Source organism: Phyllobates terribilis, unplaced genomic scaffold, assembly GCF_046119375.1.
Source record: "Phyllobates terribilis strain yellow unplaced genomic scaffold, ASM4611937v1 Scaffold_10__3_contigs__length_209671492, whole genome shotgun sequence".
Lineage (NCBI taxonomy): Eukaryota > Metazoa > Chordata > Amphibia > Anura > Dendrobatidae > Phyllobates > Phyllobates terribilis.
In genome coordinates this window covers 122,997,147-124,150,579 of record NW_027362770.1, presented here as the reverse complement: position 1 = coordinate 124,150,579, position 1,153,433 = coordinate 122,997,147, and the positions used below count along the sequence as shown (strand labels likewise).

General features: G+C 47.7%; 2 long non-coding RNA genes across 2 annotated transcripts; both read left to right on the top strand.

The window, feature by feature from the left end:
* The first annotated feature begins 550,984 nt into the window (after positions 1 to 550,984).
* LOC141164147 (uncharacterized) lies at positions 550,985 to 558,935 on the top strand. The gene is made up of 3 exons (XR_012250849.1): positions 550,985 to 551,074; positions 552,727 to 552,802; positions 557,520 to 558,935. It is a non-coding gene; the product is annotated as an uncharacterized lncRNA (long non-coding RNA).
* Positions 558,936 to 593,708: 34,773 nt separating this feature from the next.
* LOC141164146 (uncharacterized) lies at positions 593,709 to 596,969 on the top strand. The gene is made up of 3 exons (XR_012250848.1): positions 593,709 to 593,752; positions 595,317 to 595,453; positions 595,638 to 596,969. It is a non-coding gene; the product is annotated as an uncharacterized lncRNA (long non-coding RNA).
* Positions 596,970 to 1,153,433: the final 556,464 nt, after the last annotated feature.

Below are 1,153,433 nucleotides of genomic sequence, written 5' to 3'. Positions count from 1 at the left end.
GGGCAGATAGGGGGAGTACTCTGGGTAAAGCTAGGAGCTCATTGGGTGCTAGTCACCTGGGCTCACACATAGAGGGAGTATATATGGTGGGCACCATCTTAGGACAGGGTCTTTTTAGCAGAGGAGCTCAGCCAGGAGGGCTGACAGGGAGCTGTGGCTCCGGCTGGGCCCAGCTCCAGGGCGAAGCCTGCATTGAAGAGAGAGAGGAGGAAGAAAGGCCCAGAGAAGCAGAGTCAGAAGGAACCCTAAGAACCCAGAATCAGACCAAAAAGGGTGAAGGGTTGGCGGACACGGGTACCGGAACCCGAACTGGTGGAGGCCACTTATCCTCAGCCAGGAACCGGAGGTCGTGGTCAAGATTTGCCACGACCCTCACCAAATCCACCAGAAAGGCACACCAAGCATAGGGTCAGGGAACCCAGAGGAGGTTTGACCACCAAGAGACCCGAGGGAGCCGGCCAAAGGTGGATCCCTGGTGGGAATGGCCAGAGACAGAGAGAGAGAAAGGGAGCTCAGGACCACGCTCCAGAACTGCCTGGGGGTTAGCCGAGTCCAGGACCTGGTGGACGCAGCACGGCTCGGGTGGTCACTCAAGGCCAGAGTGACTGAGAGAACAACCGTGAGTAAAAACCCTGAAACTGCACCTCAAGTCTCTGACTCTCCTTTCTACAACATAACTACACCCATCATCCACACCTGCTGCCCTGAGGCCATACCCCTCCCATTGGGGGTTATACCATCACTGCTGCACATATACCACCGGCCTCAGCGGACTGCTCTGCAGCGGCGGCTTCAAAGCCGCACTCAACGGGTGGCGTAGTCGATCAAATTAACATCTACTGCCATAGACTGCCACTTAGTTTGACACCCTGGGCACGGACCGGGTCACCGCCACAAGGACTACTACCCCCATCGAGATCCGGCTCCGGGTATCCCTTGCACATGGCCCAGGGGGCGCGTCATACTCAATGTCAGGGAGCAGCTGCAAAAGCAAACAAGATTTTAGGATGTATATAAAGAGAAATAAAATCCCGCGATCCCAATGTACTGTTGCCCCTTTATAAATCACTGGTGAGGCCACATCTAGAATATGGGATCCAGTTTTGGGCTCCACTTTTTAAAAAGGATATTCAGAAGTTAGTCGGTGGCAACTAGATTATTACAAGGGATGAAGGCCTCTCATATGATGAGAGGTTGAAAAAGTTGAGATTGTTTAGCTTAGAAAAAAGACGCCTCAGAGGAGATCTCATTTACATGTATAAATATATGTGGGGTCAGTACAAAGGACTGGCACATGACATATTCCTTCCAAAGACCATACTACGGACCAGGGGGCACTCATTATGGGTGGAAGAAAGGCGATTATGGCACCTAAACAGGAAAGGGTTCTTTACAGTCAGAGCAGTCGGACTGTGGAATGCCGACCACAAGAGGTAGTGATGGCAGACACTATAGCTATGTTCACACACACATCTTGTTTTTTTTTCAGCGTTTTTTCACTACCCATTACTTCCAATGGGTGAAAAACGCTGAAAAAATGCTGAAAAAACGCTGAAAGAAATTACATGCTCTATTTTCCAAAAAAACATGCACGGCACAAAATCCTGAACAAAAAAAAACCATGATGTGTGAACAAAGAATTCTGGTTTCTCATAGACTTTGCTGGTACTACAAAAGAAAAAAATGAAAATTTGCATAAAAAAATGCATAAAAAAACGCTGACAAAACCATGATGTGTGAACATAGCCTATAACAGGGCTGGATGATTTCCACAGTGCACATAACATTGTGGTTTATAGTTAATTTAATTCTAATTTACTTAGATAATAACTTTAGTGTTTTTATTGGCTGTAAGCCATAATCATCAACATTAACAGAAATAAACACGTGAAATAGATCACTATTTGTAATGACTCTATATAATATAGGAGTTTCACTTTTTGTATTGATGAACTGAAATAAATTAAGTTTTTGATGATATTCTAATTTTGTGAGATGCGCCTGTATTTCCCTCCCCACAGGCATACAATTGTGAAATTAAACGCGTCCCCATGTAGGTATATGTGCAAACATCACAGCGATACTGTGCTCAACTGAACTACACGACTACTTGGTTGGTGTAAGGTTTAATACCGAACTGCAGATAGAAGAATACTTACATTTATGATAACTTTATTATTTTCATCACCAGCCTTAGTTTGTTTTTCCTGATAAATATTTAAACTAGACCTTCCGAAAGTTAATATTAAGTCGGGATTTTGGGAGCCATGAAAAATATGGATTATTTCCAAAGTATTCTGCAGGAAATATATTATTCGTGTTCTGCGCACACAATAGAAGACTCCAGCCACATTCTGACTTCCTATTGTCTTTTACTGTGAAGAGCAAGTACAATACAGACCATTATACCCCAGAGTTCTCTATTCTGTTGGTGCAGCAGGAGTTTCGAAACGATCAGATAATCACCTCCTCAGGTGCCATTCAACCATCTTTAAATAAGCCACTTTTTTTCTTCCAAACTGAGAGCAGAAAACCTGTAGGAAAGAAATAATCTGTTGCGTTTAATGGGCTTTTCTGATGTGAAAGGTATTAAAAGAAATTGCTAGAGTTTAGCCTCTAAAAATGAGAAATGAAAATCGATTTTTAGACCAAATTTACAGGCATGCTATTAAACGTGCACTTCCAATTGCTCAAAATGTTGTGTTTTTGTTATATGTAGACAGAATCTTTAACTTTTAAGTCTTCTTTGTTATTTCCAGGGATTGTTTTAAATGGCTGGTTATTTTAAAGGGAACCTGTCAGTGAGTTCATGCTGCTCAAACCACAGGCAGCATGAATCAGAGCCGGGCTGCTGCCAGGTATATTATTCTCTGAAACGCTCCAGTGTTTCACAGAAAATATATTTTGAAGATACGGCTGGGAACCATAGTGGGAGAAGAGAATAGTCCAGCTTCTTCCTGCACTGCAGCATGATTGGCAGGTCTCTCCCTCGTGTGTACATATGGAGTGACCTGTCAATCATCTGTAGCAGCACTGCTGGATCTGCAGGGGGGCAGTTCTTCAAAAATTTTGGAGCATTTCAGAAAATATTATACCTGACTGCAATCAGGCAGCCAAGCTGCAATTTGGGGAGCATGAATCACCTGACAAGTTCCCTTTAACGCCTTTATGACCTTGCGATTTTCCGTTTTTGCGCTTTCATTTTTTCCTCCCCTTCCTCCAACGTTTTTATTTTTCCATCAATATAGCCGTATGAGGGCTTGTTTTTGGCAGGACAAGTTGTACTTTTGAATCAAACCATTGATTTTACCATATAGATTACTAGGACATGGAAAAAGAATCGAAGTGTGGCGAAATTGCAAAAAAAAGTGCAATTGTGCAATTATTTTTTGAGTTTTTGTTTACCATGTTCACTATACAGTGAAACTGACCTTGCAATATGATTCTCCAGGTCAGTACGAGTATAGAGATACCAAACATGTATAGGTTTTATTCTTATTTAAGTGGTGAAAAAATGGCTTATGTCGCCATTTTCCAAGACCTGTAAGGCTATGTGCCCACGATGCAGAAATGAAGCAGAAAATTTCTGCAGCATTTCTGAATCTCCCTGGCAGAAAAAACGCATGCAGATCGTGCAAGCATTTTTCCTGCCAAATACATGCGGATGTGAAGCGTTCTTCACATGCATTTCCTCACGCGGGTTGTCAAGCGCTTTCCAAGCGATTTTAGCATCACTTGGAAAGTGCTTGACAACTTGGTCACACTATATAAATCCATGCAACTGGCATGGATTTATAGTAGTGTGACCAAGTTAGTTAAAAAAAAAAGAATAAGAATGGTAAAAAATAAAAAATAAAGTTTATACTCACCTTCCAATGTCCTCCCGGTGTTTTGTCTGCTCCGTCCGGTCTCTTGCAATGCTCGAGGTGGTGTGAAGGACCTGCAGTGATGTCATTGAGCCATGTGATGGGTCACATGACTCAATGACGTCATGGCAGGTCCTTCACAACAGCGCGAGCATTGCAAGAGACCGGACGGAGCAGACAAAACACCGGGAGGACATTGGAAGGTGAGTATAAACTTTATTTTTTATTTTAAAATCTTTTTTTTACAGTTTCTATGGTACCCAGATCTGGATGAGAATCTCCTCTCCTCCAGACTTGGGTACCATCTGCACATAGAAACGCATAATATCCGTGTGTACAAATGTACTGACACGCATATTATGCGTTTCAATGCAAGTCAATGGCGGCGATTACGCTGCGTGTCCGCAAAATTAATGGACATGCTGCGGATTTTTGAACGCAGCACAAATGCTGCGGAAAAATCCGCAGCATGGGCATTGACATTGCGGCTTGTCATTGGGGACCATGGGGGGCGGATTACCAAGCGTTTCCCAAGCATTTATGCTGCAGGAATTCCGCAGCATAAACGCTTGGAAAACGCATAGTAGGCACACAACCTAACACTTTTATTTTTTGGGATCTGGGTGATGGCTCATTTTTACGGCTTGAGCTAATGTTTTTATTGATACCATTTTTGGGTATATACAATGTTTTGATCTCTTATTGCATTTTATTGCAGTGTTGCGGTGAAGAAATGATAATCCATGAGCACCTGGCTCCTGGGAGATTAACAATGACAGGGGGTGTCAACAGCAGACCCCCGGCTGACATGACTCCGCTCCACCTGTGCCTGTTACAGTCACTTGATGGCTGATTAAATCAGCCATGGAGCCCACATCAAAGGCAGGGCACAACCTTTGAAGAAAATATACTGTATGTCAAAGGTCGTGAAGGGGTTACAGGAGCCATGGTTTACATTTCATATATATAGTATAAAGATATATATATATATATATATATATATATATATATACAGTACAGACCAAAAGTTTGGACACACCTTCTCATTTAAAGATTTTTCTGTATTTTCATGACTATGAAAATTGTACATTCACACTGAAGGCATCAAAACTATGAATTAACACATGTGGAATTATATACTTAACAAAAAAGTGTGAAACAACTGAAAATATGTCTTATATTATAGGTTCTCCAAAGTAGCCACCTTTTGCTTTGATGACTGCTTTGCACACTCTTGGCATTCTCTTGATGAGCTTCAAGAGGTAGTCACAAGAAATGGTCTTCCAACAATTTTGAAGGAGTTCCCAGAGATGCTTAGCAGTTGTTGGCCCTTTTGCCTTCACTTTGTGGTCCAGCTCACCCCAAACCATCTCCATTGGGTTCAGGTCTGGTGACTGTGGAGGCCAGGTCATCTGGCGTAGCACCCCATCACTCTCCCTCTTGGTCAAATAGCCCTTACACAGCCTGGAGGTGTGTTTGGGGTCATTGTCCTGTTGAAAAATAAATGATGGTCCAACTAAACGCAAACCGGATGGAATAGCATGACGCTGCAAGATGCTGTGGTAGCCATGCTGGTTTAGTATGCCTTCAATTTTGAATAAATCCCCAACAGTGTCAACAGCAAAGCACCCTCACACCATCACACCTCCTCCTCCATGCTTCACGGTGGGAACCAGGCATGTAGAGTCCATCTGTTCACCTTTTCTGTGTCGCACAAAGACACGGTGGTTGGAACCAAAGATCTCAAATTTGGACTCATCAGACCAAAGCAGATTTCCACTGGTCTAATGTCCATTCCTTGTGTTCTTTAGCCCAAACAAGTCTCTTCTGCTTGTTGCCTGTCCTTAGCAGTGGTTTCCTAGCAGCTATTTTACCATGAAGGCCTGCTGCACAAAGTCTCCTCTTAACAGTCGTTGAAGAGATGTGTCTGCTGCTAGAACTCTGTGTGGCATTGACCTGGTCTCTAATCTGAGCTGCTGTTAACCTGCGATTTCTGAGGCTGGTGACTCGGATAAACTTATCCTCAGAAGCAGAGGTGACTCTTGGTCTTCCTTTCCTGGGGCGGTCTTCATGTGAGCCAGTTTCTTTGTAGCGCTTGATGGTTTTTGCAACTGCACTTGGGGACACTTTCAAAGTTTGCTCAATTTTTCGGACTGACTGACCTTCATTTCTTAAAGTAATGATGGCCACTTGTTTTTCTTTAATTAGCTGCTTTTTTCTTGCCATAATACAAATTCTAACAGTCTATTCAGTAGGACTATCAGCTGTGTATCCACCAGACTTCTGCACAACACAACTGATGGTCCCAACCCAATTTATAAGGCAAGAAATCCCACTTATTAAACCTGACAGGGCACACCTGTGAAGTACTGTATATATATATATATATACAGTACAGACCAAAAGTTTGGACACACTTTCTCATTTAAAGATTTTTATGTATTTTCATGTCTATGAAAATTGTACATTCACACTGAAGGCATCAAAACTATGAATTAACACATGTGGAATTATATAGTTAACAAAAAAGTGTGAAACAACTGAAAATATGTCTTATATTCTAGATTCTTCAAAGTAGCCACCTTTTGCTTTGATGACTGCTTTGCGCACTCTTGGCATTCTCTTGATGAGCTTCAAGAGGTAGTCAACGGAAATGATTTTCACTTCACAGGTGTGCCCTGTCAGGTTTAATAAGTGGGATTTCTTGCCTTATAAATTGGGTTGGGACCATCAGTTGTGTTGTGCAGAAGTCTGGTGGATACACAGCTGATAGTCCTACTGAATAGACTGTTAGAATTTGTATTATGGCAAGAAAAAAAGCAGCTAAGTAAAGAAATACGAGTGGCCACCAATACTTTAAGAAATGAAGGTCAGTCAGTCCAAAAAATTGGGAAAACCTTGAAAGTGTCCCCAAGTGCAGTTGCAAAAACCATCAAGCGCTACAATGAAACTGGCTCACATGAGGACCACCCCAGAAAAGGAAGACCAAGAGTCACCTCTGCTTCAGAGGATAAGTTTATCTGAGTCACCAGCCTCAGAAATCGCAGGTTAACAGCAGCTCAGTTTAGAGACCAGGTCAATGCCACACAGAGTTCTAGCAGCAGACACATCTCTACAACAACTGTTAAGAGGAGACTTTGTGCAGCAGGCCTTCATGGTAAAATAGCTGCTAGGAAACCACTGCTAAGGACAGGCAACAAGCAGAAGAGACTTGTTTGGGCCAAAGAACGCAAGGAATGGACATTAGACCAGTGGAAATCTGTGCTTTGGTCTGATGAGTCCAAATTTGAGATCTTTGGTTCCAACATCCGTGTCTTTGTGCGACGCAGAAAAGGTGAACGGATGGACTCTACATGCCTGGTTCCCACCGTGAAGCATGGAGGAGGAGGTGTGATGGTGTGGGGGTGCTTTGCTGGTGACACTGTTGGGGATTTATTCAAAATTGAAGGCATACTGAACCAGCATGGCTACCACAGCATCTTGTAGCGGCATGCTATTCCATCCGGTTTGCGTTTAGTTGGACCGTCATTTATTTTTCAACAGGACAATGACCCCAAACACACCTCCAGGCTGTGTAAGGGCTATTGACCAAGAAGGAGAGTGATGGGGTGCTACGCCAGATGACCTGGCCTCCACAGTCACCAGACCTGAACCCAATCCAGATGGTTTGGGATGAGCTGGACCGCAGAGTGAAGGCAAAAGGGCCAACAAGTGCTAAGCATCTCTGGGAACTACTTCAAGATTGTTGGAAGACCATTTCCGGTGACTACCTCTTGAAGCTCATCAAGAGAATGCCAAGAGTGTGCAAAGCAGTCATCAAAGCAAAAGGTGGCTACTTTGAAGAACCTAGAATATAAGACATATTTTCAGTTGTTTCACACTTTTTTGTTAACTATATAATTCCACATGTGTTAATTCATAGTTTTGATTCCTTCAGTGTGAATGTACAATTTTCATAGTCATGAAAATACAGAAAAATCTTTAAATGAGAAGGTGTGTCCAAACTTTTGGTCTGTACTGTATTTTGTGACAAGGTCACTGGTAAAGTACTGGTTGGGAGATAAGTTAACACAATCACAGGAGACAGGAAGTGGTTTGCTTCAGAAGCATCCAGCAACTAGAGGGGTTAACACAGTCACAGGAGACAGGAAGTGGTTAGCAGAGCCCCAGGGGGATTGTGGGGAACTTGTTTACTATTCTGGTAGCAGCTGAAGGGATAAGTCCTGTGTGATCTGTATCTCACAGAAGTTCAGGCAAGTGAAGCATAGTTGAACAGGATTCTAGTAAAAGAGCGAAGCTGGGCTAAGGTCAGAACCCCCTTTGTACTGCTGGTAGAGAAAGTCTATCATCGAGCAGGAAGATAAGCACTGGGAGGAATTGTGTCACAAGAATCATCTCCCTCAGCAACCCCCCCCCCCTCCATCTCACTGTGCTATAAAGAATGCTGTGTATTACTGTGCCTGTTATGGATCCGGGTGGTGGAACCTCTGTGCTGTGGTGCAAGGAGGGACCAGAGGGCCATGACTAAGTACCTACTCGGCCTGACCAAGGTTGCGCGGCGGCTCAATCGACTCTGTGAACCAGGGAGGGACCGAGCAGGGGGACCAGGTGCCACTCTGGGACCGACCTTGTATGAGAGCAGGTGACTCCCACGGGTCAGATGGCAGGAACTGGCGGGCACAACAGGTAACAGACAGGTGCTTCCAGGTAAGCAGGCTGGCGGGCACAGCAGGTAAGAGGCAGGTGCTTCTGACGCGCCCCTGGGCCTGTGTCGCGCTGCGTTGCGCACGCGGGAGCTTACCCGGAGCCGGATCTCTTGAGGGTTGTAGTCTCATGGCGGTGACCCGGTCCGTGCCCAGGGAGTCAAACTGAGTGGCGATGTAACAGCGGTAGATGTAGGACGACTACGCCACCCGTTGAATGCAGCTATGGAGCTGCCGCTGCAAGACAGTCCGCTGAGGCCGGTGGATGGATGGTGCAGCGTAGATGGTATAACCCCCAACGGGAGGGGTACGGCCTCAGGGCAGCAGATGTGAATGATGGGGGTAGCAGGAACCACTCAGAGACGGTGTGGTGTAATTCAGGGTCTTTACTGGTAACAACGATAGACCCTCCCGGAGTACTTGCTAGTGAACGGGGCCTGGTCAGTCCTTGAGCAGATGGGATCTCCCCTGGCCAGGCGGAGTTGTAGGCCTCCCAAACTGACTGTACTCTTCTGGCTACCTTGCTAGAAGCGGTTATAAGTAGCCCACGTCCCTGAGTGTACCGTGTGGTGCTCACCCGTATGGCCGGTGACTCGGGGCCTTCTAATGGCTTCCGCTCCACGATGGCGGTGCTGGTCCCACGCGTGTGACCGTGCCTTCGGGTTTCTGGGCCTGAGGACCTGAAATCCCCTGCCGGTCGGCTTCTCCTGCTGGGTAAGAGTTAGTCCCCACAGCCTCGGACGCCGGGTCCGGTAAGAAAGCTTCTCAGTCAGGGCGAGCTCTGCAGCTGCCAGCCCCTGACTTGTAGTAGTATTGCTCCCACTGAGCTTCTGCTGTTTCTTCCTGTGACTGTTTCTTGTCTCTACTCTCCTTGACTGACTAACCCTGCCTCAGCCCAGGGTTTATACAGGGGAAGTTCTTCCCCTCCCAAGACTGGGCAGGAGGTGTGGCATGCACAGGATCCCTGACCAAAGGACCTCCCACCTGCTCTCAGACATAACATTACATTACTGTGGAAAACCAGACCCCTGGGGTGCCACATTCCCCCCTAGTGAAATTTAGTACTCCGGGACTAAACATATTTTAGAAAAAACATAACAAGATATAACAACAATAATAGTACAATAAGAAGAAACACATAAAGGTGGTCACGGCATGTCCGTAACCGGGTGTAGTCTTTGAAGAAAGCAAGGTGTCCATTTCACCAAAACAGGGAGACGTAACCAGGTAGGGGTCTGTCCTACCCCGAGTCCTTAACAGTCTCTAGTCCATCCTGGGTTACGCTCCAACTATGTACAAGGATTCCCGGTAAATCCACCAAGGATTCCTAAAAATAACTGGAAACACAAAATTATACACAAGCAACAATACACAGATAAACATAAATAAAACAATTTATACACTTCAAATCCTCCAGCGTGCGGGTAACTGGCCTCTAGTAGCCCTAGTGGACCTACGGAGCTGACTGTCTGGCCCTGAACTACAGGGTGTAGGAGCTGTCAAGGGTAAACTGGGCAGCTGTCTACCGGCTCTTTGTCTCACTAGGGGTACAGCAGGCTCACTATAAGCAGAGGGTTGATCCTCCTGTTCTGCTTGTGTGGAGTCTTCTGCCTCCTGGACCGGCTGTTCTTCCAGCTCTACCTGTTGCTCCGTAGGTGCTTGGGATGCTGGTTGGAGGAAGGTGAGTACGGGTACCACAACTGCACCATTGACTTGAGTCCAAGACCGAGGGAAGTCCCCGAGCACAGTACTAACCATATCTTCCCTTTCCTCTACGGGTCGATGGTCTTCTTGTTCCTCTTCAGGGTTCCTCAGTTGTTCGGGACACTTCTTCAGGTGGTCCCGGGATACAATGGCTGTGGTTTCCCCTCCGTCTTTACTGATGGTACAAACCTTCGGGTTCTCGTGGCTTGAGGGCAGTACGGTGTACGGGTCCTTCTCCCACTGGTCGTCCAACTTGTGGAGCCGTCTCTTCCTCTTCAAGACCTGCTCTCCGGGTACCAGGGGAACAGCGGGAGCATACTGGTTGTAAGTTTTCTCTTGTCTTTCCCTAGCCTGACAGAGACTTCGCTCCACGCTCTCCTGTACTCTCCGGTACTGCTGCTGCCTCTCTGTGTCCCAGTCTGTTTCTGGTGAAGTGTCCTCGGGTGTCAGGACTCCCATTTCCAGGTCAACAGGTAACTTACCAGGTCTCGCCCTCATTAGGTAAGCCGGGGTACAGTTGGTGGAACCTACTGGGATGTGGTTGTATAGGTCCACCAGATCGGGCAACTTCTCAGGCCACAGACTGCGTTCTTCCAGGGGCAACGTTTTTAGAAGATCCATTACCACCTGGTTCATTTTCTCACAAAGTCCATTAGTTTGCGGATGGTAGGGTGTCGTCCTTATCTTCCGGCAGCCATACAGATTGCAGAATTCCTGGAAGACCTCCGCTTCAAAGGCAGGTCCCTGGTCCGTCAGCACTTGGTCCGGGTACCCGTGTGGACGGCAAAAGTGCTGCTGGAAGGCTCTAGCTGCTGTTTGAGCCGTTAAGTCCTTGACGGGGACGACAACCAGAAACCGGGAGTAATGATCCACGATGGTTAACGCGTAGACGTAGCCACTTCTGCTTGGGGTCAGTTTTACATGATCCAAGGCTACCAGTTCCAACGGTTGCCGGGTGACGATGGACTGCAGGGGAGTCTTCTGGCTGGCACGGTCCTTCCTTCTCAGGTTGCACGGGCCACAGTCTCTGCACCACTTCTCGATGGTTCCCCTCATGCCTACCCAGTGGAACCGCTCGCGCAGCAGGAACTCCAGCTTCTTCCACCCGAAATGTCCAGCTCCGTCGTGGTATGCCTCCATCACCATGGCTGCGTCTCTTCGTGGCACCACTACTTGCCAGAGTAATTCATGCGTGCGGGAGTTAACCATTCTGCGGCACAACTTCCCTTTGTAAAGGAACAGTCGACTCTTCTCTGCCCATAGTTGTTTGGCTTCCTCCGGAGCGTCTGGTTCAAGGCGAGCCTCCGGCCGAGTCAGCATCTCTTTCACCAGTCGGACGGCAGGGTCGCTGTCTTGCGTTTCCGCCCAGTTGTAGTGGGGTAAGGGGTTCAACGTAGCAGCCTGCTTACTCCTTACCCGGTGGGAATACTGGATAGTCCCATGACGGTGGAACGCAGGGAGTTCAACTTCTTCCAGTCCCTCCGGATCTTCTCCTCCGTCCGGCAGGTTGGGCATCCTGGACAGGGCGTCCGCGTTGGTATTGGAGCGTCCTGCCCGGTATTTGATTGTGAACTCGTAGTTGGACAGACGGGCCATCCACCTCTGCTCCAGGGCACCGAGTCTTGCCGTGTCCAGGTGTGTCAACGGGTTGTTATCCGTGTACACGGTGAACCGGGAAGAAGCGAGGTAATGCTTAAAGCGCTCGGTGACTGCCCATACTACGGCCAGGAACTCTAACTTAAATGAGCTGTAATTCTCGGGGTTCCTTTCGGTGGGTCGCAGTTTTCGGCTGGCGTAGGCGATTACTCGTTCCTTCCCCTGCTGGATCTGGGACAGTACGGCTCCTAGCCCGATGTTACTGGCGTCGGTGTAGAGGATAAAGGGCTGGCTATAATCCGGGTACGCCAGGATTTCGTCCCCCGTGAGGGCCATCTTCAGCTGGCGGAAGGACTCTTCTTCCAGCTCCTCCCATTTGAAGGGCGGCTTCTGGTTCCTGGCCTTCCGGGACTGGCCTATCAGGAGGTCCTGCATAGGTGCTGCCTTTTTGGTGAAACCGGGAATAAACCTTCGGTAGTAGCCTACCAACCCGAGGAACTGCCGCACTTCTTTTACGCTGGAGGGGCTTGGCCATTCCTTAATTGCGGTGATCTTATCAGGGTCGGGAGCCACTCCGTCAGCGCTCACCACGTGTCCCAGGTACTGCACCTTTGGTTTCAGGAGGTGACACTTGGAGGGTTTCACCTTTAGGCCGTAGTTTGCCAGAGCTTCGAACACTTCCGCCAGGTGTTTCAGGTGGTCCTCATACGTCTTAGAATATACGATGACATCGTCCAGGTATAACAGGACCGTCTCGAAGTTTCTGTGGCCCAGACAACACTCCATTAGTCGTTGGAAGGTTCCCGGTGCGTTGCAGAGTCCGAACGGCATGCAGGTGAACTCGCTAAGTCCCATCGGGGTGGTGAATGCGGTCTTCTCCCGGTCCGCCTCTGCTACAGGAACCTGCCAGTACCCGCTAGTGAGATCCAAGGTAGAGAAGAAGTTAGCAGATCTTAAAGCAGCCAATGACTCCTCTATCCTTGGTAAGGGGTACGCATCCTTGTGTGTGATACGATTGATTTTCCGGTAATCTACACACATCCTCATGGTGTTGTCTTTCTTCCGGACTAAGACTAGTGGAGCTGCCCAGGGGCTACAGCTATCCCTGATCACCCCAGCCTCCTTCATGTCTCTAAGCATCCCCTTGGCGTGTTGGTAGTGGGCAGGGGGTACGGGTCGATACCTCTCTTTTATAGGAGGATGGTCTCCCGTGGGGATGTGGTGTTCTACCCCCTTGACTCGCCCGAAGTCTAACGGGTGTTTACTGAACACTCTCTCGTACTCCTGAACCACCCGATAGACTCCTTGTTTCTGGTGTGCGGGAGTGGAGTCAGTACCCAGATGTAGTTGCTGACACCAGTCCTCCATGTTTTTCTTAGAGCCGTTACCTTCCTCCGGGTGAGATGGAGGCAAGGGTTCCACAGATTGTATAGAATTTTGGTTAATGGTATATAATTTGGCTAGCGTGGCATACCGGGGCAGGTACACTTCCCTCTCCCCGATATTTATTATGCGAACGGGCACCCTCCCATGGCGTACATCAACCACCCCCCGTGCTGTCAAAATGGTGGGCCTACTGTCCGAGTAAACTGGTTCTACCATTGCCTGGTAATCTCTACCTCTCAGACCAATAGCTGCCCGGCACCAAATCATCATTTCACTTTTTGGGGGCATGGCAATAGGAAAAGGGTCACACATTCTTACGCTACCAATCTCACCGCCGGAGAGTTCCACCTGTTGCCGTCGCATCAGTGCCCGGATCTCTTTCTGGAGCACCCGCTGCTCGCCGGAGCTGGCGTTCTTGGCAACCTGCTGTAAAAGGAAAATCACCTCTGCAAGACAATTTTCAATTACATTAGTTCCTAGAGTTATTTTTGGGTGACTCTCATGTTTGTCAATATCTACAATGATCAGTCCCTGTGCTGCCAGTTCGACTCTACCGATTTTGATGGTCACCTCTTTAAATCCGATCTGTGGCACGGGCTGGCCATTGCTGGCGATGATACTCAAGTCATCGTCAGGGTAGCGGGTAATATCCGAGTCATTCCAGTACTGCTTAAAGAGCACGTACGGGATGGTGGTGACCTGTGACCCGGTGTCCAGTAGGGCACTCATGGGAATGCCATCCAGTACCACAGGCAAGACTGGACGTACTCCCACATATCTGTCGCGCCAGTTCGATGGGCCTGGTGATCTTTTTCCTGGGGGTTGGCCCTCTACCCCAGGTTGTGCCCGTTTAAAGAACAGTACCTTGCCATATGTCCAGGTTGATTGCAGCGGCGGCAGATGGGTCGTCCGTCCTCGCTGTATCGGTCACTGGGTCTTCCTCTGGCCGGTGGGGTCCTCCTTGGTCGACGCCACGGGATGTCCTCCGGTCCGGATGCCAGCTGGATCTTCCCTGGGGTGGAAGCCTGTAAAGACTGCACAGTTCGGGTTAGCGCAGCAACGCTCTTAGCTAGCTCTTGGACCTGATGGTGTAGGTCTGGAGCCGGGTCATTGTCCAAAGCCTGCGCATCAGCTCCCACAGGCCCTGCCGACAAGGGCGCCGCCTCCTGGTGGTAAGTGATAGCAGGGCGCTTGTGGGTCACAACGCCACCCGGTGCCGGTTCTCGGAGCACCCGGATGGCTCTGTCCTTGAACTGTGCAAAGCCCAGATGGGGATCCTGTAAGGCCATTGCCCGCAACTGGGTTCGGTGGGTATTACAATACAGTCCCTCTATAAACTGTTCGGTCAACAGCCTGTCCTCGTTTCCCACTCCATCAGGGTCGGTCTGCTTAATGGCCCTCAGGGCCTCTTGTAGGTTTAGTGCATAGTCCCTTATACTCTCATGCGCTCGCTGCTTGCACCCGTAGAATCTAAGCTTAATCTCGGCTGAGGTGCGGGTATCAAAGGTGTCCTTCAGCCGGGTTAGTATCCCTGCGACAGTCTTCCTCCCAGGTGGCCAGGATTTTACTTCCCTTTTGGCTGCCCCGGTTAGTTGGGCCACCAGGATGCTCACTTTTTGCTCTTCTGTGAGGGGGTACACCTGGAAGAGGCTATCCAGCTTTTCTCTAAAGTCATGCAGGGTATGTGACTCCCCTGAGTACTGGGGTAGCCAAGCTGCTCCCGGGATATAGGGCATGGTGAAGGGCATAACTACAGCAGCGGTAGCGCTGGCGGGGGTTGAGGCAGTGAAGCTCTCCTCCGTATCCGACATCTTCCTCCCCCCTAGTGGACCGTGGCCTACCTTGCGATGATCCTGTTCCGTAGGCCGCGGCTCCGCAGTGGATCGTCAGGGTTGATGACCTTCCGTCGCGCTCCTGTGACGTCGGCGTCTGCTGGGCTCCTTCCAGGACCTTACGCAACGTCCAGACGTGAGGCGGGGCTTCAGTTCTCGCGCGCTTTCGGAGTCCACGCCCCTCTTCTTCCCGCGCGGCGTCCTCAAGATGGCGTCCAATGGCGGGAAAACTCCACGGATGGCGGGAAGAAGGCAGAAGATGGCGCCGGATGGCGGGAAACTTCACCGATGGGGGGAAGAAGGCTGAAGATGGCGCCGGATGGCGGGAATCTTCACCACAGGTAAGTTTGAAAAGTCTCTTTTTCAGGCACGCAGCACCCGGTGGTTGCGGGCACGAAATCCTGCCGACTACGCCAAAGTTGACGCGCCCCTGGGCCTGTGTCGCGCTGCGTTGCGCACGCGGGAGCTTACTCGGAGCCGGATCTCTTGAGGGTTGTAGTCTCGTGGCGGTTACCCGGTCCGTGCCCAGGGAGTCAAACTGAGCGGCGATGTAACAGCGGTAGATGTAGGACGACTACGCCACCCGTTGAATGCAGCTATGGAGCTGCCGCTGCAAGACAGTCCGCTGAGGCCGGTGGATGGATGGTGCAGCGTAGATGGTATAACCCCCAACGGGAGGGGTACGGCCTCAGGGCAGTAGATGTGGATGATGGGGGTAGCAGGAACCACTCAGAGACGGTGTGGTGTAATTCAGGGTCTTTACTGGTAACAACGATAGACCCTCCCGGAGTACTTGCTAGTGAACGGGGCCTGGTCAGTCCTTGAGCAGATGGGATCTCCCCTGGCCAGGCAGAGTTGTAGGCCTCCCAAACTGACTGTACTCTTCTGGCTACCTTGCTAGAAGCGGATATAAGTAGCCCACGTCCCTGAGTGTACCGTGTGGTGCTCACCCGTATGGCCGGTGACTCGGGGCCTTCTAATGGCTTCCGCTCCATGATGGCGGTGCTGGTCCCACGCGTGTGACCGTGCCTTCGGGTTTCTGGGCCTGAGGACCTGAAATCCCCTGCCGGTCGGCTTCTGCTGCTGGGTAAGAGTTAGTCCCCACAGCCTCGGATGCCGGGTCCGGTAAGAAAGCTTCTCAGTCAGGGCGAGCTCTGCAGCTGCCAGCCCCTGACTTGTAGTAGTATTGCTCCCACTGAGCTTCTGCTGTTTGTTCCTGTGACTGTTTCTTGTCTCTACTCTCCTTGACTGACTAACCCTGCCTCAGCCCAGGGTTTATACAGGGGAAGTTCTTCCCCTCCCAAGACTGGGCAGGAGGTGTGGCATGCACAGGATCTCTGACCAAAGGACCTCCCACCTGCTCTCAGACATAACATTACATTACTGTGGAAAACCAGACCCCTGGGGTGCCACACTTCCAGGTAAACAGGCGGGCAGAGCCCATAGACAGACTGGCCGACTGGACTGTAGACAGACTGTCGGGCCGATAGTAGTCAGACTGGCGGGCTGGACTGAAGAACAGACTGGCGGACAGGACTAACTTGCAGAGGGACCTGAGGGCTGAAGCAACAGTAAGAATCACAGAGCAACAACCTTGAACGGGCACCTCCATATTGGAGGAGGTGCTTTAAATAGGGAAAGTCCTCCGGCCAGTGGCAGGGGACTTTTTAGGATGGCGCGCGCGGCCCCTTTAAGAGGGAGGGAGCGCGTGCCCTAATCACAGTTCCAGGAAGCTGTGTGCACCAGCAGCAGCAGGGAGGCCGAAAGACACCAGACCAGGAGCGCAGCGGTAAGGGAGACAACGTCTCTGCCTGGCAGGGGGCAGAAATGCCGATGCTACAATACCCCCCACCCCCTTTACGCCCCCTCTTTTTTAGGCCTGCAAGAAATTCTTTAAGAAGAAGGGGGGCATGGATGTTCTCCCTGGGTTCCCAAGGCCTCTCCTCCGGGCCAAACCCCTTCCAATCCACCAGAAAAAAGGTTTTTCCTCTTACCCTTTTGGTGGCCAAAATGTTCTCTACCTCATAGACGTCCTAAGTGGAGACTGAAGCTGGAGTGGTACCTGGATCGTCAGAAAAAGAATTAAGAACAACTGGTTTGAGGAGAGATACGTGGAAGGAGTTGGGAATCCGTAAGGTGGCCGGGAGTTTTAGCTTGTAAGCCACGGGATTGATTTGATTGAGAACCTCAAATGGACCGATGAACCGCAGACCCAACTTATACGATGGTATTTTGAGACGAACATGTTTGGAGGAGAGCCAGATCTTGTCTCCCGGACGGAATTGAGGCGGATCCAGACGTCTCTTATCAGCATGTTTCTTCATCCGCTCAGAGGACTGAAGAAGTGCGGATCTAGTGTCTTCCCAAATAATAGAAAATTCGCCGACCAGAGACTCCGCGGCAGGATTGTCCACTGAAGAGGAGACGGGAAACGGAATCCGGGGGTGTTGACAATAGACGACAAAGAACGGGGATTTGGAAGAAGACTGGCTCTCATGGTTGTTATAGGAGAACTCGGCCCAAGGTGGGAGCTCAACCCAATCGTTATGGTGAGCGTTGACAAAGTGCCGGAGAAAGCTGGTAAGGACCTGGTTGATACGTTCCACTTGACCATTGGTCTGAGGATGATAAGCAGAGGAGAAATCCAAGGAGACATCCAGTAGCTTACACTTAGCTATCCAGAAGTGGAAAGTTAATTGGACCCCGCGATCAGACACAATGTGGAGGGGTAGGCCGTGGAGACGAAAGATGTGAAGGATGAAGTCCTTAGCCAGCACAGATGCAGATGGGAGACCAGGCAGAGGGATGAAGTGGGCCATTTTAGAAAAGCGGTCAGCAACCACCCAAATGACAGTACAACTGTCAGGAACAGGGAGATCCGTAATAAAGTCCATAGCAATGTGTTGCCACGGAGCGGAAGGTACGGGAAGAGGAAGGAGACGGCCGGCTGGAAGATGCCTGGGAACCTTGTTATGGGCACAGGAGCAACAAGCCGTGACGAACTCCGCAACATCCTTGCGTAGGGAAGGCCACCAATAATGCCGGGCGATGAGCAGGAAGGTCATCCTCTGGCCAGCATGGCCGGCTAGTTTGGATGAATGGCCCCAGAGAAGAACCTTCTTATGATCCGGAACCGCTACAAAAGTCTTACTGGGTGGAAGACGAGACAGGTCAAACGGAGCCACAGTCATTACTTTGGAGGGTCGATGATATGCAGAGGCTCCTCCTCTTGGTCAGAAGACAGGAATGAGCGGGATAAAGCATCGGATTTAATGTTCTTGTCCGCAGGGCCGTAATGTAGAGTAAAGCAGAATCGGGCAAAGAACAGAGACCACCGGGCCTGACGTGGGTTGAGTCTTTGGGCGTTTTGTAAATAGGCCAGGTTTTTGTGGTCAGTGTAGATGACCACCAGGTGCAGAGCCCCTTCCAGCAGGTAGCGCCACTCTTCCAGCACCAATTAGATGGCAAGCAGCTCACGATCTCCAATGGAGTAGTTGCGCTCGGACGAGGAGAAGAGCTTGGAGAAGAAGCCGCAGGTTGCCATTCTCCCGGATGGGGATTTCTGGGTGAGCACCGCTCCGGCTCCGGAGGAGGATGCATCAACCTCCAGGAAGAACTGCTTCTTGCAATCCGGACGGTGCAGCACGGGAGCGGAGGAGAAAGCTTGTTTTAGGAAGACGAAGGCCTCCTCCGCTTCGGAAGTCCATTCCCTGGGATTTGCTCCCTTACGGGTAAGTGCGGAGATGGGACCGGTCCAGGAGGAGAAATGAGGGATGAAGAGGCGATAATAATTTGCGAAGCCCAGGAATCGCTGAATCGCCTTCAACCCCTTCGGTCGAGGCCACTTTAAGACGGCAGAGACCTTCTTAGGGTCCATCCGCAGACCAGTCTCAGAAATAATATAGCCCAGGAATGGAAGGGAGGACTGCTCGAAGATGCATTTCTCAAATTTTGCGTGTAGGCAATTCTGCCGGAGCCTAAGCAGAACCTGACGAACATCCCTTGTGTGTGGACAGATCCAGAGAGAAGACCAAGATGTCGTCCAGGTACACCACAATGCAAGAATACAGGAGATCACGGAAGATGTTGTTAACCAGCTCCTGGAAGATGGCTGGGGCATTACAGAGACAAAAGGGCATCACACGGCATTCATAGTGACCATCCCGGGTGTTGAATGCCGTCTTCCACTCATCTCCCTGGCGAATCCGGACAAAATTGTACGCCCCACGAAGATCGAGCTTGTTGAAGATCTTCGCGCCTTTAAGGCAGTCAAACAGCTCAGAGATGAGCGGCAGGGGGTACTTATTTTTGATGGTGATCTGGTTAAGGCCTCTGTAATCGATACAGGGACGTAGTGAGCTATCTTTCTTCTTCATGAAGAAGAATCCTGCTCCAGCCAGGGAGGTAGATTTCTGGATGAATCCCCTAGCAAGATTTTCTTCAATGTACTCAGACATGGCCCGAGTCTCGGCCAGCGACAAGGGGTAGATACGCCCACGGGGTGGAGAAGCACCAGGTCGATGGGGCAATTATACGGCCTATGAGGTGGTAGTGTCTCTGCCTCCTTTTTGTCGAAGACGTCTGCATAGGATCAGTAAGGTGCCGGCAGACCAGGTAGATTAGCCGGAGTAGACGGAGGTCGAGCTGGACGGACCGGAACCAGACAGGACTCATGGCATACCTGTCCCAACAGAGTACTTCACCAGATCTCCAATTCAGGACAGGCTCATGTCTTTGTAACCAGGGTAGACCAAGCAGGAGGGGGTGAGAGAGACCGGACAGCACATGAAAGGAGATTTTCTCCGAGAGCAGCATTCCCACCTGAAGGGTTACAGGTTCTGTGACGTGCAGGATGTTCTCCAGAAGAAGCCTCCCATCCACAGAGGCGACCGCCAACGGTTCAGCCAGACATATGGTAGGAATCTGATACCGCACCACTACAGTCTGTGAAATGAGGTTCCCAGCGGCTCCGGAATCCAGGTAGGCAGTCTCAAAGAAGCGGGTCTCGCCACAGGAAATAGAAACAGATAGAGTCAAGGACGGAGAGGATTTACTTTTGCCTAGGACGACCTCTCCGAGTGGTCCTAGACACTGGAGTTTCCTGACTTCACCGGGCAGGAACGGATCAGATGCTCTTTACTGCCACAGTAAAAGCAACTCCCCTCAGCTCGGCACGTCTCCAGGCGAGACTTGACCATCTTGGTTTGGTCAATTTGCATAGGCTCTGGGGAACGAGACTGAGGTGCTGCTGGTTGCGAAGATGGGCTTTGGAATACAGGTGCGAGACAAGGAAATCTTCTCTCCCGGGTAGTCTCCTTAGCACGTTCTGAAAAACGGATATCAATCCGGGTAGCTAAAGACACCAGGTCGTCCTGGGTGGTATGAATGTCACGACCGGCTAGCTCGTCCTTGATCCATCCGGAAAGACCCTCCCAGAAGGTGGACACCAGGGCCTCGTTGTTCCAGGCAAGCTCAAATGCGAGGGTTCGGAAACGTATGGCATACTGGCCCACGGTGAGACTCCCTTGGCGGAGGCGGAGAAGTGAGGAGGCAGCAGAAGATTTTCGTCCGGGCTCATCGAAGACCTTCTGGAAGGCAGCGAGGAAGGCCGGAACATCAGACACCAGGGGGTCCCCTCTTTCCCACAGAGGGTTAAGCCATGCCAAGGCCTCCCCGGTGAGGTGAGACATGATGAACGCCACCTTGGCACAATTGGAGGGGAACTGATGTACCAGGAGTTCAAAGTGCATTGTGCACTGGTCCAGGAAGCCCCGACATAAGACGGGGTCACCACCAAAATGTGGGAGCGCAGAGAGCCGGGGTCCAGAGCCGGGTGCCATAGCGCCATAGCGCCAGTGAGTTGAGGCGTTGCCGGAGCGGGTGCCGCTCGGCTGGAGACGGACACAGACGGGGTGGACAGCGTGTCCAGACGGGAGTTGACAGTCCGCAGGTAGGACAAGATAGTCTCCTGTTGGGACCTCTGACGTGAGACCTCCTGGTACAGGTCAGAGAGCAAAGGAGCCTGGGGGCCACCGAGTTCCATGGCCCGTGCAAACTGTTACGGATCCAGGTGGTGGAACCTCTGTGCTGCGGTGCAAGGAGGGACCAGAGGGGCGTGACTAAGTACCTACTCGGCCTGACCAAGATTGCACGGCGGCTCAATCGACTCCGTGAACCAGGGAGGGACCAAGGAGGGGGACCAGGTGCCACTCTGGGACCGACCTTGTATGAGAGCAGGTGACTCCCACGGGTCAGATGGCAGGAACTGACCGGTACAGCGGAAGAGCACAGCAGGCAGGCTGACGGGTGGTCCGGGTAGACAAGCAGGCTGATTCGGCTGATAGCCAGACGGGTGCTCCAGGTAAGCAGGTTGGCGGGCACAACAGGTAACAGACAGGTGCTTCCCGGTAAGCAGGCTGGCGGGCACAGCAGGTAACAGGCAGGTGCTTCCAGGTAAGCAGGCGGGCAGAGCCCATAGACAGACTGGCCGACTGGACTGTAGACAGACTGTCGGGCTGGATAGTAGTCAGACTGGTGGGCTGGACTGAAGAATAGACTGGCGGACAGGACTGACTTGCAGAGGGACCTGAGGGCTGAAGCAACAGTAAGAATCACAGAGCAACAACCTTGCACGGGCACCTCCATATTGGAGGAGGTGCTTTAAATAGGGAAAGTTTTTAGGACGGCACGCGCGACCCCTTTAAGAGGGAGGGAGCGCGCGCACACCCTAAGCACAGTGCCCGGGAAGCTGTGTGCACCAGCAGTAGCAGCAGCAGCAGGGAGGCCAGAAGATGCCGGACCAGGAGCGCGGCGGTAAGGGGGACGGCTTCTCTGCCTGGCAGGGGGCAGAGACGCCAATGCTATGATGTGGAATAAGGGAAATCCTATTGCTTTAAAAGACTTGATTTGTACTGGCCGTGCTTCTACATTAAATTCTACTGTTCACCTGTTCATGAGGACTCTGTCAAGTGTGTCTGTGCCAGCAAGTGAATACATCTTATGCCTGAGAAAGCTGAAATATATGGTCACCCTGAATAATGGTTCCCCCAGGATTCCAATAATTCATGAAACCTGTCTTGCCCCTATCTAAACCTAGCGGCGTACTTGTAACATTGTTAGCTTTAGTGATATAGAAAAATGCTCAAGTACGCTAGGTGCTGAGAGGGGTTAATCAGCCATTTTAAGGCTAAATTTTTATGTGAACGGTTGAAGAGCAGGTGGGAGGTTGTTCACCATTTCTCCACCCCAGTGTGGGGTTTAGAAGATAAATAGTAAGCCTTCTGAGTGTTCAGTGTGCCTGAAGGCAAGAGCTCTAGTGCTCTGTTTATAGTATAGGCTAATTACTGAACCCTGTTGTTTTTCCTGAGTGGGCGGATCCCCACAACCATATGGACTGTGCTATATGTTATCTTTTGTTTTCCCGTTATGCCAGAAAGGCCAATTTTATTTTGTTGAATCCTGCACTGGTTTATGCCGAATATTTTAATAAACCAGCAGAAGAAACGTTTCTGTGTCCACAGAGCAGCAGTATGAGCCAATCTACCGCAATATACATATAAACACTCATATATATATATTGTGTATATAAAGTAATGTTAAATAATAGCAGTCCAACATGACTAACCAGATTAATCACTGTTTTTGGTATAAATTATATTATCACATGTCAAACAATTTACCAGTTGGTGCAGTAGATTCTAAGAAAACCAACACTCAGCATTCATGATCTGCAGGTTTTTGAGTCTGTGAATTTGAATAATTAATTGAAAGGGGATGCATTCAAAATAATAGCAGTGTGGAGTTCAATTAGTGAGGTCAATCATTCTGTGAAGAAACAGGTGTGAATCAGGTGGCCCTTATTTAAGGGTGAAGCCAGCACATGTTGTACATTCATTTCTCCTTGAAAGCCTGAGAAATATGGGTCGTTCGAGACATGGTTCAGAATAACAGCATACTTTGATTAAAAAGTTGATTGGAGAGGGTAAAACTTATAAAGAAGTGCAGACAATGATGATAGGCTGTTCAGCTAAAATGACCTCCAATGCTTTAAAATGGACAGCAAAACCAGAGAGACGTGGAAGAAAACAGAAGATTGGCATTCAAATGGATCTAAGAATAGCCAGAATGGGAAAGGCTCAGCCAATGATCAGCTCCAGGATGATCAAAGACAGTCTCAAGTTACCTGTGAGTACTGTGACAGTTAAAAGACGCATGTGTGAAGCTAATCTCTTAGCAAGAAGTCCCTGCAAAGTCCTACTGTTAAAAAAAACACGTGTACTGAAGTGGATTCAATTTGCCAAAAAACACATCAACTAGCCTAAAGAGAAATTTAGAAACATTTTGTGGACTGATAAAAGTAAAATTGTTCTTTTTGGGTCCAAAGTCCGCAGACAGTTCAGCAGACGACCCCCAAACTCTGCATTGAATCCACAGTACACTCTGAAGTCAGTGAAGCATGGTGTTGCAACCATCATGATATGGGCATGTTTCTCTTACTATGGTGCCGGACCTATTTACCTCGTACCAGGGATCATGTACCAGGTTGCATATATTAAAATACTTGAAGAGGTCATGTTGCCTTATGCTGAAGAGGATATGCCCTTGAAATGGGTGTTTCAACAAGACAACGACCCTAAACACACCAGTAAATGAACAAACTCTTGGATCCAGTCCAACAAAATTGAGGTTATGGAGTGGCCAGCCCAATCCCCGGACCTTAATCCGATAGAACACTTGTGGGGTGACATCAAAAATGCAGTTTCTGAGGCAAAGCCAACAAATGCCAAAAAATTGGGGGATGTAGTCAAAGCATCCTGGGATGGAATAACAGATGACAGGTGCCAGAAGTTGGTTGACTCTATGCAACATAGATGTGAAGCAGTTCTAAAAAACTGTGGGTATACAGCTAAATTTTAGGTTAGTGATTCACAGGAATGCCGAATTGTCAAAAAAAGAGTACATATTGTGAGTTTGTAAATGACTCGCCCCCTGGGCCGTGGGGCACTCGGATCCGGGCAATAGGGGAACGATGGGGGTAGTAGTGGCAACCCGGTTCCGTGGCTCAGGGTGGTCAGGCCAGTGGTAGTCTGTTATGTGCTGATGATTATGTCCGACTACGCCACCCGTGGATTTGCGGTCATTAGGAACCGCCGCTGCAAGGCAGACGGCTGGGGCTGATGATGTACGTAGCTGGGATGGTGTGACTCCCCACGGGAAGAGTGTGGCCCCAGGGCAGTGTAGTGGATGTTGGGAGTGATGGTAGTGAGAGTCCCAGTGCTGATAGTGCTGGAGGAGCAAGGAGCACGCAGACAACAGGTTGCAGTCCAGGGTCTTTACTAGAACAGGTAAATTGACCCACAAACAGTCCCAGCTAGGAGGGGACCTGGATGTCTGAGAGCAACGGGGAAATTGGCCCTGGTCAGGGTGAGGGTGTAGGCCTACCGTGCTTTCTGTGCTCCTTCTGGCTATCTCCTCGTTATAGGGTAACAGCCCATGTTTCCGAGCTTTCCGTGTATTCTCGCCTGTATGGCCTGCGACGTGGGTTCCTTTCTGCTCCCAGCCTTGTACGGCTTTGCTGGTCCCTTCTGTTGTGGCAGGGCCTCCAGGCTTCTTAGGCCAAGGAATATACAGTCCCCTGCGGACTGGTTATCTGCTGGGGGATGTGGAATCCTCCCAGCCTCAGACACCAAAGTCTGGTAAATTAAGTCCGTTATCTGCCAAGACAGGCTCTCTTCACCTCTTGTCTCTGGCTTGTGGCTCTCCTCCTGCCACACTTCCTCTTAGGTGCAATACAACTTTCTGTCCCTGCTCTGCTCCGGGACACGTCTCAGTGCTGAGACAGGCCATCCAGTTCTCCCTAACCCTGCCCCCAGCACCAGCTTTTATAGGGGCAGCCTGCTCCCCCTACTGGCCTGAGACAGGAGGTACTGCATGCTAATGTTCCCCTGACTAGAGAACCTCCCCCTTGCTCTCAGACACAGCTTTATTACATTTTGTGGCATCCAGGCCAGGGTGACACATAAAGACAAATGGAGACACTGCTTTTTTTTTAGAACAGCCCAATGTTCATTTTTTGTTATTTTCTGTAAAGTAGTTAAAAATTATATACATTTCTTTTCATGTTTTCAATTAAAAAACAGTGTGCAATGTTCCCAATGCATGGAAATAAAAACTAGTATAAAGATTTTGTGCTTAACTCATGTTTTTGAACACACTGCTATTATTTTGAACACTACTGTATACTGGCAAAGTGATTTAATTTTAGATTTTCATACTGTGGACTTTCGTGGACATGCCGATACCAAATCCGTTTCTTTTTTTTATTCTTTTTTGCTTGCATTTGCAAAACGGGGTGATTAGAACATTTATGTTTAATATTTTGCAAAACTTTTTTTCAGTCTCTGTAGGGAACCTGAGATTGCTTGTACTATAGACTGCAATACTTCAGCATTGCAGTACATAGTGAAATTAATGTTCTCTTTTGAAGTATAGTCAAAGGCTAGGCTTCATAGGAGTACAAAGATGGAGTCAATGGGGACCTTTTAACAGGCGCATGACTGCCATAGCAACCCATCGGTTTCCCGTGATCACAATACAGGGAATGGGGGTGGGTGGATTGATTGGCTTCAGATAGAGTTTGAACTGAACATACAGTAAGTCTTTTCTGGCAAATGTTGGCCAGTCTAGCAGTAGGGAGCATGAATCATACCACTTTTAACAGTATACTGTCAACAGCTGTTGTGAAGCAGAAAGCCATCGGCTCCCTACTCCACCACTCACTTTGGCAGGTTGCAGGCTCTTATTATGTATAGGGAGGCTATAGGAAATCATATTATGTATAGGGGGTTATGGTTAATCACATTCTGTATAGAGGGGCTATGGGATATCATACTGTCTATGTGGGAATGTATTGTGGGGGCCAGCATACAGATCATACAGTATATTGGAGCCTGTAGGGGCTGTCATGCTGTGTATTGGGGAGCTGTATGGGCATGAAACTGTGTATGAGGAATGTACTGTGGGGGCATACTATTGTGAATAAGAGGCTGCAGTGACCATCATACTGTATGTGGGGGCCATAGGATCATCTTGCTGGGTATGGGGGCTGTAGGGCATCTATACTGTGTAGGGAGTTTTCTGGGCCACACTAGGCATGGAGAACATAAAAGAGGAGAACCAAAATTGTTGAAAAATATCAATAATCTCAGGGTTACAAGTCCATCTCCGGAGATCTTGATGTTCCACGGTGTGCAATATATTCAAGAAGTTTACAACCAATGACACTTTAGCTAATCTCCCTGGCAGAAAAAAATTGATGAAAGGTTGCAACGCAGGATAGTCCAGATGGTGGATAAGTGCCCCAATCAAGTTCCAAAGAAATTCAAGCTGTCCTGGAGGTTCAGGGTCCATCAGTGTCAGCGAGAACTATCCGTCGTCATTTGAATGAAATTAAACACTATGGCAGGAGACCCAGGAGGACCCCACTGCTGACACAGACATAAAAAAGCTAGACTGCAGTTTGCCAAAATGTATGTGAGTAAGTCAAAGTCCTTCTGGGAAAGCGTCTTGTGGACAGATGAGGCCAAGATAGAGCTGTTTGGTAAAGCACATCATTCTACTGTTTACCAAAAATGTAATGAAGCCTACAAAAGAAAAGAACACAGTACCTACAGTCAAATATGGTGGAGGTTCAAAGATGTTTTGGGGTTGCTTTGCTGCCTCTGGCACTGGGTGCCTTGACTGTGTGCAAGGCATAATAAAATCTGAAGATTACCAATGGATTTTGGGTCTCAATGTAGTGCCCAGTGTCAGAAAGCTGGGTTTGCGTCCTAGGTCATGGGTCTTCCAGCAGGACAATGACCCAAAACATAATTCAAGAAGCACCCAGAAATGGATGGAAGCAAAGCACTGGAGAGTTCTGATGTGACAAGCAATGAGTCTGGATCTAAATCCAATTGGACACTTGTGGAGAGATCTTAAAACTGCTGTTGGGAGAAGGTGCCTTCAAATATGAGACATGGAGCAGTTTACAAAAGAAGAGTCGTCCAAAATTCCAATGGAGAGGTGAAAGAAGCTTGTTGATGGTTATAGGAAGCGATTGATTGCAGTTATTTATTTCAAAGGGTATGCAGCCAAATATTGAGTTGAGGGTGCCAACAATTTTGTCCGGCCCATTTTTGGGGTTTTGTGTGAAATTATGCCTTTCTTCCTGTTTTTTATGTTATTCCAGTACACACAAAGGAAATAAACATGTGTATAACAAAACATGTGTAATTGCAATAATTTTCTGGATAAAATACTTATAAATATATTTTATACTGCAGTAATGCAGTTTACTTTTTACATATTCAATGTTTGCAACTATCTTACCGCACACAGTGAGTGCTGTTGTATCTCTTGGTTCGTGCCTCCTTCTCCCGACCCCCTGGTTCACTCCACCGTGCTTTGTTCGTCTTCTCCTCCATTCTCCCCAGGGTGTTTGGTGCTGCTTAAATTTCATGTTATTTCCTTTATGTTGAGTAATTTGATGCCATCTGTGTTAGAACAAAGTTGTTGGCAATGTCACTGTCCTCCTCTAGTTTATTATACAGATTGCAGGTTGGAGGACACAGTTGAGAAGATAACGGTACAGTGCCCAAAGCATCTCTTACAAACCTCTGACCTAAAAGAAAATGTGTGCCTGTCTATAAAGAAATCATAGGAAGACCTTAAATAAAGGACATAGTTTAGGTTAGGATTGAATATATAGGATGGAATATATACATGATCAGCCATAATATTAAAACCTAATATTATGCAGGTCGTCTTACACAATGTGATGTATTGTATGTTCTGCCATCTTTCTATTACAGCCAGCATCAACCTTTTCAGCAATTTGTGCTACAGCAGCTCTTCTGAGACATTGGACTAAGCAGGCTAACCTTAACACCTTATGCGCATTAAAGGGAATCTGTCAGCAGATTTTTGGTAAATCATCTGAGAGCAGCCTGATGTAGGGGAAGAGAAGCTGAATCCAACAATGTATCACTCAGTTTACTGGGTGCAGCCGTTTTGACACAATCAGTGATTTTAGATTTAGCAATGAAGCAGAGCTGAGGAAGCTAACCCCGCCCACACCAGGCTCTGTATATACAATGTCCAAAGTCAGTGAGCTGCTATCACAGGAGGGGGCGTGTCAGACTAGCATGCAGGCGCTGCTGTGTCCCAGCAATGATAAGCTACTGGTTTCTAAAACAATCACTGCAAGCAAACAAAACCTCACAGCTTAATAAGAGCGGTATTGCTGAAATCTGTGTTTTAACCCCTACCTCATGCTGTCTTCAGCTTACATAGCAAAAACCTGCTGACAGATTCTCTTTAATAAGCCTTGAGGTATAACTCACATCTTTGAAAGACAGGAAAGAGGAACTCGTACAAGAGCTCGCGCAAGCGCAGCAGGTGTTTTGTTTGTAAAACCAGACTCATAACTCGGCCAATTCTTTTTTTGTGTAACCTACAAGAATCAATACAAAGGAGCACTGAATTCAATAATAAAAGATAGAACTTTTATTAAAGTCCATAATTTACATGAAACAACAATGAAAACACTGAATATAAGGAGGCTAAATTAAAGAAGATCATGATAATCTCCAAAATTATGCAGGTGTGTATGGTGGGTAAGTATGAAGTGAATAAACAATCTGATGCTGTAAAATGGTCTGTTAGAGAGTCATAGACAAAGGGATGACTGTAATAATAAAGGTGGACTTTGCATCAAGTATAGGTCACAAGAAGACTTAATCTCTTTAACCACTATTCAAACTTCCACCCTCTTCATGATCCAAACAAACAAGACAGTATTAATAGTAACAACAACTATATACATAGCTTACCCATAATGAGAGAGTGCTGCAAAATTCCAGAGAAAGGACCCCTGACACGCGTTTCGTGTTAGCTTTTTCAAAGCTCATAACTTGGTCAATTCTTTTTTGTGCACCAAATAAAAATAAAGCCCCTAGTGAAGCCCCTTAGTATTGTCATCCCATACAGTATAATCTCGTCTCACATAGTATGACACCCCATAATGCTCCTCCACACAGTATGATGCTCTCACAGTAATCCCGCCACACACAATATAAGGCACCCTCTATGCCCACAGGGGCATTTCTTTACAAATTATGATGCCCCCACAATTCCCCCAAAAAATATTATGATGCCCCTACAGTGCACATCATACATTATGATGCCAACACAGTGACTCTCACATATTATGATGCCTCCACATTAGGATATCCGCAAAGTACCCCTCACACATTATGTCTCTATAGTACCCCCACAGTAGGATATCCCCATAATGCCCCTCCACACAGTATGATGCCCCTCAGTAATAGCACCCCACACAGCCCCCTCTGTGCTTCTCACACATTGTGATGCCCCCAAGGGCTATTTCTTCAAAAAGCTTGATGCCCCACCATTCAACCCCAAAACGTTATGATGCCCCTACAGTGCCCCAAATACATTATGATGCCCACACAGAGACTCTCTTACATACTGATGCCCCCACAGTGGCCCTCATACATTACAATTCTTCCAGACTTGTAGTCTAATAGGTGCTTCACGCATTTTTAAATGTTCATGCTGGTGATGTTAGTTAGTATTGTAGGGATTACTGCTGTTGAAAAAGTATCTCCACCCAAAAGAGAAGGGTAAGGGGACCGATGTCATATGCTTCAGATATTTAAATTAGAAACACGTGTCCCGACCACTATGGATATTAAATCTCAATCTAAGTTTATTGTTACTGGGATACTGCGACAGCGAGGGCCCAGAAGAATGCAACGTTTGGTTACGCAAACTCCTGCATTGGTTAGAACTGCTTCACGATCATGCGAAACATTGCAGGATTTCTTTGCTCTGGCATTGCTAGGGTTAATCAGTTCAGTTGATCTCCTGGAGCTCTCCATAAGGGATTGCTTCAGCTGTTCTGTGTTGGACACTCCCCTCTTCTATATATGCTTGCCACTGACATTTAGGAATTGCCAGTGATAGTTTTTACTGCCTGATTTGGAGTTGGAGGTGTTGTTCTGTGTTTGGAATTGGCGGTTGGAGAGTCGTTCTGAAGATTTCTGCGTGGAGTTTGTTTGCGTGTTCATCTTCATCCTCTCTTATTTGGTTTCACCTACCTTACCCTCCTCTGTGTTCTACTCTGTTGTTTGGTGAGTGTATTTTGTATAATTGGAGTTTTCATTTATCCCTGTCTGTCTTCCCTTGTCTGTCTGGTTAGTGTAATCCTATTCACTTCGGCCTCACATCTTACTGGGTGGGGGTGGGACAGATAAGGGTAAGACAGGAGCATAGAAAGGCATGTGACCCCGGTGTCTCCACCTTCCAGGGTAATCCGGGGTCAGGGATAGAATAAGGCTCTAGGGCTCCCCCTAGTGTGAGGGATCGGGAAGGAGCCCCTTGCCATGAGAAATCCTCCAACAGTACTGTGACACTTATCTTTCTTATGTCATTTTTTAAATGTACCGTAATTCTGTCAGTGATGTGCATACTATAGACTACATTTGTATTCTATTGTTGATGAACATTGTAACTGATGTGTTTTACATCACATCCTGAGGAAGTAAGAATCTTTCCACTCGAAACATGTAGGAAAGTTCTCAGGAAAAAAATGTTATACCTATGTATTATGTCTCTATCATCAAAATGAAATATATTAGATTAAATATTTTTGCTTTGGACATGATTCTGGACCACTTTTCAAAAATTATGATACCCTTACAATATGATGCCCCCACCCAGAAGGAGCTAAAAAAATACTCATATAACCCCGTTGACATGATGAGTTAAGCGGAACAATTCATGCTGTGTGAGCGAAGCAGGCCTTCTAGTTTTACCACCGCTCTTCCTGAGCCAAGCCTTAGATGACACAAAGGGCATGTAAAGACTGGAAGGTGGAGCAGGGAGCTGCCGGGACATTCCCCCCATACTACCCGGGACCGGGCAGAGACCTTGATTCCAGCTATATGTGACTTACTAGGCTGCTTGCTGTATTTTTTTTTCATAAAATCACTATTTTATCTTCTGCAGATCTAGCAGTTCTCTGAATGCTGATCCCTGTATAACCCCACCCACAACACTGATTGCCAACTTTCTGTGTACACTGCATAGACAGAAAGTGGTGGGGGTTATACAGAGCTCATGAATATGGAGGACTACATGGCAGAAGGTTTATAACCAAAGAAGAAAAAAATATTTTCTGGCTCTTCCATCCATAAAATTCATATTTTTATTAGAAATTCATTTAAAAGCAAGGAGTATCCATCATGTGGATAAAACCTTACGCATTTCTGGCATACATTTATGGCAGAAGGTTTACTGGTCTTTTAATGATAATCTCCTGATGATTAAAAAGTAATTTTTTAAATCAAAACTGCAGCAAGCAGCTCGGTAAGTGACACATCAGAGTCTTTGTCTCTACGTTATGTTGCTCTCAGATGAGGTAGCAGAAACCTGGTGAAAGATTCCCTTTAAAGGGAATCTGTCACCAGGTTTTGCTACCTCATCTGAGGGCAGCATAATGTGGGAAAAGAGCCCCTGATTTCAGCGATGTATCACTTAGTTTACTAGGTGCAGCAGTTGTGATACAGAGTTTTCAGATGTAGCAGAGCTCAGAAAGCTAACCCCACCCACACCACAGATTTCTGTGTACATTGTCTATTGACAATGAACTGCTGATCAGAGGGGGGGGGGGGCGTGGTCAGACCAGGGCTCCCATGCCCTGTAGTCCAGGCAGTGATAATCTCCTGGTGATAAAACATTCATTGTATGTAAACAACAGCACACAGCCTAACAAGTTTCACATCACTGAAATCTGTGTATAAGCTCCTACCTGATGCTGTCCTTGGGTTTCATAGCAAAAACCTGCTGACAGATTCCCTTTAAGGATATATCATGTATTAGCATGCTTGTTTTCTTATGTTTTGCTCTCAATCACAGGCACGTCAGACTAACTTAATAAGGAGCTAAAATGAATGTTATTATTAATATAATAAAAAAGAGAAAATGACATTATTGCCTTACATGTATTGGGAAACCGTTTAGCATTTACAGTAATAATCTTCCCAAACATCATATTTCCGTTTTGCAAGTGCTGCTAATATCTCTCACTAGGGGGCACTGTTAACTCAGGATTGAAAAATTGCATCGAAATGAGTCACTTATTCAACGTTCTCTCTCTTTTTTTTTCTTTTAAAGCTGAAAATCAGTGCTGTTCTTTTCCATCCTTTAACAATTATTTCCACACATATTCAGAACTAGAGGGTGGTCATCCTGAACGTTACATGCTTGGCTGCTGTTCTGTAAAACCCACCTGTTCTTGCTTGTACTAATGACAGGTGAAAAAAAAAATCACTACTGTTAAGAACAGGCTTAGGGATCCATTGCTGTCAGAGAGGAGACCGATCTAACTGTGGAAGGACCTTCATTAAGTATAAAAAACAAAAGACATATGAAATGTGGACATTTGGAATTGCACCAATACGGAGCAAAGACTATGTTCTGGTACCAACAGATATGTTCATTCCAAAGGGATTGACCTCGCTTTTAGCAAATGGGTATAAACTTCAAATGTAGATAATCCCTTCACTGTCCCGAAATATTTCAGGATCACTACTGTGTGGGGTAAGGCCGGGGAGCGGTGCTTCTATACATATCACTTGTCTACTAGGCTTTGGATACATCCAGAATTTATGAATAGCTGCTACGTGATCATCCATGTCTGCAGAATGTATCGAATTTGCCTGTTTTCACGTTTTGTACCTGGGAAATTTGATGAAATTTAATGACCCTTATTATGGTCCAGGGTCTCAACATATCCCAGAGCATAATAAAGCATGCGAAGAACCACCCCAGGCCTCATCAGAGCTGGAAATCAGATTCGATTTCAGCTCTAGTGTCGTGGATCAGAAGATGCAACCAGAACTGGATGGGTGATGATGAGGACCAGAAGGGCCGGAGAGGTGAACGGGGAGATGAGAATATGGATTTTTTTCATTCTTTTAAACCTTTTGATGGCACTTTAAGGCTCAGAAAAATGGCAATTTTTCTGAATCCATGCAAAAGCGAATTTCTAAAAATCTAAATTTTGGTGAAATCAGATATTTGTTAAATTCAAGTAGAATTCAATCCACTCAAATTTATTAACCGAGGCTCCCGGTTAAAGGAGGGACCTACAAGACACCCAGAAGAGTTGACAAACCTACAGGGTGCTGCCAAGATCTCCTGGAATTTCCTGTCAGTATACAAAATCTGAGCGTCCAAACTAACTTTCATATTGGTGGAAGAGGCGTGGAGGGCTATGTATGAAAGTAGGAGCATGACTATGGGGGGAAAGTCTTCTTTTAGATCTCCTCCTGGAAGGACATCTTGAAAAATTGGCAAGTGAGTAATAGCACCCAGAAAAGTTGACAAACCTCCAGGGTGCATCCAAGATCTCCTGGAATGTCCTGTCAGTATACAAAGTCTGGGCATCCAAACTAACTCTAAACTGGTAGACGTGACATGGAAGGGTATGTATGAAAATAGGAGCATGACTATGGGGGAAAAGTCTTCTTGTAGATCTCCTACTGGAAGGACATTTAGAGAGTAATGGCATGATAGAAGATGAAAGACTCTGGAAACTCACATACTACCTACGGAGACATTCATTGTCATGGACCTTTTATGTCAATTGGGCCTTAGCATCTGCTCGTGTTTCCCTAGTCCTAACACTATGTGTAATATGGCATGAGGGTTGGCTTTACCCCAATTTCAGGCATATCTTTATAGGTTTCCTAATAACTAATAGATAGTACCAATGTCCAAAAGCCATAGTTTCCTATAAACAGTGAGCCAATCTCTCCTCCACTGCAGAATAGCCCGTATTCTTCTGAAGGACACAAGCCCTGTTCTTACTTGCCAACATTCAAAATTGTAAAACCGTTTATAGAGGGCCTGCCACCAGGTGAAAAGTGGCCATATTTTGCTCTTATTTTATTCCCTCTGCTACCTTGAATTTTCAGCTATTATCTCTTGCAAGATACAGTTTCAGAGATATGGATCTTTTTATTTAGTGTAAATTTATATGGACTTTGACAAGGGGGTGTAGCTCACAGGATTCTCTGGGGGCATGTCTACAGGCTTCTCTGCATAATTAACCTGTAAGCCATGCCACTCTTGATAAAGAAATGCATGGCGGATTTAAGAAAAAAACGTGGCTTACTCAGGGAAGCAGTGGGAATAAAGTAAGAGCAAAAACTGGTCACTTTTGTCCTGGTGACAGGTCCTCACCCATTAGCTGGGCCCAAAAATTCCAGAGGGAATACATGGACCAATTACCTATTTATGCTGGATATACATGTAGGGGGGTAGATGAAGACGTCGTGTCAAGAAGGAGCTAATGGGAATAGTGTTATATGAAAATGTGTTATGTTATATGTTTGATAAAGAATGTTGAATATTATCCTTATGGCCAGTTTGTGTCTCGGTTTCCTAGAGGTTCTACCTCAAGGCTGTCCCCAGGGAATGGGGAGGGCTGTCCACTAGGGGAACCATTACAAAGTATAGGGATGTAGTTTGCATCACACAGGGTAGTATACAGGTGACAGATTGAGATTAACCAACTAGTTAGGAGGGGTTAGATCTGATAAGAAGGGAAGCACTTCCTTCTTTAGACAGTTGAGTAATGTGGAGTCTAGGAGAGTCAAGTTCATTGTCAAGTGTGTGAGTGGAGTTCAGAGGAAGTGCTAGATAGTGACAGTGCTCTACAGGTTCCAAGATGGTGGATGCAGCAGAGGCGAAAAGGTTCTGTCAATACAAGCCTCTACACGGTATGAGGACAAATCAGAAATCTCATGAGGGTCCGGGGGCAGTCTTGGACCTAGTGCCCAGAAGATTCATTGAGTGTCATGTGTCTTTCTCCCCTGTGATAAAGATGCCGGTCGGGTCGCAGGGGAAGTTGGTGGGCCTCAGGAAAGCTGTTATGATGGATAGAAGGTCCTTGGTACTGTGGCAAGACGACTCACTTGGCCGCTTCCGGAAGTAGACTCAGGAACCTGGGTTTACTCTGCAGGCTTCATTGTATGGCATAAAGCCTTGCAGCTCCAGCAAAATAAACACGGCCTTACTGGCAAAACAACAAACAAAAGATAAACGATAGCACAGTCCATACGTGTGTGTGCGGTTCGCCCACACAAGTTATAGTCCAGCCTTTAGCTCCTTCCTGCGCTATGGCTGTCTATTCTGGAGACCTTGCCTCTCCAAACACAACAACAGAAAAAAAAATTGTGACTGTGCATTTAAACCTTGCTGAGACACCCTGAGGTGGAGGTACGGGGAATGACTTCGCTCCCATCTCTACATCATTCCCATAAAACCACACATTTAAGTGAGTTAACCCCTCAGCATATAACATGCTGGCAGAAAGTTTATTGGTTTCAGTTCACACAGGCTAGCAACCTGTGTGACACATACCTCCCCTTATAAATCATACCAGTGACTCTGTCACAGTACCAACAGAAGTTGTTGAGTAGGGGTTGGTCAGGCAGAACACAGGCAAGGACTGATAGTACACTGGACAAAGAGAACTTCATCTGGAGGGGATTCTATCTCACTCTGTGTTCCACAACTGCATGTATCTGAATTCCACAGTAAAGTTGAACCTGTTGAATCGGACCTAAGGTCTCCTGTCACATCTGTAGTTGTATCCAGTCCCATGGAAGGGGAGGTAACAAGGACTCCTGAACGACAAGTGAGTACAGAACAAACCTCACAGCACATCACACACAAGTTAGATTCCTGTTTACAAGAGGGTCTCAGGGCAAAAAGAACTCGGTTCCAGCGCACAGCAACCGCCCTTTGACCCCCTTTATACACATTAGATAGCTGTCAGTCAAGCAATGGTTCAGCTGACAGCTCTCTGTAATCTATCTATCAACTCCCCCATACCCAAGCCAAGAATACTTGGCTTAGCCAAGTGCCCCTGTGTTCTCTATGAGAGGGCTGCTGCGAATATTTTCTGGCAGCGACTTAAACCTCCACCAATGAAAATAATCGGCTGTTTAAATCACATCAGCTGAAAACTTCTATCCACTGACATGATCTGTCGAAGGAGAGTCGAGTGGCCTCATATACATCAAATGGTTGGCCAATATCGGCAGGTTAAGTCAACTTTTTTTCAATTGTGTATGGGGGCCTTAAACCTCTGTTCACACCTGCGTTTTGAGCTCTGTTTTTCTGTTCCATTTTAGGAAAGGGAAAACTAAACTCTATTGGAAAATGGATCCAATACAGAATAAAGGCAAATTGTAGAAAGGCCCTGTTGACTATAATGGAGTAAAACAATTTCATGTTCCCCCATAAGTTCCCCTGAAAATGTCTCAGTTGTTATGGTTCTAGAGACATTATGCGATGCTTCTTTAATATAAATTATTTTATATATATTTTTTTACCTTTTACATATTTTTTTTTATCCCCTAAAGGGTTTAGTTTCAAATCTTTCTTTTTAAGCTACAATGCAGTAATATACTAGTAAGTGAAGCATATGAATATTTCAATGCACAGGGATTTATTAGTGCACGCCTAAAGTAAATCTTTACAGGACAGTCTTAGGTTTTTTTTCTTCCTGTAGAGCCTGAATAAAAAATTACATCATCATATAGTAAAAAAGTTTGAAAAAAAGAGGAAGGTCCATCAAAAGCAACCTATAATCCTACTGTGTTTATATGGAGAAATGCAAAACCCTTATAGGGTAGTTGTTCATTGCTTAATTTTAATGCGAAATTTCTTACTTAATCCAAATATAGCAATAACAATACGTGTAAATCTCTGAATCATTGTCACATATCTAGAAAATTAACACGTACAACTTAAAGGGGTTGTCCACTACTAGGACAGCCCCTTCTCATTCCCCATATTTGGCACCAATAAAATAAAAACACTTATACTCACCTCCTGTGGTGGCGCCGTTCCGGCGTCGTCTACACTCACGTTCCCGACACTCGCGTGCGGTTGTTATGACGCGTGAGTCCGGTGCCCAATCAACAGTGGCATCACCATCTCCTCCTTCGGACGTATACGTAATCAAAAGTGGGATCTGCAGCTGGACATTCACTTCCTCGTCTTCATTACTATGAAGGAGTATAAGAAAACTGGCACTCACCTGATCCTTTTGTGGCTTAAAGTCCTTTATTCCGACCGGTTTGGACATTAATTCGGTGGCATGCAGGTGAGCAGGGGCGTTAAGCAGAGGGAAGGTCTGCATCCCACCAAATTAATGTCCAAACCAGTTGGAATAAAGGACTTTTAGCCACAAAAGGATGGGGTGAGTGCTATTTCTCTTGTAGTCCTTCATAGTGATTATACAAGTCTCAAGCTGTGCACCACCAGTATATATCCTCAAGAAGTTGACGTTGTCATTCATCATTGTCTACAGCGCAAGAATTTGGTGCCTAGTTACTTCTATTCTACGTTCCTCTTCATTACATACATCTGAAGGAAGAGACAGCAAAACCAGCGGTGATTGGGCACAGGGCGCAGGTGCCATAACAACTGCTCGAGAGACCCGGGAACACAAGTGCCGACGCCACTTGGCACGGGAGGTGAGTATAAGCTTTTTTACTTTAATGAGGCCAAACATGGGGAATGAGAGAGGGTTGTCCAAGTAGTTAATATATTTCAATAATGGTACCCAGGCCCTCCTTGACATCTTCTTGATGAATCAACCATCACATCATAGTGTAGCAGAGAGTTCTATAGTCTCACTACTCTTAGTGTAATAACCAAAGAAATGAGCAGGAGCATAAGTTGCTATATGTGCATTGTGTAAGAGCACGTGTAGCACCCTGAGGATTCGGCTGCTACAGGGGTATTGCACCTCAACCCAGAGGTGTGATATTCCACTCCCGGGTAAGGATGGAGTGTGGAACTGAGCTCAGTTAGCTGCATACACTACATACATCCCATTTCCGGGGGACAGATCGACGGTACTCCCACCAGTTTATGTGCAGGTACGACAGTGTCTGTCCCTGGCTGGAGTGGGAGGGGGGTGGAACATCCCAGTAGTGTAGGGGCAGATAGGGGGAGCAGTCTGGGTAATGCTAGGAGCTCATTGGGTGCTGGTCACCTGAGCTCACACATAGAGGGAGTATATAAGGTGGGAACCATCTTAGATCAGGGTCAGTCTTCTGTAGAGGGTTAGTCAGTCCTGAGAGAGGTCCAGGAGCGCCTGCAGAGAGAAGAGAGAGAGGAGAAGAGAAGGACCCAGAGGGGGAGAAGAAGGAACCCCAAGAACCCAGTATACAACCAGAAGGGTGAAGGGTTGGCACGCAAGGGAACCGGATCCCAAATTAGTGGAGGAGAGAAACAACCCTCAGCTAAGAACCGGAGGCTGCGACATTACATGTGGAGCAGCCCCTCACTAAGTCCACTAAGAAGGCACACCAGGTACAGGGTCAGGGAACCCCGAAGAGGTGCACCCACCAAGAGGCCCGAGGGAGCCGGATATAAGTGGACCCCTGGTGAGAAAGGCCAGTAGAAAGGACAGTCAGAAAGGGAGCTCAGGACCACGCTCCAGAATTGCTTGGGGGTTGGCCGAGTCCAGGACCTGGTGGACGCAGCACGGCTCGGGCGGTCACTCAAGGCCAGAGTGACCAACAGAACAGCAGTAAGTAAAAACCCTGAACTGCACAGCCCGACTCTGAGTCTTCTTACCATCCACACTGCACCACCACTACCACCATCCTCTACACCTGACCCCCTGAGGCTATACCCCTCCCGTTGGGGGTTATACTACCCGAAGCTGCACACATACCACCAGCCTCAGCGGACCCTGCTGCAGCGGCGGCCGTATTGACCGCAAATCAACGGGTGGCGTAGTCGACACTAAGAACTAATAACATCTGTAAAGACTGCCACACACTGAGCTTGACACCCTGGGCACGGACCGGGTCACCGCCACTCGGAGACTACTACCCCCATCTGATCCGGCTCCGGGTATCCCCCAAACAACAGTGGCCCAGGGGGCGCGTCAACTTTGGCGTAGTCGGCAGGATAACGTGCCCGCAACAACCGGGTACTGCGTGCCTGAAGGAAAGTTCACCGTTACCTCAAAAAGAAGTCTCCTGACGGTTCCGGAGGGTCCCCGCCAACGGACCCCATCACAGGTCGTTTCCCGCCGGTTGTCCGCCATTTGCAGCTTTTTCCCGCCATCCATGGAGTTTCCCGCCACTGGGAGACGATTCCCGCCATTTCCAAAGATTTCCCGCCTTGGAAGAGCGGACGCCATTATGGGCGTGCCAGAGGGTGGCAAAAGGCCACCTCCCATCGTGGGCCAGGTCGAAGAATGGCGCCAAAAGCGGAAACCGCGCCCACCAACAGAGACTGTGATGCTGGAAGTGTCCATCAGCGTGAGAGAACTGCCCCTGGAACTGACAATCACTAAGTTGCCCCGGGACCACCCTCAATGTGGGCGGAGACAGAACAAAGGAGCGAAGATGGGTGCAGCCTGGAGGAGTCTAGAGGGAGCGCACCCGGAGACAAGAAGTCTGGAGAGGAGTCCAGAGAAAGCGTACCCGGAGATGGAGGGAGAGACAGGCAGCACCGACCCAGTGGTCAGGAGCCTGCTGCAAGCAACAACCCCACTAGGCTTAGTGGAGATCCTAGCACAGCTCCCCCGAGACCGGGAGTGTGCACAGACCGCGCTGGAGGGCCTCGCATGGAGGATGGCCCAGGTGCAGCAAGACACGCTGACGGAGTGGAGCCGTGAGATGGCCCAGCAGACCGGAACCCGTCAGCGGAGCACGCCGCCCGAGACGAGGAGACAGACCGCCTCTGAGGATGGCGCAGGAGGAATGAAGGCCGGAGACGGCGCCGAGAAGGGAGCTGAACGGACGGAGGCAGGTAAAGGGGACGTCTCTACCCCGAGCCGAGAAACCGTGTACCTGTCCCAGCTCCCCGTCGCAGAGCCCGAAATTCCCCCTGCCGTGCCCGTCGCTGCATCGTCACCGTGCCAGACTAGGCCTCAAGCAGAAGCCGCGGCCGCGACCCCTGTGACGTCACGCGCCTCAACCCTGAGCGCGGCGAAGCAGGAAATACCACCGGCCTGGTCGCAAGGTCTAGTACCCCTGGGCGCCGCAGTACCAACAGCGCCCTTTACCTCCACTGAGCCACCGGCCTGGTCGCTGGGCCAAGTAACCCCGGGCGCCGCCGTCTTCACGGTGCCCTTTACGTTCAGGGTACCCCAGGCCTGGTCGCAAGGCCTGGCGAACCCGGGCGCCGCTTCCACCACCGCGCCCTCAACATCTAGAGTACCGCACCTGGGTGAAGACTTGTTTGCCCAGCACACTTGCCCGGATGGGCAGCCCTTTATATGGCCACCGGAGTACTATCAGCTGGAACTCCAAAAAGCAAGGCCCCTGTGCGAGCCCCTGATTCCGGTTCCGAAGCCCGTTAAGAGGACCCCGCTCCCGCTGGAAGAAGCGCAGTTCGAGTGGGACCCCACCGGAGGAGACCTCATGGGGTTCACTCAAGAAACGCGGGCAGCCGCAGCTGAACGTGCGTAGTGCTGCCGGCAGCAGTTAGAGGTCTTCGACCGGGAGAGGAGAGAGAGGCGGGTCCGAGAGCAGCGGCTGCAGGAACAGAGCGCAGAGCAGAAGAGCCGGACCAGGAGGAACCCCCGTGCAGCCCACGGTCCCCGTGCCACCGGGACTGTAATTAAATTCAACCTGCAGCATGGGTGGGGCTTCATAAGAGACCATCATACCCCCGGCGACGTCTTTGTTACCCGCAGAGACGTTGAAAGTCATCTGCCGGAGGGACACAGAGGTCGTGACCTGTATGTAGGGGATGAGGTCACATTCACCCGGCACAAGTGTGCCAAAGGACCCTACGCCCTCCATGTGCATCGCCTGACGGAGGAGGAGCTGCGGTGTGAGGAGGAGCAAGAGGACCCGGACGGGTCTGAAGAAGGAGCAGGAGGACGCCGTCATTAAAGTACGGTAAAGAGACTGTACATAGTTACCCGTCGGGGTACAGTGAACTGTTACTGCTGCTAGTTAAAATATAGTCCCCGTTGGGACCAGCAAATTGAACTGAAACCCGTGTGTCCCTATTCCCACTGACCGAGGACTTAGAGCGGTCATTCCTTTCCTAATACCTGGCCGAGGACTGAGAGCGGCCATATCTCCCCTTGTACATAGTTGCGCTTTTTAAGGCGCCCCCTACCGGTTTTATAGGAAACTGTTGTTTTTCTACCAGAGACTGTGGCACTTTACCCGGTCACAAGTTGCACCGTGGCCGGAGGAACAAGAAAATTAACAAGAAAGTTTTATATAAAAAGTTTTTGCTGATAATATATATATTGTTTTATATGTTTATGATGTTTATGAAAAAAAAAAATTTGTATGTTTGTGGATGTTTTGTTTTCTTACAGCCCGAGGACGTGCTGTGATTTACCAGGGGGGAATGTAGCACCCTGAGGATTCGGCTGCTACAGGGGTATTGCACCTCAACCCAGAGGTGTGATATTCCACTCCCGGGTAAGGATGGAGTGTGGAACTGAGCTCAGTTAGCTGCATACACTACATACATCCCATTTCCGGGGGACAGATCGACGGTACTCCCACCAGTTTATGTGCAGGTACGACAGTGTCTGTCCCTGGCTGGAGTGGGAGGGGGGTGGAACATCCCAGTAGTGTAGGGGCAGATAGGGGGAGCAGTCTGGGTAATGCTAGGAGCTCATTGGGTGCTGGTCACCTGAGCTCACACATAGAGGGAGTATATAAGGTGGGAACCATCTTAGATCAGGGTCAGTCTTCTGTAGAGGGTTAGTCAGTCCTGAGAGAGGTCCAGGAGCGCCTGCAGAGAGAAGAGAGAGAGGAGAAGAGAAGGACCCAGAGGGGGAGAAGAAGGAACCCCAAGAACCCAGTATACAACCAGAAGGGTGAAGGGTTGGCACGCAAGGGAACCGGATCCCAAATTAGTGGAGGAGAGAAACAACCCTCAGCTAAGAACCGGAGGCTGCGACATTACATGTGGAGCAGCCCCTCACTAAGTCCACTAAGAAGGCACACCAGGTACAGGGTCAGGGAACCCCGAAGAGGTGCACCCACCAAGAGGCCCGAGGGAGCCGGATATAAGTGGACCCCTGGTGAGAAAGGCCAGTAGAAAGGACAGTCAGAAAGGGAGCTCAGGACCACGCTCCAGAATTGCTTGGGGGTTGGCCGAGTCCAGGACCTGGTGGACGCAGCACGGCTCGGGCGGTCACTCAAGGCCAGAGTGACCAACAGAACAGCAGTAAGTAAAAACCCTGAACTGCACAGCCCGACTCTGAGTCTTCTTACCATCCACACTGCACCACCACTACCACCATCCTCTACACCTGACCCCCTGAGGCTATACCCCTCCCGTTGGGGGTTATACTACCCGAAGCTGCACACATACCACCAGCCTCAGCGGACCCTGCTGCAGCGGCGGCCGTACTGACCGCAAATCAACGGGTGGCGTAGTCGACACTAAGAACTAATAACATCTGTAAAGACTGCCACACACTGAGCTTGACACCCTGGGCACGGACCGGGTCACCGCCACTCGGAGACTACTACCCCCATCTGATCCGGCTCCGGGTATCCCCCAAACAACACTGGCCCAGGGGGCGCGTCACACGTTCACACTGTGGCCATTTCACAGAAAATAAACAAGAAAAAAAAGCAAAATGAGCATATGCCTTGTAGCAACTAAATAAGTACATAGTAATAGTATATGTAAATAACATAGGGTACTAAGTTAACACTATTTTGATCAAAAAAGTGTAAAAGCCATCCCATCGCGACAAGGTGTACCCAATCGGGACGGTCCAATCCTGTTTCTAAAACCTTACCCTTTATCAGCCGACCTCAACATACGAGGATAAGGGCAGAGGAGGCAGGGACCCGATTGTTCAGACATCTTCCCCTAAGAACCAATATAGATGAAATGCCTAGCTCAAAAGGGGGAGCTATGCCTCGGTTTGTACAAAGTACAAGAAACTACAGAAAAACCAAAGAAATGAGCCGGAGCATAAGTTGGTAAACGTGCAATGTGTAAGAGCACGTTCACACTGTGGCCATTTCACAGAGAAAACCAAAGAAAAAAACAAACTATTGCCCTGTACTATGCCCTGTAGTAAGTATAGAACCGTCCCAATAGGCAGGGCTGTATTTGCATCACCATAAAGACAGACTTAGATTTTGTTTTTTTCTTTATTTCCCCCTTCTTTTTACCTCCACTGGATGGCGTATGAAAAGCACTATCCTTATTGGGGGGGGGAGGAGTGTGCATGGGCAGAGGGGCACCGATCAGCTCTCTGCCCCGAAGGAGGAAGATAAGTGATAGCGGTGAAGAACCTGTGATGGCGCCATGCCCATGTGACTCTTATGGGCGGAGCCATGCAGCAGCTTGCAAGTGAGATGTTTTGCCAGGCAGGAAGAGCAGAAGAGGCACTGGTGACAGGTAATTAAGGAACAGGGGTACATGGGATGCAGTAAAGTGGGAGTACATATAGGAGGTGCTGGAGATATGTGGGGGTACATATATGTGGGAGAAGGCTACATATGAGGGTACATATAGGGTTGCAGGCTATATGTGGGGGTATATATAGGGGTGCAAGCTATATGTGAGAGTACATATGGGGTGCAGGCTATATGTGGGGGTATATATAGGGGTGTAAGCTATATGTGAGAGTACATATGGGGTGCAGGCTATATGTGGGGGTATATATAGGGGTGCAAGCTATATGTGAGAGTACATATAGGGTTGCAGGCTATATGTGGGGGTATATATAGGGGTGCAAGCTATATGTGAGAGTACATATGGGGTGCAAGCTATATGTGGGGGTATATATAGGGGTGCAAGCTATATGTGAGAGTACATATGGGGTGCAGGCTATATGTGGGGGTATATATAGGGGTGCAAGCTATATGTGAGAGTACATATGGGGTGCAGGCTATATGTGGGGGTATATATAGGGGTGCAAGCTATATGTGAGAGTACATATGGGGTGCAGGCTATATGTGGGGGTATATATAGGGGTGCAAGCTATATGTGAGAGTACATATGGGGTGCAGGCTATATGTGGGGGTATATATAGGGGTGCAAGCTATATGTGAGAGTACATATGGGGTGCAGGCTATATGTGGGGGTATATATAGGGGTGCAAGCTATATGTGAGAGTACATATGGGGTGCAGGCTATATGTGGGGGTATATATAGGGGTGCAAGCTATATGTGAGAGTCTGACTTATCAGTAGGGGGCATCCCGATTTAGAATGCCTAGGGCAGCATGAACGCCAAATACGACCCTGCCGATTGGGTACTTATTGTCGCAATGGGATGGCTTTTACGCTTTTTTGATCAAAATAGTTTCAACTAAGTACCCTATTATTATTTACGTGTACTATTCCTGTTTAATTATTCACTTACTACACGGTATCTGTTCATTTTGTTTTTTTCTTGGGTTTTGTCATGAGCAGAATTATCTGCATGTAAGCTTTGACGAGGACCATATCCAGTCTGGCCAGCAACAGACTATTGACTACTGAGAATAAATGCTGGGTAATGTACATATAAAGAAGATCTCATTGCTCGTTCTCACACCGGTCTTTATGTCTTGTGTCCAGTGGCCTGAAATTACTGACCTGGCTAATGGTCCAGGTTGTGCAAATCGATTTGTGCCAACTCTAATTCTGACTGTACGTTACTGAGCTACAAGCGAAGGGTGAACATCGCAGTTGCTTGCATTGCCTACATCATCCAGATAATCGCACACTAATGTCTTCTAATTGTGCACTTTACAACAATGACAGAGACAGAGAATGAGCGAGTGAAAACACCGTATTATGTATGACTGTTGCCGTAGTGATATCAGCTATACGGATACAAAGGCTATCTCTACTAATGTGCGTCCAGGGAAAACAAAACACATCGGTGTTTACGGTAAACAGGGTGACCACCCGGCGTCTGTATGTGTAAGGCTTAGTGCCCACGATGCAGAAATGAAGCAGAAATTTTCCTGAGCATTTCTGCATCTCCTTGGCAGAAAAACGCATGCGGTTTTTACATGCGTTTCTGACGCGTATTTGCATGCGTATTTGCCATGCGTTTTTCCAATGCATTGTATAGGCAAATACACATGCAGAAACGCACAAGAATTGGTCATGTCCGTATTTTTTCAGCGAGTAAAATCTGCGCAGAAAAAATACGGACCATGTGCACAGAACTTGCAGAATGTCATAGGAAGTCATGGGATAAGGTATGCAATGCATTTCTGGAGCGTTTACGCGCTGCAAATACGCACCAAAATACGCACCAAAAACGCATCGTGGGCACACAGCCTTACCGGTTCTTTGGAGAAATTGCTATTTCACACCATTGGTCTTAGGATCATCCAAAACACAAACAGGTGTCATATCAAAGCTTCCGAGTCTTTTACCGAAACTGTTCCACCTAAACCACATGTGAGTCATAGTTATAATATCAAAAATTCAGAAAGATGAGGATCTACTTTGCTAGAATTGTGCTGTATATAGCTACATACCTATTCAAAGCATTATGAAAGGGAACAAAACATGTTCCAACTACATTTACTTTACCGTAAAAAAAAATGAAAAAAATATATAATTTAGTAAAATTGCAGCAATTTGCTTAAAGAGGGGTAGATTTGGTTTTGCTGCTGTTTAAATGCAAATTACACCCTTTTTTAGTTGTAAGGTTTTTAGCTAGTAGGGATGCAGGGGTGGAGAGGATGATGAGGCACCTCTCTGGGGATCCCTGTTGTTTTAAACGTATGAAAATGTACTGTATTGTGTGTGTTAGCCTCTGGGAGGCTGCAGTTCCCATTAGTCATGGGTGACAAGGTTAACTGTAGGGCTGGCTCATAGTTGGGGAGGAGGATTGGGACATGTGTGTCAGTTCCTGCTTTGGTAGTGAGTAGTTAGTAAGACAGAAACAATAAAGGACACCCTGAGAGGAAGGTTATCATCATTGTGTGTGTATGTGAGAGAAGAAACCAGAGAAAAAGGGAGCAGGTTTCATCAAGAGGTGGTGGCAGCGGTCTTCCTTAAGCAGGCAAGTTGTGGTACCTACAGCAAGAGACTTTGAGGAACATTTTTAGGAGACTTTTGGGAACATCTTTAGTGTTGGCCAGACTGTGAAGCTGCTGTCAGTGAGGCAGTGTCAGCAGGGCTGGGGCATGTTTAGTAAGGTGACAGCTGGCGGAGCTTCTTTACGTTGTTCTCAGGAAGTGTAGTTGGAGTGTAGTGGTCACAGCGAAACACATCGACCCATGTGGCGCTACACTGGGATGATGCTTAACCTGCAGTTCTACAGTAATGTTCATCTCAATTACTGTGTCACTGTCCGTAACCATCGGGAATGTGCCTCTGTATTGTGCAGAACAAAACAACAAGTTTATTTTCCATTAAGTCTCATTGGCAGTAACAAGAACTTCACTTTTACCAGCTGGTTTGGTTTCTTCATCGTGGGAATAAAGGGGTCCAGCACTGCACAAATGGTGGCAGAGCTGAACCTGAAGGTTTCCGCAACTGCAACACAACTACACACACCCAGGCAGGACCTTGTATTCCTGTAGTGTGTTGGGGTGTGGAAGATGAGTACCTTGCCCATGGCTTCTGCCTCACACCACGTTACATTTGGCGTAGTTGGCAGGATAATTTTTTTGGGGAGAAGACCCGTGGTGCAAACGACATGGTGCCTGAAGATAGATGGCTCAAGATGGCGGCCAGAAGCATGGACTTTCAAATGGTGACAGCTGCTGTGAAGAGAAGAGGGAGGACCGCCTTTCGTGGGAATGGATGGTGCCCAAGAGCATGAAAATGTGCCCAGCCCAATGGAATGTCGTCCTAGAAGAGGGTATGCCCTGCAGCCAGGACTAAGGAGGTGCGCGCTGGAGGAGGGCGAGGAGCAAAATTAAGTGCGGCCCATTGGGTGGGGAACGGCGAGCGCAGAAGGTGTGACTGAAGGAGGAGCTGATGAAAATGATGTGTGATGTGTGGAGCGCGTCAGAAGACCAGCCCCGGAAGAGGCAGGGCCGAACGAACAAAAAGCACGCAGTGAGTCACAAACCGGCACAATTTTACCACCGGAGTTCGAAGAGAGAGGAGTGCGTGGTGTGTCCAAGAGTCAGAGGCAAGAATATGGTGGCCGAAAGCTCAGCATTCCAGAGGGTGATGGCAGCCATGGAGGAATTAGACATGGGCAGTGCAGGGGGACGCGATAGAGGCTGGAGCTGACAGCCTTCCGCACATCATCACCCCCACAGTGAGGGCCTTGGAAAAGGAAGGCCGCAAGAGAGGCGAAAGGAAACTGGACCAGGTACTCGTCCAATGAACCGAGGTCCCACAGCTGGAGATGGGTATGGTGATGAAAGAGTTGCGGATGTCATTCCGCGCCAGCCAAGCAGTGGAAAGCCAGCTGACGCAGCGGCCCCACCACCACATGAGGGCGCTACCCCAGCCAGGGCAAAGGGTTCATCACTGATACTGATACTGCGGCTGGCACAGCAACTACAACTCACAAGGCTACCATTGGAGTCTTCACCACGACAGCTGTAACCGACATAGCTAATTGCTCACAACTTTCTGGAGCTGAAAACCAGAAGACGTCCAGCGGAGGGAGCCCATCCAAGTGGCACCTGCCACTCAATGAGGTGGACCTGTACCGGATGTTCCTGTCCCTGCTGCCACCGGGTAAAGAAGTGCATATCTTTGAGAGGGCCGAATATTGGGAGGAGAAGGTGGTAGAGGACAGAAAAAGGGGCTATACATTGGCCCGGCAGTGGCTGTTGGGGACCCGTCGATTTGAGGTAGAGGAAGAGTGTTCTCGAGGAAAAGTGATCTGTTTTGAAATTGATTGGGAATTCGGCTTCCTAGAGGAGTTTGGCATAGGTCACGAGGTATATATAAATAGGAGTGTTGTGAAACACAAATGTAAGGTGCCCCAGTGAGGTAGTCGTGGGCGAGCTGTGGCCCATGCTCGCTCTGACACCCTACAGACGAAGTGTGTTCTCCCTGTGATGTGCTGCGGTGTATGTGGTGCTTTCCACTTACTTCTGATCAGCCGGTCTCTTCTGTCCCCAGGGATTTCTCTTCTGGAACTAGGGCCGCAACAAACTCAGAGGACACTAGGTTCATTACAATAACTGAGACAGGCAGATATAATGGATAAGGCCCAATGGGTTGTCATCTTTCCCACTGGTACTTGACATAACTTCAGCCCTGGTTCCCAATTTAGGTGAAGCATCTGTGTTGCCTTATTCTCTAGCCCTAGAGAATCTTCCTCCCCAATGACAGTATATCCGGATCCTAATTCTCCCCACATCTTAGGTTTGAGTCCTAATTTCTTCTGCAGCCTGCAGACAGAATGTGCCCCCGGGTCCTCAATGACTCTCTTGAGTTTCCCAGGCCGGCTAAGGGGACTCTTGTGGAGGGATTCTTCTCTCTGGTGATCCGCTGTCTGAGATACGGGGCCCACGTTTACCCTATCAGCCAGTCAGGTCAGTCATCAGGACATTACTGTCCTTACTGCTGTATGGGGCTCGGTGACCAGAAGCAAAAAGGGGGGGCCATGCCAGCTCTGTTCCCAAGCCCACGGTCCGGGGCCCCCTCTCTTTGCCTCTGCATACTCTGGGACAGCAGCTCGGCGCATGATGCACCCGGCAGATGGAAATGAGCGCTGTAAATTTAATCCGCGGCCGGATGCATCATGGTCCTGGTCATGTGACACATTGCACGCTCATCTTCAATCTGGTGCTGAGCATCAGCGTGCCACATGTGTTGCGGGGACGGCTGTGGGCGGTAAGTGTAAGTGTGTGTGGGGTCCCCTGGGGAGGAGGACTGGGGTGCAGGGAGGGAGCACGGAGGCTGCAGACACAAGGAGAAAAGTTTTGGAGTACAGAACTCACCGATCAGACCCCCGACTAGGAGTGCCAACACTTGGAAGACAAACATGCCTTCAGGCACAGCTTCTTGGTGCTCATGCTCTCTATGATGGCCCCCGCCATGGCTGCTCTCAGAATGTAATTTCCTGGGGTGCCTGGACTCGCATACAGCGCTCTGCAGCCTCCAGATTTATCATACGAAGCTGCTGTAGCCTACAGGTCATGTCATGGGGCTCTGCACCTCCCCTGCCTGCTCTGCTACAGCTGCACTGTCCCTCAGTGACCAGACCAGTGACCAGCAGCCTCTCATCTGTGCTGCCATAATGTCCTGCACCCTCTCATTTACACTACATCTAATGAACACTGCACATACTGATTAATGTGTGTTGCGCTGGGCTCTTGAAGGAGGGGAGACTGCTGAGGGAGGGGAGTCTGCTGTGGGAGGGAAGGCTGCTGAGGGAGGAGAGGCTGCTGAGGGAGGGGAGGCTGCTGAGGGAGGGGATGCTGCTGAGTGGATGCTGGTGAGGGAGGGGAGGCTGCTGAGGGGCAGCTACTGGAGCAGGGGAGGCTGCTGAGGTAGGGGAGGCTGCTGAAGGAGGGGAGGCTGCTGAGGGGATGCTGATGAGGGAGGGGAGGCTGCTGCAGGGATGCTGGTGAGGGAGGGGAGGGTGCTGAAGGAGAGGAAGCTGCTGAAGGAAGGGATGCTGCTGAGGGAAGGGAGGCTGGTGAGGGAGGGGAGCCTGGTGAGGGAGAGGAGGGTGCTGAAGGAGAGGAGGCTGCTGAGGGAGGGGATGCTGCTGAGGGAGGGGAGGCTGCTGAGGGAGGGGGGGCTGCTGAGGGAGGGGAGGCGGTTGAGGGAGGGGAGCCTGGTGAGGGGGAGGCTGCTGAGGGGATGCAGGTGAGGGGAGGTTGCTGAGTGGAGGCTGTCGAGTGGCTGCGGAGTCGGGGCACCAATTTTGTTTCAAGAGGGTGCCAAGCTCCGCAGACAGGTAGGGATGAATAATTGCTAAATGGGGTGGCCCCCCTCCCCTGTCTACTCTTGACTGCTTGATAATTTTTTTATATTATCACTTTGAGTTATGTTTTGAGGTGTATTTATATTTATATTCTAGAATTTATAGGTTTTTAATGAATACCAATAAAGATATTTTTAGTAGTGTATAATCTGTGAATATATATGCAATAATATACCCTGTTTACATTTATTAATTCAGTGATTGCAGACTGCAGCCGTGGGCAGGCTGAAGCGGTGGCGGTGAGCAGGTGGCGGCGGTGGGCAAGCTAAGGCGATCATTAAATTCTTCTTGACTAGGCGCCGGGCGCAGCGGTGCCACTGGCTATGTGAGTAGCTAACTTGAGTCCATGTATTAATTTGTCCACCATTTCAGTATGTGATTGTATGATGCAATCATTCCCTCCCCTTCCACCTTCCAACCCCCAACCAAAACTTATAAGCTGCTGGATGATCCTGAGTGATCCTGCAAAACCAAATGCCGATTTACAGCATCAGGCGGCAGCGCTCAATATTCTCCAGTAGTTTATACATTTTGGTTGGGGAGGGAAGGGAATGATTGATGGAATCTGCAATCAGAAAATCAGAAATACAGATTATAAAAAAAATTCACAATCTGGTTACAATTAGTTTAAAAAAATGTATGTGACACATTCCTGTTCGGAAATGGCACCAGAGGGACCCCACAGAATCCCATCCAATGTGATGAAAAGGCAGCAGAGAGACCCCGCAGAATCTCGCTGTTGCCACCACTTGTGATGGATCCACACCCCGCCACCCGCCTGATGTCACAATTATGTCAGACGGAGCACGTGGTACGGACCTACATGATGTTCCGCACCCTCCTCGACGCGTAAGGTCAGATTGGTACCGTTCTGCACAGACACCCCCTGCCCACACGGGTGCAAGCAGGCACCAGGGAGTGAGAAGAGGAGGTGCACTTCATCATTGAGGTGGCACCACACTCGCTCACACCCGTGACAGGCTGAGAGGCTCTTTCACTAGCTCCAGTGAAGCAGAGCCTGGTCGGCCTGGGAGAGCTGCCACCAGTTTCTATTTGATATAACTGACTTGGGCTAGAAACCAGCCTGGTAGCGTGTTCATTGGACCGAACAATGGATGTAAGGTTTGTGGATCGAGATAAAAAAACAGCTCAAGGTTAAATTATATATTTAATCGCCTTAGGGGCACACTAAACAATACACTATGTACATAAGGGTTATACATACACAGTGGTCAGAGTTACAAACATGAAAGTATGGGTACAAAAGATATAAAGCAGTTATTACTAGTCAGTTACCGGTTAGATGGACGATCTGGCTTTCGGGGGAAGGGCTGCCACATGGGAGGTTTGTGGGCCTTCTCTTTGTTGTTGCAGGACTTTTCCCACACTACTTGACGTCACTACCTCCCCAGGAAAAAGACAATGGAGCCAGGGCTGCTGGAGTTCTTAACCCCTCTGGATCACTCCCACTCCTGACTCCTGGCTGCACCCAAATCTCCTCCCCTGGCCTCTCCCAGCTACTGATTCCCAAAAACTAAAAGAGACTACATCTCCTTACTGGACGCTCCTAGGGAGCCAGTTCTGGTGTCATCGGACCCAGCCGGGCCCCTGCTACATGTGGATACCAAGCACCAGGGTCCCTTTCTGTTCATGCTAGACTCTGTTGAGAGTTTGGGTGACATTCTCCCAGTTCGTGCGTTTCCAAAAATCTAGTTTGTTTATCACTGGGACGTATCGTATTCCCATAACTCGGTGTTGAATTATAGTACCTTACACAAAGAAGCACATGGCGTGGGGGAAGGGACATCCTGTGCAGCTTGCAGCTGCTGTGGGATTTGTCACCCCCTGCTTCTCAGCCCTCTCCCTTCTGCTTGCTGCAAAAAGTATTCAAAAGAGTCGGATTACACTGTGCATTGAAGATCTCTATAAAACCCGCCAAACAGTGCACAGTGATTGACATGCAATTATCTTGAATATTCTTCACAATTCCCTTAAAAAAAAAAAAAAAAAATATATATATATATATATATATATATACCTCAAAAAAGAGTATTGGATATTTTTAAGAAATGTTTAATAGGTTAGAGTAGAGTAGGGTTCGGCAAGAAGAGTACCTTGTCCTGGTGGTGGCTTAAAAAATCTTTTGCCAAAATAAAATCTGCTGGTTATGTATGTGATTTGGTGTTTGATGGGAACTGTTAATGTGTGATTGGTGAGGACATGCTGCAGAAGTGGAGTTTTTCCAAGAGTGGGCGGTGGGACTGTGGAAGGTTCAAGGGGTAGAGGCGGAGCTGGGATGGTGCCTGGGTGGAGTCTCAAGGGGGCCCGGAAATTTTGAGAGAATGGGGCTCTGAAATTTCTAGTGGCAGCCCTGCAGCCAGTTATACGAAACCTGTCTCTCCTGTCCCAGGAGCTACACACTACTGGCCTGCACTTCCTGCTTCTGGGAACTAACCAGAGATTTCCTAAAGTGCCCACCCTCTATGGGCTGTCCTAACACACAGTTAACTCTCTCACTGTCCTAAATGCCTGTAATGCTACTGGCAAATTTCCCCTACCATCTGCATTCTAGACAGTGGCATCTTGTGGTTGGTTACCAACATTACAGCCCACAAGGAAGCATATTAGAAACAAAGCCTTATTCAAATTATATGCTCAACCATAGCACTGGGTTCCCCTTTCCTCTACTGGGCTGGATTATCACAGCTAACCCCTTAACTGGACCTAACTGCAGCCCAGAGAGATCTGTCGGGAACATTCTCTTTAACCTTTTTAGTGCCAGAGGGAAGCTACTTCCTTCCCAAACACTACACAAATAACTGCCACCTTGCCTTCACAATCTCTGAGTGGGAGAAATAGTGCAGTTCCTGAAGATGAAGTGCTACCTGGGGTGGTATGCAGCTGGGGTGACTTGACCGACAGCCGCCGCTGACATGAAAGAGTAGGCTCAGGCGACAGCTTGGATTTGTGAGGAGATGGAAAGGTCCGGAGAGGAGCAGCTGGGGATACTAGGCTGGAGCAAGGATGTGATGGGGAAGAAGGGGATTCTGGCCCAGCAGCGCCACAGTGGCATCGAAGCCAGTGGAACACCGGCTACCACCTGGGACCATGGGAAGTGTCCCGGCCCAAACATAAGCTGGTTAGGTGCACCAGAATACCCGGGATTTCAACAATCGGTACAGCCATGGTGAACCTGGCAAGTCCAGCCCAGGCAACGGATGACCCAAGGCAGACCTGTCACCCAGATCAGCCCTGGTGGTGGAGGAGAATACCTTCCCCGAACATGTAGAAGAGCCACTTTGCAGACTTGAAGAAAAACTCTTAGGGGCTGAAAAGGAGGATACATTGTCCACCGTCTGAATTCTCGTTGTGGCCTAAATATGCCTTGTTACTTTAGACACGGGTGCAGTTGTGAGGGTCTGATACCCTCAATAAAAGAGAATTTGATATTTATGGACTCTCTCACGTGTTCCAAGGTGCTTACCTAGAAGGACCGGGTCCAGTGAGTTTCAAAAACTGTGGACATTGTGCGTGACTATGTTTTATATTCGTCCAGGGTCCTTAAGTGAGAAGGATTGGATGCCATGGAAGACTTCGGCAACTAACTGTGAAAAAGACGTCTTGAAACAGCAAGACTTCAGTTCTGAGTGTATTATTGTGTAAGAACTAACACCTTTCTTATATGTCCTGGATGGCCGTGGACCGCTATCGTTAAAGAGGGGGAGAATGTAGGGGTGGAGAAGATGACGTGGCACCTCTCTGGAGACTCCTGTTGTTTTAAATGTATGAAAATATACTGTATTGTATGTGCTATCCTCTGGGAGGCTGCAGTAAAGTAAAAAAGTTAAAAAAAAGGTTTAAAAAATTGTAACAATATTTCAAAACAAATCACAAAATAAAAAATATTAATACATACAGTACAGACCAAAAGTTTGGACACACCTTCTAATTTAAAAATGTTTCTGTATTTTCATGACTATGAAAATTGTACATTCACACTGAAGGCATCAAAACTATGAATTAACATGTGGAATTATATGCTTAACAAAAAAGTGTGAAACAACTGAAAATATGTCTTATATTCTAGGTTCTTCAAAGTAGCCACCTTTTGCTTTGATGACTGTTTTGCACACTCTTGGCATTCTCTTGATGAGCTTCAAGAGGTAGTCACTGGAAATGGTTTTCACTTCACAGGTGTGGCCTGTCAGGTTTAATAAGTGGGATTTATTGCCTTATAAATGGGGTTGGGACCATCAGTTGTGTTGTGCAGAAGTCAGATGGATACACAGCTGATAGTCCTACTGAATAGACTGTTGGAATTTGTATTATGGCAAGAAAAAAGCAGCTAAGTAAGAAAAACGAGTGGCCATCATTACTTTAAGAAATGAAGGTCAGTCAGTCTGAAAAATTGGGAAAACTTTGAAAGTGTCCACAAGTGCAGTTGCAAAAATCATCAAGTGCTACAAAGAAACTGGCTCACATGAGGACCGCTCCATGAAAGGAAGACCAAGAGTCTCCTCGGCTTCTGACGATAAGTTAATCAGAGTCACCAGCCTCAGAAATCGCAGGTTAACAGCAGCTCAGATTAGAGACCAGGTCAATGCCACACAGAGTTCTAGCAGCAGACACATCTCTTCAACAACTGTTAAGAGGAGACTTTGTGCAGCAGGCCTTCATGGTAAAATAGCTGCTAGGAAACCACTGCTAAGGACAGGCAACAAGCAGAAGAGACTTGTTTGGGCTAAAGAACACAAGGAATGGACATTAGACCAGTGGAAATCTGTGCTTTGGTCTGATGAGTCCAAATTTGAGATCTTTGGTTCCAACCACCGTGTCTTTGTGCGACGCAGAAAAGGTGAACGGATGGACTCTACATGCCTGGCTCCCACCGTGAAGCATGGAGGAGGAGGTGTGATGGTGTGGGGGTGCTTTGCTGGTGACACTGTTGGGGATTTATTCAAAATTGAAGGCATACTGGACACAGGACAATGACCCCAAACACACCTACAGGCTGTGTAAGGGCTATTTGACCAAGAAGGAGAGTGATGGGGTGCTACGCCAGATGACCTGGCCTCCACAGTCACCAGACCTGAACCTAATTGAGATGGTTTGGGGTGAGCTGGACCGCAGAGTGAAGGCAAAAGGGCCAACAAGTGCTAAGCATCTCTGGGAACTCCTTCAAGATTGTTGGAAGACCATTTCCGGTGACTACCTCTTGAAGCTCATCAAGAGAATTCTAAGAGTGTGCAAAGCAGTCATCAAAGCAAAAGGTGGCTACTTTGAAGAACCTAGAATATAAGACATATTTTCAGTTGTTTCACACTTTTTTGTTAAGTATATAATTCCACATGTGTTAATTCATAGTTTTGATGCCTTCAGTGTGAATGTACAATTTTCATAGTCATGAAAATACAGAAAAATCTTAAAATGAGAAGGTGTGTCCAAACTTTTGGTCTGTACTGTATATTTATGTAAAACAAAAATAAACGAAAAAGTACACATATTTGGTATTGTCACGTTCATAACGACCTGAACCATAAAACTGTCACACTAGTTAACCTCTTCAGTAAAAAATAAATAAAAAACGAGGTAAAAACAATGATTTTTCGTGATATGACTGAACAAATAGTGGAATAAAACGTGATAAAAAAGTTGAGTTTTAAAAAAAATTATATAGCAGAAAACGCCATCTTGTCCCGCAAAAAACAAGCTGCTATACAGCTCCGTCAACGGAGAAATAAAAAAGTTATAGCTCTGAAAATATAGTGATGCAAAAACAATTCTTTTTTCTTAAAAAATGTTTTTATTATGTAAAAGCACCAAAACATAAAAAATTATGTACATGTGGTATCGCTGTAATCGTACTGACCTGAGCAATAACGCTGCCTTATCAATTTTACCTCACAGAGAATGGCATAAAAAAAAGCAAAAAAAACCCAAATTCCTGAATTTGTTTTTTTAGTTCATTCTGTATTTCAAAACTTGGTATAGAAAGCAATCAAAAAATATTATGCGCCAGAAAATGGTACCAATAAAAACGACAACTAATCCCGCAAAAAACAAGACCCCGTCTGACTCTGCCGGCAGAAATATAGGAAAAATTATAGCTCTCAGTATATGGCGATGCAAAAACTTGTTTTTGTAAAAAGAAAAGTATATTTTTGTGTGTTACAATAGCCAAACATAAAAAAAAATGTAAATTTGATATCACTGTAATCGCAACAACCTGAAAAATAAATTTGTCTAATCACTTATATCGCAAGAGCAAATGTTTTAAAAAAATAAATAAAACCAATTCTTCACCTGCTGTTTATTTGTTTATTCTGCCTCCCAAAAATAGCAGTGAGCCCCTGCTCACATTTATCCTGTGCTCTATGCTGAGCGCTAACAACGGTGTTTCCATGTAAATCTCTGAAATATGTAATTCGGGAGAAACCTGGCACGAAATAGGAATAATGTACTGAGCACTGCAATGTGCGGGCACTACAATGTATGAGCACTACAAGGTTTGTGTACTACACTGGCAGATTTGCAATTTTCACTCAGCAAGATCCAAAGGGGTATGTTTTCCAAAATGGGGTCACTTGAGGGGGTGGATTCTGCTCTTCTGGCACTTATGGACTTTGTATATGGAGTGCGCAAACTATTCTACAAAATTTTGTTCTCCAAGAGTCAAATAGCGCTCCTTCATTGTTCCCAAACACTAAGTCACTGTCCTTCTTGACCAGCCAAAGAAACACATACATTCAAAGGGCAACACAAACACAATGCTGTATTTCTCTTGGCTTAACAAATCTAGATGTCCGGCTGATTAAGATTAGAAGCTGTTTCATTACATTATTTATTTACTATGTTGCGTGATATAACTACCTGAAATTTTCACAATTTTCGCCAAAATTCCGATATTTTCACAAATAAACCCCAAAATTTTTAACCTAAATTTACCACTAACATAAAGTACAATCTGTAATGAAAAAAACTATCTCAGAATCCTGACATTTGTTGAAGCATTCCAGCATTATCATCACATAAATTGACACTGGTCAGAGTTGTAAAAATTGGCCTGGTCAGGAAAGTGAAAACAGGGCAGGGGTGAAGGGGTTAAACAACAGCAAATTAATCACAGTAGATGGTGGCATGAAAGCTTGTTGGTTACAGTATAATTATCACAGAGACACATTTTTTAAAGCAGGTTCCAATAACAGCAGCAGAATCAAGCATACTGGGAATAAGTGGGAATGCAGTAGAGTATGTTCCAGGACAGTCCGCAGGATCTGCTTGTCAACCTGGAAGACTAAACTAAACACTTATTTTAAAATGCAGCAACGGGGATAATAGAAACAACTACACAAAAGTAGATATAGATACCAGCAGGTGTAGTTCTATAGAAACTTAAAACTTAACGTTTAATACCATTAGATAAAATATATGCCAAATGCAAGGACCTAAAAACACACAGTTTGACTGCCTGTGGTATATAATAACCAAGAGAACTTCCATATATTGTTACTTCCAGAGATATAAATATATGTCATATAAGCATATTACATCTCTAACACAAACCAGGGAAGGAATGGCAAATAGGAAAAAAGATAATGAAGCCCACAGTACACTATATCGACTTATTGTACCCCAATATATGGGAACATGAAGACATTCACCCTGAGATATGGGAACATGAAAACACTCGCCCCATCAATGGTGACCATTTAACTCTGCTATATAGAAATGGAACATCCTCACCAATTTTGATGACTGTCCATGCTCTCGGATCCCAGAGGGGGCTCCATATGATGGTGGTGAACCGAAATTCATAAGGTCACCAACCAAATACCGCTCCCCAGATGCCGCTCCCGACGCGTTTCTTAGCCTTAGCTATTCATCAGGGGAAAGAAAAAAGAGGACATGCGGTATGCACGCTGCCCAAAGTCGCGCAGCTCATTCACCAGACAGCGCTACTTCATGCTCTATTAGATCCTCTTTTGAATCCTAATCGCGCTCTGTTCATAATCGTGTCACTTCCGGTTCCGGTCACCTGACATCCGGTATGTGGAACGCAGACGCCGGCCGTGACACGCAGACGTCACTTCCGGTATGCGCGTCATAGACAAGGAAAATTCGCACATAACGGAGCGATAGCTAGGGGACACGCAGGATCACCAGCCGGCATCCTGCTTTGGATGTCACCATAAAAGGAGTCTCATCCATGAATATCCCAAGCCATGGAAAGTGTCCAGAACATATAATAACTGGCACTTATCCTGGCAACATACCATATGTACCGCGGTATATATAAAACACGCGTTCATTTTACCCCAGTGGTTAGAAAGCTGGAAATGCTTCATAGGTCCAGAATCGCACAGTGAAGCTACGGCCCAGCCCCAGGAGCGCACTTTAAACCCAAAATAGTGATGAAAGAAAAATAACAAAAACAGAAACAAAAAAATATATAAAAATAGGAAGGAGAGGGGTATGAAGGGATATGAGGGAACATAAGGGAAGGATGGAGAGGGACCGCACCTCATAGAGTTGGAGAGTTAGAGGAATGTATGTAGGGAACCAGGGGACCTATAAACATCCCTATTCAGCACCTGAAGTATTATCCCTACCTGACAGTGGAGGTTGGCACCCTATAAACCTGCGCAAATGGCGCCCCCACTCCTCGACGGCTGTCCCTACACTCCTCTCCCTAATTCACCCTATATCTATAGGAACGGCCTGTAAGACAGCTGCTCATTGAGGCCGTAGGGAGCCGTTGTCCGCATTCTGAAGATCCACTTCGTCTCTCTTTGCAGGATCAGTTTGTCCCAGTCGCCCCCTCTTGGTGGGGCCGTAACTTTATCAATTCCCATGTAGCGTATTATATCCCTACTGTTCGGATGTACGTTATTCACGTGTTTTGCCAGGGGGGTATCTCTTTTCAGGGCGATATCTCTTTGGTGCTCTCCTACTCTTCTTCTCAATTCTCTCTTTGTCTTCCCTATATATTCCATTCCGCAGACACATTTAGCCATATAGATAATTCCCTTCGATCTACAATTAATGAAATGTTTGACAACAAATGTTTTTCCGGTGACATTACTTATGAAGTCTTTCCCTTGCGTAATAACTTTACATGATACGCATCCACTACATCTAAAACAGCCAGTTATGGAGCTTTTCAGCTTTTTGTTCCCCATATGGCCCATATAGTGACTGTGGACCAATCTGTCCCTAAGGGATCTGCCCTTTTTATATGTAATCATAGGTCTTGAGTCGACCATGTTACCAATATCCTCGTCCATTAATAGAATCGGCCAATGTTTTTGTAATATCCTACGGACTGTATACGACTGATTAGTGAAAGTAGTGATGAGTCTGCAGAAGGTGTTGTCCTTATCCACATTTGGGGATGGGTGTAAAAAGGAGGAGCGGTCCCTGGCCAGAGTCCCCCCATAGGCCTCAGCTATCACCTTCTTTGGGTAACCCCTCTCATGAAATCTCTGACAGAGATCGGTGGCCTGGGCTCTAAAAGTGGCATCGTCCGAGCAGTTCCTCCGGACCCTCATGAATTGCCCCTTCGGTATGCCCCTCTTAAGGGGGGCTGGATGGTTACTTTCCCACCTGAGGAGAGAATTCGAGGCAGTTTTTTTCCTATATGTACTGGTCTCTATCTCCCCATCCTTTCCTATCCGTATCAAGATGTCCAGAAAGGGCAACTCCTGGGGGCCAAACTCAAAAGTGAAGTGTAGGTTAAGGTCATTATGATTAAGCCTTTCTACAAGGTTTCCAAAGGATGTTTTGTCCCCATTCCACAGAACTAGGACGTCGTCGATATATCGAACCCATAGCAAAATATTTTCACCACCTTCAATAGGGATGTCTCCAAAAACCACGGTTTCCTCCCACCAACCCAGGTATAAATTGGCATATGATGGGGCGCATGGGCTCCCCATCGCAGTACCCCTGAGCTGGTGGAAGTACTTCCCACCGAAGAGAAATACATTTTTTGTCAGGCAAAACTGAAGGGCCTTCATCACAAAGTGATTATGTCGCTCAAATTGTTTGCCTCTCCCCATAAGGAAAAAACGTATCGCCTCCAGACCCCTATCATGGGGAATTGAGGAGTATAATGACTCCACATCAATGCTAGCCAAAGTCACGTCTTTGTCAACTGTCATACCTTCTAGTTTTCGAAGCAGGTCATTGGTGTCACCGACAAATGAGTTCAAGCTTACAACAAAGGGTTTAAGTACCTTCTCCAAATATATTCCCAAATTTTGCGTTAGATTGTTAATTCCCGATATTATGGGTCGTCCTTTCAGTGGATTCAGGCCCTTATGTACCTTTGGGAGACTATAGAAGGTAGACATAACTGGATGGATTGGACAGATAAAGTCTCTCTCCTGTTTATTTAGGGTACCATCCCTCATGGCCTCATTTGCCAGTTCCTCCAACTCTTGGGAGAATCTTTTCGTGGGATCCGCCTTTAATGTGCTATAACACTCCTTAACGTTGAGTATAGCACTGCACATCAGATAGTACTCACTGGTATCCATGATCACCACGTTACCCCCTTTATCTGAAGGTTTTATGGTGATATGTTCATCATTTTCTAGTGACCTCAATGCCTGCATCTCACAACGAGTGAAATTGTGTCTAAAGTATCTGGAATCATTTTCCAGGTCCCTCAAATCTTTAGTCACCATGTTCAAAAATACATCAATAGGGCTCAAATCACTCTGTGGAGGTGGCATTTTGGTACTTTTCAGTTTCAAATTGGTGAATGGGCCATTCCCCTCAAGGTTAGGATCCACATCACCAAGGTGAAAAAGGGTTCTAATATCAGGTAGAAGTTCTTCACGAACCCCCAGATCCGCGCATGCCTGTTTATCAATCTTAATATAGTGCTTGCGCCACTTCAACTTGCGCACAAATAAATTTACGTCTTTTATGATCTCAAAAGAATTGTAGTCTGTTGTCGGTACAAAAGTCAGACCCCTATTCAAAACCTCCAGTTCTACAGAGGTGAGGCTTCTCGATGATAAGTTTATGATTTGGGGATTCATAATGTCGGTGTGGGGGTACTCAGATTGAGGCGATTGCGTAATGGATAACCCTCCTCTAAAAAAAGCCCAGAGGGGGATCTCCTATTACTAATGTTTCTGCCACGAATCCTACCGCCACCTCTTCCCCTCTGTCTACCACGATATGGTTTGGGTCTGACCTCTGACTCTGAAAAGTCAGTGTCAGTGGACGAAATATCTGTATCCGGGTATCTTGGGCTCCTGTTAGAGAGGAAATTATAAGCCTTATTTTCCTTGAACTCTTGTAGATCTTTAATGAAAAATTTGTGCTTCCGTTCCTTCAGATGGTATTGAAATCTTTCTATTGTGTTCTGAAGTAACGTTTCCTTAGCGTTAAATTCAGGTTCCATCCTTCCCTTATGTTCCCTCATATCCCTTCATACCCCTCTCCTTCCTATTTTTATATATTTTTTTGTTTCTGTTTTTGTTATTTTTCTTTCATCACTATTTTGGGTTTAAAGTGCGCTCCTGGGGCTGGGCCGTAGCTTCACTGTGCGATTCTGGACCTATGAAGCATTTCCAGCTTTCTAACCACTGGGGTAAAATGAACGCGTGTTTTATATATACCGCGGTACATATGGTATGTTGCCAGGATAAGTGCCAGTTATTATATGTTCTGGACACTTTCCATGGCTTGGGATATTCATGGATGAGACTCCTTTTATGGTGACATCCAAAGCAGGATGCCGGCTGGTGATCCTGCGTGTCCCCTAGCTATCGCTCCGTTATGTGCGAATTTTCCTTGTCTATGACGCGCATACCGGAAGTGACGTCTGCGTGTCACGGCCGGCGTCTGCGTTCCACATACCGGATGTCAGGTGACCGGAACCGGAAGTGACACGATTATGAACAGAGCGCGATTAGGATTCAAAAGAGGATCTAATAGAGCATGAAGTAGCGCTGTCTGGTGAATGAGCTGCGCGACTTTGGGCAGCGTGCATACCGCATGTCCTCTTTTTTCTTTCCCCTGATGAATAGCTAAGGCTAAGAAACGCGTCGGGAGCGGCATCTGGGGAGCGGTATTTGGTTGGTGACCTTATGAATTTCGGTTCACCACCATCATATGGAGCCCCCTCTGGGATCCGAGAGCATGGACAGTCATCAAAATTGGTGAGGATGTTCCATTTCTATATAGCAGAGTTAAATGGTCACCATTGATGGGGCGAGTGTTTTCATGTTCCCATATCTCAGGGTGAATGTCTTCATGTTCCCATATATTGGGGTACAATAAGTCGATATAGTGTACTGTGGGCTTCATTATCTTTTTTCCTATTTGCCATTCCTTCCCTGGTTTGTGTTAGAGATGTAATATGCTTATATGACATATATTTATATCTCTGGAAGTAACAATATATGGAAGTTCTCTTGGTTATTATATACCACAGGCAGTCAAACTGTGTGTTTTTAGGTCCTTGCATTTGGCATATATTTTATCTAATGGTATTAAACGTTAAGTTTTAAGTTTCTATAGAACTACACCTGCTGGTATCTATAAACACTTATTTTACCAAATATCTTCCACTCTATATGACGTTGCAACAACCCATGGGCCTCCAGATCCAAATACCCTTTATGGTATTACATATACAACCCCTGGCAAAAATCACTGGGCTCGGAGGATGTTAATTCAGTTGTTTAATGTTGTTGAAAAAGAGCAGATCACAGACATGGCACAAAACTGAAGTCATTTCAAATGGCAACTTTAGGGCTTTAAGAAACACTAAAAGAAATCAAGATTAAAAATGTGGTACTCAGTAAGGGTAATTTTTTTCAGACCAAGCAGAGGAAAAAAATTATGGAATCACTCATTTCTGAGGAAAAAAATATGGAATCATGAAAAACAAACACACAAAAGAACACTCCAATACATCACTAGTATTTTGTTGCACCACCTCTGGCTTCAATAACAGCTTGCAGTCTCTGATGCATGTGACTCGCCCCCTGGGCCGTGGGGCACGCGAGACCGGGCAATAGGGGGACGCTGGGAGTAGTAGTGGCAACCCGGTCCCGCAGCTCAGGGTGGTCAGGCCAATGGTAGTCTGCTACGTGATGTTGATAATGTCCGACTACGCCACCCGTGGATTGCGGTTATTAGGAACCGCCGCTGCAAGGCAGTCCGCTGGGGCTGATTATGAATGCAGCTGGGATGGTGTGACTCCCCACAGGAAGAGTGCGGCCCCAGGGCAGTGTAGTGGATGGTGGGAGTGATGGTGGTGAGAGTCCCAGTACCGGTAGTGCTAGAGGCGCGAAGGAGCACACAGACAACAAGTCACAGTCCAGGGTCTTTACTCACAGTTCATTTGTTCCGGGTCACTTCTGTACAGGTAGTGACCGCCCGAGCCGTGCTGCGTCCACCAGGTGTGGGGCTCGGTCAACTCCCAGGCAGTTCAGAGCATGGCACAGGACCCCCTTTAATCCTTTCTCTGGCCTGCCTCACCAGTGACCCACTTTTGTCCAGCTGCCGCGGACTTGTGCGGTTAAACGTGGGCCCCGTCCTCCGCTGTCCTATATGGTGCCTTCCTAGCAGGTTTGATGAGGTGTCGCACCAATAGATGATCACGACGACTGGTCTTTGGCTAAGGGTTGTTTCTCCTCCACCAACTTGGGATCCGGTACCCTTAATCTGCCTGACCCTGCATCCTGGATTCTCGTGGGTTCTTAGGGTCCCTTCCACCTTCTTGTTCCTGAGCCCTTCTGTTTCTCTGTCTCTCCTTCTCTTTCTCTGTTCCTTTCTGTTCCTTTCTGTTCCGTTCTCTTGGAGCTGAGATGAGCCAAAATCCCAGCTCCCCTTCACCTCCTCCTCGGCCTCTCACTAGGCCCTCCTGGAGGAGAGCTCCTACAGAGCCTCTACTCCCTGTCTTCTCCTCTGGCTGAACTGACTCAGAACTAAGATGGTGCCCACCTTTTATACCTCCCTCTGACCATGAGCCCAGGTGACCAGCAACCAATGGGCTCCTTCCTACACTCAGGAACCAACCCCTATCTGCCCCTACAGCACTGGGTGTTCCACCCCCCTCCCCACTCCAGACAGGGACATAGTCGGTCGTGCCTGCACTTCTGTCTAGTGGGAGCACCGTTGAGCTGTCCCTCGGAAATGGGGTGTGTGTGCTGTATGCAGCTAACTGAGCCCTGGTCCACACTCCATCCTTACCTGGGAGTGGAATACCACACCTCTGGCAGAGGTGCAATACCCCTGTACCGGCCGAGCCCTCGGGGCGCTACACATGGACTTAATGAGTGACAAACAGTACTCTTCATCAATCTGGCTCCAACTTTCTCTGATTGCTGTTGCCAGATCAGCTTTGCAGGTTGGAGCCATGGACCATTTTCTTCAACTTCCACCAAAGATTTTCAATTGGATTGAGATCCGGACTATTTGCAGGCCATGACATTGTGTCTTCTTTCAAGGAATGTTTTCACAGTTTTTGCTCTATGGTAGGATGCATTATCATCTTGAAAAATGATGTCATCATCCCCAAACATCCTTTCAATTGATGGGATAAGAAAACTGTCCAAAATATCAATGTAAACTTGGGCATTTATTGAAGACTAGATGGTGGCCCGATTCAAACGCATCGGGTATTCTAGAATATGTATGCGGTACACCGGGCGCAATCAGCAAAGCGGTGTTTAAATTTGGCGCCAATATCGCTGATTGGTCGTGGCCGGAGGCTGCGACCAATCAGGCACAGCGGTTTTTAATTTTGGCGCCAATATCGCTGATTGGTCGTGGCCGGCGGCCGCGACCAATCAGGCACAACGGTTTTTAAATTTGGCGCCAATATCGCTGATTGGTTGTGGCCGCGACCAATCAGCGAATTGTATTAGTGAGGACCTCCCTTCACACTTGCCATCGGGAGATCAGCGGCCCTAGCCGCTGATCTCCTGACGGTAGCCGCATGGAGGTCAGCGGCGCCGCCGGTCGCGACCTATCAGCAGAGCGGTGTTTAAACTTGGCGACTGCGACCAATCAGCGAATCGTATTTCTGAGGACCGGGTAGCGGCGTTGCCTGTGCGGGTACTTCCGCTGCGAAGAGCCGGGAGATGGTCGGCTGCTCGCAGCTGAAGTATCCCGACCGGCGGCGCCGCTCACCGGTCCTCCCTTCACACTTGCCGTCGGGCCAAGCCGCTGATCTCCCGACGGTAGCCGCATGGAGGTCAGCGGCGCCGCTTGTCGGGGTACTTGTGCTGCCAGCTAGCGCCGCTCATCTCCCGGCTGCATCGCCGCTGACCTCCGTCCGGCAGATGAGCCGCTAACGGCCGCCATCTTTTTCTGAAATCCCACGTCGCTGATTGGCTGAGGCCAGACCAATCAGCGACGCGTGATTTCCGGAGAGACGGACAGACAGACAGACAGACAGATAGACGGGATAAGACGATTATATATATTAGATGTAATGACAGCCATCTCCCCAGTGCCTTTACCTGACATGCAGCCCCATATCATCAATGACTGTGGAAATTTGAATGTTCTCTTCATGCAGTCATCTTTAGAAATCTCATTGGAACGGCACCAAACAAAAGTTCCAGCATCATCACCTTGCCCAATGCAGATTTGCGATTTATCACTGAATATGACTTTCATCCAGTCATCCACAGTCCACGATTGCTTTTGCTTAGCCCATTGTAAACTTGTTTTTTTCTGTTTAAGTGTTAATGATTAGTGTTGAGCCACCCCCGTAGTGTTCGAGTTCGGTTCGGTTCGTCGAACACCCGTGTGTTCGCCGAACTGTTCGTCGAACTGTTCGTCGAACACCTTCGAACACCGATAAAACCAATGGCAGGCAAACAAAAACACATAGAAACACATAGAAAACACCTTCAAAGGTGTCCAAAAGCTGACAAACTGCTCAGAAGACATAACTAACACATGGAAAAGTGACAAGTACATATAGTCATGCGAAAATAAAAGAGGTGGAGGAGTAAAAGGAGGGGGAGACACAGATATAGGCATGTCATGCCCTTCTAAAATCCAAAAAGTGAGAAGCCGACACGGCCAGTCCGCTCCTGCCCGTGCCACCTCCGTGTCGCCGGGTTTGTGCCAGAGCCGCGGTGAACCCTGACGGCCAGCCCCCCTCTCCCAATACTGGTGCCTGTCCGCTGGTGGGTCGAGCGAGCCCCCCTGTGGTGGAGGCAGCTCTAAGCTTTTTAATTTAAATTGTCTCTCTAATTTGAATGAATACACTTTAAATCCATTTACAAGGATCTATTGGAGGGCAAGTCTCATGCCAGCAGCCGCGTAATTCCAGCTCCAGTAGCGTCCACTAAAGCTGCTGCAGTTAAAAAGCTTTTATAAGGATCGAGCTCGGCTGTCCACCGCAAGGCATCCTACTGCCAGTCCCAGCCCCTATGCCTTGGGGTGCCTCCTGATGCTCTTCACTAAGTATCCCATGGTCCCGAAGCATTTCCTTTGAAAAAATTAAGTGTCTAAACTACAGGTGGTGCAGCTTGCTTAACAGCCGGGATAATCCGCTGACTAGCAGACACTGCTACTAGGCACAAAGTATTTCCTGGGCTAGATGCAGTTAAAAATTTGTAATTAGATACTCTCGTTGGATGCTGAGAAAGCATTCCATAGAGTCTCCTGGCACGCCATATATGATTCTCTTAAAAAGCTTGGGGTAGGGGTCTAGGGGACCCTTTTATAGCCAAAATCACGGCCCTGTATCACAATACGTCACCTAGGCTGAAGATAAATGGAACTGTAGCACCCTGAGGGCTCGGTTGCTACAGACGTATTGCACCTCACCCAGAGGTGTGATATCTCACTCTCAGGTAAGGATGGAGTGTGGATCAGGACCCGACACCTGCATGCATTACACCACATTGCCGTGGGGCAGGGCGACCAATATGCCCCTGAGATGGGCACGACAGTCCCTGTCCCTGGCTGGAGTGGGGGGAGGGAACACTGAGGAAGGGGAACCCTGTAGTGCAGGAGCAGGGAGGAAGCAGTTCCTGGGTGCATTGAGAAGGGAGTATAAAAGGTGGGCACCATCTTAGTTCAGTGCAGAGAAGTCTGAGCAGAAGTGGCAGGGAGCAGGGGCTCTGCATGAGCTCTGCTCCGGAGGCGGGCCTAGTAACAGAGGCCCAGGCCTGGAAGAGGGAGAAGGAAGGAAGAGGAGCGGAGAAGGCTCCAGGAATGAGGAATGAAGGGATCCCAGGGGTGCGGACGGGCGAGTCGCCACCGCACGCCCGAATCCACCTGCATGGAGGGGTCAGGCCAAAGGGGGAGACCGGTCCCCGAACTAGTGAAGGCAGGAAACGACCCTCAGCTAGAAACCGGAGGCTCTGACATTTTATGTGGCGCAGCCCCTCGCTACACCCGCTAGGAAGGCACCACATAGGGTCAGGGAAACTGGCGCCAAGTTTACCAAGAGGAGGCCCGAGGCAGCCGGACAGAAGTGTTGGTAAGAAAGGCCAGACAAAGGACACACAAAGGGGGTCCTGTGAAGTGCTCCAAAGTTATCTGGGAGTTGTCTGAGCCCCTCACCTGGTGAGCACAGTACGACGTGGGCAGCCGTTACCTGCAGACGTGGTCTGGATAATAAGAACTGTGAGTAAAGGCCCTGAACTGCATCACTGACTCCGTGTCGTTACTGCTGCTGCCCTGCACCATCACCCCCATCCTCCGCATACACTGCCCTGAGGCTATACTCCTCCCGTGGGGAGTTATGCTACGCTCTGCTGCACCCACAACACCAGCCTCAGCGGTCTGCCCTGTAGCGGCGGTTCACTCTGACCGCAATCCACGGGTGGCGTAGTCGGACATTTAAACATCAAAACCACATAAATAGTTCCGCCACTGGTTTGACCGCCCTGAGCCACGGAACCGGGTTGTCGCCACGAAGACTACAACCACCAGCATCCACCAAAAAGGGTCCGGCTCCGGGTGTCCCAAGGCCCAGGGGGTGCGTCAGAACATTTTCATCACCTTTCACAATCACCAATGGGACAAGGCAGTGATGTCCTCTGTCCCCTCTCTTATACATCCTAGTGACGGAGCACCTGCTCTCATCAATTCGCCATAACCCCAATATTAGGTGGATTGAGGTGGGAGGCACCGAGTACAAGTGCTCTCTATTTGCTGATGATGTCCTAGTATATATCACTCAATCACATATATCCATCCATGCTGTTATGGCTGAAATAGATCACTTTGTTACATGGTAAAATTTTAAAATCAATGCAGCGAAGTCTGAGGCCCTCGATGTCTCCCTCCCCAAATCCATATAGGATTCCATCCAGTCCAACTTTCCCTTTGCCTGGCCCTCACAGGGTATCAAATACTTAGGAATTCCTATTCATAGAGACCTCTCCCATCTATGTTATCTTAATTTTGGGCCCTTTATTGAACAACTCCATACAGACCACGGTTGGCAAGTTAGAACTGTAAGATTCACTACGTGAACCACTGGTGTTTTGTGGAAAAGCACATGTACACTGCGTTCCAAATTATTATGCAAAAAGTGTTTAGGAGTGATAAGGGAAGAATTTGTTTGTTTGTCAGTTAAACTCATTGATGGTGATGTGTGTCAGGGCTCTTTATATCACTGTAAGCAATTGCAGACACCTGTGCTAATTAGTTTGGCAGGTGTGTCCAATGAAAGGCAAGACTACTTAAGAAGGCTCTCTCACATTATTAAGCAGCCTACATTTTCTGCCAAAATGGGAAAGAAAAAGGATGTGTCGGCTGCTGAGAAGTAACAAATTGTGGAGTGTTTAGGTCAAGGCATGACTACAATCAACATTGTGCGATGATCAGGATGAAGTGTCTTGGCAATCAAGAAGTATGTAGCTGATTCACAGTACACACGTGTGCGTGCTGATAAGGGCAAATTGAGGACTCTTTCCTACAGGCAATTACGTCAGGTTGAAAGAGCAGCGGCAAAAAAGCCTTGTCATAGCAGCGGACAAGTTTTTGAACCTGCTTGTGCCTCCAACGTCCCCCGAACAACAAGATGCAGGGTCCTTCAGAGGTTTGCAGCTGTGCATGCGCCATCCTGTCGACCTCCTCTATCCACTTCACACAAGCAGAAACGGCTCCAGTGGGCCAAACATTACATGAAGACTGATTTCAAAACTGTTTTGTTCACGGATGAGTGCCGTGCAGCGCTCGATGGTCCAGATGGATGGAGTGGAGGATGGCTGGTTGATGGACACCCCACGCAAACACGGCTACAGCGCCAACAAGGAGGAGGTGGAGTAATGTTTTGGGCTGGAATCATGGGGAGAGAGATTGTTGGCCCCTTTAGGATCCCTGAAGGCGCTAAAGATGAACTCCATAATGTATGTGGATTTTCTCAAACAGCACTTCCTGCCATGGTTCAAGAAGAAGAACCGTGTATTTCACAGCAAGATCATTTTTCTGCATGATAATGCACCATCTCATGCTGCACATAAAACATCTGCATCTCTGGCTGATATGGGCATAAAAGGGGACAAACTTATGGTGTGACCCCCATGCTCCCCTGACCTCTACCCCATTCAGAACCTTTGGAGCATCATTAAAAGGAGTGTCTATGATGGCGGGAGGCAGTTCACATCTAAGCAACAGCTCTGGGAGGGTATTCTGTCCTCATGCAAAACAATTGAAGCAGAAACCATCCAAAACCTGACAAATTCAATGGACGAGAGAGTTCAGAAGCTCCTTTCGAACAAGGGGTCCTATGTGAAAATGAAACATCACCTAGAATAAAGTTTTGAGTTGAAAACTGTTTGATTTCAGTTTCTAACAACCTGCTAATGCTTATAATTTCAAAAATGACCATTTTTTTGGTCTTTATTAAAATGAAAAGGTTGATCGAAAAGTTTGGGGGATCTAAGAGTGTGGCAACCCAGTAGTCATGATTACTTCGAATTCTGACAATATGAGGGTCATGCTGCAGGTAGTGCAGCAAGAAGGCACTTATGTGTCTTGCGCATCTCGGAGCCCCAAAATTATTTTCCGGGCTAGATTTAATTTTAAATCTGGTGAAGCTTTAGTATAGATGGCCTAATAGGATCAGTGCTGCACACTGCTACAAAGCCCAAATTATTTTCCAGTCAAGATACAGATAAACATGATTAGTAATTTGAAAGCTTAAAACGGTTGGTAGGGTGATTTTAACTAATCATCAAGCTTTTACTCTCCCCAGGATGACACAGGGGTAGAAAAGTCGTTTCGGATCCATGATTTGTTCATCTTTATGAACGTGAGTCTGTCTACATTATCAGTGGAGAGCCGCGTGCGCTTATCTGTCAGCACACCACCAGCAGCGCTGAACACACGTTCAGACACAACGCTGGCTGCGGGGCATGACAAGATCTCCAAGGCGTAAGTGGCTAGCTCCGGCCATTTATCCAGATTGGAAGCCCAAAAAGAGCAAGGGTCCAGTGACACAGTCGTGGCTTCAATGTTTACTTGGAGATACTCCTGTACCATCGTCTCTAGGCGTTGACTATGTGTCAGACTTCTTGTCTCCTGTGGCCTTGCAAAGGATGGGCTAAAAAAGTGGTGAAATGATTCCGCAAAATTGATGTTACCAGCAGATACTGTGGTTCTGTTACGGTTTGAGTGCTGAACACTTGACGGTCCCACGGTTGGCAAGTTGGAACTGTGAGATTCACTACGTGCACCACTGGTATTTTGTGGAAAAGCACATGTAAGATTCTGCAGCAGTCTCTGCTGATACTCCTGCATGCGTGCATCCCTTTCTATGGCAGGAATAATTTCTGCAAATTTACTTTTGTACCGGGGATCTAACAGTGTGGCAACCCAGTAGTCAGGATTATTTCTAATTCTCACAATTCGAGGGTCATGTTGCAGGTAGTGCAGCAAGAAGGCACTCATGTGTGTTGCGCATCCAGGAGCACTAAGTCCCTGTTGTGTTGGTGGCGAGGTAACAATCATGCTTCCTTCCTCTGTCCTCTCCCCCCAACCTCGCACAACAGAAATGTGATCAAGGTCTCCCTCATCTGATGAGTCTTCCATCAGTTCGTCCTCCACTCCTTCCTGGGCTCCTGCACCTTCCTCACTAGTTTGGCTGCTACCATGCGCCCTGGTAAAACCATCTCCCCCACCCTCACATGCCTGCCGCCTTGGTGCTGCCGACCGTCTGGACCTTGCAGATGTTAGCCCTTCCGCATACAACTCCTCCTCCTCTACTTCCTCCACCTCCTCTTGTGCCACCACCTGACTCCGAATTCTGTTTAACATGTGCTCCAGCATGTAAATCACCGGAATAGTCATGCTGATAATGGCATCGTCAGCACTAAACATCTTCATCGCCATTTCAAAACTGTGCAGAAGGGTGCATAGGTCCCTGATCTGAGACCACTCCTCCAGCGTGATTTGCCCCACCTCTGAATCTCGTTGGCCCAGGCTATACGTCAGAACGTATTGCACCAGGGCTTGTCGGTGCTGCCACAGTCGCTGCAACATGTGCAGAGTTGAATTCCACCGGGTAGGCACATCGCATTTTAGCCGGTGAAGTGGCAGGCCCAACGACTTCTGTAGAGATGTAAGTCGCTGAGCTGCGGGATGCGAACGGCGGAAGTGAGCACACAGCGACCGTGCCCTCTGCAGAAGGCCATCTAGTCTGGGATAGTGGGCTAAAAATTGCTGGACAACCAGGTTCAACACGTGAGCCATACAAGGCACGTGTGTGACATTGCCCCGGCGAAGGGCCGCACCCAGGTTTGCAGCATTGTCGCACACGGCCTTCCCTGGTTTCAGGTCCAGTGGAGACAACCATTCATGAAATTGGTTCTCCAGAGCTTACCACAACTCCTCAGCTGTGTGACTCACATTTCCCAGACATTTCAATGTAAAAACCGCCTGATGACGTTGAGCCCTACTGCCAGCATAGTAAGGAGGTGTGCAGGATCCCTTCTGCGCAGTTAGAAAGCTTGTGGCATGACCAGACAGGCTTTGGGTGCAGGTGGAAGACCGAGAGGAGGTTGAGGAGGCAGAAGCAGTGGAGGAACTTTGACATAAAGAGGATTGACGCACAACTTGTGGGGACGGCAAGACTTGGACCGCAGCCCCTTGTCCTGCTGTCACCATAGTTACCCAGTGCCCAGTCAGCGACATGTAACGCCCCTGTCCATGCCTACTCGTCCAAGTGTCTGTGGTGAAATGCACCCTGTCACACACAGAGTTTCTCAAAGAAGCGGTGATGTTATGTGCGACATGCTGGTGGAGCGCAGGCACACCTTTCTTTGAGAAGTAGTGCCGACTGGGCATCTGGTACTGGGGCACTGCGACGGACATAAGGTCTCGAAAATCCTCTGTGTCCACCAGGCGGAAAGGCAGCATTTCTGTAGCCAAGAGCTTGCAGATGGTGAAATTCAACCTCTTAGCTTTCTCATGGCTAGGAGGAAATGGTCTTTTACTTGTCCACATCTGAGGGACCGAGGGCTGGCTATTGTGCTTAGACGGGGTTGATAAGGGTGTCCCCGACAAACTGCCGGTCTGTGAGGAAGATGCAGGCGGACATGTTAGGTTGCCTTGATCCAAAGGTGGTGCTATCGATGTCGGACAGCGCTCAACACCAGCTGGTGTTACCACCTCCAAAGAAAATGATGACCTGCCAATCACGCTGGCTGTTGCGGGTAAAGAGGTGGCAGGTCTGCGCCCCAAAACAGGTGTGACTGCTGTCCCCCCAGTCACAGAGGATGAAGAGGCCGCGGATGCACAAGATATGGCAGACGGTGGTTGGCCCGGCCGGCTAGGCCGCATTGTAGCACACTGAGCTTCCCACTGCAACTTATGCTTCATGTCCATGTGCCGGTTCATGCATGAAGTACTCAAACTATGTATTTTTTGGCCTCTACTTAGCTTTTGCTGACAAATGTTACAGATAACACGAGTTGGGTCATCTTTATCGATCTGAAAAAATGCCCAGGCTATGCAAGGCTTAGCACCCTTGCGACCTGAAGAGCCACCATGACTTGTGGTGAGAGGCAGAGTTGTGTTTGAGGATGCAGTTGTTGACGTGCTTCCAGTACTACGTCTCTGTCCAGGAAGGCGCAACCTGACCTCGTCGTCACTAGCATCTTCCTCCACCTCCTCTGCTGACCTCATCTCTTGGCTGACTGTGGGTTGACAGTAAGTGGGATCTCCGACCTCATCATCATCACCCTGTGCGTTATCACACCCGTCGTCCTCAGAGCCAACCTGTTCCTGCCCTGACAAAAAACTAAAGTTGTCGCTCCAATCAGGTATTTGAGTCTTATCATCGTCTTCCTCATTGTCTCCACCAACAGGAGTTACAGTTTGGGAATGAGGGTCTACATTATGGTCAGAACCTTCTGCGTCTGGTCCTGGATCCGACTCATAAAGATTCTGGGCATCAGTGCAGATCATTTCCTCGTCTGGATTCACAGAAGCGCTGGAGTCGACCTCTGATTCCCAGGCTATAGTATGAGTAAACACAGGGGCGGACACAGACTGTAGTGGGCCCCTGTGCAAGAAATTTTTGGGGGCCCCCCCTGCGCTTCATAAGGCAACAAAGTTATGTAAACATAACCCCCCCATGTGCAGCTCTCATCCCCCCCATGTGCAGCTCACCCCCCCGATGCATCTCTCATCCTCCCCCCATGTGCATCTCTCATCCTCCCCCCATGTGCATCTCTCATCCTCCCCCCATGTGCATCTCTCATCCTCCCCCCATGTGCATCTCTCACCCCCCCATGTGCATCTCTCACCCCCCCATGTGCATCTCTCACCCACCCCATGTGCATCTCTCACCCCCCCATGTGCATCTCTCACCCCCCCATGTGCATCTCTCACCCCCCCATGTGCATCTCTCACCCCCCCCCATGTGCATCTCTCACCCCCCCCCATGTGCATCTCTCACCCCCCCCATGTGCATCTCTCACCCCCCCCATGTGCATCTCTCACCCCCCCCATGTGCATCTCTCATCCCCCCCATGTGCATCTCTCACCCCCCCATGTGCATCTCTCACCCCCCCATGTGCATCTCTCATCCCCCCCATGTGCATCTCTCATCCCCCCCATGTGCATCTCTCATCCCCCCCATGTGCATCTCTCATCCCCCCCACTCCTAGTTAATTAATTGTATTTAAGAAAAATAAAACTTGTTATACTTACCCCCATGCGATCCCTGCAGAATCTTGGCGCTCGTCCACGTCGCTGCCACCAGGCTCTCCTGACGTTCGGCCATGTGACGGTGCCACATACATAGCCAACAGCTTTTGTTTTGGCCAAAAGATTTTTAAAGCCGCCACCACGATAAGGTAGACTCTTCTGGCCGGGCCCTACTCTAACCTATTAAAATTTTCTTAAAATATCCAATACTCTTTTTAGAAATATTTTTATTTAGTTTTCTTTAAGGGAATGTGTCATATAAATTTTTTTTTAAAATGACCAATAATACCACATACAGGGAATACCGCCACACCATGACCAGACCACATATTACCACAACATAGTGACCGAATAATACCACACAGAAGGGAGAAAAACTGCGACACCATGACCAGACCACATATTACCACCACATTACTAATATTACCACCACATTACTAATATTACCATAAGTGTCATTATACACGGGAGCTCTATACATGGTATGTATAATGTAAGTGTCCAGGTAATCTAGTGATCACCAGTGACATTATACACAGGAGCTCTGTATATAGTGTCAGTGTACAGGTAATACAGTGATCACCAGTGACATTATACACAGGAGCTCTGTATATAGTGTACAGGTAATACAGGGATCACCAGTGACATTATACACAGGAGCTCTGTATATAGTGTACAGGTAATACAGGGATCACCAGTGACATTATACACAGGAGCTCTGTATATATTGTCAGTGTACAGGTAATACAGTGATCACCAGTGACATTATACACAGGAGCTCTGTATATATTGTCAGTGTACAGGTAATACAGTGATCACCAGTGACATTATACACAGGAGCTCTGTATATAGTGTACAGGTAATACAGTGATCACCAGTGACATTATACACAGGAGCCCGGTACATAGTATATAGTGTAAGTGTACATGTAATGCACTGACTCACTGGTGACGTCTCTAGGTGAAGTCCTTCAGCTACGCTTTTCTCCTTCATCCAGCACAGACCGCCATCACGTCTTCCAGCCAGGACTCGTCTCTGCATAAAATAACACAGTTATCTAGAGCACATTCCCCAACTTCTACATTACGCAGCTGAATACAGACGTGCATCCACCATCAATATATGGTTAGTTATTATGCAACCTACCATTCCAAATATAAATTGTAATCCACCACGGTGCCCCCATTAACTGTAAATAGGCACTTAATATATAATTTAATTAGAACCTCTACTCTATACTTCCTGCTCCCCGCATTCATTATTTACATGCACCCCCTGCCCCAATTCATTATATCATGTCCGTGCTCTCCCCACCCCATCGTCATTTATCATTTACTCTCCCCCACCCCACATTCATTATGTGCAGCTCATTATCCCCCTACTCCTAATTCCCCCATGTGCAGCTCATTTTCTCCCAATTCCCCCATGTGCAGCTCATTTTCTCCCAATTCCCCCATGAGCAGCTCTCACCACCCCCCATGTGCCCCTCTCTCATCCCCCTCCCCCACATGTGCAGCTCTCACCACCCCCCATGTGCCCCTCTCTCATCCCCCTCCCCCACATGTGCAGCTCTCACCACCCCCCATGTGCACATCTCTCATCCCCCTCCCCCCCATGTGCCCCTCTCTCATCCCCCTCCCCCCCATGTGCCCCTCTCTCATCCCCCCCATGGGCATCTCTCATCCCCCCCACATGTGCACATCTCTCATCCCCCTCCCCCACATGTGCACCTCTCTCATCCCCCCCATGTGCATCTCTTATCCCCCTCCCCCATGTGCATCTCTTATCCCCCTCCCCCATGTGCATCTCTTATCCCCCTCCCCCATGTGCATCTCTTATCCCCCTCCCCCATGTGCATCTCTTATCTCCCCCCCCCCATGTGCATCTCTTATCTCCCCCCCATGTGCATCTCTTATCTCCCCCCCATGTGCATCTCTTATCTCCCCCCCCATGTGCATCTCTTATCCCCCTCCCCCATGTGCATCTCTTATCCCCCTCCCCCATGTGCATCTCTTATCTCCCCCCCATGTGCATCTCTTATCCCCCCCCACCCCATGTGCATCTTTTATCATCCCCCTCCCCCCACGTGCACCTCTCTCATCCCCCTCCCCCCACATGTGCATCTTTTATCATCTCCCCCCACCCCATGTGCATCTCTTATCTCTCACACACACACACACACACACACACCCCTCCCATTTCCCCCACTCCTAGTAAATTGTATTTTGAAAAAAACAAAACTTGTTATACTTACCCCCATGCGATCCCTGCAGAATCCTGGCGCTCGTCCAAATCGTTGACACTAGGTTCTCCTGACTTCCGGCCATGTGACGGCGCTGTCACATGACCGGAAATCAGGGGAATCATGAAGGCGCTGCCGCAGGAGCGCAGCGCAGCGCTGAGATGTCCCGGACCCGGCGCTTGGCATGGGGCCGGGGGCCCCATGAGGAGAGAGACTCACAAGAGGGGGCCCCCAACGGGGCTCCAAGGGGGCCCCTACCGGCTGGGCCCCACACTGGAGTCAGGGCAGACATGCCCTGATGGCGGCCCTGCTGGAGGGGCCCCCTCTCCCTCGGGGCCCCCGTTCAATGAACCGGCTGCACGGGCGGTAGTTCCGCCCCTGAGTAAACAGCTCTGCAGACTCAACCATCTGTTCTACCTCATACTCAGACGGGCAGCTGGAGATTTGGGAGCTGTGAGGAAGCAAGTGCGATTTGGGTGACACCTTTGAGGACTGGAGTATTTGTGATGTTGAAGTTGATGTGGAGGAGAGCCCACTTAAAGGAGCACTTGATATCCGTTGAAGCACCTGCTGTTTTTGTGCCTCATCTGGAATTTGTAGCGATTGGCGTGGCTGTAAGAAAGGGATCTTATCACATTGTCCGCTAAAAAAAGTAGACATTTTAGTTTGGCTGGAAGATGGTCTTTCTTCTGCAGATGTTACTGTTGCTTTAACACCTACCCCACGGACACAACCTTTTTTCCCCTTCCCAACACGCCTATTCCCCTTTCCACCAGCAGCAGGCCTTTTTCCACTCATTTTGGTGGTTAACTAATTCACAACTCTGGAGTTGTTTGCACAAAAAAACAATGGATGGTAACCGAGCAGAGCTGAGTGGCCAAACTGTGGTATTAGGCCAAAACTATTGGCTGGGTTAGATGCAGAAAAAAATTATTTTGAATTTGCAACCTGATGGAGGTCAGTATAGATGGATTAATAGAACAAGACCCACACACAGCTAGAAGCCCAATATTTTTTCAGAGGTAGATGCAGGAAAAAAATATATTCAGTTTGCAACCTGATGGAGGTCAGTATAGATGGACTAATACAACAAGTCCCACACACAGCTAGAAGCCCAAATATTGTTTCAGAGGTACTGTAGATGCAGATAAAAATTAGTTTTAATTTGCAACCTGATGGAGGTCAGTATAGATGGACTAATAGAGAAAGTCCGACACACTACTAGAAGGCCAAATATTTTTTCAGAGGTAGATGCAGAAAAAAATATATTCAGTTTGCAACCTGATGGAGGTCAGCATAGATGGACTAATAGAGAAAGTCCGACACACTACTAGAAGGCCAAATATTTTTTCAGAGCTAGATGCAGAAAAAAATTATATTCAGTTTGCAACCTGATGGAGGTCAGTATAGATGGATTAATAGAACAAGACCCACACACAGCTAGAAGCCCAATATTTTTTCAGAGGTAGATGCAGAAAAAAATATATTCAGTTTGCAACCTGATGGAGGTCAGTATAGATGGACTAATACAACAAGTCCCACACACAGCTAGAAGCCCAATATTTTTTCAGAGGTAGATGCAGAAAAAAATATATTCAGTTTGCAACCTGATGGAGGTCAGTATAGATGGACTAATACAACAAGTCCCACACACAGCTAGAAGCCCAAATATTTTTTCAGAGGTACTGTAGATGCAGATAAAAATTAGTTTTAATTTGCAACCTGATGGAGGTCAGTATAGATGGACTAATAGAGAAAGTCCGACACACTACTAGAAGGCCAAATATTTTTTCAGAGCTAGATGCAGAAAAAAATTATTTTCAGTTTGCAACCTGATGGAGGTCAGTATAGATGGATTAATAGAACAAGACCCACACACAGCTAGAAGCCCAATATTTTTTCAGAGGTAGATGCAGAAAAAAATATATTCAGTTTGCAACCTGATGGAGGTCAGTATAGATGGACTAATACAACAAGTCCCACACACAGCTAGGAGCCCAATATTTTTTCAGAGGTAGATGCAGAAAAAAATATATTCAGTTTGCAACCTGATGGAGGTCAGTATAGATGGACTAATACAACAAGTCCCACACACAGCTAGAAGCCCAAATATTTTTTCAGAGGTACTGTAGATGCAGATAAAAATTAGTTTTAATTTGCAACCTGATGGAGGTCAGTATAGATGGACTAATAGAGAAAGTCCGACACACTACTAGAAGGCCAAATATTTTTTCAGAGCTAGATGCAGAAAAAAATTATATTCAGTTTGCAACCTGATGGAGGTCAGTATAGATGGATTAATAGAACAAGACCCACACACAGCTAGAAGCCCAATATTTTTTCAGAGGTAGATGCAGAAAAAAATATATTCAGTTTGCAACCTGATGGAGGTCAGTATAGATGGACTAATACAACAAGTCCCACACACAGCTAGAAGCCCAATATTTTTTCAGAGGTAGATGCAGAAAAAAATATATTCAGTTTGCAACCTGATGGAGGTCAGTATAGATGGACTAATACAACAAGTCCCACACACAGCTAGAAGCCCAAATATTTTTTCAGAGGTACTGTAGATGCAGATAAAAATTAGTTTTAATTTGCAACCTGATGGAGGTCAGTATAGATGGACTAATAGAGAAAGTCCGACACACTACTAGAAGGCCAAATATTTTTTCAGAGCTAGATGCAGAAAAAAATTATATTCAGTTTGCAACCTGATGGAGGTCAGTATAGATGGACTAATAGAGAAAGTCCGACACACTACTAGAAGGCCAAATATTTTTTCAGAGCTAGATGCAGAAAAAAATTATATTCAGTTTGCAACCTGATGGAGGTCAGTATAGATGGATTAATAGAACAAGACCCACACACAGCTAGAAGCCCAATATTTTTTCAGAGGTAGATGTAGGAAAAAAATATATTCAGTTTGCAACCTGATGGAGGTCAGCATAGATGGACTAATACAACAAGTCCCACACACAGGTAGAAGCCCAAATATTTTTTCAGAGGTACTGTAGATGCAGATAAAAATTAGTTTTAATTTGCAACCTGATGGAGGTCAGTATAGATGGACTAATAGAATGATGCTATGCCCAAAAGATTTTACTTCACTAGGTGCAGTAAAAATATTGGTATTCTATACACAGGTGGTATATCTTGCAACACAGATAGGCTACTCCACTGACTAACACACTCTGCAATAGGCCAAAAAGGATTAGCTTTGCTAGATTCAGCCAAATGCTGTGAAAAAAACTTGCACAGCACTGGCACAGACCTGCCTGGCAAAAACTGATAGGAACTGATGTAACCTAGTCCTGAAAAGGACTCCAATTACAATTAGTCTTTACTCCCACAACCTATCTATTTAAGAGCACAGACCTCCCTGATAAAAGTCGTAGGAAATGCTGTAACCTAGTCCTTAAAAGGACTGCAATCACAACTATTCCCTACTCCCAAGCTATCTGTATATTTGTGCGAAAATTGGCTTGAAATTAACAAGGTATAGCGCACACAGCAACAGCGGTGCCGTCTAACACGCAGCTGCAGCAGTGAGAAAATGGTGGCGACGGGGAAAATGGCTTGGTCTTATAGGGCAAGAACATGTGACATACACTGCCAATGACACATGCCCTTGCTTGTGTGAAAAAAAGCACTTCGCTCCGTGTGTGCGCTGCTGATAGGCTGACAGATTGCACCTCCCCACTGTAAATGCGGGAAAGAGAAAAAAAAATGGAGATCTTCATTGTTCCTGCAGAGATCCATCCCCTGCCCCTCCCCCCACCCCGCTGTACACTCAAACTGCGTATTAACATTAATTTTCATCATTACTGAGAAAAAATCCAGTTATGATTTTGGTGCACGAACAGTTATCGAACATAACCTCAAACAGCCGAATTTTTCTCAAATTGTTCGTGTTCGCCGAACGGCTCGAACACCGCCCAAAACAGCTCGAATTTGAGATTGGCGAACAGTTCGAGTAGAACAACGCTCATCTCTATTAATGATGGCTTTTGTTTAGCTTTTCTGTATGTAAATCCCATTTCCTTTAGGCGGTTTCTTACAGTTCGGTCACAGACATTAACTCCAGTTTCCTCCCATTCGTTCCTCATTTGTTTTGTTGTGCATTTCCTGTTTTGGAGACATATTGCTTTAAGTTTCCGGTCTAGATGCTTTGATGTCTTCCTTGGTCTACCAGTATGTTTGCCTTTAACAACCTTCCCATGTTGTTTGCATTTGGTCCAGATTTTAGACACAGCTGACTGTGAACAACCAACATCTTTTGCAACATTGCGTGATGATTTACCTTCTTTTAAGAGTTTGATAATCCTCTCCTTTGTTTCAATTGACATCTCTCGTGTTGGAGCCATGATTCATGTCAGTACACTTGGTGCAACAGCTCTCCAAGTTGTGATCACTCCTTTTTAGATGCAGACTAACGAGCAGATCTAATTTGATGCAGGTGTTAGTTTTGGAAATGAAAATTTACAGGGTGATTCCATAATTTTTTCCTCAGAATTGAGTGAGTCCATAATTTTTTCCCTCTGCTTGGTCTGTAAAAAATTACCCTTACTGAGTACCACATTTTTAATCTTGATTTCTTTTACTGTTTCTTAAAGCCCTAAAGTTGCCATTTGAAATGACTTTAGTTTTGTGCCATGTCTGTGATCTGCTTTTTTTCAATAACATTAAACAACTGAATGAACATCCTCCGAGCCCCGTGATTCCATAATTTTTGCCACGGGTTGTAGGTTCGTAATCAGTCTCATTATCTGTTCCTTTGCCTTCCTGACCTAACCACAGGGGCTTCTCTGAATCCTCGAATTCTGCAAAGCTGTGCATCTGTTTACCAGGGCACTCCTCCTCTTTGAGGCATAACTGTGCTACATTTTTATCATATAGTTCTGCTGTGTCGACCTACTGGAACAGGAGAGACAGCTACCCATGCCGGCGTCGTTCCAGTGATGTCTACACTCACTCTTCTGGGGCTTGCATGAGATTGTTAAGTCATGTGAGTCCTGTGCCCAATCAGCGCTGGCTTAATTCTCCCCGCCTTTGGACATATTAGACATCAAGAGGAAGTGAGTGACCAGCCGCAGCTCTTACTTCTTCTTGATTACTTATACGTCAGAAGGCAGGGACAGTGACCCAGGGCTCACATGACATAACAATCTCACGTGACCCTGGGAACGCAAGTGCCGAAACAGCTGGAACAGCGCCTGCATGGGAGATGAGTATAGGTGCTTTTATTTTAAAGGGGGGGAAACATTCAAAGTGAGAAAGGGGTTGTCCTAATAGTGGACAACCCCTTTAATGATTAAAGGGGAATTCAACAGTATATGACATATGCAAAACATTCATTTAATCCTCAACTTTGGGGCATTACATATTGACTGAAAACCAAAAAAGTTATAGATCTTAGGCGAGGAGGAAAAATTGAAACCATAGAGGATCCCACTGGGACTCTTTGGAAACACCACTGAATGGAAGATTACCTATGTATGGTGCCGATCTGCTCCTTCACTAGATGGAGACCCTTCCGCTATTAAAGGGGTGGGAAGGGAGGGATGAAAAAATGTTGAGATTATTGGAAATTTTCAGCACTGCGTCACACTCCAGGTTTTCTCGCATCACTTCTTCTAAAAGTTACCAAGTTTGGATTGGATGCGTACGTGTTGAGCATTTTTAGGTTGTCCTGCAGACATAGTATTATTGTTTTCTTGGGAAAAGCCCTTTAATTAAAAATCATAATAGAAAACTCTGTTTTCCAGTCTCATAACTTATTAGCCGATACTGTGCTTATAAGATTAGATATATACATTTTCCATTTCGTTTTTGACTGAATTTGCAAGAATGATGTGCGATGCATTCACGCTAAGCTCTGTGGTCTGGCAATTAGGCCTAAAACGTGTGAAAGGTTTAATTAGCCGGATTTTAGATCGAGGCTCTCACATTTAATATATGATATTTCTACAACTGTAATCTCTTCAATTCATTCTGATTAAAGTACATACTGAACAAAACTAAACCCACATCGCCTCCCACCCTAACCTCCGTGCGCATGGTCACAACATAAATGCAACATGCCAAGTGACACCCCTCTCGGGTGACATTTATTCATTTCGAAGCCATCACTCATCACCCCGGCATTGGCCTCATTAACTTTGTGAAGCATCACTCTAAAATGAGGGCAATGCTTCATTATAATGCCATTTTTAGCCTAAATTACCTAAATGTCACTCATATTGGTCCAAGGACCTTGGCAGTGAAGACAGATTTTTGAAACTCAGCAAGCAAAGCAAAATATTTTTACTTTTGTCAGGTATCGGGAGAATCTCGCACTGTCCTATATTTGCCTTTGCAGGCTCATTTAGTAGTAATGAAATAAAATCACTTATACATGGAATTTGACGGGCAGATAAGTAGCTCTAGCTCACCCACTCATCCACTATTCCTATAGGCTATTCCGGATCAATTACAGTTAATTGAAGGGGAATTGTAAGTGCCTAAACTTTTTCTTCCTATATATTCATACAGAATTCTGGTGTAAAAGCTTTTAAAAGTCAAAAAATTTAGAAGGAGTTGTGCCCACATTTAGAGTTTTCTTTGTGTTGTCCAGTTTCTACTATATTTACAAAGCTGGGGCAAGACAGGGGGCAGGTGTGACGCCACAGCCCATCTAATTCATGACGAGCTGTGGTGCTCCATTCATCAGAAATCTCACTCCAGTGCCTAACTGGAGTGAGATTTCTGGCGTACAATCGTCAGACACTCCAAATTCATGATGAGGCATGCACCTCTTCATGAATCCAAAGCGTTTGACTCCAGCATGTCCCCTCATCATAACCATCGTGAACAACGCCAGTCTTGATAAATCAGGCCCATAGGGTCTACATATGGCAATGACAATCAGCTTTAAAAACTCAAGCTTTGCTTCCAGTTTTGGCAAAATTCTGAGTGAACAGTGAGGGATATGGATTCCTAAAAAAATAAGAGGCAGTATTTTATTCCATTGGGCAGTGAGGAAAAAATAATTACATTTTTACGGCAAAAATTTTGTTTTAGCCCCAGATTTGACATTTTCACACTGGGATAGTAAATAAAAATGGCACCAAAATTTGTCCCATAATTTCTGCTGAATGTGGCAATACCTCATATGTGGCTGTACAGCACTGCTTACCCACACGACACTCGGAAGGGACGGAGTGCTATTTGACTCCTGGAGCACAGATTTTCCTAGAATAGTTTGCGGACTCCATATACAGAGCCCCTAAATGCTAGAAGAGCAGAATCCCCCCTCAAGTGACCCATTTTGGAAATAATACCCTGCAAAACATGTGGACACTAAATGTGGTTTAGACACACTGCGGTGCTCAGTAGGTAGGGGGGATTTGGATTTGGGAACGCAGAATTTGCTGAATTTCTTTTGGGAGGGCGAGGAGCAATTTAGCTTTTCCAGAGCCTTTGCACTACCTGTACCATAGAAGCCCCTTATATTTCCATTACCACATGACAGACCTGAGTGGGGGCTTTTATGTGAAGCTTTTATGAACATTTTACATAACATTTTAGATCACATATATCCGGCGCTCTACGCTGAGCACTTACTTTGGGGTTTCCATCTAAATCTCCGAATGACATGATTCAGATGAAACCCCATTCACTATAATGAGATGAGGCAGCAGAGTTACTCTGGACTCTATCTGGCCTCTGTTCAGCACTATCCTTTTTTCCAGAGGTGCACAAAACTGTGGCTGACCGCGCTTTTAATTACGCCTAAATGGATGGACACCGCCGGATCATAGGTCAGACGGCGTCCACAGTGGCCTCCATCTGTCTCATTACAGGGAATCTTCCGTCAGGGGTTCCGTCTGAATCACGTATTTCAGAGATTTACACGGAAACCCCGGTGTAAGCGCTCAGCGCAGAGCGCAGGATAAATGGGAGCCGAGACTTACTGCGATCTTTGAGAGGCAGAATAAACAAATCTGCAGCAGGTGAGGAATTGGTTTTATTTATTTATTACGCCGTTCCTCGTGCAGCATAAATGTTATTAGGCGACTTTATTCTTCGGGTCGGTGCGATTACAGCGATGCCAGATTCATATCGGGTGTTTATGATTGACAGCTGTTACTCACTAAAAGACACATTTTTTTGTAAAAGCTAGTTTTTGCATCGCCATATTTAGAGAGCTATAATTTTTCCAGATTTTGGCCTACAGAGTCATGTGATGGCTTGTTTTTTGCGGGACGAGTTGACCTTTTTATTGGTACCATTTTCGGGCAAGTTACATTTTTTGATCTCTTTCTATTCTGATTTTTGGGAGGCAGAATGAACAAAAAACAACAATTCAGGATTTTTTTTTTGTTGTTACTTGTGTGGTAAAATTGATAAGGCAGCTTTATTCTTCAGGTCAGTACGTTTACAGCGGTACCACATTTATGTAATTTTTTTATGTTTTTGCGCTTTTACATAATAAAATTTTTATAGAAAAAATAATTATCTTTGCATCGCATTATTCTGAGCGCTGTAACTTTTTAATTTTTCGGCTGATGGAGGTTTATGGCGGCTTGATTTTTGCGGGACAAGATGATGTTTTCAGCGGTACCATTTTTATTTTCATCCGTCTTTATGATCGCATTTTATTCCACTTTTTTCCAGCGGTATGATGAAAAGTCATAGTTTCTCATGTTTTTTTTTTTTTTACGCTGTTCACTGAAAGGGTTAACTAGTGTGACATGTTTATAGATCGGGTCGTTCCGGAGGCGGAAATAGCAAATATGTGTACTTTTTTGTTTATTTAATTTTTTTTTACCTATAAATCTGTATTTATTAGTGTAATACTTTTTTTTTTTTTTTTTTTTTTAGATTTTTACAATTTTTTTAAATTTTTTTTTTAAACTTTTTTACTTAGTCCCGCTATGGAACTTTCACTTTTTTCATAGGTATAATGTATTGCAATGCACTAGCTGTGCATTGGTCTCTGGAGCTTTCCGTAGCTTGGTGACCTGGGGGTTGTCATGACGACTACTGGTCACCACGGCAATGGTCGGGCCCCCGCGATGACGTCACGGGGGCGCCGACTTGAAGGCAGAGGGAGCTCCCAACCCTCTGCCGGTCTCTTGAATTCTGCGATCGTGCTTGATCGTGCAGTGTTCAGGGAGTTAACAGCCAGGGGCGGCACTGACACCGCTCCTGGCTGTTTAGTGCCGGAGCTCAGCCACTGGCAGCGCTGAGCTCCGGCACTGATAGAGCAGCAGACGCTGAAATTTCAGCGTCTCCTGCTCCATCATGTTGTGATCGGTCAGTCAGATTGACTGACCGATCGCAGCGATCTGGGTGCAGGGACCGCCGGCATGGGTCCCTGCACCCCTTCTCGTGCCGCTCAGCTGTCACGGACAGCTGTCGGCACTGAACTGTCACTGCGTGTTTACACGCTGTGCCAGTTCAAAGCTATGACCGACACTGCACGGCAATGAGCAGTAACTTACACCCGCTCATGCCGTGCAGTGTCCGTCATTGAGCGCTATGGGGTTAAAGGGAATTTGTCACCAGGTTTTTGCTACCTATCTGAGAGCAGCATAATGTAGGGGCAGAGGCACTGATTCCAGGAATATATCACTTACTGGGCTGCTTGCTAAAGTTTTGACAAAAGCACTGTTTTATCAGCAGGATGTTATCACTAGAGGACTAGTAAACTTCCTCCCAGGTAGTCCAACCACAACTCCACCACAGCTTTCTGCCTATGCACAGTGTACACAGAAACCCGCCAATCAGTGGTGTGGGCGGGGTTATGCAGAGCTCAGTCAGCACTCAGAGAGTTGCTAGATCTACAAATCAGTTTTTAATCAATATGGCAGCACCCAGTAAAATAAATTACATATCGCAGGAAACAAGATGACGCGCCCCCTGGGCCTGTGCTGTGCAGGGGGATACCCGGAGCCGGATCGCTGGGATGCTGGGGGTTGTAGTTCTCCGTGGCGGTGACCCGGTCCGTGCCCAGGGCGGTCAAACCAGTGGCAGTCTTAAATACTAACAATGTCCGACTACGCCACCCGTGGATTGCGGTCAGTGGGGACCGCCGCTGCGCTGCCGACCGCTGAGGCTGATGTTGTTTGCGCAGCCGAGTATGGGATAACTCCCCACGGGAGAAGTATTGCCTCAGGGCAGCTAATGTGGATGATGGGAGTGATGGTGTGAGTGTCCCAGTACTGATGGTGCTGGTGCGGCGATGAAACACAGAGACTTGTAATTGCAGTTTCCAAAGCTTTACTCACGGTTGTTATTCTGGTCACTTGTGCACATGAGGGCCCGCCTGAGCCGTGCTGCGTTCACCAGGCAAGGGACTCGACCAACTCCCAGGCAATTCCAGAGCGTGACACAGGGCTCCCTTCCTTTCCTTTCTCTGGCCGTCCCCACCAGTGACCCACCTTTGTCCAGCTCCCTCGGGCCTTCTCTGGGCACGCTGATCTCTGCGTCCCTGACCCTATATGGTATGCCTTCCTGGTGGATGTAGTGAGGGGTTGCACCAAGATGTGGTAACAACCTCCGGTCTTTGGCTGAGGAATCTGTTGCCTCCACCAATTTGGGTTCCGGTACCCTGTTCTGCCAACCCTTCACCCTGTATCTCCTGGGCATATGGGGTTCCTTCTGCCTTCGTGTCTCTGGGCCTTTCTCTGTGTTCCTTGCTTCCTCTCTCCTCTGTTCTAGTTCCTTTCTTACTTTCCTTTCCGTTCCTTCTCCTCTCTCTTTCTGCTGTTTCTGGCCTCCACTCCAGGCCTGCCTCTGGAGCTGGGCCCAGACTGAGCCACAGCTCCCTGTCAGCCCTCTCTGGCTGAACTCCTGACTGAACTGAACACTGTCCTAAGATGGTGCCCACCTTAAATACCTCCCTCTATGTGTGAGCCCAGGTGACTAGCAACCAATGGGCTCCTACCTATGCCCAAAGACCCACCCCTATCTGCTCCTACACCACTGGGTATTCCACCCCCCGCCCCACTCCAGCCAGGGACAGATGCTGTCGTCCCTGCACTTCTATCTTGTGGGAGCACCGTTGAGCTGTCCCTCGGAAATGGGGTGTGTGTGGTGCATGCAGCCTACCGAGTCCTGGTCCACACTCCATCCTTACCCGGGAGTGGAATATCACACCTCTGGTCTGAGGTGCAATACCCCTGTAGCAGCCGAGCCCTCGGGGTGCTACAAAGATCTCTGCCCTTGCATCATGCTAGGGTAGAAAAAAACTGGCCAAAGGCCCCCTTTTAAGTTTCACCACCAATAACCGATGGCTCTGATGTTTGTTTCCTACTTTACCACCATTCCGCAAACCATGGGCCAATTCCCCATCTCGTTGGTTGCAGTCCCCTATCGTTCTTGCCACATAATAGCAAAGGGCATGGGACCAACCTAGACCAGACCCGTCTCTTCAAGAGTCTCATAGTACCAGTATCATCTGTCTCTATGGCCTTTGCTTATAAATTCGCACAATTTCTTTGGGTCAATTTCATGGAAAGTGTTACACGCACGCCGCCTAAGTTCAGATAGGGGCGAGACCGGTTACATGAATTGATTGGAATCCTGGGGGACCGTTACTCAGGATGACCATAGGCTGCAGCTTCTCTCAGGCACAAGATAGATTCAGTTGCTGACCAGACACATCTGACAAGAGTCTTCATAAATGGTAGAACAGTAACATTTAATGAGGCACGGCCAGTGCAATGTAAATGTCTCTTTGAGCAACAGGCTCTAGTAATAACAGTACAGTCTCCTTTGCAGCACAGCAGTACACAGTCTATTATCCTGTAGCACAGTAAAGCACAGTTTTAATGCATACAGAACCACAGGCTTTTCCTTCACAAGAAATCAATAGTACACAGCATTCTTTATCCTGCATGAAGATGGAGGGGAGAAGGGGAGAAGGGTATGATGAGGGAGATGATTTCTGTGACAGGCTTCCTTTCAGTCCTTATCTTCCTGGCCGATAACACTCCACACTGTTAACTCAGAGTCTAACTGACCTTTGTTTAGCTTGCCTCCTGACCTGAATTCTGTTCCCTTGCCTTCTGTGAGATACAGAACACACACACCACCTTTCTCTTCGGCTCGGCCAGACAGTAAACAACTTCCCCACAGCCCTTTAGCTCTGCTAAAACACTCCACTTCTCCTGTGACTGTGTTAACTCCTCTAGTTACTGGATGCTTCTGGAGCACAACACTTCCTGTCTCCTGTGCTTGTGTTACTTCTAATAGTTGCTGAATGCTTTTAAAGCAACAGCACTACTTCTGCATCTCACAAAAGTCCATGTTTTTTGGTTTCCTACAGATTTTTCCCTAGTTAAAACCTTGAACCCCAGTCCTAAAAGCAATGTCCTAGTAATGTTCCCACATACATTCCAGTACCACCACTAATGATATGTATACTTCCAGAAAACGTATTTTTTCTTAGTTCGAGCTGAAAATATTTTCTCTAAAAAGCTGCTTTTCAAGGTAAATGATGACTATAAAATGTTATGTATTTATTTCCGGTGCTTTGCTTACAACATAATATTTAATATTGAATACATCAGGCTTTTCTTTGTGTGCTCCTTTATTACATTTTTTTTTTTTAATATTATTATTATTTACACGTTATTCTGGTTTTCTTTTTTGTGGCATTGTTATTGAAAACTTACATTTTAAATTATAGTTTTCAATCTTTCTGCGCATTGAATGATTTCTTATGAGCAATCCTCCAGCCTTTTATAAGCTGATTCGAGAACTTGCAATAGCTGACAAATGTTTTGCTTGTTTTAATGGTTTACTGAAGCTCATTTAACCCTCTCCTATTCATTGACTAGAAGGTGATGGAGGAATCCTGCATTAGGATTTGGACATATTTTGATTTCCCCCATTTCCTTTGAATATTCTAGTTGTTTTGTAGTGCTCTGGTGATTTTCTCCTCTCGTAGATCCAGCACACCGAGCTCAGTTCTCCCTCTGCAACCCCTGACTCCTTCTGATCCTCTGAAAAAAAGCCCCAAAAAACGGACAGCAGTAGAATGTATTAGATGGATGTGTGAAAGTAGCCTTACTCAGATCCACTTTCTTCAATAAGTTACAACAGCACCATCTCTGCTACATTTTAGTTACGGTAATAACATAGTCGGTACACCAGGTGCTCTCTGCTAATAAAAGGAATCCGTCACCTGGATTTTGCTACCTCATCTGAGAGCAGCATAATTTAGGGGCAGAGACCCTGATTCCAGCGATGTATCACTTAGTTTACTGGGTGCAGCAGTTGTGATGCAATCAGAGTTCTTAGATTTAGTATGTAGCAGAGCTCAAAAGCTAACCCCGCCCACACCAGGCTCTGTAAGTAAAATGTCTATTGACAGTGAGCTGCTTATCACAGGAGGAACGTGGTCAGATGATTTGTCATGAGGCAGCTAGTGATGGCAATATTAATGTCCTGCTTATAAAACCTTAATTGTAAGTAAACAGCACACAGCCTGATAAGTGAAACATCATTGAATTCAGTGCTTTAATCACTACCTCATGCTGTCCTCAGATTACATAGCCAAATCTGCTGACAGATTCCCTTTAATTAGACTTCTCTGCAGCTGCTTGGAATCCGATCATTTATGCACCTCCTTATTGCCTGTCCAGTTCTTTTAGTCTTGGCTCCTGAGAAGTGTTCCTGTTATGTCGAAGCAAAATTAGATCCAGCTCACCGTAGGAGACATCTTGGAGATGTTTGGAGCCCGGAAATGCCGCATCAAGGTGTCACTCATTTATTCAGCCTGAGAATTCAGGATGTAGACGTGCCCATTTCTATTTTTCTGTACCATAGGGGCAGTCCTGCCAGCTCTGAATTGTAGCTCATGACAAACTCAGCTCTGCTGTACCTCCCTACCACCACTGAAAAGGAATTTATGTCAAACTCAGCTCTGCTCCTGGATTAACTTTGGCCCTGCCGTCTCAGAACAAGGACTAGTGACAAACACAACTCCACCGCTGAGTCAACACTCCTATTCAGCTCTGCTGATGAGTAGACTCAGTTATGCCACCCTGCCAGTTCAGCATTGGGATTCACAGACTAAATCAGCTCTGCTGCTGTATCAACTCTGCAATACCAATGTTTCAGGTCCGCATTGAATACCATTGCAAACTCAGCTCAACTACTTTGCCGAGTCTAACCTACTACTTTCTACATTAGAATTCTGCTTTATCTGTGACCATTGCTACAACTCTCCTTCATTAGTTCCAGCTCAGCTCCTTATTTTGCCATCCAGCCGCTACAGCTTCTATTGATCCCTCTGTATCATCCTGCTGCACCAACAACACCTGTTGCATAACAGCTGCTCTTCCAGCTGCGAAGTTATCCCCTACCACTAGGATACTTGTTTTTTTGGAATCACTCTTATACTCAGATGCAGTTTCTTTAGTAAGTTATAACAGCACTGTCTCTGCTACATTTCAGGTAATAATACAGTTGGTACACCAGGTGCTGTCTGCTACAAACCAGTCGTCTCTGCAGCTGCTTGGAATCGGTTTACTTGCACAATTTCTTATAACCTGTCTGGGTCTTGTAGTCTTAGCTCCTGAGACCCAAACCTTGGTGATCAACGTCTCAGTGTTGATACAACCAGAGTTCTGTCACCTTGGTTCCCTTGCTTGCTTCTCTTCCCAGTTCTATGCCAGACCTCTCTCTACTTCTGTCAGGCTCACCAGTTGAGGTGGATCCTCTAAGCCCCAGGTCCGGTTGGAGGCATGGACCCCAGAAGTTTGTACAACAAGCTGAAAGGCACGTGGGCAGTGAGGGCTTAGTTTACTCAGGAATCTCAGGAGCAACAGGACGGATGAAGTGGAACCCATCAGTGATGGAAGCAAGAAAAAGCAAGTAAAGCACAGTATGCACAGAAGGTGGAGTGCACCAATCATAAAGGTCTAGAAACTCAATCCCAACACACAGGTACGTATGTGTATCAATGGGCTTTAAATAGGGCTAAAGAGATGATGTCAATGATCCTTGCCAGGCAATCTGCAAAACCGGACGTGGAGCACAACAGAGGGCAGCTGACCAAGGGGAAGGGAGCGAAGCCTGGGATACCCGGGAGAGGTGTGTTGCAATTTGAAATGATTGCCCTACATATACTTTACTCTTCCACCTTCCAGAATCCCTTGAAGCTTTTCATTTGTGAACCTGTTTCTTCCTAGTAACCAAGTTCTTCACCTCACAGTTCAACTTTAGCATTGCGAATTTGCATCAAAATTTATGACAAATACACACGTAACGTTTTAATTTTTTTTATTGGCATTGCGCTCTGAACAGATCCTGTATTTGGCCCAATCTTTCTAGAAAAGCTGGCCGGACATACACTATATATAGCATTTTCTGGCATTATTTATTACAGCAGCCAATTGCGTTTTTGCCTGTTGTATATGACATATCTTGACAAAACTAAATCAATTAAAATGTCATATTAAAATTGCTTTGCCCGGGCACATTCTCTCCAGTTTCTTGGCAGTCTCACGACAGGAGACCACCAGGAGGCACTTGGGAAGTTGCGAGTGAACAGAAAATAATAATTCCTCATATCACAGCGAACAGCATGCCCAACTTTTCTGCTAACGGTTTTATGTCCACTTTTATTAAACCAATGGATATTAAACTATATATATTTTCAACAAAGCCTCTTGCACTAGCATAAGCCAGGGAAAGGCAAGGGGATATTAATTTCCATGTGTTACAGTTTTACTGGATCTTGCTCTGTGGGACTGGCCTTTAATGGACTTTAAAAATGTCACATTTGCACAAGAATTAAATTGCATTCCACGTGGACGTGCATTCTACCCTTCGATCTAAACCCTGGAAATTTGGACTGGAGCCGAATTGTCAGAGAGGTACATTGGCTTCCAGAGGTCTGTCTGCTGAGGCATCAATCCTGGAGAGCTATAGATCGCTGTCATACTTAAGTGTGTTTTATACAGCAGTCAGGCAAACTCGTGCTTCTGCAATGACAGGTTTCTTAAGACTCTTTCCTGAGCCTTGTGTCTATGGCCTGAGAGCTGTCACATCATGTTAGGCCTCGGAGCTCTGTACAGGACAGAATGTTACAGCCAATCACATAGTGTGTCACACATGAATATTTTATCAAGGCAAATCACTGACTATTGCAGTCTGCAATTGAGAGGACAGCAATACGGTGAGATGGGTCCTCCGGGGAGAGGGGTGAGGGAGCACGTTCTTCATAGCAGCACAGGGAGATCACCTGCAGGTTAGCACAGACAGATTTAGCTGACTCTCGCTGGGGTCCAAGCCCCTCACGCTTGCAAATACATGCCTGATTGTTTAAGTCTACCGTGCCTGTGCCGCACGCTGCACTTTATATAATTGAAGCTCGGAGGTGACCTCATGCCTATCAGGTGGGAAAGAGTTGGTTGTCTGACTGTGACATATTGAATAAAATTGCGCTATAACTACTTCCAACGTTTGTCTTCATTTTTTTTCGTGACGGTTTGGTGGATGACATTTTCTGTAGAACTCCTCTTCCTAAAATCACCAGCAGATATAGGTTACATATTTAAGTATGTTTGTCCGCTTCTACGAAACCTAATACATTTCCCATAGGTTAAATCCGTGTGTGTAGAAGATGTATGGTGGCTCATGAAGTCCCTGCAGCGCCTTAAAGGGAATCTGGCAGCAGGTTTTTGCTGTGTAATCTGAGAACAGCAAGAGGTAGCAGCTGAGACACTGACTTCAACGATGTGTCACTTATTAAGCTGTGTGCTGTTGTTTACTTATAGTGAAGGTTTTATCAGCAGGAGATTATCAATGCTTGGACTACAGTGCACATGAGCCCTGGTCCGACCACACCCCCCCTCCTCTGATAAGCAGCTCACTGTCAACATACAATGTACATAACGAGCCTGATGTGGGCTGGGTAGAATTCTGAGCCCTGCTTTATTCTACATCTACAAACTCTGCTGCACCCAGTAAACTAAGTGACATATCATTGGAATCCAGCTCACTTGTCCTATATTATGCTATTATGCTACTCTAAGATTAAATAGCAAAAACTTGCTGACAGATCCCCTTAAAGCACTCTAAGTGGCACAAAAAAGACTCCACAAAATACTCCTTATGCCCTTGTATAAAATCATTGGTTAGGAAAGTATGGACATATTTGCAAGTGTAAAAATGCTACATTTTTAAAGCTGTTTTTTTACTTCCGGTTTCCACACTGAAATAGGCAAAAAGCAGTCTGCTCTGATTATTGTGTTTTTGCTGCATTTTATAAGCAATTTCCCTTTTTTTCATGCATTTTTGGTGAACATTTGATGCAGATTTTTTTTAAAAGGAAATTCTGCACCACTCCAGCATTTTTTTTATTTCAGCGCTGGAGTGGTGCCCCTAGTGACGCGCCTCCTAGGACCGTGGGGTACTCGCCACTGGGTCGGTCGGTTCCTTCTGATAGTCACGGGGGCGTGACCCGATCCGGGGCCCTGGGCGATCAATAAAAAGGACAGTTTATTTAGGGGAAAAGTTTAGTGACGCCACCAGTGGTATGTGGCTATTGGTGGCCGCCGCTGCTGAAAGAGACCACTGGGGCCATTGGTCACGCAGCTGGGATGGATTTGCTCCCCACAGGTAGAGCGGGGTCCCAGGGCTACCGGTATGGTTTATGTAGGGGATTGTGGATGTTGGGGTGCAGGACTGAGGGTGCAGATAATGACCAGACAACACAGGAATGGTGATTTCCTCTACCTTTACTTGATGTTTGATGGTGCAGACCGGGTACTGGTAACAGAAGGTAATAGCGATAAGGGCAGCCTAAAAGCAATTTGGGATCCACCTCGCCAGGTGGGGTTGTAGACCTTCCTTCTGTGCTGTCCTCCTTGGCTCTGCTGCCTAAAGCTATGCTGTGGCCCTCTTTCCTGAGTGATCGTTAAATCCTAGCCCATATGGCAGGCAGCTCGAGCCTTTTACAGGTGTCGCTCCTTCGTGGTGGCTCCAGGCTCTAGTATGCTGCTGAGCCGCCGGGTGTTTGGTGGGGCCAGGAGACCTGCAGTCTCCTGCCCTCCGGATTTAGCTGCCGGGACTTCAGTACCCGAGCAACCACGGACTCCGGTGTACGGTTTCTGGCGCTTTTCTCTGGGGCGAGCTTGGTCACAGCTCCCCTCCCCAGGTTCTCCCTCGTCTTTCACCCACTCTCCTCCATCTCCAACTGACTCTCCTCCGTATCCAACTAACTCTCCTAACCCCCAATTTAAAGATTTAATGAGGAAGCTCCCCTGAAACCGGGTTAGAGCTCCATCATCTGGTCTGGAGCCAGGAAAAGTGTTGGATGCTGGTGTTACTGTGGCGCCCCTGCGGGTCCAATTGCCACAGAGGTAATGCATCTCAGCCAGAGGTGTGGTACCCCACTCTCAAGTAAGGAGGGTGCACTACCCGGTACCCATGCACTCACATTCAACGCTACACCACTCCTGAGAGAAGGTCCAGATAGCTCCTAAGGGAGAGCACAGACCCGGTCCCTGTCAGGAGGGTGGAACTAAGTAGAGGAGGTGGGTGGAGGAAGTAGTTCAGGGGAGCACTGAAAGAAGAGTATAAAAGGAAGGGCGGAAACATCTAGAAGAGGGTTCTGAGGAGTGAAATCAGTGAGTGAGGACCGTGTGGAGTACGGTCCTGACGGCGAAGGGGCCCAGTCAAAGGGGCCCAGCAGGAGGAGAGTTAGGAGAGAAGACGGGAGCAGTGGGAAAGGCTCCAGAGATAGAGGGGATTCTGGGGGCACGGCGAGTGCGGGATGTCACCTGTGCACCCGAGTTCACGCTGATCGTGGAGGGATCAAGGCCGCAGTAGGGGACCGACCCCAGACTAGTGGAGTACTTTAAGGCTCAGCTAGCAAACCGGAGGTTGCGGTATCTTCATGTGCCGTAGCCAAAATCCACACATAATCGCTGAAAAGGTGGCCATATAGGACCAAGGGGACAGACCGGATGTTGCCCGACAAGGCCCGCGGCCACTGCCTCGGGACACTGTGTGTGAGGCGCAGGGCAGGAGGGCGAGAGCCAGCGCAGAGAGAGAGACGACCTGGAGAGGTACACAGAAAGGGGTCCTGTTCAAGTGCACCCAAATTAACTGAGAGTTTGCCGGATCACTTCCCCGGAGGACACAGGATGATGTGGGCGATTATAATCTGGCCATTGTAACCTGGAGCAGCTTGACAACTGTGAGTAAATACTTGAAGACTGCACCCTTGCCTGATTGCTGCGCCACCTGCGTTGCACTACACAAGCAACATCTACCTCATCAATCTTATATACTGCCCTGGGGCTTAGCTCTGCCTGTGGAGAGCTGCACTATCTCTACTGCGTTATTACAATCAGAGCCAGTGGATCTGCACCGCAGCGGCGGCCCCCTATAGCCGCATACCATGGGTGGCGTCACAAACTTTATTCCCCAAACTGACTTTTCACTTTACATTGATTGACTGCCCTGGGCCACGGACCGGGTCATTGCCACCGTGACATCCCCAGCACCGACCGGCCCGGCTACTGAGTACCCCACGGCCCCAGGGGGCGCGTCATTACCTGTTAAGGGGATCCCTCCTTGCTTCCAGGCATGGCATCACCCCCTGTGAGGGAGGCAATGCCAATGTGGCAACCGGACTCCTGGGGTGCCACACTAGCAATATACTTACCAGCCACTGTCTTCAGCTGTTCCTGCGCCGCTTCAGTCCCAATCGGCCATCATGTTATCGCCATTTCTGACTGTCCAGAAGTCTGAGGTAATGGTTACAAGCTCCCAGTGTAAGTCTATGAATGCATTGTTCTGGCCTCGTTCTGGCTCTCATAGACTTACACTGAGTTGTGACTTCCGGATCTCCCAGCAAACTCTGGGTCGACCCGGCCGGTCACAAACTGTAGAAGACGACCGAAGCGGCGCCGATAACAGATAAAGACGGCGGCTAATAAGTATTATACTAGGTGCAAGGAACTTAGATTAGGGGCACCACTCCAGTGGTAAAATAAAAAAAACACTGGAGTGATTCTTTACAAACATTATAGCGGTTTTTACAGTACATGCATTTTTAAATAGATAAAAGGCACCAAAAAGTGTACAATTCGACAGCGTCTTTAAATGAAAATCAGTTTTCATGAAATCTCATTGACTTTGCTTGAACTGTTAAATGCAGCACATATCCTGCACAAGAAACTGCGGAAAGAAAACCTGAGTATTTACACTACGAGGGAACTTGGCTTCAGAGAGGTCTTATATGAGTTGTATTACAGCAAATTAATGCCATCATTTTATATTTATTGATTTTGTATTATGCTATATGTATTTCCTAGTCCTTAGGACACATGGCATCTTATAGTGCCACCACGAGGTGCCATATTTTCCTAATGAACATCTTGACATACTTGGAATTTCCAGGAGGCTCCTAGAAAAGGAAAAGTCCTCCTGGAGTCCTGAAAAAGTTGCCAATTGTCCCAGGTGTTACAAAACCCACTGAAAGGCACCCAGAACATTTAGACAGTAGAAGCTACTATTCATGGGTCCTGCTGGTATGATAGTCTTGACCACTATAGTGCACACAGGATCCTCCTCATGTGCCCTAATATTGGCCAGTGTGACCAGCATCAGGTCAGCGATCTGTGCTAGCTAAGATGACGTTGCCTGTATCTCACTCCTAGGCCCTTGGCTCTTCCTTCCTTCTTTTTCCCATTGATGACCCAAAACCCACCTGACTAAGCAAGTTGGCAATTGTAGAAGAAATGCTTCTAAGGGGATAATGCTTAACGCTGTAATAAGGCATATGATAGTTCCACATTTAAGTATATAATCCATGAATGCTACAAATGTGGCAACCAAAATAAGTGTCCATAAATTTTCTACTGGGGCTGTATCCATGTGGCATGGGTCCATAATGATTTTGCCACTCAACCCTCTATGAGCAGGTCTGTTTAATCATGCTCTACATATTAGATAAAAGTCATAAAAAATCTAATGTGTTTTATAGCAGCCCTCCTGTGCCCTGGCATACAGTACCGGCCAAGAATGCAATGGAATGTGCACATTGTATATTTACACTGATGGCAGAATCACTAAAGAACATATATGAAAACAAGGAGTAAAGAAACGTGTGAAAGAAACCAAAATATGTGTTCAACTTTAGATTCTTTATAGTGCCCCCCTTTTACTCTGATGACAGTTTTCCACCTCCTTGTTATTCTAAAAGCAGCTTCATCAGGTAGTCACCTGGATAAACTTTCAATAGACCGGTATGACAAGAACCACTCAACTAAGTAAAAAGAAAAGTCATTGCATCATTAGTCTAAGACATAATAGTCAGTCAATTTTGAAAATTGCCAGAAAGTTGAAGGTATCTTCAAGCACAGTCATAAAATTCTAAATTAATAATAAAACTGGGTCTCATTAGGACTGCCACAGGAAAGGAAGACCAAGAATTACATCTGCTGCAGAGGATAAGTTCATCAGGGTTGCCTGCCACAGAAGCCGCAAATTGACAGCACCTTAGAGAACAGTCGTCATAAATAATGCACAGACATCAAGTAGCAGGCACATCTCAACATCAACTGTTCATAGGAGACAGCAAGAAGCAGTCCATGATGGTCAAATTTCTGGAAATTAGCCACTAAATTTGAGATTTTTGTGACCAACCACCATGTCTTTATGAGATGCAGATTAGGTGAGCGGATGGTTTCTACATGTGTGGTGCCAACAATAAAGCATGGAGGGGGTGATTTGCTGGTGATTTTACAAATTCAAAGCACACTTGCCCAGCATGACTACCACAGCATTCTTCAATGACATACCATCCCATCTGGTTTTCCCTTAATGGGACCATCATATGTTGTAACAGAACAGCGGCCCAAAACATTTCTCCAGGCTGTGTAAGGGCTATGTGACCCAGAAGGTGAGAGGTGGAGTGCTGTGTCAGATAACATGGCCTCCACAATCACCCAACCTCAAACTAATTGAGACATTTTGAGATGAGTTGGATGCAGAGTGAAGGCAAAGCAACCAACATATATTCAGCACCTTTTGGAACCACTTTAAAACTGTTGGAAAGCCCTTACGAAGCTTCTTAAAAGAATGACAAGTTGGTGTAAAGCTGTAATGAGAGAAAAAAGGGTACTTTAATTATTATTTAAGAGGTCCTGTCTCTTGCCATAAGTATTTAATCTTTTTTTCTCTTGTTTTCCCTATGACCTCCATTCCTGAGCTATAGCCTCCCCTTTCTTGTATGTAAATCTAGTCTTCTTAGCTAAGTGTCCTGTTTTCAACTTTTCTGGATGGCAGTGTTCTTGTGGACAACGCCCATTTGGCTAAACTACTAAACTTCTATACAGAAAGGAAGGGGTAATATCTCAGGAATGGAAAGGAGCAGGAGCGAATGAAAAATAACGCCAGATTCAGAATAACAGCAGCATTTGAACCAGAACATATTTGGCAAGTGACAGGTCCTTTTTAATTCCACTTTATTGATGAAGGAAAGTTATCGTCATTTATTTATTTCGGAATTAAGAGTATTTCCCTTTTAATCCATTAAAAACAGCAGAGCTGGATTATTACCTCACTTGTGACCTGGGGTTATTAGCTCCAATCAGCAACCATTTTAATTTTCAGTTGCACTAGCAAATAATGGTAACATGTGCTGCTAATCAGACATCTTTTGCTAATAAGCAATCAGCAGATCTCTAGGGATCTCTGGTGAGATTGAAAAGTGGAAAAATTGGATTGCTACATTAATGGTGCAATCAGCAAGGGCAACACAAAAAAGTAAACTTAGTTTTGTAAATAAAACAACAATTTAATTAGCTTCCTTATGCAAATGTAAGCGCAGGAAAAAGTAAACATTTCCTCTTTGTCTTTGCGTTAATTAATTATATCTTTACAAGTTGAGTAAAGGGATATTTAATGAACACGTTCTTTTGACATGCAAAATCATGTCACCTTATTCTCAGAAGGCGTCTGGTGGAGAACTCTTGGAAAAGGAACATTCAAGTAGAATTATACAACTTGTACCCTGAACTTGCTAGCTTTTTATGGCTGTTTGTCATGTGTCTGGGTTTGAACCCTTGAGCCTGTGTTTTGTGGTTGGCTTCTCTGTCCACCGATACACCTTTTCCCTGGATGTTTATTGTCTGGTATCCTTGCTTCAGTCTTTTTAGGATAATAGGTGTTTCATTTACTCATTTGTCTGCCCTATCACCTTTTGGGTGTGGCTTTATATACTTTCCCCCTGCTGGTATTTCCTGCTGGTGATAGTCTCATTTAGATGACCAGTCATACTTCTTTAGTTTAAGCCAGTCAGTGAAAGACCAGCTAGAGTTTATCTCTCTGCTGTTTATGTTCTTTACCCTGCACCAATCTTTTGTTTCTTTTTTAGGAAATAGGCAGCATATTCTCCTATAGTATGTACTTAATCCTTTAGTTTTTATTTTGTGGTTTGTTTTACTCACTCTGGGATCTCTTTCTATTTCAGCACACTTTCCCTTCTGTAGGTAGTTTATACTCTGCTCTGCCCCCTGGTTGTTTATGAGGAACGTGAAGAGCTCAACGGCCTTTCAGGCAACATATGTCCGAGGTGCCATTGTTTAGTCTGTGGTTAGGGCTATCTTAACTCACTCAGGAACCACTAGGGACTACAGGACAGGATCTCTAGTCTGTACAGGAAGCGGCAGTTTCAGTTTTTAGTGTGTTACCTATTTTCCTATCATAACACTGTTGTTGGGGTGTAAGGGGAGTGCAATTTTTTTTTTGTAGTCACAGAACTTTTCTCATCAGACCCTTATCGCATTCCACCACACCTTAGCCATGACCATCAAAGGTCCATTAAGGTGCTGCCGAAACCTCCCTAAACTTACTTCTGCGAGGCTTCAGAAGGTTTTGGTCGAGCCTGGGAAATATGCCAACTCCTCTGGGGGTCTGGGCGGTCTCCCCTTATTCCACGAGCCTTTCAAACAGTTCAAAAGAGTTTGCTAGTATTCCTATAAGTCTCCATACTCCAACTAGTAGTCTCCACCAGGACAAAATAGAGTCCCCCTATAACTGCAAACTAAGGTTCTATTCATAGAGCCATGCAAAATGGATCTATATTACAGCGCTCATAGCTGGCTATTTTACAATAAAGGTCTGATTCTACGGGCCAATATGGGACACTAAACCACTGCCGATCAGCTGCTTGTTTACTGATCAGACATTATTTAGGCCTGCTTAGATAGGCTGACCCAGCTGCAAAGCTGACGTCAATAAAGCGAACTCAGTGGCTCACCGCTGTTGACATAATATCAGTGATGCAAACAATATCAGACACTGGGAGCAGTATCAGAAACTCTGTGATGGACCAGGGGAGGGTGAGTAAAGAAATTTTGTTTTTTAAAAGTCAGAGTTAGTTTTAAGTCCTATGTAGGACAATGCAGAGGGGCGACAGATGAGGAGCATCACATAGGCATTATGCCGCATTCACACATCCGTATGTCAAGGTTTGAGCAAGGACTATGATGTACGGACTGTACACGGGTCTCCTGACCTAAGCTTGGCTTTATAGACGTATAAGAGGCTGTCAAGTTTGGGTCAGGAGTGCCGCGGACAGTCTGTACATCATAGTCCGTGCTGAAACCTTGACATACAAATGGGTGAATGCGGCATTAGTTGTCCAAAATTATTTGATAAGGCAGGTCATAAAACGTAGCCCATTACATGGCTATTTGATTTCGGTCTAGATTGTATAATGTTTTATTTGTCCTACAGGAAAATGGAACACTTGTTTTTTGGTTCCCTCCAAGACCACTTTTGAACATTTTTGGCCTACCAGCAGAAAATATTGCTTCACCATTTGCATCAGATTGGATTATGACTAGTGTTGATGCTCGGCGAGCACCGAGCATTTTCGGGTTACTCGGGCGGGAGCTCGGGTCTCCGCCCTGCATGTTTGGTGCTCTTTACAGAGCCAATGAACATGCAGGGATTGCCAGCCAGTCACTGTAATGCCGCAGCCATGTTGGTTGTGGGCATTACAGTTATTGGCTGGCCGCACAGCGTCACCTCGAGTATTTAAAACCGGGCGCCGCCATCTTGGACACAGTCACTCCGGATCAGACAGTGTAGGAAGAGTGCTGCTGAGCTAGGGAGAGATTTATACTGCGAAATAGGTAGTGTAGGGTCTCTAAAGGCTGCCAAATCAAACAAACAGTCCTTCTGAGGACTAATACCCATCCCAGATAGACAAGGACTTGCTCATCTTGATGCCGTCACAGCCAGACACTGAGGAGCTTCACTGAGGAGCTTCTCAGTGTCTGCGGCATGGCAAGCTGGATGGCACGTTCTGCTGCGGTCCAGCCTGTCATGTGAATGTAGCAGAGCTGGAGCCGTCGTGGGAACCATGGAAAGGTAAGGATGAGGTTGCTTTATTATTTTACTTTTATTGCAGAAGACATTGGCTTCAGCTGGTATGGGCGTGACGGTAAGTAGAGTTTAATTTAGAACATTAAAGTATTGTGTCTTTATTTCAATTAAAGGATTTTATTCTGGGTGTTTGTGTTTTTTTTTAACTTTCACTATGGGGTTAGTAATGGGGGTGTCTTATAGACGCCCCTCCATTACTAACCTGGGCTTGATGTCAGCTGGCATTATAAGCTGACATCAACCCCAGCCCTATTACCCCACTGCCACCGCTACAGGGCAGTGGGAAGAGCGAGGCTAAATGCCAGAATTGGCACATCCTATGGATTGCCAGCCAGTCACTGTAATGCCGCAGCCATGTTGGTTGTGGGTATTACAGTGATTGGCTGTCCGCACAGCGTCACCTCGAGTATTTAAAACCGGGCGCCGCCATCTTGGACACAGTCACTCCGGATCAGACAGTGTAGGGCAGGGGTCTCAAACACATGGCCCGCGGGCCGCATGTGGTCCCTCCGGCTGCTTCATGCAGCCCGCAGGCAATATCAATGGCAGCCGTTGGCCTATCAGAGGCCAGCAGCTGATATCTGCGTCCCAGCGCAGCGGCGTATGCCATTGGTATTGCTGTGCAGAGAGTCGGTCTCTGCGCGGCAATACACTGCACTACAGCGCTGATGTCAGCGGCTCCTGAACCGGGCCGCGATCATCAAGGGGTCTATGTGCCCGCAGTATGGGGGGGAGGGAACTTGTGCGCAGTATTGGGTGGGTGACCTGTGCGCAGTATGGGGGGGAGGCACTGTGCGCAGTATGGGGGGGAGGGAACTTGTGCGCAGTATTGGGTGGGTGACCTGTGCGCAGTATTGGGTGGGTGACCTGCGTGCTGTATTGGGTGGGTGACCTGTGCGCTGTATTGGGTGGGTGACCTGTGCGCTGTATTGGGTGGGTGACCTGTGCGCAGTATTGGGAGGGTGACTTGTGCGCAATATTGGGTGAGTGACCTGTGCGCAGTATGGGGGGGGGGGGGCACTGTTCGCTGTATGTGGGGGAGGTAACTTATGCGCAGTATTGGGTGGGTGACCTGCGCGCAGTATTGGAGGGTGACCTGAGCGCAGTATTGGGTGGGTGGCCTGTGCGCAGTATTGGGTGGGTGACCTGTGCACAGTATTGGGTGGGTGACCTGTGCGCAGTATTGGGAGGGTGACCTGTGCGCAGTATTGGGTGGGTGACTTGTGCGCTGTATTGGGTAGGAAAAAAAATGGTATCACTAAAAATGTCACTTTGTCCTGCAAATAATGCGGCCCCCAAAATTAAATGTTTTTCCGTGTGCAGCCCATATACCCAGCTGAGTTTAAGACCCGTGGTGTAGGGAGAGTACTGCTGAGCTAGGGAGAGATTTATACTGCGAAATAGTTAGTGTAGGGTCTCTAAAGCCTGCAAAATCAAACAAACAGTCCTTCTAAGGACTAATATCCATCCCAGATAGACAAGGACTTGCATGGGGATAGTTGCAAATCTGCATCTTCTGATTCGGCAAGGATCACTTCTGATGGGCACACTTTTAGGCAGTGACCTGGGAGTCAGAGATGCTTCCAGGGGTCTTCCCCTTGCTGTTCCCATGTCTTTTCAGCACTGTATGCATGTGTCACACAGCACATGGCCAGATAAGATTGTAAAATGTTAAAATGACATTTCTCGGTGAATGCATTTGTCACGGTTGAAAGCAATACAAAAGTGCAAAAACACATAAAAAATGCTACTTGTGAACATAGCCCAAGGTGTGGAGGAGTATTTTTGTTTTTGGTTATTTATTTTACCTTATACACAAGTCTTTACCCTGGAAAGGATGTTCCTTAACACATTTCACAGGAAAGCAGTTTCAGTTTCGTTTTTGAACGTTTTATTGTGAGCCCGTAAAAGTGGCTTAATACCTCTGACCACGTTGTTGACAGCAGTGACCTGGGGGTCAGAAATGCTTCCTGGGGTTATCCCCATGCTGTCCCCATGTCATTTGAGCACTGTCACTATTGTTTTGGGCACTTTTTAGGCTTTCTACAGACTGCTGGGGGTGCCGCCGCAAAAACGCTCGGGTCTCCCATAGACTAACATTGGGCTCGTTGCTCGGGTCGAGTACCCGAGTATCACGGTGAGCTCGGCCCGAGCTTCGAGCACCCGAGCATTTTAGTGCTCGCTCAACACTAATTATGACCAATGACTAACGCATTGTATGACAATAATTACAAAATTAACATGTAGACCTCTATGCTTTCTCTTCCATACTAAAAACAAAAATGGATCCCAAAACAGAGAGAAAAACAAAAATTCAAAAGGTTTTTCAATCTTGTCAAACAGTGTCCCACCAAAAAAACATCTAAGTGTTTAACTATGGTGGGGTCGTCACACTTGGGACCTAGAGCGTGAGAAGGCCCAAGAATTTCAGCTTAGATTTCCGTACAGTTCTGAAGCCTGGAAAAGGGATTCTGGTCATGTCATGCCTCTTTTTTGTTACAGACCATTGGGAATTCAAATGACCAAATACTACGATATTTAACCCAATGATGGCCAAACAGTAGATTGGGAATAACAGGTAGGCCTCAGTGTGTGGGTTCTATATTAAAGGGATTGTCTGGGTGGGGCTAACATATTGATGACCTATCTATAGGACAGGTCATCATTATAAGTTTGGTGGGGGCTGACACCCGACACCCCCACCGTTCAGCAGATATCTGCTTGATTAAAATATTAGTTCTTCGTAACTCATTCAAGCCACCAGGTTATTGACTTTAGTACAGAAGTAGAAAACTGCATCCGTGAAGATTTGTGCTTTTGTCATTTTTGTGCAGTCCTAAATCTGAGAATGAATAGCAATCTCAGAACCAAGTAGACCCTGGATTATGAAGTTTTTAAAATATTAGCTACCATCTAATCAAAGTAATAATTAAAAACATATTTAGACACTCTTGTCTACCTTGACACCCTACTGGTTTGCTTGCTTTGGTGAAATTTTGTTCGCAATGTCACAGTTTTGGACATGCCCCTTTTCCTAAGTCGTTTACCTTTCTAACTTTCCTTAGGTGAACAGCAAAAAGAACCTAAAACACTTGAAATGTAATTAACTGCTGTATTTTATTTTCTAAAATTCCCTGCAGATTAGTGGGATCCAGGTTCTAAGACCCCCATGGATTACTCAAAAGGCCGCTCAGGAGACAGAAGCAATCACCTCCTGGTTGAGCACAACGCACAGAGCGGAGTATGAGCTCAATAGATAGTTATTAGCCTGTACTTTGTTCAGTGTGCTTCTGCTTCATGGACTTTGCAATTCTGAGCAGTTTTTTGAGGGATCACTGGGAATCTCATGACCTGGACCCCCACTTATATCCCACCCTCTTAGCAAACCTGATGACACTATGGTAAAACAGCAATAATAGCTGACACCAGCTGGGGAAATACATGCATATTGCCCAAGATCCATGTGTGGTTTGAACCTCTCATTAGTCCTTCACCCAACAGTTCCATCAGTTTTTTCTCCTGGACTACCTAACAGTTGATTCTGGATACACCTGAACTATTGTTCTTGACATTTGGAATATATGGTATTATAATTTGAAGCTCTTATTGTTCTTTAACGGTCCTGATTCCAGCACTTGGCTCTGTTCTTTCTTTTGCCTATGGCTGTCTCTTTCTGTGATAGTCCACCCATGGTAAGTGTGGTAAGTCAGAATACTCTTTTGATGTTATCATCGAAGGACTTTTAAGGTCGGCTCAGGCAGCTACCTGCTGCATGAGTATTGAGTTAGTATATTACTCTATTTTCATGGGTTTAGCTTCGCCTTCCACTTGGCTCTGTGCCAGTCAGGTGTCTAATTATCTCCTTACCTACTCCTGACTAGAGATGAGCGTTGTTCTACTCGAACTGTTCGCCAATCTCAAATTCGAGCTGTTTTGGGCGGTGTTCGAGCCGTTCGGCGAACACGAACAATTTGATAAAAATTCGGCTGTTCGAGGTTATGTTCGATAACTGTTCGTGCACCAAAATCATAACTGGATTTTTTCTCAGTAATGATGAAAATTAATGTTAATACGCAGTTTGAGTGTACAGCGGGGCGGGGGGAGGGGCAGGGGATGGATCTCTGCAGGAACAATGAAGATCTCCATTTTTTTTTCTCTTTCCCGCATTTGCAGTGGGGAGGTGCAATCTGTCAGCCTATCAGCAGCGCACACACGGAGCGAAGTGCTTTTTTTCACACAAGCAAGGGCATGTGTCATTGGCAGTGTATGTCACATGTCCTTGCCCTATAAGACCAAGCCATTTTCCCCGTCGCCACCATTTTCTCACTGCTGCAGCTGCGTGTTAGACGGCACCGCTGTTGCTGTGTGCGCTATACCTTGTTAATTTCAAGCCAATTTTCGCACAAATATACAGATAGCTTGGGAGTAGGGAATAGTTGTGATTGCAGTCCTTTTAAGGACTAGGTTACAGCATTTCCTACGACTTTTATCAGGGAGGTCTGTGCTCTTAAATAGATAGATTGTGGGAGTAAAGACTAATTGTAATTGGAGTCCTTTTCAGGACTAGGTTACATCAGTTCCTATCAGTTTTTGCCAGGCAGGTCTGTGCCAGTGCTGTGCAAGTTTTTTTCACAGCATTTGGCTGAATCTAGCAAAGCTAATCCTTTTTGGCCTATTGCAGAGTGTGTTAGTCAGTGGAGTAGCCTATCTGTGTTGCAAGATATACCACCTGTGTATAGAATACCAATTTTTTTACTGCACCTAGTGAAGTAAAATCTTTTGGGCATAGCATCATTCTATTAGTCCATCTATACTGACCTCCATCAGGTTGCAAATTAAAACTAATTTTTATCTGCATCTACAGTACCTCTGAAAAAATATTTGGGCTTCTAGCTGTGTGTGGGACTTGTTGTATTAGTCCATCTATACTGACCTCCATCAGGTTGCAAACTGAATATATTTTTTTCTGCATCTACCTCTGAAAAAATATTGGGCTTCTAGCTGTGTGTGGGACTTGTTGTATTAGTCCATCTATACTGACCTCCATCAGGTTGCAAACTGAATATATTTTTTTCTGCATCTACCTCTGAAAAAATATTGGGCTTCTAGCTGTGTGTGGGTCTTGTTCTATTAATCCATCTATACTGACCTCCATCAGGTTGCAAACTGAATATAATTTTTTTCTGCATCTAGCTCTGAAAAAATATTTGGCCTTCTAGCAGTGTGTCGGACTTTCTCTATTAGTCCATCTCTACTGACCTCCATCAGGTTGCAAATTAAAACTAATTTTTATCTGCATCTACAGTACCTCTGAAAAAATATTTGGGCTTCTAGCTGTGTGTGGGACTTGTTGTATTAGTCCATCTATACTGACCTCCATCAGGTTGCAAATTAAAAATAATTTTTATCTGCATCTACAGTACCTCTGAAAAAATATTTGGGCTTCTAGCTGTGTGTGGGACTTGTTGTATTAGTCCATCTATACTGACCTCCATCAGGTTGCAAACTGAATATATTTTTTTCTGCATCTAACCCAGCCAATAGTTTTGGCCTAATACCACAGTTTGGCCACTCAGCTCTGCTCGGTTACCATCCATTGTTTTTTTGTGCAAACAACTCCAGAGTTGTGAATTAGTTAACCACCAAAATGAGTGGAAAAAGGCCTGCTGCTGGTGGAAAGGGGAATAGGCGTGTTGGGAAGGGGAAAAAAGGTTGTGTCCGTGGGGTAGGTGTTAAAGCAACAGTAACATCTGCAGAAGAAAGACCATCTTCCAGCCAAACTAAAATGTCTACTTCTTTTAGCGGACAATGTGATAAGATCCCTTTCTTACGGCCACGCCAATCGCTACAAATTCCAGATGAGGCACAAAAACAGCAGGTGCTTCAACGGATATCAAGTGCTCCTTTAAGTGGGCTCTCCTCCAGATCAACTTCAACATCACAAATACTCCAGTCCTCAAAGGTGTCACCCCAATCGCACTTGCTTCCTCACAGCTCCCAAATCTCCAGCTGCCCGTCTGAGTATGAGGTAGAACAGATGGTTGAGTCTGCAGAGCTGTTTACTCATACTATAGCCTGGGAATCAGAGGTCGACTCCAGCGCTTCTGTGAATCCAGACGAGGAAATGATCTGCACTGATGCCCAGAATCTTTATGAGTCGGATCCAGGACCAGACGCAGAAGGTTCTGACCATAATGTAGACCCTCATTCCCAAACTGTAACTCCTGTTGGTGGAGACAATGAGGAAGACGATGATAAGACTCAAATACCTGATTGGAGCGACAACTTTAGTTTTTTGTCAGGGCAGGAACAGGTTGGCTCTGAGGACGACGGGTGTGATAACACACAGGGTGATGATGATGAGGTTGGAGATCCCACTTACTGTCAACCCACAGTCAGCCAAGAGATGAGGTCAGCAGAGGAGGTGGAGGAAGATGCTAGTGACGACGAGGTCAGGTTGCGCCTTCCTGGACAGAGACGTAGTACTGGAAGCACGTCAACAAGTGCATCCTCAAACACAACTCTGCCTCTCACCACAAGTCGTGGTGGCTCTTCAGGTCGCATGGGTGCTAAGCCTTGCATAGCCTGGGCATTTTTTCAGATCGATAAAGATGACCCAACTCGTGTTATCTGTAACATTTGTCAGCAAAAGCTAAGTAGAGGCCAAAAAATACATAGTTTGAGTACTTCATGCATGAACCGTCACATGGACATGAAGCATAAGTTGCAGTGGGAAGCTCAGTGTGCTACAATGCGGCCTAGCCGGCCGGGCCAACCACCGTCTGCCATATCTTGTGCATCCGCGGCCTCTTCATCCTCTGTGACTGGGGGGACAGCAGTCACACCTGTTTTGGGGCGCAGACCTGCCACCTCTTTACCCGCAACAGCCAGCGTGATTGGCAGGTCATCATTTTCTTTGGAGGTGGTAACACCAGCTGGTGTTGAGCGCTGTCCGACATCGATAGCACCACCTTTGGATCAAGGCAACCTAACATGTCCGCCTGCATCTGTAGCACCCTGAGGATTCGGCTGCTACAGGGGTATTGCACCTCAACCCAGAGGTGTGATATTCCACTCCCGGGTAAGGATGGAGTGTGGAACTGAGCTAGTAGGCTGCATGCACTACACACATCCCATTTCCGGGGAACAGACCGATGGTACTCCCACTAGAGAAATGTGCAGGTACGACAGTGTCTGTTCCTGGCTGGAGTGGGAGGGGGGTGGAACATCCCAGTAGTGTAGGGGCAGATAGGGGGAGCAGCCTGGGTAAAGCTAGGAGCTCATTAGGTGCTGGTCACCTGAGCTCACACATAGAGGGAGTATTTAAGGTGGGCACCATCTTAGATCAGGGTCAGTCAGTCAGTCAGTCTGAGAACCTGAGAAGCAGAGCAGAGGAGAAGAGAGAGAGACCCAGAGGCGCAGAGGGGACCCCAAGAGCCCATAAGAGAGCTAATAGGGTGAAGGGTCGGCAACAGGGTACCGGATCCCAAGCTGGCAGAGGCTACAGCACACCTTAGCCAGGAACCGGAGGTCGTGGGCAGGATCTGCCACGATCACCCACTAAATCCACCCGGAAGGCAGACCAAGAATAGGGTCAGGGAGCCCAGAGGAGGCTTGACCAACAAGAGGCCCGAGGGAGCCGGACTTAGGTGGATCCCTGGTGGGAACGGCCAGAAGAAGGGAGAGACAGAAAGGAGCTCAGGACCACACTCCGGAGTTGCCTGGGAGTTGACCGAGTCCAGGACCTGGTGGACGCAGCACGGCTTGGGTGGTCACTGCTGTACACAGTGACCCGAGCAACACCAGTAAGTAAAACCCTGGAACTGCATTTTATGTCTCTGAGTCTCCTTGCTGCACCTTCACAACCACCATCCTCCACGGCTGACCCCCTGAGGCTATACCCCTCCCGTTGGGGGTTATACTACCTAAGCTGCACTCACATCATCAGCCTCAGTGGACTCTGCTGCAGCGGCGGCCGTATTGACCGCAAATCAACGGGTGACGTAGTCGACACAAAGAACTCTAATAACATCTGTAGGACTGCCACACACTGAGTTTGACACCCTGGGCACGGACCGGGTCACAGCCACTCGGAGACTACAACCCCCATCTGATCCGGCTCCGGGTATCCCTAACAGCACTGGCCCAGGGGGCGCGTCAACTTTGGCGTAGTCGGCAGGATAACGTGCCCGCAACAACCGGGTACTGCGTGCCTGAAGAAAAGTTCACCGTTACCTTAAAAAGAAGTCTCCCGCCGGTTCCGGAGGGTCCCCACCAACGGACCCCATCACAGGTCGTTTCCCGCCGGTTGTCCGCCATTTGCAGCTTTTTCCCGCCATCCATGGAGTTTCCCGCCACTGGGAGACGATTCCCGCCATTTCCAAAGATTTCCCGCCTTGGAAGAGCGGACGCCAATATGGGCGTGCCAGAGGGTGGTAAGAGGCCACCTCCCATCGTGGGCCAGGTCGAAGAATGGCGCCAAAAGCGGAAACCGCGCCCACTAACAGAGACTGTGATGCTGGAAGTGTCCATCAGCGTAAGAGAACTGCCCCTGGAACTGACAATCACAAAGTTGCCCCGGGACCACCCTCGATGTGGGCGGAGACGGAAGAAGAGAACAAAGATGGGTGTCGCCTGGAGCAGTCTGGAGAGAGCGCACCCGGAGACAAGACGTCTGGAAGAGAGTCCAGAGAGAGCCTACCCGGAGATGGAGGGAGAGGCAGGCAGCACCGACCCAGTGGTCAGGAGCCTGTTGCAGGTCGCCACTCCAGAAGGCCTGCTGGAGATCCTAGCACAGCTCCCCCGAGACCGGGAGTGTGCACAGACTGCGCTGGAGAGCCTCGCACGGAGGATGGCCCGGGTACAGCGAGAGACGTTGGCGGAGTGGAGCCGAGAGATAGCCCAGCAGACCGAAATCCGTCAGCGGAGCACGCCACCCGAGACGAGGAGACAGACCGCCTCTGAGGATGGCGCAGGAGGAATGAAGGCAGGAGACGGCGCCGAGAAGGGAGCTGAACGGACGGAGGCAGGTAAAGGGGACGTCTCTACCCCGAGCCGGGAAACCGCGTGCCTGCCCCAGCTCCCCGTCGCAGAGCCCGAAATTCCCCCTGCCGTGCCCGTCGTTGCATCGTCACCGCCGCCGACTAGGCCTCAACCGGAAACCGCGGCCGCGACCCCTGTGACGTCACACGCCTCGACCTCGAGTGTGGCCAAGCAGGAAATACCACCGGCCTGGTCGCAAGGCCTAGTACCCCCGGGCGCCGCAATACCAACAGCGCCCCCTACCTCCGCGGAGTCACTGGCCTGGCCGCAGGGCCGAGTAACCACGGGCGCCGCCGTTCTTACGGTGCCCTTTGCCTTTAGGGTGCCCCAAGCCTGGTCGCAAGGCCTGGTCAACCCGGGCGCCGCTACTACCACAGCGCCCATAGCACCTAAAGTACCGCACCTGGGTGAGGACCTTTTCGCCCAGCATACGTGCCCGGATGGGCAGCCCTTCATATGGCCACCGGAGTTTCACCATCCCCGACTCCGGAAAGAGAGACCCCTAGATGAACCCCTGATTCCGGTTCCGAAGCCCGCAAGGAGGACCTCGCCCCCGCTGGAGGAGGCACAGTTCGAGTGGGACCCCACTGGAGAAGACCTCATGGGGTTCACTCAGGAGACTCGGGCGGCCGCAGCGGAGCGTGCAGAGTGCTGCCGGCAGCAGCTCGAGGTCTTCGAGAGGGAGCGGAGAGAGAGGCGGGTCCGGGAACAGCAAGCGCAGATAAGGAGCGCGGAGCAGAAGAGCCGGACCAGGAGGAATCCCCGTGCAGCACATGGTCCCCCTTCCACCGGTACTGTGATAAAATTCAACATGCAGCACGGATGGGGCTTCATTAGAGACCATCAGACCCCCGGCGACGTCTTTGTAACCCGCAGAGACGTAGAAAGCCATCTGCCGGAGGGACACAGAGGTCGTGACCTGTATGTAGGGGACGAGGTCACCTTCACCCGGCACAAGTGTGCCAAAGGACCCTACGCCCTCCATGTGCATCGCCTGACGGAGGAGGAGCTGCGGTGTGAGGAGGAGCAAGAGGACCCGGACGGGTCTGAAGAATCTAAAGAAGGAGCAGGAGGACGCCGTCGTTGAAGTACGGTAGAGAGAGACTGTACATAGTTACCCGTCAGGGTATAAGAACTGTTCTAGTTAAAATATAGTCCCCGTTGGGACCAGCCAATTGAACTGTAAACCCGTGTGTCCCTATTCCCACTGACCGAGGACTGAGAGCGGTCATTCACCCCTAATACCTGGCCGAGGACTGAGAGCGGCCATATTTCCCTTGTATATAGTTGCGCTTCCTAAAGCGCCCCCTACCGGTTTTATAGGAAACTGTTTTCTTCAAGAGACTGTCGCACTTTACCCGGTCACAAGTTGCACCGTGACCGGAGGAACCAGAAACAAGAATGTTATTTATATGAAAAGTTTATTGCTGATGATATCTATATGATGTTTTCTATGTTTATGTTTATGAAAAAAATTGTATGTTTTGGATGTTTATATTTTACAGCCCGAGGACGTGCTGTGATTTACCAGGGGGGAATGTAGCACCCTGAGGATTCGGCTGCTACAGGGGTATTGCACCTCAACCCAGAGGTGTGATATTCCACTCCCGGGTAAGGATGGAGTGTGGAACTGAGCTAGTAGGCTGCATGCACTACACACATCCCATTTCCGGGGAACAGACCGATGGTACTCCCACTAGAGAAATGTGCAGGTACGACAGTGTCTGTTCCTGGCTGGAGTGGGAGGGGGGTGGAACATCCCAGTAGTGTAGGGGCAGATAGGGGGAGCAGCCTGGGTAAAGCTAGGAGCTCATTAGGTGCTGGTCACCTGAGCTCACACATAGAGGGAGTATTTAAGGTGGGCACCATCTTAGATCAGGGTCAGTCAGTCAGTCAGTCAGTCTGAGAACCTGAGAAGCAGAGCAGAGGAGAAGAGAGAGAGACCCAGAGGCGCAGAGGGGACCCCAAGAGCCCATAAGAGAGCTAATAGGGTGAAGGGTCGGCAACAGGGTACCGGATCCCAAGCTGGCAGAGGCTACAGCACACCTTAGCCAGGAACCGGAGGTCATGGGCAGGATCTGCCACGATCACCCACTAAATCCACCCGGAAGGCAGACCAAGAATAGGGTCAGGGAGCCCAGAGGAGGCTTGACCAACAAGAGGCCCGAGGGAGCCGGACTTAGGTGGATCCCTGGTGGGAACGGCCAGAAGAAGGGAGAGACAGAAAGGAGCTCAGGACCACACTCCGGAGTTGCCTGGGAGTTGACCGAGTCCAGGACCTGGTGGACGCAGCACGGCTTGGGTGGTCACTGCTGTACACAGTGACCCGAGCAACACCAGTAAGTAAAACCCTGGAACTGCATTTTATGTCTCTGAGTCTCCTTGCTGCACCTTCACAACCACCATCCTCCACGGCTGACCCCCTGAGGCTATACCCCTCCCGTTGGGGGTTATACTACCTAAGCTGCACTCACATCATCAGCCTCAGTGGACTCTGCTGCAGCGGCGGCCGTATTGACCGCAAATCAACGGGTGGCGTAGTCGACACAAAGAACTCTAATAACATCTGTAGGACTGCCACACACTGAGTTTGACACCCTGGGCACGGACCGGGTCACAGCCACTCGGAGACTACAACCCCCATCTGATCCGGCTCCGGGTATCCCTAACAGCACTGGCCCAGGGGGCGCGTCACATCTTCCTCACAGACCGGCAGTTTGCCGGGGACACCCTTATCAACCCCGTCTAAGCACAATAGCCAGCCCTCGGTCCCTCAGATGTGGACAAGTAAAAGACCATTTCCTCCTAGCCATGAGAAAGCTAAGAGGTTTAATTTCACCATCTGCAAGCTCTTGGCTACAGAAATGCTGCCTTTCCGCCTGGTGGACACAGAGGATTTTCGAGACCTTATGTCCGTCGCAGTGCCCCAGTACCAGATGCCCAGTCGGCACTACTTCTCAAAGAAAGGTGTGCCTGCGCTCCACCAGCATGTCGCACACAACATCACCGCTTCTTTGAGAAACTCTGTGTGTGACAGGGTGCATTTCACCATAGACACATGGACGAGTAGGCATGGACAGGGGCGTTACATGTCGCTGACTGGGCACTGGGTAACTATGGTGACAGCAGGACAAGGGGCTGCTGTCCAAGTCTTGCCGTCCCCACGAGTTGTGCGTCAATCCTCTTTATGTCAAAGTTCCTCCACTGCTTCTGCCTCCTCAACCTCCTCTCGGTCTTCCACCTGCACCCAAAGCCTGTCTGGTTATGCCACAAGCTTTCTAACTGCGCAGAAGGGATCCTGCACACCTCCTTACTATGCTGGCAGTAGGGCTCAACGTCATCAGGCGGTTTTTACTTTGAAATGTCTGGGAAATGTGAGTCACACAGCTGAGGAGTTGTGGTCAGCTCTGGAGAACCAATTTCATGAATGGTTGTCTCCACTGGACCTGAAACCAGGGAAGGCCGTGTGCGACAATGCTGCAAACCTGGGTGCGGCCCTTCGCCGGGGCAATGTCACACACGTGCCTTGTATGGCTCACGTGTTGAACCTGGTTGTCCAGCAATTTTTAGCCCACTATCCCAGACTAGATGGCCTTCTGCAGAGGGCACGGTCGCTGTGTGCTCACTTTCGCCGTTCGCATCCCGCAGCTCAGCGACTTACATCTCTACAGAAGTTGTTGGGCCTGCCACTTCACCGGCTAAAATGCGATGTGCCTACCCGGTGGAATTCAACTCTGCACATGTTGCAGCGACTGTGGCAGCACCGACAAGCCCTGGTGCAATACGTTCTGACGTATAGCCTGGGCCAACGAGATTCAGAGGTGGGGCAAATCACGCTGGAGGAGTGGTCTCAGATCAGGGACCTATGCACCCTTCTGCACAGTTTTGAAATGGCGACGAAGATGTTTAGTGCTGACGATGCCATTATCAGCATGACTATTCCGGTGATTTACATGCTGGAGCACATGTTAAACAGAATTCGGAGTCAGGTGGTGGCACAAGAGGAGGTGGAGGAAGTAGAGGAGGAGGAGTTGTATGCGGAAGGGCTAACATCTGCAAGGTCCAGACGGTCGGCAGCACCAAGGCGGCAGGCATGTGAGGGTGGGGGAGATGGTTTTACCAGGGCGCATGGTAGCAGCCAAACTAGTGAGGAAGGTGCAGGAGCCCAGGAAGAAGTGGAGGACGAACTGATGGAAGACTCATCAGATGAGGGAGACCTTGATCACATTTCTGTTGTGCGAGGTTGGGGGGAGAGGACAGAGGAAGGAAGCATGATTGTTACCTCGCCACCAACACAATAGGGACTTGGTGCTCCTGGATGCGCAACACACATGAGTGCCTTCTTGCTGCACTACCTGCAACATGACCCTCGAATTGTGAGAATTAGAAATAATCCTGACTACTGGGTTGCCACACTGTTAGATCCCCGGTACAAAAGTAAATTTGCAGAAATTATTCCTGCCATAGAAAGGGATGCATGCATGCAGGAGTATCAGCAGAGACTGTTGCAGAATCTTACATGTGCTTTTCCACAAAATACCAGTGGTGCACGTAGTGAATCTCACAGTTCCAACTTGCCAACCGTGGGACCGTCAAGTGTTCAGCACTCAAACCGTAACAGAACCACAGTATCTGCTGGTAACATAAATTTTGCGGAATCATTTCACCACTTTTTTAGCCCATCCTTTGCAAGGCCACAGGAGACAAGAAGTCTGACACATAGTCAACGCCTAGAGACGATGGTACAGGAGTATCTCCAAGTAAACATTGAAGCCACGACTGTGTCACTGGACCCTTGCTCTTTTTGGGCTTCCAATCTGGATAAATGGCCGGAGCTAGCCACTTACGCCTTGGAGATCTTGTCATGCCCCGCAGCCAGCGTTCTGTCTGAACGTGTGTTCAGCGCTGCTGGTGGTGTGCTGACAGATAAGCGCACGCGGCTCTCCACTGATAATGTAGACAGACTCACGTTCATAAAGATGAACAAATCATGGATCCGAAACGACTTTTCTACCCCTGTGTCATCCTGGGGAGAGTAAAAGCTTGATGATTGGTTAAAATCACCCTACCAACCGTTTTAAGCTTTCAAATTACTAATCATGTTTATCTGTATCTTGACTGGAAAATAATTTGGGCTTTGTAGCAGTGTGCAGCACTGATCCTATTAGGCCATCTATACTAAAGCTTCACCAGATTTAAAATTAAAAATAATTTTTAGCTGCATCTAGCCCGGAAAATAATTTGGGGCTCCGAGATGCGCAAGACACATAAGTGCCTTCTTGCTGCACTACCTGCAGCATGACCCTCATATTGTCAGAATTCGAAGTAATCATGACTACTGGGTTGCCACACTCTTAGATCCCCCAAACTTTTCGATCAACCTTTTCATTTTAATAAAGACCAAAAAAATGGTCATTTTTGAAATTATAAGCATTAGCAGGTTGTTAGAAACTGAAATCAAACAGTTTTCAACTCAAAACTTTATTCTAGGTGATGTTACATTTTCACATAGGACCCCTTGTTCGAAAGGAGCTTCTGAACTCTCTCGTCCATTGAATTTGTCAGGTTTTGGATGGTTTCTGCTTCAATTGTTTTGCATGAGGACAGAATACCCTCCCAGAGCTGTTGCTTAGATGTGAACTGCCTCCCGCCATCATAGACACTCCTTTTAATGATGCTCCAAAGGTTCTGAATGGGGTAGAGGTCAGGGGAGCATGGGGGTCACACCATAAGTTTGTCCCCTTTTATGCCCATATCAGCCAGAGATGCAGATGTTTTATGTGCAGCATGAGATGGTGCATTATCATGCAGAAAAATGATCTTGCTGTGAAATACACGGTTCTTCTTCTTGAACCATGGCAGGAAGTGCTGTTTGAGAAAATCCACATACATTATGGAGTTCATCTTTAGCGCCTTCAGGGATCCTAAAGGGGCCGACAATCTCTCTCCCCATGATTCCAGCCCAAAACATTACTCCACCTCCTCCTTGTTGGCGCTGTAGCCGTGTTTGCGTGGGGTGTCCATCAACCAGCCATCCTCCACTCCATCCATCTGGACCATCGAGCGCTGCACGGCACTCATCCGTGAACAAAACAGTTTTGAAATCAGTCTTCATGTAATGTTTGGCCCATTGGAGCCGTTTCTGCTTGTGTGAAGTGGATAGAGGAGGTCGACAGGATGGCGTATGCACAGCTGCAAACCTCTGAAGGACCCTGCATCTTGTTGTTCGGGGGACGTTGGAGGCACAAGCAGCTTCAAAAACTTGTCTGCTGCTATGACAAGGCTTTTTTGCCGCTGCTCTTTCAACCTGACGTAATTGCCTGTAGGAAAGAGTCCTCAATTTGCCCTTATCAGCACGCACACGTGTGTACTGTGAATCAGCTACATACTTCTTGATTGCCAAGACACTTCATCCTGATCATCGCACAATGTTGATTGTAGTCATGCCTTGACCTAAACACTCCACAATTTGTTGCTTCTCAGCAGCCGACACATCCTTTTTCTTTCCCATTCTGGCAGAAAATGTAGGCTGCTGAATAATGTGAGAGAGCCTTCTTAAGTAGTCTTGCCTTTCATTGGACACACCTGCCAAACTAATTAGCACAGGTGTCTGCAATTGCTTACAGTGATATAAAGAGCCCTGACACACATCACCATCAATGAGTTTAACTGACAAACAAACAAATTCTTCCCTTATCACTCCTAAACACTTTTTGCATAATAATTTGGAACACAGTGTACATGTGCTTTTCCACAAAACACCAGTGGTTCACGTAGTGAATCTTACAGTTCTAACTTGCCAACCGTGGTCTGTATGGAGTTGTTCAATAAAGGGCCCAAAATTAAGATAACATAGATGGGAGAGGGCTCTATGAATAGGAATTCCTAAGTATTTAATACCCTGTGAGGGCCAGGCAAAGGGAAAGTTGGACTGGATGGAATCCTATATGGATTTGGGGAGGGAGACATCGAGGGCCTCAGACTTCGCTGCATTGATTTTAAAATTTGACCATGTAACAAAGTGATCTATTTCAGCCATAACAGCATGGATGGATATATGTGATTGAGTGATATATACTAGGACATCATCAGCAAATAGAGAGCACTTGTACTCGGTGCCTCCCACCTCAATCCACCTAATATTGGGGTTATGGCGAATTGATGAGAGCAGGTGCTCCGTCACTAGGATGTATAAGAGAGGGGACAGAGAACATCCCTGCCTTGTCCCATTGGTGATTGTGAAAGGTGATGAAAATGTTCTGACGCGCCCCCTGGGCCTTGGGACACCCGGAGCCGGACCCTTTTTGGTGGATGCTGGTGGTTGTAGTCTCCGTGGCGGCAACCCGGTTCTGTGGCTCAGGGCGGTCAAACCAGTGGCGGAACTATTTATGTGGTTTTGATGTTTAAATGTCCGACTACGCCACCCGTGGATTGCGGTCAGAGTGAACCGCCGCTCCAGGGCAGACCGCTGAGGCTGGTGTTGTGGGTGCAGCAGAGCGTAGCATAACTCCCCACGGGAGGAGTATAGCCTCAGGGCAGTGTATGCGGAGGATGGGGGTGATGGTGCAGGGCAGCAGCAGTAATGACACGGAGTCAGTGATGCAGTCCAGGGCCTTTACTCACAGTTCTTATTATCCAGACCACGTCTGCAGGTAACGGCTGCCCACGTCGTACTGTGCTCACCAGGTGAGGGGCTCAGACAACTCCCAGATAACTTTGGAGTGCTTCACAGGACCCCCTTTGTGTGTCCTTTGTCTGGCCTTTCTTACCAACCCTTCTGTCCGGCTGCCTCGGGCCTCCTCTTGGTAAACTTGGCGCCAGTTTCCCTGACCCTATGTGGTGCCTTCCTAGCGGGTGTAGCGAGGGGCTGCGCCACATAAAATGTCACAGCCTCCTGTTTCTAGCTGAGGGTCGTTTCCTGCCTCCACTAGTTTCGGGGACCGGTCTCCCCCTTTGGCCTGACCCCTCCACGCAGGTGGATTCTGGCGTGCGGTGGCGACTCGCCCGTCCGCACCCCTGAGATCCCTTCGTTCCTCGTTCCTGGAGCCTTCTCCGCTCCTCTTCCTTCCTTCTCCCTCTTCCAGGCCTGGGCCTCTGTTACTAGGCCCGCCTCCGGAGCAGAGCTCATGCAGAGCCCCTGCTCCCTGCCACTTCTGCTCAGACTTCTCTGCACTGAACTAAGATGGTGCCCACCTTTTATACTCCCTTCTCAATGCACCCAGGAACTGCTTCCTCCCTGCTCCTGCACTACAGGGTTCCCCTTCCTCAGTGTTCCCTCCCCCCACTCCAGCCAGGGACAGGGACTGTCGTGCCCATCTCAGGGGCATATTGGTCGCCCTGCCCCACGGCAATGTGGTGTAATGCATGCAGGTGTCGGGTCCTGATCCACACTACATCCTTACCTGAGAGTGAGATATCACACCTCTGGGTGAGGTGCAATACCTCTGTAGCAACCGAGCCCTCAGGGTGCTACAGTTCCATTTATCTTCAGCCTAGGTGACGTACTGCGATACAGGGCCGTGATTTTGGCTATAAAAGGGTCCCCTAGACCCCTACCCCAAGCTTTTTAAGAGAATCATATATGGCGTGCCAGGAGACTCTATGGAATGCTTTCTCAGCATCCAACGAGAGTATCTAATTACAAATTTTTAACTGCATCTAGCCCAGGAAATACTTTGTGCCTAGTAGCAGGGTCTGCTAGTCAGCGGATTATCCCGGCTGTTAAGCAAGCTACACCACCTGTAGTTTGGACACTTCATTTTTTCAAAGGAAATGCTTCGGGACCACGGGATACTCAGTGAAGAGCATCAGGAGGCACCCCAAGGCATAGGGGCTCGGACTGGCAGTAGGATGTCTTGCGGTGGACAGCCGAGCTCGATCCTTATAAAAGCTTTTTAACTGCAGCAGCTTTAGTGGACGCTACTGGAGCTGGAATTACGCGGCTGCTGGCATGAGACTTGCCCTCCAATAGATCCTTGTAAATGGATTTAAAGTGTATTCATTCAAATTAGAGAGACAATTTAAATTAAAAAGCTTAGAGCTGCCTCCACCACAGGGGGGCTCGCTCGACCCACCAGCGGACAGGCACCAGTATTGGGAGAGGGGGGCTGGCCATCAGGGTTCACCGCGGCTCTGGCACAAACCCGGCGACACGGAGGTGGCACGGGCAGGAGCGGACTGGCCGTGTCGGCTTCTCACTTTTTGGATTTTAGAAGGGCATGACATGCCTATATCTGTGTCTCCCCCTCCTTTTACTCCTCCACCTCTTTTATTTTCGCATGACTATATGTACTTGTCACTTTTCCATGTGTTAGTTATGTCTTCTGAGCAGTTTGTCAGCTTTTGGACACCTTTGAAGGTGTTTTCTATGTGTTTCTATGTGTTTTTGTTTGCCTGCCATTGGTTTTAAGGTGTTCGAAGGTGTTCGATGAACAGTTCGACGAACAGTTCGGCGAACACACGGGTGTTCGACGAACCGAACCGAACTCGAACACTACGGGGGTGGCTCAACACTACTCCTGACTTCTAGCCAGCTACCAGCATTTATTAACAACCTCAGTCCACCTTGTTATCTATACCTACAAAATTTCTGGTAACCAACTCCTTCCTTAAAAAAATGCTGCAATAACGCAACATGTGAACATAGCCTTAGTCTGTTTCTACTGTTCTGATGCTGTCCACATCTTCATCTCAGCTGTGTCAAGTTTGTGGGTAACCAACTCTTCTCAGCTAATCTAGTGTAGCCCACACTTACAACTCTGCTCTTCATGTGTGTAACTGCCCTCCCCCTGCAAGATACCGGATTGCCTATACATTTCAGTTGTTCCTATGTATGTAACTGCACTCCTGCTGCAAGTTACCTGTTTGCATATACATCTCAGCTATTTCTGCACAATCCACACATCTGGCTCTGCTGCATCTAGTGCTTCCAGCTCCGTTTGCTCATCTGCTTTCCTGTATGATACCCTGCTGTATTGGTCCTCACAGATCCATGTGTTGTGTAACAAGTCCAGCTCAACTGCATCATCACCTCTGGTCCGTGCTGCTCTCCCAGACCTATAGCTTAGTGAATCCACCTCATCAGGTGAGCCATAACACTCATGCACAACAAGCATAGGATGGAATATAGGATCTACATGAGGGACATGCATTGAATTCTTGTCAAGTCGCCCATCATGATTATAGCATGTGGATTTGGAACAGGTTTGAATAACAGAAGAGTTAAGAGATACTCAGGTGGGGGGCTCAGCAGGTCTCAGCCTGAGTTCTATTAACACTCGGGAAGATTAATGACAGACAGTGTCTGATATAAGCAAACACTGAGGACATGAGCCCAGCATGCAGTCATTCTCAGATATGAGTGAGAAAAATAAAATACCGTACATGATCTATTTTATACAACAATTGGTGCCCGTCTCATACATTGCAAATAAGCATATGGTTGATTGCTGTTAAGGCCCTCACACCCCCCGTGTGCTGTCACTTCCAAAGTTGTATATTTCTTCTGTATATATTTCTGACAAGCTTCCAGTTGACTTAAAGTGGATCTGTCACCAGATTTCACAAAACAAAGTATACATTACTAAATAGATCTCCTAGGCTTGACGAGGCTGATGTACTTACTAAAATTCCATGCCAGAATAGCTGAATCATCTTCAGACTAAAATGAGTATTTTATGAATCCAGAGAGAGCTGCTAAATAAAATGCTATTTTTAATATTAAAAAGCAATTGTACAGCCATTCTTACATGGGTTTTCAAAGTAAGTACAGCAGCATCATCAGGTCTAATAGTTCAAAATAATAAGATATGTTTGTATTGTGAAATCTGGTGACGGATCCACTTTAAAAAAAGACCTGACCCATTTATTTCATGAATCTGTTCCACATAACGTATATCTGCATAGTCCCATAACAGACTTAGTGCAGAGCTGAGGCTGCAAGATGCCAAGGTTATGGCGAAGATTTTAGAGGTAAGTCTCTTCGCAGTCTCAATTGATCACTATGGGGAGGGAGGGGGAGGTCAGCATTCATATGGAACAGGGTGGCATTTACAGCAGGTAAAATAAAAATGACGTAAAGTTTTCATTGTAAGTGACAAGTCATAAAAGGGGTTGTCTGGCCTTGAGGTTCAAGTCTGTTGTCACTCTATGTGACTGCAGAGTTGTGAATCCTCACAGTGTGCGCACTGTGTGTGCTTTCAGGATGTGATTTGCATAGATGTAGTCACGTGCCAACTAGATGTGTGCAGCCTCGCTTGACACAAGTGAATTGAGCAAGGCTGGACAAGTCTAGTTGGAATGTGGCCAGTAGTACATACCCGTGACAAGCCTACAACCTGCAGTAACCACCGCTCCACCATACCGCTGCACGACCAGCTCTACCCTCACCTACTGTATCCTCACCCATCCCTTGTAGATTGTGAGCCCTCGCGGGCAGGGTCCTCGCTCCTCCTGTACCAGTCGCTGTCACATTGTGTGCAAGATTATTGTAATTGTTCTTGTATTATACCCCTTTTTCACATGTAAAGCACCATGGAATAAATGGCGCTATAATAATAAATAATAATAATAATAATAATAAATAATAATAATAGTATGCAAGTAACATACTTGCGGTCACACGACTGCCCGCTCCCGGCATCCTGACAGTGCACTTTAAAGTTGTTGTCCACCATATTTTTTTACTTAGATGCATGTATTTTGTATTAAAAATCATTTTGCAATTGGGTTTGATAACAAAATTTGCACCATTTGGGTTTAACAGGCCCTTTGTTTCCCTCTCACTCAGCTTTGATGTGGTCATAAATCATCTCAAAAAAAGGCTACATTCACATATCTGAGTATGGACCACGACCCATGGACTGGGCGCGGGTCTCCTAGCCTGAACTCGTCAGCCTCAGGCTTACATGTCAGGTTGGGGTCAGGATACTCATGGCCAGTCTGTGCATCTTGGTCCGTACTCCGAAAGCAACACATGGATGTGTGGCCAAAGTAACAAGAGCATCAGAATGAGCTCACTGACAGATTTGCAGATAACTCATTCTGCAGCCAACTATAGACTATATAAGGCAAACGGTGACGAATTTTTAATGAAACCCAATTGCAAAAATGATTTTTAGCCACAGATACATGCATTTAAGGAAGAAAAAAAGCTGTCTCTCAGAACCCCTTTAAGTGAACTGTTTAGTAAAACAAATGGAGCTACCTATAGTTTGTGTAGCTTTACAATAGGCCACTGTAAATTATATTGCACTTCCCAGACTTTACGCCATTGATTCATCATATTTTTTTCCCACATTTGTCAGCTGGAGTTATAATGTCTTTTTTTGCATCTCCGGGTCTGACGACAGCTTTCATTTAGCATTAACAGAGACTCAATGTCATATGTAAAATGACGGCTGCGGGAATAATTACACGGCTCGCGTGTCTGCTGATCTGACATCATGTGATCGTACGGTAGAAGCTGTCAGACCCGAGCGCAGCTCCGCGATCACATGGTGCGGTTTTGATGTGCACCTATCTTCTCCGACTATCACTCATGCCATATGCTGAGAGCATTGTACATGGATTTATCAAAACTTCTCGGCATTTGTTCCCGGCTGTCTTCCCCCATCCTCCTCTGTTCGCTCGGTGATTCTCTGTTATCCCTCGTTCATTGTCTGTATATTTATTGTCATCCGTCCTTGCCGCCTCCTCTCCCGAGTCTCTGTCTTTAATAACCTGAAGGTGATTAGCAGAAATCATATTTGATTTTGACACTCAACCTGCCAGTTAAATACAGGCTAACAAAACCATTCTGCCATCCAATCTGCGAGACGCTTTTCCCCCTTAATTAGGTAGATAAATACCGAGTTTCCATGGTAACATCTTCCTCTGTTTTGTAACCCAATGCAATTGAGTTTTATGGTTTTATGGATGTTATGGCATGTTATTGTTTAACCCCGTGCTGTCCAGAAACTCTTGATGAGTCTCAATTCCTTTTTCTTTTTCGGATATGAGGAACTTATTTGGATTTGTAAAATCACCCCTTGTTAACCCATTCCGCTGGTCTCCGCACTGATCGACAGAAGTTTTATCACCCGGCAGTGCACCGCTCCATTCATCCCCATGGGGCTGCCGAACGTTGCGCTAAGCTTTTTTCCGGTGGTCCTATAGAGAATTGGTGGAGCGGCAGTTGGGCGTCCCATCTACCGCTCCATTTTGTAACATGTTCTGCAGGTCCCAGCGCTCCGACACTGTCACGGGTGTGTCAAATATGACAGACAGTCATTCTGGATCTGGCTGTAGAAGGTCGCTGTGCTTGGCTTTGCAGACACCTTCTTGATCCTTTCACCATCCTTCCCTCTCTAGGACCCATTGGTGAGCTCCACTTTCTGCTGCTAATTAACACACCCTTGCTGGGCCTTTAAATAACACCCAGTCTCTCTAGAGAATCGCTGGTGATAGAAGCATTTTCCCCTGTTCAGGCCTGGAGTTCTAACAGTCAGCTAGTCTCTTCTTGGAGTTCCTTCATGATCACTCTGGTGTCTTCTCCAAGCTAAGTGTATCCCCTTATCTGTTTCCCTTGTTTTATCCTTAGTTGCAGTGAGGGCTGACTAGTGCTCACCCCTTCCCCTCCTTACCTGGGGCTAGCTGTAGGGTCAGTAAGGGATTAGGTATCCTGCGTGGCGATAGGTGAGGAACCTATTTAGGGATAATAGGGGAGTCAGGGTGTTGTAAGATCTATCTAGGGGTCTCCACTCTCTCTTTTCTTAGTTGCTGGGCTTCCCCCCCCTTTTCCCCTCGTCGTATGCTGGGTCCTTACCATACCGAGCATGACAGACACCCACCGATCGGCAAGTGTTCACCTATCCAGCTTGTTTTCACTGGACAACCCATAGGTTTGAATGTAAAATCCGTACTCAGGAGCTTATTTCCAGTACCGGGAGGCGGACACTAAACAGTCTGACCGTGTAGTGGTGATCCGTTCAATCAACTTTTACATCAGGCAGCTGTCGGAGCTGGTAACAGCTGATAAGTGTGGAGACCCTATGTTGGACTCCCACCGGCCTAATAGCCTAAGAAAAGACCATCAATCTAAAAGTAGTAGTCAGCATCTTTCAAGGCGATTGCTGTTTATGTGTTCAAACCATAACCATCTGGTATTGACAATCCTTCTTGCACTTTCCTGGCCAGAAACTGGTATTTCCAAGAAGATTGCAATATCAAGATTATAAGATTTAATTGCACCCTATTTAACTCAAGAGAAGCCCATTGATTTCAAGTAGTTAAAGATATGATTTTGCCTTCACTAGGCATAGTCTACTGTGGGGACTATGAGAAGACGGCCCCTGGTCAGGCTAGACTTCTACTCCTTCCCTAGGGGTCATATGAACAAGCACAAGACTCTCCATCTTCTCAGTCACAGCATATAGCTAGGAAGTGATAGAGACGTGGACGTAGGGTCAGTATTCCTTTATCTTCTACAAAGAATGCTTCCGGGATGAGAGGGTTTAGGAACAACAAGGGCTAAGCCCAACAGAGTGATTGGAGTCCAGGGCAAATTATGGACCTGGAACCCCCCACTAACAAAACCCAAACACACACATATACATATATACAGTGGTGTGAAAAAGTGTTTGACCCTTCCTCATTTCTTATTCTTTTGCATGTTTGTCACACATAGATGTTTCAGATCACAAAACAAATTTAAATATTTGACAAAGATAGCACAAGTAAACACAAAATGCAGTTTTTAAATGAAGGTCTTTATTATTAAGGGAAAAAGAAATCCAAACCTACAGTGTCCTGTGTGAAAAAGTAATTGCTCCCTAAACCTAACAACTGGTTGGGCCACTCTTAGCAGTAAGAACTGCAATCAAGCATTTGCGATAACTGAATGAGTCTTTTACAACGCTCTGGAGGAATTTTGGCCCATTTATCTTTGCAAAATTGTTGAAATTCAGCCATATTGGAGGGTTTCTTTCCGAGAATAAACTGCCTTTTTAAGGTCATGCCACAGCATCTCAATCGGACTAAGGTCAGGATTTTGACTAGGTCCCTCCAAAGTCTTGTTTTTGTTTTTCTTAAGCCATTCAGAGGTGGACTTGCTGCTGTGTTTTGGATCATTGTCCTGCTGCATAATCCAAGTGCGCTTCAGTTTGAGGTCACAAACAGATGGCCGGACATTCTTCTTCAGGACTTTCATGGATCCATTTACCACAGCAAGTCTTCCAGGTCTCGAAGCAGCAAAACAGCCCCAGATGATCACACTACCACCACCATATTTTACTGTTGGTATGATGTTCCTTTTCTGAAATGCTGTGTTACTTCTACGCCAGATTAATGGGACATACACCCTCCAAAAAGTTAAACTCTTGTCTCGTCAGTCCACAGAGTATTCTCCCAAAAGTCTTGGCGATCATCAAGATGTTTTCTGGCAAAACTGAGATAAGCCTTTATGTTCCTTTTGCTCAGCAGTGGTTTTCAACTTGGAACTTTGCCATTCATGCCATTTTTGCCCAGTCTCTTTCTTATGGAGTTGTCATGAACACTGACATTAACAGAGGCAAGTGAGGCCTGCAGCTCTTTGGATGTTTTTGTGGGGTCTTTTGTGATCTCTTGGATGAGTCATGGCTGCGCTCTTGGGGTAATTTTGGTTGGCTGGCCACTCCTGGGAAGGTTCACTACTGTTCCATGTTTTCGCCATTTTTGGATAATGGCTCTCACTGTGGCTCGTTGGAGTCCCAAAGCTTTAGAAATAGCTTTATAACCTTTTCCAGACTAATAGATCTCAATTACTTTGTTTCTCATTTGTTCCTGAATTTCTTTGGATCGCAGCATGATGTCTAGCTTTTGAGGATCTTTTGATCTACTTCACTTTGTCAGGCGGGTCCTATTTAAGTGATTTATTGATTGAGAACAGGTGTTGCAGTAATCAGACCTGTGTGTGGCTAGTGAAATTGTACTCAACTTCCCAAACATGTGATTAACCACAGTTAATTTATGTTTTAAGGAGGGAGACAATCACTATTTCACACAGGACCCTGTAGGTTTGGATTTCTTTTCCCCTTACTAATAAAGACCTTCATTTAAAAACTGCATCTTGTGTTTACTTGTGTTATCTTTGTCTTATATTTAAATTTGTTTTGTGATCTGAAACATTTAAAGGGAATCTGTCACCCCCCTGGGCGATATCAGACCACTACTATGGCCATACAGGTGATAGAAAAGTAAATCTATACTTACCCGTATGGCCAATAGCAGTGGTCTGATTCCAGAGAAATCTCCTTTTATAAAGTTTCTTCTCCAGAGGCAAACACCTCCTATCTGCTTATTATGCAGCTAAATCCCCGCCTCTGGGCTAAATTATCATCTCCCCCCCCTCCCCGACACATCACAGGGCCTTGTGACTGCCCTGTGACATGCCCTGCTGTCTCCCCTGACGCGCATGTGCACAGAGTCGCACCTAATACAAGGGCTGCGGCGCAGTGCGGGCCGGGGACAAACAAAGCGCGCTCCACTTTTCTATCACCTGTATGGCCATAGTAGTGATCTGATATCGCCCAGGGGGTCACAGATTCCCTTTAAGTGTGACAAACATGCAAAAGAATAAGAAATCAGGAAGGGAGCAAACACTTTTTCACACCACTGTATATACTATATATAGACTGCTGGGACGCCACCAATCCATTCCTGAGAAATGCGCTCTTCAATGTGAATGGAGCAGAAGTCAATCATGCACACTGCTGCTCCATTCATTCTTAATGAGACTGCCCAAGATAACCGAGCGCTGTGCTTGGCTGGTGACCGGCACTCCCGTAACAAAGCTCAAATTGGGTCTACTATAATGGCGCCAGGTTGGTTATCTCCCTCTCCTCATGTGCCATTTTCTCAGCTGACCCAATTAAGCAAAATGCCATTGATAAGTTGGGTTGATTGTTTGCCAACAATGCAGCTCCTCTGGAGAAGGGAGTCTGGTAAAGGTTCTCAGTACCTCATACAAAGATGATAGAGCCAATAGGGACTGGCCCATTTCTCTCCAACGGTCCCGTACTTAGTCATGTAGATCACCATGGCATAGTGTGTAGGTCTCTGGCCATTCTGGTTCATAATAGGACACTGCACATTACAGGTTCACACTGTCCATGTGAAAGATGGGACTAATAACATGCACCTCTTCCCCACGTCACCAAATTTGCTGGGGCTCACAGCTAAGTGAAGGATGGACAAAGCCCCCCATATGTATTACGACGCACTTGGTGATCACAGAGGTGAATTACTTTCTAATTTACCTTATTATCAAAATTTGTATTCACTACTAGTGTAAGAACTGCAGCTATTAATGTCTCAGATTCAGCATAAAAGTTCATGGTCCATACACATATTATTAATGTTTCCTCAAAGTGGTATAGAATACATCTTATCACCTCATTATTGCTCATGAATACATATAGCTATTTACATATTTCTATGATTCTCCATGTCCGCTGAGTAGACGTCTGCTGCTGATGTGCAGGGAGGGAGATTACCCAACGAAAACAAGTATCTAGGACGTGGACATTGTCGTTAAATATATTTACATATGTGTGTGTATACCATAATATGTATCTACAGACTAACTGTAGGCTTAAACCTATTACTTTTTAGGCTGAGTTCACACTGCTGTCAGAAGCCAAATCAGGACTCTTGGCACATTTTTGGATTTGTCTTGCAGGTATCAAAATAATGGAAACCATAATGGACCTCATAATGGGGTCCAATTGCCAACGATGATATCCATTGTGTGAAGGATTTAGTCATTCAGTACATTGTTGTTTCCATTTATAACGCAAAATGTGAACAGAGTCTTACTGAAGTCATCTCAAGTGTTGGAGATTGAGGGCATGGTGTCTTGTTAGTGTTTTGGCACCATTGACTGTGGGTTGAACACGTATTCCCATTCCAGTACCTGATAACATATTAATAGGATATGTCGTTATTGAATGATCACTGCGAGTTGGACCTCTGGAACCATCACTGATCCTGAATGAAAGGTGTCACAGCGCTGCTTAGGCACTGCGTCCTCTGCACAAGGCCATTCCCAGCCACCCATCAACTCAACTCAAGTAAATTGACCCGGCTACATTTCCCTGCACATCCATGCAGCCAGAAATGCCACTGTGCTGGGAAAACTTGTGACAGTGATGCAGTGATTAAACAGGGTGGTAGCCCCCACAGTCTCAGGATATTTGGGGGTGCCAGAGTGACCAATAAGTGATGGAAAATCCTAGTGGTGCCATCACTTTCCATGCTGGGAATTTCAACTCTAAACTACAGACTTCTGAATCGCAACAGTGTTTGGTGTGCAAACTGTCATGATTCACCGGTATTGCCTGTGCAAGCAGGCGACCACATGTCCCCATTTATTCGATTTACATACTTGTGGTCTTTCAATTCACTTCCATTGAGAGAAGTCAGATTAGTCTAGCCGACACGTGACCACAAGTATTATGTGACTGCCTGCTAGCACTTGCAATACCAGGGAATTGTGAGAGTGTTGCCACCACACACTGTTGCAACTCAAAAGTCTGTAGTCACATAGAATGACTACAGACTTTGCTCTCAGCCATGGACAACCCTTTTAAATGGAGACCTGACCAGGCTGGTGTACTTACTTTGTAAATCCATGACAAAGTGGCTGTATAACTCTGAAAATGAGCATTTTATGAGTCGAGCTGTAGATGGTCTCGTGAAATGTTCATTTGATGAATGATGTTAGGCAGGCCAACTTTCACAAAGATTTTACAGTCGTTTTTACACGAATGTACTAAATAACGACACCAGCTTCATCAGATCTAAGATCTATTTATAAATTCGTGCAGTTTGTAAAGTGAAATCTGGAAACAGATCTGCTTTAATCTCTGTACTGTGACACTAACATGGAGACTAGTAGGATGAGGGGTAGGCGAAAAGAACTTGAGGGTGGGAGGGTGAATTTATGGACTCAAAAAAAACAATCAGGGGCAGTTTCATCAGTCACAAAAATGATGTCAAAGCTTTAAAAATTCTCAAAATTTTGTGCAACTCAGTGTTGCGCAAAAAAAATTGCGACTTTTGGTATTTTCACGCTTTGGATCAGCTCCACTGAAATGGGCGGAGGTGGGAGGACCGGGGGCGAGGTGTGGGTGTAGCTACGTCCCCCATCAAATTTAACCAATCTGGTGGCATTTTCTTGACTGAGACGCATGTCACATACTAGAGGCGCCAAATTCATCAAGAGTCGTGTACCTTAATGAATCTGGTGCCTTGTACTCTGTCAAGAAAGACGTAGGGCGAGTTTGCACTACTCCAGTCTTGATGAATCAGCCCCAGTGTTTCTTTGAGTAAATATGTGATTAGCCTCTCCAGAGAGAAAGCGCCTCCTATTGGAAGTAGCAATCCTAAAAGTCAATATTGACCCTTTAATGTGCCTTGCCACATGACAAAGCTAAACCAGACAATCTATTTGCAGACACGTGTTTCGGGGTGTTTGCACCTCATCAGTGCAAAGCAGGAAGTCTGGTTTGGCTGGGTGAGTGGCCTCTGAATGTTTCTTCTTTTGGAGAGTGCCAAGCACTAAAGTTTTGTCAGCTTCCTCTCTGAAGAGGCTGTTTTATACTTCAATATCCCAGAAGAGCATTAATTGACAGGTCTCCTTTTGCCACCTTGGCATTCTCCCCTTAAAACCTCTGTGTATATAGAAACACCAGGGATTGGTGGGGAAAGGCGTATCGGGATAGTTTACCTATTTGACAACTATCATGGTGAACTTCACAGACGACGGTGGTGGAGAACATTCTAAAGCAGACATCTTTAGCACCAACGGAGCTTGTTTTGCCCCTGGAGACTACAAAAACTGTGACTCTATCGCCAAATATACCAAGACACATATCTAAGATTATGTGTCACTTGCTTGCAGCCATGCTGCACACTGTGGACTGTAATGACTCTTCCTGAGATAGCAGATGTGGTTGAGTTGCCTAATGAAACATTTCTCCGTCCCACCATGATAGCAGTATGCTTCTGAGATATCAACAGGGATTTTTTTTTTAAGAAAAAGACCCTATTTCTAGTATGTGAAGTGTGTTCTGATATCGAACAGTGTAAAATACTAATTAGGCAAAATCATTATAGAGTTCAGATGTAACATAATGCAACGCCATCTGGTGCTGTAGACATGATGGCACCTCCAAATCTGCACCCTGCAAAACAAACATGAATTTGCTGTTGGTTACTTTCATACAAACAGATACATTGGTTCTACTTTACATTTCTTATATATCATATAAGTGTGTTTAAGTGTGTACTGCAGGATGCAAGTGTTCCTATATCTTTGGGTGATTTCTGAACACAGTCATATTACTTGTTATAAGGATTCATAATACAATACCTATAGAGATCTGAGAACCTCTGACTGTATTTCTGATTTCATCCGGAGGTTCCTGTTGCAAGGTTCTTATTCTAAGAAAACAAAAATTGAAGAATGTTTTATAATTCAAACATTTCACTTCATCTCCAAGACTTTTCTTGTGCTGCACCAGCTCTCTGGAATGCACTACTCTAGACAATCAGGTTGATTTCCTGTGTACACAGTTTTAAGTGTGCCCTAGAAAAACATCAAGTGTGTCCTAAAAGCACATCTTTTTTAGGCAGGCCTATCATATCATAAGTCTAAAATTTCTTTGTCTCTCCTTTTCTACATTTTTTCTCCGAATCTGGTCCCTTCTTTCTTTACCGCCCCTGACTACTTACTGTAGAGAAATTCTACACCGCTCCATGAAAGAGAAGTGAAACTCCGACCAATCAGAAAGTTATTTCATAGCCAAAAGAGAAGGTAAAACTCCTTTAATCAAGGCATTACTGAATATTCTTCAATGTATTGAATTATTTTTTTATGTCCAAATCACATAAATGGATAACTAAATAGAGAACTTATGCACACATGCCTCCCAAACAGGACAGTCCTGGATTTGTTAGCTGACCCATTATCCTGGGAGGTAAGTGGTATGATCAGCTTTCAGAAAAAATAAATTTATATCCAGCTCACCCACTGTCCGTGAAGGTTCCTCCTGTAGTGCACGGACCAAAAATCTTGTGTCGGCAGCAAGGGAGTAGAAACAGGAAAAAGAAGTGCGTCCAGCACATAGATCCAGGGATGTTAGGTACGATTTAAAAACAACATTTCATTGAAAAATCCTTAAAAATTCATACTATTAAAAAAGCGCTGTGTCAGAGGCATGCACACTGATGCGTTTCAAACAAGCTGTTTTTAGTCTTAGTATTGCAATAAAAATAAAAATTATTATTATATTTCCTCATTTTTAGAACACAAACACAGTTAACTATAATGGTAGAGCAAGGAGCACTAGCTCCCCGCTCCATCATTCATATGTGCCTTCTGAGGCTCAGCACTACATCACCCCTGCTGCGCCACAAACAAACACAGCACAGAGCAAACATCTACTCTGCTCATCATATGAAGGGGCTAGTTGAATTTTTTTTTTTAAATTTGCCAGTGGAATGGTGGAATATCATACTTGGGGAAATGGGTACTGTGCGGGGAATCATACTGTGTGGTGTGGGATACTGTAGGTGTGATACTCTATGTGGGGGACATTGAGGGCATCCTACTGTGTGGTTGAATTGTGGGAGCATCATACTGTGTGGTGTGGGATACTGTAGGTGTGATACTCTATGTGGGGGACATTGAGGGCATCCTACTGTGTGATTGAACTGTGGGAGCATCATACTGTGTGGTTGGGAGATACTGGAGGTGTGATACTCTATGTGGGGGACATTGAGGGCATCCTACTGTGTGACTGAACTGTGGGTGCATCATGATGTGTGGTGGGGGATACTGGAGGTGTGATACTCTATGTGGGGGACAATGGGGGCATCCTACTGTGTGGTTGAACTGTGTGAGCATCATGTTTTGTGGTGGGGAGACACTGGGACACTGGAGGTGTCATACTGCGTGTGGAGGCATCCAATTGTATGTTGGGGAGTGTTTGTGGAAGCATCATGCTGTGTTGGGGGACTGTGGGAGAATCATACTGTGTAGGAGGCTCAAGGCAACATAATGTGTGTTAGGACATCTTAGTGTGTGTTGGGGCATCATACTGGATTTGGGGCTCTGTGTGACATAATGTGTGTAGTGACATTGTGGGGGCTCATAGTGTGTTTGTGTTTTGGGGGCTGTAGGGGCATTATACTGTGTTGGGTGCTCAGGATGACATAATGCATGTGGTGACACTGTGGGGACATCATAGTGTGTATTTGTGGGGGGGCTGTTGGGACATCGTACTGTGTAGGGTGCTCAGGAAGGAACTGTGGGGCTTCATAGTTTGTGGGGGAGAACTGTGAGGGCGTAATAATGTGGGTGGAAGAGGTCAATATGAGAGCATCGATATGTAAGGGAGACATCTTTGGAGCATCAGGCTGCGTGGAGACCATAAAAGGCATATTAAACTGTGTGGGAATACTACTAGGGGGCTTCATTGGGGGCACTAGTTTTGTGTTATTGCCCTTACACACTTCAGACGGTGTCCCTTTTTTCTACCCTTCAGAGATGGGTGGTTGAATACACATAAGCCCATGTGTATCCCATTAACGGGATCTAGACTGGTGTAAAATGAGAATGTTTCCATTTACTTACAGCAAGCGGAGATCTAGAAAATGGCAATGAATTGTAACAGTGCATATCGCAAAGCTTCGGATTATACAAAAGCTGTGGACTGAGCTCTATTCATATGCAAGAATTCTCCGAAAAATGGCAGTCATTTTAATGTGGTCTTATAATTAATCAGGTCGCCTCGGTAAAATTAGCATTGACAGACCCGATATGCTTACAGTATAAAGGGTGATATAGTACCGGTGCCAAATAAAGTGGCCTCTGGCATCGGACACAAGGAATAGCTCTAACCATCAGAATAAAAGACTCGGGTAGGCGCGACTGTCCACAAGCTTTTATTAAAAGGGGCTGCGCAGCCAATTTAGGTATTTAAAATCTCTGGTTTAAAAGTCGCCTTGGCTCAGGGTATAGATTTTACCTGAGCCCAGATTTCAACCTCACTGCCAATCAGCAGAAAAGGATAAAATATTTCATGGATCTTAGTCACAGAAGCCGGCGTGCAGGCAGCTTTTATTAAGGAGGAGATCCTCATGCTGCAATGCAGGAGGTTTGAGGAACGTTTGGGAAATGAAATATTAAAGAGCAATAGTTTTAATATAGCTGATTGTAATGTTGCAAGATTGTACGTGCATCTTCACAAAGTGGAACATCTAAGTTTATGGCATGTAAAATAAAAAAGAGGTTAATAGTTTTCTGATCTGGTAATATTGAGCAAAATTTGTGCTGCATTTCAATGCTGCAATCCATGTAATTCCACACTTGTCCACCAGATGTCAGTATAACACAAGTGACATAAAAAAAACTCCAAAATATCACAACCTGGAGCATCTGGACTTGTTTCTGGTTGTTATATGCTATTATTATTATTATTATTATTATTATCTGATGCAGTTCTCAATGTTATCTTTTTATACTTCAAAGCTGACATGTTTTATGTTACTAAATTCACATTATATTTGAGATACCACAATGGAATGTGGCAACATGACAGCATAAAAAATAACCCAAAATTTATAAGGTGGATACTTTAAAAAAAAATTGAAATGGTACAAGTTTTTCGATTATAATTGTGAATATTCATGATTTCCATATGTTTGTCTCTTTCTTTAATAATTGCATAGAGATTTTGAAGGCAGCAGGCATCTTTGCTGGATGAGGATTTCCATATCTCATCCCCCAGAGAAGCCTCCAGTTGGTGGTAGCTGCAAGGAGACACGGAGATGGGAGTCAGCAGATGGAATCAGAACCAAAAACCTTATAAAAAAATCTTATCAGCAATTGACAGGTGTCGACAGGTGGGAGAAGCCATAGAACCTGTCGCTGGAGCAGAATGAGAAATAGAAACAGGATTAGACAAGAACACAACTTTAAAGGGAATCTGTCAACAGCTTTTTTCTGCCTCATCTGAGAGCATCATAATGTGGAGAAAGAGACCCTGATTCCAGTAATGTATCACTTAGATTACTGGGTGCAGCAGATGTGACAACATCAGAGTTTTTAGATGTAGCAGCGCTCAGAAAGCTGCCCCTATCACAGATTTCTGTGTACATTGTATATAGACAGTGAGCTGCTTATCAGAGGAGGGGGCTTGGTCGCACCAGGGCTCACACGCCATGTAGTCCAGGCAGTGATAATCTCCTGGTGATAAAACATTCGTTATATGGAAACAAGAGAGCACAGCTTAATAAGTGACACTTTGCTGAAATCAGTGTCTCAGCCCCTACCTCATGCTGAGCTCAGATTACATAGAAAAACCTGCTTACAGATTCCATTTGAAGAGTACCTATCATTTTATTTGTCTTTAATATCTAGTGCCTTCATAATGTGCATCAGATCGGTGTCCTGAAATTCCCAGCAAGCACTCAAAAACCAGCTCTGCTCAACAGGCAGAAGTGCTGAGATCCTGTGTGAGCGTGCACACAGAGCAGTAAAAGGGTTTGATAGAAAGTCTATAGGGCCAATTCCTTAAGATTGGATTGCGCTACCCCAGTCATGCTGGAGGGCAAGGAGCTGATTTCATTAAAAGGCAGATGCTAAAAGCGGGGGCAGCACAAGTGCAAAATACAGTCATGGCCAAAAGTATTGAGAATGAGACAAATAGTAATTTTTCCAAAGTTTACTGCTTCATTTTTTGTAATGGCAATTTGCATATACTCCTGAATGTCAAAGAGTGATCAGCTTAACAGCAATTACTGTACTTGCAAAGTCAATATTTGCCCAGAAAATGAACTTTAACCCCCAAAACACATTTCAACATCATTGCAGTCCTGCCTTAAAAGGAGCAGCTAACATCGTTTTAGTGATTGATCCATTAACACAGGTGTGGGTGTTGATGAGGACAGGGCTGGCGATCAATCAGTCATGATTAAGTAAGAATGACATCACTGGACACTTTAAAAGGAGGCTGGTTCTTGGTATCATTGTTTCTCTTCAGTTAACCATGGTTATCTCTAAAGAAACACGTGCAGCCATCATTGCACTGCACAAAAATGGCCTAACAGGGAAGAGTATCGCAGCTACAAAGATTGCACCTCAGTCAACAATCTATCGCATCATCAAGAACTTCAAGGAGAGAGCTTCCATTGTTGTCAAAAAGGCTCCAGGGCGCCCAAGAAAGACCAGCAAGCGCCAGGACCGTATCTTAAAACTGTTTCAGCTGCGGGATGGGACTACCAGCAGTGCCGAGCTTGCTCAGGAATGGCAGCAGGCTGGTGTGAGTGCTTCTGCACGCACTGTGAGGCGGAGACTCTTTGAGCAAGGGCTGGTTTCAAGGAGGGCAGCAAAGAAGCCACTTCTCTCCAGAAAAAACATCAGGGACCGACTGATATTCTGCAAAAGGTACAGGGAGTGGACTGCTGAGGACTGGGGCAAAGTCATTTTCTCTGATGAATCCCCTTTTCGATTGTTTGGGACATCTGGAAAACAGCTTATTCGGAGAAGAAGAGGTGAGCGCTACCACCAGTCTTGTCTCATGCCAACTGTAAAGCATCCTGAAACCATTCATGTGTGGGTTTGCTTCTCAGCCAAGGGAATCGGCTCACTCACAGTCTTGCCTAAAAACACAGCCATGAATAAAGAATGGTACCAGAATGTCATAGTTACATAGTTTATAAGGCCGAAAAAAGACAAGCGTCCATCCAGTTCAGCCTATTTCTTGTGCACTGCAGCTATTCCGCTATTCCTATACCATGCGGTATAGGCCAATTTACATCATTGAGGAAAAATTCACTTCCCGACACCAATCTGGCAGTCAGATTAAATCCCTGGATTAATTAACTAAGCATAAGATGTAATTTTATTGTTCTCAAGAAAGGCGTCCAGGCCTCTCTTGAACTCATTAAGTGAGTTGGACATCACCACTTCCTCTCCCAGAGAGTTCCAGAGTCTCACGGCTCTGACCGTAAAGAATCCCCGTTTATGCTGGTGCAGGAACCTCCTTTCCTCCAGACGCATAGTGTGCCCCCTCGTCTTTGTCACCATCCTTGGTATAAACAGGTCATGGGAGAGATCTCTGTACTGCCCCCTGATGTATTTATACATGTTTATGAGGTCTCCCCTAAGCCTTCTCTTTTCCAACGTAAATAGGCCTAATTTTGCCAACCTCTCTGGGTATTCTAGTCCCTCCATTCCCTTTATTACCTTAGTCGCCCTCCTTTGTACCCTCTCTAGCTCCAATATGTCTTTCCTGAGCACCGGAGCCCAGAACTGTGCACAATATTCTAAGTGCGGCCTTACCAGCGCTTTATACAGAGGAAGAACAATGTTCTCATCATATGCCCCTATTCCTCTTCTGATGCATGCCATGACTCTATTTGCCTTCGCAGCTGCTGCCTGACACTGGGCACTCCAATTTAATTTGCTATTAACCAAGACGCCCAGGTCCTTCTCCATGTCAGATTTCCCCAACGGTTTCCCATTTAATATGTATGGGTGACTGCTGTTTTTCTTTCCCATGTGCATGACCTTACATTTATCGGCATTGAACCCCATTTGCCATTTTTTTGGCCCAACTCCCCAATTTATCTAAATCCTCCTGTAGCTGTGCCCTATCCTCATCTGTATTAACTACTTTACAAAGTTTAGTATCATCTGCAAATATTGCTATTTTACTATGCAACCCTTCCACTAGATCATTAATAAATATATTAAATAATATAGAGCCCAAGACAGACCCTTGAGGCACCCCGCTAGTAACCCTGACACACCCTGAGCTTACTCCATTGATAACCACCCTCTGCTTTCTATCACTCAGCCAGCTATTTACCCACTTGCACACATTATCCCCCAGACCAAGCATTCTCATTTTATATACCAACCTTTTGTGTGGCACGGCATCAAACGCTTTGGAGAAGTCAAGGTATACAACATCCACTGACTCTCCCCGGTCCAGCTGTGAGCTCACCTCCTCGTAGAAGGCCATCAGGTTTGTTTGGCAGGAGCGATCCCTCATGAATCCATGTTGATATGGAGTTAGACAGTTATTATCATTAAGATATTCTACAATAGCATCTCTAAGAAATCCTTCAAACAGTTTACCCACAACAGACGTTAAGCTGACTGGTCTATAGTTCCCAGGGTCACTTTTAGACCCCTTTTTGAATATTGGTACCACATTTGCTTGGCGCCAGTCTAGTGGGACAGTCCCTGTCCATAAAGAGTGCTTGAATATAAGATACAGCGGCCTGTCTATCACATTACTTAATTCTTTTAGTACCCGGGGGTGTATGCCATCTGGGCCTGGTGACTTGTCTATTTTGATATTATTTAGGCGTTTCTGAACTTCCTCCTGGGTTAGGTGGGTGATATTTAGTGGAGGGTTTACTTTATCACTCTGCATTTCCTCCGATAAATTGTTTTCTTTTGTGAAAACAGTGGAGAAGAAGCTATTGAGTAGGTTTGCTTTACCCTCATCGCCCTCTATGATTTTACCCAGGTTATTTTTCAATGGGCCAACTCCATCAGTTTTAATCCTTTTACTGTTTATATAGTTAAAGAACAGTTTGGGATTCGTTTTACTTTCCTTGGCAATTAGTCTCTCTGTCTCCTCTTTTGCTATTCTTATTTGTTTCTTACAGATTTTGTTTTTTTCCCTATAAGATATTAGCGCTTCCTCGCTGCCTTCTTGTTTAAGTTTACCGAAAGCCCTTTTTTTTGTTTTTTTTGTCCTCCAAGAGCAACTTCTCCCAACCGTCCAAGAGCAGTTTGGCGCCCAACAATGCCTTTTCCAGCATGATGGAGCACCTTGCCATAAAGCAAAGGTGATAACAAAATGGCTCATGGAACAAAACATAGAGATTTTGGGTCCATGGCCTGGAAACTCCCCAGATCTTAATCCCATTGAGAACTTGTGGTCAATCATCAAGAGACGGGTGGACAAACAAAAACCAACAAATTCTGGCAAAATGCAAGCATTGATTATGCAAGAATGGACTGCTATCAGTCAGGATTTGGTCCAAAAGTTGATTGAGAGCATGCCAGGGAGAATTACAGAGGTCTTGAAGAAGAAGGGGCAACACTGCAAATATTGACTTGCTGCATTAACTCATTCTAACTGTCAATATAACCTATTGGTACTCACAATATAATTGCAATTATATTTCTGTATGTGATATAAACATCAGACAAACACTAATAAAAACCAGAGGCCAGAAGATCATGTGAAAATATAATTTTGGTGTCATTCTCAAAACTTTTGGCCATGACTGTACTGATGAAACAACCACTCACAAACCTCCCAATTCATGGAGAGGTGGCTGCCTAGTATTAAAAATGCACACAGATGAGGCTTGCATAGGACGCCATTCACACAGGTACGTGAGAGGCACAGTGTTAACCAATACCTCATGTATTTCAAACATAATTTTTTATCTTTTTATTGCACTTTTTTCCATTTTCCTGCAGGATACCACCAGACCTTTTAGTGTTGGTTGGGTGAATTGAGGTGTCTGTTCTTGAGGGGTGCACTCATATAGTGCTGGGCAGCCAGCCTAATCTAATAGTATGGGCGTCATCAAAGAGCTGTAAGACAGACACTGTGCATAGCACGTACCTGTGTGACTAGCGTCCTATGCAATCCTCATATGTGTGCACTTTTCATACTACACAGCCATCCCCTCCAGGAATTAGTAGGTTTGTGAGTGGTTGCTCCATCAGTATTTTGCACCTGTGCTGTACCCGCCTTTATCATGGGGGGCTGCTGCATCCTGCTAGTACATTGGTAATTTGACCTGGTGTTGGTAAGGCTGGTTCTTTTTCAGTGAAATTACTCCTGATAAACACTTTGCAACCAGATTAAAGTTTCAGGGAGTGTCCCTCCCAGTAATACATGCTGGATATGAGCTCTGTGTATATTCTGGGCTTGGCTCTTTTCACTTATTTTTATTTATCAGCAAAGCTTCTATCCTTCAATCTGTTTTCTCTTCTCTCCATTAGACTTCAGATACTTTCACCCCTCTCCACTGCAGATCTGTTCACAACCCCCTTTACCAATAAGAGAAGGGAGGTGGAAAAACAGAGAATCTCCATGTACTATTATATTTTTTACGGCAAGTTGTCACTGGGGGAACGAGGGACTGACGGAAATTTTCCACAGCAAAGCAACTATTTCCAGAGCGAGAGGGGATTAGAAGCCAGGCCTGCAATGATCAACTGCTTGTTATGGACAGTCCATAAAAATAGGGCACTTTTTCCAATGTGCATATTAAAAAAAGCACTAAAACATGAAACGTTTGAAGAGATCAATTTGATTGTATTTATTATTAATTTGCATAAAACATTATTATTTTATATAGCTTTCCCATTTATTTGATGAGAAACCTTAATGTTCAATTTTACAGCAGGGAAAATTTTACATTACAGAATACCTGTTCAAATAAATGGATTTTCTATGTAATTCAGGACAGGTGGGTCCTCTGGAGCTCTACAGTATTGACTATGACGCACCTTGTACAGAGGACATTCTCAATCAAGAGGCTACATTAACGGGAATCTTTCAGCAGGTTTTTGCTATATAATTTCTAAAGGCAGTGCAAGGGTGTGACAGGGACTGTCATATACCTTCCCCAGCCCAGCATGGGAGGGGATGGTCAAGCAAGAAGGGGAATAATTTCCTTGTTTAGTCAGTCTGAGTTCAGTGTGCAGTGGGCTGGAGGCATGGGGAGTACATATCTTTCTAGCAGCATGAGGTTGTACCAAATTTCCTGTGGATATTCCTGTAATGTCCGGGGCCTACCGCCCGAACTAGGCACGGAAGAGTGTGCCTTAATTCCTTCCATACAGAGGAAGCTGGACGGGGAACCACGTGAGGGAAATATGTCAACATAAAATGCAATAAAACCGCATGTCAATATTCACACTACACAATTTGTTGTCTTCAGGGGCAGGTACATGACAGTCTCTGTCACACCCTTACACATGCTACATCTAAAAACACTGATTGTATCAAAACTGCTATGCCCAGTAAACTAAGGAATACATTGCAAAAATCAAGGTCTCTTTTCCTACATTATGCTGCTCTCAGATGAGGTAGCAAAAATCTGCTGACAGATTCCCTTTAAATGTTTTTTTTTAACCATTTTAATACAGTATTCTATTTCTTTTTCTATTACCTTTTGTTATATTTTAGTTTGCAGAGTATTGCAGGTATTTGAGAGCCGTGTGGGTTACTGTAGGAGTAAAATATTAATCCACAGTATATTTCTCTTGAGAAATCCTATCATCTGCTTATGATAAATAGGCAATGAAATATTTTTTCAAAAATGCTAGAAGACATGAATATTGTTTACCAAACAATAAGAGGGAGAGAAGAGAGCGCTCACTCTGTAATAATCCCTTTGTAGGTTTATTGCTGATACTTTCTGAAGGATCGTTCACTTTATATGGGCAATTCACATTCATTGTTATAATTCAAACTTTAAGACAAGACAATGATGAGAAAACAGGACGGCTGATCTCTTCAGGATCCCATAAAAGGTTCCGGAACTCGGAATGACTGGCAATGAGACTGTTACTTTATCAGCACATCTATGGATACTTTTTTGAAACTTCCATTTGCACATTTTTCACCGAACTTTTGCAATTGTGATGAAGCTGCAACATTTGACTCGATTGCCTAAAGTTACGAACGTTTTAAAACTAGGGTAAAAAAGTTCCCTAGGTCTACTTTTTAATAGTGCCAAATGCCATGTACCCCTCTACAGTGAAAGGTCCAGCAGAAGACTACTCAGATAACCATCAAGCTAATTACATTCCACTGATGACATGGGATTTAAAGGGAATCTGTCAGCAGGATTTTGCTATACAGTATAACAATGTAAGAGCAGAGATCCTGATTCTAGTGATGAATCACTTAATGGGCTGTGTTTTGCTGTTTCAATACAATCAGTGTTTTATCAGCAGGAGAGTATCATTAAAGTATTAGGTGTCTTGTGCCTCCTGGACCAACCATGCTCCCAGCACTGATTGGCAGCTTTCTGCCACTATACAGTGTACACAGGAAGCTGCCAATCAGTAGTGTGGGTGGGGATATACAGAGCTCAACATTGTGAGCTCTGCTATATCTGCAGTAGAGAAAACTGTGACTCTATCATAACTGCTGCGCTGAGTGAACTAAGTGATACATTGCTGAAATCAGGGTCTCTGTTCCCACATGATGCTGCTCTCATCCGACAGATTCCCTTTAAATGAGAGCAATATATACAGGGTGGTCCAAAAGTAGGTGGACAGAAAGTGTAATAAGGTTATGAAGGGGGGGGTTTATCAAACATGGTGTAAAGTAAGACTGGCTCAGTTGCACTTAGCAACCAATCAGATTCCACTTTTCATTCCTCACAGACTCTTTGGAAAATGAAAGGTGGAATCTGATTGGTTGCTAAGGGCAACCGAGCCAGTTTCACAGATCTAGTTTTCACAGATAGATCTCCCCCAAATCTGTTTTCTTTTCAGATAATTCGGATTATACATAAAGGTTTGTCGAAGCGTAAGAGGCGACTTCAAAGCTGTGCAAATTGTAATGGAAAACAGTTTGAGCACCTGCGTTGATAAAATTTAAGGGATTTTGTATTATTGTTCAGAATAAAATGTAATTGTCAATGTTATGCTTGTGTTAGTAAATATAATTTTATATATAAATCAAAATAAATGTTATTATTTTCTGTCCACCTACTTTTGGACCACCCTGTACATACAGAGTGCTGAGAAAAAGTTTTTGCCCCTTTCCCACAGTTTTAAAAGCATTTATAATCAGATTTTTGCCCCCCCCTGAGATCTGAGAAAAGGGTAATGTAGAGATAGAGACCCTGATTCTAGTGATGTATCACTTACTGGGCTGCTTGTTGCTGTTTTTATAAAATCACTATTTTAACAGCAGGAGATTATGGCTAGAGGACTAGTAAACCTGCTGCTATGTAGTCCCCTATATCCATGAGTTCTGTATAACCAAGCCCCCCACTGATTGGCAGCTTTCTGCCTATGCACAGTGTACACAGAAAGCTGCCAATCATTGGTGTGGGTGGAGTTATTAAAAAAACAGTGATATTATCAAAACTGCAGCAAACAGCCTTGTAAGTGATAAATCGCTGGAATCAGGGGCTCTGCCCTACATTATGCTCTTGTCAGATGGAGGATCAAACACCTAGTGACTGATTTCCTCCAAATATTTCAGATCATCAAACTACTTTTAATATTAAACATGACTCAAGTAATCAAAACGTGCTTTAACTTGATAATGACCAAGTGCTTGATCAAAAAGTGCTTGATAAGTTTTTTAAACTTGATATTGATCAAGTGCCTTAACCCCTTAACCTATTGCGAACTGAAAGCTCAGGGTTAAAGCTCCTATTCCCGCTTCTGTCTTTTATTTCACTGGTTACAAAGCACTCAATGAGCACTATGCCATAAAGAGAAGCATTGTTGATGCTCTTGTGGGACATGGAGGTCACCAGGTGTCTTTTCAGCATGGGGGTCCTAGTAGACCTAGATCAGTCCTGCAGTGACTTCTGTCACTTTTGTCGACTGTTTTCCATGACACTAGGACTCCTATAGATGACCCTTCATAAAAAAGAGCAATAAATGAACTTAAAATATGTTCCCCAGAGATCTTTTATGATCTCTTGGGGGACAAATTATGCAAAAAAGTACATTCATATATGAATCAATCTGAAAAAAATAAAGAATAATCCATTTTTTTTTCATTTAAAATATATTTTATTACATGTATAACAAAAAAAAAAAAACTACGCATATTAGATATCTCTACACGACTATAATAACCTGGATAATTCATTCAACAGGTTATTTAGCTTGAAAAGTGAACAGTAAAAAATATAAAAAAAAGCTTTTTTCTATATTCTTTATTATATAAATTACACAGAAGTTTATATGTACTCATATAAGCACTGAAAAATAATACAATTTGTCCCGCAAAATACAAAGGCTCATACAGTCACGTCAGTGAAAAAAGTCGATATTGATTTGCTGCATCTGTGACATGCATAAGCAGTGCTGTTGCTTCAAAAGCATTCAGCAAATATTAGAAGTAACACAAGCACATGAGACAGGAAGTGTTGTGCTCCAGAAGCATCCAGCAACTAGAGGGGTTAACACAGTCGCAGGAGACAGGGAGTGTTGTAGCAGAGCCCCAGGGGGATTGTGGGGAAGTTGTTTACTGTCTGGCTGGAGCCGAAGAGAAAGATGGTGTGTGATCTGTATCTCACAGAAGGCAACTGAACAGGATTCAGGTCAGGAGGGTAGCTAAACACAGGTCAGATAGACTTCTTGAGCTAACAGTGTGGAGTATTATTGGGCAGAAAGATAAGGACTGGAAGGAATCATGTCAGAGGGGTCATTTCCCTCATCAAACCACCCCCCCTCCATCTCCATGCAGGATAAAGAATGCTGTGTACTATTGAGTCCTTGTGAAGGAAAAGCCTGTGGTTGTGTTGCATAGAAGTGTGCTCCTAAGAGATCTAATCTATGCTGAATTATGCTACTGAAGAGATTTAATACTGTGCCTTGTGAAGAAAGTACTGTATTGTTACTGGAGCCGGTTGCTCAAGAAACTCAGACTGTACTGTAATGAAGATTGTTGCTATAATATCCCTGAATTGCACTGGCCGTGCTTCAGATTAAATTCCACCTTTAAACTGTGGAAAAAGACTCTTGTCAGATGTGTCTGTTCAGAATTTGAATTTATTGTGTGCCTGAGAGAAGCTGCAGCCTATGATCGTCGTGAGTAACGGTTCCCCCAGGATTCCAAAGAATTCATGAAACCCGTCTCACCTTATCTGAACACATTGGTGTCCCATACAGGGAATCTTGAGCAGGAATTTGCGTGTAGAGGGAGAAGAGGAAAAGTGTCTGGAAAAACACAGCAGCACAGCACCTCAATTCAGCTCTGCTACACCAGTTAAAGGGGACCAGCTGTAAAGAAAACTCACTAGCAGCAATGGATGTGGAAATACAAATGGACAGAATTAGTGAGCTGCTTCTTCAGTTAATATGTGAAGAATTGAGAACAGTAGCAGAACATATAAAGATGTCAGAAGAACAGATTTCTAAAGCACACAACCGCAGGCAACTGTTAGCAGCCATTAATGCAAAAATGGATGAGCTGGGGGAGAAAGAAGCTGAAGACGTCATGGAGACGTTCCTCCAGGAGCTAACACAGTTTCTAACCAGGTTGAAGTTGGAGGATGGAGGGGCGGCACCAATTACCAAAAGCAGGAATCTCTGTTCACAGATAGAACTACAGGAATTGAAAGAACAATTCAAAGCCCTAACAACAGCCCTGCAGGAATCGACCAAAACCTCTGAACGGGTGACAGACTCAGACAGGACCTTTACCCAACTCGGCTTAGATAAATTAGGAAGACAGTCCTCTCTAACACAACAAATCACCATAAGGAAAGAATTCAAGATCCGGGGACAGATTGGAGAGTGTGAACAGAAAAAGAAACTGTGTTATATGAACTTGTTGAACCAGATCGATGCAGGCTTACAGAAAGGCTACCAACCAGATGAGATCGTTGAGAGGGTGGTGAAAGCGATCAGCCCAGGACTGAACCTCCGGAGTATGCTAGAAATGAAGAGTCAATTGACCTTGCAACAGCTGAAGATGGTTTTAAAAGGGCACTGTAAAGAAGAGAGTACTTCAGAATTGTTCCACCGACAAATTAACCTCTCACAGAAAAATAATGAATCACCCCAAAGTTTCTTGTTCAGAGAAATTGAAATGAAGGATAGACTGTTGTTTGCATCCAGAGATGTAGAAGCGGAGGAGAAGTTTGATGCTGGACTAGTCCAGAAGAAGTTCTTGAGATCATTGGGAACGGGGTTAATCAGCAAAAACATCAAGTTGCAGCTGAAACAGTACCTAGAAGAGCCTGGCATTCTGGACGAAGTCCTAATTGAAAAAATGAATGAGGCAGCTAGTTTGGAGTCAGAGAGCAAACAGAAGTTAAAGAAAGGATCTGCTCCTAAAATCACTAAAATGAGTCAGCTGAAGTTGGAGACACCCGGTGGCCAGTCCAAAGATCATCACGGAGACCCTCCAGTGCCATCTCCGAGAGTGAACCTTAAATCACCAACAAAAGAGAGGACTGCCAGCGCTGACTTGGAGAAAGTAATTGGAGAACGGCGAGCTGAGTTAATTGAGGTGAAAAAGTTGATTTGTTCCAGGCCAGAACCTGTATCCCTAGACCCAGGAGTGGGTTCCAAAACAGAAGATACCCAGCTTGTGAAGCGTGCCGTTCATCAAATCAGAGTTTGGTGTGTGTCCACTGTCTAAAATGTGGTGAAGAAAGACATTATGCCAAGGAATGCCACGGTCATTTGGGTTAAAAGACAGGAGGTTGCCAGAGCAGGGCGATTGATAACCGCGACACGGAGGCCCCAGAAGCAAATACACACCTCACCAAACCTCAAAACGGCACATGAGGTAAAACGGCTGCATCAGTTATCTCTACTATAGCAAAGAGTTTGAGGTATAAACTGACAACAACCGTTTGACCTATGTCCTCACTACAGCCAAACTGAATGCAACGGGTCAGAGATGTGTCACTGAACTAGCTGACTTCAATTTCAGCATCAACTACAGGCCAGGAAAATGCAATGCACATGCTGATGGATTGTCAAGAATGCCACTAGAACCTGAGGAGTTCATGCAAGAATGCTCGGAGGAAGTCAGTCTGGAAGCAATTGAGAGCACTACTCAAGCAGTGCAAGCTTATCAAGAAGAAGACACACCATTGTGGTGTCCGCTGATAGTGGAAATCACCATAAAAGCGAGAGATCACCCCCTGTCCATTCAACAACTACCAAAAGGAAAAATCCATAGAGTACAACGGAAAGATCAGATAATTGGTAGAATACTACTTTATGTGGACCAAAATTGGTTTCCAAGTAAACGGGAGAGAGATAATGAGTCACCAGCAGTATCTGTTTTAGTTAAAAAATGGACGAAGCTCTACCTCAGTAAAGACGGTATCCTGTATCGTAAAGGAAGACAAAACCGGCAGTTGGTACTACCCAGATTATTCCGTAGGTTGGTCTTCAAAGAACTCCATGAAAACATGGGACACCAGGGAGTGGAAAGGACAACTAACTTGATCCGTGAATGTTTCTTCTGGCCGTACATACAGAGAGACATTGAGAGGTACGTGACCAGGCAGTGTGGGTGTCAGAAAGATAAATGTCCCAACACATCAACCCGGGCACCTATGGGCAACATCCAAACTACGTATCCGTTTGAAATGGGCTCAATAGACTTTCTACATCTCGAGACGTGCAAGGGTGGTTCCGAATACATATTGATGGTGATGGACCATTTTACTCGATTTGCCCAAGCATATGCCACCACCAATAAAGCTGGCCGAACAGCGGCAGAGAAGATCTTCAATAATTTTGCTTTGAGCTTTCAGAGATCCCACACAACGCTCTATCACCCAGGGGGTAATGGACAAGTGGAACGTTTTAACTGGACATTATTGTCGATGTTGTGCACTTTAACAGCTGATGAGAAGAAAGACTGGAAGAGTTCTCTGTCAAAAAGTTGTTTATGCCTATAACTGTACAAAGAGCGATGCAACGGGTTACTTACCCTTCTTCCTATTGTATGGACAATCGCCAAGACTGCCAATCGATATCATGTTCGATACTCCGGTGTCAGAGACTTACAGAACGTTTCCAGAGTACGTTCGGAAATGGAAGGAATGGATGGCAGAGGCATACAACATAGCGTCCAAAGTGGTTACGCAAGGACAGAGCAAGAGTAAGGAGTACTATGATCGAAAATGTTATGGAGCAGAATTGGCATCGGTAAGCCGGGTGCTAGTCATGAAAGTACGTGAGAAAGGTGGCCCAGGAAAACTTTGTTCGTACTGGGAAGACAAGGTGTATGTGGTAGTAAAGAGGAAAGCTGATGACTGTCCAGTATATGAAATCCAATTGGAAAGAGGGGACAAGAAAAACAGAATAGTCCATCGGAATTTATTACTACCCTGTGATTATCTCCCACCACAACAAGACTTCCCAGAAGCAAACCGACATTGACTGAGATCGACTAAGGGACCACCACAGATTGAAGCTCTGGTGGTAGATAGTGACCTTGAAAGTTCCGTTGAAGAAGAGCACACTGTTGTATTTCTCGGACTGGCAACGAAAGGGATGTACATTCCTCAGGAGAGTGAACTAAGTCCTGGGGCTCCAGAGTTTGTGCCAAGGAGTACAGATGAAGTCAAATTCAGATCTGATGATCGAACACCAGTCCCTGAAGAGACCGATCGACACTCAGGAGGAGCGGAATTACCAGGCAGTGCAGAAACAGGCGATTCAGGAGAAGTACAGGAACTTACAGAGGCAGCTCCAAGAGCATCTGAGGAAGCATGGAACATGAGTGCGGAGGAAGAAACTCCTGTGACTGAAGACCCTTGGTATCTGAGGAACAACCCATCAGGAGGATGTCGACTCGAGAAGTGAGGAGGCCCGTGATGTTGACGTATGAGACACTTGGTGAACCGAGTCTAGCGCCAAGGACTGTCGACTGGAAACAGGTATCTCTGCCTACAGACCAGGTAAGCCCACTGGAGTGGTATTAACCACTGAGAGGCAGTATGGAAGATGTTGTCTGGTGGAAAGACTTGTTTTCACGCTTTGATTTTCCTTAAAAGACTTTGTAGAAACAAAGAACTGTTAAATTCTAGTGAGAGAGAGCTGGTTGAAGACGTACGAAAAGCTCCAGCTGAAGAGATGCTGATTGTTTTAATTGTTTATTTCTTACAGGCGTCCTACAAGAAAAAGGTCTTAAGAATAGGTTGTTATCAATGTTTATGAACGTTATACCAATTTGACAATGCCAACTTGTATATAAAGTTATTCAACTTTCACCACTGTCTCAGAATTGGTCAGATTGACCAATTAAGACAAATGTTGAGGACGACATTCAAAAAAGAGGGAAGAGTGAGACATGCAGAAATAGTGCTATTGCTTCAAAAGCATCCAGCAACTATTAGAAGTAACACAAGCACATGAGACAGGAAGTGTTGTGCTCCAGAAATATCAAGCAACTAGAGGGGTTAACACAGTCACAGGAGACAGGGAGTGTTGTGCTGCCCCAGGCGGATTGTGGTTAAGTTGTTTACTGTTTGGCTGGAGCCGAAGAAAAAGGTGGTGTATGATCTGTATCTTACAGAAGGCAAGAAACAGAATTCATGTCAGGAGGGAAGCTAAACACAGGTCAGATAGACTCCCTGAGCTAACAGTGTGGAGTATTATTGGGCGGAAAGATAAGGACTGGAAGGAATCCTGTTATAGGGATCTTCTCCCTCATCAAACCCTCCCCCCTCCATCTCCATGCAGGATAAAGAATGCTGTGTCCTTGAGTCCTTGTGACGGAAAAGCCTGTGGTTGTGTATGCATAGAAGTATACTTCTAAAAGATGTAATTGACGCGCCCCCTGGGCCGTGTGTGTAGGGGAAATACCCGGAGCCGGGTCTCTGTATAATGTTGGGGGTTGTAGTCTCCGTGGTGGTGACCCGGTCCCGTGGCTCAGGGTGGTCAAACCGGTGGCAGTCTATTTATGTGTTTTTTATGATTAAATGTCCGACTATGCCACCCATGGATTGCGGTCACTGAGAACCGCCGCTGCGTGGCAGACCACTGAGGCTGGTGTGGTGTGCGCAGCAGAGGGTAGTATAACTCCCCACGGGAGGAGTATAGCCTCAGGGCAGCGTCTGTAGATGGTGAGGGTTGTGATGCGTGGGTTCAGCAGAAATGACTCAGAGTTCGTGCAGTGCAGTTCAGGGTCTTTACTGTTGGTAATAAAGAAGGCCCTGCCGGGAGTACTGGCTAACATTAGAGGCCTGGTCAGTCTGTGAGCGAACAAGAGTCCCCCTGGCCAGGTAGAGGTATAGGCCTTCCTGTCTGACTGCACTCTTCCTGGCTACCCTGCTGTAGTCGTGTAGTTGCCCACGTCCCAGAGTGTACTGTGTGGTGCTCACCCGTATGGCTGGTGACTTGGGGCCTTTGGTGCCTTCCGCTCCTCGATGGCGGTGCTGGTCCCTTGCGTGTGACTGAGCCTCCGGGCTTCTATGGCCAGAGGACCTGAAATCCCCTGCCAGGTGGTTTCTGCTGCTGGATGTAGATATCCACACAGCCTCGGACTCCGGTGTCCGTTTCTCTGCGTCTTCTGCCAGGACGAGCTCTGCTCAAGTCCCTGGTCTTCAGCTCCTGGCTCCTACAGAGCTCCTTGCTGCTTCTCTGTCCCTTCTCTCTGCTCTGACTCACTAACCCCGCCCCAGACCCAGTTTATAAAGGGCAGGTTCCACCCCTCCCTGGACTGGGGCAGGAGGTGTTGCATGCAAATGTGCTCCTGACCAGGAAAACCCATGCTCGCTCTCAGACATGGTATTTCTACCACTGTGGCAACCAGATCCCTGGGGTGCCACATAATCATGCTGAATTATGCTACAGAAGAGACTGTAAAACTGTGCCTTGTGAAGAAACTACTGTATTGTTACTGGAGCCTGTTGCTCAAGAAACTCAGACTGTATTGTAATGAAGATTGTTGGTCTAATATCCCTGAATTGCACTGGCTGTGCTTCAGATTAAATTCCACTGTTAAACTGTTGAAAAAGACTCTTGTCAGATGTGTCTGGTCAGCAATTGAATTTATCGTGTGCCTGAGAGAAGCTTCAGCCTATGGTCGCCCTGAGTAACGGTTCCCCCAGGATTCCAAAGAATTCATGAAACCAGTCTCGCCCTATCTGAACCTAGCGGTGTGCATGTAACATATCCAATAGGTGGCGTTAGAGTTTGAGTCTTCTTCTTTTCTGAAAACATTCATTGCATGGTCTATAAGTCTTCCTTATAGTGATGTTACTTCTTAGGTCCCAGGTCAGAAGCCTCTTACGCAGCCAAATCAGCTCTCCTGCTTTGCACTGATGAGGGGTAAACACCCCAAAAGACACTTCTTATCCTAAGTCAGGTGGCAAGGCATATTAAAGGATTGATATTAACTTTTAGGATCGCTGCTGCGAATAGGTGGCACTAAAGTCTCTGTCTTCTTCCTCTCTGAAAAGGCTGTTTGCATAGTGAAAAAATAGAATAGTTAAGGCTGCTGAAAAAGAGGAGAGGCAAAAACAGAAAAAAAGATAATTTTAGGAATGGTCATTAAGTGGTTGTGATTGTGATTTTATTTATTGATGTCACTTTTCTGGTGAGGTGCCCATACTTATGCACCTGTCAAATTTTGTTTGAATGCAGATTGCACATTTTCTGTTAGTACAATAAACCTCATTTCAAGGCAGAAACATTACTGTGTCCAACAGTTATTACATATATCAAACTGAAATAGCTGTTGCAAAAACACCAATTTTTATAAAACATTAAGCTTAAGATTAATAGGGGAGCCCAAACTTTTTCATATAACTGTATGTACAGGCGCGTTTGAGGCTGATGAAGTGCATATCTTAATGTGAGAAATCCATTTTGGCATGTCTCAGCAATTCATCTTATGCAAATGAGCTTCAAGTACTTTGCAGTGGGACATTGCACTTGCAGCTCTCCTGCCCTTACTCATTAATCGCCGCCCACAGCCCGCCCCCCTGTGTCAGACTGACAGGTCATTCTTGTTTCAGTCATCTGCCTCCACTGACCGAGATCTTTCACAAGCGCCATTCATGTCAATTGCAGATTGACTCACTGGCTAGGTACATCAAGAGGACTTTACTATGCATGTACCCTCCCAGAAACTAATGGTACTTGTGAGAGATCTCGGAGACGGGATGCAGGTCACTGAAGAAAGAGTCACCTTTCACGGGAGGCAAGCGGTGGGCGGGAAGTAATGAGAGAGGGCAGTAGAGCTGAAAGTGCAATGCCTAACCCCAAAGCACATAACTCATTTGCATAAGATTTCAATTCTGGATAGTTGAGAAATTCCAAAATGGATTTTTACAGGCAAGTTATAGATTCAATCTGCCTCAAAGCCCCAGTACATACATGTCATTAGTTTGAGGTATTAAATCCTCATGACAAGTTCCCTTTAAAGCTTTGGATTGCTCAAGTCACAATCCTGATTTTAATCCTAATGTGAAGACCTGTAATGGGCAATTCATCTTCATAAATGCTGCAATGTAGCTAAATTAAAAGAATTCTGCAAAATTCCACGATAATGAAGAGGAAAAGAAAAGACTTATTACAAGTCATAAGAAAAGTATTATTGCAGTTATGGTCTAACTGGTTATTAGCTTTAAGGGGACAATTATTTTTTCACATGGGGGATATAGGTTTTAAAGAAGCACTCCTCCTCCTCCTCCCATCAAAATTTTTATCCTCTTAACTAGTGTTGAGCGAGCATGCTCGACACTCGCCCGAGCATCTCACTACTCGGGTTGTTCGGCGAGCATTTTCGGGTTACTCGGCCGGGAGCTCTGGTCTCCGCCCTGCACGTTTTGCACTGTTTACAGAGCTAATGAACATGCAGGGATTGCCAGCCAGTCACTGTAATGCCGCAGCCATGTTGGTTGTGGGCATTACAGTGATTGGCTGGCCGCACAGCGTCACCTCGAGTATTTAAAACTGGGCGCCGCCATCTTGGACACAGTCGCTCCAGATCAGACAGTGTAGGGAGAGTGCTGCTGAGCTAGGGAGAGATTTATACTGTGAAATAGGTAGTATAGGGTCTCTAAAGCCTGCAAAATCAAACAAACAGTCCTTCTGAGGACTAATATCCATCCCAGATATCAGGCAGGTAGGCAGGCAGGCAGCCAGGCTGTGTAGGAGATGCAGTGGTTATACCAACAAACACTGCATTACAGTCCTGTGTGCTGCTTCTCAAATTGTTAGACTTAGCCCCAGGTCTCAGGGGCCAGGAAAAATCCTTTTTTTTATCTAAATCCTCTTTTTTTTTTTTCTCCTCAGTCAGACTGTACAAATACCCGTCTTATTAACCTTCTGGTATTCCCCCCCCCCCAAAAAAAAAAATTGAGTGTGTCTGTGAGTGTTCAGACACAAATATGTCTGTTTAAAAGAGTCCGGTTTCGGCCAGATAACTAGAACTGTGGTTTTGCAGTTCCACGGTTCAAATCTGGGTGTAATCAATAGAGATGAGCGGTGTTCGACTAGAACTGTTCGCCAATCTCAAATTCGAGCTGTTTTGGGCGGTGTTCGAGTTGTTCGACGAACCCGAACGATTTGCAAAAAATTCGGCTGTTCGAGGTTATGTTCGATAACTGTTCGTGCACCAAAAGCTTGTCCTGCATGTCTGGCGCTATTTAGAGCACCAATCATGCAGGGATTGTCTGCCACTCACTGTAATGCCACAGCCATGGTGGTTGTGGCATTACAGTGATTGCCCAAATCGATGGGAACAGTGCTCACAGTGAAACATGAAAAGCCGGCAATTCAGCAGCGGCATACACCGGTACCCGACAATTTAGAACCGAAAGAATAGAGCTTCACACATAGATTAGATAGATATAAACATGTCAGCCACATATATACGAAGTACAGTGAAAGTGCTGCTTACTGTACTTGTCATTTAGCGTAAAGGATTTATCAAAAAAAATAATAGTGTTTTCATGCACCGTCTCTTTAAAAAAGCCGGCCGGCAATTCAGCATCTGTACCCGACAATTTATAACAGACAGAATAGAGCTTCACACATAGATTAGATAGATAGAAACATGTCAGTCACATATATATGAAGTACAGTGATAGTGTTGGTTACTGTACTTGTCATTTAGTATTAAAATAAAGGATTTATTATTAAAAAAATTGGCGTGGGGTTCCCCTTAATTTTAGGCTCTAGCGGAGGTTAAGCAGACGGCTGGGGCAGATGTTTGAAGCCTGGGAAGGGGGTAATACCCACGGAGCTTCCCAGGCTACTAATATCAGCCCCCAGCTGAATACATAGCCTTTACTAGCTATTAAAATGGGGGACCCCCCAAAAAAAATGACGTGGGGTCCCCCCTAATTTAATAGCTAGCAAAGGCTAGGCAGACAGTTGGGGGCTGATATTAATAGCCCAGGAAGGGAGCCATGAATATTGGCCCCCTCCCAGGCTAGAAACACCAGCCGTCAGCCGCCCCAGAAATGGCGCATTCATAGGATGCGCCAATTCTGGCACTTAGCCTCGCTCTTCCACGCTGCCCTGGTGCGGTGGCAGGGGGTAATAGGGTTGGGGTTGATGTCAGCTTATAATGCCAGCTGACATCAAGCCCAGGTTAGTAATGGAGAGGCGTCTATAAGACACCCCCATTACTAACCCCATAGTCAAAGTTAAAAAAAACACAAACACCCAGAATAAAGTCCTTTAATTGAAATAAAGACACAATCCTTTATTGTTCTAAATTAAACCATACTTACCATCACGCCCATTCCAGCTGAAGCCAACGATCTCCTGCAATAAAAGAAAAATAATAAAGCAACCTCATCCTTACCTTTCCATGGTTCCCACGACAGCTTCAGCTCTGCTACATCGAGATGACAGGCTGGACCGCAGCAGAACGCTGCCATCCAGCCTCTCATCCCGCAGACACTGAGAAGCGCACATCCCGGTGTTCGACGAACCGAACCGAACCCGAACGGGGGTGGCTCAACACTAGTAATCAACCTTTTTGCCTTTTTTACATTAAAAAAAAACAGTTTGAGTGTCTCGCTGACTGTTCAGACACAAATATATCTGTTTAAAAGATTCTGGTGTAGGCCAGAGAACTAGAACTGTGGTTTTCCTCTTCCACGATTCAAATCTGGGTGTAATCCACCTTTTTGCCTTTTTTACATAAAAAAAACAGTTTGAGTGTCTCGCTGACTGTTCAGACACAAATATATCTGTTTAAAAGATTTTGGTGTAGGCCAGAGAACTAGAACTGTGGTTTTCCTCTTTCACGGTTCAAATCTGGGTGTAATCCACCTTTTTGCCTTTTTTACATAAAAAAAAACAGTTTGAGTGTGTCGCTGACTGTTCAGACACAAATATGTATTTTTAAAAGATTCTGGTGTAGGCCAGAGAACTAGAACTGTGGTTTTCCTCTTCCACGGTTCAAATCTGGGTGTAATCCACCTTTTTGCCTTTTTTACATAAAAAAACAGTTTGAGTGTCTCGCTGACTGTTCAGACACAAATATATCTGTTTAAAAGATTTTGGTGTAGGCCAGAGAACTAGAACTGTGGTTTTCCTCTTTCACAGTTCAAATCTGGGTGTAATCCACCTTTTTGCCTTTTTTACATAAAAAAAAACAGTTTGAGTGTGTCGCTGACTGTTCAGACACAAATATGTATTTTTAAAAGATTCTGGTGTAGGCCAGAGAACTAGAACTGTGGTTTTCCTCTTCCACGGTTCAAATCTGGGTGTAATCCACCTTTTTGCCTTTTTTACATAAAAAAACAGTTTGAGTGTCTCGCTGACTGTTCAGACACAAATATATCTGTTTAAAAGATTCTGGTGTAGTCCAGAGAACTAGAACTGTGGTTTTCCTCTTCCACGGTTCAAATCTGGGTGTAATGCACCTTTTTGCCTTTTTTACATAAAAAAAAGCAGTTTGAGTGTCTCGCTGACTGTTCAGACACAAATATATCTGTTTAAAAGATTCTGGTGTAGGCCAGAGAAATAGAACTGTGGTTTTCCTCTTCCACGGTTCAAATCTGGGTGTAATCCACCTTTTTGCCTTTTCGACATAAAAAAAAAAACAGTTTGAGTGTCTCGCTGACTGTTCAGACACAAATATATCTTTTTAAAAGATTCTGGTGTAGGCCAGAGAAATAGAACTGTGGTTTTCCTCTTCCACGATTCAAATCTGGGTGTAATGCACCTTTTTGCCTTTTTTACATAAAAAAAAACAGTTTGAGTGTCTCGCTGACTGTTCAGACACAAATATATCTGTTTAAAAGATTCTGGTGTAGGCCAGAGAAATAGAACTGTGATTTTCCTCTTCCACGGTTCAAATCTGGGTGTAATCCACCTTTTTGCCTTTTTTACATAAAAAAAACAGTTTGAGTGTCTCGCTGACTGTTCAGACACAAATATATCTGTTTAAAAGGTTTAAAAGATTCTGGTGTAGGCGAGAGAAATAGAACTGTGGTTTTCCTCTTCCACGGTTATAATCTCCTTTTTATTACCCTTTTGCCATTGATAGTGCGAGTGTAAGCAAGGCGCGTGGCAAGGGACGTGGAACTGGACGTTCTGGTAATGGTGCGTGCAGAGGACGGGGTCGTGGCCAAGGTGAAAATGTGCCACAACAAACAGCCACATCTTCTCGCTCCCAGTTCTTGAGCAAATTACTAGGGAAGCACACAACAACACCACTATTGCGAACTGATCAGTGTGAACAGGTTATTAATTGGATAGCAGATAATACTTCCAGTCACCTGAGCATCACCACCTCCGGTCTGTCTTCCACACGGTCAAGTCTTAGTAGCCGTGAGTCTCGACCGCATATTCCTCCTCACCCTGATGCTCCTTCCTCCCACCATGACGAGTGTCGTCAGACAGCAACTGATCCCACAGTTGGACACTCTGAAGAGCTGTTCACTGGTCCATTTCCATATTTGGGCCCCTCGCCTGCTCCGCTTGAAGTGGTGGAAGAGGAGACCCCATGTAGTGATGGCCAAATATTTGAACAGCCACGGCCAGAGGAAGGCGACGCTGGCAATTTGTCACAAGAGGTCGATGATGACGAGACACAATTGCCACGAAGTAAGGAGGAGGACCGTGGCACGGAAGTGGAAGAGGAGGAGGTGGTGGATGATCTAGTAACTGACCCAACGTGGCAGGAGGACATGCAGAGCGAGGCCAGCAGCACACAGGGGGAGGGAGGCAGAGTACCCCAACAGGCAGGAAGAAGCAGTGTGGTGGCCGCAGACAGAAGGCGGGCAACCGTTCCCCGTAATACCAACACGAGGAACGTTGCCAGTATAACTGGTAGGTCTTCCAGAGTCTGGAATATTTTTAAAGACTCTGTTGATAACCCAAAAAAGGCCATTTGTACCACCTGCCACGCCAGCATCAGCAGGGGTGACAAAACTACCAGCCTGACCACCACCAGCATGATCAGGCACATGGCAGAAAAGCACCCGACTTTGTGGGGCGAACCCCAGGGTCCACGACCAGTGTCAGCGGGTGTCACCACTGCTTCTTCCGCTGTTGTGCGTGTAAGAGAACCCCCTGTTGTGCGTGCAAGGCAATACCCTGTCCATACTGCATGCAAAGATGCCCCCTCCTCTCAGTCTTCACTTGTTATGGCAGTTTCTCAAGAAACAGCATCCACGTCCACGTCCCACCGCAGCGTTCAATTGTCCATATCCCAGACCTTTGAACGAAAGCGCAAATTCGCAGCCAACGCCCCACAGGTCACAGCCCTAAATTCGCACATTTCACGACTGCTTGCGTTGGAAATGTTGCCTTTTACGCTGGTGGAGATGGAATCCTTCCGCAACCTTAAGGCGATGGCCGTCCCTCGGTACTCGGTCCCCAGCCGACACTATTTTGCCCGGTGTGCCATCCCCGCACTACACAAGCACGTGTCCCAAAACATCTGCCGTGCCCTCAACAATGCAGTTACGGGGAGAGTCCACCTGACAACGGACACGTGGACAAGTGCTTGTGGCCAGGGATGGTACATCTCCCTGACGGCACACTGGGTAAACATAGTGGAAGCCGGGAGCCAGTCGGACCTTGGGATGGAACACATCCTCCCCACACCGAAGATTGCGGGCCCTATGTCAGTCAGAGTTGCCCCCACAGTGTACAGCTCCTGTGCATCATCCTCCTTCTCCTTCTCATGTACAGCCTTCATCTCAGATATCACCACATCAGTTACAAGCTGGAAGCACTGCAGTACTGCCTCAGCCAAGCGGCAACAGGCTGTGCTGAAACTCATAAGCTTAGGTGATAAACCTCACACTGCTTGTGAGTTGTGGACAGCTGTGAAAGAGCAGGCAGATCTGTGGCTGAGACCGCTGAACCAACATCCAGGCATGGTCGTGTGTGACAATGGCCGTAACCTGGTGGCGGCTCTGAGGCGAGGCGAGACGCACACGTACCATGCCTGGCTCATGTGCTTAACTTTGTGGTTCAGCAGTTTCTTAAATCGTAACCCGAGTTGCCAGATCTGCTCGTCAAAGTACGCCGCCTGTCAGCTCATTTTCGGAAGTCGGCTACAGCTTTCGCCGCCCTTGCTGTGTTGCAGCAGCGCTTGCATCGTCCGGCACACCGACTGGTGTGTGATGTCCCCACATGTTGGAACTCTACCCTCCACATGTTGCAAAGGATTTGTGAGCAGAAGAGAGCAGTTGTGGAGTACCAGCTGCAACAAGGCCGTCGATATTCAGGTCAGACTCCACACATAAGACCTCAGTAGTGGACCTGGATGTCTGACATATGTACCATCCTGACAAACTTTGAGGAGTCCACCAAGATGGTGAGTGGCGATGACGCCATCATTAGCATCAGCATCCCACTTGTCTGTCTTTTGCAACGCTCTCTGCAGAGAATTAAAGAGGAGGCATTGCAGCCAGAGTATGACGAGATGGATCAAGAAGCCGTAGCGGGCGATTACACACAGCCCAGCCTCATCTCATCCCAATGTGCATTGGGGGACAATGAGGGAGAGCAGAAGGAGGAGGAGGAAGAACAGGAGCTGGTATCATGCGCTGTAGTTGTAGTACCTGTACAACTGTCATACCGTTGGTTCAGCGTGGGTGGCCTGAGGACAGGGGGGAGGATGAGGATGAGGATGAGGATGAGGAGGAGAGCATGGTCAGTCATCATCTTGGTGAGGACACGGAAGTCTTGCCCGTTACCAGTCTGGCACGCAAGGCTGACTTTATGTTACGTTGCCTTAACCGTGACCCTCGCGTTGTCAAAATGTTGGGTGACAGTCATTACTGGTTGGTGACACTTTTAGACCTCCGCTACAAGGAGAACTTTCACTCTCTTATTCCTGAGGTGGAGAGGTCTACAAAAATGGGGCAGTACAAGAAGGCCCTTGCTGCAGAACTGTTAAAAAAATTCCCATCTGAACACGCTAGTGGCAGAGGTCACAGTTCGTTGACCAACCAAGGCGTACAGGCGAGAGAGATGCAACTCCAATACAGCAGAGGCAGGGGAACACTGTCAATGTTCTGGGACAGTTTTCTGAGACCCGCCCAGCTTACAGGCCCTGAAGCGCGGGGTACTCTCACAAGGAATGGAAAGTTTCAAAAGATGGTGAGGGAGTACCTTGCCGACCGTACCAGCGTCCTCCGTGATTCCTCTGTGCCTTTTAATTATTGGGTATCCAAGCTGGACACTTGGAATGAACTCGCTCTGTATGCCTTGGAGGTCCTGGCCTGCCCTGCCACTAGCGTGTTATCGGAGCGTGTTTTTAGTGCCGCTGGGGGAATTATAACTGATAAGCGCACTCGCCTGTCAACTGACAATGCTGACAAGCTGACCCTTATCAAAATGAACAAGGACTGGATTGGGCCAGACTTCTCATCACCACCAAATGACAGCAGAGTAACATAAAGTCAAATCCACTGTGTTATTTTGGGAGGTGTATTCCAATGCACCGCTTCACATCCACACATGGATATACGCTTCCTCATTTCGGCTGTTTTTTGCTCTTCTCCTTATCCTCAGCCTCCACGACCGCTATATCTCCAGGGTGACCATGGTCCGTGTTGCCAGCATTGCAAGTTCCTCCGTCCTAATTTTTGGCAGCTTTTGCTTGGAAGGCATGTGGGAGACCCACTCCCCAATAATGGGAATAATGTTTTTAATATGCTGTACTGCATGGCTCTTGTAAGGGGCATTGAAAGTTCCTCCGTCCTAATTTTTGACAGCTTTTGCTTGGAAGGCATAGGCAAAGACTACGGGAGACCCACTCCCCAATAATGGGAATAATGTTTGTAATATGCTGTACTGCATGGCTCTTGTACGGGGCATTAAAATCGTCTTGTTAAGCTACTGTGACCTCCACGTCTCTTCCAAGGGTCATTGATATTGTTTTTTTATTCCACTGCGACCTCCACCACTCTTCCAAGGGGCATTGATATTGTTTTTTTATTCCACTGCGACCTCCACCACTCTTCCAAGGGGCATTGATATTGTCTTTTTATTCCACTGGGACCTCCAAGTCTCTTCCAAGGGGCATTAAAACCGTCTTGTTAAGCTACTGTGACCTCCACGCCTCTTCCAAGGGGCATTAAAACCATCTTGCTAAACCACTCTGAACTCCACGTCTCTTCCAAGGGGCATTAAAATCGTCTTGTTAAGCTACTGTGACCTCCACGCGGGGCGTCGGGGGACTGAGTATGGATACCTGGCCGCCCCCTTGGTGGCTGGGGGCCAAGCGTGGACACCCGGCCGCCGGGAGGCTGGGGACTGAGTATGGATACCATGCAACCGGCGCAGCCATAACGTGGTGGCCAGATTCCACCTCCACATGCCTAAAAGGCCCAATTTCAAGTGCAAGCAAGCAAGCAGTATGGTATTGCAGCCTGGGGGTGGGTGGGTGTCAGGCTGCATACTTGCGCTTGCATTGCAAGGAATGCGGTGAGGTACAATTGAACACTGCCCTGGGACAAGGACTTGCACGGGTTAGTTGCAAGTCTGCATCTTCTGATGCGGCAAGGATCACTTCTGATGGGCACACTTTTAGGCAGTGACCTGGGTGTCAGAGATGCTTCCAGGGGTCTTCCCCATGCTGTTCCCATGTCTTTTCAGCACTGTATGCATGTGTCACACAGCACATGGCCAGATGAGGTTGTAAAATGTTAAAATGACATTTCCCGGTGAATGCATTTGTCACGGTTGAGAGCAATACAGAAGTGCAAAAACACAAAGCCCAAGGTGTGGAGGAGTATTTTTGTTTTTGGTTATTTATTTTACCTTATACACAAGTCTTTACCCTGGAAAGGATGCTTCTTAACTTATTTCACAGGAAAACAGTTTCAATTTCGTTTTTGAACGTTTTATTGTGAGCCCGTAAAAGTGGCTTAATACCTCTGACCACGTTGTTGACAGCAGTGACCTGGGGGTCAGAAATGCTTCCTGGGGCGATCCCCATGCTGTCCCCATGTCATTTGAGCACTGTCACTATCGTTTTGGGCACTTTTTAGGCTTTATACAGACTGCCGGGGGTGCCGCCGCAAAAATGCTCGGGTCTCCCATAGACTAACATTGGGCTCGTTGCTCGGGTCGAGCACCCGAGTATCACGGTGAGCTCGGCCTAAGCTTCGAGCACCCGAGCATTTTAGTGCCCGATCAACACTACTCTTAACATATTGCAGTCGTCATATTATATAGCACTGTGTCCTTACAAGAGCTAATTTTTCCCTTCTACCCAGTTAATTCTTCTGTTTTCCATTAAGTCGTCAGGTGATTAAAACTGACTAGCTGAATCCTTCTAAGCTCTATGCAGAAACAGGAAGTTTATTTTCCTTGCATGAGTTATCACTGCAAAAGTCCCTGGCAAGGGGAGGAGCAGAGCAGCTGGGTCAGGAGTTGAAGAAGGGGATGATTCCTGCAGGGAAAAGAGACTTCATGTCTCTACATAGTGCAGACAAAAAGAGAAAAGAGAAGAATTAACTGTGCAGAAAGGAAAATGTGCAGTTGTAAGTATTGTAATGCAGCGGTTTTCATGACAATGTGGTAATGAGGCAGTGACCCAAGTTAGTTCAACTTAAGCATCTTTATTTTGATAACTTACAAAATACTCAAACTTTATTCTCCAGTTCGCAGCCAGATTGTCCATAACAGTCAGTATCACATCCATTGCCATGGGTGACTGTACCACCGTATCACTCGTCGGTGCATCAGTGGCTTTGTTTTCTTTGGCTCTGGCCTGTGTTCAGTCTCACACAGACCTGCTCTGCTGCTTGCAAACCGAAAAATGACACACCCACACCTTAACTGAAAGCTTAAATGGGAATCGTGGACATGGGTCTCTCCCAAGATCCATAGTGGAGAGAGAGAGCCATCCCATTACCAACCTGCAGATCACTCCAAAAATAAAAGCCCATGTCAGGTTTTCCTAAGTTTGACTTGCTCAAATAGCTTGACCGAATCCACACTTACTTTTATTTTGCATTGCAACCACAGCTGTAGCTGTGATTACAATGCACTCCAGCGGGTTTAGTATGCTTCTATGCACATCCTAGGGGACATATAACAACCCTCGTACAGTGTCGTACAGTATGATGATTGCAATATGTTAAGAGGATAAAAACTGTGATGGAAGGAGGGCTTCTTTAAATAAATCTTTATCTTCATTAAAGGTATGAAAGCTGCATTTTGTGTTTCCCTCTGTCATCTTCTTACGAAATTAATTGGATAATCTTTATTTTTTTACTTCCTAATTGTACAAAATTAAAGAGCAGAAAAATTCTGCAATGTTCGATTACATGAAGTACTATGTAGGTACTCTACTCCAGAAGCGTTGTTTTATAGCGGAGAATTCAGTGTCCATAAAAGCTATTAATTGTATATAATATTAAATTATAGGAATTCTGTGTGTCAGTGTACATGGTCCTTACATATGACCACGTACACGGGGCCATATATACATCTCACTTTATGATCTGCTAAAAATACATCAAAAGCTTCGGCAAGCTGACCTGTATGAACCTGGCCCATGTCGTCTCTTTCTTGTGATGTCCCAGATAGCAGGATTAGTCATCTTAGTCTGGTGTACAGAGTAAAGCGTTCACACGCAGAGTATGTGGTTCACTGGCTAAATATAAATGTGGGTTTCAGACTTTGTGATGTCACATTTCTTAAAAAGCTTGTAAAATATATTCCGACTGGACAAATAGTGGCTGATTCTCATAGATATGGTACTTTAGTAATCTACAGAATATGATTTTCACCATCAAGTAGTACTTTATAGACATGTACAGTACAGACCAAAAGTTTGGACACACCTCATTTAAAGATTTTTCTGTATTTTCATGACTATAAAAATTGTACATTCACACTGAAGGCATCAAAACTATGAATTAGCACATGTGGAATTATATAGTTAACAAAAAAGTGTGAAACAACTGAAAATATGTCTTATATTCTAGGTTCTTCAAAGTAGCCACCTTTTGCTTTGATGACTGCTTTGCGCACACTTGGCATTCTCTTGATGAGCTTCAAGAGGTAGTCACCGGAAATGGTCTTCCAACAATCTTGAAGGAGTTCCCAGAGATGCTTAGCACTTGTTGGCCCTTTTGCCTTCACTCTGCGGTCCAGCTCACCCCAAACCATCTCGATTGGGTTCAGGTCTGGTGACTGTGGAGGCCAGGTCATCTGGTGTAACACCCCATCACTCTCCTTCTTGGTCAAATAGCCCTTACACAGCCTGGAGGTGTGTTTGAGGTCATTGTCCTGTTGAAAAATAAATGATGGTCCAACTAAACGCAAACCGGATGGAATAGCATGCCGCTGCAAGATGCTGTGGTAGCCATGCTGGTTCAGTATGCCTTCAATTTTGAATAAATCCCCAACAGTGTCACCAGTAAAGCACCCCCACACCATCACACTTCCTCTTCCATGCTTCACGGTGGGAACCAGGCATGTAGAGTCCATCCGTTCACCTTTTCTGCGTCGCCCAAAGACACTGTGGTTGGAACCAAAGATCTCAAATTTGGAGTCATCAGACCAAAGCAGATTTCCACTGGTCTAATGTCAATTCCTTGTGTTCTTTAGTCCAAACAAGTCTATTCTGCTTGTTGCCTGTCCTTAGCAGTGGTTTCCTAGCAGCTATTTTACCATGAAGGCCTGCTACACAAAGTCTCCTCTTAACAGTTGTTGAAGAGATGTGTCTGCTGCTAGAACTCTGTGTGGCATTGACCTGGTCTCTAATCTGAGCTGCTGTTAACCTGCAATTTCTGAGGCTGGTGACTCGGATAAACTTAGCCTCAGAAGCAGAGATGACTCTTGGTCTTCCTTTCCTGGGGCGGTCCTCATGTGAGCCAGTTTCTTTATAGCGCTTGATGGTTTTTGCAACTTCACTTGGGGACACTTTCAAAGTTTTCCCAATTTTTCGCACTGGATGACCTTCATTTCTTAAAGTAATGATGACCACTCATTTTTCTTTACTTAGAATTTGTATTATGGCAAGAAAAAAGCAGCTAACAGTCTATTCAGTAGGACTATCAGCTGTGTTTCCACCAGACTTCTGCACAACACAACTGATGGTCCCAACCCTATTTATAAGGCAAGAAATCCCACTTATTAAACCTGACAGGGCACACCTGTGAAGTGAAAGCCATTTCTGGTGACTACCTCTTGAAGCTCATCAAGAGAATGCCAAGAGTGTGCAAAGCAGTCATCAAAGCAAAAGGTGACTACTTTGAAGAACCTAGAATATAAGACATATTTTCAGTTGTTTCACACTTTTTTGTTAAGTATATAATTCCACATGTGTTAATTCATAGTTTTGATGCCTTCAGTGTGAATATACAATTTTCATAGTCATGAAAATGCAGAAAAATCTTTAAATGAGAAGGTGTGTCCAAACTTTTGGTCTGTACTGTAGGTGGGGAAATATCTTGGCACCTATATCACATATGACATATGCCACAGAACCCTCTGGGCCCTTGAAAGGAATCTATGGCACATTTTCTCTGGATATTGCCACAGATTATACTATACAGATTAATTCGCAGAGGATTTTATCTTTTGCATTGAAACGGTGAAAACCACAGAGAGATGATGCCACATTTCAACAACAATGAAAAGTAATTATTAGAGATGAGTGGATAGAGCGAGTTTGAGTCGAATATACTGAGATTTGCAGTTTAATTCAAATTCAAACATGTTGAGATTCGATTCGTTGTTTGCAAAAAAAAAAACTTGCCTGGCACCATTTCCCACACTACTTAAACATCAGAGAGTGGGCTAAGATCATTTTGCGTTGCCATGTGGGCTTCATAATACCCTGCAGCTATGACATTATACCATGTACAGCGGTGGTCAGTATGTGGGCCATCAAAAATCAGATAACCTCTCTCTCCTGATACTCTTATGGTCAGTGGGCTTCTCTCTCTCTCCTGTAGAGTGTAAGCTCTTATGGTTGGGGATCCTCTCTCTCCTGTAGGGTGTAAGCTCTTATGGTCAGGGGGGGAGCCTCTCTCTATCTCCTGTACAGTGTAAGCTCTTATGGTCAGGAGGGACCTCTCTCTCCTGTAGAGTGTAAGCTGTTATGGTTAGGGGGGACCTCTCTTTCTCCTGTAGAGTGTTACCTCTTATGGTCAGGGGGGACCTCTCTCTCTCCTGAAGAGTGTAAGCTCTTATGGTCAGGGGGGACCTCTCTTTCTCCTGTAGAGTGTTATTCCTTATGGTCAGGGGGTACCTCTCTCTCTCCTGTAGAGTGTAAGTGCTTTTGGTCAGGCTGGACCTCTCTCTCTCCTGAAGAGTGTAATCTCTTATGGTCAGGGGAGACCTCTCTTTTTCCTGTAAGAGTGTTACCTCTAATGGTCTAGGGGGGGACCTCACTTTCTCCTGTAGAGTGTAAGCTCTTATGGTCAGTGGGGTTCTCCCTCTCCTGTAGAATGTAAGCTCTGATGGTCAGTGGGGTCCTCTCTCTCTCCTGTAGAGTTTAAGCTCTGATGGTCAAAATAGCCTCCTTTCTCTCTCTTTCGCCTGTAGAGTACAAGCTGTTATGGTCAGCAAAGTTCTTTCTCTCTTTCTCCCTTAGAGTGTAAACTCTTATGGTCGTCAGGCTTTTTTCTCTTGCTCTCTCTTCTTTCCCTCATGTGCAAATCGAATTTTGGGGGGAAATTCGGTTAAATCGGGAATTCAAATTTCAAAAGATCCTCTCATCTCTAGTAAATAGATGTGACAATCCTTATGTTTTTTTCAAAAATGTTCTCACTACTTGTGGTTTTGAATCTGAATGGCCATCCATATAATACAGAACAGGGGGCACTCCTAAAGGGATTGGCCACTTTATCTTTAATTTAACAGTTGTGTTAAGAACATGATTTTGTGCATTGTACTAATATATAACTATTAAAGGCTCTCCTTCTGTTGGAATAATACATATTAATCTGTATGTGTATTGCAACAACTACTGTGTGCTGTTTCATATGTTGTGCATATTGTGAGGTTGTTAACAAAGTTGTGTTTTAAAAAAAAAAAAAAACTCACACAGACAGGATGCCCCCTCCTTCTCTTCCTGTATTGTTGTTATATGTTTTGTTTCTCCTCATGCTGCAGTAACACCAGACTCCATGCTGTGCCTATGCTGGATATGAATAAACCTACATTCTGTGTTCTAAACTCTGGATGTCACGCGGATTAATCCTCTGCTAACAGGTTATGGGCCCAGATGTACCAGAGTCCCAGAGTCACAGATCCCCAGAACACAGAGGAAAGAAAAGAAAGAAAGACAGCAAACTGAGAAGAAGCAAAGATGGCCACCAGCAGCAGCTCCATGAAATTTACAGTGCCAAGTCTCACTAACCAGAATTATCAATCCTGGAAATTCAAAGTGAAAATGCTGCTGATAAGAGAAGGTACGTGGAAATACACACAGGAGCCTAAACCTGACCCAGTGCCACAGGAGTGGACCGAGATGGATCAGAAAGCACAAAGTACCATATCACTCAGTATATATGATGACCAGATTGTGCATGTGTGTAAATGTAATACTGCAAAGGAAATGTGGGAGCAGTTGCAAAAGGTACATGAGAGGATAAATTTAAGCAATAAGCTGTATCTCATGAGAAAGCTGTACCAGTCTAAGCTACAGAAAGGCCAGGATATGCAGGATTACATAAGAAGTGTTCTGGAAGTTGTAGAATGCCTGAGAGGCATTGGGGAAGATCTAAAGGACTTTCATGTGGCCGCATTACTGCTTAGTGGCCTTCCAGAGGGCTATGATACGCTTGTAACCGCACTAGATGCGCGTCCAGATGATGAGCTTACACTGGAGTATGTCAGGGGAAAGCTCATAGATGAATATAAGCGAAAGGCAGAAGGTGTAAACAGTAGGACATGCAACACAGAATCTGCTTTACAGACACAAAACCTAACTGATAACAGGAAGCACATAAAAGAAACACGTGAATGTTTTGTTTGCAAGAAATCAGGACATTTGAAAGCTGACTGCAGAGTCTGGAAAGCTAGAATGAATCAGCTGAAAAAGCAAAGCAGTCATCAAAGGGTTAAAAGTGCTGTATCTGGAGAAAATGATTCTGTGAATACTGAAACTGCATTTACTGTCAGTGCAAATACATCAAAGCATGCATGGTGTATAGACTCTGGAGCAACTAGTCACATGACTAATAACAGAGACTTATTTTCTAAGCTTGACCAAAGTAAATCAGAGAAAGTGATTATGGCTAATGGTCAGTACATGACTTCAGAAGGCATAGGAGATGGTTATATTGATTGTCAAATCTCACCAACACAAAGCAGGAAGATCCCAGTAAAGGATGTGCTGTATGTGCCTAGTCTTGAAAGTAATCTACTATCTGTGAAGAAACTCACAAAACAAGGAAATGAAGTTACATTTAAGCATGATAGCTGCATCATCTCAAAGGAAGGTCACACACTAGCAGAGGGAAACATCACAGATGAACTTTATCAGCTGAAATGCAAAGAGTGTGTGTATACAGCGCAACAAGAAGAGCATAAAAACTGTATTCATGTGTGGCAGAGGCGTCTGGCACACAGAGACCCAGAAGTAATAAGAAAGTTAGTCCAAAAGCAACTAGCTGAGGATATTACAATTGATCTATGTAACCAGACAATGAAGTGTACTAGCTGCATCAAAGGGAAAATGTCTAGGAAAGCTTTTCCTAAGAGAATTAGTACAACAACAGCACAGCCACTAGATTTAATACACACAGATGTCTGTGGTCCAATGAGCACTCTGACTCCAGGGAAGAAGAGATATTTTCTCACATTTATTGATGATCATTCAAGATATACTGTACAGTTGTCCACCTGCTTCACAGCAAGAAGGAAGTTCCAGAGAAACTTGAAATATACCTAGCTGAAGTATATAATAAATTTGGAAGAATGCCAAAGATTCTACGTGCAGATAATGGGACTGAATATACAAGTAATGAGACACAGAGCATTTTAAAGAAAAATGGAATCCTATTTCAGACCACTGTACCGTACAACCCAGAGCAAAATGGTGTCGCGGAAAGAAGGAACCGAACACTATGTGAAAGTGGAAGAAGCATGTTATTTGATGCAAATCTGCCCACAGCATATTGGGGTGAAGCAATCATGACAGCTTGCTATCTTCAGAACAGACTACCAGGTAAAGCTACAGAGAAAACTCTATTTGAGCAATGGAATAGCAGAAAGCCAAAACTACATCACATAAGAATATTCGGAAGTAAAGCATTTGTACATGTTCCCAAAGAAAAGCGAACTAAGTGGGAATCTCACGCTAAGGAAGGAAGGTATCCTGGTAGGCTACAGCGAAACCCAGAAAGGTTATAGGATTCTACACCCAGAAACAAACAAGGTCACAATAAGTAGAGATGTAGTGATTGATGAAAACTTTGTATCACCTAAGTTTTGTGACATCACGCCAGTAGTCCAGCTGAAGTCACAATTACAAGACAGCAACAAAGAGGATGTAGAGGTCTGGCTGGATTCTTCAACTAATGAAGGAACAACAGAAAAATCAGGTGAATCTGAAATCAGGAGATCGTCAAGATCAAACAAAGGTATACCAGCTAAACGTCTATCCTACATTGTCAAGACACTACCTGAATCAGAGCCGCAGTCATGGGATGAAATGCAAGCACTACCTGTCCATGAAAGAACAAAGTGGATGGATGCCGCTAATGAGGAAATCAAATCGCTTCATCAACTCCAAACTTGGAAACTCACCAAGCTACCACAGGGCAAAAAGGCAATCAAGTGCAAGTGGGTCTTCAAAACCAAATATGACTCTGAAGGTAAAGTCCACAGATTCAAAGCAAGGTTGGTCGCAAAAGGATATTCTCAAAAGTATGGCGAAGATTACGATGCTACATTTGCTCCAGTCGCTAAACAGACCACGTTCAGAGCTTTGTTAGCTGTAGCTGCTGTACAAAAGATGTATGTCAGACATTTGGATATAAAAACTGCCTTTTTAAATGGTGACATTGAGGAGGACTTATACATGACTCAACCTGAAGGTTATGTAAAAGGAGGTGAAGAGAATCTTGTTTGCAAACTACAAAAATCTCTCTATGGTCTTAAGCAATCAGCAAGAGCATGGAACACCAAGATGAATAAAGTCTTGTTGGAAGAAGGATTTAAAAGAGGTCAAGCAGATCCGTGCTTATACACAAAATATACAGATGGAAAGTGGATGTATATTCTCTTATATGTGGACGACGTGATTGTTGTTCATCAAGACAACGCAGAAATTGGAAAAATGACTGAAATTCTGAATCAGCACTTTGAAACAAAAGACCTTGGAAGTGTGACATATTATCTAGGAATCCAAATCCAGAGAGAGGAAGATGGAAGTTTTCTTCTAAACCAAAGTGCAAAAAATAATTTGATTCTGAATCAGTTTAAAATGTCAGAGGCCAAGGGTATATCAACCCCAATGGAACCATCCTACCTGAAGCTGGAAGGAGAAGATGACCTGTTGCCTAACAATGAGAAATATCGTCAGGCAGTGGGGGCACTTCTATACATATCAACTATGACTCGACCGGATATCACAACAACAGTTGGAATCCTTTGCAGATATGTGGAAAAACCACGCCAAAGAGACTGGAATGCTGTTAAGAGACTTCTCCGATATTTGAAAGAAACGCAAGATGTAAATTTAAAACTATCTGCTGCAGGAGAACTAGAACTTACCGGCTATGTAGATGCGGATTGGGCTGGTGATTCACGTGATCGTAAATCCACAAGTGGATACTTGTTTAAAGTTGGAGAAAGTTCAATCTCCTGGTCTAGTAGGAAACAAGTGTCTGTTGCCTTGACATCTACAGAAGCGGAGTATGTGTCCGCAGCCTATGCAAGCCAGGAGGTTGTTTGGCTAAGACAATTGATGGACGATCTTGGCAAACTGTCAACTCAGCCGACGGTAATTTATGAGGACAACCAAGGATGCATTAAACTTGCATGCAGTGAAAAGATCAGTGCTAGAACCAAGCACATTGACGTCAGACATCATCATCTACGTGATTTGATAGATCGTGGCATAATTCAGTTTGTCTATTGTGAAACTGATAAGATGGTAGTGTTAGAACTCTCCTGTTAGGTTTTTTTTAGTTTGCTATTTAATCCAGCTCCGCCCTCCTGGTCTTGCTGGACTTCATTGTATTTACTACTCTTGAGCTAGCTTGGTGCTCTGTTGCCGTTCTCTGTTAGTTTTGCTAGGTCTTCTGACCTCTATGCTTTTTGTTGTGTGTTTGTCTTTGACTGCTACTATTTCTGCTAGGAGGTGTCCAACTTATCCCAGTCCCTAGTTCTTGTAGGGATCCCTCCCTCACATCTATAGGTCTTCGTTCAGACTAGCCGAGGACTTTAGCGGGTCTGATCGCAGGATCAGGTTCCCCGTTACATCGTAGGGATCTAGTTTAGTTCTATTGTAGGGACAGTTCTCCTGTCTTTCCTTAGTCCCTGTAGCAGATCATAACAGCAAGTCCAGCCCTAAAAGAAAAAAAAAAAATTTTCTCTAAGGAAAGACCTCCAGTTTTCCATCATGATCTCGGTTCAAGATTTGGCTCAACGCTTGCAGGGACTCTCTCTGGAGGTGGCCAAGCTCCAACAACACGTGAGTAGCTGTTCTGGAGCACATTTTGTGGAACCAAAGGTACGTCTGCCTGATTTATTTTTTGGCGAACAACAAGATTTTTTTTCTTTTAAAAATGCTTGTTTATTGTATTTTCGTTTGAGACCCGGATCCTCTGGTGATGAATCACAGCGCATAGGGTTCATAATGTCACTTTTGCGCAAAGATCCTCAGGGATGGGCCTTTTCTTTCCAACCTAGTGATCCGTGCTTTAGATCAGTGGATAGTTTTTTTTCTGCTTTGGGTTTGTTGTATGATGATCCTGATCGTGTCTCATCTGCTGAGTCTGAATTGAGACATTTGAGGCAGGGATCAGGTAATGTGGAAAAATATTGTTCTCACTTCCGTCGGTGGTCTGCCCAGGTGGGGTGGAACGATTCAGCTTTGAAAAGCTTGTTTCTTGCAGGGCTAGGTGAAAGGGTTAAGGATTTACTGATTGCTTATCCCACACCTGGAAACTTGCAGGAGGCTATGCAATTAGCTATATGGGTGGACAGGAGACTGCGTGCAAGGGTTAATGAGAGCAAATCCTCTGCTATGTCAGCTCCGAGTCTTGAGAGGGTCTGTGCTGACAATGGAGAGCCGATGGAGATTGGGGCGATGGCACCCCGCTCTCAGGAAAAAGATCGCAGGCTTTCTGAAGGCTTGTGCTTCTATTGCGGAAATTCTGGTCATTTTATTAAGAACTGTGTGCTTCGTATGAAGAAAGAAAAAAAAAAAGGTCAGTTATGCCCGTATTGCCTGTTTAAATTCTAAGAGAGTATTCCTATCTGCCACTACTGCTGCTCAGGATGAATTAATTGAATTTCGGGTATTTGTGGATTGTGGTTCTACTCTGAATGTGATTGATGGGGGATTCTTGGAAAAACTTAGATTAGAACCTAAAACTTTGTCATCCCTTATTGCTGTAGTTTCTGTTGATGGCTCTCCCTTGAAGAGTGTTACTCATAAGGTCTGTGAATTTCCCTTCACTATTAATGGTATTCACCAAGAAAATTTGGATTTGGTGGTATTGGATAATTTGCCTTCTCCAGTAATATTGGGGTTACCCTGGTTAAAATTGCACAATCCTGTACTGGATTGGTCTACCAATGAAATTAAGTTCTGGAGCCCTAAGTGTTATGACAAGTGTTGTAACGGACGTATTGCTGCTGTGGATAAAGGGGAATTGCCTGTACCTATTCAGGATCTTTGGAGAGTTTTTTCTGAGGAGGAGTCACAAATTTTGCCTCCCCATAGAGACTATGATTGTACCATTGAATTTGTCCCTGGAGCGACTCTTCCTAAAAGTCGTTTATTTAATCTTACTATTCCTGAGAGAAAGGCTTTGGAGGAATACATACAGACAAGCTTGGCCGCTGGTCACATTAGGCCTTCCAAGTCTCCTGTGGCTGTTGGATTTTTTTTTGTAAAAAAAAAAGATGGCGGTTTACGTCCTTGTCTGGACTTTCGTGAGATTAATAAAATTACTGTACGCAATCCTTACCCACTGCCATTGATTCCTGATTTATTTAACCAGTTAGTGGGGGAAGTGGTTCTCTAAAATTGATCTCCGGGGGGCATACAATTTGTTGCGCATGAAGGAGGGTGATGAATGGAAGACTGCTTTTAACACTCCTGTGGGTCATTTTGAGAATCTGGTTATGCCTTTTGGTCTTACCAATGCTCCAGCATTTTTTCAGAATCTTATTAATGACATCCTTAGACCTTTAATCGGCAAAAATGTGGTTGTGTATTTGGATGACATTCTGATTTATTCGCCTGATCTGGAGTCTCATTGGCGGAGCGTACGTGAGGTATTACAGTTATTAATGGACAATTCGCTTTTTGCTAAGCTAGAGAAATGTGAGTTCGCTGTACAGAGAATTAGTTTTTTGGGCTACATTATCTCCAGTGAAAGTTTTGAGATGGACCCGGTTAAAGTTCAAGCTGTGCAGGAATGGCCTAGGCCTATTGGTTTGAAATCGATACAGAGGTTTTTGGGTTTCGCCAATTATTACAGAAAATTCATAAAAATTTTTTCTATTATTGTCAAACCACTGACCGATCTCACCAGGAAAGGTGCTAATGCGGTTCAGTGGACTTCTGAGGCCATTGAAGCTTTTGTGTTTCTAAAGGAGAGGTTCACCTCTGCTCCCATCCTTATGCAGCCTGATGTGACTAAGCCGTTTTTGGTTGAGGTTGATGCTTCTTCGGTGGGGGTCGGTGCGGTGTTGTCTCAGGAAAACAAGATATGGAGTACATCCCTGTGCCTTTTTTTCAAAAAAATTTTCTGAGACTGAACTTAATTACGATATTGGTAATCGGGAATTGCTGGCGATTAAACTCGCATTTGAACACTGGCGTCACCTCTTGGAAGGTGCTGAATTTCCCATTCAGGTTTTCACTGATCATAAAAATCTGATCTATCTTGATGCTGCCAAGCGCTTGAATGCCCGTCAGGCTAGGTGGGCACTTTTTTTCTCGCGGTTTAATTTTTCCGTTACTTACATCCCGGGTACCAAGAATGTTAAAGCGGATGCTTTGTCTCGCAGCTTTTCTCCCATGGTCGGTGTTGAGGAGGAAGAGGAGAGCATTTTACAAGAAGGTGTTGTGATTGCTGCTTTGGACTCCGTTTTGGAGGATGAGATTCTTAAAGCTCAGGAGAATGCCCCATCTAACACTCCCCATGGGAGGTTGTTTGTGCCTAGGACCTTTAGGAGAGATTTGTTTGTTGAGTGTCATGAGTCTCGGTTGGCAGGTCATCCAGGAATTTCTGAGACCAAGAGACTTGTGGGTCGCAGTTTTTGGTGGCCTGGATGGCAGAAGGAAGTCATTAAGTGGGTGCGCCAATGTACTGTGTGTGCTAGATCCAAGTCTTCGCATGCTCCTGCTGCGGGGTTGCTTTGCCCTCTGGAGGTTCCTAGTGCACCTTGGACACATCTGGCTATGGACTTTATTACTGACCTTCCCCCCTCTGAAGGTTTCAAGGTCATCTGGGTGGTCGTGGACCGTTTTAGCAAGATGTGTCACTTGGTTCCCTTCATCAAACTGCCTTGCGCTAAGACACTCGCTAAGGCCTTTGTCAAGGAAATTGTCAGACTACATGGTGTTCCTACTGACATTGTTTCTGATAGGGGACCTCAGTTCGTGGCTTGTTTTTGGCGTGCCTTTTGTGACAGGTTGGGAGTTCATTTGTCGTTTTCATCTGGATATCATCCTGAGTCTAATGGCCAGACAGAAAGGAAGAACCAGGATGTTGAGCAGTTCTTGCGTTGTTTTGTGGCAGACAATCAAGAGGGGTGGTCTGAGTTTCTGCCACTTGCTGAATTTGCTCTTAACAACCATACATCCTCTTCTGCTGGGTGTTCGCCTTTTTTTTGTTGTTCTGGGAGACATCCGTCTTTTGGGTCATTTTCCAAATTGGTTTCGGCTGTGCCTGAGGAGGAGAGTTTTTCCGGTGATTTGGAGAGAGTTTGGACGGATGTGCGTGGTAATCTTCAGGAGGCTAACAAAAAATCTAAGAGGTACTTTGATAGGAAGCGGCAAGAGGTTTTGTTTGCTGTTGGTGACATGGTTTGGTTGTCCTCTAAGAATCTGCGATTGAGGATTCCTTCTAAAAAATTGGGTCCCAAGTTCGTAGGGCCCTTTAAGGTGCTTCAGATAGTTAACCAATCTGCTGTTAGGTTGGAGGTTCCTACGTCCTGGAAGATTAACCCGGTGTTTCATGTTTCTCTATTGAAAAAAGCTGATGTGTCTGATGGTGACGCCTCTGCCACTGTTCCTCCGGTGGTGGAGGACGGGGAATATGAAATTTCCCGCATCCTAAATTCTAGACGGTATAGAGGGAGTTTGCAGTATCTCGTCGCTTGGAAGGGTTTTGGACCTGAGGATAACTCATGGGTGAGGGCGGATGATGTTTCTGCTTCCAGACTTGTCAGAGCGTTTCACAGGAGGTTTCCTGGTAAGCCTGGGCCTAGGGGATCCGGAGGATCCTCTTAGAAGAGGGGGTACTGTTAGAACTCTCCTGTTAGGTTTTTTTTAGTTTGCTGGTCACATGACCATTTTTGCCTATTTAATCCGGCTCCACCCTCCTGGTCTTGCTGGACTTCATTGTATTTACTACTCTTGAGCTAGCTTGGTGCTCTGTTGCCGTTCTCTGTTAGTTTTGCTAGGTCTTCTGACCTCTATGCTTTTTGTTGTGTGTTTGTCTTTGACTGCTACTATTTCTGCTAGGAGGTGTCCAACTTATCCCAGTCCCTAGTTCTTGTAGGGATCCCTCCCTCACATCTATAGGTCTTCGTTCAGACTAGCCGAGGACTTTAGCGGGTCTGATCGCAGGATCAGGTTCCCCGTTACATCGTAGGGATCTAGTTTAGTTCTATTGTAGGGACAGTTCTCCTGTCTTTCCTTAGTCCCTGTAGCAGATCATAACAGGTAGCTGACATTATGACAAAGCCATTGCCACGAGCTAGGTTCCAAGAACTGAGAACCACAATGGGACTAAGAGGATAAGTAGTTGTTGAGTGGGGGTGTTGGAATAATACATATTAATCTGTATGTGTATTGCAACAACTACTGTGTGCTGTTTCATATGTTGTGCATATTGTGAGGTTGTTATCAAAGTTGTGTTTTAAAAAAAAAAAAAAAACTCCCACAGATAGGATGCCCCCTCCTTCTCTTCCTGTGTTGTTGTTATATATGTATTTGATTTCCTCATGCTGCAGTAACACCAGACTCCATGCTGTGCCTATGCTGGATATGAATAAACCTACATTCTGTGTTCTAAACTCTGGATGTCACGCGGATTAATCCTCTGCTAACACCTCCATTGTGAGAGCAGGAGAGCTGTGAAGTCTGTGAGGAAGGTGGCACTAACAAGTGCAGATGGAGAACCTATAATACTTATATACCAGTAAGTGACACAAAATTATGTCCCCAACACATTCACTAAAATAAAGTAGACCACCCCTTTATTGTGGACAAATGAGTGGTCCCCTTTCAAAAAAAGGAACAGGCATATGAACAAACAAGTTTCTTTGCTTTGACAGAGACCACACTCTGACTTTGTTAAATCAGACAGTCCGACACCTAACAGTTGTCAGGTGTCAGTCGCTTACACAGTTTCTAAGATCCAGTCTCTTCCACCCCTATCTCAAAAGTTTCAGTCTACAACGACTTGTTTCCTGCATCATGGCTCCCTGAGTCTCAATGGCTTTTGTCTCTATACCAATACTCCCTGTCCTTGGGTCACTACTTCCTGCATCTCAAGGGTTCAGTTTCCAAGAACTTTGCACTCATGCATTCAGATGACTCTTCATATTCTCTCTTCATACACCAACACACTTGCTCGGCAGCCTACACTCAGTCCCTGACTGTTTTAAAGGGCTCAACCAAGACCGTTCCTTTCACTGTTCACTCCCCAAAGTCAATCACAATTCAGGACTACTTCGCACATAGGTCCTCCCAGACTAGAGTCAATTGCTAGTTCACCATCCACTCCACGAATCTCTTATCAGGCCTCACTAAGTAGGACACTAGAACTGTCTTCAGATCAAAATCAGAACTTTTTCCAACAGGCAACCTCGTCCTGCTGCTCCTCACACGTCTTTCCATTATGTCGACGACCACTAGTTCAACACAAAAATTCAATTGTGATTCTGGAAACTGCAGTTCATCATCATCCGCATCATATGTACAATGAAACATACATGCAGAGTGTGGAGACAGGAAGGTCCGACTGCACGGGCCAAGGCTCATCCCACTGAATGCTTATACTCAGAAAACAGAGGGTGAGGATATTACACTCTGGTAAGAATTTATTGGGTCACCAATAGTTATAAACATATATTACATTCCCAGCAAGGACACAAGATGGTGCAAGTGGCAGAGTCTCACTCTTCCGTTGTCTCTCCGGGGATTAAGACCTCCATGGCTTCGTGGCATCCAGGGCCAACTACCCCAACCAGCAGCACCCCACTTTTGGCAGGCACCCACAGAAAGGAGGTAGCAGCAAGCTTAGGAAGCTGACCGAGCACAGCAAGGTGTGTGGCTAGGTGACCGGAATATCCCAACCTCGGTTATCCAAATTACTTTGTGGACTCAGTGTTGGGTAGTGGAGCAGTTCTGTACTCCATCAGCGGGAACCATGGTCCCTGGGATGATGTCCTGTGGAATCACGCCAGTGACAGGATCAAGGCCCGTTTATAACCTTCAGTATCCATTTCTGGGCATTGTCCCACAGGATTGGTGGGAGGTAGTCATGACTGTTCCCTCATTGTTCGATTGTTCGATTAGACTGCATAATTGTCCTCCAAGTGGTGCAGACTAGTATACTGCAGGGGCTGATGCTATCCGTAATCAGCAGCCATCCCACAAATTAATAAACAAAAAGGGTCATGGACAGTCTCACATGAATCAATGACTCATGTCCATTGACTTACTGAGCAAAGGAATAGTACAGTCATGGCCAAAAGTTTTGAGAATGACACCAAAATTATATTTTCACATGATCTGCTAGCCTCTGGTTTTTATTAGTGTTTGTCTGATGTTTATATCACATACAGAAATATAATTGCAATCATATTATGAGTACCAATAGGTTATATTGACAGTTAGAATGAGTTAATGCAGCAAGTCAATATTTGCAGTGTTGCCCCTTCTTCTTCAAGACCTCTTTAATTCTCCCTGGCATGCTCTCAATCAACTTTTGGACCAAATCCTGACTGATAGCAGTCCATTCTTGCATAATCAATGCTTGCATTTTGCCAGAATTTGTCGGTTTTTGTTTGTCCACCCGTCTCTTGATGATTGACCACAAGTTCTCAATGGGATTAAGATCTGGGGAGTTTCCAGGCCATGGACCCAAAATCTCTATGTTTTGTTCCATGAGCCATTTAGTTATCACCTTTGCTTTATGGCAAGGTGCTCCATCATGCTGGAAAAGGCATTGTTGGGCGCCAAACTGCTCTTGGACTGTTGGGAGAAGTTGCTCTTGGAGGACATTCTGGTACCATTCTTTATTCATGGCTGTGTTTTTAGGCAAGACTGTGAGTGAGCCGATTCCCTTGGCTGAGAAGCAACCCCACACATGAATGGTTTCAGGAAGCTTTACAGTTGGCATGAGACAAGACTGGTGGTAGCGCTCACCTCTTCTTCTCCGAATAAGCTGTTTTCCAGATGTCCCAAACAATCGAAAAGGGGATTCATCAGAGAAAATGACTTTGCCCTAGTCCTCAGCAGTCCACTCCCTGTACCTTTTGCAGAATATCAGTCGGTCCCTGATGTTTTTTCTGGAGAGAAGTGGCTTCTTTGCTGCCCTCCTTGAAACCAGCCCTTGCTCAAAGAGTCTCCGCCTCACAGTGCGTGCAGAAGCACTCACACCAGCCTGCTGCAATTCTTGAGCAAGCTCGGCACTGCTGGTAGTCCGATCCCGCAGCTGAAACAGTTTTAAGATACGGTCCTGGCGCTTGCTGGTCTTTCTTGGGCACCCTGGAGCCTTTTTGACAACAATGGAAGCTCTCTCCTTGAAGTTCTTGATGATGCGATAGATTGTTGACTGAGGTGCAATCTTTGTAGCTGCGATACTCTTCCCTGTTAGGCCATTTTTGTGCAGTGCAATGATGGCTGCACCTGTTTCTTTAGAGATAACCATGGTTAACTGAAGAGAAACAATGATACCAAGAACCAGCCACCTTTTAAAGTGTCCAGTGATGTCATTCTTACTTAATCATGACTGATTGATCGCCAGCCCTGTCCTCATCAACACCCACACCTGTGTTAATGGATCAATCACTAAAACGATGTTAGCTGCTCCTTTTAAGGCAGGACTGCAATGATGTTGAAATGTGTTTTGGGGGTTAAAGTTCATTTTCTGGGCAAATATTGACTTTGCAAGTACAGTAATTGCTGTTAAGCTGATCACTCTTTGACATTCAGTAGTATATGCAAATTGCCATTACAAAAAATGAAGCAGTAAACTTTGGAAAAATTACTATTTGTCTCATTCTCAATACTTTTGGCCATGACTGTATGTCTGGCATAATTAAGAATAATTTACCCCCGCACAAGTGGCCAGATTGATGCTGAGTCGTCTCACAGGGATGTACGCAATGCAAAGACTAGGCATCTGAGCAAAAGTAAGAGGGTTATTATTATTATTATTATTTATTATTAAAGCACCATTTATTCCATGGTGCTTTACATGTGATAGGGATACACATAGCAAAAACATTTACATAATCTTAACAAATCGAGTCAGCGACTAGTACAGGAGGAGAGAGGACCCTGCCCGCTAGGGCTCACAGTCTACAAGGGATGGGTGAGGATACAGTAGGTGGGGGTAGAGGAGGTCATGCAGTAATGTGGTGGGGCGGTGGTTACTGCAGGTTGTAGGCTTGTCGGAAGAGGTAGGTCTTCAGGTTTCTTTTGAAGGCTTCCATGGTAGGCGAGAGTCTGATATGTTGGGGTAGAGAGTTCCAGAGTAGGAGGAATGCGCGGGAGAAATCTTGTATGCGATTGTGGGAAGAGGAGATAAGAGGGGAGTAGTGAAGGAGATCTTGTGAGGATCGGAGGTTGCGTGCAGGTAAGTACCGGGAGACTAGATCACAGATGTACAGGGGAGACAGGTTGTGGATGGCTTTGTATGCCATGGTTAGGGTTTTGAACTTGAGTCTCTGGGCAATGGGGAGCCAGTGAAGGGATTGACAGAGGGGAGAGGCCGGGGAATAGCGGGGGGACAGGTGGATTAGTCGAGCAGCAGAGATTAGGATAGATTGGAGGGGCGCAAGAGTGTTGGAAGGGAGGCCACAGAGCAGGAGGTTGCAGTAGTCAAGGCTGGAGATGATGAGGGCATGCACTAGTTTTTTTGCAGAGTCTTTGCTGAGGAATGCACGGATCCGGGAGATATTTTTGAGTTGGAGTCGGCAGGAAGTGGAAAGGGCTTGGATATGTGGTTTGAAGGAGAGATCAGAGTGCAGAGTTACCCCAAGGCAGCGAGCTTGTGGGACTGGGGAGAGTGAACAGCCATTGAAGTTGATGGATAGGTCAGATGGGGGATATGAATGAGAGGGTGGAAAAATGTTGAACTCTATTTTATCCATGTTAAGTTTTAGAAATCTGGCAGAGAAGAAGGATGAGATGGCGGACAGACATTGTGGGATTTTGGTTAGTAGGGAGGAGATCTCGGGTCCAAAGAGGTAGATCTGTGTGTCATCAGCATAGAGGTGATACTGAAAGCCGTGAGACTCTATGAGCTGTCCCAGGCCAAAGGTGTTGATGGAGAAGAGCAGAGGTCCAAGAACTGAACCTTGGGGGACACCGACAGATAGGGGGCAAGATGAGGAGGTGGTGCGTGAGTGGTAGATGCTGAATGTCCTGTCTGTTAGGTATGAGGAGATCCAAGATAGGGCCAAGTCCGTGATGCCAAGAGATGAGAGAATCTGTAGTAAGAGGGAATGGTCAACTGTGTCGAAGGCAGATGACAGGTCCAGAAGGAGGAGGATGGAGTAATGTCGCTTGGATTTGGCAGTTAGTAGGTCGTTGGTGACTTTGGTCAGGGCAGTTTCAGTCCAGTGATGCGGCCGGAAGCCAGATTGTAGGCGGTCAAAGAGGGAGCAGGAGGAGAGGTGGGAGGACAATTCAAGGTGGACATGTTGTTCTAGTTGTTTTGAGGCATAAGGGAGAAGTGATATGGGGTGGTAGCTAGTCAGAGAGGATGGGTCAAGGGAGGGCTTTTTGAGGATGGGTGTGATTGAGGCATGTTTGAAACATGAGGAGAAGACACCGGTTGTTAGTGACAAGTTGAAGAGGTGGGTTAGGGTCGGGATGAAGACTGTGGTAAGGTTAGGGATGAGGTGGGATGGGATTGGGTCAAGTTCGCAGGTGGTGAGGTGTGATTTGGAGAGTAAAGAGGAGACTTGACCTTCTGTAATGGTGGAGAAGTGGGGTTTGGAGGAGGAAGGTTGAGTAGATATGAGGAGGGGTTGTGCGGACTTTAGGCAAAAGCTTTGTCTGATGGTGTCAATCTTCTGCTTGATGAATGAGGCAAAGTCTTCGGCTGAGATGAGAGCAGAGGGAGGAGGTGCTGGGGGACGCAGGAGAGAATTGAAAGTGTTAAATAGCTGTTTAGGGTTGTGGAACAGGGAAGATATGAGAGATGAGAAGTATGTTTGTTTTGCTGCAGTGAGTGTGGACTTGAAAATGGTGAGGGATTGTTTGAATGCGATGAAGTGCTCGATGGAATGAGACCTTTTCCATCTCCGCTCCGCAACCCTGGAGGCCTGTCGCAGTTCTTTAGTAAGTTTGGTTTGCCAGGGTTGCCTGTTGATTGTGCGAGCTTTGGTATGTGTGAGAGGGGATATCGAGTCGAGAGCTGCAGCTATTGTAGTGTTATATGAAGCGGCAGCAACATCTGCATTGTGTAAGGAATTTATGTCTGTAAGAGGGAGGAGGGATTCAGAGAGTGAGTCAAGGTGTTTGAGGTTTCTGCGAGCGTGTGTAAGTTTGTGGAGTGGGGATTGTGCACCTGGAGAGGAGAGGGTAGAGAATGTGAGGAGGTTATGGTCAGAGAGAGGGAGAGGTGAGTTAGAGAGGTTAGATAGGGAACAGAGGCGAGTGAAGATGAGGTCCAGTGTATGGCCATCTTTATGAGTAGTTGCAGAAGACCATTGAGCAAGGCCGAAGGAGGAAGTGAGGGATAGGAACTTTGAGACAGACGAGTGGGAAGTGTCAATGGGGATGTTGAAGTCACCCATTATGATAGTGGGGATGTCAGTGGAAAGGAAGTGAAGCAGCCAGGTGGTGAAGTGGTCTAAGAAAGTGGTGGCTAGCCCTGGGGGTCGATAAATGACGGCCAGTTGGAGGTCAGAGGGGAAATAGATGCGCGCACAGTGCACCTCAAAAGACGGGAGTGTAAAGGAGGGTGGCAGTGGGATTTGGGTGAAAGCGCAGGTATCTGACAGGAGAAAACCTACGACTCCACTATGTTTGCAGTTGGGGCGGGGGGTGTAGGAAAGGTGGAATCCACCATATGAAAGTGCAGCTGGGGAGGCTGTGTCAGAGGGGATGAGCCAGGTTTCGGTGATGGCGAGGAAGGAAAGTTTGTTAGTAATGAAAAGGTCGTGGATGTAGGAAAGTTTGTTGCAGACCGAGCGAGCGTTCCATAGAGCTCCTGTTAGTGCAGCTGAGGAAGTGGGGATTAGTTGGATGGGTATGAGGTTAGAAGGGTTGGGATAGTTTGTGACAAATCGTGGATAGGCGGTAGAAGTAACTGCGGGGATATGGCGAGGAAGACCAGGATTTGGAGAGATATCTCCAGCAGTGAGGAGGAGCAGAGAAAGTGTTAGCAGGTGGGAGCAGGAGAGAGCATGAGGTGGCTGTCTGTGTTTGGAGATCCAGGATTGAATGTTGAGGAATAATTCTGAGGAGGAGGTGAGATGAATGGGGACGATAGAGGGAGAGATGAACAGTTCCTTACTAGGTGTAGGGATTTGAGGGGTTGCAAGAAAGTGGAGGACTATAGGGCAAAAAGTGAGAGCTAACAGAAACATAATTAATAGAGAGTAAGTGGTCAAAGTGTGGGTTACCTGACTCCTGCCCTGACTAACTGCCTCTGAAATAACTGCCACTTATCTCCGAAGGCACTTTGCACAAGAAGACGCGTGCACCCCTTAAGGGATTGTCCTGTTAATGGCCATCTACCAGGTTTCGGTATGTTGCGCCTTTGAATTCTCGATGCTCTGGATAATATCTTTAGAGCTCACTCAAACTAGCGTATAACTCGGACAAGTGCTATCTGATGTTTTATCGCACAGCACTTGTCCCAATATTTTACTATGGAGCAGTGCAGATCTGCGTTTTTTTTTCTCATGCCGATTCGGCATGAGATAAAATAATCTCAGCATGCTGCGAGTGGATCCACAAATCAGACCACGCGCACCCATGCTAGTCTATGGTTGCGTGTGAAACATCGGACTGCACTCGGATGTCATCTGAGTGCAGTCTGATGTAAATGCACAGAGACAATGGAGAAGATGGAGAAATTAAGTTCTTTGTTTTCTCTGCACCTGTGCTGCGATTCTCTCATGCAAGAGAATCGGATCACAGTAAGATGACACTCGGATCAAACTCTTAGCATAATTGGCCTGATTCTCTCGCATGAGAAAATCTACACTAGTGTGAGCATATGTGACACAGGTATTTTAGATGCAGTGACACAGAGCAGCCAGTACAGGGTTAATAAACAGGGGGGGATTTATTGTAACAGGGTCAATCTCCACGCAGGGAGTAACGGAAAATATTGGGACAAAAAGGGACGTAGCAGGTAACAGGCTTTAACCGACAATCCACAGTTTGGCTAGATGTAGCAGAGTCGACAGTTGTAATCGGCAGTTTTACACTTAGCTGACTCTTGTTCCTCACAAGGCAGTTGCCGGCTGATGCCGGTGTTGTTTTCTTCTGGTTTCCCCGCCTAAACAATGCTCTGTCTTCTGGCGGCAGTGAGCCGTCTCCGGTTTGACCCGCTGAGCCCCTAGTCCATAACACTGCACCTCACTTGCTCGACTCCACGTCTCTTCTCCCTCTAGTCGTCTAGTCGGGCTTGACTCCAACTGTCAACTGCCTGCTTTCCCGCACAAACCTCCTTTTTCTCCCTCTTCCTAGACACACCCCCAGCTCCCCGGTCACCTGACTCCTGAGCTCTTGCTCTGGACACGCCCCCAGCTTCCCGGTCACCTGACTCCTGTGCTCGCAGTCTGTCTTTCCCCTGCAACGAGAGGCACAGCTCCGGTAGTTCCGGATCCCTTGTTCTGAAAGTACTTACACCCCGGTCTTCCCCCTTACACTGCCGCTCTCCTTTAACTCACCATTCCACGAGCGAGAGTTCCTTCACCAAACGTTCACATTCTTGGACTTCCTGGATGATACATTGCCATATAAATTGATATTGTTCGTAGCAGTGAGGAGGCACTCCAGCTGTTGTCTGTTCTGACCGGCGTAACTCAGCTTGACTGATGGGGGGTGCAGGGTCACTCGGATTCTCAATCTCCGCCTGCCCGGTGGCTTCAACCGATGGTGTTCCCTTGCCGCCTGCACTGGGAACTGCAGGTAATCGAGTGCTGGGGCTCGGAGGTAGAATCAACAATTCTTCTTCATCCACATTGTGGCTTGGGGCAACTGTGACAGGACCCTCTCTAGAAGCAGGTGATCCTTCTTCATCCTCGTCATCTTTAGACAGACAGGGCTGCAGCATACTATGATGAACCACTCTGGTAGGGGCTCCTTCAGCCCCCTCGTGTTGAACTTCATACACAAGTCCTTCAGCGCCAACCCTGCGCTTCACTCGGTGCGGGATCCGTTCCCACCACCTACTCAATTTGCCCCTGTCTCGAACCAACACCCGCTCCCCGGGCCTCAGAGCTGTCCCTCGAAAAGGCAATGTCTCATGATGTTTGAGCTCTCGAAACTTTTGCTGTACCAACTGTCGGAGGGTCTGCAGTCAATGCCGGTGTAACAGGCCGGATTAACCCCCCGCCCTGAATATACCCGGGGTTAAAGTGGCCTAGGCCAGATTATACTCCAGGTATATTCTGGCCTAGGCCAAACTATACCCCGGGGTATAAATTGGCCTAGGCCAGATTATATCCCTCTGGGCCAGAATATACTCCTTGAGTATATCACTCAATCCTGTGCGATGTCTGGGGCCCCTGTGCGACGTCAGGAGCCCCTGTGCAATGTCTGGGGCCCCTGTGCAACGTCTGGGGCCCCGTTCTTGAGTATATTAAAGATTAAAGTATATTAAAGATCAGATTTTTCACGTTTATGAGCACCATTGAGTAATATACTCAAGAATTACAAAATTAAAAAACTCTAAACACACAGACATTTTTTACTTCAACCAGAAAACCTTGATGGTTCATAAAAAACTTGACTGTTCAGGATATAATAAAAGTCATAACATTCTGAAACTTCAACTTATAAAACTACCTTTACATGGGGCGATTATTGGTTCCAGAGAAGCTTTTAGCCGATAATCGTACACATGGCTGGTGACAGCACACTACAATATAAGCGTTCAAAGGTAAACACTGATAACAACATTAAAATGATCATGCTTGTTTTCAAGATAAAGTGCATGTTCAATTGTTGACTGCTGTTATGATCTGCAACATGTACTAAGGAAATATGGGGAAAGCTGTCCCTACAGTAAGACTAAGCTGAATCCCTACGATGTAGCGGGCTGCCTGTTCCTAGTGAACAGACCCGCCTTAGTCCTCGGCTAGTCTGAACGAAGACCTATAGAATTAAGGGAGGGGTCCCTAAAAGAACTAAGGACTGGGACAAAAATGGGACACCTCTTAAACAGAGAAGTTGTTGCAGAACACAAAAAGACAAACTGACAAAAATGTACTAGAGGTCCCAGAGGACCAAGCGAACTGACAGAGAAAGGCACCAAAGCACCAGGCTAGAGAAACAGTCAAACACTGAAGTCCTGCACAGTCATAAAGGCGGAGCTGGAATATAAAGGCAGATGGTCACGTGACCGCAAAACACAAGATGGAAAAAACAAACAGGAGGGTTCTAACAGTACCCCCTCTTTTATGAGGATCCTCCAGGTCCAGGCCTATCCGGAAGCCTCCTGTGGAAAGCTTTAACAAGCCTAGGAACAGATACATCATCCGTCCTTACCCAGGAGTTGTCTTCGGGACCGAAACCCTTCCAGGAGGCAAGATATTGTAATCTCCCTCTATGCCATCTAGAACTCAAGATACGAGAAATTTCATATTCGCCGTCTTCCACCACAGGAGGAACTGTGACAGTGGCGTCCCTATCAGATACATCAGCCTTTTTCAACAAGGAAACATGAAACATAGGATTAATCTTCCAGGAAGTAGCGACATCCAACCTAACAGCAGATGGGATAACAACCTGAAACACTTTAAATGGACCCACAAACTTAGGACCCAGTTTTTTAGTGGGAATCCTCAACCGCAGGTTCTTCGAGGACAACCAAACCATGTCGCCCACAGTAAACAAAACCTCCTTACGTTTCCTGTCAAAATACTTCTTGGACTTCTTGTTAGCCTCTTGAAGGTTGCAACGTACATTAGTCCAAACTCTCTCCAAATCACCGGAAAAATTCTCCTCCTCCGGCACCGCCGACCCCAATTTGGAGAACGAACCAAAAGACGGATGTCTCCTAGTACAACAAAAAAAAAGGAGAACACCCAGCAGAGGAGGATGTATGATTGTTAAGAGCAAATTCTGCGAGAGGCAGAAACTCAGACCACACCTCTTGATTGTCCGCCACAAAACAACGCAAAAACTGTTCAACATCCTGGTTCTTTCTTTCAGTCTGTCCATTAGACTCAGGATGATAACCAGATGAAAATGACAAATGGACTCCCAACCTGTCACAAAAAGCACACCAAAAGCGAGCCACAAACTGAGGTCCTCTATCAGAAATGATATCCGTGGGAACGCCATGGAGCTTGACAATCTGCTTAACAAACGCCTTAGCGAGTGTCTTGGCGCAGGGCAACTTAATGAATGGAACCAAATGACACATCTTACTAAAACAGTCCACGACCACCCAGATGACAGTAAAACCCTCAGACACAGGAAGATCAATAATAAAATCCATTGTGAGATGCGTCCAAGGCGCACTAGAAAACTCCAGAGGGCAAAGCAACCCCGTAGCAGGAGTATGTGAAGCCTTTGACCTAGCACACACAGTACACTGAGGCACCCATTTGATGACTTCCTTCTGCCATCCAGGCCACCAAAAACTGCAACTGATAAGTCTCTTAGTCTCCGAAATTCCTGGATGACCTGCCAACCGAGACTCATGACACGCCACAAACAAATCTCTCCTAAAGGCACGAACAACCTCCCATGGGGAGTGTTAGATGGAGCATCATCTTGAGCTTTCAGAATCCCATTCTCCAAAACGGAGTCCAAACCCGCCACCACAACTGCTTTCTGTAAAATGCTCTCCTCCTCCTCGGCACCGACCGTAGGAGAGAAGCTGCGAGATAAAGCATCGGCTTTAACATTCTTAGTACCAGGGATATAGGTAACAGAAAAATGAAACCGAGAAAAAAAAGTGCCCATCTAGCTTGACGGGCATTCAAGAGCTTGGCAGCATCCAGATAGATCATATTCTTATGATCTGTGAAAACCTGAATAGGAAATCTAGCGCCTTCCAAAAAATGATGCCAATGTTCAAACGCAAGTTTAATAGCCAGCAACTCCCGATTTCCAACATCATAATTCAGTTCGGTTTCCTAATTTTTTTTCGAAAAGAAGGCACAAGTATGTACTCCTACCTTGTTCTCCTGAGACAAAACTGCTCCGACCCCCACCAATGAAACATCGACCTCTACCTCATCAGGCTGCATAAGGATAGGGGCCGAACTGAACCTCTCTTTGAGATACTCAAACGCTTCAATGGGCTCAGTAGTCCACTGGGCCGTATTCGCACCTTTCCTGGTGAAATCGGTTAGAGGTTTAACAATTACAGAAAAATTCTTAATGAATTTCCTGTAACAATTGGCAAAACCCAAAAATCTCTGTATAGATTTCAAACCAATAGGCCTAGGCCATTCCTGCACAGCCTGAACCTTCACAGAGTCCATCTCAAAGCCCTCGCTGGAGACAATGTAGCCCAAAAAACTAATTTTCTGCACAGCGAACTCTCATTTCTCCAGCTTAGCAAAGAGTGAAATATCACTCAATAACTGCAAAACTTCACGTACACTCTGCCAATGGGACTCTAGATCTGGTGAATAAATCAAAATGTCATCCAAATACACAACCACATTCTTACCAATCAAAGGTCTCAGGATGTCATTAATAAGGTTCTGAAAAAATGCAGGTGCATTGGTAAGACCAAAAGTCATCACCAGATTCTCAAAATGACCTACCGGAGTGTTAAAAGCAGTTTTCCATTCATCACCCTCCTTCACTCGTAACAAATCGTATGCCCCCCGGAGATCAATTTTGGAGAACCACTTGGCTCCCACTAACTGGTTAAACAAGTCAGGAATTAACGGCAATGGGTAGGAATTGCGTACGGTAATCTTATTAATTTCACGAAAATCCAGACATGGACGTAAACTGCCGTCCTTTTTTTAACAAAGAAGAATCCAACTGCCACAGGCGACTTAGAAGGTCTAATGTGACCAGCAGCCAGGCTAGTCTGTATGTACTCCTCCAAGGCCTTTCTTTCAGGGATAGTCAGATTAAACAAGCGACTTTTGGGAAGAGTAACACCCGGAACAAACTCAATGGCGCAATCATAATCCCTATGAGGAAGTAAAACTTGTGACTCCTCCTCCAAAAAAAACCCTCGAAAAATCTTGAATAGGTACCGGTAATTCCCCTTTTTCCACAGCCGCAATGCGACCATTACAACATTTATCATACCACTTCGGACTCCAAGACTTAATCACATTAGTAGACCAGTCCAGTAAAGGATTGTGCAGTTTTAAACAAGGCAAGCCTAGAACAACTGGAGAGGGTAAATTATCTAAAACAACGAAGTCCAAAATTTCTTGGTGAACTCTATTGATAGTGAGGGGAAATGCAGCAGTCTTGTGAGTAATACATTTCAAAGGAGTGTTATCAATTCCAATCACAGAAATAGGTGATGACAAAGGTTTGGATTTCAATTTAAGGTTTTCCAAAAACCCTTTATCAATCACATTAAGTGTTGAACCACAATCCACAAATACCTGAAATTCAATCAAATCTCCCTGCAAAGTAGTACTCCCAGAAAGAAATACTCCCGCAGAGCGTAAACAAGCTATACGGGCGTAACTGACCTTTTTTTTCTTCTTTACTTAAACGAAGCTCACAATACTTAATCAAATGGTCAGCTTTAGCACAATAAAGACACAATCCCTCGGTAAACTTCCGGTCTCTTTCCTGAGAGTGGAGTGACACCCCCCCAACCTCCATCGGTTCTCCGCCGTCAGAGCAGATTTTCTGGGGACTAGGACCGGACATTACAGGAGTCTTTACCTCATTAAGCCTGCACCTCAGTCTCTTGTCTATACGAACAGCTAACTGCATAGCATCCTGCAGAGTCTCAGGTGCAGGGAATGCAATTAGCTAATCCTTAACCCTTTCACTCAGACCAGCAAGAAATAAACATCTCAGCGCAGGATCATTCCACTTAACTTCTGAAGCCCATCTCTTGAAGTGTGTGCAATAATTTTCAACATCATCTGACCCCTGATTCAAACGTCTGAGTTCTGATTCAACAGATGAGATTCAATCAGGATCATCATATAATAGCCCCATAGCAGAAAAAAATTCTTCAACAGATTAAACACGGATCATTAGGCTGGAGAGAAAAGGCCCAACCCTGTGGTTCTTTGCACAAAAGTGACATAATAAAACCAATGCGCTGTGATTCATTCAAAGAGGACCTTGGTCTCAAACGAAAATATAACAAACAAGCATTTTTAAAGGAAAAAAAATCTTGCTGTTTAGCATAAAAAACATCAGGCAGTCCTTCCTTGGGTTCCACAAAATGAGCTCTAGAACAGCTACTCACGTGTTGCTGAAGCTCGGCCACCTCCAGAGACAATCTCTGCAGGCGTTGAGCCAATTCCTGGACGGAAACCATACTGATCCCCGAATTTCTTTCCTTTTAGTTTTTTGGGCTGGACTTACTGTTATGATCTGCAACATGTACTAAGGAAAGATGGGGAAAGCTGTCCCTACAGTAAGACTAAGCTGAATCCCTACGATGTAGCGGGCTGCCTGTTCCTAGTGAACAGACCTGCCTTAGTCCTCGGCTAGTCTGAACGAAGACCTATAGAATTAAGGGAGGGGTCCCTAAAAGAACTAAGGACTGGGACAAAAATAGGACACCTCCTAAGCAGAGAAGTTGTTGCAGAACACAAAAAGACAAACTGACAAAAATGTACTAGAGGTCCCAGAGGACCAAGCGAACTGACAGAGAAAGGCACCGAAGCACCAGGCTAGAGAAACAGTCAAACACTGAAGTCCAGCACAGCCATAAGGGCGGAGCGGGAATATAAAGGCAGATGGTCACGCAACACAAGATGGAAAAAACAAACAGGAGGGTTCTAACAACTGCAGATTGAAGCTTGCGTGATAGGACAACCCATGCATGGTGTCACCGACTTTTGTGTGGATGACGATGTCACAACTCAATAGATTTTCTGTGGCCATGATTTCTGCATCAGTTGCCCAGACTCCATCACGAGAGATGCCAGAGGTGTTCACATATTCATTCACATCTTGATCAAAGTAGCCCTGTAGTTTTTTTGGACAAGTCAGTTTTCATGTGGTGGATGACTTTAGCTCTGAGAAGGGAGTAGTTGTCCTCTGTTCCTGTCATGATATAGCTGATGACCCGAAAGTAGCAGTTCCCATCACCTTTGGTTTTATATGTACGCCGTGGTTGTCCAAGATCTCTTGTGCATCCAAAGTACACAACCTTACTAAACGTAAGGTCAAGAGTGGTGGCAAGATACCTCCTTCCTGAACTTGGTAGTGGGTTGAAAGTCTTGCTTTGCTTGTGTTTCTGTGTGGCAGAGTCACTGGGACAGTCATCAGGGGACTGGGGTGGTATAGAAGTTTCTTCATCCTGTTAAATCTTAAGGTTGCTGGCATGGCAGGTGTTGCTTAGCATCTTGCCAGTCTTATTGTTCTTATTGTTCTTAAGTTTTACTCGTCCCTTGGTTAAGGAATCCACAACTAAGTAGGGTCCAACCCAGCGTGGTTCCATCTTTGAACCCATGCGATGAATACGACATTGACTCTTGATATAAACAATGGTGCCAGCAGTGATTTCTTTGTTGCTGTTGTGTCAGCGATCAAAGGCACACTTTTGGTGTTCCTGAGCAGAATGAATGTTGGTACTTACTGTTGAGTGGATCCTGTTATGAACGGTTGTGAGTGTATTTAGCACATCAGGGTTGGCATCATCTGAAAGAGACATGACATCCAGAGTGTCATTTGCTAATGGATTGAGGTCAATAGGAAGCTTAGCCTTTCGTCCATACATGACCTCAAATGGAATGCACTTGGTTGAGGCATGCACAGATGTGTGATAGGCAACAAAACACCAGGGATGAACTGGTCCCAGTTGGTTCCTTGGTCATTGACAAGCTTGCTAAGAGATTCTTTGAGTGTTCAATTGTCACATTCCCGCTGGCCATTTGTTTGTGGGTGGTAGGCTGATGAAATGCGGTGATCTGTTTGAAAATAATCCATCAGGTTGTCTATGATCGAGTTCACAAACTCTCTTCCCTGGTCGCTAATCAAAGTGTCCATACAGCTTAAGCGGCAAATAATGGTGCACAAAAATTTTGCTACTGACATGGCACTCTTGTCTAGAACAGCTGTTGCTTCGGTACACTTGGAGAAATGATCAGTGATAGCAACTATATATTTGTTGCCATTTGATGTTTCCTGAAGAGGACCGATCATATCAATCCCAACTAAGCGCCATATTTTTCCAGGCACTGGTATACTGTTGAGTGGTAGAGCTTCTTTGCTGATTTTGAGACTTGTGACAAAACATTTTTGACAGGCTTTGACATGTTGATGAACATTGTTCTTCGTTCCCTACCAGTATTAACGGTCAGAAATTTTGGCAAATGTTTTATCTCTGCCAAAATGGCCACCAGCAGTTAGGTTGTCGTCACAGGCCTTCAGGATATTTGGCAGTCGGCTTTTAGTGAGAACCTCCTTTTTTCCATAGTAAATAATCCCTTTCTCTGCTCGATATGGCTTAGATGTTTTTCTAAACTGGGACTTGGCATTTGAACGTTTCTCTGGAGGTAGATCGTAGATCCACTGGGGGTACTTTTGCAGTGTAGAATCTCAAAAGCTGATCATACAGTTGGTCTTCCATTGTTGTCAAAATTGGAAAACTTATTTTTTGTTGAAGGTGTTCCAAGTTCACTTTATGTACCTTATCAGGATAGAATAGGAACTCACACTGGAGAACTTAAAGTGCAAATAGAGGGCAGGGAGAAACATACATAGTAAGTTACAAGTACAGCACATAACATTAGCTATGCATTGATGGAACTGCACCATCTACTGTCAGCTCAATGTAATGCCTCCAACACATGCTGGAAGTCTAATCCACCCGTTCCCATGCACTAGAATTGCTGCTGATTTTCCACAGGTAAAAAATCAGCAGCCAATCTGCATCAAAATCCGCATCCCAATGATGTGGATTTTTTGTACAGAATCTGCTGCAGACCGCATTAAAATCAAAATCTGACAAAAGCCGCATGAAATGGTATATGGTTTGTGTATGTGCATCTATAAATACTGTAGCACTACAGCAGCAAAAACACACTAATATTCTGCCCTAGAGGAGTATAGACCATGGGTATATTATAGCCTAGGCCAAACTATACCCCAGGGTATAAGTTGGCCTAGTATACTCCTCCGGGCCAGAATATACCCCTGCTGCTGTAGATCAGATTTTTCACGCTTATGAGAACCATTGAGTGATATACTCAAGAAAGGGGCCCAGAACGTCGCACAGGGGCCCCAGACGTCGCACAGGGGCTCCAGACATCGCACAGGGGGTCCCAGACATCGCACAGAGGGTCCCAGACAGTGCAGCATTCCAGGTATCTGCCGGTATCTCTTCCGCACTGGGGCAGCGCTCCTTGTTGGAATCTCATGAGCAATGGCTTCGGTGCAACCAAAATCATCCTCTTGGCGAGCAAAGACTTCCTGGTACCGCTCCAGTACCTCCTCAACCTGCTGCACCTGTCGAGGTGAAAGTCCCGTCAATTCAGCCCACATTTGTTCTAGGATTCTTCGTCCCCCCTTCGCACTAGCACGGTGGGATTCCGGCGGCACGGTGACCGCCAGAGTCCTGGGGTCTCCTCGTACAGCAGACAGCTGTACCACATCAGGTCGCACTAACTTCTCTGGCATTCCCAGAATCTGGGCTATTTCCGCCCTGGGAGGGAGTGTGAGATCACCTTCACCCAGATTAACTCACCGCACTATAACATTGCCACCCTGGACGGTAGCCAGTGTCCGAGCCACCAGGAGTCCGGGGGGTACTTTGTCCATCGATGTTGGTTCTATCTGAACTTCGACCCTCTCAAGAGGTGTGCAGGCCCGTGCGGGTAACGTGAGTACAGTTTGTCCTGGCGGTAAGGTGAGCGCCGTAGCTGCTGATACTATTATTTTCACAAGGACCTTCCCTTCACTCGATGTCTCCTGAGCCTTGGCGGCTCGGATTAATTGTTGAAAAACCGTCCTTTGGGTGGCTCGTGGGTCCCACCGGTCTAGAGGAATCTCCTTAGGCTCACTAATCAGGATTTGCCCGATGTCTTTTAGCACATTCATTCCAAAGGTCACCGAGGGTCCACTTCCGGTTCCCCCTGCGACCAAGACGACCCCCTTTTTTCCCACATCTTTTCCACACACTCGGATCTTCATCCATACCACCCCTGCGACCGGGATGGGTAATTGATTAGCTGCCGTGAGTCTAATTACTGGTCCCCATTCAGGCAGCGCTATCTCTGGAAAAAGCTGTTGAAAGTAGGCTTCCGTCATCGTAGTCACCTGTGATCCCGTGTCAATCAGGCAGTGAACAGCCCTACTGCTTATTTTGGCCCAGACAGTCGGGCTGGTGGAAACTAGGTCCTTTGGACTTCCTCTTTTTCTTTCCCCTTCCTTAGGCTCCGGGCTGTGTCCCCCAAACACGGAGCCCGTTAATTTAACGGCTGCCGCAACACGGGCCGCCCTCGGCTAGCACAGCCCCTGGCGTAATGTCCTGCGCCTCCGCACTTCCAGCAGGTCGTGTCTCTGTCTGTGTAGGGCAGCCTCCCTCCTCTATGGAACTCTCCTGCAGGGCGGGGCCTGAATTCAATTCTTTCCATAACTGGGGCAATCGATCCGGGTATCTCTGGTGTCGGTGCTGGGGTCTTCTTGAGACTGGACCATTCACCCCGCATCTCCTGTATCTCCTTTCGCATCTCTCAAGCCCATTCCGGTTCAGCTGCAGGCGGGGTGGGTACCTCGTTACTCCGGACCATCCCCACCAGCGCCGTCACCCCCATCTCCTGCTCTCTCACACGTGCCTCTGCACCCAGGAGGCAGCTCTAAGCTTTTTAATTTAAATTGTCTCTCTAATTTGAATAAATACACTTTAAATCCATTTACAAGGATCTATTGAAGGGCAAGTCTCATGCCAGCAGCCGCGTAATTCCAGCTCCAGTAGCGTCCACTAAAGCTGCTGCAGTTAAAAAGCTTTTATAAGGATCGAGCTCGGCTGTCCACCGCAAGGCATCCTACTGCCAGTCCGAGCCCCTATGCCTTAGGGTGCCTCCTGATGCTCTTCACTGAGTATCCCGTGGTCCCGAAGCATTTCCTTTGAAAAAATGAAGTGTCCAAACTACAGGTGGTGTAGCTTGCTTAACAGCCGGGATAATCCGCTGACTAGCAGACCCTGCTACTAGGCACAAAGTATTTCCTGGGCTAGATGCAGTTAAAAATTTGTAATTAGATACTCTCGTTGGATGCTGAGAAATCATTCCATAGAGTCTCCTGGCACGCCATATATGATTCTCTTAAAAAGCTTGGGGTAGGGGTCTAGGGGACCCTTTTATAGCCAAAATCATGGCCCTGTATCGCAATACGTCACCTAGGCTGAAGATAAATGGAACTGTAGCACCCTGAGGGCTCGGTTGCTACAGAGGTATTGCACCTCACCCAGAGGTGTGATATCTCACTCTCAGGCAAGGATGGAGTGTGGATCAGGACCCGACACCTGCATGCATTACAACACATTGCCGTGGGGCAGGGCGACCAATATGCCCCTGAGATGGGCACGACAGTCCCTGTCCCTGGCTGGAGTGGGGGGAGGGAACACTGAGGAAGGGGAACCCTGTAGTGCAGGAGCAGGGAGGAAGCAGTTCCTGGGTGCATTGAGAAGGGAGTATAAAAGGTGGGCACCATCTTAGTTCAGTGCAGAGAAGTCTGAGCAGAAGTGGCAGGGAGCAGGGGCTCTGCATGAGCTCTGCTCCGGAGGCGGGCCTAGTAACAGAGGCCCAGGCCTGGAAGAGGGAGAAGGAAGGAAGAGGAGCGGAGAAGGCTCCAGGAACGAGGAACGAAAGGATCTCAGGGGTGCGGACGGGCGAGTCGCCACCGCACGCCCGAATCCACCTGCGTGGAGGGGTCAGGCCAAAGGGGGAGACCGGTCCCCGAAACTAGTGGAGGCAGGAAACGACCCTCAGCTAGAAACAGGAGGCTGTGACATTTTATGTGGCGCAGCCCCTCGCTACACCCGCTAGGAAGGCACCACATAGGGTCAGGGAAACTGGCGCCAAGTTTACCAAGAGGAGGCCCGAGGCAGCCGGACAGAAGGGTTGGTAAGAAAGGCCAGACAAAGGACACACAAAGGGGGTCCTGTGAAGCACTCCAAAGTTATCTGGGAGTTGTCTGAGCCCCTCACCTGGTGAGCACAGTACGACGTGGGCAGCCGTTACCTGCAGACGTGGTCTGGATAATAAGAACTGTGAGTAAAGGCCCTGGACTGCATCACTGACTCCGTGTCATTACTGCTGCTGCCCTGCACCATCACCCCCATCCTCCGCATACACTGCCCTGAGGCTATACTCCTCCCGTGGGGAGTTATGCTACGCTCTGCTGCACCCACAACACCAGCCTCAGCGGTCTGCCCTGGAGCGGCGGTTCACTCTGACCGCAATCCACGGGTGGCGTAGTCGGACATTTAAACATCAAAACCACATAAATAGTTCCGCCACTGGTTTGACCGCCCTGAGCCACGGAACCGGGTTGCCGCCACGGAGACTACAACCACCAGCATCCACCAAAAAGGGTCCGGCTCCGGGTGTCCCAAGGCCCAGGGGGCGCGTCAGAACATTTTCATCACCTTTCACAATCACCAATGGGACAAGGCAGGGATGTTCTCTGTCCCCTCTCTTATACATCCTAGTGACGGAGCACCTGCTCTCATCAATTCGCCATAACCCCAATATTAGGTGGATTGAGGTGGGAGGCACCGAGTACAAGTGCTCTCTATTTGCTGATGATGTCCTAGTATATATCACTCAATCACATATATCCATCCATGCTGTTATGGCTGAAATAGATCACTTTGTTACATGGTCAAATTTTAAAATCAATGCAGCGAAGTCTGAGGCCCTTGATGTCTCCCTCCCCAAATCCATATAGGATTCCATCCAGTTCAACTTTCCCTTTGCCTGGCCCTCACAGGGTATCAAATACTTAGGAATTCCTATTCATAGAGACCTCTCCCATCTATGTTATCTTAATTTTGGGCCCTTTATTGAACAACCCCATACAGACCACGGTTGGCAAGTTAGAACTGTAAGATTCACTACGTGAACCACTGGTGTTTTGTGGAAAAGCACATGTACACTGTGTTCCAAATTATTATGCAAAAAGTGTTTAGGAGTGATAAGGGAAGAATTTGTATGTTTGTCAGTTAAACTCATTGATGGTGATGTGTGTCAGGGCTCTTTATATCACTGTAAGCAATTGCAGACACCTGTGCTAATTAGTTTGGCAGGTGTGTCCAATGAAAGGCAAGACTACTTAAGAAGGCTGTCTCACATTATTAAGCAGCCTACATTTTCTGCCAAAATGGGAAAGAAAAAGGATGTGTCGGCTGCTGAGAAGCAACAAATTGTGGAGTGTTTAGGTCAAGGCATGACTACAATCAACATTGTGCGATGATCAGGATGAAGTGTCTTGGCAATCAAGAAGTATGTAGCTGATTCACAGTACACACGTGTGCGTGCTGATAAGGGCAAATTGAGGACTCCTTCCTACAGGCAATTACGTCAGGTTGAAAGAGCAGCGGCAAAAAAGCCTTGTCATAGCAGCAGACAAGTTTTTGAAGCTGCTTGTGCCTCCAACGTCCCCCGAACAACAAGATGCAGGGTCCTTCAGAGGTTTGCAGCTGTCCATACGCCATCCTGTCGACCTCCTCTATCCACTTCACACAAGCAGAAACGGCTCCAGTGGGCCAAACATTACATGAAGACTGATTTCAAAACTGTTTTGTTCACGGATGAGTGCCGTGCAGCGCTCGATGGTCCAGATGGATGGAGTGGAGGATGGCTGGTTGATGGACACCCCACGCAAACACGGCTACAGCGCCAACAAGGAGGAGGTGGAGTAATGTTTTGGGCTGGAATCATGGGGAAAGAGATTGTCGGCCCCTTTAGGATCCCTGAAGGCGCTAAAGATGAACTCCATAATGTATGTGGATTTTCTCAAACAGCACTTCCTGCCATGGTTCAAGAAGAAGAACCGCGTATTTCACAGCAAGATCATTTTTCTGCATGATAATGCACCATCTCATGCTGCACATAAAACATCTGCATCTCTGGCTGATATGGGCATAAAAGGGGACAAACTTATGGTGTGACCCCCATGCTCCCCTGACCTCTACCCCATTCAGAACCTTTGGAGCATCATTAAAAGGAGTGTCTATGATGGCGGGAGGCAGTTCACATCTAAGCAACAGCTCTGGGAGGGTATTCTGTCCTCATGCAAAACAATTGAAGCAGAAACCATCCAAAACCTGACAAATTCAATGGACGAGAGAGTTCAGAAGCTCCTTTCGAACAAGGGGTCCTATGTGAAAATGTAACATCACCTAGAATAAAGTTTTGAGTTGAAAACTGTTTGATTTCAGTTTCTAACAACCTGCTAATGCTTATAATTTCAAAAATGACCATTTTTTTGGTCTTTATTAAAATGAAAAGGTTGATCGAAAAGTTTGGGGGATCTAAGAGTGTGGCAACCCAGTAGTCATGATTACTTCGAATTCTGACAATATGAGGGTCATGCTGCAGGTAGTGCAGCAAGAAGGCACTTATGTGTCTTGCGCATCTCGGAGCCCCAAAATTATTTTCCGGGCTAGATAAAGCTAAAAATTATTATTAATTTTAAATCTGGTGAAGCTTTAGTATAGATGGCCTAATAGGATCAGTGCTGCACACTGCTACAAAGCCCAAATTATTTTCCAGTCAAGATACAGATAAACATGATTAGTAATTTTAAATCTGGTGGAGCTTATTATAGATGGCCTAATAGAATCAGTGCTGCACACTGCTACAAAGCCCAAATTATTTTCCAGCCAAGATACAGATAAACATGATTAGTAATTTGAAAGCTTAAAACGGTTGGTAGGGTGATTTTAACCAATCATCAAGCTTTTACTCTCCCCAGGATGACACAGGGGTAGAAAAGTCGTTTCGGATCCATGATTTGTTCATCTTTATGAACGTGAGTCTGTCTACATTATCAGTGGAGAGCCGCGTGCGCTTATCTGTCAGCACACCACCAGCAGCGCTGAACACACGTTCAGACAGAACGCTGGCTGCGGGGCATGACAAGATCTCCAAGGCGTAAGTGGCTAGCTCCGGCCATTTATCCAGATTGGAAGCCCAAAAAGAGCAAGGGTCCAGTGACACAGTCGTGGCTTCAATGTTTACTTGGAGATACTCCTGTACCATCGTCTCTAGGCGTTGACTATGTGTCAGACTTCTTGTCTCCTGTGGCCTTGCAAAGGATGGGCTAAAAAAGTGGTGAAATGATTCCGCAAAATTGATGTTACCAGCAGATACTGTGGTTCTGTTACGGTTTGAGTGCTGAACACTTGACGGTCCCACGGTTGGCAAGTTGGAACTGTGAGATTCACTACGTGCACCACTGGTATTTTGTGGAAAAGCACATGTAAGATTCTGCAACAGTCTCTGCTGATACTCCTGCATGCGTGCATCCCTTTCTATGGCAGGAATAATTTCTGCAAATTTACTTTTGTACCGGGGATCTAACAGTGTGGCAACCCAGTAGTCAGGATTATTTCTAATTCTCACAATTCGAGGGTCATGTTGCAGGTAGTGCAGCAAGAAGGCACTCATGTGTGTTGCGCATCCAGGAGCACCAAGTCCCTGTTGTGTTGGTGGCGAGGTAACAATCATGCTTCCTTCCTCTGTCCTCTCCCCCCAACCTCGCACAACAGAAATGTGATCAAGGTCTCCCTCATCTGATGAGTCTTCCATCAGTTCGTCCTCCACTTCTTCCTGGGCTCCTGCACTTTCCTCACTAGTTTGGCTGCTACCATGCGCCCTGGTAAAACCATCTCCCCCACCCTCACATGCCTGCCACCTTGGTGCTGCCGACTGTCTGGACCTTGCAGATGTTAGCCCTTCCGCATACAACTCCTCCTCTACTTCCTCCACCTCCTCTTGTGCCACCACCTGACTCCGAATTCTGTTTAACATGTGCTCCAGCATGTAAATCACCGGAATAGTCATGCTGATAATGGCATCGTCAGCACTAAACATCTTCGTCGCCATTTCAAAACTGTGCAGAAGGGTGCATAGGTCCCTGATCTGAGACCACTCCTCCAGCGTGATTTGCCCCACCTCTGGATCTCGTTGGCCCAGGCTATACGTCAGAACGTATTGCACCAGGGCTTGTCGGTGCTGCCACAGTCGCTGCAACATGTGCAGAGTTGAATTCCACCGGGTAGGCACATCGCATTTTAGCCGGTGAAGTGGCAGGCCCAACGACTTCTGTAGAGATGTAAGTCGCTGAGCTGCGGGATGCGAACGGCGAAAGTGAGCACACAGCGACCGTGCCCTCTGCAGAAGGCCATCTAGTCTGGGATAGTGAGCTAAAAATTGCTGGACAACCAGGTTCAACACGTGAGCCATACAAGGCACGTGTGTGACATTGCCCCGGCGAAGGGCCGCACCCAGGTTTGCAGCATTGTCGCACACGGCCTTCCCTGGTTTCAGGTCCAGTGGAGACAACCATTCATGAAATTGGTTCTCCAGAGCTGACCACAACTCCTCAGCTGTGTGACTCACATTTCCCAGACATTTCAATGTAAAAACCGCCTGATGACGTTGAGCCCTACTGCCAGCATAGTAAGGAGGTGTGCAGGATCCCTTCTGCGCAGTTAGAAAGCTTGTGGCATGACCAGACAGGCTTTGGGTGCAGGTGGAAGACCGAGAGGAGGTTGAGGAGGCAGAAGCAGTGGAGGAACTTTGACATAAAGAGGATTGACGCACAACTCGTGGGGACGGCAAGACTTGGACAGCAGCCCCTTGTCCTGCTGTCACCATAGTTACCCAGTGCCCAGTCAGCGACATGTAACGCCCCTGTCCATGCCTACTCGTCCAAGTGTCTGTGGTGAAATGCACCCTGTCACACACAGAGTTTCTCAAAGAAGCGGTGATGTTGTGTGCGACATGCTGGTGGAGCGCAGGCACACCTTTCTTTGAGAAGTAGTGCCGACTGGGCATCTGGTACTGGGGCACTGCGACGGACATAAGGTCTCGAAAATCCTCTGTGTCCACCAGGCGGAAAGGCAGCATTTCTGTAGCCAAGAACTTGCAGATGGTGAAATTCAACCTCTTAGCTTTCTCATGGCTAGGAGGAAATGGTCTTTTACTTGTCCACATCTGAGGGACCGAGGGCTGGCTATTGTGCTTAGACGGGGTTGATAAGGGTGTCCCCGGCAAACTGCCGGTCTGTGAGGAAGATGCAGGCGGACATGTTAGGTTGCCTTGATCCAAAGGTGGTGCTATCGATGTCGGACAGCGCTCAACACCAGCTGGTGTTACCACCTCCAAAGAAAATGATGACCTGCCAATCACGCTGGCTGTTGCTGGTAAAGAGGTGGCAGGTCTGCGCCCCAAAACAGGTGTGACTGCTGTCCCCCCAGTCACAGAGGATGAAGAGGCCGCGGATGCACAAGATATGGCAGACGGTGGTTGGCCCGGCCGGCTAGGCCGCATTGTAGCACACTGAGCTTCCCACTGCAACTTATGCTTCATGTCCATGTGCCGGTTCATGCATGAAGTACTCAAACTATGTATTTTTTGGCCTCTACTTAGCTTTTGCTGACAAATGTTACAGATAACACGAGTTGGGTCATCTTTATCGATCTGAAAAAATGCCCAGGCTATGCAAGGCTTAGCACCCATGCGACCTGAAGAGCCACCACGACTTGTGGTGAGAGGCAGAGTTGTGTTTGAGGATGCAGTTGTTGACGTGCTTCCAGTACTACGTCTCTGTCCAGGAAGGCGCAACCTGACCTCGTCGTCACTAGCATCTTCCTCCACCTCCTCTGCTGACCTCATCTCTTGGCTGACTGTGGGTTGACAGTAAGTGGGATCTCCAACCTAATCATCATCACCCTGTGCGTTATCACACCCGTCGTCCTCAGAGCCAACCTGTTCCTGCCCTGACAAAAAACTAAAGTTGTCGCTCCAATCAGGTATTTGAGTCTTATCATCGTCTTCCTCATTGTCTGACAAAAACAGAAGTTACAGTTTGGGAATGAGGGTCTACATTATGGTCAGAACCTTCTGCGTCTGGTCCTGGATCCGACTCATAAAGATTCTGGGCATCAGTGCAGATCATTTCCTCGTCTGGATTCACAGAAGCGCTGGAGTCGACCTCTGATTCCCAGGCTATAGTATGAGTAAACAGCTCTGCAGACTCAACCATCTGTTCTACCTCATACTCAGACGGGCAGCTGGAGATTTGGGAGCTGTGAGGAAGCAAGTGCGATTGGGGTGACACCTTTGAGGACTGGAGTATTTGTGATGTTGAAGTTGATCTGGAGGAGAGCCCACTTAAAGGAGCACTTGATATCCGTTGAAGCACCTGCTGTTTTTGTGCCTCATCTGGAATTTGTAGCGATTGGCGTGGCCGTAAGAAAGGGATCTTATCACATTGTCCGCTAAAAGAAGTAGACATTTTAATTTGGCTGGAAGATGGTCTTTCTTCTGCAGATGTTACTGTTGCTTTAACACCTACCCCACGGACACAACCTTTTTTCCCCTTCCCAACACGCCTATTCCCCTTTCCACCAGCAGCAGGCCTTTTTCCACTCATTTTGGTGGTTAACTAATTAACAACTCTGGAGTTGTTTGCACAAAAAAACAATGGATGGGAACCGAGCAGAGCTGAGTGGCCAAACTGTGGTATTAGGCCAAAACTATTGGCTGGGTTAGATGCAGAAAAAAATTATATTCAATTTGCAACCTGATGGAGGTCAGTATAGATGGACTAATAGAGAAAGTCCCACACACTGCTAGAAGGCCAAATATTTTTTCAGAGCTAGATGCAGAAAAAAATATATTCAGTTTGCAACCTGATGGAGGTCTGTATAGATGGATTAATAGAACAAGTCCCACACACAGCTTGAAGCCCAATATTTTTTCAGAGGTAGATGCAGAAAAAAATATATTCAGTTTGCAACCTGATGGAGGTCAGTATAGATGGACTAATACAACAAGTCCCACACACAGCTAGAAGCCCAATATTTTTTCAGAGGTAGATGCAGAAAAAAATATATTCAGTTTGCAACCTGATGGAGGTCTGTATAGATGGATTAATAGAACAAGTCCCACACACAGCTTGAAGCCCAATATTTTTTCAGAGGTAGATGCAGAAAAAAATATATTCAGTTTGCAACCTGATGGAGGTCAGTATAGATGGACTAATACAACAAGTCCCACACACAGCTAGAAGCCCAATATTTTTTCAGAGGTAGATGCAGAAAAAAATATATTCAGTTTGCAACCTGATGGAGGTCTGTATAGATGGACTAATACAACAAGTCCCACACACAGCTAGAAGCCCAATATTTTTTCAGAGGTAGATGCAGAAAAAAATATATTCAGTTTGCAACCTGATGGAGGTCAGTATAGATGGACTAATACAAGTCCCACACACAGCTAGAAGCCCAATATTTTTTCAGAGGTAGATGCAGAAAAAAATATATTCAGTTTGCAACCTGATGGAGGTCTGTATAGATGGATTAATAGAACAAGTCCCACACACAGCTAGAAGCCCAATATTTTTTCAGAGGTAGATGCAGAAAAAAATATATTCAGTTTGCAACCCGATGGAGGTCTGTATAGATGGATTAATAGAACAAGTCCCACACACAGCTAGAAGCCCAATATTTTTTCAGAGGTAGATGCAGAAAAAAATATATTCAGTTTGCAACCTGATGGAGGTCTGTATAGATGGATTAATAGAACAAGTCCCACACACAGCTAGAAGCCCAATATTTTTTCAGAGGTAGATGCAGAAAAAAATATATTCAGTTTGCAACCCGATGGAGGTCTGTATAGATGGATTAATAGAACAAGTCCCACGCACAGCTAGAAGCCCAATATTTTTTCAGAGGTAGATGCAGAAAAAAATATATTCAGCTTGCAACCTGATGGAGGTCTGTATAGATGGATTAATAGAACAAGTCCCACACACAGCTAGAAGCCCAATATTTTTTCAGAGGTAGATGAAGAAAAAAATATATGCAGTTTGCAACCTGATGGAGGTCAGTATAGATGGACTAATACAACAAGTCCCACACACAACTAGAAGCCCAATATTTTTTCAGAGCTACATGCAGAAAAAAATGATATTCAATTTGCAACCTGATGGAGGTCAGTATAGATGGACTAATAGAATGATGCTATGCCCAAAAGATTTTACTTCACTAGGTGCAGTAAAAAAATTGGTATTCTATACACAGGTGGTATATCTTGCAACCAAGATAGGCTACTCCACTGACTAACACACTCTGCAATAGGCCAAAAAGGATTAGCTTTGCTAGATTCAGCCAAATGCTGTGAAAAAAACTTGCACAGCACTGGCACAGACCTGCCTGGCAAAAACTGATAGGAACTGATGTAACCTAGTCCTAAAAAGGACTCCAATTACAATTAGTCTTTACTCCCACAATCTATCTATTTAAAAGCACAGACCTGCCTGATAAAAGTCGTAGGAAATGCTGTAACCTAGTCCTTAAAAGGACTGCAATCACAACTATTCCCTACTCCCAAGCTATCTGTATATTTGTGCGAAAATTGGCTTGAAATTAACAAGGTATAGCGCACACAGCAACAGCGGTGCCGTCTAACACGCAGCTGCAGCAGTGAGAAAATGGTGGCGACGGGGAAAATGGCTTGGTCTTATAGGGCAAGGACATGTGACATACACTGCCAATGACACATGCCCTTGCTTGTGTGAAAAAAAGCACTTCGCTCCGTGTGTGCGCTGCTGATAGGCTGACAGATTGCACCTCCCCACTGCAAATGCGGGAAAGAGAAAAAAAAATGGAGATCTTCATTGTTCCTGCAGAGATCCATCCCCTGCCCCTCCCCCCACCCCGCTGTACACTCAAACTGCGTATTAACATTAATTTTCATCATTACTGAGAAAAAATCCAGTTATGATTTTGGTGCACGAACAGTTATCGAACATAACCTCGAACAGCCGAATTTTTCTCAAATTGTTCGTGTTCGCCGAACGGCTCGAACACCGCCCAAAACAGCTCGAATTTGAGATTGGCGAACAGTTCGAGTAGAACAACGCTCATCTCTAGTGGCAAGCTAGATCTAGGGGCTCCCAGGATGGACTGATCTGCAGTGTCTGGGTCTAAAGACTGCATCCTGCCGACTACGCCAAATGTGACACAGGTACTTTAGATGCAGTGACTCAGAGACACAGAGCAGCGAGTACAGGGTTAATAAACAGAGGGATTCATTGTAACAGGTCAATCACCACGCAGGGAGTAACAGGGGAAATATGGGGACAAAAAGGGAAGTAGCAGGTAACAGGCTATAACCGACAATCCACAGTTTGGCTAGATGTAGCAAAAACGGTTGTAATCGGCAGTTTTACACTTAGCTGACTCTTGTTCCCCACAAGGCAGTTGCCGGCGGATGCTGGTGTTGTTGTCTTCTGGCTTCCCCGCCTAAACAATGCTCCGTCTTCTGGAGGCAGCGGGCGGTCTCCGGTTAGACCCGCTGAGCCCCTAGTCCATAACACTGCATCTCACTTGCTCGACTCCACGGACCCTGCGTCTCTACTCCCTCTAGTCGGGCTTGACTCCAACTGTCAACTGCCTGCTTTCCCGCACAAACCTCCTTTCTCTCCCTCTTCCTAGCCACGCCCCCAGCTCCCCGGTCACCTGACCCCTGAGCTCTGACTCTGGACATGCCCCCAGCTTCCCGGTCACCTGACTCCTGTGCTTGCAGTCTGTCTTTCCCCTGCAACCAGAGGCACGGCCCTGGCAGTTCCGGATACCTTGTTCTGAAAGTACTTACACCCCGGTCTTCACCCTTACACATATACTTAAAGGAAATTTGTCGCACATTTTTTGCTACCCCATCTGAGTGCAACCTGTTGGGGTAGAGGCCCTGATTCCAGCGATGTGTCACGTACTGGGCTGCATGCTGTAGTTTTGATAAAATCACTGTTTTATCTGCTACAAATCAAAAAATTGTCTAAATGATGAGCTCTGTATAACTCCACCCACACAACTTATTGGCAGGTTTCTATGTACACTGTGCATAGGCAGAGAGATGCCAATCAGTGATGGGTGGGGGTGGGGTTATATAGAGCTCATGAATATGGAGGACTACAAAAGAGAAGGTTGATTAGTCCTCCAGTGATAATTTCTTACTGATAAAACTGTGATTCCATGAAAACTACAAGAAGCAGTCCAGTAAGTGACACATCGCTGGAATCAGGAGCTCTGTCTCTCCATCATGCTGCTCTCAGATTGGGTGGCAAAAACCTGGTGACAGATTCTCTTTTAAAAGAGAATCTGTCACCAGGTTTTTGCCACCCAATCTGATATGAACTTGCAATAACATTACATACATAATAGTCTGCAACAAATGGGGGTTTCATAGTTCATCCTCATTGCATTGCTCTCTGTTTGACTTATGGAGGGGTGTCTATAATAGGGCATATAGAAAGAGTTTTTCTTCACAAAACAATGTTTTCAGATTAGAGTTCTTTAAATATTTTTATAACTATTGTTATACATCCAATGTCCCTTAAAGGGTTTGTCTTATTGCAGACAACCCATTAATATGAGATCGATAGCTTCTGAAACTCCAGGCAAATACATTGGATATAAAAAAAAATGTCTGAACACCCCTGTTAAAATGAATTTTTTTTTGGCATGTAACAGAAAAATCGTCTCAAGAAAAATCATTTCAGAACTTTTTCCACCTTTAATGTCACCCATTTTTTTCTAAGGGAGGTCTTTGGAAGGGTTTCTCCCTCAATGACATTGATGTCCCTTACTAGGACCTATCCACAGGGGTTGTCCAGATAATCCAAATGGGAAAACCTCTCTAACAAGGTCAGGGAAATGACTGTTATTTCAACTTTTTGTTCTATTTATCCATCCCCATACAAAACTTTCTTTGTGGTAGACATTTGGCGCGTTGGCTTTGAGCAGACATTTTGATCAACGTGCCAGACAGTCATTTCAATCACGTTATTCACATAGATGTTCAGGGAAGTATAAAAAACGGTGGATAAAACACAAGTTCTGAACCTCTAGGTAAATGTAGTCATGGATTTGCTCCATGCATTAGGAAATCAACACAGTAATTTAACACAAAAACCACTTGGCCTTGAAATGACCAAACAGGTGCCAAGGACACGCTCAGCCAGTTGCAATTTGTATCCCTCTACTCCATGGAATTACCTTGGACTTGGAACTAGGCTATATGTAAATGGAAATACAGATGAGACAATAGTAAGGGCTAAATGTATTCTGACAACTGGGATCATATTTGCCAACACAATTTTCTAGCTTTTACAAACTGCATTAGTAGGATCTTTCCAAATGGCAGTTAGCAGCCCTAGCTAATTAGGTTAATGAAAACAGTGCATAATGTAGGAAACAAATCAACTCACCAAATGACCATAAGGCTATTTTATCAGTCTTTTCATGTAGCATTACTTTGGCGAAACAATGAAGAATCTGTTCTTCCTCTTGTGATGAATACTTTCATGAAAAAAACCATAGTGGGATAATATGAGTTCAATTTCAAAGGGTTTTCCACCACTTTTATATCGATAACCTATTCTTTGGATATAAGATGTGTATATGTTTTATTTATTTTACATGGAGTGTTTAAGTAAGGGTTTTCCTATAGTTGATAATCGCTTTAAAAGGGATTCTCCAAGAATGTGATAAAATGACTCTGTCACGTAATTCAAACTGCAGTCCTTCCTAGTTACATGTCAGGACTAGTGTTGAGCGAGCACTAAAATGCTCGGGTGCTCGAAGCTCGGGCCGAGCTCGCCGTGATACTCGGGTGCTCGACCAGAGCAACGAGCCCAATGTTAGTCTATGGGAGACTCGAGCATTTTTGAGGCGGCACCCCCGGCAGTCTTTTAAAAGCCTAACAAGTGCCCAAAACGATAGTGACAGTGCTCAAATGACATGGGGACAGCATGGGGATCGCCCCAGGAAGCATTTCTGACCCCCAGGTCACTGCTGTCAACAACGTGGTCAGAGGTATTAAGCCACTTTTACGGGCTCACAATAAAACGTTCAAAAACGAAAGTGAAACTTTTTTCCTGTGAAATATGTTAAGGAACATCCTTTCCAGGGAAAAGACTTGTGTATAAGTTAAAATAAATGACCAAAAACAAAAATACTCCTCCACACCTTCGGCCATGTTCACAAGTAGCATTTTTTATGCGTTTTTGCACTTTTGTATTGCTTTCAACTATGACAAATGCATTTGTGGCACCCCAGGGGTCTGGTTTTCCACAGTAATGTAATGTTATGTCTGAGAGCAGGTGGGAGGTCCTTTGGTCAGGGATCCTGTGCATGCCACACCTCCTGCCCAGTCTTGGGAGGGGAAGGACTTCCCCTGTATAAACCCTGGGCTGAGGCAGGGTTAGTCAGTCAAGGAGAGTAGAGACAAGAAACAGCAGAAGCAATACTACTACGAGTCAGGGGCTGGCAGCTGCAGAGCTCGCCCTGACTGAGAAGCTTTCTTACCGGACCCGGCGTCCGAGGCTGTGGGGACTAACTCTTACCCAGCAGCAGAAGGCGACCGGCAGGGGATTTCAGGTCCTCAGGCCCAGAAACCCGAAGGCACGGTCACACGCGTGGGACCAGCACCGCCATCGTGGAGCGGAAGCCATTAGAAGGCCCCGAGTCACCGGCCAAACGGGTGAGCACCACACGGTACACTCAGGGACGTGGGCTACTTATATCCGCTTCTAGCAAGGTAGCCAGAAGAGTACAGTCAGTTTGGGAGGCCTACAACTCCGCCTGGCCAGGGGAGATCCCATCTGCTCAAGGACTGACCAGGCCCCGTTCACTAGCAAGTACTCCGGGAGGGTCTATCGTTGTTACCAGTAAAGACCCTGAATTACACCGCACCGTCTCTGAGTGGTTCCTGCTACCCCCATCATCCACTTCTGCTGCCCTGAGGCCATACCCCTCCCGTTGGGGGTTATACCATCTATGCTGCACCATCCATCCACCGGCCTCAGCGGACTGTCCTGCAGCGGCAGCTCCATAGCTGCATTCAACGGGTGGCGTAGTCGTCCTACATCTACCGCTGTTACATCGCCGCTCAGTTTGACTCCCTGGGCACGGACCGGGTCACCGCCACGAGACTACAACCCTCAAGAGATCCGGCTCTGGGTAAGCTCCCGCGTGCGCAACGCAGCGCGACACAGGCCCAGGGGCGCGTCAACTTTGGCGTAGTCGGCAGGATTTCGTGCCCGCAACCACCGGGTACTGCGTGCCTGAAAAAGAGACTTTTCAAACTTACCTGTGGTGAAGATTCCCGCCATCCGGCGCCATCTTCAGCCTTCTTCCCGCCATCGGTGAAGTTTCCCGCCATCCGGCGCCATCTTCTGCCTTCTTCCCGCCATCCGTCGAGTTTTCCCGCCATTGGACGCCATCTTGAGGACGCCGCGCGGGAAGAAGAGGGGCGTGGACTCCGAAAGCGCGCGAGAACTGAAGCCCCGCCTCACGTCCGGACGTTGCGTAAGGTCCTGGAAGGAGCCCAGCAGACGCTGACGTCACCGGAGCGCGACGGAAGGTCCTCAACCCTGACGATCCACTGCGGAGCCGCGGCCTACGGAAGAGGATCATCGCAAGGTAGGCCACGGTCCACTAGGGGGGAGGAAGATGTCGGATACGGAGGAGAGCTTCACTGCCTCAACCCCCGCCAGCGCTACCGCTGCTGCAGTTATGCCCTTCACCATGCCCTATATCCCGGGAGCAGCTTGGCTACCCCAGTACTCAGGGGAGTCACATACCCTGCATGACTTTAGAGAAAAGCTGGATAGCCTCTTCCAGGTGTACCCCCTCACAGAAGAGCAAAAAGTGAGCATCCTGGTGGCCCAACTAACCGGGGCAGCCAAAAGGGAAGTAAAATCCTGGCCACCTGGGAGGAAGACTGTCGCAGGGATACTAACCCGGCTGAAGGACACCTTTGATACCCGCACCTCAGCCGAGATTAAGCTTAGATTCTACGGGTGCAAGCAGCGAGCGCATGAGAGTATAAGGGACTATGCACTAAACCTACAAGAGGCCCTGAGGGCCATTAAGCAGACCGACCCTGATGGAGTGGGAAACGAGGACAGGCTGTTGACTGAACAGTTTATAGAGGGACTGTATTGTAATACCCACCGAACCCAGTTGCGGGCAATGGCCTTACAGGATCCCCATCTGGGCTTTGCACAGTTCAAGGACAGAGCCATCCGGGTGCTCCGAGAACCGGCACCGGGTGGCGTGGTGACCCACAAGCGCCCTACTATCACTTACCACCAGGAGGCGGCGCCCTTGTCGGCAGGGCCTGTGGGAGCTGATGCGCAGGCTTTGGACAATGACCCGGCTCCAGACCTACACCATCAGGTCCAAGAGCTAGCTAAGAGCGTTGCTGCGCTAACCCGAACTGTGCAGTCTTTACAGGCTTCCACCCCAGGGAAGATCCAGCTGGCATCCGGACCGGAGGACATCCCGTGGCGTCGACCAAGGAGGACCCCACCGGCCAGAGGAAGACCCAGTGACCGATACAGCGAGGACGGACGACCCATCTGCCGCCGCTGCAATCAACCTGGACATATGGCAAGGTACTGTTCTTTAAACGGGCACAACCTGGGGTAGAGGGCCAACCCCCAGGAAAAAGATCACCAGGCCCATCGAACTGGCGCGACAGTTATGTGGGAGGACGTCCAGTCTTGCCTGTGGTACTGGATGGCATTCCCATGAGTGCCCTACTGGACACCGGGTCACAGGTCACCACCATCCCGTACGTGCTCTTTAAGCAGTACTGGAATGACTCGGATATTACCCGCTACCCTGACGACGACTTGAGTATCATCGCCAGCAATGGCCAGCCCGTGCCACAGATCGGATTTAAAGAGGTGACCATCAAAATCGGTAGAGTCGAACTGGCAGCACAGGGACTGATCATTGTAGATATTGACAAACATGAGAGTCACCCAAAAATAACTCTAGGAACTAATGTAATTGAAAATTGTCTTGCAGAGGTGATTTTCCTTTTACAGCAGGTTGCCAAGAACGCCAGCTCCGGCGAGCAGCGGGTGCTCCAGAAAGAGATCCGGGCACTGATGCGACGGCAACAGGTGGAACTCTCCGGCGGTGAGATTGGTAGCGTAAGAATGTGTGACCCTTTTCCTATTGCCATGCCCCCAAAAAGTGAAATGATGATTTGGTGCCGGGCAGCTATTGGTCTGAGAGGTAGAGATTACCAGGCAATGGTAGAACCAGTTTACTCAGACAGTAGGCCCACCATTTTGACAGCACGGGGGGTGGTCAATGTACGCCATGGGAGGGTGCCCGTTCGCATAATCAATATCGGGGAGAGGGAAGTGTACCTGCCCCGGTATGCCACGCTAGCCAAATTATATACCATTAACCAAAATGCTATACAATCTGTGGAACCCTTGCCTCCATCTCACCCGGAGGAAGGTAACGGCTCTAAGAAAACAAAGGAGGACTGGTGTCAGCAACTACATTTGGGTACTGACTCCACTCCCTCACATCAGAAACAGGGAGTCTATCGGGTGGTTCAAGAGTACGAGAGAGTGTTTAGTAAACACCCGTTAGACTTCGGGCGAGTCAAGGGGGTAGAACACCACATCCCCACGGGAGACCATCCTCCCATAAAAGAGAGGTATCGACCCGTACCCCCTGCACACTACCAACACGCCAAGGGGATGCTTAGAGACATGAAGGAGGCTGGGGTGATCAGGGATAGCTGTAGCCCCTGGGCAGCTCCACTAGTCTTAGTCCGAAAGAAAGACAACACCATGAGGATGTGTGTAGATTACCGGAAAATCAATCGTATCACACACAAGGATGCGTACCCCTTACCAAGGATAGAGGAGTCATTGGCTGCTTTAAGATCTGCTAACTTCTTCTCTACCTTGGATCTCACTAGCGGGTACTGGCAGGTTCCTGTAGCAGAGGCGGACCGGGAGAAGACCGCATTCACCACCCCGATGGGACTTAGCGAGTTCACCTGCATGCCGTTCGGACTCTGCAACGCACCGGGAACCTTCCAACGACTAATGGAGTGTTGTCTGGGCCACAGAAACTTCGAGACGGTCCTGTTGTACCTGGACGATGTCATCGTATATTCCAAGACGTATGAGGACCACCTGAAACACCTGGCGGAAGTGTTCGAAGCTCTGGCAAGTTACGGCCTAAAGGTGAAACCCTCCAAGTGTCACCTCCTGAAACCAAAGGTGCAGTACCTGGGACACGTGGTGAGCGCTGACGGAGTGGCTCCCGACCCTGATAAGATCACCGCAATTAAGGAATGGCCAAGCCCCTCCAGCGTAAAAGAAGTGCGGCAGTTCCTCGGGTTGGTAGGCTACTACCGAAGGTTTATTCCCGGTTTCACCAAAAAGGCAGCACCTATGCAGGACCTCCTGATAGGCCAGTCCCGGAAGGCCAAGAACCAGAAGCCGCCCTTCAAATGGGAGGAGCTGGAAGAAGAGTCCTTCCGCCAGCTGAAGATGGCCCTCACGGGGGACGAAATCCTGGCGTACCCGGATTATAGCCAGCCCTTTATCCTCTACACCGACGCCAGTAACATCGGGCTAGGAGCCGTACTGTCCCAGATCCATCAGGGGAAGGAACGAGTAATCGCCTACGCCAGCCGAAAACTGCGACCCACCGAAAGGAACCCCGAGAATTACAGCTCATTTAAGCTAGAGTTCCTGGCTGTAGTATGGGCAGTCACCGAGCGCTTTAAGCATTACCTCGCTTCTTCCCGGTTCACCATGTACACGGATAACAACCCGTTGACACACCTGGACACGGCAAGACTCGGTGCCCTGGAGCAGAGGTGGATGGCCCGTCTGTCCAACTACGAGTTCACAATCAAATACCGGGCAGGACGCTCCAATACCAACGCGGACGCCCTGTCCAGGATGCCCAACCTGCCGGACGGGGGAGAAGATCCGGAGGGACTGGAAGAAGTTGAACTCCCTGCGTTCCACCGTCATGGGACTATTCAGTATTCCCACCAGGTAAGGAGTAAGCAGACTGCTACGTTGAACCCCTTACCCCACTACAACTGGGCGGAAACGCAAGACAGCGACCCTGCCGTCCGACTGGTGAAGGAGATGCTGACTCGGCCGGAGGCTCGCCTTGAACCAGACGCTCCGGAGGAAGCCAAACAACTATGGGCAGAGAAGAGTCGACTGTTCCTTTACAAAGGGAAGTTGTGCCGCAGAATGGTTAACTCCCGGACGCATGAATTACTCTGGCAAGTAGTGGTGCCACGAAGAGACGCAGCCATGGTGATGGAGGCATACCACGACGGAGCTGGACACTTCGGGTGGAAGAAGCTGGAGTTCCTGCTGCGCGAGCGGTTCCACTGGGTAGGCATGAGGGGAACCATCGAGAAGTGGTGCAGAGACTGTGGCCCGTGCAATCTGAGAAGGAAGGACCGTGCCAGCCAGAAGACTCCCCTGCAGTCCATCGTCCCCCGGCAACCGTTGGAACTGGTAGCCTTGGATCATGTAAAACTGACCCCAAGCAGAAGTGGCTACGTCTACGCGTTAACCATCGTGGATCATTACTCCCGGTTTCTGGTTGTCATCCCCGTCAAGGACTTAACGGCTCAAACAGCAGCTAGAGCCTTCCAGCAGCACTTTTGCCGTCCACACGGGTACCCGGACCAAGTGCTGACGGACCAGGGACCTGCCTTTGAAGCGGAGGTCTTCCAGGAATTCTGCAATCTGTATGGCTGCCGGAAGATAAGGACGACACCCTACCATCCGCAAACTAATGGACTTTGTGAGAAAATGAACCAGGTGGTAATGGATCTTCTAAAAACGTTGCCCCTGGAAGAACGCAGTCTGTGGCCTGAGAAGTTGCCCGATCTGGTGGACCTATACAACCACATCCCGGTAGGTTCCACCAACTGTACCCCGGCTTACCTAATGAGGGCAAGACCTGGTAAGTTACCTGTTGACCTGGAAATGGGAGTCCTGACACCCGAGGACACTTCACCAGAAACAGACTGGGACACAGAGAGGCAGCAGCAGTACCGGAGAGTACAGGAGAGCGTGGAGCGAAGTCTCTGTCAGGCTAGGGAAAGACAAGAGAAAACTTACAACCAGTATGCTCCCGCTGTTCCCCTGGTACCCGGAGAGCAGGTCTTGAAGAGGAAGAGACGGCTCCACAAGTTGGATGACCAGTGGGAGAAGGACCCGTACACCGTACTGCCCTCAAGCCACGAGAACCCGAAGGTTTGTACCATCAGTAAAGACGGAGGGGAAACCACAGCCATTGTATCCCGGGACCACCTGAAGAAGTGTCCCGAACAACTGAGGAACCCTGAAGAGGAACAAGAAGACCATCGACCCGTAGAGGAAAGGGAAGATATGGTTAGTACTGTGCTCGGGGACTTCCCTCGGTCTTGGACTCAAGTCAATGGTGCAGTTGTGGTACCCGTACTCACCTTCCTCCAACCAGCATCCCAAGCACCTACGGAGCAACAGGTAGAGCTGGAAGAACAGCCGGTCCAGGAGGCAGAAGACTCCACACAAGCAGAACAGGAGGATCAACCCTCTGCTTATAGTGAGCCTGCCGTACCCCTAGTGAGACAAAGAGCCGGTAGACAGCTGCCCAGTTTACCCTTGACAGCTCCTACACCCTGTAGTTCAGGGCCAGACAGTCAGCTCCGTAGGTCCACTAGGGCCACTAGAGGCCAGTTACCCGCACGCTGGAGGATTTGAAGTGTATAAATTGTTTTATTTATGTTTATCTGTGTATTGTTGCTTGTGTATAATTTTGTGTTTCCAGTTATTTTTAGGAATCCTTGGTGGATTTACCGGGAATCCTTGTACATAGTTGGAGCGTAACCCAGGATGGACTAGAGACTGTTAAGGACTTGGGGTAGGACAGACCCCTACCTGGTTACGTCTCCCTGTTTTGGTGAAATGGACACCTTGCTTTCTTCAAAGACTACACCCGGTTATGGACATGCCGTGACCACCTTTATGTGTTTCTTCTTATTGTACTATTATTGTTGTTATATCTTGTTATGTTTTTTTTCTAAAATATGTTTAGTCCCGGAGTACTAAATTTCACTAGGGGGGAATGTGGCACCCCAGGGGTCTGGTTTTCCACAGTAATGTAATGTTATGTCTGAGAGCAGGTGGGAGGTCCTTTGGTCAGGGATCCTGTGCATGCCACACCTCCTGCCCAGTCTTGGGAGGGGAAGGACTTCCCCTGTATAAACCCTGGGCTGAGGCAGGGTTAGTCAGTCAAGGAGAGTAGAGACAAGAAACAGCAGAAGCAATACTACTACGAGTCAGGGGCTGGCAGCTGCAGAGCTCGCCCTGACTGAGAAGCTTTCTTACCGGACCCGGCGTCCGAGGCTGTGGGGACTAACTCTTACCCAGCAGCAGAAGCCGACCGGCAGGGGATTTCAGGTCCTCAGGCCCAGAAACCCGAAGGCACGGTCACACGCGTGGGACCAGCACCGCCATCGTGGAGCGGAAGCCATTAGAAGGCCCCGAGTCACCGGCCAAACGGGTGAGCACCACACGGTACACTCAGGGACGTGGGCTACTTATATCCGCTTCTAGCAAGGTAGCCAGAAGAGTACAGTCAGTTTGGGAGGCCTACAACTCCGCCTGGCCAGGGGAGATCCCATCTGCTCAAGGACTGACCAGGCCCCGTTCACTAGCAAGTACTCCGGGAGGGTCTATCGTTGTTACCAGTAAAGACCCTGAATTACACCGCACCGTCTCTGAGTGGTTCCTGCTACCCCCATCATCCACATCTGCTGCCCTGAGGCCATACCCCTCCCGTTGGGGGTTATACCATCTATGCTGCACCATCCATCCACCGGCCTCAGCGGACTGTCCTGCAGCGGCAGCTCCATAGCTGCATTCAACGGGTGGCGTAGTCGTCCTACATCTACCGCTGTTACATCGCCGCTCAGTTTGACTCCCTGGGCACGGACCGGGTCACCGCCACGAGACTACAACCCTCAAGAGATCCGGCTCCGGGTAAGCTCCCGCGTGCGCAACGCAGCGCGACACAGGCCCTGGGGCGCGTCACATTCACCGGGAAATGTCATTTTAACATTTTACAACCTTATCTGGCCATGTGCTGTGTGACACATGCATAAAGTGATGAAAAGACATGGGAACAGCATGGGGAAGACCCCTGGAACCATCTCTGACTCCCAGGTCACTGTCTAAAAGTGTGCCCATCATAAGTGATCCTTGCCGCATCAGAAGATGCAGACTTGCAACTATCCCCATGCAAATTCTAGTCCCAGGGCAGTGTTCAATTGTACCTCCCCCATTCCTTGTAATACAAGCGCAAGTATGCAGCCTGCCACCCACCCACCCCCAGGCTGCAATACCATACTGCTTGCTTGCTGGAACTTGAAATTGGGCCTTTTAGGCATGTGGAGGCGGAATCTGGCCACCACGTCATGGCTGTGTTGGCGGCCTGGAATCCATACTCAGTCCCCAGCCGCCCGGCAGCCGGGTGTCCATACTCGGTCCCCATCCGCCCTGCGGCCGGGTGTCCACACACGGTCCCCAGCCGCCTGGGGGCAGCCGGGTGTCCATAAACGGTCCCCAGCCACCCCTATTTCTCCTTGGAACATCCCCCCACACACTTTTCTTAGCCCGGCCTGCTTTGAGAGTGGAGTTGAGAGTGCCAAGGTGAGGAGCATGATGATGATGACAGAAGTTAGCATCTGCTATGTTTTCTTTTAATGCAAGTGTAAGTGTGCAGCCTGCCACCCACCCACCCCCAGACTGCAATTCCATACTGCTAGCTTGCACTTGAAATGGGGCCTTTTAGTTTGGAGGAGGCCGAAGCTGGCCACTACCTCATGGCTGCTTCGGCAGCGAGGTATCCATACTCAGTCCCCAGCTGCCCCTATTTGTCCTGGTGTGCCTTATACATAAGATTAAGCGCGTATACCAAAACATTACCTGTGCCCTCCCCAGTGCATTTAGTGGGAAGGAGAGCCTATTCCGCTGTAGTGTGTGCATGCCAAACCCCTGTTCATGGTACATGCGAAGATGCCTCCCACCTTGCAACTGTCATTGCAGACTTGCAACTATCCCCATTCAAGTCCTTGTGCCAGGGCAGTGTTCAATTGTACCTCTCCCATTCCTTGCAATGCAAGCGCAAGTATGCAGCCTGCCACCCACCCACCCCCAGGCTGCAATACCATACTGCTTGCTTGCTTGCATTTTAAATTGGGCCTTTTAGGCATTTGGAGGCGGAATCTGGCCACCACGCCATGGCTGTGTCGGCAGCCTGGTATCCATACTCAGTCCCCAGCCGCCTGGTGGCCGGGTGTCCCCGCTTGCTCCCCAGCCTCCAGGGGGTGGCCAGGTGTCCATACTCGGTCCCTAGCCACCCCTATTTGTCCAGGTAACCTTTCCCACACTTTTCTTAGCCTGGCCTGCTTTACGGCAGCATTGGCCGAGCCCACCGGACTATCAGACTCCTCCGGTGGGCCCTGGCTTCTCCATCAGGGGAGTTGAGAGTGCCAAGGTGAGGAGCATGATGAGGATGATAGAAGTTAGCATCTGCTTTGTTTTGTTGGAATGCAAGCGCATGTATGTAGTAGCGGCTAGGCCTGAGGTGGTCAGCGTTTTGGCGCATATCCTACCTCCTCCGAGGATTGCTGGATGTTTTCCTGCTACTATCCAAGTTCTATGACTCCCGTTAAAACAAAGCTTCAGGTGATAAATGATGGATGAGGTAGTGGCAAAGGAGAAAGAACAGGAGGAACAGGGACCATTCACATCAATATCAGGCCAGTCAACCAGATATGTCTTGTAGGATATGTTTCTGTAACAAAAGGATCGGTTCGGCTACACAGTTATAGGGCATACAGTGAGTGCAATGCCTACCAAAAATTTCGAGGCACTCCAATGCCCCTTGGAAATGACATGGAGGTCAGAGGGCGTTAACTAAACCTTTTTTTCCATTTATAGCAACTGGGTCTCCTGTGCACTGTTGGCCTAAGCAGTGAATGGAAGGCTTTCCAAAAATTATGAGGAACTGCAATGCCCCTTACAAGAGCCATGTGTGGCACCCCAGGGGTCTGGTCACCACAGTAATAGAGATATTACGTCGGAGAGCAAGTGGGAGGTTTCCTGGTCAGGATCCCTTAAACATGCAACATCCTCCTGCCCCAGTCCTGGGAGGGGAGAATTCTGCCCTTATAAACTGGACCTGGGGCGGGGTTGAGTGAGTCAGAGAACAGAGAACAGTCAGAGTCAGAGTGAGAGCAAGGGAAAGTAACAGCAAGGAGCTCTGTAGGAGCTAGGAGCTAAAGACCAGGGGCTGGAAGCTGAGCAGAGCTCGCCCTGGCAGAAGACAATAGGAACCGGACACAGGAGTCCGAGGCTGTGAGGACTTATATATCCAGCAGCAGAAACCAGCCGTCAGGGGATTTCAGGTCCTCTGGCCATAGAAGCCCGGAGGCTCAGTCACAAGCAAGGGACCAGCACCGCCGTCATGGAGCGGAGGCTAACAGAAGGCCCCAAGTCACCAGCCATACGGGTGAGCACTACACGGTACACTCAGGGACGTGGGCTACTTCTACCCGCTTACAGCAAGGTAGCCAGGAAGAGTGCAAACAGACAGGGAGGCTTACAACTCCACCTGGCCAGGGGAACTCCTGCTTGCTCACAGACTGACCAGGCCTCTTATGCTAGCCAGTACTCCCGGGAGGGTCTACCTTATAATCATCAGTAAAGACCCTGAACTGCACTGCAAAGACACTGACTCGTTCCTGCTGCACTCGTGCACCATCACCCCCATCATCCACACTCACTGCCCTGAGGCTATACTCCTCCCGTGGGGAGTTATCCCATTCTCTGCTGCGCACACAACACCAGCCTCAGCGGTCTGCCTCGCAGCGGTGGTACTCCCTGACCGCAATCCACGGGTGGCACAGTTGGACAATTAACCTCAAAACCTAAGAAGGACTGCCACTGGTTTGACCAGCCTGGGCCACGGGACCGGGTCACCGCCACGGAGACTACAGACCCCAGAGACCCGGCACCGGGTATCCCACACACGTGTACACACGGCCCAGGGGGCGCGTCACATGCAGTACAGCATATTACAAACATAAGTCCCATTATTGGGGAGTGGGTGTCCCATAGTATTTGCTTATGCCTTGCAAGCAAAAGCTGCCAAAAATTAGGACGGAGCAACTTGCAATGCCCCTTACAAGAGCCATGCAGTACAGCATATTACAAACATAAGTCCCATTATTGGGGAGTGGGTCTCCCATAGTATTTGCTTATGCCTTGCAAGCAAAAGCTGCCAAAAATTAGGATGGAGCAACTTGCAATGCCCCTTACAAGAGCCATGCAGTACAGCATATTACAAACATAAGTCCCATTATTGGGGAGTGGGTCTCCCATAGTATTTGCTTATGCTTTCCAAGCAAAAGCTGCCAAAAATTAGGACAGAGCAACTTGCAATGCCCCTTACAAGAGCCATGCAGTACAGCATATTGCAAACATAAGTCCCATTATTGGGGAGTGGGTGTCATAGTATTTGCTTATGCCTTGCAAGCAAAAGCTGCCAAAAATTAGGACGGAGCAACTTGCAATGCCCCTTACAAGAGCCATGCAGTACAGCATATTACAAACATAAGTCCCATTATTGGGGAGTGCGTGTTCCATAGTATTTGCTTATGCCTTGCAAGCAAAAGCTGCCAAAAATAAGGACGGAGGAAATTGCAATGCTGGCACCCTGGTGGTATAGTGGTGGTGGAGGCTGAGGATAAGGAGAAGAAGATAAAACAGCCGAAACGAGGAAGCTTATACCCATGTGTGGGTGTGAAGCGGTGCATGTGAATACACCTCCCGAAATAACACAGTGGATTTGACTTTATGTTACTCTGCTGTCATTTGGTGGTGATGAGAAGTCTGGCCCAATCCAGCCCTTGATCATTTTGATAAGGGTCAGCTTGTCAGCATTGTCAGTTGACAGGTGAGTGCGCTTATCAGTTATAATTCCCCCAGCGGCACTAAAAACACGCCCCGATAACACTCTAGCTGCAGGGCATGCCAGGACCTCCAAGGCGTATAGAGCGAGTTCATTCCAAGTGTCCAGCTTGGATACCCAATAATTAAAAGGCACAGAGGAATCACGGAGGACGCTGGTACGGTTGGCAAGGTACTCCCTCACCATCTTTTGAAACTTTCCACTCCTTGTGAGAGTACCCCGCGCCTCAGGGCCTGTAAGCTGGGCGGGTGTCAGAAAACTGTCCCAGAACGTTGACAGTGTTCCCCTGCCTCTGCTGGATTGGAGTTGCATCTCTCTCGCCTGTACGCCTTGGTTGGGCAACGAACTGTGACCTCTGCCGCTAGCGTGTTCAGATGGGAATTTTTTTAAGAGTTCTGCAGCAAGGGCCTTCTGGTACTGCCCCATTTTTGTAGACCTCTCCACCTCAGGAATAAGAGTGTGAAAGTTCTCCTTGTAGCGGGGGTCTACAAGTGTCACCAACCAGTAATCACTGTCACCCAACATTTTGACAACGCGAGGGTCACGGTTAAGGCAGCGTAACATAAAGTCAGCCATGCGTGCCAGACTGGTAACGGGCAAGATTTCCGTGTCCTCACCAAGATGACGACTGACCATGCTCTCCTCCTGCTCCTGCTCCTCTTCCTCCTCCCCCCTGTCCTCAGGCCACCCATGCTGAATCGACGGTATGACACTTGTACAGGTACTACCGTCTACAACGCATGATAGCAGCTCCTGTTCTTCCTCCTCCTCCTACTCCTCTCCCTCATTGTCCCCCAATGCACGTTGGGATGAGATGAGGCTGGGCTGTATGTAATCGCCCGCTACGGCTTCTTGATCCATCTCATCATACTCTGGCTGCAATGCCTCCTCTTTAATTCTCTGCAGAGAGCGTTGCAAAAGACAGACAAGTGGGATGCTGACAGTAATGATGGCATCATCGCCACTCACCATCTTGGTGGCCTCCTCAAAGTTTGTCAGGATGGTACATATGTCAGACATCCAGGTCCACTCCTAAGGTCTTATGTGTGGAGTCTGACCTGAACATCGACGGCCTTGTTGCAGCTGGTACTCCACAACTGCTCTCTTCTGCTCACAAATCCTTTGCAACATGTGGAGGGTAAAGTTCCAATGTGTGGGGACATCACACACCAGTCGGAGTGCCGGAAGCTGCAAACGCTACTGTAACACAGCAAGGGCGGCGGAAGCTGTAGCCGACTTACAAAAATGAGGTGACAGGCGGCGTACTTTCACGAGCAGATCTGGCAACTTGGGGTACGATTTAAGAAACCGCTGAACCACGAGGTTAAGCACATGAGCCATGCATGGTACGTGTGTGATCTCACCTCGCCTCAGAGCCGCCACCAGGTTACGGCCATTGTCACACACGACCATGCCGGGATGTAGGTTCAGCGGTCTCAGCCACAGATCTGCCTGCTCTTTCACAGCTGTCCACAACTCACAAGCAGTGTGAGGTTTATCACCTAAGCTTATGAGTTTCAGCACAGCCTGTTGCCGCTTGGCGGAGGCAGTACTGCAATGCTTCCAGCTTGTAACTGATGTGGTGATATCTGAGATGGAGGCTGAACATGAGGATGAGGAGGAGGAGGAGGAGGATGCGCAGGAGCTGTACACTGTGGGCGCAACTCTGACTGACATAGGGCCCGCAATCCTCGGTGTGGGGAGGATGTGTTCCGTCCCAAGGTCCGACTGGGTCCCGGCTTCCACTATGTTTACCCAGTGTGCCGTCAAAGAGATGTACCGTCCCTGGCCACAAGCACTTGTCCATGTTTCCGTTGTCAGGTGGACTCTCCCAGTATCTGCTTTGTTGAGGGCACTGCAGATGCTTTGGGACACGTGCTTGTTTAGTGCGGGGATGGCACACCGGGCAAAATAGTGTCGGCTGGGGACCGAGTACCGAGGGACGGCCACCGCCATAAGATTGCGGAAGGATTCCGTCTCCACCAGCCTAAAAGGCAGCATTTCCAACGTAAGCAGTCGTGAAATGTGCGAATTTAGGACTGTGGCCTGTGGGACGTTAGCTGCGAATTTCCGCTTTCGTTCAAAGGTCTGGGATATGGACAATTGAACGCTGCGGTGGGACGTGGACGTTAATGCTGTTTCTTGAGAAACTGCCATAACAAGTGAAGACTGAGAGGAGGGGGCATCTTTGCATGCAGTATGGACCGGGGATTACCTTGCACACACAACAGGGGGTTCTATTGCACACACAACAGTGGAAGAAGCAGTGGTGACACCCGCTGACACTGGTCGTGGACCCTGGGTTTCGCCCCACAAAGTCGGGTGCTTTGCTGCCATGTGCCTGATCATGCTGGTGGTGGTCAGGCTGGTAGTTTTGTCACCCCTGCTGATGCTGGCATGGCAGGTGGAACATAAGGCCTCTTTGGGGTTATCAGCAGAGTCTTTAAAAAAATTCCAGACTCTGGAAGACCTACCGCTTGTACTGGCAATGTCCCTCGTGTTGGTGTTACGGGGAACGGTTGCCTTCCTTCTGTCTGCGGCCACCACACTGCTTCTTCCTGCCTGTTGGGGTACTCTGCCTCCCTCCCCCTGTGTGCTGCTGGCCTCACTCTGCATGTCCTCCTTCCACGTTGGGTCAGTTACTAGATCATCCACCACCTCCTCCTCTTCCACTTGCGCACCACGATCCTCCTCCTCACTTCCTGGCAATTGTGTCTCGTCATCGTCCACCTCTTGTGACAGATTGCCAACGTCGACTTCCTGTGGCCGTGGCTGTTCAAATATTTGGGCATCGCAACATGGGATCTCCTCTTCCACCACTTCAAGCGTATCAGGCGAGTGGCCCAAATATGGAAATGGACCAGTGAACAGCTCTTCAGAGTGTCCAAGTGTGGGATCACTTGCTGTCTGACGACACTCGGCATGGTGGGAGGAAGGAGCATCAGGGTGAGGAGGAGTATGCGGTCGAGACTCACGGCTACTAAGAGTTGACCATGTGGAAGACAGACCGGAGGTGGTGGTGCCCAGGTAACTGGAAGTATTATCTGCTATCCAATTAATAACCTGTTCACACTGATCAGTTCTCAATACTGGTGTTGTTCTGTGCTTCCCTAGTAATTCGGTCAAGAAGTGGGAGCGAGAAGATGTGGCTGTTGGTTGTGGCACATTTTCACCTTGGCCACGGCCCCGTCCTCTGCACGAACCATCACCAGAACGTCCACTTCCACGTCCCTTGCCACGCGCCTTGCCCATTGTAAATGAAGTAAAATAGCTTATGTTACGGGTCCGGGAAGTGGAACCTCTGAGCTGCAATACAAGGGGGAAGTCCTTGTAAGGAAGCGGGTGACTCCCAGGGAGGGCAAGCAGGTAGTCACAGCAAGTGACGGGGACAGTCTCTGGGTAGACAGGCAGGTGGTCACGGCAAGTGATGGGGGCAGTCTCTGGGTAGATAGGCAGGAGGTCACGGCAAGTGACCGGGGCAGTCTCTGGGTAGATAGGCAGGTGGTCACGGCAAGTGACCGGGGCAGTCTCTGGGTAGATAGGCGAGGCGGGTACCTGACAGGTAGCTGGCGGGCGCTCCCAGGTGAGCAGGCAGACTGAGACAGCAGGAAACAGTCAGGTAACTGGTGGACGCTCCCAGGTGAGCAGTCTGACAGACGAGGCAGGAGACAAGCAGGTGACTGGTGGGCGCTCCCAGGTGAGCAGTCAGCAGACAAGGCAGGTAACAGGCAAGTAACTGGTGTACGCTCCCAGGTGAGCGGTCTGACAGACGAGGCAGGTAACAGGCAGGTAACTGAAGGACGCTCCCAGGTGAGCGGACTGGCAGACAAGGCAGGTAAGTAGAAGATGCTCCCAGGTGAGCGGTCTCACGGACTAGGCAAGTAACAGGCTGGCATGCAGGACGGGAAGTCAGGCTAGCAGCGGAACCTGAGGGCTGAAGCACAGGTGAGACACAGTGCAAACAACATAGCTCGGGCACCTCCATTTTGGAGGAGGTGCCTTATAAATGGGAGGTCCTCCGGCAATTGGCCGGGGACTCCTTAGGACGGCGCGCGCGGTCCCTTTAAGAGCGGGGGAGCGCGCGCGCGCGTGCCCTAAGCACACTGCCGGGGAAGGAGCGCGTGCCGGAAGCAGCGGGGAGAGAAGCGCTGGAGGACGCCGCGCCAGGAGTGGGGAGGTGAGAGGGACGGCGTCTCTGCCTAGCACGGGGCAGAGATGCCGATGCTACAGTACCCTCCCCTTTAGGCCCCCTCTTTTTTTGGCCAGAAAGAAATTTTTCAAGGAGAAGCGGGGCGTTGATGTTCTCCCTGGGCTCCCAAGTTCTCTCCTCAGGACCAAACCCCCTCCAATCTACCAGAAAAAAGGTCTTTCCGCTTACACTCTTGGAGGCCAGAATACTCTCTACCTCAAAGACGTCATCAGCGGAAACCGGAGCAGGAGGGGCACCTGGATTATTGGAAAAAGAGTTAAAGACAACGGGTTTGAGGAGAGACACATGGAAGGAGTTAGGAATCCGTAAGGTGGCCGAGAGTTTTAGTTTGTAGGCCACCGGATTTATTTGCCTGAGGATTTCGAATGGGCCGATGAAGCGAGGACCTAACTTGTAGGAGGGTATCTTGAGCCGTACATGTTTGGAGGAGAGCCAAACCTTGTCTCCCGAACAGAATTGAGGCGGATCCAGACGTCTCTTATCAGCATATCTCTTCATCCGCTCGGAGGACAGAAGAAGTGCGGATCTAGTACTCTCCCAAATGGTAGAAAACTCGCTGACAAGAGACTGCGCGGCAGGGTTGTCCACAGAGGCGGAGACGGGAAACGGAATCCGGGGGTGCTGGCCAAAGACAACAAAGAACGGGATTTGGAAGAGGACTCGCTCTCGTGGTTATTGTAAGAAAACTCGGCCCAAGGGAGGAGGTCCACCCAATCAGAATGGTGGGCATTAACAAAGGGCCGGAGATAGCTGGTAAGGATCTGATTGATCCGCTCCACTTGACCATTGGACTGAGGGTGGTAAGCGGAGGAGAAGTCCAGGGTGACGTCCAGCAGTTTACATGTGGCTCTCCAGAAGCGCGAGGTGAACTGAACTCCTCGATCCGACACGATGTGGAGGGGTAGGCCATGAAGACGGAAGATATGGCGGATAAAGTCCTTAGCCAGCTCAGGTGCAGATGGAAGACCAGGCAGGGGAATGAAGTGGGCCATTTTAGAAAAGCGGTCAGCGACCACCCAAATGACAGTACACCCGGCAGAGACAGGAAGATCGGTAATGAAGTCCATAGCGATGTGTTGCCACGGGGCAACAGGTATGGGAAGCGGCAGGAGATGACCAGCTGGTAAGTGTCTGGGAACCTTGTTGCGGCCACAAGATGAACATGCAGAGACGAAGTCTACCACATCCTTACGCAGGGTAGGCCACCAGTAATGCCGGGAAATGAGTAGGAAGGTCTTTTTTTGGCCGGCATGGCCAGCAAGTTTAGAAGAATGACCCCAGTGAAGAACCTTCTCACGGTCAGGAGGCGCCACGAACGTCTTGCCGGGTGGAAGACGAGTCAAATCCAAGGGGGCCACATTCATCACCTTGGAGGGGTCGATAATGTGCATAGGCTCCTCCTCTTGGTCGGAGGACAGGAAGGATCGGGACAAGGCATCAGCTTTGACATTCTTGTCCGCCGGGCGGAAATGAAGGATGAAATCGAAGCGGGCAAAAAACAAAGACCACCGGGCCTGACGTGGATTAAGTCTCTGGGCATTTTGGAGATATGCCAGGTTTTTGTGATCCGTATAGATGATCACCGGGTATAGAGCCCCTTCAAGCAGGTAACGCCACTCCTCCAGCGCCAATTTAACAGCTAACAGTTCTCGGTCTCCAATGGAGTAATTGCGCTCAGAGGAGGAGAAGATTTTAGAGAAGAAGCCGCAGGTTACCATTAGAGATGAGCGTTGTTCTACTCGAACTGTTCGCCAATTTCAAATTCGAGCTGTTTTGGGCGGTGTTCGAGCCGGTCGGCGAACACGAACAATTTGAGAAAAATTCGGCTGTTTGAGGTTATGTTCGATAACTGTTCGTGCACCAAAATCATAACTGGATTTTTTCTCAGTAATGATGAAAATTAATGTTAATACGCAGTTTGAGTGTACAGCGGGGTGGGGGGAGGGGCAGGGGATGGATCTCTGCAGGAACAATGAAGATCTCCATTTTTTTTTCTCTTTCCCGCATTTGCAGTGGGGAGGTGCAATCTGTCAGCCTATCAGCAGCGCACACACGGAGCGAAGTGCTTTTTTTCACACAAGCAAGGGCATGTGTGATTGGCAGTGTATGTCACATGTCCTTGCCCTATAAGACCAAGCCATTTTCCCCGTCGCCACCATTTTCTCACTGCTGCAGCTGCGTGTTAGACGGCACCGCTGTTGCTGTGTGCGCTATACCTTGTTAATTTCAAGCCAATTTTCGCACAAATATACAGATAGCTTGGGAGTAGGGAATAGTTGTGATTGCAGTCCTTTTAAGGACTAGGTTACAGCATTTCCTACGACTTTTATCAAGCAGGTCTGTGCTCTTAAATAGATAGATTGTGGGAGTAAAGACTAATTGTAATTGGAGTCCTTTTCAGGACTAGGTTACATCAGTTCCTATCAGTTTTTGCCAGGCAGGTCTGTGCCAGTGCTGTGCAAGTTTTTTTCACAGCATTTGGCTGAATCTAGCAAAGCTAATCCTTTTTGGCCTATTGCAGAGTGTGTTAGTCAGTGGAGTAGCCTATCTGTGTTGCAAGATATACCACCTGTGTATAGAATACCAATTTTTTTACTGCACCTAGTGAAGTAAAATCTTTTGGGCATAGCATCATTCTATTAGTCCATCTATACTGACCTCCATCAGGTTGCAAACTGAATATAATTTTTTTCTGCATCTAGCTCTGAAAAAATATTTGGGCTTCTAGCAGTGTGTGGGACTTGGTCTATTAGTCCATCTATACTGACCTCCATCAGGTTGCAAATTAAAAATAATTTTTTTCTTCATTTAGCTCTGAAAAAATATTTGGGCTTCTAGCAGTGTGTGGGACTTGTTCTATTAGTCCTTCTATACTGACCTCCAGCAGGTTGCAAATTGAATATAATTTTTTTCTGCATCTAGCTCTGAAAAAATATTTGGGCTTCTAGCGGTGTGTGGGACTTGGTCTATTAGTCCATCTATACTGACCTCCATCAGGTTGCAAATTAAAAATAATTTTTTTCTGCATCTAGCTCTGAAAAAATATTTGGGCTTCTAGCAGTGTGTGGGACTTGGTCTATTAGTCCATCTATACTGACCTCCATCAGGTTGCAAATTAAAAATAATTTTTTTCTTCATTTATCTCTGAAAAAATATTTGGGCTTCTAGCAGCGTGTGGGACTTGTTCTATTAGTCCATCTATACTGACCTCCATCAGGTTGCAAATTAAAAATAATTTTTTTCTGCATCTAGCTCTGAAAAAATATTTGGGCTTCTAGCAGTGTGTGGGACTTGGTCTATTAGTCCATCTATACTGACCTCCATCAGGTTGCAAATTAAAAATAATTTTTTTCTGCATCTAGCTCTGAAAAAATATTTGGGCTTCTAGCAGTGTGTGGGACTTGGTCTATTAGTCCATCTATACTGACCTCCATCAGGTTGCAAATTGAATAAAAAAATTTTCTGCATCTAGCTCTGAAAAAATATTTGGGCTTCTAGCGGTGTGTGGGACTTGGTCTATTAGTCCATCTATACTGACCTCCATCAGGTTGCAAATTAAAAATAATTTTTTCCTGCATCTAGCTCTGAAAAAATATTTGGGCTTCTAGCAGTGTGTGGGACTTGGTCTATTAGTCCATCTATACTGACCTCCATCAGGTTGCAAATTAAAAATAATTTTTTTCTTCATTTAGCTCTGAAAAAATATTTGGGCTTCTAGCAGTGTGTGGGACTTGTTCTATTAGTCCTTCTATACTGACCTCCAGCAGGTTGCAAATTGAATATAATTTTTTTCTGCATCTAGCTCTGAAAAAATATTTGGGCTTCTAGCGGTGTGTGGGACTTGGTCTATTAGTCCATCTATACTGACCTCCATCAGGTTGCAAATTAAAAATAATTTTTTCTGCATCTAGCTCTGAAAAAATATTTGGGCTTCTAGCAGTGTGTGGGACTTGGTCTATTAGTCCATCTATACTGACCTCCATCAGGTTGCAAATTAAAAATAATTTTTTTCTGCATCTAGCTCTGAAAAAATATCTGGGCTTCTAGCAGTGTGTGGGACTTGGTCTATTAGTCCATCTATACTGACCTCCATCAGGTTGCAAATTGAATAAAAAAATTTTCTGCATCTAGCTCTGAAAAAATATTTGGGCTTCTAGCGGTGTGTGGGACTTGGTCTATTAGTCCATCTATACTGACCTCCATCAGGTTGCAAATTAAAAATAATTTTTTTCTGCATCTAGCTCTGAAAAAATATTTGGGCTTCTAGCAGTGTGTGGGACTTGGTCTATTAGTCCATCTATACTGACCTCCATCAGGTTGCAAATTAAAAATAATTTTTTTCTTCATTTAGCTCTGAAAAAATATTTGGGCTTCTAGCAGTGTGTGGGACTTGTTCTATTAGTCCTTCTATACTGACCTCCAGCAGGTTGCAAATTGAATATAATTTTTTTCTGCATCTAGCTCTGAAAAAATATTTGGGCTTCTAGCGGTGTGTGGGACTTGGTCTATTAGTCCATCTATACTGACCTCCATCAGGTTGCAAATTAAAAATAATTTTTTTCTGCATCTAGCTCTGAAAAAATATTTGGGCTTCTAGCAGTGTGTGGGACTTGGTCTATTAGTCCATCTATACTGACCTCCATCAGGTTGCAAATTGAATAAAAAAATTTTCTGCATCTAGCTCTGAAAAAATATTTGGGCTTCTAGCGGTGTGTGGGACTTGGTCTATTAGTCCATCTATACTGACCTCCATCAGGTTGCAAATTAAAAATAATTTTTTCCTGCATCTAGCTCTGAAAAAATATTTGGGCTTCTAGCAGTGTGTGGGACTTGGTCTATTAGTCCATCTATACTGACCTCCATCAGGTTGCAAATTAAAAATAATTTTTTTCTTCATTTAGCTCTGAAAAAATATTTGGGCTTCTAGCAGTGTGTGGGACTTGTTCTATTAGTCCTTCTATACTGACCTCCAGCAGGTTGCAAATTGAATATAATTTTTTTCTGCATCTAGCTCTGAAAAAATATTTGGGCTTCTAGCGGTGTGTGGGACTTGGTCTATTAGTCCATCTATACTGACCTCCATCAGGTTGCAAATTAAAAATAATTTTTTCTGCATCTAGCTCTGAAAAAATATTTGGGCTTCTAGCAGTGTGTGGGACTTGGTCTATTAGTCCATCTATACTGACCTCCATCAGGTTGCAAATTAAAAATAATTTTTTTCTGCATCTAGCTCTGAAAAAATATCTGGGCTTCTAGCAGTGTGTGGGACTTGGTCTATTAGTCCATCTATACTGACCTCCATCAGGTTGCAAATTGAATAAAAAAATTTTCTGCATCTAGCTCTGAAAAAATATTTGGGCTTCTAGCGGTGTGTGGGACTTGGTCTATTAGTCCATCTATACTGACCTCCATCAGGTTGCAAATTAAAAATAATTTTTTTCTGCATCTAGCTCTGAAAAAATATTTGGGCTTCTAGCAGTGTGTGGGACTTGGTCTATTAGTCCATCTATACTGACCTCCATCAGGTTGCAAATTAAAAATAATTTTTTTCTTCATTTAGCTCTGAAAAAATATTTGGGCTTCTAGCAGTGTGTGGGACTTGTTCTATTAGTCCTTCTATACTGACCTCCAGCAGGTTGCAAATTGAATATAATTTTTTTCTGCATCTAGCTCTGAAAAAATATTTGGGCTTCTAGCGGTGTGTGGGACTTGGTCTATTAGTCCATCTATACTGACCTCCATCAGGTTGCAAATTAAAAATAATTTTTTTCTGCATCTAGCTCTGAAAAAATATTTGGGCTTCTAGCAGTGTGTGGGACTTGGTCTATTAGTCCATCTATACTGACCTCCATCAGGTTGCAAATTAAAAATAATTTTTTTCTTCATTTAGCTCTGAAAAAATATTTGGGCTTCTAGCAGTGTGTGGGACTTGTTCTATTAGTCCTTCTATACTGACCTCCAGCAGGTTGCAAATTGAATATAATTTTTTTCTGCATCTAGCTCTGAAAAAATATTTGGGCTTCTAGCAGTGTGTGGGACTTGGTCTATTAGTCCATCTATACTGACCTCCATCAGGTTGCAAATTAAAAATAATTTTTTTCTGCATCTAGCTCTGAAAAAATATTTGGGCTTCTAGCAGTGTGTGGGACTGGGTCTATTAGTCCATCTATACTGACCTCCATCAGGTTGCAAATTGAATAAAAAAATTTTCTGCATCTAGCTCTGAAAAAATATTTGGGCTTCTAGCGGTGTGTGGGACTTGGTCTATTAGTCCATCTATACTGACCTCCATCAGGTTGCAAATTAAAAATAATTTTTTTCTGCATCTAACCCAGCCAATAGTTTTGGCCTAATACCACAGTTTGGCCACTCAGCTCTGCTCGGTTACCATCCATTGTTTTTTTGTGCAAACAACTCCAGAGTTGTGAATTAGTTAACCACCAAAATGAGTGGAAAAAGGCCTGCTGCTGGTGGAAAGGGGAATAGGCGTGTTGGGAAGGGGAAAAAAGGTTGTGTCCGTGGGGTAGGTGCAGAAGAAAGACCATCTTCCAGCCAAACTAAAATGTCTACTTCTTTTAGCGGACAATGTGATAAGACACCTTTCTTACGGCCACGCCAATCGCTACAAATTCCAGATGAGGCACAAAAACAGCAGGTGCTTCAACGGATATCAAGTGCTCCTTTAAGTGGGCTCTCCTCCACATCAACTTCAACATCACAAATACTCCAGTCCTCAAAGGTGTCACCCAAATCGCACTTGCTTCCTCACAGCTCCCAAATCTCCAGCTGCCCGTCTGAGTATGAGGTAGAACAGATGGTTGAGTCTGCAGAGCTGTTTACTCATACTATAGCCTGGGAATCAGAGGTCGACTCCAGCGCTTCTGTGAATCCAGATGAGGAAATGATCTGCACTGATGCCCAGAATCTTTATGAGTCGGATCCAGGACCAGACGCAGAAGGTTCTGACCATAATGTAGACCCTCATTCCCAAACTGTAACTCCTGTTGGTGGAGACAATGAGGAAGACGATGATAAGACTCAAATACCTGATTGGAGCGACAACTTTAGTTTTTTGTCAGGGCAGGAACAGGTTGGCTCTGAGGACGACGGGTGTGATAACGCACAGGGTGATGATGATGAGGTCGGAGATCCCACTTACTGTCAACCCACAGTCAGCCAAGAGATGAGGTCAGCAGAGGAGGTGGAGGAAGATGCTAGTGACGACGAGGTCAGGTTGCGCCTTCCTGGACAGAGACGTAGTACTGGAAGCACGTCAACAACTGCATCCTCAAACACAACTCTGCCTCTCACCACAAGTCGTGGTGGCTCTTCAGGTCGCATGGGTGCTAAGCCTTGCATAGCCTGGGCATTTTTTCAGATCGATAAAGATGACCCAACTCGTGTTATCTGTAACATTTGTCAGCAAAAGCTAAGTAGAGGCCAAAAAATACATAGTTTGAGTACTTCATGCATGAACCGGCACATGGACATGAAGCATAAGTTGCAGTGGGAAGCTCAGTGTGCTACAATGCGGCCTAGCCGGCCGGGCCAACCACCGTCTGCCATATCTTGTGCATCCGCGGCCTCTTCATCCTCTGTGACTGGGGGGACAGCAGTCACACCTGTTTTGGGGCGCAGACCTGCCACCTCTTTACCCGCAACAGCCAGCGTGATTGGCAGGTCATCATTTTCTTTGGAGGTGGTAACACCAGCTGGTCTTGAGCGCTGTCCGACATCGATAGCACCACCTTTGGATCAAGGCAACCTAACATGTCCGCCTGCATCTTCCTCACAGACCGGCAGTTTGCCGGGGACACCCTTATCAACCCCGTCTAAGCACAATAGCCAGCCCTCGGTCCCTCAGATGTGGACAAGTAAAAGACCATTTCCTCCTAGCCATGAGAAAGCTAAGAGGTTGAATTTCACCATCTGCAAGCTCTTGGCTACAGAAATGCTGCCTTTCCGCCTGGTGGACACAGAGGATTTTCGAGACCTTATGTCCGTCGCAGTGCCCCAGTACCAGATGCCCAGTCGGCACTACTTCTCAAAGAAAGGTGTGCCTGCGCTCCACCAGCATGTCGCACACAACATCACCGCTTCTTTGAGAAACTCTGTGTGTGACAGGGTGCATTTCACCACAGACACTTGGACGAGTAGGCATGGACAGGGGCGTTACATGTCGCTGACTGGGCACTGGGTAACTATGGTGACAGCAGGACAAGGGGCTGCTGTCCAAGTCTTGCCGTCCCCACGAGTTGTGCGTCAATCCTCTTTATGTCAAAGTTCCTCCACTGCTTCTGCCTCCTCAACCTCCTCTCGGTCTTCCACCTGCACCCAAAGCCTGTCTGGTCATGCCACAAGCTTTCTAACTGCGCAGAAGGGATCCTGCACACCTCCTTACTATGCTGGCAGTAGGGCTCAACGTCATCAGGCGGTTTTTACATTGAAATGTCTGGGAAATGTGAGTCACACAGCTGAGGAGTTGTGGTCAGCTCTGGAGAACCAATTTCATGAATGGTTGTCTCCACTGGACCTGAAACCAGGGAAGGCCGTGTGCGACAATGCTGCAAACCTGGGTGCGGCCCTTCGCCGGGGCAATGTCACACACGTGCCTTGTATGGCTCACGTGTTGAACCTGGTTGTCCAGCAAATTTTAGCCCACTATCCCAGACTAGATGGCCTTCTGCAGAGGGCACGGTCGCTGTGTGCTCACTTCCGCCGTTCGCATCCCGCAGCTCAGCGACTTACATCTCTACAGAAGTCGTTGGGCCTGCCACTTCACCGGCTAAAATGCGATGTGCCTACCCGGTGGAATTCAACTCTGCACATGTTGCAGCGACTGTGGCAGCACCGACAAGCCCTGGTGCAATACGTTCTGACGTATAGCCTGGGCCAACGAGATTCAGAGGTGGGGCAAATCACGCTGGAGGAGTGGTCTCAGATCAGGGACCTATGCACCCTTCTGCACAGTTTTGAAATGGCGACGAAGATGTTTAGTGCTGACGATGCCATTATCAGCATGACTATTCCGGTGATTTACATGCTGGAGCACATGTTAAACAGAATTCGGAGTCAGGTGGTGGCACAAGAGGAGGTGGAGGAAGTAGAGGAGGAGGAGTTGTATGCGGAAGGGCTAACATCTGCAAGGTCCAGACGGTCGGCAGCACCAAGGCGGCAGGCATGTGAGGGTGGGGGAGATGATTTTACCAGGGCGCATGGTAGCAGCCAAACTAGTGAGGAAGGTGCAGGAGCCCAGGAAGAAGTGGAGGACGAACTGATGGAAGACTCATCAGATGAGGGAGACCTTGATCACATTTCTGTTGTGCGAGGTTGGGGGGAGAGGACAGAGGAAGGAAGCATGATTGTTACCTCGCCACCAACACAACAGGGACTTGGTGCTCCTGGATGCGCAACACACATGAGTGCCTTCTTGCTGCACTACCTGCAACATGACCCTCGAATTGTGAGAATTAGAAATAATCCTGACTACTGGGTTGCCACACTGTTAGATCCCCGGTACAAAAGTAAATTTGCAGAAATTATTCCTGCCATAGAAAGGGATGCACGCATGCAGGAGTATCAGCAGAGACTGTTGCAGAATCTTACATGTGCTTTTCCACAAAATACCAGTGGTGCACGTAGTGAATCTCACAGTTCCAACTTGCCAACCGTGGGACCGTCAAGTGTTCAGCACTCAAACCGTAACAGAACCACAGTATCTGCTGGTAACATCAATTTTGCGGAATCATTTCACCACTTTTTTAGCCCATCCTTTGCAAGGCCACAGGAGACAAGAAGTCTGACACATAGTCAACGCCTAGAGACGATGGTACAGGAGTATCTCCAAGTAAACATTGAAGCCACGACTGTGTCACTGGACCCTTGCTCTTTTTGGGCTTCCAATCTGGATAAATGGCCGGAGCTAGCCACTTACGCCTTGGAGATCTTGTCATGCCCCGCAGCCAGCGTTCTGTCTGAACGTGTGTTCAGCGCTGCTGGTGGTGTGCTGACAGATAAGCGCACGCGGCTCTCCACTGATAATGTAGACAGACTCACGTTCATAAAGATGAACAAATCATGGATCCGAAACGACTTTTCTACCCCTGTGTCATCCTGGGGAGAGTAAAAGCTTGATGATTGGTTAAAATCACCCTACCAACCGTTTTAAGCTTTCAAATTACTAATCATGTTTATTTGTATCTTGACTGGAAAATAATTTGGGCTTTGTAGCAGTGTGCAGCACTGATCCTATTAGGCCATCTATAATAAGCTTCACCAGATTTAAAATTAAAAATAATTTTTAGCTGCATCTAGCCCGGAAAATAATTTTGGGGCTCCGAGATGCGCAAGACACATAAGTGCCTTCTTGCTGCACTACCTGCAGCATGACCCTCATATTGTCAGAATTCGAAGTAATCATGACTACTGGGTTGCCACACTCTTAGATCCCCCAAACTTTTCGATCAACCTTTTCATTTTAATAAAGACCAAAAAAATGGTCATTTTTGAAATTATAAGCATTAGCAGGTTGTTAGAAACTGAAATCAAACAGTTTTCAACTCAAAACTTTATTCTAGGTGATGTTACATTTTCACATAGGACCCCTTGTTCGAAAGGAGCTTCTGAACTCTCTCGTCCATTGAATTTGTCAGGTTTTGGATGGTTTCTGCTTCAATTGTTTTGCATGAGGACAGAATACCCTCCCAGAGCTGTTGCTTAGATGTGAACTGCCTCCCGCCATCATAGACACTCCTTTTAATGATGCTCCAAAGGTTCTGAATGGGGTAGAGGTCAGGGGAGCATGGGGGTCACACCATAAGTTTGTCCCCTTTTATGCCCATATCAGCCAGAGATGCAGATGTTTTATGTGCAGCATGAGATGGTGCATTATCATGCAGAAAAATGATCTTGCTGTGAAATACACGGTTCTTCTTCTTGAACCATGGCAGGAAGTGCTGTTTGAGAAAATCCACATACATTATGGAGTTCATCTTTAGCGCCTTCAGGGATCCTAAAGGGGCCGACAATCTCTCTCCCCATGATTCCAGCCCAAAACATTACTCCACCTCCTCCTTGTTGGCGCTGTAGCCGTGTTTGCGTGGGGTGTCCATCAACCAGCCATCCTCCACTCCATTCATCTGGACCATCGAGCGCTGCACGGCACTCATCCGTGAACAAAACAGTTTTGAAATCAGTCTTCATGTAATGTTTGGCCCACTGGAGCCGTTTCTGCTTGTGTGAAGTGGATAGAGGAGGTCAACAGGATGGCGTATGCACAGCTGCAAACCTCTGAAGGACCCTGCATCTTGTTGTTCGGGGGACGTTGGAGGCACAAGCAGCTTCAAAAACTTGTCTGCTGCTATGACAAGGCTTTTTTGCCGCTGCTCTTTCAACCTGACGTAATTGCCTGTAGGAAAGAGTCCTCAATTTGCCCTTATCAGCACGCACACGTGTGTACTGTGAATCAGCTACATACTTCTTGATTGCCAAGACACTTCATCCTGATCATCGCACAATGTTGATTGTAGTCATGCCTTGACCTAAACACTCCACAATTTGTTGCTTCTCAGCAGCCGACACATCCTTTTTCTTTCCCATTTTGGCAGAAAATGTAGGCTGCTTAATAATGTGAGAGAGCCTTCTTAAGTAGTCTTGCCTTTCATTGGACACACCTGCCAAACTAATTAGCACAGGTGTCTGCAATTGCTTACAGTGATATAAAGAGCCCTGACACACATCACCATCAATGAGTTTAACTGACAAACAAACAAATTCTTCCCTTATCACTCCTAAACACTTTTTGCATAATAATTTGGAACGCGGTGTACATGTGCTTTTCCACAAAACACCAGTGGTTCACGTAGTGAATCTTACAGTTCTAACTTGCCAACCGTGGTCTGTATGGAATTGTTCAATAAAGGGCCCAAAATTAAGATAACATAGATGGGAGAGGTCTCTATGAATAGGAATTCCTAAGTATTTGATACCCTGTGAGGGCCAGGCAAAGGGAAAGTTGGACTGGATGGAATCCTATATGGATTTGGGGAGGGAGACATCGAGGGCCTCAGACTTCGCTGCATTGATTTTAAAATTTTACCATGTAACAAAGTGATCTATTTCAGCCATAACAGCAGGGATGGATATATGTGATTGAGTGATATATACTAGGACATCATCAGCAAATAGAGAGCACTTGTACTCGGTGCCTCCCACCTCAATCCACCTAATATTGGGGTTATGGCGAATTGATGAGAGCAGGTGCTCCGTCACTAGAATGTATAAGAGAGGGGACAGAGGACATCCCTGCCTTGTCCCATTGGTGATTGTGAAAGGTGATGAAAATGTTCTGACGCACCCCCTGGGCCTTGGGACACCCGGAGCCGGACCCTTTTTGGTGGATGCTGGTGGTTGTAGTCTTCGTGGCGGCGATCCGGTTCCGTGGCTCAGGGCGGTCAAACCAGTGGCGGAACTATTTATGTGGTTTTGATGTTTAAATGTCCGACTACGCCACCCGTGGATTGCGGTCAGAGTGAACCGCCGCTACAGGGCAGACCGCTAAGGCTGGTGTTGTGGGTGCAGCAGAGCGTAGCATAACTCCCCACGGGAGGAGTATAGCCTCAGGGCAGTGTATGCGGAGGATGGGGGTGATGGTGCAGGGCAGCAGCAGTAACGACACGGAGTCAGTGATGCAGTTCAGGGCCTTTACTCACAGTTCTTATTATCCAGACCACGTCTGCAGGTAATGGCTGCCCACGTCGTACTGTGCTCACCAGGTGAGGGGCTCAGACAACTCTCAGATAACTTTGGAGCGCTTCACAGGACCCCCTTTGTGTGTCCTTTGTCTGGCCTTTCTTACCAACACTTCTGTCCGGCTGCCTCGGGCCTCCTCTTGGTAAACTTGGCGCCAGTTTCCCTGACCCTATGTGGTGCCTTCCTAGCGGGTGGAGCAAGGGGCTGCGCCACATAAAATGTCAGAGCCTCCGGTTTCTAGCTGAGGGTCGTTTCCTGCCTCCACTAGTTCGGGGACCGGTCTCCCCCTTTGGCCTGACCCCTCCACGCAGGTGGATTCGGGCGTGCGGTGGCGACTCGCCCGTCCGCACCCCTGGGATCCCTTCATTCCTCGTTCCTGGAGCCTTCTCCGCTCCTCTTCCTTCCTTCTCCCTCTTCCAGGCCTGGGCCTCTGTTACTAGGCCCGCCTCCGGAGCAGAGCTCATGCAGAGCCCCTGCTCCCTGCCACTTCTGCTCAGACTTCTCTGCACTGAACTAAGATGGTGCCCACCTTTTATACTCCCTTCTCACCCAGGAACTGCTTCCTCCCTGCTCCTGCACTGCAGGGTTCCCCTTCCTCAGTGTTCCCTCACCCCACTCCAGCCAGGGACAGGGACTGTCGTGCCCATCTCAGGGGCATATTGGTCGCCCTGCCCCACGGCAATGTGGTGTAATGCATGCAGGTGTCGGGTCCTGATCCACACTCCATCCTTATCTGAGAGTGAGATATCACACCTCTGGGTGAGGTGCAATACGTCTGTAGCAACCGAGCCCTCGGTGCTACAGTTCCATTTATCTTCAGCCTAGGTGACGTATTGTGATACAGGGCCGTGATTTTGGCTATAAAAGGGTCCCCTAGACCCCTACCCCAAGCTTTTTAAGAGAATCATATATGGCGTGCCAGGAGACTCTATGGAATGCTTTCTCAGCATCCAACGAGAGTATCTACTTACAAATTTTTAACTGCATCTAGCCCAGGAAATACTTTGTGCCTAGTAGCAGTGTCTGCTAGTCAGCGGATTATCCCGGCTGTTAAGCAAGCTACACCACCTGTAGTTTGGACACTTAATTTTTTCAAAGGAAATGCTTCGGGACCACGGGATACTCAGTGAAGAGCATCAGGAGGCACCCCAAGGCATAGGGGCTGGGACTGGCACTAGGATGCCTTGTGGTGGACAGCCGAGCTCGATCCTTATAAAAGCTTTTTAACTGCAGCAGCTTTAGTGGACGCTACTGGAGCTGGAATTACGCGGCTGCTGGCATGAGACTTGCCCTCCAATAGATCCTTGTAAATGGATTTAAAGTGTATTCATTCAAATTAGAGGGACAATTTAAATTAAAAAGCTTAGAGCTGCCTCCACCACAGGGGGGCTCTCTCGACCCACCAGCGGACAGGCACCAGTATTGGGAGAGGGGGGCTGGCCGTCAGGGTTCATCGCGGCTCTGGCACAAACCCGGCGACACGGAGGTGGCACGGGCAGGAGCGGACTGGCCGTCTCGGCTTCTCACTTTTTGGATTTTAGAAGGGCATGACATGCCTATATCTGTGTCTCCCCCTCCTTTTACTCCTCCACCTCTTTTCTTTTCGCATGACTATATGTACTTGTCACTTTTCCATGTGTTAGTTGTGTCTTCTGAGCAGTTTGTCAGCTTTTGGACACCTTTGAAGGTGTTTTCTATGTGTTTCTATATGTTTTTGTTTGCCTGCCATTGGTTTTAACGGTGTTCGAAGGTGTTCGACGAACAGTTCGACGAACAGTTCGGCGAACACACGGGTGTTCGACGAACCGAACCGTACTCGAACACTACGGGGGTGGCTCAACACTAGTTACCATTCTCCCGGAAGAAGACTTTTGGGTGAGCACCGCTCCGGCTCCAGAGGAGGAAGCATCAACCTCCAGGTAGAACTGTTTGTTGCAGTCCGGACGGTGCAGCACAGGGGCAGAGGAGAAGGCTTGCTTCAGGGAAAGGAAGGCCTCCTCAGCTTCGGGTGGCCATACCTTGGGATTTGCTCCCTTACGGGTGAGCGCAGATATGGGCGCAGTCCGAGACGAGAAGTGAGGAATGAAGAGACGATAGTAATTAGCGAAGCCCAGGAATCGCTGTATCGCTTACAAGCCCTCCGGACGGGGCCACTTTAGGACAGCAGAGAGCTTCTCGGGATCCATTCGCAAACCCGTCTGGGAGATAACATAGCCCAGGAATGGAAGAGAGGTCTGCTCAAAAAGGCACTTCTCGTATTTAGCATAGAGGTGGTTCTGCCTGAGCCTCAGCAGGACCTGACGAACATCCCTCCGGTGTGAGGGAAGATCCGGAGAGAAGACCAAGATGTCGTCCAGGTATACCACCACGCAGGAGTAAAGAAGGTAACGGAAGATGTCGTTGACCAGTTCTTGGAAGACGACGGGAGCATTGCAGAGACCGAAGGGCATCACACGGTACTCATAGTGTCCGTCACGGGTATTAAATGCCGTTTTCCACTCGTCTCCCTGACGGATACGGACCAGGTTATACGCTCCACATAGATCCAGCTTGGAAAAGATCCTGGCGCCTTTAAGGCGATCAAATAACTCGGAGATGAGCGGAAGGGGGTATTTATTTTTAACCGTGATCTGATTGAGTCCTCTATAGTCAATACAGGGGCGTAGCGAGCCATCCTTTTTTTTGACAAAGAAGAATCCGGCTCCAGCCGGGGAAGTAGACTTCCGGATGAATCCCCTGGCCAGATTCTCCTCTATGTACTCAGACATGGCCCGGGTTTCGGCCGCAGACAACGGATAAATACGCCCACGGGGTGGAGTGGCGCCAGGAACCAGGTCAATCGGGCAATCATATGGCCTATGAGGTGGCAATGTCTCTGCTTCCTTCTTACCAAAGACGTCAGCATAGGTCCAGTAAGGAGCCGGAAGGCCGGGTAAATTAGCTGGGGTAGGTGGAGGACGAACCGGACGAACCGGAACCAGGCAGGTCTTATGGCAGTCCGGCCCCCACCGGAGTACTTCACCGGAATGCCAGTTCAACACGGGTTCGTGTGTTTGGAGCCAAGGTAGACCTAGCAATAGGGAGTGGGAGAGTCCGGGCAACACATGGAAGGAGATTACCTCAGAGTGCAGCATTCCCACCTGCAGGGTTATGGGTTCTGTGGCGAGCAGGATGGTCACCGGAAGGAGTCTTCCATCCACTGAGGCGACTGACAAGGGTTCAGCCAGAGACTTGGTGGGAATACGGTATTTCTCAACCAGGGACTGGGAGATGAGGTTTCCAGCGGATCCAGAATCCAGGTGGGCGAGTTCAAAGTGACGGGTCTCTCCCCAGGAGATAGATACAGACAAAGTCAGGGTTGGAGAGGATTTATTTTTGTCTAGGGCGACCTCTCCGAGCGGTCCTAGACACTGGAGTTTCCCGGCCTCTCCGGGCAGGAACGAATCAAGTGCTCCTTACTGCCACAATAGAAGCAGCTCCCCTCGGCTCGGCGAGACTCTTGGCGAGATTTGACCATCTTGGTCTGGTCGACCTGCATGGGCTCGGGTGAGTGTGCCCGGGGAGTGACAGAAGAGGAGACAGGTTTCTGGAAAGTAGGAGCTAGGCGGGGAAACCTTCTCTCACGGGTGGTCTCTTTGGTGCGTTCTTGAAACCGGATGTCAATCCGGGTAGCCAACGACACCAGGTCATCCAGGGTGGTAGGAATATCCTGACCGGCGAGCTCATCTTTAATCCGACCGGAAAGGCCCTCCCAGAAGACGGACACCAGGGCCTCATTATCCCAGGCAAGCTCAGAAGCGAGGGTGCGGAACCGTATGGCATATTGGCCCACGGTGAGACTCCCTTGACGGAGACGTAGCAAAGAGGAGGCAGATGAATTCTTTCGTCCCGGTTCATCGAAGACTCTCCGGAAAGCAATGAGGAAAGACGACAGGTCGGACACCAGGGGATCCCCTCTCTCCCACAGGGGGTTAAGCCATGCCAGTGCCTCCCCAGTGAGATGGGACATGATGAATGCCACTTTGGCCCGGCCGGAGATAAACTGGTGAGTCAAGAGTTCAAAGTGCAGGGTGCACTGGTTTATGAAGCCCCGAGCTTGAGCGGGGTCGCCTCCGAAGCGAGGAGGTGCAGACAGCCGGGGTCCGGGACAGGATGCCATGGTATTGGTGGGCAACGGTGCTGCCGGGGTGCGAGTCGTGACACTAGCGGTGGTTGCTGGTGGAGCAGACAGTGTGTCCAGGCGGGAGTTGACATTCCGCAGGTGGTTCAGGATGGACTCCTGCTGGGATCTCTGACGGGAGAGTTCATGGTATAGGTCAGAGAGCGAGGGAGCTTGGGTGCCACCGGGTTCCATGGCCCGAGCTAACTGTTACGGGTCCGGGAAGTGGAACCTCTGAGCTGCAATACAAGGGGGAAGTCCTTGTAAGGAAGCGGGTGACTCCCAGGGAGGGCAAGCAGGTAGTCACAGCAAGTGACGGGGACAGTCTCTGGGTAGACAGGCAGGTGGTCACGGCAAGTGATGGGGGCAGTCTCTGGGTAGATAGGCAGGAGGTCACGGCAAGTGACCGGGGCAGTCTCTGGGTAGATAGGCAGGTGGTCACGGCAAGTGACCGGGGCAGTCTCTGGGTAGATAGGCGAGGCAGGTACCTGACAGGTAGCTGGCAGGCGTTCCCAGGTGAGCGGGCAGACTGAGACAGCAGGAAACAGTCAGGTAACTGGTGGACGCTCCCAGGTGAGCAGTCTGACAGACGAGGCAGGAGACAGGCAGGTAACTGAAGGACGCTCCCAGGTGAGCAGTCAGCAGACAAGGCAGGTAACAGGCAAGTAACTGGTGTACGCTCCCAGGTGAGCGGTCTGATAGACGAGGCAGGTAACAGGCAGGTAACTGAAGGACGCTCCCAGGTGAGCGGACTGGCAGACAAGGCAGGTAAGTAGAAGATGCTCCCAGGTGAGCGGTCTGACGGACTAGGCAAGTAACAGGCTGGCATGCAGGACGGGAAGTCAGGCTAGCAGCGGAACCTGAGGGCTGAAGCACAGGTGAGACACAGTGCAAACAACATAGCTCGGGCACCTCCATTTTGGAGGAGGTGCCTTATAAATGGGAGGTCCTCCGGCAATTGGCCGGGGACTCCTTAGGACGGCGCGCGCAGTCCCTTTAAGAGCGGGGGAGCGCGCGCGCGCGTGCCCTAAGCACACTGCCGGGGAAGGAGCGCGTGCCGGAAGCAGCGGGGAGAGAAGCGCTGGAGGACGCCGCGCCAGGAGTGGGGAGGTGAGAGGGACGGCGTCTCTGCCTAGCACGGGGCAGAGATGCCGATGCTACAGCTTACACTTGCACTATCAATGGAAAAAGGGTACTAAAGAGTAGATTAGAACCGTGGAAGAGGAAAACCACAGTTATTGTTTACTGGGGTATACCACACTTTTTTAAATAGAGATATTTGCGGCTGAACAGTGAGCGACACACTCAAACTGCTTTTTTTTTAGATACCAAAGGCCCAAAACTGGATAGTACAGTGATTTGACCCATGGAACTGCGAAACCACACTGGGATGTCGGGCCTACACAAGACTATTTTAAACAGATATATTTTTGTGTCACAACAGTCAGGAGACACTACTGTTTTTCTTTACGGAAAAAACTACCAAAAGCTGAATAATAGAGATTTTTTTACCATGGGATGGCAAAACCACAGTTATTGTTTACTGGGGTATGCCACACTTTTTTAAATAGAGATATTTGCGTCTGAACAGTGAGCGACACACTCAAACTCCTTTTTTTTTAGATACCAAAGGCCCAAAACTGGATAGTACAGCGATTTGACCCGTGGAACTGCGAAACCACACTGGGATGTCGGGCCTACACAAGACTATTTTCAACAGATATATTTTTGTGTCACAACAGTCAGGAGACACTACTGTTTTTCTTTATGGAAAAAACTACCAAAAGCTGAATAATAGAGATTTTTTACCGTGGGATGGCAAAACCATAGTTATTGTTTACTGGGGTATACCACACTTTTTTAAATAGAGATATTTGCGGCTGAACAGTGAGCGACACACTCAAACTGCTTTTTTTTTAGATACCAAAGGCCCAAAACTGGATAGTACAGCGATTTGACCCGCGGAACTGCGAAACCACACTGGGATGTCGGGCCTACACAAGACTATTTTCAACAGATATATTTTTGTGTCACAACAGTCAGGAGACACTACTGTTTTTCTTTACGGAAAAAACTACCAAAAGCTGAATAATAGTGATTTTTTACCGTGGGATGACAAAACCACAGTTATTGTTTACTGGGGTATACCACACTTTTTTAAATAGAGATATTTGCGGCTAAACAGTGAGCGACACACTCAAACTGCTTTTTTTTTAGATACCAAAGGCCCAAAACTGGATAGTACAGCGATTTGACCCGTGGAACTGCGAAACCACACTGGGATGTCGGGCCTACACAAGACTATTTTCAACAGATATATTTTTGTGTCACAACAGTCAGGAGGCACTACTGTTTTTCTTTACGGAAAAAACTACCAAAAGCTGAATAATAGAGATTTTTTACCGTGGGATGGCAAAACCACAGTTATTGTTTACTGGGGTATACCACACTTTTTTAAATAGAGATATTTGCGGCTGAACAGTGAACGACACACTCAAACTGCTTTTTTTTTAGATACCAAAGGCCCAAAACTGGATAGTACAGCGATTTGACCCGTGGAACTGCGAAACCACACTGGGATGTCGGGCCTACACAAGACTATTTTCAACAAATATATTTTTGTGTCACAACAGTCAGGAGACACTACTGTTTTTCTTTTCGGAAAATATACCAAAACCTGAATAATAGAGATTTTTTACCGTGGGATGGCAAAACCACAGTTATTGTTTACTGGGGTATACCAGACTTTTTTAAATATATAGATTTGCAGCTGAACAGTGAGCGACACACTCAAACTGTTTTTTTTTTTTAGATACAAATGGCCCAAAATGGATAATACAGAGGTTTGAACCGTGGAAGTGCAAAAAACACTTCTGTTTCTCTAGCCTACACCAGACTATTTTCAACAGTTATATTTGTGTCTGAAAAATCAGAGACATGCTTTTTTTTTGGGGGGGGGGGGGACACACCAAAAGGTTATTAAGACAGGTATTTGTACAGTGTGAAGGAGGAAAAAAACGGAGGATTTAGATGAAAAAAAAAGGATTTTTCCTGGCCCCCGACACCTGGTGCTAAGTCCAGCAATTTCAGCAACAGGAGCACACAGGACTGTAATGCAGCATTTGCTGGTATAACCACTGTGTCTCCTATACAGCCTGCCTGCCTGGTATCTGGGATGGATATTAGTCCTGAAAAGGACTGTTTGTTTGTTCTGGCAGCCTTTACAGACCCTACACTAACTATTTCGCAGTTTATATCTCTCCCTAAATCAGCAGCGCTGTCCCTACACTGTCTAATCCGGAGCGACTGTGTCCAAGATGGCGGCGCCCGGTTTTAAATACTCGAGGTGACGCTGTGCGGCCAGCCAATCACTGTAATGCCCACAACCAACATGGCTGCAGCATTACAGTGACCTGCTGGCAATCCCTGCATGTTCATTGGCTCTGTAAAGAGCGCCAAACATGCAGGGCGGAGACCCGAGCTCCCGTCCGAGTAACCCGGAAATGCTCGGTGCTCGCCGAACATCCCGAGTAGCGTGATGCTCGGGCGAGTACCGAGCAGTGTCGAGCATGTTCGCTCAACTCTAGTCAGGACAGCTTCTGAGACCTGTGTCTCAACTGACATAGGAGCTGTATCGTAAGACTATACAGTATACCAGAGCTGCCATAGAGGTGCGTGTTCTAACACCTCGCACCCCAACACACCCGCAACTAGGAACTCCAGCAATGTCTAGTTATAAATGCTGTACTGGGCAAAACTGCACAGCTCCGTCACAGCGTGATCCAGCGACTCTGCTGATCAGTGATGTCAATAACATTTCTGCTCTTCAGAGTCGCCAGCTCTTGTGAAGCACAGCATGAGCCGGGAGTGGCAGCTGCTAATGCCTATGGAGCCTCAGAATGAGGCTCCATAGACTTTGGACGACAGATTTGGAAAACATCATAGAAAGTGGTGGACTACGTTGGACCGGCGTGAGAATTTTTCTTACAATAAATTGGTGAACGAGGGACAGTGTCTTGTTTCTAGTTCTCTCTTTTTATATTTTTCAGGTTTACATTGTGGACTACTTCGGATTCCCTGGGCATCGTTGGATTCCCTGGACTACGTCGGACCTACCTGTTTTTTTTTTATTACAAATAAATTGGTGAACCAGTGAAAGAGTCAGGAGTGTTTTTTAAATAAACTATTTTTGTATGCTTTTTTTTCTTTTTGTACTGGGTTAGTAATGGGGGTGTCTGTTAGACACCTCTCCATTACTAACACCAGGTGTCAGGATTTCACAGAGACCACACCGGGGAGATCACACAATATCTCACCGTTGCCGTCACTGTGTCCGGATTTCTTCAGGGGTTGGCGAGCACAAGAACCCGACTACTCACTATGGAGTATGCACTATGGCAAGCAAGCAGAAAGGGTATGGCATCACACCTCCGGATTCCAACGCATGGAATATGTGTATACGCCCCCGTACGGTTCATCCAGCTTCACGATAGCACAATTATTATTATTCGCTGCTACCATGGGCCGAGTTTGAAATATAATACAGACCTGGCTGGATGCCTGCGTTGTGGTAGCGTATATGGCTTCGGGGGAGGGAACGATTGCAGAGCAAAAGAAACAACTATTAAATTTTATATTTAATCGAAAAGGGAGGCAGTGTTTAGGAAAAAGATACAAAGATTTTACAAAAAGGGACATATGCAGTTACACAAAATAATAAGGGCCTTTCGCTCAGCAGCCTCTTGGTCAGCTTGGGCCCGTCGCTCCTCGCGGTCAGCTTGGGCCTGTCGCTCAGCAGCCTCTCGATTGGCTTGGGCCCGTTGCTCAGCTCGCTCCTAGAATTTCAGGATCAGCTGCTCCAAGACCATCTGCAGGTGGGGGGCCACACTACCCTGTCTGCGGGTCTGGCTGGCAATCACAGGTTGGACCCCTGCAGCAGCGCCATTGGGACCTTGGCTGGCCGCCCCATCATCAGGGCTCTGCTTTCGGACTGGCTCTGCGGCACCTTGCAACAGTTTTGCAATCATTTGGGCCTTGTTTTTGCCCATGGGGTAAATCTGTCTCAGCTCGCAGAGGGCAGTGAGAGTGGCCTTCGACTGCTGTGCATACAAGGGCTCTTCACGTGTAGCCATTATTGCCAAATAAAAGATAGGACAGAAAAACAAGAGAAGGGGAGGGGATACAACTGCTACATGTACAGTAATATCCCAGATAAAAAATATTAAAACACTGAGTCTGATTTCTTAAAACTTTGCACAGAATTCTCGCAAGAAGCATGCAAGTTTTCAATGACAGGAATGATTGATCAATCCAGTCATTGATGTTCTGTAATATCCCAACGTTTGCCACCAATTTGTCAGGGACATCACAGAGACGAAACTAGGGAGATCACACAATATTTCACCAATGAGGTCACTCTGTCCGGATTTCATCAGGGATTCGCGAGCACTACTCACTACGGAGCTATCGGCAAGCGAGCAGGAAGCATATGGCGTTACAACTCCGGATTCCAACGCATGGAATATGTGTATACACCCCCGTATGGCTCTACCAGCTTCACGATAGCATAATTATTATTATTCACTGGTACCACCGGCCGAGTTTGAACTATAATACAGGCCTGGTCGGATGCCTGCGTTCTGGTACTGTATATGGCTTCGGGGGAGGGAACGATTACAGAGCAAAAGAAACAGAACTATTAAATTTTATATTTAATCCAAAAGGGAGGCAGTGTTTAGGAAAAATATGCAAAGATTTTACAAAAAGGGACAATACAATACATATGCAGTTACACAAAATAATAAGGGTTAAAGGATTTTATATTTAATCGAAAAGGGAGGAAGTGTTTAGGAAGAAGATACAAAGATTTTACAAAAAGGGACAATACAATACATATGCAGCTACACAAAATAATAAGGATTAAAGCAGAAACTTACTATAAGATCGCTGAGACGATTCAATATAGGTGGAGGTGAGACACACCGCTTGATCAGACTGTTATCGAGCAGGATCCTTTGCTATAATAAATATATACTCCTGGCAATGAATACTACTACTGGACAAAACACAGCTGACATCAACCCCAACTACCATTATCCCAATTGCCAATACACCAGGGCAATCGGGAAGAGAGAAGGTGAAGCGCCAGACTTGGAGCATCTCATGTGATGCGCCAATTCCGGGGTGACTGCAGACTGGTATTTTTAGGTTGGGAAGGGCCCAATAACCATGGATAATATCAGCCCGCAGCTGTCTTTTACCTTTGCTAATTTCATAAAATAGGGAGGACCTTAAGTCATTTTTTTATTTATTTAGTTAAACAGGCAGAGTTCCTGAACTAGCAGTGCAGAGTATTGTCAAGCAGAAAAATAAGGACTGTAAGAAATGGTGTCACAGGGATCATCTCCCTCAGCAACCCCCCCCCCCCATCTCACTGTACTGTAAGGAATGCTGTGTTCATTAATGTGCCTTTGCATTAGAACTGTGCTGTCCTGTACTACTGGGAAGACTGTGAACTGCTGTGCTGCTAAGGAAACTGTACTGTTTGTCACTGGAGCCTGTTTCTCATAAGACTTAACTTGCACTGGCTGTGCGTCTTCTTATTAAATGCTACTGTTCTACAGTTTATGAGGACTGTTGTCAAGTGTGTCTGGTCAGCAAGTGAAACTACCTACGTGTCTGTGCCTGAGGGTCAATACCCCTGTCTGCCTGAGAGAAGCTGCAGAACATGGTCTATGGTCGCCGAGTAACGGTTCCCCCAGGATTCCAAAGAATTCATGTAACCTGTCTCGCCCCTATCTGAACCTAGCGGCGTGCATGTAACATTGGTGTCCCGTACGGGGAGTCCTGAGCGGGAATTAGCATGTAGAGGGAGAAGAGGAAAAGTGTCACAGCAGCACAGCACCTCAACTCAACTCTGCTACACCAGTTAAAGGGGACCAGCCCTAAAGAAAACTCACTAGCAGCAATGGATGTGGAAATACAAATAGACAGAATTAGTGAGCTGCTTCTTCAGTTAACCTGTGAAGAATTGAGAACAGTAGCAGAACATATAAAGATATCAGAAGAACAGATTTCTAAAGCACACAACCGCAGGCAACTGTTAGCAGCCATTAATGCAAAAATGGATGAGCTGGGGGAGAAAGAAGCTAAAGACATCATGGGGACATTCCTCCAGGAACTAACACAGTTTCTTACCAGGTTGAAGTTGGAGGATGGAGGGGCGGCACCAATTACCAAAAGCAGGAATCTCCATCCACAGATTAAGTACAGGAATTGAAAGAACAATTCAAAGCCCTAACAACAGCCCTGCAGGAATCGACCAAAACCTCTGAACAGGTGACAGACTCAGACAGGACCTTTAACCTGCTCAGGTTAGATAAATCAGGGAGACAGTTCTCTCTAACACCACAAATCACCATAAGGAAAGAATTCAAGATCCTGGGTCTCTAACACAACAAATCACCATAAGGAAAGAATTCAAGATCCTGGGACAGATTGGAGAGTGTGAACAGAAAGAGAGACTGTCTTATATGAACTTGTTGCACCAGATCGATGCAGGCTTACAGGAAGGCTACTAGCCAGATGAGATTGTTGACGGGGTGGTGAAAGCGATCAGCCCAAGACTGATACTCTGTAGTATGCTAGAAATGAAGAGTCAACTGACCTTGCAACAGCTGAAGATGATTTTAACAGGGCACTATAAAGAAGAGAGTAGTTCAGAATTGTTCCACCGACTCATTAACCTCTCACAGAAAAATAATGAATCACCCCAAAGTTTCTTGTTCAGAGCAATTGAACTGAAGGATAGACTGTTTTTTGCATCCAGAGATGTAGAAGCGGAAGAGAAGTTTGATGCTGGACTAGTCCAGAAGAAGTTCTTGAGATCATTGGGAATGGAGTTAATCAGCAAAGACATCAAGTTGCAGCTGAAAAAGTACCTAGAAGATCCTGTCATTTTGGATGGAGTCCTAATTGAAAAAATGAATGAGGCAGCTAGTTTGGAGTCAGAGAGTGAACAGAAGTTAAAGAAAGGCTGTGCTCCTAAAATCACCATAATGAGTCAGCTGAAGTAGGAGACCCCCAGTGGCTAATCCGAATATCATCATGGAGACCCTCCAGTGCTGCCTCTGAGAGGGAACCTTAAATCACCAACAAAAGAGAGGACCGCCAGCGCTCACTGGGAGGAAGTAATAGAAGAACTGCGAGCCGATTTGATTGAGGTGAAAAAGTTGAATCGTTCCAGTCCAGAACTTGTATCCCTCAGACCCAGGAGTGGGTTCCAAAACAGAAGATACCCGGCTTGTGAAGCGTGCCATTCATCAAATCAGAGTACGGTGTGTGTCCACTGTTTAAGATGTGGTGAGGAAGGACATTATGCCAAGGAATGCCAATGGTCACGATAGTTTGGGTTAAAAGACAGGAGGTTGCCAGTGTGGGGCGACTGGTAACTGCGACATGAAGAAGGCACCAGAAGCAAATCCAAATCTCACCAAACCCCAGAACGCGCATGAGGCAAAACGGCTGCATCAGTACTATCCGCAAGTGTGTTCCCGTCTACATCTGCAAGAGAGACAGGGGCATCAGTTACTTAATGCCCAGTGCGGAGGTCAAACGATGTACTCCTGGGAGGAGGATTCCTCGGTCAGTAAAGATAGCCTCATCAGCCTACTCGGTGAAAGGTGCTTTATACAGTGCCAACTAAATGGACTCCTGGTAAAATCACTGTGGGACACAGGAGCCCAAGCAAGCCTTTTAAATGAAGAATGGAGAAGGCGCTACCTGCCACATACCTGCCTTCAGTCACTAAAAGAACTTTTAGGACCAATGGAACTCCACAGCAAAGCTGTCAACCAGACCGAAATCCCTTTCATAGGCTGGGTGGAAGTGACTTTCCAACTGAGGGCCATGAAGAACAGCAACACCATTGAGCTTTTGGTACCTTTCCTCGTAACCAGTGATCAGAACGCAGCAGAGTATCCTATACGGGGTTATAATGTAATCAGTGAGGTCATCACGAAACACAAGTCAGGGACTCTGGTGGTGGATGCAATTGCAACATCACTTGCCATACCCAACTCAGTGGCAGAAAATGTGATTCATAGAGTAAATAAAGCACAGAATACAATGGACCTAAAAGAAGTCAAGATAGGCTGGCGCCCAGCCATCATCCTTGCAAACCAAATAGTGGGGGTGAGGTGTGGAGTCTGGGTAGAACCGGGAAGAAAAGTCCAGAAAAGACTGTTCGTACCAAAAGACTCCTCAAAACTTCCGGAAGGCCTAGTTCAAGGTGAGACTGTGCTTAGAAACCGTTAAAATAGTATATCCAGCCAGTGTGAGACCTGCCCAGGGGTCTACAGTGAATTCATTCTCCCCACCAAGGAACAGGAGTTGCCCAGGGGAAGAAATTGCACCACCCACCTGGATCTCCCAGTACCCCTGGAAAATTTGTGTGCTGAAGATTGAGCGGTAGTAAAACAGATGCTGAGAGAAGAGTGTCATGCATTCTCCAAAGATGACTCTGATATAGGCTGTATCCCGTCGTTGCAGTTGAAAATCAATTTGAAAGACACGACCCCAGAAACCAGAAGTCTGTGCCGAAACCATTACACCGTGAAGTGAAAAAGTATTTACAAGACCTAATCAACAGAGGTCGGGTCCAAAAGTCGAAGTCGTCTTATTCCTCTCCTATTGTTTGTGTTAGCAAGAAGGAGGGTACATTGAGACTCTGCTGTGATTACCGCGAACTAAACCGAAAGTCAGTACCTGATCGGCACCCAATACCAAAGATCCAAGATATGCTGGATAGCCTATCAGGAAGTACCTGGTTCACTGTCCTCGATCAGGGTAAGGCATACCACCAAGGGTTTGTCGAAGAGTCCAGTAGACCCTTGACAGCATTCATCACACCGTGGGTATTATATGAGTGCATCCGCATACAGTTTGGGCTCAGTTCAGCTCCAGCAGAATTCCAGAGGAGCATGGAGACATGTTTAGAAGGATTGAGGGACGATATCTGCCATCCGTACTTGGATGAAAATGTGGTACACAGCAAAACCTTCCGGGAGCATGTTGAACCTGTGAGAACCGTATTACAGCGGTATCAACAACACGGAGTTAAGTTGACCCCAAAGAAGTGTGAACTGTTCAAAAGGCAAGTCCGATTTCTAGGGAAAATTGTGTCCGGAGAAGGATATACCATGGACCCAGCAGAAATCGCCTTAAGGTACTGGCCTTAAAAGACAAGCGGCCCTCTACCGTCGGGGAGTTGAGGCAGATATTAGGATTCCTCTCCTACTATCATACTTACATTCAGAACTTCTCCAGGATGGCCGCCCAACTATACTTCCTCTTCGAGGGGGACGTCAGAGACGACAACACCCACGGAGAAAAAGTAAAACGCGGGTAGGACCAGGCTTAAAAGAAACAACGCTGTTTCGTTCCAACAGCCCATTCTCTGAACAGCAGACCACCAGGAGGTATTGGAAGAACTAGTAGACTACCTGGTAAAACCACCCATCTTGGGATATTCTGATTTCAATTTACTATTTGTTCTTCATTGTGACACTTCTCAAGTTGGACTGGGAGCTGCCCTGTATCAGCATCAAGATGGAAAATTAAGAGTCATCGGTTACGGTTCTAGAACATTGACAGATGCCGAGAAGAATTACCATCTACATTCCGGAAAATTGGAGTTCCTGGCACTGAAATGGGCTATCTGTGAACGATTTAGAGATTATCTCTACTACAGCAAAGAGTTTGAGGTATACACTGACAACAACCCTATGTCCTTAGTACAGCCAAACTGAATGCAACGGGTAAGAGATGGGTCGCTGAACTAGTTGACTTCAATTTAAGCATCAAGTACAGGCCAGGAAAATGCAATGCAGATGCTGACGGATTGTCAAGAATGCCACTAGAGCCTGAGGAGTTCATGCAAGAATGCTCAGAGGAAGTCAGTCTGGAAGCAATTGAGAGCACTACCCAAGCAGTACAAGCTTATCAGGAGGGAAACACACCATTGTGGTGTCCACTGATGGTGGAAACCACCATAAAAGCGAGAGAACAAGATCACCCCCTGTCTATTCAACAACTACCAAAAGGGAAAATCCATAGAGCACAACGGGAAGATCAGATAATTGGTAGAATACTACTTTATGTGGACCAAAATCGGTTTCCAAGTAAACAAGAGTGAGACAATGAGTCACCAGCAGTATCTGTTTTAATTAAAGAATGGACGAAGCTCTACCTCAGTGAAGACGGTATCCTGTATCATAAAGGAGGATGAAACCGGCAGTTGGTACTACCCAGAGTATTCCGTAGGCTGGTCTTCAAAGAACTCCATGAAAACACCTGGGAATGGAAAGGACAACCAACTTGATCCGTGAACGTTTCTTCTGCTCGTACATGCAGAGAGATATTGAGAGGTACGTGACCAGGGAGTGTGGGTGTCTGAAAGATAAACGTCCCAACACATCAACCCGGGCACCTATGGGCAACATCCAAACTACGTATCCGTTTGTGATGGTCTCAATAGACTTTCTAGATCTCGAGACATGCAAGGTTGATTACGAATACATCTTGGTGGTGATGGACCATTTCACTTGATTTGCTCAAGCATATGCCACCACCAATAAATCAGGTCGAACAGCAGCAAAGAAGATCTTCAATGATTTTGCTTTGAGGTTTGGGCTCCCTACGAGGTTACACCATGACCAAGGAAGAGAATTTGAGATCCAGCTCTTCGCCAAGCTAGGAAAGTACTGTAGAATTCAGAGATCCCACACCACGCCCTGTCACCCAGAGGGTAATGGACAAGTGGAATGTTTTAACCGGACATTATTGTCGTTTTTGTGCACTTTAACAGCTGATGAGAAGAAAGACTGGAAGAGTTCTTTGTCAAAAGTGGTACATGCCTATATCTGTACAAAGAGCGATACGATGGGTTACTCACCCTTTTTTCTATTGTATGGATGATCGCCAAGACTACCAATCGACATCATGTTCTATACTCCGGTATCAGAGACTTACAGAACGTATCCGGATTACGTTCGGAAATGGAAGGAACGGATGGCAGAGGCATACAACATAGCGTCCAAAGTGGTTATGCAAGGACAGAGCAAGAGTAAGGAGTACTGTGATTGAAAATGTTATGGAGCACAATTGGCACCGGGAAGCCGGGTGCTAGTCAAGAACTTACGTGAGAAAGGCGGTCCAGGAAAACTTTGTTCGTACTGGGAAGACAAGGTGTATGTGGTCGTAAGGAGGAAAGCTGATGACAGCCAAGTGTATGAAATCCGATTGGAAACGGGAGACAAGATAACCAGAATAGTCCATTGGAATTTACTACTGCCGTGTGATTATCTTCCACCACAACAAGACTTCCCAGAGTAGACCAACATCGTCCGAGATCGACTAAGGGACCACCACAGACTGAAGCTCCGGAGGTGGATAGTGACCTTGAAAGTTCCGATGGAGAGGAACACACCATTGTATTTCTTGGACCGGCAAGGAGAGGGATGTACCATCCTCAGGAGAGTGAACTAAATCCTGAGGCTCCAGAGTTCATACCAAGGAGTACAGATGAAGTCCAATTCAGATCTGATGATCGAACACCGGTCCTTGAAGAGACCGATCGACACTCAGGAGGAGCCGAATTACCAGACCGTGCAGAAACATTTGACTCAGGAGAAGTACATGTTCTTCCAAGAGCATCAGAGGAAGCACGGGAAATGAGTGCGGCGGATGAAACTCCTGTGACTGAAAAACCCATGGTATCTGAGGAACAACCCACCAGGAGGATGTCGACTCAAGAAGTGAGGAGGCCCATGATGCTGACGTATGAGACACTTGGTGAACCGAGTCAAGTGCAAAGGACTATCAACTGGAAACAGGTATCTCTGCCTGCTGACCAGGTAAGCCGACTTGAGTGGTATTCACCACCGAGGGGCAGTATGGAAGATGTTGCCTACTGGAAAGACTTTTTTTCATACTTTGATTTTTCTTAAATGACTTTGTAGAAACAAAGAACTGTTAAAGCATAGATAGAGAGAACTGGTTGAAGACGTACGAAAAGCTCCAGCTGAAGAGATGCTGATTGTTTGAATTGTGTTAATTGTTTATTTCTTACAGGCATCCTACAAGAAAAAGGTCGTAAGAATAAGCTGTTATCAATGTTTATGAACTATATACCAATTTGTCAATGCCAATTTATATATAAAGCTGTCCAACTTTCACCAATGTCTCAGAATTGGTCAGATTGACCAATTAAGACGAATGTCGAGGACGACGTTCAAAAAGGAGGGAAGAGTGTGACATGTAGAAGTAGTGCTGTTGCAAAGTGTGACTTGCAGAATTAGTGCTGTTACTTTAAAAGCATTCAGCAACTATTAGCAGTAACACAAGCACATGAGACAGGAAGTGTTGTGCTCCAGAAGCATCCAGCAACTAGACCGGTTAACACAGTCACAGGAGAAGGGGAATGTTTTAGCAGAGCTCCAGGGGGATTGTGTGGAAGTTGTTTACTGTCTGGCTGGAGCCAAAGAGAAAGGTGGTGTGTGTGTGTGTTCTGCATCTGACAGAAGCACCCCTGCAAGTGAAAAGGATTCAAAGTCAGGAGTGAAGCTAAGCACAGGTTAGGTAGAGTTCCTGAACTAGCAGTGCAGAGTATTGTCAAGCAGAAAGATAAGGACTGTAAGAAATGGTGTCACAGGGATCATGTCCCTCAGCAAACCCTCCCCCCTCCTCCATCTCACTGTGCTGTAAAGAATGCTGTGTTCATTAATGTGCCTTTGCATTAGAACTGTGCTGTCCTGTACTACTGGGAAGACTGGGAACTGCTGTGCTGCTAAGGAATTCTGTGCTGTACTGTTTGCCACTGGAGTCTGTTGCTCATAAGGCTTAACTTGCACTGGCTGTGCGTCTTCTTATTAAATGCTACTGTTCTACATTTTATGAGGACTGTTGTCAAGTGTGTCTGGTCAGCAAGTAAAACAACCTACTTGTCTGTGCCTGAGGATCAATACCCCTGTGTGCCTGAGAGAAGCTGAAGCACATGGTCTATGCTCGCCCTGAGTAACGGTTCTCCAAGGATTCCAAAGAATTCATGTAACCTGTCTCGCCCCTATCTGAACCTAGCGGTGTGCGTGTAGCACTTTATTATTTTAGACAACTTTATTTAAGTTACATAGAGCATTATAGTATAAAAGATGATGTTAAAAAATGCATAGCATACGGATGTCATACGAATGCTAGGTGAGGAAAATATCGCACACTCGTATAACACTCGCATGACATAGGGAATGGCATACGCTTGACACTAGTACAACTTCTCGAGATGAGCATAGGAGTGATTTTTTTATATGTAGATGTGAGCGAACCCTTTATCTAAATCTTGTATATGAATACTCGAAGGTTTTTGCCCAATCTTGACTTTTTCATTAATGCCCATCTATGTCACATCATTTTACATTGTTTTACTGCCTCAATTTCATAACATGCATTGTCAGAAATCGTCTAAAGATCACTTGTTTTACTTCATTACTTATTATTTTACACCCTTATTTTAGCTTTTTGCTACCAGCCTCATCAAAGCACGCCCACCTCTCCCATAGGCAGCAACTTGAAGGATCCTGGAATTTTCAGCAGTGGTTAAAGGGGTTAAACATTTTTTTCTTACCTCTATTTAATCTCTGAACACTATTTTCTCTGGACACAGAACCTTTAATACAATTCTGACCTTTAAAAGTATCCCCCCACCAGCCGTTCTGTGTTAGTCAGAGCCAGTCATGGAGCGGGAAGGGTGGGGGCTCGGGCCATGTAGGGCAGAATAATGTTGATGAGATGCAGCGCTCTCCCATGTTTGCTTTAATGGTGTTTATCATTTATTTAAGGCTGACATTTTCTGTGGTTAAATCATGTGGAAGTGCTGTTCGCCTGAACTCTGCCAGAAAACCTTCTTTGTCTATTAGTATTTTTGCAAATGATGGAGAAAATATTAACTTTTAGTTGCCTGAGAAAAGGTCAAAACCTATATTTGTTTTTTTCGATGTTGACGTGTATATAGTGTTAAAGGGAAAATCTAACTTTTTTGATTAAGCTGTTGAACTATATGTCTTTATTTCATTTTCATGTACTAAGTTTTAGACCACGTGGTTTGCTCACTCTGCATCTCTTTACAATGTTTTTTGAATCAGTTTGCTCAAACAAATGCTGGAAAAAGTTCTAACAAAATGATAAAAAGGAATGGTCCTATTAATTTGTATAATTTGTATAATAATATATAATAATAAATGATAATAATAATAATGGGAAAATGACTTGCTGCTCATGTGTTCAGGCTTTTGAAAGTCTTTAAAGGGAATATGTCAGTAAGATCAACCTCCCCCCAGCCATTTACACTGTATACAGACATGTTTATCTTTGAAATGTAAATCCATCGTCAATTTTTTATCTTCTTTCATGTTGCTGCAATTCCAAGTAATTAGCATTTTGGACCCCAAAATGTGTTGTGCAATTTCCCCTGAGCACGCAGATACCCCAAATGTGGGGAAAAAACACTGTTTGGGCGCATGGCAGGGCTCGGAAGGGAAGGAGCACATTTGACTTTTTGAATGTAAAATTTGCTTGAAAAAGCGGACGCCATGTTGCATTTGGAGAGCCCCTGATGTGCCTAAACCGTGGAAACACCCCACAAGTGACACCATTTTGGAAACTAGACCCCTCAGGGAACTTATCTATATGTGTGGTGACCACCCTCAATCCCCAAGTTTATAACATGGAGCCGTGAAAATAAAAAATCTAACTTTTTCCACAAAAATTATGTTTTAGCCCCAATATTTTTATTTTCACAAAGGTAAGAGGAGAAAATGGACCCCAAAAACTTTTGTGCACTTTCTCTTGAGTACGCCAATACCCCATATGTGGGGAAAATACAGTGTTTGGGCTCACGGCAGAGTTCAGAAGGGAAGGAGCACTGTGTGACTTTTTGAACTCAAAATTGGCTGGAATTGAGAGCAGACGCCATGTCGCGTTTGGAGAGCCCCTGATGTGCCTAAATAGTGGAAATCCCCCACAAGTGACCCCATTTTGGAAACTACACCCCTCAAGGATTTTATCAAGGGGTATAATGAACATTTTGAACCCAGAGGTACGACACAGAATTTGATAACATTAGGTCATCATATTGAATAAGTTGTCATTAGTCTTGAGCGCAAGTGCTCGCTACTTGAGTTTGCATCGGGTACTCAGGTATGCACCATGTATCGCGCGTGCTCAAGTGACATGCTCGAGTACCCGCCCGCATGTTTCACGGTTATTAGACACCCAAAAAAAACATGCGGGGATCACTCGTGCATGGCAGGCACTCCCCGCGAGGTTTTTATGGCCGCGAAGCATATGTGGCAGAGACACGAGCATGTCACTCAAGCACCTGTGAAACTTAGTGCATACCCGAGCACCCGATGCAAACTCAAATAGCGAACACTTGCGCTCAACACTAGTTGCCATATCGTCATCTTTTTTTTTTAACTTTTGAAAAAAATCCCTACCCTAACCCTAGCCCAACCTTAGCCCAACCCTAACCCTAGCCCAACCCTAACCCCAACCCTAACCCCAGCCCGACTCTAACCCTAGCCCAACCCTAACCCCAACACTAGCCCCAACACCAACCCTAACACTAGCCCAACCCTAACCCTAGCCCAACCCTAACCCTAGCCCAATCCTAACCCTAGCCCAACCCTAACTCTAACCCTAGCCCAACCCTAGCACAACCCCAACCCTAACCCTAGCCCAACCCTAACTCCAACCCTAACCCTAGCACAACCTTAAACCTAACCCGAGAGTTTATTTTTTATGCCGTTCCTCGTGCGGTATAAGTGATTAGACGACTTTATTCTTCGGGTTGGTGCGATTACAGCGATACCAGATTCATATCGGGTTTTTATGATTGACAGCTGTCACACACTAAAAGACGCATTTTTTTTGTAAAATCTAGTTTTTGCATCGCCATAATTTGAGAGCTATAATTTTTTCAGATTCAATATGATGACCTAATGTTATCAAATTCTGTGTTGTACCTCCGGGTTCAAAATGTTCATTATACCCCTTGATATAATCCTTGAGGGGTGTAGTTTCCAAAATGGGGTGACTGGTGTGGGTTTTTAACTATTTAGGCACATCAGGGGCTCTCCAAACGCGACATGGCGTCCGCTCTCGATTCCAGCAAATTTTGAGTTCAAAAAGTCACACAGTGCTCCTTCCCTTCTGAACTCTGCCGTGAGCCCAAACACTGTATTTTCCCCACATATGGGGTATTGGCGTACTCAGGAGAAATTGCACAAAAGTTTTTGGGGTCCATTTTCTCCTCTTACCCTTGTGAAAATAAAAAAATTGGAGCTGAAACATAATTTTTGTGGAAAAAGTTTGTTTTTTTTATTTTCACGGCTCCATGTTATAAACTTCTGTAAAGGACTTGGGGATTCAGGGTGCTCACCACACATATAGATAAGTTCCCTGAGGGGTCTAGTTTCCAAAATGGTGTCACTTGTGGGGGGTTTCCACTGTTTAGGCACATCAGGGGCACATCCGCTAATTATTCAAGCAAATTTTACATTCAAAAAGTCACACAGTGCTCCTTCCCTTCCGAACCCTGCTGTATGCCCAAACAGTGGTTTTCCCCCACATATGGGGTATCTGCTTACTCAGGAGAAATTGCACAACAAATTGCATGGTGCAATTTCTCCTGTTACCCTTATGAAAATTCAAAAGTGGGGGCCGAAAAACATTTTTGTGGGAAAAAATGTGAAAAATTTATTTTTATGGCTCAATGTTATAAACTTCTGTGAAGCACCTGGGGGTTCAAGGTGCTCTCCACACATCTAGATAAGTTCCCTGAGGGGTCTAGTTTCCAAATTGGTGTCACTTGTGGGTGGTTTCCATTGTTTAGGCACATCAGGAGCTCTCCAAACGCAACATGGCGTCCGCTAATTATTCAAGCAAATTTTACAATCAAAAAGTCAAATGGCGCTCTTTCCCTTCAGAACCCTGCCGTGCGCCCAAGCAGTGGTTTTCCCCCACATATTGGGTATCTGCATGACCAGGGGAAATTTCACAACAAATTTTGGGGTCTATTTTTTCCTGCTACCTTTGCAAAAATAAAAAAAATTGGGTCTAAAGTAACATTTTTGTGAAAAAAGTTAAATGTTCATTTTTTTCTTCCTCATTCCAAAAATTCCTGTGAAGCACCTGAAGGGTTAATAAAGTTCTTGAATGTGGTTTTGAGCACCTTGAGGGGTGCACTTTTTAGAATGGTGTCACTTTTTGGTATTTTCTGTCATAAAGACCCCTCAAAGTGACTTCAAATGTGATGTGGGCCCTAAAAAAATGGTTTTGTAAATTTTGTTGGAAAAATGAGAAATCGCTGGTCAACTTTTAACCCTTATAGCTCCCTAATAAAAAATAATTTTGGTACCAAAATTGTGCTGATGTAAAGTAGACATGTGGGAAATGTTATTTATTAACTATTTTGTGTGACATATCTCTCTGATTTAAGGGCATAAAAATTCAAATTTTGAAAATTGCTAATTTCCATTTTTTTCACAAATAAACGCAAGTGATATTGAAGAAATTTTACCACAGTCATGAAGTACAATATGTCACGAAAATCAGAATCAGGGGGATCCGTTGAAGCGTTCCAGAGTAATAACCTCATAAAATGACAATGGTCAGAATTGTAAAAATTGGCCTGGACATTAACGTGCAAACCACCTTGGGTTGTAAAGGGGTTAAAGCCCAGGGTGCAGACGCGTATTAATACGTCTTGGGCTTTAAAGGGGTTAAGATATGTGCAAATTACGCCATACATTTAGGCTTTGCTTCCAGTTCCACAAAAATTAACAATTAAGCAAAATAAAGAAATGAATTATTTTTTAGACTTTTATCCTATCAGTAGCGGTATTTGTAAGTAGCAATACTTATTATATTTATATATTAATTGTAATAAAACCAGGGTAGAATTCAACTCTTTTGCTTCCAGCCTGGTGATTGGTCTTGTTCAGAAATATCTCTATTCATTGTAATCTGTATTCTTATCAGCAGTCATGTCAGGGCTATCCCCACAATAAAGTAGGTCTCACTTAAATCAGGCATAATAGAGGGGTTTTCAAATTATGTCATTATCACGTCCACCCTCCTATTGCATGACACAGAAAATGCTGAAAATAACAGTTTGCAGTGGATGCTCATGCAATGCCTATGCATTCATTTTGCAACACAAAAGCGACATGTATGTAGTACTTCTATGGCCATTAATCAGATGTATTTTTTCACTAGGGTACAATAAGTCTGGATTATAGTATGGACAAAACGGTCAATTGACCTGAAGCATCTATCTACCAATGTAATGTTCCAAAGCTTTGGTGTTACTTTATATGTACACTATGACCCCGATTCAGCAAAGTGTTTTCACCAGACATCTGGTTTAAAATACTTTGAAAACTTGTAAAGTTTTTGTGCAACTTGAAGTTGGTTGGAGAATCGGTGGGACGGGGAAACCCCCACCTGGCACGTTTTTCAAATGTTACAATACTTTTGAGGAGTAACTTACAACAGAAATATACTCCGGTTCCTGACTAGAATAACATTTCTGGTAAAGCGCACATCAGTGATGAGATGAGCCTAACTCTTGAAGGGAATTTGTCAGCAGGTTTTTGCTGTGTAACCTGAGAACACCAAGAGGGAGAGGCTGATTTTAGTGATGTGTCACTTACTAGGCTGTGTGCTGTGGTTTCAATACTATCAGTGTTTTATCAGCAGGAGATTATCACTGCCGGACTAGCTGCCCTGTGACTCCTGGTCCAGCCATGCCCCCAACAACTGCTGCACCCAGTAAAGTAAGTGATAAATAGCTGAAATCAAGGTCTCTTTCCCTATATCATGGTGCTCTCAGAGGAGGTAGCAAAAACCTGGTGACAGATTCCCTTTAATGAATTATTCATTTCTTATTCCAATGCGTCCATCCATAAGACTAGTGTATGAAACATCAAGTCTTAATGAACCGGGGCCGATATGGCACTTGTATATGTAATCTGTGTCAGTTTTTGTGGGTAAAAAATAGTTCCAGTGTTTCATTAAAGTGTAACTAAACATCTTGATCACTCAAACCACAAAGCAGAGGCGCTCAAATCCTGCATGAGCAAATACACAGTGATATATGGACCCATAGACGCTAGATTGAGCTTGTGCAGAGCTAGGCACTTCTGCTCTGTGGTTTGAGTTATGAGTTCGAGCCTCAGGACCCTGCTCTCAACCGATCTACAGGCTTTTTAAGTGGCAACAATTTGTCAAAATATATTCAACCTATTAGTTCTGCTGAATGATATAGGTGACCAAATCGGTTTGAGGTGAATATATTTTGCTCCAAATTTTACAAAAAAATTGGATTCTCCAAAATCATTTTTTTTTGCCATTCAATTTGCATGGATTAAGCAAAATGTTGGCCGACGTCTATTTTGGTTGATTATAAAGGCCTAGGCCTAGATTATATAAATAAGGCCACAGCCCCACTATCAGTGTTTGGTCAGTATTCGGTCAGTATTTTTCCTCAGGAGTGGGAGCCAAAACCAGGAGTGGGTGATAAATGCAGAATTGGTGACTTGTTGCTATTATACCTTTTCTCTGATTGTTCCTCACCTGGTTTTGGCTCCCACTCCTGAGAAAAAATACTGACCGAATACTGACCAAATACTTATAGTGGGGCCGTGGACTAAAAGTTATACTCACCCAAACCCTCATCTGTTCTGCCATGCAGCCCCGCTCTGGTTGTCCAGTTTGGTACCGTCACTGGTGCAGTCTTCACTGAGTCAAATTTGGCATCTTTGTCATTTCCTGCACTGACTTTGGCTTGGAATCATGAAGTTGCACGTTGCTCACCATGTGACGACATAAAGTGGTGGCTTAGTTAGTGCAGGAGATGACAAAGATGCCGGAAGATGCTGAAGACGCAGGGCCCAGAGAGATGCTGAAGATGTCATGCTCCAGAAGAAACCAAAGATGAGCCTGTGAAATGACGAGAACAAAGAAGACAGCCTGACCAGAATGTGGCTTTGTGAGTGGATACTTCATTTAAATATATATTTTTTATATACTTTTATTATATACTTGAGCAAATTCGCTCATGACCACTGAATAAGATTGATATTTAGCAATTATTATGGCAGCATTACCCCTTATTAGTCTCCTTCCAAGGAGAGCATTTTTCCTAGGAATCGTAAGTTTTGTTAATCATGTCCTGGATTGAGCTCATATGACCCTAGTTTACCTTCTAAAATCTTCCAAATGATTTTGGTTCTTTGTCTTCTTAGTCTCCTTTGATTGTACTTACGCAAAAACTAAAACATAAACTCATTGCTGCATAATTTACTAGAACTTTAGGATTCTAAACCATCAGCCTGATGCAGCATTAGGAGGGTTAATTCCCAAGTTACTCAATAGCCCAACAGTCTCTTCTTCTTTCTGTACCTCCAGGGTTCTGTGTCTGCTTTTTAGTGCCTGCCAGCTGAGGCGTAAAGAAAAGCGTCCCATTTAAAAACCATTTTTTTAATGCTGACATTACCCAGCAGGGTGTGAGAAATGCTATCTGCTTCGGGGAACGAGTGCATTTTTAACCCCTCATGAAAACACTCAGTATCCACATGATGTGTAATTGCTACAGGACTTTGCAACTTTATTTTTAGAAATGATAAGGGACTTTGCAAAACACATCTGTCCCTATGTACAGTGACCATCATGTGACTAGATAATGAGGCACATCATCAAACCATCACGTTAATGTATCTTACCTTTCTAACCTGTAATTAAGAGTTGTTGTTTTTTTATAAAAAACGTTCTCACCCCAGGCTGCATTTTGTTTTTAAAAAAATGAACAAATTTTGCTTTACTCACCCTCCCCAGGTACAGTAGTGAGTCTCCACAACTGTCCCGGTGTCTATTATTGTCTGCATCGCTGATGTCTTGTTAATAGCTCTGCAGCCAATAACTGCTCTGCCCGAGTTGACGGCATGTGCCGCTAAGCTCATTGATCGTCTGCGGTGGTGTCAACGTGATATCAGCGCTGCAGACAATAACTCAAGACTCAACGCTGGACCTGGGGAAGGTGAGCAAGGAACAGTTGTTTTTTTTAAACCCTCTGCAGCTGGGGGACAGGGGCTTTCTGACTTAAACTCTACAGTATTGCAAAAATGTCTACATACATCTTGGGGAGGCGCCAAACCAGTGAACCTTTTATACCGCTCTTCGCCTATTTGGAGAGGCACACTAGCTTTATGGGGTCGTCCTTTCAATGTGTTTCCTAGTATTCTTTCTATTCAAATGGACCTTGATGTCCTCGTTTCAACACTCCTGTTCCTGTCCCAGAAGATCCACTGCCATGTTGAGTTTAACATAGGAGTGAGCTTTCTGTGTTTCAGTGACTGGCTCACTTCAGTAGGTAAGCCAGGACCCTTCTCTGTCTTGGCTGATGCTGAGACACAAAAGATGGCTGCAGGAGCATAACAGATGGGGGAAGTAGGAATGGATGTGTGTATGACCCCCACCTCCATTATGCCTCACCTTAATGTCAATGTACACATGCAAATTACTATTAGGTACAAATAAACACATGTATATACATTACACACACATTGACACATTACACACATAGTATGCACATTTTACACAGACATATATAGTACACACACATATACACTAGCATATAAATAAAATGTGCACATAAATTTTTATCTCTATATAAACATCTGTATGTGAGGTCTATTTTTTTGTGAATCAATCTGTAGGTTCTTTAGGCACCATTTTACAATACATATGTAGCACCCTGAGGATTCGGCTGCTACAGGGGTATTACACCTCAAGCCAGAGGTGTGGTATTCCACTCCCGGGTAAGGATGGATTGTGGAACTGAGCTCAGTAGGCTGCATGCACTACATACATCCCATTTCCGGGGGACAGACCAATGGTACTCCCACTAGAGGAATGTGCAGGTACGACAGCGTCTGTCCCTGGCTGGAGTGGGAGGGGGGTGGAACATCCCAGTAGTGTAGGGGCAGATAGGGGGAGCAGTCTGGGTAATGCTAGGAGCTCATTGGGTGCTGGTCACCTGAGCTCACACATAGAGGGAGTATATAAGGTGGGAACCATCTTAGAACAGGGTCTTTTGTAGAGGTTTGGTCAGACAAGCAGAGCAGCTCAGCAAGCTCCAAGGCCAAGAGAGTGAGAGAGAGGAGAAAAGAAGGACCCAGAGGGGGAGAAGAGGGAACTCCAAGAACCCAAAATTAGACCAGAGGGTGAAGAGTTGGCACAAGGGTACCGGATCCCAAGCTGGTGGAGGGCACTAATCCTTAGCCAGAGACCGGAGGTCGTGGGCAGGATCTGCCACGACCACCCACTAAATCCACCCGGAAGGCAAACCAAGAATAGGGTCAGGGAACCCAGAGACAAGGGTTTTACCAACAAGAGGCCCGAGGGAGCCGGACTTAGGTGGATCCCTGGTGGGGAAGGCCAGAGAGAAGGACAAGTCAGAAAGGGAGCTCAGGAACACGCTCCAGAATCACCTGGGGGTTGGCCGAGTCCAGGACCTGGTGGACGCAGCACGGCTCGGGTGGTCACTCAAGGCCGGAGTGACCAACACAAAAGCAGTAAGTAAAAACCCTGAACTGCACAGCCCGACTCTGAGTTTCATTACCATCCTCACTGCACCTCCACAACCACCATCCTCTGCAACTGACCCCCTGAGGCTATACCCCTCCCGTTGGGGGTTATACTACCTGAGCTGCACACACACCACCAGCCTCAGCGGACCCTGCTGCAGCGGCGGCCGTAGTGACCGCAAATCAACGGGTGGCGTAGTCGACACTAAAGAACATCCAGTAACATCTGTAGGACTGCCACACACTGAGCTTGACACCCTGGGCACGGACCGGGTCACCGCCACTCGGAGACTACAACCCCCATCTGATCCGGCTCCGGGTATCCCCCAAACAACACTGGCCCAGGGGGCGCGTCAACTTTGGCGTAGTCGGCAGGATAACGTGCCCGCAACAACCGGGTACTGCGTGCCTGAAGAAAAGTTCACCGTTACCTTAAAAAGAAGTCTCCCGCCGGTTCCGGAGGGTCCCCGCCAACGGACCCCATCACAGGTCGTTTCCCGCCGGTTGTCCGCCATTTGCAGCTTTTTCCCGCCATTTCCAAAGATTTCCCGCCTTGAAAGAGTGGACGCCATTATGGGCGTGCCAGAGGGTGGCAAGAGGTCACCTCCCATTGTGGGCCAGGTCGAAGAATGGCGCCAAAAGCGGAAACCGCGCCCACCAACAGAGACTGTGATGCTGGAAGTGTCCATCAGCGTGAGAGAACTGCCCCTGGAACTGACAATCACAAAGTTGCCCGGGGACCACCCTCAATGTGGGCGGAGACAGAACAAGAGAATGAAGATGGGTGTCGCCTGGAGGAGTCTGGAGAGAGTGCACCCGGAGACAAGAAGTCTGGAGAGGAGTCCAGAGAGAGCCTACCCGGAGATGGAGGGAGAGTCAGGCAGCACCGACCCAGTGGTCAGGAGCCTGCTACAAGCCACAACCCCACTAGGCCTAGTGGAGGTCCTGGCACAGCTCCCCCGAGACCGGGAGTGTGCACAGACTGCGCTGGAGGGCCTCGCACGGAGGATGGCCCGGGTGCAGCGAGAGACGTTGGCGGAGTGGAGCCGAGAGATGGCCCAGCGGACCGAAACCCGTCAGCGGAGCACGCCACCCGAGACGAGGAGACAGACCGCCTCTGAGGATGGTGCAGGAGGACTCAAGGCCGGAGACGGCGCCGAGAAGGGAGCTGAACGAATGGAGGCAGGTAAAGGGGACGTCTCTACCCCGAGCCGGGAATCCGCGTGCCTGCCCCAGCTCCCCGTCGCAGAGCCCGAAATTCCCCCTGCCGTGCCCGTCGCTGCATCGTCACCGCCGCAGACTAGGCCTCAACCGGAAACCGCGGCCGCGACCCCTGTGACGTCACGCGCTTCGACCCTGAGCGCGGCAAAGCAGGAAATACCATCGGCCTGGTCGCAAGGCCTAGTACACCCGGGCGCCGCCATTCCAACAGCGCCCCCTACCTCCGCGGAGCCACCAGCCTGGTCGCAGGGCCGAGTAACCACGGGCGCCGCCGTTCTTACGGTGCCCTTTTCCTTTAGCGTGCCCCAAGCCTGGTCGCAAGGCCTGGTCAACCCGGGCGCCGCTACCACCACAGCGCCCATAACACCCAAAGTACCGCACCTGGGTGAGGACCTGTTCGCCCAGCATACGTGCCCGGATGGGCAGCCCTTCATATGGCCCCAGGAGTACTACCAACTGGAACTCCAAAGGGCGAGGCCCCTGTGTGAGCCCCTGATTCCGGCTCCGAAGCCCGTCAGGAGGACCCAGCCCCCCGCTAGAGGAGGCACAATTTGAGTGGGACCCCACCGGAGGAGACCTCATGGGGTTCACTCAGGAGACTCGGGCGGCCGCAGCGGAGCGTGCAGAGTGCTGCCGCCAGCAGCTCGAGGTCTTCGAGAAGGAGCGGAGAGAGAGGCGGGTCCGGGAACAGCAAGCACAGATAAGGAGCGCGGAGCAGAAGAGCTGGACCAGGAGAGATCCCCGTGCAGCTCATGGTCCCCGTACCACCGGGACTGTGATTAAATTCAACCTGCAGCATGGGTGGGGCTTCGTAAGAGACCATCATACCCCCGGCGACGTCTTTGTCACCCGCAGAGACATAGAAAGCCATCTGCCGGAGGGACACAGAGGTCGTGACCTGTATGTAGGGGACGAGGTCACCTTCACCCGGCACAAGTGTGCCAAAGGACCCTACGCCCTCCATGTACATCGCCTGAAGGAGGAGGAGCTGCGGTGTGAGGAGGAGCAGGAGGACCCGGACGGGTCTGAATCCAAAGAAGGAGCAGGAGGACGCCGTCGTTAAAGTACGGTAAAGAGACTGTAAATAGTTACCCATCGGGGTACAGTGAACTGTTGCTGCTTTAAATATGTCCCCGTTGGGACAAGAGTGAACTGTTAACCCGTGTGTCCCTATTCCCATTATGTTATTTATGAAAAGTTTTATATGAAAAGTTTTATTGCTGATAATATATGTGATGTTTTATATGTTTATGTTTATGGAAAAAAAAAAATTGTATGTTTTGGATGTTTTTTATAACTTACAGCCCGAGGACGTGCTGTGATTTACCAGGGGGGAATGTAGCACCCTGAGGATTCGGCTGCTACAGGGGTATTACACCTCAAGCCAGAGGTGTGGTATTCCACTCCCGGGTAAGGATGGAGTGTGGAACTGAGCTCAGTAGGCTGCATGCACTACATACATCCCATTTCCGGGGGACAGACCAATGGTACTCCCACTAGAGGAATGTGCAGGTACGACAGCGTCTGTCCCTGGCTGGAGTGGGAGGGGGGTGGAACATCCCAGTAGTGTAGGGGCAGATAGGGGGAGCAGTCTGGGTAATGCTAGGAGCTCATTGGGTGCTGGTCACCTGAGCTCACACATAGAGGGAGTATATAAGGTGGGAACCATCTTAGAACAGGGTCTTTTGTAGAGGTTTTGTCAGACAAGCAGAGCAGCTCAGCCAGCTCCAAGGCCAAGAGAGTGAGAGAGAGGAGAAAAGAAGGACCCAGAGGGGGAGAAGAGGGAACTCCAAGAACCCAAAATTAGACCAGAGGGTGAAGAGTTGGCACAAGGGTACTGGATCCCAAGCTGGTGGAGGGCACTAATCCTTAGCCAGAGACCGGAGGTCGTGGGCAGGATCTGCCACGACCACCCACTAAATCCACCCGGAAGGCAAACCAAGAATAGGGTCAGGGAACCCAGAGACAAGGGTTTTACCAACAAGAGGCCCGAGGGAGCCGGACTTAGGTGGATCCCTGGTGGGGAAGGCCAGAGAGAAGGACAAGTCAGAAAGGGAGCTCAGGAACACGCTCCAGAATCACCTGGGGGTTGGCCGAGTCCAGGACCTGGTGGACGCAGCACGGCTCGGGTGGTCACTCAAGGCCGGAGTGACCAACACAAAAGCAGTAAGTAAAAACCCTGAACTGCACAGCCCGACTCTGAGTTTCATTACCATCCTCACTGCACCTCCACAACCACCATCCTCTGCAACTGACCCCCTGAGGCTATACCCCTCCCGTTGGGGGTTATACTACCTGAGCTGCACACACACCACCAGCCTCAGCGGACCCTGCTGCAGCGGCGGCCGTAGTGACCGCAAATCAACGGGTGGCGTAGTCGACACTAAAGAACATCCAGTAACATCTGTAGGACTGCCACACACTGAGCTTGACACCCTGGGCACGGACCGGGTCACCGCCACTCGGAGACTACAACCCCCATCTGATCCGGCTCCGGGTATCCCCCAAACAACACTGGCCCAGGGGGCGCGTCACATATATTAAGCTAACGTTTATATCAAATTTTATTACGGGTTAAATGCAGAAAAAAATAGTTACAAATAACTTTTGTTTGTGTCATTTAGTGTTTGCTTACTAGTGTATGGGGGTAGATGAAGACGTTGTGGCAAGAAGGAGTTAATGTGAATAAGTGTTATATGTGAATATATTATGGTTACACGCTTGATAAAGAGTGTTACATTTTATCCTTCTTGCTGGTTTGTAGTTAGAGGTTCTACCTTAAGGCCATCCCTTTGGATTGGGAAAGTCTGTCCAATAGGGCAACCATTACAAAGCATAAGGGATATAGTTTGCAGCACACAGGGTAGTATATAGTTAACAGCTTGGGATTAGCCCATACTCTGTAAGGGATTAGATCAGATAAGAGGGAAGTGTGGCGCCCTGCTATGCACAGGTGCCACAGAACCCAGTAGGGTGCATGGATGGACTTCTCCACAAGAGGCCCTCATTACATTCACACACCTCCACCCTACCACCTCAGACCACTAGAGGGAGCCCTGATAGGGATATAAATAGGGAGGGTGGAGGCAGGCATCTCAGTTAGTTTTTGTGCAGTGTTTAGTCTGAGAGCGTGCTGACGCTGAGAGCAGCGAAGACGCAGCTCATCTGCTGCTGCCGTAGTGAGGGCCCTGAGTGCGGCCGATGGCAAGGAGGAAAGGAGAGAGGAGTTGAGGGGGCAGAGGAGCGTACTAGGCTCACCCCGAAATATACACCGGACACCAGGTCCGCGCCTACAGGGACCCTTTATACCCAGTAGGGACCACCGGATACCTCGAGGACTACAAGTCCCAGGCCGACCAACGCTGACTACTGTACCAGGGCCAGGAGTCACGGAGGCCCCAGCGACAGGGAGAGTGATCTCCAAGAGAAGGCCCTACCACCAGGTCAGCAGGTGCAAGAGAGAGCGACAGTAATTAAGCCAGGCCTAGCTCCAGGCAGGTCAGAAGGTTAGCAAGTGGAAGCAACGGATCAGGAGGCCCTATACCCGCTCACTGGGGAGAGTCCAGAAGTGCACCCTGCCTACCGAGTACCCTGGACCATACCTGCATCTACACCATCTTCTTGGGAGTTGAGGAGTCTAGGAGTGTCAAGTTCAGCGTAAAGTGTGTGAGTGGAGTTCAGAGGAAGTGCTAGATAGCGACAGTGTTCAACGGGTTTCAAGAGAGTAGATGCAGCAGAGGAGAAAGGGTTTGGTCAGTGCCAAGTCTCCAAACAGTTTGAGGACACATCTGAAGTTTTTGAGGTCTAGGACCCAGAAGAGGGGTCATGTTTCTGTTTCTCTTGTGAGGAAGATGCGGGCCGGGTCTCAGCGACAGGGAAGGAGGGTGGGTCTCATAGAAGCTGTTATGCCAGAAAGAAGGTTCCCGATACCAACAAGAGATGTTGAGCTGGGGAAAATTAAGGCAGTATGGAGGCAAGTACTGACAATACACTGGACAAAGGGAACATCATCCAGAGGTGATTCTGTCTCACTCTGTGTGCTGCAACTGCATGTATCCAAATTGCACAGTAAAGCTGAACCTGTAGAACCGGACCTAAGATCTCCTGTCATTTCTGTAGCTGTAACCAGTCCCATGGATGGTGAGGTAACAAGGACTCCCGAATGACAAGTGAGTACAGAATGAACCCCCCAGCAGATCACACACCAGTCAGACTTCTGTCTAGAAGAGGGGTTTCGGGCAAAGAGAACTCAGTTCCAGTACACAGCAACTGGCCCTTAGCCCCCTTCACTTGGTTAATAGCTAAGTCTACAATTTACTGGTTTTTATTTAAAATGTATTAAGCATAATTCCCTTTGTGACAATATTTTTAAGCAAGTTTCTGGAGAGAAAAAGTGGACTTTTACTTTTTTTTTCACCCATACTGTATTGGTATATAGAGATGTATCTGTATACACCAGTACATAATGTCAATGTAAGAGTGGTGGACTGTACTAATGCATTCCTACCCTTGAAGTCACCAATCGCGTCATGTATATAGTGTTATCATGTATATAGTGTTATGAGTCTTTTGTATATCTTGTGTAATGTATTGTTATGTGATAATTAGTGTTGAGCGATACCTTCCGATATCGGGAAATATCGGATCGGATTGGATCGGACCGATACCGAAAAAGTATCGGATATCGCCGATTCCGATACCGGAAACCAATGCAAGTCAATGGGACAGAAATATCGGAATGAAAATAAACCCTTTCTTTCCTTGTAGGCTAATTCTACATGAAGGAAAATAACTAAGAATAATGTAGAATGTATTGGGGGAGGTGGGGGAGACAATAAAGGCATAGAGGTTTAGCCCAATCAAATGGAATAGCAGGAATTAATATTTTTTTTAAGACGTTCTGAGTTACGGAAATATTGACTATGTTAAGTATTTTTATATTTTGTCAGATATTTATGTTTCACTACTTCCATGCTCTTCACCTTCTTTTTTACTTCTCCCACACTTTCTCCTTCATCATCCTCAGCATCTTTTTCATCCTCTTCTTCTTCACCTTCTTCATCTTCTTCTTCTTCACCTTCTTCGTATTATTCTTTTTTTTACATTCTTCATGTTCTACTTCTTCATCTTCTTCATATTCTTCTTCTTCATCATATTCTTATTTGTGACAGGCATTCCTGTAGTTGTTATCTATAAAAGGTTGGACATTACACCTTTCGTTCTGCCCGTCACAAAAGATTTACAACAGGATTTGTCCGCGTTCAGTTTTCCAGGGGCACCACGAGGAGGAACGGACTCACCCCCATACACTGCTTAGTCATCTTCTGCTTATAATTTAGATATTATCTTTTGCTCTGATTTTTAGTCTTATGCTTAATGTTCTTCCGCTTTTTGTTCTGCAGCTTCTTGTATTTCTGCTTCTTGGTTTTCTGTCTCTTGTTCTTCTGTATCTTGGTGCTTGTCTTCGCTTCTTTGTCCTCTTGGTCAACTTCTTCAGGGTCATCTTCTTGGTCTTCTTCGGGGTGGTCTTCAGGGTCGTCGTCTTCGGGGGTCCTCGTCTTCGGGGTCCTCGTCTTCTTCAGGTTGGTCTTCTGGGTCCTCATCTTCGGGGTCCTCGTCTTCTTCGGGGTGGTCTTCAGGGTCCTCGTCTTCTTCGGGGTGGTCTTCAGGGTCCTCGTCTTCTTCGGGGTGGTCTTCAGGGTCCTCGTCTTCAGGGTCATTGTCTTCGGGGTCCTCGTCTTCTTAGGGTTGGTCTTCAGGGTCCTCGTCTTCAGGGTCCTCGTCAGGGAGATCCAGAGTGATTACCAAGAACCATTTCAAAAAGCTTGAACTTGGAAATGGAGCAGAAGGTACAAGAAAGCTGAGGAACTACCGAGAACCAGCTGACGGTACTGGAACCCGGATGGGTAGCAGAAGGTACAAGAGCCAATGGAACTGCCGAAGACCAGCTGACGGTACTGGAACTTGGTTACTAAGCAGGAAGTACCTGTGCCAGAAAGCACTACCAAGGACCAGCAGACGTTGGTGGAACTTGGATACCGAGAAGGAGGCACCTAATCCAAAGGCACTGCCGAGAACCAGCTGACGGTACTGGAACCCGGATGAGTAGCAGAAGGTACCCATGTAAAAAAAAGTTCAAGTCCGCGAGCCGGCCGCATTTACCAAAACCCACAGTCCTACAGGGGGTGCTTGTCTTATTGGCACTATGGAACCAGCCTTCATTGCCAGATCCCGCAGCCCACATAGGAGTCACCTAAACTGCAGGCACCATAGAGTCGGCTAACCCGACCGCAACACGACAGGACAACGCATTGGAGGCAAAGTGACGTTGACACTACCCGGAAACAGCTGGCGTGCTGGAACCAGGCTGGGCAGGAGGGAGTACCCGTGCCAAAGTCACTGCCGAGAACCAGCTGACGGTACTGGAACCCGGATGGGTAGTAGAAGGTACAAGAGCAAATGGAACTACCGAGGACCAGCTGACGGTACTAGAACCCGGATGGGTAGCAGAAGGTACAAGAGCCAATGGAACTGCCGAAGACCAGCTGACGGTACTGGAACTCGGTTACTAAGCAGGAGGTACCTGTGCCAGAAAGCACTACCAAGGACCAGCAGACTTTGGTGGAACTTGGATACCGAGAAGGAGGCACCTAATCCAAAGGCACTGCCGAGAACCAGCTGACGGTACTGGAACCCGGATGGGTAGCAGAAGGTACCCATGTAAAAAAAAGTTCAAGGCCGCGAGCCGGCCGCAGTTACCAAAACCCACAGTCCTACAGGGGGTGCTTGTCCTATTGGCACTATGGAACCAGCCTTCATTGCCTGATCCCGCAGCCCACATAGGAGTCACCTAAACTGCAGGCACCATAGAGTCGGCTAACCCGACCGCAACACGACAGGACAACGCATTGGAGGCAAAGTGACGTTGACACTACCCAGAAACAGCTGGCGTGCTGGAACCAGGCTGGGCAGGAGGGAGTACCCGTGCCAAAGACACTGCCGAGAACCAGCTGACGGTACTGGAACCCGGATGGGTAGTAGAAGGTACAAGAGCCAATGGAACTGCCGAAGACCAGCTGACAGTACTGGAACTCGGTTGCTAAGCAGGAGGTACCTGTGCCAGAAAGCACTACCAAGGACCAGCAGACGTTGGTGGAACTTGGATACCGAGAAGGAGGCACCTAATCCAAAGGCACTGCCGAGAACCAGCTGACAGTACTGGAACCCGGATGGGTAGCAGAAGGTACCCATGTAAAAAAAAGTTCAAGGCCGCGAGCCGGCCGCAGTTACCAAAACCCACAGTCCTACAGGGGGTGCTTGTCCTATTGGCACTATGGAACCAGCCTTCATTGCCAGATCCCGCAGCCCACATAGGAGTCACCTAAACTGCAGGCACCATAGAGTCGGCTAACCCGACCGCAACCCGACAGGACAACGCATTGGAGGCAAAGTGACGTTGACACTACCCGGAAACAGCTGGCGTGCTGGAACCAGGCTGGGCAGGAGGGAGTACCTGTGCCAAAGTCACTGCCGAGAACCAGCTGACGGTACTGGAACCCGGATGGGTAGTAGAAGGTACAAGAGCAAATTGAACTACCGAGGACCAGCTGACGGTACTGGAACCCGGATGGGTAGCAGAAGGTACAAGAGCCAATGGAACTGCCAAAGACCAGCTGACGGTACTGGAACTCGGTTACTAAGCAGGAGGTACCTGTGCCAGAAAGCACTACCAAGAACCAGCAGACGTTGGTGGAACTTGGATACCAAGAAGGAGGCACCTAATCCAAAGGCACTGCCGAGAACCAGCTGACGGTACTGGAACCCGGATGGGTAGTAGAAGGTACAAGAGCAAATGGAACTACCGAGAACCAGCTGGCGGTGCTGGAACCCAGGGTAAATACTAAAAACACAGTGGAGCCAGAGGTGTAATTGGAGCAAGTTTTAAATCAGTAGTACAGTGGATGTGGACAAAGCAGGAGAATTTGCCGGACACACAGCAGGGGAACAGCTGACGTTACTGAACCCCAATAACACTGGAGCAAGTGTTGACTGTGCAGATGGCACTTCTGAGCAGCAACTAGCGGTATTGGAGCCCAGGGTAAATACTAAAAACAGAGGAGCCAGAGGTGTATTTGGAGGAGGTTTTAAATCAGTAGTACAGTGGATGTGGACAAAGCAGGAGAAGTTGCCGTCCGCACAGCAGGGGAACAGCTGACGTTACCGAACCCCAATAACATGGCAGCAAGTGTTGACTGTGCAGACGGCACTTCCGAGTGCCAACTGGCGGTGTTGGAGCTCAGGGATAATACTGAAAACAGAGGAGCCAGAGGTGTATTTGGAGGAGGTTTTAAATCAGTAGTACAGTGGACGTGGACAGAGCAGGAGAAATTGCCGTCCGCACAGCAGGGGAACAGCTGACGTTACTGAACCTCAATAACACGGCAGCAAGTGTTGACTGTGCAGACGGCACTTCCGAGCGCCAACTGGCGGTGTTGGAGCTCAGGGATAATACTGAAAACAGAGGAGCCAGAGGTGTAATTGGAGCAACTTTAAAATCTGTAGTAGTGAGAATGTGGACAGAGCAGGAGAAATTGTCGTCCGCACAGCAGGGGAACAGCTGACGTTACTGAACCCCAATGACACGGCAGCAAGTGTTGACTGTGCAGACGGCACTTCCGAGCGCCAACTTGCGGTGTTGGAGCTCAGGGATAATACTGAAAACAGAGGAGCCAGAGGTGTAATTGGAGCAACTTTAAAATCTGTAGTAGTGAGAATGTGGACAGAGCAGGAGAAATTGCCGTCCGCACAGCAGGGGAACAGCTGACGTTACTGAACCCCAATAACATGGCAGCAAGTGTTGACTGTGCAGACGGCACTTCCGAGCGCCAACTGGCGATGTTGGAGCTCAGGGATAATACTGAAAACAGAGGAGCCAGAGGTGTATTTGGAGGAGGTTTTAAATCAGTAGTACAGTGGATGTGGACAGAGCAGGAGAAATTGCCATCCGCACAGCAGGGGAACAGCTGACGTTACTGAACCCCAATAACATGGCAGCAAGTGTTGACTGTGCAGACGGCACTTCCGAGCGCCAACTGGCGGTGTTGGAGCTCAGGGATAATACTGAAAACAGAGGAGCCAGAGGTGTAATTGGAGCAACTTTAAAATCTGTAGTAGTGAGAATGTGGACAGAGCAGGAGAAATTGCCGTCCGCACAGCAGGGGAACAGCTGACGTTACTGAACCCCAATGACACGGCAGCAAGTGATGACTGTGCAGACGGCACTTCCGAGCGCCAACTTGCGGTGTTGGAGCTCAGGGATAATACTGAAAACAGAGGAGCCAGAGGTGTAATTGGAGCAACTTTAAAATCTGTAGTAGTGAGAATGTGGACAGAGCAGGAGAAATTGCCGTCCGCACAGCAGGGGAACAGCTGACGTTACTGAACCCCAATAACATGGCAGCAAGTGTTGACTGTGCAGACGGCACTTCCGAGCGCCAACTGGCGGTGTTGGAGCTCAGGGATAATACTGAAAACAGAGGAGCCAGAGGTGTATGTGGAGGAGGTTTTAAATCAGTAGTACAGTGCATGTGGACAGAGCAGGAGAAAGTGCCGTCCGCACAGCAGGGGAACAGCTGACGTTACTGAACCCCAATAACACGGCAGCAAGTGTTGACTGTGCAGACGGCACTTCCGAGCGCCAACTGGCGGTGTTGGAGCTCAGGGATAATACTGAAAACAGAGGAGCCAGAGGTGTAATTGGAGCAACTTTAAAATCAGTAGTAGTGAGAATGTGGACAGAGCAGGAGAAATTGCCGTCCGCACAGCAGGGGAACAGCTGACGTTACTGAACCCCAATAACACGGCAGCAAGTGTTGACTGTGCAGACGGCACTTCCGAGCACCAACTGGCGGTGTTGGAGCTCAGGGATAATACTGAAAACAGAGGAGCCAGAGGTGTAATTGGAGCAACTTTAAAATCTGTAGTAGTGAGAATGTGGACAGAGCAGGAGAAATTGCTGTCCACACAGCAGGGGAACAGCTGACGTTACTGAACCCCAATGACATGGCAGCAAGTGTTGACTGTGCAGACGGCACTTCCGAGCGCCAACTGGCTGTGTTGGAGCTCAGGGATAATACTGAAAACAGAGGAGCCAGAGGTGTAATTGGAGCAACTTTAAAATCTGTAGTAGTGAGAATGTGGACAGAGCAGGAGAAATTGCCGTCCGCACAGCCGGGGAACAGCTGACATTACTGAACCCCAATGACACGGCAGCAAGTGTTGACTGTGCAGACGGCACTTCCGAGCGCCAACTGGCGGTGTTGGAGCTCAGGGATTACAGTTCAGGTGGTAGAAACATGAACAGAACAGGAGACCTGGATACTTTTGCCAACAATTATTTATTCTGGAAGAGGACTGGCAAATTCATGACAGATCCAGGCCTTGTTCATTTTGAGAAAAGTAAGCCGGTCAACGTTATCGGAGGATAGTCGCATGCGACGGTCTGTTAGTACACCACCTGCGGCACTAAAGACGCGTTCCGATAATACACTAGCAGCAGGGCAAGCTAGCACCTCCAATGCATACTGACTTAGCTCTGGCCATGTATATAGCTTACAGACCCAAAACTTAAAGGGAGAAGAGCCGTCTGGGAGTACACTAAGAGGGCAAGACATGTAGTCTGTCACCATCTGACGGAAACGTTGCCTCCTGCTGACTGGAGCCGTCTGTGATGGTGTAGACATTTGTGGCGGCGGGGACACAAAACTTTGCCACATTTCGGCCATACTGGTCTTGCCTTGTGCTGAGGCACTGCTTCTGCTCCCTCTTTGTGCAGAGCTTCCTCCACTGCCTCGACGCACTGAGCTGCTTTGTAAAGCACTAGCAGCACTGCTCTCGGTTGGAATGGAGAACATGATGGAATGCACCAGTGCGTCTTGGTACTCCCGCATTTTACGCTCCCGGTTCAACGGTGTTATGAGTCTTTGTAAGTTGTCCCGGTAGCGAGGATCTAGGAGGGTGGACACCCAATAATCAGCCGTGTTGAGAATGTGGGCGATGCGGCGGTCGTTTCTCAGGCACTGCAGCATGAAATCAACCATGTGCTGCAGACTGCCAACTGGTCAAGAAACGCTGTCCCCTGCTTGAGGCGTGATCTCTGCCTGCTCTGCATCACCCCACCCTTGCTCTAGATACTGACTACTAGAGCATTGTGTACCTCCCTCCTCTGGACAGATGTCTTCCTCATCCATTGACTCCTCCTCATCCTCCTCACAAAGTGTCCCCTGCCTAGGCCTTTGTGAGGAACCACGTTGCGCAGACTGTAGAGAAGCAGATGGCATTTGTGACTCCTCATCCTCCACCTCTTCCAAAACCTCGTCCCTTAGTGCTTGCAGTGTTTTTTCAAGCAGGCAGATAAGGGGGATAGTCATGCTGACTAGTGCATCATCTGCACTCGCCATCCGCGTTGAATAATCGAAGGCACGCAAAACGTGGCAAATGTCCTTCATAGAGGCCTACTCAGTGGTGGTGAAGTGTGAACGGCGCGCACTGCAACTTCTTTGCGCCTGCTGCAGCTGGTACTCCATTACTGCTGCCTGCTGCTCACACAACCTCTCCAACATATGTAACGTTGAATTCCACCTGGTGGGTAGGTCACATATGATGCGATGTTCCGGAAGACGTAATCGGCGCTGCAGAGCTGCAATGCGTGATCTTGAATTGCTGGAACGCCGCAAGTGAGTGCACTCTATGCGGACCTTGTGAAGCAGTGCATCAAGATCCGGATAGTCCCTCAAAAAACTCTGCACGACCAAGTTGAGCACATGTGCCAGACATGGGATGTGAGTGAGGTTGCCTAGGCCCAGAGCTGCCACCAGATTTTGGCCATTGTCACACACTACCATGCCTGGCTGGAGATTCGCTGGCACAAACCACACGTCGCTCTGCTGCTTGATGGCATTCCAGAGCTCCTGCGCTGTGTGGCTTCGATTCCCCAAAGAAATTAATTTTAATACGGCCTGTTGACGTTTGGCCACGGCTGTGCTCATATCGGTCATCATAACAGGTAACCGTTCACGGGCCGATGTGGAGGTAGACCGTGACGGCTCCTGCAGCGCTGATTCAGAGGAACTGGAGTATGAGGAGGAGTCAATGTGTACAGACAGGATTCCTGCAATCCTTGGAGTTGGCAGAGCACGTACAGCGCCACTCTCAAGATCTGTACCCGGCTCCACAACATTTACCCAATGGGCAGTGAGGGAAAGGTATCGTCCCTGTCCATGCTTACTGGTCCACGCATCGGTGGTCAGGTGGACCTTGCTACTGACGGCGTTTTGTAGCGCATGTTTAATTTTTCCCTCCACATGATGTTGCAGGGCAGGGACGGCTTGCCTGCTGAAATAAAATCGGCTGGGCACGTTGTATTGTGGGACTGCCAATGCCATAAAGTTACGGAATGTGTCAGTGTCCACCAGCCTGAATGATAGCATTTCAAGGGCCAGTAGTTTAGCAATGCCAGCATTCAGAGCCTGTGCTCGGGGGTGGTTTGCCGAGTATGGGCGCCTTTTCTCCCATGCCTGTGCTAACGATGGCTGTAGACTGGCCTGGGAGTGTGAGGATGACTGGGAAAGTGGTGCTGTGGGTGGAATTACACTGTGTCTCTGTACAACAGTGCCAGAGATTCTTCCATGGCGATCCTGTGAGGAAGCCGAACCAGCTGTGTGTGAGCTGGAGGAAGAGGCTACAACACGAGCTGAAGAGGTGGTAGGTGGCGCTGTAGGTTGGCCTAGGTCTTCAGTGTGTTTTTGTAACTCCACCACGTGCTTGGTCCGCACATGTTTCCACATATTTGTGGTATTGAGGTTGCTGACACTTTTCCCTCTTTTCACCTTCTGATTACACAGCTTGCATTTGACAAAGCAAATGTCATCTGCAACTGTGTCAAAAAAGGACCAGGCACTGCAAGTCTTGGGAGCGCCCGCTTTGGATTTTGGAAGAGCCATGCTCCTAATGGGTGCCGAAGTGGAGGCTACAGGCAACCAAGTCTGCCCCCTCCCTCTCCCTCCTTTTTGGGCTGTTCGGGGAATCTCTTCCTCAGAGCTGCTCCCACCACCTTCCTGTCCCTCACGCCATGATGGGTCAAGGACCTCATCATCTACACCACCCTCTTCAAACAACTGCTTCTCCTGGGTAGTCTCGACAGCACAGTACGCACCAGAAAGTGGCACCTGAGTCTCATCATCAGATGCGTACTGAGGTGTGCTGCTGACCATAGGCACTGGCCCACCCGCCTCTTCAGATTCAGAGAGACAAAACGGTTGCGCATCACTGCATACTACCTCTTCTTCAAATTCTCGAATTCTGCTTGGCTGGCCCCCTCTTTCCAAGCCAAAAGATTCAGAGAACAGAAGTAGAGATGGCTCCTGTCCAGGGCTCTCTGACTGCCTGGGAAATTTGGCAGGTGGTGAAGAGACAGATGGGTGCTCTTCAGTGCTCAGGACCTGAGAGGATCTGGAACTAATTGAAGTCGATGTGTTAGCTGCCATCCATCCGACAACGGCTTCAATTTGGTCCTCCCGCAGCAGTGGGGTACGGCTAGCTCCTACAAAGCTGCGCATAAAGGACTGTTCCCTGGTAAAACTGGGGGATGCTGAGTCACTGGTGCCCGCAGCAGGCACAGAATCCCCACGTCCTCTCCCTGCAGGGACAGAATCCTCACGTCCTCTCCCTGCAGAAACTCCACGCCCACGCCCACGCCCACATGCCTTACTCCCTGCCTTCTTCATCTTGGTAGACTGATAAAGATAGGCAGAAAAGTACTAAGGGCTTAGTGTGCTTATTCCTGAACAGCTGCTAACAGGTATAAGAAACACTAATTTTATAAAGTGTGGACTAGACTTTAATATGAGCTAATGTGGCCTACACAACTGTAAAGTGGAGTGTTTGGTGAACTTTATTTAGTTTTTTTTTGTCACAAAAAGACACTGGATGTGCCTAAAGATGTAATAATGATAGTATCACAAACTTTTTGTAGCTATTACAATGTATTAAGGTAACCTACAATGCAATAGATGAGGCTGCAAAAAATAGGCTAATACTAATCTGGCTGGGGCTGCAGGGCCCAATGCTGCAGAAAGGCTCCTCTAACTACTCCTATATAGTGTGTTTGGAACCAATTTAGCTGAATACGGATGGAACCACCACACTAATAGGAGATATCAGGAAAAATTATGAATTGGCAAAAAAGGACAATGTATGAGGCAGTGACACACACTGAGTGCACTACAACCAGACGTGGCTGAAGCACACACTACAGGGTGAGCTGCACTCACACACCAGACCTTGCAGACAGCGGTGAACAGTACAGATGCAGAGCACTGTGCACTAGCGCTGCAAGACCAAAAAAATGTCTCTATCTACTCCTATATAGTGTGTTTGGAACAAATTTAGCTGAATACGGATGGAACCACCACACTAATAGGAGATATCAGGAAAAATTATGAATTGGCAAAAAAGGACAATGTATGAGGCAGTGACACACACTGAGTGCACTATAACCAGACGTGGCTGAAGCACACACTACAGGGTGAGCTGCACTCACACACAGAGACCTTGCAGAAAGCGTTGAACAGCACAGAGAACTGTGCACTAGCACTGCAAGGCACATCGATTTATAAAGTAGCTTGGGTAAAGCAGAATAGACCAAATAGATAGCTAAAACTGTCCCTCAGAACAACAGCATCCTATCCCTAACTGAATTCACAGCAGAGTGAGCTCAAAATGGCGGCGGCGGCTTTTATAGTGCATCATGACATCATTTCAGCAGCCAATCACAGCCATGCCATTAGTTAAGATGCCTACATGCCTAACAGGATGTGCCCACACTTCTTAGGATCCTCATTGGCTGAATAAAATGAAAATGGCTCATTGCATTATGGGAACTTCCGATTCCGGTATACGATATTGCAAAAGTATCGGAATTAAGTATCGGAATTCCGATACCGCGAATATCGGCCGATACCCGATATTTCAGTATCGGAATGCTCAACACTAGTGATAATGTATATAGCATGACTAATGTAGAGATAATACATAAGTGTAACGTGTATACTGTGAATAGATTGTGTTATGGTAGGGTACCTCATAGTGTAACATATAGATTAGAATATAAGAGAAAGGCAATAGGCTAAGTACATACTGGTATAAGATAGTAACTGTAGTTAGCTGGGGGATATAGGATAAGGTATAGTTAATGTTTGGGACTAACCCACAATGGGATGGAATAATGCTGGCATAAAGCAGACTACATCCTGATATTTAGTCAGATAGGGAACTGCAGTAGCCAAGGTCAAGTTCAAGCGCAGTGGGCTGTTTGCGGCAGCAAAAAGCTATTTTTCATGGTAGAGGGAGGCCTTACTAGAATCCCTTGTGAACATTCCTGCAATGTCCATAGCTCAGGGCTCGGCATAGGTACTGGGAGGAGTGCCTTATCCCATGGCGTACAGGGGACTATGAACCATGAGAAGGGAAGAGAACAGATCCCGGGTGCATTGCGGGACTGAACAGGAAATTCCTGGGGCAGACAGGAAAAGCCAACATAGGGTTAGTCCAGGAGGAATGGATACTGGAAATGGACTGCGTAAAGGAAATGTACTGTGTCAAGGAAACAAGGAACAAGAAGTGCTGCACCTGATACTGCGTGCTACAATCTGATGAACTTGAACTGTCCAGTAAACTTTTGTTGATTAATACGAACTGTGTGTCCCCTGAGTTACTCGTATGTGTTATATGTGGTGGCTCCGGAAGATGGAGGCCTGAAAACAGAGGAGGCTTGTGGCCAACACGTGAGTGTGATGCACCCCACACAGGACAGCACATTGGGACCGGGACACGATTTTCCTGTAAAGTGCCAGGACGTAATGAGACAGCAGCTCGGTCATTGCTACCGCTCTCGATCACTTTACACTTGTAAAGAGAAAGAAAAATTCTATTTAGGTTTTTCGGTAGAGAAAATTCTCTCATACACAGCAGTGCAGTCTGTGGCTCACTGCTACAGTTTCTGCCTTTCATACCCGACATCTGATGAAAAGTAGCTCTCAGAAAATGTAAAATTAATTTGAAATATGAAGGCACCTACTCAGCACAGTTGTCAGAAAGTCAGATGCCAAAGGGTTCATTGCTATTTCCTTGGAGAATTTACCTTGGAAGATGAGAGCACAATAGAAACTACACAGGACCTACAATGTGACTGCCATGGACTAGTATATATAGATAGCAACATGAGTATTGACACAGATTGGCTTCTTACCTGGCCTCACTTTTCTTACAGCACCTATGTGGCTGAATCGACACTAACTATATTTTCGCACCTGGGTTGCAGGCTTAGCAGCGCATAGGATGCTACCAGAAGTGATGGCACCAACTTATTCCCCTATGCCTATTAAAATAAATTTACATGCTAGCCTGATCATGCATGTTTATGCTGGATTTGAGAGGTATGGCTGTTGGGCAAAAAAAAAAAGCTCTAATGTGTTCAATTGAAGGCATAATAAGTAAATTACCTGTAGTACAGGTGACAAATACACAGGATGCACGGCTGCTTGAATAATCACAACACTTGACTGTTTAGCTAATTAAAGTGCCCAGATACCTAGGCACTCAATATTAATCAACAATATTATGGGCACAGTGCCAGTTATATGTTAGAATTTTCATAACCTGGTGCAGATTGTGTATTGTTTTTATTGTATTTTACCTATTTCAGTCTAAAATCCCAAGACACAGGTGTGTGTCTAAATGGGCCTTAAATAGGTCTAGAGAGATGATGTCATTGATTCACTCTAGGCAACCAGCAAAACCCGATGTGGAGCACAAGTGAGGGCAGCGGACCCAGGAGAATGAGAGAGATTGCAAGAAACCTGGGACAGGTGTGTAACAGAGAATTTCAAAATAATAATATCTAGTTTAGAGTTTTGGGAACACAAGCATCTGTGCGACCCCAAAACATCAGGATATCCTGTCTGTGTCTTCTTAATACACAAACACATGGCTATTGAAGGACTGCTGCACAGAATGGATCAATAGATGCACTAGTCCACCAAGAAAAGATGGAAATGCTCTATCTGTTGGGATTTATAACAGTTGCAAAATGCTTAGCTGTTTCTGTTTTTAGATGGAAGTTTCACAAGTCTCAGATGTGATGCCATCTTTGAGAGTTGTGTAATCTGATAGTGTGGCCTTGGAACAAAAAGGGTTATGCACCATTCATCAAAATGACCATTTTCATAAAAACTTGTGCCATTTCGTCCCATTACAACTGCATAATCAATGTAATAATTGATACGTCCAAAAGAACAATTTAGATTTTTTTTAAAGGTGTTTTCTTGTACGGCAATGAGAATTGTTCTTAAGTTCCGCGAAACCGACCAAATCATCTTAACAGTCATAGGAGAATAGGAGAACAAAGGCAGGTGACATGTTGAAGGTAATAGCTACACAATAACGGGTGCTCTCAGCTGTCACTTCAGAAAGAAGATGCCATTTCCTTTGGATTCTAAGAAATACTTTATTCTTAGCGTACAACATTGGTCACCTCCGCACATGTTATGACTGTATTCTCTATGTAGCCTATTGTCAAGTGTCACTACAATGAATCCAGAGTTAGGCGCAGACCTTGGAAATTGTTTCATTTCTAAGCCTATAACAATGCTTCTGTCATTATTATTAAGGCCGGATAGCTTATGAACAACCATATCTGTCAATATAGGTCAGTACAAAAGTTAGCAATGTTGGAAAGTTTGATTACCATCATTCACATTTACAATGGAATTCTTACGGAATGTTCCGTGAAACAATACAACTCTTAATTCCAACCTTGAAAAGGTCATGGCATCTCACAATCTCTTTGTTAAGCTTTCAGGAATATTCACAAGCTATTCACTTAATTAATCTGCTACACAATGAGCTGCTTTACGTATTGAACTAATGTTGGTATACCACATCAACCTAGAGGAAAAAATGGAGGCCACAAAGGAAACCTGTAAATATTTCAGAATGCACCGTAGGATTGAAATTTTAGAGGAATATCTTTCTTTTCAAATATCGTTCTTTTATTTTTAGTTTTTTATTGAAACTGTGAAATGTTTATTTGTTTTCGTAAATGATTGTAATTTGGGATTTGTTTCCAACTCATAAAATGTGATTGAAAAGACATAACTTTTATTTTTGGAGCTCAAAACTGAGCTCTGGTTGGTTGTAATAGAAATAAAGTCCTTTTTTTTTTTACTTTCTCAGTTTGACTGGATGTGACGCGCCCCCTGGGCCTGTGCTGCTGCTGCTGTGCAGGGGGAATACCCGGAGCCGGATCGCTGGGGGTTGTAGTTCTCCGTGGCGGTGACCCGGTCCGTGCCCAGGGTGGTCAAACCAGTGGCAGTCTAAATGTTGTAATAAGTGTCCGACTAGGCCACCCGTGGATTGCGGTCAGTGGGGACCGTCGCTGCGCTGCAGACCGCTGAGGCTGATGTTGTTTGCGCAGCCGAGTATGGGATGACTCCCCACGGGAGAAGTATTGCCTCAGGGCAGCTAATGTGGAAGATGATGGGAGTGATGGTGTGAGGGTCCCAGTGCTAATGGTGCAGGAGCGGCAAGGAATCACAGAGACGGGAGGTGCAGTTTAGGGTCTTTACTGATGGTACAAGGCAGACCCTCCCGGGAGTACTGGCTAGTATAAGGGGCCTGGTCAGTCTGCGAGCAAGCAGGAGTTCCCCTGGCCAGGTGGAGTTGTAGGCCTCCCCGTTTATCTGCACTCTTCCTGGCTACCTTGCTGTCAGCGGTTACAAGTAGCCCACGTCCCTGAGTATACCGTGTGGTGCTCACCCGTATGGCTGGTGACTTGGGGCCTTCTGTTAGCCTCCGCTCCTGGATGGCGGCGCTGGTCCCTTCCTTGTGACTGAGCCTCCGGGCTTCTATGGCCAGAGGACCTGGAATCCCCTGCCGGCTGGTTTCTGCTGCTGGGTTTATATCAGTCCCCACAGCCTCGGACTCCTGTGTCCGGTTTTAGTGTCTTCGTCCAGGGCGAGCTCTGCTCAGCTCCAGCCCCTGGACTTCAACTACTGTTCCTACAGAGCTCCTGATCTCACTTTCCCTCTCCAGACTCTGACTCTGTCTGCAGCTTCACTCTCTAATCTCGCCCCAGACCCAGTTTATAAGGGCAGATTCCTCCCCTCCCAGGTCTGGGCGGACCGTGTTGCATGCTTAGGGCTCCTGACCAGAGAAACCTCCCATTTGCTCTCAGACATAATATCTCTATTACTGTGGCAACCAGACCCCTGGGGTGTCACATTCCCCCCTAGTAAATTTTAGTACTCCGGGACTAAACACATTTTTAAAGAAACATAAATACAAGGTATAACAATAACAAGACAACATATTTACAAGAAACTTTAGTCTGTAGAGGTCATGGCGTTTCCGTGACCGGGTGTCCATATCACCCAACAAAGCGAAGTCTTGGCACAGAATAGGGGACCTGTCCAAAGCAAACCCCTTGCGTTGTCCTTGGGCGTGGCTGCAAGGGTAGACTAACTACTTTGGGCCGCAAGAAGGCCACGCCAGACAGGTTTTCTCTTCCGCGGCCGTCTTCACAAGAGGCACCAAGGTGCAACTATCTACAAAACTGTTCCGGTTATCCAGCGTCCATAACCTGTTAGTCCAAATAAATCTGCAGGGTAACTGAGAAACATAATTAGTAACAGGCAACAAACATAAACCATAAACATTTTTCAATATACAGTCAACTTTACAGTGCATTGGTTTAGATTCTCCAGCGAGCGGGCATCTGACCTCTAGTGACTCTAGTGCAGTGGTCCCCAACCTTTTTTGCACCAGGGACCGGCTTGAAGCAAGATCATTTTTCCATGGCCCAGCAAGGAGGGGGTGGGGTGGGCGGGGCTTTGGTCATATGGGGGCGGGGTAATGGAGGGATTTGGAGTTTAGTGCATACTTATCATATAGTGTAGACCAGGTCCCCGCCAGGAGCTATGCCAGGAGCCCCACATAATGTGCTGTGCCAGGAGCCGCATCACTGAGGCCCCATCACGCCCTGCAGCAGGACAGGGCAGCTGTCCTGACAGCTGCTGTTCAGCTGCATTTACTTCATCACAGGGGCGGACACAGACTGTAGTGGGCCCCTGTGCAAGAAATTTTTGGGGGCCCCCCCCGCCCTTCATAAGGCAACAAAGTTATGTAAACATAACCCCCCCATGTGCATCTCTCACCCCCCCATGTGCAGCTCACCCCCGTGCATCTCTCATCCCCCTCCGTGCATCTCTCACCCCCCTCCGTGCATCTCTCATCCCCCTCCGTGCATCTCTCATCCACCCCCCGTGCATCTCTCATCCCCCCGTGCATCTCTCACCCCCCGTGCATCTCTCATCCACCCCCCGTGCATCTCTCATCCCCCCCGTGCATCTCTCACCCCCCCGTGCATCTCTCATTTCTCCCCTCCCTCCCATGTGCATCTCTCATCTCTCCCCTCCCCCCATGTGGATCTCTCATCTCTCCCCTCCCCCATGTGCATCTCTCATCTCTCCCCTCCCCCCCATGTGGATCTCTCATCTCTCCCCTCCCCCATGTGCATCTCTCATCTCTCCCCTCCCCCCATGTGCATCTCCCATTCCCCCCACTCCTAGTTAATTGTATTTAAAAAAAAATAAAACTTGTTATACTTACCCCCATGCGATCCCTGCAGAATCCTGGCGCTCGTCCAAATCGCTGACACCAGGTTCTCCTGACTTCCGGCCATGTGACGGCGCCGTCACATGACCGGAAGTCAGGGGAATCATGAAGGTGCTGCCGCAGCAGCGCAGCGCTAAGATGTCCCGGACCCGGCGCTTAGCATGCGGCCGGGGGCCCCATGAGGAGAGAGACGCACAAGAGGGGGGCTCCGAGGAGGCTCCTACCGGCCGGGCCCCATACTGGAGTCAGGGCAGTCATGCCCTGATGGCGGCCCTGCTGGAGGCTGGAGGGGCCCCCTCTCCCCGCGGACCGGCTGAAAAACCCCAACGGCCCGGTCCTGGTCCGCGGACCGGCGGTTGGGGACCTCTGCTCTAGTGGACCTACGGAGCTCACTAACTAGTCCTGCACTACAGGGTGTAGGAGGTGTTATGGGCAAGCTGGGCAGCTTTCTGCGCACTCTTTGGCACACTAGGGGCACAGCAGGCTCACTACTAGCAGAGGGTTGATCCTCCTGTACTGCTGGTGTGGACTCTTCTCAGCCCACAGTTGCTTGGTCTCCTCCGGAGCGTCTGGATCAAGGCGGGCATCTGGCTGAGTCAGCATCTCCTTCACTAGTCGGACGGCGGGGTCACTGTCTTGCGTTTCCGCCCAGTTGTAATGAGGTAAGGGGTTGAACGTAGTGGATTGCTTACCCCTTACACGGTGGGAATACTGGGTAGTCCCATGACGGTGAAACGCGGGGAGTTCAACTTCTTCCAATTCCTCTGGATCTTCCCCTACGTCCGGTAGGTTTGGCATTCTGGACAAGGCATCCGCGTTGGTATTGGAGCGTCCTGCCCGGTATTTGATCGTGAACTCATAGTTGGACAGGCGGGCCATCCATCTCTGCTCCAGGGCACCGAGTCTTGCAGTGTCCAGGTGTGTCAACGGGTTGTTATCCGTGTACACGGTGAACCGGGAAGAGGCGAGGTAGTGCTTAAAGCGTTCGGTGACTGCCCACACCACTGCCAGGAACTCTAGCTTGAATGAGCTGTAATTCTCAGGGTTTCTTTCGGTGGGTCGCAGTTTTCGGCTGGCGTAAGCAATTACCCGTTCTCTCCCCTGCTGGATCTGGGACAGTACGGCTCCTAGCCCGATGTTACTTGCGTCGGCGTAGAGGATAAAGGGCTGGCTGTAATCCGGGTACGCCAGGATTTCATCCCCCGTGAGGGCCATCTTCAGCTGGCGGAAGGACTCTTCTTCCAGCTTCTCCCATCTGAAGGGCGGCTTCTGGTTCTTGGCCTTCCTGGACTGGCATATCAGGAGGTCCTGCATAGGAGCTGCCTTTTTGGTGAAACCGGGAATGAATCTTCGGTAGTAGCCTACCAACCCGAGGAACTGCCGCACTTCCTTTACGCTGGAGGGTCTTGGCCATTCCTTAATCGCGGTGATCTTATCAGGGTCGGGGGCCACTCCGTCAGCACTCACCACGTGTCCCAGGTACTGCACTTTTGGTTTTAGCAGGTGACACTTCGACGGTTTCACCTTCAGACCGTAGTTTGCCAGGGCTTCAAACACCTCCGCCAGGTGTTTCAGGTGGTCCTCGTAGGTTTTGGAATAAACTATAACATCGTCCAGGTACAGCAGGACCGTCTCAAAGTTCCGGTGTCCCAGACAGCATTCCATCAATCGTTGGAAGGTTCCTGGTGCGTTGCAGAGTCCGAACGGCATGCAGGTAAACTCGCTAAGTCCCATCGGAGTGGTGAATGCGGTCTTCTCCCGGTCCGCCTCTGCTACAGGAACCTGCCAGTACCCGCTAGTGAGATCCAAAGTGGAGAAGAAGTTAGCAGATTTTAAAGCAGCCAAAGACTCCTCTATCCTTGGTAAGGGGTACGCATCTTTGTGTGTGATACGGTTGATTTTCCGGTAATCTACACACATTCTCATGGTGTTGTCTTTCTTTTTAACCAAGACTAGTGGAGCTGCCCAGGGGCTACAGCTATCCCTGATTACCCCAGCCTCCTTCATGTCTCTAAGCATCCCCTTGGCGTGTTGGTAGTGTGCAGGGGGTACGGGTCGGTATGTCTCCTTTATGGGAGGATGGTTTCCCGTGGGGATGTGGTGTTCTACCCCCTTTACTCGCCCGAAGTCTAGCGGGTGTTTACTAAACACTCTCTCGTACTCTCGAACCACCCGATAGACTCCCTGTTTCTGGTGTGAGGGAGTAGAGTCAGTACCCAAATGCAGTTGCTGACACCTTCCTCTGGATGAGATGGAGGCAAGGGTTCCACGGACTGTACAGAATTTTGGTTTATGGTATACAATTTGGCTAGCGTAGCATACCGGGGCAGGTACACTTCCCTCTTCCCGATATTTATTATGCGAACGGGCTCCCTCCCATGGCGTACATCAACCACCCCCTGTGCTGTCAAAATGGTGGGCCTACTGTCTGAGTAGACGGGTTCTACCATTGCTTGGTAGTCTCTACCTCTGAGACCAATAGCTGCCCGGCACCAAATCATCATCTCACTTTTTGGGGGCATGGCAATAGGGAACGGGTCACACATTCTCACGCTACCTATCTCACCACCGGAGAGTTCCACTTGTTGCCGTCGCATCAGTGCCCGGATCTCTTATTGGAGCACTCGCTGCTGACCGGAGCTGGCGTTCTTGCAACCTGCTGTAAAATGAGAATCACCTCTGCAAGACAATTTTCAATCACATTAGTTCCCAGAGTTATCTTTGGGTGACTCTCGCGCTTGTCAATGTCTACAATGATCAGTCCCTGTGCTGCCAGTTCGACTTTACCGATTTTAATGGTCATCTCTTTAAATCCGATCTGTGGCACGGGCTGACCATTGCTGGCGATGATACTCAAGTCGTCGTCTGGGTAGCGGGTTATATCCGAGTCATTCCAGTACTGCTTGAAGAGCACGTACGGGATGGTGGTGACCTGTGACCCGGTGTCAAGTAGGGCACTCATAGGAATGCCATCCAGTACCACAGGCAAGACTGGACGTCCTCCCACGTATTTGTCACGCCAGTTCGATGGGCCTGGTGATCTTATTCCTAGGGGTTGGCCCTCTACCCCAGGTTGTGCCAGTTTAAAGGACAGTACCTTGCCATATGTCCGGGTTGATTGCAGCGGCGGCAGATGGGTTGTCCGTCCTCGTTATATCGGTCGCTGGGTCTTCCTCTGGCCGGTGGGGTCCTCCTTGGTCGGCGCCACGGGATATCCTCCGGTCCGGATGCCAGCTGGATCTTCCCTGGAGTAGAAACCTGTAAAGACTGCACAGTTCGGGTTAGCGCGGCAACGCTTTTAGTTAGCTCTTGGACCTGATGGTGCAGGTCTGTAGCCGGGTCATTGTTTAAAGCCTGCGCATCAGCTCCCACAGGCCCTGCCGACAAGGGCGCCGTCTCCTGGTGGTAAATGGTAGCAGGGCGTTGTGGGTCACAGCGCCACCTGGTGCCGGTTCTCGGAGCACCCGGATGGCTCTGTCCTTGAACTGTGCAAAGTCCAGATGAGGGTCCTGTAAGGCCATTGCTCGCAACTGGGTTCGGTGGGCATTGCAATGTAGACCCTCTATAAATTGTTCAGTCAACAACTTGTCTTCGTTTCCCACGCCGTCAGGGTCGGCCTGCTTAATGGCTCTCAGGGCCTCTTGTAGGTTTAGCGCATAGTCTCTTATACTCTCATGTGCCCGCTGTTTACACCCGTAAAATCTGAGCTTTATTTCGGCTGAGGTGCGGGTATCAAATGTGTCTTTCAGCCGGGCTAGTATTTCTCTGACAGTCCTCTTCCTCCCAGGTGGCCAGGACTTTACCTCCCTTTGGGCTGCCCCGATTAATTGGGCCACCAGGATGCTCACTTTTTGCTCTTCTGTGAGGGGGTACACCTGGAAGAGGCTATCCAGTCTTTCTCTAAAGTCATTTAGAGTATGTGACTCCCCTGAGTACTGGGGTAGCCAGGTTGCCCCCGGGATATAGGGCATGGTGAATGGCATGACTGCTGCAGCGGTTGCGCTGGCGGTGGCTGTGGCAGTGGAGCTCCCCTCGGTATCCGGCATCCTCCTCCCCCCTAGTGGACCGTGGCCTACCTTGCGATGCTCTTCTTCCGTAGGCCGCGGCTCCGCAGTGGATCGTCAGGGTTGAGGACCTTCCGTCGCGCTCCTGTGACGTCGGCGTCTGCTGGGCTCCTTCCAGGACCTTACGCAACGTCCGGACGTGAGGCGGGGCTTCAGTTCTCGCGCGCTTTCGGAGTCCACGCCCCTCTTCTTCCCGCGCGGCGTCCTCAAGATGGCGTCCAATGGCGGGAAGACTCCACGGATGGCGGGAAGTAGGCAAAAGATGGCGTCGGATGGCGGGAAAACTCCACGGATGGCGGGAAGAAGGCAAAAGATGGCGTCGGATGGCGGGAATCTTCACCACAGGTAAGTTTAACAGTCTTTTTCAGGCACGCAGTACCCGGTGGTTGCGGGCACGAGATCCTGCCGACTACGCCAAAAGTTGACGCGCCCCCTGGGCCTGTGCTGCTGCTGCTGTGCAGGGGGAATACCCTGAGCCGGATCGCTGGGGGTTGTAGTTCTCCGTGGCGGTGACCCGGTCCGTGCCCAGGGTGGTCAAACCAGTGGCAGTCTAAATGTTGTAATAAGTGTCCGACTACGCCACCCGTGGATTGCGGTCAGTGGGGACCGCCGCTGCGCTGCAGACCGCTGAGGCTGATGTTGTTTGCGCAGCCGAGTATGGGATGACTCCCCACGGGAGAAGTATTGCCTCAGGGCAGCTAATGTGGAAGATGATGGGAGTGATGGTGTGAGGGTCCCAGTGCTAATGGTGCAGGAGCGGCAAGGAATCACAGAGACGGGAGGTGCAGTTTAGGGTCTTTACTGATGGTACAAGGCAGACCCTCCCGGGAGTACTGGCTAGTATAAGGGGCCTGGTCAGTCTGCGAGCAAGCAGGAGTTCCCCTGGCCAGGTGGAGTTGTAGGCCTCCCCGTTTATCTGCACTCTTCCTGGCTACCTTGCTTTCAGCGGTTACAAGTAGCCCACGTCCCTGAGTATACCGTGTGGTGCTCACCCGTATGGCTGGTGACTTGGGGCCTTCTGTTAGCCTCCGCTCCTGGATGGCGGCGCTGGTCCCTTCCTTGTGACTGAGCCTCCGGGCTTCTATGGCCAGAGGACCTGGAATCCCCTGCCAGCTGGTTTCTGCTGCTGGGTTTATATCAGTCCCCACAGCCTCGGACTCCTGTGTCCGGTTTTAGTGTCTTCGTCCAGGGCGAGCTCTGCTCAGCTCCAGCCCCTGGACTTCAGCTACTGTTCCTACAGAGCTCCTGATCTCACTTTCCCTCTCCAGACTCTGACTCTGTCTGCAGCTTCACTCTCTAATCCCGCCCCAGACCCAGTTTATAAGGGCAGATTCCTCCCCTCCCAGGTCTGGGCGGACCGTGTTGCATGCTTAGGGCTCCTGACCAGAGAAACCTCCCACTTGCTCTCAGACATAATATCTGCACAGCAGTCTTTAAATGTGGAGCCAAGATCCGTGATTGATCGCCGCCGATATTTAAATTTGGCGCCCAAATCGGTGATTGGTCGCGGGCAGCGCCTGCGACCAATTAGCGATTTTTAACACAAATGTCTGGATCTTTGTAACACCATGCTGATACTGTGGGGACATCAGCGGCTAGGGTGTGAAGGGAGGACTGGGGAGCGGCGTTGCGGGTCCGGATACTTCAGCTGCGAGCGCCCGGTCATGTCCCGGCTTCTCGGAGCGGAAGTATCCGCACAGGCAGCGCCGCTGACATCCATGCGGCTAGCGTGTGTAGGGAGGACCGGGGAGCGGCGCTGCGGGTCCGGATACTTCTGCTGCGAGCGCCCGCTCATGTCCCGGCTTCTCGGAGCGGAAGTAGCAGCACAGGCAGCCGCTCCCCGGTCCTCACCAATACGATACGCTGATTGGTCGCGCCCTCCCGACCCGACCAATCAGAGATTTGAACGCTGAATTCATACACACTGTCCGCTGCTTAGTAACACGGCACGCGACATTTAAAACCTGCTTCTATGATTGGTCGCGGACGCCGCCCGCGACCAATCACAGATTTCCGCGCCAAATTTAAACACGCTCTCCGGCCAATTACCGCAACATTTCAAATATCTATGCCACGTACGGGAGATAGCACGGCTAACTCCGCCCATGTGGTCATGTGACTCACAAAATGCTCATAACGTACTGAGGAGGTTTTCTCTGTCACACTGTGCGAGGGACTTCAGTCAGACTGTGCGAGGGACTTCAGTCACACTGTGCGAGGGACTTCAGTCACACTGTGCGAGGGACTTCTGTCACACTGTGCGAGGGACTTCTGTCACACTGTGCGAATGACTTCAGTCACACTGTGCGAGGGACTTCTGTCACACTGTGCGAGGGACTTCAGTCAGACTGTGCGAGGGACTTCAGTCACACTGTGCGAGGGACTTCAGTCACACTGTGCGAGTGACTTCAGTCACACTGTGCGAGGGACTTCAGTCACACTGTGCGAGGGACTTCTGTCACACTGTGCGAGGGACTTCTGTCACACTGTGCGAACGACTTCAGTCACACTGTGCGAACGACTTCAGTCACACTGTGCGAGGGACTTCTGTCACACTGTGCGAGGGACTTCTGTCACACTGTGCGAGGGACTTCTGACAGGTTTACTGAACACGTTCTGCCAGTGGCAGCGCGCTGAAGAGATACTTCTTTACGCTTCCTGTTTTATAATGGGTCGTAAGCGAAAATACGCCATGGAGGAAGACAGAAAAGCATCAGAAGCAGCAAGAAAATGACAACGTTGAGAGCAACAGACGCCACAACATACTGTCGCCAGACAAGCCCAGGATGCGGAAGCTCACAAAAAACGTCGGGAACAGGAGATACCGCAACACACTGCCGCCAGACAAGTCCAGGATGCGGAATCTCACAAAAAACGCCAGGAACAGCAGACACCGCAACACACTGCCGCCAGACAAGCCCAGGATGCGGAAACTCACCAAAAACGCCGGGAACAGGAGACACCGCAACACACTGCCGCCAGACAAGCCCAGGATGCGGAAGCTCAACAAAAACACCGGGAACAGGAGACACCGCAACAAACTGCCGCAAGACAAGCCCAGGATGCGGAAGCTCAGCAAAAACGCCGGGAACAGGAGACACCGCAACACACTGCCGCCAGACAAGCTCAGGATGCCGAATCTCATCAAAAACGCCGGGAACAGGAGACACCGCAACACACTGCCGCCAGACAAGCCCAGGATGCGGAATCTCACCCAAAACGCCGGAAACTGGAGACACCGCAACACACTGCCGCCAGACAAGTCCACGATGCAGAATCTCAACAAAAACACCGGGAACAGGAGACACCGCAACACACTGCCGTCAGACAAGCCAAGGATGCAGAATATCGCAAGAAACAACGGGTGCAGGACACACCGCAACACACTGCTGCCAGACAAGCCCAGGATGCGGAATCTCACCAAAAACGCCGGGAACAGGAGACACCACAACACACTGCCAGCAGACAAGCCCAGGATGCGGAAGCTCACAGATAATTTCGGAAGCAGGAGACAACACCACACACTGCCGCCAGACAAGCACAGGATGCGGAATCTCAACAAAAAAGCCGGGAACAAGAGACACCACAACACACTATCGCCAGACAAGCCCAGGATGCGGAATCTTAAGACAACGTCGGAAACAGGAGACAACACAACACACTGTCGCCAGACAAGCCCAGGATGCGGAATCTCACAGACAACGTCGGAAACAAGAGACACCACAAGACACTGCCGCCAGACAAGCACAGGATGCGGAATCTCACAGACAACGTCGGGAATGGGAAACACCGCAACACACTGCGGCTAGACACGAACATGATGCAGAATCCCATAGACAATGTAGTCTGAATGAATCTCCAGAATCCAGGACAAACCGAGAACAACACGATCGACAAATTTATCAAAAAAGAATGCTCTACCAACTAAGGCAAACCCAGCAGAACATTCAACAACTTGCACGTTACGTAACAGACAATGAAACTATCATTATTCAACACTACTGTGGGAAGATGAATGTAGTTTGTTCAAAATGCGAATCTATGAATTTTATCGAGGAAAAACCATCTGACAATCAGTTTACTCAATGCTGTCAAAAAGGAAAAGTGATGCTACCAAGATGTCACTACTCAGATCTGTATGAGCAGTTGATGAAAGGAACGCATGAACACAGTAGAAATTTTATGGAAAATATCAGAAGTATCAACAGTTCTCATGCGTTTGCTTCATTTGGTGCCAACATTGCACCGCCCCCTGGATTCAGACCGTATTGTTTTAAAATTCATGGCCAGATCTACCACCGTACTGGAACACTTCACCCAGAACTAGGACAACCACCAACATTTGCACAATTATACATCTTTGATCCAAATGAGGCTACAGAACAAAGGATGAACCGAAAAGAAAATGAAAAGTGTAATGCGGAACTGATGAACCTAATTGCCGTACATTTACAAACAAGCAGCCCGTTTGCTGCCGCATATCACATGCTAAAAGACGTTGAAGCTGAGGAGGAACAGAGAGCTATACAAAATGGGACGGAAATGCCTTCTATTATCATGGCCATTAAACAAGAACGTCAACAAGATCCCCGATGTTACAACAAACTACGTGTAAGTGAGGTCGCAGTTGTTTTTCAAAATGATGATGGAGAGCCTCCTTTTCAAAGAGATATATTAGTCCATCTTAAGCCAGACAAAAACAACCCTTTCGTTCCTAAAACACAACGGATTAGCATTTTGCACAGCAACCTTGATGCTCTTCTGTATCCGCTATTCTTTCCAAGCGGTGATCAAGGGTGGCATGAAAACCTACACCAGCTAGGAACTTCAAGAAGAATTACACAACTACAGTACTACAGTTTTCTTCTGTCTGTGCGAAAATACTTCAATCCTTTTTTAAACGGTGGGAAACTGACACAACAGTGCTTAGTAGACGCATACGTTAAAATTGAAGCAAATCGGCTCAATTTCATACGAAGAAATCAAAAACAACTTAAAGTTGAAGACTACTGCATTCTTCAAGAACATTTGCAAAAACAATCCATTCAAAAAGGAATTCCAATTGGAAAAACAGTAATTCTCCCATCGTCCTTTGAAGGTAGCCCCCGCAACATGCAACAGCGTTATCAAGATGCAATGGCAATAGTAACAAAGTATGGAAGACCTGACATTTTTTTAACAATGACCTGTAATCCTAAATGGCCGGAAATTACAGAAAATCTACAACCCTGGCAGCAAGTTGAACACAGGCCGGACTTAGTTGCACGCGTATTTCGACTAAAACTCAGCAGCCTTTTTGAAGACATCAAAAAAGGGCCTTTTGGAACAGTTGTAGCAATGGTACACGTCATAGAGTTTCAAAAACGAGGTCTCCCACATGCGCATGTACTAATTATTTTAGACGCGGATTCCAAGTTTCGCACGGAGGATGAAATTGACAACATAGTGTGGGCTGAAATTCCTAACCAAGAAAAGTATCCTGAATTGTATAATATTGTAATCTGCAATATGGTTCATGGCCCATGCGGTGTAGCAAATCCAAAAAGTCCATGCATGGAAAACGGAAAGTGTACAAAAGGGTTTCCAAAGCAGTTGAAACAGCACACTGTTAAAGATTTGGATGGCTACCCATCCTACCGGAGACAACTGATTGATTGATAACAACAAAAAACAGTCAATCACGATGAATCATCACGGTTTGTTGACTCAAGATATGCCAGTGCTCCAGAAGCTGCTTGGAGAATATTTGCATTTCCAATGCATTCACAGTCCCATGCCATTATACGTTTATCTATTCATTTACCAAATCAACAGCATCTTTATTTCTTTGAAAATGCTCAAGTCGAAGATGTCTCCAAAAATTTAAGCACAACGTCAACATTAATGGAATGGTTTTTTTCTGAACCAACGTGACGAAAACGCAAGGCAGTATTTGTATCGAGAGATTCCAGAGCATTACGTTTGGAATAAAACTTGGAAGCCAAGACAACGAGGACTTAGCAGAATAATTGGACGCATGTATACTGTTAGTGTCAAAGATCAAGAAAGATATTGCCTTCGGCTGTTACTACTGCATGTCAAAGGAGCTAGAAGTTACGAAGATTTGAAAACAGTTAATGGAGTATTGCACGATACATTTAAAGCTGCAGCTTTGGCTTTAGGACTTCTATTGGATGATACTATGTGGACACTTACTTTAGAAGACGCAGTTACTCTACATATGCCTAAGAAACTTCGTGAATTGTTTGCCTACATTTGTGTCTTTGGACCACCTACAAATCCGGCTCAACTTTGGACAAATTTCAAAGAACATATAATTGAAGATTACTGCTTACGTCTTCACAACAAAAGTGGAAATTGTCACAATTGCGAATCTTATGCCATGCAAGATGTCCAAAATATCCTACTACTGCATGGAAAAATGTTTTCAGACTTTAATTTGCCACAGCCTGCAAGTCAAGTTGCACAAATTCAAGAGTATGACGAAGCTTATGAATTGTTGTTGGCAACAGAGAAGAAAAACTTCTTAAATCAAGAACAACGGATTGCATATGACACTATTGTGAGCGCTGTAGAAAACCAAGCCGATCCAACGCCAAAATGTTTCTTTATTGACGGTCCTGGAGGCAGCGGTAAAACATACCTATATGAAGTTTTAATGCATCACGTTAGAGGGTTAGGAAAAGTCGTATTGCCATCGGCTACAACATGTATTGCAGCAAACCTTTTACGAGGAGGTCGCACTATGCATTCACTCTTTGGGATACCAGTTCCAGTCAATGAAATCTCCGTTTCCAGAATCAAACAAGACACATTTGCAGGAAAACAGTTGAGCAGTGCAAATCTTTTGATACTTGATGAGTGCACCATGGCGCCCAAATATGCTTTGAGCTTAATTGACAGACTTCTGCGTGAAGTTATGACTACAAATATTGCTGAAAAAAATGAAATTCCTTTTGGAGGTAAAGTTTTTGTCCTTGGCGGAGATTTTAGGCAATGCCTTCCAGTTGTACCGAATGGAACAAGAACAAATATTATCGAGTCAACCTTAAAAATGTCAGACCTTTGGAAAGAGTTTAATAAACTACAACTAATTAACAACATGCGATCTTCTGACCCAGAGTACAGCAACTGGCTTCTTAAACTTGGTAATGGTGAACTGAGCAATGAATATAACCTTGGAGAAGACATTATTGAAATACCAGAAGACATGTTGTGCACTGACTGCATCGTAAGTGATGTTTTTGGACAACGCGTTGAAACAGATGTGAACGACCAAAGCAGTGTTGAGAGGGCCTCTTCCTATGCAATTCTCTATCCCAAGAACGATGACGTAGCTCTGCTAAATTCCCGTGTGATGGATAGAATGCCTGGAGAGTATAAATTATACAAAAGTGATGATTCGGTGGATGTCGACAATAAAGATGAACGAGAGCATTATCCAGTTGAATTTTTAAATAGTGTTACGCCATCAGGAATTCCATCCCACAGACTACAACTTAAAGTTGGAGCAATCGTAATGTTGCTTCGGAATCTAAATACAAGAAATGGTCTATGTAATGGAACTCGCCTTATTGTTACTGGACTCCATTCCCACATAATTCAATCAAGAGTGATCACTGGATCTGCAAAAGGAGAGGAAGTGTTCATTCCACGCATTGATTTATGTCCTTCAGACACCGGTCTTCCATTTAGGCTTCGACGTCGACAGTTTCCAGTAAAACCAGTGTAGCACCCCGAGGGTTCGGTTGCTACAGAGGTATTGCATCTCACCCAGATGTGCGATATCTCACTTCCAGGTAAGGATGGAGTGTGGCTCAGGACCCTAACACCCACATGCACTACACCACATTTCCGGGGGACAGCTCGACGGTGCTCCCATTAGTTATGCAGGCACGAGTGAGCATGTCCCTGGCTGGAGTGGGGGGAGGGAACACCTAGAGAAGGGAACCCGGTAGTGTGTGCGTGGGGGAAGTAGATCCTGGGTGCACTCTGTACAGGAGTATAAAGGGAGGCACCATCTTGGAAAGGGAGTGAGTTGAGAGAAGAGAAGACAGGGAGCAGAGCTGCTTTATGGGCTCTGCTCCACAGGCAGGCCCTGTCAGGAGGCCTGAGCCTGGAGGAGGGAAGAAGGAGGAAGAGGAGCAGACTGGGCTCCAGGAAGGACAGAGGGGACCCCAGGGGTGTGGACTGGCTGGTAGCCACCACACGCCCGCCGCTACCTGAGTAGGGGGGTCAGGTCAAGAAGATGGGAACCGGATCCCAAATTAGTGGAGGAGAGAAACTACCCTCAACTAAGAACCAGAGGCTGCGACATTACATGTGGAGCAGCTCCTCACCACACCCGCTAGGAAGGCACCACATAGGACCTGGGAAACGCAGGCCAACGTTTGCCCACCAAGAAGGTCCGAGGCAGCTGGACATAAGCGTGGTCACTAGTGGGGTTGAAGACCAGAGACAGGGGACATAAAGGGGGTCCTGCAAAGCACTCCAGAAAGACCTGGGAGTTAACCGAGCCCCTCACCTGGTGAGCACAGCGCGACACAGGCGGCCACCTCTGCAGCGGTGGCCTGGAGCAGTAACCGAGTAACCGTGAGTAAAGACCCTGAACTGCACCACCAAGACTCCGAGTTGTCTTTGTTGCGCTCGTGTACCACCATCACCCCCATCATCTATCCCTGCTGCCCTGAGGCCATACCCCTCCCGTTGGGGGTTATACCACCACGCTGCACATCCTCATACACCTGGCCTCAGGGGACTGTTCTGCAGCGGCGGCTTCAAAGCCGCACTCAACGGGTGGCGTAGTCGATCAAGTTAACATCTACTGCCATAGACTGCCACTTAGTTTGACTCCCTGGGCACGGACCGGGTCACCGCCACGAGACTACAACCCTCAACAGATCCGGCTCCGGGTAAGCTCCCGCGTGCGCAACGCAGCGCGACACAGGCCCAGGGGCGCGTCACCTTTTGGCGTAGTCGGCAGGATTTCGTGCCCGCAACCACCGGGTACTGCGTGCCTGAAAAAGAGACTTTTAAAACTTACCATCCGTGAAGTTTTCCCGCCATCCGGCGCCATCTTCAGCCTTCTTCCCGCCATCCGTGAAGATTCCCGCCATCCGGCGCCATCTTCAGCCTTCTTCCCGCCATCTGTGGAGTTTTCCCGCCATTGGGCGCCATCTTGAGGACGCCGCGCGGGAAGAAAAGGGGCGTGGACTCCGAAAGCGCGCGAGAACTGAAGCCCCGCCTCACGTCCGGACGTTGCGTAAGGTCCTGGAAGGAGCCCAGCAGACGCCGACGTCACTGGAGCGCGACGGAAGGTCCTCGACCCTGATGATCAACTGTGGAGCCGCGGCCTACGGAAGAGGATCATCGCCAGGTAGGCCACGGTCCACCAGGGGGGAGGAGGACACCAGGAACGGACAGCAAGATGGCGGACCGGCAGCAGACTAAGCTGCCCAGCATCGGCAGCGCCCCAGCCGTCGCGGGCCCCGACCAGCACCAGGAGAAGACGCGTGACGCAGGAGCGGTCGCGGGAGCAGGTAAGAGGAGTCTCCCTGTCCCGGACGCTGGCAGCGTCAGCCTGCTCCCGGGCCACCCGGTGGAGCCGCCGATCCCGGGCGCTGCAGACGCAGACCTGCTCCGGACCCCGCAACAAGCCCTGCAGCCGAGCCCTCCAGACCTGGGCACTGCCACCACCAGCCCGCGCCCAGGCCCAAAGTCGCACCCCCTGACCCCGGGCGTCATTAACAGTACCACTCAGACCCCGAGTACCAAGAGGGCCCGGACGGGTCTGAACCTGAGAAAGAGAAAGGAGCGTGTGGAGCACACCGTTAATCGTAAACGGTAAAAGAGGAGATGTAAATAGTTACCCGACCGGGTATAAGGACTGTTGTGGGACTGTTTCCACTAAGAGTGTGGTGCCCGTTGGGACAGAAAGAGAACTGTTTCCCTTACCCCCTACCTGGCTGGGGACTGAGAACAGCCACCCCTTTTTCCCTCTAACTGGCCGGGGACTGAGAACAGCCACCCCTACCTGGCCGAGGACTGAGAGCGGCCATATCCTGTAAATAATTATGTGTTTCTAGTAATGTATAGGAGTCCTTGGTGGATTTACCGGGAATCCTTTGTACAGTTAGTGGAGCGTAACCCAGGATGGACTAAAAGACTGTTAAGGACTCGGGGCAGGACAGACCCCTACCTGGTTATGTCTCCCTGTTTTAGGAAAATGGACACCTGGTTGCAGAATAAACTGTGACCTGTTATAAAGAGACTTCTTCGTGGATCTGCTGCTAGAAATGTTTTATATGAAAAATTTATATGCTAGAATGTGTTACTATGAAAAAGAGTTCCAGAACAGTACATATGCACTTATACCGTTTAAGAGAGAGCCGTTCCCATAAAGGGAAACTGAATGTTGATACCTGTTATACTTGTTGTTTATGAAAAATTTGCATGTTCTAATGTATACCCTGTCTTTTGCTCAGTTCCAGCCCGCGGACGTGCTGGGTTTTGCCAGGGGGGAATGTAGCACCCCGAGGGTTCGGTTGCTACAGAGGTATTGCATCTCACCCAGATGTGCGATATCTCACTTCCAGGTAAGGATGGAGTGTGGCTCAGGACCCTAACACCCACATGCACTACACCACATTTCCGGGGGACAGCTCGACGGTGCTCCCATTAGTTATGCAGGCACGAGTGAGCATGTCCCTGGCTGGAGTGGGGGGAGGGAACACCTAGAGAAGGGAACCCGGTAGTGTGTGCGTGGGGGAAGTAGATCCTGGGTGCACTCTGTACAGGAGTATAAAGGGAGGCACCATCTTGGAAAGGGAGTGAGTTGAGAGAAGAGAAGACAGGGAGCAGAGCTGCTTTATGGGCTCTGCTCCACAGGCAGGCCCTGTCAGGAGGCCTGAGCCTGGAGGAGGGAAGAAGGAGGAAGAGGAGCAGACTGGGCTCCAGGAAGGACAGAGGGGACCCCAGGGGTGTGGACTGGCTGGTAGCCACCACACGCCCGCCGCTACCTGAGTAGGGGGGTCAGGTCAAGAAGATGGGAACCGGATCCCAAATTAGTGGAGGAGAGAAACTACCCTCAACTAAGAACCAGAGGCTGCGACATTACATGTGGAGCAGCTCCTCACCACACCCGCTAGGAAGGCACCACATAGGACCTGGGAAACGCAGGCCAACGTTTGCCCACCAAGAAGGTCCGAGGCAGCTGGACATAAGCGTGGTCACTAGTGGGGTTGAAGACCAGAGACAGGGGACATAAAGGGGGTCCTGCAAAGCACTCCAGAAAGACCTGGGAGTTAACCGAGCCCCTCACCTGGTGAGCACAGCGCGACACAGGCGGCCACCTCTGCAGCGGTGGCCTGGAGCAGTAACCGAGTAACCGTGAGTAAAGACCCTGAACTGCACCACCAAGACTCCGAGTTGTCTTTGTTGCGCTCGTGTACCACCATCACCCCCATCATCTATCCCTGCTGCCCTGAGGCCATACCCCTCCCGTTGGGGGTTATACCACCACGCTGCACATCCTCATACACCTGGCCTCAGGGGACTGTTCTGCAGCGGCGGCTTCAAAGCCGCACTCAACGGGTGGCGTAGTCGATCAAGTTAACATCTACTGCCATAGACTGCCACTTAGTTTGACTCCCTGGGCACGGACCGGGTCACCGCCACGATACTACAACCCTCAACAGATCCGGCTCCGGGTAAGCTCCCGCGTGCGCAACGCAGCGCGACACAGGCCCAGGGGCGCGTCACCAGCATTTGCCATGACAATAAACAAGTCACAAGGTCAAACTCTACAACGTGTTGCCATATATTTACCGGAGCCCGTGTTTGGACATGGACAACTCTATGTTGCATTTTCAAGAGTTAAAATGAGATCCAATGTCAAGGTGCAAGTTTTGGATACCCATTTACAAGGAAAGTTGCTTCCAGATAGTCCAAAAGTATTCACCAAAAATGTCGTGTACAAAAATATTTTAGGTTGATATTGTTAATAAATAAATTCTAGGGTCGTACTTCTTTTGTCCGATGATTTATTGTAAAATATTGTTACATATTCATGGAATGGTTTATATATTTTGATCATCTGTTTAATAATTTTGTTCAGTTGTATTAAGTTCTATAACCAATAATAGTTAATAATAAAGTATTATTCTGTGTATTCATTGTATTATTGTTAAATGTTCATAGCGACATCTGCAGCTTGTGCTACTAAAGTGAATGCAGATTTGTGCCTCTCCACGCACTTAGTCCCGGCGTGGAAAGCAGCGAATCTACAGACAGCAGCTAATCACAGCAGTATCTGAGAGCGCATGCTGTGCCTCCCATCCTGCGAGGAGCTGCTGAAAACAGGACAGACAGCGCTGGAGCAGAGAAAAGGAAACAAGGGGAGGATTAGGGTTTAGTTTTTGAACTGTGCTGTAGAGATGGGGGAATGAGTAGGTCATACAAAACCAGGATAAGCAGGCCATACAAGCTAAGATGAGGAAGGCGTACAATCCAAAATAAGTCAGCCATACAAACCAGGATTAGAGGAATGATGCGGCCATACAAACCACATTGACAGACTGCGCTGTGGATGCTGGATGTGACATGATGGGGGATAACCCCGGCCACAGCCCGTCATTCACTGTGGTACGCGGAACAGCAGACCCCTGGCTGCAGACGCAAATAGTCGTGATGTAAACGGAAGCAAGATCCGGCTGCAGGCGGGAGAATTACGTGCTGGCTGTGCGTCGTCAGCGATGTTGTCACAAGCAGGATTGACAAAGTAATGACAAAATTCATTAGGGGCACCGAGGGGATACATTGTGAAGTTAATTAAAAGTAGTGCACAACCCATTTAAACACTGCTTCGCTGCTTAGTGGCGCCCGGTCAGCAGCATGCATATTCTAGATTACCCGATGCATTAGAATCGGGCCACCATCTAGTATATATATATATATATATATATATATATATATATATACAGCCCACAGGAATGTTAGATTTAAGGATTTAAGATGGAGAAAAACATTGTGTAGATTTCTTACTAATTAGTTTTCTTTGGTGGAGAATTTGTATGATCTTGTGATATTTATCAAATTGAGTATTACAAGAATTTTAACATTGGTAGCTACTAGCCCATGGGAATTGACCTATCTCAGATAAGGTTTGCAGTACCCAGTGAATTTAATAGAAGCACTTATTTTTGGCTGCTTATAACAAATTGGACGTATGCAAATAATCTTAATATATACTTACCTTGTAATGTCTTCACATTCTGTTACGTCCAGATGTGTCTGGATCCCAGAATTCCAAGCGGCGGAATTTCGTCGACCGCCATATTGGGACACCCAAGTGATGGGTGTCTCAATATGGAAACCGCTGGTGGTATCAGCCTCTTGCGCGGTACCACCAGCAGAACACCGTCGCAACACGCCGTACACGCCGCCGCCGGGATCAGCCGAATGATTCACTGACCGCTGTATCTAATGTCAGGGATTCCTCAGGCAGAATTGCAGCAGACAACCTTTGTACTATAAGATCGATGAGACAGCAGGATTCCCTGTAGTCTTATGCAGTGACGTCACAGAACTAAATGACAAACTCAGCTCTGCACCTGTACAATTCAGAGCTTACTACCGCACCAGATCCTGATACAACATTGCCTCACTATACTGAATGATTGGTCTGAGAAGACGTGATACAGGAACAGGGAAAAGGAGCAGGGCAGAGCGGTGTCAAGCGGAATCAGCAGGCAGGGCAGCATGGCAGAGCGGTATGAGCAGGGACAGCACAGCAGAGCGGCATGAGCAGGCAGAGCAGCATGAGCAGGCAGAGCACAGTGGTATGAGCAGAGCGGCATGAGCAGGCAGAGCACGGCATGAGCAGGCAGAGTGCGGCAGAGCGCGACATCAGCAGACAGAGCGCGGCGTGAGCAGGCAGAGCGCGGCAGCGCGGCGTGACATTACCGCCCTCCGATGCCATCGGTCCTCCATCTAGTAGAAACTTAAATACACAACAAATAATAATAGAGCCCATTAACAGCCCTCTTCTTACACTTTCTGCACATGTCCCTGCATACCTTTCATTTCATTAGAAGTTTCTACATATTAAATATTTCTCTGCAACAATAACACATGCAGTGATTACACAGAAAAATAAGATGAAAAATACTTTATAAATCATATAAACTAACTTTACAAACTGAGGGTTTTTCAAGCTTAATGCTTTGATACATCAATAATCTTTATAGCTACAGTGGTGGCCAAAAGTATTGGCACCCCTGCAATTCTGTCAGATAATACTCAGTTTCTTCCTGAAAATGATTGCAATCACAAATTCTTTGGTCTTATTATCTTCATTTAATTTGCTTGCAAGGAAAAAACACAAAAGAGAATGAAGCAAAAATCAAATCATTGATCATTTCACACAAAACTCCAAAAATAGGCCAGACAAAAGTATTGGCACGCTCAGCCTAATACTTGGTTGCACAACCTTTAGCCAAAATAACTGCGAACAACCGCTTCCGGTAACCATCAATGAGTTTCTTACAATGCTCTGCTGGAATTGTAGACCATTCTTCTTTGGCAAACTGCTCCTGGTCCCTGATATTTGAAGGGTGCCTTCTCCAAACTGCCATTTTGAGATCTCTCCACAGGTGTTCTATGGGATTCAGGTCTGGACTCATTGCTGGCCACCTTAGAAGTCTCCAGTGCTTTCTCTCAAACCATTTTATAGTGCTTTTGGAAGTGTGTTTTGGGTCATTGTCCTTCTGGAAGACCCATGACCTCTGAGGGAGACCCAGCTTTCTCACACTGGGCCATACATTATGCTGCAAAATTTGTTGGTAGTCTTCAGACTTCATAATGCCATGCACATGGTCAAGCATTCCAGTGCCAGAGGCAGCAAAGCAACCCCATAACATCAGGGAACCTCTGCCATGTTTGACTGTAGGGACCGTGTTCTTTTCTTTGAATGCCTCTTTTTTTTTTCCTGTACACTCTATGTTGATGCTTTTTCCCAAAAAGCTCTACTTTTGTCTCATCTGACCAGAGAACATTCTTCCAAAACGTTTTAGGCTTTCTCAGGTAAGTTTTGGCAAACTCCAGCCTGGCTTTTTTATGTCTCGGGGTAAGAAGTGGGGTCTTCCTGGGTATCCTAACATACAGTCCCTTTTCATTCAGATGCCGACGGATAGTACGGGTTGACACTGTTGTACCCTCGGACTGCAGGGCAGCTTGAACTTGTTTGGATGTTAGTCGAGGTTCTTTATCCACCATCCGCACAATCTTGCGTTGAAATCTATCGTCAATTTTTCTTTTCCGTCCACATCTAGGGAGGTTAGCCACAGTGCCATGGGCTTTAAACTTCTTGATGACACTGCGCACGGAAGACACAGGAACATTCAGGTCTTTGGAGATGGACTTGTAGCCTTGAGATTGCTCATGCTTCCTCACAATTTGGTTTCTCAAGTCCTCAGACAGTTCTTTGGTCTTCTTTGTTTTCTCCATGCTCAATGTGGTACACACAAGGACACAGGACAGAGGTTGAGTCAACTTTAATCCATGTTAACTGGCTGCAAGTGTGATTTAGTTATTGCCAACACCTGTTAGGTGCCACAGGTAAGTTACAGGTGCTGTTAACTACACGAATTAGAGAAGCATCACATGATTTTTCAAACAGTGCCAATACTTTTGTCCACCCCCTTTTTTAGGTTTGGTGTGGAATTATATCCAATTTGGCTTTAGGACAATTCTTTTTGTGTTTTTTCATTGAAGACAAATTAAATGAAGAGAATAATACCAAAGAATTTGTGATTGCAATCATTTTCAGGAAGAAACTGAGTATTATCTGACAGAATTGCAGGGGTGCCAATACTTTTGGCCACCACTGTATATATTAACTGTATATATAAAAAGAGAAACCAGTTTTATGATTATCTCTCTCTATATCTATCTTTCTATCCCTCATCTATCTATCACTTATCTATCAATTTAGCTATCTATCTATTATTTCTCTATCTATCTACAGTCATGGCCAAAAGTATTGAGAATGAGACAAATAGTAATTTTTCCAAAGTTTACTGCTTCATTTTTTGTAATGGCAATTTGCATATACTCCTGAATGTCAAAGAGTGATCAGCTTAACAGCAATTACTGTACTTGCAAAGTAAATATTTGCCCAGAAAATGAACTTTAACCCCCAAAACACATTTCAACATCATTGCAGTCCTGCCTTAAAAGGAGCAGCTAACATCGTTTTAGTGATTGATCCATTAACACAGATGTGGGTGTTGATGAGGACAGGGCTGGCGATCAATCAGTCATGATTAAGTAAGAATGACATCAGTGGACACTTTAAAAGGAGGCTGGTTCTTGGTATCATTGTTTCTCTTCAGTTAACCATGGTTATCTCTAAAGAAACACGTGTAGCCATCATTGCACTGCACAAAAATGGCCTAACAGGGAAGAGTATCGCAGCTACAAAGATTGCACCTCGTTCAACAATCTATCGCATCATCAAGAACTTCAAGGAGAGAGCTTCCATTGTTGTCAAAAAGGCTCCAGGGCGCCCAAGAAAGACCAGCAAGCGCCAGGACCGTATCTTAAAACTGTTTCAGCTGCGGGATCGGACTACCAGCAGTGCCGAGCTTGCTCAGGATTGGCAGCAGGCTGGTGTGAGTGCTTCTGCACGCACTGTGAGGCGGAGACTCTTTGAGCAAGGGCTGGTTTCAAGGAGGGCAGCAAAGAAGCCACTTCTCTCCAGAAAAAACATCAGGGACCGACTGATATTCTGCAAAAGGTACAGGGAGTGGACTGCTGAGGACTGGGGCAAAGTCATTTTCTCTGATGAATCCCCTTTTCGATTGTTTAGGACATCTGGAAAACAGCTTATTTCGGAGAAGAAGAGGTGAGCGCTACCACCAGTCTTGTCTCATGCCAACTGTAAAGCATCCTGAAACCATTCATGTGTGGGGTTGCTTCTCAGCCAAGGGAATCGGCTCACTCACAGTCTTGCCTAAAAACACAGCCATGAATAAAGAATGGTACCAGAATGTCCTCCAAGAGCAACTTCTCCCAACCGTCCAAGAGCAGTTTGGCGCCCAACAATGCCTTTTCCAGCATGATGGAGCACCTTGCCATAAAGCAAAGGTGATAACTAAATGGCTCATGGAACAAAACATAGAGATTTGCGGTCCATGGCCTGGAGACTCCCCAGATCTTAATCCCATTGAGAACTTGTGGTCAATCATCAAGAGACGGATGGACAAACAAAAACCAACAAATTCTGGCAAAATGCAAGCATTGATTATGCAAGAATGGACTGCTATCAGTCAGGATTTGGTCCAAAAGTTGATTGAGAGCATGCCAGGGAGAATTACAGAGGTCTTGAAGAAGAAGGGGCAACACTGCAAATATTGACTTGCTGCATTAACTCATTCTAACTGTCAATATAACCTATTGGTACTCATAATATGATTGCAATTATATTTCTGTATGTGATATAAACATTAGACAAACACTAATAAAAACCAGAGGCCAGCAGTTCATGTGAAAATATAATTTTGGTGTCATTCTCAATACTTTTGGCCATGACTGTATATATCTATCTATTTATTATCTATCTATCTATCTATCTATCTATCTATCTATCTATCTATCTATCTATCTATCTATCTATCTATTATCTATCTATCTATTATCTATCTATCTATTTACATCTATAAACCTGTCTGTTCGCTGATTCAGTTTGGATCAATATCATCTGTGAGATTGTAAGATCACAGAAATATTTGATTTTGGACATAACTACATTTTGATAACAGAAAATATTCACAAGTAGCAAAAACCACAGTCACATCACACCTTCTGAGTCTGAGACATATTTTCCATTACATATTTTAAAGACATTTTGACAAAACCACATGTAAACCTTATGCCTTACAAGTAGTATTCTAGCAGTTTTCATCCTTAAGAGATGAACTGGAATTTAAGTTTGTATACATGCTGCATGTAAGCGCATGTTCACACTTACCACTAAACAGACAAAACTCAGGATAAAAACATAATAAGCAAATACCCTGCAGTAAATCAATAAACATCAGTACATGAAAATATTGTATTGTGCTTAGTTAACATAATTTTGTTAAAAAAATGTAAAGGCCATCCTACCACATTACGGTGACCCTATTCGGGACGGTCCTAACCTCTAGTATTAAAACCTTACCAATTGTCAAGTGACGTACATGTGGATAAGGGGTGAAAAGGACTGAGACACGGCTAATGGACAAGCACCCAATGTGAACTACATGAATGTAATGTCCAGCTCAAAGAAGGGAGAGACCACATCTTAATTTGCACAAAGTGCAAAAAAACAAACAAAACATCTAAAGAGATGAACTAGAATATAAGTTGGTGTGAATGCAGCGTGTATGCGCATGTTCATACTGGCCACTAAACAGACAAAACCCAAGATAAAAACATAGTATAAGCAAATACATTGCAGTAAATTAATAAACAGTAATAGTGCATGAAAATAATATAGGGTGCTTAGTTGACATAATTTTTTATCAATTAAATGTAAAAGCCATTACATTTACATTACATTGTTTATTATGTTTTTACTGTACACACTCACACATGGTTAATGGAAAAAGGGAGGTTCAACCACAGGGAGATGACACACCTACAGCCATCTGGTCCCTGTACAGACTAGAAAGGTTCTAGCCACACAGCTAAAAACATCACCTCGGACCTAACTCCCTAAAAGGCCTTCGATGGGTTTCTCCTTTCTACTGAGGAACCTTGGGGGAGGCCACAACACACTGTAAACATGGGAAGAGGAAAGTGTGAACTAAGATATGAAAACCGAGGGTGAAAAACGAAAACACGTTAATATTGGGTAGAGATGGAAAACTAAGGGGAACCAAAATAAAAGGAACAAGTAACTTCCCAGAAACCTAACAGTGGTGAAAGGAAAATATATTGGGAAAGAAGGCAAACAGGCTCACTGGACTACAACTGGAGTTTACCCAGCAACGGAACTCCTGAACACACATCCACCAAGCAGTATAGCCAGCAAGGAAGTGCAGTGAAGGGTGAACATATAAAACCCCACCCAGAATGTGATAAGGCAAACCAGAGAGAGAACATAAGAAACACCTGGAGAGGAGCAACCAAGAAGGGAAAACAAAGGCAATAGAAACCATAAGCATTTGGACAGGGAAGAAAAGACAATAGCTCAGCAGACAGAGGAACGGACCCTGCAGCAACAGGTCACATGATAAAATCTCCATGGGTATTAGGGTGATTTTACATACAAACAAACCCCTTGCCCTCTTTTATTTGCACGGTCATTCCTAAATAGACCAGCCCTGTAAATGTACAGCCCAGTAGTAACTCTCATCCATCCATGCCTCATTTTCCCCATGATCAGGGTTGCCAACTCTCTAGAAATTTCAAAGCAGTCAGTAAAAATTCCCCTGTCCAAAAAAAAAGTGTTTTTTTTAAACTGAAGAAACTCAAAATATGATCATTTTGTAATGCAGGTGCCGGAATGCAATGCACAAAGACACAAGGCGAGGACAGTCAGAGATGATTGTAAACAGTTTTATACAACAGGTATACTGAAACAAGGGATTAGCAACAAGGGTAATGAACAGTGGTTTGAAATATCAGAAAAATCTGAAATTTCTCAAAGTAAGGCGCAGTCTCTCAAACTAAGGCGCAGTCTCTCAAAGTAAGGCGATGCCCTCAATCATGGGAGACACCACGCAAGTTCTTTAACTGTGCATTTGGCCCTAGCGGGGGACAGCGGTTATTCCCGCTAGGCCGTGAGTCTCTTCCGGATAAATTCAATTAAATCACGTTGTGCTACTTTAGTCCCAACCGTTCCCCTCCCAACCTGAGTACCTAAACCCAATTGTCTCCGGTACCGTGGGTGAACAGTGGAAGTTACGGCCCTGCTCACGTATGCAGCTCCTCTCTGCTTGGCCGTTGGAGGCAGTCTCTCGAGCCTTGGATAGAGGGGTCCAGGCCTCGTCTGTCGGCGGGCGACGTCGGGTTCCGCGAACTCACTCAGCACCGTGCTCAAGTTCCTAGTCTCCTCAGCAGGCACAGCACTCGGGTCACAACTGTGAGGGATCCTGAGCTCTTTTACCGGTGCCCAGCTGGAGCACCTCTCAGGCCTCTGGATTTGGCCTGTCACGTGGGGTTTCTCAGGACGCAGGGAGCACGTCTGCTCCTTTCTCCTGCTTGGCGCCAAAGACCCCTCAGGTTTGGCGCGCTGGCCTCTTATCTCCCGGAACTCCTTCCTGGAAGTCACCTGATCGGGTCCAGCGTCTGAACCTGCTCTCCCTGCAACTTCCCTCGCATATTTTGGTTCCGCTTGACTGTATCTGGCCAGTAGATGGCAGTCTCGCTCCATCCTTGAAACGTCATGTTGAAGTTCTTTCACAAGCTTTCTTGCCTGTTCTACATTCCTCCCTCCTTTTTGCTCGCCAGTCCTCGGGCGAGTGGACTTCTCGCAGAATTGATGCCTCCTTCCAGGCAGTGCAAGCTCAGACAGGAGTTAGGCACACTCCTGCGTTTTCTGTTGGATTCGAGACCAGATAAACTCTTCCTGAGCATACCGGTTAGGAGGAATTCCAGCATTAGCCCGCTCAGTTCTGCGGGGCTCTTCTTGCGGAGGAGACTCCGGGAGATCCGAGGAATCAACTACTGGGGATTGCAAATCATTTCCCGACTCATTCTGAGTTCCACTCGGGAGTGGCACCAACGGTTCTGACGGGCCCAACTGCATTGTGGCCCATCCTTCTTCATCCCCCAAGGTTCCTGTATGTGGCACTTCAGCCAACACGTCTGAGGGCCCAACCCCGTTACAGACTTCTGCTTCAGAGGAGCAAGGTCGCAACATATTATGGTGCAACACCCTGGATGTCGCGGCGTCATGCCCTTCGGGCCTAACCTCGTAGACGGGGTTGTCTGGGTGAAGCTTCTTCACCACCCGATATGGTATTGCCTCCCAACGATGGTTCAGCTTACTCCCAAATCGTTTATCCCTCACCAGCACTCGGTCTCCTGTGGTCGGGGGCCGAACTGCATGCTCTACTTCCTGAAACTTCTGAGCAACCAGTCTTCTCACGGTATGGAGTCGACGCTGGTGTTCTCGAATCCAGGTACTTGGGCTACTGCCCGGGCCGGGGTCTTCTGAGTTTAGCTCCAGTTCGGTGATTTCTCTGCCACTTCTTCCAAACAGCAACATGTAGGGGGTGTAGCCGGTGGTTGCATGAACTCGATTATTATACACCCACATCAGCTCGGACACAAACTCGGGCCACTTCATCTTTTTGTCCACTTCCAGTGTTCGCAACATTTGCAACAGGGTTCGGTTGAAGCGCTCGCATGCACCGTTCCCTTGCGGGTGGTAGGGCGTTGTCCGGAAACGGTCGATCCCATAGATGCGGTATAGCTCATCCATCACTCGTCCTTGGAAGCAGGCTCCCTGGTCAGAATGTATTCGCTTCGGGCACCCATAAATACGGATGAAATCTTGACAGATGGCCTTGGCTGCGGCTTCTGCCGTCTGATCTTTAGTGGGCGTCACTACTGCGAACTTGGTGAAGTGATCAGTCATGACTAAACAGTGTCCATAACTGTTGTATGAAGTTCCTACCATCAGGTAGTCAATCATCAAGACTTCCAAGGGGGCAGAAGTTCGGATGGTCTGAATGGGAGCTCTTTGCTCCGGGAGCTTGTTCAACTCACACTGGCGACATGTTCGGCAGACCCCCTCGACTTCTTGCCGCAGTTGAGGCCAATACACCAGCCGTTGCAACCACCGGAAGGTCTTTTCTACTCCGAAGTGAGCACCTCTTCTATGAGCTTCTTGGGCTAGCTGTGTTACTAGCGCTCCTGGAACTACCACTTGCCAGATAACATCAAACTCTCGAGGCAGCTGGATTCTTCGGCATAGCAAGCCGTCCTTCAGGAGGAGCCTCTCCCACTGGCCTAGGATTTGTAGGGTAGTTGGAAGTGAAGCGGCTCTGGTTTCCTGGTCGGGTCTCTGATTAAGGGCGACCCATTCTCTCAACTTTGCTAGCTCCGGGTCGGATTGCTGCAGATGTATCCATTCGTCTCTTGAACGGCCCAGAATCTGAGTGGGCCTCGGCTCCTCTCTGGTCTCTTGGGCGTCGACCACAGCAGCGGCGAACTGGCTGAAATCCGGGATCTCGTCGCCTTCGAGCTCCTCATCTCTGTCCTTCTTCGGCTCCGCCTGAGTGACCCGGGACAGGGCATCTGCATGTGTGTTCAGGGCCTTGGACCGATAGATGATTTTATACTGGAATTTGGACATCCTTGTGACCCACCGCTGTTCTAATGCGCCCAGTTTGGCGTTCTCCAAGTGGGCCAAAAGGTTGTTATCTGTCCGCACTTGCACTTCTGACCCTGACAAGTACTCAGCAAATTTCTCGGTCATGGCCCACACCAGTGCCAGTAGCTCCAGCTTAAATGAACTGTAGTTGTCCGGATTCTTCTCCGTATCTCGGAGTGACCTGCTGGCATACGCGATCACTCGCTCTTTCCCTCCTTGTACTTGAGCCAGCACTGCTCCCAGCCCATGCAAGCTTCCATCAGTGTACAACATGAAAGGCTGCGAAAAGTCAGCGTAGGCCAGAATTGGGGCATCTGTTAGCGCCATTTTCAATGCTCGGAATGCCTCTTCTTGTCGTGGGTCCCACTGAATGGGATGCCGCTTGGCTCCCCCGGCTGTTCCTCTCAGCAATTCATTGAGCAGGATTGCAATCTTAGCGAAGTCTTTAATGAATCTGCGGTAGTATCCAGCAAGCCCCAGGAACGCCCTTAGTTCCCTTAGATTGGGCCACTTCTGCACGGCAGCTACTTTCTCCGCAGTGGGGTGCACCCCTGCACTGGACGCAGTGTGCCCCAGATATTCAATTTCTCGTTTGAAGAGACGACACTTACGAGGCTTCATTTTCAGGCCATGCCGTTGTAGCCGTTCTAACACTTGTTCCAATCGGCGGAGATGATCCTCAAACGTAGCGGAATAGATAATTATATCGTCCAGATATATTAAAGTGGCTTCAAAGTTGAGGTCCCCCAAGCATCTCTCCATCATCCGTTGGAAGGTTCCTGGCGCATTTGTTAGTCCGAACGGCATTCGATTGAACTCAAACAGGCCCATAGAGAGAACAAAAGCTGTCTTTGGGCGATCCTTCTCAGCTACTGGGACCTACCAATAGCCACTGGCCAGGTCGAGGGAGGAGAAGAATTTGGCGCTCCCTAGTGCAGATAGAGACTCTTCGATTCGGGGGAGTGGATAGGAGTCCCGTACTGTACAGGCATTCAGCTTTCGATAGTCTATGCAGAATCTCAGGGTACCATCCTTCTTTCGGACCAGCATGATCGGACCTGCCCAGGGGATCTGGCTTTCACGGATCAAACCGTTCCGCAACATGTGGGCCAACAGCTCTTTCACCTCCTGGTACATTTGAGGCGGGATCTGCCGATATCTCTCTCGGATGGGAGCAGTATTTCCGTTGGGTATTTCGTGCTGAATGTACCGAGTGCACCCGAAATCATCTTCATGCTGTGCAAACACTCCCTGATATCGCTGTAGAAGTTGTTCGATCTGCCTTACTTGTCCGGCAGAAAACTCAGTCAGGTTAGCCTCCATTTCTTCCAGGAGGTGGCGTCCAGCCAACGGTTCTCTTCCATGTTCCTGGCTATTGAGGGACACCTCTAGGTTCCATGGCTTTCCTTCCACAGGTGCCAGCCCTATAGCGTCAGCTCTAGTAAGGGCCTCTGGCATTATCCACACTCGAGCCACCTCTTGTCGGGGCAACAACTGTAAACTGGTGCCACTTAAATTGATGCAGCGCACGGGTACTCGACCATGCCGCACGGTGGCCAGAGTTCGAGCAATCAGGAGTCCAGAGGGCGCTTCTTCTCCCTCCATTGGTTCAATTTGAATGTCCATGCCCTCTAAGGACCCATGTGCCAGCACTGGCAAAGTGAGTACAGTCTGTCCCACCGGCAGTGTCATTGTGGCTTCGGGCGGTATCGATACCTTACCAAGGTACTGAGCGGTAGTGGGCAACTTTTGAATCTGACTGACCCACACGAGGTGCTGGAACACTCTCTTGTTAGCTGGGTCTCGAGTGCCGCGGGTCCAGTTGTTTTTGCTACAGCCCTCAGCCAGGAACTGTCCGATTTCTTTCAGCACATTCATGCCCAGGGTTACAATGGGCCCATCGCCTCCGGGCCCGGTGGTCAGTACGATCCCTTTTCGACCGAGATCCTTTCCACCTGCCCGCACGGACATCCATACTACTCTCACTACTGGGATAGGGAGTTGATTAGCCGCCACCAGATTGACAGTGGGTTCCCCGCAGGAACGAGCGACTTCAGGAAAGTGACTTTGGAAGTACATCTCAGGCATAGTGGTCACTTGAGACCCGGTGTCCATCAAACAGCGGATCCTCTGCCCATTAAATTCAGCCCAGATAATGGGCCTCTCGGAGACAATGTCTTCAGAGCTCCCTCTTCTACTCTCCGAAGCTCGAGACCCCACGGTATGCTCCACAACCGTGGGGCATTTTAGTTTAACGGCTGTCCCCTCCTCCTCCTTTCTCGGTTGGGACAGTCTTTGGAGATATGCCCCCTACCTCCGCAGGTCCAGCACTCCGGTCCTCGTTCTGCCTATAGGTCGGGTACATGTCGTGCTGGGGCCGGATAGGAACGTCTTTCTCGTTCTCGTCTCCGTCCACGTTGAGCAGTACGGTCCGTCGGCAAGGGGGCAGTAGGAGTCTTCCTAATAGCATTCAGCTCACCCCGAATGTCTCGAATTTCCTGACGTATTTCCTGTGCCCAATCAGGCTCTTGGTTGGTGAATTCAGGAGCAATTGCCTCATTAATTCTAACTGTGGCTTTGAGAACAGGAACTTCTCTCTTCAGGACTCTAGCTTCAGCCCCTACCTCCAGGAAGCCCATATCAGGGCTCAATCGCAGCCGCTCCTTGAGGATCTGCCTCAGGGAAGGGTCTTTCAAGCCAGCAATCAGTTGGTCATGCAACACCTCATCCAATGGTCCCAGTCCTCGGTTCCCATCTCGAGTTTTCTTGGTGATATGGGCCGTCACTTCCTGTAATGCATTAACATACTGATTTACTGTCTCATTTTCCCCTTGGACCCGCTGAAACAACCGTAAGCGTAAGTGTCCAAAATCTGTAGTGTCACCGTGCATGTCCTCTAGAATTTTTAGCACTTTATCCACGGTGTCACGGTCCCCAGGTGGGCGGTACATCACAGTCTGCCGGGCCTCTCCATCAAGGGTTAGGAGGGCCAGCTCCACCTGGGCTAGAGGGTCAAGGGGATACATATGTAGCATACTTCTCAGTCTTTCTGCCCAGTCCCACAGTGACATGCCATCCCCTGTAAACTTGGGAAGATGGCTGAGCATAGCCCCCAGGGGTATATGGCTCCGACCGGACCCAGTCACAGACTGATCCGCCATCTCTGCGTCTGAATGTTGCATCCTGCCGACTACGCCAAATGTAATGCAGGTGCCGGAATGCAACGCACAGAGACACAAGGCGAGAACAGTCAGAGATGATTGTAAACAGTTTTATACAACAGGTATACTGAAACAAGGGATTAGCAACAAGGGTAATGAACAGTGGTTTGAAATATCAGAAAAATACGAAATTTCTTAAAGTAAGGCGCAGTCTCTCAAACTAAGGTGCAGTCTCTCAAAGTAAGGCGATGCCCTCAATCATGGGAGATACCACGCAAGTTCTTTAACTGTGCATTTGGCCCTAGCGGGGGTCACCGGTTATTCCCACTAGGCCGTGAGTCTCTTCCGGATAAATTCAATTAAATCACGTTGTGCTACTTTAGCCCCAACCGTTCCCCTCCCAACCTGAGTACCTAAACCCAATTGTCCCCGGTACCGTGGGTGAACAGTGGAAGTGACGGCCCTGCTCACGTATGCAGCTCCTCTCTGCTTGGCCATTGGAGGCAGTCTCTCGAGCCTTGGATAGGGGGGTCCAGGCCTCGTCTGTCGGCGGGTGACGTCGGGTTCCGCGAACTTACTCAGCACCGTGCTCAGGTTCCTAGTCTCCTCAGCAGGCACAGCACTCGGGTCACAACTATGAGGGATCCGGAGCTCTTTTACCGGTGCCCGGCTGGAGCACCTCTCAGGCCTCTGGATTTGGCCTGTCACACCGGGTTTCTCAGGATGCAGGGAACACGTCTGCTCCTTTCGCTGCTTGGCGCCAAAGACCCCTCAGGTTTGGCGCGCTGGCTTCTTATCTCCCGGAACTCCTTCCTGGAAGTCACCTGATTGGGTCCAGCATCTGAACCTGCTCTCCCTGCAACTTCCCTTGCATATCTTGGTTCCACTTGACTGTATCTGGCCAGTGGATGGCAGTCTCGCTCCATCCTTGAAACGTCATGTTGAAGTTCTTTTACAAGCTTTCTTGCCTGTTCTACAATTTCACAGTGAATGCTGCTGATGTCTTCATATCAGAATTATAAGCTGTAGACATGGATCATTGATGATTTATTATGGTTTTCCACAATGTCGGTAAAAAATATTGTCTGTTCGTGATGTTTTGGTAAGCTGTCAAGAAAAAATAAAGAGTCAAGTTGGCAACCTTGCCCATGATATCAGAACTTTCTTTCCAACAATATTAATTCTAATTTCTCCATCTTGTTGGTGAGGCTTCTGGCGTTAGTGTACATGAACTATATGTATTTTTCTGTATTTCTTTTCTCTCCATATTAAATGTTCTTTTCTGTCCCCCATTCCACCCCCACTTTCAATACTTGGTACGAGGTCACTATCTAGAGTATTTCCCCTCGGATGTAAATAGAGAGTTGGATTTGTCTTTCTTCTGGTCCTTGAGTTTTGCTGACAAGGAATTTCGAGGCCTGTTTGTCGATGAGATTCTAAGATCACACAAAAGTCTGGTTTGCCTATAACTATATTTTGACATAAAATAACAGAAAATATTCACAAGTGGCAAAAATCCCAGCCATAGTACACCATCTGACTCATATTTTCCATCATATAATTTTTTTTAAAATAATTTTGTTAAAACCACATGAAAAGCTTGTGGTTTACCAGTTGTAAGCCTTATTGACTCAGCGGTGCTTGGTTCTTTTCATCTTCTTTACCAAAGAAATAGGTGTAAAATGAGAATTGGATTTGACCTTCTGTTGGCTTTTGTGCACAATGTCACAATTCCATGGCTGTTTGGTATTGGTCACTGGACACTGGTCGGAATTTAAGGAAGTTGGCCAAGATTAGAGCAGAAGTTTGCAGGACCTCTATGTGACTCCATGCAGGGCACACACTGTCATGATTCCCCAGTATTTCCCGTGTATACGGGTGGTCACATTACCATATTTATGTGTTTTGTATACCTCTGGTCATGTGCTGGCTAGACGTGTTTGACTTGTCTCAACAGAAATGAATTGACAGAAGCTGGATGAGACTAGCTGGCATGTGATCATAACTATGAAAAATGCATACATGTGGTCATACGTTCACCCACTTCCATTGGGGAACCATGACAGTATGCTCACTGCATGCTGTTTGATTTAGCGGTCTTCAGTCACAAAAAATGACAAACCCTTTAATATATGGAAAATACTTACCATGCTCACTGAAAAACAATCTAAACCACTCAGAAATTCCTAATAATACTAATTGCCTCTAACATGGTTATATTTTTTTCTTTACCTATACAAAGTACTGTGAAGAATCATGGAAGGAAGTGTTCAATTTTCCGATAGGGCCCCTATAGGAAAATTAAGTATTACATAAAGTCCATTGACCAATGGGATGTAAGAGAGTTGGGTCCTCCAGAGTAAGATATGTAGGTGTTGCTCACCTTGCTCATAGATGAATGTCCTAAGGAACTTGACATTTTTTCTTTTTTTCTATTTTTATATATTACTCTTGTTAGGGCACATTCATTTTTTTTTTTTAAAGAAACATTTCGAAACGCAATTTCACAATCGGGGCATATCTATATATTGATAGCCAATTTCCTGATGGCCTAGTGATTATCCTGGTAGTTATTAGACCCTGAGTATAGTTGATCCAAAGTGATTAACAAAAAAAATGACCTACTGCAGTCCCTATATAGACCAGTGTGGATGATTGCAGCTGGTCATGGACCATAGTACAATTTTACTGTTAAACTCAAAATGAGGAGACCTTTTTCCCCCTCCATGAAGTATATCCTCTAGAGATGAGTGGATGAGGCAAAATTCCCGTTAGTGCTGAGTTTCCCAGGAAATTTGATTTATTATTAGTTATTTGATTTATTTAGTTATTCTCCATGAATTAAATGTTTCTTATTATATTCTGGGGTCTTCCTAGACCTCAGTGCATAATAAACATAATATGTAAAAAAAATCTTCATACTCACCTTACCACTCACCTCTTCGGCCAATGCGTTCTTGACCAATGCCCGCTCAGTCCTCATTGCATCTACAGATCCCCACCACGAGTGCTGAAATGCCTGGGCCTCTCACACTGGGCTGGTATTTCAGGCTATTATGAGGTCATGATATGTGCCGTGATCTTGAACACGCATGTTCGGAATCATTCTGATCCTCATCAGAGCCGGACTACCTTGCTCAATTTGAGAGATCCGTGGATTTCAGCACGAGTGGTGGGGATCAGAAGTTGCAACAAGGACCAGATGGGTGAAGGTGAGGATTGTGGGGTCCAGACAGATGAGTGATAAGATGAATATGAAAGTTTTTTGCCATCTCTGTCACGCAAGGTGAGGGAAGGAATAAGTGTACAATGACGGGAAGAGGGGAAAAGAGCCCAACAACTAGGGAAAGGGGGAGTGGAGACCCCTAGGCATATCTAATATCACCCTGCCTACCCTATTGTCCCTATATTGGTTCTGCACTAATCGCAAAGCAGGAACCTAAGCCCTGAATGTCCCTAGAGCTAGGTCCTGGATAGGGAAGGGACGGGGTGAGCACTAGTCAGGCCCCACTACAAACTAAAGTAAAAAGGTAAACAAATAAAGGGGATACACTTAGCTTGAGCAGACACGAGAGAGATAACGCCAACTGTCCTCCTGTCTTCCAAGGGCACCAAAGACGAGACTAGTCGACTGCCAGTACTCCAAGTCTGCACAGAGGTACATAGAACTATCACCGGCGACTCTCTGGAGAAACTGAGAGTTTTTAACTACCAAGCAAGGGTGTGTCATTCAGCAGCAGAAGGTGGAGGTCGCTGCTAGGTCCTAAATGCAGAAGGATATAACTATACTAAAGAGATGAGAGGATCAAGAAGGTTTCTGCAATGCCAAGCGCAGTGACCTTCTACAGCCGGTTCTAGAGCGACTGTCACACCTGACACACCTGTGACAATCTCTTAACCTTTTATTGGCCCTTTACAGTTCAGAAAAATGTAAAAATGCTGAATCTGTGAGGAAGCAAATTACAAAAAATATTAGCATTTTGGAGAATGCTGATTTTTTTATAATTCGAGCAGAATTAAATTTACTCAAAATATATTCGCTCATCTGTAATATCCTGTCTTTCCTCAAACTCTTTCTTCTTTAAAGAATACCTGCCACTTGCAATATAGTATTTTTACCAGATGTAAATGCTGGTGTTCTCTTGAATCTGGCATTGTATATTTTTTGTTCCAGCAACTCTCTTTTCCTAAAATATGGCTCCCTCTGCCCTTTCGGTAAATCTAGTCTTTTTAACTAACTAGGTGTGGTCCTCAAGAGGACGCCCACAGAGAGTAGTTGGCTAAGAAGACTAGATACATAGAATCTCTGCTTTCTGCTTCCCTTCCTCGGCAGAGATGCCGAATCACTCACCTCCGCGGCCCTCGTCCCTCACTTCCTGCTCCAGCCTTGGATGCTGAGGTCCGGGGTACGTGCGCTGTGCGCAGATCCCCAGCACTGTTCTTAGGGCGCGCATGCTCCCTCCTTCTTAAAGGGTCCGCACACTCTGTCCTAAAGGGTCCCCAGCCACTGGCTGAGAGACAATCACTATTTAAGGCACCTCTACCTGCATGGAGGTGCCGTGTAATGTTGTAAGTCTGTTTCTAACACACTTATTAGTTCTCAGCTTCCAGTGCTCATAATCCTGCATACCTGACTGTCTATCACCCGTGCCCACCTGCCTGCCTGTACATCAGCCATGTCCGCCAACCTGCCTTCCTGTGTATCAGCTGTGCCCGCCTGCCTGTATATCAGGGTTTGACAGAAGCTGTCATATGCCTCTCCTTCTTTAAACTGTGTTTGTGCCAAGTGTATGGTTTTATTGTATTTTCATGACTGTTTTAATATGTGACAACAAAACCTCAGAACCAATGTATTAGACTGAGTTAAGAAGCGATCCATCAATTAAAACCATATTTTATTGAAATTAAATAAAACAAAACAATAAAAAAGCAGAATGCCATATAGGGGACGGTGAACTAAATTTCAATACTATTACAGTACAGATTGTAACATCCCTGGAGGTGTGCTGGCATGGCTTACCATCTCCCACCATGCAAGACCGCCAACTTACGTATCAGTCCTGGCTGCACACTTTGCTCCATTACTTGCTGTGTGCATGTCTCTTGTCTGATTGCTTAGGGCGGCGGCGCTGTTACTTCCTGATTCTTAAAGTTACAGTGTGCGCAGTCCTAATATGTGGCACCCCAGGGGTCACCCCAGTTGCCACAGTGGCATTGCCTCTCTCAAAAGAGGTAATGCCATGCCTGGAAGCAAGCAGGGGTCCCCTAGTCAGGTATACTAAACATGCAACACTTTGATGGCTCCAGACCAGCAAGGGGAGCACCTCCCCTTGGCAACTGGGATCTGGGGGCGGGGTTAGTTAGTCTTAGTGTGAGGAGTTGAAGCGAGGACGTTGAGGAGAGAGGAGCTGGGGAGTGACGCGCCAGCAAGGCCCGAGCTGCCTGCCATACGGGTGAGCACAGACACGCCGCACTCAGGGACGAGGGCCACCGCACCGCTACAAATAGCAGGGCCAAAGAGTTTAGTGGAAAGGGAAGGCCTCCAACTTCCCTTGGCAAGGAGGATTCTGTACTTGCTTCCAGGCTGCCCGGAATTCCACTTCTAGCCAGTACCCTAGTCCCGGCTTGTCTAATCAGCATCAGTAAAGACCCTGGGACTGCACTTCCTTGTCTCTGTATTTCTTGCTGCGCCATCAACCCTGCACTACAACGCCCAGCATAACCTGCAACATCCACAATGCCCTGGAGCTAGCTCTTCCTGTGGAGAGCCACACCATCCCTGCTGCAGTAACATCAGCTTCAGAGGACTGCTCCGCAGCGCCGACTCCCTTTAGCCGCATTCCACAGGTGGCATCACAAACTCTATGAAAACACTATAAATCCCCTATCCATAACTCATTTTATTGACCGCCCTGGGTCACGGACCGGGTCACCACCACTGTGACATTCCCCAGCATCCACCGGCCCGGCACCGGGTACCCCATATTTGGCGTCACGAACAGGATTCACGAAGCCCGGTATAACCGGGTCCTGTGTGCCATAGACTTTATTGAACGGTGTGGTCACGTGGTTTTCCGCCCGCTGAGAGGAAGAAAGAAGCCCCGATCCGGAACCGCCGGGTAAGAGATCCTTCCGCCTGCAGAGCAGCATACTGGTGCGTGAGGAGACGCCCAGGACCGGGCTGAGGTTCACTAGGGGGGAGGAAGATGCCCAACATGGAAGAGGGTTCAGCCGCAGGCGCGCCCGCTGCCACTGTAATGCCGTTATCAATGCCATATATACCGGGGGCGGCGTGGTTGCCCCAGTACTCAGGGGAGTCGCACACCCTGAATGACTTTGAGGAAAGATTGCGCAGTTTGTTTAAAGTATACCCCCTGTTTGAGGAGCAAAAAGTCAGCATCCTCATAGGACAGCTAATCGGTGCAGCCCAGAGAGAAGTGAAGTCCTGGCCAGGCAGAGACAAAGTCACTGTAAAAGAAATACTGGCCCGGTGGAAGGATACCTTTCACACCCGCACCGTAGCAGAAATTAAAATGAAGTTTTATGGGTGCAAACAAAGGGTGCAGGACAGTGTACAGGACTATGCTCTAAACCTGCAGGAGGCGCTGCGGGCCATCAAACAGGTTTACCCTGACAGTGTGCATGATGAGAACAGATTGCTGACTGAGCAGTTTATTGAGGGGCTCCTGTCCAGCGCTCACAGGACACAGCTGCACATTATGGCTCTGCAAAACCCTGATCTAGACTTTGCACAATTTAAAGACAGAGCCATCCGGGTGCTGCGAGAATAAACACCAGGCGGTGCTGCATCCCACCGGCGTTCAGCTATCACATACCACCAGGAGGTGGCATCCTTTTCCCCAGAACCTGTGGGGGCTGACGCGTAGACCCGAGATAATGATCCATCTGCAGACCTGCGACTTCAGGTCCAGGAGCTGACCAAAAGTGTGGCTGCGTTAACCAAAACCGTGCAGACCATTCAAGTGTCCCCCAAGGAAAAGATCCAGCTGGCTTCCAGTCCAGATGACGTCCCATGGCGATGACAGAATAGAATTCCACCGATCAGAGGGAGGAACAGCGATCGCTACAACCAGGACGGACAACCCATCTGCCGCCGCTGTCAACCCCCAGGAGTAAGATGAAAAGGCCCACAAAGCTGGCGAGACAAGTACGTGGGAGGACGCCCGGTCCTACCTGTCGTGCTTGATGGCATCCCAATGAACGCACTGCTGGACACTGGGTCCCAGGTGACCACGATGCCATATATCCTTTATAAGCAATACTGGACTGATTCAGACATTACCCGCCGTCCAGATGAACATCTTAGTATCTATGCCAGCAATGGTCAGCCCTTGCCTCAGGTGGGGTATAAAGAGGCGACCATAAAAGTTGGTAAAGTAGAACTGCCATCACAAGGAATGATTATTGTTGATATTGATCGCCGAGAAAGTCATCCCATGATAACCTTAGGCACTAATGTGATAGAAAATTGTCTTGGAGAAATTATTGTTTTGTTGCAACAGGTCGCAGAGACTGCCAGTTCCAGTCAGCAGCGAGTTCTGCAGAAGAAAATCAGAACCCTGATGAAAAGACAACAGGTAGAGCTGTCTGGAGGGGAAATTGGCAGTGTCAGGATGAGTGATCCATTCCCCATTGCAATGCCACCTAGGAGCGAAATGTTGATATGGTGTTGGGCAGCAATTGGTCTCAGAGGTCAAGATTATCAGGCCCTGGTAGAACCCGTATACTCTGACAGTAGGCCCACCATCTTGACAGCCAGGGGGGTAGTCGATGTCCGCAAGGGGAGAGTGCCGATCCGCATCCTGAATTGTGGGGAGAAAGAGGTCCATTTACCCCGGTATGATACCCTTGCTAAGTTATTCACTGTCAGTAACAACTCAATAAAGACAGTGGAACCCTTGCCTCCATCCAAACCGGCGGAGGATAATGATTCCAAGGGACAGATGGAGGATTGGTGTCAGAAATTACAAGTGGGCACTGACTCCACCCCTTTGCACCAAAAGCATGGAGCATACCGGGTGGTCCAAGAGTATGAGCGGGTCTTCAGTAAACACCCATTAGACTTTGGGCAGGTAAAAGGGGTTCAACATCATATCCCCACGGGAGATCATCCACCCATTAAAGAGAGGTACCGGCCTGTACCTCCAGCTCACTATAAATGTGCCAAAGGAATGTTACGGGAGATGAAGGAGGCTGGGGTGATCAGAGATAGTTGTAGCCCCAGGGCAGCTCCATTAGTTCTCGTGAGAAAGAAGGATGGTACAATGAGGATGTGTGTTGACTACAGGAAGATTAACCGCATTACACATAAGGATGCCTACCCATTACCCAGAATTGAGGAGTCACTAGCTGCATTAAGATCTGCTAATTATTTCTCCACTTTGGATCTCACCAGTGGGTACTGGCAGGTTCATGTGGCAGAGGCGGACAAAGAAAAGACCGCGTTTACAACACCAATCGGCCTCAGCGAGTTCAACTGCATGCCATTCGGGCTCTGCAACGCCCCAGGAACCTTCCAGCGGTTAATGGAGTGCTGCCTAGGACACAAGAACTTCGAAACTGTCCTGCTGTACCTGGACGACGTAATTGTCTACTCGAAGACATATGAAGACCACCTGGAGCACTTGGCCGAGGTGTTTGTAGCCCTATCTGGTTTTGGCCTGAAGGTAAAGCCGTCCAAATGCCACCTGTTGAAGCCTAAGGAGCAGTACCTAGGTCATGTGGTAAGCGCCGAAGGTGTAGCGCCAGACCCTGAAAAAGTCACCGTAATCAAGGACTGGCCAAGACCCTCCACTATTAAGGAAGTGCGGCAGTTCCTCGGGCTGGTAGGCTACTACAGAAGATTTATCAAGGGCTTCACCAAGATAGAAGCACCCATGCAGGATCTCCTGGTAGGCCAGTCCAAGAAGGCCAAGAACCCGAAACCTCCGTTCAAATGGGGTAAGCCAGAAGACGAATCTTTCACCCGACTGAAGATGGCCCTGACCGGAGACGAAGTCCTGGCCTACCCCGACTATGGCCAACCCTTTATACTCCATACAGATGCCAGCAACGTGGGATTGGGAGCGGTGCTGTCCCAGGTACAGCAAAGCAGAGAGCGAGTGATTGCATACGCCAGCAGGAAGCTCCGGCCCACGGAAAGGAACCCCGACAACTACAGTTCCTTCAAGTTGGAGTTTCTCACCATAGTCTGGGCTGTAACGGAGCGCTTCAAGCACTATCTCGCCTCCTGCAAATTTACAGTCTTCACAGAAACTAACCCTCTGACACACCTGGAGACTGCGAAGCTTGGTGCCCTAGAGCAACGATGGATGGCCCGACTGTCTAACTACCAGTTCACCATCAAGTATCGGGCGGGGCATAAAAATGCAAATGCTGATGCGATGTCCAGAATGCCCAACTTGCCAGATGGGGGAGAAGACCTGGAAGAGCTGGAGGAGACAGAGATACCCACTTTCCATCGTCATGGGGTGACCCAGTGCTCCCACTGTGTAAGGGACAAGTGCTCCGCCAACAGAGAAGCCACGTTCAACTCATTGCTCCACCATGGATGGGCAGAAACACAGGAGAGCGACCCGACTGTCCGCCTAGTCAAGGAGTTGCTGACATAAGCTGACTCGCACCCTTATCCAGATGCTCCACAGGAGACCCAACAGTTGTGGAAGGAGAAGGGCAAACTGTTCATCTACGAGAGAAAGCTGTGTCGAAGAAGCATCAACTCCCGGACACATGAACTGGTCTAGCAGGTGGTAGTCCCGAGGCGGGATGGGTCAATGGTCTTAGAAGCGTACCACGATGGAGCAGGACATTTCGGGTGGAAGAAGTTGGAAGTCCTGCTACGTGAGCGATTCTACTGGGCTGGCATGAGGAAAGCAATCGAGAGATGGTGTTGAGAATGTGGTCCATGCAACCTGAGACGAAAAGACCGTGACAGCCAGAGGGCTCCCCTGCAGCCCATCATCACCAAACAGCCACTAGAACTGGTAGCCTTGGACCACGTGAAGCTAGCCCCAAGCAGGTCAGGCTATGTCTAGGCTCTAACCATAGTAGACCACTACTCCCGGTTCCTGGTAGTAGTGCCAGTAAAAGACGAGATGGCTCAGACGGCAGCCAAAGCGTTTCAACAGCACTTTTGTCGCCTGCACGGTTACCCTGAACGGGTGCTTACCGACCAAGGTCCAGCCTTTGAAGCAGAGGTGTTCCAGGAATTCTGTAACTTGTACGGCTGCAAGAAAATCAGGATGACGCCGTATCATCCCCAGACCAACGGGTTGTGTGAAAAGATGAACCAGGTGGTGATAGACCTGTTGAAGACGTTGCCCCTTGAAGAACGTAGCCTGTGGCCGGAGAAGTTACCAGATTTGGTGGACCTATATAACCACATCCCGGTGAACTCCACCAACTGTACACCCGCTTACCTGATGAGAGCAATACCTGGTAAACTACCCATCGACTTGGACATGGGAGTCCTAACACCAGAGACGACTTCACCAGATGCGGATTGGGATACCGAGCGGCAGCAACAATACCACAAAGTGCAAGAGTGTGTTGAAAGTTTGTCCCAGGCAAGACAGAAGCAAGAGAAGACTTACAATCAGCACGCACCTGCCGTTCCCTTATCACCTGGAGAACAGGTCCTTAAGAGAAAGAGACGACTCCACAAATTAGATGACCAGTGGGAGGTTGAGCCATACACAGTCCTACCCTCGAACTATGATAACACTAAAGTGTGCCTCATCAGCAAAGATGGAGGGGAAACTTCAGCGGCAGTCTCAAGAGATCACTTGAAGATATGTCCTGAACAATTGAAACACACGGAGGAAGATCAAGACAACCCTCAACCCACAGAAGGAGTGGAGGAAGTGGTCCAAACAGTCCTCGGAGAATTTCCCCGGTCTTGGACGCAGGTGAACAGTGCAATTGTAGTACCGGTCCTTACCTTTCTCCAAGCGGCCTCACCGGAAGCTGCAGAAGTCCCAGAACAGCTGGAAGACCAGTTGGCCCCAGAGACAAAGGTTTCATCATCAGCAGACCAGGAGAATCTACCCTCTGCTAGCAGTGAACCTGTCGTACCCATGGTGAGCCAAAGAATTCATAGGAGATTACCCAGTCTACCAGTGTTACCTCAGACTACCCGTAGAGAAGGTCACACTGAGCCCACTACACCAGGGGTAGACACAAGGGACCAGGGTAGAGCAGTAACTACCAATGTACTACGTAGATCGACCAGGAGTACAAAAGGTCAGCTCCCTGCCCATTGGAGAAACTAAAATGTAAAGAATTAAAGTATAAGAGAACTAAAATGTATGCTATATATAGTTACCCGTAAGGGTAAAGCAGAAAAGTTGTGTCTTCAAAGTGAATTGCAAAAGTTGGTCATGTGTTCATTTAGTTTCCCGGTAAGGGTATAAAGATTTGTAGGTTATGGACGGTGAATAACCAAAGAACTTTCCATTGTAAATAGTTGCACTTATTAGAGTGCCCCCTATTGGTTTTATGGTTACAACAAATGACCTCAGAACAAAAACCTGTTTGGCGTGGCCGAAGACGTGGTCCAACACCTGGATCATCTATGCCCTGCAGCCATGCCCAGGGCCTACGTTGAGGGTTTTCGGACGAGTCCCTCATGTTGCTCAAAATTGCACCTGACTAAAGAAGAATATTATTAACAGTGTTTATAATGTTTTGATAACCAGTAACGTTCAAGAAATGTTAAATTCATAATCTTGTAATGTGAATTGTTATTGTTATTTGTTAATTTTGAAAAGTATCCTCAGTCCGGGAGTACTGAAATTAACTAGGGGGGAATGTTGCATTGCCTCCCTCAAAAGAGGTAATGCCATGCCTGGAAGCAAGCAGGGGTCCCCTAGTCAGGTATACTAAACATGCAACACTTTCCTGGCTCCAGACCAGCAAGGGGAGCACCTCCCCTTGGCAACTGGGATCTGGGGGCGGGGTTAGTTAGTCTTAGTGTGAGGAGTTGAAGCGAGGACGTTGAGGAGAGAGGAGCTGGGGACTGGTTCTGCTCTGCTCTGCTCCACTTGTCCTCCGCGCCTGCGGTTCTGCTCTGCTCCGCTTGTCCTCCGTGCCTGTGGTTCTGCTCTGCTCTGCTCCGCTTGTCCTCCGCGCCTGCGGCTCTGCTCTGCTTGTCCACCGCACCTGCGGCTCTGTTCCTGTATCCCAGTCTGTACTGGTCCCTATCCAGCCTGCTTTCCTACCTGCCAGTATCGGCCTGTCTGCATACCTGCCATGCCTGCCAGTACCCGCCAGTCTGCATGCCTGCCGTGCATGCTAATTCCCACCAGTCTGCATACCAACCGTGCCTGCCAGTACCCACCTGTCTGCATACCAGCCGTGCCTGCCAGTACCCACCTCTCTGCATACCAGCCTAACCTGCCCGTTCCTGCACTCCCCCGGTGTGGGGCAACAGCTGTGACCGGGGTCTGACCTGGAGTAGCACCTTGGCCACGTCCCATGTCCCTCCTCGGACCACAGAGTCGATTAAGTCGCCGTGTGTTCGTGGTCGGATTTGGCGAGGCCCCTAGTCACGCCCCTCCAGGCACTCCTCGGTTCGTGGCCCAGTGGGACCACTAACCATGCTCACGCCAGTCAGTCCGGGTGTGAGCGTAACACAGATGTATTATATAGGGGGGAACATCCTAGAATACCTGTACAGATAGTATAATTTCAGCCTTACAGATATGCCTCATGTTGTCGGCAACAAATTGATATATATCAATAGTAACCACAATTGGGTATCATCTAGTCAGCTGCCATCCACCCGAGGTCAGTCATGGTCTCACCTCCCTCATCTCTCCTCGGACCGCGGTAATGTCAGCTACTGTTCATCGAGGTCAGACTTGGTGAGGTACCTAGTCACGCTCCTCCAGGCTCTCCTCAGATCACGGCACAGTGGTTCCACCACCCAGTCCATTACAGCATATCTCATGAATGGAAAGACACATTAAGGCTCTGTTCACACTGAGTTTTTCAAGGAGTTTTTGGAGCAGTAACTTCTTGACCACTAAGCAGAAACTATCCAAATCTCAAATCTCCTCAAAAATTTTGAGTTTCTGCGCAGAACACTCTGAAAAAAGTCTCCGCGTACACATAGTGGAACAAAAGGAAAACAACATATGATTCAGTAGAATAGAGACTTTAACACCAGGTAATAAACCCACTTAGTTATGGCAAGTGGCCGGTTCTCTTTAACCAACCTTTGTATTCTGTTTCAGTAGACAGTAACCTAATGTTACACGCTGGCTACAAATATATCCCGCAAGCATTAATATTATATCATATTTAGAACATTAAATTTTTAAGTGATATATATACACATATATCTTGATTAAGAAGTGGCACCCTCCTGGAGCAAGAATTTCTCAATCAGCTACTTGAAAAAGGGTCAATTATTAGTTCTTAATGATAATTAACATTTAGAATCTCATGTGTGTTTGTGTGTTCTTTTGGAATCTGATTGAACCTGAAGAAGGCACTTTGTAATCAGACATGAGTGCTCCCCAGTGTTCCAAAGGCCAGGGGGACTCCTAACTCATATCAGCGAGATGCTGTATGACCCCAACATATTTTGATAAAGTTCAGTGATTATGAAAATTGTCTTCACCTGTCTTCTGTAATTTGACCTTGAAACACTGACAACTACTGAATTATTGGGAAAAAACAAGGAGATGTTTTTTGAGTCACATTTCTCCAGTTGTCCGGATCACTTAGGTCAATTGATTGTGTAAGAGTAGATGATATTAAGCTGGAAAATGATTGGTACAGATTAAAAAGTTTCCTCAAGATACATATAAAATATAAATAAAAATATTTATTGCCGACTCCAACTTAACAATATCTCCCAGATCCGCATATTCCTCAACGACGAATCTGCTAAAACAATAGTGCACGCCCTCATCATCTCCCGCATAGACTATTGCAACCCCCTGCTCTGTGGCCTCCCCTCCAGCACTCTCGCACCCCTCTAATCTATCCTAAACTCTGCTGCCCGACTAATCCACCTGTCCCCCCGCTATTCCCCAGCCTCTCCCCTCTGTCAATCCCTTCACTGGCTCCCCATTGCCCAGAGAATTTAGTTCAAAATCCTAACCATGACATACAAAGCCATTCACAACCTGTCTCCTCCATATATCTGTGACCTAGTCTCCTGTTACATACCCGCACGCAACCTCCGATCCTCACAAGATCTCCTTCTCTACTCCCTTCTTATCTCCTCTTCCCACAATCGCATACAAGATTTCTCCCGTGCATCCCCCCCTACTCTGGAACTCTCTACCCCAACACATCAGACTCTCGCCTACCGTGGAAACCTTCAAAAGGAACCTGAATACCCACCTCTTCCGACAAGCCGACAACCTGCAGTAACCTTCACTCCACCATACTGCTGCACGACCAGCTCTACCCTCACTTACTGTATCCTCACCCTTCCCTTGTAGACTGTGAGCCCTTGCGGGCAGGATCCTCGCTCCTCCTGTACCAGTCGCTGTCACGTTTTGTTAAAGATCTTTGTAATAGTTCATGTATGTATACCCCTTTTTCGCATGTAAAGCGCCATGGAATAAATGGCGCTATAATAATAAATAATAATAATATTTACTTAGTATCAGAATTATAATGTGTGGTGTCATCAAGGTCACACCTGGCCAAATGCCCTAACTGAAGTAAATGAACATCATACAGGGGACGTCACTCATGATGAGAATGTCACATTGTACTTGTTTTCCAATCTGTGAACAGCATGGTGTAGAGAGGGAGAAGCTGAGCAGATTGATATATAGGTTTGGGGGAAAATATTCTGTATAAGTTGTATTTTATTCATTGAAATCCCTGGTGTTTGTACATGAGTCCAGTGGGTGGTGCTATTAGTGACTGACAGCTATCTGTGCATGCACAATCCCACAGGAAAGACTGTCAGTCACTGAGTGGGACCACCCACTGGACTCATGTGCATAAAAACACCAGGGATTTCAATGATAAAATGCTAGTTTAACTGAAACATAATAATACATAATAATAATAATAATTCCCTGCAGTTTTCAGAGCGTGTGATTTGGGCATATGACCATCCTAGATTAGGGACCCTCGCTCAGAGTTTCACATTTTACTTTAAAAAAATGCTGCAAGCTAGTACTGCACATAAACTGTCATGTTACATGGTCAACGCATGATGCTTCTAAGTTGGGCATCTATGGCTTATTTATAGGATATGCCTTATATATGCAGGTACCACCTCACAGACACTAATTTATCAGGCTTTCCATTATTTAAGGGCACATTGGATGGCAGGATCGTCTCTCTTACTCACCGCAAAAGTTTTTCATTACAGTAGTTCAAGCTACATGGTTTACATTCTGAACCTATGTACTATCTAGAATCACCTCCTTAAACCTAAAATATGATCAAATTCCAGGGTCAACCTTAGGTCTTTGTTCCTCTTGGTGTACAACGCCAACTCCTCTTCAGTCTCTGGCTTTTGCAGGGCTATGCCCAAAGTGTGTCCTTCTTCAGCAGTGATGCTTTCTCCAGACCCTATAACCATCACCCAAACTCATCGTAAAGGGGTGATGATGGTGCACAGGACATGGTCTATGCCCTATGTTGTGAAGGTGCTAGCCTACCTTACTCTATGGGCCATCTCTCTCTGAAGGTCATCTGTCTCTGTAGGTCATTTCTCCTTTGCAGGTTGTCTCTTCTCCAGCATCACTTGGTGAGTTTTCATCTTCCACCAAATAGACCATCTGGTCTCCAACTAATAGGCAACTATCTGGGTCACCTATGGTCATCTCTGTGTTAAAAAGTGGAAATTGGTATCCGATTCTCATTCTTCTGACAAGTAAGTATCCCAGGTTTTTGACCCCCATCTATCAGTCATTTAAAGAGTATCCATGTGACAATCCATAAATGCCTGATGGGAATACCCTTTTAAAATGACAGCATGTCTCCTTCTGATTTCTTTTGTTTGTAGTGTGGAAACCTTGTGTCACCATCTTCATCAATGTCAGAATGGAGCCATATTCCCATTAGTATCTCTAAGTAGCTTCAGGCTATACGCTAGTAACTTCAAGTGATCACACCATAGAATGGAATAGTTTAACCCAATTTTTCACATCTCTAATACATTAGAAAAGGATTGATATAATTTTCTTGAAGTAGTTCCCCTGCGATCAAATTCCGTGAAGTCTTTTTCTCTCTCGTTGTGCGGTTGAATATATCACTTCGATATATGTGTAGAGCGAATATACTATAGCCTGAAATATTTTACGTGAGATGGGGAGAATTTGGAGGTTAAATAGCACATGAGGAGTAATCGTTAAATGAGAATATCCATTAAACACCATTGATGCATGTATTGCCGCACAATGTTATTCCCTCGGTGCCCTAGTTTAGACAAGCTGTGAACATTGTCCTTCTCCCATTCCAGCTACTGCGGTGAACTCGCTGTCACTGGAGGGCTAGAAATCTGATCTCAAGTCATCAAGGCCGTTGCATTAAGCTTCAGTCAGAGATCTGCTGTTCGACATAATGATTCTGTAATTCCTCTTAGCCGTGATGAGTTTTGACAGCGTATTTCAGAAGATGATGCCTGGGTAACCAAACACCTTAGCTCTTGATCTGTTTGCCACTTAGGCCTAATGGACTCCTTTTGCATGAACACAGCAAAACTTGACTTCAATTAAAGGCAACATCAATATCTAGGCCCCTTAGAGGGTCAACCAGCTAGAGAAAAAAAAAAAAGAGAAGGATGGAAAGGAAATAACATTGTGTTCAAGGGGAAAAGAATAATAGCAAAAACACAATAGAATTTCGAGAGACTGGTTTTTAATAGTATTCCGATTCACGAGGCATAAAAACGTAATGATAATGAAAAGAAAAGAACTTGCTGGGAAGGACAAGTACGGCACAACATTTTTATTCATATTTCTAGTACATCCAGCTAAAATCCTTGAAAAAAAAAGTTTTCAAAATGTGACTTGCCTTCAATCACAGGTATTTTTTGTATGTGGATTTGTATAAAAAATATTTCAGATTCCGATAAGATTTCTTTTTTATGGATGGTAACTGTCCCGCAGGGTGAGGGAAAGACTAAGTGCAGCATGAAGGGAAGAGGGGAAGGAAGCCCAAACACTAGGGAAAGAGGGAGTGGAGACCCCTAGGCAGATCTAATATCACCCTGCCTACCCTATCGTCCCTATATATGTTCCACACCTATCCCTGACCTGGAACCTAAGCCCTGAATGTCCCTAGAGCTAGGCCCTAGGTAGGGAGGGGACAGGGTGAGCACTAGTCAGGCCCCACTACAAACTAAAGACAACAAGGTAGACAAACAAAGGGGATACACTTAGCTTGAGCAGACACCAGAGAGATAATGCCAACTGTGCTAATAGGGCACCAGAGAAGAAACTAGCCAACTGCTAGTGCTCCAAGCCTGCACAGAGGTACATAGAACTATCACCGGCGACTCTCTGGAGAAACAGAGACTATTTAACTACCCAGCAAGAGTGTGTCAATCAGCATCAGAAGGTGGAGGTCGCTGCTGGGTCCTAAAGGAAGAAGTATATAACTATACTACAGAGATGAGGGAATAAAGAAGGCATCTGCAATGCCAAGCACAGTGACCTTTTAAAGCCGGCCCCAGAGCGACTGTCTGTCACACCTGTGACAGTAACAGGGTTTGCTTTTATGATGCTTATTTGAGCCCGACTTTGGTTTTAAGCTTTTGATTTACTTCTAAAAGCCTTCCATTGTACTCTGCAATGAGACAGATTATTAGTATCCCAAATCAGCTATTCATAAAGTTCTATATTTATTTTTAAAGAAAATAAAGTTTATTCAGAATGATAGAAGAAAGAAGAATGCGCATTGTAAATACAGAACGGAAACAGATTGGTCATGGGTATAATAGACATGAAACAATATATTCTACACATGTATGAAATCTTTTGTGTTACACTTACAAACAGGAGGCAAGCAGATGAAATTCAGCTTTGAAAATATACTTATGTATTTGATAATGCAACTACACATTACAAGAGAAAAGAGAGTATATAAAGTTTGCTGCTTGGGTAGAATATGTGAATCGAAATAAGTATTAGCAGAAGGAAGGGATAGTTAGATTATGGTCGATCGCCACTATATCCCCCTTGTACGGCCAACGTTGATGTTGGAAAGGTACTGGTGCTAAGGTTGAGCGTTGGAGGTTAGAAGAGAATTGGCATACATATTCCAAATTTTAGAAAACTTGTCTATATAAAGACCTTTTTTGAAAAAATAAGAGAAGGATCACTCCTAAATCCCAATCTAAAATGGTAAGTACTCTTTGAGACAACCAGTATCTAGCCACACATTTTCGGACAGTAAGCATGGTCTCGGTCAGAAATGTTTTACCTACAGTAACTGAGCGCTGTTCAGGGTCAATAAATGAAAAGCAGAAACTAGGATCTTTTGTAACAGGCACCACCATATTGTAGTACAGGAATTTGACTATCTGGGACCAGTTTTGGCTACTCTGCAATCTGTCCCATTATAGATGAAAGAAGGTCCCCGAGCCCACATGAGACTTGGGGCACACATCTATTGTCTGGCACTGGAACCTGTGTATACTGCTGTAGTGTGATACTGTATGTTTGGTGTAAAATATATAATTGTGTGACTCTTTCAGAGTAGCTGGGGGAGACCAGCCTTGGGGTCCGTAAAGCCAGCTCCCACTGCACAACAGACATAGCCCCCACATTTACCTTCCAACTGCTCCTGTCTTGTTTTGGACTGATTCCAGACTTTTATCAAGCAAGTTATTGTGTAAGAAAGAAATTAGTCCAGTCATGCCAACAGTAAATCATCGTCATTCCAATCATGTGTGGGGTTGCCTTTTTCATCCATGGAGTGGTCTCACCCACAAATTTGCCAAAGACCACTGCCAATAATAAAAAATGGTATCTAAAGATCCTTCAAGAGCAACTTCTCCCAACGATCCAGGAGCAATTTGGTGATGAACGATGCTTTTATAAGCATGATGGAGACCATGTCACAAGGCAAAAATGATAGCTAACAAAACAATAACATTTTGTGTTCATCACCAGGAAGCTCCCAGATCTTAACTCGTTTGAGAATCTATGGTTAATCCACAAAATGCAGGTTGAAAAACAAAAAAACTGAAATTATGATGAAATGCAAGCACTGATTTGTCATTAAAGGTTTAAAAACTTATGAAATACTTATAATTGCACTTTAGTTACCATTGAAACATCTGGCTAAAAGATCTAAAAGCACCAAAGCAGCAAACTTTGTGAAAAACAAAATTTGTATCAGCCTGAAAACTTTTGGCTGCATCTGTACATCTGAGACCGAAATAGGTAGGTACAGTAGTCATTGGAGGAATTTCTAGTTAGGGCAAGGCCTGACACCAGGGTGAGTTTATATGGGTGCGAGACCCATGGACTGGGTTGTGGCAAAACAAAGGGCTGATAGAGTGACAGACATCCATGAAACCATGTCACCTTTCCCAAAGGAGCATCCTGGGAGGCAGCAAGGCATGAAGGCTGGAAGCAGTCACTATTTCAGTCCAAGACACCATCCCCTGGCCCAGATGGTATTCATCCATGGATACGGAGGGAATTGAGCTCAGTAATTGACAGACCACTGTATCTCATATTCTTAAACTCTCTTGTAACAGGGTTGGTGCCACAGGATTGGAGGATAGCTGATGTGGTGCCGATATTTAAGAAAGGTAAGAAGGTGGATCCAGGTAACTACCGTCCGGTAAGTCTGACATCAGTAGTGTGCAAAGTTTTTGAGGGCATCATAAGAGATGACCTGCAGAGTTATATCGCAGATAATAATATAATAAATGATAATCAGCACGGATTCATGAAAAATAGGTCGTGTCTAACCAATATGTTTGGTTTCTATGAGGAGGTAAGTGCAAATCTGCATGTTGGTAATGCGGTGGATGTGATGTATCTGGACTTTGCAAAGGCATTTGATACTGTACCACATAACAGTCTTATACTGAAGCTACAGAAGCAAGGACTTGGGGGAAATATATGTAGATGGGTAAGGAACTGGCTAAATGATAGGAAGCAAAGAGTCATCATAAATGTTAAGTTCTCTAAATGGGACATAGTCAGCAGTGGGGGTCGAAGGGATCTATGCTAGTACCTATTCTTTTTAACCTCTTTATTAATGACCTTGGGGATGGGATTGAGAATAAAGTGTCCATCTTGGCTGACGACATCAAACTATGTAGTATATTAAAATCTGACCTTGATATTAAAATACTACAAAACGATCTGGATAAGATGACTGAATGGGCAAACACTTGGCAGATGAGGTTTAATGTAGATAAATGTAGAGTAATGCAGCTAGGACGGAGTAATCCTATTGCTGCGTATGCATTAAATGGCTGTATACATACAGATACAAGGGAGAGCTGGAGCTGCAAGGAGAGCTGACAGCATTCACAGAAACTGAGTGACAGGTCACGGTCAACTGTACAGCAAGTGTGGAACCCCAGGAGTCCGGTTGCCACAGTGGCATTGCCTACCTCACAGCGGGTGATGTCATGCCTGGAAGCAAGGAGGGGTCCCCTTATCAGGTTTACCAGCATACAACACTTTCCTGGCTCCAGACCACAAAGGGGAGCTCCTCCCCTTCAAACTGGAATCTGGAGGCGGGGTTAGTGTGAGTTAGTTGAGAGGAGTTGAAGACAGGACAGCGACGAGGAAGTTACTGGGGAAGGGAGCTGTGTACAAGCTCACCCCAGAGGAGAGAAGCGCAGAAGAACCGGACACCGGAGTCCGAGGTTGTGGGTCACTGAAGGCCCAGCAGCAGAAACTGGAGGGCAGGAGACTGCAGGTCTCCTGGCCCCATCAGACACCCAGCGACACAGCAGCACCATAGGGCCCAGCACCGCCATGTGGGAGCGACACTTAAGGAAGGCCCGAGCTGCCTGCCATACGGGTGAGGAAAAGATGTTTTACTCAGGGACGAAGGCCGCAGCATAGCTTCAAGCAGCAGGGTCAAAGAGAATAGCGCAGAGGGAAGGCCTACAACTTCACCTGGCGAGGTGGATCCCCAACTTGCTTCCAGGCCGCCCGGACCTCTATTACCAGCTAGTACCCGTGCTCCGGTCTGCTTAACAAACCGCAAGTAAAAATAAGAGGAAACCGCCATTAAGCTGTGGACTGGTTGTTATCTGCGCCATCACCTGCACTACACCGCACCAACATCTACCTCATAGCATCACTATATCCTGCCCTAGGGCTAAGCACTGCCTGTGGAGAGCTGAACCAACTCTGCTGCGTCACCATCAGCTCCAGAGGATCTGCACTGCAGCGGCGGCCCCATATAGCCGCATACTACAGGTGGCGTCACGAACATTATCTCTATAAAAACTTTATTCCCCTTTTACCTTTTCCTTCAATTGACCACCCTGGATCATGGACCAGGTCACTGCCACCGTGACATCCCCCAACATCGACCGGCCCAGCTACCGAGTACCCCACGGCCCAGGGGGCGCGTCACAAGAACTGCCCACCCCATCAGTTTTCAGGGAGAATGTCTTGATGTAATGCAGGTGCTGGAATACAACACACAGAGACACAAGGCGAGGACAGTCAGAGATGAATATAAACAGTTTATGTATAGATATAACAGGTATTCTGAACAAGGGAATGGCAACAGGGGTAATGAACGTAATTTGAAATATTAACAAAATGCGAAGTCTCTCAAGGTAGTGTGGTGCACCCAATCATGGGAGTCACCACGTCAGTTCTTTAACTCTGTATATGGCCCCAGCAGGGGTCACCGGTTATTCCCACTAGGCTGAAAGTCTTTTTCCGGACAAAGTCAATTGTACATTGTAGAAGGATCATCTTTATTCTCATTTGCACAAGGAAAGACTAGAAGCAATGGGATGAAACTAAATGGGAGGAGACACAGATTAGATATTAGAAAAAACTTTTTGACAGTTAGGGTGATTAATGAGTGGAACAGGCTGCCACGAGAGGTGGTGAGTTCCCCTTCAATGGACGTCTTCAAACAGAGGCTGGGGGCTGGACCAGATGACCCAGGAGGTCCCTTCCAACTCTACCATTCTATGATTCTATGATTCTATGATTCTATGAATTAAATCACGTTTAGCTTCTTCCACCCCAACCGTTCCCCTCCCAACCTGAGTACCTAAACCCAACTGGCCCCGGTACCATGAGTGAACAGTAGAAGTGACGGCCCTGTTCACGTATGCAGCTCCTCTGCTTTCACAGGCATGACTTTATGGCTCAGCCGTCTCCCAACTCCCCTCTTCCTGGCTGTTGGAGGCAGTATCTCAAGCCGTGGATAGGGGGGTCCAGACCTCGTCTGTGTCGGGTTCCGCGAACTCACTCAGCACTGCAAGCAGGTTCAGACTCTCCTCAGTAGGCACAGCACTCTGGGCAAATTTGTGAGGGATCCGGAGATCATCCACCTGTGTCTGGCTGTAGCACCTCGCAGACCTCTGGCTTAGGCCAGTCACGTGGGGCTTCTTAGCACGTAGGGAGCAAGTCTGCTCCTCTCTGCTGCTTATTGCCAAAAAACCCTCAGGCTTGGCGCACTGGCCTCTTATATCCATTAACTCCTTCCTGGAAGTCACCTGACTGGGTCCAGCGTCTAAATCTGCTCCCCCTTCAACTTCCCTTGTACATCTTGGTTCCGCTTGACTGTGCCTGACCAGCAGATGACAATCTCTCTCCATCTTTGAAGCATCCTGTAAGAAATCTCTTAAAGGCTCTCTTGCCTCCATTACATTGACATCACAGGAAGCAGCAGATTCTCAGCCAGAGATCATGTGACCAGATTCAGGTTACAGCTCAGGTTACAGCTCAATTCAAAGCTCAGGTTACAGCTCAGGTAACAGCTCAGGTCACAGCTTAGGTCATAGCTCAGATCACAGCTCAGGTTACAGCTCAGGTTACAGTTTAGGTCACAGCTCAGGTTTCAGCTCAGGTCATAGCTCAGGTTACAGTTCAGGTTACAGCTCATCTCACAGCTCAGTTTACACTTAAGGTCACATCTCAAGTTACAGCTAAGTTCACAGCTCAGGTGGCAGCTCAGGTTACAGCTCAGGTTACAGCTCAGGTCATAGCTTAGGTTACAGCTCAGGTTACAGCTCAGGTTGCAGCTCAGGTTACAGCTCAGGTTACAGCTCAGGTCATAATTCAGGTTGCAGCTCAGGTTACAGCTCAGGTTGCAGCTCAGGTCATAACTCAGGTTACAGCTCAGGTTACAGCTAAGTATAAAGCTCAGGTCATAGCTCAGGTTACAGCTCAGATTACAGCTCAGGTTACAGCTAAGGTTACAGATCATGTCATAGCTCAGGTTACAGCTCAAATTACAGCTCAGGTTACAGCTCAGGTCACAGCTCAGGTCATAGTCCAGGTCACAGCTTAAGTTACAGCTCAGGTCACAGCTCAGGTCACAGCTCAGATTACAGCTCAGGTTACAGCTCAGGTCACAGCTCAGGTTACAGCTCAGGTCACAGCTCAGGTCACAGCTCAGGTCACAGCTCAGGTTACAGCTCAGGTTACAGCTCAGGTCACAGCTCAGGCCTCAGCTCAGGTCATAGTTCAGGTCACAGCTTAAGTTACAGCTCAGGTTACAGCTCATTTCAAAGCTCAGGTTACAGCTCAGGTAACAGCTTAGGTCACAGATTAGGTCATAGCTCAGATCACAGCTCAGGTTACAGCTCAGGTTACAGTTTAGGTCACAGCTCAGGTTTCAGCTCAGGTCATAGCTCAGGTTACAGATCAGGTTACAGCTCAATCATCTCACAGCTCAGGTTACACTTAAGGTCACATCTCAAGTTACAGCTAAGGTCACAGCTCAGGTTGCAGCTCAGGTTACAGCTCAGGTCATAGCTTAGGTTACAGCTCAGGTTACAGCTCAGGTTGCAGCTCAGTTTACAGCTCAGGTTACAGCTCAGGTCATAATTCAGGTTACAGCTCAGGTTACAGCTCAGGTTACAGCTCAGGTTACAGCTCAGGTCATAGCTCAGGTTACAGTTCAGGCAATAGCTTAGGTTACAGCTCAGCTTACAGCTAAGTATAAAGCTCAAGTCATATCTCAGGTTACAGCTCAAATTACAGCTCAGGTTACAGCTAAGGTTACAGATCATGTCATAGCTCAGGTTACAGCTCAAATTACAGCTCAGGTTAGAGCTCAGATTACTGCTCAGGTCATAGCTCAGGTTACAGCTCAAATTGCAGCTCAGGTTACAGCTCAGGTTACAGCTAAGGTTACAGCTCAGGTTACAGCTCAGGTCACAGCTCAGGTCATGGATCAAGTCACAGCTCAGGTTACAGATTAGGTCACAGCTCAGGTCACAGCTCAGATCACAGCTAAGGTTACAGCTCAGATCACAGCTCAGTTTACAGCTCAGGTTACAGCTCAGGTCACAGCTTAAGTTACAGCTCAGCTCATAGCTCAGGTTACAGCTCCAGTTACAGCTCAGGTCACAGCTCAGGATACAGCTCAGGTCACAGCTCAGGTTACAGCTCAGGTTACAGCTCAGGTCACAGCTCAGGTCATAGTTCAGGTCACAGCTTAAGTTACAGCTCAGGTTACAGCTCAGGTTACAGCTCAAGTCACAGCTCAGGTTACAGTTTAGGTCACAGCTCAGGTTCCAGCTCAGGTCATAGCTCAGGTTACAGTTCAGGTTACAGCTCATCTCACAGCTCAGGTTACACTTAAGGTCACATCTCAAGTTACAGCTAAGGTCACTGCTCAGGTTGCAGCTCAGGTTGCAGCTCAGGTTACAGCTCAGGTTACAGCTCAGGTTACAGCTCAGGTCATAGCTTAGGTTACAGTTCAGGTTACAGCTCATCTCACAGCTCAGGTTACACTTAAGGTCACATCTCAAGTTACAGATAAGGTCACAGCTCAGGTTGCAGCTCAGGTTGTAGCTCAGATTACAGCTCAGGTTACAGCTCAGGTCATAGCTCAGGTTACAGTTCAGGCTACAGCTCATCTCACAGCTCAGGTTACACTTAAGGTCACATCTCAAGTTACAGCTAAGGTCACAGCTCAGGTTGCAGCTCAGGTTGCAGCTCAGGTTGCAGCTCAGGTCATAGCTTAGGTTACAGCTCAGGTTACAGCTCAGGTTGCAGCTCAGGTAACAGCTCAGGTTACAGCTCAGGCAATAGCTTAGGTTACAGCTCAGGTTACAGCTAAGTATAAAGCTCAAGTCATATCTCAGGTTACAGCTCAAATTACAGCTCAGGTTACAGCTAAGGTTACAGATCATGTCATAGCTCAGGTTACAGCTCAAATTACCACTCAGGTTACAGCTCAGATTACAGCTCAGGTCATAGCTCAGGTTACAGCTCAAATTGCAGCTCAGGTTACAGCTCAGGTTACAGCTAAGGTTACAGCTCAGGTTACAGCTCAGGTCACAGCTCAGGTCATGGATCAAGTCACAGCTCAGGTCACAGATTAGGTCACGGCTCAGGTCACAGCTCAGATCACAGCTAAGGATACAGCTCAGATTACAGCTCAGGTTACAGCTCAGGTTACAGCTCAGGTCACAGTTCAGGTCACAGCTTAAGTTACAGCTCAGCTCATAGCTCAGGTCACAGCTCCAGTTACAGCTCAGGTCACAGCTCAGGGTACAGCTCAGGTCACAGCTCAGGTTACAGCTCAGGTTACAGCTCAGGTCACGGCTCAGGTCATAGTTCAGGTCATAGCTTAAGTTACAGCTCAGGTTACAGCTCAGGTTACAGCTCAAGTCACAGCTCAGGTTACAGTTTAGGTCACAGCTCAGGTCATAGCTCTGGTTACAGTTCAGGTTACAGCTCATCTCACAGCTCAGGTTACACTTAAGGTCACATCTCAAGTTACAGCTAAGGTCACTGCTAAGGTTGCAGCTCAGGTTGCAGCTCAGGTTGCAGCTCAGGTTACAGCTCAGGTTACAGCTCAGGTTACAGCTCAGGTCATAATTCAGGTTACAGCTCAGGTTACAGCTCAGGTTACAGCTCAGGTCATAGCTCAGGTTACAGCTCAGGCAATAGCTTAGGTTACAGCTCAGGTTACAGCTAAGTATAAAGCTCAGGTCATAGCTCAGGTTACAGCTCAAATTACAGCTCAGGTTACAGCTAAGGTTACAGATCATGTCATAGCTCAGATTACAGCTCAAATTACAGCTCAGGTTACAGCTCAGATTACAGCTCAGGTTATAGCTCAGGTTACAGCTCAAATTGAAGCTCAGGTTACAGCTCAGGTTACAGCTAAGGTTACAGCTCAGGTTACAGCTCAGGTTACAGCTCAGGTCACAGCTCAGGTCATGGATCAAGTTACAGCTCAGGTCACAGATTAGGTCACAGCTCATGTCACAGCTCAGATCACAGCTAAGGTTACAGCTTAGATCACAACTCAGTTTACAGCTCAGGTTACAGCTCAGGTTACAGCTCAGGTCACAGTTCAGGTCACAGCTTGTTACAGCTCAGGTTACAGCTCAGGTCACAGCTCCAGTTACAGCTCAGGTCACAGCTCAGGGTACAGCTCAGGTCACAGCTCAGGTTACAGCTCAGGTTACAGCTCAGGTCACAGCTCAGGTCATAGTTCAGGTCACAGCTTAAGTTACAGCTCAGGTTACAGCTCAGGTTACAGCTCAAGTCACAGCTCAGGTTACAGCTCAGGTCACAGCTCAGGTCATAGTACAGGTCACAGCTTAAGTTACCGCTCAGGTCACAGCTCAGGTTACAGCTCAGGTTACAGCTCTGGTCGCAGCTCAGGTTACAGCTCAGGTTACAGCTCAGGTCACAGCTCAGGTCACAGCTCAGGTCATTGTTCAGGTCACAGCTTAAGTTACAGCTCAGGTTACAGCTCAGGTTACAGCTCAAGTCACAGCTCAGGTCACAGCTCAGGTCACAGCTCAGGTTACAGCTCAGGTCACAGAAAGATTTTGCAAAGCAAACTATTCAGTAAAGTGCTTATCTATGGGAGTTTGTTCACATGAAAGGGACTTGTAAAGTAGTGGCTGACCCCTTTGAGGCATGGGTTTGTTTTTTTTTCAACCTTTTGCTGGCCCTCTACTGCTCATCAAGATGGTAGCCACAGCTTTCTGCCTTTTGCTGAATTTCCATGTAACAAATTACAAAAAAAATCTGTAATCTACAACATGCAGATATTTGTGAAATTCGAGTAGAGTTCAATTCCCTTAAATTCATTTGCTCATCTGTAAAGTCTATGGCTGGGCCATAAAAGAAGGAACTTCTTGAAGAATTGCGTAAAAATTTACGCGTTGCAGATTTAAAAAAAATTCTTTGAAGTTACAAATCTTCAAGAAAAATATAAGCAGTATGTGCACAAGATTGAAAAAATGTCATTCTCTTTGCTGTAACTGTAAAATGCTGCATTTTTTTTCTTTGGCAAAAAAAGTGCAGAAAAGACAGAGGTCCTTACAATAAATGAGAGCGGACCTCTACTTCTGCTTTCCTTTCTGACAAACTGCTTACAAACATAAGTGTGGACTTTCAGATCAGGATAAGACATTGAAAGGAAAAGTGGGGGGAGAAGTCCCAGCACCTATAGTGCTGGTAGAATACTGAGAAAGAAATAGGTTCTTCTCAAAAGGAGTCAATTGGAAGCAGGAAAATTAAGATAGTGTCTGGACAAATTAGACTGGCATTTGCACCTGAACTTTTAGCTGACTGTGGGGAGTGAAGGCACTATGTTCTTCATGTTTTATGTGAAAGGACAAATGTGTTATAAAGTCCCCCTACCAGTGGGGTGGTATCACCCATCCGCCATCTAAAATAGTTTTCTTTTGCCTGAAATTTTCTTTAATATAATCTATTAACTACAATTTTCTTATTTTATGTCCGCGGAGAATGAGAAAATGTATTCCTTAAAAATGCATTCTTTATTTCTCAAATGTAGACGATGTACAGGAGAAATAAATTGTTTAAAAAAAGAGTCTAAAGTGAGTCTAAACACATTTGGCCTCATAGCTATTGAGAGGCTAGCAGTAAATGCAAATATTCCAGAACGAATGTAAAAGCAGACTTTGAATACAAATTAGCTGAAAGCACAAGGGATAAACCGGGAGCGCGTCTATGCTCATATAGGTAATTCAAATACAATTGGACCACTCGGCAAGATGAATTATATCATAGCAGAGAGTGATGAAGCTACAGGCAACTTATTAAACTTGTACATTTCATCAACTTCCATCCTCGCAAAGAATCACGGGAGACAACAAAGCAAGGACAAACTCAAGTAAAACCTGTTACTTTTATTATGGAATCATACATGTTGTAACACATATAAGGCATTTCGTATAATACGGTCTTTTATGGGAAGCGTTATGCGTCTCTGAGCGAGTTGTGAGGTCAGGTCATGTATGAATTCTCCTTCAAAAACTATAATTTTAATTGATATGATTTAAAATCCAAACCCCTATAAAAAAAAAAACAAGCAACACTATGCTTAGACAATAAGCAGATAAGAACAATTCTTTGATATTGCCTTGTCTGATAAAGGGCAATATTGGGCAGTATCAATTCTTTATTATAAATATACTTAGTATAAAGTTAAAGAAGCACTCCTCCTCCCATTCAAATTTTTATCCTCATAATATATTGCGGTCATCAAATTATATAGCACTGTGTCCTTACAATTGCTCATTTTGCCTTTCTACCCAGATAATTCTCCTGTTTCCCATTAGGTCTGTAACATCATGTGATTAAAAACTGATGAGCTGAATCCTGCTAACTTTCTAAGCTCTATTGTAGAAAAAGGAGGTAAATTTTTTCTGCACAAGTCGTGAGTCACTGCAAAAGTCTTTAGCAGGAAGGAGAAGAGGAGGAGTAGAAGGGAATTAGTCATGCAGGGAAAAGAGACTTCATGTTTCTACATAGAGCAGAGAAAAGAGAATAATTAACTGGGTAGAAGGTCAAAATGAGCAATTGTTAAGTATGACGCGCCCCTGGGCCTGTGTCGCGCTGCGGTGCGCACGCGGGAGCTTACCCGGAGCCGGATCCGTGGAGGGTTGTAATCTCGTGGCGGTGACCCGGTCCGTGCCCAGGGAGTCAAACTAGACGGCAGTCTATTAGTAGTAAATAGTTGATGACTACGCCACCCGTTGAGTGCAGCCAGGAAGCTGCTGCTGCAGGGCAGACCGCTGAGGCCGGTGGTAGGATTGTGCAGCGTGATAGTATAACCCCCAACGGGAGGGGTATGGCCTCAGGGCAGCCGACGTGGATGATGGGGGTAGCAGGAACCACTCAGAGACGGTACGGTGTAGTTCAGGGTCTTTACTGGTAACAACGACAGACCCTCCCGGAGTACTTGCTAGCAAACGGGGCCTGGTCAGTCTTTGAGCAGATGGGATCTCCCCTGGCCAGGCGTAGTTGTAGGCCTCCCAAACTGACTGTACTCTTCTGGCTACCTTGCTAGAAGCTGATGTAAGTAGCCCACGTCCCTGAGTGTACCGTGTGGTGCTCACCCGTATGGCCGGTGACTCGGGGCCTTCTAATGGCTTCCGCTCCACGATGGCGGTGCTGGTCCCACGCGTGTGACCGTGCCTTCAGGCTTCTGGGCCAGAGGACCTGAAATCCCCTGCCCGACGGATTCTGCCGCTGGGTAGGATTTAGTCCCCACAGCCTCGGACTCCGGGTCCGGTAAAGAATCTTCTTAGTCAGGGCGAGCTCTGTAGCTGCCAGCCCCTGACTCCTTGTAACTCTGCTGTTTCCTATGCTGCTTCTCTTCTCCACTCTCCTTGTCTGACTCACCCTGCCTCAGCCCCGGGTTTATACAGGGGAAGTTCTTCCCCTCCCAAGACTGGGCAGGAGGTGTGGCATGCACAGGATCCCTGACCAAAGGACCTCCCACCTGCTCTCAGACATAATATCTCTATCACTGTGGCAACCAGACCCCTGGGGTGTCACATTCCCCCCTAGTGAAATTTAGTACTCCGGGACTAAACACATTTAGAAAAACATAACAAAGTATAACAATAACAATACTATAAGAAAAACACATAAGATGGTTACGGCGTGTCCGCAACCGGATGCAGTCTTTGAAGAAAAGCAAAGGTGTCCATTTCACCAACACAGGGAGACGTAACCAGGTAGGGGTCTGTCCTACCCCGAGTCCTTAACAGTCTCTAGTCCATCCTGGGTTACGCTCCAACTATATACAAGGATTCCCGGTAAATCCACCAAGGTTTCCTAAAAATAACTAGAAACACAAAATTATACACAAGCAACAAGACACAGAAAAACATAGATAAAACAATTTATACACTTTAAATTCTCCAGCGTGCGGGTAACTGGCCTCTAGTGGCCCGAGTGGACCTACGGAGCTGACTGTCTGGCCCTGAACTACAGGGTGTAGGAGCTGTCAAGGGTAAACTGGGCAGCTGTCTACCGGCTCCTTGTCTCACTAGGGGTACGGCAGGCTCACTATAAGCAGAGGGTTGATTCTCCTGTTCTGCTTGTGTGGAGTCTTCTGCCTCCTGGACCGGCTGTTCTTCCAGCTCTACCCGTTGCTCCGTAGGTTCTTGGGATGATGGTTGGAGGAAGGTGAGTACGGGTACCACAACTGCACCATTGACTTGAGTCCAAGACTGAGGAAAGTCCCCGAGCACGGTACTAACCATATCTTCCCTTTCTTCCACGGGTCGATGGTCTTCTTGTTCCTCTTCAGGGTTCCTCAGTTGTTCGGGACACTTCTTCAGGTGGTCCCGGGATACAATGGCTGTGGTTTCCCCTCCGTCTTTACTGATGGTACAGACCTTCGGGTTCTCGTGGCTTGAGGGCAGTACGGTGTACGGGTCCTTCTCCCACTGGTCGTCCAACTTGTGGAGCCGTCTCTTCCTCTTCAAGACCTGCTCTCCGGGTACCAGGGGAACAGCGGGAGCATACTGGTTGTAAGTTTTCTCTTGTCTTTCCCTAGCCTGACAGAGACTTCGCTCCACGCTCTCCTGTACTCTCCGGTACTGCTGCTGCCTCTCTGTGTCCCAGTCTGTTTCTGGTGAAGTGTCCTCGGGGGTCAGGACTCCCATTTCCAGGTCAACAGGTAACTTACCAGGTCTTGCCCTCATTAGGTAAGCCGGGGTACAGTTGGTGGAACCTACCGGGATGTGGTTGTATAGGTCCACCAGATCAGGCAACTTTTCAGGCCACAGACTGCGTTCTTCCAGGGGCAACGTTTTTAGAAGATCCATTACCACCTGGTTCATTTTTTCACAAAGTCCATTAGTCTGCGGATGGTAGGGTGTCGTCCTTATCTTCCGGCAGCCATACAGATTGCAGAATTCCTGAAAGACCTCCGCTTCAAAGGCAGGTCCCTGGTCCGTCAGCACTTGGTCCGGGTACCCGTGTGGACGGCAGAAGTGCTGCTGGAAGGCTCTAGCTGCTGTTTGAGCCGTTAAGTCCTTGACGGGGACGACAACCAAGAACCGGGAGTAATGATCCACGATGGTTAACGCGTAGACGTAGCCACTTCTGCTTGGGGTCAGTTTTACATGATCCAAGGCTACCAGTTCCAACGGTTGCCGGGTGACGATGGACTGCAGGGGAGTTTTCTGGCTGGCTCGGTCCTTCCTTCTCAGGTTGCACGGGCCACAATCTCTGCACCACTTCTCGATGGTTCCCCTCATGCCTACCCAGTGGAACCGCTCGCGCAGCAGGAACTCCAGCTTTTTCCACCCAAAGTGTCCAGCTCCGTCGTGGTATGCCTCCATCACCATGGCTGCGTCTCTTCGGGGCACCACTACTTGCCAGAGTAATTCATGCGTCCGGGAGTTAACCATTCTGCGGCACAACTTCCCTTTGTAAAGGAACAGTCGACTCTTCTCTGCCCATAGTTGTTTGGCTTCCTCCGGAGCGTCTGGTTCAAGGCGAGCCTCCGGCCGAGTCAGCATCTCCTTCACCAGTCGGACGGCAGGGTCGCTGTCTTGCGTTTCCGCCCAGTTGTAGTGGGGTAAGGGGTTCAACGTAGCAGCCTGCTTACTCCTTACCCGGTGGGAATACTGAATAGTCCCATGACGGTGGAACGCAGGGAGTTCAACTTCTTCCAGTCCCTCCGGATCTTCTCCTCCGTCCGGCAGGTTGGGCATCCTGGACAGGGCGTCCGCGTTGGTATTGGAGCGTCCTGCCCGGTATTTAATTGTGAACTCGTAGTTGGACAGACGGGCCATCCACCTCTGCTCCAGGGCACCGAGTCTTGCCGTGTCCAGGTGTGTCAGCGGGTTGTTATCCGTGTACACGGTGAACCGGGAAGAAGCGAGGTAATGCTTAAAGCGCTCAGTGATTGCCCATACTACGGCCAGGAACTCTAACTTAAATGAGCTGTAATTCTCGGGGTTCCTTTCGGTGGGTCGCAGTTTTCGGCTGGCGTAGGCGATTACTCGTTCCTTCCCCTGCTGGATCTGGGACAGTACGGCTCCTAGCCCGATGTTACTGGCGTCGGTGTAGAGGATAAAGGGCTGGCTATAATCCGGGTACGCCAGGATTTCGTCCCCCGTGAGGGCCATCTTCAGCTGGCGGAAGGACTCTTCTTCCAGCTCTTCCCATTTGAAGGGCGGCTTCTGGTTCTTGGCCTTCCGGGACTGGCCTATCAGGAGGTCCTGCATAGGTGCTGCCTTTTTGGTGAAACCGGGAATAAACCTTCGGTAGTAGCCTACCAACCCGAGGAACTGCCGCACTTCTTTTACGCTGGAGGGGCTTGGCCATCCCTTAATTGCGGTGATCTTATCGGGGTCGGGAGCCACTCCGTCAGCGCTCACCACGTGTCCCAGGTACTGCACCTTTGGTTTCAGGAGGTGACACTTGGAGGGTTTCACCTTTAGGCCGTAACTCGCCAGAGCCTCGAACACTTCCGCCAGGTGTTTCAGGTGGTCCTCATACGTCTTGGAATATACGATGACATCGTCCAGGTACAACAGGACCGTCTCGAAGTTTCTGTGGCCCAGACAACACTCCATTAGGCGTTGGAAGGTTCCTGGTGCGTTGCAGAGTCCGAACGGCATGCAGGTGAACTCGCTAAGTCCCATCGGGGTGGTGAATGCGGTCTTCTCCCGGTCCGCCTCTGCTACAGGAACCTGCCAGTACCCGCTAGTGAGATCCAAGGTAGAGAAGAAGTTAGCAGATCTTAAAGCAGCCAATGACTCCTCTATCCTTGGTAAGGGGTACGCATCCTTGTGTGTGATACGGTTGATTTTCCGGTAATCTACACACATCCTCATGGTGTTGTCTTTCTTTTTGACTAAAACTAATGGGGCTGCCCAGGGGCTACAACTATCCCGGATTACCCCAGCCTCCTTCATATCTCTAAGCATCCCCTTGGCGTGTTGGTAATGTGCAGGGGGTACGGGTCGATACCTCTCTTTTATGGGAGGATGATCTCCCGTGGGGATGCGATGTTCTACCCCCTTGACTCGCCCGAAGTCTAACGGGTGTTTACTAAACACTCTCTCATACTCTTGAACCACCCGATAGACTCCTTGTTTCTGATGTGAGGGAGTGGAGTCAGTACCCAAATGTAGTTGCTGACACCAGTCCTCCATGTCTTTCTTAGAGCCGTTACCTTCCTCCGGGTGAGATGGAGGCAAGGGTTCCACAGATTGTATAGAACTTTGATTAGTGGTATATAATTTGGCTAGCGTGGCATACCGGGGCAGGTACACTTCCCTCTCCCCGATATTTATTATGCGAATGGGCACCCTCCCATGGCGTACATTGACCACCCCCCGTGCTGTCAAAATGGTGGGCCTACTGTCTGAGTAAACTGGTTCTACCATTGCCTGGTAATCTCTACCTCTCAGACCAATAGCTGCCCGGCACCAAATCATCATTTCACTTTTTGGGGGCATGGCAATAGGAAAAGGGTCACACATTCTTACGCTACCAATCTCACCGCCGGAGAGTTCCACTTGTTGCCGTTGCATCAGTGCCCGGATCTCTTTCTGGAGCACCCGCTGCTCGCCGGAGCTGGCATTCTTGGCAACCTGCTGTAAAAGGAAAATCACCTCTGCAAGACAATTTTCAATTACATTAGTTCCTAGAGTTATTTTTGGGTGACTCTCATGTTTATCGATATCTACAATGATCAGTCCCTGTGCGGCCAGTTCGACTCTACCAATTTTGATGGTCACCTCTTTAAATCCGATCTGTGGCACGGGCTGACCATTGCTGGCGATGATACTCAAGTCGTCGTCGGGGTAGCGGGTAATATCCGAGTCATTCCAGTACTGCTTGAAGAGCACGTACGGGATGGTGGTGACCTGTGACCCGGTGTCCAGTAGGGCACTCATGGGAATGCCATCCAGTACCACAGGCAAGACTGGACGTCCTCCCACATATCTGTCGCGCCAGTTCGATGGGCCTGGTGATCTTTTTCCTGGGGGTTGGCCCTCTACCCCAGGTTGTGCCCGTTTAAAGAACAGTACCTTGCCATATGTCCGGGTTGATTGCAGCGGCGGCAGATGGGTCGTCCGTCCTCACTGTATCGGTCACTGGGTCTTCCTCTGGCCGGTGGGGTCCTCCTTGGTCGACGCCACGGGATGTCCTCCGGTCCGGATGCCAGCTGGATCTTCCCTGGGGTGGAAACCTGTAAAGACTGCACAGTTCGGGTTAGCGCAGCAACGCTCTTAGCTAGCTCTTGGACCTGATGGTGTAGGTCTGGAGCCGGGTCATTGTCCAAAGCCTGCGCATCAGCTCCCACAGGCCCTGCTGACAAGGGCGCCGCCTCCTGGTAGTAAGTGGTAGTGGGGCGTCTGTGGGTCACAACGCCACCTGGTGCCGGTTCTCGGAGCACCCGGATGGCTCTGTCCTTGAACTGTGCAAAGTCCAGATGGGGATCCTGTAAGGCCATTGCCCGCAACTGGGTTCGGTGGGCATTGCAATATAAACCCTCTATAAATTGTTCAGTCAACAGCCTGTCCTCGTTTCCCACCCCATCAGGGTCGGTCTGCTTTATGGCCCTCAGGGCCTCTTGTAGGTTTAGTGCATAGTCCCTTATACTCTCATGCGCTCGCTGCTTGCACCCGTAGAATCTAAGCTTAATCTCGGCTGAGGTGCGGGTATCAAAGGTGTCCTTCAGCCGGGTTAGTATCCCTGCGACAGTCTTCCTCCCAGGTGGCCAGGATTTTACTTCCCTTTTGGCTGCCCCGGTTAGTTGGGCCACCAGGATGCTCACTTTTTGCTCTTCTGTGAGGGGGTACACCTGGAAGAGGCTATCCAGCTTTTCTCTAAAGTCATGCAGGGTATGTGACTCCCCTGAGTACTGGGGTAGCCAAGCTGCTCCCGGGATATAGGGCATGGTGAAGGGCATAACTGCAGCAGCGGTAGCGCTGGCGGGGGTTGAGGCAGTGAAGCTCTCCTCCGTATCCGACATCTTCCTCCCCCCTAGTGGACCGTGGCCTACCTTGCGATGATCCTCTTCCGTAGGCCGCGGCTCCGCAGTGGATCGTCAGGGTTGAGGACCTTCCGTCGCGCTCCTGTGACGTCGGCGTCTGCTGGGCTCCTTCCAGGACCTTACGCAACGTCCGGACGTGAGGCGGGGCTTCAGTTCTCGCGCGCTTTCGGAGTCCACGCCCCTCTTCTTCCCGCGCGGCGTCCTCAAGATGGCGTCCAATGGCGGGAAAACTCCACGGATGGCGGGAAGAAGGTCGAAGATGGCGCCGGATGGCGGGAAAACTTCGCGGATGGCGGGAAGAAGGTAGAAGATGGCGCCGAATGGCGGGAAACCTTCACCACTGGTAAGTTTGAACAGTCTTTGCTTTTCAGGCACGCAGTACCCGGTGGTTGCGGGCACGAAATCCTGCCGACTACGCCAAAGTTGACGCGCCCCTGGGCCTGTGTCGCGCTGCGGTGCGCACGCGGGAGCTTACCCGGAGCCGGATCCGTGGAGGGTTGTAATCTCGTGGCGGTGACCCGGTCCGTGCCCAGGGAGTCAAACTAGACGGCAGTCTATTAGTAGTAAATAGTTGATGACTACGCCACCCGTTGAGTGCAGCCAGGAAGCTGCTGCTGCAGGGCAGACCGCTGAGGCCGGTGGTAGGATTGTGCAGCGTGATAGTATAACCCCCAACGGGAGGGGTATGGCCTCAGGGCAGCCGACGTGGATGATGGGGGTAGCAGGAACCACTCAGAGACGGTACGGTGTAGTTCAGGGTCTTTACTGGTAACAACGACAGACCCTCCCGGAGTACTTGCTAGCAAACGGGGCCTGGTCAGTCTTTGAGCAGATGGGATCTCCCCTGGCCAGGCGTAGTTGTAGGCCTCCCAAACTGACTGTACTCTTCTGGCTACCTTGCTAGAAGCTGATGTAAGTAGCCCACGTCCCTGAGTGTACCGTGTGGTGCTCACCCGTATGGCCGGTGACTCGGGGCCTTCTAATGGCTTCCGCTCCACGATGGCGGTGCTGGTCCCACGCGTGTGACCGTGCCTTCAGGCTTCTGGGCCAGAGGACCTGAAATCCCCTGCCCGACGGATTCTGCTGCTGGGTAGGATTTAGTCCCCACAGCCTCGGACTCCGGGTCCGGTAAAGAATCTTCTTAGTCAGGGCGAGCTCTGTAGCTGCCAGCCCCTGACTCCTTGTAACTCTGCTGTTTCCTATGCTGCTTCTCTTCTCCACTCTCCTTGTCTGACTCACCCTGCCTCAGCCCCGGGTTTATACAGGGGAAGTTCTTCCCCTCCCAAGACTGGGCAGGAGGTGTGGCATGCACAGGATCCCTGACCAAAGGACCTCCCACCTGCTCTCAGACATAATATCTCTATCACTGTGGCAACCAGACCCCTGGGGTGTCACAAGTACACAGTGCTATATAATATGATTATTGAGTGCTGTGAGGAATCTCTGGTGCAGACGCAATTTCAAGTAGACATGTCCCACCTCGCTTAACACACTTGCATTGAGCGAGGCCGTGCACGTCTAGGCAACACGTGACCACAGGTATGCCAATTCCATAGTTGTGGTCATGTGCCCCCCACTCCCGGCGCTGACACCGGTGAGCCCACACAGCGAGGGACAACCCCTTTAATATATCATTACAGTGTACTACATAATTAATTTGTGCTGCATAACCTTTTTTCAGCCAAGAAAGATGATGGGTCACATGAAGATGGAGGTTCAGCTCAAGAGGGGGGCAAAACACATCTGAGTGAGCTCCTCCTAACCTAGGTAACTATGTTTAGAACTACAGTGGTTAACCCTAATCATAGTGAGTAAAGGAGAACCAAGCTGTTACTGAAAAAAAATCACTATACAAAGACCATGTCCGATATAACGACTGTACAGTGATATATTATGCAGAGCATTTTTAAAATATTTAATTACAGTTATATATTGTAAATGACAAGAATCCCAAAGCATGATGCTTGCTGGCACATCAACTCGCACAAGCGGTTGTGTGCCGCCACTGAAAAACCACTCCAAACACCATGGAATGAACAAAAGAAGCGGCGTTTTCGGGTTTATAAGTAAAAATATGTAACTTTATTAAATACATGAGAAATAAACCATGTAGACAAAATACAAGTAACATGTGTGTGGGAGAGCTACAATGACACTAGTAGTAAGGGCGCAGAAAATCCAGGGAGCCAGTTAAGCTAGATGGTGAGGGCAGAATGAAAAAAATCACAGAAAGGCATTCAACCCAGAGAGTACAAAATGGACAAAACCCCCATGAACCCAATGGTATATAAATGTCATAGAATAAGTAAAGGGACAGATGGCCAAAACGTGATGTAGACAAAAACACTTGGGAGAATGGATCTAAAAATGTAGGAGCCCAAACACACCGGCTAGAACTGGAGCATGCTTACCTGGGAGAAGGACGGCATCCAAAGGATAAGGGGTGAGACAGGCACCACTTCCCAACGCGCGTTTGAGGCTTTATCAAGGGAAGTTATATATTGTAACCTACAGCTCACATTCTTTTTGATGGAGTTGTTCACTTTTCCATCTAGCCCAGACCACAAAGACATCTTCTCTAGCCACGACTCCTCTGCAGAGTTTACACAAAAAGGCACATTTGACTTTTTCAATTTTCCCATCTATTCACAGCCTCCACAAACTCCCCATCCTACTGTCACCCTAATGCTGAGCCCACTGCTGCCATATTCTCTCTATTACTGCACTGCAGCAGTACTCCTCTTAGTTCCCTGAATAATAATGCCTACTCCTATGATCGTTACACAGTAAATGCTTCCTATGCGCCCTCTAGAAAATATTAATGCTCTCTGTGAGTGCTCAAGAAAGTAATAGTGCTCACATTTTGCCTCCTAAAAAGTACTAATGCCTCCAGTGTGCACCTTTGATGGTTAAAATACCGAGTGCCCCAATAATGTATTAATGCATCTTAAGTGCCAACATAACATTCACGATTATCTGCTGATTGAACCTTAAAAGTAATAATGTCCTCTGAGGGACCTCTTAGCAATTAATAATGCCCAAAGTGCTTCAACAAAAGTAACAATCCTGAGTTCTCGACATACTGTAATAATGTCCTAAGTTCCTGCACATACAGCTATAAAAGTCCCAAAGTCCCCATTCACATATAGTAATAATGTCCTCTGAGTCCCCCCTACATACCATATGTCCCCAGACATACAGTAACAATGCCCCTGACATATCCAAACATTCTGTAACAATGTTCTGAGTTTATCAACATATAGTAATAATTTCCTCTGTGTCCACCCACATACAGCAATAATGTCCCTCAAGTTCCCCAACAAATATTAATAATGTCCCCTGAATTGCATCAAAAACAAGTTCACCAGATCATTAAAAAATCCAATAAATAAAAATACATACACATAGCCCCCAACACAGTATGGTGCCTCCACAAACCCATACACACACCCTTTAAACAGTTTGATCTGTTGTTGCATTCCAGAGAAATCAGCATTTTAATTAAAAATAAATGAGGTGTTAAGTGCTCTGCACATGGCAGAGTGTGGCGCCCCTGAGGGTTCAGTCGCCACAGAGGTACTGCATCTCACCCAGAGGTGTGGTATCTCACTCTCAGGTAAGGAAGGAGTATGGCTCGGGACCCTAACACCTGCATCCAACACATACCCGCAGTGGGGGTAGGGCGAGATTGCTCCTAAGGGAGAGCACAGTTCCAGGTCCCTAGCTGGCGGGAGGGTCCTATGTAGTGGGTGTGGGTGGAGAAAGAAGCTTAGGGGAGCACATGACAGGGAGAGTATAAATAGGAAGCCATCTTAGAAAGACAGTTCAGTGAGTCAGAGGAGGAAGGTGACAGGAGCAGAGGCTCTGCATGAGCTCTACTCCGGAGGCGGGCCTAGCCTGTGAGGCCCAGGACTGAAGGAGAGAAGAGAGGAATGGGAGCAGGAAGGCTCCAGGAACCGAAGGGACCCTAGGGGTACTGGCTGTGCAGAAGGCCACCCGTACGCCCGCTGCTACCAGGAGGTAGAGGGGTCAGGCCAGATAAGGGGAACCGGTCCCTCAACTAGCGGAGAAACAGCAAGGCTCAACTAGAAACCGGAGGTTGCAGCATTTCATGTATTGCAGGCCAAAGTCCACACCAGTCTCACTAAGAAGGTAGCCACATAGGACCCAGGGGACGGAACACATGTCGCCCGCCAAGGCCCGAGGGTACCGGATAGAAGTGTCACTGGGTGTGAGGTGCAGGGAGAAGGCCAGAGAAAGGACACACAGAATGGGGTCCTGCTAAGTACTCCGGAGCTATCTGGGAGTGGACTGAGCCCCTCACTGAGTACGCACAGCACGACGGGGGAGATTGCTCTGGTACCTGTAATCTGGACTGCAACAACTGTGAGTAAAGATCTTCGGACTGCATCACATGGACTCCGTGTTCTTTACTGACTCCCTGCACTACAACCACCATCATCCACCTACACTGCCCTGAAGCTACACTCTTACTGTGGGGAGTTATGCCACCCTCGCTGCCAAACCACCAGCTTCAGAGGACTGTTCCGCAGTGGCGGCCTCATTAGCCGCACTCCACAGGTGGCGTAGTCGGACATTATATAACACCTTTACACATATACTTTCCCTTGGTTTGACCGCCCTGGGTCACGGACCGGGTCACCGCCACTGTGACTACAACCCCCAGCATCTACCGGCCCGGCTCTGGGTACCCCACGGCCCAGGGGGCGCGTCAAGAGCAGTTCCTGAGCCTTTGCCTATTAAGGTTGTTTCCTAGCCCAGCACCAGCCTCTTTAGCTTGATTAACAGTTCACTGTCTGATTTCCTTGCCCGATGCCTGACAACACACAGACAGTGAGCGATTTATCAAGAATAAAGAGGCTGGTGCTGGGAGGCAGAGGCTTGGAAAGTGCCCTGCCACACCCAGGAAGAACACTTAATAACTTATTTGCATATAAATTAAAATGCAAATATCTCAGAAATGCAACAACAGATAAAAGATACAAAGGTGTCAATGGATTTAGCTTATGCCCATGTGGGAGGTTTGGAGGGGGGCGGTTGACACCTTCCATTTAAAGAGGATCTATTAGTTCTGAAAAAAGCATAAACATTGACAGTAGATGACATTATTAGACTTTCTCACATGGACATGTGAACTCGATGAATGTGTTTTTTACAACTGTACTGTGTAAAGATATAAATAAATATCATTAGTAAATCATATGAGTTTCTCCAATTTTAGAGGTATAGAATTTTGTTTTGCAAGGTATCAACTGTGAGATGGGTGACACTAATTCTATATAGCATCTGAATTCTAATATGTTCATTGTGCTCAGATCTGGCAGGATTCAGGATGAACAGATTAACTGGTTTATTTTGCCAGGTTGATGGTCCATAAAATACAATGGGAGAATCAACTAAATCTTTTTTTTTTGCATAAATTCGCCAAAAGCAATGTACAGAGATGATTAACTGATTATCAATTACACATGATCAAGAGAAGGAAACAGCTGCTCGTAAAGGGTTAGACCTTATTCAGACATTCAAGTTTTACCTATTATTATTATTATTTATTATTTATTATTATAGCGCCATTTATTCCATGGCGCTTTACATGTGAAAAAGGGGTATAATACAAGAACAATTACAATAATCTTGAACACAATGTGACAGCGACTGGTACAGGAGGAGCGAGGACCCTGCCCGCGAGGGCTCACAATCTACAAGGGATGGGTGAGGATACAGTAGGTGAGGGTAGAGCTGGTCGTGCAGCGGTATGGTGTAGCGGTTGTTACTGCAGGTTGTAGGCTTGTCGGAAGAGGTGGGTCTTCAGGTTCCTTTTGAAGGTTTCCACGGTAGGTGAGAGTCTGATATGTTGGGGTAGAGAGTTCCAGAGTAGGGGGGAAGCACGGGAGAAATCTTGTATACGGTTGTGGGAGGAGGAGATAAGAGGGGAGTAGAGAAGGAGATCTTGTGAGGATCGGAGGTTGCGTGCGGGTATGTAACGGGAGACTAGGTCAGAGATATATGGAGGAGACAGGTTGTGAATGGCTTTGTATGTCATGGTTAGGGTTTTGAACTGGAGTCTCTGAGCAATGGGGAGCCAGTGGAGAGATTGACAGAGAGGAGCGGCTGGGGAATAGCGAGGGGACAGGTGGATTAGTCGGGCAGCGGAGTTTAGGATAGATTGGAGGGGAGCGAGAGTGTTAGAAGGGAGGCCACAGAGCAGGAGGTTGCAGTAGTCAAGGCGGGAGATGATGAAGGCGTGCGCTAGTGTTTTTGCGGAGTCATGGTTGAGGAATGTGCTTGTTCTATCTGTGTTTTTAATGGATAAAACACATCTATTACAGACTATGAGGCTGTTCACACATCTGTGTTATTTTGCTTAGTGTGTGCCAAAAAAAAGAGATCCTTGTCATGTATCAAACTTACCCTTTCAAGTCTATTCCATTGGTAAAAATCTCAGACAGCACAAGGTTGCCATTCTATATGCATTCTAGTGCTGTCCATTTTTCACTATGTGGTAGATTAAAAAGGATCAGCACTTTAGTGATAAAGTGTAGATCGTGGAGATCCAAACAGTAAACTTCAATAAAATGAAGAATGTTCTATTCAAAATCCATTAAAACAAGTGGATCCATAGTGAGATATTAAAAATTTACGTGTTTCTTGCCAATCACGCACCTGTAGTCATATCATAGTTAAACTCAACATTTCTGAATGGCGTGAATTTTAGTAATGATCTTCCTTATGATTATTAATCATGCCACATTATATATATATATATATATATATATATATATATATATATATACAGTACAGACCAAAAGTTTGGACACATCTTCTCATTTAAAGATTTTTCTGTATTTTCATGACTATGAAAATTGTACATTCACACTGAAGGCATCAAAACTATGAATTAACACATGTGGAATTATATACTTAACAAAAAAGTGTGAAACAACTGAAAATATGTCTTATATTCTAGGTTCTTCAAAGTAGCCACCTTTTGCTTTGATGACTGCTTTGCACACTCTTGGCATTCTCTTGATGAGCTTCAAGAGGTAGTCACTGGAAATGGTCTTCCAACAATCTTGAAGGAGTTCCCAGAGATGGTTAGCACTTGTTGGCCCTTTTGCCTTCACTCTGTGGTCCAGCTCACCCCAAACCATCTCGATTGGGTTCAGGTCCGGTGATTATGGAGGCCAGGTCATCTGGCGTAGCACCCCATCACTCTCCTTCTTTGTCAAATAGCCCTTACACAGCCTGGAGGTGTGTTTGGGGTCATTGTCCTGTTGAAAAATAAATGATGGTCCAAATAAACGCAAACCGGATGGAAGAGCATGCCGCTGCAAGATGCTATGGTAGCCATGCTGGTTCAGTATGCCTTAAATTTTGAATAAATCCCCAGCAGTGTCACCAGCAAAGCACCCCCACACCATCACACCTCCTCCTCCATGCTTCACGGTGGGAACCAGGCATGTAGAGTCCATCCGTTCACCTTTTCTGCGTCGCACAAAGACACTGTGGTTGGAACCAAAGATCTCAAATTTGGACTCATCAATAGACTAGGTGCAAATGGGTCTGGAAGAAACAAGGGTAAAAGGGGTTAACGGATTGATGATATAGGGTTGTTTCACAGCCAAAGGCATTGGATACTTAACTGAGATCGATGGTGGTCTCAATGCTGAGCTATATGTGAGTATCCTACAAGATGAGTTGCTTCGTACACTCGAGTACTTTGGGTATGAAAAGGATGACATAGTGTTCAAGTAGGACAATGACCCGAAGCATACATCAAAATTGGTGAAGACAATGAAGTAGAGGTGATGGATTGGGCCCCACACTCCCCAGACCTCAAAAAAATCGACATGAAGTAAGCTGCACAGATCTCTCCTGTGTTTACATGCTGCACACTCAGTCAGATTTTTTCCCCCGTAAAATATATCTATATATCTACAGTGCCTACAAGTAGTATTCAACCCCCTGCAGATTTAGCTGGTTGACATATTCGGAATTAACTTGGCATTGTGACATTTGTACTGTAGATCAGCCTGGAAGTGGGAAATGCACTGCAGCAAATTTTTTTTTTTTTTTTTTTAAAAGATTAAAAGTTAATTCAGAGTGTCATTTATTATTCAACCCCTCAAACCACAAGAATTCTGTTTGGTCCCCCTAAAGTATTAAGAAGTAGTTCAGGCACCAAGAATAATGAGCTTCACATGTGTGGATTAAAGATCTCTTTTGCCATCCTTTTCTGACTATTTAAGACCCTCACCAAACTTGTGAACAGCACTCAGACATGGTCAACATGGGAAAGACAAAGGAGCATTCCAAGGCCATCAGAGACAAGATCGTGGAGAGTCACAAGGCTGGCAAGGGGTACAAAACCCTTTCCAAGGAGTTGGGCCTACCTGTCTCCACTGTTGGGAGCATCATCCGTAAGTGGAAGGCTTATGGAACTACTGTTAGCCTTCCACAGCCTGGACAGCCTTTGAAAGTGTCCTCCCGTGCCGAGGCCAGGCTTGTCCGAAGAGTCAAGGCTAACCCAAGGACAACAAGGAAGGAGCTCTGGGAAGATCTCATGGCAGTAGGGACATTGGTTTCAGTCAATACCATAAGTAACGTACTCCACCGCAATGGTCTCCGTTCCAGACGAGCCCGTAAGGTACCTTTACTTTCAAAGCGTCATGTCAAGGCTCGTCTCCAGTTTGCTCATGATCACTTGGAGGACTCTGAGACAGACTGGTTCAAGGTTCTATGGTCTGATGAGACCAAGATCGAGATCTTTGGTGCCAACCCCACACGTGACGTTTGGAGACTGGATGGCACTGCATACGACCCCAAGAATACCATCCCTACAGTCAAGCATGGTGGTGGCAGCATCATGCTGTAGGGCTGTTTCTCAGCCAAGGGGCCTGGCCATCTGGTCCGCATCCATGGGAAGATGGATAGCACGGCCTACCTGGAGATTTTGGCCAAGAACCTCCGCTCCTCCATCAAGGATCTTAAGATGGGTCGTAATTTCATCTTTTAACAAGACAACGACCCAAAGCACACAGCCAAGAAAACCAAGGCCTGGTTCAAGAGGGAAAAAGTCAAGGTGTTGGAGTGGCCTAGTCAGTCTCCTGACCTTAACCCAATTGAAAACTTGTGGAAGGAGCTCAAGAATAAAGTCCACATGAGACACCCAAAGAACCTAGATAACTTGGAGAAGATCTGCATGGAGGAGTGGGCCAAGATAACTCCACAGACCTGTGCCGGCCTGATCAGGTCTTATAAAAGACGATTATTAGCTGTAATTGCAAACAAGGGTTATTCCACAAAATATTAAACATAGGGGTTGTATAATAATTGACCCACACTTTTATGTTTAAAATTTAATAAAATTCAACTGAGCAACATAACTTTTTGGTTTGTAAGATTTATGCTTCTGTTCATAAAACCTACTCTCGTTTGTAGTTTGAAGGCTCTAACTTATTTGCATCTTATCAAACCAGCTAAATCTGCAGGGGGTTGAATACTACTTGTAGGCACTGTATATATCTATATCTATATATATATATATCTATCTATAGATATATATATATATGTATATAGATATATTGTAAGGCGGCAGTGTTCACACCGTGCAGTAACTGAGGCAGTGACCCGAGCAAGTCCAACACAAGCAGCTTGGTAAACAGAAAGTTAACATAAGTCCATAAATAATGGTTGCTGTGGGCAACGGCCGCGCTGGCCGCTTAGAGCCTAACAGGTGCAGAGCCTTCCCAAGCATGGGTTCAGCTACTCACAGCCCCGCCGAGCTTCCCTGCTTTGCTCCTAGCAGGTCCTAACACTGAACAACACTAATCCTTAGTGCAGGGTTTTTAAAGGACCTGTGCCAAGAGCCACTAGAAAACCCGGGTTAGAGGGAGGAGGGCGCCCCACTGCCTTCCTGTAGCCTCCTCCAAGAAATGAAGGCCCTGCCAGGTTTTACTAATCTGCCTTAGCCAGATAGCCTGACCAGGTCAATGCTCACCTTCATTCTTGCATTGCAGCCTCAGGTGTGTCTGTGACTGCAATGCACTCCAATGGATTTAATAGGTCTCTGTACACATTCTGGGGAATATATAACGTCCCTTGTATATGATCCCAGTCACTGCCTCACATATCCCCCCCTCTGTTCAAACTTGTGGGGTTGAACATTTGTCACCATACAGGGTGCCCGGGACCAGGCATGCGCATTTGCCTGTGATTTCTACAGAGAGACTGAAATTTTTGCAGTGACAGAAACCGCCTGGTGACTCGCGCATTCCTCTCCTTGGCGTTGGACAAAGGTCCAACTTTGACACTTTATTTAATTTCCGGAAATCGTTACAGAAGCGTAACGATTCGTCTAGTTTTGGGATCAGTATGATGGGGCTACCCCATTCACTCCGTGATTCCTCGATGACTCCTAACTGGAGCATTTGTTTTACCTCAGCCGTGCTGGCTTGCCTCCGGGCTTCGGGTAACCAGTACGGTCTCATTCGTACCCTTACCCCAGGTTCGGTGACAATGTCATGTTGGAGAACCGCAGTCTTACCCGGTAGCTCTGAGAACACGTCGGTATTCTGCTGTACCAGCGAGCAAGCCTCCAGTCGCTGCTGTTTAGTGAGAGCATCACTTATCCTGACCTCTCCCCCGGACGCCCCCCTGGCTGAGGGTACACGTACTACCACCCGATCGCCCTTGTCAGAAGACCTGACAGTGGCTCTTTTATTATATGTGTGCCTCCGTGCTGCCTGGGCATCTAACAGATGTTCTTTCACGATGGGCATGACCGCCGCGATCCGTTCCTGCATACTAGCCACGTGTTCAATTATACTCCTATGTGGAGTCGGCTCTTGTTCCTACATCTCTTTGGCTACATCCAACAGACCCCTAGGGTGTCTGCCGTACAATAACTCAAAGGGAGAGAACCCTGTGGAAGCCTGGAGTACCTCACGGACGGCAAACATCAAATAGTGTAGCAACATGTCCCAATCCCTTCCGTCCTTAGAAACCACCTTTTTTAACATGGATTTGAGGGTTTTATTGAACCGTTCTACTAGCCCGTCGGTTTGAGGGTAGTACTCGAGGTGCGCAATTGTTTTATTTTTAGCAGTTTGCACAGTTCTCTCGTCCCTTTGGACATAAAAGGGGTCCCTTGATCCGTCAGGATCTCCTTAGGTATTCCAAGGCGACAGAACATGGCAAACAGCTCCCGTGCAATCAGTTTCGCCGAGGTGTGGCGTAGCGGTATAGCCTCCGGGTACCGGGTGGCACAGTTGACGACCACAAGTATGTGTTGGTGGCCATGAGCGGATTTTACAATGGGCCCTACCAAGTCTATTGCAATCCGTTCAAAAGGTACCTCTATCACTGGCGAGGGACCAATGGGCTACGGAAACTTGCGGTGGGTGTGGTCAGATGACACTCAGGGCAGGATTCGCAGTACTTTTGAACCTCCACGTAAATCCCCAGTCAAAAGAACAGCTGCAAGATACACTCTTGCGTCTTTTTAACCCCTAGGTGTCCACCCAGCAGGTGTGTGTTTGCCATTTCCAGAACCGCCCGACGATACGAATGAGGTACCACTAACTGTTCCACGACCTCGTCCCTGATTTTATCTACCCTATAGAGCAACTCACCGTTGACCACCATGCGTGGAATCACAGTATCTACACCGGGCTGTTGAGCTACACCATTTACCTCTAACACCCTTTTCCGCGCCCAAGTCAGGGTGGGATCCTGTGGCTGAGCTGTCCCAAACGTGCCCCGGGACATCTCCAGCTCGGGGATCAATTGGATCTCCTCGACCTCTCCTGCCAGAACCTCTAGGGGAAACCTATTATGGGTTACACTCTGTCCCTAGGTTGTACACCCCTACTGCAGGTACCCCTGACTCAGGTTCTTCGGGTAGAGCGGCCGTAATAAATTTTTCCAGGGAAGAGTGATTTTTGTTTACCCACAGAATCCAGAAGAGAGGCAAGTCTCTTCCCAACACAGTCCCATAGAGAAGAGTTTTTGCCACCCCCATCACATGTTTCATGTCCCCACATGTCGTGGACAACACTACCTCCGCGGTTGGGTATTCTCGGAGGTCCCCATGGATACACTCAACCCCGACTGTCCGTCCTCTGGGGTTGTCTCCTGCCACCAGTGACTCATGTATCAAAGTCACTAGGCTCCCTGAGTCTAAGAGGGCCTCCGTTGGGTACCCATTAAGCAGTACCTGGCACAGTTGGGGTTCACAGTCTGGGGGGTTGGCACTCGCAGAGCAGACAGTCTGGGTGTACAGTGAGACCCGGCGGTTTTACCCGCAGTCCATGGGCTCTGTAGTCAGAGGGCAGTTAGCAACCACGTGTCCCGGCCCCTTACACTGCCAGCACCTAATGGCGGAGGTACTGTTAGATCTTGTGACCTTTTGGGAGGGAACCGGTCTCCTGCCACTCTCACTCCGGGGTTCCCCTTCAGCCCGGGTACCGTGCTGACTGTCATCAGCAGAGGGACGTGACCCCTTTCCCGGTTCCTGGTCTGGCAGGGTCCGGTGTGACAGCCGCGAGGGGGCAGAGTACCGTATAAAGTCCTGAGTGGCCGAGTACCGCTCGATCAGGCCGACCATCTGGTCCAGGGTGCCGGGGTCCCCTTGCCCCACCCAACGTTGGATAGCGGCTGGCAGAGTCCTCACTGGCTGGTCAACCACCACCCTCTCCACCATATGGGCTGGAGCCACCTCTTGACCAGCTGCAAAAGGTCATAAGCCTGAGACTGGGTGGGTCGGGTCTCCACAAAGGCCCATGAAAACACGCGCTGAGCCCTCACGTACATTTTAACCCCCAGCTGGGCAAGGATCTCACCTTTGAGATTCTGGTAGTCCTGGGCGTCCTCCCGACTGAGGTCGAAGTAGGCCTTCTGGGCATCGCCGACCAAAAACGGAGCCACCACTTCTGCCCACTGGCCGGCTGGTAGATTTTCTCGCTCTGCTGTGCGTTCGTAGACGGTCAGGAAGGCTTCCACGTCGTCCTCCGGTCCCATCTTCCTCAACGCTGAGCGAACCTTGTCCCGGGCCTCTCGACATTCCGGAATCGGTGTTGTGGCCGTTTCCCGCAGGGCAGCAATCTATTGCAGCAATAGTTCATTTGTTTTTTGCTGCTGCTGGTACAGTAGCTGCTGCTGCTGATTATGCTGCTGCTCCCGCTCCTGCTGTAGCCGCTGGAGACTCAGGTGCTGCTCCTGCTGTTGCCGTTGGAGACTCTGGTGCTGCTTCTGCTGTTGCCGCTGAGACTGCAGCTGCTGTTGCTGGGTGAGTACCAGCTTCTTTAACAGCTCCTCCATTTTGTCCACGGGGTGGGGCTGAAAGGTGGCAGGCCGGATTGTGGTCATACAGCTGCCGGTGGGGTATGCCTCAGTCACAATGCCCGCATTCTCCACCAAGCTGTAAGGCTGCGGTGTTTACACCGTGCAGTAACTGAGGCAGTGACCCAAGCAAGTCCAACATAAACAGCTTTTATTCAGCAACTCACGGGTAAACAGAAAGTCCTCCGGTTCGCAGCCGGATTAACATAAGTCCATAAATAACGGTTGCCGTGGGCAACGTCCGCGCTGGGCCGCTTAGAGCCTGACGGGTGCAGAGCCTTCCCAGGCGTGGGTTCAGCTACTCAAAGGCCCGCCAAGCTTTCCTGCTATGTTTCTAGCAGGTCCCAACACTGAACAACACTAATCCTTAGTGCAGGGTTTTTATAGGACGTGTCGCAAGAGCCACTGGAAAACCCGGGTTGGAGGGAGGAGGCCGCCCCACTGCCTCCCTGTAGCCTCCTCCAAGAAATGAAGGCCCTGCCGGGTTTTACTAATCTGCCTTAGCCAGATAGCCTGACCAGGTCAATGCTCATCTTCATTCCTGCATTGCAGCCGCAGGTGTGTCTGTGACTGCAATGCACTCCAATGGATTTAATAGGTCTCTGTACACATTCTGGGGGATATATAACGTCCCTCGGATACGATCCCAGTCACTGCCTCACAATATATAGATTGTATGTATTTGAAAAAAAAATTTTAGCTATAGTTTTTATTGACTTCATGACATTTCATTGGAAGTGACAGCTCCTCTTTAAAGGGGTAAACCATAAGGCTAATGTCTACAAGCCTCTATGCTAAATTGCTTTGAAACATGAATTGTAAATTGGTGCAGAACAAGAATGTCTTTTTTTTATTTAGTAAGATTATAGAAGATTTAAATCATAATAAATTCTATTTAAATAGTCCTAAGATAAATAGTTTTTTTTTCCAAGTTCATTGAATGTATTCCTGCAAGAAATGGAAACAAGTGTTAAATTATCGATAACATTTTGTTTTTTTTTACTTTTTTAAAAGGTGGTTAGTGAAGATCCTTTATACCATATTGTCAGTATGAAAGCCCGGATATAGCCTTTAGTATTCAAAGATTTGCGAATGGATTCTAAATTGATTAACTCAACAGAAGCAAAGAGTTTAATTGACAGAGTACATACACCACAGTGCTGAATTACTATAGGTGTCCCCATAGGGATTATATCTATTGCTGGAAAAGGGGATATTGGAATCTTGGAAAATGCTTTTCTAGGGAAAACAATTAAATAGTTTAGTAAGCAGTCAGAGACTGACGAGAATGAAAAAAAAACACAGTGTGTGCATTATGGATGTTTCAATCTGCACCTGAAACCCATAGCAAAGTACTTATACTCAGAAATGAATCACTCAGCAATTCAACATTTCAAGATTTCAGCCATGTTGACTTTATATTGCCACAAAGGTGCTGCACATTTGTTGGCTACATCAACGGGAAGTATTGGACCTTCAATGCTATCAGATATCTTGATCTCAATTGGTAGATACGGTGATTAATAGACAATCTGCAAATCATTTTATTTACAAACTATCTTGTCTTACCCCAAAAATTAACTCCAAAGTGCTGGGCACTAGGTATTTAGAGGAGTGTCTAACTAGCTGTTCACTGCCTGCTGTCAAGTGTAATCAGTCTACAGTAGCAGAGATGCCTGTTTGGTTAAGAGGAAGTCATTGTACAATGATAAGCACGTTACATGATAAGAAGTGGAGGAAAGGAAGTTCCATCTCCTGTAATCCTGGTAGAATGTTGATGAAGAAGAATCAGACATCAAAAATAGTGTCTGGAAAATTGGACAGCAAGAAAATTTTGACCATTCCTGGATATATAGATTGGCAGCAGGTGCATCCAAAGTAGTATTAACTAGCTGTGGGGGTACAAGACTATGATTTTCTACAGATTTGATGTGAAAAGGTGAACCTTTTTTTAAGTGATGTACCTACAGTGTGTAAGCGAGTATATAGATACATATTTAATGCAATATTTGTAGAATACTAAAGTCATTGGATGATGTATTCAAGAGAAAACTAAAATTGTCTTCTCCTTTTCCATCTCCTGCTCCTCCTCCTAAACTAGCCAGGTTTTTAACGGGACGTGGATTACAGAAAAATGCTATAACGTGAACTAACAGGGAAGGAACAATGTTCGAGCAAAGATTGGTGGGTGGAGCTGCCTTAAATTGTTCCTGCTGGCAAGGGATTGGCTGGGGAGCCAAATCTCTGCAGGACACAGCAGGGTTAAATTCCTGCAGAGACCACCATGCTCCGCTAAGGCATGCAAGAGGAAACAAATTCAGCGGAATGGCCTGCCGTGAGGAGAAACCGGGGCAGCGCTGAGGACACATGCTAGTTGCCGCTGTGGCAATGGGCAGCAAAAATCAGAGCTTGGCTACACGATTACAGTTAGGTATATTTTTCTCTGAACCTTTCAGCTGTTCCTAGAGTTCTATGTAGTCTCATTAAAGCCAATGTGGCCCCCCTGAGGGTTCGGTCGCCACAGGGGTACTGCATCTCTTTAATGAGGTGTGGTATCTCTCCTTCGAGGTAAGGATGGTGCAGCTGTCAGGACCCCACCTCTGCATTCATCACCACACCTCTCCCACCTGTAGGGGGGCTTATATGCACCAGGGTGCTGCCCCAGCCGGGATAAGTGGAGATGGGAGAACCAAAAGATAGGGGGAACCTTGTAGTGGGTGAGGGTGAAGGACACACTTAGAGGTTACACGTACCAAATTCATATTTAATAGCCAGCCATCTTAAGTTCATGGTCTTTGATTGTGATCTTCATCGCTGAACGTGGCTTTCTGTGTGAACCTGCAGCTGATGGGGACACGGTCCTCGTACTCTGGCCTTGAGTCGAGGAACGGGCAAGAGTTAACGGCTCTGTCTACCCGGTCAAGGTCCTTACTTAAGAAGGCCTGGAGGGGAGCAGAGGAGACAAGCTCCACAGGCAAAAGGATCCCAGGGGGATACAGATGGAGCGGTATACGCCACCTGTTCTCACTATTCTGGCTTAGTGTAGTGCCGGCGTCCCTGCCCTCTGCTAGGCAGGGACGCTGTTCCCCTCACCGCTCTGCTCCGTGCCCGGCGTCCCTCTCCCGCTCTGCTGGCAGCGCGCGCTCCTTCCCGGCCACTGTGCTTAGGGCGCGCGCGCGCGCCCTCCCTCCCTCTTAAAGGGGCCGCGCGCGCCGTCCTAAGGAGTCCCCGGCCAATGGCCGGAGGACTTTACCATATATAAGGCACCTCCTCCAAAATGGAGGTGCCCGAGCAATGTTGTTGCACCGTTCTACTCTGCTTCAGCCCTCAGGTCCCTTGCCAGTTACCTGCCAGTTACCTGCCAGATTCCTGCCAGCTTGCTGTCCTAATCCTGCCTGATTTCCTGTTACCTGCCTGCCTGCCTGAGGTCCGACGGTCTGCCTTACAACTCCGGTCAGTCTGTCTAAGGACCAACTTGCCCGCTCACCTGGGAGCGCACATCAGCTACCTGCCTGCTTGCCTGAGGTCCGACGGTCTGCCTTACAACTCCGGTCAGTCTGTCTATGGACCAGCTTGCCCGCTCACCTGGGAGCGCTTCTCCGCTACCTGCCTGCTTGCCTGCCTGGAGGCTCCGCTGTCACGTGCTGTGACCACCAGCTATTCCAGACTCTTGCCCGCTCACCTGGGAGCGCTTCTCCGCTACCTGCCTGCTTGCCAGCCCGGAGGCTCCGCCGTCACGTGCTGTGACCACCAGCTATTCCAGACTCTTGCCCGCTCACCTGGGAGCGCTTCTCCGCTACCTGCCTGCTTGCCAGCCCGGAGGCTCCGCTGTCACGTGCTGTGACCACCAGCTATTCCAGACTCTTGCCCGCTCACCTGGGAGCGCTTCTCCGCTACCTGCCTGCTTGCCTACCTGGAGGCTCCGCCGTCACGTGCTGTGACCACCTGCTATTCCAGAGACTCTCGCTTGCTCACCTGGGAGCACACATCCTCCATCTGCCTTGCTAGCCTACCTGGAGGTTCAGCCATCACAGGTCGTACCTACCCTTTACCTAGAGACTGCCCCGGTCACTTGCCGTGACCTCCAGCCCGTTCTTCCAGGGACTGCCCCGGTCACTTGCCATGACCTCCAGCCCGTTCTTCCAGAGACTGCCCTGATCACTTGCCGTGACCTCCTGCCCGTACACCCAGAGACTGTCCCGGTCACCTGCTGTGACTGCCTGCCTGGTCGCCACCCGCTCCCTTACAAGGACCGCTCCCTTGTATAGTAGCCCAGAGGTTCCGCCTCCCAGACCCGTTACAGTTTGCTCGGGCCATGGAACCCGGTGGCACCCAAGCTCCCTCGCTCTCGGACCTGTGTCATGAACTGTCCCGTCAGAGGTCCCAACAGGAGTCCATCCTGGGTCACCTGCGGAATGTCAATACTCGCCTGGACACTCTGACTGCTCCACCAACAACCTCCGCCAGTGCCATGTCTCGCAATCCGGCAGCTCCGCTGTCCACTAACACCATGATATCCTACCCCGGACCTCGGCTTTCTGCACCTCCTCGCTTCGGAGGCGACTCAGCCCAGGCTCGGGGCTTCATAAATCAGTGCACCCTGCACTTTGAACTATTGTCCCACCAGTTTAACTCCGACCGAGCCAAAATTGCATTCATCATGTCCCATCTCACTGGGGAGGCCCTGGCCTGGCTAAATCCTCTATGGGAGAGAGGAGACCCCCTGGTGTCCAACTTGCCTGCTTTTCTCACGGCTTTCCGGAAAGTCTTCGACGAACCCGGACGGAAGACCTCATCCGCATCATCGTTGCTACGCCTCCGTCAGGAAAGTCTCACCGTGGGCCAATATGCCATACGGTTCCGTACCCTTGCCTCGGAGCTGGCCTGGGATAACGACGCTCTGGTTTCCGTCTTCTGGGAGGGTCTGTCCGGCCGTATTAAAGATGAACTTGCCGGTCGGGACATTCCTACCACTCTCGATGACTTAATAACTCTTGCCACCCGGATTGACCTACGGTTCCAGGAGCGTGCCAGAGAGGTCACCCGTGAGAGGAGGTTACCACGTCTAGCTCCTACTTTTCAGAAACCCGTCACTCCTTCTGTCTCTAACCAGGTACACCCTCTTGAGCCTATGCAGGTCGACCAGACCAAGATGGTCAAGACCCGTCAGGACTTACGCCGTGCCGAGGGGACCTGCTTCTACTGTGGCAGTAAGGAGCACCGGATCCGTGCCTGCCCGGAGAGGTCGGGAAACGCCTGTGTCTAGGTTCGCTCAGAGAGGTCCACCTAGACAAGAATAAATCCTCTCCATCCCTGCTGTTGTCAGTTTCAATCGTCTACGGGGAGAACCGTTATTTCGAACTAGCCCAACTGGACTCTGGAGCAGCCGGGAATCTTATTTCACAGTCCCTGGTAGAGAAATACCGCATCCCCACCAAACCTCTGGCTGTACCCTTGTCTGTTGCTGCCGTGGATGGGGGGCTCTTACCACGCCCCATCCAACTGATCACCGAATCCATTACTCTGCAGGTGGGAATGCTGCATTCTGAAAGTATCTCCTTCCATGTTCTGCCTGGACTCTCTCACGCCCTCTTGCTAGGCCTACCTTGGCTCCAGAAACATGCACCCGTTCTTGACTGGCAGACCGGAGAAGTCCTTCGCTGGGGACAGGGCTGCCATAAGACCTGTCTGGTTCCCGTTCATCCCGTCCGTCCTTCTCCTACCCCAGCTAATCTACCTGGACTTCCGATTCCTTATTGGTCTTATGCTGATGTCTTTAATAAAAAGGAGGCAGAGACACTACCCCCTCATAGACCATACGACTGCCCTATCGACCTGTTACCTGGTACTTCTCCTCCCCGTGGGCGTATTTATCCATTATCCGCTGCTGAGACCCGGTCGATGTCCGAATATATTGAGGAGAATCTGGCCAGGGGATTCATCCGGAAATCTACCTCCCCGGCGGGAGCAGGCTTCTTTTTCGTCAAAAAGAAGGACGGCTCTCTCCGTCCCTGTATAGACTATAGAGGCCTTAACCAGATCACGGTGAAGAATAAGTACCCCCTTCCGCTCATTCCGGAGTTATTTGATCGTCTGAGGGGGGCTAAAATCTTCACCAAACTGGACCTCCGTGGGGCGTACAACCTGGTTCGTATCCGTCAGGGGGATGAATGGAAGACGGCATTCAACACCCGGGACGGCCACTATGAATATCTGGTAATGCCCTTTGGCCTCTGTAACGCTCCTGCCGTCTTTCAAGAGTTGGTCAATGACATCTTCCGGGACCTTCTCTACTCCTGCGTAGTGGTGTACCTGGACGACATCTTGGTCTTCTCTCCGGATCTCCAGACTCACCGGAGGGATGTTCGTCAGGTCCTGCTCAGGCTCAGGCAGAACCATCTCTACGCTAAATATGAGAAGTGCCTCTTTGAGCAGACCTCGCTTCCGTTTCTGGGCTACATTATCTCTCAGACCGGCCTACAAATGGATCCTGAGAAACTGTCTGCCATCGAGAAATGGCCCCGACCAGAGGGGTTGAAGGCTATTCAACGGTTCCTGGGCTTCGCCAACTATTACCGCCTCTTCATCCCGCACTTCTCTTCCCGGACTGCCCCAATTTCCACGCTCACCCGTAAGGGTACTAATCCCAAAGAGTGGCCGCCCGAAGCAGAGGAGGCCTTTCTTTCCCTAAAACAGGCCTTCTCTTCCGCCCCGGTGCTGCATCGCCCGGACGGCAACAAGCAGTTCTTCCTGGAAGTTGACGCCTCCTCCTCTGGAGCCGGAGCGGTACTTACTCAAAAATCATCTTCCGGGAGAATGGTAACTTGTGGCTTCTTCTCCAAACTCTTCTCCTCTTCTGAGCGCAACTATTCCATAGGAGACCGAGAGTTATTGGCCATCAAGCTGGCGTTGGAGGAGTGGCGTTACCTACTCGAGGGGGCTCTTCATCCGGTAATAATTTACACTGACCACAAGAACTTGGCTTACCTCCAGCATGCCCAGAGACTTAACCCGCGCCAAGCCCGGTGGTCCTTGTTTTTTGCTCGCTTTGATTTTGTTCTTCATTTTCGCCCGGCTGACAAAAACGTCAAAGCAGACGCCTTGTCCCGATCCTTTCTGGTGTCCGATCTCGAGGAAGAACCTAAACATATCATCGATCCCGCCAGAGTAATGCAGGTGGCTCCCGTGAGTCTAAATCGTCTCCCTCCCGGTAAGACGTTTGTTTCAGTACCTGATCGGGAGAAGATCCTACACTGGGGCCATTCGTCTAAACTAGCTGGCCACGCCGGTCAGAAAAAGACCCTCCAGCTTATTGCCCGGCACTATTGGTGGCCTACCCTGCACAAGGACATAATAGACTTTGTTTCTGCCTGTGTGTCCTGCGCCCGCAACAAAGTCCCGAGACATCTGCCAGCCGGACGCCTCCTTCCGCTTCCTGTACCTGCTGCCCCCTGGCAGCATATAGCAATGGACTTTATAACTGATCTCCCCGTCTCTGCCGGTTGTACGGTCATTTGGGTGGTCGCTGACCGCTTTTCCAAGATGGCTCACTTTATTCCCCTGCCAGGCCTTCCGTCTGCACCCGAGCTGGCTAAAGACTTTATCCGCCACATCTTCCGTCTTCATGGCCTGCCCCTCCACATCGTGTCGGATCGTGGGGTACAGTTCACCTCACGTTTCTGGAGAGCCACTTGTAAACTACTAGACGTCACCCTGGACTTCTCTTCCGCTTACCACCCACAGTCCAATGGTCAAGTGGAGCGGATCAATCAGAACCTGACCAGTTACCTCCGGCACTTCGTTAATGCCCACCATTCTGACTGGGTGGATCTCCTACCATGGGCCAAGTTCTCTTATAATAATCACGAGAGCGAATCCTCCTCCAAATCCCCGTTTTTTGTAGTCTTTGGTCAGCATCCTCGGATCCCTTTTCCTGTCTCCACCTCTGTGGACAACCCGGCTGCGGAATCTCTCGTTAGCAAATTTTCCTCCATATGGGAGAGTACCCGGTCCGCACTCCTTCTGTCATCCGAGCGTATGAAAAGACACGCTGACAAAAAACGCCTGGATCCTCCACAATTTCGTCCAGGAGATAAAGTCTGGCTCTCATCTAAATATGTTCGACTCAAGATACCTTCTTACAAGTTAGGACCTCAGTTCATCGGTCCTCTGGAGGTCATCAGTCAGATCAACCCGGTGGCCTATAAATTGAAACTCCCGGCCAACTTACGGATCCCTAACTCCTTCCATGTATCTCTCCTCAAACCCGTGGTGCTTAACTCTTTTTCCAAGTCTACAGGTACGCCTCCTGCTCCGGTTTCTGCTGAGGACGAGTTTGAGGTAGAGAACATTCTTGCCACCAAAAGGGTAAGAGGAAAGACCTTTTTTCTGGTAGATTGGAAGGGGTTTGGTCCTGAGGAGAGAACGTGGGAGCCCCGGGAGAACATCCATGCCCCTCTCATCCTAGCTAAATTTCTATCTGGCCTAAAAAAGGGGGGGCCTAAATGGGGGGGTACTGTAGTGCCGGCGTCCCTGCCCTCTGCTAGGCAGGGACGCTGTTCCCCTCACCGCTCTGCTCCGTGCCCGGCGTCCTCCTCCCGCTCTGCTGGCAGCGCGCGCTCCTTCCCGGCCACTGTGCTTAGGGCGCGCGCGCGCGCCCTCCCTCCCTCTTAAAGGGGCCGCGCGCGCCGTCCTAAGGAGTCCCCGGCCAATGGCCGGAGGACTTTACCATATATAAGGCACCTCCTCCAAAATGGAGGTGCCCGAGCAATGTTGTTGCACCGTTCTACTCTGCTTCAGCCCTCAGGTCCCTTGCCAGTTACCTGCCAGTTACCTGCCAGATTCCTGCCAGCTTGCTGTCCTAATCCTGCCTGATTTCCTGTTACCTGCCTGCCTGCCTGAGGTCCGACGGTCTGCCTTACAACTCCAGTCAGTCTGTCTAAGGACCAACTTGCCCGCTCACCTGGGAGCGCACATCAGCTACCTGCCTGCTTGCCTGAGGTCCGACGGTCTGCCTTACAACTCCGGTCAGTCTGTCTATGGACCAGCTTGCCCGCTCACCTGGGAGCGCTTCTCCGCTACCTGCCTGCTTGCCTGCCTGGAGGCTCCGCTGTCACGTGCTGTGACCACCAGCTATTCCAGACTCTTGCCCGCTCACCTGGGAGCGCTTCTCCGCTACCTGCCTGCTTGCCAGCCCGGAGGCTCCGCCGTCACGTGCTGTGACCACCAGCTATTCCAGACTCTTGCCCGCTCACCTGGGAGCGCTTCTCCGCTACCTGCCTGCTTGCCAGCCCGGAGGCTCCGCTGTCACGTGCTGTGACCACCAGCTATTCCAGACTCTTGCCCGCTCACCTGGGAGCGCTTCTCCGCTACCTGCCTGCTTGCCTACCTGGAGGCTCCGCCGTCACGTGCTGTGACCACCTGCTATTCCAGAGACTCTCGCTTGCTCACCTGGGAGCACACATCCTCCATCTGCCTTGCTAGCCTACCTGGAGGTTCAGCCATCACAGGTCGTACCTAACCTTTACCTAGAGACTGCCCCGGTCACTTGCCGTGACCTCCAGCCCGTTCTTCCAGGGACTGCCCCGGTCACTTGCCGTGACCTCCAGCCCGTTCTTCCAGAGACTGCCCTGATCACTTGCCGTGACCTCCTGCCCGTACACCCAGAGACTGTCCTGGTCACCTGCTGTGACTGCCTGCCTGGTCGCCACCCGCTCCCTTACAAGGACCGCTCCCTTGTATAGTAGCCCAGAGGTTCCGCCTCCCAGACCCGTTACACTTAGTCAGAGGGATTCCTGCTGCAAGAGGGGTACCGGCCCCCGATATCTGTCACTTCAAGTCTTAGTCGGAGAAGCCCGGAGGCTCAGTGGATCCCACCGGGTAATGGACGGAGCGGAGTCGCCACCCGTACCCTTGTTCTGTGCATAGTCCAGAGGGAGACCCGGCCTTAGTACACGCACCACACACGGACAGGAGAGGACCTAGTGGGAGAAGTCTAGGAACACTCTGGTGCGGGGTCCTGACCAAAGCACCTGAACTACCCGGAAGTTGTCGAACCCCCGGTCCTGGTGGCAGCAGCGCGCCGTGAGGAGCGGGGAGAAGCCTTGCAGCTGTGCATTCTACCGTGAGTAAAGCTTGGAAGATTACCCCTATGGCCTCTGGTCCCTTATTGCAACGCGGCACCGCACAACACCGCACCACATCTCCCACTACAATTCCCATCCTCCTGTTCCCTCTGCCCTGAGGCCCTGCTCCGCCTGTGGGGAGTAGTACCATCTGCTGCTGCCACTACATCCCGCCTCAGAGGACTGAACGCAGCACTGGTGGAAAATCACCAGGCACCACAGGTGGCGTAGTCATTACATCCACTCGATTAACACCAAACACTGAAAGCCCATTACATCTTTTATGTGACGGCCCTGGGCACGGAACGGGTCCAGGCCACGGCTACAACCCACCAAACATCTGACCCGGCTCCGAGTACCCCCATCTCCCAGGAAGGGCTGTGAGCGTCACACCAACACAACTAAATTCTTAGGAGTTCATTGGCTTTTTCCCAGCAGTATTAAATAATACCCTATCCTTTAAAAAGGCTATAAACATGTGATTTGTAGGGGCTCAACCTCTGGGATCTCCACAGATCCACGGAATGAATGGGACAAGTAACTTGCTACACACTGAGGCGTGTCACTGTTTTTCCAGACAGGGTGATGCACCCATACATGTGCTTGTGTCTGGTGCTATTGTAGCACCCTGAGGATTCGGCTGCTACAGGGGTATTGCACCTCAACCCAGAGGTGTGATATTCCACTCCCGGGTAAGGAAGGAGTGTGGAACTGAGCTCAGATAGACTGCATGCACTACATACATCCCATTTCAGAGGAGCAGGCCGACGGTACTCCCACTTAGAAATGTGCAGGTACAACCGAGCCTGTTCCTGGCTGGAGTGGGAGGGGGGTGGTACATCCCATGTAGTGTAGGGGCAGATAGGGGGAGCAGTCTGGGTAGTGATAGGAGCTCATTGGGTGCTGGTCACCTGAACTCACACATAGAGGGATATATAAGGAGGGCACCAACTTAGATCAGGGTCAGACGCTGAGAACAAGTCAGTTGGAGAGGAGAGAGAAGGAAACAGCAGCCCTGGAGAGAGAGAGAGTGGAGCAGAGAAAGACCCAGAGGGGGAAGACTGAAGGGACCCAAGAACCCAAATTAGAGCACCGGGTGAGGAGTCAGCAAGAGGGTACCGGAACCCAAGCTGGTGGGGGCAAAGACATTCCCCAGCCAGAGACCGGAGACCGTGGGCAGTGTCTGTCACGGTCACCCACCACATTCACCCCGAAGGCACACCACATGAAGGGTCAGGGAACCCAGGGCCAAGGGTGTCCCAAAAGAAGGCCCGAGGGAGCTGGACCTAGGTGAATCACTGGTGGGGACGGCTGAAGAAAGGACAGAGGGAGAGCTCAGGGCCACGCTCTGGACTTGTTTGGGGGTTGGCCGGATCCAGGACCTGGTGGACGCAGCACGGCTCGGGTGGTCACTAGCAGCTGGAGTGACCAGTACAACATCAGCAGTAAGTAAACACCCTTAACTGCACAACCCGAGTCTGTCTTCATTGCCGGCTGCATCGCACCACCACAACCCCCATCCTCTGCGCCTGTCCCCTCTGAGGCTATACCCCTCCCGTTGGGGGTTATCTCACCAAGCTGCGCACCCACCATCAGCCTCAGCGGACCCTGCAGCAGCGGCGGCCACAGTGACCGCATCACAACGGGTGGCGTAGTCGACACAAAAGAACTTTAGTAACATCTGTAAAGCTGCCACATAACACTTAGCTTGACGCCCTGGGCACGGGACCGGGTCACAGCCGCTCGGAGACTACAACCCCCCATCTGATCCGGTGCCGGGTATTCCCCTCAAAAAGGAATATGTCCCAGGGGGCGCGTCAACTTTGGCGTAGTCGGCAGGATTACGTGCCCGCAACACCCGGGTACTGCGTGCCTGAAGAAAAGTGCAAGTTTACCTCAGAAAGAAGTCTCCCGCCGGTTCCGGAGGGTCCACGCCATCGGACTCCATCACCAGTCGTTTCCCGCCGATTGTCCGCCATTTCCAACTTGTTCCCGCCATCTGCAGAGTTTCCCGCCACTGGGCGACGCTTCCCGCCAAAACCGCAGATTTCCCGCCTTGGAAGAGGAGCGGACGCCATTATGGGCGTGCCAAAGGAGGGCAAGAGGCCACCTCCCATCGTGGGCCAGGACAGAAAATGGCGCCAAAAGTGGAAACCGCCCCCACCAACAGAGACTGTGATGCTGGAGGTGTCTGTCAGCGTGAAAGAACTCCCCCTGAAGCTGACAGTCACCGAGTTGCCCCGGGACCGCCCTCGAAGTGGGAGGAGACGAAAGGGAAGAGAAAAGATGGGTGTCGCTTGGAGCAGTCTGGAGCGAGCGCACCCGGAGGCAAGAGGTCTAACAAGGAGTAGCGGAGAAGCTCACCCGGAGATGGAAAGAAAGCAGAACAGCACCGGCCCGCTGGCCAGGAGTCTGCTAGAGACCGAGGAAGGAGGGCAGAGCAGCACCGGCCCGCTGGCCAGGAGCCTGCCGGAAGCCGAGCAGAGCAGCACCGACCCGATGGTCAGGAGCCTGCTAGAGTCCACAACCCCGCTAGGTCTAGCGGAGATCCTAGCGCAGCTCCCCCGAGACCGGGAGTGTGCACAAACTGCCCTGGAGGGCCTCGCAAGGAGGATGGCCCGGGTACAGCGCGAGATACTGGCGGAGTGGGGCCGGGAGATGACCCAGCAAGCAGAGACCAGTCAACGGAGCACGCTACCCTGGAAGAGGAAGCAGACCGCCTCTGAGGATGGCGCAGGAGGACCCAAGGCCGGAGACGGCGCCGAGGAGGGAGCCGAACGCATGGAGGCAGGTAAAGGGGACGCCTATACCCCAAGCCGTGACACCGCTTACCTGCCCCAGCTCCCCGTCGCAGAGCCCGAAAGTCCCCCTGCTGTGCCCGTAGCCGCCAGGTCACCGCCATGGACTAGGCCCCGACCGGAAGCCGCCGCAGCGACCCCTGTGACGTCACGCGCCCCGACCCGGAGCGTGACAAAGCAGGAATTACCACCAGCCTGGTCGCAAGGCCTAGTACCCCCGGGCGCCGCATCACCAACAGCGCCCCCTACCTCCGCGGAGCCTCCGGCCTGGCCGCAAGGCCAGGTAGCCCAGGGCGCCGCCGTCCTAACGGTGCCCTTCACCTTCCAGGTGCCCCAGGCCTGGCCGCAAGGCCTGGGCAACCCGGGCGCCACCACCACCGCGCCCGCGCCCGCAATACCTAGGGTGCCACACCTGGGGGAGGATCTCTTCGGCCAGCTCACATGGCCGGACGGGCGGCCCTTCATCTGGCCCGAAGGGTACCCTGAGCTGGAGCGGCAGCAAAGACTAGGGCCCTTGTGTGAGCCCCTAATCCCGGCTCCGAAGCCCGTGGCTCGGGTCTCGCCTCCTCTAGCAGAAGCCCAATTCGTGTGGGACCCCACGGGAGAAGATTTGATGGGGTTCACCGGAGAAACTCGGGCAGCCGCAGCTGAACGTACGGAGTGTTGCCGTCAACAGCTGGCAGAGTTTAAGAGAGAACGGGAGGAGAGGCGGGTCAGAGAACAACAGGCCCAAATCCAGAGCGCGGAGCAGAAGAGCCGGACTAGGAGGAACCCCCGTGCAGCGCATTGTCCCCGCACCATTGGGACAGTGATAAAGTTCAACCCGCAGCATGGGTGGGGCTTTATTCGGGACCGTAACAACCGCGGTGACGTTTTTGTGACCCGCAGAGACGTCGAGTCCCACCTGCCGGAAGGTCACAAAGGCCGTGACCTCTACGTCGGAGACGAGGTCACTTTCACCCGGCACAAGTGTGCCAAAGGACCTTACGCCCTCCACGTACACCGCTTGACGGAGGAGGAGTTGCGGTACGGGGAGGAGGAGTCAGAGGGCCCGGACGGGTCTGAAGAAACATCATATCAAGAAAGAGCAGGAGGAAGACGCCGTTGAGTGCGGCAGAGCAGGAGCTGTAAATAGTTACCCAATCGGGGTATATAGAAACTGAAACTGTTGCTGCTAAAATAGTCCCCGTTGGGACCAGGGAACTGTTTACCCGTTAACCCCTTCATCCTACAGGCTGAGGACTGTGAGCAGCCATTCCCTACCCTCTACCTGGCCGAGGACTGAGAGCGGCCAACTTTCAACTTCCCCTGTATATAGTCGCGCTTCCTAAAGCGCCCCCTACCGGTTTTATAGAAAACCAGATTTTCTAAGAGACTGTCGCACTTTTCCCGGACACACGTTGCACAGTGTCCGGAGGAGGAACCAGAGACAAGAGAAGTCTACGAGAATGTTTATATAAAAAGTTTTATATATATATAATGTTTATATGTTTTATATGTTCATATAAAAATTTTGTATGTTTTGGTGTTTTATGTCTTACAGCCCGAGGACGTGCTGTGATTTACCAGGGGGGAATGTAGCACCCTGAGGATTCGGCTGCTACAGGGGTATTGCACCTCAACCCAGAGGTGTGATATTCCACTCCCGGGTAAGGAAGGAGTGTGGAACTGAGCTCAGATAGACTGCATGCACTACATACATCCCATTTCAGAGGAGCAGGCCGACGGTACTCCCACTTAGAAATGTGCAGGTACAACCGAGCCTGTTCCTGGCTGGAGTGGGAGGGGGGTGGTACATCCCATGTAGTGTAGGGGCAGATAGGGGGAGCAGTCTGGGTAGTGATAGGAGCTCATTGGGTGCTGGTCACCTGAACTCACACATAGAGGGATATATAAGGAGGGCACCAACTTAGATCAGGGTCAGACGCTGAGAACAAGTCAGTTGGAGAGGAGAGAGAAGGAAACAGCAGCCCTGGAGAGAGAGAGAGTGGAGCAGAGAAAGACCCAGAGGTGGAAGACTGAAGGGACCCAAGAACCCAAATTAGAGCACCGGGTGAGGAGTCAGCAAGAGGGTACCGGAACCCAAGCTGGTGGGGGCAAAGACATTCCCCAGCCAGAGACCGGAGACCGTGGGCAGTGTCTGTCACGGTCACCCACCACATTCACCCCGAAGGCACACCACATGAAGGGTCAGGGAACCCAGGGCCAAGGGTGTCCCAAAAGAAGGCCCGAGGGAGCTGGACCTAGGTGAATCACTGGTGGGGACGGCTGAAGAAAGGACAGAGGGAGAGCTCAGGGCCACGCTCTGGACTTGTTTGGGGGTTGGCCGGATCCAGGACCTGGTGGACGCAGCACGGCTCGGGTGGTCACTAGCAGCTGGAGTGACCAGTACAACATCAGCAGTAAGTAAACACCCTTAACTGCACAACCCGAGTCTGTCTTCATTGCCGGCTGCATCGCACCACCACAACCCCCATCCTCTGCGCCTGTCCCCTCTGAGGCTATACCCCTCCCGTTGGGGGTTATCTCACCAAGCTGCGCACCCACCATCAGCCTCAGCGGACCCTGCAGCAGCGGCGGCCACAGTGACCGCATCACAACGGGTGGCGTAGTCGACACAAAAGAACTTTAGTAACATCTGTAAAGCTGCCACATAACACTTAGCTTGACGCCCTGGGCACGGGACCGGGTCACAGCCGCTCGGAGACTACAACCCCCCATCTGATCCGGTGCCGGGTATTCCCCTCAAAAAGGAATATGTCCCAGGGGGCGCGTCACTATGAATCCTTTTCTTTGATCCCTTTTAGGATGCTGATTTATTGGGATTTTGGGGATGGTCCACCACTGTTCACATTGATAGTCTATTCTAAGCATAGCAAATATACCCAAAATCGATTTCAACAGATTTTCTTGAACTCAGCTGGGAAATTTAAAGAGGTTGTCCACTACTTTGACATTGATGGCCTATCCTTAGGATAGGTTATCAATGTCTGATCAGTGGTGGTACCTGCACTCCTGCCGATCAGCTGTTCTTGGTGTAGGCGGCACTGACCAGTTACGGAGCAGCACAGCGCAGCTCTATCTACTGTATAGTGGTCGTGGCCGGGCACTGCACATCCCCTATTCAAATCAATAGCTGCGCTGTGCTGCTCCGTAACTGATCATTTCCAGCCGCCACCGACACCGGGACCAGCTGATCAGCGGGGGTGCCCCACCAATCAGACATTGATGACTTATTCTAAGCATAGGCCATCAATGTTAAAGTAGTGGACAACCTCTTTCATTTTCATCAAAATTGTTCAAAGTAAATCAAATTTGCCATTTAGAAACATTTATATCATTTGAGGTCTCTCCAAACCCCAGAGCATAGTTTACATAGTTAAACAAATTAAAAATATATAATGTTTTTTTTTTACCCCTTCCCAGTCCTAAAATGAGTCCAGCAAAATGGTAGCAGGCTGCTATTTTTGCTCAATTTAATTAAATTAAATTGATAAAAATTTAGATTTTTGCAAATCTGAGTTTTCTGTGAAATTCAAAGTGAACTCGATTTGTTTCGAATTAATTGGCTCATCTCTAATCATGAATTTCTCAAAAATGATGTCTAACCTAGACACTTTAAATACAGCACTTCTTAACTTAGATTGGGTTCTCTGGCTGAATACTCCTTCATTAAAGGGGTTGTCCAGTACTTAATATTACCCCCCCCCCCCAATGTATCCCCCGAGGCCCTTAAGGATTTTTGTAATTACCTTGTGTTGCAAATAATGCCTGTGAGCGGCGCTATCACTGGCCGCCACAGGCATTGGGAAAGCTCGTGCTCTCCCTGTCCCCATTCATTGGGAAAGCGCACGGTGGATGCTGGGTTGTGGGTAGGGTTACCCCGTGCGTCACACCCGGCATCCACCACGTGCTCTCCCTGTCCCCATTCATTGGGAAAGCGCGCGGTGGATGCTGGGTTATGGGTAGGGTTACCCCGTGCGTCACACCCGGCATCCACCTCGTGCTCTCCCTGTCCCCATTCATTGGGAAAGCGCGCCGTGGATGCTGGGTTGTGGGTAGGGTTACCCCGTGCGTCACACCCGGCATCCACCTCGCGCTCTCCCTGTCCCCATTCATTGGGAAAGCGCGCGGTGGATGCTGGGTGTGACACAGGGGTAACCCCGCCCACAACCCAGCAGTCACCGCTGGGACCCCAGCTCTGAGTCCCGCCTCACTTGTCGTGATGTCAGCGCAGGGTCACGTGATGCCTGTGAGCGGCCACCGATAGCGCCGATCACAGGCATTATCAGCAACGTAAGGTAATTACAAAAAGTCTTAGGGGCCCTGAGGGGATTCATTGGGGGGAGGTGGGGGGGGGGTAATATAAAGTACTATACAACTTCTTTAACTCTCTATGGTTTGCTGTATACACTTTACCAGAGCAATCTACTAACTATATGGGAGTATTACGGGTTTTATAAATGATAGGATTCAGAGCCGTCTTATGGCTTTATTTGTATTTTCTCTTTCGAAATCCACCAAATGCCACCTCATAAGTATGATTCAGATCATCTACAAGAAAATAACATTCAAGGCGTAAAGTAATCTAATATTACACACGATTCTTCTCCCAGCCTGGGTCTTAAGGAAAGGAAGCGATGCTTAGACTTAGAAGTGGCATAAAGTATCACAATATAATGTAAACCAAGCTCATTTAATAAAAGCACGAGGCAGAGGAGGCCAGCGGAAAATGCAACTGCTCCATAATACAGTGTGAAACATCAAATGAATATAAATGAGCTTCGCCTGCCTCTGGATCAACATAATGCAAATGCAGGTGCGGAAACCCAATGGAGGAGCTCAATGCAGTCTATTGGGAATAATTTGTCAAGTGAAAGAGACAGAAAATGCAGCACAAGTCATTTGAGGCACTTTTGTGCTCTATTTAAGAAGTGAGGCTCAGATTTAAGAGGCAAAAAGTAGCAATTAGATCCTAAAAGTGAGCTAAATACCTTCAAATAGGAGTCAATTGTGCCTCATAAATAGACAGGGAAGGAAAATTACTTGTAATGAAATTTTTTTCCTCTCGTTTTTAGAGCCCTTGTCATTCCATCTCGCTGATAAATACCCCCTGGGGATACCAGACTATGGTAACTCGCTGGAAAAAGATAACTGGGGTCTTGATGACACAATGACAGGATAATATAATGACACCACCAGAAATGGGAATGAACTTGGAAGATTGCTGTGATAAAGTGGAGGTTTGACCCAGAATAGCCTTAGGAATCGAATCTGTACTCTTGAACAGTCTTCCGTTCATCTTTTTGCTTCTTTAACATCTGTTCTTGTTCTAGTCTTCCTCAACTTTGTGGTCAGTTGATAAAGTTTCTATTGAGACAGTTTTATATAAAAAGTTTCATTGTTCAGTTACGATAATAGGAGTGTGGTCACAGTTGGACCAGGATCACAGGTCCAGCCGTAGTCTGAAGACCACATCAACAATGATGTTTTCCAACAGTTTGGTCACAGGATTAAATTCAGCTCCGCTATTGATTGCAGTTTATAAATGGAAGATGAAACCTAATGTCTGTCTCACATCGTCGAGAGGTTGATTGTCAGATCCGTCAATGGATTACTACCTAATTTCTGTCCTTAAATGCTTCTCTTGTTCTACTCTTCCTAAACTTTTCTGGGTCAGCTGAGAAAGTTTCTATTCAGACAGTTTTGTATGAAAAGTTTCATTGTTCACTTACGAAGGTGGGAGAGTGGACACAACTGGACTGAGATCACAGGTCAACTTCTAGTCTAAAATACACATCAACCATGGTGTTTTCCATCAGTTTTGTCATAAGAACAAGTTTAGATCTTCAAATGGCAGATGAAACCTAATGTCTAAATATCATACAGAAGACTTGTTCTTCAATGGTTTAGTAACAAATAGTCTAAAAGAACTTCCTGCCTCACGATCACTACTTTTCCTCACTTATCTTTAGTGTTGAGAGCCTTCAGATACTTTTTAGATATTTGCATGAGTAACGTGGGTAACTGTTCATGTAGACCCTTTTTGGTAACCTATACATAGAGCTACGAGACAAACTTGAGACTAAAGGTAACTATTTGTAGGAGCTAAGCACAAAAACAGCTAATGCAATAATAACAGCATCCATAATGTTAAAAATGGTAGTGATATTTTCATTAAAAAAAACAGAAGAAAATGAATCTGAGGGTCCATACTCAAAAGTGGACTTGTCTTCTGCTGGCCCTCTGGGACCCATTATTGTGTCTATGATGGCTTCCCTTGCTACTCTGTTGAGCTAGTGAGACACTAGGTCATCCACTAATATAATGTGACATTGAAGAACATTTTCCCAAGTCTAACAGGTCATTGCAGAATTTTGTAATGTGCAGCTCATATGCCAATTTGTTGTGCTAAATCTGTATCTATTAAATATATTAATACAATCAAAGTTATTTTTTCCAACCTGAACAAGAGTTCATTATGAGAGTTACCCATCCTGTAATAGATTGAGTATGGAGTAGATAGATCAAAGTTAGATGTTTCTTGGCACAAACTATACCCCTTTCTATAAGCAGGTAATTAAAGAAGCACTCCTCCTGCCATCAAAGTTTTTATCCTCTTACTATGTTACAGTCATCATATTATATGGCTCTGTGTACTTACAATTGCTCATTTTGCCTTTTTACCCAGCTAATTCTTCTCTTTTCCATTAGGTCTATGACATCACATGATTAAACACTGGGTAGCTGAATCTATCTAAGCTCCATGTAGAAACAGGAGGTTAATTTTCCCTGCACAAGTTATGAGTCACTGCAAAAGTCCCTGGCAGGAGGAGGAGGGAGCAGCTGGGTCAGGAGTTGAAGAGGAGGGTGATTCATGCAGGGAAAAGAGACTTCCTGTTTCTACATAGAGCAGAGAAAAGAGAAGAATTAGCTGGAAGAAAGGCAGAATGAGCAATTGTAAGTACACAGTGCTATATAATATGATTGTCACAATATATTAATGTCTTTGGAAGCTGGCAACCCACAGACTGCAATATCACCCCAAATATGAACATATCACAGTCCTGTTTGTGTCTATGATGGTAAAAATATGCTTGGAAACAAGGGGGCCATATTATTTCACTTGGAGGCTCCTGTGGGAAGTTAAGCTTTGAACTGTGACTTTCTTTGCATGTCATTAGCCATCCTCCTCTTTCCTCATCAGAAGAAGGGTGTGAGGGGTCTAAAAAATACCCTATATAATACCTCATCAAGATAAATATGGCGCCCCTGGGGGTTCAGTCGCCACAGGGGTACTGCACCTCAGAACAAGGTGTGGTATCTCCTCTCCAAGGTAAGGATGGAGCACCACACAGGACCCCTACCACACAATCAACACTACACCACTCCAGTTCTGAAGGGGGCCTAAAGCACCATAGTGCTGCCCCGGGCCGGAATGGAGGAGTTGGGGGGAACCAAAGTTAGGGGGAATAAGTAGTGAGTGAGGGTGGAGGAAGCACTTTACTTTAGCACTTAATAGGATCATATATAACTGGAGGCTATTTTAATAACCGGGTCTTTAGTCGTGGGTCTTTGGGACGGCAGGTCAGTACAAAGCTGCTGCCGGCTTAGAGCCCACGGTTCCCGGTCTCATGCCTCGAGACCGGGGACTGGGGCAGAGTTAAAACCGGCTCTGTCCAACCAAGAAGGCCCAGGAGGGGAGTAGAGGAGTTTGGCTCCACAGGTGAAAGGATCTCAGGGGGTGCGGATGGAGCGGAGTCGCCAACTGCATACCTTATTCTGGCCCTGCCAGAGAGACCCTGCCGCAAGAGGGGGTACCGGTCCCCGATTATCTGACTTTGCACTTCACGTCTCTGTCGGAAAAGTCCGGAGGCTTGTGTGGATCCCAGGGGGATACGGACGGAGCAGAGTCACCACCTGTATTCCCTAATCTGAGTTTATCTAGAGGGACCTGGCCTTACGCCACATTCTCACCACTAGTCACCAAGAAGGGCACTCAGTCAGTCTGGGAGCTACACGCTACCCATCAAGGATATCGCAGTACCCGTACGGGACACAGCGGGGGACACAAGGCGGGAGAAGTCCACCAGGAGAGGAACACTTTAGAGCGGGGGTCCTGCCAAGCGCTCCTGAACTACCTGGAGTGTGTTGAACCCCACCCTGGCGGCCGCAGCTCGCCGTGTGACAGCAGAGAGAAGCTTTGAGCTGAGAAAGCACTACCGTGAGTAAAGACTTGGATGACTTCAAATACTGCCTCTGTCTGTTCTTTCCTCCGCGGCTCAGCACCTGCCAACGCTCTATTCTGCATTCCTTCTCCTACACTGCCCTGAGGCCCCGCTCCACCTGTGGGGAGCCGCATCAACCAAGCTGCCTGAACACCTTCCTCAGAGGACTGTTGCAGCGCTGGTGATCCTCACCAGACACCACGGGTGGCGTCACGAACAATTCCCCCTTTCCCATACACCTTCCCCCCTTTCCCTTCTTTAAAGAGTGACCCCAGGGTACGGGGCCCGGGAGCCGGCCACCGCGACATCCCTTGAGATCAGGAAACAACAAGGCCCGGGCGCCGAGTCGTTCCCCCATCCCCTGGGCGCGTCATAAACTCATTGTCAGATTCCAGAAGAGACAACGTGTATTGTAGATCTGTTAAAATATCTGCTGTGAGCTTCATCAGAAGCTTTCACAGATCTAATTCTTAAGACATTTCTGTATTTTATCCTTTTGAGTTCATACTATTTTGCCTTTTATTTATATATTTCTATTATTTCATTTTTATGTCACTTTTCTGAGAACTTAACTTTTTTGCATATTTAATCTAAAATTGAATACTTGCTGCTTTGAACATATTGTCACATACACACTTCTCAGCATGTGACATAGGTCGCGTGACCCGTCACATGACTAAATGACGTCATGGCAGGTCCTTTTAGACCATCGCGAGCTGCCGGCGAGCCAGGACGCATCCCTAAGGAGACCGGGGGCCATCAGAAGGTGAGTATAATGTATAGTTTTTATTTTATTATTTTTTTTTTACAGCAACTATGGTACCCGGGTCTGGAGGAGAGTTTCCCCTTCTCCAAACCGGGGTACCATCTGCACATTGAAACGCATGATATCCGCATATCCGCAAGAGCAACTTCAGTCACTGCTCAGCACACAGTGATTGGCGTCTGTGAGCAAGCCCAGGCACATTAACTGACAGCCATTGCTGCAGCACAAGGTTCAATTTCTCCTGGTAGCCAGTCTTTCAGTGAGGCGGCCGGGCAGCTTTTGAACTCTATCATCTGCAGGTTAATAGCATTTGGATACATGATAGTTTCTGTTCAAACTGTAAAGTCCCTTCAGTAACAGGTTCTAGCCGAAGGAATTTGTCACTTAAACAGGTACTGAGAAAAGGAGACGCCACCCAAAATGTTGCATGGTTTGCAAATATGCTTAAAGGGGTTGTCCACTACCTGGACATCTCCTTTTTAAATAAAGTACTCCACCTTGTAAAATAAAAAAGAAGGTACTCACCTCTTGCACTAGGGTCATTCCCATGATGTTAGAGCCAGATCTCCCAGGGCTTGCCTGACACTGTTATGCCATGTGAACCCCGTAGCCAATTAGAAGTCACTTACTTCTTTCAGATGAACCTCAGACAAGCGGAAGTGGAGAGACCGCAGCAGCCCAGTAGTGGCCACTGATTGGCTGCACAGCTCAAGCATCATAACAATATCACGAGAGCTCTGATATCACTGAAATGGTGCAAGTGCCGGAGGTGATCATCTTGCTGCAAGTGTACAAGGCATTGGTCATAAGCGTTTTCAAAATTACTGTACATATACTTGTCTATTTCTTATTGGTTAATATCCATTTAACTTCTTGGAATGTTAGTTATCATACAAAAGATACTTGCAGTTGTCTTGAACTGTCTCCCCCGAATACGCCTGCTTATCGAACCCACAGGTGTCGATAACACAATTCCTGGTTAAATTTAAGGTCACAGTCTCATTCTCTCTCTATCCCAGAAACAGCTGTTTGATAAGTACAAATCTACAAACATTCTTTTGTCCCTGCCATGAGAACATCTCTTGGAATCACATTATGTAATAACTTTTTACTCTTGATCTTCCTAACTATACACAGTATGTGTTAAATTATCAAGTAGCAGGGGACAGATGTTAAACATTTTGACGGCATGATCAGACTGTTGTATTTTACTATCAAGATGCATAAGTCTGCATAGGAGCTTTAGAAATAGAGCACTAGAACATTTTTTAATAAGATCTATTATAACGTTGCCTGATTTTTCACTCTAATGATTTGGAGAATAAAAAAAAAAATAGTATTTGTAAAAGTGAACATAACTTTTAAAATATTCGTAAACAAATTGATAAAAATACTTCAGCTGCTTCAATCAGGAATATTTTCCCTTTTAGGGCACATTGGCTCACGCTTTCTGGATTAATATGGGTAAACTAATTTCTAAGATCATCCCCATTATTCCATTCACGTGTCAACTCACCCTTTTGTTGAACTTGATGGACACTTTATTCTCATGGATAATTCTTGATGTTTTCATCTCTGAAACTCAGTAGAACAGAAATGAATTAATCACAAAGAGGATTTGCCCCTTTTGCATTGTGACGGGTCTACTACAGCTTCATATTAGGGATATATGCAGTATACATTTTCATAATAGTGTTTAAAATGCTTTCCATTACTTCCATTTTCCACAATGTGATTATCAGAATTATTTCTTGCTAGTTAAACAGTAGTCAACTATTTCCCTCCACATCGTGAGATCTCTTCTCCATCTCCATCACAATCGACTCTTGACACACTCTTAATCAATTCTTATGATGAAACCTTTCTTTCTCAGCGTTCCTCTGTCAGCTTGTCAGTACCATTCTTCTAATGCTATGATTTGCGATCAAGCATCACCCCCGTCCCCCACACTCAGTCAGCCATGAAATTGATGGATTCCCCTTCCAATCTCCTCCGCTTGTGATTTCAGTAGTGTTTTCTGTATTCTTTAGTTCTTAAGAAAATCACATATCTTCCGCTGCTGAACATTGTATCAAAGAAATTTGGTAGAACAAAATGATTTGCCTCTTTTCCAGATGTCCATTAATATTTCATATTTGTCTATCTTGCCTATGCATGGCAATAGCTGATGAGCAGAGCAAGACTTTTGGAAAAATGGACTACTTTTACTAAGTTTGGTGTTGGGGAACTTTAACGAAGTTGCAAAGTCTTTTAATTTCTACACTTTTGGCAAGAAATAGAATGACATCTGTGACCTAGGCATTATCAACCAAGACCTTATCACCAAACTACAGTGCCCGACACTGTTGTGGCTACACAAATGCAAACTCCATCAGCGCTATTCTAATCCAATTCTAGTATCATCAATCTAAGATCTACACAATATCATGATAAATTTCAATAGTGGTACAAGGATCATTACATTTTTTCAGTGCGATTTTTCTGGGATTTTTGGTTTCCTCCCACACTCGGAAAAATAAACTAGTTAGGATAATCTATTTCACATGGAATTGGCCTTATTGCAGAGATGTAGCTGGTTATTCCTTCATTTGTGGCAAAAGGTTCAATGTACTGCAGCCACAGTGTATCTAAAAATACATTTGCTCAGACAAAGTGAGGTTGCTGTGTAACGTGGCGCGGGGTGGTAGCCATGGGCGAGACACCCATCTTCAGCACCCCGGCACGTTACCTGAAGGTGGACGTGATAGCTAGGTGTGTGGACTTGTGCTTAGAGGGCTTAAAGCCCATGCAACTGTGTCACCCCAGGCCTGGATGGCACAAATATTATAGGCTATGTCTGAGAGCAGGAGGGAGGTTCCCTGGTCAGGGACAATTATCATACAGCACCTCCTGTCCCAGGCCTGTAGGGGGAGCTGGCTGCCCCTAAAAAAGCTGGAACTGGGGGCAGGGTTAGAGAGAACAGGTTGACCTAGCTCAGGACTGAGACTAGTCCCAGAGAAGGAGGGACAGTTCAGCTGTAGCCGAGGAGTCCGGGAGGCAGAGGAGAAACAGCGAGCCAGGGACAGAGGCGACAAGAGCCGGTCCTGGCTGAGAGAACTACACTACCGGACATTGGGGTCCGAGGCTGTCAGGGTTGCAAGCCCGGCAGCAGAGAACCAACCCGCGAGGGATTTCAGGTCCCTTGGCCTAAGAAGCCTGGAGGCTCCGCCACACAGAGGGACCAGTACAGCACGGAGAAGCAACTGATACCTAAGGCCCGAGTCGCAAGCCATACAGGCGAAGTACACGGCCAGCTCAGGGACGTGGGCTATCACACCACGAAAAGGGGGATAGTCAGCAAGGGCAGAGAGAGAACGGTAGGCCTTCACACTCATCCTGACCAGTGGGACTCGCCCGAATGCTCTCAGACACCCAGGCCCATTCCTACCTACTGTTGGGTCAGTAGTAATACCTACAATAAAGACCCTGGACTGTTTGAAGCGGACTCTGAACTCTTATTGTTGCGGCCTGCACTATCACCCCCAGCATTCACATACGTTGCCCTGAGGCTACACTCTTCCCGTGGGGAGTTATCCTATCCCTGTGCTGCACACCAACATCAGCCTCAGCAGTCTGCCTTGCAGCGGCGGTCATCCCTGACCGCAATCCATGGGTGGCGTAGTCGGACATTCATAACTCTACAAATAGTCTACCACCGCATTTCGTCTGACCACCCTGAGCCACGGGATTGGGTTGCCACTACTACCCCCATCATCGCACTGAAGCCCGGTTCCAGGTGCCCCACGGCCCAGGGGGCGAGTCACAACCATCATGTAGTGGTTGTTGTCGGTATGCCAGGACCAGATGTTTAACAGTTCAATGAGAGAAACCATTATTCAAAAAGAAACTCTTTACTGAATGGTAACTTGGTAAAAGTTATATGCAAGGCACTGTGAGTACAAAGTCTTGTGAACGTTTTCTTTACAATATGAAGCATTTTCTTCACAGTATCCTTCCTCTATAGTGTACTCCAGGGCTTTCTGTATCCACTGTTTCTCCTTACTTTTTCACAACCCAGCTTTAACTCTACAATTCTGACTAACAAGTCTCCTTTACTTATTCAGCAGTTCCATTTCCTATTTCTTCCACTACTGGTATCCTGGATCACCCGCTCGGGACCCTTCTTTAGTCTCAGCCTCTCAGTCCTGTTTAGGTCCATCACCTTTCAGTGTTAAAAGCTTGCAGTCTTGAGGCTAGGTGTCCGCTCCTGTGATCCGTCTCTGGAAGGCCACTCTGTCTCTTTGTCACTTATCCTCAGGATCTCGAAATCCCTCCTCTTCAGTTTCCTCTCATTCAGGGTTACCCTCCAATGTGGCACTATATGCACTGGACTCTCCGTCCTCTCTTCTGCACTCCAGACTCTAACTCTCTTCCAAGCAAGAAGCAGTCACTTTTCCTATACTCTATCCCCTCCCACTGTCGGCTATTCCCAACTATTAACTCTTCTGACCCTGCTGTCTGTTGCTGGGCAGAACTCCCTTACAAAATATTATCTTATAACACTATGCATTAGACTACTTATCTTAAATTGCTGCACACTATACAGGAACACATCACATTATCAATGCTTATCACACTCTATATCACAATACATTACCATACATAATGCCATTAGTGTCTTCAGGTGTAGGAACGTCCATCACCTTTATGTCCATTGTCTATCACCCTTACAACTGCTCTGACACCCAGTCCTACTGTGCTCTGTGTATTGATATGTGCAAATTAGTATTCCTCCAGGAGAAAACTATTAGAGGTTATTTCCCAATAAGTCAGTGTTCGACCCTTTACAAAGCCATGCTATGACTAAGGATACTTAGACAAACCAGAGTGCTTACCAAAAAAGAAAAGGCACCTGTCCGAAGACTTCTGGACTTGCTCCTCATCAGAGCAGAGAAGAGTGCTGGTTGACTGGTGAGAGGTCTTTTACAGAGTTCTATGGAGTGCTGTTTCAACTTGTGAAAACCACCAGCCAATGTATGGATACTTATAGTAGGGCTGTACTACCTTGGAAAAGTTTATACCAATTAAGTCTCTTTTGAAAGGAAGTGTATGGCCTCTCAAATCCTATCAATAGAAGGCATCTACCCTATTAATTAATTAGCTTTTAATGAGCCTTGCAACATGACCAAAAAATACTTTGCCAAACCATTATCTTCTCCAAAAGGAAAAGACCTCTAACTGTGGACAAATATATCAAAATTCTTACCCATTGACAGCGCTCTGTAGAGCAATTGTTCGATGGATGAAAGTCCAAGACTTGATGTATAGGGTTGCAAAAATTGGAGCGCACTTTGGAATATATTTTCATGATCTAAAATGTAGGAGCTACAAAAATTACTATGACACAATATGTCATTTGGGTAATGTAGACTGTTTTCATTCACTTTGAAGGGAAGAGCTAAGGGAAGAGAAAAAGCAAGCTCTGTTCTAATGATAGTTCACCGTCACGATGGTGGCTGCTACACAAATGCATAGGTGAATGGATTCTCTAGTACAAATAAACGAATCAATCGTTAAGTAATCAAAATCGTAACAAATTTCCCAGATATTTCAGATTTTGGAAAATTTACGTTTGGACATTCAAGTCGCACAAATCCAGCATGACCGCATGAGACCAATCTCTGACCTCAGTGCCGAAAAAACTGATGATTATCCACCTGGAGGACTGAGGAGCTGTGATGGTAGTGTAGGGAATCAAGTGCAAACCTATGACAGGTGAGTTTAATGTGGGTTTTTTAAGCCCCTTCCTTAACCTCAATTTATTATAGTTTGGGTCTAAAGGGACCTAAATGTCTTTTACAGTGATCAGGGCACTTTAGATTCAGAACGATTTTATTAAGACCAAATAGAATTGGCCAGCCGAATCGAGCAAATCTGTCCAAAATAATTTTTCGCAGATTCGCTCCTCTGTATTCCTGACCTTTACAATCACCTATTGTTGTTTGTTCAGTATAATTAGACCTTTAGTTACAGACCTTACATTGAAATTTATATATCTTTGCTCATTATTGCAATGTCAGTGAACTACAGTACATAAATAAGCATGATAAAGTCATGCTGTATTCTAGGATCTGTCACCGGCACAAGACTTATTACAAACATGTTATTACAATGATATTTAGCTCAGAACCCAAGTTATTTGTGAGCATTTATCAATTTGTCTTTGTAGCAACAACATTTAAAAGACAATTTTCACACTTCATAAATCTGTCTGCGTAGAAGTGACATTTTTCTGTTCATTATTTATGCAGCTGAACTTTTTGACAGTTCTCCCAGAGGCCTCTGTCACCAGTTTTGTCATTCTGCGCTGGCAACGGAGAAACTGAGGCTGTCAACACATTGAGTAAACAAGAAGAGTGTAAGTTGTGGCTGTATGTATGAAGCCATATTTAGTTTAATTTTTATTAATATGTACTAAATACAGTCTTGGGCTAGGGTGGAATTTTTTTCCTGTTCCATTATAGGAACAGAGAAATTAGAAAAATTGCAAAGCTAGAAACCCATACAGAGGCCGAAGAACCCAAGTGACTATATTGACCTCTGTCAGGTCTCTCTCACTCTGTCTGGCATTTTTGCAACCTCCAGTGCAGATACAAACAGTATTGTGCATTCAAGTTTATGATGTTGGCATGGGGATCTCAAACTCCGGTAACCCAATAGGCCAAAATGAAATGACTTCCAGGAGTTCAGATATAATATTTAATTTTCAAACACATGGATACAAATCTGGATACCAATCTGGATACAAATCTGACCAGCTGAAAATTTGAGTGGTTTATTCATGTCAGTGTAGCATTGCTATCCATTCACATACACATCTGTAGATCAACATCTTGGGACTAAAAAGTCTTCTAAAGGGGTTGTCTACTTTGGTCAAGTGACAGACCTTCTTTCCAAATTTTGATATATCATATGGAGTTAAAAGTGGGGGTCTTCTATAGATCCAAACAAGGATTACTCATAAAGCCCTTTGGTTCTCTGCCAATGAACCCCCAGAGGAAAGGCAATAAGCTATTAAGCTATTAAGTACCAGGGTAAAAAAAATATTGTCTGACAATGAATGGCCACTAATCCACTTAGACTGCAGGGAATAAACCAATACACACTTGGAATTAGGTCACAAAAGGATTGTGTCACGCTAGGTGAGGGGAGGGCCCAGTGTACAATGATGGGAAAAGGTGAGAAGCCCAACAACTATGGAAAGGGAGAGTGGAGACCCCTAGGGAGACCTTACAACACCCTGATTCCCCTACCGTCCCTAAATAGGTTCCACACCTATCGCCGAGCAGGATACGTAATCCCTAACTGTCCCTAGAACTAGACCTTAGGTGGGGCGCAGCGACCTTCTACAGCCTAATCCAAAACGACTGTCAAACCTGATAGACCCATGACACATTGAGCACCAAGAAATTGGACACTGTGAAAGTGATCCCCAGGGGAGAAGGCATTAATCTTATGAGCACCAATGACAAGTAGAAATCTATTGAACACTAATGAATGGACGGTATTCTTGTAGCGGTGGGGTCCTGGCTTCAAATCCCATCAAGGACAAAATCTGCAAAGAGTTTGTATGTTCTACCCGTATCTGTGTGAGTGTCCTCTGGGTTCTCCGGTTTCCTCCCACATGTCAAAGACATACTGTTAAGGAATTTAGAATGGGGACAGGTGTTATGATGATATGTGTAAAGTGCTGCGAAATTTAATGGTGCCATTGTGGCACCCTGCTTCCCACAGGTACCACAAGACCCAAAAGGGTGCATGGATGGACTTCTCCACAAGAGGCCCTCACTGCACACAGACACCTCCACCCTTCCACCTCATACCACCAGAGGGAGCCCTGTTAGGGATATATATACTGGAGGGTGGAGTTAGGCAAGCAGAGTGTGCTGGCACTAGAGATCAGTGAAGAGGCAGCACCTGCTGTGCTGCTGTGCTGAGGGCAAGCCAGGGCCCAAAGCACGCGCTGAAGCCTGAGGGCCTAGAGCGTGGCCGGAGGCAAGGAGAGGAGAGAGGAGTTAAGGGGGGCAGAGGAGCACCTTAATCTCACCCCAGGACACAAGCCGGACACCGGGTCCGTGCCTACAGGGTCCTCTACACCCAGCAGGGATAACCGGCATACCAGGAGGATTACAGACCCCTTGTCAACCTGAAGCTATAATCATTTACAGAACTAGGAACCACGAAGGCCCCAGCGTCCAGGGACAGTGGTTGCCAGAGAAAAGTTCTACTACCAAGCCGACAGGTGAGAGAGTGAAACAGCACAGAAGCTAGGCCTAGTTCCAGGCTGGCCAAGAGCTTTAGAGAGAGGAAGAAACGGATCAGGAGGCCTACTACCCGCTCACTGGGGAGAGTCCAGAAGTGCACCCTTCCTACCAAGTACCCTGGACCGTACCTGCCGTCTACACCAGTAAAGGTACTGAAGCGAACCCCCTGTGTGCGTGTCTGTTATTCTCCCCTGGCCCGGCTGGGCCACCTCTCACCTGCATCCCTTCCATCAACCCTGCCCTGGGGGCCCGCTCCACCTGTGGGGAGCAGAAGCATCCCAGCTGCCATCCCATCACCCCCGGAGGTCTGCTGCAGCGCTGGTACCCATTACCAGGAGCCACAGGTGGCGTCACGAGACAAAACTGTTATTGATCCCTTCAAGTAACAAACCCCTTTTAAAGAGTGACCCCAGGGTACGGGCCCGGGAGCCAACTGCCGTGACATCCCAAGGAGATAAAGGCCCGGGTATCGAGTCCCCCATATCTCCCTCTGGGCGAGTCATCTCTTCCTGGCGTCACGAACAGGGTATTGTGCGCCTAGAGACTGTTTTTTTTCACTGAATTTGGCGCCCGCCCAAGAAGAACGGGCGCCATTATGTGCGTACTCAAAGACAACAAGGAATCACCTCCCATCGTGGGCCGAGTCCCAGAATGGCGCCAAAAGCGAAGCCCGCCCCAAGCAACAGTGGCCATGTATGTAGATGTGTCTATCAAAGTGGGGGGCCGTCCCTAGGAGTGACCGACAACAGGCTGCCATGGAACTGCCCCCGAAAGGGGAGAGGAGGAGGAGAAAAGCAGTGGAGACAGGGTGTGGTCTTAACCAGTCTAGACAGACCGCACCCTGCAGCCAGCATGGAAGGAAGTCAGGACCAAGCCTCCGCCTCTGGCCTGCAGCAACTAGTGACCCCCCTCACCCTGGAGGGAGCGATATCTAAGCTGTCCCCGGAGGATGCCGAATTCCTCCAGGCTGAAGTGCAGGAGCTGAGCCAGCGAGTAGAGACGGCCAAGCAAGCAGCAGTAGCCAGATGGAAGAAGGAGCTGCTGGCGAAGGTCACAGCCCGGCGGCAGTCAGCGCTGCATGTCACCAGCGGCACCCCAGCCCCGGCGGAGCCTGATGAGCACCAGGAGGCCGCATGCAGCACAGGAGCAGGTAGGAGAAGTTCCCCTGTCCCGGGCGCTGAAAGCGCCGACCTGCTCCTGGGCCTCCTGCAAAACCCTCTGTCTCCGGGCGCTTATGCCCTAGAGCAGCTGCTGAGCCCGGAATCTCCAACCCCGGGCGCTGACTCCGCGGGCCTGCTGCACGGCTCCCTCCCAGAACCGCCATCCCCGGCACCCGAGTGGGTGTACGGAGCCCCCTCATTCCACTGGTCCGCCAAATACGAGGATCAGCAAGAAGCCCCTCTAACCCCTGCACCAGCGCCCCCGGCTGCCCGCCAAGAAGGAGAAGAATTTAGGTGGGACAACCGGGGACGGGGGACCTGATGGGGTTCCCGCAGGAGACCCAGGCCCAAGCTCTGCAGAGGGAGGAATTCTGCAGACAGGAACTACTGCAGCTGGCGAGGGAACGGCCCACTGGGTGGGTGCGCTGGGAACAAATGGAGGCCAGGAACAAGGCCGCCAAATCTCACGTCCGCAAAACAGAGTCCGTCCGACCTAGTCCTCGTGCGGAGGGACTAATAGTAAAGTTCGATCTGGAAGCCGGATGGGGCTTTATCCGTGATCCGCAATTCGACAGGGACATTTTTGTTAATCGGCGGAATGTCGAGCCCCACCTGGAACAGGGCCATCCCGACCGAAATCTCTACCCCGGTGACCGTGTCACCTACACCAGGCACCACGGGAAACATGGGTGGTATGTGTGGCACCCTGCTATTACAGGTACCATAGGACCCAAAAGGGTGCATGGACAGACTTCACAAGAGGCGCTCATTACATAACAGACACCTCCACCCTTCCACCTCATTCCACCAGAGGGAGCCTGTTAGGGATATATGGATATATATACTGGAGTGTGGGGTTAGGAAGGCAGAGAGTGTGCTGGCACTGAGACCAGTGAAGAAGCAGCACATGAGCTGCTGTGTTGAGGGCCCCGAGTGTGGCCGAGGCAAGGAGAGAGGAGAGAGGAGTTAAGGGGGCAGAGGAGCATCTGAGGCTCACCCCAGGACACAAGCCGGACACCGGGTCTGCGCATACAGGGTCCTCCACACCCAGTAGGGACAACCGGCATACCAGGAGGATTCCAGACCCCTGGTCAACCTGAAGCTACCATCATTTTACAGAACTAGGAACCACGAAGGCCCCAGCGTCCAGGGATAGTGGTAGCCGGAGAAAAATTCTATTACCAAGCAGACAGGTGAGAGAGTGAAACAGCATAGAAGCTAGGCCTAGTTCCAGGCTGGCCAGAAGCTTTAGAGAGAGGAAGAAACGGACCAGGAGGCCTACTACCCGCTCACTGGGGAGAGTCCAGAAGGACACCCTTCCTACTAGGTACCCTGGACCATGCCTGCCGTTACACAAGTAAAGGTACTGAAGCGAATCCCCTGTGTGCGTGTCCATCATTCTCCCTGACCCGACCGGGTCACCTCTCACCTGCATCCCTTTCATCAACCCTGCCCCGGGGGCCCGCTCCCCCTGTGGGGAGCAGAAACATCCCAGCTGCCATCCCATCACCCCAGGAGGTCTGCAGCAGTGCTGGTACCCATTACCAGGAGCCACAGGTGGCGTCACGAGTAGTGTTGAGCATTCCGATACTGAAATATCGGGTATCGGCCGATATTCGCGGTATCGGAATTCCGATACTTAATTCCGATACTTTTGCAATATCGTATACCGGAATCGGAAGTTCCCATAATGCAATGAGCCATTTTCATTTTATTCAGCCAATGAGGATCCTAAGAAGTGTGGGCACATCCTGTTAGGCATGTAGGCATCTTAACTAATGGCATGGCTGTGATTGGCTGCTGAAATGATGTCATGATGCACTATAAAAGCCGCCGCCACCATTTTGAGCTCACTCTGCTGTGAATTCAGTTAGGGATAGGATGCTGTTGTTCTGAGGGACAGTTTTAGCTACCTATTTGGTCTATTCTGCTTTACCCAAGCTACTTTATAAATCGCTGTGCCTTGCAGTGCTAGTGCACAGTTCTCTGTGCTGTTCACCGCTGTCTGCAAGGTCTCTGTGTGTGAGTGCAGCTCACCCTGTAGTGTGTGCTTCAGCCACGTCTGGTTATAGTGCACTCAGTGTGTGTCACTGCCTCATACATTGTCCTTTTTTGCCAATTCATAATTTTTCCTGATATCTCCTATTAGTGTGGTGGTTCCATCCGTATTCAGCTAAATTTGTTCCAAACACACTATATAGGAGTAGATAGAGAAATTTTTTTGGTCTTGCAGCGCTAGTGCACAGTGCTCTGCATCTGTACTGTTCACCGCTGTCTGCAAGGTCTCTGTGTGTGAGTGCAGCTCACCCTGTAGTGTGTGCTTCAGCCACGTCTGGTTATAGTGCACTCAGTGTGTGTCACTGCCTCATACATTGTCCTTTTTTGCCAATTCATAATTTTTCCTGATATCTCCTATTAGTGTGGTGGTTCCATCCGTATTCAGCTAAATTGGTTCCAAACACACTATATAGGAGTAGATAGAGAAATTTTTTTGGTCTTGCAGCGCTAGTGCACAGTGCTCTGCATCTGTACTGTTCACCGCTGTCTGCAAGGTCTGGTGTGTGAGTGCAGCTCACCCTGTAGTGTGTGCTTCAACCACGTCTGGTTGTAGTGCACTCAGTGTGTGTCACTGCCTCATACATTGTCCTTTTTTGCCAATTCATAATTTTTCCTGATTTCTCCTATTAGTGTGGTGGTTCCATCCGTATTCAGCTAAATTGGTTCCAAACACACTATATAGGAGTAGTTAGAGGAGCCTTTCTGCAGCATTGGGCCCTGCAGCCCCAGCCAGATTAGTATTAGCCTATTTTTTGCAGCCTCATCTATTGCATTGTAGGTTACCTTCCTACATTGTAATAGCTCCAAAAAGTTTGTGATACTATCGTTATTACATCTTTAGGCACATCCAGTGTCTTTTTGTGACAAAAAAAACCTAAATAAAGTTCACCAAACACTCCACTTTACAGTTGTGTAGGCCACATTAGCTCATATTAAAGTCTAGTCCACACTTTATAAAATTAGTGTTTCTTATACCTGTTAGCAGCTGTTCAGGAATAAGCACACTAAGCCCTTAGTACTTTTCTGCCTATCTTTATCAGTCTACCAAGATGAAGAAGGCAGGGAGTAAGGCATGTGGTCGTGGGCGTGGGCGTGGAGTTTCTGCAGGGAGAGGACGTGAGGATTCTGTGCCTGCAGGGAGAGGACGTGGGGATTCTGTGCCTGCTGCGGGCACCAGTGACTCAGCATCCCCCAGTTTTACCAGGGAACAGTCCTTTATGTGCAGCTTTGTAGGAGCTAGCCGTACCCCACTGATGCGGGAGGACCAAATTGAAGCCGTTGTCGGATGGATGGCAGCTAACGCATCGACTTCAATTAGTTCCAGATCCTCTCAGGTCCTGAGCACTGAAGAGCACCCATCTGTCTCTTCACCACCTGCCAAATTGCCCAGGCAGTCAGAGAGCCCTCTCTTGGCTTGGAAAGAGGGGGCCAGCCAAGCAGAATTCGAGAATTTGAAGAAGAGGTAGTATGCAGTGATGCGCAACCGTTTTGTCTCTCTGAATCTGAAGAGGCGGGTGGGCCAGTGCCTATGGTCAGCAGCACACCTCAGTACGCATCTGATAATGAGACTCAGGTGCCACTTTCTGGTGCGTACTGTGCTGTCGAGACTACCCAGGAGAAGCAGTTGTTTGAAGAGGGTGGTGTAGATGATGAGGTCCTTGACCCATCATGGCGTGAGGGACAGGAAGGTGGTGGGAGCAGCTCTGAGGAAGAGATTCCCCGAGTAGCCCAAAAAGGAGGGAGAGGAAGGGGGCAGACTTGGTTGCCTGTAGCCTCCACTTCGGCACCCATTAGGAGCATGGCTCTTCCAAAATCCAAAGCGGGCGCTCCCAAGACTTGCAGTGCCTGGTCCTTTTTTGACACAGTTGCAGATGACATTTGCTTTGTCAAATGCAAGCTGTGTGATCAGAAGGTGAAAAGAGGGAAAAGTGTCAGCAACCTCAATACCACAAATATGTGGAAACATGTGCGGACCAAGCACGTGGTGGAGTTACAAAAACACACTGAAGACCTAGGCCAACCTACAGCGCCACCTACCACCTCTTCAGCTCGTGTTGTAGCCTCTTCCTCCAGCTCACACACAGCTGGTTCGGCTTCCTCACAGGATCACCATGGAAGAATCTCTGGCACTGTTGTACAGAGACACAGTGTAATTCCACCCACAGCACCACTTTCCCAGTCATCCTCACACTCCCAGGCCAGTCTACAGCCATCGTTAGCACAGGCATGGGAGAAAAGGCGCCCATACTCGGCAAACCACCCCCGAGCACAGGCTCTGAATGCTGGCATTGCTAAACTACTGGCCCTTGAAATGCTATCATTCAGGCTGGTGGAGACTGACACATTCCGTAACTTTATGGCATTGGCAGTCCCACAATACAACGTGCCCAGCCGATTTTATTTCAGCAGGCAAGCCGTCCCTGCCCTGCAACATCATGTGGAGGGAAAAATTAAACATGCGCTACAAAACGCCGTCTGTAGCAAGGTCCACCTGACCACCGATGCGTGGACCAGTAAGTATGGACAGGGACGATACCTTTCCCTCACTGCCCATTGGGTAAATGTTGTGGAGCCGGGTACAGATCTTGAGAGTGGCGCTGTACGTGTTCTGCCAACTCCAAGGATTGCAGGAATCCAGTCTGTACACATTGACTCCTCCTCATACTCCAGTTCCTCTGAATCAGCACTGCAGGAGCCGTCACGGTCTACCTCCACATCGACCCGTGAACGGTTACCTGTTATGGTGACCAATATGAGCACAGCCGTGGCCAAACGTCAACAGGCCGTATTAAAATTAATTTCATTGGGGAATCGAAGCCACACAGCGCAGGAGCTCTGGAATGCCATCAAGCAGCAGAGCGACGTGTGGTTTGTGCCAGCAAATCTCCAGCCAGGCATGGTAGTGTGTGACAATGGCCGAAATCTGGTGGCAGCTCTGGGCCTAGGCAACCTCACTCACATCCCATGTCTGGCACATGTGCTCAACTTGGTCGTGCAGAGTTTTTTGAGGGACTATCCGGATCTTGATGCACTGCTTCACAAGGTCCGCATAGAGTGCGCTCACTTGCGGCGTTCCAGCAATGCAAGATCACGCATTGCAGCTCTGCAGCGCCGATTACGTCTTCCGGAACATCGCATCATATGTGACCTACCCACCAGGTGGAATTCAACGTTACATATGTTGGAGAGGTTGTGTGAGCAGCAGGCAGCAGTAATGGAGTACCAGCTGCAGCAGGCGCAAACAAGTCGCAGTGCGCGCCGTTCACACTTCACCACCACTGAGTGGGCCTCTATGAAGGACATTTGCCACGTTTTGCGTGCCTTCGATTATTCCACGCGGATGGCGAGGGCAGATGATGCACTAGTCAGCATGACTATCCCCCTTATCTGCCTGCTTGAAAAAACACTGCAAGCACTAAGGGACGAGGTTTTGGAAGAGGTGGAGGATGAGGAGTCACAAATGCCATCTGCTTCTCTACAGTCTGCGCAACGTGGTTCCTCACAAAGGCCTAGGCAGGGGACACTTTGTGAGGAGGATGAGGAGGAGTCAATGGATGAGGAAGACATCTGTCCAGAGGAGGGAGGTACACAATGCTCTAGTAGTCAGTATCTAGAGCGAGGGTGGGGTGATGCAGAGCAGGCAGAGATCACGCCTCAAGCAGGGGACAGCGTTTCTTGGCCAGTTGGCAGTCTGCAGCACATGGTTGATTTCATGCTGCAGTGCCTGAGAAACGACCACCGAATCGCCCACATTCTCAACACGGCTGATTATTGGGTGTCCACCCTCCTAGATCCTCGCTACTGGGACAACTTACAAAGCCTCATAACACCGTTGAACCGGGAGCGTAAAATGCGGGAGTACCAAGATGCACTGGTGCATTCCATCATGTTCTCCATTCCAACCGAGAGCAGTGCTGCTAGTGCTTTACAAAGCAGCTCAGTGCGTCGAGGCAGTGGAGGTAGCTCTGCACAAAGAGGGAGCAGAAGCAGCGCCTCAGCACAAGGCAAGACCAGTATGGCCGAAATGTGGCAAAGTTTTGTGTCCCCGCCGCCACAAATGTCTACACCATCACAGACGGCTCCAGTCAGCAGGAGGCAACGTTTCCATCAGATGGTGACAGACTACATGTCTTGCCCTCTTAGTGTACTCCTAGACGGCTCTTCTCCCTTCAAGTTTTGGGTCTGTAAGCTAGATACATGGCCAGAGCTAAGTCAGTATGCATTGGAGGTGCTAGCTTGCCCTGCTGCTAGTGTATTATCGGAACACGTCTTTAGTGCCGCAGGTGGTGTACTAACAGACCGTCGCATGCGACTATCCTCCGATAACGTTGACCGGCTTACTTTTCTCAAAATGAACAAGGCCTGGATCTCTCATGAATTTGCCAGTCCTCTTCCAGAATAAATAATTGTTGGCAAAAGTATCCAGGTCTCCTGTTCTGTTCATGTTTCTACCACCTGAACTGTAATCCCTGAGCTCCAACACCGCCAGTTGGTGCTCGGAAGTGCCGTCTGCACAGTCAACACTTGCTGCCGTGTCATTGGGGTTCAGTAACGTCAGCTGTTCCCCGGCTATGCGGACGGCAATTTCTCCTGCTCTGTCCACATTCTCACTGTACTACTGATTTAAAACCTCCTCCAAATACACCTCTGGCTCCTCTGTTTTCAGTATTATCCCTGAGCTCCAACACCGCCAGTTGGCGCTCGGAAGTGCCGTCTGCACAGTCAACACTTGCTGCCGTGTCATTGGGGTTCAGTAACGTCAGCTGTTCCCCTGCTGTGCGGACGGCAATTTCTCCTGCTCTGTCCACATTCTCACTACTACAGATTTTAAAGTTGCTCCAATTACACCTCTGGCTCCTCTGTTTTCAGTATTATCCCTGAGCTCCAACACCGCCAGTTGGCGCTCGGAAGTGCCGTCTGCACAGTCAGCACTTGCTGCCGTGTCATTGGGGTTCAGTAACATCAGCTGCTCCCCTGCTGTGCGGACGGCAATTTCTCCTGCTCTGTCCACATTCTCACTACTACAGATTTTAAAGTTGCTCCAATTACACCTCTGGCTCCTCTGTTTTCAGTATTATCCCTGAGCTCCAACACCGCCAGTTGGCGCTCGGAAGTGCCGTCTGCACAGTCAACACTTGCTGCCGTGTTATTGGGGTTCAGTAGCATCAGCTGTTCCCCTGCTGTGCGGACGGCAATTTCTCCTGCTCTGTCCACATCCACTGTACTACTGATTTAAAACCTCCTCCAAATACACTTCTGGCTCCTCTGTTTTCAGTATTATGCCTGAGCTCCAACACCGCCAGTTGGCGCTCGGAAGTGCCGTCTGCACAGTCAACACTTGCTGCCATGTCATTGTGGTTCAGTAACGTCAGCTGTTCCCCTGCTGTGCGGATGGCAATTTCTCCTGCTCTGTCCACATTCTCACTACTACAGATTTTAAAGTTGCTCCAATTACACCTCTGGCTCCTCTGTTTTCAGTATTATCCCTGAGCTCCAACACCGCCAGTTGGCGCTCGGAAGTGCCGTCTGCACAGTCAACACTTGCTGCCGTGTCATTGGGGTTCAGTAACGTCAGCTGTTCCCCTGCTGTGCGGACGGCAATTTCTCCTGCTCTGTCCACATTCTCACTACTACAGATTTTAAAGTTGCTCCAATTACACCTCTGGCTCCTCTGTTTTCAGTATTATACCTGAGCTCCAACACCGCCAGTTGGCGCTCGGAAGTGCCGTCTGCACAGTCAACACTTGCTGCCGTGTTATTGGGGTTCAGTAACGTCAGCTGTTCCCCTGCTGTGCGGACGGCAATTTCTCCTGCTCTGTCCACATCCACTGTAATACTGATTTAAAACCTCCTCCAAATACACCTCTGGCTCCTCTGTTTTCAGTATTATCCCTGAGCTCCAACACCACCAGTTGGCGCTCGGAAGTGCCGTCTGCACAGTCAACACTTGCTGCCATGTTATTGGGGTTCGGTAACGTCAGCTGTTCCCCTGCTGTGCGGACGGCAATTTCTCCTGCTCTGTCCACATTCTCACTACTACAGATTTTAAAGTTGCTCCAATTACACCTCTGGTTCCTCTGTTTTCAGTATTATCCCTGAGCTCCAACACCGCCAGTTGGCGCTCGGAAGTGCCGTCTGCACAGTCAACGCTTGCTCCAGTGTTATTGGGGTTCAGTAACGTCAGCTGTTCCCCTGCTGTGTGTCCGGCAAATTCTCCTGCTTTGTCCACATCCACTGTACTACTGATTTAAAACTTGCTCCAATTACACCTCTGGCTCCACTCTGTTTTTAGTATTTACCCTGGGTTCCAGCATCGCCAGCTGGTTCTCGGTAGTTCCATTTGCTCTTGTTCCTTCTACTACCCATCCGGGTTCCAGTACCGTCAGCTGGTTCTTGGCAGTGCCTTTGGATTAGGTGGCTCCTTCTCGGTATCCAAGTTCCACCAACGTCTGCTGGTTCTTGGTAGTGCTTTCTGGCACAGGTACCTCCTGCTTAGTAACCGAGTTCCAGTACCGTCAGCTGGTCTTCGGCAGTTCCATTGGCTCTTGTACCTTCTGCTACCCATCCGGGTTCCAGTACCGTCAGCTGGTCCTCGGTAGTTCCATTTGCTCTTGTACCTTCTACTACCCATCCGGGTTCCAGTACCGTCAGCTGGTTCTCGGCAGTGACTTTGGCACGGGTACTCAATCCTGCTCAGCCTGGTTCCAGCACGCCAGCTGTTTCCGGGTAGTGTCAACGTCACTTTGCCTCCAATGCGTTGTCCTGTCGTGTTGCGGTCGGGTTAGCCGACTCTATGGTGCCTGCAGTTTAGGTGACTCCTATGTGGGCTGTGGGATCTGGCAATGAAGGCTGATTCCATAGTGCCAATAGGACAAGCACCCCCTGTAGGACTGTTGGTTTTGGTAACTGCGGCCGGCTCGCGGCCTTGAACTTTTTTTTACATGGGTACCTTCTGCTACCCATCCGGGTTCCAGTACCGTCAGCTGGTTCTCGGCAGTGCCTTTGGATTAGGTGCCTCCTTCTCGGTATCCAAGTTCCACCAACGTCTGCTGGTCCTTGGTAGTGCTTTCTGGCACAGGTACCTCCTGCTTAGTAACCGAGTTCCAGTACCGTCAGCTGGTCTTCGACAGTTCCATTGGCTCTTGTGCCTTCTGCTACCCATCCGGGTTCCAGTACCATCAGCTGGTCCTCGGTAGTTCCATTTGCTCTTGTACCTTCTACTACCCATCCGGGTTCCAGTACCGTCAGCTGGTTCTCGGCAGTGACTTTGGCACGGGTACTCCCTCCTGTCCAGCCTGGTTCCAGCACGCCAGCTGTTTCCGGGTAGTGTCAACGTCACTTTGCCTCCAATGCGTTGTCCTGTCGTGTGGTGGTCGGGTTAGCCGACTCTATGGTGCCTGCAGTTTAGGTGACTCCTTTGTGGGCTGCGGGATCTGGCAATGAAGGCTGATTCCATAGTGCCAATAGGACAAGCACCCCCTGTAGGACTGTTGGTTTTGGTAACTGTGGCCGGCTCGCGGCCTTGAACTTTTTTTTACATGGGTACCTTCTGCTACCCATCCGGGTTCCAGTACCGTCAGCTGGTTCTCGGCAGTGCCTTTGGATTAGGTGCCTCCTTCTCGGTATCCAAGTTCCACCAACGTCTGCTGGTCCTTGGTAGTGCTTTCTGGCACAGGTACCTCCTGCCTAGTAACCGAGTTCCAGTACCGTCAGCTGGTCTTCGGCAGTTCCATTGGCTCTTGTACCTTCTGCTACCCATCCGGGTTCCAGTACCGTCAGCTGGTCCTCGGTAGTTCCATTTGCTCTTGTACCTTCTACTACCCATCCGGGTTCCAGTACCGTCAGCTGGTTCTCGGCAGTGACTTTGGCACGGGTACTCCCTCTTGCCCACCCTGGTTCCAGCACGCCAGCTGTTTCCGGGTAGTGTCAACGTCACTTTGCCTCCAATGCGTTGTCCTGTCGTGTTGCGGTCGGGTTAGCCGACTCTATGGTGCCTGCAGTTTAGGTGACTCCTATGTGGGCTGCGGGATCAGGCAATGAAGGCTGGTTCCATAGTGCCAATAGGACAAGCACCCCCTGTAGGACTGTGGGTTTTGGTAACTGCGGCCGGCTCGCGGCCTTGAACTTTTTTTTACATGGGTACCTTCTGCTACCCATCCGGGTTCCAGTACCGTCAGCTGGTTCTCGGCAGTGCCTTTGGATTAGGTGCCTCCTTCTCGGTATCCAAGTTCCACCAACGTCTGCTGGTCCTTGGTAGTGCTTTCTGGCACAGGTACCTCCTGCTTAGTAACCGAGTTCCAGTACCGTCAGCTGGTCTTCGGCAGTTCCATTGGCTCTTGTACCTTCTGCTACCCATCCGGGTTCCAGTACCATCAGCTGGTTCTCGGTAGTTCCTCAGCTTTCTTGTACCTTCTGCTACATTTCCAAGTTCAAGCTTTTTGAAATGGTTCTTGGTAATCACTCTGGATCTCCCTGACGAGGACCCTGAAGACGAGGACCCTGAAGACCAACTCTAAAAAGACGAGGACCCCGAAGACAACGACCCTGAAGACGAGGACCCTGAAGACCACCCCGAAGAAGACGAGGACCCTGAAGACCACCCCGAAGAAGACGAGGACCCTGAAGACCACCCCGAAGAAGACGAGGACCCCGAAGACGAGGACCCAGAAGACCAACCCGAAGAAGACGAGGACCCCGAAGACGCGGACCCCCGAAGACGACGACCCTGAAGACCACCCCGAAGAAGACCAAGAAGATGACCCTGAAGAAGTTGACCAAGAGGACAAAGAAGAGAAGACAAGCACCAAGATACAGAAGAACAAGAGACAGAAAACAAGAAGCAGAAATACAAGAAGCTGCAGAACAAAAAGCGGAAGAACATTAAGCATAAGACTAAAAATCAGAGCAAAAGATAATATCTAAATTATAAGCAGAAGATGACTAAGCAGTGTATGGGGGTGAGTCCGTTCCTCCTCGTGGTGCCCCTGGAAAAGACCTGCTGCTGCAGGCCAAACTGAACGCAGACAAATCCTGTTGTAAATCTTTTGTGACGGGCAGAACGAAAGGTGTAATGTCCAACCTTTTATAGATAACAACTACAGGAATGCCTGTCACAAATACGAATATGATGAAGAAGTAGAATATGAAGAAGATGAAGAAGTAGAATATGAAGAATGTAAAAAAAAAGAATAATACGAAGAAGGTGAAGAAGAAGAAGATGAAGAAGGTGAAGAAGAAGAGGATGAAAAAGATGCTGAGAATGATGAAGGAGAAAGTGTGGGAGAAGTAAAAAAGAAGGTGAAGAGCATGGAAGTAGTGAAACATAAATATCTGACAAAATATAAAAATACTTAACATAGTCAATATTTCCGTAACTCAGAACGTCTTAAAAAAATATTAATTCCTGCTATTCCTGTTAGAACCTTGCTGTTAGGTTTTTTTTCCTTTGCTGGTCACATGACCTTGTTGGCCTATTTAATCCTGCTCCGCCCTTCTGGCTTTGCTGGACTTCATTGTATATCTACTTTCTAGCTAGCCTGTGCTCTGTATCTAACTCTGTTAGTTTGCTTGGTCTACGGACCTCTAGGTTCTATCTATTTTGTTTGTTCGTCTGTCTGCTGCTATTTCTGTTAGGAGGTGTCCCATTTTCCTCCCAGTCCTTAGTACTTGTAGGGATTCCCTCCCCAAATCTATAGGTCTCCGTACAGACTAGATTAGGACTTTAGCAGGTCTGATCGCAGGATCAGGTTCCCTGTTACATCGTAGGGATTCAGCTGAGTCTTATAGTAGGGACAGATCTCCTCTCTTTCCTTAGCTTTGGTAGCAGAACATAACAGTAAGTCCAGCCTGTAAATTCTCTAAGGAAAGATTTTTTTTTTTGTTCCATCATGGTGTCGGTTCAGGATTTGGCTAAACACCTGCAGGGACTCTCTCTGGAAGTGGCCGAGCTCCGTCAGCACGTGAGTAACTGTCCTGGAGCATATTTCTTGGAGCCTAAGGTATGTTTGCCGGATTTATTTTTTGGTGAACATCGAGAATTTTTTTCATTTAAAAATGCTTGCTTATTGTATTTTCGTTTGAGACCCAAGTCCTCTGGGGATGAATCCCAGCGCGTAGGGTTCATAATGTCACTTTTGCGCAAAGAGCCTCAGGAGTGGGCCTTTTCTTTGCAACCTAGTGATACATGCTTCAGATCAGTGGATAGTTTTTTTTTCTGCTTTAGGACTATTATATGATGATCCTGACCGTGTGGCATCAGCTGAGACTGAGTTGAGACGTTTAAAACAAGGATCAGGTAATATGGAAAAATATTGTACACATTTTCGTCGTTGGTCCACTCAAACAGGGTGGAACGATTCTGCTCTGAAAAGTCTATTTCTTGCTGGGCTCAGTGAAAAGGTTAAAGACCTGCTAATTGCTTATCCTACACCTGAGGATTTGCAACAGGCTATGCAATTAGCTATACGGGTGGACAGAAGACTGCGTGCTAGGGTTAATGAGAGCAAATCCTCTGCTATGTCAGTTTCTGGTTATGATAATGTGTGTACTAACAGTGGTGAACCGATAGAGATTGGATCGGTGGCACCTCGCTCTCAAGAAAAACACCGTCGTTTTTCAGAAGGCTTGTGTTTCTATTGTGGAAAATCTGGTCATTTGATTAAAGGCTGTGAGCTTCGTATGAAGAAAGAAAAAAAAATGGTCAGTCACGCCCGTATTGCCTGTTTAAATTCCAAGGGTATATTTTTAGCTGCTTCCACGATTGCTCAGGAAAAATTAATGGAATTTCGGGTGTTTGTTGATTGCGGGTCTACACTGAATGTTATTGATGGGGGATTCGTGGAAAAACTCAATTTAAAACCTGAACCTTTATCATCCCCCATTGCTGTGGTTTCTGTGGATGGCTCCCCTTTGAAGAATATTACTCTCAAGGTCAGTGAATTTCCTCTCACTATTAATGGTGTTCACCATGAGAAATTGGATTTGGTAGTGTTGAATAACTTGCCTTCTCCAGTAATATTGGGTTTGCCCTGGTTAAAATTTCACAATCCTGTACTGGATTGGTCTACCAGTGAAATTAAATCCTGGAGCCATAAATGTTATGACAAGTGTTGTAATGGGCGTATTGCAGCTTTGGATAGGGGAGAATTGCCTGTTCCTATTCAGGATTTTTGGAGAGTTTTTTCTGAGAAAGAATCGCAGGTTTTGCCTCCCCATAGAGACTATGATTGTTCTATTGAATTTGTCCCTGGAGCGACTCTTCCTAAAAGTCGTTTATTTAACCTTACTATTCCTGAGAGGAAGGCTTTGGAGGAATACATACAGACAAGTTTGGCCGCCGGTCACATTAGGCCCTCTAAGTCTCCTGTGGCGGTTGGATTTTTTTTTGTAAAAAAAAAGGACGGCGGTTTACGTCCTTGTCTGGATTTTCGTGAGATTAACAAAATTACGGTACGCAATCCTTACCCACTGCCATTGATTCCTGATCTGTTTAACCAGTTATTGGGGGCCAAGTGGTTCTCTAAAATTGACCTTAAGGGGGCATACAATCTGTTGCGCATGAAGGAGGGTGATGAATGGAAGACTGCTTTTAACACTCCTGTGGGTCATTTTGAGAATCTGGTTATGCCTTTTGGTCTTACTAATGCTCCTGCATTTTTTCAGAATCTGATTAATGACATCCTTAGACCTTTGATCGGTAAAAATGTGGTTGTGTATTTGGATGACATTTTGATTTATTCGCCAGATCTGGAGTCTCATTGGCGGAGCGTGCGTGAGGTATTACAGTTATTAATGGACAATTCGCTTTTTGCTAAGCTGGAGAAATGTGAGTTCGCTGTACAGAGAATTAGTTTTTTGGGCTACATTATCTCCAGCAAAGGTTTTGAGATGGATCCGGTTAAGGTTCAAGCTGTACAGGAATGGCCTAGGCCTATTGGTTTGAAATCGATACAGAGGTTTTTGGGTTTCGCCAATTACTATAGAAAATTCATAAAAAATTTTTCTAGTATTGTCAAACCTCTGACTGATCTCACCAGGAAAGGTGCTGATGCGGTTCAGTGGTCTTCTGAGGCCATTGAAGCTTTTGTGTATCTCAAGGAGAGGTTCACCTCTGCTCCCATCCTTATGCAGCCTGATGTTACTAGGCCGTTTTTGGTTGAGGTTGATGCTTCCTCTGTGGGGGTTGGCGCAGTATTGTCTCAGGATAACGGGGATGGATTACATCCCTGTGCATTTTTTTCAAAAAAATTTTCGGAGACTGAATTGAATTACGATATTGGTAATCGGGAATTATTGGCTATTAAACTCGCATTTGAACACTGGCGCCACTTCTTGGAAGGTGCGGAATTTCCCGTTCAGGTTCTTACGGATCATAAAAATCTGATATATCTTGACGCTGCCAAGCGCCTGAATGCCCGTCAGGCTAGGTGGGCACTGTTTTTCTCGCGGTTTAATTTCTCCGTTACTTACATCCCTGGTACTAAGAATGTTAAGGCGGATGCCTTGTCTCGCAGTTTTTCTCCCATAGTCGGTGCTGAGAAAGAGGAAAACATTTTACAAGAAGGTGTTGTGATTGCTGCTTTAGACTCCGTTTTGGAAGATGAGATTCTTAAAGCTCAGGAGAATGCCCCATCTAACACTCCTCATGGGAGGTTGTTTGTGCCTGGGACCTTTAGGAGAGATTTGTTTGTTGAGTGTCACGAATCTCGGTTGGCAGGTCATCCCGGAATCTCTGAGACCAAGAGACTGGTGGGTCGCAGTTTTTGGTGGCCTGGATGGCAGAAGGAAGTCATTAAGTGGGTGCGCCAATGTACTATATGTGCTAGATCTAAGTCCTCACATACTCCTGCTGCGGGGTTGCTTTGTCCTTTGGAGGTCCCCAGTGCTCCTTGGACACATTTGGCTATGGACTTTATAACTGACCTTCCCCCCTCTGAGGGTTTTACTGTCATCTGGGTGGTCGTGGACCGTTTTAGCAAGATGTGTCACTTGGTTCCCTTCGTCAAACTGCCCTGCGCTAAAACTCTCGCTAAGGCCTTTGTCAAGGAAATTGTCAGACTTCATGGCGTTCCTACTGACATTGTTTCTGATAGGGGTCCTCAGTTCGTGGCTCGTTTTTGGCGTGCCTTTTGTGACAGGTTGGGAATTCATTTGTCGTTTTCGTCCGGATATCATCCTGAATCTAATGGCCAGACAGAAAGGAAAAACCAGGATGTTGAGCAGTTCTTGCGTTGTTTTGTGGCAGACAATCAAGAGGGGTGGTCTGAGTTTCTGCCACTTGCCGAATTTGCTCTGAACAATCATACATCTTCTTCTGCTGGTTGTTCGCCTTTTTTTTGTTGTTCTGGGAGACATCCGTCGTTTGGGTCGTTCTCCAAGTTGGGATCTGCCGTGCCTGAGGAGGAGAATTTTTCCGGTGATTTGGAAAGAGTTTGGACGGATGTGCGTGGTAATCTTCAGGAGGCCAACAGAAAATCTAAAGACTACTTTGATAGGAAACGACAGGAGGTTTTGTTCGCTGTTGGTGACATGGTTTGGTTGTCCTCTAGGAATCTGCGGTTGAGGATTCCTTCTAAGAAATTGGGTCCCAAGTTTGTAGGGCCCTTTAAGGTGCTTCAGGTTGTCAACCAATCTGCTGTTAGGTTGGAGATTCCTACCTCCTGGAGAATTAATCCGGTCTTTCATGTCTCTCTGTTAAAAAAAGCTGTTGTGTCGGATGGTGACGCCTCTGCCTCTGTTCCTCCGGTGGTGGAGGACGGGGAATATGAAATTTCTCGCATCCTTGACTCTAGACGGTATAGAGGTAGTTTGCAGTATCTTGTGGCCTGGAAAGGTTTCGGACCCGAGGATAACTCTTGGGTGAGGTCAGATGATGTTTCCGCGTCCAGACTTATCAGAGCGTTTCACAGGAGATTTCCTGATAAGCCTGGTCCTAGGGGATCCGGAGGATCCTCTTAGAAGGGGGGGTACTGTTAGAACCTTGCTGTTAGGTTTTTTTTCCTTTGCTGGTCACATGACCTTGTTGGCCTATTTAATCCTGCTCCGCCCTTCTGGCTTTGCTGGACTTCATTGTATATCTACTTTCTAGCTAGCCTGTGCTCTGTATCTAACTCTGTTAGTTTGCTTGGTCTACGGACCTCTAGGTTCTATCTATTTTGTTTGTTCGTCTGTCTGCTGCTATTTCTGTTAGGAGGTGTCCCATTTTCCTCCCAGTCCTTAGTACTTGTAGGGATTCCCTCCCCAAATCTATAGGTCTCCGTACAGACTAGATTAGGACTTTAGCAGGTCTGATCGCAGGATCAGGTTCCCTGTTACATCGTAGGGATTCAGCTGAGTCTTATAGTAGGGACAGATCTCCTCTCTTTCCTTAGCTTTGGTAGCAGAACATAACAATTCCATTTGATTGAGCTAAACCTCTATGCCTTTATTGTCTCCCCCACCTCCCCCAATACATTCTACATTATTCTTAGTTGTTTTCCTTCATGTAGAATTAACCTACAAGGAAAGAAAGGGTTTATTTTCATTCCGATATTTCTGTCCCATTGACTTGCATTGGTTTCCGGTATCGGAATCGGCGATATCCGATACTTTTTCGGTATCGGTCCGATCCAATCCGATCCGATATTTCCCGATATCGGAAGGTATCGCTCAACACTAGTCACGAGACAAAACTGTTAACAAAACCCCTTTTAAAGAGTGACCCCAGGGTACGGGCCCAGGAGTAGACCGCCGTGACATCCCACAGAAGGTCAAGGCCCGGGTACCGAGTAACCCCCATATCCCCCAGGGCGCGTCATCTCTTCCTGGCGTCACAAACAAGATTTCGTGCCTGTTGCCACCGGGTACTGTATGCCGTATTTGAACTGTGTTTGAACTGTGGTGAACATCTCCGCCATTACAGCGTCGCTGCGGGGGAAGAAGAGGGGCGTAACCGCGGGAACCAGAGAGGCGTGACCGTTAGTAGCGCGCGAAGCTCAAGCCCCGCCTCGCGCTCTGACGCAGCACCAGGAAGCGTCAGGTCCTGGAAGGAGACCATGATCTGCAGAGCTGCGGCCTACCTGATAAAAATAAAGAAGGTAGGCTACGGTTTACTAGGGGGGCGCAACCATGGCCGACGACCAGCAAAACGCCGGAGCACCGGTTAATGCTCCCGATGCTCAACTCCCGCCCGGCGCTGCTCAGGCCGAAGCGGCCGCCCCACCAGCAGGGGTCGTGACTCCAGTGATACCCATGGCCCTGCTGTATGTCCCCGGAGTGAAATGGCTTCCCCAGTATGACGGCAAACCAGACACCCTGTCTGGGTTCAAAAGGAAAATATGCGGTGTATTGGACATGTACTCAATGACTGGTAAACAGAGAGCCGCTGTTGTGCTGGGACAATTGGCTGGTGCCGCAGAGCGGGAAGGTGAAACCTGGCCAGCCGCAGACCAGGAATCAGTATCTATTATATTTAAGAGACTGCAAACTGTCTTTGAAAACCGCACTGAGACAGATCTTCAGATGAGGTTCTACCACTGTACCCAGAAACCTGACGACAGTATCCGGGACTATGCTTGGCGTTTACAAGAGGCCCTGCGGGCCCTGAAACAGGTTATTCCAGCCAGCATACATCATGAAGACAAAATGCTGATAGAACAATTCATCTGGGGGTTAAGGTCCCAGGAGGAGAGCAGAACTGTATGGTGGTGGGCCTTAGATCATCCAAATGCCACCTTTGACGCCCTGAAGGACATGACTATTAAGGTCCTTCAGCCCCTGGAAACATCAGATACTGCTATCCAGCGTTACCAGGGTGGGGCCACCCCAATGCCCACAGCACTCACTGCCCCTTCATTAGCGGCTGAGGCAAAAGTGCAAGCAGCGTCCTCTAGCGAGCTGGACAGCCTGCGCTCTGAAGTGAGTCAGCTAAGTTAAACCCTGGCCACTGCCCTGAACGCCCTGCAGCTACAGATGAAGCCCGAGCCGGAAGGAAGGATCCTACTCGCCGACAGTCCTGAGGATGTCCCCTGAATGAGGAGAAGAGGGAGGACAACGCCACCCCGTGGAGGGGCCAACGACCGACCTCGCCCTCCAGGTGAACTCATTTGCTACCGTTGCCACAAGGAAGGCCACACCACACGGATCTGTCCTTTAAACGGGCAAACCCTGGGGCCAAGGGCCGACACCCAGGAGTAGATCAACCAGGCCCATTGAGCTGGTACGACCAGTTTGTAGGAGGAAGGCCTTTCCTGTCCATTGGGCTGGACGGCATAGCAACACCTGCACTACTAAACATCGGGTCACAGGTAACCATCATACCTGATGTCCTTTACAAAAGGTACTGGTCCATAGATGAACTCCAGCCGCCAGCCCCAAACCTCTCTGTGTATGCCTCCAATGGCTTTCCTCTTAACCTAGTCGGGGTTAAGGACGTGACAGTGAAGGTGGGAAGAGTGGAACTAAATGACCAAGGACTGATTGTAATAGAGTCTAACCCTGGTGATACAAACCCATATATGATACTTGGCACAAATGTTGTTGGTAACTGTTTGGGAGAAGTGTTGTTTTTACTCCAACAGATTGCTGACGCTGCCAAACCGTGGTAGAGGAAGGTGCTCCAGGGAGAGATTCGAGCCCTCCTGTACCAGCAACAGGTAAAACTAACAGGTGGTGAGATTGGTAATGTACGGGTGACAGACCCGATACCCATTATGATTCCCCCAATGAGTGAAATGCTGATTTGGTGTAGGGCAGCAATAGGTCTCAAGGGACAGAACTACCAGGCGGTAGTAGAGCCCGTAAACTCAGAGCACAGACCTACACTCCTAACTGCTAGAGGGGAAGTTGATGTGCGCAATGGGAGGGTACCCGTACGCCTCCTAAATTGTGGGGAGAAGGAAGTCAAATTGCCAAGATACGCCACTGTTGCCAGACTGTATACTGTGAATAATAATGCCATACACCCCGTGGAATCCTTGACCCCACCAGATATAGTGGAGGACAATGACTCTGAAGCCCAGCTGGAGGAATGGTGTCAACAGCTCCATGTTAGAACTGACGCCACTACTGTCCATCAAAAACACGGTGTTTACAGAGTGGTTCAGGAATATGAACAGGTGTTTAGTAAACACCCACTTGATTTTGGAAGGGTCAAAGGGGTACAACACCACACACCCACAGGTAACCATCCTGCCATTAAGGAGCGTTACAGACCCATACCACCAGCACACTACCAAAAAGCAAAGGAAATGTTGCATGACATGAAAAAGGCAGGGGTAGTAAGGGATAGCTGTAGCCCCTGGGCAGCTCCCCTGGTCCTGGTCAGAAAGAAGGACGGTAGCATGAGGATGTGTGTAGATTATAGACAAATTAATTGAATAACACATAAAGATGCATACCCTTTGCCCCATATAGAAAAATCTCTGGCTGCACTGAAATCTGCCAATTATTTCTCTACATTGGATCTCACTAGCGGGTACTGGCAAGTCTCTGTTGCTGCGGAAGACTGGGAGAAGACAGCCTTCACTACCCCGATGGGATTATGCGAATTCAACAGCATGCCGTTTGGACTCTGCAACGCACCCAAAATGTTCCAGAGGTTGATGGAGTGTTGCTTGGGACACCGGAACTTTGAGACGGTGCTGCTATACCTGGATGACATTATCGTGTACTCGAGGACATATGAAGACCATCTAAAGCATCTGGCGGAGGTATTTGAGGCATTGTCCCGGTATGGGATGAAACTAAAACCTTCCAAGTGCCACCTGCTCAAACGGAAGGTTCAGTACCTGGGACACATAGTCAGCTCAGAGGGGGTAGCACCGGACCTGGAGAAGGTCACTGCCATCCAGAAGTGGCCGGAACCAAGGAACATCAAAGAAATACGTCAATTTCTGGGACTGGTCGGGTACTACAGGAGGTTCATTAAGGACTACACCAAAAAGACAGCACCTTTACAAGATCTCCTAGTAGGACAGTCCAAAAGAGGTAAAAGTCCCCCATTCCCGTGGGGCAAAGAACAGACTGAGTCCTTTGCATTGACGAAGGAAGCTCTAACAGCCAACCTTTCCTGTTATACACAGATGCCAGCAATGAGGGACTGGGAGCTCTGTTGTCCCAGAAGCAAAACGGCAGAGAAAAGGTAATTGCCTATGCCAGTAGAAAGCTTTGCCATACTGAGAGGAACCCGGAGAATTACAGTTCCTTCAAGCTGGAGTTCCTGGCCTTGGTCTGGGCTATCACAGAAAGATTTAAACATTACCTAGCCTCAACTAAATTTACAGCCTTTACCGACAATAACCCCTTGACACACATGGAGACAGCCAGGTTGGGAGCCATGGAACAGCGTTGGGTGGCCAGATTGTCAAATTACCAGTTCACAATCAAGTACAGGGCAGGTCACAAGAACACCAATGCTGATGCCCTGTCAAGAATGCCCCACCAGTCGGACACCGAGGATGAAGTGGATGACCTAGAAGAAATTGAATTACCTGCTTTCCACAGAAATGGAATGGTCTACGAGCAACACGCCACAGCTGGAAGGAGACCCAGGACAGTGACCCGGTTGTCAGCCTCATCAAAGGACTGATAACCGAAGAAGGTTCTCACCTGGAGAAGGATGCTCCTCCACAAGCCAAACACCTGTGGAATGAGAGAAGCCGGCTGTTCATCTACAGAGAAAAGCTGTGCAGGAGGTATGTCAACCCTAGAACCCATGAAATGGTGTGGCAGATTGTAGTGCCCTGGACGGATTTCCAGATGGTGCTAGAGGACTACCATGACCAAGCAGGTCATTTTGGCTGGAAGAAGCTGGAAACCCTGCTGAAGGACCGGTTCTATTGGGTTGGAATGCGGAGTTCCATAGAAAGGTGGTGCCGGAATTGTGTGCCCTGTAGCCTCAGAAGGAAAGACTACGGAAGTCAGAAAGCACCCTTGCAGTCCATCAAGACAACCCAACCCCTGGAGATTGTCGCTCTGTGTCAGGCAAAATGTATTTTTGTCCTAGTTTTAAAAATGAGAGATGTCTTAATTCTCCACCCCCTGCTCATTTGGAAGAGGCTACATAGAACTCACTCTGGCTTCCTCCCAAACCAGGAATTTTTATTACCGCCATAAAACGTCAGCAAGCATACTGGTATACCCTGGATTTTCCCTCCAATCCTATTGTCTAACTGTACAAACTTTTAATGTGAATTTTAATAATGCACATGACTGTCACAAACACAGGGACTACATTTTTGAGATGTTCACCTTTTTCCAATTGTGATGGTGTGGTTTTCGTGGCTGGGAGACCACCAGGAACCTGGGAAATGGGTTCTGAGCTTCTGAGCATCATAGAGATATCATATTTGATATTCATCTTCATGAATATTGGTGACGGCAAACATGATGTCTCCATCTTGGATGTGGGACACCCCCATACCAAGATATGAAATCTGAAGGATTATTATGTCTTATGCAGCTGGGTGGGTTCACAAAACTGAGCCCCCGTGTGAGGTAAACAACATGAGTGTCTCCTAGTGTTTTGGCCACTTTACTAAAAACCAGAACAGCCATTTTACTTCATTCTTACCCGGGACGTCAGACGCATGCACTCTTCGCTGCGTGGAAGAATCACATTTAATTTCCAGGAGCCGTCCCCTCCACAGAATCTGAGACCATCACCTCGTGGCGCAGGTTTTGCTATTACTTATCCCTTTTATTTTAATAACTGTTTTATGCGTATATGTAAATTGTCTCTTTTATAATATCTTGTATATCTTTTGTAAACACTGCCCACTTTCGGGAGTAAATCATTATTATTTACCAGCTTTGTTCTTCTTGTCCTATGTCGAGCAAACACGTTCCTCACCCGCTAACGGGTACCCGATCCACCTGTTAAGCGATCGGTGGTGTTAGTATACCAGTATTTATGTGATATTGTGGTGAGAGGGTGGCTGGACGGAGGTATATATATGTTCCTGGAAGGAACTGGTGGTGTATATACATCCTGTCACATCACGTGCCACAATAGTCGACATAAATTAGAGCAGCTGTGCCCGTGCTTATCCTCGGTCAATACCGTGTTTGACCAGCAGGATAAGGGGGCGCCAGAGGGCTGCAAGGTCTGACCAAGTGTGTTTTCCTGACACTCTGGATCACGTCAAACTGTCGCCCAGCAGGTCGGGCTATTCCTATGCCCTGATCATGGTGGATCACTATTCCCGGTTCCTGGTGGTAGCCCCTGTCAAGGATCTGACAGCAGAAACTGCAGCAAGAACATTCCAGATCTACTTCTGCAGGCCCCATGGATACCCGGACAAGGTGCTAACAGACCAAGGCCCTTCCTTTGAAGCTGAGCTGTTTAAAGAATTCTGTCACCTGTACGGATGCAAGAAGATCCGGACTACACCGTATCATCTTCAAACCAACGGTATGTGTGAGAAAATGAATAACATCGTCATTGACCTGTTAAAAACCCTACCTTTGGAAGAGAGGAGCCAGTGGCCAGACAAACTACCTGACCTGGTGGACCTGTATAACCACATACCTGTGAGTTCTACTAATTTTACCCCAGCGTACCTCATGAGAGCAAGACCTGGAAAATTGCCCAAGGACCTGGAACTCGGAGTGGTAGAACCCGCTGCAGATATGTCCACTGAAGACTGGGACACAAATCGACAAGAGCAGTACAGGAAAGTACAGGCCTGTGTTGAAGGCAGCCTAAACAAAGTCAGGGAAAGACAAGAAGGCCAGTATAACAAGCAGGCACCAGCAGAACCCTTGGCACCAGGAGAAATAGTGCTAAAAAAAAAAAAGAAGAGGTCACAAGCTCGATGACCAGTGGGAAAGAGAGCCCTACACATTGTTAAATTCCAGATTTGACAACACCAAAACCTGCCTGAACAGCAAGGATGGAGGTAGGACAACTACAACAGTCTCAAGAGACCACTTGAAATTGTGCCCAGGTCTACTGAAGACACAGCAGGAAGAAGTACCTCTTATAATACCGGAAAAACTGAAGGAAGATGTAGTTCATACAGTTCTAGGAGACTTCCCCGCGGACTGGCCTCAACTCGATGGAGTAGTTATCATACCAGTGATACACTTCTGTCAGCCACCAGAAGAACCTCCACCACAAGAAGAACCTGTGAGCGCCCTGGAAGAACCTGCTCAGGAACAGGAAGAGTCCCCAGTAAGAGGAGGATCACCAGTTGAAGCAGAACCTGAGGGACCAGTAAACAGTGCACCTGCCAGTCCTATAGAGATGTTGAGGCAGTTCTATAACTTACCCGCACGTAGACCTGATAGGTTAGCGGATAGTGCACGCACGTTAGAGACAGACACCAGTATCACCCCAATGCTATGTAGATCCACACGCAGCACACAAGGCCAAATCCCTACCAGGTATAGGGAATAAGGTACAAAATGCATACAGTGTAAATAGCTACCCGGAAGGGTATAGCATTGTTTGTGTGAACTGGAAAAGTTATATGTGTGCATTTAGTTACCCGTAAAGGGTATAAAGACTTGCAGGCTGAGGACTGTGAGCAGCCAAAAACTGTTCTCTGTAAATAGTTGCACTTATTAAAGTGCCCTCTATTGGTTTTATATGAAGAGACCACTGAACAAAAACCCGTTTGGCGTGGCCGAAGACATGGTCCAACACCTGGATCACTTATGCCCTGTAGCCACGCCCAGGGCCTACGTTGATGATTTTCAGACGGGTCCCTCATGCTGCTCATGTTGCACCCTCACCAGTGAGATGGACACCTGGTTATGGGACTCACTGTAACTTTGATATCTGTTATTGTTATTGTAATTGTTGTTGTTACCTGTTTACAAAAAAAATGCTTCAGTCCAGGAGTACTGAGTTGTACTGGGGGGGAATGTGGCACCCTGCTATTACAGGTACCACAGGACCCAAAAGGGTGCATGGACGGACTTCTCCACAAGAGGCCCTCATTATATAACAGATACCTCCACCCTTCCACCTCATTCCACCAGAGGGAGCCTGTTAGGAATATATATACTGGAGGGTGGAGTTAGGTAGGCAGAGAGTGTGCTGGCACTGAGACCAGTGAAGAAGCAGCACGTGAGCTGCTGTGTTGAGGGCCCCGAGTGTGGCCGAGGCAAGGAGAGAGGAGAGAGGAGTTAAGGGGGCAGAGGAGCATCTGAAGCTCACCCCAGGACATAAGCCGGACTCCGGGTCCACGCCTACAGGATCCTCCACACCCAGTAGGGACAACCGGCATACCAGGAGGATTTCAGACCCCTGGTCAACCTGAAGCTACCATCACACCAGTGAGATGGACACCTGGTTATGGGACTCACTGTAACTTTGATATGTGTTATTGTTATCGTAATTGTTGTTGTTACCTGTTTACCAAAAAAATGCTTCAGTCCAGGAGTACTGAGTTGTACTTACGGGGGATGTGGCACCCTGCTACCCACAGGTACCACAAGACCCAAAAGGGTGCATGGACCGACTTCTCCACAAGAGGCCCTCACTACGCACAGACACCTCCACCCTTCCACCTCATACCACCAGAGGGAGCCCTGTTAGGGATATATATACTGGAGGGTGGAGTTAGGCAGGCAGAGTGTGCTGGCACAAGAGATCAGTGAAGAGGCAGCACCTGCTGTGCTGCTGTGCTGAAGGCAAGCCAGGGCCCAAAGCACGTGCTGAAGCCTGAGGGCCTAGAGCATGGCCGGAGGCAAGGAGAGGAGAGAGAAGTTAAGGGGGCAGAGGAGCACCTTAAGCTCACCACAGGACACAAGCTGGACACCGGGTCCACGCCTATAGGGTACTCTACAGCCTGTAGGGATAACCGGCATACCAGGAGGATTACAGACCCCTGGTCAACCTGAAGCTATAATCATTTACAGAACTAGGAACCACGAAGGCCCCAGCGTCCAGGGATAGTGGTTGCCAGAGAAAAGTTCTACTACCAAGCCGACAGGTGAGAGAGTGAAATAGCACAGAAGCTAAGCCTAGTTCCAGGCTGGCCAAGAGCTTTAGAGAGAGGAAGAAACGGATCAGGAGGCCTCCTACCCGCTCGCTGGGGAGAGTCCAGAAGTGCACCCTTCCTACCAAGTACCCTGGACCGTACCTGCCGTCTACACCAGTAAAGGTACTGAAGCGAACCCCCTGTGTGCGTGTCTGTTATTCTCCCCTGGCCCGGCTGGGCCACCTCTCACCTGCATCCCTTCCATCAACCCTGCCTCGGGGGTCCGCTCCGCCTGTGGGGAGCAGAAGCATCCCAGCTGCCATCCCATCACCCCCGGAGGTCTGCAGCAGCACTGATACCCATTACCAGGAGCCCCATGTGGCGTCATGAGACAAAACTGTTATTCATCCCTTCAAGTAACAAACCCTTTTTAAAGAGTGACCTCAGGGTACGGGCCCAGGAACCGACTGCCGTGACATCCCAAGGAGATAAAGGCCCGGGTACCGAGTCCCCCATATCTCCCCCTGGGCGAGTCACCATATAGACGAGTAAAATAAATAAATTGATAAATAGATACTAGAGAACTAAACAATGGACCTTTGTGATGAGGGCACTACATTTTTGAATACCAGGGACTAGAATGGATCTAAAAGCACAAGGCACTAAAACAAAGAGCTACCAAAACTAGACTGGACACTAATGATTAGACACTAGATGCCAAGGAATAAATTAGAAATCACTGGGGATTAGATCACATCTTTGAATACCTGAAAATAGAATGGATCCCAAAGCACAAGACATGAAACTATAGCTCTCTCCATCATAGAAGAACACTAAACACCAAAAATTTAACATGAATCCACTTGAATGAACTATAGTAATAGATACCTGGAGTTAGGTCAACAAACCATGAAGAACTGGAATGGACTCCAAAGTACAGAGTCATAGAGTAGAAGTACACTCTACATCATTGAGCACCATAGACAATGGCACACAATCATACAAGGCAGCAAGGTGACTTGCAGCGCTGGGGTCCTGGGTTCAAATCCCACCAAGCACAACATCTGCAAGGAGTTTGTATGTTCTTCCTGTGTTTGTGTGGGGTTCTCCGGTTTCCTTCCACACTCCAAAGACATACTGATAGGGTATCTAGATTGTGAGCCCCAATGAGGACAGTGCCGATAATGTCTGTAAATTGTCTGAATTGTAAAGTGCTGCGGAATATGTTGGAGCTATATAAATAAAAAGATTATTATTATTTATACAGTAGAGTACCCATTTTTACCACTTCAGCCATTCCAGAGAAACAACCCAAATACAGTAGCTACATGTCTTTCAGCTGCGAAATGCTACTATCTTTCTTGCTTACAAAAATTACTGTTTTACATCAATTTAATTGTTCAGCAGACTCAATTATTAAATTCTTCCTACATTTCATTTAACACACAACGATGTCTACTGTGTTGTGTTCTGTATTTTTCTAATTACTACAAAGCCCATCGCATCAGTTATTCTGTAATGTTTGCTCTGGGGCCATAAGACAAAGAAAAATAGCTCTGCGCTTATTTATAAAAAAACAAGTTTGTGTTTAAAATATGTCCGATGTCATAGGGCCACATTAATAAGGCCTTTTTATGCCACGGGCATTATTAAAGCTAATTTATAATTAATTTGTGTGTACGTACAGAACAAACCCATAATACATTGAGTGTTTTGCTTCGTTAAGCATGTTGCACCCGCTTTGGTATAAAAAATTTAATGAATATGTGCATATTGGGTCCTGGTTTGGATTCATGCTTTACCGTTGCTGCCTAAGGCTCTAGAGGACCCTGTTGACAGGAGCATATTTGTATATTTAACAGGAATAACTCACGGTTTGCAGTAAGGCGGTGGTGTGAAGTGAGGTCAGTGGATGTTTTCTGCTGCCTGAAAATGAGGACAATAAGCCTAATGAATGGAATATATTTTTTTCTATGTGTTGCGACATCAGCTGTGTCTTATATTATTTAGAAGTTAATTTATTGAAACATACAGATCATGCTTCTTTCCCAAAGTCAGACTTAATCCACTTCACTATAGATAAGCACGGGGATTTTAATTTAAATTAAAAAGTAACTTTCATTGGAAACGACTTCTGACATCTTTGTGCAGTAAATACTTGTATTACCCATGAAATACCAATTATGGGGCGTTTTTTTGTTAGATCACTACATTGCATTGTGCCACGGGTCTCCTGACCTTAGTGTGACAGCATCATTTATGTCTATGAGGCTATCATGCTCGGTTTGGGAGACCTGCTGTCAGTCCGCGCTCGGACCGATTTGGACGGACTTCTTCATGAGCCCTTAGAGCTCGTGCACACGACCGACTTTCTGGGACAAGTGCTATCCGTGGTTTTCAAGGATCCATCTATGATATTCTATGGTTCCATGGTGCTGTGCACATGTCCGATTTTTCTCCTCTGACTGAATGGTCCGCTAAGAAAATTGGAAACTCGTCAGATTTTGATCCGAGTGTTGGATCAAAACTGATAATGCAAGTTTATGTGTCTGTGAAAAAAATCGGATGACATCCAAGTACGGTCCGATTTTCACGGTCTAACAGAATGGAGAAGGTAGCGAAACCTTTTTTTTTCTCTCCACGTCTGAGAAAAACTGATGCCACTATGATCAAAGTCTGATCAAAATAGGATCAAAGTAATAGGACAGTTTTTTTGATGCACCCAAAAATCTCCTACAGTGCCCCCAACTATCGCAGGTTTTAAATAGTATTAATCTTTTTATATGCAGTAATGAGACCTTTTGGGCCCTTTAAGCTTCAGGGCCAGGATGCAATTGCAACCCCTACAAGAAACATAGTTATGCCCTTATTTATACGGTACAGGAGGTGCTTTCGCAGGATACTGTAATTTCTTGGTGGCAAAACAGTACAGGATTCTGAACAAAAACTCCCCAATTTTACTTATGCTGCTGGCCACACAGTTAAAGTGATGGACAGATTAATGGATTGCGGTACACAAGGAGTTAAAGGTGTTGGCTTCTGTTTATACTGAGAAAACCTCCTAACAGGATGACACTATTAACTTACAGATATGGGGTTAATCTACAAGTTAATAGCATTACAAAGGTGCCATCCTGAAAGTGCCGCTCCCAGGAGAAAAATAACTTTATCCCTCCTGGAAGCCACCAGCTCGGCACTGCCACTGCTCGGCACTGATGCACTGCACCGTGCGTACTTACAGTACAGTTGACACTCACTGTGTACTGAGAGATGACTGTAGTCACGCTGGCCGCATCTGTGTTACTGAAGGCTAGCGTCTTCCGGGTGGTACAAGGTTTATTCTCTCCTGGAAGTTCACTTTTACTCATAGGAGCGGTGCAGTGGACTGTTACAGTCACCGCTACTTAAAGTCCAAGATTTGCCCTAAGGAACTGAAGTACAGAAGCCCAATAGCAGCTACTGATTGACTTCAGGGCTCCCGTGACATAGTAATGTCACACAAGCCCCAGGAGACCCAGCACCAGTGTGGGGGTGACTTTAGGTTATTTTTATTTACAAGTGGAAATATAGTATTTAAGAACTGGTTGGTCTAGTAGTGGACTACCCCTTAAAATAGGGCAGAACAACAATGTAGTCAGAGGGCCAGTTTCTTGTTCTGTTGTTATTAATTTTACCCATGTAAAAAAGTGATTGCTGTAGAGTGGAATTGAAGTTGAAGTTTTCATTTCCTCCCTTTTTATTTTGGATGTACTGGAATAATGAAAATAGTTCTGTAGAATAAGAATATACCCCAGAAAGCAGTGAATGTATCTCAGCAGAACAGAAGAACAAATGGTTTTAGAGCCACCAGCAGAAGGTTGAACAGGACTATAGACCCAGTATAAACTACAAAGTGATAAGTGATAAAATCTGAATTTTAATAGAGCAAAATGTATCTGGATTTTCATTAATATTAGTTATTTTTCTGACCAGAATGCTTATGTAACAAGCAGTAATACCTTGGTGTAAAGGTTTAATTTGGCTATGATGTAGTCCAAAATCGTAAATGGCAAAGATAGTCTAATGATATAGAGCAGGAGGATCTATTTATGGAAAAAATACTGTATAGCTGTTACGTAATTCGGATTCACTGGGTGAGGTGGATCCTCTAAGCCCATGGTTCGGATGGGCACGTTGGACATGGGCATCAGTGCCACAAGCGAGTGAAGCACGCAGGACATGGAAAGCAGCCAGGAGGTGTCATGGAGACCACAGACAGGTAGCAGACAAAATGCCAGAATAGCAAGAAAGTTCAAATAACATGGAAGCTGCAAGTGGCTAGGAGATGTCCTGGAAAAAGCCAGACACACAGCGGAGGTCCAAGAAGACCGGGAACAGGTAGCAGACAGAACTATGGATTAACTATAAACTCTGAAAACCATGGAAGCTGCAGGCAGATAGGAGACGTCCAGGAGAATCTAATCAGCTAGCAGTAGTACTGAAAGATGCAGACATGATACTCCGGGACTGGAAACCACAGGAGTCTTGGAGACTGTCTGTGCACAGTTCCCTTCCACAAACTAAAAGACAGTAGAAAATCTAAATTCCAAAACCCAGGTGTGTGTCTTGGGGGACTTTATATAGGCGTAGGAAATAAGTACATGGGAGCACACGGGGCTACTTGCAAAGCCAGATGTGGAGCACAAAACCGGGGTGAGGGAAGTAAAGCAAGGATCTAAGAGAGGTGCGTAACAATAGCTAGTAATGTAATAATTGAAATCTCTGCTCATTTAAGGCTTAAGCATCCAGTGGGCAGTCCCTCTTTGTTATATACAGCCTCCACATATAAGTGTGTTTGAAAACCTGGGGTTTTCCATGGGCATAATACTACTCAGACAACACAGAGTAAGGGTAAAACAGTGTGGCAATATTTTATTGAACCACCAAACATACAATAAACACTGCCCCAGAAAATACCCAAGATGGTGCAAAATTACACAGTCTCACCTTTTCGTTTGCTCGTCGGGAATAGATCAGCTGCGACTTTGGGACTTCCAGGGCCAACTACCTCAACCAGTGGCCCCCTGCTTTACCAACTACCTCAACCAGTCGCCCCCCTGCTACCAAACTACTGTCCTAAAGAGTCTCTCTGATTCTCTGATCCTCTTATTCTTCTTGTTGCAGGATAGAAAACCCTTTTTATATTTACATATGTGGCTGAATTCATTATTCACAGGTCAGGGGGAAAGGTGCAGGGCTCAGGTCTCATTGTTTGAGCATTTAATCAATTTACATAGTTAGTATCCCCCTGCTCTGTAGGTCAACAATTATCTGGCTTAGTACAACATGTAATTATCATATTAACAAACATTATTGTTCCCAGGCCAAGAGAAGTCAACATTCAGGTTTATACAAATACTATCAAAGAGAGTGGCCATGAGGTCAAAAAACGACAAAATTGGTTTATATAAAATAGAAAAATTTATTTATATATCAGACAACAAGAAAAAAGAGCAAAATGCTAAAGGATGCTACATAATTAAAAACAGAAAAGGCGGCAAATCACTGTGAAACATTTCATGTCATTAATTTTGCTTTAAGCAACAAACTATATATATATATATATACACACAGGGTGGGTCATTTATATGGATATACCTAAATTAAATGGGGATGGTTGGTGATATCAACTTCCTGTTTGTGGTACATTAGTATATGGGAGGGGGAAAACTTTTCCAGATGGGTGGTAACCATGGTGGCCATTTTGAAGTCAGCTATTTTGGATTCAACTTTATTTTTTTCAATGGGAAGGGGGTCATGTGACACATCAAACCTATTGAGAATTTCGTAAGAAAAACAATGGTGTGCTTGGTTTTAATGTAACTTTATTCTTTCATTAGTTTTTTTACAAGTTTATGACCACTTATAAAATGTGTTCGAAGTGCTGCCCATTGTGTTGGATTGTCAATGCAACCCTCTTCTTCCACTCTTGACACACTGATAGCAACACCGCAGAAGAAATGCTAGCACAGGCTTCCAGTATCCGTAGTTTCAGAAGCAACAGCGTTCCTGTGTCTACCTCCATGTGCAGCCGAGTGAACGATCTACCACAATATACACTGCTCAAAAGAGTAAAGGGAACACTCAAATAGCACATCCTAGATCTGAATGAATGAAATAGTCTCATTGAATACTTTGTTCTGTACAAAGTTGAATGACAACAAAATCACACAAAAATCATCAATGGAAATCAAATTTATTAACCAATGGAGGCCTGGATTTGGAGTCACCCCCAAAATTAAAGTGGAAAAACACACTACAGGCTGATCCAACTTTGATGTAATGTCCTTAAAACAAGTCAAAATGAGGCTCAGTATTGTGTGTGGCCTCCAAGTGCCTGTATGACCTCCCTACAACACCTGGGCATGCTCCTGATGAGGTTGCTGATGGTCTCCTGTGAGATTTCCTCCCAGACCTGGACTAAAGCATCCGCCATCTCCTGGACTGTCTGTGGTGCAATGTGATGTTGGTGGATGGTGCTAGACATGATGTCCCAGATGTGCTCAATCTGATTCAGGTCTGGGGAATGGGCGGGTCAGTCCATAGCTTCAATGCCTTCATCTTGTAGGAACTGCTAACACACTCCAGGCACATGAGGTCTGGCATTGTCCTGCATTAGGAGGAACCCAGGGCTAACCGCACCAGCATATGGTCTCACAAGGGGTCTGAGGATCGCATCTCGGTACATAATGGCAGTCAGGCTACCTCTGGCGAGCACATGGAGGGCTGTGCGGCCCTCCAAAGTCATCAAAGCAAAAGGTGGCTACTTTGAAGAACCTAGAATAAAAGACATATTTTCAGTTGTTTCACACTTTTTTGTTAAGTATATAATTCCACATGTGTTAATTCATAGCTTTGATGCCTTCAGTGTGAATGTACAATTTTCATAGTCATGAAAATACAGAAAAATCTTTAAATGAGAAGGTGTGTCCAAACTTTTGGTCTGTACTGTATATATAAATATATATATATATATACTCACACAGGGCAGCATACAGGCGCAATATGCATAATAAACTATACCATCAAATAATATGCTGAGCCATGTCTTACCAGAAAGAACCAGTGGTTGCTGCCCAGTCACAGCAATGCATGCAAGGTCATCAGTCAGAGGTCGAGGTTAGAGGTAAAGGTGCAGGGCTCACTCAGGTCTCATTGTTTGAGCTAACCAATTTAGATAGCTGGTATAGCAGGGGGCTCCTTAAATCAACATCATTGTTTCAGAATGAAAGAGGAGACAACAATCAGGGTTACACAAATACTAATATGTCCTTCTTGACCAGCTAAAGAAAAACACACAATCAAAAGTCAACCCAAACAGAATAGTGTACTTATCTTGGCCTAACAAATCTAGACGTCTGGCTAATGAAGATTAAAAGCTGTGTCATCACAGTGTGTATATAGAAATAACTGATCACTGATAGGACCGCCCATTAAATTCCTAAGTGCAAAATGAGCAAAGGATGCCACAAATAAAGTACTATTTATACTGAAACTTTTATCAAAAAAATGTACATCATTTTACATAGCTCATTATGCTGCAATGAAGTCCCAACCCTTTTAAGAAAAATACTACTTCAGCTTTCATATCAGTTGATATCTTCTGCCCTAGGCATCAAACAAAGAAACAAAATAAAAGAAAACTTGATGATTCTGCCTTGCAAACATTATAGCCCTCTATATTCTTCCTAGGACACCCAATGATGCATGCAGCTCTGCCAAGAGCACAACTCTAAAGTTAAAATTTCTCGAAAAATTATTCAATGGGTGAGAAAAATAACAAATTGAGCAGTGGAAAGTTTTTCTTATTAACCCCTTTACCCCTGAGGGTGGTTTACACGTTAATGACTGGGCCAATTTTTTAAATTCTGACCACTGTCACTTTATGAGGTAATTACTCTGAAACGCTTCAAAGGATCCCCCTGATTCTGAGACTGTTTTTTCGTGATATATTGTACTTCATGATTGTGGTAAAAAAATTTCGATATCACTTGCGTTTATTTGTGAAAAAATCGGAAATTTGGTGAAAATTTCGCAATTTTCAAAGTTTGAATTTTTATGCCCTTAAATCAGAAAGATACTGTATATCACACAAAATAGTTAATAAATAACATTTCCCACATGTCTACTTTACATCAGCACAATTTTGAAACCACATTTTTTTTTTATGAGGGATCTATAAGGGTTAAAAGTTGACCAGTGATTTCTCATTTTTACAACAAAATTTGCAAAACCATTTTTTAGGTTCCACATCACATTTGAAGTGACTTTGAGGGGCCTTTATGACAGAAAATACCCCAAAGTGACAACATGCTAAAAACTGAACCCCTCAAGGTGCTCAAAACCACATTCAAGAAGATTATTAACCCTTCATGTGCTTCACAGGAATTTTTGGAATGGGGAAGAAAAAAATGAACATTTAACTTTTTTCACAAAAATGTTACTCTAGACCCCATTTTTTTTTTTGCAGGCGTAGCAGGAAAAAATGGACCCAAAATTTGTTCTGCAAATTCTCCTAAGCACGCAGATACCCCATACATGGGGAAAAAACACTGTTAGGGCGCACGGCAGGGCTCAGAAGAGAAGGAGCGCCATTTGACTTTTTGAATGTAAAATTTGCTTGAATAATTAGCGGATGCCATGTTGCGTTTAGAGAGCCCCTGATGTGCCTAAACAGTGGAAACCCTCCATAAGTGATACCATTTTGGAAACTAGACCCCTCATGGAACTTATCTAGATGTATGGTGAGCACCTTGAACCCCCAGGTGCTTCACAGAAGTTTATAACTTGGAGCAGTGAAAATAAAATTTTAACATTTTTCCTACAAAAATGTTTTTCAGCCCCCAGTTTTGCATTTTCATAAGGGTAACAGGAGAAATTGCACCATGCAACTTATTGTGCAATCTCTCTTGAGTAAGCCGATACCCCATATGTGGCGGTAAACCACTGCTTGGGTGCACTGCAGGGTATGGAAGAGAAGGAGCACCATTTGACTTTTTGAATGTAAAATTTGCTTCAATAATTAGCGGACACCATGTTGCGTTTGGAGAGCCCCTGATGTGCCTAAACAGTGGAAACCACCCACAAGTGACACTATTTTGGAAATTAGACCCCTTAGGGAACTTATCTAGGTGTATGGTGAGCACCTTGAACCCCCAGGTGCTTCACAGAAGTTTATAACATGGAGCCGTGAAAATAAATTTTCACATTTTTCCCACAAAAATGTTTTTCAGCCCCCAGTTTTGCCTTTTCATAAGGGTAACAGGAGAAATTGCACCATGCAACTTGTTGTGCAATCTCTCCTGAGTAAACAGATACCCCATATGTGGAGGAAAACCACTTCTTGGGCGTACGGCAGGGTTCGGAAGGGATGGAGCGCCATTTGACTTTTTGAATGTAAAATTTGCTTGAATAATTAGCGGATGTGCTCCTGATGTGCCTAAACAGTGGAAACCCCCTACAAGTGACACCCTCAGGGAACTTATCTAGATGTGTGGTGAGCACCCTTAACCCCCAGGTGCTTCTCAGAAGTTTATAACATGAACCTGTGAAAATAAAAAAATCTAACTTTTTCCACAAAAATAATCTTTTAGCCCCAATTTTTTATTTTCACAAGGGTAAGAGGAGAAACTGGAACCTAAAAACTGTTGTGCAATTTCTCCTGAGTACGCCAATACCCCATATGTGGGGTAAATACACTGTTTGGGCGCCCATCAGGGTTCAGAAGGGAAGGAGCACTGTGTGACTTTTTGCATGCAAAATTGGCTGGAATCAAGAGCGGAAGCCATGTCGCATTTTGGGAGCCCCTGATGTGCCTAAATAGTGGAAACCCCCCACAATTGACTCCATTTTGGAAACTAGACCCCTCAGGGATTTTATCAAGGGGTATAGTGTACATTTTGAACCGAGAGGTACTACAGAATTTGATAACATTAGGTCATCATATTGAATAAGTTGTCATTTGTCTTGAGTGCAAGTGCTCTCTACTTGAGTTTGCATCGGGTACTTGGGTATACACTATGTTTCATGGGTGCTCGAGTGACATGCTCGATTCCCTGCCCCGAATGTTTCACGGTTGTTAGACACCCAAAAGAAACATGCGGGGATTGCTCGTGCATGGCAGGCGATACCAGCAACGTTTTTTTTGGCCGCGAAACATATGGGGCTGAGACTGGAGCATGTCACTCAATTACCCACGATACTCAGTGCATACACGAGAGCACCTGATGCAAATTCAAGTAGCGAGCACTTGCACTCAACACTAGTCACCATATCGTCATCACTTTTTTTTCTTTACTTTTGAAAAAATCCCAACCCTAACCCCAACCCTAATACAACCCCAACCCTAACCCCAACCCTAACCCTAGCCCAAACCTAACCCTAACCTTAGCCTAACCCATCCCCAACCCTAACCCCAACCCCAACCCTAACCCTACCCCAACCCTATCCCCAACCCTAACCCTAGCCCAACCCTAACCCCATCCCCAACCCTAATCCTATCCTATCCCCAACCCTAGCCCAACCCTAACCCTAGCCCAACCCTAACCCAACACTAGCCCAACCCTAACCCTAGTCCAACCCTAACCCTAGCCCAACCCTAACCCTAGCCCAACCCTAACCCTAGCCCAACCCTAACCCCATCCCTAACCCCATCCCCAACCCTAACCCCATCCCCAACCCTACCCTAACCCCAACCCTAGCCCAACCCTAACCCTAGCCCAACCCTAACCCTAGCCCAACCCTAACCCAACTCTAACCCTATACCAACCCTAACCCTAGTCCAACCCTAACCCTAACCGTAGCACAACCCTAACCCTAGCACAACCCTAACCCTAATACAACCCTAACCCTAATACAACCCTAACCCTAAAGTTTATTTTTTTCCTCGTGTGGTATAAATGATTAGACGACTTTATTCTTTGGGTCGGTGCGATTACAGCGATGCCAGATTCATATCGGGTTTTTATGATTGACAGCTGTCACACACTATTTTTTGGAAAGACTAGTTTTTGCATCGCCATATTTTGAGAGCTATAATTTTTCCATATTTTGGCCGACAGAGTCATGTGATGGCTTGTTTTTTGCGGGACAAGTTGATGTTTTTATTTGTATCATTTTTGGGCATGTGACATTTTTTGATCTCTTTCTCTTCCGATTTTTGGGAGGCAGAATAAACAAAAAACAGCAATTCCGGAATTGTTTTTATGTTTTTTTTTATGCCGCTCCGCGTGTGGTAAAATTGATAAGGCAGATTTATTCTTCTGGTCAGTACATTTACAGTGGTACCGCATTTATATAGTTTTTCTATGTTTTGGCGCTTTTACACAATAAAAACTATTTTCTAGAAAAAATAATTTTTTTGTATAGCTTTATTCTAAGAGCTATAACTTTTTTATTTTTCGGATTACGGAGCTGTATGGTGGCTTTGATCGCAGCATTGCGGGGTTAATGTGCAGTTAATGTGACAACCAGCTGACACCCGGCTGCGATCGCCCCGCACCGCTTGTGTGCGGGCGCGATCGCAGCGCGCTTAGTAGTACGTAGCTGGTCCATAAGGCCCAGGGCTCAGCTACGTACTATTACTGACAAGGTCGGAAAGGGATTAAATACTAGAAATGTATGATAATTATGTTAGAGACAACAGTGAAATGCAGCTAGACCAAATGCAAGAGCTAAATTAAGACAGAGAGAAGGAAAGATAAGAGAGTGAAAAGAAGCACATTATTAGTACTGCAGGAGGCAGGGATATTAATTGAAACTGAGTGCTGTTTGATTCACTTTGTACTAAATACAAAGATGAGCAAAAATACATTTTTTTCTAAACTATGCAAAATAATAACATATCGCTGCTTTGCTGTAGGGGAAGTAAAAAGAACAGCTGAAATTATATTAAAATGTGTTATAGCAAGGAGGAGGGTGAGTGCGTAATATTATTCAGACGAGCCGTTCCCTAGTTACACGTCCAACCATCTGGGTTAATGTGGAGCTAATATAATCATTGCAAAAAGAAAGGAAATCCCATGGAAGACAGAATAAAACTAATCCGCCTTCTTGGCCAAGGTAGCGAATGGAAGATGAATGTAAAAACTTCTAATCTGCTATGGACTCCAGGGCTGGGCATATAGTGATGTAGCCTATGAATGCAGAGTATTACCCTTGGTAAACTCTACATAGAAAAGATGAAGCTGAACCCCCCCCCCATTATGGTGCTCAGGTTCAAAACTTAAAACGGAAAGATCACCCCATTTCTGGAAAGGACACACAACAACTTTTTCAGGTGGATTCCACCACGGAAACAACCTGAAAAACCTATAAAAAAAAACGACATGTTGGGGTTTTTGAACATCTATTAACTACTTCAGATTTCTAAAAATGGCAGGTGGTAATGACGCGCCCCTGGGCCTGTGTCGCGCTGCGTTGCGCACGCGGGAGCTTACCCGGAGCCGGATCTCTTGAGGGTTGTAGTCTCTTGGCGGTGATCCGGTCCGTGCCCAGGGAGTCAGACTAAGTGGCGCTGTATCAGCGGTAGATGTTGGACGACTACGCCACCCGTTGAGTACAGCTAAGGAGCTGCTGCTGCAGGACAGTCCGCTGAGGCCGGTGGTAGGATTGTGCAGCGTGATAGCATAACCCCCAACGGGAGGGGTATGGCGTCAGGGCAGCCGACGTGGACGATGGGGGTAGCAGGAACCACTCGGAGACGGTACGGTGTAGTTCAGGGTCTTTACTGGTGACAAAGATAGACCCTCCTGGAGTACTGGCTAGCGATTGGGGCCTGGTCAGTCCTTGAGCAGATGGGATCTCCCCTGGCCAGGCGGAGTTGTAGGCCTCCCAAACTGACTGTACTCTTCTGGCTACCTTGCTAGAGGCGGGTATAAGTAGCCCACGTCCCTGAGTGTACCGTGTGGTGCTCACCCGTATGGCCGGTGACTCGGGGCCTTCTAGTAGCTTCCGCTCCACGACGGCGGTGCTGGTCACACGCGTGTGACCATGCCTTCGGGTTTCTGGGCCAGAGGACCTGCAATCCCCTGCCGGTCGGCTTCTGCTGCTGGGTAAGAGTTAGTCCCCACAGCCTCGGACGCCGGGTCCGGTAAGAAAGCTTCTCAGTCAGGGCGAGCTCTGCAGCTGCCAGCCCCTGACTCGTAGTAGTATTGCTCCCACTGAGCTCCAGCTGTTTCTTCCTATGACTGTCTCTTGTCTCTACTCTCCTTGACTCCTAACCCTGCTTCAGCCCCGGGTTTATATAGGGGAAGTTCTTCCCCTCCCAAGACTGGGCAGGAGGTGTGGCATGCACAGGATCCCTGACCAAAGGACCTCCCACCTGCTCTCAGACATAACATCTCTATCACTGTGGCAACCAGACCCCTGGGGTGTCACAGTAAGAAGAAGTAACGTCCATTCCTCTGGCGTTTTCCCTGGGAAAGAAGCTCCTTACTTTGCAATACAAGTGAATGGGAAAGCTCAAAAGACAGCTGGGCGTTTTTTTTTGAGCATTTTTCCATCATTTTTGCTCAAAAAAATCTTAGCAGTTTCTTGATTATAAGTGAAGGGACAAAAAAAAAACACAAAAACTATTCAAAAATCTTCCAGAAAAAAAAAAAGTCAAGGAAATAATACAAAAGACGTGTTAAGAAAAAAAAGTTTCCTGAAAAGTTTTCTGCTTGAAAAACTTGGCAAGTTTGCCTGAGTTTCCAAATTGTCGTGTGCACATACCTTTCCATCACTTTTGGACCAGTTGCCCTAATTCTTAGCTTATACAGTATGGGGCTTATAGGCAGTTTTTAGTCACAGCATGGTTCTACCCTTAAATACATGTCAGAATTATCGGTCATTGCTGGAATAGTAATTATAGAAGAAAATACCATAGTCACTAGACAGCACAGCGCAGCGTGCCTTATAAAAAAAAGCAAAAAGGGTGCTCATTAGAATACAACATGGGGCAACAGTCAGTATGCTGTACTAGCGGGATGATACAGAGGACTTGTTAGTAGAGATGAGCGGTGTTCGACTAGAACTGTTCGCCAATCTCAAATTCGAGCTGTTTTGGGCGGTGTTCGAGTTGTTCGACGAACCCGAACGATTTGCAAAAAATTCGGCTGTTCGAGGTTATGTTCGATAACTGTTCGTGCACCAAAAGCGTGTCCTGCATGTCTGGTGCTATTTAGAGCACCAATCATGCAGGGATTGTCTGCCACTCACTGTAATGCCACAGCCATGGTGGTTGTGGCATTACAGTGATTGCCCAAATCGATGGGAACAGTGCTCACAGTGAAACATGAAAAGCCGTCAATTCAGCAGCGGCATACACCGGTACCCGACAATTTAGAACCGAAAGAATAGAGCTTCACACATAGATTAGATAGATATAAACATGTCAGCCACATATATACGAAGTACAGTGAAAGTGCTGCTTACTGTACTTGTCATTTAGCGTAAAGGATTTATCAAAAAAAATAATAGTGTTTTCATGCACCGTCTCTTTAAAAAAGCCGGCCGGCAATTCAGCAGCGGTACCCGACAATTTAGAATAGAAAGAATAGAGAATCACACATAGATTAGATAGATAGAAACATGTCAGTCACATATATATGAAGTACAGTGACAGTGCTGCTTACTGTACTTGTCATTTAGCGTAAAGGATTTATCAAAAAAAATAATAGTGTTTTCATGCACCGTCTCTTTAAAAAAGCCGGCCGGCAATTCAGCAGGGAACCCGACAATTTATAACAGACAGAATAGAGCTTCACACATAGATTAGATAGATAGAAACATGTCAGTCACATATATATGAAGTACAGTGATAGTGTTGGTTACTGTACTTGTCATTTAGTATTAAAACAAAGGATTTATTATTAAAAAAATTGGCGTGGGGTTCCCCTTAATTTTAGGCTCTAGCGGAGGTTAAGCAGACGGCTGGGGCAGATGTTTGAAGCCTGGGAAGGGGGTAATACCCACGGAGCTTCCCAGGCTACTAATATCAGCCCCCAGCTGAATACATAGCCTTTACTAGCTATTAAAATGGGGGACCCCCCCAAAAAAATGACGTGGGGTCCCCCCTAATTTAATAGCTAGCAAAGGCTAGGCAGACAGCTGGGGGCTGATATTAATAGCCCAGGAAGGGAGCCATGAATATTGGCCCCCTCCCAGGCTAGAAACACCAGCCGTCAGCCGCCCCAGAAATGGCGCATTCATAGGATGCGCCAATTCTGGCACTTAGCCTCGCTCTTCCACGCTGCCCTGGTGCGGTGGCAGGGGGTAATAGGGTTGGGGTTGATGTCAGCTTATAATGCCAGCTGACATCAAGCCCAGGTTAGTAATGGAGAGGCGTCTATAAGACACCCCCATTACTAACCCCATAGTCAAAGTTAAAAAAAACACAAACACCCAGAATAAAGTCCTTTAATTGAAATAAAGACACAATCCTTTATTGTTCTAAATTAAACCATACTTACCGTCACGCCCATTCCAGCTGAAGCCAACGATCTCCTGCAATAAAAGAAAAATAATAAAGCAACCTCATCCTTACCTTTCCATGGTTCCCACGACAGCTTCAGCTCTGCTACATCGAGATGACAGGCTGGACCGCAGCAGAACGCTGCCATCCAGCCTCTCATCCCGCAGACACTGAGAAGCGCAGGCTTGCTTGCGCTGCTCAGCGTCTCTCTGTGACGACATCCAGATGAGCCGAGTTCATGTCCAATGAACTCAGCTCACCTCATGTACGTCACTGACAGCGTGGGAAAATTCTCACGCTGAAGCGGTGAGTGCAGGAGAATTCTCCCACGCTGTCAGTGACTTGCATAAGGTGAGCTCATGTCCAATGAACTCAGCTCACCTCCTGCACGTCACTGACAGCGTGGGAGAATTCTCCTGCACTCAGCGCTTCAGCGTGAGAATTCTCCCACGCTGAAACGCTGAGTGCAGGAGAATTTTCCCACGCTGTCAGTGACGTGCATAAGGTGAGCTCATGTCCAATGAACTCAGCTCACCTCCTGCACGTCACTGACAGCGTGGGAGAATTCTCCTGCACTCAGCGCTTCAGTGTGAGAATTCTCCCACGCTGAAGCGCTGAGTGCAGGAGAATTTTCCCACGCTGTCAGCGACGTGCATGAGGTGAGCTGAGTTCATTGTCGGCTCATCTGGATGCCCTCACAGAGAGACACTGTGGAGCGCAAGCAAGCCTGCGCTTCTCAGTGTCTGCGGGATGACAGGCTGGATGGCAGCGCTCTGCTGCGGTCCAGCCTGTCATCTCGATGTAGCAGAGCTGAAGCTGTCATGGGAACCATGGAAAGGTAAGGATGATGTTGCTTTATTATTTTTCTTTTATTTCAGGAGATCGTTGGCTTCAGCTGGAATGGGCGTGACGGTAAGTATGGTTTAATTTAGAACAATAAAGAATTGTGTGTTTATTTCAATTAAAGGACTTTTTTCTGGGTGTTGTGTTTTTTTTAAATACTTTACTAGAAATTCATGGTGGTCATGTCTAATATTGGCGTGACCCCATGAATTTCGGGCTTAGGGCCAGCTGATAATGCCAAGCTGGCCCTAACCCCTTTATTACCCAGTGAGCCACCGCATCAGGGCCCTGGATGAGTTGGGTACAGCGCCAGAAAATGGCGCTTCTATGAACGTGCCATTTTCCGGGGTGGCTGCGGACTGCAATTTGCAGCGGGGGTGGCCCAGAAAGCTTGGGCCTCCCTGCGCTGCGGATTCCAGCCCCCAGCTGCCTAGTTGTACCTGGCTGGACACAAAAACAGGGCGAAGCCCCACGTCAATTTTCTTTAAATTATTTCATGAAATAATTAAGAAAAAAAGGGCTTCCCTATATTGTTGTGTCCGGCCAGGTACAAATAGGCAGCTGGTGGTTGGGGGCAGCCCGTTCCTGCCTGCTGTACCTGGCTGGACACAAATATAGTGCGAAGCCCCACGTCAATTTTTTTTAAATTATTTCATGAATTTCCTGAAATAATTTAAAAAAATTGAAGTGGGGCTTCGCACTATATTTGTGTCCAGCCAGGTACAGCAGGCAGGAACGGGCTGCCCCCATCCACCAGCTGCTTATTTGTACCTGGCCGGACACAACAATATAGGGAAACCCTTTTTTTCTTAATTATTTCATGAATTTCATGAAATAATTAAAAAAAATTGAAGTGGGGCTTCGCACTATATTTGTGTCCAGCCAGGTACAGCAGGCAGGAACGGGCTGCCCCCAACCACCAGCTGCCTATTTGTACCTGGCCGGACACAACAATATAGGGAAGGCCTTTTTTTCTTAATTATTTCATGAATTTCATGAAATAATTAAAAAAAAAGTACGTGGGGCTTCGCCCTATTTTTGTGTCCAGCCAGGTACAACTAGGCAGCTGGGGGCTGGAATCTGCAGCGCAGGGAGGCCCAAGCTTTCTGGGCCACCTCCGCTACAAATTGCAGTCCGCAGGCACCCCGGAAAATGGCGCGTTCATAGAAGCGCCATCTTCTGGCGCTGTACCCAACTCATCCAGGGCCCTGGTGCGGTGGCTCACTGGGTAATAAAGGGGTTAGGGCCAGCTTGGTATTATCAGCTGGCCCCAAGCCCAAAATTCATGGGGTCACGCCAGTATTAGACATGACCGCCATGAATTTCTAGTAAAGTATTTAAAAAAAACACAACACCCAGAATAAAGTCCTTTAATTGAAATAAAGACACAATTCTTTATTGTTCTAAATTAAACTATACTTACCATCACACCCATTCCAGCTGAAGCCAACGATCTCCTGCAGTAAAAGAAAAATAATAAAGCAACCTCATCCTTACCTTTCCATGGTTCCCACGACAGCTTCAGCTCTGCTACATCGAGATGACTGGCTGGACCGCAGCAGAACGCTGCCATCCAGCCTGTCATCCCGCAGACACTGAGAAGCGCAGGCATGCTTGCGCTCCTCACTGTCTCGCTGTGACGGCATCCAGATGAGCCGAGGTCATGTCCAATGAACTCGGCTCACCTCATGCACGTCACTGACAGCGTGGGAAAATTCTCACGCTGAAGTGCTGAGTGCAGGAGAATTCTCCCACGCTGTCAGTGATGTGCATGAGGTGAGCTCATGTCCAATGAACTCAGCTCACCTCCTGCACGTCACTGACAGCGTGGGAAAATTCTCCTGCAATCAGCGCTTCAGCGTGAGAATTTTCCCACGCTGTCAGTGACGTGCATGAGGTGAGCTGAGTTCATTGGACATGAACTCGGCTCATCTGGATGTCGTCACAGAGAGACGCTGAGCAGCGCAAGCAAGCCTGCGCTTCTCAGTGTCTGCGGGATGACAGGCTGGATGGCGGCGTTCTGCTGCGGTCCAGCCTGTCATCTCGATGTAGCAGAGCTGAAGCTGTCGTGGGAACCATGGAAAGGTAAGGATGAGGTTGCTTTATTATTTTTCTTTTATTGCAGGAGATCGTTGGCTTCAGCTGGAATGGGCGTGATGGTAAGTATGGTTTAATTTAGAACAATAAAGGATTGTGTCTTTATTTCAATTAAAGGACTTTATTCTGGGTGTTTGTGTTTTTTTTAACTTTGACTATGGGGTTAGTAATGGGGGTGTCTTATAGACGCCTCTCCATTACTAACCTGGGCTTGATGTCAGCTGGCATTATAAGCTGACATCAACCCCAACCCTATTACCCCCTGCCACCGCACCAGGGCAGCGTGGAAGAGCGAGGCTAAGTGCCAGAATTGGCGCATCCTATGAATGCGCCATTTCTGGGGCGGCTGACGGCTGGTGTTTCTAGCCTGGGAGGGGGCCAATATTCATGGCTCCCTTCCTGGGCTATTAATATCAGCCCCCAGCTGTCTGCCTAGCCTTTGCTAGCTATTAAATTAGGGGGGACCCCACGTCATTTTTTTTGGGGGGTCCCCCATTTTAATAGCTAGTAAAGGCTATGTATTCAGCTGGGGGCTGATATTAGTAGCCTGGGAAGCTCCGTGGGTATTACCCCCTTCCCAGGCTTCAAACATCTGCCCCAGCCGTCTGCTTAACCTCCGCTAGAGCCTAAAATTAAGGGGAACCCCACGCCAATTTTTTTAATAATAAATCCTTTATTTTAATACTAAATGACAAGTACAGTAACCAACACTATCACTGTACTTCATATATATGTGACTGACATGTTTCTATCTATCTAATCTATGTGTGATGCTCTATCTTTCTGTTCTAAATTGTCGGGTACCGCTGCTGAATTGCCGGCCGGCTTTTTTAAAGAGACAGTGCATGAAAACACTATTATTTTTTTAAATAAATCCTTTACACTAAATGACAAGTACAGTAAGCAACACTATCACTGTACTTATTATATATGTGACTGACATGTTTCTATCTATCTAATCTATGTGTGAAGCTCTATTCTTTCTGTTCTAAATTGTCGGGTACAGATGCTGAATTGCCGGCCGGCTTTTTTAAAGAGACGGTGCATGAAAACACTAATATTTTTTTTAATAAATCCTTTACACTAAATGACAAGTGCAGTAAGCAACACTGTCACTGTGCTTCTTATATGTGTGACTGACATGTTTCTAGCTATCTAATCTATGTGTGATGCTCTATTCCTTCTTGTCTAAATTGTCGGGTACCGGTGTATGCCGCTGCTGAATTTGCCGGCCGGCTTTTGTAAACAGAGTGTCTTCTGAGCAGTTTGTCAGCTTTTGGACACCTTTGCAGGTGTTTTCTATGTGTTTCTATGTGTTTTTGTTTGCCTGCCATTGGTTTTAACGGTGTTCGACGGTGTTCTAAGGTGTTCGACGAACAGTTCGACGAACAGTTCCTCGAACATCCCGGTGTTCGACGAACCGAACCGAACCCGAACACTACGGGGGTGGCTCAACACTACTTGTTAGGAATAAATTAAAAGACTGAGGCATGAGGTGGTGTCATGAATATGCCACATTCTGCTGGGACCTGTGGTATATCTGAGATTAGAAGATCGTGACGATTAGCACAGACCCTCTTTAACCATTTAGTGACCGAGCCAATTGTGTTCTTAATGACCAGGCCAAATTTTACAATTCTGACCAGTGTGACTTTATGAGGTAATAACTCTGGAACGCTTCAATGGATCCCGCTGATTCTGAGACTTTTTTTGTGACATATTGTACTTCATGATAGTGGCAACATTTATTTGATATGACTTGCGTTTATTAGGCTGAGTTCACACGATGCGTTTTTCATGCGTTTCCGCGGCGTTTTTGCAGTTGCGTAAACGCCGCGGAAACGCATGAAAAACGCATGGTAGAAGGGCAGCAATGTTCCCCAATGGAAATCCGCATGTGCTGTGCCCATGATGCGGATTTTTCCGCAGCGTAAACGCTGCGGTCAAAAATCCGCAGCATGTCAATTAATTTTGCGGAAACGCTGCTCTTTTGCCGCCATTGACTTGCATTAGACCGCATGGAATCCGCATCACTGTATATGTTGATGCGCATTCCGTGCGGTCTAATGTGCGGATGGTACCCGGGTGTGGATGAGAGGACTCTCATCCAGACCCAGGTACCATTAAAAAAAAAAAGAATAAAATAAAAAATATATATATTCTCACCTTCTGACGGCCCGCGCTGCGTCCTGCCGTCTTCCCGCGCACTTCGCGGTTGAATGAAGGATCTTCGCTGACGTCAGAGTCATGTGACGGGTCACGTGACGCTGACGTCGGAAGGTCCTACAGTCTTCACTGCCGGCAGCCGGGACCGATGAAGCAGGACACCGGGGGCCATCAGAGGGTAAGTATAGATTTATTTTTTATTTTTTGACATCACACACTATATAAATCCATGCCGGTTGCATGGATTTATATAGTGTAAAGTTGACAAGCACTTTCCAAGTGATGCTAAAATCGCTTGGGAAGCGCTTGTCAACCCGCATGCGGAAATGAAAGTGAAGACCGCTTCATTTCCGCATGTCCCTGGCAGGAAACCGCATGTACAATCCGCATGCGTTTTTTCCTGCCAGAGAGATGCAGAAACGCTCAGGAAAAAATCCTGAGCATTTCTGCATCGTGTGCACATACCCTTAGTGAAAAAAATTGGTGAAAATTTTGAAATTTTTCAAACTCTTCAAATTTTTATGCCCTTAAATCAGAGAGATATGTCACACAAAATAGTTAATAAGTAACATTTCCCACATGTCTACTTTACATTAGTACAATTTTGAAACTACATTTTTTTTTTGTTAGGGAGCTATAAGGGTTAAAAGTTGACCAGCGATTTCTCATTTTTCCATCACAATTTACAAAACCATTTTTTTAGGGACCACATCACATTTGAAGTGACTTTGAGGGGTCTATATGATAGAAAATACTCAAAAGTGACACCATTCTAAAAACTGCACCCCTCAAGGTGCTCAAAACTACATTTAAGAAGTTTATTAACCCTTCAGGTGCTTCACAGGAACTGAAGCAACGTGGAAGGAAAAATTTTACTTCAGACCCAAATTCTTTTTATTTTCGCAGGGGTAACAGGAAAAAATGTGTAACGGGTCTGGGAGGCGGAACCTCTGAGCTACTATACAAGGGGGCGGTCCTTGTAAGGGAGCGGGTGGCGACCAGGCAGGCAGTCACAGCAGGTGACCGGGACAGTCTCTAGAAGAACGGGCAGGAGGTCACGGCAAGTGACCGGGGCAGTCTCTGGATGAACGGGCAGATGGTCACGGCAAGTGACCGGGGCAGTCACTGGGTGAACGGGCAGATGGTCACGGCAAGTGACCGGGGCAGTCTCTGGGTGAACGGGCAGATGGTCACGGCAAGTGACCGGGGCAGTCACTGGGTGAACGGGCAGATGGTCACGGCAAGTGACCGGGGCAGTCTCTGGGTGAACGGGCAGATGGTCACGGCAAGTGACTGGGGCAGTCTCTGGGTAAAGGGTTGGTACGACCTGTGGCGACTGATGGTAGACGTGAGCTCCCAGGTGAGCAGGCGAGAGTCTCTGGATAAACGGGTGGTCACAGCATGTGACGGCGGAGCCTCCAGGAAGACCAACAGACAGGCGGCAGATGAGCGCTCCCAGGTGAGCGGGCAGACGTCTCTGGACAGGCGGGTGGTCACAGCACGTGACGGCAGAGCCTCCAGGTAGGCTAGCAGACAGGCAGCAGATGAGCGCTCCCAGGTGAGCGGGCAGGAGTCACTGGACAGGCAGGTGGTCACAGCACGTGACGGCAGAGCCTCCAGGTAGGCTAGCAGGCAGGTAGCAGATATGCGCTCCCAGGTGAGCGGGCAAGCTGGTCCTTAGACAGACTGACAGGAGTAGTAAGGCAGACCGTCGGACCTCAGGCTAGCAGGCAGGTAGCAGGATATCAGGCAGGAATTAGACAGCAGACTGGCAGGAATCTGGCAGGTATCTGGCAGGTAACTGGCAACGGGACCTGAGGGCTGAAGCAGAGTAGTGAACAGTGCTACAACATTGCTCGGGCACCTCCATTTTGGAGGAGGTGCCTTTTAAATGGGAGGTCCTCCGGCAATTGGCCGGGGACTCCTTAGGACGACGCGCGCGGTCCCTTTAAGAGAGGGGGAGCGCGCGCGCGCGCGCCCTAAGCACACTGCCGGGGAAGGAGCGCGTTCCGGAAGCAGCGGGGAGAGCAGCGCTGGAGGACGCCGCGCCAGGAGCGGGGAGGTGAGAGGGACGGCGTCTCTGCCTAGAACGGGGCAGAGACGCCGATGCTACAAAATGGACCATAAAATTTGTTGTGCAATTTGTCCTGAGCACGCCGATACCCCATATGTGGGGGAAAACCACTGATTGGGCACACGTAAGGGGTCAGAAGGGAAAGAGCACTGTTTGACTTTTTGAACGCAAAATTGACAACACAGAATCTGATAACATTAGGTAGTCGTATTGAAAAAGTTAATTTCTTTCACAAATCTTGCTTCAGCCCGAATTTCTCATTTTTGCCAGAGGTAACACCGAAAAATGGACCTCACAATTTGTTACCCACTTTCTTACGGCTTCGGCAAAACCCCATATGTAGTGAAAAAGTTCTGTTTGTACAAACGGCAGAGCTCAGAGCGGAAGGAGCAAAGTAGGGTGTATGCCTGCTCTGCGCTGAATGTTCTGCTAGCCATTAGTATTTTTTATGTGCCTGCCTAACATAAAAGCCTAAACCTAATCTAACTGTACTAGACCTAAACCTAATCTAACACCAGCATTTTTTTTCATATATTTTATTTTTTACTTTTGAAAATACTGTAAGCTTAACCCTAATATGCCTAACCCTATCAAGCCTAGCCCTTATAAGCTTAGCCCTAATAAGCCTAACCCTAAATAACCCTAACCCTAAGTAACCCTAACCTTAAGTAACCGTAACCCTGGTAACCCTAACCCTAAGTAACCGTAACCCTAGTACCTGTAACCCTAAATAACCCTAACCCTAAGTAACCCTAACCCTAAGTAAAACCTAACCCTAGTTGTTTTTTTTTAGATTTTTTTTACTTTTCAAAAAACTGTAAGCCTAACGCTCACAAGCCTAGCCCTATTTATTATAGCCCTAATAAGCCTAACCCTAATAAGCCTAGCCCTAATAAGCCTAGCCCTAGTAACCCTAACCGTAGTAACCCTAACTCTAGTAATCCTAAATAACCCTAACCCTAGTAACCCTAATCCTATTAACCCTAAGCCTAAGTAACCTTAAGTAACCCTAACCCTAGTAATCCTAACCTTAAGTAACCATAACCTTAGTAACCCTAACCCTAGCTGCACAGAATGAAAAAAATTAAAAATTCTAAAAAAATATATATAATTTGTCAAGGGGGATGACACAGAAGGGGGGTGTGATCAGTTTGGTTGAAGGGTCTTCTGCCCTGGCCTAGAAACAAGGAGTGGAAGATGAGTTCTTGGCATGAATCTTTGGCTATAAACGTGTCAGTCTAGAAACAAGATTTTACATACTGGACTTCATCATAGAAGTATCACGCTGCCTTCCCTCATTTTATTGCCGTTTTTATTAAGAGACTTTCGTTATGGACTGGTTAATTTACTAAAATGAGTTAAGATAGGTGATCTGATAGTGGTTTAATTGGAATAACTGATTATATGCTGTGAAAATCTGAAGTTATTGGTTGTAAATAATCACCTAGGCAGGTTAACCATGCAACAATATTTTATTCCTTACATCAAGGTTTTACAACAACTCCAGGTAAATGGGCAAAATGCAGTAGTCTCAGTCCACAAGATCCTCTCCCTGGGACGGTAGTTCCACTTCATTTGTGCCAGGCGATACTCATTGTCTCCCAACTTTTGGTTGGCCCACAGATTTCGTATCTCCAGCCAGTATGGTCTGTGTTACGTTCGCGCCCGGACTGACTGGCATGAGCGTGATTAGTGATCCCACTGTACCATGAACCGAGGAGTGCCTGGAGGGGCGTAACTAAGTATCAACCCGATCCGACCAAGGTCGCACGGCGGCTAGTCGACTCCGTGGACCAAGGAGGAACTGAGCAGAGGGACCAGGTGCGACTCCAGGTCAGACCTCGGTCACAGTTGTTGACCCACACCGGGGAATGCAGGAACAGGCAGTTAGACTGGCATACAGGCAGGTGGGTATTGGCAAGTACGGCTGGTATGCAGACAGGTGGGCACTGGCAAGTACGGCTGGTATGCAGACAGGTGGGCATTGGCAAGCACGGCTGGTGTGCAGACAGGTGGGCACTGGCAAGCACGGCTGTTATGCAGACAGGGAGATACTGGCAAGCATGGCTGGAGTGCAGACCGGGAGGTACTAGCAGGTTGGAGCGCAGGCTGGATAGGGTCCAGTACAGACTGGGAGATAGGTAAAGAGCCGCAGATGCGGTAGACAAGCAGAGTAAAGTGAAACCCCCGGAGCGGAGTACAAGGCAGAGCAGAGAGGAACTTCTGGTGTGGTCAGCAAGCAGAGCGGAGCGAAAACCGCAGTTGCGGTGGGCAAGGCAGAGCAGAGCAGAACTGCCGGAGCAGTGGACAAGGCAGCGCATAGAGAAACCGCAGGTGCGGTGGACAAGGCAGAGCAGAGAGAAACCGCAGGTGCGGTGGACAAGGCATAGCAGAACGGAACAGCCGGAGCGGTGAGCAAGTCAGAGCAGAGAAAAACCGCTGGTGCGGTGAGCAAGACAGAGCAGAGAGAAGCCGCCGGAGCGGTGGGCAAGTCATAGCAGAGAGAAACTGCCGGAGCGGTGGGTAAGGCAGAGCAGAGGGAGACTGCCGGAGCGGTGGGCAAGTCAGAGCAGAAAGAAACCGCTGGTGCAGTGAGCAAGTCAGAGCAGAGAGAAACTGCCGGAGCGGTGGGAAAGTCAGAGCAGAGAGCAGTCACCGGAGCAGTGGGTAAGGCACAGCAGAGGGAAGCCGCCAGAGCGGTGGGCAATTCAGAGCAGAGAGAAACTGCTGGAGCGGTGGGTAAGGCAAAGCAGAGGGAGACCGCCAGAGCCGTGGACAAGTCAGAGTAGAGAGAAACCGCCAGAGCGGTGGGCAAGACAGAGAGGACAGGGCTCTGTTCACATGGAACAGACTGGAAGATACGGAGGAAGGGCAAAGGGACAAGCAGAACCATATACACACAAGGTACTTCCTATGAAGTAGCGAGTGGACACAAAACTCACAAACAGAAGCACAGGTTCAGATACTGCAGGAAAAGGAAAGGTACGGACATAGAGACAAACAGGTAACAGGCTAGGATACAGTTCAGACAGGAACTGCTACTGCAATGAGATGCAAGAATGAGCCTGGGTATACAGCCCCAGAGTGGCAGAAACAGACTAGAAGTCAGAGATAACAGGTCTGGGAATGCAGCCCCCAGAGTGGCGGAAACAGACTAGAAGTCAGAGATAACAGGACAGGACCTGGCAATACAGTTGCAAAGACAAACTGAGTGAAGGTGATGCTCAGGCACCTCCATCTGGGTGGAGGGGGTTTAAATATCCAGTGACTCACAGCAATAGGCTGGAGACGCATTAGGGGTGCGCCCACAGCAGCTATAAGAATCAGGAAGTAACCGAGCCGCCGCCCTAAACAGTCAGTCAAGAGACATGCACACAGCATGAACTGGAGCAAGATTTGCAGGCTGGACTGACAGGTAACATTGCGGTCTTGCATAGTGGGAGGTGGTGCACTATGCAAACACGCTGCCAGGGATGTTACAGTACCCCCCCCCTTTACGCCCCCCCCTTCTTCAAGTCTGCAAGGGTCTTCTGCAGAGAATTTGGAGGCCAATCCTTCTCTTCAAGAGGATTACCTCTTCTGTCCATTAGAGGAAACGAAACTGATCTCATCATCTTGGTGACTAGGATGATTCCTCCTATCAAGCCATCCTCAGCAACAGATGAAGTGGGTGAAGTACCAGGAACAGCACACAGGAAAGTCTCACTCCGTTTGTTATCAAGTAGCACCCTGGTGGATTCAGGAGACAACTGGAGGTCCTCCGCCTGGTTGGAGGGGTGCAGAGACTCGGGGGTTACCACCGCCTTGACATTCACTTTGCCAAGCTTACTGGATGAAGTGGGCGGCGTACCAGGTACCGGGTGTAGGAAAGTCTCTCTCCGTTTGTTATCAAGTAGCACCCTGGTGGATTCAGGAGACAACTGGAGGTCCTCCGCCTGGTTGGAGGGGTGCAGAGGCTCGGGGGTAAACACCGCCTTGATGGACGTAGGACCAGATTTATTAGAGACGGAGGGACCATCTTCAGACTGGTTTCAGAGATGACTTGTCTGTAAGGCGGGACGGTACCTGAAGCCAGATCATTGGTACAATCGTCGAGACTGTGTGGGGACAACGCCTCCGCTTCTCTTTCTTCGGAGACTTCAGAGCACAGCGAGTCAGCGACTAGCAGATCTGGTGAAGAAGAAGAAACTGCTGACTGTCCTGAAGATGTGGGGACTGGACACCCCTTGTACCTAGCAGTCCCCCAGGATACACCATGCAGGATCTCCAGACCTGAGCGGGCATTAGATCTCTCGGCTCTGGACGACCTGTGGGTAAGCCAGTCAGCACCTGGAATATGAACTTCTTCATATGTAATGCTCCAATCTGGAGCTTAATTTGTACAGACATATTTTGAGTAGGGCTCGTCCTGCTGCTGACAATGCCCAATCCAGCTTCTGGAGTTGTCGGACGGGAATCAGACACCGACTCTTCAAGGCTTTAAGCCTGAAAGTTAATCCGAGGCCTTCACTTGCCACGGAGACAGTCATGGTCATCTGTAGAGAGGAAACACTAACGCCAAGGGCAGCCTCTCCTACAGGCCTAATGTCTTGGGATTCTCCAACCTTCGCTGGACAACGACTGTCAGGGGGTCCCAAACCACCGCAGCGGGACCGCAATCCGATTTTGTGACTGAGTTCTGGCTTCTGCTTTGCCTGACGAACATAGTCATCCTTCATGGATTATGTGCGGAAAGCTGCCTCTACAGGCTGGGGAACAGGAGGTCTTTGGGAGGACAGAACCTGGCATGATGGTTTACCTCTATGCCTTGCACGTCTGGATTGCCTCTTCAGGTTGGGAAGAGAAGTATTCTGTGGAGCATAGTCATCCTGTGTGGATTCTGGGTGGGCAGCAGTCAGGGCCGGCGTCAGCACCCGGCGCACCCGGGCAAATGCCGGGGCCCTGAGCAGGCAGAGGGGCCCACTGGCGGTCGCGCACCCCGCTGGGCTATGGGCGGAGGAGAGCGGTGTCAGCGCCCCCTCCCCTCTCCCCTCCGCTTGCTCAGGGCCCCGGCAGCCGGATACTTACCTCTCCCCGTGCCTCCGCAGATCAGCTGTCTTCCTGCTCTGCGCTCCCTGTGACGTGTGAGGTCAGAGGGCGCAGTGACGTCTTTACACCGCGCCCTCCCCTGAGCCGTCACAGGGAGCGCTGAGCGGGAAGATGCCGACAACGCTGGAGTTCGGACCCGAGCAGCGGGCAGCGGGCAGCAGGCAGCGGGCAGCAGGCAGCAGGTGAGGAGAAGGGAGGTGAGTATTTGATTTTTTTTTTTAATGTATGGAGGCATGGGGCATTATAAGGAGAGGGGGGGACATCCTGAATGGGGCATTATAAAGAGAGGGGGGGGACATCCTGCATGGGGCATTATAAAGAGGGGGGGTGACATCCTGCATGGGGCATTATAAGGTGGGGAACAGCCTGCATGGGACATTATAAAGGGGGGGGGGCAGACTGCATAGTGCATTATGTGGGGGGGAACAGCCTGCATGGAGCATTATAAGGGGGGCTGTATGGGGCATTATGTGGGGGGGTAACAGCCTGCATGGAGCATTATAAGGGGGGGACAGCCTGTATGGGGCATTATGTGGGGGGTAACAGCCTGCATGGAGCATTATAAGGGGGGGACAGCCTGTATGGAGCATTATGTGGGGGGTAACAGCCTGCATGCAGCATTATATGGGGACCAGTATCCTGTATGGAGCGTTATAAGGGGACCAGTATCCTGTATGGAGCGTTATATGGGGGCCAGTATCCTGTATGGAGCTTTATATGGGGGCCAGTATTCCGTATGGAGCCTTATATGGGGGCCAGTATTCCGTATGGAGCCTTATATGGGGGCCAGTATTCCGTATGGAGCCTTATATGGGGGCCAGTATTCCGTATGGAGCCTTATATGGGGGCCAGTATTCCGTATGGAGCCTTATATGGGGGCCAGTATTCCGTATGGAGCCTTATATGGGGGCCAGTATTCCGTATGGAGCCTTATATGGGGGCCAGTATTCCGTATGGAGCCTTATATGGGGGCCAGTATTCCGTATGGAGCCTTATATGGGGGCCAGTATTCCGTATGGAGCCTTATATGGGGGCCAGTATTCCGTATGGAGCCTTATATGGGGGCCAGTATTCCGTATGGAGCCTTATATGGGGGCCAGTATTCCGTATGGAGCCTTATATGGGGGCCAGTATTCCGTATGGAGCCTTATATGGGGGCCAGTATTCCGTATGGAGCCTTATATGGGGGCCAGTATTTCGTATGGAGCCTTATATGGGGGCCAGTATTCCGTCCGTATGGAGCCTTATATGGGGGCCAGTATTCCGTCCGTATGGAGCCTTATATGGGGGCCAGTATTCCGTATGGAGCCTTATATGGGGGCCAGTATTCCGTATGGAGCCTTATATGGGGGCCAGTATTCTGTATGGAGCCTTATATGGGGGCCAGTATTCTGTATGGAGCCTTATATGGGGGCCAGTATTCTGTATGGAGCCTTATATGGGGGCCAGTATTCTGTATGGAGCCTTATATGGGGGCCAGTATTCTGTATGGAGCCTTATATGGGGGCCAGTATTCCGTATGGGGCCTTATATGGGGGCCAGTATTCCGTATGGGGCCTTATATGGGGGCCAGTATTCCGTATGGAGCCTTATATGGGGGCCAGTATTCTGTATGGAGCCTTATATGGGGGCCAGTATTCTGTATGGAGCCTTATATGGGGGCCAGTATTCTGTATGGAGCCTTATATGGGGGCCAGTATTCCGTATGGGGCCTTATATGGGGGCCAGTATTCCTTATATGGGGGCCAGTATTCCGTATGGGGCCTTATATGGGGGCCAGTATTCCGTATGGAGCCTTATATGGGGGCCAGTATTCTGTGTGGAGCGATTCACCGGTTTCTGAGCTATTGTGGAATTTACAATAGATATCACTCATGTAATGTAAGAAGTGAAATCTTTGCATTGTACTATATATATATATACAGTCATATGAAAAAGTTTGGGCACCCCTATTAATCTTAAGCTTAATGTTCTATAAAAATTGGTGTTTTTGCAACAGCTATTTCAGTTTGATATATGTAATAACTGTTGGATACAGTAATGTTTCTGCCTTGAAATGAGGTTCATTGTACTAACAGAAAATGTGCAATCTGCATTCAAACAAAATTTGACAGGTGCATAAGTATGGGCACCTCACCAGAAAAGTGACATTAATAGTTAGTAGATCCTCCTTTTGCAAAAATAACAGCCTCTAGTCGCTTCCTGTAGCTTTTAATGAGTTCCTGGATCCTGGATGAAGGTATTTTTGACCATTCCTCTTTACAAAACAATTCCAGTTCAGTTAAGTTTGATGGTCGCCGAGCATGGACAGCCCTCTTCAAATGATCCCACAGATGTTCAATGATATTCAGGTCTGGGGACTGGGATGGCCATTCCAGAACATTGTAGTTGTTCCTCTGCATGAATGCCTGAGTAGATTTGGAGCGGTGTTTTGGATCATTGTCTTGCTGAAAGATCCATCCACTTTGTAACTTCATATTTATCACTGATTCTTGAACACTATTGTCAAGAATCTGCTGATACTGAGTGGAATCCATGCGTCCCTCAACTTTAACAAGATTCCCAGTGCCAGCATTGACCACACAGCCCCAAAGCATGATGGAACCTCCACCAAATTTTACTGTGGGTAGCAAGTGTTTTTCTTGGAATGCTGTGTTTTTTTGCCACCATGCATAACGCCTTTTTGTATGACCAAATAACTCAATCTTGATTTCATCAGTCCACAGGACCTTCTTCCAAAAAGAAATTGGCTTCTCCAAATGTGCTTTTGCATACCTCAGCCGACTCTGTTTGTGGCGTGCTTGCAGAAACGGCTTCTTTCGCATCACTCTCCCATACAGCTTCTCCTTGTGCAAAGTGCCTTGTATAGTTGACCGATGCACAGTGACACCATCTGCAGCAAGTTGATGCTGCAGCTCTCTGGAGGTGGTCTGAGGATTGTCCTTGACTGATCTCACCATTCTTCTTCTCTGCCTTTCTGATGTTTTTCTTGGCCTGCCACTTCTGGCCTTAACAAGAACTGTCCCTGTGTTCTTCCATTTCCTTAATATGTTCCTCACAGTGGAAACTGACAGGTTAAATCTCTGAGACAGCTTTTTGTATGCTTCCCCTGAACAACTATGTTGAATAATCTTTGTTTTCAGATCATTTGACAGTTGTTTTGAGGAGCACATGATGCCACTCTTCAGAGGAGATTCAAACAGGAGAACAACTTGCAAGTGGCCACTTTAAGTAGCTTTTCTCATGATTGCATACACCTGGCTATAAAGTTCAAAGCTCCATGAGGTTACAAAACCAAAAAAAGTGCTTTAGTAAGTCAGTAAAAAGTAGGTAGGAGTATTTAAAACAAGAAAATGATAAGGGTGCCCATACTTATGCACCTTTCAAATTTTGTTTGAATGCAGATTGCACATTTTCTGTTAGTACAATAAACCTCATTTCAAGGCAGAAACATTACTGTGTCCAACAGTTATTACATATATCAAACTGAAATAGCTGTTGCAAAAACACCAATTTTTACAAAACATTAAGCTTAAGATTAATAGGGGTGCCCAAACTTTTTCATATGACTGTATATATATATATATATATATATATATTTATTTCTCCGCCGTATCTCTGCATCATGAATCGTGGTATGTGTTAAAGGGGCCACTGAGACTCTTTCGCCCGGGGCCCAGAAAAACCTGGAGCCGGCCCTGGCAGCAGTCTCTTCGGGCTGGAGAACTGGTAGGCTACCTACACACATTACCCATCGGGGCTGCTCCGGGATATTGGGAAGGGAAGCTTTAGCAGAGGCTTCAGGATTAGGGTCATCGAAGACCATTAGAAAGGCCACCAGGAAGGCCTGCAGGTCAAAGACGATAGGATCCCATGCTTCCCATAGGGGGGTGATCCATTTCAAGGCGTCACCCGCTAGGTAGGACATCATAAATGCCACTTTAACCCGATCGGTAGGAAAATAGTGAGCATAGAACTTAAAATGCAGCATGCATTGCTCCACAAATGCACGGCTTCGTTTTGGATCCCCATAGTACCGTGGTGGATCCGCAGGAACGAGTGCTGATAGATCCATTTGGGCTGGAGCGTAAACCACCAGGGCCATAGCTTGAGAAAAAAAATGTTTTTCTTGGTGCACGTATTCGCCAGACTAGGATTCAAAATGTCTCTGAGAGTAAAGGCCGTGGGGCTCAACCGGCCTGAGCAAACTGTTACGCTCGCGCCCGGACTGACTGGCATGAGCGTGATTAGTGATCCCACTGTACCATGAACCGAGGAGTGCCTGGAGGGGCGTAACTAAGTATCAACCCGATCTGACCAAGGTCACACGGCGGCTAGTCGACTCCGTGGACCAAGGAGGAACCGAGCAGAGGGACCAGGTGCGACTCCAGGTCAGACCTCGGTCACAGTTGTTGACCCACACCGGGGAATGCAGGAACAGGCAGGTTAGACTGGCATACAGGCAGGTGGGTATTGGAAAGTACAGCTGGTATCCAGACAGGTGGGTACCGGCAAGTACGGCTGGTATGCAGACAGGTGGGCACTGGCAAGCACGGCTGGTGTGCAGACAGGTTGGCACTGGCAAGCACGGCTGGTATGCAGACAGGTGGGCACTGGCAAGCACGGCTGGTATGCAGACAGGGAGATACTGGCAAGTATGGCTGGAGTGCAGACCGGGAGGTACTAGCAGGTTGGAGCGCAGGCTGGATAGGGTCCAGTACAGACTGGGAGACAGGTACAGAGCCGCAGATGCGGTAGACATGCAGAGAAAAGCGAAAACGCAGGAGCGAAGGACAAGGCAGAGCAGAGAGGAACTGCTGGTGCGGTGAGCAAGCAGAGCGGAGCGAAAACCGCAGGTGCGGTGGGCAAGGCAGACCAGAGCAGAACCGCCGGAGCGGTGGACAAGGCAGAGCAGAGAGAAACCGCAGGTGTGGTGGACAAGCAGAGCGGAGCGAAAACCGCAGGTGCGGTGGGCAAGCCAGAGCAGAGCAGAACCGCCGGAGTGGTGAGCAAGTCAGAGCAGAGAGAAACCGCTGGTGCGGTGATCAAGGCAAAGCAGAGAGAAGCCGCCGGAGTGGTGGGTAAGGCAGAGCAGAGGGAAGCCGCCGGGGCGGTGGGCAAGTCAGAGCAGAGAGAAACCGCCGGAGCGGTGGGTAAGGCAGAGCAGAGGGAGACCGCTGGAGCGGTGGGCAAGTCAGAGCAGAGAGAAACCGCTGGAGCGGTGGGCAAGACAGAGAGGACAGGGCTCTGTTCACATGGAACAGACTGGAAAATACAGGAAGATACGGAGGAAGGGAAAAGGGACAAGCAGAACCAGATACACACAAGGTACTTCCTATGAAGTAGCGAGTGGACGCAAAACTCACAAACAGAAGCACAGAGACAACGAGTTGGAGTTAGGTGCAGGTTCAGATACTGCAGGAAAAGGGAAGGTACAGACATAAAGACAAACAGGTAACAGGCTAGGATACAGTTCAGACAGGAACTGCTACTGCAATGAGATACAAGAACGAGCCTGGGTATACAGCCCCAGAGTGGCGGAAACAGACTAGAATTCAGAGATAACAGGTCTGGGAATGAAGCCCCCAGAGTGGCGGAAACAGACTAGAAGTCAGAGATAACAGGACAGGACCTGGCAATACAGTTGCAAAGACAAACTGTGTGAAGGTGATGCTCAGGCACTTCCATCTGGGAGGAGAGGGTTTAAATATCCAGTCACTCACAGCAATAGGCTGGAGACGCATTAGGGGTGTGCCCACAGCAGCTATAAGAATCAGGAAGTAACCGGGCCGCCGCCCTAATCAGTCAGTCAAGAGACATGCACACAGCATGAACTAGAGCAAGATTTGCAGGCTGGACTGACAGGTAAGATTGCGGTCTTGCATAGTGGGAGGTGGTGCACTATGCAAGCACGCTGCCAGGAATTTTACAGTCTGTATTCAAATTGCACGAACCTCCAGACGACAGATAAAATTATAGAAAGTCAGATATCCAGTAGCAACAGTCCTTAAGAAAGTTTAAATCCAAACGACAGATCCCACAACTGTAGCACGTTTATCCAGCCCAGTTGTTAATTGATCACCAAAACTCCATAGGCCATGCATCCATCCATGGGTCTAGGACCTCAGCCTAGATCATATCCCTTCAACGTCTTTCCACTAACTCCCTCACTAAACATTTGGCTTCTTTTCCTCCCTCCCTGGGATCAGCCCCCTGAGTCTGGCAGAAGTATTCACACACTCCCCCTTAAACATTTGCTTTTAAATGAAAGAATGAAGAATATTCTAGCAGCCCTTCCCCTGACACTGCATGTGTGACCCCCTGTGGTGACGGCTCCCGTGGGTCTACTTACCCCATCCACACAATGGAACTAGTGGCTGTTAGAACAATGGCTTTACACCTCTGAGATGCTAATGCAATTAATGGAGTGATGGTTTTACCTTTAGCAATCTCATGTCAGCCTTTATGTATACATAAGATCCATCCAGCATGTCTTCCTCTGCTTACTGTCACTGAATGGTAACATTGATTCCTGAAGCTAACACTTTACAAGTGAAAGCAATTCTCTAATAAAATATGATTGATGGAAATGGTGCTCCATGCTGGAAAAAGTCTGCATTCCTTAAGCCGTGGACTCCGCTCTACGTGGATTGGTCCAGTAGTCTGAGAACCAGGCCAGCTCCTCACATATGCTTTAAAGGTTAACTTAATTAATTTTTGTAACCCCTTATTTAAAAGCCATTTTAATACAAAATATAACTTACAGTATGTTAGTCATTTACTAAATTTTAAAAGTTTTACAAGGTAATGAATGTAGCAACTGCAGCACCATTGAATTATCCCTTTAAAAAGCTGTCTCTAGTTTTCATGATTGTTTTTTTATTTTTGAGGTAGAATCATTTATTTGGTGACATAAACAATTAAGCAGCTCATATTATTTCAAATGAATGGGGTTTCTTGCCCTCTCCCACAGGCTATGTGAGGATGTGATCATTTCAAGGGTGAAAATACCATTTGGTGCAGCTGCATAAGGACCAATAGGTTAGGGGGCCCTCTGCCACCTTAAAGGGAATTTGTCAATAAGATCAAGTCCTCCAAACTACTTATATGGACAGTCAGGTCTTTGAAAGCTAAATCCCTTGAAAACTTTACATCTTCTGTTTCAATATTCCTGGGAAACCAGTGTTTAATCCATATGCAAATGAGTTATTAAGTGCTCTGGAAGTGACAGAGCACTTCACAAACCTGTGCGTCCCGAGGATTTTTCCCCACCTAGCACCAATCTTTTTAACTTGATTGATAACTCACTATCTGTGTAGATAGTGTATTTTCAATCAAGCTAAAGAAGCTGATGCTAGCCTAGAAAATAACCTCAGGAGGCAGAGGCTCAGAAAGTTCTTTTCACACCCAGAGCACTTAACATCTCATTTGCATATGAATGAAAACACTTATTTCTCGGAATGCTGCAACAGATAGACGGTATAAAGGTGTCAATAGATTTACCTTTCTAGGATGTGCATGCTCTTATATAAGAATTAGGAACTTGATCTTACTGACAGATTCAGGTTAAAAGCAGTTTCCCACTAGCAATGAGATTGCACATTAGGGTATGACCTAATTAATTTCATATCTCACAATTACGGGAGGTTTGTTAGAAAGACATTTGTTACACACCTGTCTCAGATCTGGGCTTTTCTCCCCTCACCCTGGTCAGCTAAACTCTGCTTAGCTCTACATCGGGCTTTCCAGATGGCCCGGCATGCTACCATGTGGTTGTCTGCCTGTGTCTTGGTATTAAGACTTTCAGTGTTCCTTTTTTATTTAAAAATCAAAAACAACGTATACTCACCTAATGCCCAGTCCCCGAAGCCCTTATCTCCTGTAAGAAACCAAAAATAAAAAACAACCATATCCCTCACCTGTCCCCTGTCTTGGCGTAATCCCAGTGTTTAACGGTGATCCAGGTCACTTCTACAGCAGCCACATCAGCAATCACTGGTGTGACTGCTGTAAAAGATAGCACTGTATACACTGACAGGAGTGTAATCACTCCTGTCAGTGTATAGTGCTGTGCTGCAGCACTGAGGTCACTGGAGTTCAAACAGCTGACGATCAGCTGAGAGCTCCGAGACCTCATTTACAGCATCAGTGTTACATGGGAAAATTCTCACGCAGCATTGGTGGCATAAGTGAAGTCCCATAGCTCTCAGCTGATCTTCAACTGTTTGAACTTTGGTGACCTCAGTGTCGGCAGCTCTGCGCTACATAATGCAGGAGCGATCGCGCTCCGGTCAGTGTATCGACGACTGCCAGATAGCACAGTCACATCTCCGAATGTGGCTGTGCTATCAGTGACATCGACGTGGGACACGCGATATTATATGGACTGCGGTGGACAGGTAAGAATTATGGTGATTTATTATTTTACCTTTATTACAGGGGACATGGGCTTCGAGAATTAGGTGTAAGATGAGTATATGGTATTCTTTTATTTTTTATAGTTTACAGAGGATGAGAACATCGGGACAAGGTGTAGGTGAGTATAATGTGTTTATTATTTTTATTTACATAATTATTTATTTATTTTAAACTTTTTATTCTTTTTACTTTTACTGCGCAAACGCCGATGATGAGAGATTACTTCTCACATCAGCGGCGCTTGCGCTGCTTGTGTACTGTGACAGCTGATGCTGGATGATGGATGTAGTAGTCCCATCAGCTGGCGCCTATGACCCGTGGTAAGATTTTTACCGTGGGTCACTGTCACAACTGCGGGATCATGCTGACACCTGACAGCATGATCCCACAGCGCTGTGACTGGCAGTAGCTATCATACCGACAATAACAGCCCCTGATTCCCTTGCTGTCACACAGATGACAGCACAGGAAACCAGCTATGTTCGGGGCTCTGTTCGGGTTTGTGATTGGGTGCCCGAACACGAACATTTTTTTGATGTTTGGATTTGATCGACGAACCCAAGCATCAAAACATTTGCTCATCTCTCTTTATAAGGAAATGGCGTTGGTCTGGTAAACAAAGGGGTTGTGGTGGTCGAACAATAAAGACTTGCCTTGTTTGGTTGATCTTATTTTTGAAGTGTGTGGCAAAGTCCTCAGCAAAGATAATGGAAGTCAGAGGGGGCAGTGGAGGACAGAGGAGGGATTTAAAAGTGTTGAATAACTGTTTGGGGTTGTAGGATAAGGAAGATATGAGGGTTGTGAATTAAGCCTGTTTAGCAGAGGTTGAGGGATGACTTGAATGAGAGTGTTGCTTTTTCGAATGCAGTGAAGTCACCTTGCGAATGTGTTTTCTTCCAATGCAGCTCCGCAATCCCAGACGCTTTCCAAAGCTTTTTAGTGATGTTATTGTGCCAGGGTTGTCTATTGATTTGTCACACTCTGCCATGCACAAGAGCTGATGCGAGATTGGCATTGTAGAAAATAGTGGAGCTGTCTGCGTTGTGAAATGAAGATATGGATGCCAGTGGTAGAATAGAGTCAGAGAGTGTTTGTCTAGATGTGAGAGGTTTCTGGGGGTGCATTAGTTGCTGGACATGGGTTGCAGGTGAGGAGGACAGGGATGAGAACGTGAGTAGATGTTGGTAAGATAGCGGGAGAGGGGAGGTTGTGAGGTTAGCTAGGGAGCAGAGTCGGGTGAAGATAAGGTACAATGTATATCCGTTTGTGTGGGTGGCTGAGGTCAAAAGATGTGGTAAGTGACAGGAGTTTGGAGGCTGCTGACTGGTAGGTGTCAGTGGGGACGTAAAAGTCACACATGATGATGGTGGGAATGTCAGCCGAGAGAAAGTGGATAAGTAAGGTGGAGAATTGGTCATTAAAGGCAGTGACTGGGCAAGGAGGTTGGTATATGACGGCCACTTGTAGGTTGGAGGGAGAGCAGATGCGAACAGAGAGGACTCCAAAAGAAGGGAGGATATGGGAAGGTAGAAGTGGGATTGGGTTAATGGTGCAGTTGGTAGAAAGGAGAAGACCCACTCCTCCACATTGTCTGTTACCAGGGGCGAGGAATGTGGGTGAAGTGGAGGCCATCGTAACACAGCGCAGCAGGGAAGGCAGTGTCGGAGGGTGTCAGCCATGTTTCGGTGAGGTCCAGGAAGGAGAGATTACGAGAGGTAAAGTGGTCATGAGTCACATGGAGTTTATTGCAGACTGAGCAGAGGAGTTTATTGCGCACATATCCTTCTTCCTGTCCCCATCCTGCTAATATATGCCTTCCATCCTGGTATATATGTTCCTCATTCTGGCCCTATCCTGGTATATACATTCCCCATCCTGGTATATATGTCCCTTATCCTGGGCCCCATCCTGATATATATATAAATATATAGACTGCTCAAAAAAATAAACGGAACACTTAAACAACAGAATATAACTCCAAATAAATCAAACTTCTCTGAAATCAAGCTGTCCACTTAGGAAGCAACACTCATTGACAATCAATTTCACATGCTGTTGTGCAAATGGAATAGACAATAGATGGAAATTATTGGCAATTATCAAGACACACTCAATAAAGGAGTGGTTCTGCAGGTGGGGACCACAGACCACATCTCATTACCAATGCTTTCTGGCTGATGTTTTGGTCACTTTTGAATGTTGGTTGTGCTTTCACACTTGTGGTAGCATGAGACGGACTCTACAACCCACAGAAGTTGCTCAGGTAGTGCAGCTCTTCCAGGATGGCACATCAATGCAAGTTGTGGCAAGAAGGTTTGCTGTGTCTGTCAGCGTAGTGTCCAGAGGCTGGAGGTGCTACCAGGAGACAGGCCAGTACAACAGGAGACATGGAGGGGGCCGTAGGAGGGCAACAACCCAGCAGCAGGACCGCTACCTCTGCCTTTTTGCAAGGAGGAACAGGAGGAGCACTGCCAGAGCCCTGCAAAATGATCTCTAACAGGCCACAAATGTGCATGTGTCTGCACAAACGGTTAGAAACTGACTCCATGAGGGTGGTATGAGGACCTGAAGTCCACCAATGGGGGTTGTGCTCACAGCCCAACACCGTGCAGGACGCTTGGCATTTGCCACAGAACACCAGGATTGGCAAAGTCGCCACTGGCGCCCTGTGCTCTTCACAGATGAAAGCAGGTTCACACTGAGCACATGTGACAGACGTGACAGAGTCTGGAGACGCCGTGGAGAGCGATCTGCTGCCTGCAACATCCTTCAGCATGACCGGTTTGGCAGTGGGTCAGTAATGGTGTGGGGTGTCATTTCTTTGGAGGGCCGCACAGCCCTCCATGTGCTCGCCAGAGGTAGCCTGACTGCCATTAGGTACCAAGATGAGATCCTCAGACCCCTTGTGAGACTATAAGCTGGTGCGGTTGGCCCTGGGTTCCTCCTAATGCAGGACAATGCCAGACCTCATGTGGCTGGAGTGTGTCAGCAGTTCCTGCAAGATGAAGGCATTAAAGCTATGGACTGGCCCGCCCACTCCCCAGACCTGAATCCGATTGAGCACATCTGGGACATCATATGTCAGTATTAGTGTTGAGCGAGCATGCTCGACACTGCTCAGTGCTCGCCCGAGTATCTCACTACTTTGGATGTTCGGCGAGCACCGATCATTTCCGGGTTACTCGGGCGGGAGCTCGGGTCTCCGCCCTGCACGTTTGGCGCTCTTTACAGAGCCAATGAACATGCAGGGATGGCCAGCCAGTCACGGTAATGACCCAGCCATGTTGTTTGTGGGCATTACAGTGATTGGCTGGCCGCACAGCATCACCTCGAGTATTTAAAACCGGGCGCCGCCATCTTGGACACAGTCGCCCGGGATCAGACAGTGTAGGGTCAGTGCTGCTGAGTTAGGGAGAGATATAAAGATTGAAATACGTAGTGTAGGGTCTCTAAAGCCTGCCAAATCAAACAAACAGTCCTTCTCAAGACTAATATCCATCCCAAATATCAGGCAGGCTGTATAGGAGACGCAGTGGTTATACCAACAAACAGTGTATTACAGTCCTGTGTGCTCCTGCTGGTCGAATTGCTAGACTTATCCCCTGGTCTCAGGGGCCAGGAAAAATCCTTTTTTTTCATCTATATCCTGTATTTTTTTTCCCTCATTCAGACTGTACAAATACACGTCTTATTAACATTTTGGTATCCCCCCCCAAAAAAAAAAATTGAGTGCGTCTGTGACTGTTCACCAATATATCTGTTTCAAAGATTCTGGTGTAGGCCACATAACTATAACTGTGGTTTTGCAGTTCCACGGTTCAAATCTCTGTATTATCCAGCTTTTGGCCTTTTTTCCGTAAAAAAAACAGTAATAGTGTCTCCCTGACTGTTCAGACACAAATATATCTGTTTAAAAGATTCTGGTGTAGGCCAGATAACTAGAACTGTGGTTTTGCAGTTCCACGGTTCAAATCTCCATATTATCCTGCTTTTGGCCTTTTTTCTGTAAAAAAAAACAGTAATAGTGTCTCGCTGACTGTTTAGACACAAATATATCTGTTTAAAAGATTCTGGAGTAGGCCAGATAACTAGAACTGTGGTTTTGCAGTTCCATAGTTCAAATCTCTGTATTATCCAGCTTTTGGCCTTTTTTTCTGTTAAAAAAAACAGTAATAGTGTCTAGCTGACTGTTTAGACACAAATATATCTGTTTAAAAGATTCTGGAGTAGGCCAGATAACTAGAACTGTGGTTTTGCAGTTCCACGGTTCAAATCTCTGTATTATCCAGCTTTTGGCCTTTTTTCCGTAAAAAAAAATAGTTATAGTGTTTCCCTGACTGTTCAGACACAAATATATCTGTTTAAAAGATTCTGGTGTAGGCCACATAACTATAACTGTGGTTTTTCAGTTCCACGGTTCAAATCTCTGTATTATTCAGCTTTTGGCCTTTTTTCCGTAAAAAAAACAGTAAAAGTGTCTCGCTGACTGTTCAGACACAAATATATCTGTTTAAAAGATTCTGGTGTAGGCCACATAACTAGAACTGTGGTTTGCAGTTCCACGGTTCAAATCTCTGTATTATCCTGCTTTTGGCCTTTTTTCAATAAAAAAAAAACATTAATAGTGTCTCGCTGACTGTTCAGACACAAATATATCTGTTTAAAAGATTCTGGTGTAGGCCAGATAACTAGAACTGTGGTTTTGCAATTCCACGGTTCAAATCTCAGTATTATCCAGCTTTTGGCCTTTTTTCCATAAAAAAACAGTAATAGTGTCTCCCTGACTGTTCAGACACAAATATATCTGTTTAAATGATTCTGGTGTAGGCCACATAACTATAACTGTGGTTTTGCAGTTCCACGGTTCAAATCCCTGTATTATCCAGCTTTTGGCCTTTTTTCCATAAAAAAAAAAAACAGAAATAGTGTCTCCCTGACTGTTCAGACACAAATATATCTGTTTAAAAGATTCTGGTGTAGGCCACATAACTATAACTGTGGTTTTTCAGTTCCACGGTTCAAATCTCTGTATTATTCAGCTTTTGGCCTTTTTTCCGTAAAAAAAAACAGTAAAAGTGTCTCGCTGACTGTTCAGACACAAATGTATATGTTTAAAAGATTCTGGTGTAGGCCAGATAACTAGAACTGTGGTTTTGCAGTTACACAGTTCAAATCTCTGTATTATCCAGCTTTTGGCCTTTTTTCCGTTAAAAAAAAACAGTAATAGTGTCTCCCTGACTGTTCAGACACAAATATATCTGTTTAAAAGATTCTGGTGTAGGCCACATAACTAGAACTGTGGTTTTGCAGTTCCACGGTTCAAATCTCTGTATTATCCTGCTTTTGGCCTTTTTTCCATAAAAAAAAACATTAATAGTGTCTCGCTGACTGTTCAGACACAAATATATCTGTTTAAAAGATTCTGGTGTAGGCCAGATAACTAGAACTGTGGTTTTGCAATTCCACGGTTCAAATCTCAGTATTATCCAGCTTTTGGCCTTTTTTCCATAAAAAAACAGTAATAGTGTCTCCCTGACTGTTCAAACACAAATATATCTGTTTAAATGATTCTGGTGTAGGCCACATAACTATAACTGTGGTTTTGCAGTTCCACGGTTCAAATCCCTGTATTATCCAGCTTTTGGCCTTTTTTCCGTAAAAAAAAACAGAAATAGTGTCTCCCTGACTGTTCAGACACAAATATATCTGTTTAAAAGATTCTGGTGTAGGCCACATAACTAGAACTGTGGTTTTGCAGTTCCACGGTTCAAATCTCTGTATTATCCAGCTTTAGGCCTTTTTTTCCATAAAAAAAACAGTAATAATGTCTCCCTGACTGTTCAGACACAAATATATCTGTTTAAAATATTCTAGTGTAGGCTACATAACTATAACTGTGGTTTTGCAGTTCCACGGTTCATATCTCAGTATTATCCAGCTTTTGGCCTTTTTTCTGTAAAAAAAAACAGTAATAGTGTCTCCCTGACTGTTCAGACACAAATATATCTGTTTAAAAGATTCTGGTGTAGGCCAGATAACTAGAACTGTGGTTTTGCCGTTCCACGGTTCAAATCTCTGTATTATCCAGCTTTTGGCCTTTTTTCCGTAAAAAAAAACAGTAATAGTGTCTCGCTGACTGTTCAGACACAAATATATCTGTTTAAAAGATTCTGGTGTAGGCCAGATAACTAGAACTGTGGTTTTGCAGTTCCATGGTTCAAATCTCTGTATTATCCAGCTTTTGGCCTTTTTTCCATAAAAAAAACAGTAATAGTGTGTCGCTGACTGTTCAGACACAAATATATCTGTTTAAAAGATTCTGGTGTAGGCCAGATAACTAGAACTGTGGTTTTGCAGTTCCACGGTTCAAATCGCTGTATTATCCAGCTTTTGGCCTTTTTTCCATAAAAAAACAGTAATAGTGTCTCCCTGACTGTTCAGACACAAATATATCTGTTTAAAAGATTCTGGTGTAGGCCACATAACTATAACTGTGGTTTTGCAGTTCCATGGTTCAAATCTCTTTATTATCCAGCTTTTGGCCTTTTTTCCGTAAAAAAAACAGAAATAGTGTCTCCCTGACTGTTCAGACACAAATATATCTGTTTTAAAGATTCTGGTGTAGGCCAGATAACTAGAACTGTGGTTTTGCCGTTCCACGGTTCAAATCTCTGTATTATCCAGCTTTTGGCCTTTTTTCCGTAAAAAAAAACCGTGTTAGTGTCTCGCTGACTGTTCAGACACAAATATATCTGTTTAAAAGATTCTGGTGTAGGCCAGATAACTCGTAGAACTGTGGTTTTGCAGTTCCATAGTTCAAATCTCTGTATTATCCATCTTTTTACCTTTTTTACATAAAAAAAAAAAATTGTCTCGCTCAGTGTTCAGACACAAATATATCTGTTTAAAAGATTCTCTTCCACGGTTCTAATCTCCTTTTTATTACTAACAAGCTATTGGGGTAACCACCAGATCAGTCAAATCATAAGCAAGGTAGTTAAAATATAACGTTTATTAGATACATATTAAAATTTCTTTATATAAAAAAACCCAAAGAGCCATATAATAAACCCTGGGTCTTCTGAATTACCATCAACAGCTTATAGCTTGTCACGCAGCAAAATATCAAATAATGGGACCAACTTTTTTATAGCAAATCGACTTTTAAAAAAAAGGAAGCATCCGTCGTCCCACCCCTTAAGGGTTAAGCATTGCCTCCCGCCATAGGGCTATCTTCACCAGACAGCTAAGCAGGGATAAATAGAAGGCTAAAACCCACAAATATTTGTCCACAACGAACAATTTGGAACATTACCCAAAAGGTTAAACCAAAGGTCAGCATCTGAAGTACGGGGTAAACACACACAATAGGGCAGGCAAATAAATGGTATATTTCTAACAAATTAAGGAAACCCTGGCGAAATGGAAACCCTATATAAAGAGGCCAAAAGGATAAAGAATGGCACACCAGATCTTTTCTACACTGACCCTAGGTCCTCATCCCTACCTAACAGCGGACTTTGGCACCCTAGACCTGCGCAATGGTGCCCCCACTCAACGGCAGCTGTCCCTACACTCCTTTCTCTTGATTGTCCCTCAACCTATAGGAAACATTTATATGAGATTTGTTCATTAAGTCCACTGGGTGCCAGCGTACATAGATAATGTATCCATTTGGCTTCTCTTTGAAGTAGAGCTTTAACCCAATCCCCACCTCTCTGTGGAAACTTGACCTTATCAATACCTATGAACCTGACCAAATCAACTTTGCCCTCATGCATGGTGTTAACATGTTTAGCTAAGGGTGTGTCCTTTTTATTAACAATATCATGCAAATGTTCACCTATACGCCTCCTGAGTTCTCTTTTCGTTTTACCCACATATTCGATATTACACTGACATGTGGCTTTGTAAATAATCCCTTTAGATCTGCAATTTATGAAGGAATTAATATAGTGTATTTCTCCAGTCACCTTACTCTCAAAAGTTTTACTCTGTGTGATCACCTTACATGCTACACATCCACTACATTTAAAGCACCCCTTGCCAGTTGATCTAAGCCATTCGGTACCCGCTCTACCAATGTAGTGGCTGTGTACAAGCCTATCTTGAAGGGATCTACCCCTACGTTATGTAATCTGTGGGTTGGACTTGACATAGCTCCCTATATCTTCATCCATCTGAAGGATCTTCCAGTGTTTCTGGAGAATTTTTCTGACCTCATGTGCCTTATTTGAGTAGGTAGTAATCACTCTACGTGTGTCATTTACTTCCTGATCCTGTGAGGATGGATAAAGAAGAGTCGTGCGATCCTTCGCCAGGGTTACCTCATAGGCCTTAGCTAGAACTTTTTTGGGGTATCCTCTTTTAATGAATCTATCCAGTAATTCAGAGGCCTGCTGATCAAAAACCGCATTATCTGAACAATTTCTACGGACCCTCAGATACTGGCCCTTTGGGATCCCTTTCTTCAAGGGCAAGGGGTGATTGCTCTCCCATTTCAATAGTGAATTTGTAGCTGTTTTTTATGGTATGTACAGGTAGAGATACTATCATCCTCCTTCTTACACAGCAAAATGTCCAGAAAAGGTAAGATATTGATGCCTATTTCACATGTAAACCGCAAATTAAGACTATTTTTGTTGCGCGCCCTCACAAAAGTATCAAATTGTACGGAGTCCCCCTTCCAAAAAATTAGGATATCATCGATATACTGTATCCATAGGGATATCCTCTCACTACCTTCCACAGGACATTCCCCAAACACAATTGTTTCCTCCCACCAGCCCAGGTAAAGATTGGCGTACGATGGGGCGCAGGGACTCCCCATCGCCGTCCCCCTGAGCTGGTGGAAGTACTGGTTGTCAAATAGAAAAACGTTTCTGTTCAGGCAAAACTCGATAGACTTTTTAATAAACTCATTGTGGTCAGCGAATTGACATCCTCTGCTATGCAAGAAGTATTCCACCGCCTCCAGGCCCTTTTCATGGGGAATTGATGAATATAGGGATTCCACGTCAATACTAGCCAGCATTACATCAGGATCCACAGATATGCCATCCAATTTTCTCAATAGGTCACTAGTATCTCTAATGTGTGAATTAAGGCCAATAACAAATGGTCTCAAGATTTTATCAAGATACCCACCCAAATTTTGGGTAAGACTGTCCACCCCTGCCACTATAGGACATCCTTTAGTGGCAGGGGTGGACAGTCTTACGCAAAATTTGGGTGTGTATCTTGATAAAATCTTAACGTGGAATCCCTATTGTGTTTGGGGAATGTCCTGTGGAAGGTAGTGAGAGGATATCCCTATGGATACGGTATATCGATGATATCCTAATTTTTTGGAAGTGGGACTCCGTACAATTTGATACTTTTGTGAGGGCGCGCAACAAAAATAGTCTTCATTTGCGGTTTACATGTGAAATAGGCATCAATACCTTACCTTTTCTGGACATTTTGCTGTGTAAGAAGGAGGACGGTAGTATCTCTACCTGTACATAGAGTAAAAAAACATCTACAAATTCACTATTGAAATGGGAGAGCAATCACCCCTTGCCCTTGAAGAAAGGGATCCCAAAGGGCCAGTATCTGAGGGTCCGTAGAAATTGTTCAGATAATGCTGTTTTTGATCAGCAGGCCTCTGAATTACGGGATAGATTCATTGAAAGAGGATACCCCAAAAAAGTTCTAGCTAAGGCCTATGAGGTAACCCTGGCGAAGGATCGCACGACTCTCCTCACAGGATCAGGAAGTAAATGACACATGTAGAGTGATTACTACCTATTCAAATAAGGCACATGAGGTCAGAAAAATTCTCCAGAAACACTGGAAGATCCTTCAGATGGATGAAGATATAGGGAGCTATGTCAAGTCCACCCCACAGATTACATACCATAGGGGTAGATCCCTTCGAGATAGGCTTGTACACAGCCACTACATTGGTAGAGTGGGTACCGAATGGCTTAGATCAACTGGCAAGGGGTGCTTTAAATGTAGTGGATGTGTAGCATGTAAGGTGATCACACGGAGTAAAACTTTTGAGAGTAAGGTGACTGGAGAAATACACTATATTAATTCCTTCATAAATTGCAGATCTAAAGGGATTATTTACAAAGCCACATGTCAGTGTAATATCGAATATGTGGGTAAAACGAAAAGAGAACTCAGGAGGAGTAGAGGTGAACATCTGCGTGATATTGTTAATAAAAAGGACACACCCTTAGCTAAACATGTTAACACCATGCATGAGGGCAAAGTTGATTTGGTCAGGTTCATAGGTATTGATAAGGTCAAGTTTCCACAGAGAGGTGGGGATTGGGATAAAGCTCTACTTCAAAGAGAAGCCAAATGGATACATTATCTACGTACGCTAATGTAGCACCCTGAGGATTCGGCTGCTACAGGGGTATTGCACCTCAACCCAGAGGTGTGATATTCCACTCCCGGGTAAGGATGGAGTGTGGAACTGAGCTCAGTTAGCTGCATACACTACATACATCCCATTTCCGAGGGACAGACCGATGGTACTCCCACTAGGTATATGTGCAGGTACGACAGTGTCTGTCCCTGGCTGGAGTGGGAGGGGGGTGGAACATCCCAGTAGTGTAGGGGCAGATAGGGGGAGCAGTCTGGGTAAGGCTAGGAGCTCATTGGGTGCTGGTCACCTGAGCTCACACATAGAGGGAGTATATAAGGTGGGAACCATCTTAGATCAGGGTCAGTCTTCTGTAGAGGGTTAGTCAGTCCTGAGAGAGGTCCAGGAGCGCCTGCAGAGAGAAGAGAGAGAGGAGAAGAGAAGGACCCAGAGGGGGAGAAGAAGGAACCCCAAGAACCTAGTATACAACCAGAAGGGTGAAGGGTTGGCACGCAAGGGAACCGGATCCCAAATTAGTGGAGGAGAGAAACCACCCTCAGCTAAGAACCGGAGGCTGCGACATTACATGTGGAGCAGCCCCTCACCAAGTCCACTAAGAAGGCACACCAGGTATAGGGTCAGGGAACCCTGAAGAGGTGCACCCACCAAGAGGCCCGAGGGAGCCGGATATAAGTGGACCCCTGGTGAGAAAGGCCAGTAGAAAGGACAGTCAGAAAGGGAGCTCAGGACCACGCTCCAGAATTGCTTGGGGGTTGGCCGAGTCCAGGACCTGGTGGACGCAGCGCGGCTCGGGCGGTCACTCAAGGCCAGAGTGACCAACAGAACAGCAGTAAGTAAAAACCCTGAACTGCACAGCCCGACTCTGAGTCTTCTTATCATCCACACTGCACCACCACTACCACCATCCTCTACACCTGACCCCCTGAGGCTATACCCCTCCCGTTGGGGGTTATACTATCACTGCTGCACACATACCACCAGCCTCAGCGGACCCTGCTGCAGCGGCGGCCTTTTGACCGCAAATCAATGGGTGGCGTAGTCGACACTAAGAACTAATAACATCTGTAAAGACTGCCACACACTGAGCTTGACACCCTGGGCACGGACCGGGTCGCAGCCACTCGGAGACTACAACCCCCATCTGATCCGGCTCCGGGTATCCCTAACAACATGGCCCAGGGGGCGCGTCAACTTTGGCGTAGTCGGCAGGATAACGTGCCCGCAACAACCGGGTACTGCGTGCCTGAAGAAAAGTTCACCGTTACCTCAAAAAGAAGTCTCCCGCCGGTTCCGGAGGGTCCCCGCCAACGGACCCCATCACAGGTCGTTTCCCGCCGGTTGTCCGCCATTTGCAGCTTTTTCCCGCCATCCATGGAGTTTCCCGCCACTGGGAGACGATTCCCGCCATTTCCAAAGATTTCCCGCCTTGGAAGAGCGGACGCCATTATGGGCGTGCCAGAGGGTGGCAAAAGGCCACCTCCCATCGTGGGCTAGGTCGAAGAATGGCGCCAAAAGCGGAAACCGCGCCCACCAACAGAGACTGTGATGCTGGAAGTGTCCATCAGCGTGAGAGAACTGCCCCTGGAACTGACAATCACTAAGTTGCCCCGGGACCACCCTCAATGTGGGCGGAGACAGAACAAAAGGACGAAGATGGGTGCAGCCTGGAGGAGTCTGGAGAGAGCGCACCCGGAGACAAGAAGTCTGGAGATGAGTACAGAGAAAGCGTACCCGGAGATGGAGGGAGAGACAGGCAGCACCGACCCAGTGGTCAGGAGCCTGCTGCAAGCAACAACCCCACTAGGCTTAGTGGAGATCCTAGCACAGCTCCCCCGAGACCGGGAGTGTGCACAGACCGCGCTGGAGGGCCTCGCACGGAGGATGGCCCAGGTGCAGCAAGACACGCTGACGGAGTGGAGCCGTGAGATGGCCCAGCAGACCGGAACCCGTCAGCGGAGCACGCCGCCCGAGACGAGGAGACAGACCGCCTCTGAGGATGGCGCAGGAGGAATGAAGGCCGGAGACGGCGCCGAGAAGGGAGCTGAACGGACGGAGGCAGGTAAAGGGGATGTCTCTACCCCGAGCCGAGAAACCGTGTACCTGCCCCAGCTCCCCGTTGCAGAGCCCGAAATTTCCCCTGCCGTGCCCGTCGCTGCATCGTCACCGTGCCCGACTAGGCCTCAAGCAGAAGCCGCGGCCGCGACCCCTGTGACGTCACGCGCCTCAACCCTGAGCGCGGCGAAGCAGGAAATACCATCGGCCTGGTCGCAAGGCCGAGTGCCCCCGGGTGCCGCAGTACCAACAGCGCCCTCTACCTCTGCCGAGCCACCGGCCTGGTCGCAAGGCCAGGAACACCCGGGCGCCGCCGTCTTCACGGTGCCCTTTACCTTTAGGGTGCCCCAGGCCTGGTCGCAAGGCCTGGTCAATCCGGGCGCCGCTTCCACCACCGCGCCCTCAACATCTAGAGTGCCGCACCTGGGTGAAGACTTGTTTGCCCAGCACACTTGCCCGGATGGGCAGCCCTTTATATGGCCACCGGAGTACTATCAGCTGGAACTCCAAAAAGCAAGGCCCCTGTGCGAGCCCCTGATTCCGGCTCCGAAGCCCGTTAAAAGGACCCCGCTCCCGCTGGAAGAAGCGCAGTTCGAGTGGGACCCCACCGGAGGAGACCTCATGGGGTTCACTCAAGAAACGCGGGCAGCCGCAGCTGAACGTGCGGAGTGCTGCCGGCAGCAGTTAGAGGTCTTCGACCGGGAGAGGAGAGAGAGGCGGGTCCGAGAGCAGCGGCTGCAGGAACAGAGCGCAGAGCAGAAGAGCCGGACCAGGAGGAACCCCCGTGCAGCCCACGGTCCCCGTGCCACCGGGACTGTAATTAAATTCCAACTGCAGCACGGTTGGGGTTTCATCAGGGATCATCAGACCCCCGGCGACGTCTTTGTAACCCGCAGAGACGTAGAAAGCCATCTGCCGGAGGGACACAGAGGTCATGACCTGTAAGTAGGGGACGAGGTCACGTTCACCCGGCACAAGTGTGCCAAAGGACCCTACGCCCTCCATGTGCATCGCCTGACGGAGGAGGAGCTGCGGTGTGAGGAGGAGCAAGAGGACCCAGACGGGTCTGAAGAAGGAGCAGGAGGACGCCGTCATTAAAGTATGGTAAAGAGACTGTACATAGTTACCCGTCGGGGTACAGTGAACTGTTACAGCTGCTAGTTAAAATATAGTCCCCGTTGGGACCAGCAAATTGAACTGAAACCCGTGTGTCCCTATTCCCACTGACCGAGGACTGAGAGCGGTCATTCCTTTCCTAATACCTGGCCGAGGACTGAGAGCGGCCATATCTCCCCTTGTATATAGTTGCGCTTTTTAAGGCGCCCCCTACCGGTTTTATAGGAAACTGTTGTTTTTCTTCCAGAAGAGACTGTGGCACTTACCCGGTCACAAGTTGCACCGTGGCCGGAGGAACAAGAAAATTAACAAGAAAGTTTTATATAAAAAGTTTTTGCTGATAATATATATATTGTTTTATATGTTTAAGATGTTTATGAAAAAAAAAAAAAAATTGTATGTTTATGGATGTTTTGTTCTCTTACAGCCCGAGGACGTGCTGTGATTTACCAGGGGGGAATGTAGCACCCTGAGGATTCGGCTGCTACAGGGGTATTGCACCTCAACCCAGAGGTGTGATATTCCACTCCCGGGTAAGGATGGAGTGTGGAACTGAGCTCAGTTAGCTGCATACACTACATACATCCCATTTCCGAGGGACAGACCGATGGTACTCCCACTAGGTATATGTGCAGGTACGACAGTGTCTGTCCCTGGCTGGAGTGGGAGGGGGGTGGAACATCCCAGTAGTGTAGGGGCAGATAGGGGGAGCAGTCTGGGTAAGGCTAGGAGCTCATTGGGTGCTGGTCACCTGAGCTCACACATAGAGGGAGTATATAAGGTGGGAACCATCTTAGATCAGGGTCAGTCTTCTGTAGAGGGTTAGTCAGTCCTGAGAGAGGTCCAGGAGCGCCTGCAGAGAGAAGAGAGAGAGGAGAAGAGAAGGACCCAGAGGGGGAGAAGAAGGAACCCCAAGAACCTAGTATACAACCAGAAGGGTGAAGGGTTGGCACGCAAGGGAACCGGATCCCAAATTAGTGGAGGAGAGAAACCACCCTCAGCTAAGAACCGGAGGCTGCGACATTACATGTGGAGCAGCCCCTCACCAAGTCCACTAAGAAGGCACACCAGGTATAGGGTCAGGGAACCCTGAAGAGGTGCACCCACCAAGAGGCCCGAGGGAGCCGGATATAAGTGGACCCCTGGTGAGAAAGGCCAGTAGAAAGGACAGTCAGAAAGGGAGCTCAGGACCACGCTCCAGAATTGCTTGGGGGTTGGCCGAGTCCAGGACCTGGTGGACGCAGCGCGGCTCGGGCGGTCACTCAAGGCCAGAGTGACCAACAGAACAGCAGTAAGTAAAAACCCTGAACTGCACAGCCCGACTCTGAGTCTTCTTATCATCCACACTGCACCACCACTACCACCATCCTCTACACCTGACCCCCTGAGGCTATACCCCTCCCGTTGGGGGTTATACTATCACTGCTGCACACATACCACCAGCCTCAGCGGACCCTGCTGCAGCGGCGGCCTTTTGACCGCAAATCAATGGGTGGCGTAGTCGACACTAAGAACTAATAACATCTGTAAAGACTGCCACACACTGAGCTTGACACCCTGGGCACGGACCGGGTCGCAGCCACTCGGAGACTACAACCCCCATCTGATCCGGCTCCGGGTATCCCTAACAACATGGCCCAGGGGGCGCGTCACTGGCACCTAGTGGACTTAATGAACAAATCTCATATAAATGTTTCCTATAGGTTGAGGGACAATCTAGAGAAAGGAGTGTAGGGACAGCCGCCGTTGAGTGGGGGCACCACTGCGCAGTTCTAGGGTGCCAACCTCCACTGTTAGGTAGGGATGAGGACCTAGGGTCAGTGTAGAAAAGATCTGGTGTGCCATTCTTTATCCTTTTGGCCTCTTTATATAGGGTTTCCATTTCGCCAGGGTTTCCTTAATTTGTTAGAAATATACCATTTATTTGCCTGTCCTATTGTGTGTGTTTTTTTCTCTACCCCGTACTTCAGATGCTGACCTTTGGTTTAAACTTTTGGGTAATGTTCCAAATTGTTCGTTGTGGACAAATATATGTGGGTTTTAGCCTTCTATTTATGCCTGCTTAGCTGTCTGGTGAAGATAGCCCTATGGCGGGAGGCCATGCTTAACCCTTAAGGGGTGGGACGATGGATGCTTCCTTTTTTTTAAAAGGTGATTTGCTATAAATAAGTTGGTCCCATTATTTGATATTTTGCTGCGTGACAAGAGTGGCGAATATATCTGAATGGAGGTGAGGAGGTGTACTATATCCCCCAGTTTTTTGCCTTTGGTAATGGATTGCTTTTTTCCTCCTCCCTCCCCAACCACCACTCTGTAAAATCCAGATTAGGATCGGCGGTTTTGGCTTCTATGAAGCGCCAGTGTAGTGTTCAGGATGCGCTTCATTAATGCATACATGCGTTCCAGTAACCGGAAATAGGGAGGATGTCACCGGATGTGATGTCAGTGAGATGCTGTATGCGTTCCACCTGGATGGTGGATGCGTTCCAAATACCGGATATACCAGCCTATGTGACCGGATGTGATGTAGCGGCGTGTTGTTAGCGCGGCCGTTTATAGGAGACATCGTGTAGGAAGTGAGAGGTGGAACCCTGGGTCTTCTGAGAGGAGGATAAGGGCTGATTGTAATGGTGGAGACCCTCAGCCCTGTTTTCAGTCTCCCCTGATGAATCTATTTGGGAGGAAACGAGTTGGGAGCAGGATACCTCCAATACTCCTTGGTCTTGAATAATAGGATGACATTATACCAGGATGAATCAAGCCATGATGCACTATAGGATTGGGTGAGATTGTTTCATTATGCTTTGTACAGCAATAACCCGAAGGATTTTTTTAGCGAGGCTTTGTTGATTTTCCCTGACATGGTCAACGGTACCCTTTTTTATGTATAAAGGGCATGTGGGATTTCACTGTATAGTCCATGGTACCTTTTTGTTAAAGGGCATGTGGGATTTCATTGTATACCTAAGGTTATTGATAATGTATTTCACACTCCTCTGAGATGAGTCGCAGGATTTATATATGTGCTAGGTTGGTGAATATTATCTTGACCTATTATACACCTTTTTGAGCACATGCATGGTATCTCTATATGATTGTTACTAAAAATGTCAACCAACACTAGTAAGGGTAATATTTAATTATATGATCCTCTATGTTCTGGATGAACTGAGGCTGACTCTTCTAAACCCTATATACTTGGTACTTGGCATTTTGAGGTGTGGTTTGCATGTATATACAGCTATAAGCTGTTGATGGTAATTCAGAAGACCCAGGGTTCATTATATGGCTCTCCTTTTTATTACCCTTTTTCCATTGATAGTGCGAGTGTAAGCTATTTTACTTCATTTACAATTGGCAAGGCGCGTGGCAAGGGATGTGGAACTGGACGTTCTGGTGATGGTGCGTGTAGAGAAAGGGCCGTGGCCAAGGTGAAAATGTGCCACAACCAACAGCCACATCTTCTCGCTCCCAGTTCTTAACCGAATTACTAGGGAAGCACACTACAACACCAGTATTGCGAACTGATCAGTGTGAACAGGTTATTAATTGGATAGCAGATAATACTTCCAGTTACCTGGGCACCCACCACCTCCAGTCTGTCATCCACACGGTCAAGTTTTAATAGCCGTGAGTCTCGACTGCATACTCCTCTTCACCCTGATGCTCCTTCCTCCCACCATGTCGAGTGTCATCAGACAGCAACTGATCCCACACTTGGATACTCTGAAGAGCTGTTCCCTGGTCCATTTCCAGATTTGTGCCCCTCGCCTGCTCCGCTTGAAGTGGTGGAAGAGGAGATCCCATGTAGCGATGCCCAAATATTTGAACAGCCACGGCCACAAGAAGTCGACGCTTGCAATTTGTCACAAGAGGTGGACGATGACGAGACACAATTGCCATGGAGTCAGGAGGAGGATCGTGGTGTGCAAGTGGAAGAAGAGGAGGTGATGGATGATCTAGTAACTGACCCAACGTGGCAGGAGGACACGCAGAGCGAGGCCAGTAGCACACAGGGGGAGGGAGGCAGTGTACCCCAACAGGCAGGAAGAATCAGTGTGGTGGCCGCACACAGAAGGCGGGCAACAGTTCCCCGTAACACCAACACGAGGGACGTTGCCAGTACAACTGGTAGGTCTTCCAGAGTCTGGAATTTTTTAAAGACTCTGCTGATAACCCCAAAAAGGCCATTTGTGCCACCTGCAATGCCAGCATCAGCAGGGGTGAAAAAACTACCAGCCTGACCACCACCAGCATGATCAGGCACATGTCAGCAAAGCACCCGACTTTGTTGGGCGAACCCCAGGGTCCACGACCAGTGTCAGCGGGTGTCACCACTGCTTCTTCCGCTATTGTGCGTGTAAGAGAACCCCTTGTTGTGCATGAATGGCAATCCCCTGTCCATACTGCATGCAAAGATGCCCCCTCCTCTCAGTCTTCACTTGTTATGGCAGTTTCTCAAGAAACAGCATCAACGTCCACATCCACATTCCTCCGCAGCGTTCAATTGTCCATATCCCAGTGCTTTGAACGAAAGCGGAAATTCGCAGCCAACGCCCCACAGGCCACAGTCCTAAATTTCACGACTGCTTGCGTTGGAAATGCTGCTTTTTAGGCTGGTGGAGACGGAATCCGTCCGCAACCTTATGGCGGTGGCCGTCCCTCCGTACTCGGTCCCTAGCCGACACTATTTTGCCCGGTGTGCCATCCCCGCACTACACAAGCACGTGTCCCAAAACATCTGCCGTGCCTTCAACAACGCAGTTACTGGGAGAGTCCACCTGACAACGGACACGTGGACAAGTGATTGTGGCCAGGGACGATACATCTCCCTGACGGCACACTGGGTAAACATAGTGGAAGCCGGGACCCAGTCGGACCTTGGGACGGAACACATCCTCCCCACACAGAGGATTGCGGGCCCTATGTCAGTCAGAGTTGCCCCCACAGTGTACAGCTCCTGCGCATCATCCTCCTCCTCCTCATGTTCAGCCTCCATCTCAGTTATCACCACATCAGTTACAAGCTGGAAACACTGCAGTACTGCCTCAGCCAAGCGGCAACAGGCTGTGCTGAAACTCATAAGCTTAGATAAACCTCACACTGCTTGTGAGTTGTGGACAACTGTGAAAAAGCAGGCAGATCTGTGGCTGAGACCGCTGAACCTACATCCAGGCATAGTCGTGTGTGACAATGGCCGTAAACTGGTGGCGGCTCTGAGGTGAGGTGAGATCACACGCGTACCATGCCTGGCTCATGTGCTTAACCTCATGGTTCAGCGGTTTCTTAAATCGTACCCCGAGTTGTCAGATCTGTTCGTCAAAGTACGCCGCCTGTCAGCTCATTTTTGGAAGTTGGCTACAGCTTCCGCAGCCCTTGCTGTGTTGCAGCAGCGTTTGCAGCTTCTGGTACACTGACTGGTGTGTGATGTCGCCACACGTTGGAACTCTACCCTCCACATGTTACAAAGAATTTGTGAGCAGAAGACAGCAGTTGTGGAGTACCAGCTTCAACAAGGCCGTCGATATTCAGATCAGACTCCACACATAAGACCTCAGGAGTGGACCTGGATGTCTGACATATGTACCATCATGACAAACTTTGAGGAGTCCACCAAGATGGTGAGTGGCGATGACGCCATCATTAGCGTCAGCATCCCACTTGTCTGTCTTTTGCAACGCTCTCTGCAGAGAATTAAAGAGGAGGCATTGCAGCCAGAGTACGGTGAGATGGATCAAGAAGCCGTAACGGGCGATTACACACAGCCCAGCCTCATCCCATCCCACCGTGCATTGGTGGACAATGAGGGAGAGGAGGAGGAGGAGGAAGAACAGGAGCTGATATTATGCGCTGTAGATGGTAGTACCTGTACAAGTGTCATACCGTCGGTTCAGCGAGGGTGACCTGAGGACAGGGGGGAGGAGGAGGAGGAGGAGAGCATGGTCAGTCGTCATCTTGGTGAGGACATGGAAGTCTTGCCTGTTACCAGTCTGGCACGCATGGCTGACTTTATGTTACGCTGCCTTAACTGTGACCCTCGCGTTGTCAAAATATTGGGTGACAGCCATTACTGGTTCGTGACACTTTTAGACCCCCGCTACAAAGACTTTCACTCTCTTATTCCTGAGGTGGAGAGGTCTACAAAAATAGGGCAGTTCCAGAAGGCCCTTGCTGCAGAGCTGTTAAAAAAATTCCCATCTGAACACTCTAGCGGCAGAGGTCACAGTTCGTTGCCCAACCAAGGCGTACAGGTGAGAGAGACGCAACTCCAATCCAGCAGGTGCAGGGGAACACTGTCAACGTTCTGGGACAGTTTTCTGAGACCCGCCCAGCTTACAGGCCCTGAGGCGCGGGGTACTCTCACAAGGAGTGGAAAGTTTCAAAAGATGGTGAGGGAGTACCTTGCCGACCGTACCAGCATCCTCCGTGATTCCTCTGTGCCTTTTAATTATTGGGTATCCAAGCTGGACACTTGGAATGAACTCGCTCTGTAAGCCTTGGAGGTCCTGGCCTGCCCTGTCGCTAGCGTGGTATCGGAGCGTGTTTTTAGTGCCGCTGGGGGAATTATAACTGATAAGCGCACTCACCTGTCAACTGACAATGCTGACAAGCTGACCCTTATCAAAATGAACAAGGGCCAGATTGGGCCAGACTTCTCATCACCACCAAATGACAGCAGAGTAACATAAAGTCAAATCCACTGTGTTATTTCGGGAGGTGTATTCCCATGCACCGCTTCACACCCACACATGGGTATACACTTCCTCATTTCGGCTGTATTTTGCTCTTCTACTTATCCTCAGCCTCCACCACCATTATACCACCAGGGTGACCATGGTCAGTGTTGCCAGCATTGCAAGTTCCTCCCTCCTAATTTTTGGCAGCTTTTGCTTGGAAGGCATAGGCAAAGACTATGGGAGACCCACTCCCCAAAAATGGGAATAATGTTTTCAAGATGCTGTACTGCATGGCTCTTCAAATGGGCATTAAAATTGTCTTGTTAAGCTACTGTGACCTCCACCATTCTTCCAAGGGGCATTAAAACCGTCTTGTTAAGCTACTGCGACCTCCACGTCTCTTCCAAGGGGCATTAAAACCGTCTTGTTAAGCTACTGCTACCTCCATGTCTCTTCCAAGGGGCATTAAAACCGTCTTGCTAAGCTACTGCGACCTCCACGTCTCTTCCAAGGGGCATTAAAACCGTCTTGTTAAGCTACTGCGACCTCCACGTCTCTTCCAAGGGGCATTAAAACCATCTTGTTAAGCTACTGCAACCTTCACATCTCTTCCAAGGGGCATTAAAACCATCTTGTTAAGTTACTGCGACCTCCACGTCTCATCCAAGGGGCATTAAAACCGTCTTGTTAAACCATTCTGAACTCCACAGCTCTTCCAAGGGGCATTGAAATGTTGTTTTTAATTAACTCTAACCTCCATGTCTCTTCCAACGGGCATTGCATTTCCTCCTAATTTTAGTCAGCTTTTGCTTTTCAATGCATAGGCGAACACTAAGGGAGACCCACTCCCCAATAATGGGTAGAAGTTTTTTAGTATGCTGTAATCCACGTCTGTTTCAAGGGCCATTGCAGTTCCTCATAATTTTTGGAAAGCCTTCTATTCACTGCTAAGGACAACAGTGCACAGGAGACCCAGTTGCTATAAATGGAAAAAACGGTTTAGTTAAGGCCCTCTGACCTCCATGTCACTTCCAAGGGGCATTGGAGTGCCTCGAAATTTTTGGTAGGCATTGCACTCACTGTATGCCCTATAACTGTGTAGCCGAACCGCTCCTTTTGGTTCAGAAACATATCCTACAAGACATGTGTGTTTGACTGGCCTGATATTGATGTGAATGTTTCTTGTTCCTCCTGCTCTTTCTCCTTTGCCACCACCTCATCCATCATTCATCACCTGAAGCTTTGTTTTAACGGGAGTCATAGAACTGGGATAGTAGCAGGAAAACATCAAGCAATCCTCGGAGGAGGTAGGATATGCGCCAAAACGCTGACTACCTCAGGCCTAGCCGCTACTACAAACATGCGTTTACATTCCAAGGAACAGAAAGATAAGGAGATGGATGTCCTCATGATCATGAATAATTTACTCGTTGTGTAGGAGGCCGATCACTGCTGCTGTCTACCTTTTGAACTTTGTGTTGAAACCTGATTGACCCAGGACCCGCAATCCTCTATGTCTGGAGGACGTGTTGCATCCCAGTGTCCAACTGTGCCCCGGCTTCCACAATATTAACCCAGTGTGAAGGCGTGAGATGTACTATCCCTGGCCACATTCACTTGTCCACGTGTTTGTGGTTAGGCTGTCCTTCAAATAGGGGCAGCTGGGGACCGTTTATGGACACCCGACCGCCCCCAGGCGGCTGGGGACTGTGTGTAGACACCCGGCCGCGGGGCGGCTGGGGACCGAGTATGGACACCCGGCCACCCCCTGGCGGCTGGGGACCGAGCATGGACACCCGGCCGCCGGGCGGCTGGGGACTGAGTATGGATACCAGCCTGCCGACGCAGCCATGACGTGGTGGCCATATTCCGCCTCCACATGCCTAAAAGGCACAATTTGAAGTGCAAGTAAGCTAGCAGTATGGTATTGCAGCCTGGGGGTGGATGGGTGGCAGGCTTCACACTTACGCTTGCATTCCAAGAAAACAAAGCAGATGCTAACTTCTATCATCATCATGCTCCTCACCTTGGCACTCTCAACTCCCCTGATGGAGAAGCCAGGGCCCACCGGAGGAGTCTGGTTCTCTGGTGGGCTCGTCCAATACTGCCCTAAAGCAGAACGGGCTAAGAAAAGTGTGTGGGGGAAAGTTGACAGGAGAAATAGGGGCAGCTGGCGACCGTTTATGGACACCCGGCCGCACCCAGGCGGCTGGGGACTGTGTGTGGACACCCGGCCGCGGGGCGGCTGGGTACCGAGTATGGTCACGCGGCCGTCCCCTGGCGGCTGGAGACCGAGCGTGGACACCCGGCCGCTGGGCGGCTGGGGACTGAGTATGGATACCAGCCCGCCGACGCAGCCATGACGTGGTGGCCAGATTCCGCCTCGACATGCCTAAAAGGCTCAATTTCAAGTGCAAGCAAGCTAGCAGTATGGTATTGCAGCCTGGGGGTGGGTGGGTGGCAAGCTGCATACTTGAGCTTGCATTGCAAGGAATGGGGGAGGTACAATTGAACACTGCCCTGGGACAAGGACTTGCACGGGGATAGTTGCAAGTCTCCATCTTCTGATGCGGCAAGGATCACTTCTGATGGGCACACTTTTAGGCCGTGACCTGGGTGTCAGAGACGCTTCCAGGGGTCTTCCCCATGCTGTTCCCATGTCTTTTCAGCACTGTATGCATGTGTCACACAGCACATGACCAGATAAGATTGTAAAATGTTAAAATGACATTTCCCGGTGAATGCATTTGTCATGGTTGAAGCAATACAAAAGTGCAAAAATGCATAAAAAATGCTACTTGTGAACATAGCCCAAGGTGTGGAGGAGTATTTTTGTTTTTGGTTATTTATTTTACCTTATACACAAGTCTTTACCCTGGAAAGGAAGTTCCTTAATATATTTCACAGGAAAACCGTTTCAGTTTCATTTTTGAACGTTTTATTGTGAGCCAGTAAAAGTGGCTTAATACCTCCGACCACGTTGTTGACAGCAGTGACCTGGGGGTCAGAAATGCTTCCTGGGGCGATGCCCATGCTGTTCCCATGTCTTTTGAGCACTGTCACTATCGTTTTCGGCACTTTTTAGGCTTTCTACAGACTGCCGGGGGTGCCGCCGCAAAAATGGTCGGGTCTCCCATAGACTAACATTGGGCTCGAGTATCACGGCAAGCTCGGCCCGAGCTTCGAGCACCCGAGCATTTTAGTGCTCGCTCAACACTAGTACATCACCCCAATCATGATGCTAAGCATCTCTGGGAACTCCTTCAAGATTGTTGGAAGACCATTTCCGGTGACTACCTCTTAAAGCTCATCAAGAGAATGCCAAGTGTGCAAAGCAGTCATCAAAGCAAAAGGTGGCTACTTTGAAGAACCTAGAATATAAGACATATTTTCAGTTGTTTCACACTTTTTTAAGTATATAATTCCACATGTGTTAATTCATAGTTTTGATGCCTTCAGTGTGAATGTACAATTTTCATAGTCATGAAAATACAGAAAAATCTTTAAATGAGAAGGTGTGTCCAAACTTTTGGTCTGTACTGTATGTATTTGCAACACCAATGCCAGCATGCCTGTGTAGCACCCTGAGGATTCGGCTGCTACAGGGGTATTACACCTCAAGCCAGAGGTGTGGTATTCCACTCCCGGGTAAGGATGGAGTGTGGAACTGAGCTTAGTAGGCTGCATGCACTACATACATCCCATTTCCGGGGGACAGAACTACGGTACTCCCACCAGTAAATGTGCAGGTACGACAGCGTCTGTCCCTGGCTGGAGTGGGAGGGGGGTGGAACATCCCAGTAGTGTAGGGGCAGATAGGGGGAGTAGTCTGGGTAAAGCTAGGAGCTCATTGGGTGCTGGTCACCTGGGCTCACACATAGAGGGAGTATATAAGGTGGGCACCATCTTAGATCAGAGTCAGTCTGTGAGTTCAGGCAGGAGGAGAAGAGCAGAGGAGCTCAGCCAAGAGGGCTGACAGGGAGCTGTGGCTCCGGCTGGGCCCAGCTCCAGGGCCAAGCCTGCAGTGAAGAGAGAGGAGTAAGAAGGACCCAGAGAGAAAGACAGAGGGAACCCCAAGAACCCAGAATCAGACCAGAAAGGGTGAAGGGTTGGCAGAAAAGGGCACCGGATCCCAAGCTGGCAGAGGCAGAAGTAACCCTTAACCAGGAACCGGAGGTCGTGGTCAAGTTTTGCCACGACCCTCACCATATCCACCAGGAAGGCACACCACGAGTAGGGCCAGGGAAGCCAGAGAAGGTTCAACCACTAAGAGGCCCGAGGGAGCCGGACAAAGGTGGATCCCTGGTGGGGACGGCCAGGAGAAAGAGAGTTAGAGGGAAGCTCAGGACCACGCTCCGGAACTGCCTGGGGGTTAGCCGAGTCCCGCACCTGGTGGACGCAGCACGGCTCGGGTGGTCACTCAAGGCCAGAGTGACTAAAGCAACATCAGTGAGTAAAAACCCTGAAACTGCATCTCCTGACTCTGCCTCTCCTTCCTGCATCATCACAACCCCCATCATCCACACCTGCTGCCCTGAGGCCATACCCCTCCCGTTGGGGGTTATACCATCACTGCTGCACATATACCACCGGCCTCAACGGACTGCTCTGCAGCGGCGGCTTCAAAGCCGCACTCAACGGGTGGCGTAGTCGATCAAATTAACATCTACTGCCATAGACTGCCACTTAGTTTGACACCCTGGGCACAGACCGGGTCACCGCCACAAGGACTACTACCCCCATACAGATCCGGCTCCGGGAATCCCTTGAACATGGCCCAGGGGGCGCGTCAACTTTGGCGTAGTCGGCAGGATCACGTGCCCGCAACCACCGGGTACTGCGTGCCTGAAGAAAAGTTCATATTTACCGTAAAAAGAAGTCTCCCGCCAGTTCCGGAGGGTCCCCGCCATCGGACGCCATCTCGGATCGTTTCCCGCCGTTTGCCCGCCATCTGCAGTCTTTTCCCGCCATCCACAGAGTTTCCCGCCACTGGGAGACGATTCCCGCCATCTAAGAAGATTTCCCGCCCTGGCAGAGCGGACGCCATTATGGGCGTGCCAGAGGGTGGCAAGAGACCACCTCCCATCGTGGGCCAGGACCAAGAATGGCGCCAAAAACGAAGACCGCCCCCACCAGCAGAGACTGCAATGATTGAGATGTCCATCAGTGTGGGGGGTCTGCCCCTGGAACTGACAATCGCCAAGTTGCCCCAGGACCGCCCTCAGTATGGGCGTATACAGAACAAAACAGAGAAGATGGGTGCAGCCTGGAGGAGTCTGGGGAGGTCGCACCCAGAGATGGAGGGAGAGTCAGGCAGCACCGACCCAGTGGTCAGGAGCCTGTTGCAAGCCACCACCCCACAAGACCTGGTGGAGATCCTGGCACAGCTCCCCCGAGACCGGGAGCGTGCACAGACCGCGCTGGAGGGCCTCGCACGGAGGATGGCCCAGGTGCAGCGAGAAACGCTGACGGAGTGGAGCAGGGAGATGGCCCAGCAGGCTGGAACCCGCCAGCGAAGCACACCACCCGCAACGAGGAGCACGCCTGCCCCTGAAGAGGATGCAGAAGGGACGGAGGCCGGAGACGACGCCGCAGAGGGAGCTGAAGAGACGGAGGCAAGTAAAGGGGACGTCACTACCCCAAGCCCGGCCACCGTAAGCCTACCCCCGCTCCCCGTCGCAGAGCCCGAAATCCCACCGATCGTGCCCGTTGCCGCACCGCTACCGCTCCAGACTAGGCCTCAAGCAGGAGCCGTGGCCACGCCTCTTGTGACGTCACGCGCCTCAACCCTGAGCGCGGCCAAGCAGGAGACGCCACCGGCCTGGTCGCAGGGCCGAGTACCCCCGGGCACCACAGTACCAACAGCGCCCTCTGCCGAGCCACCGGCCTGGTCGCAAAGTCAAGTACACCCGGGCGCCGCCGTCTTCACGGTGCCCTTCACCTTCAGGGTGCCCCAGGCCTGGTCGCAAGGCCTGGTGAACCCGGGCGCCGCTACCACCACCGCGCCCTCAACCTCCACAGTGCCGCACCTGGGTGAAGACTTGTTAGCCCAGCATATTTGCCCGGATGGGCAGCCCTTTGAGTGGTCACCGGAGTACCACCATCCCCGACTCCGGAAAGAAAGACCCCTGGATGAGCCCCTGATCCCGGCTCCGGCGCCCGCCAAGATCACCCCACTCTCGTTGGAGGAAGCGCAGTTTGCGTGGGACCCCACTGGAGGAGACCTCATCGGGTTCACTCAAGAGACCCTGGCGGCCGCAGCCCAGCGAGTAGAGTGCTGCCGGCAGCAATTAGAGGTTTCCGACCGGGAACGACGAGAGAGGCGGGTCCGCGAGGAGCAGCTGCAAGTAAAGAGTGCAGAACAAAAGAGCCGGACCCGAAGAAACCCCCGTGCAGCCCACGGTCCCCGTGCCACCGGGACTGTAATTAAATTCCAACTGCAGCACGGTTGGGGCTTCATCAGAGATCATCACACCCCCGGCGACGTCTTCGTGACCAGAAGAGATGTCGAGTCCCACCTACCGGAGGGACACAGAGGTCGTGACCTATACCTGGGTGATGAGGTCACCTTTACCCGGCACCAATGTGCCAAAGGACCCTATGCCCTTCATGTACACCGGTTGACGGAGGAAGAGCTGAGGTGTCAGGAGGAGCAAGAGGACCCGGACGGGTCTAAAGAATACAGGGAGGAAGCATCAGGAGGACGCCGTTATTAGAGTACGGTAAAAAAGAACTGTACATAGTTACCAGTAAGGGTATAAGAACTGCTGCTAATTTAAATATGTTCCCCGTTGGGACAAGTGTGAACTTAAACCCGTGTGTCCCCTATCCCTTAACAGGCTGAGGACTGTGAACAGCCATTCCTTTTCCCCACTGGCCGAGGACTGAGAGCGGCCACCTCCCCTTGTATATAGTTGCGCTTTCTAAAGCGCCCCCTACTGTTTTATAAGGAACTGTGTTTTTTCCAGAAGAGACTGTTGCACTTTACCCGGTCACAAGTTGCACCGTGGCCGGAGGAACAAGAATGTTTGTAATGAAAAGTTTTATATGAAAGAAAAAGTTTATCTTGTTTAAATCTGATAATGTTTATAATGTTTGATATGTTTATGATGTTTTGAAAAAAAATTGTATGTTTTTGGAATGTTTATTCTTTTACAGCCCGAGGACGTGCTGTGATTTACCAGGGGGGAATGTAGCACCCTGAGGATTCGGCTGCTACAGGGGTATTACACCTCAAGCCAGAGGTGTGGTATTCCACTCCCGGGTAAGGATGGAGTGTGGAACTGAGCTTAGTAGGCTGCATGCACTACATACATCCCATTTCCGGGGGACAGAACTACGGTACTCCCACCAGTAAATGTGCAGGTACGACAGCGTCTGTCCCTGGCTGGAGTGGGAGGGGGGTGGAACATCCCAGTAGTGTAGGGGCAGATAGGGGGAGTAGTCTGGGTAAAGCTAGGAGCTCATTGGGTGCTGGTCACCTGGGCTCACACATAGAGGGAGTATATAAGGTGGGCACCATCTTAGATCAGAGTCAGTCTGTGAGTTCAGGCAGGAGGAGAAGAGCAGAGGAGCTCAGCCAGGAGGGCTGACAGGGAGCTGTGGCTCCGGCTGGGCCCAGCTCCAGGGCCAAGCCTGCAGTGAAGAGAGAGGAGTAAGAAGGACCCAGAGAGAAAGACAGAGGGAACCCCAAGAACCCAGAATCAGACCAGAAAGGGTGAAGGGTTGGCAGAAAAGGGCACCGGATCCCAAGCTGGCAGAGGCAGAAGTAACCCTTAACCAGGAACCGGAGGTCGTGGTCAAGTTTTGCCACGACCCTCACCATATCCACCAGGAAGGCACACCACGAGTAGGGCCAGGGAAGCCAGAGAAGGTTCAACCACTAAGAGGCCCGAGGGAGCCGGACAAAGGTGGATCCCTGGTGGGGACGGCCAGGAGAAAGAGAGTGAGAGGGAAGCTCAGGACCACGCTCCGGAACTGCCTGGGGGTTAGCCGAGTCCCGCACCTGGTGGACGCAGCACGGCTCGGGTGGTCACTCAAGGCCAGAGTGACTAAAGCAACATCAGTGAGTAAAAACCCTGAAACTGCATCTCCTGACTCTGCCTCTCCTTCCTGCATCATCACAACCCCCATCATCCACACCTGCTGCCCTGAGGCCATACCCCTCCCGTTGGGGGTTATACCATCACTGCTGCACATATACCACCGGCCTCAGCGGACTGCTCTGCAGCGGCGGCTTCAAAGCCGCACTCAACGGGTGGCGTAGTCGATCAAATTAACATCTACTGCCATAGACTGCCACTTAGTTTGACACCCTGGGCACGGACCGGGTCACCGCCACAAGGACTACTACCCCCATACAGATCCGGCTCCGGGTATCCCTTGAACATGGCCCAGGGGGCGCGTCAACTTCATGGTCCCTCTCCCTCCTCTCGGTACAAACGACGAAAAACCCACCATCCCGGCCACTCTGCTGTGTCCCTGTTCCCTGTTGTGGCTTCTCGCTTTTCTAGGCCTGCTCACGCCGAACCTGTCTCCCTGGGGCACGCTTCTCGATTTTTAAAGGGGCAGCACATTCACTTTAGAAATGCCCCCAGCCAATGTCTGGGATTCATCAAGCATTTAGGGCACCGTCCCCAATAGGGAGGTGCCTGAGCAACCAATGTAGTTTCTCTACTTAGTGTGTGTGCAGCAAGCATATTGCCAGGTCCCTGCCCTTGAGTCCCATGTTGTCTGAACTAGAAACTGTTCCTGAAACCCATGCTGTCTGAACTAGCACCAGTGTTCATCCTGGCTAGTGTTCCAGAATACCGTCTATACCAGCTCCAATATCAGTTATACCAGTATCCGAATCCTGTCCTGCCCATGACTCCGAGTCCGTGACTGCGATCCTGACTCTTGGGATCAGCTGCTGAAGTACCGGGGACTCACCAGGAGTGGTACCTGGCGGATACCTGCATCACAAGCCTAATTCCATCATCAGGAGCACTAGCGAAGATCAGGTAGCTGCTTACCCGTGCCCCTCCTGGGTAAGCCCGGCCCGTGGCACAGTGGGTCCACAATCCACATGTGTGACGGTTTGGTGCTGTTACACTGCTATGTAATCAGTTTGCTCCTTTTAGAAGTTTGTCCTCCCTCTCTCTCTGTCTCCCCAGCTCTGATATAAACTCTTATGTTAGTAATCCCTCCCTTCTTCCTCAGTCAGTTTTTGTCATCCATCTTGTTTGCATCATATCTGTACAGTTCTGCTTTATAATAGTATTTTTTCCTACTGCTACTGCAGCTGCTGCTACTTTTGCAGGGATCTTCATATGTGCCTCTGCAGTCAATGCTGAATTTGCACGTTTTCCCACCTACAAAGAATGGAGAGGTCTGTAATTTGCAGTGTACAACTATTAGAGACAGAGTCTTAAAAAAAATTCAGGAAACCACATTGTATGATTTTTACATAATTAATTAGCATTTTATTACATGAAATAAGTATTTCATACAATAGAAAAACAGAACTTAATATTTGGTACAGAAATCTTTATTTGCAATTACAGAGGTCAGACATTTTCTGTAGTTCTTGACCAAGTTTGCACACACTGCAGCAGGGATTTTGGCCCACTCCTCCATACAGATCTCTTCCAGATCTTTCAGGTTTCGGGGCTGTCACTGGGCAGTTGCAGTTCCCTCCAAAAATTTTCTATTGGATTCAGGTCTGGAAACTGGCTAGGCCACTGCAGGACCCTGAAATGCTTCTTATGGAGCCACTCCTTGGTTGCCCTCAGAATCACCCTTACCCCACGAGGTGAGATCTTGAATGTAGCCACAGATCGTGGAAGGTTGACAGTTATCTTGTGTTTTTTCCATTTCCTAATAAGTGTGCAAACAGTTGTCACCTTCTCACAAAGCTGCTTGCGTATTGTCCTGTAGCCCATCCCAGCCTTGTGCAAGTCTACAATTTTGTCCCTCGTGTCCTTAGACAGCTGTTTGGTCTTGGCCATGGTGGAGAGGTTGGAATGTGATTGATGGAGTGTGTGGACTGGTGTCTTTTATACAGGTAACGAGTTCAAACAAGTGCAATTAAACAGATGCAATTAATACAGGTAACGAGTGCAAAGTAGTAAAAACTAACAGGTCTGTGAGTGTGGAAGTAGGAGACTCTAAATGTGCAGTTGGAAAGGTATGAGGAGATCCAGGATAGGGCAAGGTCTCACCAAAATTGTAAAGTGCTGCGGAATATGTTGGCACTATAAAAATAAAAATTATTATTATTATTATTATTATTTGACACCAAAGGAAGAGAGGATCTGTTGTAGGAGGCGGTGGTCAACTGTGTCGAAGGCATAGGACTGGTCAAGAAGGAGGAGTACAGGGAATTGACTGTTAGCTTTGGTTGTAAGTCATTAGTAATTTTGGTCAGGGCAGTTTCGGTGGAATGGTGGTGATGGAAGCCAGATTGTTGCTTATCGAAGAGAGAGTTAGATGAGAGGTGAGCGAAAAGTTCAGCATGAACATGTTGCTCAAGGAGACAAATGGGAGCAGCGATATGGGGCGAAAGCTGGACAAAGCAGTTGGGTCGAGGGATAGCTTTTTGAGTATGGGCGTGATTGTGGCATGTTTGAAACCAAGGAGGAAGGTACCAGAAGTTAGTGATATGTTAAAAAAGAGATGGGTTAGGGATAGGATGAGCATGGGGGTGAGGTCGGTGAGGTTGGGGAGGAGGTGGGATGGGGTCAAGTGCACAAGTGGTGAGGTTTGATTTGGAGAGGAGATGAGTAAGCTCTCCTTCAGTGATGTTCAGGGCAGCCATCAGGGCATTACTGCCCTTACCGGCGTATGGGGCACGGTGAGCAAAGGGGGGCCTGGACCGGGCCTCCCTCTTTTAGCTTCTGCTCACCTGAAACTGTAATACCCGACGCGCTGTGATGCCGAGTATCCGCGCAGCTGCACATACTCATTCTCTGCTCCTTCACTTTGAATAGTGAGGTGCAGAGCACAGGTGGTGTGCACAGCCGTGCAGAGAATTGCTGGCAGCAGGGGAGCAGGGATGCGCATTACTCACCCCCCAGCGCTTACTGTCAGCAGCAGAGCAAGGAGCTGAGCAGCTGATCCCTCCCCTCCCGCAGCGTCACAGCTATCAGACTGTGAGGCGACATGGAGGGGCAGGGCTAAATGGTGTGGGGTGGAGCCACAAACAACCAGGGAGAAGGAGACAAGGAAATAAAGAAAAGAGCAGGAGAGAGAAAAGATGGAAGAATTGAGACGAGAGAGACAGGAAACACGACAGAGAGAGGCATAAGACACAAGTAAAACTGGTGAGAAGGCTATATTATAAAACACTGACTGCAGTGGTGGGATTCAGGGGGCTCTCCCCAGTTTGGTGGAACTGCTTGTTAAAATAACAGGCGGTTGCCCGAACCGGCAAGAAGCCGCACCCCAATTCGTTTCCCTGGCCCCTCAATTTTCAAACGAATGTGTATCCGAGGTTGCATATTCAGTTGAAATACATTGCAGTACAGAAAGCCACCGGCTTCCTTCATTGAAATAGGGGCCGCCAGACAATCACAAGCAGGCAGCTGACGTTCGTGTGCACGTCACCGGCATATGACGTCATGTACCAGTGTAATGCAGGTGCCGGAATGCAACGCACAGAGACACAAGGCGAGAACAGTCAGAGATGTTTGTAAACAGTTTTATACAACAGGTATACCGAATCAAGGGATTAGCAACAAGGGTAATGAACAGTGGTTTGAAATATCAGAAAAATACAAAATTTCTCAAAGTAAGGCGCAGTCTCTTAAAATAAGGTGATGCCCTCAAGCATGAGAGACACCACACAAGTTCTTTAACCGTGAATTTGGCCCTAGCGGGGGTCACCGGTTATTCCCGCTAAGCCGTGAGTCTCTTTCCGGATGAATTCAATTAAACCACGTTGTGCTACTTTAGCCCCAACCGTTCCCCTCCCAACCTGAGTACTTAAACCCAATTGTCCCCGGTACCGTGGGTGAGCAGTGGAAGTGACGGCCCTGCTCACGTATGCAGCTCCTCTCTGCTTGGCCGTTGGAGGCAGTCTCTCGAGCCTTGGATAGGGGGGTCCAGGCCTAGTCTGTCGGCGGCCGACGTCGGGTTCCGCGAACTCACTCAGCACCGCGATCAGGTTCCTAGTATCCTCAGCAGGCACAGCACTCGGGTCACAACTGTGAGGGATCCGGAGCTCTTTTACCGGTGCCCGGCTGGAGCACCTCTCAGGCCTCTGGATTTGGCCTGTCACGCGGGGTTTCTCAGGACGCAGGGAGCACGTCTGCTCCTCTCTGCTGCTTGGCGCCAAAGACCCCTCAGGTTTGGCGCGCTGGCCTCTTATCTCTCTGAACTCCTTCCTGGAAGTCACCTGATCGGGTCCAGCGTCTGAATCTGCCCTCCCTGCAACTTCACTTGTATATTTTGGTTCCGCTTGACTGTCTCTAGCCAGTAGATGGCAGTCTCGCTCCATCCTTGAAACGTCATGTTGAAGTTCTTTTACAAGCTTTCTTGCTCGTTCTACATTCCTCCCTCGTTTTTGCTCGCCAGTCCTCGAGCGAGTGGACTCCTCGCAGAATTGATGTCTCCTTCCAGGCAGTGCAAGCTCAGACATGAGTTGAGCACACTCCTGCGTTTTCTGTTGGATTCGAGACCAGATAAACTCTTCCTGAGCATACCGGTTAGGAGGAATTCCGGCATTAGCCCGCTCAGTTCTGCGGGGCTCTTCTTGCGGAGGAGACTCCGCGAGATCCGAGGAATCAACTACTGGGGATTGCAAAACATTTCCTGACTCATTCTGACTTCCACTCGGGAGTGGCACCAACGGTTCTGACGGGCCCAACTGCATTGTGGCCCACCCTTCTTCTTCCCTCAATGTTCCTGTATGTGGCACTTCAGCCAACACGTCTGAGGGCCCAGCCCCGTTACAGACTTCTGCTTCAGAGGAGCAAGGTCGCAACATATTACGGTGCAACACCCTGGATGTCGCGGCGTCATCCCCTTCGGGCCTAACCTCGTAGACGGGGTTGTCTGGGTGAACCTTCTTCACCACCCGATATGGTATTGCCTCCCAACGATGGTCCAGTTTACTCCCAAATCGTTTAGCCCTCACCAGCACTCGGTCTCCTGGCTGAAGCGATCCACCTGTGGTCGGGGGCCGAACTGCATGCTCTACTTCCTGAAACTTCTGAGCAACCAGTCTTCTCACGGTATGGAGTCGACGCTGGTGTTCTCGAATCCAGGTACTTGGGCTACTGCCCGGACCGGGGTCTTCTGAGTCTAGCTCCAGTTCGGTGATTTCTCGGCCACTTCTTCCAAACAGCAACATGTAGGGGGTGTAGCCGGTGGTTGCATGAACTCGATTATTATACACCCACACCAGCTCGGACACAAATTCGGGCCACTTCATCTTTTTGTCCGCTTCCAGTGTTCGCAACATTTTCAACAGGGTTCGGTTAAAGCGCTCGCATGCACCGTTCCCTTGCGGGTGGTAGGGCGTTGTCCGGGAACGGTCGATCCCATAGATGCGGTATAGCTCATCCATCACTCGTCCTTGGAAGCAGGCCCCCTGGTCAGAATGTATTCGCTTCGGGCACCCATAAATCTGGATGAAATCTTGACAGATCACCTTGGCTGCGGCTTCTGCCATCTGATCTTTAGTGGGCGTCACTACTGCAAACTTGGTGAAGTGATCAGTCATGACTAAACAGTGTCCATAACTGTTGTATGAAGTTCCTACCATCAAGTAGTCAATCATCAAGACTTCCAAGGGGGCAGAAGTTCGGATAGTCTGAATGGGAGCTCTTTGCTCCGGGGGCTTGTTCAACTCACACTGGCGACATGTTCGGAAGACCCCCTCCCTCGACTTCTTGTCGCAGTTGAGGCCAATACACCAGCCGTTGCAACCACTGGAAGGTCTTTTCTACTCCGAAGTGAGCACCTCTTCTATGAGCTTCTTGGGCTAGCTGTGTTACTAGCGCTCCTGGAACTACCACTTGCCAAGTAACATCAAACTCTCGAGGCAGCTGGATTCTTCGGCATAGCAAGCCGTCCTTCAGGAGGAGCCTCTCCCACTGGCCTAGGATTTGTAGGGTAGTTGGAAGTGAAGCGGCTCTGGTTTCCTGGTCGGGTCTCTGATTAAGGGCGACCCATTCTCTCAACTTTGCTATCTCCGGGTCGGATTGCTGCAGATGTATCCATTCGTCTCTTGAACGGCCCAGAATCTGAGCGGGCCTCGGCTCCTCTCTGGTCTCTTGGGTGTCGACCACAGCAGCTGCGAACTGGCTGAAATCCGGGATCTCGTCGCCTTCGAGCTCCTCATCTCTGTCCTTCTTCGGCCCCGCCTGAGTGACCCGGGACAGGGCATCTGCATGTGTGTTCAGGGCCTTGGACCGATAGGCGATTTTATACTGGAATTTGGACATCCTTGCGACCCACCACTGTTCTAACGTGCCCAGTTTGGCGTTCTCCAAGTGGGCCAAAGGGTTATTATCTGTCCGCACTTGCATTTCTGACCCTGACAGGTACTCAGCAAATTTCTTGGTCATGGCCCACACCAGTGCCAGTAGCTCCAGCTTAAACGAACTGTAGTTGTCCGGATTCTTCTCCGTATCTCGGAGTGACCTGCTGGCATACGCGATCACTCGCTCTTTCCCTCCTTGTACTTGAGCCAGCATTGCTCCCAGCCCATGCAAGCTTCCATCAGTGTACAACATGAAAGGCTGCGAAAAGTCAGCGTAGGCCAGAATCGGGGAATCTGTTAGCGCCATTTTCAATGCTCGGAATGCCTCTTCTTTTCGTGGACCCCACTGAATGGGCTGCCGCTTGGCTCCCCCGGCTGTTCCTCTCAGCAATTCATTGAGCGGGATCGCAATCTTAGCGAAGTCTTTAATGAATCTGCGGTAGTATCCAGCAAGCCCCAGGAATGCCCTTAGTTCCCATAGATTGGCGGGCGTGGGCCACTTCTGCACGGCAGCTACTTTCTCCGCAGTGGGGTGCACCCCTGCACTGGACACAGTGTGCCCCAGATATTCAATTTCTCGTTTGAAGAGACAACACTTACGAGGCTTAATTTTCAGGCCGTGCCTTTGTAGCCGTTCTAACACTTGTTCCTATCGGCGGAGATGATCCTCAAACATTGCGGAATAGGTAATTATATCGTCCAGATATATTAAAGTGGCTTCAAAGTTGAGGTCCCCCAAGCATCTCTCCATCAGCCGTTGGAAGGTTCCTGGCGCATTTGTTAGTCCGAACGGCATTCGATTGAACTCAAACAGGCCCATAGGGAGAACAAAAGCTGTCTTTGGACGATCCTTCTCAGCTACTGGGACCTGCCAATAGCCACTGGCCAGGTCGAGGGAGGAGAAGAATTTGGCGCTCCCTAGTGCAGATAGAGACTCTTCGATTCGGGGGAGTGGATAGGAGTCCCTTACTGTACAGGCATTCAGCTTTCGATAGTCTACGCAGAATCTCAGAGTACCGTCCTTCTTTCGGACCAGCACGATCGGAGCCGCCCAGGGGCTCTGGCTTTCACGGATCACACCGTTTCGCAAGATGTGGGCCAACAGCTCTTTCACCTCCTGGTACATTTGAGGCGGGATCTGCCGATATCTCTCTCGGATGGGAGCAGTATTTCCGGTGTGTATTTCGTGCTGAATGTCCCGAGTGCACCCGAAATCATCTTCATGCTGTGCAAACACTCCCTGATATCGCTGTAGAAGTTGTTCCATCTGCCTTACTTGTCCAGCAGAAAACTCAGTCAGGTTAGCTTCCATTTCTTCCAGGAGGTGGCATCCAGCCAACGGTTCTCTTCCATGTTGCTGGCTATTGAGGGACACCTCTAGGGTCCATGGTTTTCCTTCCACAGGTGCCAGCCCTATAGCGTCAGCTCTAGTAAGGGCCTCCGGCATTACGCACACTCGCGCCACCTCTTGTCGGGGCAACAACTGTAAACTGGTGCCACTTAAATTGATGCAGCGCACGGGTACTCGACCGTGCCGCACGGTGGCCAGAGTTCGAGCAATCAGGAGTCCAGAGGGCGCTTCTTCTCCCTCCATTGGTTCAACTTGAATGTCCACGCCCTCTAAGGACACATGTGCCAGCACCGGCAAATGAAATACAGTCTGTCCCACCGGCAGTGTCATTGTGGCTTCGGGCGGTATCGATACCTTACCAAGGTACTGGGAGGTAGTGGGCAACTTTTGAATCTGACTGACCCGCACGAGGTGCTGGAACATTCTCTTGTTAGCTGGGTCTCTAGTGGCGCGGGTCCAGTTGTTTTTGCTACAGCCCTCAGCCAGGAACTGTCCGACTTCTTTCAGCACATTCATACCCAGGGTTACAATGGGCCCATCGCCTCCGGGCCCGGTGGTCAGTACGATCCCTTTTCGACCGAGGTCCTTTCCACATGCCCGCACGGACATCCATACTACTCCCGCTACTGGGATAGGTAGTTGATTAGCCACCACCAGTTTGACAGTGGGTTCCCGGCAGGAACGAGCGACTTCAGGAAAGTGACTTTGGAAGTACGTCTCAGGCATAGTGGTCACTTGAGACCCGGTGTCCATCAAACAGCGGATCCGCTGCCCAATGAATTCAGCCCAGATAATGGGCCTCTCGGAGACAATGTCTTCAGAGCTCCCTCTTCTACTCTCTGAAGCTCGAGACCCCACGGTATGCTCCACAACCGTGGGGCATTTTAGTTTAACGGCTGTCCCCTCCTCCTCCTTTCTCGGTTGGGACAGTCTTTGGAGATATGCCCCCTACCTCCGCAGGTCCAGCACTCCGGTCCTCGTTCTGCCGATATGTTGGGTACATGTCGTGCTGGGGCCGGATAGGAACGTCTTTCTCGTTCTGGTGTCCGTCCGCGTTGAGCAGTACGGTCCGTCGGCAAGGGGGCAGTAGGAGACTTCCTAATAGAATTCAGCTCACCCCGAATGTCTCGAATTTCCTGACGTATTTCCCGTACCCAATCAGGCTCTTGGTTGGTGAATCCAGGAGCAATTGCCTCATGACTTCTAACTGTGGCTTTGAGAACAGGAACTTCTCTCTCCAGGACTCTAGCTTCAGCCCCTACCTCCAGGAAGCCCATATAAGGGCTCAATCGCAGCCGCTCCTTCAGGATCTGCCTCAGGGAAGGGTCTTTCAAGCCAGCAATCAGTTGGTCACGCAACACCTCATCCAATGTTCCCAGTCCTCGGTTCCCATCTCGAGTTTTCTTAGTGATATGGGCCGTCACTTCCTGTAATGCATTAACATACTGATTTACTGTCTCATTTTCCCCTTGGACCCGCTGAAACAACCGTAAGCGCAAGTGTCCCAAATCTGTAGTGTCACCGTGCATGTCCTCTAGAATTTTTATCACTTTATCCACGGTGTCACGGTCCCCAGGTGGGCGGTACATCACAGTCTGTCGGGCCTCTCCATCAAGGGTTAGGAGGGCCAGCTCCGCCTGGGCTAGAGGGTCAAGGGGATACATACATAGCATACTTCTCAGTCTTTCTGCCCAGTCCCAAAGTGACATGCCATCCCCTGTAAACTTGGGAAGATGGCTGAGCATAGCCCCCAGGGGTATATGGCTCCGGCCGGACCCAGCCACAGACTGATCCGCCATCTCTGCGTCTGAATGTTGCATCCTGCCGACTACGCCAAATGTAATGCAGGTGCCAGAATGCAACGCACAGAGACACAAGGCGAGAACAGTAAGGGATGCTTGTAAACAGTTTTATACAACAGGTATACCGAAACAAGGGATTAGCAACAAGGGTAATGAATAGTGTTGAGCCACCCCCGTAGTGTTCGAGTTCGGTTCGGTTCGTCGAACACCCGTGTGTTCGCCGAACTGTTCGTCGAACTGTTCGTCGAACACCTTCGAACACCATTAAAACCAATGGCAGGCAAACAAAAACACATAGAAACACATAGAAAACACCTTCAAAGGTGTCCAAAAGCTGACAAACTGCTCAGAAGACACAACTAACACATGGAAAAGTGACAAGTACATATAGTCATGCGAAAAGAAAAGAGGTGGAGGAGTAAAAGGAGGGGGAGACACAGATATAGGCATGTCATGCCCTTCTAAAATCCAAAAAGTGAGAAGCCGAGACGGCCAGTCCGCTCCTGCCCGTGCCACCTCCGTGTCGCCGGGTTTGTGCCAGAGCCGCGGTGAACCCTGACGGCCAGCCCCCCTCTCCCAATACTGGTGCCTGTCCGCTGGTGGGTCGAGAGAGCCCCCCTGTGGTGGAGGCAGCTCTAAGCTTTTTAATTTAAATTGTCCCTCTAATTTAAATGAATACACTTTAAATCCATTTACAAGGATCTATTGGAGGGCAAGTCTCATGCCAGCAGCCGCGTAATTCCAGCTCCAGTAGCGTCCACTAAAGCTGCTGCAGTTAAAAAGCTTTTATAAGGATCGAGCTCGGCTGTCCACCGCAAGGCATCCTAGTGCCAGTCCCAGCCCCTATGCCTTGGGGTGCCTCCTGATGCTCTTCACTAAGTATCCCGTGGTCCCGAAGCATTTCCTTTGAAAAAATTAAGTGTCCAAACTACAGGTGGTGTAGCTTGCTTAACAGCCGGGATAATCCGCTGACTAGCAGACACTGCTACTAGGCACAAAGTATTTCCTGGGCTAGATGCAGTTAAAAATTTGTAAGTAGATACTCTCGTTGGATGCTGAGAAAGCATTCCATAGAGTCTCCTGGCACGCCATATATGATTCTCTTAAAAAGCTTGGGGTAGGGGTCTAGGGGACCCTTTTATAGCCAAAATCACGGCCCTGTATCACAATACGTCACCTAGGCTGAAGATAAATGGAACTGTAGCACCGAGGGCTCGGTTGCTACAGACGTATTGCACCTCACCCAGAGGTGTGATATCTCACTCTCAGATAAGGATGGAGTGTGGATCAGGACCCGACACCTGCATGCATTAAACCACATTGCCGTGGGGCAGGGCGACCAATATGCCCCTGAGATGGGCACGACAGTCCCTGTCCCTGGCTGGAGTGGGGGGAGGGAACACTGAGGAAGGGGAACCCTGCAGTGCAGGAGCAGGGAGGAAGCAGTTGATGGGTGCATTGAGAAGGGAGTATAAAAGGTGGGCACCATCTTAGTTCAGTGCAGAGAAGTCTGAGCAGAAGTGGCAGGGAGCAGGGGCTCTGCATGAGCTCTGCTCCGGAGGCGGGCCTAGTAACAGAGGCCCAGGCCTGCAAGAGGGAGAAGGAAGGAAGAGGAGCGGAGAAGGCTCCAGGAACGAGGAATGAAGGGATCCCAGGGGTGCGGACAGGCGAGTCGCCACCCCACGCCCGAATCCACCTGCGTGGAGGGGTCAGGCCAAAGGGGGAGACCGGTCCCCGAACGAGTGGAGGCAGGAAACGACCCTCAGCTAGAAACCGGAGGCTCTGACATTTTATGTGGCGCAGCCCCTTGCTCCACCCGCTAGGAAGGCACCACATAGGGTCAGGGAAACTGGCGCCAAGTTTACCAAGAGGAGGCCCGAGGCAGCCGGACAGAAGTGTTGGTAAGAAAGGCCAGACAAAGGACACACAAAGGGGGTCCTGTGAAGCGCTCCAAAGTTATCTGGGAGTTGTCTGAGCCCCTCACCTGGTGAGCACAGTACGACGTGGGCAGCCGTTACCTGCAGACGTGGTCTGGATAATAAGAACTGTGAGTAAAGGCCCTGAACTGCATCACTGACTCCGTGTCGTTACTGCTGCTGCCCTGCACCATCACCCCCATCCTCCGCATACACTGCCCTGAGGCTATACTCCTCCCGTGGGGAGTTATGCTACGCTCTGCTGCACCCACAACACCAGCCTTAGCGGTCTGCCCTGTGGCGGCGGTTCACTCTGACCGCAATCCACGGGTGGCATAGTCAGACATTTAAACATCAAAACCACATAAATAGTTCCGCCACTGGTTTGACCGCCCTGAGCCACGGAACCGGATCGCCGCCACGAAGACTACAACCACCAGCATCCACCAAAAAGGGTCCGGCTCCGGGTGTCCCAAGGCCCAGGGGGTGCGTCAGAACATTTTCATCACCTTTCACAATCACCAATGGGACAAGGCAGGGATGTCCTCTGTCCCCTCTCTTATACATCCTAGTGACGGAGCACCTGCTCTCATCAATTCGCCATAACCCCAATATTAGGTGGATTGAGGTGGGAGGCACCGAGTACAAGTGCTCTCTATTTGCTGATGATGTCCTAGTATATATCACTCAATCACATATATCCATCCCTGCTGTTATGGCTGAAATAGATCACTTTGTTACATGGTAAAATTTTAAAATCAATGCAGCGAAGTCTGAGGCCCTCGATGTCTCCCTCCCTAAATCCATATAGGATTCCATCCAGTCCAACTTTCCCTTTGCCTGGCCCTCACAGGGTATCAAATACTTAGGAATTCCTATTCATAGAGACCTCTCCCATCTATGTTATCTTAATTTTGGGCCCTTTATTGAACAATTCCATACAGACCACGGTTGGCAAGTTAGAACTGTAAGATTCACTACGTGAACCACTGGTGTTTTGTGGAAAAGCACATGTACACCGCGTTCCAAATTATTATGCAAAAAGTGTTTAGGAGTGATAAGGGAAGAATTTGTTTGTTTGTCAGTTAAACTCATTGATGGTGATGTGTGTCAGGGCTCTTTATATCACTGTAAGCAATTGCAGACACCTGTGCTAATTAGTTTGGCAGGTGTGTCCAATGAAAGGCAAGACTACTTAAGAAGGCTCTCTCACATTATTAAGCAGCCTACATTTTCTGCCAAAATGGGAAAGAAAAAGGATGTGTCGGCTGCTGAGAAGCAACAAATTGTGGAGTGTTTAGGTCAAGGCATGACTACAATCAACATTGTGCGATGATCAGGATGAAGTGTCTTGGCAATCAAGAAGTATGTAGCTGATTCACAGTACACACGTGTGCGTGCTGATAAGGGCAAATTGAGGACTCTTTCCTACAGGCAATTACGTCAGGTTGAAACAGCAGCGGCAAAAAAACCTTGTCATAGCAGCAGACAAGTTTTTGAAGCTGCTTGTGCCTCCAACGTCCCCCGAACAACAAGATGCAGGGTCCTTCAGAGGTTTGCAGCTGTGCATATGCCATCCTGTCGACCTCCTCTATCCACTTCACACAAGCAGAAACGGCTCCAGTGGGCCAAACATTACATGAAGACTGATTTCAAAACTGTTTTGTTCACGGATGAGTGCCGTGCAGCGCTCGATGGTCCAGATGAATGGAGTGGAGGATGGCTGGTTGATGGACACCCCACGCAAACACGGCTACAGCGCCAACAAGGAGGAGGTGGAGTAATGTTTTGGGCTGGAATCATGGGGAGAGAGATTGTCGGCCCCTTTAGGATCCCTGAAGGCGCTAAAGATGAACTCCATAATGTATGTGGATTTTCTCAAACAGCACTTCCTGCCATGGTTCAAGAAGAAGAACCGTGTATTTCACAGCAAGATCATTTTTCTGCATGATAATGCACCATCTCATGCTGCACATAAAACATCTGCATCTCTGGCTGATATGGGCATAAAAGGGGACAAACTTATGGTGTGACCCCCATGCTCCCCTGACCTCTACCCCATTCAGAACCTTTGGAGCATCATTAAAAGGAGTGTCTATGATGGCGGGAGGCAGTTCACATCTAAGCAACAGCTCTGGGAGGGTATTCTGTCCTCATGCAAAACAATTGAAGCAGAAACCATCCAAAACCTGACAAATTCAATGGACGAGAGAGTTCAGAAGCTCCTTTCGAACAAGGGGTCCTATGTGAAAATGTAACATCACCTAGAATAAAGTTTTGAGTTGAAAACTGTTTGATTTCAGTTTCTAACAACCTGCTAATGCTTATAATTTCAAAAATGACCATTTTTTTGGTCTTTATTAAAATGAAAAGGTTGATCGAAAAGTTTGGGGGATCTAAGAGTGTGGCAACCCAGTAGTCATGATTACTTCGAATTCTGACAATATGAGGGTCATGCTGCAGGTAGTGCAGCAAGAAGGCACTTATGTGTCTTGCGCATCTCGGAGCCCCAAAATTATTTTCCGGGCTAGATGCAGCTAAAAGTTATTTTTAATTTTAAATCTGGTGAAGCTTATTATAGATGGCCTAATAGGATCAGTGCTGCACACTGCTACAAAGCCCAAATTATTTTCCAGTCAAGATACAGATAAACATGATTAGTAATTTGAAAGCTTAAAACGGTTGGTAGGGTGATTTTAACCAATCATCAAGCTTTTACTCTCCCCAGGATGACACAGGGGTAGAAAAGTCGTTTCGGATCCATGATTTGTTCATCTTTATGAACGTGAGTCTGTCTACATTATCAGTGGAGAGCCGCGTGCGCTTATCTGTCAGCACACCACCAGCAGCGCTGAACACACGTTCAGACAGAACGCTGGCTGCGGGGCATGACAAGATCTCCAAGGCGTAAGTGGCTAGCTCCGGCCATTTATCCAGATTGGAAGCCCAAAATGAGCAAGGGTCCAGTGACACAGTCGTGGCTTCAATGTTTACTTGGAGATACTCCTGTACCATCGTCTCTAGGCGTTGACTATGTGTCAGACTTCTTGTCTCCTGTGGCCTTGCAAAGGATGGGCTAAAAAAGTGGTGAAATGATTCCGCAAAATTGATGTTACCAGCAGATACTGTGGTTCTGTTACGGTTTGAGTGCTGAACACTTGACGGTCCCACGGTTGGCAAGTTGGAACTGTGAGATTCACTACGTGCACCACTGGTATTTTGTGGAAAAGCACATGTAAGATTCTGCAACAGTCTCTGCTGATACTCCTGCATGCGTGCATCCCTTTCTATGGCAGGAATAATTTCTGCAAATTTACTTTTGTACCGGGGATCTAACAGTGTGGCAACCCAGTAGTCAGGATTATTTCTAATTCTCACAATTCGAGGGTCATGTTGCAGGTAGTGCAGCAAGAAGGCACTCATGTGTGTTGCGCATCCAGGAGCACCAAGTCCCTGTTGTGTTGGTGGCGAGGTAGCAATCATGCTTCCTTCCTCTGTCCTCTCCCCCCAACCTCGCACAACAGAAATGTGATCAAGGTCTCCCTCATCTGATGAGTCTTCCATCAGTTCGTCCTCCACTTCTTCCTGGGCTCCTGCACCTTCCTCACTAGTTTGGCTGCTACCATGCGCCCTGGTAAAATCATCTCCCCCACCCTCACATGCCTGCCGCCTTGGTGCTGCCGACCGTCTGGACCTTGCAGATGTTAGCCCTTCCGCATACAACTCCTCCTCCTCTACTTCCTCCACCTCCTCTTGTGCCACCACCTGACTCCGAATTCTGTTTAACATGTGCTCCAGCATGTAAATCACCGGAATAGTCATGCTGATAATGGCATCGTCAGCACTAAACATCTTCGTCGCCATTTCAAAACTGTGCAGAAGGGTGCATAGGTCCCTGATCTGAGACCACTCCTCCAGCGTGATTTGCCCCACCTCTGAATCTCGTTGGCCCAGGCTATACGTCAGAACGTATTGCACCAGGGCTTGTCGGTGCTGCCACAGTCGCTGCAACATGTGCAGAGTTGAATTCCACCGGGTAGGCACATCGCATTTTAGCCGGTGAAGTGGCAGGCCCAACGACTTCTGTAGAGATGTAAGTCGCTGAGCTGCGGGATGCGAACGGCGGAAGTGAGCACACAGAGACCGTGCCCTCTGCAGAAGGCCATCTAGTCTGGGATAGTGGGCTAAAAATTGCTGGACAACCAGGTTCAACACGTGAGCCATACAAGGCACGTGTGTGACATTGCCCCGGCGAAGGGCCGCACCCAGGTTTGCAGCATTGTCGCACACGGCCTTCCCTGGTTTCAGGTCCAGTGGAGACAACCATTCATGAAATTGGTTCTCCAGAGCTGACCACAACTCCTCAGCTGTGTGACTCACATTTCCCAGACATTTCAATGTAAAAACCGCCTGATGACGTTGAGCCCTACTGCCAGCATAGTAAGGAGGTGTGCAGGATCCCTTCTGCGCAGTTAGAAAGCTTGTGGCATGACCAGACAGGCTTTGGGTGCAGGTGGAAGACCGAGAGGAGGTTGAGGAGGCAGAAGCAGTGGAGGAAAAATGACATAAAGAGGATTGACGCACAACTCGTGGGGACGGCAAGACTTGGACAGCAGCCCCTTGTCCTGCTGTCACCATAGTTACCCAGTGCCCAGTCAGCGACATGTAACGCCCCTGTCCATGCCTACTCGTCCAAGTGTCTGTGGTGAAATGCACCCTGTCACACACAGAGTTTCTCAAAGAAGCGGTGATGTTGTGTGCGACATGCTGGTGGAGCGCAGGCACACCTTTCTTTGAGAAGTAGTGCCGACTGGGCATCTGGTACTGGGGCACTGCGACGGACATAAGGTCTCGAAAATCCTCTGTGTCCACCAGGCGGAAAGGCAGCATTTCTGTAGCCAAGAGCTTGCAGATGGTGAAATTCAACCTCTTAGCTTTCTCATGGCTAGGAGGAAATGGTCTTTTACTTGTCCACATCTGAGGGACCGAGGGCTGGCTATTGTGCTTAGACGGGGTTGATAAGGGTGTCCCCGGCAAACTGCCGGTCTGTGAGGAAGATGCAGGCGGACATGTTAGGTTGCCTTGATCCAAAGGTGGTGCTATCGATGTCGGACAGCGCTCAAGACCAGCTGGTGTTACCACCTCCAAAGAAAATGATGACCTGCCAATCACGCTGGCTGTTGCGGGTAAAGAGGTGGCAGGTCTGCGCCCCAAAACAGGTGTGACTGCTGTCCCCCCAGTCACAGAGGATGAAGAGGCCGCGGATGCACAAGATATGGCAGACGGTGGTTGGCCCGGCCGGCTAGACCGCATTGTAGCACACTGAGCTTCCCACTGCAACTTATGCTTCATGTCCATGTGCCGGTTCATGCATGAAGTACTCAAACTATGTATTTTTTGGCCTCTACTTAGCTTTTGCTGACAAATGTTACAGATAACACGAGTTGGGTCATCTTTATCGATCTGAAAAAATGCCCAGGCTATGCAAGGCTTAGCACCCATGCGACCTGAAGAGCCACCACGACTTGTGGTGAGAGGCAGAGTTGTGTTTGAGGATGCAGTTGTTGACGTGCTTCCAGTACTACGTCTCTGTCCAGGAAGGCGCAACCTGACCTCGTCGTCACTAGCATCTTCCTCCACCTCCTCTGCTGACCTCATCTCTTGGCTGACTGTGGGTTGACAGTAAGTGGGATCTCCGACCTCATCATCATCACCCTGTGCGTTATCACACCCGTCGTCCTCAGAGCCAACCTGTTCCTGCCCTGACAAAAAACTAAAGTTGTCGCTCCAATCAGGTATTTGAGTCTTATCATCGTCTTCCTCATTGTCTCCACCAACAGGAGTTACAGTTTGGGAATGAGGGTCTACATTATGGTCAGAACCTTCTGCGTCTGGTCCTGGATCCGACTCATAAAGATTCTGGGCATCAGTGCAGATCATTTCCTCGTCTGGATTCACAGAAGCGCTGGAGTCGACCTCTGATTCCCAGGCTATAGTATGAGTAAACAGCTCTGCAGACTCAACCATCTGTTCTACCTCATACTCAGACGGGCAGCTGGAGATTTGGGAGCTGTGAGGAAGCAAGTGCGATTTGGGTGACACCTTTGAGGACTGGAGTATTTGTGATGTTGAAGTTGATGTGGAGGAGAGCCCACTTAAAGGAGCACTTGATATCCGTTGAAGCACCTGCTGTTTTTGTGCCTCATCTCGAATTTGTAGCGATTGGCGTGGCCGTAAGAAAGGGATCTTATCACATTGTCCGCTAAAAGAAGTAGACATTTTAGTTTGGCTGGAAGATGGTCTTTCTTCTGCACCTACCCCACGGACACAACCTTTTTTCCCCTTCCCAACACGCCTATTCCCCTTTCCACCAGCAGCAGGCCTTTTTCCACTCATTTTGGTGGTTAACTAATTCACAACTCTGGAGTTGTTTGCACAAAAAAACAATGGATGGTAACCGAGCAGAGCTGAGTGGCCAAACTGTGGTATTAGGCCAAAACTATTGGCTGGGTTAGATGCAGAAAAAAATTATTTTTAATTTGCAACCTGATGGAGGTCAGTATAGATGGTCTAATAGACCAAGTCCCACACACCGCTAGAAGCCCAAATATTTTTTCAGAGCTAGATGCAGAAATTTTTTTTATTCAATTTGCAACCTGATGGAGGTCAGTATAGATGGACTAATAGACCAAGTCCCACACACTGCTAGAAGCCCAAATATTTTTTCAGAGCTAGATGCAGAAAAAAAATATTTTTAATTTGCAACCTGATGGAGGTCAGTATAGATGGACTAATAGAACAAGTCCCACACGCTGCTAGAAGCCCAAATATTTTTTCAGAGATAAATGAAGAAAAAAATTATTTTTAATTTGCAACCTGATGGAGGTCAGTATAGATGGACTAATAGACCAAGTCCCACACACTGCTAGAAGCCCAAATATTTTTTCAGAGCTAGATGCAGAAAAAAATTATTTTTAATTTGCAACCTGATGGAGGTCAGTATAGATGGACTAATAGAACAAGTCCCACACGCTGCTAGAAGCCCAAATATTTTTTCAGAGATAAATGAAGAAAAAAATTATTTTTAATTTGCAACCTGATGGAGGTCAGTATAGATGGACTAATAGACCAAGTCCCACACACTGCTAGAAGCCCAAATATTTTTTCAGAGCTAGATGCAGAAAAAAATTATTTTTAATTTGCAACCTGATGGAGGTCAGTATAGATGGACTAATAGAACAAGTCCCACACGCTGCTAGAAGCCCAAATATTTTTTCAGAGATAAATGAAGAAAAAAATTATTTTTAATTTGCAACCTGATGGAGGTCAGTATAGATGGACTAATAGACCAAGTCCCACACACCGCTAGAAGCCCAAATATTTTTTCAGAGCTAGATGCAGAAAAAAATTATATTCAATTTGCAACCTGCTGGAGGTCAGTATAGAAGGACTAATAGAACAAGTCCCACACACTGCTAGAAGCCCAAATATTTTTTCAGAGCTAAATGAAGAAAAAAATTATTTTTAATTTGCAACCTGATGGAGGTCAGTATAGATGGACTAATAGACCAAGTCCCACACACTGCTAGAAGCCCAAATATTTTTTCAGAGCTAGATGCAGAAAAAAATTATATTCAGTTTGCAACCTGATGGAGGTCAGTATAGATGGACTAATAGAATGATGCTATGCCCAAAAGATTTTACTTCACTAGGTGCAGTAAAAAAATTGGTATTCTATACACAGGTGGTATATCTTGCAACACAGATAGGCTACTCCACTGACTAACACACTCTGCAATAGGCCAAAAAGGATTAGCTTTGCTAGATTCAGCCAAATGCTGTGAAAAAAACTTGCACAGCACTGGCACAGACCTGCCTGGCAAAAACTGATAGGAACTGATGTAACCTAGTCCTGAAAAGGACTCCAATTACAATTAGTCTTTACTCCCACAATCTATCTATTTAAGAGCACAGACCTGCCTGATAAAAGTCGTAGGAAATGCTGTAACCTAGTCCTTAAAAGGACTGCAATCACAACTATTCCCTACTCCCAAGCTATCTGTATATTTGTGCGAAAATTGGCTTGAAATTAACAAGGTATAGCGCACACAGCAACAGCGGTGCCGTCTAACACGCAGCTGCAGCAGTGAGAAAATGGTGGCGACGGGGAAAATGGCTTGGTCTTATAGGGCAAGGACATGTGACATACACTGCCAATGACACATGCCCTTGCTTGTGTGAAAAAAAGCACTTCGCTCCGTGTGTGCGCTGCTGATAGGCTGACAGATTGCACCTCCCCACTGCAAATGCGGGAAAGAGAAAAAAAAATGGAGATCTTCATTGTTCCTGCAGAGATCCATCCCCTGCCCCTCCCCCCGCCCCGCTGTACACTCAAACTGCGTATTAACATTAATTTTCATCATTACTGAGAAAAAATCCAGTTATGATTTTGGTGCACGAACAGTTATCGAACATAACCTCGAACAGCCGAATTTTTCTCAAATTGTTCGTGTTCGCCGATCGGCTCGAACACCGCCCAAAACAGCTCGAATTTGAGATTGGCGAACAGTTCGAGTAGAACAACGCTCATCTCTAGTAATGAACAGTGGTTTGAAATATCAGAAAAATACAAAATTTCTCAAAGTAAGGCGCAGTCTCTTAAAATAAGGCGCAGTCTCTTAAAGTAAGGTGATGCCCTCAAGCATGAGAGACACCACACAAGTTCTTTAACCTTGAATTTGGCCCTAGCGGGGGTCACCGGTTATTCCCGCTAAGCCGTGAGTCTCTTTCCGGATGAATTCAATTAAATGACGTTGTGCTACTTTAGCCCCAACCGTTCCCCTCCCAACCGGAGTACTTAAACCCAATTGTCCCCGGTACCGTGGGTGAGCAGTGGAAGTGACGGCCCTGCTCACGTATGCAGCTCCTCTCTGCTTGGCCGTTGGAGGCAGTCTCTCGAGCCTTGGATAGGGGGGTCCAGGCCTAGTCTGTCGGCGGCCGACGTCGGGTTCCGCGAACTCACTCAGCACCGCGATCAGGTTCCTAGTATCCTCAGCAGGCACAGCACTCGGGTCACAACTGTGAGGGATCCAGAGCTCTTTTACCGGTGCCCGGCTGCAGCACCTCTCAGGCCTCTGGATTTGGCCTGTCACGCGGGGTTTCTCAGGACGCAGGGAGCACGTCTGCTCCTCTCTGCTGCTTGGCGCCAAAGACCCCTCAGGTTTGGCGCGCTGGCCTCTTATCTCTCTGAACTCCTTCCTGGAAGTCACCTGATCGGGTCCAGCATCTGAATCTGCCCTCCCTGCAACTTCCCTTGTATATTTTGGTTCCGCTTGACTGTCTCTGGCCAGTAGATGGCAGTCTCGCTCCATCCTTGAAACGTCATGTTGAAGTTCTTTTACAAGTTTTCTTGCTCGTTCTACACCAGCACTTCCGCACCTCAAATAAATGAGGGAGAGAATGTCGGTGGACCGCAGCGAGGTAAGGAGAAACTTTTTTTTTTACATTTTTTTGTTCTGAAAGCCGCAATATGGGGACAGGATGGAGACACATGGGGCAGGATGAGAGATCATATGGGGCAGGATGGGAAATCATATGGGGACAGAATGGGAAATCATATGGGGACAGGATGGGAAATCAAATGGGGACAGGATGGAGACACATGGGGCAAGATGGGAGATACATGGGGCAGGATGGGAGATCATATGGGGAAGGATGGGAGATCATATGGGAAAGGATGGGAGATCATATGGGGACAGGATGAGAAATCATATGGGGACAGGATGGGAAATCATATGGGGCAGGATGGGAAATCATATGGGGACAGAATGGGAAATCATATGGGGACAGGATGGGAAATCATATGGGGACAGGATGGAGACACATGGGGCAAGATGGGAGATACATGGGGCAGGATGGGAGATCATATGGGGAAGAATGGGAGATCATATGGGGAAGGATGGGAGATCATATGGGGACAGGATGGGAAATCATATGGGGACAGGATGGGAAATCATATGGAGACAGGATGGAGACACATGGCGCAGGATGGGAAATCATATGGGGACAGGATGGAGACACATGGGTAAGGATGGGAGACACATTGGGCAGGATGGGAGACAAATGGGGGCAGGAAGGGAGACACATGGGGCAAGATGGGAGACACATGGGTCAGGATGAAGACACATGGGGGCCGGACGGGAGACCATATGGGGCAGGATAGAGACACATGACGCAGGATGGTAGATCAAATGAGACAGGATGTAGACACGTGGGGCAAGAAGGAGACACATGGGGGCAGTATGGGAGAACATAAGGGGCCAGGAATGAGACACAAGGAGGCCAGCATGTGAGACATTATTACTGTAGGAGCTAAGGGATATTATTACTGGTGTGGTGTATTTTATTTTAGAGTATACTTTTTTCAGTGAGGGGGGTCCTGTTACAGTGCAGGGCAACACTATGTCGCTTTTCTTTCTTCATCTGGTGTAGTGTAGAAGTGGGGAAAAATTGGGGAATGTGCTCTGGAAGCAGTACTCTAGATAACTGTGTGTTATTTTCTGCAGAGACGAGTCCTGGCTGGAAGAAGTGATGGCTGTCTGCGCTGGATAAAAAATAAAAATGAAAATGAAGGACTTCAACTAGAGATGTCACTGGTGAGTCAGTGTGTTACCTGTTCTCTGACACTGTACACTGTATACTGTGTACAGAGCTCCTGTGTATAGTTTCACTGGTGATCACTGTATTACCTATACACTGTATACAGAGCTCATGTGTATAGTTTCACTGGTGATCACTGTATTACCTATACACTGTATACAGAGCTCCTGTGTATAATGTCACTGGTGATCCCTGTATTAACTGTACATTGACACTATATACAGGGCTCCTGTGTGTAATGTCACTGGTGATCCTTGTATTACCTATATACTATATACAGAGCTCCTGTGTATAATGTCCCTGGTGACCCCTGTATTTCCTGTACACTCACACTATATACAGGGCTCCTGTGTGTAATGTCATTGGTGATCCTTGCATTACCTATACACTGTATACAGGGCTCCTGTGTGTGTGTATTGTCATTGGTGATCCTTGTATTACCTATACACTATACACTATATACAGAGCTCCAGTGTATAATGTCAAGGATGATCACTGTATTACCTGTACACTGACACTACAGTATATGCAGAGCTCCTGTGTATAATGATCATGTGGCGGTATTTGTTCCTTGTATGTGGTATTATCTGGCCACTATGTGTAGTAATATGTGGTCCGGCCATGGTATTTGTCCTTTGTATGTGGTATTTTTGGTCTTTTTAAAAAATGTATGTAACATATTCCCCAGTATAAAATTATATCTTAAAAGAGTATTGGATATTTTAAGAAATGTTTAATAGGTAAGAGTAGAGTAGGGCCCTGCCAAAAGAGTCTACCTTGTCATGGTGGTGGCTTAAAAAATCTTGTGGCCAAAACAAAAGCTGCTGGCTATGTATGTGATCTGGTTTTTGATAGTAACTGTTAATATGTGATTGGTGAGGACGTGGTGCAGAAGTGTTTTTCTAAGAGTGGGCGGTGGGACTGCAGAAGGTTTGAGGAATGGAGGCAGAGGCGGCGTGGAGCCTGAGCAGAGTCTCAGGGGGGCCCGGAAATTTTGCCACTATCGGGCCCTGAAATTCCTGGGGGCAGCCCTGGTGATGTTGGAGAGGGAGGTTATGAGTAGAGATGAGCGAATATATTCGAAAAAGGATTGCCAATTTCAAATTTGGCACGAATATGGCACATTTGGTTTCGTGTTCCTTTTACCAAGCTTTTTGTGCAAAAAATCAGCAAAAGTCAGCCCCGAACATATTTGGTTTCCTACGCTGTCATCTGCGTGACAGCGTGGGAATCAGGGGCTGTGATTGGCTTGGGCTGCTTGTGTACTGTGACAACAGGCGCCTGATGATGGGGGTAGTAGTCCTATCAGCCGGCGCCTATGACCCACAGTAAGCTTTTTACTGCGGGTCAATGTCACAGCTGCGGGATTATGCTGACACTTGAGAGCATGATCCTGCAGCACTGTGACCGGTGGTAGCGATCTTACCGCCGATCACAGCCCCTGATTCCCGCTCTGTCATGTGGATGACAGCGTGGGAAATCAGCTATGTTCGGTGCCCGGTTCGGGTTCGTGATCGAGTGCCCAAATACGAACATTTTTTTGATGTTCGGGTTTGATCGACAAACCCAAACATCAAAACATTCGCTCATCTCTAGTTATGAGGGAATGGCATTGGTCTGGTAAACAAAGGGGTTGTGGTGGTCGAACAATAAAAACTTGCCTTGTTTGGTCAATCTTGTTTTTGAAGTGTGTGGCAAAGTCCTCAGCAGAGATAATGGAGGTCAGAGGGGGCAGTGGAGGGTGGAGGAGGGATTTAAAAGTATTGAATAACTGTTAGGGGTTGTAGACTAAGGAAGATATGAGGGTTGTGAATTAGGCCTGTTTAGCAGAGGTTGAGGGCTGACTTGAATGAGAGTGTTGCTTTTTTGAATGCAGTGAAGTCATCTTGAGAATGTGTTTTCTTCCAATGCAGCTTCGCAACCCCATACGCTTGCCAAAGCTTTTTGGTGATGTTATTAACCAGGGTTGCCTACTGATTTGTCGCACTCTGCCATGCCCAAGAGGGACGACCAAGTCAGTAGCTGATGCGAGAGTGGCATTGTAGAAAGTAGTGGCTCTGTCTGTGTTGTGGAGTGAGGATATGTATGCCAGTGGTAGAACAGAGTCAGAGAGTATGTGTGTGTCTAGATTTGCTAGATTTCTGGGGGTGCGTTAGTTGGTGGACATGGGTGGCAGGTGAGGAGGACAGGGATGAGAACGTGAGTAGATGTTGGTAAGAAAGGGCGAGAGGGGAGGTTGTGATGATAGGGAGCAGAGTCGAGTGAAGATAAGGTCCAATGTATATCCATCTGTGTGGGTGGCTGAGGTGGACCACTGAGTAAGTCCAAAAGATGAGGTATGTGACAGCAGTTTGGAGACTACAGTCTGGTGGGTGTCAGTGGGGACGTTGAAGTCACCCTTGATGATTGTGGGAATGTCAGCAGAGAGAAAATGGAGAAGCCAGGTGGAGAATTGGTCATTAAAGGCAGTGACTGGGCCAGGAGGTTGATATATGACGTCCACTTGTAGGTTGGAGGGAGAGCAGATGAGGACAGAGTGGATTTCAAAAGAAGGGAGGATAAGGGAGGTTAGAGGTGGAGTTGCCCTGATATCAATGACGTGAACTGAGTCACAGGTTCATCCATCACTATTCCTGAGTCCTTTCTGCCTGTGGCCTCCAGTACCTCTGCTACCTGCTTCTTGGTTTCCAGTCTGCCTACGGCCTCCAGTGCTTCTACTACCCTTTTCCCACGTGTCTCACCTGCCTGATGCACCAACTCATGGCCCGTGTGCCCACCTTGACCTTGCAATTGAAGGATCACCACGTGACCCAAAACAAAATGTTTAAGTGCTACTGGAAAAGTGGAGGACCATATACAGTTCTTCCACTGAGGCTTGCTACTGTCTGTATCTGACCATGGATGATCTGATGATCTTGATGGGGGCTATCAACAGTCTACCACATACAATTTTCTTAGTAGACGGATATCATGATGCCACTACCACAGCAGACACATTATCATTTTCTCAGAGAAACACAGACAGCCACACCACAAAAATAACTAATTTTAGGTAGATGAGTAATATGGAAACCCACAGAGGATACAGTGCTGGGTAAAGGCTCAAGCTCGTAAATCAGCCAGGAGGTTGTGAACGAATAAATAAAATAACACAGGCTAATGGCAATGCAGCCAAGTTTACATTCATCTATAAAGAATGATTAGAATTCAATATTTTATTCTACATTTTACCAAAGCTGTTGTACGTGGCCATATTCCTGAACATGATGAGCACCAATCAACTGTATACAAGACGATCGGCACTCATTAACCATCCGATCACATGGCAGATACAAACTGTATAGGGACAGAGCGATCATTAATATGATTGTTCTGTCCTCATCCAGCATGCATATTTTCGGCAGCACATCCCATGTTCACATGAGAGATTGAGAGATATGCTGTTGACAAAAATGTTTATTAGGCTCGCATTGCATCAGCTGATGAACAAGAATTTTGCTTATTCATCGGCTGATCAGCGCCATGTTTTCATGAGCCAATGATGAAGAATGAGCATTCTAATGAAGACTAATGAAGGCTGTCCGTAAAAAAAATGTAAGGAGTCCATTATTTTTTTGAAGCTGAAGAAACTTATAAAAATAATTTTGACTGTAATTCTCATCATTTTACAGTTTAGATTAAATACAGCTAATTTTTTCATACCAGAATAATGGGCAATTGCGCAGCCAGGCTCTGTCACGCAAGGTGTGGAAAAGACTTAGTGCAACACAGAGGGAAGAGAAAGGGAGCCCAGACACTAGGGAAAGGGGGGAGTGGAGACCTCCTAGTCTGGTCTAGTGTCGCCCTGTCTCAACTACCGTCCCTATATTGGCTCTTCACCAATCGCCGCACGCGTGCCTCGCCCTGACTTTCCCTGGCGCATGGCTAAGGCTAGGGAAGGATGGAGATGAGCACTAGTCGATCTCCACTAAACTCTATGGACAACAAAGGTATACAAACAGGGGGAATTGCTTAGCTTTAGACGACTCCAAACAAATGCGCACACGGCCTCAAGCTCCACAGAGGATGAAGTACTGCTCTTGCTAAAGCCTCACAGGTAGTAATGAATATCGCCGGCACCTCCCTCTCAGACACACCAGGTATTTATACACCCAGGCCAGGGAGCCAATTAGCCAGAAGGAGGTAGCCGCTGAGTCCTAAAGACAGCCAGCCTCTAAGAAGATGTCTGTAATGTCAAACGTAGAGATCTCCTGCAACTGCGACTGTCTGTCACCTCTGACACACCCGTGACAGGCTCTGATTCATGCATCCCCTGGTTTGGGCCACGTGAATCAGGTGACAAGTACCCTTTAACTTATTGTTTATGCACATTATTATTAGGAGGCAATTGTGTTAACGACATTGACTGGTTTAAGAAAAAAAAGTATTTGAGAGCATCCATAAATAGTGTCTTTCACTCTGGAGAACTTGACATTCCTTACGTTATATGGACAATGCTTAAATGTTAAATGGATTTGTGTAATGCTTGATTTCTCCTGTGGTGGTGCTGCAGAGTAATTGAACACTTGCTGTGAAATCTGGCAACAGATTAGAGATAATTGATGATCCCAGCAGTCTTAAATCAGGGGAGTCAGGGGACTATTTTTTCAAAACTAGGTCTTCAACATGGAGAACCCTTTGAAGCCATCTTGGCTGAAACTGTTTCTTTTAATAGATTTGTAAGGAGTTGTTGTGCATATGTTTGATCATTGTTCTAAAAGAAACTCATGATCCCCATCCTAGTGATTGAGGACCCCTAGCGATCATCATTTATCAGCTATTATATTCAGTTGTTGTATGGCACTTGGCTTTCTCCTGCAATCCCATAGAGAATGTAGTGGCAGCCATGGTTCCATTCTTGGAATCAGTGGGAGCTCTATTGATCAGACCACTGCGGATCAGAAAGGTGATAACTTTCAATGTTGGGATTAACCTTTTAATGGCTCATGCAAATGTCTTTATTATGACAAATGTAATGTATATTTAGTGCCAAGGATGGGATCAGAATATTTCTTGCCACTAGCAGTACAACCTTGTAAATTAGCATGCACTGTGTGGTGATGGTTCTTAAATATGATAATGAAACAGTGGGTAGTGGAAACCCAGGGTGTCAACATGATTTAATATGAGCAAAGTAGATATGACACTTAGTTCTCAAGGTCCCTTGATAATCTATTCAGTAGAATAAAGGGACTGCAGACTGGAGGAAGGGTGTGATATTTGCATTATTTTAGCCTTCGTAATTGACTGTTTGTTATTTTGCAACTGGATTTAAAAATAAAGGCTTTTATTTTGCACACAGCATTGCAATTAACTGTAGTTCTTGGTAAAATATAATTTTACTAGATGGTGACCCGATTCTAACGCATCAGGTATTCTAGAATATGTATGTAGTTTATTCTGTCATCCTCATTGGCGTATTTTCACTTACGACCCATTGGAAGACAGGAAGCATAAATCGTGATAGCGTACAGTAAAGAAGTATCTGTTCAGCGCGCTGTGACTGACAGAACGTGTTCAGTAAACGTGAGTGAACTACGTGGCACTGTGACTGACAGAACGTGTCCAGTAAACGTGAGTGAACTACGTGGCACTGTGACTGACAGAACGTGTCCAGTAAACGTGAGTGAACTACGTGGCACTGTGACTGACAGAACGTGTCCAGTAAACGTGAGTGAACTACGTGGCACTGTGACTGACAGAACGTGTCCAGTAAACGTGACTGAACTACGTGGCGCTGTGACTGACAGAACTTGTCCAGTAAACGTGACTGAACTACGTGGCACTGTGACTGACAGAACGTGTCCAGTAAACGTGAGTGAACTACGTGGCGCTGTGACTAACAGAACTTGTCCAGTAAACGTGACTGAACTACGTGGCACTGTGACTGACAGAACGTGTCCAGTAAACGTGAGTGAACTACGTGGCACTGTGACTGACAGAACTTGTCCAGTAAACGTGAGTGAACTACGTGGCGCTGTGACTGACAGAACGTGTTCAGTAAACGTGAGTGAACTACGTGGCACTGTGACTGACAGAACGTGTTCAGTAAACGTGAGTGAACTACGTGGCACTGTGACTGACTGAACTTGTCCAGTAAACGTGACTGAACTACGTGGCGCTATGACTGACAAAACTTGTCCAGTAAACGTGACTGAACTACGTGGCGCCGTGACTGACAGAACTTGTCCAGTAAACGTGAGTGAACTACGTGGCACTGTGACTGACAGAATGTGTTCAGTAAACGTGAGTGAACTACGTGGCGCTGTGACTGACAGAACGTGTTCAGTAAACGTGAGTGAACTACGTGGCACTGTGACTGACAGAACGTGTTCAGTAAACGTGAGTGAACTACGTGGCACTGTGACTGACTGAACTTGTCCAGTAAACGTGACTGAACTACGTGGCGCTATGACTGACAAAACTTGTCCAGTAAACGTGACTGAACTACGTGGCGCCGTGACTGAAAGAACTTGTCCAGTAAACGTGAGTGAACTACGTGGCACTGTGACTGACAGAATGTGTTCAGTAAACGTGAGTGAACTACGTGGCACTGTCACTGACAGAATGTGTTCAGTAAACGTGAGTGAACTACGTGGCACTGTGACTGACAGAACTTGCTCAGTAAACGTGAGTGAACTACGTGGCACTGTGACTGACAGAACTTGCTCAGTAAATGTGAGTGAACTACGTGGCACTGTGACTGCCAGAACTTGTCCAGTAAACGTGAGTGAACTACGTGGCACTGTGATGACAGAACTTGTCCAGTAAACGTGAGTGAACTACGTGGCGCTGTGACTGACAGAACTTGCTCAGTAAACGTGACTGAACTACGTGGCACTGTGACTGACAGAACTTGTTCAGTAAACGTGAATGAACTACGTGGCACTGTGACTGACAGAACTTGCTCAGTAAACGTGAGTGAACTACGTGGCACTGTGACTGACAGAACTTGTCCAGTAAACGTGAGTGAACTACGTGGCACTGTGATGACAGAACTTGTCCAGTAAACGTGAGTGAACTATGTGGCGCTGTGACTGACAGAACTTGCTCAGTAAACGTGACTGAACTACGTGGCACTGTGACTGACAGAACTTGTCCAGTAAACGTGAGTGAACTACGTGGCACTGTGACTGACAGAACGTGTCCAGTAAACGTGAGTGAACTACGTGGCACTGTGACTGACAGAACGTGTCCAGTAAACGTGAGTGAACTACGTGGCACTGTGACTGACAGAACGTGTCCAGTAAACGTGACTGAACTACGTGGCGCTGTGACTGACAGAACTTGTCCAGTAAACGTGACTGAACTACGTGGCACTGTGACTGACAGAACGTGTCCAGTAAACGTGACTGAACTACGTGGCGCTGTGACTAACAGAACTTGTCCAGTAAACGTGACTGAACTACGTGGCACTGTGACTGACAGAACGTGTCCAGTAAACGTGAGTGAACTACGTGGCACTGTGACTGACAGAACTTGTCCAGTAAACGTGAGTGAACTACGTGGCGCTGTGACTGACAGAACGTGTTCAGTAAACGTGAGTGAACTACGTGGCGCTGTGACTGACAGAACGTGTTCAGTAAACGTGAGTGAACTACGTGGCACTGTGACTGACAGAACGTGTTCAGTAAACGTGAGTGAACTACGTGGCACTGTGACTGACTGAACTTGTCCAGTAAACGTGAATGAACTACGTGGCGCTATGACTGACAAAACTTGTCCAGTAAACGTGACTGAACTACGTGGCGCCGTGACTGACAGAACTTGTCCAGTAAACGTGAGTGAACTACGTGGCACTGTGACTGACAGAATGTGTTCAGTAAACGTGAGTGAACTACGTGGCACTGTCACTGACAGAATGTGTTCAGTAAACGTGAGTGAACTACGTGGCACTGTGACTGACAGAACTTGCTCAGTAAACGTGAGTGAACTACGTGGCACTGTGACTGACAGAACTTGCTCAGTAAATGTGAGTGAACTACGTGGCACTGTGACTGCCAGAACTTGTCCAGTAAACGTGAGTGAACTACGTGGCACTGTGATGACAGAACTTGTCCAGTAAACGTGAGTGAACTACGTGGCGCTGTGACTGACAGAACTTGCTCAGTAAACGTGACTGAACTACGTGGCACTGTGACTGACAGAACTTGTTCAGTAAACGTGAATGAACTACGTGGCACTGTGACTGACAGAACTTGCTCAGTAAACGTGAGTGAACTACGTGGCAATGTGACTGACAGAACTTGTCCAGTAAACGTGAGTGAACTACGTGGCACTGTGATGACAGAACTTGTCCAGTAAACGTGAGTGAACTATGTGGCGCTGTGACTGACAGAACTTGCTCAGTAAACGTGACTGAACTACGTGGCACTGTGACTGACAGAACTTGTCCAGTAAACGTGAGTGAACTACGTGGCACTGTGACTGACAGAACTTGCTCAGTAAACGTGACTGAACTACGTGGCACTGTGACTGACAGAACTTGTCCAGTAAACGTGAGTGAACTACGTGGCACTGTGATGACAGAACTTGTCCAGTAAACGTGAGTGAACTATGTGGCGCTGTGACTGACAGAACTTGCTCAGTAAACGTGAATGAACTACGTGGCACTGTGACTGACAGAACTTGCTCAGTAAACGTGAGTGAACTACGTGGCACTGTGACTGACAGAACGTGTTCAGTAAACGTGAGTGAACTACGTGGCACTGTGACTGACAGAACGTGTCCAGTAAACGTGAGTGAACTACGTGGCACTGTGACTGACAGAACGTGTCCAGTAAACGTGACTGAACTACGTGGCGCTGTGACTGACAGAACTTGTCCAGTAAACGTGACTGAACTACGTGGCACTGTGACTGACAGAACGTGTCCAGTAAACGTGACTGAACTACGTGGCGCTGTGACTGACAGAACTTGTCCAGTAAACGTGACTGAACTACGTGGCACTGTGACTGACAGAACGTGTCCAGTAAACGTGAGTGAACTACGTGGCGCTGTGACTGACAGAACTTGTCCAGTAAACGTGAGTGAACTACGTGGCGCTGTGACTGACAGAACGTGTTCAGTAAACGTGAGTGAACTACGTGGCACTGTGACTGACAGAACGTGTTCAGTAAACGTGAGTGAACTACGTGGCACTGTGACTGACTGAACTTGTCCAGTAAACGTGACTGAACTACGTGGCGCTATGACTGACAAAACTTGTCCAGTAAACGTGACTGAACTACGTGGCGCCGTGACTGACAGAACTTGTCCAGTAAACGTGAGTGAACTACGTGGCACTGTGACTGACAGAATGTGTTCAGTAAACGTGAGTGAACTACGTGGCACTGTCACTGACAGAATGTGTTCAGTAAACGTGAGTGAACTACGTGGCACTGTGACTGACAGAACTTGCTCAGTAAACGTGAGTGAACTACGTGGCACTGTAACTGACAGAACTTGCTCAGTAAATGTGAGTGAACTACGTGGCACTGTGACTGCCAGAACTTGTCCAGTAAACGTGAGTGAACTACGTGGCACTGTGATGACAGAACTTGTCCAGTAAACGTGAATGAACTACGTGGCGCTGTGACTGACAGAACTTGCTCAGTAAACGTGACTGAACTACGTGGCACTGTGACTGACAGAACTTGTTCAGTAAACGTGAATGAACTACGTGGCACTGTGACTGACAGAACTTGCTCAGTAAACGTGAGTGAACTACGTGGCATTGTGACTGACAGAACTTGTCCAGTAAACGTGAGTGAACTACGTGGCACTGTGATGACAGAACGTGTCCAGTAAACGTGAGTGAACTATGTGGCGCTGTGACTGACAGAACTTGCTCAGTAAACGTGACTGAACTACGTGGCACTGTGACTGACAGAACTTGTCCAGTAAACGTGAGTGAACTACGTGGCACTGTGACTGACAGAACTTGCTCAGTAAATGTGACTGAACTACGTGGCACTGTGACTGACAGAACTTGTCCAGTAAACGTGAGTGAACTACGTGGCACTGTGATGACAGAACTTGTCCAGCAAACGTGAGTGAACTATGTGGCGCTGTGACTGACAGAACTTGCTCAGTAAACGTGAATGGACTACGTGGCACTGTGACTGACAGAACTTGCTCAGTAAACGTGAGTGAACTACGTGGCACTGTGACTGACAGAACTTGTCCAGTAAACGTGAGTGAACAACGTGGCACTGTGATGACAGAACTTGTCCAGTAAACGTGAGTGAACTATGTGGCGCTGTGACTGACAGAACTTGTTCAGTAAACGTGAATGAACTACGTGGCACTGTGACTGACAGAACTTGTCCAGTAAATGTGAGTGAACTACGTGGCACTGTGACTGACAGAACTTGCTCAGTAAACGTGAGTGAACTACGTGGCACTGTGACTGACAGAACTTGTTCAGTAAACGTGAATGAACTACGTGGCACTGTGACTGACAGAACTTGTCCAGTAAATGTGAGTGAACTACGTGGCACTGTGACTGACAGAACGTGTTCAGTAAACGTGACTGAACTACGTCGCGCTGTGACTGGGGTTTAAATTGCGCACCAATATCGCTGATTGGTCGCGGCCGGCCGGGCGCGACCAATCAGCGAAGCGGGGTTTAAAGGGGTTGTCCACTACTTTAAATTAACCCCCCAATGTATCCCCCGGGGGCCCCTAATGAATTTCGTAAATACCTCATGTTGCCAATACTGCCTGTGCGCGGTGCTATCGCTGTCCACGCACAGGCAGCACATGTCCCCCAGCCGCAGCCGGCTCTTGCTTCCGCTTATGTCACGACTATTTGAGTGACGGGTTGTGGGCGATGGGGGATAACCCCACCCACAACCCGTCACTCACCGTGGAACGCAGAACCCCTGGCTGCAGCCGCAAATAGTCGTGACGTAACAGAAGCAAGAGCCGGTTGCAGCCGGGGGTCACGTGCTGCCTGTGCGCGGTCAGCGATAGCGCCCCGCACAGGCAGTATTGGCAACATGAGGTATTTATGAAATTCATTAGGGGCCCCGGGGAGATACATTGGAGGGTTAATTTAAAGTAGCCGCGCCAATATCGCTGATTGGTTGCGGCCGGCCAGGCGCGATCAATCAGCGAAGCGTGGTTCAAATCCCTCACCAATTCGTGGTCGGACTGCGCCTGTCGCTGATTGGTCGCACCTGGCCGTGACCAATCAGCGAAGCCTGTTTCGATTCCCGCGCCAATTCGAGGCAGGACTGCGCCTGTCGCTGATTGGTCGCGGGCGGCTGGCGCGACCAATCATCGATGCAGGATTTCCGTTACAGACAAACAGACAGAATTAGATGATTATATATATATATAGATGTTATACTTGCTGTAGGGCCACACCAGCAAAAACTTGATGCCTGTAGGGATCTTTGGCAGATGCTGGTGATATGTGTGCCTCTTAAGATAATTCCCCATACAGAATTGGCAGGAAAAATGCAAGTTCACTAACACAAAGAACAGTTTTGCAATGGCTTCCATCAAGAGGCAAAAAGCAAGATGGTTGTAGAGTACAGTTGCAACAGGGAATAAGCTTGATGGTTACAGAGTCATAAAAGAGGCAACAAGCTTGATGGTTAGAGTCTTACAAGAGGCAGCAATCTAGATGGTTATAGAGTCTTACAAAAGTCAACAAAGCTTTATGATTGCAGTTGCAACAGTTAATAAGCTTGTTGGCTACAGATAGTGATGAGTGAGTATGCTCTCTACTCGAGATTTACAAAAATGCTCGGGTGTTTTCCAAGTATTCTTAGGCATTCCTCACATGTATTAAAGCTGTCAAACAGTCTCAAATCATGCACACGGAGTGACTCAAACGTAACACCCGAGAATACTGAAGATACTCGGAAAACACCCGAGCATGCTCGCCAAAAGGGTTAACAGAACATGCTCACTCATCACTAGTTACAGAGTCTTAAAAGAGGCAACAAGCTTAAAGGTAAGGGTTTTACAAGAGGAAACATGCTTGATGGTTAGAGTCTTACAAGAGAAAACAAGCATGATGGTTCCAGAGTCAGAGGCAACAAGCTTAACGGTTAGAGTCTTACTATATGTAATAAGCTTGTTGCTTACAGAGTCTTAGAAAGGGAAACAACTTCAATAATGAAACAAGCAGCAGCAACTTGATAAAAAAAGAAGATAGTATGTTGGTATCTACAGCTGGATGCAAATTTAAACTTTGCTCCTTTATTCTGGCACTGCATTTGTGTCACTGTTAATTCAGCACAGCACATTATCTCTTTGTCCATTGTGAACAGATATACACTGCTCAAAAAAATAAAGGGAACACTCAAATAACACATCCTAGATCTGAATGAATGAAATATTCTCATTGAACACTTTGTTCTGTACAAAGTTGAATGTGCTGACAACAAAATCACACAAAAATCATCAATGGAAATCAAATTTATTAACCAATGGAGGCCTGGATTTGGAGTCACCCCCAAAATTAAAGTGGAAAAACACACTACAGGCTGATCCAACTTTGATGTAATGTCCTTAAAACAAGTCAAAATGAGGCTCAGTATTGTGTGTGGCCTCCACGTGCCTGTATAACCTCCCTACAACACCTGGACATGCTCCTGATGAGGTTGTGGATGGTCTCCTGTGGGATCTCCTCCCAGACCTTGACTAAAGCATCTACCAACTCCTGGACAGTCTGTGGTGCAACGTGACGTTGGTGGATGGAGCGAGACATTATGTCCCAGATGTGCTCAATCGGATTCAGGTCTGAGGAACGGGCGGGCCAGTCCATAGCTTCAATGCCTTCATCTTACAGGAACTGCTGACACACTCCAGCCACATGAGGTCTGGCATTGTCATGCGTTAGGAGGAACTCAGGGCCAACCGCACCAGCATATGGTCTCACAAGGGGTCTGAGGATTTCATCTCGGTACCTAATGGCAGGCAGGCTACCTCTGGCAAGCACATGGAGACCCTCCAAAGAAATGCCAGCCCACACCATTACTGACCCACTGCCAAACCGATCATGCTGAAGGATGTTGCAGGCAGCAGATCGCTCTCCACGGCGTCTCCAGACTCTGTCACGTCTGTCACATGTGCTCAGTGTGAACCTGCTTTCATCTGTGAAGAGCACAGGGCGTCAGTGGCGACTTTGCCAATCCTAGTGTTCTGTGGCAAATGCTAAGCGTCCTGCACGGTGTTGGGCTGTGAGCAACCCCCTACTGTGGACGTTGGGCCCTCATACCACCCTCATTGAGTCGGTTTCTAACCATTTGTGCAGACACATGCACATTTGTGGCCTGCTTGAGGTCATTTTGCAGGGCTCTGGCAGTGCTCCTCCTGTTCCTCCATGCACAAAGGCAGAGGTAGCGGTCCTGCTGCTGGGTTGTTGCCCTCCTACGGCCCCCTCCACGTCTCCTGGTGTACTGGCCTGTCTCCTGGTAGCGCCTCCAGCCTCTGGACACTAAGCTGACAGACACAGCAAACCTTCTTGCCACAGCTCGCATTGATGTGCCATCCTGGATATGCTGCACTACCTGAGCAACTTCTGTGGGTTGTAGAGTCCGTCTCATGCTACCACGAGTGTGAAAGCACAACCAACATTCAAAAGTGACCAAAACATCAGCCAGACAGCATTGGTACTGAGATGTGGTTTGTGTCCCCCACCTGCAGAACCACTCCTTTATTGAGTGTGTCTTGATAATTGCCAATAATTTCAACCTATTGTCTATTCCATTTGCACAACAGCATGTGAAATTGATTGTCAATCAGTGTTGCTTCCTAAGAGGACAGTTTGATTTCACAGAAGTTTGATTTACTTGGAGTTATATTCTGTTGTTTAAGTGTTCCCTTTATTTTTTTGAGCAGTGTACTTCTTACTACTGTTCAAAGGAAAAAAGACTCTGTATGCTCTTTTATAATGGCTATCCTCACCTTCAGTCTCATCAATGGTGGTACCCTCATACAGGTGCGTTTGTCTCTTTCAGTTTAGAAATACTTATACTGACAGCAGTGCAGGGTAGAGTATTTTGCATGTTTTGCTTGGCCTCTCTCTACATTCCTGGAGTAGGATACCATATAGAGCAGTGATGGCAAACCATTTTACAGACTGAGTGCCCAAACTGCAACCCAAAACCCACTTATTTATCGCCAAGTGCCAACACGGCAATGACGCGCCCCCTGGGACATATTCCTTTTTGAGGGGAATACCCGGCACCGGATCAGATGGGGGGGGTTGTAGTCTCCGAGCGGCTGTGACCCGGTCCCGTGCCCAGGGCGTCAAGCTCAGTGTGATGTGGCAGTTCTACAGATGTTACTAAAGTTCTTTTGTGTCGACTACGCCACCCGTTGTGATGCGGTCACTGTGGCCGCCGCTGCAGCAGGGTCCGCTGAGGCTGATGGTGGGTGCGCAGCTTGGTGGGATAACCCCCAACGGGAGGGGTATAGCCTCAGAGGGGACAGGCGCAGAGGATGGGGGTTGTGGTGGTGTAGTGCAGACGGCAGTGAAGACAGAGTCGGGTTGTGCAGTTAAGGGTGTTTACTTACTGCAGATGTTGTACTGGTCACTCCAGCTGCTAGTGACCACCCGAGCCGTGCTGCGTCCACCAGGTCCTGGATCCAGCCAACCCCCAAACAAGTCCGGAGCGTGGCCCTGAGCTCTCCCTCTGTCCTTTCTTCAGCCGTCCCCACCAGTGATCCACCTAGGTCCAGCTCCCTCGGGCCTTCTGTTGGGACACCCTTGGCCCTGGGTTCCCTGACCCTTCATGTGGTGTGCCTTCGGGGTGAATGTGGTGGGTGACCGTGACAGACACTGCCCACGGTCTCCGGTCTCTGGCTGGGGATTGTTTTTACCCCCACCAGCTTGGGTTCCGGTACCCTGATGCTGACTCCTCACCCGGTGCTCTGATTTGGGTTCTTGGGTCCCTTCTCTTCTGTGCTCTGGGTCTTTCTCTTTTCTCCTCTCTCACTCTGGGTCTTGGTCTTTCTTCTCTCCTCTCCTAACTTGTTTTCTGCAGCTGATCCTCTCTGCATCTGACTCTCTGCGTCTGACCCTGATCTTAGTTGGTGCCCACCTTATATACACCCTCTATGTGTGAGCTCAGGTGACCAGCACCCAATGAGCTCCTAACTTTACCCAGGCTGCTCCCCCTATCTGCCCCTACACTACATGGGATGTTCCACCCCCCTCCCACTCCAGCCAGGAACAGACTCGGTCGTACCTGCACATTTCTAAGTGGGAGTACCGTCGGCCTGTTCCTCGGAAATGGGATGTGTGTAGTGCATGCAGCCTACCGAGCTCAGTTCCACTCTCCATCCTTACCCGGGAGTGGAATATCACACCTCTGGGTTGAGGTGCAATACCCCTGTAGCAGCCGAATCCTCAGGGTGCTACATTCCCCCCTGGTAAATCACAGCACGTCTTCGGGCTGTAAGACAAAAACACCAAAACATACAAAATTTTTTCATATAAACATATAAAACATATAAAAAAAACATTATATAAATAACATATCTTAGCAGATAAAACTTTCTCGTCGTCTCTTGTTTCAGGTTCCTCCTCCGGACACTGTGCACCGTGTGTCCGGGAAAAGTGCGACAGTCTCTTAGAAAATCTGGTTTTCTATAAAACCGGTAGGGGCGCTTTAGGACGCGCAACTATTTACAGGGGAAGTTGGCCGCTCTCAGTCCTCGGCCAGGTAGAGGGAAGGGAATGGCTGCTCACAGTCCTCAGCCTGTAGGATGAAGGGGTTAACGGGTAAACAGTTCACTGGTCCCAACGGGGACTATTTTAGCAGCAACGGTTCACTGTGCCCCGACGGGCAACTATATACAGTCTCTATTCCCGTCCTCAACGACGGCTCCCTCCTGCTTTTTCTTAGTGATACGGTGTTGCTTCAGACCCGTCCGGGTCCTCTTGCTCCTCCTCCCCGTACCGCAACTCCTCCTCCGTCAAGCGGTGTACGTGGAGGGCGTAAGGTCCTTTGGCACACTTGTGCCGGGTGAAAGTGACCTCGTCTCCGACGTAGAGGTCACGGCCTTTGTGACCTTCCGGCAGGTGGGACTCGACGTCTCTGCGGGTCACAAAAACGTCACCGCGGTTGTTACGGTCCCGAATAAAGCCCCACCCATGCTGCGGGTTGAACTTTATCACCGTCCCGATGGTGCGGGGACAGTGCGCTGCACGGGGGTTCCTCCTAGTCCGGCTCTTCTGCTCCGCGCTCCGGATTTGGGCCTGTTGTTCTCTGACCCGCCTCTCCTCCCGTTCTCTCGTAAACTCTGCTATCTGCTGACGACAACACTCAGTACGCTCAGCGGCGACTGCCCGAGTTTCCTGAGTGAACCCCATTAAATCTTCTCCGGTGGGGTCCCACTCAAACTGTGCTTCCGCTAGCGGGGGCGAGATCCGTGCCACGGGCTTCGGAGCCGGAATCAGGGGTTCATCCAGGGGTCTTAGTTTCTGCTGCCGTTCCAGCTCATGGTATCCTTCGGGCCAGATGAAGGGCCGCCCGTCCGGCCATGTGAGCTGGCTGAACAAGTCCTCCCCCAGGTGTGGCACCCTTGGTATTGCGGGCGCGGGCGCGGTGGTGGTGGCGCCCGGGTTGCCCAGGCCTTGCGGCCAGGCCTGGGGCACCTGGAAGGTGAAGGGCACCGTTAGGACGGCGGCGCCCTGGGCTACCTGGCCTTGCGGCCAGGCCGGAGGCTCCGCGGAGGTAGGGGGCGCTGTTGGTGATGCGGCGCCCGGGGGTACTAGGCCTTGCGACCAGGCTGGTGGTAATTCCTGCTTTGTCACGCTCCGGATCGAGGCGCGTGACGTCACAGGGGTCTCTGCGGCGGCTTCCGGTCGGGGCCTAGTCCATAGCGGTGACATGGCGGCTACGGGCACAGCAGGGGGACTTTCGGGCTCTGCGACGGGGAGCTGGGGCAGGTAAGCGGTGTCACGGCTTGGGGTATAGGCGTCCCCTTTACCTGCCTCCATGCGTTCGGCTCCCTTCTCGGCGCCGTCTCCGGCCTTGGGTCCTCCCGCGCCATCCTCAGAGGCGGTCTGCTTCCTCTTCCAGGGTAGCGTGCTCCGTTAACTGGTCTCAGCTTGCTGGGTCATCTCCCGGCTCCACTCCGCCAGTATCTCGCGCTGCACCCGGGCCATCCTCCTTGCGAGGCCCTCCAAGGCAGTTTGTGCACACTCCCGGTCTCGGGGGAGCTGCGCTAAGATCTCCGCTAGACCTAGCGGGGTTGTGGACTCTAGCAGGCTCCTGACCATCGGGTCGGTGCTGCTCTGCTCTGCTTCCGGCAGGCTCCTGGCCAGCGGGCCGGTGCTGCTCTGCCCTCCTTCCTCGGTCTCTAGCAGACTCCTGGCCAGCGGGCCGGTGCTGTTCTGCTTTCTCTCCATCTCCGGGTGAGCTCCTCCGCTACTCCTCGTTAGACCTCTTGCCTCCGGGTGCGCTCGCTCCAGACTCCTCCAAGCGACACCCATCTTTTCTCTTCTCTTTCGTCTCCTCCCACTTCGAGGGCGGTCCCGGGGCAACTCGGTGACTGTCAGCTCCAGGGGTAGTTCTTTCACGCTGACAGACACCTCCAGCATCACAGTCCCTGTTGGTGGGGGCGGTTTCCACTTTTGGCGCCATTTTCTGTCCCGGCCCACGCTGGGAGGTGGCCTCTTGCCCTCCTTTGGCACGCCCATAATGGCGTCCGCTGCCCTTCCAAGGCGGGAAATCTGCGGTTTTGGCGGGAAGCGTCGCCCAGTGGCGGGAAACTCTGCAGATGGCGGGAACAAGTTGGAAATGGCGGACAATCGGCGGGAAACGACTGGTGATGGAGTCCGATGGCGTGGACCCTCCGGAACCGTCGGGAGACTTCTTTCTGAGGTAAACTTGCACTTTTCTTCAGGCACGCAGTACCCGGGTGTTGCGGGCACGTAATCCTGCCGACTACGCCAAAGTTGACGCGCCCCCTGGGACATATTCCTTTTTGAGGGGAATACCCGGCACCGGATCAGATGGGGGGGGTTGTAGTCTCCGAGCGGCTGTGACCCGGTCCCGTGCCCAGGGCGTCAAGCTCAGTGTGATGTGGCAGTTCTACAGATGTTACTAAAGTTCTTTTGTGTCGACTACGCCACCCGTTGTGATGCGGTCACTGTGGCCGCCGCTGCAGCAGGGTCCGCTGAGGCTGATGGTGGGTGCGCAGCTTGGTGGGATAACCCCCAACGGGAGGGGTATAGCCTCAGAGGGGACAGGCGCAGAGGATGGGGGTTGTGGTGGTGTAGTGCAGACGGCAGTGAAGACAGAGTCGGGTTGTGCAGTTAAGGGTGTTTACTTACTGCAGATGTTGTACTGGTCACTCCAGCTGCTAGTGACCACCCGAGCCGTGCTGCGTCCACCAGGTCCTGGATCCAGCCAACCCCCAAACAAGTCCGGAGCGTGGCCCTGAGCTCTCCCTCTGTCCTTTCTTCAGCCGTCCCCACCAGTGATCCACCTAGGTCCAGCTCCCTCGGGCCTTCTGTTGGGACACCCTTGGCCCTGGGTTCCCTGACCCTTCATGTGGTGTGCCTTCGGGGTGAATGTGGTGGGTGACCGTGACAGACACTGCCCACGGTCTCCGGTCTCTGGCTGGGGATTGTTTTTACCCCCACCAGCTTGGGTTCCGGTACCCTGATGCTGACTCCTCACCCGGTGCTCTGATTTGGGTTCTTGGGTCCCTTCTCTTCTGTGCTCTGGGTCTTTCTCTTTTCTCCTCTCTCACTCTGGGTCTTGGTCTTTCTTCTCTCCTCTCCTAACTTGTTTTCTGCAGCTGATCCTCTCTGCATCTGACTCTCTGCGTCTGACCCTGATCTTAGTTGGTGCCCACCTTATATACACCCTCTATGTGTGAGCTCAGGTGACCAGCACCCAATGAGCTCCTAACTTTACCCAGGCTGCTCCCCCTATCTGCCCCTACACTACATGGGATGTTCCACCCCCCTCCCACTCCAGCCAGGAACAGACTCGGTCGTACCTGCACATTTCTAAGTGGGAGTACCGTCGGCCTGTTCCTCGGAAATGGGATGTGTGTAGTGCATGCAGCCTACCGAGCTCAGTTCCACTCTCCATCCTTACCCGGGAGTGGAATATCACACCTCTGGGTTGAGGTGCAATACCCCTGTAGCAGCCGAATCCTCAGGGTGCTACAGCAAATTAACCCAAATACTGAGGTTTTAGTTTCGAAAAAACAACTCCTACAGAGAGCAGGCGAGGGCAGCATAGAGAAGTCATAGGAAGGAGCAGGGGTATGAGGCTGCAAAAATAAAGAATGTGCTCACCCCCATCTTGGTATATGCCCTATCCATGTAAATATTTTGCCCCCCCCACCAATCCATATATATATGCTGCCTTCCCTCCCTCAATCCATGTATATATGCTGCCTTCCCCCCAATCCATGTATATATGCTGCCTTTGCCCCCTCAATCCATGTATATATTCTGCCTTCCCTCCCCAATCCATGTATATTTTCTGCCTTCCCCCCAATTCATGTATATATGCTGCCTTTGCCCCCCCAATCCATGTATATATGTTGCCTTCCCCCCAATCCATGTATATGTGCTGCCTTTGCCCCCCAATCCATGTATATATGCTGTCTTCCGCCCCCTTAATCCATGTATATATGCTGCCTTCCGCCCCCCAATCCATGTATATATGCTGCCTCCCCCCCTCAATGCATGTATATATGCTGCCTCAACCCCCTCAATCCATGTATATATGCTGCCTTCCCTCCCCTCAATCCATGTATATATGCTGCATTCACTCCCCAATCCATGTATATATGCTGCCTTCGCTCCCCAATGCATGTATATATGCTGCCTTCCTCCCCTTCAATCCATGTATATATGCTGCCTTCCTCCCCTTCAATCCAAGTATATATGCTGCCTTCCTCCCCTTCAATCCATGTATATATGCTGCCTTCCGCCCCCAATCCATGTATATATGCTGCCTTCCGCCCCCAATCCATGTATATATGCTGCCTCCCCCCCACTCCATGTATATATGCAGCCTCCCCCTCCACTCCATGTATATATGCTGCCTCCCCCCACTCCATATATATATGCTGCCTCCCCCTCAACTCCATGTATATATGCTGCCTCCTCCCCACTCCATGTATATATGCTGCCCCCCCCTCCATGTATATATGCTGCCCCCCCCACTCCATGTATATATGCTGCCTTCCGCCCCCAATCCATGTATATATGCTGCCTCCCCCCCACTCCATGTATATATGCAGCCTCCCCCTCCACTCCATGTATATATGCTGCCTCCCCCCACTCCATATATATATGCTGCCTCCCCCCCAACTCCATGTATATATGCTGCCTCCTCCCCACTCCATGTATATATGCTGCCCCCCCCTCCATGTATATATGCTGCCCCCCCCACTCCATGTATATATACTGCCTTCCCCTCCAACTCCATGTAAGTATGCTTCCTCCCCCTCCCACTCCATGTATATATGTTGCCTTCCGCCCCCCACTCCATGTATATATGCTGCCTCCCCCCCAACTCCATGTATATATGCTGCCTCCCCCCACTCCATGTATATATGCTGCCCCCCCAGTCCATGTATATATGCTGCCTCCCCCCCAACTCCATGTATATATGCTGCCTCCCCCCACTCCATGTATATATGCTGCCCCCCCAGTCCATGTATATATGCTGCCCCTCACTCCATGTATATATGCTGCCCCCCCACTCCATGTATATATGCTGCCTCCCCCCCACTCCATGTATATATGCTGCCCCCCACTCCATGTATATATGCTGCCTTTCCTCCCCAGTCCATGTATATCTGCTGCCTTCCGCCCCCCCACTCCATGTATATATGCTGCCTTTCACCCCCCAGTCCATGTATATATGCTGACTCCCCCCCAATCCATGTATATATGCTGTCTTTCCTCCCCAGTTCATGTATATATGCTGCCTTCTGCTCCCCCCACTCCATCTGTGACGCCTCTACTCAGAAAGCCTGTGTTTTACCCTGGGTGTTGGGGGACTCGGTGTCGGGCCCTGCGTTGAAGAGATGGGATGCAGCCGTGGCCTGGGCCCGACCTGTGCTCAGGGCCGTCACATTAGAAAGAGATGGTGTGGGCTATTCCGGGTTGAGTGGCTGATTAACGACTACGCCACCTGTGGTGTCTGGTGAAGGGCCACCAGCGCCGCTAGCAGTCCGCTGAGGCCCGGTGTCATGGCGGCTAAAGTTCTCACTGCTCCTCACAGGCGGAGCAGGGCCTCAGGGCAGGCAAGGCAGGAAGAAGGGGGGTAGCAGTAGCGCGGGAGTACGGGCACCGCGTCGCGTGGTATGGCGCGTAATGAACAATCCGGAGGCCATAGGGGTGAACTTCCAAGGCTTTACTCACTCAGAGATGTTAGCGGGAAGGCGACTCCCTGCTCCTCGCGGAGTCCTGCGGCCATCAGGGACGGGGGTCCGACTACCTCCGAGGAAGTCCAGTATTCGGTAGCGACCATACACCAGAGTGTTCCTGAACTACAGACTTCACCCTTTCCCGTCTGTGCGTATGTAGATAGGCCGGGTCTCCCTCTGAGCTCCTCTCAGGTGTAGGGCTCGGGTGGCAATTCCTCTCCACCCGAAGGACAGGTGGCGTGCTCCGCTCCGTCTGCATCCTCCCCGGGACCCATTTGCTAGGGAGCCACACTATAAAGCTCCCGGGCCTTCTTGATCCTGGTCCTCGGCCGGGTTGAGACATTCCTTGTCTGCAACCTACCTCTCGTCCCATGGACAGGGTACGAGGGCTGTGTTCCATGCCGGTGCAGGCCCACACAGGATCTGCACTCCCGGAGGGAAGTCACATTACACACAGTAGTTTGACAGCACAGTACGACCAAAAAGAATCAGCAGAAGAACCAAGGACAGAAGGACCAACCAAGAACCAAGATCAAAGATGGCATACTATTAAATATGAAATCTAAAGTGTAACTAACTAGTGTTCCTCCACCCACACCCACTAACTGGTTCCTACCACTTTGCGTTCCCCAGTATCCCTGTAACCAGGGGAGCAGCACCTAGGGCATACTAGTTCCCTCTGGTGGAAATGTGGTGTTGGATGCAAAAGGCTAGGTCACTACCATCACACTGGCTTTACCTCAGAGGAGGAACACCACACTCCATTGAAGAAATGCAGCATTCTTGTGGCGGTCGAACCCTCAGGGGCGCCACACATCTATATATGCTGCCTTTTGCCCTCCCAGTCCATGTATATATGCTGCCTCCCCCCCAGTCCATGTATATATGCTGCCTTTCCTCCCCAGTCCATGTATATATGTGGCACCCTGCTGTGCACAGGTACCACAGGACCCAGGGTGCATGGATGGACTTCTCCACAAGAGGCCCTCATTACATACAAACACCTCCTCCCTTCCACCTCATACCACCAGAGGGAGCCCGTTAGGTATATATATATATGGAGGGTGGAGCCAGGCAGTTAGTCAGTCTCTCAGTCAGAGAGAGAGCGTGCTGACGCTGAGAGCAGCGAAGACGCAGCTCGATTGCTGCATCTGTTCTGAGGGCCCCGAGTGTGGCTGACGGCAAAGAAGAGAAAGGAGAGAGGAGTTAAGGGGGCAGAGGAGCATCATAGGCTCACCCCGAATATACAATCTGGACACCGGGTCCGCGCCTACAGGGTCCCTTTATACCCAGTAGGATTCACCGGCATCCCACGAGGACTACAAGTCCCTGGCTGACCTGAATCTAGACCCATTACAGGACCAGGAACCACAAGGCCCCAGCATCCAGGGAGAGTGGTTGCCAACAGAAGGTCCTACTTCCGAGCGACAGGTGAAGGAACAGCACGACACATAAGCTAGGCCCAGTTGCAGGCTGGCCAGGAGCATACAGAGAGGCAGACACGGACCAGGAGGCCTTATACCTGCTCACTGGGCAGAAGTCCTGAAGTGCACCCATCCTACTGAGTACCCTGGACCATACCTGACATCCGCACCAGTAAAGGTATTGAAGCGAATCCCCTGTCTCTTTCAATTACTCCTGCTGCGCCATCCTGCCTGCACTACAAGTCCCAGCATCACCACCATCAAACTCCACACTGCCCCGGGGGCCCGCTCCACCTGTGGGGAGCAGAAACATCCCAGCTGCCATCCGATCACCCCCCGGAGGTCTGCAGCAGCGCTGGTAATCCTTACCTGGTACCACAGGTGGCGTCACAAACTATTTATTTTATTTTTATCTCTATCCAAGTTCCAATTCCCCTTTTTGGTTGACCGCCCTGGGCCACGGACCGGGCCAGCCACTGTGACCTATCCCCCACCAGCATCCATAGGTCCGGCTGCCGAGTACCCCATTGCCCGGGGGGCGTGTCAACAGGATTTCGTGCCCGTTGCAATGAACAGGATTCCGTGCCCGTTGCCACCGGGTACTGCGCGCCTTAAAAGACTGTAACACTTACTGTGGTGAAGATTTCCCGCCATTCTCGAGGTTTCCCGCCATTATCCGCCATTTTCCTGTCGCCGCGCGGGAAGAAGAGGGGCGTAACCGAGGGAATCGGAGAGGCGTAACCGCTGGAAGCGCGCGAAGCCCAGGCCCCGCCTCGAGCCTTGACGCCGAACCAGGAAGCGTCAGGTCCTAGAAGGAGACCGTTGTCAAGCACACGCTCTGACGTCAGCCGCGAGGGAGACGCAAGGTCCTGGAAGGAGACCGTCGTCTGTGGAGCTGCGGCCTACCCGATTAAAGCAACAGGAGGTAGTCTACAGTTCACTAGGGGGGCGCAACCATGGCCGAGGATCAGTAAGCTGCTCAACTTGCGCCCGGCGCTGCTCAGCAGGGGTCGTGACTGCGTTAATACCCATGCCCCTGCCATATATCCCTGGAGCGAAATGGCTTCCCCAGTATGATGGCAAACCAGACACCCTGTCTGGATTCAAGAGAAAAATATGCGGTGTACTGGATATGTACTCAATGACTGGTAAGCGGAGAGCCGCTGTTGTGCTGGGACAATTGACTGGTGCAGCAGAGCGGGAAGTTGAAACCTGGCCAGCCGCAGACCAGGAATCAGTATCCATTATCTTTAAGAGACTGCAAACTGTCTTTGCAAACCGCACTGAGACAGATTTCCGGATGAGGTTCTACCACTGTACCCAGAAATCGGAGGACAGTATCCGGGACTATGCCTGGCGCTTACAGGAAGCCTTGCGGGCCCTGAAACAGGTTAGTCCAGCCAGCATACAAGATGATAATAAAATGCTGACGGAACAATTCATCCGGGGGTTGAGGTCCCAGGAGGAGAGCAGAACTGTACGGTGGTGAGCTTTAGATCATCCAAACGCCACCTTTGACACCCTGAAGGACATGGCTATTAAGGGTCTACAGCCCCTGGAAACATCAGGGACTGCTATCCAGCGTTACCAGGGTGGGGCCACCCCAGTGCCCGCAGCACCCACTGCTCCTTCATTAACGGCTGAAACAAAAATGCAAACAGTGCCCCCTAGCGAGCTGGACAGCCTGCGCTCTGAAGTGCGGCAGCTAAGTAAAACCCTGGCCACTGCCCTGAGCACCCTGCAGCTACAGGCGGAGCCCGAGCCGGAAGGAAGGATCCTACTCGCCGACAGCCCTGAGGATGTCCCCTGGATGAGGAGAAGAAGGAGGATGACGCCACCCCGTAGGAGGACGACACCACCCCGTAGGAGGACAACGCCACCCCATGGGAGGACCAGCGACCATCGTCGCCCTCCAGGAGACTTCATCTGCTACCGCTGCCACAAGGCAGGCCACACCGCGCGGAACTGTCCTTTAAATGGGCAAACCCTGGGGCCGAGGGCCGACACCCAGGAGTAAATAAACCAGGCCCATCAAGCTGGTAGCACCGGTTCGTAGGAGGAAGGCCTTTCCTGTCCATCGTGCTGGACGGCATTGCTACACCTGCGTTACTGGACACCGGCTCACAGGTAACCATCATACCTGATGTCCTCTACAAAAGGTTCTGGTCCGTAGGTGACCCCCGTCCGCCAGCCCCAAACCTCTCTGTGTATGCCTCTAACGGCCTTCCTCTTAACCTAGTAGGGGTTAAGGACGTGACAGTGAAGGTGGGGAGAGTGGAACTAAAGGACCAAGGACTAATTTTCATAGAATATAACCCTGGTGATACAGACTTGTATATGATACTTGGTACAAATATTGTTGGTAACTGTTTGGGAGAAGTGTTGTTTTTGCTCCAACAGATTACTGACACTGCCAAACCGGGGCAGAGGAAGGTGCTCCAGAGAGAGATTCGAGCCCTCCTGTACCAGCAACAGGTAAAGCTAACAGGTGGTGAGATTGGTAATGTACGGGTGACAGACCTGATACCCATTGTGATTCCCCCAATGAGTGAGATGCTGATTTGGTGTAGGGCAGCAATAGGTCTCAAGGGACAGAACTACCAGGCGGTAATGGAGCCCATAAGCTCGGAGCACAGACCTACACTCTTAACTGATAGAGGGGTAGTTGATGTACGCAATGGGAGGGTACCCATATGTCTCCTAAATTGTGGGGAGGAGGAAGTCAAATTGCCAAGGTATGCCACTGTTGCTAGATTGTATACTGTGAATGATGATGCCATACACACAGTGGAATCCTTGACCCCACCAGATGCAGTGGAGGACAACGACTCCGAAGCTCAGCTGGAGGATTGGTGTCAACAGCTCCATGTTGGGACTGGCGCCACTCCTGTCCATCAGAAACACGGTGTTTACAGAGTGTTTCAGGAATATGAACAAGTGTTTAGTAAATACCCACTTGACTTTGGAAGGGTTAAAGGGGTACAACACCACATACCCACCGGTAACCATCCACCCATTAAGGAGCGTTACTGACCCATACCACCAGCACATTATCAGCAAGCTAAGGAAATGTTGCGTGACATGAAAAAGGCAGGGGTAGTAAGGGATAGCTGTAGCCCTTGGGCAGTTCCCCTGGTCCTGGTCAGGAAAAAGGACGGTAGCATGAGGATGTGTGTAGATTATAGACAGATTAATCACATAACACATAAAGATGCATACCCTTTTCCCCATATAGAGGAATCCCTGGCTGCACTAAAATCTGCCAATTACTTCTCTACACTGGATCTCACTAGCGGGTACTGGCAAGTCTCTGTTGCTGAGGAAGACTGGGAGAAGACGGCCTTCACCACCCCGATGGGACTGTGCGAGTTCAACAGTATGCCGTTTGGACTCTGCAATGCACCGGAACGTTCCAGAGGCTGATGGAGTGTTGCTTGGGACACTGGAACTTCGAGACAGTGCTGCTGTACCTGGATGACGTTATCGTGTACTCGAGGACGTATGAGGACCATCTGAAGCACCTGGCGGAGGTATTTGAAGCATTGTCCCGGTATGGGATGAAACTAAAGCCTTCTAAATGCCACATGCTCAAGCAGAAGGTTCAGTACCTGGGGCACGTGGTCAGCTCAGAGAGAGTAGCACCGGACCCGGAGAAGGTCACTGCCATCCAGAAGTGGCCTGAGCTGAGAAGTATCAAAGAAGTACGGCAATTCCTGGGACTGGTCGGGTACTACAGGAGGTTCATAAAGGACTATACCAAAAAGGTAGAACCACTACAAGACCTCCTGGTAGGACAGTCCAAAAGAGGAAAGAGTTCCCCATTCCAGTGGGGCAAAGAACAAGCCGAATCCTTTGCAGTAATGAAGGAAATCCTGAATGGTGAAGAAATCCTGGCTTAACCTGACTACAGCCAGCCTTTCCTGCTGTACACCGATGCCAGCAACGAGGGACTGGGAGCTGTGTTGTCCCAGAAGCAAAATGGAAGAGAGAAGGTAATTGCGTATGCCAGCAGGAAGCTATGCCCTACCGAGAGGAACCCGGAGAACTACAGTTCCTTCAAGCTGGAGTTCCTGGCCTTGATCTGGGCCATCACTGAAAGGTTCAAGCATTACCTAGCCACAACTAAGTTTACAGCTTTTACTGACAACAATCCCTTGACACACCAGGAAACAGCCAGGTTGGGAGCCATGGAAGAGCGTTGGGTGGCCAGACTGTCAAATTATCAGTACACCATCAAGTACCGGGCAGGTCACAAGAATACCAATGCTGATGCCCTGTCAAGGATGCCTCATCAGTCAGACACCGAGGATGAAGTGGATGATTTAGAGGAAGTTGAATTACCTGCTTTCCACCGAAGCGGAGTGGTCCATGAGCAACACACCACCAGAAGACGTCAGGGAAGGACGCTGAATCCTCTACCCCACCACAGTTGGAAGGAGACCCAGGACAGTGACCCGGTTGTCAGCCTCATCAAAAGACTGATCACCCAGGAAGGTTCTCACCTGGAGAAGGATGCTCCTCCACAGGCCAAGCAACTGTGGAATGAGAGAAGCCGGCTGTTTATCTATAGAGAGAAGCTGTGCAGAAGGTATGTCAACCCCAAGACCCATGAAATGGTGTGGCAGATTGTTGTACCCAGAACGGATATCCAGATGGTGTTGGAGGCCTTCCACGATCAAGCAGGTCACTTTGGCTGGAAGAAGCTGGAAACCCTGCTGACGGACCGGTTCTATTGGGTTGGAATGCGGAGTTCCATAGAAAGGTGGTGCCAGAATTGTGGGCCCTGTAGCCTCAGAAGGAAAGACTACGGCAGCCAGAAAGCACCCTTGCAGTCCATCAAGACAACCCAGCCCCTGGAGATCGTCGCTGTGGATCACGTCAAGCTGTCACCCAGCAGGTCAGGCTACTCCTATGCCCTGACCATGGTGGATCATTATTCCCGGTTCCTGGTGGTCGCCCCTGTCAAGGACCTGACAGTAGAAACTGCAGTGAGAACGTTCCAAGCATACTTCTGCAGGCCCCATGGATACCCGGACAAAGTGCTGACTGATCAAGGCCCTGCCTTTGAAGCCGAGCTGTTTAAAGAATTCTGCCACCTGTACGGATACAAAAAGATCCTGACTACGCTGTACCACCCTCACACCAATGGTTTGTGTGAGAAAATGAACAACATCATCATAGACCTACTGAAAACCTTACCCTTGGAAGAAAGAAATCAGTGGCCAGACAAACTACCTGACCTGGTAGATCTGTACAATCACATACCTGTAAGTTCTACTAATTGTACTCCAGCGTACCTCATGAGAGCAAGACCCGGAAAGTTGCCCATGGACCTGGAACTTGGAGTGGTAGAACCTGAAGCAGATATGTCCACTGAAGACTGGGATACAAATCGGCAAGAGCAGTACAGGAGAGTACAGGCCTGTGTCGAAGACAGTCTGAACAGAGTAAGGGAAAGACCGGAAGAGCAGTACAATAAACATGCACCAGCCGAACCCTTGGCACCTGGAGAGATAGTGCTAAAGCGGAAGAGAAGGAGTCACAAGCTCGATGACCAGTGGGAAAGAGAGCCCTACACAGTGCTGAACTCCAGATTTAACAACAGTAAAACTTGCCTGATTAGCAAAGATGGAGGTAAAACAACTGCAACAGTCTCAAGAGACCATCTAAAAGTGTGCCCAAGTCTACTGAAGACAACGGAGGAAGAAGTGCCTCCTATAGCACCAGAAGAACCCAAGGAAGAAGTGCTTCACACAGTTCTAGGAGATTTCCCTGCGGACTGGCCTCAACTTGATGGAGCAGTGATTATACCCATGATACACTTCTATCAACAACCAGAAGAACCTGTAAGCGCCCTGGAAGAGCCTGCTCAGGAACAGGAAGAGTCCCCAGTAAGAGGAGAATCATCCGTTGAAGCAGAGCCTGAAGGCCCAGTGAACAGTGCACTTGCCAATCCCATAGAGAGATTAAGGCTGTTCTACAATCTACCAGCACGTACACCTGCTAGATTAACAGAAAGTGCATGCACAGACACTAGTAACACCCCAGTGCTACGGAGGTCCACACGCAGCACACAAGGACAGATCCCTACCAGGTTTAGGGAATAAGCACAAAGTGCCTAAATTGTAAATAGTTACCCAGTAGGGTATTGCATATTGTTTATTATGTATATTGGAATTAACATGTGCGTTTAGTTACCCGTCAGGGTACAAAGACTTGTAGGCTGAGGACTGTAAGCAGCCAAAAACTTTATTTGTAAATAGTTGCACTCATCAAAAGTGCCCCCTTTATTTGACCACAGAACAAAAACCCGTTTGGCGTGGCCGAAGACATGGTCCAGCACCTGGATCACTTATGCCTTGTAGCCACGCCCAGGGCCTACGTTGAGGGTTTTCAGGCGGGCCCCTCATGTTTCTCATGTTCTTTCATCGGTGAAATGGACACCAGGTTACGGCACTTACTGTAACTTTATTAATGTTATTATACTTATTGTTATTATTATACTTGTTATAATTATTGTTGTAACCTGTTTTGCAAAATGCTTCAGTCCAGGAGTACTGAATTGTACTAGGGGGGAATGTGGCACCCTGCTGTGCACAGGTACCACAGGACCCAGGGTGCATGGATGGACTTCTCCACAAGAGGCCCTCATTACATACAAACACCTCCACCCTTCCACCTCATACCACCAGAGGGAGCCCGTTAGGGATATATATATGGAGGGTGGAGCCAGGCAGTTAGTCAGTCTCTCAGTCAGAGAGAGAGCGTGCTGACGCTGAGAGCAGCGAAGACGCAGCTCGTCTGCTGCTGAGTTCTGAGGGCCCTGAGTGTGGCTGACAGCAAAGAGGAGAGAGGAGTTAAGGGGGCAAAGGAGCATCATAGGCTCACCCCAGTATACAAACCGGACACCGGGTCCGCGCCTACAGGGTCCCTTTATACCCAGTAGGGATCACCGGCATTCCAGGAGGACGACAAGTCCCTGGACGACCTGAAGCTAGACCCATTACAGGACCAGGAATCCCAAGGCCCCAGCGTCCAGGGAGAGTGGTTACCAGCAGAAGGTCCTACTACCGAGCGACAAGTGAAGGAACAGCATGACACATAAGCTAGGCCCAGTTGCAGGCTGGCCAGGAGCATACAGAGAGGCAGACACGGACCAGGAGGCCTTATACCCGCTCACTGGGGAGAAGTCCTGAAGTGCACCCATCCTACTGAGTACTCTGGACCGTACCTGACATCCGCACCAGTAAAGGTATTGAAGCGAATCCCCTGTCTCTGTCAATTACTCCTGCTGCGCCATCCCGACTACAAGTCCCAGCATCACCACCATCAAACTCCACACTGCCCCGGGGGCCCGCTCCACCTGTGGGGAGCAGAAACATTCCAGCTGCCATCCCATCATCCCCTGGAGGTCTGCAGCAGCGCTGGTAATCCTTACCAGGTACCACAGGTGGCGTCACAAACTATTTATTTTATTTTTATCTCTATCCAAGTTCCAATTCCCCTTTTTGGTTGACCGCCCTGGGCCACGGACCGGGCCAGCCACTGTAACCTATCCCCCACCAGCATCCATAGGCCCAGCTGCCGAGTACCCCATTGCCCTGGGGGCGCATCATATATGCTGCCTTTCCTCCGCAGTCCATGTATATATGCTGCCTTCCGCTCCCCCAGTCCATATATATATGCTGCCTTCCACTTCCCCACTCCATGTATATATGCTGCCTCCCCCCCACTCCATGTATATATGCTGCCCCCCACTCCATGTATATATGCTGCCTTTCCTCCCCACTCCATGTATATATGCTGCCTTCCGCCCCCCCAGTCCATGTATATAAGCTGCCTCCCCCCCACTACATGTATATATGCTGCCTTTCCTCCCCAGACCATGTATATATGCTGCCTCCTCCTCCCACTTCATGTATGTATGCTGCCTTCCGCCCCCCCACTTCATGTATATATGCTGCCTCCCCCCACTACATGTATATATGCTGCCCAACCAATCCATGTATATATGCTGCCCTCCCACTCCATGTATATATGCTGCCCCCCCACTCCATGTATATATGCTGCCTTTCCTCCCCAGTCCATGTATATATGCTGCCTCACCCCACTCCATGTATATATGCTGCCCCCCCACTCCATGTATATATGCTGCCTTCTGCCCCCCCACACCATGTATATATGCTGACTTCCGCCCCCCCAGTCCATGTATATATGCTGCCTTCCCCCCACTCCATGTATATATGCTGCCTTTCCTCCCCAGTCCATGTATATATGCTGCCTTTCCTCCCCAGTCCATCTATATATGCTGCCTTCCGCTCCCCCCAGTCCATGCATATATGCTGCCTTCCGCTCCCCCAGTCCATGTATATATGCTGCCTCCCCCCCACTACATGTATATATGCTGCCTTTCCTCCCCAGTCCATGTATATTTGCTGCCTTTCCTCCCCAGTCCATGTATATATGCTGCCTTCCGCTCCCCCAGTTCATGTATATATGCTGCCTTCCGCTCCCCCAGTCCATGTATATATGCTGCCTTTCCTCCCCACTCCATGTATATATGCTGCCTTGCCTCGCCACTCCATGTATATATGCTACCTTTCCTCCCCACTCCATGTATATATGGTACCCCCCACTCCATGTATATAGGCTGCCTTTCCTCCACAGTCCATGTATAGATGCTGCCTTTCACCCCCCCACTCCATGTATATATGCTGCCTCTCCCCCACTCCATGTATATATGCTACCTTTCCTCCCCAGTCCATGTATATATGCTGCCTTCCGCACCCCCCAGTCCATGTATATATGCTGCCTTCCGCCCCCCCGTCCATGTATATATGCTGCCTCCCCCCCAGTCCATGTATATATGCCGCCTCCCCCCCACTCCATGTATATATGCTGCCTTTCCTCCCCAGTCCATGTATATATGCTGCCTTTCCTCCCCACTCCATGTATATATGCTGCCTTCCGCTCCCCCAGTCCATGTATATATGCTGCCTTCCGCTCCCCCAGTCCATGTATATATGCTGCCTTTCCTCCCCACTTCATGTATATATGCTGCCTTCTGCTCCCCCAGTCCATGTATATATGCTGCCTTTCCTCCCCACTCCATGTATATATGCTGCCTTCCGCCCCCCCACTCCATGTATATATGTTGCCTCCCCCCCACTCCATGTACTGTATATATGCTGCCTTTCCTCCCCAGTCCATGTGTATATGTGTGGCGCCCCTGAGGGTTCAGTCGCCGCAGAGGTACTGCACCTCACCCAGAGGTGTGGTGTCTCCTTCTCTCAGGTAAGGAGGGAGTGCTGCCAGGAACCCCAACACCTGCATCCAACACTACACTGCTCCTGGCCGGCTGGAGGGGCAACATGCAGAGCGCAGCTGCTGAGCCCTGTCCCTGGTTGGAGTGGGGGGAATCCAAAGGTAGGGGGAACCAGTAGTGGGTGTGGGTGGAGGAAGCAGTTTAGGGGAGCACCATCTTAGTAGGTATATAATGAGAAGCCATCTTAGGGTGGCAGTTTAGTAAGTGGGAGAAGTCAGTCAGGGAGCAGAGTCTCTGTAGGAGCTCTGCTCGACAAGTAGACCCCAGTCCTAGAGGCCCAGGTGGGGAGCAGAGGAGTAGGCTCTGTTCTAAGAAGGGATCCTAGGGGGTACGGCGAGTGCAGTAAGGCACCCGTACTCCCCGCATCTTTCAGAAGACAGAGGGATCGTAGGCCGCAAGAAGAGGGCCGGCCCCTGGTCCAGCCGTGTTACTCTACGTCCCAGCTGGGAAAACTGGAGGCTTCTGGCTTATTTAGTCAGTTGCCGAAGCCTCATTCTAATCCCCGTGAGGGTCAAGCAGGTCCAGGAACTCTGACGTAACAGGAGGGACCTCAGAGCACCCGAGCGGGATTGAGAGTGGGAAGCGCAGGGCAGGAGCGAGAAGACGGTCTAGTTAGGAACACGAGAAAGTGGGGTTCTGCCAGGTACTCCTGATCTACCTGAGGAAGTGCTGAACCCCTGCCTGGTGAACGCAGCGCGATGTGGGAGGCCAACAACTGTTCAGTGCACCAGTGGAACTGTCATAAGAACTGTGAATAAAGACTCGGATGACTGCACCGCACTGCCTCCGTCCATTCTTTCATCTGCGCCATCTTTCCCTCCCTGCACTACAACGCCCAGCGCACATTACAAGCCCTACACTGCCCTGGAGCTAGCTCTACCTGTGGAGAGCCACACCATCCCTGCTGCCGTAACACCAGCTCCAGAGGACTGCTCCGCAGCGGCAGCACCCCTTAGCCGCATTCCACAGGTGGCGTCACGAACACTTAAAATCCCTATTAAATAATCCCCCTTTTTACTGACCGCCCTGGGTCACGGACCGGGCCGGCTCCCGTGATATCCCCCACTCCATGTATATATGGTGCCCCCCCCGCTGTTCATCGCATACAAAAACAAACAAACAAACATTATAAACATTCCTACTCACCTTCCTTCTTCTCCCGCGCAGCGTCCTCTCCTGTAGCCGGCAGCTGACTCCAGCGTCCTAGCGATGTCACTGCAATGCGCCCAGTCGCATGTACGCTGGCGCCGGCTGCTGGCAGCATGTATTTCAGAGCACGGGCCTGGCAAGTTCGTGCGCTGCAATACACTTCAGCTAGATGTGTGTCCGAGAACGCACATCTAGCTGAAGTAGGGGCTGGCGTCGGCGGGCTCAGAGACCTCACCCACCGGCCAGGTCCCGGAGAGCTAGTGCTGCGGCAATGGTGCGCATGCCCTTAGGGAGGGCTCTGCATGCCCCCTCTGGCACGCGTGCCATAGGTTCGCCAGCACTGATATAGAGTATTTATTTATTGATACTCATTCCCCATTTGCTATTCATTTATGACAAAAGGCAACACAGTTGCTGGGCTCCTTTTGCTTTCTGCTGGTCTGCATGTATCAAACCTCAACTGGCAGGAAACAATAACATATTCTGTTCTATAACGCTTCCAGAGAGCGTGTATTTGCTTATGGCGCTCACCTTACTCCCCCCTGATCCAGCGACATCGCAAACAACTTTGTGCATATTAGTCAAAGGACCTAGCTCAACATTTGCTCCTGGTGAGTGGCACTTCTAACCGCTAACACTGGCATCCTAATGGGAATTCTTTGACCATGGCATGTGTATATGTGTGACGCTCGAAAGCCCTACCCTGGGAGATGGGGGACTCGGAGCCGGGTCCTATGTTGTCGATGGGGTGCAGCCATGGCCCGGACCCGCTCCGTGCCCAGGGCCTTCACATTAAAAAGGGATGGTACGGGCTTATCGGGGTTGAGTGGCTGATCTCGACTACGCCACCTGTGGCACCTGGTAAAGGCCACCAGCGCTGCTGCAGTCCGCTGAGGCAGGGTGTTATGGCAGCCGTCATTGTTACTACTCCCCACAGGCAGAGCAGGGCCTCAGGGCAGAGAGACAGGATGGATGGGGTTGTAGTATAGGAGTTCTGGTGCTGCGTAGTGCGGTGTAATGCAGAATAAAAAGTCCGGAGGCCATAGGGGTTAACTTCCAGGGTTTTTTTTACTCACGGTGGAGATTGCAGTTGAAAGGCTTCTTCCTGCTCCTCGCGGAGTTCTGCGGTCACCAGAGACGGGGTGGGGGGGGGTCCGACAACCTCCGAGTAAGTCCAGTGTTCAATCAGGATCCCGCACCAGAGTGTTCCTAGACTTCAGATGGGGTACTTTCCTGTCTGTGTGTGTGTAGATAGGCCGGGTCTCCCTCTGAACTTCACTCAGAAAAAGGGTACGGGTGGCAGCTCTGCTCCTTCCGTTACCCGGTGGGATCCTCAGGGCCTACCGGGCTTCCCTGACCAGGACGTAGAGTAGCAAGGTCAGGTGTCGGGGGCCGGTACCCCTCTTGCAGCCGGAATCCCTCTGAATAGATCAGCATAGCGAGGACAGGTGGCGTATACCGCTCCGTCTGCATCCCCCTGGGATCCATTTGCGGTGGAGCTACACTCCTGAGCTCCGGGCCTTCTTGGTCATGGTCCTTGACCGGGCTGAGACATACATCATCTGCAACCTGCCCCTCGACCAAAGGCCAGGGTACGAGGGCCGTGTCTCCCTCCACTGCAGGTCCACACAGGATCCACGTTCAGCGTGGGAGATCACAATACAAGAGACGATCAAAGAACCAAAAACCAAAAATGGCTGTGTATTAAATATGAAATTTAAAGTGTCACTAAAATGTGAGTCCTCCACCCTCACCCACTAGTTGGTTCCCTTATCTATTGGTTCCCCAGTTTCCCAATTTCCAGTAGGGGCAGCACCTAGTGCCTATTAGCCCCCTCTGGTGGGAGAAGTGTGGTGTTGGATGTGAAGGATGGGTCCTGACCATCGCACTGTTCTTACCTCAGAGGAGGAACACTACACCCCATTAAAGAGGTGCAGCATCCCTGTGGCGGTCGAACCCTCAGGGGCGCCACATATGCAGTACACATTCACATAACTCATGCTGCGTTTCTCCTAATTATCTCCCAATGTTTGTGTGGGTTTCCTCCAGTTTCTCCGGTTTCCTCCACACTCCAAAGACATACTGATGGGGGATTTAGATTGTGAGCCCCAATGGGGACATGAATGACCACATCTGTAAAGCGATGTGGAATTTAATGGCGCTATATAAGTCAGCATAATAAATAATCCACATGCTGCTCCGCTAGTTGGATTAATCCAATGTGGATATACTACAAAGAAAGGAAATGAGGATTAGATGCTATGCCACAGGTAATAACTCTGAAGGCAGATAGGGTAGAATCAGTTCCAGTTTACTCTCAATGCATTTCAAAGTCAGACCAACTTCATCCTCAGGAGAACCATAGAAGAGAACAAACAGCAGCTAGATGTCAGAGTAGAATCAGTTGCAGTTTATTCTCAACGCGTTTCAAAGTCGCACTAACTTCTTTCTCAAGAGAACCACAGAACAGTATAAACATTGGTTCAGACATTCAAGAACTAGCCCCAAGACAGTTGAAAAAATGCCCAATGTAGGTCTGAGTAGCGATTTTTATTTTATTTTAACGCTACTCAAACCCACAATGGGAGATTTTTAAACTGTCTTGACGCTAGTTCTTGAATGTCTGAACTATTTAAATTTACACCTGTTTGCATTGTTTTGTGATTCTCCTGAGAAAGAATTCGGTGCGATTTCGAAACGCATTGACAATACACTGCAACTGATTCTACCCTATTTGCCTTCGGAGTTCTTACCAGCAGCACAGCATCTATTCCGCATTTCTTTCCTTTGAAAAACAAAGTAATATTAATAATAATAGACTCACCTGTCCTAGACCCTTACCTTTCCTTACACTGCCTCTTCTGGAGATACCTTGTCCTCCGCACTAGACTTCAGTTCTTCCGATCAATAACGTGACTTTGCACAGCCAACCACTGGCCTTGGAGCCAGAAGAACTGCAGATGTCCATCATCCCCCACATGAGACCAATTACTGGCCTCAGCACTGGAAGAACTGGGAGTCCGGGAGAACTTCGGTGACACAAGGACAAGTGTTTTATTATCTTTCTCTCCTTATAGGGCTCTGAAGAGACCTAAGAGCATAATAAACAGCAATTAGGACACTTTTGATTTGGACTTATTTTAGTCAGACCAATTAGAATTTGCTGGTGGTATTGATTGAATCTGTTCAAAACTAATTTCGGGAGATTCGATTATCTCTACTCTACATGATTTGGATAGTGATTAAAATTTCTCCCTTCATCAGGAAATATCTACTACCACAGAAAATACTGCCTCTATGAAAAAGATTTTGGGTACGCTACAAGTTTTCTTGCCACATTTTTGTTTGCTTAGTTTTCGAAATTATTTCTTACCTAAATGTATAGCTCTTACCTAATTGGGGTAGGTTGTGATGAGTTAAATATCATTTTGCATGTTCTACTATAATATTAAATGCTCCTGGAGGAATCAGGTTGTCATAAATTCTGACAGCTGCTTATGTCAGCACATGTAAAAGTGCTGAATAACTCTACACACAGCCAGGTTTTACTTGATATAAAATAAGAGACGCACAAAAAAAAAAAAATGCTATATGCCTCCAAATGATCCATCTCCTTAATTGACACAGAGACTTTTATCTCAAGTATTTATGGCTCTTAAAGGAGTATTTTGGGTTCGGAAAAAAAAACATTTTCAAACATCGTATTAAGGGACTCTAAATTGTAGTGGTCACCTTCTCAGTACCACTACAATTAGCAAGAGCAAATAGTGATGAGTGAATCGCTAGAATTTAAATTAGGCAATTCGCTCAAATATGGCCTCAAATTTGGTTTGTATCAAATTTATTCAACACAAAACTAAAGTACATTATCGTGATCTAAGGTCTGTCGCTTATCCAGTCCTCGGTGTGGTCTTCACTGGACCCTTTTTCGGCATTGTAGGAGATGCTGACGATGCCAGGAAGTGCCGTGGATAGCCCAAAGAAGACAGCAATGGTGACCAGCCAGATGTCCAAGATCATCAAAGCAGGGCTGTGCAGCAAGACGGGAGTGGACTAAATGGGTACTGTATTACATTTTTTAGGGGTTTTTTTAACGCGTTTCAGGTACCTATGTACAGGCACTTAGGAATCCAGTGAAATGGTGGCCAGACTGAATTCATGTACATTGATTCGTAAAAAGTTGTGATTCAAGTGAATCCAGATTTTTTGTGCAATTTGAGGTGATTTTCGATTCACCTCAAAGCAATTTGCTCATCTCTAGCTACAAAAATTAATCTGTGGATTCATAGATTTTAATAGGAAATTAGTAATGATTTGTACCACTGTAAGACAACGCAGGAGCCGGACATGCTGCGAGCAGCTTATCATTGGGGGACCCTTATAATAAAGTATTGTTCAAAGTAGACATTGTTAAAATTTTTCAAAATTAGTCGCAGTATGTACACTATCAATCTGGATAGAAAAATTACAACAGACCTATCGGATAATGGAAAATATAAAAAGTTACAATGGATGAAATTTAAGACTTTTCTAAAATATCCAGTATGATATTAGAAATTCAGATGATTTCCTTTGGTATTGCATAGCCACTGTATTTTCTTTAATTTTACCAAGGTGAGCACAACATTGGTGAGATTCCATTCTCTGGGAGATACCAACAGTGAGGCGGGACTAATTTATACAGCATGTGAATGGCAAAATAGATTTGCCATGTTTTTCTATTTTGACTATTCGCTGGTAAGTAGAGTACAATAAGAGCATCAATTTACCCATTTTTCTCATAAATTCACCAAACTAACATTATAAAAATGGTAAATTAAGTTACCAATGCATCTCAATGAGCAGAAAGAGAATCAGCAAAATGCAAATCAGGTGAAAATTATCCTCACCTCTTCCCAAGAGCCTGAATTTTACTTTACATTGAATATTGTTATTTATCAGCCATGTATTAAGATGTCCCTTTGCATTATGCAGCCCAGATAAAGAAAGACACAGCTGCTTCTAAAGTGTTAATCTGCAAGAAGGGAACATAGCTGCTTCTAAAGAGTTAAAGGAGACATAGCCGCTTTTAAATGGTTAACCTGAAAAAGTAAGAAACAGCTTCATGTAATGGATTAATCTGAGTCGCTCTCTAAATGATGTATACAGGCAGACAACGATTTGAGTTGTGAAAGGATTTATGACAGTTACTGTTTGTACCCATTTTCTTTCCATGCTGTTATGCCAGAATACACAGGAATCCACCTTACATTGCCTCTTTATAACATTCACCCTTAAAGGGGTTGTCCATTCCAAATCGATAAGTCTGCAGTCGCTCTGTGTGACTGCAGACTTATGTATTCCTCAGCGCACGCACTGTGCGCTGCGGGGATTCGCCGCTTTCTGAACCAGGACTGGAGGGTATATATGAGTTATGCATACTCCCAGCCAGAACCCGACTAGAGGGATTGCTGGGGGTCCCAATGAACAAACCGCCACCAATCAGAAATTGATTCCCTATTCTATGAATAATGAGTAGCCTCAATTTAGGTGGAAATAATCCATTAATCTGCCCCTCCCCTAGATTATATTAGGGGTTTTTGAGGTGACAGCCTTTTGATTGGCTGTCAGGTTTGAGCGGGAAAGATCTGCAGTTTTTGAAATCCAACTGAAGATGGAGCATCAGTCAGCTGGTCAGCTCAAGAGAAGACGTCACCATGGATGCTCTCCTCATAGCTTTTAAAGATAGAGTAAATGCTGAGGGAGGCATGGAATGGCTTAAAAATTGCTTAGCAATTCCCCCCTCGATTGCGGCTGACTCTGGGGATGCCGCTTTGCAAGTGTCAGGGCCTACAGCCGGGACTTCCAAGGATGCCGTGTCAAGCATGAATGTACCTGCAAGGCCGGCGGGGGAGCGTGAAGGTGATGACGCTTGTTTACCTGAGGAGGAGGATTCGGGGGTCGCTGGTACGATGGACCGTAGGAAGAGGACAGCAAGCGTTCAGTATTCTCCGGGCCACTCTCCCTCTCGGTGTCGCACGTGGTCTAGTCAGAGGAAGGCTCCCGCACATGCATTGGAGGAAAAGCGCACTCGAGTTTCATCGTCACGCAGAGGACAGCAGAAGAAGAAATCCCGCAACAAGAGGAAGGGGTCCGCATCAGAAGCACAGCATCGGATGACAGATCTGCAGCAAACTGGTGGAGCGGGTAAGATCGCCGGGGAGACTAGCTCTTTGGGGTTTTTACCTCAGCCTCAGATTAGTGGAGGGCATATTACAGGGGCTAATGAGCTCGCAGTTATGACCAGGCCCCTTTCAAGATCCACCGTTTACAAATTTTCGTATTTCTCCATTAGGAGTGGTGCCAAAAAAGGAAGTTGGGTCATTTAGGGTTATACATCATTTATCTTATCCTCCTGGGTTGTCTTTAAATGATGATGTGGCAGCGGATTTACCATCAGTGCATTATACGTCTTTTGATACGGCTATTTCATATTTACAAGAGCTTGGGAGAAGGGCTCTTTTAGCGAAAGTTGACATAAAATCTGCTTTCCGCCTTTTGCCGGTCTCCCTGATGGGTTTCAACTCTTTAGGATTTTATTAAATAAATAAAAAGGAAATTTCAGGCTTACGCTTTGACGATTTACAATTACATAGCTTATTTTTGGAAATTTTTTTGCGACGTTCAAAAGTAGATCAGTTGGGTAAGGGGACATCCATACATTTGAATGCAATTCCTGGGTCAGAGCTTTGCCCTTTATCCAATATTCTCCTTTGGTTGGAGATTAGGCCTCAGGAATGCCTTCCTCTTTTCGTTCATGCTGATGGATCTCCGGTGACAATCTTCCAATTTAATTCAGTGTTAAAAAAGTGTTTACTTGCTTTAGGTTTGTCAGATTTAAATATTTCAGCTCATTCGTTTAGGATAAGAGCTGCTACAATGGCAGCATCGCTGGGTTGTTCAGAATCGGACATTCGAATGTTAGGAAGATGGAATTCACATAGGGTGAAATTATATATTCGGCCAAATGCTATTGTTTGATTAGCTGTTGTTCTTTTTCTTTTCTTTTTCAGGTAGTTTATCTGTTTGGATCGTAGGCCATTCCTTTACACTGTGTTCCAAATTATTATGCAAATAATATTTTCTCAGATTTTCCCAAATTACCTATATGAATTGCAGTCATTGTAATTTTCCAGTCAAATAACTATTAGAGTACAATTGAAAGGTTTTTGTACAAACTGCCTATGATAACAGTATATTTTTTAAAAAATAAAACACTCAAACTGCACTCAAAATGCATGTTCCAAATTATTATGCACAGCAGAGTTTTCAACCTTTTCATTTTAATAAATTATAAGCATTAGCAGGTTATTACAAACTGAAATCAAACAGTTTTCAACTCAAAACTTTATTCTAGGTGATGTAACATTTGCACATAGGAACCCTTGTTCGAAAGGAGCTTCTGAACTCTCTCGTCCATTGAATTTGTCAGGTTTTGGATGGTTTCTGCTTCAATTGCTTTGCATGAGGACAGAATACCCTCCCAGAGCTGTTGCTTAGATGTGAACTGCCTCCCGCCATCATAGACACTCCTTTTGATGATGCTCCAGAGGTTCTCAATGGGGTTGAGGTCAGGGGAGCATGGGGGTCACACCATAAGTTTGTCCCCTTTTATGCCCATAGCAGCCAGAGATGCAGATGTGTTATGTACAGCATGAGACGGTGCATTATCATGCATGAAAATGATCTTGCTGCGGAATGCACGGTTCTTCTTCTTGAACCATGGAAGGAAGTGCTGTTTGAGAAACTCAACATACATTATGGAGTTCATCTTTACCCCTTCAGGGATCCTAAAGGGGCCGACAATCTCTCTCCCCATGATTCCAGCCCAAAACATTACTCCACCTCCTCCTTGTTGGCACCATAGCCGTGTTTGCATGGGGTGTCCATCAACCAGCCATCCTTCACTCCATCCATCTGGACCATCGAGCGTTGCACGGCACTCATCGGTGAACAAAACAGTTTGATGGTCCCGATGGATGGAGTGGGCATAAAAGGGGACAAACTTGGGAAAATCTGAGAAAATATTATTTGCATAATAATTTGGAACACAGTGTATATACTGGGCTAAGAAGAGGGCTCAGCATCGTTCTTATTCTTTGAACTTATCTTTTGATAAATCGCAGGTTAATTTATATTGGTTCGTCCGCAGGGGAATGCGATGGAATGAGTTATACGGGTTATTACCAAACTTCCTGTCTTTTGCTCCTCATCCAAAATTAAGAATAGTCCATTTGGCCGGCAACGACCTGGGAAATATTAATACCCTATCTTTAATTTGGCAGATGAAGCAAGACTTTCTTGCGATTAAAAATATGTTTCCTGATTCGGATCTAATTTTCTCCGTGGCCGTCCCTCGCCTTATTTGGTCAATGAAGGATTATCGATTCTTGGATAACATTAGGAAGAGAATCAATAGGGCTATGGCTAAATTTATGTTGAGAATAGGTGGTGTAGCTTACCGCCATATTGATTTGGAGGGTTTTGTCCACGGGATGTACCGTCCTGACGGTATACATTTAAGCGAAGTAGGTCTGGATGTTTTTAATTTAGGATTACAGTCTATGGTTGAGAACTGGCTGTTGGGTTTGAGGGAGGGGGGTCAACCAAACGTTGAGCCCGTTTGGGGAAATGCACCCCCAATACAGTAGGGCGTTAGAAGGACTTTGGAGTTTGGTGTTGTATACACTCATGGATAGATGTTTTTCCCATTCATTTAGTTTGATATATGAATATTTATTTGTTTATGGAATTAACTTATTTGTTTAACCCTGAGAAAAGCCTGACGGCCTTTAACAACCATACAACTGTCTGTGTATTATTTTAGATAACACATGGTAAAATGGGGGGTTATTTTCCCATGTGTGGTTATCGCAGTAACTAAGCACTAGCTTTCTGTGTTGGTCACAGTCTCTCTTGAGGTTATCTCTCAATTGCAGCAAGGTTCTGCAGTAGCTTGTCTAGTCATTCTGCAAACCTCTGCAGCCTTCCCTTTACAGTCATTGCTCAAAATCTTCAAAAATAATAGTAGTATGTAGAACACTAATATGGGCTATGCCAGAACGACTAAGTTATACTTTAAAATTTGCAGGATTTTTCAATCACTCCACTTACAAAACAAATTTTCCAAAGACTTCCAGTAACGTACATGTTTCATTTTTCCCTTAAATTGTATGGACATCTTTGGGGACATTTGAAAAAACGATCATTCTTTTTGAAAATGTTTAGAACATGGTTCAGGAGGAAAGAAATAAGGATATTTCTCCAAAAATTCAATTTGCAGTGATAGTGTACAATTTGCTTGACTCTAAAAACTGGAAACTTTGTAATTGCTTGGAAAATACACGAGGGGGAGAAGACAGACAGAGCAAGAGGACCTCCCTCATGAAAAGAGCTTACAGACTAGAGACAAGACAGATAGAACCCCGCTGACCATAAGAGGTTACCCTGTACAGGAGAGAGAGGACCCCACTGACCATAAGAGCTTACGCTCTACAGGAGAGAGAGGACCCCACTGACCATAAGAGCTTAAACTCTACAGGAAAGAGAGAGGACCCCGCTGACCATAAGAGCTAACACTCTACAGGAGAAAGAGAGAGCGGACACCGCTGACCATAAGAGCTTACACTCTACAGTAGATAAAGAGGATCGCACTAACCATAACAGCTTACACTCTACAAGAGAGAGAGAGGACACCACTGTCCACAAGAGCTTACATTCTACAGGAGAGAGAGGACCCCACTGACCATAAGAGATTACACTCTACAGTAGAGAGAGAACTGCACTGATCATAAGAGCTTACACTCTACAGGAGAGAGCGGACCCCACTGACCATAACAGATTACACTCTACAGTAGAGAGAGGACACCGCTGACCATAAGAGCTTACACACTACAGTAGAGAGAGAGAACCCCACTGACCATAAGAGCTTACACTCTACAGGAGAAAGGACCCCACTGACCATAAGAGCTTACACTCTACATGAGAAAGAGACTCACCCAGTGACTCTGAGATGGAAAACAACTCCACTGGGAATCGCTAATCTGTGTCGGCCCAGGTACTGACCATCAGTGTACAAGGCATGGTAATCCATGAGATGTAATAGCTGCAAGGAATTATGGGGAGGCCTGCACAGGAACGCAAAATAACCTTAGCCCACTCTCTGATGCTTCAGCAGTGTGGGACATAGTGTCAGGCAAGTTTTCTTTTCTTGCCTGTAAAACCACAAATTTCAGGAGTTTTGATACGAACTTGATTTGCTCATCTCTATTACATTTCTTGATGCCAAATTGAAAGTGATTAGACAATCAAACATTATACAGTAAATGGCACGTCTCAGTATGAGAAAAAAATAAAGAGTCTTGGTGACCACTGTATAAACCACATATACATCTATCAAACAAAACCACCATGTTTCTAAACTTCCTCCGACTGATGTTTATGACGCGATATAGTTCACCTATTTAAGAAGTCCCTCACTGCAGAGGAGACTAGAAGACTGAAAGCTGAGACTGAAGTCAATGTCAGGTAAGATATTAGCTGAGGGGGGGTATACTGTAGATCGTATGAAACTAGTTGACAGCAATGACAAAGCTTTAAGCCATAATGCATCAATAGTATAGAATAATTTGATCTACATGTTGGCCATGTGCATTCAGATTTGTAGATAGACAACTGTAGAGCCAGTGATTGAGGACCACTAATATACTGCATGCTGTACATTTACTTAGACCAGCGGTGGTCAACCTACACAATTATGGGGGCTTATATGCACATTATACTCATCCTGCCTTCCCCTTTGCTGCCAAGAATTGCCTGCACAAAGGTGGTCACTTTCATTATCAATTGATGAAGTGGCTGAAACGACACCATTGACATCAGGATTTCTGGTTTCCTACTAGTTTAAAGTTAAAGAGAACATGGCACTCCTAATTTCTTGGTTAACAACCCTTATGAAGCAGATAATGAAGAACTTGGCACTCATAGTCAAGAAAACGTGTCAATATGATTTATTGGCAAGAATATTCCCTTTCGGTCACGTTGACCTTCACCAAATGTGCTTTATTTCAACGAAACAATGGGAATCCTTGTAGTGAATAAGTTCTGTGTAAAGCGGTAATACGCTGCAGGAATAGTGCCTGTAGAAAGCTGGCTTATTAACACTTTTTCTTGACTACGAGTGCTTTTCATTAGTTTATTGGTGACATTGGCCGACAGATTAATGTGTATGGGGAGCTCCCTACTCTCCCCAACAGATGATGTCAAGGAAGAAAAGGAACTGGTTGTTCGCACTTTAATGGCCAATCCTTTTGCTTGGTGGGGAAATAAATCTGGCAGCAGCTTTCTCATTAAGAACAAAAGAGTTAAAGGGGATATCTGGGACTTTGTAAAAAACAAAAAAAGTGCCTAAGAACTAACAGGCAGGTAATTGCTACCTACCTGCTCGTTGTGCCCGGCGCCATTCTTCCCTGGCACAGAGCGGTCACAGACCACTTCTGCCGGCAATTCAGCTGCCTCTGCTGTCACATCGACAGAGTGGCAGCTTCTCTTCCTCTCTGCTCTGTTGACAGGGCGGGACTTCCAACATCATTTTGATTGACAGCCAGATTCCCGCTGCCTCAGAATGACATCGGATGTCACGTCCCATCTACAGAGCAGGGTGGAAAAGAAGCCATCATTCTGTCGACAAGATGTCAGCAGAGGCAGGAGCAGTCTGTGACCGCTCTGTGACCAGGGAAGAATGGCACCAGGCAAAACAGGCAGGTTGGTAGCAACTACCTGCCTGTTAGTGAAAATCAAAACATTTCTGTCTAAAGGGATTTGAGAGAGAAAGCTGTTGATTGTTCTCTAATATGTATTGGTGCCATAAGTCCAAATCAGATACTCCTAAGCAGCCTTTGCTCACCCTTGGCTTACAATATGTGCATAGAATTTAATTTGCAGGCCTTATAGTTTGTGCGGGGCGGTGTGTTTTTCCGCTAAAATCACCAAAAATTGGGATTCTACAGAATAATTCAGTCCTATATATGACGCATGGAGTTTTGAAATACAGTTGTCATATGATGAAGTTGTTGTCTTAAGTTTTGTATAATGACTAGTTATTACATTTAGAGAATTAAACCTAGATTTGGTTGAGAAGTCAAATAATCAAGATTTCTATCTATTTCTTATATGTGAAGAAGAGAAGTTCATTGTCCAATAGCCTCAAGGAAGTCAAAGTCAGCAATTAACGATACTGATTAAAAGAAGATCTTGGTAAGTTTGATCATATTATTATCTCATTACAGTAAGATATTTGTGTGTATATATATATCAAAAGAATGCAGCAGCACTCCATATGGCCAAGATACGTCTTAACAATGAAAATAATGAAAATATTAGATCTTAACTGTTTTGCTTAGCAACAAGTACTTACAAACAATGAAGGTTTTTAGCGCATAAATTGGCCAATTCATGTGTGCCTATCAACCACGGCAAGGTAACCTCCCCCTGATGGGTAACTACTCTGCCTAACATGCCACTTTTGAGCTACAAGCCTACAACTAAACGGACAAACATGTCTTCTTCTGGGCTAAAAACACCTACATTTAAAGGGCAAGCAGAGCTGTTTATACAACACCTGCTGGTTAATGGGAGGATCTAATATTTTCATTATTTTCATTGTTAAGACGTATCTTGGCCATATGGAGTGCTGCTGCATTCTTCTGACATATTTTATAGTTAAGGCAGCTGGCACCAGTTCACACTAGGAGGTGCAGGTCAGGTTTCTCTGGTTTGCGTATATATATATATATATATATATATATATATATATATGTATATATACACTGTGTGCAGAATTATTAGGCAAATGAGTATTTTGCTCACATGATACTTTTAATACATGTTGTCCTTCTCCAAGCTGCATAGACTTGAGAGCCAACTACCAATTAAGTAAATCTGGTGATGTGCATCTCTGTAATGAGGAGGGGTGTTGACTAATGACATCAACACCCTATATAAGGTGTGATGAATTATTAGGCAACTTCCTTTCCTTTGGCAAAATGGGTCAGAAGAGAGATTTGACGGGCTCTGAAAAGTCCAAAATTGTGAGATGTCTTGCAGAGTGATGCAGCAGTCTTGAAATGTCCAAACTTTTGAAGCGTGATCACCGAACAATCAAGCGTTTCATGGCTAAGAGCCAACAGGGTCGCAAGAAACGTGTTGGCCAAAAAAGGTGCAAAATAACTGCCCATGAATTGAGGAAAATCAAGCGTGAAGTTGCCAAGATGCCATTCGCCACCAGTTTTGCCATATTTCAGAGCTGCAACGTTACTGGAGTATCAAAAAGCACAAGGTGTGCGATACTCAGGGACATGGCCAAGGTAAGGAAGGCTGAAAAACGACCACCTTTTAACAAGAAACATAAGATAAAACGTCAAGAATGGGCCAAGAAATATCTTAAGACTGATTTTTCAAAGGTTTTATGGACTGATGAAATGAGAGTGACTTTTGATGGGCCAGATGGATGGGCCAGAGCCTGGATCTGTAAAGGGCAGAGAGCTCCACTCCGACTCAGATGCCAGCAAGGTGGAGGTGGGGTACTGGTATGGGCTGGTATCATCAAAGATGAACTTGTGGGACCTTTTCGGGTTGAGGATGGAGTGAAGCTCAACTCCCAGACCTACTGCCAGTTTCTGGAAGACAACTTCTTCAAGCAGTGGTACAGGAAGAAGTCGGTATCGTTCAAGAAAAACATAATTTTCATGCAGGACAATGCTCCATCACATGCATCCAACTACTCCACAGCGTGGCTAGCCAGTAAAGGTCTAAAAGAAGAAAAAATAATGACATGGCGCCCTTGTTCACCTGATCTGAACCCCATAGAGAACCTGTGGTCCATCATAAAATGTGAGATCTACAGGGAGGGAAAACGGTACACCTCTTGGAGCAGTGTCTGGGAGGCTGTGGTGGCTGCTGCATGCAATGTTGATCGAAAACAGATCAAGCAACTGACAGAATCTATGGATGGAAGGCTGTTGAGTGTCATCATAAAGAAAGGTGGCTATATTCATCACTAATTTTTTTGGTTTTTGTTTGTGCATGTCAGAAATGTTTATTTCTAAATTTTGTGCACTGATATTGGTTTACCTGGTGAAAATAAACAAGTGAGATGGGATTATATTTGTTTTTTATTAAGTTGCCTAATAGTTCGGCACAGTAATAGTTACCTGCACAAACAGATATCCTCCTAACATAGCAAAATCCAAAAAAAAACCACTCCAGCTTCCAAAAATATTAAGCTTGGATATTTATGAGTCTTTTAGGTTGATTGAGAACATAGATGTTGATCAATAATAAAAACAATCCTCTAAAATACAACTTGCCTAATAATTCTGCACACAGTGTATATATATATATATATGGTCCATTGGTCAGAATCAATAAATCCCGGATGCTGCAATATAACTTAAAGGGGTATTACCATCTGAAACATGTATACCAGATTGAAAGTACATGCAAGATGGCCAATTCACCACATCATCAAAGGGGTTAGCAGAGGTGGGAGTAGTGGGGGCAGCCGTTGAGATGAGTGTCGATGTGGTATTTTTTTTTCCGTTATGAAACTTTTGCTAGCCCTTTATGGTTCAACAAAATAGCGGCCTGCTGGAGAATGTAGATTTTTGTAGAATTTGAGCAGAATTCAAATCCAAGTTAATATATTTGCCCATGTCTCTGGCAGAGAACTCAGAGGTTAATCACTTGCTGATCAGTTCCAGCTTTGTTTGGTGGCCATTAGTGATGAGCGAGCGTGCTCGTTTAACCCTTTCACTGAGCATGCTCGGGTCCTTGCCAAGTATCTTCGGCGTGCTCATATATTATGTTCCAGTCCCTGCATCTGCATGATTTACAGCTGTAAGACTGCTTGAACACATGTGAGGATTCCCTAACAAACAGGCAATCCCAGCATGTGATGACCCATTGTTTAAATCAGGTTTTTAAATCAAATGTATTTTTTTTTGTAATTTTCAGCAGCATTTTTTCCATATTATAATCTGTAATAAAAATCAAAAATTTAAATTTTGCAATTTTCACACAGGCCACTGGGGCTTCTTTTAGTCTTCTCTTGTGTCAGAAAATTCTCATGTACATGAACAGATTAGAAGTGATATTTTGTACTGAAGCATCTAATGAGCTCATGGAAAGGACACTGTGAAGGCGGGGGTGCGGGGTCAGCTGTGACATCACCTTTTGTGATTGGTGGGTCCTGTGTTATCAGCTGTGTATAGAGGCATTACTTATCATTGTAATCCTGCCTCTGCTGATTTAGAGACTTGCTGAAAACTCCATCTGAAAGGACAGGAAGTAGATGTCTTAAAAAAAGCTCTAGTTGCCAATGTGAAAATTGCAAGAATTCTAATTTTGCTTTTAATAAAGATCATTATATGAGAAAAAACCCTCATAAACCTCATTTAGACAATAGTTATTACGTAGATGATAGTTTCACTATAACAGTAATTAGAAAGCAAGATCACTGGCTGGAGTATTAACTTCCCTATCTGCAGTAGACCAAAAGAGGGGCAGAGCTTAAGGAAAGCCCTCCACGCACATTAGATGGCTGTTGGTCGATCGGAAGATCATTCGGCTGACAGACATTTTGTCCGTCTCTTCCATACATAGGAGCACTCGTTTGGCCTAGTGTTTCTGTGCTCTCTATGAGAAAGTCGCCAACAGACACGTCAGCCGGCGGCCTATCCTAGGGAGAGCAACGCGATCATCAGTTTGAAAGTGGACAAGTGTGATTAACATCTCTAACGACCATCAGTCAACCGGTGCCTCCATACACACTAGACCATCAGTTGAACCACTTTGATATCAGCAGGTTTGGCCAACATTAGTCTATTATGTACAGGGGCCCTAAGCCACTCAATAGCTTCCCTTTAACAGTGTCATCTGTGTGAAGGGGAATTGTAAGGACCACATAAAACTGAACCAAGAACATTTTCCAATGAGGAAGACCTTTTCTTTCACTGACACTTTCAGGATGGTTACCAAGATTACGTCAATTCTCATTAGCTTATAAGTTCAATTGTTGTCTTTCTTGTTTGTTTGAGAACAAGAACAACCCAAATTTGATGGAATTACTGACAAATTTTCCAAACTAATGCAAATATGGACACAGCTTCTATCTATGGTTTTTCTCATAGTAAAGTTTAAAGATCTCCATTGTTCATGACCAGAAGCAAAATCCGTTCCAGTTATGAGATTAATATAGTTTATAAAACTTAAGATAGAAACAAAATGAACATATATCCGGATATAAGTAAAAGCAATAGTACATATAAATAACATAGGGTACTTATTAAACATTGTATTTGATAAGAAAAAGCATAAAAGCCATACCACCAGCGCCAAGGTGTACCCAGTCGGGTTGGTCCTGACCTCTAGTATTGAAACCTTACCATGTGTCGAAAATAACCTCAATGTGAATAAGGGCCGAGCAGGACTGGGGCCTGACTTTGGACACCCAGAAATAGGAAGCTATAAACATAACGCCCAGCTCAAAAAAAAATAAGGCCACGACCTTGTGTGTAAAAACTAAAGCAAAACTGAAAGAAATGAACTAAAAGTACGAGTTGGCATACATTCAATAAAACATATTTTTTAGATAAATTTGGAAAACCGAAAGAAATGAACGGGAGTATAAGTTGGTATGCATGCAACATGTAGGACCATGTTCAGACTGCCCATTAAACAGACAAAACCTATGATAGAAACAAAATGAACATATAACCTGCTGTAAGTAAGTAAAAAGCCATCCTTATAGCAAGGTATATGTTCATTTTGTTTCTATCTTAGGTTTTGTCTGTTTAATGGCCAGTGTGAACATGCTCGTGCACTTTGCATGTATACCAACTTATACTCCAGCTAATTTTTTTAGGTTTTGCTTAATATAGTTTAAAGTTAAATTTTTCTATGACTTTCTCCACAGATCCAGGCACTATGTCTATCATATATTTCTTGGGCATTTGGGGAATTCTTCTTCTGGAGACGACGTTATGCCTTGATCCAAGCCGAGCTGAAAGAAATTTTGATGAATTTAAAAGAAGACATATTTTAATTGAGAAGTTTACAAACTGTACACATTGTATGACCAAGCATGGTATAAATAAACCTAATGGTTGCAAAAATGTCAACACCTTTATCAATGCTTCGGTGGCTGACATAATAAAAACGTGTGAGAAAAAAACAGATAGCGATTGCTGGAGTAAAAAATGTTTTCAAGTATTTAACTGTACCAAAACATTAAAGAAACCTTGTAAATACAAAAAGGACCGAACTGAAATGTCACAAATTAAAGTAACATGTGAGAAGAATGAACCAGTGCACCTATCTGGAACTAGAAAATGTTGAGGTCTCCTGGTCTAAATGTTGAGGTCTCTGGGTTTACTTTATGTAATGCAAGTTTTTGGATAGAGCGATTGTCCTGGAAAGCATGGCCACTTTCTTCCCTAAATAATGCCACACCTTTCCTTAGGGTGTGTCCGGTATGGAGGCTGGACAAGCTATCTTGGCCCAAATCATGGCTTTGGAAATCTGACCCCACAGGTCCTCCTACTCTGAGTAAATTTTTCATTCCACCAATGCTCTAAAGGGAACACACCCTGGTACCTGAAGCATTAACCAATTATACACATTGTTGAGTTCATTGTCCTGAGAAATTTAAGAACACTGTGTTGATTTTTCTTTTTTAAACTATATTCTCCTAATCCTAGGTACCTGCCTAACACAGTTACCCATGATTACAGCGGTGCCTGAAGACACAACTCAAGGACAGATTTTGCACTTTCTTCAGAAGAAGGCAGCCATGTTTGTTTGTTTTTTTAAATACTGTTTCCATTTAAAGGGTTTTTCCACCACTTTGATATTGATGATGACGAGCTATCTTTAAGACCGGTCATTAATATGAGATCGATGAGTGTCTGAGACCCTATAGCCCCACCAATCAACACCAAAAGCCGGATGTAAACAGTCTACGGAATGGAAGTCCAACACTTTGTCACACTGTTACGTGGCCACTGCCTCAGCTGATCTCCAGTAACCCTACATGGTATATAGAGTAGTGCTCTTCTCTGTACACTGTTTACATCTGGCTCCTGTTGGGGCTGCAAACAGATGATCGATGGGGATGCCGGATGTCAGTGCCTGGTCATCAATATCGTAGTGGTGGAAAACCCTTTAATGCGCTTATGTACATGTATAATGCAAGTGTTGTGTCTAACATTTTCTTTGCACTAGATGAAGATACCAGTTCTCTATAATCAACTTGGTTGTCGGGAGGCCATGAATTTACATTGGGTCCCAGAGGCTTCACATTACTTTTCTGTAAGCTATTACTGCTATTTTATGTGGAAATAAAATACTCTCATCATCATTGTCTCTTCCGTCGTTTACCAATCTATCTTGTAGGGGTTTCTGCTCTCTGGTAGTCGCTTGGTTATGCACAGACACACCATTAATGTAAATGTAAAGTAAAAACTAGAAACCAGTGCATCTGATTGGAACAAGACAATATAATGGAATCAAAAAAACTGAAATTTTGGGTCAATGGCCAGGAAACTCCAAAGATCTCAATCCCATTGAGAACACGTGGTCAATGCTCAAAAAGTGACTGGAAAAACAAAACGATTGTGATATGTATGCTCCAAGCACTGATTAGACAAGAATGCATTGACATCAGTTATGATCTGGCCCAGAAGCTGCTATCTACCTGCCCAGGTGAAGGGCAGACGTTTTGAAAAATAAGGGTCAGTGCTAAAAATAATTGAGCTTTTTTTTTTTAGAACCCACTTTAAAGAGAGATTCCCAACAAAATTTATATCCTGTTAATCACTTAATGACATGGCATTTGTCCATTTATCATTTTGTTTTTTCCTCCCCTTCTTCCAAGAGCCATAACTTTTTGCAAAACAGGAGAAATATTCCAGTGCGCTGAAATTGCAAAAAAAGTGCAATTTCACAATTTTTTTTTTATTTTTTATTTACCATATGCACTGTATGGTAAAACTGACCATGCAATATGATTCTCCATGGCAGTACGAGTACACAGATACAAAACATGTATAGCTTTTTTTTTTTATTTAAGTGATGAAAATATATTTGGAAATTTGTAAAAAAAATAAATTCGCTTTTTTAGCCATTTTCTGAGAACATTTTCAATTTTTGGTATCTTTGGCTGTGTGAGGGTTTGTTTTTTATGCTCCGAGCTGATGTTATTATTGATGCCATTTTAAGATAGATACAAAGTTTTGATTACCTCTTATTGCATTTAATTGCCATTTTGTGGCGGCCAAAAAAACATAATTCTGGCGTTTTGATTTCTTTTCTCCTTACATCGTTTACTGATTGGATTCATTTACTATATATTTTTTATAGATCGGACTTTTATGAATGCAGTGGTGCCAAATATGTGTAATTTTTTATTGTTTATTGTAGGTTTTTTTTTTTTCATAATTTAATTTTTTTAAAAAACTTTTTACTGTATTTAATAGTCACATTTTTCGAGGAAAGCCAGGTGATAACAACCAATATGACTGCTATCTCTGCTCCCATAGGGGGATTATAGTGATTTTCATACCATTATTCGTTAACAATGCTGAATTGCCATTTAGGGCTATAGAAAATCTGGGTGCTGTAGCCGTATTAAAGAGGTAGTCCGAAACTAACACTGATTTAAACCTAAATGTCTTTCTATTTAACATACAAATTTAATAGCTTTTCTAATACACTTTATTAAAAATTCCCTACTATACCCTCTCTATTCTCTCTAACTGCTTTATTTAATTATTTACCAACTTAATGTTTGATGAGCAGGAAAAGCGGAGGCGATCCCTGCCCACAAAACCACCATCACTTCCGAGGATGGAGCTGGTCTCTGCTGGCCAAGTTTTTTCCTTATAATGCACACGGACAGTGTGCTCTTTTGCCAGCTTGTCACCTGTGTCCTTTTGTGTATAAATATGTGATTCTTCAGATTTTGTGTTATTCTATGGCTGATGAAGAGACCTGAGTAGTTTTGAAAGCTTGCAATTTGTTACCATTTTTTAAGTTACCCATTAAAAGGTATCAACCACTGAAGACTCTCAAATTTTAATATTTCTCTATCTACTGGCTAGCACGGTACAAAGATATATATTTTTCCTGTATCAGTATTTTTTAGTATTTTATAGGAAGACAGGGACATAGAAATGCACTGTTATGTACAGATGTATCTCTATGTACCAGTATTCTCTGCCTGTGGGTGCAGAGGTTGCAACGCAGCATGAAGTCTATCAGTGGAGACTCTACCTCAAAGCTTTAGCTGCTGCTTACAATGATGTAGGTTGTGGGTTCAATTCCCGGGGAGACAGATTCTCACAAAAAAATAAAAAATTCCATTTTTGCAATTGTTTTTCATTATCTTTTAGTAATTTTATAGGAACAAAAAAATCTGACTTTTTCTTTACCTCTGGAATAGAAATACACTATATATACAGATGTATCTCTATGTATCAGTAGTATCAGTATAGTACAAAAGGGATAAAGTCCTGAACTGGTGGTACAGCTGGACTCACCGGTCCCGGGGCGCATCTACTCCTCTTCTCCCCGGTCTAGTCCTCTACTTTGGGATTAGTTATCATTAGAGATGAGCGTTGTTCTACTCGAACTGTTCGCCAATCTCAAATTCGAGCTGTTTTGGGCGGTGTTCGAGCCGGTCGGCGAACACGAACAATTTGAGAAAAATTCGGCTGTTCGAGGTTATGTTCGATAACTGTTCGTGCACCAAAATCATAACTGGATTTTTTCTCAGTAATGATGAAAATTAATGTTAATACGCAGTTTGAGTGTACAGCGGGGCGGGGGGAGGGGCAGGGGATGGATCTCTGCAGGAACAATGAAGATCTCCATTTTTTTTTCTCTTTCCCGCATTTGCAGTGGGGAGGTGCAATCTGTCAGCCTATCAGCAGCGCACACACGGAGCGAAGTGCTTTTTTTCACACAAGCAAGGGCATGTGTGATTGGCAGTGTATGTCACATGTCCTTGCCCTATAAGACCAAGCCATTTTCCCCGTCGCCACCATTTTCTCACTGCTGCAGCTGCGTGTTAGACGGCACCGCTGTTGCTGTGTGCGCTATACCTTGTTAATTTCAAGCCAATTTTCGCACAAATATACAGATAGCTTGGGAGTAGGGAATAGTTGTGATTGCAGTCCTTTTAAGGACTAGGTTACAGCATTTCCTACGACTTTTATCAGGCAGGTCTGTGCTCTTAAATAGATAGATTGTGGGAGTAAAGACTAATTGTAATTGGAGTCCTTTTCAGGACTAGGTTACATCAGTTCCTATCAGTTTTTGCCAGGCAGGTCTGTGCCAGTGCTGTGCAAGTTTTTTTCACAGCATTTGGCTGAATCTAGCAAAGCTAATCCTTTTTGGTCTATTGCAGAGTGTGTTAGTCAGTGGAGTAGCCTATCTGTGTTGCAAGATATACCACCTGTGTATAGAATACCAATTTTTTTACTGCACCTAGTGAAGTAAAATCTTTTGGGCATAGCATCATTCTATTAGTCCATCTATACTGACCTCCATCAGGTTGCAAACTGAATATAATTTTTTTCTGCATCTAGCTCTGAAAAAATATTTGGGCTTCTAGCAGTGTGTGGGACTTGGTCTATTAGTCCATCTATACTGACCTCCATCAGGTTGCAAATTAAAAATAATTTTTTTCTTCATTTAGCTCTGAAAAAATATTTGGGCTTCTAGCAGTGTGTGGGACTTGTTCTATTAGTCCTTCTATACTGACCTCCAGCAGGTTGCAAATTGAATATAATTTTTTTCTGCATCTAGCTCTGAAAAAATATTTGGGCTTCTAGCGGTGTGTGGGACTTGGTCTATTAGTCCATCTATACTGACCTCCATCAGGTTGCAAATTAAAAATATTTTTTTTCTGCATCTAGCTCTGAAAAAATATTTGGGCTTCTAGCAGTGTGTGGGACTTGGTCTATTAGTCCATCTATACTGACCTCCATCAGGTTGCAAATTAAAAATAATTTTTTTCTTCATTTAGCTCTGAAAAAATATTTGGGCTTCTAGCAGTGTGTGGGACTTGTTCTATTAGTCCTTCTATACTGACCTCCAGCAGGTTGCAAATTGAATATAATTTTTTTCTGCATCTAGCTCTGAAAAAATATTTGGGCTTCTAGCGGTGTGTGGGACTTGGTCTATTAGTCCATCTATACTGACCTCCATCAGGTTGCAAATTAAAAATAATTTTTTTCTGCATCTAGCTCTGAAAAAATATTTGGGCTTCTAGCGGTGTGTGGGACTTGGTCTATTAGTCCATCTATACTGACCTCCATCAGGTTGCAAATTAAAAATAATTTTTTTCTGCATCTAGCTCTGAAAAAATATTTGGGCTTCTAGCAGTGTGTGGGACTTGGTCTATTAGTCCATCTATACTGACCTCCATCAGGTTGCAAATTAAAAATAATTTTTTTCTTCATTTAGCTCTGAAAAAATATTTGGGCTTCTAGCAGTGTGTGGGACTTGTTCTATTAGTCCTTCTATACTGACCTCCAGCAGGTTGCAAATTGAATATAATTTTTTTCTGCATCTAGCTCTGAAAAAATATTTGGGCTTCTAGCGGTGTGTGGGACTTGGTCTATTAGTCCATCTATACTGACCTCCATCAGGTTGCAAATTAAAAATAATTTTTTTCTACATCTAGCTCTGAAAAAATATTTGGGCTTCTAGCGGTGTGTGGGACTTGGTCTATTAGTCCATCTATACTGACCTCCATCAGGTTGCAAATTAAAAATAATTTTTTTCTGCATCTAGCTCTGAAAAAATATTTGGGCTTCTAGCAGTGTGTGGGACTTGGTCTATTAGTCCATCTATACTGACCTCCATCAGGTTGCAAATTGAATAAAAAAATTTTCTGCATCTAGCTCTGAAAAAATATTTGGGCTTCTAGCGGTGTGTGGGACTTGGTCTATTAGTCCATCTATACTGACCTCCATCAGGTTGCAAATTAAAAATAATTTTTTTCTGCATCTAACCCAGCCAATAGTTTTGGCCTAATACCACAGTTTGGCCACTCAGCTCTGCTCGGTTACCATCCATTGTTTTTTTGTGCAAACAACTCCAGAGTTGTGAATTAGTTAACCACCAAAATGAGTGGAAAAAGGCCTGCTGCTGGTGGAAAGGGGAATAGGCGTGTTGGGAAGGGGAAAAAAGGTTGTGTCCGTGGGGTAGGTGCAGAAGAAAGACCATCTTCCAGCCAAACTAAAATGTCTACTTCTTTTAGCGGACAATGTGATAAGATCCCTTTCTTACGGCCACGCCAATCGCTACAAATTCCAGATGAGGCACAAAAACAGCAGGTGCTTCAACGGATATCAAGTGCTCCTTTAAGTGGGCTCTCCTCCACATCAACTTCAACATCACAAATACTCCAGTCCTCAAAGGTGTCACCCAAATCGCACTTGCTTCCTCACAGCTCCCAAATCTCCAGCTGCCCGTCTGAGTATGAGGTAGAACAGATGGTTGAGTCTGCAGAGCTGTTTACTCATACTATAGCCTGGGAATCAGAGGTCGACTCCAGCGCTTCTGTGAATCCAGACGAGGAAATGATCTGCACTGATGCCCAGAATCTTTATGAGTCGGATCCAGGACCAGACGCAGAAGGTTCTGACCATAATGTAGACCCTCATTCCCAAACTGTAACTCCTGTTGGTGGAGACAATGAGGAAGACGATGATAAGACTCAAATACCTGATTGGAGCGACAACTTTAGTTTTTTGTCAGGGCAGGAACAGGTTGGCTCTGAGGACGACGGGTGTGATAACGCACAGGGTGATGATGATGAGGTCGGAGATCCCACTTACTGTCAACCCACAGTCAGCCAAGAGATGAGGTCAGCAGAGGAGGTGGAGGAAGATGCTAGTGACGACGAGGTCAGGTTGCGCCTTCCTGGACAGAGACGTAGTACTGGAAGCACGTCAACAACTGCATCCTCAAACACAACTCTGCCTCTCACCACAAGTCGTGGTGGCTCTTCAGGTCGCATGGGTGCTAAGCCTTGCATAGCCTGGGCATTTTTTCAGATCGATAATGATGACCCAACTCGTGTTATCTGTAACATTTGTCAGCAAAAGCTAAGTAGAGGCCAAAAAATACATAGTTTGAGTACTTCATGCATGAACCGGCACGTGGACATGAAGCATAAGTTGCAGTGGGAAGCTCAGTGTGCTACAATGCGGTCTAGCCGGCCGGGCCAACCACCGTCTGCCATATCTTGTGCATCCGCGGCCTCTTCATCCTCTGTGACTGGGGGGACAGCAGTCACACCTGTTTTGGGGCGCAGACCTGCCACCTCTTTACCCGCAACAGCCAGCGTGATTGGCAGGTCATCATTTTCTTTGGAGGTGGTAACACCAGCTGGTCTTGAGCGCTGTCCGACATCGATAGCACCACCTTTGGATCAAGGCAACCTAACATGTCCGCCTGCATCTTCCTCACAGACCGGCAGTTTGCCGGGGACACCCTTATCAACCCCGTCTAAGCACAATAGCCAGCCCTCGGTCCCTCAGATGTGGACAAGTAAAAGACCATTTCCTCCTAGCCATGAGAAAGCTAAGAGGTTGAATTTCACCATCTGCAAGCTCTTGGCTACAGAAATGCTGCCTTTCCGCCTGGTGGACACAGAGGATTTTCGAGACCTTATGTCCGTCGCAGTGCCCCAGTACCAGATGCCCAGTCGGCACTACTTCTCAAAGAAAGGTGTGCCTGCGCTCCACCAGCATGTCGCACACAACATCACCGCTTCTTTGAGAAACTCTGTGTGTGACAGGGTGCATTTCACCACAGACACTTGGACGAGTAGGCATGGACAGGGGCGTTACATGTCGCTGACTGGGCACTGGGTAACTATGGTGACAGCAGGACAAGGGGCTGCTGTCCAAGTCTTGCCGTCCCCACGAGTTGTGCGTCAATCCTCTTTATGTCATTTTTCCTCCACTGCTTCTGCCTCCTCAACCTCCTCTCGGTCTTCCACCTGCACCCAAAGCCTGTCTGGTCATGCCACAAGCTTACTAACTGCGCAGAAGGGATCCTGCACACCTCCTTACTATGCTGGCAGTAGGGCTCAACGTCATCAGGCGGTTTTTACATTGAAATGTCTGGGAAATGTGAGTCACACAGCTGAGGAGTTGTGGTCAGCTCTGGAGAACCAATTTCATGAATGGTTGTCTCCACTGGACCTGAAACCAGGGAAGGCCGTGTGCGACAATGCTGCAAACCTGGGTGCGGCCCTTCGCCGGGGCAATGTCACACACGTGCCTTGTATGGCTCACGTGTTGAACCTGGTTGTCCAGCAATTTTTAGCCCACTATCCCAGACTAGATGGCCTTCTGCAGAGGGCACGGTCGCTGTGTGCTCACTTCCGCCGTTCGCATCCCGCAGCTCAGCGACTTACATCTCTACAGAAGTCGTTGGGCCTGCCACTTCACCGGCTAAAATGCGATGTGCCTACCCGGTGGAATTCAACTCTGCACATGTTGCAGCGACTGTGGCAGCACCGACAAGCCCTGGTGCAATACGTTCTGACGTATAGCCTGGGCCAACGAGATTCAGAGGTGGGGCAAATCACGCTGGAGGAGTGGTCTCAGATCAGGGACCTATGCACCCTTCTGCACAGTTTTGAAATGGCGACGAAGATGTTTAGTGCTGACGATGCCATTATCAGCATGACTATTCCGGTGATTTACATGCTGGAGCACATGTTAAACAGAATTCGGAGTCAGGTGGTGGCACAAGAGGAGGTGGAGGAAGTAGAGGAGGAGGAGTTGTATGCGGAAGGGCTAACATCTGCAAGGTCCAGACGGTCGGCAGCACCAGGGCGGCAGGCATGTGAGGGTGGGGGAGATGATTTTACCAGGGCGCATGGTAGCAGCCAAACTAGTGAGGAAGGTGCAGGAGCCCAGGAAGAAGTGGAGGACGAACTGATGGAAGACTCATCAGATGAGGGAGACCTTGATCACATTTCTGTTGTGCGAGGTTGGGGGGAGAGGACAGAGGAAGGAAGCATGATTGTTACCTCGCCACCAACACAACAGGGACTTGGTGCTCCTGGATGCGCAACACACATGAGTGCCTTCTTGCTGCACTACCTGCAACATGACCCTCGAATTGTGAGAATTAGAAATAATCCTGACTACTGGGTTGCCACACTGTTAGATCCCCGGTACAAAAGTAAATTTGCAGAAATTATTCCTGCCATAGAAAGGGATGCACGCATGCAGGAGTATCAGCAGAGACTGTTGCAGAATCTTACATGTGCTTTTCCACAAAATACCAGTGGTGCACGTAGTGAATCTCACAGTTCCAACTTGCCAACCGTGGGACCGTCAAGTGTTCAGCACTCAAACCGTAACAGAACCACAGTATCTGCTGGTAACATCAATTTTGCGGAATCATTTCACCACTTTTTTAGCCCATCCTTTGCAAGGCCACAGGAGACAAGAAGTCTGACACATAGTCAACGCCTAGAGACGATGGTACAGGAGTATCTCCAAGTAAACATTGAAGCCACGACTGTGTCACTGGACCCTTGCTCTTTTTGGGCTTCCAATCTGGATAAATGGCCGGAGCTAGCCACTTACGCCTTGGAGATCTTGTCATGCCCCGCAGCCAGCGTTCTGTCTGAACGTGTGTTCAGCGCTGCTGGTGGTGTGCTGACAGATAAGCGCACGCGGCTCTCCACTGATAATGTAGACAGACTCACGTTCATAAAGATGAACAAATCATGGATCCGAAACGACTTTTCTACCCCTGTGTCATCCTGGGGAGAGTAAAAGCTTGATGATTGGTTAAAATCACCCTACCAACCGTTTTAAGCTTTCAAATTACTAATCATGTTTATCTGTATCTTGACTGGAAAATAATTTGGGCTTTGTAGCAGTGTGCAGCACTGATCCTATTAGGCCATCTATAATAAGCTTCACCAGATTTAAAATTAAAAATAATTTTTAGCTGCATCTAGCCCGGAAAATAATTTTGGGGCTCCGAGATGCGCAAGACACATAAGTGCCTTCTTGCTGCACTACCTGCAGCATGACCCTCATATTGTCAGAATTCGAAGTAATCATGACTACTGGGTTGCCACACTCTTAGATCCCCCAAACTTTTCGATCAACCTTTTCATTTTAATAAAGACCAAAAAAATGGTCATTTTTGAAATTATAAGCATTAGCAGGTTGTTAGAAACTGAAATCAAACAGTTTTCAACTCAAAACTTTATTCTAGGTGATGTTACATTTTCACATAGGACCCCTTGTTCGAAAGGAGCTTCTGAACTCTCTCGTCCATTGAATTTGTCAGGTTTTGGATGGTTTCTGCTTCAATTGTTTTGCATGAGGACAGAATACCCTCCCAGAGCTGTTGCTTAGATGTGAACTGCCTCCCGCCATCATAGACACTCCTTTTAATGATGCTCCAAAGGTTCTGAATGGGGTAGAGGTCAGGGGAGCATGGGGGTCACACCATAAGTTTGTCCCCTTTTATGCCCATATCAGCCAGAGATGCAGATGTTTTATGTGCAGCATGAGATGGTGCATTATCATGCAGAAAAATGATCTTGCTGTGAAATACACGGTTCTTCTTCTTGAACCATGGCAGGAAGTGCTGTTTGAGAAAATCCACATACATTATGGAGTTCATCTTTAGCGCCTTCAGGGATCCTAAAGGGGCCGACAATCTCTCTCCCCATGATTCCAGCCCAAAACATTACTCCACCTCCTCCTTGTTGGCGCTGTAGCCGTGTTTGCGTGGGGTGTCCATCAACCAGCCATCCTCCACTCCATTCATCTGGACCATCGAGCGCTGCACGGCACTCATCCGTGAACAAAACAGTTTTGAAATCAGTCTTCATGTAATGTTTGGCCCACTGGAGCCGTTTCTGCTTGTGTGAAGTGGATAGAGGAGGTCGACAGGATGGCGTATGCACAGCTGCAAACCTCTGAAGGACCCTGCATCTTGTTGTTCGGGGGACGTTGGAGGCACAAGCAGCTTCAAAAACTTGTCTGCTGCTATGACAAGGCTTTTTTGCCGCTGCTCTTTCAACCTGACGTAATTGCCTGTAGGAAAGAGTCCTCAATTTGCCCTTATCAGCACGCACACGTGTGTACTGTGAATCAGCTACATACTTCTTGATTGCCAAGACACTTCATCCTGATCATCGCACAATGTTGATTGTAGTCATGCCTTGACCTAAACACTCCACAATTTGTTGCTTCTCAGCAGCCGACACATCCTTTTTCTTTCCCATTTTGGCAGAAAATGTAGGCTGCTTAATAATGTGAGAGAGCCTTCTTAAGTAGTCTTGCCTTTCATTGGACACACCTGCCAAACTAATTAGCACAGGTGTCTGCAATTGCTTACAGTGATATAAAGAGCCCTGACACACATCACCATCAATGAGTTTAACTGACAAACAAACAAATTCTTCCCTTATCACTCCTAAACACTTTTTGCATAATAATTTGGAACGCGGTGTACATGTGCTTTTCCACAAAACACCAGTGGTTCACGTAGTGAATCTTACAGTTCTAACTTGCCAACCGTGGTCTGTATGGAATTGTTCAATAAAGGGCCCAAAATTAAGATAACATAGATGGGAGAGGTCTCTATGAATAGGAATTCCTAAGTATTTGATACCCTGTGAGGGCCAGGCAAAGGGAAAGTTGGACTGGATGGAATCCTATATGGATTTAGGGAGGGAGACATCAAGGGCCTCAGACTTCGCTGCATTGATTTTAAAATTTTACCATGTAACAAAGTGATCTATTTCAGCCATAACAGCAGGGATGGATATATGTGATTGAGTGATATATACTAGGACATCATCAGCAAATAGAGAGCACTTGTACTCGGTGCCTCCCACCTCAATCCACCTAATATTGGGGTTATGGCGAATTGATGAGAGCAGGTGCTCCGTCACTAGGATGTATAAGAGAGGGGACAGAGGACATCCCTGCCTTGTCCCATTGGTGATTGTGAAAGGTGATGAAAATGTTCTGACGCACCCCCTGGGCCTTGGGACACCCGGAGCCGGACCCTTTTTGGTGGATGCTGGTGGTTGTAGTCTTCGTGGCGGCGATCCGGTTCCGTGGCTCAGGGCGGTCAAACCAGTGGCGGAACTATTTATGTGGTTTTGATGTTTAAATGTCCGACTACGCCACCCGTGGATTGCGGTCAGAGTGAACCGCCGCTACAGGGCAGACCGCTAAGGCTGGTGTTGTGGGTGCAGCAGAGCGTAGCATAACTCCCCACGGGAGGAGTATAGCCTCAGGGCAGTGTATGCGGAGGATGGGGGTGATGGTGCAGGGCAGCAGCAGTAACGACACGGAGTCAGTGATGCAGTTCAGGGCCTTTACTCACAGTTCTTATTATCCAGACCACGTCTGCAGGTAACGGCTGCCCACGTCGTACTGTGCTCACCAGGTGAGGGGCTCAGACAACTCCCAGATAACTTTGGAGCGCTTCACAGGACCCCCTTTGTGTGTCCTTTGTCTGGCCTTTCTTACCAACACTTCTGTCCGGCTGCCTCGGGCCTCCTCTTGGTAAACTTGGCGCCAGTTTCCCTGACCCTATGTGGTGCCTTCCTAGCGGGTGGAGCAAGGGGCTGCGCCACATAAAATGTCAGAGCCTCCGGTTTCTAGCTGAGGGTCGTTTCCTGCCTCCACTAGTTCGGGGACCGGTCTCCCCCTTTGGCCTGACCCCTCCACGCAGGTGGATTCGGGCGTGCGGTGGCGACTCGCCCGTCCGCACCCCTGGGATCCCTTCATTCCTCGTTCCTGGAGCCTTCTCCGCTCCTCTTCCTTCCTTCTCCCTCTTGCAGGCCTGGGCCTCTGTTACTAGGCCCACCTCCGGAGCAGAGCTCATGCAGAGCCCCTGCTCCCTGCCACTTCTGCTCAGACTTCTCTGCACTGAACTAAGATGGTGCCCACCTTTTATACTCCCTTCTCAATGCACCCAGGAACTGCTTCCTCCCTGCTCCTGCACTGCAGGGTTCCCCTTCCTCAGTGTTCCCTCCCCCCACTCCAGCCAGGGACAGGGACTGTCGTGCCCATCTCAGGGGCATATTGGTCGCCCTGCCCCACGGCAATGTGGTGTAATGCATGCAGGTGTCGGGTCCTGATCCACACTCCATCCTTATCTGAGAGTGAGATATCACACCTCTGGGTGAGGTGCAATACGTCTGTAGCAACCGAGCCCTCGGTGCTACAGTTCCATTTATCTTCAGCCTAGGTGACGTATTGTGATACAGGGCCGTGATTTTGGCTATAAAAGGGTCCCCTAGACCCCTACCCCAAGCTTTTTAAGAGAATCATATATGGCGTGCCAGGAGACCTTATGGAATGCTTTCTCAGCATCCAACGAGAGTATCTACTTACAAATTTTTAACTGCATCTAGCCCAGGAAATACTTTGCGCCTAGTAGCAGTGTCTGCTAGTCAGCGGATTATCCCGGCTGTTAAGCAAGCTACACCACCTGTAGTTTGGACACTTAATTTTTTCAAAGGAAATGCTTCGGGACCACGGGATACTCAGTGAAGAGCATCAGGAGGCACCCCAAGGCATAGGGGCTGGGACTGGCACTAGGATGCCTTGCGGTGGACAGCCGAGCTCGATCCTTATAAAAGCTTTTTAACTGCAGCAGCTTTAGTGGACGCTACTGGAGCTGGAATTACGCGGCTGCTGGCATGAGACTTGCCCTCCAATAGATCCTTGTAAATGGATTTAAAGTGTATTCATTCAAATTAGAGGGACAATTTAAATTAAAAAGCTTAGAGCTGCCTCCACCACAGGGGGGCTCTCTCAACCCACCAGCGGACAGGCACCAGTATTGGGAGAGGGGGGCTGGCCGTCAGGGTTCACCGCGGCTCTGGCACAAACCCGGCGACACGGAGGTGGCACGGGCAGGAGCGGACTGGCCGTCTCGGCTTCTCACTTTTTGGATTTTAGAAGGGCATGACATGCCTATATCTGTGTCTCCCCCTCCTTTTACTCCTCCACCTCTTTTCTTTTCGCATGACTATATGTACTTGTCACTTTTCCATGTGTTAGTTGTGTCTTCTGAGCAGTTTGTCAGCTTTTGGACACCTTTGAAGGTGTTTTCTATGTGTTTCTATGTGTTTTTGTTTGCCTGCCATTGGTTTTAACGGTGTTCGAAGGTGTTCGACGAACAGTTCGACGAACAGTTCGGCGAACACACGGGTGTTCGACGAACCGAACCGAACTCGAACACTACGGGGGTGGCTCAACACTAGTTATCATCTTGCTTCCTCTTTTGCAGCCAATTAAAGATGTGGTCACTTTTCATTGCAGTTGATGAAGTGGGGTAAACCACACCATTGTTCTCAGGATTGAAGTTGGTACTAAAAGTTTAAGTCAGATAACTTGAAGCTGGCTTTTGCTCATCACTGGCATAGCATGTTCACTGTTACCATGTACTGATTATATTGTATATATACTTTTGTATGTTTGCCAACATTGAGGTGTAGGGTGTGACCTTATTCTCCAGCTAACAATGTAACTCTGTATCTTTGTGAATGGGGGAGAGTGAATTTTTAAACTGTACTTTGATCTCTATGTTACACACACACTGCTAGGTTCAGATAGGGGCGAGACAGGTTACATGAATTCTTTGGAATCCTGGGGGAACCGTTACTCAGGGCGACAATAGACCATGTGCTGCAGCTTCTCTTAGGCACACAGGGGTATTGACCCTCAGGCACACACACGTAGGTTTTTCACTTGCTGACCAGACACACTTGACAAAAGTCCTCATAAACGGTAAAACAGTAGCATTTAATAAGAAGCCGCACAGCCAGTGCAAGTTAAGTCTTATGAGCAACAGGCTCCAGTGACAAACAGTACAGTTTCCTTAGCAGCACAGCAGTTCACCATCTTCCCAGTAGTACAGGACAGCACAGTTCTAATGCAAAGGCACATTAATGAACACAGCATTCTTTACAGCACAGTGAGATGGAGGAGGGGGGAGGGTTTGCTGAGGGAGATGATCCCTGTGACACTATTTCTTCCAGTCCTTATCTTTCTGCCCGACAATACTCTGCACTGCTAGTTCAGGAACTCTACCTGCTTAGCATCACTCCTGACTTGAAATCTTTTCACTTACAGGGGCACTTCTGTGAGATACAGAACACACAAACTACCTTTCTCTTTGGCTCCAGCCAGACAGTAAACAACTTCCCCACAATCAACCTGGGGCTCTGCTAAAACCCTCCCTTTCTCTTGTGACTGAGTTAACCCCTCTAGTTGCTGGATGCTTCTGGAGCACAACACTTCCTGTCTCATGTGCTTGTGTTACTTCTAATAATTGCTGAATGCTTTTAAAGCAACAGCACTACTTCTGTATGTCACACTCTGCAACAGCACTACTTCTGCATGTCACACTCTGCAACAGCACTACTTCTGCATGTCACATCTGTATATTTGAAAACACTAACCAAAATTGTTTCATTAAAAATGTGTCTTTAAGGGATACCTCAGTCCTTATGTCTGAGTGTAAATGTAGCAGATGATTACTATATACTGGAGCTTTGCATCCAGTACGTTAACGATGTAGTTGTTGATTTAAATATTTAACAATGAATAGTAATTTCCTTTTTAGGATAAAACTTAGTTTGGGTTTGGAATTCCATCCTTTTAGCGTCATTTCTGCAAGGAGTCTGGGCAGTGACTGACGTGTCGTTCTTTCTCTTCCTCTCAGCCACAGTAACACTACTCACCTCACACCTTGCCTTAGCTGGCTCTGCATTAGCACACTCATCACTTGCAAACGTATACTCCTCGCTAGGTTGTTCGTGGTATGGATCTTCTTAGCCCTCACTCTCAGGTGGTGACTAGTGTTGAGCATTCCGATACTGAAATATCGGGTATCGGCCGATATTCACTGTATCGGAATTCCGATACTTAATTCCGATACTTTTATAATATCGAATACCGGAATCGGAAGTTCCCATAATGCCTGCGCTCTGCAGTGTCTGTGAAGGATGACAAGCTGGATGGCAGCGCTCAGCTGCGATCCAGCTTGTCATCAGAATGCCATCCCAGCGTGGGAGAATTCTCCTGATTGTTTAAAAGCCGGCGGGCGGTAAAAAGCCGCCGGCTTTTAAACAATCACACAGCCCCATACTGCTTCCCCGCAGCCTCCCACCCCGATCCTCCGCTCCCCTCGCCACCTCCAATCCCAATCGTAAATTAGGACCGGGCGGGGAGCGCAGCACCAAGGAGCGAAGGACCCGGGCGGGGAAGCCGGCAGTGAAAAGACTTCACCGCCGGCTTTCCCGTTCTGTGCTGCGCTTTCCCGCCGGTTATTTCAAATGAACAGCTGAGGTATCAGGTGATGCCGATCAGCTGTTCATTTGAAGTAGCCGCGGTGCCCTCAGAGGGTTCATGTGAGTTCATGTTTGACTGCATGAACTCACATCAACTTTCCCACGGCCGCACAGGTCAGCCTCACCTCCCAGACCCGTCATGATTAGTGTGTGCGGGGTGTGTGTGTGCGGGGTGTGTGTGTGCGGGGTGTGTGTGCGGGGTGTGTGTGTGCGGGGTGTGTGTGTGTGCGGGGTGTGTGTGTGTGCGGGGTGTGTGTGCGGGGTGTCTGTGCGTGCAGGCAGACATAGGCCGATGTGACACTACTACTCCCATCGGCCTATGTCTGTCCCCCGTCCACTCGTGCCAGCAGGATCAGCTCGATGGGAGCAGTAGTTCCCATCAGCCTGATCCTGCTATATAAATTGCCCTACTGTGTCCCCAATAAATGTTAGATACATGTCATTGGTGGCCAGTGGTTACCTACAATAAATTAGTTCATACATTACCTGTCCCCGCCGATCGCCACCTAAAATAAAGTAAAAAATAAAAAACTACACCTATACTCACCTAGACACCTAATTCCCCGAAGCCATCGATCTCCTGTAATAAAATATAAAATAATAAACCACAACCTTATCCTTACCCCTCCGTAGCAGTCCACGAGTGTCCCACGAAGATCTCCAGTTCAGAGCAGCCACATAGAATGTGACCGCTCTGAACCGCTGCCGCCGCTAGAATGACGGGGCCGTAAGGGTTCACCAGAGTTAAGGCAGCGCTGCTCCGGTTAGCTGCTTTACGGCACTGCTGTATCGTGAGAAATTCCCACGGTACAGCACTGCCGTAAAGGAGGTCTCCGGAGCTGCGCTGCCTGAATGCACTCCGGTAACCTCAGTCAGTGGCTCCCGCTGCCGGGAGCGGACGTGTTCCCGGCAGCGTGAGCTTACAGCAGCCATGCACAGCTGTCACCATCTCCAGATGTGACAGCTGTGCATGGGAGATCAGCGCAGGAACGTGGACAGGTAACTATTTTTTTTTAGTAAACTAAGAATTAAATAAAATGGTGTTTTATTTCAAATAAATTATTTTTTTCTGGGTGTAGTGTGTTTTTTCTTTTTAACACTTTGTAGGTTAGTAATGGGGGTGTCTTATAGACACCCATCATTACTAACCTGGGCTTCATGGCAGCTGGCGCTGACATGAACCCCACCACTATTACCCCCTGCCACCGCACCAGGGCAGCGTGGAAGAGCGAGGCTAAGTGCCAGAATTGGCGCATCCTATGGATGCGCCATTTCTGGGGCGGCTGACGGCTGGTGTTTCTAGCCTGGGAGGGGGCCAATATTCATGGCACCCTTCCTGAGCTATTAATATCAGCCCCCAGCTGTCTGCCTAGCCTTTGCTAGCTATTAAAATAGGGGGGACCCCACGTCATTTTTTTTGGGGGGGTCCCCCATTTTAATAGCTAGTAAAGGCTAGGTATTCAGCTGGGGGCTGATATTAGTAGCCTGGGAAGCTCCGTGGGTTTTACCCCCTTCCCAGGCTTCAAACATCTGCCCCAGCCGTCTGCTTAACCTCCGCTAGAGACTAAAATTATGGGGGATCCCACGCCATTTTTTTTTAAAATAAATCCTTTATTTTAACACTAAATGACATTTGAGGACTTAATAAAGATGCAGTCCCTAAATTATTATTTATTTTTTAATAAATTTTTCCCAAAACTTTTGACGTGGGCTTCGCCATATTTTTGTATGCCAGCCAGGTACAGCATCCAGCTTCTATGAACGCGCCATTTTCCGGGGCGGCCGCGGACTGCAATTTTCAGCGGGGGGCAGAAAGCTTGGGCCTCCCTGCGCTGCAGATTCCATCCCCCAGCTGCCTAGTTGTACCTGGCTGGACACAAAAATAGGGAGAAGCCCCACGTTTTTTTTTTTTTAATTATTTCATGAAATTCATGGAATAATTAAGAAAAAAAGGGCTTCCCTATATTGTTGTGTCTGGCCAGGTACAAATAGGCAGCTGGTGGTTGGGGGCAGCCCGTTCCTGCCTGCTGTACCTGGCTGGACACAAATATAGTGTGAAGCCCCACGTCAATTTTTTTTTAATTATTTCAGGAAATTCATGAAATAATTAAAAAAAAATTATGTGGGGCTTCGCCCTATATTTGTGTCCAGTCAGGTACAGCAGGCAGGAACGGGCTGCCCCCAACCACCAGCTGCCTATTTGTACCTGGCCGGACACAACAATATAGGGAAGCCCTTTTTTTCTTAATTATTCCATGAATTTCATGAAATAATTAAAAAAAAATTGACGTGGGGCTTCGCACTATATTTGTGTCCAGCCAGGTACAGCAGGCAGGAACGGGCTGCCCCCAACCACCAGCTGCCTATTTGTACCTGGTTGGACACAACAATATAGGGAAGCCCTTTTTTTCTTAATTATTTCATGAATTTCATGAAATAATTAAAAAAAAAAAATACGTGAAGCTTCTCCCTATTTTTGTGTCCAGCCAGGTACAACTAGGCAGCTGGGGGATGGAATCTGCAGCGCAGGGAGGCCCAAGCTTTCTGCCCCCCCGCTGAAAATTGCAGTCCGCAGCCACCCCGGAAAATGGCGCGTTCATAGAAGCTGGATGCTGTACCTGGCTGGCATACAAAAATATGGCGAAGCCCACGTCAAAAGTTTTGGGAAAAATTAATTAAAAAATAAATAATAATTTAGGGACTGCATCTTTATTAACTCCTCAAATGTCATTTAGTGTTAAAATAAAGGATTTATTTTAAAAAAAATTGACGTGGGGCTTCGCCCTATATTTGTGTCCAGCCAGGTACAGCAGGCAGGAATGGGCTGCCCCCAACCACCAGCTGCCTATTTGTACCTGGTTGGACACAACAATATAGGGAAGCCCTTTTTTTCTTAATTATTCCATGAATTTCATGAAATAATTAAAAAAAAAAATGCTTGGGGCTTCGCCCTATTTTTGTGTCCAGCCAGATACAACTATGCAGCTGGGGGCTGGAATCCGCAGCGCAGGGAGACCCAAGCTTTCTGGGCCACCCCCGCTGCAAATTGCAGTCCGCAGCCGCCCCAGAAAATGGCGCGTTCATTGAAGCGCCATCTTCTGGCGCTGTACCCAACTCATCCAGGGCCCTGGTGCGGTGGCTCACTGGGTAATAAAGGGGTTAAGGCCAGCTTGGTATTATCAGCTGGCCCTAAGCCCAAAATTCATGGGGTCACGCCAATATTAGACATGACCACCATGAATTTCTAGTAAAGTATTTAAAAAAACACAACACCCAGAAAAAAGTCCTTTAATTGAAATAAACACACAATTCTTTATTGTTCTAAATTAAACCATACTTACCATCACGCCCATTCCAGCTGAAGCCAACGATCTCCTGCAATAAAAGTAAAATAATAAAGCAACCTCATCCTTACCTTTCCATGGCTCCCACGACAGCTTCAGCTCTGCTACATCGAGATGACAGGCTGGACCGCAGCAGAACGCTGCCATCCATCCTGTCATCCCGCAGACACTGAGAAGCACAGGCATGCTTGTGCTCCTCAATGTCTGGCTGTGACGGCATAAAGATGAGCCGAGGTCATGTCCAATGAACTCAGCTCACCTCATGTACGTCACTGACAGCGTGGGAAAATTCTCCTGCACTCAGCACTTCAGCGTGAGAATTTTCCCACACTGTCAGTGACGTGCATGAGGTGAGCTGAGTTCATTGGACATGACCTCACCTCATGTATGTCACTGACAGCGTGGGAGAATTCTCACGCTGAAGCGCTGAGTGCAGGAGAACTTTCCCACGCTGTCAGTGACGTGCATGAGGTGAGCTGAGTTCATTGGACATGAACTCGGCTCATCTGGATGACGTCACAGAGAGACACTGAGGAGCGCAAGCATGCCTGCGCTTCTCAGTGTCCGCGGGATGACAGGCTGGATGGCAGCGTTCTGCTGCGGTCCATCCTGTCATCTCGATGTAGCAGAGCTGGAGCTGTCCTGGGAACCATCGAAAGGTAAGGATGAGGTTGCTTTATTATTTTTCTTTTATTGCAGGAGATCGTTGGCTTCAGCTGGAATGGGCGTGATGGTAAGTATGGTTTAATTTAGAACAATAAAGAATTGTGTCTTTATTTCAATTAAAGGACTTTACTCTGGGTGTTTGTGTTTTCTTTTAACTTTGACTATGGGGTTAGTAATGGGGGTGTCTTATAGACGCCTCTCCATTACTAACCTGGGCTTGATGTCAGCTGGCATTATAAGCTGACATCAACCCCAACCCTATTACCCCCTGCCACCGCACCAGGGCAGCGTGGAAGAGCGAGGCTAAGTGCCAGAATTGGCGCATCCTATGGATGCGCCATTTCTGGGGCGGCTGACGGCTGGTGTTTCTAGCCTGGGAGGGGGCCAATATTCATGGCACCCTTCCTGGGCTATTAATATCAGCCCCCAGCTGTCTGCCTAGCCTGTGCTAGCTATTAAATTAGGGGGGACCCCACGTTATTTTTTTTGGGGGGTTCCCCCATTTTAATAGCTAGTAAAGGCTAGGTATTCAGCTGGGGGCTGATATTAGTAGCCTGGGAAGCTCCGTGGGTATTACCCCCTTCCCAGGCTTCAAACATTTGCCCCAGCTGTCTGCTTAACCTCCGCTAGAGCCTAAAATTAAGGGGAACCCCACGCCAATTTTTTTTTAAATAAATCCTTTATTTTAACACTAAATGACAAGTACAGTAATCAACACTGTCACTGTACTTCATATATATGTGACTGACATGTTTCTATCTATCTAATCTATGTGTGATTCTCTATTCTTTCTGTTCTAAATTGTCGGGTACAGATGCTGAATTGCCGGCCGGCTTTCTTAAAGAGACGGTGCATGAAAACACTATTATTTTTTTAAATAAATCCTTTACACTAAATGACAAGTACAGTAAGCAACACTGTCACTGTACTTCATATATATGTGACTGACATGTTTCTATCTATCTAATCTATGTGTGAAGCTCTATTCTTTCTGTTATAAATTGTCGGGTACCGCTGCTGAATTGCCGGCCGGCTTTTTTAAAGAGACGGTGCACGAAAACACTAATATTTTTTTTAATAAATCCTTTACACTAAATGACAAGTACAGTAAGCAACACTGTCACTGTACTTCATATATATGTGACTGACATGTTTCTATCTATCTAATCTATGTGTGATGCTCTATTCTTTCTGTTGTAAATTGTCGGGTACCGGTGTATGCCGCTGATGAATTGCCGGCTTTTCATGTCATTCTACATTATTCTTAGTTGTTTTACTTCATGTAGAATTAACCTACAAGGAAAGAAAGGGTTTATTTTCATTCCGATATTTGTGTCCCATTGACTTGCATTGGTTTCCGGTATCGGAATCGGCGATATCCGATACTTTTTGGGTATCGGCCCGATCCAATCCGATACGATATTTCCTGATATCGGAAGGTATCGCTCAACACTAGTGGTGACAGTTCACCTTGGAGGCAAATGGTCCTCTCACTCGATGGCACGTTTTTGCACCGGACTTCAGCTATTCCTGTTTGCAGAATTCACCATCTTCTCACAGGAACAAGGCTCATCAACTTTCTGTAGATCAACCAAGCCCATCACACTTTTATGGGTGGCAATCTCTCCTTCACCACTTATAGACAGGTCGGTCACCATCTGCCTGGGACAACACACAGTGACTACTGTTTGTTTTGACATCCAGGCACCCACTTATCCCTCATTGCCTTAGTGTGGTGCACCTATTGATAAATGGTGCCTACCCCCTTCTTTTCTACAACATGTGCTCATACCTGCCACCTACCCTCTGTGCCTGTCCCTGACAGATAGAAACCTTTACAGTGCTGGTTACTAGGGTTGAGCGCATATGATCTGTCCGAGTATGCTCGGGCCGAGCTCCGAGTATTTACAGCTGCTCGGTGATAAGGTTAAATTGCTCCCGTGTGCATGATTTGCAACTGTTTGACAGCTTTATTACATGTGAGGAATGTGTAAGAAATAGACATTCTTCACATGTAATTAAGCTGTCAAACAGTTGCAAATCATGCACACGGGAACGATTTAACCATATCACCGAGCAGCTATAAATACTCAGAGCTCGGCCGAGCATACTCGGCGAAAGGGTTAATAGAACATACTCGCTCAACACTACAGGTTACCATTATTGGCACCCCTTCATTTTTTTCATAGACTGTACAATATCATCAAAAATAAATGGAAATGTACCAAAGTTACATCCTCAGGATTTTTTAACTAGTGGTCCAAAGTAATACAACAATAAAGCATTGTTTTTCAACTTCCATGTTGCAATTTCAAAGAAGAAACAGAAGAAACAGCATGTGCAGAAATAAATGCACCCCTAATTAATACTTGGTTGCACACCCTTTGGCAATGATGACAGCCTCCAAACATTTCTTGTAGCCATCTATAAGCTTCTTGCACTTCTCAGCTGGAATTTTCTCACACTCTTCCTTTGCAGTTTGTTCAAGCTCTTGAATGTTTGCAGGGTTCCTTTACCCAATGGCAGATTTCAGCTCACTCCAAAGATTTTCAATAGGATTGAGGTCAAGAATCATTGCTGGCCATTTTAAAACAGTCCATTTATTTCTTTTTCAACCATTCCTGTGTACATTTGGATGTGTGCTTTGCATCCTTGTCTTGCTCGAGGACCCATGATCTTCCACTCAAACCAAGTTTTCTTATACTGGGTAGGACATTTTGCTCTAAAATCTCTCGATAATTCTCTGATTTCATGATTCCTGTGATACGGTCAAGGACTCCAGTACCAGATGCAGCAAAGCAACCCTACAGCATTATGGATCCTCCACCATGCTTAACTGTTGGTAAGGTGTTCTTTTCCTTATACGCTTCATTGTGCCGTCTGTAAACAAACTGTTGCATGGCATTGCCTAAAAGCTCTATTTTTGTTTCATCTGTCCACAGAACATTTTCCCAGAAGAATTGTGGTGTGTCAAGGTACTCTTTGGCAAAGATCAGCCGTTCCTTTTTATGTCTTTTCTTCAGCAATGGTTTCTTCCTTGGCCTTCGCCCATAAAGCTCTTAGTGTGCGGTGTATGGTACTTGTTGAAACCATGACCCCAGACTGTTCCAGGTTGGCCTTCAAGTCTTTGGATGTTTGATGTAGTGTTTTTTCCACCATCGCACCAACTTTCGAAGACATCTCTTGTTAATTTTCCTCTTTCCCCCATGTCCAAGGACATTCTTGACGGTTCCATGCTTGGCAAATTTCTTAATAACATTGCGCACTGTTAAAACTGGGATACCAAGGTCTTTGGAGATGTCCTTATACCCTTTGGAAGTCTTGTGTTTGCTAATAATAGCAGTTCTGATGTCCTCAGACAGCGCCTTTGTCTTCACCATATTGACAAAGGAACAGAGCCTACCATGTGGCTTTTTAAAACACTGAAGTCATCATTCATTGGCTAATTCATGTCACTTGGGCACCGACAATTAATCACAAGAGAATCTTTTTTGTGATTTACTACAGGCGAGTCAAAATGTGCTTCCATGCTAAATTAATGTAAAGGGTACCAATACCAGTGACACAGCAAGCTTTAGGTTTTTCTATTCTTCCCTCCCATTGTGTTTTGTTTTAAATATTGTTTATCATTTGCTCTTTTGTATATAACACGAGTGCTCTATACAAAAAAACTGTTTCACTTAATTTATTTTCTTCAGGAGATATTCTACATTATGTACTTAAACTTCATGGGTGCCAATAACAATGAGCAGGACTGTATACCTTCTTTTACATTTAGGGATGCATTCTAAATTTGACCTTGGTTTACCTCCTTAACCTATCAAGTGTACCTTTCAAAAATTTTAAGCCATTACATTCGTACAATACAACTAACATATTTATTGCTTCTAATGTGTGGCACGTCTGACTTTGACAGTTGCTTTACTACTCTGTCAGGCACACAGGTTTCTGCTATGTAATCTGAGGACATCATGATGTAGGGGATAAAACACAGATTTTAGTGATGTGTCACTTATTAGGATGTGTGCTGTTGTTTTCATACAATTAATGTTTTATCACCAGGAGATTATCACTGCCGGACTAGCTTTCCCTCTTCTGATAAGCAGCTCACTGTCAATATGCAATGTATATATAAAGCTGTGGTGTGGGCGTGGTCAGCTTTCTGAGCTCTGCTGCATCTAAAAACTCTGATTGTGTCACAACTGCTGCACCCAGTAATCTAAGTGACACATCGTTGGTATCAGGGTCTCTTTTCCTACATTGTGCTGCTCTCAGTTGAGGTAAACTAAACCTGGTGACAGATTCCATTTATGTCAGGGGTCTCCAACCTGTGGCTCTGGAGCCACATGTGTTTCACGGGACCATGATATAGGGCTAGCAGCTCAGCTTGTTGCAGGTGTAACAAACAGCTACAAAGAGCAGGTCTCCTGATGGTGACTTTTGAGAGTACACCCACACAGAAGAGCAGACTTGGATGCTCATATACTGGCTTAAAGGGGTTTTTCCACAAACAAAGTAGATGTTAATCAATAGATCTTGGAATAATAATAAGTTCCACAATTGAATTTGTTAAAAAAAATGTTCCTGTGCTGAGATAATCTTATAAATGTGCCCCTACTGTGTACTGTGTAATGGCTGTGTCTGACCGTGCAGGGACATGGTCTGATCATACCACATCTCCTGGGCAGGGGAGGAAGCAAAAGAGTATACAGACAGGACAGCAGGGGATCACAGCTGCTGGTTTCCTTGAGGTAAAACATTTCCCTGTTTGTTTTTAAACTCCCATCCAGCAAAGTGGATGGGATTTATAGAAATTTCATGCCCACTGTGTTTTTTTTTTCACTCATCATAAACTGACCTGCGGTGCGTGTTTCAGATATGCAACATGTCAATTTCTCTTGCGGGTACACTGAGTTTTATGTGTAGATTTTCCCCATAAACCTGCAGTAGATGCTGAAAATCCACTGGTAAAAAATGCACAGTCATTTTTACTGCGTTTTCAGTGTGGAAATGCACCAAAAACGCCTGAATGTTATTAAGGAAATCAAGTGTTAAAAGTTGGAGCAAAATGTATTTCCAAGAGATGTTCTCATGACAGGGACAAAAGATTGTTTGTAGATTTGTACTTATTAAACACTAGTGATGAGCGAGCATGCTCGCTACTGCTCGGTGCTCGCCGAGTATTTCCGGGGTTGCTCTGCGGGAGCTCGGGTCCCCGCCATGCATGTTTGGCGCACTTTAGAGCGCCAATGAACATGCAGGGATTGCCTGCCATGCACTGTAATGCCGTAGCCATGTTGGTTGTGGCATTACAGTGATTGGCTGGCCGTACAGCGTCATCAGGTCTATATCAGACCGGGCGCCGCCATGCTCATCACAGTCACTCCGGAATCAGACAGTGTAGGGAGAGGTGCTGCTGAGCTAGGGAAAGATTCGCTTGTTTATAGTTAGTGTAGGTGTACCATTATATTAGAGACACATATCCATCTCAACAAACAGTCGTTCTGAGGACTAATCCATCTGCAGAGATATCAGGCAGTCAGTGTATATAGGCAGGCAGGCAGTGTATATAGGCAGGCAGGGTATATAGCAGACTGCAGTGCACATAGGACAAGAGGCTCCCTGCATACCCTATAACTGTATAGCAAACTATCTCCTTTCCAATGGGAACTTGTCGTACTTGTTACTGTGGGCCTGCTCTATGTGTCTTTAAATTCTTAGTGGTTTTTTTTCTAAATTTGGTCAGCCCTTGGACTCACTGCATACCCTATAACTGTATAGCAGACCTTCTCCTTTCTAATAGGAACATGTCGTACTCGTTACTGTGGCCCTGCTCTATGTGTCTTAAAATAGTTAGTGGGGTTTTCCCCAAATTTTGGCAGGCCTTGCAGTCATAGCATGGCCAATACCTCTATAAGAGACCCGCTCCTTTATAATGGTGTAAGAGGGAAGACCGGGTTGTAAGTACTTTCAGAACAAGGCATCCAGAACTGCCGGGGCCGTACCTCTGGTTGCAGGGGGAAGACAGACTTCCAGCACAGGAGTCAGGTGACTGGGAAGCTGGGGGCATGTCCAGAGTGAGAGCTGGGAGGTCAGGTGACTGGAAAACTGGCGGCGTAGATTGAGAGAGGGAGAGACGAGGACTTTTGTGTGGGAAAGGGAGAGCAGAGTCCCGCTCAGGAGAGCAGTGTGAGAGAGTCCAGGCTCCTGGCTCCAGTACTGGGAGCAAGAGCCGAGTGCAGTAGACTGGAGGAGTCAAGCCGACTAGAGGGAGAAGAGACGCAGGGTCTGTGGAGCCGAGCACGTGAGGTGCCGTGTTATGGACTAGGGGCTCAGAGGGTAAAACCGAAGACCGCCCGCTACCGCCAGAAGACAGAGCATTGTTTGGGCGGGGAAGCCTGAAGAAATCAACACCGGCATCAGCTGGCAACTGCCTTGTGGAGGAAGAGAGTTAGCTAAGTGTAAAAACTGTCGTTTACAACCGGTTCGACTCTGCTATATCTAGTTAAACTGTAAACTGTCAGTTAAAGACTTTTACTTGCTGCTTCCCTTGTTTTCCCCCATATTTTCCCCTGTTACTCCCTGCATGGAGATTGACCCTGTTATCATAAACTTTCCCTGTTTATTAAACCTGCATTGGCTGCTCTGTGTTTCTGTGTCGCTGCATCTAAAGTACCTGTGTTACATTGGGAAAATTTTTTTTACTGAGACCCTCCTCTATGTCTCTTCAAAGGGGTATTGGTTTGCGTCCGAATTTTTGTCAGCCCTTGCAGTCACTGCATATGCAATAACAGTATAGGAGGCCCACTTGTTAATAATGGGCACTACAAAGCATAGCCGGCTGATGGCTCTCTAACAATAGCGAGGGCCAACTGCTGGCCTTTTAAGAATAGTAAGGGCCGCCTGATGGCCCTATAAAAACAGGCTTTATGACTTTCAGAGTCCCTCCATCATAAATGAAACAGGATGCGTCTGATGATGTGTCACACACCACATGGCCAGATAAGGTTGTAAAATCTTAAAATTACATTTTTCAGTGAATTCATTTGTCTTAAAAAATAACGTAAAAAATCCAAAACAATAGGTTCTTTCTTTAGTATAAAAAACAGCGTCACCAATGTAACCTCAATTTAATCGCATTGTTTAGCTCCTGCACCTCCTCCTCCATCTCCAAAATGACCACATCAGTCACAAGTTGACAGCACTGCAGCACTGCCTCAGCCAAGCGGCAACAGGCTGTGCTGAAGATAACATGCTTAATGCTTAGGTGACAAACCGCCCAGCGCTGCAGAGTTGTTGAAATCTGTAATACACAGCCTGATCTGTGGCTCTCACCGCTGAACATACAGCCAGGCATGGTCGTGTGTGACAATGGGCAGAACCTGGTAATGGAGAAATGACAGCCGGAGTAGATACGGTTTCCCTCTATGCCAGTCCTTTCACCGAGCTAAAGAATATGGCTGTGGTGAAATACAACTCCCACTGAGAAGCTGTTTCAGATTGAAAAACATTGTGCCCACCAGAGGATTTGATTCTGAGGGCTCACCTTTCTCCCCTGCTCAAGAGCCCCATAGCAGCTGCAAAGTTAGCGCTATCATGAACTCTCCTGAGGTAGAAGCCAGGGCACACCAGAGGATTCTCTGGTGGGACCGTCCAACCCTGCCGAGAAGCAGTCCTGGCTAAGAAAAGTGTGTGGGAAGGTTCCCGGACACTATATGCCTGCTTTTTACTGAGGAGGAAACACACGCAAACACGGGGAGAACATACAAAGTCCTTGCAGATTTTGTCCTTGCTGGGATTTGAACCCAGGATCCCAGCGCTGGAAGGCTTCAGTGCTAACCACCACTGATCCTATGTGCTGCCATTCACCCTCTAATATCTAACAGGCTGGAGAAACTTGCACCTACTGCCACTCTATCTTCAGCTCCTTTGTGAGAAACTAACGTATTTGGGCAGCCACTCAGTCTACCAAATAAATTTCCTGAGAAGGAAATTGGGGATCGCTTCGCTTCTAGTACTGGGGGCAGTGCTAATACTATGGCGCCGTACCATGGTTTACTGGAAATATTCCAGGCTGATAGGAGGCAAGCAAATTCCCACAGAAAAGTACCAGCAGTAATGTTCAGAGACCCGCTCTTGTAGAAGGCGGAGACAACACCAGGAGAAATAGTGATAGCTGGGGACCAAGTATGGACATGAGACATGAGGCATGAGGTTGTGAAAAGCTTCCACCTCCACGAGCCTGAAAAGCCACATTTCAAGTGCAAGCAGCTGCCCAGAAATCTGGCAGTTTAGTATTGCGGCATGTGGGTGGTTGGGGAGATGGCTGGCTTCATACTTGGCATTGCATTCCAAGTAACAGAAAACTAAGCAGATGGTGATCTCTATCATCATCATGGCCTCACCTCGGCACTATGAACTCTCCTGAAGGAGAAGCCAGGGCCCACCGGAGGAGTCTCCGGTTTTCTGGTGGGTCCATCCATTCCTACGGAGAAGCAGCCCTGGCTAAGAAAAGTGTGGGGGAAGGTTCCCAGACACTCTATGGCTGCTTTTTTAATGTGGATCGGACGTGCTTATGCATGTTATTTCCACATTGAGATCAGGCCATTGCCCAACTCTGTAGTCATGAAATTAAATGCGCAAAGAAAGATGTTTGTGTGTCAAAGCACAACCGACAAGTGCGAGTTGATGCTAGATGGGCTGCCATTGCTTCTGCAGCAAGCTGCATTAGAGGACTTCCAGGGAGAAATGACACCCAGAGTAGACACGGTTTCCCTCTATGCCAGTCCTTTCACCGAGCTAAAGAATATGGCTGTGGTGAAATACAACTCTCAGCAAAAAAAGCTATGTCCCTGGCCACATTCACCTGTCCACGTGTTTGTGGTTAGGAGGTCCTTCCCAGTAAGTGCTCTGGAGAGGGCACGGGTAATGCTGTAATGTTGTGTGACCCGTGCTTGTGGAAGGCGGAGACGATACCGGGAGAAATAATGGCAGCTGGGGACCGAGTATGGACACCCGGCCGCCGCCGGCATGAGGTTATGAAAATTTTCGGTCTCCACAAGCCGAAAAGGCCACATTTCAAGTGAAAGCAGCTTTAGAGGACTTCCTGGGAGAAATTAAAGCTGGGTAGATATAGTTTCCCAAGTCCTTTCACCAAGCTAAAGAATATGGCTGTGGTGAAATACAACTCAGCAAAAAAAGCTGTGGACTGGCTCCGTATCGTCCCTGGCCACATTCACTTGACCACGTGTTTGTGGTTAGGCGGTCCTTCCCAGTAAGTGCACTCGGGAGAGCATGGGTAATGTTTTGGGACCCGTGCCTGTGGAAGGCGGAGATGATACTGGGAGAAATAGTGGCGACTGGGGACCAAGTATGGACACCTGGCCGCCATCGGCATGAGGTTATGAAAAGCTTCCGCCTCCATGAGCCTAAAAGGCCACATTTCAAGTGAAAGAAGCTATAGAGGACTTCCTGGGAGAAATGACAGCTGGGTAGATATGGTTTCCCAAGTCCTTTCACCAAGCTAAAGAATATGGCTGTGGTAAATTACAACTCAGCAAAAAAAGCTGTGGACTGGCTCTGTACCGTCCCTGGCCACATTCACCTGTCCATGTGTTTGTGGTTAGGCGGTCTTTCCCACTGGGGAGGGTACGGGTAAAGTTGTGGGACCCGTGCTTGTGGAAGACGAAGACGACACCGGCACAAATAGTGGCGGCTGGGGACCGAGTATGGATACCCGGTCGCCGCCGCCATAAAATTGTGAACAGCTTCCACCTCCATGAGCCTAAAAGGCCACATTTCAAGTGCAAGCAGCTGTCAAAAATTTGGCAGTATAGTATTGCAGCCTGTGGGTGGGTGGCTGGCTGGCTGCATACTTGTGCTTGCATTCCAAGGAATGGGGTAGGGACAACTGAAAGCTGCACTGGGACAAGGACGTGGACGGTGATTGTTGCAAGTCTGCAACGACAGGTGCATGGCGGGAGGCATCTTCGCATGCGCCAAGGATCACTTATGATGGGCACACTTTTATGCAGTGACCTGGGAGTCAGAGATGCTTCCAGAGGTCTTCCCAATGCTGTTCCCATGTCTTTTCAGCACTGTATGTGACTCGCCCCTGGGCCGTGGGGCACTCGGATCCGGGCAATAGGGAAACGGTGGGAGTAGTAGTGGCAACCCGGTTCCGTGGCTCAGGGTGGTCAGGCCAGTGGTAGTCCGTTATGTGCTGATGATTATGTCCGACTACGCCACCCGTGGATTTGCGGTCATTAGGAACCGCCGCTGCAAGGCAGACCGCTGGGGCTGATGATGCATGCAGCTGGGATGGTGTGACTCCCCACGGGAAGAGTGCGGCCCCAGGGCAGTATAATGGATGGTGGGAGTGATGGTGGTGAGAGTCCCAGTGCCGTTAGTGCTGGAGGAGCAAGGAGCACACAGACAACAGGTTGCAGTCCAGGGTCTTTACTAGAACAGGTAAACTGACCCGCAAACAGTCCCGGCTAGGAGGGGACCTGGATGTCTGAGAGCAATGCGGAAATTGGCCCTGGTCAGGGTGAGGGTGTAGGCCTACCGTGCTTTCTGCGCTCCTTCTGGCTATCTCCTCCTTATAGGGTAACAGCCCACGTTTCCGAGCTCTCCGTGTATTCTCGCCTGTATGGCCTGCGACGTGGGTTCCTTTCTGCTCCCAGCCTGGTACGGCTTTGCTGGTCCCTTCTGTTGTGGCAGAGCCTCCAGGCTTCTTAGGCCAAGGAATATACAGTCCCCTGCGGACTGGTTATCTGCTGTAGGATGTGGAATCCTGCCAGCCTCAGACACCAAAGTCTGGTAAATTAAGTCCTTTATCTGCCAAGACAGGCTCTCTTCGCCTCTTGTCTCTGGCGTGTGGCTCTTCTACTGCCACACTTCCTCTTAGGGTGCAATACAGCTGTCCCTCTCTGTTGTGGACACTTCTCAGTGCTGAGACAGGTCGTCCAGTTCTCCCTAACCCTGCCTCCAGTTCCAGCTTTTATAGGGGCAGCCAGCTCCCCCTACAGGCCTGAGACAGGAGGTATTGCATGCTAATGTTCCCCTGACTAGAGAACCTCCCCCTTGCTCTCAGACACAGCTTTATTATACTTGTGGCATCCAGGCCAGGGTGACACATATGCAAGTGTCTGATGATGTGTCGCACACCACATGGCCAGATAAGGTTGTAAAATGTTAAAATGACATTTCTCGGTGAATGCATTTGTCTTGCTTGAAAGCAATGCAAAAGTGCAAAAACGCATCAAAAACGCTACGTGTGAACATAGCCCAAGGTGTGGAGGAGTATTTTTGCTTTTGGTTATTTATTTTGCCTTACATACAATTCATTACCCTGGAAAGGATGTTCCTTAACATATTTCCCTGGAAAATCCATTTTGGTTTCGTTTTTGTATGTTTTATTGTGAGTCCGTAAAAGTGGCTTAATACCTCTGACCACGTTGTTGACAGCAGTGACCTGGGAGTCAGAGATGCTTCCAGGGGTCTTCCTCATGCTGTTCCCATGTCATTTGAGCACTGTTCCCGTCGATTTGGGCAATTTTTAGGCCCTCTGCAGACTGCCGGGGGGAGCTGCCTGAAAAATGCTTGAGTTTCCCATACACTTACATTGGGCTCGTTGCTCAGGTCAAGTACCCAAGTATTCCAATTTGCTTGACCCGAGCAACAAGTACCCGAGCATTTTAGTGCTCGCTCATCATTATTAAACACCTGTTTCTGAAATAGAGAGAGAATAAAAGGTCCAGTGATGCACAATAAGTTAGACAACACTTATGAAAAGTGCTTTGTCCACTTGCTGCAAGACAAGAATAAAAGCTACCTTGTTTCAGATGATACCGTGCCTCGGGAGAGTTTTTCCTGACAACTTCATCAAAAAAGTTTTGTCAAGGCCAAATACCAGGAAGTATAAAAAACAAAGCAGCTTTATTTAAAGCATGTCATACCAACAAGAGACATTGTCAAAAACACAATGAAAATGCCTGTTAAACAAAAGGACACAAAAGCACAATGAAAAATTGCAAGTAACCTAAAGGTGCAGAAATCCTACTGGGTCAATAACTTACCAAAAGCTCATCGTGGGAATGTAGCCATAGGATATTATTTCTGCAGATTGTGCTGTATTTTTCCCTATGTGAAAATTCTGCAGCAAATATGGCACTTAAGAACGTACAATTAGGGCTCGTTCTGATGAGTGCATTATACAGACATGTGACACACATACTGGCCAGCGTAATTCAATATGGCTGTTCAGATGACCGTTTTCAAATGGACTGAGTGTCTGTGTGAAAAAGATCGCAGAGTCTGTAAAGTGCTGGGCAATTAATGGTGCTATAAAAGGTAGTGAAATAGCTGAAAAGTGATAAAAAGCATTCATGACACTTTGGTCAGCTGTGTTTCTGTAGAAGTCATGACTGCAGCCTCAGCAGACACAATCTTCTACTGGAGAGTGAAATAATCATCAGCCAGGACTCCAGTAAATGACTACATACAAAGACAACTCCTATCATCTTCATGCTGTTGGGCACTTGTTAACACTGTCAGCTCTGAGCAGTGCTGATCTCAGGGGATAATTCTTTGAAGTTCCCTTTTCCCTCCGACACTGTCTCCTGAAGTTCTCACCAAGAGGTGCAGCAGCAGAAGCAGTATTGTTTGCAGCCTATGGAATCCTGCTGATTAGTCCGCCTATGCGCAGCGCTGTGCACTTGTGCCTGCCGAACATCACAGTGCTGCTCCGAGAGCCACAATAGCATCATTCAGAGGAGAAGCAATCGCGGTCGCAGAGGGTGCGACCAGGCCTGTGCGGGATGGGGACCCGCTGACACCAGCAGCTATATCAACTATATGTGCATCCGAGGATGCACATTCAGCTGAAATGTATAGCAGCACAGAGACACGCCAGGTTCCTGCACTGCAATACACGCCGCCGGTCAATCAGAGGTCGGCAGCTGACGCTCATGTCAACTGCCTCTGCTACAGATGTGGGAGAAGAGGAAGGTGAATAGAATATATTAAGTGTATTTTTATTATGCTTTAGAGAACAGTGGCAGAACGGGGGACATGTATGTCAGGAAGGAACCCAGGATGGGGGGCATTTATACAAGCAAGGGGCCAAGGATGGGGGACATATATACCAGGAAGGGACCCAGGATGGGGGATATATATACCAGGATGGGGGACATATATGCCAGGAAGGGGCCAATGATGGGGGACATATACCAGGATGGGGAACATATATGCCAGCATGGGGAATATATATACCAAAAAGGGGCCCAGGATGGGGGATATATATACCAGATTGGAGAACATATACAGTATACCAGGATGGGGGACATATATACCAGGATGGGGGACATATATGCCACGACGTGACACAGGATGGAGGACATATATACCAGGAAGGGTCACAGGATGGGAGACATATATACCAAAATGGGGGACATATAAACCAGGATGTGGCACATATATACCAGGAAATGGCCCAGTACATTAGTACACAATGGGAGGGGGCAACATGTATGTCGGTATAGGAATTAGAATGCTATAAGGGCCCATACATCTGACCATCATAAGGGTTACCCCAGATTAAAATTTTGCATCGGGGCCCATTGGATTCTTGTTACACCACTGCCATTATTCCTATATTATGCAGACAGGCTGCAAAAGTGATGGTGCCACCAAGGTTAGAAAGATGTAATGCAGCCTATGCACTGCTAAGTTCAGTTCTGCACAAGACATTTGGTTGAGCTTCGTAGTAGCCTCTCTGGTGATAGAGTAATTGGTATGTACTTAAACTACAGGGACTGAGTGAATCTTATTACAGATAGAAGAAGAACCTTCGGCACTGAAGTGCGGATACACAGGGTTAGGTGAATCCAAGAAGTAATTTATTAAACCGTGTTGTTAGTGATTATACAGTACTTTACATTATTGCTTCTTCCATCTTTCGGTTTTTAAAAACTAGAAACTAAATGCGGTTCACAGCACAGTGTCACATGTATAGTATGTCTTATGAATACCAACAGACACTTTACAGGTATTTTCTCTACCCTGATCCTAAAGGACGATATTCTTTCTTTTTTTTTTTTCTTTCTCTTTTTTCCCCCTTTTTATCTTTTTTCACTTTTTTTCCTCTTTTTTCTCCTTTTTCCTCTCTTTTCTCTCTACTCTGTTCTCTTTCCTTTTTTCTCATTCTTTTTTCTTTTTTTTCAATTGTTTGTTTCTTTTTTCTTTTTCTCTCTCCTTTTTCCCTTTCCTTCTTTTTTTTCTTTCTTTTTTAGTTTCTCTTCTTTTTTCTTTCTTTTTTCTTCTTTTTTTTCATTTTCCCTTTTTTCCACTTTTTCCCTTTTTTCTCTTTTCCCATTTTTTTCTATGTACCTTTCTGGGATGAATTTTGGCATATTTTGAGATATTCTTACTATAGCTACATATAATTTGCAGGTCATATCTGATGATCTTTTTCTATTCATATGTATGAATATATTCATGTACCTTTTGTTTCTCCAGACCTTTTAATGTATATCTCTCTATATATGTATGTACTTCAGCAATAGGAATAATATATCTTCACTTCTCTTGAGCCTCACATATCTGTACTAGGGATTTCCTTAATTGTCATAAGACGTCTAAATATAATTTCTATACTTTGTCTAGTATACGTTAATCATATGTTTATCATAGTTTTTTATGCATATCTCATGTTTGTACTTGTTTATACAGATATATTATACTTGAAAAAGGCTATATAGCCGTAATGTTGTATTTCTCTGTGCCTTGCACTTTTTCTTTATAGGTTTTTCTTCTATTTTCTAATATACTTGAATTAAAAATTCCTGCTTACCTGAAGTTGTGACCTATCCCAGCAATGGCATTCCTCTTAGGTCTCCTTCACATGTCCATGTTTTCAGTACTTGTGGTATCCATTTTTTTTTCACGGATCCCAAACATACCCATTATAACCTGTGGGGCTTCTCATTTGTCTGTGTTTTTACATGGACCATGCATCCGTGCAAACAAAACGGAGACATGTCCTTTTTTTTTCCGGCAGCATGAATGGCAAGTGCCAATACAAGTCTATGGGTCTGTAGAAACACGTGCAGCACACGGATGACATCAGTGTGCCATCCATGTGCTGTCCATGTTTAACATTGCAAAGTATAAGGGAAGCTTTTGTCATTTATTTATTTCTTTATCCATCTGTGAAAACACTATGGTAAAAACCGATGACACCGGTACCGTTCTTTCACGTACATGTTTTATACGGACCAGTGAAGGAGGCCTTACAGACTGTCAGTGGTGCTCAATGGTGGATCTGATAGCTAACTCATTCTGTAGCCATTCTGCAGCTCATTCTGCTATGTATTATGGTACATGGAGGCATCACATTATCAATCAATTAACGAAGACCAGAGCGTATCATAGGAGCAAAATCACTTAAGCGGCTGGGGATTTTACGGATGAGTAAAAATTAACATTTTTTATTTTTTTTACATTTCCTGCTGCCAAATTAAAATGAATTAGAAAATGAAACATTATAAATGACACGTCTCAATATGAGAAAAAAAAAAGTTGTGTTGACCAATGTATAAACCACAAATATATCTATGAAATCTATGAAACAAAACCTCCATGTTTCTAAACTTCCTCCGACTGATGTTTATGACGTGATATAGTTCACCTATTTAAGAAGTCCCTCACCGCAGAGGAGACTAGAAGACTGAAAGCTGAGACTGAAGTCAATGTCAGGTAAGATATCAGCTGAGGGGGGGTATACTGTAGATCGTATGAAACTAGTTGACAGCAATGACAAAGCTTTAAGCCATAATGCATCAATAGTATAGAGCAGTGTTTCCCAAACCCCATCCTCACGGACCCCCACAGGTGATGTTTTCAGGATCTCCTTACTATTGCGCAGGTGAGAGAATTCCTGATGCCTTGATGATGCTTCAATCACCTGCGTAATACTAACGAGATCCTGAAAACATGACCGGTGGGGGGCCGTGAGGATGGGGTTTGGGAAACACTGGTATAGAGTAATTTGATCATGCACGTTCAGAGTTGTAGATACACAACTATAGAGCCAGTGATTCAGGACCACTAATATACTGCATGTCGGACAATCACTTAAACCGGCGGTGGTCAACTTACATTATGGGGAGCTTAAATTAATATTATAGTTATCCTGTTTCCCTCTTTGTTGTCAAGAACTGCCTGTGCAAAGGTGGTCACTTTCCTTAGATGGTCATGGTGTGGATGGAACGAGACTATGGTTCTCAGAATTGGTGGTCTCCTACTAGGCCACTATGCACAATAGAATAAAGTCGTCTGAACCCATCAATATTGGCAGGATCGGCCGACTGTCTAACATGTATGAGGGGGGAGGCCTCCATACTTTCCCCGACAGAACATGTCAGAGGGGAGAAGGATTTGGCTGTTGGAATTTCAGTGGACTTTTGTTTGCCAGGGAGATAAGCCCCCAACAGAGGAGTCTGGCTGTCACTCTCCCATAGAGAACACAAGAGATGAGTGTTTCTGTTTATGGGGGAATTGGGAGTGAAAGCTGTTGGCCGAACAATCATTTTACCGACAGCTATTTAATGTATGTTGATGCCATAGGTCCTAATCAGATACCGTTAATCTATCAGCAGGTTTTCCTTGTGTAATGCGAGAGCAGCATAATGTAGGGGCACAGACCGGATTCCAGTAATGCATCACTTACAGGGCTGCTTGTTGTTTTTTCTTGTAAATCAGAGTTTTATCACCAGCAGATTATCATTAGAGGACTAGTTATCTCATGCCATGTACTCCGCTTGCTCTGTGTAACCCCATCCCCACCACTGACTGGCAGCTTTCTGCCTATGCACAGTGTACACAGAAAGCTGCCAATCAGTGTTGTGGGCGGGGTTATACAGAGCTCAGCATTCAGAGAACTGGTAGATCTGCAGCAGAGAAAACTTTTATCAAAACTAGTGCTACCATAAGTCCTGTGTAATGCCAACAGATTTTTTCAAAACTGCTCCAAGCAGCTCAGTCAGCGATACATCGATGGAATCAGGGTCTCTACCCCTACATAAAGATGCTCTTAGATAAGATATATTTTCAGGCCATATAGTTTGTGTGGGGTGGTGTATTTTTCCACTAAAATCACTAGAAATAGCGTTTCTACAGGATAATTCAGTCCTATATGTTATATATATGGCACATACAGTTGATCATCACCCTATTCTAGAGTTTTGCAATATACAGTAGTTGTCAAATGATGTAGTTATTGTCTTAAGTATTGTATAATGAATAGTGATTACCTTTATAGGATAAAACCTAGATTTGATTGGGAAGACGAATAACCTAGATCTATATCTCTGCCTTATAAGTCAAGAAGCTCATTGTCCAATAGCCTCGAGGAAGTCAAAGTTGACTATCAACGATACTGAGTAAAAGAAGATCTTGGTAAGTTTCATCATATTATTATCTCATTACAACAATATATTATATATATCAGAGCTTTAATATGCTGTTTTTTTTTCATATTGAGGCTTAAATCTTCCCATAGTTTATGAGCAGAAACAAAATCCATTCCAGTTATGTGATTAATATAGATTATATTTCATTCTTTCTATGATTTTCTCTACAGATCCAGGCACTATGTCTACCATACATTTCTTCCTAGTCATTTTGGGACTTCTCCTTCTGGAGACCACATCATGCCTAGATCCAAACCGAGCTGAAAGAGATTTTGAGGAGTTTAAAAGGCGGCATATTATAGAAGGTCAATTCACAACCTGTACACAATACATGGCCAGGCATGATATAAATGCTCCTGGTCAGTGCAAAACTATCAACAGTTTTATCAATGCTACAGGGGCTGAAGTCAAAAGAATATGTCATAATAAATCAGATGGCCATTACTGCAGTATGCAATATTTTGAAGTAATTCACTGTATCCTACTCTCAAATAAACCTTGCATCTATCAAACAAAGCCAAAAATTTTGTCTAAAGTTAACGTAAAATGTGAGAAAAACAAACCAGTGCACTTTGATAAGACTTGTGAATGTTAAGATCTCCTGGTCTACTGAATGTAGTAGAAGTTTTTGGTTCTAGCGATTATCCAGGAAACCATGGCTACTTTCTTCCCTAAACAATGCTACTCCTGTCCATGGCTTGTGCCCGGCATAGCAGCCAGAGGCTGGACAAGTTCTCCTGGCCCAAAGCATTGGAAATCTAACTCCATAGGTCTTGATACTCGTTCCACCAAAGGTCTAAAGGGAACAATCCCTGGTACCTGAAGCATTATAAGCCAATTGTATACATTGTCCAGTTTGTTGTTCTGGGAAATTTAAGGACAGTGTGTTGATTTTTATTCCATAAAATGTATCTTCCTAGTAGACTACATCTGGGTGTCCACCTCTGACGCGCCCCCTGGGCCGCGAGTGTGTGGGGATACCCGGAACCGGACCCGTTACGAATGCTGGGGGTTGTAGTCCTCGTGTGGCGAGGGACCCGGTTCCGTGTCTCAGGGTGGTCAACTCAAATGGCAGTCTATATGCTGAATGTCCGACTACGCCACCCGTGGATTGCGGTCAGGATGAACCGCCGCTGCAGGGCAGACCACTGAGGCTGGTGTTGTGGGTGCAGAAGAGTGTAGTACAACTCCCCACGGGAGGAGTGTAGCCTCAGGGCAGTGTATGCGGAGGATGGGGGTGATAATGCAGGAGTAGCAGTGACGACACAGAGTCATGGATGCAGTCCAGCGTCTTTATTCACAGTTCTTAGTATCCAGACCACTTCTGCAGGTAACGGCTGCCCACGTCGTACTGTGCTCACCAGGTGAGGGGCACGGCCTACTCCCAGATAACTTTGGAGCGCTTCACAGGACCCCCTTTGTGTGTCCTTTCTCTGGCCTGTCATACCCCGCCAGTGACCTCGCTTCTGTCCGGCAGCCTCGGGCCTTCTCTTGGTAAACTTGGCGCCAGTTTCCCTGACCCTATGTGGTGCCTTCCTAGCGGGTGTAGCGAGGGGCTGCGCCTCGTGAAATGTCACAGCCTCCGGTTTCTAGCTGAGGGTAGTTCCCCGCCTCCACTAGTTTCGGGGACCGGTCTCCCCCTTTGGCCTGACCCTTCTACCCAGGTAGATTCGGGCGTGAGGTGGCGTCTCGCCGGTCCTCACCCCTGGGGTCCCTTCGTTCCTTGTTCCTGGAGCCTCCTCCACTCCTCGTCCTTCCTTCTCCTTCCTCCAGGCTCCGGCCTCTCTCTTAGGCCTGCCTGCGGAGCAGAGCCCATGCAGAGCCTCTGCTCCCACCTCCTGCTCCCTCTTCTGTCTGACTGAACACACTCTTGATCTAAGATGGTGCCCACCTTTTATACCTCCCTATAGGTGCACCCAGGAACTGCTTCCTCCCTGCTCCTGCACTACAGGGTTCCCCCTTTCTCGGTGTTCCCTCCCCCCACTCCAGCCAGGGACAGGGACTGTCATGCTCTGCTTGGAGCATATCGGTCGCCCTGCCCCCCGGAAATGTGTTGTAATGCATGCAGGTGTCAGGGTCCTGATCCACACTCCATCCTTACCTGAGAGTGAGATATCGCACATCTGGTTGAGATGCAATACCTCTGTAGCAACCGAGCCCTCAGGGTGCTACACCTCCAGTAGGCATACACGCCCAAAAATGATGCACAATGACTCCGTCTGCACCAGTATAGTAAATGGCCCTATTGGCACATACGCCCGTACCATGTCTTGTGTAGGGTTCAGACTTATGCGCCGACTGGACCACTGAACGTGGTGAAGAACACAGTGTGAGAGGACCCCAAATAGCACCTTGGGCACCTGCTTTACACACTTAGCAGTGATTGCAGCTGAGCCCCAACAATTTCAGGAAAAATTTTGCACTGGTTTTGGAAGAAGCCAGCCATGTTTTCGAAATGCTGTTTTTGTTTAAAGAGAACCTGTCGGCATACTTTCACCCCACCCCCAAACTTTTTATATGCTCATGTAGCTCTTTCTAAAAGAAGTCCAATAATACCTTTACTTGGCTGCCCGTTCCTCCATTATTGAGAAATCAATGTTTGAATTGTTATCCAAATGAGGCTAAAGAAGTATGGTAGATCTTAAGCCTCGGTCACTCCAGCTCTATTCACCGCTAAGCACGGCCACCACCTGCTTGACTGCATACATAGTCACACAGCATACAGTCTGTCAGTCAAGCAGAAGGAGCCAGCGGTGGGCTGTGAATAGAGCTGGAGTGACACAGGCTTCAGATCTACCATAGTCCTTTAGCCTCACTTGCATATCAATTCAAACAGCTGATTTCTCAGTAATATAGGAATGGACTGAACGAGTAAAGGTATTGTTGGACAAGTCTGTGAAAGAGCTAAAAGTGCTATGAATAGCTTGGAGAGTGAAATCCTGCTGACAGATTCATTTTAAAGTTTTTTCCCACCACTTTGGTATTGATGATTAGCTATCCTTAACATAGGTCATCATTATCAGATGGGTGTCCAAGACCCAGCACTACCACTGATCTGATGTTTTTAGTGCAAAATGCAGAATGTAAACAATGTATGGTATGAATTCCATCACTTTGTCACACTGTTATGTGGCCACTGCCGGGTTAACTCCGATTATTGAATAACTGACTATTATTTGAATACTGTAGGAGCTGATCTGCAGTACCTGGCAGCAGTCAGCACATGGTATATGGAGCTGTAGTGCTCCTCTTTGTGTACTTTTTACATCCAGTTCTTGCTGGGGCTGCAAACAGATGATCGGTGGGGATGCCGGATGTCAGTGCCAAGTCATTAATGTCATAGCGGTGGAAAACCCTTTAATGCGCTTATGTACATGTATAATGCATGCTATAGTGGCCTAACATTTTCTTTGCACTATATGAAGATACCAGTTTTCTATATTAAACTTGGTTGTCGGGAGGCCATGAATTTACATTGGATCCCAAAGGCTTCACATTACTTTTCTGTAAGCTATTACTGCTATTTTATGTGGAAATAAAATACTCATCATCATCAACATTGTCTCTTCAGTAATCTCTCCTTACATATTCACATATATGCTGTGCGTGTATTTATAGATATATCTCTATATCTCTCTCCATATATAGATATACAGTTGTGCTCAAAAGTTTACATACCCTGGCAGAATTTTTCCTTTCTTGGCCTTGTTTCAGAGAATATGAATGATAACAAAAAACCTTTTTCTCCACTCATGGTTATTGGTTGGGCGAAGCCATTTATTGTCAAACTACTGTTTTTTCTCTTTTTAAATCTTAATGACAACCAAAAACATCGACATTGCAGTCGTATATCTAACTATAGTGGTATAATATTATCTAGCAACTACCTACAGTACATATAGTATAACAGATACTGTAACATTGACATAATGTAATCCAAGGAAACAACAGATGAGTCAGGGCCATTACCAAGTTAAAAGGAACCATATTTTTATCAATGCGTTTCTGAAGCATAGTGCTCCCTTCTTTAGAGACCTGAAGAAGGGAACAGAACACTCCAGAAACACATCATCAATAAAACTACAATTTTTACAACTTGGTGATGCCCCAGGCTCACCTGTTGTTTCCATTGAATTATATCATTCTGTAACGACCAAAACGCCGGTCGAATGTGTATGAGGGATACGGCCCTGCTATGAATGACTCCGACATCCTATAGTGGCAAATAACTTTCTTTATACTGGTCACACAAATGACAGGCTTAAACGATTCTACAAAATATGGGCCACAACAGCCACTAACACAAAATACAAGTTATGCTGCCCGAGAGAGCCCAAGTGCCAATCTCGCGAGAATGAGCCAAACTACCCTTTGGTTATGCCGCTCCCACCCTTATTCAGTACAGGGCCTACCCAGGATGTTACCACGGACGTGGCATGTGGTCCTCCCAGGAATATCACCTCACACCCCCCTCCCACACTAATACAATGGGATCTGGGTACTCTTGTTTTCCCCTTAGAGAACACTCATATATATATTTAGCCAAGACGTTACCTATACAGTGTACAGTTTCTCTTCTTACAAGAGCAAAGAGAAATCTCTCAGACTTAATACATATGCAAACAGTTAACAAACTAAACCTTTTATTAGACCCTGATCTCTGGCCACAGGGTTTGATCAGCTTCTCCTTCTCACCAAGCTCTCCAGCACATCCAGGTGTAAGCAGGAATTAGAATCAATCTCATTCTCAAAGTGTAGTTCACAACCTTTGTAGTATCCACGTACACAGAGTCTTAGTATACCAAATCCTTCACAATCTCTGGATCAAGCCTGATCAGTCCATCAGCAGTGATATACACCAGGCAGTTCTCAGCAGTACTGGAACCACTAACTAGCTTTCCCTAACTGACTGCACAGTTGGTGACCGGTCACATGTCTCAGTTACTCACAAGGCACAGCTTCTTCTTGTACACACCGTCCGGCTGCAGTCTGTACAAACTCCCAAACGTCCCTGGGCATCAGACACGCCTCGTCACCTCAGAGGACTTCCTGGTTCTGTGTTTCTCGGGCTTTTTTTACAGATCCCCCTTTTACTTTACTTGTTTCTTGCTGACCCCTAATGGCCAGACTAAGTCATTGCAGGAGAAATTTATACTGTCAATAATATGAACTCATTACTAAAAAGACATGTCAACATGTTACAATTCCATACTGGGCAGAGTGGTAGTTTTACAGTCTGGATGAACAGCTGCCCTGGCACTTGAATTTGCACTGTAAGCATTAGAGTTGTGCCTAAGTAGCACAACTGAGCAAGGTAAGTGGGGAAACTCACTGAGGAAGGTGGGTGAAACACCCCGATTTAATGGAATATATTGCCCTATTAGAGTGCTGTTATTTCTTTTTTCTATCTTCTAGATTAATATAGCATCAACATAACACAACACAGAAATAACCTTGATAACCAGGTGCTATTTCAACTGCAACAGGGACAACGTTAAACCATAAGCAAAAGGTATCACATTCCAAAACATAACAGGGGATACACATAATGTTAAAACTTTTTTTAGAAGAGGCTGGCAGATAACTTTTCACCCCTCTTACAGGCCCATATAATCTCTTTATGCTACTTCTGACATCTACTGTTCAAAATGCCATTCACGTCTAACCATTCATTCCTGTCCAAGCCTCAAAAATCTTCATGCAGCTCCTTAGGCACTCTGGAATGTTTTGTAACTTGAGAACACAAAACTCCATATCATGCATAAATGAACCCATAGTGCCATGGTCAGGCACCAGGGGTCATTGAAAATCACTCCATAGGAACATTAGCAAACAAGCAAACAAAGGAAAAACTGGAGTATGCAATATACAAAACATACAAAATTATTTTATTTAGACAAAAAATGATCATATAAAAATCCATAAAAACAGGACAATATGTGAGGGGATAGGACCCTCCTGCACATACGTATAAAGTGGCAAGTGCCTAAAAGGCCTAAAAATAGCTTCATATTATACCTTTAATAAAGAATTCAAAGTTGGACGAAGTCAATGGACACATATATAAAAGGTCGCAAGTAAAGAACATCAAGTGCGCGAAATACCACAGTATCTACATAACTATATCGAGTCCAGTGACTCATCATAATGGATATATGTTGCACCTACAGTGCTGGCCAAAAGTGTTGGCACCCCTGCAATTCTGTCAGATAATACTCAGTTTCTTTCTGAAAATGATTGCAGTCACAAATTCTTTGGTATTATTCTCTTCATTTAATTTGTCTTCAGTGAAAAAAACACAAAAAGAATTGTCCTAAAGCCAAATTGGATATAATTCCTCACCAAACCTAAAAAAGGGGGTGGACAAAAGTATTGGCACCCTTTGAAAAATCATGTGATGCTTCTCTAATTCGTGTAATTAACAGCACCTGTAACTTACCTGTGGCACCTAACAGGTGTTGGCAATAACTAAATCACACTTGCAGCCAGTTAACATGGATTAAAGTTGATTCAACCTCTGTCCTGTGTCATTGTGTGTACCACATTGAGCATGGAGAAAAGAAAGAAGACCAAAGAACTGTCTGAGGACTTGAGAAACCAAATTGTGAGGAAGCATGAGCAATCGCAAGGCTACAAGTCCATCTCCAAAGACCTGAATGTTCCTGTGTCTTCCGTGTGCAGTGTCATCAAGAAGTTTAAAGCCCATGGCACTGTGGCTAACCTCCCTAGATGTGGACGGAAAAGAAAAATTGACGAGAGATTTCAACGCAAAATTGTGCGGATGGTGGATAAAGAACCTCGACTAACATCCAAACAAGTTCAAGCTGCCCTGCAGTCCAAGGGTACAACACTGTCAACCCGTACTATCCGTCGACGTCTGAATGAAAAGGGACTGTATGGTAGGATACCCAGGAAGACCCCACTTCTTACCCCGAGACATAAAAAAGCCAGGCTGGAGTTTGCCAAAACTTACCTGAGAAAGCCTAAAACGTTTTGGAAGAATGTTCTCTGGTCAGATGAGACAAAAGTAGAGCTTTCTGGGAAAAAGCATCAACATAGAGTGTACAGGAAAAAAAAGAGGCATTCAAAGAAAAGAACACGGTCCCTACAGTCAAACATGGCGGAGGTTCCCTGATGTTTTGGGGTTGCTTTGCTGCCTCTGGCACTGGACTGCTTGACCGTGTGCATGGCATTATGAAGTCTGAAGACTACCAACAAATTTTGCAGCATAATGTAGGGCCCAGTGTGAGAAAGCTGGGTCTCCCTCAGAGGTCATGGGTCTTCCAGCAGGACAATGACCCAAAACACACTTCCAAAAGCACTATAAAATGGTTTTAGAGAAAGCACTGGAGACTTCTAAGGTGGCCAGCAATGAGTCCAGACCTGAATCCCATAGAACACCTGTGGAGAGATCTCAAAATGGCAGTTTGGAGAAGGCACCCTTTAAATATCAGGGACCTGGAGCAGTTTGCCAAAGAAGAATGGTCTACAATTCCAGCAGAGCATTGTAAGAAACTCATTGATGGTTACCGAAAGCGGTTGTTCGCAGTTATTTTGGCTAAAGGTTGTGCAACCAAGTATTAGGCTGAGAGTGTCAATACTTTTGTCCGGCCCTTTTTTGGAGTTTTGTGTGAAATGATCAATGATTTGCTTTTTGCTTCATTCTCTTTTGTGTTTTTACCTTGCAAGCAAATTAAATGAAGAGAATAATATCAAAGAATTTGTGATTGCGATCATTTTCAGGAAGAAACTGAGTATTATCTGACAGAATTGCAGGGGTGCCAATACTTTTGGCCAGCACTGTATGTCTTACCAGGGAAGGTGCAGGAGAGAAGAAAATAATATCGGGGGAGGAAACAGGTCCCCATATATTGGCCTGTTTTTATGGATTTTTGTTGTCTTACTTTATATGATCATTTTTTGTCTAAATAAAATCATTTTGTATTTTTTGTATATCGGATACTCCAGTTTCTCCTTTGTTTGCTCATGTTTTGTAACTTGCTTGAAAAATTCCTAAATAGAATAAAGCTAACTTGATTGTTCAGGGTTACAAATACACGTTCATTTAATTTTCAAAATATCAGTCAAGTATTAAGGGGGTATTTCCATCTTGGTAAGTCAAGGTGTATTGTTAAAGGGAAGGTGTCAGCTTAGAGCATTGCCCCTTCCCCATTTTATGATAATCTCTTTTTGGGCTGAGAATACTTTACAGCCTTTTTAACTATTTTTGGTGGGGGGGTTTTTGAGGGTCAGTTACATTTGAATTTTTAATGATACCAATAAACATAAATTTTAAGTGTATTTTTTTGGTGAAATTGTTTAAGGGGAAGGTGCCATCAAAAAAAATTTTTTTTCAACAATTGAAAAAATTTAAAGTATTAATGTTTTATTTTATTTTTTTAAAATATTAGCATTTATTTTTAATGAAGTAAAATATGAAAAATAATTTAAAAAGGTTTGGTATTTATACTTTTAAACACTAGGAGGAGCAGATGCTGAAATTTGCCATGAAAACCCAGTGTACAACTAGCTCACATTACGGACTGCAGTAAATGATGGCGGGATCTTCTCACATGTGTGTGATATCACTCCCCTTCTGGGTGTTTGAAACAGGATAAAAAAGGATGAAGTTTAGGATCACAGTGCGGAGCCATTTTGTTGGTGACTGTGTGACGCTCGCAGCCCTGCCCTGGGATATGGGGGTACTCGGAGCCAGGTCAGATGTTTGGTAGGTTGTAGCCGTGGCCTGGACCCGTTCCGTGCCCAGGGCCGTCACATTCAAAAGGGTGTAATGGGCTTTCAGGGTTGAGTGGTATTTCGACTACGCCACCTGTGGTGTCTGGTGATGGCCACCAGCGCTGCTGCAGTCTTCTGAGGCGGGATGTTGTGGCTGCCATCGTTGACACTATTCCCCACAGGCGGAGCAGGGCTTCAGGGCAGAGACGAGGATGGAGGGGGTTGTAGTGTAGGAGGTCTGGTGCTGCGTGGTGCGGTGCAGTGCAGAAATAAAGAGTCCGGAGGCCAGGGCCGGCTCCAGGTTTTTCTGGGCCCCGGGCGAAAGAGTCTCAGAGGGCCCCTTTAATACATACCACGATTCATGATGCACAGATACCGCAGAGAAATATATATATACTAGATGGTGGCCCGATTCTAACGCATCGGGTATTCTAGAATATGTATGCGGCTGACCGGGCGCAATTAGGAGAGCGGTGTTTAAATTTGGCGCCAATAATGCTGATTGCTTGCGGCCAGCGGTCGCGACCAATCAGCAGAGCGGTATTTAAATTTGCCGCCAATAATGGTGATTGGTCACGGCCGCGACCAATCAGCAGAGCGGTGTTTAAATTTGGCGGCAATATCGCTGATTGGTCACGGCCGGCCATCGCGACCAATCAGCGAAGCGGTGTTTAAATTTGGCGCCAATATCGCTGATTGGTCACGGCCAGTGGTTGCGACTAATCAGCAGAGCGAGGTTTCAATTTGGCGCCAATACTGCTGATTGGTCGCGGCCGGCGACCGCGACTAATCAGCAGAGCGTTGTTTAAATTTGGCGCCAATCTCGCTGATTGGGCGCGGCTGGCAGCCGCGACCAATCAGCAGAGCGTTGTTTAATTTGGCGCCAATCTCGCTGATTGGTCGCGGCTGGCAGCCGCTACCAATCAGCAGAGCGTTGTTTAAATTTAGCGCCAAAATCGGTGATTGGTCGCGGCTGGCGGTCGCGACCAATCAGCAGAGCGTTGTTTAAATTTAGCGCCAAAATCGCTGATTGGTCAAGGCTGGCGGTCGCGACCAATCAGCAGAGCGTTGTTTAAATTTGGCGCCAATCTTGCTGATTGGTCGCGTCTGGCGTCCGCGACCAATCAGCAGAGCGCTGTTTAAATTTGGCGCCAATGTCGCTGATTGGTCGCGGCTGGAGTCCGCGACCAATCAGCAGAGCGTTGTTTAAATTTGGCGCCAATCTCGCTGATTGGTCACGGGTGGCATCCGCGACCAATCAGCACAGCAGTGTTTAAATGTGGCGTCAACATCGGTGATTGGTCGTGGCTGCTATTTAAATGTGGCGCCCAAATCGGTGATTGGTCGCTGGCAGCGGCCGCGACCAATCAGCATAGCGGTGTTTAAATTTTGCGCCAAGATCACTGATTGGTCGGGTGCGGAGACCGCGACCAATCAGCGAATCGTATTGGTGAGGACCGGGGAGCGGAATCGTATTGGTGAGGACCGGGGAGAGCCGCTGCCTGTGCGGCGACTTCCGCTGCGTGAAGCCGGGACATGAGCGGGCGCTCGCAGCAGAAGTATCTCGACCCGCAGCGCCGCTCCCCGGTCCTCCCTTGACACCCTAGCCGCTGATCTCCCGACAGTAGCCGCATGGTGTTACTAAGGTCCGGACATTTGTGTTCAAAATCGCGACCAATCAGCACAGCGGTGTTTAAATGTGTCTGCAAGATCGGTGATTGGTCGAGGCCGCTATTTAAATGTGGCGCACAAATCGCTGATTGGTCGCGGTCTTCGGCCGCGACCAATCACTGATCTTGCCGCAAAAGTTAAACACCGCTGTGCTGATTGGTCGCCGACGCTGCCCGCGACCAATCACCGATTTGGGCGCCACATTTAAACACTGCTGTGCTGATTGGTCGCGGTTGCTGCCCGCGACCAATCACCGATTTGGGCGCCACATTTAAATAGCGGCCGCGACCAATCACCGATCTTGCAGACACATTTAAACACCGCTGTGCTGATTGGTCGCGGACGCTATTTAAATGTGGCGCCCAAATCGGTGATTGGTCGCGGGCAGCGTCCGTGACCAATCAGCACAGCAGTGTTTAAATGTGGCGCCAAAATCGGTGATTGGTCGCAGGCAGCGGTCGCGTCCAATCAGCACAGCGGTGTTTAACTTTTGGGCCAAGATCAGTGATTGGTCGCGGCGAGAGATCGCGACCAATCAGCGAATCGTATTGGTGAGGACCGGGGAGCGGCGCTGCCTGTGCGGCTACTTCCGCTGCGAGAACCCAGGACATGAGCGGGCTCTCGTAGCAGAAGTATCCCGACCCGCAGCGCCGCTCCACGGTCCTCCCTTCACACCCTAGCCGCATGGATGTCAGCGGCGCTGCCTTTGCGGCGACTTCCGCTGCGAGAACCCGGGACATGAGCGGGCGCTCGCAGCAGAAGTTTCCCGACCTGCAGTGCCGCTCCCCGGTCCTCCCTTCACACCCTAGCCGCATGGAGGTCAGCGGCGCCGGTGGTCGGGAGATGAGCGCCTCGCGCCGGTCATCTCCCGGCTGCATCGCCGCTGAGCTCCGTCCCGCAGATGAGCCGCTAACGGCCGCCATCTTTTTTCAGAAATCCCGCGGCGCTGATTGGCCGATGCCGGACCAATGAGCGACGCGGGATTTCCTGGACAGACAGACAGAAAGACAGACAGAAAGACAGACAGACAGACAGACGGGATAAGACGATTTTATATATAGATAGTACAAGGACAAAGATTTCACTTCTTACATTACATGAGCGATATCTATTGTAAATTCCACAATAGCTCAGAAACCGGCAAATCGCTCCACACAGAATACTGGCCCCCATATAATGCTCCATACAGGAGACTGGCCCCCATAAAATGCTCCACACAGAATACTGGCCCCCATAAAATGCTCCATACAGGTGACTGGCCCACATATAACGCCCCATACGGAATACTGGCCCCCATACGGAATACTGGCCCCCATATAAGGCCCCATACGGAATACTGGCCCCCATATAAGGCCCCATATGGAACACTGGTCCCCATATAAGGCCCCATACGGAATACTGGCCCCCATATAAGGCCCCATACGGAATACTGGCCCCCATATAAGGCCCCATACGGAATATTGGCCCCCATATAAGGCCCCATACAGAATACTGGCCCCCATATAAGACCCCATACGGAATACTGGCCCCCATATAAGGCTCCATATGGATTACTGGCCCCCATATAAGGCTCCATACAGAATACTGGCCCCCACATAAGGCTCCATATGGAATACTGGCCCCCATATAAGGCTCCATACGGAATACTGGCCCTCATATAAGTCCCCATACGGAATACTGGCCCCCATATAAGGCTCCATACGGAATACTGGCCCCCATATAAGGCTCCATACGGAATACTGGCCCCCATATAAGGCTCCATACGGAATACTGGCCCCCATATAAGGCTCCATACGGAATACTGGCCTCCATATAAGGCTCCATACTGAATACTGGCCCCCATATAAGGCTCCATACAGAATACTGGCCCCCATATAACGCTCCATACAGGATACTGGTCCCCTTCTAAAGCTCCATACAGGATACTGGCCCCCATATATCGCTCCATACAGGATACTGGTCCCCTTATAACGCTCCATACAGGATACTGGCCCCCATATAATGCTCCATGCAGGCTGTTACCCCTCACATAATGCCCCATACAGGCTGTCCCCCCCCCTTATAATGCTCCATGCAGGCTGTTACCCCCCACATAATGCCCCATACAGGTTGTCCCCCCCTTATAATGCTACATGCAGGCTGTTCCCCCCACATAAAGCACTATGCAGGCTGTCCCCCCCCTTATAATGCCCCATGCAGGCTGCCCCCCCCCCCTTATAATGCCCCATGCAGGCTGTCATCCCTCCTCTTTATAATGCCCCATGCAGGATGTCACCCCCCTCTTTATAATGCCCCATGCAGGATGTCACCCCCTCTCTTTATAATGCCCCATGCAGGATGTCACCCCCCTCTCTTTATAATGCCCCATGCAGGATGTCACCCCCTCTCTCTATAATGCCCCATGCAGGATGTCACCCCCTCTCTCTATATTGCCCCATGCAGGATGTCACCCCCCCTCTCTTTATAATGCCCCATGCAGGATGTCACCCCCTCTCTCTATAATGCCCCATGCAGGATGTCACCCCCCCTGTCTTTATAATGCCCCATGCAGGATGTCACCCCCTCTCTCTATAATGCCCCATGCAGGATGTCACTCCCCCCCTCTCTTTATAATGCCCCAGGCAGGATGTCACCCACTCTCTCTATAATGCCCCATGCAGGATGTCACCCCCTCTCTCTATAATGCCCCATGCAGGATGTCACCCCCCCTCTCTCTATAATGCCCCATGCAGGATGTCACCCCCCCTCTCTTTATAATGCCCCATGCAGGATGTCACCCCTCTCTTTATAAGGCCCCATGCAGGATGTCACCCCCTCTCTTTATAAGGCCCCATGCAGGATGTCACCCCCTCTCTTTATAAGGCCCCATGCAGGATGTCACCCCCTCTCTTTATAAGGCCCCATGCAGGATGTCACCCCCCCCTTATAAGGCCCCATGCAGGATGTCACCCCCCCTTTATAATGCCCCATGCAGGACGTCACCCCCCCCATGTTATGCCCCTTGCCTCCATACATTAAAAAAAAAAAATCAAATACTCACCTCCCTCCTCCTCACCTGCTGCCCGCTGCTCGGGTCCGGACTCCAGCATCGCCAGTATCTTCCCGCTCTGCGCTCCCTGTGACGGCTCAGGGGAGCGCGGGGTGGAAAGACGTCACCGCACCCTCTGACCTGAGACGTCACAGGGAGCGCAGAGCAGGAAGACAGCGGATCTGCGGAGGCACGGGGAGAGGTAAGTATCCGGCTGCTGGGGCCCTGAGCAAGCGGGAGAGAAGGGCGGGCGCTGACACCGCTCTCCTCCGCCCATAGCCCGGCGGGGTGCGCGACCGCCTGTGGGCCCTTCTGCCTGCTCAGGGCCCCGGCACTTGCCCGGGTGCGCCGGGTGCTGACGCCGGCCCTGCCGGAGGCCATAAGGCTTGACTTCCAGGGTTTTTACTCACGGTAGAGAATGCAGCTTCAAGGCTTCTCCCTGCTCCTCACGGAGTTCCGTGGTCACCAGGGACGGGGGTCCGACAACCTCCGAGTAATTCAAGTGTTTAACCGGTTCCCGACCGCCCACTGTAGATAAACGTCGGCGCTTGCTGGGCTCTGTGCAGCGCCGACGTTTAAAAACGGTGGGTGGTCTCGCAGGGCTCTGGACCCCCAGGGTCCTGCAGGCGCTGCGATTCCAGTGCAGAGCGTTAGCTCTGACAGGCAACATCATCGGGACCTGATTAGATCAGGTCCCAGTGATGTTAACCCTTAGCTGTCTTCTATATGCTGCGATCTATAGTGATCGCGGCATATAGGAGACAAGAGGAGTAGAGGGGGTCGTCAACTTACCTCTCCGAAGACCTCCGAGTCCTTCCAGGACCTGGGGTTGCTATGGCAGTTGGAGGTCACATGACTGCCTCCAGCTCTGCCATATATGGTGTCCTGTCTGGCTCAGCTGCAGCTGTAGCCAGACAGGAGACTCTGACTGAAACAGTCAGGGAAGATCTCATGTAATGTAATGTAATACATGTCTATTACATTACATGAGATCAGTGATCAGAAAAATAAAAATTAATGTCCCATACAGGGACTAAGAAAAAATGTCAAAAAAGGTAAAAAAAAAGTTTTTAAACTATTAAAATCACAAAATAAATAAAAATAAATAAATAAAATATTAAACCAATAAATCCGTATATTTTTACAAAACCAAAAAAAGTACACATATTTGGTATCGCCGCGTCCGAAGCAACCCGAGCTATAAAACTGTCACACTAATTAACTCCTTCTGTGCACACCGTAATAAAAATAAATAAAAAATGGAGCAAAAAAATATGCTTTTTCATCATATCGCCAAACAAAAAGTGGAAAAAAATGCGATCAAAAAACAAAATAGAAATATAAATGGTACCACTGAAAACTTCATCTTGTTGCGCAAAAAAAAAGCCGCCATACAGCTCCATCAGCCGAAAAATAAAAAAGTTATAGCGCTCAGAATAAAGCAATGCAAAAAAAATATTTTTTTCTATAAAATTGTTTTATTGTGTAAAAGCGCCAAAACATAAAAAAAATACAGTAAGTGTAGTATCGCTGTAAACGTACTGACCCGAAGAATAACGCTGCCTGATCACTTTTACCACACGCAGAACGGCATAAAAAAAAAACTCAAAAAACAATTCCTGAATTGTTTGTTTTTGTTAATTTTACCTCCCAAAATACGGAATAGAAAGCGATCAAAAAATGTCACGCACCCAAAAATGGTACCAATAAAAATGTCAACTCGTCCTGCAAAAAACAAGCCATCACATGACTCTGTCGGCCGAAATATGGAAAAATTCTAGCTCTCAAAATATGGTGATGCAAAAACTAGATTTTGCAAAAAAAGCGTCTTTTAGTGTGCGACAGCTGTCAGTCATAAAAACCCGATATAAATCTGGTATCTCTGTAATCGCACCGACCCAAAGAATAAAGTAATCTAATCAGTTATATCACACTAGGAACGGCGTAACAAAATAAATAAAACCAATTCTTCACCTGCTACTGATTTGTTTATTATGTCCCCAAAGATCCCAGTAAGGCTCTGCCCACATTTATCCTGTGCTCTGCGCTGAGCACTTACACCAGAGTTTCCGTGTAAATCTCTGAAATACATGTTTCAGCCGGAACCCATGACGGAAGATTCCCTGTAATGAGGCAGATATAGGCCACTGTGGACGAAGTCTAGCCTGGGATCCCACGGTGTCATTTGTTTTAGGCGTGCATAAAAGTGCGGTTGGCCACAGTTTTGTGCACTTCTGAATAAAAGGATACCGCTAAACAGAGGCCAGACGGTGTCCAGAGTAACTCTGCTGCCTCATTATAGTGAATGGATCCCACAGGGGTTTCATCTGAATTATATCACTTGGAAATTTAGATGGAAACCCCAATGTAAGTGCTCAGCCTAGAGCGCCGGATAAATGTTACGTAAAATGTTCCCAATAAAAGCTTCAACTCAGTCCTCAAAAAATGCTAGTCCCCACTCAGGTCCGTCATCTGTTAAAAATATAAGGGACTTCCAGGTTACTGGTAGCAGAAAGGCTCTGGAAAAGCAAAATGACCCTTGCCCCCCAAAAGAAATTCAGAAAATTTTGTGCTCCCAAATCCAAATGCCTATTCTACAATAATTTGTTCTCCAATTGTCAAATAGCGCTCCGTCCCCCCCAGATCTCGCCGTATAGCTGAGCGGTACGATACAGCCACATAAGGGGTATTGCCACTTTTAGAAGAAATTGTGTGACACATTTCGGCACCATTTTTACCCATTGCCCTGTGTGAAAATGTAAAATCTGAGGGTAAAACATTTTTTTGTGGTAAAAATATAATTATGCTTTTTTCACTGCCCAATGGTATAAATTTAAAAATTAAAAAATACTCACTACTTCCCTAGATGAATTCCTTGAGAGGTGTAGTTTACAAAATGGGGTCACTTGTGGGGGTTTCTGCTGTTTTGGCATGTCAGCGACTCTTCAAATGTGACATGGTGTCTGCTGCCTATCCCAGCCAACATAGCGCTCCTTTCTCTTCCGAACCCTGCCGTACACCAAAGCAGTGGTTTTCCCCCACATATGGGGTATCGGCGTACTCAGGAGAAATTGTACAACAAATTTCATGGTGCAATTTATCCTGTTACCCTTATGATAATGCAAAATTAGGGAATGAAAAACATTTTTTATGGGAAAAATGTGAAAATTTTATTTTTACGGCTCAATATTATAAACTTCTGTGAAGCAGCTGGGGGTGCAAGGTGCTCACCACACATCTAGATAAGTTCCCTAAGGGGTCTAGTTTCCAAAATGGTGGTACTTGTGGGGGGTTTCCACTGTTTAGGCACATCAGGAGCTCTCCAAACGCAACATGGCGTCTGCTAATTATTCAGACAAATTTTACATTCAAAAAGTCTAATGGCGCTCCTTCCCTTCCGAACCCTGCAGTGCGCCCAAACAGTGGTTTTCCCTCACATATGGGGTATCAGCACACTCAAGAGAAATTGCACAAAAAAATTTGGGGTCCATTTTTTCCTGTTACCCCTGTGAAAATAAAAAAAATTGGGTCTAAAGTAACATTTTTGTGAAAAAAGTTAAATGTTAATTTTTTTCTTCCACATTCCAAAAATTCCTGTGAAGCACCTGAAGGGTTAATAAAGTTCTTGAATGTGGTTTTGAGCACCTTGAGGGGTGCAGTTTTTAGAATGGTGTCACTTTTGGGTATTTTCTGTCATAAAGACCCCTCAAAGTGACTTCAAATATGATGTGGTCCCTAAAAAAATGTTTTTGTAAATTTTGTTGGAAAAATGAGAAATCGCTGGTCAACTTTTAACCCTTATAGCTCCCTAACAAAAAAAAAATTTGGTTCCAAAATTGTGCTGATGTAAATTAGACATGTGGGAAATGTTATTTATTAACTATTTTGTGTGACATATCTCTCTTATTTAAGGGCATGAAAATTCAAAGTTTGAAAATTGCAAAATTTTCAAAATTTTCGCCAAATTTCCAATTTTTTCACAAATAAACGCAAGTTATATCGAAGAAATTTTACCACTATCATGAAGTACAATATGTCATGAAAAAACAGTCTCAGAATCAGGGGAATATGTTGAAGCGTTCCAGAGTAATTACCTCATAAAGTGACAGTGGTCAGAATTGAAAAAATTGGCCCGGTCACGAAGGCAAAAACAGGCTCTGGCGCGAAGTGGTTAATCAGGACCTCGCACGAGAGTGTTCCTAGACTTCAGACTGAGTCCTCTCCTGTCTGTGTGTGTGTAGATAGGCTGGGTCTCCCTCTGGACTACACTCAGAAAAAGGGTACGGATGGCAGCTCCGCTCCGTCCGTTACCCGGTGGGATCCTCAGGGCATGTCGGGCTTCCCTGACTATGTCGTAAAGTAGCAAAGTCCGGTGTCGGGGGCCGGTACCCCTCTTGCAGCCAGAATCCCTCTGACTTGATCAGAATAGCGAGGACAGGTGGTGTATACCGCTCCGTCTGCATCCTACCGGGATCCTTTTGTGGTGGAGCTACACTTCTAAGCTCCGGGCCTTCTTGGGTATGGTCCTTGACCGGGTTGAGACATACGTTAACTCCAACCTGCCCCTTGACTCAAGGCCAGGGCACGAGGGCCGTGTCTCCATCCGCTGCAGGTTCACCCAGAAGCCACGTTCAGGGCTGGAGATCACAATCAAAGAACCATGAGCCAAGATATATAAATTATTAAGTGTAACCTACATGTGAGTCCTCCACCCTCACCCACTACATGGTTCCCCCTAACTTTTGGTTCCCCAGTCTCCCAATTCCCAGTAGGGGCAGCACCTAGTGCCTAATAGCCCCCCTTCTGGTGGGAGAAGTGTGGTGTTGGATGTGGAGGTGGGGTCCTGATCATTGCACCGTTCTTACCTCGAAGGAGGGATACTACACCCCATTAAAGAGGTGCAGCATCCCTGTGGCGGTCGAACCCTCAGGGGCGCCACATTCCCCCCTGGTGAAACACAGCACGTCCGCGGGCAGGAAAGAGAGCAAAATCTGGTACAGTCTTTTTAAATTTTTGTAAACAGTAAACAATCTTCCCAAAATGGGAGGCACTTCTCCTTTAACGTTACAAACTGGACATAATATAAAAATACAAAAATATAAAAATATAAAAGTATAAAACCATCCAGAGACATTTATGCATAGACAGATGGGTTAAAGTGCAAGGACAAAGAGTCAGTTCAGAAGCACGAGGGACCTGTCCCAAACCCTCAACGTAGGCCCTGGGGTGGCTGCAGGGCATGAAGATCAAGAGTTGGACCTCCAAGAGAGCCACTCCAGACAGGTTTTTCTTCTGAGGTCTGAGGTAGAAGTAGCCGCGGTTTTACATAAAACCAATAAGGAGCACCTAAAGAGATGCAAACTATTTACAGATAAGGAGTCTGTCTGCAGCAAGTCCGCAGGGACAAATGTCTCTTGAAAACCGGGGAAAAATATGGTCAACATAAACATAAAAATAATAGCTTTTAACAGGTTACAGCCGCCGGGGCCGCTTAATCCTCGGGTCCCCACCAGGGAAAAGGCTCATTCCTCCCGACGGAGGCTGGACGGTCCTCCCTTGCTGAGCGCGAGGGGCATCGCTCCCGGACACCTTGTGGACATCCAGGGCGTACCACCCCCGCACCCCGTGGTGGCAGGTGTACGTGACTATGTCACCCGGGAAGAGGTTCCGGCCAGGGTGTCCCTTTTTCAGCCGCGGCTCGACATCCCGCCGGCTGACGAAGACGTCGTGCTCTTGCTGGGAACTCCGGATGAAGCCCCATCCCGCCTCATGGTGGAAGTGGACAACTTGCCCTTCTACACGGGGGCTAGGACGGGTTGCTTCCTCCTGGCGAGCCCTGGATTTTGCAGCCTTGGCGCGCACCTCGAGGTGCTCGCAGCGAACTTCCCTCTGGCGTTGCTCCCGGCCGAGCTGGAGGATCTGCTGACGGCACAGCTCGCTCCTCCTACTCGCTTCTGCCCGGGTCTCCTGGGGGAAGTCCATCAGGTCGCCCCCCTGGTTATCCCAGGCCATCTCCTCAGCCGTCGGCCAGGTGACTGTAGGTGCGGGCAGCGGTGACAACAGGGGCTGCTGCGGATCCTCAAGAAGTGCGGACCAGTCCGGGTTGGAGTCGGTGGATACCCCAGCAGACTCAGGTTCTTCCGAGTCGGGAGTTGGGAGGCAGTGCAGGTCCCCGCCTATAGCAGAAGCTTCCAGCTCCGGGGCAAGGACCTGCTCCCAGGTGACCGCGCCGGGCAGCAGATACTTGGTCATGAGGTCCAAGAGGGGCTCGGAGGGCTCAGCAGCCGGGACAGGGGTAGCACACTCATCCGCCTCTGGGCTACTCGCGACCTCTGTTGCTGCTTCCTCCTGAGCAGCTGCTCCTTGGCCTCGGGTCCGGATGCGCAGCAGCATTTCTTCCAGCCACGCAGCTGATGCCGCTTTCTGGGTCTCAGCCAGTCTCCGAGCGAGACCCGGGGCTTCCTGGTGGAGAAACTCAATATCTCCCGCTGCAAGGATTATGCCGCCTCGCTCTCTGACGAGAGAAGAACCTGGGCCTGGTTCGGAAAGTTCCGATTGACTCGCTCCAGCAGTGTCCATGTCCGCTCCTGTCGATTGCAAGTCTCCAACTGCTATGGCCGCACCTTGTTGTTTTTCCATTCCCTCCTCTTCCTGGGGCGGCTCCAGGGCGGTAGGCTGACAGGCACGCCTTCGTTCAGCCCATCCATTTTGATGGGCATTACCCCGCGGATAGTCTCTGATGGAGGGGGCGGTCTGCTCTTTTGGCACCATTAGAGAGCCAGGCCCATGATGGGAGGTGCTAGGAGACTGTCTTTTTGATGCACTATGGCGTCCGTTCTTCTTGGGCGGGCGCCATTTTAAGTGGAAACGACAGTCTAAGGTGTAAGGCACACAGTACCGGGTAGCAATGGGCAATTTCCTTCCGTTGCTGGGGGCACGCGATCCTGCCGACTACACCAAGTTATGTGACGCTCGCAGCTCTGCCCTGGGATATGGGGGTACTCAGAGCCGGGTCAGATGTTTGGTGGGTTGTAGCCGTGGCCTGGACCCATTCGGTGCCCAGGGCCGTCACATTCAAAAGGGTGTAATGGGCTTTCAGGGTTGAGTGGTATTTCGACTACGCGACCTGTGGTGTCTGGTGATGGCCACCAGCGCTGCTGCAGTCCTCTGAGGCGGGATGTTGTGGCAGCCGTCGTTGACACTACTCTCCACAGGCGGAGCAGGGCCTCAGGGCAGAGACGAGGATGGAGGGAGTTGTAGTGTAGGAGGTCTGGTGCTGCGTGGTGCGGTGCAGTGCAGAAATAAAGAGTCCGGAGCCAAAAGGGGTTGACTTCCAGGGTTTTTACTCACGGTAGAGAGTGCAGCTGCAAGGCTTCTCCCTGCTCCTCACGGAGTTCGGCGGTCACCAGGGACAGGGGTCCGGCAACCTCCGAGTAATTCAAGTGTTTAATCAGGACCCCGCACGAGAGTGTTCCTAGACTTCAGACTGAGTCCTCTACTGTCTGTGTGTGTGTAGATAGGCTGGGTCTCCCTCTGGACTACACTCAGAAAAAGGGTACGTCCATTACCCGGTGGGATCCTCAGGGCCTGTCGGGCTTTCTTGACTAGGACGTAAAGAAGCAAAGTCAGGTGTCGGGGGCCGGTACCCCTCTTGCAGCCGGAATCCCTCTGACTTGATCAGAATAGCGAGGACAGGTGGCGTATACCGCTCCGTCTGCATCCTCCCGGGATCCTTTTGCGATGGAGCTACACTCCTAAGCTCCGGGCTTTCTTGGGTATGGTCCTTGACCGGGTTGAGACATACGCTAACTCCAACCTGCCCCTCGACTCAAGGCCAGGGTATGAGGGCCATGTCTCCATCCGCTGCAGGTTCACCCAGAAGCCACGTTCAGGGATGGAGATCACAATCAAAGAACCATGAGCCAAGATGGCTGTTTATTAAACATGAATTATTAAGTGTAACCTACATGTGAGTCCTCCACCCTCACCCACTACATGGTTCCCCCTAACTTTTGGTTCCCCAGTCTCACAATTCCCAGTAGGGGCAGCACCTAGTGCCTAATAGCCCCCCTTCTGGTGGGAGAAGTGTGGTGTTGGATGTGGAGGTGGGGTCCTGATCATTGCACCGGTCTTACCTCGAAGGAGGGATACTACACCCCATTAAAGAGGTGCAGCATCCCTGTGGCGGTTGAACCCTCAGGGGCGCCACAACTGCAAAGTAATACTGACAAGTACAGTGTCACCATGGATGGATGGCAGCACCGATTCTGTTAGTGCTGCTCGCTGTATAAGCTGAGGTTAGATACATGCAGAGACTGAAGCAGCGGGGGAATGAGGAGGAGAGGTAAGTATTGTGTGTGTATGTACAGTATATTTCGAGCCCAGGGGATGGGGAGGACTTGGCGCCCGGGCCTCGTTGGTAGTTTCAGGGGATGTCGCGGTAGTCGGCTCCCGGGCCCGTACTCTGGGCCTCTCTTTTAAAAGGGTGGATAATGATATAAAAGTTTGTGACGCCACCTGTGGTGTCTGGTGAGGATCACCAGCGCTGCGGCAGCCCACTGAGGCCGGAGTTAGGGCAGCTTGCATGGTATAGCTCCCCACAGGTGGAGCTAGGCCTCAGGGCAGCGTAGGAGAAGGGATGCAGGACAGGTGGGACCCAGATGGGTCAGAGCAAGAACAGGGACAGACACGATAGTCACTTCAGTACCTTTTACTGATGGAAATGCAGGCACATCCCGGGGCACTGTAGGGTGAAGGGTGCATTTCAGGATCCTCCCCAGTTAGCAGGTATAGGGCTTCCTGTTTTCTTGCCTTTGTGTAATAAGCTTTCTGACCTGCCTGGAGCTAGGCCTAACTTTGTCTCTGTCCTGCACCGGCTGACTTTGTGGTAGGGCCTTCTCTTGGAGTACGCGCTCCCAGGTTGCGGGGCCTCCGTGACTCCTGACCCTGTTACGTATCAGCTCTTGGGTGATCCTAGGACCTGAAGTCTTCCAGGGGTCTCCGGTTGTCTCTACAGGGGGGTACACGACCCTGTAGACGCGGACCCGGTGTCCGGTATATATTTTCTGGGGTGAGCTGTTAAGCTCCTCTGCCCCCAATGCTACTCACTCCTCTAGCCTTCGGCCTACTCGGGGCCCTCACTAGGCTATACACACTAGCGGCAGCTTGCCGCGCTTCACCGTTCTTATGGCGACGGCACACCTTAAGCTCATTATGCTGAGCTGCAACTGAGTCTGGACTGGGTTCCACTGCAGGCTGACCTCTCTCAGGCTTAACTACTGCAGGAACTCTCTCAACAGTCTTGACTCTCTGTCGACTCCAGACTGAGCTGCCTAGCTCCACCTTCCCTATTTATATCCCTACCGGCTCCCTCTGGTGGTCTGAGGTGGAAGGTGGAGGTGTGTGTGTGCTGTGGGGGCCTCTTGTGGAGGAATCCATTCATGCACCCCTCTAGGATCTGTGGCACTCAAGCGCAGCAGGGGCGCCACATATATATATATATATATATTTATATATATATACACTCTCTCTATATATATACCAGGATGGAGGGCCCCAGTCCAAATCTTGCAATGAGGTCCATCAGACTCTAGTTACTCCGCTGCCTCATATGGCAAGGCTTGTTTAAGGGCAGATATTGACTTTTTGGATTGTTACTTCCAATAGGCAGCATTAGAGTTCTAGTTCTCTTCCTCCCTGTAGAGGCAACTGGCATATTTAATTTCCCAGAGGAGAATCATATGGCCTATAAGCCTCCTTAGGGTTCACTCACACTAGTGTATGAAAAATGTATCCCATTTTCATCCAGGAGAGTGGGATGAGTTTTTTTCTCACTTGTCATTCATGTGCTGTCCGTTTTTTACTCAGCAGCTATTAATCTTTTCCAGGACCAGTTACATAAATATACGCACAGGTGCCACAGAACCCAGAAGGGTGCATGGATGGACTTCTCCACAAGAGGCCCTCGCTACATACAAACACATCCACCCTTCCACCTCAGACCACCAGAGGGAGCCCGTTAGGGATATATATATATGGAGGGTGGAGCCAGGCAGTTCAGTTAGTCTCTCAGTGAGTTAAGCTAGAGAGAGTGTGCTGGCTCTTAGACCAGTGAAGAGGCAGCACGCTGGCTGCTGTGCTTAGGCGAGGCAAGGCCTACAGCACGAGTTGAAGCCTAGTGAGGGCCCTGAGTGTGGCCGAAGGCGAGAGGAGAGAAGTAACAAGGGGGCAGAGGAGCGTACCAGGCTCACCCTGAACTATACACCGGACCCTGGGTCCGCACCTACAGGGTCCCTTTATACCCAGTAGGGACCACTGGATACCTGGAGGACTACAAGTCCCAGATCGACCAACGCAGACCACCGTACCAGGGCTAGGAGTCACGGAGGCCCCAGCGTCCAGGGAGAGTGATCTCCAAGAGAAGGCCCTACCACCAGGTCAGCAGGTGCAAGAGAGAGAGACAGTAATTAAGCCAGGCCTAGCTCCAGGCAGGTCAGAAGCTTAGCAAGTGGAAGCAAAGGATCAGGAGGCCCTTTACCCGCTCGCTGGGGAGAGTCCAGAAGTGCACCCTTCGTACCGAGTACCCTGGACCATACCTGCAACTACACCAGTAAAGGTACCAAAGGGAACCCCCGTGTGAGTGTTTGTCATTTCTCCCTGAACCGTCCTGGCCGTCTCTCACCTGTACCACCATCCATTTCTCCACGCTGCCCTGAGGCCCGCTCCACCTGTGGGGAACCGTTCCATCATAAGTAGCCCTAACATCTGCCTCAGAGGACTGTCGCAGTGCTGGTAATCCTTACCAGGCACCACAGGTGGCGTCACAAACTATTCCAAAACCCCATATAAACCCAATTTCCCCTTTCTTTGTTGACCGCCCTGGGTCACGGACCAGGTCACCGCCACTGTGACATCCCCCAGCATCCATAGGCCCGGCTGCCGAGTACCCCACGGCCCTGGGGGCGCGTCTTCTCTGGCGTCACGAACAGGATTTCGTGCCCGTTGCCACTAACAGGATTCCGTGCCCGTTGTCACCAGGGTACTTGCACCTTAAAAGACTGTAACACTTACTGTGGTGAAGATTTCCTGCCATTATCCGCTATTTTCCTGTCGCCGCACGGGAAGAAGAGGTGCGTAACCGTGGGAACCCGAGAGGCGTGATTGTGAAAGCGCGCGAAGCCCAAGACACGCCCCACCCTTGACGTCAAACCAGGAAGCGTCAGGTCCTGGAAGGAGTCCAGTGGACGCTCTGACGTCAGACGCGAGCGACGCAAGGTCCTGGAAGAAGACCGTCGCCTGCGGAGCTGCGGCCTACCTGATAAAAAGTGAAGAAGGTAGGCTACGGTTTACTAGGGGGGTGCAACCATGGCCGATGACCAGCAAGCCGCCGGTTAACGGTCCAGATGCCCAACTTGCGCCCGGCACTGCACATGCCGGAGCGGCTGCCCCACCAGCAGGGGTCGTGACTCCGTTGATACCCATGGCCCTGCCGTATATTCCTGGAGTGAAATGGCTTCCCCAGTATGTTGGCAAACCAGACACCCTGTCTGGATTCAAAAGGAAAATATGCGGTGTACTGGTTATGTATTCAATGACTGGTAAACAGAGAGCCGCTGTTGTGCTGGGACAATTGACTGGTGCCGCAGAGCAGGAAGTTGAAATCTGGCCAGCCGCAGACCAGGAATGAGTATCCATTATCTTTAAGAGACTGCAAACTGTACCCAGAAACCTGAGGACAGTATCCGGGACTGCGCCTGGCATTTACAGGAAGCCCTGCGGGCCCTGAAACAGGTTAGTCCAGCCAGCATACAAGATGAGAATAAAATGCTGACGGAACAGTTCATCCGGAGGTACCAGGAGGAGAGCAGAACTGTACGGTGGTGGGCTTTAGATCATCCAGACGCTACCTTTGACACCATGAAGGACATGGCTATTAAGGATCTACAGCCCCTGGAAACATCAGGGACTGCTATCCAGCGTTACCAGGGTGGGGCCTCCCCAGTGCCCGCAACACCCACTGCTCCTTTGCTAATGGCTGAAGCAAAAGTGCAAGCAGCGCCCCCTAGCGAGCTGGACGGCCTGCACTCTGAAGTGCGTCAGCTAAGTAAAACCCTGGCCATTGTCCTGAGCACCCTGCAGCTACAGATGGAGCCCGAGCCGGAAGAAAGAAGCCCTGAGGATGTCCCCTGGATGAGGAGAAGAAGGAAGACAACGCCACCCCGTAGGAGGACAACGCCACCCCAGAGGAGGACAACCCCATCCCGTGGGAGGACCAACGACCAACGGCGCCCTCCAGGAGACTTTATCTGCTACCGCTGCCACAAGGCAGGCCACACAGCGCGGAACTGTCCTTTAAACGGGCAAACCCTGGGGCCGAGGGCCGACACCCAGGAGTAAATCAACCAGGCCCATCAAACTGGTACCACCGGTTCGTAGGAGGAAGGCCTTTCCTGTCCATCGTGCTGGACGGTATAGCCACTCCTGCATTACTGGACACCGGCTCACAGGTAACCATCATACCTGATGTCCTCTACAAAAGGTACTGGTCCATAGATGAACTCCACCCGCCAGCCCCGAATCTCTCTGTGTATGCCTCTAACGGCCTTCCTCTTAACCTAGTAGGGGTTAAGGATGTGACAGTGACGGTGGGGAGAGTGGAGCTAAAGGACCAAGGACTAATTGTCATAGAATCTAACCCTGGTGATACAGACTTGTATATGATACTTGGTGCAAATATTGTTGGTAACTGTTTGGGAGAAGTGTTGTTTTTGCTCCAACAGATTGCTGACACTGCCAAACCAGGGCAGAGGAAGGTGCTCCAGAGAGAGATTCGAGCCCTCCTATACCAGCAACAGGTAAAGCTAACAGGTGGTGAGATTGGTAATGTACGGGTGGCAGACCCGATACCCATTGTGATTCCCCCAATGAGTGAGATGCTAATTTGGTGTAGGGCAGCAAAAGGTCTCAAGGGACAGAACTACCAGGCGGTAGTGGAGCCCATTAGCTCAGAGCACAGACCTACACTCTTAACTGCTAGAGGGGTAGTTGACGTACGCAATGGGAGGGTACCCATACGTCTCCTAAATTGTGGGGAGGAGGAAGTCAAATTGCCAAGGTATGCCACTGTTGTCAGATTGTATACTGTGAATGATGACGCCATACACACAGTAGAGTACTTAACCTCATCAGACACAGTGGAGGGTAATCACTCAGAAACCCAGGTGGGGGATTGGTGTCAACAGCTCCATGTTGGGACTGACGCCACTCCTCTCCATCAAAAACAAGGTGTACATAGGGTGGTGCAGGAATACGAACAGGTGTTCAGCAAACACCCACTTGATTTTGGGAGGATTAAAGGGGTACAACACCATATACCTACAGGTGACCATCCACCCATCAAAGAATGTTACAGGCCCATACCACCAGCACACTACCAGAAAGCGAAGGAAATGTTGCATGACATGAAGAAAGCAGGGGTAATAAGAGATAGCTGTAGCCCCTTGGCAGCTCCCCTGGTCCTGGTCAGGAAAAAGGATGGAAGCATGAGGATGTGTGTAGATTACAGACAGGTAAATTGCATAACACATAAAGATGCATACCCTTTGCCCCGCATAGAGGAATCCCTGGCAGCACTAAGGTCTGCAAATTACTTCTCTACCCTTGACCTCACTAGTGGGTACTGGCAAGTAGCAGTTGCTGAGGAGGACGGGGAGAATACGGCCTTCACTACACCGATGGGACTCTGCGAGTTCAACAGTATGCTGTTCGGACTCTGCAACCCTCCTGGAATGTTCCAAAGATTGATGGAGTGCTGTTTGGAACACTGTAACTTCGAGACCATGCTGCTATACCTGGATGACGTGATAGTGTACTCCAAGATGTATGAGGACCATTTGAAGCACCTGGCGGAGGTATTTGAGTCATTGTCCCAGTATGGGATGAAATTGAAGCCTTCCAAGTGCCACCTGCTCAAACAGAAGGTTCAGTACCTGGGGCACATCGTCAGTCCAGCACGAGTAGCACCAGACCCGGAGAAGGTCACTGCCATCCAGAAATGGCCAGAACCGAAGAATCTCAAGGAGGTACGTCAGTTCCTGGGACTGGTCGGGTATTACCGGAGATTTGTAAAGGACTACACCAAGAAGGCAGCGCCTTTGCAAAATCTCCTGGTAGGACAGTCCAACAGAGGCAACCCCCCCCCTGCCAGTGGGGTAAAGAACAGGCTGAGTCCGTTGCAGTGATGAAAGAGATCCTGACTGGCGAAGAAATCCTGGCCTACCCTGACTACAGCCAACCTTTCCTGCTGTACACTGATGCCAGCAACGAGGGACTAGGAGCTGTGTTGAGTCAGAAGCAGTATGGCAAAGAGAAGGTGACTGTCTATGCCAGCAGGAAGCTTCGCCCTACCGAGAGGAATCCTGAAAACTATAGCTCCTTCAAGTTGGAGTTCCTGGCCATGGTCTGGGTCATCACTGAACGATTCAAGCACTACCTAGCCTCCACCAAGTTCACGGCCTATACTGACAACAACCCCTTGACACATCTAGAGACAGCCAAGTTGGGAGCCATGGAACAGCATTGGATGGCCCGACTGTCAAACTATCAGTTCACCATCAAGTACCGGGCAGGCCACAAGAACGTCAGCGCCGATGTCCTATCCAGAATGCCTCACCAGTCGGACACTGAAAAAGAAGTCGATGACCTGGAAGAGATTGAGCTACCTGCCTTCCACAGAAATGGGATGGTCCACGAGCAGCGCACCTCTAGGAGGTATCGTGGTAAGACACTAAACCCTTTACCTCATCACAGTTGGAAGGAGACCCAGGACAGTGACCTGGTTGTCAGCCGTATCAAAGAACTGATAACCCAGGAAGGTTCCTCCCTGGAGAAGGACGCTCCTCCACAAGCCAAGCAACTGTGGAATGAGAGAAGCCGGCTGTTCATCTATAGAGAGAAGCTGTGCCGAAGGTATGTCAACCCTAGGACCCATGAAATGGTATGGCAGATCGTAGTGCCCAGGACAGACATCCAGATGGTGTTGGAGGCCTACAATGATCAAGCAGGGCACTTTGGCTGGAAGAAGCTGGAAACCCTCCTGAAGAGTCGGTTTTATTGGGTTGGAATGCGGAGTTCGATAGAGAGGTGGTGCTGGGATTGTGGACCCTGTAGCCTCAGAAGAAAAGACTACAGCAGCCAGAAAGCACCCTTGCAGTCCATCAAGACAACCCAGCCCCTGGAGATCGTCGCTCTGGATCACGTCAAGCTGTCACCCAGCAGGTCAGGCTACTCCTATGCTCTGACCATGGTGGATCACTACTCCCGGTTCCTGGTGGTAGCCCCGTCAAGGATCTGACAGCAGAAACTGCAGCAAGGACGTTTCAAGCATACTTCTGCAGGCCCCATGGATACCCGGATAAGGTGCTGACGGATCAAGGCCCTGCCTTTGAAGCCGAGCTGTTCAAAGAGTTTCTCCATCTGTACGGGTGTAAGAAGATTCGGACTACGCCGTACCACCTTCAAACCAATGGTCTATGTAAAAAGATGAACAATATCGTCATAGACCTGCTGAGGACCTTACCTCTAGAAGAAAGGAATCAGTGGCCAGACAAACTACCTGACCTGGTAGATCTGTACAATCACATACCTGTGTGTTCCACCAATAGTACTCCAGCATACCTCATGAGAGTAAGACCCGGAAAGTTGCCCATGGACCTGGAGCTTGGAGTGGTAGAGCCAGAAGCAGATATGTCCACTGAAGACTAGGATACGACCCGACAGGAGCAGTACAAGAGAGTACAGGCTTGTGTTGAAGACAGTCTAAGTAGGGTGAGAGATAAGCAGGAAGCACAGTACAACAAGAGTGCAACAGCAGAACCCTTAACACCTGGAGAAGTTGTGCTGAAGCGAAAGAGAAGAAACCACAAGCTGGACGACCAGTGGGAAAGAGAGCCTTACACTGTGTTGGATTCCAGGTTCGACAATAGAAAAACCTGTCTAATCAGTAAAGATGGAGGTAAGACAACTGGAACAGTCTCAAGAGACCACTTGAAGTTGTGCCCAGGTCTATTGAAGCCACAGGAAGAAGTACCTCTTATAGTGCCTGAAGAACCCAAAGAAGATGTACTCCATACTGTCTTAGGAGATTTCCAGGCAGATTGGCCTCAACTGGATGGAGCTGTAATAATACCTGTGATACACTTCTACCAACAGCCAGAAGACCCTCCACTGCAAGTAAGACCTGTAAGTGCCCAGGAAGAGCCTGCTCAGGAAGAATCCCCGGAAGAAGGATCACCGATAGAAGCAGAGCCAGAAGGCCCAGTAAACAGTGTACTTGCCAATCCCATCGAGAAGTTAAGACAGTTCTACAATTTGCCCACACGTAGGTCTGACAGGGTAGCAGACAGTGCAAACATAGACATCAACAACACCCCAGTACTACGTAGGTCAACACGCAGTACAAAAGGCCAGATCCCTGCCAGGTTTAGGAAATAAGCACAAAGTGCCTACACTATAAATAGTTACCCAGTTGGGTATTGCATATTGTTTATTATGTAAACTGAAAATATATGAGCATTTAGTTACCCGTGAGGGTATAAAAACTCGTAGGCTGAGGACTGTGAGCAGCCCAAAAACTGTTCTTATACATAGTTGCACTCCCTGGAGTGCCCCCTTAAGTGACCACAGAACAAAAACCCATTTGGCGTGGCCGAAGACGTGGTCCAGCACCTGGATCACCTATGCCCTGTAGCCACGCCCAGGGCCTACGTTGAGGGCTTTCAGGCGGGTCCCTCATGTTCTTTCATCGGTGAAATGGACACCAGGTTACGGAACTTACTGTAACTTTATTAATGATATCATACTTGTTGTTGTTATTATAATTATTGTTATTATTGTTGTAACCTGTTACAAAATCCTTCAGTCCAGGAGTACTGAATTGTACTAGGGGGGAATGTGGTGCCCTGCTACGCACAGGTGCCACAGAACCCAGAAGGGTGCATGGCTGGACTTCTCCACAAGAGGCCCTCGCTACATACAAACACCTCCACCCTTCCACCTCAGACCACCAGAGGGAGCCCGTTAGGGATATATATATGGAGGGTGGAGCCAGGTAGTTCAGTTAGTCTCTCAGTGAGTTAAGCTAGAGAGAGTGTGCTGGCACTTAGACGAGTGAAGAGTCAGCATGCTGGCTGCTGTGCTTAGGCGAGCCAAGGCCTCCAGCATGAGTTGAAGCCTAGTGAGGGCCCTGAGTGTGGCCGAATCGAGAGGAGAGGAGAAGTAACAAGGGGGCAGAGGAGCCCACCAGGCTCACCCCGAACTATAGACCGGACCCCGGGTCCGCGCCTACAGGGTCCCTTTATACCCAGTAGGGACCACCGGATACCTGGAGGACTACAAGTCCCAGGTCGACCAATGCTGACTACCGTACCAGGGCTAGGAGTCACGGAGGCCCCAGCGTCCAGGGAGAGTGATTCTCCAAGAGAAGGCCCTACCACCAGGTCAGCAGGTGCAAGAGAGAGAGACAGTAATTAAGCCAGGCCTAGCTCCAGGCAGGTCAGAAGCTTAGCAAGTGGAAGAAACGGATCAGGAGGCCCTATACCCGCCCACTGGGGAGAGTCCAGAAGTGCACCCTTCGTACCGAGTACCCTGGACCATACCTGCAACTAAACCAGTTAGCGCATTTCCACAGCACGTTTGTGCATTTCTCACGCAGCACCATCCACTGATGTCCTTTTCTCTTGTGACCCTGGTAAGCTACAATCTGTTATTGAGGCGACACATATGCCATGATGCGATTGTCTATGCATACATGGTGATCTGTGCTATTTTGTTTCTTTGCAGCTACTCGATTGATCTCCTATTTATCTATTGGGCAGTACCCTGGTAATCATGGCCACTTATAACTAATCATACTGTTCTTTTCTATGTCTATGAATTACTCATAATATATGCAGCCACTGCTTTTTGTGCTCTTTTTGTGCTGTTTTTGCTGCTTTATTTGTTTTCCTATGTTTCTTTCTGCATATATTTGTTTGCACTTAACATCCGTTATCTAATTCTTGTATGAATTGGCTGTTGTCGCTGTACTACGAAATATTGAGTTGTTACTCATATGTAATTGTTTTAATTTAATTTACAGTTCTGATGAAGGCCAGAATAGGCCGAAGCGTCATTTAATTCTGAAGAATTATGTAAATAAATAAAATCTCTATATTCTCACTATCTTTGGAGTGCCAGGTTTTCTATAGTCATACACCAGTAACGGTACCGAAGCGAACCTCCGTGTGTTATTTCTCCCTGAACCGTCCTGGCCGTCTCTCACCTGTACCACCATCCATTTCCCCACGCTGCCCTGAGGCCTGCTCCACCTGTAGGGAGCCGTTCCATCATAAGCTGCCCTAACATCTACCTCAGAGGACTGTCGCAGTGCTGGTAACCCTTACCAGGCACCACAGGTGGCGTCACAAACTATTCCAAAACCCCATATAAACCCAATTTCCCCTTTCTTTATTGACCGCCCTGGGCCACGGACCGGGTCACCGCCACTGTGACATCCCCCAGCATCCATAGGCCCGGCTGCCGAGTACCCCACGGCCCTGGGGGCGCGTCAAAAGCATGAGATCTAATTGGGCTATATAAGAGGCTTAAGACTGGGATATAAGGGGTAATGCTTCTTCTCTTATAAACCAAATCAGACTTCATGCTTTGCACTGAGGAGGGGCAACACCCAGAAACACTGTGTCTCCAAATTAAGATTCTGGTTTGACTTTTATCCTAAATCATGTGGCAAGGCTCATCAAACGATCGAGTGACTTTTAGGATTGTTACTTCCAATAGGTGGTTGTGACTACTCACAGACTTACCATGAGGTAAGATAGTCAAGCAGTCTGGGGTCAGCACCAAGAGGGCTCGTAACTGAAAAAGGGAATGGACAAAAGCGTAGTCAAATAACAGTCTGAGGTCAAAGTATCAGGAAGGTAGCGGATCAAGACAAAGGGGTATGTCAAATGGAAGGTCAAAAAGGTAAATCCTAGGTTGTCAACAGAGATCAGAATATAACTTAGAGTACAGGGTAAGCACACACACCTAGCTCTTCAGCAAAACTACAATTGGCAAGGGTCTGGCAATTGTCAGAGTGCTAAATAGCCCTGTAATCACTCAGAACAGATGACACCTGCAGGAGATTCCACAGACCCAGCCAGATAGGACGGCAGAGTTGTCAGTTAATAATACCCAAACACCTCTGCCTCAGATTGGGCAGCAAAGCCGTCACTGACAATCCTGACAGCTCAGCCAGTCCTCAATCCCATAGGGTGGCCAAGCCAGTGGCGTACCACCAATGGCGGCAGGCCAGGCGACTGCTATGGGGCCTGTGAGCCGGTGGGGCCCAGTGTTAGCATCTGCACCGTGCACCCCCTGTATTGGTCCCCGCTCCGCATTCAACTGTATTGGAAGATTCCGATACAATTGAAAGCATGGCCGGTGTCATTTCCCACCCAGCGTACCCGGGTAAGTGCTGGGGCCCTGGACCATCAGGGGGGCCCACTTACCGTCGGGGCCTGGGCTGCTCCCCCTGCATTTCTGCAGGATCGCCTGCACTGCTGCTTTATTGCTGCCACTTCAGACCTGGCTGCTGTGCGGCTGTGTCTGGTAGTAATGACATGACAGGGACACCTTTAATTGTGCTTGTTTGTCGCCCCTGCCACGTCGTTACTAGCAGATACAGCCGTACAGTGCACTGCAAGCGGCCATGTCTGAAGTTCCGGCAATCAAGCAGTGCCAGAGGTCCTGCGGAGATGCTTGGGGAGCAATCCGGGCCCCGACGGCGAGTGGGCCCCCCTCATGGTCCAGGGCTCCGATGGTGAGTGGACCCCGCTGATGGTCCAGGGCCCCGATGGCGAGTGGGCCTCCCTGATGGTCCATGGCCCTGACGGCGAGTGGGCCTCTCTGATGGTCCAGGGTCATGTCTGTGATGGCCATCAGACACGCCGATGACCCAGCACTGCCACATGAGGAGCTGGACCGGATACAGGCCAAGGGCAGGTGAGCGAGGCTTGTCGTCAGCTTCCTCAATCCCCATATTAAAAATAATTCTTATGTGTCTGTAGGTGTATCAGTGTGTATGTCTGTGTATTTATATGTATGTCTGTTTTATGTGTTTGTAAGAATGTGTTCAAATATGAACGCATGCCTGCATGTGCACGTATCTGTATATCTGTTTGTGTATGTGCGTGTCTGCATATTGTATGTGTGCATATCTGTGTACCATGTGCATGTGTGTGTATGTCTGCATACTGTGTGTGTGTGCATGTCTGCATACCTTGTGCGCATATCTGCGTACTGTGTATGTGCACATGTCTGCATACTGTGTGTGCATGTGCGCATGTCTGTGACGCGCCCCCTGGGCCATATTCTTTTAGGGGGAATATCCGGAGCCGGGTCAGATGGGGGTTGTAGTCTTCCGAGTGGCTGTGACCCGGTCCGTGCCCAGGGTGTCAAACTGAGTTGTATGTGGCAGTCCTACAGATGTTATAAGTTCTTTATTGTCGACTACGCCACCCGTTGTATTGCGGTCACTGTGGCCGCCGCTGCAGCAGGGTCCGCTGAGGCTGGTGGTGTAGGTGCAGCTCTGGTGATATAACCCCCAACGGGTGGGGTATAGCCTCAGGGGGATCAGGTGCAGAGGATGGGAGTTGTGGTGATGCAGTGTAGACGGCAATCAGAGACAGAGTCGGGTTATGCAGTTTAGGATGTTTACTCACTGCTGATGTTCTGGTCACTCCAGCTTCGAGTGACCTCCCGAGCCGTGCTGCGTCCACCAGGTTCTGGATCCAGCCAACTCCCAAATAAGTCCGGAGCGTGACCCTGAGCTCTCCTTCAGTCCTTTCTCTGGCCGTCCCCACTATTGATCCACCCAGGTCCAGCTCCCTCGGGCCTTCTGTTGGGAGACCCTTGGCCTTGGGTTCCCTGACCCTCCACGTGGTATGCCTTCGTGGTGGATATGGTGGGTGGCCGTGGCAGACGCTGCCCACGGCCTCCGGTCTCTGGCTGGGGTGTGTTTTTGCCCCCACCAGCTTGGGTTCCGGTACCCTGTGCCGACTCTTCACCCGGGGATTTAGTTTGGGGTCTTAGAGTCCTTTTCTTCTGTGCCTCTGGGTCTCTCTCTCTCTCCTCTCTCACTCTGGGTCTCTCTTCTCCTCTGCTCCTGACTTTCTCTCTGCAACTGACCCTGTTCTTAGTTGGTGCCCACCTTATATACACCCTCTATGTGTGAGCTCAGGTGACCAGCACCCAATGAGCTCCTAACTTTACCCAGGCTGCTCCCCCTAACTGCCCCTACACTACTTGGGATGTACCACCCCCCTCCCACTCCAGCCAGGAACAGACTCGGTCGTACCTGCACATTTCTAAGTGGGAGTACCGTCGGTCTGCTCCTCGGAAATGGGATGTATGTAGTGCATGCAGCCTACCGAGCTCAGTTCCACACTCCATCCTTACCCGGGAGTGGAATATCACACCTCTGGGTTGAGGTGCAATACCCCTGTAGCAGCCGAATCCTCAGGGTGCTACATTCCCCCCTGGTAAATCACAGCACGTCCTCGGGCTGTAAGACATAACACCAAAAACATACAAATTTTTCATAAACATATAAAACATATAAAACAACATATATATATATATCAATATAAAACATTCTCGTCGCCTCTGGCTCCTCCTCCGGTCACTGTGCAACGTGTGACCGGGTAAAGTGCGACAGTCTCTCTGGAAAACTGGTTTTCCTATAAAACCGGTAGGGGGCGCTTTAGGAAGCGCAACTATATACAGGGGAAGTTGGCCGCTCTCAGTCCTCGGCCAGGTAAAGGGAAGGGAATGGCTGCTCACAGTCCTCAGCCTGGTATGAATACGGAATAACGGGTAAACAGTTCACTCATGCTGGTCCCAACGGGGACTATATATATGTAGCAACAGTTTCTTTGGTACCCGGTCGGGTAACTATTTACATCTACTGCTCTGCCGCACTCAACGGCGTCTTCCTCCTGCTCTTTGCTTGTAGCTGGTTGTAACTTCAGACCCGTCCGGGTCCTCTTGCTCCTCCTCCTCGCACCGCAACTCCTCCTCCGTCAGGCGATGCACATGGAGGGCGTAAGGTCCTTTGGCACACTTGTGCCGGGTAAAGGTGACCTCGTCCCCGATATAAAGGTCACGACCTCTGTGCCCCTCCGGCAGATGGGACTCCACATCTCTGCGCGTGACAAAGACGTCGCCGGGGGTGTTGTGGTCTCTGATGAAGCCCCACCCATGCTGCATGTTGAACTTAATTACAGTCCCGGTGGTGCGGGGACTGTGCGCTGCACGGGGGTCCCTCCTGGTTCGGCTCTTCTGCTCGGCGCTCCGTACTTGGGCCTGTTGCTCCCGGACCCGCCTCTCTCTCCGCTCCCTCGCAAACTCTTCGAGCTGCTGTCGGCAACACTCAGCACGCTCCGCTGCAGCTGCCCTGGTTTCCTGAGTGAACCCCAGTAGGTCTTCTCCGGTGGGGTCCCACTCAAATTGGGCTTCTTCCAGAGGAGGCGAGACCCGTGCCACGGGCTTCGGAGCCGGAATCAGGGGCTCACACAAGGGCCCTAGTCTCTGCTGCCGTTCCAGCTCATGGAATTCTTCGGGCCAGATGAAGGGCCGCCCGTCCGGCCATGTGAGCTGGCTGAACAAGTCCTCCCCCAGGTGTGGCACCCTTGGTTTTACGGGCGCGGGCGCGGTGGTGGTGGCGCCCGGATTGCCCAGGCCTTTTGGCCAGGCCTGGGGCACCTGGAAGGTGAAGGGCACCGTTAATACGGCGGCGCCCTGGGCTACCTGGCCTTGCGACCAGGCCGGAGGCTCCGCGGAGGTAGGGGGCGCTGTTGGTGATGCGGCGCCCGGGGGTACTAGGCCTTGCGACCAGGCTGGTGGTATTTCCTGCTTTGTCACGCTCCGGGTCGAGGCGCGTGACGTCACAGGGGTCGCTGCGGCGGCTTCCGGTCGGGGCCTAGTCCATAGCGGTGACATGGCGGCTACGGGCACAGCAGGGGGACTTTCGGGCTCTGCGACGGGGAGCTGGGGCAGGTGGGCGGTTTCCCGGCTTGGGGTATAGGCGTCCCCTTTACCTGCCTCCTTGCGTCCGGCTCCCTTCTCGGCGCCGTCTCCGGCCTTTGGTCCTCCCGCGCCATCCTCAGAGGCGGTCTGTTTCCTCTTCCAGGGTAGCGTGCTCCGTTGACTGGTCTCAGCTTGCTGGGCCATCTCCCGGCTCCATTCCGCCAATATCTCGCGCTGTACCCGGGCCATCCTCCGTGCGAGGCCCTCCAGGGCAGTCTGTGCACACTCCCGGTCTCGGGGGAGCTGTGCAAGGACCTCCACTAGGCCTAGTGGGGTCGTGGTGTCTAGCAGGCTCCTGACCAACGGGTCGGTGCTGCTCTGCTCTTCTTCCAGCAGGCTCCTGGCCAGCGGGCCGGTGCTGCTCCGCTCTCCTTCCTCGGTCTCTAGCAGACTCCTGGCCAGCGGGCCGGTGCTGTTCTGCTTTCTCTCCATCTCCGGGTAAGCTCCTCCGCTACTCCTCTCCAGGCTTCTTGCCTCCGGGTGCGCTCGCTCCAGACTGCTCCAGGCGGCACCCATCTTCGTTCTTTTCTTTCGTCTCCTCCCACTTCGAGGGCGGTCCCGGGGCAACTCGGTGACTGTCAGCTCCAGGGGTAGTTCTTTCACGCTGACAGACACCTCCAGCATCACAGTCTCTGTTGGTGGGGGCGGTTTCCACTTTTGGCGCCATTTTCTGTCCTGGCCCACGATGGGAGGCGGCCTCTTGCCCTCCTTTGGCACGCCCATAATGGCGTCCGCTGCTCTTCCAAGGCGGGAAATCTTCGGATTTGGCGGGAAGCGTCGCCCAGTGGCGGGAAACTCTGCAGATGGCGGGAACAAGCTGGAAATGGCGGACAATCGGCGGGAAACGACCTGTGATGGGGTCCGATGGCGTGGACCCTCCGGAACCGGCGGGAGACTTCTTTCTGAGGTAAACTTGCACTTTTCTTCAGGCACGCAGTACCCGGTTGTTGTGGGCACGTAATCCTGCCGACTACGCCAAAGTTGACGCGCCCCCTGGGCCATATTCTTTTAGGGGGAATATCCGGAGCCGGGTCAGATGGGGGTTGTAGTCTTCCGAGTGGCTGTGACCCGGTCCGTGCCCAGGGTGTCAAACTGAGTTGTATGTGGCAGTCCTACAGATGTTATAAGTTCTTTATTGTCGACTACGCCACCCGTTGTATTGCGGTCACTGTGGCCGCCGCTGCAGCAGGGTCCGCTGAGGCTGGTGGTGTAGGTGCAGCTCTGGTGATATAACCCCCAACGGGTGGGGTATAGCCTCAGGGGGATCAGGTGCAGAGGATGGGAGTTGTGGTGATGCAGTGTAGACGGCAATCAGAGACAGAGTCGGGTTATGCAGTTTAGGATGTTTACTCACTGCTGATGTTCTGGTCACTCCAGCTTCGAGTGACCTCCCGAGCCGTGCTGCGTCCACCAGGTTCTGGATCCAGCCAACTCCCAAATAAGTCCGGAGCGTGACCCTGAGCTCTCCTTCAGTCCTTTCTCTGGCCGTCCCCACTATTGATCCACCCAGGTCCAGCTCCCTCGGGCCTTCTGTTGGGAGACCCTTGGCCTTGGGTTCCCTGACCCTCCACGTGGTATGCCTTCGTGGTGGATATGGTGGGTGGCCGTGGCAGACGCTGCCCACGGCCTCCGGTCTCTGGCTGGGGTGTGTTTTTGCCCCCACCAGCTTGGGTTCCGGTACCCTGTGCCGACTCTTCACCCGGGGATTTAGTTTGGGGTCTTAGAGTCCTTTTCTTCTGTGCCTCTGGGTCTCTCTCTCTCTCCTCTCTCACTCTGGGTCTCTCTTCTCCTCTGCTCCTGACTTTCTCTCTGCAACTGACCCTGTTCTTAGTTGGTGCCCACCTTATATACACCCTCTATGTGTGAGCTCAGGTGACCAGCACCCAATGAGCTCCTAACTTTACCCAGGCTGCTCCCCCTATCTGCCCCTACACTACTTGGGATGTACCACCCCCCTCCCACTCCAGCCAGGAACAGACTCGGTCGTACCTGCACATTTCTAAGTGGGAGTACCGTCGGTCTGCTCCTCGGAAATGGGATGTATGTAGTGCATGCAGCCTACCGAGCTCAGTTCCACACTCCATCCTTACCCGGGAGTGGAATATCACACCTCTGGGTTGAGGTGCAATACCCCTGTAGCAGCCGAATCCTCAGGGTGCTACATCTGCGTACTGTGTGTATGCATGTGTGCATGTCTGTGTACTGTGTGTGTGCGCATGTGTGCATGCCTGCATACTGTGTGTGCATGTCTGCGTAATATGTGTGTGTGCGCATATCTGCATACTGTGTGCGCATGTCTGCATACTGTGTGTGTGCGCATGTCTGCGTACTGTGTGTGTGCGCATGTCTGCGTACTGTGCGTGCATGTCTGCGTACTGTGTGTGTGTGCATGTCTGCGCACTGTGTTTGTGTGCATGTGCGCATGTCTGCATACTGTGTGTGCATGTCTGCGTACTGTGTGCGTGTGCATGTCTGCATACTGTGTGCATGTGCACATGTCTGCATACTGTGTGCGCATGTCTGCATACTGTGTGTGTGCGCATGTCTGCGTACTGTGTGTGTGCGCATGTCTGCGTACTGTGCGTGCATGTCTGCGTACTGTGTGTGTGTGCATGTCTGCGCACTGTGTTTGTGTGCATGTGCGCATGTCTGCATACTGTGTGTGTGCATGTCTGCGTACTGTATGTGTTCGTTCATGTCTGCGTACTGTGTGCATGTGCGCATGTCTGCTTACTGTGTGTGTGCATGTCGGCGTACTGTGTGTGTGTGCATGTCTGCGTACTGTGTGTGTACGTGTGCGCATGTCTACGTACTGTGTGTGTGGTCATGTCTGCGTACTGAATGTGTTCATTCATGCCTGCGTACTGTGTGCGTGTGCGCATGTCTGCATACTGTGTGTGCATGTCTGCATACTGTGTGCATGTGCATGTCTGCGTACTGTGTGTGCATGTGCTCATGTCTGTGTACTGTGTGTGTGTGCTCATGTCTGCATACTGTGTGCATGTGCATGTCTGCGTACTGTGTGTGTGCATGTGCGCATGTCTGTGTACTGTGTGTGTGCGTGTGCTCATGTCTGCATACTGTGTGTGTGCATGTCTGCATACTGTGTGCATGTGCATGTCTGCGTACTGTGTGTGTGTGCATGTGCGCATGTCTGTGTACTGTGTGTGTGCGTATGTCTGCATACTGTGTGTGTGCATGTCTGCGTACTGTATGTGATCTTTCATGTCTGCGTACTGTGTGCATGTGCGCATGTCTGCTTACTGTGTGTGTGCATGTCCGCGTACTGTGTGTGTGTGCATGTCTGCGTACTGTGTGTGTACGTGTGCGCATGTCTGCATACTGTGTGTGTGCATGTCTGCATATTGTATGTGTTCGTTCATGTCTGCTTACTGTGTGCGTGTGCGCATGTCTGCATACTGTGTGTGTGCATGTCTGCATACTGTGTGCATGTCTGCGTACTGTGTGTGCATGTGCGCATGTCTGTGTACTGTGTGTGTGTGCTCATGTCTGCATACTGTGTGCATGTGCATGTCTGCGTACTGTGTGTGTGCATGTGCGCATGTCTGTGTACTGTGTGTGTGCTCATGTCTGCATACTGTGTGTGTGCATGTCTGCATACTGTGTGCATGTGCATGTCTGAGTACTGTGTGTGTGTGCATTTGCGCATGTCTGTGTACTGTGTGTGCGTGTGTGCATGTCTGCATACTGTGTGTGCATGTCTGCGTACTGTGTGTGTGCATGTCTGCATACTGTGTGTGTGCATGTCTGCATACTGTGTGTGTGCGCATGTCTGCATACTGTGTGTTCATGTCTGCGTACTGTGTGTGTGCGCATGTCTGCGTACTGTGTGTGTGCGCATGTCTGCGTACTGTGTGTGTGCGTGTGCGCATGTCTGCATACTGTGTGTGTGCATGTCTGCATACTGTGTGCATGTGCATGTCTGAGTACTGTGTGTGTGTGCATTTGCGCATGTCTGTGTACTGTGTGTGTGCGTGTGCGCATGTCTGCATACTGTGTATGCATGTCTGCGTACTGTGTGTGTGCATGTCTGCATACTGTGTGTGTGCATGTCTGCATACTGTGTGTGTGCGCATGTCTGCATACTGTGTGTTCATGTCTGCGTACTGTGTGTGTGCGCATGTCTGCGTACTGTGTGTGTGCGCATGTGTGCGTACTGTGTGTGTGCGTGTGCGCATGTCTGCATACTGTATGTGTTCGTTCATGTCTGCATACTGTGTGTGTGCGTGCATGTTTGCATATGTGGAGGATGAGGGGACAGGCTGGGCCCTGTGTACTATACCTATATTTCTCAGCTGCATCTGTGCATCATGAATCGTTGTATGTGTTAAAGGGGCCACTGAGACTCTTTCGCCCAGAGCCCACAAAAACTTGGAGTCGACTCTGGTTGAAAGCAATGATGGATGAGGCAGCATCATATGACACTCCCTTTCCCATCATTCCTCCTCTGCGTCAGATGCAGCAGTGTAATAACGCGCCACACTGTGTCAAAGAGGATCTGGCAGCTGCTGAGGTGATGAGAGAGACGCGCTGCAGAGACTGAAGCAGAGGGGAACGAGGAGCGGTAAGTTTGTATGTACAGTATGTATTTTATTTTTTTTAAATCAGTGTGTACTGATAATACTGGAGGACTGGGGATGCATTTTACCCTTTGGACGCATTACAAGACCATAGGGAGTGCATTAAACTGTGTGGAGGACCATGGCGAGTGCATTATACTATGTGGAGGACCATCACGAGTGCATTATACTGTGTGGAGGACCATGGCGAGTGTCTTATACTGTGTGGAGGACCATGGCGAGTGTCTTATACTGTGTGGAGGACCATGGCGAGTGTCTTATACTGTGTGGAGGAAAATGGGGAGTGCATTTAACTGTGTGGAGGACCATGGCGAGTGCATTATACTGTGTGGAGGACCATGGCGAATGCATTAAACTGTGTGGAGGACCATGGCGAGTGTCTTATACTGTGTGGAGGACCATGGGCAGTGCATTATACTGTGTGGAGGACCATGGGGAGTGCATTATACTGCATAGAGGACCATAGGGAGTGTCTTATACTGTGTGGAGGACCATGGCTAGTGTCTTTTACTGTGTTGAGGACAATGGCAAGTGCATTATACTGTGTGAAGGACAATGGGGAGTGCATTACACTGTGTGGAGGACCATGGGGAGTGTCTTATACTGTGTGCAGGACCATGGGGAGTGCATTATACTGTGTGGAGGACCATGGGGAGTACATTGTACTTTATGGAGGACCATGGCGAGTGTCTTATATTGTGTGAGGGACCATGGCGAATGTCTTATAATGTGTGGAGGACAATGGCGAGTGTCTTATACTGTGTGGAGGACCATGGCGAGTGTCTTATACTTTGTGGAGGACCATGGCGAGTGTCTTATACTGTGTGGAGGACCATGGCGAGTGTCTTATAATGTGTGGAGGACCATGGCGAGTGTCTTATACTGTGTGCAGGACCATGGCGAGTGTTTTATACTGTGTGGAGGACCATGGGGAGTGCATTATACTGTGTGGAGGACCATGGGTAGTGCATTATACTGTATGAAGGACCATGGAGAGTGTCTTATACTGTGTGCAGGACCATAAGGAGTGCATTATACTGTGTGGAGGACCATGGGAAGTGCATAGTACTGTGTGGAGGACCATGAGGAGTGCATTATAGTGTGTGGAGGACCATGGGGAGTGCATTATACAGTATGGAGGACCATGGGGAGTGCATTACACTGTGTGGAGGACTATGGGGAGTGTCTTATACTGTGTGCAGGACCATGGGGAGTGCATTATACTATGTGCAGGACAATGGGGAGTGCATTATACTTTGTGGAGGACCATGGCGAGTGTCTTATATTGTGTGGGGGACCATGGCGAATGTCTTATAATGTGTGGAGGACAATGGCGAGTGTCTTATACTGTGTGGAGGACCTTGGCGAGTGTCTTATACTTTGTGGAGGACCATGGCGAGAGTCTTATACTGTGTGGAGAACCATGGCGAGTGTCTTATACTGTGTGGAGGACCATGGCGAGTGTCTTATAATGTGTGGAGGACCATGGCGCATGTCTTATACTGTGTTGAAGACAATAGGGAGTGCATTATACTGTGTGGAGGACCTTGGCGAGTGTCTCATATTGTGTGGGGGACCATGGGGAGTGCATTATACTGTGCGGAGGACCATGGCGAGTGTCTTATACTGTGTGGAGGACCATGGCGAGTGCATTATACTATGTGGAGGACCATGGCAAGTGTCTAATACTGTGTGGAGGACCATGGCGAGCGTCTTATAATGTGTGGAGGACCATGGCAAGCATCTTATAATGTGTGGAGGACCATGGCGAGTGTCTTCTACTGTGTGGAGGACCATGGCGAGTGTCTTATACTGTGTGGAAGACCATAGGGAGTGCATTATATTGTGTGGAGGACCATGGCAAGTGCATTATACTGTGTGGAGGACCATGGCGAGTGTCTTATACTGTGTGGAGGACCATGGCGAGTGCATTATACTGTGTGGAGGACCATAGGGAGTGCATTCTACTGTGTGGAGGACCATGGGGCATGTTTTATACTGTGTGCAAGACAATAATGTGTGCATTATACTATGTGGAGGACCATGAGGAGTGCTTTATACTGTGTGGAGGACCATGGGGAGTGAATTATACTGTATGGAGGACCATGGGGAGTGAATAATACTGTGTGGCGGACCATGGGGAGTGTTTTACACTATGTGTAGGACCATGTGGAGTGTCTTACACTGTGTGTAGGACCATGGGGAGTGCATTATTCTATGTGGAGAACCATGGGGAGTGCATTATACTTTGTGGAGGACCATGACGAGTGTTTTATACTGTGTGGAGGACCATGGCGAGTGTTTTATACTGTGTGGAGGACCATGGGGAATGCATTATTCTGTGTGGAGGACCATGGGGAGTGCATTATACTCTGTGGAGTGTGGAGAGGTGTGCGGCCATAATACTGTATGTAGGCCCATTATACTACATGTAGAGCTGTGTGGGGGTCACATTTGGGGGATCATACTGTGTTGGGGTCACCATACTTTGCTTTGAGAGTTGAGGTGGGGTGCAGTAGGGTCATTATACTGTACAGTGGAGGAATTCACCATGGGGCTATCATACTCTGTTTGGGAGGCACTTTCGTTGGCATCATAATTTATGCAGCAATGAAAGATAAATCTTCAGCTGGAGGAAAATTACTATGTAAAGGCTGGAAAGTAGTGAGATCTGCTCTTCTTTGACCCCCAACAATTATTTACATTTTTTTGGGGTGGGGAGGGGCCCAATTATATCTTCTGCTATGTGGTCCCATGATTCCTATGTACGCCCCCTGGGCAGAGCTGTCATTCACACCATCCCTCAGACACCGTGAATGGTGGAATCGTAACAGAGGCAGTAGAGTTCAAGTCCTCTTCCTCTCTGAAGAGACAATTTGCATATCACTTAATGATCAAGCAAAAATTGACAATTGGTCTTGGAAAATTGCAATACAAACCAAAATGACTTTTTCATTTGCAAACTTTTAAATGTTTTTCACCATTTAAATTAAAAAAATAAAGTTTGGTATCGACATAATTGTACTGACCTTGAGAATCATGTTTCCAGGTTATTTGTAACATACAATAAAAGCCATAAAAAACAAACCAAACCAAAAAACTAATAGTGAAATTGCATTTTTTTTCACCACTTCAGTACATTGTATGGTAAAAACTTGTCCCACAAAAAACAAGCTATCATGGGGTTATGTTTTCAAAAAGTTAGCTCTTGGAAGAAGGGGAGAGAAAAATGTGAACGCAAAAATTAAAATTAATTGGGGAGGCGAGGGGTTAACGTAAAGTGTGAGAACTAGAAGCCAATGTATGGTGTCTAATCAGAAGATGAGGTTGTTAAACCAACATTTCTGAAACAAAGATACCATAAATGACTCTTTCAGACATCCTAAGATAGTGGGTGTCTAAACAAAAACAACACTGTCACCACAGATTCTCACACTTCTTTGTGCACATAAACATTTTTGGTGTTGGCTTGATGAAGATGTCATCTAACTAACACATTTAAGAATTCTTCCACATCAAAGGAAGCCACAATCTTAAAGTGGAGACTAAAACCCTTAAAGTGGAGACTAAACCCGTGAGTTGTGTTATCAGGTGAGATGTGGCAGAGAACATAAATTATAGCGTTTGATGTACAGTACAGACCAAAAGTTTGGACACACCTTCTCATTTCAAGATTTTTCTGTATTTTCTATGAAAATTGTACATTGACACTGAAGGCATCAAAACTAGGAATTAACACATGTGGAATTATATACTTTACAAAAAAGTGTGAAACAACTGAAAATATGTCCTATATTCTAGGTTCTTCAAAGTAGCCACCTTTTGCTTTGATGACTGCTTTGCACACTCTTGGCATTCTCTTGATGAGCATCAAGAGGTAGTCACCGGAAATGGTCTTCCAACAATCTTGAAGGAGTTCCCAGAGATGCTTAGCACTTGTTGGCCCTTTTGCCTTCACTCTGCGGTCCAGCTCACCCCAAACCATCTCGATTGGGTTCAGGTCTGGTGACTGTGGAGGCCAGGTCATCTGGCGTAGCACCCCATCACTCTCCTTCTTGGTCAGATAGCCCTTACACAGCCTGGAGGTGTGTTTGGGGTCATTGTCCTGTTGAAAAATAAATGATGGTCCAACTAAACGCAAACCGGATGGAATAGCATGCCGCTGCAAGATGCTGTGGTAGCCATGCTGGTTCAGTATGCCTTCAATTTTGAATAAATCCCCAACAGTGTCACCAGCAAAGCACCCCCACACCATCACACCTCCTCCTCCATGCTTCACGGTGGGAACTAGGCATGTAGAGTCCATCCGTTCACCTTTTCTGCGTCGCACAAAGACACGGTGGTTGGAACCAAAGATCTCAAATTTTGACTCATCAGACCACAGATTTCCACTGGTCTAATGTCCATTCCTTGTGTTCTTTAGCCCAAACAAGTCCCTTCTGCTTGTTGCCTGTCCTTAGCACTGGTTTCCTAGCAGCTATTTTGCCATGAAGGCCTGTTGCACAAAGTCTCCTCTTAACAGTTGTTGTAGAGATGTGTCTGCTGCTAGAACTCTGTATGGCATTGACCTGGTCTCTAATCTGAGCTGCTGTTAACCTGCGATTTCTGAGGCTGGTGACTCGGATAAACTTATCCTCAGAAGCAGAGGTGACTCTTCGTCTTCCTTTCCTGGGGCGGTCCTCATGTGAGCCAGTTTCTTTGTAGCGCTTGATGGTTTTTGCAACTGCACTTGGGGACACTTTCAAAGTTTGCCCAATTTTTCAGACTGACTGACCTTCATTTCTTAAAGTAATGATGGCCACTCGTTTTTCTTTACTTAGCTGCTTTTTTCTTGTCATAATACAAATTCTAACAGTCTATTCAGTAGGACTATCAGCTGTGTATCCACCTGACTTCTGCACAACACAACTGATGGTCCCAACCCCATTTATAAGGCAAGAAATCCCACTTATTAAACCTGACATGGCACACCTGTGAAGTGAGAACCATTTCCGGTGACTACCTCTTGAAGATCATCAAGAGAATGCCAAGAGTGTGCAGAGCAGTCATCAAAGCAAAAGGTGGCTACTTTGAAGAACCTAGAATATAAGACATATTTTCAGTTGTTTCACACTTTTTTGTTAAGTTATATAATTCCACATGTGTTAAATCAGAGTTTTGATGCCTTGAGTGTGAATGTACAATTTTCATAGTCATGAAAATACAGAAAAATCTTTAAATGAGAAGGTGTGTCCAAACTTTTGGTCTGCACTGTATAATAAACCTTTGATGCCCAACTCAATGTGTAGTACCCAATGTCAAACTGAAGAGCATTGGGTGCATCAGAGGATTTGATTCTGAGGGCCCACCTTTCTCCCCCACTCAAGAGTCTCATAGCAGCTGGAAGGTTTGCACTATGAACTCTCCTGAAAGAGAAGCCAGGGCCCACCAGAGGATTCTCCAGTTCTCTGGTGGGCCTGTCCAACCCTGTTAGTACCCCAAAGCAGGGTACAACAGAATGTTCATTATTATCTTTTAGTAATAATGTTTTAAGGCATTTTTATTACTTACTGCAAAGTCAAAAGTTTACATACATTTCATTAGTATTTGGTACCATTGCCCTTAAACTGAGTGACTTGGGTCTAACATTTGAGATATCCTTCTACAAACTTCTCACTATAGTAGGTCGGAATTTGGACCCATTCCTCCTGACAAAACTGGTGTAACTGATCCAGGTTTGTAGGTCGCCTTGCTCGCACCTGCCTTTTCAGCTTTGCCCATAAATTTTCAATAGGATTGAGATCAGGGGTTTGTGATGGCCACTCCAAAACATTGACTTTGTTATCCTTAAGCCACATCCCTTAAGACATTTTGTGATGGCATGGAGCTGAAGGGAAAGAAGGCTACAATTAACCCTATGTACACCGTTTCCTGGATTAATTGGAGTGCACCACAATACATCACACTGCTTAGAAGCAGAGGCTAACTAAGTGCACCCTGGTATTACAAATTCTTTCTTTTTGTCACTGCCATGGCGGAGTGGTAACTTCCACACATCAACATGGTATTGCAAATTTATTACTGGAGTTTTTATGCTGGTCCAGTTTTTTTAGTAAATTTAGAAAATGTTTTGCGACTGACACAAATTTTGATTTTCAACAAATTTGCTGCTTCAGTTTTCATAATGTGAATTTGTATTCTTTGCCATGGAGATTCATCACATCACAAAAACCCTATTTCTACTGATTTTCAGTCCTGTCTCAAAATGACCTGCTTTTATCATTTTAATTCATTTTTCTTGTTAGCTCAGGAGAAAGGATACCCCAGAGTATAAAAAAACATGTAAAAATAAATTATTTTCATCCGGCGCTCACCTATCCCACTACTAAAAGCCCTCTTCAGTCCAGTCACCAGTGTGGTCTTCACTGGGCCCTATTTGGCATCTTCATCTTTCTGGCCTCCTGCATCTTTGGTGTCTCCTCCACTTACTTGACCATGACGCCAAAGATGCTGGGCTCTAAAAAATGCCTAGGAGAGGCCAGTGAAGACAGCTTCGATGATCATTGATGTTTGATGCACATTTTCTGTAATTGTCCCCTTCTGAATACCTACTGGAAAGACATTCAGGCTCTCCAACAGACAAAACCTAAGATAAAAACTAAATGAGGTTTTGTCTGTTTAGTGGCCAGTGTGAACATGGGCCTACATGTTGCATGTATACCAACTTATATTCCAGTTCATCTCTTTAGGTTTTTCATATGGATTGTATGATGTAATACAACGTTGTACTTGACCTTTAGATACTCATGTATACTGCTTTATGACATTTCTTCTTCCCTTTATTCTTTCCAAACCCCTTCTCTACCATGTTTATTTCCCCAGTGTTTTAAATGCTTTTGAAAACTTTAATAAAAATATTTGCACAAATTGAACAAAGAATACAAGTGAGAGCTGGGTGAGTTTGACTTTTTTTTTTTAGCATCTTCCTGTCCCTTTTGAATCTAGCAAAATGGTTGGATTCACGCAAATCAGATCTAAAAATTTGGAATCTGGCAAATGTATTTTTTTTTGTGAAATCCAAGATGAGTTTGAAGTGATTCATTCAACTCTATGCTCATCGACAAAATATTTGCACACGATGGTGCCATCTGCCAATGAACAAGTCAAAAGTGTTTGCACAAAGCAAACGAGAACCAAAATTCCACCAGAATATTGGCACAAGTTGGTTAATAAATCTCCCACATATGCCGGTGAATAAGGTGATGACTTACTTTGCTTTTTTTTCGGCCAAATAACTAAGTCATTTATCATAGAGCATGTTGATTGTTTGCATGTCATTCAACCACATGGGTTAGACCCAAGCTTCATGCGTAAGATTGCAGACAGAAAGTATATATTTTAGGTTGTTGCTCTCCCATTCACCTTATATACTTCACATCTCTGCTCATCTTCTAAGACATTCTGTTCTTTATGCTTCACAACAAACAATTTGCGGTTGATGTGTGATGACGTGGAAAACCGCTATTAGTTTCTAAACATTTTAGAGACAAAAGACACCTACTTGATAAAGAGCCTTTTCAATTGTTCTTATATCACAGGTCTTTTCAAAGTGTCCCCGTCTTTATTGCCATGTTGATTAGAATTATATTCTTTTGCAGTACAGGCTTATTTAGTGGATCCATTTTTTCTTTACAATTCTTCTTTCTCTTGTGTTGAGACATCATAGTATGTAAGCACAGTACTGGAATTTCTCAGACAGTTTTCACTTTGTCTGGTTATTGATGAAAAACATTAACTCACAAAAGTCATCATATGTATTTTTTAGGATATCTTTTCTCAATCGGACAAATAGATACAATTTTGCTTCTCCAGATGAGTTTATTAAGCAGTTAAGATGACTTTCTATAACTTTTAAAACATAGGGTGCACCCGTCGGATGTCAGAAGAAACGGGGTTTTAGAAGAGTAACGATTCGATAATATTACGAATATTGAAATACTGTGCAAAAAAAAAAAAACGCCCCGCAAAACCTAAAAACTATAAATAAAAGCAACTTACCTGGAGTATGAAAAAAGATAACTTCAACTTTTCCTGGAAGTCGAATCAGCAAATATCTTACCTGTATGACACCTACAGTACTGGATTTGTTATACATGTCTCAGATGGTAATACCCCTTGAGATTATATTGCCGTATATGGGATCTAGTCAATCTAAAGCCAGGTTCACACAAGTGTAAAAACATCATCAGAGTTTCATCCAGCAAACTCCAGAAAACTCAACTATTTTTTTCTCACTTGTCATCCGTGTAGTCCGTATACAATCCGTTTTTTTACAGCGCCATTTACAGTTTACTATGTTCAAGAAATGCAATGTATTCGTAAAAATCGGATGCTGCACTGCAGCTCTGTATGGCATCCGATTTTTTTGGCGCACCTATAGACTTGAATGGGTATCACCTGGCATACGTAAGAAACTAGTGCATGATGCGATTTATTTCACACGCACATTCGGTCAGTGAAAAAATTGCATATCTGCACCGGTGGAATAACATTGGTTGTAGTCTAGTACTGTCCGCTTTTTTATGGACAGTACTCGGACCAAAAGTACAGTAGTGTGAACAGGACTTTACAATATAGCCCTTGGACCAGAAACAGTTGTACATGCCTACATTAAACCATTCAGGATAGATGTAGGATATATAGTACAAGAACATCCTAAGTCTGGTGCGAGTGTAGACAGCCAGTTTCGATTACTGCTGTCTAATGATTAAGATGCCAGTGTCAATCTCTGACAGCAGCATTTAAATAGTTGAAATCCCTGTGCACGCCTAAGCACAAATGCAGGGTGCCAATGTTGAAGGCCCCCAAGCAGCCAACTTTGTCCATTAGCTTAAGGCATGCAGTCATAGGACATAGTCATTTTATTTTATACTGTATATGTTACACGGGGGAACCGTTACTCAGGACGACCATAGACCATGTGCTGCAGCTTCTCTCAGCCACACAGGGGTATTGACCCTCAGGCACAGACACGTTGGTTGTTTCACTTGCTGACCAGACACACTTGACAAGAGTCCTCATAAACGGTAGAACAGTAGCGTTTAATAAGAAGCCGCACAGCCAGTGCAAGTTAAGTCTTAGGAGCAACAGGCTCCAGTGACAAACTGTACAGTTTCCTTAGCAGCACAGCAGTTCACAGTCTTCCCAGTAGTACAGGAAAGCACAGTTCTAATGCAAAGGCACATTAATGAACACAGCATTCTTTACAGCACAGTGAGATGGAGCAGGGGCGGAGGGTTTGCTGAGGGAGATGATCCCTGTGACACCATTTCTTCCAGTCCTTATCTTTCTGCCTGACAATACTCTGCACTGCTATTTCAGGAACTCTACCTGACCTGTGCTTAGCTTCACTCCTGACTTGAATCCTTTTCACATACAGGGGTACTTCTGTGAGATACAGAACACACACCACCTTTCTCTTAGGCTCCAGCCAGACAGTAAACAACTTCCCCACAATCCCCCTGGGGCTCTGCTAAAACACTCCCCTTTTTCTGTGACTGTGTTAACCCCTCTAGTTGCTGGATGCTTCTGGAGCACAACACTTCCTGTCTCATGTGCTTGTGTTACTTCTAATAGTTGCTGAATGCTTTTAAAGCAACAGCACTACTTCTGTATGTCACACTCTGCAACAGCACTACTTCAGCATGTCACACGCACTATATACGGCAATATTTAATTAATCCATATAGTAAACACCTTATAAAGCAGGGCTGTGGAGTTGGAGTCGGTGTCCATTTTGGTGGAGTCGGAGTAGGAGTTGGAGTCGACATAAAATGGACTCCTAAATTATGTAATAAATTGGGTACAGGAGTACAATGCAGGATGTGCTGAATATTTCTTCATAAGAATTTGGGAAAGTTATGAAATGTTCTTTAAATGTCTGTTCTGTTCCTGATCTAAGGAACTCGGCTTTTAGTTGAGATGAATCTATGCAGCACTTTATGTACACGCTCAGTAGTGAGGATCCTCCTCCAAGGCTGTGGAGTCGGAATCCTGGAGTCGGAGTCAGAAGTCAGGGAAATTGAAGAGCTGGAGTCGGTGGTTTGGCTTACCGACTCCACAGCCCTGTTTAAAGAAGAAATTGAAATGCCTGAAGAAGCATTTACTGGGTCATCTCCTTTACCCTCAAAAATTGGAACAAAAAGATAAAAAAATGTCATATGCGCCACAAAATGGTACCAAGAAAAACTACAGATCACCATGCAAAAAAAAGCCCTCATACAGCTCCAAGGATGGATTATTAAAATAGTCTTAAAAATAACACAAAGCAAATAAAAAAAAAAGTTTGGCTATTGCCATATTCATGCTGACTTGAAGAATCATGTTGCCAGGTTATTTTTACCGCACAATGAACAAATGAAAAATGAAACCTGAAAACAAAGATGAGATTGCATTATTTTTACAATTTCAGCCTGCATGGATTTTTTTTGCCCCCATTTTTCACTACATTGCCATTCAAAGCAACAACTCGTCCCACAAAAAAGCAAGCTCTCATATGACTACATCGACAGGAAAAAGTAATGGCTCTTGGAATAAGGGAAGGTAAAAAATAAAGTGCAAAAAAAAACTAAAATGTACTCTGTTATGACAGGGTTAAAGTACAGCATTTATTTCTGTTGTTTTAATGAGATAATAATATGATGCATTTTACCAAGATCTTCCTTTAATCAGTATAGTTGATTGCTAACTGGCTTCCGTGAGGCTTTTGGAGAATGAACTTCTTGACATAAAAGAGCTCATTCAGATGTCATTGATTTTTCTCGTATGTAGAAAACTGACCGACTTTCACTAGTGCTTTGGATCAGAATTTGATTAGAGTTTGGTCAGGAACGCCACATGCACACGTTGAGTGTTTGATGAGTATTTTACATCAGTATTTGCAAGACAAAAAAACCTCACCAAATACTCAACATGTGCATGTGTTCTTAGTCTACGTTCCCACAATGAGCTTTTCGTGAATTTTTGATGCTGCAGATTTTTAAGTAAAATAGGTTACATGCATTTTTTCAAAAACATGCAACGTAAAAAACTCACCACAAACTCGTTGTGGGAATGTGGCCTTATTCAGTTTTATTTGAAAGCAAAAATAAAAAAATTATGGAGGTTTCTCAAGCTTTTTCTATCAAACAGTCAGTGAACAAAAGACTGAACACAGGTGGCATCCGAGTGATGTCAGATTTTTTCATAGACTTGCATTGGGAAGTTTGATCCATAACTCAGATCAAAATCGTATGTCACTCTGTTTGGATGAGGACCCCTTGGTCTACAAAAATACAGACATGAGGACGGCCCCAAGGACTATAACAGGTATAAGTTTTATCTGTGAAAAATGTACATGAAGGACTGATGTCTGAATGAGCCCTAAGGAAGAGATATATCTTGGTCATTAGTTTTCACAACCAAAATTAAGTTTTATCTTATGACAGTAATCAGTAGGGATAAGCGAATCTTCAGAAATTCTAATTCAGAGGATTTGACCTGCTGACTATCTACTTCCGGTCTTCTTCTTTTCAGTCTCCACTCTTTGGCACTGACTAAGCCTCACGTGACATCAAGAAGTCATGTCTCGCATAGTCAGGCCATGAGGCTCCAAAGAGTGAAGACGGAAGAAAAGAAGACCAGAACCTGCTGGAGCCAGCAGAGGACAGATTATCCTATTGGTGTACATATATGCAAGCTTGTGGCCTGTGCTATCTCTGTAACTTTTGCAATGAATATGAGTAAAAATTCCATTGTCCTCAGTGATTTTCCTGTGTGTTACTTTTCCCTTTAACCCTGACATTCACAAGACCTCAAAATGAACAAAGTTATAGATCCTTCACAGAAAGAGAAATATACAGTCTTGGAAATAAGAAGGACACAGGATAAAAAAAAAGAATGACAGGGGTATTGTCTATTCATTCTATTTCTGTCATCAGTAAACGGCTCCTTTTATAAGGGTATATGCCATTGTAAGGCTTACACTGCGTGGTATACACTTTTTATAGGATGCCTCTGTATGGAGTAACACAGCAGGCTGCATGCATCGAAAAAAAAGGCATATCAACATATATCAGCTTGAGTAGATCAAAAGCACTCTCAGATGGCCTCAGTGGGGTGAATACAGAGACGTTTGACATCCCATATATGCCGGAAGTTATTTTCTGAGCAAATACACACTGTAAAACACAGCCAACTGGACCTTCCTAGTGTGCCTAAAGTCCCAAAAAGCCCCACATCTCTTAACTCACCTTCTGTCCAGCAGTCTACGTGGCCAAAAACACCCTACTGCCACATAAGACATTGGAATTATATGTAATAGTGAATATAAGTAACATAGGGTACTTAGTAAACACTGTTTGTGATCACAAAAAGCATAAAAGCCATCCCAGCAGTGCCAAGGTGTACCCAATCGGGATGGTCCTAACCTCTAGTATTAGAACCTTACCTTGTGTCAAAAATGACCTCAATGTGAATAAGGACCGAGCAGGACTTGGACCCAACTGAGGACACCAAGGAATGGAAAACTACTGTCATGGCCTAAAATGTTGATGTAGCACCCCGAGGACTCGGCTGCTATAGGGGTATTGCACCTCGAACCAGAGGTGTGGTATTCCACTCCCGGGTAAGGATGGAGTGTGGGACTGAGCTCAGATAGCTGCATGCACTACACTCACCCCATTTCCGGGGGACAGAACAACGGTACTCCCACCAAATAGTTGTGCAGGTACGACAGCATCTGTCCCTGGCTGGAGTGGGGAGGGGGGAGGAACATCCTAGTAGTGTAGGGGCAGATAGGGGAGGGGCTCTGGGCATAGAGGTAGGAGCCCATTGGGTGCTAGTCACCTGGGCTCACACATAGAGGGAGTATATATGGTGGGCACCATCTAGAGACAGGGTGAGTTCTGAGAGAGAGTTCAGCCAGGAGGGCTGACAGGGAGCTGTGGCTCCGGCTGGGCCCAGCTCCAGGGCCAAGCCTGTAGTGGAGAGAAGGAGGAAGAGAGGCCCAGAGACACAAGACAAGAGGGAACCCTGAGATCCCAGAAGTAAACCAGAAGGGTGAAGGGTTGGCAGAAAAGGGTACCGGATCCCAAGCTGGTAGAGGCTAATCATCCTTAGCCAGGAACCGGAGGTCGTGGACAAGTTTAGGCGCGACCCCTCGCCATATCCACCAGGAAGGCAGACCACGAATAGGGTCAGGGAAGCCGGGACAGGTTTCGCCACCAAAAGGCCCGAGGGAGCCGGACATAGGTGGGTCCCTGGTGAGGACGGCCAGTAGGAAGGAAGAGAGGGGAGCTCAGGACCACGCTCTGGAACTGCCCGGGAGTTGGCCGAGTCCCGCACCTGGTGGACGCAGCACGGCTTGGGTGGTCACTCTCGGCCGAAGTGACCGGAGCAACACCTGTGAGTAAAAGCCTTGAAACTACATCACACGTCTCTGAGCTTCCTTGCTTCACCATCACCACCACTGTCATCTACATCTGCTGCCCTGAGGCCATACCCCTCCCGTTGGGGGTTATACCATCTACGCTGCACAATCCTATCACCGGCCTCAGCGGTCTGCCCTGCAGCGGCGGCCTCATAGCCGCAATCAACGGGTGGCGTAGTCGAACATTTTAACATCTACTGCAAAACAGTGCCGCTCAGTTTGACTCCCTGGGCACGGACCGGGTCACCGCCACGAGACTACTACTCCCATCGGATCCGGCTCCGGGTAAGCCCTCCCCCGTGCGCGCGATGCCGCGCAATAAAGGCCCAGCGGCGCGTCAACTTTGGCGTAGTCGGCAGGATTTCGTGCCCGCAACTACCGGGTACTGCGTGCCTGAAGAAAAGTTTATATGTACCGTCAGAAGAAGTCTCCCGCCAATTCCAGAGGGTCCCCGCCATCGGACGCCATCTCGGGTCGTTTCCCGCCGTTTGCCCGCCATCTGCAGCCTTTTCCCGCCATCCACGGAGTTTCCCGCCATTAGGAGACGATTCCCGCCATCTGAGACGATTTCCCGCCCTGGCAGAGCGGACGCCATTGTGGGCGTGCCAGAGGGTGGCAAGAGACCACCTCCCATCGTGGGCCTGGTCCCAGAAGAGCGCCAAAAGCGGAGACCGCCCCCACCAGCAGAGACTGCAATGATAGGGATGTCCATCAGAGCGAGGGGTCTGCCCCTGGAACTGACAATCACCAAGTGGCCCCGGGACCACCCTCAGTATGGGCGGATCAAGAACAAAAGAGAGAGGATGGGTGCAGCCTGGAGGAGTCTGGAAAGATCGCACCCGGAGATGGAGGGAGAGTCAGGCAGCACCGACCCTCTGGTCAGGAGCCTGTTGCAGGCCGCCACCCCAGAAGGCCTGGTGGAGATCCTGGCACAGCTCCCCAAAGATCGGGAGCATGCACAGACCGCGCTGGAGGGCTTGGCTCGGAAGATGGCCCGAGTGCAGCAAGAAGTGCTGGCCGAGTGGAGCAGAGAAATGACCCTGCAGGCTGGAACCCGCCAGCAAAGGACGCCACCCGGGACGAGGAGTCTGTCTGCCTCTGAGGATGGTGCAGGAGGGACGAAGGCCGGAGACGACGCCGTGGAAGGAGCTGAAGAGATGGAAGCAGGTAAAGGGGACGTCACCACCCCAGGCCTGGTAGCCGTGAGCTTGCCCCAGCTCCCCGTCGCAGAGCCCAAAATCCCCCTTACCGTGCCCGATGCTGCACCGCCACCGCTCCAAACTAGGCCTCAAGCGGCAGGAGCCGCGGCCACGCCCCCTGTGACGTCACGCGCCTCAACCCTGAGCGCGGCCAAGCAGGAAACGCCACCGGCCTGGTCGCAAGGCCGAGTACCCCCGGGCGCCGCCGTTTCCACAGTGCCCTTCACCTTGAGAGTGCCACCGGCCTGGTCGCAAGGCCTGGTGAATCCGGGCGCCGCTACCACCACCGCGCCCTCAACCTCCACAGTGCTGCCCTTGGGTGAAGACCTGTTCGCACAACATACTTGCCCGGATGGGCAGTCCTTTGTGTGGCCACCGGAGTACGTCAATCCCCGACTCCGGAAGGAATGGCCCCTGTGTGAGCCCCTGATCCCGGCTCCGGCGCCCGCCAAGATCACCCCACTCCCGTTGGAGGAGGCTCAGTTCGCATGGGACCCCACCGGTGAAAACCTCATGGGGTTCACCCAAGAGACCCGGGCGGCCGCAGCCCAGCGTGTGGAGTGCTGCCGACAACAACTAGAGGTCTTCAACAAAGAACGGCAAGAGAGGTGGGTCCGCGAGGAGCGGCTGCAGGTACAGAGCGCGGAGCAGAAACGCCGGACCCGGCGAAACCCCCGTGCAGCCCACGGTCCCCGCGCCACCGGGACTGTAATCAAGTTCCAACTGGAGCATGGTTGGGGCTTTATCAGGGATCACAGGACCCCCGGCGACGTCTTCGTCACCCGTAGGGATGTTGAGTCCCACCTGCCAGAGGGACACCGCGGACGTGACCTTTACCTGGGTGATGAGGTCACCTTCACCCGGCATCAGTGCGCTAAAGGACCGTACGCCCTTCACGTGCACCGGTTGACGGAGGAAGAGCTGCGGTATGAGGAAGATCAAGAGGACCCGGACGGGTCTGAAGACTACAATCAGGAGGAGACAAGGAGAGGACACCGCTGCTGAAGGGAAGTAGCATAAACTGAAGCTGTATATAGTTACCCGTAGGGGTACTTGTCATACTGCTAATTAAAGTGTGTTCCCCGTTGGGACTAGTGTGAATTGTTCCCCGTGTGCCCCTATCCCCACAGGCTGAGGACTGTGAGCAGCCATTCCCTATCCCCACAGGCTGAGGACTGTGAGCAGCCATTCCTTATCCTCACTGGCCGAGGACTGAGAGCGGCCATATCCCGTAAATAGTTGCGCTTCCTAAGGCGCCCCCTACCGGTTTTATAGGAGAACTGTTTTTCTACCAGTGACTGTGGCACTTTACCTGGTCACAAGTTGCACGGTGGCCAGGGATCAAGAACGTTTATTATGGAAAAGTTTTATATCAAAAGTTTATACTGCTAGTGTAGCACCCTGAGGATTCGGCTGCTACAGGGGTATTGCACCTCAACCCAGAGGTGTGATATTCCACTCCCGGGTAAGGAAGGAGTGTGGAACTGAGCTCAGATAGACTGCATGCACTACATACATCCCATTCCAGAGGAGCAGGCCGACGGTACTCCCACTTAGAAATGTGCAGGTACAACCGAGCCTGTTCCTGGCTGGAGTGGGAGGGGGGTGGTACATCCCATGTAGTGTAGGGGCAGATAGGGGGAGCAGTCTGGGTAGTGATAGGAGCTCATTGGGTGCTGGTCACCTGAGCTCACACATAGAGGGATATATAAGGAGGGCACCAACTTAGATCAGGGTCAGACGCTGAGAACAAGTCAGTTGGAGAGAGAGAAGGAAACAGCAGCCCTGGAGAGAGAGAGAGGAGAAAGAAAGAGAAAGACCCAGAGGGGGAAGACTGAAGGGACCCAAGAACCCAAATTAGAGCACCGGGTGAGGAGTCAGCACAAGGGTACCGGAACCCAAGCTGGTGGGGGCAAAAACATCCCTAGCCAGAGACCGGAGGCTGTGGGCAGCATCTGCCACGGCCACCCACTATATCCACCCTGAAGGCATACCACATGGAGGGTCAGGGAACCTAAGGCCAAGGGTTGCCCAACAGAAGGCCCGAGGGAGCTGGACCTAGGTGGATCACTGGTGGGGACGGCTGAAGAAAGGACAGAGGGAGAGCTCAGGGCCACGCTCCGGACTTGTTTGGGGGTTGGCCGGATCCAGGACCTGGTGGACGCAGCACGGCTCGGGTGGTCACTAACAGCTGGAGTGACCGAAACATCCGCAGTAAGGAAACTCCCTTAACTGCACAACCCGAGTCTGTCTTCATTGCCGGCTGCACCGCACCACCACAACCCCCATCCTCTGCGCCTGTCCCCTCTGAGGCTATACCCCTCCCGTTGGGGGTTATCCCACCAAGCTGCACATCCACCATCAGCCTCAGCGGACCCTGCTGCAGCGGCGGCCACAGTGACCGCATTACAACGGGTGGCGTAGTCGACACAAAAGAACTCTTATAACATCAGTAAGGACTGCCACATAACACTTAGCTTGACGCCCTGGGCACGGGACCGGGTCACAGCCGCTCGGAGACTACAACCCCCCATCTGATCCGGTGCCGGGTATTCCCCTCAAAAAGGAATATGTCCCAGGGGGCGCGTCAACTTTGGCGTAGTCGGCAGGATTACGTGCCCGCAACACCCGGGTACTGCGTGCCTGAAGAAAAGTGCAAGTTTACCTCAGAAAGAAGTCTCCCGCCGGTTCCGGAGGGTCCACGCCATCGGACTCCATCACCAGTCGTTTCCCGCCGATTGTCCGCCATTTCCAGCTTGTTCCCGCCATCTGCAGAGTTTCCCGCCACTGGGCGACGCTTCCCGCCAAAACCGCAGATTTCCCGCCTTGGAAGAGCAGCGGACGCCATTATGGGCGTGCCAAAGGAGGGCAGGAGGCCACCTCCCATCGTGGGCCAGGACAGAAAATGGCGCCAAAAGTGGAAACCGCCCCCACCAACAGAGACTGTGATGCTGGAGGTGTCTGTCAGCGTGAAAGAACTCCCCCTGGAGCTGACAGTCACCGAGTTGCCCCGGGACCGCCCTCGAAGTGGGAGGAGACGAAAGAGAAGAGAAAAGATGGGTGTCGCTTGGAGCAGTCTGGAGCGAGCGCACCCGGAGGCAGGAAGCCTGGAAAGGAGCAGCAGAAAAGCTCACCCGGAAATGGAAAGAAAGCAGAACAGCACCGGCCCGCTGGCCAGGAGTCTGCTAGAGACCGAGGAAGGAGGGCAGAGCAGCACCGGCCCGCTGGCCAGGAGCCTGCCGGAAGCAGAGCAGAGCAGCACCGACCCGATGGTCAGGAGCCTGCTAGAGTCCACAACCCCGCTAGGTCTAGCGGAGATCCTAGCGCAGCTCCCCCGAGACCGGGAGTGTGCACAAACTGCCCTGGAGGGCCTCGCAAGGAGGATGGCCCGGGTACAGCGTGAGATACTGGCGGAGTGGAGCCGGGAGATGGCTCAGCACGCAGAGACCAGTCAGCGGAGCACGCTACCCTGGAAGAGGAAGCAGACCGCCTCTGAGGATGGCGCGGGAGGACCCAAGGCCGGAGACGGCGCCGAGGAGGGAGCCGAACGCATGGAGGCAGGTAAAGGGGACGCCTATACCCCAAGCCGTGACACCGCTTACCTGCCCCAGCTCCCCGTCGCAGAGCCCGAAAGTCCCCCTGCTGTGCCCGTAGCCGCCAGGTCACCGCCATGGACTAGGCCCCGACCGGAAGCCGCCGCAGCGACCCCTGTGACGTCACGCGCCCCGACCCGGAGCGTGACAAAGCAGGAAGTACCACTAGCCTGGTCGCAGGGCCTAGAATTCCCGGGCGTCGCATCACCAACAGCGCCCCCTACCTCCGCGGAGCCTCCGGCCTGGCCGCAAGGCCAGGTAGCCCAGGGCGCCGCCGTCCTAACGGTGCCCTTCACCTTCCAGGTGCCCCAGGCCTGGCCGCAAGGCCTGGGCAACCCGGGCGCCACCACCACCGCGCCCGCGCCCGTAAAACCAAGGGTGCCACACCTGGGGGAGGACCTCTTCGGCCAGCTCACATGGCCGGACGGGCGGCCCTTCATCTGGCCCGAAGGGTACCCTGAGCTGGAGCGGCAGCAAAGACTAGGGCCCTTGTGTGAGCCCCTAATCCCGGCTCCGAAGCCCGTGGCTCGGGTCTCGCCTCCTCTAGCAGAAGCCCAATTCATGTGGGACCCCACGGGAGAAGATTTGATGGGGTTCACCGGAGAAACTCGGGCAGCCGCAGCTGAACGTACAGAGTGTTGCCGTCAACAGCTGGCAGAGTTTAAGAGAGAACGGGAGGAGAGGCGGGTCAGAGAACAACAGGCCCAAATCCAGAGCGCGGAGCAGAAGAGCCGGACTAGGAGGAACCCCCGTGCAGCGCATTGTCCCCGCACCATCGGGACAGTGATAAAGTTCAACCCGCAGCATGGGTGGGGCTTTATTCGGGACCGTAACAACCGCGGTGACGTTTTTGTGACTCGCAGAGACGTCGAGTCCCACCTGCCGGAAGGTCACAAAGGCCGTGACCTCTACGTCGGAGACGAAGTCACTTTCACCCGGCACAAGTGTGCCAAAGGACCTTACGCCCTCCACGTACACCGCCTGACGGAGGAGGAGTTGCGGTGCGAGGAGGAGGAGCAAGAGGACCCGGACGGGTCTGAAGTAACAACCAGCTATAAGCAAAGAGCAGGAGGAAGACGCCGTTGAGTGCGGCAGAGCAGGTGTTGTAAATAGTTACCCAATCAGGGTATAAAGGAACTGGAACTGTTGTTGCTGCTAAAATAGTCCCCGTTGGGACCAGTGAACTGTTTTACCCGTTAACCCCTTCATCCTACAGGCTGAGGACTGTGAGCAGCCATTCCCTTCCCTCTACCTGGCCGAGGACTGAGAGCGGCCAACTTCCAACTTCCCCTGTATATAGTTGCGCGTCCTAAAGCGCCCCCTACCGGTTTTATAGGAAAACCAGTTTTTCTGAGAGACTGTCGTACTTTTCCCGGACACACGTTGCACAGTGTCCGGAGGAGGAACCTGAAACCAGAGACCAGAGAAGTCTACGAGAATGTTTTATATGAAAAGTTTTATATGATGTTTTATATGTTTATGTTTATAAAAATATGTATGTTTTTGGTGTTTTATGTCTTACAGCCCGAGGACGTGCTGTGATTTACCGGGGGGGAATGTAGCACCCTGAGGATTCGGCTGCTACAGGGGTATTGCACCTCAACCCAGAGGTGTGATATTCCACTCCCGGGTAAGGAAGGAGTGTGGAACTGAGCTCAGATAGACTGCATGCACTACATACATCCCATTCCAGAGGAGCAGGCCGACGGTACTCCCACTTAGAAATGTGCAGGTACAACCGAGCCTGTTCCTGGCTGGAGTGGGAGGGGGGTGGTACATCCCATGTAGTGTAGGGGCAGATAGGGGGAGCAGTCTGGGTAGTGATAGGAGCTCATTGGGTGCTGGTCACCTGAGCTCACACATAGAGGGATATATAAGGAGGGCACCAACTTAGATCAGGGTCAGACGCTGAGAACAAGTCAGTTGGAGAGAGAGAAGGAAACAGCAGCCCTGGAGAGAGAGAGAGGAGAAAGAAAGAGAAAGACCCAGAGGGGGAAGACTGAAGGGACCCAAGAACCCAAATTAGAGCACCGGGTGAGGAGTCAGCACAAGGGTACCGGAACCCAAGCTGGTGGGGGCAAAAACATCCCTAGCCAGAGACCGGAGGCTGTGGGCAGCATCTGCCACGGCCACCCACTATATCCACCCTGAAGGCATACCACATGGAGGGTCAGGGAACCTAAGGCCAAGGGTTGCCCAACAGAAGGCCCGAGGGAGCTGGACCTAGGTGGATCACTGGTGGGGACGGCTGAAGAAAGGACAGAGGGAGAGCTCAGGGCCACGCTCCGGACTTGTTTGGGGGTTGGCCGGATCCAGGACCTGGTGGACGCAGCACGGCTCGGGTGGTCACTAACAGCTGGAGTGACCGAAACATCCGCAGTAAGTAAACTCCCTTAACTGCACAACCCGAGTCTGTCTTCATTGCCGGCTGCACCGCACCACCACAACCCCCATCCTCTGCGCCTGTCCCCTCTGAGGCTATACCCCTCCCGTTGGGGGTTATCCCACCAAGCTGCACATCCACCATCAGCCTCAGCGGACCCTGCTGCAGCGGCGGCCACAGTGACCGCATTACAACGGGTGGCGTAGTCGACACAAAAGAACTCTTATAACATCAGTAAGGACTGCCACATAACACTTAGCTTGACGCCCTGGGCACGGGACCGGGTCACAGCCGCTCGGAGACTACAACCCCCCATCTGATCCGGTGCCGGGTATTCCCCTCAAAAAGGAATATGTCCCAGGGGGCGCGTCACTAGAATAATATATAAGAAGTTACCTGTCATGTTATATTTTCTGATAATGTTTTATAATGTTTTACCTGTTAGTGTATGTTTTTTTAAAAAAAAAAAAAAAAAAAAAAGGTTTGTAAGTTTTGGTATGTTTTACTCTTTTCCAGCCCGAGGACGTGCTGTGGTTTACCAGGGGGGAATGTAGCACCCCGAGGACTCGGCTGCTATAGGGGTATTGCACCTCGAACCAGAGGTGTGGTATTCCACTCCCGGGTAAGGATGGAGTGTGGGACTGAGCTCAGATAGCTGCATGCACTACACTCACCCCATTTCCGGGGGACAGAACAAAGGTACTCCCACCAAATAGTTGTGCAGGTACGACAGCGTCTGTCCCTGGCTGGAGTGGGGAGGGGGGAGGAACATCCCAGTAGTGTAGGGGCAGATAGGGGAGGGGCTCTGGGCATAGAGGTAGGAGCCCATTGGGTGCTAGTCACCTGGGCTCACACATAGAGGGAGTATATATGGTGGGCACCATCTAGAGACAGGGTGAGTTCTGAGAGAGAGTTCAGCCAGGAGGGCTGACAGGGAGCTGTGGCTCCGGCTGGGCCCAGCTCCAGGGCCAAGCCTGTAGTGGAGAGAAGGAGGAAGAGAGGCCCAGAGACACAAGACAAGAGGGAACCCTGAGATCCCAGAAGTAAACCAGAAGGGTGAAGGGTTGGCAGAAAAGAGTACCGGATCCCAAGCTGGTAGAGGCTAATCATCCTTAGCCAGGAACCGGAGGTCGTGGACAAGTTTTGGCGCGACCCCTCACCATATCCACCAGGAAGGCAGACCACGAATAGGGTCAGGGAAGCCGGGACAGGTTTCGCCACCAAAAGGCCCGAGGGAGCCGGACATAGGTGGGTCCCTGGTGAGGACGGCCAGTAGGAAGGAAGAGAGGGGAGCTCAGGACCACGCTCTGGAACTGCCCGGGAGTTGGCCGAGTCCCGCACCTGGTGGACGCAGCACGGCTTGGGTGGTCACTCTCGGCCGAAGTGACCGGAGCAACACCTGTGAGTAAAAGCCTTGAAACTACATCACACGTCTCTGAGCTTCCTTGCTTCACCATCACCACCACTGTCATCTACATCTGCTGCCCTGAGGCCATACCCCTCCCGTTGGGGGTTATACCATCTACGCTGCACAATCCTATCACCGGCCTCAGCGGTCTGCCCTGCAGCGGCGGCCTCATAGCCGCAATCAACGGGTGGCGTAGTCGAACATTTTAACATCTACTGCAAAACAGTGCCGCTCAGTTTGACTCCCTGGGCACGGACCGGGTCACCGCCACAAGACTACTACTCCCATCGGATCCGGCTCCGGGTAAGCCCTCCCCCGTGCGTGCGATGCCGCGCAATAAAGGCCCAGGGGCGCGTCAACTTTGGCGTAGTCGGCAGGATTTCGTGCCCGCAACTACCGGGTACTGCGTGCCTGAAGAAAAGTTTATATGTACCGTCAGAAGAAGTCTCCCGCCAATTCCAGAGGGTCCCCGCCATCGGACGCCATCTCGGGTCGTTTCCCGCCGTTTGCCCGCCATCTGCAGCCTTTTCCCGCCATCCACGGAGTTTCCCGCCATTAGGAGACGATTCCCGCCATCTGAGACGATTTCCCGCCCTGGCAGAGCGGACGCCATTGTGGGCGTGCCAGAGGGTGGCAAGAGACCACCTCCCATCGTGGGCCTGGTCCCAGAAGAGCGCCAAAAGCGGAGACCGCCCCCACCAGCAGAGACTGCAATGATAGGGATGTCCATCAGAGCGAGGGGTCTGCCCCTGGAACTGACAATCACCAAGTGGCCCCGGGACCACCCTCAGTATGGGCGGATCAAGAACAAAAGAGAGAGGATGGGTGCAGCCTGGAGGAGTCTGGAAAGATCGCACCCGGAGATGGAGGGAGAGTCAGGCAGCACCGACCCTCTGGTCAGGAGCCTGTTGCAGGCCGCCACCCCAGAAGGCCTGGTGGAGATCCTGGCACAGCTCCCCAAAGATCGGGAGCATGCACAGACCGCGCTGGAGGGCTTGGCTCGGAAGATGGCCCGAGTGCAGCAAGAAGTGCTGGCCGAGTGGAGCAGAGAAATGACCCTGCAGGCTGGAACCCGCCAGCAAAGGACGCCACCCGGGACGAGGAGTCTGTCTGCCTCTGAGGATGGTGCAGGAGGGACGAAGGCCGGAGACGACGCCGTGGAAGGAGCTGAAGAGATGGAAGCAGGTAAAGGGGACGTCACCACCCCAGGCCTGGTAGCCGTGAGCTTGCCCCAGCTCCCCGTCGCAGAGCCCAAAATCCCCCTTACCGTGCCCGATGCTGCACCGCCACCGCTCCAAACTAGGCCTCAAGCGGCAGGAGCCGCGGCCACGCCCCCTGTGACATCACGCGCCTCAACCCTGAGCGCGGCCAAGCAGGAAACGCCACCGGCCTGGTCGCAAGGCCGAGTACCCCCGGGCGCCGCCGTTTCCACAGTGCCCTTCACCTTGAGAGTGCCACCGGCCTGGTCGCAAGGCCTGGTGAATCCGGGCGCCGCTACCACCACCGCGCCCTCAACCTCCACAGTGCTGCCCTTGGGTGAAGACCTGTTCGCACAACATACTTGCCCGGATGGGCAGTCCTTTGTGTGGCCACCGGAGTACGTCAATCCCCGACTCCGGAAGGAATGGCCCCTGTGTGAGCCCCTGATCCCGGCTCCGGCGCCCGCCAAGATCACCCCACTCCCGTTGGAGGAGGCTCAGTTCGCATGGGACCCCACCGGTGAAAACCTCATGGGGTTCACCCAAGAGACCCAGGCGGCCGCAGCCCAGCGTGTGGAGTGCTGCCGACAACAACTAGAGGTCTTCAACAAAGAACGGCAAGAGAGGCGGGTCCGCGAGGAGCGGCTGCAGGTACAGAGCGCGGAGCAGAAACGCCGGACCCGGCGAAACCCCCGTGCAGCCCACGGTCCCCGCGCCACCGGGACTGTAATCAAGTTCCAACTGGAGCATGGTTGGGGCTTTATCAGGGATCACAGGACCCCCGGCGACGTCTTCGTCACCCGTAGGGATGTTGAGTCCCACCTGCCAGAGGGACACCGCGGACGTGACCTTTACCTGGGTGATGAGGTCACCTTCACCCGGCATCAGTGCGCTAAAGGACCGTACGCCCTTCACGTGCACCGGTTGACGGAGGAAGAGCTGCGGTATGAGGAAGATCAAGAGGACCCGGACGGGTCTGAAGACTACAATCAGGAGGAGACAAGGAGAGGACACCGCTGCTGAAGGGAAGTAGCATAAACTGAAGCTGTATATAGTTACCCGTAGGGGTACTTGTCATACTGCTAATTAAAGTGTGTTCCCCGTTGGGACTAGTGTGAATTGTTCCCCGTGTGCCCCTATCCCCACAGGCTGAGGACTGTGAGCAGCCATTCCCTATCCCCACAGGCTGAGGACTGTGAGCAGCCATTCCTTATCCTCACTGGCCGAGGACTGAGAGCGGCCATATCCTGTAAATAGTTGCGCTTCCTAAGGCGCCCCCTACCGGTTTTATAGGAGAACTGTTTTTCTACCAGTGACTGTGGCACTTTACCTGGTCACAAGTTGCACGGTGGCCAGGGATCAAGAACGTTTATTATGGAAAAGTTTTATATCAAAAGTTTATACTGCTAGAATAATATATAAGAAGTTACCTGTCATGTTATATTTTCTGATAATGTTTTATAATGTTTTACCTGCTAGTGTATGTTTTTTTAAAAAAAAAAAAAAAAAAAAGGTTTGTAAGTTTTGGTATGTTTTACTCTTTTCCAGCCCGAGGACGTGCTGTGGTTTACCAGGGGGGAATGTAGCACCCCGAGGACTCGGCTGCTATAGGGGTATTGCACCTCGAACCAGAGGTGTGGTATTCCACTCCCGGGTAAGGATGGAGTGTGGGACTGAGCTCAGATAGCTGCATGCACTACACTCACCCCATTTCCGGGGGACAGAACAAAGGTACTCCCACCAAATAGTTGTGCAGGTACGACAGCGTCTGTCCCTGGCTGGAGTGGGGAGGGGGGAGGAACATCCCAGTAGTGTAGGGGCAGATAGGGGAGGGGCTCTGGGCATAGAGGTAGGAGCCCATTGGGTGCTAGTCACCTGGGCTCACACATAGAGGGAGTATATATGGTGGGCACCATCTAGAGACAGGGTGAGTTCTGAGAGAGAGTTCAGCCAGGAGGGCTGACAGGGAGCTGTGGCTCCGGCTGGGCCCAGCTCTAGGGCCAAGCCTGTAGTGGAGAGAAGGAGGAAGAGAGGCCCAGAGACACAAGACAAGAGGGAACCCTGAGATCCCAGAAGTAAACCAGAAGGGTGAAGGGTTGGCAGAAAAGGGTACCGGATCCCAAGCTGGTAGAGGCTAATCATCCTTAGCCAGGAACCGGAGGTCGTGGACAAGTTTTGGCGCGACCCCTCACCATATCCACCAGGAAGGCAGACCACGAATAGGGTCAGGGAAGCCGGGACAGGTTTCGCCACCAAAAGGCCCGAGGGAGCCGGACATAGGTGGGTCCCTGGTGAGGACGGCCAGTAGGAAGGAAGAGAGGGGAGCTCAGGACCACGCTCTGGAACTGCCCGGGAGTTGGCCGAGTCCCGCACCTGGTGGACGCAGCACGGCTTGGGTGGTCACTCTCGGCCGAAGTGACCGGAGCAACACCTGTGAGTAAAAGCCTTGAAACTACATCACACGTCTCTGAGCTTCCTTGCTTCACCATCACCACCACTGTCATCTACATCTGCTGCCCTGAGGCCATACCCCTCCCGTTGGGGGTTATACCATCTACGCTGCACAATCCTATCACCGGCCTCAGTGGTCTGCCCTGCAGCGGCGGCCTCATAGCCGCAATCAACGGGTGGCGTAGTCGAACATTTTAACATCTACTGCAAAACAGTGCCGCTCAGTTTGACTCCCTGGGCACGGACCGGGTCACCGCCACGAGACTACTACTCCCATCGGATCCGGCTCCGGGTAAGCCCTCCCCCGTGCGCGCGATGCCGCGCAATGAAGGCCCAGGGGCGCGTCATTGACACCCTTGAAATTGTTTCAGAAAATGAGGTATATCTCCCAGAAATGTTTATTTCCTTTGTGTGTATTAGAACAACACAAAAAAAGAGAGACAAAAGGACATAATTTCACGCAAAACCCCAAAAATGGGTCTGACAAAATTTTTGGCACCTTTACAAAACTGTGGTTAAACAACTTTGTATCAAGCATGTGATACTCATTCAAACTCACCTGTGGCAAGTAACATGTATGGACAATATGAAAATTACACCTGAAACCAGATAAAAAGGGGAGAAGTTGACACAATCTTTGCATTGTGTGTCTGTGTGTGCCACACTAAGCATGGAGAACAGAAAGAGGAAAAGAGAACTGTCTGAGGACATGAGAGCCAAAATTGTTGAAAAATATCAACAATCTCAAGGTTACAGGTCCATCTCCAGAGATCTTGATATTCCTTATTCCAGCATAATCAAGAAGTTTAAAACCCATGACACTGTAGGTAATCTCCATCTGTGGAGAGACTTAAGATTGCTGTTGGGAGAAGGCACCTTCAAATATGAGAGACCTGGAGCAGTTTGCAAAACAAGAGAGGGGTACAAAATTCCAGTTTAGAGACGTAAGCTGCTTGTTGATGGTAATAGGAAGCAAATGATTGCAGTTATTTAATTCAAAGGGTGTGCAACTAAATATTAAGTTGAGGGTGTCAACCAGTGGCGCACTGCCACTGCTATGGGGCCCATGAGCTGGGAAAGTCTGCACTGTGCCCTCACTGCATCGGGCACTCCCCTCACGAGGCCCCGCCTCCGCCCGTCAACACCCGCACTGCCTGGCTGCCTGCACAAAATGATAGGTGTGGAATTGCCAGTTGAAGCTTCCTCCTCCATCATCATTGCTCATGCTGACGGCGAAAGGGGGGCCCAGTGCGAGCAATGATGATTGAGGAGGTAGCATCAGCAGATGCTTCCACCCCCGTCATTCTTTCTCAGCGTCTGACGTGTCAGAACAGCGGGCGCGATAACATTATTACAGGGTGCCCGCTGCTCTGAGTGAGATGTCTGGCACTTCACACCACACGCTGAGGAGACTGGAGCATTGGGTAAAATCAGGAGAGGTGAGTACTGTATTTTTTTTTTTAAATCAGTGGCCGGTGGCAATAATAAAGTATGGGGGTGCATTATATTGTGTGGAGGACCATGGGGGGTGCATTATTTTGTGTGGGGCACCATGGGGCTGCATTATATTGTTTGCAAGACCATGGGGGGTGCATTATATTGTATGCAGGACCATGGGGATGCATTATTCTATATTAAGGACCATGGGGTGCATTATACTATATGGAGGACCATGGGGTGTGCATTATATTGTATGGAGGACCATGGGGGGTGCATTATATTGTATGTAGGACCATGGGGGTGCATTATATTGCATGGAGTACCACAGGGGGTGCACTATATTGTATAGAGGCCCATAGGGAGAGCATTTTATTATATGGAGGGCCATGGGGAGAGCATTTTATTATATGGAGGACCATGGGGAGAGCAGTTTTTCATATGGAGGACCATGGAGGCTGCATTATATTCTATTGAGGAACATGGGGAGAGCACTATATTTTATGGAGGACCATGGGGAGTGCAGAATATTTTATGGAGGACCATGGGGAGAGCATTATATTCTTTGGAGGACCAGTAGAAGTGCATTATACTCTATGGAGGATTATGGGGAGCGCATTATACTATATGAAAGGCTATGTGGGGACATTATAATATTTGGAGGGATATGTGGGGGGTCATTATACTGTATGCAAGCAAGTATAGAGTGTGACGGTTTGAATGGGGTCCATCATACTGTGTAGGGCCATCTTACTGTTTGGAGGGCTAGTGCAGGCCATTATACTGTATGTAGGCCCATTATACTTCATGGAGGCCTGTGTGGGGGTCAGAGTTTGGGGATCATACTGTGTTGGGGTCAGCATACTTTGCCTTGGGAGTTGAGGTGGAGTACAGTAGGGTCATTATACTGTGCATGTGGAAGAATTCACCATGGGGGTATTATACTCTGTTTGGGGGGCACTTTTGTTTGCATAATACTTTATGGGGGCAATGAAAGAGGAATCTGGGACTATAGCAGGAGGAAAATTACTATGTAAAGGCTGGAAAGATGTGAGATATGTTCTTCTGTGACAACGACAATTATTTAGAAGATACAAGTGTGTTATATTATAGAAGATACCCGCATGATATATTATAGAGAATACCCATGTGTTATATTATAGAGAATACCCGTATGTTATATTATAGAATATACCCCTGTGTTATATTATAGAGAATACCTGTGTGTTATATTATAGAGAATATCCGTGTGTTATATTATAGAATATAGCCGTGTGTTATATTATAGAAGATACCCGCGTGTTATATTATAGAAGATACATGTGTGTTATATTATAGAAGATACCCCTGTGTTATATTATAGAAGATACCCTTGTGTTATATTATAGAAGATACTTGTCTGTTATATTATAGAAGATACCCGTGTGTTATATTATAGAAGATACTTGTGTGTTACATTATAGAATATAGCCGTGTGTTATATTATAGAGAATATCTGTGTGTTATATTATAGAAGATACTCGTGTGTTATACTATAGAAGATACCCGTGTGTTATATTATAGAAGATACCCGTGTGTTATACTATAGAAGATACCCGTGTGTTATATTATAGAAGATACTCGTGTGTTATACTATAGAAGATACCCGTGAGTTATATTATAGAGAATATCTGTGTGTTATATCATAGAGAATACCCGTGTGTTATATTATAGAGAATACCTGTATGTTATATCATACAAGATACCCGTGTGTTATATTATAGAAGATACCCGTGTGTTATATTATAGAAGATAATTGTGTGTTTTAGAAGATACCCGTGTGTTATATTGTAGAAGATAACCCTGTGTTATATTATAGAGAATACCCGTGTGTCATATTATAGAGAATACCCGTGTGTTATATTATAGAAGATACCCGTGTGTTATATTATAGAAGATACTTGTGTGTTATATTATAGAAGATACAAGTGTGTTATATTATAGAAGATACTCGTGTATTATATTATAGAATATAGCCGTGTGTTATATTATAGAAGATACAAGTGTGTTATATTAAAGAAGATACCCCTTTGTTATATTATAGAAGATACCCCTGTGTTATATTATAGAAGATACCCCTGTTATATTATAGAAGATACCCGTGTGTTATATTATAGAGAATACCTGTGTGTTATATCATACAAGATACCCGCGTGTTATATTATAGAAGATACCCGTGTGTTATATTATAGAAGATACCCATGTGTTATATTATAGAGAATACCCGTGTGTTATATTATAGAAGATACTCGTGTGTTATACTATAGAAGATACCCGTGTATTATATTATAGAAGATACTTGTGTGTTATAGAAGATATCCGTGTGTTATATTATAGAGAATACCTGTGTGTTATATCATACAAGATACTCGTGTGTTATATTATAGAAGATACCCGTGTGTTATATTATAGAAGATACTTGTGTGTTATAGAAGATACCCGTGTGTTATATTATAGAAGATACTCGTGTGTTATATTATAGAAAATACCCGTGTGTTATATTATAGAGAATATCTGTGTGTTATATCATAGAGAATACCCGTGTGTTATATTATAGAAGATATCCGTGTGTTATATTATAGAGAATACCTGTGTGTTATATCATACAAGATACCCGTGTGTTATATTATAGAAGATACCCGTGTGTTATATTATAGAAGATACTTGTGTGTTATAGAAGATACCCGTGTGTTATATTATAGAAGATACTCGTGTGTTATATTATAGAAGATATCCGTGTGTCATATTATAGAGAATACCTGTGTGTTATATTATAGAGAATACCCGTGTGTTATATTATAGAAGATACTCGTCTGTTACACTATAGAAAATACCCGTGTGTTATATTATAGAGAATATCTGTGTGTTATATCATAGAGAATACCCGTGTGTTATATTATAGAAGATATCCGTGTGTTATATTATAGAGAATACCTGTGTGTTATATCATACAAGATACCCGTGTGTTATATTATAGAAGATATCCGTGTGTTATATTATAGAAGATACTTGTGTGTTATAGAAGATACCCGTGTGTTATATTATAGAAGATACTCGTGTGTTATATTATAGAAGATACCCGTGTGTTATATTATAGAGAATATCTGTGTGTTATATCATAGAGAATACCCATGTGTTATATTATAGAAGATATCCGTGTGTTATATTATAGTGAATATCTGTGTGTTATATCATACAAGATACCCGTGTGTTATATTATTGAAGATACCCGTGTGTTACAGTGCTGGCCAAAAGTATTGGCACCCCTGCAATTCTGTCAGATAATACTCAGTTTCTTCCTGAAAATGATTGCAATCACAAATTCTTTGGTATTATTCTCTTCATTTAATTTGTCTTCAATGAAAAAAACACAAAAAGAATTGTCCTAAAGCCAAATTGGATATAATTCCACACCAAACCTAAAAAAGGGGGTGGACAAAAGTATTGGCACCCTTTGAAAAATCATGTGATGCTTCTCTAATTTGTGTAATTAACAGCACCTGTAACTTACCTGTGGCACCTAACAGGTGTTGGCAATAACTAAATCACACTTGCAGCCAGTTAACATGGATTAAAGTTGACTCAACCTCTGTCCTGTGTCCTTGTGTGTACCACATTGAGCATGGAGGAAAGAAAGAAGACCAAAGAACTGTCTGAGGACTTGAGAAACCAAATTGTGAGGAAGCATGAGCAATCTCAAGGCTACAAGTCCATCTCCAAAGACCTGAATGTTCCTGTGTCTTCCAGCGCAGTGTCATCAAGAAGTTTAAAGCCCATGGCACTGTGGCTAACCTCCCTATATGTGGACGGAAAAGAAAAATTGACGCGAGATTTCAACGCAAGATTGTGCGGATGGTGGATAAAGAACCTCGACTAACATCCAAACAAGTTCAAGCTGCCCTGCAGTCCGAGGGTACAACAGTGTCAACCTGTACTATCTGTCGACATCTGAATGAAAAGGGACTGTTACAACTCTCCTGTTAGGTTTTTTTTAGTTTGCTGGTCACATGATCAGTTTTGCCTATTTAATCCGGCTCCGCCCTCCTGGCATTGCTGGACTTCATTTGTATTTACTACTGTTGAGCTAGCTTGGTGCTCTGTTGCCGTTCTCTGTTAGTTTTGCTAGGTCTTCTGACCTCCTTACTTTTTGTTGTGTGTTTGTCTTTGACTGCTACGATTTCTGCTAGGAGGTGTCCAACTTTTCCCAGTCCCTAGTTCTTGTAGGGATTCCTTCCTCACATCTATAGGTCTTCGTACAGACTAGCCGAGGACTTTAGCGGGTCTGATCGCAGGATCAGGTTCCCCGTTACATCGTAGGGATCTAGTTTAGTTCTATTGTAGGGACAGATCTCCTGTCTTTCCTTAGTCTCTGTAGCAGATCATAACAGTAAGTCCAGCCATAAAAAAAAAAAAAAAAATTCTCTAAGGAAAGACCTCCAGTTTTCCATCATGGTCTCGGTGCAAGATTTGGCTCAACGCTTGCAGGGACTCTCTCTGGAGGTGGCCAAGCTCCAACAACACGTGAGTAGCTGTTCTGGAGCGCATTTTGTGGAACCAAAGGTACGTCTGCCTGATCTATTTTTTGGCGAACAACAAGATTTTTTTTCTTTTAAAAATGCTTGTCTATTATATTTTCGTTTGAGACCCGGATCCTCTGGTGATGAATCACAGCGCATAGGGTTCATAATGTCACTTTAGCGCAAAGATCCTCAGGGATGGGCCTTCTCTCTCCAACCTAGTGATCCGTGCTTTAGATCAGTGGATAGTTTTTTTTCTGCTTTGGGTTTATTGTACGATGATCCTGATCGTGTCTCATCTGCTGAGTCTGAATTAAGACGTTTGAGGCAGGGATCAGGTAATGTGGAAAAATATTGTTCTCACTTCCGTCGGTGGTCTGCCCAGGTGGGGTGGAACGATTCAGCTTTGAAAAGCTTGTTTCTTGCAGGGCTAGGTGAAAGAGTTAAGGATTTACTGATTGCTTATCCCACACCTGGAAACTTGCAGGAGGCAATGCAATTAGCTATACGGGTGGACAGGAGACTGCGTGCAAGGGTTAATGAGAGCAAATCCTCTGCTATGTCAGCTTCGAGTCCTGAGAGGTTCAGTGCTGACAATGGTGAGCCGATGGAAATTGGGGCGATGACACCCCGCTCTCAGGAAAAAGACCGCCGACTTTCTGAAGGCTTGTGTTTCTATTGCGGAAATTCTGGTCATTTGATTAAGAGCTGTGTGCTTCGTATGAAGAAAGAAAAAAAAATGGTCAGTCATGCTCGTATTGCCTGTTTAAATTCTAAGGGAGTATTCCTATCTGCCACTACTGCTGCTCAGGATGAATTCATTGAATTTCGGGTATTTGTGGATTGTGGATCTACTGTGAATGTGATTGATGGGGGATTCTTGGAAAAACTTAGATTAGAACCTAAAACTTTGACATCCCCTATTGCTGTGGTTTCTGTCGATGGCTCTCCCTTGAAGAGTGTTACTCACAAGGTCTGTGAATTTCCCCTCACTATTAATGGTATTCATCAAGAGAATTTGGATTTGGTGGTATTGGATAATTTGCCTTCTCCAGTAATATTGGGGTTACCCTGGTTAAAATTGCACAATCCTGTACTGGATTGGTCTACCAATGAAATTAAGTCCTGAAGCCCTAAGTGTTATGACAAGTGTTGTAACGGGCGCATTGCTGCTGTGGATAGAGGGGAATTGCCTGTACCTATTCAGGATTTTTGGAGAGTTTTTTCTGAGGAGGAGTCGCAGGTTTTGCCTCCCCATAGAGACTATGATTGTACCATTGAATTTGTCCCTGGAGCGACTCTTCCTAAGAGTCGTTTATTTAATCTTACTATTCCTGAGAGAAAGGCTTTGGAGGAATACATACAGACAAGCTTGGCCGCTGGTCACATTAGGCCTTCCAAGTCTCCTGTGGCTGTTGGATTTTTTTTTGTAAAAAAAAAAGATGGCGGTTTACGTCCTTGTCTGGACTTTCGTGAGATTAATAAAATTACTGTACGCAATCCTTACCCACTGCCATTGATTCCTGATTTATTTAACCAGTTAGTGGGGGCCAAGTGGTTCTCTAAAATTGATCTCCGGGGGGCATACAATTTGTTGCGCATGAAGGAGGGTGATGAATGAAAGACTGCTTTTAACACTCCTGTGGGTCATTTTGAGAATCTGGTTATGCCTTTTGGTCTCACCAATGCTCCAGCATTTTTTCAGAATCTTATTAATGATATCCTTAGACCTTTAATCGGCAAAAATGTGGTTGTGTATTTGGATGACATTTTGATTTATTCGCCTGATCTGGAGTCTCATTGGCGGAGCATACTTGAGGTATTACAGTTATTAATGGACAATTCGCTTTTTGCTAAGCTGGAGAAATGTGAGTTCGCTGTACAGAGAATTAGTTTTTTGGGCTACATTATCTCCAGTGAAGGTTTTGAGATGGACCCGGTGAAGGTTCAGGCTGTACAGGAATGGCCTAGGCCTATTGGTTTGAAATCGATACAGAGGTTTTTGGGTTTCGCCAATTATTACAGAAAATTCATAAAAAAAATTTCTATTATTGTCAAACCGCTCACCGATCTCACCAGGAAAGGTGCTAATGCGGTTCAGTGGACTTCTGAGGCCATTGAAGCTTTTGTGTTTTTAAAGGAGAGGTTCACCTCTGCTCCCATCCTTATGCAGCCTGATGTGACTAAGCCGTTTTTGGTTGAGGTTGATGCTTCTTCGGTGGGGGTTGGTGCGGTGTTGTCTCAGGAAAACAAGGATGGAGTACATCCCTGTGCCTTTTTTAAAAAAAAAAATTTCCGAGACTGAACTTAATTACGATATTGGTAGTCGGGAATTGCTGGCAATTAAACTCGCATTTGAACACTGGCGTCACCTCTTGGAAGGTGCTGATTTTCCCAATTCAGGTTTTCACTGATCATAAAAATCTGATCTATCTTGATGCTGCCAAGCGCTTGAATGCCCGTCAGGCTAGGTGGGCACTTTTTTTCTCGCGGTTTAATTTTTCCGCTACTTACATCCCGGGTACCAAGAATGTTAAAGCGGATGCTTTGTCTCGCAGCTTTTCTCCCATGGTCGGTGTTGAGGAGGAAGAGGAGACCATTTTACAAGAAGGTGTTGTGATTGCTGCTTTGGACTCCGTTTTGGAGGATGAGATTCTTAAAGCACAGGAGAATGCCCCATCTAACACTGTGAGGTTGTTTGTGCCTAGGACCTTTAGGAGAGATTTGTTTGTTGAGTGTCATGAGTCTCGGTTGGCAGGTCATCCAGGAATTTCTGAGACCAAGAGACTTGTGGGTCGCCGTTTTTGGTGGCCTGGATGGCAGAAGGAAGTCATTAAGTGGGTGCGCCAATGTACTGTGTGTGCTAGATCCAAGTCTTCGCATGCTCCTGCTGCGGGGTTGCTTTGCCCTCTGGAGGTCCCTAGTGCACCTTGGACACATCTGGCTATGGACTTTATTACTGACCTTCCTCCCTCTGAAGGTTTCACGGTCATCTGGGTGGTCGTGGACCGTTTTAGCAAGATGTGTCACTTGGTTCCCTTTATCAAACTGCCTTGCGCTAAGACACTCGCTAAGGCCTTTGTCAAGGAGATTGTCAGACTACATGGTGTTCCTACTGACATTGTTTCTGATAGGGGACCTCAGTTCGTGGCACGTTTTTGGCGTGCCTTTTGTGACAGGTTGGGAGTCCATTTGTCGTTTTCATCCGGATATCATCCTGAGTCTAATGGCCAGACAGAAAGGAAGAACCAGGATGTTGAGCAGTTCTTGCGTTGTTTTGTGGCAGACAATCAAGAGGGGTGGTCTGAGTTTCTGCCACTTGCTGAATTTGCTCTTAACAACCATACATCGTCTTCTGCTGGGTGTTCGCCTTTTTTTGTTGTTCTGCGAGACATCCGTCTTTTGGGTCATTCTCCAAATTGGTTTCGGCTGTGCCTGAGGAGGAGAGTTTTTCCGGTGATTTGGAGAGAGTTTGGACGGATGTGCGTGGTAATCTTCAGGAGGCTAACAAAAAATCTAAGAGGTACTTTGATAGGAAACGGCAAGAGGTTTTGTTTGCTGTTGGTGACATGGTTTGGTTGTCCTCTAAGAATCTGCGATTGAGGATTCCTTCTAAAAAATTGGGTCCCAAGTTCGTAGGGCCCTTTAAGGTGCTTCAGATAGTTAACCAATCTGCTGTTAGGCTGGAGGTTCCTACGTCCTAAAGGATTAATCCGGTGTTTCATGTTTCTCTGTTGAAAAAAGCTGATGTGTCGGATGGTGACGCCTCTGCCACTATTCCTCCGGTGGTGGAGGACGGGGAATATGAAATTTCCCGCATCCTAAATTCTAGACGGTATAGAGGGAGTTTGCAGTATCTCGTCGCGTGGAAGGGTTTCGGACCTGAGGATAACTCATGGGTGAGGGCGGATGATGTTTCTGCTTCCAGACTTGTCCGAGCATTTCACAGGAGGTTTCCTGGTAAGCCTGGGCCTAGGGGATCCGGAGGATCCTCTTAGAAGAGGGGGTACTGTTACAACTCTCCTGTTAGTTTTTTTTTAGTTTGCTGGTCACATGACCAGTTTTGCCTATTTAATCCGGCTCCGCCCTCCTGGCATTGCTGGACTTCATTTGTATTTACTACTGTTGAGCTAGCTTGGTGCTCTGTTGCCGTTCTCTGTTAGTTTTGCTAGGTCTTCTGACCTCCTTACTTTTTGTTGTGTGTTTGTCTTTGACTGCTACGATTTCTGCTAGGAGGTATCCAACTTTTCCCAGTCCCTAGTTCTTGTAGGGATTCCTCCCTCACATCTATAGGTCTTCGTACAGACTAGCCGAGGACTTTAGCGGGTCTGATCGTAGGATCAGGTTCCCCGTTACATCGTAGGGATCTAGTTTAGTTCTATTGTAGGGACAGATCTCCTGTCTTTCCTTAGTCTCTGTAGCAGATCATAACAACTGTATGGTAGCATACCCAGGAAGACCCCAATTCTTACCCCGAGACATAAAAAAGCCAGGCTGGAGTTTGCCAAAACTTACCTGAGAAAGCCTAAAACGTTTTGGAAGAATGTTCTCTGGTCAGATGCGACAAAAGTAGAGCTTTTTGGGAAAAAGCATCAACATAGAGTGTACAGGAAAAAAAAAGAGGCATTCAAAGAAAAGAACACGGTCCCTACAGTCAAACATGGCGGAGGTTCCCTGATGTTTTGGGGTTGCTCTGCTGCCTCTGGCACTGGACTGCTTGACCGTGTGCATGGCATTATGAAGTCTGAAGACTACCAACAAATTTTGCAGTATAATGTAGGGCCCAGTGTGAGAAAGCTGGGTCTCCCTCAGAGGTCATGGATCTTCCAGCAGGACAATGACCCAAAACACACTTCCAAAAGCACTATAAAATGGTTTGAGAGAAAGCACTGGAGACTTCTAAGGTGGCCAGCAATGAGTCCAGACCTGAATCCCATAGAACACCTGTGGAGAGATCTCAAAATGGCAGTTTGGAGAAGGCACCCTTCAAATATCAGGGACCTGGAGCAGTTTGCCAAAGAAGAATGGTCTACAATTCCAGCAGAGCATTGTAAGAAACTCATTGATGGTTACCGGAAGCGGTTGTTCGCAGTTATTTTGGCTAAAGGTTGTGCAACCAAGTATTAGGCTGAGGGTGCCAATACTTTTGTCTGGCCCTTTTTTGGGGTTTTGTGTGAAATGATCAATGATTTGATTTTTGCTTCATTCTCTTTTGTGTTTTTTCCTTGCAAGCAAATTAAATGAAGATAATAATACCAATGAATTTTTGATTGCAATCATTTTCAGGAAGAAACTGAGTATTATCTGACAGAATTGCAGGGGTGCCAATACTTTTGGCCAGCACTGTATATTATAGAAGATACTTGTGTGTTATAGAAGATACTCGTGTGTTATATTATAGAAGATACCCGTGTGTTATATTATAGAAGATACCCGTGTGTTATATTATAGAGAATACCCGTGTTTTATATAATAGAAGATACAAGTGTGTTATATAACAGAAGATACCCGTGTGTTATATTATAGAAGATACCCGTGTGTTATATTATAGAAGATACCCGTGTGTTATATTATAGAGAATACCCGTGTGTTATATTATAGAGAATACCCGTGTTTTATATAATAGAAGATACAAGTGTGTTATATAACAGAAGATACCCGTGTGTTATATTATAGAAGATACCCGTGTGTTATATTATAGAAGATACCCGTGTGTTATATTATAGAGAATACCCGTGTGTTATATTATAGAGAATACCCGTGTTTTATATAATAGAAGATACAAGTGTGTTATATAACAGAAGATACCCGTGTGTTATATTATAGAAGTTTGGAAAATGTTCTATTATTATTTTAAATGACATAAAATGACATAAAAAATCATTTTGTAGGGAATCTTTCTAATGGTTGAGTGCTTTGCTATTATTGCATCCCCCATGCATAACCATAACAGCAGAAGCTGCAAAGTTAAGCATAATCCTACTAATTTCTTTAATGATTCCTTCCAATGCATTTGCCTCGGATTGAAGACACATTATCCTCATAACGAGCCCTGTGGTCAATCTTTATCTCAATAGAAACCGATCAAAATGTATATCCCAGAAACCACTGTCACAGCAGTGGGATGTAACCGAAGCTTGCGATGAGAACTGTAGGAAGGTTCCAGGGACCTCAGCCCCCGCCGCATGATAGAGTAATTGCTGGGATTCGAGTCCCTGATCATATTAATGGGGTGACACAATGCCCTGGCTTCCTGAATCCCACTATTATATCATCTTCCATTCAACAAGAAATGTATTTTCAGATCCCTTTGGTCTGCAGCCGTAATGCTTTTATTTCCCAGTTCCTTTGCTCCATCGAGAACTTCCCTTTTCAAATTTGATTTTTATTGACGGAACGTCTGAGGCTTCGGACGCAGAGGGGATTTGTTATTGCTTTGTGTGTTGTGTTGCTTGTCCTACTTGTGAATTGTGAAATGCTCTCTGAACCTCTGAATGGTTCTTTCAACAGATATCTGGGTGAATTTTCTCCTAATATTACCGTAATTACTCAGAGGTTTAAAGATCTTGGCTTGTAATCATTGAATCGGAATAATCTTTGTTTGTGAAAGGTGGCTTATCAAGGTTAATCAGGTTAAGCAGCAAAATGTAGGGGCTGAGACCCTGATTCCAGTGCCAGTTCACTTACTGGGCTTCCTGCTATAGTTTTATATAGTATAGTTTAGTAATCATCTCAATGATGAGCTCCTGCTACGCAGTCCTCAATATTCTTGAGCTCTGTCTATCCCCATCCCCATCATGGATTGGCAGCGTTCTGCCTATGCACAGTGAAGGCAGAAAACTGTCAATCAACAGCATGGTGGTATTAGACAGAGCTCAGTATGGAAAGGACTAGCAATGCTACAACAGATGAAACAGTGATTTTATCAAAACAACAGCTAAAAGCCCAGTAAGTGATTCAGCATTAGAACTAGGTTTTCTGGTCCTACTTTATGCCACTCTCTGATGTGATAGCATAAATCTGGTAAACACGTGACAGATTCCCTCTAAAGAAATGATCACAAATTGATTAAAGGGAATCTGTCACCAGGTTTTTCCTCATCTTAAAGCCTCATAATGTAGGAAAAGAGACCCTGATTCCAGCGATGTGTCATTTAGTTTACTGGGTTCAGCAGTTGTGATAAAATCTGAGTATTTAGAGGCAGCAGAGCTCAAAAAGCTTCCTCCACCAACACCGCAGCGGTCTATAGGGGCTAAGTACCTATATGAGCGCTTGCTTAGTTTAATTTCTACGAGGATGAAAAATGAATTTTAAAGAATTAATGTAACATATAAACTTACATCTTAAATTAGCTTTTATTGAATATCTTTCTCCAATACCCCCAGCACTATGGATGGCGCATGGACTGTTGAAGTGATATGTCTTCTATCACCATTTCCCTGTACTTGTTATTCTGTGTGCGCGGCTCGTGCTCTCATGCTGCACTGCAGAATATGTAAGTGCTTAATAATTTAAAGATAATACAAGATAGATACAGATGTAGCAGAGTTGAATTTATCATTGAACTCTTCACTTTTTTGTTTTGCCGTAGAATAGACAATGCAGCAATTTTCCCTGCAATTGTAACCAAACCTGACATTGGGATAAGAAGCCTTTGCTACAGCTGTTTGTTACAGATGAAAAGCTGCATTACCCACAGGAGTGATTCATTGTAAATGTAACAGGGTCTGCCTGCCCTCCATGGACTATAAAACTTTTACCAGCGACGAGAAGGTGCAGGAAAATGATGTATTCTTCCATTAATGCTTACAGCAGAGAGCGACATTGCAGGTATATAAATAGTTAATAGAGACTACTGTACTTTCTACCACTGTAAGAACAATGATCTAACCCAAACCCTAAGGACCATGCAGTATTTCTCAGAGGACCACCCATAGCTATATGCCTTTAGTGTCTAATAGAATATTTAGGTGCCTCTAAGTCATAACTAAATGGCGAGAAAACTGCATCAAAATGTATACACTGTGTGCACAATTCTTAGGCTATGTGCACATGAAGCATTTTTAATGCGTTTTTTCCACTGCGGAAACGCTGCAAAAACGCTTGTTAATAGCTCTGCCATGTATAGTAATGGTAATACTGATGTGCTGTGCACACGATGCGGAAATTTCCGCTCAGGATTACCATAGTGGAAAAAAATGCAGCATAACCATTATTTGCGCGATTCCGCCGCGAATTCGCGCCCATTGACTTGAATTGAACCGCAGAAAATCTGCAGGTATAGTATTTATACCTGAGGAATTGCTGCACTTCAATTAAAGCCAATAGCCGCCAATTCGCCGCAGAAACGCAGTGCGGGTCGGGAGAGGAGAACTACTTCTCTCATCTCAACTGGGGGAGCAGTAGTCTGCTCTGCCAAGCCAGCGTGCCCGCGGTGTAAAAAAAAAAAAAGAAAAAAAAAAAACATACTCACCTGTTCGGCGCCCCCCGGTGTCCTCCTGGTCCTGGTCCCCAGCAATGTGATCAGGTCAGTGGCCGGCGGTACACTGCAGGAAGCACGCTCGCTCCCAGCAGTGTACTGCATTGCCTGGACCTGAGGTCAGGTGAGCAATCAACTGATCGCTCACGTGACCTCACCGTAAGAAGATTCAGAAGAATGCTCCCATGGTGGTGAGCTCACTTGGGCTGATCAGCTGATCAATCCCAGTGACCTCCTGCAGCACGATGTCACTGCTGTAGAAGTGACCCGGATCGCCGAGGGACAATCGTTGGCATAATGGTGGACTTGCTTAACCCATTATAAAATACGGCGGCGTCTAAAAATTACTAAAGTTGTCAAATCCCCGGGCCCGGATGAGATACACCCGCGAGTACTGCAGGAATTAAGTAGCGTCATAGATAGACCATTATTTTTAATCTTTAAAGATTCCATAATAACAGGGTCTGTACCACAGGACTGGTGTATAGCAAATGTGGTGTCAATATTCAAAAAGGGGACAAAAACCGAACTTGGAAATTATAGGCCAGTAAGCTTAACCTCTACTGTGGGTAAAATCCTGGAGGGTTTCCTAAGAAATGCTATACTCTAGTATCTGAAGAAGAATAACCTCATGACCCAATATCAACATGGGTTTACGAGGGACCGTTCCTGTCAAACTAATCTGATTAGCTTTTATGAGGAGGCAAGTTCCGGACTGGACCAAGGAAATGCAGTGGATGTTGTATATATGGACTTTTCAAAAGCTTTTGATACGGTACCACACAAAAGGTTGATACATAAAATGAGAACAATGGGGATAGGGGAAATTATATGTATGTGGGTTAAGAATTGGCTCAGTGATAGGAAACAAAGGGTGGTTATTAATGGAACACACTCAGACTGGGTCTCAGTTAACAGTGGGGTACCACAGGGGTCAGTATTGTGCCCGCTTCTTTTTAACATATTTATTAATGACCTTGTAGGGGGCATACAGAGTAGTATTTCAATATTTGCAGATGACACTAAACTCTGCAGGGTAATCAATACAGAGGAGGACAATTTTATATTACAGGAGGATCTATGTAAACTAGAAGCTTGGGCTGATAAATGGCAAATGAGCTTTAATGGGGATAAATGTAAGGTAATGCACTTGGGCAGAGGAAATAAAATGTATAATTATATGCTTAATTGTAAAACACTGGGCAAAACTGTCACTGAAAAAGACCAGGGTGTGTTGGTGGACGACAAGCTTACGTTTGGAGGCCAGTGTCAGGCAGCTGCTGCAAAGGCAAATAAAATAATGGGATGCATTAAAAGAGGCATAGATGCTCATGAGGAGAACATAATTTTACCTCTATACAAGTCACTAGTGCGACCACACTTAGAATACTGTGTACAGTTCTGGTCTCCGGTGTAAAGATAGACATAGCTGAACTAGAGCAGGTGCAGAGAAGAGGGACTAAGGTTATTGGAGGACTGGGGGGACTCCAATACCAAGACAGGTTATTACACTTGGGGTTATTTACTTTGGAAAAACGAAGGCTTAGGGGTGATCTTATTGTAGCGCCCCGAGGGCTCGGCCGCTACAGGGGTATTGCACCTCTGCCAGAGGTGTGGTATTCCTCTCCCGGGTAAGGATGGAGTATGGACCAGGGCTCAGTTAGCTGCATACAGCACACACACCCCATTTCCGAGGGACAGCTCAACGGTGCTCCCACTAGACAGAAGTGCAGGCACGACCTACTATGTCCCTGGCTGGAGTGGGGAGGGGGGGTGGAATACCCAGTGCTGTAGGGGCAGATAGGGGTTGGTTCCTGAGCGTAGGAAGGAGCCCATTGGTTGCTGGTCACCTGGGCTCATGGTCAGAGGGAGGTATAAAAGGTGGGCACCATGTTAGCTCTAAGAGAAGGGGAAGTGGGCCTGGAGAAGAGGCCAAGGGAAGGAGGAGAAGACAGAACAGAAAAGGAGAAGAAGAGACAGAGGAACAGAAGGGCTCAGGAACAAGAAAGTGGAAGGGACCCTAAGAACCCACGAGAATCCAGGGTGCAGGGTCAGGCAGATTAAGGGTACCGGATCCCAAGTTGGTGGAGGAGAAACAACCCTCAGCCAAAAACCGGAGGCTGTGACCATTTATTGGTGCAGCACCTCATCAAACCTGCTAGGAAGGCACCATATAGGACAGCGGAGAACGGGGCCCACGTTTACCCGCGCAAGTCTGCGGCAGCTGGACAAAAGTGGGTCACTGGTGAGGCAGGCCAGAGAAAGGATTGAAGGGGGTCCTGTGCCATGCTCCTGAACTGCCTGGGGGTTGACCGAGCCCCTCACCTGGTGGACACTGCACGGCTTGGGTGGTCACTGCTTGCGCAGAAGTGACCCGGAGCACCTGAACTGTGAGTAAAAGACATTGGACTGCAGTACGTTGTCTGTGTACTCTTTCGCCCCTCCAGCACTAACGGTACTGGGACTCCCACCACCATCACTCCCACCATCCACTACACTGCCCTGGGGCCGCACTCTTCCCGTGGGGAGTCACACCATCCCAGCTGCATACATCATCGGCCCCAGCGGTCTGCCCTGCAGCGGCGGTTCCTAATAACCTCAATCCACGGGTGGCGTAGTCGGACATTATCTAAAACATCTAAAAGACTGCCACTGGTCTGACCACCCTGAGCCACGGGACCGGGTCGCCACTACTACTCCCCGCATTGCCCTGAAGACCGGTCCCGCGTGCCCCACGGCCCAGGGGGCGAGTCAGCTTTGGCGTAGTCGGCAGGATTACGTGCCAGCTAACAAAGGGTACTGCGCGCCTGAAGAGAAAGAGACTGTTTTATTGAGAGTGACTGTGTTGGAAAATGGCGCCCGTCCCAGAAGAACGAGCGCCATAATGTGCGCGCCAAAAGACCACAGTAGGCCGCCTCCCATCGTGGGCCAGGTCCCAGAATGGCGCCAAAGAAGGAGCCCGCCCCCAACAGCCATGAGCACGGCTGTGGAGATGTCCATCAAGGTGGGGGGGCTGCCCCTGAAAGTGATTGTCACCAAGTTTCCCCGGGACCGCCCCTAATGGGGGTGGGAAGAGAAGAAAACTGTGGGGCAGGGCGCGGTCTGGATCAGTCTAGACAGACCGCACTCGGGGATGGACCCCTTCAGCAGCACCAGCCTCCTGGCCCGAAGCCTGCTGCGGGCTGAACCGCCCTGCAGCCTAGCAGAGGTCTTAGCGCAGCTCCCTAGAGACCCGGAGTGTGCGCAAGCTGCACTGGAGGACCTGGAGCGGAGGATGGTCCCGGCACAGCGGGGTGCGCTCACCGAATGGAGAGAGGAACTGGCCCGGCAGGCTGAAACCCGCCAGCGGCAGGTACCACCCGCACCCTGGAGTCTGCCTGCCTCTGAGGACAGAGCAGGAGAAGTGAAGGCCGGAGGCGGCGTCGCGGTGGAAGCTATGAGGACCGAGGCAGGTACAGGGGACGTCACCACCCCAGGCCCAGCAGCTGCAAGCCTGCCCCAGCCTCCCGTAGCAGAACCCGAGGCCCCACTTACCACACCGGTTGCCGCGCCGCCACTGCTCCCCGCTAGGCCTCAAGCAACAAGCGCCGTGGCCACGCTCCGCCCGGCGCCACGTTCCTTGACCCCGGGCACCGTAAAGCGAGAAGCGTCATCGGCCCGGTCGCAAGGCCTGGATGACCCGGGCGCCATTGCTAAGCCTGCGCCCCTGTCCCGGACGGAACTGCCATCAAGCGCAACCAAGAGACCCCCGGGCCTGGTCGCAAGGCCGAGTGCCCCCGGGCGCTGCTCCCAGACCAGGTCCCCCCACTATACCATCGCTGGGCGTGGACCTATTGGCACATCATACCGGTCCGGATGGACTGCCGCTGGAGTGGCCGGCTGAAGTGACCGTCAGTCAGCCGTGGAAGGCCCAGCCCCCGCGCGAGCCTCTGATACCGGCTCCAGAACCCGTAGAGGTCACCCTACCCCCACTGGAGGACGTCCAATTGGAGTGGGACCCCGCCGGCGAGAACTTGATGGGGTTCACTCAAGAGACCCGGGCAGACGCGGTCCGTCATCTGGAGGCTTGTCAGCAGCAACTGGCGACCTTCGAACGGGAACGGCAGGAGAGGCGCGTCAGAGAGGAACGGCTCCAGGCCCAGAGTGCCGAACAGAAACGTAAGGCCCGCCAAGACCCCCGAGCAGCCCGCGGTCCCCGCATCACCGGGACCATAATCAAATTTCATATGGAGAATGGCTGGGGCTTTATCAGGGGACCAGAAACCGGAGGCGACGTCTTTTTGACCCGCAGGGACGTTAAGAGTCATCTACCTGAGGGACACCGTGGCCGTGACTTGTACCCTGGTGATGTGGTCACCTTCACCCGCCACGTAGGCGCCAAGGGACCGTACGCCCTACATGTTCATCGGCTCACTGAGGAGGAACTACAACACCGCGGCTATGAGGAGAGCCAAGAGGACCCGGACGGGTCTGGAGACCACCAAGAAGAGGAAGGAGCGTCTGAAGGATATAGCTACTAGTAAGTAGCCACGTATCTGTGTACATAGTTACCCGTCAGGGTACAGAGAACTGTTTACTGTTCGGAACTGTTATGGAACTGTGTGAAAGTTACCCCCTACATCCCCCAACAGGCTGAGGACTGTGAGCAGTCATTCCCCTCCCCAAAACTGGCCGAGGACTGAGAGCGGCCGCCCCTGTAAATAGTTGCGCTTCCTAAAGCGCCCCCTTACTGGTTTTATAAAAAGACTACCACGTCTACCTCGGGAAAGCAAGTCCCTCGTGTTTACAAGTTTGCCAAAGTTCCTGCACTTACAAGAAGAATGCACACCTGGTCGCAAGTTGCACGGCGGCCTTGATCCAAGAATACAAGAATGTGTTTTGCCTAAAAATGTTTTATATGAAGAGTTTAATATGCTGCTAGAAAATGTTTTGCATAATCTTGAAACCGTTTTATATGACAAGTGACAAAAGAGTTCCAGTAGTGTTAAAAATATTTTATAATGCCTAGTGAAAGAAAAGTGTGTCCCATAAAGGGAATTGAACCGTATTGCCTGTTTCCTGATGTGAAAAGTTTTGAAAAAGTTTGCATGTCCTGTAATTAATTGTTTTTGCTCTTTTCCAGCCCGAGGACGTGCTGTGGTTTACCAGGGGGGAATGTAGCGCCCCGAGGGCTCGGCCGCTACAGGGGTATTGCACCTCTGCCAGAGGTGTGGTATTCCTCTCCCGGGTAAGGATGGAGTATGGACCAGGGCTCAGTTAGCTGCATACAGCATACACACCCCATTTCCGAGGGACAGCTCAATGTTGCTCCCACTAGACAGAAGTGCAGGCACGACCGACTATGTCCCTGGCTGGAGTGGGGAGGGGGGGGGTGGAATACCCAGTGGTGTAGGGGCAGATAGGGGTTGGTTCCTGAGCGTAGGAAGGAGCCCATTGGTTGCTGGTCACCTGGGCTCATGGTCAGAGGAAGGTATAAAAGGTGGGCACCATCTTAGCTCTAAGAGAAGGGGAAGTGGGCCTGGAGAAGAGGCCAAGGGAAGGAGGAGAAGACAGAACAGAAAAGGAGAAGAAGAGACAGAGGAACAGAAGGGCTCAGGAACAAGAAGGTGGAAGGGACCCTAAGAACCCACGAGAATCCAGGGTGCAGGGTCAGGCAGATTAAGGGTACCGGATCCCAAGTTGGTGGAGGAGAAACAACCCTCAGCCAAAGACCGGAGGCTGTGACCGTTTATTGGTGCAGCACCTCATCAAACCTGCTAGGAAGGCACCATATAGGACAGCGGAGAAAGGGGCCCACGTTTACCCGCACAAGTCCGCGGCAGCTGGACAAAAGTGGGTCACTGGTGAGGCAGGCCAGAGAAAGGATTGAAGAGGGTCCTGTGCCATGCTCCTAAACTGCCTGGGGGTTGACCGAGCCCCTCACCTGGTGGACACTGCACGGCTTGGGTGGTCACTGCTTGCGCAGAAGTGACCCGGAGCACCTGAACTGTGAGTAAAAGACATTGGACTGCAGTACGTTGTCTGTGTGCTCTTTCGCCCCTCCAGCACTAATGGTACTGGGACTCCCACCACCATCACTCCCACCATCCACTACACTGCCCTGGGGCTGCACTCTTCCCGTGGGGAGTCACACCATCCCAGCTGCATACATCATTAGCCCCAGCGGTCTGCCCTGCAGCGGTGGTTCCTAATAACCGCAATCCACGGGTGGCGTAGTCGGATATTATCTAAAACATCTAAAAGACTGCCACTGGTCTGACCACCCTGAGCCACGGGACCGGGTCGCCACTACTACTCCCTGCATTGCCCTGAAGACCGGTCCCGAGTGCCCCACGGCCCAGGGGGCGAGTCATTATTACTATGTACAAGTATATGAGGGGATAGTACAAAGACCTTTCTACTGATCTTTTTTACTCTGAGGCCTGAGACAAGGGGACAAGGGGGCATCTTCTACGTCTGGAGGAAAGAAAGTTTAATCATAATCACAGACGCGGATTCTTTACTGTAAGAGCAGTGAGACTATGGAACTCTCTGCCGCATGATGTTGTAATGAGTGATTCACTACTAAAATTTAAGAAGGGCATGGGTGCCTTTCTTGAAAAGTATAATATTACAGGTAATATATACTAGGGCGTTGATCCAGGGAACTAGTCTGATTGTCGTATATGGAGTCAGGAAGGAATTTTTTTCCCCAATGTGGAGCTTAGTGTTTGCCACATGTTTTTTTTTTGCCTTCTTCTGGATCAACATGTTAGGCTATGGGTTGAACTAGATGGACTTAGTCTTCCTTCAATCTTAAAAACTATGTTGATAGCGGACAGGTGAGGAATATGGTTGGTTGTTTTTTTATATTTTTTTCAGATCGATGGCTTCGCGGACTGAGTACAATAAAAAAAATATTAAATCCATGTGTTTTTTATTTCATTAAAATACTTTATTCTGAATGTGTCTTTTATTGGAAAACCGGTGACCACTTTACTACACGGTTAGTAATGGGGGCGTCCTATAGACGCCCTCCATTACTAACCTGGGCTTCATGTCAGATGATAATACAAGGCTGATGTGAACCCCAACCCCATTACCCCACTCGCCACCACTACAGGGCAGTGGGAAGAGCGGAGGCTAAGCGCCAGATTTGGCGCATCTTATGGATGTGCCATTTCTAGGACTGCTGAGAGGTAATATTAATAGCCGTGGAAGGGGCTAGTATTAATGGCCCCTTCCCTGGCTATTAATATCAGCATGCAGCTGTCTGTTTAGCCTTTTCTGGTTAGATTTTAAAGGGGGACCCCACGTCAATTTTTTTCTGGGGTCACCCTGTAATCTAGCCAGTAAAGGCTAAACCAACAGTTGTTGGCTGATATTAATAGCCAGGGAACATTGTCGGCTAATGGCCCCTTCCCCGGCTACTAATATCAGCCTAATATCTTTCCCTCTGCTGGTTATAAAAATGATGCGGGAGCCCACACCATTTTTTTTTTAAATTTTAGGCTCTGTGCCCACGATCTGGACGTAGCAGCTCTTTGGACGCATATTTTTTGCTGCATCCAAAACGTTGCATTCCATTGAACGCAGGTAAATCCACATGTGTTCACTGAACCATGCAGATTTACCGCATTCAATACATTCTAGTGGTCAAATTTATGTTGCGGAGACTAGCGACTCCGCTAGAGAATTTCACATGCTGCGGTCCTGAAAGACGCGTCGCATGTCAGTGTCCACTGGTAATCTGCAGCGCCAGATGCACGCATAGTGGACATGGGATTTCAAGAAATCCCATCCACGATGTTGTAACATCTGGATGCTGTGGGTTTGACGCTGTATAAACACGCAGCATCAAACCTGCAGCGGCTCCTGATCATGGCAACGTACCCAAACTCACTCGCAGCATGTCAATTTTTGTAGTGGAGAATAGTGACTCCGTAAGAGAATTTGACATGCTGCGGTCCTAAAAGACGCGCCTTATGTCACTGTCCACAGGTGATCGGCAGACTCTGATGCACCCATAGTGAACATGGGATTTCTAGAAATTCCATCCATGATGCTGTAACATCTGGATGCTGCGGGTTTGACGCTATATAAACACGCAATGTCAAATCTGCAGCGGCTCCTGATCGTGGCGACGTACTCAAACTCACCCGAAGCATGTCAATTTTTGTAGCAGACATGCCAGTCTCTGCTGCAGATTTTGACCGATTGAAGAGTCATTATATGCAGTGGATTCACATGTACCGACAACAAAAGTGCAGCATTAGAACACCGCGTTTTGGACGCTGCAAAAATACGCTGCATCCAAAGCACAGCTGAGTGCTGATCAGGGGGACGTAGCGGCTAACCAAACAGCTGTGAGCTGTTAATAATGGCCAGGGACCATGTTTGCAAATGGCACCATCCTAGGCTATAAATAGCAGCTCACAGCTGCTGCATAAATGACATGAATGGCAATGCTAATGACATTGGGTGAATGGGATTACCTGACACCTAGCTCTTTTGTTTGGTGATGACAAGGTGTCAATCAGACCCTTTCATCACCAAACCTAATTAAAGTAAAGAGTTAAATAAACACACAGACACAGAGCAAACACTTTATTTGAAATACAACAGACAGATTCTTTAATCATTTAAATTAGCCAATATACTCACCCCAGTTCTGACGGCAATACAAGGGTTTAAGCAATGTCCCTCCAAATAACTTTATTTAGGTCCAAAAAGCATTCACTGATGTACAAAAACGCTTCAAAAATGCTTCAAAAAACGCATCAAAAATGCGTCAAAACCACTTGGCTTTTCCGCAGCGTTTTTCCTGCCAAGGAGATGCAACAATGCTCAGGAAATTTCTGCTTCAAATCCTAATCATGTGCACATAGCCTTAGGCAATTTATTTTTTTGATGGGTAATTTTATTATTGAACAACTCCAGTGCTGTTGGACAATCAACAAGGTTAATAAACCTGAAACCTGAATATTTAATTAATATTTAATTTTTGGGCAACTATTAGTCCAGAATCATTATGCAACAAAATGAAAAATGTACATTTTCCCATCTCATATATTTTCATCTGTTAAAGTAAGAATAATAGCCAAACAACTCAAAATGTACAAAAATCCATTTCTGACATAGAAAGAAAATCATAAAAAATAAAAAAAAATTATATTCTATACAGTTGCATTTCACTAAATTAGAATATCATGAAAAAGTTAATTAATTTCAGTTCTTCAATACAAAAAGTGAAACTCATATATTCATTACAAACAGAGTGATCTATTTCAAGTGCTTATTTCTGTTAATGTTGATGATTATGGCTTACAGCCAACGAAAACACAAAAGCCATTATCTCAGTAAATTAGAATACCTTATAACAACAGCTGAAAAATGTTTTTAAAATCTGAAATGTTGTCCTACTGAAATGTATGTTCAGTAAATGCACTCAGTACTTGGTCGGGGCTACTTTTGCATCAATTACTGCATCAATGCGGTGTTGCATGGAAGCGATCAGCCTGTGGCACTGCTGAGGTGTTATGGAAGCCCAGGTTGCTTTGATAGCAGTCTTCAGCTCGTCTGCATTGTTGGGTCTGGTGTCTCTCATCTTCCTCTTGACAATACCCCATAGATTCTCTATAATAGATTCTCTATGGGGTTAAGGTCAGACGAGTTTGCCGGCCAATCAAGCACAGTGATACTGTTGTTTTTAAACCAGGTATTGGTACTTTTGGAAGTGTGGACAGGTGCCAAGTCCTGCTGGAGAATGAAATTTCCATCTCCATAAAGCTTGTCGGCAGAGGGAAGTATGAAGTGCTCTAAAATTTCCTGGTAGACGGCTGCGCTGACTTTGGTCTTGATAAAACACAGTGGACCTACGCTAGAAGATGACATGGCTCCCCAAACCATCACTGATTGTGGAAACTTCACACTAGACCTCCAGCAGCTTGGATTGTGGCCGCTCCAATCTTCCTCCAGACTCTGGGACCTTGATTTCCAAATGAAATGCAAACTTTACTTTCATCTGAAAACAACACCTTACACCACTGAGCAACAGTCCAGGTGTTTTTCTCCTTGGCCCAGGTAAGACGCTTCTGGCGTTGTCTATAGGTCATGAGTAGCTTGACACAAGGAATGCGACACTTGTAGCCCATGTCCTGGATATGTCTGCGTGAGGTGGCTCTTGAAGCAATGACTCCTGCAGCAGTCCACTCCTTGTGAATCTCCGCCAAATTTTTGAATGGCCTTTTCTGAACAATCCTTTCAAGGCTGCGGTTATCCAAGTTGCATGTGCACCTTTTTCTACCACACCTTTTCCTTCCACTCAACTTTCCATTAATATGCTTGGATACAGCACTCTGTGAACAGCTGGCTTCTTTAGCAATGACTTTTTGTGGCTTACCCTCCTTGTTTAGTGTGTCAATGACTGCCTTCTGGACATCTGTCAAGTCAGCAGTCTTCCCCATGATTTTGGAGCCTACTGAAACAGACTAAGAGAACTTTTTAATCGCTTAGAAAGCCTTTGCAGGTGTTTTTTTGATAATTATTCTAATTTACTGAGATAATGACTTTTGTGTTTTCATTGGCTGTAAGCCATAATCATCAACATTAACAGGAATAAACACGTGAAATAGATCACTCTGTTTGTAATGACTCTATATAATATATGAGTTTCACTTTTTGTATTGAAGAAGTGAAATAAATTAACTTTTTGATGATATTCTAATTTTGGGAGAAGCGCCTGTATATGTAACATCCCTTGAAGTCGCCCCTGTGGGCATTCAGGGTGTCCAGTAGTTCTCACCTCTATAAGGTGCAGTGCGGTAAAGCTGAATGTTAGGGATGACGCTAAATTACAACAGGAACACTCCTAAACTAGTATCACTTAAACTACAAATGAATGCTGCAATTCCAGTAACAGTGTCCAAAGATGGGGCCCAGTTGCCACGGATGATACAGATTTTACCTTAGAATTGAGAATTTTGATAATTACTAATCAGTTTTGTCAGAGAAAGAAGCTAATTTTTCTGATAAAATATATTACAAATGTACTTATTTTCATGAGTACTGTTGATATATAAAATAAAAATTAAAGTGACAGCTACACTTTAAGCTACAAATAGCTGCAGTAATGCTAGTAACACAGTTCACAGGAACCGTTGGTGCACTTTAATATCACATAACAAAATCACTTCAGCAACAGTTCTCTTATTAACTCATCAACAGTGGAACCTTAAATCCCAACAACTACTACTCACTCCTTGATGTAGCAGGTTTGGGGTCACACAGGGATCCAGCTTGGGACTGCAGGGTGCGGATGCCAATAACATAAGGGATGGATTGTAGACTCGTCCTTTAGTTAAGTGGTCTACAGATGGTTTTTGGCTGCAGGATTATTTTCTCCCTTCACACACTGAGCTGCTGGACTATTAGCACTCACTCTGAGCCCCTGTCCCCTGCGCACCAGGATCAGACTCTCACATGTCTGATGTTGAGGATTGCACACATCTCTCTGTCTGCTGCTAACTCCACCCTTCTTCTCCAACCTGCACAGCAAATCAGGGCCTTCCTCTGCTACTCATCCTCCCCTATGATCCAAAGAGGTGCAATGTCTGCTGGGAGTTGAAGTCCAGGGCAGTGCAGCAAGAGAATCATTAATGTCTGCTGCTGTGAATGTCTATGTAATCCCAGCATCTACAGTAGTTTATGTATACATAGGTTTCACTGCAGGTGTTATACAGTCATATGAAAAAGTTTGGGCACCCCTATTAATCTTAAGCTTAATGTTTTATAAAAATTGGTGTTTTTGCAACAGCTATTTCAGTTTGATATATGTAATAACTGTTGGACACAGTAATGTTTCTGCCTTGAAATGAGGTTTATTGCACTAACAGAAAATGTGCAATCTGCATTCAAACAAAATTTGAAAGGTGCATAAGTATGGGCACCCTTATCATTTTCTTGTTTTAAATACTCCTACCTACTTTTTACTGACTTACTAAAGCACTTTTTTTGGTTTTGTAACCTCATGGAGCTTTGAACTTTATAGCCAGGTGTATGCAATCATGAGAAAAGCTACTTAAAGTGGCCACTTGCAAGTTGTTCTCCTGTTTGAATCTCCTCTGAAGAGTGGCATCATGTGCTCCTCAAAACAACTGTCAAATGATCTGAAAACAAAGATTATTCAACATAGTTGTTCAGGGGAAGCATACAAAAAGCTGTCTCAGAGATTTAACCTGTCAGTTTCCACTGTGAGGAACATAGTAAGGAAATGGAAGAACACAGGGACAGTTCTTGTTAAGGCCAGAAGTGGCAGGCCAAGAAAAACATCAGAAAGGCAGAGAAGAAGAATGGTGAGATCAGTCAAGGACAATCCTCAGACCACCTCCAGAGAGCTGCAGAATCAACTTGCTGCAGATGGTGTCACTGTGCATCGGTCAACTATACAAGGCACTTTGCACAAGGAGAAGCTGTATGGGAGAGTGATGCGAAAGAAGCCGTTTCTGCAAGCACGCCACAAACAGAGTTGGCTGAGGTATGCAAAAGCACATTTGGAGAAGCCAATTTCTTTTTGGAAGAAGGTCCTATGGACTGATGAAATCAAGATTGAGTTATTTGGTCATACAAAAAGGCGTTATGCATGGTGGCAAAAAACACAGCATTCCAAGAAAAACACTTGCTACCCACAGTAAAATTTGGTGGAGGTTCCATCATGCTTTGGGGCTGTGTGGTCAATGCTGGCACTGGGAATCTTGTTAAAGTTGAGGGACGCATGGATTCCACTCAGTATCAGCAGATTCTTGACAATAGTGTTCAAGAATCAGTGATAAATGTGAAGTTACAAAGTGGATGGATCTTTCAGCAAGACAATGATCCAAATCACCGCTCCAAATCTACTCAGGCATTCATGCAGAGGAACAACTACAATGTTCTGGAATGGCCATCCCAGTCCCCAGACCTGAATATCATTGAACATCTGTGGGATCATTTGAAGAGGGCTGTCCATGCTCGGCGACCATCAAACTTAACTGAACTGGAATTGTTTTGTAAAGAGGAATGGTCAAAAATACCTTCATCCAGGATCCAGGAACTCATTAAAAGCTACAGGAAGCGACTAGAGGCTGTTATTTTTGCAAAAGGAGGATCTACTAACTATTAATGTCACTTTTCTGGTGAGGTGCCCATACTTATGCACCTGTCAAATTTTGTTTGAATGCAGATTGCACATTTTCTGTTAGTACAATGAACCTCATTTCAAGGCAGAAACATTACTGTATCCAACAGTTATTACATATATCAAACTGAAATAGCTGTTGCAAAAACACCAATTTTTGTAGAACATTAAGCTTAAGATTAATAGGGGTGCCCAAACTTTTTCATATGACTGTATATATAAGTGACTAATATAGCCGCCCTTCTTTTCAATAACAGTCATAAATAAGCCTTTCATCCATGGAGTCTGTCAGTTTCCTATTCTGTTGATGATCAACTTTTTGGGCAACACCAACCACAGAGTCCCAGACTCTGACCAGTGTAATGCAGTGGCTTGCTGCATTGCTAAAATGTCCAGGGGGGTGTGCTCTAGCTGACCATTTACCTCCCCCTCAGGTGACTGATCTCGTGACTGTGACATCATCACAGGTCCTGTGTGCACAAAAGGATATATAAACCCTGGTAGTTTTGAAACAGGGAGAGAAAGAATGGCCTGGTGAGGCATAGAGAGAGAGGCCTGGTGAAGCCCGGAAGGTAGAGGCTAGATCCCCGGTGTTTGAGATACCAGTAGCCTTGGAGGGCGAGAGGCCTGGTCTCTGTGTGCGACTCCACTAGCCTGGAAGGTAGAGGCTGGGTCCCCTGTGTTTGAGATACCAGTAGCCTTGGAAGGTACGTGGCCCGGAGGCCCCATCTGGGAAGCCTTAAAGCCACAGCTGTGGCAGAACTGAGCTGACTGAAGCAGCTACGACCCGGCAAAGGTAAAAACGCTGCTTGATGTGGACATTGATATTGTTACCTTGCTGAAGGCTGTATCTGGAGCCAAGTGGGCATGTCTGTCACTAGAAAGGCTCTGGGATATTATGTGTAACATGTCGGCGAGCCACTGAGATGGACTATGTTATGAATGGTTTATGAGATGTAATAAACTGCTGAACTGTGAATTACCGGAAAAAAATTGCATGTGTGCTATAACTGACCCGGTGAAGCGAGTGCCCCCAGCGTGATGAATAGCACTACCTTACATGTGGTTGGAGAATGTGGGCAACGGCAACCTGGTTGCTAGGGGTAACGGCACAGGACGACGATTGTGGATGCAAGCATCTTGCTGTGGCTCGGCGGGGTCACGAAGATTAAAGCATCTTGCTGTAACTCGGCGGGGTTACGAAACTTGTCGTCGCACTCAAACCTGGTTTGCTGTGGCTTGGTGGGGCCACGAAAATTTTTCCGGGGAGAGCGGTGTGAAGTGTCTAGTGTGAACAGGGTACCGCCATGGCTATGAATGGAGCAGTATTCCCAGACGGAATGGAGAAGTTGTTAGATGTCCAGTTGCAAACTTTCTTCAGGAAAATGGAGTGTCCTGAAGAAATGCAGGAGCTGATAAAGATGGCTATGAAGGGAGCAGCAGATGAGACTGAAGCTGTTGAACGATTAAAATGCCTGTTAAAATCACGGCAGCAGGTATTTGAGAAACAGCAGCTGGTATTTGAGAAATGACAACAGGACTCGCAGCAGGCATTTGAAAAATGACAACAGGACTCGCAGCAGGCATTTGAAAATTGCAGCAACAGGACATGGTGCAGGAACGGCAGGAGCTGTTGGCACCGTATAGAATGGCGGCAGTGGACCATTCTGTGAGTTCTCCGGGGGCGCCAGTTTTGTCCCAGAGTACCCGGGGAGCTGGTAAGAGATGCTGTGAACTGGGTCCTAAGACTATTGCATGTTTTTTTTTTAAAAACACCTCTACAGGTGTGGCTGTCCAAAAGGGGGTGGAGTCTCAAAAGGGGGCGGATTTTCAAAAGAGCGTGGAGTATAGGAAACCAAAATTGGTTACTGGTTGTGGGTTGGTACCGCCTAAAAATGACAATTTGACCGTTGATAACGGGGTAGACATCAAAGTGGGAGGTGACTTGTTGGTCCACAACACCATGGGGAGTGACACAGACCCCACAACTGACGGTGACACTACAAAAGTAGAAAGAGAGTTCAGTCAGGAGGTGCTAGACGAGGTGAGAAAGTCCCCCTCTCGTCGTCGACGGCGCAAAGGCCACAAAAAAGTTGCTCCTCTAGCCTTTGCAGAAATCGCAAATAAAGAAAATGTAATGCTGTGTGCTTTTATTCCGAGTGTGGATCCTCCTTTAGAAGCAGAAGAGTAGGTGACATTGCCAGTAGCAACCTCTGGTACAGTACTGAGACAGAAGGATCAGGATCCGACAGCCCTGAAAGATGAGGCGGCCAGTCATGACCAAGAGCTGGTGTTAGAACCCTCCTGTTAGTTTTTTCCATTTTGTGGTCACGTGACCTGCCGCCTATTTATTCCAGCTCCGCCCTCCTGGCTTTGCTGGACTTCGGTGTTACTTTGACTCTTAATCTAGCCAGTTACTTTGTACCTATCTCTATAGTTTGCTTGGTCCTTGGACCTCCAAGTACTTTTTGTCTGTTTGTCTTTTTGCTCCGCTACAACTTCTGCTAGGAGGTGTCCAATTTTGTCCCAGTCCTTAGTACTTTTAGGGACCCCTTCCTTGTATCTATAGGTCTGCGTTCAGACTAGCTGAGGATGAAGGCGGGTCTGTTCACAAGGAACAGGTTGCCCGCTGCATTGTAGGGAATCAGCTTAGTCCTATTGTAGGGACAGTTTTCCTTTCTTTCCTTAGTTCTTGCAGCAGATCATAATAGTAAGTCCAGCCAAATACAAAAGAAACTTAGGAAAGAAATCCAGAGATCAGCATGGTGTCTGTTCAGGAATTGGCTCAACGCCTGCAGGGATTGTCTCTAGAGGTGGCCGATCTCCAGCAACACGTGAGTAGCTGTCCTGGAGCGCATTTTGTGGAACCGAAGGTAGGACTGCCTGATTTTTTTTATGGTAAACAAAACAACAAAAAAAATTTTCATTTAAAAATGGTTGTTTATTATATTTTCGTTTGAGACCCAGGTCCTCTGGGAATGAATCACAGCGCATTGGGTTTATCATGTCACTTTTGCGCAAGGAACCACAGGGATGGGCCTTTTCTCTCCAACCTAATGATCCGTGTTTTAGATCAGTGGAGGATTTTTTTTCTGCTATGGGGTTGTTGTATGACAATCCTGATTGAGTGTCATCTGCTGAGACAGAACTGAGACGTTTGAAGCAGGGGTCAGGTGATGTTGAAAATTATTGTACACACTTCAGAAGGTGGTCTTCTGAAGTGGAATGGAATGATTCGGCGTTAAAATGTTCGTTTCTTGCTGGTCTAAGTGAAAGGGTTAAGGATCTGCTGATTGCTTTTCCTGCACCTGGAACCTTGCAAGAAGCCATGCAATTAGCTATACGTGTGGATAGGAGACTGCGTGACAGGGTTAATGAGGAGAAAACTCCTGCTATAGCAGCTCCTAGTCATCAGAGGGTCTGCAAGGACGACGGAGAAACGATGGAGATTGGGGCGATGTCACTCCGCTCTCAGGAAAAAGACCGCAGGTTTTCCAAGGGATTGTGTTTTTACTGTGGTAAATCTGACCATTTTATTAAGAACTGTGAGCTTCGGTTAAACAAAGAAAAAAAAATGGTCAGTTACGCCCGTATTGCTTGTTTAAACTCTAAGGGAGTATTTATTTCAGGGAGTACCTCAGTGCAAGAGGAGTTGATTGAATTTCAGGTATTTGTGGATTGTGGTTCAACACTGAATGTGATTGATAAGGGATTTTTGGAAAAACTTAAATTAGAATCCAAACCTTTGTCATCTCCTATTTTTGTGGTTGCTGTTAATAACACTCCTTTGAAATGTATTACTCACAAGGTTGCTGAATTTCCCCTCACTATTAATGGTATTCACCAAGAGAATTTGGACTTGGTGGTATTGGATAATTTACCTTCTCCAGTAGTTTTAGGTTTGCCTTGGTTAAAACTGCACAATCCTTTACTAGACTGGTCTACTAATGAGATTAAGTCTTGGAGTCCTAAGTGTTATGATAAATGTTGTAACGGTCGCATTGCTGCTGTGGAAAAAGGGGAATTACCTGTACCCATTCAGGATTTTTGGAAGGTTTTTTCAGAGGAGGAGTCGCAAATTTTACCTCCTCATAGGGATTATGATTGCACCATTGAGTTTATTCCGGGAGCTACTCTTCCCAAGAGTCGTTTATTTAATCTGACTATCCCTGAAAGAAAGGCCTTGGAGGAATACATACAGGCGAGCTTGGCTGCTGGTCACATTAGACCTTCTAAGTCACCTGTGGCTGTTGGATTTTTTTTTGTAAAAAAAAAGGACGGCGGTTTACGTCCATGTCTGGACTTTCGCGAAATTAATAAAATTACCGTACGCAATTCCTACCCACTGCCGTTAATTCCTGACTTGTTTAACCAGTTAGTGGGGGCCAAGTGGTTCTCTAAAACTGATCTCAGGGGCGCATACAATTTGTTGCGAATGAAGGAGGGTGATGAATGGAAAACTGCTTTTAACACTCCGGTGGGTCATTTTGAGAATCTGGTTATGCCTTTTGGTCTTACCAATGCACCCGCGTTTTTTCAGAACATTATTAATGACATCCTGAGACCTTTGATTGGTAAGAATGTGGTTGTGTATTTGGATGACATTTTGATTTATTCGCCGGATCTGGAGTCTCATTGGCAGAGCGTACGTGAGGTATTGCAGTTATTAAGTGTCAATTCACTTTTTGCTAAGCTGGAGAAATGCGAGTTCGCTGTGCAGAGGATTAGTTTTTTGGGCTACATTATCTCCAGCGAGGGCTTTGAGATGGACCCGGTGAAGGTTCAGGCTGTGCAGGAATGGCCTAGGCCTATTGGTTTGAAATCGATACAGAGATTTTTGGGTTTCGCCAATTATTACAGAAAATTCATTAAGAATTTTTCTATAATTGTTAAGCCACTGACCGATCTCACCAGGAAAGGTGCGAATACGGTCCAGTGGACTACTGAGGCCATTGAAGCTTTTGTGTATCTCAAGGAGAGGTTCAGTTCTGCCCCCATCCTTATGCAGCCTGATGAGACCAAGCCTTTTTTGGTCGAGGTTGATGCTTCTTCGGTGGGGGTCGGTGCGGTTTTGTCTCAGCAGAACAAGGATGGAGTTTATCCCTGTGCCTTTTTTCGAAAAAAAATTCTGAAACCGAACTTAATTACGATGTTAGTAATCGGGAATTGCTGGCTATAAAACTCGCATTTGAACATTGGTGTCATTTCTTGGAAGGTGCTAAATTTCCCATTCAGGTTTTCACTGATCATAAGAATCTGATCTATCTAGATGCTGCCAAGCGCTTGAATGCCCGTCAGGCTAGGTGGGTACTTTTTTTTTCGCGGTTTAATTTTTCTGTCACTTACATCCCGGGTACTAAGAATGTTAAAGCCGATGCTTTATCTCGCAGCTTTTCTCCCATGGTTGGTACAGAGGAGGAGGAGAGCATTTTACAGGAAGGAGTTGTGATAGCACCATTGGACTCCGTTTTGGAAGATGGGATTCTGAAAGCCCAGGAGGATGCCCCATCAAACACTCCCCATGGGAGGTTGTTTGTGCCTAGAACCTTTAGGAGAGATTTGTTTGTTGAGTATCATGAGTCTCGGTTGGCAGGTCATCCAGGAATTTCTGAGACTAAGAGACTTGTAGGTCGCAGTTTTTGGTGGCCTGGATGGCAGAAGGAAGTCAATAAGTGGGTGCGTCAATGTAGTGTGTGTGCTAGATCAAAGGCTTCACATGCTCCTGCTGTGGGGTTGCTTTGCCCTCTGGAGGTTCCTAGTGCTCCTTGGATGCATCTTGCAATGGATTTTATTACTGACCTTCCTGTGTCCGAGGGTTTCACTGTCATCTGGGTGGTCGTGGACCGTTTTAGCAAGATGTGTCACTTGGTTCCTTTCATTAAACTACCCTGCGCTAAGACACTCGCTAAGGCTTTTGTTAAGGAAATTGTCAGGCTCCATGGCGTTCCCACCGACATTGTTTCTGATAGGGGACCTCAGTTTGTGGCTCGTTTTTGGCGTGCCTTTTGTGACAGGTTGGGAGTCCATTTGTCATTTTCATCTGGGTATCATCCTGAGTCTAATGGACAGACAGAAAGAAAGAACCAGGATGTTGAACAGTTTTTGCGTTGTTTTGTGGCAGACAATCAAGAGGGGTGGTCTGAGTTTCTGCCACTTGCTGAATTTGCTCTTAACAACCATACATCCTCTTCTGCTGGGTGTTCTCCGTTTTTTTGTTGTACTGGGAGACATCCGTCGTTTGGTTCGTTCTCCAAATTGGTGTCGGCTGTGCCGGAGGAGGAGAATTTTTCCGGTGATTTGGAGAGAGTTTGGACTGATGTACATTGTAACCTTCAAGAGGCTAACAAAAAGTCCAAGAAGTATTTTAACAGGAAACGTCAAGAGGTTTTGTTTACGGTTGGTGACATGGTTTGGTTGTCCTCAAAGAATCTGCGGTTGAGGATTCCTTCTTAGAAATTGGGTCCGAAGTTTGTGGGACCATTTAAGGTGCTTCAGGTGGTGAACCAGTCTGCTGTTAGGTTGGAGGTTCCCACCTCCTGGAAGATTAATCCAGTGTTTCATGTTTCCTTGTTGAAAAAAGCTGATGTATCGGATAGGGATGCCACTGTCACAGTTCCTCCGGTGGTGGAAGACGGTGAATACGAAATTTCTCGTATCCTGAATTTCAGAAGGCATAGAGGGAGATTGCAGTATCTCGTCGCTTGGAAAGGTTTCGGTCCTGAGGATAACTCCTGGGTAAGGGCGGATGATGTCTCTGCTCCTAGACTTATCAGAGCGTTTCACAGGTTTCCTGATAGGCCTGGGCCTGGAGGATCCGGAGGATCCTCATAGAAGAGGGGGTACTGTTAGAACCCTCCTGTTAGTTTTTTCTATTTTGTGGTCACGTGACCTGCTGCCTATTTATTCCAGCTCCGCCCTCCTGGCTTTGCTGGACTTTGGTGTTACTTTGACTCTTAATCTAGCCAGGTGCTTTGTACCTATCTCTATAGTTTGCTTGGTCCTTGGACCTCCAAATACTTTTTGTCTGTTTGTCTTTTTGCTCCGCTACAATTTCTGCTAGGAGGTGTCCAATTTTGTCCCAGTCCTTAGTACTTTTAGGGACCCCTCCCTTATATCTATAGGTCTGCGTTCAGACTAGCTGAGGACGAAGGCGGGTCTGTTCACAAGGAACAGGTTGCCCGCTGCATCGTAGGGAATCAGCTTAGTCCTATTGTAGGGACAGTTTTCCTTTCTTTCCTTAGTTCTTGTAGCAGATCATAACAGCTGGAGCCTATCAGGCAGCAGTATAAGAGTGACGTGCAGCAACTAAGGAAAATCCTGGAGAACGTGTCCTCAAACCAGCTGAGCCTGGAGTCTGAACGGCAGAAAATAAACCAGCTTGTGAGGAACTTACAGCGAGAACTGGAGGAAAGCAGCAAGGAAGTCAACAATTGGAAGGAAAAGTTCCAGAAAAATAAAGGAGGAGGTTTTTCAGTTGGAGCTTGACAAAGCAGAGTTTGAAGATGAGTTGTGCGAGGTGAAAGATCGTTTCTCCCTGGTACAGTTAGAGCTGTACCAAGTGAAGAAAGAGCTGTGTGAATCCAAGAAGGAGTATGTTGAACTCAGTGGGGAACTGCAACATATTAAGAGAGACTATGAGGATCTCCTCAAGGTTAAGGAAAAACTAGAGGCGGCTGCAGAGCACATGCGCCAAGTGATTGAGGCCACTCTGCAGGACACCCGTGATGAAAATGATGATCTCCACAGAAAGACCCTAGGTCTGGAAGCTCAGGTGAAGGAGCTGAAGACGTTCTGTGATGATCTCCAGAGGGCAGAGACGTGCCCTAAGGAAAGAATCTGCAGGATGGAGGAGTATATCGGAGAAGGGAGGTATGAAGCAAATGCCTCTTTGAATAATGCGAGCTTGGGTGATTCGGTGGATGTAAAAGCAGAGATCAGGGAGCTCAAGGAGTCACTCCAAGCCCATTAGAACCATGAGAAGGTGGACCTGAGGAGAGCGGAGACAGTGTTAAAAGAAGATAAGTGTGAAATGGAAGTGGTCAAGACGAGAATTTTTGAATTCATAGCTGCGAGTCAGCTCAGGGGAAGCATACAGGGTGAAGAAGCTGAAAGTCAGTTGTCCTGAAACCTGAGCCAGATGATCATTTGGAGACCACTGGTGAGACAGAAACATCTCAGTACAAGTGTTTCATAGATGTACCCGAAGATTTGAGAGAAGAATGCACCAGAGAGTCAGTGCATGAAGAGTTTAAGAAGGCCGTGGGAGCCTGTAAGGTGTACTCGACCTCAGAAGCTAAACAGCTGGTGGTCCTGTCCACAATCGAAGTCACAGTGAAGAGGGTGGCGATCCTAAGTGACATGCACTGGCGATGTATTCGCACGAAGCGGTTTGTCCGGTTGAAGACGGAACAAGCCATTAGACAACTGGAGCTTATGAGAAAAGCTCAAAGTTTGCGTGAAGAGGTCATCCAGGTGCCTCATGCTCTGGTAAGAAAGTTCATTGGGAGAAATGGCCAAGCCATGCAAATGTTGGTAAAGAAGTCTGGTGTGATGAAAGTAAGCAGTCCACGTGAACGTCAGAACTGGATAACAGATGAAGACGGCATGGTGTCATTCTCCGCTGTAGGAAAGGAAGAAAATCTTGCATATATACGCATGCTGATGGAGTACTGAGTGACCTACCTGCGAGAGGTAGAACAGTTGAATCTCGCAGACTGCGAATGGAAAGACAGCATCGTCTGGGCAGCAGAAGATGGCAGCCATCTATAAATTGTGAGACCAGACAGAGAAAGGGCCTTCAAATAATAGGATGGCAACAGTATAAGTTAGAGACCTTTCAAGATGTCCTGAGGATAGTGGCCGTGGGTTTAGAGGTAGTGAGACCTCCAGTAGAGTACGGGACAGCACGAAGTCAGACCTGACCGTAGATACAAGGGCAAGTAAGTCACACTGCTGTATTGACCGCTGGGAGCGGGGGAGGTCTGACAAGGTTATGACTGACCGCTGGGAGCGGGGGTGGTCTGACAAGGTTACTACTCGGAAATGTGACTTGACGAAGTTAGTGACAATGACAAATGGTAGGTCCCTAAGGAATGGGATAATGTCGATGACTAATGTTGCAGGGGCTGAGCAGCGCAATTGTCAAGTACATGGTCTCTGTGTGAACCGTGGCTTATAATGTGATTGTGTATGCTATGTGTTCAACCCCACAAGTTTGAACAGAGGGGGGATATGTAATTCAGCGGCTTGCAGCATTGCTAGAATGTCCAGGGGGTGTGCTCTGGCTGACCATTTACCTCCCCCTCAGGTGACTGATCACGTGACTGTGACATCATCACAGGTCCTGTGTGCACAAAGGATATATAAACCCTGGTAGTTTTGAAACAGGAAGAGAAAGAGTGGCCTGGTGAGGCATAGAGAGAGAGGCCTGGTGAAGCCTGGAAGGCAGAGGCTGGATCCCCGGTGTTTGAGATACCAGTAGCCTTGGAGGGCAAGAGGCCTGGTCCCTGTGTGGGACTCCACTAGCCTGGAAGGTAGAGTCTGGATCCCCTGTGTTTGAGATACCAGTAGCCTTGGAAGGTATGTGGCCCGGAGGCCCCATCTGGGAAGCCTTAAAGCCACAGCTGTGGCAGAACCGAGCTGACTGAAACAGCTATGATCCGGCAAAGGTAAAAACGCTACTTGATGTGGACATTGATATTGTTACCTTGCTGAAGGCTGTATCTGGAGCCAAGTGGGCACGTCTGTCACTAGAAAGGCTCTGGGATATTATGTGTAACATGTCGGCGAGCCACTGAGATGGACTATGTTATGAGTGGTTAATGAGATGTAATAAACTGCTGGACTGTGAATTACCAGAAAAACGTTGCATGTGTGCTTTAATTGACCCGGTGAAGCGAGTGCCCCCAGCGTGATGAATAGCGCTACCTTACACCAGAGAGGTGACTGTTTTCCTTCACTGTAAATCTCCCAGTTAAGAAGGTCCCCCAAGTTTACAATAGGGTTTTGGTCAGATGAAGAAGGAGTCATTTCATTTTTCTGTCATCTTTAAGACCTTTACTGGCAGCTGATTAGTGATGCTGTGATCTAGTATTATCCTGCTTAAAAATCATGGTTTTCTTGGAAGACACAGACTTTTTCCTGTACCACTGCTTGAAGAAAGTGTCTTCTAAAATCTGGCAGTAGGTTTGGAAGTTGGTTTTCAGTTCATCTTCAACTTCAAAAACGTGCAACTGGCTCATCTTTACTAATACCAGCCCATATCAGTACCCCACTTCCACCTCGTTGGCTTCTAAGTGGAGGTCTGTGCCTTATTCTGGTCCAGTCATGGGCCTATCCATCTGCTCAATCAAGAGTCACTCTCATCTCATCAGTCCATAAAATTCTTGAAAAATCTGTCTTCAGATATTTTTTTGGCTCAGTCTTGATGTTTCAACTTCTGTGTCTTGTTCAGTGGTGGTCAGGTCTCAGCCTTCCTTACCTCAGCCATGTGTCTAAGCACTGAACACCTTGTTCTTCTGGGCATCCAGGGAGGTTGCAGTCCTGGAATATGACATCACTGGAGAATAATGGCTTCATGGTCACTTCATGTTCGATTCTTCTCACATCCTTGACAGTTAATTTACCTCTTTCTTTTCTCACCACGGTTTTTGCGACCCTTTTGACTATTTGCAACAAAACTTTTGCTGGTTCTGTGATCATGGACCAATATTTTATAAACGTCAAGGGTGCTGCATCCCTCTGTAAGACTGGTAACAATTTTTTACTTTTCAGGGTCAATTAAATCTTTTTTTTTTTGCCCCATTTGCCTGAGGAAAACAAGATGTTAATAGTTCCCCGAGCTACTGGATGGAGACTGGCTGCTATTTCCCATGCACATCACGCAGAGACATGAGGGATTAGTGCTCTCCTGGCTCTTTCTCTATGTTCAGAAGCAACAGTTGTATGGAGAACAATATAAACAAGTTCGAAGCAATGGTTAGAAAATCACTTCCTAGAAAGCTGAAGAACAATATGATTGTGTCACCTTTTGCCTGTTCCCTCACAAAGCTCCTCCCTTCTCCACTCTCTACAGACTTTATTAGGGAGCTGTAATCTGACACCTCAGTGAGCTGGAAGTCTGCTTTGCAGTTTTTCAAAATTAATGATGAGTTTAAGAGGCAGCTGAAAGGAGAAGAAGTGGCTCATAAATTGAGAAAAATCATATTCGCTTAGGATATTAAGATTTCTGTATAGAACCTTCCATTTTTTTAAGAGAGATACACTTCTTAACAAAGATTAGGCAACCCCTTAAAGACATGACATACTGGTACGTCATATGCCGGCTACCTGACTTTGATACGGGTTCGCAAGCCCTCACATAGCCCCATCGACAAAAAATTGAAAACGTTACCGGTCTCGGGAAAATGGCGACACAAGTGAATTTTTCTTTTTACAAATTTCAAATTTTTTTTCATTACTTAAATAAAAAAAACTGTGCGTGTTTGGTATGTTTGTAATAGTACAGACCTGGAAAATCAAATTGACTGGTCAGTTTTACCGTATAGTGAACATGTTAAATAAAAAACAATTGCGGGATTGCTCTTTTTTTTAGCTATTTTGCTGCATTTGGAACTTTTTCCTGCTTTCTAGTACATCACATGATAAATTGAATGGTGTTATTCAAAAGTACAACTCATCCCACAATAAAACAAGCCCTCATATAGCTATGTAGATGGAGCAATAAAAAAGTTATAGCTCTTGGAAGAAGGGGTGGAAACAGATATGTCAGGAGAGCTGCTAGGTTTTCTTCATAGACATCTAACAGGTAGAGGTCCTACCACAGGGCCAACCTCTTATAAGGAAAATAGTGGCTACGCAAAGCTTTATATCTTTCCACACATTTGAGTTAATCAGGTTATAAGCTTATGTAAATTAATATAAAAAAAATTAATGAATGTAAGTGACTTAATGGGCTATCATGTCATCGTTTAGACGGCCGTTATTTGGGTGCTGTTTGGCATCCGTATTATAACTGCATGTTTGGGCCCTAATACCTGCAATGGGGCCAAGAATGAGGCTTGATTACTTAAATGATGCTTAAGACATTGAAATTAGTGATGAGCGAGTATGTTCGGTTAACCCTTTCGGCGAGTATGCTTGGGCGAGTACCCAGTATCTTCAGCGTACTCGATGATATGTTTGAATCACTCCCATGTGCATGATTTGCGACTGTTTGACAGCTTTATTACATGTGAGGAATGCGAAAGAAACAAGCATTCCTCACATGTATTAAAGCTGTCAAACAGTCGCAAATCATGCACACTGGAGTGATTCAAACATATCACCGAGTACGCTGAAGATACTTGGTACTTGCCCGAGCATACTCGCTGAAAGGGTTAACCGAACATACTCGCTCATCACTAATTGAAATGACCCCTTTTTTAAGGATTATGGTCCATCAAATAATTTACTGCATATTGGTATGTTACACATCAGGTTTATACATCAGGCATTGAATGCTGTAATCATCAGTAGCGTTAAGGCTAAACGGCGGTCTGCTTCAACAGCTGTGGGCCGACCACGAGTCCAGGACACCAGAAGGTTCTCTTTATTTTGTCTCGTAAATTTCTCTTGTGGAAACGAGACACCATTAATGGTGAGAAGGGTCTTAATGAGTCGCCGACATTTACTAACAATTAAATCATCATTTGTCTGTAATTTTTTTTTTTCACTAATGGAAGAGGAAGAAGAATGGATGGTGATAAATTAGACCAATATGTCACACTAAGGACAGTGAGAGGAAGAGGCAAATAAAACAGGATAACTATGCCGTTGCCCATAAATTAAATAATATATAAAATAATTATATTTTTTCAATTACATTCTTTATAGTATCTCGTTTGTCTGAAGGACATGCATCCTGGATTTTTCACTTGTTTTAAATTGTGAAGGCTTTATCTCTCATTTTTCTTTTAGCTAGGAGATGTGGACTAGCTATTATTCATATCCGACATATTCAACACACAGAGACATAACAGATTCCAGCTCTCCTATCTTTTAGTTGAACATATTCAGAATCATCAGGATGTAGGATATTATACAGCAAAACTGAGCAGTGTAGCTGTAAACCCAACATTGAGGCAAGATAAACACTTAAAGAGGTGGTCCCCCACCAAAAATGTATTTTCTAACCTTCTGTCTTTGCACCTTAAAGGGAATCTGTCAGTTTGAACCACCCTGCTTAACCGTTTTTATGGGCATGCAGGTCATAGAAAACTGAATAAAATGATACCTTGATACAGTATCTGTGGTCTGATATCTTATTCCAGAAAAAAACACGTTTTCTTATATGTAAATGACCTCTTGCAGGTTATGGGGAGGATGTTGCCTGGAAAATAACTCTGCTTCCAGAGCTTAATTTTAAATAAAAGGAGGAGTTACCAGTGTGAGACAAGTAACTAACATTGAACAGGAGACATGAATTTTGTCTTCTTGTAAACACATTTTTGCTTCTCTCTGAGCTCTGCTTTATTGCTGTAATAGAAGGAGAAAAGTCTTTCAGAGAATCAGTGCGAGATGTATGTAATAAGGAGAAAGAGCGCCATCTGGTGAGCATTTCAAGTTTGGATGCTGTACTTGGTCAGGTGACGTCCAGCAGAGAATTTCAAAATTTAACGGTCGAGCGCGCAGTGCCTGAGGTGAGTTTGGAGCCAGACACAGGAAGAGACGTAACGCAGGCCGGACGCGCTGAAGGAACCAGCGAGAGAGACTGGGGTGAGAGACCCGTAAGGCAAGACGGGTGGCTGCGGGTGAAGGAGTGCGGGATTCAGCGCAGCCGTCCCTCGGGTGTCATGGCTACAGAAGAGGACGGGAACTTGGATACGATGTTAAGGAAATGTACAAGACCCTCCTACCCATGAAGTGGTAAACCACCCCGATTGACAGGACAAAGAGAGGATAGAAACGAGTCGTGCCGGAGAGATCACGACAACAAAAGCCGATGAGTGTCATCACTGAAGAGGGCTGTCACTTCAACCGCTCCCTCACGGTGTCTTGCCCAGGGGGATACAGGGGACTCGGTACCCGGGCCTTTTACCGTGTTTAGGATGTCACGGCAGTCGGCTCCCGGGCCCGTACTCTGGGGTCTCTCTTGAAAAGGGGTTTTAGTGTACAGTTTGTCTCGTGACGCCACCTGTGGTTCCCGGGAATGGTTAACGGTAGTGTTGAGCGAGCATGCTCGACACTGCTCGGTACTCACCCGAGCATCATGCTACTCGGGATGTTCGGCGAGCACAGAGCATTTCCGGTTTACTCGGGCGGGAGCTCGGGTCTCCACCCTGCATGTTTGGCGCTCTTTACAGAGCCAATGAACATGCAGGGATTGCCAGCCAGTCACTGTAATGCCGCAGCCATGTTGTTTGTGGGCATTACAGTCATTGGCTGGCAAGCACAGCGTCACCTCAAGTATTTAAAACCAGGCGCCGCCATCTTGGACACAGTCGCTCCCGATCAGACAGTGTAGGGACAGCGCTGCTGATTTAGGGAGAGATATATCCTGCGAAATAGTTAGTGTAGGGTCTGTAAAGGCTGCCAGATCAAACAAACAGTCCTCAGGACTAATATCCATCCCAGATATCAGGCAGGCAGGCAGGCTGTATAGGAGACGCAGTGGTTATACCAGCAAACGCTGCATTACAGTCCTGTGTGCTGCTCCTGTGGCTGAAATTGCTGGACTTAGCTCCAGGTCCCGGAGGCCAGGAAAAATCCTTTTTTTTTTTCATCTAAATCCTCTTTTTTTTTTCCCTCCTTCGCACTGTACAAATACCCGTCTTATTAACCTTTTGGTGTCGCCCCCCCCCCCCCCAAAAAAAAAAGGTGTGTCTCTGATTTTTCAGACACAAATATATCTGTTGAAAATAGTGTGGTGTAGGTCAGAGAAATAGAAGTGTGTTTTTGCAGTTCCATGGGCCATTTGTATCTAAAAAAAACAGTTTGACTGTGTCGCTCACTGTTCAGCCTCAAATATATATATTTAAAAAAGTCTGGTATACACCAGTAAATTATAACTGTGGTTTTGCTGTTCCACGGTAAAAAATCTCTACTATCCTGCTTTTGGCATTTTTTGCCTTAAAAAAAAAAATAATAGTGTCTCCCTGATCTTTCAGACACAAATATATCTGTTGAAAATAGTCTGGTGTAGGCCAGAGAGACAGAAGTGTGCTTTGGCTGTTCCACGGTAAAAAATCTCTATTATCCTGCTTTTGGCATTTTTTGCCGTAAAAAAATAAATAATAGTGTCTCCCTGATTTTTCAGACACAAATACAGTACAGACCAAAAGTTTGGACACACCTTCTCATTTAAAGATTTTTCTGTATTTTCATGACTATGAAAATTGTACATTCACACTGAAGGCATCAAAACTATGAATTAACACATGTGGAATTATATACTTAAAAAAAAAGTGTGAAACAACTGAAAATATGTCTTATATTCTAGGTTCTTCAAAGTAGCCACCTTTTGCTTTGATGACTGCTTTGCACACTCTTGGCATTCTCTTGATGAGCTTCAAGAGGTAGTCACCGGAAATGGTTTTCACTTCACAGGTGTGCCCTGTCAGGTTTAATAAGTGGGATTTCTTGCCTTATAAATTGGGTTGGAAAAATCAGTTGTGTTGTTCAGAAGTCTGGTGGATACACAGCTGATAGTCATACTGAATAGACTGTTAGAATTTGTATTATGGACAGAAAAAAGCAGCTAAGTAAAGAAAAACGAGTGGCCATCATTACTTTAAGAAATGAAGGTCAGTCAGTCTGAAAAATTGGGCAAACTTTGAAAGTGTCCCCAAGTGCAGTTGCAAAAACCATCAAGCGCTACAAAGAAACTGGCTCACATGAGGACCGCCCCAGGAAAGGAAGACCAAGAGTCACCTCTGCTTCTGAGGATAAATTTATCCAAGTCACCAGCCTCATAAATCACAGGTTAACAGCAGCTCAGATTAGAGACCAGGTCAATGCCACACAGAGTTCTAGCAGCAGACACATCTCTACAACAACTGTTAAGAGAAGACTTTGTGCAGCAGGCCTTCATGGTAAAATAGCTGCTAGGAAACCACTGCTAAGGACAGGCAACAAGCAGAAGAGACTTGTTTGGGCTAAAGAACACAAGGAATGGACATTAGACCAGTGGAAATCTGTGCTTTGGTCTGATGAGTCCAAATTTGAGATCTTTGGTTCCAACCACCGTGTCTTTGTGCGACTCAGAAAAGGTGAACGGATGGACTCTACATGCCTGATTCCCACCGTGAAGCATGGAGGAGGAGGTGTGATGGTGTGGGGGTGCTTTTCTGGTGACACTGTTGGGGATTTATTCAAAATTGAAGGCATACTGAACCAGCATGGCTACCACAGCATTTTGCAGCGGCATGCTATTCCATCCAGTTTGCATTTAGTTGAACTATCATTTATTTTTCAACAGGACAATGACCCCAAACACACCTCCAGGCTGTGTAAGGGCTATTTGACCAAGAAGGAAAGTGATGGGGTGCTATGCCAGATGACCTGGCCTCCACAGTCACCAGACCTGAACCCAATCGAGATGGTTTGGGGTGAGCTGGACCGCAGAGTGAAGGCAAAAGGGCCAACAAGTGCTGAGCATCTCTGGGAACTCCTTCAAGATTGTTGGAAGATCATTTCCGGTGACTACCTCTTGAAGCTCATCAAGAGAATGCCAAGAGTGTGCAAAGCAGTCATCAAAGCAAAAGGTGGCTACTTTGAAGCACCTAGAATATAAGACAGACATATTTTCAGTTGTTTCACACTTTTTTGTTAAGTATATAATTCCACATGTGTTAATTCATAGTTTTGATGCCTTCAGTGTGAATGAACAATTTTCATAGTCATGAAAATACAGAAAAATGTTTAAACGAGAAGGTGTGTCCAAACTTTTGGTCTGTACTGTATATTTGTGGCTGAACAGTGAGCGACCAGCACCCCCACCCCATCACACCTCCTCCTCCATGCTTCACGGTGGGAACCAGGCATGTAGAGTCCATCCGTTCACCTTTTCTGCGTCGCACAAAGACAAGGTGGTTGGAACTAAAGATCTCAAATTTGGACTCATCAGACCAAAGCACAGATTTCCACTGGTCTAATGTCCATTCCTTGTGTTCTTTAGCCCAAAACAAGTCTCTTCTGCTTGTTGCCTGTCCTTAGCCGTGGTTTCCTAGCAGCTATTTTACCACGAAGGCCTGCTGCACAAAGTCTCCTCTTAACAGTTGTTGTAGAGATGTGTCTGCTGCTAGAACTCTGTATGGCATTGACCTGGTCTCTAATCTGAGCTGTCGTTAATCTGCGATTTTTGAGGCTGGTGACTCGGATAAACTTATCCTCAGAAGCAGAGGTGACTCTTGGTCTTCCTTTCCTGGGGCGGTCCTCATGTGAGCCAGTTTATTTGTAGCGCTTGATGGTTTTTGCAACTGCACTTGGGGACACTTTCAAAGTTTGCCCAATTTTTCGCACTGACTGACCTTCATTTCTTAAAGTAATGATGGCCACTCGTTTTTCTTTACTTAGCTGCTTTTTTCTTGCCATAATACAAATGCTAACAGTCTATTCATTAGGACTGTCAGCTGTGTATCCACCAGACTGCTGCACAACACAACTGATGGTCCCAACCCCATTTATAAGGCAAGAAATCCCACTTATTAAACCTGACAGGGCACACCTGTGAAGTGAAAACCATTTCTGGTGACTACCTCTTGAAGCTCATCAAGAGAATGCCAAGAGTGTGCAAAACAGTCATCAAAGCAAAAGGTGGCTACTTTGAAGAACCTAGAATATAAGACATATTTTCAGTTGTTTCACACTTTTTTGTTAAGTATATAATTCCACATGTGTTAATTCATAGTTTTGATGTCTTCAGTGTGAATGTACAATTTTCATAGTCATGAAAATACAGAAAAATCTTTAAATGAGAAAGTGTGTCCAAACTTTTGGTCTGTACTGTATATATTTAAAAGACGTAGTTACTTACCAGTTATGGGATTTCTCGGAACCCATGACGGCACCACGGAGAGAGGGGATCCGCCCTTCAAGGACAGGAAACCTACAGATAAAAAGGGCGGCACCTCTCTCCCGCATCAGTTGGTTTACAGAGCACCGAGAGGACCGCCAGGTTAGTAGCACAAATTTTTACATTTCTATTTATATATATATATATATATATATATATATATATATATATATATTTCTTTTTTTTTTAAAAAAAAAAGGAGCTTGCCAGACACACCCTGTGACTAAACAAAGGCGACAAACAATTGTGCGCACCCATGTGTGAAGGGAGGGAATGTACGGGTGCCGTCATGGGTTCCGAGAAATCCCGCTACCGGTAAGTAACTACGTCTTTCTCTTTCCCCATGACGGCACCACGGAGAGATTGCAGAGAAGTGAAGATTAGGGAGGGACCACCGCTTCCAGAACCCTTCTGCCAAAGGTAAGGTCTGAAGACGAGGTTAGATCTAGCCGGTAGTATTTAAAGAATGTGGAAGGAGAAGACCAGGTCGCCACTCTACATATCTGTTCGATCGAAGCCCCAGCCTTCTCTGCCCAGGAGGCTGCCACTGCCCTAGTTGAGTGAGCCTTTAGGCCCACAGGCGCGGTTTCCCCCCTTGAGGAGTAAGCCAGGGAGATGACGTCTCTTATCCACCTTGCCAGGGTGCTCTTGGAAGCCTTCCGTCCCTTCCAAGATCCCTGGAAGCACACAAAGAGAGACCTATCCTTCCTACACTCTCATGTGGCCTCTAAGTATTGTAAAATGCACCTCTTGACATCTAAGGTGTGAAGGACCTCTTCCCCCATGTTTTTTGGGTCTGAACAAAAGGAAGGGAGGGTGATCTCTTGTGACCTGTGGAAGAGGGAACCCACCTTAGGAAGGTACGCTGGGTCAGTCCTAAGTGTCACCCTATCTTCTAGGATTTGCGTGAAGGGGGGCCCTGCTGATAAGGCTTGTATATCACTAATCCGACGTGCCGATGTGAGAGCTACTAGAAGGGACATCTTAAGGGACAGGATTTTAAGAGATGCGTCCGCTAGAGGTTCAAAGGGACACCTGGTTAGAGCCGAAAACACGAGATTTAAGTCCCAAGGAGGACCATTCCGGGAGGGGATGGGCCTGGACCTATGGGATGCCCTGATGAACCTGGAGACCCATCTATCCCCCGCCAGGTCACAGTTATAAAGAGCCCCCAGCGCCGCCACCTGAACCTTCAGAGTGCTTGTAGCCAACCCCTGCTCCAACCCTCTTTGAAGAAACTCCAAGATAGAAGAAATGGGGGCCTCCTCCACTACTTCCGACCCCGTGAAAGAAAGAAATCTTCTCCAGGTTTTACCGTAGAGTTTGGTAGTTACAGGTTTTCTACTCTGCAGTAAGGTGGAGATTAAATTGGGGGAGAACCCTCTATCCCTCAAGAGCACCCTCTCAAACTCCAAGCTGTCAGGTGCAGGTTTTCTACCTGTGGGTGAAGGACTGGTCCCTGGGACAGCAGATCCGGAACTTCCGGAAGGACCCAGGGGTCGGAGGTGGACATTATCCTTAGCCAGGAAAACCAAAGCCTCCTTGGCCAGAAGGGGGCGATCAGGATCATGCTTGCCTCGTCTTCCCTGATCTTCCTCAGAACTGCCGGAATGAGAGCAATCGGAGGAAAGGCATACGCTAGCTGGTGGTTCCATGGGATTGAGAAGGCATCTAGCGCCGCTGGGTTCCCCCTGGGGTCGATCGAGCAGAACGTGTCCACTTTCTTGTTTTGCCAGTTGGCGAATAGGTCTATGAAGGGGCGCCCCCAAACCCTCGTGATTTTGTCAAACACTAGCTGGTTTAGCTCCCACTCGCCCTGTCTCAGCTGAGTCCTGCTCAGGAAGTCCGCCGTGACATTCTCTGTCCCTTTTATATGGAGTGCCGATAGGGATTCTATATTGTTCTCTGCTACCTGGAGGATGGAACTTGACACTCTTAGAAGAGAATGGGACCGGGTACCCCCCTGGTGATTTAGGTATGCCGCCACTACCCTGTTGTCCGAAAAAACTCTCACGTGGTGCCCTCTTAGCGTGTCTAGAAATTCTAAGAGGCCATACTTCACCGCCAGGAGTTCCTTCATGTTGGAGGATACCCCTTCCAAATCTTTCAACCAGACCCCCTGAGCCACTTGGTCGTTTAGATGAGCCCACCACCCCTTGGGGCTTGCATCCGTCGTTAGTATCTGAGATACTGGTATTTTCCATGGGACGCCTCTGCCTAGATTGTCCCCCTCCGTCCACCATGTCAGGGAAAGCAAAGTTTTTGATGATAAGGTCAGCCGACCTTCTAAGTGCCCTCTTAGTGACCTTTCCGCCCCCAAGATTTCCCATTGTAAGCCCCTGGTGTGTAACTGAGCCCAGCGGACCCCCGGGATGCAGGCAGTCATGGAGCCTAGGAGGGACATTGCTCCCCTCAGTGTCATATTGGGATGGTTCTTCATGTAGGACACTCGGGCCATCAGGCTTTGGATTTTTTCTGCCGGGAGACGACATTCCTGACTCCTTGAATCGAACAGGATACCCAAGTACTCTTGTACTTGATCTGGTTCCAGCCTGGATTTTTTCAGATTCAGCAGCCAGCCTAAACTCGTCAAGGAACCCATGACTTTTGCTAGATGGTCCTTGCAATGGCTGAACGAGTTGCCTATAATAAGTAGATCGTCCAGGTATGGGACTATTAGGATGTTCCTCTCCCACAGATGGGCCATAACCTCTGCCACCACCTTTGTGAATACTCTTGGGGCTATTGCTAACCCGAAGGGGAGAGCCGTATATTGGTAGTGCTTTATTGTGCCCCTTATTGGTATCGCTACCCTCAAGAATTTTTGGTAGTCTCTGTGTATGGGGACATGATAATATGCATCCTTCAAATCCAGGACAGCCATAAAACAGCCTGGGAACAACAATTTCACAGATGTTTTTATTGATTCCATCTTGAATGAATGAACTTTCAGAACTCTGTTCAATTTCTTTAGATTTACAATAGTCCTGAATGTTCCATCCGGTTTCTTCCTGAGGAATAGAGGGGAGTAGAACCCATCGCCTACCTCCTGAGCTGGGACTTCCCGAAGGACTACCCTGTCCACTAGGCCTAGAACCTCTTGTTCTAGAGCCAACTGCTCTACCTCTGAAGATCTCACGGGGGTTACTATGAAATTTGGATGGGGAGTGGAGAGAAACTGGAATCTTAGCCCCGATTTTATCAGGTCTAAAATCCAGTGCACGTTTGATATTTTTTCCCAGGCCGGGAGGAAATGGAGAAGCCTCCCCCCCACCTGGGGCTGCCTTTCATTGGGCGGGTTTCCTATTGTCACCAGGGGGCCTGTTAAACATAAACCCCTTGGCCTCTCTCTGCCTCTTGTCCTCCTACCTGTCCTGGTCTTTCGGGGGTCTCCTTCGCATGAATTTCCTACTCCGAAAAGATCACCAAAAAGAAGTACCGGAGAGGACCGTGAAGCGTTTTTTGTTATCCCCGGCCTTGACCAGGATATCATCCAGAGTGGACCCGAATAAGAATTCCCCCTCACACAGGATGGAGCACAGCCTAGACTTCATTTGGAGGTCGCCAGGCCAGCATTTGAGCCAGAGGGCCCGCCTAGCTGCGTTTGAAAAACTCCCAGCCCTAGCTGCCAGCCTGACAGAGTCGGCTGAGGCAACAGCCAGAAAAGCTGCTGCACCCTTCATCACTGGGATGGAGTCTATTATATCATCCCTTGAGGCTTTATCCTTCAACTGTGCTTCTAGTTGGTCTAGCCAGACCATCAAAGATCTGGCCGTGCATGTGGCTGCTACCGCGGGTTTTAGCCCCCCCCCCTGCCGCCTCCCAAGCTCCTTTCAAAAAGGAGTCAGCTTTCTTATCCATAGGGTCTTTCAGTACCCCCATGTCCTCAAATGGCAGGGAAAACTTTCTAGAGGCTTTGGCTATCGCGACATCAATTTTAGGCGCCTTCCCCCAGAAGGAGCACACAGGGTCCTCAAAGGGGTATTTCCTTTTGGGTGCCAATAACCCTTTTCTCTTTGGTTTTCTCCATTCCCTCTTAATTAGAGAATGTACTTGATCGTTAAGAGGGAAGGATCTCTTTTTCATCTGTCCTAGGCCACTAAACATTATGTCCTGGATAGTTTTTTTAAGGTGAGGATCCATGAACCCCATAGTAGACCTAGCTGCCTTAATCAAGGTATCGGTTCCATCTATAGGGAAACAACTACGACCCCTGTCCCCTGAAGACGATGAAGACGATGAATCGGATGAATCAGAGATTACTCCCTCCTCGTCTGAACCACTGGACTCCGGCACCGGGGATAGGTGTCTAGTTTTCCCTTGCTTTTCCACCCCCTTCTGCAGGGACTTAAAGGTGTCTTCCACCTGAGATTTAATCAGGGATCTGAGTTCGGTGGCAAACTTAGGGGTCTCCTCACAGATAGTTTGCTCGATGCATGAATTGCACAGTTTCTTTTGCCATGCAGTGGGCAGCACAAAGCGTGCAGGCCCTGAGCTTGGATTTGCCCGTACTCTTCCTTCCCTGAGAAGAAAAGAGAGGGGTCTCAAGTTACAAGTGAGCTTTCACGAAGATCACTTACCGACCCGTAGTAAGAGGGAATACCGGATTTGAAGAGGAACCTGGTCCAGTAGCTGGGTCCTTCCTCGAGGCTGACGCCGCGCTGGAGTCCTTGCCACATTGTGAAGATCTCCCAGAACGGTCGCTTCCTCCGTCACCTTGCCGTGAAGGGCCGCTGGAGGATCCTTTAATACGCTTCCTCTGAGGAGATGGTGAGTGGGGGTGCAGGGACTGCACCTCCTGGGCCTCCTGCTCGCCCATAGCTGTAGAGTGCCAGAAAACTCTATAGGGGTCTGCCCCCCCCTCTGGCCTGGCACCTGCGCTATCCGGCGAGTCCACCCCCCCTCGCTAGGCCACCGCTGTGTACCATTAGGGAGGGGAGGGGAGCGCCCCCCCCCGAGCGGTCAGTTTCCCGCGCGGTCAGTTTCCCACGTGCGTTTGAACGCGCCGCTCCCAGAGGTACCCGCGACCGCGTCATCTCCGTCGCGCGCGCCTCACGTCACTTCCGGCACGCGTGCCCCACATCACTTCGGGCGTGCGCGCCCACGTCACTTCCAGGCGCGCGCGCCCCGCATCACTTTCGGCGCGCGCGCCCCGCGTCAACTTCAGGGGGATCGCCGGCGTGCGCGCGCGCCCAGACGCTCCGGCTCCTCTCGGCAGTCGTCCGGGGCGCGCGCTTCGCGAAGCCCAGACAAGCCTCCGACCCGGGCCCCAGGGCTTCAGGCCTACTCACTAACCCGAGCCTCGGAAGCCCCGCCATACTCACCACCTGGGCCTCGACGCCACTGGAGACTGCAGCGATCCTCTTGCTGTACCGCGTCTCCCTGCCACCCTAGAGGCCCGCTGACCCCAGCGGTGGCGCTGCAGGACACCGCACCAGCCGAGGCAGGGAACCCCCGCTGCCTGAACCGGTCTGGCCGGGCCTGGTAAGTCTCATTTTCTTCTTTCTTCATTCCTTTCACAGGAACTTTCATCCGTAGGTCCCTGTCAAGGACAGGAAACCAACTGATGCGGGAGAGAGGTGCCGCCCTTTTTATCTGTAGGTTTCCTGTCCTTGAAGGGCGTATCCCCTCTCTCCGTGGTGCCGTCATGGGGAAAGAGAAAAAGTCTGGTATACACCATTAAATTATAACTGTGGTTTTACTGTTCCATGGTAAAAAATCTCTATTATCCTATTTTTGGCATTTTTGACGTAAAAAAAAAAAATAATAGTGTCTCCCTGATTTTTCAGACACAAATATATCTGTTGAAAATAGTCTGGTGTAGGCCCGAGAAATACAAGTGTGGTTTTGCAGTTCCACGGGTCAAATCTCTGTATTATCCTGCTTTTGGCATTTTTTGCCGTAAAAAATTTATAATAGTGTCTCCTGATTGTTCAGACACAAATATATCTGTTGAAAACAGTCTGGTGTAGGCCCGAGAAATAGAAGTGTGGTTTTGCAGTTCCACGGGTCAAATCTCTGTATTATCCTGCTTTTGGCATTTTTTGCCGTAAAAAATAAATAATAGTGTCTCCTGATTGTTCAGACACAAATATATCTGTTGAAAATAGTCTGGTGTAGGCCTGAGAAATACCAGTGTGGTTTTGCAGTTCCACGGGTCAAATCTCTGTATTATCCACTTTTGGGCCATTTGTATCTACAATACAGTTTGAGTGTGTCGCTCACTGTTCAGCCGCAAATATATATATTTAAAAAAGTCTGGTATACACCAGTAAATTATAACTGTGGTTTTGCTGTTCCACTGTAAGAAATCTCTATTATTCAGCTTTTGGTATTTTTTCCGTAAAGAAAAACAGTAATAGTTTCTCCCTGATTGTTCAGATTGTTTAAAAGAGTCGGGTGTAGGCCAGAGAAACAGAACTGTGGTTTTCCTCTTCCATGGTTCTAATCTACTTTTTATTACCCTTTTTCCATTGATAGTGCGAGTATAAGCTATTTTACTTACTTTACAATGGGCAAGGCGCGTGGCAAGGGACGTGGAAGTGGACGTTCTGGTGATGGTGCACGCAGAGGACGGGGCCATGGCCAAGGTGAAAATGTGCCACAACCAACAGCCACATCTTCTCGCTCCCACTTCTTTACCGAATTACTAGGGAAGCACAGAACAACACCAGTATTGCGAACTGATCAGTGTGAACAGGTTATTAATTGGATAGCGATAATACTTCCAGTTACCTGGGCACCAACACCTCCGGCCTGTCTTCCACACGGTCGACTCTTAGTAGCCGTGAGTCTCGACCGCATACTCCTCCTCACCCTGATGCTCCTTCCTCCCACCATGCCGAGTGTCGTCAGACAGCAACTGATCCCACACTTGGACACTCTGAAGAGCTGTTCACTGGTCCATTTCCAGATTTGTGCCCCTCACCTGCTCCGCTTGAAATGGTGGAAGAGGAGATCCCATGTAGCGATGCACAAATATTTGAACAGCCACGGCCACAGGAAGTCGACGATGGCAATTTGTCACAAGAGGTGGACGATGACGAGACACAATTGCCAGGAAATGAGGAGGAGGATCGTGGTGCGCAAGTGGAAGAGGAGGAGGTGGTGGATGATCTAGTAACTGACCCAACGTGGCAGGAGGACATGCAGAGTGAGGCCAGCAGCACACAGGGGGATGGAGGCAGAGTACCCCAACAGGCAGGAAGAAGCGGTGTGGTGGCCGCAGACAGAAGGCGGGCAACCGTTCCCCGTAACACCAACACGAGGGACGTCGCCAGTACAACCTGTAGGTCTTCCAGAGTCTGGAATTTTTTTAAAGACTCTGCTGATAACCCCAAAAAGGCCATTTGTACCACCTGCCATGCCAGCATCAGCAGGGGTGACAAAACTACCAGCCTGACCACCACCAGCATGATCAGGCACATGGCAGCAAAGCACCCGACTTTGTGGGGCGAACCCCAGGGTCCACGACCAGTGTCAGCGGGTGTCACCACTGCTTCTTCCGCTGTTGTGCGTGCAATAAAACCCCTTGTTGTGCATGAAAGGCAATCCCCTGTCCATACTGCATGCAAAGATGCCCCCTCCTCTCAGTCTTCACTTGTTATGGCAGTTTCTCAAGACACAGCATCAACGTTCACATCCACGTCCCACCGCAGCGTTCAATTGTCCATATCCCAGACCTTTGAACGAAAGCGGAAATTCGCAGCTAACGCCCCACAGGCCCAGTCCTAAATTCACACATTTCACGACTGCTTGCATTGGAAATGCTGCCTTTTAGGCTGGTGGAGACGGAATCCTTCCGCAACCTTATGGCGGTGGCCGTCCCTCAGTACTCGGTCCCCAGCCAACACTATTTTGCCCGGTGTGCCATCCCTGCACTACACAAGTACATGTCCCAAAACATCTGCCGTGCCCTCAACAACGCAGTTACTGGGAGAGTCCACGTGGCAACGGACACGTGGACAAGTGCTTGTGGCCATGGACGGTACATCTCCCTGACGGCACACTGGGTAAACATAGTGGAAGCCAGGACCCAGTCGGACCTTGGGACGGAACACATCCTCCCCACACCGAGGATTGCGGGCCCTATGTCAGTCTACAGCTCCTGCGCATCATCCTCCTCCTCCTCATGTTCAGCCTCCATCTCAGATATCACATCAGTTACAAGCTGGAAGCACTGCAGTACTGCCTCCGCCAAGCGGCAACAGGCACTGCTTGTGAGTTGTGGACAGCTGTGAAAGAGCTGGCAGATATGTGGCTGAGACCGCTGAACCTACATCCAGGCATGGTCGTGCGTGACAATGGCCGTAACCTGGTGGCGGCTCCGAGTCGAGGCGAGATCACACACGTACCATGCCTGGCTCATGTGCTTAACCTCGTGGTTCAACGGTTTCGTAAATCGTACCCCGAGTCACCAGATCTGCTCGTCAAAGTACGCCGCCTGTCAGCTAATTTTCGGAAGTCGGCTACAGCTTCTGCCGCCCTTGCTGTGTTGCAGCAGCGTTTGCAGCTTCCGGCACACCGACTGGTGTGTGATGTCCCCACACGTTGGAACTCTACCCTCCACATGTTGCAAAGGATTTGTGAGCAGAAGAGAGCAGTTGTGGAGTACCAGCTGCAACAAGGCCGTCGATTTTCAGGTCAGACTCCACACATAAGACCTCAGGAGTGGACCTGGATGTCTGACATCTGGATTCATGCTGTGGATGCTACTGCCGCCGCCCCTCACTCACTTACTCAGCTTCCTCAGGGAGTGATCAACCCCCCATATACAGCCTCCACCCCAAGTACCCCTCATACAGCCTACACACCATGTATCCTCATATACAGTCTAGACCCGCTATATACAGCCTGCACCCCCCATACACAACCAGCACTCCTTGTATCCCCATACACAGCCTGAACACCCCCATATACAGCCTGTACACCATGTACCCCCACATACAGCCTGCACCCCCATATACAGCCAACACTCCGTGTATCCCCATATACAGCCTGCACACCCCCATATACATCCTGTACACTATGTACCCCCATATACAGCCTGCACCCCCATATATCGCCAGCACTCCATGAATCCCCATACACAGCCTGCACAACCCCCATATACAGTCTGCACACCATGTACACCATATAGAGCCTAACCCCCCCATATACAGCCTGCACATCATGTACCTCCAATATACAGCTAGAACCATATGTGCCTCCCCTATACAGCCTGCACCCCTATATAATGCCAGCACACTCCTATATGCAGCCTGCAAACCATGTATCCCTCATATACAGCCATCACTCCATGTACCCCTTATACAGCCTGCACCCCCACATATACAGCCAGGACTCCACGTGTCTCCAATATACAGGACTCCATGTACCTCCAATATACAACCTGCACCATGTGTGCCTCCCCTATACAGCCTTCACCCCTATATACAGTCTGCACACCATGTACCCCCATATACAGCCTGCACCCCCCCAGATACAGACAGGACCCCATGTACCTCCAATATACATGCTGCACCCCATTTACCCCTAATATACAGCCTGCACCCCCACATATACAGCCTGCACCCCATGTACTCCGGTACCCTGATTACCTGTCACCAGTGCCCCATCTTCTCTAGCTGCTGCTGCTTCTTACCTAGGAAAACACTTCACTTCCTGCAAACTTGTGTAGGAGGATGGCTCCTCCCATATGAGTCACATGGGCATGACGTCATCACAGGTCCTGTACCAGTCCTCTAGGATTCATTGTCTCCTGCTGGGGCAGGGAGCTACTCAGTGCACCCGCCCTCCAAAGCCTAGTGGCTGCCGAGACAGCATTCTACAGTCAATCAGAGCGCTCGCTCATCGATATATGCAAATGAGCTGGTGTCAAAAAGAAACAACCAACCAATTAATTTTCAATTAATTTCTCCTAAATATTCAGCAGGGGCGTGTCAATTTGTCAGCAGGGACAGGTCAATTTGTCAGCAGGTTACTTTCGAGTATTATTTTTTTTTGTCTCCATAAGGTAAAAAATTCCCCATTACAGGCCCATAAATAGAGCTGAAGTTTTCCTGTATAATTGTGTGCAGAGCTGAGATTGAGGTCGTCATCCAGGCATTTGCATGAAGAGCACGGGAGTGACGCAGGTATCTGTTTGGGGATTACCGTACTTCGTGATCCAGGTACTTGCCATGTGCCCATACGATTACATGATTTACAAGGCAGCAACCTTACCTGAGAGTTCTCATATGTGGTGATACATAACTGGAACTCGTGACACGAAGGGGTCTCTCCGCTGCACACACTTTTTCCTACAGGTTTGGTTTCTCAGAGCTTAGTGACCGGCGTGACGCTGGAGTTGTGGGCTCAAATCCCCCCGTATTTTTAGGTTTGCTCTTACTTGGACCTCACTGATACAGTCATGTGCAGGTTACATGCGCATTTATTACATTTTAGCTGCAGAAATGCAATAAAAATACAAAAAAAAGTGTTTGCTATCTGCAGATTTTCCTCATCTCATTCAAGTCTATGGGTAAAAACGCAAATAAAATATTAGCCGTACAATTATAATATTAACTTAGCCTAATATTTATGGGGGCCCCTAACAGATGATTGCGGAGGTAGATGAGGATCTGCCATGTCCCCTATCAGACTGCTGATCAGGGGCGTCGCTAGTGTAGCGTCCCGAGGGTTCGGTCGCTACAGGGGTATTGCACCTCAACCAGAGGTGTGATATCCCACTCCCGGGTAAGGATGGTGTGTGGACCGGGACTCAGTTAGCTGCATGCATCACATACACCCCATTTCCGGGGGACAGGTCAACGGTGCTCCCACTAGACAGAAGTGCAGGCACGACAGCATCTGTCCCTGGCTGGAGTGGGGAGGGGGGAGGAAAACCCAGTGATGTAGGAGCAGGAGGGGACGGTTTCTGGGCATAGGTAGGAGCCCATTGGTTGCAAGTCACCTGGGCTCATACACAGAGAGGGAGGTATATAAGGTGGGCACCATCTTAGATCAGTGTTCAGTCTGAGAGAGGAAGTGACAGAGCAGGGCCTCTGTGGAGCTCTGCTCCGGAGGCGGGCCTAGCCTGTGAGGCCCAGCCAGCACTGGAAGAGAAGAAGTCAGTGCAGAGAGTTGGAGAAGAGAAGGAGTTCAGCCAGAGAGGGCTGACAGGGAGCTGTGGCTCAGTCTGGGCCCAGCTCCACGAGGCAGGCCTGGAGTGGAGGCCAGAGCCAGAAGAGAGGAACGGAAACAGAAAGGAACAGAAAGGAAAGTAAGAAGGAACAGAACACCAAGAGAGGCCCAGAGACACGAGGGCAGAAGGACCCAGAAGATTGCGGGTGACGGGTTGGCAGAACAGGGTACCGGATCCCAAGTTGGTGGAGGCGACTAATCCTCAGCCAAGGACTGGCGGTCGTGACCATTTACTGGTGCGACCCCTCACTACACCTACTAGAAAGGCACACTACATAGAGTCAGGGAAGTGGACACCCAGCCTCCCAAGAGAAGACCCGAGGCTGCTGGACAGAGGTAGTGTCACTGGTGGGGCACGGCTGACGAAAGGATAGAAGGGAGTCCTGTGCCACACTCCGGAATTACCTGGGGGTTGATCGAGCCCCCTGCCTGGTGGACGCAGCACGGCTCGGGCGGTCCTATCTGTGCACAAGTGACCTGGATCAGAACTGTGAGTAAAGAACTTGAACTGCAACACCTTGTCTCTGTGCTTTCTCACCGCATACAGCACTATTAGTGCTGGGCCGCCCGCACCATCACCCCCACCATCCACTACACTGCCCTGGGTCTGCACTCTTCCCGTGGGGAGTTACACTACCTCACCTGCATACACCATCAGCCCCAGCGGTCTGCCTTGCAGCGGCGGTTCGCACTGACCGCAATCCACGGGTGGCGTAGTCGGACATAAAACCATAAAAACCCCATAAATTGACTGCCACTGGTTTGACAACCCTGAGCCACGGGACCGGGTCGCCGCCACGGTGACTATAACCCCCAGCATCCCACAAAAGGGCCCGGTTCCGGGTTCCCCACGCGGCCCAGGGGGAGAGTCACTAGCGTCTAAGATCCGGGGCTCCAGCACGAACGTTTTGCTTAGAGCCCCGGATCTCCTGCAACTGCTGCATTGAACTATGTCGGCATCAACTGACATCAATACAGTTCAAAGGGGGCATGTCGTGCAGGAGAAGAACACTGACCAATGGGCATCAGACTGATAGAAGAGCTGATTGGTCAGTGTGTGGCGCCCCTGAGGGTTCGACCGCCACAGGGATGCTGCGCTTCTCTAATGGAGTGTAGTGTTCCTCCTCTGAGGTAAGAACAGTGTGATAGTCGTGACCCAACCTTTGCATCCAACACCACATTTCTCCACCAGAGGGAGCTAGTATGCACTAGGTGCTGCTCCCCTGGTTACAGGGAGACTGGGGAACCAAGAGTGAGGGGAACCAGTTAGTGGGTGAGGGTGGAGGACTTACAAGTTAGTTACACTTTAAATTTCATATTTAATAAAAAGCCATCTTTGGTCTTGGTCTTTCGCTGGTCCTTGTTAGTCAAGGCCTTTCAGCTGTTCTCTGTGCTGTCATATACTGGGTGAAATGTGACCTCCCTCCCGGAGCGCAGATCCTGTGTGGGCCTGCACCGACAAGGGACACAGCCCTCGTACCTTAGCCTTGGGACGAGGGTCAGGTTGCAGACGAGGAATGTCTCAACCCGGCCAATGACCAGGACCAAGAAGGCCCGGAGCTCAAAAGTGTGGCTTCACAGCAAATGGATCCCAGGCAGGATGCAGACGGAGCGGAGTACGCCACCTGTCCTCGCCATGCTGATATATTCAGAGGGACTCCGGCTGCAAGAGGGGCACCGGCCCCGACACCCGACCTTGCTACTCTATGTCCTGGACGGGAAAGGCCGGTAGGCCCTGAGGATCCCACCGGGTATCGGACGGAGCGGAGCTGCCACCCGTGCCCTTGTTCTGAGAGGAGTTCAGAGGGAGACCCGGCCTATTTGCACGCACACGGACAGGAAAGGATTAGGCCCATAGTTCAGGAACACTCTGGTGTAGGGTCCCGACTGAATGCTGGACTTACTCGGAGGTTGTCGGACCCCCGTCCCTGGTGACCGCAGGACTCTGCGGGGAGCAGGGAGTCGCCTTCCTTCTGCCATCTCTAAAGTGAGTAAAGCCTTGGAAGTTCACCCCTATGGCCTCCGGACTGTTATTTCTGCGCCACACCGCGAGACACGGCATCCGTTCTCCTCTACTACTACCCCCTCCATCCTGTCCCTCTGCCCTGAGGCCTTGCTCCGCCTGTGGGGAGTAGTAATAACTCTGGCCGCCATAACACCATGCCAGGCGCTGGTGGCCTTTACCAGGTGCCACAGGTGGCGTAGTCGTAAATCAGCCACTCAACCCGGAGAAGCCCACACCATCTCTTTTAATGTGACGGCCCTGAGCACGGGTCGGGTCGGGGCCACGGCTGCACCCCATCTCTTCATCACAGGACCTGACGCCAAGTCCCCCATCACCCAGGGTAAACTAAAGGGCTTTTTCGAGCATGAGGCGTCACAAGTGCTCCTCAGAGAGCCAGCAGGAGTCAAGATGCAAGGTGAGGTCAGCCTACCTAACACACACATTCACCTTTGACTCAGCCAAGCATGAATGTGTTCTCAATGGGGAGAGGCAAGTACGCCGCTGCCAGACACCAGGTGAGGAAAAAAAAAATCAGGCATTGTAATTCAAAACGCCCATATACATTAGTTCGTCAGCCAGTTCTGATGGAAGGTCCAATTGTGGTGTCTAATATGTATGGGGACCTTAAAGAGGTTTTCTTAACTTAGAAAACCCTTCTCCCCTTCTCACAATGCTGCACTTTGTTTATAGAAAATAAAAAATATATATTTTATTCCCCCTCCCCAGGTCCAGCACTGAGTACTGGTTTGTTTTTATCTGACATCACATCGACAGCGCTGCTGCCAAGAACTCTGCCCACAATGCCGAGGAGTTCACTGCTTTAGATAATAAGAGACGGCACATTATATTGTGTACAGGATCATGTGGGGTGCATTATATTGTATACAGGACCATGGGGGGCGCATTATATAGTATACAGGATTATGGGGGGCACGTTATATTGTATACAGGATGATGGGGGGAGCTTTATACTGTATACAGGACCATAGGGGGCGCATTATATTGTATATAGGAACATGGGGGGGTGCATTATATTGTATACAGGACCATGGGGCGCATTATATTGTATACAGGACCATGGAGGATGCATTATATTGTATAGAGGTCCGTGGGGGGCACATTATATTGTATGGAGGACCATGGGGGACACATTATATTGTATGGAGGACCATGGGGGGTGCATTATATTGTATGGAGGATCATGGGGGAGTGCATTATATTGTATGGAGGACCATGGGGGTGCATTGTATTGTATGGAGGACCATGGGGGTGCATTATATTGTATGGAGGACCATGGGGGTCCATTATATTGTATGGAGGACCATGGGGAGTGCATTATATTGTATGGAGGACCATGAGGGCACATTATATTGTATGGAGGACCATGGGGGAGTGCATTATATTGTATGGAGGACCATGGGGGTACGTTGTATTGTATGGAGGACCATGGGGGCACATTATGTTGTATGGAGGATCATGGGGGAGTGCATTATATTGTATGGAGGACCATGGGGGTGCATTGTATTGTATGGAGGACCATGGGGGTGCATTATATTGTATGGAGGACCATGGGGGTGCATTATATTGTATGGAGGACCATGGGGAGTGCATTATATTGTATGGAGGACCATGGGGGCACATTATATTGTATGGAGGACCATGGGGGAGTGCATTATATTGTATGGAGGACCATGGGGGACACATTATATTGTATGGAGGACCATGGGGAGTGCATTATATTGTATGGAGGACCATGAGGGCACATTATATTGTATGGAGGACCATGGGGGAGTGCATTATATTGTATGGAGGACCATGGAGGTACATTGTATTGTATGGAGGACCATGGGGGCACATTATGTTGTATGGAGGATCATGGGGGAGTGCATTATATTGTATGGAGGACCATGGGGAGTGCATTATATTGTATGGAGGACCATGGGGGCACATTATATTGTATGGAGGACCATGGGGGAGTGCATTATATTGTATGGAGGACCATAGGGGACACATTATATTGTATGGAGGACCATGGGGAGTGCATTATATTATATGGAGAACCATGAGGGCACATTATATTGTATGGAGGACCATGGGGGAGTGCATTATATTGTATGGAGGACCATGGGGGTACATTGTATTGTATGGAGGACCATGGGGGCACATTATGTTGTATGGAGGATCATGGGGGAGTGCATTATATTGTATGGAGGACCACGGGGGTGCATTGTATTGTATGGAGGACCATGGGGGTGCATTATATTGTATGGAGGACCATGGGGGTGCATTATATTGTATGGAGGACCATGGGGAGTGCATTATATTGTATGGAGGACCATGGGGGCACATTATATTGTATGGAGGACCACGGGGGAGTGCATTATATTGTATGGAGGACCATGGGGGTACATTGTATTGTATGGAGGACCATGGGGATGCATTATCTTGTATGGAGGACCATGGGGGGTACATTATATTGTATGGAAGACCATGGGGGCACATTATATTGTATGGAGGACCATGGGGGAGTGCATTATATTGTATGGAGGACCATGGTGGTGCATTGTATTGTATGGAGGACCATGGGGGTGTATTATATTGTATGAAGGACCATGGTGGGTGCATTATATTGTATGGAGGACAATGGGGGTGCATTGTTCTGTATGTAGGCCCATTATACTGCATGGAGGGTTGTGTGGGGGATCATATCGTGTTGGGATCACCATACTTTTCTCTGGGAGTAGTGGTGGGGTACAGTAGGGTCATTATACTGTGCATGTGGAGGAATTCACCATGGGGGTATCATACTGTGTTTGGGGGCACTTTTGTTGGCATCATACTTTATGGGGGCAATGAAAGAGAAATCTACGACTTCAGCAGGAGGAAAATTACTATGTATGACTGCAAAGTTGTGACATCTGATCTTCTGTGATCCCAACAATTTTTTTTTTTTTTTTTTTGGGGGGGAGGGGGGACATTTGCTTTGGGGCTTCCAGATTCCTATATACGCCCCTGAGAGTAACCATAGGACAGTTTACACTCACTTAGAAAAGACTATGGACCACTGGCCGACAGTTATGCCTGAGGAAGGAGTACACTAATAATGAACCAAATGGGAAAACCCATATAATTATCCCTCTGTAAACAGGCTATAAAATGTAACTTTTAACTTTTAGATTAAAATGTGAATGTAGAGGGTATTAAAATATTATCACTAATCAGCCAAAATGATAAATAGACTAAAATCTATGATATTCTGATGGTACCGTGATGTTAGTGTTCCATTCCCTGATGACGCCGCTAGTGCGGTGAAACATGTTTGGGGGACATGTGCTGAGATTTATTTATCCCATTCAGCTCTAGTGACACCCCATGTTACCATCAGAACATCATCGATTTTAGTCTATTTATCATTTTGGCTAATTAGGGATAATATTTTAATACTCTCTACATTTACATTTTAATATAAAGATTAAAAGTTACATTTTATAGCCTGTTTAGAGAGGGATAATTATATGGGTTTTCCCATTTGGTTCATTATTTGTACATACATTCCTCCAAGGCTTTCCTTTTCCTCTCTGGTTGTGATAAAGGAGTACACTACCTCCAAAATGCGTAGGATAAAGGACTACTGTTTTTTTCTCACAGGGAGACACGTAGCAAGTGACGTCACTTTTGCTGAAAGCGGCAGTCTTTTTTTTGGAATGTCTCAAATTAGTGTAGTCGGTCGGAGCACTAGAGACACCGAAAGCACCACAAATCGAGGTCTAAGGCTATGTGCCCACGATGCAGAAATGCTCAGGATTTTTTCCTGAGAGTTTCTGCATCTCCCTGGCAGAAAAAACGCATGCGAATTGTACATGCGGATTGTACACGCGGATTGTACACGCGGATTGTACATGCGGATTGTACATGCGGATTGTACATGCGGATTGTACATGCGGATTGTACACGCGGATTGTACATGCGGATTGTACATGCGGATTGTACATGCGGATTGTACATGCGGATTGTACACGCGGATTGTACATGCGGATTGTACATGCGTTTTTCCTGCCAGGGACATGCGGAAGTGAAGCGTTCTTCACATGCATTTCCGCATGCGGGTTGACAATCGCTTTCTAAGTGATTTTAGCATCACTTGGAAAGTGCTTGTCAACTCGGTCACGCTATATAAATCCATGTAAATGGCATGGATTTATATAGTGTGACCTTAAAAATGGTAAAAAATAAATCTATACTTACCTTCTGACGGCCCCCGGAGTCTTGCTTCGCTCTGTCCTCCCTTGCCAGCCTGCTGTAACACAACACTATGACGTCATGGCCGTTCCTTCAGTCCACCGCGATCTGCCGGCAAGCCAAGACAAAGACACCGCGGGCCATCAGAAGGTAAGTATAATGTATATTTTTTATTTTATTCTTTTTTTTACAGGTTCTATGGTACCCAGGTCAGGAGGGGAGTCTCCTCTCCTCCACACCCTGGTACCATCCGCACATTGAAACGCATGGAATCTGCATGTACAGATGCAGTGATGTGTAATCCATGCGTTTCAATGCAAGACAGTGGCGGCGAAAACGCAGCGCTTCCGCAAAATAATTGGTAGTGCTGTGTTTTTTTCCGCAATGATAACCCGCAGCACATGTAGGCATAGGAGATTTCTTACATGTAGGATTCTATGCATCTATAATAGAGGATATTTACTTTTATTATATTTTAACTATATTCATTTATCTTTTGGAGATTCTTTAGCGCATTTAACTTATTTGGATTCTGTATAGCATTTTATGCACATAGGCGGCAAGTGCAACGTTTTTGCAGCTTAGTACTCTCTGTTTGGGAAAAAGATAGTGCTATTGCAATTTTTGAGTTCAATATATAAATAACTTTGAACAAAATTAATCCTTAAACCATGAAAAAGCATAAAAACTATTCTACATACACTCTTCCCAATACGATGGTCCTACCCTATAGGAAAAACTGCTTGAACCCCAAAGTTATACAGTCATACATGTGAAATATATAAATATAAGCCTATAGTGTCTTGAAAAAGTATTCATACCCCGTAAACTTTTTCACATTTTTTAAATTTGCACCCACAAATCTTTTTTATTGGGATTTTATGTGATTTGCAAACACAAAGTAGCAAGTATTTGTGAAGCTTAAAGGAAATCATACATGGTTTTTTAAATATTTTAAAAATATAAATCTGAAAATTGTGTTGTGCATTTATATTCAGCCCTCCCTAGATAAAATGCTGAGGGACCATTTGCCACATAATTAGTAAATTGAGTCCACCTGTGTGTAATGTATTCTCAATGTAACTACAGCTGTTCTGTGAAGACCTCAGAGGTTTGTTTGTGAACATCTCTCTTTCCTCCTCCCTGAACTGTCGAACTGTAACTTTAAAGTTCGGGTTCGCTCATCTCTATTCTTGACTGTTCCATTAATAGCAAACTTCTAATAACATTTTGGACATCTTGGGAGTGAGAGTTGTAACCTCTACAGCCCCTGCAGACAAGCATATGAGAAATCCTCCGAGTTTCATCTAGAAAACCTGGATGTTTTTTTTTTGTTTTTTTTTTACAATTTTCATCCATGTGCCTGTTTTTTACATCCATGTACAATCCATTTTCATACAACTACAACTGAAAAATGTCCATGATCAAATACAGTTTCCTAGGTTTATAATAGAAATTAATCTGTAAAAATTGGATGCCACTCGGATGTTCATTGTGGGATCCCTTTTTATTTTTTACACATCCATAGACTTAAATGGGTGAGTCTCATTCAAGACTCCGAACAAAGTAGTACGTGGTACGATTTTTTTTTCACGGACAGCCCGATGTTCTTGGTGATATCATTTCTGGCCTGCTCAGACAGCTCTCTTGTCTTTGTATTGTAAACCGGGAACAGGCAATAAATCTAACTTTTTACCATTCTTACGCTAACTAAACTATGTGAGCGTGGGAGGAGGTGGGACCTATTCTAATTTCTTACTAATTATGTGATAGTGTAAAGGCTCATTCAGTTGCCTGTGCAAATCTGTCCAAGATGGGACCACAATGCACAGACTGACCATGGGTCTCCCAACCCGAGAGTGACAGCTTCATAGAAATATATAAAGTTGTTCATGCATTAGCGGTCTGTGCTTGGACCGATAGGCACAGACGTCTGAATGAGCCCTTGCGCCAAACTGTGCCACTGTGATTTTCAAATTGTCTATTAGGCTATGTGCACACGTTCCGGATTTGCAGCAGAAAATGTTGTCAGGAAAAAAGCTGTTGTTGTTGTCACGTTTTTTACATGCATTATTGTTGCGTATTTTTCCCCATTCATTAGTAAGGGTGAAATCTGCTGCAAAAACACTGCAAGAATCGACATGCTGCAAACTTTCATTTGCTGCAAACCTGCAAGGAAAAAATAAGCAACGTGTGCATGAGAATCTCATTCATTTTGCTCTTACTGTAAAACGCTTCATATTTTCCGCACCAAATCCGTGCGGAGAAAAACATAACAAAAATGCAACGTGTACACATAGCATTAAGCAAATATCTGATTTTTCAGGAGGAACACCTGCAAAACCACACAGCCATAAGGCCACATTCACACGTTCAGTATTTGGTCAGCATTTTACATCAGTATTTGTAATCCAAAACCAGGAGTGGGTGATAAATACAGAAGTGGTGACGTGTTTCTATTATACTTTTCCTCTGATTGTTCCACTCCTTCTTTTGGCTATAAATAGTGACGTAAAATATTGACCAAATACTGAACTTGTGAACGTGGCCTAAGGCTATGTTCACACGTCATGGTTTTTTCAGCATTTTTTGCTGCAGATTTTTATGCAAATTTTCAGCTGCCTTTTGCAGTACCAGCAAAGTCTATAAGAAACCAGAATTATCTGTTCACACATCATGGGTTTTTTTTGTTCCGTATTTTGTGCCTTGCATGTTTTTTTGGAAAATAGAGCATGTCACTTTTCAGCCCCCAAATATTCATCAGCGTTTTTTCAGCGTTTTTAATGGCAAAACAGAATGGTTTTTTTCACAGAACTTTATGTAATTGCATAAATAGAGACAGAAGGTCAGTGAAAAAAAACGCTGAAAAAACGCAACAAAAAATGCATCATAAAAGCACCAAAACTGCAAGAAAAATACTGAACAAAATGCCCCTGAAGATAAAGTTTTGCTGCAGATTTGTGATGCAAAAAAAACCCATGATGTGTGAACATAGCCTAACAGTCAGCAGTGCAGTTTTGGGGGTTAAACAGCTGTTACCTCTGCAAAAATCAACTTCTTAATGCCCGTGCAATTTTTTTTTTATCATTTTTTGCGCTTTCCTTTTTTCCTCCCCTTCTTCTAAGAGGCATAACATTTTCATTATTCTGTCAACATACCCATATGCCGGCTTATTATTCGCAGACTGAGTTGTAGTTTTGAATTGCACTAATCATTAAATTGTTTTAACATTTAATGTACTGGGAAAAAAAATTGAGGTGTAGTGAAATTGCAACCCCCCCCCCCCACAACATAGCGCATTTTACCACACATTGTACTGAAAAATGGTAAAAAAATGAAAAAATACCAAGTGTTATGAAATTGTGAAAAAAATGCAATTCTGTCATAGTTTTTGGGTTTTGCTTTTACTGAGTTTATTGAGAATATGTCCTGGAAACATGATTCTCCACATCAGTATGATTATGGCAATACCGAACGTGCATAGATTTTGCTTTATTTGACTGGTGAAATAAAATTCAGACGTTTGTAAAAAAAAAAAAAAAAAAAAAAAATTGGGTTTCTGTCGTCATTTTCTCAGACCTGTAAAGTTTTCTTTTTCTCTTCATGGAGCTGTGTGAAGTCATATTTTTTGCATGGCATGCTGTTGGTTTTATTGATCTCACATTGTATTTTGTGGTGCCCGAAAAAAAATAAAAAAAATCACAATTCTGGCATGTTGATTTTTTTCTCTTTATGCTGTGTACTGCTCGGACAATTTATTTTAGACATTGATATTACGAACTTTAATGGCTGCAGTAACATTCAGTCTGCTTTTCCTATCCTTCCTATTCATCCCCCTGATTTTAATTCTCTAGGTTTTCAGTCTATCTCCTTACAGACAAATTAATTACTGGTTTGTCATGTGTCCTTTTTTCCCGGCAGATGATAGCTGCATTATTCAGCCATCATCTGTCTCTCTCAAGTTGGTAAACGGCGTAACGAGGAAAAAAAATCAAAATGCCAGAATTAAGTTTTTTTAGGCCACTGCAACATTGCGAAAAATGCAATAAGAGGTGATTGAAACATCAGATCTACCCTAAAATGGTATAGATGAAAACATTAGATCGCAAAAAGCAAACCCTCACACAGCTCCATCAACCGAAAAATGAAAAAGTTACAGAAAATGAAAACGTGAGCAAATTTTTATCACCACTTACATGAAAAAAGGTAAAAAAAACAAAACCAAAACCATGGATGTTTGGTATTGCCATAATCGTACTGACCTGCAAAATTACATTGCGAAAAAAACAAGCCCTCATTCAGCTATATCATCGATAAAATAAAAAAGTTATGGCTCTCGGAAAGAGGGAAGGAAAAAATGAAAGCACCAAAATGGAAAATAGTCATGGCGTGAAGGGGTTATTAGTTTCTTTTACTGTAATAAATGTCTTCCCATGGGCTGCTCCCTGTCTTGTTTTTATTTTACGCCTTTTCCACATTTTTTTTGAATGGATGTTTTCATGCGAGACAGGATAGAGAAGTTCTATATTATACAGATGATTTTCCTTCTACTCATCCAGCCGATTCACCTATTTGCCTTGCTTTATTCAAAGTTTTTATTGATATTTGTTCTCGTTTTGGTGTCCCTTTGGCAGATGAAAAGACAGTCTGTCCATCCTTTTGTTTAGAGTATTAAGGTATTGTTGTAGATTGTGGTATTACTGGTGAATTTAATCTGCCATTGGTTAAAGTAAAATTTGTTCCTTAAAGGAGCTGTCTGGTCTTAAACTACAAGCCTGCAGACACTCTATGTGTCTGCAGACTTGTGAATACTCGCATCACGTGCACTGCACGCTGTGAGGATTCTCCGATGCCGGCATCGGGAGTGGCGTTTATGTGACTGCATGTATGTGATGTGCATACTCCTGGCCACAATCTGACTAGACTGTGTCCGACCTCAATCCTTACACTTGCATTGAGCAAGGCCACTCCCATCTTGTCAGAATGTGGTCAGGAGTATCCAGATCACATACCTGTGGTCACATGACTTCCATTCCCAGCGCCGACATCACAGAACCCTTACAGTGTGCAGTGCACGCGACGTGAGTATTCACAACTCTGCAGTATTATAGAGCTAAATGGCATTTTTCTGGAGTTGGAAGTAATGTGACAAGAAATTTAGTATTAGGATATGTGCACACTCCTTTTATCTAGGCGAAGCCTCTTCATGAAACACGTGACGGTCTTCTTCCTGAAGCTGCTTCCCAGGCGGCTTTGACTTTGTTTTTTGGTGTGGCTTTGCCACCGATATCTTTTCCCTGTGCTCTCTCCACTATATCTGCTTGAAGGATGAGCATACTGCTTCATGATCTCTGAATCCTGAAGTGAAGCGGTTTACAGAAGTAACTGAAGACTGATTATGTGCACAGCAATGTTGTTGTTCATTTTTGGGCAGTTATTAAAATTCTGGTGGTCAGTCAGCCATTGGCTAGCCTAGTTTATATTTCTCATGGTGGTTATATTGCTTTTAATTTCTACTCACACATATATGCAGTGGACATTAAAATTCTGCACGTGTTTTTGCATGTAAAAAAACCCCATACCTACAGGAATAATTTCAGAGCTTTTTCCGCCTACAAATGTCGCTCATAGTCTGATTTAATTGGAAAAAACACAACCTAAAATATTTTTAGGAGGAAAAAGAAAAAATAAAGAACTAAAATAATGCAGTTGCATAAATATGCACACCCTTAAACAAATTATTTGTTGAAGTACCCTTTGAATTTATGACAGCATTCAGTCTTTGGGTATATCAGCTTGGCACTTTTAGAATTGGTAATGTTTGTTCCCCCATACTTCCTTGCAGTAGTGCCCCAAATCTGTCAGATTACGAGGGCATCTCCTGTGTACAGCACCCTCTTCAGGTCAACACACAGATTTTCAATTGGATTCAAGTCTGGGTCATTTGTTTTGCTGCAAAGTTTGATCTTCTTCTGGCAAAGCCATTCTTTTATTGACTTGGAAGTATTCTTAGGGTTGTTGTCATACAGAAAGGTGAAATTCCTCTTCATCTGTTTAGCAAAGGCCCAAAAGTTTTAATGTAAAATTGACTGATATTTGGAACTGTTCTTAATTCCTTCCACGTTGAGTAAAGCCCAATTCCAGCTACTGAAAAACAGCCCCAAAGCACAATGCTGCCTCTACTATTTTTCACTGTGGGTATGGTGTTCTTTTGATTATGCACAGTGTTGGCTTTGCACCAAACATACCTTTGGACTGTCATTCTCAGCAGCGCCTGGGTCCTGTATTTTCTTCTATATTGTTGTGCATACTGCAGTGCTGTTTCTCCATCATTGCTCAGCTGACAGACCAGAAGTCTGCAAGCCTTCCTGAAGACTATCACCACCCTTGGGTTTATTGAACAAGGAGGCGCCGTGTCTCTCCGTTTTTTTTGTTTTTTTTTACACAGACAAAGCTACCTTTTGGAATTATGAACAAAAAGTTCAACCTTGCACTCACTTAAGAGCAAAAGGACAAAATGCTCAGTCTGCAAATTGAGGGGGCCAAAGCCCCCTCATTTGCACACAAATTAAATATTTGTTTTCTGGCAGCTTAGCCTCTATAAAAAATACTTACCTGAAGTATAGAGTCTAGTGGTGAAGTCCCCTACATACCTGTATAAATGGTTTAATTAACATTTTGGGGGGGTCAGACTCCCCATAAGGGAAATCACTGGTGAATACAACTAACTACACCTTCTTTACAGCCTGTGTGCTGTGGAGCCCAATGCCAATCTCACATATAGTGCATACCTGCATTTTCACTCCTACATTAAAGTCTATTTTAATCCCTATAAGTTAAGATTTATTAAAGCAGCCATTGGTGGTGCCAAGAAAACGTAAACATTTTTTCCCCTTGTGTCTATATAAACAGTACTGGGTAGAAACCAAATATAGACTGGACCAGAGCCTTATGAGCCGAGGCTAGCTTCAGATGTGATGCCGGGCACTTGGCCTGAATGTTGGTTACAAGTAGTGTTGAGCGATACCTTCCGATATCGGGAAATATCGGATCGAATTGGATCGGACCGATACCCAAAAAATATCGGATATCGCCGATTCCGATACCGGAAACCAATGCAAGTCAATGGGACACAAATATCGGAATGAAAATAAACCCTTTCTTTCCTTGTAGGTTAATTCTACATGAAGGAAAACAACTAAGAATAATGTAGAATGTATTACATGAAAAGCCGGCAATTCATCAGCGGCATACACCGGTACCCGACAATTTAGAACAGAAAGAATAGAGCATCACACATAGATTAGATAGATAGAAACATGTCAGTCACATATATACGAAGTACAGTGAAAGTATTGCTTACTGTACTTGTCATTTAGTGTTAAAGGATTTATTAAAAAAAATAATAGTGTTTTCATGCGCCGTCTCTTTAAAAAAGCCAGCCGGCAATTCAGCATCGGTACCCGACAATTTAGAATAGAAAGAATAGAGCATCACACATAGATTAGATACATAGAAACATGTCAGTCACATATATAAGAAGTACAGTGATAGTGTTGATTACTGTACTTGTCATTTAGTGTTAAAATAAAGGATTTATTAAAAAAAAAAATTGGCGTGGGGTTCCCCGTAATTTTAGTCTCTAGCGGAGGTTAAGCAGACGGCTGGGGCAGATATTTGAAGCCTGGGAAGGGGGTAATACCCACGGAGCTTCCCAGGCTACTAATATCAGCCCCCAGCTGAATACCTAGCCTTTACTAGCTATTAAAATGGGGGACCCCCAAAAAAATGACGTGGGGTCACCCCTATTTTAATAGCTAGCAAAGGCTAGGCAGACAGCTGGGGGCTGATATTAATAGCCCAGGAAGGGTGCCATGAATATTGCCCCCCTCCCAGGCTAGAAACACCAGCTGTCAGCCACCCCAGAAATGGCGCATCCATAGGATGTGCCAATTATGGCATTTAGCCTTGCTCTTCCCACTGCCCTGTAGCGGTGGCAGTGGGGTAATAGGGCCGGGGTTGATGTCAGCTTATAATGCCAGCTGACATCAAGCCCAGGTTAGTAATGGAGAGGCTTCTATAAGACACCCACATTACTAACCCCATAGTCAAAGTTAAAAAAAAAACCACAAACACCTAGAATAAAGTCCTTTAATTGAAATAAACACACAATTCTTTATTGTTCTAAATTAAACCATACTTACCATCACGCCCATTCCAGCTGAAGCCAATGTCTTCTGCAATAAAAGTAAAATAATAATGAGGACAATGAGGGAAAGGAGGAGGAGGAGGAAGAACAAGAGCTGGTATCATGCGCTGTAGACGGTAGTACCTGTACAACTGTCATACCGTCGGTTCAGCGTGGGTGGTCTGAGGACAGGGGGGAGGAGGAGGAGAGCATGGTCAGTCGTCATCTTGGTGAGGACATGGAAGTCTTGCCCGTTACCAGTCTGGTACGCATGGCTGACTTTATGTTACGCTGCCTTAACTGTGACCCTCGCGTTGTCAAAATGTTGGGTGACAGTCATTACTGGTTGGTGACACTTTTAGACACCCGCTACAAGGAGAACTTTCACTCTCTTATTCCTGAGGTGGAGAGGTCTACAAAAATGGGGCAGTACCAGAAGGCCCTTGCTGCAGAACTGTTAAAAAAGTTCCGATCTGAACACGCTAGCGGCAGAGGTCACAGCACGTTGACCAACCAAGGTGTACAAGCAAGAGAGAGGCAACTCCAATCCAGCAGAGGCAGGGGAACACTGTCAACGTTCTGGGACAGTTTTCTGAGACCCGCCCAGCTTACAGGCCCTGAGGCGCGGGGTACTCTCACAAGGAGTGGAAAGTTTCAAAAGATGGTGAGGGAGTACCTTGCCGACCGTACCAGCGTCCTCCATGATTCCTCTGTGCTTTTTAATTATTGGGTATACAAGCTGGACACTTGGAATGAACTCGTTCTGTACGCCTTGGAGGTCCTGGCCTGCCCTGCCGCTAGCGTGTTATCGGAGCCTGTTTTTAGTGCCGCTGGGGGAATTATAACTGATAAGCGCACTCGCCTGTCAACTGACAATGCTGACAAGCTGACCCTTATCAAAATGAACAAGGGCTGGATTGGGCCAGACTTCTCATCACCACCAAATCACAGCAGAGTAACATAAAGTCAAATCCACTGTGTTTTTTTCGGGAGGTATATTCCCATGCACCGCTTCACACCCACACATGGGTATACGCTTCCTCATTTTGGCTGTTTTATGTTCTTCTCCTTATCCTCAGCCTCCACCGACACTATACCACCAGGGTGATCATGGTCCATGTTGCCATTATTGAAAGATCCTCCGTCCTTTTGTCAGCTTTTGCTTGGAAGGCATAAGCAAAGACAGTGGGAGACCCACTCCCCAATAATGGGAATAATATTTTAAAGATGCTGCACTGTATGGCTCTTGTAAGGGGCATTGCAAGTTCCTCCATCCTAATATTTGGCAGCTTTTGCTTGGAAGGCATAAGCAAATACTATGGGAGACCCACTCCCCAATCATGGGAATAATGTTTGTAATATGCTGTACTGCATGGCTCTTGTAAGGGGCATTGCAAGTTCCTCCGTCCTAATTTTTTGGCAGCTTTTGCTTGGAAGGCATAAGCAAATACTATGGGAGACCCACTCCCCAATCATGGGAATAATGTTTGAAATATGCTGTACTGCATGGCTCTTGTAAGGGGCATTGCAAATTCCTCCATCCTAATTTTTGGCAGCTTTTGCTTGGAAGGCATAAGCAAATACTATGGGAGACCCACTCCCCAATCAAGGGAATAATGTTTGTAATATGCTGTACTGCATGGCTCTTGTAAGGGGCATTGCAAGTTCCTCCATCCTAATTTTTGGCAGCTTTTGCTTGGAAGGCATAAGCAAATACTATGGGAGACACACTCCCCAATAGTGGGAATAATGCTTTTAAGATGCTGTACTGTATGGCTCTTGTAAGGGGCATTAAAAGCGTCTTGTTAAGCTACTGCGACCTCCACCACTTTTCCGAGGGGCATTAAAAGCATCTTGTTAAGCTACTTGGACCTCCACGTCTCTTCTGAGGGGCATTAAAAGCATCTTGTTAAGCTACTGGGACCTCCACGTCTCTTCTGAGGGGCATTAAAAGCATCTTGTTAAGCTACTGGGACCTCCACGTCTCTTCTGAGGGGCAGCATTAAAAGCATCTTGTTAAGCTACTGGGACAGCCACGTCTCTTCTGAGGGGCATTAAAAGCATCTTGTTAAGCTACTGGGACCTCCACCACTTTTCTGAGGGGCATTAAAAGCGTCTTGTTAAGCTACTGGTACCTCCACGTCTTTTCCGTGGGGCATTAAAAGCGTCTTGTTAAACTACTTGGACCTCCACGTTTCTTCTGAGGGGCATTAAAAGCATCTTGTTAAGCTACTGGGACCTCCACGTCTCTTCTGAGGGGCATTAAAAGCGTCTTGTTAAGCTATTGGGACCTCCACGTCTCTTCTGAGGGGCATTAAAAGCATCTTGTTAAGCTACTAGGACCTCCACGACTTTTCCGAGGGGCATTAAAAGCGTCTTGTTAAGCTACTGGGACCTCCACGTCTCTTCTGAGGGGCATTAAAACCGTCTTGTTAAGCTACTGCGACCTCCACCACTTTTCCGAGGGGCATTAAAACCGTCTTGTTAAGCTACTGTGACCTCCACGTCTCTTCCAAGGGGCATTCAAACCGTCTTGTTAAGCTACTGGGACCTCCACGTCTTTTCAAAGGGGCATTAAAAGCGTCTTCTTAAGCCACTCTGAACTCCACAGCTCTTCTAAGGGTTATTGAAATGTTGTTTTTAATTACCTCAAACCTCCACGACTCTTCCAACGGGCATTGCATTTCCTCCTAATTTTAGTCAGCTTTTGCTTTTCAATGAAAAGGCGAAAACTAAGGGAGACCCACTCCCCAATAATGGGTAGAAGGGTTTTAGTACGCTGTAATCCACGTCTGTTTCAAGGGGCATTGCAGTTCCTCATAATTTTTGAAAAGCCTTCCATTCACTGCTGAGGCCAACAGTGTACAGGAGACCCAGTTGCTATAAATGGAAAAAACGGTTTAGTTAAGGCCCCCTGACCTCCATGTCATTTCCAAGGGGCATTGGAGTGCCTCAAAATTTTTAGTAGGCATTGCACTCACTGTATGCCCTATAACTGAGTAGCCGAACTGCTCATTTTGTTACAGAAACATATCCTACAAGACATATGTGGTTGACTGGCCTGATATTGATGTGAATGGTCCCTGTTCCTCCTGCTCTTTCTCCTTTGCCACTACCTCATCCATCATTTATCACCTGAAGCTTTGTTTTAACGGGAGTCATAGAACTAGGATAGTAGCAGGAAAACATCCAGCAATCCTCAGAGGAGGTAGGATATGAGCCAAAACGCTGACCACCTCAGGCCTAGCCGCTACTACATACATGTGCTTGCATTCCAAGAAAACAAAGCAGATGCTAACTTCTATCATCATCATCATCATGGTCCTCACCTTGGCACTCTCAAATCCCCTGATGGAGAAGCCAGGGCCCACCGGAGGAGTCTGGTTCCCTGGTGGGCTCGTCCAATGCTGCCCTTAAGCAGGCCAGGCTAAGAAAAGTGTGTGGGGGGATTTTCCAAGGAGAAATAGAGGCGGCTGGGGACCGTTTATGGACACCCGGCTGCCCCCAGGCGGCTGGGGACCGAGTATGGACACCCGGCCGCCCCCTGGCGGCTGGGGACCGAGTGTGAACACCCGGCCGCCGGGAGGCTGGGGACTGAGTATGTATACCAGGCCGCCAACGCAGCCATGACGTGGTGGTCATATTCCGCCTCCACATGCCTAAAAGGCCCAATTTCAAGTGCAAGCAAGCAAGCTGTATGGTATTGCAGCCTGGGGGTGGGTGGGTGGGTGGCAGGCTGCACACTTGCACTTGCATTGCAAGGAATGGAAGAGGTACAATTGAACACTGCCCTGGGACAAGGACTTGAACGGGGATAGTTGCAAGTCTGCAACGACAGGTGCAGGGTGGGAGGCATCTTCGCATGTACCATGAACAGGGGTTTGGCATGCACACACTACAGCGGAATAGGCTGTCCTTCCCACTAAATGCACTGGGGAGGGCACAGGTAATGTTTTGGTATGCACGCTTAATCTTATGTATAAAGCACACCGGGACAAATAGGGGCGGCTGGGGACTGAGTATGGATACCTCGCTGCCGAAGCAGCCATGAGGTAGTGGCCAGCTTCGGCCTCCTCCAAACTAAAAGGCCCCATTTCAAATGCAAGCTAGCAGTATGGCATTGCAGCCTAGGGGTGAGTGGGTGGCAGGCTGCACACTTACGCTTGCATCCCATGAAAACAAAGCAGATGCTAACTTCTATCATCATCATCATGGTCCTCACCTTGGCACTCTCAGCTCCCTTGATGGAGAAGCCAGGCCCACCGGAGGAGTCTGGTTCTCTGGTGGGCTCGTCCAATGCTGCCCTAAAGCAGGCCAGGCTAAGAAAAGTGTGTGGGGGGATGTTCCAAGGAGAAATAGGGGCAGCTGGGGACTGTTTATGGACACCCAGCTGCCCCCCAGGCGGCTGGGGACCGTGTGTGGACACCCGGCCGCCGGGCGGCTGGGGACTGTGTATGGATACCAGGCCGCCAACGCAGCCATGACGTGGTGGCCATATTCCGCCTCCACATGCCTAAAAGGCCCAATTTCAAGTGCAAGCAAGCAAGCAGTATGGTGTTGCAGACTGAGGGTGGGTGGGTGGCAGGCTGCATGCTTGCACTTGCATTGCAAGGAATGGGGGAGGTACAATTGAACACTGCCCTGGGACAAGAACTTGCACGGGGATAGTTGCAAGTCTGCATCTTCTGATGCGGCAAGGATGACTTCTGATGGGCACACTTTTAGGCAGTGACCTGGGTGTCAGAGATGCTTCAAGGGGTCTTCCCCATGCTGTTCCCATGTCTTTTCAGCACTGTATGCATGTGTCACACACCACATGGCCAGATAAGGTTGTAAAATGTTAAAATGACATTTCCCGGTGAATGCATTTGTCACGGTTGAAAGCAATACAAAAGTGCAAAAATGCATAAAAAATGCTACTTGTGAACATAGCCCAAGGTGTGGAGGAGTATTCTTTTTTTTGGTTATTTATTTTACCTTATACACAAGTCTTTACCCTGGAAAGGAACTTCCTTAACATATTTCACAGGAAAGCAGTTTCAGTTTCGTTTTTGAACGTTTTACTGTGAGCCCTTAAAAGTGGCTTAATACCTCTGACCACGTTGTTGACAGCAGTGACCTGGGGGTCAGAAATGCTTCCTGGGGCGATCCCCATGCTGTCCCCATGTCATTTGAGCACTGTCACTATCGTTTTGGGCACTTGTTAGGCTTTTAAAAGACTGCCAGGGGTGCCGCCACAAAAATGCTCGGGTCTCCCATAGACTAACATAGGGCTCGTTGCTTGGGTCGTGCACCCGAGTATCACAGGGAGCTCGGCCTGAGCTTTGAGCACCCGAGCATTTTAGTGCTCGCTCAACACTAGTTACCGGCGCTGCTGCAGACCTCCAGGGGTGATGGGATGGCAGCTGGGATATTTCTACTCCCCACAGGTGGAGCGAGCCCCCCGGGGCAGTGTAGGTGCAGATGGTAATGCTGGGCGTTGTAGTGCAGAAGAGATGGCGCAGCAGGAGTAACTGACAGAGACAGTACCTTTACTGGTGCAGATGTCAGGTACGGTCCAGGGTACTCGGTAGGAAGGGTGCACTTCTGGACTCTCCCCAGTGAGCGGGTATAAGGCCTCCAGGTCCATTTTTCCCTCTCTCTAAGCTCCTGGCCAGCCTGTAACTGGGCCTAGCTTCTGTGTTGTGTTGTTCTCTCACCTGTTGCTTGGTAGCAGGACCTTTCTCTGGCAACCACTATCCATGGACGCTGGGGCCTTCGTGGTTCCTAGTCCTGTAAAGGGTTTAGCTTCTGGTAGACTAGGGATCTGTAATCCTCCTGGTATGCCGGTAATCCCTACTGGGTGTAGAGGACCCTGTAGGCGCGGACCCGGTGTCCGGTTTGTATACTGGGGTGAGCCTGTGATGCTCCTCTGCCCCCTTAACTCCTTTCTCCTCTTTGCCTCTGGCCACACTTTGCTGCTCCTTCACTGGTCTCAGCGCCAGCACGCTCTCAGACTGAACTGAACTGCCTAACTCCACCCTCCATATATATATCCCTAACAAGGCTCCCTCTGGTGGTCTGAGGTGGAAGGGTGGAGGTGTTTGTTGTAGTGAGGGCCTCTTGTGGAGAAGTCCGTCCATGCACCCTTTTGGGTCCTGTGGTACCTGTGGTAGAAGGGTGCCACATTCCCCCCTAGTACAATTCAGTACTCCTGGACTGAAGCATTTTAAAACAGGTAATAACAATAATAACTACAACAACAATGTTACAATAAGTCCCGTCACCAGGTGTCAACTTGCTGATGAAGGTGTAACAGGAAAAGCATGAAGGACCCGCCTGAAAACCCTCAACATAGGCCCTGGGCGTGGCTACAGGGCATAGACGATCCAGATCCTGGACCTCGTCTTCGGCCACACCAAACGGGTTTTTGTTCTGAGGTTTTTTTTATATGCAACAAATAAGGAGGCACATTGATAAGTGCAACTATTTACAAGGAAAGTTTTTGGCTGCTCACAGTCCTCAGCCTACAAGTCTTTATACCCTTATGGGTAACTAAATGAACACATATAATTTGCAGTTCACACAATAAATAAATAACGTAGGCAATACCCAACTGGGTAACTATTTACAATATAGGCTCTTTGTACTTATTCCCTATACCTGGCTGGGATTTGGCCTTGTGTGCTGCGTGTGGACCTTCGTAGCACTGGGGTGATACTGTTGTCTGTGCATGCACTCTCTGTTAACCTATCAGGTGTACGTGCTGGTAGATTATAAAACTGCCTCTATCTCTCTATGGGACTGGCAAGTGCACTAATTTCTGGGCCTTCAGGCTCTGCTTCAATGGGTGATCCTCCTCTTACTGGGGACTCGTCCTGTTCCTGAGCAGGTTCTTCTAGGGCGCTTACAGGTTCTACTGGTGGTGGAGGTTCTTCTGGTTGCTGATAGAATTGTATCACTGGTATGATAACTGCTCCATCAAGTTGAGGCCAGTCCGCAGGGAAGTCTCCTAGAACTGTATGAAGTACATCATCCTCGGGTTTCTCCGGTATTACAAGAGGTGCTTCTTCCTCTCTTGAAACTGTTGCAGTTGTCTTACCTCCATCCTTACTGATCAGGCAGGTTTTACTGTTGTCGAATCTGGAGTTTAACACGGTGTAGGGCTCTCTTTCCCACTGGTCATCGAGTTTGTGACCTCTTCTTTTCCGCTTTAACACTATTTCTCCAGGTGCCAAGGGTTCTGCTGGTGCATGCTTATTGTACTGTTCTTCTTGCCTTTCCCTTACTCTGTTTAGACTGTCTTTGACACAGGCCTGTACTTTCCTGTACTGCTTTTGCCGACTCGTGTCCCAGTCTTCAGTGGACATATCTGCATTAGGTTCTACCACTCCGAGTTCCACGTCCATGGGCAATTTTCCAGGTCTTGCTCTCATGAGGTACGCTGGGGTACAATTATTAGAACTCACAGGTATGTGGTTATACAGGTCCACTATGTCAGGTAGCTTTTCTGGCCACTGGTTCCTCTCTTCCAAAGGTAAGATTTTCAGCAGGTCTATGACGATGTTGTTCATTTTCTCGCACATACCGTTGGTTTGAAGATGATACGGTGTAGTCCGGATCTTCTTGCATCCATATGTCGTGCCCCCGGGGCCATGGGGTACTCGGCACCGGGCCTTCAGAAGCTTGGGGGAGTATCACGGTGGCTGGCCCGGTCCATGCCCAAGGGTGGAGAACTGAAAAGAGGGGAATGTATATTGGGATAATAGGTTTGTAAATGTTCATGACGCCACCTGTGGTGTCTGGTGAGGATCAACTGCGCTGCAGCAGTCCACTGAGGCTGGTGTTGTGGCAACTTAGATGGTATCGCTCCCCACAGGTGGAGCAGGGCCTCAGGGCAGCGTAGGAGGGGGGGATGCAGGACAGAGGGGACCCAGCCGGGTCAGAGCAAGAATAGGAGCACACACGAAAGTCACTTCAGTACCTTTTACTGATGGAAATTCAGGCACGTCCCGGAGCACTGTAGGGTGAGGGGTGCACGTCCGGATTCTCCCCAGTGAGCGGGTGTAGGGCCTCCTGTCTCTTGCCTCTCTGTAGTAAGTTTCTGACCTGCCTGGAGCTAGGCCTAACTTGGTTTCTGTTCTGCACCTGCTGATTTGGTGATAGGGCCTTCTGTTGGAGATCACTCTCCCTATTCTTTTGGGTCTCCGTGATTCCTGACCCTGGTACGTATCAGCTTTTGGTGATCCTGGGACATGTAGTTCGCCAGGGGTTCCGGTTGTTTTCTACTGGTCATGAAGATCCACGTAGACTCGGACCCGGTGTCCGGTATATTCTATGGGGTGAGCCGGTTAAGCTCCTCTGCCCCCTATGTTACTCACTTTCCACTCACCTTCGGCCCCGCTTGGGCCCTCACTAGGCTACACACACTGCAGCCGGGACGCTGCTCTTCTTCGCCGCTCTCAGAGTGTCGGCACACTCCTAGCTCTCTATCCTGATTCCTGAGCACTGTGAGTTCTAGTCTGGACTCACTCTACAGACTGTACTGAACTCTTTCTGCAGGAACTGCTAGGCTCTGGCTCGACTGCACTGACTCCTTCTGTGTCTGAGCAGGAACTGCTGAATCACTCAGCTGCCTAGCTCCACCTTCCCTATTTATATCCCTATCGGGCTCCCTCTGGTAGTCTGAGGTGGAAGGTGGAGGTGTGTGTATGCTGTGGGGGCCTCTTGTGGAGAAATCCGGTAATGCACCCCTCTAAGATCTGTGGTACCAAGCGCAGCTGGGCGCCACATTCCCCCTTTGCAAAGCTCAGCACTCCCAGGCTGAAGTACATTTTATAAAACAATAAACATTAACAATCTTCCCTTTATGGGAGGCACATTTCTTAAACGTTGCATAACAAAAACATTATAAACATATAAAACATTTTCAGCAGTTCAATAATGGTGCTCCTTCCGGGGAAGCACCTGTCCATGATAGGCTGGCCCAGCCGGGTCATCAGCCATAGATGGCGGGAATTTTGCTCTCCTCCCCCACCTTGTGGACATTCAGGGCCATGGGTATGACAGGGGTTACAGGTCCTGCTGACGGGGCAGCCGCTTCGGCCTGCTCTGTGCCGAGCTCGGGTTGAACATCAGGGCGGTGAACCGGTGCTCCGGCGCTGTGCTGTTCCTCGGACATTCTGGCGCCCCCCTAGCGAACCGTGGCCTACCTTCTTTTCTTCCGGTAGGCCGCTGCTCCGCAGGTGATGGTCGTCTTCAGGACCTTGCGTCGCTTGCGTCCTACGTCAGAGCGTTCAGCGACGCTCCTTCCAGGACCTGGCACTTCCTGGTTTGACGTCGAGGCGTGGGGCGTGTGCGGAGCTTCGCGCGCTTTTGCAGGTACGCCCCTCAGTTTCCCGCGGTTATGCCTTTCTTCCCGCTCGGCGGCCCAACAATGGCGGCAATCTTCACCACAGTCAAAACGCACAGTTCTTTTGATTAAAGGCGCACAGTACCCGGTGGCAACGGGCATAACACTACGTCGTCGCAGCGGGCACGGGATCCTGTTCGTGACGCCAGAAGTTGTCGCGCCCCCGGGGCCGTCGAGTACTCGAAGCCGGGCCTTCAGAAGCTTGGGGGGGGTATCACGGTGGCTGGCCCGGTCCGTGGCCCAGGGCGGACATCTGAAAAGAGGGGAATGTATATTGGGATAATAGGTTTGTAAATGTTCGTGACGCCACCTGTGGTGTCAGGTGAGGATCACCAGCGCTGCAGCAGTCCATTGAGGCTGATGTTGTGGCAGCTTAGATGGTATCGCTCCCCACAGGTGGAGCAGGGCCTCAGGGCAGCGTAGGGGGGGATGCAGGACAGAGGGGACCTAGCCGGGTCAGAGCAAGAATAGGAGCACACACGAAAGTCACTTCAGTACCTTTTACTGATGGAAATTCAGGCACGTCCCGAAGCACTGTAGGGTGAGGGGTGCACGTCCGGATTCTCCAGAGTGAGTGGGTGTAGGGCCTCCTGTCTCTTGCCTCTCTGTAGTAAGTTTCTGACCTGCCTGGAGCTAGGCCTAACTTGGTTTCTGTTCTGCACCTGCTGACTTGGTGATAGGGCCTTCTGTTGGAGATCACTCTCCCTATTCTTTGGGGTCTCCGAGATTCCTGACCCTGGTACGTATCAGCTTTTGGTGATCCTGGGACATGTAGTTCGCCAGGGGTTCCGGTTGTTTTCTACTGGTCATGAAGATCCACGTAGACTCGAACCCGGTGTCCTGTATATTCTTCGGGGTGAGCTGGTTAAGCTCCTCTGCCCCCTATGTTACTCACTTTCCACTCACCTTCGGCCCCGCTCGGGCCCTCACTAGGCTACACACACTGCAACCGGGACGCTGCTCTTCTTCGCCGCTCTCAGTGTGTCGGCACACTCCTAGCTCTCTATCCTGAGCTCTGTGAGTTCTAGTCTGGACTCACTCTACAGACTGTACTGAACTCTTTCTGCAGGAACTGCTAGGCTCTGGCTCGACTGCACTGACTCCTTCTGTGTCTGAGCAGGAACTGCTGAATGACTCAGCTGCCTAGCTCCACCTTCCCTATTTATATCCCTATCAGGCTCCCTCTGGTGGTCTGAGGTGGAAGGTGGAGGTGTGTGTATGCTGTGGGGGCCTCTTGTGGAGAAATCCGGTAATGCACCCCTCTAGTATCTGTGGTACCAAGCGCAGTTGGGCGCCACACATACAGGTGACAGAATTCCTTGAATAGCTCAGCTTCAAAAGCAGGGCCTTGATCTGTTAGCACCTTGTCCGGATATCCATGGGGTCTGCAGAAGTAGGCTTGGAACGTTCTTTCTGCAGTTTCTGCTGTCAGATCCTTGACAGGGGCTACCATCAGGAACTGGGAATAGTGATCCACCATGGTCAGGGCATAGGAGTAGCCTGATCTGCTGGGTGACAGTTTGACGTGGTCCAGAGTGTCAATCTCCAGGGGTTGGGTTGTTTTGATGGACTGCAAAGGTCCTTTCTGGCTGCCGTAGTCTTTCCTTCTGAGGCTACAGGGCCCACAATTCCGGCACCACCTTTCTATGGAGCTCCGCATTCCAACCCAATAGAACCGGTCCTTCAGCAGGGTTTCCAGCCTCTTCCAGCCAAAGTGACCTGCTTGATCATGGTAGGCCTCTAACACCATCTGGATATCTGTCCTGGGTACAACAATCTGCCACACCATTTCATGGGTCTTGGGGTTGACATACCTTCTGCACAGCTTCTCTCTGTGGATGAACAGCCGGCTTCTCTCATTCCACAGGTGCTTGGCTTGTGGGGGAGCATCCTTCTCCAGGTGAGAACCTTCTTGGGTTATCAGTCTTTTGATGAGGCTGACAACCGGGTCACTGTCCTGGGTCTCCTTCCAGCTGTGATGAGGTAGAGGGTTTGGCGTCCTACCATGACATCTTCTGGAGGCGTGCTGCTCGTGGACCATTCCATTTCTGTGGTAAGCAGGTAGTTCAATTTCTTCGAGATCATCCACTTCATCCTCGGTGTCCGACTGGTGGGGCATTCTTGACAAGGCATCAGCATTGGTATTCTTGTGACCTGCCCGGTACTTGATTGTGAACTGATAATTCGACAACCTGGCTACGCAATGCTGTTCCATGGCTCCCAACCTGGCTGTCTACAGGTGTGTCAAGGGATTATTGTCGGTAAAGGCTGTGAATTTAGTCGAGGCTAGGTGATGCTTGAATCTTTCAGTGATAGCCCAGACCAAGGCCAGGAACTCCAGTTTGAAGGAACTGTAATTCTCCGGGTTCCTCTCAGTAGGGTGAAGTTTCCTACTGGCATACGCAATTACCTTTTCTCTGCCGTTTTGCTTCTGGGACAACACAGCTCCCAGTCCCTCGTTGCTGGCGTCGGTGTGCAACAGGAAAGGCTGGCTATAGTCAGGGTAAGCCAGGATTTCTTCACCAGTTAGGACTTCCTTCATTACTGCAAAGGATTCAGCCTGTTCCTTACCCCACTGGAATGGGGGATTTTTACCTCTCTTGGACTTTCCTACCAGGAGATCTTGTAAAGGTGCTGCCTTTTTCGTGTAATCCTTTATGAACCTCCTGTAGTACCCGACCAGTCCCAGAAACTGACGAACTTCCTTGATGTTTCTCGGTTCAGGCCACTTCTGGATGGCAGTGATCTTCTCCGGGTCTGGTGCTACTCCCTCTGAGCTGACTACGTGTCCCAGGTACTGAACCTTTTGTTTGAGCAGGTGGCACTTGGAAGGTTTTAGTTTCATCCCATACCGGGACAATGCTTCAAATACCTCCGCCAGGTGCTGCAGATGGTCTTCATACGTCCTCGAGTACACAAAAACGTCATCCAGGTACAGCAGCACTGTCTCAAAGTTCCGGTGTCCTAAGCAACACTCCATCAGCCACTGGAACGTTCCGGGGGCGTTGCAGAGCCAAAACGGCATACTGTTGAACTCACATAATCCCATCGGGGTGGTGAAGGCTGTCTTCTCAGGGTCTTCTTCAGCAACAGAGACTTGCCAGTACCCACTAGTGAGATCCAATGTGGAGAAACAATTGGCAGATTTTAGTTCAGCCAGGAATTCCTCTATACGGGGCAAAGGGTATGCATCTTTATGTGTTATTCGATTAATTTGTCTGTAATCTACACACATCCTCATGCTACCGTCCTTCTTTCTGACCAGGACCAGGGGAGCTGCCCAGGGGCTACAGCTATCCCTTACTATCCCTGTCTTTTTCATGTCATGCAACATTTCTTTGGCTTTTTGGTAATGTGCTGGTGGTATGGGTCTGTAACGCTCCTTAATCGGTGGATGGTTACCGGTGGGTATGTGGTGTTGTACCCCTTTAACCCTTCCAAAATCAAGTGGGTGATTACTAAACACCTGTTCATATTCCTGAACCACTCTGTAAACACCGTGTTTCTGATGGACAGGAGTGGCGTCAGTCACAACATGGAGCTGTTGACACCATTCCTCCAGCTGAGCTTCAGAGTCATTGTACTCCACTGTATCCGGTGGGGTCAAGGATTCCACTGTGTATGGCATCGCTATTCACAGTATACAGTCTGACAACAGTGGCGTATCTTGGCAATTTAACTTCCTCCTCCCCACAATTTAGGAGACGTACGGGTACCCTCCCATTGCCCACATCAACTACCCCTCTAGCAGTTAGGAGTGTAGGTCTGTGCTCTGAGCTAGTGGACTCCACTACCGCCTGGTAGTTCTCTCCCTTGAGACTTATTGCTGCCCTACACCAAATCAGCATTTCACTCATTGGGGGAATCACAATGGGTATCGGGTCTGTCACCGTACATTACCAATCTCACCACCTGTTAGTTTTACCTGCTGCTGGTACAGGAGGGGTCGAATTTCCTTCTGGATTTGTATTTGTATTTGTATCTGTATTGTAATTGTATTGTATTCCCTAGTCCATATTTAATTGATTACCCCCCCGTCGATATTTAATTGATCACCCCCGTCCATATTTAAATTGATTCCCCTGAACACCCCCGTCCATATTTAACTGATCCCTCAGACCACATTAAATTGACCCCCCCGTCCTCATTTAATTGATCCCCGACCACCCCCCGTCCATATTAAAGTGATCCCCCTGACCACATTTAAATGATTGACCCCCCCAGCCCATAATTGATTGATCCCCCTTGTCCTATTTAATAGATTCCCCTTGTCCACTTTTACTCATCCCCAGTCCCTATCTATTTGCCTTATCCCCCACCATATTTAATTAACCCCTGTCCATAATTAATTGATTGATTCCCCAGACCACAATTAATTATTTCCCCAGTCTATATTTATTGATATTATTGATACTTATTGATCCCCAGTCCTTAGTTAATTGACCCACCGTCCATACCTATTTATTTGCTTTACCCCCCATCCTATTTAATTAAACCCCCTGTCCATAATTAATTGATTGATTCCCTAGTCCACAATTAATTATTTCCCCAGTCCATACTTATTGATCCCAGTCCATAGTTAATTGACACACCGTCCATACTTAATTAATCCACCTGACCCACTCAGCTGATCCCCCGTCCATACTTAATTGATACTTAATTGATCCCCCGTCCATACTTAACGGATCCCGCGCCGATATCTAATCGATACACTTGCACATCCCTAATTGATCCCCGTCCATACACCTATATATAAATAATTGTGTTTTGTACTTGTACATATATACTGACTGTATCCCCATATTTAGAATGACGTCCATGTTGGCCGGAGCCGTGCAGTGTACATCTTGCGCAATGTATGCATTCCCTGAGCTACCGCTCAGGGATCCATACTGCTGCGAGAGATGTGAGCATATCGTGCACTTGGAAGCCCAAATCCTGGATCTAAGTGCTCAGATAGCGGTACTGAGGAGCATCGACAACATGGAACGGAGTTTGCTGCTCACCGAGCAGACACTCAATGGGTCAACACTGGGGGTGGAGCTTAGTGGGGAAGCGCAGGCTGAACAGGCTGGGAGCTGGGTAACAGTTAGAAGGGATAGAGGGAAGAAGTATAGGAAGGCTGGTTCAGAACCGGCATTATTGGAGCACGACAGATCCTCTGACCGCCGGGGGAGTGTATGCTCCAGTAATGAGGGGGAGGGGGGAAGTGTAGGGCAGGCTAGACAGGTCCTGGTAGTGGGTGACTCTATTATTAGGGGGACAGACAGGGCAATCTGTCACAAAGACCGGGATCGCCGAACGGTGTGCTGCCTCCCTGGCGCTCGAGTCCGGCACATCGCGGATCGGGTTGACAGGTTACTGGGTGGGGCTGGCGAAGACCCAGCGGTCATGGTCCACATTGGCACCAATGACAAAGTGAGTGGTAGATGGAGGGTCCTTAAAAATGATTTCAGGGATCTAGGTAGGAAGCTTAGGGCAAGGACCTCCAAGGTAGTTTTCTCAGAAATACTACCAATCCCGCGAGCCACACAGGAGCGCCAACGGGAGGTTAGGGAGGTGAATAAGTGGCTAAAGAGTTGGTGCAAGGCAGAAGGGTTTGGGTTCATGGAGAACTGGGCCGACTTCGCTGTCGGCTACAGGCTCTACCGTAGGGACGGGCTGCACCTCAATGGGGAGGGTGCAGCGGTGCTGGGGAAGAAGATGGCTAATAGGTTGGAGGAGTTTTTAAACTAGAGACGGGGGGGGGGAACCAAGGAAATAGGTGGGATGTGAGGCAAGCAAGGGGGAAGGGGAGAAGTGAATATAATGAGGGTGGAGAGGGGGGTGGGGATAGTACAGTTAGATCGTTAGAGAAGAATAGGATGCTAAATAACCCCAAAGTTTTATCTTGCATGCTGACCAACGCAAGAAGCCTGACCAATAAGGCGGATGAGCTGCGGGCGCTTATATCGGAGGAGAGGTATGACATCGTAGGTATAACAGAGACTTGGCTAGACGATAGCTACGACTGGGCGGTAAATTTAACAGATTATAGTTTATTTAGAAGGGACCGGAAACAGGGGAAGGGCGGAGGAGTCTGCTTATATGTAAAGTCACGTCTAAAGCCCAGACTAAGGGAAGATATAGGAGAGGGAGAAGAGGGGGTCGAGTCCATGTGGGTAGAGATAGAGGGGGCAAAAAATAATAATAAAATATTACTGGGGGTCTGCTATAAGCCACCCAATATAACAGAGGAGAATGAGAAACTGCTATTAGGACAAATAGACAAAGTAGCAAAACATAATGAGGTGATTGTAATGGGGGACTTCAACTACCCGGATATTGACTGGGAAACAGAAACCTGTAGATCGCAGAAAGGAAAAAGGTTCTTGACAAATATCAAGGATAATTATCTCTCCCAACTAGTGCAGGAACCAACGAGAGGGAAGGCAGTGTTGGACTTAATATTGACTAATAGGCCTGATAGAATAACTGAGGTACAGATAGGGGGGCACCTAGGTTATAGCGATCATAATATTATCAATTTCAAAATGCCCTTCAGTAGGGTTATCAATAAGGGAACAACTAAAACATTAAACTTTAGGAGGGCGAAGTTTGATCAGCTGAAAGAAAACCTTCAACTTATAGACTGGGACAAAGTTCTTAATCAAGGAAATACGAATAGTAAATGGGAAACCTTCAAAAGAATTCTGAATACTCAGTGCGAGAGGTATATACCGTATGGGAATAAAAGGGCCAGAAATAAGAGGAAACCAATATGGTTGAATAAGAACGTAAAAGGGGCGTTAAATAGCAAAAAAGAGGCATTCAAGAGATTAAAACAGGAAAACAGTAAGGAGGCACTAATGTGTTACAAGTAGTGTTGAGCGATACCTTCCGATATCAGGAAATATCGTATCGGATTGGATCGGGCCGATACCCACAAAGTATCGGATATCGCCGATTCCGATACCGGAAACCAATGCAAGTCAATGGGACACAAATATCGGAATGAAAATAAACCCTTTCTTTCCTTGTAGGTTAATTCTACATAAAGTAAAACAACTAAGAATAATGTAGAATGACATGAAAAGCCGGCAATTCATCAGCGCATACACCGGTACCCGACAATTTACAACAGAAAGAATAGAGCTTCACACATAGATTAGGTAGATAGAACCATGTCAGTCACATATATATGAAGTACAGTGACAGTGTTGCTTACTGTACTTGTCATTTAGTGTAAAGGATTTATTTTAAAAAATATTAGTGTTTTCGTGCACCGTCTCTTTAAGAAAGCCGGCCGGCAATTCAGCATCTGTACCCGACAATTTAGAATAGAAAGAATAGAGAATCACACATAGATTAGATAGATAGAAACATGTCAGTCACATATATATGAAGTACAGTGACAGTGTTGATTACTGTACTTGTCATTTAGTGTTAAAATAAAGGATTTATTTAAAAAAAAATTGGCGTGGGATCCCCCATAATTTTAGTCTCTAGCGGAGGTTAAGCAGACAGCTGGGGCAAATGTTTGAAGCCTGGGAAGGGGGTAATACCCACGGAGCTTCTCAGACTACTAATATCAGCCCCCAGCTGAATACCTAGCCTTTACTAGCTATTAAAATGGGGGAACCCCCCAAAAAAAATAACGTGGGGTCCCCCCTAATTTAATAGCTAGCAAAGGCTAGGCAGACAGCTGGGGGCTGATTTTAATAGCCCAGGAAGGGTGCCATGAATATTGGCCCCCTCCCAGGCTAGAAACACCAGCCGTCAGCCGCCCCAGAAATGGCGCATCCATAGGATGCGCCAATTCTGGCACTTAGCCTCGCTCTTCCCACTGCCCTGTAGCGGTGGCAGGGGGTAATAGGGCTGGGGTTGATGTCAGCTTATAATGCCAGCTGACATCAAGCCCAGGTTAGTAATGGAGAGGCGTCTATAAGACACCCCCATTACTAACCCCATAGTCAAAGTTAAAGAAAAACACAAACACCCAGAATAAAGTCCTTTAATTGAAATAAACACACAATTCTTTATTGCTCTAAATTAAACCATACTTACCATCACGCCCATTCCAGCTGAAGCCAACGATCACCTGCAATAAAAGAAAAATAATAAAGCAACCTCATCCTTACCTTTCCATGGTTCCCACGACAGCTTCAGCTCTGCTACATCGAGATGACAGGCTGGACCGCAGCAGAACGCTGCCATCCAGCCTGTCATCCCGCAGACACTGAGAAGCGCAGGCATGCTTGCGCTCCTCAGTGTCTCTCTGTGACGTCTTCCAGATGAGCCAAGTTCATGTCCAATGAACTCAGCTCACCTCATGCACATCACTGACAGCGTGGGAAAATTTTCACGCTGAAGCGCTGAGTGCAGGAGAATTTTCCCACGCTGTCAGTGACGTGCATGAGGTGAGCTCATGTCCAATGAACTCAGCTCACCTCATGCACGTCACTGACAGCGTGGGAAAATTCTCCTGCACTCAGCGCTTCAGCGTGAGAATTCTACCACGCTGTCAGTGACATACATGAGGTGAGGTCATGTCCAATGAACTCAGCTCACCTCATGCACGTCACTGACAGGGTGGGAGAATTCTCACGCTGAAGCGCTGAGTGCAGTAGAATTTTCCCACGCTGTCAGTGACGTGCATGAGGTGAGCTGAGTTCATTGGACATGACCTCGGCTCATCTTTATGCCGTCACAGCGAGACACTGAGGAGCGCAAGCATGCCTGCGCTTCTCAGTGTCCGCGGGATGACAGGCTGGATGGCAGCGTTCTGCTGCGGTCCAGCCTGTCATCTCGATGTAGCAGAGCTGAAGCTGTCGTGGGAACCATGGAAAGGTAAGGATGAGGTTGCTTTATTATTTTTCTTTTATTGCAGGAGATCGTTGGCTTCAGCTGGAATGGGCGTGACGGTAAGTATGGTTTAATTTAGAACAATAAAGAATTGTGTGTTTATATCAATTAAAGGACTTTATTCTGGGTGTTGTGTTTTTTTAAATACTTTACTAGAAATTCATGGTGGTCATGTCTAATATTGGCGTGACCCCATGAATTTCGGGCTTAGGGCCAGCTGATAATGCCAAGCTGGCCTTAACACCTTTATTACCCAGTGAGCCACCGCACCAGGGCCCTGGATGAGTTGGGTACAGCGCCAGAAGATGGCGCTTCTATGAACGCGCCATTTTCTGGGGCGGCTGCGGACTGCAATTTGCAGCGGGGGTGGCCCAGAAAACTTGGGTCTCCCTGCGCTGCGGATTCCAGCCCCCAGCTGCCTAGTTGTACCTGGCTCGGCACAAAAATAAGGCGAAGCCCCACGCATTTTTTTTTTAATTATTTCATGAAATTCATGGAATAATTAAGAAAAAAAGGGCTTCCCTATATTGTTGTGTCCAACCAGGTACAAATAGGCAGCTGGTGGTTGGGGGCAGCCCATTCCTGCCTGCTGTACCTGGCTGGACACAAATATATTGCGAAGCCCCACGTCAATTTTTTTTTAATTATTTCATGAAATAATTTTTTTAAAAAAGGGCTTCCCTATATTGTTGTGTCCGGCCAGGTACAAATAGGCAGCTGGTGGTTGGGGGCAGCCTGTTCCTGCCTGCTGTACCTGGCTGGACACAAATATAGGGCGAAGCCCCACATAAATTTTTTTTAAAATAAATCCTTTATTTTAACACTAAATGACATTTGAGGAGGTAATAAAGATGCAGTCCCTAAATTATTATTTATTTTTTAATTAATTTTTCCCAAAACTTTTGACGTGGGCTTCGCCATATTTTTGTATGCCAGCCAGGTACAGCATCCAGCTTCTATGAACGCGTCATTTTCCGGGGTGGCTGTGGACTGCAATTTTCAGCGGGGGGCAGAAAGCTTGGGTCTCCCTGCGCTGCAGATTCCATCCCCCAGCTGCCTAGTTGTACCTGGCTGGACACAAAAATAGGGAGAAGCTTCACGTATTTTTTTTTTAAAATTATTTCATGAAATTCATGAAATAATTAAGAAAAAAAGGGCTTCCCTATATTGTTGTGTCCGGCCAGGTACAAATAGGCAGCTGGTGGTTGGGGGCAGCCCGTTCCTGCCTGCTGTACCTGGCTGGACACAAATATAGTGCGAAGCCCCACGTCAATTTTTTTTAAATCATTTCAGGAAATTCATGAAATAATTAAAAAAAATTGATGTGGGGCTTCGCCCTATATTTGTGTCCAGTCAGGTACAGCAGGCAGGAACGGGCTGCCCCCAACCACCAGCTGCCTATTTGTACCTAGCCGGACACAACAATATAGGGAAGCCCTTTTTTTCTTAATTATTCCATGAATTTCATGAATTTAAAAAAAAAATACGTGGAGCTTCGCCCTATTTTTGTGTCCAGCCAGGTACAACTAGGCAGCTGGGGGCTGGAATCTGCAGCGCAGGGAGGCCCAAGCTTTCTGGGCCCCACTCGCTGCAAATTGCAGTCCGCAGCCGCCCCGGAAAATGGCGCGTTCATAGAAGCTCCATCTTCTGGCGCTGTACCCAACTCATCCAGGGCCCTGGTGCGGTGGCTCACTGGGTAATAAAGGGGTTAAGGCCAGCTTGGCATTATCAGCTGGCCCTAAGCCTGAAATTCATGGGGTCACGCCAATATTAGACATGACCACCATGAATTTCTTGTAAAGTATTTAAAAAAAACACAAACACCCAGAAAAAAGTCCTTTAATTGAAATAAACACACAATTCTTTATTGTTCTAAATTAAACCATACTTACCGTCACGCCCATTCCAGCTGAAGCCAACGATCTCCTGCAATAAAAGTAAAATAATAAAGCAACATCATCCTTACCTTTCCATGGCTCCCACGACAGCTTCAGCTCTGCTACATCGAGATGACAGGCTGGACCGCAGCAGAACGCTGCCATCCAGCCTATCATCCCGCAGACACTGAGAAGCGCAGGCATGCTTGCGCTCCTCAGTGTCTGGCTGTGACGGCATCCAGATGAGCCGAGGTCATGTCCAATGAACTCGGCGCACCTCATGCACGTCACTGACAGCGTGGGAAAATTCTCACGCTGAAGCGCTGAGTGCAGGAGAATTTTCCCACGCTGTCAGTGACGTGCATGAGGTGAGCTGAGTTCATTGGACATGACCTCACCTCATGTATGTCACTGACAGCGTGGGAGAAGTCTCACGCTGAAGCGCTGAGTGCAGGAGAATTTTCCCACGCTGTCAGTGACGTGCATGAGGTGAGCTGAGTTCATTGGACATGACTTCGGCTCATCTGGATGCCTTCACAGCCAGACACTGAGGAGCGCAAGCATGCCTGCGCTTCTCAGTGTCTGCGGGATGACAGGCTGGATGGCAGCGTTCTGCTGCGGTCCAGCCTGTCATCTCGATGTAGCAGAGCTGAAGCTGTCGTGGGAACCATGGAAAGGTAAGGATGAGGTTGCTTTATTATTTTTCTTTTATTGAAGGAGATCGTTGGCTTCAGCTGGAATGGGCGTGACTGTAAGTATGGTTTAATTTAGATCAATAAAGAATTGTGTCTTTATTTCAATTAAAGGACTTTTTTCTGGGTGTTTGTGTTTTTTTTCAATACTTTACTAGAAATTCATGGCGGTCATGTCTAATATTGGCGTGACCCCATGAATTTCGGGCTTAGGGCCAGCTGATAATGCCAAGCTGGCCTTAACCCCTTTATTACCCAGTGAGCCACCGCACCAGGGCCCTGGATGAGTTGGGTACAGCGCCAGAAGATGGTGCTTCTATGAACGCGCCATTTTCCGGGGCGGCTGCGGACTGCAATTTGCAGCGGGTGGGGCCCAGAAAGCTTGGGCCTCCCTGCGCTGCGGATTCCAGCCCCCAGCTGCCTTGTTGTACCTGGCTGGACACAAAAATAGGGCGAAGCCCCACGTATTTTTTTTTTTTAATTATTTCATGAAATTCATGAAATAATTAAGAAAAAAAGGGCTTCCCTATATTGTTGTGTCCGGCTAGGTACAAATAGGCAGCTGGTGGTTGGGGGCAGCCCGTTCCTGCCTGCTGTACCTGACTGGACACAAATATAGGGCGAAGCCCCACATAATTTTTTTTTAATTATTTCATGAATTTCCTGAAATAATTAAAAAAAAATTGACGTGGGGCTTCGCACTATATTTGTGTCCAGCCAGGTACAGCAGGCAGGAACGGGCTGCCCCCAACCACCAGCTGCCTATTTGTACCTGGTTGGACACAACAATATAGGGAAGCCCTTTTTTTCTTAATTATTCCATGAATTTCATGAAACAATTAAAAAAAAAAAAAACGTGGAGCTTCTCCCTATTTTTGTGTCCAGCCAGGTACAACTAGGCAGCTGGGGGATGGAATCTGCAGCGCAGGGAGGCCCAAGCTTTCTGCCCCCCCCCCCCCCCGCTGAAAATTGCAGTCCACAGCCACCCCGGAAAATGGCGCGTTCATAGAAGCTGGATGCTGTACCTGGCTGGCATACAAAAATATGGCGTAGCCCACGTCAAAAGTTTTGGGAAAAATTAATTAAAAAATAAATAATAATTTAGGGACTGCATCTTTATTAACTCCTCAAATGTCATTTAGTGTTAAAATAAAGGATTTATTTAAAAAAAAAATGGCGTGGGATCCCCCATAATTTTAGTCTCTAGCGGAGGTTAAGCAGACGGCTGGGGCAGATGTTTGAAGCCTGGGAAGGGGGTAAAACCCACGGAGCTTCCCAGGCTACTACTATCAGCCCCCAGCTGAATACCTAGCCTTTACTAGCTATTAAAATGGGGGAACCCCCCAAAAAAAATAACGTGGGGTCCCCCCTAATTTAATAGCTAGCAAAGGCTAGGCAGACAGCTGGGGGCTGATTTTAATAGCCCAGGAAGGGTGCCATGAATATTGGCCCCCTCCCAGGCTAGAAACACCAGCCGTCAGCCGCCCCAGAAATGGCGCATCCATAGGATGCGCCAATTCTGGCACTTAGCCTCGCTTTTCCACGCTGCCCTGGTGCGGTGGCAGGGGGTAATAGTGGTGGGGTTCATGTCAGTGCCAGCTGCCATGAAGCCCAGGTTAGTAATGATGGGCGTCTATAAGACACCCCCATTACTAACCTACAAAGTGTTAAAAAGAAAAAACACACTACACCCAGAAAAAAATAATTTATTTGAAATAAAACACACCATTTTATTTAATTCTTAGTTTACTAAAAATAATAGTTACCTGTCCACGTTCCTGCGCTGATCTCCCATGCACAGCTGTCACATCTGGAGATGGTGACAGCTGTGCATGGCTGCTGTAAGCTCACGCTGCCGGGAACACGTCCGCTCCCGGCAGCAGGAGCCACAGACTAAGGTCACCGGAGTGCATTCAGGCAGCGCAGCTCTGAAGACCTCCTTTACGGCACTGCTGTACCGTGGGAATTTCTCACGATACAGCAGTGCCGTAAAGGAGCTAACCGGAGCAGCGCTGCCTGAACTCCGGTGAACCCTTACGGCCCCGTCATTCTAGCGGCGGCAGCGGTTCAGAGCGGTCACATTCTATGTGGCTGCTCTGAACTGGAGATCATCGTGGGACACTCGTGGACTACTACAGAGGGGTAAGGATAAGGTTGTGGTTTATTATTTTATATTTTATTACAGGAGATCGATGGCTTCGGGGAAGTAGGTGTCTAGGTGAGTATAGGTGTAGTTTTTTATTTTTTACTTTATTTTAGGTGGCGATCGGCGGGGACAGGTAATGTATGAACTAATTTATTGTAGGTAACCACTGGCCACCAATGACATGTATTTAAAATTTATTGGGGCACAGTAGGGCAATTTAAATAGCAGGATCAGGCTGATGGGAACTACTGCTCCCATCGAGCTGATCCTGCTGGCACGAGTGGACGGGGGACAGACATAGGCCGATGGGAGTAGTAGTGTCACATCGGCCTATGTCTGCCTGCACGCACACACCCGCACACCCGCACAAACATCGCACAGACACCCCGCACAGACACCCGCACACACACCCCGCACACACACCCCGCACACACACCCGCACACACACACCCCGCACACACACCCCGCACACACACCCCGCACACACACCCCGCACACACACCCGCACACACACTAATCATGACCGGTCTGATGGTCTGGGAGGTGAGGCTGACCTGTGCGGCCGTGGGAAAGTTCATGTGAGTTCATGCAGTCAAGCATGAACTCACATGAACCCTCTGAGGGCACCACGGCTACTTCAAATGAACAGCTGATCGGCATCACCTGATACCTCAGCTGTTCATTTGAAATAACCGGCGGGAAAGCGCAGCACAGAACGGGAAAGCCGGCGGTGAAGTCTTTTCACTGCCGGCTTCCCCGCCCGGGTCCTTCGCTCCTTGGTGCTGCGCTCCCCGCCCGGTCCTAATTTATGATTGGGATTGGAGGTGGCGAGGGGAGCGGAGGATCGGGGTGGGAGGCTGCGGGGAAGCAGTATGGGACTGTGTGATTGTTTAAAAGCCGGCGGCTTTTTACCGCGCGCCGGCTTTTAAACAATCAGGAGAATTCTCCCCCGCTGGGATGGCATTCTGATGACAGGCTGGATCTCAGCTGAGCGCTGCCATCCAACTTGTCATCCTTCAGAGACACTGCAGAGCGCAGGCATTATGGGAACTTCCGATTCCGGTATTCGATATTGTAAAAGTATCGGAATTAAGTATCGGAATTCCGATACCGCGAATATCGGCCGATACCCGATATTACAGTATCGGAATGCTCAACACTAGTTACAAGGAAAAAACGAGAACCTGCAAAAAACAAATAAAAATAGCAAAGGAGGAAACAGAGAGACGTATTGCTAGGGAAAGTAGATCAAATCCCAAACTGTTCTTTACGTATATAAATAGTAAAAGGATTAAATCGAATAATATTGGACCGATAAAAAGTGATGAAGGCAAAATCATAGAGAAAGATGAGGATAAAGCTAATCTATTAAATAAATTTTTTTCGTCAACTTTCACAAAGGAAATAGAACTAACAGGAGAAATGAGAAGTGACAAGCTTAATCCTCCACTAAGTATGACAAATCTAACCCAAGCTGGGGTACAGAAACGGGTCAGTAACATTAAAATAAACAAATCACCAGGACCTGATGGCATACACCCACGGGTACTAAGGGAACTAAGTAATGTGATAGACAGACCGTTATATCTTATATTTAAGGACTCTGTTGAGACTGGGTCTGTACCACTTGATTGGCGACAGGCGAATGTAGTGCCAATATTCAAAAAGGGAGCGAAAAGTGATGCCGGAAACTATCGGCCGGTGAGTCTGACGTCCGTTGTGGGCAAAATTTTTGAAGGCTTTATTAATGAGGCAATCATGGAGCATCTTGATGCTAATAATCTATTAACCCCGAACCAACATGGATTCATGAGGAATCGCTCCTGCCAAACTAACCTGATTGACTTCTATGAGGAGGTTAGCTCTCGAGTAGATCAGGGGGAACCAGTGGATGTCGTGTATCTCGACTTCTCAAAAGCGTTCGATAGCGTGCCACATAATAGGTTGGTATACAAAATGAGAATGATGGGGCGGGGCGAAAATGTCTGCAAGTGGGTAGCTAACTGGCTAAAGGATAGAAGGCAGAGGGTGGTTATAAATGGAATATTCTCAGATTGGGTAAGCGTCACTAGTGGGGTACCACAGGAGTCTGTACTAGGCCCAATGTTATTTAATATCTTTATTAACGACATAGTCAACGGGATAAATAGTAAAATATCAATATTTGCAGATGACACAAAGTTATGTAAAACAATTAATACAAAAGAGGATAGTGAAGACCTACAGAGGGATTTGGATAAGCTGGGTAGGTGGAGCATTAAATGGCAAATGAGGTTTAACGAGGAGAAATGTAAGGTCATACATATGGGAAGGAAAAATGGAAGTCACCAGTACTCACTGAATGGGAAATCATTGGGGAATTCAGAGATGGAGAAGGACTTGGGCATCTTGATTGATAGCAAACTAAATTGGAGTGCCCAAAGTCAGGCCGCTGCTGTAAGGGCAAACAGGGTAATGGGATATATCAGAAGAGGTATAGCTGCAAAGGAGGAGAACATTGTTCTTCCACTGTACAAAGCTCTGGTCAGACCACACTTGGAATACTGTGCTCAGTTATGGGCCCCAATATATAGAAAGGATATAAATGAGCTTGAAAAGGTACAAAGGAGGGCAACAAAATTAATAAGGGGAATGGAGGGACTGCAATACCCAGAGAGGTTGGCAAAACTAGGACTATTCAGCCTGGAAAAGAGAAGGTTGAGGGGGGACATAATAAATGTGTACAAATATGTTAGGGGACAGTATAGAGACCTTGCCCGGGATTTGTTCAAAAGGAGGGATATTACGGTAACAAGAGGGCATTCACTAAGACTGGAAGAGAAAAGGTTTCAGCACCAGCATAGGAAGGGGTTCTTTACGGTAAGAGCAGTGAGAATATGGAATTCACTGAGTGAGGAGACGGTAATGTCGGATTCACTAAACCAGTTCAAGCGGGGACTGGATGCTTTTCTAGATACCAGGAAGATTTCAGCATATACTTAAAAATAAAATAAAATAGTAGGTTGATACAGGGATTTATTCTGACTGCTGGTTTCAGAGTCGGGAGGGAATTTTTCCTCAGGTGAAGATTGGCTAAATCATTTGGGGTTTTTGCCCTCCTCTGGATCAACTTTAGCAATTACAGAACTAACAGGTCGAACTTGATGGACGCAAGTCTTTATTCGGCTTTACAAACTATGTTACTATGTTACTTCCTCTGCCCCGGTTTGGCAGTGTCAGCCATCTGTTGGAGTAAGAACATCACTTCTCCCAAACAGTTACCAACTACATTTGTACCAAGTATCATATACAAGTCTGTATCACCAGGGTTAGACTCCACTACAATCAGCCCTTGGTCCTTTAGTTCCGCTCTCCGCACCTTCACTGTCACGTCCTTAACCCCGACTAGGTTAAGAGGAACGCCATTGGATGCATACACAGAGAGATTTGGGGCTGGCGGATGGAGTTCATCTAGGGATCAGTACCTTTTGTAGAGGATGTCAGGTATGATGGTTACCTGTGAGCCGGTGTGCAGTAGTGCAGGTGTTGCTATGCTGTCCAGCACGATGGACAGGAAAGGCCTTCCTCCTACAAACCGGTGGTACCAGCTTGATGGGCCTGGTTGGTCTACTCCTGGGTGTTGGCCCTCGGCCCCAGGGTTTGCCCGTTTAAAGGACAGGTCCGGGCGGTATGGCCTGCCTTGTGGCAACGGTAGCAGACGAATTCTCTTGGAGGGCGTTGGTCCTCCCATGGGGTGGCGTTGTCCTCCTTCTCCTCATCCAGGGGACATCCTCAGGACTGTCGATGAGAAGGATCCTTCCGGCTCGGGCTCTGTCTGTAGCTGCAGGGTGCTCAGGACAGTGGCTAGGGTTTTACTGACGCACTTCAGAGCGCAGGCTGTCCAGCTCGCTAGGTGGCACTGTTTGCATCTTTGTTTCAGCCGTTAATGAAGGAGCAGTGGGTGCTGCTGGCACTGGGGTGGCCCCACCCTGGTAACGCTGGATAGCAGTATCTGATGGTTCCAGGGGTTGCAGACCCTTAATAGCCATGTACTTCAGGGTGTCAAAGGTGGCATTTGGATGATCTAAGGCCGACCACCGTATGGTTCTGCTCTCCTCCTGGGACCTCAACCCCCGGATGAATTGTTCTGTCAGCATTTTGTCCTCATCATGTATGCTGGCTGGACTAACCTGTTTCAGGGCCTGCAGGGCCTCTTGTAAACGCAAGGCATAGTCCCGGATACTATCCTCAGGTTTCTGGGTACAGTGGTAGAACCTCATCCGGAGATCTGTCTCGGTGCGGTTTTCAAAGACAGTTTGCAGTCTCTTAAATATGATAGATACTGATTCCTGGTCTGCGGCTGGCCAGGTTTCAACTTCCCGCTCTGCGGCACCAGCCAATTGTCCCAGCACAACAGCGGCTCTCTGTTTACCAGTCATTGAATACATGTCCAATACACCGCATATCTTTCTCTTGAACCCAGACAGGGTGTCTGGTTTACCATCATACTGGGGAAGCCATTTTGCTGCGGGGATGTATGGCAGGGCCATGAGTATGACTGGAATTGCGACCCCTGCTGGTGGGGCGGCTGCCTCACCCTGAGCGGCGCCGGGCGCGAATTGAGCATCGGGAGCGTCAATCGGTGCTCCGGCGTTTTTCTGGTCGTCGGCCATGGTTGCGCCCCCCTAGTGAACCGTAGCCTACCTCCTTTACTTTTGATCAGGTAGGCCGCAGCTCCGCAGGTGACTGTCTCTTTCCAGGACCTTGAGTTTCCCTCGCGGCTGACGTCATAGCGTGCGCTTGACGACGGTCTCGTTCCAGAACCTGACCCTTCCTGGTTCGGCGTCGAGGCGCGAGGCGGGGCCTGGGCTTCGCGCACTACCAACAGTCACGCCTCTCTGGTTCACGCGGTTACGCCCCTCTTCTTCCCGCGCGGCGACGCGGTAATGGCGGCGATGTTCACCACAGTACAAACACAGTTCAATTACGGCACACAGTACCCGGTGGCAGCGGGCACGAAATCCTGTTCGTGACACCAGGAAGAGAGTGTGTCGCCCAGGGGGATATAGGGGACTCAGTACCCGGGCCTTTTACCTTGTTTAGGATGTCACGGCAGTCGGCACCCGGGCCCGTACTCTGGGGTCTCTCTTGAAAAGGGGTTTTAGTGTACAGTTTGTCTCCTGATGCCACCTGTGGTTCCCGGGAATGGTTACCGGCGCTGCTGCAGACCTCCGGGGGTGATGGGATGGCAGCTGGGATGTTTCTACTCCCCACAGGTGGAGCGAGCCCCCCGAGGCAGTGTAGGTGCAGATGGTGATGCTGGGCGTTGTAGTGCAGAAGAGATGGCGCAGCAGGAGTAACTGACAGAGACAGGAAATTCACTTCAGTACCTTTACTGGTGTAGAGGTCAGGTACGGTCCAGGGTACTCGGTAGGAAGGGTGCACTTCTGGACTCTCCCCAGTGAGCGGGTATAAGGCCTCCTGGTCCGATTCTCCCTCTCTCTAAGCTCCTGGCCAGCCTGCAACTGGGCCTAGCTTCTGTGTTGTGTTGTTCTCTCACCTGTCGCTTGGTAGCAGGACCTTTCTCTTGCAACCATTATCCCTAGACGCTGGGGCCTTCGTGGTTCCTAGTCCTGTAAAGGGTTTAGCTGAAGGTCGACCAGGGATCTGTAATCCTCTTAGTATGCCGGTAATCCCGACTGGGTGTAGCGGACCCTGTAGGCGCGGACCCGGTGTCCGGTTTGTATACTGGAGTGAGCCTGTGATGCTCCTCTGTCCCCTTAACTCCTTTCTCCTCTTTGCCTCCGGCCACACTCGGGGCCCTCAGAACACAGCAGCAGACGTGCTGCTCCTTCACTGGTCTCATCGCCAGCACGCTCTCAGACTGAACTGAACTGCCTAACTCCACCCTCCATATATATATCCCTAACAGAGCACCCTCTGGTGGTCTCAGGTGGAAGGGTGGAGGTGTTTGTAGTGAGGGCCTCTTGTGGAGAAGTCCGTCCATGCACCCTTTTGGGTCCTGTGGTACCTGTGGTAGCAGGATACCACAATGGTACCGGGAACAATCGGGTTTAGGGTATCAGGTTGGGAGGGGGACAGGTTAGGTGGAACAAGCCAAAAGGAATCTAATTGACTTTTTCAGAAAAAGGCTTAAAAGCCTAGCGGGAATAATTGGAAACCCCCGCTAGGACCATTTGCAGAACCGATGGACTTCAGTGATTAATCCCATATTTGAGCTAGATAAAGTATTTTAGAGAAAGATTTTATTGCTATTGTTATTGCTATTGTGATGTATTGTGTGTTATTGCTATTGCTATTGTGATATTGTTCTCATTACTAACCCCTGTTGCAATCCCTGTCAGCTTTGTTTAATATATACAGTAAAGACCAAAAGTTTGGACACACCTTCTCACTTAACCCCTTTAAAGCCCGTGACGTATTAATACGCGTCTGTGCCCTGGGCTTTAAGAGCCTGACCCGTATTAGTATGTCATATCTTTAATGCGGCACCGCGACCGAAGTCGCGGTGATCCCATTAAATTTCCGGTGCCATCTTACCTCTGGGTAGATGGCGCTGTCATCCCGGGGGGTGTCGCCGCCCCCCCGCACCACCGATCGCTGTGATTGGCTGTTTAAATCTGAACAGCCAATCACAGCATTTCTCACTGTTTCCGGCAATGTGATTGCCGGAAACAGTGATCTCCTAAGAGCACCGATCCTAGACTGTTGCTAGGACACCCCAGCCCTGGACCCAAAGCAGATTACATCGATCGCACTGATCGTAGCGCGACCGCGCGGTAACAGGGCGGTCATGGGGCGATGACCGGCTTGTGTCCTGCCTGTCACCGCCCCATGACCCCCTGTAATGTGATTCAAGCCCCCAAACTGCTCTGCCCCAGCCATGTCTGATTGGTGCAATCAATGTCACCAATCAGATGGCTGGGGCACAGCATGTACCACAGGGGGTCACAGAGAGGTGACACCTCCCTGTGACCGCCCGGTCACCTGTATTCAGGTACTCTGATTGGAGCAATCGATGTCATCATCATTCACTGCAATCAGATTACCTGACCGGGAGGTGACTGGGTGCTGACCCCCCTGTGACTGCCCTGCAGACCCTCACACTTGGTGAGGATTTCTACAGAGCGGTCACACCTGATCTATCTGTCGCAGGGCCTTGTAGTGCCACAGAATATTCTGTGACACCCCAAGACCATCTACTCACCTGCTCCAGTCGCTGCTGCTGCTGCTCTTGGATCTTCTGCTCCAGCATCCTGGGTATCCTGCTCCTGACCTGCTGTGGTTTCTGCTCCAGATCCTGCTCCAGAGCCTGCTGCTGATCCTGCAGAAAAGACTTTGGTAAGTCTGTTCTCCCCTCATCCACCCCAATCTCCCCTCCCCCCTCTTTTTACCCCCCCTTACCCCCATTTTTTTTTCTGCGTTCTGCAGCTGTCTCCAGCTCCGGTCCCGGTCTCCAGCTCCACTCCCGGTCACCAGCGCGGGCTCCTGCTCCGGGCTCCCGGTCACCAGCGCCGGGCTATCGCTCCGGGCTCCCGATCTCCTGCTCTGGGCTCCCGGTCACCAGCGCCGGGCTCTCACTCCGGGCTCCCGGTCTCCTGCTCTGGTCTCCCTGTCACCAGCGCCGGTCTCCTGCTCTGGGCTCCGTCTTCTGTTCTGGTCCTGCTGCTGATCCTGCTGACCCCTTGGTAAGTCCATCTCTCATCTCCCCTCATCCACCCCAATCCCCCTCTCCCCAATCCCCCATCTTTTTACCCTCCTTCCCACCCCAATCCCCCTTCACGCCAGTGTCCCTGTTAATTCTCTCGGTTCTGGTCTCCAGCTCCAGTACCAGTCTCCTACTCTGGGCTCCCGGTCTCCTACTCCAGGCTCCCGGTCTCCAGCGTCGGGCTCCCGGTCTCCTGCTCTGGGCTCCCGGTCTCCGGCTCCGTGCTCCCGGTCTCCGGCTCCGGGCTCCCGGTCTTCTGTTCCAGTCCTGCTGACCCTTTGGTAAGTCCATTTCTGATCTCCCCTCATCCACCCCAATCCCCCTGTCCCCACTCCCCTGTCTTTTTACCCCCCTTCCCACCCCAATCCCCCTTACCCCAGTGTCTCTGTTAATTCTCTTGGTTCTGATCTCCAGCTCCAGTACCGGTCTCCTGCTCCGGTCACCACCGCTGGGCTCCCAGTCACCAGCGCCGGGCTCCCGGTCTCCAGCGCTGGGCTCCCGGTCACCAGCGCCGGGCTCCTGCTCCGGGCTGCCGGTCACCAGCGCCGGGCTCCTGCTCCGGGCTGCCGGTCACCAGCGCTGGGCTCCCGGTCACAAGCGCCGGTCCTGCTGCTGAAAGAAGAACAGAGAAGACTTTGGTAAGTCATCTCTGATCTCCCCTCATCCACCCCAATTCCCCTCTTCCCACTCCCCACACATCCGTGCGCACATCCAGCAGCCTCCGAGTGTTGATCGGTGACATAGTTCACCAATCCACACTCGTGCTCGCTGTTTGCACCACATACAGTATTTCCTTTTTCCACACACTCTAAATAAAGTACTGACACAAACACACTCTAAATAAAGTATTGACACGCTTGCACCACATACATAACAAAAAATGTCCCGCTCGTCCCAAACTCGCTATTCAGCGGAGGAGGCATACGCTTTTCTTGCCTCTGACACTGACAGCGAGGGCGAGGATCCCACATTTATTTGTTTTTCCGACTCCTCGTCGTCTTCCTCCTCCTCCTCTTCTTCCTGCTCAGGTGCTGCTAGACCGCCCCGCAGTCGTCGCAGGAGAGAAGATGATCCAGCGAAAATTATGAGCCACCGATTCCTGATTTCGTGGCGGAATCAGAAATCAAGTTTGACACCACCGGCCTCACAGAACTTGACTTTTTCAAAGTCTTTTTCTCTGAGGATTTTGTAAAACTCATGGTGGGCCAAACTAATTTATATACTCATCAATTTTTGGAACAAAGCCCCTCTTCATCATATTCTAACTGATCTCCTGTAGACGCAGTAGAAATGATGAAGTTTTGGGGCCTGGGCCTTCTTATGGGGATCTTGAAGAAGCCAGAGCTTCGGCAATACTGGAGTGTTGGCGTTTTGTATAACACTCCAGTGTTCCGAATGGTCATGACCCGGACACGTTTTGAGGCCATCCACAAGTTCTTGCATTACCAAGATAATACAAGGTGTCCTGCACGTGATGACCCAAACTTTGATCGTCTTTTCAAAGTTCGGCCGGTCATCGAACACTTCAACAACAAGTTTGCTGAAGTGTATGTGCCCCAAAGGACATCTGCGTGGATGAGTCCTTAATCACTTTTAAGGGGCGGCTTGGATTCCGGCAGTACCTGCCCAGTAAGAGGGCAAGGTACGGGATCAAGCTGTATAAACTTTGTGACAATACCTCAGGGTACACTCACAAGTTTAGAGTTTATGAAGGGAAGGACTCCTGGATTGAACCCCCTGAAAGCCCCCTGTTCTTGGAGTGAGTGGGAAAATTGTGTGGGACTTGGTGCACCCACTGCTGGATAAAGGTTATCACCTGTACGTGGATAACTTTTATACAAGTATCCGGCTCTTCAAGTCCCTCCCTGCGCGACGTACCGCAGCCTGCAGTACATGGGGTGAGTTGATCTCTCTGATCAAGTCCTCCAGCCGTACAGTGCTTTGAAAAAGGCCAAGGTATGGTATAAGAAGCTGGCAGTGCACATTGTACAGATGGCAATGCACAACGCTTTCCTTCTGTCACAATGTGCAGGCCAGACTTCTAAGTCGTATCTTTACTTCCAGGAGACAGTTATCAAGGCCCTGATATTTGGCAGCGGTGACGGAGCAGGCCCCAGTACTTCCGGAACTGAAGGACCTCGAATTGTACCAGGCCAGCATTTCCCAGGGGAGGTCCCTCACAGCGGAAAAAAAGGAAAGTCACAAAAGAGGTGCCGAGTGTGTTATAAAAGGGGAATACGCAAGGACACCATTTATCAATATGACACCTGCCCTGACAAACCTGGCCTGTGCATGAAAGACTGCTTCAAAAGGTACCATACTTCCATGGACTGTTAAATTAATTTCTGACGTATGACAACCTGACGAACACTACACAGCTGACGTAGTGTTCGTCAGGTTGTCATTCGTCAGTTGTGTAGTGTTCGTCAGGTTGTCCTACACAACTGACGTATGACACTACATTATAAAATTCAAAATCAGCTACCACTTCCAAAAAGGGGGCACTTGTTGGGCATTTCCACTGTTTAGGCACATCAGGGGCTCTGAGAATGTGACATGACGCCCGCAAACCATTCCATCAAAGTCTGCATTCAAAAGCGTCACTCCTTCCCTTCTGAACCCTGACTTGTGCCCAAACAGTAGTTTTCTCCAACATATGGGGGTATGAGCGTACTCAGGAGAAATTGCACAACAACTTATGGGGTGCAATTTCTCCTGGTACCCTTGTGAAAATATTTTTTTTGCATTTTTGTGGAAAAAAATGTTTTTTTTTTATTTTCACAAGTCAACATTATAATTTTCTGTGAAGCACCTGGGGGTTCAATGGGCTCACCACAGATCTAGATAAATTCATTGGGGGTCTAGTTTCCAAAAAGGGGGCACTTATTGGGCATTTACACTGTTTAGGCACATCAGGGGCTCTGAGAACGTGACATGACGCCCGCAGACCATTCCATCAAAGTCTGCATTCAAAAGCATCACTCCTTCCCTTCCGAGCCCTGACATGCGCCCAAACAGTAGTTTTCTCCAAAACATGGGGTATCTGTTTACTCAGGAGAAATTGCACAATAACTTTTGGTGTCGAATTTCTCCTAGTACCCTAGTGAAAATAAAAATATTGTGGCTAAAAGATCGTTTTTGTGGAAAAAAAATGTTTTTTTTTTTTTCACAGATCTACGTCATAAACCTTTGCAAAACACTTGGGGGTTCAAAGTGCTCGCCACACATCTAAATAAGTTCCCTGAGGGGTCTATTTTCCAAAATGGGGTCACTTGTGGGGAGTTTCCACTGTTTAAGCACATCAGGGGCTCTCCAAACCCAACATGGAGTCCGCTGTCAATTCCAGCAAGTTTTGCATTGAAAACTTCAAATGGCGCTCCTTCCCTTCCGAGTCCTGCCATGCGCCCAAACAATGACTTTCCCCCACATATCAGGTATCAGCGTACTCAAGAGAAATTGGAGAACAACTTTTGGTGTCCAATTTCTCCTAGTGCCCTTGTGAAAATAAAAATATTGCGGCTAAAAGATCATTTTTGTGGAAAAAAAATGTTTGTTTTTCTTCACGGCTCTACGTCATAAACCTTTGCAAAACACTTGGGGGTTCAAAGTGCTCACGACACATCTAAATAAGTTCCTTATGGGGTCTAGTTTCCAAAATGGGGTCACTTGTGGGGGGTTTCCACTGTTTAGGCACATCAGGGGCTCTACAAACGCGACATGGGGTCCGCTGTGAATTCCAGCAAGTTTTACATTGAAAATGTCAATTGGCGCTCCTTCCCTTCCGAGCCCTGCTGTGCACTCAAACAATGGCTTTCCCCCACATATGAGATATCGGTGCACTCAGTAGAAATTGCACAACAACTTTTGGGGTCCAAGTTCTCCTGGTACCCTTGTGCAAATAAAAAATTGGGGTCTAAAATAAAATGTTAGTGAAAAAAAACCCTTGAAGCTCATCAAGAGAATGCCAAGAGTGTGCAAAGCAGTCATCAAAGCAAAAGGTGGCTACTTTGAAGAACCTAGAATATAAGACATATTTTCAGTTGTTTCACACTTTTTTGTTAAGCATATAAATCCACATGTGTTAATTCATAGTTTTGATGCCTTCAGTGTGAATGTACAATTTTCATAGTCATGAAAATACAGAAAAATCTTTAAATGAGAAGGTGTGTCCAAACTTTTGGTCTGTACTGTATATACACATATATAAATTGTTATTTATAGCTATTTGACTGCCCTCATTTTGTGACTCTGCGCGTTGCATTCTGACACCTGCATTACATTGCAACAATAGTCCTGGGCAGGGGTGGATGAAGAGTAGCAAGGGCCCCGGGCAGTTTAGAAGGCGCGCCCCCCCCCCCACACACACACCTGATGTATCACATGTCACATGATCCCCTGTGATAGATCAAGTGATAGTTCACGTGAAATTAATTTGGCACAATATTAATATATTAATTATAATATTTTTTTTTAGTCTGTGTGCCCACTATGCGTTTTTTAAGCATTTTCACAGCGGCAATTCCGCTGCAGAAACGCTTAAAAAGGTAGAAGGTCTGCCATGTTCCCCAATGATAATCCGCATGTGCTGTGCACATGCTGGGGAAATTTCCGCTGCGGATTATTATTGCGGAAAAATCCGCAGCACTACCAATTATTTTGCGGAAGCTCGACGTTTTCACCACCATTGACTTGCATTGAAACGCAAGGAATCCGCATCACTACATCTGTACATGTGGAATCCAAGTGTTTCAATGTGCGAATGGTACCCGGGTTTGGAGAAGAGGAGACTCTCCTCCAGACCCGGGTACCATGGTACCTGTAAAAAAAAGAATAAAATAAAAAATGAATATTATACTTACCTTCTGATGTCCCCTGGTGTCTTTATCCGATGCGTCCTGGCTTGCCAGCAGCTCGCAGTAGACTAAAGGACCTGTGGTGACGTCATTTAGTCATGTGACAGGTCACGCGACCACTGATGTCGGCAGGCCATCAGAAGGTAAATAAATATTTATTTTTTATTTTTTACCATTCTTTCGGTCACACTATATAATTTCATGCCAAGTACTTTTCCAAGTGATGCTAAGATCGCTTGGAAAGCGCTTGACAACCCACATGCGGAAATGCATGTGAAGAAAGCTTCACTTCCGCTTGTCCCTGGCAGGAAAAACGCATGTACAATCCGCATGTACAATCCACATGTACAATCCGCATGCGTTTTTTCTGCCAGGGAGATGCAGAAACGATCAAAAAAAATCCGGAGCATTTCTGCATCGTGGGCACATAGCCTAACATTAATTGTATGACTTTATATTGAGCACACGTAGCCATCTATATACAGCGGGAGCCCGCACGTAGCCATCTATATACAGTGGGAGACCGCACGGCGCCATCTATACACAGCGGGAGGCAGCATGTAGCCATCTATACACAGCAGGAGGCCGCACATAGCCATCTACACACAACAGGAGGCCGCACGTAGCCATCTATACACAGCAGGGGGCCGCACGTAGCCATCTACACACAGCAGGAGGCCGCACGTAGCCATCTATACACAGCAGGGGGCCGCACGTAGCCATGTATACACAGCAGGAGGCCACACGTAGCCATCTATGCACAGCGGGAGGCCGCACGTAGCCATCTATACACAGCAGGAGGCCGCACGTAGCCATCTATACACAGCAGGAGGCCGCAAGGTGCCATATATACACAGCGGGAGGCCGCACGCAGTCACGCACACACACAAACATATACAGACATATACATACATACATACATGCATAAACACATTTGAAACACAAAAATACATATAAACAGACATCACACAATGATATCTGCCTGCACACACTCACACACACTCAATCACTTACACACACACACACACACACACTCACTCACCATCTCCCGGCTCCCATCGTCCAGCTCCTTTCCGGTGGTAAGTAGCAGTGCAGGGCGCACACTGCGTGACATCACACTAGCAGACATGGCCGCGCACAGGGCCGTGTCTCCTAGCTGTGACGCGGCCCGGCCAACACACAGGGAAGTTAACAGGTGCAGTGCTGGCCTGGCCAAAGAAGATGCTGCTGCCGTGCGCCGCTGCTGGGGGAGCGGTCCGGGGGCCCCCCGCCACTGTCTGCCGGTATGTGCTGCAGTGCCACACATATTATATTGAGGGCAATCTGGCCATGGACCCCCGGAGCCCCGGGCCCCCTGGAGCCTCGGGGCCCCGGGCGGTAGCCCAGATTGCCCTCATTGTAATCCGCCTATGGTCCTGGGCTATTCAGGGGATTGCAAGCCCCAGCAGCCAAGCCTAGAGACCAGAGGAACACGAAGTTTTCTGGTCACACGTGTAGGCTCAACAGCACGGCAGAATAGAGAGCCAGGAGCTGTAAGACACAGTACAGCACCCTGTTATGCTCGCTCTGCTTGCTGGAAGAACTACAGGGAGAAGGAAGCATACAGAGGGACAGAGCAGCTCACAGGCATCTGAAAACCTCAATACAAAGAGCAGAAGGAAGGCATACTGATCCCACCTGGTGGAGTGGACTCCATCTGCTTCCAGTCTGGCTGGACCCTGTACCTAGAGACCAGTACCCCTCCTGGAATCAACTTGCAACCCTCATCAGTAAAGGTAAAGACTGAATTAATTTGCCTCTTTGTTTCTTTCTCCTGCACTGCTCATCACAACCCCCATCATCACCCCAGGGGTCCGCTCCGGCTGAGGGGAGTAATCTACCTTGCTGCACTACCATATATCCCCTGGGGACCCCATATGCAGCGCTAGCCATCCCTGGCCAGATATCTCAGCTGGCATCACGGATCATCCATAAACTATAATCCCCTATATATAATTTCCCCTTTTCACTTGCCCGGTCAGGGCCACGGCATTGGGCAATCGCCACCATGATACCCCCGTCGGACTGTCTGCCCGCTTACCGAGTACCCCGGGCCGACATGACCGCGGCAATTGCAACACTATTTATATATAAGTGGCGCTGGTAGGTCTGCCTAGTTGGTTTTGCCGTAGGTTGGACAAAAACTACAACGTGTCAAAGGGCAAGTAAAAAGCAAATATTAACTCGCGCTAGACCCAAGTGTGGAAGTAAAAGAGGATACTAATAGTAAAAAGAACATATTTTATTATATTATTGATTTAAAATATTTGATTAAAAAGTGCTCCTTTCAGCCATGACTAAGACCATTGTAGGTTAAAACGCATAGGACTTGTTCCCTGCACTGGGATTGCTCACTTCTGCATGTCTGTGCTTTTTAACATGATGGTTAAATAATAGTCAAGTTTTAAGAACCTTATCCCTTGTGGTCGTTGGAGACAACTCTTCTTGCATATTCGATTTCCTCACCGCCGGGACCAGGGCGGCCCCGTGCGCCGATGACCAGCCAAGGAACCAGGACATAATGGGGTGAGCTGTACATTTTTCTTTTTACATCTTAGATGGTGGTTAGCTGAGAATGGGATACAAATGAGAGTCAGGTGGATATCGATTGGGTGTTGAATGGTCTCCCGTTGGTTTAGTGGTATACCTACTATAGTTGTCCTGGGGTGGATGGGTAGAACTCCTGGTTTTGATAGCATTTTGTCAAACGGTTTGGAGGGTCCGATAGGGTGTTGTCCCTTGTCCTGATGAATGCACCGTGGTTAGTGCAGTGATCAATCTGAAAGGGCAAAAAGCCAAACAATAGGGAGATGGGCCTATATTCAGAGGTGGGTAGACTTATATTGGTCTTTAAATATACCTGGTGTTGCAGGTCTCTGGTGTCTCCGTGAAGGGTAGGTGTAGATGGGGATCCGGTGGAGACCTAAAGGTATGCAAAATATAAGTATACAGGGAATAAGTAGGCGATTAATAGGGGCCAGAATAGCTCGGAATTATAGGTATAATCTAGGTAGGGGTGTTACCTCCTGATTAGGTAGATATATTAGGAGTTAATGAAGAGACTGGTTGGGGCCCCTGCTGCAAGGTTCGAGGTCTGGCATACCTCTGGTAGGGGATGGCTGTAGTCCCTCTAAGAGACCCGGGGTCCAAGGCCTATAACCGGAATAATAAAATATTATAGTAAAACCCGCAGTACGTCTCCCACAGGTGTGAGTATGGAGACCAGAGATCCCAGTTATAAGGAGGCGGAGCAAGGGCCGTGATGCTAGGGGTGAGACAGTACTCAATGTAATGATGTTTGCCCAGCGGTGGGTAGGCGGAAGATCGTTGCCGGTGTGTGGGTGGCTGAGGAGTGCCGGATCCCACAGTACACAATCTGCAGTGGTTAACGGCAAGAGCTGCAGTGTCGGTTGTGGGGTGCTACTCATTGTTTCGATGGTTCTTCAGTGGTGAGTGTTAGGAGGAGCCGTGACTGCGTGTAGATGTCTGTGGTCCTCCACAGGCCTGCTTTCAGCATGCACACCGCGGGGAGAAGAGTTAGAATTTTCAACTTGTGCCAACTAGTGTTGAGTAAGCACTAAAATGTTCGGGTGCTTGAAGCTCGGGCCGAGCTCGACGTGATACTCGGGTGCTCGACCCAAGCAACGAGCCCTATGTTAGTCTATGGGAGACCCGAGCATTTTTGTGGCGGCACCCCCGGCAGTCTTTTAAAAGCCTAACAAATGCCCAAAACGATAATGACAGTGCTCAAATGACATGGGGACAGCATGGGGATCGCCCCAGGAAGCATTTCTGACCCCCAGGTCACTGCTGTCAACAACGTGGTCAGAGGTATTAAGCCACTTTTAAGGGCTGACAGTAAAACATTCAAAAACGAAACTGAAACTGCTTTCCTGTGAAATATGTTAAGGAAGTTCCTTTCCAGGGTAAAGACTTGTGTATAAGGTAAAATAAATAACCAAAAAAAAAATACTCCTCCACACCATGGGCTATGTTCACAAGTAGCATTTTTTATGCGTTTTTGCACTTTTGTATTGCTTTCAACCGTGACAAATGCATTCACCGGGAAATGTCATTTTAACATTTTACAACCTTGTCTGGCCATGTGCTGTGTGACACATGCATACAGTGCTGAAAAGACATGGGAACAGCATGGGGAAGACCCCTTGAAGCATCTCTGACACCCAGGTCACTGCCTAAAAGTGTGCCCATCAGAAGTCATCCTTGCCGCAGAACATGCAGACTTGCAACTATCCCCGTGCAAGTTCTTGTCCCAGGGCAGTGTTCAATTGTACCTCCCCCATTCCTTGCAATGCAAGCGCAAGTATGCAGCCTGCCACCCACCCACCCCAAGGCTGCAATACCATACTGCTTGCTTGCACTTGAAATTGGGCCTTTTAGGCATGTGGAGGCGGAATCTGGCCACCACATCATGGCTACGTTGGCAGCCTGGTATCCATACTCAGTCCCCAGCCACCCGGCGGCCGGGTGTCCACACTCGGTCCCAAGCCGCCAGGGGACGGCCGGGTGTCCATACTTGGTCCCCAGCTGCCCCACGGCCGGATGTCCACACACGGTCCCCAGCCGCCTGGGGGCAGCCGGGTGTCCATAAAAGGTCCCCAGCTGCCCCTATTTCTCCTTGGAACATCCCCCCACACACTTTTCTTAGCCCGGCCTGCTTTAGGGCAGCATTGGACGAGCCCACCAGAGAACCAGACTCCTCCGGTGGGCCCTGGCTTCTCCATCAGGGAAGCTGAGAGTGCCAAGGTGAGGACCATGATGATGATGATGATAGAAGTTAGCATCTGCTTTGTTTTCTTGGAATGCAAGCACATGTATGTAGTAGCGGCTAGGCCTGAGGTGGTCAGCGTTTTGGCGCATATCCTACCTCCTCCGAGGATTGCTGGATGTTTTCCTGCTACTATCCTAGTTCTATGACTCCCGTTAAAACAAAGCTTCAGGTGATAAATGATGGATGAGGTAGTGGCAAAGGAGAAAGAGCAGGAGGAACTGGGACCATTCACATCAATATCAGGCCAGTCAACCACATATGTCTTGTAGGATATGTTTCTGTAACAAAATGAGCGGTTCGGCTACACAGTTATAGGGCATACAGTGAGTGCAATGCCTACCAAAAATTTTGAGGCACTCCAATGCCCCTTGGAAATGACATGGAGGTCAGAGGGCCTTAACTAAACTGTTTTTTCCATTTATAGCAACTGGGTCTCCTGTACACTGTTGGCCTAAGCAGTGAATGGAAGGCTTTCAAAAATTATGAGGAACTGCAATGCCCCTTGAAACAGATGTGGATTACAGCATACTAAAAACCTTCTACCCATTATTGGGGAGTGGGTCTCCCTTAGTTTTTGCCTTTTCATTGAAAAGCAAAAGCTGACTAAAATTAGGAGGAAATGCGATGCCCGTTGGAAGAGTCGTGGAGGTTAGAGGTAATTAAAAACAACATTTCTATGCCCCTTGGCAGAGCTGTGGAGTTCAGAGTGGCTTAAGAAGATGATTTTAATGCCCCTTTGAAGAGACGGAGATGGAGGTCCCAGTAGCTTAACAAGACGGTTTGAATGCCTCTTGGAAGAGACGTGGAGGTCGCAGTAGCTTAACAAGACGGTTTTAATGCCTCTTACAAGAGCCATACAGTACAGCATATTTCAAACATTATTCCCATGATTGGGGAGTGGGTCTCCCATAGTATTTGCTTATGCCTTCCAAGCTAAAGCTGCCAAAAGTTAGGACGGAGGAACTTGCAATGCCCCTTACAAGAGCCATGCAGTACAGCATATTACAAACATTATTCCCATGATTGGGGAGTGGGTCTCCCATAGTATTTGCTTATGCCTTCCAAGCAAAAGCTGCCAAAAGTTAGGACGGAGGAACTTGCAATGCCCCTTACAAGAGCCATGCAGTTCAGCATATTACAAACATTATTCCCATGATTGGGGAGTGGGTCTCCCATAGTATTTGCTTATGCCTTCCAAGCAAAAGCTGCCAAAAATTAGGATGGAGGAACTTGCAATGCCCCTTACAAGAGCCATGCAGTTCAGCATATTACAAACATTATTCCCATTATTGGGGAGTGGGTGTCCCATAGTCTTTGCTTATGCCTTCCAAGCTAAAGCTGCCAAAAATTAGGATTAAATGCAATGCCCGTTCGAAGAGTCGTGGAGGTTAGAGTTAATTAAAAACAACATTTCAATACGAAGACGCTTTTAATGCCCCTCTGAAGAGACGTGGAAGTCCCAGTAGCTTAACAAGACGCTTTTAATGCCCCTCGGAAAAGTGGTGGAGGTCCCAGTAGCTTAACAAGATGCTTTTAATGCCCCTCAGAAGAGACGTGGAGGTCCCAGTAGCTTAGCAAGACGCTTTTAATGCCCCTCAGAAGAGACGTGGGGGTCCCAGTAGCTTAACAAGATGCTTTTAATGCCCCTCGGAATAGTGGTGGAGGTCCCAGTAGCTTAACAAGACGCTTTTAATGCCCCTCAGAAGAGACGTGGAGGTCCCAGTAGCTTAACAAGACGTTTTAAATGCCCCTCAGAAGAGACGTGGAGGTCCCAGTAGCTTAACAACACGCTTTTAACGCCCCTCAGAAGAGACGTGGAGGTCCCAGTAGCTTAACAAGACACTTTTAATGCCCCTCGGAAAAGTGGTGGAGGTCGCAGTAGCTTAACAAAACGCTTTTAATGCCCCTTACAAGAGCCATACAGTACAGCATCTTAAAAGCATTATTCCCATTATTGGGGAGTGAGTCTCCCATAGTATTTGCTTATGCCTTCCAAGAAAAAGCTGCCAAAAATTAGGATGGAGGAACTTGCAATGCCCCTTACAAGAGCCATGCAGTACAGCATATTACAAACATTATTCCCATGATTGGGGAGTGGGTCTCCCATAGTATTTGCTTATGCCTTGCAAGCAAAAGCTGCCAAAAATTAGGATGGAGGAACTTGCAATGCCCCTTACAAGAGCCATGCAGTACAGCATATTACAAACATTATTCCCATCATTGGGGATTGTGTCTCCCATAGTATTTGCTTATGCCTTCCAAGCAAAAGCTGCCAAAAAATAGGACGGAGGAATTTGCAATGCCCCTTACAAGAGCCATGCAGTTCAGCATATTACAAACATTATTCCCATGATTGGGGAGTGGGTCTCCCATAGTATTTGCTTATACTTTCCAAGCAAAAGCTGCCAAAAATTAGGACAGAGGAACTTGCAATAATGGCAAAATGGAACACGGTCACCTTGGTGGTATCGTGGTGGTGGAGGCTGAGGATAAGGAGAAGAACATAAAACAGCCGAAATGAGGAAGCGTATACCCATGTGTGGGTGTGAAGCGGTGCATGTGAATACACCTCCCGAAATAACACAGTGTATTTGACTTTATGTTACTCTGCTTTCATTTGGTGGTGATGAGAAGTCTGGCCCAATCCAGCCCTTGTTCATTTTGATAAGGGTCAGCTTGTCAGCATTGTCAGTTGACAGGCGAGTGCGCTTATCAGTTATAATTCCCCCAGCGGCACTAAAAACACGCTCTGATAACACGCTAGTGGCAGGGCAGGCCAGGACCTCCAAGGCGTACAGAGCGAGTTCATTCCAAGTGACCAGCTTGGATACCCAATAATTAAAAGGCACAGAGGAATCACGGAGGATGCTGGTACGGTCGGCAAGGTACTCCATCACCATCTTTTGAAACTTTCCACTCCTTGTGAGAGTACCCCGCGCCTCAGGGCCTGTAAGCTGGGCGGGTCTCAGAAAACTGTCCCAGAACATTGACAGTGTTCTCCTGCCTCTGCTGGATTGGAGATGCCTCTCTCTCGCTTGTACGCCTTGGTTGGTCAGTGAACTGTGACCTCTGCCGCTAGCGTGTTCAGATGGGAACTTTTTTAACAACTCTGCAGCAAGGGCCTTCTGGTACTGCCCCATTTTTGTAGACCTCTCCACCTCAGGAATAAGAGAGTGAAAGTTCTCTTTGTAGTAGGGGTCTAAAAGTGTCACCAACCAGTAATGACTGTCACCCAACATTTTGACAACGCGAGGGTCACGGTTAAGGCAGCGTAACATTAAGTCAGCCATGCGTGCCAGACTGGTAACGGGCAAGACTTCCGTGTCCTCACTAGAGATGAGCGTTGTTCGACTCGAACTGTTCGCCAATCTCAAATTCGAGCTGTTTTGGGCGGTGTTCGAGCCGTTCGACGAACACAAACGATTTGAGAAAAATTCGGCTGTTCGAGGTTATGTTCGATAACTGTTCGTGCACCAAAATCGTAACTGGATTTTTTCTCAGTAATGATGAAAATTAATGTTAATACGCAGTTTGAGTGTACTGCGGGGCGGGGGGAGGGGCAGGGGATGGATCTCTGCAGGAATAATGAAGATCTCCATTTTTTTTTCTCTTTCCCGCATTTACAGTGGGGAGGTGCAATCTGTCAGCCTATCAGCAGCGCACACACGGAGCGAAGTGCTTTTTTTCAAACAAGCAAGGGCATGTGTCATTGGCAGTGTATGTCACATGTCCTTGCCCTATAAGACCAAGCCATTTTCCCCGTCGCCACCATTTTCTCACTGCTGCAGCTGCGTGTTAGACGGCACCGCTGTTGCTGTGTGCGCTATACCTTGTTAATTTCAAGCCAATTTTCGCACAAATCTACAGATAGCTTGGGAGTAGGGAATAGTTGTGATTGCAGTCCTTTTAATGACTAGGTTACAGCATTTCCTACGACTTTTATCAGGCAGGTCTGTGCTCTTAAAAAGATAGGTTGTGGGAGTAAAGACTAATTGTAATTGCAGTCCTTTTCAGGACTAAGTTACATCAGTTCCTATCAGTTTTTGCCAGGCAGGTCTGTGCCAGTGCTATGCAAGTTTTTTTCACAGCATTTGGCTGAATCTAGCAAAGCTAATCCTTTTTGGCCTATTGCAGAGTGTGTTAGTCAGTGGAGTAGCCTATCTGTGCTGCAAGATATACCACCTGTGTATAGAATACCAATTTTTTTACTGCACCTAGTGAAGTAAAATCTTTTGGGCATAGCATCATTCTATTAGTCCATCTATACTGACCTTCATCAGGTTGCAAAATGAATATAATTTTTTTCTGCATCTAGCTCTGAAAAAATATTTGGGCTTCCAGCAGTGTGTGGGACTTGTTCTATTAGTCCATCTATACTGACCTCCATCAGGTTGCAAACTGAATATAATTTTTTTCTGCATCTGGCTCTGAAAAAATATTTGGCCTTCTAGCAGTGTGTGGGACTTGTTCTATTAGTCCATCTATACTGACCTCCATCACGTTGCAAATTCAAAATAATTTTTTGTCTGCATCTAGCTCTGAAAAAATATTTGGCCTTCTAGCAGTGTGTGGGACTTTCTCTATTAGTCCATCTATACTGACCTCCATCAGGTTCCAAATTAAAAATAACTTTTTGTCTGCATCTAGCTCTGAAAAAATATTTGGCCTTCTAGCAGTGTGTGGGACTTTCTCTATTAGTCCATCTATACTGACCTCCATCAGGTTGCAAACTGAATATATTTTTTTTCTGCATCTACCTCTGAAAAAATATTTGGGCTTCAAGCTGTGTGTGGGACTTGTTCTATTAGTCCATCTATACTGACCTCCATCAGGTTGCAAACTGAATATAATTTTTTTCTGCATCTACCTCTGAAAAAATATTTGGGCTTCTAGCTGTGTGTGGGACTTGTTCTATTAGTCCATCTATACTGACCTCCAACAGGTTGCAAACTGAATATAATTTTTTTCTGTATATAGCTCTGAAAAAATATTTGGCCTTCTAGCAGTGTGTGGGACTTGTTCTATTAGTCCACCTATACTGACCTCCATCAGGTTGCAAATTCAAAATAATTTTTTGTCTGCATCTAGCTCTGAAAAAATATTTGGGCTTCTAGCAGTGTGTGGGACTTTCTCTATTAGTCCATCTATACTGACCTCCATCAGGTTGCAAATTGAATATAATTTTTTTCTGCATCTAGCGCTGAAAAAATATTTGGGCTTCTAGCAGTGTGTGGGACTTGTTCTACTAGTCCATCTATACTGACCTCCATCAGGTTGCAAACTGAATATAATTTTTTTCTGCATCTAGCTGTGAAAAAATATTTGGCCTTCTAGCAGTGTGTGGGACTTGTTCTATTAGTCCACCTATACTGACCTCCATCAGGTTGCAAATTCAAAATAATTTTTTGTCTGCATCTGGCACTGAAAAAATATTTGGGCTTCTAGCAGTGTGTGGGACTTTCTCTATTAGTCCATCTATACTGACCTCCATCAGGTTGCAAATTGAATATAATTTTTTTCTGCATCTAGCTCTGAAAAAATATTTGGGCTTCTAGCAGTGTGTGGGACTTGTTCTATTAGTCCATCTATACTGACCTCCATCAGGTTGCAAACTGAATATAATTTTTTTCTGCATCTAGCTCTGAAAAAATATTTGGTCTTCTAGCAGTGTGTGGGACTTGTTCTATTAGTCCATCTATACTGACCTCCATCACGTTGCAAATTCAAAATAATTTTTTGTCTGCATCTAGCTCTGAAAAAATATTTGGCCTTCTAGCAGTGTGTGCGACTTTCTCTATTAGTCCATCTATACTGACCTCCATCAGGTTGCAAATTAAAAATAATTTTTAACTGCATCTACCTCTGAAAAAATATTTGGGCTTCTAGCTGTGTGTGGGACTTGTTCTATTAGTCCATCTATACTGACCTCCATCAGGTTGCAAACTGAATATAATTTTTTTCTGTATCTAGCTCTGAAAAAATATTTGGCCTTCTAGCAGTGTGTGGGACTTTCTCTATTAGTCCATCTATACTGACCTCCATTAGGTTGCAAATTCAAAATAATTTTTTGTCTGCATCTAGCTCTGAAAAAATATTTGGGCTTCTAGCAGTGTGTGGGACTTTCTCTATTGGTCCATCTATACTGACCTCCATCAGGTTGCAAATTGAATATAATTTTTTTCTGCATCTAGCTCTGAAAAAATATTTGGGCTTCTAACAGTGTGTGGGACTTGTTCTATTAGTCCATCTATACTGACCTCCATCAGGTTGCAAACTGAATATAATTTTTTTCTGTATCTAGCTCTGAAAAAATATTTGGCCTTCTAGCAGTGTGTGGGACTTTCTCTATTAGTCCATCTATACTGACCTCCATCAGGTTGCAAACTGAATACAATTTTTTTCTGCATCTACCTCTGAAAAAATATTTGGGCTTCTATCTGTGTGTGGGACTTGTTCTATTAGTCCATCTATACTGACCTCCATCAGGTTGCAAATTGAATATAATTTTTTTCTGCATCTAACCCAGCCAATAGTTTTGGCCTAATATCACAGTTTGGCCACTCAGCTCTGCTCGGTTCCCATCCATTGTTTTTTTGTGCAAACAAATCCAGAGTTGTGAATTAGTTAACCACCAAAATGAGTGGAAAAAGGCCTGCTGCTGGTGGAAAGGGGAATAGGCGTGTTGGGAAGGGGAAAAAAGGTTGTGTCCGTGGGGCAGGTGTTAAAGCAACAGTAACATCTGCAGAAGAAAGACCATCTTCCAGCCAAACTAAAATGTCTACTTCTTTTAGCGGACAATGTGATAAGATCCCTTTCTTACGGCCACGCCAATCGCTACAAATTCCAGATGAGGCACAAAAACAGCAGGTGCTTCAACGGATATCAAGTGTTCCTTTAAGTGGGCTCTCCTCCACATCAACTTCAACATCACAAATACTCCAGTCCTCAAAGGTGTCACCCCAATCACACTTGCTTCCTCAAAGCTCCCAAATCTCCAGCTGCCCGTCTGAGTATGAGGTAGAACAGATGGTTGAGTCTGCAGAGCTGTTTACTCATACTATAGCCTGGGAATCAGAGGTCGACTCCAGCGCTTCTGTGAATCCAGACGAGGAAATGATCTGCACTGATGCCCAGAATCTTTATGAGTCGGATCCAGGACCAGACGCAGAAGGTTCTGACCATAATGTAGACCCTCATTCCCAAACTGTAACTCCTGTTGGTGGAGACAATGAGGAAGACGATGATGAGACTCAAATACCTGATTGGAGCGACAAGTTTAGTTTTTTGTCAGGGCAGGAACAGGTTGGCTCTGAGGACGACGGGTGTGATAACGCACAGGGTGATGATGATGAGGTTGGAGATCCCACTTACTGTCAACCCACAGTCAGCCAAGAGATGAGGTCAGCAGAGGAGGTGGAGGAGGATGCTAGTGACGACGAGGTCAGGTTGCGCCTTCCTGGACAGAGACGTAGTACTGGAAGCACGTCAACAACTGCATCCTCAAACACAACTCTGCCTCTCACCACAAGTCGTGGTGTCTCTTCAGGTCACATGGGTGCTAAGCCTTGCATAGCCTGGGCATTTTTTCAGATCGATAAAGATGACCCAACTCGTGTTATCTGTAACATTTGTCAGCAAAAGCTAAGTAGAGGCCAAAAAATACATATTTTGAGTACTTCATGCATGAACCGGCACATGGACATGAAGCATAAGTTGCAGTGGGAAGCTCACTGTGCTACAATGCGGCCTAGCCGGCCGGGCCAACCACCGTCTGCCATATCTTGTGCATCCGCGGCCTCTTCATCCTCTGTAACTGGGGGGACAGCAGTCACACCTGTTTTGGGGCGCAGACCTGCCACCTCTTTACCTGCAACAGCCAGCGTGATTGGCAGGTCATCATTTTCTTTGGAGGTGGTAACACCAGCTGGTGTTGAGCGCTGTCCGACATCGATAGCACCACCTTTGGATCAAGGCAACCTAACATGTCCGCCTGCATCTTCCTCACAGACCGGCAGTTTGCCGGGGACATCCTAGCCATGAGAAAGCTAAGAGGTTGAATTTCACCATCTGCAAGCTCTTGGCTACAGAAATGCTGCCTTTCCGCCTGGTGGACACAGAGGATTTTCGAGACCTTATGTCCGTCGCAGTGCCCCAGTACCAGATGCCCAGTCGGCACTACTTCTCAAAGAAAGGTGTGCCTGCGCTCCACCAGCATGTCGCACACAACATCACCGCTTCTTTGAGAAACTCTGTGTGTGACAGGGTGCATTTCACCACAGACACTTGGACGAGTAGGCATGGACAGGGGCATTACATGTCGCTGACTGGGCACTGGGTAACTATGGTGACAGCAGGACAAGGGGCTGCTGTCCAAGTCTTGCCGTCCCCACGAGTTGTGTGTCAATCCTCTTTATCTCAAAGTTCCTCCACTGCTTCTGCCTCCTCAACCTCCTCTCGGTCCTCCACCTGCACCCAAAGCCTGTCTGGTCATGCCACAAGCTTTCTAACTGCGCAGAAGGGATTATGCACACCTCCTTACTATGCTGGCAGTAGGGCTCAACGTCATCAGGCGGTTTTTACTTTGAAATGTCTGGGAAATGTGAGTCACACAGCTGAGGAGTTGTGGTCAGCTCAGGAGAACCAATTTCATGAATGGTTGTCTCCACTGGACCTGAAACCAGGGAAGGCCGTGTGCGACAATGCTGCAAACCTGGGTTCGGCCCTTCACCGGGGCAATGTCACACACGTGCCTTGTATGGCTCACGTGTTGAACCTGGTTGTCCAGCAATTTTTAGCCCACTATCCCGGACTAGATTGCCTTCTGCAGAGGGCACGGTCGCTGTGTGCTCACTTCCGCTGTTCGCATCCCGCAGCTCAGCGACTTACATCTCTACAGAAGTCGTTGGGCCTGCCACTTCACCGGCTAAAATGCGATGTGCCTTCCCGGTGGAATTCAACTCTGCACATGTTGCAGCGACTGTGGCAGCACCGACAAGCCCTGGTGCAATACATTCTGACGTATAGCCTGGGCCAACGAGATCCAGAGGTGGGGCAAATCACGCTGGCGGAGTGGTCTCAGATCAGGGACCTATGCACCCTTCTGCACAGTTTTGAAATGGCGACGAAGATGTTTAGTGCTGACGATGCCATTATCAGCATGACTATTCCGGTGATTTACATGCTGGAGCACATGTTAAACAGAATTCGGAGTCAGGTGGTGGCACAAGAGGAGGTGGAGGAAGTAGAGGAGGAGGAGTTGTATGAGGAAGGGCTAACATCTGCAAGGTCCAGACGGTCGGCAGCACCAAGGCGGCAGGCATGTGAGGGTGGGCGAGATGGTTTTACCAGGGCGCATGGTAGCAGCCAAACTAGTGAGGAAGGTGCAGGAGCCCAGGAAGAAGTTGAGGACGAACTGATGGAAGACTCATCAGATGAAGGAGACCTTGATCACATTTCTGTTGTGCGAGGTTGGGGGGAGAGGACAGAGGAAGGAAGCATGATTGTTACCTCGCCACCAACACAACAGGGACTTGGTGCTCCTGGATGCGCAACACACATGAGTGCCTTCTTGCTGCACTACCTGCAACATGACCCTCGAATTGTGAGAATTAGAAATAATCCTGACTACTGGGTTGCCACACTGTTAGATCCCCGGAACAAAAGTAAATTTGCAGAAATTATTCCTGCCATAGAAAGGGATGCACGCATGCAGGAGTATCATCAGAGACTGTTGCAGAATCTTACATGTGCTTTTCCACAAAACACCAGTGGTGCACGTAGTGAATCTCACAGTTCCAACTTGCCAACCATGGGACCGTCGAGTGTTCAGCACTCAAACCGTAACAGAACCACAGTATCTGCTGATAACATCAATTTTGCGGAATCATTTCACCACTTTTTAAGCCCATCCTTTGCAAGGCCACAGGAGACAAGAAGTCTGACACATAGTCAACGCCTAGAGACGATGGTACAGGAGTATCTCCAAGTAAACATTGAAGCCATGACTGTGTCACTGGACCCTTGCTCTTTTTGGGCTTCCAATCTGGATAAATGGCCGGAGCTAGCCACTTATGCCTTGGAGATCTTGTCATGCCCCGCAGCCAGCGTTCTGTCTGAACGTGTGTTCAGCGCTGCTGGCGGTGTGCTGACAGATAAGTGCACGCGGCTCTCCACTGATAATATAGACAGACTCACGTTCATAAAGATGAACAAATCATGGATCCGAAACGACTTTTCTACCCCTGTGTCATCCTGGGGAGAGTAAAAGCTTGATGATTGGTTAAAATCACCTCACCAACCGTTTTAAGCTTTCAAATTACTAATCATGTTTATCTGTATCTTGGCTGGAAAATAATTTGGGCTTTGTAGCAGTGTGCAGCACTGATTCTATTAGGCCATCTATAATAAGCTCCACCAGATTTAAAATTACTAATCATGTTTATCTGTATCTTGGCTGGAAAATAATTTGAGCTTTGTAGCAGTGTGCAGTACTGATTCTATTAGGCCATCTATACTAAGCTACACCAGATTTAAAATTACTAATCATGTTTATCTGTACCTTGGCTGGAAAATAATTTGGGCTTTGTAGCAGTGTGCAGCACTGATTCTGTTAGGCCATCTATACTAAGCTCCACCAGATTTAAAATTAATAATAATTTTTAGCTGCATCTAGCCCTGAAAATAATTTTGGGGCTCCGAGATGCGCAAGACACATAAGTGCCTTCTTGCTGCACTACCTGCAACATGACCCTCATATTGTCAGAATTCGAAGTAATCCTGACTACTGGGTTGCCACACTCTTAGATCCCCCAAACTTTTCGATCAAGCTTTTCATTTTAATAAAGACCAAAAAAATGGTCATTTTTGAAATTATAAGCATTAGCAGGTTATTAGAAACTGAAATCAAACTGTTTTCAACTCAAAACTTTATTCTAGGTGATGTTACATTTTCACATAGGACCCCTTGTTCGAAAGGAGCTTCTGAACTCTCTCGTCCATTGAATTTGTCAGGTTTTGGATGGTTTCTGCTTCAATTGTTTTGCATGAGGACAGAATACCCTCCCAGAGCTATTGCTTAGATGTGAACTGCCTCCCGCCATCATAGACACTCCTTTTGATGATGCTCCAAAGGTTCTGAATGGGGTAGAGGTCATGGGAGCATGGGGGTCACACCATAAGTTTGTCCCCTTTTAAGCCCATATCAGCCAGAGATGCAGATGTTTTATGTTCAGCATGAGATGGTGCATTATCATGCATAAAAATGATCTTGCTGTGGAATACACGGCTCTTCTTCTTGAACCATGGCAGGAAGTGCTGTTTGAGAAACTCCACATACATTATGGAGTTCATCTTTACCCCTTCAGGGATCCTAAAGGGGCCGACAATCTCTCTCCCTCTTTGTTGGCGCTGTAGCCGTGTTTGCGTGGGGTGTCCATCAACCAGCCATCCTCCACTCCATCCATGTGGACCATCGAGCATTGCACGGCACTCATCCCTGAACAAAACAGTTTGGAAATCAGTCTTCATGTAATGTTTGGCCCACTGGAGCCGTTTCTGCTTGTGTGAAGTGGATAGAGGAGGTCGACAGGATGGCGTATGCACAGCTGCAAACCTCTGAAGGACCCTGCATCTTGTTGTTTGGGGGACGTTGGAGGCACCAGCAGCTTCAAAAACTTGTCTGCTGCTATGACAAGGCTTTTTTGCCGCTGCTCTTTTAACCTGACGTAATTGCCTGTAGGAAAGAGTCCTCAATTTGCCCTTATCAGCATGCACACGTGTGTACTGTGAATCAGCTACATACTTCTTGATTGCCAAGACACTTCATCCTGATAATCGCACAATGTTGATTGTAGTCATGCCTTGACCTAAACACTCCACAATTTGCTGCTTCTCAGCAGCCGACACATCCTTTTTCTTTCCCATTTTGGCAGAAAATGTAGGCTGCTTAATAATGTGGGACAGCCTTCTTAAGTAGTCTTGCCTTTCATTGGACACACCTGCCAAACTAATTAGCACAGGTGTCTGCAATTGCTTACAGTGATATAAAGAGCCCTGACACACATCACCATCAATGAGTTTAACTGACAAACAAACAAATTCTTACCTTATCACTCCTAAACACCTTTTGCATAATAATTTGGAACACAGTGTACATGTGCTTTTCCACAAAACACCAGTGGTTCACGTAGTGAATCTTACAGTTCTAACTTGCCAACCGTGGTCTGTATGGAGTTGTTCAATAAAGGGCCCAAAATTAAGATAACATAGATGGGAGAGGTCTCTATGAATAGGAATTCCTAAGTATTTGATACCCTGTGAGGGCCAGGCAAAGGGAAAGTTGGACTGGATGGAATTCTGTATGGATTTGGGGAGGGAGACATCGAGGTCCTCAGACTTCGCTGCATTGATTTTAAAATTTGACCATGTAACAAAGTGATCTATTTCAGCCATAACAGCATGGATGGATATATGTGATTGAGTGATATATACTAGGACATCATCAGCAAATAGAGAGCACTTGTACTCGGTGCCTCCCACCTCAATCCACCTAATATTGGGGTTATGGCGAATTGATGAGAGCAGGTGCTCCGTCACTAGGATGTATAAGAGAGGGGACAGAGGACATCCCTGCCTTGTTCCATTGGTGATTGTGAAAGGTGATGAAAATGTTCTGATGCACCACCTGGGCCTTGGGACACCCGGAGCCGGACCCTTTTTGGTGGATGCTGGTGGTTGTAGTCTCCGTGGCGGCGACCCGGTTCCGTGGCTCAGGGCGGTCAAACCAGTGGCGGAACTATTTATGTGGTTTTGATGTTTAAATGTCCGACTATGCCACCCGTGGATTGCGGTCAGAGTGAACCACCGCTGCAGGGCAGACCGCTGAGGCTGGTGTTGTGGGTGCAGCAGAGCGTAGCATAACTCCCCACGGGAGGAGTATAGCCTCAGGGCAGTGTATGCGGAGGATGGGGGTGATGGTGCAGGGCAGCAGCAGTAACGACACGGAGTCAGTGATGCAGTCCAGGGCCTTTACTCACAGTTCTTATTATCCAGACCACGTCTGCAGGTAACGGCTGCCCACGTCGTACTGTGCTCACCAGGTGCGGGGCTCAGACAACTCCCAGATAACTTTGGAGCGCTTCACAGGACCCCCTTTGTGTGTCCTTTGTCTGGCCTTTCTTACCAACCCTTCTGTCCGGCTGCCTCGGGCCTCCTCTTGGTAAACTTGGCGCCAGTTTCTCTGACCCTATGTGGTGCCTTCCCAGCGGGTGTAGAGAGGGGCTGCGCCACATAAAATGTCACAGCCTCCGGTTTCTAGCTGAGGGTCGTTTCCTGCCTCCACTAGTTTCGGGGACCGGTCTCCCCCTTTGGCCTGACCCCTCCACGCAGGTGGATTCAGGCGTGCGGTGGCGACTCGCCCGTCCGCACCCCTGGGATCCCTTCGTTCCTCGTTCCTGGAGCCTTCTCCGCTCCTCTTCCTTCCTTCTCCCTCTTCCAGGCCTGGGCCTCTGTTACTAGGCCCGCCTCCGGAGCAGAGCTCATGCAGAGCCCCTGCTCCCTGTCACTTCTGCTCAGACTTCTCTGCACTGAACTAAGATGGTGCCCACCTTTAATACTCCCTTCTCAATGCACCCAGGAACTGCTTCCTCCCTGCTCCTGCACTACAGGGTTCCCCTTCCTCAGTGTTCCCTCCCCCCACTCCAGCCAGGGACAGGGACTGTCGTGCCCATCTCAGGGGCATATTGGTCGCCCTGCCCCACGGCAATGTGGTGTAATGCATGCAGGTGTCGGGTCCTGATCCACACTCCATCCTTACCTGAGAGTGAGATATCACACCTCTGGGTGAGGTGCAATACCTCTGTAGCAACCGAGCCCTCAGGGTGCTACAGTTCCATTTATCTTCAGCCTAGGTGACGTATTGCGATACAGGGCCGTGATTTTGGCTATAAAAGGGTCCCCTAGACCCCTACCCTAAGCTTTTTAAGAGAATCATATATGGAGTGCCAGGAGACTCTATGGAATGCTTTCTCAGCATCCAACGAGAGTATCTAATTACAAATTTTTAACTGCATCTAGCCCAGGAAATACTTTGTGCCTAGTAGCAGTGTCTGCTAGTCAGCAGATTATCCCGGCTGTTAAGCAAGCTACACCACCTGTAGTTTGGATACTCAGTGAAGAGCATCAGGAGGCACCCCAAGGCATAGGGGCTGGGACTGGCAGTAGGATGCCTTGCGGTGGACAGCCGAGCTCGATCCTTATAAAAGCTTTTTAACTGCAGCAGCTTTAGTGGACGCTACTGGAGCTGGAATTACGCGGCTGTATTCATTCAAATTAGAGAGACAATTTAAATTAAAAAGCTTAGAGCTGCCTCCACCACAGGGGGGCTCGCTCGACCCACCAGTGGACAGGCACCAGTATTGGGAGAGGGGGGCTGGCCGTCAGGGTTCACCGCGGCTCTGGCACAAACCCGGCGACACGGAGGTGGCACGGGCAGGAGAGGACTGGCTGTGTCGGCTTCTCACTTTTTGGATTTTAGAAGGGCATGACATGCCTATATCTGTGTCTCCCCCTCCTTTTACTCCTCCACCTCGTTTCTTTTCGCATGACTATATGTACTTGTCACTTTTCCATGTGTTAGTTGTGTCTTCTGAGCAGTTTGTCAGCTTTTGGACACCTTTGAAGGTGTTTTCTATGTGTTTCTATGTGTTTTTGTTTGCCTGCCATTGGTTTTAACGGTGCTCGAAGGTGTTCGACGAACAGTTCGGCGAACACACGGGTGTTCGACGAACCGAACCGAACTCGAACACTACGGGGGTGGCTCAACACTAGTCCTCACCAAGATAACGACTGACCATGCTCTTCTCCTCCTCCTCCTCCTTCTCCTCCCCCCTGTCCTCAGGCCACCCACGCTGAACCGACGGTATGACAGTTGTACAGGTACTACCGTCTACAGCGCATGATACTGTGACGCCTCTAATCAGAGAAGCCCGTGTTTTACCCTGGGTGTTGGGGGACTCGGTGTCGGGCCCTGTGATGGAGAGGTGGGATGCAGCCGTGGCCCGGGCCCGACCCGTGCTCAGGGCCGTCACATTAGAAAGAGATGGTGTGGGCTTGTCCGGGTTGAGTGGCTTATTTTTAACGACTACACCACCTGTGATGCCTGGTGAAGGGTCACCAGCGCCGCTGCAGTCCGCTGAGGCCCGGTGTCATGGCGGCTAAAGTTCTCACTGCTCCCCACAGGCGGAGCAAGGCCTCAGGGCTGGCAAACAGGAAAGAGAGGGGGTAGCAGTGCGGGAAGTACGGGCACCGCGTCAAAGCTAAATCTAGTAACAAAGAAAATGACGGCACTTCCACTACAGGAAATAGGTGTGAACAGGTGCTTACCAAGAGGAGCTACCTCCATATACAATAAACAAATAATGTAGCACACTGTAACATAGAGTATTTAAATATGAAATATGAAATATGAATAGCATAACTGCTATAGAAAATAGAAATAAATGAGAAATTTTAGCGCATGTAAATATGAAGTATGAAATATGAATAGCTTTGACTGAGCACTCCACCCCCATGCCGCAGGTGGTTTTAAATGCATCAGGATCTGACTTTCCCACACATAAGCAGACGGACGTCTCTTAGAGAGGTATTCACATTGTTATGTCCTGACATCGAGAAACGCCTTACCGCGGCTGTCAGGTATACATGAATTGGCCAATTTATACGCTAAGATTTCTCATTTATTTCTATATTCTACAGCAGTAATGCTATTCATATTTCATACTTCATATTTACATGCGCTAAAATTTCTCATTTATTTCTATTTTCTATAGCAGTTATGCTATTCATATTTCATATTTACATACTCTATGTTACAGTGTGCTATGTTATTTGTTTATTTAAAAAAATTCCAGACTCTGGAAGACCTACCGCTTGTACTGGCAACGTCCCTCGTGTTGGTGTTACGGGGAACGGTTGCCCGCCTTCTGTCTGCGGCCACCACACTGCTTCTTCCTGCCTGTTGGGGTACTCTGCCTCCCTCCCCCTGTGTGCTGCTGGCCTCACTCTGCATGTCCTCCTTCCATGTTGGGTCAGTTACTAGATCATCCACCACCTCCTCCTCTTCCACTTGTGCACCACGATCCTCCTCCTCACTTCCTGGCAATTGTGTCTCGTCATCATCCACCTCTTGTGACAAATTGCCAGCGTCGACTTCCTGTGGCCGTGGCTGTTCAAATATTTGGGCATCGCTACATGGGATCTCCTCTTCCACCACTTCAAGCGGAGCATGCTAGTGGCACAAATCTGGAAAGGGACCAGTGAACAGCTCTTCAGAGTGTCCAACTGTGGGATCAGTTGCTGTCTGACGACACTCGGCATGGTGGGAGGAAGGAGCATCAGGGTGAGGAGGAGTATGCGGTCGAGACTCACGGCTACTAAGAGTCGAAGGTGTGGAAGACAGGCCGGAGGTGGTGGTGCCCACGTAACTGGAAGTATTATCTGCTATCCAATTAATAACCTGTTTATACTGATCAGTTCGCAATACTGGTGTTGTTCTGTGCTTCCCTAGTAATTCGGTCAAGAAGTGGGAGCGAGAAGATGTGGCTGTTGGCTGTGGCACATTTTCACCTTGGCCACGGCCCCGTCCTCTGCACACACCATCACCAGAACGTCCACTTCCACGTCCCTTGCCACGCGCCTTGCGAAAAGCAGGATAATACAGAGATTTGACCCGTGGAACTGCAAAACCACACTGGTATTTCTCGGGCCTACACCAGACTATTTTCAACAGATATATTTGTGTCTGAACAATCAGGAGATACTATTATTTATTTTTTACGGCAAAAAATGCCAAAAGCAGGATAATACAGAGATTTGACCCGTGGAACTGCAAAACCACACTTGTATTTCTCGGGCCTACACCAGACTATTTTCAACAGATATATTTGCGTCTGAACAATCAGGAGACACTATTATTTATTTTTTATGGCAAAAAATGCCAAAAGCAGGATAATAGAGATTTTTTACCGTGGAACAGCAAAACCACAGTTTTAATTGACTGGTGTATACCAGACTTTTTTAAATATATATATTTGCGACTGAACAGTGAGCGACACACTCAAACTGTTTTTTTTTAGATACAAATGGCCCAAAAGTGGATAATACAGAGGTTTGAACAGTGGAACTGCAAAACCACACTTGTATTTCTCGGGCCTACACCAGACTACTTTCAACAGATATATTTGTGTCTGAACAATCAGGAGACACTATTATTTATTTTTTACAGCAAAAAATGCCAAAAGCAGGATAATACAGAGATTTGACCCATGGAACTGCAAAACCACACTTGTATCTCTCGGGCCTACACCAGACTATTTTCAACAGATATATTTGTGTCTGAAAAATCAGGGAGACACTATTATTATTTTTTTTATGCCAAAAAATGCCATAAACAGGATAATAGAGATTTTTTACCGTGGAACAGCAAAACCACAGTTTTAATTTACTGGTGTATACCAGACTTTTTTAAATATATATATTTGCGGCTGAACAGTGAGCGACACACTCAAACTGTTTTTTTAGATACAAATGGCCCATGGAACTGCAAAACCACATTTCTATTTCTCTGACCAACACCACACTATTTTCAACAGATATATTTGTGTCTGAAAAATCAGAGACACATTTCTTTCTTTTTTTTGGGGGGGGGCACCAAAAGGTTAATAAGACGGGTATTTGTACAGTGTGAAGGAGGAAAAAAAAAAGAGGATTTAGATGAAAAAAAAACGATTTTTCCTTCCTGGCCCCCGAGACCTGGAGCTAAGCCCAGCAATTTCAGCAACTGGAGCACAGAGGACTGTAATGCAGCGTTTGCTGGTATAACCACTGCGTCTCCTATACAGCCTGCCTGCCTGCCTGCCTGATATATCTGGGATGGATATTAGTCCTGAGAAGGACTGTTTGTTTGATCTGGCAGCCTTTACAGACCCTACACTAACTATTTTGCAGGATATATCTCTCCCTAAATCAGCAGCGCTGTCCCTACACTGTCTGATCCGGAGCGACTGTGTCCAAGATGGCGGCGCCCGGTTTTAAATACTCGAGGTGACGCTGTGCGGCCAGCCAATCACTGTAATGCCCACAAACAACATGGCTGTGGCATTACAGTGACTGGCTGGCAATCCCTGCATGTTCATTGGCTCTGTAAAGAGCGCCAAACGTGCAGGGCGGAGACCCGAGCTCCCGCCCGAGCAACCCGGAAATGCTCGGTGCTCGCCGAACATCCCGAGTAGCGTGATGCTCTGGTGAGTACCGAGCAGTGTCGAGCATGCTCGCTCAACACTAGTGCCAACACATGATGTATAACAGTAAATGCAAATAGCTAACAGCACCTGAGGATTATATATCAAGAGGGACATAATCGCAGATAATATGTACTGTATCTACCGAAAACAGAACAACGATCAAAGACCCAATTGCTTAAACTATATAATAAATAGAATCTTTACTGAGTAAATATTTAAAAAATTAATATACAAGTAGATGTGTCACGGGTGTGTTGCCACGAAGATCGTCACGAGTACACAGCCTGACTTCTCGCAGCTGACTTGTTGGTGCTTTGTGTTTCTCGGCAGTGAGGGAGTTAATTCTCTCTCTCTCTCTGGGCTAGATGAGGTCCAGCCTCGCCCAGCTGCAATCAATACTTCTGTAGTGAGACTCCTTCATATACCTGCTGGTCTGTTTGGGAGGTGTCGGTGAAAGCATTTCATTCAGACTGACAGAGCGGATCGTGGTGTTTGGAGTTGCTGAGATAAGTGTATTTGGAAGTGTTTTTTCCCTTTCCTCGCTTTATCATTTATCTCCTTTCCCGTTGGTTTTCCCTCTGTTGTAGTTGAGAAGTTGTTTGTATGCAAGGTGGTTTTGGTTTTTCCCTTGTACTGTCTCGTTCGTCTAAATACTGTGTTTGGGCATATTATTTCTTGTTCCCTTTGGTTGTGATCGGGGTCCTTCTCAGGACTAGATTACTGAGGTGCAGGGATCTTCAGGAGGTAGGGGTTACGCTGGCGGCCTGGACCTCTGTACCTTTAACAGTACCTCCAGGTTGAGGGATTAGTCAGGGCCCCAGCTTAGGGTCAGCTTAGGCCCCCTACCTCCAGTATACAGGGACAGCGTGACATTTTCACCGACCCACTTAGTTTTTCTCCAGCTACTATGGATCCAGTAGCCGGTCTAGCTCGGCAATTGCAGAGTTTGTCCATGGAGCTGGCGGACGTTAGGTCCAAGGTTTGGCATCCTCAGGAGCAAGCCGGACCAGAACCTAAAGTAGCTCTCCCTGATAGGTTCACTGGGGGGCGGGACAAGTTTTTTGTTTTCCGGGAGGCATGTAAATTGTACTTTCGGCTGCGGCCTCGGTCATCGGGGAGTGAAGAACAAAGGGTGGGAATTGTCATCTCGCTCCTACAAGGGGACCCACAATCTTGGGCGTTCTCTCTTCCCCCGGGTTCCCCGGCTCTCCAGTCAGTGGATAGGTTTTTCGCTGCCCTGGGACTCGTATATGATGACCCAGATCGGATCTCCCTTGCTGAGTCTAAGTTACGTAGGATCCAGCAGGGAGATCGTCCGGCGGAGGAATTCTGTTCGGAGTTCCGTAGGTGGGCCACGGACACCCAGTGGAATGACCCGGCTCTTAGGAGCCAGTTTTGTCATGGTTTATCCGACAAATTACAGGATGTGTTGGCACAGTATGACTCTCCCGTGTCTCTGGAAGCCGCTATGGCCCTCGCTATTCGCGTGGACAGACGGCTTCGGGGGAGGTGCGGGATAACTCTACCCCCTGTGATGACTCCACCTCCTACAAGGTCCCCTCATATGGTGGTTCCCCTGGTCAGTCCAGAGGAGCCTATGCAATTAGGAGGGACATCATTTCGGGGGAGGGGACCGGTGGTGCGCCATAAGGCAGGAAGGTGTTTCTTCTGCGGCAGAAAGGGACATTTTATTGGGGGTGTCCATCCCGTCCCTTGCAGAGTGAAGAGTCGTCGGAAAACTGTTGATCCCAGGTTGTGTGGTGGACGGCAATCTGGGAGTAGGTATTTCGTCCCTAGGTTCGTCTCAGTTTCTCGTACCGGCAGAGGTGGTGGTGGGTACAAGAACTGAGAGGATATCTGTTCTTCTGGATAGTGGGGCCGGGGCTAATCTGGTTGATGCTCGGTTTGCCCGGGTTCAAGGTATGCGGTTGAGTGAGTTGGCTAAACCCATCCCCATATTCTCGATCGATGCCAGGCCTCTCGGGCAGGGAAGTTTTTTGCAAGTTGTGCATGACGTAAAACTTCAAGTGGGGGCAATACATAAAGAACTGTTGTCTTGCTACGTGTTGGAGGGTCTTCCCACTCCTATTGTGTTGGGCCTTCCTTGGTTAGCTAAGCATAACCCGGTTATTAATTGGCAAACCAGGGAGATAAGCCAATGGAGTAAATTCTATAATAAAAACTGCATGAACACGGTCATTGGTGCGGTTACTCCTTGGGTCTTACCTCCATTTCTGGCGGACTTTGAGGATGTATTCTCGGAGAAAGGGTGTCAGGAACTACCTCCTCATCGCGTGTATGACTGTTCTGTAAAACTGCTCCCTGAGGCCAAGTTACCTAAAGCTAGGTTGTATAACCTTTCTGGTCCTGAGAGGCAGGCCATGAAGGATTATATCTCAGAAAGTCTGGCTAAGGGGCATATTAGACCTTCATCTTCACCGGTGGCTGCGGGGTTCTTCTTGTTAAGAAGAAAGATGGAGGCCTACGCCCTTGCCTGGATTTCCGTGAACTTAATCGGATTACGGTCCGAGATCCGTATCCGCTCCCACTTATTCCCGATCTCTTTAATCAGATCGTGGGCGCCAAATGGTTTTCTAAGTTGGATCTCAGGGGGGCGTACAATCTGATTAGGATGAAGGAGGGGGATGAGTGGAAGACGGCGTTTAACACTCCGGAGGGGCATTATGAGAACCTTGTCATGCCATTCGGTCTGACTAATGCCCCGGCGGTGTTCCAACACTTTGTTAATGACATTTTTCGCCGCTTGGTGGGACAGTTTGTTGTCATATATCTGGATGATATCCTAATTTACTCGTCGGATCTGGTGTCTCATCAGGAGCACGTTAGGCAGGTGTTACAGATCTTGCGGGATAATAAACTGTATGCCAAGTGGGAAAAGTGTGTGTTCGCCGTACAGGAACTCCAGTTTTTAGGCTTCCTGGTTTCAGCGTCCGGTTTTCGTATGGACCCTGGGAAAGTGCGGGCAGTTCTTGAGTGGGATCGGCCAGAGAATCTTAAGGCACTACAACGTTTCCTGGGGTTTGCTAATTATTACCGAAAGTTCATTCGTAATTTCTCGTCCATGGTTAAGCCTCTCACTGACATGACTAAAAAGGGGACGGATTTTTCTAGGTGGTCTGACAAGGCTTGTCAAGCATTCTCCTCTTTGAAAAAATGTTTTGCCTCGGCGCCCATACTCATTCAACCTGATGCGTCTCAGCCATTCATTGTAGAGGTAGACGCTTCCGAGGTAGGGGTGGGAGCAGTATTGTCACAGGGTTCGTCCCCTGGTAAGTGGCATCCGTGCGCCTTTTTCTCTAAAAAATTGTCGTCCGCTGAGAGGAATTACGATGTCGGCAATAGGGAACTCTTGGCCATTAAGTTAGCTTTTGAGGAGTGGCGCCATTTTCTGGAGGGGGCAGTTCATCCGGTCACCGTCATCACCGATCACAAGAACCTGCTATATCTGGAGTCCGCGAAACGTCTGAATCCCAGACAAGCTAGGTGGTCATTGTTTTTTACCAGGTTTAATTTTGTCGTTACATATCGTCCTGGGTCAAAAAATGTAAAGGCGGATGCCTTATCTCGTAGTTTCCCGGGGGCCGGGAATACGGACGACCCGATTCCTATCCTTCAGGAGGGGGTGGTGGTTTCGGCAGTATGCTCTGAGCTGGAGGAGGAGGTATTGGAGGCTCAGGGGGACGCCCCTGTTGGACCTCCAGGGAGATTGTTTGTTCCAGATCAGTTGCGACAAAAGGTGATCGAGGCACACCATAACTCAGTTTTTGCAGGACACCCGGGGAGTAAAGCAACTGTGGATCTCCTCTCGCGTCGGTTTTGGTGGCCTAATTTACATAAGGAGGTGGTAACTTTTGTCGCGTCCTGTGGGGTTTGTGCGCGCTCTAAGACCTCACATACCCGTCCGTCTGGGGCCCTCTTACCTTTGAAGATCCCGGAGCGTCCTTGGACTCATCTGTCTATGGACTTTATTACGGACCTCCCTCCGTCTTCGGGTAAAACGGTCATACTCGTTGTAGTGGACAGGTTCAGCAAGATGGCACATTTTATCGCTCTTCCGGCTCTCCCTAATGCTAAAACTCTTGCGCAGGTGTTCATTGGGGAGATTGTGAGGCTTCACGGGGTACCCTCCGAGGTGGTGTCTGATCGGGGGTCTCAGTTTGTGTCCAAGTTCTGGAAGGCGTTTTGTGCACGGCGGGGGATGCAGTTGTCATTCTCATCGGCTTTTCATCCTCAGACCAATGGTCAGACGGAACGTATGAACCAGAGCTTGGAGACATATCTCCGGTGTTTTGTGTCAGAGAACCAGGAGGACTGGGCTTCTTTCTTACCTCTGGCAGAGTTTGCTCTTAATAATAGGCGGAGCGAGTCCACTGGTAAGTCCCCGTTTTTTGGGGCATATGGTTTTCACCCCCAGTTTTGTACTTTCAGTGGGGGGGGCTCTTCGGGGGTTCCTGAGGAGGAACGATTTTCCTCATCACTCGCTTCAGTATGGAGAGGGGTGCTGAAGAATCTGAATACTATGGGGAACCGATACAAACGTATGGCTGATAGGAGGAGAGTGTCTGGTCCGGACCTAAGTGTGAACGATCGGGTATGGTTGTCTACCAGGAATATAAAACTTAAGGTTCCCTCCTGGAAACTGGGTCCCAGGTTCATCGGGCCGTACAGAATCAGTTCTATTATTAATCCGGTGGCATTCCGTCTTGACCTCCCCCCTACGTTTAAAATTCACAACGTGTTTCACAGATCATTGCTTAAGAGGTATGTGGCGCCGGTGGTACTGTCACCTTTACCTCCCCCTCCAGTGGTTGTCAATGGTAACTTGGAGTTCCAGGTATCGAGGGTCATTGATTCACGCTTTAATCGCCGGTCCCTTCAGTACCTGGTTCATTGGAAGGGGTATGGTCCTGAGGAGAGGATGTGGGTTCCTGCGTCGGATATTAACGCAGACCGATTAGTTCGGGCCTTCCACACGACTCACCCGGATAAACCTGGCCCTGAGGGTCCGGAGGCCCCTCGTAGAAGGGGGGGTACTGTCACGGGTGTGTTGCCACGAAGATCGTCACGAGTACACAGCCTGACTTCTCGCAGCTGACTTGTTGGTGCTTTGTGTTTCTCGGCAGTGAGGGAGTTAATTCTCTCTCTCTCTCTGGGCTAGATGAGGTCCAGCCTCGCCCAGCTGCAATCAATACTTCTGTAGTGAGACTCCTTCATATACCTGCTGGTCTGTTTGGGAGGTATCGGTGAAAGCATTTCATTCAGACTGACAGAGCGGATCGTGGTGTTTGGAGTTGCTGAGATAAGTGTATTTGGAAGTGTTTTTTCCCTTTCCTCGCTTTATCATTTATCTCCTTTCCCGTTGGTTTTCCCTCTGTTGTAGTTGAGAAGTTGTTTGTATGCAAGGTGGTTTTGGTTTTTCCCTTGTACTGTCTCGTTCGTCTAAATACTGTGTTTGGGCATATTATTTCTTGTTCCCTTTGGTTGTGATCGGGGTCCTTCTCAGGACTAGATTACTGAGGTGCAGGGATCTTCAGGAGGTAGGGGTTACGCTGGCGGCCTGGACCTCTGTACCTTTAACAGTACCTCCAGGTTGAGGGATTAGTCAGGGCCCCAGCTTAGGCCCCCTACCTCCAGTATACAGAGACAGCGTGACAAGATGTGACACAATGGTAAGGACACATACATACATAAAAATATAAACAACGCTCTCCACTATAGAGCCCCAGCGATAATGAATCTCTGTATATTATATCATCACATAGTGGTAATGTACCCCGCGTGGTCTCAAGCAAATAAGTGTACCATGATATATAACAGTAATGTCCAGTAAGACATCAGTTACTTATATACAATTTGGGCAGTCTAAGATATAGCACTATTCATTAGGGAAATAAATTATAGCATACCAAGGAATTAAGCCATGGGGTGCTGGAGCTCACAGAGGGGTCGTGTGTCTACCCCACAAGTATTAGAAGGAGTCTTGCCTGCGTGTAGATGTCTCTGGTCCTCCACAGACCTGCTTCGAGCGGTCATACCGCGGGGAGAAGCAGAGTGGTGAGTCACTGGCCGGGACTCCGCTCCTGCCTTCCCCTCCCCTTGTCCTCCCGACACAGACCACTGATCACTTGAGGATCTGCACCGATCCATCCTAGGACCGCTAGCTGCTGCAGACTACGCACCGTGGGATTCGGCACCCTGCAACCATCTACACACAGGCAAGGCTCCTCCTAATACTCACCGCTGAAGAACCATCGGAACAGTGAGTAGCACCCTACACTGCAGCTCTTGCTGCTAACCACCACAGATTATGTAAACTAGGAGGCAGGTCAATGAAGGCACAGTGAGCTGTCATAAGAGTATATAGATGAATATGTAAGCAGAGCACCAGATAGAGCGTCCCCCACATGTCGCCCAGGAGCACGAGCATATCATTATCTCCAAACTGAAAGTAAAGATCACACAAGAACCACAGCACGGATTTAATCAACCAAGGCATCAGTTTAATCAGTTTAACAGCGCCCAGCTGACAGTGTATATGTAATGCACACGCCCGGGCTGAGCGGCGTGTGCGTGTGATTCCACTGTGCCATGAACCAGAGAGTGCCTGGAGGGGCGTAACTAAGTATTTGCCCGATCCGACCAAGGTCGCACGACGGCATACGACGCCAGTGCACCAGGGAGGAACCGAGCAGAGGAACCAGGGTCTACTCCAGGTCAGACTCCGGACACGGCTGTTGACCCACACCGGGGAATACAGGAACAGGCAGACTAGAGCGCAGGCTGGGTAGGGTCCAGTACAGACTGGGAGACAAATTCTAAACCGCAGGCGCGGTGGACACGGCCGAGCAAAGCGAAAACCGCAGACGCGGCGGACAGGGCCGAGCAAAGCGAAAACCGCAGACGCGGCGGACAGGGCCGAGCAAAGCGAAAACCGCAGACGCGGCGGACAGGGCCGAGCAAAGCGAAAACCGCAGACGCGGCGGACAGAGCTGAGCAAAGCAAAAACCGCAGACGCGGCGGACAGAGCTGAGCAAAGCGAAAACCGCAGACGCGGCGGACAGAGCTGAGCAAAGTGAAAACCGCAGACGCGGCGGACAGAGCTGAGCAAAGCGAAAACCGCAGACGCGGCGGACAGAGCTGAGCAAAGCGAAAACAGCAGACGCGGCAGACAGAGCTGAGCAAAGCGAAAACCGCAGACGCGGCGGACAGAGCTGAGCAAAGCGAAAACCGCAGACGCGGCGGACAGAGCTGAGCAAAGCGAAAACCGCAGACGAGGTGGGATCAGGGCTCTGTTCACACGGAACAGACTAGAAGGGAAAGGCAGAACCAGATACCCACAGGGTACTTGCAGAGAAGTAGCGAGTGGACCACAAACTCACAAACGGAAGTACAGTGACAACGAGCAGGAGTTAGGTACGAGTTCAGACTCTGCAGAAAAAGGAAAGGAACGGACATAGAGAAAAAACAGGTAAAAGATAGGAGAGAGTTCAGACTGGAACTGAGTGTACGGAGGAGACCGACACTGCAGCGGGATACAGGAGCGGGTCTGGGAATACGGCCCCCAGAGAGGCAGGACGAACAGGCAAGGAGCGTGTTCAGACTGGCCTGGAAATACAGCCTCCAGGAAGGCGGAACGAACAGGCAAGGAACGAGTACAGACTGCAGGTTAAGGTACACAGATAGGACACAGTACAGACATGGGAACAGATACTGCAAGACAGGTAACAGACAGGACCTGGCAAGTCAGAGACAAAAGCCAACTGACAGGGCAAGATGCTCAGGCATGGGTTAATTGGGGCAGCTGGTTTAAATACCAGGTGAAAGACAGCAATAGGCTGAGGACGCACAAGGGGTGTGCCTGCAGCAGGTACAAAAAGCAGGAAGTGATCGGGCGCCGCCCTTAAGCAGCAGACACAGAAGCAAACAGACAGCATGGAGGGAAGCCAGAGAGACACCCTGGACTGGAGATCAAGTGCGCGCTCTTGCACAGTGGGAGATGGACCACTATGCAAGGACGCCGCCAGGTATGTTACAGTACCCCCCCCCCCTTACGCCCCCTCTTCTTCAGGCCTGCCAGAATGTTCCGCAGGGAATTCGAGGGCCAATCCTTTACTTCAAGGAGATCACTTCCACTGTCCACTGGAGAAACTGGTCTCATCTGGGTAGCTAGGATGCTACCTCCTATCCAGCCATCCTCAGCAACAGACGAAACAGGTGGAGTACCAGGAACAGCACACAGGGAAGTCTCTCTCCACTTATTATCAGGTAGCACCCCAGAGGGTTCAGGAGACAACTGGAAGTCCTTCCCCGGGTTGGAGGAGTGCAGAGACTCGGGGGTAACCTCTGCTTCGGGGTACATCTTGTCAAACTCACAGGATGAAATGGGCGAGGTATCAGGTACAAGGTGTAGAAAAGTCCCTGTTACCTTGTTATCTGGTGGTACCCAGGAGGATTCAGAAAACAACTGGGGGTCCTCCGCCGGGTCGGAATAGTGCAGAGACTCGGGGGTAACCTCTGCTTCGGAGTACACTAGGTCGGACTCGCTGGATGAAGCGGGCGAGGTATCAGGTACCGAATATAGAAGAGTACCTGTCCATTCGTTATCAGGTAGTACCACGAAGGGTTCAGGAGACAACTGGAGGTCCTCCGCCTGGTCGGAGGGGTGTAGAGACTCGGGGATAACCTCTGCTTCGAGGTACATCTTGTCAAATTCACAGGAAGAAATAGACGGGTTATCAGGTACAGGGTGAGAAAAAGTCACTGTCTCTTTGTTATCTGGTGGTACCCCGGAGGAGTCAGGAAACAACTGGAGGTCCTCTGCCGGGTCAGAAGAGTGCAGAGGCTCGGGGAAAACATCTGCTTCAGAGTACACTAGGTCGGACTCACTGGACGAAGCAGGCGAGGTATCGGGTACCGAGTATTGGAAAGTCTCTGTCCATTCACCACCAGGTGGCACCCCGAAGGGTTCTGGAGACAACTGGAGGTCCTCCGCCTGGTCAGAGGGGTGTAGAGACTCATGGGTAACCTCTGCTTCAGAGTACACTAGGTCGGACTCACTGGACGAAGCAAGCGAGGTATCAGATCCAGGATATAGGAAAGTCTCTGTCCATTCACCACCAGGTGGCACCCCGAAGGGTTCTAGAGACAACTGGAGGTCCTCCACCTGGTCGGAGGGGTGTAGAGACTCGGGAGTAACCTCTGCTTCGGAGTACACTAGGTGGGACTCACTGGACGAAGCGAGCAAGGTATCAGGTACAGAGTATAGGAGAGTCTCTGTCCTTTCGCTACTAGGTAGCACCCCGAAGGGCTCAGGAGACAACTGGAGGTCCTCCGCCAGGTCGGAGGGGTGAAGAGACTCATGGGTAACCTCTGCTTCAGAGTACACTAGGTTGGACTCACTGGATGAAGCAGCCGAGATATCAGGTACCGAGTATAAGAAAGTCTCTGTCCATTCGCTACCAGGTAGCACCCCGAAGGGTTCAGGAGACAACTGGAGATCCTCCGCCTGAGGGGTGTAGAGACTCAGGGGTAACCTCTGCTTCGGAGAACACTAGGTCGGACTCACTGGACGAAGCGGGCGAGGTATCAGGTGCAGGGTATAGGGAAGTCTCTCTCCAATTGTCCTCAAGTGGTATCCCGGGGGATTCAGGAGGCAACAGGGGGTCCTCCGGTGTGAATTCTGGGTGGGCAGCAGTCTCTTCGGGCAGGAGAACTGGTGCACTACCCACGCACATTACCCGTTGGGGCTTCTCCGGGATACAGGGAGATGAAGCTTCAGTAGGGTCAGGAGGTCTCAGGGAGGACAGACCCTGGCGTGACGGCTTGCCTCTACGTCTAGCACGTCTGGACTGCCTCTTGAGGTTGGGAGAAGTATTCCGGAGAGTGTAGTCACCCTGTGAGGATTCTGGGTGGGCAGTAGTCTCATTGGGCTGGAGGACTATTGCGCTACCCACACACATTACCCATCGGGGCTGCTCCGGGATACTGGGAAGTGAAGCTTCAGCAGGAGCCTCCGGGTTAGGATCATCGAAGACCATTAGAAAGGCCACCAGGAAGGCCATTATGTCCAGGACAATAGGATCCTGTGTTTCCCATAGGGGGTTGATCCATTCCAAGGCATCACCCGCTAGATTAGACATAATGAATCCCACCTTAACCCGATCGGTGGGAAAACAAAGAGGGTAGAACTTGAAGTGTAGCATGCATTGCTCCACAAATGCACGACTCTGTCTTGGATCCCCATAGTAACGTGGCGGATCCGCAGGAACGAGAGCTGATAGATCCATCTGGACGGGTGCGTAATTCGCCTGGAACTCAGCTAGAGAAAAAAAAAAATTTTTTTATTTATTTTGAATGCACGTATTCGCTGGAAAAAGTCTCAGAGAGCGAAGGCCGTGGGGCTCAACGGGAACCATGGCCTGAGCATGCTGTAATGCACACGCCCGGGCTGAGCGGCGTGTGCGTGTGATTCCACTGTGCCATGAACCGGAAAGTGCCTGGAGGGGCGTAACTAAGTATCTGCCCAATCCGACCAAGGTCGCATGACGGCATACGACGCCAGTGCACCAGGGAGGAAACGAGCAGAGGAACCAGGGTCTACTCCAGGTCAGACTCCGGACACGGCTGTTGACCCACACCGGGGAATACAGGAACAGGCAGACTAGAGCGCAGGCTGGGTAGGGTCCAGTACAGACTGGGAGACAAATTCGAAACCGCAGGCGCGGTGGACAGGGCCGAGCAAAGCGAAAACCGCAGACGCGGCGGACAGGGCCGAGCAAAGCGAAAACCGCAGACGCGGCGGACAGGGCCGAGCAAAGCGAAAACCGCAGACGCGGTGGACAGGGCCGAGCAAAGCGAAAACCGCAGACGCGGCGGACAGAGCTGAGCAAAGCGAAAACCGCAGACGCGGCGGACAGAGCTGAGCAAAGCGAAAACCGCAGGCGCGGCGGACAGAGCTGAGCAAAGCGAAAACCGCAGACGCGGCGGACAGAGCTGAGCAAAGCGAAAACCGCAGACGCGGCGGACAGAGCTGAGCAAAGCAAAAACCGCAGGCGCGGCGGACAGTGCTGAGCAAAGCGAAAACCGCAGACGCGGCGGACAGAGCTGAGCAAAGCGAAAACCGCAGACGCGGTGGGAACAGGGCTCTGTTCACACGGAACAGACTAGAAGGGAAAGGCAGAACCAGATACCCACAGGGTACTTGCAGAGAAGTAGCGAGTGGACCACAAACTCACAAACGGAAGTACAGTGACAACGAACAGGAGTTAGGTACGAGTTCAGACTCTGCAGAAAAAGGAAAGGAACGGACATAGAGAAAAAACAGGTAAAAGATAGGAGAGAGTTCAGACTGGAACTGAGTGTACGGAGGAGACCGACACTGCAGCGGGATACAGGAGCGGGTCTGGGAATACGGCCCCCAGAGAGGCAGGACGAACAGGCAAGGAGCGTGTTCAGACTGGCCTGGAAATACAGCCTCCAGGAAGGCGGAACGAACAGGCAAGGAACGAGTACAGACTGCAGGTTAAGGTACACAGATAGGACACAATACAGACATGGGAACAGATACTGCAAGACAGGTAACAGACAGGACCTGGCAAGTCAGAGACAAAAGCCAACTGACAGGGCAAGATGCTCAGGCATGGGTTAATTGGGGCAGCTGGTTTAAATACCAGGTGACAGACAGCAATAGGCTGAGGACGCACAAGGGGTGTGCCTGCAGCAGGTACAAAAAGCAGGAAGTGATCGGGCACCGCCCTTAAGCAGCAGACACAGAAGCAAACAGACAGCATGGAGGGAAGCCAGAGAGACACCCTGGACTGGAGATCAAGTGCGCGCTCTTGCACATTGGGAGATGGACCACTATGCAAGGACGCCGCCAGGTATGTTACAGTATATAGTTTACTGAGCACAATCCTGCTGACAGGTGCGCTTTAATAAAGTGGCATGGGTACGGCCCTGAAGATAACTCCTGGGAACCTGTAGAAAATCTCAGTGCTCCTCGACTGCTTAATGAGTGTCACCAAAAATACCCACACAAACGAAGCCAAGCATCGTCTGGAGGCCGAAGTTGAAAGGGGAAGTAATATCAGGAATTCTGTTGCCTTCGACAGTGTGACCACTAATGGCCACTACTTTTCACTTTAATAATTGTGCTGCAGTTTCACTCCTTACCACTGGAGGCTGCTGTTGTGTTCTACAAGATGGCGTATTCTGAAGCTATGGAATCCATCTTGTTTCTGGTTTGGGCCTACTTAAAGCTGCATGGATCTCTCACTCATTGCTTGAGTATTGCGTCTAGCTGTTAGCTTAGCTTCAGTCACCAGCTCCTAAACATTCTTACCCAGGCTGTTCTATTTATCTACGGATTGTTTCCTACAACTCCTTGCTATCTCAAAGAACTTCTACTACTGCTTGCTGTTCCTGCTTGTGTTTCTTCGGCCACTGGTTTCCAGCAGTACTACACCAGTATAGTAACAATTACACAAAACTTAATTTATGGACATCTATGATTTGATTTCTTTGCCTGTGTGGATTGGAGGGGTTCTTATCGACATCTGGTAAGAATTTCATGTCAATAGCACCTTTTAGAAATGTATTTACTTCAAGAATTGGTGACGTGTTCAATACCTATTTCACCCACTTAAATATATGTAGATATGCCAAATATGCACTATGAACATTGTACAAACAATTTTTTTCAACAGAATGAAACTCTCGAAGTATTAAGTGAGGGGAGGCATAACTTTGGGAGCAGATAGTAAGCTTAAATTTCTGTAGTCATTATGGTCTATTATCACATGTCAAAAGTGGGCAGTTCTTACTCTTATTTTATTCCCATTGCTCCCCTGATTATTTTTTTAATCCCCCATACACTTCCACATATATATAGGGCTATTTATTTAGTACTAATTTATATGGTCTGTACAAGGGGGAGTGGCTAACAGGGTAATAATCAAGTCAAGCCTAAAGACACGCCCCTAGAGAACCCTGTGAGCATCACCCTTTTGGTGAAGTCGATAACAATTAGTGTTAAATGAAAAGGCCCATATCTCTACAGCTGTATGGTGGATTTTAAAAAAAATGTAAAAAACTTGATTACTCAGAGGAGCAGCAGGAATAAAAAAGGAGCAAATACTGGTTATTTTTGACCTGTGAGAGGTCCTCTTTATGTCGCCCTCTCTATATTGTATATTAACCAGATTGATCATTAGCGAACTGCCAGAAGACCTGTGGCCAGAAAGGGTCCACAATTGCCAAGGCAGATGCATTAAAATTTTTGCGCATGAAACATAAAAAAATCAGGACCATCTATTATTCATAATTAAATACACATAATATACTAAATTGGTGCTTGCTTAGTGCAAAAAGTACCCAAAACTTTTGAGTACAATATTAATATAGGATATGCTTTGTAAATTAGGTGCACATACAAGACAGCGAGACCTGTGTTTTCAACTGTATCTTAAGCACACATACCATCGAGATGTCAGGGAATTGCATCAAAAGAAATAAATCTTCTGCTCAGCTAACTGTGCAGGGAGGACTGAGATTGGAGAAAATATTCCTTAGTGTTCAGTCAGCCAAGAAGAAGATTTATTTCTCCTTCTGTCACAGCCTTTCTCCAACAGCTCAAGGAGGTGTGAATGCTTACAATATAGCTCACCTGTCATTGAGCTACCGGACTCAAAAGTTTTGCTTCTTCAGACTGCAGCCTGTCCTGACACGTAACTAGAACAGACTGTCATTTGATTTATGTGATGGGGGCCATTTTAATACATTCTTGGAGAACACCTTTAACTGCTTGCAAATTAGTTTTCTAAACCAGACAGCCAAATTCCATAGCATCTTTCTTCCCTGACAAACTAACTTAGTCATGCTCCCCACTGATGAATATGGCAAAAAAGGTAAGAGTGTTATATGATGATCCGACTATAGTGCAGAGGTGCACAACATTTTCTGATCCAAGGACCACACTGTCATACTGAATCAATCCCAAGGGCCATAAAAAAAATTAAAGGGGTACTTACATGAATACATCACCAGAAACACTGTCAGTACATGAGCACAGACCCAGAATCAAGGTTTGAGTATTTGAGGAGAATTTATAGAGTTTCTGCTCTGTTTCAGCTGCAAACAAAATTAGTGTCAATACACTCTAACTTACACTGAGTTTTTGGACTAGAAACAGAGCAATTACATCTCCAAATGCTTCTCATAATCTCAACAGTTCAAGTTTTGAGGATTTTTCAGTTTTGCCGTAGCCATCATCTGACCAGTTATAGATTGCTATTTGTGTAGAAACTTAGAAACACCTTCAGTAAATGAATGCAGCACCAAAACCACCATCAGTACAATGAATGCGACACCAGAACCAATGTCAGTACATGAGCACATCACCAAAATCCTGGTCAATGCATGAATACATTACAAGAACTATTGTCAGTATATGAATGCTGCACTAGGACCACCATCAGTAGATGAATACACCACCAAGCTTAGTATTGTAATCAATTGCAATGTAAGGTCAGCCCAATATACAATTGTATGTCATGAACCTGAAATTCCTAGTATGTCCTTAACTATGGTAAGGAGATAATGGGAGTTTCTGTTTACAGTCATCATCACACTGAACCACAGTACTGATGAGATGTTGTCTGTATCACAAATAAACATTTACATCTAGGTACCTTATAGGTGACATTATCTCTGATTGAAGTTATTCTCATCCCTTTTGTCTTCAGGTAGTACAGATGCAAAACCCACAGCTCATCCTTGCAGACTTCAATATTCTCTGGTCTTCTGCTGCATTTCATTACCAGGCCACAATACGTCTTAGGGCCGCCAATCCTCCACTAGATGCTGTTTATCACCCCCTCCTAGGCTGATGTCTCATACAACCACAAGTCTTCACTGGCCAACTGCAGGTCAACTTGACTCCACATGAGAACAATCTGCACTTGGCCCTTTGGTGCCAAAACACAACTTTTTGTCTGTCGTCTCTTCATCCATCCACTCACCCATTCATCCACCCATCCATCAACTTGTTTGTCTGTCTGTGTGTTCAGCTACTTGTCCAATCTATTTATCCATCCATCCATCTACTCATCCATCTATCCAACCATGCATCCATCTATCCATCCATACATCCACTTGTTTGTGTGGCATGCTACCTGTCTATTTATACACGCACTGGAGATTATAGCACCTTATTAGCCAAAATGCGTTATTAACTAGAAACTTGCTTGTAACTAATGTCCCTAGGGAGACTTTTTATATTACTGATTTTTATTTTATAAAAAGCATAATGTAGGTTGAGGGACAAAAATGATAATTATTTTGGAAATCTATTGTGCTTGCTTTATTTTCTTATACCCAAAGAACAATTTTTATAAGATGCCATTAGTATTTTAATAGGGCTCCTCTAATTAGACCTATTGTGATAATACAACTATGTGAATTAGACACAGCATGGCAGCTGGTTTTTGCTTTCTACATGTAAGGGGAAAAAATATACAAAAAAAGCAAGCAAGCAAAAGATATTACAGAAAAAAGAAGAAAAGGCGAAATAATACATTGAATTAAATAGAACTGTAAAGGAGACTGAAATTATGAAAATAACATTAAAATGAATGCTACCGAGCATCACAGATTCCAGGGTTTTAAGTCTTTAGATAATGAGGAATCCAATCAAGTTCCTAATCAGACAGATTAAATAAAATTAGAGAAATCTTTGTTTCCCTCATTGCATTCATTTACGGTCTAATTCCCACATCTGAAATAAAGAGGGAAGAGACAGAGAATGGAGATCAGTAAGAAAACAGCTGCTAGCTAGAATCTGCCTGCAATGTCACCAGGATTGGCAGGACAGCCATTGCAAATCCGCAAAATGAAATGTTGTGAACACCCTGTAGGATACAAAATATTCTACATGGTGGATGAACAGCCACGTTATGATATAGAAATATTCTACATGGTGGATGCACAGCCACACTATGATATAGGAATATTCTACATGGTGGATGCACAGCCACACTATGATATAGGAATATTCTACATGGTGGATGCACAGCTACACTATGATATAGGAATATTCTACATGGTGGATGCACAGCCACACTATGATATAGGAATATTCTACATGGTGGATGCACAGCCACACTATGATATAGGAATATTCTACATGGTGGATGCACAGCCACACTATGATATAGGAATATTCTACATGGTGGATGCACAGCCACACTATGATATAGGAATATTCTACATGGTGGATGCACAGCCACACTATGATATAGGAATATTCTACATGGTGGATGCACAGCCACACTATGATATAGGAATATTCTACATGGTGGATGCACAGCCACACTATGATATAGGAATATTCTACATGGTGGATGCACAGCCACACTATGATATAGGAATATTCTACATGGTGGATGCACAGCCACACTATGATATAGGAATATTCTACATGGTGGATGCACAGCCACACTATGATATAGGAATATTCTACATGGTGGATGCACAGCCACACTATGATATAGGAATATTCTACATGGTGGATGCACAGCCACACTATGATATAGGAATATTCTACATGGTGGATGCACAGCCACACTATGATATAGAAATATTCTACATGGTGGATGCACAGCCACACTATGATATAGGAATATTCTACATGGTGGATGCACAGCCACACTATGATATAGGAATATTCTACATGGTGGATGCACAGCCACACTATGATTTAGGAATATTCTACATGGTGGATGCACAGCCATGTTATGATATAGGAATATTCTACATGGTGGATGCACAGCCATGTTATGATATAGGAATATTCTACATGGTGGATGCACAGCCACACTATGATATAGGAATATTCTACATGGTGGATGAACAGCCATGTTATGATATAGAAATATTCTACATGGTGGATGAACAGCCACACTATGATATAGGAATATTCTACATGGTGGATGCACAACCGTGTTATGATATAGGAATATTCTACATGGTGGATGCACAGCCACACTATGATATAGAAATATTCTACATGGTGGATGCACAGCCGCACTATGATATAGGAATATTCTACATGGTGGATGCACAGCCACACTATGATATAGGAATATTCTACATGGTGGATGCACAGCCACACTATGATATAGGAATATTCTACATGGTGGATGCACAGCCACACTATGATATAGGAATATTCTACATGGTGGATGCACAGCCACACTATGATATAGGAATATTCTACATGGTGGATGCACAGCCACACTATGATATAGGAATATTCTACATGGTGGATGCACAGCCACACTATGATATAGGAATATTCTACATGGTGGATGCACAGCCACACTATGATTTAGGAATATTCTACATGGTGGATGCACAGCCATGTTATGATATAGGAATATTCTACATGGTGGATGCACAGCCATGTTATGATATAGGAATATTCTACATGGTGGATGCACAGCCACACTATGATATAGGAATATTCTACATGGTGGATGAACAGCCATGTTATGATATAGAAATATTCTACATGGTGGATGAACAGCCACACTATGATATAGGAATATTCTACATGGTGGATGCACAACCGTGTTATGATATAGAAATATTCTACATGGTGGATGCACAGCCACACTATGATATAGGAATATTCTACATGGTGGATTAACAGCCACATTATGATATAGAAATATTCTACAAGGTGGATGCACAGCCACATTATTATATAGGAATATTCTACATGGTGGATGCACAGCCACACTATGATATAGGAATATTCTACATGGTGGATGCACAGCCACGCTATGATATAGGAATATTCTACATGGTGGATGCACAGCCACACTATGATATAGGAATATTCTACATGGTGGATGCACAGCCACATTATGATATAGAAATATTCTACATGGTGGATGCACAGCCATGTTATGATATAGGAATATTCTACATGGTGGATGCACAGCCACACTATGATATAGAAATATTCTACATGGTGGATGCACAGCCATGTTATGATATAGGAATATTCTACATGGTGGATGCACAGCCACACTATGATATAGGAATATTCTACATGGTGGATGCACAGCCACACTATGATATAGGAATATTCTACATGGTGGATGCACAGCCACACAATGATATAGGAATATTCTACATGGTGGATGCACAGCTACACTATGATATAGGAATATTCTACATGGTGGATGAACAGCCACATTATGATATAGGAATATTCTACATGGTGGATGCACAGCCACACTATGATATAGGAATATTCTACATGGTGGATGCACAGCCACACTATGATATAGGAATATTCTACATGGTGGATGAACAGCCACATTATGATATAGGAATATTCTACATGGTGGATGCACAGCCACACTATGATATAGGAATATTCTACATGGTGGATGCACAGCCACACTATGATATGGGAATATTCTACATGGTGGATGCACAGCCACACAATGATATAGGAATATTCTACATGGTGGATGCACAGCTACACTATGATATAGGAATATTCTACATGGTGGATGCACAGCTACACTATGATATAGGAATATTCTACATGGTGGATGCACAGCCACACTATGATATAGAAATATTCTACATGGTGGATGAACATCCACACTATGATATAGAAATATTCTACATGGTGGATGAACAGCCATGTTATGATATAGAAATATTCTACATGGTGGATGAACAGCCACATTATGATATAGAAATATTCTACATGGTGGATGCACAGCCACACTATGATATAGGAATATTCTACATGGTGGATGAACAGCCACATTATGATATAGAAATATTCTACATGGTGGATGCACAGCCACACTATGATATAGGAATATTCTACATGGTGGATGCACAGCCACACTATGATATAGGAATATTCTACATGGTGGATGCACAGCCACACTATGATATAGAAATATTCTACATGGTGGATGCACAGCCACACTATGATATAGGAATATTCTACATGGTGGATGCACAGCCACACTATGATATAGGAATATTCTACATGGTGGATGCACAGCCACACTATGATATAGAAATATTCTACATGGTGGATGCACAGGCACACTATGATATAGGAATATTCTACATAGTGGATGAACAGCCACATTATGATATAGAAATATTCTACATGGTGGATGCACAGCCACACTATGATATAGGAATATTCTACATGGTGGATGCACAGCCACACTATGATATAGAAATATTCTACATGGTGGATGCATAGCCACACTATGATTTAGGAATATTCTACCTGGTGGATGCACAGCCATGTGATGATATAGGAATATTCTACATGGTGGATGCACAGCCACACTATGATGTAGGAATATTCTACATGGTGGATGAACAGCCATGTTATGATATAGAAATATTCTACATGGTGGATGAACAGCCACATTATGATATAGAAATATTCTACATGGTGGATGCAAAGCCACACTATGATATAGGAATATTCTACATGGTGGATGCACAGCCACACTATGATATAGAAATATTCTACATGGTGGATGCACAGCCACACTATGATATATGAATATTCTACATGGTGGATGCACAGCCACATTATTATATAGGAATATTCTACATGGTGGATGCACAGCCATGTTATGATATAGGAATATTCTACATGGTGGATGCACAGCCATGTTATGATATAGGAATATTCTACATGGTGGATGCACAGCCACACTATGATATAGGAATATTCTACATGGTGGATGCACAGCCATGTTATAATATAGGAATACTCTACATGGTAGATGCACAGCCACATTATGATATAGAAATATTCTACATGGAGGATGCATAGCCACATTATGATATCAAATGATTGGTAATTCATAGAGTTTAGCCTGAGTAACGTTAGGAGAACAAATTACTTCTTGTAAAAGATTCAGTATAAGTTATTTATTTCTATGGCTGCTCATATTGCCCTATGAGTCCAGTGGGCGGTCCTTTTCAGTGTTACCTTTCCTTGAGCTCTCTATCATTGTTCTCATATGGCTGGGTCTTTTTCTTCTCCTGACTCCAATGGCATCCGAATTGAAGTTGCCTCGAATTTCACAAAAAATTCAGATTGTTCACAATCTGAATTTTTTTGCAATTCGCTTTGTGCAGCCGGCTGTTATTTTGCAAAATTTTAGAGTCCCAGAGAAAAAAAAATGCTCTCACCACCGTTCACCTGTCATGCTTCTGGCACAGGGAAGGCCTCAGATGTCAAGACGCACATTGTTCTCTGAAGTAGAGGCTCAACAGGTTCAGCAGTGCATCGGTACAGAGCCGGCTGTCATTCAGTATCAGGGCGTTGTTACAGTTGCCACTCACTATGTACTGAGTGGTGACTGAAGCTGATTCTCTTTGACTGAAAGCCGGAGGCTGTAGGGAGGAATAAAGTTCATTTCCTCCCAGCAGCCGGGCTGTTTCAGCGACCACATCGGCCGCCGCATCTTTTCAAAACGCTATTAACCCGCATAATAACCCCATACTTGCAGGTTAATAGCATTTCGGGACATGACAGGTTCCTTTTAAGCTCATTCTACTTGAGGGGTAAGTAGACAATTCCCACATCATCAGATCTCTCTGCTGTCTCAGCCGTCTTCTACAGGAACCAACTACTTCTCTGCACAACAAACTCTGAACTACAAACTGAGGCTAGAACTTCACATAAACTTTGCTTTTACATAGCTAATTGGTGGCATTAAAGGAATCTGTCACCAGGTTTTTGATACCCATATGAGAGCAGCATAATGTAGAGGGCGAGACCCTGATTCCAACGATGTGTTGCTTGCTTTACTGTACTTGTACAGTTTTAATTAATAATTGTTTTCTCTGCTGCAGATATAGCAGTTCTCTGAATGCTGAGCCCTGTATAACCCCGCCCACACCACTGATTGGCAGCTTTCTGTGTACAGAGTGCATAGGCAGAAAGCTGCCAATCAGTGGTAGGAGCATATATGATCTAAATAGCAACAGGTTTACTAGTCTTCCAGTGATAATCTTCTGCTGATACAACTGTGATTTTATAAAAAATGCAGCAGGCAGCCCAGGAAGCAACGCATTGCTGGAATTAGTTTTTCTGCCCCTATATTATGCTGCTCTCAGATTAGGTTGCAAAAACCTGGTAACAATTTCTCTTCAACCATTTACATCTTGGTAGTATGTGAAGTTCTGGATCATACTCTGTAAAGTAACAAACCCAATAATACAGGGCATCGGCATTACCATGCAGTTTCCCGGGCCTGTGCTCCACCACAAAACTAAAGTCCTGGAGGACCAGAAACCACCCAGTCACCTGGGAATTTTTCCCCATCCTTTAACTCATCTACCTTAGAGGGACATGGTCTGAGACCAGTCTGAATTTGCAGCCTAACAGGTAATACCTAAGGGTGTCAACTGCCCACTTGATGGCCAGGCACTCCTTTTCTACAATTGCATAATTCTTTTCGAAGGCCGAGAGTTTTCTGCTCAGGTACAAAATGGGGTGTTCCTCCCCATTTACCTCCTGCGATAAGACGGCTCCTATGCCGACGTCTGAGGTGTCCGTCTGGAGCACAAACTCGTTACGGAAGTCAGGTGCTAACAAGGCCGGCTGGTTACATAGGGCGCGTTTCATCTCCCGGAGCGCTTTCTCTGCCTCAGAAGACCACTTACCCATCATCGTCTTTGTACCTCTAAGTAGGTCGGTCAGGGGTGCCACTATTGTGGCGAAATTCGGGATAAACGACGGATAATGCCCCACGATTCCCAGAAAGGCCCGTACCTGTTTCTTGGAGGCCAGTTGGGGGCAATTCTGGATTGCCTCCACCTTGTTCATTTGCGTTTTTATTTCGCCCCTTCCAACCTCGTAGCCCAAGTATTTCACCTCTTCCTTTCCTATGGTGCCTTTTCTTGGATTTATGGTAAACCTGGCATTTCTCAATGCATCCAGTACTGCCTGGACCTTCTGCAAGTGGGTTCTCCAATCTGGGCTGAAAATCATGATGTTGTCCAGGTAAGCGGCAGCTTATTTTTTAATTTGAGCCCAGAATCCGGTCCATGGTCCTCTGGAAGGTAGCTGGGGCTCCCTGTATTCCAAACGGCATCCTGGTGTACTGAAAACACCCATAGGATGTAGAGAAGGCCATTTTCTCCTAAGCACCTGGGGCCAGGCAAATTTGCCAGTACCCGTTCGTTAGGTCCAGGGTAGTGATGTACCTGGCAGGCCCCAGCCTCTCAATAAGCTCATCAACCCGGGGCATCGGGTAGGCGTCAAACTTGGACACGTCGTTTAGCTTCCTGTAGTCATTACAGAAATGTGATTCTCCACCCGGCTTGGGCACCAGAACAATCGGTCTGGACCAGCCGCTCTTAGACAGACTCCTCGATAACTCCCAGGCTCAACATTCTCCTCACTTCCCTGGAGATCACCTTGCGGCTGGCTTCGGGAACTCGGGTGAACTCGATCCGGCCTTTGGTTCACCCGTACTTGCGGCTCCGTTAGGATCTCATGCTCCACAACTTCTGTACATCCAGGCAATTCTGAGAACAGGTCTCTGTTTCTCTGCAAGAGTTCTCGGCACTGTTGTTTTTGGGCCGGTGACAGTGTCTCTGCCACTGTGACGTCCTCGACCCTGGTTTCAGGATTAGCCCCTAGAGACGGAGCTTCCACCGGCTCCCTGTCTCGCCATGGCTTCAGTAAGATGATGTGGTAGATCTGGTATGGCTTCCTTCTACCCGGTTGGTGGACTTTGTGGATGATGTGGTAGATCTGGTACGGCTTCCTTCTACCCGGTTGGTGGACATTGTGGTTGACGTCACTCAATTTCTCAACCACTTCGTATGGCCGTTGCCACTTAGCCATGAACTTACTCTCAACAATGGGCACCAACATCAACACCCGATCTCCCGGGCTGAATTGTCTCAGCCTTGCGGCCCGATCATAGACCCTCGCCTGGGCTTCTTGTGCCTGTAGAAGGCTCTTCTTTACGATTGGCATTACCCTTTCGATCCGGTCCTGCATTTGGGCCACATGCTCGATGACACTCCGGTGGGGGGTAACCTCTACTTCCCAGGTCTCCTTTGCTATGTCCAGAAGTCCCCGAGGGTGTCGTCTGTATAGCAGTTCAAATGGCGAGAAACCTGTAGAGCTCTGGGGAACTTCCCTAATGGCAAACAGCAGGTACAGCAACAGGCAATCCCAGTCTCGCCCATCCTTCTCCATAACTTTCTTCAACATCGACTTCAAGATCTTGTTGAAATGTTTTACTAGACTGCCAGTCTGGTATACAGACGTTCGGAGTTGTGTAATTTGGAGGATCTTACGCAGCTCCCTCATCACCTTCGACATGAACTGAGTTCCCTGGTCCATCAGGATCTCCTTTGGCAGACCTGTCCGGGAGAAAATATGTACCAGTTCTCTTGTGATACTTTTGGCAGAGTAATTCCTTGATGGTACTGCTTCCGGATACCGAGTCACATAGTCCAATACCACCAGAATGTATTGGTGCCCCCATGCGGATTTCACCAGGGACCCGACAAGGTCCATGGCAATCCGGTCAAATGGGACCTCTATGATAGGTAATGGCACTAGGGGGCTGCGGAAATGGGACAAGGGAGCTGACAGGTGGGACACGACTGGCAGTAGTTCACAATCTCCAGGTGACACCCAGACCAGTAGAACCTCTGTAGGACCTGCTCCTGAGTCTTGTTTACCCCTAAATTCCCACCCAAGATGTGAGAATGGGCCAGGCCTAACACTCTACGCCTATAGGGTCCCGGCACTACCAACTGCTCCATTACTTCCCCGTTTGGGTTAGTGGCCCGATAAAGAAGCTCCACATTAAATGAAAAATATGGGAACCTGGTGTCAGCCCCTGGCTCTTTAGCAACTCCATTTATCACAGATACATTGTCAAATGCAAGCTTTAAAGTAAGATCCTGCATCTGTGCAGTACCAAAGTTCCCCCCTGACACCCCCAAACCTGGAACCTCGTCCTCCGGGGTTAACACCTCGTCTTCGTCCCCGGCAAGGACACACAGGGGGAAGTCCTCTGCCTCAGACTATGACGGTGATTCATCATATTGTAACCGGCTCCTGGTTGAGACACTTGGCACCCCTGCTTTCCGCCACAAGTCCCAGGATCGACTGAAGTACCGCCCTATTATCACCAGGTGGAGCAGATCCCTAACCAACCCCACTTTATGGGACTCAGCTCCACAGTCAGTGCGTATTGTCAGTTTGGCAATACGGTAATAATTTGCATCCCCGTGTAAGCACCGCACACCCACGTTTTTCCCGGGGATCAACTGGTGTGGGAGCGTGACCCTTAAATGTCATGCAAGGTGTAGGAAAGACTAAGTGCAACACGAAGGGAAGGTGGAAAAGGGGGCCCAGGTGCTAGGGAAAGGGGATTGTGGAGACCTCCTAGGCTGACCTATATCACACGTCCTCTTAGCACCAGAGAGGAAGAAGTACTGCACTAGCTCCAAGCCTTCACAAGGGATCATGTCAGCATCTCCAGCACTTCCCTCTAGCAAACAGGAGGTATTTATATACCCAGGCCAGGGTGTTAATTAACAAGAGGAAGGTAGCTGCTGGGTCCTAGAAAGACAGCTTCTAAGAAGGTGTCTGTAATGCCAAACGAAGAGATCTCCTGCAACCAACTGCAGGGCGACTGTCTGTCACTTCTGACACACCCGTGACATTATGAGAGTAACCAAACTCCCTAAGTCCAGGAGTCCTGCTACCAGTACCGGACACGACTGTGGCCCCTCATTGGGCTGACAGTCCACACTGCAGGCGGGGTAGGCATAGTAGGAACAGCGACATCCCAGGCTACAGTCCATTTTTTCTGAGGGCAGAGGGCATCGGTCATCTACATGGTCTGGGCCGTGACACTGCCAACAAATAATCTCTCCCAAGGGTATCTTTGGCACCACCTCCCCTGCCCTTTTGGACCTTGGATACGCCACCCCATTTAACTGGGACCCCCAATATGCAGTGGGCTGTTTTCCCATGGAGCCCTCGATTCCCTGGTTCCTCTCAACCAGTCCGACCAGTTCATCAACATTCCGGGAATCACCCTGGGCAACCCAAGTCTGTACCGGACTCGGTAAGGAGTGCACGAACTGATCCATCACTAGTCGCTGTATGATCTGTGTAGGGGTAGAAGATTCCGGATGCAGCCATTTTTACACCAGGTGCAACAAGTAAAACTTTTGGGAGCGCGGTGTTTTCTCTCGGTGATGCGCTCAGCGGTGAATGCGCTGTGCCGACAGTCATTGTTATCCCCAAGCGTGCCAAAATTTCAGTCTTTAATTTGGCATACTCCCTGACGTCCTGTAAGGCGAAGTCATAATATGCCTTCTGGGGTTCCTTCTCAGCGACCCTCTCGAATATCGTCAAAAAAGCTTCTACATCATCACCCAGAGACATTTTCTGCAGAGCTCCCCTTACTGCGTTTTGGACCGCAAAGTCATCCACTGACCTTATTGTTAGAGCTGTTGCCGAGCCACGGATCGCCTCTGTGAGCAAATCGATCTGCTGCTGCTGTTGTCGGCATTGGTCCTGTTGGGCCTGCTGCTGGAGCTGGAGCTGCTGCATAAGCAACTTGGTGATCTCCTGCTGTTGCTGTAGCATCTGCTGGTGCTGCACTTGCTGCTGCGCCTGCAACTTATGCTTAAGGAGGTCCACCATTTTGTCTGGCGTCACTTGCTGGCTTATGGCCAACTTTACCCAGGTTATGCAGCCTTTCCTGTAACAGTCACACTTGTTCGCTGGGAGTTTTGCCCACAATTCTAACACCACCTGTGGTAAAGTCTCTCGCTCTGATGCACTTGGAGGTAGATATAGGACACTGTCTCTTTAAATGACGTGGTTTATTATACAAGTCTGCATAAACCACGGTTAAGTTGAAAACATAAAAATAGCCTTTCTGGCATAACAGGAAAAAAAAATCAAAGGTACAAGCAGTCCTTACTTCGGCTGAGGTCCAGCCTCTCAGGGTTAGCTAATAGCACATGGTCCAGTTTAGCACCAGCAGAAACTCCTCTCTCTCTCAGGAGCTGGCTTCCATACACTGAACACACCTGAGTGTCAGGGCTGGCTATTTAAAGCCCAGAGACTCCCTGGTTTGGAGATAGAGTGGATAACGTCCCGCCCTGCATTTTGTTATCCACTAAAAACATTCCCTTGTAAACGTGGTCCTGTTAACTCTCTCTGCACCTAATGTGCAGGAGAAACTTCCATGTTTTCACATCACTGAGGCTAAGAGTCTCAGTGACACATATTTCCCTTCCAACACACTACCAGTGACATTGTCATATTATCTATAGGCTTCCTGTATGTGATTATAACAAAGTCAACTCTACTAACCCATTGCTAGCTCTTTGCTTCTGCCCAGGTCTTTGTTGATATCACGTGACCGCTGCAGCAAGTCACTGGACTCTGTTGATGGCGACCACATCAGGTCCAAACTACTGAGCCTAGTGATTGTTTACAGCATTTACTTGATGTCTACTCTGCTGTAGACATATCATAAAGACTGGGGCAGCAACAGTAAACTGTTGCTGGAGCTGCATCGGGTAGGTACACCTCACTTTGACATTTTCACATCCAGGAAGCCTATGGATTAAAATTGTAAGTGGACAACCCCTTTCATAGCTGGGAAATCTATGCAAATGAGGGGGGCCACTGGGCCATCTGGCATAGGGGTTAGCGTAAAAACATGATATTGTGATACTCTGTCACAATATGTGTATTCTTTATGCGTCTATGTGAGGCCACCTAGTGTTTGCCATGTGAATTGCAACCTGTCTAGGGTTTGTCCATTTGATATTGAATTCATTGAGAAATTGGAGTCAATAGAAAAATTAAAGAAAAGCTAAGTTTGGCCAGTCACATGTATAAAGGAAATGATATAAATGTTGCAAATCCATCATGCAAGAAATCTAATAATGTAATAAAGAAAACTACAAGTTCTCCAATGTTCAGTGCACAATGTGCCTTTTGCTTCCGTTGCTGTTTCATCACCACTGTGTAACTGTAGTAAATCTTGCTGTTATAATGTTCAAAAATAGGAAAAAAATACAAAGTGGATTTATACAGAAATAGAACAAAGCTGATCCATCCTGGCTGACATTTATTCTTTCTACTCTCCGCTGCCATCTGGTGTCGTAATACAAAACTACAGGATGCAGAAGCCAATTTCCAAAATACAAGTATATTATCTGATTTCTGGATTATGTGCAGTAAGTATCTATGACTCTGATAGAAAGGAAAACATAATGTTTCCTGTTCATTTCTATGAGACTCAAAATTGATACCAGTACCGTAAAAAAAGCTAACCTGGCCTTAGGCTTTGTGATAACAAGGATCCACGTTGCAAACTCAGCTCTGCTAGATCAATCTACATTGATGCATTATTTTTTTCTTACGGGAAATGCATTGTTAAATATTTCTTGTATTTTATATTCACTTATTAGGCAGGTTGGAAGCAACTTTCATTAACTATTCTAGAAGCAGAGTATGTAAAATGGCAATTATAAAAGATACAATATGATAGGCAGTGCAGGCCATTCTAGGGCAATGTGTGTACTATCTGGTAGACATCTGCTCATTGTAGTGGTTCATGATTTTAATATTGATTGTATATGCAAATTGCCTCTTCAGAGAAGAAGAGGACTTGAACTCTATAGCGCCACCTATTGGAAGCAGCAATCCTATAAGTCGCAATCGCCCCTTTAACGAGTCGTGCAATATGACTTAGGATAAAAGCCAAATCAGAAGTATTTCTGTCCGTCCATGTCCAGATGGCAGGATGAAGCAGATCCAGAAACCAACCCTACATCCTGAATGCAATGGTGGGCATACGCCATGCTGATGTAGAAGTGCCTAAGATTGGTGATCCTAAATACTTAGGGGTTTTGTCAGTGTCCTACTACCATTAGATGGAGGTGGCAATCGCAATCTGATTGATATGAATCCTTATTATTGCTTTCATATGATTGCAATTCTCAGCCTATTGCACCATTTTTTAAAGGAGTTATCACATTAAGATCAACCCTGTTTAAAGGGAATCTGCCACCTCCAGAATCGCTGTTTACCTGCAGATATAGGGTTTATCTGCTTTGCTTTGTAACTGGAAGAGCGGCTACAGGGAGAACACTTAATTCTATTTTCCCTGCAGCCGCTCGCTTGCAGTCATCAGGTAGAAGTTACAGTCACCGCCTACTATACAGTGACCAGGACTGTAATCAGTCCCCTGCACCATGATTGACAACCTACTCTACAGCATAAGTGTGGAGCATGAGTGTGCACTCAGGCAATGTGCCAGGACATTGGTGGACGCAGATAGAAAAGAGTCCCGGTGCAAGAGCAATATATGGGCCCTTTGTAGTCCAATCACTCATCAAAATGCAAAACGTCACCTGCTTTGGAGGTGGCAATGGGCCCCCTTAGCTCATGGGCCACCATGTGGTTGCACCAATGGTGTGTCCGCCTCTGTACAGGGTAGTAACTGTAACTGCTCCAGGCACCGCTCACGTAACTGGAAGTGAGCGGCTGCAGGGAGAATAGAATTTTATTTTCTCCCAGTAACCGCTGCAATTCAGGAAATAGAGTTGGGAATTTGATCAGGATTAATGGTGTCCTCTATGTTGAGAAGTACACACAGATAATTATCCATCATGTAATATCAACAGGGAGGCATCTGACTCCAAATTTATTCTGCAGCAGGAAAATAACACCAAACATTCAGCCAATGTCATTAAGAACTATCTTCAGCATCAAGTAGAACAAGAAGTCCAGTAAGTGATGATATGGCCCCCACAGAGCCCTGATCTCAGCATAGAGTCTGTGTAAGATCAGATGAAGAGACAGGAGGACTTGTGCAAGCGATATGCATAGACGATCTATTGTTAACTCTCCATGATGTTTGGAATAACTTCCCTGCCGAGTTACTTAAAAGGAATCTGTCAGCAGATTTTTGCTATATTAGCTGAGAGCAGGATGATGTAGGGGCAGAGACACCGATTCCAGTGATGTATCACTTACTGGACTACTTTTTGTAGTTTTGATAAAGTCCCTGTTTTCTCTGCTGTAGATATAGCAGTGGTCTGAATGCTGAGCTCTGTATAACCCCGCCCCTGCCACTGATTGGCAGCTTCCTGTGTACACTGGAATTATTAGCAATCTGCCAATCAGTGTAGGGGGCGGGGTTACACAGATTAGCCTGGCTTGCTTGCACGTGACACCTAGTCCACTAGTAATAATCTCCTGCTGATAAAACACTGATTGTATTGAAACAACAGCAAGCTGTTGGGCAAGTGATACATCATTGGCATCAGGCTCGCTGACTCTACATTATGCTGCTCTCAGAATAAATAGTAAAAACCTGTTGACAGATTCTCTTTAAAAAACAGTTTTTAGATATACCTAAAGACAAAGGGTGACCACACCAAATATTGACCTGATTTAGATTTTGTTTTATTCATTTTTAATTTTGTTAATCGATAAAAAAATAAACTATTAACACTTCTATTTTTGAAAGCAGTCTTACTTTGCAGCATTTTTTGTTAGATAGCTGTATGGATAGATAGATGGATAGATAGATAGATAGATAGATAGATAGATAGATAGATAATAGATAGATAGATAGATAGATAGATAATAGATAGATAGATAGATAGATAGATAAACAAGCTCGGTGCTGCATTAGCAGTCAGCCATTATTATCAGGTGAACTCCAGACTCCAGAAATATTTTTTTCTATTTTCTCGCTGGGCCATAAGCAAAGTCTTCAGAGGTAAATCTGCATTGACCTACGTGTCCACTCTAGACAATGCGTAACCAGCAAGTTTGAATCCTTGTCTTCGTAATTGCAGCCCTGAGGCGAACACAGTAGAAATGTAATGTGTGCAGTCAGCTCAGATTTTTTTTTTTTATGCAAGGTGTCCACTAGGTGGCAGCACAGCTCCACAGATGTGCAGTGAATGGGGCCTTGCGTCCCACTGATTCTGTCTCACCTCAAACTGGGATCCTTACGGGCAGGCGTATCAGCTCTGCGCAGTGTGGGACACGCCGCCATCTGCACTTGTGCTGTGATAGCCTCTGTTTGCTGTTGTGTCTTGTCACACGCTGTGTGCGTCTGAGAGTGTTTAGGCACGCCGCACACACTGCGAGCATGTTGTTTATACTAGAGACAGGTACTCCATTTGTCTGTCGCCTAATCTGCTCCTGTCTTACCGCCTGGGCTTACGAGAAGCAGACTTCACATTGTGACCCGTGTACAGACACATGCCAATACTTCATTTTACTAAATTACTTGCGTTAAAACACAGACACTATATTTGCAATCAGATACTTTCGCCTCGTAGTGAACCAACCTGCAGACATACTTTCTATGGGAAGTATTATTCATTGCTTCATGATGGCGTTCCTTGGCATCATCGGCATTGTCATTGCACACGATACTTATTTATGATTTAATATGGTTTCTTACATAGCCCAAGCATATACCGCAGCGCTTTACAGACATTGTCACCATTCTTCACCCACATTGGGGCTTGCAGTCCTTCCTGTCAGTGTGACCGGGCCTGTTCCCGAGACAGATGCAGATCCCAAACCAACGGCCTGGACAAAGAGCAACTTTTTGCTCTTAAATGGGTTGTTTCAACTTCCTAACTTGGTTCCTTGTAAAAACAAATAATTTTGCAATTTATCTCTTGAGAACAATCCTCTCCATTATCAAGAACGGAGGGATTTTTAATTCTATAGGTTATTGATCGTTGTCTTACCGGCCACCTCTATGGTCTATGAGAATGGCAAGGAGCCTAGTGTTTGCAAGCCGTTTGGGGTAGAAAACAGCATAAATCTCTCTCCTGTGCTGCTTGCATGCAGAGACATTAAAGGGAATCTGTCACCAGGTTTTTGCTACCTCATCTGAGAACAGCATGATGTAGGGGCAGAGACCCTGATTCCAGCGATGTATCACTTAGTTTACTGGGTGCAGCAGGTGCAATAAAATCAGAGTTTTTAGATGAAACATACAGCAGAGCTCAGAAAGCTAACCCCACCCACACCATAGCAGAGGAGGGGGCGTGGTCAGACCAGGGCTCACATGAGCTGTAGTCCAGGCAGTGATAATCTCCTGGTGATAAAACTTTCATTGGATGGAAACAACAGCACACAGCCTAATAAGTGACAAATCCCAGAAATCAGTGCCTCAGCCCCAACCTCATGCTGTCCTCAGATTACATAGAAAAAATTCTACTAACAGATTCCCTTAAAGGGGTCATCCACTGCTGACGACCTCTTTTTAAAGGTTGCTGTATAAATGAAAAAAAAATCTATACCTACATCTCAGACCAAGGAGCAGCACCAGTCCAGGAGGCACGCATAGATTATTATTTTTTTTAATTTATGCATCACCTTATGCAGCCATTAATAAGGCGTTGTCCAATAGTGGGCAACTCCTTTAAAAAAGAAGAAAAAGTGAAACAGTTAGGGGTTAAGTCATTGAGACCGGTTTGTTCCACGCCAGTCTTGACAAAGAGCGTGTTGGAATAAGATGCGCCAAAATAAAGCTGAATTTGGTGGATCTCTCAATTGCCTTGTGCCATCGTAAGAAATGTTCTCTAATCAGGGACTGGGATACATTACTATTGTGGTATAATTTATATATTTATTGGATGCACTTGGCCAATCTTCCCAGTCACTAAATTCTACATGCTTTTCAAAAAGTTGGTGGATCTGAGATAAAAATTCAAAAAGTTGCAAAAAAAGTTTTTACAACTGTGCCAAACTTCTGTTGAAAACTGTTGAATTGGCCGCAAGGCATGCAATAAGTTTCAAATGCTTAAAGAGGTTGTACACTACTTTTTCATTGATGACCTGATAGGTCATCAATGTCTGATCGACCAGGGTCCGACACCCGCACCCCCGCCGACCAACTGTTGGTGGCAGCGGAGGTGGATGTGTAGTACCCTGCGGCAGCCACTACAAGTAGACGGCCATCTCCGCAAGTAAGTATTTCCGGCCGGCGGCCGCCACCGCCAACACTGATAACAGCTGATCAGTGGAGGTTCCAGGTGTCGGACCCCATCGATCAGACATTGATGACCTATTCTAAGGATAAGCCATCAATGTAAAAGTAGTGGACAACCTCTTATGTCAAGCCAACACACAGATGTCACAATTTTTTGTGTTATCTTATTCTTGTTGGGTGCCATTAGGCAAAAAAACTTTTGTATGTCTACAGTTTAGGTTTTTTTAAGACCAATCTAATGTTTTAAAAAAATATCAGCAAAAAATTCACTTGCGTAAGCCAAAAGGATGGCCTTGTTCATTAGGTCTTTATTATATATTTTCTTCTTGCCTGGACACATGTTGCTGGTTGATAGAAATGATAGAAAACTCTAGTCTAGATAGGAGCATTGTGATGAATTTATATAAAAAAGTTCACAAAAAAATGAATAAATACAAATTTGATATCCCAATATTTGTAAAAACTGTAATAAATGTCTGGTATCATTAAAGGCAACCAGTGAATAATTAAAAAAAAGTCAGAATGCATTAAAAAATAAACAAACATTCTTTTTTTTTTTTTAACATTCATGTACCACAAAATAGAACCCAAATAAATCGACATCTTGCAAAAAATACAGACTTCAAACATTGACAAAGTAAAAATAGTAATAAAAAGTAAAAAAATAAAAATATACGTGGGTGGCTGAATAAGAGAGGAGATGAAAAGGGCTTGAATGATTGAAAAATAATCTTTAAGCCAAACTCCATGCTTCCATTTTGTAAGCCTCAGTATACATGTGGCAATAATTTTTTTTCTCACTGGTAGTTTACTAATCTGCACTTTATAATTATAGAAAACTGCCCTCCATGCTTTGGCTTTCTGATAAGCCTGTGATGGACTTGTTGTTAGAACCCTCCTGTTTTTTTTCCATCTTGTGTTTTGCGGTCACGTGACCATCTGCCTTTATATTCCAGCTCCACCCTCCTGGCTGTGCTGGACTTCAGTGTTTGACTGTTTCTCTAGCCAGGTGCTTTGGTGCCTTTCTCTGTCAGTTCGCTTGGTCCTTCTGGGACCTCTAGTACCTTTTTGTATGTTTGTGTTTTGTGTTCTGCAACAACTTCTCTGTTTATGAGGTGTCCCATTTTTGTCCCAGTCCTTAGTTCTTTTAGGGACCCCTCCCCTTATGCTATAGGTCTTCGTTCAGACTAGCCGAGGACTAAGGCGGGTCTATTCGCTAGGAACAGTCAGCTCGCTACATCATAGGAATTCAGCTTAGTCTTAATGTAGGGACTGCTTTCCCCTATCTTTCCTTAGTACTTGTTGCAGATCATAACACTTGTTTTGTGTAATGCTCAATCACAGCGGCCAATCAGAAGAGGGCTAGAAGCACAGGGAAAAAAAGTGGAGCTGCCTGAGCCAATGATAAAACAGGGGGCATGTCTCAAACTACTTAAGACTCCCTAGGATAGTGATGCTAAGCTGTAGTCACAGATCACACTTCATAAAAGCAGCTAAATTGTAAGATCTGAAGAAAATATCTATGCAATGACTTAAAGAGGTTGTCCACTTCTTATACACCGATGCCCTATCCATATCCATTGGATAGGGCATCAATGTCTGATCCGCCGGGGTGCGGCACCTGGCACCCCCTACAATCAGCTGCTATTGTTGTCGGCGGCGGCCGGAAGTACTTACTTGTGAGGTTGGCCGTCTAGTTGTAGTGGCCACCGCGGGGTACTACACATCCGCCTCCTATTCAATTCAGTGGGAGACAAATGTGTAGTACTCCACGGTGGCCACTACAACTAGACGGCCAGCTCTGCAAGTGAGTACTTCCGGCCGACACAGATAGCAGCTGATCAGTGGGAGTGCCGGGTGCCGTACCCCGGCCGATCAGACAATGATGCCCTATAATACGGATAGGGCATCAGTGTATAAGTAGTGGACAACTTCTTTCATTTTTAGGTCATAATTGACTAGTCATTTAAGGGGTTTAAACAATGTTATTTGGTCTTTCTAATCAAATACAAGTAATAAGAATTATGTACTATGTATTATGTATTATGTGTATCATTGGCTGAATGCTAGGCTCACCTGGTGAGGTGGGTCTTCCAAGCCAAAGGCTCGTGTGGGTACATGGGCGTCGGTTCAGCAGTCAGGGAAGGCAAGCGGGAAACAGGTAGCAGAGGTACTGGAGACCGCACTCAGACAGAAGTCCGGCAACAGGTATCAGAGATCCTGGAGACCGCAGGTGGACAGAAGATCAGGAAGGTAGCAGAGGTCCTGGAGGCTGCAGGCAGATAGAACTCAGGAACACTAAAAGTCTTAATACTAAGACACAGGTATGTTTCTTGGTAGACCTTATATAGGCTCAAGCAGATGATTATATGGGATCACGCCAGGTTATCTGGAAAGCCCAAGGTGGAGCACAACAGAGTTGAGCTGACCAGGGTGAGGGGAGCAAAACCCGGATCCGGGACAGGTGCATAACACTGGAAAGAATAGAAGTTCACGTGATGCTATTATATTTATTGATGTAATCACAATCATCCTTATTATCAGTGACCGTCAGAATATGAATGTATGTATACCAACTGTATACATGCAGTATATATCCTATTGATGCCCTATATTTTTGCATTTTGTCCTTGAGAGGTTATATCAATCTACTTTTAGACCTTGCTCTGCAGCATCCTTTGGCTCAGAAAACAAACGTTCCATATCCTATTAATGAAGGCTTGGAACACAGGAACAATTCACAGAGAAGCTTTGTAACTTTATCAATACGGATGACACTGATTGATTGATTCCACTGTAATAGCCCTTGGATAGGAATAACCATAGGAAATCAACACGGCAGGTCTGAGGTTAAAGTGCACTGTTCTAGAGGCTTTCGGGGACTGGAAGTGTATAAAGATATTAAGTATCTGTACTCTGTACAGTGCGCTCATCTCTTACAAGAAGCGTTACTTTACGAAAAAAAAAAGAAAAAAATATTGACCTCATGCCAGGTCTGAAATGACAAAAACCTCAGTGAGGCCCTGGCATCAATCACAGTTTATGCTGCGGGATTTTATGGCCGCTTGGTAACGGGAGGGAAATAGCACGCTGATGTGTGAAGTCAGGAGAGCTTGTCCTAATGTCACTGATACTTTGTGATGCATCTTAATGGAGACCAGCTCGAGAAGTACCCTGTTTCTCCAAGGGATGAGAAAATGTCAGGCCAGACAGTGTATCCTGTTTGATATTTTAGACCAGCTCCTTCTCAATGTATGCGCTGGAAATCTAGCAAAGTGGACAAAGTGTCAGATGCGTGAAAGTTCAGAGATTACTCAAGACTCAGCTACTTATTCTTCAAAGTATATTAATGAGGAAAGTGAAGAACTTGGTCTACAAAAGTGCCGGGAAAATCCTTTAATCTGGCATTTGATCATTTTGGAGTTCTGGATATAATGTGGAATTTCACAAACCCAGAAGAGATGGAACAAAGAAAACCATGTAGGATAACTGATTGATATAAATAGGATTTGTAAGTATTTTTGAAAGTCTTCGATTTTATTATTATATTTTAAATACTTTTTGACTATCCAGTAATCCAGGATATTTAGTGATCTGCCGTTTATCAGATCCTAGCTGTAGTAACTAGAAATGAGCAGATTGATTAGTGGAGGATCGAGTTCAAATTTAATTTCCTGAAGTTATTTCTTATTTATCTTTAGAGCACTATTGATTCCATGGTGTTGTACATGAAAGGGGGCTACATATAAAATACAAATGTAAATTGTGGTAAACAAGCTAACAATGACAGACTGGTATAGAGGAGAGAGGGCCCTGCCTTGCTCGCTTATATTTTATCGGATAATGGGGAAGGAGACAGTAGGTTGGGGGGTTGCGGCAGCTCTGGTGGTGGTGAGGTGGCTACGGCGTCGTTACAGGCTGTGGCTTTCTTGAAGAGGTGGGTTTTCAAGTTCCTTCTGAAGGTTTCGAGCGTGGTGAATAATCAAATGTGTTGGGGCACAGAATTCCAGAGGATGGGGGATACTCAGGAGAAATCTTGGAGGCGATTTGGTGAGGAGGAATGTATAAGTGTGGCGGAGAGAAGGAGGTCTTGGGAGGTCTGGAGGTTGCGTGTTGGAAGGTAACGGGAGATTAGTTCCAAGATGGAAGGAGACAGATTATGGACAGCTTTGCTGGTCAGTTTTATGAGGTTGAACTGGATACTGTAATGTCTGCATGAGGCTACTGGCTCAAAAGGCTGCCTCAGACAAACTTGGCATAAGCCACTCCATCTAGCAGACTCCAGAGAAATCCCAATACCATTTAACCCCTGTACAGGGATCTGGTTTTACAATAGGACCCAGTGGAATGTTACCATGGAAGGGCTGCCGTCCAAAGGTAGGAATGATCGCCAGGCAGGGTCAGAGCCGAGAGGTCACATTAAGGACAAAATCAGGATCCTTAAGTATAGTCAGAAATAAGCCGAGGTCAAAACTGGAATACACTAAACAAAACAGGAGCAGAAGACACACACCTAGCCAGGGAAATGCAAAGCTATATCTGGCAGCTTCCAGCAGTAAGCTGGAAGCTTTAGTAGGGGTGGTGCTCTCCAATTAGCTGGAGCAGGAAGCTGATAACTTCAGCTGGAAGCACACATACCCACGCTTCCTGACTGGACGGCACTACAGATCCCAGCTACTCTAACCTTAGTGGCTGGACAGAGTCTTCCGTCCAGAGCTTCTGGTTCTGACATCACTATCACCAGCGCCGCCCCAGAGTCGCAGGAGCATATTCTGGTGGAGACGTGACAGATACATTCGGGAATTGGGAGTCAATGCAGATATTTGCAGAATGGAAAGGCAGAGGAGTAGCGAAGCTAAAGCTGGATTAATCAGGCAGCAGAAGTAAGGACGGACTGGAGAGGTGCGAGAGTGTTAGCAGGGAAGCCACAGAGGAGGATATTGCAGTAGCCGCAGCGGGAGATGATGAGGGCATGCTCTAACATTTTAGTAGATTCAAGGTTGTGGAAAGGATGGACATTTTAGAGAGGGAACAGTAGGGACTTTTTAATAAAGTATATTAAAAAAGATATTATTACATTAAATAGATAGACATGTAGGATTAAATCAGTGAATGTTTCGGACCACCCCTTCGATTTTGGGTTAGGAGGAAGGGAAGTGACACCAATGTGAGCACCATAAAATAAAGCTTGGATTAGTTGTTGCTTTACCAATCCCACGTTCAAGAAGTTAAAGGGATTTTCTAGTTTCTACTATCAACTGCTCATAAACTTGCCTTAGCTAAAAATAATGAAATCAGTGTTACTCACCATCCCCAGGTCCAGTGCTGATGCTCTGCTGCTGCTCTGGTTTTCGTTGACAGGCTGCAGCAGAGACGTCACGAATATGGCACATGTGATTGCTGCAGCCAGTCACTGAGCTCAATGGCTCATCATTATGCTGCTTTCAGAAAAGGGCCTTAAGGGAGACTGGAGTGAAACTGCACAAGTTAGTATATAAAAAAGTTAATTATTTTCACATTTTGGATCAATTAAAGTCTATTTATCAGGTTTACTGTTCTCATTTACTAAAGGTGTAACTTAAAACTCCTGAGGTTTAACGTAAAAATTGCAATATAAAGATGTCTACAGTGGTGGCCAAAAGTATTGGCATCCCTGCAATTCTGTCAGATAATACTCAGTTTCTTCCTGAAAATGATTGCAATCACAAATTCTTTGGTATTATTATCTTCATTTAATTTGTCTTCAATGAAAAAACACAAAAAGAATTGTCCTAAAGCCAAATTGGATATAATTCCACACCAAACCTAAAAAAGGGGGTGGACAAAAGTATTGGCACTGTTTGAAAAATCATGTGATGCTTCTCTAATTCGTGTAATTAACAGCACCTGTAACTTACCTGTGGCACCTAACAGGTGTTGGCAATAACTAAATCACACTTGCAGCCAGTTAACATGGATTAAAGTTGACTCAACCTCTGTCCTGTGTCCTTGTGTGTACCACATTGAGCATGGAGAAAAGAAAGAAGACCAAAGAACTGTCTGAGGACTTGAGAAACCAAATTGTGAGGAAGCATGAGCAATCTCAAGGCTACAAGTCCATCTCCAAAGACCTGAATGTTCTTGTGTCTTCCGTGCGCAGTGTCATCAAGAAGTTTAAAGCCCATGGCACTGTGGCTAACTTCCCTAGGTGTGGACGGAAAAGAAAAATTGACGAGAGATTTCAACGCAAGATTGTGCGGATGGTGGATAAAGAACCTCGACTAACATCCAAACAAGTTCAAGCTGCCCTGCAGTCCGAGGGTACAACAGTGTCAACCCGTACTATCCGTCGGCGTCTGAATGAAAAGGGACTGTATGGTAGGATACCCAGGAAGACCCCACTTCTTACCCCGAGGTATAAAAAAGCCAGGCTGGAGTTTGCCAAAACTTACCTGAGAAAGCCTAAAACGTTTTGGAAGAATGTTCTCTGGTCAGATGAGACAAAAGTAGAGCTTTTTGGGAAAAAGCATCAACATAGAGTGTACAGGAAAAAAAAAGAGGTATTCAAAGAAAAGAACACGGTCCCTACAGTCAAACATGGCGGAGGTTCCCTGATGTTTTGGGGTTGCTTTGCTGCCTCTGGCACTGGAATGCTTGACCGTGTGCATGGCATTATGAAGTCTGAAGACTACCAACAAATTTTGCAGCATAATGTAGGGCCCAGTGTGAGAAAGCTGGGTCTCCCTCAGATGTAATGGGTCTTCCTGCAGGACAATGACCCAAAACACACTTCCAAAAGCACTATAAAATGGTTTGAGAGAAAGCACTGGAGACTTCTAAGGTGGCCAGCAATGAGTCCAGATTTGAATCCCATAGAACACCTGTGGAGAGATCTCAAAATGGCAGTTTGGAGAAGGCACCCTTCAAATATCAGGGACCTGGAGCAGTTTGCCAAAGAAGAATGGTCTACAATTCCAGTAGAGCATTGTAAGAAACTCATTGATGGTTACCGGAAGCCGTTGTTCGCAGTTATTTTGGCTAAAGGTTGTGCAACCAAGTATTAGGCTGAGGGTGCCAATACTTTTGTCTGGCCCATTTTTGGAGTTTTGTGTGAAATGATCAATGATTTGATTTCTGCTTCATTCTCTTTTGTGATGTTTCCTTGCAAGCAAATTAAATGAAGATAATAAGACCAAAGAATTTGTGATTGCAATCATTATCAGGAAGAAACTGAGTATTATCTGACAGAATTGCAGGGGTGCCAATACTTTTGGCCACCACTGTATATTCACTACCGTTCAAACATTGGGGGTCATTTAGAAATTTCATTATTTTTGAAAGAAAAGCTCATTTTTTTTCAATGAAGCTAACATTAAATGAATCTGAAATACACTCTATACATTGTTAATGTGGTAAATGACTATTCTAGCTGCATACGTCTTGTTTTTATTGCAATATCTACATAGGTGTATAGAGGCCCATTTCCAACAACCACGACTCCAGTGTTTTAATGGTACATTGTGTTTGCTACCTGTGTAAGAAGGATGTTTAGAAAACCCTAGAAAACCCTTGCACAAGTATGTTAGCCCAGCTGAAAATGGTTTGGCTGATTTGAGAAGCTATAAAATTGACCTTCCTTTGAGCTAGTTGAGAATCTGGAGCATTACATTTGTTTGTTCTATGAAACTCTCAAAATGGCCAGAAAAAGAGAAACTTTCGTGTGAAACTCGACAGTCTATACTTGTTCTAAGATATGAAGGCTATTCCATGCGAGAATTTGCCAAGAAACTGAAGATTTCCTACAACGGTGTGTACTGCTCCCTTCAGAGGAGAGCACAAACAGGCTCTAACCAGAGTAGAAAGAGAAGTGGGAGGCCCCGCTGAACAACTGAGCAACAAGATAAGTACATTAGAGTCTCTAGTTTGAGAAATTTACTCCTCACAGCTCCTCCACTGGCAGCTTCATTAAATAGTACAAGCAAAACGCCAGTGTCAACGTCTACAGTGAAGAGGGGACTCCGGGATGCTGGCTTTCAGGGCAAAGTGGCAAAGAAAAAGCCATATCTGAGACTGGCTAATAAAAGGAAAAGATTAATATGGGCAAAAGAACACAGACATTGGACAGAGGAAGATTGGAAAAAAGTTTTATGGACAGACGAATCAAAGTTTGAGGTGTTTGGATCACACAGAAGAACATTTGTGAGACGCAGAACAACTGAAAAGATGCTGGAAGAGTGTCTGACGCCATCTCTCAAGCATGGTGGAGGTAATGTGGTGGTCTGGGGTTGCTTTGGTGCTGGTAAAGTGGGAGATTTGTACAAGGTAAATGGGATTTTGAATATGGAAGGCCATCACTCCATTTTACAACGCCATGCCATACCCTGTGGACAGCGCTTGATTGGAGCCAATTTCACCCTACAACAGAACAATGACCCAAAGCACACCTCCAAATTATGCATGAACTATTTAGGGAAGAAGCAGGCAGCTGGTATTCTATCTGTAATGGAGTGGCCAGCGCAGTCACCAGATCTCAACCCCATTGAGCGGTTGTGGGAGCAGCTTGAGCGTACGGTATGCAAAAAGTGCCCATCAAGTCAATCCAACCTGTGAGAAGGGCTTCAGGAAGCATGGGGGAAATTTCTCAAGATTACCTCAGCAAATTAACAGCTAGAATGCCAAAGGTCTGCAATGCTGTAATTGCAGCAAAGGGAGCATTCTTTGACGAAAGCAAAGTTTGAAGGAGAAAATTATTCTTTCAAATAAAAATGATTATTTCTAACCTTGTCAATGTCTGGACTATATTTTCTAATCATTTTGCAACTCATTTGATAAATAAAAGTATGAGTTTTCATGGAAAACACAAAATTGTCTGGGTGACCCCAAACTTTTGAACGGTAGTGTATATGGCTAAAATACCTATGGGGTCTTAGGCCAAGGTTCTAGGCCGCATGATGGCTCAGTGGTTAGCATTATTGCCTTGCAGCCCCGGGTTCAGATCTAACCAATAAAAAATAGCACGGTAACTCAGTGGTTAGCACTGCAGCCTTGCAGCACTGGGGTGCTGTGTTCAAATCCCACCAAGAACAACTTCTGCAAGGAGTTTGTATGTTCTCCCCGTGTATACAGGGGTTTCCTCCGGGTTCTCTGGTTTCCTCCCACAATCTAAAGACATACTGATAGGGAATCTAGATTGTGAGCCCAAATGGGGACTGTGATGATGTGTTGTGGAATATGACGGTGCTCTATATATAAAGGATAATAACCCAAAGGCTACATCAGCATAGCATAAAAACAAATTTCTTTTTATGTGCTGCCTCCCTCTCCAGGGAGCATTGCATCACGTCCTGTGAGGAGTGCATTATATCCGGTACCAGTGCTGCTGCTTTCCCATATTACTTGTGCATGGAGTTTATATGTTCTTCGCATGTTTGCATTCTTTATAAAAACATACAATGGGGACAGGGACTAACTTAAGTGATGACATTCTCTTTACATCGCCATGGAATATATTTGTGCCACATAAAAAAAAATAATACAAATTATTTTGTTCCAAATTGTCTTAAAATGTTTACATTATAGCCAGACATGCTAAAAACATGATAAAAGTGTAATAATCACTTTGCTATGAAATGGACCTACAGAACATTAGGGGCTGTTACAATGTAACATAATGTGCAACAAAGTAATTTTAACCTACAGTAACACACCCTAGAAGGTGATGAAACGGAGAGCACTGAGGTTCACAACATTACAACATGGTAATAGCGTCTACACGTGTCATATACCGTATACCTGTAATACATTTATTAACCCCTACCTAATTAGCACCAAGGTTACACAGTCTACTAGGTGACTGAACGAGTAAGATCTTTCTGAAAATTACATTTTTTTTGCCAGTGCAAACTTTTTTTAACTTCTTGAATGTTTGGATGTGTGAATATTTTGTAATATATAATGTTATGTATATATCGGTGTTTAATATTTACTTCAGTTATTTCTATGATATATTATGCTCTGTTCCTTGAACGGCACATATTTCTGTTGGGATCATAATATGTTTGTTACCCAATCCTTAAAGGATTTTTTTTTTTGTAAGAGAGCCAGATGAATTTTGGAAGAGGTCATTGTAGAAGTGGTCATACACCTCACGCACAGGGTTCATTGTAGTGTAGTGTGGTTGGCCGCTGCTGTTGTATGATGTCGTAGTGGATATGACATCATCACATTAGTGATGGCACAGTGGCTCGTTAGCAATGTTGCTGTGCAACACTGGGTTTCTGGACTGGACTGGGTTCCTCTTATGTTTGTTTCCACACTCCAAAAAAAGATACTGGTGGTTGAGATTTTTTTTTTACATTATATATATATATATGTATATATATATATATACATAGATATATTTTATATATATTTTATATATATTATATATATATTTTATATATATATATATATATATATATATATTATATATATATATATATTTTATATATATTACATTTTATATACTGTATATTATGTACTTTTCCAAAAATTTCATTAGAATTTCATGTTAGCGCTTTCATTTTTACCAAGCTTTAAGAATTTCATTTGGATGCTTCACAGAAAGTGTTGCGGCCTTTACGGTTCTCCATATTCTCTACCTATTTTCTGCCCACCGCTGGTCTCCGATCTCTGATGGATAGGTCTCTGTTGTCTCAGTGACCTGCCTTCCTGGCATAAGACACACACGGGCACTGTCATTGTCTGTGGTCATCTTCTTAAGAGAGGATAGTGCATGTGCAGATCGATAGTCCAGCTCTCACAACGTCACCAGATGCTTACTGTGAATGTGCCAGCCTCTTGAGAAGATGCCCCAATGACGACGCTTGAAACAAGAGTAACCTAGGGAAGGGAAAAAGGAGAGAGGCAGGAGAACTGTGAGTGCAGTGTCCCACTTGTGGCTCTTTAGCTAAATTTCTCTGAAACTTAAAAATGATGTTTCCTCAAGCAAGGTAAGGATTTAATCAGCATTAAAAGGCCTTCAGTTATGGGTATATAATCCTGATGACAGGTTCCCTTTAAAGATAAGGAGTTGATCTCATGAATTTTACAATTGCAATCCACGAAAGAAATCTGGTATTCTATGATCTTCTTTTCAGGCCTATATAATAGTTTTGTCCAGGTTGACCTTTGCTGTGTATGTCCACCCATTAACCCACAAGTGCTAAAGGTTTAACCGGCTTTCTTAAAGTCTTATAAGCTGTATTTATGTTACCGGCTCCTGTTGAAAAGCCATTAAAGAGCAGCTGCATTGTGCTTTACTGCAGTCAGACAAGGAGGAAAGCTTTTTAGGACAGAATTTTTCAGAGGTTTATGATATATTTATATTTCAAGACCTTACAGCATCATAATCTCGCTTGAATTGTGTAATCACATTCACTACCAAAGAGAACCGACGGCGGTGACATATTTAAGGACATATATTTTTAAGTGCTCGATGTCTATGTCTCAAGTCAGGGAAACATATATAAGACGGTTTAGTGCTTTGCTCTTGTAGATCCTTTATGCCCTGAAATTGCAGCAGCCGTTTCCGAAATGCAAAACTCTGATCAATTTGTAAAGTTTTGTCAAACATAAAAAAGAATCGAGCGCACTTATATTTACTGAATGAAGGGTTTATTTCCATCTGGACACTCAGAAAACATGTAGCAGTTACTTCACCCCAGTGTCCGGGCAAATGAGTAAAAAGTAACGGAGATAAATGGAAGCAAAAGACAGAAAAATGTCTACAGTAAAGTGTAATGGAGGTCTGCACCTCGCATGTTGGACCAAATATTCATGAGTATACTGTACGTCAGTCTGTTATGGATGACTTAGATCACTGGGGTTAAAGGGACTGAAAGAAAAAATATTGTCCTCAGCTGCACAAATCTTCCTGGTTGTATGATAGATTATATTAGTTTGGAGTATAGACTGTTTAAAGGGAATCTCTCACCAGGATTTTGCTACTCCATCTGAGAGCAGCATGATGTTGAGGCAGAGACCCTGATTCCAACTATGTATCACTTACTGAGTTGCTTGTTGTCATTTTGATAAAATCCTTGTTTTATCGGATGCAGATCTAGCAGTTTTCTGAATGTTGAGCTCTAGATAACTCCGCCCATGCCACTGATTGGCAGCTTTCTGCCTACCACAATGTACACAACAACTGCCAATCAGTGGTGGGGGTGGGGTTATGCAGGGCTCATGAATAGGGAGGACCGCATGGCAGCAGGTTTACTAGTTCTCTAGTGATAATCTCCTGCTGATCAAACATTGATTTTATTAAAACTACAGCAAGCAGCCCAGTAAGTGACACATCACTGGAATCAGGGTCTCTGTTCCCTTTAAGGAGTCATTCACACCTCCAATATTTTTGCCTATGAGAAAATTGGACTAATTATTCAGATCAGACTCATCTGATTTTCTCATACGTGGAGAAATTTAAAAAACAATTCTCCACCTTCTCTATTGTGACAGTCTGTGACAATTGGACCACACTCAGATGTCATCCAAGTGCCGTCCTATTTTATTTATGGATCCATTGACCTTCATTGCCGCTTTTGATCTGACCCTCAGATCCAAATTGGATAAGTCTCAGATACTTTTCACGGATCACTCAGTCCAAGGAAAAAATCGGACTTGCAAATGGAAAGAATATCACAGGTATGAGTGCTATCCGGGAAAACCATAGATAGCACTCATACGCGAAAATTGGACTTTTGAATGAGTCCTCTTATGCATAGAGCATTGACTAGACTGGATATATGGAGTATTGACAAGTCTGAGAGTAAAATATAAGGCTCATTCAGATGTCAGTGATTTTTCTCGAATGCAAAAAATGGTCTGAGTTTATCCTAAGGTAAGGAGGAAATGATGGGCATTTCTACTGTAAAAAAACACTTTCTTGTTCATATGTTCAGTTTTTTTAATTTTTTCCTCTTCTTCAGGTTTGTTCAATGTCTGGTGGGAGAAAAGAAAGGGCGTGTCACTTCTCTGATGGAAAACTCTCCAAACTAGACACCGTTCAATCAAAAAACTGCAAAAAGGCTTAAGGAAAAAACTCTCTAAAAATGACTAAAAAACTATTCAAAACTGCTTCAATAAATACATAACGCCTCAAAAAAAACAAACAAAAGAAGGCGCGTTTTTTGAAGTTGCTACTATAAAATTCGTTGTTTTTGACTGCCTGAAAAAACTCAGTGTGCACATGGCCTAAGAGTATGTTCATGTCACAAATGATGATTTTTTTAAAGCAAAAACGGCTTCAGGAAACACTTTGCATTTTTTATTGTGCTGAAATGTTTTTTTATAAATACTTTAACATTTTCTGAAGCATTCTGTTAATTCTTTTCTTGGGTGTTTTCTCTTAGAGGGGTTTTTCAAGATCCCCAAATATGTACCCTAATTGCGGAAATGTGATAAAATAAAAAAAGGCCAAAAACAGTGCTGCCCCGTAAATCTCCTGTTGCTTCAATGCTCTGCTGACTCGGCAGGTATGTTTCCACTTTAGCATAGTATATTCCAAATATAACGGTCACGGTCATACCTTTAGTATTTGGTCAGTATTTTACATCAGTATTTGTAAGTAGCGGTGAGCGAGTATGTTCTATTAACCCTTTCGCCGAGTACGCTCGGGCCGAGCTCCGAGTATTTACAGCTGCTCGGTGATATGTTTGAATTGCTCCCGTGTGCATGATTTACAACTGTTTGACAGCTTTATTACATGTGAGGAATGCGTAAGAAATAGACATTCCTCACATGTAATAAAACTGTCAAATAGTCGCAAATCATGGGAAGCGATTCAAACATATCACCGAGCAGCTATTAATACTCGGTGCTCGGCCGAGTATACTCGGCGAAAGGGTTAAAAAAACATACTCGCTCATCACTATTTGTAAGCTAAAATCAGGGAATATGTCTTCAAGCATGACCTATTGTTTAAATCAGCTTTTTGTGTTATATGTATCTTAAACAAAAAAATTGCCAATGTTTATTGATTTTATATCATGATCTTTATTTAAAAAGTAAGTAATCTTGCAATTTTTACAATGGCCACTGGGGCTATTTTTAAGGCATCCTGTCCTTTCAGAAAGAGTTTACAGCAGTTTCATTATCATCAGAGATAGCATTACAACGACAGGTAACACCTCTATACACAGCTGATTACACAGGATCCACCAACCACAATAGGCGAAGTCACAGCTCCGCCTGTTTTTAAAATCAACTTTGCACATGCTCATTAGATGCTTTGATACAAAATATAGGGTCAGAGTCTGCCTATTGCTGCTAATGTACATGTGAATTACTAAAAACAAGAAGCTAAAGTCTAAAAAAGCCCTATTGACCTGTGTGAAAAATGCTACATTTTTCGTTTTTATATTTAAGAAAAGTTGTATTGTGGAAAAAATTCCTAATATTAGAAAAAAAACATGCTTAATTCAAAAACCTGATTTACATAGTAAGTAATTTTCTAATTTAACACAAAAATATATATTGATGCCATCAATGGTTGAACAGTATATATAGATTTAACAAGTTGAATTCTGCATTGTTGCAACAAACGATGACTCAATGATATGACAGTAAGAGAGGATTAGAGGATTTACGTACTATAGGTGACCCTAACATTTTACCATCCAGACATGACTAAAGAAATTCTGTGCGTAGAGATGGACTGACCTCATTGTCCGGTAGTGAGAACACAACTAACCCCTAGTGAAGAATATTACGTAAATGTCATAGGCCGCTATTGCTCATCTCTGCCTTCATTATCTCATCTTGGAATTTATTGTAATGTCAGATTATTGTTTTAAATCCATGAAACGGATGATAAATAATATCGGACTCACCACGAGGTCATTGATGACTGACGTCTAAGACTGCACATCCCAATATAATTATGTGAATTAATAAGAGATGTCAAAATGTGTAATTGTTTTAAATGGTTGAATGAGATTAGAAAAAAAAAATCTATTCTTTTTTTTAGAAATAGCGACACTCGTTTCTTTTGGTGGTGAGTGGAATTGCAGTTTAGCTTCGTATAGCTGTAAATCAGCCCTCTCGTAATACCAGACGTAATGTAATTTTTTAATTTAATTTCATAATTTTTCGAAACTTCAAATTAAGTCAAGAATAAAGTAATGAAAATGGAGGGTGGGTTCATATTGGTTCATTTCATAGCTCTTTTATTGTTATTCCTATTCTACCTTAAATATCACATGCAACCTCTTGAGCATTGGAGATAATTGGTGTATGTGTGCGCATGTACGGCTCGGTTCACATTCATACTGTTCTCTATGCTGAGCTGTGCATCGAGTTTTCCTTCTAAATACTTGAAAAATGGGAGCGATAGCTGTCTGACAATTGAATGTTCAAGAGTTTTCAATGGGGAGAGAGGAGAAAGTCACTGACAAACTCAGGGACAAATGTTTATCATCCCTGAAAGTAAAGGATTCGTCATTGAAATTCCAACAAACCGATCCTTCTCTTCCTTGGCAACATCTGTTTGGTAGATAGTTGGGTGATGCCAAATACATTAAATGGTCGGATGGTCCTACCAAAATTTACAGGCTTGGCTAATGCATGTGGGTAACATGGAGGTTATGGCAGCACAGTGGCTCAGTGGTTAGCACTGTATCCTTGCAGCGCTGGGGTCCAGGGTTCAAATCCCACCAAGTACAATGTCTGCAAGGAGTTTGTATGTTCTCCCTGTGTTTGTGTGGGTTTCCTCTGGGTTCTCTGGTTTCCTCCCACACTCTGAAGACATACTGATAGGGAATATAGATTGTGAGCCCCAATGGGGACAGTGCCAATATTGTCTGTGAAGCTCTGTGGAATTAATGGCTCTATATAAGTGAGTAAAAGAAATAAAATAAATGATGGCCTTAATGTATGCAACTGTATGCTCAGACTAGAGTATAAAAAAGATGTGTGCTGTCTAAGTACAAATCGGACAGCACTTATATGGAGACCTCCTAGGCTCTTACAAGAGTTTTCATTTTCAGATGACAACTGGTGTCATCCTAAACATTGGCCCCTTAAAGCAGTGGCTTAGGCATGGGTGGTGGCGCGAAAGCCATGTATTTCTCCATTATCAGTTATCTCCCCTCATATTCCCCTGTGGTCAAACAGCCATCATCATCTGGCCCATCTGCTTGATCACATGTTGGGTATATTCTCTGCAAAAGTTGGGCTGCAGTATTCGGGCAAACTATTTATTGACTCATCCACCTTCCAAAACTTTCACTCTCGGAAATCTCACTATGACCTGCCTAATTCTGCCTTTTTTCAATATCTTCAACTCAGACATGCCTTTACCATGCAGTTTGGCTCCCATAAAATACAATTGGTTGCACTAAACCTGCACTACATCTTTTCTTAATCCCTTTACAAATGCCCTGGTTAAGTAGAGGGTGGACAATACGGAGCTTGAGATTGGTGATTTGAGACAAGTGGAGAATTCCTCTTCATCTTCAGTGGTGAGCTCAAAAGATATTCTTAAACAATAAAGATTTCCACACAGAATTTATTTCACCCCCACTAGACAGCAGAAAATGGGCATCTCTGATTTGGACCTTTGCTTTTGATGTGGAATAGCTCAAGGGACTTTTATGCAAGCTGTCTGGCCCTGTCCCAAGCTCTCACGATTCTGGTAGAAGATAGTCCTCTATATATTTTTGAGTTTTCTAGGTTCCTCTCCCCACAAGTGTGTATCCTATGGGTCTTTGATGATTGATCCAGAATTCCTACAAATGATTCTTCTTTTGCATTCTTCTTTTCTGTGCCAGAAAAGTAGTTATAATACTGTGGAAGTCAACAGATATTCCTCCCTTGTCTCATTGGCTTAATCTAGTTAAAGGGAATCTGTCAGTAGGTTTTTGCTACCTCTACTGAGAGCAGCATGAAATAGGCAAAGAGACCCTGAATCCAATGATCTATCCCTTAGATTACTGGGTGCAGCTGTTCTAACACAATCAGAGATTTTAGATTTAGCACTGCAGCAGAGCTGAGAAAGCTAACCCAGCCCACACCAGGCTCTGTGTCCATAGTCTATAGACAGTGAGCTGCTTATCACAGAACGGGGTGGAGTCAGACTTCCAAGCACATGGACAGCTAGTTACAGCAATGTTTATCACAAGGTGATTAAAACTTCAGTGTAATTAAACAACACCACACAGCCGGATATGTGTCACATCGTTGAGTTCAGTGTTTTAACCCCTTTCTCATGCTGTCTTCAGATTACATAGCAAAAACCTTCTGACAAATTCCCTTTAACAAATATATTCCCTTTTACGAAGTATTTTATGTGTTCAGTAAATGTCCAAACACATTTGAGAGGGTCTGGTCACTCAGGCTTGGAAGTGGAAAAGTGAATGATTGATTGGGCTGAGTATGCATGGGAATGTCTGCTTGCATGAATGTTTGGTTTGGAATTGCCACATTTTTGGCAACTGTGGATCCTCCTTTACACCTGGGTTACTTTGATATCCTCCTCCCGAGGGTGGCCTTTTTGCTTTTTTGGTATATATATTTATTCTATTTGTCTATATTTTGCTGAGAAGGTTGAGTTCCCATTACCATATTGTTAAAATGAAAAATACGCCTTTTGTAGGTTTTTCATATCTATGTTTCAATATTTTCTTTATTGTTTCAACCATATTATAATAAAAAATGTAAATAAAAAAATCAGACAGAACGCTGACCACTGAAACTCAATAGGACTGTTGCGATGACAGTATTTTCACACGGGCTGAGTCTTTGATGACACTCGCCAATTCAAATCTATGGGTGCGTAAAAAAAAAATATTGGAACCCATCCCTGAATCAGTGTCTACTACTGGATTGAACCAATAAATCATAAACATGATGTCCCAATTACTCCCGGATCTAACAAAGGACAACATCGTTCTAGATACACATAGGATTTTTAAACCAAAATTTCTCCCCAAGGAAATACCAAGAGATAAAATTGTCACTTTTCAATCATTTGATACACGGAATAAACTACTGAATACCTCAAGGAGTTTAAAAAACCTTTCTGCTCCATTTAAATCCATCCCTTTCTTTAAAGATCTTTACAAAACTATCATCCTGACCAGGAAATCCTACCAAAGTATCACAAAGGAACTCCTACAATCTGGAATTAGATACAGCTGGACAAAATCGGCAACTCTTCAGGTCCATCAGGGTAACAAAATATTTTCAATTTTATCCCCAGATGAAGGTTTACAGCTACTAAGTCATCTCAACATCCTGTCCTATTCAAGAAAGTAACTTACCTCTTTACTAGAGATGAGCGTTGTTCTACTCGAACTGTTCGCCAATCTCAAATTCGAGCTGTTTTGGGCGATGTTCGAGCCGGTCGGCGAACACGAACAATTTGAGAAAAATTCGGCTGTTCGAGGTTATGTTCGATAACTGTTCGTGCACCAAAATCATAACTGGATTTTTTCTCAGTAATGATGAAAATTAATGTTAATACGCAGTTTGAGTGTACAGCGGGGCGGGGGGAGGGGCAGGGGATGGATCTCTGCAGGAACAATGAAGATCTCCATTTTTTTTTCTCTTTCCCGCATTTGCAGTGGGGAGGTGCAATCTGTCAGCCTATCAGCAGCGCACACACGGAGCGAAGTGCTTTTTTTCACACAAGCAAGGGCATGTGTGATTGGCAGTGTATGTCACATGTCCTTGCCCTATAAGACCAAGCCATTTTCCCCGTCGCCACCATTTTCTCACTGCTGCAGCTGCGTGTTAGACGGCACCGCTGTTGCTGTGTGCGCTATACCTTGTTAATTTCAAGCCAATTTTCGCACAAATATACAGATAGCTTGGGAGTAGGGAATAGTTGTGATTGCAGTCCTTTTAAGGACTAGGTTACAGCATTTCCTACGACTTTTATCAGGCAGGTCTGTGCTCTTAAATAGATCGGTTGTGGGAGTAAAGACTAATTGTAATTGCAGTCCTTTTCAGGACTAGGTTACATGAGTTCCTATCAGTTTTTGCCAGGCAGGTCTGTGCCAGTGCTGTGCAAGTTTTTTTCACAGCATTTGGCTGAATCTAGCAAAGCTAATCCTTTTTGGCCTATTGCAGAGTGTGTTAGTCAGTGGAGTAGCCTATCTGTGTTGCAAGATATACCACCTGTGTATAGAATACCAATTTTTTTACTGCACCTAGTGAAGTAAAATCTTTTGGGCATAGCATCATTCTATTAGTCCATCTATACTGACCTCCATCAGGTTGCAAACTGAATATAATTTTTTTCTGCATCTAGCTCTGAAAAAATATTTGGGCTTCTAGCAGGGTGTGGGACTTGGTCTATTAGTCCATCTATACTGACCTCCATCAGGTTGCAAATTAAAAATAATTTTTTTCTTCATTTAGCTCTGAAAAAATATTTGGGCTTCTAGCAGTGTGTGGGACTTGTTCTATTAGTCCTTCTATACTGACCTCCAGCAGGTTGCAAATTGAATATAATTTTTTTCTGCATCTAGCTCTGAAAAAATATTTGGGCTTCTAGCGGTGTGTGGGACTTGGTCTATTAGTCCATCTATACTGACCTCCATCAGGTTGCAAATTAAAAATAATTTTTTTCTGCATCTAGCTCTGAAAAAATATTTGGGCTTCTAGCAGTGTGTGGGACTTGGTCTATTAGTCCATCTATACTGACCTCCATCAGGTTGCAAATTAAAAATAATTTTTTTCTTCATTTATCTCTGAAAAAATATTTGGGCTTCTAGCAGCGTGTGGGACTTGTTCTATTAGTCCATCTATACTGACCTCCATCAGGTTGCAAATTAAAAATAATTTTTTTCTGCATCTAGCTCTGAAAAAATATTTGGGCTTCTAGCAGTGTGTGGGACTTGGTCTATTAGTCCATCTATACTGACCTCCATCAGGTTGCAAATTAAAAATAATTTTTTTCTGCATCTAGCTCTGAAAAAATATTTGGGCTTCTAGCAGCGTGTGGGACTTGGTCTATTAGTCCATCTATACTGACCTCCATCAGGTTGCAAATTAAAAATAATTTTTTTCTGCATCTAGCTCTGAAAAAATATTTGGGCTTCTAGCAGTGTGTGGGACTTGTTCTATTAGTCCATCTATACTGACCTCCATCAGGTTGCAAATTAAAAATAATTTTTTTCTGCATCTAACCCAGCCAATAGTTTTGGCCTAATACCACAGTTTGGCCACTCAGCTCTGCTCGGTTACCATCCATTGTTTTTTTGTGCAAACAACTCCAGAGTTGTGAATTAGTTAACCACCAAAATGAGTGGAAAAAGGCCTGCTGCTGGTGGAAAGGGGAATAGGCGTGTTGGGAAGGGGAAAAAAGGTTGTGTCCGTGGGGTAGGTGCAGAAGAAAGACCATCTTCCAGCCAAACTAAAATGTCTACTTCTTTTAGCGGACAATGTGATAAGATCCCTTTCTTACGGCCACGCCAATCGCTACAAATTCCAGATGAGGCACAAAAACAGCAGGTGCTTCAACGGATATCAAGTGCTCCTTTAAGTGGGCTCTCCTCCACATCAACTTCAACATCACAAATACTCCAGTCCTCAAAGGTGTCACCCAAATCGCACTTGCTTCCTCACAGCTCCCAAATCTCCAGCTGCCCGTCTGAGTATGAGGTAGAACAGATGGTTGAGTCTGCAGAGCTGTTTACTCATACTATAGCCTGGGAATCAGAGGTCGACTCCAGCGCTTCTGTGAATCCAGACGAGGAAATGATCTGCACTGATGCCCAGAATCTTTATGAGTCGGATCCAGGACCAGACGCAGAAGGTTCTGACCATAATGTAGACCCTCATTCCCAAACTGTAACTCCTGTTGGTGGAGACAATGAGGAAGACGATGATAAGACTCAAATACCTGATTGGAGCGACAACTTTAGTTTTTTGTCAGGGCAGGAACAGGTTGGCTCTGAGGACGACGGGTGTGATAACGCACAGGGTGATGATGATGAGGTCGGAGATCCCACTTACTGTCAACCCACAGTCAGCCAAGAGATGAGGTCAGCAGAGGAGGTGGAGGAAGATGCTAGTGACGACGAGGTCAGGTTGCGCCTTCCTGGACAGAGACGTAGTACTGGAAGCACGTCAACAACTGCATCCTCAAACACAACTCTGCCTCTCACCACAAGTCGTGGTGGCTCTTCAGGTCGCATGGGTGCTAAGCCTTGCATAGCCTGGGCATTTTTTCAGATCGATAAAGATGACCCAACTCGTGTTATCTGTAACATTTGTCAGCAAAAGCTAAGTAGAGGCCAAAAAATACATAGTTTGAGTACTTCATGCATGAACCGGCACATGGACATGAAGCATAAGTTGCAGTGGGAAGCTCAGTGTGCTACAATGCGGTCTAGCCGGCCGGGCCAACCACCGTCTGCCATATCTTGTGCATCCGCGGCCTCTTCATCCTCTGTGACTGGGGGGACAGCAGTCACACCTGTTTTGGGGCGCAGACCTGCCACCTCTTTACCCGCAACAGCCAGCGTGATTGGCAGGTCATCATTTTCTTTGGAGGTGGTAACACCAGCTGGTCTTGAGCGCTGTCCGACATCGATAGCACCACCTTTGGATCAAGGCAACCTAACATGTCCGCCTGCATCTTCCTCACAGACCGGCAGTTTGCCGGGGACACCCTTATCAACCCCGTCTAAGCACAATAGCCAGCCCTCGGTCCCTCAGATGTGGACAAGTAAAAGACCATTTCCTCCTAGCCATGAGAAAGCTAAGAGGTTGAATTTCACCATCTGCAAGCTCTTGGCTACAGAAATGCTGCCTTTCCGCCTGGTGGACACAGAGGATTTTCGAGACCTTATGTCCGTCGCAGTGCCCCAGTACCAGATGCCCAGTCGGCACTACTTCTCAAAGAAAGGTGTGCCTGCGCTCCACCAGCATGTCGCACACAACATCACCGCTTCTTTGAGAAACTCTGTGTGTGACAGGGTGCATTTCACCACAGACACTTGGACGAGTAGGCATGGACAGGGGCGTTACATGTCGCTGACTGGGCACTGGGTAACTATGGTGACAGCAGGACAAGGGGCTGCTGTCCAAGTCTTGCCGTCCCCACGAGTTGTGCGTCAATCCTCTTTATGTCAAAGTTCCGCCACTGCTTCTGCCTCCTCAACCTCCTCTCGGTCTTCCACCTGCACCCAAAGCCTGTCTGGTCATGCCACAAGCTTTCTAACTGCGCAGAAGGGATCCTGCACACCTCCTTACTATGCTGGCAGTAGGGCTCAACGTCATCAGGCGGTTTTTACATTGAAATGTCTGGGAAATGTGAGTCACACAGCTGAGGAGTTGTGGTCAGCTCTGGAGAACCAATTTCATGAATGGTTGTCTCCACTGGACCTGAAACCAGGGAAGGCCGTGTGCGACAATGCTGCAAACCTGGGTGCGGCCCTTCGCCGGGGCAATGTCACACACGTGCCTTGTATGGCTCACGTGTTGAACCTGGTTGTCCAGCAATTTTTAGCCCACTATCCCAGACTAGATGGCCTTCTGCAGAGGGCACAGTCGCTGTGTGCTCACTTCCGCCGTTCGCATCCCGCAGCTCAGCGACTTACATCTCTACAGAAGTCGTTGGGCCTGCCACTTCACCGGCTAAAATGCGATGTGCCTACCCGGTGGAATTCAACTCTGCACATGTTGCAGCGACTGTGGCAGCACCGACAAGCCCTGGTGCAATACGTTCTGACGTATAGCCTGGGCCAACGAGATTCAGAGGTGGGGCAAATCACGCTGGAGGAGTGGTCTCAGATCAGGGACCTATGCACCCTTCTGCACAGTTTTGAAATGGCGACGAAGATGTTTAGTGCTGACGATGCCATTATCAGCATGACTATTCCGGTGATTTACATGCTGGAGCACATGTTAAACAGAATTCGGAGTCAGGTGGTGGCACAAGAGGAGGTGGAGGAAGTAGAGGAGGAGGAGTTGTATGCGGAAGGGCTAACATCTGCAAGGTCCAGACGGTCGGCAGCACCAAGGCGGCAGGCATGTGAGGGTGGGGGAGATGGTTTTACTAGGGCGCATGGTAGCAGCCAAACTAGTGAGGAAGGTGCAGGAGCCCAGGAAGAAGTGGAGGACGAACTGATGGAAGACTCATCAGATGAGGGAGACCTTGATCACATTTCTGTTGTGCGAGGTTGGGGGGAGAGGACAGAGGAAGGAAGCATGATTGTTACCTCGCCACCAACACAACAGGGACTTGGTGCTCCTGGATGCGCAACACACATGAGTGCCTTCTTGCTGCACTACCTGCAACATGACCCTCGAATTGTGAGAATTAGAAATAATCCTGACTACTGGGTTGCCACACTGTTAGATCCCCGGTACAAAAGTAAATTTGCAGAAATTATTCCTGCCATAGAAAGGGATGCACGCATGCAGGAGTATCAGCAGAGACTGTTGCAGAATCTTACATGTGCTTTTCCACAAAATACCAGTGGTGCACGTAGTGAATCTCACAGTTCCAACTTGCCAACCGTGGGACCGTCAAGTGTTCAGCACTCAAACCGTGACAGAACCACAGTATCTGCTGGTAACATCAATTTTGCGGAATCATTTCACCACTTTTTTAGCCCATCCTTTGCAAGGCCACAGGAGACAAGAAGTCTGACACATAGTCAACGCCTAGAGACGATGGTACAGGAGTATCTCCAAGTAAACATTGAAGCCACGACTGTGTCACTGGACCCTTGCTCTTTTTGGGCTTCCAATCTGGATAAATGGCCGGAGCTAGCCACTTACGCCTTGGAGATCTTGTCATGCCCCGCAGCCAGCGTTCTGTCTGAACGTGTGTTCAGCGCTGCTGGTGGTGTGCTGACAGATAAGCGCACGCGGCTCTCCACTGATAATGTAGACAGACTCACGTTCATAAAGATGAACAAATCATGGATCCGAAACGACTTTTCTACCCCTGTGTCATCCTGGGGAGAGTAAAAGCTTGATGATTGGTTAAAATCACCCTACCAACCGTTTTAAGCTTTCAAATTACTAATCATGTTTATCTGTATCTTGACTGGAAAATAATTTGGGCTTTGTAGCAGTGTGCAGCACTGATCCTATTAGGCCATCTATACTAAAGCTTCACCAGATTTAAAATTAAAAATAATTTTTAGCTGCATCTAGCCCGGAAAATAATTTTGGGGCTCCGAGATGCGCAAGGCACATAAGTGCCTTCTTGCTGCACTACCTGCAGCATGACCCTCATATTGTCAGAATTCGAAGTAATCATGACTACTGGGTTGCCACACTCTTAGATCCCCCAAACTTTTCGATCAACCTTTTCATTTTAATAAAGACCAAAAAAATGGTCATTTTTGAAATTATAAGCATTAGCAGGTTGTTAGAAACTGAAATCAAACAGTTTTCAACTCAAAACTTTATTCTAGGTGATGTTACATTTTCACATAGGACCCCTTGTTCGAAAGGAGCTTCTGAACTCTCTCGTCCATTGAATTTGTCAGGTTTTGGATGGTTTCTGCTTCAATTGTTTTGCATGAGGACAGAATACCCTCCCAGAGCTGTTGCTTAGATGTGAACTGCCTCCCGCCATCATAGACACTCCTTTTAATGATGCTCCAAAGGTTCTGAATGGGGTAGAGGTCAGGGGAGCATGGGGGTCACACCATAAGTTTGTCCCCTTTTATGCCCATATCAGCCAGAGATGCAGATGTTTTATGTGCAGCATGAGATGGTGCATTATCATGCAGAAAAATGATCTTGCTGTGAAATACACGGTTCTTCTTCTTGAACCATGGCAGGAAGTGCTGTTTGAGAAAATCCACATACATTATGGAGTTCATCTTTAGCGCCTTCAGGGATCCTAAAGGGGCCGACAATCTCTCTCCCCATGATTCCAGCCCAAAACATTACTCAACCTCCTCCTTGTTGGCGCTGTAGCCGTGTTTGCGTGGGGTGTCCATCAACCAGCCATCCTCCACTCCATCCATCTGGACCATCGAGCGCTGCACGGCACTCATCCGTGAACAAAACAGTTTTGAAATCAGTCTTCATGTAATGTTTGGCCCACTGGAGCCGTTTCTGCTTGTGTGAAGTGGATAGAGGAGGTCGACAGGATGGCGCATGCACAGCTGCAAACCTCTGAAGGACCCTGCATCTTGTTGTTCGGGGGACGTTGGAGGCACAAGCAGCTTCAAAAACTTGTCTGCTGCTATGACAAGGCTTTTTTGCCGCTGCTCTTTCAACCTGACGTAATTGCCTGTAGGAAAGAGTCCTCAATTTGCCCTTATCAGCACGCACACGTGTGTACTGTGAATCAGCTACATACTTCTTGATTGCCAAGACACTTCATCCTGATCATCGCACAATGTTGATTGTAGTCATGCCTTGACCTAAACACTCCACAATTTGTTGCTTCTCAGCAGCCGACACATCCTTTTTCTTTCCCATTTTGGCAGAAAATGTAGGCTGCTTAATAATGTGAGAGAGCCTTCTTAAGTAGTCTTGCCTTTCATTGGACACACCTGCCAAACTAATTAGCACAGGTGTCTGCAATTGCTTACAGTGATATAAAGAGCCCTGACACACATCACCATCAATGAGTTTAACTGACAAACAAACAAATTCTTCCCTTATCACTCCTAAACACTTTTTGTATAATAATTTGGAACGCAGTGTACATGTGCTTTTCCACAAAACACCAGTGTTTCACGTAGTGAATCTTACAGTTCTAACTTGCCAACCGTGGTCTGTATGGAGTTGTTCAATAAAGGGCCCAAAATTAAGATAACATAGATGGGAGAGGTCTCTATGAATAGGAATTCCTAAGTATTTGATACCCTGTGAGGGCCAGGCAAAGGGAAAGTTGGACTGGATGGAATCCTATATGGATTTGGGGAGGGAGACATCGAGGGCCTCAGACTTCGCTGCATTGATTTTAAAATTTTACCATGTAACAAAGTGATCTATTTCAGCCATAACAGCAGGGATGGATATATGTGATTGAGTGATATATACTAGGACATCATCAGCAAATAGAGAGCACTTGTACTCGGTGCCTCCCACCTCAATCCACCTAATATTGGGGTTATGGCGAATTGATGAGAGCAGGTGCTCCGTCACTAGGATGTATAAGAGAGGGGACAGAGGACATCACTGCCTTGTCCCATTGGTGATTGTGAAAGGTGATGAAAATGTTCTGACGCACCCCCTGGGCCTTGGGACACCCGGAGCCGGACCCTTTTTGGTGGATGCTGGTGGTTGTAGTCTTCGTGGCGGTGACCCAGTTCCGTGGCTCAGGGCGGTCAAACCAGTGGCGGAACTATTTATGTGGTTTTCATGTTTAAATGTCCGACTACGCCACCCGTGGATTGCGGTCAGAGTGAACCGCCGCTACAGGGCAGACCACTGAGGCTGGTGTTGTGGGTGCAGCAGAGCGTAGCATAACTCCCCACGGGAGGAGTATAGCCTCAGGGCAGTGTATGCGGAGGATGGGGGTGATGGTGCAGGGCAGCAGCAGTAACGACACGGAGTCAGTGATGCAGTTCAGGGCCTTTACTCACAGTTCTTATTATCCAGACCACGTCTGCAGGTAACGGCTGCCCACGTCGTACTGTGCTCACCAGGTGAGGGGCTCAGACAACTCCCAGATAACTTTGGAGCACTTCAAAGGACCCCCTTTGTGTGTCCTTTGTCTGGCCTTTCTTACCAACACTTCTGTCCGGCTGCCTCGGGCCTCCTCTTGGTAAACTTGGCGCCAGTTTCCCTGACCCTATGTGGTGCCTTCCTAGCGGGTGTAGCGAGGGGCTGCGCCACATAAAATGTCAGAGCCTCCGGTTTCTAGCTGAGGGTCGTTTCCTGCCTCCACTAGTTCGGGGACCGGTCTCCCCCTTTGGCCTGACCCCTCCACGCAGGTGGATTCGGGCGTGCGGTGGCGACTCGCCCGTCCGCACCCCTGGGATCCCTTCATTCCTCGTTCCTGGAGCCTTCTCCGCTCCTCTTCCTTCCTTCTCCCTCTTCCAGGCCTGGGCCTCTGTTACTAGGCCCGCCTCCGGAGCAGAGCTCATGCAGAGCCCCTGCTCCCTGCCACTTCTGCTCAGACTTCTCTGCACTGAACTAAGATGGTGCCCACCTTTTATACTCCCTTCTCAATGCACCCAGGAACTGCTTCCTCCCTGCTCCTGCACTACAGGGTTCCCCTTCCTCAGTGTTCCCTCCCCCCACTCCAGCCAAGGACAGGGACTGTCGTGCCCATCTCAGGGGCATATTGGTCGCCCTGCCCCACGGCAATGTGGTGTAATGCATGCAGGTGTCGGGTCCTGATCCACACTCCATCCTTACCTGAGAGTGAGATATCACACCTCTGGGTGAGGTGCAATACGTCTTTAGCAACCGAGCCCTCAGGGTGCTACAGTTCCATTTATCTTCAGCCTAGGTGACGTATTGCGATACAGGGCCGTGATTTTGGCTATAAAAGGGTCCCCTAGACCCCTACCCCAAGCTTTTTAAGAGAATCATATATGGCGTGCCAGGAGACTCTATGGAATGCTTTCTCAGCATTCAACGAGAGTATCTAATTACAAATTTTTAACTGCATCTAGCCCAGGAAATACTTTGTGCCTAGTAGCAGTGTCTGCTAGTAAGCGGATTATCCCGGCTGTTAAGCAAGCTGCACCACCTGTAGTTTAGACACTTAATTTTTTCAAAGGAAATGCTTCGGGACCATGGGATACTTAGTGAAGAGCATCAGGAGGCACCCCAAGGCATAGGGGCTGGGACTGGCAGTAGGATGCCTTGCGGTGGACAGCCGAGCTCGATCCTTATAAAAGCTTTTTAACTGCAGCAGCTTTAGTGGACGCTACTGGAGCTGGAATTACCGCGGCTGCTGGCATGAGACTTGCCCTCCAATAGATCCTTGTAAATGGATTTAAAGTGTATTCATTCAAATTAGAGAGACAATTTAAATTAAAAAGCTTAGAGCTGCCTCCACCACAGGGGGGCTCGCTCGACCCACCAGCGGACAGGCACCAGTATTGGGAGAGGGGGGCTGGCCGTCAGGGTTCACCGCGGCTCTGGCACAAACCCGGCGACACGGAGGTGGCACGGGCAGGAGCGGACTGGCCGTGTCGGCTTCTCACTTTTTGGATTTTAGAAGGGCATGACATGCCTATATCTGTGTCTCCCCCTCCTTTTACTCCTCCACCTCTTTTATTTTCGCATGACTATATGTACTTGTCACTTTTCCATGTGTTAGTTATGTCTTCTGAGCAGTTTGTCAGCTTTTGGACACCTTTGAAGGTGTTTTCTATGTGTTTCTATGTGTTTTTGTTTGCCTGCCATTGGTTTTAACGGTGTTCGAAGGTGTTCGACGAACAGTTCGACGAACAGTTCGGCGAACACACGGGTGTTCGACGAACCGAACCGAACTCGAAAACTACGGGGGTGGCTCAACACTACTCTTTACTTAAATGGAATATAACTACGGGACTACAATGGAGCTACTAACTTTTAATTCTTCACTTCCTATGGCTTTATGCCTCTCCTGGATTATAAAGTGACCAACACTGGACTCTACTCTAAGTACCTTCTTTGGACCCTTGGGACACACTGGATGCTACTCTAAGTGCCTTCTTTGGACCCTTGGAACACACTGGACTCTACTCTAAGTACCTTCTTTGGACCCTTGAGACACACTGGACTCTACTCTAAGTGCCTTCTTTGGACCCTTGGAACACACTGGACTCTACTCTAAGTGCCTTCTTTGGACCCTTGGAACACACTGGACTCTACTCTAAGTACCTTCTTTGGACCCTTGGAACACACTGGACTCTACTCTAAGTGCCTTCTTTGGACCCTTGGAACACACTGGACTCTACTCTAAGTGCCTTCTTTGGACCCTTGGAACACACTGGACTCTACTCTCAGTACCTTCTTTGGACCATTGGAACACACTGGACTCTACTCTAAGTTCTTTCTTTGGACGTTTGGCACACACTGGACTCTACTCTAAGTACCTTCTTTGGACCATTGGAACCAAACTTTTCCCCCCTGAGCTGAATTGTAATTTTGGCACAGACAAGAAAACATATTAGAAATATAGCACATTTTATGTTTGTTTCTATTAACATACTTCTTTTTTATTTCCTTTTTTTTACGTATGGTACCTAAGCTACATAGATAATGTTAATTATAATCCATGTTATTACTACTACTATTATTGAATGCTTGTCTTTCTCACCTGATTAACAGATGTCCCTATCCTTTTCTTTCCTTCTATTAATCCTTTTCCTTGCCCCTTTAAAGATTTACTCTCTCCCTTTTCCTTTCCCCCTTTTTTCCTTCCTTTATTCCCCCTCTCCCTTAACCCTAATTTGATGTTTAAACCTTCGTGTGTATTGTCACCCTTTTCTTTAATTTTTTTTGACAGAAAAAAATATTGAACCCAAACAAAACATCCATGCGGCATCTAATTTTTACAGATATATTTCCATTATCAGCCTAGAAAACTATATTTGATCATGTACATTTTTTGTATGTAGATGTATGAAAGAGGATTACTCCCGGATGTCACAAGGCCTTAAGGTACGGACACACGGATGTCACACAGTTAAAACGGATACACGGATGGCAATATGGATTAAAATCGGTGGTATGAGCCTGGCCTTACAGTTACAGTTTCCCATTGAATTATATTTAAAAGACATACTGTATGGCAGTGTAATTTTTTATTGCTTTTTGCCAAATAATATCCTAAGGATGCTGTTTTGGCAAGGGTTGGGTCTAAGGCCATATTCACACATCTTGTTTTTTTCAGCATTTTTGATGCGTTTTTTTATGCAAATTTGCAGCTGCATTTTTGCAGTACCAGCAAAGTCTATGAGAGTCCAGAAATCTCATGTACAAATCTTAGGTTTTTTTTATCAGTAATTTGTGCTTTATATGTTTCTTTTACAGAATAGAGCATTTTTTCAGCGTCTTTTCACCCATTGGAAGTAATGGGTGGTGAAAAAAATGCACCAAAAACGCAGGGGTCAGGTTTTTCAAAGCGTATTTAGTACCAAAACCAGAATGAGATTTTTTTTTTTCACTGAACTTTATATACATGCATAAGGAAACAAAAAGACAGTGAAAAAAAGGAGCAAAAACGCACCAAAAAACAAGCAAAAAAGCAAGAAAAATCCTGAACAAACCTCCTGGCAAGAGATCAGGTTTAGCTGCAGAAAAAAAAAAATGCAGAAAAATGTGAACATAGCCTAATATATCTAATGGACACTTTCAATATACGTTTATGAGACTTCCCTGGGTTAAAAACCAAACAAGCACCACAATCAAGTGCCAAATCATGTATACCAAGTCAGGACAATGCAGGATGTGACATCAATGGCAATTCAGGGGCGGAAGCAGGAGCTTCCATCTATGTATCTGCAGAAAGCCGAAGTGTCTTATAATACAATAATATCTGAAAGCCCATTGTGAGAAAGTCAGAAAGCTGCAGGTTACTTTCCTATTAGCCATGAAGATATTAAACTTGGCCCTGGCTGTTGTATTTGTTTCTCATCCATCTTCCGGCAGATGGATAACAGTCAGTATGCAAAGGAAAAATAGCGCTGAAACAGCAAATGGAAAAGACAGATTAAATCTCCGAAAGTCCAAAATATCAATCTCCAACTCTATCAAGACTGCTATTTGACTTGGTCTTGTTTGCACAGCATTTATTGACGGCAGCTCTCTTGTCATTCACAAGGTATGAGGTTGGAGTCCAGCAGGGAAAGAGTTTTGTACGTAGCATTGGCCATTATAGACTTCATTGGAAAATGTTACTTCTGCCCTAATAGACGATTGTAAGCAAGTAAACACTTTAAGTGACATCCATCAGCAAACACAATCATGTTTAAAGTCAACATCGGCTTGCGTTCCCGCCATACTGATACTGTATTATCAATACTGCTCTTCGCATTCCCTGCTGATGATCATCTCAAAAAATTACAGTCTGATAAATTACATATAGTCCAACTTTGTACATTATTACTGGGTTAAACTTTAGTATCACTATGGTTCATATCTATAGAACTGTATGTCTTTTTAGGGCATATAGACATCATAGGGGGTAGTACTCTGCCCAGTACCCCCACAGTTCTATGAGCCAAAATGCAAAAGAAACTGTTCTCCATTTAAAGAATAGATTGTATTTCACACTTTGTGCTTACTTTTACAAACTTCAGTCTCACATCTTGTTTCTTTCAGATTCCATCTTGATTTTAAGATATCACTCATCCTTTTGGTCCTCCATAAATCCTAAGATGTAACATCAGAGCATCACATGGTGAGCTAGAGCCAGGACCGTATCATAAATAATAAAAAAAACAGAAGTATACAGTAAGGAAGCTGACCTGAGATCTCCTTCATTGCAACTGTGTGAAAAGAGCTGTCTTATCATCATCAGTAACTGTGATGAGTGTTTCTGTCTTCCTATTTGGAGAACTTTTATTGTAGAGTAAGTGCAATTTCATCATACTGCAACTTCTGGTGAATCCTTTTGAGATAACATAAAGGCATGCAATTCCTATGATGTCACCAAGTGATCACATGTTGTAACTGAACAGAAGGAATTTGTGAACTTTCCAATAGAAAGATACAACTAAATAAGGTAATGCTAGCTGAATTATACATTGGAGGCCTGGTTACAGAATGATTTAAAAAAACTCATTGGAGTGTTGCTATTATTTCAAGAAACGTAAAACTTAAAGGGAACCCGTCATCAGACATGGCTGAGAAGGATGTCAGTCAAAGAGCAAGGAGAGTGACAAGAAGAGCCAGGCATGTAGAATTTAAATAAAAGAAAGCCTAAAGAAATGAACTGGGATATAAATTGGTGTGCATGCAGCATGTAAGAGCATGTTCACACATGGCCACTAAGCAGAAAAAAACAAAGTGCAAGTGGGTAAATAGCTGGCTGAGTGATAGAAAGCAGAGGGTGGTTATCAATGGAGTAAGCTCAGGGTGTGTCAGGGTTACTAGCGGGGTGCCTCAAGGGTCTGTCTTGGGCCCTATATTATTTAATATATTTATTAATGATCTAGTAGAAGGGTTGCATAGTAAAATAGCAATATTTGCAGATGATACTAAACTTTGTAAAGTAGTTAATACAGATGAGGACAGGGCACAGCTACAGGAGGATTTAGATAAATTGGGGAGTTGGGCTAAAAAATGGCAAATGGGGTTCAATGCCGATAAATGTAAGGTCATGCACAAGTGAAAGAAAAACAGCAGTCACCCATACATATTAAATGGGAAACCGTTGGGGAAATCTGACATGGAGAAGGACCTGGGCGTCTTGGTTAATAGCAAATTAAATTGGAGTGCCCAGTGTCAGGCAGCAGCTGTGAAGGCAAATAGAGTCATGGCATGCATCAGAAGAGGAATAGGGGCATATGATGAGAACATTGTTCTTCCTCTGTATAAAGCGCTGGTAAGGCCGCACTTAGAATATTGTGCACAGTTCTGGGCTCCGGTGCTCAGGAAAGACATATTGGAGCTAGAGAGGGTACAAAGGAGGGCGACTAAGGTAATAAAGGGAATGGAGGGACTAGAATACCCAGAGAGGTTGTCAAAATTAGGCCTATTTACATTGGAAAAGAGAAGGCTTAGGGGAGACCTCATAAACATGTATAAATACATCAGGGGGCAGTACAGAGATCTCTCCCATGACCTGTTTATACCAAGGATGGTGACAAAGACGAGGGGGCACACTATGCGTCTGGAGGAAAGGAGGTTCCTGCACCAGCACTGAAGGGGCTTCTTTACGGTCAGAGCCGTGAGACTCTGGAACTCTCTGGGAGAGGAAGTGGTGATGTCCAACTCACTTAAAGAGTTCAAGAGAGGCCTGGACACCTTTCTTGAGAACAATAAAATTACATCTTATGCTTAGGATAGTTAATTAATCCAGGGATTTAATCTGACTGCCAGATTGGAGTCGGGAAGTGAATTTTTCCTCAATGATGTAAATTGGCCTATACCGCATGTTTTTCTGTTGCCTTCCCCTGGATCAACGCTGCGGAATAGCTGCAGTGCACAAGAAATAGGCTGAACTGGATGGACGCTTGTCTTTTTTCGGCCTTATAAACTATGTAACTATGTAAAGACAGAAACACAATATGCAAATACCCTGCAATAAATAAATAAACAGCAATAGTCCATGAAAATAATATAGGGTACTTAGTTAACATAACTTTGATCAAAATAATGCAAAAGCAATCTCACCTCGTCACTGTGACCCTATTTCGGACAGTCCTAACTCTAATATTTAAAACCTTACCATTTGTCAAGTAACATGCATGTGGATAAGGGCTGAGAGACTGAGACCAGCTAGGGGACACACAGACATGGGAGCAAGATAAATAGACGTTCCAGCTCAAGGAAAAAGCAGGCCACACCTTTATATGCACTTGTGCACACTTAACTGAAAAAAAAAATAAAGAAATGAACTGGGATATAACTTGGTGTGCATGCAACATGTAAGAGCATGTTCACTCATGGCCACTAAACAGAAAAAAACAAAGACAGAAACAAAATACACACAAATACCCTGCAATACTCATTTTTTAATGACTCTTTGTTTGGGAATCCCAGTGCATCCTAGGATACTCAAACAAAGTCGTCAGAGGGCAGAGGATTTTATCACTGTGGTAGCCTCTTCCCCCTCCTTGAACCAAAGTACCAAAGTGTCATCCATGACCTTTGTTTCTGGGGCTGGTCTAGCCCCTGTGGGATGTGCACAATGACAGCACACTCTCTCGCCAGCTCCGATCAGCAGTAACAAGCCGGCAACAGAGCGCACTATCAGTTCACGTTATCAAAATACATGATGTGCAGAGACTAGTGCCACCCCTGCAAGTACAGCACTGGTCTTTGCACACCTGGTATTCTGACAACGCTCACTGGCAGTGGGCCAGCTTGTTACTGCTAATGTGAGCTGGTGAAAGAACGCACTGTCATTGTGCATATCTCACAGGGACTATCCCAGCCCCTGAAATGAAGGTCATTGCTGACACTTCATTTCAGGAAGAGGGCCGAGGCTGTGACAGTGAATGTGGCAAAGGGATTCTCAAGCAAAGCGTCATCAAAAAGGAAGTAGGGGAAAAAAAAGAAAAGCAGTTAAATAATGTAGTTAGAGAGGGATAGAGAATTTTTCATTAAAGTATAATAAAAAATAATTTATATTATGGCATTAAATAGATAGGGATTTAGTATGAAAATTAATTTGTATGTTGGACCACCCCTTTAAGGAAGTGGCTTTTGAACATGTAAGTCCTGGATCCTGGGTGATATATGGGGACATCAACAAGCGACAAGCTGAAAACCCTGGCTATTATTATTCTCCAAACTACAGTTCTGTATACTGTAGAATAGCTGCTTTTATATTGTAAACTACATAGATTATTAGGATGATGCAATGGATACCATGCGCAGGCCAAGAAAAAACAAAGCATCAAGTCAACATATCAAAAGTGTCTTTCTCCAAGTTGTGATTTACCTCTTGTCTCGAACAGTCGCATTGAATGTACGGTCCAGTTAATAATCCCCACATCCTAATGGCGAATGTCATTTAAAGGATGTCTCATAAGACAAGGAAATAGCTGAGCTATACTCTGCAGGAGTTCATCATTATTAACAGTCATTAGACAGACCTCTGCATGCAGCCTTATATAATGTCCTGCAGAGTCTGTGTTAGCCCAAAGGAATTCATGCAATCATCTGCAATGTCTGCTGTAGCAAGTTACGCAATGCTCTGCCTCACAAAGGCTTTAGCGTCTGAAGTTGGAACTTATGTAATGCTCTGCATGATCCATCCGTTGAAGCTGTTGTATATGACTGATGACACTCTATTGTTATGTGATGTGCTGCAAAATATTTTTTTTACATGGAGAAGGAATATGAAAGGCTTAATCACCAATGCACCTTTCCGAAATGTAAAAACCTTAAAAAAATCGAATCTGCTCCATTTGTTTGATCATTATATAGAGATTGCAGTTCTTGCAAACATTGTTTCCAAGATCCCGTCATCCTGGTTTCGCCTAAATGTACAACTCAATGCTAATCTGCTGTTAAGCTTACTGGCCCCGAATTTACGGAGTCAAGGAAATATATGGGAGATGAAATGGAATTTCAGCATCAGAGTCTTCTATTAAAGTCAAAAGTTTATTCATACAAAATATAAATATAAAAAAGTCACAACACCAATGGTGTAAAAATGTAAAATCTCAGCAAACGTGTTTCAGACAACCATCTTTACCCATTGTCTGAAACGCGTTTGCTGAGATTTTACATTTTTACGATATTGGTATTGCGACTTTTTTCTGACGCTATAATTACATTTGATCTCCCATTTACCTCCTATGACACTGCAAGTTTCTGTGCAATGTGTAACGTTGGAGGGTCTGCCTAATGCCTCTCTCCCCCGACAGAAACGCTGACCTTCTCACCGCCGTGGCCCCCAACTGGAGTGTCCCGCTCCTCCTCCATCTTCCGGGTCTGAGTCTGCCCAGGGTATATGCACATCGCGCAGATCCCCTGGAATTGTGCTTAGGGCACGCGCGCACACTCCCCATCTCTTAAAAGGGCCGCGCGCCTCCATAAGGTGTCCCCAGCCAATTCCTAGAGCACACTTAGTATTTAAGGCACCTCCTCCAAAATGGAGTTGCCTGTGCAACATTGTAAGTTTGTTCATAACACTCTTGTTCGCTCTCAGGTCCCAGTGCTTGTATACCGTGCTTGCCTGCCTGTCTATCAGCCATGCCCGTCTCACTGTCTATCAGCCATGTCAGCCTGCCTGTCTCTGCCATGCCAGACTTCCAGTCCACCTGCACCAGCCTGCCTATACTTCATTCATGCCCTCCTGTACCTGTCTGCCCATGTGTCTGGCGTGCCTGTCACTATACCAGCAGTGTCAGCTTATCTACCATTCCTGCCTCCTGTCTCTTGGGGGTCAGCTGCCATCCACCCAAGGTCAGCCTCGGAGTAGCACCTGGTCCTGCCTCCATCGTCTCCCCTCGGATCAAGGAGTCTTTACGCCGCCATACATCCGAGGTCAGACTTGGTGAGGTCCCTAGTTACACGCCCCCTGGCTTTCCTCAGGCCATGGCACAGTGTTTCCACCACCCTGCCCATTACAGTATGGATCTTCTTATGGGTGAGCTGACTTGCTTCTGTACCAAGGAAATATATGAACCTATTTTTCCTTAGGGTATATGCATGCAAAGTCTTTTAGACATGTGCAAACCTAAGTTTTCCAGGAGGAAGATGCCTCAGGAGACCCTGGCGCTTTTTTTGTAAAGCATCTTTTGTATAGTTTTTTTGGTCGTTTTCTGAGTGCCACTAGCATTTTTTTCTATTGTTCCAATGGTTTTTCTGAAGTTTTTCTTTCCTTTTTTTTCTATGATTGTTTTCTTAGCTTCATTGAATAATAAAGAAACCTCTAGCAGTGTTTGACAGCACTGGCAAAATGCATAAAAAAGACACCCGGTGGCCTCTTTAGATTTCCCATTTACTTGTATTTTAAAGTATACAGCTCACTCCATTTAACTGCTTGGTGTCTTTGGAAACCTGAAGCTGTTAAAAGAAGCTCTAAAGCCTGAACATATGAAAAGCAAGTTGTTTTTACACAGAAATGTGTATGTTCATTCTTTTGAGTGTTTTCTGGGAGCTTTTTCTGATAGTTTTCGCAGCGGAATCCACCTAAAAACAATATCATGTCACATACCCTTAAAGGAGTTTTTGGGTCGCTAGACAATTTTCTGTAGTCATACTATCTCACTGCAGATTAATGATTTTTGACAGTGTGCAATGTGCCTTTTTGCCAATTGGTTGGTTGGTCACATGACCACAAGTATGTTGTTTGCCTACTTGTGGTCAGGTGCCAACTAGTTTGTCATCTGCTTTTCTCAATGTTCTTTTGGGTGAATCTGCTGAGACTTTAGTCAACACATGACCTTACAGAGGTTGTCCACTACTTTAGCATTGATGACCTATCTTAAAGTACCCCAGCCAGCACCCTCTGATCAGCTGTGATCCGAGTTGGCAGCGGTAACCGCCGGCCGGAAGTACTCACTTGCGGAGCTGGACATCTTCTGATAGTGGCCGAGGCTTGGTACTACACATCCGCCTCCTGTTCTAGAAGACGTCCAGCTCTGCAAGTGAGCACTTCCAACCAGCAACTACTGATACTGACACGTATAACAGCTGATCGGCAGGGGTGCTGGGTGTCAGACCCCAACTGATCAGACATTGATGACCTATCCTAAGGATAGGTCATCAATGCTAAAGTAGTGGACATGTTTAAAAATTCACATCAACATTACTGATTAGATAGGTTAGGAGCAAATTCATTAGGCAAGTAACATGGTACCCCATCAGTATTCTGGATAAAGTTAGAAGAAACTTCTACTCAATGATACTTAAAAATTAAAAAATTGGAGTAATGACTTCATATGAATAATGAATTGACATTGCTTTATTTATCACAAAAAAATCTATTACTTACAAAAATCAAGCGCAATAAAAAAGAGGTGAAGATAGTATCACCCTGGGAAAAAGAACACATGGGCAAAAAAAGTCATCAGTGATAATGCACGGACCAAGATTTAGGACAAAACATGAGAAGGGGAGAGTAGTTCAGTATGCCTAATAGCCTGACTCACCAATCATATGAGTCCCATACATGTAAATGCATACCATGAAAATATCAGTAAAGTGCATGTGCATATAGCCTGACTCACCAATCATATGAGTCCCATGATGGTGTTAACAAGCAATAATAACAATATACCAGCAAAGTGCATGCGCACTATATAGATAACAGTTGATGAAGCTTACCCATGTTAAAGTGTAAGTGTAAGATCCCTGACGTGCATTTTGCGTTCCCTTTTTCACAAAGGTATCATTAAAGTAGTGGAAACCTTTTTTAAGTATGCAAATTCACATACTTGTGGTCACGTGGCCACTCACGCTACGAATACAGAGGAATTGCAACAACGTGCACATTGTACATTATCACGATTCAGTAATCTGCAGTAACATAATATGACTGCATAAAACTGTCTAAAGCCCATAAAAATACTATAAAGGGCTATTGCAATCTTTAGAATTTATCATCTATCCACATGATTGGTGATAAATTGCTGGTTGTGAATCCGACCTCAGAGGCCCCAACCAGCCAAAGAACCAGAGCTCTGCATCTGATTGGAATGGAGGTCAATCATGCGTCCTGCTGCTTCATTTATTCTTATGGTAGTGCCGAAGACAAAACAAACGCACTTGGCTATTTCTAGTGGTTCCATTAAAGGGAATCTGTCAGCAATTATTTGCTATTTAATCTAAGAGCAACATGATATAGGGCAAGAGAGCCTGATTCCAGGGATGTGTGACTTATTAGGCTGTGTGTTGTATTTTCAATACAATCAGTGTTTTACCAGCTGGAGATTATCAATAGAGGACTATGTCTGATCTCCATAGCAGTCAGACAAATATGTGTAATCCCACCCACACCACTGATTGGCAGCTTACTGACAATGTACAATGTAAACATTAAGCTGCCAATCAGGGGTGTGGGCGGGATTATACGTAGCTCAGAAGTCTGCTACATGTACATCAGACAAAACAGGGACTCTATGAAAACTACAAAAAGCTGCCCAGTAAATGATACATCCCTGGAATCAGGCTTCTTGCCCTATTTTATGCTGTTCTTAGATCATATAGCAAAAACCTGCTGACCGATTCCTTTTAAGAATGAATGGAGCGGCAACACGCATGACCGACCTCCGCTCCATTCAGATGGGGAGCCCCAGTTCTTGGGATTGGTGAGGGTCCTAGTGGTTGAACCATCAACGATCAGGAAGACCACCAAGTTGGATCACCAACCAACCACCAACAATCAGGAACATATCCAATGGATAGGGAAGAACTTCCAAACTTGAGAATACTCATTAAAATTTGTGAGAGGATTGGGGACCATGCTTTTGTATTAAAGAGGGAAATAAAATGAGGGGAATAAGCATTTCAAAATTAAGTTTTCTTTTTTGTAAAATAAGATTGTTGAACCCTCTCCTCTTTCAGCTATACAAGTGTTTGCCAAGTCCTTTTTATCTCAGCGAAGTGAGTGACGCAGGTGGACATTGTATATAAATAGTCTTCTTCAAGGCCCTTTTGATTCTTTTGATGTTTTTTTACAAGTGAAGGTTAATGTAACCATAGACTGGTTAAAGAGCGCTCCAAATTTTGACTTGTGAGGTCGTGGAGTGTTCGCTGCCCCTTATCCAGCAGTCTGTGATGCATTTCTGGGTTGTTATTGATCGGGATATAGGTCATGTGATAGGTTCTTATTTTTAAAGTACATGAGATTGCTGCTTATGGGATAAATGGAAGACTAATCTTTAAGAAGAACACATTTACTTGTTTAATTACAAACAGAAACGTCAAATACATTTCACAAAGGTTCCAATATAACTGTATTACAGCTTATTAATCATATCATTTACATTTTGTGCACACCCTAACCTGGATTCTGGTAGGAAATGAAAGCGATAACCTTTAAATCACTTACAAAAATGTGAATATGATTCTTTTATCTCATTTGGAATAATATTACTTTGAACTAAAATGCACATTATACTTTTTATGTTTGTTTTAGTCTGACCACAAATCACTAATGGAAGGTAATTAAGCACAATATGAAAAAGATGTAGCTTCATGTGTAGCCTAGGGTTATTCCGCATTGTGTTTTGCAGTGTCTGTTGGGGCTATACTGTAGATTAGGAGGAACGTCTGATACATACCTTGTATGTGTCACGCAGGGTGTGGGAAAGACTTAAGGCAACACAGAGGGAAGAGGGAAAGGGAGCCCAGACACTAGGGAAAGGGGGGAGTGGAGGCTTCCTAGTCTGGTCTAGTGTCACCCTGTCTCAACTACAGTCCCTATATTGGCTCCTCACCAATCGCCGCACGCGTGCCTCACCCTGACTTTCCCTGGCATATGGCTAAGGCTAGGGAAGGGCGGAGATGAGCGCTAGTCAATCTCCACTATGCTCTATAGACAACAAGGGTAGACAAACATAGGGGGATTGATTAGCTTTAGACGACTCCAGCCAAATGCGCACAAGGCCTCAAGCTCCAGAGAGGACAAAGTACTGCTCTTGCTAAAGCCTCACAAGTAGTAATGAATATCGCCGGCACCTCCCACTCAGACACATCAGGTATTTATACAACCAGGCCAGGGAGCTAATTAGCCAGAGGGTGGTACCCGCTGGGTCCTAGAGACAGCCAGTCTCTAAGAAGATGTCTGTAATGCCAAATGTAGAGATCTCCTGCAACCAACTGCAGGACAACTGTCTGTCACCTCTGACACACCCATGACAGTATGCCACTGATGCCACTGAGTCCCCTGCCCTAACGCTTCCATTGTAGCCCCTCCTCACAAAAAATACTGGGTGCTTCTGCATGGAATAACTCAGTCTGCTGCACTATTCTATACAGCAAAATAAATAAAATAGAGGTATATCCATCATATACCATCCTGCTGAAGGCAAAAAGGTCAGTCATTTGGCCACTGTTGGGTGAAAAGAAGCCTATGGATTCATACCATGAAGAAGGATCATAATTGATCTGAAACAATTAGCATATCTGCACTCTGTGTCTTGTTCATATTTTTTGTTGATTATTCAATAAAGCCATCAATTATTTCATTTAGATCATGGGAGCTTGATGTTAGCCTATGGGTACATTTGATATATATGTTGGGAACAGAGATGGGAGAATCAATCATTCACACTGTTATACAAGATCTCAGTGAATAACCATGTGAATAATCAGTAGGGTTATTTTTACCCTGCGTTTTGCAGTGTCCACTGGACAAATATTCTGGGAATACTCTCAACTAGAGATGTAAATCGAATTACAGGATTCAGGGACATTGGCTAGGTCAGCTGTAAGGTGCCCGAGCAAGGTAGTCGTGGGCTAGCTGCTGCTTCTGCTCGCTCTGGCAACTTACAGACAAAGTGTGTCCCCATCCCGGTGTGCTGCTATGTATGTGGTGATTTCCACTTACTTCTGGCCCACAGGCCTCCTCTGACTCCAGGAATTCCTTTTCTGGAACCAGGGCAGCAATCAGTCCAGGGGGCATGAGATTCATACAAACAACCAAACTTTTACTTGGTGACTGACAGTATTTATAGCCAGGTGTAAAGGATAAGGCCCAGTGGGTTGTCATCTTCCCCACAGGTTACCGGACACAACTTCAGCCCTAGGGATTCTTCTCCACCACTAGCAGTATATTCAGATTCCATCTCACTCTGCCTCTGAGAGCTTGAGTCCAATTTCCCTTAAGCAGCTTCGCAGGTTGCACCAGTGATATGTCCGCCCTTGCCTCCCGGAATACCCAGCTCTTCTCTTGTATCAAAATCAGAGTCGGGACTTCCATGACTTGAGTAGATTTGAAGGCTTCCCATACAACAGATTAGAGACCTGGCCGATGGACCAGAGTAATGTGAATCTATTCTCCCATTTCTAGTTGCGAGTTTTCCCAGTACATTTGGCCAATGGACATTGCAAAAGGCAGGATAAATGTAACCTTAGTGATCATGCACATGGCTGTGTGCTGAGATCCTGTATGACAGTGTGCATATCTAAAGTATGGCTCCCTAGTAAAGGTCTACACACTCTACATACACTCCAAAATAGGCTCCATCAAGCTCTGTACGTACAGTATGGAGATATTCTGCCCTAGAATATACTGTATATGATGAAACATTACATTATGTGTTTTTCTTTCCATTTAGATTTTGTAGCGTTCTGTATGCCTGTGCTTGATATTGGAGACATACAGAGGTAATATGAAGGCAATATGTAGATTTACAGCAGCCTTGTTACAACATTGTACATGAGCCCTGATTGTTCACTGGCTCATTTTAAAAAAAATACTCTGTCATCATCATCTTATATTTTATCTTTGGGGGTTGATGTACACATTTTTTCACATTACACCCACAAACTTAAATGTTTTTTATTTGGATTTCATGTAATATACCAACACAAAATAGCAAGTATTTGTAAAGTGTAAAGGAAATAATACATGTTTTTTTAATTATTTTAAAATGATAAATCTGAAAATTGTGACTCTCGCCTTTAGAGTGTAAGCTCTTATGGCCAACTGTTTAAATCTCTCTCTCCTGTAGAGTGCAAGCTCTTATGGTCTGCAAGTTCCTCTGGGGTAAAGTGTAAGCTCTTATGATCAGCAGGGTCCTCTCTCTCTCTCTCCTGTAGAGTGTAAGCTCTTATGGTCAGCGGTGGTCCTTTCTCTCTCGCTCTATAGAGTGTAAGCTCTTATGGCCAACTGTTTAAATCTCTCTCTCCTGCAGAGTGCAGGCTCTTATGGTCTGCAAGTTCCTCTGGGGTAAAGTGTAAGCTCTTATGATCAGCAGGGTCCTCTCTCTCTCTCTCCTGTAGAGTGTAAGCTCTTATGATCAGCAGGGTCCTCTCTCTCTCTCCTGTAGAGTGTAAGCTCTTACGGTCAGCGGGGTCCTCTCTCTCCTCTCCCTCTCTCTCTACTGTAGAGTGTGAGCTTTTATTGTCAGCAGGTTCTTTTCTCTCTCTCTCTTGAAGTGTCAGAAAAAACTGACCGGCACTTCCAAAACAAGAAATAGATGTGAACAGGTGCTTACTAGGAGCAGCTACCTCCATATACAACTAACAAACAAAGCAGCACACTGCAACGCTAAGTATGCGAACATGAAATACATGAAATTTGAATAGCATTACTGCTGTAGAAAATAGAAATAAATGAGAAATTTTAGCACATAAATTGGCCAATTCATGTGTACCTGGTAACCGCGATAAGGCATTTCTCAAAAATACCAGGACCCTATCAATGTGAACTCCACTCTAAGTGACATATGTCTGCTTGTGTGTGGGATAATAAGATCCTGCTGCAATTAAATTTGCCTGTGGCATAGAGGTGGCGTGCTCAGTCAAAGCTTATACATAGATATGGAGGTAGCTGCTCCTAGTAAGCACCTGTTCACACCTATTTCTTGCTTTGGAAGTGCCGGCCAGTTTTTTCTGTTTCTATCTATAAGCTTTGACTGAGCACGCCGCCTCTATGCCACAGGCAAATTTAATTGCAGCAGGATCTTATTATCCCACACACAAGCAGACATATGTCACTTAGAGAGGAGTTCACATTGGTAGGGTCCTGGTATTTTTGAGAAACGCCTTAAAGTGGCTACCAGGTACACATGAATTGGCCAATTTATGCACTAAGGTTTCTAATTTATTTCTATTTTCTACAGCAGTAATGCTATTCAAATTTCATGTATTTCATGCTCGCATACTTAGCGTTGCAGTGTGCTTCTCTTGTAGTGTGTAATTTCTTATGGTCAGTGGGGTCTTTTCATTCTCTCTCTTCTGTAGATTGTAAGTTCTTATTGTCAACAGGGTCCTCACTCTCTCTCCAGTAGAGTGCAAGCTCTTAGGGTCCCCTCCAACAAATTGTAAGCTCGTATGGTCAGCAGGATCCTCTCTCTTTCTCTTCCCCTCTTCTGTAGAGTGTAAGCTCTTATGGTCAGTGGGGTCCTCGCTCTCTCCAGTAGAGTGTAAGCTCTTATGGTTAGAAGGCTCCTCTCTCTTCCTCTCTCCTGTAGAGTGTAAGCTTTTATAGTAAAAGGGGTTCTCTCTCTCTTTTCCTTAGAGTGTAAGTTGTTATGGTCAGCAGGGTTCTCGCTCTCTCCTTTTCCTCCCTCTTCTGTAGAGTGTAAGCTCTTACAGTCAGCAGGGTCCGCTCTCGCTCTCCTCTCTCTCTCCTGTAGAGTGTAAGCTCTTATGGTCAATGGGGTCCTCTCTCTCCTCTCCTTCTCTCTCCTGTAGAGTGAAATCTCTTATGGTCAGCAAAGTCTTCTCACTCTCTCTCCCTCTCCTGCAGAGTGCAAAATTTTATGGTCAGCGGGGTCCTCTCTCTCTCCCTTTGCCTTTGCTGTAGAGTGTAAGCTCTTATCATCAGCAGGGTCCTCTCTCTCTCACTCTGCTATAGAGTGTAAGCTCTTATGGTCAGCGAGGTCCTCTCTCTCTCTCCCTCTGCCTTTCCTGTAGAGTATAAGCTCTTATGATCAGCAGGGTCCTCTCTCTCTCACTCTGCTGTAGAGTGTAAGCTCTTATGGTCAGCGAGGTCCTCTCTCTCTCCCTCTCCCTTTCCTGTAGAGTGTAAGCTCTTATCATCAGCAGGGTCCTCTCTCTCTCACTCTGCTGTAGAGTGTAAGGGATTTGCCCCCTGGGCCATGGGGTACTCGGTGCCGGGCCGGTCGTTGCTAGGGGAGATGTCACAGTGGCGGTGACCCAGTCCGTGACCCAGGGCGGTCAATTAAAGCGGTTATTTACAGGGAAATTAAAGTTCTTATGTACAGTTCGTGACGCCACCTGTGGTATGTGGCTAAAGGGAGCCGCCGCTATGGAGCAGGTCCTCTGGAGCTGGTGTGAATGCAGCAGAGTTGGTTCAGCTCTCCACAGGCAGAGCTTAGCTCCAGGGCAGTGTAGATGTTACTGTTATGGAAGTAGCACTCGTGGTGCAGTGTAGTGCAGGGGGTGATGGCGCAGCAGCAATAAGTGACAGAGACAGTGGGGTGCAGTCTTCCGAATTTACTCACAGTTCTCACTTTGCTCCTGGTTACAACTGCAGATCATAACTCCCCATGTCGTGCTGCGTTCACTGGGCAGGGGTTCAGCCAACCCTCAGGTACCTCCGGAGCACATTATGGGACCCCCTTCTGTGTGTTCCCTCTGGCCGTCTCCCTGCACCTCACACCTAGTGTCCCAATCCAGTGACCACGAACCTTGCCGGGCGATGTCTTCTCTGTCCCCTGGGTCCTCTATGGCCACCTTCTTGGTGAGATAGATGTGGCTTGTGGCTGCAGTACCTGAAATACTGCAGCCTCCGGCTTCCTAGTTGAGGCTAAAAGAACTCTGCTAGTTTAGGGACCGGTCCCCTCTGTGCGACCTGACCCCTCCATCTCTTGGCAGATTCGGGCATACGGGTGGCCTCCAGCACTACCCGTACCCCTGGGGTCCCTTCCACGTTCCTGGAGCCTTTCTCCTGCTCCTCTCTCCCTTCAGTCTTGGGCCTCTCTGGCTAGGCCCTCCTCCTGAGGAGAGCTCCTACAGAGCTCCTGCTCCTCTCACTGTCCTCCTCTGACTGAACTCCTTCTCAGACTTCACTGACCCTAGAATGTTCCACCCTCTCTTTTATATCGCCTCTTACTGAGCTCCCTTGAACTGCTCCCTCCACCCACACCCACTACATGGTTCCCCCTACTTTGGTTCCCCCCCACTCCAGCCAGGGACAGGGCTCAGCAGGAGAGCGACGCATCTTGCCCCTCCTGCTGGTCTGGAGTAGTGTAGTGTTGGATGCAGTTGTTAGAGTCCTGGGCAGTACTCCTTCCTTACCTGAGAGTGAGATACCACACATCTGGGTGAGATGCAGTACCTTGGTTGCGACTGAACCCGCAGGAGCGCCACATAAGCTCTTATGGTCAGCGAGGTCCTCTTTCTCTCTCCCTCTCCCTTTCCTGTAGAGTATAAGCTCTTATGATCAGCAGGGTCCTCTCTCTCTCACTCTGCTGTAGAGTGTAAGCTCTTATGGTCAGCGAGGTCCTCTTTCTCTCCCTCTCCCTTTCCTGTAGAGTGTAAGCTCTTATGATCAGCTGGGTCCTCTTTTTTTCTTCTCCCCTATGTGTATTTTCTGAGCAATTACAAGCTTTCTAGCAATGAGATTCCCAAAAAAGTATTTTCCACAAACAACATTTTAGGGGAAAATTTGTCGAAGTCGTCGAAATCTGAATTTCAAAAGATCCGCTTATCTGTTATTTCGGATTGTATGAACTATGGACAACATCAGATTTAGTTAAAAACAAAAAACTTAGCTGGATGTTCAGTCTGCTTTACTGTTGTATTCTGGACATAGAGTTAATTCGCCCTGCCAATGTTACCTTATCTGCCCAGCAATTAAAATCCTCTGTGATGCAGCATGGGGCTTTCTGAGTGGTAAAGCAGATACAGAACATCAAAATAATACTGACCGTAATATTTATCACTTTAGAAAATGCCAACGGATCAATATTTCAAGCAGCAAACGGGGAATGTTCTCGATCCGTCTGCGGCTCTCACGTCTTTCTCTTTCTTCATCTTTTAGTTAAACAAACTTGGACATTTTGTTTACAGTCATTTTTTGCTCATTAAAATTCCCCATCCTTCATTTTGTGTAATTACAATCACAGTTTCAAAGAATAAAGCCCAATTGTAAGAGATTTGAAAATTAAGCTTTCCAGAGACAGCGCCACTCTTGTCCATGGGCTGTGTCTAGTATTGCAGCTCATGGGATACAGGTCATGGACAGGAATAAGCAAGCTCTATTCTCTAATTTATATGTGCTGCCGTAATACCTCACTTCTCCTGCTGCGTCTGTATTAGACAACTTTAGAAATTTAATTTGGAAAATGTTTCTTTATTGACACTAAGGGTCCGATTTGTGGTTTTTTTAAGTAAGTTTTCTTTTTTGACTTGTGATGTTCATTGACGTCTTTGCTCCAAATTCATTAAAATGGTCCATGAATTATACGAGGTCCATGAATTTTATGCAAAATTAAAAAATGCTCTTTAACCTTTTTTTTCAACTATTTAACTCAAAAAGTAGCATGTTCCACTAAAAATACACACATAAAATCACTCCAGGGAAAGACTGGAGTACACTTGAGCAAAAAAGTTTTGCAACTTTTTATAAAGTCACAATTGCACACAATGACGAATATAAAAAAAAAAAAAAAACACCGAACACATACAGAATAGACTTTAAAAAAGGAGCAGATTACGGTAAATGAACAATAAGGTGGAAATAAAAACAGGTAAAAAACACCAAAACTGAAAGAGAAACAAAGATGCAAATATAATAATGAATTGTGACCTAAAACAAAGGTTCTTGTTTAAAATGATTGACCATAACTATAGATGTAACAGTCTGCACTTTGGGACTTCTTTTCGTCAATTCACAGCGATAGAGTAATGTGCCACTCATTAAAGGGAAGGAGAACAGCTGTGCTACTCAACTAACATGTACACCTGTAGCAGGGCTAAATTTGTCAGGTGCACACATATATGTAATGTAATAATATGTTACTTGTAACGATTCCATCCCTCAGTGTATCTTAGGACACAGTGATTGACAGCTCAGTCATCCAGTCTGGTGCAGGGGCGTGCTGAGCTGTCTGTGAAGTGATTGACAGCTCAGTCATCCAGTCTGATGCAGGGGCGTGCTGAGCTGTCTGTGAATTGATTGACAGCTCTGTCGTTCAGTCTGCTGCAGAGGTGTGCTGAGCTGTCTGTGAAGTGATTGACAGCTCTGTCGTCCAGTCTGGTGCAGGGGTGTGCTGAGCTGTCTGTGAAATGATTGACAGCTCAGTAATCCAGTCTGGTACAGGGGCGTGCTGAGCTGTCTGTGAAGTGATTGACAGCTCTGTCGTCCAGTCTGGTGCTGGGGTGTGCTGAGCTGTCTGTGAAGCGATTGACAGCTCAGTCATCCAGTCTGGTGCAGGGGCGTGCTGAGCTGTCTGTGAATTGATTGACAGCTCTGTCGTCCAGTCTGCTGCAGGGGTGTGCTGAGCTGTCTGTGAAGTGATTAACAGCTCTGTCGTCCAGTCTGGTGCAGGGGTGTGCTGAGCTGTCTGTGAAGTGAATGACAGCTCAGTAATCCAGTCTGGTACAGGGGCGTGCTGAGCTGTCTGTGAAGTGATTGACAGCTCTGTTGTTCAGTCTGGTGCTGGGGTGTGCTGAGCTGTCTGTGAAGTGATTGAGTGCTCAGTCATCCAGTATTGTACAGGGGCATGCTGAGCTGTCTGTGAAGTGATTGAAAGCTCAGTCATCCAATCTGGTCCAGCGGCGTGCTGAGCTGTCTGTGAAGTGATTGACAGCTCAGTCATCCAGTCTGGTGCAGGGGCGTGCTGAGCTGTCTGTGAATTGATTGACAGCTCTGTCATTCAGTCTGCTGCAGAGGTGTGCTGAGCTGTCTGTGAAGTGATTGACAGCTCTTTCGTCCAGTCTGGTGCAGGGGTGTGCTGAGCTGTCTGTGAAATGATTGACAGCTCAGTCATCCAGTCTGGTGCAGGGGCGTGCTGAGCTTTCTGTGAATTGATTGACAGCTCTGTCGTTCAGTCTGCTGCAGAGGTGTGCTGAGCTGTCTGTGAAGTGATTGACAGCTCTGTCGTCCAGTCTGGTGCAGGGGTGTGCTGAGCTGTCTGTGAAATGATTGACAGCTCAGTAATCCAGTCTGGTACAGGGGCGTGCTGAGCTGTCTGTGAAGTGATTGACAGCTCTGTCGTCCAGTCTGGTGCTGGGGTGTGCTGAGCTGTCTGTGAAGTGATTGAGTGCTCAGTCATCCAGTATTGTACAGGGGCATGCTGAGTGTTATGCACACGCCCGGGCTAAGCGGCGTGTGCGTGTGATTGATAGTGATTCCACTGGACCGTGCCGGAGAGTGAATGCCTGGAGGGGCGTGACTAAGTATTCACCCGATCCGACCAGGGTCGCACGACGGCATACGACGCCAGTGCACCAAGGAGGAACCGAGCAGAGGGACCAGGTGCTACTCCAGGACAGACCCCGGACACGGCTGTTGACCCACACAGGGGAATACAGGAACAGGCTGGTAGGCTGGCACACAGACTGGTGGGTATAGGCAGGCACGACTGGTATGCAGGCAGGCGGGTATGCAGGCAGGGGGGTAAAGGCAAGCACAGCTAGAGTGCAGACAGGGAGGTACTAGCAGGTAGGAACACAGGCGGGATAGGACCCAGTACACACCGGGACTCAGGAACAATACAGGCAGAGGGTTACAGGCAAGCACAGCTAGAGTGCAGACAAGGCTGAGCAGGGAGGACAGGGCTCTGTTCACACAGGAAGGGAAAGACAGAGCCAGATACTCACACAGTACTTGCAGAGACAACAAGCAGGAGTTAGGTACGAGTTCAGACTCTGCAGAAAAAGGAAGGGAACGGACATAGAGGCAAAACAGGTAAAGGACAGGAGAGAGTTCAGACTGGAACTGAGTGTACGGAGGAGACCGACACTGCAGAAGGATACAGGAGCGGGTCTGGGAATACGGCCCCCAGAGAGGCGGAACGAACAGGCAAGGAGCGTGTTCAGACAGGACAGACCAGACACAGGAGCGGGTCTAGGAAATCGGCCACTAGAAGGCGGAACGAACAGGCAAGGAGCGAGTTCAGACAGGACAGACAAGAGAACACAGAAAGGACTCAGTTCAGACACGGGAGCTGATACCGCAAAGCAGGAGACATACAGGACTCAGTTCAGACACGGGAGCTGATACCGCAAAGCAGGAGACATACAGGACACAGTTCAGACACGGGAGATGATACCGCAAAGCAGGAGACATACAGGACTCAGTTCAGACACGGGAGCTGATACCGCAAAGCAGGAGACATACAGGACACAGTTCAGACAAGGGAGCTGATACCGCAAAGCAGGAGACATACAGGACTCAGTTCAGACACGGGAACTGATACAAAAAGCAGGAGACAAGAGACGGGACCTGGCACCTTCAGAGTGCAAGCACACACTGAAGGAAACACTATGCTCAGGCAGGGATAGAAGGGAGCTGCTGAGCTATATACCAAGTGACAGACAGCAAAAGGCTGAGGACGCACAAGGGGTGTGACCCACAGCAGGTACAAAAGGCAGGAAGTGATCGGGCGCCGCCCTTAAGCAGCAGAAACAGACACAAACAGACAGCATGGAGGGAAGCCAGAGAGACATTCTGGACAGGAGATCAAGTGCGCCCTCTTGCACAGTGGGAGATGGACCACCATGCAAGGACGCCGCCAGGTATGTTACAGTACCTCCCCCCTTACGCCCCCTCTTCTTCAGGCCTGCCAGAATCTTCCGCAGGGAATTCGAGGACCAGTCGTTCACTGGGTTGGAGGGGGACAGAGACTTAAGGGTAATCTCTGCTTCGAGGTACATCTTGTCAAGCTCACAGGAAGAAATAGACGGGTTATCAGGTACATAATGAGGAAAAGTCACTGTCTCTTTGTTATCTGGTGGTATCCCGGAGGATTCAGGAAACAACTGGAGGTCCTCCGCCGGGTCAGAAGAGTGCAGAGGCTCAGAGAAAACAACTGCTTCAGAGTACACTAGGTCGGACTCACTGGAGGAAGCAGGCGAGGTATCGGGTACCGAGTATAGGAAAGTCTCTGTCCATTCACCACCAGGTGGCACCCCGAAGGGTTCTGGAGACAGCTGGCGGTCCTCCGCCTGGTCAGAGGGGTGTAGAGACTCACGGGTAACCTCTGCTTCAGAGTACACTAGGTCGGACTCACTGGAGGAAGCAGGCGAGGTATCGGGTACCGAGTATAGGAAAGTCTCTGTCCATTCACCACCAGGTGGCACCCCGAAGGGTTCTGGAGACAGCTGGCGGTCCTCCGCCTGGTCAGAGGGGTGTAGAGACTCACGGGTAACCTCTGCTTCAGAGTACACTAGGTCGGACTCACTGGACGAAGCAAGCGAGGTATCAGATCCAGGATATAGGAAAGTCTCTGTCCATTCACCACCAGGTGGCACCCCGAAGGATTCTGAACACAACTGGAGGTCCTCCGCCTGGTCGGAGGGGTGTAGAGACTCAGGAGTAACCTCTGCTTCGGAGTACACTAGGTTGGACTCACTGGACGAAGCGAGCGAGGTATCAGGTACAGAGTATAAGAGAGTCTCTGTCCTTTCGCTACCAGGTAGCACCCCGAAGGGTTCAGGAGACAACTGGAGATCCTCCGCCTGGTCGGAGGGGTGTAGAGACTCGGAGGTAACTACCACTTTGGGGTACCCATTGTCAGGCTCACAGGACGAAGCGGACAAAGTATTGAGTACCGGGTGTAGAGAAGTCTCTCTCCATTTGTCATCGAGTGGTATCCCGGAGGGTTCAGGAGGCAACAGGGGATCCTCCGCCAGGTAGTAGAGGTGCACAGACTCTGAGGTAACCACAGCTTTGGAGCATCCTTGGACATGCACACCGGATAAAGAGAAAGAAGCATCTGATGCCGGGTGCAGGAAGTTCTCCTGTGTGGAGTCTGGATGGGCAGAAGTCTCTTCGGCCAGGAGAACTGGTGCACTACCCACGCACATTACCCATTGGGGTTTCTCCGGGATACAGGGAGATGAAGCTTCAGTAGGGACTTCAAGGTTAGGGTCCTCGAAGACCATACGAAAGGCCACCAGGAAGGCCTGCAGGTCAAGGATGACAGGATCCCATGCTTCCCATAGGGGGGTGACCCATTTCAAGGCATCACCCGCTAGGTAGTCAATCATAAAGGCCACTTTAGCCCAATCGGAAGGAAAATAGAGAGGGTAGGCCTTAAAGTGTAGCATGCATTGCTCCACAAATGCACGACACTGTCTTGGATCCCCATAGTAACGTGGCGGATCCGCAGGAACGAGGGCTGATAGATCCATCTGGACGGGTGCGTAATTCGCCTGGAACTCAGCTAAAGGGGGAAAAAAATTTATTTATTTATTTTAATGCATGTATTCGCTGGAAAAACTTCTCAAAGAGCGAAGGCCGTGGGGCTCAACGGGAACCATGGCCTGAGCATGCTGTTATGCACACGCCCGGGCTAAGCGGCGTGTGCGTGTGATTGATAGTGATTCCACTGGACCGTGCCGGAGAGTGAATGCCTGGAGGGGCGTGACTAAGTATTCACCCGATCCGACCAGGGTCGCACGACGGCATACGACGCCAGTGCACCAAGGAGGAACCGAGCAGAGGGACCAGGTGCTACTCCAGGAGAGACCCCGGACACGGCTGTTGACCCACACAGGGGAATACAGGAACAGGCTGGTAGGCTGGCACACAGACTGGTGGGTATAGGCAGGCACGACTGGTATGCAGGCAGGCGGGTATGCAGGCAGGGGGGTAAAGGCAAGCACAGCTAGAGTGCAGACAGGGAGGTACTAGCAGGTAGGAACACAGGCGGGATAGGACCCAGTACACACCGGGACTCAGGAACAATACAGGCAGAGGGTTACAGGCAAGCACAGCTAGAGTGCAGACAAGGCTGAGCAGGGAGGACAGGGCTCTGTTCACACGGAACAGACAGGAAGGGAAAGACAGAGCCAGATACTCACACAGTACTTGCAGAGACAACAAGCAGGAGTTAGGTACGAGTTCAGACTCTGCAGAAAAAGGAAGGGAACGGACATAGAGGCAAAACAGGTAAAGGACAGGAGAGAGTTCAGACTGGAACTGAGTGTACGGAGGAGACCGACACTGCAGAGGGATACAGGAGCGGGTCTGGGAATACGGCCCCCAGAGAGGCGGAACGAACAGGCAAGGAGCGTGTTCAGACAGGACAGACCAGACACAGGAGCGGGTCTAGGAAATCGGCCACTAGAAGGCGGAACGAACAGGCAAGGAGCGAGTTCAGACAGGACAGACAAGAGAACACAGAAAGGACTCAGTTCAGACACGGGAGCTGATACCGCAAAGCAGGAGACATACAGGACTCAGTTCAGACACGGGAGCTGATACCGCAAAGCAGGAGACATACAGGACACAGTTCAGACACGGGAGCTGATACCGCAAAGCAGGAGACATACAGGACTCAGTTCAGACACGGGAGCTGATACCGCAAAGCAGGAGACATACAGGACACAGTTCAGACACGGGAGCTGATACCGCAAAGCAGGAGACATACAGGACTCAGTTCAGACACGGGAACTGATACAAAAAGCAGGAGACAAGAGACGGGACCTGGCACCTTCAGAGTGCAAGCACACACTGAAGGAAACACTATGCTCAGGCAGGGATAGAAGGGAGCTGCTGAGCTATATACCAAGTGACAGACAGCAAAAGGCTGAGGACGCACAAGGGGTGTGACCCACAGCAGGTACAAAAGGCAGGAAGTGATCGGGCGCCGCCCTTAAGCAGCAGAAACAGACACAAACAGACAGCATGGAGGGAAGCCAGAGAGACATTCTGGACAGGAGATCAAGTGCGCCCTCTTGCACAGTGGGAGATGGACCACCATGCAAGGACGCCGCCAGGTATGTTACACTGAGCTGTCTGTGAAGTGATTGAAAGCTCAGTCATCCAATCTGGTCCAGGGGCGTGCTGAGCTGTCTGTGAAGTGATTGACAGCTCAATCATCCAGTCTGGTGCAGGGGCGTGCTGAGCTGTCGGTGAAGTTATTGACAGCTCTGTCGTCCAGTCTGGTGTAGGGGTGTGCTGAGTTGTCTGTGAAGTGAATGACAGCTCTGTCGTCCAGTCTGGTGCAGGGGTGTGCTGAGCTGTCTGTGAAGTGATTGACAGCTCAGTCGTTCAGTCTGGTGCAAGGGTGTGCTGAGCTGTCAATCTAGCTCGACCTTTTAATCTAAGACTCGTAGGTACTGAGCTCTGGCCAGATGCTTCTTGTTCCCTTGATTACTTAGCTATTTAACTGGGCTGGCAGTCCCAGATAGCTGTCAGCCATGGTTCAGATCCACTATCCTCCTGGGATTTTGACCTCGGACCATTACCTGACATTACCTTTATCTCTTCTCTCTGTTTATGACGCATCCTCCTGGCTATTGACCTCAGGCTCCTTGACTATCCCAACTCACGGCTCGTCCATGAGAAGTAACTCAGCATAACAATACTAGAGATTTTTCCACAGGGTTGGAGGTCTCATTATCACTTCTAAGGGCAGGTGCAGACAACAGTGTACTCTCTCATCTGAGACAATCAGATAAATTATGCTAATCACACTCTGATAAGAGGTTCGATCATAGTGTGATGCAATTTTCTTGGATGAGGAGACTCTTTCATTCTGTCAGACTGTGGAAATTGGACTGCACTCAGATGTCATCCCAGTGAAGTCTGATGGTTTCCACGGACTCGTTGACTTGCATGGCTGATCCAAATAATGGATCAAACTCGGGCATGCAGTGATTGTTTTCTACAGACCGATTCGGTCCGAGGGAAAAATCTGTCATGTGCATGGCCCCAAAGACTAACATTAGTCTTATGTTTTGTCGGAACGTACTTAGACTGAAAATATGGTTGTCTGCACCTGGCCTAATACTACTCTTCATATTGAATCTCATATTGCTTTTGTGGCGCCGCATGGGCCGGTTGCCACAGTAGGGTTGCCTCCTTCACCGGAGGTGATATTATGCTTGGAAGCAGGAGAAGCTCCCCACGTCAGGTAAACCCCACATGCACACACAGGTTCTGATCCCTGACCTGAAGGGGGAGCTCTACACCCTATTTTGGCTGCCTTTTCTGGCTGGGGGGAGGAGTTAGTCAGTGAGTGTGAGAGGGAAGGGAGAAGGGGAGAAAGCAGCAGAGAGAGAAGGAGAAAGTTCTCGGGAGCTGAGCACGTGAAGAGCTCACCCCAGGCAGCGGAGTAGAGGATGCCAAAGTCTTGGGTTGTACAGGGATTGCATGTCCCGGCAACCGAATCTGGGGGACAGGAGACTGCAAGTTTTCTGGCCACATGCAGAAGCCCAGCAGCACAGCAGCATAACTAGAGCCTGGAGCTGCACCCAAGACAGCAGTACCCATTATAGGTTCGCATCGCCTGCTAGTACTGAGCTTAGGGCAGGAGTGAAGAAAAGTGACCGCATGATAGCTCACAGGCAACGGGGCCCATAACGGAGAAGCACAGCAGGCAGTCTTCCAAACCCACCTGACGGGGTGGACTCCAATTACTTCCAGGCTGACCGGATCCTCCTGGACCTAGTGACCAGTGCCCCAGACTCCACAGCTTTATCTGCAGTAAAGGCAACCGGACTGCATTCCTCGTTCTGTCCTCTTCTTCTGCGCCTCCCCGCAGCTGTGCTACCACCGCGACTATCATCACTGCTGCGGCCCTATTCTCTGCACAGTGTTTCCCCTGCCACCATACTTCATATAAGCTTTCTGAATCCCTGGGGGCCCACTTCACCTGTGGGAAGTGTTTCATCCCAGCTGCTATACCATCTATCGCCCAGGGTCCACACAGCAGCGCTGGTCACCCCTGACCAGGCACCACAGGTGGCGTCACATAAAGACTACAAATCCCCTGTAAATACTCCCTTCATCTGCTTGGCCAGGGCCACAGAGCTGGGCCACTACCACTGTGACCTCCCTGGAAGACTACCGAGTACCCTAGGCCCTTACGGCCGCTGCAACTGGCATCACAAACAGAATTTACCAACCCCGTTAACCGGGTCCTGTGTATAACTGTATAAACTGCAGCCATTACTGTAGCACATGCGGAGTTAATGATATGTGGGGTTTCCCATAGTGGGCAGAGCCTCATAAACGGCGCCAAAATAGGCCCCTCCCACTTGCATTAACTGTACCTGAGTTGTCTGTCACTAAGGATGAAAGGTGCCAGCCTTCCCCTTTGCATCAGACTGAGGGGGGAGATTGTCATCTCCCCCTGAAGCCCCGTGCTGTGTGATCCCATCCCAGCTGCTGCAGCTCTGTGAGTATAACACAAGTGTGAGAAGCTGTGCAGCAAGAGTGCGGCTGTACAGTGACCAGCACAGAGCAGTCTCGGTGACCGGCTGTGCAAGAAGTGACGATATAAGCATCCGGAGCAGTGAGTCCTACCCCGGCAAGGGTGAACTAGGGAGGGAGAAAGATACCCAACTTAGGCGAAGTTCCAACAGCGGGTGCTGCTGGCTGCAGGCCTCATAATGCCACTGTCTATGCCAAATATCCCAGGAGCGGCCTGGTTACCACAATACTCAGGGGAGTTGCATACCCTTAGCGATTTCAAAGAGAGACTGCATAGCCTGTTTGACGTTTACCCCTTGGCCGAAGGGCAGAAGGTCAGCATTCCAATCGGTCAGCTAACTGGTGCCGCACAGAGGGAAGTCAAGTACTGGCCGGACACTGATAAAGGGACAGTCAAGCACATCTTAACAAAGCTACAAGACACTTTTGATACCCGCACCGCGACAGAAATAAAAATGCTGTTCTTTATGTGCAAACAAAGGGTGCAGGACAGTGTGAGAGACTATGCCCTCAACCTACAGGAGGCGCTGCAAGCCATTAAGCAGATTGATCCTGACAGCGTGCAGGAGGAGGACAGGCTATTAACAGAGCAATTTATAGAAGGACAGCTGTCTACCACGCATAAGACCCAATTGCGAATAATGTCCTTACAAAACCCTGACATGAAATTTGCTCAATTTAAGGACAGGGCAATCCCTGTGCTACGAGAGACAACCCCTAGCGATACCGCGCCCACTAAATGCCCAGCAATACTCTATCGCCAGAAGGCAGTATCTTTGCCCCAGGAACCTGTTGAGGCTGATGTCCTGACACTGAGTAAAGAACCCTCTGCAGACTTACGCCTACAGGTACAAGAACTAACCAGAAGTGTGGCTGCATTGGCAAAAACAGTGCAGTCTCTGCAAGTGTCTTCCCCTACAGAGAAGATCCAGCTGGCCACGAATCCGAATGACCTGCCGTGGCAACGACAGAAGAGGATCCCATCCACCCATAACAAAGGAAGAGGCACCGACTGCTTCGACCCGACCGGGCGGCCCATCTGCTGACGCTGCGACAAGGTGGGTCACATCGCAAGGTGGTGTCCGTTAAACGAACGACCCCTGGGGCAGAGGACCAACCACCAGGAGTAAAGCAAACTGGTCCACACAACTGGAGGGACAAGTACATAGGGGGACGGCCGATCCTGCTCATCGTGATTGATGGCATTCCATTGAATGCTCTCTTGGACACTGGTTCCCAACTGACCATGATGCCTCATATCCTTTACGAACGCTATTGGGCTGACACTGATCTTACCCATCGCCCTGATGATGACTTGACTATAGTAGCAAGTAACGGTCAGCCCTTGCCTCAGGTGGGGTATAAAGAGGTGACCATTAAGGTGGGGAGAGTGGAACTTGAATCGCAGGGTTTGATAATTGTGGACATTGATAAACGTGAATGCCATCCCATGATCACCCTAGGTACAAACATTATTGAAATCTGTCTTGGTGAGATAATTGTGTTGTTACAGCAGATAGCTGAAACCGCCAACCCCGGACAACAACGAGTCCTGCAGAAAGAGATTAGAGCACTCATGCAAAGACAACAGGTAGAGTTGTCCGGTGGAGAGATTGGCAGCGTAAGGGTGAGTGACCCGTACCCCATTGTGCTACCCCCGAAGAGTGCAATGATGATATGGTGAAGGGCAGCCATGGGCATCAGAGGCCAAGACTACCAGGCCTTGGTAGAGCCCGTTTACTCTGACAGCAGACCCACTATCCTGACAGCCCGAGAGGTGGTGGATGTCAGAAAGGGGAGGGTACCCATACGAGTATTAAATTGTGGGGAAAAAGAGGCCAACTTATCCAGGTACGCTACAGCAGCCAAGCTCTTTACTGTTAGTAATAACGCAATCCAGGCAGTAGAACCCTTGGGCCCATCTGAAACGACAGAGGACAACGGCTCCTCGGGACGGTTGGATGACTGGTGTCAGAAACTGCACATTGGTACTGATTCCACCCCTTCACATCAGAAAGAAGGGGTCTACCGGGTAGTCCAGGAATACGAAAGGGTATTCAGTAAGAACCCCTTGGATTTTGGGCAAGTAAAAGGGATCCAACACCATATCCCTATGGGAGACCACCCCCCTATTAAAGAGAGATACCGTCCTGTCCCTTCGGCTCACTACCAGTGTGCCAAGAGCATGTTGCGAGAAATGAAAGAGGCAGAAGTAATAAGGGATAGTTGTAGCCCCTGGTCAGCCCCCTTGGTACTAGTCAAAAAGAAGGATGGTACCATGCGTATGTGCGATGACTATAGGCAGATCAATCACATCACACATAAAGACGCCTATCCCTTGCCGCGTATCAAGGAGTCACTAGCTTCCCTGAAATCAGCTAAATGCTTCTCGACTCTAGATCTCACCAGTGGGTACTGGCAGGTTCCCGTTCCAGAGGCTGACAAGGAGAAGACCGTATTCACTACACCAATGGGCTTATGCGAGTTCAACTGTATGCCATTCGGGCTGTGCAACGCGCATGGAACAATCCAGAGGTTAATGGAGTGTTGCCTTGAGCATAAGAACTTCGAAACGGTACTGTTATACCTGGACGATGTCATTGTCTATTCCAGAACCTACGAAGACCATTTGAAACACCTGGCTGAGGTATTCAAAGCCCTATCCAACTTTGGTCTCAAGGTGAAGCCGTCCAAATGTCATCTCCTGAAACCCAAGGTACAATACCTAGGCCATGTTGTGAGCGCAGAAGGTGTGTCACCAGACCCGGATAAGGTCACCGTCATCAAGGACTGGCAGAAGCCAACTACCATTCATGAGGTACAACAATTTCTAGGGTTGGTTACAGGTTGTCTATTACAGACGATTCATCAAGGGCTTTACCAAGATAGCCACTCCCCTTCAGGACCTCTTGGTGGGCCACTCCAAAAAGGCAAAGACCAAGAGCTCTCCGATTGAGTGGGACGACAGGGTGGAAGAATCCTTCAACCGCTTGAAGCTAGCTGTCACGGGAGACGAAATCCTGGTTTACTCCGACTATGGTAAGCCGTTTATCCTGTACACAGATGCCAGCAACTTTGGGTTGGGAGCTGTGTTGTCTCAAATGCAGAAAGGTAAAGAGAGGGTCATCGCCTATGCCAGTAGGAAGCTTCGCTCTACCGAAAGGAACCCCACCAACTACAGTTCCTTCAAGCTGGAGTTGCTGGCCATAGTCTGGGCAGTGACTGAGAGGTTCAAACACTACCTCGCCTCCTCCAGATTTACAGTCTTCACAGATAACAACCCGCTGACGGACCTGGAGACTGCGAAGCTTGGTGCCCTAGAACAACGATGGATGGCTCGGCTGTCTAACTACGAGTTTGTGATCAAATATCGAGCAGGAAACAAGAACGACAATGCTGATGCTTTGTCCCGCATGCCAAACTTACCAGACTCGGGAGAAGATTTGGAAGACCTCGAAGAAATTGAGATACCGGCCTTCCACCACCAGGGTGCTTCCCAATGCTCCCATTGTGTGGAAAACAAGCAGTTAAGAAGAAGTCTCTTTCAACCCATTGCCCCACCATGGATGGGCAGAAGCGCAGGACAGTGACCTGGCCGACTGCATCGTGAAAGAACTGCTGAGCCAAGCCAATTCGTCCCCAGGCCCGGATGCACCACCAGAAGCCTTGCAGCTGTGGAAGGAGAGAGACAAGTTGTTCTTTTATGAAGGTAAATTGTGCAGAAGAACCATCAACTCCCACACGCACGAGCTGGTAGGGCAGATAGTGGTTCCAAAGAAGGATGCGCCAATGGTCCTGGAAGCTTACCACGATGGGGCTGGACACTTCGGGTGGAAGAAGTTGGAGGTCTTGATCCGTGAGCGTTTCTTCTGGATGGGCATGAGAAGTTCCATCGAGAGGTGGTGTCGAGAGTGTGGCCCATGCAATCTAAGACAAAGAGATCGTGGTAGCCAGAGAGCCCCCTTACAACCCATTATCACAAGACAACCACTTGAAATCGTGGCCCTGGACCATGTGAAGCTGTCTCCGAGTCGGTCGGGATACACCTATGCCTTCATGATTGTGGACCACTACTCCCGTTTCCTAGTGGTTGTACCAGCCAGTCAAGGACCAGACAGCGAGGACAGCTGCTAAAGCCTTTTAAGAGCACTTCTGTCGACCTCATGGCTATCCTGAGCAAGTCCTAGCAGACAAAGACCCAGCTTTTGAAGCGGAGATATTTCAAGAATTCTGCAACCTGTACGGCTGTAAGAAAATTTGGACAACACCTTTTCACCCGCAAGCCAACAGTCTGTGCAAAAAGATGAACCAGGTGGTGATTGACTTGTTGAAAACCGTACCTCTGGAAGAGCTCAATTGGTGGCCCGAGAAGTTACCATACTTGGTGGACCTGTACAATCACATTCTAGTTAATTCGACCAACTGTACCCCAGCCTACCTGATGCGGGCAAGACCAGGTAAACTTCCCATCGACCTGGACATGGGTGTTCTAACACCAGTAGCAGTACAGCCAGACACGTACTGGGACACTGAAAGACAACTACAGTACCATAAAGTCCAACAGTGCGTGGAAGAGAGTCTATTGCGAGCCAGACAGAAACAAGAGAAAGATTACAATCAGCAAGCCCCTGCCACTCCCTTGTCACCAGGAGAACAGGTGCTGAAAAGAAAGCGGAGAACTCATAAGCTGGATGACCAGTGGGAGGCTGAGCCGTATACCATCTTGCCCTCCCACTTTGACAACAGTAAGGTTTGCCTCATTACTAAAGATGGAGGGAGAACTTCTGCGACTGTATCTAGAGACCACCTGAAGGTGTGCCCAGATCAACTGCGTGAAAGAGGTAAAGGTCAAGACACTCCTCAACAGATAGAAGAGGTTGAAGGGAAGGTCCGCACTGTATTAGGAGAATTTCCTCAGTCTTGGACTCAGGTGAATCAGGCAGTGGTGGTGCCAGTCTTGACATTTCCACCGATGACTACACGAGAAACAGCAAAGACCTTGGGTCCTCGTGAAGACCAGTCGGCCCCAGAAGCCGATGCCTCATCAGCAGCGGATCAGGAGAATCTACCCCCTGCTAGCGGTGAATCTGTCGTGCCCATGGTGAGTCAAAGAGGTCGTAGAAATGTAGCACCCTGAGGATGCGGCTGCTACAGGGGTATTGCACCTCAATCCAGAGGTGTGATATTCCACTCCCGGGTAAGGATGGAGTGTGGAACTGAGCTCGGTAGGCTGCATGCACTACACACATCCCATTTCCGAGGAACAGGCCGACGGTACTCCCACTTAGAAATGTGCAGGTACGACCGAGTCTGTTCCTGGCTGGAGTGGGAGGGGGGTGGAACATCCCAAGTAGTGTAGGGGCAGATAGGGGGAGCAGCCTGGGTAAAGATAGGAGCTCATTGGGTGCTGGTCACCTGAGCTCACACATAGAGGGTGTATATAAGGTGGGCACCATCAGAGAACAGGGTCAGTCTGTCAGCCTTTGCAGAGGAGTCACAGGAAGAGGAGCAGAGCAGATCCAGAGAGAGAGAGGAGAAAGAAAGAGAGACCCAGAGGGGGAAGCAGAAGAAAGGACTCTAAGATCCCAAATTAAAACAACGGGTGAAGAGCCGGCATCAGGGTACCGGAACCCAAGCTGGTGGGGGCAAAAACACTCCCCAGCCAGAGACCGGAGACCGTGGGCAGCGTTTGCCACGGTCACCCACCACATCCACCACGAAGGCATACCACGAGGAGGGTCAGGGAACCCAAGGCCAAGGGTCTCCCAACAGAAGGCCCGAGGGAGCTGGACCTGGGTGCATCAATAGTGGGGACGGCCAGAGAAAGGACAGAAGGAGAGCTCAGGGTCACGCTCCGGACTTATTTGGGAGTTGGCTGGATCCAGAACCTGGTGGACGCAGCACGGCTCGGGAGGTCACTCGAAGCTGGAGTGACCAGAACATCAGCAGTGAGTAAACATCCTAAACTGCATAACCCGACTCTGTCTCTGATTGCCGCCTACACTGCATCACCACAACTCCCATCCTCTGCACCTGACCCCCTGAGGCTATACCCCACCCGTTGGGGGTTATATCACCAAAGCTGCACCTACACCACCAGCCTCAGCGGACCCTGCTGCAGCGGCGGCCACAGTGACCGCAACACAACGGGTGGCGTAGTCGACAATAAAGAACTTATAACATCTGTATGACTGCCACATACAACTCAGTTTGACACCCTGGGCACGGACCGGGTCACAGCCACTCGGAAGACTACAACCCCCATCTGATCCGGCTCCGGATATTCCCCCTAAAAGAATATGGCCCAGGGGGCGCGTCAACTTTGGCGTAGTCGGCAGGATTACGTGCCCGCAACACCCGGGTACTGCGTGTCTGAAGAAAAGAACGAGTTTACCTCAAAAAGAAGTCTCCTGCCGGTTCCGGAGGGTCCCCGCCATCGGACCCCATCACCAGTCGATTCCCGCCGGTTGTCCGCCATTAACAGCTTTTTCCCGCCATCTGCAGAGTTTCCCGCCACTGGGAAGCGATTCCCGCCATTTCCAAAGGTTTCCCGCCTTGTCAGAGCGGACGCCATTATGGGCGTGCCAGAGGATGGCAAGAGGCCGCCTCCCATCGTGGGCGAGGACCGAAAATGGCGCCAAAAGTGGAAACCGCCCCCACCAACAGAGACTGTGATGCTAGAGGTGTCTGTCAGCGTGAAAGAACAGCCCCTGGAGCTGACAGTCACCAAGTGGCCCCGGGACCGCCCTCGAAGGGGGAGGAGACGAAAGGAGAGAGCAAAGATGGGTGTCGCTTGGAGCAGTCTGGAGCGAGCGCACCCGGAGGCAAGAAGCCTGGAGAGGAGTAGCGGAGAAGCTCACCCGGAGATGGCCAGAGAGCAGAGCAGCACCGGCCCGCTGGCCAGGAGCCTGCTGGAAGAAGAGCAGAGCAGCACCGACCCGTTGGTCAGGAGCCTGCTGGAAACCACGACCCCACTAGGCCTAGTGGAGGTCCTCGCACAGCTCCCCCGAGACCGGGAGTGTGCACAGACTGCCCTGGAGGGCCTCGCACGGAGGATGGCCCGGGTACAGCGAGAGACATTGGCGGAGTGGAGCCGAGAGATGGCCCAGCAAACCAAGACCCGGAGCACGCCAGCCAAGATGAGGAGACAGACCGCCTCTGAGGATGGCGCGGGAGGACCCAAGGCCGGAGACGGCGCCGAGAAGGGAGCCGAACGCATGGAGGCAGGTAAAGGGGACGTCTATACCCCAAACCAGGACACCGCTTACCTGCCCCAGCTCCCCGTCGCAGAGCCCGAAAGTCCCCCTGCTGTGCCCGAAAACGCCATGTCACCGACGCAGACTAGGCCCCAACCGGAAGCCGCCGCCGCGACCCCTGTGACGCCATGCGCACCGACCCCGAGCGTGGCAAAACAGGAAGTAACACCAGCCTGGTCGCAGGGCCTAGAATTCCCGGGCGTCGCATCACCAACAGCGCCCCCTACCTCCGCGGAGCCTCCGGCCTGGCCGCAAGGCCAGGTAGCCCAGGGCGCCGCCGTCCTGACGGTGCCCTTCACCTTCCAGGTGCCCCAGGCCTGGCCGCAAGGCCTGGGCAACCCGGGCGCCACCACCACCGCGCCCGCACCCGTAAAACCAAGGGTGCCGCGTCTGGGAGAGGACTTGTTTGCCCAGCACACGTGGCCGGACGGACAGCCTTTCATCTGGCCCCAGAGATATTATGAACTGGAGCACCAGAGGAGAGTTGGGGCCATGTGTGCACCCCTGATTCCGGCTCCGAAGCCCGTGATAAGGATCTCACCCCCGCTTGAAGAGACCCAATTTGAGTGGGACCCCACCGGAGAAGACCTAATGGGGTTCACTCAAGAAACCAGGGCAGCTGCAGCGGAGCGTGCTGAGTGCTGCCGACAGCAGCTCGAGGAGTTTGCGAGGGAGCGGAGAGAGAGGCGGGTCCGGGAACAACAGGCCCAAATAAGGAGCGCCGAGCAGAAGAGCCGAACCAGGAGGGACCCCCGTGCAGCGCACAGTCCCCACACCACCGGGACTGTAATTAAGTTCAACATGCAGCATGGGTGGGGCTTCATCAGAGACCACAACACCCCCGGCGACGTCTTTGTCACGCGCAGAGATGTGGAGTCCCATCTGCCGGAGGGGCACAGAGGTCGTGACCTTTATATCGGGGATGAGGTCACCTTTACCCGGCACAAGTGTGCCAAAGGACCTTACGCCCTCCATGTGCATCGCCTGACAGAGGAGGAGCTGCGATGTGAGGAGGAGGAGCAAGAGGATCCGGACGGGTCTGAAGCTGAGATCCCCAAAGAAGGAGCAGGAGGAAGACGTTGTTGAGTACAGCGGAGTAGGTGCTGTAAATAGTTACCCGATCGGGGTATAAAGAACTGTTACTGCAAATATAGTCCCCGTTGGGACCAGCTGAGTGAACTGTTTACTCGTTTACCCTTAATCCCCCAGGCTGAGGACTGTGAGCAGCCATTCCCTTTCCCTCCTTAACTGGCCGAGGACTGAGAGCGGCCAAATCCTTGTATATAGTTGCGCGTCCTAAAGCGCCCCCTACCGGTTTTATAGGAAAACCATTTTTCTAGAAAGACTGTCGCACTTTGCCCGGTCAACAGTTGCACAGTGACCGGAGGAGAAACAAGAGACGACGAGAATGTTTTATCTGAAAAGTTTTATGCTAATATATGTTGTTTAATATGTTTTATATGTTTATGAAAAAAAAATGTATGTTTTGGTGTTGTTTTTGTCTTACAGCCCGAGGACGTGCTGTGATTTACCAGGGGGGAATGTAGCACCCTGAGGATGCGGCTGCTACAGGGGTATTGCACCTCAATCCAGAGGTGTGATATTCCACTCCCGGGTAAGGATGGAGTGTGGAACTGAGCTCGGTAGGCTGCATGCACTACACACATCCCATTTCCGAGGAACAGGCCGACGGTACTCCCACTTAGAAATGTGCAGGTACGACCGAGTCTGTTCCTGGCTGGAGTGGGAGGGGGGTGGAACATCCCAAGTAGTGTAGGGGCAGATAGGGGGAGCAGCCTGGGTAAAGATAGGAGCTCATTGGGTGCTGGTCACCTGAGCTCACACATAGAGGGTGTATATAAGGTGGGCACCATCAGAGAACAGGGTCAGTCTGTCAGCCTTTGCAGAGGAGTCACAGGAAGAGGAGCAGAGCAGATCCAGAGAGAGAGAGGAGAAAGAAAGAGAGACCCAGAGGGGGAAGCAGAAGAAAGGACTCTAAGATCCCAAATTAAAACAACGGGTGAAGAGCCGGCATCAGGGTACCGGAACCCAAGCTGGTGGGGGCAAAAACACTCCCCAGCCAGAGACCGGAGACCGTGGGCAGCGTTTGCCACGGTCACCCACCACATCCACCACGAAGGCATACCACGAGGAGGGTCAGGGAACCCAAGGCCAAGGGTCTCCTAACAGAAGGCCCGAGGGAGCTGGACCTGGGTGGATCAATAGTGGGGACGGCCAGAGAAAGGACAGAAGGAGAGCTCAGGGTCACGCTCCGGACTTATTTGGGAGTTGGCTGGATCCAGAACCTGGTGGACGCAGCACGGCTCGGGAGGTCACTCGAAGCTGGAGTGACCAGAACATCAGCAGTGAGTAAACATCCTAAACTGCATAACCCGACTCTGTCTCTGATTGTCGCCTACACTGCATCACCACAACTCCCATCCTCTGCACCTGACCCCCTGAGGCTATACCCCACCCGTTGGGGGTTATATCACCAAAGCTGCACCTACACCACCAGCCTCAGCGGACCCTGCTGCAGCGGCGGCCACAGTGACCGCAACACAACGGGTGGCGTAGTCGACAATAAAGAACTTATAACATCTGTATGACTGCCACATACAACTCAGTTTGACACCCTGGGCACGGACCGGGTCACAGCCACTCGGAAGACTACAACCCCCATCTGATCCGGCTCCGGATATTCCCCCTAAAAGAATATGGCCCAGGGGGCGCGTCAGAAGACTACCAAGCCTACCTGTGCTACATCAGATTAACCGTAGTGTAGTCCACAGTGAGCCTACCACACCAGCAGTAGACACCTCAGATCAAGAAAGGTCAACACAACCACCAGTGTTACGTAGATCGCAGCGTAGTACACTAGGTCAGACCCCAGTTCGTTACAAGCATGGTTTATAGAGTATTATAAGGGTTAGCAAATGTACATATGACCAGGTTAAAATATTGAAAAAGCTTGTGCCCACCCGGACAAAGTAATGTGAGACCCAGTAATCACTACGTGTAAACTACCTACAGAGACTACCGAATAAACTTCTAAGCTAAATTGAATAAGTGTACATACTAACCTGTTAATGGACAATTTGGCCATATTTCTAGGTATGGACAGGACAATGAAAAACAAAAGGGTGGTTTGCATCCAACCCTGACCTCAAAAACCGTCGGCGTTGCCGAAGAACCAGGTCGAACCATGGCCTTTGTGCCCTGTAGCCACGCCCAGGGACGAAGTTTGAGGTGGTTTGGGGCGGTTTCCACTACAAACCTGTGAGGTGACGCCACGGATAGGCGTTATCATGGGCACCTTGTTGAATGGTTTATATTTTGCATTTTTCGGATGTTTTTGTACTTTTTGCATTTTTGATAATAATGTATCGTTTAAGAAATGCGCCTCGCCAAAAGGGAAGAAATTGTTCATCGTTAACTTGTACCCTTATGTCTTTACAGTCCGGGACGTACTGTGCTTCACTAGGGGGGAATGTGGCGCCCCATGGGCCGGTTGCCACAGTAGTGTTGCCTCCTTCACCGGAGGTGATATTACGCTTGGAAGCAGGAGGAGCTCCCCACATTAGGTAAACCCCACATGCACACACAGGTTCTGATCACTGACCTGAAGGGGGAGCTCTACACCCTATTTTGGGGAGCTGCCTTTTCTGGCTGGGTGGAGAAGTTAGTCATTGAGTGTGAGAGGGAAGGGAGAGGGGGAGAAAGCAGCAGAGAGAGAGAAGGAGAAAGTTCTGGGGAGCAGAGCACGTGAAGAGCTCACCCCAGGCAGCGGAGTAGAGGACGCCAGAGTCCTTGATTGTACCGGGATTGCACGTCTCGGCAACCGAATCTGGGGGACAGGAGACTGCAAGTTTTCTGGCCACAAGCAGAAGCCTGGCAGCACAGCGGTTTAACTGGAGCTGCACTCAAGACGGCAGTACCCGTTATAGGTATAAAAAATTCGCGCTGAGCTGTCGGAAAAGAAGGAGGGAAAGAGATTGGATTATCAATAAAATGAATTTATTACAAATTAAGTTAAAAAGGCATAAATAGCAATTCAAAAGGTAATTATGAATGTGTCCCCAGAGGTGGGTAAGTAAAAGTCCAATTGATAGAAGCCAGTCAAGGAATCAGAGGGACCATAGATTAGTAATAATACCTAGAAGGGAAAGAGAGGGGAGGTGTATCAGTAGAGAATGTTTTGGTTCTTATTGTAAAGGCTGATGAAAAGGAATAGTTACCTTCCTTGTACAAGTGTGTTCCTATATTGCGTATTCTCACCGGGAGTGGTATCCAAGTGGCTAGAATATATAGGTGCCTATTTATAAAAAATTATTAGTTAAAAAGTCTTACAGTAGTACTTATAAAAAAATAGTACTTTTTATGATTTTTAAAACCACAGGATACCTGGTATAGCAGTTCTGTGTATGATCCTAGGATATTGCTTATAGATAAGAAAGAATCTTATTGGAGGTGGAGCAGAGCACTTAGTTATCCTAGAAAAGATAGAAAGTGATAACTAAATCAAAATAAATGCGTCACTGTATAGGTCTCCCTAATAAGTGGTAGTAACGGGAGGAGGACCCGATACAAGTGTCCACCATGTAGGTTATATTGTACCCAACGCAAATATGTGTCCAGTAGGTGCACGATTAGGTAGAGTGTATAATTTACTATAGAAAGTAATCAGTACCTCTAGCGGGCATCAATATTAGTCCTATGGCAATGAGAGTCTTACCTCCTCTTCGGTATAGACGATTGCAAGGGTCAGTAGGAATGCAAGCTCAAAGGTGCGTTGCGGGTACCACTTTAGTCCTTTGGTATATGGATGATATCTGGTTTACCTCGTGGGTTGTCGAGTGGAGCGGCAGGAGGAAGCAGAGCCCCGGCCGGTGGCTGTGTGCTTCCGTTGGTATAACCTCGTTGGCGCGCAGATTCCGGTGGAGCCGGTAAGACGAGTAGGACCTTGCGTGACGTCACTGACACGTGATGGTCATGTGATTCCTCAGGCTACGGAGCGCTGAGAGAGCCAATTCCGACGCGTTTCGGAAACGAACGGTTTCCTTCCTCAGGGATGGCTCTCAAAGGTGTACCTGCTGTTTATATACTTTGTAGGCAGCCATTGTGGGAAGTCCTTCAGTCCAGATAGGAGGTCCTTCAATCATTGAACGCAATGGGGACTACATTAAGTGCATGTCAAGAATTGAGAGTCAGTGGATTTTTAATATGGATACTTTGAGACCAAAGGGTCTCAACAGCGAGATTGAATTATTTGCGTTCAATGATTGAAGGACCTCCTATCTGGACTGAAGGACTTCCCACAATGGCTGCCTACAAAGTATATAAACAGCAGGTACACCTTTGAGAGCCATCCCTGAGGAAGGAAACCGTTCGTTTCCGAAACGCGTCGGAATTGGCTCTCTCAGCGCTCCGTAGCCTGAGGAATCACATGACCATCATGTGTCAGTGACGTCACGCAAGGTGCTACTCGTCTTACCGGCTCCACCGGAATCTGCGCGCCAACGAGGTTATACCAACGGAAGCACACAGCCACCGGCCGGGGCTCTGCTTCCTCCTGCCGCTCCACTCGACAACCCACGAGGTGAACCAGATATCATCCATATACCAAAGGACTAAAGTGGTACCCGCAACGCACCTTTGAGCTTGCATTCCTACTGACCCTTGCAATCGTCTATACCGAAGAGGAGGTAAGACTCTCACTGCCATAGGACTAATATTGATGCCCGCTAGAGGTACTGATTACTTTCTATAGTAAATTATACACTCTACCTAATCGTGCACCTACTGGACACATATTTGCGTTGGGTACAATATAACCTACATGGTGGACACTTGTATCGGGTCCTCCTCCCGTTACTACCACTTATTAGGGAGACCTATACAGTGACGCATTTATTTTGATTTAGTTATCACTTTCTATCTTTTCTAGGATAACTAAGTGCTCTGCTCCACCTCCAATAAGATTCTTTCTTATCTATAAGCAATATCCTAGGATCATACACAGAACTGCTATACCAGGTATCCTGTGGTTTTAAAAATCATAAAAAGTACTATTTTTTTATAAGTACTACTGTAAGACTTTTTAACTAATAATTTTTTATAAATAGGCACCTACCGTATATTCCGGCGTATAAGACGACCTGGTGTATAAGACGACCCCCCTACTTTCCTGTTAAAATATAGAGTTTAGGATATATTCACCGTATAAGACTACCCCTTTTCCAACGCATACCAAACACCGGTAAAAATTAAAAAAAAACAGATTTGAATTTAACATGGTCCTTTTTTAATTTAAATTCTTATGACATGCAGGTATATAGCATGACCGTGTACGGCCAACCCGGGTTCCACCGTTTAACCTGTTCCTCCCATTTTCCAGCACTCACCTTTTCCCACAAATAAAAACACTGCACCTGTAATTTCTTTGGATAAATTTGGCCACAGCGGCCATTTTATTAACAAACAACATTAACACATTAACAGTGTTATAAATAAATAAGAAGGGAGGGTTCTTGGAGTTAAAAATTAGATCTGGCATAAATTAAACCGAACTGGAACCACCATATTACCCTCAGCCGTCCATCACCAGCTCAAGGGCACCAAAAGCTCCCAGGGTAAAACCCCGTCCAGAGCCCAAAAACCAAATGCCAGATCACCCCGCTCAATTAACCAATTGGCTGTAATTTTAACCAAATTATTCCCACCGACACTTCTGTGCCAACTCCAAGAACCCCACCCCCCACCAAGCCACTGCGACAAACACCCTACCTCATTTTTCTTTATTTTTTATTCACTTTTTTTTTTTTTATTTATTTATTTATTTTTTATTTTTTTTTAACAATTATAATAGACATATGTCCATATTACTCCTTAACGTTTTCCACCATACCACCGCCACTTCCCACTTATACTTGAACAGATGCAACCAGAAAAAAAGGGGTGGGTGGGTGGGAACTTTCTCCTGTAACTTCCCTGCCGGACTGACTAATTTCCCGCACTTTTTCTTGATATACTCACCCTCCCTCCACCAACTGCCCGCCCCACAGCTCTAATACCCAATCCTGATCCTTTATCTCAAAAAATTCCACCCTCGTGGCCCATCCCGGTCATGTGGGGCTTCCATCCAGCTTCCCTTGCTTCCAGCCCCTTTCTTGACCGTGTACGGCCAACCCGGGTTCCACCGTTTAACCTGTTCCTCCCATTTTCCAGCACTCACCTTTTCCCACAAATAAAAACACTGCACCTGTAATTTCTTTGGATAAATTTGGCCACAGCGGCCATTTTATTAACAAACAACATTAACACATTAACAGTGTTATAAATAAATAAGAAGGGAGGGTTCTTGGAGTTAAAAATTAGATCTGGCATAAATTAAACCGAACTGGAACCACCATATTACCCTCAGCCGTCCATCACCAGCTCAAGGGCACCAAAAGCTCCCAGGGTAAAACCCCGTCCAGAGCCCAAAAACCAAATGCCAGATCACCCCGCTCAATTAACCAATTGGCTGTAATTTTAACCAAATTATTCCCACCGACACTTCTGTGCCAACTCCAAGAACCCCACCCCCCGCCACAAACGAACAGCCCTGACCACCTCAGGCTCGTGAGTGCCCCAAAAAATCGCCAAAGCCCTCTCATTCCCCTCCTGTATAACCAATGCCCACAAATCGGTACCAATGTAATTCAAATGTACACCATCATTTGCCCAAAAATTTCCAACTCCCGCCTCGAGTTCAAAATGTCGAACGCTTACTCCCCCGTTCCTGGACACAAAGGCTGATATGGCTCTATTTAACCTCACTCTCACCCTATTAATCCCCTTCAAAGATCTAGCCTCCCTCCACCTTTTTTTTTTTTTTTTTTTTTTTGGCACAATGTCAGACCAGACCGTCAACACCACAGGAAAGGATGTCCATAACCTTAAAAATTAAATCGAATGTCCCTTATCAGTTCCCTGACCGGGCGAGCCCCTAAGTCATTCCCCCCCATATGCACCACCAAAATATCCAGCGTCCGAACCAAACGGGCTGCCTTATGAAATTCAGGCAGCACCCTTCTCCATACCATGCCTCTGGAGACGAGCCACCGAACCACAACTTGCTCTCTCCTAAAACCCAACTGCCTACCGTCTGGCCTCCCGTCCGCTCACAACACCCCCAGTGGACGAAGGAATGTCCCAGAATCCACGCTAACAATGGGACACCATCTGCAACAAACAACCACAATGTATTCAATACTTAACAAGATGAAAAACAAACCTCAGCCCCCTGTACCTAATGCCGCACAAAGGACAAATAACGATCAGAACTCCACCTCCCTATCCGCTTTGTCACATCCTTGCCTAAGCCCAAGCCATTGGCTTCTGACGCCGCGCCAATTCTAAAAGAATGTGACCCGTACACCTCCGGGCGAAAGCCCCAACTCCCAAACTCCTTTCTTAAATACTGCTATTTAAGAAAAGTCCCCATTTTCATGACATAATAAGGAACCCACTCGCCCAGGCCAAAATTGCCAGTCTACTTGGTGCCACCGATTCAGACAATCTCAGCGCACCAAAAAACGCTAACGAAAAGGTTAACCTAAACAATGTAGCTTCACAACTGAACAACAAGTTTCGTCTAACACTAAACCCAAACGTTCCAAGATTTTAAAAGTCACCGGTCTTCTTTTATCCAGCACCTTAACTCCTCTCCTAAAGCCCCTAAGTGCTTGCTACACTAAAAAGGACTTTGTAACATCTCTTATCCCCACTTTTGAAACAGACCATCCAATCTCCGCTGCCCTACCTACAAGAAAGAACACCGCCGTCTCCCCATCACCGACATTCTCCACCAAACCCCACTGCATTATCCAACATTTCCATACACGCCACGATGCCTCGTATGAGGACCAGGTCTGCCTCGTAATGGACTCTCGTATTAAACGTCCCCACTCCTCCATAACCAGCTGCCACAAATGCGAAGGGCATTCCTGTCCCACGTCCTCCGCCTCTGGTGCTAGCGCCCGAAAAACGATCCCACTGAAAACGAGACAAGGCATCTGCGAAAGAATTTTTACACCAGCACCTCCTGCAGTATCTGTAAAAAATCTCACAATCACGACTGCTCAAAAACTCGTGCTGAATTAACGACCTGCCATTATAATTTTCCAAAAAACATTTTCCAAACCTTCAAATCCTCCTTGTGATCCTTATTTAAACGAATGAAATGATGGAGGGCGCGCACTCCTGCTGTCGCCCTTGCCAACCCGCGACAAAATATCCTGCCCATTGGCATAATGCTGCATGCGAAATTCAAATGACCTAACAGGGATTGGAGCTCCTTCAGCGTCACCTTACGCAACCTCCTGACTCTATCGACCTCCTGCTTGAGCAAACTCAATTTATCATCAGGTAACCGACACTACATCCTCTCCGTATCAATTAGGATGCCCAAAAAATTAACAAGGTGCAAGGTCCCTCTGTTTTTTTTTTTTTTAAATTTCCTGCCAAAGGTATGCCAAAAATGCTCCGCTACCCACACCATAGTTCCTAACAAAGTCCTACACAACAACGATTGCTGAGGGCCTATAAACAAAATGTCATCCAAATAATGAATGACCGACTGAACTGATGCCAGGTCCCTCACCACCCATTCCAAAAAGGTACTAAACGTTTCAAACTGGGAACACGTAATTGCGTAGCCCATATGCAAACACCTGTCCACGTAGTATTCCCCTTTCCAAAAACAACCTAACAATGGGAAGCTATCCGGATGTACTGACAGCAATCCAAATGCCGATTCCATATCAGTTTTATCTAGCAACGATCCTGGCCCATATCTCCACACCCATCCCACCGCCGCATCGAATGCTGAATAATCCACCGAACATAATTCCTGAGCAATGCCATCATTCACCGAAAAAACCCCTTAGGGTATGACAAATGCTGAATCAAATGAAACTTATTAGCCTCTTTTTGGGCACGACCCCCAACGGCAAAACAATCACCCTGCTGCTAGGTAAATCCTGAAACGGACCAGCCATCCTGCCCAATTCCACCTCCTTTGCCAGTTTCAAGCTAACCACTTCCGGATGAAGGGAAGCCGACATCACTTTTTTAAGAGAAAAGGGGACCTCATGATCAGGAGGAGGAATTCTAAAACCTTCCAAAAAAGACCATCTGAAATGGCCTTAGCCTTCAACTGATCTGGATACCTACTTCGAAAGGGGGCCATCTCGTGAACCCTCACCGGAGTCACCCCCTTGACCGGTACCCATTGGCATTTTTCCATTACCCTTCTTAAAGCATTTAGATGCTCCGTGTGAAATACCGTTGCAATGGGAGCACACATGTTTAAATTTGCAGGAGTTCCCGTACTTACACTGGCCATCATTAAATTGCCAGCAAGATCCCGCTTCCTTCTTTGTGCACTCTGACTACTTCCCCCGTGTCCTGCCGATTAGTTCCCACTACCGCTGCTCCCGTGAAAGGACTGCCCATACCTCACCGGAGTCACAACTTTCAGCCACAACCCGATGTCCTTTGATCCCATCTAATCTCCGGGCGGACTGCCTTCCTCTGCCGATATTGCTAGTCGTATCGTAACCATGTCTGGCCCCCCTATGTGCGATGAGCCTCCCCTATAGCATCCAGGTAGCAAAATAAGCCTGAGGAATTATCCGGAGCTTTTTTCCCAATGACACTAGCCATTATTGCAAAAGCTTGCAACCAATTAACAAACGTCTGAGGAATGAACCTCCACCTACGCTTTTCTTCCTCCATTTTATTATTATTATTATTTTTTTATTTATTTATTTTTTTTGCTGTCGTCCTTTTCTCTCTTGTCCAAATTAAACTTTTCAAGAGAAAGTAGGGAAAAAATTTCTACAAATTCATCCCACCCAATTTTTTCTTTAACCTCTTTATTTATTTATTTTTTTAAATGTGCCCAGCTGCCCCTCAAAGCACACGTATACCTCCCCTTTCGCCCTATCATCCAGTTTTACGGCATCCGCTTTATCCTTTTCTGTCTGTACAGAAACCGATACCCCCCTAAAGTCCCCCTCAGTACACACCGCCGCCCTTGCCGATTCACTCCCCACCTGCGACGCCACACGTCGACCGGGTAACCAAGCCCCCATCGGAGATAACCCTGCCTCACTGGCTTCACCAGTGCCTAAACTAGCCAGAATTTGTGACATGTTTGCCAAATTATCCCTGAGCCCCACGACATCTAACCACGCCTCCCCCTAACATTTACACCACAGGGCCCTGCCAACTGCCTATCCCCTACCCCATCCGCTACAGACCCAGTGGGTGACAAAACAAACATAGACGCATACTCACGGAGCTGCGCAGGTGCTGTGTCCCCGCCAGCCGTACGTCCTGAGTCCTGCCGATTCCTTGGGTCGTCCTGATCCTCTCCGTATTCCGATCCTCCCTCTCACTGTTGCTCAAGGCCCGCGCCCCTGGCCTCCTCGTCACCAGGGGGGACCTGAGCACGTGCCGATGCCCCCGCAGCTCGTCCGCTGCACGTTTCTGCACCGATCCTTCCTGCCGTCCGTGATCCAGCAAGACCTCTAGACCTGGGCCCCCCAGCCCAGTCTGTGCTGATCTGTGGGGGGGGGGGCTGCCAGGCAGCTCCATGCTGCTCCCCGCCGCTCTGCTACCGTGACTCCGGTGACTGGGGCCAGGCAACAGGTCTCCAAACTGCCGCTGCCTGCCCGAAAAACGCCATACTGTCCTCCACTGTCGATTTGACTGGCAGGCACCCCGACTGGTACATCGCCAGGTGTGCCTGCCGCGCTGCTGCTCCTCCTGGCCCTTCTTTTTTTTTTTTTTTTTTTTTTTTTTTTTTTTTTTTTTTTTTTTTTTTTATAACGGCCGTCCGCCGCCGTGAACCGCTGCTGGCCCTGTTTACGGGGGCCAGCGTCATCGCTGCCCCACAACTTCCTGTCCGGCCCGGTCACGTGTACAGGAAGTGACGCGGGCCGAACTTCCGGCGAAGCCACGCCCCCGGACTGGTGACGCGGCTCTAGTGCGGGCCTTGCTTCTGGCGCGGCCCGGGCTCTATTACTGCGGCGCGCCGCCGGAGCAGGCCGCACTTCCGGTGGGGCCCTTGGTCCAGACCCTGCTAGCGATCCGCTGACGGAAGCGCCCACAGGCCGGCTGGGCGGATTCCTGCAGCGGCGGGCGCAGCGGCAGGGGGGTTCTGCCGCCAGGCTCACCTGGCTCAGGGTCCCATGAGGGGCTCCGCAGCCTGCGTCTGCAGCACGTGGGAGTCTCTGGCAAAAGCCTCTCGGGGGGCCGCGTTCTCCTTGCCCTTCTTCCTGACCCCGCCGCCGATTCCTCGGATGAGCCATGCAGCAACCCTTAAAGCTTTGCCTCCAGCCACCCTCCACGCCTGGATCGAGCCGCATCCCACAGTCTGCTAAACAGAGATTCCACGGTCTCCATTACGCCCGGTCAGTGTCCAGAACAATGGGTGAGCAGATATTAAAATTTTTTTTTTTTTTTTTTTTGGTGAACTTTCTCCTGTAACTTCCCTGCCGGACTGACTAATTTCCCGCACTTTTTCTTGATATACTCACCCTCCCTCCACCAACTGCCCGCCCCACAGCTCTAATACCCAATCCTGATCCTTTATCTCAAAAAATTCCACCCTCGTGGCCCATCCCGGTCATGTGGGGCTTCCATCCAGCTTCCCTTGCTTCCAGCCCCTTTCTGGAAAACTGTCACTCATAAACATATTAAAATAGGGGGGACCCCACGTCATTTTTTGGGGGGGTCCCCCATTCTAATAGCTAGTAAAGGCTAGGTATTCAGCTGGGGGCTGATATTAGTAGCCTGGGAAGCTCCGTGGGTATTACCCCCTTCCCAGACTTCAAACATCTGCCCCAGCCGTCTGCTTAACCTCCGCTAGAGACTATAATGATGGTGGATCCCACGCCAATTTTCTTTTTAAAAAATCCTTTATTTTAACACTAAATGACAATTGAGGGGTTAATAAAGATGCAGTCCCTAAATTATTATTAATTTTGTAATTAATTTTTCCCAAAAATGTTGACGTGGGCTTCGCCATATTTTTGTGTCCAGCCAGGTACAGCAGGCAGGAACGGGCTGCCCCCAACCACCAGCTGCCTATTTGTACCTGGCCGGACACAACAATATAGGGAAGCCCTTTTTTTTTTAATTATTTCATGAAATAATTAAAAAAAAAAGACGTGGGGCTTCGCCCTATTTTTGTGTCCAGCCAGGTACAACTAGGCAGCTGGGGGCTGGAATCTGCAGCGCAGGGAGACCCAAGCTTTCTGGGCCCCCCCCGCTGCAAATTGCAGTCCGCAGCCACCCCGGAAAATGGCGCATTCATAGAAGCGCCATCTTCTGGCGCTGTACCCAACTCATCCAGGGCCCTGGTGCGGTGGCTCACTGGGTAATAAAGGGGTTAGGGCCAGCTTGGCATTATCAGCTGGCCCTAAGCCCGAAATTCATGGGGTCACGCCAATATTAGACATGACCGCCATGAATTTCTAGTAAAGTAATTAAAAAAAACACAACACCCAGAATAATGTCCTTTAATTGAAATAAAGACACAATTTTTTAATGTTCTAAATTAAACCATACTTACCATCACGCCCATTCCAGCTGAAGCCAACGATCTCCTGCAATAAAAGTAAAATAATAAAGCAACCTCATCCTTACCTCTCCATGGTTCCCAGGACCGGTCCAGCTCTGCTACATTCACATGACAGGCTGCACCGCAGCAGAACGCTGCCGTTCAGCTTGCCATGCGGCAGACACTGAGAAGCGCAGGCATGCTTGTGCTCCTCAGTGTCTGACTGTGACGGCATCCAGATGAGCCGAGATCATGTCCAATGAACTCGGCTCACCTCATGCACGTCACTGACAGCGTGGGAAAATTCTCCTGCTCCCCGCATGCGCAGTAGAAGTTTCCCACGCTGTCAGTGACGGACGTCCAGGAGGTGAGCTGAGTTCATTGTCGGCTCATCTGGATGCCGTCACAGCGAGACACTGAGGAGCGCAAGCATGCCTGCGCTTCTCAGTGTCTGCGGGATGACAGGCTGGATGGCGGCGTTCTGCTGCGGTCCAGCCTGTCATCTCGATGTAGCAGAGCTGAAGCTGTTGTGGGAGCCATGGAAAGGTAAGGATGAGGTTGGTTTATTATTTTTCTTTTATTGCAGGAGATCGTTGGCTTCAGCTGGAATGGGCGTGACGGTAAGTATGGTTTAATTTAGAACAATAAAGGATTGTGTCTTTATTTCAATTAAAGGACTTTATTCTGGGTGTTTGTGTTTTTTTTAACTTTGACTATGGGGTTAGTAATGGGGGTGTCTTATAGACGCCTCTCCATTACTAACCTGGGCTTGATGTCAGCTGGCATTATAAGCTGACATCAACCCCAGCCCTATTACCCCCTGCCACCGCACCAGGGCAGCGTGGAAGAGCGAGGCTAAGTGCCAGAATTGGCGCATCCTATGGATGCGCCATTTCTGGGGCGGCTGACGGCTGGTGTTTCTAGCCTGGGAGGGGGCCAATATTCATGGCTCCCTTCCTGGGCTATTAATATCAGCCCCCAGCTGTCTGCCTAGCCTTTGCTAGCTATTAAATTAGGGGGGACCCCACGTCATTTTTTTTGGGAGGTCCCCCATTTTAATAGCTAGTAAAGGCTAGGTATTCAGCTGGGGGCTGATATTAGTAGCCTGGGAAGCTCCGTGGGTATTACCCCCTTCCCAGGCTTCAAACATCTGCCCCAGCTGTCTGCTTAACCTCCGCTAGAGCCTAAAATTAAGGGGAACCCCACGCCAATTTTTTTTTAAATAAATCCTTTATTTTAACACTAAATGACAAGTACAGTAACCAACACTATCACTGTACTTCATATATATGTGACTGACATGTTTCTATCTATCTAATCTATGTGTGAAGCTCTATTCTGTCTGTTATAAATTGTCGGGTACCGCTGCTGAATTGCCGACCGGCTTTTTTAAAGAGACGGTGCACGAAAACACTAATATTTGTTTTAATAAATCCTTTACACTAAATGACAAGTACAGTAAGCAACACTGTCACTGTACTTCTTATATATGTGACTGACATGTTTCTATCTATCTAATCTATGTGTGATTCTCTATTCTTTCTATTCTAAATTGTCGGGTGCCGGCTTATGCCGCTGCTGAATTGCCGGCTTTTCATATATTGTCACAGAAGCGATGCGAACTTCCCAGCTCCGGACACAGCGCAGCGCTTCTGTGACAAGTGAAAGCTGTCGGCACAGAAGCCCTGCGCTGTGTCCGGAGCTGGGAATACGCAGCGATGTGTCAGTTTCAGCACAGAAGCGCTGACTGTCTGGACCTACCGCCGCCGTATTTTAACTCCCTCCACCTTATATTAACTCCGACATGGCAGGGATACGGCCACGGCAGCTTATTAACACCCCCAGAGTATCCCCGCATGTCAATTTCTGAAAGTTCAAAAGCATTACCGGCGTATAAGACGACCCCAGACTAGACAGAAGATTTTTCAGTCTTCAAAAGTCGTCTTATACGCCGGAATATACGGTATATATTCTAGCCACTTGGATACCACTCCCGGTGAGAATACGCAATATAGGAACACACTTGTACAAGGAAGGTAACTATTCCTTTTCATCAGCCTTTACAATAAGAACCAAAACATTCTCTACTGATACACCTCCCCTCTCTTTCCCTTCTAGGTATTATTACTAATCTATGGTCCCTCTGATACCTTGACTGGCTACTATCAATTGGACTTTTACTTACCCACCTCTGGGGACACATTCATAATTACCTTTTGAATTGCTATTTATGCCTTTTTAACTTAATTTGTAATAAATTCATTTTATTGATAATCCAATCTCTTTCCCTCCTTCTTTTCCGACAGCTCAGCGCGAATTTTTTATACTTATTTAATTTTCATTTTTTGGACAACTGTGGTTTTGTTTTAATTCGCTGCAGACCTCTCGGTTTCATCCCCAAGAGCGCCACTGATATATATTTTTATTTTCTTAGTACCCGTTATAGGTTCGCACCGCCTGCTAGTACGTAGCTTGGAGCAGGAGTGAAGAAAAGGGACCGCATGATAGCTCACAGGCAGTGGGGCCCGCAACGGAGAAGCGCAGCAGGCAGGCTTCCAAACCCACCTGACGGGGTGGACTCCGATTGCTTCCAGGCTGACCGGACCCTCCTGGACCTAGTGATCAGTGCCCCGCACTCCACAGCTTTTTCTGCAGTAAAGGTATCCTGACTGCATTCCTCGTGTATGTCTTCTTCTTCTGCGCCTCCCCGCAGCTGTGCTACCACTGCGACTATCATCACTGCTGCTGCCCTGCTCTCTGCACTCTGTTTCCCCTGTCACCATCCTTCATATAAGCTCACCCGTGGGAAGTGTTTCATCCCAGCTGCTAAATCATTTATCCCCAAGGGTCCACACAGCAGCTCTGGTCATCCCTGACCAGGCACCACAGGTGGCGTCACATAAAGACTACGAATCCCCTGTAAATATTCCCTTCATCTGCTTGGCCAGGGCCACGGAGCTGGGCCACTATCACCATGACCTCACTGGAAGACTGCCGGCCCAGCTACTGAGTACCCTAGGCCCTTACAGCCGCTAAACCTTTAAAGGAGTTATCCAGCTCCTCTCACTTCCATGTCTCACTGTTCCGTGTCAGCCGCTTGAATGCATGTTCAATAGTTGCTGGTAGTGGCCGACCACCGCCACCACAAGGGAGTGCCTCTCACCTTCTGATGGGGAAGTGAAAGGTGTTCTACCTGTATTATCTATTTCGTTTTATGACTTGGACAGAATTAATTTGATCCATGCTCTGGGGGTAGGAACAAAAACAGCCAAGAGTGGCTGAGCTATGCTATTTCCATAATTCCTGTAGAAACAAATGTGAGTTACGTAAAGAGTGCAGTTCCCTCAGCTATACTTGTATCATAACACCCTTTCTTTTCTATAAAAGTTACAGAAACAGTTGGATGGAGTTATTTCTAGTGCATGGATGAAAGCCTGAACTGCAAATAACCCTTTAAAGGCTATGTACAATTTTAACCAGATTTTTTTTATTCATCTGCTTCTTACAAGCTACTATTTTGCTGTCTATGCTTTTTCTTTTCTCTAGTTGAGTGATCTGCAGAAAATATCTGCCTCTCTCTGCTCCCCCTCCCTCTTCTCAGTGTTAGAGATAGCAGCAGTGAAGGTATTGTACACATCTCTAATGTGGAGAGGGAAGAAAGTTTCTACAGATTCAGGTAAGGCAGAGTAAACAGACTATGGAGAAGAAGGAAAGCACATGAAGTTGAAATAAGTTAAGTATAAAAGCTATGGTGATACTATATATGAGGTAATTAAGACACCAGTACCCGGGAATACACATAGACCTCACATCCAGCCTATATTACTGAGAGAGACATTCCCATAAGAGAAAGATCAGACTGCAAACTGGGAGGGTATCTGAAAATGAATGAAGAAACTAAGATTACAATTTTATTAACTAAAGTTAAACACTTATAGATGGAAACTAATGTTTTTCGTCAAACATGCCCACAGCCTTTGAAGCTACTCTCCCCACTTTTTCCTTAGATTATATCTACTCCACATGTGACACCCCAGGGGTCTGGTTGCCACAGTGATAGAGATATTACGTCTGAGAGCAGGTGGGAGGTCTCTTGGTCAGGAATCCTATGCATGCCACACCTCCTGCCCAGTCCTGGGAGGGGAAGAACTTCCCCTATATAAACCTAGGGCTGAGGCAGGGTTAGTGAGTAGAGAAGAAGTAGAGACAGAGAAAAGAAGCAAATATAGGAACAGAACATCAGGAGCTCTGTGGGAGCAGTGTTACAAGGAGTCAGGGGCTGGCAGCTGCAGAGCTCGCCCTGACTGAGAAGATTTCTTACCGGACCCGGAGTCCGAGGCTGTGGGGACTAACTCCTACCCAGCAGCAGAATCCGTCAGGCAGGGGATTCCAGGTCCTCTGGCCAAGAAACCCGAGTCACCGGCCATACGGGTGAGCACCACACGGTACACTCAGGGACGTGGGCTACTTATACCCGCCTCTAGCAAGGTAGCCAGAAGAGTACAGTTAGTTTGGGAGGCCTACAACTCCGCCTGGCCAGGGGAGATCCCATCTGCTCAAGGACTGACCAGGCCCCAATCGCTAGCCAGTACTCCGGGAGGGTCTATCTTTGTCACCAGTAAAGACCCTGAACTACACCGTACCGTCTCCGAGTGGTTCCTGCTACCCCCATCATCCACGTCGGCTGCCCTGAGGCCATACCCCTCCCGTTGGGGGTTATACTATCACGCTGCACAATCCTACCACCGGCCTCAGCGGTCTGCCCTGCAGCAGCAGCTCCTTAGCTGTACTCAACGGGTGGCGTAGTCGTCCAACATCTACCGCTGATACATCGCCGCTCAGTTTGACTCCCTGGGCACGGACCGGGTCACCGCCACGAGACTACAACCCTCAACAGATCCGGCTCCGGGTAAGCTTCCGCGTGCGCAACGCAGCGCGACACAGGCCCAGGGGCGCGTCAACTTTTGGCGTAGTCGGCAGGATCTCGTGCCCGCAACCACCGGGTACTGCGTGCCTGAAAAAGACTGTTCAAACTTACCTGTGGTGAAGATTCCCGCCATCCGGCGCCATCTTCAGCCTTCTTCCCGCCATCGGTGAAGATTCCCGCCATCCGGCGCCATTTCCAGCCTTCTTCCCGCCTTCCGTGGAGTTTTCCCGCCGTTGGACGCCATCTTGAAGACGTCGCGCGGGAAGAAGAGGGGCGTGGACTCCGAAAGCGCGCGAGAACTGAAGCCCCGCCTCACGTCCGGACGTCGCGTAAGGTCCTGGAAGGAGCCCAGCAGACGCCGACGTCACAGGAGCGCGACGGAAGGTCCTCAACCCTGACGATCTACTGCGGAGCCGCGGCCTACGGAAGAGGATCATCGCAAGGTAGGCCACGGTCCACTAGGGGGGAGGAGGATGTCGGATATGGAGGAGAGCTTCACTGCCTCAACCCCCGCCAGCGCCACCGCTGCTGCAGTCATGCCTTTCACCATGCCCTATATCCCGGGAGCGGCCTGGCTACCCCAGTACTCAGGGGAGTCACATACCCTGCATGACTTTAGAGAAAAGCTGGATAGCCTCTTCCAGGTGTACCCCCTCACAGAAGAGCAAAAATTGAGCATCCTGGTGGCCCAATTAACTGGGGCAGCCCGAAGGGAGGTAAAGTCCTGGCCACCTGGGGGGAGGACTGTCGCAGGGATACTAACCCGGCTGAGGGACACCTTTGATACCCGCACCTCAGCCGAGATCAAGCTTAGATTCTACGGGTGCAAACAGCGGGCACATGAGAGTATAAGGGACTATGCCCTGAACCTACAAGAGGCCCTGAGAGCCATTAAGCAGACCGACCCTGACGGCGTGGGAGACGAGGACAGGCTGTTGACTGAACAATTTATAGAGGGTTTATATTGCAATGCCCACCGAACCCAGTTGCGGGCAATGGCCTTACAGGACCCTCATCTGGGATTTGCACAGTTCAAGGACAGAGCCATCCGGGTGCTTCGAGAACCGGCACCAAGTGGCGTTGTGACCCCCAGACGCCCCACTACCACTTACCACCAGGAGGCGGCGCCCTTGTCGGCAGGGCCTGTGGGAGCTGATGCGCAGGCTTTGAACAATGACCCGGCTCCAGCCCTGCACCATCAGGTCCAAGAGCTAGCTAAAAGCGTTGCTGCGCTAACCCGAACTGTGCAGTCTTTACAGGTTTCTACTCCAGGGAAGATCCAGCTGGCATCCGGACCGGAGGACATCCCGTGGCGTCGACCAAGGAGGACCCCACCGGCCAGAGGAAGACCCAGCGACCGATACAACGAGGACGGACGACCCATCTGCCGCCGCTGTAATCAACCCGGACATATGGCAAGGTACTGTCCTTTAAACTGGCACAACCTAGGGTAGAGGGCCAACCCCTAGGAAAAAGATCATCAGGCCCATCGAACTGGCGCGACAAATATGTGAGAGGACGTCCAGTCTTGCCTGTGGTACTGGATGGCATTCCTATGAGTGCCCTACTGGACACCGGGTCACAGGTCACCACCATCCCGTACGTGCTCTTCAAGCAGTACTGGAATGACTCGGATATTACCCGCTACCCTGACGACGACTTGAGTATCCTCGCCAGCAATGGTCAGCCCGTGCCACAGATTGGATTTAAAGAGGTGACCATTAAAATTGGTAGAGTTGAACTGGCAGCACAGGGACTGATCATTGTAGACGTTGACAAACACGAGAGTCACCCAAAGATAACTCTAGGAACTAATGTAATTGAAAATTGTCTTGCAGAGGTGATTTTCCTTTTACAGCAGGTTGCCAAGAACGCCAGCTCCGGCGAGCAGCGAGTGCTCCAAAAAGAGATCCGGGCACTGATGCGACGGCAACAGGTGGAACTCTCCGGCGGTGAGATTGGTAGCGTGAGAATGTGTGACCCTTTCCCTATTGCCATGCCCCCAAAAAGTGAAATGATGATTTGGTGCCGGGCAGCTATTGGTCTGAGAGGTAGAGATTACCAGGCAATGGTAGAACCAGTTTACTCAGACAGTAGGCCCACCATCTTGACAGCACGGGGGGTGGTTAATGTACGCCATGGGAGGGTGCCCGTTCGCATAATCAATATCGGGAAGAGGGAAGTGTACCTGCCCCGGTATGCCACGCTAGCCAAATTATATACCATTAACCAAAATGCTATACAATCTGTGGAACCCTTGCCTCCATCTCACCCGGAGGAAGGTAACGGCTCTAAGAAAACAATGGAGGACTGGTGTCAGCAACTACATTTGGGTACTGACTCCACTCCCTCACACCAGAAACAGGGAGTCTATCGGGTGGTTCAAGAGTACGAGAGAGTGTTTAGTAAACACCCGTTAGACTTCGGGCGAGTCAAGGGGGTAGAACACCACATCCCCACGGGAGACCATCCTCCCATAAAAGAGAGGTATCGACCCGTACCCCCTGCACACTACCAACACGCCAAGGGGATGCTTAGAGACATGAAGGAGGCTGGGGTGATCAGGGATAGCTGTAGCCCCTGGGCAGCTCCACTAGTCTTAGTCAAAAAGAAAGACAACACCATGAGGATGTGTGTAGATTACCGGAAAATCAACCGTATCACACACAAGGATGCGTACCCCTTACCAAGGATAGAGGAGTCTTTGGCTGCTTTAAGATCTGCTAACTTCTTCTCTACCTTGGATCTCACTAGTGGGTACTGGCAGGTTCCTGTAGCAGAGGCGGACCGGGAGAAGACCGCATTCACCACCCCGATGGGACTTAGCGAGTTTACCTGTATGCCGTTCGGACTCTGCAACGCACCAGGAACCTTCCAACGATTAATGGAGTGCTGTCTGGGCCACAGAAACTTCGAGACGGTCCTGTTGTACCTGGACGATGTCATCGTATATTCTAAGACTTATGAGGACCACCTGAAACACCTGGCGGAAGTGTTCGAAGCTCTGGCAAGCTACGGCCTAAAGGTGAAACCCTCCAAGTGTCACCTCCTGAAACCAAAGGTGCAGTACCTGGGACACGTGGTGAGCGCTGACGGAGTGGCTCCCGACCCTGATAAGATCACCGCAATTAAGGAATGGCCAAGTCCCTCCAGTGTAAAGGAAGTGCGGCAGTTCCTCGGGTTGGTAGGCTACTACCGCAGGTTCATCCCCGGTTTCACCAAAAAGGCAGCTCCTATGCAGGACCTCCTGATAGGCCAGTCCCGGAAGGCCAAGAACCAGAAGCCGCCCTTCAGATGGGAGAAGTTGGAAGAAGAGTCCTTCCGCCAGCTGAAGATGGCCCTCACGGGGGATGAAATCCTGGCGTACCCGGATTACAGCCAGCCCTTTATCCTCTACACCGACGCAAGTAACATCGGGCTAGGAGCCGTGCTGTCCCAGATCCAGCAGGGGAAAGAGCGAGTAATCGCTTACGCCAGCCGAAAACTGCGACCCACCGAAAGAAACCCTGAGAATTACAGCTCATTTAAGCTAGAGTTCCTGGCAGTGGTGTGGGCAGTCACCGAACGCTTTAAGCACTACCTCGCTTCTTCCCGGTTCGTCGTGTACACGGATAACAACCCGTTGACACACCTGGACACGGCAAGACTCGGTGCCCTAGAGCAGAGATGGATGGCCCGCCTGTCCAACTACGAGTTCACCATCAAATACCGGGCAGGACGCTCCAATACCAACGCGGACGCCCTGTCCAGGATGCCAAACTTACCGGACGTAGGAGAAGATCCAGAGGGACTGGAAGAAGTCGAACTCCCCGCGTTTCACCGTCATGGGACTATCCAGTATTCCCATCGGGTAAGGAGTAAGCAAGGCGCTACGCTTAACCCCTTACCTCACTACAACTGGGCGGAAACGCAAGACAGTGACCCTGCCGTCCGGCTGGTGAAGGAGATGCTGACTCGGCCAGAGGCTCGCCTTGACCCAGACGCTCCGGAGGAAGCCAAGCAACTGTGGGCAGAAAAGAGTAGACTGTTCCTTTACAAGGGGAAGTTGTGCCGCAGGATGGTTAACTCCCGGACGCATGAACTAATCTGGCAAGTAGTGGTGCCACGACGAGACGCAGCCATGGTGATGGAGGCATACCACGATGGAGCTGGGCATTTCGGATGGAAGAAGCTGGAGTTCCTGCTGCGCGGGCGGTTCCATTGGGTAGGCATGAGGGGAACCATCGAGAGGTGGTGCAGAGACTGTGGCCCGTGCAACCTGAGGAGGAAGGACCGTGCCAGCCAGAAGACTCCCCTGCAGTCCATCGTCACCCGGCAGCCGTTGGAACTGGTAGCCTTGGATCATGTAAAACTGACCCCAAGCAGAAGTGGCTACGTCTACGCGTTAACCATCGTGGATCATTACTCCCGGTTCTTGGTTGTCGTCCCCGTCAAGGACTTAACGGCTCAAACAGCAGCTAGAGCCTTCCAGCAGCACTTCTGCCGTCCACACAGATACCCGGACCAAGTGCTGACGGACCAGGGACCTGCCTTTGAAGCGGAGGTCTTCCAGGAATTCTGCAATCTGTATGGCTGCCGGAAGATAAGGACGACACCCTATCATCCGCAAACTAATGGACTTTGTGAGAAAATGAACCAGGTGGTAATGGATCTTCTGAAAACGTTGCCCCTGGAAGAACGCAGTCTGTGGCCTGAGAAGCTGCCCGATCTGGTGGACCTATACAACCACATCCCGGTAGGTTCCACCAACTGTACCCCGGCTTACCTAATGAGGGCGAGACCTGGTAAGTTACCTGTTGACCTGGAAATGGGAGTCCTGACACCCGAGGACACTTCACCAGAAGCAGACTGGGACACAGAGAGGCAGCAGCAGTAACGGAAAGTACAGGAGAGCGTGGAGCGAAGTCTCTGTCAGGCTAGGGAGAGACAAGAGAAAACTTACAACCAGTATGCTCCCGCTGTTCCCCTGGTGCCCGGAGAGCAGGTCTTGAAGAGGAAAAGACGGCTCCACAAGTTGGACGACCAGTGGGAGAAGGACCCGTACACCGTACTGCCCTCAAGCCACGAGAACCCGAAGGTCTGTACCATCAGTAAAGACGGAGGGGAGACCACAGCCATTGTATCCCGGGATCACCTGAAGAAGTGTCCTGAACAGCTACGGAACCCTGAAGAGGAACAAGAAGACCATCGACCCGTAGAGGAAAGGGAAGATATGGTTAGTACTGTGCTCGGAGACTTCCCTCGGTCTTGGACTCAAGTCAATGGTGCAGTTGTGGTACCCGTACTCACCTTCCTCCAACCAGCATCCCAAGCACCTACGGAGCAACAGGTAGAGCTGGAAGAACAGCCGGTCCAGGAGGCAGAAGACCCCACACCAGCAGATCAGGAGGATCAACCCTCTGCTTGCAGTGAGCCTGCCATATCCCTAGTGAGCCAAAGGGCCCGTAGACAGCTGCCCAATTTACCCTTGACAGCTCCTACACCCTGTAGTTCAGGGCCAGACAGTCAGCTCCGTAGGTCCACTAGGGCCACTAGAGGCCAGTTACCCGCACGTTGGAGGATTTGAAGTGTATAAATTGTTTTATTTGTGGTTACCTGTTTTTCTTGTTGCTTGTGTATAATTATGTGTTTCTAGTTGTTTATAGGAGTCTTTGGTGGATTTACCGGGAATCCTGTGTACATAGTTGGAGCGTAACCCAGGACGGACTAAAGACTGTTAAGGACTCGGGGCAGGACAGACCCCTACCTGGTTACGTCTCCCTGTTTTGGTGAAATGGACACCTTGCTTTCTTCAAAGACTGCACCCGGTTACGGACATGCCGTGACCACCTTTATGTGTTTCTTTATTGTATTGTTATTGTTATATCTTGTTATGTTTTTCTAAAATATGTTTAGTCCCGGAGTACTAAATTTCACTAGGGGAGAATGTGACACCCCAGGGGTCTGGTTGCCACAGTGATAGAGATATTACGTCTGAGAGCAGGTGGGAGGTCTCTTGGTCAGGAATCCTATGCATGCCACACCTCCTGCCCAGTCCTGGGAGGGGAAGAACTTCCCCTATATAAACCTAGGGCTGAGGCAGGGTTAGTGAGTAGAGAAGAAGTAGAGACAGAGAAAAGAAGCAAATATAGGAACAGAACATCAGGAGCTCTGTGGGAGCAGTGTTACAAGGAGTCAGGGGCTGGCAGCTGCAGAGCTCGCCCTGACTGAGAAGATTTCTTACCGGACCCGGAGTCCGAGGCTGTGGGGACTAACTCCTACCCAGCAGCAGAATCCGTCAGGCAGGGGATTCCAGGTCCTCTGGCCAAGAAACCCGAGTCACCGGCCATACGGGTGAGCACCACACGGTACACTCAGGGACGTGGGCTACTTATACCCGCCTCTAGCAAGGTAGCCAGAAGAGTACAGTTAGTTTGGGAGGCCTACAACTCCGCCTGGCCAGGGGAGATCCCATCTGCTCAAGGACTGACCAGGCCCCAATCGCTAGCCAGTACTCCGGGAGGGTCTATCTTTGTCACCAGTAAAGACCCTGAACTACACCGTACCGTCTCCGAGTGGTTCCTGCTACCCCCATCATCCACGTCGGCTGCCCTGAGGCCATACCCCTCCCGTTGGGGGTTATACTATCACGCTGCACAATCCTACCACCGGCCTCAGCGGTCTGCCCTGCAGCAGCAGCTCCTTAGCTGTACTCAACGGGTGGCGTAGTCGTCCAACATCTACCGCTGATACATCGCCGCTCAGTTTGACTCCCTGGGCACGGACCGGGTCACCGCCACGAGACTACAACCCTCAACAGATCCGGCTCCGGGTAAGCTCCCGCGTGCGCAACGCAGCGCGACACAGGCCCAGGGGCGCATCACACACACTTCACAATTTTCCCTCAGTGGCTTACTGAGAAAAAAATGAAGCAAATGAGAATTAATAGCCTGGAATATAAAATCATTTAGAGGGAAGTTGATCGGTGAGGGAAATATGTTCTTGTTTTTCAGCAGGCACAGGTTATGGTATAATTCAGATTTAATAAGAGGCCGTGCATTGCTATGTAAGTATGAAGCTGAACTAAGTCAAGACCTCCACGCAACTCTGCCCTATTTAATTATTTGTGCCGGGCCTACGTGCAAGTTAAATTTAACATAATGGAATAGATTTCTATGTTTGCAAATCTTTTACTTATTATAAGTAAAGCATTTAACCCCTGCACTGTAAGGAGGAAGAAGGAAACAATGCAAAATCTCATATTTGCTTCCTTGATAAATTACTTTTGTAATAAAAGACAAATGCAAAAACATTACAGCAAAATGGACTGAGAGCTACTATGTTCAATAGGGAGATGAATGCAGTACTAAGGTTTAATGGAATCTGTCAACAGGTTTCTGCTATATAATCTGAGAGCAGCATGATGTAGGGGCAGAGAGACTGATTCTAGGGATGTGCCACTTGCTCAGCAGCTTGCTGCAGTTTTAATACAATTAGTGTTTTATCAGCAGGAGATTATCACTCGTGGACTAGGTGTCACATACAAGGTAGTCCAGCTAATATGTGTAACCCCGACCCGACCACTGATTGACATCATATACAGTGTACACAGGAAGCTGACATCAGTGGCAGTGGCGGGGTTATACACAGCTCAGCATTCATAGCACCACTAAATCTACAGCAGAAAAAAACAGGGATTTTATAAAAGCTGCAGCAAGCAGTTCAGTAAGTGACACATCAAAGGGACCCCTACAACTTGCAGCTCTTTGATTCCATAGCAAAAACCTGCTGACAGATTTCCTTTTGAAATATAGGTTGCGCCATAAAAGTATGGCAGAAGCTGATCTCACAATTGGGTTCCCTACCTATTACAGAACAGCATATCTCACAACTGTGCAGCCCTTGCAAAGTAATTTTCCTCCTATTGAAGCCCCATAGTGCTCCCACACATAGAGATACCCCTTTCATGGCCTCCATACAGTACCCTCCACACACACAGTTTGATGACCCTACATTATTACCACCCCGCAAAGTTTGATTCCCTCATAGTGACCTCAACACAGTATGATTGCCCTCCATACAGCATAATGGTCCTTATGTCCCTCCGCATAGTATAATGGTCCCGATACATCCCTCCACACAGTATGATGGCCCAACGCACAACTCTCCATATTGTATAATGGCCCACACACAGTATAATGGCCCCACTAGCATTCCAAACAGTATAATGATCCCCCACATTGCTATCCAAACAGTATAATGATCCCCCACATAGCCCTCCAAACAGTATAATGATCCCCCACATAGCCCTCCAAACAGTATAATGATCCCCCACATAGCCCTCCATACAGTATAACTGCCCTCACATAGTCCTCCAAACAGTATAATTGCCCCACATAGCCCTCCATACAGTATAATTGCCCCCACATAGCCCTCCAAACAGTATAATTGCCCATTTTCTTAGCCCTGTATATTATGGTATTGTTACTGTGTCACCTCTAAGCTGAGTCCTTTTCCCTCTAAATATATAAGGCATGATTAACTAGTTGCGCCATCCCTGGGGGAAATTAGAGGATGCACACGGCCTATGGCAAGCATGCTGCAGCACAGAGCAATCCGCAGTCTCTCATGTGTCTTAGACTTACCTTTTGGATCTCTAGCAATTGTCTTACAAAATGTTCTTTAGAACTTTAAAATACATATGTGGAGATGAGCGGATCTTTAGAAATTCAAATTCTCCAGCTTAGCCAACTTTTCCCGTTAAGCTTGTTTCAAGGTGAATAAATTTGTGCAATTCTCAATACTAGAAAACTTGTAATTGCTTGGAAAATACACAAGGGGAGAGGAGAGAGAGAACCCTCATGACCATAAGAGCTTACACTCTACAGTAAAAAGAGAGAGAGAGGACCCCACTGACTATCAGAGCATACACTCTACAGGAGAGAGAGAGGACCCTGCTGTTCATAAGAGCTTACACTCTTCAGAAGAGAGAGAGGACCCTACTGATCATAAGCGCTTACACGCTTCAGGATCGAGAGAGGACCCTGCTGATCATAAGAGCTTACACTCTACAGGAGAGAGAGAGGACTCTGCTGACCATAAGAGTTTACACTCTACAGGAGAGAGAGAGAGAGAGAGAGGACCCTTCTGAGACCCCGCTGACCATAAGAGCTTACACTCTACAGGAGAGAGAGAGAGAGAGAGGACCCTGCTGATCACAAGAGCTTACACTCTACAGGAGAGAGAGAGAGGACCGCGCTGACCATAAGAGCTTAGACTCTACAGGAGAGAGAGGACCAGGCTGACCACAAGAGCTTACACTGTACAGTAAAGAGAAAGAGGACCCCACTGACTATAAGAGCTTAGACTCTACAGGAGAGGAAGAAAGAGTGCCCTGCTGACCTCAAGAGCTTACACTCTACAGGAAAGAGAGAATGCCGATAACCATAAGAGCTTACACTCTACAGAAAAGAAAGACTTACCTGTGTGCCTTTGGGTACCGCTGATCTGTGATGGCCCAGGTCCTGACCACCACTGTGCAACGTATAATAATCCGTAAGATGTCATAGCTGCCGAGCATTATGGAGAACCCCACGTGAATACGCAAAAAGACATTAGTCTACTCTCTGATGCTTCAGCAGTGTGGGAAATAGTGCCTGTTAAATGTTAAATGCAAACCCGAATCGAATCTCAAAATGCTTGAGTTCACGTGAAACCATGAATTTCAGAAAATTCAACTCAAACTCAATCCTCTGTGGATGGATCTTCTTATCTCTATGCATATGACCTGATCACACCTCACTATGTGATGCCAAGGTTGGGCATCATGGAACATGAAGTACTTGTTGAATCAGTGCATGCAGCTAGTGACTTCGACAACTCAGAAGGCGTCAGAAATAAAATTATCCTCTTCTAAGGGGAAGCTGAACTCCTAGCCAGAGAATGTGCAGAGAGTTAAATTAATGAATTTTTAATTATTTCCCCATCAAATCATTATGAAGGATCCACACCTCGCCACCCCGTCTGACGTCACTGTTACGTCAGATGGATCATGAGATCCGCCCTTTGAACCAACGGGGACACGTAAGGTCAGATTGGTACAGTTTTACACAGACAATCCTCTGCCCTCATGGGCTCAGGAAGGTATATGGAGTGAGAAGAGGTGGCCCACTCAGCCACTGATGTGGCACCACACTCTCTCACACCCCTGACAGGCTGAGAGGACCCTTTCACTAGCCCCAGTGAAAATGAACCTTATAAGCTTGGTAGAGCTGCCACCAGTTCCTTTTCGATATAAGCCCGGTTGGTTAATGGGAATTATATCTGGCTAGAAACCAGCCCCTGTAGCATGGGAAATTAAACTGAGCAACAGACGTGTGGATTTGTGGATAAAAGAGCAGCCCACGGTTAAATTATATATTTAATCGCCTTATGGGCACACTAGACAATTCACTATAAACACAAGGTTTATACATATATAATGGTCAGATATGCAAATAAAAATAATAATGGTACAAAACTATGCAGATATTAAGAGTCAGTTACCAGTCAGATGAAAGGCCTGGCTTCCAGGAGAGGGACTGCCACATAAGAGGCTTGTGGTCCCCTCTGTTGTGTGACTTCTCCCCACACAATATGTTGTCGCGACCTCCCAGAGAAAATTCACTAGGCCCTGCTTTACACGAGCATTTAACCACTTTGGTTTCACTCACCTCCTGCCCCCTGGGTTGGACGTAAGTCCTCTCCCCATGAGGTGTGTAGCTAATTCTCCCAAAACCTATGAAAGATCATAACTCCTTCATGGACGGTCTCAGGGAGGCGGTTTTGATGTCATCGGATCCAGCCGGGCCCCTGCTTCGCATGGAGCCTGAAACCAGCTGTACTATCTGTTTTCTGCTAGCTATTCTACACATCTCCCTATCTCTATGTGCTAGAATGGGACGAGACCCAGACGGACATTTGTCATGTCCCGGGGATCTCGGAAATATACGCGATGTATGGTTAGGGCGTATAGTATTTCCATAACTTGATATGGAATTATAGCTGTCTGAAACAAAGGACTAAGACCACATGGCTTGGAACCACAAGGGGTCTTCCTGTAGGATCTTACATCTAGCTAGCTGGTGGGGGGTAGAATTCCTTGCTGGAAGCTGGCCAGCTGTTTTCTTACAACTACACATCCTTACACAGTGATTGCAAGATGTCATTATATCCCACCATCCTTCACAATCTTGTGTTAATTTTACCTGCTCCTCTCTATAACATGCTGCCTACTGCTCAGATCGCATATTCACAGTAACAAACTCCCTTTAAGAGGCCAAAAATGTTCTTCTATGTAAGAGACAAGGTATTGCAAACTATATAGTTTGTAGATCCACAACTAAATCAGTAGATACTAATTAAAAAAAGACTAATCTGTTGGATACTGGAGTATTTACTTAAAAAGAGCTGTATCTTGTACCAAAAATTGCATGAAACTGTTAAAACTCGATAAGAATTGTATACATCTTCAATTCATATTCACTAATAAGATCACTGAATGGAGTTACGGTAAGAGACATATGAGATAGAAGTGATGTAATCTTCTTGAAATTTTAATGAAGCTGTTATGAAGATTACAATGTAAAAATATTTGTCTCTTGGTGCCAATTTTTTTTTCATGGGCCTTGTAGTAATGAGATGAAATTCTTCAATATAGCAGTACATATAATACAACCATATAAAGACTAATTATAATGTAAGGAGATGTTGTTGTTAGAGATGAGCAGATTTAACTAATTTCTAATTCACCAAATCCACCAGATTTTACCAGGAAATTCGATTTTCAGCAAATTTATTCTTCGCAAATTAAATATCTCTTATTATACTCTGGGATCTGGAGAGATTATAACACACGTAAGATGTAGAAAAAATGCTGCTGTGGGGATGCTTTTTTTCAGCAGGGGCAGGGAAGCTGGTCAAAATTGTTGGGAAGATGGATGGAGCTAAATACAGGGCAATCTTGCAGGAAAAGCTGTTAGAGGCTGCAAAAGACTTGAGACTCGCATGTAGGTTCACCTTCCAGCAGGACAGCGACCCCAAACATTCTGCAAGAGCTACAATAGAACGGTTTAGATCAAAGCATATTCAAGTGTGTGAATGGCCCAGTCACAGTCCAGACCTAAATCCCATTGACAATCTGTGGCAAAATTTGAAAATTGCTGTTCACAAATGCCTCCATCCAATCTCACTGAGCTAGAGCTTTTGTGCAAAGAACAATGGGCAAAAATTTCAGCCACTATATGTGCAAAGCTGGTAGAGACTGACTTCCAACATACTTCCAGCAGTAATTACAGCGAAAGGTGATCCAACAAAATATTGACTCAGGGGAGCTACCGTATTTTTCTGACTATAAGATTCACCTAGGTTTTAGAGGAGGAAAATAGGAAAAAAAATTAAGCAAAAAATGTGGTCATGATGCCCTGTTATGGGGGAGGGGGTCTGCTGCTGACACTGGTATTGGGGTAATGTCCCCCAATTCTGTTAACATCCTCCATCCTGATATGTATGGCCCCTCCTTCCTGGTATACGTGGCCCCCATTCCATCCTGGTATACCTGGCCCTCATCCCCATCCTGGTAACATGGTACCCCTTTATCCCCCATCCTGGTATGCATGGCACCCCTTGGTTCCCCATCTTGGTATGCATGGCACTCCTTGATCCCCCTTCCTGGTATGCATAGCACTCCCTGATGCCCATTCTAGTGTTCATGGCACCCCCTGATCCCCATCTTAGTATTCATGGCACCCCTTGATCCACATCCTGGTATTCATGGCACCCCTTGATCCCCCATCCTGGCATTCATGGCACCCCTTGATCCACATCCTGGTATTCATGGCACCCCTTGATCCCCCATCCTGGCATTCATGGCACCCCTTGATCCCCCATCCTGGTATTCATGGCACCCCTTGATCCCACATCCAGGTATTCATGGCACCCCTTGATCCCCCATCCTGGTATTCATGGCATCACTTGATCCCCCATCCTGGTATTCATGGCACTCCTTGATCCACATCCTGGTATTCATGGCACCCCTTGATCCCCCATCCTGGCATTCATGGCACCCCTTGATCCCCCATCCTGGTATTCATGGCACCCCTTGATCCCACATCCAGGTATTCATGGCACCCCTTGATCCCCCATCCTGGTATTCATGGCATCACTTGATCCCCCATCCTGGTATTCATGGCACCCCTTTATCCCCCATCATGGTATGCATGACACCCCTTTATATCCCATCTTGGTATTCATGGCACCCCTTGATCCCACATCCAGGTATTCAAGGCACCCCTTGATCCCCATTCTGGTATGCATGGCACCCCTTGAGCCGCCATCCTTGTATGTATGGCACCCCTTAATACCCCATCCTGGTATGCATGGCATACCTTGAGCCCCATCCTGGTATGCATGGCACCCCTTGAGCCCCCATCCTGGTATTCATGGCACCCCTTGAGCCCCCATCCTAGTATGCATGGCACCCCTTAAGCCCCCATTCTGGTATGCATGGCACCCCTTGAGCCCCATCCTGGTATGCATGGCACCCCTTGAGCCCCATCCTGGTATGCATGGCACCCTCTGAGCCCCCATCACGCTGCCCACAAAAAAAATAAAAATAAACAATCATACTCACCTCCTCTCTCCTCCAGCGTTGTCCCGCTCTGCTGCCGACACTCTCTCTGTGTGAGCTGCGCATGCCAGGGCACACATGGCATCCCTGCCATGCGTCCTCACACAGTGTGAGACGCTGTGCTGGAATAGTCACTGCTCCCCACGCCGGGACTCTGTGCTTGGGGAGCAGTGACCATTCAGTTTGTTCAATAGCCGGCACACTGTACCGCAGCGCGGCTCCTGATGTGCTCTGCGGTTAGTGTGCCCGCTTTTAAAGACCTTGGATATTCACTACAACTCATGAGATTTAATAGCAGGCGCACAGACCGCAGAGCAAGAAAAATGAATATCCATTACTCTCCACGCTCATGGGTGTGGGGAGCAGGGAATATTCATTTTCTTTAGTAGCGGGCACAGTGTAGGCTGCAGCAGGCGGCTGCTGCCTCCTGTGTCTTGCTGATCCCCCGCTGCCGCTCCCCCACACCCACCACCACGCACAGCCATGTATATAGTGTTCGGACTATAAGACGCATCCCTCACTTTCCTCAAAAATTTTGGAGGAAAAAAGTGCGTCTTATAGTCCGAAAAATACGGTAAATACAAATGCACAATTTTTAGATTTGTATTTTTAACATATTTAGAAAACCATGTATCATTTCCTTTACACTTCACAAATACTTGCTACTTTGTGTAGGTATATTATCACAAAATGCCCTTAAAATAAATTTTTGTTTATAGGTGTAAAGTGAAAAAAATGTGGAAAACTTCACAGGGTATGAATATTTTTTTCAAAGCACTGTATAGTGCACGTTTCAAGAGGATGGGCTTTTTAAAATACTACCCTATGCCCTGACCAGTTTTCCTGGGATATATACCATGGTGTGTGGTCGTCTTAAATAGATTTCACTTTGTTTGGTAAACACATGGGTTTATTAATCTATCCAAAGAATAGAGGAAAAATTATTCTTTTGAAACAGTAGACCAAAAGATAAATCCAAAGTAAATTTAACTTGTTGAAAAAGCCAATTTATTGGTTATAAGATATTTGTACATTTCTGCTTAACATAAGATACTGGAAATCATTGATAGAGATCCATCCTAGAGATCCTTTTTGAACTTTCCACACTGATGCATGCTCAGATCGACAGAGCTTGCAATTATTCTTTATGTGGAAGTAGCTCACAAACAGCTCTAGTGCCAACTTATCTCCCCTGAGAACAGAAAAATTTTAAGCCGCCCAATCATTCATCTGCTCATTGGTCAGGCCAATGGCTGATACTCTGTATCACTGCTCATGGAAGCGGAGGAAATGGAGGAGTTGAGCAATTTCCATTACCCGGTGGTGAGATTAGGATTTTTTTAATAGATAGTGAAATAAAAGAACACGGTTGGATCAGCCATGCGTCTTTGAAGTGCTTGCCAACCCTTTAACAAATAACTCATTTGTAAGTGTGTTATTAAAGAAGTTGCCTGTTACTTGCACAACCCCTTCTGAGTCTCAATGTTTTCAACCTTGTAAAATAATAACACATTATGTCACACAATCCCTGCGGCCAATCAGCGCTGCCTTTATTCTTTCCTCCTTCGAACAAATCAAGAGAGGGTTTAATTTTTATCTTCAAAAATAGTGCCACTCTTATCTAGAGGCTGTATCTGGTACGGGAGCTGAGTCACTTTCACTTAATCAGAGGTTAATCAGGACAGAAAATAACTGTTCAAACCAAGAGCAGGAGCCGGGTGCAACATTGGCACTTGCCAAAGAGTTCAGTCCACCTTCCCACCTACTTATTCTCCATATATCTCCGTCCTTTTCTGGCTCTTAGATCTGTCAATCAAGGAAGTGGTGACAAAGTTAGATGCAAAATTAGTTGATGAGAAGTTACATAAGCTATTCGGCTACACCATGGGTGCACAAAGCGCCTGCGCGTGTCTTGAAAAGTCATTTTGTGCTGATAGACTCCCTTGAAATAAGATTAAGCTGCAATAGCAGAAGCAGCCTATGTAGATGAGTAGTGTTGATTCTGAAAAAAAGTATCTATTTGGCAAGAGAGAAGCATTTGGCAGTCCCTGGTGCTGACCTACTGCATGCTACATCTGTATACTCTTTATTTTTTATTCTATTTTTTTTAAGCCTGAACCAGCAATAAAAATGATAAATGGCCCCCCTAAATTACACTAGCAGGACTTTCTTTGTTAAATTATTTTCTAAATAAAAAAGGACTATTAAGCAAAATTAATTTTATTTTAATGTTCCAGGGAGACCCCGCGAAGCAGATTATCAGACATAATACGGTATTATATACAACTTTCCATATGTTGCTATGTAGAAGTGCTGAATAGCCCGTCCTTCGTTTTAGGCTTATACTCTAACACTATTTCAATTAAGCTATTTAGACCCAGGATCAGATTAAACATATGTTTCCGCTCTTTAAAAATTGATTTTAGAAATATGGGAAATGTAGAGAAATGGCATTTGCTGAGACAAACACTGTTAATAAGTAATCCCTATGCAGCGTTATTAGTGAATTTCTCTGCCAAGCTGTCTCCATATCACTTGCTGAGTCTGACTGGTAAGATCGATGCCACATGCTGGGGTGGGTATAGATAGTAAACTCGCGGTCTTTGTAAACAAGAAAAACATTAAGCCTGAAGCAGACAATTTTGACTTTTGTGTCTCAGCCATTTCCCATCGGCTTGTTACCTAAGATTCAGTTTTATACTCAAAGATTTTGTTTTTGGATATCTCATAGGATACCTGGACCTTTAACCTCATAAGACACAGCAATTTTTTTTTTCATCAATGCATTTTGACATCCATATATTAAAACTTTCATATTTTTCCATCGATATTGCCATATGAGGACTTGCGGAACAGGTTGCAATTTTTAAAGACACCGTTAGGGGTACGTATAATAAAAAAGAAGTTCTCCATTACTTTGGGTATTTTGCTTTTATAGCATTCACCATGTGGTATATTTTAATAAAATGTGCGGGTCTGAACGGTTATACCTATACCAAATTGATACAGTATTGACAGATGTACGGGTATACCTATACATTACACCTATAGGAGATTTTATGACACTTCATTCTACATCCATAGACACTAATGTAGAGTTTTCCTATCTTTTTAGCTCTACAAGTCTTCACTCCTTGGGTAAGGATTTCAATAAGACTTTGGAGGTGTCTGTGGAAATTTTTGCCCATTCATCCAGAAGAGCATCTGTGAGATCAGTCGCTGATGGTGGAGAAGAGGCCCAGGCCCACAATCTCCATTCTAGTTCATCCCAAATGTGTTGGATGCGGTAGAGGTCTGGGATAGCGGCAGGTCAGATTCTTCCACATCAAACTCCTCCAACCATGGGCACAGTCATGGGGAACAGAAAAGGGCCATCCCAAGCTGTTCGCACAAAGTTGGCAGCGTACAAATGTCCAAAATGACTTGTATGCTGAAGCATTAAGATTTCTTTTTACTGGAACAAAGGAGCCTAGGCTGACCCCTGAAATACAAGCCTTATACCATTATCCCTCCTCTTCTACACTTTACAGGTGGCACAATGCAGCCAGGCAAATAATATTCTCCTGCCATTCTCCAAACATACACTCATCCATTAGACTGCCAGAGAAGTGTGAATCGCCAATCCACAGAACATGTTTCCACTGAACTGCTTCAAATTACACTGGCGGCTGCTTTACACCACTCAGTGTGCTTGGTGATGTAAGGCTGCAGACAGCTGCTCGGCCATGGAAATCCATGCGATGAACCTCCAGGCACAGGTTATGTGCTGATGTTAATGCCAGATGAGATTTCGACTGTACAGTTATGGAGTCAGCAGAGTGTTGGTGACTTGTCTCACCCTCTGCTCCTCAGCACTCGGTGACCCCGATCTGGAGTTTTCTATGGTTTCTACTTCATGGCTGAATTACTCTGGTTCCTAAATACTTCCACTTTACAGTGGAACCCCAGCAGCTGTGCAGAGGATTGATAGGTGAGTATGTGTTTTTTTATTCTTTTTTAGACCACTCTATATAAAGTTAAAACAGCATAGAAACAATCTATGTAATACACCGCTACGATCCGCAGCACCTATGCCGCAGCATCCCTGTGCTGTATATTTATGGTTCTTAGCACTAATTATATAGGGCCATCTGTGAGATGTCACCATTGGGGGAAAAAATGCATTCTTTTCTTAACACTCTTACGATCACCAGTGGCAGGATGGCAGTAATAAGCACCTACACTCCTGCTGCACTTTGCCGGGACAGTAGAAGACTGCAATCATAGCATGCAACATTATCGGCGACAAAATCATACTTGACTGTGGCCCTGTGCAAGGGGAGACCCCATTGTGGCTGTGGACATAAGACACGGCAACATAATTTCTGGGGGGCTCAAAGCGCTCTCTCATGTGAAAAAGTCTGTTGTCTAACAGGTGCCTGTGCATACTATAATTGTACCCAAAGGCACAAAATAATGCCATGCATAAGCATGCTAGTATAGTGTAATTAAAAAACGTAAGTAAAATGAATGTTCCTTTAAGAAATTTGTAAGAAATAAAAAAAAAAAAATGAAAGGGGTTGTTCACTACTAGGACAACCCGGTCTGTCTGTCTGTCTTTCTGTCTGTCTTTCTGTCTGTATGTCTGTCTGTCTGTCCAGGAAATCCCGCGTCACTCATTGGTCCGGCAGCGGCCAATCAGCGCCTCGGGATTTCTGAAAAAAGATGGCGGCCGTTAGCGGCTCGTCTGCGGGATGGAGCTCAGCGGCAATGCAGCCAGGAGATGACCGGCGCGAGGCGCTTATCTCCCGACCGCCGGCGCCGCTGACCTCCATGCGGCTAGGGTGTCAAGGGAGGACCGGGGAGCAGCGCTGCGGGGCGGGATACTTCTGCTGCGAGCGCTCGCTCATGTCCCGGGTTCTCGCAGCGGAAGTAGCCGCACAGGCAGCAGCGCTCCCCGGTCCTCACCAATACGATTCCGCTCCCCGGTCCTCAGCAATACGATTTGATGATTGGTCGCGATCTCTCGCCGCGACCAATCACTGATCTTGGACCAAAAGTTAAACACCGCTGTGCTGATTGGTCGCGGCCTCTGCCCGCGACCAATGACCGATCTTGCAGACACATTTAAACACCGCTGTGCTGATTGGTCGCGGACGCTATTTAAATGTGACGCCCAAATCGGTGATTGGTCGCGGGCAGCGTCGGCGACCAATCAGCACAGCGGTGTTTAAATGTGTAATGCACACGCCCGGACTGAGTGGCGTGTGCGTGTTTAGTGGTTCCACTGTGCCATGAACCGGAGAGTGCCTGGAGGGGTGTAACTAAGTATCTGCCCGATCCGACCAAGGTCGCACGACGGCATACGACGCCAGTGCACCAAGGAGGAACCAAGCAGAGGGACCAGGGTCTACTCCAGGTCAGACTCCGGACACCGCTGTTGACCCACACCGGGGAATACAGGAACAGGCAGACTAGAGCGCAGGCTGGGTAGGGTCCAGTACAGACTGGGAGACAAATTCGGAGCCGCAGATGCGGTAAACAAACAGAGTAAAGCGAAACCGCAGGTGCGGTAGTCAAGGCCGAGCAGAGCAGAACCGCAGACGCGGTAGACAAGGCTGAGCAGAGCAAAACCGCAGATGCGGTAGACAAGGCTGAGCAGAGCAAAACCGCAGACGCGGTGGACAAAGCTGAGCAAAGCGAAACCGCAGTCGCGGTGGACAGGGCTAAGCAAAGCGAAACCGCAGACGCGGTGGACAGGGCTGAGCAAAGCGAAACCGCAGACGCGGTGGACAGGGCTGAGCAAAGCGAAACCGCAGACGCGGTGGACAGGGCTGAGCAAAGCGAAACCGCAGACGCGGTGGACAGGGCTGAGCAAAGCGAAACCGCAGACGCGGTGGACAGGGCTGAGCAAAGCGAAACCGCAGATGCGGTGGACAGGGCTGAGCAAAGAGAAAAAGCAGACGCGATGGACAGGGCTGAGCAAAGCGAAACCGCAGACGCGGTGGACAGGGCTGAGCAAAGCGAAACCGCAGACGAGGTGGACAGGGCTGAGCAAAGCGAAACCGCAGACGAGGTGGACAGGGCTGAGCAAAGCGAAACCGCAGTCGCGGTGGACAGGGCTGAGCAAAGCGAAACCGCAGTCGCGGTGGACAGGGCTGAGCGAAGCGAAACCGCAGTCGCGGTGGACAGGGCTGAGCAAAGCGAAACCGCAGACGCTGTGGACAGGGCTGAGCAAAGCGAAACCACAGACGCGGTGGACAGGGCTGAGCAAAGCGAAACCGCAGACGCGGTGGACAGGGCTGAGCAAAGCGAAACCGCAGACGCGGTGGACAGGGCTGAGCAAAGAGAAACCACAGACGCGATGGACAGGGCTGAGCAAAGCGAAACCGCAGACGCGGTGGACAGGGCTGAGCAAAGCGAAACCGCAGACGCAGTGGACAGGGCTGAGCAAAGCGAAACCGCAGACGAGGTGGACAGGGCTGAGCAAAGCGAAACCACAGACGCGGTGGACAGGGCCGAGCAGGCAAGAACCGCTGAAGCGGCAAGCAAGGCAGAGCGGAGGGGGCAGGGCTCTGTTCACACGGAACAGACTGAAAGGGAAAGGCAGAACCAAGTACACACAGGATACTTGTAATGAAGTAGCGAGTGGACTCTAAACTCACATGGAGAAAAACAGGTAACAGGCTAGGAGAGTATACAGACAAGAACAGGCAAGATACAGGAACAGTCTAGGTATGCGGCCCCTAGAAGGTGGAAAGAACAGGCTAGGAGCGTGTTCACACTGGCCTGGAAATACAGCCTCCAGGATAGACAGAAGACAACAGGCTAGAGAGCGTGTACAGACTGCAGGTTAGAGTACACAGGTAGGACACAGTACAGACACGGGAACAGATACTGCAAGACAGGTAACATACACAGGACCTGGCATGTCAGAGACAAGAAGCCAACTGACAGCGCAAGATGCTCAGGCATTGTTTAATTGGAGCAGCTGGTTTAAATACCAGGTGACAGACAGCAATAGGCTGAGGACGCACAAGGGGTGTGCCTGCAGCAGGTACAAAAATCAGGAAGTGATCGGGCGCCACCCTTAAGCAGCAGAAACAGAAGCAAACAGACAGCATGGAGGGAAGCCAGAGAGACATTCTTTATTGGAGATCAAGTGCGCGCTCTTGCACAGTGGGAGATGGACCACTATGCAAGGACACCGCCAGGTATGTTACAAAATGTTTCTGCAAGATCAGTGATTGGTCGCGGACGCTATTTAAATGTGGCGCACAAATCGATGATTGGTCGCGATCTTCGGCCGCGACCAATCACTGATCTTGCCGCAAAAGTTAAACACTGCTGTGCTGATTGGTCGCGGACGCTGCCCGCGACCAATCACCGATTTGGGCGCCACATTTAAATAGCGGACGCGACAAATCACCGATCTGGCAGACACATTTAAACACCGCTGTGCTGATTGGTCGCGGACGCTATTTAAATGTGGCGCCCAAATCGGTGATTGGTCGCGGGCAGCGTCCGCGACCAATCAGCACAGCGGTGTTTAAATGTGGCGCCAAGATCGGTGATTGGTCGCGGCCGATATTTAAATGTGGCGCCCAAATCGGTGATTGGTCGCGGGCAGCGCCCGCGACCAATCAGTGATTTTGAACACAAATGTCCGGACCTTAGTAACACCATGCGGCTACTGTCAGCGGCTAAGGTGTCAAGGGAGGACCGGGGAGCGGCGCTGCGGGTCGGGATACTTCTGCAGCGAACGCCCGCTCATGTCCCGGGTTCTCGCAGCGGAAGTAGCGGTACAGGCAGCGGAGCTCCCCGGTCCTCACCAATACGATTCGCTTATTGGTCACGGTCTCCGCACCCGACCAATCAGTGATCTTGGCGCTAAAGTTAAACACCGCTGTGCTGATTGGTCGCGGCAGCTGCCCGCGACCAATCAGCGATTTTGGCGCCACATTTAAACACTGCTGTGCTGATTGGTCGCGGACGCCAGCCGCGACCAATCAGCGAGCTTGGCGCCAAATTTAAACAACGCTCTGCTGATTGGTCGCGGACGCCAGACGCGACCAATCAGCGAGATTGGCGCCAAATTTAAACAACGCTCTGCTGATTGGTCGCAGACTCCAGCCGCGACCAATCAGTGAGATTGGCGCCAAATTAAACAGCGCTCTGCTGATTGGTCGCGGTTGCCAGCCGCGACCAATCAGCGAGATTGGGGCCAAATTTAAACAACGCTCTGCTGATTGGTCGCGGACGGCAGCCGCGACCAATCAGCGAGATTGGCGCCAAATTTAAACAACACTCTGCTGATTGATCGTGGGCGCCAGACGCGACCAATCAGCGAGATTGGCGCCAAATTTAAACAACGCTCTGCTGATTGGTCGCGGATGACAACCGAACGCGACCAATCAGCGAGATTGGCGCCAAATTTAAACAACGCTCTGCTGATTGGTCGCGGATGCCAGACGCGACCAATCAGCGAGATTGGCGCCAAATTTAATCAACGCTCTGCTGATTGGTTGCGGCCGCCAGCCGCCCGTGACCAATCAGCGAGATTGGCGCCTAATTTAAACAGCGCTATGATCTCCCGACGGCAAGTGTGAACGGAGGACCGAGAAGCGGCGCTGCCTGTCGGGATGCTTCTGCTGCGAGCGCCCGCTCATCTCCCAGCTGCTCGCAGCGGAAGTACCCGCACAGGCAGCGCCGCTTCCCGGTCCTCACTAATACGACGCTGATTGGTTGCGGCCGCCGGCCCCGACCTATCATCGATATGGGCGGCAAATTTAAACCCCGCTCTGCTGATTGGTCACGGTGGCCGGCCCCGACCAATCAGTGATTTTGGTGGCAAATTGAAACACCGCTCTGCTGATTGCCAGCCGCGACCAATCAGCAAGATTGGCGCAAAATTTAAACAACGCTCTGCAGATTGGTCGCGGACGGCAGCCGCGACCAAACAGCGAGATTGGCGCCAAATTTAAAAACGCTCTGCTGATTGGTCGCGGATGCCAGACGCGACTAATCAGCGAGATTGGCGCCAAATTTAAACAACGCTCTGCTGATTGGTCGCGGATGACAGCCGACCGCGACCAATCAGCGAGATTGGCGCCAAAATTAAACAACGCTCTGCTGATTGGTCGCGGACGTCAGCCTCGACCAATCAGCGAGATTGGCGCCAAATTTAAACAACGCTCTGCTGATTGGTTGCGGCTGCCAGCCGACCGTGACCAATCAGCGAGATTGGCGCCTAATTTAAACAGTGCTATGATCTCCCGACGGCAAGTGTGAACGGAGGACCGAGGAGCGGAACCGCCGGTCGGGATGCTTCTGCTGCGAGCGCCCGCTCATCTCCCAGCTGCTCGCAGCGGAAGTACCCGCACAGGCAGCGCCGCTCCCCGGTCCTCACTAATACGACGCTGATTGGTTGCGGCCGCCAGCCGCGACCAATCATCGATATGGGCAACAAATTTAAACCCCGCTCTGCTGATTGGTCACGGTGGCCGGCCCCGACCAATCAGTGATTTTGGTGGCAAATTGAAACACCGCTCTGCTGATTGCCAGCCGCGACCAATCAGCAAGATTGGCGCAAAATTTAAACAACGCTCTGCAGATTGGTCGCGGACGGCAGCCGCGACCAAACAGCGAGATTGGCGCCAAATTTAAAAACGCTCTGCTGATTGGTCGCGGATGCCAGACGCGACTAATCAGCGAGATTGGCGCCAAATTTAAACAACGCTCTGCTGATTGGTCGCGGATGACAGCCGACTGCGACCAATCAGCGAGATTGGCGCCAAAATTAAACAACGCTCTGCTGATTGGTCGCGGACGTCAGCCTCGACCAATCAGCGAGATTGGCGCCAAATTTAAACAACGCTCTGCTGATTGGTTGCGGCTGCCAGCCGACCGTGACCAATCAGCGAGATTGGCGCCTAATTTAAACAGTGCTATGATCTCCCGACGGCAAGTGTGAACGGAGGACCGAGGAGCGGAACCGCCGGTCGGGATGCTTCTGCTGCGAGCGCCCGCTCATCTCCCAGCTGCTCGCAGCGGAAGTACCCGCACAGGCAGCGCCGCTCCCCGGTCCTCACTAATACGACGCTGATTGGTTGCGGCCGCCGGCCGCGACCAATCATCGATATGGGCAGCAAATTTAAACCCCGCTCTGCTGATTGGTCGCGGTGGCGTGCCCCGACCAATCAGCGATTTTGGTGGCAAATTGAAACACCGCTCTGCTGATTGGTCGCAGTCACCGGACGCGACCAATCAGCAGTATTGCCGCCAAATTTAAACCCCGCTCTGCTGATTGGTCGCGACCGCCAGCCGCGACCAATCAACGAGATTGGCGCCAAATTTTAACAACGCTCTGCTGATTGGTCGCGGACCTCAGACTCGACCAATCAGCAAGATTGGCGCCAAATTTAAACAACGCTCTGCTGATCAGTCGCGGCTGTCAGCCGCGACCAATCAGCGAGATTGGCGCCAAATTTAAACAACGCTCTGCTGATTGGTCGCGGACGCCAGCCTCGACCAATCAACGATTTTGGTGCTACTTTGAAACACCGCTCTGCTGATTGGCCGCGGTCGCCGACCGCGACCAATGAGCAGTATTGGCACCAAATTTAAACCCCGCTCTGCTGATTGGTTGCGACTGCCGGCCGCGACCAATCAGCGATTTTGGTGCCAAATTTAAACAACGCTCTGCTGATTGGTCGCGGTCGCCGGCCGCGAACAATCAGCAGTATTGGCGCAAAATTTAAACACCGCTCTGCTGATTGCGCCCTTTCGGCCGCATACCTATTCTAGAATACCCGATGCATTAGAATCGGGCCCCCATCTAGTATACTAAATTCTCCCTTGTAAAATAATAATTCCTTATACTCACCTTCCGTTCCTGTGCCGTTCCAGTGATGTTGGTGCAGAGTCTCCAGAGGCCCATGTGGCATTATTATCCAAAGTGAGCACTGCAGACAATCAGCAGCCGCTATTGAGCTGCAGTGCTTTCACTTCCTTCAGAGGAACCTTGGATGTTGGGGGGGGTTTGAAAACTGCAGGCCATTAGCGGTCGCTAATTGTCTGCAGTGCTCATGTGGCATAATAATGTCACATGGACCTTGGGAGACCTCGAAATTGCTAGTACAAGAGGAGAGTAAATGGTATAACTATTCCAAATTGGACAATGTAGAATTTTATAAGGGTTTGTCGGAGTAGTGGACAACCCCTTTGATTACTGTAAAAAAAGGTTTAAAATATGTATTTTGTATTTTTTTGCTGAAATTTAAATATATTTTATTGAAAAAAATTGGAAATATATATAATCATACTATCCAGATATTTGTTATCCCCATAATTCAGCATGTAAATTAATGAAACAAAAAACAACATAAAAATGGGAGAAAACATGGCAGAATGGTGTTTTTACTTGTGTCTCACAAGATAAATTACTAAAATTAAATTCCATCATATATGTGCAATCTACAACTGGAATTAACCCCCCACCCAAAAAAAACAACAAACAAGAAGAAAAAAAACTAAGATTCTCTACTGCAAAAACAGAAAAATAGGAGTTGAAAAATCCCCCAAATTTTGCATCATCCTGCAAACTAAAAACAGCCTGGTGTTGAAAGGGTGAAAAGATTGAAGTGTATCGGAATGAAAAAGTATCATAAACAGAAAGAATTTTTTTTTTTTTTAAACTTATCTTTCAAAAACATATAATCATTAAATGTGTCAGCTGGGATAATGAGATTGAATGTCAGAAAAACACAGAAAATGGGAAATAGTGAATCAGCACTGGGGCAGAAAATGATTAATGTTCCTTAATAAGTAAGAAATGAATCAACCATGATGAAATTAATCATAAATCATTATTTAGAATAAAATGCGTTACTTTTTCTCCACATCTAATGTATATTATCGAAGAATCCAAAACCCTCAAAAAACAACAACGGCATAAAGTATTTGAGACAGAGTTCCATTTATTATTGTGATTAGTAATAATAGTAATGATAATAGTAGCAACAACTGTAATAAGGATATAGTAGTTATAATAAAAACACCTATTAGCAATACTGACAATATTAATATCAAAACTGATAATAATTAGTAAAATAATGGTAATAAAGATAATACTTTCGATGATGATAATAATAATAAGTTAATAGTAATAATGACAAATTTAATGATAATTATACTATAAATAATACCACTAAAAATGATTATCATTATCAATTATCAAATTGCACCTTTAATTTTGCTTGTGTGTTGCCCCGGCCGCGTCATTACTAGAAGACACAGCCGCAGTGCGCACCACCATGTCTGGTAAAGTGACAGCAATCAACCAGCGCCAGCGGTCCTGCACAGATGCTGGTGGAGCGGTCCGGGCCCCAACGGCAAGTGGGCCCACCTGATGGTCCACGGCCTTGTCTGTGGCTGTGAAAGTGACGGCCATCAAACACATGCCAGCAGCCCTGCACAGCCACATGTCAGAGGAGTTGGACTGGAGACAGGACCGAGGGCAGGTGGCTTGTTGCCAGCTTCCCCAATCCCCATATTAAAATGTTTTTAATGTATCTGTATAAGTGTGTGTGCATGTATGATGTGAATATCTGTATATGTCAGAGTGTATGAATCTGTATATATATTTATGTCTGTTTTATATATGTTTTTAAGAATTTGTGTTCAAACATGTACGTATGCCTGTATGTGCAAGTATTTGTGTATGTGCGTGTCCGCGTATTGTTTGTGTGCATATCTGTTTACCATGTGCATGTGTGTGCATGTCTGCATACTGTATGTGTGTGCATGTCTGTGTACTGTATGTGTATGCATGTCTGCGTACTGTGTGTGCATGTCTGCATACCATGTGTGTGTTCATGTCTGCATACTGTGTGTGTGTATGTCTGCGTACTGTGTGTATGCATGTCTGTGTACTGTGTGTGCATGTATGCATACCATGTGTGTGTTCATGTCTTCATACTGTGTGTGTGTGCATGTCTGCGTACTGTGTTTGTATGTCTGCGTACTGTGTGTGCATGTCTGCGTACTGTGTGCGCATGTCTGCATACCATGTCTGTGTTCATGTCTGCATACTGTGTGTGTGCATGTCTGCATACTGTGTGTGTATGTCTGCGTACTGTGTGTGTATGTCTGCCTACTGTGTGTGTGCATGTCTGGATACCGGTGCAGGTCTGCATACCGTGTGTGTGTGTGCATGTCTGCGTACTGTGTGTGTATGTCTGCGTACTGTGTGTGTGCATGTCTGTGTACCGGTGCAGGTCTATGTACCGTGTGTGTGCATGTCTGCTTACTGTGTGTGTGTGCGTACTGTGTGTGTGCATATCTGTGTACTGTGTGTGTGTGTATGTCTGCATACTGTATATGTGTGCATGTCTGCATATGTGAAGGATGAGGGGACAGGCTGGGCCGTGTGTACTAAAACTATATTTCTCCACAGTATCTGTGCATCATGAATCGTGGTATGTGTTAAATGGGCCCACTGAGACTCTGAGACGGGGCCCACGAAAACCTGGAGCCGGCCCTGTTCTCAGTATTCGCAGTGTTATTATTATCACTTTAGTTAAAAAGGTTGTCCAGCTTCCCAAATGTTATAGCTATAAAATGTGGCACAATTCCCTTTTCTAATTCTGTAAATTCAGTGCTGGTTGATCCAATGGTCTCTGATAGTATGAACATCGGGGCACCTTCATGGGGAATAGAAAAGGGCCTTTCCAAAACCACAAAGCTGAATGCACACAATTGTCCAAAATCTCTAAATATGCAAGCATTATCGTTTTCTTCACTGTAACTGGAAGGGGCCAAGGCCAAACCCTTAAAAGTAACCACATACCATTATTTTTCCTCCGCCAAACTTTATAGTTGGCGCAATGCAGTCTTTCAGGTTACATTCTTCTGAAATTTAACAAATTCAGACACATTCATCAGGCTATCAGATAGAGAAGACTCGCCCATCAGATTCCACAGAACACGTTTTCCATCACTCCAGAGTCCTGTGGCAGCTGCTTTACACAACTCCATCTGATGCTTGACATTGTGCTTGGTAATGTAAGGCTTGCATGCAGCTACTCGGCCTTGAAAATCCTAGCCACGAAGCATTCAGCACAGTGTTGCTGCAAATGTTAATGCCTGAGGAGATATGAAACTTTTCAGTTATTGGGCCCAATTCATTAACATGCAAAACACTAGTCTTAATGAAGTCACCAATGGAGCAAGATATACCTAATTCATTAAGAGGCACATATCTCTTAATGAATTAGGAACATCTTACAATTGCCATAAACTTCTGTCAAAGATGCTACTCCAGTCAGGGACTAGAATACATTTCTGGTGTAATTTATGCCACCAAAGTGGCATCAATTTTGATGAATCTGTCAACTGGGCCTCACCATGACCTTTCTTGACCAAGCTCGGCCTATTTTGGCAGGGTTGGTCAGGACTGGCACAAAAATCCCTAAACTAGCACAATTTTTGCACACCCTTCAGTTGTGCAAAATGTTATAACACTTTAAGGTATTTTATGCCAGAAAACTGAGAAAACCACCTTGATGAATCTGTTCCAGACTCGGACTGGCCGACAGGAGAACAGGTGAATCCTCCGGTGGGCCACTATGCATGAGTGAGCCCAACTTCCTACTGTATATAAGCAATACCTGGGAGAATATACCTGAATCACTGTGTACAAATAAAGGCAGAATCTCATTAATTTAACAAACCACCGTTTATTATTATTTAGAAGCATAGGCGAATGTAATATTTCATGTTCTTGAACAGTGGGGCCCCAGAGTTACTGTTAATGTTGGGCCCTTGAAACTCCAATCTGACACTGATTGGGCCCATTAAGTCAGCAAAGTCAGAGACCCCATAATAAAATTGCTGGTGTTCTACAGTTACCTGAACACTAAGGTCTGTGAGCAGTCAGGTGACTGGAACAGGATGTAATTGGATATTCCTAGAATAACATCCGCTTCCAGTCACCTGATTGCTGCAGCCAATCACAGGCATGTTTGTGTGGTGTCCCTGAGGGTTCAGTCGCCACAGAGGTACTGCACCTCACCCAGAGGTGTGGTGTCTCTCTTCTCTCAAGTAAGGAGGGAGTGCTGCCCGGAACCCCAAACACCTGCATCCAACACTACACTGCTCCAGGCCAGCTGGAGGGGCAACATGCAGAGCGCAGCTGCTGAGCCCTGACCCTGGCTGGAGTGGGGGGAACCCAAAGGTAGGGGGAACCAGTAGTGGGTGTGAGTGGAGGAAGTAGTTAGAGGGAGCACTTTCGTAGGAGTATAAGATAGGGAAGCCATCTTAGGGTGGTGGTTAGATAGTTCTGGAGAGCAGTTCAGAAGAACAGCTCGGGACAGTTCAGAAGGACAGTCTGGGAGCAGATGTGGCGCCGCTGAGGGTTCGGTGGTGGTTAGATAGTTCTGGAGAGCAGTTAAGAAGAACAGCTCAGGACAGTTCAGAAGAACAGTCCGGGAGCAGATGTGGCGCCCCTGAGGGTTCGGTCGCCACAAGGGGGGATACTGCAGCCTGTCAGCAGGTGTAGTGTCTCCCCACCCAGGTAAGGAAGGTGCACTGGTCAGGACCCTAATGTGACGCCCAGCTGCGCTTGGTATCACAGATCCTAGAAGGGTGTATTGATGGATTCCTCCACAAGAGGCCCCCATAACCATTCACACATCTCCACCTTCCACCTCAGACCACTAGAGGGAGCCCGTTAGGGATAGATAAATAGGGAAGGTGGAGCCAGGCAGCAGTTAGTCTAGACTGGAGTCGACAGAGAGCAAACCTTTTGAGAGAGTTCCTGCAGTAGAGAAGCCCGAGTGAGGTCAGTCTGCAGTGGAGCACAGTCGAGACTCAGTGTAGCTCGGAGGAGTGAGCTTTATGTGTGCCGGCGCCATAAGATCGGTGAAGCGTGGCAAGCTGCCGTTAGTGTGAGTAGCCTAGTGAGGGCCCGAGTAGGCCGAAGGCAAGTGGAGAGTTAGTACATAGGGGCAGAGGAGCTTAACTAGCTCACCCCGAAGCAGTTACCAGACACCGGGTCTGAAGTTTACCAGGATCTCTATGACCCAGTAATATATAACCAGAATCCCTGGGGAACTACAAGTCCCAGGATCGCTAAAGTGCTGATACGTAACAGAGCCAGGAGACACATAGGCCCCGCAATCTGAGGAGCGTGTACTCCAAGGAAAGACCCTACCACAAGGTCAGCCAGCGCAGGACAGAGACCAAGTTAGGCCTAGCTCCAGGCAGGTCAGAAACTTACTATGCAGAAGCAAGAAACAGGAGGCCCAAAACCCACTCATTGGGGAGGATCCTGACATGCACCGTTCACCCTACAGTGCTCCGGGATGTGCCTGAATTTCCATCAGTAAAAGGTACTGAAGTGACTATCGTGTCTGTCCCTGTTCTTGCTCTGACCAGGCTCGGTCTCGCCTGTCCTGCATTCCCCGGCATACACTGCCCTGAGGCCTAGCTCCACCTGTGGGGAGCTATACCATCGAGCTGCCTTATCATCGGCCTCAGTGGACTGCGCAGCGATGGTGATCCTCACCAGAAGCCACGGGTGGCGTCACGAACTTTCTTAAAATTAATAAACATTGACGCTTTTAAAGAGTGACCCCAGGGTACGGGCCCGGGAGCCGACCACCGCGACATCACCAAGGCTAAAGGCCCGGGTAAGCGAGTCATCCCCATCCCCTGGGCTAGTCATCTCTTCTGGCGTCACGAACAGAATTCGAACCTGTGCAGGGAAACCCCCCATTCCACTGGGGTAAGGAGCAAGCTGAGTCGTTTCAGGAGATGAAGGAGATCCTGACAGGCGATGAGATCCTAGCCTACCCTGACTACAGCCAACCGTTCCTGCTGTATACAGATGCCAGCAATGAAGGACTGGGCGCTGTTCTAAGTCAGAAGCAGAATGGCCAAGAGAAAGTGATCGCATACGCAAGCAGGAAGCTCCACCCGACTGAGAGGAATCCAGAGAACAATAGTAGCTTTAAGTTGGAGTTCCTGGCCTTGGTCTGGGCCATCACTGAAAGGTTCAAGCACTATCTGGCCTCCAGTAAGTTCACTGCCTTTACTGATAACAACCCCTTTACCCATCTTGAAACAGCTAAGCTCGGGGCACTGGAACAACGATGGATGGCTCGGCTGTCAAACTACCAATTTACAATTAAATACCGGGCGGGCCGCAAGAACGCCAACGCCGATGCCCTGTCTAGGATGCCTCACCAGTCAGACACAGAAGAAGAAGTGGATGACCTGGAAGACATAGAGCTACCTGCCTTTCATCGAAGTGGGATGATCCACGAGCATTGAGCCTCCAGAAAGCCGCGTGGAAAGATGTTAAATCCCCTGCCTCACCACAGCTGGAAAGAGACCCAGGACAGCGACCCGGTTGTCAGCCACATCAAGGAGCTGATAACCCAAGAAGGTGCCTCCCTGGAGAAAGATGCGTCTCTCCAAGCAAAGCAGCTGTGGAACGAGAGAAGCCGGCTGTTTATCTACCGTGAGAAGCTGTGCCGGAGGTATGTTAATCCAAGAACTCATGAGATGGTATGGCAGATAGTGGTCCCGAAGACAGACATCCAGATGGTATTAGAGGCTTACCACGATCAGGCGGGGCACTTTGGCTGGAAAAAGCAAGAGACCCTGCTGAAGTGTCGATTCTACTGGTTAGGAATGCGCAGCTCCATTGAGAGGTGGTGCCGGGACTGTGGACCCTGTGGTCTAAGAAGAAAAGACTTCAGCAGCCAGAAAACACCCCTGCAACCCATCAAGACGACTCGACCCCTGGAGATTGTGGCCCTGGACTATGTCAAGCTGTCCCCCAGCAGGTCAGGGTACTCTTATGCACTGACCATGGTGGATCACTACTCACGTTTCCTGGTGGTCGCCCCCGTCAAAGACCTGACGGCAGAGACAGCAGCAAAGACGTTCCAAGCGTATTTCTGTAGACCCCATGGTTACCCTGAGCAGGTGCTGACGGACCAAGGCCCGGCCTTTGAGGCTGAGTTGTTCAAGGAGTTCTGACATTTGTACGGTTGTAAAAAGATAAGAACTACACCTTACCACCCACAAACCAACGGTCTCTGCGAAAAGATGAACAACATCATCATCGACCTGCTAAAGACCATACCACTTGAGGAGAGAAACCAGTGGCCAGACCTACTACCAGACCTAGTGGATCTGTACAATCATATACCAGTAAGTTCCACCAATTGCACTCCGGCATATCTCATGTGGGCAAGGCCAGGAAAGCTGCCCATGGACCTGGAGCTTGGTGTTGTTGAGCGTGAAGCTGATATGACCACTGAGGACTGGGACAAGACCAGACAAGAGCAGTACAGAAGAGTACAAGCTTGTGTCAAGGATAGTCTTACTCGGGTGAGAGAAAAGCAGGAAATGCACTACAACAAAAACGCACCCGCAGAACCCTTCACACCAGGTGAAACAGTATTGAAAAGGAAAAGACGTAATCACAAACTTGATGACCAGTGGGAAAAAGAACCCTACACTGTGTTACCATCAAGGTTTGACAATAAGAAGACATGCTTAATCAGTCGAGATGGAGGAAGAACGTCTGCAACAGTGTCCAGGTACCACCTAAAGTTGTGTCCAGACTTACTGAAACCCCAAAAAGAAGTGCCTCTCACAATCCCGGAAGAACCTAAAGAAACAGTGATCCACACTGACCTAGGAGACTTCCCATCAGATTGGCCTCAAATAGGAGGTGCAATAATCATCCCAGTACTCCAATTCTATGAACAGCCAGAAAACCCTCCACAGCAAGTTGAACCTGTAAGTGCTGCAGAACAGCCAGCTCAAGAAGTATCCCCGGATGAAGGATCCCCGGTAGGAGCAGAGCAAGAGGGCCCAGCCAATGGTAGACTTGGCAACCCAAGAGAGAGGTTAAGGCAGTTTTACAACTTAGTCACACGTAGAACTGGTAGAGTAACTGAGAATGCAGACTCTGATACCCCACAGACCACCGCACTATGCAGATCAATACGTAGCACGAGAGGTAAAACCCCTGCTAGGTACACGCAGTAGATGGTCAACATTTCTGAAAATGTAGATAGTTACCCCTGAGGTATTGTGTATTAATTTGAAATGTACTGTATTATTGCGTATTTTCAATGCATATGTATGCCTTCATTAATTTGTGCTTTACCTCATTAATTCCTTTATTGTTTACCTAAGAACTGCGTGGCTGAGGACTGTGTGCAGCCCAAAAACTGCTTGTGTATATAATTGCGCTCCTTGGAGTGCCCTTTAGGTGACCTCAGAAGAAAAACCTGTCTGGAGTGGCTCTCTTGGAGGTCCAACACGGGATCTTCATGCCCTGCAGCCACCCCAGGGCCTACGTAGAGGGTTTAGGACAGGTCCCTCAAAACTACCAAGTACTCTACCCTGTGAGATGGACATCCTGTATGGGAACCTCACCTTTGGAGACTTGAATTCTGAGGACAGTCTGTATTTGCTATTGTTATGTAATGTTTAAGATTGGTGCCTCCCATAAAGGGAAGATTGTTCTTATTGTTAATGCATTGTTTATGTTTCCTATTGTTATTGTTATATAAAATGTACTTCAGCTCGGGAGTGCTGAGTTTAACTAGGGGGGAATGTGACGCCCAGCTGCGCTTGGCATCACAGATCCTAGAAGGGTGTATTGATGGATTCCTCCACAAGAGGCCCCCATAACCATTCACACATCTCCACCTTCCACCTCAGACCACTAGAGGGAGCCCGTTAGGGATAGATCAATAGGGAAGGTGGAGCCAGGCAGCATTTAGTCTAGACTGGAGTTGACAAACCTTTTGAGAGAGTTCCTGCAGTAGAGAAGCCTGAGTGAGGTCAGTCTGCAGTGGAGCACAGTCGAGACTCAGTGTAGCTCGGAGGAGTGAGCTTTAGGTGTGTCGGCGCCATAAGATCGGTGAAGCGCGGCAAGCTGCCGTTAGTGTGAGTAGCCTAGTGAGGGCCCGAATAGGCCGAAGGCGAGTGGAGAGTTAGTACATAGGGGCAGAGGAGCTTAACTAGCTCACCCCGAAGCAGTTACCGGACACCGGATCCGAAGTTTACCGGGATCTCTATGACCCAGTAAGATATAAGTCCCAGGATCGCTAAAGTGCTGATACGTAACAGAGCCAGGAGACACATAGGCCCCGCAAGCTGAGGAGCGTGAACTCCAAGGAAAGGCCCTACCACAAGGTCAGCCAGCGCAGGACAGAGACCAAGTTAGGTCTAGCTCCAGGCAGGTCAGAAACTTACTATGCAGAAGCAAGAAACAGGAGGCCCCAAACCCGCTCATTGGGGAGGATCCTGACATGCACCCTTCACCCTACAGTGCTCCGGGATGTGCCTGAATTTCCATCAGTAAAAGGTACTGAAGTGACTATCGTGTCAGTCCCTGTTCTAGCTCTGAACCGACTCGGTCTCACCTGTCCTGCATTCCCCGTCATACACTGCCCTGAGGCCTAGCTCCACCTGTGGGGAGCTATACTATCGAGCTGCCTTATCATCGGCCTCAGTGGACTGCGCAGCCCTGGTGATCCTCACCAGAAGCCACGGGTGGCGTCACAAACTTTCTTAAAATTAATAAACATTAACGCTTTTAAAGAGTGACCCCAGGGTACGGGCCCGGGAGCCGACCACCGCGACATCCCCAAGGCTAAAGGCCCGGGTAACCGAGCCATCCCCATCCCCTGGGCTAGTCACTAATCTACATTCAACACTACACACTCCTGACCTATGGGAGGCAAGTATGCACCATAGTGCTGCCTCAGCAGGATCACGAGTGGGGGGAGCCAAAAGTTAGGAGAACCATGTAGTGGGTGAAGGGTAGAACACAGTTTTAGTTTACACACATAATTTGCTATATAATAGCCAGCCATCTTGAGTACAAGATTCTTGATTCTTAGTTCCTATTCATGGAGTGTGATCTTCACAGCTGGCAGCGGCCATGTGTTGGAGCCTGCAGCATGTTGTAGATGCATGGTCCTCATGCTCTGACCTTGACACGAGGAGCGGGTATGAGTTAACAGTGTCTCTACCCCGGTCAAGTTCCCTTGCTCAAGAAGGTCGGGAGCTATAGTGACACAGCTCCACAAGCAAAAGAATCCCAGGGAGTACGGACGGAGCGGCGTACGCCACCTGTACTCTCCATTCTGGCCCAGCCAGAGGGATTCCTGCTGCAAGAGGGGTACCGGCCCCCGACATCTGACTTTGCCACTTCACGTCTCTGTCAGAGAAGCCCGGAAGGCTACAGTGGATTCCGTCGCGGGACGGACGGAACAGCAATTGCCGCCGCGCCCCAAATCTGTGCATGATATAATAAGGAAGAAAAAAGACTCAGGATATACAACCGTGCACACCCAATATTAGAAAAATGAAAAAGTCTTTATTGCATGATTACACACTGACAACACAAGAAAAAATAAAAACAATTAAAAACAGACAAGGCATAGCAATATTCATGGGGGAGGAATAATAATAGTGTTCCAAAGCAATAAATCCCCCTTAGGCCACAGGTATCATTTTTATTTATACTATCTCATAATACAATAATGCTTATTGACCAAGCTATGTCGCCCTAGTAAAGGGTAGCACAGCGCCACTAGACCAAATATAGATGATGAACCAAACACCCCCAAGTAATCAAACCATACATCATAATAAATCAAAGAATGAAGGAATGAGTGGGAGTAGTAATCTACTAGAACTAGGGACCCGTATAATATCAGCGTTTATCAAAACATATCATCCCACCTGATATACGATATAGGATAATGAGTAAAAGCCATATGTGGCAAAGCGGGCACTCCTAAGTGGTCAAGGGAAAAGTCAAAAATAATAAAATGACATAGTTACCTGTTGGCACCAGAGACCCTACGCGTTACGCTGCTAGACCGCAGCTTCGTCAGGGGTATGTTGTCAGTTAACACATGTGTATATTAAATAGTCTGTCCAATTTAGTGTGATTTCCTTCAGGTGAAAATTAATGCCCTCACTAAGTCTCTCCAGCATCGTGGCGGATCGGACGGTCATTTCCTGTTTTCACAGCGTGCAGCCCACGTGCTGTGGTGTGACACAACCGGAATTGAATAAGACGTCATATCCGGTCGGCGAATCGCCGCCCCTTCCTATCTCTCATGCGTTCCACCCAGACGCCTTGGTGGAACGCAACCGGAACTAAACAAAAATCATCATATCCGGTTTTAGGAACCGCCCCCTCAAAGATCGTGCGGGACACAGTCCCCCAAAATAGTCACGATAGGAAAAAGGCCGACATTCCAGGGGAGAACAGAATGTAATAACATATATGTACCCCCGGAAGTAGCGCGTCCGCTACAAAAAATATACCGGTACAGAGACAAAAAGGGCTAGCCCTGATCAAGGAAAGTGCCTGACCAGGCCAAGAGCAAGATAAAAGATGTGATTGAAGTCAGAAAGTCACCAAATGTGCATAAGAATGTGACCAATCATGACGATACAAACATAAACATAAGACAAACCAACCACAGACAAACATAAAACAGACAACAATCATATACAGATTGTAGGCCATTACAAGGTGGCTGATAAAGTCTGATGGCAATATATACAATATACATACAAATATAAGGACATGGCATTTGAAATGATTACTGGAGATTAGCTTGTTATGGAATGGAGGAGATGCACAAGCCAGCCACACGAGGGGAGATGAAAAAATAAAGAAAAAAGGAAAAGAAAAAGAAAAAGAAGAAGAAAAAAGGGGGAGACCAGAGAGCCCTCAATCTAAAGCGGGACTCCAATAGCAAGGATACCATAGGAATTTAAGCCAAGTAACCAGTAAATGAAAAATCCTCATTTATGCCCCTAGGGGCCACTGTGTCAAGAACAAAAATCCACCTTGATTCAGATCTCAATAGATCCTTAGTGTGATCCGAGTTACGTGAATTAGGCCTCATTTTTTGAAGGCCCATAACTCGCACTTTATTGGGGCTACCAGAATGGCATTGGAAGAAGTGCAAAGCCACCGATGAGATGGCCTTGCCCTTCTTCAAATCCTGCTCAGCAAGATGGATGTTGGAGACATGTTGCTGTACCCGTCTGCGGAGTTCCTGCGACGTTTGACCAACATAAACCTTCGGACATGGTCAGGTCAATGCATATACAACATTAGTAGACCTACAGTTGATAAAGTCCCTCAAAGGGTAATGATGGTTGTCAATCGGATTAGTAAAAATTTTACCAGATGAGAAAAATGGACAAGCAGAACAATCGCCACAAGGGAATGAACCCTTAAATTTACTGCCGCCCGAGGTACTACAACTGGGGCGTGTATAATGACTATGCATAAGTTTATCCCTTAAATTAGGGGCGCATCTAGCCGTCAACAACGGTCTCTCTGGTAAAATGTTAGAAAGACGACTATCCGTCTTAAGTATATTCCAATGTTTCCGAAATAGACTACCCACTTCATTCCATTGATTGTTAAACCTGGTAATAAATCTAATCTGTGTATCCTCCATATTAACACGCGATTGTAGCAACATCTCCCGTGGTTTGACCAAGACCTTCTGGTGAGCCTTGGAGATTACCGCTTTAGGATATCCACGTTCCCGAAAGCGTGAGGTTAAATTTCTGGCCTCGGTTTTGTAGTCCTCCTGTGTTGTACAATTCCTTTTGGCCCTTGAAAATTGTCCCACCGGTATACTGTCTCTCAAGTTTCTAGGATGAAAACTTTGGTAGTGTAGGAGACTATTAGTGGCAGTCCATTTCCTATGTAATTTGGATACAAGTGAGTCACCCACTTTCCTGATCTCCAGATCCAGGAAGTTCACTGCAGAGGAAGATATACAGTGGGTAAGATGAATGTTAAAATCATTGACGTTCAGCCTATCAATAAATGCAAGTGCCTCAGTTTCCGTGCCCGTCCAGATAATCAAAATGTCATCTATGAAGCGTAGCCATTTAAAGACCCCCCGGTTGTATGCCTGTAAGGGGTACACGTGTGTGTCCTCCCACCAACCCAGGAAAAGGTTGGCAAAGGAGGGTGCACACCGCGCCCCCATGGCGGTCCCAGAGATTTGTCGATAGAAGATATGATCAAACACAAAATAATTGTGAGTAAGAATGAAATTCAAGAGGTCCACAATGAAAGAGTCATGTAGGCGATTACCTCCACTTGTAGCATTCAGAAAATAAAGGACTGCTGCTATGCCGTCTTTATGGGCTATATTTGAATATAGAGGGAGACCCAGCCTTTGCACGTACGTGGACAGGAGAGGTCGAAAGGGACAGTTTAGGAACACTCAGAGGGTCCTGATAGAAGTGCCTGAATATCCTGGGTGTGCTGAGCCCTCGTCTCTGGTGACCGCAGTAATCCGTGAGGAGCAGGGAGAAGCCTTGCTGCTGCTTACAATAACGTGAGTAAAGGACCTGGAAGACTACCCCTAAGGCCTCTGGACTCTTTATTCTGCACCGCACCACACAGCACCAGAGTAATTCTATAACTACTTCTTCCATCCTCCTGCTCCCCTGCCCTGAGGCCCTGCTCCACCTGTGGGGAGTCATAACATCTCAAGCTGCCATAACATCCAGCCTCAGAGGACTGCTAGCAGCGCTGGTGGCGCATCACCAGACACCGCAGGTGGCGTAGTCTCAATTCCACCACTCGTCCTCACCAACACCGAATGCCCATTATTTTCTTTTTAAATGTGATGGCCCTGGGCACGGAATGGGTCCAGGCCACGGCTACATCCCCTCGACATCTGACCCGGCTCCGAGTACCCCTCCATCTTCCCAGGGCAGGGCTGCGAGCGTCACACAGAGTGTCATTAGGAGCTCTGCTCCATAAGTGGGGCCAAGTCAGGAGGTCCAGGAGGGGAGCAGGGAGTAGGCTCCATTCTAAGAAAGGATCCTAGGGGGTACGGCGCGTGCAGGGCGGCACCCGTTCGCCCCGCATCTGTCAGAAGACAGAGGGATCGTAGCCGCATTCTAGTCCCCTGAGGGTCAAGCAAGTCTGTGTAACTCCGACGGACAGGAGGGACTTCAGAGTACCTGAACAGGATTCAGAGTGGGCAGCGCAGGGCAGGAGGGAGAAAGACCCAGTGTGAAGACGGTCAAAATAGGAACACGAGAAAGTGGGGTTCTGCCAGGTATTCCCAAGCTGCCTGAGGAAGGATTGAACCCCTGCCCGGTGAACGCAGCTCGACGCGGGAGGCCTTCACCTGTACAGTGAACCTGTGGATTGTCTTAAGAACTGTGAGTAAAACCTCGGATGACTGCACTGTACTGCCTCCGTTCATTCTTTCATCGGCGCCATTGTTCCTTGTTCATTGTTTCATCGGCGCCTGCACTACAACGCCCAGCGCAACCCACGCTCTCTCACTTCACTGCCCTGAGGTCTGCTCCACCTGTGGGGAGCCATCCCATCACAAGCTGCCCTAACATCTGCTTCAGAGGACTGTTGTAGCACTGGTGATCCTCACCAGGCACCACAGGTGGCGTCACGAACTTTCTAAAAGTACCCCCCTTTTTGCACTGACCGCCCTGGATCACGGACCGGGCCAGCCACGGTGAAATTCCCCGCCAACCGGCATCCAGAGGTCCGGCCGCCGAGTACCCCACGGCCCTGGGGGCACGTCATTTGCATTATATATTTTTTGAAGAAATGGTTACACAATTAATTACATTAATAATCATGAATGAATAAAACTATGGTTGCACATTTGTTTGTTTGTTGTTGTAGCTATAAAAATGTAACTTTTAATATATTTATAGATGATATACGGCAAATAATTGTGACATAATTCAGTATGTTCACTTAATTAAAAGAATCCAAACGTCAACGCTAAACAGTTATGAAACTTATGTTAGCAGTAAATTGCAGACAGGCTGATGTGCCTCGAGAAGGGGAGAGATACAATAAAGGACAAAATGCTGCTAATATTTATTTGCTACATTGCACACAATTTACACTTTTTCTTTTTTTTTCTGCTTAAATGCATCTAAAACATGAACTTTGCATACTTGAATAATAACGTCCTCGTGTTTTGTTTCTACAACTTAAATAAGATCTATCATGTTGGATCGTATTAAACTGTAGATACAGGGTTATTCTGTAGGTTAATAAGGTAATGACGGTGCTCGGCTGCTGTACTGAAAGTGTAGCACCTGGCAGAAAATTAACTTTATTCCTTCCAGGAACTGCCAGCTTTCAATCATATCGTGACGTGACATGTTGGCGCGGCTTCAGCCATCACTTAAAGCACTGTGAGCTGTGGCTGTAAGAATACCCCGTTGTCCCTAGCAGCACTTGACCCGAGCCTGCTGCATGTCACCTCTCACTACTCACTACTGACTGTCACTTCCTGGACTTGACACTAACTCTCAGTTCCCTCCTTCCTCTACTGAGCCGGCCATTACAGTTAACCCTACCTAGGCTAAATTGCAGCCCCAGAAGGTTCTTATTTCAGAAACACACATTTAACCCTTAAGAGTGTCTGGGAGTAGACCATCGCCTCCACCACTCCTACAGTTACATGAAGTGACAGGTTCCTTTTCATCATTAAAGTGGTTCCATGGTAACAGACTGCAAACAAACCCTGTGTAGTCTGATCATGTAGTCCTGCTGCTTTCCACTCACCCTCTATTTCTAATATACTTTATGTACTTTAGGAAAGAAATGGGTGACAGATGGAAAAGAATACGGGTGCAGAATCAAACTATAGATGGTTTAGATGTCTTTAAATAGTAAATTTAATCTGTGAAGCCCCCCATGCATATTAGACTAGTGTCCTCCGAGTCAACTGATAATGACAGCTTCAGCTGACAGTCTAATATGTAGGGAGCCCCAGACAAATGATTGGCATGGGAGTTAAGGATCCAGCATGTCCGATTTTAGACTGACACTCCTTTTGTTCTCCTTTTGAGCACTCAACAGAGCAAGAGTTCCTGTTTTTGGGAGAGACAGCCAAGATAATTGCCGGTTGAACTATCATCGAATGTGTATAGGGTCATAAGTCTTGTTTAGATAAAAAGAATTCATGATGTTTACTTTAAGGGGTTTTCCAATTCTCTCACAACTCCTTCTGAATCCCTATGTTTCCCCCCAGTAAAATAATACCACTGAGGGTATGTGCCCACATAGCGTTTTACAAGCGTATTTGATGCGGAATTTCCTCAGCGGAAACGCTTGTAAAACGCTTGGTAATCCGCACCCCATGGTCCCCAATGAGAATTCGCAAGTTCTATGCCCATGCTGCGGATTTTTCCGCAGCGTTTTTGATGCGCACAAAAATCCGCAGCATGTCAATTAATTTTGCGTTTCCACATGCGGAATTGCCTTTGTAATGCAATAAAAAACGCAAGGCAATTCCGCATGTAGAAAACGCGCGAAATACGCATGTGAAATTCCGCATGCGTTTTTCCAGGAAAGGACATGCGGAAATGAAGAGGAAATTTTCCACTTCATTTCCGCAACGTGGGCACATAGCCTTATATTCACCTCCAGCCAGTGCTGATGTGGTAACTTCATGTGGTGTACTATTGGCACTGTATAAAGTGCCTAACGATGGCCAAGCTTTCTGTCAGGATGAGAGTCTTCTCTTTTCAAATTACACGCACACAAAGTTCCACAATATAAGGTTTGCACAGTAGCTGCCTCTAAGTAGAGGATGATGGTGGTGATAGTAGTTTGTGCAACTGAGCCCCAGTCATGAAGAAGCCTTGTGAACTTAAACAGAGCAGTCTCTTTACTAATGATAAAGGGGCAAATAATTATTTACAAACAGTAGGGAATTGGTGGTCAGGGTTACACTTACAGGTGGAGATTGGCTTATACCTGCGGACAGGAAGATCTCTGTGGGACACTTGTTTCATCAAATCAGAATATTTCTTCCTTAGAGCTGAGCTTTGCTTCTGAGGTAGTTTCGTCCTTAGAGGTGCAATAGGAATCTTCCTAATATGAAGGCTGTCAGCTTCCCTTATTATATTAGTCCCTTTTTTGTCCCAGCAGTCAGGGGGTAGGAAACTCCTCCTCTTACAAAATGGCTTCCTCTTCTCATTCCTCTCACAAAATGTCTGACCTTCATCTGCCGCCTTAATTGTTAACTACCTCAAAGGATTTAGCTCCTCCCACTCTCATGTGACTCTTACAGCTGCAGTCATTGGCTGACTGCCCAGAGGCGTTTGTTCCAGAAACTTCTCCATAGGAAGCAGAGCTGGGTCACATGATCAAGTCTATGAGGGGAAGATGAACCCTTTTTGTGCTGCCTGTCAGCAGGTCTCACAATGTGTTTACAATGTAGAGTTTACACAAAAATCACAGCATTTGTATGGAACACACTATATGACGCGCCCCCTGATCCGTGGGGTACCCGGATCCGGGCCTGTAGATGCTGGGGGTTGTAGTCACAGTGGCGGTGACCCGGTCCGTGACCCAGGTGGTCAATCTAAGGGTAGTTTATGTATAGGTTTATAATGTCTGACTACGCCACCTGTGGAATGCGGTCAATAGGAACCGCCGCTGCGGAACAGTCCTCTGGAGCTGGTGGTATAGCAGCTAAGGTAGTGTAACTCCCCACAGGAAGAGTATAGCTCCGGGGCAGTGCGTATAGATGATGGTGGTTATGGTGCAGGTAGTCAGAAATGACACGGAGTCAGATAGTGCAGTCCCAGTGTCTTTACTCACAATAATAGCAGTTCCAGTTACAGGCGCCAGTGCAAGGCCCACGGCGTCCTGTGTTCACTCAGTGAGGGGTTCAGCTGACCCTCAGGTAACTCTGGAGCATTTTATAGGACCCCCTTCTGTGTGTCCTCTCTGTGGCCTGCTCCCTGTGACGCGCCCCCTGGGCCATATTCTTTAGGGGAATACCCGGAGCCGGATCAGATGGGGGTTGTAGTCTCCGAGTGGCTGTGACCCGGTCCGTGCCCAGGGTGTCAAGCTCAGAGTATGTGGCAGTCCTACAGATGTTACAAAGTTCGTTATGTCGACTACGCCACCCGTTGGATTGCGGTCACTACGGCCACCGCTGCAGCAGGGTCCGCTGAGGCTGATGGTGTTGGTGCAGCTTTAGATAGTATAACCCCCAATGGGAGGGGTATGGCCTCAGGGGGTCAGGTGCAGAGGATGGGGGTTGTGGTGGTGCAGCGTAGATGATAATTAAAGACAGAGTCGGGTTGTGCAGTTCAGGGTGTTTACTTACTGCAGATATTCCGGTCACTCCGGCCTTAAGTGACCACCCGAGCCGTGCTGCGTCCACCAGGTCCTGGATTCAGCCAACCCCCAAGCAAGTCCGGAGCGTGTCCCTGAGCCCTCCTTCTTGTCCTTTCTTCTGGCCGTCCCCACCAGGGATCCACCTAGGTCCAGCTCCCTCGGGCCTTCTGTTGGGAGACCCTTGGCCTTGGGTTCCCTGACCCTACACGTGGTTTGCCTTCAGGGTGGATGTGGTGGGTGGCCGTGGCAGATCCTGCCCACGGCCTCCGGTCTCTGGCTGAGGTATGCTTTAGCCCCCACCAGTTTGGGATCCGGTACCCTGTTGCCAACTCTTCACCCTAGGGTTGTACTTGGGTTCTCAGAGTTCCTTCTGTTTCCCCCTCTGGGTCTTTCTTTCTTCTCCTCTCTCACTCTGGGCCTGGGGCTGCTCTGCTCCTCTGCTCTCCTTCTCTGCAAAGACTGGCTGACTGACTGACTCCTCTCTGCAAAAGACTGACAGACTGACCAGCCTTCTACAAAAGACTCCTCTGCAAAGACCCTGTCCTAAGATGGTGCCCACCTTATATACTCCCTCTATGTGTGAGCTCAGGTGACCAGCACCCAATGAGCTCCTAACTTTACCCAGGCTGCTCCCCCTATCTGCCCCTACACTACTGGGATGTACCACCCCCCCTCCCACTCCAGCCAGGAACAGACTCGGTCGTACCTGCACATTTCTAAGTGGGAGTACCGTTGGTCTGCTCCTCGGAAATGGGATGTGTGTAGTGCATGCAGCTTTCTGAGCTCAGTTCCACACTCCATCCTTACCCGGGAGTGGAATATCACACCTCTGGTTGAGGTGAAATACCCCTGTAGCAGCCGAATCCTCAGGGTGCTACATTCCCCCCTGGTAAATCACAGCACGTCCTCGGGCTGTAAGACAAAAACATCCACAAACATACATTTTTTTTTTCATAAAACATAAACATATAAAACATATAAAACATCATCAGCAGCATAATACTCTTCATATAAAACTTTTCATTATAAACATTCTTGTTTCTGGTTCCTCCGGTCACGGTGCAACTTGTGACCGGGTAAAGTGCGACAGTCTCTCTTGGAATAAAACAACAGTTTCCTATAAAACCGGTAGGGGGCGCTTTAGGAAGCGCAACTATTTACAAGGGAATATGGCCGCTCTCAGTCCTCGGCCAGGTAATGGGAATAGGGATGACCGCTCTCAGTCCTCGGTCAGAGGGATTAAGGGAAATACGGGTAACAGTTCAATTCTCTGGTCCCAACGGGGACTATATTAGCAGCAACGGTTCACTGTGCCCCGACGGGCAACTATATACAGCTTCTACTCCGCTGTACTCAACGACGACGTCCTCCTGCTCTTTCTTTGTGATTAACTTTAGCTTCAGACCCGTCCGGGTCCTCTTGCTCCTCCTCACACCGCAGCTCCTCCTCCGTCAGGCGATGCACATGGAGGGCGTAGGGTCCTTTGGCACACTTGTGCCGGGTGAAGGTGACCTCGTCCCCTATATACAGGTCACGACCTCTGTGTCCCTCCGGTAGGTGGGACTCAACGTCTCTCCTGGTCACGAAGACGTCGCCTGGGGTGCGGTGATCTCGGATGAAGCCCCACCCGTGCTGCATATTGAACTTGATCACAGTCCCGGTGGAAGGGGGACCATGAGCTGCACGGGGACTCCTCCTGGCCCGGCTCTTCTGCTCCGCGCTCTTTATTTGGGCTTGTTGTTCCCGGACCCGCCTCTCTCTCCGCTCCCTCTCAAAGACCTCGAGCTGCTGCCGGCAGCACTCTGCACACTCCGCTGCAGCCGCCTGGGTCTCCTGAGTGAACCCCATGAGGTCTTCTCCGGTGGGGTCCCACTCAAACTGGGTCTCTTCTAGCGGGGGCGAGATCCTTTTTACGGGCTTTGGAACCGGAATCAGGGGCTCGTCTAGGGGTCTCTCTTTCCGGAGTCGGGGATGGTGAAACTCCGGTGGCCATATAAAGGGCTGCCCATCCGGGCACGTATGCTGGGCGAACAGATCTTCTCCCAGATGCGGCACTCTTGGTTTTATGGGCGCGGTGGTGGTGGCGCCCGGGTTGCCCAGGCCTTGCGGCCAGGCCTGGGGCACCTGGAAAGTGAAGGGCACCGTAAGGACGGCGGCGCCCTGGGCTACTTGGCCCTGCGACCAGGCCGGTGGCTCCGCGGAGGTAGGGGGCGCTGTTGGTATTGCGGCGCCCGGGGGTACTAGGCCTTGCGACCAGGCCGATGGTACTTCCTGCTTGGTCACGCTCGGGGTCGAGGCGTATGACGTCACAGGGGTCGCGGCCGCGGCTTCCGGTTGAGGCCTAGTCTGTGGCGGTGACGTTGCGGTTACGGGCACGGCAGGGGGTACTTCGGGCTCTGCGACGGGGAGCTGGGGCAGGTACGCGGTTTCCCGGTTTGGGGTAGAAACGTCCCCTTTACCTGCCTCCTTTCGTTCGGCTCCCTTCTCGGCGCCGTCTCCGGCCTTCAGTCCTCCTGCGCCATCCTCAGAGGCGGTCTGTCTCCTCGTCTCGGGTGGCGTGCTCCGCTGACGAGTCTCGGTCCGCTGGGCCATCTCTCGGCTCCACTCCGCCAACGTCTCTCGTTGCACCCGGGCCATCCTCCGTGCGAGGCCCTCCAGCGCATTCTGTGCACACTCCCGATCTCGGGGGAGCTGTGCCAAGACCTCCACTAAGCCTAGTGGGGTCGTTGCTTCTAGCAGGCTCCTGACCAACGGGTCGGTGCTGCTCTGCTCTCCTCTCGTTGTCTCCAGCAGGCTCCTGGCCAGCGGGCCGGTGCTGCTCTGCTCTTTTCCCATCTCCGGGTAAGCTTCTTCTGGACTCAGCTCTAGGCTTCTTGTCTCCGGGTGCGCTCTCTCCAGACTGCTCCAGGCGACACCCATCTTTGCTCTCTCCTTCTCAGTCCTCCCACTTCGAGGGCGGTCCCGGGGCCACTTGGTGATTGTCAGCTCCAGGGGCAGTTCTTTCACGCTGACAGACACCTCTAGCATCACAGTCTCTGTTGGTGGGGGCGGTTTCCACTTTTGGCGCCATTTTCGGTCCTGGCCCACGATGGGAGGTGGCCTCTTGCCACCCTCTGGCACGCCCATAATGGCGTCCGCTCTTCCAAGGCGGGAAACCTTTGGAAATGGCGGGAATCGTCTCCCAGTGGCGGGAAACTCTGCAGATGGCGGGAAAAAGCTGTTAATGGCGGACAACCGGCGGGAATCGATCTGTGACGGAGTCCGATGGCGGGGACCCTCCGGAACCGGCAGGAGACTTCTTTTTGAGGTAACGATGTACTTTTCTTCAGGCACGCAGTACACGGGTGTTGCGGGCACGTGATCCTGCCGACTACGCCAAAGTTGACGCGCCCCCTGGGCCATATTCTTTAGGGGAATACCCGGAGCCGGATCAGATGGGGGTTGTAGTCTCCGAGTGGCTGTGACCCGGTCCGTGCCCAGGGTGTCAAGCTCAGAGTATGTGGCAGTCCTACAGATGTTACAAAGTTCGTTATGTCGACTACGCCACCCGTTGGATTGCGGTCACTACGGCCGCCGCTGCAGCAGGGTCCGCTGAGGCTGATGGTGTTGGTGCAGCTTTAGATAGTATAACCCCCAACAGGAGGGGTATGGCCTCAGGGGGTCAGGTGCAGAGGATGGGGGTTGTGGTGGTGCAGCGTAGATGATAATTAAAGACAGAGTCGGGTTGTGCAGTTCAGGGTGTTTACTTACTGCAGATATTCCGGTCACTCCGGCCTTAAGTGACCACCCGAGCCGTGCTGCGTCCACCAGGTCCTGGATTCAGCCAACCCCCAAGCAAGTCCGGAGCGTGTCCCGGAGCCCTCCTTCTTGTCCTTTCTTCTGGCCGTCCCCACCAGGGATCCACCTAGGTCCAGCTCCCTCGGGCCTTCTGTTGGGAGACCCTTGGCCTTGGGTTCCCTGACCCTACACGTGGTTTGCCTTCAGGGTGGATGTGGTGGGTGGCCGTGGCAGATCCTGCCCACGGCCTCCGGTCTCTGGCTGAGGTATGCTTTAGCCCCCACCAGTTTGGGATCCGGTACCCTGTTGCCAACTCTTCACCCTAGGGTTGTACTTGGGTTCTCAGAGTTCCTTCTGTTTCCCCCTCTGGGTCTTTCTTTCTTCTCCTCTCTCACTCTGGGCCTGGGGCTGCTCTGCTCCTCTGCTCTCCTTCTCTGCAAAGACTGGCTGACTGACTGACTCCTCTCTGCAAAAGACTGACAGACTGACCAGCCTTCTACAAAAGACTCCTCTGCAAAGACCCTGTCCTAAGATGGTGCCCACCTTATATACTCCCTCTATGTGTGAGCTCAGGTGACCAGCACCCAATGAGCTCCTAACTTTACCCAGGCTGCTCCCCCTATCTGCCCCTACACTACTGGAATGTACCACCCCCCCTCCCACTCCAGCCAGGAACAGACTCGGTCGTACCTGCACATTTCTAAGTGGGAGTACCGTTGGTCTGCTCCTCGGAAATGGGATGTGTGTAGTGCATGCAGCTTTCTGAGCTCAGTTCCACACTCCATCCTTACCCGGGAGTGGAATATCACACCTCTGGTTGAGGTGCAATACCCCTGTAGCAGCCGAATCCTCAGGGTGCTACACCTGCACCTCACACCCAGTGGCACTTCTATCCGGTATCCTCGGGCCTTGGCGGGCGACGTGTGTTCCGTCCCCTGGGTCCTATGCGGCTACCTTCTTAGTGTACTGGTGTTGACTTGTGGCCTGCGGTACTTGAAGTGCTGCAGCCTCCGGTTTCCTAGTTGGGCCTTGTAGCTCTGTGCTAGTTGAGGGACCGGTTCCCTTTTCCTGGTCTGACCCCCCTACTATGCTAGTAGCGGCGGGCGTAAGGGTGGCTTGCTGCACGGCGCGTACCCCTGGGGTCCCTTCTGTTCCTGGAGCCTTCCTGCTGCCACTACTCTCAGGCTCAGGCCTCCTAGTCGCCTGTGGAGCAGAGCTCATACAGAGCCCCTGCTCCCTGTCTTCACCTCAGTCCGTCTGGACTGGAACTCTCTGTCGGGACTCCCTTGATCTAAGATGGCTCCCATACTAATACTCCTACTCCAGTGCTCCCAGGATCTACGTCCTCCACCCATCCACTACATAGTTCCCCCTTTCTAAGTGGTTCCTCCCCACTCCAGCCAGGGACAAGGGACTGTGCTCTCCCGTAGGAGCAATCTCGCCCTGTCCCCCGGAAATGTGGTGTAGTGAATGTAGTGTTAGGGTCCTGAGCCATACTCCTTCCTTACCTGAGAGTGAGGTACCACACCTCTGGATGAGATGCAATCACTCTGTGGCGACCGAACCCTCAGGGGCGCCACATATACATCCGGCATCCCATGGAAATGGCCACTGTGGGATTCCACACTGACACCGATGGAAAGGCGAAACATTTTTTTTTTTAGAAAAATCGATGACACTTGGACCACACTCTGTTAAAATTGATGAAAATAATCAGTCCATCTTTCTTGTATTTGGAAAATACTGATGTGTGAATGAGACCTAACAGAAAGCGACAACTGAGGAGCTGTCAGTGGTGCTGAACTTAACCTGTCACTCACCAACCTGCCTAAATGCTCCATCAGCAATTTTGGCTTCTGTTGCAATCATTGGCAATTTGAATATAAAAGAGGTTTTCTCAATTATTAAAAATAAAAAAAATAAAAAAATGGCCTTGGGGGTAAATTTTATAACTTAATAAAAGAGGCATTTCTTACCTGCTGAAACCCCTGGCAATCCAGAACCTCTGCTATTGTTCCCCACCGATCTATGTGTGGTTGGTCTCAGTGGTGACATGCTATACCCCACACAATTGACAGCATAAAAGTCAAAGTTGTCCATGAGGCTCCATTTGGATTTGGTAAATGTTATGGACAATAACTTCGCCAGATGATTTTCCAAAAATAGATTAGTTAGAAATGTGCTCTCCACACGGCACATGGCTCTGGATTGAAAACCTACAGATGTCACAAATATAGAGGATAACATCTTGTGCAGTCTTTGCCACTAACTTAGAAGAGAATCTATGACAAGTTGTGGGATAGTGAGAAATGTTGTCATGTTCTTGTTGCCGGTGGCATATTTCCAAAAAAAAAAAAAAAAATGAACTTAAAATAAAAAAAAGACAGATGGAAACTAAAAAGTTATAGCAAATGTATACTTTTGGGAAGTAAAGAACTGGAAATGATTTTGCAGGTTTTCTACTTTTTATATTTGTATATACAAACAACAAAACAATGGCTCCTGCAGCTGATTAAATGTGTGACAATAAAATTACTTCTATATTGACGTTTCCATATGATCTTCTTCTTCATTTGCAAAAGGCATCTGTACTATACAGCATACCTGAACTGTGTGAACTGTGATCAGCTAAAAAAAAACTATTTATATTAATTACCTATATTGATGAAGATCAGCTCCTATTCTTTTCCATAAGAGCTGATCTGCAGAACCTGGCAGCAGCCAATAAGCAGTGTATGCAGCTGTGCTGTTCTGCTCTGCGCAAAGCTTACATGGTCTGGTAATAGTAAATGAAACAAGTCAGGTTATGATATTTCTTCTCTCCTAAGTTTTCCACAATCACTTGTGAATGGTATTACTGAACAGTGGAAGGAAGCACAGCAACTCAGCTTAGTCCACGTAAAGCTACAGAGCAGGGTCGCCGAGTGCTGAGGAGCAGAGGGCATACAAGACTGACTCCTTAACTGCAGAGTGCAAACCTTCTCTGGCCACAGCACAAAAGCTGTACTGAAAGCTTTATGGCATTGGTTTGTATGGCCGAGTAGCTGCATGCAAGCCTTACAACACCAAGCACAATGACAAGCATTGGATGGAGTGGTGTAAAGCTGCCATCAATGGACTCTGGAGGAATACAAACAAGTTCTGTGGAGTGATAAATCCCGCTTTTCTATCTAGCAGTCTGGGCTTGGTGAATGCCATTAGAACGTTAGTAGCTTGACTTTAAAAGTTAGGTGGATGAGGGATAATGCTATGGGGTCCTTTTTCAGGTTCCTTTGTTCCAGTGAGGAGAAATCTTAATGTTTTGTGGTACCAAGACATTTTGGACAGTTCTATGATTCGACTTTGTGGGAACAGTTTGGGGAAGTCCTTTTTTTGTTTCAGGATGATTGCGCCTTAGGGAGCAAAGCAAAAAAAATACTTAGTTGAGTGAGTTTGGTGTGGAAAAACCAGACTGCCGACACAGAGCCCTGACCTCATTTCCATTAGTGATGAACCAGAATAGAGATTGTGAACCCTGCTGGATGAATGGGCAAAAATTACCATAGATACCTCCAAAATCTTGTAGGAAACCTTCCCAGAAGAGTGGAAGCAGTTATAGCTGCAAATGGGGGGACCAAATCCATATTAATGCCTATGGTTTTAGAATGAGATAACAAACTATCCTTTAGGGTTAATGAGTAGGTGTCCATATAGTGTATATGTGTATTGTTGTTTTGAGTAATATTTAAAAGGGTCACACAAAACCTCTTTAAATTGTGGAAGAAAAGAGAAGAGATCCACGGACATAAAAATCTTCTTTATTGGTACATGTTAAAATTCCAAATGACATCCATATCTGCTTAGAGGAATAAAAACCACCAACAGGTTTCTAGTGTGTCAAGCACCTTTAGTCATGGACATTGTGGCAATCTCGAATAATTGCTATATATGTTGTGCATAGATTGCTCAGATCCACCTAAGAAGTCCTATGTGTTGTGACCGTTTAAATATAAGATAGGGTGAAATAGTCCTTGGTCGTTAAGTGGCTTCCCACTCAGGGATCACAGAGGGAAGCAGTAGCACAAAGATGTTGTTTCTACAACTTTACTCCCAGGAAGGTAATAAGCTTGATGGTTGCAGAGTCTCACATGAGGCAATGAGCTGGATGGTTTCAGGAATCACAGCGGAGGCAACAGGTTGACTTCACCACATTTTCAACATTATATCGATACTTTCAACACTTTACTGAACCTAACAACAGGCAGCTGGCACCTGTCACGCAAGGTGAGGGAAGGCACAAGAGTACAACGATGGAAAGTGGGGAAGGGAGCCCAACAACTAGGGAAAGGGGGAGTGGAGATCCCTAGGCAGATCTAATATCACCCTGCCTACCCTATCTCCCTATATAGGTTCCACACAAATCGCCGAGCAGGAACTTAATCCCTGAATGTCCGTAGAGCTAGGTCATAGATAGGGAGGGGTTGTGGTGAGCACTAGTCAGGCCCCATTACAAACTAAAGACAACAAAGTAAACAAACAAAGGGGAAACACTTAGGTTGCAGCAGACACCAGAGAGATAACTCCAACTGTCCTCCAAGGGCACCAAAGAAGAAACTAGCCAACTGCTAGTGCTCCAAGCCTGCACAGAGGTACATAGAACTATCACAGGAGAAACTGAGGGTTTTTAACTACCAAGGAAGGTTGTGTCAATCAGTAGCAGAAAGTGGAGGTCGCTGCTGGGTCCTAAAGGAAGAAGGATATCACTACACCACAGAGATGAGAGGATCAAGAAGGAGTCTGCAATGCCGAGCGCAGTGACCTTCTACAGCCGGATCCAGAGCGACTGTCAGTCAGATCTGACACACCCGTGACAGCACCTTTTTCCAACTAAGTCACTTAATATGCAGCTCAGCTCAGACTCACAAGGTTTGGATAGACGCAGACACTACACAATTGCATGCAGTGCAATGTTTCATCTTATATTGGATTTTTCCTTTACTTCCGTTCTTTTAATTCCGAACATTTGCGTTAAATGTGTTACAAATTAATCTGCAGAAATCTAGAACATAATGTTGTTGTTTGATCCCATCAGGAGGTTTATCGTTTAACACCTTACAAACAGTTAATGTTCTTACACATCTTTCAAGGCTAATGGTTTTTATAGATGGCTTAATCCCTCTGCTTAGAAACCCTGGGGCCAAATGCAGAGAAATGCTCTGTCAGCATTTACTCCTCTCCTTTGCCAGAATTAGCCACATTTCACTCTTATATTCTCCTATGGGGTTGCCCTTGGCAAGTTTTCACTAGCCATCCCTAGTGGGCAATATTGGCTACAGGCAAATCTCATCTCTCATTGTACATTGCAAATGTTTAGCAAAGGTAACAGATACTCGTCACCTTGTATAGAATAACGGATTAATGCTGTGGGACAACCTCAAGTGTTGACTGGATGCCTCTAGAGATGTCTGGCTCATTGCACAAAGACAGGAACTTTGCTATAATACTTTAATATAATTATGGTATATAGCAATATAATACAACATATAGTATATTTTACCCTATATATATCTGTGTACATATATCACATAATATCTTTATCTATGGGAGGTAATAAATAAGCTGCCCCAAATGTTGCCAATATCACCCGAAGGCCACGTTCACACGTTCAGTATTTGGTCAGTATTTTACATCAGTATCTGTAGGCTGTGTTTACACGATGCATTTGAAATGTGATTTTTTTTTGTCACAATTTTTTGAAAAAAGTAAAGTTGGCATGGTTTTTACAGTGTTTCCGGAAACTCATGACATCACAAACACATTGTGTGACCAGTCTTTGGCCTCATTCAGACATCCATTTTTCACGTACGGTTGCTGTTCATGGTTTTCATGTATAGCTCTCGTACCTGTGATAGTCTATGGGGCTGTTCACATGTACAGTATGTTATTTTTTGTGGATCGAGTGGTCCACGGAAAATCGCTGAGCCATGTCTGATTTTGAACCTAGGGTAAGATCAAAAATCTGCAGTGCAAGTCTATGGGTCTGTGAAGAAATCGGACCGTACTCATATGATATCCGACAGCGGTCTGATTTTAGCGAACTGCAAGAAAGGAGAAGGTGGAAAAAATGTAACTTTTTTTTCAAAGTCTGATCAAAATATCCAGTCTGAATGAGGCCTTAGAATAAAGTAGAAAGTAATTAATGACAGCCGGTATACGAGTACAGTGGCGTTGCACTTTCTGTATATGAAAGCCACTTCATGCAGTGCAGGTGACGCCTCTGTTTCATATATGAGAGCAATTGATAAGATTAGAGCTTGCTGGGATAGCATCAGTTTAACCTTTTATATTCCACTATCAAAATCGACTATTGCATTTAAAGGCCTTCAACACGGCGGCCGTCACTTGTGAACTCCCATTCCTGCTGTGTTAGAATGTTAGAGATCCTCAATTTCACAATACACTGCAATAATGCAGTACTACAGTGTATTGAAAAGGTGATCATGTGATCGCTGGTCCAAACCCCCAATTAAAAATGTAATAACAATATTATTTAAAAAAAATATACATTTATTAGATGGGAAACAAAGGATTTCACCTTTTATAATAATAATTTATTAAATTTCTTTTTTTCTTTTAAGGCTAAAGATATCATTTGATGGTGTTTTCCTTACATGGCTCTATAACAGAAGATTGCCCTAAAAAATCCTTAAATTTTCACTGTCCATTCAATAAACTTTGCATAAAGCAATAGTACAGGTGAATATAAGAAACTTTGTAATATATCTTATGAGAGAAATCTGCTTTTTGCTTCAATTATGAGACTTTTCTTCCCCTCCCACCTGTCTGCTGAACTCATGATACCCTCTGAAAAAAAGAGCTCAATCTGTCTTGCACAAGACAAGACTGACTGCCACATCACTGAGGGATCGGGTTACATATCCTATCAAAGTCTATGGGGAGGGAAGGAGGAGAAGAGAGACACACCGTAAGAGAAATGCTCATACAGAGCATGGAGAAAATTTCTTATGTTTTAGTTTATCCCAGAGCTGGATTCACAGCCACACAACCCACTACTGAAAATGTCATCTGTGCCACTGTTGCTTCTGTCTGTGTGCTGACTGAGGAATAAAGAGCTTGAATTCCTTTTTCTGTGTGTACTTTGTATGGCAGATATCATAGCAGCTAGTGTCCACCCATTAGCTCAGACAAAACTGAAAGTTTGAGATAGAATTTGGTGAAAAATGCAGGATACAAGTCTTTTAATGGTCAGTAACAGATATTGAATATATAAAAACAACAGTTATTCGGAAAAAATGACCTGATTTTAATGGGGCTTTTACTGTGTGCGCCTGACAGCTCTAAATTGGTTACCACAGACAGACTTTACCAGATCCCAGGGATTACTCAGGCCTTCACTCTTTAACTCCTGCATAGAGATCTGGACTTAAACAGATGCCCCTGGGCTAGGGCAATGGAATAAGCTTCCTTTTAGTGGTGTAGACTGGCAGGAGTGGTCAGGTTGCCGGGTCAGAACCAAGAGGGCGGGAAAAGTTTAAAAATCAGAAGATGCAAGAATAGTCAGTAAAATAAACTGAGGTCAAAGCAAGAAACAAATACACTAGATAGGACTAGGACTAGAGATGGGCGAACCCGAACAGAAATGTTTGGCATTCGTACTGAACAGTCACTGTTCGGGCCTGAATGCCGAACACGGACATTCTCCGAGATAGTTTTTTTTCTCTTACAAGTTTGGGTCTCTATTACTTTCAAAGGAGTTCAGGTTCTGGTGGAAGTTCGGGTACTGTTCTGGTCCCCGAACCGAACTTCCTCAAAAGTTTGAGTCAGGTAGCAGAACCCGAACTGTCACCAGCCTGCCCATCCCTATGCTGGACTAACCAGAGAACATAAGATTATATTAGGTTCCAGAAGTAAGCTGACGTTTAAGTAGAGTGTGGTGCTTTCCAATTGGAGCAGGTCCTGGTAGAGATGTGACACTTTGTATTCCACATTAACAGCATACCGTGTGGCCAAGAATGGAATTACAAGTCATACATTTATGATTTCTTGGTTTTTATTTATCACAAAGTATGACAACTGTAAAAGATCTGATAAGAAATATTTCAATGCATTTTGCTTTGCATAGGATGGTTAATAGACTGTTTACTGCACAACATTACAACATGGTAAGTGAATATATGTCTTGGTCTACTATACAGTATATTCAGCTTTATACAGGCACTAATAACATTTTCGGCCATCCAGCATTGCCTAGGAGCTTGGAACATTAGTGATCTCACAGTAAAGCACAATATGTCTTTACGGTATCAGATTTTCTAAGACAATTTTTGAAGGAATCCTGACATATGTCCCAGTTCAAAAAGGAATTGGGTTTAAGTCAACCTCTCCTAAATGTAGGAATTCCTACTGGTATTGGGAATTTGTCTGGTCCTGGGGGTTGGACTTAAATGCCCTTATTTTACCAACCAAGGTGTTAGTAAGTATGGTTAGACTCTACGTGCATCCATAGTGATATGCCACTATATCACATTATCAGTGGTTGAAAGCTGAATGGAAATGTATAAAAAGTTTATTATTAGCAGTAAGGGTCCTACGACACTTATTTCATGGGGCCTTATACCATTCTCAATCATCCCTGATTTTGTTACATGTCAGTTTTATTTTATTTCGATATTTAATCTGCGGGGTTTGTTCTATGTAACATTTGCAGGTGGAAGGTTATCTGATAGATATCTCCAGAAACTAATAATATAAGATAACATATAGCCACTCGCAGCAGCGGAGTGGAACTGAAGCCATATTTCCTCCAATCTGTTTGAAATGGATGCAGATTGCTTTTGCATTGATCTCTTTAAATTCACTTTTGCCAATTCAATTAACTGTTGTATAACAAATTGGCTAAATACATCTTTTATCCAAGATTCACTTTATGATTAGTTATGATAAAATGTCTATTGTCTCTCGGCTATTATATTTTATATAAAAGATTCCACGGTATGCACAGTGACTAATACAAATGCACATGATAACATTGTTTCACCAAAGTAAATTCCTCCCCATTAACTATTTCTAATATATTTTGCTCAGTACAGGAATCTTGCATGAAAAATATCCAATACTTTGAAAAAGGTAAAAGCTTAAAGAGGTTGTTCACTACTTTAGCATTGATGGCCTATCCTTATGATAGGTCATCAATGTCTGATTGGTCAGGGTCCAACACCCGGCACCCCCGCTGATCAGCTGTCGGTGTCGGCGGTTGCCGGCTGGAAGTACTCACTTGTGGATGTGGCCATCTTCTGGTATTGGCTAACACAGAGTACTACACGTCTTCCTCTTATTGCTTTGAATAGGAGGCAGATGTGCAGTACCCTGCGGTGTCCACTATGAGTAGACAGAGCAGCTCCGCAAGTGAGTACTTCTGGTCAGCTGCTGACACTGATAACAGCTGATTGGCGGAGTTGCCGTGTTTTGGACCCTGACCAATCAGACATTGATGACCTATCCTATGGATAGGTCATCAATGAAAAAGTAGTGGACAACCTCTGATTGCCCAAGAACTGAACACTTAGAAAATGCCACATGAACTCATACCCCTGAACCTGCCTCACCATTCTCTCATTTGAAATGACAACCCTCTGCCCCGTCCCTTACAATATAGGGACTCGAATTCTCCCATTTTGTGCTTAGACTCTTGATATAATCAATTTGATCCTCTAACTTCATGTATGAGACTTATCCTTTTTTTTACATGGAAAGAAAACATACTCATTATTGTCTATGGTGATGTTCACATGTCTCTGGGGTTTTCTTAGACAATGTGTTGGCACAGAAAATAATGCAAACGTCAATTTTTGATCTGAGGAAAATCGCCCATGGTTCCCTGTTCCCTTTCCCAAGTTCCCTGTTTTACGTGGAGTTTGAGCATTTACACTGTCACACCATTTAAAGTCTTTGTGACTGACTAAGGTAGACTTATGTGAAAACTGGAGACCAAAAAGATTGAATTGTAGCCTTAAAAAGATGTCTGGGACCTTAATATAGATGGCCTATCCTTAGAATATGTCATCAATGTCTGATTGGTAACATAGTAACATAGTAACATAGTTTTTAAGGTTGAAGGAAGACTAAGTCCATCTAGTTCAACCCATATCCTAACTTGTTGATCCAGAGGAAGGCAAAAAAAACCCATGTGGCAAACACTAAGCTCCACATAGGGGAAAAAAATTCCTTCCCGACTCCATACGACAATCAGACTAGTTCCCTGGATCAACGCCCTATCAAGGAATCTACTATATATAACCTGTAATATTATACTTTTCAGGAAAGGCATCCATGCCCTTCTTATATTTTAACAGTGAATCACTCATTACAACATCATGCGGCAGAGAGTTCCATAGTCTCACTGCTCTTACAGTAAAGAATCCGCGTCTGTGATTATGATTAAACCTTCTTTCCTCCAGACGTAGAAGATGCCCCCTTGTCCCCGTCTCAGGCCTCAGAGTAAAAAGATCAGTAGAAAGGTCTTTGTACTGTCCCCTCATATACTTGTACATAGTAATAAGATCACCCCTAAGCCTTCTTTTTTCCACAGTAAATAACCCCAAGTGTAATAACCTGTCTTGGTATTGCAGACCCCCCAGTCCTCTAATAACCTTGGTCGCTCTTCTCTGCACCCGCTCTAGTTCAGCTATGTCTTTCTTATACACCGGAGACCAGAAGTGTACACAGTATTCTAAGTGTGGTCGCACTAGTGACTTGTATAGAGGTAAAATTATGTTCTCCTCATGAGCATCTATGCCTCTTTAAATGCATCCCATTATTTTATTCGCCTTTGCAGCAGCAGCCTGACACTGGCCACTAAACGTGAGCTTGTCATCCACCAATACACCCAGGTCTTTTTCAGTTACAGTTTTGCCCAGTGTTTTACAATTAAGCATATAGTTATACATTTTATTTCCTCTGCCCAAGTGCATTACCTTACATTTATCCCGATTAAAGCGCATTTGCCATTTATCAGCCCAAGCTTCTAGTTTACATAGATCCTCTTGTAATATAAAATTGTCCTCATCTGTATTGATTACCCTGCAGAGTTTAGTGTCATCTGCAAATATTGAAATATTACTCTGTATGCCCCCTACAAGGTCATTAATAAATATGTTAAAAAGAAGTGGGCCCAATACTGACCCCTGTGGTACCCCACTGTTAACGGAGACCCAGTCTGAGTGTTTTCCATTAATAACCACCCTTTGTTTCCTATCACTGAGCCAATTCTTAACCCACATACATATATTTTCCCCTATCCCCATTGTTCTCATTTTATGTATCAACCTTTTGTGTGGAACCGTATCAAAAGCTTTTGAAAAGTCCATATACACAACATCCACTGCATTTCCTTGGTCCAGTCCAGAACTTGCCTCCTCATAAAAACTGATCAGATTAGTTTGACAGGAACTGTCCCTCATAAACCCATGTTGATATTGGGTCATGAGGTTATTCTTCTTCAGATACTCTATTATTGCATCTCTTAGGAAACCCTCCAGGATTTTACCCACAGTAGAGGTTAAGCTTACCGGCCTATAATTTCCAAGTTCAGTTTTTGTCCCCTTTTTGAATATTGGCACCACATTTGCTATACGCCAGTCCTGTGGTACAGACCTTGTTATTATGGAATCTTTAAAGATTAAAGATATTGGTCTATCTATGACGTTACTTAATTCCTGCAGTACTCGTGGGTGTATCCCATCAGGGCCCGAGGATTTGTCAACTTTAGTGATTTTTAGACGCCGCTGTACTTCCTGCTGGGTTAAGCAAGTGACATTTAATGGAGAATTTTTGTTATCACTGATCATGTTTTCTGTCATGCGATTTTCTTGTGTAAATACGGTTGAAAAAAAATCATTTAGCATATTGGCTTTTTCCTCATCCTCATCCACCATTTCACCCAGACTATTTTTAAGGGGGCCAACACTATCATTTTTTAGTTTTTTACTATTTATGTAGTTAAAGAATATTTTGGGGTTATTTTTACTTTCTCTGGCAATGATTCTCTCTGCCTCAATCTTTGCTGCCTTGATTTGTTTTTTACATAATTTATTTAATTTTCTATATTTATTTAATGCCTCATCACTACCTAGTTGCTTTAGTTCACTAAATGCTTTCTTTTTGTCACTTATTGCGCCCCTTACAGCTCTATTTAACCATAGTGGTTTCCTCCTATTTCTAGCATGTTTATTCCCAAGGGGTATATATTGTGCACAGGTCCTATTCAGGATGTTAATAAATGTCTCCCATTTGCTTTGTGTAGCTTTATGTCTCAGGATATCGTCCCAGTTTATTGCACTAAGATCATCTCTTAACCATTGGAAATTTGCCTTCTTGAAGTTTAGTGTCCTTGTAACCCCTCTACTACACATCTTATTAAAGGTTACATGAAAACGTATTATTTTGTGATCACTATTACCCAAGTGACCCCCAACTCGTATATTTGATATGCGGTCTGGCCTATTGGTTAATATTAGGTCTAGCAGTGCCCCCCTTCTTGTTGGGTCCTGAACCAGTTGTGAAAGGTAATTGTCTCTCATAGTAGTCAAAAACCTATTTCCTTTGCTTGAACTACATGTTCCTGTCCCCCAATGTATTTCAGGGTAGTTGAAGTCTCCCATAATAATGACTTCTCCTTGAGTCACTGCTTCATCTATTTGCTTTACGAGGATATTCTCCGCTACTTCCATTATTTTTGGAGACTTATAACAAACCCCTATCAGTAATTTATTATTTTTTCCCCCTCCCCTTATCTCCACCCTCAGGGACTCTACATTTTCATTAGATTCGCATATATCCTCCCGCAAGACAGGTTTTAAGGATGATTTTACATATAAACACCCCCCCCTCGCTTGTTTGTACGGTCATTTCTGAACAGACTATAGCCCTGTAAATTAACTGCCCAGTCAAGGCTCTCGTCCAGCCACATCTCAGATATCCCTACCATGTCATAATTATTTTCCAACAAAATTAATTCTAATTCCTCCATTTTTTTGGTGAGGCTTCTGGCATTAGTGTACATGCATTTTATGTATCTCTCCGTACCTCTATTCCTACCTCTATTCCGCTGACCGGCACCCCTGCCGGTCAGCAGTTCTCAATGTCGGTGGCGACCAGAACTATTCAGTTGCGGCCAGTGCAACTCTGTCGACTGTACAGTGGCCGCTTCCGGGTACTGCATATCATCCACCTATTTAAATCAATAGAGAGCAGATGTGCAGTACCCAGCAGTAGCCATTGTACAGTTGACGGAGATGTCCTGTTCAGCTCCACAACTGAACAGTTCTGGCCTAAACCGGGAAAAGCTGATCAGCAGGGGTGCTGGGTGTTGCACGTCCACCGATCAGACATTGATGACCTATCCTATGGATAGGGAATCAATGTTAAAGTCCCAGACAACTCCCTTAATTCCCATCAGCCAATTCAGTCCATAAATAATGATCAACATTTAATTCATTAATTACTTTATTTAGTGCTCTTGAAGATTTAAAGGGGACCTGTTAGGTTGGATAACACCAATAACCTGCAGATATAGGGTTAATATGCGAGTTAATAGTTTTATGAAGGCGTCCAGCCGCTTTACTGAAAGTGCAGCTTCAGGGAGAATATGAACTTATTTCTCCCAGGAGCCGCCAACTTTCAGTTATGCAGATGTGCCGGAGCGACCACAGCCATCATTCACTATACTGTGAGTGGAGACCTTTAGCAACACCTCAGCATTCTGCACTGATGCACTGCTTTTCCAGCTGTTAGTCAAAGAGTCGGGGCTTGCTTACAGCCTTTGTTCACACTATGGTGCATGCCTGCATGACTGAAATCCGGTGGCTCCCTGGAGGAATAAAGTTAATTTCTTTCCAGGTGCTGCACATGCAGTACAGTGTCCAGGCACATTCATAATGCTATTAACCTGCAGATTAACCCCATATAGCGTTATCCGATGTGGCAAGTTCCCTTTAAGATGCTGCATGGAGGTATTCAATGGCAGAACATAGAATATCTAAGGATCTGTAATAGGGCATAGTAGGGACTCATTTATTGTATCTTTCCTGTGAGTTTAACTTTTTTGTTTCATGTTCACCTTTTTATAGCGGCTCTATATACACAGTATAAAAATAAAACCCAACAGACTCATTATGGGTCAATATATTTCTATAAATCAGAGCCTTTTGAGCCTTAGCTATGCTTGGCATATAGCCTGAATATAAAAAATTAATATTTCTATTCACAAACGGCGAATGTAAATTTGGAAAATAGTGAGAAACTGTATTAGAAACTTGCAAAACTTTTCATTATAGAATGACTATGGCATGGCATGAACCTCATTATGATAGGATTTTATAGAGGGGGCTCCCTGGCTCAGGGACAACCCCTACTAAAGAAGACTTCATTTGAAAGGCCAACGTAATGCTACATCTCCTCTGTAGCGTCAACTTCAGGAGAAATAGAAGCATAGATTTGGCTTCCCCTGGCGCTAATAACTTATGTTTGATTCAGACACGTGGGGATCCACTGATCATGGCCCAGAATTTTTTCTAAAAAAAAAAAGGTTGACACATACAAACATTCCCTGCATTAACCAGTTCACCTAAGAGACTGTCCAGGGCTATGATAATAATGAGATAATGGAATGGGAGCTGAGCTGCAGTTCCTGGTAGCGGCCACTACACACAGTGTAGAGAGCTGTGTAGTTCTACAAACTGCATGACCCTGTAAGGGCTCATTCACACGTCAGTGATTTTTCTAAATGGCAATAAAAAATGGTCCGTGTTTCATCAGTTTTCTTCATCAGAGTTTCATAAGAGTTTGGTTAGAGTTTCAACTTTTGCCATCAGTGTTTCATCAGTTTTACTAGGATGAAAAAAAAAACTGATGGTGGTTTCTCAAGCTTCTCCTATCAAACAGTCAGTGAAAATGGACAGCACACAGATAGCATCCAGTTTTTTCAGACTTGCATTGACGAGTTTGATCCAAGACTCAAAATCGGACTTGTCTCCATGATTTTGTGCAGGCCACAAAAATACACGTTAATGTGAACAGCTCCATAGATTATAATAAGTACAAGTTCTATCCATGAATAAGATTTGAGAGTTGAGTTGTGGGGGATCGATAAGCCTGATGATGGCCTGTCCCATGGACAGCGTTGTCCTGGACAACCCCCATAATATTTTACAGTGATTGTCTCAGGAATTGGCCCCAGATCACGGCTATAATTCGCAGTGATTAGATGTCATGCCCGGTTCCACTTTACGAGAAATGAATGGCCGACCTTGTAATGAATGACATAGGACCTTGCCCATAAATGGGTCTCCAATGGGGTACATCACCTGTCTTGGACATCCATAAGTCCTTGAAGCAGGGCTCAGGGCTGGTGCTGTGGGCTTGCTGCTGCTTTTCTTCATCCTGACATTCCACTTACATACATTATCCTATTCCTTGTGTGCTGTGCGATTCGATCTGCACTCACTTGGAGGCCAGAACCCTCCACTACATCAATGTCGATGGGTCCAGGAACAGCCACACACCCATTAGGAAACACTTAGTTTGTTTAACTTTATTGGACAGTTCAGATACAACAGTCTGCAACATGCGATATTGGGCACAGCACCCTCCAGTTGTTGTTCCATTCACACAGTACATTCTAAGACTTTGCCTCCATTCCGCTCTGACTGTTCCTACCTCAACAGTTTCTGTTGATCCTAAGGACTACTAATCCAGCAACACAGCTTTTCTGAAACCCGCCACCATTCCCTCTCGCTTTTTCCTGTCCGGACTCTTCCGCATATGAGAGAATAAGACACGCATTCCAGTGCCTACTCTGGGCCACAGGCCCCTGACCTCATAGGGATTTCCGTAAGACTTCTGGTGTGTCCTCCTGCTGCCCTAACAATATGTACTGGTAGTGCCCATTGCAGCTTTTACATAAACTTCCCACTTGAACCTCTTATTGTCTTAGACACCAACTGCCTAAGCCAGGAAATGCTCTATCTTTTTTTAACTGATCTTGTCCCCTCCTATGCTGGGCTGGTCCCAAACATATTAACTATATACTAACCTACTCAGTCTGCCCCAGCAGTCTGTTGCTGGGAAATTGTAACCTTTCACCTACTTAACGAATATGCCCACCACTGCATATTTCCCTTTCTTAATCTAACCTCTACACTATACCTTAAGTCCTAAACTAACTCTCTGCTTTCTCTATTCACTGCACATTATACATTAGTTATATTACAATATCCACATCAATTAGTTTCTATACAGCTCCATGCATTTTCACATATTATCACAGTCATAAAAATATTATACAAACACATGTCCGAACCATTTTGTAAAAGTCATCTTTCAGGAGGGAAGGCACGTGACGGACCTGTCACCCCCTTATATCCTAATATAGCACACGGATAGGGGTTATCATGTAATACATTCTACGTAACTGTTCACTTTGTCTTTATACAGGTGGTGAGTAAGTGTAAAAGTTTACTTTTTGCTAGTTATTGACTTTTGCTGACATTTCAACTGCACCATTCTCATATTACTATGTTGCTGTTGCGCTAATGGACAAAGATTGTAGCAACAGAAACATGTAATGTTGATGATCGGAGAAAGAACAAGGGTCACCTGGGTCAGCGTAAGAAAACTAGAGAGGTAAAAAGGAAAAACATTATAATAAGTGCATTTTATCTTAAGTAGAGGGAGAACCAGACGTGGACGTGACGATGGGTTTAGATGTAAATGCATTAGTAATGTCAGTGTGTAGGAGAGGATGTGCTGTGCATGTGTGCAGATGACAACGTGGTGTTATCCTTAATGATTTTCAGTTTACTGTAATTTTACTTGTAAGATGAATACTTTCTTAGATGCATTTTCAGATCAAAGCAGCACATTGCAGAATATTGCTCATAAATATGTATGTTCGTATTAACTGTTACAGGTATTGTCTTCGTAATGTACGTTACATTCTGCTATTTTATAAGATTTTTATCTATATTTTATGTATAAATGTTGATTCTTCATGTCTTTGAACCCCTCAGAGGGCTAGTATGTAAGGTCATGTTAAAGCAAAAAGTCACTAAGCTTTGGAAACTGACCAGGTTGGTGGGAAGTCAAAACATTATCCAGTTAGCACATTTCAGAAAAGTCTAAAAGAGCACTAGAACCTTATCGCTCAGGCCCCAGACCAACAACATGCAGTTCTGAATGTTCTCATGTACTAGACATTTAAAACATGTGAATGTGAGTCTAGGATTATATGGCTAGAATTATTATTATTTATTATTATAGTGCTATTTATTCCATGGCGCTTTACATTTGCAAGGGGTATACACAGCAAAAACAATTATAGTAATCATGAACAATACAAGTCACTGACTGGAACAAGAGGAGAGAGGACCCTGCCCACGAGGACTCACAATCTACAAGGGATGGGTGACGATACCGTAGGTGAGGGTAGAGATGGTTGAGCAGCGGTATGGTGGAGCGAGGGTTATTGCAGGTTGTACGCTTGTCGAAAGAGGTGGGTTTTCAGGTTCCTTTTGAAGGTTTCCACTGTAGGCGAGAGTCTGATGTGTTGGGGTAGAGAGTTCCAGAGTAGGGGGGATACACAAGAGAAATCTTGTATGTGATTGTGGGAAGAGGAGATAAGAGAGGAGTAGAGAAGGAGATCTTGTTAAGATCAGAGGTTGCGTGCAGGTAAGTACCGGGAGCCTAGGTCACAGTTATATGGAGGAGACAGGTTGTGGATGGCTTTGTATTCTGTGGTTAGGGTTTTGAACTGGAGTCTCTGGGTAATGGGGAGCCAGTGAAGGGATTGCAAGAGGGGAGAGGCTGAGGAATAGCTGGGGTTCAGGTGGATTAGTCAGGCAGCAGAGTTTAGGATAGCTTAGAGGGGTGCGAAAGTGTTAGAGGGGAGGCCACAGAGCACTAATGATTTTGCAGATTCGTGGTTGAGGAATGTGCGGATTTGGGAGATATTTTTGAGTTTGAGTCGGCAGGAAGTGGAAAAGGCTCACATATGTGGTTAGAAGGAGAGATGTGAGTCCAAGGTTACCCCAAGGCAGCGAGCTTGCGGGATTGGGGAGAATGGGCAGCCATTGACAATGATGGATAGGTCAGTTGGGGCGGTTGAGTGAGATGGTGGAAAGATAATGAATTCTTTTATCCATGTTAAGTTTTAGAAATCTATAAAGAAGAATGATGAAATAGCGGACAGACATTTTGGGATTCTGGTTAGTAAGGAGGTGATATCAGCATAGAGATGATACTGAAAACCATGGGACTCTATGAGCTGTCCCAGGCCGAAGGTGTAGATGGAGAAGAGCAAGGGTCCAAGAACTGAACCTTGGGGGACACTGACAGATAGGGGACGAGATGAGGAGGTGGTGTGTGAGTGGAAGACGTTGAATGTCCGGTCTGTTAGGTATGAGGAGGTATTAAGTATGAGGAGATCCAAGATAGGTCTGTGATGCCAAGAGATGAGAGAGTCTGTAGTAAGAGGGAATGGTCCACTGTGTCAAAGGCAGATGACAGGTCTAGGAGGAGGAGGACAGAGTAGTGTCGCTTGGACTTGTCAGTTAGTAGGTTGTTGGTGACTTTAGTCAGGGCAGTTTCAGTGGAGTGATGGGGTCGGAAGCCAGACTGTAAGTGGTCAAACAGAGCTGGAGGAGAGGTGGGAGGACAGTTCAGAATGGACATGTTGTTCCAGTAGTTTTGAGGCATAGGGGAGAAATGATATGGGGCGATAGCTAGTCAGAGAGGATGGGTCAAGGGGATGGCTTTTTGAGGATAGGTGTGATCGAGGCATGTTTGAAGCATGAGGGGAAGACACCAGTTGTTAGTGACAGGTTGAAAAGGTGGGCTAGGGTTGGGATGATGATTGTGGTAAAGTTAGGGATGAGGTGGGATGGGATTGGGTCAAGTTCACAGGTGGTGAGGTGTGATTTGGAGAGTAAAGAGGAAAGTTGATCTTCCATAATGGTGGAGAAGCTGGTTTTGGAGGAGGAGGGTTGAGAAGATATGAGGAGGGGATGTGGGAACTTTAGGCAAAATCATTGTCTGATGGTGTCAATCTTGTGCTTGAAGAATAAGGCAATGTCTTCAGCTTAGATGAGAGGAGAGGGAGGAGGCGCTGGGGATGGAGGAGAGAATTGAAAGTTTTGAATAGCTTTGTAGGGTTTTGGGACTGTTATGGAGCTGGGTGGTGGAACCTCTGTGCTGCGGTGCAAAGAGGGACCAGAGGGGCGTAACTAGGTATCAACTCAGACTAACCAAGGTTGCATGGCGGCTCAATCGACTCCGTGAACCAGGGAAGGACCGAGCAGAGGGACCAGATGCTACTCTGGGCCTGTCCTTGTATGAGAGCAGGTGATTCCCACGGGTAACTGGCATGAGCCTCCGGGTAGGCACGGAAAGTAACTGGTAGGAGCCTCCAGGTAGGCTGACAGATAGGCACGGCAGGTAACTGGTACGTTCTCTGGGTAGGCAGGAAGCCAGGCCCATAGACAGACTGGCGGGTTTGGATCGTAGGCAGACCGTCGGGCTGGAGAGTACACTTGGCAGGCGGACACAGGTAGTCAGGCTGGCGGACAGGACTGGTAATCAGGCTGGCGGACAGGACTGGTAGTCAGGCTGGCGGACTGGACTGGTAGTCAGGCTGGCGGACTGGACTGGTAGTCAGGCTGGCGGACTGGACTGGTAGTCAGACTAGCAGCGGGACCTGAGGGCTAAAGCAGAGTTTAGGACACAAAGCTACAACCTTGCACGGGCACCTCCATTTTGGAGGAGGTGCCTTTTATATGAGAAGTCCTTCAGCCATTCACCGGGGACTCCTTAGGACGGCGCGACTGGACTGGTAATCAGGCTGGCGGACTGGACTGGTAGTCAGGCTGGCGGACTGGACTGGTAGTCAGGCAGGCGGACTGGACTGGTAGTCAGACTAGCACCGGGACCTGAGGGCTAAAGCAGAGTTTAGGACACAAAGCTACAACCTTGCACGGGCACTTCCATTTTGGAGGAGGTGCCTTTTATATGAGAGGTCCTCCAGCCATTGGCCGGGGACTCCTTAGGACGGCGCGCGCGGCCCCTTTAAGAGGGAGGGAGCGTGCGCGCGCCCTTAGCACAGTGCCCGGGAAGCTGCGCGCGCTGGAAGCAGCAGCAGCAGGAGGGCCGGAAGACGCAGGGCCGGGAGCGTGACGGTGTCTCTGCCTGTCAGGGGGCAGGGACGCCGATACTACAGTGCCCCCCCCCTTTATGCCCCCTCTTTTTTAGGCTGGAAAGAAATTTTTTAAAGAGATGTTCTCCTTGGGTTCCCAAGTTCTCTCCTCTGGGCTCAACCCCTTCCAATCCACCAGAAAAAAAGATTTTTCCTCTTACCCTCTTGGTGGCCAGAATGATCTCTACCTCATAGACGTCCTCAGCGGAGACCGGAGCTGGAGAGGTACTTGGATTGTCAGAAAAAGAATTAAGCACAACTGGTTTGAGGAGAGATACGTGGAAGGAGTTGGGAATCCATAAGGTGGCAGGGAGTTTTAACTTGTAGGCTACTGGGTTGCTTTGCTTGCGGACTTCAAATGGACCGATGAACCGTGGACCCAACTTATAGGAGGGTATTTTGAGATGAACATTTTGGAGGAGAGCCAAACCTTGTTTCCCGGACGGAAATGAGGCGGATCCAGATGTCTCTTATCAGCATGTTTCTTCATTCGCTCGGAGGATTGAAGAAGTGCTGACCTAGTGTCTTCCCAAATGGTGGAAAATTCGCTGACCAGAGACTCCGCGGCAGGGTTGTCCACTGAAGCGGACACTGGAAGCAGAATCCGAGGATGTTGACCGTAGACCACAAAGAACGGGGACTAGGAAGAAGATTCGCTCTCATGGTTGTTATAGGAGAACTCGGCCCAGGGTAGGAGCTCCACCCAATCGGTATGGTGAGCGTTGACGAAGTGCTGGAGGAAGCTGGTAAGGATCTGGTTGATACGTTCCACTTGGCCATTGGACTGTGGATGATAAGCAGAGGAGAAATCCAGGGTGACATCCAGCAGCTTACATGTAGCTCTCTAGAAACGCGAAGTAAACTGGACCCCGCGATCAGACACAATGTGGAGGGGTAGGCCGTGGAGATAAAAGATGTGATGGATGAAATCCTTAACCAGCACAGATGCAGATCGGAGAACAGGCAGAGGGATGAAGTGGGCCATTTTAGAAAAGCGGTCAGCGACCACCCAAATGACCGTACAACCAGCAGAAACAGGGAGATCAGTAATAAAGTCCATAGCAATGTGTTGCCACGGGTCAGCACGTACCGGAAGAGGCAGGAGGCGGCCGGCTGGAAGATGTCTGGGAACCTTGTTGCGGGCACAGGACGAACAGGCCGTGACGAAGTCTACCACATTCTTTCACAGGGTAGGCCACCAGTAATGCCGGGTAATGAGCAGGAAGGTCTTCTTCTGGCCAGCATGGCCGGCTAGTTTAGATGAATGACCCCACTGAAGAACCTTCTTACGATCCAGAACCGCTACAAACATCTTACCGGGTGGAGGACGAGACAGGTCAAAGGGGGCCACATTCATCACTTTGGAGGGATCGATAATATGCATAGGCTCCTCCTCTTGATCGGAAGACAGGAAGGATCGGGACAAGGCGTCGGCTTTAATGTTCTTGTCCGCCGGGCGGTAATGTAGGATAAAGTTGAAGCGGGCGAAGAACAAAGACCACCGGGCCTGACACGGATTGAGTCTTTGGGCATTCTGAAGATATGCCAGGTTTTTCTGGTCAGTATAGATGACCACAGGGTGCAGAGCCCCCTCAAGCAGGTAACGCCACTCCTCCAGCGACAATTTGATGGCTAGCAGTTCTCGGTCTCCTATGGAGTAGTTGCGCTCGGACGAGGAGAAGAGTTTGGAGAAGAAGCCGCAGGTTACCTTTCTCCCGGACGGAGATTTCTGGGTGAGCACCGCTCCGGCTCCAGAAGAGGAAGCATCAACCTCCAGAAAGAACTGTTTGTTGCTATCCGGACGGTGCAGCACTGGGGCAGAAGAGAAGGCTTGTTTTAAGGAGAGGAAGGCCTCCTCCGCTTTGGACGGCCATTCCTTAGGATTTGCTCCCTTTCGGGTGAGCGCAGAGATGGGAGCAGTCCGGGAAGAGAAATGTGGGATGAAGAGACGGTAATAGTTGGCAAAGCCCAGGAATCACTGAATCGCCTTCAACCCCTCCGGACGGGGCCACTTTAAGATGGCAGAGAGCTTCTCGGGGTCCATCCGTAGACCTGTCTTAGAGATAATATAGCCCAGTAACGGAAGAGAGGTCTGCTCGAAGAGGCATTTCTCAAATTTTGCATATAGGTGATTCTGCCTGAGCCTAAGCAGGACCTGACGAACATCCCTCCGGTGTGTGGGAAGATCCGGAGAGAAGACCAAGATGTCGTCCAGGTACACCACCACGCAAGAATATTAGAAGTCACAGAAGATGTCGTTAACTAATTCTTGGAAGACGGCTGGAGCATTACAGAGACCGAAGGGCATCACACGGTATTCATAGTGGCCGTCCCGGGTATTGAATGCTGTCTTCCACTCGTCTCCTTGGCAGATCCGGGCAAAGTTATACGCCCCACGAAGCTCGAGCTTGGTGAAGATCTTCGCACCTTTAAGGCGGTCGAACAGCTCAGAAATGAGCGGCAGGGGGTATTTGTTTTTGATAGTAATCTGATTGAGTCCTCTATAATCGATACAGGGGCGAAGTGAACCGTCTTTCTTTTTTACGAAGAAGAATCCGGCTCCAGCCGGGGAGGTAGATTTCCGGATGAATCCCCTAGCCAGATATTCTTCGATGTACTCCGACATGGCCCGGGTTTTGGCCAACGACAACAGGTAAATACGCCCACGGGGTGGAGTGGCTCCGGGTACCAGGTCAATAGGGCAATCATATGGCCTATGAGGTGGCAGTGTCTCTGCTTCCTTCTTGTCAAAGACATCTGCATAGGACCAGTAAGGTGCCGGTAGACCAGGTAAATTAGTCGGAGTAGACGGAGGTTGAACCGGGCGAACCGGGACCAGGCAGGTGTCATGGCAATCCTGCCCTCAACGGAGCACCTCACCGGATTGCCAATTCAGAACGGGTACATGTCTCTGTAGCCAGGGTAGACCTAGCAAAATGGAGTGAGAGAGTCCGGAAAGCACATGGAAGGAGATCCTCTCTGAGTGCAGCATTCCCACCTGCAGGGTTACGGGCTCTGTGATGAGCAAGATGGTCACCGGAAGGAGTCTTCCATCCACGTAAGCGACAGCCAATGGTTCAGCCAGAGGTTTGGTAGGAATCTGATACTTCTCTACAAGGGACTGGGAAATGAGATTCCCAGCGGCTCCGGAATCCAGATGTGCAGTTTCAAAGAAGAGGTTCTCTCCACAGGAGATAGAGACAGATATAGTCAAGAACAGAGAGGATTTACTCTTGCCTTGGACGACCTCTCTGAGCGGTCCTAGACACTGGAGTTTCCCGGCTTCACCGGGCAGGAACGGATCAGGTGCTCCTTACTACCACAGTAGAAACAGCTCCCCTCGACTTGGCGTGCTTCTTGGCGAGACTTGACCATCTTGGTCTGGTCGATCTGCATTGGTTCGGGCGAGCGTGCCCGGGGAGTTGCTGGTTGGGAAGCAGGTTTCTGGAAAACAAGAGCAAGACGAAGAAATCTTCTCTCCCGGGTAGTCTCCTTAGCACATTCTAGGAAACGGATGTCAATTCAGGTTGCTAGTGACACCAGGTCATCCAGGGTGGTGGTCCCGGCCGGCTAACTCGTCCTTAATCCGACCGGAAAGACCCTCCCAGAAGGTGGACACCAGGGCCTTGTTGTCCCAGGCAAATTCAGAAGCGAGGGTGCGGAACTGTATGGCATACTGGCCCACGGTGATACTCCCTTGGCGGAGACAGAGCAATGAGGAGGCAGTAGAAATCCTTCGTCCGGGCTCATTGAAGACCCTCCGGAAGGCAGTGAAGAAAGCCGGAAGATCGGACACCAGGGAATCCCCTCTCTCCCATAGAGGGTTTAGCCATGCCAATGCTTCCCTGGTGAGGTGAGACATGATGAACGCCACCTTGGCCCGGTCGGAGGGAAACTGATGTGCCAGAAGTTCAAAGTGCAGCGTGCACTGGTTCAGAAAACCCTGATATAAGACGGGGTCAACTCCAAAACGAATAGGCGCAGAAAGCCGGGGTCCTAGGCTGGATGCCGTGGTATTGGTAGGCAGCGGCGCCGCCGGAGCGGGTGTCGCTCGGCTCGAGGCGGGCACAGGTGGGACAGACAGCATGTCCAGGTGAGAGTTGACAGACCGCAGGTAGGTCAGGATGGTTTCCTGTTGGGATCTCTGACGAGAAACCTCCTGGTACAGGTCAGCAAGCGAAGGAGCCTGGGGGCCACCGGGTTACATGGCCCGTGCAAACTGTTACGGATTCGGGTGGTGGAACCTCTGTGCTGCTGTGCAAGGAGGGACCAGAGGGGCGTAACTAGGTATCAACTCGGACTGACCAAGGTCGCACGGCGGCTCAATCGACTCCGTGAACCAGGGAAGGACCGAGCAGAGGGACCAGGTGCTACTCTGGGCCAGTCCTTGTATGAGAGCAGGTGACTCCCACGGGTAACTGGCAGGAGCCTCCGGGTAGGCACGGCAAGTAACTGACAGGAGCCTCCCGGTAGGCTGACTGATAGGCACGGCAGGTAACTGGTAGGAGCCTCCAGGTAGGCTGACAGATAGGCACGACAGGTAACTGGAACGTTCTCCGGGTAGGCAGGCAAGCCAGCCCATAGACAGACTGGCGGGTTTGGATCGTAGGCAGACCGTCGGGCTGGAGAGTACACTTGGCAGGCGTAGATGGGTAGTCAGGCTGGCAGGCTGGACTGGTAGTCAGGCTGGTGGACAGGACTGGTAATCAGGCTGGCGGACTGGACATCAGGCTGGCGGACTGGACTGGTAGTCAGTCTGGCGAACTGGACTGGTAGTCAGGCTGGCGAACTGGACTGGTAGTCAGGCTGGTGAACTGGACTGGTAGTCAGGCTGGCGAACTGGACTGGTAGTCAGGCTGGCGAACTGGAGTGGTAGTCAGACTAGCAGCGGGACCTGAGGGCTGAAGCAGAGTTTAGGACACAAAGCCACAACCTTGCTTGGGCACCTCCATTTTGGAGGAGGTGCCTTTTATATGAGAGGTCCTCCGGCCATTAGCTGGGGACTCCTTAGGACGTCGCACGTGGCCCCTTTAAGAGGGAGGGAGCGCACGCGCACTTAGGACAGTGCCCGGGAAGCTGCCCGCGCCGGCAGCAGCAGCAGCAGGAGGGCCGGAAGACGCCGGGGCGGGAGCGTGGCGGTAAGAGGGACGGTGTCTCTGCCTATCAGGGGGCAGGGACGCCTATACTACAGAGACAGGGAGGATATGAGAAATGAGAAGTAGGTTTGTCTTGCAGAAGTAAGTGTGGACTTGAAAGAAGTGAGGGACTGTTTGAATGCAATGAAGTGCTCGTTGGAGTGGGACCTTTTCCACCTATGCTCAGCAACCCTGGAGGCACTTCGTAGTTCTTTAGTCAGGTTGGTGTGCCAGAGATGCCTTTGAGTGTGCAAGCTATGGTATGTGTGAGGGGGCGACCGAATTGAGAGCTGCAGCTGTTGTGGTGTTATATAAAGCAGCAGCAGCATATGCACCGTGTAATGAACTTATGCCTGTAAGAGGGAGAAGGGATTCAGAGAGTGTGTGTGGGTCAAGGTGTTTGAGATTTCTGTGAGGGTGTGCAAGTTTGTGAGGTAGGGATAGTTGACTTGGAGAGGAGAGGGTAGAGAATGTAAGTAGGTTGTGGTCAGAAAGAGGGAGAGGTGAGTTAGAGAGGTTAGATAGGGAACAGAGGCGGTTGAAGTTGAGGTCCAGTGTGTGGCCATCTTTGTGAGTGGGGATGGAGGACCATTGAGCAAGGCCGAAGAAGTAAGTGAGGGATAGAAGCTTAGAGTCAGCGGAGAGGGAAGTGTCAATGGGGATGTTGAAGTAGCCCATGATGATAGTGGGGATGTCGGCGGAAAGGAAGTAACATAGTAATGTGGCGCCCTGCTACGCACTGGTGCCACAGTACCCAGAAGGGTGCATGGATGGACTTCTCCACAAGAGGCCCTCACACATACACACCTCCACCCTACCACCTCAGACCAGCAGAGGGAGCCCGATAGGGACATATATAGGGAGGGTGGAGCCAGGCAGCTAAGGTTAGTGTTCAGAGACAGAGAGGAACACAGCTCAGAGTTGAGCAGAGAGCGTGCTGACGCTCAGAGAGCAGCGAAGAGGCAGCATGCTGGCTGCCGTGCTTAGGCGAGCCAAGGCCTACAGCACAAGTGAAAGCCTAGTGAGATCCTGAGTGTGGCCAAAGGCGAGAGGAGAAGGAAGAAGTAACAAGCGGGCAGAGGAGCATACCAGGCTCACCCCGAGATATATACCGGACACCGGGTCCGCGCCTACAGGGACTCTTTATACCCAGTAGGAACCACCGGAACCCCTGGAGGACTACAGGTCCCAGGTTCACCAAATGTTGATTGCAGTACCAGGGCTAGGAGTCACGGAGGCCCCAGCGTCCAGGGAGAGTGATCTCCAAAAGAGAAGGCCCTACCACCAGGTCAGCAGGTGAAAGAGAGAGACAGTAACCAAGCTAGGCCTAGTTCCAGGCTGGCCAGAGGCTTAACGAGTAAAACCACGGATCAGGAGACCCTATACCCGCTCACTGGGGAGAGTCCAAAAGTGCACCCTTCGCCCGGAGTACCCTGGACCGTGCCTGCAGCATCATCAGTAAAGGTACTGAAGCTTACCCCCGTGTGAGTGTCCGTCTTTCCTCCGGGACTGTCCTGCTGTCTCTCCCCTGCACCACCATCTACCCCTACACTGCCCTGGAGCTAGTTCTACCTGTGGAGAGCCACACTATCCCTGCTGCCGTAACACCAGCTCCAGAGGACTGCTCCGCAGCGGCGGCACCCTTTAGCCACATTCCACAGGTGGCGTCACGAACAATCCCAAAAAACCCTTATAAAAATATCCCCTTTTGCACTGACCGCCCTGGGTCATGGACCGGGCCAGCCACCGTGATATCCCCCAACCGGCATCCAGAGGCCCGGCTGCCGAGTACCCCACGGCCCTGGGGGCGCGTCAGTAACATAGTTTTTAAGGTTTAAGGAAGACTAAGTCCATCTAGTTCAACCCATAGCCTAACATGTTGATCCAGAGGAAGGCAAAAAAAAAACATGTGGCAAACACTAAGCTCCACATTGGGGAAAAAAATTCCTGCCTGACTCCATACTACAATCAGACTATTTCCCTGGATCAACGCCCTATCAAGGAATCTAGCATATATAACCTGTAGTATTTTACTTTGTAAGAAAGGCATCCATGTCCTTCTTAAATTTTAGAAGTGAATCACTCATTACAACATCATGCGGCAAAGAGTTCCATAGTCTCACTGCTCTTACAGTAAAGAATCCACGTCTGTGATTATGATTAAACCTTCTTTCCTCCAGATGTAGAAGATGCCCCCTTGTCCCCGTCTCAGGCTTCAGAGTAAAAAGATCAATAGAAAGGTCTTTGTACTATCCCCTCATATACTTGTACATAATAATAAGATCACCCCTAAGCCTTCATTTTTCCAAAGTAAAGAACCCCAAGTGTAATAACCTGTCTTGGTATTGCAGATCCCCCAGTCCTCTAATAACCTTGGTCGCTCTTCTCTGCACCCGCTCTAGTTCAGCTATGTCTTTCTTATACACCGGAGACCAGAACTGTACACAGTATTCTAAGTGTGGTCGCACTCGTGACTTGTATAGAGGTAAAATTATGTTCTCCTCATGACCATCTATGCCTCTTTTAATGCATCCCATTATTTTATTTGCCTTTGCAGCAGCTGCCTGACACTGGCCACCAAACGTGAGCTTGTCGTCCACCAACACACCCTGGTCTTTTTCAGTGACAGTTTTGCCCAGTGTTTTACAATTAAGCATATAATTATACATTTTATTTCCTCTGCCCAAGTGCATTACCTTACATTTATCTTCATTAAAGCTCATTTGCCATTTACCAGCCCAAGCTTCTAGTTTACATAGATCCTCCCGTAATATAAAATTGTCCTCCTCTGTATTGATTACCCTGCAGAGTTTAGGGTCATCTGCAAATATTGAAATACTACTCTGTATGCCCCCTAAAAGGTCATTAATAAATATGTTAAAAAGAAGCGGGCCCAATACTGACCCCTGTGGTACCCCACTGTTAACTGAGACCCAGTCTGAGTGTGTTCCATTAATAACCACCCTGTGTTTCCTATCACTGAGCCAGTTCTTAACCCACATACATATATTTTTCCCTGTCCCCATTGTTCTCATTTTATGTATCAACCTTTTGTGTGGAACCGTATCAAAAACTTTTGAAAAGTCCATGTACACAACATCCACTGCACTTCCTTGGTCCAGTCCGGAACTTGCCTCCTCATAAAAACTGATCTGATTAGTTTGACAGGAATGGTCCCTCGTAAACCCATGTTGATATTGGGTCATGTGGTTATTCTTCATCAGATACTCTAGTATAGCATCTCTTAGGAAAACCTCCAGGATTTTACCCACAGTAGAGGTTAAGCTTACTGGCCTATAATTTCCAAGTTCGGTTTTTGTCCCCTTTTTGAATATTGGCATTTGCTATACGCCAGTCCTGTGGTACAGACCCTGTTATGGAATCTTTAAAGATTAAAAATAATGGTCTATCTATGACTTAATTCCTGCAGTACTCGCGGGTGTATCCCATCCGGGCCCGGGGATTTGTCAACTTTAGTGATTTTTAGACACCGCCGTACTTCCTGCTGGGTTAAGCAAGTGACATTTAATGGAGAATTTTTGTTATCACTGATCATGTTTTCTGTCATAAGATTTTCTTGTGTAAATACTGTTGAAAATAAATCATTTAGCCTATTGGCTTTTTCCTCATCCTCATCCACCATTTCACCCAGACTATTTTTAAGGGGGCCAACACCATCATTTTTTAGTTTTTTTACTATTTATGTATTTAAAGAATATTTTGGGATTATTTTTACTTTCTCTGGCAATGAGTCTCTCTGTCTCGATCTTTGCTGCCTTGATTTGTTTTTTACAGAATTTATTTAATTTTCTGTATTTATTTATTGCCTCATCACTACCTACTTGCTTTAGTTCTCTAAATGCTTTCTTTTTGGCACCCCTTACAGCTCTATTTAGCCATAGTGGTTTCCTCCTATTTCTAGCATGTTTATTCCCAAGGGGTATATATTGTGCACAGGTCCTATTCAGGATGCTAATAAATGTCTCCCATTTGCTTTGTGTAGTTTTATGTCTCAGGATATCGTCCCAGTTTATTGCACTAAGATCATCTCTCAACCATTGGAAATTTGCCTTCCTGAAGTTTAGTGTCCTTGTAACCCCTCTACTACACATCTTATTAAAGGTTACATGAAAACGTATTATTTTGTGATCACTATTACCCAAGTGACCCCCAACTCGTATATTTGATATGCGGTCTGGCCTGTTGGTTAATATTAGGTCTAGCAGTGCCCCCCTTCTTGCTGGGTCCTGAACCAGTTGTGAAAGGTAATTGTCTCTCAGGGTTGTTGAAGTCCCCCATAATAATGACTTCCCCTTGAGTCGCTGCTTCATCTATTTGATTTATGAGGATATTCTCCGCTGCTTCCATTATTTTTGGAGACTTATAACAAACCCCTATCAGTAATTTATTTTGTCTCCCTCCCCTTATCTCCACCCACAGGGACACTACGTTTTCCTTAGATTCACATATATTCTTATGCAAGATGGGTTTTAAGGATGATTTTACATATAAACACCCCCCCCCCCCCTCGCTTGTTTGTACGGTCTGAACATGCTCGCTACTGCTCGGTGCTCGCCCGAGCATCTAACTGCTCGAGATGCTCAGCGCTCGCCGAGTATTTCCGGGTTGCTCGGGCAGGAACTCAGGTCCCCTCCCTGCATGTTTGGCGCTCTTTAGAGAGCCAATGAACATGCAGGGATTGCCTGCCATGCACTGGAATGCTGTAGCCATGTTGGTTGTGGGCATTACAGTGATTGGCTGGCCGCACAGCGTCATCAGGTCTATATCAGACCTGGCGCCACCATGCTCGTCACAGTCACTCCGGAATCAGACAGTGTAGGAAGAGCTGCTGCTGCGTTATGGAGAGATTTGATTGTGTATTAGGTAGTGTAGGGAGAAAAACCGTACATTACACATATCCATCTTAACAAACAGTCCTTCTGAGGACTAATCCATCTGCAGAGATATCAGGCAGGCAGTGTATATAGTCAGGCAGGCAGGGTATATAGCAGACTGCAGTGCATATAGCACAAGAGGCTCCATTCCAATTCTGCCTTCTGCTGCTGTTAGATATTTCTATACAAAGGCCCAGGTCTCAGGGGCCAGGAATACTTTTCTTTGGATCGTAGTCCTCATTATTTGCTTAAAAAGCAATCCAGATAACACCATTTTTTCTGCGCCATTTGCTTGTTGGCACTGCAGAATACAGCCAGGTCCTTTCCATATTAGAGCGGTAGAAATCCAGCTATTTAAAACTGTGTTTTCTCCGTCAAACGGATCACATATAAGTTCGCTCCAAACTCAGTCATTTGTAGTGAGGGTGGAAGATACTGTCCTCCATTTAAAATGGGCAAGGCACGTGGCAATGGATGGGGAACTGGACGTGATGGTAATGGTGCATGCAGAGGCCGAGGACAAGGCCGTGGACAAGCCGAAATTGTGCCACAACAAACACCCACATCTTCTCGCCTGACCTTCCTGTCCCAATTTCTAGGGGATCGCAGCACACCACTATTGAACCCAGAGCAGTGTCTAAAGGTTGTTGGTTGGATAGCAGATAATGCTTACAGTCACTTAGCCACCACCACCACCACCCTGTCTTCCACACGGCCAAGTCTCAGTAGCCGTGAGTCTGCCCTGCATATTCCTCACCCTGATCCTCCTTCCTCCCACCATGCCGAGTACCCAGAGACAACTGATCCCACACTTGGACACTCTGAAGAGCTGTTCACATTCCATTTATAGATTCGGGCCTCTCACCCGGTCCACTTGAAGCGGGGCAAGAGGAGATCGCGCGTAGCGATGCCCAAATATTTGAGCAGCCACTGTCACACGAAGGCGACGGTGGGAAAGTGTCATAAGAGGTGGATGATGATGAGACACAATTGCCAGAAAGTCAGGAGGAGGACCAGGGTGCAGAAGTGGACGACGAGGTGGTGGATGATATAGTAACTGACCCAACCTGGCAGGAGGACATGCAGAGCGAGGACAGCAGCACACAGGGGGAGGGAGGCAGAGCACCCTAACAGACAGGAAGAAGCAGTGTGGTGGCCGCAGACAGGAGGCAGGCAACCGTTCCCCTTAACACCAGCACAAAGGAAGTTACCAGTACAACTGTTAGGTGTTCCCGAGTCTGGTTGCTTTTTAAAGACTCTGCCAATAACCCCAAAAAGGCCCTTTGCACCACCTGCCAGGCCAGCATCAGCAGGGGTGGCAAAACGACCAGCCTGACCACCACCAGCATGATCAGGCACATGGCATTAAAGCATCCGACTTTGTGGGCCGAACCCCAGGGTCCAGGAACAGTGTCTGCGGGTGGCACCATTTCTTCTTCCACTGTTGTGCTGTCTGTTTTTAATATTAGAGTAGGGACTCGCAAAACCGTGAGGACCCTTAACGATGGGTTGCGAGCTTACGTATTTTGGCCAAAATATCAACTAATACCTCATATGATATTTTTTGCACTTTTTTTATCTGCCAGGGCACGGCCAGGCCCAGTAATGGTGACCTTGTGAGTGGGGGCTTCACAACTCTGCGATGCACGGATAGGGTGCCGGGCATCCCGCCTAGTCGAATAGTAGGGGCGTGTAATAGGATGCTGGCTAGGCACAGTGCCGCGAGTGTGTGAATTGCACCCTACTGCAAGTTTCATCTGTGTGCAGTTTTAATGCTGGGTAGTCGCCCCTCCAGAGGGCGATTGTTCATTAGCATTCTGCACCTGTGTTACCTCCTTCTAACAAAAGGGGGCCGGCCGTGTCCTGGTGTGCATTTTTTCTTGAAACCTTGGCTGGTGAGTACCATTGCCTTTTGCTATTTTCTAAAAACACTGTTGTGCATGCAAGCCAATCCTCTATCCATGGTGCATGCGAAGACGCCTCCGGTCCTGCACCTGTCGTTGCACACTCTCAAGTAGCAGAATCAGGAAGCATGTCTATGTCCTTGTCCCAGCGCAGCGTTCAGTTGTCCATACTGTGGTCCTTGGAACGCAAGCGCAAATATGCAGCCAACGCCCCACAGGCCACACTACTAAATTCTCACATTTCACGACTGCTTGCACTCAAAATGTTGCCTGTTAGGCACGTGGAGACGAAAGCAGTCCGTAACCTGATGGCGGCGGCCGTCCCTCGATACTCGGTCCCCAGCCGCCACTATTTCTCCCGGTGTGCAGTCCCCGCATTACACAAGCACGTGTCCCGTGCTCTCTACGACGCAGTTACCAGTAAAGTCCACCTAACCACGGACTCGTGGACAAGTGCTTGTGGGCAGGGACGGTACATCTCACTGACGGCACACTGGGTTAACATGGTGGAAGCCGGGACCCAGTCGGACCTTGGGACAAAACACAGCCTCCCGACGCCAAGGATTGTGGGTCCTGGGTCAATCAGGGTTGCCCTCACGGTCTGCAGCTCCTGCACCTCCTCCTCCTCAGCCTCCTCCTCCTCTTCAGCTTCCATCTCCGAAATGATCACATCAGTCACAAGCTGGAAGCACTGCAGCACTGCCTCGGCCAAGCAGTAACAGGCTGTGCTGAAGCTAATATGCTTAGGTGAAAAACCGCACAATGCTGAAGAGTTGTGGACAGCTCTGAAAGATCAGGCAGATCTGTGGCTCACACCGCTGAACCTACAGCCAGGCATGGTCATGTGTGACAATGGCCGGAACCTGGTGGCGGCTCTGAGGCGAGGCGAGTTCACACACTTACCATGCCTTGCCCATGTGCTTAACCTCGTGGTTCAGCAGTTTCTCAAATCCTACCCAGAGCTGCTGGATCTGCTTGTTAAAGTACGCCGCCTGTGTGCCCATTTTAGAAAGTCAGCTACAGCTTCCGCCACCCTTGCAGTGTTTCAGCAGCATTTGCAGATTCCGGCTCACAGACTGGTGTGTGATGTCCCCACGCGTTGGAACTCTACACTGCAGACGTTGGGAAGGATTTGTGAGCAGAAGAGGGCAGTTGTTGAGCACCAGAATCAACAAGGCCGTCGGTATTCAGTTCAGACTCCACACATAAGACCTCAGGAGTGGACATGGATGTCAGACATATGTACCATCCTCCAAAACTTTGAGGACTCCACCAAGACGGTGAGCGGCGATGACGCCATAATTCGCATCACCATCCCGCTTCTCTGTTTTCTGAAACGCTCTCTGCTCACAATCAAAGAGGATGCATTGCAGGTGGAGCATGATGAGATGCAGCAAGGAACCATACAGGGTGATTACACACAGCCAAGCCTCATCTCATCCCAATGTGCTTTGGGTGACAATGAGGAAAAGGAGGAGGAGGAAGGACAGGAGCTAGTTTCGTGCACTATAGACGGTACTACCTGCACAGCTGTCAAACCGTCTGGTCAGCGTGGATGGCCAGAGGACAGAGAGGAGGAGGAGGAGGAGGAGAGCATGGTCAGTCATCCTTTTGGTGAGGACACAGAAGTCTTACCTCTTAGTAGTCTGGCACGCAAAGCTGAGCTTATGTTACGCTGCCTTTTCCATGACCCTCGCGTTCTCAAAATTTTGGGTGACAGTCATTACTGGTTGGTGACACTTCTAGACCCATGCTACAAGGAGAACTTTATATCTCTTATTGCTGAGGCGGACAGGTCTATAAAAATGGGGCTGTACCAGAAGGCCCTTGTTGCGGAACTATTAAAATAATTCCCCTCTGAAAACGCTGGCGGCAGAGGGCACACTTCGTTGGACAATCAAGGAGTACAGGCGAGAGAGACACAACTTCAATTCAGCAGAGGCAGGGGAACACTGTCAAAGTTTTGGGAGAGTTTTCTCAGCCCCTCTCATCGCACAGGCCCTGAGGCATGGGGTACTCTCACAAGGAGTGCAAAGTTTGGGAAGATGCTGAGGGAGTACCTTGCCAACCGTACCAACGTCCTCCGTGATTCCTCTGTGCCTTATAATTATTAGGTATCCAAGCTGGATACATGGAATGAACTGGCTCTCTATGCCTTGGAGGTCCTGGCCTGCCCTGCCGCCAGCGTTTTATCAGAGCGGGTTTTTAGTGCTGCTGGTGGAATTATAACTGATAACCTCATCCGCCTGTCAACTGAAAATGCTGACAGGCTGACTCTTATAAAAATGAACAAGGGCTGGATTGGGCCAGACTTCTCAACTCCACCGAATGATAGCTGCGTAACATAAAACGGTTAACATTAGAAATCATTTCAAAAAGCATCAGAGCAAAAGGTAATACCTTACCAACACCAGGCAAGATTAACAATGCACTGCAGGATGCAGCAAGCCTCCATGATAAAGGCGGGGGCAGCACATGTGCAGGATACTGATGCAAACAGCCACTCACTAACCTACCAATTCATGGAGGGGGTGGCTGTGCAGTATAATGCACACCAATAGAGTTTGCTTAGTGCGCCAGCCACACAGATATGTGTGATGCACAGTGTCTGGCTTGCAGCCTATTGATGACGCCCATACTATTAGATCAGGCGGGCTGCCCAGCACTATAATACGTGCACCCACACAGGACAGACGCCCCAATTCACCCAGCCAACACTAAAGAGACCTGGGTGCTTTATCATGGAGGCTTGCTGCATCCTGCAGTGCATTGTTAATCTGGCCTGGTGTTTGTAAGGTATTACCTTTTACTGTGATGCTGCGTAACATAAACTCAAATCCAGTGTCTTTTCTTGGAAGGTATATTCTCATGCACCTTTTCACACCCACACATGGGTATATGCTTCCTGATTTTGGCTATTTACTCTTGTCCTCCTCCTTCTTCTCATCCTCCACTACCATATCACCAGGGTGACCGTGGTCCGTGATGCAACACTCACATAATTTTTTTAAAGGGTGTTTATGATGCCCGTAAAAAATTTTTTATACAGTATGTTCATGTATACCCCCCAGGGGTAAATGTTTGTCAGCCCATACACTTAGTGCATGGGCATTACAAGTATAGGAGGCCCGCTCCTTTCTAATGGGAACATTTTTTTATGAGTCCCTCCTCCACGTCTCTTCCAAGGGGCATTGAAGTGCCTCCAGATTTTTGGCAGCCCTTGTATTCACTGCATAGGTCAACACTATGGGAGACCCTCTCCTTTCAAATGGGAACATGTTGTACTTGTTACAGTGGCCCTGCTCTGTGTGTCTTTAAATTCTTAGTGGGGTTTTTCCTAAAATTGGTCAGCCGTTGGACTCACTGCATACGCTATAACTGTGTAGCAGACTCTCTCCTTTCTAATGGCAATTTGTCGTTACTGTGGCCCTGCTCTAAGTGTCTTTAATTTCTTAATGGGGTTTTGCCTAAAATTCGTCAGCCGTTGGACTCACTGCATACCCTATAACTGTATAGCAGACCCTCTCCTTTCTAATGGGAACATGTTGTACCTTGTTATTGTGGCCCTGCTCTATGTGTCCTTAATTTCTTAGTAGGGTTTTTCCTAAATTTGGTCAGCCATTGGACTCACTGCATACCCTATAACTGTATAGCAGACCCTCTCCTTTCTAATGGTAACATGTCGTACCTTGTTACTGTGGCCCTGCTCTATGTGTCTTTAAATTCTTAGTGGGGTTTTTCATAAATTTGGTCAGCCGTTGGACTCCCTACATACCCTATAACTGTATAGCAGACCCTCTCTTTTCTAATGGGAACATGTAGTACCTTGTTACTGTGGCCCTGCTCTATGTGTCTTTAATTTCTTAGTGGGGTTTTTCCTAAATGTGGTCAGCCGTTGGACTCAATGCATACCCTATAACTGTATAGCAGACCCTCTCCTTTCTAATGGGAACATGTCGTACCTTGTTACTGTGGCCCTGCTCTATGTGTCTTTAAATTCTTATTGGGGTTTTTCCTAAATTTGGTCAGCCGTTGGACTCACTGCATACCCTATTACTGTATAGCAGACTCTCTCCTTTCTAATGGGAACATGTCGTAACTTGTTACTTTAGCCCTGCTCTATGTGTCTTTAAATTCTTAGTGGGGTTTTTCCTAAAATTGGTCAGCTATTGGACTCACTGCATACCCTATAACTGTATAGCAGACCCTCTCCTTTCTAATGGGAACATGTCGTACCTTGTTACTGTGGCCCTGCTCTATGTGTCTTTAAATTCTTAGTGGGGTTTTTCCTAAAATTCGTCAGCCGTTGGACTCACTCCATACCCTATAACTGTATAACAGAATCTCTCCTTTCTAATGGGAATTTGTCGTTACTGTGGCCCTGCTCCATGTGTCTTTAATTTCTTTGTGAGGTTTTTCCTAAATGTGGTCAGCCGTTAAACTCAATGCATACCCTATAACTGTATAGCAGACCCTCTCCTTTCTAATGGGAACATGTCGTACTTGTTACTGTGGCCCTGCTCTGTGTGTCTTTAAATTCTTAGTGGGGTTTTTCCTAAAATTGGTCAGCCGTTGGACTCACTGCATACCCTATAACTGTATAGCAGACCCTCTCCTTTCTAATGGGAGCATGTTGTACCTTGTTATTGTGCCCTTGCTCTATGTGTATTTAAATTCTTAGTGGGTTTTTTCCAAATTTTGGCAGCCCTTGCAGTCACAGCATGGGCATTACCACTATAGGACACCCGCTCCTTTATAATGGGAACATTTTTTTTACTGAGACCCTCCTCTACGTCTCTTCAAAGGGGTATTGGTTTGCATCCAAATTTTTGGCAGCCCTTGCAGTCACTGGATACGCAATAACAGTATAGGAGACCCACTTGTTAATAATAAGAACAACAGAGCATAGCCGATGGGTCTCTAACAATAGCTATGGCCGACTGCTGGCCTTTTAAGAATAGTAAGGGCCGTCTGATGCCCCTATAAAAATAGGCTTTATGACTTTCAGAGTCCCTCCATCATAAATAAAACAGGATGTGTCTGAAGATGTGTCACACACCACATTGCCAGAAAAGGTTGTAAAATGTTAAAATGACATTTCCCGGTGAATGCATTTGTCTTAAAAAATGCCATAAAAAAAACAAAACAATAGGATCTTTCTTTAGTATAAAAAACAGCGTCACTAATTTAACCTCAATGTAATCACATTGTTCAGCTCATGCACCTCCTCCTCCATCTCTGAAATGACCACATTAGTCACAAGCTGACAGCACTGTAACACTGCTTTGGCCAAGCGGCAACAGGCTGTGCTGAAGATAACATGCTTAATGCTTAATTGACAGACCGACCAGCGCTGCAAAGTTGTTGAAAACTGTAACACAGCAGCCTGATCTGTGGCTCTCACCGCTGAACATACAGCCAGGCATGGTCGTGTGTGAAAACGGGCGGAACCTGGTGATGGAGAAATGACAGCTGGGGTTGATACGTTTTTTCTCTATGCCAGTCCTTCCACCAAGTTAAAGAATATAGCTCTGGTGAAATACAACTCCCACTGAGAAGCTGTTTCAGATTGAAAAACATTGTGCCCACCAGAGGATTTGATTCTGAGGGATAACCTTTCTCACCCGCTCAAGACCCACATAGCAGCTGCAAAGTTAGCACTATAATGAACTCTCCTGAGGTAGAAGCCAATGCACACCAGAAGATTCTCTGGTGGGACCGTTCAACCCTGCCGAGAAGCAGTCCTTGCTAATAAAAGTATGTAGGAAGGTTCCCAGACACTCTATTTTTACTGAGCAGGAAACACACACAAACACGGGGAGAACATACAAAGTCCTTGCAGATGTTGTCCTTGCTGGGATTTGAACCCAGGATCCCAGCGCTGCAAGTCTTCAGTGCTAACCACTGATCCAATGTGCTGCCGTTCACCCTCTAATATCTAACAGGTTGGAGAAACTTGCACCTACTGCCACTCTATCTTCAGCTCCTTTATGAGAAAATGTATTTGGGAAGCCACTCAGTCTACCAAATAACATTCCAGAGAAGGAAATTGGAGATGGCGTCGCTACTGGTACTGGGGGCAGTGCTAATACCATGGCGTTGTACCATAGTTTGCTGGAAATATTCCAGGCTGTTAGGAGGCAAGAAAATTCCCACAAAAAAGTACCAGCAGTAATGTTCGGGCCACATTTCAAGTGCAAGCAGCTTTAGAGGACTTCCTGGAAGAAATGACACACAGGGTAGATATGGTTTCCCTCTATGTGGACTGGCTCCGTACCGTCCCTGGCCACATTCACGTGTCCATGTGTTTGTGATTAGGCGGTCCTTCCCAGTAAGTGCACTGGGGAGGGCACGGGTAATGTTGTGGGACCTGTGCTTGTGGAAGGCGGAGGCAACATCGGGAGAAACAGTGGCGGCTGGGGACCGAGTAGGGACACCCAGTCGCCGCCAGTATGAGGTTGTGAAAAGCTTCCGCCTCCAAGAGCTTAAAAGGCCATATTTCAAGTGCAAAGAGCTGCCCAGAAATCTGGCAGTTTAGTGTTGCGGCCTGTGGGTGGCTGACTGCATACTTGCACTTGCATTCCAATTAAAACTAAGCAGATGGTGGCCTTTATCATCATCATGGCCTCACCTCGGCACTATGAACTCTCCTGAAGGAGAAGCCAGGGCTCGCCAGAGGAGTCTCCGGTTCTCTGGTGGGCCCGTCCAACCCTGCCGAAAAGCAACCCTGGCTAAGAAAAGTGTGGGGGAAGGTTCCCGGACACTCTGTGTCTGCTTTTTTAATGTGGATCGGCCATGCTTATTCATGTTATTTCTCAAAACGCATTACAGATCAAGCCATTGTCCAACTCTGTATTCAAGAAATTAAATGCGCAAAGAAAGATGAGTGTGTGTCAAAGCACCACCGATAAGTGCGAGTTGATGTTGGACGGGCTGCCATTGGATCTGCAACAAGCTAAATTACTGCACTTACTGGGAGAAATGACACGCAGGGTAGATACGGTTTCCCTCTATGCCAGTCCTTTCACCGAGCTAAATACAACTCTCAGCAAAAAAAGTTGCGGACTGGCTACGTACCGTCCCTGGCTGCATTCACCTGTCCACGTGTTTGTGGTTAGGCGGTCCTTCCCAGTAAGTGCACTAGGGAGGGCACGGGTAATGTTGTGGGACCCGTGCTTGTGGAAGGCGGAGGCGATACCGGGAAATATAGTGGCGGCGGGGGACCGAGTATGGACACCCGGCGGCCGCCGGCATGAGGTTATGAAAAGCTTCTGCCTCCACGAGCCTTAAAGGCCACATTTCAAGTGCAAGCAGCTGTCAAAAATTTGCCAGTATAGTATTGCAGCCTGTGGGTGGTTGGGTGGCTGCCTGCATACTTGCGCTTGCATTCCAAGGAATTGGGTAGGGACAACTGAATGCTGCAGTGGGACAAGGACGTGGACGGTGATTGTTGCAAGTCTGCAATGACAGGTGCATGGTGGGAGGCATCTTCGCATGCGCCAAAGATCACTTATGATGGGCACACTTTTAAGCAGTGACCTGGGAGTCAGAGATGCTTCCAGAAGTCTTCCCCATGCTGTTCCCATGTCTTTTCAGCACTGTATGCATGTGTCTGATGATGTGTCACACCACACATGGCCAGATAAAGTTGTAAAATGTTAAAATGACATTTCCTGGTGAATGCATTTGTCTTGGTTGAAAGCAATGCAAAAGTGCAAAAACGCATCAAAAACGCTACGTGTGACCATAGCTCAAGTTGTGGAGGAGTATTTTTGTTTTTGGTTATTTATTTTGCCTTATATACAAGTCATTACCGTGGAAAGGATGTTCCATAACATATTTCCCAGGAAAATCCATTTTGGTTTTGTTTTTGTATGTTTTATTGTGAGTCCGTAAAAGTGTCGTAATACTCTGACCACATTGTTGACAGCAGTGATCTGGGAGTCAGAGATGCTCCCAGGGGTCTTCCCCATGCTGTTCCCATGTCATTTTAGCACTGTTCCCATCGATTTTGGCAATTTGTAGGCCCTCTGCAGGGGGTAGCTGCCTGAAAGATGCTAGAGTTTCCCATAGACTTACATGGGGCTCGTTGCTCGGGTTGTGCACCCGAGTATTCCAATTTTCTCTACCCGAGCAACGAGTATCCGAGCATTTTAGTGCTCACTCATCACTACTTCTTACTGTATTGACTGTCCTAAACCCACCCCCAATTTATTTATTTGTGCCCAGGTCACTATCTGCACTATCTTCCCCACCTACAAAATGAATACCCCCTCCCAATCCCTTGTTTAAACACTCCTCCAACCTTCTAGCCATTTTATCCCCCTGCACAGCTGCACCCTCCCTATTGAGGTGCAGCCCATCCCTAACGTAGAATCTTTAGCCAACTGAGAAGTCGGCCCAGTTCTCCAGGGACCCAAATCCCTCCTTCCTACACCAGTTCCTGAGCCACTTATTTATCTCCCTAATCTCCCGTTGCCTCTCTCGCATGGCATGTGGTACAGGTGGCATTTCAGAGAATACTACCTTGGAGGTCCTTGCTTTAAGCTTGCAGCCTAATTCCCTGAAATCATCTTTAAGGACCTTCCACCTACCTCTAACTTTGTCATTTGTGCCAATGTGCACCATGACCACTGGGTCCTCACCAGCCCCTCCCAGTATTCTGTCAACCCGATCAGCGATGTGACAGACTCGAGCGCCAGGTAGGCAGCACACTGTTCGATGATCCCTGTCTTTGTGACAGATTGCCCTATCTGTTCCCCTAATAATTGAGTCCCCCACTACCAGCACCTGTCTGGCCTGCCCTGCTCTCCTACTTCCCCCTTACTGTAGCTGACACTCCTCCGGCTTTCAGAGGACATGCCTGCAGCAGTGCTACCCCTGTATCGACACCCCCCTCATCTGCCAACTTTGCAAACTTATTGGGGTGTGCCAGATCAGGACTAGCCTCCCTGGCACTCTTCTCTCTACCCCCCTTCTAACTGTCACCCAGCTAGCTGCCTCACTGTCCTGCAGCTCCCTACCAACACCCTCCCCCACATCTACCCCAGTGAGTAGCTGCTCAGTGAGCATCAGACTCCTTTCCATACTGTCAATGGATCTCATTGTTGCCAGATGCTCATTTAGATCCAGTACCTGGGCTTCCAAACGCACAACTTGCTCACATCTCGCACAGCAGTATGCACCCATGACCGGCTGTTCAAGGATTGCACACATGTGGCAAGATGTACACTGGACAGCATTGTCAATAATGGAGCTCATTTCCTAATGGGGATTGCACTAGACAGAAATGTTAATTAAAAAGAAATGTAAAGAATTAATAAAATACAGACAGCAATTCAGTCCAAATTCCTCCCTTCCAAACTCCCTGAATCCAAGTCACTGAAAAACAAGTCACACACTTACTTCCGTTTGCACTTACACTCCGGTCACACTCAGCTCATTCACACTCGCTAAGGAAGAAGATTTAAAGAGTTTTTTTTCTCTTTTAGAAGCAATCCAACCCGTAGCTCAATGCACTTCCAAAGGACTCCAAAGTGAAGTAGCCAGGTGGTGAAGTGGTCGAAGAAAGTGGTGGCTGGCCCTGGGGGGCGGTAAATGACTGCCAGTTGGAGGTTGGAGGGGGAATAGATGCGTACACAGTGAACCTCAAAAGAGGGGAGCGTAATGGAGGGCGGCAGTGGGATTTGGGTGAATGCGCTGGTATCGGACAGGAGAAAACCTACTGCTCCACCATGCTTGCCGCTGGAGTGGGGGGTGTGGGAAAGGTGGAATCCACCATTCGAAAGTGCAGCAGGAGAGGCCATGTCAGAGGGGACGAGCCAGGTTTCAGTGATGGCAAGGAAGGAAAGTTTGTTAGTAATGAAAAGGTCATGGATGTAGGAAAGTTTGTTGCAGACGGAGCAAGCGTTCCATAGAGCTCTTGTTAGTGGGACTGGGAAGCGGGGACTGGGCAGATCGATATAAGGTTTGAAAGGTTGCGAGAGTTTGTGACATATCGTGCATAGGAGGTGGAACTGACAGTACGGATGTGGTAAGGAGAACCAGGATATGGAGAGATATCTCCTGCAGTCAGAAGGAGCAGAGAAAGTGTTAGTAGGTGGGAGCAGGAGAGGGCATGAGGTGGCTGTCTGTGTTTGGAGACACAGGATTGAATGTTGAGGAATAGTTCTGAGGAGGAGGTGAGATGAATGGGGAGGATGGAGGGAGAGATGAAGAGTTCCCTACTAGGTGTAGGGATTAGGAGGGCTAGTAGAAAGTGGAGGACTATAGGGGAGAGAGTGAAAACAAATAGAAACATTGTTTACTTTGCCTGGGTATCCTGTTTCCTTCTGTTCCCTTCAGATTCAATTCAGGTCTAATTCAATGCCACACTTGTATGATCCACACTTGGTGATATACACTGGCAGACTACGTCATCAGGCTTAGTCTTCACTATATATATGCTAGCAAATGCATTCAGGTGTTATGAGAGGGGAGACGCCTCCAACCAATGTTTATCAGATAATTACAAATTGGGCCAGATGCAGGATATAACACAAGCAAACTAAAACAGGCTGGTCATAAAGAAAGAAAAGTGACAAGGGTCATGTAGCGGTCAGGTCAGGTGTCAGGACAGACATACCGAGTTGTTAGTGAGAGCTGGAGAAGCAAGGTATATCACACAAATGGAAAGTTGGGTGGGTGCCGTACCGAGTTGTTAATGAGAGCTGGAGAAGCAAGGTATATCAAACACATGTAAGAATCTGTTACTCTTCCTAGTGCCACTGTAAGTGATTGGCAGGTCTTTTCCTCACGTGTGCAGCGCTGGGAAGAGCTGGCCAGGGACAGAGCCTGACTAGTCTAGTCTCTGACTATGTTTCATTGCCGGAAGTTCAAGTTCTCTGTTCCATAGAAAAATATACCTGGCTGCTATTGTGCAACCAGGATCTGATTCATGCTGCCCACAGTTTAAGAAGCCTGAATCAGCTGATAGGTTCCCTTTAAAGCTATAGAACCCAATGCAAAATCTGGAATAGTGACCCTGCCTACCATTTGTCATTATAATAATAATAATAATAATCTTTTTATTTATATAGTGCCAACATATTCCACTTTGCTTTACAATTCACAGACATTATTGGCACTGGTCCCATTGGGGCTCACAATCTAGATTCCTTATCAGTATGTCTTTGGAGTGTGGGAGGAAACCCACACAAACACAGGGAGAACATACAAACTCCTTGCAGCTGTTGTCCGTGGTGGGATTTGAACCCAGGACCCCAGTGCTTTATGGCTGCAGTGCTAACCACTGAGCCACCATGCTGCCTGCTGCCTGTCATTAATAATAGTACCTTATTATGTGGCACAAGGTTTTTTGGACCCTCTCATATTCGGAGTCTAGGAAAAACTACTAATTCAGCACTCTCTTTAGTAATAACCATGATCCTGTTGCACACCTGTCCCTGGTCTAGGCTCTGCTCTATCTGCCCCTGTCTGTTGAATTTTCTTGAGTTCCATGTTGGGCTTTGCAGGTGACCTGGCATTCTTCAATGTGATGAACTGCCTGAACAACCTGGCTGTTGGCTGTAGGATGTCTCCTGTAGACCAGCAACTTCTACATGTCTACAGCTTCTAGTGTCTCCAGAGTTCTGTTGGATCCCTGTGTCCGAGTCTTCCAACCTCTTCTCTGACTCCACCAGCAGTTTTCAAGACATTTTCCTGGCTGTGTGTGGCTTCCCATTGCTGACTTTCCCATTACTCCAGAGTGTTATCTGCTGCCTGCCTGTGGTTTCCAGCATCCACCTGTCTACTTATGGTTTTCAGTCCCTCTACTTGTAGGAGAATGGAGCATAGGAGACAAAGTGGTGCAAATCCGTGCGGCATTCAGACTTAAATAAAACCATGTGGACCTATTCCCATGGAGAAGAGTTACAGAGGGGACAGAATTAGGCAGTAACCCGGATCATGTATCAGTGACAAAAGCAGCCTTCGATATAAAAGGTCAGCGCACCAAAACGGGAGGAGATTTGGCGCCAAGAGAGGTGACAAATAGTGATGAGCGAGCAGTAAAATGCTCGGGTACTCATTGCTCGGGTTGAGCAAATTGGAATACTCGTGTGCTCGACCCGAGCAACGAGCCCAATGTAAGTCTATGGGAAACTCTAGCATCTTTCAGGTGGCTCCCCTCGGCGGTCTGCAGAGGGCCTAAAAATTGCCCAAATCGATGGGAAACAGGGCTCAAATGACATGGGAACAGCATGGGGAAGATCCCTGGAAGCATCTCTGACTCCCAGATCACTGCTGTCAACAATGTTGTCAGAGTATTACACCACTTTTACGGATTCACAATATAACATACAAAAACGAAACCAAAATGGATTTTACTGGCAAATATGATAAGGAACATCCTTTCTAGGGTAATGACTTGTATATAAGGCAAAATAAATAACCAAAAACAAAAATACTCCTCCACACCTTGGGCTATGTTCACACGTAGCGTTTTTGATGCGTTTTTGCACTTTTGCATTGCTTTCAACCAAGACAAATGCATTCACCAGGAAATGTCATTTTAACATTTTACAACCTTATCTGGCGATGTGGTGTGTGACACATCATCAGACACATGCATACAGTGCTGAAAAGTCATGGGAACAGCATAGAGAAGACCTCTGGAAGCATCTCTGACTCCCAGGTCACTGCTTAAAAGTGTGTCCATCATAAGTGATCCTTGGCGCATGCGAAGATGCCTCCCGCCATGAACCTGTCGTTGCAGACTTGCCCCACTGCAGCGTTCAGTTGTCCCTACCCCATTCCTTGGAATGCAAGTGCAGCCAGCCACCCACCCACAGGCTGCAATACTATACTGCCAAATTTTTGACAGCTGCTTGCACTTGAAATGTGACCTTTAAGGCTCGTGGAGGCGTAAGCTTTTCACAACCTCAGCCAGGTGTCCATACTCGGTCCCCAGCCGCCACTATATTTCCCGGTATCGCCTCCGCCTTCCACAAGCACGGGTCCCACAACATTACCCGTGCCCTCCCCAGTGCACTTACTGGGAAGGACCGCCTAACCACAAACACGTGGACAGGTGAATTTGGCCTGGGACGGTATGGAGCCAGTCCACAACTTTTTTTGCTGACAGTTGTATTTAGCTCGGTGAAAGGACTGGCATAGAGGGAAACGCTATCAACCCTGCGTGTCATTTCTCACAGGAAGTCCTGTAAAGCTGCTTTCACTTGAAATGTCGCCTTTTAGGCACGTGGAGGCGGAAGCTTTTCACAACCACATGCCTCATGCCTCGTGTCCATACTCGGTCCCCAGCCGTCACTATCTCTCCCGGTGTTGTCTCCGTCTTCTACTAGTGTGGGTCCCTGAACATTACTGCTGGTACTTTTCTGTGGGAATTTGCTTGCCTCCTAACAGCCTGGAATATTTCCAGCAAACTATGGTACGACGCCATGGTATTAGCACTGCCCCCAGTACCAGTAGCGAAGCCATCCCCAATTTCCTTCTCTGGAATGTTATTTGGTAGACTGAGTGGCTGCCCAAATACATTTTCTCACAAAGGAACTGAAGATAGAATGGCAGTAGGTGCAAGTTTCTACAGCCTGTTAGATATTAGAGTGTGAACAGCAGCACATTGGATCAGTGGTTAGCACTGAAGACTTGCAGCGCTGGGATCCTGGGTTCAAATCCCAGCAAGGACAACATCTGCAAGGACTTTGTATGTTCTCCCTGTGTTTGCATGTGTTTCTTCCTCAGTAAAAAAGCAGCCATAGAGTGTCTGGGAACCTTTCCACACACTTTTCTTAGCCAAGACTGCTTCTTGGCAAGGTTGGACGGTCCCACCAGAGAATCCTCTGGTTTGCCTTGGCTTCTACCTCAGGAGAGTTCATAATAGCCCTAACTTTGCAGCTGCTATGTGGCTCTTGAGCGGGGGAGAAAGGTTATCCCTCAGAATCAAATCCTCTGGTGGGCACAATGTTTTTCAATCTGAAACAGTTTCTCAGTGGGAGTTGTATTTCACCACAGCCATATTCTTTAGCTCGGTGAAAGGACTGGCATAGAGGGAAACCGTATCTACCCCGACTGTCATTTCTCCGTCACCAGGTTCCGCCCATTGTCACACACGACCATGCCTGGCTGTATGTTCAGCGGTGAGAGCCACAGATCAGGCTGCTGTGTTACAGCTTTCAACAACTCTGCAGCACTGGGCGGTTTGTCAATTAAGCATTAAGCATGTTATCGTCAGCACAGCCTGTTGCCGCTTGGCCAAGGCAGTGCTGCAGTGCTGTCAGCTTGTGACTGATGTGGTCATTTCGGAGATGGAGGAGGAGGTACATGAGCTGAACAATGTGATTAAATTGGTGACGCTGTTTTTTATACTAAAGAAAGATCCTATTGTTTTTGTTTTTTTAAGACAAATGCATTCACCGGGAAATGTCATTTTAACATTTTACAGCCTTATCTGGCAATGTGGTGTGTGACACATCATCAGACACATCCTGTTTTATTTATGATGGAGGGACTCTGAAAGTCATAAAGCCTATTTTTATAGGGACATCAGACGGCCCTTACTATTCTTAAAAGGCCAGCAGTCGGCCCTAGCTATTGTTAGAGAGCCATCGGCCGGCTATGCTTTGTTGTTCCCATTATTTACAAATGGGTATCCTATACAGTTATTGTGTATCCAGTGACTGCAAGGGCTGCCAAAAATTTGGACGCAACCCAATACCCCTTTGAAGAGACATAGAGGAGGGTCTCAGTAAAAAAAATGTTCCCATTATAAAGGAGCGGGTCTCCTATGGTGGTAATGCCCATACTGTGACTGCAAGGGCTGCCAACATTTGGGAAAAACCCCACTAAGAATTTAAAGATTCATGGAGCAGAGCCACAGTAACCAATACGACATGTTCCCATTAGAAAGGAGAGAGTCTGCTAGACAGTTATAGGGTATGCTGTGAGTCCAACGGCTGACAATTTTAGGAAAAACCCCACTAAGAATTTAAAGACAAATGGAGCAGGGCCACAGTAACAAGGTACGACATGTTCCCATTAGAAAGGAGTGGGTCTGCTATACAGTTATAGGGTATGCAGTGAGCCCAACGGCTGACAATTTTAGGAAAAACCCCAATAAGAATTTAAAGACACATGGAGCAGGGCAACAGTAACGACAAATTCCCATTAGAAAGGAGAGAGTCTCCCAAAGTGTTGGCCTATGCAGTGAATGCAAGGGCTACCAAAAATTTGGAGGCACTTCAATGCCCCTTGGAAGAGACGTGGAGGAGGGACTCATAAAAAAATGTTCCCATTAGAAAGGAGCGGGCCTCCTATACTTGTAATGCCCATGCACTAAGTGTATGGGCTGACAAACATTTACCCCTGGGGGGTATACATGAACATACCGTATGAAAATTTTTTTTTATGGGCATCATAAACACCCTTTAAAAAAATTAGGTGGGTGTTGCATCACGGACCACAGTCACCCTGGTGATATGGTGGTGGAGGATGAGGAGAAGGAGGAGGACAAGAGCAAATAGCCAAAATCAGGAAGCGTATACCCATGTGTGGGTGTGAAAATGTGCATGAGAATACACCTCCCAAGAAAAGACACTGGATTTGAGTTTATGTTACGCTGCTATCACACGGTGGTGTTGAGAAGTCTGGCCCAATCCAGCCCTTGTTCATTTTTATAAGAGTCAGCCTGTCAGCATTTTCAGTTGACAGGCGGATGCGCTTATCAGTTATAATTCCACCAGCGGCACTAAAAACCCGCTCTGATAAAACGCTGGCGGCAGGGCAGGCCAGGACCTCCAAAGCATAGAGAGCCAGTTCATTCCACGTATCCAGCTTGGATACCCAATAATTATAAGGCACAGCGGAATCACGGAGGACGTTGGTACGGTCGGCAAAGTACTCCCTCAGCATCTTCCCAAACTTTGCACTCCTTGTGAGAGTACCCCACGCCTCAGGACCTTTCCGATGGGAGGGTCTGAGAAAACTCTCCCAGAACTTTGACAGTTTTCCCCTGCCTCTGCTGGATTGCATTTGTGTCTCTTTCGCCTGTACTCCTTGGTTGTCCAACGAACTGTGACCTCTGCCACCAGCGTTTTCAGATGGGAATTTTTTTAATAATACCAAAACAAGGGCCTTCTGGTACAGCCCCATTTTTGTAGACCTGTCCATCTCAGGAGTAAGAGGTATAAAGTTCTCCGTGTAGCGTGAGTTTATAAGCGTCACCTACCAGTAATGACTGTCACCCAAAATTTTGAGAACGCGAGGGTCATGGGAAAGGCAGCGTAACATAAACTCAGCCATGCGTGCCAGACTGCTAACAGGCAAGACTTCCGTGTCCTCACCAAGAGGATGACTGACCATGCTCTCCTCCTCCTCCTCTTCCTCCTCTCTGTCTTCTGGCCATTCTCGCTGAACAGACGGTATGACAGTAGTACCGTCTATAGCGCATGAAACTAGCTCCTGTTCTTTCTCCACCTCCTCCTCCTCTTCCTCATTGTCACCCAATCCACGTTGGGATGAGATGAGGCTTGGCTGTGTGTAATCACCCTGTATGGTTCCTTGCTCCATCTCATCGTGCTCCGCCTGCAATGCATCCTCTTTGATTGTGAACAGAGAGCGTTTCAGAAGACAGAGAAGTGGGATGGTGACGCTAATTATGGCGTCATCGCCGCTCACCATCTTGGTGGAGTCCTAAAAGTATTGGAGGATAGTACATATGTCTGACATCCATGTCCACTCCTGAGGTCTTATGTGTGGAGTCTGAACTGAATAGCGACGGCCTTGCTAGTACTCAACAACTGCCCTCTTCTGCTCACAAATCCTTCCCAACGTCTGCAGTGTAGAGTTCCAACGTGTGGGGACATCACACACCAGTCTGTGAGTCTGAAGCTGCAAATGCTGCTCAAACACTGCAATGGCGGCGGAAGCTGTATCTGATTTTCTAAAATGGTCACACAGGCGGCATACTTTAACAAGCAGATCCGGCAGCTCCGGGTAGGATTTGAGAAACCACTGAATAGAGATGAGCGGTGTTCGATTCGAACTGTTCGCCAATCTCAAATTCGAGCTGTTTTGGGCGGTGTTCGAGCCGTTCAACAAACCCGAACGATTTGCAAAAAATCCAGCTGTTCGAGGTTATGTTCGATAACTGTTCGTGCACCAAAATCGTAACTGGATTTTTTCACAGTAATACTGTTAATCAATGTTAGTAGACAGTTTCAGTGTAGAGTGGGCGGGGGGAGAGGCAGGGGATGGATCTCTGCAGAAATAATGCCGATCTCCATTTTTTTTTCTTTCCCGCATTTACAGTGGGGAGGTGCAGTCTGTCAGCCTATCAGCAGCGCACACACGCAGCGAAGTGCTTTTTTTTCACACAAGCAAGGGCATGTGTCATTGGCTGTGTATGTCACATGTCCTTGCCCTATAAGACCCAGCCATTTTCCCCGTCGCCACCATTTTCTCACTGCTGCAGCTGAGTGTTAGACGGCACCGCTGCTGCTGTGGGCGCTATACTTTGAAACTGTGTGAATTGCAAGCGAATTTGCTCTTAAATAGACAGATAGGTTTAGGGAGTAGGGACTAGTTGTAATTGCAGCCCTTTTGAGGGCTAGGTTACAGCAGTTCCTAGCACTTTTTGCCAGGCAGGTCTGTGCTAGTGCTGTGCAAGTGTTTTTCACAGCATTTGGAAAAATCTAGCTAAGCTAATCCTTTTGGGCCTCTAGCAGTGTGTGTTAATCAGTGGAGTAGCCTATCTGTGTTGCAAGCTACACCACCTGCGTATCTAATACCAATTTTTTACTGCACCTAGTCAAGTAAAACATTTTGGGCATAGTAGCAGTGTCTGTTGCTCATTGGAGTAGCCTATCTGTACCAAGCTACACCACCTTTGTATTTAATAACAATTTTTTACTGCATCTAGCCCAGTAAATCCTTATGCTCATAGTAGCAGTGTCTGTAACTCATTGGAGTAGCCCATCTGTACCAAGCTACACCACCTTTGTATTTAATAACAATTTTTTACTGCATCTAGCCCAGTAAATACTTTTGGGCATAGTAGCAGTGTCTGTTACTCATTGTAGTAGCCCATCTGTACCAAGCTACACCACCTTTGTATTTAATAACAATTTTTTACTGCACCTAGCCAAGTAAAACCTTTTGGGCCTGTAGCAGTGTCTGTTACTCATTGGAGTAGCCCATCTGTACCAAGCTACACCACCTTTGTATTTAACCTCTTACTGACATCTGACGTACTAATACGCGTCTGTGCACTGGGACTTAATGCCCAGACCCATATTAGTACGTCATATCTTTAATGCGGCACCGCGACTTAAGTCGCGGTGACAGCATTAAAGTTACGGTGCCATCCTACCTCCTGGTAGATGGCGTCATCATCCCGGGGGCTGTCGCCGCCCCCCCGCACCAGCGATCGCTGTGATTGGCTGTTCAAATCTGAACAGCCAATCACAGCATTTCTCACTGTTTCCGGCAATGTGATTGCCGGAAACAGTGATCTGCAGCCTAGGATCGGTGCTCCTATGAGCACCGATCCTAGACTGTTGCTAGGACACCCCAGCCCTGGCCCCGGACTGCTATGATCGGTGCGATCGCCGATCGCATCGATCGCACCGATCGTAGCGCGACCGCGCGGTGACAGGGCGGTCATGGGGCGGTGACCGGCTTGTGACCTGCCTGTCACCGCCCCATGACCCCCTGTAAAGTAATTCAAGCCCCCAGACTGCTGTGATTGGAGCGATCGATGATGACATCGATCGCTCCAATCAGAGTACTTGAATACAGGTGACCAGGCGGTCACAGGGAGGTGTCACCTTTCTGTGACCCCCTGTGGTGCGTGCTCTGCTCCAGCCATGTCTGATTGGTGCAATCAGTGTCACCAATCAGATGGCTGGGGCACAACATGCACCACAGGGGGTCACAGAAAGGTGACACCTCCCTGTGACCGCCTGGTCACCTGTATTCAAGTACTCTGATTGGAGCAATCAATGTCATCAATGATTGCTCCAATCAGATTACCTCCACCTGTCACCACCCCATCATCACCCTGTGACCGCCCTGCAGACCCTCACATTTGGTGAGGATTTCTACAGAGCGATCACATCTGATGTGTCTGTGCTGGGCCTTGTAGTGCCACAGAATATTCTGTGACACCACAAGACCATCTTCTCACTGTTCCAGTCGCTGCTGCTGCTCCTGGATCTTCTGTTCCAGCGTCCTGGATCTTCTGTTCCAGCGTCCTGGATCTTCTGTTCCAGCGTCCTGGATCTTCTGTTCCAGCATCCTGGATCTTCTGTTCCAGCGTCCTGGATCTTCTGCTCCAGCTCCTGGATCTTCTGCTCCTGACCTGCTGTGGTTCCTGCTCCAGAGCCTGCTGCTGATCCTGCAGAGAAGACTTTGGTAAGTCTGTTCTCCCCTCATCCACCCCAATCCCCCCTCCCCCCTATTTTTACCCCCCCTTACCTTTTTTTCTGTGTCCTGCAGCGGTCTCCAGCTCTGGTCCGAGTATCCAGCTCCACTCCCGGTCACCAGCGACGGGCTCCTGGTCACCAGCGCCGGGCTCCCGGTCTCCTGCTCTGGGTCTTCTGTTCCAGTCCTGCAGACCCTTTGGTAAGTCCATCTCTGATCTCCCCTCATTCACCCCAATCCCCCTCTTCCCACTCCCCTGTCTTTTTACCCCTCTTCCCACTCCCCTGTCTTTTAACCCCCCTTCCCACCCCAGTGTCCCTGTTAATTCTTTTGCTTCTGATCTCCAGCTCCAGTACCGGTCTCCTGCTCCGGGCTCCTGGTCTCCTGCACCGGGCTCCTGGTCTCCTGTTCCGGGCTCCTGCGCCGGGCTCCCGGTCACCAGCTTCGGGCTCCTGGTCTCCTGCACCGGGCTCCTGGTCTCCTGTACCGGGCTCCTGGTCTCCTGTTCCGGGCTCCTGCGCCGGGCTCCCGGTCACCAGCTTCGGGCTCCTGGTCTCCTGCACCGGGCTCCTGGTCTCCTGCACCGGGCTCCTGGTCTCCTGCACCGGGCTCCTGGTCTCCTGCTCTGGGTTCCTGGTCTCCTGCTCCGGGCTCCCGGGCTCCTGCTCTGGGTCTTCTGTTCCAGTCCTGCTGACCCTTTCGTAAGTCCATCTCTGATCTCCCCTCATCCACCCCAATCCCCCTCTTCCCACTCCCCTGTCTTTTTACCCCTCTTCCCACTCCCCTGTCTTTTTACCCCCCTTCCCACCCCAATCCGCCTCACCCCAGTGTCCCTGTTAATTCTTTTGCTTCTGATCTCCAGCTCCAGTACCGGTCTCCTGCTCCCGTCTTCCTGCTCCGGGCTCCCGTCTTCCTGCTCCGGGCTCCCGGTCTCCAGCGCCGGGCTCCCGGTCACCAGCGCCGGGCTCCCGGTCACCAGCGCCGGGCTCTCGGTCACCAGCGCCGGGCTCCCGGTCACCAGCGCCGGGCTCCCGGTCTCCAGCGCCGGGCTCCCGGTCACCAGCGCCGGGCTCCCGGTCACCAGCGCCGGTCTCCAGCGCCGGGCTCCCGGTCACCAGCGCCGGGCTCCCGGTCACCAGCGCCGGTCTCCAGCGCCGGGCTCCCGGTCACCAGCGCCGGGCTCCCGGTCTCCAGCGCCGGGCTCCCGGTCCTGATAGAAGAACAGAGAGGACTTTGGTAAGTAATCTGATCTCCCCTCATCCTCCCCTCTTCCCACTCCCCACACATTTGTGCACACATCCAGCAGCCGCCGAGTGTTGATCGGTGGCATAGTTCACCAATCCACACTCGTGCTCGCTGTTTGCACCACATACAGTATTTCCTTTTTCCACACACTCTAAATAAAGTACTGACACACACACACTCTCAAAGTATTGACACACACGCACCACATACATAACAAACAATGTCCTGCTCATCCCAAACTCAGTATTCAGCGGAGGAGGCTTACGCTATTCTTGCCTCCGACACTGACACTGACAGTGAGGGTGAGGATCCCACATTTCTTTGTTTCTCCGACTCCTCGTCGTCTTCCTCCTTCTCTTCTTCCTCCTCTTCCTCAGGTTCTGCTGGCCCGCCCCGCCGTCGTCGCAGGAGAGATGTTCCAGCGCCCCCCACTACTGAGCCTATATGGACTTCACCCCCCGAAAATTATGAGCCGCTGATTCCTGATTTCGTAGCGGAATCAGGAATCAAGTTTGACACCACCGGCCTCACAGAAATAGACTTTTTCAAAGTCTTTTTCTCTGAGGATTTTATAAACCTCATGGTGGGCCAAACTAATTTATACGCTCATCAATTTTTTGAACAAAACCCCTCTTCATCATTTTCTAACTGGTCTCCTGTAGACGCAGTAGAAATGATGAAGTTTTGGGGCCTGGTCCTTCTTATGGGGATCTTGAAGAAGCCCGAGCTTCGGCAATACTGGAGTGTTGACGTTTTGTATAACACTCCAGTGTTCCGAATGGTCATGCCCCGGACACGTTTTGAGGCCATCCACAAGTTCTTGCATTACCAAGATAATGCAAGGTGTCCTGCACGCGATGACCCGAACTTTGATCGTCTTTTCAAAGTTCGGCCAGTCATCGAACACTTCAACAACAAGTTTGGTGAAGTGTACGTGCCCCAAAGGGACATCTGCGTGGATGAGTCCTTAATTTCTTTTAAGGGGCGGCTTGGATTCCGGCAGTACCTGCCCAGTAAGAGGGCAAGGTATGGGATCAAGCTGTATAAACTTTGTGAGAGTACCTCAGGATACACTCACAAGTTTAGAGTTTATGAAGGGAAGGACTCCCTGATTGAACCCCCTGAATGCCCCCCTGTTCTGGGAGTGAGTGGGAAAATTGTGTGGGACTTGGTGCACCCACTGCTTGATAAAGGTTATCACCTCTACGTGGATAACTTTTATACAAGTATCCCGCTCTTCCAGTCCCTCTCTGCGCGACATACCGCAGCCTGCGGTACTGTCCGCAAAATTCAGAAAGGCCTCCCAAAGACGCTAATTGGGCAGCTGCTCAAAAGGGGTGAGAGCAGAGCCCAATGTAGCGACCACCTGTTGATGGTCAAGTACAAGGACAAAAGGGATGTCCTTTTCTTGACCACCATACATGGTGATGGCAGCACACTCAGCACTGTACGAGGTTCCACTACACAGGTCGTCAAACCAGACTGTGTAGTGGGGTACAACAAGTACATGGGGGGAGTTGATCTCTCTGATCAAGTCCTCCAGCCATACAGTGCTTTGAGAAAGGCCAGAGTGTGGTACAAGAAGCTGGCCGTGCACATTGTACAGATGGCAATGTACAATGCTTTCCTTCTGTCACAATGTGCAGGCCAGACTTCTGCGTCGTATCTTCAGTTTCAGGAAACGGTTATCAAGGCCCTGATATTTGGCAGCGGTGACAGAGAGGGCCCCAGTACTTCTGGAATTGAAGGACCAAGAATTGTACCAGGCCAGCATTTCCCAGGGCAGATCCCTCACAGCGGAAAAAAAGGAAAGTCACAAAAGAGGTGCCGAGTGTGTTATAAAAGTGGAATACGCAAGGACACCATTTATCAATGTGACACTTGCCCTGACAAACCTGGCCTGTGTATGAAAGACTGCTTCAAAAGGTACCATACTTCGATGGACTATTAAATTAATTTCTGAAGTATGACAACCTGACGAACACTGCACAGCTGACGTAGTGTTCGTCAGGTTGTCATACGTCACTTGTGTAGTGTTCGTCAGATTGTCCTACACAACTGATGTATAACACTACATTACAAAATTCAAAAATCAACTAACACTACCAAAAAGGGGGCACTTGTTAGGCATTTCACTGTTTAGGCACATCAAGGGTTCTGAGAACAAGACCTGACGCCCGCAGACCATTCCATCAAAGTCTGCGTTCAAAAGCGTCACTCCTTCCCTTCCGAGCCCTTACATGCGCCCAAACAGTAGTTTTTTCCAACACATGGGGTATATGAGTACTCAGGAGAAATTGCACAACAACTTATGGGGTGCAATTTCTCCTGGTACCCTTGTGAAAATATTTTTGTTAGCGGATACCATGTTGCATTTGAAGAGTCCCTGTGTGCCCAAACATTGGAGCTCCCCCACAAGTGACCCCATTTTGGAAACTAGACCCCCCAAGGCACCTATCTAGATGCATAGTGAGCACTTGGAACCCTCAGGTGCTTCACAAATTGATTCATAAAAATGAAAAAGTTTTTTTTTTTCACTTTTTCATTGTTACAAATCAATTTGTGAAGCACCTGGGGGTTCCAAGTGCTCACTATGCATCTAGATAGGTGCCTTGGGGGGTCTAGTTTCCAAAATGGGGTCACTTGTGGGGGAGCTCCAATGCTTGGGGACACAGGGGCTCTCCAAACGCAACATGGTGTCCGCTAACAATTTGAGCCGATTTTCCGTTAAATTTGTTAGCGGACACCATGTTGCATTTGGAGAGTCCCTGTGTGCCCAAACATTGGAGCTCCCCCACAAGTGACCCCATTTTGGAAACTAGACCCCCCAAGGCACCTATCTAGATGCATAGTGAGCACTTGGAACCCCCAGGTGCTTCACAAATTGATTCGTAACAATGAAAAAGTGAAAAAAAAAACACTTTTTCATTGTTACGAATCAATTTGTGAAGCACCTGGGGGTTCCAAGTGCTCACTATGCATCTAGATAGGTGCCTTGGGGGGTCTAGTTTCCAAAATGGGGTCACTTGTGGGGGAGCTCCAATGCTTGGGGACACAGGGGCTCTCCAAACGCAACATGGTGTCGCTAACAATTTGAGCCGATTTTCCGTTAAATTTGTTAGCGGACACCATGTTGCATTTAGAGAGTGCCCAGGGGAAATTGCACAACAAATTTTGGGGTCCATTTTTTCTTGTTACCCCTGTGAAAATAAAAAAAAATGGGTCTAAAGTAAAATTTTTGTGAAAAAAGTTAAATGTTCATTTTTTTCTTCCACATTCAAAAAATTCCTGTGAAGCACCTGAAGGGTTAATAAAGTTCTTGAATGTGGTTTTGAGCACCTTGAGGGGTGCAGTTTTTAGAATGGTGTCACTTTTGGGTATTTTCTGTCATAAAGACCTCTCAAAGTGACTTCAAATGTGATGTGGTCCCTAAAAAAATGGTTTTGTAAATTTTGTTGTAAAAATGAGAAATCGCTGGTGAACTTTTAACCCTTATAGCTCCCTAACAAAAAAAAATTTTGGTTCCAAAATTGTGATGATGTAAAGTAGACATGTGGGAAATGTTATTTATTAACTATTTTGTGTGACATATCTCTCTGATTTCAGGGCTCAAAAATTCAAATTTTAAAAATTGCAAAATTTTCAAAATTTTTGCCAAATTTCCATTTTTTTCACAAATAAACGCAAGTGATATCGTAGAAATTTTACCAGAATCATGAAGTACAATATGTCACGAAAAAACAGTCTCAGAATCAGGGGGATCCGGTGAAGCGTTCCAGAGTAATTACCTCATAAAGTGACAGTGGTCAGAATTGTAAAAATTGGCCTGGTCATTAACGTGCAAACCACCCTCGGGGCTTAAGGGGTTAATAACAATTTTTTACTGCATCTAGCCCAGTAAATACTTTTTGGCATAGTAGCATTGTCTGTTACTCATTGTAGTAGCCCATCTGTACCAAGCTACACCACTTTGTATTTAATAACAATTTTTTACTGCATCTAGCCAAGTAAAACCTTTTGGGCATAGTAGCAGTGTCTGTTACTCATTGTAGTAGCCCATCTGTACCAAGCTACACCACCTTTGTATTTAATAACATTTTTTTACTGCATCTAGCCCAGTAAATACTTTTGGGCCTGTAGCAGTGTCTGTTACTCATTGCAGTAGCGCATCTGTACCAAGCTACGCCACCTTTGTATTTAATAACAATTTTTTACTGCATCTAGTCAAGCAAAACCTTTTGGGCCTGTAGCAGTGTCTGTTACTCATTGGAGTAGCCCATCTGTACCAAGCTACACCACCTTTGTATTTAATAACAATTTTTTACTGCATCTAGCCCAGTAAATACTTTTTGGCATAGTAGCAGTGTCTGTTACTCATTGTAGCAGCCCATCTGTACCAAGCAATACCACCTTTGTATTTAATAACAATTTTTAACTGCATCTAGCCTAGGCAGACTGTGGGGACCCCCAACCAAACCCCAGATGCTCAGCCCCCCTACCGCCCCCCTTTCCTTGACAATACAATAATGTAACTCTTACAACAGGATGGGTGAGGATCGGTCACAGCTTTATTAACTCTTTATACTCATTCCATTAGAAAGGCATTTTAGTTCTAAAATAATTCAGCTTGTTGCAGCATGCCCGGTGTCTCCACACCGGCAAGTTGGCCAACAAGTGTAACTCTCCAACATGTCCTTTCTATTTCCAGGCCACGGAGGATCCTGCGTACTCGTATGCAGGACTCTGACCCCCATCCATCATAGAATCATAGAATGGTAGAGTTGGAAGGGACCTCCTGGGTCATCTGGTCCAACCCCCTGCTCAAAGCAGGATATAACTCTTAACGCTTGTTCCACTCCGTCCTGGAGTCCTGACAGGAATATGTCCAGTCCAATATCCATTAAGTGAACACCGCCGGGCCGTATGAGGCCTGCTTTATCTCCTTCCAGTTGTCGGTGTCGTATCACTACACCGCCTCTGTCTCTTCTAAATTTTGCCATCCAAATATTTATTACCCGCCTTGTCTGTTCGATGGCCGTGATGTCTCGCACACCTTGCCATACCGCTATCGGCACAATCTCTGACCATACTGTAGTTAGTTTTGTGAAAAATTCTCTGAAGCGCTCAGTGTCTAGTTTCATTATTGCCATTAGTTATGCGCTCTTGTGATGACCTAGGTCGTTTCCCCCGGTCTCTCTCCCTACCTTGATTACCTCCATTAGTACCTGTGGCCATTGCAGGCCTCTAATACCTCTCCAGTTGAAATATGTGTTATGAAACTCTAATTTCCTCCCGCCTGGGCGGACTTTCGCCCTTTTTTCTGCCCAATATATATACGAGTTGCCTATCACCCACACTGTTGGCTTAGCGTCACCTGTAAAAGAAACAAACCATGTTAGGATAACAAGTCCGGTCTTATGTATCTCACCAAACACATGGATCGCCATCTCCCTATCCTCTGAACTTCCGCTTCTGACAGTCCTGCTCTTGCTGCTTCCGTGTGTCCCGTAATCTTTGGGGTGGTTCCCTGCCAATGTTAGGCATTTATTAAATATAGCTTGGAACTGGTATCTTGATAATGACGTTCCATCAATGTGTGATAGGAAGAAATTACTTTGTGATCTGATGGTTATATATGTTTTTACTATTGTTACCCGACTCAGTGTACCGTTTGTGGGTTGTAGAAGTACCCAAGTGCCCCTGCCCGCTGGAACCGTTTTCGATTTGCGTATGCGTAGACGTATTGCGTTATTGGCTATGACTTCATCCTGGTGTAATAAGCCTCCACTGGTGGTAATTTTGGATAGTGTTGCTTCAAATTGTGAGTGTCATGTTAATGGTGTTAGGGATATGATGTGAGAAATCTGTTTTAGTGACATGGGACGGGACGTCTACACTCCTGACTTGGCTGACCCCTTTTCCACCCTTTTATGGATTGTCTGATGATGAATCTCTTTGTCACATCTCCCCAATTCAGTAGCTGGAAGTGAAATGCTACTCCGGTCAGACAATGCTGCGCTGACGCCCCTGATATGCCCCTCATCATTAGCTGGTGGAGAAATTCTATGGTGACTTGTAATCTGGCTTGTTCACATTGGTCAACCCGTCTGCCTGCTACTAGTCGTGTCCACTCTTCCCATGCCTTACCGCATGCTTGCCACGTCGACGGGGCAACTGACGCTCTGATTAATGGAATCAACTATTCGCCACTAGATCCCATAGGGAGGGTGGGCAACTGTTGCCCGATGGGTGGGCGTTGGGGAGGAGCTCTGTGAAAATCTGCCAATTGAATTGTGATAAAGCGTTAGCAGCAGCGTTAGACCCCTCAGCATCGTGGCTAGCACGGACCCATACATAGTGTTTTAGGCACAGGAAAGCTAGCTGGCGTAGTAGGCCTAGCACTGGGAGAGACGATGATGCCATCTTATTAATGCAGTGCGCTAGGCTGGTGTTTTTTGTTATGAAGCGTATATTTTTGTTAGCCAGGCGCTCGCCCCATATTTCTATTGCTACCACTATTGGGAAGAGTTCCAGGAGTGTCTGTTTTTTGTCAGCACTTGTTCTGCCCAATACGGAGGCCATAAGCTTGTGCACCATTGGTTATTTAGTATCGCTGCATATCCGCCTGATTCTGCCGCCCCGGTGAATAATCTTAGTTCAATGTTGGACTGTTCTGCTGACATAAATAACGTGTGACCGTTGAATGATTATAAGAAGGTCTTCCAAACCTCTAAGTCCGCCCGTAGTTGCCTGCTGATTCTGATTCTATGACTCGGTTTTGATGCCCCTTTTGTAGCGGGCGATATATGACGATAAAAAACCCTTCCGACTGGCATCACCCAGCTCGCAAACACGAGGAGACCTAGTAATACTTGCATCTGCTGTAGTGTTACTTTCCATACTGCGCAAAAACCCTCGATCAGGTGTAATGTTTTGGTATTTTTTCCCATGGGAGGCAGAACAACCTTGCTGTAGTGTCGATTTCGATGCCCAAGAATGATAGCTTTGTTGTGGGGCCTATGGTTTTTGTTGGGCATAATGGGACTCCAAACCAACGGGAGATGTTTGTGAATTCGTTGAGTAAGGGGCAGCAAAAGGGGATGACCAATCGCCACGGCCCGCGGAGGGGCCACCACAGTCAGCGACTCCTTCCTTATTTAGTATAGAGTGTACCAATACTTTGGGCGTAGTAGCCCAGCTGTGATGGAAGCTACACCACCTGTGTATCTAATAAGAATTTTTAACTGCATCTAGCCCAGGCAATACTTTGGGCGTAGTAGCCCAGCTGTGAAGCAAGCTGCACCGCCTGTGTATCTATGAGGAACCAGGAATGATTAAGAACTTATAGTTCGAAATGCGTTTGCTGTTCCCTCCAAGGTGGACTTTTAATATTTTTTGCATGACCCAATAAAATATGGATTTTAGAAGATTTGTTCAGCTGGATCTTCCTGGTTCCTCATTGTTCGTCTGGTAGCACTCCTGGCTCCGTGCTGTTGATCTTCTAGGTGGGTGAGCTGATTTTTCCCTTTCTTTTTCTGCCTGTGTATCTAATAACAATTTTTTACTGCATCTAACCCAGCCAATCATTTGCTAGTATTGCCAGTAGCAGTGTCGCATGGGCTCTAAACCTTGCATAGCCTGGGCATTTTTTTGAGATCGCTAAGGATGACCCAACTCATGTTATCTGTAACATTTGTCACCAAAAGCTAAGTAGAGGCCAAAAAAACAATAGTTTGAGTACTTTATGCTTGAACCGTCACATGGATATGAAGCATATGTTGCAGTGCGAAGCTCACTGTGCTATAATGCGGCCTAGCGGGCCGGGACAACCACCATCTGCCCCACCTGTGTCATCCTGGGGAGACTAAAAGCTTGAGGATTTTGGAAAATCACCTCACCAACCATTTTAAGCAACTCTGGGACAATTGATGCCACTTAAGTGGTGTCTGTGCCACAATTTTTGGAAAAAATGGAGACTCTTTTTGGAGTCCCCTTGCTGTGTTTTACATGACGTTGGCATCGTCAATTCCAGGTGGGTCGGGTCTCCCCCCCCCTTTTTACCGTAAGAAACTACATACACTATGGCTTGGGGTATCACAGATGGTTGAGTCTGAAGAGCTGTTTACTTATACTATAGCCTGGGAATCAGAGGTCTGCTCCAAAGCTTCAGTTTCTGCTAGTCAGCGGAGTAGCCACCGCCTGTAGATCTAATTACAAATTTTTAACTGCATCTAACCCAGGCAATACTTTGGGCCTAGTAGCAGTGTCTGCTAGTCAGCGGAGTATCCCAGCTGCTAAGCAAGCTACACCACCTGTGGTTTGGACACTTAATTTTTTCAAAGGAAATGCTTCGGGCCCCCGGGACACTCAGTGAAGAGCATCGGGAAGGCGCCCCAAGGCAAAAGGACTGGGACTGGTGGTAACACGCCTTGCGGTGGACCGCCGAGCTCGATCCTTATAAAAGCTTTTTAACTGCAGCAGCTTTAGCGGACGCTACTGGAGCTGGAACTCTATTTTTATTATAAAATTATAAAACAATACAAGAAAACACAACTCATGAGTCTTACAAGGACAAGAAACTCAAGCCCACCTGCCCTGCGCTACATTCACAGATACAATACTAGCCCAAACAACCGGCTCCACTGCCACTTCCATACCACAACCATACCCACTGATACTTCTAAAGAAACCTTATTATTATATACACCAACATTTACTTTTCATAGTATATACATACACAACATGATACCATTAATACTACATATACATATTATTATATTTTTTTTTTTTTACCCCACTAACCTAACTAAAACACTACACCCACCACCCCTGATCCAACAAGCCACCAAGTTCAAGAAAGTTTTCTCAGCTTGGATCAGACCCCAACGTTTTCCCCAGATGGGGCCCGGGCTTAGTCCGACCAGTACTTATGACACCAAAAGAAAAAGAAAACCAAAAATAACCCCCCCCATCCCATCCCTCCCCACCTAACTGGATCCCCTAGTTTCCCCACCTGAAAATGACACATATATAGGCACATAACCATAATGCTCAAGATCAGTGCTTGTAAACCTTATCGTCTATCCCATTTCTCAAAACAAAAAGCTAGGGTGAGAAAAGTTAGCCCACCACCAGGGGAGGCTGGTGTACTACAGGACTAGAGCACGATAAAGGAGAAGCGTACCTTTACCAGGTCACCCAAGATGTTACTTCGTCTACTGGGAGGATTTTACTGCCCGTCGAAACTAAACATTGTGCATTCCATGTGAAATACCTCACCACTGTACTAACTAAAAAAAGTGTAGTCTGGTCCCGTCCACCAAGGTCTCTGAATGCCCCATAGACCCACTCCGCATAGGAGAAACCCGCCAGCCTAGGCCAACTCCTGGAAGCGCCCACCCGGTTGCACACCTCTGTATTAAAGGGACAATGAAGCAGGAAGCGCTCCATGCTTTCCAGCACAACTCTCACGAGGACAGTCCCTGTCATCGTAGTTCCTGTACTTCAGGTTGCCCCTCACGTACAGCTTACCCTGAAAGCAGCGCCAAGTCAAGTCACAAAACTTCTCGGGGATCCGTTTGGAATTCAATAAACGTAACCCAACCTCCAGATCCCGACTTGGGCAATCTTTGAGGGCCAATGGTTTCCGGAAATGAGTTGACAGAATCCTCTCATCAAGGAGCCTCCTCGTGAGAGTCCTTATCTCCCACATCCCCAGGCCCCACCGGCGTATCACTTTCAAGACCAGGGTAACATAAGCTGGGAGATACCCGTGTGGCGTATGAAGGTCCATCACACGCCCCCCTGTCTCCCATTCCTGGAAAAAAGGCCAAAACCACCCCCTACAGGAGGATACCCACGGAGGAGCCCTCTCTTTCCAGAGGTTTGCCATGTTTACCTTCAAGAAGGTGTTTACAAGAAACACCACGGGGTTGACCATATTTAACCCCCCTAGTCTCCTCGTACGGTAAGTAACCTCTCGCTTGACTAGTTTCAGTCTATTCCCCCATAATAGTTGGCAGAACAGGCTGTAAACCATGTCCAGAGGGACTCTGGTAAGATGCATACGCTGCCCAGGTAGATCAATAAAGGAAGCAGGAAACCTTTGCACAGGCTCAGCCTCTCCCTCAGGGTTAAATTCCAACCCTTCCAGTGGTCCACTCTTTGAGCGGCACCTTTCAGCCTACTTTCCCAATTTTTTTCCGGGTAATCATCCTGGCCAAAATCAATGCCTAGGACTTTAGCATACTCTTGAGGTTCTGGAAGAGTGTCCGGGAGACTAAAATCCGGGTCTCCTCCCCAGGGCCAGAGACTCGCACACATGTCTTGGTTGACTTTGGACCCTGATGCCTCAGAGAAACCTTCCACTTCAGCCATCACCCACTCCACCTCCTCTTTCGAGGAGATAAAAATGGAGACATCATCAGCGTAGGCCACCACCTTCAGAGTGGCTTCCTTCTCGCCCACCCAGTTCATCCCCACCGCCGCCAATGGTCCACAATCCACCTTCCTTACGAAGGGATCAATTGCAAACACATAAAGCAGGGGGCTAAGAGGACATCCCTGGCGGACACCGGAGCCAACTCCGAAGGCCTCTCCAACCCAACCATTCACAAGTGGGAAAATTTCTGCCCCACTATACAAAGTTTTCAGCCAGTCCACAAACCCCCCCCGGTAGGCCGTATCTCAGAAGAGTGGACCAGAGGTAGACATGATCAACCCAGTCAAAAGCTTCAGCCTGATCCAAAAACAGCAAAAAACCCTTCCAGAGTCCTGCCCTACCCTGCTCCATGGCCTCTCGGACACCTAGAACTGCACTAAAGGTGCTTCAACCGGGAACACTGCAGTGCTGGGACCCCAAAAGGAGCCCTGGCACACATACCACCAGCCTGTTGAAAAGCACCTTAGCCAGAATCTTTCTGTCCACATTGAGAAGCGATATGGGCTTCCAGTTCTCAATGCAAGATGGATCCTTACCCTTTGATAGAATGATCAAAGCCGACTTCCTCATTGATCTCGGGAGAGCACCCAAGGAAAGGCACTCATTGAAAACCTGAGTCAACAAGGGGACCAAGAGGTCCTTAAAAGTCTTGTAAAACTCGGATGTTAAGCCATACGGACCTGGCGATTTTTTGAGCCGGAGCCCATCAATGACCAGTCTCACTTCCTCTTCTTTGATCGATACCACCAAAACATCAAGCGAGGGGTCTACCCCTGGCTCAGGAATCGCTTCGGCCAGGAAAGCCGACATCCTATCCCAATCTAGTTCCTTCCTTCCCAAGAGATGCGAGTAGAAAGATCTGACGACCTCCAGGATCCCCGATCTGGACCTTATCAGGGAGCCCGTACTGTCCTTCAGACCTACCACCACCTTACTGTTCACTGACATCCTACAGTTCCTGTAGGGGTCGGGTGAGCGGTACTTCCCGAAATCCCTCTCAAAAACTAAGGACGTGTGCCTATCATACTGACATCTCTTAAGCAAGGTTTTCACCCTGGAGATTTCCTCACGGTCACCTCCAGTCGAGACAAGCTTCTCGAGTTTCCTCCTCAGACTCTGGTACAGGCGTTCCCTGTTCAGGCTTCTGAGGTTGGAAAGCCGGTAGAAGAACCTCCCTACCTGATGCTTGAATATCTCCCACCACTCTGACTTAGTGTTACATAAGCCCAGTAACGGTACCTGGCCTTCAAAAAAGTCCTCAAAAGACCGTCTCACAGCTGCTTCCTCAAGGAGTGACAAATTCAGCTTCCATAAGCCTCTTCCCATCCGGGGGGTCTCTGTGACATTCAAAGAAAACATAATCAGACATTGGTCAGAGAATTCCACCTCCACCACCGACATCGGTGAGGAGATGGCCTCCTCCTTTAAATAAAACCTATCTATCCTAGACCTACACTGACTACCCCTAAAATAGGTGAATCTCACGTGGCCCTGGGAATTCCGGATGTGGGCATCCACCAGGCGCGCTTCACTCACTATACTATTTAAGGCGACGCTGTCATAAGCCAACCAGTCTCTGGAACCTCCTCTGTCCTGGGGTCTCGAGACATTGTTGAAATCCCCTCCAAAGACCACCTGTCGGCTACAAAACAGAAAAGGTTTAATCCTCATAAAGAGACTTTTCCGGTCCCACTTGGACTGGGGACCGTAGATATTAATTTGCCGGAGCTCTTGTCCCTTCATGAGCACTTCCAGGATCAAGCACCTCCCCATTTCTAACTCAATAACCCGTAAGCATGTTACCTCTGCGGTCTTAAAAAGGACCGCCACCCCGCTATACGGCTCGGCCGCAAGAGACCAGTGGGACGGCCCATAAGTCCACTCCCTCTTTGCCTTCTGCAACGACTCCAGGTCTGCTAGCCTGGTCTCCTGCAAAAACAAAATATCACCATCAAGATGGCTGAAAAAATAAAAGGCCGTGAATCTAGCCGCATCAGACTTTATGCTGGCCACATTAATGGTAGCCAGCGTCAACGGGGTGAGTGCCGCCATCATGGGTGATTGGGTTAGACAGCAAACTTTTTCCCACCCCCTTGCCTTCCAGTGTGTTCGCCCTCTGATGACGAATTTAGTCGCTTCAGGCTCACCGTCTGGTCCATCTCCTCTTTATCTTTCTCAGTTTTTCCCTCCTCTTCACCACTTTTTTCCCCAGGTACTCCTTTTTCCCCAGGTACACATTTCCTATTTACAACCACACTCTCAGACACACTTCCAGACATCCCTCCTTCGTCCCTATCAGGGGGCCCCGAAGTGACCCCCCCCCACCGAGGGCTTCTCTATTGCCCCTGATGCAGGCGGCCGGGCATCCCCCGAAACCCCGGTCTTCCCGCCTTCGGCACCCGGTACCACTCCCGCCCCTTCCCCCTCATCCACCGAAGAGGAGGGAAGGCCACCTAAAGCACCATATCGATTGGCGAGATCCATCAGGGGTAAGGTAGATGGACCTTCCTTGGACACCTGGCCTAGCACGGGCATCTCCAAAGGGTCCCACTCCAGGGGCCGGCCTTGGGGAAACCCTCTTGCTCTCCTCCGGCCCCTGTCACAGGTCTTTTTCTTTTTCTTTTGCCACCCTTCCTCTTCCTCACCCACACTGTCACTGGATGAAGATTGAGGACCTGCGGCTTCCTCCTTCTTTCCCTCCCTTACCAGCCTCCTGACTTGCTCCTTCAGCGTGCCCGCCGGGACCTCGGCTGCAGGTGCCCTTGGGCCAGGGTCCGGGGGGAAGGACATCACACCCTGTCCCCCCTCCCTGTTCTTCTGGCGCTGCTCTTGACTCCTCTGTTTTGATGGTGCCCAAACCCTGCTCTTCACCGGTCCCTTACCACCCATACCTCCACTAGTCCCTTCCCCGGCAGAGGCAGTCACCCCCTCCTCCTCCTTATCTGACTCCACCGGGATCTAGGCTGTATTGGCATAGGCCAGTGGGCAACGACTGAAAGGATGACCTAAACCATCACACAGGTTACACCGAACCTTGTCACAGGATGCTGCAAGATGTCCCAACCCTCCACACATCTCACACTTAACCTCCTTACACCCTGCGCTAAAGTGTGAGGCACTGCCACACCTGTGACAAACCTTCGGCTGCCCCTGGTAGAAAATCAGGATTCGGTCTCTTCCCAGGTATGTGTGACTCTGGTTGCCACAGTGATAGAGATATTACGTCTGAGAGCAGGTGGGAGGTCTCTTGGTCAGGAATCCTATGCATGCCACACCTCCTGCACAGTCCTGGGAGGGGAAGAACTTCCCCTATATAAAACTGGGGCTGAGGCAGGGTTAGTGAGTAGAGAAGAAGTAGAGAGAGAGAAAAGAAGCAAATATAGGAACAGAACATCAGGAGCTCTGTGGGAGCAGTGTTACAAGGAGTCAGGGGCTGGCAGCTGCAGAGCTCGCCCTGACTGAGAAGATTTCTTACCGGACCCGGAGTCCGAGGCTGTGGGGACTAACTCCTACCCAGCAGCAGAATCCGTCAGGCAGGGGATTCCAGGTCCTCTGGCCAAGAAACCCGAGTCACCGGCCATACGGGTGAGCACCACACGGTACACTCAGGGACGTGGGCTACTTATACCCGCCTCTAGCAAGGTAGCCAGAAGAGTACAGTTAGTTTGGGAGGCCTACAACTCCGCCTGGCCAGGGGAGATCCCATCTGCTCAAGGACTGACCAGGCCCCAATCGCTAGCCAGTACTCCGGGAGGGTCTATCTTTGTCACCAGTAAAGACCCTGAACTACACCGTACCGTCTCCGAGTGGTTCCTGCTACCCCCATCATCCACGTCGGCTGCCCTGAGGCCATACCCCTCCCGTTGGGGGTTATACTATCACGCTGCACAATCCTACCACCGGCCTCAGCGGTCTGCCCTGCAGCAGCAGCTCCTTAGCTGTACTCAACGGGTGGCGTAGTCGTCCAACATCTACCGCTGATACATCGCCGCTCAGTTTGACTCCCTGGGCACGGACCGGGTCACCGCCACGAGACTACAACCCTCAACAGATCCGGCTCCGGGTAAGCTCCCGCCTGCGCAACGCAGCGCGACACAGGCCCAAGGGCGCGTCAACTTTTGGCGTAGTCGGCAGGATCTCGTGCCCGCAACCACCGGGTACTGCGTGCCTGAAAAAGACTGTTCAAACTTACCTGTGGTGAAGATTCCCGCCATCCGGCGCCATCTTCAGCCTTCTTCCCGCCATCGGTGAAGATTCCCGCCATCCGGCACCATTTCCAGCCTTCTTCCCGCCTTCCGTGGAGTTTTCCCGCCGTTGGACGCCATCTTGAAGACGTCGCGCGGGAAGAAGAGGGGCGTGGACTCCGAAAGCGCGCGAGAACTGAAGCCCCGCCTCACGTCCGGACGTCGCGTAAGGTCCTGGAAGGAGCCCAGCAGACGCCGACGTCACAGGAGCGCGACGGAAGGTCCTCAACCCTGACGATCTACTGCGGAGCCGCGGCCTACGGAAGAGGATCATCGCAAGGTAGGCCACGGTCCACTAGGGGGGAGGAGGATGTCGGATATGGAGGAGAGCTTCACTGCCTCAACCCCCGCCAGCGCCACCGCTGCTGCAGTCATGCCTTTCACCATGCCCTATATCCCGGGAGCGGCCTGGCTACCCCAGTACTCAGGGGAGTCACATACCCTGCATGACTTTAGAGAAAAGCTGGATAGCCTCTTCCAGGTGTACCCCCTCACAGAAGAGCAAAAAGTGAGCATCCTGGTGGCCCAATTAAGTGGGGCAGCCCGAAGGGAGGTAAAGTCCTGGCCACCTGGGGGGAGGACTGTCACAGGGATACTAACCCGGCTGAGGGACACCTTTGATACCCGCACCTCAGCCGATATCAAGCTTTGATTCTACGGGTGCAAACACCGGGCACATGAGAGTATAAGGGACTATGCCCTGAACCTACAAGAGGCCCTGAGAGCCATTAAGCAGACTGACCCTGACGGCGTGGGAGACGAGGACAGGCTGTTGACTGAACAATTTATAGAGGGTTTATATTGCAATGCCCACCGAACCCAGTTGCGGGCAATGGCCTTACAGGACCCTCATCTGGGATTTGCACAGTTCAAGGACAGAGCCATCCGGGTGCTTCGAGAACCGGCACCAAGTGGCGTTGTGACCCCCAGACGCCCCACTACCACTTACCACCAGGAGGCGGCGCCCTTGTCGGCAGGGCCTGTGGGAGCTGATGCGCAGGCTTTGAACAATGACCCGGCTCCAGACCTGCACCATCAGGTCCAAGAGCTAGCTAAAAGCGTTGCTGCGCTAACCCGAACTGTGCAGTCTTTACAGGTTTCTACTCCAGGGAAGATCCAGCTGGCATCCGGACCGGAGGACATCCCGTGGCGTCGACCAAGGAGGACCCCACCGGCCAGAGGAAGACCCAGCGACCGATACAACGAGGACGGACGACCCATCTGCCGCCGCTGTAATCAACCCGGACATATGGCAAGGTACTGTCCTTTAAACTGGCACAACCTAGGGTAGAGGGCCAACCCCTAGGAAAAAGATCATCAGGCCCATCGAACTGGCGCGACAAATATGTGGGAGGACGTCCAGTCTTGCCTGTGGTACTGGATGGCATTCCTATGAGTGCCCTACTGGACACCGGGTCACAGGTCACCACCATCCCGTACGTGCTCTTCAAGCAGTACTGGAATGACTCGGATATTACCCGCTACCCTGACGACGACTTGAGTATCATCGCCAGCAATAGTCAGCCCGTGCCACAGATCGGATTTAAAGAGGTGACCATTAAAATTGGTAGAGTTGAACTGGCAGCACAGGGACTGATCATTGTAGACGTTGACAAACACGAGAGTCACCCAAAGATAACTCTAGGAACTAATGTAATTGAAAATTGTCTTGCAGAGGTGATTTTCCTTTTACAGCAGGTTGCCAAAAACGCCAGCTCCGGCGAGCAGCGAGTGCTCCAAAAAGAGATCCGGGCACTGATGCGACGGCAACAGGTGGAACTCTCCGGCGGTGAGATTGGTAGCGTGAGAATGTGTGACCCTTTCCCTATTGCCATGCCCCCAAAAAGTGAAATGATGATTTGGTGCCGGGCAGCTATTGGTCTGAGAGGTAGAGATTACCAGGCAATGGTAGAACCAGTTTACTCAGACAGTAGGCCCACCATCTTGACAGCACGGGGGGTGGTTAATGTACGCCATGGGAGGGTGCCCGTTCGCATAATCAATATCGGGAAGAGGGAAGTGTACCTGCCCCGGTATGCCACGCTAGCCAAATTATATACCATTAACCAAAATGCTATACAATCTGTGGAACCCTTGCCTCCATCTCACCCGGAGGAAGGTAACGGCTCTAAGAAAACAATGGAGGACTGGTGTCAGCAACTACATTTGGGTACTGACTCCACTCCCTCACACCAGAAACAGGGAGTCTATCGGGTGGTTCAAGAGTACGAGAGAGTGTTTAGTAAACACCCGTTAGACTTCGGGCGAGTCAAGGGGGTAGAACACCACATCCCTACGGGAGACCATCCTCCCATAAAAGAGAGGTATCGACCCGTACCCCCTGCACACTACCAACACGCCAAGGGGATGCTTAGAGACATGAAGGAGGCTGGGGTGATCAGGGATAGCTGTAGCCCCTGGGCAGCTCCACTAGTCTTAGTCAAAAAGAAAGACAACACCATGAGGATGTGTGTAGATTACCGGAAAATCAACCGTATCACACACAAGGATGCGTACCCCTTACCATGGATAGAGGAGTCTTTGGCTGCTTTAAGATCTGCTAACTTCTTCTCTACCTTGGATCTCACTAGTGGGTACTGGCAGGTTCCTGTAGCAGAGGCGGACCGGGAGAAGACCGCATTCACCACCCCGATGGGACTTAGCGAGTTTACCTGTATGCCGTTCGGACTCTGCAACGCACCAGGAACCTTCCAACGATTAATGGAGTGCTGTCTGGGCCACAGAAACTTCGAGACGGTCCTGTTGTACCTGGACGATGTCATCGTATATTCTAAGATTTATGAGGACCACCTGAAACACCTGGCGGAAGTGTTCGAAGCTCTGGCAAGCTACGGCCTAAAGGTGAAACCCTCCAAGTGTCACCTCCTGAAACCAAAGGTGCAGTACCTGGGACACGTGGTGAGCGCTGACGGAGTGGCTCCCGACCCTGATAAGATCACCGCAATTAAGGAATGGCCAAGTCCCTCCAGTGTAAAGGAAGTGCGGCAGTTCCTCGGGTTGGTAGGCTACTACCGCAGGTTCATCCCCGGTTTCACCAAAAAGGCAGCTCCTATGCAGGACCTCCTGATAGGCCAGTCCCGGAAGGCCAAGAACCAGAAGCCGCCCTTCAGATGGGAGAAGTTGGAAGAAGAGTCCTTCCGCCAGCTGAAGATGGCCCTCACGGGGGATGAAATCCTGGCGTACCCGGATTACAGCCAGCCCTTTATCCTCTACACCGACGCAAGTAACATCGGGCTAGGAGCCGTGTTGTCCCAGATCCAGCAGGGGAAGGAGCGAGTAATCGCTTACGCCAGCCGAAAAACTGCGACCCACCGAAAGAAACCCTGAGAATTACAGCTCATTTAAGCTAGAGTTCCTGGCAGTGGTGTGGGCAGTCACCGAACGCTTTAAGCACTACCTCGCTTCTTCCCGGTTCGTCGTGTACACGGATAACAACCCGTTGACACACCTGGACACGGCAAGACTCGGTGCCCTAGAGCAGAGATGGATGGCCCGCCTGTCCAACTACGAGTTCACCATCAAATACCGGGCAGGACGCTCCAATACCAACGCGGACGCCCTGTCCAGTATGCCAAACCTACCGGACGTAGGAGAAGATCCAGAGGGACTGGAAGAAGTCGAACTCCCCGCGTTTCACCGTCATGGGACTATCCAGTATTCCCATCGGGTAAGGAGTAAGCAAGGCGCTACGCTTAACCCCTTACCTCACTACAACTGGGCGGAAACGCAAGACAGTGACCCTGCCGTCCGGCTGGTGAAGGAGATGCTGACTCGGCCAGAGGCTCGCCTTGACCCAGACGCTCCGGAGGAAGCCAAGCAACTGTGGGCAGAAAAGAGTAGACTGTTCCTTTACAAGGGGAAGTTGTGCCGCAGGATGGTTAACTCCCGGACGCATGAACTAATCTGGCAAGTAGTGGTGCCACGACGAGACGCAGCCATGGTGATGGAGGCATACCACGATGGAGCAGGGCATTTCGGATGGAAGAAGCTGGAGTTCCTGCTGCGCGGGCGGTTCCATTGGGTAGGCATGAGGGGAACCATCGAGAGGTGGTGCAGAGACTGTGGCCCGTGCAACCTGAGGAGGAAGGACCGTGCCAGCCAGAAGACTCCCCTGCAGTCCATCGTCACCCGGCAGCCGTTGGAACTGGTAGCCTTGGATCATGTAAAACTGATCCCAAGCAGAAGTGGCTACGTCTACGCGTTAACCATCGTGGATCATTACTCCCGGTTCTTGGTTGTCGTCCCCGTCAAGGACTTAACGGCTCAAACAGCAGCTAGAGCCTTCCAGCAGCACTTCTGCCGTCCACACGGGTACCCGGACCAAGTGCTGACGGACCAGGGACCTGCCTTTGAAGCGGAGGTCTTCCAGGAATTCTGCAATCTGTATGGCTGCCGGAAGATAAGGACGACACCCTATCATCCGCAAACTAATGGACTTTGTGAGAAAATGAACCAGGTGGTAATGGATCTTCTGAAAACGTTGCCCCTGGAAGAACGCAGTCTGTGGCCTGAGAAGCTGCCCGATCTGGTGGACCTATACAACCACATCCCGGTAGGTTCCACCAACTGTACCCCGGCTTACCTAATGAGGGCGAGACCTGGTAAGTTACCTGTTGACCTGGAAATGGGAGTCCTGACACCCGAGGACACTTCACCAGAAGCAGACTGGGACACAGAGAGGCAGCAGCAGTACCGGAAAGTACAGGAGAGCGTGGAGCGAAGTCTCTGTCAGGCTAGGGAGAGACAAGAGAAAACTTACAACCAGTATGCTCCCGCTGTTCCCCTGGTGCCCGGAGAGCAGGTCTTGAAGAGGAAAAGACGGCTCCACAAGTTGGACGACCAGTGGGAGAAGGACCCGTACACCGTACTGCCCTCAAGCCACGAGAACCCGAAGGTCTGTACCATCAGTAAAGACGGAGGGGAGACCACAGCCATTGTATCCCGGGATCACCTGAAGAAGTGTCCTGAACAGCTACGGAACCCTGAAGAGGAACAAGAAGACCATCGACCCGTAGAGGAAAGGGAAGATATGGTTAGTACTGTGCTCGGAGACTTCCCTCGGTCTTGGACTCAAGTCAATGGTGCAGTTGTGGTACCCGTACTCACCTTCCTCCAACCAGCATCCCAAGCACCTACGGAGCAACAGGTAGAGCTGGAAGAACAGCCGGTCCAGGAGGCAGAAGACCCCACACCAGCAGATCAGGAGGATCAACCCTCTGCTTGCAGTGAGCCTGCCATATCCCTAGTGAGCCAAAGGGCCCATAGACAGCTGCCCAATTTACCCTTGACAGCTCCTACACCCTGTAGTTCAGGGCCAGACAGTCAGCTCCGTAGGTCCACTAGGGCCACTAGAGGCCAGTTACCCGCACGTTGGAGGATTTGAAGTGTATAAATTGTTTTATTTGTGGTTACCTGTTTTTCTTGTTGCTTGTGTATAATTATGTGTTTCTAGTTGTTTATAGGAGTCTTTGGTGGATTTACCGGGAATCCTGTGTACATAGTTGGAGCGTAACCCAGGACGGACTAAAGACTGTTAAGGACTCGGGGCAGGACAGACCCCTACCTGGTTACGTCTCCCTGTTTTGGTGAAATGGACACCTTGCTTTCTTCAAAGACTGCACCCGGTTACGGACATGCCGTGACCACCTTTATGTGTTTCTTTATTGTATTGTTATTGTTATATCTTGTTATGTTTTTCTAAAATATGTTTAGTCCCGGAGTACTAAATTTCACTAGGGGGGAATGTGACACCCCAGGGGTTTGGTTGCCACAGTGATAGAGATATTACGTCTGAGAGCAGGTGGGAGGTCTCTTGGTCAGGAATCCTATGCATGCCACACCTCCTGCACAGTCCTGGGAGGGGAAGAACTTCCCCTATATAAAACTGGGGCTGAGGCAGGGTTAGTGAGTAGAGAAGAAGTAGAGACAGAGAAAAGAAGCAAATATAGGAACAGAACATCAGGAGCTCTGTGGGAGCAGTGTTACAAGGAGTCAGGGGCTGGCAGCTGCAGAGCTCGCCCTGACTGAGAAGATTTCTTACCGGACCCGGAGTCCGAGGCTGTGGGGACTAACTCCTACCCAGCAGCAGAATCCGACAGGCAGGGGATTCCAGGTCCTCTGGCCAAGAAACCCGAGTCACCGGCCATACGGGTGAGCACCACACGGTACACTCAGGGACGTGGGCTACTTATACCCGCCTCTAGCAAGGTAGCCAGAAGAGTACAGTTAGTTTGGGAGGCCTACAACTCCGCCTGGCCAGGGGAGATCCCATCTGCTCAAGGACTGACCAGGCCCCAATCGCTAGCCAGTACTCCGGGAGGGTCTATCTTTGTCACCAGTAAAGACCCTGAACTACACCGTACCGTCTCCGAGTGGTTCCTGCTACCCCCATCATCCACGTCGGCTGCCCTGAGGCCATAACCCTCCCGTTGGGGGTTATACTATCACGCTGCACAATCCTACCACCGGCCTCAGCGGTCTGCCCTGCAGCAGCAGCTCCTTAGCTGTACTCAACGGGTGGCGTAGTCGTCCAACATCTACCGCTGATACATCGCCGCTCAGTTTGACTCCCTGGGCACGGACCGGGTCACCGCCACGAGACTACAACCCTCAACAGATCCGGCTCCGGGTAAGCTCCCGCGTGCGCAACGCAGCGTGACACAGGCCCAGGGGCGCGTCATATGCCGAGGTGGGGATGTGAGAAACAACATGGCCTAAAACCTTCAATTTGACCATGAAGGTCCAGGCGCCAGACCAGATGCCGTATTTGTCCATATTCTTTTTGGGGGGCTGGACCACTTCACCATAACGACTAATCCACGTCATTATGTCCACCCCAGAAAGTGGCTCGTTTTCTGTAAGTATGGTCACCTTCTTCACACCATTCTGACGGGAGATTGCCTCTGCCACAAACCCCCGCCACTCGGGGCGATCCTGAGTCTGCTCATAATAAGACCAGAAGAGCTCCAGGCCCTCCGGTCTCACAAAGCTGACATCAAAATAGGTGGTGCCGTAGGGATGAATCAGGGCATAGATGTCATTTGCCTGAAAGCCCGCCCCAAGCAGGAGCTCCGCTACCTTCTCTCTGGAAGGACACGCTTCACTGCTCAACCACCTGAGCCGGGCTACATTCCAACGGCCACCACCTCGCCCCGCTGTTGGCAGAGACCATGTCACTTTCTCTGCCCCTTTCTTTTGGAAGGCTGCCATACCCGACACATCCACTACCTTATCCCCTATGGTGATGGTTTTCTCGCCCCTTGCCAAAGCCTCCAGGAGATGCCGCTGTAAAACCACTCCCCCAGGGCCACCCGACAGGGACGAAACACCACCCCCAGCAGCCCCCGCATAACTCAGACCCCGAGTACGGGACCCTGCCACTGCTGGGGGTGCAGTGGAGCCAGCACCATTCACCCCTTTCATTCCAACAATATTCGCCCCAGCCTCCTTCACTCCTGCACCATTAACACTAACACTTGCATTACCACTAACTGCATTAGTGCTCTCCCTACCATCCCCTGGTCCAGAACCCGGCCCGGAGTTTACAACCTCCATAGACCCATCCTCCTCATTCACCACACTCACTCCTGCCTGGACAGGTGGAGCACATTCCATTTCCGTAACATTATTCCCATTATTTGAATTTTTCCCATCCCCCGCATTTCTGTCCACATATATTTTCCCACCAGCATCACTGGGAGGAGCTTTCTGGGCTGACCCCGGGGTTCCACCCTTCACAGCAGCACCTTTACCCGCTCCTCCCTCCGCCATGTCAGACTGCACAAGCACTGCCGCCTTAGCTTCACTGGGGTTCCGCCTTGGGAGGATTGGGGATACGAGCACTACAGGCATCAGCTCGCCAAAGTGCCCGCCCCCTCCCCCTTTGCTCCGCCCCTAAGCTTCACTGGCCGGCACTAAAGCCTGTTTATCCCGTGACACATTCTTTAGCCCATCACCATACAGTTCCCTGCTTTTTTCTGTTATTATAACACCACTTTTGAGCTGAGAGGAGCCTAAGCCCCACCCCTTCAGCGGCGTCTCACTAAGCCCCGCCCACTCCACTCTTTCCACAGACCCGACCTCATTCAACCCCACATGGGACTCAGACAGTGATGGGTACACCTCCACCGGCCCCGCCGGAGCTGCATTCATGTGAACACGCTGCCCCTCCGCCGCAGCAGCATGACCTGTAAACACCACAGGCTGCGACTTCTGTGGGAGACTCCGCCCTAGTCCTGCACCTTCTACTCCCACCTTTACTCTCCCCGCCTGTCATATGCACCGGAGCCACTGACGGGCTCGGGCAATCCTGACCAACGGAGGCTACGGAGGAGGTGGGAGCCACCACCGGCATACATGGTAAACCAGGAATGCCTACAAATTTGAAACTCACCACCTCCTGCACCTTCTTCTTGCTCTTTTTCCCCGACTTGCTCTTCCTGTCCTCCTCCGGACCTGGCTTCTCGTCACCAAAATTAAAGTGCTGCAGGCTCACTGGGGACTCCAAGTGCCTGATCGCCGTCAGGAGGCCGCCAGATTCACCAGATGATTCTTCTCCTGAGGAATCAGATCCCGTCTTGCTTCTCCCTGATTGTTTTCTTTGCTGGTTCACTGGGACTTCCATGCTGCTGTGCACCACGCTTCCTGGACTGCCGGAGGACTCGCCGGAGGTGAGGCTCCGCCCACTTTCCCCGCCACCCGAGGCACTGGGTGGGGCTCCAGACTGGTCACTGGGCTGGGATTGGGCGCTGGCCTGTGGGGCACTGCACTGGACACTCCCCTCCCCCTCCTCACCATCCTCATCCTCTTCCTCCAGGGTTAACCATCTCCTACCCATGAAACGATCCTCCTCTCTTTGCTTAGAAAAACGTCTGTCATTCCGGAATTTTTCCTGGAAAGGGCCCACGTTTTTCTCTATGTCCACCAAGAGGGCCTCTGCCTCTAAAATTTTGGCATTTACAAAGTTTAGCTTCCCTAACGTGACATGACGATTGCCTTTAGAGGCACTGTTATGGCTGGTCCGGGCCTGGCGAAGTTGTTCCTTCAGCTTCACCAAGGATGCCTTTACTTCCTCACGCTTCCGCAGCGTGTCCGTCACTCGGGTAGTGAAGGTAGCCGCTGACTCCCCTGGGGACTGGGAAGCTCACGACACCTCCTCTCTTCTCTCCTGTGACTCACCCAGGGTGCTCCCTTCACTGTAGGGGTGAGATGGCACTTTCTCCCCTGGGGTCGAGGCCACTGCTAGCCTTCCTGATCTCCGGACAGTCCCCTCCGGTGGCTCCATGGTGCAGTCTGACCTCCACCAGTATCAACCGGAGAGGGGCCAGGCCCGGGTCCCCCTGGGAAACCTACACCTCTCTGGGGAAAGAGGGGCAGGAAACAAGCATCCTCTGGAACTGGAAACACTGGAAACACACCAGAGCTCCACACCACCACTCCTCACGCCGACAGCACAGACCACGCCCCGGAATTACCGTGGGTGTGGCATGAGACTTGCCCTCCAATAGATCCTTGTAAAAGGATTTAAAGAGTACTCATTCAAATTACAGAGCCAATTTAAATTACAGAGCTTAGACCTGCCTCCACCGCGGGGGGGCTCGACCCAACAGCGGACAGGCACCAGTATTGGGAGAGGGGGGCTGGCCGTCAGGGTCCACCGCGGCTCTGGCACAAACCCGGCGACACGGAGGTCGCACGGGCAGGAACGGACTGGCCGTGTCAGCTTCGCACTCCAGTGTAGTCCCTCTGCCCGCTCGCCCCCGTAACCTCAAAGGGATGCGCAAGCGGCTTTTTCTTCCCAGGGCTGTTCACCGCCCAGCAGGAATGTGAGGGAGCTCAGGTCGGCCTTCCACTGTACTCCCTTACCTCCCTCGCCCTCTTTCCTTCTTCCGTTCTCCATCTAACCCCTCGGCTCTGTGGTGTCCGCTCTCCCTCCAGCTCTCTCCTTCTCACAGGTGGACAACCGCGTGTATTCACACTATGGCGAATCTTTTGAGCCCAGGCATAAGAAGTTGTCGAGGTAATGGATAATATGTGCCCCCTTAGAAACGTCCATTACAACCCATTCGAGGAAGCAACTAAACGCCTCAAATAGTGAGCAGGATCTGGACCACCCCATGGGCAAACAGCGATCTATATAGTATGCTCCTTCCCAGAAGCAGCCCAATAGGTGGACACTATTTGGAGGCACAGGTAGTAAGTAACCGGAACGCCGCATCAATGTCTGTTTTGGCCATTAGGGTAACCCTTCCCAACTTCTAGATCCGCCTGATTGCCTTGTCAAAGGATGTACAGTATATACTACTGTACTTGGTTCCGCGTCGATGTTGTCGTTTACTGACCTGCCCCTTGGATATGACAAATGGTGGATTAGTCCGAATGTATTGGGTTCCGTTTTTGACACAACTCACAACGGAGATACCACTACGTCTTGTAAAGAAAGTGTTCTGAATGGAACTGCCATTCTACCTAAAGATATTTCTTTTTTTAATTTTCTTGTCACGACTAGTGTTGAGCATTCCGATACTGAAATATCGGGTATCGGCCGATATTCGCGGTATCGGAATTCCGATACTTAATTCCGATACTATTGCAATATCGTATACCGGAATCGGAAGTTCCCATAATGCAATGAGACATTTTCATTTTATTCAGCCAATGAGGATCCTAAGAAGTGTGGGCACATCCTGTTAGGCATGTAGGCATCTTAACTAATGGCATGGCTGTGATTGGCTGCTGAAATGATGTCATGATGCACTATAAAAGCCACCGCCGCCATTTTGAGCTCACTCTGCTGTGAATTCAGTTAGGGATAGGACGCTGTTGTTCTGAGGGACAGTTTTAGCTACCTATTTGCTCTATACTGCTTTACCCAAGCTACTTTCTAAATCACTGTGCCTTGCAGTGCTAGTGCACAGTTCCCTGTGCTGTTCACCGCTATCTGCAAGGTCTGTGTGTGTGAGTGCAGCTCACCCTGTAGTGTGTGCTTCAGCCAAGTCTGGTTGTAGTGCACTCAGTGTGTGTCACTGCCTCATACATTGTCCTTTTTTGCCAATTCATAATTTTTCCTGATATCTCCTATTAGTGTGGTGGTTCCATCTGTATTCAGCTAAATTGGTTCCAAACACACTATATAGGAGTAGATAGAGAATTTTTTTTCCGTCTTGCAGCACTAGTGCACAGTGCTCTGCATCTGTACTGTTCACCGCTGTCTGCAAGGTCTGGTGTGTGAGTGCAGCTCACCCTGTAGTGTGTGCTTCAACCCCGTCTGGTTGTAGTGCACTCAGTGTGTGTCACTGCCTCATACATTGTCCTTTATTGCCAATTCATAATTTTTCCTGATATCTCCTATTAGTGTGGTGGTTCCATCCATATTCAGCTAAATTGATTCCAAACACACTATATAGGAGTAGATAGAGGAGCCTTTCTGCAGCATTGGGCCCTGCAGCCCCAGCCAGATTAGTATTAGCCTATTTTTTGCAGCCTCATCTATTGCATTGTAGGTTACCTTCCTACATTGTAATAGCTACAAAAAGTTTGTGATACTATCGTTATTACATCTTTAGGCACATCCAGTGTCTTTTTGTGACAAAAAAAACCTAAATAAAGTTCACCAAACACTCCACTTTACAGTTGTGTAGGCCACATTAGCTCATATTAAAGTCTAGTCCACACTTTATAAAATTAGTGTTTCTTATACCTGTTAGCAGCTGTTCAGGAATAAGCACACTAAGCCCTTAGTACTTTTCTGCCTATCTTTATCAGTCTACCAAGATGAAGAAGGCAGGGAGTAAGGCATGTGGTCGTGGTCGTGGGCGTGGGCGTGGAGTTTCTGCAGGGAGAGGACGTGAGGATTCTGTGCCTGCAGGGAGAGGACGTGGGGATTCTGTGCCTGCTGCGGGCACCAGTGACTCAGCATCCCCCAGTTTTACCAGGGAACAGTCCTTTATGCGCAGCTTTGTAGGAGCTAGCCGTACCCCACTGCTGCGCGAGGACCAAATTGAAGCCGTTGTCGGATGGATGGCAGCTAACGCATCGACTTCAATTAGTTCCAGATCCTCTCAGGTCCTGAGCACTGAAGAGCACCCATCTGTCTCTTCACCACCTGCCAAATTGCCCAGGCAGTCAGAGAGCCCTGGACAGGAGCCATCTCTGCTTCTGTTCTCTGAATCTCTTGGCTTGGAAAGAGGGGGCCAGCCAAGCAGAATTCGAGAATTTGAAGAAGAGGTAGTATGCAGTGATGCGCAACCGTTTTGTCTCTCTGAATCTGAAGAGGCGGGTGGGCCAGTGCCTATGGTCAGCAGCACACCTCAGTACGCATCTGATGATGAGACTCAGGTGCCACTTTCTGGTGCGTACTGTGCTGTCGAGACTACCCAGGAGAAGCAGTTGTTTGAAGAGGGTGGTGTAGATGATGAGGTCCTTGACCCATCATGGCGTGAGGGACAGGAAGGTGGTGGGAGCAGCTCTGAGGAAGAGATTCCCCGAACGGCCCAAAAAGGAGGGAGAGGGAGGGGGCAGACTTGGTTGCCTGTAGCCTCCACTTCGGCACCCATTAGGAGCATGGCTCTTCCAAAATCCAAAGCGGGCGCTCCCAAGACTTGCAGTGCCTGGTCCTTTTTTGACACAGTTGCTGATGACATTTGCTTTGTCAAATGCAAGCTGTGTAATCAGAAGGTGAAAAGAGGGAAAAGTGTCAGCAACCTCAATACCACAAATATGTGGAAACATGTGCGGACCAAGCACGTGGTGGAGTTACACAAACACACTGAAGACCTAGGCCAACCTACAGCGCCACCTACCACCTCTTCAGCTCGTGTTGTAGCCTCTTCCTCCAGCTCACACACAGCTGGTTCGGCTTCCTCACAGGATCGCCATGGAAGAATCTCTGGCACTGTTGTACAGAGACACAGTGTAATTCCACCCACAGCACCACTTTCCCAGTCATCCTCACACTCCCAGGCCAGTCTACAGCCATCGTTAGCACAGGCATGGGAGAAAAGGCGCCCATACTCGGCAAACCACCCCCGAGCACAGGCTCTGAATGCTGGCATTGCTAAACTACTGGCCCTTGAAATGCTATCATTCAGGCTGGTGGAGACTGACACATTCCGTAACTTTATGGCATTGGCAGTCCCACAATACAACGTGCCCAGCCGCTTTTATTTCAGCAGGCAAGCCGTCCCTGCCCTGCAACATCATGTGGAGGGAAAAATTAAACATGCGCTACAAAACGCCGTCAGTAGCAAGGTCCACCTGACCACTGATGCGTGGACCAGTAAGCATGGACAGGGACGATACCTTTCCCTCACTGCCCATTGGGTAAATGTTGTGGAGCCGGGTACAGATCTTGAGAGTGGCGCTGTACGTGTTCTGCCAACTCCAAGGATTGCAGGAATCCAGTCTGTACACATTGACTCCTCCTCATACTCCAGTTCCTCTGAATCAGCGCTGCAGGAGCCGTCACGGTCTACCTCCACATCGACCCGTGAACGGTTACCTGTTATGATGACCGATATGAGCACAGCCGTGGCCAAACGTCAACAGGCCGTATTAAAATTAATTTCTTTGGGGAATCGAAGCCACACAGCGCAGGAGCTCTGGAATGCCATCAAGCAGCAGAGTGACGTGTGGTTTGTGCCAGCGAATCTCCAGCCAGGCATGGTAGTGTGTGACAATGGCCGAAATCTGGTGGCAGCTCTGGGCCTAGGCAACCTCACTCACATCCCATGTCTGGCACATGTGCTCAACTTGGTCGTGCAGAGTTTTTTGAGGGACTATCCGGATCTTGATGCACTGCTTCACAAGGTCCGCATAGAGTGCGCTCACTTGCGGCGTTCCAGCAATGCAAGATCACGCATTGCAGCTCTGCAGCGCCGATTATGTCTTCCGGAACATCGCATCATATGTGACCTACCCACCAGGTGGAATTCAACGTTACATATGTTGGAGAGGTTGTGTGAGCAGCAGGCAGCAGTAATGGAGTACCAGCTGCAGCAGGCGCAAACAAGTCGCAGTGCGCGCCGTTCACACTTCACCACCACTGAGTGGGCCTCTATGAAGGACATTTGCCACGTTTTGCGTGCCTTCGATTATTCCACGCGGATGGCGAGTGCAGATGATGCACTAGTCAGCATGACTATCCCCCTTATCTGCCTGCTTGAAAAAACACTGCAAGCACTAAGGGACGAGGTTTTGGAAGAGGTGGAGGATGAGGAGTCACAAATGCCATCTGCTTCTCTACAGTCTGCGCAACGTGGTTCCTCACAAAGGCCTAGGCAGGGGACACTTTGTGAGGAGGATGAGGAGGAGTCAATGGATGAGGAAGACATCTGTCCAGAGGAGGGAGGTACACAATGCTCTAGTAGTCAGTATCTAGAGCGAGGGTGGGGTGATGCAGAGCAGGCAGAGATCACGCCTCAAGCAGGGGACAGCGTTTCTTGGCCAGTTGGCAGTCTGCAGCACATGGTTGATTTCATGCTGCAGTGCCTCAGAAACGACCGCCGCATCGCCCACATTCTCAACACGGCTGATTATTGGGTGTCCACCCTCCTAGATCCTCGCTACCGGGACAACTTACAAAGCCTCATAACACCATTGAACCGGGAGCGTAAAATGCGGGAGTACCAAGACGCACTGGTGCATTCCATCATGTTCTCCATTCCAACCGAGAGCAGTGCTGCTAGTGCTTTACAAAGCAGCTCAGTGCGTCGAGGCAGTGGAGGAAGCTCTGCACAAAGAGGGAGCAGAAGCAGCGCCTCAGCACAAGGCAAGACCAGTATGGCCGAAATGTGGCAAAGTTTTGTGTCCCCGCCGCCACAAATGTCTACACCATCACAGACAGCTCCAGTCAGCAGGAGGCAACGTTTCCGTCATATGGTGACAGACTACATGTCTTGCCCTCTTAGTGTACTCCCAGACGGCTCTTCTCCCTTCAAGTTTTGGGTCTGTAAGCTGGATACATGGCCAGAGCTTAGTCAGTATGCACTGGAGGTGCTAGCTTGCCCTGCTGCTAGTGTATTATCGGAACGCGTCTTTAGTGCCGCAGGTGGTGTACTAACAGACCGTCGCATGCGACTATCCTCCGATAACGTTGACCGGCTTACTTTTCTCAAAATGAACAAGGCCTGGATCTCTCATGAATTTGCCAGTCCTCTTCCAGAATAAATAATTGGTTGGCAACAGTATCCAGGTCTCCTGTTCTGTTCATGTTTCTACCACCTGAACTGTAATCCCTGAGCTCCAACACCGCCAGTTGGCGCTCGGAAGTGCCGTCTGCACAGTCAACACTTGCTGCCGTGTTATTGGGGTTCAGTAACGTCAGCTGTTCTCCTGCTGTGCGGACGGCAATTTCTCCTGATTTGTCCACATCCACTGTACTACACATTTTAAAGTTGCTCCAATTACTCCTCTGGCTCCTCTGTTTTCATTCTTATCCCTGGGCTCCAGCACCGCCAGTTGGCGCTCGGAAGTGCTGTCTGCACAGTCAACACTTGCTACCATGTTATTGGGGTTCAGTAACGTCAGCTGTTCCCCTGCTGTGCGGACGGCAATTTCTCCTGCTCTGTCCACATTCTCACTACTACAGATTTTAAAGTTGCTCCAATTACACCTCTGGCTCCTCTGTTTTCAGTATTATCCCTGAGCTCCAACACCGCCAGTTGGCGCACGGAAGTGCCGTCTGCACAGTCAACACTTGCTGCCGTGTTATTGGGGTTCAGTAACGTCAGCTGTTCTCCTGCTGTGCGGACGGCAATTTCTCCTGCTTTGTCCACATCCACTGTACTACACATTTTAAAGTTGCTCGAATTACACCTCTGGCTCCTCTGTTTTCATTCTTATCCCTGGGCTCCAGCACCGCCAGTTGGCGCTCGGAAGTGCCGTCTGCACAGTCAACACTTGCTACCATGTTATTGGGGTTCAGTAACGTCAGCTGTTCCCCTGCTGTGTTCACGGCAATTTCTCCTGCTCTGTCCATATTCACTGTGCTACTTATTTAAAACTTGCTCCAATTACACCTCTGGCTCCTCCGTTTTTAGTATTTACCCTGGGCTCCAACACCGCCAGTTGGCGCTCGGAAGTGCTGTCTGCACAGTCAACACTTGCTGCCGTGTTATTGGGGTTCAGTAACGTCAGCTGTTCCCCTGCTGTGTTCACGGCAATTTCTCCTGCTCTGTCCATATTCACTGTGCTACTTATTTAAAACTTGCTCCAATTACACCTCTGGCTCCTCCGTTTTTAGTATTTACCCTGGGCTCCAACACCGCCAGTTGGCGCTCGGAAGTGCTGTCTGCACAGTCAACACTTGCTGCCGTGTTATTGGGGTTCAGTAACGTCAGCTGTTCCCCTGCTGTGCGGACGGCAATTTCTCCTGCTCTGTCCACATTCTCACTACTACAGATTTTAAAGTTGCTCGAATTACACCTCTGGCTCCTCTGTTTTCATTCTTATCCCTGGGCTCCAGCACCGCCAGTTGGCGCTCGGAAGTGCCGTCTGCACAGTCAACACTTGCTACCATGTTATTGGGGTTCAGTAACGTCAGCTGTTCCCCTGCTGTGTTCACGGCAATTTCTCCTGCTCTGTCCATATTCACTGTGCTACTTATTTAAAACTTGCTCCAATTACACCTCTGGCTCCTCCGTTTTTAGTATTTACCCTGGGCTCCAACACCGCCAGTTGGCGCTCGGAAGTGCTGTCTGCACAGTCAACACTTGCTGCCGTGTTATTGGGGTTCAGTAACGTCAGCTGTTCCCCTGCTGTGCGGACGGCAATTTCTCCTGCTCTGTCCACATTCTCACTACTACAGATTTTAAAGTTGCTCGAATTACACCTCTGGCTCCTCTGTTTTCATTCTTATCCCTGGGCTCCAGCACCGCCAGTTGGCGCTCGGAAGTGCTGTCTGCACAGTCAACACTTGCTACCATGTTATTGGGGTTCAGTAACGTCAGCTGTTCCCCTGCTGTGCGGACGGCAATTTCTCCTGCTCTGTCCACATTCTCACTACTACAGATTTTAAAGTTGCTCCAATTACACCTCTGGCTCCTCTGTTTTCATTCTTATCCCTGGGCTCCAGCACCGCCAGTTGGCGCTCGGAAGTGCCGTCTGCACAGTCAACACTTGCTGCGGTGTTATTGGGGTTCGGTAACGTCAGCTGTTCCCCTGCTGTGTTCACGGCAATTTCTCCTGCTCTGTCCATATTCACTGTGCTACTTATTTAAAACTTGCTCCAATTACACCTCTGGCTCCTCCGTTTTTAGTATTTACCCTGGGCTCCAACACCGCCAGTTGGCGCTCGGAAGTGCTGTCTGCACAGTCAACACTTGCTGCCGTGTTATTGGGGTTCAGTAACGTCAGCTGTTCTCCTGCTGTGCGGACGGCAATTTCTCCTGCTTTGTCCACATCCACTGTACTACACATTTTAAAGTTGCTCGAATTACACCTCTGGCTCCTCTGTTTTCATTCTTATCCCTGGGCTCCAGCACCGCCAGTTGGCGCTCGGAAGTGCCGTCTGCACAGTCAACACTTGCTGCGGTGTTATTGGGGTTCGGTAACGTCAGCTGTTCCCCTGCTGTGTTCACGGCAATTTCTCCTGCTCTGTCCATATTCACTGTGCTACTTATTTAAAACTTGCTCCAATTACACCTCTGGCTCCTCCGTTTTTAGTATTTACCCTGGGCTCCAATACCGCTAGTTGCTGCTCAGAAGTGCCGTCTGCACAGTCAACGCTTGCTCCAGTGTTATTGGGATTCAGTAACGTCAGCTGATCCCCAGCTGTGTGTCCGGCAAATTCTCCTGCTTTGTCCACATCCACTGTAGTACGGATTTAAAACCTCCTCCAAATACACCTCTGGCTCTTCTGTTTTTAGTATTTACCCTGGGCTCCAGCACCGCCAGCTGGTTCTCGGCAGTTCCATTGGCTCTTGTACCTTCTGCTACCCATCCGGGTTCCAGTACCGTCAGCTGGTTCTCGGCAGTGTCTTTGGCACGGGTACTCCCTCCTGCCCAGCCTGGTTCCAGCATGCCAGCTGTTTCCGGGTAGTGTCAACGTCACTTTGCCTCCAATGCGTTGTCCTGTCGTGTTGCGGTCGGGTTAGCCGACTCTATGGTGCCTGCAGTTTAGGTGACTCCTATGTGGGCTGCGGGATCTGGCAATGAAGGCTGGTTCCATAGTGCCAATAGGACAAGCACCCTCTGTAGGACTGTGGGTTTTGGTAACTGCGGCCGGCTCGCGGCCTTGAACTTTTTTTTTACATGGGTACCTTCTGCTACCCATCCGGGTTCCAGTACCGTCAGCTGGTTCTCGGCAGTGCCTTTGGATTAGGTGCCTCCTTCTCGGTATCCAAGTTCCACCAACGTCTGCTGGTCCTTGGTAGTGCTTTCTGGCACAGGTACCTCCTGCTTAGTAACCGAGTTCCAGTAACATCAGCTGGTCCTCGGTAGTTCCATTGGCTCTTGTACCTTCTGCTACCCATCCGGGTTCCAGTACCGTCAGCTGGTCCTCGGTAGTTCCATTTGCTCTTGTATCTTCTGCTACCCATCCGGGTTCCAGTACCGTCAGCTGGTTCTCGGCAGTGCCTTTGGATTAGGTGCCTCCTTCTCGGTATCCAAGTTCCACCAACGTCTGCTGGTCCTTGGTAGTGCTTTCTGGCACAGGTACCTCCTGCTTAGTAACCGAGTTCCAGTAACATCAGCTGGTCCTCGGTAGTTCCATTGGCTCTTGTACCTTCTGCTACCCATCCGGGTTCCAGTACCGTCAGCTGGTCCTCGGTAGTTCCATTTGCTCTTGTATCTTCTGCTACCCATCCGGGTTCCAGTACCGTCAGCTGGTTCTCGGCAGTGTCTTTGGCACGGGTACTCCCTCCTGCCCAGCCTGGTTCCAGCACGCCAGCTGTTTCCGGGTAGTGTCAACGTCACTTTGCCTCCAATGCGTTGTCCTGTCGTGTTGCGGTCGGGTTAGCCGACTCTATGGTGCCTGCAGTTTAGGTGACTCCTATGTGGGCTGCGGGATCTGGCAATGAAGGCTGGTTCCATAGTGCCAATAGGACAAGCACCCTCTGTAGGACTGTGGGTTTTGGTAACTGCGGCCGGCTCGCGGCCTTGAACTTTTTTTTTACATGGGTACCTTCTGCTACCCATCCGGGTTCCAGTACCGTCAGCTGGTTCTCGGCAGTGCCTTTGGATTAGGTGCCTCCTTCTCGGTATCCAAGTTCCACCAACGTCTGCTGGTCCTTGGTAGTGCTTTCTGGCACAGGTACCTCCTGCTTAGTAACCAAGTTCCAGTAACATCAGCTGGTCCTCGGTAGTTCCATTGGCTCTTGTACCTTCTGCTACCCATCCGGGTTCCAGTACCGTCAGCTGGTCCTCGGTAGTTCCATTTGCTCTTGTATCTTCTGCTACCCATCCGGGTTCCAGTACCGTCAGCTGGTTCTCGGCAGTGTCTTTGGCACGGGTACTCCCTCCTGCCCAGCCTGGTTCCAGCACGCCAGCTGTTTCCGGGTAGTGTCAACGTCACTTTGCCTCCAATGCGTTGTCCTGTCGTGTTGCGGTCGGGTTAGCCGACTCTATGGTGCCTGCAGTTTAGGTGACTCCTATGTGGGCTGCGGGATCTGGCAATGAAGGCTGGTTCCATAGTGCCAATAGGACAAGCACCCTCTGTAGGACTGTGGGTTTTGGTAACTGCGGCCGGCTCGCGGCCTTGAACTTTTTTTTTACATGGGTACCTTCTGCTACCCATCCGGGTTCCAGTACCGTCAGCTGGTTCTCGGCAGTGCCTTTGGATTAGGTGCCTCCTTCTCGGTATCCAAGTTCCACCAACGTCTGCTGGTCCTTGGTAGTGCTTTCTGGCACAGGTACCTCCTGCTTAGTAACCGAGTTCCAGTAACATCAGCTGGTCCTCGGTAGTTCCATTGGCTCTTGTACCTTCTGCTACCCATCCGGGTTCCAGTACCGTCAGCTGGTCCTCGGTAGTTCCATTTGCTCTTGTATCTTCTGCTACCCATCCGGGTTCCAGTACCGTCAGCTGGTTCTCGGCAGTGTCTTTGGCACGGGTACTCCCTCCTGCCCAGCCTGGTTCCAGCACGCCAGCTGTTTCCGGGTAGTGTCAACGTCACTTTGCCTCCAATGCGTTGTCCTGTCGTGTTGCGGTCGGGTTAGCCGACTCTATGGTGCCTGCAGTTTAGGTGACTCCTATGTGGGCTGCGGGATCTGGCAATGAAGGCTGGTTCCATAGTGCCAATAGGACAAGCACCCTCTGTAGGACTGTGGGTTTTGGTAACTGCGGCCGGCTCGCGGCCTTGAACTTTTTTTTTACATGGGTACCTTCTGCTACCCATCCGGGTTCCAGTACCGTCAGCTGGTTCTCGGCAGTGCCTTTGGATTAGGTGCCTCCTTCTCGGTATCCAAGTTCCACCAACGTCTGCTGGTCCTTGGTAGTGCTTTCTGGCACAGGTACCTCCTGCTTAGTAACCGAGTTCCAGTAACATCAGCTGGTCCTCGGTAGTTCCATTGGCTCTTGTACCTTCTGCTACCCATCCGGGTTCCAGTAACATCAGCTGGTCCTCGGTAGTTCCATTGGCTCTTGTACCTTCTGCTACCCATCCGGGTTCCAGTACCGTCAGCTGGTTCTCGGCAGTGCCTTTGGATTAGGTGCCTCCTTCTCGGTATCCAAGTTCCACCAACGTCTGCTGGTCCTTGGTAGTGCTTTCTGGCACAGGTACCTCCTGCTTAGTAACCGAGTTCCAGTAACATCAGCTGGTCCTCGGTAGTTCCATTGGCTCTTGTACCTTCTGCTATCCATCCGGGTTCCAGTACCGTCAGCTGGTCCTCGGTAGTTCCTCAGCTTTCTTGTACCTTCTGCTACATTTCCAAGTTCAAGCTTTTTGAAATGGTTCTTGGTAATCACTCTGGATCTCCCTGACGAGGACCCTGAAGACGAGGACCCTGAAGACCAACCCTAAGAAGACGAGGACCCCGAAGACAATGACCCTGAAGACGAGGACCCTGAAGACCACCCCGAAGAAGACGAGGACCCTGAAGACCACCCCGAAGAAGACGAGGACCCTGAAGACCACCCCGAAGAAGACGAGGACCCCGAAGACGAGGACCCAGAAGACCAACCCGAAGAAGACGAGGACCCCGAAGACGAGGACCCCCGAAGACGACGACCCTGAAGACCACCCCGAAGAAGACCAAGAAGATGACCCTGAAGAAGTTGACCAAGAAGACAAAGAAGAGAAGACAAGCACCAAGATACAGAAAAACAAGAGACAGAAAACCAAGAAGCAGAAATACAAGAAGCTGCAGAACAAAAAGCGGAAGAACATTAAGCATAAGACTAAAAATCAGAGCAAAAGATAATATCTAAATTATAAGCAGAAGATGACTAAGCAGTGTATGGGGGTGAGTCCGTTCCTCCTCGTGGTGCCCCTGGAAAAGACCTGCTGCTGCAGGCCAAACTGAACGCGGACAAATCCTGTTGTAAATCTTTTGTGACGGGCAGAACGAAAGGTGTAATGTCCAACCTTTTATAGATAACAACTACAGGAATGCCTGTCACAAATAAGAATATGATGAAGAAGAAGAATATGAAGAAGATGAAGAAGTAGAATATGAAGAATGTAAAAAAAAGAATAATACGAAGAAGGTGAAGAAGAAGAAGGTGAAGAAGAAGTGGATGAAAAAGATGCTGAGGATGATGAAGGAGAAAGTGTGGGAGAAGTAAAAAAGAAGGTGAAGAGCATGGAAGTAGTGAAACATAAATATCTGACAAAATATAAAAATACTTAACATAGTTAATATTTCCGTAACTCAGAACATAATAAAAAAATATTAATTCCTGCTATTCCATTTGACTGGGCTAAACCTCTATGCCTTTATTGTCTCCCCCACCTCCCCCAATACATTCTACATTATTCTTAGTTGTTTTCCTTCATGTAGAAATAACCTACAAGGAAAGAAAGGGTTTATTTTAATTCCGATATTTATGTCCCATTGACTTGCATTGGTTTCCGGTATCGGAATCGGCGATATCCGATACTTTTTCGGTATCGGTCCGATCCAATCCGATCCGATATTTCCCGATATCGGAAGGTATCGCTCAACACTAGTCACGACGTCTGGGTGTTGGTAGGCTGATTTTAGATTTTTACTCCAGCCTTTCTTGATTTTAGAAGGGCATGTCATGCCTATATCTGTGTTTCCCCCTTCTTTTACTCCTCCACCTCTTTTCTTTTCGCATGACTATATGTACTTGTCACTTTTCCATGTGTTAGTTGTGTCTTCTGAGCAGTTTGTCAGCTTTTGGACACATTTGAAGGTGTTTTCTATGTGTTTCTATGTGTTTTTGTTTGCCAGCCATTGGTTTTAACGGTGTTCGATGGTGTTCGACGAACAGTTCGACGAACAGTTCGGCGAACACACCGGTGTTCGACAAACCGAACCGGAACCGAACACTACGGGGTGGCTCAAATCTACCGCTGAACCACGAGGTTAAGCACATGGGCCAGGCATGGTACGTGTGTGAGCTTGCCTCACCTCAGAGCCGCCACCAGGTTCCGGCCATGACCATGCCTGGCTGTAGGTTCAGCGTTGTGAACCACAGATCTGCCTGCTTTTTCACAGCTGTCCACAACTCACAAGCAGTGTGAGGTTTATCACCAAAGCTTATGAGTTTCAGCACAGCCTGTTGACGCTTGGCTGAGGCAGTACTGCAGTGCTTCCAACTTGTAACTGATGTGGTGATATCTGAGATGGAGGCTGAACATGAGGAGGAGGAGGATGAGGTGCAGAAGCTGTAGACCGTGGGGGCAACCCTGATTGACCTAGAGCCTGCAATCCTTGGCGTCGGGAGGATGTGTTCCATCCCAAGGTCCGACTGGGTCCCGGCTTCCACTATGTTAACCCAGTGTACCGTCAGCGAGATGTACTATCCCTGCCCACAAGCACTTGTCCACGTGTCCGTGGTTAGGTGGACGTTACCGGGAACTGTGTTGTTGAGAGCACGGCTAATGTTTTGGGACACGTGCTGCGCTGGGACAAGGACATGGATGTGCTTCCTGATGCTGCTACTTGAGAGTGTGCAACGACAGGTGCAGGGCAGGAGGCATCTTCGCATGCACCATGGACAGGGGATTGGCTTGCATGCACAACAGTGGAAGAAGCAATGATGCCACCCGCAGACACTGTTTCTGGACCCTGGGGTTCGGCCCACAAAGTCGGGTGCTTTGCTGCCATGTGCCTGATCATGCTGGTGGTGGTCAGGCTGGTCGTTTTGCCACCCCTGCTGATGCTGGCCTGGCAGGTGTTGCAAATGGCCTTTGTGGGGTTATCGGCAGAGTCTTTAAAAAACAACCAGACTCGGGAAGACCTAACAGTTGTACTGGCAACTTCCTTCGTGTTGGTGAAGAGGTCTGAATCTATAAATGGAAAAGTGAACAGCTCTTCAGAGTGTCCAAGTGTGGGATCAGTTGTCTCTGGGTACTCGGCATGGTGGGAGGAAGGAGGATCTGGGTGAGGAATATGCGGTCCAGACTCACGGCTACTGAGACTTGACCGTGTGGAAGACAGGGTGGTGGTGGTGTTTGCTAAGTGACTGGAAGCATTATCCACTATCCAACCAACAACCTTTTGACACTGCTCTGGGTTCAATAGTGGTGTGCTGCGGTCCCCTAGAAATTTGGACAGGAAGGTCAGGCGAGAAGATGTGGGTGTGTAACGGGTCTGGGAGGCGGAACCTCTGAGCAACTATACAAGGGGGCGGTCCTTGTAAGGAAGCGGGTGGCTCCCAGGGAAGACGGTAGTCTCTGGGTAGAAGGGCAGGCAGTCTCGGCAAGTGACAGGGACAGTCTCTGGGTAGAAGGGCAGGTAGTCACGGCAAGTGACAGGGACAGTCTCTGGGTAGAAGGACGGGTACTCACTGCAAGTGACAGGGACAGTCTCTGGACAGGCAGGTGGTCACGGCTAGTGACGGCAGAGCCTCCAGGTAGGCTAGCAGGCAGGTAGCAGGTGAGCGCTCCCAGGCTAGCAGGCGAGAGTCTCTGGACAGGCAGGTGGTCACGGCAAGTGACGGCGGAGCCTCCAGGTAGGCTAGCAGGCAGGTAGCAGATGAGCGCTCCCAGGTGAGCAGACAAGAGTCTCTGGACAGGCAGGTGGTCACGGCAAGTGACGGCGGAGCCTCCAGGTAGGCTAGCAGGCAGGTAGCAGATGAGCGCTCCCAGGTGAGCAGACAAGAGTCTCTGCGCAGGCAGGTGGTCACGGCAAGTGACGGCGGAGCCTCCAGGTAGGCAAGCAGGCAGGTAGCAGACGAGCGCTCCCAGGTGAGCGGACAGGCTGGTCCATAGACAGACTGACAGGTGTCGGAAGGCAGACCGTCGGACCGCAGGCTTGCAAGCAGGTAAACGGATATCTGGCAGGTATCAAGCAGGAATCTGGCAGGTGACTGGCAGGTAACAGGCAGGAATCTGGCAGGTGACTGGCAGGTAACAGGCAGGTAACAGGCAGGAATCTGGCAGGTGACTGGCAGGAAACAGGCAGGAATCTGGCAGGTGACTGGCAGGTAACTGGAAACGGGACCTGAGGGCTGAAGCAGAGTGAAGGCTTTGCAACAGCATTGCTCAGGCACCTCCATTTTGGAGGAGGTGCCTTATATATGGTGAAGTCCTCCGGCCATTGGCCGGGGACTCCTTAGGACGGCGCGCGCGGCCCCTTTAAGAGAGGGGGAGCGCGCGCACGCGCGCCCTAAGCACCGTGGCCGGGAAGCAGCGTGCGCTGCCAGCAGAGTGGGAGGAAGATGCCGGGCACAGAGCGGAGAGGTGAGGGGAACAGCGTCCCTGCCTAGCAGGAGGCAGGGACGCCGACGCTACAGTACCCCCCCCTTTAGGCCCCCCCTTTTTTAGGCAAGAGAGAAATTTATCAAGGATGAGAGGGGCATGGATGTTCTCCCGGGGCTCCCACGTTCTCTCCTCAGGACCAAACCCCTTCCAATCTACCAGAAAAAAGGTTTTTCCTCTTACCCTTTTGGTGGCCAGAATGTTCTCTACCTCAAACTCGTTCTCAGCGGAAACCGGAGCAGGAGGCGTACCTGTAGACTTGGAAAAAGAGTTAAGTACCACGGGTTTGAGGAGAGATACATGGAAGCAGTTAGGGATCCGTAAGTTGGCCGGGAGTTTTAATTTATAGGCCACCGGGTTGATCTGTTTGATAACTTCCAGTGGGCTGATGAACCGAGGCCCTAACTTGTAGGAGGGAATCTTGAGCCGGACATATTTGGACGAGAGCCAGACTTTATCTCCAGGACGGAATTGTGGAGGATCCAGGCATTTCTTGTCAGCGTGTTTTTTCATCCGTTCGGACGACTGAAGGAGTGCGGATCGGGTACTCTCCCAAATGGAGGAGAATTTGTGAACGAGAGATTCCGCAGCCGGATTGTCCACCGAGGTGGAGACGGGAAATGGGATCCGAGGATGCTGACCGAAGACTACAAAAAACAGGGATTTGGAGGAAGATTCGCTCTCGTGATTATTGTAAGAGAACTCGGCCCATGGTAGGAGATCCACCCAGTCCGAATGGTGGGCATTAATGAAGTGCCGGAGTTAACTGGTCAGGTTCTGATTGATCCGCTCCACTTGACCATTGGACTGTGGATGGTAAGCGGAGAAGTCAAGAATGACGTCAAGCAACTTACATGTGGCTCTCCAGAAGCGTGAGGTGAACTGAACCCCACGATCTGACACGATGTGGAGGGGCAGGCCATGGAGACAGAAGATGTGGCGAATAAAGTCTTTAGCCAGTTCGGGTGCAGACGGGAGACCCGGCAGGGGAATGAAGTGCGCCATCTTGGAGAAGCGATTAGCGACCACCCAAATGACCGTACAACCGGCAGAGACAGGAAGATCCGTTATAAAGTCCATAGCAATATGCTGCCACGGGGCAGCAGGTACTGGAAGAGGAAGAAGGCGACCGGCTGGCAGGTGTCTCGGAGCTTTGTTGCGGGCGCAGGACACACAGGCAGAAACAAAGTCTATTACATCCTTGTGCAGGATAGGCCACCAGTAATGCCGGGTAATGAGCTGGAGGGTCTTTTTCTGACCGGCGTGGCCAGCTAGCTTAGCCGAATGACCCCAGTGTAGGACCTTCTTCCGATCAGGTACAGTTACAAACGTCTTACCGGGAGGGAGACGATTTAGATTCACGGGAGCCACTTGCATTACTCTGGCGGGATCAATGATGTGCTTAGGTTCCTCCTCTAGATCAGACACCAGGAAGGATCGGGACAAGGCGTCAGCTTTGATGTTTTTGTCTGCCGGGCGAAAATGAAGAACAAAATCAAAGCGGGCAAAAAACAAGGACCACCGGGCTTGGCGCGGGTTAAGTCTCTGGGCGCTCTGAAGGTAAGCCAAGTTCTTGTGGTCCGTGTAAATTATTACCGGGTGAAGAGCCCCCTCGAGCAGGTAACGCCACTCCTCCAGTGCCAGCTTAATGGCTAACAATTCACGGTCTCCAATAGAATAGTTGCGCTCAGAAGAGGAGAAGAGTTTGGAGAAAAAACCGCAGGTTACCATTCTCCCGGAAGATGACTTTTGGGTAAGTACCGCCCCGGCTCCGGAGGAGGAAGCGTCAACTTCTAGGAAGAATTGTTTGTTGCCATCCAGACGATGCAGCACCGGGGAGGAGGAGAAGGCCTGTTTTAAGGAAAGAAAGGCCTCCTCAGCTTCGGGCGGCCATCTTCTGGGATTAGTACCCTTACGGGTGAGCGCAGAGATAGGGGCAGTCCGGGAGGAGAAGTGCGGTATGAAGAGGCGGTAATAGTTGGCGAAGCCCAGGAACCGCTGAATAGCCTTCAACCCCTCTGGTCGGGGCCACTTCTGGATGACAGACAGTTTCTCAGGATCCATTTGTAGGCTGGTCTGAGAGATTATGTAGCCCAGAAATGGAAGAGAGGTCTGCTCAAAGATGCACTTCTCATATTTAGCGTAGAGGTGGTTCTGCCTGAGCCTGAGCAGGACCTGAGGAACATCCCTCCGGTGAGTAGGAAGGTCCGGAGAGAAGACCAAGATGTCGTCCAGGTACACCACCACGCAGGAGTAGAGAAGGTCACGGAAGATGTCATTGACCAACTTTTGAAAGATGGCAGGAGCGTTACAGAGACCGAAGGGCATTACAAGGTACTCATAGTGGCCGTCCCGGGTGTTGAATGCCGTCTTCCACTCATCCCCCTGACGGATACGGACCAGGTTATACGCCCCACGGAGATCCAGTTTGGTGAAGATTCTAGCCCCCCTCAGGCGGTCAAATAATTCAGGAATGAGCGGGAGGGGGTATTTATTCTTCACTGTAATCTGGTTAAGGCCTCTATAATCTATACATGGACGGAGTGAGCCGTCCTTCTTTTTGACGAAGAAGAAGCCTGCTCCCGCCGGAGAGGTAGATTTCCGGATAAATCCCCGGGCCAGATTCTCCTCAATATATTCTGACATGGACCGGGTCTCCGCTGCGGACAAAGGGTAGATACGCCCACGGGGAGGAGTAGAGCCGGGTATCAGGTCGATTGGACAATCGTATGGTCTATGAGGGGGTAATGTCTCTGCTTCTTTTTTATTGAAGACATCCGCATAAGACCAATAGGGAACCGGTAGACCGGGTAGACTGACTGGGGTAGGAGAAGGACGAGCAGGATGAACGGGAACTAGACAAGTCCTATGGCAGTCCTGTCCGCAGTGAAGGACTTCTCTGGTCTGCCAGTCAAGCACGGGTGCATGTTTCTGGAGCCAAGGTAGGCCTAACAAGAGTGCGTGAGAAAGTCAAGGCAGAACATGAAAGGAGATGCTCTCAGAATGCAGCATTCCCACCTGCAGAGTTATGGATTCGGTGATGAGTTAGGCCCCCATCCACGGCGGCGACAGATAAAGGTACGGCCAGAGGTTTGGTGGGAATGCGGTATTTCTCTACCAAAGACTGAGAAATGAGATTTCCAGCAGCTCCTGAGTCAAGTTGAGCCAGTTCGAAATAGCGGTTCTCTCCGCAGGTGATAGAGACTGACAGCATCAGAGATGGAGAGGGTTTACTTTTGTCTAGGGCGACCTCTCTGAGCGATCCTAGACACAGGCGTTTCCCGACCTCTCTGGGCAGGAACGGATCCGGTGCTCCTTACTGCCACAGTAGAAGCAGCTCCCCTCGGCACGGCGTAAGTCTTGACGGGTTTTGACCATCTTGGTCTGGTCGACCTGCATAGGCTCAGGTGAGTGTGCCTGTGGAGTAACAGAGGGAGTGACGGGTTTCTGGAAGGTGGGGGCTAGACGTGGAAACCTCCTCTCACGGGTGACCTCTTTGGCGCGCTCCTGGAATCGGATGTCAATCCGGGTGGCAAGTGTTATTAAGTCGTCGAGAGTGGTAGGAATGTACCGACCGGCGAGTTCATCTTTAATACGGCCGGATAGACCCTCCCAGAAGACAGACACCAGAGCGTCGTTATCCCAGGCCAGCTCCGAAGCAAGGGTACGGAACCGTATGGCATATTGGCCCACGGTGAGATCTCCTTGACGGAGGCGTAGCAGAGACGATGCGGATGAGGTCTTCCGTCCGGGTTCGTCGAAGACTTTCTGGAAAGCCGTGACAAAGGCTGGCAGGTCGGACACCAGGGGATCTCCTCTCTCCCACAGAGGATTTAGCCAAGCCAGAGCCTCCCCCGTGAGGTGGGACATGATAAAGGCTACTTTGGACCGGTCGGAGATAAACTGGTGGGACAAGAGTTCAAAGTGCAGGGTGCACTGGTTTATGAAGCCCCGAGCTTGAGCGGAGTCACCTCCGAAACGAGGAGGTGCAGAAAACCGGGGTCCGGGACAGGATACCATGGTATTGGTGGGCAGCGGCGCTGCCGGGTTGCGAGTCATGACACTAGCGGTGGTTGCAGGTGGAGCAGACAGAGTGTCCAGGCGAGAGTTGACACTCCGCAGGTGACTCAGGATGGACTCCTGTTGGGACCTCTGACGGGACAGTTCATGACATAGGTCCGAGAGCGAGGGAGCTTGGGTGCCACCGGATTCCATGGCCCGAGCAAACTGTAACGGGTCTGGGAGGCGGAACCTCTGAGCAACTATACAAGGGGGCGGTCCTTGTAAGGAAGCGGGTGGCTCCCAGGGAAGACGGTAGTCTCTGGGTAGAAGGGCAGGCAGTCACGGCAAGTGACAGGGACAGTCTCTGGGTAGAAGGACGGGTACTCACTGCAAGTGACAGGGACAGTCTCTGGACAGGCAGGTGGTCACGGCTAGTGACGGCAGAGCCTCCAGGTAGGCTAGCAGGCAGGTAGCAGGTGAGCGCTCCCAAGTGAGCAGGCGAGAGTCTCTGGACAGGCAGGTGGTCACGGCAAGTGACGGCGGAGCCTCCAGGTAGGCTAGCAGGCAGGTAGCAGATGAGCGCTCCCAGGTGAGCAGACAAGAGTCTCTGGACAGGCAGGTGGTCACGGCAAGTGACGGCGGAACCTCCAGGTAGGCTAGCAGGCAGGTAGCAGATGAGCGCTCCCAGGTGAGCAGACAAGAGTCTCTGGACAGGCAGGTGGTCACGGCAAGTGACGGCAGAGCCTCCAGGTAGGCTAGATGGCAGGTAGCAGACGAGCGCTCCCAGGTGAGCGGGCAGGCTGGTCCATAGACAGACTGACAGGTGTCGGAAGGCAGACCGTCGGACCGCAGGCTTGCAAGCAGGTAAACGGATATCTGGCAGGTATCAAGCAGGAATCTGGCAGGTGACTGGCAGGTAACAGGCAGGAATCTGGCAGGTGACTGGCAGGTAACAGGCAGGTAACAGGCAGGAATATGGCAGGTGACTGGCAGGAAACAGGCAGGAATCTGGCAGGTGACTGGCAGGTAACTGGAAACGGGACTTGAGGGCTGAAGCAGAGTGAAGGCTTTGCAACAACATTGCTCGGGCACCTCCATTTTGGAGGAGGTGCCTTATATATGGTGAAGTCCTCCGGCCATTTGCCAGGGACTCCTTAGGACGGCACGCGCGGCCCCTTTAAGAGAGGGGGAGCGCGCACGCGCGCGCCCTAAGCACCGTGGCCAGGAAGCAGCACGCGCTGCCAGCAGAGCGGGAGGAAGACGCCGGGCACAGAGCGAAGAGGTGAGGGGAACAGCGTCCCTGCCTAGCAGGAGGCAGGGATGCCGACGCTACAGGGTGTTTGTTATGGCACAATTTCGGCTTGCCCATGGCCTTGTCCTCGGACTCTTCATGCACAATTACCATCACGTCCAGTTCCCTGTCCCTTGCCACGTGCCTTGCCCATTTTTAATGGAGGACAGTATCTTCCACGCTCACTACAAATGCACTGCACTGCAGTCTGCTAGATACCCTGCCTGCCTATATACACTGCCTGCATGATATCTCTGCAGATGGATTAGTTAGTCCTCAAAAGGACTGTTTGTTAAGATGGATATGAGTAAAGTACGCTTTTTCTCCCTACACTACCTAATACACAAGCAAATCTCTCCCTGACACAGCAGCACCTCTCCCTACGCTGTCTGATTCCGGAGTGACAGTGACGAACATGGCGGCGCCAGGTCTCATATAGACCTGATGACGTTGTGCGGCCAGCCAATCACTGTAATGCCACAACCAACATGGCTACGGCATTACAATGTATGGCAGGCAATCCCTGATTGTTCATTGGCTCTCTAAAGAGTGCCAAACATGCAGGGAGGGGACCAGAGTTCCCGCCCGAGCAACCCGGAAATACTCGCCGAGCGCCGAGCTTGTCGAGCACCATGATGCTCGGGCGAGTACCGAGTACTGGCGAGCACGTTCACTCATAACTAGTGACTAGTGATGAGCGAGTATGTTTTGTTAACCCTTTCGCCGAGTATACTCGGCCGAGCACCGAGTATTTATAGCGTGCTTGGGCTTTAAGTTTTCGTCGCTCCGTGAACATGATTTGCGACTGTTTGACAGATTTAATACATGTGAGGAATGCTTGTTTTTCCAGGGTTAACAAAACATACTCGCTCATCGCTAGTGACAAACGCTCCTGCTGCAGCTCCAATGGCCAAGAGAGCAGGCCGCAGCCCTAGTTAGCAGCCAGGCCCGGACATAAATGAGGATGATCAAGCACCAAAGACCAGAGCTACACCAGTCAAGGTCCAGACTACACTCATTGACAGTCAAGCACCGAAGACCTGAACTACGCCGGTCAAGGTTCCTGACTCAGACAACGCCGGTCAACAGTCTAGGACTAGTCCGCGCCAATACAGACCAAGGAGATGATCGTCGATGGTCAAGCACCAAAGAAGCCCTGAAAACAGTCAGTCAGAGACTCCAACCTGGGCCAATAGTTTTAGGAGTCATGTGAGACGAGTTGTCATGTCCTGCACGGACTTATGGTACTGGGCACAGGCATTGGGAGGGCTGAGGACCAGATGTGGTCTCGCTGATGCTAGAGCAGACCAGAGAGCATTAACAGACTTTGTAAGAGAGACGAGTGGCTAATGAGTCGGACCAGTGGCCTAGTCAAGGCCCAGGAAGCCGCAGCAATTTCTAGAGACTGTTCCCACCAAAGACTGCATTTGCCCCTTTTCCCCGCTAGAACCAGTTTAGAATATAAGCTGAGAACTGATTTAGGAGTTCATTATTGAATACTAACTCATATAGCACTATTAAACAATTGCTTGTCAAATTTCAATATCTCTGTTAACGTTTCATATTGATAATCCAAGAAATAAATTGAGGTTTTCATTTGGTCCCTCCGCTGTTGCATCAAGTCACCTGCTTTACATACTCACAAACCAGCTGCACCGACGACAGTTGCCCATGTGTTCCCACCTGGACCTTGGGCTTAGATAATCCACCTCACCCAGTGAGCCCCTTGAACTTCTCATAACAGATCCTAAAATTCACACTCATAAGGTCGACCAGAGCTGGGATCTTTCTCCAATGGTCCCATAGCAATCACATCTATTATATGTGTGTCCTTGGTGGACTTCTGAAAAAAAAATAAAGATTGAAAACTTTGAAATTCATGAATTATGCTTTATATTGAAAATGAAAAAAAAAAAGTCTGAATTGCTTCAATTTTAGTCTGAAAGGGTTACACATGTGTAGGAAAAGGTGAAAAATTGAGTTAAGGAAGGTGGTGTTCACTGATAATTAAAGATTGATAACTTATCGAGCACCTAACAACTCTAACTGCTGCACGTATTACACATTGCTAAGGTTTCATATGTCAAATCACACACTATTTACACATTTTAATACACGACTTCATTGGTATGACTATTACATCAACACCAAAGTAGTTGCTTTTCAAGGCTCATGCCATCCTCTAATATTTTCCATAAACTACGCATTCAGGCTTGCTACTAGATTTGGATAAAATTACGGGATTACAGAAAATGTATCATCTGTTATATTATTTACATTTTTATTATCAATTTTATTTTACTAAATTTTATGGTGGTTTTTATTTGTATGTGACTATCCAGCTACAATTTTACTATTTTCCCATTGGTCAATGGAGCAGATGATCCTGTAGTTCCTTCACCTGCTTTGCTGTGTAGACTGAGACAGAATGAAAGGAGACACTTCAATATTATTACAGTGTATGGCAGATTTATTGTATCGCTGAAGGTCTAGATAAGGCAAGAGAGTAACACTAAACATTAAATATGCAGATAACGCTCTATATGTGGCCTCCTGTGACCATGTTGACTTTTGTCGAAGGAGTTGTACTCCTTCACTCCCTAAAGACTGTAATAGTCTATGACACGTCTTTGTTAATTAACTAGTATTAAATGCAATTCCTAAACGTTATTTTATCCCAAAATTATGACATTAAAAAGTATATCTTACCGGACAAAAAAATACTTATACAGCTAAATAAACCGAAAAATTTACAGTTTACAATATCCCATCAACAAGAATTTCATCGTAATTTATAGTGTGAATTCCGCACAGCAAATCCAACGCAATTTAGAATGTCTTTATGGTACCCATACCCCTTTAGTAGATGACAGGCAAACAATTGTTTGGCCACAGATATTCTTATTGACTCCCTTATACACATTGTAATCTAGAATTAAAACAATGAGTAGATACCCTACGGTAAGTAAATAAATACTTGTAATACTTATTTGACATTTTTTTATATCAAAAAAGCTTAAAATCCATCTTACCGTGACAGGGTATTCCCAATCAAGATGGTGTTTAGGCTCATCTGGTGAGGTGGATTCTCTAAGCCTCAGGTTCTGGTGGGTACATGGACCCCAGATGTTGGAGTGGCAACTTGAAGAGAGGACTTGGAATACTCAGGAATCTCAAGAGCAGCAGGATGGATTAAGAGGAGCCCAGCAGGAACTGAAGCAAGTTAAAGTACAGTGTGTACAGAAGGTGGAGTACACCATAGTAAAGTCTTGACAATCAGAAGACACAGGTGTGTGTCCTAATGGGCCTGAAACAGGATTATGGAGATGACATCACTTAGCCATGCCAGACAACCTGTAAAACCCAATTTAGAGCACAATAGACGGCAGGAGACCGAGGTGAAGGAAGCACAATCGGGGAGACCCAGGACAGGTGTGTAACAGATCATGCCTTACTCTAGTAACTCACCTTGCTATGTGCCAGCAGGCCTCAAAATAGACGTCTATTTTGGGGTTTGCTGCCATATAGCGAGGTCAAATAAATACTCAATGTTTTTTGCATGTGTGTCACCCTGGCCTGGATTCCACAAATATAATAAAGCTGTGTCTGAGAGCAAGGGGGAGGTCCTCTAGTCAAGGACCATTAGCATGCAGCACCTCCTGTCCCAGACCAGTAGGGGGAGCAGACTGCCCCTATAAAAGCTGGAGCTGGGGGCTGGGTTAGGGAGAACTGGACAACCTGTCTCTGGATTCAGAGGTGTCCCAGAGCAGGGACAGACAGTTGTGTTGCAGCCTAAGAGGATGTGTGGCAGTAGGAGAGCCACGAGCCAGGGACAAGAGGCGAAGTGAGCCTGTCCTGGCAGATAAAGAAACTAATCTACCAGACTTTGGTGTCTGAGGCTGGGAGGATTCCAAGTCCTACAGCAGATAGCCAGTCTGCAGGGGACTGTATGTTCCTTGGCCTAAGAAGCCCGGAGGCTCTGCCACAGCAGAAGGGACCAGCAAAGCCGTACCAGGCCGGGAGTAGAAAGGGACCCAAGTTGCAAGCCATACGGGCGAGAGGACACGGTGAGCTCGGGAACGTGGGCTGTTACACTACAAGGAGAGAAATAGCCAGAAGGAGCACAGAGAACACGGTAGGCCTACACCCTCACCCTGACCAGGGTCAGCTTCCCACTTGTTCTCAGACATCCAGGCCCCATCCTAGCCGGGCCTGTTTCTGGGTCAGTTTACCTGTTCTAATAAAGACCCTGAACTGCTTAAGAGGCCTCCGTTTACTCGCTATCGCGGTCGGAATCATCCCCTCCATCGTCCATTATATATACTGCCCTGGGGCCATACTCCTCCCATGGGGAGTTGAACTATTCAGTGCTGCACATTTATATCAGCCCCAGCGGTCTGCACTGCAGCGGCGGCTAGCCCTGACCGCAATCCACGGGTGGCGTAGTCAGACATTACCAACAACATATCGTAGACTACCACTGGTCTGACCACCCTGAGCTACGGAACTGGGTCGCCACCACTACCCCCATTATTGCCCTGTTGCCCGGATCCGAGTGCCCCACGGCCCAGGGGGCGAGTCACATGTATATTTATTTACTTACTTCAGTATTTTTTTTTATTCTAGGTAATATTTGTCTGATGATGACTACATTGTGAATGTGCACCTACATATTACACTTAAAATAACAGGTTTGCTGGCCCATATTTTCCTCTATACACATGCATGCTCTTCTTGGTTGAGTGTGCATTAGTTGCAACGGGGAGAGGAAAATAAGCTGTTGCTAGACTCCTCTAGTAGTAGTAAGAATAACGGATTAGAAATGTTGAAATCCGACATGCCTGATTCTCCTTTCCCTTAACACCTAGAGTTGGCGGAAATTCAGCATATCCCTATATACATAAGATAGTTGCATGGTCTTACGAAAATTGGCAGATTTTAACAACTTAGATTGTTTGTGCATGTGATCCTAAAATACAAAGTAGGTTATTGGATACAAAATTGACATTTTAGAGAGTCCAGTGGACATAAATATTTTACTGCTTGGGACCCACATATTTCTGATGACATCTCTCTTAGGGCTTATTCAGACAGCTATGCAAATCAGTTTAGGATTGCAAGTCTGCATGAGCCCTTAAAAGGTGAATGCAATGAGCGATTCCATTCACTTTTTTAAAATACAGTCATGGCCAAAAGTGTTGGCACCCCTGAAATTGTTCCAGAAAATGAACTATTTCTCCCAGAAAATTATTGCAATTACACGTGCAATATGAAAATCACACCTGAAACCAGAGAAAAAGGGTAGAAGTTGATGCAATCTTTGCAGTGTGTGTCTGTGTGTGCCACACTCAGAATGGAGAACAGAAAGAGGAGAAGAGAACTGTCTGAGAGCTTGAGACCAAAATTGTTGAAAAATATCAACAATCTGAAGGTTAAAAGTCCATCTCCAGAAATCTTCCTTTGTCCAAGGTGTGCAACATGATCAAGAAGTTTAAAACTCATGGCACAGTAGCTAATCTCCCTGGTCATGGACGGCAGACAAAAATTGTTGAATGGTAGCAACACACCATAGTCTGGATGGTGGTTAAGCAACCCCTATCAAGTTCTAAAGAATTTCAAGCTGTCTTGCAAGCTGAGGGTGCATCAGTGTCAGCGCTAACTATTCGTTGACATTTGAATGAAATGAAATGCTATGGCTGGAGACCCAGGAGGACCCCACTGCTGAGACAGAGACATAAAAAAAGCTAGACTTCAGTTTGCCAAAATATTTGTGAGTAAACCAAAATCAAGATCAAGATAGAGCTGTTTGGTAAAACACATCATTCTATTGTTTACCGAAAATGGAATGAGGCCTACAAGGAAAAGAATATGGTACCTACAGTTAAATATGGTGGAGGTTTAAAGATGTTTTGAGATTGTTTTGCTGCCTCTGGCACTGGGTGCCTTGACTGTGTGCATGGCATCATGAAATCTGAAGATTACCAATGCATTTTGAGTCGTAATGTAGTGCCCAGTGTCAGAATGCTGGGTTTGCATCCTTTGTCATGGGTCTTCCAGCAGGACAATGACCCCAAACATTCTTCCATAAGCACCCAGAAATGGATGGAAATAAAGCACTGGAGAGTTCTGAAATGGCCAGCAATGAGTCTGGATCTAAATCCCATTGAACATCTGTATAGAGATCTTAAAATTGCCGTTGGGAGAGAGCGCCCTTCAAATATGAGAGACCTGGAGCAGTCTTCAAAAGAAAAGTGATCCAAATTTCAGATGAGAGGTGGAAGAAGCTTGTTGATGGTTGAAGGATGCGATTGTTTGCAGTTATTTATTCCAAAGGGAGTGCATCCAAATATTAAGTTGAGGGTGTCAACAATTTTGTCCGGCCCATTATTGGAGTTTTGTGTGAAATTGTGTCCAATTTTTTTCTCTGTTTTTTTTGTGTTGCTCTAATACACACAAAGTAAATAAACATGTAGCAAGGCGGCGGTGTTCACACCATGCAGTAACTGAGGCAGTGACCCAAGCAAGTCCAAAATAAGCAGCTTTTATTCAGCAAACTCACAGGTAAATAGCCTGTCCTCCGGTTCGCAGCCAGGTTAACACAAGTCCATAACAATGGTTGCCGTGGACAAGGGCCACGCCGGGCCGCTCAGAGCCTGACGGGTGCAGAGCCTTCCGAGGCATGGGTTCAACTACACACAGGTCCGCCGAGCTTTCCTGCTATGATCCTAGGAGGTCCCAACACTGAACTATACTAACCCTTAGTGCAAGCTTTTTAAAGGACCTGTGGCAACACTGGAAAACCAGGGTTGGAGGGAGGAGGCCGCCACACTGCCTTCCTGTAGCCTCCTCCAAGAAATGAAGGCCCTGCTGGGTTTTACTAATCTGCCTTAGCCAGATAGCCTGACCAGGTCAATGCTTACCTTCATTCCTGCATTGCAGCCGCAGCTGTGTCTGTGACTGCAATGCACTCCAACAGGTTTAATAGGTCTCTGTACACATTCTGGGGGATATATAACGCCCTCGTATATGACCCCAGTCACTGCCTCACATATCCCCCCCCTCTGTTCAAACTTGTGGGGTTGAACATTTATCACCATACAGGGTGCCCGGGACAGGGCATCCGCGTCTGCCTGTGACTTCCCACCACGATGTTCTACAGAGAAACTGAAATTTTTCAGTGACAGAAACCACCTGGTGACTCGGGCATTCCTCTACTTGGCGTTCCTCATCCATACCAAGGGTGAGTGGTCTGTCACCTGGCGGAACTGACGCCCGAGCAAATAATAACGTAGCGATTCCAAGGCCCACTTAATAGCCAAACACTCCTTCTCTACCACGCTATAGTTTTTCTCTGCCGGGGTAAGCTTCCTACTCAAGTAGGTGACCCGGGTGCTGTTCACCATTCACTTTTTGTGACAATACCACCCCAAGGGCTATCTCTGAGGCATCTGTCTGTACAATGAAGGTTTCCTTGAAGTTGGGGCTGATGAGGACCGGCTGTCCACACAGGGCCAATTTCATGGACTGAAACGCTTCTTCTGCCTGTGGGTTCCACCGAACCATTACCGATTTTTTTCCTTTCAAGAGATCGGTCAGGGCTGCCCTTCTCCCAGCAAAATTAGGTATAAACCGGTGGTAATATCCAAGGGTGCCAAGGAACGCCCTCACCTGCTTTGTACTTGACGGTTTAGACCAGTTTTTAATGGCCACAACTTTATTGATTTGGGGCTTGATAACTCCTCGGCCAATCACATACTCCAAATATCGGGCTTCCTCTAGCCCAATCGCACATTTTTTGGGGTTTGCAGTTCTATCATCTAGATACGCGTACGCGTACTCCTGATGGGGCTTGAGCACTATGTCTATCAGCCTCTGGAATGTAGCCGGGGCCCCATGTAACCCAAAAGGTAAGACCACATAGTGATATAGACCCTCCGGAGTTCTGAAGACGGTCTTTTCCTTTGCCGATTTCGTGAGAGGTACCTGCCAGTAACCCTTGGTGAGATTTACTGTGGTAAAGTACTGGGCCTGCCCCAGTCTCTCAATCAGCTCATCCACCCTGGGCATTGGATTAAGGTCCAACTTCGACACTTCATTTAATTTCCGGAAATCATTACAGAAGCGTAACGATCCGTCTGGTTTCGGGATCAGTACGATGGGGCTAGCCCACTCACTTTGTGATTCCTCTATGACATCTAACTGGAGCATTTGTTTTACCTCATCCATTATGGCTTGCCTCCGGGCTTCTGGTACCCGGTATGGTCTCATTCGTACCCTTACCCCAGGTTCAGCGACAATGTCATGCTGGAGAACCGCAGTCCTACCCGGTAGCTCTGAGAACACGTCGGTATTCTGCTGCACCAGCGAGTGAGCCTCCCGTTGCTGCTGTTTAGTGAGAGCATCACTTATCCTGACCTCTCCCCCGGACGCATCCCTGGCTAAAGGTAGAGAACTCTCTGACGGCATGCCCAAAGTGACGTCTGTAATTAAACACTCTTGATCTTTCCAAGGTTTTAGCAGGTTTACATGATAAAGCTGCTCCGGTTTCCTCCTTTTGGGCTGATACACCCGGTAATTTACCTCCCCCACCTTTTCTCAAACTTCATATGGCCCTTGCCACTTGGCCATGAGCTTACTCTCGGCGGTGGGTACAAGTACTAACACCCGATCGCCCTTGTTAAAAGACCTGACGTGGCTCTTTTATTATATGTGCGCCTCTGTGCTGCCTGGGCATCTAACAGATGTTCTTTCACGATGGGCATGACCGCCACGATCCGGTCCTGCATACTAGCCACGTGTTCAATTATACTCCTATGTGGAGTCGGCTCTTATTCCCACGTCTCTTTGGCTACGTCCAATAGACCCCTAGGGTGTCTGCCGTACAATAACTCAAAGGGAGATAACCCTGTGGAAGCCTGGGGTACCTCAGGATGGCGACCATCAAATAGGGTAGCAACATGTCCCAATCCCTTCCGTCCTTAGAAACCACCTTTTTTAACATGGACTTGAGGGTTTTATTGAACCGTTCCACTAGCCCGTCGGTTTGAGGGTAGTACACCGAGGTGCGCAATTGTTTTATTTTTAGCAGTTTGCACAGTTCCCTCGTCACCTTGGACATAAAAGGGGTCCCTTGATCCGTTAGGATCTCCTTAGGTAGCCCAAGGCGACAGAACATGGCAAACAGCTCCCGTGCAATCAGTTTCGCCGAGGTGTGGCGAAGCGGTATAGCCTACGGGTATCGGGTGGCATAGTCGACGACCGCAAGTGTATGTTGGTGGCCACGAGCGGATTTTACAATGGGCCCTACCTAGTCCATTGCAATCTATTCAAAAGGTACCTTTATCATTGGCAGAGGTACCAGTGGGCTACGGAAACTTGCGGTGGGTGTAGTCAGCTGACATTTGGGGCAGGATTCGCAGTACTTTTGGATGTCTGCGTAAATCCCAGGCCAAAAGAACCGCTGCAAGATACGCTCTTGAGTCTTTTTAACCCCTAAGCGTCCACCCAGCAGGTGTGCATGTGCCATTTCCAGAACCACCCGATGGTACGACTGAGGTACCACTAATTGTTCCACAACCTAGTCCCTGATTTTGTCTACCCTATAGAGCAACTCCCCGTTGACCACCATGCGTGGAAACACAGTATCTGCACCGGGCTGTTGAGCTACGTCATTTAACTCTAACATCCTTTCCCGCGCCCGAGTCAGGGTGGGATCCTGTAGCTGAGCTGTCCCAAACGTGCTCCGGGACACTTCCAGCTTGGGGATCGATGGGGTCTCCTCGACCTCTCCTGCCAGCACCTCTAGGGGAGACCTATCTGGGTCACACTCTGTCCCTAGGTTGGACACCCCTATGACAGGTACCCCTGACTCGGGTTCTTCGGGTACAGCACCTGTAATAAATTTTACTGGGGGAGAGTTGTTTTTGTTTTTCCACAGAGTCCAAAACAGGGGCAAGTCTCTTCCCAACACAGTCCCATAGGGAAGAGTTTTTACAACCCCCACCACATGTTTCGTGTCCCCACATGGCGTGGACAAAACTACCTCCACTGTTGGGTATTCTTGGAGGCCTCCATGGATACACACAACCCCGACTGTCCGTCCACTGGGGTTGTCTCCTGCCACCAGCGACTCATGTACCAAAGTCACTAGGCTTCTCGAGTCTAAGAGGGCCTCCGTTGTTTACCCATGAACCAGTACCTGGCACAGTTGGGGTTCACTGTCCGGGGGGTTGGCACTTGCAGTGCAGATGGTCTGGGTGTACAGTGAGACCTGGCAGTTATACCCGCAGTCCATGGGCTCTGTAGTAAGGGGTCAGTTAGCAACCACATGTACCGGCCCCTGACATCGCCAGCACCTAATGGTGGAGGTACTGTTAGTTCTTCTGACCGTTTGGGAGGGAACCGGTCTCCTGCAACTCTCACTCCGAGTACCCCTTCAGTACGGGTATAGTGCTGACTGTCCTCAGCAAAGGGACGCGACCCTTTTCCCGATTCCTGGGTTGGAAGGTTTCGGCATGATAGCCGCGAGGGGGCAGAGTCCTGTATAAAGTGCTGAGTGGACGAGTACCGCTCGATCAGGCTCGAGAGTCCTCACCAGCCGGTCAACCACCAACCTCTCCACCATCTCGGCTAGAGTCAAAGTCTCAAGCTGGAGCCACCTCTTTACCAGCTGAAGAAGGTCATAAGGCTGAGACCGGGCGGGTCAGATCTCCACCAAGGCCCATGAAAATATGCGCTGAACCCTCACATATGTATTGACCCCCAGTTGGGCAAGGATCTCACCTTTGAGCCTCTGGTAGTCCTGGGCGTCCTCCCGACAGAGGTCAAAGTAGGCCTTCTGGGCATCGCCGACCAAAAACGGAGCCACCACTTCCGCCCACTGGCCGGCTGGTAGGTTTTCCCTCTCTGCTGTGCATTCATGGATGGTAAGGAAGGCTTCCACGTCGTCCTCTGGTCCCATCTTCCACAACTCTGAGCGAACCTTGTCCCGGGTCTCTTGACGTTCCAGGGCTGGTGCCGTCTGCGTTTCCCACAGAGCTGTGAGCTGCTGCATGATCAGCTCCTGCTGCTGCTTCTGCGTTAGGATCAATTGCCTTGAATTGGCTGAAAAACGGCAGGCCGGCAGAGCCTGATGGGTGCAGAGCCTTCCCAGGCGTGGGTTCAGCTACACACAGGCCTGCCGAGCTTTCTTGCTAATCTTATTTAAAGGACCTGTGGCAACACTGGAAAACCCGGGTTGGAGGGAGGAGGCCGCCCCACTGCCTTCCTGTAGCCTCCTCCAAGAAATGAAGGCCCTGCCGGATTTTACTTAATCTGCCTTAGGCAGATAGCTTGACTAGGTCAATGTTTACCTTCATTCCTGCATTTCAGCCGCAGCTGTGTCTGTGACTGCAATGCACTCCAACAGGTTTAATACGTCTCTGTACTCATTCTGGGGGATATATAATGTCCCTCGTATACGATCCTAGTCACTGCCTCACAATGTGTATAGCAAAACATGTGTAATTGCAAAAATTTTCTGGGTGAAATACTTCATTCTCTTGAACAGTTTAAAGGGTGCTAACACTTTTGGTCATGACTGTATAATAGTGATGAGCAAGCACTAAAATGCTCGGGTACTCGTTGCTTCGGGTCGAGCAAATTGGAATACTCGGGTGCTCGACCCGAGCAACGAGCCCAATGTAAGTCTATGGGAAGCTCGAGCATTTTTCAGGCGGCTCCCCCCGGTGGTCTGCAGAGGGCCTAAAAATTGCCCAAATCGATTGGAACAGTGCTCAAATGACATGGGAACAGCATGGGGAAGACCCCTGGAAGCATTTCTGACTCCCTGGTCACTGCTGCCAACAACGTTGTCAGAGTATTATGCCACTTTTACGGACTCACAATAAAACATACAAAAACAAAAACAAAATGGATTTTCCTGCGAAATATGTTAAGGAACATCCTTTCCAGGATAATGACTTGTATATAAGGCAAAATAAATAACCAAAAGAAAAAATACTCCTCCACACCTTGGTCTATGTTCACACGTAGTGTTTTTGATGCGTTTTTGCACTTTTGCATTGCTTTTTAATATACTCCTTGAGAAAGCCATCCGGCGAAACGGCGTTGGAGGTAGTGGGGCCTAGCTATTTGGTATTTATATGGAATTTATCCATTCTTATGTGTTTACTTGGTCACCTTTAATGCATTTAATTTAGCACTCTAATTTATATACTGTATATCCACTGTGATTTAATTTATTTATATTTTTTGGGCTGCTACTACATGTATCTATTTGCACTATGCACTTTAACTCATAGTCTGGATTTGCCATTTATATTCTTTCTTTCATTGATCTAGGCCCCACAACATATGATTTCTTGGGTATTTATTGTACTATATATCCCTGAGTCTGTCTTTCTGTAATTATGTTTGTTGATTTATATATGTATGTATATTTTTTATATAGATTTATTAAATTAATAATTTTAAAATGTTCGTGTGGTTGTTCATTGTATATCTGAGTGAGTCTTGTATTAAAGATTAATGAATAACCTAGTATAATATGCTATAACATTTCTAGTTAGTTGTGTTGCTTTCAACCTAGACAAATGCATTCACTGGGAAATGTCATTTTAACATTTTACAACCTTATCTGGCCATGTGGTGTGTGACACATCATCAAACACATGCATACATTGCTGAAAAGACATGGGAACAGCATGGGGAAGACCTCTGGAAGCATTTCTGACTCCCAGGTCACTGCATAAAAGTGTGCCCATCATAAGTGATCCTTGGCGCATGCGAAGATGCCTCCCGCCATGCACCTGTCGTTGCAGACTTGCAACAATCACCGTCCATGTCATTGTCCTAGTGCAGCATTCAGTTGTCCCTACCCCATTCCTTGAAATGCAAGCGCAAGTATGCAGCCAGCCACCCACCCTCCCACAGGCTGCAATACTACCCTGCCAAATTTTTGACAGCTGCTTGCACTTGAAATGTGGCCTTTTAGGTTCGTGGAGACAGAAGCTGTCCACAATCTTATAGATGCGGGGATCGGGTATCCATACTCTGTCCCCAGCCGCCACTATTTTTCCCGGTATCGTCTCTGCCTTCCACAAGCATGGGTCCCACAACATTACCCGTGCCCTCCCCAGTGCACTTACTGGGAAGGACAGCCTAACCACAAACACGTCAGTCCACAGCTTTTTTTGCTAAGTTGTATTTCACCACAGCCATATTCTTTAGCTTGGTGAAAGGACTTGGGAAACCATATCTCCCCAGCTTTCATTTCTCCCAGAAAGTCCTCTAAAGCTGCTTTCAGTTGAAATGTGGCCTTTTAGGCTCGTGGAAGCAGAAGCTTTTCATAACCTCATGCCGGCGGTGGCCAGGTGTTCATACTCTGTCCCCAGCCGCCTCTATTTCTCCCGGTATCGTCTCCGCCTTCCTCAAGCACGGGTCCAACAACATTGCCCGTGCCCTCCCCAGTGCACTTACTGGAAAGGACCGCATAACCACAAACACGTAGACAAGTGAATGTGGCTAGGGACTGTACGGAGCCAGTCCACAGCTTTTTTTGCTGAGTTGTATTTAGCTCGGTGAAAGGACTGGCATAGAGCGAAACCATATCTACTCTGGGTGTAATTTCTCCCAGGAAGTCCTCTAATGCAGCTTGTTGCAGAAGCAATGGCAGCCCGTCCAACATCAACTCGCACTTGTCAGTGGTTCTTTGACACACACACATCTTTCTTTGTGCATTTAATTTAATTACTACAGAGTTGGGCAATGGCCTGATCTGCAATGCAGTTTGAGAAATAACATGCATAAGCACGTCTGATGCACATTAAAAAAGCAGCCATAGTGTCCGGGAACCTTACCCCACACTTTTCTTAGCCAGAGCTGCTTCTCGGCAGGGTTGGACGGGCTCTCCAGACAACCGGAGACTCCTCCGGTGGGCCTTGGCTTCTCCTTCAGGAGAGTTCATAGTGCCGAGGTGAGGCCATAATGATGATAGAGCCCACAATCTGCTTAGTTTTCTGTTACTTGGAATGCAAGCGCTAGTATGCAGCCAGCCACCCACCCACCCACCCAGAGGCCGTAATACTAAACTGCTGTAGCGCCGGCGTCCCTGCCCTCTGCTAGGCAGGGACGCTGTTCCCCTCACCTCCCTGCTCCGTGCCCGGCGTCCTCCTCCCGCTCTGCTGGCAGCGCGCGCTCCTTCCCGGCCACTGTGCTTAGGGCGCGCGCGCGCGCTCTCCCTCCCTCTTAAAGGGGCCGCGCGCGCCGTCCTAAGGAGTCCCCGGCCAATGGCCGGAGGACTTCACCATATATAAGGCACCTCCTCCAAAATGGAGGTGCCCGAGCAATGTTGTTGCACTGTTCACTACTCTGCTTCAGCCCTCAGGTCCCGTTGCCAGTTACCTGCCAGTTACCTGCCAGTTACCTGCCAGTTACCTGCCAGATTCCTGCCTGATTATCTGCTACCTGCCTGCTAGTCTGAGGTCCGACGGTCTGCCTTACTACTCCTGTCAGTCTGTCTAAGGACCAGCCTGCCCGCTCACCTGGGAGCGCACTTCAGCCACCTGCCTGCTTGCCTGAGGTCCGACGGTCTGCCTTCCAACTCCTGTCAGTCTGTCTATGGACCAGCTTGCCCGCTCACCTGGGAGCACACACCTGCTACCTGCCTGCTAGTCTACCTGGAGGCCCCGCCGTCACGTGCTGTAACCACCTGCCTGTCCAGTGACTCCTGCTCGCTCACCTGGGAGCGCTCATCTGCTGCCTGTCTGCTAGCCTACCTGGAGGCTCTGCCGTCACGTGCTGTGACCACCCGCCTGTCCAGAGACTTCTGCCCGTTCACCTGGGAGCGCTCATCTGCCGCCTGTCTGTTGGTCTTCCTGGAGGCTCCGCCGTCACATGCTGTGACCACCCGTTCATCCAGAGACTCTCGCCTGCTCACCTGGGAGCTCACGTCTATCATCAGCCGCCACAGGTCGTACCAACCCTTTACCTAGAGACTGCCCCGGTCACTTGCACTGACCATCTGCCCGTTCATCCAGAGACTGCCCCGGTCACTTGCCGTGACCATCTGCCCGTTCATTCAGAGACTGCCCCGGTCACTTGCCGTGACCATCTGCCCGTTCATTCAGAGACTGCCCCGGTCACTTGCCGTGACCATCAGCCCGTTCATCCAGAGACTGCCCCGGTCACTTGCCGTGACCTCCAGCCCGTTCACTCAGAGACTGTCCCGGTCACCTGCTGTGACCTCCTGCCCGTCTTCCCTGGTCGCCACCCGCTCCCTTACAAGGACTGCCCCCTTGTATAGTAGCTCAGAGGTTCCGCCTCCCAGACCCGTTACAGTTTGCTCGGGCCATGGAACCCGGTGGCACCCAAGCTCCCTCGCTCTCGGACCTGTGTCATGAACTGTCCCGTCAAAGGTCCCAACAGGAGTCCATCCTGGGTCACCTGCGGAATGTCAATACTCGCCTGGACACTCTGACTGCTCCACCAGCAACCTCCGCCAGTGCCATGTCTCGCAATCCGGCAGCCCCGCTGCCCACTAATACCATGGTATCCTACCCCGGACCCCGGCTTTCTGCACCTCCTCGCTTCGGAGGCGACTCCGCCCAGGCTCGGGGCTTCATAAACCAGTGCACCCTGCACTTTGAACTATTGTCCCACCAGTTTAACTCCGACCGGGCCAAAATTGCATTCATCATGTCCCATCTCACCGGGGAGGCCCTGGCCTGGCTAAATCCTCTATGGGAGAGAGGAGACCCCCTGGTGTCCAACTTGCCTGCTTTTCTCACGGCTTTCCGGAAAGTCTTCGACGAACCCGGACGGAAGACCTCATCCGCATCATCACTGCTACGCCTCCGTCAGGGAAGTCTCACCGTGGGCCAATATGCCATACGGTTCCGTACCCTTGCCTCGGAGCTGGCCTGGGATAACAACGCTCTGGTATCCGTCTTCTGGGAGGGTCTGTCCGGCCGTATTAAAGATGAACTTGCCGGTCGGGACATTCCTACCACTCTCGATGACCTAATAACTCTTGCCACCCGGATTGACCTACGGTTCCAGGAGCGTGCCAAAGAGGTCACCCGTGAGAGGAGGTTACCACGTCTAGCTCCTACTTTTCAGAAACCCGTCACTCCCTCCGTCTCTCCCCAGGTACACTCTCCTGAGTCTATGCAGGTCGACCAGACCAAGATGGTCAAAACCCGTCAGGACTTACGCCGTGCCGAGGGGAGCTGCTTCTACTGTGGCAGTAAGGAGCACCGGATCCGTGCCTGCCCGGAGAGGTCGGGAAACGCCTGTGTCTAGGTTCGCTCAGAGAGGTCGACCTAGATAAGAATAAATCCTCTCCATCTCTGCTGCTGTCAGTCTCAATCGTCTGCGGGGAGAACCGTTATTTCGAACTTGCCCAACTTGACTCTGGAGCAGCCGGGAATCTTATTTCACAGTCCCTGGTAGAGAAATACCGCATCCCCACCAAACCTCTGGCTGTACCCTTGTCTGTTGCTGCCGTGGATGGGGGCCTCTTACCACGCCCCATCCAACTCATCACCGAATCCATTACTCTGCAGGTGGGAATGCTGCATTCTGAGAGTATCTCCTTTCATGTTCTGCCTGGACTCTCTCACGCCCTCTTGCTAGGCCTACCTTGGCTCCAGAGACATGCACCCGTGCTTGACTGGCAGACCAGAGAAGTCCTTCGCTGGGGACAGGACTGCCATAAGACCTGTCTGGTTCCCGTCCATCCCGTCCGTCCTTCTCCTACCCCAGCTAATCTACCTGGACTTCCGATTCCTTATTGGTCTTATGCTGATGTCTTTAATAAAAAGGAAGCAGAGACACTACCTCCTCATAGACCATACGACTGCCCTATCGACCTGTTACCTGGTACTACTCCTCCCCGTGGGCGTATTTATCCTTTATCCGCTGCCGAGACCCGGTCGATGTCCGAATATATTGAGGAGAATCTGGCCAGGGGATTCATCCGGAAATCTACCTCCCCGGCGGGAGCAGGCTTCTTTTTCGTCAAAAAGAAGGACGGCTCTCTCCGTCCCTGTATAGACTATAGAGGCCTTAACCAGATCACGGTGAAGAATAAGTACCCCCTTCCGCTCATTCCGGAGTTATTTGATCGTCTGAGGGGGGCTAGAATCTTCACCAAACTGGACCTCCGTGGGGCGTACAACCTGGTTCGTATCCGTCAGGGGGATGAATGGAAGACGGCATTCAACACCCGGGACGGCCACTATGAATATCTGGTAATGCCCTTTGGTCTCTGTAACGCTCCTGCCGTCTTTCAAGAGTTGGTCAATGACATCTTCCGGGACCTTCTCTACTCCTGCGTAGTGGTGTACCTGGACGACATCTTGGTCTTCTCTCCGGATCTCCAGACTCACCGGAGGGACGCTCGTCAGGTCCTGCTCAGGCTCAGGCAGAATCACCTCTTCGCTAAATACGAGAAGTGCCTCTTTGAGCAGACCTCGCTTCCGTTTTTGGGCTACATTATTTCTCAGACCGGCCTACGAATGGATCCAGAGAAACTGTCTGCCATCGAGAAATGGCCTCGACCGGAGGGGTTGAAGGCCATTCAGCGATTCCTGGGTTTCGCCAACTACTACCGCCTCTTCATACCACACTTCTCTTCCCGGACTGCCCCAATTTCCGCGCTCACCCGTAAGGGTACTAATCCCAAAGAGTGGCCGCCCGAAGCAGAGGAGGCCTTTCTTTCCCTAAAACAGGCCTTCTCTTCCGCCCCGGTGCTGCATCGCCCGGACGGCAACAAGCAGTTCTTCCTGGAAGTTGACGCCTCCTCCTCTGGAGCCGGAGCGGTACTTACTCAAATATCATCTTCCGGGAGAATGGTAACTTGTGGCTTCTTCTCCAAACTCTTCTCCTCTTCTGAGCGCAACTATTCCATAGGAGACCGAGAGTTATTGGCCATCAAACTGGCATTGGAGGAGTGGCGTTACCTACTCGAGGGGGCTCTTCACCCGGTAATAATTTACACTGACCACAAGAACTTGGCTTACCTCCAGCATGCCCAGAGACTTAACCCGCGCCAAGCCCGGTGGTCCTTGTTTTTTGCTCGCTTTGATTTTGTTCTTCATTTTCGCCCGGCTGACAAAAACGTCAAAGCAGATGCCTTGTCCCGATCCTTTCTGGTGTCTGATCTCGAGGAAGAACCTAAACATATCATCGATCCTGCCAGAGTAATGCAGGTGGCTCCCGTGAGCCTAAATCGTCTCCCTCCCGGTAAGACGTTCGTATCAGTACCTGATCGGGAGAAGATCCTACACTGGGGTCACTCGTCTAAACTAGCTGGCCACGCCGGTCAGAAAAAGACCCTCCAGCTTATTGCCCGGTACTACTGGTGGCCTACCCTGCACAAGGACGTAATAGACTTTGTTTCTGCCTGTGTGTCCTGCGCCCGCAACAAAGTCCCGAGACACCTGCCAGCCGGTCGCCTTCTTCCGCTTCCTGTGCCTGCTGCCCCCTGGCAGCATATTGCTATGGACTTCATAACTGATCTCCCCGTCTCTGCCGGTTGTACGGTCATTTGGGTGGTCGCTGACCGCTTTTCCAAGATGGCTCACTTTATTCCCCTGCCTGACCTCCCGTCTGCACCCGAGCTGGCTAAAGACTTTATCCGCCACATCTTCCGTCTTCATGGCCTGCCCCTCCACATCGTGTCGGATCGTGGGGTACAGTTCACCTCACGTTTCTGGAGAGCCACTTGTAAACTGCTAGACGTCACCCTGGACTTCTCTTCCGCTTACCACCCACAGTCCAATGGTCAAGTGGAGCGGATCAATCAGAACCTGACCAGTTACCTCCGGCACTTCGTTAATGCCCATCATTCTGACTGGGTGGATCTCCTACCATGGGCCGAGTTCTCCTATAACAATCACGAGAGCGAATCCTCCTCCAAATCCCCGTTTTTTGTAGTCTTTTGTCAGCATCCTCGGATTCCTTTTCCTGTCTCCACCTCTGTGGACAACCCGGCTGCGGAATCTCTCGTTAGCAAATTTTCCTCCATTTGGGAGAGTACCCGATCCGCACTCCTTCAGTCGTCCGAACGGATGAAAAGACACGCTGACAAAAAACGCCTGGATCCTCCACAATTTCGTCCTGGAGATAAAGTCTGGCTCTCATCTAAATATGTCCGACTCAAGATACCTTCTTACAAGTTAGGGCCTCGGTTCATCGGTCCTCTGGAGGTCATCAGTCAGATCAACCCGGTGGCTTATAAATTAAAACTCCCGGCCAACTTACGGATCCCTAACTCCTTCCATGTATCTCTCCTCAAACCTGTGGTACTTAACTCTTTTTCCAAGTCTACAGGTACGCCTCCTGCTCCGGTTTCTGCTGAGGACGAGTTTGAGGTAGAGAACATTCTTGCCACCAAAAGGGTAAGAGGAAAGACCTTTTTTCTAGTACAATGGAGGGGGTTTGGTCCTGAGGAGAGAACGTGGGAGCCCCGGGAGAACATCCATGCCCCTCTTATCCTAGCTAAATTTCTGTCTGGCCTAAAAAAGGGGGGGCCTAAAGGGGGGGGTACTGTAGCGCCGGCGTCCCTGCCCTCTGCTAGGCAGGGACGCTGTTCCCCTCACCTCCCTGCTCCGTGCCCGGCGTCCTCCTCCCGCTCTGCTGGCAGCGCGCGCTCCTTCCCGGCCACTGTGCTTAGGGCGCGCGCGCTCTCCCTCCCTCTTAAAGGGGCCGCGCGCGCCGTCCTAAGGAGTCCCCGGCCAATGGCCGGAGGACTTCACCATATATAAGGCACCTCCTCCAAAATGGAGGTGCCCGAGCAATGTTGTTGCACTGTTCACTACTCTGCTTCAGCCCTCAGGTCCCGTTGCCAGTTACCTGCCAGTTACCTGCCAGTTACCTGCCAGATTCCTGCCTGATTATCTGCTACCTGCCTGCTAGTCTGAGGTCCGACGGTCTGCCTTACTACTCCTGTCAGTCTGTCTAAGGACCAGCCTGCCCGCTCACCTGGGAGCGCACTTCAGCCACCTGCCTGCTTGCCTGAGGTCCGACGGTCTGCCTTCCAACTCCTGTCAGTCTGTCTATGGACCAGCTTGCCCGCTCACCTGGGAGCACACACCTGCTACCTGCCTGCTAGTCTACCTGGAGGCCCCGCCGTCACGTGCTGTGACCACCTGCCTGTCCAGTGACTCCTGCTCGCTCACCTGGGAGCGCTCATCTGCTGCCTGTCTGCTAGCCTACCTGGAGGCTCTGCCGTCACGTGCTGTGACCACCCGCCTGTCCAGAGACTTCTGCCCGCTCACCTGGGAGCGCTCATCTGCCGCCTGTCTGTTGGTCTTCCTGGAGGCTCCGCCGTCACATGCTGTGACCACCCGTTCATCCAGAGACTCTCGCCTGCTCACCTGGGAGCTCACGTCTATCATCAGCCGCCACAGGTCGTACCAACCCTTTACCTAGAGACTGCCCCGTTCACTTGCCGTGACCATCTGCCCGTTCATCCAGAGACTGCCCCGGTCACTTGCCGTGACCATCTGCCCATTCATTCAGAGACTGCCCCGGTCACTTGCCGTGACCATCTGCCCGTTCATTCAGAGACTGCCCCGGTCACTTGCCGTGACCATCAGCCCGTTCATCCAGAGACTGCCCCGGTCACTTGCCGTGACCTCCAGCCCGTTCACTCAGAGACTGTCCCGGTCACCTGCTGTGACCTCCTGCCCGTCTTCCCTGGTCGCCACCCGCTCCCTTACAAGGACTGCCCCCTTGTATAGTAGCTCAGAGGTTCCGCCTCCCAGACCCGTTACAACTGCCAAATTTTTGGGCAGCTGCCTGCAGCTGAAATATGGCCTTTTAGGCTCATGGAGGTGGAAGCTTTTCGCAACCTCATGCCGGCAGTGGCCAGGTGTCCACACTCGGTCCCCAGGCGCCACTATTTCTCCCGGTATCGTCTCTGCCTTCCACAAGCACGGGTCCCACAACATTACCTGTGCCCTCCCAAGTGCACTTACTGGAAAGGACCGCCTAACCACAAACACGTGGACAAGTGAATGTGGCCAGGGACGGTACGGAGCCAGTCCACAGCTTTTTTTGTTGAGTTGTATTTAGCTCCGTGAAAGGACTGGCATAGAGAGAAACTGTATCTTCTCTGGGTGTAATTTCTCCCAGAAAGTCCTCTAATGCAGCTTGTTGCCGAAGCAATGGCAGCCCGTCCAACATTAACTCGCACTTGTCAGTGGTTCTTTGACACACACACATCTTTCTTTGCGCATTTACTTTCATGACTACAGAGTTGGGTAATGGCCTGATCTGTAATGCGGTTTGAGAAATAACATGCATAAGCACGTCCGATTTCCATTAAAAAAGCAGCCATAGAGTGTCCGGGAAGCTTCCCCCACACTTTTCCTAGCCAGGACTGCTTCTCGGCAGGGTTGGATGGTTCCACCAGGGAATCCTCTGATGTGCATTGGCTTCTACCTTAGGAAAGTTCATGATAGAGCTAACTTTGCAGCTGCTATGAGGTTCTTGAGCGGGTGAGAAAGGTGAGCCCTCAGAATCAAATCCTCTGGTGGGCACAATGTTTTTCAATCTGAAACAGCTTCTTAGTGGAAGTTGTATTTCACCACAGCCATATTCTTTAGCTCAGTGAAAGGACTGGCATAGAGGGAAACCGTATCTACTCTGGCTGTCATTTCTCCATCACCAGGTTCCGCCCATTGTCACACACAACCATGCTTGGCTGTATGCTCAGCGGTGAGAGCCACAGATCAGGCTGCTGTGTTACAGCTTTCAACAACTCTGCAGCGCTGGGTGGTTTGCCAGCTAAGCATTAAGCATGTTATCTTCAGCATAGCCTGTTGCCGCTTGGCCAAGGCAGTGCTGCAGAGCTGTCAGCTTGTGACTGATGTGGTCATTTCGGAGATGGAGGAAGAGGTGCATGAGCTGAACAATGTGATTACATTGAGGTTAAATTGGTGACATTGTTTTTTATACTAAAGAAAGAGCCTATTGTTTTTTTTTTTTTTACTTTATTTTTAAGAGAAATGCATTCACCAGGAAATGTAACTTTAACATTTTACAACTAATGATGAGCTAGTGATGATGCTCGGGTGCTCGATGCTCGGGTCGAGCACATTGGAATACTCGGGTGCTCGACCCGAGCAACGAGCCCAATGTAAGTCTATGGGAAACTCGAGCATTTTTCAGGCGGCTCCCCCCGGCGGACTGCAGAGGGCCTAAAAATTGCCCAAATCAATGGGAACAGTGCTCAAATGACATGGGGACAGCATGGGGAAGACCCCTGGAAGCATTTCTGACTCCCAGTTCACATCGGTCAACAACGTTGTCAGAGGTATTACGCCACTTTTACGGACTCACAATAAAACATACCAAAACAAAACCAAAATGGATTTTCCTGGGAAATATGTTAAGGAACATCCTTTCAAGGATAATGACTTGTATATAAAGCAAAATAAATAAACAAAAACAAAAATGCTCCTCCACACCTTGGGCTATGTTCACATGTAGCGTTTTTGAAGCGTATTTTCACTTTTGCATTGCTTTCAACTGTGACAAATGCATTCACCAGGAAATGTCATTTTAACATTTTACAACCGTGTGTGAAATATCATTAGACACATCATGTTTCATTTATGAAGGAGGGACTCTGAAAGTAACAAAGCCTATTTTTATAGGGCCATCATACGGCCTATACTATTCTTAAAAGACCAGCTGTCGGCCCTCACTATTCTTAGAGAGCCATCAGCCGGCTATGTTTTATTGCTCCCATTACTAAAGAGTGGGTCTCCTATACTGTTATTGTGTATGCAGTTAGTGCCAGGGCTGCCCAAAATTTGGACGCACCCCAATACCACTTTGAAAATTTGGATGCACCCCAATACCCCTTTGAAGAGACTTAGAGGAGGGCCTCCTGAAAACAATGATCCCATTATTAGGAAGTAGGTCTCCCATTGTGTTTGCCTATGCAGTGAATGCAAGGGTTGCCAAAAATTTGGAGGCACTCCGATGCCCCTTGGAAGAGACGTGGAGGAAGGCCACAAAAAAAATGTTCCCATTAGAAAGGAGTGGGCCTCCTGTACTTGTAATGCCCATGCACTAAGTGTTTGGGCTGACAAACATTTACCCCTGGGGGGTATACATGAACATACTGTATAAAAAATTTTTTTTACGGGCATCATAAACACCCTTTAAAAAAATTATGTGGGTGTTGCATCACGGACCACGGTCACCCTGGTAATATGGTGGTGGAGAATGAGGAGAAGGAAGAGGACAAGAGCAAATAGCCAAAATCAGGAAGCGTATACCCATGTCTGGGAATGAAAAGGTACATGGGAATACACTTCCCAAGAAAAGACACTGTATTTGAGTTTATGTTACGCTGCTATCATTCGGTGGTGTTGAGAAGTCTGGCCCAATACAGCCCTTGTTCAATTTTATAAGAGTCAGCCTGTCAGCATTTTCAGTTGACAGGCGGATGCGCTTATCAGTTATAATTCCACCAGCGGCACTAAAAACCCGCTCTGATAAAACTCTGGCGGCAGGGTAGGCCAAGACCTCCAAGGCATAGAGAGCCAGTTCATTCCACATATCAAGCTTGGATACCCAATAATTAAAAGGAAAAGAGGAATCACGGAGGACGTTGGTACGGTTGGCAAGGTACTCTCTCAGCCTCTTCCCAAACTTTACACTCTTTGTGAGAGTACCCCGCACCTCAGAGCCCGTGCGATGGGAGGGCCTGAGAAAACTGTCCCAGAACTTTGACAGTGTTCCCCTGCCTCTGCTGGATTGCATTTGTGTCTCTTTCGCCTGTACTCCTTGGTTGTCCAACGAACTGTGACCTCTGCCGTCAGCGTTTTCAGATGGGAATTTTTTTAATAGTTCCGCAACAAGGGCCTTCTGGTACTGCCCCATTTTTGTTGACCTGTCCGCCTCAGGAATAAGAGATATAAAGTTCTCCTTGTAGCGTGGGTCTAGAAGTGTCACCAACCAGTAATGACTGTCACCCAAAATTTTGAGAACCCGAGGAGGGACTCTGAAAGTCACAAAGGAGGGACTCTGAAAGTCACAAAGCCTATTTTTATAGGGCCATCATACGGCCTATACTATCCTTAAAAGACCAGCTGTTGGCCCTCACTATTCTTAGAGAGCCATCAGCCGGCTATGTTTTATTGCTCCCATTACTAAAGAGTGGGTCTCCTATACTGTTATTGCGTATGCAGTTAGTGCCAGGGCTGCCCAAAATTTGGACGCACCCCAATACCACTTTGAAAATTTGGATGCACCCCAATACCCCTTTGAAGAGACTTAGAGGAGGGCCTCCTGAAAACAATGATCCCATTATTAGGAAGTAGGTCTCCCATTGTGTTTGCCTATGCAGTGAATGCAAGGGTTGCCAAAAATTTGGAGGCACTCCGATGCCCCTTGGAAGAGACGTGGAGGAAGGCCTCAAAAAAAATGTTCCCATTAGAAAGGAGTGGGCCTCCTGTACTTGTAATGCCCATGCACTAAGTGTTTGGGCTGACAAACATTTACCCCTGGGGGGTATACATGAACATACTGTATAAAAAATTTTTTTTACGGGCATCATAAACACCCTTTAAAAAAATTCTGTGGGTGTTGCATCACGGACCACGGTCACTCTGGTAATATGGTGGTTGAGAATGAGGAGAAGGAGGAGGACAAGAGCAAATAGCCAAAATCAGGAAGCGTATATGTGGCACCCCAGGGGTCTGGTTTCCACAGTGACAGCGATGTTATGTCTGAGAGCAGGTGGGAGGTCTCTTGGTCAGGAATCCTATGCATGCCACACCTCCTGCCCAGTCCTGGGAGGGGAAGAACTTCCCCTATATAAAACTGGGGCTGAGGCAGGGTTAGAGAGTTCAGAGGGAGAGTTCAGCCAGGAGGGCTGACAGGGAGCTGTGGCTCCGGCTGGGCCCAGCTCCTGGGCCATGCCCGGAGTAGAGAAGAAGTAGAGACAGAGAAGAGAAGCAGATATAGGAAAAGAACATCAGGAGCTCTGTGGGAGCAGTGCTATAAGGAGTCAGGGGCTGGCAGCTGCAGAGCTCGCCCTGACTGAGAAGCTATCACCGGACCCGGAGTCCGAGGCTGTGGGGACTAATCTTTACCCAGCAGCAGAAACCGCCCAGCAGGGGATTTCAGGTCCTCTGGCCAAGAAACCCGAAGGCACGGTCACACGCGTGGGACCAGCACCGCCGTCGTGGAGCGGACGCCACTAGAAGGCCCCGAGTCACCGGCCATACGGGTGAGCACCACACGGTACACTCAGGGACGTGGGCTACTTATACCCGCCTCTAGCAAGGTAGCCAGAAGAGTACAGTCAGTTTGGGAGGCCTACAACTCCGCCTGGCCAGGGGAGATCCCATCTGCTCAAGGACTGACCAGGCCCCGATCGCTAGCCAGTACTCCGGGAGGATCTATCTTTATCACCAGTAAAGACCCTGAACTACACCGCATCGTCTCTGAGTGATTCCTGCTACCCCCATCATCCACGTCGGCTGCCCTGAGGCCATACCCCTCCCGTTGGGGGTGATACTATCACGCTGCACAATCCTACCACCGGCCTCAGCGGTCTGCCCTGCAGCGGCAGCTCCTTCGCTGCATTCAACGGGTGGCGTAGTCGTCCAACATCTACCGCTAATACAACGCCACTTAGTCTGACTCCCTGGGCACGGACCGGGTCACCGCCACGAGACTACAATCCTCAACAGATCCGGCTCCGGGTAAGCTCCCGTGCGTGCGATGCTGCGCGACGAAGGCCCAGGGGCGCGTCAACTTTTGGCGTAGTCGGCAGGATCTCGTGCCCGCAACCACCGGGTACTGCGTGCCTGAAAAAGACTGTTCAAACTTACCTGTGGTGAAGATTCCCGCCATCCGGCGCCATCTCCCGCTTCCTTCCCGCCATCGGTGGAGTTTTCCCGCCATCCGGCGCCATCTTCAGCCTTCTTCCCGCCATACGTGGAGTTTTCCCGCCATTGGACGCCATCTTGAGGACGCCGCGCCGGAAGAAGAGGGGCGTGGACTCCGAAAGCGTGCGAGAACTGAAGCCCCGCCTCACGTCCGGACGTTGCGTAAGGTCCTGGAAGGAGCCCAGCAGACGCCGACGTCACAGGAGCGCGACGGAAGGTCCTCAACCCTGACGATCCACTGCGGAGCCGCGGCCTACGGAAGAGGATCATCGCAAGGTAGGCCACGGTCCACTAGGGGGGAGAAGGATGTCGGATACGAAAGAGAGCTTCACCGCTTCAACCCCCGCCAGCGCCACCGCTGTTGCGATCATGCCTTTCACCATGCCCTATATCCCGGGGGCAGCCTGGTACCCCAGTACTCAGGGGAGTCACATACCCTGCATGACTTTAGAGAAAAGCTGGATAGCCTCTTCCAGGTGTACCCCCTCACAGAAGAGCAAAAAGTGAGCATCCTGGTGGCCCAATTAACCGGGGCAGCCCAAAGGGAGGTAAAGTACTGGCCACCTGGGAGGAGGACTGTCGCAGAGATACTAACCCAGCTAACCGAGGAGGAGCTGCAGTACTACCAATACGAGGAAAGCCAAGAGGACCCGGACGGGTCTGAGGACTACCCTCAGGAGAGAGCACAAAGAGGACATAGCTACTGAAGGGAAGTAGCGTGAATAAAGAGCTGTAAATAGTTACCCGTAAGGGTACAAGGACTGCTGCTAATTAAAATATGGTCCCCGTTGGGATTAGTGAATTGTTCCCCATGTGCCCCTATCTTAAAACAGGCTGAGGACTGTGAGCAGCCATCCCTTATTCCCACTGACCGAGGACTGAGAGCGGTCGTTCTTTCCCTCTACCTGGCCGAGGACTGAGAGCGGCCATATCCTGTAAATAATTATGTGTTTCTAGTAATTTATGGGAGTCTTTGGTGGATTTACCGGGAATCCTTTGTACATAGTTGGAGCGTAACCCAGGACGGACTAAAGACTGTTAAGGACTCGGGGCAGGACAGACCCCTACCTGGTTACGTCTCCCTGTTTTGGTGAAATGGACACCTTGCTTTTCTTCAAAGACTGCACCCGGTTACGGACATGCCGTGACCACCTTTATGTGTTTTTCTTATTGTATCATTATTGTTATACCTTGTTATGTTTTTCTAAAAATATGTTTAGTCCCGGAGTACTAAATTTCACTAGGGGGGAATGTGGCACCCCAGGGGTCTGGTTTCCACAGTGACAGCGATGTTATGTCTGAGAGCAGGTGGGAGGTCTCTTGGTCAGGAATCCTATGCATGCCACACCTCCTGCCCAGTCCTGGGAGGGGAAGAACTTCCCCTATATAAAACTGGGGCTGAGGCAGGGTTAGAGAGTTCAGAGGGAGAGTTCAGCCAGGAGGGCTGACAGGGAGCTGTGGCTCCGGCTGGGCCCAGCTCCTGGGCCATGCCCGGAGTAGAGAAGAAGTAGAGACAGAGAAGAGAAGCAGATATAGGAAAAGAACATCAGGAGCTCTGTGGGAGCAGTGCTATAAGGAGTCAGGGGCTGGCAGCTGCAGAGCTCGCCCTGACTGAGAAGCTATCACCGGACCCGGAGTCCGAGGCTGTGGGGACTAATCTTTACCCAGCAGCAGAAACCGCCCGGCAGGGGATTTCAGGTCCTCTGGCCAAGAAACCCGAAGGCACGGTCACACGCGTGGGACCAGCACCGCCGTCGTGGAGCGGACGCCACTAGAAGGCCCCGAGTCACCGGCCATACGGGTGAGCACCACACGGTACACTCAGGGACGTGGGCTACTTATACCCGCCTCTAGCAAGGTAGCCAGAAGAGTACAGTCAGTTTGGGAGGCCTACAACTCCGCCTGGCCAGGGGAGATCCCATCTGCTCAAGGACTGACCAGGCCCCGATCGCTAGCCAGTACTCCGGGAGGGTCTATCTTTATCACCAGTAAAGACCCTGAACTACACCGCATCGTCTCTGAGTGATTCCTGCTACCCCCATCATCCACGTCGGCTGCCCTGAGGCCATACCCCTCCCGTTGGGGGTGATACTATCACGCTGCACAATCCTACCACCGGCCTCAGCGGTCTGCCCTGCAGCGGCAGCTCCTTCGCTGCATTCAACGGGTGGCGTAGTCGTCCAACATCTACCGCTAATACAACGCCACTTAGTCTGACTCCCTGGGCACGGACCGGGTCACCGCCACGAGACTACAATCCTCAACAGATCCGGCTCCGGGTAAGCTCCCGTGCGTGCGATGCCGCGCGACGAAGGCCCAGGGGCGCGTCAACTTTTGGCGTAGTCGGCAGGATCTCGTGCCCGCAACCACCGGGTACTGCGTGCCTGAAAAAGACTGTTCAAACTTACCTGTGGTGAAGATTCCCGCCATCCGGCGCCATCTCCCGCTTCCTTCCCGCCATCGGTGGAGTTTTCCCGCCATCCGGCGCCATCTTCAGCCTTCTTCCCGCCATACGTGGAGTTTTCCCGCCATTGGACGCCATCTTGAGGACGCCGCGCGGGAAGAAGAGGGGCGTGGACTCCGAAAGCGCGCGAGAACTGAAGCCCCGCCTCACGTCCGGACGTTGCGTAAGGTCCTGGAAGGAGCCCAGCAGACGCCGACGTCACAGGAGCGCGACGGAAGGTCCTCAACCCTGACGATCCACTGCGGAGCCGCGGCCTACGGAAGAGGATCATCGCAAGGTAGGCCACGGTCCACTAGGGGGGAGAAGGATGTCGGATACGAAAGAGAGCTTCACCGCTTCAACCCCCGCCAGCGCCACCGCTGTTGCGATCATGCCTTTCACCATGCCCTATATCCCGGGGGCAGCCTGGTACCCCAGTACTCAGGCGAGTCACATACCCTGCATGACTTTAGAGAAAAGCTGGATAGCCTCTTCCAGGTGTACCCCCTCACAGAAGAGCAAAAAGTGAGCATCCTGGTGGCCCAATTAACCGGGGCAGCCCAAAGGGAGGTAAAGTACTGGCCACCTGGGAGGAGGACTGTCGCAGAGATACTAACCCAGCTAACCGAGGAGGAGCTGCAGTACTACCAATACGAGGAAAGCCAAGAGGACCCGGACGGGTCTGAGGACTACCCTCAGGAGAGAGCACAAAGAGGACATAGCTACTGAAGGGAAGTAGCGTGAATAAAGAGCTGTAAATAGTTACCCGTAAGGGTACAAGGACTGCTGCTAATTAAAATATGGTCCCCGTTGGGATTAGTGAATTGTTCCCCATGTGCCCCTATCTTAAAACAGGCTGAGGACTGTGAGCAGCCATCCCTTATTCCCACTGACCGAGGACTGAGAGCAGTCGTTCTTTCCCTCTACCTGGCCGAGGACTGAGAGCGGCCATATCCTGTAAATAATTATGTGTTTCTAGTAATTTATGGGAGTCTTTGGTGGATTTACCGGGAATCCTTTGTACATAGTTGGAGCGTAACCCAGGACGGACTAAAGACTGTTAAGGACTCGGGGCAGGACAGACCCCTACCTGGTTACGTCTCCCTGTTTTGGTGAAATGGACACCTTGCTTTTCTTCAAAGACTGCACCCGGTTACGGACATGCCGTGACCACCTTTATGTGTTTTTCTTATTGTATCATTATTGTTATACCTTGTTATGTTTTTCTAAAAATATGTTTAGTCCCGGAGTACTAAATTTCACTAGGGGGGAATGTGGCACCCCAGGGGTCTGGTTTCCACAGTGACAGCGATGTTATGTCTGAGAGCAGGTGGGAGGTCTCTTGGTCAGGAATCCTATGCATGTCACACCTCCTGCCCAGTCCTGGGAGGGGAAGAACTTCCCCTATATAAAACTGGGGCTGAGGCAGGGTTAGAGAGTTCAGAGGGAGAGTTCAGCCAGGAGGGCTGACAGGGAGCTGTGGCTCCGGCTGGGCCCAGCTCCTGGGCCATGCCCGGAGTAGAGAAGAAGTAGAGACAGAGAAGAGAAGCAGATATAGGAAAAGAACATCAGGAGCTCTGTGGAAGCAGTGCTATAAGGAGTCAGGGGCTGGCAGCTGCAGAGCTCGCCCTGACTGAGAAGCTATCACCGGACCCGGAGTCCGAGGCTGTGGGGACTAATCTTTACCCAGCAGCAGAAACCGCCCGGCAGGGGATTTCAGGTCCTCTGGCCAAGAAACCCGAAGGCACGGTCACACGCGTGGGACCAGCACCGCCGTCGTGGAGCGGACGCCACTAGAAGGCCCCGAGTCACCGGCCATACGGGTGAGCACCACACGGTACACTCAGGGACGTGGGCTACTTATACCCGCCTCTAGCAAGGTAGCCAGAAGAGTACAGTCAGTTTGGGAGGCCTACAACTCCGCCTGGCCAGGGGAGATCCCATCTGCTCAAGGACTGACCAGGCCCCGATCGCTAGCCAGTACTCCGGGAGGGTCTATCTTTATCACCAGTAAAGACCCTGAACTACACCGCATCGTCTCTGAGTGATTCCTGCTACCCCCATCATCCACGTCGGCTGCCCTGAGGCCATACCCCTCCCGTTGGGGGTGATACTATCACGCTGCACAATCCTACCACCAGCCTCAGCGGTCTGCCCTGCAGCGGCAGCTCCTTCGCTGCATTCAACGGGTGGCGTAGTCGTCCAACATCTACCGCTAATACAACGCCACTTAGTCTGACTCCCTGGGCACGGACCGGGTCACCGCCACGAGACTACATCTTCAACAGATCCGGCTCCGGGTAAGCTCCCGTGCGTGCGATGCCGCGCGACGAAGGCCCAGGGGCGCGTCATATACCCATGTCTGGGAATGAAAAGGTACATGGGAATACACTTCCCAAGAAAAGACACTGTATTTGAGTTTATGTTACGCTGCTATCATTCGGTGGTGTTGAGAAGTCTGGCCCAATACAGCCCTTGTTCAATTTTATAAGAGTCAGCCTGTCAGCATTTTCAGTTGACAGGCGGATGCGCTTATCAGTTATAATTCCACCAGCGGCACTAAAAACCCGCTCTGATAAAACTCTGGCGGCAGGGTAGGCCAAGACCTCCAAGGCATAGAGAGCCAGTTCATTCCACATATCCAGCTTGGATACCCAATAATTAAAAGGAAAAGAGGAATCACGGAGGACGTTGGTACGGTTGGCAAGGTACTCTCTCAGCATCTTCCCAATCTTTACACTCTTTGTGAGAGTACCCCGCACCTCAGAGCCCGTGCGATGGGAGGGCCTGAGAAAACTGTCCCAGAACTTTGACAGTGTTCCCCTGCCTCTGCTGGATTGCATTTGTGTCTCTTTCGCCTGTACTCCTTGGTTGTCCAACGAACTGTGACCTCTGCCATCAGCGTTTTCAGATGGGAATTTTTTTAATAGTTCCGCAACAAGGGCCTTCTGGTACTGCCCCATTTTTGTAGACCTGTCCGCCTCAGGAATAAGAGATATAAAGTTCTCCTTGTAGCGTGGGTCTAGAAGTGTCACCAACCAGTAATGACTGTCACCCAAAATTTTGAGAACGCGAGGATCATGGGAAAGGCAGCGTAACATAAACTCAGCCATGTGTGCCAGACTACTAACAGGCAAGACTTCCGTGTCCTCACCAAGAGGATGACTGACCATGCTCTCCTCCTCCTCCTCTCTGTCCTCTGGCCATCCACGCTGAACAGACGGTATGACAGTTGTGCAGGTAGTTCCGTCTATAGTGCATGAAACTAGCTCCTGTCCTTCCTCCTCCTCCTCTTCCTCATGAGATGAGGCTGTGCTGTGTGTAATCACCCTGTATGATTCCTTGCTCCATCTCATCGTGCTCCGCCTGCAATGCATCCTCTTTGATTGTAAGCAGAGAGCGTTTCAGAAGACAGAGAAGCAGGATGGTGATGCTAATTATGACATCATCGCCGCTCAACATCTTGGTGGAGTCCTCAAAATTTTGGAGGATGGTACATATGTCTGACATCCATGTCCACTCCTGAGGTCTTATGTATGGAGTCTGAACTGAATACTGATGGCCTTGTTGATGCTGGTACTCAACAACTGCCCCCTTCTGCTCACAAATCCTTCCCACCATCTGCAGTGTAGAGTTCCAACATGTGGGGACATCACATACCAGTCTGTGAGCCGGAAGCTGCAAACGCTGCTGAAACACGGCAAGGGCGGCGGATGCTGTTGGTGCCCTCTAAAATGGGCACACAGGCGGCATACTTTAACAAGCAGATCCGGCAGCTCTGGGTAGGATTTGAGAAACCGCTGAACCACGAGGTTAAGCACATGGGCCAGGCATGGTACGTGTGTGAGCTCACCTCGCCTCAGAGACACCACCAGGTTCCGGCCATTGTCACACACGACAATGCCTGGCTGTAGGTTCAGCAGTGTGAGCCACAGATCTGCCTGCTCTTTCAGAGCTGTCCACAACTCTTCGGCATTGTGCGGTTTGTCACCTAAGCATGTTAGCTTCAGCACAGCCCGTTGCCACTTGGCCAAGGCAGTGCTGCAGTGTTTCCAGCTTGTGACTGATGTGGTCTGAAGAGGAGGAGGAGGCTGAGGAGGATGAGGTGCAGGAGCTGTAGACTGTGGGGGCAACCCTGATTGACCTAGGGCCTGCAATCCTCGGCGTCGGGAGGACGTGTTCCGTCCCAAGGTCCGACTGGGTCCCGGCTTCCACTATGTTAACCCAGTGTGCCATCAGTGAGATGTACCGTCCCTGCCCACAAGCACTTGTCCACATGTCCGTGGTTAGGTGGACTTTCCCGGTAACTGCGTTGTTGTGGGCACGGCTAATGTTTTGAGACACGTGCTTGTGTAATGTGGGGACGGCACACCGGGAGAAATAGTGGCAACTGTGGACCGAGTACCGAGGGATGGCCGCCGCCATCAGGCTGTGAAATGCTTCCATCTCCACGAGCCTAAAAGGCAACATTTCGAGCGCAAGGAGATGTGAAATGTGAGAATTTAGTACTGTGGCTTGTGCGGCGTTGGCTGCGTATGTGCGCTAGCGTTCCAAGGACTGGGGTATGGACAATTGAACTCTGCGCTGGGACAAGGACGTGGACGTGCTTCTTGATGCTGCTACTTGAGAGTGTGCAATGACAAGTGCAGGGCAGGAGGCATCTTCGCATGCATCATGGACAGGGGATTGACTTGCATGCACAATAGCGGAAGAAGCAATGGTGCCACCCGCAGACACTGTTCCTGGACCCTGGGGTTCAGCCCACAAAGTCGGATGCTTTGCTGCCATGTGCCTGATCATGCTGGTGGTGGTAAGGCTGGTCGTTTTGCCACCCCTGCTGATGCTGGCCTGGCAGATGGTGCAAATGGCCTTTTTGGGGTTATCAGCAGAGTCTTTTAAAAACAACCAGACTCAGGAAGACCTAACAGTTGTACTGGCAGCTTCCTTCGTGTTGGTGTTACGGGGAATGGTTGCCTGCCTTCTTTCTGCGGCCACCACACTGCTTCTTCCTGCCTGCTGGGGTGCTCTGCCTCCGTCCCCCTGTGTGCTGCTGTCCTCGTTCTGCATGTCCTCCTGCCAGGTTGGGTCAGTTACTATATCATCCACCACCAGTCTTCCACTTCCGCACCCTGGTCCTCCTCCTGACTTTCTGGCAATTGTGTCTCATAATCGTCCACCTCTTGGGACACTTTCCCACCGTCGCCTTCCTGTGACCGTGGCTGCTCAAATATTTGGGCATCGCTACATGCGATCTCCTCTTGCCCCGCTTCAAGTGGACCGGGCGAGAGGCCAGAATCTATAAATGGGAAAGTGAACAGCTCTTCGGAGAGTCCAAGTGTGGGATCAGTTGTCTCTGGGCACTCGACATGGTGGGAGGAAGGAGGTTCAGGGTGAGGAATTTGTGGTCCAGACTCACAGCTACTGAGACTTGACCGTGTGGAAGACAAGGTGGTGGTGGTGGTGGCCAAGTGACTGGAAGCATTATCTGCTATCCAACCAATAACCTTTTGACACTGATCTGTGTTCAATAGTGGTGTTCTGGGGTCCCCTATTAATTGGGACAGGAAGGTTGAGCGAAAAGATGTGGGTGTTTGTTTGGCACAATTTCAGCTTGCCCACGGCCTCGGCCTCTGCATGCACCATCATCACCATCACGTTCAGTTCCCCGTCCCTTGCCACGTGCCTTGCCCATTTTAAATGGAGGACAATATCTTCCATGCTCACAACAAATGACTGAATTTGGAGCTAACTTATATGTTATCCGTGTGACGGACAAACCACAGTTTTTAATACCTGACCTGTAGGTAACTATTATGAGCAGCAATCTGGTGTCAATTGCTTCACTGACACACTGAAACAAATTTTTAATGGAGGCCAGAAATGGCAGTATTTTCTGAAAACGTATGTGATCCGTGTGACGCAGAAAACACAGTTTTAAATACCTGGCCTGTAGGTAACTATTTTGAACAGCAAACCGGTGTCAAAAACTTTGCTAACATACTGAAATTTTTTTTTAATGGAGGCCAGAAATGGCAGTATTTTCTGAAAACATATATGTGATCCACGTGATGGAGAAAACAGAGTTTTAAATACCTGGCCTGTAGGTAACTATTTTGAACAGCAATCTGGTATCAATTGCTTCACTGACACACTGAGACAAATTTTTAATGGAGGCCAGAAATGGCAGTATTTTCTGAAAACGTATATGTGATCCGTGTGACAGAGAAAACACAATTTTAAATAACTGGCCTGTAGGTAACTATTTTGGACAGCAATCTGGTGTCAATTGCTTCACTGACACACTGCAACAAATTTTTAATGAAGATCCGAAATGGCAGTATTTTCGGAAAATGTATATGTGATCCGTGTGATGGAGAAAACACAGTTTTAAACCGCTGGATTTTTACCACTGTAATATGGAAAGGACCTAGCTGTATTCTGCAGTGCCAACAAGCAAATGGCGCCAAAAAACTGTGTTCTCTGGATTGCTTTTTAAGCAAATAATGAGGATTAAGATCCAAAAAAAAGTATTCCTGGCCCCAGAGACCTGGACCTTTGTATAGAAATATCTAACAGTAGCAGAAGACAGAATTGGAATGTAGCCTCTTGTGCTATATGCACTGCAGTCTGCTATATACCCTGCCTGCCTGACTATATACACTGCCTGCGTGATATCTCTGCAAATTGATTAGTCCTCAGAAGGACTGTTTGTTGAGATGAATATGTGTCTCTAATATAGTCTGTACACACTCGTACACTAACTAGAAACAAGCGAATCTCTCCCTAGCTCAGCAGCACCTCTCCCTACACTGTCTGATTCCGGAGTGACTGTGACGAGCATGGCGGCGCCAGGTCTGATATAGACCTGATGACGCTGTGCGGCCAGCCAATCACTGTAATGCCACAACCAACATGGCTACAGCATTACAGTGAGTGGCAGACAATCCCTGCATGTTCATTGGCGCTCTAAAGAGCGCTAAACATGCATGGCGGGGACCCGAGCTCCCGCAGAGCAACCCCGGAAATACTCGGTGAGCGCCGAACATGTCGAGCAGTGAGATGCTCGGGCAAGAACATGCTCACTCATCATTACTGTATAATAATGGGTTCAGATTTCAGGACCACAATTGATGGTGTTAATTGCCTTTATTTTGCAGGAGTCTAAGCCATAAATAAATCTTTTATGATGTGACATATGTAATAAATAAAAGCAGTATATATTTTACCAATATAGTTGAGGACAAAGACAAAAACAACAGGGGATACCAACACATTATTCAGAAGTGTTCAAACTTTACCTATTATTGGTTGTATTTCTCCTGTAATGACCTACAGGGCCGTAAACCGTTCATCCTATTGTCAAAATATGTTTCCCTGTTAAATGACTTGATATGCTGGAAGCATTGTGATAAATTCTGCTGTCATATGCACACATTCTGGTTATTGACTGTCTTCATAAAGGTCAAGATTTATACTCCACAATCCTTCTATATTATTGAAAACCAGAATTTATTTCAGCAGTGCAGCATTTTAGACAGAATTTCCCCATATACAGACCATAAGCAGGCAAGAAAAATTTTGATATTGGCAAATGTAGGGGGAAATTTAATTTTTATGAATGTGTGAAGTTTTTTTTTTTTCTTTAATTTCAACTTTTACATTTACCTTATTTCAAGTTAAGGTAGAAGTTCATTCAGGCCAATATATACAGTATATACGGTATATATATATATATATATATATATATATATATATATATATATATATATATATACACACACAGTAAATTGTAAAATGACCGAAATTGCAAAAAGAACTCCGGCACTCCATACATGATTATATAAGAAATATTGTATCTAGACTAATGTCACTTTGAAAAATGAAGGTTTTTTGGGCTTGCGGCAGGACCTGGAGAGGGCCGCTGCTGATGACGCCCGGTGTCAGAGGGCGCGGCTTTGGGCCTGGGTGCAGGCTGGTGGTAGTAGCGCCCGGGGCTGGAGGGCTTGATCTTGGGCCTGGGCGCGGGCTGGTGGTAGTAGCGCTCGGGGTCAGAGGATTTGGCTGCTGGAGCGGGCCGCCGCTGGTGGCGCCCGGGGTTGGAGGGCTTGGCTGTGGGCGCGGGCCGCCGCTGGTGGCGCCCGGTGTTGGAGGGCTTGGCGATGGGCCCAGCTGTGGGGGTAGGAGCGGGCTGGCAGTGGCAGCGCCCTGGAGCAGCGGCTCCACCAGGGGGCCCAGGAGCAGGTCGACGCTGGCAGCGCCCGGGACAGGGAGACTCCTCCTACCTGCTCCCGTGGCCGCTCCTGCGTCTCTCGTCTCCTCCTGGCACTGGTCGGGATCCGCGACGGCTGGGACACTGCTGGTGCTGGGCAGCGTTCTCTGCTGACGGTCCGCCATCCTCTGCTCCATCTCTCGCTTCCATCCGGCGATGGCGTCGCGCTGAGCCTTCTCCATCCTCCGGCCCAGGTCTTCCATCCAGGAGCGGAGGAACTCCGAGTCCTCCTGGGGCAGCTTTGCCACGAGCTTCTCCAGGGTGTAGGGTGCTTCAGACTGCAGTATGTTGCTGGCTGGGGCTTTGGCGCTGCCGTCCTCCATCTTCCCCACCGGGTGTGATCCGTCTAGACTGATCCAGACCACACCCTGTCTCCCCATTTTCTTCTCTCCCCTCCCCTGCTGGGAGCGGTCCCAGGGCAATTTGCTGCCGGTCACCTTCAGGGTCAGCCCCCCCACCTTGATGGACACACTGGCATACATGACCATTGCTGTTTGGGGCGGGCTCCACTGTTGGCGCCATACTGGGGCCTGGCCCACGATGGGAGGTGGTTTCTTGTCGTCTTCTAGCACGCACATAATGGCGCCCATTCTTCTGGGGCGGGCGCCACATTCAGTACAGTGAAACAGTCTCTAGTCACGCGATACCCGGTGATAACGGGTTGGTTGCATATCCAGCCGACTACGCCAAAGTTGACGCGCCCCCTGGGCCGTGGGGATACCCGGAGCCGGGCCCTGTAGATGCTGGGGGTTGTAGTCACCGTGGTGGCGACCCAGTCCGTGACCCAGGGCGTTCAAACCAGGGTAGTCTATGTGTATCTGTTTTAAATAGTCCGACTACGCCACATGTGGATTGCGGTTATTGGTAACCGCCGCTGTGGGGCAGTCCGCTGAAGCTGGTGGTGTGCGCAGCAGGGTGATGTAACTCCCCACAGGTGGAGTGTAGCTTCAGGGCAGTGTGAGTGGATGATGGTGGTGATGGTGCAGGGAATCAGTAGTGACAATGCGGAGTCGTCGCAATGCAGTCTCAGGGTCTTTACTCACAGTTCTTTCACTCCAAGTTATTACTGCAGGTTTATAACTTCCCGTGTCGTCCTGTGTTTACCGAGTGAGGGGCTCAGTCGACTCCCAGGCAGCTCTGGAGCATTTAACAGGACCCCCTTCTGTGTGTCCTCTCTGGCCTCTCTCCTTGTACCTCACACCTAGCGGTACCTCTGTCCAGTGTCCTCGGGCCTTGGCGGGCGACGTGTGTTCCGTCCCCTGGCCCTATGTGGCTACTTTCCTGGCGACTGGTGTGGACGGCCTGCTGTAGAAGTTTGACAGCCTTTTTTCTGACCATGCGTCCCTCCCACTAATTCCTTCTATTCCTTCACAGGTGGTTTTATCTAGCTCTACCAGCCCATACATTGTAGGTTTAAACCCCAAGCAGAGACATATTGTCCATACAGGCTTACAGCCCAAGAGTGGCATATCCAGTGGTAGCGTAGCGTAGTTACCCATCATACGAAGGTGACCTTGTTGTGGTTGATGGACACACATAAATTGGCCAAATTATGCGCAAAAAAACTTAATTTTTCAAAGTGACATTAGTCTAGATACAATATTTCTTAGATATTCATGTATGGAGTGCCAAAGTTCTTTTTGCAATTTAGATTACTTTTTTCTTCAGAGCACCCGAATAGACCAGTGAGCGACCCCTCTCTTTTTTCTTTTGTAAGATGACCGTCAGACAGGTCCTTGAGGGGAGATATATATTGAGGTTGGTAGCTTCGATGATATAAGCCTGGGAAAGCATGCTCCAGCACATATAGTGCTGAAAGAGTTAATAGGGCATATCAGGGACAGGCTTTACGAGCAGTCAAAGAGATGGGTGGGAGTGGCTGCTCACATATCCCCACCCTTGAGGCGTGGTTTGGCAGATAAATGGAGACCAAGTGTCTCATTCAGTGTCTGTATCTGGAGATGTGTAGATCTCCAGTGTGTTGGTCTGTGTTAAGGACTTAAAAACTGGACACTAACCTGAGAGGGCGAACCCACAATATTGTATGGACCTTTTACTTTGTGATTCCATTGTGATTCCTTTCTGTGCCAGAAAAGGCTGTTTTTTGTTTTGCTTCCTGAGCAGTTTATACAGTCTAAATAAACCAATCTGGATATTCCAATGAAACTGCTTCCTGTTGTAAGAGGGTGACCGGGGCGGTCATACGCCTCTTCCCTCTTTGTGCACATAATGTTGTACTCTGTGTTTATATCTGAGTATGTATATGACCTGATGTCTGATGTATTAGTTACAGGGTCAGTATAGGTTAAGTGTAGGTGGACTATTAGATTAGTAGAAGGGTAGTGCAGAGGCGGACACTATAGCATAGGAAGTATTTAGTTATTAGTCAGGAAACAGTTAAGAGGTTCAGGAGCTGCTCCAGTGTGGGAGGAGCAGGAGAGTGAAGAACTGGGACACTTCCTGATTGCAAGGGAGTTGTAGTTACAATCAGAGAGCAAGATGTGACAGAGCAGTAGTTGGTGGTCCAGGGGGCACCAGTAGCACGGTCTGTCCAACAACAGAGAAACGTCAGTCAGAAACTCTGAAGTAGACTTTCCCTTAACGATCCGGGCCTACGGTCCACAGAAGCCACAGAGAAGCTTGTCTCAGAATCTTCCCAGATGCAGGGAAGTCAGACAAGGAATAGCACAGAGAAGACAGGACAGGATCCTTAAAATTGTAGAGCATCTCATAGGCCAAGAAGGTTGACTATGGAAGGGACAGGTCAGGACAAACGGACAGGGAACATCAATACGTGTGGTTCAATGGACTGTGAACCTGGAAAAGCATGTACCCAATACTGCGTGCTGTATGATGTTGAATTCGGACGTTTAAGTAAAGTCATTTTTTATAAAATGGAATGGAAGTCCCAAAATGTGCATGTGGCAGTTTCTGAGGTGGAAGAACCGAAGACAGCAGAGATCTGTGACCAAAACGTGAGTGTTACACAGCACAGGAGAATTAGGACATTTGTCTTTGTCAGGGAGCCAGGGTGAGGGAACACAGCAGCCCCTCGCCACAACTACCACCCTGAGCCCCTCACACTGTGCCTTCCTCAACCACAGCTGAGTGAATACAAACTCTACAATTGATGCTAGAAGCACAGGCACAAATCCCAAGGGGCAGTGCGACTGCCGCAGAGATACCGCATGTCCTGGGTGAGCGAAACCCATGGAGGAGCTGATAAAGCAACTGGTACAGGCTAATCTCCATCAGCAACAGATATGGCGGCAGCAGCATCAACAGAGCAGCAGTGATAACAGAAGCAGCAGATGCAACAGCAGCACAAGCAGCAGATTGCCTCGGCTAGGAGTTCTATCTGTGGCAGGCCAACCGCCCCACCCCAAGTCCAGGTGATGACTATCATGTGACGAAGACAGTAAAAAGAGCCTTAGAAAAGATAACCACGGGTGATGACATCGAGGCGTTCCTGATGGTTTTTAAGAGGGTGGGGGAATGGGAGAAATTCTCGGGCCATATTTAACAGGGGAGCCTCAGAAGGCCTATTATGACCTGGCCTTACAGTACTCAAAAGAGTATGCCAAGTTGAAGACTGAGATTTTGGCATGCTTAGGAGAGACTCTGACTGTCAGGGTGCAACGGGTGCACCACTGGGCCTATGGCAGTGACAAACCTCCCCAGTCCCAAATGTTCGACCTCCTACACTTGGTCCAAAAATGGTTGCAACCAGAATCTTCCTCCCCAGCACAGAAGGTAGAGAGGGTCGTCATGGGCAGGTTCATACACTCCCTTCCGAGGTGCAATCCTGGGTTGCCCAGAGAGATCCCCATAATGCCGATGACCTGGTGGGGCTGGTGGAAAGGTACCAAGAGGTCAAGAGTTCTTTGGGGAAGCAAGGGGTCTTAGGTTCTCCATACTGGGGTTCCCAAAGGGGGGCGGACACCCAAAAGAGGGCAACTAGAGCCACATCTGGGGAGCGTCCAAGAGCCTAGGAAGGGTCTGAGTTGCTGCCAAAGGCCCCATCCAATAACGTAATTTGTTTGAGATGTCATACCCCGGGTCACATAATCACCCATTGCCCCGTGACCAACGAGCCAGTGGACTGCAGCATAAGATGACACTGCTTGTATTTTGCATATCCTGCCTGCAGTGCTGTCCCTCAACTAGGTGAGGGACTGCAGACATGCCCTGTGTCAGTGAAAGGAGTGCAAATGAGTGGTCTGTTGGACTTAGGGAGTTTGGTAACCCTAGTGAGGGCAACAATTTCTCATCGACTGATTTCTGGGAAAATGGTGGGCATCCACTGTATCCATGGGGATGCTGAGGGTGAGCGTCTGAGCGTCTGTGGGTGAGCGTCTGAGGGGGAGCGTGTGAGCGTCTGAGGGTGTGAGCGTTTGAGGGTGAGCGTGTCAGGGTGAGCGTGTCAGGGTGAGCGTGTGAGCGTCTGAGGGTGAGCGTGTGAGCGTGTCAGGGTGAGCGTCTGAGCGTGTCAGGGTGAGCGTGTCAGGGTCTGAGGGTGAGCGTGTGAGCGTCTGAGGGTGAGCGTGTGAGCGTCTGAGGGTGAGCGTGTGAGCGTCTGAGGGTGAGCATGTGAGCGTCTGAGGGTGAGCGTGTGAGCGTCTGAGGGTGAGCGTGTGAGCGTCTGAGGGTGAGCATGTGAGCGTCTGAGGGTGAGCGTGTGAGCGTCTGAGGGTGAGCGTGTGAGCGTCTGAGGGTGAGCGTGTGAGCATCTGAGGGTGAGCGTGTGAGCATCTGAGGGTGAGCGTGTGAGGGTGAGCGTGTGAGGGTGAGCGTGTGCGTGTGCAGGTGTGCGTGTGAGGGTGAGCGTGTGAGGGTGTGAGGGTGAGCGTGGGAGCGTGGGAGGGTGAGCGTGGTAGTGTGGGAGGGTGAGCGTGGTAGCGTGTGAGGTTGAGCGTCTGAGGGTGAGCGTCTGAGGGTGAGCGTCTGAGGGTGAGCATGTGAGGGTGATTGTAGGAGCGTGTGAGTGTGAGCGTGGGAGCGTGTGAGGGTGGGAACGTCTGAGGGTGAGCGTCTGAGAGTGAGGGTGTGCGTGTGAGGGTGTGCGTGTGAGGGTGAGCGTGTGAGGGTGCGTGTGCGTGTGGAGGTGTGCGTGTGAGGGTGAGCGTGTGAGCATGTGAGGGTGACGGTGTGAGGGTGAGCGTGTGAGGGTGTGCGTGTGAGGGTGTGCGTGTGAGGTAGTGCGTGTGAGGGTGTGCGTGTGCGGGTGAGTGGGTGCAGGTGAGCGTGGGAGCGTCTGAGGGTGAGCGTCTGAGGGTGAGCGTCTGAGGGTGAGCGTCTGAGGGTGATCTCCCGGCTACATCGCCGCTGACCTCCGTCCGGCAGATGAGCCGCTAACGGCCGCCATCTTTTTCTGAAATCCCGCTTCGCTGATTGGCCGCGGCCGGACCAATCAGCGACGCGGGATTTCCTGGACAGAAGGACAGACAGACAGACGGGATAAGATGATTATATATCTTAGATATATATATATATATATATATATATATATATATATATATATATATATATATATACACAGTATATATATATTATTGGCAAGTGATTTTTTAAAATATATCACCACCAAAGGGCCCGATCTTTCTGTTCTCAGGTGATGAGTAGTGTTGAGAGAATTTGTTCTGCATTTCAAATTCGTGTTCGTGCTTGGGGTTCCGGCTAGTGTTGAGCCACCCCCGTAGTGTTCGAGTTCGGTTCGGTTCGTCGAACACCCGTGTGTTCGCCGAACTGTTCGTCGAACTGTTCGTCGAACACCTTCGAACACCGTTAAAACCAATGGCAGGCAAACAAAAACACATAGAAACACATAGAAAACACCTTCAAAGGTGTCCAAAAGCTGACAAACTGCTCAGAAGACATAACTAACACATGGAAAAGTGACAAGTACATATAGTCATGCGAAAATAAAAGAGGTGGAGGAGTAAAAGGAGGGGGAGACACAGATATAGGCATGTCATGCCCTTCTAAAATCCAAAAAGTGAGAAGCCGACACGGCCAGTCCGCTCCTGCCCGTGCCACCTCCGTGTCGCCGGGTTTGTGCCAGAGCCGCGGTGAACCCTGACGGCCAGCCCCCCTCTCCCAATACTGGTGCCTGTCCGCTGGTGGGTCGAGCGAGCCCCCCTGTGGTGGAGGCAGCTCTAAGCTTTTTAATTTAAATTGTCTCTCTAATTTGAATGAATACACTTTAAATCCATTTACAAGGATCTATTGGAGGGCAAGTCTCATGCCAGCAGCCGCGGTAATTCCAGCTCCAGTAGCGTCCACTAAAGCTGCTGCAGTTAAAAAGCTTTTATAAGGATCGAGCTCGGCTGTCCACCGCAAGGCATCCTACTGCCAGTCCCAGCCCCTATGCCTTGGGGTGCCTCCTGATGCTCTTCACTAAGTATCCCATGGTCCCGAAGCATTTCCTTTGAAAAAATTAAGTGTCTAAACTACAGGTGGTGCAGCTTGCTTAACAGCCGGGATAATCCGCTCACTAGCAGACACTGCTACTAGGCACAAAGTATTTCCTGGGCTAGATGCAGTTAAAAATTTGTAATTAGATACTCTCGTTGGATGCTGAGAAAGCATTCCATAGAGTCTCCTGGCACGCCATATATGATTCTCTTAAAAAGCTTGGGGTAGGGGTCTAGGGGACCCTTTTATAGCCAAAATCACGGCCCTGTATCGCAATACGTCACCTAGGCTGAAGATAAATGGAACTGTAGCACCCTGAGGGCTCGGTTGCTACAGACGTATTGCACCTCACCCAGAGGTGTGATATCTCACTCTCAGGTAAGGATGGAGTGTGGATCAGGACCCGACACCTGCATGCATTACACCACATTGCCGTGGGGCAGGGCGACCAATATGCCCCTGAGATGGGCACGACAGTCCCTGTCCCTGGCTGGAGTGGGGGGAGGGAACACTGAGGAAGGGGAACCCTGTAGTGCAGGAGCAGGGAGGAAGCAGTTCCTGGGTGCATTGAGAAGGGAGTATAAAAGGTGGGCACCATCTTAGTTCAGTGCAGAGAAGTCTGAGCAGAAGTGGCAGGGAGCAGGGGCTCTGCATGAGCTCTGCTCCGGAGGCGGGCCTAGTAACAGAGGCCCAGGCCTGGAAGAGGGAGAAGGAAGGAAGAGGAGCGGAGAAGGCTACAGGAACGAGGAATGAAGGGATCCCAGGGGTGCGGACGGGCGAGTCGCCACCGCACGCCCGAATCCACCTGCGTGGAGGGGTCAGGCCAAAGGGGGAGACCGGTCCCCGAACTAGTGGAGGCAGGAAACGACCCTCAGCTAGAAACCGGAGGCTCTGACATTTTATGTGGCGCAGCCCCTCACTACACCCGCTAGGAAGGCACCACATAGGGTCAGGGAAACTGGCGCCAAGTTTACCAAGAGGAGGCCCGAGGCAGCCGGACAGAAGTGTTGGTAAGAAAGGCCAGACAAAGGACACACAAAGGGGGTCCTGTGAAGTGCTCCAAAGTTATCTGGGAGTTGTCTGAGCCCCTCACCTGGTGAGCACAGTACGACGTGGGCAGCCGTTACCTGCAGACGTGGTCTGGATAATAAGAACTGTGAGTAAAGGCCCTGGACTGCATCACTGACTCCGTGTCGTTACTGCTGCTGCCCTGCACCATCACCCCCATCCTCCGCATACACTGCCCTGAGGCTATACTCCTCCCGTGGGGAGTTATGCTACGCTCTGCTGCACCCACAACACCAGCCTCAGCGGTCTGCCCTGTAGCGGCGGTTCACTCTGACCGCAATCCACGGGTGGCGTAGTCGGACATTTAAACATCAAAACCACATAAATAGTTCCGCCACTGGTTTGACCGCCCTGAGCCACGGAACCGGGTCGCCGCCACGAAGACTACAACCACCAGCATCCACCAAAAAGGGTCCGGCTCCGGGTGTCCCAAGGCCCAGGGGGTGCGTCAGAACATTTTCATCACCTTTCACAATCACCAATGGGACAAGGCAGGGATGTCCTCTGTCCCCTCTCTTATACATCCTAGTGACGGAGCACCTGCTCTCATCAATTCGCCATAACCCCAATATTAGGTGGATTGAGGTGGGAGGCACCGAGTACAAGTGCTCTCTATTTGCTGATGATGTCCTAGTATATATCACTCAATCACATATATCCATCCCTGCTGTTATGGCTGAAATAGATCACTTTGTTACATGGTCAAATTTTAAAATCAATGCAGCGAAGTCTGAGGCCCTCGATGTCTCCCTCCCCAAATCCATATAGGATTCCATCCAGTCCAACTTTCCCTTTGCCTGTCCCTCACAGGGTATCAAATACTTAGGAATTCCTATTCATAGAGACCTCTCCCATCTATGTTATCTTAATTTTGGGCCCTTTATTGAACAACTCCATACAGACCACGGTTGGCAAGATAGAACTGTAAGATTCACTACGTGAACCGCTGGTGTTTTGTGGAAAAGCACATGTACACTGCGTTCCAAATTATTATGCAAAAAGTGTTTAGGAGTGATAAGGGAAGAATTTGTTTGTTTGTCAGTTAAACTCATTGATGGTGATGTGTGTCAGGGCTCTTTATATCACTGTAAGCAATTGCAGACACCTGTGCTAATTAGTTTGGCAGGTGTGTCCAATGAAAGGCAAGACTACTTAAGAAGGCTCTCTCACATTATTAAGCAGCCTACATTTTCTGCCAAAATGGGAAAGAAAAAGGATGTGTCGGCTGCTGAGAAGCAACAAATTGTGGAGTGTTTAGGTCAAGGCATGACTGCAATCAACATTGTGCGATGATCAGGATGAAGTGTCTTGGCAATCAAGAAGTATGTAGCTGATTCACAGTACACACGTGTGCGTGCTGATAAGGGCAAATTGAGGACTCTTTCCTACAGGCAATTACGTCAGGTTGAAAGAGCAGCGGCCAAAAAGCCTTGTCATAGCAGCAGACAAGTTTTTGAAGCTGCTTGTGCCTCCAACGTCCCCCGAACAACAAGATGCAGGGTCCTTCAGAGGTTTGCAGCTGTGCATACGCCATCCTGTCGACCTCCTCTATCCACTTCACACAAGCAGAAATGGCTCCAGTGGGCCAAACATTACATGAAGACTGATTTCAAAACAGTTTTGTTCACGGATGAGTGCCGTGCAGCGCTCGATGGTCCAGATGGATGGAGTGGAGGATGGCTGGTTGATGGACACCCCACGCAAACACGGCTACAACGCCAACAAGGAGGAGGTGGAGTAATGTTTTGGGCTGGAATCATGGGGAGAGAGATTGTCGGCCCCTTTAGGATCCCTGAAGGCGCTAAAGATGAACTCCATAATGTATGTGGATTTTCTCAAACAGCACTTCCTGCCATGGTTCAAGAAGAAGAACCGTGTATTTCACAGCAAGATCATTTTTCTGCATGATAATGCACCATCTCATGCTGCACATAAAACATCTGCATCTCTGGCTGATATGGGCATAAAAGGGGACAAACTTATGGTGTGACCCCCATGCTCCCCTGACCTCTACCCCATTCAGAACCTTTGGAGCATCATTAAAAGGAGTGTCTATGATGGCGGGAGGCAGGTCACATCTAAGCAACAGCTCTGGGAGGGTATTCTGTCCTCATGCAAAACAATTGAAGCAGAAACCATCCAAAACCTGACAAATTCAATGGACGAGAGAGTTCAGAAGCTCCTTTCGAACAAGGGGTCCTATGTGAAAATGTAACATCACCTAGAATAAAGTTTTGAGTTGAAAACTGTTTGATTTCAGTTTCTAACAACCTGCTAATGCTTATAATTTCAAAAATGACCATTTTTTTGGTCTTTATTAAAATGAAAAGGTTGATCGAAAAGTTTGGGGGATCTAAGAGTGTGGCAACCCAGTAGTCATGATTACTTCGAATTCTGACAATATGAGGGTCATGCTGCAGGTAGTGCAGCAAGAAGGCACTTATGTGTCTTGCGCATCTCGGAGCCCCAAAATTATTTTCCGGGCTAGATGCAGCTAAAAATTATTTTTAATTTTAAATCTGGTGAAGCTTTAGTATAGATGGCCTAATAGGATCAGTGCTGCACACTGCTACAAAGCCCAAATTATTTTCCAGTCAAGATACAGATAAACATGATTAGTAATTTGAAAGCTTAAAACGGTTGGTAGGGTGATTTTAACCAATCATCAAGCTTTTACTCTCCCCAGGATGACACAGGGGTAGAAAAGTCGTTTCGGATCCATGATTTGTTCATCTTTATGAACGTGAGTCTGTCTACATTATCAGTGGAGAGCCGCGTGCGCTTATCTGTCAGCACACCACCAGCAGCGCTGAACACACGTTCAGACAGAACGCTGGCTGCGGGGCATGACAAGATCTCCAAGGCGTAAGTGGCTAGCTCCGGCCATTTATCCAGATTGGAAGCCCAAAAAGAGCAAGGGTCCAGTGACACAGTCGTGGCTTCAATGTTTACTTGGAGATACTCCTGTACCATCGTCTCTAGGCGTTGACTATGTGTCAGACTTCTTGTCTCCTGTGGCCTTGCAAAGGATGGGCTAAAAAAGTGGTGAAATGATTCCGCAAAATTGATGTTACCAGCAGATACTGTGGTTCTGTTACGGTTTGAGTGCTGAACACTTGACGGTCCCACGGTTGGCAAGTTGGAACTGTGAGATTCACTACGTGCACCACTGGTATTTTGTGGAAAAGCACATGTAAGATTCTGCAACAGTCTCTGCTGATACTCCTGCATGCGTGCATCCCTTTCTATGGCAGGAATAATTTCTGCAAATTTACTTTTGTACCGGGGATCTAACAGTGTGGCAACCCTGTAGTCAGGATTATTTCTAATTCTCACAATTCGAGGGTCATGTTGCAGGTAGTGCAGCAAGAAGGCACTCATGTGTGTTGCGCATCCAGGAGCACCAAGTCCCTGTTGTGTTGGTGGCGAGGTAACAATCATGCTTCCTTCCTCTGTCCTCTCCCCCCAACCTCGCACAACAGAAATGTGATCAAGGTCTCCCTCATCTGATGAGTCTTCCATCAGTTCGTCCTCCACTTCTTCCTGGGCTCCTGCACCTTCCTCACTAGTTTGGCTGCTACCATGCGCCCTGGTAAAACCATCTCCCCCACCCTCACATGCCTGCCGCCTTGGTGCTGCCGACCGTCTGGACCTTGCAGATGTTAGCCCTTCCGCATACAACTCCTCCTCCTCTACTTCCTCCACCTCCTCTTGTGCCACCACCTGACTCCGAATTCTGTTTAACATGTGCTCCAGCATGTAAATCACCAGAATAGTCATGCTGATAATGGCATCGTCAGCACTAAACATCTTCGTCGCCATTTCAAAACTGTGCAGAAGGGTGCATAGGTCCCTGATCTGAGACCACTCCTCCAGCGTGATTTGCCCCACCTCTGAATCTCGTTGGCCCAGGCTATACGTCAGAACGTATTGCACCAGGGCTTGTCGGTGCTACCACAGTCGCTGCAACATGTGCAGAGTTGAATTCCACCGGGTAGGCACATCGCATTTTAGCCGGTGAAGTGGCAGGCCCAACGACTTCTGTAGAGATGTAAGTCGCTGAGCTGCGGGATGCGAACGGCGGAAGTGAGCACACAGCGACCGTGCCCTCTGCAGAAGGCCATCTAGTCTGGGATAGTGGGCTAAAAATTGCTGGACAACCAGGTTCAACACGTGAGCCATACAAGGCACGTGTGTGACATTGCCCCGGCGAAGGGCCGCACCCAGGTTTGCAGCATTGTCGCACACGGCCTTCCCTGGTTTCAGGTCCAGTGGAGACAACCATTCATGAAATTGGTTCTCCAGAGCTGACCACAACTCCTCAGCTGTGTGACTCACATTTCCCAGACATTTCAATGTAAAAACCGCCTGATGACGTTGAGCCCTACTGCCAGCATAGTAAGGAGGTGTGCAGGATCCCTTCTGCGCAGTTAGAAAGCTTGTGGCATGACCAGACAGGCTTTGGGTGCAGGTGGAAGACCGAGAGGAGGTTGAGGAGGCAGAAGCAGTGGAGGAACTTTGACATAAAGAGGATTGACGCACAACTCGTGGGGACGGCAAGACTTGGACAGCAGCCCCTTGTCCTGCTGTCACCATAGTTACCCAGTGCCCAGTCAGCGACATGTAACGCCCCTGTCCATGCCTACTCGTCCAAGTGTCTGTGGTGAAATGCACCCTGTCACACACAGAGTTTCTCAAAGAAGCGGTGATGTTGTGTGCGACATGCTGGTGGAGCGCAGGCACACCTTTCTTTGAGAAGTAGTGCCAACTGGGCATCTGGTACTGGGGCACTGCGACGGACATAAGGTCTCGAAAATCCTCTGTGTCCACCAGGCGGAAAGGCAGCATTTCTGTAGCCAAGAGCTTGCAGATGGTGAAATTCAACCTCTTAGCTTTCTCATGGCTAGGAGGAAATGGTCTTTTACTTGTCCACATCTGAGGGACCGAGGGCTGGCTATTGTGCTTAGACGGGGTTGATAAGGGTGTCCCCGGCAAACTGACGGTGTGTGAGGAAGATGCAGGCGGACATGTTAGGTTGCCTTGATCCAAAGGTGGTGCTATCGATGTCGGACAGCGCTCAACACCAGCTGGTGTTACCACCTCCAAAGAAAATGATGACCTGCCAATCACGCTGGCTGTTGCGGGTAAAGAGGTGGCAGGTCTGCGCCCCAAAACAGGTGTGACTGCTGTCCCCCCAGTCACAGAGGATGAAGAGGCCGCGGATGCACAAGATATGGCAGACGGTGATTGGCCCGGCCGGCTAGGCCGCATTGTAGCACACTGAGCTTCCCACTGCAACTTATGCTTCATGTCCATGTGCCGGTTCATGCATGAAGTACTCAAACTATGTATTTTTTGGCCTCTACTTAGCTTTTGCTGACAAATGTTACAGATAACACGAGTTGGGTCATCTTTATCGATCTGAAAAAATGCCCAGGCTATGCAAGGCTTAGCACCCATGCGACCTGAAGAGCCACCACGACTTGTGGTGAGAGGCAGAGTTGTGTTTGAGGATGCAGTTGTTGACGTGCTTCCAGTACTACGTCTCTGTCCAGGAAGGCGCAACCTGACCTCGTCGTCACTAGCATCTTCCTCCACCTCCTCTGCTGACCTCATCTCTTGGCTGACTGTGGGTTGACAGTAAGTGGGATCTCCGACCTCATCATCATCACCCTGTGCGTTATCACACCCGTCGTCCTCAGAGCCAACCTGTTCCTGCCCTGACAAAAAACTAAAGTTGTCGCTCCAATCAGGTATTTGAGTCTTATCATCGTCTTCCTCATTGTCTCCACCAACAGGAGTTACAGTTTGGGAATGAGGGTCTACATTATGGTCAGAACCTTCTGCGTCTGGTCCTGGATCCGACTCATAAAGATTCTGGGCATCAGTGCAGATCATTTCCTCGTCTGGATTCACAGAAGCGCTGGAGTCAACCTCTGATTCCCAGGCTATAGTATGAGTAAACAGCTCTGCAGACTCAACCATCTGTTCTACCTCATACTCAGACGGGCAGCTGGAGATTTGGGAGCTGTGAGGAAGCAAGTGCGATTTGGGTGACACCTTTGAAGACTGGAGTATTTGTGATGTTGAAGTTGATGTGGAGGAGAGCCCACTTAAAGGAGCACTTGATATCCGTTGAAGCACCTGCTGTTTTTGTGCCTCATCTGGAATTTGTAGCGATTGGCGTGGCCGTAAGAAAGGGATCTTATCACATTGTCCGCTAAAAGAAGTAGACATTTTAGTTTGGCTGGAAGATGGTCTTTCTTCTGCAGATGTTACTGTTGCTTTAACACCTACCCCACGGACACAACCTTTTTTCCCCTTCCCAACACGCCTATTCCCCTTTCCACCAGCAGCAGGCCTTTTTCCACTCATTTTGGTGGTTAACTAATTCACAACTCTGGAGTTGTTTGCACAAAAAAACAATGGATGGTAACCGAGCAGAGCTGAGTGGCCAAACTGTGGTATTAGGCCAAAACTATTGGCTGGGTTAGATGCAGAAAAAAATTATTTTGAATTTGCAACCTGCTGGAGGTCAGTATAGAAGGACTAATAGAACAAGTCCCACACACAGCTAGAAGCCCAAATATTTTTTCAGAGGTACTGTAGATGCAGATAAAAATTAGTTTTAATTTGCAACCTGATGGAGGTCAGTATAGATGGACTAATAGAGAAAGTCCGACACACTACTAGAAGGCCAAATATTTTTTCAGAGGTAGATGCAGAAAAAAATATATTCAGTTTGCAACCTGATGGAGGTCAGTATAGATGGATTAATACAAATAGTCCCACACACAGCTAGAAGTCCAAATATTTTTTCAGAGGTACTGTAGATGCAGATAAAAATTATTTTTAATTTGCAACCTGATGGAGGTCAGTATAGATGGACTAATAGACCAAGTCCCACACACCGCTAGAAGCCCAACTATTTTTTCAGAGCTAGATGCAGAAAAAAATTATATTCAATTTGCAACCTGCTGGAGGTCAGTATAGAAGGACTAATAGAACAAGTCCCACACACTGCTAGAAGCCCAAATATTTTTTCAGAGCTAAATGAAGAAAAAAATTATTTTTAATTTGCAACCTGATGGAGGTCAGTATAGATGGACTAATAGACCAAGTCCCACACACTGCTAGAAGCCCAAATATTTTTTCAGAGCTAGATGCAGAAAAAAATTATTTTTAATTTGCAACCTGATGGAGGTCAGTATAGATGGACTAATAGACCAAGTCCCACACACCGCTAGAAGCCCAAATATTTTTTCAGAGCTAGATGCAGAAAAAAATTATTTTTAATTTGCAACCTGATGGAGGTCAGTATAGATGGACTAATAGACCAAGTCCCACACACTGCTAGAAGCCCAAATATTTTTTCAGAGCTAGATGCAGAAAAAAATTATTTTTAATTTGCAACCTGATGGAGGTCAGTATAGATGGACTAATAGACCAAGTCCCACACACCGCTAGAAGCCCAAATATTTTTTCAGAGCTAGATGCAGAAAAAAATTATTTTTAATTTGCAACCTGATGGAGGTCAGTATAGATGGACTAATAGACCAAGTCCCACACACTGCTAGAAGCCCAAATATTTTTTCAGAGCTAGATGCAGAAAAAAATTATTTTTAATTTGCAACCTGATGGAGGTCAGTATAGATGGACTAATAGACCAAGTCCCACACACCGCTAGAAGCCCAACTATTTTTTCAGAGCTAGATGCAGAAAAAAATTATATTCAATTTGCAACCTGCTGGAGGTCAGTATAGAAGGACTAATAGAACAAGTCCCACACACTGCTAGAAGCCCAAATATTTTTTCAGAGCTAAATGAAGAAAAAAATTATTTTTAATTTGCAACCTGATGGAGGTCAGTATAGATGGACTAATAGACCAAGTCCCACACACTGCTAGAAGCCCAAATATTTTTTCAGAGCTAGATGCAGAAAAAAATTATTTTTAATTTGCAACCTGATGGAGGTCAGTATAGATGGACTAATAGACCAAGTCCCACACACTGCTAGAAGCCCAAATATTTTTTCAGAGCTAGATGCAGAAAAAAATTATTTTTAATTTGCAACCTGATGGAGGTCAGTATAGAAGGACTAATAGAACAAGTCCCACACACTGCTAGAAGCCCAAATATTTTTTCAGAGCTAAATGAAGAAAAAAATTATTTTTAATTTGCAACCTGATGGAGGTCAGTATAGAAGGACTAATAGAACAAGTCCCACACACTGCTAGAAGCCCAAATATTTTTTCAGAGCTAAATGAAGAAAAAAATTATTTTTATTTTGCAACCTGATGGAGGTCAGTATAGATGGACTAATAGACCAAGTCCCACACACTGCTAGAAGCCCAAATATTTTTTCAGAGCTAGATGCAGAAAAAAATTATATTCAGTTTGCAACCTGATGGAGGTCAGTATAGATGGACTAATAGAATGATGCTATGCCCAAAAGATTTTACTTCACTAGGTGCAGTAAAAAAATTGGTATTCTATACACAGGTGGTATATCTTGCAACACAGATAGGCTACTCCACTGACTAACACACCCTGCAATAGGCCAAAAAGGATTAGCTTTGCTAGATTCAGCCAAATGCTGTGAAAAAAACTTGCACAGCACTGGCACAGACCTGCCTGGCAAAAACTGATAGGAACTCATGTAACCTAGTCCTGAAAAGGACTCCAATTACAATTAGTCTTTACTCCCACAACCTATCTATTTAAGAGCACAGACCTCCCTGATAAAAGTCGTAGGAAACGCTGTAACCTAGTCCTTAAAAGGACTGCAATCACAACTATTCCCTACTCCCAAGCTATCTGTATATTTGTGCGAAAATTGGCTTGAAATTAACAAGGTATAGCGCACACAGCAACAGCGGTGCCGTCTAACACGCAGCTGCAGCAGTGAGAAAATGGTGGCAACGGGGAAAATGGCTTGGTCTTATAGGGCAAGGACATGTGACATACACTGCCAATGACACATGCCCTTGCTTGTGTGAAAAAAAGCACTTCGCTCCGTGTGTGCGCTGCTGATAGGCTGACAGATTGCACCTCCCCACTGCAAATGCGGGAAAGAGAAAAAAAAATGGAGATCTTCATTGTTCCTGCAGAGATCCATCCCCTGCCCCTCCCCCCACCCCGCTGTACACTCAAACTGCGTATTAACATTAATTTTCATCATTACTGAGAAAAAATCCAGTTATGATTTTGGTGCACGAACAGTTATCGAACATAACCTCGAACAGCCGAATTTTTCTCAAATTGTTCGTGTTCGCCGAACGGCTCGAACACCGCCCAAAACAGCTCGAATTTGAGATTGGCGAACAGTTCGAGTAGAACAACGCTCATCTCTAGTTCCGGCTTGTTTGCGCCAAAAAATCGGCTCCTCCCACGAACATCCCTGATTGTTGTTCGCGGGCGGAGCCGATTTTTTGGCGCGAACAAGCCGGAATCCCGAGCATGAACTCGAATTTGAAATGCAGAACAAATTCTCTCAAGACTAGTGGTGAGCAGCATGAGCTGTCCTTGATTGTCCCTTTCCATAGAGATAAATAGAAGCATTGGGAACAGTTCATTATAATTATTATTATTATTATTAATGTCCTTCAGCTCGATCTCAAACCATGGCGACTCCTTCTCCAGTGATTGCTCTCTTCGTGTGATGTTGTAGATAAATGGAAGAGATAAATGAAAGCATTGGGAACAGTTCAATGAGTCCTTATTCATCCCTTTTTAGAGGTACAGTGCATGCTCTTCCTCCAAAAATAGAGATTTGGGTTCCCAGTTTCTTGGCTAGAGTAGAGAAGTCACACTTTTATAACCAGTCTGATTCAAGAGTTCTAAAAATAAAAAAAAAACCTTGGAGAACCTCTTTAAAATTATATATTGTCTATTTAGGCACCCTTCTCATCCCTCAACATATCTATGATAAAATGTCAGAAGCTCACAAGCATCGTCGAGCACCATTATGCACTATAATTAATCCTCTATAATTGATTGTAGCGCTCGTTAGACCCCAGGACCTGAACTTCAAGTATTACAAGTGGCTGGAATGTAATGCTGAGAGTCTGCAGAAAATCTTTTTAAAAATATATATATTTTTCTCATTAAACTTAATTTGATGGAAAATGGAAAAACTGAAAATTCAGCTTTTATCTAGTGCTTATGTGTCCTATTTAAAAGACTGGGCCTGCCAACATCCCTGAGATAAAATATGGCTGTTTGTATAGTGGAAGAAAAGAGCTGTAAACTTCTACTAAATCAAGAAACCCTTGTGTACACACTTAAGTACACAGGAATATCTTGTCTACTGGTAGGGAGAACTAGTGTTATTTTCACTTAAGATTCTCAAATATATCCCACCAATAGCATTTATCACCGGATTTACTACAGGATTATTGATCAATATATTATAGTTAGGGATCTAATAGCTGGGACTCCGACAAATTATTATTATTTATTTTTAATGCGCCATTGATTCCATGGTGCTGCCCCGACATACAACATACATATATAAATTACAATGACAGACTAGTACAGAGTGTTAGAGGACCCTGCCCTCACAGGTTTACAATCTACATGGTAATGGGAAAGGAGATAATAGATTGGGGGGTTTCAGCAGATCTGGCAGTAGAGAGATGACAGTGGGGTCATTGGAGGCTTTCCTGTAGAGATGAGTTTTCAGGTTCCATCTGAAGGTTCCAAAAACAATCAGATGTGTTGAGACACTGAATTCCAAAGGATGGGGAATATTCAGGATAATTTTGGAGGTGATTGGGTGAGGAACGTATGAGAGCGGAGGAGAGAAGTAGGTCTTTTGAGGACCGGAGGTTACATGTGGGAGGATGTCTGGAGATAAGATTGGAGGACACCGATTATGGACAGCCTTTTAGGTCATTATTAGTAGTTTTAACTGGATTCATTGGGGAATTGGAAGCCAGTGAAGGGATTGGCAGAGGACAAATGGGGTCCATGTGCGAATGGAAACATAGTGCACATGCATGACTATGGCTTCCATAGACATTTAATGGAGTGATGATTATGCATGTGCATTTTCGCTCCATTCATACATAAGACATGAGACGCGGTTTTCAAGAGGTGAGTTTATTTACTATATAATATATTTTTAAAAAGGAAATATTCTTTATGAGGTCAAATGCCACCATTGTTTTTTTTTTTTTGAGGGGGGGGGGTTCTTTTGATGATGAGGTAGAAATTAAATGTTAACTTTTAGAATGTTTTACTACTTGAAAACAATGAAAATTTGGCTTGTATCATCGTAACTAGGGATGAGCGAGTATACTCGTTATGATTCGGTACTCGCCAAATAGTACGGTACTCGGGCAACTCGTTACTCCCTGAGTTTCGGTGTGATTACTCGCTAGGAGTAACGAGTACAATGTAAGTCAATGCGAAATGTGAGTAAGCCGAGTAAGTGTCTGCTGGAGCCTATAAAGCGGTCTGGGGGCTGAGGAAAAGGCTGAAATGGGTGCATGATTGTTTAAAAGCCGGCGGTAAAAAGCTGCCGGCTTTTAAACAATCACTCAGCCCCATACTTGCTTTCCCACAGGCTCCAATCCCGATCCTCCGCTCCCCCCGCTGCCTCCCATCCCGATCCTAAGTTAGGACCGGGCGGTGAGCTTAGCACCAGGGAGCGGGGAGCGCAGCACCAGTGAGCGGTAGCGAAGGACCCGGGCGGGGAAGCCGGCAGTGAAAAGACTTCACCGCTGGCTTTCCAGTTCGGTGCTGCACTCCCCGCTCCCTGATGTACGCTCCCCGCTCCTTCGCCACCTCCCATCCAAATACTAAGTTAGGACCGGGCCGAGAGCGAAGCACCAGGGAGCGAGGAGCGCTGCACCAGTAAGCGGGAGCGAAGGACCCGGGCGGGGAAGCCGGCAGTTAAAAGACTTCACCGCCGGCTTTCCTGTTCGGTGCTGCGCTCCCATTTCATCCTTTTCCTCAGCCCCCAGACCACTTTATAAGCTCCAGCAGACAATTACTCGGCTTATTCGCTTTTCCCATTGACTTACATTGGACTCGCTACTCGTAACGAGTACCCAAGTATTGGGACCTACTCGTTATGAGTATAGCGAGTCCGATTCTTTCACTATTTGCTCATCCCTAATCGTAACCTTTTTTTTTTATTTTTCAATCCGTGTACCTGTGTAGTGGCTTGTTTTGTTGGTTTTTTGCATAGTAAGCTGTAGTTTTTAGTGGTACTATTTTGGAAAACATGTAATTTTTTAGCACTTTTAATCCTTTTTTTGTGGGTATGATATGGGTATGATATTTTAGCAGTTTGAACATTACAGAAACAGTGAGAGCAAATGTGATTTTTTTTCTCATTGTTTAGATTTTTAATGCAATAAATGGGAAAACGGAGTAATTTAAACTCATGCTTTGATTTTTTTAAAACATTCGAGAACATTTTTTAAACCATTTTTTTGTGCCCCAATAGAGAACTTAAACCTGCAATCACTGTCATCATACACTGCAATACTTCTGAGCTGCCTTGATTGACATGACCATACCTCCCTCTAGACCTGCTTTATTATTAAAGGGAATGTGTCACCAGGTTTTTTTCCAACTAATCTGTGAACAGCATGATGTAGAGGCAGAGACCCTAATTCCAGTGATGTGTCACTTACTGGGCTGCTTGTTGCAGCTTTGATAAAATCACTGTTTTCACTGCTGCAAATCTAGCAGTTCTCGGAATGCTGAGCTCTGTATAACCCCACCCCCACCACTGATTGGCAGATTTCTGCCTATGCATAGTGTACACAGAAAGCTGCCAATCAGTGGTGTGGGCAGGGTTATACACAGCTCAGCATTCAGAGAACTGCTAGATCTGCAGCAGAGAAAATAGAGATTTTATCAAAGCTGCAGCAAGCAGCCCAGTAAGTGACACATCGCGGGAATCAGGGTCTCTGCCTCTACATCATGCTGCTCTCAGATGGGATATCAAAAACCTAATAAGAGATTAATTTTAAACAATCAGATTAGACAAAAGTGAGTAGACATAGACCAAATCATAAGTGATAATGTGTCACCCCAGGCCTGGATGCCACAAATAATAAAGGCTGTGTCTGAGAGCAGGAGGGAGGTTCCCTGGTTAGGGACAATTGGCATACAGCACCTCCTGTCCCAGGCCAGTAGGGGGAGCTGGCTGCCCCTATAAAAGCTGGAACTGGGGGCAGGGTTAGAGAGAACTGGACGACCTAGCTCAGGAGTGAGACTAGTCCCAGAGAAGGAGGGACAGTTCAGCTGTAGCTGAGGAGGTCGTGAGGCAGTGGAGGAACTGCTAGCCAGGGACGTACGGCACCGAGAGCCTGTCCTGGCAGAGAGGGAGAATAATCTACCGGACATTGGGGTCCGAGGCTGTAAAGACTCTAAGTCCAGCAGCAGAGAACCAATCCGCGAAGGATTTCATGTCCTTTGGCCTAAGAAGCCCGGAGGCTCCGCCACAACAGAAGGGACCAGCAAAGCCAAGAGAGGCCAGAGGTAAAAGGAACCCAAGTTGCAAGCCATACGGGTGAGAATACACGGCACGCTCAGGGACGTGGGCTATTTTACCACTAAAGGGGGAAATAGTCAGAAAGAGCTTAGAGAGCACAGTAGGCCTACACCCTCACCCTGACAAGAAGGGCTTCCCGAGTGTTCTCAGACATCCAGGCCCCCTTCTAGCCGGTACTGTTGTTGGGTCATTACCATCTGTTATAATAAAGACCCTGAACTGTTTAAGCGGACTCTGCATTCTGACCATCGCGGACGGAACTATCACCCCCAACATCCACCTACACTACCCTGGGGCTACACTCCTCCCGTGGGGAGTTATTCTACCCCTGTGCTGCACACCAACACCAGCCCCAGTGGCCTGCCCTGCAACAGCGGTTATCCCTGACCGCAATCCATGGGTGGCGTAGTCGGACATTCAAAACACTGATAAATAGACTACCACAATTTGGTCTGACCACCCTGAGCCATGGGATCGGTTTGCCACTACTACCCCCAGCATCGTACAGAAGCCCGGTTCCGGGTACCCCACGGCCCAGGGGGCAAGTCAATAACTGTTGTCAGGGTGGCATTGTTTTACTTAAATAAGGGTGAGTTGCACTACCAAAGATAACCCATGACCAAAGTGGTGCTGTTTCTGAAAATAATGCAGTCCTTTTTCTAGTTTAGGACAACCTCTTAGTGTACATGCCATATTTATACACCAGCATGTGACATATCTTGGACTAAAAACTGTCTGACAGCTGATGACAACTCTGAGTTGGAGTAAGGTAGGTGACATATCATGTCAGGTAGGTAAATACTGGCAAGGTGTGGTGCTATGGCAGGTATAAGTGAGAAAAATGTTCTAAATACAGTCTGGAATGAGAAGTCTGGAATGATTTCAGGCAAATCTCTGCTTAGCTTAGTTTTTTTTAATTAAAGGGAATCTGTTAGCGGGTTTTTGCTATGTAATCTGAGGGCACCATGAGGTAGGGGTTGAGTCACTGATTTCAGTGATGTATCACTTACTGGGCTTTGTGCTGTAGTTTCAATACTATCAGTGTTTTATCAGCAAGAGATTATCACTACCGGACTAGCTGCCCCATGCCACCTAGTCCAACCACGCCCCTAGCACTGATTAGCAGCTTACTACCAATATTCAAACTACTAATCGGTGGTGCGGGTGGGGGAAACAGCAGAGAAAACTCTTGTTGTATCACAACCGCTGCACCCAGTAAAGTAAGTGATACATCGTTGGATTCAGGGTCTCTGCCCCTACATTATTCTGCTCTCAGATGAGGTAGCAAAAACCTGGTGACAGATTCCCTTAAAATCAAGCTTGTCTAATCAATCTGTGATCATGTGATCCTAAGACAATATTTAATATCTACCGAGAAAGAGGAAAGCAGAAAACCCTGAAGAGTTAAAATTCCGGCCTTCGCTTCTGAATGTTGTATTAGATGTATAATTTTTTTTATCCAGCGTCTAACAGAGAGGTTTTTTTTACATTACGTTGCAGGTGCCTCTAGCATATCTCTTGCAAAGCAGGCAGATAAGGTGACAGCAAGAAGTGTCTCGGAGGACAGGAAGGGCTCTGCTCACATATATAACATCCATAATTCATTGAGCTTGATGGTCGTCTGCAGCACCTGATCCTCCTAAGCCTTTCAGGCCTCAGAGAGCTTTATGTGGATGCTGGATGGGATATCGGTGGCAGCCTGTGAAGTGACCCTAGCGGTGTTTCAAACCACTGCCAGCTCGATGTCCCCCTGGGTTCCCAATATCACATAAGTAGATAGTAGTCAAGAATTTGTTCTTTACATGGTAGATTGTATGGGAGATATGGGATGAGTGCTGGATCTAGTCTGGCTGCGGGTCTTTTTTTCTATTCATTTCTACACACTTGGTGACTATGATTTGAATATCTCCTGAGGGCTGGCTCTATTCACTTAAATCTGCAAAATCTAAAGCTTTGCTCGAAAACTTCTTCAAATGGAAAAAGATTCTCAGCACAGGTCGGCTAGTTGTGCATAAGGGGTTATTAAGAGCTAGCAGGGCCCTCCACCTACCATGTCACACATAATAATGGTGTCTTATTATGTGGCTGAGTTACCATTGGTCTACCCTCTGTCTTTCCTTATGCTAGGGCTACACAATAAAGATGAACAAAAAGATGTGCCCATCCTGGTATATGCTCCTCCATCCCTGGTATATGCTCCCCCATCCTGGTAAATTCTTCCCCCATCCTGGTATATGCTCCCCGCATTCTGGTATATGCTCCCCCATCCTGGCATATGCTTCCCCATCCTGGTATATTCTCCCCCCTTCCTGGTATATGCTCCCTCATCCTGGTATATGCTCCCCCATTCTGGTATATGCTCCCCCATCCTGGTATATGCTCCCCCATCCAGGTCCACCATCCTGCTATATGCTCCCCATCCTGGTCTCCCATCCTGGTATTTGCTCCCTCATCCTGGTATATGCTCCCCCATCCTGGTATATGCTCCCCCATCCTGGTCCACCATCCTGCTATTTGCTCCCCATCCTGGTCCCCCATCCTGGTATATGCTCCCACATCCTGGCCCCCATTTTGGTATATTCTCCCCCCATCCTGGTATATGCTCCCTCATCCTGGCATATGTTCCCCCATCTTGGTACATTCTCCCTCATCCTGGTATATGCTCCCCCATTCTGGTATATGTTCCCCCATCCTAGACACGTTGTTGAGAGCCCAGTTCGGTCCTCCATGGAAGCCAGATTAGGGCAGTGCTCATTTCTGCATTGGAAATCCTCTGCCCGATATTCTGGACATCTCTGAGGCTAATTAAGCCTCATGTAACATCATGACTTGTGTGTTTCGCCATGACATCATGATGATGCAGTGACCTAATAACTTCAGAGGGACCCAGGATTTCAGGTAGAAGATTTTAAGCACAGAAGTGAGCAATGCCCTTGTCCTGCTGCAATGGAGGACCATACTGGTGCAGTACCATGTGGTGTGCGGAAGTTATCGCTCCACCATGGCAGTGATAAATGGGAAAGTTTTTGATGCCTGAGTCCACTTAATTTTCCTCTGATTCCTGGTAGTGTGGTATAAATGTGATACACTCTAAATTGGAAACAGGGATGACACAGGGGCAGTTGCAAACATTTACATGTGTAGGAATACACAACAAGCTTAATATAGTATTACCATCTACAAGATCCTATGCCAATATGTGGTAAGTGTAATAATAATAATAATAATATTAGCAAATACCTCAAATTAGAAATGTAGTATAGTTCTTCTGATTTGCTATGTCACTTACCCCATGTGCAGGGCATTGCAGTAGCTTAGGTATCCATGGTTATGGTCACTAACAACTAACTAATTTGTCACTATATGAGTAGACGTAACCAGGAATACCTAAGCTACTGCAATGCCCAGCACATGGGGTAAAAAACATAGTGAATCAGAAGAACTATACATTTATAATGGGAAGTATTTGAGGCTCATGTTTGCACGAATATGCTCAGAATAATGCTTCGTTAAAAAGATGTTAAACTGTTAAAGTGAGATGACGCTTGTCAGAAAAATTCTGGGAAAAAAATATAGATGAAATCATATCAGCTCATCACATGGACACCTGCCCTTGTTATATAGCAGCACAAGATATCCGGACCATAGTATATCAATTAGTACACAGTCAAACAGACGTATAAATCGGACTGTGATCAGACCACAATGCACAGACTGGCTGGCGACTCTCTAGACCCTAGCGCGGCAGCTTGATATATTTCTATGTAACTGTCAGGCTCGGGTCGGGCCGTCTGACTGTGTCCCTATATTAACATTTACACAGTGCAATAACCTGCCCTATAAGGAAATTTGTGCTAATAGACAGCTGTGAGCAATCTGTTGTTCACTACCGGACTAGGGTATCTACTATATAATTGTCTTATCCCGTCTGTCTGTCTGTCTTATTGTCTGTCTATCTTTCTGTCTGTCTGTCCTGGAAATCCCGCGTCGCTCATTGGTCCGGCAGCGGCCAATCAGCGCCGCAGGATTTCTGAAAAAAGATGGCGGCCGATAGCGGCTCATCTGCGGGACGGAGCTCAGCGGCGATGCAGCCGGGAGATGAGTGCCGCGAGGCGCTCATCTCCCGGCTGGTAACAGCAGAAGGACCTCGACCGCCGGACCCATCTGCGGGACGGAGATGCAGCCGGGAGATGACCGGCGCGAGGCGCTCATCTCCCGGCCGGTAGCAGCGGAAGGACCGCCGGGGTCGCTGACCTCCATGCGGAAGGGAGGACCGGGGAGCGGCGCTGCGGGTCGCAGTTGCTGGCGCGACCAATCAGCGATATTGGCGCCAAATTTAAACACCCCTCTGCTGATTGGCGACAAATTTAAACAACGCTCTGCTGATTGGTCGCGGTCGCCGGCCGTGACCACTCTGCTGATTGGTTGTGGTCGCCGGCCGCGACCAATCAGCGATGTTGGCGCCAAATTTAAACACCCCTCTGCTGATTGGTCGCGACCGCCGGCCGCGACCAATCTGCATTATTGGTGCCAAATTTAAACACCGCTCTGCTGATTGGTCGCGACCGCCAGCCGCGATCAATCTGCGATATTGGCGCCAAATTTAAACATCGCTCTGCTGATTGGTCGCGACCGCAACCAATCAGCGACATTGGCGCCAAATTTAAACACAGTTTTGCTGATTGGTCGCGGTCGCCGGCCGCAACCAATCAGCATTATTGGACCCAAATTGAAACCCCGCTCTGCTGATTGGTCGCGACCGCCGGCCGCGACCAATCAGCGATATTGGCGCCAAATTTTAACACCGTTTTGCTGAGTGGTCGCGGTCGCGACTATTCAGCGATTTTATCGCCAAATTTAAACAAGCTCTCTGGTCCTCACTAACACAGTTCGCTGATTGGTCGCGGCCGCCACCCGTGACCAATCACCGATATTGGCGCCAAATTTATACACCGTTTTGCTGATTGGTCGCAGTTGCCGGCTGCGACCAATCAGCGATTTTGGCGCCAAATTTAAACAAAGTTCTGCTGATTGCACCCGGTCGGCCGCATACATATTCTAGAATACCCGATGCGATAGAATCGGGCCATCATCTAGTTATGAATATTTTTGCTCACCTCTACTATAGAATGATGTGGTCATGTGACAGCAATTTGAGGGGCAAATTTGTTTGTCCAACCTGTCTGCTTATTTGGTGACTCGGAGGTAAAAAAAAAAGGCAAAATAGCAGACAGTTTGCATTTAAGTTGCAAGTAATATGTGGCTTACATTAAAGTCTTTGTGAGACAAAGTTGCATACAGATTGAACCTGTAATCTTGGATTTTTTATCTAGATAGGTCAATGGTCACAACTTCTCTACGGTCATTAGATGCAGTGCCGCAATTTGACATCTTAAAGTCGCCACCTAGCTTTAGCATTTAGCTACTTCAGGTATAACATTTTGAATATACTAGAGAGCAAGAGGAGACGCCATATATAATATTTCAATATGCTGATAAAATTGATGCCAAGTTATTAGGGCACAACAGTTAAGATTTATCCACTCGCCACAGGTCATGGTGAACACATGGACCTAGTGCAATAGCACAAAGGCAAAGACCTAGACACCTGGCTTTATTGGGTGGCAAGCATGTTGAACATGACACCCTGAAAGCCACTGAGCCAGGAATGTAGACAAACTCAGAAGAGCAGATGAAAGGGTAAGCAGAAGGTCTGAAACAGTGGATCCATTTTGAAGAAACTACAGGAGTTAACAGAGATGATTGCAGCGTAATGTGATTTCTCTCTAAACAACAGTTTGCAATGCAATAGCAGACAATGGGTTAGCAGGTCTGAGTAGCAGTACATGCAAGGTGTATAATCCACAGGAGTTTGCAGTGATTATTGCAACTGTGTAGCGTCGGCGTCCCTGTCTCCTGCTAGGCTTTCCCCTAGGTGTTCCCCTCACCTCTCTGCTCCGTGCCCGCGTCCTCCTCCCGCTCTGCTGGCAGCGCGCGCTGCTTCCCGGCCACTGTGCTTAGGGCGCGCGCGCGCTCCCCCTCTCTTAAAGGGGCCGCGCGCGCCGTCCTAAGGTGTCCCCGGCCAATGGCGGGAGGACCTCACCATATATAAGGCACCTCCTCCAAAATGGTGGTGCCCGAGCATTGTTGTAGCATAGTTCATCACTCTGCTTCAGCCCTCAGGTCCCGTTTCCAGTTACCTGCCAGTTTCCTGCCAGTTTCCTCTCTGATACCTGCCTGACTCGTGTCCATCTGCTGTTATTCCTGCGGTCCGACAGTCTGCCTACCAGCCCTGCCAGTCTGTCTATGGATCCGGCTGCCCGTTCACCTGGGAGCGCTCACCTGCTACCTGCCTGCTAGCCTACCTGGAGGCTCTGCCATCACGTGCTGTGACCACCTGCCTGTCCAGAGAATCTTACCCACTCACCTGGGAGCGCTCACCTGCTACCTGCCCGCTAGCCTACCTGGAGGCTCTGCCGTCACGTGCTGTGACCACCTGCCCGTCCAGAGACTCTTGCCCGCTCACCTGGGAGCGTCCACCTGTTACCTGCCTGTTTGCCTACCTGGAGGCTCTGCCGTCACTTGCTGTGACCACCCGCTTGTCCAGAGACTCTCGTCCGCTCACCTGGGAGCGTCCACCCGCTACCTGCCTGCTTGTCTACCCGGAGGCTCAGCCGTCACTTGCTGTGACCACCCGCTTGTCCAGAGACTCTCGCCCGCTCACCTGGGAGCGTCCACCCTCTACCTGCCTGCTTGCCTACCTGGAGGCTCAGCCGTCACTTGCTGTGACCACCCGCTTGTCCAGAGACTCTCGCCCGCTCACCTGGGAGCGTCCACCCGCTACCTGCCTGCTAGCCTACCTGGAGGCTTAGCCATCACTTGCCGTGACCACCCGCCTGTCAAGAGACTGCCCCCATCACTTGCCGTGACCTCCTGCCCTCTTACCCAGAGACTGTCCCCGTCACTTGCCGTGATCTCCTGCCCTCTTACCCTGAGACTGTCCCCGTCACTAGCCGTGACTGCCTGCCCACCTTCCCTGGGTGTCACCCGCTTCCTTACAAGGACTGCCCCTTTGTATAGTTGCTCTGTGGTTCCACCTCCCAGACCCGTTACAAGCTGTAGGAACTGGAACGTCAAGAAAAATGGCAACTGAACATAACACTGAAGGAATATTCGGATACTACGTGTGTCTAAGTCAACTTTAAAAGGCCTTGGATAATGATGTAAGTGAGGTGGGCTTGGCTATTTGGGAAACCATTGTGGAGCACGGCAAAGGGCAGTGGCCACAAGGGAAGGGAGTAGAGTCCGACCCTGGAGTTGAAACAGGTGCATAACGCAGACCTTTTATAAATAATCTACTTAAATAACAACCTTCTATGGTCATAAGACTCTTCTGTATTATGAGAAAAATCAAGCTTACAATTAATATCCAGTAAAACCTACTACTGAGCTGTATGATCATCTTCACCAACGGATGGGGTTTATGGCTATCTAAGCCAGACTGTTGCTTGACAGACATGCTGTATAGGCAGACCATGCCAATTCCACAGAGAATGAGCAGTGACAGGCCACAATGCAAAACAATCTAATACTGAATTTTTGAATTGGTGCTTGTGCTTGGAGAGTTACATAAAAGTTAAGGCTGAGGATAGGGTCAAGCTTAACAAAAAGGTATTAGGATTGGGAACTGGGAAAATGAAAACCTTATTTTTAGGGTATATTGGAGTGGGATGTGTCCATAGGGGCCCATTTAACTTGACTTACTCCGAAAGAATTAATATTTTCAATGTAATCGCCATCTTTTTCGAATGATCCCAAACTTACTTTAGTTTTATTGTTAATGTTGTATCCTTGGAATACATAGACCTAGTGAAGTCAATGGGGTACATTACTATCAATACTGTTTAATTCTGAAAATAATTCCTAAAGTTAATGTGCATTTACTGTAGACTGTATAATTATTGGGAATGAGCATTCTTCAGAAGGCTTATTTCCCAATAATCGGACAATGCATACAGGCTGCTGATTATAATACGAAGGAGCTTGTTTGTTGGATGACATGATCTTTTGACTTATAAGAAAAACAACAAAGTTTTTGGCAGTGCACTCTCCTATGTAAAAAGCACACGTGCTACCAAGAACAATGATAGTTTATGAGCACTGAACAATCTATTACAGATCGTTCAGTAATCATGGAAATACAGTCGACCTGTAATTTATTAAAAATTACAAATATACAAACATATAGCTGATTGATGGTCAATTAACCGTCAGTGTAAACAGGAACTTAGCCAAGTCGGTTTTAGCAAAGTGGTTTAAGCTGGTTGAAAAATGTGACATATTTTTAGACTATGACATACTTTTAGACTGTTTGGCCTAAGTTTACACCATCTTTTAGTTAGATTACTTTCTGCAGAAATGTGTGACACAATTCTGGTGAATTTGTCTTGTGAATGGTGTCACTTCTTAAGTCAGGTTCCTTTTCAGTGAGACCATGTAACATTGATGGAAAAGACCCAGAAAGTGTCTAAAACTTGTAATGGAGAAATGGCTGTGGGGAAAAACAAGCGCAATAGGGTGTTATCAAGACAATAGCGTAGAAGGTAAAGCGGTACTGCTTACCTGGTGCGGTTATGTGAGACACAACACTAATAGAGTTATAGAGTTTCAAAGTAGGACTTTCCATTTGCTCCACAGATCCAACTTAATATTTGAGTATTAGGAGATGAGGGTAACCTTCGCTGCTGATTGTGTATAAAAAACAATTCAATAAATGGTATAGAGATTAACAGAGCGATTTATTCTCGACGTGTTTCAAAGTCAGAACACTTCGAAATGCGTCGAGAATAACCACACTTTTTTCACCTTCACGCCGAGGCCCTCTTCCATTTTTGCGGTTTTGTTTTTTACTCCTCTTCTTCCCAAAGCCATAACTTTTTTGATTTTTCGGTAAATATGGCCATGTGAGGACTTATTTTTTGCAGGATGAGTTGTACTTTTGAAAGACAACATTGGTTTTACCATATCGTGTACTGGAAAATGGTAAAAAAAATTTCAAGTGCGGTGAAATTGAAAAAAAAGTGCAATTCCACAGTTGTTTTTTTTTTTTTTTTTTTACCATGATCACTAAATGCTAAAACTGACCTGCCATTATGATTATTCAGTTCATTACGAGTTTGTAGACACCAAACATGTATAGGTTCTTTTTTATTTATGTGGTGAAAAAAAATCCAAAGTTTGTTAAAAAAAAAAGTTGCTATTTTTCGAAACCTGTAGCGTCTCCATTTTTCGGGATCTGGGGCTAGGTGAGGGCTTATTCTTTGAGCGCCGAGCTGAAATTTTTTTTATACCATTTTGTGGTAGATACGATATTTTGATTGCCTGTTATTGCATTTTATTGCAATGTTGCGGCCACCAAAAAAACATAATTCTTGCGTTTTGATTTTTTTCTCATTACGCTATTTACCCATTGGATTAATTATTTTTATATATTGATAGATCAGGCAATTCTGAAAGTGACGATGCCAAACATGTGTATATTTAATTTTTTTTCTTGTTTTATTTTGAATGAGGAGTGATTGGAACTTTAAAAAAAAACTTTGAAAAACTTAAAAAAAAAAAGTTATATTTTTTTAATTTTTTTTTTTACTTTACACATGCTTCAATAGTCTCCATGGGAGACCAGAACTTACAATCATCCGATCGCCTATGCTACACATAGCAGGGCTTCAGCCCTGCTGTGTGTAACAGAATTGCTCACTTCCTATGAGAAGGGCCGGCTCCAGGTTTTTGTGGGCCCTGCGCGAAAGAGTCTCAGTGGGCCCCTTTAACACATACCACGATTCATGATGCACAGATACCACAGAGAAATATAGGTATAGTACAATGCTGAAGATTTCATTTCTTACATTACATGAGTGATATCTATTGTAAATTCTACAATAACTCAGAAACCAGCGAATCACTCCACACAGTATACTGGCCCCCATATAACGCTCCATACAGGATACTGGCCCCCATATAACGCTCCATACAGGATACTGGTCCCCATATAACGCTCCATACAGGATACTGGCTCCCATATAGCGCTCCATACAGGATACTGGCCCCCATATAACGCTCCATACAGGATACTGGCCCCCATATAACGCTCCATACAGGATACTGGCCCCCATATAACGCTCCATACAGGATACTGGCCCCCATATAATGCTCCATTCAGAATACTGGCCCCCATATAACGCTCCATGCAGGCTGTGCCCCCACATAATGCTCCATGCAGGCTGTTCCCCCCACATAATGCCTCATGCACGCTGTCCCCCCCACATAATGCCTCACGCAGGCTGTTCCCCCCACATAATGGCTCACGCAGGCTGTTCCCCCCACATAATGCCCTATGCAGGCTGTTCCCCCCATATAATGCCCCATGTAGGATGTCACCCCCCCTTATAATGCCTCATGCAGGATGTCACACCGCCCTCCCTTATAATGCCCCTTGCAGGATGTCACCCCCCTCCCTTATAATGCCACATGCAGGATGTCACCCCCCCTTATAATGCCCCATGCAGGATGTCACCCCCCCTCCCTTATAATGCCCCATGCAGGATGTCACCCCCCCTCCCTTATAATGCCCCATGCAGGATGTCACCCCCCCTCCCTTATAATTCCCCATGCAGGATGTCACACCCCTCCTCCCTTATAATGCTCCATGCAGGATGTCACACACCCCCCTCCCTTATAATGCCCCATGCAGGATGTCACACCCCCCTTATAATGCCCCATGCAGGATGTCACACTTCCCCCTTATAATGCCCAATTCAGGATGTCACACAGCCCCCCTCCCTTATAATGCCCCATGCAGGATGTCACACCCCCCTCCCTTATTATGCCCCATGCAGGATGTCTCACCCCCTCCCTCCCTTATAATGCCCTATGCAGGATGTCACACCCCCCTCCGTTATAATGCCTCATGCAGGCTGTTCTCCTCACATAATGCCTCACGCAGGCTGTTCCCTCCACATAATGCCCCATACAGGCTGTTCCCTCCATATAATGCCCAATGTAGGATGTCACCCCCCCCATTATAATGCCCCATGCAGGATGTCACACCCCTCCCCCTTATAATGCCCCATGCAGGATGTCACCCCCCCCTCCCTTATAATGCCCCACGCAGGATGTCACCCCCCCTCCCTTATAATGCCCCATGCAGGATGTCACACCCCCCTCACTTATAATGCCCCATGCAGGATGTCACACCCCCCCTCCCTTATAATGCCCCATGCAGGATGTCACCCCCCCCTCATTTATAATGCCCCATGCAGGATGTCACACGCCCGCACCCTACCATATAATGCCCCATGACTCCATACAATAAAACAAAAAAAATCAAATACTCACCTCACTACTCACCTGCTGCGGCTGCTCCGGACTACTCACGCATGCCAGCGTCTTCCTGCTCTGCGCTGTGAGGGCTCAGGAGAGAGCGCGGTGGAAAGACGTCACCGTGCCCTCTGACCTGAGACGTCACTGTGCAGCAGCCGCGGAAGATACTGGAGGTGCTGCGGAGGCACGGGGAGAGGAAAGTATTGCTCCGGGTGCCTGGCGTGTCTCTCTCTTTGATATGGGCTTCGGCAATGAACCCACACCTTTCTGGGGACATGAGAGCTGATCTGATCAGCTGTCATGTGCCCCTAACAGCCGCGGTCAGAACTCATAGGCAGGGCCGGCATCAGCACCCAGCGCACCGGGTCAAGTGCCGGGTCCCTGAGCAAGCGGGGGGGGGGGCGCTGTCACCGCTCTCCTCCGCTCACGGGTCCCATAGCGCAGCGGGGAGCCTGATGGCAAGTGGGTCCCCCCACCTGCTCAAGGCCCCGGCACTTGCCCGGGTGAGCCGGGTGCTGATGCCGGCCCTGCCTATGAGTTGTGGCCACGGCTGTTAGGGGCACATGACAGCTGATCAGATCAGCTCTCATGTCCCCAGAAAGGTGTGGGTTCATTGCCGAAGCCCATATCAAAGAGAGAGACACGCCATGCGTCGTACATATATGGCACATGTCGTGAAAGGGTTAAAACTCTTAGTAATCAAGTACCCTATATTATTTTCATGCACTACTGCTATTTACTTATTTACTGCAGGGTATTTGCTTACTTAGCTTTTTTCTTGGGTTTTGTCTGTTTAATGGCCAGTGTGAACATGCTCCTACACGGTGCATGCATATCAACTTATACTCGAGTTCATTTCTTTAAGTTTTCATTTCAGGTTTTTGCACTCTGTGCAAACAAGGGTTAGGCCTCCCTTTTCTTTGGACTGGACGTTACGTTTATATAGCTCCTCATAGCTGGGTGTCCACTGGTCGGGGCCTCGGTCCTTCTCCGCACTTATTCACATTTTTGTCATTTTGACATATGGGAAGGTTTTAATACAAGAGGTTAGGACCGCCGCGAATAGGGTCACCATGACATGGTGGGATAGCTGTTACGTTTTTGTTGATCAAAATTATGTTAATCAAGTACGCTATTTTATTTTCATGCACTATTGCTATTTATTTCTTTGTTTACTGTAGGGTATTTGCTTACTTTATTTTTGTCTTGGGTTTTGTCTGTTTAGTTGCAGTGTGAACATGCACCTACACACTGCATGCACACAATTTATACTCCAGTTAATCTCTTTAGGTTTTCATAGTAATTATAGTACAAGACATGAAAAACAATTTTTTGGCAAAAATTGCATCATAAATTTGGTGCTTTTACCTTGATATCCCCCCATGACTGTTTTCACACCAGGGCAATTCATTTAATACCTTCACAATGATGTAACTATTGTGGTAGGTCGGCTCACTCGGCTGCACAGAGGTAGACACAGGAACACAGTCTCTTTAAATCTTCTACTGGTTTTATTAAAAATACTGCATAAAACCAGGGCAACATTAGCAAAACAAACATGGCCTTCCCTGCCTAACAGGAAACCAAAAACCTTACGTATGGCACAGTCCTTGTTGCTTCAGGAATCTGCCCACTTCAGGAACAATCAACACAAGGTCCAGCTTACCTAAAAATGAAAATACAGTTCCAAAGCTTGCACCTTCAGGCCCACCCCACACACTGCTCTAGAAAGCTGGACTCCTCCCACTCTACAGTTGTTCAATCATCCTAGCACTAAACATGGCTGATTAACCGCTCTCAGCACTTAGTGTGCTGGATCATTTTTCCTATGTTTATATTATTGAAACTAACAACCTCAGTGCTATATATCTCCCCTCTAGTACTTTGCCAGTGACTTTGTCACACTATATGTGGCACCTCGAGGTCTGGTTGCCACAGTGGCAGCAATGTCATGTCTGAGAGCAGGTGGGAGGTTCCCTGGTTGGGGACAATTAGCATGGAGCATCTCCTGCCTCAGTCCAGGGAGGGGAGAAACCTGCCCTTTATAAACTGGATCTGGGGCGGGGTTAGAGAGACCAGTGAGAGACCAGCCAGAGACAAGCCAGAGTCTAGTTCCAGAGACAGGGACAGGTCAGCAGCAGGCTGAGGAATCCCTGTAGGCAGAGGAGGAACACGAGGCCAGGAGGGGAACTAGCAGAGTTCGTCCTGGCCAGAGACTTACTAAGCCGGACACTGGAGTCCGAGGCTGAGAGGGTTATAAGCCCAGCAGCAGAAAACCACGACGCAGTGGACTTCAAGTCCTCTGGCCCAAGGAAGCCCGGAGGCTCAGCCACACGAGAGGGACCACTACTGCCCTGGAGGGGTGAGAAGCACGGAAGGCCCGAGTCGCCAGTCATACGGGTGAGAACAACACGGTACACTCAGAGACATGGGCTACCACTACACTACAGCAGGATAGCCAAGAAAGAGTGAAGTCAGCACGGTAGGCCTACAAACTCCCCCTGACCAGCGGGATTTCCCAGTTGCTCTCAGACTCACCAGGCCTCCATTGCTAACCTGTATTCCGGACGGGTCCTTTAATACCACCAAAAGTAAAGACCCTGACTTGCATGATAGACTCCGTGTGGTTACTGCGGCTCCCACGCACCATCACCCCCATCCTCCGCATACACTGCCCTGAGGCTACACTACTCCCGTGGGGAGTTGTACTACACTCTGCTGCACCCACAACACCAGCCTCAGCGGTCTGCCCCGCAGCGGCGGTACTCTCTGACCGCAATCCACGGGTGGCGTAGTCGGACTTTTAAATATCATAAAACCACACAAACAGACTGCAGTTTGAGTTGACTACCCTGAGCCACGGGACCGGGTCCCCGCCACGCAAGGACTACAACCCCCAGCATCCACAACGGGTCCGGTTCCGGGTATCACCACACACACACGGCCCAGGGGGCGTGTCAACTTTTGGCGTAGTCGGCAGGATTTCGTGCCCGCCACCAACGGGTACTGCGTGCCTGAGGAAAGACTGTAAAAATTACCTGGGTGAAGTTTCCCGCCATCCGCAGCCGTTTCCCGCCATCCGCAGCCATTTTCCCGCCATCGGGTGCCATTTCTGGGACGCCGCGCGGGAAGAAGAGGGGCGTGGACGATGAATGCGCGCGAGAACTGGAGCCCCGCCTTACTCACGGACGCTGCGTAAGGTCCTGAAAGGAGCTGAGCGGACGCTGATGTCACAAGGACGCGACGCAAGGTCCTCAACCCCGACGATCGTCTGCGGAGCCGCGGCCTACCGAAGAAAAGCAACGGAAGGTAGGCCACGGTTGACTAGGAGGGAAGACGATGATGGAAGCAGAGGGAACTGTCACCGCCAGTGCGGCTGCTGCCGCAGTAATGCCGTTCACGATGCCTTATATCCCCGGAGCGGCCTGGTTGACCCAGTACTCAGGGGAGTCGCATACCCTGAGCGACTTTAAAGAGAAACTATATAGCCTATTCAAGGTGTACCCGCTGACGGAGGAACAAAAAGTGACCATTCTGATAGGCCAGTTAACCGGCGCGGCCCAACGAGAAGTAAAGTCCTGGTCAGTCAGGGACAAGGGGACCGTGAAGGAGATTTTAGCCCGTCTAAAGGACACTTTTGATACCCGCACCTCAGCAGAGATCAAAATGAGATTTTATGGGTGCAAGCAGCGGGCCCAAGACAGTATAAGAGACTATGCTCTGAATTTGCAAGAGGCCCTAGGAGCCATTAAGCAGGGAGAGCCCGACAGTGTGAGGAATGCAGATGAACTACTGACTGAACAATTCATTGAGAGTCTGCTGTCCAGCACCCACCGAACTCAGTTACGCCTGATGGCCCTGCAGAACCCTGGGTTAGACTTTGCACAGTTTAAGGACAGAGCCATCCGGGTACTCTGAGAACCAGCACCCGGTGGCGTTGTGGCCTCCAGGCGCCCTGCTATCACTTATCATCAAGAGGCGGCACCCCAGTCTACAGAATCTGCAGGAGCCAACGCACAGGATAGTACCCCGTCTACAGACCTGCACCATCAGGTCCAAGAACTGACTAAAAGCGTTGCTGCACTAACCAGGACTGTGCAGTCATTGCAGGTATCCTCTCCAGGAAAGATCCAGCTGACTTCCAGTCCGGAGGACGTCCCATGGCGCTGACAGAAGAGGATCCCGCCGTCCAGAGGGAAGCCAACGGACCGCTACGACCAGGAAGGATAACCCATCTGCCGCCGCTGCAGCCAGCCAGGACATATTGCGAGGTACTGTAATTTAAATGGGCAAAACCTCGGTCAGAGGGCCAACCGCCAGGCGTAAGATTATCAGGCCCGTCAAACTGGAGTGACAAGTATGTGGGGGGACGATCGGTCTTGCCTGTGGTACTGGATGGCATTCCCATGAGTGCACTGTTGGACACCGGGTCACAGGTAACCACCATCCCCTATGTACTTTTCAAGCGGTACTGGGATGACACGGATATTACCCGCTACCCAGATAATGACTTGAGCATCATCGCCAGCAATGGTCAGCCTGTGCCGCAGGTGGGGTTCAAGGAGGTGACCATCAAAATTGGTAAAGTCGAACTGCCGGCGCAAGGACTAATCATTGTGGACATTGACCGTCGTGAAAGTCACCCTAAAATAACCTTGGGTACTAACGTCATTGAAAATTGTCTTTCAGAGATAATTGTTATATTACAGCAGGTCGCAATGAATGCCAGCTCCAGCCAGCAGCGGGTCTTACAAAAGGAGATCAGAGCCCTGATGAAGTGGTAACAGGTAGAACTGTCTGGTGGTGAGATTGGTAGCGTTAGGATGAGTGACCCATTCCCTATCGCCATGCCCCCAAAAAGTGAAATGATGATCTGGTGCTGGTCTGCAATCGGGTTAAGAGGTAGAGACTACCAAGCTATGGTAGAACCCGTTTACTCAGACAGTAGGCCCACCATTTTGACAGCACAGGGGGTGGTTGATGTCCGCCATGGGAGGGTACCAGTCCGCATCCTAAATATTGGGGAAAGAGAAGTACACTTGCCCCGGTATGCCACTCTAGCCAAATTGTTCACCATTAACCAGAACTCTGTAAAGGCCATGGAACCCTTGCCTCCATCTCAACCAGAGGAGGGTAACGGCTCCAAGAAATAAATGGAGGACTGGTGTCAGAAACTGCATGTGGGCACCGACTCCACGCCCTCACACCAACAACAGGGAGTCTACAGGGTGGTTCAGGAGTACGAAAGAGTCTTTAGTAAGCACCCGCTAGGCTTTGGGCAAGTAAAGGGGGTAGAACACCAAATCCCCACAGGAGACCATCCACCTATAAAAGAGAGATACCGGCCTGTACCCCCTGCACACTATCAGAATGCCAAGGGTATGTTGCTAGAAATGAAGGAGGCTGGGGTGATCAGGGATAGCTGTAGCCCCTGGGCAGCTACTCTAGTTCTTGTAAAAAAAGAAAGATGGCACGATGAGGATGTGTGTAGATTATAGAAAGGTCAACAGAATAACACACAAAGATGCGTACCCGTTACCTAGGATATAGGAGTCTTTGGCTGCATTAAAAATTTATAACTTCTTCTCTACTTTGGATCTCACTAGCGGGTACTGGCAGGTTCCTGTCGCAGAGTCAGACAAGGAGAAGACCGCCTTCACCACCCCGATGGGTCTCAGTGAATTCAACTGTATGCTGTTCGACTCTGCAATGCACCAGGGACCTTCCAGAGGCTGATGGAGTGCTGTCTGGGGCACAGAAATTTCGAGACGGTCCTACTCTACCTGTACGATGTCATCGTATATTCCAAGACCTATGAGGACCATCTAAAGCACCTGGCAGAGGTGTTCGATGCCCTGGCAGGCTTCGGCCTAAAGTTGAAACCCTCCAAGTGTCATCTACTGAAGCCAAAAGTACAGTACCTGGGACATGTGGTGAGTGCTGAAGGAGTAGCCCCAGACCCTGACAAGATCACGGTGATTAAGGACTGGCCAAGACCCTCCAGCATAAAGGAAGTGCGGCAGTTCCTCGGGTTGGTAGGCTACTACCGAAGATTCATCTCCGGGTTCACCAAGATGGCAGCCCCTATGCAGGACCTCCTGCTAGGTCAGTCGAAGACTAAAAGTCAGAAGCCGCCCTTTAAGTGGGACAAGCTGGAGGAGTCTTTCTGCCAGCTGAAGATGGCCCTCACGGGGGATGAGATCCTGGCCTACCCTGATTACGGCCAGCCTTTTATCCTCCACACCGACGCCAGTAACGTGGGGCTAAGAGCCGTACTGTCCCAGATCCAGCAGGGCAGAGAGCGGGTAATTGCTTATGCTAGCAGAAAGCTGAGACCCACAGAGAGAAACCCTGAGAATTATAGCTCCTTCAAGCTAGAGTTCCTGGCAGTGGTGTGGGCAGTCACCGAACGCTTCAAGCATTACCAGGCTTCTTCTAAGTTCACTGTGTACACAGACAACTACCCACTGACACACCTGGACACTGCAAGACTTGGTGCTCTAGAGCAGAGATGGATGGCCCGGCTGTCCAATTATGAATTCACCATCAAATACCGGACAGGGTTCGCAAATGCCAACGCAGATGCATTGTCCAGAATGCCTCACCTGCAGGACGGGGGAGAGGATCCAGAAGAACTGGAAGAAATTGAACTCCCTGCATTCCACCGTCATGGGGTCACCCAGTGTTCCCACTGCATAAAGGAGAGGTGCTCTGCTACCGCTACATTCAATCCTTTACCCCACCACGGCTGGGAAGAGACACAAGATAGTGACCCCGCAGTCCGCCTGGTAAAAGAGATGCTGACCCAGGCCGATGACCACCTTGATCTGGATGCTCCAGAAGAGGCAAAACAGCTGTGGAAGGAGAGGAGCAAGCTGTTTCTCTATGAGGGGAGGCTGTGCCGCAGAACCGTCAACTCTCAAACACATGAGCTGATCTGGCAGGTAGTGGTCTCAAGGCGGGATGCGGCTATGGTCCTAGAAGCATACCATAATGGAGCAGGGCACTTCGGATGGAAGAAGCTGGAGTTCCTGTTGCGTGAGCGGTTCTTCTGGGTAGGCATGAGAGGGGCTATAGAGAGATGGTGTAGAGACTGTGGCCCGTGCAACCTAAGGAGGAAGGACCGCGCCAGCCAGAAGACTCCACTGCAGCCCATCATCACAAAGCAACCCCTTGAGCTGGTGGCCCTGGACCACGTAAAGCAGGCTCCAAGCAGATCGGGATACGTCTACGCCCTCACAATTGTAGATCACTACTCCCGGTTCCTAGTGGTGGTCCCTGTCAAAGACCTAACCGCTCAGACGGCCGCCAGAGACTTTCAGCAGCATTTCTGCCGCCCACACGGGTATCCAGAGCAAGTGTTGACTGGTCAAGTTTCAGCGTTCGAGGCTGAAGTCTTCCAGGAATTCTGCAACCTGTATGGCTGCAAGAAGATAAGGACAACGCCTTACCACCCCCAAACCAACGAGATGTGCGAAAAAATGAACTAGGTAGCAATAGACCCACTCAAAACGTTGCCCCTGGAGGAACGCAGCCTGTGGCCTGAGAAACTGCCGGATCTAGTGGACTAGTATAACCATATCCCAGTGGGTTCTACCAACTGCACCCCGGCTTACCTAATGAGAGCAAGACCTGGTAAGCTGCCAATTGACCTGGAGATGGGAGTCCTGACACCCGAGGACACCTCACCAGAAGCAGACTGGGACACAGAACGGCAGCAGCAGTACCGGAAAGTACAGGAGTGTGTGAAGCGAAGTCTATCTCAAGCAAGAGAGAGGCAAGAGAGGAATTACAACCAGTATGCTCCTGCTGCTCCCCTGGCACCTGGAGAGCAGGTCTTGAAGAGGAAGAGACGGCTCCACAAGTTGGATGACCAGTGGGAGAAAGACCCGTACACCGTTCTGCTCTCAAGCCATGAAAACCCCAAGGTATGTGTTATCAGTAAGGATGGAGGAGAGACCACAGCCACTGTCTCCAGAGACCACCTGAAGAGGTGTCCCGAGCAGCTGCAAAGTGCTGATGAAGACCAAGATAGCCCTCAACCCGCAGAGGAAAGGGAAGAAATGGTCAGTACAGTGCTCGGAGAATTTCCCCGGTCCTGGACACAAATCAACAATGCCATAGTGGTACTTGTCCTTACCTTCCTCCAGCCAACCCCTCAAGAGCCCGCAGAAGAGCCAGTAGTGTTGGAAGAGCAAGTGGCCCCGGAGGTAGAAGATTCCATACCAGCAGCTCAGGAGAATCAACCCTCTGCTAGTAGTGAACCTACCATGCCCGTGGTGAGCCAAAGAGTGCGCAGAAAGCTGCCCAACCTACCTGTGACATCTGCAAACACCTCTAGTGCAGACATGAGCACACCCAGTACACAGGGGGTGGAAACAGGGGACCCAAATAGAGTACCACCAGACAGTGGGTTACGTAGGTCCACCAGGAGCACTAGAGGTCAAATACCAGCTCGCTGGAGAATCTAAATGCAAAGTATATCTCTACCTGTATAGTGAAAATGTTTAATGTCTATGTTGCCGGGTTACTAATTATGTTTTTCTAGTTACCCGACAGGGTTCATGGAATAGCTGTTTATGGACAGTGAATAACCGGAACTACTGTACCTTGTAGATAGTTGCACCTGGTGCCCTCTTGTGAAGATGGCCACAGAAGAAAAACCTGTCCGGCGTGGCCCCCTTGTGGTCCTAAGTAGATAGCTTCAGCCTTGCCGCCACGCCCAAGGCCAGTAACTTGGGGTTTGTGGGGACAGGTCCCCACACCGTTCAAGACTTCACCTTGTTGGGTGACATGGACACCCGGTCACGGAAGCGCCGTGACCTATAAAAACTAAATGTACTTGTATATATGTTTATGTTATCTCTTATACCCTGTATTTGTGTTTTCTTGAAATATGTTTAGTCCCGGAGTACTAAATTTCACTAGGGGGGAATGTGGCACCCCGAGGTCTGGTTGCCACAGTGGCAGCAATGTCATGTCTGAGAGCAGGTGGGAGGTTCCCTAGTTGGGGACAATAAGCATGCAGCACCTCCTGCCTCAGTCCAGGGAGGGGAAAAACCTGCCCTTTATAAACTGGATCTGGGGCGGGGTTAGAGAGACCAGTGAGAGACCAGCCAGAGACAAGCCAGAGTCTAGTTCCAGAGACAGGGACAGGTCAGCAGCAGGCTGATGAATCCCTGTAGGCAGAGGAGGAACACGAGGCCAGGAGGGGAACTAGCAGAGTTCGTCCTGGCCAGAGACTTACTGAGCCGGACACTGGAGTCGCCAGTCATACGGGTGAGAACAACACGGTACACTCAGAGACGTGGTCTACCACTACACTACAGCAGGATAGCCAAGAAAGAGTGAAGTCAGCACGGTAGGCCTACAAACTCCCCCTGACCAGCGGGATTTCCCAGTTGCTCTCAGACTCACCAGGCCTCCATTGTTAACCTGTATTCCGGACGGGTCCTTTAATACCACCAACAGAAAGACCCTGACTTGCATGATAGACTCCGTGTGGTTACTGCGGCTCCTGCGCACCATCACCCCCATCCTCCGCATACACTGCCCTGAGGCTACACTCCTCCCGTAGGGAGTTGTACTACACTCTGCTGCACCCACAACACCAGCCTCAGCGGTCTGCCCTGCAGCGGCGGTACTCTCTGACCGCAATCCACGGGTGGCGTAGTCGGACATTTAAATATCATAAAACCACACAAATAGACTGCCGTTTGAGTTGACTACCCTGAGCCACGGGACCGGGTCCCCGCCACGCAAAGACTACAACCCCCAGCATCCAAAACGGGTCCGGTTCCGGGTATCCCCACACACACACTGCCCAGGGGGCGCGTCATATACAGCTTTTCTATATTGCAGTGCCCATACACTAGTAATGGCCAAATAGTAGTACCAACATAGTACTGATTATGCTATGCCTATACCCACCACCCAGGAGTTCCCATAATATTGTGCCAGCCACAAAGCAGTGATCATAAAATAATCACATATTACATATTCTACAGCAGTGCCCAGACAAATGCACCAGATACAGAGACCTTACAAGTATGTTTCCGCCATGGTCTACAGTCTACTTTGTGCCCCATTAACAGAAAGTTGTATTAGAGCAGCAGATCAGGAGCAACGCTAATGTGTTCCTGTGCCAATATCTATAGTCAGAGATGATCGCTAATGAATTCCAGCTGGTAGAAGCAATCTATGATTCATACACTGGGCAGAAGTGTGGCACTGTGCCAGTTATCTGGAAATGGTTTGCTGGATCGTGGACACGTGTTTGTCATGAGCTTGGCAGGCAGCAAACAAAAGGCTTGCAAGCCGCATTTGAATCGTGAGCCACATCGTGACTACAGAGCCCCAGCAGCATTCATTACACTGTGACCTGTTATTATAAGGTTAATGGTGTATATAGGGGGCATAATACTGAGACATTCAATGCCGAATTTTTAAGGTAATAAACAGGCGCCGTGGGATAGAAAGTGATTATGTAAGGGGAGGAGGGGAACAATGAGGAAGAGGAAGCAAGACAGATGTAATGTGTACTGTAATCATAGAAAAGAACGCATTGCATTTAAAGCAGCCTAAATAATCCAGAAATACATTTACATTTGAATATATGAATATATGCACAGCAGTGATCACTTTACATTGATTTGCTATAGAGAAACTTGCATATTTATGCCTAATGTCGAATCAGAGGCAACTAGGTTTACAAAGTTCTTGTCTCTTTTCTTAATTCTTTGCACAGTGTATATTACGGGCCGACATTTATTAATAAAAACTACATTTTTCTAATAACTTATTGCTGAATTTAAGTTCTGGGTTGGCCATTTTTGCATTTTTTTCTACTTTTTAACACCGTTTAATTTTTAATGTCCAACCAAGGCAATTAAAAAAAATTAGTGCATTAGCAAATGAAGTGTCAAAATCGTTACTCGGGTATGGACTAACCTTTCACACCTTGACATATGTGTATGTCACTGTAAGGATGCGAGGGTATGAAGTGGTACCAGGAGGAGAGCCCGCTCCACACGTTTGGGCAGCAGGTATCTAATGACATGTTCCCTTTAGTGTTGAGCGCACGTGCTCGTTACTGGATTTTGCCTAGGGTGCTTAGGTATGTGTGTCACCCTGGCCTGGATGCCACAAAATGTAATAAAGCTGTGTCTGAGAGCAAGGGGGAGGTTCTCTAGTCAGGGGAACATTAGCATGCAGTACCTCCTGTCTCAGGCCAGTAGGGGGAGCAGGCTGCCCCTATAAAAGCTGGTGCTGGGGGCAGGGTTAGGGAGAACTGGATGACCTGTCTCAGTACTGAGACTTGTCCCGGAGCAGAGCAGGGACAGAAAGTTGTATTGCACCTAAGAGGAAGTGTGGCAGGAGGAGAGCCACAAGCCAGAGACAAGAGGCGAAGTGAGCCTGTCTTGGCAGATAAAGGACTTAATTTGCCAGACTTTGGTGTCTGAGGCTGGGAGGATTCCACATCCTACAGCAGATAACCAGTCCGCAGGGGACTGTATATTCCTTGGCCTAAGAAGCCTGGAGGCTCTGCCACAACAGAAGGGACCAGCAAAGCTGTACCAGGCTGGGAGCAGAAAGGAACCCACGTTGCAGGCCATACAGGCGAGAGTACACGGAGAGCTCGGAACCATGGGCTGTTACCCTATAAGAAGGAGATAGCCAGAAGGAGCACAGAAAGCATGGTAGGCCTACACCCTCACCCTGACCAGGGCCAATTTCCCCATTGCTCTCAGACATCCAGGTCCCCTCCTAGCCGGGACTGTTTATGGGTCAGTTTACCTGTTCTAGTAAAGACCCTGGACTGCAACCTGTTGTCTGTGTGCTCCTTGCTTCTCCAGCACTATCAGCACTGGGACTCTCACCACCATCACTCCCACCATCCACTACACTGCCCTGGGGCTGCACTCTTCCCGTGGGGAGTCACACCACCTCAGCTGCATACATCATCAGCCCCAGCGGTCTGCCTTGCAGCGGCGGTTACTAATGACCCCAAATCCATGGGTGGCGTAGTCGGACATAATCATCAGCACATAACGGACTACCACTGGCCTGACCACCCTGAGCTACGGAACCGGGTTGCCACTACTACTCCCATCATTCCCCTACTGCCCGGATCCGAGTGCCCCACGGCCCAGGGGGCGAGTCATATGCACCGAGTATCGCGGGTGCTCGAGTGACATGTTCAAGTCCCAGAGGCCGGCATGTTTTGTGGCTGTCCAGCAGCTGAGAAACGTGCAGGCATGGGGATTCGAACATGTCACTCGAATACAGTTTTTGTAAGCCAAAACTGGTTTTGGCTTAAAAATACTGAGGTAAAAAACTCAACTTATGCACTTGGCTTTAGTGGAATGATCGTGTCATGTGACTGTTCCAGTGCCCATCGCCCCCAGTGTGTGCTGATGGATTTCCATAGCAACTTGGGGCCTCCTGTGAAGCCAATCACTCCTGGGAAGCCTAACCGCAGGCTAGGCTACTCTGAGGCTACGTTCCCACGATGAGTTTTTTTTAAATTTTTGACGCTGCAGAATTTCTGCACCTATTATTTAAAGGGAACCTGTCAGGTCCCCCATGCCCTCCAACCCAGCAGAATTCAGTTATGCTTAAACTCCCAGCCTAACCAGCCCTGTATAACATTATTCAGTAAAATAAATACTTTGAAAAGCATTTATATTGTCCCAATTTCCTCTTCTAATGAGGCCTTTGACTAGTCGATGGGGCGTTGCATACCCGCAAGAGAAATCGACATGTTGTGGATTTGAAACACGCATCACAGGTCAGTTTATGCTGAGTAAAATAACACAGTGGGCAGGAGATGTCAATAAATCCCATCCACTTTGCTGTAAGATGTTGCGTTTTTGATGGAGCAAAAATACACAGCGTCAAAAACATACCAAAAGCTTATTGTGGACACAAAGCCCAACACTGCATTATACAGAATGGCGGATCAATTGATCTCAGGTTCAGTTACCATGAAAGGGCTAAAAAAATGTTTATAAAAATTAAAAACAATGTAAGTTGAAACACTCTCACCGCATTTCTCTTTTCAAAAGTTAAGAAATAAGAAAATAAACACATTTGGTATCACTACATTTACAAAAGTCTGATCTATGAAAATAAACAATTAGTTCACTTATTCAATAAACCCCACAAAGAGGAAAAAAAATTGAAATTCCTGAATTGCCTTTTTTCGGTTGACAGAACTTCCATAAAAAATCCAATAAGAAGTGATCAATACATTGTGTGCACCTCATAATGTTATTAATGAAAACATCAGGTCGCCACACAGAAAATACGTTTTTATACAAGGCAATAGATAAAAAAATGATAAAAGTTACATTCTCAAAAAATGGCGACAAAAATCATGATTTTTTTTTTTTACAAAGTTCTGATTTATTTTGCCACTAAGATAAGTTTATATAACAGAAAGCTTTGCAAGTTTGATATCACTGTAATTGTACTATGCAAATTGTCTCTTCAGAGAGGAAAAAGATTTGAACTCTTCCGCCACCGTTTGTAAGTAGCAATCCTAAAAATAAATTGTGACGACACAGCATTTAATTTTAATTATCCACACATCTAAATTCAGTAGGCCAGGAGAAATACACTATTATCTTTGTGTTGACTTTTGAATGTATGTGTTTTTCTTTGGTTGGTCAAGAAGGACAGACTGTTATTTGTATAAGCCTGAATGTTGACACTTGAGTCCATATTTCCTGGAACTTATTGTCTTTTATCTCTGGTGACAGCGACTCAGGGTCATAGAGCGTTGATGTTTGCTATATGCTAATTACATATCAAACCAGGCCAGCTAGTTTGCTGATCTGCAAGGCAATGAAAGCCAAACTATGCAAATGAATTAAATTCACAAACAGTGAGACATGAGCCCTGCCACCTTCCCCCCTGCCCTGTGAATGATGAGAAAGACCTTTACCAAACCACAGCCAAGAGAGACTCTTGGAGGCAGATTAACTCTTCAGAACAGCAGCTAGTACAGATGGTTCCAGACAGAGGGACACAGATTTGGATTCTACAGAATTCCAGCATAAGGGACCACGCCCTGGCTGGAGGGATACAGATCTGCTCCTTTAACTATCACAGAACCCATGGATACATTTGAGGAAACGAGGTTGGGACAATGAGCTCACCTGGAACTCATTGATCAGCTCAGAAAAGCCAGATTGGGATCCACCGGTCACTTGGTTCCGTCGATATGTTCGGAAATGCCAGGTTGGGATCTTCGGGTCTCTAGGCCACGTACCTCAATGGACTGTCAGTCAGCTTCCTAAGCTTCCAACACTGTGTTGTCTGAGTAGTATTATGCCCACGGGAGATACCCGTGTCTCCACATTAATATTGACCCTTTAACGAGCCTTGCCAGATGACTTGGAATAAAAGCCAAACCAGAAAATCCATTTGCAGACACAGTATTTGCATTGAGTTTTTGGCGAGTATTTTATATCAGTATTTGTAAGCCAAAACCAAGAGTGTAACAATCAGATGAAAAGTATAATAGAAACACATCATCACTTCTGCATTTATCTCCCACTCCTGGTTTTGGCTTGGAAACAATAAGGTAAAAAACTGACCAAAAACTGAATGTGTACACGTGGCCTTAGTACACAACAAGAGGTCTGATTTGGCTGGATGAGAGGTCTTTGACAGGCATCTAAGGGGCAACGTCTCTCCTTTTGGAGAGTGACAAACCGACATAAAGAGGCGTATAGGCCATGCAATGCTCCTCTGGAAAATGAAATAAGTAATCATTCTGACCTGAGAAATAATGTTGGCCCGTAATTTTTACCTCACAATAAATGTAGTAAAAATGAAACTCAAAAAACTATGGCAGATCTGCATTTGTTTTACCATTTCACTACCTTGAATTTTTTTTCCATTTTTCAGTAAAGTGAAGTGAATGATGCCTTTCAAAACTGCAACTCATCACGAAAAATAAAAAAAAGGAATCCCTCTAAAATTTCCCACCACAGTTCAGAGATCTAGGTGCCAATTCATTAAGGCCTTCACACTTGCGTATAAAACCCATAGGTGTAAAACCAGTACGTGTGTCATCAGTGTTTTCCATCAGTGTGTCCTCCGTGTGTCCGTTTTTACCATCCGTATGTAATCAGTGTTTTCTGGTATGCATAAGGAAAGAAATGACAAAGCTTCTCCTATATTTTGCAATGTTAAGCACTAATGGCACATCGATTTTTCACTGATGCTGTCCATGTGCTTTATGTCACAAATTCTTAGGGGATTCGTGGCAGCTCTGGTTATGCTAAAATTAAAATGGTAGTTTTTTACCTTTGGTCCAGCAAGGCTAATGTTAGTCTCTTGCTGGCAGCTTTTTGAGATCGGTCAGATGATGTTGGTTGGAACCACTCCCACCTTTCTTTAAATAGCCACATGACCCATCAGCTGACCATTGTTTATAGAGTCCATTTCTATGTAGACCAGCTGGAGGTGTGGATCCGCTGTAGGAGTTCTGTACCCTGGTGCCGTAATTTGAGCTTTTGCTATAGATTCAGAGCTTTACTGCTGTTTATAAGTTAAGTTGTTTTTTCTTGCTGCCAGTCCCTTGTTTGTCATCTTACCCTGTGTTACTTTATCAGTAGTGATAAGGCTAGCGTCCTTGTCGGCCAGTTCACTAGCTAGGGTAAATTGAGGTAAATCAGGGATTAGGCACGTGATGGTGGCGGGGGGAAGGGTGTTAGGAGAGCTTAGGGACAGACACAGGTTGGTGTCAAGAGGTGTTCCCTTCCTCTCTCCCTACCGTTAGGGCCTTCCTCCACTCTATATTATCCCGTTGTATCCGCCAGACATCCCCTTATCCGTCCATGACACTGTACTTATTTTTCACGGACCCATTGAATTATATCAGTGTTTGTCATCTGTGATGCTAAAAATTTTTTTACATGTTTCTGTGAGTTCTGAACAGACACATGGTCGGAGTAAAAACAAGGACATGTGAATAGCACCATAGGTTATAATGGTTACGTGCCGTATCTGTGAAAAATATGGATACCACATGTACTGAAAACATGGACGTGTGAAGGAGGCCTTAGACTGATGATTCATAAGCCAAACTTAATGTGCGGTTTGTAGGAATAAGTTCATTAAGAGGTGCATGCCAATGTTACTGGAATACCGCGACAGAGAGGGGCCAGAAGATCGTGGCATCTGGTTACACGTATGCCTGCACTGATTAGAACTGCTTCTGTGACACCCCAGGGGTCTGGTTGCCACAGTAATAGAGATATTATGTCTGAGAGCAAGTGGGAGGTTTCTCTGGTCAGGATCCCTAAACATGCAACACGGTCCGCCCAGACCTGGGAGGGGAGGAATCTGCCCTTATAAACTGGGTCTGGGGCGGGATTAGAGCAGTCAGAGTCTGGAGAGGGAAAGTGAGATCAGGAGCTCTGGAGGAGCAGTAGCAGAGGTCCAGGGGCTGGAGCTGAGCAGAGCTCGCCCTGGACGAAGACACTAAAACCGGACACAGGAGTCCAAGGCTGTGGGGACTGATATACACCCAGCAGCAGAAACCAGCCGGCAGGGGATTCCAGGTCCTCTGGCCATAGAAGCCTGGAGGCTCAGTCACAAAGAAGGGACCAGCGCCGCCATCCAGGAGCGGAGGCTAACAGAAGGCCCCAAGTCACCAGCCATACGGGTGAGCACCACACGGTATACTCAGGGACGTGGGCTACTTGTAACCGCTGACAGCAAGGTAGCCAGGAAGAGTGCAGATAAACGGGGAGGCCTACAACTCCACCTGGCCAGGGGAACTCCTGCTTGCTCGCAGACTGACCAGGCCCCTTATACTAGCCAGTACTCCCGGGAGGGTCTGCCTTGTACCATCAGTAAAGACCCTGAACTGCACCTCACGTCTCTGTGATTCCTTGCCGCTCCTGCACCATTAGCACTGGGACCCTCACACCATCACTCCCATCATCTTCCACATTAGCTGCCCTGAGGCAATACTCCTCCCGTGGGGAGTTATCCCATACTCGGCTGCGCAACCAACATCAGCCTCAGCGGTCGGCAGCGCAGCGGCGGTCCCCACTGACCGCAATCCACGGGTGGCGTAGTCGGACACTTATTACAACATTTAGACTGCCACTGGTTTGACCACCCTGGGCACGCACCGGGTCACCGCCACGGAGAACTACAACCCCCAGCGATCCGGCTCCGGGTATTCCCCCTGCACAGCAGCACAGCATAGGCCCAGGGGGCGCGTCAACTTTGGCGTAGTCGGCAGGATTTCGTGCCCGCAACCACCGGGTACTGCGTGCCTGAAAAAGAGACTTTTATACTTACCTGTGGTGAAGTTTCCCGCCGTCCGGAGCCGATTCCCGCCATCAGACGCCATCTTGGACCGTTTCCCGCCGTCTCCTGCCTTCTTCCCGCCATCCGCAGCTGCTTCCTGCCTTCGGACGCCATCTTCGGGACGCCGCACGGGAAGAAGAGGGGCGTGGATGCCGAAAGCGCGCGAGATCCGAAGCTCCGCCCCACGCTCCGCCCCACGCTCTGACGCTGCGCAAGGTCCTGGAAGGGAGGAAGAGCGACGCTGACGTCATCGGAGCGCGACGCCAGATCCTCAACCCCGACGATCGACTGAGGAGCCGCGGCCTACGGAAGAAGAGCATCGCAAGGTAGGCCACGGTCCACTAGGGGGGAGGAGGATGCCGGACACCGAGGGGAGCTCCACTGCCACAGCCACCGCCAGCGCAACCGCTGCAACAGTCATGCCTTTCACCATGCCCTATATCCCGGGGGCAGCCTGGCTACCCCAGTACTCAGGGGAGTCACATACCCTAAATGACTTTAGAGAAAGACTGGATAGCCTCTTTCAGGTGTACCCCCTCACAGAAGAGCAAAAAGTGAGCATCCTGGTGGCCCAATTAATCGGGGCAGCCCAAAGGGAGGAAGAGGACTGTCAGAGACATACTAGCCCGGCTGAAAGACACATTTGACACCCGCACCTCAGCCGAAATAAAGCTCAGATTTTACGGGTGCAAACAGCGGGCACATGAGAGTATAAGAGACTATGCTCTAAACCTACAAGAGGCCCTGAGAGCCATTAAGCAGGCAGACCCTGACAGCATGGGAAATGAAGATAAGCTGTTGACTGAACAATTTATTTAGGGTCTACTGTGCAATGCCCACCGAACCCAGTTGCGGGCAATGGCCTTACAGGACCCTGACCTGGACTTTGCACAGTTCAAGGACAGAGCCATCCGGGTGCTCCGAGAACCGGCACCAGGTGGCGCTGTGACCCACAGACGCCCTGCTATCACTTACCACCAGGAGACGGCGCCCTTGTCTGCAGGGCCTGTGGGAGCTGATGCGCAGGCTTTAAACAGTGACCCGGCTACAGACCTGCACCATCAGGTCCAAGAGCTGACTAAGAGCGTTGCCGCGCTAACCAGAACTGTGCAGTCTTTACAGGTCTCTTCTCCAGGAAAGATCCAGCTGGCATCCGGACCGGAGGACGTCCCGTGGCGCCGACTGAGGAGGACCCCACCGGCCTGAGGAAGACCCAGCGACAGATACAACGAGGACGGACGACCCATCTGCCGCCGCTGCAATCAACCCGGACATGTAGCAAGGTACTGTCATTTAAACGGGCACAACCTGGGGTAGAGGGCCAACCCCCAGGCATAAGACCATCAGGCCCATCAAACTGGTGTGATAAATACGTAGGGGGACGTCCAATCTTGCCTGTGGTATTGGATGGCAGTCCTATGAGTGCCCTACTAGACACCGGGTCACAGGTCACCATCATCCCGTACGTGCTCTTCAAGCAGTACTGGAATGACTCGGACATAACCCGCTACCCAGATGACGACCTGAGTATCATCGCCAGCAATGGTCAGCCCGTGCCGCAGGTGGGATTCAAAGAGGTGACCATTAAGATCGGTAAAGTCGAACTGGCGGCACAAGGACTGATAATAGTGGACATAGACCGTCATGAGAGTCACCCTAGAATAACCTTGGGAACTAATGTGATTGAAAATTGTCTTGCAGAGGTGATTCTCATTTTACAGCAGGTTGCCAAGAACGCCAGTTCCGGCCAGCAGCGTGTGCTCCAAAAAGAGATCCGGGCACTGATGAAGCGGCAACAGGTGGAACTATCTGGTGGTGAGATAGGTAGCGTGAGAATGTGTGACCCGTTCCCTATTGCCATGCCCCCAAAAAGTGAGATGATGATTTGGTGCCGGGCAGCTATTGGTCTAAGAGGTAGAGACTACCAAGCAATGGTAGAACCCGTCTACTCAGACAGTCGGCCCACCATTTTGACAGCACGGGTGGTGGTCGATGTACGCCATGGGAGGGTGCCCGTTCGCATCATAAATATCGGGGAGAGAGAAGTACACCTGCCCTGGTATGCCACGCTAGCCAAATTGTTCACCATCAACCAGAACTCTGTACAGGCCGTGGAACCCTTGCCTCCATCTCAACCAGAGGAAGGTAACGGCTCTAAGAAACCAATGGAGGACTGGTGTCAGCAACTGCATTTGGGTACTGACTCCACTCCCTCACACCAGAAACAGGGAGTCTATCGGGTGGTTCGAGAGTACGAGAGAGTGTTTAGTAAACACCCGCTAGACTTCGGGCGAGTAAAGGGGGTAGAACACCACATCCCCACGGGAGACCATCCTCCCATAAAGGAGAGATACCGACCCGTACCCCCGGCACACTACCAACACGCCAAGGGGATGCTTAGAGACATGAAGGAGGCTGGGGTAATCAGGGACAGCTGTAGCCCCTGGGCAGCTCCACTAGTCTTAGTGAAAAAGAAAGACAACACCATGAGAATGTGTGTAGACTACAGGAAGGTCAACCGTATCACACACAAAGATGCGTACCCGTTACCAAGGATAGAAGAGTCCTTAGCTGCATTAAAATCTGCTAACTTCTTCTCTACTTTGGATCTTACTAGCGGGTACTGGCAGGATCCTGTAGCAGAGGCGGACCGGGAGAAGACCGCATTCACCACCCCGATGGGTCTCAGCGAATTTAACTGTATGCCGTTCGGGCTCTGCAACGCACCAGGAACCTTCCAACGGTTGATGGAATGCTGTCTGGGACACCGGAACTTCGAGACGGTCCTGTTATACCTGGACGATGTCATCGTCTATTCCAAGACCTACGAGGACCACCTGAAACACCTGGCAGAAGTGTTCGAAGCTCTGGCAAACTACGGCCTAAAGGTGAAACACTCCAAGTGTCACCTCCTGAAACCAAAGGTGCAATACCTGGGACACGTGGTGAGTGCTGACGGAGTGGCTCCTGACCCTGATAAGATCACCGTGATTAAGGACTGGCCAAGACCCTTCAGCATAAAGGAAGTGCGGCAGTTCCTCGGGTTGGTAGGCTACTACCGAAGATTCATTCCCGGTTTCACCAAAATGGCAGCCCCTATGCAGGACCTCCTGATAGGTCAATCTCGGAAAGCCAAAAACCAGAAGCCGCCCTTCAGGTGGGAAAAGCTGGAAGAGGAGTCCTTCTGCCAGCTGAAGATGGCCCTCACGGGGGATGAAATCCTGGCATATCCAGACTACAGCCAGCCCTTTATCCTCCACACGGACGCAAGCAACATCGGGCTAGGAGCCGTTCTGTCCCAGATCCAGCAAGGGAAAGAACGGGTAATCGCTTACGCCAGCCGAAAGCTATGGCCCACGGAGAGGAACCCTGAGAATTATAGCTCATTCAAGCTGGAGTTCCTGGCAGTAGTGTGGGCAGTGACCGAACGTTTCAAGCATTACCTTGCCTCCTCCAAATTCACCGTGTACACGGATAACAACCCGTTGACACACCTGGACACTGCAAGGCTCGGTGCCCTGGAACAGAGATGGATGGCCCGCCTGTCCAACTTTGAATTCACCATCAAATACCGGGCAGGACGCTCAAATGCCAACGCGGATGCCCTGTCTAGAATGCCGAACTTACCGGACGTAGGGGAAGATCCAGAAGATCTGGAAGAAGTTGAGCTCCCTGCGTTCCACCGTCATGGGATTACCCTGTATTCCCACCGTGTGAAGGACAGGCGCTCCGTGACATTCAATCCCTTGCCCCACTACAACTGGGTGGAGACGCAAGACAGTGATCCCGCAGTCCATTTGGTGAAGGAAATGCTGACCCAGGCCGATGCCAGTCTTGACCCAGATGCTCCGGAGGAGACCAAGCAACTGTGGAAGGAGAAAAGTAAGCTGTTCCTCTACAGGGAGAAGCTGTGCCGGAGAATGGTTAACTCTCGAAAGCATGAGTTGACCTGGCAGGTAGTGGTCCCAAGACGAGACGCGGCTATGGTTCTGGAGGCATACCACAACGGAGCAGGGCATTTCGGATGGAAGAAGTTGGAGTTCTTGTTGCGTGAACAGTTCTACTGGGTAGGCATGAGAGGAGCCATCGAGAGGTGGTGCGGAGACTGTGGCCCGTGCCACCTGAGAAGAAAGGACCGTGCCAGCCAGAAGACTCCCTTGCAGCCCATCATCACCAGACAGCCACTGGAACTGGTAGCCCTGGACCATGTGAAACTGGCTCCAAGCAGATCTGGGTATGTCTACGCCCTCTCAATCGTAGATCATTACTCCCGGTTCCTGGTGGTGGTCCCGGTCAAGGACTTAATGGCTCAAACAGCAGCTAGAGCCTTCCAGCAGCACTTCTGCCATCCACACGGGTACCCGGACCAAGTGTTGACAGACCAAGGACCAGCCTTCGAAGCGGAGGTCTTCCAGGAGTTCTGCAACCTGTATGGCTGCAAGAAGATAAGAACAACGCCCTATCACCCTCAAACCAATGGACTCTGCGAGAAGATGAACCAGGTGGTGATAGATCTGCTAAAAACATTGCCCCTGGAAGAACGCAGTCTGTGGCCTGAGAAACTGCCCGATCTGGTGGACCTGTATAACCACATCCCTGTAGGTTCCACCAACTGTACGCCGGCTTACCTAATGAGAGCAAGACCTGGTAAGCTGCCTATTGACCTGGATATGGGAGTCCTGACACCTGAGGACACCTCGCCAGAGGCAGACTGGGATACAGAACGGCAGCAGCAGTATCGGAAAGTACAGGAGAGCGTCGAGCGAAGTCTGTCTCAAGCTAGAGAAAGGCAAGAGAAGGCTTATAACCAGTATGCTCCCGCTGTTCCCCTGGTACCTGGAGAGCAGGTCTTGAAGAGGAAGAGGCGGCTCCACAAGTTGGACGACCAGCGGGAGAAGGACCCGTACACCGTACTGCCATCAAGCCATGAGAACCCAAAAATCTGCGTAATCAGTAAGGATGGAGGAGAAACCACAGCCATTGTCTCCAGAGACCACCTGAAGAAGTGTCCCGAGCAGCTACAAAGCCCTGAAGAAGATCAAGAAAACCCTCAACCCGCAGAGGAAAGGGAAGAAATGATCAGTACCGTACTCGGAGACTTCCCCCGGTCTTGGACACAAGTAAACGGCGCTGTCGTGGTACCCGTCCTCACCTTTCTCCAGCCAGCCCCGCAAGTGCCTACAGAGGAACTGGTAGAGCTGGAAGAGCAGCCGGCCCAAGAGGCAGAAGAGTCCACACCAGCAGTACGGGAGGATCAACCCTCTGCTAGTAGTGAGCCTGCTGTGCCCCTAGTGAGCCAAAGAGTGCGCAGAAAGCTGCCCAGCTTGCCCATAACACCTCCTACACCCTGTAGTGCAGAACCAGTTAGTGAGCTCCGTAGGTCCACGAGAGTCACTAGAGGTCAGATGCCCGCTCGCTGGAGAATCTAAACTAATGCACTGTGAATTTATCTGTTAACTGTTTATGGTTTATGTGTGTTGCCTGTTATTAATTATGTTTCTCAGTTACCCTGCAGATTTCTTTGGACTAACAGGTTATGGACACTGGATAACCGGAACAGTTTTGTAGATAGTTGCACCTTGGTGCCTCTTGTGAAGACGGCCGCGGAAGAGAAAACCTGTCTGGCGTGGCCTCCTTGCGGCCCAAAGTAGTTAGTCTACCCTTGCAGCCACGCCCAAGGACAACGCAAGGGGTTTGCTTTGGACAGGTCCCCTATTCTGTGCCAAGACTTCGCCTTGTTGGGTGATATGGACACCCGGTCACGGAAACGCCGTGACCTCTACAGACTAAAGCTTCTTGTAAATATGTTGTCTTGTTATTGTTATACCTTGTATTTATGTTTCTTTAAAAAAATGTGTTTAGTCCCGGAGTACTAAAATTTACTAGGGGGGAATGTGACACCCCAGGGGTCTGGTTGCCACAGTAATAGAGATATTATGTCTGAGAGCAAGTGGGAGGTTTCTCTGGTCAGGATCCCTAAACATGCAACACGGTCCGCCCAGACCTGGGAGGGGAGGAATCTGCCCTTATAAACTGGGTCTGGGGCGGGATTAGAGCAGTCAGAGTCTGGAGAGGGAAAGTGAGATCAGGAGCTCTGGAGGAGCAGTAGCAGAGGTCCAGGGGCTGGAGCTGAGCAGAGCTCGCCCTGGACGAAGACACTAAAACCGGACACAGGAGTCCGAGGCTGTGGGGACTGATATACACCCAGCAGCAGAAACCAGCCGGCAGGGGATTCCAGGTCCTCTGGCCATAGAAGCCTGGAGGCTCAGTCACAAAGAACGGACCAGCGCCGCCATCCAGGAGCGGAGGCTAACAGAAGGCCCCAAGTCACCAGCCATACGGGTGAGCACCACACGGTATACTCAGGGATGTGGGCTACTTGTAACCGCTGACAGCAAGGTAGCCAGGAAGAGTGCAGATAAACGGGAAGGCCTACAACTCCACCTGGCCAGGGGAACTCCTGCTTGCTAGCAGACTGACCAGGCCCCTTATACTAGCCAGTACTCCCGGGAGGGTCTGCCTTTTACCATCAGTAAAGACCCTGAACTGCACCTCACGTCTCTGTGATTCCTTGCCGCTCCTGCACCATTAGCACTGGGACCCTCACACCATCACTCCCATCATCTTCCACATTAGCTGCCCTGAGGCAATACTCCTCCCGTGGGGAGTTATCCCATACTCGGCTGCGCAACCAACATCAGCCTCAGTGGTCGGCAGCGCAGCGGCGGTCCCCACTGACCGCAATCCACGGGTGGCGTAGTCGGACACTTATTACAACATTTAGACTGCCACTGGTTTGACCACCCTGGGCACGGACCGGGTCACCGCCACGGAGAACTACAACCCCCAGCGATCCGGCTCCGGGTATTCCCCCTGCACAGCAGCACAGCATAGGCCCAGGGGGCGCGTCACTTCACTTTCCTATTAGCAGTGCAGGTTTCCCTTACTCTGTTATTACAAGGTTTAATCAGTTCTATTTATCTTCGGAAGCTTACAGTCCTGAGTTGTCTCAGCTGTTCTGTGTTCTCCACTCCCCTCTGGTATATATGCTCACCTCTTGCACTTGGGAGTTGCCAGTGATAGCTTACTACTTCCTGGTTTGGAGTTAGAGCAGTGTGCTGAGTTTGGAGCAGATATTTGGAGTTGTATCAGGAGATATCTACGTGAAGTTGGTTTCTGTGTGTTTCCTTATCTTTATTCCCATTTGGTCTGCCTCCCCTTTTCCTTCCTTATATTTCACTTGTTTGTTTGTATTTTTGTATGATTTCGGTTTTCTTTTATCCCTGTCTGTTTTCCCTCGGTGTCTTTTCGTTAGAGCAGAACTAGCGTTCCTTCTATCCTACTCACAAGTCAGGGTGATACTCAGGGTAAGACCGGGATAGGAACATGATCACCACACGGCATAAAATAACTCATCTAGGGACGCCAGGGGACCTCAGGTTGGTGCAGGGCAAGAATCAGGGGTGCCCATTGTTTCCTTTCCTAGTGGCAGAGCTCCCTTTCTCATCTGTCTCACCATGCGCCGTGACAACCACTTAATGAATTTTGCGCTTCTTATCAGTGGTGTGCACCAATCAGGGACTGGGGTAATATTTCCGGCATAATGATCATCAGAACTTTTTCTGAATTTGAAAGGCGAGCGTAGCCACACCCTTCCTCGCCCTGGCTCCTCTCCAGCTTTGCCCATTTTGGCAGAGCTGCTTTAAATTCATGTGAAGAAGTCAAAAGTCGCAAAAAAAATGACATGATTTTTTTTCAAAGATTGTGTTAAGTGTACAAAAGTAATAAAAATTAATGAAGCTATGTAAGTTTAGTATGGCAATATTCATACTGACCCAGAGAATAAAGTTAACACTGTATTTGTGCAGCACGGCGAATAGTGTAACATTTAAAATGCAATAAAAGAGTGACAGATTTTGTCGCTTCTGTAGTTTTGTCGATAAAGAGTTACTAAATGTTTGTAAATAACTTTGTCATTAACAAACTTAGTTATATGTACCTCAAAATGATGCCACTGATAAAAAAAAGCTCAACCCAAAAAAAGCCAAGCCCTCAAATTACTTTGTTGCCCAAAAAATAAAAAAGTTACGGTCCTTCCCTAAGGGCCAAACCTGGCTGGGTTGGGGAATTTGTTTTTCACTCTATGGGTATGTGCACACAATTTCTTTTACAGGCAGATTCTGCCTGGAACCTGCCTATAAAAGCGCAGCAAATCAGCGCAAATAAAAAAATGAAAATAGTGCACAGCAATGTAAAAACAATATTGCTGTGCACATGCTCAGTCTTATATCGCTTCTTTTAACGGCTTCAGGCTTGGGAAACCATGAAGTGGTTAAAAAAAAGTGATGTTAATTCTTTATGCTTACTAATTATAGTACAAACTACAGAAAAAGATGCTGGCACCACAAAAATGATGGCAAAAGTGCCAGCGAAGTTGCTTTAGGAAAAATATTGCTGACTTTTTCCTGTAGCGGCTTTGCCTAGGAAAAACTTGGTGGGTCCCATTGAGAGTTGTTAAAATTATCAATGCATTTTTACATGTCAAGCAAAAACACGGTGGGCCCGATTTATAATTTGTGGTTCTTTTGAGTCACTTTACTTTTTTTAATTTATTTTTGCAACTTTTTAGCTCACAAAGTCACATGTTCTGCTGAAATGTTGCAAAATTTACACAAAGATTTCAGGCAGTACATTTGCACAAAACTTTTTTGCATATGAAAATAATTGCAACATGCACAAGTTCCTTCCCTAAGTCAGCCATTCAAGTTTATGGGTTCACAAAATAATCAGATATCGTACGTAGCCACCGGATAGCATCTGATTTTTACAGACACACTGCAATTCGGTAACATAGGAAACTCTATTTAGTATTATACATTTTCAATAACTGCTGCTGTATAAAAACAGATTGCACATGGATTGCATACCCATGGCATATAGATGACAAATGAGAACAAAAATCATCCAATTTCTCTGGATGAAAACCAGATGATTTTTTATACGCTCATGTGAACCCGGCCTCTATGACATGTTTCCAATAGGAATGAGTGAACCCATGGAAGTTCGGGCTCTGGTATGCCAAAGTTTGCTTCAGGTATCAGAACTGTTCCTCAACTTGAACCAGAACCTGAACTCCATTGAAAAGAATGGGGACCCAAATTGTTCTGGAAAAAAAATCTCTCTCTCTCCTTCCCCCGACCATTGCAGCAGACTTCTGGGAGAATTCAGTGTTTGGTGTTTAGACCCGGACACTAACTGTCCTGTACAGACACCAAACTTTTAAGTTTGGGTTCGGTCATCTCTAGTTACCAATCCTTTGTTCTTCTGTTTCTACCATCGCCACTACATCAGGGCACTCCAGAGCCTTGTCCTTTGGATAGATGGGGGTCTCCCAGATGGATCCCCCCAGGGATCAGTGAGTTATCACTTATTCTGTTTTTCCATTTCTCCAATCCAAAGTCCTAATAAAGGCCTAGACGCTACCTACTATAGAAACTGGTTGGATGCTGGCTATGACGTGTCCAATCAATTGCATTCAATTGTATAATTGTTAGTCTAAGGAGAAGCTTAACAATAAGTGTTACACGAATCTAGAATTAGAGAAATCCATTAAGGGAATTAAGCACATTGCGCCTTCCAGCACAGAAATCATATAAAACTGATCATAAGAGTTTCGAGTGGGTGTTGTGGACTCATTGGAGTGAATATAAAATTTTCTACACACTTAAAAACCATTAGATTTTATGAGAAGGGAGGTTTTATTTAGTGTGCGCTGATGCACGCTGGTAAAATTGCTCTACGAGGCTACGTTCTGTATAAAGACTGACATAAGGTATTTATACATATTTAATATCTCATTCGTAGCAGATTTATGCGACTTTTAGCGTAGATCAATTCCCAGGGTGATCAGCAAATGACAACTGCATATGGGATCTATATATTTTCCCACTGAGTAACACTTTTATTAATGAAAAAAAATGGGGCCATCACAAATGTTATCTTTAATTAAATAAAAGCTAAGCTTTAATTAGATGTATTGTCTTATTATCAGAGCACGGAAGCCAATTGGATTTGATTACTCCTTTGATATTAGCAGATAATGACAACCTGTTCTGAGTAGAGAATTATTAACTGTTTGGTTCCTTGAGCCAACAGAACAACCGTACAACTACATACAATCCCTTTTACTATTACAATAAAATTGACAATAAATATTACATATATAATTAATAACTAGTGTTGAGCGAGTATGTTCTGTCCGAGCTCGGCCCGAGCGTACTCGGCGAAAGGGTTAACAGAACATACTCGCTCAACACTATTAATAACATATCCTAAAATAAAATTCTTAAAACACTATAAATATTTATTTTACAAGTGCACTAATTTATTGTAAGTGTATTTGCTATGTATATCCCTTTTCACATGTAAAGCGCTATGGAATAAATGGCGCTATAATAATAAATAAAAATAATAATAATTTATAGTTAAAGGGCCTGATTCATTATTGCATTTGCGCCTGTTTTTTTTTAGCTTTGGGTATTTTTCTTCTGTTTTTAATTTGCGCTTTATTCTTTCTTTTATTTAATGCTATTTTATTTATTTTTTTATATTCACCATTGAGGGTGGGTTTTTTGTTTTCCTGGCTGATCTATTAATTACTACTTTCTAAAAATTTACAAAATTTGTTACAAATGTGCTCTAGTCCGCCCACCACCCCTGAATTATTTTATGTACATCAGCAATTTTGGCAGAAATTTTTGCACCATTTAGTGCTAAAATTAACGGTAAATGGTTGCAAAACCTTGTCAAAGACAAAATAGAGAGCAGTTTTGATTTTGCGCAAAATATATAAACCACGTGCACCATTTTGAAGAATCTGGTGCAAAAACATCAATGAAATCCACAAAATTAAAAAAAAGAAAAGTGACTTTGCAAATGATTAGTGATGAGCAGATCGCTTCTGATTTAAATTCGCCTGCTTGGTCAAATTTTCCCAATAAATTAGAATTGCAGAGAATAAATTTAACGCAAATTAAATGTTCGTTATTATGCTCTGGTGTCTGTATAGATCCCAAAACATGATAAATGTAAGATGTAAAAAAGCTAAAACGAAACCTAATACTTGCCTCACCGCTCACCTCTCCAGCCGCCCTACAGCTCGCAGCCTGCATCTCCAGCCTTTTTACTATAGGTCAGGACTTCCGGCTCGGTCACGATGCAGTATAAGGTTGTGAAGTCACGACATCTCAGTCTTATGACGTTACGACATGCAGTGAGTCCAGAGGTCTGGTCACAGCTGGATGTTCTGGTCTATAATGAAGAGGCCGGAGATGCAGTGCATAACAGTGGAAAGATGAGGACTAGTGATGAGCGAGCATGCTCATTACTCAAGATTTACAAGCATGCTGAGATGTTTTCCGAGTATCTTCAGCGTGCTCGGGTGCTATGTTTTAGCCACGCCGTGCACATGATTTGCGACTGTTTGACAGCTTTAATACATGTGAGGAATGCCTGTTTCTAAGGCATTCCTCACATGTATTACAGCTTTCAAACAGTCGCAAATCATGCACACGGAGTGACTAAAGCATAACACCCGAGCATGCTGAAGATACTCGGCGAGCACCCGAGCATGCTCGCCGAAAGGGTTAACAGAACATACTCGCTCATCACTAATGAGGACCAAATGATGTGCAAGGAACATAGGTTGGAAAGAAAAGTGAGAAGTGAGGTAAGTATTAGTTTGGGTTAGTTTTTATCATTTTTCTGCTGTATATGAGTTACCAAAATTGGGGCCGTGCATTTATTTACTTTCTTGTGATCCTCGCAAATTACAAATTGTTCAAATTTGCGTGTAACCATGAATTTCAGGAAATTCGACAAAAACTCGATCCTCCACAGATCAATTCACACATCTCTACAAATGAAGAATCTGGCCCATAGTGTACCTCCAGTTGTGAAATGGTGTTCCATAAATCAAAAGCACAGGCAAATACAAGAAACTTTGTCATATATCTTATTAGAGAAAAATGCCTCCTTCTACACATACCAGCTACTTTTTCCTTCTCCCTTCTGTTTCTTGAGTTTTTCATTCACTTTTAAGATCTGGAGAACACTTTTCAGCTTTAAAAGTAGAACAGTTTTCATCTGCCCTTAAAAGTCTATGGAACTACCAGGGGAAAATGGCCCAGGAGCTCACCTGGTATCATGAGAAGATCCTGCTCCTCTCTCTCTATCTCTCCATAGCATACACTCTTAAGCAGCTGTAGCACGGATAATGTAACATAGTTGTACTGAACAGTGTAGCAGTGAATCCAGCTCTGACTGCAGCATTTCTCTGTATTTTTCTGTGTCACGCTCTCTTATTTTGCAGCCGCATTCTGCCGTTCTCCATAGAATTCTATGAGCAACAAATAATCTCTCAGAGAAGCTGAAAACTCAATAGTATATACATTTTATTCTATGGCGGGAAATTTGAGCTCTGTATTTGAAAGAATCAAAACTAAAGCACCACACTGGGGTGTTTGTTTTTATTTCACCTGTGGAGTATTATCACTATTGTCTGTTCCCTGCCTGTGGTAAATTATTTACCATCCACCATCTTTTGTTCTTCATTGCATCAATCCGGTGTCATTCTGACTCTTGAGACTGCAGCTCCTGGCTGACCGGAAGTCACATCTAATGGTCACAAGCTCTCAATGTATGTCTATGAGAGTATGTCTATGGCTCTAGAAGACTTACATTGAGAAGTGACTTCTGGTCTACTGGAGCGATTCGGCAGGTCACAAAGACAGTGGCTGGTAAGTATGCTACTACAGACAGAGAACATGCATTAGTGATACCATGCGGGTGAAATACAAAAAAACAAACACCGGAGTGGTGCTTTAAAGTTTTGAGACTTTCAAATACAGAGCTCAAAATTCCCTCCATATCCAAAGAATAAAATGAAATAAAAATAAAAAAAAGCCAGATTGGTGCTTTAATTATTATGAAGATATATTAGGAATTAAAAATATTTTGGGACTTTACGAGAGCTGGATGACAATTTGTGTCGGAACTGTAATGTTAGCCATGTGATCAGAAAATGATATAATTTTGTAAGCATAAAAATATCTTAGAATCTGGAAGAAATTGACAGTGCAATGATTTAAAGAGGATCTGTCAGCAGGTTTTTACTATGTAATCTACACTGTGTGCAGAATTATTAGGCAAGTTGTATTTTAGAGGATTATTTTTATTATTGATCAACAACTATGTTCTCAATCAACCCAAAAGACTCATAAATATCCAAGCTTAATATTTTTGGAAGTTGGAGTGATCTTTTTTTCGATTTGGCTATCTTAGGAGGATATCTGTTTGTGCAGGTAACTATTACTGTGCAGAATTATTAGGCAACTTAATAAAAACCAAATATAATCCCATCTCACTTGTTTATTTTCACCAGGTAAACCAATATCAGTGCACAATATTTAGAAATAAACATTTCTGACATGCAAAAACAAAAAACAAAAAAATTAGTGATCAGTATAGCCATTGCGTGCAGCAGCCACCACAGCCTCCCAGACACTGTTCCGAGAGGTGTACTGTTTTCCCTCCCTGTAGATCTCACATTTTATGATGGACCACAGGTTCTCTATGGGGTTCAGATCAGGTGAACAAGGGGGCCATGTCATTATTTTTTCTTCTTTTAGACCTTTACTGGCCAGCCACGCTGTGGAGTAGTTGGATGCATGTGATGGAGCATTGTCCTGCATGAAAATCATGTTTTTCTTGAACGATACCGACTTCTTCCTGTACCACTGCTTGAAGAAGTTGTCTTCCAGAAACTGGCAGTAGGTCTGGGAGTTGAGCTTCACTCCATCATCAACCCAAAAAGGTCCCACAAGTTCATCTTTGATGATACCAGCCCATACCAGTACCCCACCTTCACCTTGCTGGCGTCTGAGTCGAAGTGGAGCTCTCTGCCCTTTACTGATCCAGCCTCTGGCCCATCCATCGACACTCTCATTTCATCAGTTCATAAAACCTTTGAAAAATAAGTCTTAAGATATTTCTTGTCCCATTCTTGACGTTTTATCTTATGTTTCTTGTTCAAAGGTGGTCGTTTTTCAGCCTTCCTTACCTTGGCCATGTCCCTGAGTGTCACACACCTTGTGCTTTTTGATACTCCAGTAACGTTGCAGCTCTGAAATATGGCAAAACTGGTGGCGAATGGCATCTTGGCAGCTTCACGCTTGATTTTCCTCAATTCATGGGCAGTTATTTTGCACCTTTTTTGGCCAACACGCTTCTTGCGACCCTGTTGGCTATTTGCGATGAAACGCTTGATTGTTCGGTGATCACGCTTCAAAGATTTGGAAATTTCAAGACTGCTGCATCCCTCTGCAAGACATCTCACAATTTTAGACTTTTCAGAGCCCGTCAAATCTCTCTTCTGACCCATTTTGCTAAAGGAAAGGAAGTTGCCTAATAATTAAGCACACCTTATATAGGGTGTTGATGTCATTAGTCAACACCCCTCCTCATTACAGAGATGCACATCACCAAATTTACTTAATTGGTAGTTGGCTCTCAAGCCTATGCAGCTTGGAGTAGGACAATATGTATAAAAAGTATCAAAGTGATCAAAATACGCATTTGCCTAATAATTCGGCACGCGGTGTAAGGGCAGCATGAGGTTGGAGCTAAGACACTGATTTCTGTGATGTGTCACTTATTAGGCTGTGCTCTGCTGTTTCAATTCAATGAGTGTTTTATCAGCAGGAGTTGGACTGGTCCAACTCCACCCAAGCACTGATTAGCAGCTTACTGTCAATAGACAATGTACACAGAAAGCTGTGGCGGGGGCGGGGTTAGCTTTCTGAGCTCTGCTTTATGCTACATCTAAGAACTCTGATTGATTCACAACTATTGCATCCAGTAAACTAAGTAATACATCATTGGATTCAGGGTCTCTTTTCCTACATTATGCTGCTCTCAGATAAGGTAGCAAAAACCTGGTGATAGATTCCATTTAAAGAGATTAGAAAACATGGCTGCTTTCTTCCAGAAACAGCGCCACACTTGTTCATGTGCTATGTCTGTTATTGCAGCTTAGCCCCATTGTAAGTGAATTGGGTTGAATGGAAATGCTATGCAGCCCATGGACAAGGGAGACTCAGTTTTTGGACTAAAGCAGCCATGTTATCTGATATGATAATTACTATTATGCGCAAGCTTAAAGTGTTAAATATGTGGGTACATATTTAATAGCGAGCATCCTGCTATCTCATGTTGTGATGTCAATCCTCGCCACCTGATCTTTATGAAGCCTATTTCTGGCCTGGTATAATGATGTTCACAAAAAAGGGAGTTTATTAAGAATTGATGGATTTTGCAGATGAAAAAGCAGACTTATGGAATAAAATTCAATTTATTCTTAATAAACTGCTGAATGAAAATCCATCAATTCTTAATAAAGTGCTTCTTGTCATTACACAGACACTGAAATTGGTGTTGGATCAGTTACTGACATCACATTTGCAACAGAAGACAATGGATGATTTCCCCATTTAGACTATTTGCCCATATAGTGTTGAGGTTTCATTGCTGCTTCCTGAAAATAATATTAAAGAAAGAGACACATACCATCACTCATGACAGAACATACCATTGGCAGAAATGTTCTAAATTGAGTATTGTAATAAAAATGAATGTGTTATGCTATGCTGATTGTTATCACTTACAGATCATTTCCTTCAGAAATAAAAGATAAAATCCAAAACAAAACTTCAAATTTTTAATATTATTTTCTCACCATAGAAAGTGGTGGCATACTACTGATATGTGCCTTCACTTTTCATTTGGAGGGAGTTCCCGTTATTCCCAGAATAGTAAGTTATCCACAACTTTAGGAATTTGGAAAACATGCTGATTCCTTGGGGTTTGAGAATTAGTACCAACAGCGATCCCGAAAATGGGGCTCTGGAACCCTGATAATGGAGCTCAACAGACCCGTCTTGAATGGAAGTGGTGTGCATGCTTGACCTCCGCTCCATTCATTGTCTGTGGGTCTGCCTGAAATACCAAAGGTCTGTTCTCGGCTTTTTTCAGGCAGTCTGATAGAAATCAAATGGAGCAGAGATAAATCATGCTTACCTCGGCTCCATTAAAGCACCACTCCAGTTTTTTTTTATTGCAGCACTGGAGTGGTGCTTTAAATGTAATGCATCTACCCCTTGTTTCATACTCACCTGTCTCCGCCTTCATCGTTTTCCAGCTTCGCTTTCATTGGTCTCATGGAGTGTTTTGTGGAGCTGCGCAGAGGTCACTTTTCAATACATCTCTGAGAGCCTCGTTCTGGCTCTCATAGACTTGCACTAAGAGCTTGTACAGTAGTGTTCAAAATAATAGCAGTCCAATATGACTAACCAGATTAATTACTGTTTTGACATTAATTATATTACCACATGTCAAACAATTTACCAGTTGATGCAGTAGATTCTAAGAAAACCACCAGACTCCGCATTCATGATCTGCATGTTTTTGAGTCTATGTTTGAATAATTAATTGAAAGGGGTGTGTTCAAAATAATAGCAATGAGGAGTTCAATTAGTGAGGTCAATCATTCTGTGAAGAAACAGGTGTGAATCAGGTGGCCCTTATTTAAGGTTGAAGCCAGCACATGTTGTACATGCATTTCTCCTTGAAAGCCTGAGAACTATGTGTCATTCGAGACATTGTTCAGAATAACAGCATACTTTGATTAAAACGTTGATTGGAGAGGGTAAAACTAATAAAAAAGTGCAGACAATGATAGGCTGTTCAACTAAAATGATCTCCAATGCTTTAAAATGGAAAGCAAAACCAGAGAGAGGTGGAAGAAAACTGAAGACTACCATTCGAATGGATTGAAGAATAGCCAGAATGGGAAAGGCTCAGCCAATGATCAGCTCCAGGATGATCAAAGACAGTCTCAAGTTACCTGTGACAGTTAGAAGAATGCCTATGTGAAGCTAATCTCTTAGCAAGAAGTCCCACTTTTTAAAAAAAGCCATGTACTGAAGTGGATACAATCTGTCAAAGAACACATGAACTGGCTTAAAGAAAAATGGAGAAACAT